General features: G+C 32.5%; 23 protein-coding genes, 1 long non-coding RNA gene and 1 pseudogene across 46 annotated transcripts in view; 9 read left to right on the top strand and 16 right to left on the bottom strand.

Annotated features, from left to right (window-relative positions):
- Positions 1 to 9,308: 9,308 nt before the first annotated feature.
- LOC130448250 (uncharacterized) lies at positions 9,309 to 11,370 on the bottom strand (annotated as a pseudogene).
- Positions 11,371 to 74,084: 62,714 nt separating this feature from the next.
- On the top strand, positions 74,085 to 117,450 carry LOC130447419 (octopamine receptor 1-like). Its single transcript, XM_056784229.1, has 6 exons — positions 74,085 to 74,206; positions 93,490 to 93,802; positions 102,996 to 103,224; positions 106,953 to 107,139; positions 111,979 to 112,070; positions 113,809 to 117,450. The coding sequence occupies exons 2-6, from the start codon at positions 93,502 to 93,504 to the stop codon at positions 114,326 to 114,328; spliced, it is 1,329 nt and encodes a 442-aa protein (XP_056640207.1). The 5' UTR covers positions 74,085 to 74,206; positions 93,490 to 93,501; the 3' UTR covers positions 114,329 to 117,450.
- Positions 117,451 to 126,301: 8,851 nt separating this feature from the next.
- LOC130447442 (ATP-dependent RNA helicase SUV3 homolog, mitochondrial) lies at positions 126,302 to 136,685 on the bottom strand. Its single transcript, XM_056784255.1, has 11 exons — positions 136,290 to 136,685; positions 135,840 to 136,231; positions 135,677 to 135,788; positions 135,401 to 135,622; positions 134,616 to 134,838; positions 134,017 to 134,136; positions 133,772 to 133,952; positions 132,834 to 133,013; positions 131,336 to 131,484; positions 129,279 to 129,475; positions 126,302 to 128,132 (listed from the first exon to the last, which is right to left on the bottom strand). Exons 1-11 carry the CDS (start codon positions 136,591 to 136,593, stop codon positions 127,957 to 127,959), a joined length of 2,256 nt encoding a protein of 751 aa, XP_056640233.1. The 5' UTR covers positions 136,594 to 136,685; the 3' UTR covers positions 126,302 to 127,956.
- A 219-nt stretch (positions 136,686 to 136,904) lies between these two features.
- On the top strand, positions 136,905 to 145,245 carry LOC130447443 (epsilon-sarcoglycan). Of its 2 annotated transcripts, XM_056784256.1 has the most exons (5): positions 136,925 to 137,527; positions 138,618 to 138,792; positions 141,943 to 142,157; positions 142,284 to 142,367; positions 143,898 to 145,245. In XM_056784256.1, exons 1-5 carry the CDS (start codon positions 136,983 to 136,985, stop codon positions 144,112 to 144,114), a joined length of 1,236 nt encoding a protein of 411 aa, XP_056640234.1. In that variant the 5' UTR covers positions 136,925 to 136,982; the 3' UTR covers positions 144,115 to 145,245. The 2 variants fall into 2 exon arrangements, with proteins under 2 accessions (XP_056640235.1, XP_056640234.1); XM_056784257.1 differs by lacking the exon at positions 142,284 to 142,367 and having other exon boundaries at positions 136,905 to 137,527.
- A 1,794-nt stretch (positions 145,246 to 147,039) lies between these two features.
- On the bottom strand, positions 147,040 to 236,203 carry LOC130448445 (kinase D-interacting substrate of 220 kDa B). Of its 6 annotated transcripts, none has more exons than XM_056785829.1 (25): positions 235,909 to 236,202; positions 195,858 to 196,111; positions 186,264 to 186,395; positions 184,791 to 184,988; positions 182,648 to 182,918; positions 182,371 to 182,588; positions 179,595 to 180,075; positions 179,370 to 179,534; positions 178,043 to 178,177; positions 176,041 to 176,248; positions 174,323 to 174,471; positions 174,044 to 174,185; positions 173,766 to 173,976; positions 172,441 to 172,641; positions 168,704 to 168,913; positions 166,599 to 166,845; positions 164,257 to 164,422; positions 164,024 to 164,202; positions 163,666 to 163,967; positions 161,516 to 161,689; positions 161,285 to 161,420; positions 160,403 to 160,485; positions 158,398 to 158,554; positions 151,780 to 151,968; positions 147,040 to 148,035 (listed from the first exon to the last, which is right to left on the bottom strand). In XM_056785829.1, the coding sequence occupies exons 2-25, from the start codon at positions 196,089 to 196,091 to the stop codon at positions 147,194 to 147,196; spliced, it is 5,430 nt and encodes a 1,809-aa protein (XP_056641807.1). In that variant the 5' UTR covers positions 196,092 to 196,111; positions 235,909 to 236,202; the 3' UTR covers positions 147,040 to 147,193. The 6 variants fall into 6 exon arrangements, with proteins under 6 accessions (XP_056641807.1, XP_056641808.1, XP_056641811.1 ...); XM_056785835.1 differs by lacking the exon at positions 147,040 to 148,035 and adding an exon at positions 155,940 to 155,972 and having other exon boundaries at positions 151,853 to 151,968; positions 235,909 to 236,200; XM_056785830.1 differs by lacking the exons at positions 195,858 to 196,111; positions 235,909 to 236,202 and adding an exon at positions 208,532 to 209,010.
- LOC130448455 (general transcription factor IIH subunit 3) lies at positions 223,337 to 344,306 on the top strand. The gene is made up of 7 exons (XM_056785848.1): positions 223,337 to 223,381; positions 340,934 to 341,182; positions 341,240 to 341,462; positions 341,514 to 341,729; positions 343,354 to 343,489; positions 344,106 to 344,142; positions 344,209 to 344,306. The coding sequence occupies exons 2-7, from the start codon at positions 340,956 to 340,958 to the stop codon at positions 344,267 to 344,269; spliced, it is 900 nt and encodes a 299-aa protein (XP_056641826.1). The 5' UTR covers positions 223,337 to 223,381; positions 340,934 to 340,955; the 3' UTR covers positions 344,270 to 344,306.
- Positions 241,843 to 265,283, bottom strand: LOC130448451 (T-box transcription factor TBX6-like). The gene is made up of 3 exons (XM_056785843.1): positions 264,994 to 265,283; positions 260,809 to 260,905; positions 241,843 to 243,811 (listed from the first exon to the last, which is right to left on the bottom strand). The coding sequence occupies exons 1-3, from the start codon at positions 265,058 to 265,060 to the stop codon at positions 242,887 to 242,889; spliced, it is 1,089 nt and encodes a 362-aa protein (XP_056641821.1). The 5' UTR covers positions 265,061 to 265,283; the 3' UTR covers positions 241,843 to 242,886.
- Positions 273,554 to 294,463, bottom strand: LOC130448448 (uncharacterized MFS-type transporter C09D4.1-like). Of its 2 annotated transcripts, none has more exons than XM_056785841.1 (9): positions 287,094 to 287,426; positions 285,794 to 285,956; positions 283,025 to 283,127; positions 280,985 to 281,213; positions 278,564 to 278,701; positions 277,525 to 277,736; positions 276,030 to 276,136; positions 275,569 to 275,679; positions 273,554 to 273,944 (listed from the first exon to the last, which is right to left on the bottom strand). In XM_056785841.1, exons 2-9 carry the CDS (start codon positions 285,931 to 285,933, stop codon positions 273,656 to 273,658), a joined length of 1,329 nt encoding a protein of 442 aa, XP_056641819.1. In that variant the 5' UTR covers positions 285,934 to 285,956; positions 287,094 to 287,426; the 3' UTR covers positions 273,554 to 273,655. The 2 variants fall into 2 exon arrangements, with proteins under 2 accessions (XP_056641819.1, XP_056641818.1); XM_056785840.1 differs by lacking the exon at positions 287,094 to 287,426 and adding an exon at positions 294,347 to 294,463 and having other exon boundaries at positions 273,619 to 273,944.
- LOC130448450 (enolase) lies at positions 304,474 to 310,100 on the bottom strand. The gene is made up of 5 exons (XM_056785842.1): positions 309,830 to 310,100; positions 308,687 to 308,830; positions 307,046 to 307,419; positions 305,247 to 305,511; positions 304,474 to 305,193 (listed from the first exon to the last, which is right to left on the bottom strand). Exons 2-5 carry the CDS (start codon positions 308,808 to 308,810, stop codon positions 304,655 to 304,657), a joined length of 1,302 nt encoding a protein of 433 aa, XP_056641820.1. The 5' UTR covers positions 308,811 to 308,830; positions 309,830 to 310,100; the 3' UTR covers positions 304,474 to 304,654.
- Positions 313,022 to 337,113, bottom strand: LOC130448446 (arf-GAP with coiled-coil, ANK repeat and PH domain-containing protein 2). The gene is made up of 14 exons (XM_056785836.1): positions 336,906 to 337,113; positions 336,734 to 336,850; positions 336,461 to 336,634; positions 333,025 to 333,253; positions 332,636 to 332,731; positions 330,873 to 331,078; positions 325,983 to 326,099; positions 325,017 to 325,223; positions 323,419 to 323,525; positions 322,987 to 323,167; positions 322,490 to 322,932; positions 321,248 to 321,411; positions 318,678 to 318,898; positions 313,022 to 318,458 (listed from the first exon to the last, which is right to left on the bottom strand). Exons 1-14 carry the CDS (start codon positions 336,956 to 336,958, stop codon positions 318,299 to 318,301), a joined length of 2,475 nt encoding a protein of 824 aa, XP_056641814.1. The 5' UTR covers positions 336,959 to 337,113; the 3' UTR covers positions 313,022 to 318,298.
- LOC130448252 (uncharacterized) lies at positions 337,478 to 340,665 on the bottom strand. Its single transcript, XM_056785533.1, has 4 exons — positions 340,616 to 340,665; positions 340,011 to 340,560; positions 338,130 to 338,234; positions 337,478 to 338,074 (listed from the first exon to the last, which is right to left on the bottom strand). Exons 1-4 carry the CDS (start codon positions 340,663 to 340,665, stop codon positions 337,478 to 337,480), a joined length of 1,302 nt encoding a protein of 433 aa, XP_056641511.1.
- A 2,056-nt stretch (positions 344,307 to 346,362) lies between the features above and the next one.
- Positions 346,363 to 504,555, bottom strand: LOC130448447 (cerebellar degeneration-related protein 2). Of its 3 annotated transcripts, none has more exons than XM_056785838.1 (7): positions 504,156 to 504,555; positions 372,886 to 372,998; positions 370,191 to 370,337; positions 367,204 to 367,422; positions 365,694 to 366,010; positions 364,514 to 364,643; positions 346,363 to 354,396 (listed from the first exon to the last, which is right to left on the bottom strand). In XM_056785838.1, exons 1-7 carry the CDS (start codon positions 504,223 to 504,225, stop codon positions 353,254 to 353,256), a joined length of 2,139 nt encoding a protein of 712 aa, XP_056641816.1. In that variant the 5' UTR covers positions 504,226 to 504,555; the 3' UTR covers positions 346,363 to 353,253. The 3 variants fall into 3 exon arrangements, with proteins under 3 accessions (XP_056641816.1, XP_056641817.1, XP_056641815.1); XM_056785839.1 differs by lacking the exon at positions 504,156 to 504,555 and adding an exon at positions 457,747 to 458,117; XM_056785837.1 differs by lacking the exon at positions 504,156 to 504,555 and adding an exon at positions 411,830 to 412,150.
- Positions 375,068 to 380,949, top strand: LOC130448452 (leucine-rich repeat-containing G-protein coupled receptor 5-like). Its single transcript, XM_056785844.1, has 4 exons — positions 375,068 to 375,244; positions 377,855 to 378,111; positions 378,173 to 378,487; positions 380,141 to 380,949. Exons 1-4 carry the CDS (start codon positions 375,222 to 375,224, stop codon positions 380,500 to 380,502), a joined length of 957 nt encoding a protein of 318 aa, XP_056641822.1. The 5' UTR covers positions 375,068 to 375,221; the 3' UTR covers positions 380,503 to 380,949.
- LOC130448454 (uncharacterized) lies at positions 382,636 to 390,645 on the top strand. The gene is made up of 4 exons (XM_056785847.1): positions 382,636 to 382,752; positions 384,753 to 385,021; positions 387,684 to 388,001; positions 390,226 to 390,645. Coding segments are annotated over exons 1-4 (948 nt in total). The 5' UTR covers positions 382,636 to 382,750; the 3' UTR covers positions 390,585 to 390,645.
- LOC130448453 (toll-like receptor 7) lies at positions 393,047 to 400,841 on the top strand. The gene is made up of 4 exons (XM_056785846.1): positions 393,047 to 393,282; positions 396,369 to 396,622; positions 398,902 to 399,225; positions 400,456 to 400,841. Exons 1-4 carry the CDS (start codon positions 393,260 to 393,262, stop codon positions 400,803 to 400,805), a joined length of 951 nt encoding a protein of 316 aa, XP_056641824.1. The 5' UTR covers positions 393,047 to 393,259; the 3' UTR covers positions 400,806 to 400,841.
- A 5,554-nt stretch (positions 504,556 to 510,109) lies between the features above and the next one.
- On the bottom strand, positions 510,110 to 510,912 carry LOC130447594 (bolA-like protein 3). Its single transcript, XM_056784493.1, has 2 exons — positions 510,782 to 510,912; positions 510,110 to 510,729 (listed from the first exon to the last, which is right to left on the bottom strand). Exons 1-2 carry the CDS (start codon positions 510,854 to 510,856, stop codon positions 510,469 to 510,471), a joined length of 336 nt encoding a protein of 111 aa, XP_056640471.1. The 5' UTR covers positions 510,857 to 510,912; the 3' UTR covers positions 510,110 to 510,468.
- Positions 510,913 to 510,938: 26 nt separating this feature from the next.
- LOC130447593 (dolichyl-diphosphooligosaccharide--protein glycosyltransferase 48 kDa subunit) lies at positions 510,939 to 519,557 on the bottom strand. The gene is made up of 6 exons (XM_056784492.1): positions 519,352 to 519,557; positions 518,947 to 519,185; positions 517,054 to 517,308; positions 516,478 to 516,612; positions 514,715 to 514,873; positions 510,939 to 513,939 (listed from the first exon to the last, which is right to left on the bottom strand). Exons 1-6 carry the CDS (start codon positions 519,473 to 519,475, stop codon positions 513,550 to 513,552), a joined length of 1,302 nt encoding a protein of 433 aa, XP_056640470.1. The 5' UTR covers positions 519,476 to 519,557; the 3' UTR covers positions 510,939 to 513,549.
- A 719-nt stretch (positions 519,558 to 520,276) lies between these two features.
- On the bottom strand, positions 520,277 to 535,414 carry LOC130447596 (gamma-glutamylcyclotransferase-like). The gene is made up of 4 exons (XM_056784498.1): positions 535,260 to 535,414; positions 523,891 to 523,998; positions 521,736 to 521,869; positions 520,277 to 520,680 (listed from the first exon to the last, which is right to left on the bottom strand). Exons 2-4 carry the CDS (start codon positions 523,990 to 523,992, stop codon positions 520,404 to 520,406), a joined length of 513 nt encoding a protein of 170 aa, XP_056640476.1. The 5' UTR covers positions 523,993 to 523,998; positions 535,260 to 535,414; the 3' UTR covers positions 520,277 to 520,403.
- LOC130447595 (ester hydrolase C11orf54 homolog) lies at positions 526,607 to 535,307 on the bottom strand. 4 transcript variants are annotated; one of them, XM_056784494.1, is made up of 9 exons: positions 534,867 to 534,907; positions 534,681 to 534,807; positions 534,397 to 534,476; positions 534,239 to 534,337; positions 532,255 to 532,430; positions 531,429 to 531,596; positions 528,692 to 528,788; positions 527,105 to 527,271; positions 526,607 to 526,856 (listed from the first exon to the last, which is right to left on the bottom strand). In XM_056784494.1, exons 2-9 carry the CDS (start codon positions 534,722 to 534,724, stop codon positions 526,683 to 526,685), a joined length of 1,005 nt encoding a protein of 334 aa, XP_056640472.1. In that variant the 5' UTR covers positions 534,725 to 534,807; positions 534,867 to 534,907; the 3' UTR covers positions 526,607 to 526,682. The 4 variants fall into 4 exon arrangements, with proteins under 4 accessions (XP_056640472.1, XP_056640474.1, XP_056640473.1 ...); XM_056784496.1 differs by lacking the exons at positions 534,681 to 534,807; positions 534,867 to 534,907 and adding an exon at positions 535,239 to 535,307 and having other exon boundaries at positions 526,669 to 526,856; XM_056784495.1 differs by lacking the exons at positions 534,681 to 534,807; positions 534,867 to 534,907 and adding an exon at positions 534,922 to 535,179 and having other exon boundaries at positions 526,669 to 526,856.
- Positions 535,415 to 536,940: 1,526 nt separating the features above from the next.
- LOC130448323 (serine/arginine-rich splicing factor 7-like) lies at positions 536,941 to 558,378 on the top strand. 2 transcript variants are annotated; one of them, XM_056785614.1, is made up of 5 exons: positions 536,941 to 537,336; positions 537,425 to 537,627; positions 540,998 to 541,039; positions 541,096 to 541,288; positions 557,889 to 558,378. In XM_056785614.1, exons 2-5 carry the CDS (start codon positions 537,438 to 537,440, stop codon positions 558,106 to 558,108), a joined length of 645 nt encoding a protein of 214 aa, XP_056641592.1. In that variant the 5' UTR covers positions 536,941 to 537,336; positions 537,425 to 537,437; the 3' UTR covers positions 558,109 to 558,378. The 2 variants fall into 2 exon arrangements, with proteins under 2 accessions (XP_056641592.1, XP_056641593.1); XM_056785615.1 differs by lacking the exon at positions 540,998 to 541,039 and having other exon boundaries at positions 536,947 to 537,336.
- A 378-nt stretch (positions 558,379 to 558,756) lies between these two features.
- LOC130448322 (protein Skeletor, isoforms B/C) lies at positions 558,757 to 642,028 on the bottom strand. Of its 3 annotated transcripts, XM_056785612.1 has the most exons (13): positions 641,855 to 642,028; positions 619,485 to 619,625; positions 612,325 to 612,506; positions 609,134 to 609,296; positions 601,506 to 601,765; positions 589,052 to 589,151; positions 574,671 to 574,855; positions 573,553 to 573,937; positions 572,213 to 572,473; positions 567,487 to 567,680; positions 566,272 to 566,496; positions 562,209 to 562,376; positions 561,716 to 562,144 (listed from the first exon to the last, which is right to left on the bottom strand). In XM_056785612.1, exons 1-13 carry the CDS (start codon positions 641,916 to 641,918, stop codon positions 562,136 to 562,138), a joined length of 2,337 nt encoding a protein of 778 aa, XP_056641590.1. In that variant the 5' UTR covers positions 641,919 to 642,028; the 3' UTR covers positions 561,716 to 562,135. The 3 variants fall into 3 exon arrangements, with proteins under 3 accessions (XP_056641589.1, XP_056641590.1, XP_056641591.1); XM_056785611.1 differs by having other exon boundaries at positions 558,757 to 562,376; XM_056785613.1 differs by lacking the exons at positions 561,716 to 562,144; positions 562,209 to 562,376; positions 566,272 to 566,496; ... (3 more) ...; positions 574,671 to 574,855; positions 589,052 to 589,151 and adding an exon at positions 592,301 to 599,344.
- A 25,976-nt stretch (positions 642,029 to 668,004) lies between these two features.
- LOC130448472 (complexin) overlaps positions 668,005 to 1,153,433 on the top strand; it is a 535,599-nt gene continuing 50,170 nt past the window's right edge. The window contains exons 1-7 of one of the 6 annotated variants that reach the window (XM_056785886.1): positions 709,961 to 710,162; positions 724,647 to 724,668; positions 724,847 to 725,093; positions 752,873 to 753,101; positions 754,461 to 754,781; positions 802,936 to 802,981; positions 892,048 to 892,115. In XM_056785886.1, the coding sequence (XP_056641864.1) occupies positions 892,061 to 892,115 (55 nt within the window). In that variant the 5' untranslated portion in view covers positions 709,961 to 710,162; positions 724,647 to 724,668; positions 724,847 to 725,093; ... (2 more) ...; positions 802,936 to 802,981; positions 892,048 to 892,060. Of the gene's footprint in view, positions 668,094 to 699,602; positions 699,634 to 709,916; positions 710,163 to 724,646; positions 724,669 to 724,846; positions 725,094 to 752,872; positions 753,102 to 754,460; positions 754,782 to 802,935; positions 802,982 to 892,047; positions 892,116 to 1,097,425; positions 1,097,477 to 1,153,433 lie in introns of those variants that run through there. The other 5 variants (XM_056785885.1, XM_056785884.1, XM_056785881.1 and 2 more) reach the window with 5 other exon arrangements.
- On the top strand, positions 694,787 to 695,653 carry LOC130448253 (uncharacterized). Its single transcript, XM_056785534.1, has one exon. It carries the CDS (start codon positions 694,787 to 694,789, stop codon positions 695,651 to 695,653), a length of 867 nt encoding a protein of 288 aa, XP_056641512.1.
- On the bottom strand, positions 963,237 to 966,384 carry LOC130448473 (uncharacterized). The gene is made up of 3 exons (XR_008910337.1): positions 966,282 to 966,384; positions 965,867 to 966,199; positions 963,237 to 963,363 (listed from the first exon to the last, which is right to left on the bottom strand). It is a non-coding gene; the product is annotated as an uncharacterized LOC130448473 (long non-coding RNA).
- LOC130448470 (uncharacterized) lies at positions 1,015,465 to 1,021,574 on the bottom strand. Of its 3 annotated transcripts, none has more exons than XM_056785879.1 (2): positions 1,021,179 to 1,021,574; positions 1,015,465 to 1,017,195 (listed from the first exon to the last, which is right to left on the bottom strand). In XM_056785879.1, the coding sequence occupies exons 1-2, from the start codon at positions 1,021,193 to 1,021,195 to the stop codon at positions 1,015,509 to 1,015,511; spliced, it is 1,704 nt and encodes a 567-aa protein (XP_056641857.1). In that variant the 5' UTR covers positions 1,021,196 to 1,021,574; the 3' UTR covers positions 1,015,465 to 1,015,508. The 3 variants fall into 3 exon arrangements, 2 of the variants coding, with proteins under 2 accessions (XP_056641857.1, XP_056641858.1); XM_056785880.1 differs by having other exon boundaries at positions 1,021,148 to 1,021,574; XR_008910336.1 differs by lacking the exon at positions 1,015,465 to 1,017,195 and adding an exon at positions 1,018,697 to 1,019,356 and having other exon boundaries at positions 1,021,148 to 1,021,574.

Genomic DNA, 1,153,433 nt, shown 5'->3' on the forward strand with positions numbered 1-1,153,433 from the left:
TACAAAAATTTTAGCCATTTTGTGTGCTTAATTGCATGTCAAGAATTGTATAAATTAGTCGTTGTAGAGATTTTTTTAAAAATAGTAATATTGAGCTGTCATTCAATATATGTTTTTGACAGGCAATACACATACGCCAATGAGAAAGGAGATACATTTCACACAATTATATATAACCCAATAAATTTTAGAAAGCTTGATTGAAACGTAGCGTTTGGGGATGGCCAAAAACCGCAACATCCAGCAATACCATTCAAAAAGTTCTCCAATTGGTATTGGACGACCGTCAGGTTGAGTTCAAGAAGACAGATCGGCACGCTGAATGAACAATTTTCAGGCTTTACATGAAACCTGATTCCACTAGTACACTCTTGACATGAAAAAACATTTAGAACAGTGAATTGAAAGAAGCAAACTTGCTCAAAAAGATGCAAAGATGGCTTCGAATTGCTTTCTCATCCACCATATAGTCCAGATCTGGTCCCAAGTGTCTACTACCTATTCGCTGATCACAAAAAAATGTTCGCCAGTAAAAAATCAGTTCAGTACTAAAACTGAAGCCAATTTTGAAGCAAAAGACAAAAGTTTTACGACTTATTAAGTGATAATATATATGTCTAAGTTTCTTTTCTATTAAAGAATATTTCCCCCACTCCGTCTGGTTCATAGTAAAGAGCTGTGCGTGAGTGATACAATGAAAAGAGCCAAAGCATGCGCGTAATCACAATTTAATGAGGTGCTAAAATTTCTGAATGACTTCGAAAAACTTTAACCCTTAATAAAATTTTTCCAACACTGATCAATTCATAAAACCAAATGATCTTGGATAACCAATTTCTGACCTTTCAGATGGTGTAATTGGTCAATTGAAATTCCACACATGGGGTGTTAACATCGCGAAGCCTTAATCGATTAACTTCAAAAAGTTAAAACGGTTTTTTAACAGCATAACGCATCTTTTTACATTTAAGTGATATCGTATTGACAAGATCTTAGTCCCAGCGTCTTTTTTCTGTTTCCTAGCCTCAAATTGTCATCTGCAGGAGAGAGATCTCAATCAGTTACTGCATATCTAATTCGAGGAGAAAGACGGCAAAAAACTATCATTTGGAAGGGCTAAAAAGGTCAGAACATTGCTGGAAGAGGTGAAAAGACTCTATTTGATTTGCGGTCCACCATGTAGCAAGTAGAACTTTTTTTTAATAGAAAAGTAATGAATGATTTTAGAAAATTTATTTTTAACTTGCAATTAATAAAATATATATAATTAAAATATTTTTGTTTCCATGCAAAATTGTGGGTCGAAATGAATTAATAGAGTCAGTATTTTTGAAATGGATGAGGAAAAAAACGAGAAAAAAAGGAACAAGCTCACCGATGGTGTGAAGTCCTGACGAAGACGGTGATATACTCTGCGAGGAGGCAATTTCGTCGCGGCCTTATGAACAATATTTAGCTGTTACGTTGGAGTTTTTGTAATTTTTTTACTTTTTGCTTTTCATCAAATATCCGGCTCGAAGGACCATGCGAATAATCGATTATTGAAATACTCTTTTATTATATTTTAAATGAATAGCCGCCACACAGAAAAACAGATTTTAATAATACTATAATGAATATAAAACTCGACGCTTTTTCTAAAGAATTACTGAAAATTAAAAGTCAGTTTTATTCCTAGCTGTTTCAAACGCCGCACTACAGGCGAATCAGGACCGTAACATTGAAGTATCCTCAACAGGCTTCTTAGAAATCCTTGTAAGACTAGAATGTCACACAGAAACTGCGTCACACTCGCACCGGTGTTTAGGGAAAATGGAAACTCGTGAAGAAAATAGTCAGTTTTTCTGCAGTTCCAATTGCTGGTTAAGAATTAAGAATTAAGAATCCCTCGTAGTGAATTATAGGTTGAATCATAGTGTGAACTCAACTCGGCTAAGAAGGAAATTATTTAAATTTTGATTAGAGAGTTCATTCGTCAGTGCAAATTATCCGTGAGTCAGTTTTGGACCACTTCGTCATCAGAATTCGACTCATAGCTCAAATTTAAGTGATCCATATCAGGAAAAATTTAAAGAGGACAAAATAGGCCAAATTCGTTGAAATGCAGCAGTGAATTGGTAATGAAAACTATGTCTCAACTACGCCACAGTTTTCCCGAGGTGTCTTCCCTTAAGCTGTGCTACCCTGCGCGAGTTCATTGCGTGTCAACTTACACCATGCTTAAGAATAACTTGTCACTGACCGGTACCAAGATTATATCAGTAATAAACTTTCTCTTTTTTTCCTTATTACAAAAGTAGAAATCAAAATGATGTGTTCTTAATACTTCTTTCCTACCGATGTTCAGATCTGATCACAAATAATGATGAAGTAATCAATATAAATTAAAGCTTTATAGACAAATCTACTGATAAGTTTTCATTGTTCAACCAGAGAAATAAAAAGAAAGTTACTTAACGAACCTGCGTTTCTTGGTTTCCATAAACATTTTCGGTGAGCGTAGATTTCTTTGGTCGACGAATTACAGCGGGATCGGGTTGGACGGCGACGGGTAAACAAAGAGCTGAAGGTCTCTTGAACACACCTGTCGTCAAGGATTTCCTGTAATATCTGAACAAATAAACCAATATAGTAACATGGATAAGAGTACAGATTCTAAATTCGAAAGTTGATTGCTTCTATATCAAAATTTCCTCAACCCACCCCTTTTCCAGATATCACCCTTAAAAGGTAGTGACTAAAATCATTATTAATTACTATCTAATCAACAAAACATGATCATCAGATCTGTTTTTCCCATATATGGTAAAAAATGATAATTAGCAACAACTAAACTTAGTTTCTTTGCGTGGAATTATTAAAGAAGTCTTATATCTTCCTGTAGCTCATATTACTGTTATGAGCTGGGTACAATTATTTTTTCAATTCGCGCTTGGATTTAACTCCTTCACTCGTAAAAGTTTTTAATCCATTCTCGGATGTAATCAGGAAAATTTATTTCCATATTCATGCTTAAAACTGATGTAAGTCAAGAACAACTATGTATGAAATCGATTTACAACTGTTTGTTGGAGTTGTCTTAATGTACTCTGATAAAATTTGCTATAGATTGCTTCGTGTCACTCTATTTTCACAAACTCTTGCTTCCATGCATAAACAAAATATTGCGCTACCATAGCAAAAAACAATAACTTATTAGAAGTGTTAGTGTAAAATTTGACGTCAAAATAGTAAACCATAGTTATGCAATAAATTAAAAGAAAAAAGATGTCCACCGAAATTGTGGAAATCGAAAAATTGGAGTATCGAGCCATCACCAAGAACCTACCTGTATTTAGAAGGGTTAAGAGGTAAGCAGATTTATGAAGACATGCTTAATACCCTTGGTCATTAATGCCCTTCGTATGCGACTGCGAAAAATTGGACTGCAAGCTTCAAAACAGGTAAATTTTCCATTGAAGATGATGACCGATCGGAAAGGAAAGTTTCTGTGTCAGTCCCCGAAAATATCGATGCAGTTCATGCCAAGATTTTATCAGACTGTCGAATTGGGTTAAAACGGATATCTGAAGCACTTGATATTTCATATGAGCCCGTTCATCATATAGTTCACGTCAATTTGGACATGAGAAAAATTGCTACAAAATTGATCCTCAAATGTTTGAATGTTGACGAAAAGCTTGCACGGGTAGAAGTATCGCGCTCGATCTGTGCTCGATTTGAAAACGATGTAGAGTTTTTGAAGCAGTTACTACGGATGAGACTTGGGTACCTTTCTAAGATCTAGAAACAAAGCAACAATCGATGGAATGGCGACACTCTGATTCTCCAAGACCTAAGAAGTTTCGTGTCCAAAAATCTGCTGGAAAAGTTCTTGCTTCAGTTTTTTGGAATTGCCATGGAGTAATCATGATTGATTTTTTGGATATGGGTAGAACAATAACTGGAGATTACTATTAGACATTACTAAACACTCTAAGGGAAAATTTTCAAGAGAAAAGACAAGGAAAGCTATCCAAAGATGTTTTGTTTTTGCAGGACAACGCCCCTGCATACAAATCTCATGTTTCCATGCAAAAAATTCGTGATTTAGGGTTTGAATTAAAAACTGTGGAGGTCTGGTTTGCAGAACAAGAAGAAATATTTTTTTTGAAAGGTCTAGAGACGTTGCAGGCTCGCTGTAATAAATGTATCCAATTAAGAGGAGAATGTGTTGAGTAATGAAATATTTTGATATTGAAGTTTTGTTTGGTTTTATAGTAGGCTAAAAATTTTTCAATATATCCTCTACGAGGCCAAGAAGGAAGTCATGGACCACACTAAGCATATAGACAGGGTTATCATTAATTTCCTGGCTTACTAAGGGACGAGAATGAATTTTTGGAATAGTTCAAAATGAGTACAGATCCTACCAAATATCAGAATGATTATATTAATATAAAATACCATCTACCCAATATATTTACCCCTCAGTCCTGACTGTTTTGAGTCGAACGCACCGAGTTGACGAATCCGATTCCGTGCTTAGCTATTTACATACCTTACAAATTGATTCATTATGCGTTCTGCTTTATCCTTATTTATTCAATCCTCTTTAGTGAAGTAATTGAAATGTGTGCAATCATTTCGACTTCGATTTGGACCAAAATATATAATAAGAACGAATTTGTCACTTACTTTGGGGTTCTTACAGTAATTGGAAGTCTTTTGTGGTTCATCGGCTTTGGGGGGTGACAATTTTGACAATTGAAATGTTCGATATTTTCGTAATTATGATATGCACTTCGGAATGCTTTCGTACCGTAATTAGCATCGTGTTGTGATGCCGTGGATACAGGGTAAAAACAAGTAGAATGGTCGCGTACGTCGGAATAACAAGGTCTGGATATTGGTACACTCGACTGGTTCATCATATTTCTATCACAGAACGATCTGTAAGGGAAATATTTTTTTTATAAAGTAGCTTTCCCAGATTATTAGAAATTATAAACGGGGTGTCCCACGACTAGTTAAAACTCTCTGTATATGGCAAAATACTTATAGTAGATTCATGAAAATTTCTACGTTTGGGTTTTCGGATACGATCTTTTTAACTAAAATATTTTCAAAGATGGCCGACTTCCGGGTAATTTTGTTATTTTGAAAAAAACACCCTGTATATTAATACATTTTTGAAATCTATGTAAAAGTTTACTATACTTTTGTCTGAAAAGTTTTTCCGAAAAACGCATACTTTTAGAGTTATTAATTTTTTTTGTAAAAAATGTGACCGTTGCAGACCCTTTTAAATTATTTTTTTACTAGGATACCTTTAAAGATATGAAAATAGTTTCTATACAAATGCTTTGAACAAGGTTAGACGTATTTGAATATATGTTAAAAATTTTCCATTTTATACAGGGTGTGTATGAAAACTGTTCAAAATTTAACTTCATAAATATCAAATTTCTTCATTTTTCTCAATAGAACCACCCGTTTTTTTAATGCATTCAGGGGTAGAAAATAAAGCAAATTCATGTATACTTTGCTATACCTGAACCTTACCGTTGCATTAAAATAAAAAAATCGGGTGGTTATATTTAAAAAAAAAATTTGATATTTATGAAATTAAATTTTGAACACTTTTTATACACACTTTGTATAGAATTAAAAATTTTCTAATATGGCTTTAAATACGTCTAGCATTGCTAGAGCCACCGAACAGAAACCATTTTCATATCTTTAAGGGTATCTTAAAAAAATAATTTGTGTCTGTGCAACGGTCAAATTTTTTACAAAAAAAATCAAAAACTCAAAAAGTATGCATTTTCTTAGTTCTTAGACAAAAGTATACTAAAATTTTACGAAGATTTTAAAAATGTATTAATATACAGGGTGTTTTATTTAAAATAACAAAGTTACAGTGGACTTCCGGTAGAAAATATTTTAGTTAAAAAGATTGTATTCAAAAATTCAAACGTACAAATTTTGATGATTTCACTATAAGTAGTTTGCCATACATAGATATTTTTAACTCGTCATGGGATACTCTGTACAGATATGTTGGGTCAAAACTATTCAGACATCCATTACAATAGTTCTCTGAATGCAGGTTCATGAAAATGATTGTTTGTAAACTAAAAATTCCACTCACTTTTGAATAAACTTTTCAGAATGTTGTTTAGAAACCAGTTTTGTTGCTTTATTCAAAGGTACTACTTTAACTGGTACTATAGTTGAATCCTCGCCATACATATCGCTTACATGTGAAGATATCGGTACTGTATGTAAATTCTGTGGCGGTAAATCGGCTAAACAATCGCTATCGGAATAATCGGCTATGAATCCTTCATGCTCGTCTATATAATAATCTTGTTCGTAATTCGCAGGATATTCATATTCATATTGGGGATGACGGGACATATTACCCTACAACAAGAGAAAAAAACATGATTTTTGATTAATTTCATAATTTGTTTTGATTCCAGGTCACTTCTTATTGAAAATTACTTTTATAAAAAGGAAGAAATATTAACTTTTCGACCTTTTTTGGTCTTTATCAAAATATGACTTGACATTGACAACTTGCCAAATTAAATTAATCAACAATGATACTATATTATTCACGAATGTGTCATGACAGCATTCCGTCATTCTTTAGAAACTTGTAAGTTATTGGATTGAGTTGACTTGCTAATATTTGCTAGTCATTACCACTGATTATGTATAATTTCCTTCTTTCTCGAAAACTGATTCTTCATCATCTGACAGGGTTCTTATACCATCACTCAATAAGTCGTATCACTGACACATAGATGGCGTTGCAATTGTCAAATACAAATGACGTTTATGAAGTACCAACTGTCAAAAGACTGTGTAAAATTTCATGAAATTTCGCTTAGTCAGAAAAAAGTGACAGACGTTTAAGTAAAACTAATTTTGTTATTTCCAAAAAAATTTCGTTTGTTAATTTATCATTGTTTCTTGATGAAAAACAAGATCAGCCATAGCTTTAAACATGTAACTCAGACTCTGCTCCATCGAAAAGAACCATTTATTCATTGGTTTGTTGAATTTAAACGTGGTTGTACAGACACTGATGATGGTAAACGTTCTAGTCATCCAATTGTGGTGGTTACTACTGAAAACATCAAAAAAGTCTACAAATTCGTTATATCTTATCGTAAATTGAAATTGCGTGAGATAGATGATGTCGTGAAGATATCAGAAGGCATTGTGTATACAACTATGTATCAACAGAATGTATCAAGACAATGCACTGATTCACAAGACATGGCAACGATGGTTAAATTGAATGATTTACACTTCGAATTGCTTCCTTATCTACCGTATAGTCCAGATCTTGCCTCCAGTGAGTACCGATCTCAAAAAAATGCTCGCCGGTAAGAAATTCAGCACTAATGAAGAAGTGATTGCTAAAACTGAAGCCTATTTTAACGCAAAAGACAAATCCTTCTGCAAGCACGGCATCGAGAAGATGAAATGATTGTATTGCTCTTGAAGGAGAATAGATTGATGAATAAAATCCATTTCTGCAAAATAAATGTGTTTTTCTTTGTAATCCGACTTATTGAGTGATGTGTTTGGATTACAACTATCTTGTTAATCCTAATTTTTAAGATGGGACTTTAGTTCTTGATTAATCTATGAAAATTTGCTATTTGCCAATTTTTATTTTCTTATAATTTACTTTTCATCTATGGAGAATGTTACTAAAATGATTAATAACACTTAGTAACTTCTTATTCAATATCAATATCAATAAATAAAACTTCACAATCCCTCGTCAGCTAAGTCAAACATTTAAACACAATAATTATTTATTTTAACAGAAATAATATTTGATTAAAACATAACCTGCGGGAATATATTGCAAAACTTTCAACCACTTTTTCATTAAAATTATTTAGGTTTTTATTTATTAAATCTCTGTGTACACTCATCATGGCTGGATAATTAAGGCGATCTTCTGCCATGGTGCTTCTTAGCCATGTTTATGCTCTGAGGCCTCTAAAGGATCGTTTTACTGTACAGCTCGCTCAAAATTTTTAATACTTTTTCCGTTTCGGGAAAGAAAGATTTGTTTCTTTTAGGGCATCAACAACTGTTTTAGATTTTTTAGATTAAGCCTATCGTGCCACAATTGCTGCCAAATTTCGATTTCATTTTCTATGTTCGGTAAATAATAAAACTGGGCAATAGAATCACAAGTTTGTCTAAAGCCGCGTCCACACTATGTCGACTGTGTCGATCGACCGCTGTCGACTTAGTCGATCGACATTTGTCGAGTCGAATGTAACCCGAATGAAGTGCATTTTTGTTTTCAGTCGAATGGAAATAATTTCCAAGTTTGGACCTGTTGAGCGTGATAATAAAGTTTTAAACCATTAGTTTTGTTAAAACCTGTGTGCGCAACGGGAGGAGTGGTTCTATAATTGTGTTTTACCAAAGTTAATTGTTTTATCAAAATGAATTTCACAGAAGAACAAACATTAAATTTTATTGATATGTACAGAGACCGCCCTCAACTCTGGGACTCTACAAATTAAGAGTACAAAAACAAAAGGCACGATTTACTTACAGAAATCGCAGTTTCTTTTGGAATCGAAAAGTCAGAGGTAGAGAAAAAAATTAAGAACCTCCAATCACAGTTTTCTCGCGAAAAGAAAAGAGAAAAGGACTCTCAAAAACCAGGCAGTGGAACAGATGAGATTTACCAAAGCAAGTGGTTCGCCTATGGCCGATTGTTATTCCTTGCTGACAAAAACAAACCAAGAAAAACATTGGACACTGAGGTAAGTAATAATGTTTCTATTTATTCATTAAAGTACAATAATTTACAATAGTTTCCCAAGGTAAACAAAATTTAAATGTTTACAATGTACTAATGAAAATCAGATGTCGAATTTATTTGTTGTATTGGTAATGCAGTTCACCCTGTGGCGAACAACTTCTTCTAGAGACTACTCGACCGCTAGAAAGCTGAGATGATGATAAATCTCGTCTCCACAAACCTGGATCTACTTCTCCATTATCTGGGCATTCTTTGTCAAACATTTCATTTGGAGAATAGATAGATCGTGATGAGGTTTTCCTTAAATATTTATGCAAGTAAACTGTAGCCAAAGTCACTTTAGTTGCTGTATCTGGTTCTAATAACATCGGCTTCCTTAACACACGAAAACTAGATGAAAGAATACCGAAAGCGTTTTCGGAAACTCTGCGGGCTCGACTTAGTCTGTAGTTGAATATTCTTTCCTTATATCCTCTTGCGTATGTACCAGAAAATGGCTTCATTAAATTTACAGTTAATTGAAACGCTCCCACAAGACAATACTGCATTGGTAATTGTCGTCCTGGTAAAGGACATGGTGGAGGAAGATGTAAAGCGTTAGTATCAAGTTGTTCTTTGAAAGATGTATTATTAAACACTCATCAGAAATTCTTCCCTGACAACCAACGTTTGTATAGATGAAATTGTAAGAGGCGTCCACTATAGCGAGTAAAACGATACTGTGGAAAGACTTGTAGTTAAAAAATTCAGATCCAGAGTGAATTGGGGCTTGTAGAGTTATATGCTTGCCGTCGATCGCTCCGATGCAATTCGGGTATTGCCATAGGTCATGAAATTGTTTCGCAATGATGTTCCAATCAGATGCATTTTCTGGTTTCTGAAAATGAAAATAAATATATTTATGTAATAAGTGTTAAATATATTTATTTAATTATTACTTATAACCTAGATATTCTTTTTCTCTTTTTTACAGGTTTCACAAAATCAACAAATTGGAGACAGTGAAGTCAACAAGGACACTGCTGGTGATGAAGACAAGGAAAGAGAGGATGTGTCGTCGGTAACAAAGTCACCCAAGGAAAGAGAATTCAGGTCTCCTAAATTGGGATTTAAAAGAAAACACGGACCTCTTGCAGCTCCTCCTATCACGACACCAATGAAGCTCTGAATGTTATGAAATCTATTCAAAACAAAAAAAGAAGATGCAAAGGATGAGTATTCTCTTTTTGGTGAGCAAATTGCAATAAAAATACGAAAACTTAATTCACCCCAAGCAAGATTTTCCGTTCAAAATGCTATAAATCATGTCTTGTATGAGGCAGAAATTGGCATGTACAACCCTGGTATCCCTCAATCTAGCTGCAGTGGTCCTAACACGGAATTTTATTCGCAAGCTCCCTATAGCTACTCTCACCATCGACCACAGAATACTGCAACCCCGCTATTGTCATCACCTGGTTCCGAATGTAGCACTTTCCAATCCGAATACTCTCCTTCACCTACTCCAACTCCTACTGTTCAAGCTGAAAGTCAGTCGAACATTCCTGGTTTAGAAGACATGTTTTCATTGTAAACACCCTAACTAATTACTTTTATATAACAATATGATTATGAGAGAAAAAAAATTTTTCTTATACCTTTGTATTACAATTCTTATACTTTTATATTACAATATTACTATTATGAGGGAAAAAATCTAATAAAGTAAGTTCATTTTCAAATTTTTTCTTATACCTTTGTACCTATTATCAAACATACGATTAGTTTTGAATGCTCTAAGTACAGGAACTTTTTTTAATGAAGATTTTGGTCACTAGTCAATACAGTTGACCACTGCGCCACGGTGGCTGGCGAATCGGGACCTAGAATTATTAGGAATTATTGCTATTCCAATAGGAGCCAAATAGGAACCATTTATTATTTTATTTATCAGCTCCTTGACTCAGTGGTCACTGCACTAGGCTTGCACCAAAAATTATGACATATTACCACAAAGAAACAGTAATTATTTATTATATATTATTTTAACTTACTTTTACTTCATCTTGAAGTACAGAGATGAGTGCAGCACAAACATCAGGTATGATGGAGGAAATTGTTTGTTTCGACATCTTCAGCAGGTAGCTCAAGGACGAATATGAATCTCCACTTGCTAAAAAGCGCATGGTTATTGCAAAGCGCTCACTTGGAGGAATGGCTTTTCTGAAAGTTTTTTTTTTAAATTATGGGTCCTATCATTTCCAGTAATTTTTCAAAATCAGAACTCTTCATCCGGAAAAAATTTTTGAATCCAGCGTTGCATCTATATTCTAAATTTAACGGATCCACTTCATCCAATAATAAATCTTTTATAAATTCGGTTGTGCTGTACTTTTTTCTCCCATTAACGAGACTAGGTCGAATCCAAAACCTCCAGGAATTCAAAAGTTATCAATTAGGGTGTTGATAAATAATGTCGAAATCCATTTTTATTAACAAATTTTATTGGAGACAATGGTTTCCTCATCTATAAAAATAACAGTACAGAAGTTAAGTAGTTGTAAAAAGGTAGCGACTTACCTTCTTGAACGATGCATATGTTGGTCTACAAGCGCGGACATAAATATGGCAGTAGCAACAGCAACAAGAGCATCTGCATCACTTATTTTGTTTCTTATTTCACTAAAGCACAGCACTCAACTACTCACAGTCGACTGATGAAATACGTCCACACAGCAGTTTATGTGTGGACGAGACGAATGTCGCCTATGTCGTTCGACATTGTCGATCGACCTTGTCGATCGGCATAGTGTGGACGCGGCTTTAGATTTTCAGCTGTTATCTTCGCCGGATGTAACTTAGATAATGCGAATGATGTCGTGTTTTCTTCAGCAAAACGTATTTCAAAGGAGGTGATAATTGAATCCAAGTATGGTATTACTAAAGACCTTTTCCAGTATTCTGAAGGGCTTTCTGCTGGATGATTGCTTCTACGACTTTTTTTAGTCAACAATAGCAGCTTCCTTTATAATTTCGTCTGTCACTTTTTCCGGATTTTCAAGGTGGTTTTTAATTAAAAGTAAAATCCTTTTAACGTGCATTTCGAAGCTTGACCACGTCCAAAGCTCCAGATTGGATACAAATTATACAAAACTAACGGGAATGCTACCCTACATATTTTTACTCTGTTTAATGGCCTTGCGTTTTTGCAAATCTGATATAGTCGTGATAAAAATGACGGTGATTTTAAAAACGGATGTCAAAATTTTATTTCTGAATATTTCAGTAATATACATTAAACTTTAATTTGTCAAGCGATGCGGAATTTATTAATGGATAATGAAGTCAATTGCTCGCAAGGCCTAAAGACTTGGGTCGCTTTGCAGCTAGCTACATTTCATCTTTAGAGGTGGGGGGGCAACTGCCCCCCTGTCCTCCTTAGCGACGCTCTTGTCCCAATGTTATATATCCTTTTCGATAAAAGCACTTTTTCCGTACAATTGTGAATGCTTCTAATGAAAAATTTATATCTATTATTATATTTGGTAATCTAAACTTTTTAGTAAGTTGGACTTGTTAAGATCACTCCCCACCTTCGTTAATTGGTTAGGTTAGGTGCCTAATATTCGATTATTCAATAAAGATGATCACAAAGTTGGACTTATAAATTTAACTAAAGTAATCATCTATAATCAAAATAAAATATTGGGAATAAAATTTTTGATGAGTGTCTGAGTTTGAAAAGGATTATTTCATAAATTGAAGTGAAATAATTAGTTGTAAATGTGTTAAACCTTCAATGAGTAGTGGGATCACGTCTAGGGTATTTCAAGTTAAACTCCAAAGCAACTTTGTTGCTGTTACGAACATGATTCCCAAACAATCGAGTGATTTAGAGGTTTTCCCGTAAATTGGATAGCATTTAAAAGCAAGTTAATAAAATAATTGCTATTCGACGTTTTTCTTAAAATATGATTTTTCTAGAAACACAAACTATATTTATAAGCTACACTATACAGGGTGTTCCACGACGAGTTAAAACTATCTGTATATCTGGCAAAATACTTCGAATACGATCTGTTTAACTCAAATATTTGCCTTATTTTTCACCCCTGAATGCATCAAAATAGAAAAAACCGGGTGGTTCTATCTAAAAAAATAAAGAAGTTTGATATTTATGAAGTTAAATTTTGAACACTTTTCATACACACCCCGTATAAAATGAAAAAATTTTCAACAAAGATCCAAATACGTCTAATTTTGCTAAAAGCAATCGAATCAAGACCATTTCCATATCTTTAGGGGTATCCTCGTAAAACATTAATTTATAAGGATCTGTAACGGTCAATTTTTTTACAAAAAAAATAATAACTCAAAAAGTATGCATTTTTCGAAGAAAGTTTTCAGACACATTTATACAAAAATTTTACATAAATTTCAAAAATGTATTAATATACAGGGTGTTCTATTTAAAATAACAAAGTTAAGGTCGACTTCCGTTAGAACCAGAAGTCGGCCATCTTTAAAAATATTTAAATTAAAAATATCTATACTAAAATTTCAACGTAATCTTCTTTTAGCTCTATACACTTTTATCAGCGATGTTCAATGAGTTCGATACCCTTTTTATAATGAGAATCGTCAAGCTCCTCAAAATAGCCTGATATTAGAAAATCTTTGACCACCGAGTCATTTTTTCAAGACTACGAACATAAAATTATCCGAGGAGGCTAAATTTGACGAAAAGGGTGCGTGAAATAGCAGTTACATTTTTAATTCGTCAATTTTAGTCATTGCAAATACGGATTTGTGTGCTGGTGCATTATCTTGCTGAAACAGGCTTAATGAGAAATGGATTTTTTTGAAAAACGTTGCAATACGTTCGCACAATACTCGTCGTTGATAGTTTGTCACTTTTCAAAATAGTCAATGAAAATAAACCCACGCGTATCTCAAAAAACCGACGCCATCACATCATCACGCCATCATCAGATGGAACGGTCTAGGTCAGCTTTGGAGACGTTTCACTCTTTTCAGTCCATTTTTTTATTGTTCTTTTATTTCGGGTGTTAAGTAATAGACCCACGTTTCATCCATGGCTAGCAAACGACACATTTTCAGCTATACAGGAATTAGATGCAAAAATATTTTTAGTTTCCCTAAGTTTCCAATTATATAGCGTTATTAATTCAAAACGACACGTTGTATTTGAACGAAAATCGCTGAATTTCTTAACAAATGCAAATTCGACTGGCTTAGCTCTATTCCTATTTTCAAATATTTCTTCAGAGTTCGAAAAAGGTTTTTACGGCGATAAAAATTGGAAAAACGGTCCGGTAAAACGTAAAAGCTCCACTTTTCCTAATAACTCCGGATTACTTTTAATAAATTGCCTCCGTGGCAAACGACATCGTTGATCGTTAACAAAGACGCCGGTTGTAAAATGTTGGCAATACATTTTATTACCTATTAACATGGTGTGAGAAAGTGGAGGGACTTCAAACATTTGTTAAATTGAAACAGTTCATATAAAATTTCGGTATTTCAATAGTTTCCGATACATTTTTGAAATCGTAAAAAAATCTTATCACTTTAAATCACGATAAATGTCATCAACTAAATTACAGCAGAATTAAATACTAAAGTTTTGATTAGAAGTAAAGGCGGATACAGTTGTGTTAAAAATATGAAATTACGAAGCTATAGCTAAATATCCCGCTTCCGTTTAGACCGGACGTAGTAGACAACCGTGTTAATTCAAATAGAACCTATTATTATTTTATTACATTAACAAATTCTATATGAAATTTTAAATAAAATCTTTGCACGGAAGTTAAGTATTGTCAAGATATTTAGTTTTTTTTTAAACTGAAGAAACCCTGATGCACATCGTTCCAGCCTTTGTTAAGGCTGTTAACCAGCAAATCTTGAGTCTGCTAACATCATCAGCTACCATCAATGCGGCTTACGTGAACATAGATTAACCAGAGACCTCCTGGCCTAAGTCACTAAAGTATGGACTGAAACTATAGAGACAATGGAGATTCCAGAACAATTGCACTTGATATATCAAAGACTTTTGACAGGGTTTGGTATGAAAATCTTCTAAATGGATCAAGATCGTACAGTTTGTCGACCTTACTTATCGGTTGGCATAGTTGCTTCCTGAAAGTGCGATCCATCCAGGTCGTTATCGATCGACAAACTTTTGAAAGGCTTGAAATCAACGCTGGTGTTCCCCAGGGATGCATCTTGTCAATCTCTTTTTCCTGTACATAAACGGCTACTACCTACATCCGTAGACAGCAACTAATCACCACAATCGATACCGAACTTGAGCACATTCTGGAATGAGGTGGAATCAATCTGATTGATTCTAGATTTAAAAACCAATTTTAAACTCACTCTGTTAAAAACTCTTTCCGATACTTTTATAGACAGAAGTTAATTTTTTCGAAAAAAGTGGTTTTTTAAGCCTATAAAGGTTAATTAACCTATTTACCAGTCTCTTATCATAACCGATTCCAGAAAATTCGGCGTGGACACGTGCAGTAATCGGATCTTTAAAAATATGTCTATTAATGATAAAAGTTCATCAGTCACCGGAAAACATTTTAATATTGTCAAAAGGAAACAAATTGCTTAAAAGCAGATAAGGAAAACAAGGTTTTTATAATGGAAAAAAAGAATCATCGACCAAGATCTCGAAGATTACTTTGAATAAAATTGTCATAATGTGAAATCAATGCTTAAAAAATTTATCAACCTTGTAATTTACGTATAAGTTATGTATTAGTAACCCAACAATGTCAAAGCTCTTTCCACAACTCACAAACTTGGAAGGGCAATTATTTCAACAATTTCCAGATGGTTATATGAAAATCTACCCATAAAATCAGAGAGGTTCTCAGTGAAGAATTCGTTATAATTTATTATTGAAGTGAAGAGTATAGAAATTCCAATCTCCTTTGATGGAAGTTCAGGATTTCTCAACATGCCTATTCCGCAGATCTTGGGGTCCTTTGTGGTATATGGTTATGTTGAAAGATGTTGCTTACGTCTTATGGCGATTCCAGAGATTAATGTGAATAGAGACTCACCCTAATCAGGAAAACAGACTATAAAATCAACTACATCTTCTAGATCACTGTGTTTATGATTCAATTAAATACAATTCCTATCTATTACCTTTATATAAAATCATTCATAATTATATATACCACTGTATATCTATATACAGTATTTTATATGACTAATAATTATTTACATATATATTAACTTTCATGGCTTCTATTTGTGATTATCTGAGATTAGTAGTCAACGATTCACGGTTTGTTTAATTATACAGACTGTCTGTTTATCCAAATTCCTTAAGTAATGTTTAAATGTTTAGCACTATTATCAATTTTGATTTATATCAACCTTGTTCTCGCGTCGGTTCAACATAGTTCATATTAGCTTTTTATGACTTTCGGGGTCATAAAATAACGATCATACCTTGAAAAATTACTAAAAGAATTTAGTGATATCTTCCTGAGAGGATTATGAAGAATCGCATTTTACAAGAGGACCACGCTCCCTTCTCGACCTCCAAATTGCAATTGAAGAAGAAATTGGAACTCTTCGCGGACTGCTTGACATGCTTCTCCTTGAGAAACGTTGTCGTGAATCCATTGATCAAGATGGTTGTTTATTATGTAGTATGGGCAAGTTTCGCACTGTTGTTCAGCAACAATTCCTCGATATTATGTCGAGGAATCTCCACAATGACGACGTATTTGAGCTCATCGTCATTCAAAACCCACTACCACCAAATTTTAGATGATTAAATGAGTATATTTGCCATTAATTTTGATTCAAACTTTTCGCGCCACGAATCTAGCAATTTCAAGAAAATTTACTAGAAGAATTTGTTAAATTTTTCACTTTGTATGTTCACACGTCGAGAGGGTTATCATCTTTATAACCTCACGTATCGTAAAATAAATGAAAAAACATATTTCACAGAAAAACAGAAAGGTTCACATTGATTGATTACAGTTATATTTCATGTACATAGAAAGGCATTGAATTCATTTGAATTTCGATTCATTTTATGAACAAAACGAAATTCAATTCGTGTAGCTCGACGAAATATAATTGAAAGGTTGATTATAACTAATTTAGACTTAAAATGAAAAATGGAAGCGTTTTCTCAACTGTTTGATAACTTTTCCTGGCATGTCGGAAAATACTAAGAATTTCTCAAAGGTTTTCGCAAGCAGTATGTACTACAGGGTCCTTCACGACGAGCTGAGGGAAAGTACAGGGACTGGTGTTCTGAAAATTTGCTTGCATGGGTTTTACAAAATGCTTGTTTCAGCTAAGATAAACTTCCGGTTATACAGGAAGTGGACCCAAACTTCGTTATTTTAAATGGAATGCTAGTTTTTATAAAATTTCTGGAATTTACGTAAAATTTCAATATAACTTTATATAAGGCATAGTATGCCTAAAGTCCACAATTTTTTGATTATTTCACATTTTCGAAATTTTTTGACACATGCAGCCCTCCACCAAAAAAATTATATTTCTAAATTTAAGTGAGTCGGGTCTAATATTTTTGAGAAAACCTGGACAAAAATTTATATAGGGTGTTCAGAAAATGGTGCCGATTTCCGCTATCTATAAACTTCGAAAACTTAATTTTTTCAAATAGCAACCACTATTTTTCTCTTTATCATTGAATTCTATGCTTTAAATTAAGGGGCCTTCGTCAGTAAATTCATATATCTCAAATCAACAGTTTTTGTAGAAACTTGAAAAAACTGAAATCTTCATGGTTAGGTGTTATTTGTCCAAATCCCAAAAATATTAGAGCTGACTCACTTGAACTTAGAAATATATTTTTTTTAGTGTAGGGCTGCATGTGTCCAAAAATTTCGAAAATATGAAATAATCAAAAAATGGTGGACTTTATGCATACAATGCTTTATATAAAGTTATATTGAAATTTCGCGTATATACCAAAAATTTGATAAAAACCATAGCATTCAGTTTAAAATAACAAAGTTTGGGTATGACCGGAAGTTTCAGAAAACTGGAATTATTTTAGCTGAAACGATCATTTCGGAAAACCCATGGAAGCAAATTTTCAGAACACTAGTCCCTGTACTTTCACGTATACATATCGATTAAGCTCGTCGTGAAGGACCCTGTACTTAAAGTATAGAAATTACAGTCATTTGCATTCTATACCCCACTGGGTAGTAAAAAAATCATTACTCATTCACAAAAATATTTATCTACGACCACCATATAACATAAGATTTAAAAAGTCATACAAATTCGTGAAATTAAATATTATACATACGTCTCAAAGCGTGTAAAAAAGAACAATGCTTTTTAGATAGAAGTTCCATTATACCCAAAAGACTTCGGAAAGATATAATGCTTTTCAAATGGGATAAGTATTATTTCCCTCTTCTTTATTTGTATAATGATCAAGTTGAAACTCAATCTATGTTGTGTGTCTACCAGAAGTTCTGCAATTGTGATAATTTTCTAATGTCATTAAGAAATGTACAGAATATTTTCCAAATTTTGATTCATAAAACATTGATTGTCACGCTAAATAAACATAAAAGAAGAATTTTATCACGTTCCATCTGAAATTGCAGAAATTGAGGTCAATGTAAGTCATATGGCGATTTTTTGATTGGTGTAACACCAAAATTAAAAATTACACGTAAAATGTTCTTATTGCATATTTTTCGGAAAAGTCAAGCCAATGTCAAAGGAAATCGTCAAAGTTATGGCCCCATTATACAAAGTGGAAAACTACCATATATTTAAACATTGATGTGAGTAAACTTCATAAACTCATTACTTTAATAGTTTCCTAGATATTTACAAGAAATATGTGTCTGCGACCCTCAAAAGTAAATAATAAATAAACTCTTGGTATAAACCAGAGTGGGAAGATTCATCTATTATTGTACAATAAATTTGTTGGGACTAAACAGATCACTGTTTTAGGCCATCATCTGCTCCTCTATTCGCTCACTCGGAAGTAGATATATTATAAGTTAAACGACACAACGACGGGTAGAAATCTGTATCGAAAATTCTCTCAACAATAAAAAAATAGAGACGACCAAATATTTTTTAATGTCGAAAGCAAAGAATTTGAAGATATGCCCAGAGCAAAAACTGCACTGAGGGAGCCAGAGCCCAAATCAACACATTCTCGATATTGGGCCATTGTTTTTCAACCTCCGATCGCTCCGTGCAGACGCTACGCAGGCATGCGCTGTAGACGACTGCGCAGCTCTCGCACTACACACTTCACCATTGTTAACATTCAGGCGTCAGTCGGCGTTGTCCTACAGCCACGTAAACATGTCTGACGTTATTGATGCTGTCGCCAAGTTGAATTGGGAAATCTGATACGAATTGATATATATGGAGATAACTTCATGAGTGATGGTGTTGTGCGTGAATGGTGACTAAAGTTTAAGGATGGCACGATAAACAAGGAGGGACAAGGAGGAAAATCTGTTTCGGATGACCTGGTTCAACGAGTTAACAGAATGGTTAAAGAAAACTGCAGATTCACCATGACTGCTTTATCTACTTAATTTCCACAAGTTTCAAGGTCTGTTTTGCACTTTACTTCAATCCATTGGCGGCAACTTTGAAGAGGGCATTGAAAAGTTTGTCCATAGATATGACAAATGTCTCAATCTTTGGGTAATAAAATTATTGTTTCATATGAATTTGTCTTTTATTTATAGTCTATTGGAGGTTGAAAAAAAGCAGTCCATGTATACACAGTTGTCCAAATTTCACTGTAAATATTAATTTGAGTAATTACAATCAGTTTTTATGTTAGATTATTAGATTATGTAACTTAAGTTGTGAATTTTAGTCACAAATACATATTTATCATAATTGTATTGGATTTACATCATTTCAGTATTAGTTTTATATAATTTTTTGGCTCTTCTGTAAATTTTTTCATCTCTGCGTTGCGAGGAGCTAGAATTAAGTCGACGATATGTAATGTATAATTAAGGGAAAATATTTTTTAATGTCGTCGTTTAAATTGAAAAATACAATTATATTGAATTTGAAACTAATTCAATAGAAATTGAAAAATACAATTAAATGCAGTATACTAAATACTGTTTTTCTGATTTATTAATAGGATTTCTATTCGTGAGGTGAATTAATAAACACTATCGCGTTCTTAATTTATTTATACACTATACACTACGCTGACCTTATAATGATTCACTTATAACTATCATTTAAATAATTTCTTCAAATTCTTTGACTACTTGGCTAATGCTCTGTTCATCACGACTATTTATTATAGACTAAACTAACTGCGCTTACACAACTTCTTGTATATCCTAAATAGAAATCTACAAACTTCCAGAACAAAAACAACATCAAATTAATAAATAGACTTTCCTAGAAAGTATTTGAAAGAAATAAACCGCCTGCTGTAATAAAAAGTTCTAGAAGGAACAACAAAGGTGCGTCCGTCATTTATAAATAGTAGATCAAAGGCACCGCGCAAGTTCTCGCAGAATTCCATAATTCCATTGTAGCTGGATAGGAACGGCCTAAGGACCCATTTCGCGAACTTTTTTGTAACAGTATTTAAACGTATCGATATGAACAATTGCTCAACGCTTTAGCTCTTTCATGCAAACCTGTCATGAACAAGATTCCATAAAATGATTTAATTTAAGTTTTTACGAATCAAAAGGTACGAAAAAATGTATTATAGTGTTTTCATAATTCAATTTGAAGTGTTGAATATGTTTAAAACATTTCTCGCCTTACTTTAAAAGTAATTATATACATTATTGAAATTTCCTTTGCACAAACTAACGTCTTTTAACAATTCTTTGCCGTAAAAATAATCACGGAATCACGAGAAACTTTAGTTTTAAAATTATGAAATTGCAAATTTATTCATACACTGAAGATCGATTTCAAAGGTCAGTAGAAGCGACATAAGATGGGTAGCCTACAACAACATTATTACAATAAAAGTTTGTGTGGTTTCAAATCAAATCAAAACATACAGCAAACTGATTCCACAACTTTGTGTGGTTTCGAAACAAATCAAAACATAAAACAAAAATTCTTATTGGCTTTGTATTTTTTATAGAGGTGTTGATGGAAGGGCGACATCAGCATCATCTTATACCTCATCACCAGACACATCTGAAGCTATATCGTCATCGTCAGAATCAGGTGTAAGGTCTTGTTTCAGTATTGTCTCTAATGCATAATTAATATAATAATAATGAACTGTCAACCATTAATGTTTTTTCATTTCCTCTTTTCTTTAGTTCATATTCTCTCAATTTCTCTTTCTTCCAATTTCTTCGAGATTTGTGCAAAATTACGAATCGCTCTTCTTTTTTTGTTGTGATTTTCTTATTGACTGCTTCTTCATTTTGAAATTGAAGCCATATCCAAGAAAAAGAAAGATGTCGAAACCCACCTGCTTTACTAGTTTTAGTTGTTGGAGGAACTTCCTCATCTGTTTACTCCCCGACTTGATTTACAACATGACAGTGACAGTGATTTATCCAGATAACATTCCGATTGTTTGAAAATCTGAAGCTGCTTCTTTCATGGTAGCAACTCTCATGGAAAGTTCTAGAAGCCAAAACCGTATGGAAGTAATTAATGAAACGGGATTAATCGTAGTTGGTTTTTCAGTTTCTTGAGCATTAGCTAGAAGCTCCAATTGCTCTATTTTTATCTTTTGTACGTATATCAGCATTAGAGGTTTATAATTGCCTGCAGGATGTAGTAGGCCACATTTTCTGTTCCTTTAGCTTCATACAAGTTAGGGCATTTTTCTACATAGTCATGATGCTGATTTCGTCCATATTATACATTCTATTTGGTATAAAGTAACAATTCTCCACTAGTTTGTTGGATATATATATCGACAACGAGGAAAGATCAAAAAAAGTTGAAGAATAATCAATTTTTTTTTAGAATCATGTGGCATAAACACGAAACACTAGCTCTAAAGTTTATACACTATAAATCTTCTTTTTAGACCCACCGAATTATACTTAAAATACATTCATTTGCTTATATTGAATCAAAATTTCTCTAAAGAATTTTGAATTTGCTCAGTTCAGACTAGATTATTCTTGTTTGAATCGGTTCGAGATCTGGGAATGGGAAACTTATTTCTGAAGACCTATAAGATTCTTGTTGGAATCGACTTAAATCTACTTACTTAAACTTATAATTAATCATAACCTCGAAATTTTCAAGCATCATCATGTTAACCGCTTAGAATTCGTTCAGGTTCAGAACCACTCTAAACTGAGAGTTTAAATTGGTACTTTAGCAACACAATAATGGGTAGTATTATATATAATAATTTGTATTATGCTTGATAAGTAATATATAAATATCAAAAACGCAATGATAATTATCGAATCACAATAAAACTGGTAATTACCTTAAATTTCCAAAATATATACACTCGCAAGCTCTCACTTTATTCAGCTGAAAATTATTGACTCCCACTATCATTTAATAACACAAAAGTCTTCAATTATATGAATAAAATAACCATTATTGACTAAACATGACATAATATTCACTGAAATTTCACTTGAATGACACTAACTAGATGTATCGGTCATTGGTTTCTTTAGCAAGTTTATTTGGCATGTTCTAATTAAGAAATTGAAGATCCTCATTGAAAGATGAATATGGATTTTAATACAACGTATCACTAAATACAGTTAACTGACCAATATGGTAATTTCCAAATAATAAATAGTGAGTGAAAGAACAACAAAAATACTTGATGATATTGATAAATCTTACTTGGAAATCAGAATATTCAAGTGATTTTTAATTCATGAGAAAATGGGACAATTTTTCTGTGACGAAACCTTATTGAATAGTGATGAATTTTGATGACATACATTATTTGTGACACAGTATTTTTCAATCTAATAAAACAGCTGATCTACGTCAAAATGACGGCCGTGGGGAAAACAATACTTTATCTTATGTAATCGTGTTAGATGTAGTTTAGTTATTTTTGATAAATTTTTAATTTATGTTGTGCAATTGTTGGATTCATAGACACTTTTCAGATCTGTTTTAGTAAAATTTATACAGCAAAAACTAAGTATTTACTTCTTAGTCAGTCTACAAGTAAGCTTTGAAGCAATTCACGAAGTTGCAATTTTTTTTTGGAAATGAATTTCTAATGTTGCGTCCAATGTTTATCACACGTGATTGAGTACTTTTCAAGGTTTCAAAGTAATAATTTAGTGGCAGCTTAAAAGTACAAAGAAAAACTTTAGGTTCTCATTAAATGAAAAGAGCTTTGCTCATTTTCCACAAGTTTCCAATATACTTGCTTTTTAGACTAAATGTAGCGCTACCTTCACTGAGCAAAACACTGCATAGTCGATGAAAAGACAACTAAACCATGTTTCCGAGAGAAAAAATTCGTATTTCTACCAGTAGTAACTCTATAAGAATACATTTCAAAATTATACTGAGAATAATAAGGTATAAAATCCAACAAATAACTTAATAACTTAAAGTCGACTTTGCAGTACTAGTTTGAGTCCAGAAAATGACACCCCGTTTGTAATAATTAGAAATAAAAAATCCATTAACGTCAATAACCAAACTTTTATTCTAATTTTTTAATGTTAACTGTAATGGTGCAACTACTGTTACCAGAAACATTCATGTAGTAATTACTGGATGCTCTTCTTTATTTTCAATTATATTTGAAGATGTGTGGTTTTGATTTAACACTTTTACAAAAGTTTCACCCTCTTGTATAATTCCTGCTATTTTCTTTTTGCTTTCGACGGATTCTTCCACAATTTTTCAGCCGCTGAAGAACTTTTCCATCCACCACGTCGCTTTAAAACATTGATATCATCCCCAGCGTTGACGAAGTTTTTCTGAAACAATGTCTGGTGTATTTTTCTGGATCATCAAGATTTAGAAATTCAGCAATTTTTTCCTCCACCAACATTGTGTATTCCAGCTCTTTGACCTACGCATTTTCCTGGTCTTTAGCCTACCAAAAGAGTTTTTAGTGAAAAGTTTTTTTGCAAATTTTTATTTTTTTTAACATATCCAAATATTGCACCGCATTGCTGTTGATCACAGTAAAAACCCGTCCTCTCCGTTGTCTACTTCTAAATTATAAATGTCTTCCCTTCCACAACCTCCGGCAATACCAATTAATGCAATAACTTCTTCCTTTGCTAGCACTTTCGACTTGTTTGAATGGTAGTCTGCACTTTGTTTTTTTATAAAAGTTATCAACTTAGAATAACGGGGAATGTTGACATTTTTATTAACCGTTCTCATCCGGCGCTCACCTCAGAGGAGGTGAAAGCCTCGGTTGAGAAGCAGACCGGCTTAGCGGGTCTGGTAGAAATTAAATTACTGAGAAAAATGAAGTTCGGAGAGCAGATGTGTCTGCTCTCAGTATCGAGCAACAAAGCCGGCAAGCTCAGAGAGCATGGTACTATAAAAATAGGATGGTCGACGGGCAGGGTGAGGGAAAGAATAGTCCCTCTAAGATGCTTCAAGTGTCTGGAGTACGGACCTCCTGTAAGGGGAAGGACAGGACGATACAGTGTCTTAACTGCGGAGGGCTCAACCACGGGGCCCATGAATGCAAGGCCGTAGAGATGTGTAAGGCCTGCAAATTCGAGAGTCACAGGATGGACACCATGAGGTGTCCAGAATTCAGAAAGTTAATCCTAGAAAAATAGGACACAACTACCAAGGTTTAATCAACCAAAATGGACAAGAGGTCCTTTTACAACTTTACGTCCAGGTATTAAACCTGCGCAAAACGGTCTTTCCTTCTGCTGTTAAGGTCTTTAGGTCCCGGCCATATACCCCGGAGGCCTATTCTAGAACGCCGTCGTCGGTTGATCCTTATACAATCACCATGACGACGATAAATGATTTATTTATTTACTTATTTATTTTATTTATTTATTTATTTATCTATCTAGTTATTTCAATCCTTCTACTTTTAGTTCTGCGTGATAGCCGGGGTCGCGTTCTTGCTGCGCACAGTGGTAAGAGAGTGGGCCTCACATAAAATAACAAATGGCTAATGACAAAAAACTGGGAAAAGCCAGATAAACGTACTACAAGTTAACCTGGGAAGGTCTAAGATGGCACACGATATCGCCTTCGATGAAGCTAATAAACACGATATCGATATCATGATAATATCCGAGCCAAATAAAAACATCGCAAAAACAAAAGGTTGGCTCGTAGACAAGAAAGGTGGAGTGGCGATAGCCATACTCAACAAAAACATAGAGATCGATAAGACCCTCCAAGGCGATAATTGTGTGCTAATTGAAACAATGGGCACCACCATGACAGTCGCGTATATCTCACCCAACATAAACGCTAGAGAATATCAAAAAGCCATCGATTTAACTTTCGAGATGGCTACGAGAAACAATAGACGACTATCCATCCTAGCAGGATATATAAACGCGAAATCAGCGACTTGAGGATCTCCCGTGTCTGATATAAGGGGACAAATGGTAGAGGAGTGGCTGGCCCAAACAGGATGGGTAGCAAAAAACAACGGACAACACACGTTTGAGAGAGGTAACTCTAAAACGCACATTGATGTTACACTCTGCCACACCAGTAACTACAATAAGATCACTAACTGGTGCATAGAGCATGTCATGAAACAGAAATGGGAAGACGGTATGAAGGAGCAAAGCAGATCCTTTAAGAGACTGATATTACAGGCCAAAAAGAAATGTTGGGAAGACCTCATAGTTGACTTGGAAAACGACATATGGGATCAAGGATACAGAATAGTAACGGGCAAGCTGGCAAACAGAACACAAGGCCAGCTAAGTGCGAAGAGGAGAAAAAAGATCCTTCGCACACTATTTCCGACAACGAAGAGAACACCGATGGCGGTCAACGATGAACCCGTACTACTGCAGAAACCAATGAGTTTCACCATCGAAGAGCTCGAAATAGCACTAAATGACATAAAAAACGGCAAGGCACCAGGACCGAATGGCCTGCCTAAGGAAGCTCTGAAAATAGCGGTGAAAATTGAACCGCACCAGGTCTTCAATTATGTCAACCAACTTCTGGAACAGCAGCGGTTTCCCTACAGCTGGAAAACAGCTGAAGTGGTTCTACTTCCGAAAGAGGGTAAAGACCCGAATGAGGTATGCAGTTATAGACCAATATGCCTAATTAACTCTTTCGGAAAGTTATTGGAACGCATGATAGCAAACAGACTAGCGGAGGAGATTGCGGGCAAAAATATACGGTGTCGGCAATAAAGGAATTAAAGGGAGTCTTAAAAGATACAGGCCACAAGTGGGGAGTAATTGTGGCTGTGGACATTGAGAACGCTTTCAATACCGTTAAATGGCATAAAATAGTCAAGGCATTTGAGGATAAAGAAATAAGCCTATATCTAACTAGATATATCAAGAACTACTTAAGCGGCAGGAGGGTGACTTCCGGCATTATATCACATAGATGTTCGATAGGTGTTCCGCAGAGCTCGGTCCTTGGACCAGTTCTGTGGAATATAATGTATAATGGCATCCTAGAGTTGGACTACGGCCCAAAGGTTTCCTCTATTGCATACGCAGATGATCTCATATATTACATCGAAGGCAACAAAGAAAATAAGGTCAGAAACAGAGCAGAGAATACTGTGGCTCTGGCGGTCCGTTGGATCACATCAAACAGACCGAGGACGACACAAGTACTTCATGTGGGCAAATGAACGACCCGGCCCATGTCCTTTACGAATGTGCAAGATGGAGTGAGAAGAGAAACAGGCTAAAGGAACACCTAGAAGGCGGAAACTTGTCAACGACAACCGAGATCATAGGTGAAATGCTTAAGGACAGGCAGACCTGGAAGGCGGTAACGACCTATATGACCGAAATGATGACCAAAAAGGAGAAAAAGGATGGAAACACCCAAGGATAAATGAAAACTTAGTGAAGGAAGGAAACAGGGGAGGTACGTTGATGAAATGACAACTTGTTTCATCCCGGCGTACAACACTCCCAAGGATTAAGGAAAGAGGAGGGTGGTTTAGTGGGTGAGAGTCCCACACAAACTCACAGCATTGCACCCGCCCGCTGTGAGGACGGCATTAGCTTCCACCCCACCGCTGAGACAAAAAAAAGGTTAGGTTAGGTTAGGTTAGGTTGGGGTTGTACCATATAATGTCTAAAATAATGGAAATAATATGTCTCCCTCGCCCTAAATTTACTATTTGTATCCCCAGAAACAATCCCAAATGCGTAAAAAATTTTTTGGAACGATTTTTGCCTGGAGCCCCAATTCTAAATAATTACCAGAAAATTTAGTATAAATATGTGGGTCACGTTAATACGTTTTAGTTTACCTTCAGTCTCTGAAGACGATAACTTCATTTTATTTATTAGAAGAAAGATATTAAAGGTTAAGTTCTTAAACTGTCACCCACGTAAATTACTTCCTTACACAATGCCTCTAATACATAAACACACCTTTCCAAGAAACATGAGAAATGGAATCCATTTCATTAAATTAGTCAGAGAGCTAGCTATACGTCAAAAAAAGGAACAAAATCGTTATTAATTTATCACATTCACACGATATATAATAGTGGTGACAATCATTTAATCAATCAACAAATATTTTCAAAAGCTTTTACGTAGTCTTATCGTACAGTATAGGACTAGAAGTTTATATTTTTTACCGTAAAATGTAAATCGTAAATTAACTGATTGACTTGCTTTAGTAAGGCGAAACATTATTAGAAATTTTTCTCTTGAGTTATTTTATATTGTTAGGTCGATCTTCTTCACTAAATATTTGTATTTCATCATGTCTTATTTCTATCCTTCTCATCTTTCTATACCAAACTAACGTACATATACGAATATGGTACCAGAAGTACTTAGCATAACAAAGAAAATTTTAAAAAATATATTTATTTTTCAACGTAATCTCCTTTTACTTTACCCAGCGATGTTCAATAGGTTTGATATCCTTTTTTATTAAGAATCGTCAATCTTCTCAAAATATCCATCAATTTTCAACATCACTTAAAGCTATTTTTTCAAGTCTGGGAACAGAAAATAATCCGAAAGAGCTAAATTTGGCGAATAGGGTGTATGAGGTTGCAATTCAAATTTTAATTAATTAATTCTGGCCATTTCGACATTGATGAAACAACACGCTTGATTTCTTCGCTCCAACGTTGCACTATATTCGTAAAATACTCGTCTTTGATAGTTTTTCCTATTTAAAGATAGTCAATAGAAATTATCCCATGCGTATCGCAAAATGCCAACGCCATGACCTTGCCTGAAGATAGAACCGTCTTTGCCTTCTTTGGAACCGGTTCTCACTTTGCAATCTTTTGTTTTTTTGTTTCGGGTGTAAAGAGATGAACTCACGTGTTATCCATGTTTATGAAACGTTGCAAAAAATCGGCTTTATTTCTGAGGAACATTGCCAAACAATCGATGGAAACATCTTCATGACGCTGTTTTTGTTCCATTGTTAGGAATCGCGGCACTTATCTCAATTTTCAGTTAATATGCCATATACCACACTTTTTGGAATGTCTGCTAGCTCATGCACTTTCAGTTGATGATCATCCACTACCGCTTTGTGGATTTCCTTCAAATTTCTGAGTCGTCACCTCATTTGGTCGACCAATGCGATTCTGGTCTTCGCAGATAGTATGGATTCGTTTAAAATCTGCTACCCAATATTTTACTGTTTATAATGAAGGAGCAGTCTCACCCAGAGTAGAATCTAGTTTGGCTTTTGTATTGGTTGAGTTAAGGCCTTTCAAATAGAAGTATTTTTTCCATGTTTACAAATTGATTAATGGATACAAAACAAATACTAAACTACGGGGCGTTTTCAACCTTGAAACATATGCTGTATAGATTGTGTACTTTCTAATATTTTGTGGTATTCTTCAAGCAACCACCGCCATCTCTAGGTCAGGCAGGTACTTCTGTGACTATCCACTTATGTTTATCTATTCTATCCATTTCTACTTTGATCTTCCTTTCATTTATATCTTCATGCTAATGCTCTTTATAACTTTTCCTCTCTTCTATTCACTCATTAGCTTGTCCCAGATAATTTCTACCCTATCCTTTTCTAGTTTATAAAGTATTTTTTACTTTTCAGTTTTGTTATTGCTAGAAGAGTGATTTTTTTTACTTTTTAGTATAACTATCTCTAAAAGCACGTTTCTATATTTCCTTATTTTAAAAATAAGGGGTACTCTAAACCACTTTGGGCCTAAAACTCACACACGAGCGACGTACGAGCGGGCGCATTGTGGGGATGAAGGATCCACCTGCCCTTTTGAGCCAAATCCTGTCGAACTCGGGCCACACGAGCACTGAGATAATCAAAACTTCAACGTAAAAATGTCCGTTCACTTCCTGACCGAACGGTACAAATTCCAGGCCCTAGAAACAAAGAAAATAATCAACATTGTCTTCACATTGGATATGGATTTTCGCGATTCGAATCCCCTCTTTCCTCTGCTTCCAACCAATCCTCAGAGCACTCAACCCTCTTTACTTTCTGTTCGTTCATCAGAACTTCTTAACAATGGACATCCTGGACATCACGATCTTCCCGGAACGTTTTTAACAACTTGTTCAAGGTTGGCTTCTTCAGAGAATTGTCTACGTAACTTGTTTCAAACACTCAAAAATTTCACGGTCTCTTTTGCCTAGCTTTGCAAGAAACTTGCTCGTATTCAGTAACGAACTGAGTTTACCTTCAGTCTCTGAAGACGATAACTCAGTTATAGAAACGCGCATCAAACAGTGTAATCGTGAGGGTTGGTGTAGTGGTGGTGTAAACAGTGTTTTCAGTATTTTTGCCAATTTAAAGATCTTGAAATAAATTTGAGAGAAGAACGGCTCCGTGACAAAATTTCATTGTAGAGAAGTATCAAGAGCTAATAATATTTTTATAAATTTTATATGAAGTAGTTTAGCGATTTCAAATCCTAAATTCAAAAAAAAACATTTAGTAGTAGTCATGAGCATCCGCACTGAACAAAAGCTGGCATACCTCCTAGTTTTAGTCGACGTCTGTACTCTTCACTGTGAAGACGCTCGCACATCGTCGCGACGCTTACGAAACCATGATACAATTTCAGTTTACTTTCACGAAATACGAGGTTCAAACTGAGCGCGAAAATTTCGGTTTTTAGATAATTTGGCGTGGCAGATATTTTCAAAAGCGTGTTCAAATAACTCTGTCCTATATTAATTAATGATTTGCTCGGATTATAATTTTTGAAATTCATGGTATCTTTGGTGGATTCTAACAAATATTCGTAGTAATTTAAAATTATGTAGTGATTTTTCCTAGTACTCCAAAGGTGAGTATGTTTTATTTCACATAAGTTCGATGAAAGTATTTGTTACTATATTGTTCCAAATAATAAGAAAATAAATAATATTGTCGAGAAGTGATTCGAAAACAAAATGATTTTTTTAAATATAATTCATGAGAAATAATTAGAAGTTTCTAAATAAGAGTGTCTTTTGTAAATAACATCTAATAAATATTTTTGAATATAAGTCGACGATGAAATATGAGTCTATGATACAGAGTATCCGAATTTAGTGATAAAATATGAAATAATTCATTTAGAATGCAAAACAATTTAATTACTTCACACTATTGTTATTAACAAATTTCTATTAATTTGATATGAAAATAACTTGACATATTTCTTATTCCTAATCACACCTCAACATTTGCCGGTTGATTTATGCTATCCAAGTACCTCCAATGAGAGGAGCATGGCTTTTTGGTCAGAAAGGTACCAATATGATGCTGCTGATCAAACTTTTAACCAATAGTCTGTTTCTATATTTTTTTTATAAACACCAAACTTAAAAAAAATCTTTACACAACTAGGTAAAGTTGAATATATTTAACTTGAATTCCAATAGACTTTTTTTCTTTGGATACTAAACACCAAATATTTACAGTGATAGAAAATGTTCTAAAAGATAGATCACTCTGATAAAAAGTTCTAGTCTCTTAATATAAATGTTGCATCTTGTGTCCTGATTAAATTGATTTTCTCCTAAAAGACTTTCAGATGTTCCCTCAATTTTTTTTCTGTAATTTTTGCAAATATTTTCGCTACGTTACTCAATGAGGTAATGCCTCTGTAGTGACATCTTTGTGTATATCTTTTTTTGTATATTGGTGGAATAATTTTTATTTGCTTCAACTTTATATTATTCTTTAGAGTTTCTACCGGTGGCGCTCTTATATTGCTATCTATTACCTTGTCAGGTACTTGTGCTTTCTCCTATCTTGCTTTACACATTTAATTTTGTATCTATTCTATTGTGTTTTCATCATCCAGATTTTGTTCGATCCCTATTACTCTTGTTTCTTCACTTTTATATTATTTATTCAGGAGATCTTTGAAATATTTTCACCACATTTCCATAAAATGGTCTGTGTCTTTTTTGTTTTTAATATTTTTCAAGGTTTGTCTTATTAAATTATTTCCACATCATGCTAAAGAAGCTTTTGATTATCATTGTATGCTGTTGCCAATTTCTGTCGAAATTCTTACCACGTATTTTCCTTCCCTTTATAAACTTATTAGCTCTGTTTTTTTCTAATTGGCATTTTTCCTTTTCTTTCCTATTCAAATATCTTGCTCATACTATCATTTTGTTTTTAATTGCCTTTTTTGACTTTACTTATTACATTCTTTATCTCTCCTAGTGTGATTTCATCTTTAAGTTTGATACCATTTAATTTCGTTCTCCTCTTTTTTTTCTCACTTTCGTCTTGTTTATCCAGGAATTCCATAAAGTATTCTCACCAACTTGCCATAACTTGGTCTCTTATCTATCTTAATAATCTTCGAGGTTTTTCTTATTTCGTTATTTCCTCATCATACCAAAGAAAAGCTTTTAATTTTGACAGTATGATGTTATCAATTTCTGTCAAAAGTTTTTCCATGTATTCACGTATTTGTCTATCCATTTTTTATAGATTAGGTCCTTTCTACCTTGTATTTTTCTTAGTTTTTTTTATCTTTCTAATTCAAGTATTTTTCCATACTATCGTTTTTTCCAATTACCTTTTCATATTCTCTGTCTTCCTTTGTGTTCTTTTCATATTTCTTACAATATTTGATAACATTGACCTTCAGTAATTTCCCTCAACTTCTTGTCTCTCCATCTATTCTTGACGCGATTTCTGATTTCTATGTACTATATTTTAGTGGTGGTGTGGGTTGAGGACTCAAATTTAAACTGTATAAGAGTTTTTTTTCAAATTCGTTCAATCTTCATCTGGGTTTTTGGAATCTATCGACAACACACATCGCATAGAGGTAACTCGAATGTTGAGCCTTGATGAAAATCAAATAAAGGATCGAAACGATGGCATTTGAAAAAAATCTTGGATAGTTTTATTTTGAGTCCTCAGCCCACACACATGGTATAGAGGTAACTCGAATGCTGAAGCCTTGATAAAGATCAAATAAAGAATCGAACGTTGGCATTTGAAAAAAAAATCTTGGATAGTTTTATTTTGAGTCCTCAGCCCAAACACATGACATAGAGGTAAAACGAATGCTGAAGCCTTGATGAAGATCAAATAAAGTATCGAAACGTTGGCCTTTGAAAAAAAAATCTTGGATAGTTTTATTTTGAGTCCTCAGCCCAAACACATGACATAGAGGTAAAACGAATGCTGAAGCCTTGATGAAGATCAAATAAAGTATCGAAACGTTGGCCTTTGAAAAAATCTTGGATAGTTTTATTTTGAGTCCTCAACCAACACACGTGGCATAGAGGTAACTCGAGTGTTGAAGCCTTGATGGAGATCATATAAAGGATCGAAACTTTGGCATTTGGAAAAAACTCTTGGATAGTTTTATTTTGAGTCCTCAACCCGCAACACCATTCGAAATTATTTTTTATGCTTAGTATTATTCGAAATTGATTGCAGTTTATGAGGGTTTCTAAAATTTTATTTCATTATTTCTATTTTTCTTTCTCATTTTGTCAACGGATAGTGACCGTTGTATATTTTGGCTCTTCTTCTATTCTGAATTTACATGTTTACTAGAAAGTTATCAATTATCATCAAACAATTTGTGAGTTCTGAATTTTTAATTACGCATAAAAGTTATTCAGTTAAATTCACTTCAATGAAAAACTATGAAACATTTAATATGAGTTTGACAATTATTTGATAATATATGAAAAAAATATACAAAAAATCTACTGGAAACCGTATAATACAACGTTATGAATTGATTTCCTCATATACATTAGGAAATTCCCTTTATTTGAAGTTTCCGTTATTGAATAGGTGAACCTTAAAAGTTTCTACAACGATATTTTCAATACAAATACCATTCAATAACTATTTCTTGGAAGCATTTGAATGAGGTATCGTAATATATAGGGTGTACCAAAAAGGTTTATCATAACATGAGCCACATATTCTATTGCCGAAAACTGAACATAACTTACCTTAATTCAGATGTTTATACAAAAAAGTTACAGTCTTTGAAACGTACAGATTGAGAATTGATTTTTTCCAATGAGTCATGAATATTCTATCAGAATTGTTTTTTTTTATAATTTGTCCTATAAAACCATATATTCAGACCAAAAGAATTTTGATTCTCTCGAATCATCTACAATGTACAAATGAATTAGTATTAAGATTTTCCTTTTCAACACTTTTAAGATTCAGACAAGTTAATTTTCACCTGGGAATTTTTAAATTTTATTAAGCCTGTTAATTCATCTGTCTGTTTAGATGGAATTTTCAAATCCAATTTCAACTTTCAATCATATTTCACCTAGTTAAGCCCTTGTTCATTTTTTTGACAACACTTGATTCAAGAAAACTCTCTTGACATTGTACCCCAAATTTTTATGATACAGTTCCATCGCTCATTTTATATGGGGTTCCCCGTTGAATCAAAGCAGTACACGTTTTTATTTTTGTCTATTGTGTCATAAGTCTGCTTGATATCTATAAATGTTTCGTGTAGGCCTAGATTATGCTCGCCGGTTTTATATTTTATCTTGAAACTTCCTTTGTATTCTCCTACTGTTTTTATTGATACTCACTCAATGTTTTTCTCACAATCCAAGCCAAGACTTTATACATCATATCCAGAAGAGACATCCCATTTTAACTTTATCGTTCAATACTTATTTATTTCAAATTTTCATTATTATTCGGCATATTAATTTCTATACATTTCCTTACCAGTTTTAATAACTTGTTATCTCCTGAATTTTTTTGGATAATAGAATATCCCATCTGTTGGTTCCATTACTAAATATACATTTGCTATTTCCTCTTCCTTATGTTCAAGATCGTCTTTTTGGGTATTTAGAACTATTTTGAAGTATTGAACATATCTTTTATCTTTGTGTTGTAAATCTGCTAATCATCTACTAATTTCTTGACCTCTTTGTAAAAATTTTGTTTGTAAATGGTCATGCAATGCTTTGTAGTTGATTCCTCAAACATATTCTTTTTTGTATCTGAGTATCTTTCCAGTCATCTGAGTTTTTATCCTGGTTTCCGTCAAGTCAGTTTCTGGTAAACTTAGTCGTACTAGATTCCCCTTCTTTGGTTTATTTTCACACTCTTTCTTGAATAATCCCTTCTTATTTGTTTATTTCGAAACTTATCGTTTGCTCCGTCACCTCATCCATTAATTAACAGCAAAAATAATCATACATCTATTATTACAGCATTAAAGTCCTTTCATTAAGAATAACTAAATGACAAATAACGAAAACTGATGCCTTCCTCTGAACACAGAGGATTCTGTTTCTCTAATTAATGTATGTAAATGTTCTTTCATGAGATTTGTAATTGAGTTGCTCATTCAAAGGAAAGACCTTCTGAATCAACTTATAATTTAGTATTGGTAGATGGATTACTATGTTGAAGGAAATAGTTGGGGATTTTACTTTTGGCTGAAAAGCGATTCAGTTATAAATAGATTTAAGGATATCAACGGAAACTTCAAAGTAATGAAGGATTATACAAAAACTATTTACTATTTACATTCGATCGAATTTCCATCCAAATTTCTATAAAAGAACGTGAAATATATTGAAGTAAAAGTGTTCATACCCACAATTGGTTATCTAACTATTACTATTGAAATTTTATAGTGGATGATTTAGGTATATAGAGAACATCTCGTCCGTCTCATGCACATTTGACAAGTTTTATTTCTATAAGGAGAGTAAACTTTAAAAATAAATGAAATTTCCAATAAAATACTCTAAAAAACTGGAACACATCATAAACGTGCAGAAAAACTTCTGTTGTTCATAATAATGATGCTGTAATTGCACAAACAGGACAACTCTACAGTCGTATCTTCACCAGAAGTTCTGTATATCGCTACGTGGAAAAATATTTAGTTTGTGATTCTGTACAATGCTACGTGGTTAAATGTTCAGTTTGTGCTTCTGGTAAAACCCAAAAAAAAAAAAATTCTGTATATGGAAAGTCGATAACAAATCAATTTCCTCGAATGTTAGAATAAATAAATCTGAAGTGAGTGTACTGTGCCACAATTCGTGAACAAAGGAATATTCAAAATGTTTGAAGAAAAACGTTACAAGCCGAATGGTATGTTACAGTGTAAAAGAACTTCTTAGGACAGAAAGGTTTGATTCTACTTTCTGTTCTAATTGTTCCTTCGACCTTCTCTGAGGCGTTGGAAATGTTTTTATAATTCTGCTATTTAACGCTTCCATATTTTTCTTGGTTTACCTCAAGAGATGATTAAATATCAGAACAAAAAAGTGAAACATAGGAAAAAGGCTCAAAAATAATAATTGGTAGAAAAATAGTGGAGCATAAAGAGATCAAAAAGCGAAACTACTCAGAGAAGGATGCAACTGAAAAGTTGTAGGACAATATAATGTATCAAAATAATTGAATTTGAAGCTGAAAAAAAGAAATATTTTTAAAGATGCCCAAGGCAAGCAATAACAGACCTATCGTCACCTGAAGCTGTAGTATCAGTACTTTTGAAAAAGTTTCTAATATAGTAAAAAATTCACAGAAATTACAACTCAACAACAAAAAAACATTTTGAAAATAAGCAAAATATTCTATGAAAGTCTTCTTTAGTCATAAATGTTTATGAATTGCCTATCAAGATCATTCTTCAATAAGTTTATTCTGTAGACCATTATAAAAAAAAATATAAATTAAATGAAAAATGTTCTAAATTTTGGAATTAATTTGATTTTTCAACTCGAGAACACGTAAATTCAGTTTTCAAATATGTGCCGCTTTTGTTAATATTTTCCTTGATACCGCTGAGTAGCTGCAGTGTTAATTAAATTCTAGCAGGAGTTTCACACCCAGGCCTTCGATAATCATATCTTATCATATAATAATGCGAAATATTTCCTTTGTTGGTGGTAATCCAAAATCCGGGATCTCTGCATGCGGAGTCCAGGATCTATATCAGCAATTTGAAATTTATGAATATCGAGCGCTGTTCGTTCAAATGAATAATTATTATTGAAATATATTGGTTGTTTAAAAGTTTTTCCGTTTTGTATTTTCCGTATAAGTAATTTTACTTTAACATGGTTTCAGTGACGATTCGTACTAGATAATTTGAGATGTTTGCAATCAAAAATAAATTGCGAGGTCAACGTTTTTCTACACCTGAAAGAGGATGAATGGTTTAAACCACACATTTTGAAGGAATGGAAATAACGCTTCGACAATTGGTTCAAACGCATGCAAAGTGTATTAATCTTAATGGAGAATATTTTGAAAAATAATAACATCGTAGTCAATTATAAGTATTAGTTTTTATTTGCCTGTGACACATACGCTTAAACAAAAACAGTCAAAGCATCGAATTGATGGGTCATCCGCCATATAATCCTTGTTTGGCACCCAATGATTCCTTCTTATTCCAGCAGATCAAAACTAAATTGAGAAATTAACGTTTTTTTACACCTAAAGAAACAGTTGACGTGTTTTGAAGGTATCTCAATCGGAATAGAAAAAATGCTTCGACAATTGGTTCATACGTATTGATCTTGATGGAAACTGTTTTCAAAAACAATAAAGCCATGTCCAATTATGAATATTTGTTTTTATTTGTCTACCTCAAAATTTAAGTTGAAGCTCTCGTATCATCGAACTTCGATAAAATTTTTAAGACATAATAACATTCAAAGAGAAATCTTCATGGAAACTTTTCTCTGTAAAGGCATACCGAAAAAAAATCACTATAAAAGACTATGAAGGAAATGATAAACCAAAGAATAAAGATATTTTATAAAACATGGACATACACTAAATAAATTTTGGACTGTTTGGTCTGTTACAATTTGAAGACAAGTTTTTTTAAATAATTTATCTATAATTTCGATCCACCATGAATTCGCAGTTCAAACGGTTTTGTTTAAGGTGGTTTATTGACTTTTGAATCCATTCGTACTCTACTTGAATTAGCTGTATTTTTTTTTCTCGTCTTAAAGAGGAACTAAAAAGGTGTGAAATTACAGAAAATCTTGCAATTATGATAGATATTTCACCACAATATCATCATTTTATTAAACATAAAGGTAGAACTTACAAGAAAAAGTAATTCTTTTGAAATGAGTGATGTTAAATAATTATTTAGGGCTATGATTAATATGAAACCTGAAAATGACGAAAACACTGTCAATTATACAATTGAAGAAGAGAAAATATGCAATTTGGACAATAATTCTCATAGAATGATCTATCCACTCATTGTAAATATTGATTACGACTCTCTATTTTCTAATTCCGATTCTAATTCGGATTTGTGAGGAGTAGCTCTACTTATACTGATATGTTTTTATATTAAAATTATTATATATGACCTTGACGTTATTTAAAAGTCAAACCTTGAACCCTTATACAAAACTATGCATAGACACTGTTTCAAAATATTTGTAAGAATTGAAGAGACTTTAGTGTTAGAAAAGGGGCCGAGCGATCAGGTATTTACTTCAAGTAAATTGCTCTACCAACTGAGAAAAGTACGCTCCCTGGTGAATAGGTGTAATACCCAAGCGAACATCTGGACTCTTTTGTGACGGAACTGGGAGTTCGCCCAATCGGACGTAATGAGGCCTCACCCATGCATCTCGATATATTTCTACTTCTTCGAAATCCAGAAACTAAATCTTATGATGATTTTTTACCAAATGCTTTGCTTGATGATCATATTGGGCTTAACATAAAAATTAAATTAAAAAATCGATTAAAAATCTAGTGTTTGAATGAAGAGTGAGTTATTTCCGTCAGTTTAAAGGAAAATGAAACACTTGGAAATATAGGACGTTCAGTATAAGTTATTTAATTGTTCTCCTCAACAAATCAAATAATATCAATATTTCAAAATTTGCTAATATTGCCAAGGAACAATTTTGTGAGTATATTTTGAAATCCTATTAATAAAATTTAGTTTGTTTTTTCAATGTGTTTCTATATTTACATTTTCTTTGTACTGTATCAAGAAGTGTTCACATGAATTTTGTTTTTACTAAAAGTATGTTAATACATAATTACTCCATTTCCTACTTGAAAAATTTCTCACTTAATATTTCGCACGTTGTATTGTATATAAAATTCGACCAGTAATTTGAAACATGGGAATTGATTTAAGTTAAGCAATACAATGATTGCTTAATGACATGAGGTTCTTTCTAATCCAATTTTTAAGAATGTGATAATAAAATAAAGAGTACAGAGAAACTAACAACTTCTATCTGAATCAATGTAGGACAACAGACTCTTGAAGTATCCATATCAAAATAGAAAATGAATCTAGCATGGAGAAAAACGTGAAACAGAATGAGAAAAATACACTTTAAATAAAAGCAAAAGAATAAGCAGACCGTTAAGCAAAAATAAAAATATAGGAGATGAAATATTGAAAATATTACGTTAATTACAAGAGAAAAATAAACAAAAAAGCAGAAAAAAGTGGGAAGCTAGATAGAATGTGATAAAAGGGATATCAGGAGAAGTAAATGAAGATTTTAGAAAAGAGAACAAAGAAAATATTGATTAAATTAAGACAACAATAATAAGCAAAAGAAAAACTAGGAAAATCTACATGCCCAATGAAAAATAGTATCAAAATAAGGAAGATGTAATGTAAAATTATCCAGTTGAAAGAACTAGAGCAAAAATGTGTATAGATATTAACTATGAACTAACAAAATAATGGAATGTAGTTGTAAAAGATCACGAGAGAATGAAAACGGGAAGAAGAAAATAGAGATGTGCAAATATAGACGAGGTATGGAAGGGTATAGAGAGATGGATTGCGATGAAAAGAAGAAAATGTATATAGACCAAATAAGGCAGATATGAGAGAGCAAGAATCCTGATTTAAAAGATTAGCAGAAGGTAGGAAACGATAGAAATATTGGATGCAGAAGGAACCGAGAACATTATCCGAAACCTAAAAAGTTAGATATAGAAAAGAATATCCAGAGATCCTGGACCAGTACATGACTTTCATTTTTTTTATACTGTATTGACTAAGTTTTATTATTTGGTAGTTCCCACTACAGCGGTCCGTGAGGACATCTGCATCGAAATTCACTTCATCATGAATTGTGGCCAGCGGACCACTCATTCTTCAGATTATTCTACTTTTTCTGTGGAAATTTGAATGCAAACTATGGACGAATTTTCTACCTTACTTGAAAAATTCTATTAGTTCTTTCAGCTGCATATTTTTTTTCACTTCATATGAAGACATTTTCGTAAACGTTTGTACTTTCAACTACTACGGACCACTCGGAGCAGGGCGATTACATTTTTCTGGGAGCCAGGGCGGTCCTTCGTATTGTTTATCAACTTTTATACAAAATCTGACCAGACGGATAACTTCTATAATACAAAACAAATTAGGCCCCACAAGAAAAAATTTTAATGGCTCTTATCCTGTTAAAAGTTAATATAATACTGGGACCGCCATTCACTGTAATATTTCAAAACAATTGTTGAATTTGTTGATTCTTGGAACGCTTCTGTAGCTGTATCGCTTCTTGATGCTTCATCTTTCTCTACCTCTACCTCCTTTTCTATCCGTGATCTGAAAATTCATAATAAGCGAATGGTCGATAGCAATATATCAATTAAATTATAGGAAGATTACCTGGTGGCCATTACCTTTGACTCGCCCTACGACACTGAAATCTGTCGGGCATTTCACACGGAAGATGTCTTCTAAGGCTTCGCTGGATGGGACGTCTCATTAGAGGTTGAAGTAATGCGTTAGGATGGTTTCCAATATGGTGATCATACTTTTCACTACTTTTCACAGACTCAATTTGAAGAGCACAAAAAATGATGTTGGGTATTTATCATGGAGTATTCACAAGAATTCTTAGTTTTTTCAACGTAATTCCAGATTAATTCCTGAATATTTTTGTATATTAGCAGATTGTTGTTGATTATTAGTTGGAATCTTCGACCTATTAACCATCACTGAGATCTAGGCCTAATTGGTTATTCTTGGTTAATAGGTATGTTCTCTAGGTTAGTGGTCTGTCCAGATGAAGTTCCAAGGTATTTTACATTTTCTATTTGCGGCTTAATATGCCCGTTTAAGATCACAATTAGACAGGTGCCTGTTCGTTGAGTGAAGGTGATTTATATCCATTCACATGTTTTCTCCAAGTTTTTAGTCACTAAGAAATAACGGCTGAGTTTGTCTGCAATATTTTAGAGGCAATAACTAGGTCTTGATAAGATGCTAGATGGTACATAAAATGGAGAATCGGACCCTGTTGAATGCCGGACACTATTGGATGTGAAGTTTTCGTGTAGTCCTGAATTTTGACTTGAAAGTGTTTGTCTTGCAGGTAGGATTTCAGGACTAGGAAAAGGTTTTGTGGGAGGTTTTTCCTAATATATATTCTGAAAATTGAAAATTGATTGGAAAATAATACATATAGTTTCATAAAACACGAAGTTTTTCTATGTGGTGAGGTAGAAGATAATCCAAATAACTTTGAAACGATGTGGTCTTTTATACGTTTCCATACAACTGCAGAATAAGCAGGAACGGCGATTTTGACAATTCTAGAAAAGTACTGAGAAGACAGCCACAAGCAGCGTTTCAAATTATTAAAATACACGGTATGTTCGGAATTTGCTGGGATATGTTTTATACCAGCACATAGTTGAAGATTTAAAATAATATTATATTACTAAAAATGTTTTACAGTTGTAGAGACGATTTTGACGCGAAAAGCGTGATGTTATGCAGCGTCTAGCCGCCATTAAAATATTTTTTACTTCCCATAGAACAACAAAACGAACTTCACCTTCCTAATATTAGAAACCAATATTTTTGAATTTAATTGTAATTTAGAAGAATCGAAACAATTCTCACAATATCAACAGAACTCTGATAATAAAAATGTATTTAATCCACAATTTATTGGCATACATGTTTATAATAAAAAGAACAGTTTAACATTCAATAATACATAAAACGCGATCAAAATAAGTGATATCATTTACAAACCGATGAAACATCAACAAATACGATGGTAATCTGAAAATATTTTGGCCCAACAAAAACATAAGATATTTGTTTTTCAACAATCTGTCATTTTTTAGGATTCCAGCTTTGCTGTCTGATGAAAATCACTACTGTAAATGAAACTTCGCGATAAAAGAACGGGAAAAGTCTAGCTGTGAGCTAGATATGGCAAATACAGTTGGTAGTCGAGTAATTTGAGAAATTTTGCCACGGTAATCATTGAAGTGTGAGGAAATGCGTTGTGCTGCATAATTTTTTGATCAAAAATCAATTTTTGATATACCTATAGCATCTTCTATATCTATAACATCAATCCCATACTCATTCAATAGTATTTTATGATGATATCACTGATTGTCGTAGTTTTTGTCACTTCCGAACGCTCATTGCCAGTCAAGCTGATATTTTCACGTTTGAATTAAGATGTTCAAAATTTCACGCTCATAAATGACGATAAAGAGTTTCTTTCATTTGAATAGGCGTGTTGCTTTTCAAAAACAAATAGTTAAAGACTCAAATACTCAAATTTTTCAATTTTCAAAAAAACAAATATACGATTGTCAAACATAAACTAAGCGTTAAAAATGATTGAAATTCTGGTGAAATATTCAGTTGGAGGTCGGAAACTTCTCAAACAACCCTTGTATAACCTATTGACATAAATAGATTCGACGTAAGCTGCGAGAATCCTACCAACGCCAACATTTTATTGAATATAGCCATATTAACAAAGCATAACCTTGTAGAGAACATTTTTTTTTTATTATTATGATTAGATGTAATAAAATAAATAGTTATTCAACGATATCATTGCGATTGAAATAGATTAATTAAGAAGACTAAATCAATATGTCTACAAAATTAGAGAGTTTTCAAACTGAAATTTTGAAATCGTCGAAATAATAAAAAGAGAGAGAAGAATGCTTTATTGTCAAAAAATTGTTACAATTTATAGATAAAAGCTTGTAAAAACTAAAAAACAAACATTTAAATAATTAATTAAAGATAAAAATTTCAATATACAGAATAAAACCAAGATAGTAACAAAATTATAGGTAATAGTAATAGGTAATAATCAGTATGCAGCATGTCTGGAAATAAATATTATTATTAGAACAGAATTTTACAAAGTAGAAGGCACTTTCCAGTAAATATGCCTTCAAATTATTGCGGAATGAGGGAAAAGATGATATCGATTTGATTTCAATTGGCAAGTGATTGTGCATTTTTTTGCATTGTAAAATATTGAGCCCTTAACTAATTCTGAATGTGGGTAGATAAAGGAAGGGCATATCGGAGATGCGACTCAATAAGGGCATAATAGACTGTTAAGGAGGTAGATAAGTTCAGCTCTTTGGAAACTGATCTCAGCTCTAAAAATAAAGAACTTAATTTGGTGGTGTTATTTATTAAAAAATGATGCGATGTATTTTTATATGATAAAACTTTGGTTTTGGAAACATTGAGACAGAGAAAATTATATTCGCACTATGATTTAAGGGTGATTGGGTCACTAGACCTATAGTGCCTTGAATCAGGGTTGTTTCAAGAGGGTAATCGTTTTGTTCCGCAATTTTTTCGTGATAGTATTTTAGAGTAAACTCTTATAACAACTTTTCATTTCTGCAAAAACTAGAATATGTCGAGATTGAAAAACGTAGGTACCTGAAACCTCGTTCAAAGACCTAATTTTACAAAGATAATTCAAAAATATGATCATGAGACGTTTTGATTAGATTTATTTAACTAGTTCTGGGACATCCTGTACGGCTGAAAATCATTTTAGAATGTAGCCATTTTTGATTTTTATATAATAATGAGAAAATAATTATGGAAAATATCACAGTTTGTGTACTAGAGACCGTTTTTTGGTGTAAAGTGCAAGTAAATAAATTTTGTAATCCAATTTCCTGACTTTTTATTTGGACTTTTCTTCATTAATTTTCCACACATATAGTTTCCTCAGAGTTTGAATTATTTTCAAGAATTTTTTCTGGGTGCGAATTTTTTGAAATTTTTGTAAAAAATCCGCTACCGAGAAATAATTTACAGAGACTCATTAAAATTTATGAGATATTCGCTACGAAAATTTCATACTAAAAATAATAAATAAAAAATGAAATTTTTAACATATTAACAAGCATTTATTTTGGTTCGATACTTAATGACTTAATAAATTAAAGTGGCATGATATGATCTTTTCTTTTGACACCTTCTTGACAAGTTTCAAAAGCGTATCAATGTTTTATTTGTGAAAAGAAAATGTTTTCTTTTGGGAAGGGTAGTTTGTATTAAGGTGTAAACGAGCGCAACAGTGAGATTGGATGAACACTGACTTTATTGACAGTAGTTTTTATATCTGACGCAAGGTTACATAACTTGAAAAAGAAGTGAAGTAATATAAAAGTCACTACAAACTGCGCAGGCGCAGTATCATCTTATTACTGTTCTAATTTAACTATGACACTGCTTTCACCATGTCATAACAGTTACAATAATTTGGAAGAAATTTGAATTGAGGTATGTAACTTAGTACCGTCCAACACGAGGAAATCAAAATAAACTGCATGGAAGTAATTTTGGGTATTTGCTTAATAAAAAAAGTACACAATGGGAGAAGTAGAATTTTTAATGGAACTAACCAGTAAATAACATGTATTTACCTATGCTCTACATAAAAATGATTATGTATTTAAAATAATTAACGCGTTTGCTATTATGACATTCGCACGTGACAGCGGTCAAGCTCACTCATGAATTTTGCAGCTTAGACACACAACCGAAAAAATTTTCGAATAATTCAGATTGTTATTATAGCAATCTGTCAAAGTCAAGGCATATTATTGGTTTAAAATGACACGTTTTCATATAATTTTTTCCTTTTTTTTACATTTAAGTATTATATATCCTTCTATTTGTCTGATTTTTAAGAAAAAGTGAATACAAATTTTAGGTTACGTAAATTTAGGAGGCTAATCTAGATTGACTCTTAGAAATTTAACAAATTTATACTGAACGCCAACGGATTTAAAGTACTGCGACCAAGCCTGGAAGTTGAGGGCTATTTGTGAAATTCTATGTTTCGTTTTAGCTTGGAGTTTCAGTTAAAAAAAAACAATTATCATGTTGTCTTACAATGTTTGTTGATGGTTGTTTGAACTCAGAGCGAGACTTGGAGTGACATTGATTGTCAAGCCATCTTTAATATCTTGTTGGGCAATAATATAGTTGATCTCACTGAATATATTTGTTTTCAAAGGCCAAATGCCTGTAACAAGGCGAAACCTATTCTGTTTGCCCTTTCATAACCTAAAGGCGTTATGACTCTCAGAAATTAATTAATTTATAGTAAACGGCAACTGACTCCACTGTAAGCCAGAGTCTAAGGCTACCGTCTAACAGCCAAAAATACAGTTTCCTCGTCTTCAGTTTTTTTTTGATTTTACGAAATTTTTATGTAATTGTGAAAAAAATAGGAGAAATTGCAATAAAACTAAGGATAAATCTGATAATAATATCACTTAGATGATGATATACAGGGTGTTTTGGATTAAAACCATCACAAAGAAGGGGGAAGCCCAAAGTTGTCTAGAGAGTTCGAGGGCCTAGCATCAGGGCCTCAAATTTTGAAAAAAAAAATTAATTTCTTTTCGACCCTTTAGCTTGAAAATACAAAATACTAAATTATATACACACTTAAAATCATTAAGTAATGGTAAGCAGGAGGTGACCCAACCATTCTTGGGGGTTGTTTCGACTTAGGAGCTCTCTTTTCTTAGAGTGACATTGATTGTCAAACCATCTTTAACATCTTGTTAGGCAACAATATAATTGATCTCACTGGATATATTTGTATTCGATCGCCAAATGCCTGTTAGAATTTCCTTTGTTTGCACTTTCAAGTACGATCTACCAAATAGTTCAACAATGTCATGAGGACTTAGTGGCCTGTTTGTTTTTGATCCACATTCGTATTTCTTCACTATAATAGGTTTTCAATGGTCCCACTTAAGTTTTATCTGAAGGTTGAAGTTTGTGGGTTTTGTGTACATATCTACCCTGATAGATTTGAAACACCTACGACACCAGGAGGACTGTCTCTCATTAGCTGTTCGCTCATACAACAACTCCCAGTCCTGATTTATGCAATTCAGAGTATAGTTGCCCTTAGGCTCCTTCAAGGAGATCAAAAAAATATTAACTATGGAGTTGAAAAAATGAAGAAATTTTTGGATTGGAAATTATCATTTAAAGTTGAACTGTTGTTTATTTATGTTCTCGATTGTTTGCTACTGGACAAACTAATGTAGTATGGTCTTCAAAAAGTACTCGAACAGTAAAACTTTTTTTATAAACTCTAATTTTGATTATCAAGAGTAAATAGAGAGTCAATACGAATATCAACACAATACATAACTTTCTTTAAGATGAAATTGAAGGTTGATTTTGGGTACATTCCGTCAACTATTATAGTCTCAAAATTGTTTTATAGTCTCGTCAATTATAACACGAATGAAAGAAAGTTATCTACCCTTGACCTATAATAAAGAATCAATACGTACAAAGAGAAATATGATGTGATATAGTTCAAGTAAAAATCGCGTGTGAAAGTTATTTACCGACAAAAGTTGTAATACTATTTTGCAAATGTGCGTAGGTTGTCATGAATAAATTTTATGATAGAATTAACAATCGTACAAGTTTATGTCTATTGGTATACGTGCCAAATATAAATGACTATGTATTGGGTTGTTTTGGTTAAAGTCAATGTTTGTATAGATATAACTGTATTCATATTCCGATGTATCATAATGACATTCTTCATTCCATCAAGGGCGATGATGAAAAAGAAAATAAGTAAAAGTAGTTTATTCATATATTTCGAGCGTAAAATAACACATAAACGTAAATAACACAAGCGGAAATTTCACTTTACAATCGAAAAACAAACATAATTTTTTCTATAATCGTACTTTTAATAGTTAAAACAATTTTCCATATTGTAATGTTTTACTTATTTTCTAGTTCACTAAAATTGTTTCATAACTTCTATTTCGTTACGTTCATTATGACTTTTAATTATGAACTATAGCTCGCTGCTAAACAAGCTCGAATATATATCAGAAAGGAATTTCTAGAATTCTGGAAGGTAAACAAACGTTCCGAGATATCTTGTAAAAAATATAAACAAATCCCCGCTATGATAAAAAGTATAAACACAAACATCAAACGAACCACTTGTTTCAAAAACTAATATGAAAAATAAGAAAAATTTGCTCTGATAGCTTTCAATCTTGTTCATACATACCAATTTTAAAAAAAATGGTATATGGGAAATTAGCTTTGGTGTTAATGATAGGGCAGACTAAGAGAATCGTTTTTGTCCGGTTTAAAGAGCACATTTAAAATATGGACAGACCGGAAAATCAATTATTGCCGATCATAATCATGACTTGAATATTAATTGTTGAATAGTATGAATAAATTATAGCAATTATAAAAAATGTATCCAATAATAAATTGTTGGATGCATTTGAAAGCATTGAAATTGCTAAATGTAAGAGTAGCTTAACTAGAGATGAAGGGCCAATTTCTTACAGCCCAATCTATAGTTTAGTAGTCAAAGAATGAATATAAATATTCCCGCCAAGGATTTTTTCCCGCTGGAATTAATTTTTGGATATAAAGAAAATTAGAAAGCATTAAATTGTAAATTGGAAGACTGAAAATAATAAAAAAGAGGGAATCAAAGTACAATAACAGACTATTAAACTATGCTTTATATCAAAATGGAACGTAATGAATATAGCATAGATAAAAACGATGAACTAAATCGAAAGACATTCTTTATAAAAGAACGTCAATTGAAAATGAAAACCTTAAAGAAAAAATGGATGAAGTATTAACAATATCAGGATAATTAAGAGAGAATAAAGAAAAGACAAACAAAAAAAATATGAAAATGTGAATGTTGAAGGACAAGATATAAGAAATGGGATAAAAAAGTATAATAATCGTAGAACAAAATGAAGATTTTAGAAAAGAGAATGAAGAGAACAATTAATAGATTAAGACTAAGATTTAAGAATATAATAGTTAAAAGCATGTAATTCAAAAAAAACTAAACATAAAAAAATGTTAAGGTTCATGAGGGATCTAAATGTTTATTCTAAACAGTTTGTATCAATAACTTTTTGTCATATTTTCGAAACTAAAATTATGTTGGAAATTCTTTCTCAGCCATACAGGGCTTAACTCTAAAAAATGAAAATTCAAATCAATTTTTTTTAAACAAAAGTCGTTTCACCTATCGGGAGACAGTTAATATTTCAGTACATGAACAACGAGCTCTAGGGCTTTATCGCCCTCTATACTGAGTTTGTAGGTGTATTAGACCCTTCAAATTGGCCTGGCTTTATAAATATTGTTTTAAAATCTTTGTTATTGATACTGGCTAACTTCTGTTATTCAAAGTTTGTAAACCCTCGAGCGTTCTTACATACTATATTCCCTTTAAACTTTAACTTACGTCTGGCAAACTCTGGTTCCCGCTCGACGTATTTATTTGGGACGAAGAAACTCACTTTGAAGTGTTAACAATATTTGTCAAAATTGGGTCTGAAATTCAATCTATTTTTGACTGAAGTACGTTAGCTTAATGATATAATTCCAAATTTAACAACTTATCATAAAATATTTCTAAAGGAAACTAGATTTTCATCGATTCGTATCGCAAATTGAGAAACTGAAAATTCTTATGGTACAGTTGATACGTCTGATAATTGAATTCATATATATTCGTTGCGTAAGCAAAAAATATTGGACCTTAGATCAATAAGCTTTTGATCTGAAAGATAGATAGAGGTCATCAAATTTCTATATTAGTCCTTTGAAGTATAAAATTTTCAATCCAATTCCTTTGCTTGAATTTTTGAACTGAAGTTACCTTTTTGAAAACACCGAAACAACATTAAGAAATCCCGAAAATTGCGGTTTTCAATACAAATCTTTATTATCGTTTTCAAAATAAATTTCTTTCGAGCATCACAGCACTTAATCCAATTTTCTATATACTTATTGTATACCTCGACCTTTAATATCTTAACGAATTACTTTTTATGACTACAATGGACCCGTGGCGCGTTCTCCAAAGAGGATTTTTTAATTCGAAAATAGGAAAAAGTCACAAAGAACTAAATCTTACGTATAAAGGGACTTAGCGATGATTCTGTTTTCTATTGCAAATACGCCAAAAGGAAACTAACGATTTTATAATAAAGTTCGATCATAACATTTTTATTTGGACCTCTTTCACATATATGTACAAGTTTCTCAGAGACTTTTCAGGTAGTTTCCAATAATTTAATATTGATTAACTATAAATGCTTCAAATGTATGAAGTAAATCAACAAAGTAAGTTCCATATCTTTCTATATGTTTTTTCAATTGATCGAAGCAGTGCTGGAAGTCTTCTTTGGCGAGGGCCTTTAGTAGCTCTGTCGTTTTTTGCTTTACCGCTTCCATCGTATCAAATCGGGTCCCTTTCAAAGCAGATTTTATCTTCGGAAACAAAAAAAGAAGTCGCACGGTGCCAAATCTGGTGAGGATGGTGGGTGTTCGAGCAATGGTGTGCGCTTACTGGCCAAATACTGCTTCATAGATAGCGCGTTTTGGGCAGGTGCGTTGTCCTGGTGCAAAATCGGGTCATTTTTTAAACTACGCTGGCAAGGCACCCAATAGCCACATCACCAGCGACATGATTAGTGCCCTAGTTTGTAACTGACGTAGTCATTGGAACTTTTACACACTTTAGGAATCTACGGAGGATATTCCTTTGAACTTGGAAGTTTATTCTATCGATCTATCTTCGATAGAATATAGTAAAAATGTTTATTTATTTTTCCATTAGCTCCGCAAGACATGTTCGATTGTATTTTGATACCTTATTTTTAATAAATAATCACAATTTATGATCATTTTCTTCAGAATATCTCCTTATGGCGAACGGTTTTCTTGGCATGTACAACGATCTAAATATCTACATATTTCCTAAACCATAAATTTTATTGAGTTAAACAAAGAGTACCTTTTTGTTAAAAAATCGATCGAGGAACTCATTTTCTCTATCTTTAGATAATATATAAGTCCAGTATTTTCTTAGCTCTGCTTCTATCACAAAACTGTGTTGTGTTGTGGCACCGTATCAATAAATAGTTTGTTTGAAATTTAATGTAACTGACAAAATTTATTAGAGAGTGTGATCTTGTTTGTGAATTTACAATTGACAATTATCATCATTTTCATTACTGTAATAAGTAATTACTTGATAATTGTTAGTTGTTAATATGAGAGCGAAACGTCAAGTTAAACATAAAAAAGCCAATAATAATAAAAACCAAAAATCAAGAAAATTGATCAGTAAATTACTACGTTAGATAGAGAACAAGAATAATTGTTTGCCAAGTTTTCGTAGCGCCATCTATATTCAAAATAACGGGCTTTGAAATAAACAGACTTCTCACGATTTTACCGAAACTACTAGCAACATTGTGACGACATTTTTTGGAAATTGATAGATACAACGAACTTGACTTGCGACAAAACCTTTTTTATTCTCATTATGCATAATAATTCATAAGTATATCAGCATAGGTTATTAATTTATAATTTTCAATTCAAGGTAAAACTGTCAAGAGTACCAAGAGCTCACTCAAAATTTTTATAAATGATACTTTGGAAATAGTTAAGCTGAACACTACTTAGTACGAACCGTGCAAAAACTGCCCTCTATGAGGGTCAGATATAAAATAATTTCTTGAGATGTACATAATAGTTGAAAATTTCAGTGTATTGGTAACAGTGTTACCAATAGTTTCGGCAAAATCATAAGATATGTGTTTTCATCGAAGCTGTTTATCTTAAATACGTTGCGAAAATTTTTTTATGATCATAGTTTATTCATATTTCTCTATATATACAGGATGTTTTAAAAAAATGTGATTCCGTCTCTAGGATAGATAGAAAACTGAAAAATATTTGTGGCTTTCTTATATTTTGCCGCAACTACTGGCAACATTGTATTTAAATGGGATACGAATATTTTTTGGAATCTGAATTGAATTTTTTTGTCTGATTCTCATAAAGGGCGCTAGTTATAAGATTCGTACCAAGTAGTATTGAATATAATAGTAATAGGTTTATTCAAATTTCAAGTGAACTTAAACATACTAATTAATAATAAATTAATATTAGTTAGAGTAAGAAATAAATTTTTTGGATATATTAGTTTCCAAAACATATTCGTATAAATACAATGTTGCCAGTAGTTGCAGTAAAATAGTAAGAAATGTGTTTACTGGGCAAACCCCAAATATTTTTCAGTTTTCTATCTATTCTAGAGACGGAATCACTCTGTATAATGTAGAAATTACAAAAAATTGTCAAAAATCAAATCAATTTTTCTTTATCTTTATGAAACTTAAGTATTTGCAATTTGTTTTCGCCATTTACTGTGTCCAAAATATGAAATCGGAAATGTAATGGGAAGTGAAACCTTGATCAACTCAAGTTTTCTTGACGTTGAAAATCTTATTAATCTGTCAAGAGCTTTGATGAATTGTGTCATTTTATAAGAAAAAATCCGATATTATGTGAGATGAAATTTAAATGAAAAAAAGCAATATTCTTCTTCTTCTCTAAATAAAATTTTGACTTTAGCATGCGTAGACAAAAAAATTTCTTGTAGCTAAATAGTATACTATAGTTTTAAAAAAACTTAGCATGGTAGGTTTTTGGTTACAATGAAAAAACCCCGTACAAAGTTTAATATTTATCGAAAAATTATAGTTAAAAAAACGCTTCTGCTAATAATAATTCTTCTCATAAGAACCAAAAGAATATCCACAAAAAACTTATCACCTAATGGCTTAACAAACAACTAAATTGATCACGTCCGGATATAATCAAATTGGAAACGTCCTGATATAAATGAAACACGTAAAAAAAGGATAACGGACGTGCGAAGTTATGAAGGAGCCGATGAGGATAACGTACTGTTCCTAGTAATTACAAAACTGAAACAAGATAAACTACCCAGAATGGAACAATAATAATAAGATGAAAAATGCAATTTGGAAAAATTTAAGGACGAAGTAAATCGCTTCCATCAAGAAATTAATTGAGAATTAAATATGAGACCTTGCATCGACTGGTCACAGATAGAAATTATAATGAGAAATGTAACAGGTAGATTAGGAAACCGTAAGGGAAACATACAAGTTGAGTAGTTTGATTAAAAATACAGACGGGCTCTGCAAAAAAGAAAAATAGCCGGACAAAAAGTATTAATAGAAAATACCGGAGAAACTAGGAAGGAATAGAGTGAAAGGAGTGAAGAATTTTAATAATAAAAAATAAACCACTTCGGAAGGAAGATATTAAAAATCGAGGAAATTTATAAAAATAACAGAGAAATTTTGATAAAGAAATAGAAAGAGATGAAGCCGAAATAATAAAGTAGCTTATTTTCTGAAAACTGAAAATGGACGTTTATAGAAAAAAAGAAAGTTGATTATATTAACTCTTCTTAACACTTAAGTTATTAGAAATGGAGAAAATAGAATTTAAAGCGACTGGTATAAGAAACCTATAAGTGCTGGAAAGTATATCAATTTTATAATTTATATCACCCACATAACATGATGAAAAATGGAAACCTTAAAATTTCTATTCCTTGAAAATAAACTACGAATTATCTAAAAAAAATTTCCATATAGTTTATGTCTCTTGAAACGAATTCCATATTAAACAGGAATATTCATCGGAACCAGACGTTTTTAAAATAATCATGAGAAATTGAATATTTACTCTTCTTCTGGCGATTTATCAGAAATCAGAGAAAAGAGAGCAACGAGCTAATGGTACCTAAACATATAACAAAGGAAAGATAGGTCGAATATTTCTCAAAACTATATAGTAAAGAGGAAGATGCTATCGAGCGTGACACTCCAGATATAACCACAAATGAGGATATATAAATAGAGAACAGAGACATAGAATCGGCGATCCGACAATTAAAAAACAGAAAAAGCCCTGGACCCGACAACATTCCCAATGAACTGCTTAAGCACGGTAGTCGACAACTAACCAAACTGATTAGAAATATCTTTACATACCACAGAATACCTGATGAATAGCGAACAAGTACCACCATTCTGGATGGATGGAGATTACCGAACCAATCCCTGTGGAAAGAGGAATACGACAGGGCGACTCACTTAGTCCGCTCGTTTGCAACATAATTATGGATGAAATAATAAATCAAGTACGCAGAGACAAAATGGGTGACCGCAATATTACAATCCTGTGCTATGCTGACGATACTGTGTTGGTTGCAGAAAACGAAGACGACCTCCAAAGGCTACTATATCGCTTCAATTGCACAGCAAAATATCTGAATATGATAGTTTCTGCCTCCAAAACAAAAAGCCTGACAACATCAAAAATACCTCTTAGATGCAAGTTGGTCGTAGACGACAAAATAATCCAGCAAGAAATAAAATTCAAATATCTGGATATAGAAATATCCAGATATGGTGATATTGAGACAGAATTAAGGCATCAAACAATAAAAGCAGCAAGAGCAGCCGGATATCTGAATATCACTATATGGAAAAATAAATATATAAGTATCGAGGCCAAGTTAACAGCCTACAAAACTGTAATCAGACCCATAATGACGTACACAGCAGAAACTCGGCCTGATACAGCAAAAACAAAAAGGCTCCTGGAAACAAGGGAAATGAAAGTCCTACGAAAAATTACTGTACAGAAGGGAGAGTAGCGACGACATAAGGCAAAAATGCAAAGTGGAAAATATTAAGGAAATGGCTAGTGAGCAGAAAGCGCGAATGGGACGAGCACATAAGTAGAATGAGCGGCAATAGGCATGCTGCGAAGAATGAACAGGCAATCTGTCTAAAATGGAGTAGGAAGAAGAAGAAACACTTGTTAAATCACAGCATTTGTTACTTTCTCACTTACAAAACATACATACCTTTTGGGCTATGAAGTGGTCTCTCGTGAAGCTTATGTGGGTTTCTTTCTGCCCAATACCGGCAATTTTGTTTGTTGACGAAGCCATTCAGATGAAAATGGGCTTCATCACTCATTAACAATATCAAATTTATATTCTCTTCAAAAATGATAAGCATTTGTCGACAAAATTTTAATCGCTGCTGAGAATCTTGCTATTTTAACTGCTGCACGACGACTATCTTGTAAGGATGGAAGTTTAGATCTGCATGCAGAATTCGTCTCACCGTCATCGTGATAATTTGAAGTGCTGCTGAATACCTTTGAATAGAGCGGCGTGGGCTTCTGATAAAGGCTTCCCTTACTCTACCACACTTGCACGAAGGTTCTTTACCCATCGTAATATTGTGTTACGAGAAGGGATGATGGATATTAAACTGACGGCGAAAATCTCGCTGAACAGCAGTTACGGATATGTCATTTCGCATAAAACTGTCATACGCGTCCAAGCGTTGGTCTAGCGTCCACGGCTCCATCTCAATGACTGAAATATAAATGCTATAAACAAAGAAAACGTGAGATACCATTCACGTGCCTCTCCCATCATGAGCGCCCGTGTACAACGCACTTCGAAAACATCCGCTTCCCGTAAATAACCCTCTACATTTGACAGTGACTTTGACATCAGACCAGATTTATATGTATGTATGTATGTATTGATATTGGGTTCATATACACTGCAACCCAAAGGATCTATTGTGACCCAGTGTTTACATCTGAACTATTAATCTCACTCCTTTTAAAAAATCTAAAATTTGGAATGGCTGTAGTTGCAAGAGATCTTCGTTTCATACGCTCGCAGGTGTAGTGCTCTAGAGCTCCGTAGTGTTTTACACTTCGAGAGAATGTGTATAGAATTGCAACAAAATCTGCACGCCGTATCATCTGCGTCTTCAGGTGTTTGTTGAGGCATTAGCGCCCCGATTGGACCTCAATTAGTATTCAAAGATTGTGTTTACTCAGCCCCTGAATATCGTCTGAATAATTGGTTTTACTACTATCTACCTTCTTCTTCTAGTGTTTTTTCCATTGTTTTGTAGCTGATGCCACAGAAGGGTTTAGGTCCCATGAAGGGCTTCTCAGCTTATCAACTATTTCATTTCCCTCCCGGAATCCAATGAAGGATAACTTTATTTCTCTTGCCTAGATCGTTTTCTAGGCAATCTCAAACAACTTTAAGTTTTATGATATTGGAGCTTAAAGCTCTAATGGTTGCTTAGTTATCGGACAAGATGATGATCTCCTGTTTGTAATAATTCTTCTCCATATTCAACTGGACACATTTTTCAATTACATAGACTTCTGCTTTACAAATGCTTGTGGTAAAGCACAAGCTTTCAGAGTGTTTTGTTCTGGGCCAATACAACCCTTTTCTAGTTTTTTTACTGTTTCATATCCGTTCGTACACTATTTAATGGTATTTATGTTCATTTCTTGTATGGTGTAATGATCCCACTTATTTCTGCAGCTTTTTGGATGCATTATCCTGAGGCATGTTCTAGGTTTGGTTATTAAATAAAAACGGTTTTTCTTTGGTGATTCTGTCCGCCACGAACAATTTGCTTATAACCAAATTGTCGGCGTCGATATCATATTTCCATAAAGACTGAAAGTAGTCAAAAAATTAAAATTTTTATATATATTTGAAAAATATATTTGAAAAATTATTAAAAAAAACTAATTTTATAACAGGATCAAGACGATCTAGAAACATAAACTTATATAAAAGGTCTAAGAAATTTGCTAAAGACAAATGAAAATATGACTTTCGACTTCTTTTCGTCTTTATTAAATTATGATATTGACAATTTGCGTATTTATAATGCAGTCATTCAAGCGAAAAATAGGGTCTCACCTCAGATTTTTTTACTGTGAACCGATTTGCATGACATTTTGAAATTAGGCTCATCTCACTCTTAACTTCAAAAGTGAGAATGATCTGAGGTCCGCCAATTATTTTTAAGAGGTATAAACAACCCTTTAATGGAAAAATTGACATTGAACTATTTTAACGCTAGAAAATTTGTTCAATATTGAGGGGTGAAATTATAAAGTGTTTTCCAACACAATTACCTCATAATAAAATCATTTTCAACCCGTTAAAAAATTTTACCACTCCTGCAAACAACCACTAAATTGAAAAAATGTGAATGAATTAAAAATTGTACTTTAATAATCTACCAATCAATTTGATGACAATATGATCGATTTCTCACTTAAATATTTGAAAGAAACTGAGGTACAACTTTTTAATTACAATATATAGTGAAAAATCTTTTATTTTAAAACGGTAAAGAGTCAAAGGGCTCGAGAGAGAGACTGTGATTGTGCTGCCGCGCGCTTTTTAAACAATCATATTAATTTTTGTAGGACAGAAAAAAAGAAATTTTTTGTCAGAAAATTCGAATCAATAACTCTTTAATGACTGCACTATTATATTAATCACTTTCTACCTCTTGAATATCAAAATAATAATAAAATCAAAATTAAAATTTCTAAATTCTAATATACGTACAAATAATTTAATGTATTTGAGATGTAAAACTAAGGAAAAATGAATCTTTCTTGTTGTTTTTCTAGGAGAATCGACTACAGCATTTGCTACAAAAATCATGAGAATTATCGTACGTTTCTGCTTGGTTCTCTTCGTTATTGAATCGTTCTACTACAACTGAACGTTCAAGTTTATCAGCAGTTTAAGACCTTGTTTAATTTTTCTTCGAATACCAAAACTTGAATGCTTCATTAATTTACTATGTAATAATGGTCTAATTTACAATTTTGACACAAATCATCCTTGCGAAGATGAACTTTTCCCAAATAAAAGTTCAGTGAAATAAGAATAAATTTCTCGGAATCATATTCACAGTGGAAAAGGGTTGAATAACTCATTTTCCGAGAGCTATACCATTTACAAAATAAATGGAGTTCTACAGGCCCCATTTACCTTTAGGTGAATCACAACCTACTTTCAGAATTCCCCCGAGAAACCAGAGATAACAAAGACGGAAAATTTACATTGCATGGAACGATGCCGACGATGAAATGCTATCTAAATACATTGAACTCGGTAATTAGTATTATAAACAAGTAATATATGCCGAAGGGATCATTTCTAAAACTAATATAAATCTCAAATTGACATTTAAAGAATCATAAAATGTAAAAAAATGGATTTATATCAATTGGGATACCGGTTGAGGACAGCCTTCTCTTTTTTTCTCAACATTTTTTAAATACCTGTTAAGAGGTATTTTAATTAGATTTGCATTAAAAAATGTAAGCAATCCTACGAGTAAAGTAGTTCAATAACAAAAAATGTCAATTCCCCGAGACAATTAACGAATTAATTTATCAACGCCCAAGAGATCGCTAATGACCACCAGATTAAAATGACTCAAAAATACGTCCGTCTGGAAGAGCTCAAAGGTAAACGTGTTTATCGACGCTGCGAATTACCAACGTAAAAAATGTCAACAAACTATTGGCACCGGATATTAATAATACAAGAAGAGTGACTTTCGTCGATATGATTGAGGTAGGGCTTACAAAATCGTGCCAAGACGAGCCGAACTTCGCAGTTATCAGTGTTTATATAAGGTTGCTGCAGAGCTGTGAGGCCATTCAAAATTTGTGTGCATTAAAAGACCAAAAAGAAAAATATAGAATATGTTCTATGCTCTAAAAAAATAATAGCTTTTTTTAATGTATTTTAATTATTATACACTATACGAAAAATCGATAAAAACAAAGTAATTTTTTATTGATAAATTGCTAAAAGAGCCGTCACAATTTTCCGAGACAATTTAATCTGAATTGCTGAAATATTTCGTCACCAAGGCAATTTCATCCTGAAGAATCAATGAAAACAAGCTAATTTTTTAATGATAAATTGCTAAAAGAGCCGCAACAATATTCTGAGACAATCTAATCTGAATTACCGAAATATTTTGTCACCAAAACAATTTCATCCTAAAAAATCAATGAAAACAAGCTAATTTCTTATTGATAAATTGCTAAACGAGCCGCTACAATATTCTGAGACAATCTAATCTGAATTACCGAAATATTTTGTCACAAAAACAATTTCATCCTGAAAAATCAATGAAAACAAGCTAATTTCTTATTGATAAATTGCTAAACGTGCTGCCACAATATTCTGAGACAATCTAATCTGAATTATCGAAATATTTTGTCACCAAAACAATTTCATCCTAAAAAATCAATGAAAACAAGCTAATTTCTTATTGATAAATTGCTAAACGAGCCGCAACAATATTCTGAGACAATCTAATCTGAATTACCGAAATATTTTGTCACCAAAACAATTTCATCCTAAAAAATCAATGAAAACAAGCTAATTTCTTATTGATAAATTGCTAAAAGAGCCGCAACAATATTCTGAGACAATCTAATCTGAATTACCGAAATATTTTGTGACCAAAACAATTTCATCCTAAAAAATCAATGAAAACAAGCTAATTTCTTATTGATAAATTGCTAAACGAGCCGCAACAATATTCTGAGACAATCTAATCTGAATTACCGAAATATTTTGTCACCAAAACAATTTCATCCTAAAAAATCAATGAAAACAAGCTAATTTCTTATTGATAAATTGCTAAAAGAGCCGCTACAATATTCTGAGACAATCTAATCTGAATTACCGAAATATTTTGTCACAAAAACAATTTCATCCTGAAAAATCAATGAAAACAAGCTAATTTCTTATTGATAAATTGCTAAACGTGCTGCCACAATATTCTGAGACAATCTAATCTGAATTATCGAAATATTTTGTCACCAAAACAATTTCATCCCAAAAAATCAATGAAAACAAGCTAATTTCTTATTGATAAATTGCTAAACGAGCCGCAACAATATTCTGAGACAATCTAATCTGAATTACCGAAATATTTTGTCACCAAAACAATTTCATCCTAAAAAATCAATGAAAACAAGCTAATTTCTTATTGATAAATTGCTAAACGAGCCGCTACAATATTCTGAGACAATCTAATCTGAATTACCGAAATATTTTGTCACAAAAACAATTTCATCCTGAAAAATCAATGAAAACAAGCTAATTTCTTATTGATAAATTGCTAAACGTGCTGCCACAATATTCTGAGACAATCTAATCTGAATTATCGAAATATTTTGTCACCAAAACAATTTCATCCTAAAAAATCAATGAAAACAAGCTAATTTCTTATTGATAAATTGCTAAACGAGCCGCAACAATATTCTGAGACAATCTAATCTGAATTACCGAAATATTTTGTCACCAAAACAATTTCATCCTAAAAAATCAATGAAAACAAGCTAATTTCTTATTGATAAATTGCTAAAAGAGCCGCAACAATATTCTGAGACAATCTAATCTGAATTACCGAAATATTTTGTGACCAAAACAATTTCATCCTAAAAAATCAATGAAAACAAGCTAATTTCTTATTGATAAATTGCTAAACGAGCCGCAACAATATTCTGAGACAATCTAATCTGAATTACCGAAATATTTTGTCACCAAAACAATTTCATCCTAAAAAATCAATGAAAACAAGCTAATTTCTTATTGATAAATTGCTAAACGAGCCGCAACAATATTCTGAGACAATCTAATCTGAATTACCGAAATATTTTGTCACCAAAACAATTTCATCCTAAAAAATCAATGAAAACAAGCTAATTTCTTATTGATAAATTGCTAAAAGAGCCGCAACAATATTCTGAGACAATCTAATCTGAATTACCGAAATATTTTGTGACCAAAACAATTTCATCCTAAAAAATCAATGAAAACAAGCTAATTTCTTATTGATAAATTGCTAAACGAGCCGCTACAATATTCTGAGACAATCTAATCTGAATTACCGAAATATTTTGTCACAAAAACAATTTCATCCTGAAAAATCAATGAAAACAAGCTAATTTCTTATTGATAAATTGCTAAACGTGCTGGCACAATATTCTGAGACAATCTAATCTGAATTATCGAAATATTTTGTCACCAAAACAATTTCATCCTGAGGAATCAATGAAAAGAAGCTAATTTCTTATTGATAAATTGCTAAACGAGCCGCAATAATATTCTGAGACAATCTAATCTGAATTACCGAAATATTTTGTCACCAAAACAATTTCATCCCAAAAAATCGATGAAAACAAGCTAATTTCTTATTGATAAATTGCTAAACGAGCCGCCACAATATTCTGAGACAATCAATCTGAATTACCGAAATATTTTGTCAACAAAAGAATTTCATCCTAAAAAATCAATGAAAACAAGCTAATTTCTTATTGATAAATTGCTAAACGAGCCGCCACAATATTCTGAGACAATCTAATCTGAATTACCGAAATATTTTGTCACCAAAACAATTTCATCCCAAAAAATCAATGAAAACAAGCTAATTTCTTATTGATAAATTGCTAAACGAGCCGCCACAATATTCTGAGACAATCTAATCTGAATTACCGAAATATTTTGTCACCAAAAAATTTAATCCTAAGAAATCAATGAAAACAAGCTAATTTCTTATTGATAAATTGCTAAACGAGCCGCCACAATATTCTGAGACAATCTAATCTGAATTACCGAAATATTTTGTCACCAAAACAATTTCATCCTGAAAAATCGATGAAAACAAGCTAATTTTCTATTGATAAATTGCTAATCGAGCCGCCACAATATTCTGAAACAATCTAATCTGAATGCCTGAAATATATCGTCACCAAAACAATTTCATCCTGAAAAATCGATGAAAACAAGCTAATTTTCTATTGATAAATTGCTAAACGAGCCGCCACAATATTCCGAGAAAATCTAATCTAAATTACTGAAATATTTCTTCACCAAAACAATTTCTTCCTGAAGAATCAATGAAAAGAAGCTACTGAAATATTTCGTCACTAAAACAATTTCATCCTGAAAAATCGATAAAAACAAGCTAATTTCTTATTGATAAATTGCTAAACGAGCCGCCACAATATTCTGAGACAATCTAATCTGAATTACCGAAATATTTTGTCACCAAAACAATTTCATCCTGAAAAATCGATGAAAAGAAGCTAATTTTCTATTGATAAATTGCTAATCGAGCCGCCACAATATTCTGAAACAATCTAATCTGAATGCCTGAAATATATCGTCACCAAAACAATTTCATCCTGAAAAATCGATGAAAACAAGCTAATTTTCTATTGATAAATTGCTAATCGAGCCGCCACAATATTCTGAAACAATCTAATCTGAATGCCTGAAATATATCGTCACCAAAACAATTTCATCCTGAAAAATCGATGAAAACAAGCTAATTTTCTATTGATAAATTGCTAAACGAGCCGCCACAATATTCCGAGACAATCTAATCTAAATTACTGAAATATTTCTTCACCAAAACAATTTCATCCTGAAGAATCAATGAAAAGAAGCTACTGAAATATTTCGTCACTAAAACAATTTCAACCTGAAAAATCGATAAAAACAAGGTAATTTTGTATTGATAAATTGCAAAAAAAGAGTTGCCACATTTTTCCAAGACAATCTAATCTGAATTACCTAAATACTTCGTCACCATAACAATTTCATCCTGAAAAATCAATGAAAAGAAGCTAATTTTTTATTGATAAATTGCTAATCGAGCCGCCACAATATTCTGAAACAATCTAATCTGAATGCCTGAAATATATCGTCACCATAACAATTTCATCCTGAAAAATCAATGAAAACAAGCTAATTTTCTATTGATAAATTGCTAATCGAGCCGCCACAATATTCTGAAACAATCTAATCTGAATGCCTGAAATATATCGTCACCAAAACAATTTCATCCTGAAAAATCGATGAAAACAAGCTAATTTTCTATTGATAAATTGCTAAACGAGCCGCCACAATATTCCGAGACAATCTAATCTAAATTACTGAAATATTTCTTCACCAAAACAATTTCATCCTGAAGAATCAATGAAAAGAAGCTACTGAAATATTTCGTCACTAAAACAATTTCAACCTGAAAAATCGATAAAAACAAGGTAATTTTGTATTGATAAATTGCAAAAAAAGAGTTGCCACATTTTTCCAAGACAATCTAATCTGAATTACCTAAATACTTCGTCACCATAACAATTTCATCCTGAAAAATCAATGAAAAGAAGCTAATTTTTTATTGATAAATTGCTAATCGAGCCGCCACAATATTCTGAAACAATCTAATCTGAATGACTGAAATATATCGTTACCAAAACAATTTCATCCTGAAAAATCAATGAAAACAAGCTAATTTTTTATTGATAAACTATTATTGATATTATTATTATTGATAAACATCAGTTATAAATTAGCCGCCATTATCTTCTGAGACAATCTAATCTGAATTACTGAAATATTTTGTCACCAGAAGTAATTTCATCATCAAAAATATCTATCTATTTCCATAGAAATTGATGTATATAGAATGGAGAAAATGTAAAATATAAAAATATGTCAGAATTCTGAAACCGGAACACGTCACTTCCTTCAGCATTATCCATGTTATAATCTATACTTGTGATTTTTTATATACAACCCTATTCAAAAGTTCATCCTTATGTTTTAACACTATTAGGAATCTTAACGTTCGAAGATGAATGTAAATAATTTATTGTTCAATATTGATAACAGACTGAAAAATCAACTTGAAAAGTAGCCTGAATTGAGCTCCGCAGGGATAGAAAAAAAGAAAAATCTCGTCATGTATCTACTACTACATTCCTCATACAAATACCTAACTGCACTCTGTGGGAAAGCATGATCCTGTTGGAATGTGATTTCAAAATTAGGTACTAACTTTGTTCAGAGTAAAACATCCTAGTAAACATCACGATTGGATTGTAAACATGATCGGATTCAACTCATACTAAACAAAGGATAAAAGACGGTTCCCAACAACTACTGTCCGATTGCTTTAGTCCCAGCAATTGCCAAGATCATGAATAAAGTCGTTAACCAGTGAATCAAAAGAAATCTTGAGTCTACTCAACATCATCAGCAACCATCAATACGGTTTTCGTTAATATGGATCAACTGGGGATCTCTTGGCCTGGCAACAACATCCAGGGAAATCGCCCTGAAAATAGGGAAAGCTCTTGACAGAGTTTGGCATACTCACCTTCTAAATAAATTAAAATCGTACGGTTTGTCATCTTCACTCACCGACTGACTTAGTAGCTTTCTCAAACACAGATCCATCCAGGTCGCTATAGATAAGCAACATCTCAGAAAGGTTTGAGGTCAACGCTGGGTGTTCCTCAGGCATGCATCTTGTCACTTACTCTCTTTCTCCTGTACAAAACTCGAAACTCGATAGATAACGTCGTCGACGATTGCAGACTGGTGTCGTCATTAAATAAGCTGTCCCAATAAACTCGGCTAACATCTAAATCTGTAAGCAGCAGATAACTATCAGGCTGCTATTTTTACAAAGAAGGCTGACATTGCAGTTCAGGATTTGATCTTGCCTGCAAATTCGCTTGTTGGGTGTAGATGTCCTGGCATAGTCATGTGAACAAATTAGGTAAAACAACTTCAAAAAAACCTGAAGCCCTCTTCAAGACCCAAAAGCTATATACTTCGCAACAGCTTCTAATCATCTACAAGGTCCAAATTCATCCATTTTTGAAATATAGCTCGCACATTTGGAGCTCGGCTCCCAAGCATACTTTGAGGATTCTCGAGTCAATACAGAAGACAGATATTCGATAGGCGATCCAGAGTTGACCAGTAGACTTGGACAGCTTAGATCATAGAGAAAAGGTCTCTGTTTCACCGATACTACCACGGTAGATGCCCTTCTCAGCTATACAATATAACCTAGACTAGTTTTTAGACCTACTCGACAATCATACTTGACTCATGAATATCGAATTCACCAGCAGATGTCTAGGACTCCTTTCTTTTGGGAAGTACAAGCTTGTGGAATGAGATACTAAAGCACGTCTTTCTCGAACATCATAACCTACAGAAGCTAAAGATCAATACCCACAGGCATCTACACCATTCAAACTTCCTCGAGTATAAAAGGGTCTTGTCTCAAGTCTCTTCTCGTAGTAAAGGTATCCTCTCGTCTCATACCTCGCGAGAGATTCTCGTAAAATCTAGTAAATTTTTTATGCTTTCTATCTAAATAAAATACACAATTGCAAATTTTGTCCGAGTGTATATTTTTAAGTGATTATCTTAATTTGTTTTGATTTTATACTTGCTCTACTTTGGTTTTATGTGAAAAATCGCAAATAATATTAGCGGAATGCCACTATAAATATTAACAATTGCTCCGCATAATAAACTAAAAATATATGAATCATGAAATGTGACAATATTTTCATTTAACAATTCACTGAGATGGTAGTGTTTATGGAAAATTAAATTGGGAGATCAAAAGAATGAAACATTATTTCTTTTTAAATCGATGTTCAAATGTGTACATTTTTCTTCAATGTTATGTTAATCTCGTTTCTTAGAAATAATATTTTTTCGATAAAACCTGCATATGACGCCAATTGGCAAAAGCTACTAATACATGAACTTTCTGAGCTGACCTACATAAGAAATATACAGAGAGCGGCTAAATTACGAAACAAATTTATTATTTTGTCAACAACTTTTGTAATAAATCCATCTCCAATTTTAAATATGTATTTTATAAATAAAGTGCCAAATTAATAGAGTCGCAAGTTTTGTAAAGGTGAAGTAATGGCTGATTTTTTTAAATCATTTGGTGAAATGTGTTTTAGTAAGATGTTCACCAATATCATACTGAACTCACTTATGTTCATAAAGAAAAAACAGAATAATTTCGTTCAATAAAAGAATTCGACGGCATCTGAAAGTTGTTCATTCTGTATTCATTTACATACCAAAAGTTGCGTTTTGTGAGTTCCATGTAGTGAAAGTGACAGTTCCGTAAGTACTGCAAAACACTTTCGGGGCGCTCTGAAGTAGACAACTTTAACTTCCTTAAATGTGACTCTAGCCACTTCAATGTTGACAGTTGAGAGTTTCACTTTGATGATTTTGCATAAACTTAAAGCTTATATAGATGACTTAACAAAAAACAAGATTGAAATTGCTATCAGAATACTTTCTTCCACCACAAATACAAATCAATCAACAAATTCTATCGAAGACACAAACACATCTACAAATTGTATCTGAAATTGTTCGTTCTGTATTCATTTACATACCGAAAGTTGGGTTTTGAGTGTTCCGTGTAGTTAAAGTGACAGTTCCGTACTGCGAAACACTTTCAGGACGCTCTGGAGTAGACAACTTTAACTTCCTTTTAAATGTGACTTTGACCACTTCAATGTTGTCAGTAGACAGTTTCCCTTCGATGATTTTGCATAACCTTAAAGCTTAGATGTTGAACATTATTATATATTTGAGTAAAGTCAGGTTACTTCTTATATATTTATATACGAGTTGAACATGATATTTAGTGTAGAAAGACTACAAGCCATATTATCTACAAGGAATGTCCAAAAAGTTTTGGACCTCAACCTAAAGATGTCAAAAGTTATTAATAAGTTGGGAGTTGTTCTGAAATCATTTGATTCAATTATTTATTCATGAAAAAAGTGCAAATGATTGGAATTATTCAAACTTACACCCTTCTTTATCTACACAATGCTGCCAACGAGCTTTCAGTCCTCCTCTACTGAGCGGTCATACTTTCCTTTGAGCGTTTTTATTCTAGAGGGTAGTTAAGATTCTGGCGGTGCCAAGAATATCCTAGCAGATCGCTTTCCGGTTGACCTTTTGCTTATTAGACAACTCTCACGGGACCAGCTTGGTGCACACTTTCCTAAGCTTTCTGTCATGATCTTTGTCACTTAACAGTATACTGATACTCATCCTACGATTACTGTTGAATGAATTCTGCACTCGTTGGTCTTGTTGTTCGAATGGCATCCAAAGCGGTCTTTTCTCCCATTCTTGGAACAACTTGTGCACCTAATCTAGCCATGGCAGCACCCCCGTTGGCCTCCGTAAGTCACTTTTCTTGTTTTACCAAGGTTTACACAAAGTTTGATCGCGTATCGCTACTCCAGTAAACACTCTTGGATTCTATTTGACAATAGTATGAGTGAGTTTTTGTGAATATTTGTTTGAAATTGAAAAAATTTGAGTATGAGTCATTAAATATTTGTTTTGATTGTCGACACGCAAATGGTACTGCAGCTAGACACTATGTACGAAGCTTTCACACTATCTTCTACGTCCGTAAAATGTTTGGTTGAAGTTAGCTCCAGTCAAACATGGTCACAGACCTACAGGAGTTTTTTAAGATGGTTAAGCTCAGTTCACACGTTTATTTAAACTCGAATTAGATCAAAATTAAGATCGGGTACCATTCTTTGTTTGCATGGTATGGTTCAAGATATTGGGCTAAAGGGAATATAAACAAATTTTTCTTTGGGATAGCAATGCCCTGTAGAAAACTGCAAAACCATTATATTGTTTTTCCGATATTAAAGGTAATAGAAAAAATAAACTTTGAATCGTATGTTATTTTCAATGCTTGGAGATAACGATGCGCCAACTCGATTTAGGCATATTTCAGGTAAACGAAAAGGTAGATTTAGCAAGAGTATTACCTGGAATTTAGTACCTAATCCACTTTATAAAGCTGGAAACCCAAAAATTGAAACGTAGACATTCTAAATCCTTTAGGTTAGGATAGGTTATATTAGTTTACCAATCCTAAATTCACAATAATATAAATAATATTAATTGAAAACCCGAGCGCTGCCTAATCCTAAACCTTAGTCACGAGTAATCTAATCTTCATGACCACTACGATCACAGGTTGGCACATTGTAAAATTAAAATTTTATGGTGGGTATTAAAATCGCGAGTTTGCGTGTGCCCCTAGCTAACAATCGGCAAAAAATAGATTCAGATTTTCATCATTATAGTTAATAAGTCATGATAATGTTATTTGGACCAAAAATCTAAGTAACAGTCGAGTCAATACCAGAAATACAGGTCAAATATAAGATATTGTTTTCCCAGGTCAGTGCCTCAATGAAACCTTTAGAAGTGTTAACAGTAACAATATTTGTCAAAAAATCGCCGATATGTGCTGATAGTAGACTGTTTTTTCCACCATGACAATGAATCTGCATATACAGTAATCTGCGCTGTAAAATGTTTCGCCAAAAATTATACGGTTTTCATACACCTTGTATCTCACACATTTGATCGGGAATGAGTTTTTCTCATTTCCACGTATGGGAAAAAATCGCAAAAATCCCGACCGAAAACTGTTTTCGTACTCACGTCTTCCAGGACTCGCCTGCTGCTCGGCTTAGAATCTTGTCTACTCGTCTTAAAAAAACTAACTATTTTTAAATAATTTTTAGTTAATTTTGGTTTCTGCCTCGTTCAGTTTTCATTCTTGTATCTACTTATACATTTTCGTAATTTAACTAAAATCATTTCCAAATCGTTACATTATTTATTTTTCTCTTCAAACCACCAACCTGAAACTTCCGATCCCATCATAAAATAATACCTCATTATACATTTTTAAGATGATTCGAAGAGTTTTCACTGTATCCTGTTTCTACCAGTTATTTTAATACTAACGACTCTTAAAAGATTTTATAAATAAGGGAATGATGAATGAATGAATTTACTGAGTCAGTTAATTAATGTCGGGTACAAGTTCTGCATCGATGGACGATTTTATACAAAGCTGTTGACGAAAATGCGACATTGTATATTTGGACTTATTAGTGGTTATTTTATATTAGAAAGGTAGCTGTAATAATTCAACAATTTTTTAATACTATCATAACATGAATAAATTGATCTATCCATCGGAATATAAATATCGGTCGAATGGTTGATCGTTTATGTTTTTATCATCATTTTATCATTATCAGGGATAATAGGGGCTAAATGAATTAAAAAATGTACTAAAAAACGAATAGAATTATACTTAGTCAACAAACTTACATACTATGAGCTTGAGGATATTAATAATGATGTGTTATGGTTAATATTTTATTTTTAATTTTTGAAAAGTTACCGTCCAATTGCACCCTTCCCACGTTATCTAAAATCATCGAGTGATTGGTTAAAAAGAAGTTTTTATCATTTATCTTTAAATATAAAATACTTACTACCCATCAATATGTGGTTTTAAGTAACAAATGCACCCATAATAATGTGTAATACGTACTCTACCCTAAACGGCCATCACTCAACTGCAACAACTTTTTGTGATTTTTCTAAGGCTTTCGATTGTGTTAATCAAAATACTTTAATCAACAAATTGCAGTATTAAACACCTTCTGCATACAAAGATGTCTTCTTACAAGCTAATAGAATGTGGAGTGCCTCAAGGCTCAGTACTAGGCCTTATTTTCTTTTTTCTATCAACGACATCGCTTAACAAGACATCAATCCGAAAAAAGCGAACGAATAAACTGTCATCACCACGTTAGCTAATTAAAGAGCTTTTAACTGCAGGTTGTGAAGTTATAAAATATTCCTGTCAATACTTTTTTATGTTTAAGGAGGGTGGATTAATACATTCATATACATTTATTTGTGGCTGTAAACCAAGGTTCAATTCTGTAAACTAGTGTTAGTAATAAATTATCTCGTTTATGAACGTGATAATATTTTGATTAGTTAGATTAAGGGCTCTCGATGCTCCATAAAATACCCCACAGAAACAACATTTGACGCTCATGATACGGATTGGGAATTGTGTACAAATAAAATTATGCAGCTGTTTATGATATTTGCACTAGCATTAAATTTGAAAGCATTTATACAAAACTTTCATTAGATTGAGTACTGATATGATAGATATCATAGTAATTTTTTAATAAAATATAAACACGATCTATCAAATGACAATGCACGCAAAGTGAAATGAACAATAATCGAATTTTAAAGTTTTTAATTACGTTGATGGTTATAGTCCACATTTCCAATCAAATAATGTTGAAGCACACTGTATCTCAAAAATATGCCTTTTAGTACACATTCCAATTCACCAAAATACTGAACAACCTCTTTACACTACCACTCCACTAACAAAAGTACACTGATTGTCTCACGTTTCGAAAACGAAGTTATCGTCTTCAGAGACCGAAGAAATTTCAACTTAGCTCTCAGAAGTAGAAAAAATGAGACAATATGGAGATTCTATCTTCAGTTTTGGTCATTTTAGCTTTTAGAAGTGGTCATGTAGGGATAAACGTGATCCAATAGGATACAAAATAGTTAAAAGATGTTTAAACTAAAGAGAGGAACACGACAAAGCCTAATAAGAAAAGTGACAGAAACAAGAAGATTTAGGAAAAGAAGAAAATAAAGACTCAGAAAAATAGTTATAAGCAGTAGCACAGAAAGAGAAAGACATTGATGCTCAAAAGGGCATACAGATTTATCGATAAGAAGGAAAAGAACAAGTGGCCATACGAACTTAACCTCTATAAATGTTAAAGGGACCTATGATGACTCTATTAGGTATCAGCAGGCTGTACTAGTACCCATAGAGGAAATATTAAAGATAGAGTAGTATATACGTAAATTTGTACTAGTGGATGAGAGAGAAAGGGCATCGGCTTACCACACTTAATCATTCTCTACTCGCCAATACTTTCAAAACTTGTTATTCTTCTATTTTGTCAATAGTGTTACTTAAAACTTTAACTTCATCTCGATGCAATCAGAATAGAGAGAAATGCAGAGTAGTATACCGATGTTCTTTCTCTCTCTGTCAGCCGTTCGAACCCACTCGAACAAGCTCTCTCTTCAATATTTCTTCTTTGATTGTAATCTGAAAAGCATGACTACTCGTTCAGATAAGAGTAAGAGACTTTTTTCTCTATGTCTCTAATACCAAAAATCAAAATTTCAAAAAAATCTGATGAATAGATTAGTTGGGTCGTTGGGTATGTAGAAGTAAAATCAATTTTGAATTTTTTCATACCGCGAAAAAATAATTGAAGAAACTCAGAAAACGTTATGTAAATATTAAATGAAAGTACTTTGTCTAATTATGAAAAGACTTTTAGCTTTTAGAAATGTCATATGAACAATAATCATGATGAACTTCCAGAAATTTCGAAACAACCCCTGACGGCTTTACTAGGTATCAGAAGGATATTCCGTAACGCATGATTCCTAGTTCAAACAAGAGTTGAAGACTATGGCGATCCTGTCTTCAGTTTTCGTCATATTTCTATTGTCACTTGTCAAAATTTCACAAGAATCTGACAAATAAATTACATTATTCCGTTGGGTATGTAAGAGGTAAATTTTATTTTAGGTGTTCTTATTCGTAAAAAGATAATTGAAGAAATCCAAAATTCTGAAAGTCTAATTTTTGGTTTTTAGAAGAAAACAGATCAGATGTCTGGCTTGACTCTTTTGACTTTAAAAACCTTGAATGTATGTACTGTCATCTTTATTTATGAATTTCCTAGCACTCATAAAAAAGTGAAGTTTCTTTGGTAAAAGTTGTGAAGAGTTTCTGCGATGTTCTTTAGATGCTAGTTTACTGAACAGTATCCAGTAAGCATATCATTACCTCTCCCTAGCTAGTCTTTGTTGAAACTTTTTCGATTTTATCATTTTTTCATAACCATGACTTGATATCTTTTGGGAAATCTATGAAAAATTGTGGCCATATGAAGAAATTCTTCCATCTTTTTCGCCAGCTTGTTCATTGCCTTGGCCAAAAAGTAACTTTATTGTTTTCTCCCATGGAGTTCAATGATTAGATGCAGTCCCATATTAACTTTGACTTTTATTAGAATCAAGTGCTTATAGGGGTGTCCTGTTATCTGACATCATTATGATGTACGCATAGATCTTCGCATATATTTAATGTATGTTTTAGCCTGGCAAATGAAAGGCTTTGAGCTCATTGGGATAGCAAGTTTAGTACTTATTCCATTAGTGTAGAATACCGAGAATCTCCAGGGAATTCAATCTCTGCGTGTGTCCATTGCTGTCGACTTGTTATTATACTTTTATAGTTTTGATACTGGTTCTTGGGATCATATCAATGGGTAATTTATATTCATTTAGAATGCTAAGATGCTGAGGTTGTCGGGCTTCATGTTTTCTTGCAGAAGTAATCATAAAAACAAAGATCATGATGAATCTCTAGAAATGTCAAACCTGTCCATAGCAGCTCTACTTGTATCAGTGAGGTAGTCAGGTAGTACCCCGTAAAGCATTACCTTTAGCTTAGATGAGAGGAAAAATCTTTAGTTTTTAGTAATAAAACTATGGTACAATATCTGAAAGAGATCCAATGGAGTGACAACGAAAAGGAGAGTGCGTGCCAAAAAAGTCACAATATTTTGAGATTTTTAGAGCATGAATGACTTCAAGTAATCAAATACGTGAACTCTGACTTACTAAGGCAGAAACGTAAAAAATTATAGGAAAAAAGAGTGGAAAAATCAGCAGAGATGTGCAATAGCTTATTACATACTGCTTTCCGAGGCTTCGCGGAGCTTCACGGAGATGTTACACCCACCATATAGTCCTCACCTAGCCCAGTCCAATTATTTTTGTTCGCAGGGCTAAAGGCCGAATTAAATGGTAAAAGACTTGACAGCACGCATGTTGAATAATTTATTTACTTTGTCTTTTTTTGCTTTTCTAAATGACAATGAAATATCCATGAAGATGATGAATTTGAACAGACGAAATTGTTGAAATAAGAATTAGCATCAAATTTCTGCTGATAAATAAACGTGAAAATTAATCGATAAAGAGAAAGATGAGAGTATCTATGAGCATATAATAAATAAATAATAATATTGATCTAAAGCTAAGAAATATAAATGACAAATCAAATTCCAACCTACTTATGGTTGTGATAATCTCAAGTATATATTCATGGTGATATAATTTACTATTTATCAGAGTCCGGTACTGGATTAACTCCCACTCTTTCATTTATTTATAGTTTGTAATTTATGCTTAACAATTAGCGTTTAGTGTTTTTTCTGTGAACTTGTTTGGTTCAATGAAACAGCAGCAACTAATTACATAATGGATCACAATTTATTATTTCGCAGCGAAAAAAATAATCACCGTAATGGTTCATGAAAAGTATTTTTCTGATTATAGAGATTTGGGTCGAATTACATATATATGTAGTTAAAATTTTATCGGAAACGAAAAGTATATTAATTATTAAAGTAACTATTTTCAAAGCACTGAATTTAGGATGTAAAATGATCGATTACTGTAATTTTAACTAAACAAAATAGAACCTTATTAAATAAAAAAGACTTCTACGAAAGTTTGGTGATTCGACAGAACCGATTTTCATACTAAGTTCTACAAGGTTTTGCTAGGAGTGTATGGGCCTAAAACCAAACACTCCGAAAGCCCAGGCAACACACCAAGCATTTTTAAAACATAAATATATGCAATTGAAAACTGAACGCGGTTCAATCCAGAGCTTTAGGCTCCGATATCATAAAATCCAAACTCTTGGTATCAGTTACAAAAAAATGGAAAAAGCATTGGAGGAGAAGGTAGATAGTAGTCAAACCAATTATGGGACAATTTACAGGCAAATACTTTCCTGGGTTGTATCAACCTAAGTAAGAACAATCTACGAATACTAACAAGGGTTCTATTGGAGAACTGAAGACGCTAGCCGTTTGAACGGAACCCTATCCACTTTCTGTCGAAGGGTGAAACACTACAGATCTCCAGAGTACTATACCTGGGTGTGTATGAAATAGAAGACGAAGATCCCTGAGAATTGAAGCCATCCCACATTATAGACTTTTGGGATTATGGATCAATTGTCAACACTGAGTTCCCTAATATCGCAGCAAGAAATGACTGTGTATATGATACCCCAACATCCACTTACACAAAATTTTGCTGTTCAAAAATAAAAGTATATTTGCTTCGATACTCTTGAGAACCACAGGAAAAAATATTATCATAAAATCTTCACAATTGTTAGTTTCCATAATAATTCAATAAAGTTGTATGAATTGATTGTTTTGATTGAACAAATTTGGTCCTTGTAGAGGATTAGAAGCTGTTGCTGGAAGCTGCCTTGACTAAATCGGCTACACATTACTCCCATCCTCAACACCCAGCATGTGGATTTGAGATGATGGTGATATTTTATGTACAGGCAGGACTCAATCGTGAGCTGTAGTGACAACCTTTTTTATAAAAATAGCAACCTGGGTCTTTGCTGCATCAAACTCAATAAGATTGCTTCTACCTTACTCCAGAATGTTTTCAAAATCGGTGTCGATGATGTTGATCTTCGTTGTCTACGGATTTGAGTAGTAGCATTTATTGGGGCAGCTGATTTGAACGACGACACCAGTCTGCAATCGTCGAGGATGCAACCCTGGGGAACACCAGCGATGACCGCAAACCTTTCCGAGGTGTGTCCACCGATAGCGACCTGGATGAATAGATCTTAAAGCCACTAAGCCAGCCGAGGAGTGAGGACGATAAACCGTACGATCTCTCTAATTTTATTATTGTCACTAGATGGCGATATATAAATGTGAAGCTAATACAGTCTGTAATAAATCTAGCAATTAAAGATAACAAACTAGCAATTATTAATTTTCCCATAAATAATTTTAATCTTATGGCAAGAATTTAATTTGATTACTGCTAAAAGCGTGTTTTTAAATTTTTCTTTAACTATAATTTATTTTTTTATTCACTATAACAACCCTTAAAGCTATTCTAACCTATTAATATAATATAAACAGTATTTTCAAAATTTATTTTGTTATTCCTAATCCGTATAAAGTTTCCCCTGTTTGAAATTTGTATCAAGAATTTAATCGTAAGGAATATAAAGGATTATTTATTTTGTTATAGATGCTGTAACGAATACCGGAGAATTGACATTGAATGTAAGTTACAAGTTTAATTTTCTATTCTATGTAATTAAATTAAGTAGTATACAAAATATTATCGCGAGATGTAACCGTGGGAAACGGTAGGTCCTTTGAATATCTAAAGGATCCGAAATAATTGTAGATTTAGTAATTTGTAAAAGGATTGAAGGTCTCAAACTATTTTCACACACTAAGAAGTTTGCTACGTTTTCAGACTTTATGTTAAGTTTTATGGGTAAAGACTAAAGAGGACGAAAGTTTTTGCTAAAGTTAATCGATTTGGTCATCAAAAATGATTCTTATACATTTGTGATAATAGCTTTTCGCATCTCATCTATTTTTATGAACTGATACGTTTAATAACATCCTGCATCTCCCTTCGTCATTATTGACTTCCTTATTAAATCGTAATAGTAAAAAAACAATAAAAGACACTTTATGTTAAAGGAGGTTATAAATTAAGTCCTTAAAAAACCTTGTACGCTTCATATCATTTTCTATCGGCAATACGTACATAATATCTCGTTGCTTTTATACATGATAGATAATAATATATTTCAGTTTGCTTATTGACGTGTGACCCTATCGTCGTATCGGTCGACTGTTTACCTTTACTCGAGGAGTTCGCGCGTGTATAATAGGAAATAAAGGTGATGGTTTATAGTTGGAATGATTTATTGCATTTACCGATTATGTAGAATGTAAATCAACTGAGAAAATGAATATCTGCTGAAGTAAGTTCCAATTATGTGTATCTAAAGGTTTCTTTGCATGAAGGGATTACGTTATGCCGAACGAGGTGGGGAGAATACGATTTCCGTGGCTTAATTAGGCCCAAATAGCTCGAAAATGAAGAATGAAATTTTTTGATATCTCGGTTCGTTTTCGAGATATCGAAGTATAATCAAACGTTAGTTCAAAATTCGCTTTATTGAACAGATGGCGTTCTATACTTCGTTTCAAATGAATATTTTATCACATCAATTTCAATATGAATGTTGTAATTTAATAAACAAAAGATTTTTATTTAATTTTAATATTATATACCCTGATACTCCAAAATTATATTGAAAAAAACAGATTTTTATAACAAAATGAGACATTTTTAATAACTTTCATCAATCTGTGATGAATATAATTTAACATACGATAAATACATGAATAATTTGATGTTTTTCATAAAGAACTGTCTTTTGTTTTTATTATTCATAAAATGAAAAAAAATATTTAATGATAGTTTGAAGATTTAATTAGTAATTTAAAGTAAAAAGATATTTATTTCCGTTTGTTTTATAATTGAAAAGCCAGATTACTGTAGTATTTCACAATTATCCTGAAAAAATTCTCTAGCAATTATTTTTGCATCATCTATCCTATTTTTAAAAATAACCGAATGAGAAAAATGACAGTAAAAAATCTACCCGCTTCGAATTTATCTGCCCCCAATCTCGCCTCTCCAAGCTCACCCGTTCCTCGCGGCTTTTGGGCAGACCAGAGTCCGGGGTCCAGGGGCGGAGCCCCTGTAGTGGTGAGGGGGCAAAGTCACCCATAAGAAAAAAAAATAATAAAATGCAACTAAAATAATCCTCACGCGAAAAAAAATTGGTTATAAAACATTCACGATTTTTGAACTTTTTACACTCAAAGTGCACCACGAGAAGGTTAGGTGAAGTTAAATTAGGTTGATACATACAAATATTGAATAAAAATAAATTTTTCCAAATTCAAGTATCGATATCTCGAAAACGAAGCGAAATATCGAAAAATTTTAATCCTCATTTTCGACTATTGGGTCGATTTACAAAATGGCCTAGTCAAATCCAGGTGTCACGGAAATCGTATTCGTGCCAACAAGAATTCGAATTGTAACATGTATATTAAACTTTTTCATTGTTTATTTGTATTAATTTTTAAATATTCGTGAGTTAAGTATTTCATAGATGAACTCAAATTTCCCTAATTCATCCACTAGATATGTCTTGGTGTCATCTCGTTTACATGCAGGTATTCAATCATCGCGCGTTGCTGGACAGTGGACACGATCCATTTTGATAGAGATCTATGATTTCAATACTGCTCCTTTCAGAAAAGCCTCACAGCTGGATGATTTAAGTGCATATTAAGTTCATGATATGTCTATGCAAAAATTTTTCATTGTATGTTTACAGAGTGGAATCATCTACAGTACTTTTTTGTTTCGTCAGGAAAAAATACTAAATTAACACACGAAATTGTTTGAAAAATAACAAAAGTAGCTTCACCTTTTCTGACTAATCGAAATGTAATGAAATTTTACACACAGTCTTTTGAAAAATGGTTCTTCATATGGGTTTGACAATTGCAGTGTCATCTGTGTGTCAATCGTCAATCACTTGACTTATTGGTTGATGTTATAGAATGTTCATCACAATAAAATATATGGAATAACTCCCTTTCGTTGCTAATTGAATTGCTTGGAATTTATATATTTTGTATTGCTTGACAAAAACTCTTTCAAACAACACCAAGTGTAAGCAGAACCGGACTTTTTCATAACAAGGTTACCACTCTCTCCTACCTCTCATTTAATGGGATAAACTGAAAATTTTTTACTTAACCTCAACATTTATTTATAAAAGCTTTATATGGATTAGGTTAGGTTAGGTAGTTGGTAGAGATGCCCCAAATTTCTTTTGTGTCTCAATTTTACTAAATAAATGAAACAAAGACATGTATGAATATATCTAACTTCATAAGTGTAATATGCTTCCAAATTTTGAGATATAGAAAACTATTATTTGAAATTGAAAACAAGAAATCTTTCATTTAGCCATCTCTACCTTTAGGGTTAGGTAAGATGCCCTTTACGTGGTGGTAATTGTATGGTTTAGTGTGAAATAATTATTCACTTCTTTCTTTATATATAACCCTTATGGAGAGTTTCGAATTTCTTTCAAGGAAAGGTCCTAACGAGTCTTTTCCGGCAGTTTGATTTTTAAATTTGTGTGAAATGTGTAGAACATTCGTAAATCTGTACGCCATTTATTAAAGATTCAAATGACGAGGCGCAAATCCACACCATTGCAATTTCAGTAGATGTTCCACTAGCTTCATTTCATTTGCAACAACAAGACTGCTATCTGGCCCCCTTTTTATAATTTCTCAACTTCAGTCTTCTACGAAGTGTTTTTATGGTATTCCTTAAGTATGCGCTACTAAATTAGTTTCTAGCTTAGCTTTCTCAACTGCCTGGATGGGTATAAATTTTCCTCTGTCAAGTTACCTCTTTGAGGACTTGATCTTTTATACAGAGAAAGTATGATATCCTATGAAAAAATAATACAAATATATTGGCCACCTCTACCTACTATGATTGGGCATCTCTACCGGTAGTACAAAGACAAAGACAAAGAGATATAGCAATCAAATGATGGCCTGGTAGGAGAAATGGGACAACGATACAACAGGGGGAAAACATATGGATTAATAAAAGACAGTACGACCTACGGCTTCGAAACACGATTACAACAAACACAAAAAACATACTCATCCATAGATATCGACTTGAACAACACATACAGTTTAAGATGGATAAACCAATGGAGAGGATATGATACTTGATGACGAAGACAAAAACTAGTTAGAACTACTTACGAGCCCCGTCCCATTTCATTTGGCCCAATTGAAAAAAATTACTAATTATTGCTTTTTCAGCTATTAAAAATCGGAAAATTGTTTCGTTTTGAGCACTTTATATTTTCTATAAACATTTTACATACTTTTACAGGAGTTACAAGTCTTAACATGTTATAATTACAAACATAAAAACAAAAACCAAATGTAATCAGAAAAGCTGAAATATTAAACATACTTTTAAAAGTTACCATTGGGTAACATCCCCTTTATTTCTAATAACAGCCGTAATTCTTTGAGGCATGGTGTTTATTAAATTCTGGTAGTATTCGAGAGTAAAATCATCCCGAATTTCTTGTAGTCTTTCTTTTAATTCCATGACAGTTCTAGCCGGATTTGCACGCAACTGCTTTTTTATTTCATGCCAAAGTGTTTCTATTGGTGATAAATCTGGACTACTTGAAACCCACTCTAAAAGTGGAATATTGTTGTCTGATAACCATGTCAAGGCCTTTTTTGACTTGCATGCTGCTCCATCTTGCAGAAAAATAAAGGCTTTCCCAGCGATTAAAGTTACTTCTCTTGTTGGCAACAATGATTCTTCTAAAATATCCAGGTACTTTTCAGTATTGACAATTCCGTTCATGAAATGCAGATTTCCCACGCCTCTTACAGATATCGAGCCCCACACCATCACAGACGCCGGAAATTTACTTTCCGCTTCAAACAATCTGGATGAAAAGCATCATTTTGTTGTAGAAAAACTCTACTTCGATCGTCACCCACGCAAACTTCAAAACGAGACTCATCACTCCAATGTATACAGGTCCACTGTTCAAAATTCCAATTTTTATGATCTTTGGTCCATTTAAGTCTATTTTTCTTGTGGATTTGAGTCAATAATGGCTTTTCCTTGGCCTATGTAAAGAAAATTTAAATTTAGAAAAATATGCATTAAACTAAGGTGTTACAAAATTCACCTTGTATGTCCGAAATCCTAATTTTGAGCCTCTCTTTGACATGTGGATCTTGAAACCCGCCTACTCACTGCATTACTCCAAAGTACACTTAGTTGACTATAGTTAGCACGTCTGTTTTGTTGAATTATTCTTTTTAACGCTCGTTTATCTTTGTCTGACAATTTCGATTTTCTTACGTACCGGCGTTTAGGGACAACTGAACCATTTACTTTATACAAACGACTTTATTTCGAACACTGTATTTTGACATGTTTACAACTTTCGGGATTTCTGAGTTCTTTTTCCCATTTTTGAATAAGTTTATTATGATTAATCGAATTTATTCATCAATAACTTTTCCTCTACCCATTTTAAAAATTATACCCACATTATTACTTCAAAAATCTATCTGTCACTTAAAAAAAACATTTTGTGAAAATATGACTGACACAGCTTTATTATTTGCGTATTTTAAATTTAACGAAACTTTGAACACAATTTTGGAAACAATGAACCCTTTTATATGCATAAAAAATAATTATCAACAAGACCTATCTATTTCCATCATATTAAATATCATTCAAAATATTTGACAATATTCATCCAAAACCTTTTTTTACGTAAAACTAGAGATTCAAAACATTTTGCTAACAGCTACTTTTTGGCATTTTAAAATAAAGTTTAATAATTTCGAATTTTTCTAAGTGGGCCAACTGAAATGGTTATACAGATAGACGAATACGAAATCGTTCATGTTATTTTTGACTTACTTTAATTTTTGGAGTGTGGTTGTTGAGATGGGTTGTTCTTGACAGTGGCTTCGATAGATGATAGATAGTTGTCAGCAATATACTGTAAGGTAGAAGAACTTTTGCCCACAAGGTTTTACAGTAGATAATTAACATTTACTTCATATTTAAAAATAGAATTTCAATCGCTCTTTCATATGTTGTTCAATTTTTCTTGTAATGGTTGATTTTTAATTCCAAAACATTTTTTACTATCTTCACAGCCTTCGTATTATTCGAAAATTCATTTATCTGTCAATATGTTCTGATAGAATCTACACATTATATGAATAAATTTATTGCTGATCCATGATAATCAATAACATGTAATTATTTCGGTTAGTATTGATAATAAAGTAATTGAAGTAGATTGAACATATTAATACATATATTTGCGTAAGGATTTTAGATAAGCTATTCAGCTTTTTGTTGGTTATCAATAATTTGTTTTTATGCATTATTTATCATTACGAGACTATTTTGACGAGAAATCATTATACCAAAAGTGCTTCGTTCCATAACATGATTTCTACAAAGTAACCTGCTTTGAAACGCAGATATATTGAACACGGTGTAGCTAGACTCCCGTGGTAGTCATTTACCGTAACTTCCCCAGAAAGGATTGATGAAATTCGAGCCCTTGTACTTATCCTTTGTCGACCTAAAGCACGTGAGATATTTCAATTAAAAGGATGTGCAATAATTTGCATGAAATGTTACATATAAAAAAAATCTTCTCCGATTTGATACTTAATGACATCCAAAAGCTAGCATGCATTAAAAATGCAGCAGAACTACGCCCAATGACAACACTAATCAATTTATGCCATCGAAACAGACGAAACAGGGAAAAGTATTGGTCTTCATTGTGGTCAACTCCCAAAAAACCACAAGAGATACGCCGACTAGATAGCAGCCGAAGAGATGCGATTAAATATTGTTCCAATGATCAGGACCGGGAGTTGATAATATCAAAAACTTCTAGTAAAAGGAATTCTCGAGCGTACACAAGAAAATAGCAAAGCAATTTTCTCACCTGTCACAGAACCCAGAAAGTATCCCGTTTCTAGTACTAGCTTCCACTAATTTGTTTCACTCCACTCAGTTAAGTACAGTAGGGTGCAAAGAACAACTTGTTTTTGACTCCGTGATACTTCAGCAAATCACCTCCTTTCGTAGATAACAAGAAAGCGTTTGATGGTATTCCTCATTCCTGGCTTGTGAATGTCTTACAAAGTCTAACCGACTACTGTAAAGTTCCTTTCAACAACGATGAAAGGATGAAGAATAAATCTAAATCTGCAATTCGGGCCATTCTTTTTCAGTACTGATGAAATACCCATTCATAAGGGAATATATAGAGGAGACTCCTTGAGTCTGTTGTAGTTCTGCCTTGCGATCAATTCCTCACCTACCATACTTTATGATACAAAGTACGGAATATCGAAGCTAATAGAAAAACCAACTATACCATCTCCCACATTCTCTACATGGACGATATCAAGCTGTATGCAGTAGATGAGTATCAAATCAACCACATCGATTCTCCACTGATATACACATGGAGTTTGGACTGTCTAAGAACAAGACAATATTTATTGAGAAAGGCATTGTTATGATCGAAAATCTGAAAGTGCCCAACAGAGATATCGTAGATGCTATGGAGAATAGAAAAACCTAGAAAAACCTGGGATTTCAACAGGCTTACGCCAAAATAGTGAAGTCACTAACAACAATTTGTAAAATTATATTAAAGAAAAGGTTTATATTTACGGTTTCTAGTTGTCTTTTGCTATACACTCCAAAATCTGTTTGTTTTCGATAACTCGTACTGGAACTTTAACTTTGGGTTTTGTGCACACTTCAGGATTTTTTTTTTTTAATCTTAGAATCCTTTGATCACTATATACCTTGTCGGGTTTTCTTTATTCGATTCCGTAACTCTCCAATCTTTTTTAATTATGTTCTCTGACGATATCTGTTTACCGAAATACACCAAGAGTAAACTTCCGGAGTTTCTTCTTTTGTCTTTTTGTTTTTTATATAATTATAATTATAGGTTATATATCATTATACACAATACACTGGACACGGCAACTTGCAAGTTGCAATCAAACTAAGTATACATAACCTACAATCATATTTTGGGTGAAATCCGTTGGGAAGAGATTCTTGGAATTGAGATAAAACAAAATTTGTAACCTTTATTGGTAAATAGATACCTACTTATTGAAACTAATCTTATGATAAGGCTGTATAATGTTTGGCCAAAGAAATATCGAAAACTTGTATTAGATCTGGTACAATTTATCTTCATTTTACTCCAATCGTAATCCTCTGACAAAGAAACTTCTAACATGGGTACAAATAACAATTTTTGTGCTAAATTAATAATCAGTACACATATAATCAAACAAAAATTTCAAATTATTTATTAGATAATAATCCAATTAGTAAGATAAACAAAGGAAAATATGAAGAACATCCCACGATTTTAACACACGCCCCGGACTGCGTTATTGATTACGATTCCCATACGCATAATTCATCGTTAGATACGAGAGTGGTCTGATAAATACTTAACCTACAATAAAAAAAATCCGAGAAGAGGCGATATATTTTTGATATTCCCTTTTGAATTCGATACACTTCAATCAGCAATTCTCCAACTTCTTAAACCCGTCGAAAAAACTCGTTTATTAGAAGTATGCCAAGTTTCTGCGATGATTTTCTCATTTGATTCAAATTTATTCCTGGCGAATGCTTTTTATCAAAGTTTGAAAACAAAAAGACGTCACATATAGGCTAATTTGAAGGATAAGGTCTAACAGCTCATGAGGACAGCCGGTATACATAATTGGCAAAGACATTTACGGATTCGAATTCATTAACATTAAAATAGTTCCTAAGTATAAGCAACCAAAACTTAACCTCAATTCGAAAGGGCTTTTATTCATATACAAGTTTTACCTGATGAATTTGAGGCGTCGCCAAGTAACGAGGCAACGAGGTAGTTATGCAACAACTTGGTAATCACGCTTCAACGTAGTAGTAACGCTATGACTCTATACTCACATTATGAGTTAGAAAGAATGTTTTCCAAAACCTAACCGGCACCTGTCTGCTTCATAGTGTTTTACCTGACCGCAACTCGTGTACCCGCTCGAATTTGGTTGCTACGCTGCTGATTATGTAACCGGCTAAACATCTTACCGAGGAAGAACTCTTATCTTGTACTAGTCCCATTGGCGCGCTATCTGATACCCGAGAGGACAAGAGTTTGTAAAAGTAATCGCCAAGGAGATTTTCGTGAGTAGAAATAAACCCAATGCTGAACACTCAAATAGTGTTTCATTTTCGTGTTGAACGTAATATTATATTTTTACATCTACAGTTGTGGATTCGGGTATTTTATGTCGATTTTTTCAAGTTCCAACAGCTTTTTTCAATTAGTAAATGTCTAAGATTCTTCATTTCTTATTAGTTGTAATTTTTCCAAATTCTCAAAAGTACTGATATTATTTAATATATACAATACCCCAATTTAGTCTATTGTTTCCCCCATCATTGTCAAAGATTCGGCATGGCGGATTTCTGTTTAACTGTGCCCCCCTAGCTGAAGGTGCTTCGAACCTAATCGTTCGTTGAGCTAGCAACCTCAACTTGTGTTCGATTTTCTCTTCTCCAGGTAGTCAATATACTTTGACAGTTCCAGTTGTTGACCCAAAGGACAGACTTCACAGTCTTTAGAGCACGTTCATCCGGTCTAAGTCACTGTTTGTATTTTTTCTTAGTCCCTGGCGTATACCAGTCTATGTATGCCTCATCGAATATAATGTTCAGCAGCAGTACTCATTTCACCGACAGCTTCCTCATGTTCAAAATTTCATGCAGAATAAGACCCACGCCATTTTTGTAATGCTTACTATCTCAGTTATCTCCGTGGTAGCCGTTTTCGAAGCACTTGGACGTGTTGTATAAAAAACCGATGCGTTATCATATTACAATCCATTGCTGTAGAAGCAGTAGAGCTACCGTATAGAGCATCCAAATGGTCTTTGATTTAGTTGCGTGATTTCCCTTCAATAAACAGAAATCTAATCCCCGATGGTGAAGCTAAGTACTTGTCGTACTGCTTTGGTACTGAAATCAATAATTATTTATCGTGATTATGAAGTAGAGAAATTCAAGTTTAGTAAGAAGATTGCAATTTTCAAGTTTTGTTTATCGACTTTTTCTAAACAACGATTTTTATTTTTATGATTTAAATTCAATTTAAACCGTAGTATGGAATGAAAATGATGGAAACATATTTTGAAATGATACATTTTCATCTCATTTCCACTTTTATTGGGAAAAAGATTAAAATGTGACACTGTCTTTAAATCCTTTCCCATTCCAACCTACGCTTTATGAAGTCTTACCCCAAAAAGGGCCTCGTTTCCAGCCGTTCTTCATCAAACTCGTTTCATGGGATTTTCGACTGAATCGGTTATTTTTCAGAACATTAGATGGTTGGAGCTCCAAACTTTTTTGAATGAGATTCTAAACGATTGCCAGAAGTTACTCATATAAAATTTGTGGTCGTCATTTTATATGATGTAGAAATTTCTGCTTCGGGAAGAAGCTAATATAAGTTTGTGAGCAGTTTTCGTTTCATCTATTGGACGTAATGGAAAAAAGCGACTGAACTTAAAAGAAATATAGATACAGTGTGTTCCCCCAAACAAACAATATGATAATTGAATTGGGAAAAAACAAACTATATAATTTCTTATCTGTAAATTAAGAAGAAACCCCTAGACAAAGTTCCAAGTGGACTCAAAACACAATATTCCATCATTCCTTGTCGTTCTGACAAGTCCACATTGTAGAACTCAATAGAAATACTTCAAAAAATGAAAAAACTTTTTCTAGTAACACAGAATATTAAGAGCATACCATAAAGGCGTCACAATTTTTTTCAATTTCATCGAGGTTTTCAATATCTTTGATTTTTGGTTTTGACACATTAAACATTTTCATACTTTACTTCCAATAACAACAACACAGAAAATAATACCCAAACCGTTCATAAATGAGAGTGTACTGAACTTGAATTTATTCCAGACTGGACTCACGTACTGAGTGAGTTTGGACTGCCTCCGAAGAAGTGATACTCGGCAAACATCTTCATCAAACTGGTGTCGTCGTTCAAATCAACTGCACCCAAATCCAGATCACCACCATCAATAACGCTCTTGGAACCTTCTGGAGTGAGGTGGAAGCAATCTGATATAATACAATGCAACGAATACCCACGCTGCTGTTTTCACACAGTAAGCTGGCATTGAAGATCAGTATTTGGTCCTGTCTAGACATAAAATATCACCAGCACCGCAAATTCGCTTGTTGGGTGTAGAGGTTGGTAGAAATATGTCCTGGCATAGTCATGTGACCTAATTAGCTAAGGCAGCTTTACAAAACGTGAAGTCCTTGAAGACAAACAAGTTATATTCCGCAACAGTTTCTAATCCTCCTCAAGACACAAATTCGTCCATATTTGGATAATTGTATCCACATTTTGAGCTTGGTTCCCAACCATACTCTAAAGATATTCTCTTTAATACAAAAGACAGTAACTCGACTGATCTGACATGACTCTGTTTTACCGACACTACCACGGCAGATGCTCTTCTGAGCTGTCCAAAATATTAGTACCTAGAGCAGTATTTGCAAGATCTATTCGACAAGCAGACGTGGTTCACGAACACCGAATTCGCCTGCAGAAGTGCAAACCTGTGAGCTAAGCTACCAAGGCACGTTTTTCCTGAGCACTACATTCTACAAAAGATCAAATCAATATCCACAGGCATCTCCACTCGAACTACTCGAGTGTAATAGGGCGAAAAAAACTTCTTTCGCAATTCATCTTTTTCATTGAAAGAGCACCGGGTCTTTTTCTGACCGGTTTTCTAACTATTTCTATAGAGACAATATTCCTAAGAAGGCTTTTTTGTTTATGTAAACTAGAAATTTCGAGAAGTAGAAGGCTCTAGAATGTGGTTTTAATACATAAAGCAAAAACCTACTGGTAGTTGCTGTCAATTCGATAGAATAGTAAATTCGTCAAGTGTGAAGTGATTGTAAAAGTGAACTAAACTGTATATACGGGATGTCTCTAAATTCACGCGACAAAATTCAGGAGTTGATTTCTTCTATAACAAAATTTCCTAACCCAACCTTTTCCGAGGTATCCTTAAAAAGATGGAGACTAAAATTGAGTTTATATTAATAATTGAGTAAAAGTAAAACTTGAAATTCTGTCATTTTGGAGCACTCGTAAGGACTAACTATTATTATTATTTCAATATTGCTATTATATTATACAAGGGTGAAGTTACCAACCTTCACTTCACGTCATATCAAAACTAATTTTCAACATGTAGTTTTATGAAATAAAATCATGACTTAAAATCCCTGCTCTATTTAAAAATATTTTATATTCTTAAATTATAATTTATGATGTTTATTTATTTTTTCTCTGCAACTATTGGTTTTGGGGAAAATATTCCACAATAAACAATATTTTAAATGAAACATAGATTTCTAGTTAGAACTTTATTTTAGAACACAACATCTTGAAAAAGAGTTTTGATATGAAATATTGTAGGGTCGCTAATTTCACCCTTTTATAATCTAGCAGGAATATTGAAAATATTACAGAATTCCAATTTTGGTCACCATCTTTCAAAGGTGATATCGTGGAAAGGGGTGGGCTGAGGGAATTTTGTAATAGAAAAAACACATCTTTATAAATCACCTCCTGAATTTTATCGCATGAATTTAGGAACATCTGTATAAATCAATTAAATGGTAAGTATTAATGAATAGTTAAACGTAAACAGCCAGTTTTATTGCATCGAGCTGAGATGTGGACACTAAAAAATCACACCCAGAAGAAGTTGATAACATTTGAAAATATAAAAGGAGGATGTAAGGCCCAGATCGGTACAAACGACCACATATTGTGGCTGTGATAAGAAGTAGAAGAATTAAGTGGCTGAACCATGTAAGAAGAAGAGATGAAGATACAACAATAAGAAGTGTGTAGAGAGGTTAACCAAAAGGGAGGCGCCCACTGAAGAGACCAAGAGCAAGATGGAATGACCAAGTGAAGATATAAGGAGACTTGGTGGAGAAGTAGGGCATGGCTGAGGCATCAGAGCTGTCGAGGCACGTTAAACTAAAATTAAGAAAATTGCTTTATGTCTCAGCCTATACAATCAGCGTGTGATAAAATTATTAAACGTATTTTATATCAAATGATTTATTTTTTGTTAATATGTTCCTATAATTGATAGACTGAATTTACTTTGAAGGACAAGTTACAATAATTGCAATTAAATGCAGTACTTTGACAAGTATTTAGTTTTTAAAATAATGTATAGTTTTATTGCTTTTTTTATGTAACAATAAGATCCACTTAATGCATTTCTTAGTTGTTGTTAAACAATTGAAGCAAAAAACTTTATTTACCATTGTTTATAATGATCCAAAAACAAATTTCATTTATTATTATTAAGCGTCATGGAATTATACGGTTTTCCTTGAGTCCTGGATCTTTTTTGTACTTTGTAATGGATGACTTTAACCATAAAAAAGAACATTAAAGTAAAATAAATAGACAAGGAGGATTTTTTATATTTACATCCTACACCGTTGGAATACTTTTTTATTTCAGTACATTTTTTCGATTTTCCCGTATTTTCTATGAGAATAAAGTATTCTTAGCTTCAAGAACACAATTCGATGGTTAAAGTAAAACCCAGTGTCGCATTTTATAAATTTTAGAGAAGGAGATAATTTTTCCAATGTTCTCAAGTTTCTATGTTAATACTAGCCATATTAAACACTACAGGGCGCTCCAAAAAGAGGTGATTCCGTCTCTAGGAAAATCTAGAAAACTGAAAAAAATTTGGGGTCTGCTCGGTAAAAAATTTTGTAACTTAACCCGTATTCAAGATAAAGGGCATACACATTTTTTACTATTTTTCCGCAACTGCTGGCAACATTGTAGTAAAATTTTATACGAATATGTTTTGGGAAGCTGATACATCCAATGAATTTGTTTTTATGTCTGACTCTAATAGAGGGCGCTAGTTACAAAGCTCGTACCAAGTAGTTAAACTCGAGAAACTCGATACTGTGTACCGTTTTTGAAATATTTTGATTTAATTTAAATAGTGAAACGTACCTGGATTTCCTAAGTAATCACTTATTCGAGATATTGGAAGATTTAATGCTAAACGAGCGAAAATCTCTATGCACAATAAAACTCCACCATACTTTCATAGAAGGTGTCGTAATTGAGTAACCATTTTCCGAATCGATGGATTGGTAGAGGTGCAGAAGCTCCAATTCATTGGCCTACTCGGTCATGAGATTTTAATCACTTAGATTATACAGTTTGGTCGTATCTTCAAGAAAAAGTTTATGCTACACAGGTAAATTCACTCAAGAGTTGGAAGACAGAATTCAACATCATTGACCTCAAAGCTGAATCACAACCGTTTAGAAGATTAATGGATTCTTTAGAATAAAGGATAGACTAGACACCTACTCTGATTGGATTCTATTCTATGTTATTAGTGTTTTTTTTTTAAATTTTCATCTTGTGACTTCTTGTTCAAATAAGTGTACCTTTTTGATGTAAAATCGTGAAAAATGTAATTTTTTACTGAGCAAACCCCAAATATTATTCAGTTTTCTATCTATATATACCTTTAATTCATTCAATAAACATTTTATTTCTTGAAAAAATTTGGTCGCATCTTTAAGAAAAAGTTTATGCTACAGAGGTAAATTCACCTTAAGAATTGAAAGATTCTATTTTATGTTATTGGCCTTTTTTAAAATTTGTTAGATTCATCGTTTCTCCTCCGTAGGTTACTGTAGGCCTTATTACTGTTTTGTAGGTTTTCATTTTAGTACGATTTTTTTGCATAGCATTAGAAGCCAGTTTGGATCCTTTGAGTAATTTCCTCTCCTAGATCATTATGGTTGTTAACTGTTACTCCTAAGTATTTCAAATTATTATGTTTGGTGTCTTTTTTTTTAACTCCATATACCAAGTTTTCCCTTCATTTAGATCTAGCCCCCTTCTAACTCGATCCTCAGCCATGTTTCCTTTAGTCCTGGAACTCCGAACCAGAATTCTCCGCTGTTATATCTTTCCTGTTCTTTTATACGGATGCGAAAGTTGGACCATGGATGCGTCTACAAAGAAGAAAATGGATGCGTTCGAAATTTACGCTTACAGGCGAATGCTGCGGATATCATGGACGGAACATAAGACAAACATAGAGTTCCTACAGTAGTTCGAAGTAATACGGTCGGTCGGCCGTAGACAAAATTCATGGCTGAAAGACTTGAGCAGATGGCTCGGGCGGACGTCTATAGAAATTTTCAGAGCTGCGATTTCTCGTGCGGCAATAGCCATTTGGATAACCAAATTTCGTAGGGAGACGGCTTCGTAAGAAGAAGAAGATTTAGTAGAGTGAGAGGTCTGCACATTTTTGGATTTCCTTTTTTGATATGGGCCATATGGCACCACCATTCTATCCGTCTGGCATTTGTTTGTTTTTCCAAACTAACTCTATTAATTGATGGAGTTTATTTCCTCCGAATTTTACCATCTCCTTGACGATCTCGTCTGATTCTCCTGCTTTGTTTAGCTTTGTACTTCCTTCCTCAGTATTCTAAATTTTTCTTCTTTTTCTCTTTTTTTTCTGTCACTAACCATGTTACCAGCTTCTTTTCATTTAGTTGTATCCAAAATGTTTTTCTTTATATTTTAGCAGTCCGTTCCTTCGGAGTTTGTTTTTAGAAGTCTGCGTGTTTATACAATATCCGGGGAAAAGTTTTTCCCGGCGAAAAAAGTCATTTTATAAAAAGTGACAATTTGTTAGCTGTCAACAAAAATTAAATGCGAAACTTTTTTACCGACACAGAGAAAATTAATTTTTTCGCGTTAAAAAATTTTACTGATAATAAATAGAAATAATGATTTGAAATTCATATAGATCAAATACTATCTTGTAATTTCGACTTTACATTTCAATTAAATGTGTGTCGCCATATAACTTCAATTAGAAATTTAATAGACTGTTTTATTAGAATTTTGATTGAGACCACTCAAATTAGAAATCTATAAAATTGGTCGTAAATCGTTAATTGAACACATTCACGTAATATTGTAATACCAAATGAAACATAAAATATACATCTTAAGTGAATTTCTATAGCAACGCCAAATCTCTCTTAATTAAATCAAAAACTTGATGAAAACTGATTCATTAGTATACAATAAAAACAGATGAATTTGATTCTGAAGCATTGTTTGTAAATATTCTAATTGAAAATACTGTTTTCACAACAATTAGTGAATGTTTCAATATCCTAAAATCAATTTTAATGAGAAGTACGGTAAAAATTATTAGTTAATATTGATTATACGAGGTTGACGCTATGTAGTTTCTCATACATATGTTTTTAGTCGAATTATTTCATTTATATTGAAAGTAATCAACCAACTACATCGAAGCAGCTCTGTATCCAAGGCTTTCATAACTTAAGAACTTGTAGAGCAAGAATTATATGTTATAACATGGAAAAAATCATAAAATCGCGAAAATTTCAGAGTTTGTTCAGAATTTTATGCTCTTCCAGAAAATCACAAAATTAAAAAAATCGTATAACAGAATTTTTATCTAGGGATGTCAAAACTTAATTTTCAGGCAATTCCATGCAAAAATTTTTGCTCTAGTAGAAATCCAATTGAATTAATTAATTTGAAGTTATCTTATTGAAGAAAATCAATCAGTACAACATTATACTACATTTCTCTCGATTTCAACGTTTCAAATATTCAATACTTCGATTAAAAAGAATATTAATGAAATTATGGTATCAAATATACCAAAGAATACCGTTTACAGTAAATAATTTGAATGGAAAGCATGTATGGTGTTTTGTAATGATAGAAATCGAACGTCTGAAGAATTGGCGTTGATTTTAAAAGATTGGACTATGAACATAAGAAGAAAAGCGGGAGTTTAAAGAAACTACGGTAAAAACCATATGGAACAAATAAAATATATATAAATGAAAAATGATGATTTCGTGGAATGAAAATAGAATTAGCTTGATGGGGAAGGTATTGCTTGATTGACTGACACTTTTAGATAGCACCGCGTATTACCAAGATTATTTTTTATAAACAGTTGCGCATATTTTTGATTCGTAATTTGAATATTTGGCATAAAAATATAAATAATCTATTTCTGACCTTACAGTTAGCAAAAATAAACGTTAACAAGTTTTTGTTTACCTCATTTTAATTCCATATTAATTGATAAAGTAATAAATTTGAATATATTAAAAATGAAAATGTATAATTTATTCATAAGCTGGAATAACTGAACCGTTTACTGACATGGTAAAGGATAAAATTTACGACCAGCTGTAGTAGTATATAATTTTTGTTCTCAATGCTACATTTGTAACAATATTATTAGTCCAGGATTCCACGTACATTTTTGCACTTGATTACATACTCTATCGTTTGATCAAAGGGTCCCCTCTTATGTATTGATAACGAGATCATCATAAATGATTATTAACCAGCTGATTTTTTTATCCGGGTCCTACAATGGAATATATATTTGAAATTCATGAAATTATAAATTAATTTATTCCCCGTTTCACAAAAAAAAATGTTGATTTTTTTGGTAGATTGACATTAACAAATTGTTTAAGTGACGCTAAATAAATAATTTTAAAAAAAAATTAACGCTTGAGTTTCTGTATTTTGCTACTACAGCAACTGTGCATTTTTCAGTTGGCCAAATGTTTTATTTTTTGTCGAGAAATAATTTCAAGAAATATTTTTTGTGATGTAAAATAATTATGCAGTATTTTTTGTGTAATTTGCTTTGTTAGAGGCCTACTTTTCGAGAAAAGTGGAGAGATTATCTTGAGATTTAAAAAAAAATTCAGTTAGTAATAAATATTTGATAATCATCAAATCGACATATTGCTATCTACCACAGTCGAGAGTTTCTTACAGAAAATTATTAGGCGTCTCATCAAAATGAAGCTACTCACAAATTAATTTGTGCAAAAATGTACGAAGGATCCTGGACTATACCTTTCCCAGAATTCAGTTTTATTATCTGACCGAGAGCAATTTTTCAGTTTATTCATTGTAGAAGGAGGTTCAGATTGTTCCATCCCTTTCCGCATTTACATATCTGTGTCTCTCTTTTCCTCATTTAATTCTTTTGTTTGTTTTCCAGTTGGATGATGAAGATTTTTATATACTTTCGACTAAAAAATTCATCTTTTTAAACTCTTTATGTTGATAATTATTTTTTTCCTCATCAGTTAAGAAATCAAATGAGCTACAATCCCCCTCAGGGGATCTCTAGATCTCCTTTTTCACTCCAGCTAATATTATCTTCGAGACCAAGTTTTCCTAGCAAAAGTGCATTTGGGTCTTGAAATTCATTGGAAAAAATGCATTGTTCATTCGAAAGCTCTATTCCAATTTGAGATTGAAGCTGATCCTCGTCGGCAGATTCCTAATCAGTAATGATCTGGTTGATCTATAAATATCTCTTCTGTCGCCTCAACAATGTTAGCCATTTTAAAAGGCCTCTTTTAACGTTAGAGAAGAAAAAAAAGAAAAAAATATATTTTTCAGAATTGTTTGCCATTCGTGGTATAATTAATTCAGAAAATCGCTATGTAATTATCTAGAAATCATTCAAAATTGCTGCTGCTCCCAGGTCTATGAACGTTAAAGGCAGTGGTTCTTCTTTTTTGTAATGTCTTTCTATTACATTTTTAACACGTAAATATCATCCAATTTTTATTCTCCTTTCCTGAATGCTACTTGCTCTTCTTCCTATTTCTTGTCTTCTTCTTCTCTTAGTGTTCCTTATACTGTCCTGCTGTATATCTTGTAGAACACTGAAGTTAGGGATATAAGTCTGCAGTTTTAGCAAGTTGTTTATCATCCTTTCATGTCTAAAAAAACTCTTTTTTCCATAATCATTTTCACCTATCAACATAGTCCTTTTTTAGGTTAGGAAAAGGAGAAAATCGCTGTGGGCTAGGTGAAAATGCTGGATAGCTCGAAGTATAAGACGAGAATTTTAGCTATGGTATCTCTTAAGATGCGTTGTTCTGATGGTAAAATTTTTTTTTCTCAAAATGTTGAGCAGTTGTTTTTGTAATTTCTCTACAAGTCGAAATTGAAGGCTATGTTGATTAATGTTAGGAAAAGTGCCATTTTGAAATGACACGTTAATCAAAATGGTAAGGTGATTTAAGTCCATCAGTTCCAGATGAATATTTATTTTGATGTCATTAATTGCACTGGGAAGCTCTGCTAAAACTACGAGCATAAAGAAAAAACTGTGTAAGTTAGCATTAGCATCAGGGAGATATGAAGGCGGTTCATGAGAAGAAGTTGATGAATTTTTGGCTACATTCACAGAGTAATTAGTTAGAGTAGATATTATGCTCGATGAAGAAGCCTTATTTATTAGATCATTCACAGTTTCTTCAAAAACATTACGAGAATTGGCGAGTCTCTATTATAATAATAATATAACTTTTATTGTATTTTGATAATTTTTTTTATATAATTTCTCGTAATTTTTAGTAGAAGACACTATCCGAGAATTTCCTTAGATGAGATAAAGATCGCATGTTCTTTGCAGATATAGTAAACCTTCAATGGACCAGGGTTTATTTTAGTGTTTTCATAAATTTAGAAAATTCGAAGTCCACATCATCAGTTCCAGTCAGTTGTTCTTGACTTTTTTTCGAGAAGATACGGCATAATTTGGGAGAAGTATTTTTAGTATTGGATTTTTCCATAACCTGAATTAAAGACATTACAGTCGTTGGATTCTGGATCATACTATAACACGACATACTCGTAGTCTATAGTACTAGAACTGGTTGGTGCAATACCAAAAGAAAAAAAAATTGACTGAAACTAAGTGTATTCGTTATATCAAGTCGCTTCCAAATCCAACGACCCCTTCATTAATTATTTCGAAATATTTTTAGCCCAAAAAGTATGCCGTACTTACCTCAAAAAGAAGACATAGGTCATTATAGTGATATAAAGTCAAAGAAACTACAGCCGTGATTCTAAATGAGCAAAATTAAATAGATAACCAAGGGTGTTTCAAATCATTACATTGAATGGAGATTAATAGTGAATATCGATAATAAAATTTTGTGAAAAACTTCATTTTAATAAGACATTTCTGAAACTTGCCATTCGTGGTATAATTAATTCAGAATCTCGCAGTATAATTATCTAGAAATCAATCAATGTTTCGTGGAGGTTTTACAACTTTTTAAATTCATGTCCCAACTCATTTTCTCCCCTCAATAATTTAATTTTTAATTAATTGGAACTTTTTATCTGGACTATGTGTAATTTCAACAACACACGCCTTTCGCGCCGTTAAAGCAGTAATGATTTATGAATTCCAAATTACAACTCAACGTTCTCGGTATCAGTTCGTGCGAAATTGAAACGTTAACTATAAATTAATGCCATAAAATAATTGAATTCATTTATTTTCGTTTCAGAAATGACAAGGAATGTCAAACGATACGCCGACATCTGGACCTACGATTTTTTTAAATTATTCGGATGCAAGCGCCAAGCCATCTACGCAATATCTTTCGAACTACGGCAACTACATTCAACACATCGCTTTAGCAATCCTCCTCACCATCGTTATTTTGATCGTTATTTTAGGAAACACGCTCATCATTTTGGCAGTAATAACGACAAGAAGATTACGAACAGTTACCAACTGTTTCGTTATGTCGTTGGCTGTAGCCGATTGGTTAGTTGGAATTTGTGTCATGCCTCCAGCAGTAGCCTACGCATTAATTGGTAAGTCCTTCGTTCACTACAAGTCTTAAAACTGACCTCAATGCAAATTCATAGGCTTACATGGAAAATGTGATGAATTTTCATTAATTCCAATTCTTTTTAATTCCAAAAGCTCATTTTTGCTTTCGTTTTCGAGTCTTGAATACCTCGGTTATTGTTTATTGATACTTCTGCTTTTTTTCTTGTACATTATTTTCATAAAACCTACTGATTAATCAGGTATCGTCGGATAAGAATGTAAACCTGCTAACTCACTTTCACCCAAAATTAGAGGAGAAAAATAAAAAGTAATAAATTTGAATTTTGCAATTTTAAGTTAAAACCAAAAATAAAGTTGTTGTATTTTAGGATATTTTACATTATTAGGAACTAATTACGTAGTAATTCTTTATTGTTAATAAGTTATAAGTGTTTTTATAACTAAGCAGGTTTTTTTGGAAGCAATCGCTTTATTTTTCGGCCTTAGCAGGTTTTTATAAAGATTTCAAGGATAAGTAGAGTAAATTTAATTATATAATCATCTCAGTAACATATTTGGCTAATTATTTATTAAACTAATCAGTATTTTAATCAAAAATTTTCGACATAAAACAAAAAATGAAACAAAAAACAACCTAAATATCTTAAATCCTCTTTGCATAAAATTATAAGTAAGTTAATAGTATATTACGTAACAATGAGTTGTAAGTAACCCATTACGCACGAATTGAAAAATTTCATGAGTGCGTAATGGGCTTAAAACTCGTGTAACGTATTATACTTTTTCTACGTCCATTCATTTTTTTCCATTAAATAAAAACCATCGCCACTATTTAAACTTTATTGTAATAGTTATTAATAGCAATTGAACAATTATTATAAATCGATTGTGCCTTATTATTTAATGGTGATGAACGGTTATTTATAATTATAGTACTGTTTGGTACATCAGAAGACGAAGATTGATAATTGGTAATTGCCTCCGATATTCGTAATGCGTTGTCATTTTAATTTTTAAGATATTGATTCACATAACCTTCCACTACTTTAGAAGATTTCCAGCCACCAAGTCGTTTTAATGATAACATATCACCTCCTGCCTGAACTAACAAAGTGGCTGATGATCTCCTGAAACACTGGCCAGTATATTGCTTTGGTTCCGGCAGCTCAAGATATTCAGCATTGTGTTTATATCCACAACCTGTTTTATGCATTTTCCATTTCTGTAATAAAGGAAGTTCTAATTCAGCAGGACGCAAATTCATGTATTTTTGACATGTGATATAAAACGTTTCTTGTACTACAAATGAACGTCTCGTTTTAGTTTTAAAATCTGGAATCAAGGATTTCCCCATGTCCTGAATGTGTTCCATTTTTATATTTCTAGGTTTTTGTTTACGGCAAGCCACGCTTAATCCAATAATGAGGATAACCTGAAAACAAAGAACAAAAACTCATTTTTATGTGATGATAATTATACAACATTTTAATTCTTTACCTTTCACAACAAATGTTTATCGTTGACTCACAAAATGAGGTGGTTTTGTTTTCTTGACTTTTCCGGCAATAAATTTAATGAATAATATATTTGGGTGTATTGGCGTTTACTTTTGTCAGATATATTCGATTTGCATTAATTGAAGCCGATAGAGGTCGATTGTCACTTTATGTTTTTTGTAAATGTCTAATGTCTATTTTTTCTTGACTTTTTAGGCAATAAATTTAATGAGGTAATTTTTATAACTTCTCTAGTTTCGGATAGTAGTAAATAAAATTCATGTTAATTTTCAAATCTATTTTTAGTTGATTTTTTAATACAATTTAATACAAATTATCAAGTCAATGTTGATTGGAAATTTTTGATGTCTATTGACGCTAATTGAAGTCGAATCACATCAATTCTTATATATTTGTGCGTATTGCAGTTTACTTTTGTCAGATATATACGATTTTTCAACATAATTTAACACAAAATATCAATACATTGAAAAATCTACGCATAAACAATAATTTTGATGGATCAAATTTATTTCGTTTCAAAAGCTGTTTTGATTTATTAATTGTTACAAAATGGTTAAGAAACAAATATATGACATGCATTATCCAAGTCGCTGACTGCTCAGTGTAGATACTCTGTACCACTTGTTGAAATTTTTTTATGTACATAACTAAGTTTTATTTTTTAATTATATTAATTTGATAAAGTAAATCTCAACGTCTCTCAAGTTCATATATATACATCCACTATGTCCTTCTAGGTTTACTATTTTCTTCAATACTAATAGAAGATGTTAAAAGAAAATTACATTGTGTCATGTCTAGTTTTTTGATAAATTCAATGCTTATTTCAACTTCCTCAATAACATACTGATTTTTTCTAAATACGGTGTAAGAAATCCATAAGAAGAGAACCATGCCCTTTATATAAATAGAGTCTAAAATGTCTTGAAAGGAGAACTAGAAATATTTTTTGACCTTTGCAAAAATGAATCGTATGGTGCAAAGTCCATTCGAGCAGTTTTAAATATAGCTCTTAAATTTAAAACTGTTCTGAAATCTACCACGACTATTTGCAAACTAGTCTTCACTACTGGCTATTCATCAGCAACCAATGAGAGAAAATTTAGCCAACTCAAATTCGTAAAATATGCCTACAGGACGACAATGGCCGAAGAAAGGCTAAATTTTTTTATGCTGATAAAAAGCGAGAATGACTTGGTCGACAAGATGATTCTAAAGGAAATGGCGCGGAGTACTAAGTAAACCAACGCCGGCGGCCTAAAAACCTGAGAATCCAATTTTCATAAGACGATGGCCGCGAAAGCCTTAAACAACTGACCTAGTTTTGTATTTTAATATTTCTAAAATTAAATTTTATCATACTCTTTTAATTAAACGTTATGTGAATTACCCGTTTTGTCTCAATAACTCATATTCATACAAGAATTTAATCATCTTTATAAAAGTAACATGCTAGCTGGGAGGTTTTTGAGTACCAGTTGGGAAAATTTACTTCTTCTCCCCTCCGCATTAAAATGCCTTCGCGACGCTGGTGGCCATTTCTAAAAATTTTATACATACTAATTTCAAATCATGCTATAGTTGAAACTTATAATTATAAATTCTTTTTTATCATTTGTAGAACTTAACTTGGGAGATTTCCAATTATTGGTTGGGATACTGCTATGATAGGAAGACTATTTTATAAATGAATAAATAATTTACTAAACTGTATGCCCTGAAACTTTTTTACTACATTCGATCGAAACGAGTATTCCATTTTTTGGTGCATACACAAATATTTTAATTTCTGGTGGATGCGATAGGTAGGGATTATTAAACAGCCGAAAATAGGAGAATTGGGGGCAATTTGCAATTTACATTCAAAACAAGTTGCATCCTTGAGGAGTTGTTATAGTGCCTCAAACTAAGAAATTTGGAAAAAAATAATTTCTTTGCAACCCTTTATCTTAAAAATACCAAATTTGCTACACTGCATAAGACTATTGAAGAAATTGAGTAATGATAAATAGAAGGCTATCTAACCGATCTGGAGGGTTGATTAGGGGCGACCTAACCTAAAAAGTTTTTTATCTATCAGTTGATTTCAAAAAAATAATTTTTGTACCAATTCTAGAAAATTTTTTAACAATTTTTTGTTCATTTGAAAAATTGTTATTATTAACACATAGCATTATGTATTAATTTCATTACAGATTCGAAAAATTACTAGAAACATTTGAAGAAGAACAATTTAATGAAAAAACAAGTTGTAGAAAAAAATATAACCATTTATAGTTTGAAGAAATTGCTGAAAATAATCCTTATTTTCAATTAGACACAAAATTATTCATTGCTGAAAATGTAAGTCGACTCTGGCTAATAGCTGATGATAATTTTTTTATCACATTGCATATGTGATGCGATTAGACAAAAATGAAGGTTTTCATCTAAAAACTAATGATAGTTATACATGTTTATATACAAGTTCAATTGATTTGAAAAAAGATTATCAACACATAGCGTTGGGTATTAATTTCATTTCAGAATCCAAAAATGACTAAAAACATTTGAAGAATAACAATTTAATAAAAAAACAAACTAATGGTGTTATAGAAAAAAATATAAATATTCATAATTTGAAAAAATTGCTGAAAATAATCCACATTTTCTATTAGACACAAAATTATTCATTGCTGATAATTGAAGTCGACTCTGGTTAGTAACTGATAATTTTTTATCACGTTGTAATTGTGATGCGATTAGACAAAAATGTTTTCTGATAGTTATACATGTTTCTAATATCCCTACTAGTAAAGTAATCAGTATAAATGATTTGGTTTTGAAAGTAAATATCTTCACGAAAAATAAATGGACAGAAATTCACTTGCTGGATACATTCTTGAGGTAAAAACTTCACACTTTCCAGACATGATATGTATGGAGTAAATCACGTCCGAGAATTATATTTACAGACATATAATCTTGATATATTACTCTCTATGGATAAAGTACTAGTGCTAATAAGATTTTCAATGGTATCCAAAATAAATTTATCTCGCACACTGATTTGAACAGGACGTTATCGATTAATGTTATGAAATTTTTCTGTTTTTTGAAACCGTCTTCCAACAGTAGTAAATGTATGAGGAACCACGCGATTAGGAGAACCAACGACATATCCACTAAATTAGAATTTTTCTATGTGTATGTGTATATAGATTTGGGATCTCGTATATACTGCGACCCAAAGATCTAGAATGTGGGATGGCTTCTATTCTCAGAGACCTTCGTCTTTTATTTCATACAGACCCAAGTGTAGTGGTCTGCCTCAACAAATCTGCACTTAGGTTGATACATTCAGCAGATTTACTCTGGTTATAGTTTCCCAGAAGAGTTTTTTCCTGTCTCAGCCCCTGTAGGTTGTCCAAATAATTGGTTTTGCACCTATGTACCTTCTTTTCCAATGCTTTTTCCATTGTTCTCAGAAGGGTTTGGGTCCCATGAAGAGCTTGTCTGTTCCCGCTTTAGCGAGCATAACAGCTAATTCTCTAGACAATCCTAAACGAGTTTGGATTATACAATATTGGAGCTTACACCTCTAAAGGCAGTTTGACTATCGGATAGGATGATGATGATCATCTCCTGTTTGTGACATCTCCTCTCTAGATTGAATTGAACAAATTTTTCAATTACATAGATTTCTGGTTGAAAAATGCTTGATGCGCTATCCAGGCTTTCAGTTCCGTATATGTGCACAGAACTGTATTAGAAATATTCAGTGGTTCATATGATAAAATTTTTAAAAACGATTTTCTGTAGTAATACAACTTTATAGCTACATCAAGAAAGAATTCGACAGTAGTGATTAATGGATCCATTAATGGGTTCAAATATTCAACTTATGGATAGTGATATAAGTATATCAGTTATTCCGAAGATTAACGCAAATAAATACCTACGAAATTTCTTACAAATTATATCTAAAAATATTGATCAACCTCTCTTTAATTACTTTGAAATAAAATAAATATTTACAACTTTCTGTGGTTGCAAAAAATTATTTACTTCATCATGTTTTGAAATATCTTTTATAGAGATATGAATCACCGTTGTGTTCGCAGAATTATACAGAAGAGTCAACGGCCTGTATTAGATTGCGTGTCGAAAAAAGACCCTTGTCTGAAACAACCCTTAAATGGAACAATGAAAAAAAGATATCATCTTGTAATTGCATATTTTATAATTATCCTACCTGTAAGCAGCGGCGAAAAGACCAGGCTGGTGTTTTTTACGCCGTTTTTCGAATTTTTTTTCTTCTATAGATTAACTAAAAATTCTTGTTCCACAGCTTAACACTTTACGAGGTCTGGCTATCAAATAACAAGACTGCGCCCTAGGCGGGTGGGGTAATAAACTAGTAGTGCATTGGATATCTAGATATCTCCGATTGAGTGCTGTAAATAGCTGCAAAAGGCCTATGGGGACAATTCTCTATCTCTTGCGCGTATTTATGAGTAGTACATGCGCTTTGGTGATTACCGAGAGAGAACTGAAGATGATCAGAGCCCAGGTCGCCCTGTGACCAAAATCAACCAAATTATGCATGCAGATCGTCGAATAAGCATCCGGATTATTGCCTAGACTGTAAACGCCGATAAAAAACGGTTAGAAAAATTTTACATGAAGAATTACACGGAAAGACGGAAAAGATTTCTATGTATACCTTCTATGAATGAAAAATGAGCGTGTTATGAAAATAGGATGTCCAAGAATGACGTGAATGATGGAATAGATGTTTACCTATAAAATAGATAAGGTTGCCATGGAGCATTTTAATTCGAACTCAACCTTGTAGTACCCATATTACCAACAAATGGTAATAGTGCAGATTGGAAGTTACCATTTCCTCTGGAAATTGAATGGAAAATGACAACGTAAAGACTAGAGAAAACTGTAGAAAAAAAAGACTAGGTGTGACAAATTAGAAGAGAAACAAATCAATGATACCTAAATGAAAAACTAACCGACAACAAAGAATACGACATAATAGAAAAATTAAGGTAAAAATTTGATTACACATGGAGAGTAGTAAAGCAGCAAAGCAAGCATGCAGTACAACATAGAATTTAGAAGAAAACATTGGTGAAATAACAAAAAATAGAAAGAAGTAGGGAAGAAGAAAAATCAATTATGGAAAATTTATCTATCTACAAAAACTCAAGAAGATGGCAAAAATACAAAAAACAATGAAGGAAAACCAAAATCATGGATCAAAAATGAAGAATGGCTATAAAGAAAATAAGAAGAAAATGTGAAAGATGTATATGAACAAATTATACCACAAGATAAAGAAATATTGAAAACATGGAGACAATACAATTGTTGTAAAGAGTAGAAATAACAAGAGAAGAAGAAAACAACATAATAATAGATAGCATAATAATAGACTAACAGACTAGCAGACTAGTAAATTGTTCCAATTTACAAGAGAGAATACAGAAGAGAGAAAATCATAGGGGCATTAAAGTACGATGCACAGCTATACGGGAAATGAAAAGATTCTGAGAAAGTTTAATGAGGAAATCCTAGAAGACTCTCAAAACAACAACAGACCAAATAGACGCGAACTTTATAGAAAAAAAAAATTTCTTGAAAAATTGTAAGAGACGCATCGTTTTCAACATAATTATGGATGAAATAATAAATCAGGTACGCAGATTGAACGGATACAAAATGGGTGACCGCAATATTACAATCCTGTGCTATGCTGACAATGCTGTGCTGATTGCAAAATATCGCTATATCGCTTTAATTGCACAGCAAAATCTCTAAATATGATGGTTTCTGCCTCCAAAACAAAAAGCCTGTCAACATCAAAAATACCTCTTAGATGCAAGCTGGTCGTAGACAACAAAATAATCCAGCAAGAAATGAAATTCAAATATCTGGGTATAGAACTAACTATCCGGATATGGTGATATTGAGACAAAAACAAATACTAAGTATCGAGGTCAAGTCCAGAACCGACAAAACTGTAATCAGACCTATAATGACGTACAAAGCAGAAACTCGGCCTGATACAGCAAAAACAAAAAGGAAACAAGCGAAATGAAAGTCCTACGAAAAATTACTGGAAAAACGCTCCTAGATAGGGAACGTAGCGACGACATAAGGCAAAAATTCAGAGTACAAAATATTAAGGAATGGGACGAACATATAAGTAGAATTAGCGAGGAAAGAATAGTAAGGATAGCACGAGACAACTCACCACTGGGGAGAAGAAGTATGGGAATGCCACGAAAAATATTTAGTTATAATCTTACCATCAATTGAAGCAATGGGCATGCTGAGGAGAATGAACAGGCAATCTGCCTAATTTGGATTGAGAAGAAGAAGAAGAAGAGAAAACAGAAGAGTTGACGAAACAACTATCAACGGAATCAGAAGATTATATGAGGACGCTGTAAGAACAAAACACGAAATATCAAAAACATTCAAGACAACGCAAAGTAGAAGATGATGTATACTAATCCCACTGCTCACTTGTTGTTAATGAAAGTTTGAAACGACCAACACATTACGAGACAAGAAGCATATAGAAGGACTAAAAGTATCTGCAATAGCCTATGCAGATTGTATCCTATAAAATCTTCTTATGATAAATTATGTGCAATAAAATAATTTTTTGTAAGTCATTTCTGAAGATCTTACCGTTTTCTTTTCAACCTCCGATCGCTTCGTGCAGACGCTACGCGGGCAGGAGAAAACGTGCATGCGCTGTAGGTGACTGCGAAGCTCTCGCACTACACTCTCCACCATTGTTGACATTCTGGCTTCAGTCGGCGTTGTACTACAGCCACGTAAACCGGAGCATAAGTCGTGTGTATGGGGAAAACTTCATGAGTGATGGTGTTGTGCGTGAATGGTGTCGAAAGTTTAAAGATGGCATAATGAAGGGGGCCGAGGACGCGAATCAGTCGTTTCAGATGAGCTGGTTCAACGAGTTGGCAGAATGCTTAGAGAAAATCTTTTTTTATAAAATTTCACGGTCTGTTTTGTACTCTACTTGAATTCATTGGCGGCGACTTTCTTTGAAGAGGATATTGAAAAGCTTGTCCACAGATATGACAAATGTCGCAATCTCTTTGGTAACAAAATTATTGTTTCATATGAACTTGTCTTTTATTTATAGCCTATCATAGATTGAAAAAAAACAACCCTCGTAGTTATTCTAACAATGGGATGTCGCTGAAGGTTGAATCTATTGTTATTTTCTACTTTCACCGTATAGTTTACTTCTTCAAGTAAAAAAAAGAGCTACTTTATGAGAAAAACCTATATGCAATATCGTTGATAGTTAAATTCAATCGATATGCTAATTTTTTTTTTTTTGGAAAACACTCCAACTTTTTTTATCGTTTTAAAAACATGGTAGAAATCGTTTCACTAGTAAATATTCTAAGCGACATTCCGGTCATCAGTGATATTTATGTTGAAAATACGTCGTTGGAAAGCTCTCGAGAGTAAATTTGAAATAGAATTAAATTAGTAAAGATGAAATTTATCCATGTTATTCCTGCAAATTGACGCCCTAAAAAAATATGAACGTATGAGAAATTTTTTCTTTATCTCGTCCTTCCGACTATATACTCCTTTCTAGTTAATTTGTTAAAATCATAATAGAATACTGACATTCTGTATTGTTTTACAGGTGTGTGGGAGCTTGGCTGGATCCTCTGCGATATATGGATATCGCTCGACGTTTTACTGTGCACCGCCTCGATTCTTAGTTTATGTGCAATTAGTATCGATAGATATTTCGCCGTAACTCAACCACTAAGGTATTCAAGAAATCGAAGATCAAAAAGACTCGCATTCGGAATGATTCTCATAGTATGGATCAGCTCTCTACTTATAACTTGTCCTCCGATATTTGGATGGTGAGTAAATTACATAAATTAGAATATCGGTCTATCAAATCACTCGAATTAAAACTTTGATTCTCGCGACACAATTTTAATATGGATTTTTACATACTTAAATACCCCAAATCATTTTAAATTTAAAACACGTACTCAAAACGGATGTATCGTCTAAGACGCCATCTCCACACTATAGGAATCAAGGTCGGTAAGTGCCCAGCACTTGTAAGTGCGAGGTTCAAACATATGGGAAATGTACAGTTTATCTACTGACATTAAAAGGTCAGTAGATTAGTTTTTCAAAGGAAATCGGCCTTTAGTGGTTTTTATTGAAGCTTATCATAAAGCATATATGCGCAGTAGTTCCTGACCCCATTTCACATTTGGTTCTTAATACACTCGTGGCCATAAATAACGCATCACCCTTTATTTCAATATCAAAACCTAAAATATTAATCTTTTGAGTTTTTTTTTTTCTATCACAAAAAGTTAAAGTATCTTAAATGTTAGCAAAATTTCTTATCGCAAATAACTGTTTTTGTGGTTTGTTAAAATTTTAATTTTATGCATATTTTAATGTTTTTTTTTTCATTCTATTGTTGTACCGACTTGTGGAAATCAGTAATTTAAGTCAATCAAGGTTAAAGTCGAAACTAGTTAAACAAAAAATTAATAGAGTAAGGCAGTTAAGTGAAGGCGAAGCTGAAAGAATAGTCAGTTAGTTGAACAGGGAAAAAGTTGTCGTGAAGTGGCAAATCTGTTTGGTTTGCACCACATAACCATTGGCAGATTGATGCAAAGATTTCAAGAGACCGGTTCATATTCTAGGAGGCCTGGACAAGGACGTCCTTCAGTTTTAATTCCTCGAAATGACCGTTATTTGCAATTAAATTCATTAAGAAATCGGACAATTTGCGTGTCTTGTATCATTCCCAGGGAGCCGTTCCAAGGAGGATCTATTATGTTTTGAGAATTTGTTTTGATGTCCGCACAGAATTAGTGTCTCTTCCCAGACACGCCCTTAATGCAGCAAGATACATGACTGACATTCTTGAAAATCACGTCGTTCCATTTGGGCCATTTATTGGGGATCATTTGCATGATAATGCTAGACCACACGTTGCGGCAGATATTTTGAATTACCTAAACGAAGTAAGAATTCATATCCTGAACTGGCCACCAAGAAGTGCAGATACGAATCCTATGGAGCATGTCTGGGACATTTTAAAACACCGCATTCGTCGTCGAAATCCATCTCCTAAATATTTAAATGAGCTTGAGCAAGCGGCATTAGAGAAATGGGAGAACATACCTCAAGAAGTAATCGCCGAAATACTGCTAAATATGATACGGACGGTATTTTTATTTTCTAAGAATCCTAGAAACGTTATAGTCACTTTTATCTGTATATTTTGCATTTTTTCTGGTGCCTATGCTTAGATTCTTAGCTACTGATCCTAATACCAAAATTCATTATCTTCATGGATTGAAACTGTCATTTTATTTATCTTTTTCGCTTGATTTTTGTAATTTTGCCAGCACTGTTATAAACTCCACATTGTTAAAAATAATTTTGGTAGCAATATTTAAGTGATTATGAGAAAAAATTTGCCAAAAATGTCACCGTTCACCCAATATAACCGTAAATACAAGTGACTGTATTGGTTATATCAACCGCTAGACAAATACTGTGAGAAAAACTTAGCGTTAGACATAATAGGGAATATGCATCAGGTATAAATTCGATTGATTTTTTTTTCAGAAAAACTATAGTCATTATTTCAACATTTACTTTGTTTTGAATTGTATGAAATGATCATTGAAAAGCGAGCGAAATTCTAATTTGACAAACGTATTATCGTTGGTCGTGCATCAAATGCCACGTCCTGTATTTATCGTGGTCAAAACAGAGTGTTGTTTATGTTTGCAAGAAATATCCTATAAGTTTTTGTGTTTCTAAAGTGTTTTTATAATCTCATTATTATTGTGACATTGATAATCATCTACGAAGGTGGCTAAAAGTGGTTTTAACAGTAGTTTTGTGAAGGAATATCAAGAAAGAACACGTACGTCTAGTCGCTAGGTCGTTTAAGTTAGAACTTTGTGGTGGATAAATATTATCAGACCTGAACCATATATATTTAACATACTTTCTGGAAATATTATTAATTTTTCTGATATGATTTTCCCATATAAGAAAAGAACAAAAGCATTAAAAAGTGAAGATACGGTTTTAACTTCGGTAAGCTGTCTAGAGTTTCTCAGTACGAAATCCAGGTTCCTAAAGGCTCCACCAAGGATAATATTAGTATGCTCAACAAAGTTTAATTTACTATCAAATGTACCACCAAGATCTTTGAATGTTGCAGTCGTTTTAAGCGCATTATTAGAAATACGATAAATGAAATGAGGGGGGTTAAGTTTGCTGGTGAAAGATAAGGTATTACACTTTGAAATGTATTTTCATCCCACCAATCACAAATTGTATCTATATCAGATTATAAGTAAGTGGCAGTCATCAATGTTCGATATGGAATTAAACAGCTTCAGATCATCAGCATTAAGGAAAACATAAGAATTTAATCCTGAGAGGATATCATTTATAAATATTAAAAATAACAGTGGTTCATGGAGCAAGTTTTCTATCCGTGAGGTATGACAAAAAAGTTGGTAAATGAATCAGCTGAACCAATTTTGGATAACTTAGTCAGAAGAATGCGATGATCTAAGTGATCAAAAGCTTTGAAAAAATCTGTATACGCATAAATTTGAGACCGTAGATCTACCAAGATAAAAACCGTGCTGTTCATTACATATTAGAAAGTTTCGTAAAGCAAATACCTTAGAAAAGTTGGAAATAATTGTGATGAGTCGAACTTTATCATATTATATTTTAAAAATAGAACAAATTCATCCAGTTTTCCATGTGAATGGAAATTTACTACATTTTAACGAGATATTAAAGTAAAGTTACATATTAGTTTTGCAAGAACGGAAGCACAGTCTCGTAATAGAAAGGCTGGTAGCCCATCGGGACCAGATAAAAAATTTGGTTCTAATTTTTTGAGGCTAGTTAAAGCTTCCTGTTTTTCTTTCTTCTTTTTTTCGCATGTCTCAGTACTTGAAAAAACACTTCATCAGGAATTTTTACCTTCTGTTATAATACAATACCCACAAAACGGTTTTTTGACCTTGTCCATAACTTTTGTCTCTGTTATAACGTAAAATCTGTATAAAGTAACTGTCACCCTTAACCGTAGATAAATACTGGATGTGGCAATAGACGTCATCCAAAGTCCACGAAAAATAGAGGCGTTAAAAACAAGCCAAATTTAACCAAGACTTTAAATATTATTTTAAGAATTATTGGGACTTTTTGACAGAAAATTTTTATTTTCATAGAGTCATAACTATGTGAACAGTGAATTAAAAAATACAGAAAAATTCATGCTCATTCCCTATTATAAAACAAACATATTAAAAAATGTTTTTCTCAGACAAGAAACCTCTATTTTTGCTAATTTTCTAAATGCGGTTGCTGGTATGGGCTCCGTTGGCAGTTCTTTCTAAGGATATTGAATGAAAATGACCTTATGAAAGAGGGAGGCGATAAACCCTTTCAATCATGTCTTGGTTATGTCTATGAGTTATTTGTAGTAATACTTTCTATAAGACAATCGAATACTTTTTAAAAATGTCAAAATGAATTATTATCACTATTACGTATTTTATTTTTTATTATTTAGGTATGAACATGGCAAACATAACGGAAAAATTTGTCGATATAACAAAAACACAGGATATGTCATCTTTTCCGCCATGGGATCTTTCTTTATACCAATGGTAGTAATGATCTACGTCTACATTAAGATTTCTTGTGTTGTAGCACAAAGACATGACCAGCTCGCTCACGTTGATACATCTCATCCTCGAGTAAGTAGTAATTGAATTATTATATAGTTTTTTATTCAATTTGTACTAATTAAAAAAATTTACATACCTAGAACTAAGATTTAATCGTGCTCGTATATTTTTCCAAAAATCTGGAATTTCACAGAGAATATATTATATGTTAATTGATGGTTAGATGTTTTTTTTAATTTTTATTTTATTAATAATTATAATTTTTTACTCGCGGTAAAAGGCAAACGAAAAATTTTTAGTCAGCTTTATGAAACAAAAATTAATTAAAAGTTAAAAGAGCTGCTCATACGAACTACCAAAAAAAGCTCTAATAAACGAAGTATTCGCGAAAAACCAATATTTGTAAACTTTAACCTTAATTTCATCCAAACATATACGTATGAAATTATTACAAAATTTCTACGTCCCCCCCCCCTTCCGAGATATGTACTCTATGAGATGATGAATAAAATATATGAGTGAATTTTAGGAAAAAATTAATACTTAATGTTGAAAAATTCTTTATAGGGTTAATATCAGGGGAGGAGTTTAATTAGAACCCTAAAATAAATTAATACTGTTACTGTCATCTCTGCCCTAGAGCCGGTCCTGCTTGGATATAGCAGAATTCTAAAATTCGTCGAAGGCGCTGCCTTTGATAAATTTCCTGAAATTTGTTTTTACATGAGTTTTTATAACAAGCGGTTTATTTTTATTATTTGTGATAAGTGAATTATTATAAGTTAGTATAGTGTATAGTGTTTAAATAAATAAAGAATGTAAGAGACATTGTCTGTTAATTAACCCCACCGATAGAAGTCGAATAAATAAATTAGAAAAGCATTACAATACTTTATTTCAACCGCTACATTATACGATTAAAATTGGGGAGGGGGATGCAAAGCTCACTTGAATTTGAGAGGAAAATGGAAGCTCCATTTTATCAACCATTTTATATTGTTGATGTCTCGAAAGGAGGTGGGAAATTTATTCAAATTTTCTAGAAAAATTAATAATTATCTCACCACCTTATAGGGTTGATATCTTGAAAAGGAATGGAGCAAATTAGCCCCAAAGAAAAACTATAAAATCGCTGCAAAAAATATTTGTAAAGAACGTTATAATTTCATATGACTGCTAATTGAAATGAAGATTCGAAAAACTATGAAACATTTTTTGTATTGATGTTATATCCTTTCTTATTGCATGAGTTGGACAAAAAGCACAATAATTAGCGTTAGGATATAAAAGACATCACAATTATTAACACGAAGCGTGGGTAGTTAAGAGTTAATATAAGCGGAGAATTATTGCGACTCTGTTGCCGGTCCTGCGGTCATTTCGTACTCCCACATAAATTCCTTGGATATCTGTATCTATGGGAATATGGAATCACCGATATATTGAGGGTAAATAAATAATAAAAAAGAATTATAGCGGTATAAAGTGTTTTTCGCTAATTTTATTGCCGATCTGCCCAACATATTGTAGTTAGTTAGAAAATCGATCCACAATTGCCTCTGTGGAGGCAATAATTATTATAAGATAATGGGACACGTGTCTACCACCTTATATCTTCATCGGCGTTAGCTAAATTAGTTAAGGATCAAATTTTATTGAGTTTTATGCAGCAAAGACACAGACTGCTATTTTTACAAAGAAGTCTGACGGTTTCACTAAGGATTTGGTCCTGTCTGGATACCGATACTACCACGGCAAAGATCTTACGAGCTGTCTAACATATTAGTACCTAGAGCAGTTTTTGCATGACCTACTCGACAGACGGACGTGGCTCATGAGCACCGAGTTCGCCTGCAGACATTCAGATTAATTTATCTGGTCTCCTTTATTTGGAGAAGTGCAAGTTTGTGGAATTAGATACCAAGGCACGAAAACTACAACCTACAGAAATTCCAATATCCACAGGCACCTCCACAGGACAGGCATCACTCAAACTACTCGAGTGTAATATCGAAAATTGAAATATTTTTTGTAATAAACTAAATGTTATTGTCCACTGAGTTAACAGTTATTTGTTCACATCGTACTATATTGAAAAAATAATTTCATTAACCCAGTTTTCTGTTTGATTAAATTATTTCCAATTACTCTTTAATTGATATTATAGTTTATATCGAAAATATTATTTTGACAATAATTCCAATATAAAATATACGAGGGTGGCACTATATAATTCGAGAAAGAGAGAGAGAGAAGAAAACTATAAATCTTTATGGAAAAATTATTTTGGCATTGTTCAAATTAATTACCATCAACGTACTTTTGTAGGTTAAGCATTCACAACATAAAAGCTTGGAACTATCAGAAATCACTTCTTCTTCGCTCAACTCTTGATGCCTTTTCGAGCATCAAATTTTCCTCTAGTTTATTCCCTTTTTTTCAGTTTTTACACGCAAATTTCGCGACAATCCGTTTTTCTATTTTTACGTCAAAACAAGAAACAACCCCTATACAAACGAAGACAACGGCTACACTGGTTTGTCTACAGACGTAATATAGTCATTGCATTCGAAATAGTAGACTTCAGGCTAAACAGGTGACATTCGCTAGACTTTGACGCATGTGTAGTTTTTCTATAGCAGTCTCGTTACTTAATAGCCCCACCTCATCATGACGCTCCTTAGTGTATTGCTTCAACCTCGATATTGACCTGATCTAGCACATTCGATTAACTTCTGTTCCCGACCTTTGAAAAATGGCTTACAGAAAAGCAATTTCAGGTAAATAAGGGTGTTGGCAGAGACAAACGTTTAGGGTAATATGGAGGAATGGCGGTCACCTTAGCATTGATCCATTTTTAATTTATTTTAAGGACTTACGGCATAGGTAATCATTTATTTACAGAGCCTATATAGTGGACTAAAGTTATATATCAAGCACATGATCAATCTATCACGCGTTTCATATTTTTCAATCATTTTGTGAAACCCTTCATTGACTGCTATTACCCTATGGTACGGGTGATAGATTGAGGTATTACCGGTCATTCAAAATAAACACAGGTTTGCTTCTAACAAGTACTGAAACAAAATAAAACGACGTTTTATTTATTTATTTTTTACTAGCTGACCCTACTGGCATTAACGAGATATATTTAGGATTGAAAGAGTGATGCCCCTAAATGTAGGCAGCACATTATGCAATTTCTTTAAAAATAGGACACGTACTTTTGTCCAAAGCACTATGGTTAGAAGTTAGTATTTCTTAAATTTTCTAATTTTCCGTGCCATTTTTAAAATTTTTCTGTTCATAAGAACCTTCTCCTGTTAATAACAAAAACAACAAAAAAATAGTAAAATCAAACCGTTCACGCGTGATGGTTTCACCAAGGGAAATGGTGATTCATTTTTATATATATAAATAATGCCATGAGTATCCAAAATATTTTTCACTATTTCACCGAAATTAATTCTCCAAAATAAATCAAATATATTGAAATTATTTATATTTTTGCTTTAAAAATCACAAATTAAAACACATAGGCAATGTATTTTACTTAGTATTTAACTATATTATATCTATTTTTTTTAAATTTCAACCAAAATAAACTCTTATTAATAATTAACCAAACACAATCTTCTTTATCCGATCTTGTAGCGTACTAAAGGGACTTCTTGGCTGTTGATCTTCCAGTCCTAACGGCCTCAAGTGCTTCTCCTCCTCCTGCTTCTCAACTTCTCCTTTGTCCATTTCCCTTTCGTTGAGGTTCCTTCCCTGTGACAAACTAATAATAAAATATCTTAGGGGCATAAATTTCCATAAATCTCGTAATGGCTGTGAGGGAAGGGGGTTGAATACAAACATTCTGGCCGATCACATTAGAGAGGGGGGATTAGCAAACTAATCTTGTGATATTTCATATAATTATATTTTCAATATTTTTGTTCAAAGAGGAGAATTTCACAGCGTTGCGGAATCAGATCTCTGTTTACTAAAAAATAAATCCTGAAAATTTTACCGCATTATTTCGAAGTTCTAACATGCAAAGGTGTTGGTTAATTGTAGTTCCTACATGTTTTTTACGAGCGCCTATTCCAATTAATCAGAGCAAAGAAGGTTTAAAAGTACCAAACCAGCAAGAACACGATGGTAAATTTTCATTAATGAATAGCCTTCAAATAGAATGTTGGCAAAATATCGAAAAATTGCCATATGGCTACTATTGTCCAACAGTAAAGTTAGAAGTTACAGAGAGAACATGTAAATACTGTGGAATTCACTTTTGTTCTATAAAAGCAGTTAAGGTACATCAGGTAAATCAACTCAAAGTGAGACTCCAACTATTGACGAAGAAAATAACGATATAGAATGTGACCTTGAAAAAACATTCGAAACCACGTGTGCAGATGAATGCATTGCACCAGTTACCATTGAAAATAACATGCAATCTACATGGGTTGAAGATGATCAATAAGAAATTAAAATAAATTCAGTATTCATTTACTTAGTATGTAATAATAAAGAAGTAATAAAGCTTCATTCTAAAGAATTCATTATTCTTTATCATTGCCGTTAAGAAAACGTTTTGAGGTTTAATTATGTGTTATTCTTTCAATAATTATAAAACATGAAATATCACGTGCTACTTAAGGGGGGAGGAGGGTGACACAAAAAATCCTGCTTAATCACGTGAAGGAGTAGGGGGTTCAAAAATGCTTCAAAATCCATCACGAGATATATGGACGGCCCCTTATAATAACAGCCACTGACCGGCCCTATACGAGATGGCAGCATTAGCAGCATCAGCAGAATGTTTTTGAAAGTTTAAGATTTAAACGTGATCGGCATTGTCCACTGATATTCTCGGAAACAAAACTAAATGTAGTATTTTTTTTTTTTTTTTTTCAGAAAAATCAGAAGTTAATTTACAACACAAAGGAAGAATCTGATTTAGATAGGGGCTCCTCGGAATGTGAAGATACTAACTTGAGAGGTCAAAGGTGAGTTTATGGTTTATGTTTATAGTTTTTGCAAAGAGAATTTTTTTATTTCTTCTATATGATAAGAAAACAAAAGTCCAAAGTTTCACTGAGAAAATGGCTGACTCCACCGAAGTCGCCTTTTCAATGTAAGAGAAAATTTATAGTGATTCATATATAGATCAATTTTGACCATTTTTTTATTAAAATATCAACAATGGTTCAACATTTTTAATGGACAGACTAAGATAGCATTTCTCGAATGGTTATAGAGAGTTCACAAAAAAATATTAACAGAAGAACACTTTGTATAAAATATTTTTTAATAATTACACTGGTCAACAAAGTTTCTGATGTCTTTGGCATAATATTAATTTTGGATACATCAATGGTTACAATTTAGTAAGGACAAATAAAGAGAAACCTCACGAAGAAGAAGACGTGCAAACGGCAAGACAGCTTCAAATAGAGTTAGCTGAAGCTCGAAATGTAAAATTTACTTCACAAATCTTTAGAAATATTTCACTAAATGCTGGAATTAGAAATAGAGTAGCTGACAATGCTCCCAAACTGACCAAGAAACACCATGCAGCTAAGTCAAAATACTCAATGCTCAAGATTGGGTAAAGTACTTTTCACAGACAAGTCCACATTTTTTTTATGTACTTCAAATCTGAGAATACCTTCAACAAATTAAGGAGGAGAGTCTATCATGTTGTGGGGTGGAATATCTTCAAAGGCTCACACAGATAAAGGATCATTAATTGCTAGTTATAGTACAATACAAAGATTTAAGTGCCACAAGTTATTCCTCATAGACAATAACTTTCTGTTAATACTTGACAACACACGACCCCATGTCGCTGGAATAGTAAACCAGTACCTTCACTTGAACCCTATTGAATGTGGGGCAATATTTACAGAAAGGTGAGATCCAAAGATTTGAAACCAGCTAACATTGAACATAGAATAAACTAGAAAATCTCTCCGTCTTCTACGACTGCTACTACTGTACTGAGGTGTTATATCTGAGTGGGAAAATTTGAGTCGAAATTACTTGGAGGTTAAGTCGGTTAACCAAACTCATTTAAACTAACATATTTTTCTGTAATTGAAGATCGGAGAAACAAACAGTAGACGTTCAAAATCTACACAAGTAATGACTGGTAGATTTTTTTAACAGAGTGTCTCGATCATACTTGAACCGCCCTCGTAATTTGTCGAACAAGTTCACAAAATGGTTCCCAATGCCAGCTACTATAGAATATTACAAATTTGGTGAATTCGCGCGGCGCTTTTCGCGCAGCGTCTTTTACATTTTTTATAAATGACGGAACTCTACTGATGTTTATTTGTATATAATTTTTTAGTAGCGGGTGGTTTATTTATAGTATTTCTTCTAAATAATTTCTAGGATAGTCTATTTATTCATTTATTTTGTTTCTTTTTTTTTCTAGAACTTCGTAGAATGTTACTTAGGTATATAAATTATTTGTGTAAAAGCAGCTAGTTTAGTTTTAAGTAAATAGTCGTAGTGAAAAGAAAGATTAGTAAAAGTAATTTAGGTGATATTTATAAATAAATTATTATAAGTTAATTGTAAATAAATTGAGAACGTGATAGTGTTTATTATTTCACGCCACGAATAGAAAGAATGTAAATAAAAACGAAAAACGTTACATACTAAGACTTATGAAAAAAATGTCATTTTTTATTGCGTTTCTGATAGGTGGTTTTTGAAAAATGATTTTTTTTACAGCAACCATTGTCCTGAATCACCGCATCACAACGTACAAGCAAAGAAGCAACCAATAGTTCAGTCTAGATCCTTTCGATCTAATTACTCGTTCAACCATACCAACGACTCTTTACCACCAACTCAAACGGCAAGTTTATACAGGAGTAATTTCCCATTGCGACAATCCAGACCGGAAAGTCTAACATTAGATACTTCCGTATTGAATTTCGAACCAGCTTCTAGAGTGTCTTCCTTTAGAAGAGAGACTAAAACTGCGCAGACTTTAAGCATTGTCATCGGTGGTTTCATCGCCTGCTGGTTACCATTTTTTATTTTTTACGTATTAACACCATTTATAAACACTAATGAAGTCAATACTTTAATTATGTCTTATTTAACTTGGTTGGGTTGGATAAATTCAGCCATAAATCCTTTTATATACGCATTTTATAGTCCCGATTTCCGACTGGCTTTTTGGCGGTTGACTATTAGGCATTTTACAAAGAATAATAGACAAAATATGGCGATGCAGCAAAAATAAGTCACTGGGAAAATGCGCGAATGTTTCTACCTCACGAAAGTTACAGAAATAGAGAAAAAACTGAAGGTACCATATTTTATAAAATACTGTATATTGTACAGTTTAACTAATAATGGGCGCCCTTAGTTGATATGTGCTGTAACAAGAATTATAAAACAACGTACAGGTGTTGAATAAAGAAGGTTTTTGAAACTAGCACTTATATCATGAAATATGAATGATAGATAAACGAGAAATATTTTTATTGGTTACCTATTTGTGTAAAGTACGTAAATCCACTGTTAATGTTTAGAACTTTCCATACCAACATCGTAAAGTCTATTCTAACTAACTTTTATAAAGTCATATGAGAGTATTGTTCAATGATGGAATAATGATGTCTATTACTCATGAGAATAATATTTGCACCTCAATTGTAGCTTTCCAGATATCTTCTTAATGTAACATCACATGGTAGGCAGCATCGATTGAAGCAGTACGACCTCAGTCGATAAATACAATAAAAGATTTAAACTTTTGTATAAAATAAACTTGAAACAAACCGAATATATCAGTTTTTTATTAAAACTATTAGTGAAATTGAATGCAACCAAATTAGTTTCTTGTTAACACATTCATCGCCGTGGGGTTACCGGTGACCGGCGTTTGATGATGATTTCAATTGCGCAATGGGGGTCACGGGTGACCGTCAAAATTTACCTTACTTTGAAATAACCTAGAAAGCTACCGGGCACATTTTATGTGCGTTTTATTATTTTGGGTGACCGGCATGGCCCCTTTGTATGTTCCTGTAGATTGGCCTGAATATATATTTTGAAAATATGATAATATAGGTTCCTATAGTATATACTTTGAAAAAATAACATTTTTAATATTCTTTCATAAACGTTTAAGCTTTAATCTTAGACTACTACAAACATATTTACATAAACAGAAATCAATGTTTTGATCAATAACGATGTTTTTTGTTGAAACACGACAAACAGTAGTGGGGTTGGGAAAGGCATTCAGGGCAGTAAGTTGCTACTTTTTTTATTTTATTTTTTGCGTACTTTCTGTCATGTGATAACATGCATTACACCATTTTCCAGTCATCCTCACTGGACCATCTTTACGTTTCAGCTGATGTTTAATCCGTATGGGTCTTGAAGTAGTTACTATTTCTGTGTGACTTGTTTCTGTACAAAGATAAGACACTGTTTTATGCAAAATCATTACATTTACAAGAGCAGTGTTTAGAAGCAATTCTACAGCTAATTTCTTATACCATTTAATTAATTTTCTCAATGGCGATGAATAAGCAGTCATTTGATCCAACAAATCAATAGCACCTTTGGTTTCGTTATAAACAGTAACAATTTTAGGTTTGTACTTTTGTTGACCTTTTTTTATTAACAGCTCTCACGAACTTTGTGGAATGTTTTGTGGATAATAATAAAACATCGCGTTTTTCTTTCCACTTCAAAATAGTTACACCTTTTTCATTTTCAAGAGCCTTGCACTCTCCAGGTTTCAATTTGGCATGTACCACTTCCTTTGGTACATTATTTCTTTTTTTTTTTTTTTCTAATTGTTTCCACCAAGTGCATGCCCCTTTCTAGCAGCTTTTCAGCTAAGTCGACGCTAGTATAACCAGTTGTCTGTAAATAACGTATGTCCTTTTTAGAACAATTTTTCACACAATTTCATAACAACATTTGTTGGCGTTGTGTTTACAGTGTCACAATGCTTACCAGCATATATATCCAGGTTATATGTATAGCCAGGATCAGTACATAATTTAAATAATTCTATACCGTATTTGAGCCGTTTTTATTTTGTTATACTGCCTGAAAATTATGCGTCCTCGAAAAGGCACCATACTTTCATCAACACAGACAGACTGATTGGGAGTGTAATATCGCTGAAAATTGGTATTAATTGCATTAAGCAATGGCCTTATCTCATTCAAACGATCAATATGATTAGCCTCTTCATTATTTACGAAATGAAGCTTACGTAATAATATTTCAAATCTGTTCCGCGTCATTGTTGTTTTGGCAAATTTTTGACCAAATAATTGGATTTGAATAGTCACTCACATTAGGTAATTTTACTAGGCCCATATATAACATTAGACCAAAAAAACCTTTAATTTCATTTTTGTCCGATGCTTTCCATTCACGTAAGCAAGAGTGTTTTCGAAGTGTATTATCTTGAACGCTCTTGTTCAGATCGCAAATTTGTTTGAAAAGCTGTGATCTCAACAAGTTCATCTAGTACTAACAAAGCATAAAAATCTTCCGGCTCGGAATTGATCATTGAATTTCTTAAGCTAATTGGTTTCGTACCTGGAAATTCCGTAAATGGAATCATGCTCTGCTGCCGACCTCTACATTCCAACCATTTTGTTTTATTTTTATTATTTTCTGATGTGGATGGTTGTATGTTGTCATCCTCACTTTCACTCTCTGATAAAAGACAGCGACATTTCTTGTTTCTTATTTGGATCACTGATGAATCGTTGCTGTCAGTAGAGGACCGCAGATTCCTATAATATTGTGATTCGATTTCATTCAGTCGTGAAAGCACGTTTTCTTCAAAATTAATGTCATCAAATTCCATTTTTGACTATTTTATACCTGCCTCTATAAAATACGAACGTTGAACGTTGTAGGGTTTACTAGATACTAAAGCAGTTGGCGCCACAACCTGTCTCCCACTACCTAAATACGCGCTTTTCGTTGAGTCAGATGTGTGTCCGGCAACGTGACCGATCCGGCTCAATGTAATGAAATTATTCCAGTGGCGCCGTGACGGGCATCCGTGACCGCCTATTAATAAATTTTGTTTTTTTTTTTGAAAAAAAGTATACAAATAATGAAACATTTATTTTAATTCACCTTCCGGACCATAATAAACTTAAAATTGAGTACATATTACCATTTTAGCCATTTCTATTAAAAATCAAGGGCGATGAATGTGTTAAGTGTGTATGCGTCTAACGTTTTTAGACTGTCAGATTGTGATAATAAAAAGTACGTTTAATTCCATACCATAACTACGCAATATTCTTTAATGGTAGCGGAGCATGGATCCGTTGGTGAAATGTCAAGAAAGTGAAAAAACATCAATCAGAAAAATTGTTATTGCAATTTGAATTTGAGGTTAAAGTCTTCTATAGTTGAAAATTACATATTTCTGGTGAAATCCTGCACGATGGGTTCAAATATGTTTAATTTAGAGAAACTGGTTGGAAGAGAAAACTTTGCGACATGGAAATTCAGTAAGAAGGCGCTGTGTCGAAAGTCCAGATGATAAACCTGTAGATGCAAATAAAGACGTGAAAACGAAGACAAAGCTGAGTACTCAAAGTATGGGAAAATTTTTAAAGGGCTTAACCAGAAGATTAGGTCTACTTAACGATCTGATAAATACTACACTGAAGTCGAGCGATAGTGTTGAAGACTTTGTTAGTAAGATAATGAACACTTCTCACAAACTGCGTTACATTAGATTTGATGTCAATGATGAGTGGCTTGGCACTTTGATGTTAGCAGGCTTACCGGAGAAGTATAAGCCTATGATAATGGGGTTAGAGAGTTCTGGTATTCAAATCAGTGCTGATGCAGTTAAATCAAAACTCATACAAGAGATTAATACATCAAAGTTTTCCACATAAGCACTAAGAATACAAGAAATAGTGCTTAGCCAGTGAAATCAAAAGGAACTAGACGCTTCAATTGTAATAAGAGCGATCATTTTGCTAAGAGAGAGCTCCAGTTTTGTAGCAGCATCGTCAGCGACCATAAAGGAAAACATCAATGATGATAAATGGTTTCTAGATTTCGGTGCATCCATGCATATGACAAGAAGAAATGATTGGATGTACAATGTCACCGTAGCTAACAGAGAACTATTAGCAGTGAAGGGAGTTGGTTGTGTAAACACACAGATAAGCATTATGACAATTTTGAAAATTTGAAATTAAATGAGACACTTCTTTGCTGGTATCCAAGATGTATAACTTGTTGCTCGGTATTAATGAAGTTTTATTATTAGTTTCGATTAATTACAAATGATGTTGCTTACTTCAACATCTTTATATTCCACCACGTGGATGGTAGGATGAAAATACCATGACTACTTTCGCTCACGGTAATCAAATTTTGTATATTTTTGTTTATTTCGCGTCCATACACAACAAAAAATAACCTCATAGATTGACAGAAAAAAGAAAAAAAGAACATTTTTCTTTAAGAAAATATAATTCTCATGCATTTCAATGAATCAAAATACAAGTACAGATAAAAAAATTCTATTATAAAATATTGAGATTTCATCTTTAAGAATGTTAACTAAACAGATAGTAGATGGCTCCATCTATTATTGGGAACTAATTGTTAAACTACTGTTTAATATTTTTCCTAAAAGAAGTTAACTGTTACTAAAAGATTGTAGACATAAGTTGTCTTTTACTACACACTTTACAAAGTTTCTACAATATTCTAGAATTATTGCAAGAGTGTAAATATAAGACAGAGCCTCAAAATAGAGCAGTCAATTGAATCCGGGCAGTAAAGAAGTAAAATCTCAGTGTAGTGTTAATTATCATGATATTGGTAGTGTTTTCATTGGTATAGTAAGTGATGTCATGCATTTTTAAGTATGAAATTAATTGGTACAATTCAATACACGAATCCTTACCCTAAAAACGTTACAATATATTGTGTCTTTTGTCCTGACAGAGTTGTAGTTAAAGTATAGTATTCTACTCACGCGTAATATCTATTACTCTCAATGAATCATGTAATTTCAACGTTCTCGAGTAGAAATTGCTTTATATCTCTGCGCTTGGCTTGTATTCTGATTATTTCTCTTGCTTTTAAAAATATAAAAAACTTTACAATCCTATTGTATATGTATGTGAATCTTCATGAAAATAAATGGTTTCACGTAATTTTACATACAAAAATTCATTAATTTCAATTCATCATTGTTTCTTTCATCTGTATCAATTACGCCTTTTCTTTGTGCAATAATTACGTAATATCCGGTGCATCAATAAAAAAAACTTCCATAAATCGTCTTCTTTGAATACGTATACCTTTTTCGCTACGTTTTTCTTGTTAATCACCTTCATAAATGCGGTTCTTTCACAAATATGGATGCCTTTTGCGCCCTGTTTACCTTTAACATACTGTATAGTGTGTAGTAGTATTGCCCCGATGTAAACGTTAATCCAGTATCAGTTATTTTTCACTCTTTAATCCGTTTAATGTTATTTGTACCTAATAAGTATATTCCAATTTCAGTGATTTTACTTTATATTCAACGAAATACTATAAAATAACAAAACTACTCATATAAAACTTTTTATTTTAATAGTATATATATTTAATTATTATCACTAGAAATCACAAGATTTTATTGTTCGAAATAGTGCAGGAGATATTTTTCTAACAGTTCCTTCAGGACGCGTTCAGCTTCTTCTTTTACAACTTCGACAGACTCAAATTTTGTTGCTTTTAATCCAGATTTGATGTGTGTGTACAAATACTTTTGCGAGCTTCTTGTTGTTCAAATATTTTAGGTGCCAATTTTGCACACACGAATATTAAAATTTTCACATAAAATTTTCCATACACATTTTTTGTCAATTACTGTAGATTCAGCAATGGAATGAATACTTAGACGACGATCACAGACTTTTTCGATATTTTCATGCGTTTTTGACATGGAAGTGCGACCAAAACGTGAATCTTCTCTTCTTAAAAACACTTAAACTACTCACAAAGACGTGGACGCGACGAACATTCATTGTCATACACTTTTTTCAATAAATTATGAGTTTCAGTTTTTCCCAGTTCCATGTGAAATTTCAAAACAATCCGTTGCATTATTTTTACGATAAAACATAACAACTATATAAAGGAAGATGACGGCTACACTGGTTTGTCTACAGACACAGTAAACATCGCTTTCGGAAGAGTAGGTGCATGCGTACTTTTTCTGTGGTAGTTCTAGTTCTTGGGTTAAATTCAAATTAAAAAGAACTAGAAATTTTGATAATGTAATTGAAAAACGACTAACTGAAATATAATCAATAATATGTCAATGTCAAAAAAATAAATAGCTACAAAAATCAATACGTAAATGGTGAGTCAATTGTTGTTGTCTTGTGTTTGACTAACCAACACTAGTTTCGTTAAGGATCTTCATAAATCGCATTTTCTTTGGAACTGAATCGATCTATTTGAATCATTCATAGCATTTCAAAAAACACCGTTAGTTTTAGTTTTGTTCTAACTTTTAAAATCTAATAAATACGAGGTCTGGCTATTAAATAACGAGACTGGGCGCCTAGAGGGCGCCCTAGACGGGTGGGTAAAAAACGAGTAGTGCGTTATCTAGATATCTTGTCTATGATCGTCCCAAAACACGTTTCCGTCACTATTATAGTGACAGGAGCAACGTATCAATCTCAAACTGCTCGTTAAATTGAAAAAAACTTCTACTGAGTGCTATAAATTGTTGCAAAAATTCAAGGCAATTTTGATCGATTTTTTTTTCGATATTAACTGTATCGTGATGACTAAATGGTTTCCAGAGGGTCAGATTTTCAACCAAACTTACTATTTATTAGCTTTGGCAACACTGTGAGAGCGAGTTCGTAAAAAACGGCCCGGTTTTGCACCAGGACAACGCATCCGTCCATAATGCGCTATCTGTGAAGCAATATTTGGTCAGTAAGCGCACTCCAGTGCTCGAACACCCGCCATACTCACTAAATTTGGCACTGTGCGACTTTTTTTGTTTCGGAATATAAAATCTGCTTTGAAAGGGACCCGATTTGAATCGATGGAAGCGGTAAGCGAAAAAACGGCAGAGCTCTTGAAGGCACTCACCAAAGAAGACTTCCAGCACTGCTTCCATCAATGGAAAAAACTAGGAATGAGTCGATTCTCAATACAGATTATCTACACCACCGATTCATGGACATTGCTATCGAGAATCGATCGCAAAAAGTCTATACCGATACCAGTAAATGGACGGAAAAATTATTTTTTATCCAGTTTATATTATGAAATTTTGGTATTTCATTTGTTAAAATATTTGTCCTTGTTTAGACAACAGGTTGCTTCGGTACATTTATTGGGCAGACAAAGTAGTTCCGTATCGTCTTTAATGTATTAGATGTAGAGTGTAGAAAAATCCTGCTTTTAAAATAACTTGTCCGCCTCTGCTGTGCCTTCCTGACGCAACACATTGTTTCGTGATATATATATATATATATATATATATATATATATATATATATATATATATATATATATATATATATATATATATATTATTAAATAATTTCGACAACTTAACCCTTGCGTATGGCTTACTTTTTTTATCATTAGAAATTGCCTCATTGATCCCTGTATACGCATAGATATTTTAAAATTGGTTTGTAGGTTGTTCAAACAAATTATGAATATGTTTCTAGTGAGAGAATTTTTTTTACAAGGGGCTATTATACATCGATGGTATCGATATCGAGAATCGATTTTTTAGGTATCGGTATCGAGAATCGAAAAACTTTGTTATCGATACATCTCTAGAAAACACGTATGGAAAGGTGTGCGGCAAGGGGAAGGGAGCATATTGAAGTGGAGGGGAGCATTCGACACTTTTTTCGTAACCAGTCTCGTTATTTAATAACCAGACCTCGTATCCTCAACTTCTCAACGGTTAATTATAACCTATAATATCACCAAATGTTGAGTAATTACAAATAAATTTCCGCGATTTTCTTTCAGTTCCCATGACAATCAGTTTTTATATTTTCGAAATATAGGTACCAATAAAAAAATCGCGAAAAGTTTATGGTAATAACTGGACTCTCGGCTACGCATTGTATTAGAAAAAACCACTCGAGTTTTGAAAGCCTTTATATCTACTTATACTTAAAAATAGATTTATTTCAAGTTATCAAAAATACTTAAATCTATTTATAAAGTATTATTAAAGTAATAAACAAAACTAAAGCTGGAGCTGGGAAACTGTTTGGCACGTCGAAACTAAAGGCGTGCGTATCAATTTGAGAAAATAAGAAAAGTAACCGAAATTACATTGTTAATTACGTTTCTCAGGCTTTAGAGTGACAACAGTAAAGTGTTGGCGTGTTTTGTTCATATAGTGTGTTCCAAAAAGTATTATATTCATAAGGAAAGTTTCATAAGATAAATTACGGTTGAAAAAAATCTCCTGTACACCAAGTATCAAAGTTTCAAAATCTTCTCAGTTTTTTTAACGTGCGTCGACAGCGCTGGTCATTGGCGCTAAAAACAATCATATGAGAAATAAGTTAAATAAAGAACTGTTACAAAAAAATTTATCGGACATTTAAGTGTCTCCTTGGGGTTGGTGCTCGTATCATATAGGTAATATAATAAATTAGAGTATATCGATTTGATTTCAATTGGCAAGTGATTTGCATTTTTTTTTTCATTGTAAAATATTGAGCCCTTAACTAATTCTGAACGTGGAGTAGGTAGTTAAAGGTCGTGCTTCACGTAGTGAGTAGATCTTTCTGAAATTGTAGAATTAGGAATTAAACAAACGGATTCAAAAATGAAATGGAAGGGAAAGTCAGAATTTTTAATCTTTTGGAGAAGTCCCTGCATTGAGACCTACTGTTTAGTCCTGTGAATCTTTTTTCATGTAAACCACACTGTAATCAGATTTGAATTAACTCTTTTTATCTCATAATAAATTCACTATTTATATATAAACTCAATTTCTGTAAACGCTTTCTTTAACTACAACTTTTACAAGAAATTCACAATTACATTGTAATGTTGTTCTTATTATATGTATATATATATATATATATATATATATATATATATATATATATATATATATATATATATATAAAACTTCTTGGGACACCACTATATTTTATAATATTTTTTATATTATACTTAACAATTTTTTTATATTTTTTTTGTATTTTTATATTTTATATGCAAAATAGAAGACTCGATATGATATAGCTATTTTCATTATAGCGTTTATAGTTTTTAGAAAGTGACGTAGGAAAGTTGATAAATCCATAATAACATTTTTATTGAAATACAGAGTTTTGGATAAAATATTGTTTTATCTATTCAAAAATATTTCGTTATTAAAATAAGTTTTGTTTCTGATCTCATCGTTGGATAATTTTAAACCTAATTCATAAATTTTTTAATTGAAAATTGAACATTTAAAAAATAAATTTACAGTGACGTTATTTTTCTAATCATATTTCATCATGCACTCAATTTTGATGCATTTTGTTAAAATTTTGATAAACAAACGACAAATTTGTTTTGATATTGGAGTTCTAAAAAAAATTTGGTAATCGAAGCACTTTCTTTCTCATTTTTTCGTACATTTCACCATTATTTTGTACCTTAATAATGTTTGTTTTCTATAAAAAATTCTGGATCGAATATCTCAAGAATCTCATTTATTGAATCTGGCAACATTGTAAATACTTTGCTTTATCACTTATCACAATTTTTGCTTGTAGAATTTTTTTCCAATTATTTATTTTCAGTTTCTTGTTTGTTTTTTTATCAATTTTTGGATAATATTTTCAAACTGAAATCCGGCAAATAAAATTTTAGATCGAATATCTTTGTCAAGATATTTTATTGGATTTTTTGAATATTTGTCTTCATTTTCAAATCAATTTTTTGATGAAGTTTTGAAATTGAAGTCAAAAAATAAAATTTTGTGACTCAAATGACTCCATTATTTTGAGCCTTATTTGAGTTTTACAGGAATTTCATCTCTCTTAACAGGCAACATTGTAGATCCTACTTCGATTCATCACTTATAACAATTTTTACATGTAGAATTTTAATCGAATGACTTTGTTTCAATTTTTTATCGATTTTTATCAGTTTTGGAGATGTTTTTGAAAAATTCAGCAAATAAAATTTTGGGAGTCGAATCTCTTCGTTTTAAAATTGAAGTCAATATTTCCATGGAAGCATTTTATTTGATTTTTTTAAATGTTTTTTTCATTTTTTTAACCAGTTCATCAAATTTTTATCATTATTTTCTACCTCATTTGATAACTTAATTTAATTAATTTTAGCTTGCATTTTATAAAAAATTCTGTATCGAGTTTTTCATTAATTTCATTTATTGTATCTGGCAACGTTGTAAATACTTTACTTCATCACTTGTCTCAACTTTTTTTAGCTTTTTAATTATGTTTCAATTGTTCCTTTAATCTTTTTCTGTTTTTTGAAACTAAAGTCCTAAAAATACAATTTTTCAAATTTTATTCTTCATTTTTTTCCTTGATTCCGTCAATCACATTTGTAAATTTTTATTTTTTCACATTTTACAATAGTTTTCAAATCCATAATCAAAAAATAAAATTTGAGGAGTTAAACGTTCTTTCAATTCAGAATTTTCACAACTTATTCACTCGTCCTCGTATTTTTCGAAATGTAATATATAGAACGAAGTGTTTGCCGAAAGAAATAACAAAGAATCGCAACTGAACAACATAATATGAGATAAATATACAAAAAATAACAAATAGTCATATATTGTTATGAAAAACTTGGAAACAAATTTTTTCTAGGTCCTTTGATTTTTTTCTGATATGAATAGATCAATATTATTGTTTTTTATTTGGTCTAATCAGAAATGGGCGGTGTAAATTACCATGAGTTTATGTTGTTAATTCCATTTTAATATAGTTTGTACATTTGTATTGTTCAAATATAAAGGGAAAGTTACGAAAATGCCAATTTGATGTTCTTGATCGAAAATAACAAAGAAACGATTGAGCTGTAGAAAAATTTCTAGATGATTTCATCTTTTGTACTATCAATTAAAGAGATTAGTAAAGAATTAATACTTTATTAACATTTATCACTATCTAAAGCAATGTCATCCACGTTTCATGTCAATTTGACAGGCTCATTTTTTTTAAGTTACTTATACCAATGACATTTTTATAATTCCTGGAATTCTTTTTTTGGCTTTTTATGCCAGACGTCAATGGGAATTATTTAAATAATTTTGATATAAAATTACTTTTACTAATGAAATTTCTGGATTTTATCATTTTTTTCTGTATTTTCGTTTAGAGGTATCAACGAAACTTATTCCAAAAATATTGAAGAAAATCTGATTAGTAAATCTGTGTAATAGAATATTTCTTTTATTTCTGAGGTATCAATAAAATCTACTTTATACTAAGGAAATTAGTTACTAATTTTCACCAGTGAAGTTTTTAGGTTCTACTAATGAGATTTTTTCTCATCATCTTGTATTTTTTATTTTCCAGGTATCAATGGGAATTATTTCAAACTAAAACTAATCAGTGAATCCTATTAATGAAAATTTGATTTTTTACTGATAAAATTTCCAGATTTTCTCATTTTTATGCTGTAGTTTCCATGTTTTATGGTGCCCACGAAACTTATTTAAGAATATTGAAGAAAAACTAAACTTATCAATGAAATTTCTTAATTTTCTCATTTTTTCTGTTTTTTTTTTATTCGTCAATTTTAAAACTATTGAAGTAAGACTAATTAGTGCATCTCATTAATGAAATTTCTGATTTTTTTTCTTGCTTTTTCTCAGGTTTCAATATCAGATCTTTTGAAAAACTAATGTGCTAAGTAGTAATGAAATATCCGGCATTTTTCTTGTTTTTTCTAATATTTTAGAATGAAATCCACTATCATTCTATTGAAGGACAAATAGTACTTCTTGCCAACAAATTACTGGAATAATTTTTGAGCTATCTGTAAAATCTATGTTTACATACTCAAGAAATTACTTAATCAGATTTTTTACTTTATTTGGGTGTTATTAAAGAAATTTCTGGGTTTTTTCATCTTTTCCCTATTTCCTATTTTTTTTAGACCTTTTTGAATATTTTTGGTGATAATTTGTCTTGATTTTGTATCTCTTTTCCTATGAAAATCAGTATAAAATAACATGTGAAAAACTGATTTTCATAGAAAAAGACTTAAAATCAAGACAAATTTACTATTATTTTGAGGTGTCAAGTTCAAAAATATCGAAAAAAAAAATAATTAGTGATACAAATTAATGATATCTTTAGGTTCTATCAAGAAAATTTCTTGATTTTCTCATATTTTTTCTGTATTTTCTGTTTTTTGGTGCATCAGTTTCAAATCTATTGAAGTAAGACTAATTAATATATCTTATTAATGAAATTTCTGGCTTTTCTTCTTGCATTTTCTCGGGTGTCAATTTCAGATATATTGAAAAAATAATCTCTTTATTTCTTGGACCTTTTTATTGAGGTGACGATTTCAAAAATTTCAAAGAAAAACTATATGGTTTTTCAATATTTTTGGGGTAGCAATAAACCTTCCTCAAAAAATTGAAGAATAAATACTACCTCTTACTAAAAATTGTCTGGGTTGATGTTTTCCCTTATTTCCCAATGAAAACTATTTAAAAAATACTGAAGAAATTAGTTAACAACTCGTTGGATTTATAGGTTTTACTAATGAAATTTTCCTTGTCTTTTCAACATTTTTTTAATTATCAATACAACCTTAAAAAATATTGGGGTACCAATAAAATCTATCTCTTGTCTATTTGCAAAAATTTCACAATTTATAATTGGATACATTGTAATGTAATGTACAAAAATTGTTATTTTTGATCAAAAATATTATTGAGGAAAGTGAGCAGAAGATTTTATTACAATGGAATAATTATTTATTTGAACCAAACATATTCCGCTTTTGAAATTGAATTAATGTTTATCCGATACAAATCAAAATATTTTTTTTATTCTAAACTAAGAGCATCCAAACTAAAAGCCTGTTATGTTAATAAAAAAATCTTAATACCATGAAATTGTCCAATATTTAGTTAGATATTTCCATTGCAGTGAATTCTTTCAGTTTAAAAATTTTTGCACTAGTCATAGATGTAAGAAATATAAAATTATTAAAGAATTCCAATTTACAAAAAAGTGTGTTCAATTATTTTCCCTATAAATATTTCCGTTTACATATAATACTATTTTTTAAAATAATGAATTAAAAAGTGTCCCTTTTGTCCCTGAGGAATCAAGATGCCAGAAAGGAACCACGAACGCATTGTAATGGCACTTAGATTTTCTATGGTATATATGAAAAGAAGTATTTAATTAAAAAAAGATCCTTAGGAAACTAACTTTGGAAATTGGTGTGAAAAAGGAGCAAGGATTTGGATCCGATCAGAAGAAATACCGCCTATAAGGAGAATAGTTTCAATCCTCCTATTCCTACCATTCAAACTAGATTTAAATTCCTAATATCCAACGAAACGTAATGAGGATTTGAACTCCATTCTAGGAGACTTCTTGTAAGGCAGATTTTAAGGATTTTATTAAAGAACTATTTATCGAGGTTATCGCCTTCAAATATCAAGGAAAAACAAAAGCTGCACTGAATTTATTATCTTATATTAAAAATCGGTATGGGAAAATACTACAGTAGGTATGTAGCTAATTTTAAGTACAATTTTTCAAATGTTTATTTATTGTGAACCCCCATAAAAAATGGAAATAAAAAAATATTATAACAAAAAAATCTAGATATTCTGAATGTTTCTTATTTGGTGGTTTTTCGTTTTCTTCTAGTTTTCTTCTGTTCTTCGTCGACAGTTTTATTTTCCGAATTTTTATTCCATTCTTTCTTCAATTCTTGTAACATGGTCGGAGTTAGAATGCCTTGCGCCAAAAGACGCTCTGTTAATTTACCTTTTCCCAAACTCATAGACTTTTGACCTAAAAACCAAAGAAAATTAGAATAATCATTCTCCAAAAGAAATTTGAACTGAACGATTTAAACTCAATTTGAAAAAATATTTAATTAACTATGTATCGTTCACTCAAACTGATAGAAATAAAGCACAGGAAATCGTCTACAGCGTGACGCGTTTAAACAACTCGATATTTCAACGATATCGGATTTTAATGTTTACAGAGGGTGAAACCTACCCTAATCACACTGTTCTGCACGAAATCCGAACATTGTTTCAATAAATCTCATCTATTTAACCCTTACAAAGACTTTTATAGTCTTAATATCTAGTTTGTGATTTAATATTTTCAAAAAAAGGCGCAACTGCTTGGATTTTGTTTGGAGCACTGGAACCTACTCTTTTCTAGCCTCTATCTATGATTATATGAGGTTAATAGTAAACAATTCACGCTTTGTTTAATTATACAGATTGTTTGTTTACTTAAATTCCTAAACTAACTTTTAAATGTTTAACAATATTATAAACGTAATTTTAGTTTCTATCAATCGCCTCTCCAAAGTTTGTCTGTATAATTTAGACCTTCCAGAAACTCAAAATACCTACGTTTTCCTTTTCTGACTGACTCAGATGCAAGATTTCGTAATTCTCGATATGGCTCCCAATTTTTTGTTGAATCGTTTTTTTTTTGTTTGAATTTAAACAGCGCTCATCAGTGCTTTGAGGTCAAGAGTTAACCAGATAGCTTTTAAAACAGAGACATAAGCTGAACGGTGAAAAAGTTTACTTTTTCTTCAATATCTGTTAACGCGTTAACTGCCAAGGAAATTTTCAGGATTTGATTTAATCGTATTATATCACTAAAACATTAATTTAAGTACAAAGTTATCACCATAATGTGTAGATGATTGGTTGATTTATATAAAAAAAATTTTTTTGAGGAAGTTAATTATTTCTTAGTCGTCTTTTGGAATCCCGAGGATTCTTTGTAAATGGTAGAGTAATCTCACAATACGTCAACCTTTGATCACTGATACTATCGACATCGACTACCAGCAAAAGTTACGTTTATTTATGTCAACCTAAATTTGAAAAATGTAAATTCGCGTGGTATTTATTTAAATTACTTATGATTTATTTATGTTAATTGTACAAAAAAAATTTTAATTACCTCTCAAATACGATTGTTTTTGTCTGCTCATTGAAAATTCATCGTCGTCGATAGCTGCAGTTCCGGAACTGATACCAGTTTCTGAATTTCTCAATAATCTTGTTAATTGAACAATACCTTGTTGGATAATTTGATCTAATTCCCTCTGCATATCTCTCACTAAATCTGGTTGATTGAATAAATCCGTAAAACGATAACTAAAATTAAATTACATCGATATTGTTATTAGAAAAATTACAATTCACATTATTGTATTATAAATAATTAGCCATAGGGTTTTAGATCTTATCAATTGCTTCGACAAATGCTTGCAAAAGTGGTACTATAAACTACTTTTTAGGTATGCTATCCACCAATATCTAAAAACTAGGATCCAAAACAGCAAACAGAACTAGAATCAAAAGTGTACAGGCCTAGAACCAAACACTCTGAAAACATTTTTAAAGCAGTAATATATGTAATTGAAAATGTGTCCAGTTCAATCTAGAAAGAAATCATCGCAAACAGATCATCATCTTATACTATACCCAAACAGCTATTGGATCTCTAAGCTAAGAAAGACAAATAAAATTACCCTTTGATGGATTATGAGACACACTGGAGTGGAGAGGAATGAAATAGCTGGCAGACTTGCTAAAGTTTGGGCAAACAAAGCCCTCATAGGACTCGAACTCTTTTGTGGTGTTAGCTACAGAACTATAAAGTATTGGAAAAGAAGATAAAATCAGTTACTGAGACAATCTAAAGAAATTAAGAAAGGCAAAGACACTCCTGGGAAACTATAACTAGAAAAGATTTGCTGAATATATCAGAGCAACCTACGAATACTAACCCCTGTCGGGGCACTGTTGCCTCAATGGGCACCTGAAGAAGTCACAAAGACCAATATGAACTGACGCGAGGACAAGGTTGATAAAAACCAAAGTTTGTAATATTGTTAAACATTTAAAACTTAGTTATTGTATATTTAGGTATTTATATAAACAAACAAGAGGTATAAATAAAACAAAGCGTGAATTTTTCACTACTAGTCTTAGATAAACAAACCATACACCACATGCTGCGCAGAGGACTGAACCTCTATCCACATTTTCTCAATGTGTGAGACATAACGGAACACCAGAGGATTACAACTGGGAGCTTACAAAATAAAAGACAGCTGGAATCATCCCAAATTCTGAAATTTCTAAGAGGAGTGGAATTAATAGATCAGCTGTAAGCACTGAGGATCCTTAGTATCACAGAGACACAATAGATCCTTTGGATGATGTATACATGGCACCCTAATATACATACATACAACTAAAAACTGAATTACTCAAGCAGCTTGTTTGAAATTGTTTAAATAATTGTTTATCACACTATTTTGTATAATGAAATAAACGTTATAAAACAAATTCAAAAAGTAATATCAGAATCAGTACTTTTTTAAGAAGAGCTAGAAAACTATTTTAGTGTCACATATTTAGATTGAAAAATATCAAGAGCTAAATTTTTCATTATATGCACACATTAAATAAACGTCCTACAAAAAAAAACTATATCATTTGTTTAAATAAATAAATAGTCAATTAGAGGTTACATAGCACTGCGACATTAAGGTTTACTGGCCAACCATAAGAGCCGGTATCAATATCTACAGCTTGTTTTCCAGTTCCATAATTCTAATTAATTTCAGTATCTATCAAGACTTCATGAAAATTAGATCCTCTTTTCAGAGGTTTTTTATGTTACTTTAGAATGGTGAAGTGGAGCATTCAGTTTCTTCCTACACCTCACACTATTGAATCGTTAATCAAGCACCATTTTGCGAAGAAATCATTGGGCAAGTGTAGCTTATTTTTGATAAGTTGAGATACTTTTTGGATCTAGTGATAGGTAACTTTTTTTACATAAAGTACATCTCTTGCAGTTTTCGTCTTCATACACCATAAATAAGCATGGTCCCAGTAAAAAATACATTCTTATAACCAGGAACATAAACTAAAGTGACTAGTATCCTCGCTAATTCCATCCCATTTCAGCTTTGAATCGATGGTTATTTAAATACAACTTACCTTAACCACAAATACAAATCGAGGACGTCGAATACAGCTTCTAAATGGACTAAATCTAATATTGTCTTTGGTGGTTGTAAAGGCCATCCGATAGTTCTACAAAGCCAGTCAAACGTTATCATTTCATTTTTACTATACTGTCTTGCAAACTAAAACCAAAAAATGTTGGTTCAAAAAAAATTTTTTTCATTAAAATAAATAAAACAATTTGTAAAAATAAAGTTTACAGATTGAAATCAAGTCTTAGTAGCCCCTTCTTCGATATAAACATATTAAAATTGCAGTTAATAATGCAATATGAACTCCGAAATTCTGATTGGTAGAAATTAGATAAAATACTGCGGAGGATGCACTATATGATTGTAAGAATCACATATGGGACGGTTATTTAACCAGAAGGTCGTTAGAAATTTCTAAGATTAATTATAAGCCATGATTAATAAAAAACGTGTAATTCGAGTCAATTAAAAACCACGTTCCGTTAGAAACGCGACGTTAATAAATAACAAACCTTGAAACTATAATATTCGATTAAGTAATGTTGAGGTACTTTCTATTTTGTATATATAACGGAATCAGCATAAATTATGGACAGGCAGTAGACACGGATTGGAGGTCAATCACCTTCAATCCTTACATGTGGTATAGAAAAGCAATTTAGAGTAACAATAATCAATTTAATACACATAATATGAGAACATACACAACCATAGCACTAGCAATCATCAAAATTTCACACCTCTCCACTTGGTTTTTAATAGATCAGTCTTCATTAGGATATCTAAGGAGCATATACATAATGCCAATGACCTCTGACAAGGTACTCAGAAAATATTTCTGTGTTTTACTGATCAAGTAAATAATATTTGTACCATCAAACTTTCAACACTACACCAACACTCACAATTACACTGTCTGATGCGCGTTTCGATAACCAAGTTATCATCTCCGGGGACTAAAGGTAAACTGTTTAGTCTCTGAAGATGATAACTTGGTGATCGAAACGCGGGCAGACAGAGTAATTGTGAGTGTTGGTGTAAACAGTATGTGCAGTATGAATATCATCAAACTTTCAAGAAAAATAACATCCAATACAACTTTGGAATTGGAGCTGTTGATGGTCCAGTTACAAGGACAGCTCTGGACATCCTCCCTACATGTAATACGAATTTGAAATCTGATGTATCTTTGTAGAAAAGTGTTAAAGGAAAGTGAGACTTTGATCTGGAAAAATCTAAAACAAAATTCCACTTGTAGACTTTAAAGTATGGAAAGCTCCATACTTTGTAACAAACAAAGAAACAGGAACCTGTCTTGAAGTTTTGCAAAAACATATATTAGGTGCTTATATAGAAATAGTTTAATTTTGATGGCACATGATCACAAACACTATGAAACTTTAGAATTGATTAAAATATCTATCAGATAAACATGATTTGAGGTAAAAAAAGAACAGATTGAGGCAACATTCCTTCAAATTCATATAATAAATCTTTACCTTTAAAAACATGGTGCACACAAACGGCATCTTTTTATTAATCGGTGCACAACAGAACAAGTATCTAGCCCTAAGAGGTAATGGTACATGTTGAATCATATCAGCCAAAAACTTGAAGTCTTCAGTTTGACACATAAAATATAAGGAATCATCTACTGTTGAAAGGTTTATAAAAATATCCTGAAAAAAATATAAAAACAATATATAAAGTGATCTTAATAAGATCTATAACTAAATACAACTCTACCTAATAACCTTACTTCAAATTATTAATTGATGCTTTAAAATTTGAATCTAATACAGAGTAATGAGAGTTCATAAAATTAACAGCCGCTATTTTGAAGAGGAAGAAAATAATTCTAACCTAACTTAATTTAAGTCCAAATTGAACAATCTATATCGGCATTTATTAAGATGAACAAGATCCTATGAAATGAAGAAGTTACTTAATACCTATACTGGATGCAATCTACATTTTAGAAATACAGAAATATGGTGAATTATCAGACATAGTCTATAATTAGGTTGAAAGAGTCTAAAATAGTTTGAACAATCTATATCAGCATTCGTTAAGATGATAAAGATCCTATGAAATGAAAACTAAAATGGGAATTTACTCAATACTGCTGTACTCAGTGGAAGAATGAAAACACTCAAAGGAATCTAAGCCTTCAAAATGGGAATCTAATGGTGAATCATGAAACTTAATTATATTGACAGGGTCTGAGGTTCTAGTGGAAATAATAGGGAAAAACAAATCCAAAAAAATTATATATTCCATCATAATTATGAGATATCTGGACACATCATCTGAAGGAAGATCTACTCAAAAGACAGAAACCACATACCAGTTAACCTAAAGAAGCAGCTCAGAAAGATTTAGTTAAATAAGAATTAACTTATTTAGTGAAATAGTAAACAAAGGGTATTTATAGTACCATTAGATTGCTAAGTGTAGAATTTGGTAAATGATACGCATAAAGTTCTATCTGTTCAGCTGTTGGATGCAAACCCGCTTGAGTGATAGGATCTGGTTCTGAAGACAATAAATTTTGAAGAGTAGGTAAATCTTCGGGTTTGAACGTTGTTACCGATCCTTCTGGCCATTGAGTTCCATATCTTAAACAAAAATTAAGTTCCAAGTGTGTGAACAGATAAGGGAAAGAAAAAAGAAATGACTTACCGTCCTGCTCTTCCTGCAATTTGTAGAGCAGATGAAACAGAAATGGTATCCATTTCTCTTTCTCCTTTCTCATTCATTGAAGCCTTTATTAAAGAATAAAATACTACCCGTTTTATACTCCTAAGATACATAAAAAGAACTATTAATAAAACTATTAAATGACCATATGTTACTTGGAAGTTTCAATTTAATATTTATCATACTGTGGTGGATTCATTATAAAAATTATCATATTTCATCCCAAATAGGCTGATATCAGGGCTGTTGGCTTAGATTTCGATTTGTTTTAAATGATTTTTGAATAATTAAATTGGAAAGCTTTTTAGAATAGAAGTTTCATCATTCTACATGTTATAGTTGGAGTTACAGCTCTGATGATGTTTGCAATACACATACTTTAACTTTTCTACTCTATTTAATGGATTCTGTTATTGCACTAGGAAACAGAGAATAGCTAATTGACAGCAAAACAATTTTAACTATATTTTTTTTGAATAAATTCAAATTTGATTGGAATATTTTGGGTTTTATGATTGAATTATAATTGGGTTTTGATTTTTCCAAGTGAAATATGGTCCAAAACAAAATGTATAACATACAAGTTAAGACCCATACCGATAGCATCTGTAGCTACTAATATCTTACAACTATTGTCTGGATCATTGAATTTTGCGGCTTGTGCTAACTTTGTCCCGGGAGGCAGGCCACCATAAATGACGGCAACCTCTCTTCCTGTTGCTTCTATTCCTCTAGAAACATTGTAGATATCGTTTTTGCTGAAGCAAACTATACAGTCGCCAGGAAGTACATTTTCTAACGATCCTGTAATATAATATATGTATTAATAATTTCAAATATGAAAAATAATTAACATCTAAAAAAATTGGAAATGGAAAGCAACTTATAAAGGTGCAAACAACTAATCAACACAGTTCAACCTCCCACTGCAAGGAAGAAGACTAAAAAGACAGTGGGCTGAAGATCTATCTCTCAGAGAACTGTTAATGAACAGTAGCCGCCAAAAGACATACCATTTACTTATTACTCAATAGAAGTAGATTGTACATTTTGAAAATAAAAAATCTTGTTTCTCCACAACATTTTCATAACTTTCTGTATAAAGTTTTCTCATATCTTCTATTTATTTTGTTTTGTGCTTTTTTCACTTATAACAACTTTTTTGGTACCCCAAAATTATTTACCATTAAATTGTATCATTGTTTTTATTCCTAGATGATTATTTTTAATCCTTGTACCATTAAAACTCATAATTTAAAGAATGTTAATACTATTGGATGCATAACCTCTCTTTATAGACTCAAAGTTTCCATAAACTTGATAATAATTTTGGAATTATTTAAATAAATTGAAATGTTGTACAAACCTACAGCAGAATCTTCAATTTTTAAAGGAGTCAGTCTCTTATAGTTACGAATTTCCAAATCTTCTCCAGTTGTTAAACTAATTTGTTTAACCAAATCAATTGCTCCGGCTTCTCCACAAAGATGTATTTCTTCAGCTTTAAGCCCCAATAATGCTCTTGTCCATGCCCAACCTCTCTGGGGATCTCTTATCATCTGAATTTCATCTATTACAGCTACTTCATCTGAAATATTTTTCTTTAAATTTATTCAATTTCCTCATAAAAATATGAACTTACAAGGATTAATTACAGATGTCATTTCCACTGTACAAGAAACGTGATTAGACGCATTTCCTGAAGGATCTGCAAAATTTCTCTCTTCACCTGTTACCAAATCACATGGAGTTCCCTAAATTATTCGAACAGTTAAAAAAAATACTTTGTTGATAAACATACATACCCTATTATTTGATTTATTGAATACTTCATTTGCTAGTAGCTTTAAAGGTCCACAGTAAACTCCTGATTTTGATGTTATGAACCTTTCTAAAGCATGATAAGTTTTTCCCGAGTTTGTAGGACCAGCATGAAAAATAATTTTCCTATTTATTGCTCTAGCTTCAGGATACCAATTAGCTGGTAACCTTAAATCTGATATTTTCTTCAAATCATCCATACAATCCAAGTGAGGAAACATTATTTTGGCATGGCGAAGGAAATAAGGAAAAAGGTCGAGAACATTTCCAGCTCCTTGTAAAATATCACTAAACACAACGTGAATATCAGTTGGAAGATTTTGAGCCTCTAAACAATACCTCCGGAAACTCACATATGCTTGGTGTTGCAAATATTCTGTAACGTTCATAAACATTTTGTTATAAAAAGCATTTATTCCCTACTAATAACTTACGATCGAGGCCATTTTCAGTAAGTAACGCTGTAACTTCCTTCTTCTGGTAAAATTTGTTTAAAATTTTTAATAAATCTGATTTGTTCAAATTTCCAGTAAGTTCCGTTCCTACATTTATATCATCAGTGTTAGGTTTAATTTGTACAGGAACAAACAAAGATGATAAACTAGAATCATCTTTTTTTGGTCTAATCTGGTGGTAATTAACTAGGCATGTTCCTTTCACTTCATTAATCAATTTTATATTATTGAAACTTTGAGTTACTGCGCACAAATGTCTAATTTTACTGGTATTTTTTAACATATTTAAAAAGATATATACAAATCATAAACAAACTGTTTGGATGTAAATTTAAAGGTTATATTTTACCAGTATCTCTTAATCTTCTTTTTTATGGTGATAGCCTATATCTACCAATAGGTCTTCGAAAAAATTACTTTTAATTTAACACAATAGCTGATGGTTTTTATTTTTTTAAGCAATAACTCGAATTTAAATAAGGATCGTAAACCTTTTTGAAAGCGATATCAGGTAATTTACTTAGTTTCTGATGTAGTTCAAATAACATTACCTTTGAGTCATTAGAACTACTCCTTATTTAGAGCTTGCGCGGAGAATTCGTATTCAAAAATAAATTATTGATCTAAATTTAGCAGTTAATAGTTAGAAATCTCCTCCAGTATTTTACTAAAATGTTGATACAAACAATAATACTTTGCTCATTAGCGTTTGCAAATGCAAAAGATGCAAATGTCCTTATGACCGAAGTTTTTGCAATAGCTCTAGATCCTCCAATGTTTAACTGGACATACGAAGGTATAAAAGATCAGTTTGTATATCAAGCCTCGTTATTAGATGCCCCAGATTTACCTTCGTGGATAAATTATATTTATAGTGAACAACATCGATCTGGTTTTTTATATGGAGTACCTCCCAAAGTTATCGACAATATTCCATTAGAAATAGTAGCTCTCAATAAGAAAACGTATGAAACTAGAGTAGAAAATCTCAATATCGTCATTTCCGAAAAATTGAATTCAGCTAAATACGAGGTACACCTTAAAATTGATAATTTGAATGTTGAAGATATGTTTGATGTGGTTAGAATGGAATCATTAAAAAACGTTTTCCGCAAAGAGTTGTGGAAAAACAGCGCTTTCGATTTATATGTTACTCTACTTAATTCGGCAGTAGAATTAGGTGCTAGAAAACCACCTAATCCAAGAGAAGGAGAAGGGTAAGTACTTAATAACAAATTTTGTGGAATAGTTTTAATAATATTCACTTTCCATTATATCTTCCTAGTATGTACATAGTTAATAAAGTTATTTATTGGAAAAATAGATATACATCCATTCACTTAAATTTAATAAGGTTCAGGGTGGCCTCGAAAAACTACAACTGCTGAGGAAAAACATATTGTATCAATCAGTAAACATGATCGACGACTCACGGGTTCAGAGATAGCAGCTCAGATCAATGAATTTTGGGATATATCTAGAGAGAGAATTTCTACAATAACAAGGAGATTGAGAGAAGCTGTACAGTTGAATGATTGCAGTGGGCTGAAGAACATGAAAATTGGAATAATGTGGGAGAGTTTTATGGAGTGATGAGCCAAAGTTTAAGGTTTTTGGGTCTAGAGAAGACTGTTTGTGCACAGGTGAAAGGAAGAACTGATGTTATATCCATGGAGAGTTTTATGGAGTGATGAGCCAAAGTTTAAGGTTTTTGAGTCTAAAAGAAGACTGTGCACAGGTCAAGGAAGAACAGATGTTAGATCCATGTGTAATCCCAACTGTAAAGCGCGGAGGTTTGATGATGACTTGGGGATGTTTTGGAGGAAGGATGATTAGAGACCATGTAAAAATTTGACAGAGTTTGAAAAAAGAAAGCCGTAAAAAATATTGAAAAAGATGTATGACGTTCCGGCCAGATAAGCAGAAAATTTATCTTCTAGCATGACAATGATTCCAAGCATTCCTCGTAGATGTGCAAAGAGTATTTGAAAGAATTGAACAGGAAGAATGTACTAAAAGTAAAGATTTGATCGTCACAGTCTCCTGTTCTCAACCAAATAGACGACGATTATTTGTGGAAATTATTAAAGAGAATGCGAAAATTCGTAATGTTTTTATTTTTTGTTTATCGCGCAAATTATACGGTGGACAAACATTTTTAATGGGTAGTGCGCATTTTTTTGAAATTTTGCTGATTTTTTTCTATTAAGAGCAGATATATTTTCTTGAGTACCTTCAACATCAAGTAGTTTATAATTTCTAGTCATTTACAACTATTTATATTTAGTGCATTCCTTTTACTTTTAGAGTGGTAATAAGATTAGGTAGTGAAACAGCATTTTCTACTGAACTGATAGAACTCCAAAAAGAAGTTACACCACTTTCAAATTTACCATCATGTCCGAGAAATTTTAAAAAGACTTCAGTCGAGAGATATTTTAGAGAAGCTGGATTTGTGTTAGATTGGTGTTCATTCCATTTGGTAAATATATTTTTTCAACAATTAAAATTTCCATAAATTAGTGCATATTCCACAAACCAACTAGATAACACATGTCCGTTGACAGAATTAGGATTTGAATTTCGAATTTTGTCATTAGCATTGATCGCTTTGGGACGGGGAGGGGGCAGCGTTGTCATCGTCATTCGTGCGAGTTATTTAGTGGAGATGTCGCAGTGGACGGGTGAAAAACGTGCATTTGCATTTGAAGCGTATTTCAAAGCCAATAAATCGTCTGCAATTGCTCGTCGAAGCTTCAGTTCACGTTCAAATATTCGACGGTTACGTGACGCCCCAAGTAAAGATTTGATTCGATCATGGGTGCGAAGGCTCCGAGCAACAAGTTCAGCAAAAAACAACCCTCGATCGGGACTCAGCAGGACGTCGAGAACGAATGAAAACATTGAACTCAACGTGGCAAGTTTGCGCGATAATCCGCGTCAATTCGTTCGCAAGAGAGTGGCTGCTTGGGGCTTCCAAAAACTGTAGTGCACGAAATATTGAAGAAGGATCTTAAATTTCATCCATTTAATATTCAAATTGTGCAAATGCTTAATGATCACAATATGCGTAAAAATTTCTGTGAGACAATCTCGCACAGTAAATACTGTCTTTTGGAGTGATTAACCCCATTTTCATTTGAGAGGAAGTTTAAACAAGCAAAATTGTTGTTATTTAAATATCAACAGTTACTTCACAGTCCTAAAGTGACGGTTTGATGTGCGTTGTCAAGCAGAGAAATAATTGGACTCTATTTTTTTGAAAATCATAAGTACCAGCAATTTCCGTAGACGGTGTTGCTTATAGGCGAATGCTTAACGATTATTAGTTCCAACATTGAGAGAACATCCTGCCTTCACTTCACAGACATGGTTTCAGCAAGATGGCGCCACACCAGATACTGCTAGGGAGACCATGGCGCTGCTTGGTGATTTCTTCTCTAGCAAATTGATAAGCTGCTTCGGTGACATCCCTTGGCCACCCAGGTCCCAGGATCTTACCCCCATGGACTTTTTTCTGTGGGAGTATCTCAAAAGAAAGAAACAAGCCCGGCGACAATCTATGAACTAAAAGAAATGACAAGAAATACTGAAGCCAGGTTCCAAGAATGTGTTCGACATAATTTTTCAAAAATTAAACCCGGATTTGTCTATTTAATATTGATTAAAACTAGAAATGCATATGTTTGTAGTTTTTTTGTTATATAGATTTTGAATCCTAATTTCGCCACTGGACACCCGTAGATAAATGAAATATTTTTTCATATTATGTAGTACCTAATAAAATAAAGTGAAAAATGATTTAAACTGTTTCGTAAATTATTAATGATTTAATTGATAGCTAAAAAAGAGAAATAAGACTTCAATAGTTTGAAATATATAAATTTCAACTCTCAATTCTCTTTCTCAAAAACTTCTGAACTGATTTTTATGCAGCTTGCACTGTCTCTTAGATTGGACGAAGTCTAGATTGTTTTGGAAGTCTTTTGGAATTTTCAGCCACTCTGCACTTATACACCTACAAGATATTTCGAACAATACAATGTATCACATTGTTCTGCTTCCAATATATGTAGACTCCTCCCGAATGATGCTATTTTTTGAGGAATTTATGTTTTTTTTTTTGATGAAATGTGGCGGAAATTCGAAAAGTAGATGTCTTGAGGCCTCTATAGCTTGCTCACATCATCTATAGTTGTTATTGGCGGGAGTTATTTCACTACACCTGATGGGAATCATTGAATCATTAATCATCTAGTTAAGCGATACAAAGTGTCCCTTAATATACTCTCCATTAACTTATCGTCGAGAATTACCCAATTTTTGTCTTATATTAATATGACTGTGAAGAATCATAAATCTACCTACCTTACCTCTAATTACCATTGTTTTCGATTTATTGTATACTGACCACTCCTAATGGGAACCAACGTTACAGTTAAGTTATTCCAAATGTCCCTTAGACACTTGAAGTTGCATTAATGTATCAAATTACTTGCTTTTATTTTAAATTGATGAGACTCTAACGACCAGTAATATAATTAATTATAGCTTTTGTATGCAATAAGATTAATATTTAAGAGAACATATAGACGGATAGATGCGCTCAATAGTTTTGACACCCACAGATTATTTTCACTTGAGACGTCATAACTCAGTTTAATGCACGTTCCTTTTCAGTGAGACCTAACTGAGTTTTTACCAGCAATCTGCACATGCTTGAGCAACGCAGATTGCAATTATGAGAATATATATTTGTCTCTGGAGTTCCTTAGTGTTTTACACTTCAAGAGAAAGTGGATAGAGTTTTCGTCCTCTGTGCAATAAAATCTGCACTCCACATTATCTGCTAGGTCTAGCGTCATCACGTGTTTGTTGAGGCGATAGAACTCCTGTTAGTATACGTAGATTGTTCTTACTTAGAACTACAAAAGAGTCTTTGCCTATCTCAGCCCCTGTAGGTTATCCCAATAATTGGTTTTGCTCGTATCTACCTTCTTTTCCATTGCTTTCTCCATTGTTCTGTAGCTGATACTACAGAAGGGTTTGAGTGTCATGAAGGTCCATTGTAAGGTAATTTTCTTTTTCTTGTCTAGCTCGTTCAATTTTTGTAGGCAATCTCAAACGAGTTTGGATTTTATGATATTGGAGCTTAGAGTTCTAATGACAACACAACCTCTCATTGTTTCTGCTTTGCCATTCGTTAAAATTTATCTCAATACTCAAAACACCTCGCAGACCATTATAACGGTCTGGACTAAGTGGAACGAGAAATATCGTGGTCGTGATGCTCACATAACCGAGTGTCTCAGTTCTCTTGGAGGTAAATGGAAAACAGCTATTGTAATTGTTATTTTGGTACAGATGTAGGTCGATAGTGACTTTATGTTGATTGATGTCTTCAGATGTCTATTGACGCTGAGTCGAATCACATCAATTATCACAGATTCAGGTGAATTGTCGTTTACCTTTGTCAGATATTGTCAATTAACATCCATTGAACCGGATTGTCACTTCATGTTAATTGATGTCTTTTGAGGTCGAATCACATCAGTTCTTATATATTCAGGTGAATTGGCATCTACTTTTGTCAGATATTGTCGAATATTCAGTTATCTAGATTTATTTTTAGGTTGATAATAATAATTCCGCCATGCACCGAACTAATGAATTGGTAAAAGATGATTACTATATGCATGGTGATGTATGGCAATCGATATCAAAATTTGATGTACCACAAAGAAGTTATTATAATGAACTTATGGTATCTCTGTTAGTTCCGGTGTTAATACTAATTATTTTAGGATTATTCCTGTCTTTTTTACTATGTTTTCATCACGACGAATTGTAAGTAAACATTTTACTTTAACGTTTATAAACTTGTTTTTTGATTTTTCTTTTTTAAATCCCCATAAAGGAACTGATGATATAACTTATGATTTTATTATGATTTTTTTTATATATTAATTTTAGGGAAGACGAAGAGAGTGAAATTTATTTTCACAACTTATTTCATATTTGTATGGATTACTATTATGATCATTATATATATAAAAGGTAAAAATAATTAGAAAATTTCGGCTTTAATAATTTTATTGCAGCGATGTCTGATTTGTATTTATTCAAATAATTAATTAACTGCATGTATCTTCAATACTATAATACATGAGAATAGAAAAACCATTGTAAAAAAGGTACTTTCTATCGAGTTGTGTACGCTATTTTTCCCACGAACACCGATGAATCGTACATATTTTTTTATTAAAATTTGTCTTTTATTTGACTCAAAATGAGTTTCTCTATATAAAAAGTTCTTCACAATTAATATATGAAAAAGTATAGTGAAGGCTTACGCCATCTTTACATTTAGAATAATTTTGATATCTCAAAGTATAAGAATATATAATAATGTCGTAACACCCCTAATAGGGTTGTGCCACAAACATGCTCTTTATATCCTTTAGTTGAGGTGGATCTCTGACCCTATAGCTCATGTCTACACCTTGTCGCTTATTTCGCCACAACTTCCTCTTTCCTGTCTTTTTCTATCAGTATTAAAAAACTATTCTTTCCCAACAAGCTAAGCTTTGAAGTTTGAGAATGTTTAATACTTCAGTTTTTGAAACAAAAATTCTCCACCTCCTATATCGATATGTTACTGATGTTTGTTTGATAATAAGAGGCTCAAGCCTGACTTAAGCATTATTGCAAACGGCGTAGCTACCGCCATCTATCAAAAATGTTTCAATCTATCTTAAACATAGAAAAATTAAAAACTCTATGAATCCATAACTATATATGACTTAGAAATTCCTACACTACTTAGGTCATCTTCCACCTCTTTTAACAATTTTGTCTTAAGCCTGTCGCTTCTTTTTCTACCACCGAGATCTCATTGTATCATATTAAATGCTATAGATTTTTTTCCTTCTCTCCGTACATGCTCCAACCACTTAAATCACTGATCTTTGATTTTTTAACAATCTTTTCCTTCACTAATTTTCACTAGTCCTGTTCTGATATATTAATATCCTATTTAAAATTATGCTACATTGCATGAATGTAACCCAGACAGAGATACAACCTCTTGTGTATCGTCTCGGATTACTTAATTTTTGTCTCATATTAATGTGACTGCGAAGAATCATAAATTCACCTCAGTTCATTATTGTATTTATTAAGATTGATTGTACACTCCGCTCCTCATGGGAACCAACGTCATAGCTAAGCGATTCCAAGTGTCCCTTAGACACTTGAAGTTCCAAATGTTAAAATTATTCAATTAACTTCGCATGCATAGAAATTTGACATCAGAATGGATGCAATTTAGAGAACATTGCCATATCTAGCAAATATATACCCAATATACCAGCAATTATTTCACTCGCCGTTAATATATTATCATTTAATTCCTTGACTAATAAACCATTGTTACCAACTTGTTTTATAACGTCACAGTTGCCTAGTATCTACTCCAAACGTAACAAAGTATTTCACCTTTCAAATTCTCACTAACTGGAATTAATTATTCTTGTTGTTTATTGCTTATTTCTAATCTCATCATAAGTACAATTTATTTCATTTTAGGGCTAGTCATATATATGACATGACTTCCGATCAAATTAGCTATTCAGAAACAATACACAGACCATCAGAATCTATAAGAAGTTTTAACAGAGAAACTACACTTTCACCGGATCTTTGCAGCCACTCAAATAGTCCTAATTCAACTATGAACCGTGGGGTACACTGTAGACCTAGTCCTCCTCCGTATGTTAAACCCAGAGGTACTCCAGATTTGTGACAACAAACTGATCTCTTAGAAAAGACTTGGTATTGTTAAATCCCACAAAAAAAACATATTTATTCAACTAGTAGTTGCTAGATTGTGAGCAAAAAGAAGATTTTGGTTTTTGTATAGTTTTGTATTATAATGATTTATGGATTCTAGTCTATTAGTAGCTCTTGAACTATTATGAAGAAAGAAGTATTCGGGATTGTTCAGTAGCTCCTGCAATATCATGAAAAAAAAAAAGGATTTTGGACTTGTTGAGTAGCTCTAGAAATGTTATGACAATAGGAGGATTCTGAACTGTTTAGTAGCTCCTGCATACCTAAAAAGAAGGATTGTGGACTATTAGTAGCTCCTGCATTATCATGGAAAAAGAAAGATACTGGACTGTTAGTAGCTCCGTCAATATTATGGAAAAAGAAGGATACCGGAATGTTCTAATAGCTCCTGCAATATCATAGAAAAGAAAAGAAAACAGGATGTTCTCGTAGCTCCTGCAATATTATGGAAAAAGAAGGGGTTATGGACTGTTCCTAGCTCCAGCAATATTATAGAAAAAGAAGGATACTGTACTGTTTAGTAGCTCCAGAACAGTTATGGAAAAAGTAAGATTCTGGACTGTTCTAGTAGCTCCAGCAATGGAAAATGAAGGATTCTAGATTGGTTAGTAGATACTACAATGTAATGGGAAAACAAGTATACTAGACTGTTAGTTGCTTCAGCAATGTTACGGAAAATGAAGGATTTTAAATAAATGATTTAGTAGATTCTACAATGTAATGGGAGAAACATATTTTGGACAGCTATCTTATGGAAAGATAAGGATTCTAGACTGTTTAGTAGCTAGTACCATATTATGGGAAAAGAAGAATTCTGAATGGAGATGGTTTGTGAACAAGATAAATCATCGAAGTGAAAATTGCTAAATTATTTATCCTTCACCATCTTAACCGTCTAGAATAAGATGGTACATAAGCTGGACTTAATCATCGTAACTGTTATAGGGAAACCATGAAAACGCATAGAATCTAGGATACGAAGAAGAATGTAATGATAATGGAAGAAAATTTGTTTTTTTTTTTTAGGGAATATTAACCAAAAAACTATTGTATATTGAAAAAATCAATAAACAGAGCAACTTGATTTTTTTTCATTATTTACACCAACTTGGTTAAGCATATGATTGGACGCGTCGTGTGGTAGTAGTGCGCATGTCATTCGGCGAATATTTTGCATACAGCGTTGTCTATGGAAAGACGGTGTTTTTTTTACCGTCAAAGGAGTGCCAGTTTCCTCCAGTTTATTTTAAAATTTATGAATGTTAAAGAACACGAAGAAGGATATTATTAAGGAACTAAATAACATTTTCTTTTTTGCAAATATTTCTACAAAAATGGCCCAACATTCTCATCTGCAGCTATGCTACCTAAACATCTGAGATATTTCATTAAAACTTGTGAATAGCACGCCAAACTTGGCATTTTGCATCTAAAATTAGAAAAAAGTTCTAGACCCCTTCTTGCTGGGGGTAACCCTCCCTCGCAGTCCAATTCGCCTAACTACGTTCCTGAGGAAAACTAGCCCAATACAAGCAACTTTGGATACATAATAGAACCAGCAGTTTATTGACCTTCGTTTTGTTACAATTGCAATTTCAGTATCTACCATATTCTCCAGTTGTAGCTCCCAGTGTTTACCGGCTCTTTTCAAAAGACCATTTAGTGGTAAACAATTTTCTTAGATCATTTTTGAGGTAAAATACAAGGTGATCTACTCTCACTTGTCGTTTAACGCGCGTCAAACAGTATAATTGTCAGTTTTGGTCTAGTAGTAGCAGAAAATAATGTGTTCAATATAAATATCACATGATTCCAAAAATTCTAATTAGCAGATATTTGCATTTCAACATTTTGTAACTTTCAGTCTCGAAATTTTCAATCCAAATCATTAAAAACCAAAAAAATTGAAATAGCAGGTTTTGTTTTGTCGATTTGACCTCAATTTTTTTTTTCATTTTTTGTGTACTTAAATTTCGTTTTTGTAGCGAATGTCTAAATAACCATCAAATAGTTTTTCAATAATTTCCTTTGTAGTTAATGCAGTAGAGAGGAAGTTTTAAGGGAACTCAATTAGATGGAAAACAAACTTCATAAGGAAAAAGAGTTTTTAAAAAGAAACTCCTGTAAATATAACAATTTATTTTGGTCATTTAAAATATATTCTTCTTACTTATAAGATACGTAACTAATAATCTTTTTAATCACAACATTTGATAAGTAACCTAAAAATACTGCAATCATTTGAGGTTGGTACGTACTTTGATCATAAATATTTCAAACATCTTTACTTCCAAGATGGCAAAATGTCCGTAAGAAGTATTTGGGACTGTTTAGTAGACTTGTTGACTAGCTTCAAAAATGTTATGACAACAGGAGGATTCTGGACAGTTTAGTAGCTCCTGCAATATAATCGAAAAGGAAAAATTTTTGACTGGTTTAGTAGCTCCAGCAACGTTATGGAAAGGGAAGGATTCAATGTTTTAGTAGCTCCTGCATATGTAAAAAGAAAGCTTGTGGACTGTTAGTAGTTCCTGCAATATCATAAGATAAAAAGGATTTTCGACTTGTTGAGTAGCTCCAAAAATGTTATAGACAATAGGAGGATTCTGGACAGTTTAATAGCTCCTGCAACATCATCGGAAAAGAAAAAATTCTGACTGGTTCGATAGGCCCATCAACGTAATGGAAACAGAAGGATTCTGGAATGTTTTAGTAGCTCCAGCATATGTAAAAAGAAGGCTTGTGGACTGTTAGTAGTTCCTGCAATATTATGGAAAAAGAAGGTGTTATGTAGTTAATGTAGTAGAGAGGAAGTATTAAGGGAACTCAAATAGATGAAAAGCTACATAAGGAAAAAAGATTTTTTTAAAAAGAAAGTCATGTAAATACAACAATTTATTTTGGTCATTTAAAATATATTCTTCTTACTTATAAGATACGTAACTAATGATCTTTTTAATCACAACATTTGATAAGTAACCTACAAATACTGCAATCATTTGAGGTTGGTAAGTACTATGAGCATAAATATTTCAATCATCTTTACTTCCAGGATGGCAATAAATGTCTGTAAGATTTTCCAGAGAATCTAAAGCATTTTGCCTGGATAGTCGTCCAGAGCTCTGGGAGCTCCTTACGCTTAAGTTACTAGAACTTCTTTCCATTAAATGCATTGAAACTGAATTGCTAATTTCATCCGACATTGTTCTACGTCTCTCTCCATAATAACTCCTCTGGTTCGCTTTTCTCTCTGTAAAACCATCGGAAATATCTTGCGCTATGCTCGAATCATCAGCATCTCCGATATTTAATTCACTTCTAGTCATTTTCGGTTTTTCTGGTGATAAACTTTTTTGCGAAGACGGTGATAGAGGGTAACTTCTTGAACTTGGTGTTTTAATTTCTGAACTATGTCCTGATTTCGACGGAGTCGACACTTCTGACACTAACGGAGTGCTCTCGTTATCACTTGTATCATTTAAATCGGGAGTAGAATGTAAAAGCTTCTCTTTCAATCTATGTAACGTGTCAAAATTGATCTTATCTCTCTTTTCACCTTTTGGGCTATTGTCAATAGACTTTGAACGCGTTTTAAATTTAGCACGTCGACCATCGTTTTTATTGAAGTTCAATGAACTTGGTCTTTGTTTAGAATGGGAGCCCATATTGTTACTATGGCCTTGCAGCAATGGAGTTTTATTAGTAACTAGAGTTTCATATGATACGGATGCTTTGGTGGTACTGATAGAAATGCGTGGAGCCGTTTCCGAGTAATCCGTTTTTATAATAACGTGTCGTCCTTTAGATACATTCTCGTTTGATTTCAGGTTCGAATGCTTAGTCATGCTGTTGACGGAAATTTTTCTTTCTGAAACTTAAAAAAAAGTTTGTTAATAAAAATACTTAAAATTTTGTTTGTAAAGATTGGTCTTTCAAATGGAAAGGTACGAAACGTCTTAACAATAAAAAATATGATGATTAGTCTACTGACTGATCGGGAAGCCTCGCTGGTTTGCTGCGCAACGAGGCTCAGAAAAAAAATCTAAACGTTTTTGGGTGCAACTATTATACCAAATTAAATTACTGATAAACATCAAAATTAGCAAGAAGGACACAAATTTTCCAGAACCAATATCTGCGGGAGGAAGATTGTTAATGACAATCGAGATTTTTGGCCACAGGAGATTCTTGTACTTGCACGTCCCGAAGTCCCGTCTTGTGTGAGCGCTACGAACGTACTGAGGCGCATTTGAGCATAGACAAATATCGAAAATGCTCGGCTCGGGACGCTCGCCCGAACCACGTAGTGACTGCTCACATGTTGAGTTGAGCTCCGATGTTGAGCTAGCCGATATTCAAGGCCGTATACGGTAAAGACTGAGCCTAAAAGTGTAGTAAACCGTGTAGTAATAACTCTATATCAGGCCAGACAAAAACTGAAAATACAACAAGATGATTGGGTTTATCTTTCGGTAGATTTTAGATTTGGTTTGGTTTAAGGTATAGTTTGGTAAAGCATCTTCAATACCAATGAAGTCATTAACCTTGTGGCAACGGTGAGAAGTGATCAGCATGACACAATCTGAATGTTGAGAGTGATCCTAAGAAACAGTATTGGAACCTGATGGTACGTCTGTGGGTAGTGGGTTCAGATGGGGTCAGGGTCCCATTACTTAGTATTAGTGATGAAGCGGGAAAACATGTAATGGAAGCATGCTCCTAAGCCTTTTTTAATGTTCGAGAAAAAGCGGGATAATATGCAATATAAGCATGTTCCATGTTCGAGGTCATAGAATACCTTGTGTACGGAAAAGTCATTGATAGTGACGTATAAGTAAATTTTTTAAAAGCAAACGCCTTAAGTTAGTGACGAAGCGAGTGATTCTGCCCAACAATAACGTACACGCATGCGTCTTTAAGATAACACATAGTATAATTGTCAAGTTCGGACGCGCTACACTGCGAAGTCGCATTGGACGCATTGGAGAGCACAGCAGAAGAATAGTTCTTGTCACGATTACAGGTATTCCAGAAGCAGGTAATACTCAGGCTTGTTAAAAAGTGAGATAGTTGTGTTTTCATTTTTAGTAATGATTACTTCAGAACAGTCATGTCAAAGATACGGCCCGCGATTGCAATGTGTCAAGAAAGAAGAATCATGTTATTCAGAGCTTTTAGACTTCATTAGATTCCTCTACGGATGTTTTAAATACTCGTACTCTCAAGTCAAGTAATTTCAAGGGCAGCGAGTGCCTAGACAAGCGAGAGAGAAAGACAGTATCGCCTCCTCTTAGTAGCAAGTGGAAATATCCTATTATTTTTGTCGAGAACGATAGAATCTTTCACGCGCTTCGGGTCTAGACTAGAACCTTCCTTAACCATATAAAACGAATGCGTCGGCGCGACGTGAGTCAGTTGAGTCGAGTAATCGCAGCGATACGGTTGGAGAAGGATTTTTAAAAATGGTCCATGTCATGCAACCTATAATTAAAATTATAAATTTTATAAGGAGTTGAACAATTGAAATGAAGCAAACTATTGGTAATCGTGCAAAAATGGAAATAAGTTTATGACGAGAATCCTTTGGTACAATGCTATGTTGAAGGTTTACGAGTAGCAATCCATTTAGCTATATTTTAAAATTGTGTGTGTGCGATTGACAACAACAACGCAACAGCCTATTCATCGTTAATAATTCAGCCATTTTTGGTCAATAGTTATATTTCAATGCTCCCACAATGCGAACTTCTAACCATTCCTTAAAAAAGTGGCGATGAGAAGGAATCGGTATGAGTTGATTGAGTCTATTCATCACCGAATTTAATCAGTAGACTTCCAGGATTGCAATCAGAATGGGTGGGAGCCCAAAAATTAATAGATACGAGATTTACCCTGAAAGTATCGAGCCTAAGTGTCTTAGCGAGTAATCTGCTTTGGTGACAAGCGTCACGTTGGTGCGTTAAGGAAAACAGTATAAATAATCATGTACCTAGTAAAGATTGAGTACAAATGTGTAATACAAAAAGTAAAATCAATTATAAAGGGTGTGGCAGGAAAGTATAGGTAATTTTAACAATAAAAAGCATTATCAATAAAATAAACCAATACCTGCGTTTCCTCTAGGCATGTTCGCTTAAGCATCGTTATTTACTTCAATAGATTGATTTTATTTTGTAAAAATTTTGATACGAAACAAATGTAAAGTTGATTAAACTATAGTATATTAAACGCTAAACTAGTTGTGTACAATTGAGTAGCGATCTATCATATTCCAAACACAATTTTTTTTCCTATCTCGATCTTGTGTCAAATCAGTACTACCGAAAGTAAATGTTATTAGATTCGAGACAAAGTAATTTTGGTGTTGTAGTACAAAATAAAACAATTATATATTTTACATTTTGCTCAATGACCTTTTGCCATCTTTCTTTCAGCTTCATGATCAGCGCTCATAAAATTTCTGGTCCTTATCAGCAAAAAACTGAACCAAGTGCGATTAAAGGTCATCGTCATTTATAAAAGTTTGACCATTCAAAGAATTCTGCAAACTTAGAAACAAATGGTAATCAGGGGCATGTGGTATTTCAGCCAAGCTCCAATAGTTCCCCACGAGTTGCCAAAGGTGTGGGAGGCCTTACATTATCATGCTGGAACACGGAACCTTCCCGATTTGACAATTCTGGTCGTTTTCCTTTGATTGCTTCATACGGTTTCCTTGATTATTGACAATAAACATCAGAATTGATCGTTTGGTTCCTTGGAAGCAGCTCAAAAAACACAACATCTTCGTAATCCCAACAAACTGACAGCATGAGCTTTTTTTGTTGTTTTTCAGCTTTCGATGTGACGTCTTCGAATTTCTTTGGCAAAACTCGCATTTTTTAATGGGTCAGTATTTTTTAAATCTATAATTATCATCCCTGAAGTTCTAGCTACTCTAACTTTGATAATAGCAATAATAGCGAAAAACCCACATGATGATTTCAAAAAATTCTTGTAACATCTATTTCGCCCATCTCAACGTAACTAATTTTGAAAATATTGAGTCTTTCCTAGGCTTCTAGAATAATGTAGAAAAATCCAGAATAAAAGAGGAAGGTAGCAGAATGTTCCATTTAGACCATTTATTTACAAAGTGGTCCAGATGCTCCCAGAGGTCCACAGAAGATCTGACATGGGTCTGCACAAACTTCTATCGTTAGATCTCATCTCCAAACTTTTGAAAATATGGTTGATATGTACTAGCAGTTCACTGAAATCAGTAATGTTTAGAATGTGGTCTACGAGGAAAATCTTTGATCTAGACGAACATAAAAACAAGCATTGCAACACCTAACCTAACCGTCCTAGAAATCTTTTCACTTCTTTGTAGCCTTATTTCTACTTTTCATGATATTTGCAAATAATTAGTGTTTGTTGTAGTGTTTCTCGTTTTGCAGTTACCACTATTTTACTCCATAAGATCAGCAGCTATGCTTTAAAGATTATTTCTTTACTTTCTTAACTTTTTATTTATATTATAGAATATGATCTATTTACATAAACAATAAAACATCAAAATACTATTGAAGTAAATGAACTTATCGCAAAATATTTGCTCATACAAAGCGATACTTACCAGGGGATGGTGGTTGAGAACTGCATCTGGAGCTATGATCGCTCAAACTTTCCGAGTTACCAGCCACACTGATACTAATGGGGTGCCAATGCATGTGACCTACAGGTGAGGATTGCAACAAAATAAAATCTGTCTCACCCATACCACTAGTGCTGTTGGTGCGAGAACGACAACCTCTGGGAGGAAAATCTAAACAAAATTAAGCGTTCTAAGCTGCGTTGGAATCAAAAAGGAACAGTTAGAATGTGTTTTCGTTAAAGCTAGTTAAAGGACAGACCGACCTATTACAAAAAAACTGGAATATTAAATAAATAATATTTAAATGGAACCATTTATGTTATATCACTTTAAAACGAGCAAGTTGTTTTATTTTCTATTATTTATCAAAGGATTTGCAGTAGCGGAAATGTATTGTTGTGGTATTTCATTCTAAGATACCTTAATTTTACAAGAAAGCCCTGAGAGTTTGTGGAAGATGCTAAAAATTCAACAGTCTGTGACCAATTATATTCCAATTCAAGGGTCGACAACCTTTAAACAGAGAATGGACAACTTTTAACAAAATCCCATTATAGCCAACCGTATGATTTTTAAGCTTGAGTTAAAGCTTTAAGTTAAAAAAAATTGTTTTCATGTAAGACAAACTATCAAGCGTGCCAAGTTTGGTATACGTGCCATAAGTTGCAGACACATGGCCTAAATCGTTCAATTGGATACAGATCGGTAGATATTGGTAGCTGTTCAATCAAAATAGGAAAAGTGTATGGAGGTGAAAACATAGAAGTGGAAATGATAAAATATAGACGAAAAACAGGAAAGACATGAATATTGAAGATATTCAATTTAGCATGGAAGTTATAATGTATCGAAACGATAATAATTGGCTACAGAAATCTATATATTCTTGCTAGTATCAACAAAGCTGTATCCTACATTCGCATCAAAATTATTTTCTTAGTTTCGCCCGAAAAATATCAATTCAAACTCCAGAGCTTGTTACACTTAAATCAAACGATAATTCATGAAAAATTTGTGATTTCTTCAGTAAATTACTATGAAAAATGGTTTTAAAAGATGATTTAAGATTGATCCTAGTGTATTAATTACATTTCTTGGCGTTCGGTTTCTAAGGAATTGCAATGAACTCGGATTTCTACCATCCTTCCAGAATCATATATGCTGTAGAACATCTTTTTAATCAGGGCAATCGTTTTGGTATCAAGCAGTTTGAAGGATACTGCTTATACATTATCAAGGCCTGCTGTATTACCATCTTTTAGTTGCATTACTGCTGCTTGAACTTCTTGCCCTTCCAATGCTTCCTCTAAGTTGTTTACTTGGTTTTCGAATATTTGTTCCATGTATACTTCCCAATATCCCATTTTATTTTCTTTATTGATGGATTATATTGCCATTCGCGCCTGTTAACATTCTTTGCGCCGGCTAATACCGCGTTTTTTGTTAAGAGGTTTTAGCATCATACCGACCACTTTATTCCCCCTATTTTGCGCCGTTTGATTTATAAGGATTAAGGTTTGATTCCGTGATATGAAAGAAGACTTCCAGTGCTGTTTTAAACAGCGGGGGCGTTATATATAAAATGTTCTCCAGCGATAGTATCGTTAATTAATTAATTGAAAAATCATGTAAAATCATCTTTGGATGTATAAACAGAAATTTTGATAACGCGTAATATATTTCCAGTTTTTTTGTAATTTTTTTTATAAAATTTAGTGGACATATTTATGCCACTAGGCAGGGAAATGTAAAAAGCATAGGACACCAAATCAGTTCCAACATATTTTTGCTTTTTCAGTTTTGAATTAAGTGTTCTGAATACCTAGAGAAATTTAGAAACTTTTTGATATAATAATCATATAATTAAGATCCAATAAGGGTAGAATAAAAATTGCCATATTGCCTAAACCATAAAAATTTCTGTCAATTTTTGGGAGAAGAAAGTTGAAGATATTTTTTACTATAAGATTTATAATAACACAAACAGAAAGTATAGAACTTATCAATATACAGTATGTCCCATTAAAGATCAAGAATATTTTTGTTTTTTTTAGAAGTACCGATTTGTATTTTCAACTATGCCATTAGTAGAAAAAGTCTAAAAAGTGTTCAGTTGTTGTAACTTACAATTTAAAAACCTACCCAGATGGTACACATGCAGATACGGTATGAATATATCTGTTGTAGACGAATTGAAGTATGCCAAGTTAATAAATTTAATATTTAATGGTACAATATTGAAAATCTTAGCTAATAGCTAGTTCAAAATTTTTTGTAAATCTAACATAAAAACTTTCTTTAAAATTTACACTGTCATATTTAAGGTTTTTCAAGTTCTAATTAGTGAGTCATTTGCCTATGGAAATGATCTTTTTTAAAACAAACCCATAATTTGTCTTTAGAGTGTATTTTACAAAAAAAAAAACGATATAAATTGCCATTTGTCTTTACAGATTCTCTTTTTCCAAATCAAACCGTCATTTGTCTTTAGGGACTTTATTTTCCAAAAAACATACCTTCCTTTGCCCTTGGAAACTGTTTTTCACAGAAACAAACCGTTATTTGTTTTTATAAAATTCTTTTTTCAAAAACAAACCGTTTATCTTTAGACTCTGTCTTTAAAAAAAACAATTGTTTTTATGAACTGCCTTTTTCACAAAAAAAGAAATTTGTTGCCTTAAGATATTGTTTCAGAAACAAACCATCATTTCTCTTTATAAACTGTCTTTTAAAATAAAGCCGTCATTTGTGTTTAGAAACATTTTTTTTTTAAAGAAACCGATATTTCTCTTTATAAACTGTACTTTTCAACGCCATTTCTCTTTATTAACTGTCTTTTACACAACAAAAGACATTTTTTTAGACATTGTCTTTTATCGAAGCAAACCGTCATTTGTCTTTATAAACTGTCTTTTCACAAAAAAAACTTTTTATCTCAAGAAATTGTCTTTTCCAGAAGCAAACCGTCATTTGTCTTTATAAACTGTCACAATAAAATCAAATAAGAATTTGACTCTCTCGAAGTCAGTTTTATACCATAAAGAAAATTTTGTAGAGACCAGAACAAATGAAAGTTCAAGTCTATACAATGGATGACATCAAGGCTCCCCTACTGGTATTTCTTAATTTTTACTTGTTTCTCAAAGTGAATTTGGATCCAGGCCAGATTGGTTCGAGAAAAGCACGGAAAGTTAGCCCTACCAATCCCCAGCTACTCTAATCCAGACTAGGTGGGTTCGAGAAAATCCCAGAAAGCCGTGGCCAGCCCTACAAATCCCCATGCACTTCGGTCCAGGCTAGGTAGATCCGAGGAAGGTCCAGAAGACCGTGGTCAGCTTTCTCAATCTGCATCTATTCCGATTCAGGTTAGGCTGTTGTGATAAAGGTCCGGAGGGCCGAGGTCAGCCATAAAAAGTAGTATTTATCTAGGATATTGTCGAGTTAATTCTGATTTGGTTAGGTTAGGTTAGATTTGGTTACGTTTGTGCCTATGAACGCCCACTCTTGCCTCCTTTTGGTGTTCTATCGCTCCTTGTAACACTATATCGTTCGCTCACATCATTATCAGCAAAGAAAACTCATTTTTCACATCGAACTTGAAATCCTGAAATCGGGACCTTCCCCCATATCACCTAATGTAGGTGTTTCCGCAGAACCAAATTTACCCTTACCTTCTGTTTTCCTAGTAATATATCAGTATTCAGAATCATCATATTTTCACAGAAAATTAAATTTAAATCCTTATCTTGTCAAAAATTGAGAATGTTCTGATACATATTATACAGTGTGTCCTCATTAGATATAAATGCGTGTTGACAATAAGACAAAATAATGAAAAGATGTGGGAAATTTCTTTTAGGAAGACAAAAATTGAGCTATTAATGATGTTTTGTGTAATTTTTTCGTATTTAATGGTACTATTATAGATTTTTGTCGAAATTTAAAAGTGTCGTCATCAACATTTTTTAAGCACATATAATAAAGAAAATGTGTAGAACAAAAGCGAACGTGCATAAAGCCACTACAATGAAAAACATGCAAAGCGTACAACATGCGAATAAAGACATCCACAGCTATTGAATTCAATACAAAAAACAAATAAAAAAACCAACACTCAAAACATAAAATAATTTTATCCAAACCTCTAATAAATAAGGACGTCTAGGGACTAATTCCTGTAAAATTACAAACCTATATATGTATAGATTATTATCAAAATAAAAATACATCGTGCAATCGTTCAGGAAACTTTATTTTTTTATTATATACAGTGTACTTATGCTTAACTAAAATAAATAAAATTAAATATCACTTGAATGATTTGTTTATGGGGGTAAGTATCTAATGAATACCATGCAAAAGGGAAATAAAGTGGAAAAACATTATTGGATTCTACCATCATACATTTAAAATATATCGTAAGTGGACTAATGATTTTAACAGATAGATCATGTAACATCCCACCTCTTGAGTTTTTCCTTTGAGAGAAATAACAATATTACTTGAGGCATTGACTAGATGTCACTCGAAATACTCAGTTTGACAATTGGACATGGACAAATGAAAGAAATATTTGTAAATAATGAATTTTTTGTAGTATAATGAAAATTATAGAATAAAATAATTTTAAATCCTCTTTTCATCAGAATAGAAATAGTTCTAAATGAATTACACGTCAGAAAACTCTTTGTAGTAATAGATTCTACCGTTGTACATTAAAAACATAACTTCAACTTTTTTGTGGTCAGATTTTGCGGAGTTTTATTGCCACCACTAAAAGATTATTCCAAATGTATTGAATCATCAAAAGACAAGATTTTTGAGTTAGTCAATCATGTACAGTTAATTTAACGTCACATGTAGGTCTAAAACCCTAATAACCGTCACCCCGACAATTACAATTACACTGGTCCATCGAACCTTCCTTAGGTCGCTGATTGATATCCGGCTCGAAGGACCAGAAACAGTAATTGTCGGTGTAAAGGTTGTAAACAGTGTATTCAGAATAAATGCTACGAATAAGTGAGAACAATATTTTTTTTAAATTGAATGTTTCAATCAAATTCGTCGTTAAGGACAATGGAATTCCAATAATGTTTTTATTTAGTGCAACACAATGAATTCAATAACTGTAAACAGAAATGTTAAAAAATAACTTTCCATCAAACATTCTAGAGCGAAAATAAAGAGAGCTTCTTAAAGTAGTTTAAAAAAAGAAGATAAAAGTACAAACAATATAAAATATGTAAGGAAATATATACAAAGCCTCCCAAGTTACTTTCGCACTTTTTCAACTTGATTATTATATATTTTGGTATACTGCATAAACTGTAATAGATGCTGCAGTCAAACTAGTGTAAAAATGTCGAGTTAATGTGAAAATAACAAAGTTAGTGTAAAAATAACATATATCACACCAGTGTAAACATTACATATGTCAAACTAGTGTAACAATGACACATATATGTCAAAATAATGTTAAATGACAAATGTCAAACTAACGTAAGGAGGAAATATGTCGAAACTAATGTAAAAGTATAAAACTAGAGTAAAAGTGATATATATGTCAATCTAATGTTAAATGACAAATGACATACTAACGTGAAGAGGAAATATGTCGAAACTAGTGTAAAAGTGACGTATGTCAAACTAGAGTAAAAATGACATATATATGTCAAACTAATGTTAAATGACAAATGTCAAACTAACGTAAGGAGGAAACATGTCGAAACTAGTGCGAAAGTGACATATATCAAACTACAGTAAAAATGACTTATATATGTCAATTTAATGTTAAAGGACAAATGTCAAACTAATGTATAGAGAAAATGTCAAACCGGTGTAAAAGTAACGTATTTCAGAATGAATTATATATATTTGTTTAATATGACGGCTGTTTGGTTACAGGCTTTGACAGAAAATATGATTTATAAAAAAATTCCAGCAAAATATGTAACTATATATACCGATCTTTAGAAAAACATTTGACCATCGTTATTTTGATGGACGCCATTTTGAAAATACGATTTATGGAAATATATATTTTTCCTAGTTTATAATTCGATGTAATGAATTTATAAAAAGTGCGAGAAGTAAATTGGGACAACCTGTATATGTATTATATACTATTACTAGCTGTATGAAACTTTGTGCTAAAGGAATGATAAAAAAAATTAGAAATTTTGATAAATTAATAATGAATTTTAAGAACTCCCACCTCTCAATTGTATTCAATCGAATCTTAGGGTGAAAATGGAAATTATTATCAATGTTAGTAGAGAAAAAAATTCGCCATTAACCGAAGAGATAGAGAAACATTGAAATAGATAATAAAAAATAACTGTTGATAGAAATAAAAAAAATTCTAGTTATTTTTACGCAGACCATCACCGAATTTATTGGCATTCGAGGTACTAGGTACTTGGAAACCAGTTTTGTTTTCGATATTATTTAAAGAAGCAGCGTATTTAGGTGCTTGCAAATGGATTTTGTTATTTTCGTCCAAATTATGAAATGATGTTATTTTCTTAGCTACTTTTTCGTTAGACTGATTTGTTAGAAGCGAATTATACGGGGACAGCAGTGTATTTTGAGATTCACCTTGGTTCTGGTCGGGGCTAGGTGGTATTATAGACGTTTGCGGAACGTCCGACTCTATCGTTATTTTCGTTTCTTCTGTTTCTTCTAAAACATCTTCGCAAGCTTCTTCGTTCAATGTTTGCAAGGCGCCGCAAATCATTTGATCTTCCAATGTTACCTACCAAGAAACAAAAAAATATCATTATAATTTTTCTATTTTTGACTGATTTCTAATGTTATGCTATATTAAAAATTATATTTCCCTTTTTAATGGTCTTAGTTGGAGTACGGGGTGTGTTCAGAAAAGTAGTTTGATTTTAAAAAATAATATTTGATAATATTAAGTTTTGTTTCAAATTGAAAATAATACCAAAGTTGCTAAAGAATTGTTTAACACTATTTATGATGATGATATTGTAATTTTGAAGACAGTTAACATGTGGTATGAACAATTTAAAACAAGCATAGAATCAGTCAAGCACGAGGAACGTTCATCGATTTCAAAAAGTGACCAATTCAAAATTTCGTATGGGTAAGAAAGAGACCTTTTATTGGATAAATAGCATTTTTCTTAGATTCGCAAGTTTTTGACAACTAAAAGTCTTCCCGTGTCTCCACACCATCATCAGATTTGGCACGAAATGACTTCTAGCTCTTCCGATAAAAATATAAACATTTTCACTTTCTATAAATAGAAATAAATAAAATTTCATATTCGATATAATAACCTTTTCATTTTTTTTTTTAATAAAATAAGAAGAAATAAATAAATGGGAATTGAAAACTTGAATTATAAATGCAAAAGAGAAAGTAGTTGTTTAATTGTTTATAAATAATGAATCCTACAGAATCCCCTCATATAAGAATATTAAAATAAATAACAATTAATTAAACTATAATAATTTCACATGTTATTACAACATTTTTATTGTAGATTTTTAATACATTTGCAGCTCCTATTTTATAGTTTTATTATAGTTACGTACCTGATACTAGATGCAAGCATGTAAGTAATAAGATTTATCATAAAAAAATTGAACTAAATTAAAAAAAATCACGAGCATTGTTATTTATATTTTATATAAACTTTAGGTTGTGACATAACCTCAACTACAACATTTCGTTATATGAGAACGATCAATGTTGTCTGTAGTTCATTTAAAAGTGCAGTTCACAATAAGATTGCATTAATGTACTTGATACATAATGCACAGTAATAAATTCAAACGTAATCGATGTTCTCTCAAAGTTTAAATCCCACAAAGTCTGTCTTCGTGCCTGAAAACATCGATGCCATGCCGGCAGAGAGAACTTCTCTTCGATTTACAACGTCTCACCTGGGTTCGTGTGTGTGAGGTACAATAAGAGGTTAGAGGGTTATCTATATGTTGGTTTTTCCTAGAACGTGTACCAGGTATATCGGAAGGAATTGAGTTGATTGCATGCTATTAGAATATTAAAGAGATTATAAAAGAAGTTAACTTCAAATTCTATGATAAACTAGATTAATAAATTCAAACGTAATCGATGTTCTCTCAAAGTTTAAATCCCACAAAGTCTGTCTTCGTGCCTGAAAACATCGATGCCGTGCCGAATCTCTAGAAGCAGCCTAGCTTCGCAGAGATCTAGGCGTTCGAGATCTGTTCGCTTGGCTGTCTCGAAGAGAGAACTTCTCTTCGATTTAGGTCTCACACTTCGTGTGTGTGTGTGTGTGTGTGTGTGTGTGTGTGAAAAACAATAAGAGATTAGAGGGTTATCGATATGTTGGTGACTTTACGGAATTCACGGGGTCGAAGGATTAATGTTTTATTAATGTGTAACTGTGGTCGCCACAAGTATAACAAAATAATAGATCCTGTGTAACTTGATGAATGATTTAGTGAACCAGTGCATTGAAATCATTTTGCTATCATTATTCTTGATAAAATATATTTTGAAAAACAATAATTTTCAATTATAAATGTTTTTTTATTGTTAAGGTAGAAATATAAATAACAACCCTCATATATGCAGAAAATCCACTTACTTGTTTTTCAATAATACTTTGTTTTCTTTGTCTCTCTTCCGGTAATTTTTCTTTTTCATTTGTCGTTGTAGATTTATTGCTATCTAAAAAGAGAAAATGTGCAGTTATATATATATATATATATATATATATATATATATATATATATATATATATATATATATATATATATATATATATAAATTACAAAGCTGTGTCAGATGTTGATATGTACTGTATATTCTGACATAATATCCTATTTAAAATTAGGCAACATTGCATGAATGTAACCCAGACAGAGATACAACCTCTTCTGTTAGGAACCATTAGGTTCTATTAATCATCTAGTTAAATCATACATAGGATCCACCTTCAATTTATAAATATATTCGTTAAGATTCATTGTACACTGACCGCTCCTAATGGCAACCAACGTCATAGTTAAGTGATTCCAAGTGTCCTTTAAGCACTTCTATTTATAGACGTACCAAATTTACTTTTATTTTATATTGATGTGACTCTATCGACCATAAATATAATTATTTATAGCTTTTGTGTACAATTGGATTTTGGTATTTAAAACGGTTTGTAAATAGATACGAGGTTCTTAATAGTTTTAGCATTCTTCGTGTACGGTAGTCGGATAATTGAAACAAAGTTTAATTAATTGTGTTATTGCATAATAAAAAATTTTTTAATTAGTTGTAATAGTTTGAAGGTTTTAATACAACAATATGGTCAACTATCATTGGTTAGCCCGAAGATACATAACACCGTCATTCTAGGAGAAATGATTCTAAAGATAGGGAAATAGTATATGAGAGAGAAATGCATTGGCTTCAACACCTTCTCGACTAATTTATCACTGCAGTGTTTAAGAAACGAGGAAAACAATATACTTACTTCTTCTTTCCACTTTTTGAACAATCCTAATCGGCTTCGTTTCATCCGGTTGTAATAAGTAGGACATTTCTTGTTCTCTTAAAATAACCAAAGTCACTCTGAACATCTCCCAATCGCCAAAATTCATTTTCAACAACTACAAATCCAAACAAAAATACAAAATAGCACCAAGAGTATAAAAAGTGAAATAGAATTTTGTAATATTGCAAAAAATTAATATGAAATTATTACCTTCTTAAGTTCCTCGAGGTCACAATGTAAAAGTACTCTTCCATTAATATTATTTTCCTTTATAGTTTTGACGTAATCTTCTAATGCATTGGGATTAAGATCACTTATATTAGATAGAAGTTTGACCACACCATCGACGTTCAAAGTTGAAAGTCTTGTTTCCAATATTTCCGGCTGAATTTTTGAAAAAATGTTTTATTAGAGATATAGGTCTAACACTATATAAATTAATATGAGGTTACACGTGAACAACATTAAATTGAGTATTAAATATTGAGGAAAAGTGGAACTATGAGGTTATGTTGATATTTAATTTTGATTTTATCGCAAGTCAGCTCCAAAACGTAATTGTATTATTCTCAATAAAATCTTTAAGCTAATAGAACTAGATTCAAAATGATATTCCTTGTTCCTTGCTCTCAAAGTCTGACCACCCATTTTATGCTTGTTTACAATTATAAAAGGTTATCTACTTCTTCCACCACTATCAGTTAACCATCAAACTTCAACCGATATACATTTCCGTTAACAACAAACAAAAATTCTACCTGCAAATAGACACAAGAGATAAAGTTGCTCAAGAGGTCACTCTATTATGAGAAGACCAGAATCAGCGAGAAGTGGCCATTGTGCTGTTTCCAGACTTTACTGTCGTAACCAAGAGACTGGTAACTTTCATACCGATTCATTGTCAGCACATTGCCGAGACATCGTACCCTCACTGGTGTTCAAGTCCATCAAAAGCTAAGAGAAATGCAAGGAGTGGCTAGACAGTGAGAAGAAGACTTAAGGTAGCTAGCTTTGAGCTAAAAAGGATTAATTCAAAATTTCATGCTTCACTTTATCTATTGTGTCCCCTTAGAAAAATTTAATTTCCTTTAGAAATTTATATCAATCGAATTGATTTAGGGTCTCACATCATTTTCATTATTCCAATATTATCGATCATCTAGGTAGCAACTACAGGGCTCTTGTCATTTCCGTTTTCTTGTCTAAACCCTCTTTTGGGGATTAGAATCCTTCGAAGGAATCACCACAAATACAATATCCGAAGAAATAGGAATAAATAAATATTGAACTACTGGAATAACATAGTAAGGGGTAAAGAAATGAGGGTTATAACGTCACAATCTGTACTACAATAATCTTGTTTTTCCGCAGGTGTTTCTTTGTTAATATTATTTGTTTACTTTTTAAAAATCCCTCGTTTTTTGCTGATCAATAATTTTTTTATGTTACTCCCCTCGCCCTCCCCTAGTTATCCTTGACCCTTGTCTCCCAGCTTTAATATTAGTTTGATTTTTATTCAGTATGTGTAAAATTTGTCAGATATAAATCAACACTTTTTGGCTTATTATATACGACAGACATCTCAAAATTTATTTATTTATTTATTAAAGAACTCTAATGTAATTGAAAAGACACCTAAAATCAAGAAAATTTGTCACGATAAACTATTATTTGTCTTTAAACCAAATATCTCTACCACTTTGACTGTTCAATAATATTTTTATTTTAATTCAATTTTAATATTAGTCTGATTTTTATTCAGTATGTGTCAAACTTGTCAGATATAAATCAACACTTTTCAAAGGTTATTATATACGACAGACATCTCAAAATTCAGTAAATAGATTAAATAGTCATCAATACGAAAAAACTGCATTAAAAACCCATAAAATATAAAAAGCTTATGTTAAATCGAAATAGAAATATTTATTAAAGAACTCCAATGTAATTGAAAAGACACCTAAAATCAAGAAATTTGTCACAATAAACTATTATTTGTCTTTAAACCAAATATCTCTACCACTTTGACTGTTCAATAATATTTTAATTTTAATATTAGTTTGATTTTTATCAGTATGTGTCAAACTTGTCAGATATAAACCAACACAGGTAATTATATACGACAGACATCTCAAAATTCAGAAAATAGATTAAATAGTCATCAATACGAAAAAACTGCATTAAAAACCCATAAAATATAAAAAGCTTATGTTAAATTGAAATGAAACAATAATATATATTTTAAAAAATCCATTGTAATTGAAAAGACACCAAGAAAATTTACCACAATAAACTATTATGCCGTTCAATAATACCATGAACTCATCACTATTAGAACTAAGTAACCAAACAAACTTTACCTCGGTGATGGTTAATGAAGCCATTGGTAAAGATGGCGGCCTATAGTTCCCCGGATCGGTCCAATCCGACCAATTCAACCCCGGATTGATTTGCGGTGCCATCATCGAGGCTTGTGGTGTCGTTTGTTGATTTATCACCGTTATAGGTGTGGCTTTTGGATTGATCCGTACTCTCCTCGATAAATTTGTTCTTGGCGTAGTCCATTCGGTATTGCTGTTCCAAGTAGTATATTGCCCTGCGGGATTTGTACTTTTAATGGGCACCATTCGAAGTCCGTCATCTTCTAGGCATTGAGTTTCTTCTAAACGATAATATTTTATAGCGTCATTGTAGAATGATCAGAAAATTATATTTTACCTTTTATCACTTTTTTTAAATATGGATCTAGATTGATGGTGAACGGAAGGAATATTTTGAGATCGCTAACAAGGAGACTCGATCTATGGAAACTTAGGAAAATATCGAATTTTTTCTCGTCCCTGTCTAATTCTAAAAGCGGTTCGGTGTCTTTGACGATAGGAATATTGGGACGAATTCTAAAAAAAAATGTGAAATTATTATTTTTAAGTATATTTCGATAAGAAACTTACTTATCATATATCGACTTTAAAGATGTATTGTCATCTAACGAATCTTCGTACATATCGTAATGGTGGATGATCCAGGAAGTTCTGAATGGCCATTGCTCGGTTATATTTATCCATGAAGCTAATCGATACCAATTAAAATCTATCTGGAATGCTTTAAGTAATCTCCCTGTAAATATAATATTATTTGAATACCATCCATCCACTTTTACTATAGTTTCGATAATAGAGGACAGTACAAAACATGAGAAAGATGATATAAGTGATAATAACACAAACCTAAAATGTAAGGAACAACCGAGAGAAGAAGAATGTAATGACACAATGAAAAATTGAAGCACAACAAAGCAGAAGGGGCTAAGAAAATATGAAGGAAATAACATAAGACGTTGAACATTGTGGAAATGATTAAAGAAAAATTGTAAAAGTTAGTGGAGTCAGAAATCAGGAACAAGGAGAATTAATAGTGGATATCATATATACTATAAACAAAGTGATTAAACAATGATATGAGAACAATATTGGAGTGCAAATGCAATTCGTTGACTTCGAAAAAGCATTAGACAATTATAAAGGACATGTAACAACTGAAAATATCACAAAACTTGATATGATTAGTGAAAATAACTAGGAAATGAGTAATGAGAAAAGAAGAAACATTCCAGGAATTTGAAATAAATGCGGGGATAAGAAGAGGTCATGGACACTCAAGCATCTATTGGAATCCTTTCTCTAATTAGTTTCTATAGATGTCGCAAACAAGTAGTTCTTCTTATTCTGATCCTAATTCTATGAACTGTCAACCTCACTTTGGGAATGTCTCAAATATGAGTACTGGATCCCATAAGTATAAAAGTAGATGTTTCTTCTTTTAACATACGAAATCTTTTTTTTGAGTTTTTTGAGGTTACCTGTTAAAAATCTAGTGTAAACATGTGGCCAATATAAGGCTTCCACTCCTTGTGGTTAATAGATAGTATCTTAACTTGTCCAAGCCCTACCATGCTGTTCCATTAATTCTTTTGGTTCTAATTTTTCTTATATTGTATCGGAGGTAAGTCCACAAAAATATCTGGTTCCCAGAAGAGTGTTTTTGCAAGTTTTACAGTTATCTCATTTCTTTTTATTTCAGTATTGATGTAATCCTCACAACAAGCTAAATATATCATTTCTATCCAGTTCACTAGTGGATTTACACATCCTAATAGTCTAAATTTCCTCTTTGAATCATCTCAGGGTTTTGTTCCAGGACCAAGGCCTTTTTTGTTGGTCAAACACAAGACAATAACAATGGACTTAATTTTGAATATTGATTACACTATCTAGTTCTATTCTTTTTTTAATTTTAATTTACCCCAAGGTTTATGAGCCCAGATTTATCCGAACTGTAGGAGTTGAATACATGGACGTGCTTTAATCAAGTTTGTTTTGTGAACTGGTGTGTGACTGTGTGATACGTTATCATGACCAGGTCAGGATCATTTGATATCAATGCTTCTATTGAGACACTCGAGGATCAAATCAATCAATCGTGGCATTGAGAACAACTGAAGCTGAATATGTGGCTGCAAGTGAAAGCGCGAAGGAATTTGTGTGGTTGAGTAGTTTGCTAAACGAAATAACAAGCTTGTCTCGGTTACCAACGTTGCTTGTTGACAATATGAGTACTATAAGACTAATCTGGAACCCAGTCATCATAAGTTGCGGTTAGGTTCACGAAGAAACTTCTTGATCCTGCGTTCTCAATTAATAGGAAATCTATTGGAGTCTTGAGTTTGGGGGAAGGTATTGAGTTTCAATTTGTATGTGTAGTCGTTTTTAATTACACTGTTAACAGTTCTATTCCTTTTTTAATTTAAATTTAAACCAAGATTTTTGTTTGTGAACCAAATGTGTATCATGATTATCCCATTCCTTTTTGTTACTACAAAAAATTTCTTCAAGAAATTTTACTTTTGTCACGTTCCATCCATTTACCTCTTAAACGTTACCAACTTTTTCTATTACAAAAAAATGTCACAATAGCTACTTTAGCTATGTATTATACATTTTTAAATATATCTAGAGCAATTAATAGTCCTATAACGAAGGGAGGTAGGTGAAATTATTCTTCTTTTCCTTGTAGCCTTTGCTTATATGATTAAGCAGCTATAGAATATTCTGGTGTGTTCTAACTGTGCTTGAGAAATCTGCAAGAATATTCCAAATAGGTATGGCTATAAAGGGAGCTTGGAACAGGGTAAATAGGTCTCCAATACACAAAATACAAGAGAGATATGGATTTAAATTGTTATCTAGTCAGTCTTTATTTTATTTTTAAATAAAAAAAAATTAAATCAATGTACCTGCAACATATACTACATTCATCAGTCTTCTCATCGAACGTGGATTGACGTCACTAAAATAATCGTCGGTTAGTAACATTTTAGTGAGATCTTGAGCACCTCCAATTCGATTCAAATTTGAACCGATCGAACTAGCCACTGATTCGGACATTTTTAATTTTCTCGAACCTTTTCTACCAGGAAACTTTCCGAGATTTTCCGTGCTAGACATTAAAGCTTTTTCATTGGACAATCTTCTGCTTGACGACTAGAAAACAAATTATTACGCTACAAATATATTTGATAAACAAGGGCCCTTGACTGGGTTTTACAGGAACATTGATGGTTAGATTATAACCTTGTACAGTCCTTAACTATATATTTACAATATAGGAGTATCCATAAAATTCCTAAACGTCGTATGCCTGAATTTTTTTTTAACTACACTAATTGTTTACCTGAGGACACTCAAACATCCGATAAGATAACTCGCGACCACATATAAACAGAGAAACCTTGAACTACTTTCACCAGACTCAAATTAATATTCTTCCTTGGTTCTTCAGAATATTTGATTTGTCTCCAATTGCAAATATCTTACTGTCATGAAACTTCGATTCCATTCCTGATTCGCCGAGCTTTTGTACCATCTCGTCAGTGATCTGCTTGGAGGTCTTTCTTTAATCGGTCCAAATTATTAGACCCTTATGGCTATCCCATTATTAGTCCTTTTCTTTACATGATCTCTCCAATTTCTTCTTCTACTTATGACATTCTAACAACATCTTCCATTTCGTAAATTTGTGTCTTTGGTAGGACCTTAAAGTATGGTTTAGTCAAGCAAGCGATTTGTAATAGATGTTTAAGCTCTTGTTTCTTCAACATACATTATGAAAGATTTCGTAAATTCTTAATTTGCTTTTAATTACATCCCTTTGGAAGCCCGATATCATAGTTGCGTTTGTCGCCTATCCCAGCTAGTGATAAAGTTGAAGCCGAAAAAATTGAAGCTCATTACTTGATTCAATGTCAATTTTCATCGTTTTGGTTCCTTGGATATTGTTAAATGTGAAGATATATTCAGACTGACATTCTCTGTAGGTCACCTCACTGTCAGCATTGGTTTGGCACATATATTCTATAACCTGCTGTCTTATACAGTATCATCTACCTATAGTTTGGATCTTGGTAATCATTTCGTTTATAACTAAGGATAAAAGGATCAAACTAAGGCTGTTTTCGTCAATGACTGCCAATCATGGGTTTCAATAAAGATCTTCTGAAAATTCAAAACGCATTTCTCTGGTATTCAGATTGTTCAAAGCCCATGGACAAGGACCTCTCTTATTAAAGGTTCTTAAGGCTATTGAGTGCTCGTCAAAGCACTAGCTAACAGAAACAGAGTAACATTAGACTACCATAGTATACTAGGCCATGAGAAAACAGACAGCCTCACCGAAAAGGGGAACGGCTCCATATTTTGGACCAGAGGATGGTTGGTTGAAAAATCATATGGAAGCTCCAGGCCCAAAACTAGCAAACCTTACCACTACCTTATCGAATATTACCTAAGACAATAGGCATGGTAGAAGATGCTAGCTGCAGATTTTGCGAGCAAGTCGTAGAGACAGAAGAACATCTACTTTGCAAATATTCTGCACATTTCAGCAAGACTCAAGTACCTCGAAGAAGTAGAGGTAATAACTAAGGTCTCTTTTGGAAAAGGAACAATGAGACGCACAAAATATCTTTTTAGTTATAGGTGCACAGTGGTTGAAAAACCAAAACTACCAAAACAATCTACAAGGATTGTCTCCTTTCCTCATAGCTTCTGCTATTGGTGTTTCCTTTCCAAAAGGTTGATTATTTCATTGTTTATTTGGTAGTTTCAGAACACAAAATACATCCGCTTCGATGTAAATATTGCATGAATTTTAATCTATTTTGTCTCGAATCTTGTTGTTCTTCACTTTAAAGCTTAATTGAAATTGTAGAGCAAAAACTTAATGATCCTCATCTGATTGGAGCGTTCAATAAAATGAAGTGAAACAATACTGATGTCTTAAAATCGAAAAAAAAAACATAAGAAATAGGAATTCCTTGGATTAGTTGAGGAAACAACTTACCGATCTAGCAAGAAAACTATTGAGATTCTCTTCGTTTTCGGTCCAACTACCAACTTGTTTTTTGTGTGCCAAGGCGGTTTGTTGTGCTATTTTCACTTTCCTCAAACCGGAATTTTGAAGATAAAACGGCAGGTGTACCATATTGCTTAAGTAATTGTGCCCTCCAATGTTATTTTCGCTGAATAACCTTCTGGTATTCACTTCGACGGCCTAGATTAAAAGTTTTTTTTGTTTATTTGTTTATAAGTTGTTCTTCTACAATTTAGATATTGGAACATTCTAGATTAATTTCAATAAATAATATAAAACCAATTAGACACGATCAAAAAGTTCGAATTACTATTTTAATTAATATACAGAGTGTATAGACAAGTACATACACTACCGAAGATTGTAATCTGTTAGAATGAAGGATCGAAATGTTTTTTTTAAATTAACACTCTGAATTTGAACAGTTTACGAATTCCGAAAATGAGTTGTTTCAGAATATATATGAATAAAAAACATTAAATAAAAACAAAATTAAATCAGTGCACAAAATAGTCAATGAAAAAAAAGAACTTTCATATGGTAGATCACTTAATTATGTATATAGAAATTTTATCAGGTATCGGTGCTCCAGTAAACGCTCCATGATTCTTCGTGACGCGGATTTTTTTCCCGCGTTCCCAAAATTATACTTCTCCTCCAATAGAGGGCGCACAGACCGCCTCTCGCCCGCACATTTGCTCAGGAAAAAACAAATACAACTACTTTTGAAACAGATCCTATATACGATAGAAATTTGACAGGAGAGTGACTTTTAAATGAAAATTTTACAATTTAAATATGACGAAAATTGAAAAAACAATCTTTCTACAGTAAAACACTCTTCTATCAATTCTCCCTTGTATATTATAAAAGATATTGCATTTTCAACGTATATTTAAAATGACCGCATACCTTTGAAACTTTTCAGGGTGAATTGAATGGAATAAAACATAATTAAGTGAAATGCCAAATGAAAAAAACATACAAAAGGACAATGAATAAAAACGACACTCAAACTAACCTTCTCCCAAGCAACCTGTGAGACAAAATAAAAGTTTAATCAATGACGAAAAAAGCGGTAGACAAAAAAATTATTTATTAAGCGTTTTTATTATGATATTGTATAACATCATTTAATAAATCGTGTGACTAACTAAGACAAACACATTGTTATTTTCTTCAAGAGCAATACAATCAATTAAACGCTTCTTTTGACTCAAAATAGACTTCAGTTTCAGCATTTCTTCTTTATATGTGCCGAATTCCTTACCAGCCAGCATTTTTTTGAGATCAGTAGTCACTGGAAGCCAGATTTGGACTATATGGTGGATGAGGAAGCAATTCGACGTGTAATTCGTTCAATTTAACCATCGTCACCATCGACTTGTGAATCGGTGCGTTGTATGTGTGAAGCAGTGGTTTTTTCTGCGATATATCAGACCATTTTTCCTTGATTTTGGCATCCAAACGACCCAACAACTATCGGTAGTATCCGCTATTGATTAAGCGCAATAATAGTACAGTATAAACACATATTATGTACAATTATCTTCTACGTAATGACATACGCTCTTTTTGATGTCTTATAATGTCGAAAGAAGATAATAACAAACAATATTAGTTAATATTCAAGTTATATTATGTTATAGACCAGGAATTTGGAAAATATGAAATTAGCTGTGATAATTGTGACGAAAATTAAATTATGCATACTAAGAGATCTGTTATTAACCGATTTAAAGAAAAAATAGATCATTTAAAATATGGAAGAAGAAGAATGTTAGGTACTTGTAGCAAAAATGCCCCACCCATTGAATGATTTACCAAGATCGCGAAATTTGGAGAGCTTCTTAGAGTTTCTGGGTGACAACAGAAATTGGAAATAATGATATGCCTTCGAAACCGCAAAAAAACGAGGATAGGTTCATGCTCCAAATCAAGAAGCATTCTCCAGAGGGAAATAATAGTCCCTAGAACGTAAGTTCAATTGAATTTGGAACAGTGAAACACTGAATATGTGACAGCGACTGTAAAATCACAAGTGCACGACATTTTAATGTTTAGTTTTGTATTGGTTGTTGAAGAACGTGTCATAGAAATTATAAGGTTATGTTTTACAGGGACAGATAAATCGCGGATGAAGACATTTTAAGGTTAAGGTCCCTAATAACAGTCAAAGACATTTTGATGTTAATTTTTGACAAGAACAGATAAATTGTGAAAGATAGTTCAAGATTTGAACGATTACAATAGCAGCACATGTCAACGGAACTTTAAGATTAAGTTTGACAGTGAGTGATAAATCGCAAATAAAAGATAATTCAAGATATGACAGTGATAGTAAAGTCTTGCACGAAGACATTTTAAGGTTAAGTTTGCTAGTGATAAAAGAATTGCGATTTGACAATAACGGATAACTCGTGAGTGAAAAAGATTTCAATTTGATAGTGGCAGTAAAATTGCGAATATAAATATTTAGAAGTTAAGTTTAACAGTAAAAATTAAAGCACAAGAGAAAGACTTTTTTAACAAAGATGTATATATAGTGAGAGAAAGACAGTTCAAGATCTGTCTGTTACAGATTAATCGTGAGTGAAAAAGATTTCGACATTTATAATAACAGTAAAATTGCAAATTAATTAATTTGATGATCAAGCTTCAATGTGTCAGTTAGAGCACAAGTCAAAGACATTTTTAACGTTAATTTCGACAAGTTCAGATAAATAGTGGGAGGAAGATATTTTGAAATTTGAGATTTACAGAGAATGAAGACATTTTAAGGTTGACAGTGACACTAAAAACACTAGCCACACATTTTTTTAAGGTTAATTTTGACAAGAACGGATTAAACGTGAGAAGGATATTTCCAGATTTGACAGTTACAATATAATAGCGAATATAGAAATTTTAAGATTGATTGTAACAGTAGAAGCAAATGGCAACGAAAATTTAAGGTTAATGTTGATAGTGATAGATAAATTGCCAGTAAAATACAATTCAAGATATGACATTGATAGTAAAATCTCGAATGAAGACATTTTAAGGTTAATTTTCACAGTGTCAGTAGGTTAATTTCGACAAGTACTGCTGGAATGCTGTCAAAAAATTCTTGAATTGTTTCATCTACGTCATCCTCTGTCATTAAACGCCAATCATTTTTTTGAGGTTAAAGATGAACTACAAATTACACGTGTCCAAATCAAGCAAATAAGTTCGATATCTAATGTCAGTTATATTATTTCATTTCAATTGTCTGCTGTTTAGTGTGTGACGATATATTATGCAACAATAACACGAGAATATTGACATACTCAAGAAGAGAAAGTAAATATTTTGTGGTATATCAGCACGTGCCCCATCACCAAAAGCTTTCACCACCAAATGTGCGTTGCAAATCACTTAAAACGACCCTTAAATCATAGTGGATCAAATTTTTCTGATAAATGCATAATTTGATGTCGAATCGCATCTACCATTATTTATTCTGTGCTAGTGGAGACTCAACTGCAAGCAGAGCTTACTATTTAAAAATGCAATGTTGCCAGCTACAACTCCTTTAGTTTCGTTGGCATCTCAAAATATACAAAATGGTCGTTAATCGCTTAACAAATGTTTTTTTATGTAACCGTGTTAGCAAATAAAAGTTAATAAAAACATGATAAAATGGGTGTAAATCAGAGTAAATAAAAAAATAACCTATTTCTTACCTTCGCAATAACGTGAGGATCTATTGCTAATATCACAATAAAAGGGGTGTTAGCATCAGAAAATAACATATGTACAGTATCTAATACGAGTAATACTTTATCCTGTTCGCAACTATCCAATCCGTCTACGATTACAACAAGTCGGGTTTGCTGATTGCTCAAACTATCGAGACATTTCACCATCTCTTTCATCAAATTTACCTACGATGAATGCAGTAAGTAAGTAAGTAATCGAAGGGTGAAAGAGCGAAATAAGATTCAAACTATTGAAATAAGGGATAATTTACTAGTACGGAGGTAATTAAATGATTCAATGTTATTTAACTCCGAAGAAAGAATTATTTGATTTAAGTAGAAGTAAAGAGAAGAATGTGTGTATAGATGAAAAAGTTTCAGTAGAAATGTGGGTGGTGCCACATTAGCATCAGGGTAAATTTTAAAGGAAGCGACAAATATTGACCACTTTGTACATTTTTTACCTCGGATTATTTCAATTCATCTACAATTGCTATATGCATACCCTTTGTCTACACCAGCGACATTCTGGAAAATTTTTTAATTTATATTTATCATATACAGATGGATACTTTTCCAATTTTTCTCTCATATGACATACTTCTCCTTTTTGTCCTAAACTATACACACTTAACCGAGCGAATTTCCAATTCAAAAAATAATCCTTTGGGATATTCAGCAAAATATGTATTTGTCCCTGCCGTCACCATTAAAATAATTAGTTAATCCCACTACATTGTGGTTATGACCTAGTCGGTTTTCGATTACTTGGTAGCACGTTTTTAGATGAAGTTGTAGATGAGGATTTCTGGTAAGCCAATGTTGTGCCTTCTGGTAGAATAGAGCTCGGTTGTACTCGCGTTATTTCCTACCCCTACGGACTGACACCCCTGTCCATTAGTCACAGGTTGTGAGGACGAGGATTTCACTTTCATGAAGAAATTCAGCAGGAGAAAGAAACCGAAAGAGAATTATGTACGACCGAAGAATCTAACGTAAGAATCACGCCTCCTAATGCTACTTTTGAGAGCATGCCATTGTTGTGTCGGTAAAAAAGATCTCTTAGCCCTTCGGACTGACACTCCTGTTCATTAGTTGCAGCACCATTGTCAAGAAGCTTCGCGAAGCGGCTGTGTCCTTTCCCGGGTACAAGATAATTAAGTCATAAGGGTGAGCCTACGTATACAAATCTTGTTTAGGTCAGCGATCGATTCGTCAATGATCAGACACCAGGGAGTTGGAGACAAGGTGTGTATATTATTTTTATTGGTTTAAATGATCGATTTATGATAAGAAGTATCGGTTTTTACCTCTTGCCTTAGCATTTGCAAAAATCCCTCGGATTTCAAAGTTTCCAACTTGGCGATAGATCGTTGCACGTGTCTTCTTTGCGAAAAAAACAAAGATTTCAACATTCTACTCCAAGTGTACATGTTAGCTAAGCAAGCTACTCCCAACATCAATGCGGCAATAACGAGAATCATTTTTAATTTGAATTCATCTACATTATCAGAGTCCGAACTGAAATAAAATTTAAAATATACACGGTGTTGATGGTAAATTAGATTAAATTGGATCTAATACTCACTCGACTTTTGTTACATTGACGTGAATAAGGTAAATAGTCAAGGCACACGTTCCGATTAATATCATTAAAAACGTTAATTCGAAAAATATAACATACGGCAAACAACATACTTTCCTCCATGTCCAACGGGAAGCGGATTTTACTAAAAGTAAAAAAAAATAATAAAGTTTGCTACAACTTTCAAAACAAAATTAGCTAGCTTATAAAATTGAGACGAACTAAAAAAATGGTGCACTGTAAACAAATATTTCGTAATGTATTTGGTTAAAAAATTTTTACCTGCTTTAGGTTTGAAAGCGCGATACAATCTTGTTGCCAAAGATCCGTATCTGTTTTCTATTGCATCATATAAAGAACCGATCATTTGAACTACTGAATTTTCACCCCCTGCTGTACTACTCACTCGGGTTTGATCCGTAAAGAAAAACCTAAAAAAATACATGACCGAATACAACAAACTTAAGATAATAAAAAAAACTTCTGTTGGGGTACTAAAAAAATTTTTAGTAATTTGAAAATGAAATATAATAATATGCAAAGTTTCTAGAACCAAATTTATTCTGACTTCTCTTCAACAACTCAACTTTTTTTAACAATAACAAAATTCACTACGCCAGCGCTCTTTGAGACTTAACTCACATGCGTAAGTACTGAATTCCGCCAAATAGAAAATAAACTTCACTGTAATAATTTTTCTCTGGGCACTATCTGCTTACATTTCACTACTTTCGAAGCCTTCGTCTACCTCATCGCGAAAATATTAGACTTTAGCCACTTAGGTCACGGAGAAAAATTAACTTCGCAGAAATCACACACGGGAAATTTTTTCCCTGGGCACTATCTATTCACATCTCGCTCGAAAAGACACTTTCCAAGCTTTCGTTTACCTTGCCACGAAATTCACAGAAATATTCGACTTTAATAACTTAGGCCGCGGAGAAAACGACTTCGCTAAGGACCTCAGAATGACTATCCTTAAGTTCAACATAAATAGACTTCGCTCCGGTACTAAGGAGCGACTCTACTTAAGGTCGCTAAAATCAACTTGGCTCGGGGACTATGGAGCGACTCTCCTTATGGTCGCCAAAAATAGACTTCTCTAGTGAGCTGCGTAGCGACTCTCTTCAAGGTTACAATAAACCGACTTCGCACAGCGATTCCACTTACGGTTGCTAAACGAACTTTTTTAACTCACGCATGTGTAGGTACTAAATTTCGCCAAATAGAAAATTAATTTCACAGAAATCATGTAAAGAGAAATTTTTCTCTGGATACTATTTGTTCACATTTCGCTCGAAAAAACACTTTCGAAGCCTTTGTTTATCACCTCGCCGCGAAATTCACAGAAGTATTCGACTTCAGTTACTTATGGCGCGGAGAAACTGACTTTGCTCGGGTAGTAAGGAGCGACTCTCCTTAAGGTCGCCATAAATCGACTTCGCTCAGGAACCGTGGAGCGACTCCACTTGAGATCGCTAAACCGACTTTTTTTTCGCTCCGTTCGAAGATTCTTCTTTTATTGAAGATCCTTTTGCTGCGTCATCTAATTCTAGTGACGTCGACAAATACGTAAACAATTTTGTATGTGGAATCGATAAGTGGGCCAAGTTTTCCTCTGGCTGTATTGAGCACATTTAAAAATTCAATGTTTAGTATGTTATTAAGCGTAAAAGAAGTTTATGGTTACAGTGTAGGTAATATGTTCTTGTTTCGTTTTTTATGATGCTAAGTTTAATTAAAAAACATGCATCCATGAAATTGTTATCTACTCGGAAAAATGCTTCTGGAAAGCTGCAAAGACTGTGGAAAAAATTCTAAACTTTTTTTCTAAATAATTCTGACACCAAAAGGGCGAAAATAGTTTGTGTCATGTTGGGAAATAGTTTTATGTAACCTCGAATAGAGTAAAAGAATCTCCCACTAAATATACTTAGTTTAAAGTTGGTTAAAAAATGTAAAAAAAATTGGTAATTATACTTTAGTCATGGAAAGTTTACCTTATTGGTTGAGCGGCATGTCTGTCATTTGCAGCTCCGGGCGGATGACAGAATAATATTTGCAAAACGAGTCTTAAATTATTAATTTTTCTAGTTAACTGTACATTAAAATTATATGCCCAATCCCAGTCGTATCTGTTGCTAGCAAACCAAATCATCGCAAGCAAAAAGTAACTTAGTAATATAAAACTGACGCTTACACATAAACCTGAAACAAAATTAATAACACAAAAATTAAATCGAGCATTTTTCCTGTCGTGCTCCACTTTCACAGATAAACCAAAGCTTTAGAATATTCTTGTTGGTTTTTCCAAAATTGTTCTAGAAGATTAAGAATTTTCCAGAAAACCTGTTAACTGAGTAATCATAATGGCAAAATTATAAGAAAAAGAAGAATAGCCTCCAAGTGAGTATCAGTACAATTAGACCAAGAGGGATTGGACTGGTGATTATCCGCCATTTTCTAATTCCTGACTTTTGGAGTACTGAAAGAATATATGATTCGTGGAAAACTTCTTGGGTTCTCATTGACATTTTCCTGGAATAATGAGATTTTCTTGGCGATTTTCTGATTCCATTTTTATAGAACTATAGTTTATCATCGATTTTATTATCAAAATTTTTGGGAAGAATGGTTGCAATGGTTCTAAGGTCAAAGGGCTGAAATATTTATGAAAATACACAGAAAATCATGCATTTCCAGATTTCTGTAAAGTTAACCAATCACACTTATTTGTTTCAAGATGATCAGAAAAAATGTTGGCAAGAAATTGTCCCCGAGTTTCGGAATAGTCCAGAATTATCTCACTCCTGCCTTTTGTTTAGGAAACACCTAACTAAGGAGACGATAGAATCAAATTCTTAATTTTTCGATATTGTGTTTGAAAGAGCAATCCGAGTGGGTGTCATCCAAAACGAATGTTCAAGCATCTTAAATTATCAAAAAGTAGTACCGGGTGTCCCAATAAGAATGGCTCTCGGCCATATCTCGGGAACCGTTTATAGTACAGCTTCAGGAAAAAAAAAATCTTTAACAAAAGTGACCTCGAGAAAAACCTGGAAATTATAATGCAGTTTCCCGGTGACAGCATAAGTAATATTGACATAATAATTGGAACTATTATTAAGGAACAAGGAAAGACAATTTGAGGAGTCAAAAAATGTTAAAATCCGTTCAGTCAACCCGGAGTAATTTATGTTTAAAGGAAAAAGCTTAAAATTTACACATTTCTTTGGATATCTCGTAATACGAAAAAGATATAGACATGCAGTTTTCGCTATTCTGTTGCTCATTTGGTCTACTTTTATACTCCTTAATTAAAACTGCATATTTCCATTTAACATTTTTCAAGGATAGCTAGATTTAAAAAATAAATAAATAGCGCCCTCTACCGTATACGTTACTCATTAGGTTGCTCTCACATTGGTAGAAAGGAGCTCTCTTCAAAAAGAGTAAGTTTGCATAGATAGGTAAAGTAGAACTGGACGTTTTTTCATAATAAAGTTCCTGCTTCCCCCCACCTCTTATTTGAAGAGATAGACTAAAACATGTAAAATCAAATAAAAGCTGAATTTCTTGAAGAATACGATAATCATAGTTTAAATGCATCTTAATTAGGAAAAATTTGTAAATTATTCATTTTATAATTTTTAGTATTTAATTACGCCCTCTGGCGGTGGACCTACAACTCTGAAAATAATTTCCAGGTTTTTCTCGAGGTCACCTATTGTTATACATTTTTTTCCCCGAAGCTGAAACGGTTCCCGAGATATGGCCGATAGCCATTCTTATTGGGACACTCGGTACAAACGATAAACAATCACTATTATTTAAAAAAATATATAAGTTTCAGACCAGGTTTTTTCCAAATAACTCTAGGTTACGACTATACTGATTTGTTTACGATAGCAATAATTTTTGATTGTGATTACTATTTCGGAATTAAAGATAAATCCTTGTATATTGAATGAGTTTTGAGCTATTTTTAGTGAAAAAACTTACCAATTAACCATGATTGAAACGAAAGACCAAATATGGTGGCTAGTATCATGGATATATGCATAAGAACTAGAAATAATAAAGTTGAAAACTGGAAGACGGGATCAACCCATTCGCGGGCGAAATTTTTCATTTCATCTGCAACCAAAAATATTTTTTTAAAGAAATTTATTTTTGTAATATATTGATGAATATTCAATATTTACAATAATTACATAAAAATTCAAAATAGAGTGAAAAGAGGTCAACATTTATTGTTCTAGTTAAGCTAGTGGTTAGTGAGGCAAAAGTTGAAGAAAATTATATTATATAATAAAACATAAAATAATGTATGTTCTCCAAGAAAAAATATGAAAATTTTTGAAAAAAAAACTTTGTTAGTTGAATACTCTTTTTATATTAAGACATTAATTTCAGTTATAATTTCTCTATGGTTAGAAAATATATCACCCCCAATCCATTTTTTTACAAATTGGAGAGCACAAAATAATCCTAAGGTGCTAAATCCGGTATATAGAGTACATGAAGTAGAAATTCAAACATTTTTTGAATATTGTCATAACGAATCTTCTATTAGTGTCACCGAAGAAAAAAACTACAAAATCATTCTTCTTATCATAATGTCTCTTTTGCTGAAGAAATCAACGTGCCAGTAGTATCGAATAATTCAACATTAATAATGGTTCTGCTCTTTACATCGCATTTCTACCTCAAAAATTGAAGCCACTTCTGGAAAAGATATCAAAGTACAACATCATTCTTCTTGCAATTGTTGTACATCATTCTTCTTTTTATAGTGCCCCTTCTATTGAAGAAATCAAAGTACAACATCATTCCTCTTCTAATGGTACCACTTCCAGAGAAAAATTTAATTACAACATCATTGGTCTTCTTATATTGTAACTTCTATTGAATAAATTAAAGTAAAACATGATTATTATTTTCATAGTACCATTTCTAGTGAAACAATGAAGTAGAACATCATTTATCTTTTTATATTAACACTTCTGGTGAAGATATCAAAGTACAATATCATTCTTCATCTAATAGTGCCATTACCAAATAATAATTTAATTACATCATTCTTCTTCTTATATTGTAAGTGATACTGAGGAAATCAACTTTTTGACATTTTTTTTATCTTTTTAATTCTTTTTGGATATCTACTGCTCACTATCTCATTGTCAATTTACAATCTGAGAAGTTGGTATTTTTTATTTGTAAGAACGAAACTAAATTATCATTAGTTGATATTTGATCAGGTAATCAATATACAATATGTCGCGTTTTTTAACGTTTTCATCATTTAATGAAAAAAATTTCGACTTACCTCTAAGTTTGTTCAAAAGAAACGATTTGCCGCTTCCCCATTTGGCATATAAACCGACCATAATTGGCATCGACAGAGAAGGTTCACTGAGAATATCCGCTAAAGCGCTACTGTACAAATCATAACCTAACATATTTTCGTTGTCTTCGTTCGTGTTCAATCTTCCTGGAAACATTCAAATGTAAAAATTGAACAAACCGGTACCGCAATCGTTTTAAGACTTACTCGCGCCAAATATTTGTCCCAAAATAGTCTTCTGATGATTCATATCGATATTATAAGGAGTCTCCCCAGCTCTGTTCGGCCTATACAATAACTGACTATTTTTAGGATTCCTCAGTAAAATTTCTACTATAGCTTTCGATCTAGCTCTCATAGCTATATGTAAAGCTGTATCTCCTTTTTTATCGGTGGCTGAAACTTTCGCTTTTTTGTCTATTAATAATTGAACTATTTCCGCGTTTCTGGAACGTACTGCTTTCAATAGAGGCGTATCCCCATCTTTTGTTGCCAGTTCTAAATCCGGATTACAGGTTAAGAGAAGTTTCGCTATATTAACGTTTCCTTTTTCTACTGCTACGTAAATCGCGGTTTTGCGATCTTTTCCAAGAATATCCACATCTGCATATTTTTTCAATAGAACCTCCACAACTCCTCTATGACCGCCTTTTACTGCGTGTATTAAATTTGTATCGCTCGATCGATCCTAAAACAACCAAAATAAAGAAACTATCAAAAATCTGGAAAAGAGATTTTATAAACGATTTAAAAAAGTACATAGATAGGCAATTAGGGATTACATTGCACTACCCCTTCTATAGAAAACTAGCAGTTCCAGAGTACTAATGGAATCCAGTATATGTACTGACATAGGCTCAACAGGTCCTTCTACTGCACTGTAAGACAGTCCGTGAAGAAGTGTAGCTTATTTTTGGTGATTTCAAAGGTATTAAATTTTCAAATAAACTTTTTGAAGACGCCACAATATTTTTCAGCTTCCTCATACTTTCCAAACTCTATATTCCAGTATCTATAATGGCTTCAAGAAAGTTAGATCCCTTAAAAGTGTCTTATCTTGTTCAAAGCATCTGTTGTGTTGCTTCACTTTGCAAGGAATTTCTGAACTAGTTGATCTAGAGTTACATCTAATTCTTCTCTCCCAGAGAGAATCTGTACTTGTCAGTTTCTTCTATACCTAGTCTGAACGAATGCCTACTGAAGCGACAGTGTCTTTGTAAGGTCACATGAGAGTAGGTGCAGCTTGTTTTGACAATTATTTTATGAAATTAGAGATACCACAGTTTCAAGTAAACTTTTTGGTGTATTCCAATCCTGGAAAGAGACGCCACAATATTTTTTCGGCTTCCTCATACTTTCCCAACTCTATATTTCAATATCTATAATGGTTTCAAGAAAGTTGTGTCTGATCTTGTTCAAAGCATTTGTTGCGTTGCTTCACCATTGCAAGGCATTACAGAGCTAGTTGAACTAGAGTTACATCCTCCTGGTTTTCCCCAAAGAATCTGCACTCGTCTTGGTTTGAGTGCTACACCTATGAAGAGGTGTAGTTGGTTTTCGTTGAATTCCATATACGTTTTGGATTTAAAGAAGGAACTTTTTGGAGTGAGACCACCCTGTTTTTAAGTTTACTCATTCTTCGAACACTCTATATTTAATATCTGTGTTGACTTTCAATAGTGTGACATTCCAGAACTAGTTGAACTAGAGTTTCATCTTCTTCATCTTTCCTAAAGAATTACACTCGTCAGTTTTGCAAAGACATAGTCTTATCCGGTACTTCCCGAAGCGACAATTTTCTGTAAACTCACCTAAAGTAAGGAGGTGTAGCTTGTTTTTGTTGTATGCTCAATATTTTTGGGATTTCAAAAAGAACTTTTTGTAGTGTTCCAATCCTGGAAGGCGACGTCATAATGTTTTTTGGCTTCTTCTACCTTCCAAAACACACCTATTCTAGTACATGTGATGACTCCAAGAGCATTGTTGTGTTGCTTTCCAATTTCGAGTCATTCTAGACCTAGGGGAACTCTTCCGCTCCCCAACAGAAACTGCATAGTTAGTTTCTACTAGATCTAATCTTATAATATTCTTTCCTATGCAACAGTGCAGACAACCAATGAGGAAGTGTAGCTTATTATTCCGAGCTCCAAATACTTTTCGCATTGACTGAAGAGACTGTTTGAAGTCATACAATCCTGAAAATCTTTATTACGTTTCCTCCTCTTCTCAACACTCTTTGTTTAATATCTGCGTTGGCTTCAAGAATGTTAGATACAATCTGTATCCTGTCCAAGCCTTCCTTGTTTTGGCTGAGATCCAAAGAACTTTTGGATCTAGTGGTATCACATTTTCCAAGAATCTTTTTGTAGTGAAACAACTCTAGAAGGCGATACCTCCTCCTTCCGAAATAATTTGTTCCAGCATCTGTAGTGGTTTCTAGATGGTTAGGTTAGGTTCATTCATCCCTAGTGTTCTTTTGCAGATTCCTCCTCTTTCAGGAACTCTTTTGTTTAGTATCTACGAGACTTTGAATGTGTTACAATCAGTTGCATATCCAAACTATAATTCTTATTCCTCCTTGCAGAATAGACACCTCCAGAGTTTTTTATCTCTCGATTTTCTCCTTTTTTTGTAGGCTTTGAGCTTGTGTATCTCTTTTCCAGAGAGTATATTGGCCTTTCTATTTTCTTTGAATCCTTATTGACAAGGACTCAAGACATTATCATCATTATCAAGACAAGGACCAAGTCAATGACATGGGATTTTGATACTTTGAAAGCTGTTTGATTATCAAATATATTTCCAGAAAAATATAACACATCAATATCTTTCTTGAACCATTACAGCATACGAATAGAAACAAAAAATTATTAAGAAACTGAAACAATTATTCTAAATACACCAGAGAAGCTTCTTAATTATGAAAAAAAATTGTAAGGCAACAAATTCTGCTTATTAATTGATGAAATAAAATGTTACTTGCCTGAATGTTGATGTAAGCACCTGCCGCCATTAAAGATGTAGCTATCTCATAAAAACCTTCCTTACAGGCTATAGTTAAAGGACTACAACCATCTTTATCCAAAGCGTTGACATTTGGTTTGTGTTCTAAGAGTAAATTGACTACATCGACGTGATTACCATACGTTGCAACAAGCAAGGCTGTCCACGAATACATTCCTGCTGTATCAACGTTGGCACCTGAATTATAATTAAAAAAAAAACAATAAATCATTTTTCGATTGCATTTGTTGTCTTACCGGCTTTCAATAACAGATCCACGATTTCCGTATACCCTTTTCGACTAGCCCACACTAATGCTGTAGTACCATATTTATCACCAACGTTTACTTTGGCATTATGTTGCAAGAGACACTCTACGATCTCCGTATAACCTCTACCAGCAGCCCATAATAATGAGGATATATGGAAATTACCATGGGCGTTGACATCTGCACCTCTTTCTACTAAAACCAAGGCGGTATCCAATCTTCCTTTGTACGTAGCCCACATAAGAGCTGACCAGCCCCCCTAGGAAATATTGTTATCGATTTTATTTCAATAATTTGATCGATTGTATTACAATTGTAGTGATACAACTGAAGCCTGCGACTCGAGTCTTCGAAATTTTCAAAAGGAAAGGTTTTTGAAAGATATGGGCATTTGTTGCTATAGAATTAAAGTATACGTTAATGTTAACACATTTGTTGCTGATTAGTTGCTAAAGAATTAGAGTAGACGTTAATGCTAATACATTTGTTGCTAATTAGTTGCTAAAGAATTAGAATAGACGTTAATGTTAACACATTTGTTGCTAATAAGTTGCTAAAGAATTAAAATAGACGTTAATGTTAATAAATTTGTCACTAATTAGTTGCTAAAGAGTTAGAGTAGACGTTAACGTTAACACAGTTGTTGCTAATTCTTCAAAAGCGAATTAATTTACTTTTTAACAGGTTTTGAAAATGCATCTGAGATCATTTGGAAGTTGTGGCTAATGGATTCTGTTATTATAATTATTTACATAGCAAAAAATAATATACACGGTGACCCAACGAAAAATACCCACCATAAATCATTGTAGAGGTAATAATACCAAAAAAGTGGTGAAATTAATCGATCTTATTTTTAAAGGGCAACAGAATATTATAATATTTGCGCAGGGGGGAATGTGTTCCTAATTTGATGCTAATTAGTTGCTAAAAAAATTTATTGCTTCATCAAATTAATCAGAATCGAATTTTTATTGCTCTTCGGATTTCAATGCTTCTGAGATCATTTGTTGCTAATGAATTTACCCACACTAAATGGAGGTGGAGGTAATAACTTCCTAAAAAAGTGTCATGTCATATAGTAATTTTTTTTCAATAAATTTGGAATTTTATTTATGTTATAAACAGTCTTAATGCTCTGCTGTTATTAAACTGAATCCGTGGCTTGGCCAACGTCTAACTAGCACCGATTAGTACATATGGCTTCCCCTTCCCAATAGAGGCCCTTGCTCTAATTGGTATTAACTCAGAGCTAACCAGAACATAATTTATTCTCACAGCTCATAGCAAAATATGCGGTATTTGTATAAATAGAAGCGACTGTTTTAAATTATTGATGAGATGAGCCTAGTAATATTTCCATAAGCTGAAGATATGAAAAAAAAATTAATCTTAAGAAAAAAATTAAATTTTGAGATAATAGTCGTGTAATAGCTCTGCAGCATTTATTGGTAAACAGCTACTGATCGAAAGAATTTCCAATCAGACCCTGGTTATCTCAGTGTGTTAATTTCATGGTAAATTTTCTGGTATACTTTCCATTGAATAGAAAGCACCACCATCGAACTTAAAGATTGTAAGGGGTCGTGTACAAGATCAGTGGTACGAAATTTCACCTGGATACTGTGAAATATGTGGAAAACAAATTGAATGTTATTAAATAAGGCCTTCGAACTAAATATTTGAATAATGATAAAGTTTAAGATCCTTGATTTATTTTTTTCTCTCATTTTTATTTATTATTCTTCTCCATAGGTTGCCATTTTGGACTATCTTTCGACATGCATACAAGAATTTTTTCATTAGCCTTTCTCTTTTTTCACCTCTTTCCGCTTTCTCTACGACTGTGATGGTTATTGAATCAGAAGATCTAATAAGGTTAATTGTGGCTTATTAGTTTTTAACGACCTTCTGGGCCAACAACGTCACACGACCCTTTCCATATCTAGTTTCCTTCATTTTTACAGTATGCCCAAACCTTCTGCATCTTTGAACTTTTATGAAATTTATAAACTTTTGGACTTTTTAAGTTGGGATTGATATTTCTTTTAATTTAATAAATTTGTAGTGATTCAGTTGAGCACTTCACTTGATATATGGAAAAGAAACGTTTCAGAATTTGTAAACTTACAATGTCCCTATGATCAATGGCGGCATTATGATCTAACAATTGGAGCACAATATCCGTATGTCCTTCTTTGGCCGCACAAAGAAGAGCAGTCCAAGAATCATTATCTTCTATATTTGGATCGGCGCCATGGGCTAACAGTTCTCGTACAATAGACAATCGACCTTTACCCGCCGCCACCATGAGAGCTGTGGTTCCATTCTAAGAAAAGAAAAGAAAAAATAAAACAGTATATTCAATTCTGGCGTTGTAAAAATATTAATAAAACGCTAATCTTCGTCATATTAAAGTGACATTTAAATATTTCTGCGAATTCTGAAATTTTCTATAAAGATATATCAAAATTGAGCTTCTTCGAAGGCATTTTCTATTCATACTTAATGACACTGAAAGTGTTACATCGAGAATGAATAACCTTGATATTCTCAATTACATGTATTGAGAAAAAATGTATAAGGTGTTTGGTAATCCTGTAGCTAAATACACGTCTATTCCAAACCCCTTCAAAAAATGAACAAGCATTCCAGGAAGTGCTTTCATCTACCTTCACATCTCTTCCGACAGGGTTTTAAGTCTCCTCTACTTCGCGCTCCTCTTCCTACTTCCATAGTTTTAGTGCAAGTGTCTGGCTATCTTCTTCTTTTCTTGAAGTTTCCTATTTTCTTAGGTTCTGGCATTCGCATCTGGTATACTTTTCGTAGCTCGTAGAAGGAGCTGACAATTGCTGAAGCTGTAGAAGATCCTTCCGATCCTCGGATTGACGGAATCTAATCTTCAATTTGTTTTCAATGTTGGTCGTGGTCCAGCTTTTTTCTAAGCCTTGGATCCTTCAAATACTTATGTAGACAGAGCACTTGTTTTTTTTTGTTTTTAGGCGCCGGTCATTTAGGACAATGTTTTCTGGAGTAATCACCGTCACCTCCCGCACGTGGATCGTCTTCTAATGATTATCGGTCCCAGCGAAACGATTTAGACCAATTTTTAATTGGTAAAAAATAGAGTTTTCAGTTAATAATTTCATAACAACGAGAAAACTTAATTTGACACATTGACACTTAATTGAGTAGTCGTTCGAGCTCTAATATAATAAAATGGATCGAAGCAGCAAGTTGAAATTGCGTGTAAATGCTTGTCAAAACTTGTTATTGGAAGCGTCAACATTTTCGCGCAATATCCCGCTATGCACGGTTCCTGTATCGGAAAGAGTAAAGGTTCATAAATGATGCCTAGTCGGTTGGAACATAAAACAGAATCGTTCGTATAAGGTACCTGCCCTGTTGAAATATGTGATCTCTATTGCGCAGAATCGTCACCGTACCAAGAACGATATTTTGATGGATTGGAACTAACCTAAAGATTTACGTATGAGCGACAAAAGAAGATGATGCAATATGGAAGTTTTATTGAGTCACTTCGTATAAAAAAAACATGAGAATAAACGAAAATTAAGTGTACTGAAACTGGAAAAAAATTTACCTCATCTTTATCATCAACTTGAACTTGTCTGCTTTCAAGGAACGATTGCAGTCCTCGTAAATTGTCATCGTTTATATAACCAGTCAGCGATCGAAAACAGAGTGATACCATGGACTCAGTACGATGCAGCGTCTACAAATAAATAATTTTTATAAAGAAAATTTCGAGGGAAAAAAACTAGTCGTTACGTTATCATACGACGGCGATTAAATGTTAATCCGTCAGCTAAAACACAACGAAAGCGGCTGATAAGAGAGTCTTTGTTAAATAATTAAATAAATTTGTTTTTGTGAGTGCAATAGGTGATACGTCAAAGGACATTTTTAATGCAGGTATCAATTTTAAAGCGATTCGTTTAGATTAAAGGGATTATTGCTAAAATTTTACAATCCATTACTTTGACTGTGGTTATATGACATAGATAAAATGCCTAGATTTTTTTTTAATTAAGAATGAGAACAAATCGTTTGTTAGTAAAAATGAAACAGTGATAAATCATCTAGCAACAACAAGGTAATATTTTTTTTACTTACTTCGAAATTAATCAGAAGTTTAATAGTATATTATTTAACGAACGGTAATGTAGGTCATAACTAACGTAGATGAAGTTTATAATTAATGCGTGAGTTCTGACCATTAAAGCAAGTTGAATATTATAAATTATTGACGACTATAAATAAATTTATAAATTTCTTTCAAAAATTATTAATAAAAACCAATTTTGAAACAGAAGAGACCTAAAATCAAGAATATTTAGAAGCATTAATAAATCTATATATATAAAAATGAATTGCTGTTCATTAGTCTCGCTAAAACTCTAGAACGGCTGGACCGATTTGGCTAATTTTGGTGTTGAATTATTTGTGTAAGTCCAGAGAAGGTTTGAAAGGTGAATAAATATGAAAATGCTTGGATTCAAATAAAAACAACAATTGTTTTTTTCCTTGATGTTTTGTCAGAAATTAAATTGCTGAACGTAACCATAATATTTGACATGTGAGAACCAACTATATCTGCATTGATAAATCTTAAGGTTTGCCGCAAATTATATTTCTGAACGCAACCATTATATTTGATATTTGACAACCAACTTTTTTTACTTTGGTTATGCTTTGTGATAGTGAAATTTCAAGTTATGTGCTTTTTTTGGTGATATTTTATGATAGTAACACTTTACTACTAAGTGTGCGAGAACTTATCTCACTTGGATTAATCACAATTAACCGAGAAGACGACTTGTCGCAGTTAATCAAATATGCAACGAGCTACCCTTCACGTACTAAGCGCACTGATGACTAGAGAAATAAATCAAGAAAATAGTCGTATTGCTAGTTTTGAAGATTGTTTTGATCCCTCGTATACTGATGATTCCAACGAATTTACCATTCGATAACATTTCTCCCAACGATGTTCAGTAAGTTAGATACAATTTTTATTATAAAAATCGTCAAGCTCCTCAATATAGTCATTAATCTTTGAACACAGAGCCATTGTTTTAAGTCTGGGACTAACTTTTGCGGATAGGGTGCACGAGGTAGCAATTCAAACACTTCTCAGCCAAATGCGGCCGATTTTGTTCAATTTCTTCGATCAAACGTTGCAATAAGTTTGCATAATACTCCCCGTTGATAGTTTTCCCGTTTCTAAGATAGTCAATGAAAATTATCCCACCACGCGAATCCCAAAAAAATCGAAGCCTTGCCTGCTGATGGTCTTTGCTTTCTTTTGAGCCGGTTCTCCCTTTACAGTCTATTGTTTAAATTGTTCTTTTGTGTCTGGTGTGAAGTGATGGACCCACATTTTATCCATAGTTATGAAACGGCGCACAGCTTTTCATGTCAAAATTTTCAGTCAATATGCGATGAATCGCACTTTTTGAAATGCCTACTATGTGTGCTAACTCGCGCACATCCAGTCGACGATCATCCAGTACTGCGAAGCTAAACGTATGACCTAATACCTGCTACCCAATATTTTACTGTTGATACATAAGGAGCAGAATCTACTTTAGCTTTTATAGTGGTTGGGCTAAGGCCATTCAAATAAAAGTATTGACACATAACGATGATCAATTTTTTTTAATATTTACAATGGGATTAAGGCGACACCCCTGCAATCGCAAGTAGCTGACAAAAAATCTGAACACTAAATTGTATTTTTATTATAGTATTAGCTTCAAATTAATATGTTATGATCAGTAACCACTTTTTTAAAGATTTTTTATAATAGTGTTTATTAGGGTAACTGACCTTTATAAAAGGTTATCTACTTCGTCCACCACTATCAGTTAGTCATCAAACGTCAACCGATACATATCTCCGTTAAAAACAAACAAGAATTTTACCTGAAAAGGGACACAAGTGGCTCAAGTGGTCACCCTATTGAGACTTTCATCAAAGGCGCGGTTGCGGAAGTAAAAAATTCAAATCGCTGAGAAATTTGACCCTCAATGGTGTTCAAGTCCAACAAGAGGTCAAAGAAGAGCCAGGAGTATCTGGACAGTTTAAAAAAGACTTAAGGCAAAAGACCAAATACTGGCCCTCAATTTATCGCAGCACTTCAAGTATACGATTTGCCAAAGAACGCGTTAATTGGATTGACGAACAACGCGGCTCCGTCTTCTCATACGAAAGCAGTGTGCCTGCACGATAATAGAGGACGAGTCTACAAGAGACCTGGAGAGATATTCGCGCAGTGTTGCAAAGAAAGGTAGCTTTTGAGTGAGGTTCCTGGATGATGTAGCTTCAATGGAAATAGAAGACGAGTTGGTTTTTATTGAAACTGGCGGTGGAGCAGGAGGGTTAACGGCAAACCGATACATACAAGAAATTTAAGAGGATTAAGTCGTTCCTAACGCCTTAATGCAGGACAATACCCATCCACATACTGAAGGTTCCGAACGGCATTATATATTTAGGATGGCAAAGCCCGGACTTAAATCCTACCGAACTTAAGAGGAAAGTTCGGGGATCGAAGTCCTGCACCAGCTACGAATTTGAGCTTAAAACGGCGCTCACTGAAGATGGGATAGCACTAAACAAGATCGGGTGAAGAAATTGATGAAAAAGCGATTGGAAGCTGTTATTAGAATCACTAGAGTGAACTATAAATATTAATAGGTTAATTTCAAATAAATTATCATGTTTAAGAATTGAATCTTGTATTTTATTTACTGTTAATTATTACCCTTTTTCGTTGTTTAAGATTCCTTTTTGTTTGATATTTTTTCTTTATCAAAAAATAACTAAATAAAAACATAGACCACTAGCTACGACTAATGGCGCCGAAATTCTAAAATCAGAAAAAGAATGGAAGCTACAGATTTTTTGCTAAAGACATTTGACGTGCGAATTTGTCAATTTTTTTGCTCACGAGTTTAGATATACGATAGGGTTTGTACCTATATATTTGAAAATAAAATTTATTAATAGTGATAATCACAACTCAAAAACGATTAAATAAATTACGTTTGAATCCAAATCGTTTTTGGTTGAAGGAAATAATGTTTGAAATGTGTACCCGATTAATAAATTAGAAAGTTGGTATACGCAAAATTTGAAGATTTGCGAAGGTGACAATAAAATCAAATGACACCATAATCTTATAAAATTCAAGGTTTTTATTTTATATTGTGGGATTTGTTATATCATAAATCTCCGGTCAAATAGATATATATCATCATAAACTACATTTATAAATTTTTTATTATCTTTCAAACGACATCGGTCAAATTTTTAGTCCATTCCTTATAAGAATGTGATTGGATTTTTTTGAGGTAAAAAATGTTTTTTGGGAAAGGAGTAATCTGGTGATCCTCTTCTACGAAGATAAAAACACATCGATTCGTATAAAGTTCACAAATAGGATAGGGAAAAATTGGGCGAAACACCTAATTTGCATCTTAATTATGAGAAATTGTTTCAAATAAATTTTTTTGTATATTGCGTAAACGGTGGTGTTTTTGGTGTTTTCTGTTTATATCACATTTTTTGTGTTTATATATATTACATCATTTAATAAGTCGTGCGACTTACACACTGATGGCACTGCTATATCAAATCCAGATGACATTCATGAAATACCAACTTTCGAAAGACTATGTGTTAAATTTCATGAAATTTCAATTAGTCAGAAAAAAGTGAAGCTAATTTTGTTATTTTCAAAACAATTTCGTTTGTTAATTTATCATTGCTTCTTTATGAAAAAAAAAAAATAGTGTATAAGCTCAGCAATAGCTTCAAAAGTATTATCCGGACTCTTTAGAACTATCTGTTTGTGTGTGGTCGTACAGTCACCGATGATGGTGAACGTTCTGGTCGTCAAAATGAGGTGGTTACTTCAGAAAGCTACAAATTGATTATATCTAATCGTAAATTGAAATTGCGTGAGATAGCTAAGGCTAAGATATCAGAAGGCGGTGTGTTTATAATTATGCATGAATATTTGAACATGGGAAAGCTTTTTTCACTCCGGAATAAAAACGATCATCATCTGAGTGGACTGCAGCCGGTGAACTACGTCCGAGGCGTCGAAAGTCAATTGGGATGCGCATGGAATATTGGTCATCGACGGTCTCCAAAAGGGAGAGGCAATCAATAGTGACTACTACAGATAGTTATTGGATCGTTTGAATGCTAGAATAAAGAAAAATCGGTCTTATATGTCGAAGAAAAAGCCACTATGTCACCAAGACAACGCACTGATTTACAAGCCGATAGAAATCAGTACTACAAAAGCTCCACCCATGGCAATGCTATTCTGGTCACTTTTGGTTACCTCCTCGTATATATAATCTTCTTCCATGTAACTGTGCTTCATCGACAAAAACAAATTTGTTTATCAATTTACATCACTTCATAAGGAAGACATTTATTTTTATTTAGTATCCTTCTTACATATCTCTCACTAATATCGTTAGTATTCATTGTAAATTTTGAAATTGAATTTTCAGGTTATTTCTGTAGTATTATATCAAGTTCATTATCTTCATTTTGGATTTATAAAACAACAACATAGAACGTAGAGTCACAAATAAAGTAAATCAATCTTTTGAAGATAAAGAATACTTCAGATATATTGCAGACAACCTTAATTTTTAGCAAAAATTTCGTCCCAGCAATCTTAATATGAATCGACAAAGATCGTATTTGTTTTTGTTAGAAGATAAATCCAAAGTGATTGAAAATCATAACGTGTATGCATATTATTCAGATTTGTAAGACTAGCTGGTGTGCATTGTTTTAATATTTTTCCCTTAAATTAATACATTTACTTATAAACTAAATTTTCATCAATTTAATTGAATTTGAAACTTTTAATTATTAATTGTTATTTTTATACGTCAGTACACGTGTTAAAAATTACTTAACGTGCCATAAAATAAAACATATTATTTGTTAGGTAGAAATATTCAATTCAAATCGTGCAATACAAGGTGTGATAAAAAATACGATTAGTTATTCCGTTAGAAACATTTGAATTAATTTTTTCAAGTAAACAGTACGACGAACCCTACGATACTAGTGCCTACAATGTTTAAATATTGATGTTAAATTTCTGTAGGTTGTAGTGTTCGGAAAAGACGTGCCTTGGTAGCTGATTCCACAGATTTGCAGTTCTTCAAAAAAAGTGTCGAAACATTGAAGTCCCGGTCTGCAGGTGTTATTCAGTCACGTGAGACAGTTGGATAAGGTCAATTCTGGATCACCTATAAGTCGAATTGTTTTTTCCTGTATGGAGTCGAGCATCCTCTTGATATGCTTGGCAGCTGAGCGCAATACTCCTAGGATGGACGAATCTAGGCTTTGTAAAGGATAAGAGGCTGTTGTTTGTTCCTCCAAATATCCCGAATATCAATTCGTGACATATGTTATCTGTCCTGACGTCTTTTTAGCACATTTCTTATTTTCGTGAAGAGCCAAAAGCGCAATGGTGAATAAAACGGATGTGGGCTGACAAAAAGAATTTTGGCGATCTAATGTTAGAGAATCAGAAGCCACGTGTCATTATGTCTATACTTTTTTACCTTAAATTTCTGACTGAAAGCCTGAAACAATTCTGGCACTCAAAATCGGGATCTTGTTTTGAGTTCTTTAGCTCTCAGCTGTTTGACGAACAAACTTATTGTATAATTATACCTGTTTTTGAGATTAATTCTCGTTCTTAATTGACTAAAATCGCTTGTAAGCGATTTCAAAAGTGATTTATCATAGATATCGTTAACGATTCCTCGTCTCTTTGGTTTCCGAACACATATCAATGTAATGAAATTCCTAGATTCAATGTAAGTAATTGGTGATAGAAAAATTATTTCGTTGTATTTTTGATCACACTTCGTATATATAATAATATTAGTATCTATATAGTAGAAATACAATTATTAAAATATATATCTAAATAAAAACAGTGTTATATGAGTGCCACTCTATATATTTTGAATAACCCGAAACTAGAGGAGTTAGGCTGGCCACAGTGTATTTTAAATACCAACATCCTCAAGTAGTAGACTAAGTTGAGTCGCCTGGTGGTGAGACACGTTTTGGTAGGTCTTATTCTTCAATGAGACATCATTTCCTCACTCAGTACATAGCAGATGGTTGGATTTTTACGTGAAAATAATGTAACGTCCACCTTATTCACCTGATTTGGGCATTTGTGATTTCTTTATAGTTAAGTAGTGGTTTGAAAAATAATTATCTCAATTTTTGCAAGCCCATTCACATAGTAATAATGAGGATATACCAAGTAGTTTACAAATAAATGTAATGCTAATCTTAAACACTTTTCCTGGTAAATCAATGAGCTTTCCAGTCTTCACAGTATAGGGGGTGTCTCAAAACTAATGACGGTTCCTAATATTCACTTGGTTTATTGAATGATCATACAAAAAGAACGCCTTTATATTTGAAGTATAAGCTCATCGTTTTCCATGGTTTAAACCCAACGTTCAGCAAATTCTTTGAGAACTTAGATGCAAAAATTATCGTAATTCATATTCAACATCTCCTTTGGAATCAAATATTCCGCGTATAGTTCGCAGTATGTGGTTTAGAATTGTATTGTTGTGGGAGAACCCGCTTTAGGAGATATTTTTTCGATAAAACCTGAAACATTCATATCAGCTGTCCACTATTTACCTCGCCGTTGATAGCTCGACTCTATGGAATGATTTCGAAGTAGACTAAATCTTCATAATTCCACCAGACTCCTAACAAGGATTACCGCTTGAATCAATCCCCCTTTGCGACGAATTCTGGTAATTATTCTTTGTCTAACTAGATTTTCCATGTTCGGGTTGCTTACATAAATCTATATTTCATCGAAAGTAAAAATGCTTTCAACAAAATGTTCATATTTCGGCAAGGTGATGTTGTATGGTACTTTTGGAAAGTCCAAGACAGCCCGATAATTGCAAAAAATGCTTTAATATTGCACGCAACTGGACAACATGAGCGCGAATGATTCTCAAACGTCAAATCTCCTTGGTGAAATCGATTAAACCAACGCTGTGCCGTTCGCTCATTAATTGTAACATCCCCTATAATCTTCTTGTTCCCTGTTACGAGGAGGTCGCTGAAGGACATCCCCGTTGAAGCCTTCCAGGCAGCTTGTACCGTTTTCTCGATAGCAAACGTGTATTGACGCCAGAGAGTTGTATTTCCCATTCCAATCAATACATTTTTTAATCCAAGTCTTGACGCATCATTTTTCGAACATGCCCTGTAATAAACGAAGCAATTTTGAGGGCATTCCAAAAGATGTGTTGAATATAAATAAAATCGTTTTCCTAAAGACTCGTAGTTTTTTTATATCTCAAAATATATAGCTTAACCCTCGTATATGTGAATGCATCTAATATCTAATGAAGCTTCGTTTCGGAATTTCTAGAATCTCCGATTCCAAACTGAAAGTGGAAAAAAATATAGAAATTAACTAATTTGCTTATATTTCAAAGTTTTTTTGTGAGATACTTAAAGGCTCATTTTGAAGTAAAACTTATTTTAAGAGGGGGTGTACATTAAATTAGAAGAAATAAAGCCGGTTACACAAGCAACGGTTTTTACAGAACGGCAAAATTATCCTTGTCGTCGTACTTTGCTTTCGTATTGATTTGGTATTAACTTTTCAGCACATGGAACATGGAATATATTAATTTTCTTCACATATTTTTCATAATCCATTGTTATTTTATCAAGGCTTAGTAGTCAGTTATGTTTTATTATCACTCCATTCGAAAAGGTCAATAAAATATCATTGTCGATTCTAAAACGTCCTCTACCCACAACGCAGTTCAAAAGTGAAACAATTTTACTAAATATGTGGTGAGAATATTCCTTATATTCGTTGTTTTTTTTAATATATTTTTTTGCTTTACTTGAGTAGTGCTTATTAAATTTTCCTCATCTTTTATATTTTTATTAAAAATCATATTAAACAAATTTTCTTCATTCAATTCCGTGTAAATCCGTGTTTCTTTGAAGAATAGAACAGATTCCTGTATGGTTATATTTTAAAAATAAAAGATTGGATTTTATATGCTCCTTTTTATTTAAATCTGTTCTACCTACTCGTTTGCTATTAAGTATTTCCGTTTCCTTCCTCATTTTACTTTTTTTTCAGTTCTACAGCTGCCGGGTTGGAGCATAGCGGTAATCAAAAACCCAACTGGTTACCACATTATCAACATCATCACCAGCAACTTGGAGCACAGTTGAGGGCTGCGCAGCTAACCCGGATTAACGTATATACTTCGCAGTTCGTATCTCTAATATACAGAAATCGGTATAAGTTATGTAACGCTCTCGAAAAATCGGGCAGGTATCCATGCGGGAAGTCTTGTGAGTCCGTACTGTTTTGAGTATCACTTGTCTGGTCAAATTTACCTGCAAATGCTCGAAGATTTACGTGGGCAAACGGACAACGATCTAACGCTCGCGAATATCCGTCATTTCATGAAGGATGGAGCTTAGTAGCACTATGCGTTGTGTGCGGGAGTGCCCCAATGTTCATTAGGATAAGCATTTGAAGATTCGTTGAGTGGCCCGCACGGTCATGTGATTTCTTTCTGTGGGGCCTTCTCAAGGACCGAGTTTTTGAAGAGCCGGACCTGCCTCTCGGTTGAGAAACGTTGCCTTAGATGCATTGAACAAGATGGGCATCAAATTGAAAACTTGCAGTAACCCTTTTTTGAATCCCTTTTAATAAATTCATTTTGACGCTGCATTTTTTTATCAAATTTCATTTTTTACAGTTATTATTATTAATTTAGAGTACATCTGGATAGGTTTTTTTATTTATTTAATTATTTCTAAGGTCTTCAACATTTTCACCTTTTTCTTTACTTTTAATTTCATTTCGTTACAAAGCTGGTGGATTTTTTCACCCTATCTGAGTACCAATTACCTGAGGTCTAATACCACTTCCTGGGGGGACGTTGAGGTTACAAACTTTGATTTTAACTCAAAACTTTGCTAAATTTTTGACTCCCTTTTAGATAAATTAATGAGCAATGACAAATGTAACTTTATACATATTTTTTTAAAATCAGTCTGGATTTGGAAACTCTAAAAGACCAAAAATAACAGTTAGACTAACGTTATGAGAATGTCTCCTGACCAGACCGAAAGTAAACTTGCTGGCTAGACTCTGTTGTTCTCCATCCGCAGTCGTAATGGTGAAGGTAGGTAAATGAAGATGAGATAGGGATCCCTTCCAATTGGTCTCTGGTATGTGGAGGTTTAAGAACGAACCTCTGCGACGGCCCGGACTCTGTTCCGGTGTAATAACGAGGCTGTGGCGCGAACGCTGCGCTGAATCTCCAGAAGACATTTTCAATCATAACTCTTTTTCTAGTTAGAAGAGTAAAATTTATCAAAGAGACGATTTTAACGGAAATTGAAATATTTGGAATATAAACGACTCAATTATTATAGATAAAATTTCTACAAAACAAAAAAAATCCACGATCTTAGCTCACACTACGTACGGAATTTAGATTAACTAATTATATCATCTGGAAGGTCAAAAATTGGTCATGAAAAGTCAGTTGGTCGTATTAATTTGTAAGCATTAGGATATTTTTTATTGAGTTTATCAAGGTCATTGAGAAATTTTAGCACTCCACTCGCGAAAAAAAAAATCCACTTATGCGTGTAGGTGCTCATTTTCCTGAAGCAATCAATCGGCCCAAAAAATCGCGTTACGACAAAAACAACTTATTTAATTTTTTGAATAAAAATTTAAACTGTCCAAATATTCATATAAGCAGATCAATAATTAGCGAATATTTATTGACCGCGCTTAGATGGAACTTTTTTATTTTTTTCTCGGACGATGTTGAATTACCTTGAAGAGCTTTAGCCGTCAATAAAAAATTTGACCAACTGACCTTTTTTGGCCAATTTCTGAACTTTCAGAAGGTATAATTGGTCAAACTAATTTGCGCATATGAGATGTTAAGATCGAGGAGCTAACAAAAATATATAATAAATGGTTTTCTATTAAGCATCATATTAAAAATATTTAAACAAAATTTAAAAAAGAACAATAATTAACAAATAAAACTGTTGGCCAAATTTGACCCGGACTGAAAAAAAATATTTTTACGCATTTGAAAAAACAAATCTTTATTATCACCTTCAAAATAAGATCATTTCGAACCAAAACAAATATGTTAGAGCCCAATCTAATTTTCCATACACTTCTTTCAAGCCTTGGGTAGAATGGTCTTGAATACCTTAGGTAAATTACCTTTCATGCCGTCAATGGACTCATGTCGCGTCTCTCGAAGTGAATTTTTAAGTTTGGAAAAGACAAAAAAGTCATAAGGAACAAAATTTGGTGGAAAACGGTGGCTGAGCCATGACTCAGTCGTAATCATGTTGGAATGTGACAACGTGTTATCGTGGTGAAAAATTTATGAATGTTTGCACACAAATCCAGTTGTTTCGGACGAATTTCTTAACGTAGATGCCCCAAAACGACCTCCTACTTTTACGTGGTTTTCCAGATTCCTCACACATGTTTGGAGCGCAATTCGCTAGGCAGTTTCGACGTCATATTAATGAAGCTCACCTCTCGTCACCAGTACTGATGCGTTTGATGATAGTAAAGTACTCAACTACATTTTTTTTTTCAAGTCATTTGGTATCAGTTTATCATTGGCACGTTCTACATCGACAACATCAATCAAAATAAATTGAGTGGAAACATAAAATATGCCAAGCATCGGCTAAATCCCGGATGCCTGAAGGACGATTTTAGTGTCCTATTTTCTCAATTTTTTCGATGTTATTGTCGTTTGGTGGATAGACGACTTGTGATCAAGATCCCCAAAACACTTTTGCAACAATTCCAAAGTCATAATTCCATTGGAAACATAAAATATCAGGTAAACTACTTTTTCCATTGTTAGACAAACTTTTCGCATCGTGACGAAAACATACTAATTAAAATATGGCGCTCAAACTTTTCACGAGGATGGAAAAAAGTTGTGGGAAAAAATGTTACCTATTAGATTTATGCACGCCGTTTAAATTCTCTAGCCCGAGTCAACTTTGATCAGATTATGTACATTGAAATTATTATAAAATTATGTTCTTGATAAGCAAGCCAGACATCCCCAAATAAACCTTGGAGTTAAAGTGACCAAGAAAGTAGGAATATTTTTAGAGCCCCCTATATAATTTGATCTAGTTAGACTTTAAGATTGTACACTGGTTGACTTAAGCCAGGGATTCTCAAACCATTTTAGGCCAGAGGCCCCTTTTCCTATCTGAACTGATATCTCAGATTCCCGTAATTACTTTACAATTAATTAAAAAATTGTATCTCTATTTTTTTTTCTATTGATACAAAATACTCACCAATTTTGAAACTTTGGGCTTGGTTAAGTGAGTGAACTTAATATTCTTTAGTCATCAAAATAAATACAATAAAACTCAGTAAATATCAAGTGTAATTAATAATTATTAATACAAGTTACGTAAGAATACTTGAGTAGGAATTATTTTTTGAAAAAACATATAAATCGCAAAGTGAAGATAAAAAAATGAAAAATTCAGTACGATGAATGAATCTGGTGACTTTCTACCAATCTAGCTAAATTCGGTTCAATATTGGTGAGTTGCAGCCTTAAATCGCCACGTTCGTTGATTTTCAAACGGTACCTTTGTTTTGTCAAAATTTTTGTAAACACACTGAAGCCTTTTTCGAAATCAGGTTAGTTAATACGGGCCGATTTTTAGACGTCGTCGACCCCCCAAAACAGTTTTCGTTTATGTCGACCCCTTGGAAACAGATATCGACCCCAGGGGTCAATATCAACCACTCTGGGAATCTCTGACTTACTATCGGGTTTATTGTGGGTACGTACACTAAACAAATAATTAGTCTACTGCTCTGAAATAATAGCTTTGTTTGTGGGTCTGATTCCGAATCAGTTTAGGAACCAATCCCATGCTTTCAAAATCGTCATTCACGGTTAGGTGAGTACTGAATTTTCGATACAGTTCCGTGTTCGCGGGTCATATCGATTCAGTTGATTATTGCTTACGTTAACGGTAAATCAACATCCTAAATAGGTTCGTAATTAATTCTAAATTGGTTACTAACTGATTCCGAATTGTTCCGAGATTCATCCGCGAACGAAGCTGAGATAAAAGGCGAAAGAAAGAACTAATTTCCTATATTCTTGACACTAGAAAGGGAATAAAGGGTTCTAGAGAAGAAGAAGCAGGAAATATCTTCGGATTTTCTATTTCGCAATTTCTTTGAGGGATATTTTCGAAATTTCTCAGCTTCTGTTTGATTTCATTCAGGTATTTTATTTACATTTTGGTATTCGAGTTGTAGGTGATCCATTGATTGATATAATTATGCTAATTATCAATGTCAAATCTTATTTTCTCAGTTAGTTTTTTCTGTTACCTTACGGAAGATTCTCACGTAAACTTAAAGATTAAAGGATCATATAAAATCAATGCGTTCATAGAAAAAATACAGTTTACGGCACGTTAGAAAATGACAAATTTTTCTATAAATAAACGACCTCAAGAGACACATGGAAATTATTTTCAGAATTTTTTGTCCACCACTAGAAGGCGTATTTGAAAATATAAAATTAAATAAGTAAATTTAGATAACGCCACCTATCGGAAATAATAAGATTATTATGAGATCGGTTTAAATTATTGCAGGAAGGTCAATGTAACAACTTATGTAATGAATTTTTAATTTCCAGTTGGGCGAATCAGCCTAATACGTTTGAAGGAAAATACGAAACAACGCCGTCTAGAATTAACATTGTTGATTAAATTGTTTAGAAATATAATTTTTTTAGCTGGACAAAAGCTAAGTAGAATCAGAAATAATTTCTATGTTTCTCGTGACAACTTTTATCATAACTTTTTTATTAAACTGTTCCTGATATATTGGCGAATTTCTGAAGATATATGGTTTTCTATTAACCTTGATATCAAAGATATTTAAACAAAATTTAAAAACATTTTTACATATTTGAAAAAACAAATCTTTATTATCGCCTTCAAAATAAGCTCATTTCGAACCAAAACAAATATGTTAAAGCTCAATCTAATTTCCCATACACTTCTTTCAAGCCGTGGGTAGAATGATCTTCAATACCTTAGGTAAATTACCTTTTATGGTGTCTATGGACTCTCAGTTTAAATTGTGCCGAAGATTCTCACATCGAGTTATTCTTAAAGACTTGATAAAAAATAAAAAAGCACAAAGAGAAAAAAGATTGATGGAGGAAATGGATTTATATAAATTGAAAACGTTAAAGGACGTTCTTTCTAAGGATATCAATATATAGTCCGGTCAAATTGACCAAAAAATAAGAGTGAAGCTATATAAATTACCATCAAGCTGTAAATCAGTAGAATTGTTCAAAATATAATCAAAAATAAAATTTGGAAGTTCCCCATCATTCTCGTGTATGGAAAAAATTTTATTCAAAGACAAAGGTAAAGAAAATGGGATTTTCGTCATTTTCAGCAAAAAGGTAAGTTTTATCATAAAAATACCTTAGAAGAAATTTGTAGATCATAAAATTATCAACAAAAAAACGTATCAATACTTTTTCCTACGAGCCACCATTTCTGAGATAACACGATTCAAAACTCATATAGGATTTTACGATGGGCCTAGTCTAGGTCCAGACTTGGGCCAAGTATGTACAACTCTGGCACTAGCTTGGAAGCCGTTATTGGCCCAGACTTGGTGGGACTCTGGGATGATAACAATGCCCTCCGCTTGGTTTGCAAGCTTGGACCAGGCCTTGTTGCCTAGATATACTTAAGACTGGTCTACATTCCTGAGCCAGCTGGTTGCTTGTAAAAATAGATTTTTAATATATTGTTAATAAAATTTTAGTTTTATAATAAATTTTCATTAACGCACTGTACTGATTGATGTACATAAAAATATTAGTTAAATAATTAAACGTATAAAGAAATGATTCTATTTTTTATTGTACTTTATGCATAAAACAATTTTATTCATAAAAGATTATTACTTTTAATATATCTATTATGGATAAGATAAGAACAAAATTTTATATATTTATCCATAGTTCAGCCAAGTTTGGCTCACTATAGAATGGCCGGGGCTAAGTTACCCAGACTTCAACCAGGCTTGGGCAATTATTGGTTTGCCAAGGACGGGTTTCCCAGCCTTGGTCGAAGCTAAGCTCCGTCGTTCAAGTCTGGGGGTTCCTACATGGGAAGTTGTAATCGTCATAATACGCCACGTACGTACTGGAGTTGTACTATATGTTAAAAATATTTTTTTGTATTGTATTATAACTGAGGTTATTATGTAGATTTATACTGCTCGAACTACAAATATTTTCTCCGTAAAATCAGGAAAAGGTCAACATCAAAAAGTTTATCTACTTTTGCAAAGTGTGAAAATCATGTACTATTTTTACATGCAATAACAGGCTGTGACACGACATCTGCATTTTACAATTTTCAAAATGTTTGAAAAACAAGATTTAGTTTAATGTGCTAAAATGTTTAAAAACAAATTCGCTTTCTTCTTTCTATTTACGGAGCTCCTAAAAAATTGCCTGTTTAGATAAGTTTCGATATGCATGTTTCGTTAAAAATACTAAAGTAAAAAATAAGTTTAATTGGCTCGTTTTCCTCTAACCTCAGACTGGTGCTGGAAGTTGGTCAATAATACATCAGAACCCGTTCAAACTTTAGTCTTACCTACGCCGGAAAAGCTGCTGAGCACATTTTTTCCAAACTGCAAAAAGTGATGCATTACTGAATGTGGTTGCAAAAAAGTCGGACTGTTTGGTACTCTGGCAGGTCTTGCTCTAATATTGAATCACCAACAGTTGAGGATCCTTTGAATCCAATGAGGCGACATGCGATACATCGCTATTGACGTAATTTACATGCACTGAGAGGTAGAAGAAGAATTTGAAAGTTACGACTCGGATAATTAAATTTCACAACTTTTTTTTAATTTAAATCGCTTTTATCTTTTCAATTTCCGCTAGTTTTCATTATTTTGCAATAGTTTCAAATTAAACATGATCGCAACAAATCCGTGGAATAGACCTACCACGTTAAAAAGCGCGTACAATATCTGATAGGTGGTGATTACAACTTTTTGAATAATTATATCTCAGAAGCAATAGATTGTAGGAAAAAAAGTATTGATACGTTTTTTGTAGATAATTTTATGATCTAATTTTTGTGCAATGAATTTTTATGATAGAGCTCACGGTTTTGCTGATAACCGAGAAAAACTCATTTTTTTGACCTTTGACCTTGAATAAAAAATTTTCCACGCACAGGAATGATGAGGAACTTTCAAATTTTATTTTTAATTATATTTTAAGCAATTTTACTGATTTTCAGCTTATTGTTGATTTATGTAACTTCGAATATCTAAATTGACCGGACTAATATCTTAACGAACAAAAAGTTCCACTTTTAATGCCTGGAAATCCATAAGGATAAGTTAAGTAGGATATTAGGATAAGGAAGATCGTCATTTTTTGTATAAATATAACAACGATTACCTGTGTGTGATGTCCGAACAATTTTGAAGTAAACATAATCAACGTTTCGGTGACAATTCACTATATATTCTTCAGCACAACATACGATATAATATGTTAACTAATATCATCTGATTTCGACTGCAGTTAACCCTATATAAACATCGGAGTATACCGTATGTATATACAATCAAATTTTATTACACTATTTAATACTAGGAATTCAAATACTATCTTGATTACTATGAAGAGTGTGGATAATATCTACATTCTACAACTCTAATTAGACGAAAATTAATAAACAAACCTTTATTGAATAAACAACGCTTTTCGACACACAAATATCGTAAATTATGCGTATATTGTTCTATGTTATAAATTACTTAATAAATATGCTGAAAGCAATGGAAAAATATCTTAACCAATACCAATATTTTTTAATTGATCGTCAAATAATTTTATTTATTGCTCTTGGGCTGATATAATATTTAATAGGCGGGGAGCTGGTGACACTGAAAGTCCCGTCATAGCGGAATCAACAAATTTTTATTTAAAATAAATAGAATGTAAGAAAAAAAGGTAATTATCTAGATTAGGATACACCCCTTCGATTTCGTTAAAATTTTAGAAAATTAGAAATAGAGAAAATTATGGTGAAAAAATTGATATATGTATATATATCAATTTTTAATTTTTTCAGTTGTATACGAGCTTTGTCAAAAAATGTGATTTTTGCTTTAGAGTAAAGTACCTTTCTTTTTGACAATAAAATTGTTATAAAGAAAAAATGTTTAGAATTAATAATAGTTTTCAAATATACAACATTGTTTGTATTTACATTAAAAAAATATTTTTTTCTACATTTTCTCTGCGATTACGTTGGAAATTTAAGTTTGTACATTAATGCATTGCATTTATTAATTATGAATTTGATTAATCTTTTATTTTAATTTTAAAAAATTTTAAAAACAATTTTTATCAAAGTGTTTATACCGTGGCACTTTTTGAAATACGATTGTTGACGTTTTTCCGAATGTTCGATATTTAGACAGTTCACAAAGCCTACTTGAATTATCAGTTTTAAAAAATGCCAGTGCATCCTAGATTAATTAGGCATTAATGTGTAAACTTAAATTTCCAACGTAATCGCAGAAAAAAATATAGAAAAAAATATTTTTTTAATGTAAATAAAGAATGTTGAATATTTGAAAGCTATTTTTAATTCTAAACATCTTTTCTTTATAAAAATTTTATTGTCAAAAAGAAAGGTACTTTACTCTAGAGCAAAAATCACATTTTTTGACAAACCTCGTATACGACTAAAAAAATTTAATATCTGATTATTGAAGTGTAGGTTTTGGACCATGCAGAATTTTTTATGAAGAATAACTTTTTTTCGTAAAATTAATAATAAAAAAGTTTCCTATATGCCGCCAACTTACACTTCTGTCTCAAAATTAGTTTTTTTTTGATAGTTTTCAAAAGAAAGATAAATTTTGACGTTTCGATTTTTCTTCAAGTCTTTACCAAAATATGATATTGACACTGAAAATTTGATTTTTTATATTGATCTATAGATCACCTTCAACATGAATATAAAAATAAGGATAAAATCAACTTAGAACTTTGTTCCAATAAGAAAAATTAATTTTTCCTTGGTTTCCACATCTCAAATATATTAAATTTATTAGAATTTACAAAATAGAGCTATAATTTTACATAAATTATTTAGATCTTTTATCTATCTATTATTTATTTATAGCTTTTTCGTTCTTATGAATGTGAACCATTTCTAAAAATTCTCTTTTTCATGTATTAGATTCCATTTCAAGAATTTTTGAATCTTTATAATTGAATTTATGTTTGTTTGATATTTCATGGTGCGTTAATGCAGTTCTATTTTTTTATCGTATTGATGACCTCCTAGCCCATTTTCTAAATAAATAAATAAAAAAAACTAACCTTACTTTACAATAATTACTAAATTTTCATTTTATCTATTGATTTTTCATGAAAATAATGCATTGGCATGCAGAAACATTCCACACACAGATAGATCTTGACATCAAAACAAAATTATCCACGGTTCGATATCTGTTAGCCTTCCTGAGATAATGGCCACTTCCGGATATCCGGAAGTAAATGTTTCCGCTTAAAATATATATGATAAATCTATTTCTCTTTTCATTAAATAATCTATGTATAGAGTTTCATGATGATCGTTGTGGGGTGGCTTATCATATTTATGCCTTAGGTCCATCATTTTGTCGATCTCTTCCGGGCTTCCATGCCTAGGTTCTGATTATACAACAGCTTTTGTTAGCAAAGCAAAAATCAAACCATTCAAAATTTTGATACAGAATTAATAATACCAATATATGTTTGAACAATGACGGATCCGGAAGACATTAATGACGAAGAAATCAGCAAATGAAATCTATAATATAGAGAAAAATGTTTTACAAGCACCAGTGACAAAGAAGAATTTTGCAAAGGTCTTACAAATTTCAATTCTAGCAATATTCCTCCATGCTGGAAAACTCTGTCACAAAAAGTTTTACGCGCCATACTTATAAATACAATGTGGCAAAAGATTTTTATTTTATTTGAACCAACTGAATGTAGATGGCAACTGAATCAAGAAAACAAATTGGAACCATTGTGGTATAAAGGCACAGCAGCACTTTCAAAAGTTGAAGAAATTAACTGAAGAAGAAAGTGAAGAATCAGAAAATGAAAACCGTTGTGATATAGATGGAATTTATTACGATGATTATCAATAAATATACAAAGTTTGAGAATAAACTGTCAATTATTTCAATATTATTTTATTGTTTCAATTGTTTCTCCTATTATTCCTTGAATCTTATTAGTCCTCAAATTCTTTTGAACCTAAGCAGAGAAAAAGACATTTTATTCCACAAAAAGCATTTACTCCAAAATAAATTTATTTTGGAGTAGATGCTAATATAGTTTATGCACTTCAAGATGGTATGCAGGATTTTTCCAGCATTTTTTAAGCGCGCATATTTTTGAAAATTACATACAAATAAATAAAATAAAAAAAGTTTTCGGCATGTTGGAGATATTTCAGCCTTCATCACACAATTCAAATAGGTATGCCAAACCTTTCCGATAAAAAAGTGGTTTGCGTGAATTTTTTCTAAAAGCCAATAAAATTTACTGTCGAATACTATGTTCCATTTATTTAAATAAAAATTTTTTGTTTCCACTTTCCACTGACGGGCCTTTCAATGTAACTGGCTCCTGGACTATAAATTTGATTGTTTTGCACGATGGTTTACAATTATACCGACAATTATTAATTGAAGTAATTGTAACTTTTAATCAATTTTGTTTATAAATGTAGCACGTAAACTTTGATAGCATGGTATAATAATAAAAAAGAAAATATCGAACGAATAATTAAATTCTCTACAATACGAGTGGAATATAGAAAGTTCCAATAATATATCGTCGTATGTCCTACTTATAGTCCAAGAGCTAGAGCTACATAAAACAGCATCGATTTGGTACAAAACGTTTGAGTTCGTAAACCGCTAGATAAAAGTTAGTTCATCACCAAACGGTATTTCTGGCCGCAAAAGAAAATGTCAGCCCGTTTTCCACGTCGAGAAATATGCAGAAAAAACTGATAAGGTACACGCGTTCAAGTTTTTTCATACTATTATAGGAACCTCAACTTAGCGCCGAAAGCGACTCAAAGTTTATACCGAAAAACCGACAAGGTACACGCTTAAAACTTTTTTCATATTTTTTTGGGGATTGAAAGTATGAAATTCATGCGAAAAAAATGAAGAGAATATTCGAAAGTTTTTTTTTCATGATGCCATTCGATAAATATCTATTTTTTCTATCCCAAATAAAAAAAATCGCCTTGATACGATGACAGCTCGCTCAGTATTTTTCATATTTGTTCAGCAACCCGATTTCAAGCCGCGTTCTCAGTTTCTGGCGCTTCTATCAGCGTGATAACGCGCGTACGTTCGCACATCCAGAGCGTCTATATAATATTTCATTTCTAGTTTTTATTTTTTTTATACAAAAGTAAAATACGTATTTATTTGAACGTATAAAGAGTTATCTCGCTGAGAGTTTTGCGGCCGATGCACCAGAAACTGAGAACGCGGCTTCAAATCGGGCGCGCAGTACAAAAATGAAAATACTCAGCGAGTTTTCATCGTATCAAAGAGATTTTTTTTATTTAGGATAGTAAAAATAGATATTTATCGAATGGCGAGAAAAAGCTTTCCAATACTTCTTATTTGACATCTACAGCGACATAATTCGAATTGTATCGAAGGTTTTCTGACCTGCTACACGAACTCAAGCGTCTTGTACCAAATAGATGCTGTTTTATGTAGCTAGCTCTCCGTTTTTTTACCAAATATAGACCAGGGTAGAATTCTTCAAAAATCATAAGTAACAACAAAATGATAGGGTGAAAACAATTGTGGAAGGAGAATATAATAAAAATGAGCGGAAAAATGATTTTCGGGCGATCGGAGTTCAGGAAGGGGAAGGGGGAGTTTTTAAGGGTAAAAAAATCCTATGGAATAAAAATCAAACAGCAAAGTTGTTGGTAATGAAAAGGTCTATAATTTTAATATGCACATTTTTTCACATAACCGCTAAATTTATGTAAAAAATTTCAAAAACCAAATTTTTGGTTATATCGAAATATCGAAAAAGCACCCTAATTCTCAATCGAAAATTCTCCCGTTAAAACGTTTTTTGTTCGTTGAAATCTTTTCTTGTGTGAAAAATATTACCATCAGTTTATTCACTTAGGTTTATTAATGTAATATGGAATCCCACGCTTTTCGTGCAGTTATTCCGAAAATAACAAGCGACCATTAGCTTCAAAGGGCTTCGTGAGCGAACAGCTTTTGTTGGATTTTGCCCGTCTTGAAAGACCCATTAGTTCACTAATTTTAGGTAGATTTAGGCAAGAATTTCGGAAAATCGAGATACCCAGCTATAAACTCGTTTAAACTTCATTCATTTGACATCTTAAAACTCCTCTCAAAACATATATAATTCGATGTGAACAATTTTAAATTTCGAAGGTCAGAAGTCAAAAAAATCGATTTTTTGCAAATAACTCGTTTCCCGTTTTACCCTATTCGTATTTATTATAAATAATGTAAAGCATTGAATTCTCTATAACTTTTGATTGAAAAATTTTTTCATACGGTGAATCGTTTCTGAGATAGAGGAAATCGTCATTGCAACTTGGTCAGTCTGTTTTTCGCCGTGTAGTTCCGCCATTTTCTCATGAACATGACATTTGGTAGTAGACTGTTGCTCCAAGTAGCGAGGGGTAAGATCGAGTGCAGCTGCTGCGTCATTGTCGCACTAAACCTGCTCTTGCATCACGGCTGCGATGATGTCATCATATGTCAAAATCTTGGCGCTATCGGCGTCTGCAGCCATCCATTCAATCACGTCTGCTTCGACTGCATTCTTACAAACTGGAATTTTCTGTAATTGTCATTTTTTGTAGACTGTTCTTCAAATTCCGAAGATGTCTATAGTTTATTTCAAGATTTTCTCAATGCTCCAACTGTAACATATTGCCAAGAAACATCCTTTACGTTTGTTTCTTTAATTTTTTGTATCAAAGGGATGATATCGTCTTCAATTGGAGATTTGAAAAACCGTTTTCGGTACTTCAACTTCAGCGTCTGTAAAACTTGGTCTATTGTCTGTAATAGAGGTGACACATTTGGTGGTAAAAAGGCTGCATTTATCTCGCCGCAAGTAAGTTCTTCAACTTTATAACAGACAGGCATAAATTGATTATGGAACCATTTTTTAAATAATTGCCATCCATCCAACACCTTTTCTGGTGTTTATAATAGGCTGGAAGTGACTTCATAATATGTTTGAAGGCTCAAGGCTTAGCATCTTTGCCTATCATCATGAGATCATGGTGATCATGAGTTCATTTTATAACTCTATACACGTTAAATTGCACTCTTTTTGATTATTTTAATTATTTCGGTTAAACCGAACAATCAACTGTGTTTGGTCCCAATTAGTTCGGATTAGACTCAACTGTACATTATTTTGAAATTTAATCAATGGATTATGGCGTGAGCAAAAATTTTTGATCGATATTATATGTGTCCCAGTCTTTACAGACTTTGTAAAATACGATACTACTCAAATAAAAAAAAAATTAAAAGTTGTAAAACGATCATACCTGTTCATGTTGTGCTTTAACCACAGTGGATTTCAAAAATTCGTAATATGGTAAAAGCGAACCATAACTACTCGGTCTATTGGCTAATAAGTGGACACTTTCCACAGTCCTTCGTGGAATTCCGGTAGTCGTCGTAATTCGTATATTGTATGACATTACTTGGTTTTCCAAAATTTTAAAACTCACAAGATTTTTGTTCAATTCACTTTTATAACAATTACGGGACTAGTTCTAAATTTACTGTCTACTAAAATTACCAGAAATATTGTCGCAGATTTCGCAATTTCAATATTTTCAAACATTATCACCAACACATCACTCGATACACGAAAATAATTTATGATAATTTATTTAATGTGAATGTAATTCAGGTTTTTAGTTGACATTTTTCTTGTTCAATGATTAATTTCAAAATAAATAATCGACAAACGATAACTTTTGTTATTGACCACTAGTACATTCTTATCACAAATAGTCTGTAGTCGTTGGATTTTTTCGTTAAATATATAAACTCGATTACAGGTCTGCACCAGCCCAAAAATGTTTATTTACGAAAGGCGAATAACTTTGTAAATTTAATAAATAATAGTGTAACGTTTTTCGTTTTTATTCACACGCTTTCTATTCGTGGGGAGAATTAATAAACACTGTTTCTTACATTCTAAATTTATTTACACACTATACAATACACTTAACTAATTTATTTATCAATATCATTTAAAAAATTTCTTCGATTACTTCTACTAATTCGTTCTTTGGCTGAACTGAAATTTTACAGGTGACGTCGATATTCTTGAAATTGCCGCGACGTCGCGGTTGAAAATCACGGTCATTTCTTGCACAAGTCAGTAGGGGCAGCAATAGCTGCCATTTAGCTTGTTCATTGAATTAGTGGTAAATTAAACATTGCAAGTTTAAAAAATTTTTGGGGTTTGATTTTTTGAGTTAAAATTAAAAGGAATACCCAAAAATGTAAGTAGTTATTAAATAATCGAATGTTTTGTCAATTGATGATTAATTTTATTTTTAGGTTCTCGTATTATTCACAAATAACATCATCCCAGACACAGACCCTCCCAAAAAGATGAAACGTTTTTAAAATAGCAACAATTATAGCAACAGTGCAAGTCAATACATGGTGCAGCAAGCACAACCAGTTTGCTAAATGGTATGATTTGGTTTTTCACGAGGATTTTCATTTAAACCGACTATAAAAGAGGCCTCAATTGTATGACCAGTTTAGACCGAGCATATGAAGATGAAGGCCAAATTAGTGGGGATGGTTGCGTCGTTAAAATAAACGAATATAAAATCGACGAAGAAAATACAATAAAGGACGCATGGTCGAGGGTCATTGGATATAAGGAATGATCGAGCGTGGCGGCGACGGCTACCGATTGGAAATATGTTCTGATAACTCTAGAAGTGCCGAAACATTGATGGAGCTGATAAAGAAGCATGTCAAAGTCGGGACTATCGTTTATACTGACTGTTAGAAAGGATATTTGGCGCTAAAAAGTGAAGGCTACCAGCACTTTACAGAGCACTTTGTTGACTCTGAAACAGGGGCCTTCACCCAAAATATTGAACCCAGCTGGAAGCACACGAGAAGAAGAATATCGACGGGGTAATCAGAAGTAACTTGGACCTGCATCTTTGTGAATTTCTCTGGAGACGTCGAGTCCGGCGAAAAAATGTGGATCCAATAGAAGAGGATGAGGAAAGTGACTAAATTTTTGTGGAATAAAATTGCTTTTCATTTATTTCTATTGTTTTTATTGCTCTTTCAGGATGGGGAAATACGTCGTTGCTATCGATTCGGTCAGGTTAGGTTAGGTTAGGTCCGGTGCGTTTACTATCGTATTTCTATTTTTCTTTACTTTACTTTTTCGTGGCACAAATAGGTCTTTTTTGACCCAATTTTTAACTCACTTTTCCGCGCATGCGCACAGTCCCAGGTATATTTTCTTAGTCCTTGGTCGATTGTGACCATTCCCTAACCCGTTTATCCCATTCTTTTCCCTACGACAATTTATTTAAAACTTAACTAACTGCGTTCACACAAATCATTTATATACCTAAATAAAATTCTGCAAAGTTCTAGAAAAGAAACAAAAGATATAAATAGACTTTCCTAGAAATTATTTTAAAAAAATACTGTAATAAACCGCCTTCTATAATAAAAAGGCGATATATAAAAACAGATTAAAGGCGCCGTGCAAATTCGCCGAATTTTAAAATTCTATTGTAGTTGGACAGGGCCGGCCTAAAGACTCATATGGCGAGTTTGTTCGTAATCATAGTTATTTGTTACTTATATACATATAGTGTGGAACAGCCGTTTACATAAAATGAGTTCGTGTTGGAAAAAAACACGTCGATTTGTATTTAAAAAAATATGCAGGGAGTGACATGTGACACAGGCCAATAACAACTTTCTTATTTTAATGCCGTATCTTTCTATTCCTTGCAACGTGTTTTAATAGCTGTAGGTCTGTCCATTATCTGATATTCCGCAGTCAGGACATTTTCCTTCTTTCGATCTCACTACGGCCTTTGATCTTGCGCTCAATTAACAATTGCAGAAATTGATATTTTGTATTTCGAATTACGAGATCTATCTCAAATCTGACATCTGACAATCATGAAGTTTGACAGGTTTAATGGTGAACGTACTCAGAACGTGTTATTATACAAGTGGTTCAACTTGGTCAAAAAAATTGAATTAAATCGGGAATATTTTCATGCGATAATTTATTACGACTTTCGACGTGGATTAAACCCCAGCAAAGTTATTTCTGTCTCTGGCCCTTCTTATCAGCGTCTTACAGTCTAAACCGGTTCACTCGCGAATATTCTTCAGCCATGAAGCCTGTCGTCTGCCAGGACCATGTTTTCTCTTGATTTTCTGTATCTGTATGTCTGTATTTGTCATTTCTACTCAACATATCAGCTGAACTAATAGCAAGCGTGATTCGTCTTTTCAAGTTATTTAAGTTGACTTGTTTAGTTTTCTATACAATACTTTTGACACATCCCCATAAAAATAAATCTAATGGCGGTAGATCAGGAAAAATTTGGTTCAGGCACTACCAGACATTGATTGCTGAAACCATATTATATTCGCAGGAACTTGTGGGTTTGCTACAGCAGGATATGAGTTTATCAAAGTTGGAGCAGTTTCAACTATTAATCTTTATTCAAATTGCCATCAATGAAAAAGGAACCCACGATTTGGTTTTCAACTATTTCTGCCCAAGCATAAATTTTTTCAGGATATTGCACATGCTCTTACCCAGTGAGGATTTTTATTAGACCAAAAGCGGCAATTTTGACGACCAACATGACCCGTGAAGGGGATATCGAAATCATCATCCAAGAAGTCCTCAGTTGGTATCATTCTTGAAGGATGCATTTTATTTCTTTTTAATAATCAAAACATTGATCAGTGGCTAACATTAAGTAGTGGGGCTGATCAGGATTATGTGGGTTTTCTTGGAATTCAAGCATAATAAATCCAATGTCGTAGCATAATTTACTGCATACATCATCTGCCTTACATGCTTCTCTACTTTATCAATTGGTCATCGAGATATATTTCTTTTTCAATTCATATCAGTAACAAATAATTCTGGAATGGTTTTTGTTTACTGTCTCAATATCAAGATTAATTCGTTAATCTATATAACAAAAAATTAATAGTATCATTTTATTTGTTTGCTGGTACGAACCATTTTATAGAGATAAGACAAATTGATTTGTAGCATTTGGAATAGTTTTAATATTAATTTATCCTAATATAGTGTCATCCTTGATAACCTCAAGCAAATGGTGATAATAGACAGAAAAATAAGCACCAATTTTGTCTTTAAACGCCATCTATGTTTACATGAAGAAACAAAAAATACATTGGAAGAAAAAAATAACAAAAGATTATGTTTTTAAACACACACTACTTATAATATTATTTGGTTATAAATACATAAAATAATTGAGTTTTTATAGAAACATATTGTTAGAGAAGAAATGGATTTTAAATTATTTGCATTAAAATTTTATTCGATGTATTCGTATGCATACAACTTTCTATCGACTCAACATATAAATAAAAATTGATGGGTCTCAGTCTTAGTCCTAGTAGTAGCACAAAATGATTAATGGAAGTGCTCTTGCCTTACCACTGTTTGTTTTATTTTTTTGCATACATTTCCGTCCATCCTGAGACCACATTTCAATACACCTCCTTTCATATTCTTTTTAAATTAACGTCTTAAAATTCCTTCAAGTCTCTCACTCTATACATTCAATAAAGTGCTCGACATCATCTATGAAGACAGGTCCTATCATTTTCAACATTTAGGTCCGTTCAAAGGTTAAAACATAACTGATCAGCATAGGATATCGACCAAGATTATGTTAGACAGCATCTGCCGTGGTAGTATCGGTAAAACAGGCTGAGGTCAAAGATTTTTCTTCTATGCTCTAAGCTGTCCAAGTTTCCGGTCAATTCTGGATCGTATATAAGTCGAATTACTCTCTGTCTTGAGTCGAACATTCTGAGGCAGAGTTCCAAATGTAACTTTGGCGGAATATATAGCTTTTTAGTTCTAAAAAGGGCTCCAAGGTTTTGTGTGACTATGCTTCCAAACTCAATACCCGGTGCTAGTGATATTTTATGTCCGGACCAGACCTAATCCTGAGCTGCAGTGCCAGCCTGCTTTGTAAAAGCAGCAGTCTGAGTAATTGCTGCGTTGAATTCAACCAGATTGGTTCCATTCCACTCCAGAATATCTCCAAGATTAATATTGATGGTAGTAATTTGTTGTTGCCTACGGACAGGGTGTCTAGACCTGACGTGCATCTCAATTCCCGCAGTTTTCCCGCTTTTTCCCGACAACTTTTTCTAATTTTCCCGATATTAGTAAACCAATTTTTAGTAATATTCAATAAACAATAGCATTCAATACAAAAAAAAATAATTATCGCTTTTTTACTGTTTTTTCATAAAGAATGATACATATTAGTTACACATAACAAAATATAAATGAAATATATTATTGAATTAATGACTACTTATATTAATAGCGAATCACAATAGGTTCATTTATTTATTCTTTTCTAAATTTTTGATTTGGTCATTTAAAGCTGATGTTTGTTCTAACAAGTTCTTTCGTTTTGCTTTCAATTCTTTAACTTCTTCTGCTTTTCTTTTTCTTTCATTAGACTCCTTTTGTTTTTGTGCATCTTCATTTTTTTTATTCTGATAGAACTCCACATATCTACTATGCGCCATTCGCACGTTCAACATCATTTTAGATGTGATAGATACGTGTTTGATGCCCCCTGCCGCAGTAACTGCATCATAAATGATGCGCAAGGCAACTAGACTGTTTTCCGCCTGATTTACAACGATTGCCACTTTGTTTACGGAAAATCCGCGCTCAACTGCTGCATTTCCATGAGATAAAATGAAAATTATTTCTAGAAAATTAGTTCGGGCAGGTCAAACCGGAATCTTCTATCAATTCTATCCAAAATTTATCAAGCCTTTTTACACTTCGATTATATATCTTCATGGATTGAATGGTGTTAGAAAATTGTAGAATATCTCGATACTCTTTTTTTTATTTTGTCAGCCGTCGAGCCAGAAATCAACTTGTTCGTGTCGACCAGAACAGCCAAGCAAGAGTCAAGTCGCTGTAGAGCTACGTTGGATTGATGTGCGATTAAATTTGGATTCACACAAGTTATGTACTTTGTAAGTTTATACAATAGAGGTGATCGTTCTTGAATTTTTTTAATAATTTTAACGAAACAATTCTTACAATCAATCATGAATTTAGTCAATAATTCACCAGAGGGCTTGATTTTAGCATTCTTCAATGCGCTCTTAGTTGAAAATCCTATATCAATTTTGCTAGCAGGAAGCAAATTATGTATTGAAACTACAACTTTCTGTGCATTTCTCCGAAAATTCCCGATCTCGAAAAAAAATCCCGTTGTTTTCCCGTCTTTTCCCGCTGCCAAAAAATTCCCGCTTTTTTCCCGCTATTTCCCTATGGTTAGACACCCTGTACGGATTTGGTTGCTAGCCGAGTTTATTAGGGCGACCATTAGCTCATGCCATTGACAAGCCTTCCGCTTTTCGTTTATTTAGATTTGGATGCCTTGAAGCTAAACTCAGTCTGATTGTCTTTTCTCAAATTTGAATGGATGTGGCACTCTTAGTTTATATGCAAATTTATAAACAACAGATTGCAGATTCGATTGGTCCGATAGTCTCAACTTATGTCTACCAATGTTCCTTTTGGTTTTCCAGTCAATGAGGATGTGTCTTTATAAGGTTCATGATGGTATGTCCAGTTCGTTTCATCTACTCAAATCTCGCTTATCACATCCTCTATAGTTTTTATCATATTTTTTTTATTCTATATCAATATAGTACAGCCATTCAAGCTTAAAATCGACCGAAACCTCGCAATTTTGAAGACCTCCATCGATCTTCTTGAAAATTTAGAATTAAGTTCACACCTGACATGGTCGCATAGTATGCTTTTTATTTTTAAGGGGTGAAAATCACCCCTTACTCCAATAAATTGAAAACTAATGAATTAAAGTGGTAATGGACTATAGTTATGTTCAAATATAATAATTGTTTTGTATCATGACTTTAATATTTTGATATTTTACAGCTTACCTTCGCTTAAAAACAACCCCTTATACAAAGATTATTGAAAAAATGTTTTAAAAAACATAATTTTTTTTATTTTGCATCCTAATAGGATAATTTTTTTTTCTTCAAATATAAGAAATTTGACCTTCAATATTTTTAAAAATGCAAACACCAAAAACCACCTCTCAGAATGGAAAAAATTGCAAATTACTAAATGGAAGCAGTTATAGGGCTCATTATGTTCAAACATGTGAAATGATTCTTTTTTTACAATGTAGTTAAGTAAAGAAAAACGTTTTTTTTAAATCTAAAAAAAATTTCACATTAAACAACTTTTTTCAAAATATAGGTGTCCAAACCATTCAAACTTTTGGAACGTGTTGTTAGGGCTTAAACAAGGATACTTTTACATGGGCTACGATTAATTTTAATTTTGCCGCACATGGTGTCAAATTTACAGACATTTTTTTTTCAACTTCGAGTTACTTAACTTACTTTGATCTGAAAAATTACTTTAAAAATGTTAATCACAATTTTTTATCAAAAATTGATCGTTTTTCCGTTATTTGAACTCAAACCTCTGCATAAATTTACGAAAAAGAGAAAATTGGCTTTCAGTGATTCATACGTTGCTGAATATTATTTAAAAAATTTAATTTAAACTGACTAATTTCTTTGTTTTTTCATAAGCTTCAATTTTGATAAGAATAATTTTTTCCAGAAAATGTTGAAAAACATTTTAAATTTTCAATCGCGAATAACTTGTAAACTATTGAGTTAAATAAAAAACTTCATTCCACATTTTCTTCATAGAATTCAATTCTCTATCGATTCCCGATTATTTTGAAATTTTAAATGTCCACCTCTGAGTAAGGGTGGCATTCACCCCTGGGATAGAAGCATACATTGACGACAAATCAGGTTTGTTATTTATATCATTTTTGAGCTTCTGTCAAAATTTCAAACTAATCCATGAAGGTATTTAAAATTGCGAGGTGATTTGCTTGGTTCACTGTACTGATAGAGGTTTTTAAAATGTGAATATGTTAACATGACGTAAAAACAGATACAAAAAAATTCGCATTGTTGTATAAATCTTTTCTCACTTATTTACACCGCAGCCACACTGCAAAATGCATTAAATTAATTTCGCAGCATTTCCAAATACTTAAATTAGTCTTTAAACAAACAGGGGTGGACTCTAAAAATGCAAATTTGAATCGTTATTTTTTTATTTTTATGAGATATTTCACCTAGTCGGGGACATAGTATATAACAAATAAAAACTCGTACGAATCATTTGAAGTAATCGCTACAATCTGTATATATAAAACCGTATTTTAAATTAGTCATGAATTAGTCATCAATATGAATAGAAAATTCAATACGGAAATTTTCCATTTAATATGAGGAATCGTTGAAGGTGAAATATAATGAAAAAATGATTTATTATTGTTTTGCAATCAATAATAACCTACCTCTTTTTTAAGGTTAACTCCATCATTGAAACTGCTCGATCTTAATCTGCCTTTGAGCTCCTTCCACTTCGTAGGCACTCGCCTATACGATACACTATGCACAAGGTTTATAGGATTACTTTTATGTGACATTTTTCTAGTTCAAATCCCATATCAAAAACCTCCACTAATACAATCAGTACAATAAGTTTCGACGGAAAAACCTTGAAATACTGATAAGACAATAAAAAAAAAGGTATTCCAAGTACTTAATTTGATTGAGATATCTCGTTTTTTTAATTTTAACAGTTCAATATTTTCTGTTTGAATAACTATAAACAGATATTGGTTAGGTTAGGTTATATGGGTTTAGTCCCCGCTTTCGTTAATGTTGTAAATAATAAATATAAACAACAAACATTTCAAAAAGTTCTACGACATAAATTGTTGAAAACTATATTTAACGAAACTTTTTGTTAAATTCCTATCACCGATTTTCGAATATAAAGGGTGAACCAACCATAATGCGCGATGTTAATTGAGGGGACTGATTCCAAATTTTGTACTACAAATGTGATTAAAAATGAGAGAGATGTCGCTATTGGTATATTTTCTAACGCTGAATAAAAATATAATATCACACAATCCCAAAGGCATCAATTTCCAATGGATTTTATGTATACAGGATGTTTTTAAAAAAGAGGTGATCATGTCTCTATTTTAGAAATCTGTAATGGAGTTTACTCCAACCCGCCGCCATATTGATTCGGGAGACAAATATTGTGTTACTTCTATTAAAATTATGGTGATTTTTATGTTTTATGGCCAAAGAAATCATGTTCATCATCAAAAAAAGGGCTCGAAACAATCAATTCTCTATACAACATGAAACAATATAGAAGTTACTTTGGGATGACGTCACAACCAGCAGCCCTATTGACTCGGGGACCAAATATTGTGTTATTTATATTGAAATTATGGTTATTTTGGAGTTTTTTGGCCAAATAAATTATGTTCAATCGAAAAAAAAGGCTCGAAACATTTAATTCTCTTTACAAAATGAAACAATATAGAGGTCACTTTGGGATAACCAGCCGCCATATTGATTCTGAGGACAAATATTGTGTTATTTGCATTAAAATTATGGTTATATTGGTGTTTTTTGGACAAAGAAATTATGTTCAATTAAAATAGAGGGCTTGAAGCAATCGAAAAATATAGCCGACTTACTATTCGTATGAAATTGAATTACAAGGTTGCCAGTGATTGCGACAAAGCGAGGAAAATGTGTGAATTTTTTTCTTCAATCTTCTCCAACTTGAAAATGGATAGCGTGACGAAAAACTTTTACTAAGCAATTAATTTCCAGTTTTCTACCTGTTAGATAGGGAGTCACCTTTTTTTTGAAACACCCTGTTAGTTTCATAATATAAAATCTCCATTATTAGGTTAATTCCTACGTCAATTGGGAGAAAATGTACTGGGCGTCCCAATAAGAATGGTTCTCGGCCATATCTCGGGAACCGTTTATAGTAGAGCTTCAGGAAAAAAAAAATTATAGCAAAAGTGACCTCGATAAAAACCTGGAAATTATTTACAGAGTTGTAGGTCCACCGCTAGAAGGCGTAATTAAATACCAAAAATTATTAACTGAATAATTTACAAATTTTGCCTAATTAAGATGCATTTAAACTATGATTATCGTATTCTTCAAGAAATTCAGCGTATATTTGATTTTACAAGTTTGAGTCTATCTCTTCAAATAAGAGGTAGGGGGAAGCGGGAACTTTATTATGAGAAAACGCCTGTAAGTCCAGTTCTACTTAACCTATCAATACAAACTTAGTTTTTTTGAAGAGAGCTCCTTTCTACCAATGTAAGAGTTATATTTTCGAAACAACCTAATGAGTAACGTATAAGCAACAGAATAACGAAAACCGCATTTCGATATCTTTTTCGTATTACGAGATATCCTAAGAAATGTGTAAATTTTAAGCATTTTCCTTTAAACATAAATTACTCCGGACTGACTGAACGGATTTTAACATTTTTTTGACTCCTTAAAATTGTCTTTCCTTGTTCTATTAATAATAGATCTAATTATAATGTCAAAATTACTTATGCTGTCACCGGGAAACTGCGTTATGGAAATTAAAATGGAAATATATAAAAACAAGTAGTGGGCCATGAAAAAAACAAAATCTTTTGTCAAATTAATAAACCTAGTAATTTGTTCATTTACGTGTCATTGCGATTTGTTTGCATTATATTCGATATAAAATTTACTTAAAAGTTCTAAGATGATTCTTACAAACGAAGAAGCATTTGATATGATAGGCATTTACTTTGAATGTATGAGAAATGCAACTGTTGTGGCTAGAGTATATGCCATACAATATCCCCAAAGACGTCATCCCTGTAACAGAGTTTTTCGTCGACTCATACACCGTTTAAGAACGACTGGAAATGTAAATCTTCCTGTATTTAGAAGACGCGGCAGAGGTTGTTCAGAGGAAAACAAAAATAAATGTTTTGGCATATGTGCAATTTAATCCGCATTTAAGTATTAGAGCAATAAATAGAGACTTGGGAATAAGCAGACCCACCGTTCAACGTATTTTGACAGGACACAGGTAAATTATGATGTAAAAAGATATGTTTCTCAAACATAATATACCCACCTAATATTATTTGTGGGCATGTTTATTTGTTAACTTAATAATTTATTTATGATTCCGGAAAGATATTTAATAGGACATTAGATTTCTTTTAGATTTAATCCATATCTTATAGTACTGCATCAACAATTGGTTGATCGTGATTACGACAGAAGGTTGGATTATTGCAACTGGTTACTACATATGGTATATGACGACCCTCAATTACTGTCACTTATTTTGTGGTCAGACGAAGCTACATTTAGTAGTGATGGTACGGTTAACCGGCATAATATGCACTATTGGTCACAGAATAATCCACGCTGGATGGAAGAAGTTCAGTATCAGGGGCGATGATCGGTGAATGGTATAATAGACAGTCAGATAATTGGACCTTTTATTTTTGACAACGCTACCTAAATTTTATAAGGGATAAATTACCACTTCTTCTAGAAGATATATTACTAGCAACTCGCAGGTCTATGTTGTTTCAGCACGATGGGTGTCCGGCGCATTTCTCCAGACAAGTAAGAGGATTTTTAGATAATGCTTACCCTGATAGGTGGATAGGACATGGAGGCCTATTTTTTTAGCCAGCCAGGTTACCTGACTTAACCGTCTTAGATTTCTATCTCTTGGGCCGGATTAAAGACCTTGTTTGTGCAATTAGACCCACTACTAGAGATAACATGATCGAGAGAATACGAAACGCCATTTAGGTCGTCACTAGCGAGGTACCTTAAGTTCATAACGCAGTTTCCTGGTGACAGCATAAGTAATATTGACATTATAATTAGAACTATTATTAATAGAACAAGGAAACAATTTTGAGGAGTCAAAAAATGTTAAAATCCGTTCAGTCAAACCGTAGTAATTTATGTTTAGAGGAAAATGCTTAAAATTTACACATTTCTTAAGATATCGACATGCGCTTTTCGCTAATCTGTTGCTAATTTGGTCTACTTTTATATTCCTCAATTAAAACTGCAAGTTTCCATTTAACATTTTTCAAGGATAATTTATTTATTTATTTAAAATTTATTTATTTATTACAAAAATTTATTTATTTAAAAAATAAATAAATAGCGCCCTCTAGCGTATACATTACTCATTAGGTTGTTTCGAAATTATAACTCTCACATTGGTAGAAAGGAACTTTCTTCAAAAAGACTAAGTTTGCATAAATAGGTTAATTAGAACTGGACTTACAGGCGTTTTTTCATAATAAAATTCTCGCTTCCCCCCACCTCTTATTTGAAGAGATAGACTAAAACTTGTGAAATCAAATATACGCTGAATTTCTTGAAGAATACGATAATTTTTGGTATTTAATTACGCCCTCTAGCGATGGACCTACAACTCTGTAAATAATTTCCATGTTATTCTCGAGGTCACTTTTGTTATAATTTTTTTTCCCGAAACTGTACTATAAACGGTTTCTGAGATATGGCCGAGAGCCATTATTGGGACAACCGGTACAATCCCAAGCAACATTACCAAATTCTCAAAGCGACTAATTTTTTGCGCGTTTAGTTTGTGCTTCTTCGGGTTATAACCGAAAATCTTTCGTCATACAGCTTGGCAAACATGGTAAGACCCCTAAGATTTTGATGCGAGGTAGACAAGTCTAGTAAATGTAGAGTGGTCATTTTTAAATTATAAGGGCGTACTTCGTATCGCTGATATAGTTTGAGACAAAAAATGGACGTTGAATTGGTCGACCGGCCATTGTATCAAACAGATCTAGCCCCTAGAAACGTTTTGGATAACTTGGGCAAATCGGCAACTAAAATCTACAGTAAATTGTTAGATGATGATAAGTATTTTGTCAAAATACATTAAAGAAGAGATTTGAAACTGGTTGAAGTACGCACTGACATGAATATACAGAGTGATTGATCAGTGTGATAAGTTCTTTGTCTTTTGAGATATCAGTTTGAAAATTTGACGGATTATAGCCATTATTAGTCTCCACATTCCAACATTATTTACAATCTACAGAATGCTATATTAAAGTTACATTTTTTTCAAACGAAACCCCCTATTTTTTATTGCATATTTCGAATCAGATTGACTTCCCTATTACAATTATATAGGGTTGTAATTTATACTAATGTTATTTAAAAAGTTATAACCGATTTTCTACACAAACACACGTGTTGTTTATACAGAAATACCATTTAAAATGATGTATTTTTCGATATCTACAATCGCTCAAAAAATATTCAAGGCGATTTGACAGTAAGAAAAAATGAATTTATTTGATAAATATTGATGAAAAAGATAAGGACAAAAAAAAGTTTTTATAATTTTCGATAAGATTGTATTGTAGTTACTAGGGAATACTAAAAATAAAGAATACTCGTATACAAGGGTTGCTATTTAAGTTTTGAGATATGGCAACACTGATGTAAATATGTCAATCTCACTTTGCCATCATGAAGTTTGACATTTTCAAAGGTGAACGTACTCGGATCTTGTTGTCGTTTACATGCTAGGATTTTTTATGACTTTCGATGTGGATTAAACCAACAGGCAACAGATGAGGCACCATCTTCATCCACCGTGTTTCACTGGTTTTCCGAATAACATGGATGCAGTGGATAAACTGATATTGGAAGATATCAAGACCGCGAGATTGAGGTAATCCATTTCATTCAGTACATTAATCCTTTCCAATTCTTTCAAATACTACTTCGAGAAATGTTTGGGTCGTTGTCATGTTGGAAGATAACTTTTCCGTCGATTTGACGCTGGCCAGAATGTACATTTTTCTTTAATATTTTTCCATAGTCGTTTTTATGGGTCTTCCAAAACGAGCTAAATCCAAAATTGCACAACTCACCTTCCGGAATAACTAGACATGTCTTCAATGTTCCATTAGAGAAACGTAAAATGGTCAATTCTGAATGGTACACCAGCATTTGCTTGCCAGAAGTGTTCAAGAAATTAAGAAAACCAATCGCAGACGACGAATCATTTCCACCATGACAATGCGACATTTTTGAACAGTCACAACATGGAATTGATGGTTAATCTGCCATACAGTCCCTGTTGGGCACTCAACGTTTTCTTCTTATACTCGAAGATCAAAAAGAAATTGCGAGGTCAACGTTTTTCTACACCTGAAGAAGCAGGTAATGTGGTCAAATTACCACTTTTGGAGGTACCTCAATCGGAATGGTTAATTGATTCAAACGCACGTAAAAATGTATTGATCTTAATGGAGTATACTATGAAAAACAGTAAACCCATATCCAATTCTTAATATATGTTTAGGTAGTTTTATACTTTTGGCTCTAGAAAATCGAAAAATCATTCGATTTCGATGAATTTTTATTAAATCTTCGTTTTTACGGTGAATTTACGATAAAAATTGTGTAAAAAAATGAAAACTCATATTATTTTCAGGGTTTTAAATGTTCATGAAAATGCACTCACGTAGAATTGTTGATAACTTTTTTCCAAATAATCAAATAAAGTTGTTATATTTTTGTTCATAATCTACACAAAAAATGAACAAATTGAAGAAACATCTCGAAACTTCAGTAGCAATCCTCGTATAAAGCTTCTTTTAACTTCAAATAAACAATATGTTAGAAGCTGATCCAAGTAAATTTAATTAAGGCAATAATATTCGCGTTGATTTGTAAGATAAATTAACTAAAAAATTATAATAATTGCATATTTTAGTATATAAATCGACCAAACATACTTATCTTAATCAGAGCGACATTTATTTTAATCTCAATCATAACAAAATAAAAACAACGTCGAAACGAGAAAAAACATGAAATATTCACCCGAATCCAGTTAATTTTAGAACGTTATTTCAAAATTATTATTGAACTGTCAAAATTTATACACACCGATATAGTTAATTCATGTACCAGACTGTTAGTACCAATAAAGATGTTTGCTACCTAGCAATTATTAATGCTCTGATAAGAAATATTACAACAGATGATAATTACGTTGATTTGATAAGAAAATTTCACATCAGTACGTTTTAATAACAGCTTGATATGTTAGTGACATATAAATATTTACATCAATTGTAGCGGTGAGTTCTACTATAATCCATTGTATTTTTAATGTTTTTTATTCTACGTCCGTTATAATATTCACATTTTTTTTATTAATTTGCATTCACAAAGAATGTAATTTCTAAATCGGTCAAAAAGCGTGTAAAGAAGTATCGTAGCGGTTCATTTTTTCACGCTTTTGCGTTAAAAAAAGTGCAACGCAATTATAATATTGAGTAATTATTTAGAATTGGGGCTCCAGGCAAAAATTGTTCCAAAAAATTTTTCACCACCTGGAAACTATTTCATTAGGTAGAATTAGATAATTAAAGGTGGGGGAGATATATTTCATGGGGTTTCATCGAAAACAAAACCTTTTTTAGGTATAAGTATAGCTTAAATTCGAATAATAAAGTGACAAAGAGGATGATATTAAATAGAAGAAATGAATTTTTCAGTTTTTTAACGATTGATATAATGAACCTAACCTAATCTAATCAAACCTAACCTAATCTAATCCAACCTAACATAACCTAATCCAATCTAACATAATCACATGTGCTATTTCTAAATATTTACTTAAAATTGTTTTATGAATGAAATAGTGGGATGTGACGCTTCTTCTCATATCAATTCGTTATTTCGATAAACTGTCACATTTTTATTTCTTAATATTCGTTCAAAAAAATCCGTTTTGCGTTTAATTAAAAGGAGTGTAGTATTATTATTAGCGATGGAGAGTAATGGTTAAGAAACTTTAAACTGCACACCAGAAGATGTTGTTGAACCGGCAACTGAACCGACTATGTCTTCAGTCAATTTTTGATTCTTTTGGTATGGCCATGCATATAACGGCACCAACCAGAATAACTAAAACTAGTTGCAGTACTATAGACTGTCGTGTAAGATCCAGAATCCACCGACTGTACTGTCTTTAATTAAGGTCTCTCCGATCATGAAGCAGTTACATTTTATGTCCGGACAGGACCAAATCCTGAGCTGCAATGTCAGTCTTCTTTGTAAAAAAACTTTGTAAAAACAGAAGCTTCAGTCATTGCTGCGTTAAATTGGTTCCACTCCACCCCAGAATGTCTTCAAGTTTAATATTGATGGTAGTGATTTGTTGTTGCCTACGGATTTGGTTGCTAGCCGAGTTTATTGGGGCGACCATTAGCTCATGCCATTGGCAAACCTTCCGCTTTTCGTTTATTTAGATTTGGATGCCATGAAGATAAACTCACCCTGATTGTCTTTAAATTTAAATGGATGTGGTTCTCCTAGTTTATTCACAATTTCATAAACAACAGAGTGCAGTCTCGAAATTTCAAGTGCTTGTTGTGGACAATTCCTTTAAGTGGGAGTTACATATTGCCACCTTATCTAAAAAATTAAGTTCCTCCTTTCTTGCGCTGAGAACAGTTTCCAAAGAACTTATTCACCTCCTTAACAGTTTATTATGCCTTTATCGAGTCGCGATATGCCCTTCTGGAGTACGTGTGGTACGACTCAATTTGAGGTGTTAGATATTTACTTGGACAAACCATCAACGCTCACTGCAGGGACTTCTTTGAAAGTGATTCTTCTTTATTCATCTTTGAATCCGTTTGCCTGATTCATAAGCACGCTTCTCCAATTTCAGAAAGATCATTGCACTGCTATCCACAACCTTTATCTACCTACTTTACGTTCAGAAGTTAAGGGCTCAATATTTTACAATGCGAAAAAAATGCACAATCACTTGCCAATTAAAATCAAATCGATATAATCTTTTCCCGCAATCTGCAATAATTTGAGGGCATATGTACTAGAAAGTGCCTTCTATTTTGTACACGACTGTTTGTTTTTTAGTTTTTACAAACTTTTGTCTACAAATTGTAACAATTTTTTGACAATAAGGCATTTCTCTCTTCTCTTTATTAAATCATGGTTTGAAGCAAACGATCTCTGTTTAAACACTGAAAAAACTTTATCCTATAAAGGAGTTTTAAAACATCTAAAACTCAACAATGACTTAATACGATACTCATATTTGATCAAATTTCTTGGTCCACATATTGACGGTGCCTTCAATGGTCTGTACATATAGACTCTACTTGCTTTCCATTAAATATGTGTCTGAACAGCTCGATTCTCGTACTGCTTTAACAACTGACTACTCGTTATTCGAATCGCATATTATGGTTTGCCTTTCTAGAAGTCTTGTAGTTTGCACCTCTTCGATTCTATCTTCAAATTACAATTAGTTATATTTATGGTTTGAATTGCGAATTCTATTTTAAAAAAGACAAAATCTTAACTCTCCCCGCTCTCTCCATTTTAGAATCTGTTTGTTTGCTTCGCAAACACTTCCACAACCCCAACTGAGAGACCCATGCATACCTACCCTACTAGAAGAAAGAAGACAGACATTTACTTGACTATACCTACTTCTAATCTGGTGAAAAATTCCATTATCTTCAGTGCGAAAAAATTATTCAATCAACTACCTTCTGAAATAAAAATTGCAAAAACTTTTGATAAATTTCGAGGTTTGACAAAGGCATTACTGCTGGAAACATCTTATCATTCTGCGGCTGAATTCTACAATTCACCATAGACTCTAGAGACTGGTATAATTCAATTTGTGATATATCTGTGATATATATCTTACAATTGTGTAAGATATACAAGATATACAATTATATACAACCTAATTACTATTATTGAAATCAATCATTATTTTGTATTTTCATATTATGTGATAGAAAAGTATGTAACTTTGTCCATAAAATTGTAAAAATTTTCTAGTCATCATTATTTATTAATGGAAATTGTCTAAAAATCATCCCCCACCTCCTATCGACTTGTGGTTGTTTTTAAGTTAGGTTAGGGTAGGTTACGTTAGGTTAGGTTATATTAAATTAGGTTAGGTTAGGTTCTACTCAAGAGCATTATTAATACAACATCTTTCCGTGCTCTTTCAACACCCCTCGCCACATCCCTTTACCATAAAAAAAGAGTTATTGAATTTTCAATTTTTTCGTGTGTATTTTTCCAGGATAAAATAATAATTACTTGTGGTTACGTCAATTATAATTGTTCATAATTCCACTGAATCAATTTCATATACTTTTCACATATTATTTTCACTATTTAGCTGTATTTTTTATTTATATATTTGCAAATAAAATTTATAATTTGTTAACACACGAAATTCCGAAAATGTCATATTTTAATTAATTAACCCTCTCTATTTAGGGGATGACCGACGGCTGGAATAATTTTTTTTGTGTTCAGTACACTTTTCTTCATTACCCCCCACAATCCCAAATCGATAGGGGGTGGGGGATGAGTTTTAGATTTTTTTGTGTTCGAGTACACTTTTCTTTATTACCCCCCACAATCCCAAGTCGATAGGGGATGGGGGATGAGTTTTAGATTTTTTTGTTTGTTCAGTACACTTTTCTTTATTACCCTCCACAATCTGTCGATAAGGAATGGGGGATGAGTTTTAGATTTTTTTGTTTGTTCAGTACACTTTTCTTTATTACCCTCCACAATCCCAAGTTGATAGGGGGTGGGGGATCAGTTTTAGATTTTTTTGTGTTCGTTCAGTACACTTTTCTTTATTACCCTCCACAATCCCAAGTCGATAGGGGGTGGGGGATCAGTTTTAGATTTTTTTGTGTTCGTTCAGTACACTTTTCTTTATTACCCCCACAATCCCAAGTCGATAGGGGGTAGGGGATGAGTTTTAGATAAATACCTCATCAATTTGTAATTAATATACAAAATGTTGTTTTGATAATGATTGATATCTATTGTGATGAGTAGAGTACTTAGAGACTGAAATAGAAATTTAATGGGAGAGTGAATTCCTTCAAAGTCATAAAATAAATTTTTATATTGATGTCAAACTGCTGTACATTTTTATTTGCCCTGACCAGGGTTGTTTGTCACCAAATAATCCTATCTAACTATTGATTGTTATCAAAATTTGCAAACCAGATACGGTAAAAGCAACCGGTACTGTTCAAACAATATTATTTACATGTGAATTCTGAAAATCTAAAATTCCGCTTCAACTTTTATTGACCTGTTTTCTTTGATTATCTTAGTTTCGTTTACGATCGGCAAACGGGTGACTTTCGTTTCGATAAACGTTCTCTCACTAATTTGCTTTGAACCATAAATAGGAAAGTAAATGCACTCCCAAAAATTCGGTATAGTCACTTATCTTTTATAAATATATATATAAACGATTAGACCGTCCTAACATTCAAAAGGGTCTCCATTTTAGTAGTATGCTCGCAATTTTGACAAGTAAATTCGAATTTTTATTTATCTACTTCTAATTAATCGAAATAATTATAAAAACAGAATGAAATCATTAATTTTGAAATTTGTTGTTAAGCGGGCTACACACGATACTGCGGCGTCGTACGACAGGATCGTGTTGTCAGACCAAATTGTAATTTTATTAACGTCCTTGTGCTTAATTAGGTTAGAAACACCTGCCCGGGGTAAATCTTAATTATTCAAGAATAACAATAATTCAAAATACCATAACTTTGGTTTATAAATCGTTAAGTTAAGAGGTCAAACAAACAAAGAATTGGTTACTATTATTAAAGATCTAAAGTAAGAGGAAATTTATTATATTGACAAGCTGTGCAAAAAACAGGGTCGTACTTTTCTCAGACTACCTCCTTACTATTGCATATTTAACCCTATAGAGTTAATAATCAGTCTTCAGAACTGAGTGAAGAGGTTGTAGAACTTGTAAAAAAAGTTCTAGCAGCAGACCTCCAAGAGCTTAAGAAAAACTGTGTTGAACATGTACGCCTATGTTAGATCAATCAAAATTGTCGGCAATTGTTTCAATAATCTGCAATTGATATTGGAAGAATTATATAAAAAAAAAAAAGAAAATGGATACATTGGTTATTGAGCAAACCAACTGGATATATTCGTTTTTGATAAAGCAAGGTTAAATGGTTCCAATCAAACAACATTATTTTAAATCACATCAAACTTAAATATTAATTAAAAACTTGATTGGCAATCGCAATTAGAATCATCATCATATCGTTCATGATTGCCAGGAACATCTGGTTCTGTATGAACAGGTTCAGTGAAATTTTGACTCAATAATTCTTTGTATCAAGAAAAAGTTTCATCTTTCTCCCAGACTTTACGTCTGCTTTCTTCAAATTACATAAGACATTTATTTACGTTAGGCGATGCTATTGATTGGGGATGTGTCTTTCTTGATTTCAAGATGCTAAACCCAATCCTTCGAGTTTTCCATAACACGATTTGACATCCTTCAAGCTCCAGCAATAAAACAACCCCATGTCTCTTATTAATCGTTTGGTATTCTTCCTTTGGTGTAATTAGAAAACTATCTCCACGTATGGGAAATGTCAAATATATCTCTTCAATATTTTCTGAGGATTTATTGACGAGCCAAAAGATAATTTTTGTTTTGGCCGCCACAGTCATCATTCTTTTGCCCGATAAATTCAAAGACTTTAAGTGATGCAAGAGCCCTGATTCAACTTCATCTTCGTCTTCAAACCATTAATGGAAACCCACGAAACAAATATTGTAATAGCTAGTTTATCGAGAATAAATAAACTCTAGAGTCTTGAATGGGTGTTCGAGGTTGAAACAAAAATTTTCCTAGTCAGGATCATCATTTATTCATAGCTTTGGCATGACTCAAAAGAGGAGCTTATTCAGCGTGTTTTCCAGATATAGCACAATGGTTCAATAACCATAATTGGTTAGGTGAACGAGCAATGTCGAGGATCTCAATGCGACTATTTAGAATTTTCTTCCGGGACAGTTGGTTTCCTTCAAATCTGTATTACCACCTCACAATTTGCAGTTAAAAGTAGGATCAGTTGTCATCATCAACCTCGACTGTGCAATGGAACAAGACTAGCTGTGAAAAAGGTGATGATTGACGTCATTCAGGCAACAATCATAAAGGAAAAATACAATGGATAGGATGTCTTGATCCTGCGTATATTCCAGCTGAGTTACCATTCGAGCTTAAACATTTACAATTTCCGGTACGTCTGGCCTTTGCGATAACCATAAATAAATCGCAAGGCCAGTAATTGGCAGTTTTCGGAATCAACTTGCGAGGGTTTCCCTGTCTCGCGCATGGACAATTATACGTCGGAAAACCATTATCTTTGTTTATTTAAGCACCACACAACAAAACAAAAAATGTAGTTTATCAGAAAAATTTAAATTTATTAACAAACTGTATCATAACAGTGTGTGTCTGTCAAGCAGCATCTAGTGTAATTTATCGAAAATAATATTAAGCGCGTGGAATATTCCATTGTTTTTAACAAAGAGTATTTCCGCTTGTTGCTAAGAGATGGTGTTAAATTTTTTTGGCTCCCTCCACCCATGTTCTGATAATACATTTTTTTCCCTCAAATCTCAATTTTAGTGAATATGTGTACTAAGTTTGAGCATTTTACAACACAACTTCACCCCAAAATCACAATTTATTGTACTGAAAATTGAGGTGTTTTTATATATATCTCGAATTGAACACGGTCCTGCATCGAATGTGAGAAGTATACAGTTCAATCGTGGGAGTGATAAAACTAAAATAGGGATAATTATATAAATTTGATATCAAAAAATATTTATTTTCAATTTTATAGCTTCCCAAATTCACTCTATGACTACTGAATATTTCATACCAAATTATTTATCAAATACAAACAGTTGATGAAGTTTATTTCTATTTTCGTTTTAACCCCGTTATAAATATGTGGTTTATCGATGTTTATGCACTGGTTCCAGTCCGTCTAGAAAAATACAAATCAGCCGAAGCATATTTATAAATCGCTTTCACCTATACATTATACAGGATGATCTGGAGTTTAATATAGAATTATATACAAACACATTCTATCAGAACTTTTAATTAACACTAGCAGTGATAATAAATTAATTTTTTATTGGAATGTCAAATGTAAATTGAAAGGCACATATCTCAAAAAATGTAAATTATCTTACATATACGGGGCAGAGACTTTTCAAATACAGTCCTGCGATCTCTTCTTGATAGACCGGAGTAAAAGCCTTTAAAAATTATAAAAAGTAAAACCAAAATAATAGTAAGATAAAATCTATTGGAAAATGAGGAGAACATAATAAAAGGAAAAATAATTTACATGCGATCTGTGGTTATGAAGGGGAAGGGAGGGAGTTTTTGGGGGGTAAATTTCCATTTCTGGCAAAACTACAAGTTCTATGGAAAAAAGTCGAATGGGAAATTTGTACGTAATAAAAAGATTTAAAACTTTTTTTTTTTGAACTTTTTTCACATAACCTCAAAATTTATGTGAAAAGTGAAATAACTAAGTTTTTCGTTATTTCTACTTATCTTTTACAAATGTTTTATTTTTCTACGAAATTTGGTGAAATCTTTTTATGTCACAAACACACTGATTTATTTGATTTGAAATAATCATTTTTTAACCTTCTTCTTCTTCTCAATTCGTCTTCTCATTGAAAGTTGGCGACCAAGTTTTTAAATGCGTCTCTGTCCCTCTACTCTGTCCTGCATTATGTTCTGTAGAAATAGGTACGAGGTCTGGCTATTAAATAACCAGACTGCGCGCCTAGAGAACGCCCTAGACGCGTGGTGCGTTGGGTAGATATCTTGTCTATGCACGTCCCAAAACACGTTTCCGTCACTATTATAGTATTTGTGCTGTAGCGTTTTAAAACAAACGACAATTTTCTATCTCGTGCGCGTGTTTTTGAGTGGTGTAATCACTTTAGAGAGAGCGCTGAAGATGGCCAGCGCCCAGGTCTCACTGTGACTGTTTCAACTCCGGGAACAGTGACCAAAATCAACCAAATTATGCATGCAGATTGTCGAATGAACATCCGGATGATTGCCGAGGCTGTAAAAGCCGATAGAGAAACGGTCAGAAAAATTTTACACGTCGTATAGGAGTAAAAAAAATGAATATGCAAAATCGGTATACGCCGCGTATTTTTCTGTTTGAAAAATAATAACTTTGAAATGTTTCCCACTTTCAAAATTACCTGTCTTGCTGAGGAAACAGATAAAAGTAAAGATCTTATTAATAATTATTTGACCAGTCTATGGAAGCAATTTGCGTTTTACTTTAAAGATTTTGACATGTCCAAATATGAATGGATTAGAAACCCGTTTGTGCAGGAGCAGGAAATGATAATTGACTTATCAAGTGATAGCTCATTAAAGCAGTGTTTCAAGACGAAAATAATATGGTAAAAGTTATGGATTGTTAACCCCTGCCGTGTAGAATTATTTATGTATAAGTTCTGTTTTCGCAACTTTAAATGCCTATAACCTATGAGAAAATTTGTTTTTTGTCGCAGCATTATTTTCACGCCATCTAATTCCGTAACACTCTGTATATAAGATGCAATAAAAACTGATTCGGCTCGGCCATTACTGTATACGTTTCTTAATATCTACATACAAGTAGACCAGTCATGTCAAAGATACGGCCCGCGGGCCGTATCAATAAGGCCCACGATCGCAATGTGTCACAGAAGGAAGAATCATGTTTTTTAGAGTTTTTAGACTTAATTCGATGTTTTAAATACTCGTATTCTCAAGTCTGCGGATGTTAATAAGTAATTTTGAGGGCAGCGCGTGCCTAGACAAGCGAGAAAGACAATATCGCCATCTGTTAGCAGTATTATTTTTGTCGAAAACAATAGAATCTTCCACGCGCTTCGAGTCTAAACTAGGACCTTCCTTAACCATATAAAACGAGTGCATCGACTTTATGTGAGTCAGTTGAGTCGAGTAATCGAAGCGATACCATTTCCCTCATTTAAAATTATTTGGCACAGTGAACCAAAAACAATTGGATGAATATTCTCAACTTCTTCAAAATTTGATTACGGAATTCAACAATCGTTTTTGAAGACTTTCACAAAATGAATGAAATGGAATTTCCAATATTCAACAATCCATTCAATTTTGAAGCTTCACAGGCACCAGTTCATTTGCAAATGGAGTTGATAGATCTTCAATCGGACAATATTTTGAAAGAAAAATTTAATGAGATTAACGCTCTTACATTTTATAAACAATATTTCAAGAGTTTGGATAATTAGCCGGAATATAAAAAGCACACATCATTCTCTGCATGTTTGATAGCACCTATTTATGTAAGCAGATGTTTTCAGTCATGAAAATAATTAAGAACAAACACAACAACATCCCCAATCAGTTCTTAAAATAACTACAACGACATCAAAAATAAGATAAGTCAAGTATGTGGATCCTCGATCACGTAGCATCTTTTATAACTTTCATATGATTTTTAACAACCGTATATTATATAATTATATAATTTAATAAATAAAATGTTAAGCTAATTCAGTTCATTTCTTTTATTTTCAATCTAGCCCACCTACGAATCCATAATTTAATATATGGCCCTCTGAAAAATTGAGTTTGTAACCCTGAAGTAGAGGGTCCATTATAATTAAATAACCAAACCATAAATATAAAACAGAATTAATTGATCTACTTACTGCAATATCTACATTGCTGGAGTGAATAGATGAGATCTTCATATTCATAAAGTATTTGAAATCACTACATACTAATTACGTATGAAATTATATAAATGGTAATAATTGAAACACAAGCCGTGGAATTTCATATTTACATTTATAATTAACATCGCTGGTTATAATTGAGGATCATTCAATATTAAATCAACACTCTGAAATAAAAAAAATTACTTGACCTCTCAGAATTTGATATGAAGGTTGTCCTCAAAAAATTTAAGAAACATGCCAATTTTTTTTGAAATATCTCACACGGTTTGTTTCCCAAAATCCATCAAAAAAACGTAACAGACATATTTTGAAATCACCAAAGCTTTTCTCCTAATTGAGCTAGAGATATATTGATACACAACACCACGCACCTTTATAAAAATGATTTTGAAAGATTAAATTCAAAATTTTGATTTTCTTAAAAACCGAATTTTTTTAAATTTTCACAAAATTCCTATCTTAGAACAATTTATACTTTTCGTAAGCGATACTGAAAGTGGGTTTATAGTTAAATAATAATTTTTAAAAAGGAAGTTTCATGACAGTACCACAGATTTCTTTACTAAATTACATAAATCATGAACTTAATAAGTTCTTAGGCAAAGGTTATTCAGAACTAGATGATTTCCGAAGTCTGTACGACTTCTTCAGATGTTATTACATAATTCCTTTGTGTACGAGAGTTGGGATCAACTTTTCAAAATACATCTGTCAGTGGTTTCCACAATATGTCTGGTTTTCTTGGATATGAAAATGACGGCGAAGAAACAGCAGGTAGATACACCACCACTACACCAACACTCACAATTACACTCTCTAACGGACGTTTCTATAACCAAGTTATCGTCTTCAGAGAGTTAGACTTAACTTACCTGTTTTATACTGAATTTTCTCACCAACAAACCTTCTCCCGCGAAAATTAATTCCAACCTCGACGGCGGGAATCTTCACATTTATACAATTATCTATAGAGTGGACTGTAGGAAAAGGGCCCTTTGTCCTTATTTAAGCCTTTCGTACATTTAGTAATTTCAATGCTTTCTAATGCATCCAACAATTAATGCAAATTTTTTTAAAAAATAATAAATTTTTGGATACATTTGAAAGCATTGAAATTGCTAAATATAAGAAAAGCTTAAATAGGGACAAAGGGCCAATTCCTTACTGCAACAATTCAGCACCGATAGTGACTTTAACGGTCATCTATGCCCTCGAAAATTTCTAACACAGGTTAAATAGAACTGAGCAATCATTTGTGTGTATAATTGATGGTAACTTTAGTCACTTGTAGTTTTTCGGGGCATTTTTGGTTGGTTACTGTTTCCTCTGTTGTATCTTCAGAGATTATTTTAACACATATCTTGAATTCAAAGGCTTTCAAGCAGGATCCATCCATCAGCCTCCCACTTCGAAATTTTTAGAATCATTTAAGGTTGGTTTATGCAGTCATAATTAAAAATTACCATTTAACTAACCAATTAAATTACTAGTTGAAAGACACTAAAATGGTACTTGTAGTTCATGCAGAAAATTAATAGTAAATTTAAATTCAAATTAAACTAAGAGTTCGTCAACTTTTAACCTGTTGGTTTAATTTTGTGAGGTTTTGAGCACAGAATATGTTAGGTCAATCTGTATTTGTAGTATTGTTTTGTTTACAACATCCTTGCTCTTCATTTAAGTAAATATGATTCGCATCATTGCGCCAATTTGATTTTTGCCTCGGTGCCTTGATTTTCAAAAATGGTATAACAAAATACGAAAAAGTGAAGTCTAAAACTCAGCAATGTACTTTAGACAATGGATAGTGTCAGAAGTTTTCAACATTTGTACGACAAAAAGGACCCATACAGGGAATTTCTATTGGTTAACCAGTAATTTATAATTATAAAAAAGTACCACCAAGAAAATTTAGTTTAATGCTAATTTTAATTGTGGCTGTTTAGGAATTTGAAAAAATTCACTTTTGGAGAGAATCAAAATCAAAATGTTGAATTTTTATACTTTTTATATCAAAGCACGTGGTGTTGTACATCAAAAGAAAGCATTTTAACTGAGAAAAATGACACCACACGTCAATTAGAAGAGAAGCTTTAATGATTTTGCAAAGTATGTCTGTTACGTTTTTTTGGTGGATATTATTTTATTTGCAAAAAAAATTGGCATTTTCCTTAATCTCTATGAAGACAACTTTAATACCAAATTTCGTTAAATTCTGAGGTGGTCAGGTTTATACGCCGTGTCGATTTGAAATGGAATGACCCTTGATTTGGGAAATTCATTATTTTAAATATAATTGAGGAAATATACAATTCATAAGTACACAATTTTCAAAATACTACAATAGATAATACAGATAAAAGTTTATATAAGTCCCAAACAATCAAACTTCTTATATAAAAGCAAACTCAATTATAAATTACATATTTTATAGTAATGTACACATTCACGTTTTTTTTTATAATCCAGATATACCTCGTCTCGTCTCGTAATAAACACAAGACAATAATATATAATATACATTTTGCCTTTATACAAAACTATAAATGATGAATAATCTTTTGTTTAAAATATTGCTGATGTTAAGTGTGAATAACAGATATATTGAAGGTATTTAATAAAATATTTATCTTACAAGTGCTAATAACAAAACTAGTATCTCATGAATATTTACCATGTTATTATGGTACTTTATGAAATGTCGTGTATTAGAAAGAATACATTTTTTCAACTTTTCAATTTTATACTTTGTACTAAATTTTCTTCAGAACATTTCAAAAATATAATATTTTGTATGACAAATATTGGTAAAAATATATAAAATTATAAAAGAGAACAAAGAATTTCTAACTAAGAATTGACAAAATCAATATCAGTTTTATTTAATATATAATATAATATAAAACAATACAAATAAACTAAAGATCAGATTGTGGTTTTCAGTAGAAAAAAAACAAGGTTATGGCGTACTTACCTAATTAGACGCTATGAATCAAATTTGCACCACTACAGAATGTTTCCAATAACACTTTTTTACGAAACTTTATTCACTAAAAGGACTAAAATAGCTTGTCAAGCACATTTTTTAAATAAAACGAAGGACGAAATGATTACTCCTCACATTTCAATTGTAACAATTCACTTAAACAGCTGTTCTTAGGAACTTTTCTGTTGCCAAAAATATTGGTCACTCTGTTTAGGCTATGACTAAGATGCCAGTATTATACAAATTTTTATTTGAAAATACATTGTACTCCAATATTTATCAACAAAAAATGATTAGAATTTGTCGGTGATAATACCGAAACAATAACATTTCCTTTATGATTTCGAAAAATAAACATAGTCTTTTGACATTTAGGCAACTGTTTATACAAAACACTGTAATGTTGATTGCATATATTATACATGTATAAAATTTATTCAAAAAGAAAAATTATTGAAAATTGCTATATTAAAGTAAAATAATGGAAATTTTAGTTTGGTAGTTGTTTGTGATAATAAAAAAATAATTGCTGTGGAAATACTATTGTATTATTGTATTGTAATTACAATGTTATCGAATTACATAATAAAAAATAAAATCTATCATCCACTTAACAACATCGTAGTTTTTTATAAAAATGTTGGTTATTATCAATAGTATAGATCAGGGGACGGCAAACTTATGAGTCATGAGAGCCAAAAATTACAATTTATTAGACAAAAATTACAATTTACAAAATTTCGAAGTTTTTAAAGACCTAACCTAATCTAACAACAAAATGTTTTAGTGTCAATTATAAATAGTACCTACTCCCATAAACAAAGTTTTTTGGTAAAAAATTGTTCTTTCATTCATAAGAAGAAATATCTATTTATTGATATATTTGTAGTATTTTTAGAACAAACTAGATAATTTATTTATGTGGATTGGAAGTAGATGGTTGGGAAAGTTTTCAGGATGTTTGCAGCTTATTTTTATATTCACTGCAAAAGTAGACTCAAAAATAGAAAAATAGAGAACGTTCATTCCTTCACTACCTTTGTTAATACATTTTAAACACTTACCAAACTTATCAGAAGACAAAAGCATTCTATGGACCCCGAAACATTCTGTGCTGTACTAAATGGACTTACAAGAAAAAGATCCAGGAAAATTACACAAATGAGATCTACCTGAAGTGTTTTAGGACTAGATCACTCCTTTAGAAATCTTATACTACAAGGTATAAGAATTATTAGCGTAAAAAATGCTTTTGGTCAGTTTGGACCCTTGAATTCAACCCAAATGATGTTCTTTTAAGAGCTGAAAGGCGACTTGTAGGTGCTCCTGGACAATGCTGCTTGAGGAAGCACCTAATGAAGCTAGCCCTAGTAATAAATAACAGTTCAGGTTCTGTGGGAAAGAGGATGAAACTTCTTATCATCTACAAAATATAATACAAACGAGCTTAGAAAATGTTTTGGACGAGAATCTTTCCTGATACTGTTTCCTTAGAAAGCAACTAACGAGACTAGGTCTACCAATAAATAACGAGTGCAGGTAATGTGGAGAGGAAGATGAAACTCCGGATCATCTAGACGGTGTAGAAAATGTTTTGGACGAGAGCCTTGTAGGAGTAAAAAGAATCAATTCTACACTGGATTCAATTAGGACAGTAACGCGAGGTGTAGTTGCTTCCGATTTGTGACAATCTTTCCTGAACCTGCTGCTTAAGCAAACACCGAATGAGATTAGTTCTAGAAGTAAATAACGAGAGCAGGTTCTGATGGGTTCGAGATAATCTAGCTATAAAATGCTTTACTTTGACAAGCCCGAGTAGAAAATGTTATAGGCGAGAACCTTCTAGAACACTTTCTGTTATACTGTCTAAGGAAGCAACTAATGAAATAGGTCTAGCAGAGTCAAAAAGCGTAGTGTCACCTCATTTTTAACAGTCTCCAGAAAAGTCACAGACAGGAGAAAATTATAGAGGCTGTAGAAGTGGACTACTTAAGAAGATGGTGCAGGATATCCAGATCAGAGCATATACGACGAAAAATAGGTCGGGTATATACGACTTCAGAAAGAATATAGACTTAGCAGCTGCTCTGGTACGGACATGTGATGAGGATAGAGTAGAACTTGTTGCTGAAGAAAGCATCGATGTGTCTACTGCAGAATAGAAGAAGACGAGAAAGACCCTTGAAGACCTGGAAGGAATTGAACAGACCATGAAAGACAAAGCTATCCAGGAAAACGAGTGGATAGACACTAAAGTATTCAAAATGAAGGATGCGTCAAAGGAAGCCGTAGGAGATCTACGCTGTATATATTATCTCCAGTGGTGATCATCCGACCAGAGCTATCATGTATTTATAATATTTAAAATCATCGACTACATTTTAGTTTTTGAAATCTTCACCATTTAACATGTTAACAAAACATTAAAATAATTTTGTACGAAAAATGTTGAAGTTTATTTACTTTTTTTAAAAAATTGACCATACTTAACACAATATTTGGGAAACTGCTAATTTGTTTTCAAATAAACCATTGTTTACGCTCTAAAAATACCGCCCCCGCTCGTCTAATTTTTACCTTATCATCATCATTTCAGCCATCGGATGAGCACTAATAAGGGGCGTAGGTCTCTCTCTATAACAACCGCTGGTCTTTCCAACTTGGGTCATTATTTTAAAAAATGTATATTCAGTTATATCAGAAGATACAAAAAATATTTATTCTGTTGATATTCATGAAAAAAGCTCGTTTAGGATTAGATCTAACTATATATATTCAATTAGGTATAAATCCGGAGACCTTGAGGGATGATTTTAAGCTTGGTTAAATCACATGAGGTTTCCTTCATTATTGGAGATGTTTTTGTTTCAACAATAAAGATAGTCCGTAGTTCCGGGTTCAGATAGATCACTTATCAGCTGATTGCGGACTCTCTAACTATTGTGTCCCTCATATATTCATTTAGGGTCAAATCCGGACACCTTAAAAAATGATTTTAAGCCTGGCGGAATCACTTGAGTTTTCTATTCCGATCAAATTGTTAATGACGGAGATTGAATGTAATACTGAGCCGTACGCAATGAATAAATTTGATAAAGCAATGTATAGCATAGTCCAATTAAAGGGGGGCCTAAAAGACGTTCGTCACATCTCCTTCATCATTGAAAATGATTTTGTTTCAACGATAAAGATATTCGAGGTTCGGATCACAGTTTCTGTACGTCGCCTTTAATTTTTCAAATTTAACACACACCTACTGAATATTCGAAAATATTTTCTTAAACAATGAACATAATTCAGAAAATTTAACTGTAACAATGTGGTAATATAAATTTTTATTCTGTAAAGTCTGTGTTACCCGTCACTGGTATTAGCTTGACGGATTGTACCTATGTCGCCATTAGAATCTCAAATATTTCGCCGAGTTGTCAAAAAGGTCCAAAACAAGCAATTAACCAAATGTACCTCAACTAACAAGCCCTTAAAGAGCGAAAAAGTTGAGTGAAATCTTGGCGCCGGCGCCTGGCGGACGATTTTGTACTCTTATCGCGTTTCATAACAAGGAAAATGGCAAATTTGTCGATACCGACAAAGTCAACACCGTCTAGACTTATGTTACGCCACTTTTTGAGACCACCACTGAGTCAATTTTCTAAAATTTGAGTTATTTTGACCAGATAAAAACCAATTAGATTATGAAAACTATAATTTCCTACAAATATCAAAACAGTACAATAATCCAAGAAAATTATTTATCAATAGACTGTCTTTAAATTAGGAGTTTTTTTTTCTAAAAAATATTACAATTGTTTGAGAATCATTGTGACTTGTACCCTTCGTAGAAAAGGGATGCCAATCATTTTAGAAACATAATTTTCAATACGCTACGTGTTAAAACTAAAATTATAACGATTAGTCCAGAAACCAGCAGTAAAAAAAGGTTAAAACTGTAGAATATTGATAATCAACGGCGATTTTTTTGAAAATTTTGATTTAAGCTGTACCTACCCCCTTATTTAAAATCTAGCCCGTTCCAAATGATTCCTTTTGAAAATAATTTAAAAATATTCGATTTTAGCATGTATTTGAGTGAAATACAGTTTAAATTAATTATTCGTAGATCTGTTTATATTTTCAGTTTATGATTAATCGGAATGCAACCTCTGCAAAGATCATTCTCGAAGGGTAGTAATATTAAAAGCTTATTTTAAAGACACTATTATAATCTATATTTTTATGAAAATTTGAATTCAAGCTCTACTTACCATCCTCTACAAAATCTTTCTTATGCCGAATCGGGTTTTTTATATTTTGGGGGGTGTAAACTACCCTTTATTAAAAAAAATTTTATGCATGTTTCGGTTAAAATGAAATTTAAATGTATTATTCTTAAATCTGTTGACATTCTTAAACACGTTTATGATCAATCAGATTTATGCAACCCCTCCAAAGACAATCCTCTGATGGTAGTAATATTGTAATATTGAAAGCTTTTTTAAAGACACTTATTATGATCTCAATATTCATGAAAATTTGAATTCAAGCTCTACTTACCATCTTCTACGAAATCTTTCTTATGCCGAAACGGGATTTTTATATTTTGGGGGGTGTAAACTACCCCTTATTGGAAAAAAGAAAGATAATCTCAAATTTTATGTATGTTTCGGATAAAACGAAGTTTAAATGTATAATTCATGAATCTGTTGACATCTCAAACACGTTTATAATTAATCAAATTCATGCATCCCCTCCAAAGACCATCCTCTGAGGGTTGTAATATTGAAAACTTTTTTTAAAGACACTTATTAAAATCTCGATTTCAAAGAAAATTTGAATTCAAACCCTACTTCCCCTTTTCTACGAATCTTTCTATGACGAACCGGGCTTTAAATATTTTGAGGGGTGTAAACTAACTTTTATTGAAAAAAAATTTTAAAATCTCAAATTTTATGTATGTTTCAGATTAAATGAAGTTTAAATTAATTATTCGTAGATCTGTTGATATTTTCAAACACGATTATGTTCAATCAGACTCATGCAACCCCTCTAAAGACCATCCTCTAAGGGTAGCAATATTGAAAGCCATTTTTACACTTATTATAATCTCGTTCAAACGTTCGTATTTCTTCATATTTGCGCTGGAACTTTTACGTATCTACTTAATTAAATAGAATTATTTTCACGAAAAATTACCAAAAGGCCTTTCGTTTTCTAGCTCCTCCAATCTGGACTCTGATCTGGACCTGCTCAACCTTCTCTCTACTGCTGTCAGATTCAATAGAGCTGATAGAGAAAACGGAAATTTTCCGGTTTCGATAGAGGTATAAATAAAAAATTTATAGTTTTCGAATGGTACAAAATTAATAAGAAGCCATTCGTTTGATTTTTTCCGTAAAAATCGAATATTTTCTTGCTAGAAACAAGATTTTTCACCGCACATGCGCTGAATCTAATCTTTTCCTGCTAGGAGCATATGCCATCCTATTCCTAGAGGAGTACAAATTATTTAAAATTCATTTTCGGATGGTACAAATTATATCAAAACCAATCATATGGAGTTTATTTAGAAAATAGTTTGTCCTCGTGCCAGGATCGGATTCATAGTGAGTAAAGACGTTGATGTAGATAAGACTTTGTCGGGTTTGCGAATGACAACATGGTTGGCCGATTTATAAGATTGAGGAAAGTATGAAAAAGCCATGTGGACGTCTGACAACTCTTAGAGCCTATAAAAATTACCTTAAGCTGGTCTTCCAGCTCCACAAGTCGGTCGATAGTGAATGGAGTCTCTCAAGAAACTGTGTTTGTTAGTTAACTGCCGGGATCGAAAGTGAGGTTATGTATGTCTCGGGCTGCCCTCGTACAACTTTAATAATACACAAAAAAATATCGGATAACGAAAATACGCTAAGAAAAACTAAATTGTTTCTTAATTTTTTATTAACCTCCCAAAAATTATATAATTATAAAAGTATAAAGAATTGATTTATATAATACATTAACGATTTACAAAATATGGTAACTTTGAATATATTAAAGACATTATTAGTCTGCTTTCTTGAGTTTACAGCAGAATTAATAAATCAGAATTCAGTGTTAGTTTACGAATTTACACAGATTACAATAAAGTAATTAAGTTAAAATTTCTAGAACCGTTAAAATTCATACTGAACACACTATTTATTTTTACCACTACTCTAACACTCACAATTACTCTGTCTGACGCGCGTTTCGATAACCAAGTTATCTTCTTCAGAGACTGAAATGAAACTAATACCTATTTACATGACTTACTTGTTTTATACTAAATTTTCTCATCAATCAACCTTCTACTAAACTATAGAGTGGGTTTTAAAGAAATATGGACAAACGGCCTTCAGTATAAAACAAGTAGGTCATGTAAATAGATATTAGTATTATTGTAGTCTCTGAAGACGATAACTTGGTTATCGAAACGCTTCAGAGAATTAATTGTGTGTGTGTTGGTGTTGGTGTTGGTGTTGTTTTTAGTAAATGTTTAAAAGAATAAAAAAAAACCGTGATGGTTCACCTTGGATAATTTTTTATGATTTTAAAAATCTTACAGACGTGTCCTTTCATTATCTCAAGAAGCTATTCAAGACATCAGTTTGATAGTGAAAACATGTTTCCAGAATTGGTTTGAGCGTATGCAATAATGTATAGACCTTAACAAATCGAAAGTCAATTCTCATACATCCATTTAAAGTGAATTCTTTGAGTTTGAGAAGGATTTGAGACTTCAAAATTATTTTTGGAGAAGATTTGAAAATCGAGTGGATTAAGCTCGTCAGTTTCATTTGTAAATGAATCACTCGTTTATGTCTTACAAAAAGTATTGTCAACAATACTTTTATTTCAAATTGTAATCTATGTAAACCTTCCACTTAGACATTGTCAAATATTATTATCACAATATATACATCAGGTAATCAAATGTAGTATATCTCATTCGCATCCAATAATCGCTCTTATTGAAAAATCAGTCAGTTTCACTGGTTTTGGTAATTCTTGCGATGGAAAATAATTATTATGTAAACTAAGATCGATGGAACTGGGTATATTGGTTTGATTTAAACTGGGATTCCATCCCATGTAATAAGGTGAACTACCATAATAGAAATCGGTAAATCTTGAACGATAACTTGGAAGGACTGGTCCAAAGCTACTTGTTAGATCCGTTGGAGAATGCGTGGAAGTTGGAAGGAAATAATTCGAGTTGTCACTATTTCTCGTTACGGAATTATTTTCAAATTGCTGCGAATTATTTGAAGATAGAGAATGCGAAGACGCTGGTGATAATCTCTCATTTTCGGAGGGTGAATCATCTACTACAATGAGTTCGTTTTCTATCGAATCCTTTTTTTCGCTACTTTTTCTTCTTTTACATTTCGCCTGCCCAGTTTCTCTGAAACCTTTAGCGAAAGGATTGTAATCAATTTTTAGTTTGGTAATGTTTTCGTTCTGGTAAGCAGTTACTGCAATAAATTGCGTCTCCGGGAAAACAACAGTTGATTTTCTTGACCAAATAACATCAGTCAATTCATTTTCTCTAATTATCCATATTTTTGGTTGATACTTGTGCATTGAAGCTAATAGAATTTGTCCGGCTGGTGGTGATACTGAATTAGTAAGTTTGAGTCTGCTAAATTTAATAGTTTGAGACATCCAATAAGATCCTTTTGCTGGAGAATCAGGGTGCGAATAGAAGCGCTGTTGGCCGTGGGCTTCTTCAGATCCAGTTGGAAACCAACCTCCTGATGTCGAGTATTTGAATCGAGTTCCAGACACTCCTTCCATTTCAAGAAGAATGTGGTACTTTGTATCCGGACATAGACCATCAACTTTTATGTCTATGGATGGAAACATTCGTCTGAAACAAAAAAAATATTTTCATTTTCCATTATTAATGAGTAAAGAAACTTTTTACTTCTCAATATAATCATTATTAAAATTCCAGCAAGTTAGGGCAACATCTTTAAGACACCATCATCAAAGTTTTATTTACTAGCCACCAGTGAAGGGAATACCCTTACCAACGGCATTCAACAGATACATAAGAAACAAAAAAAGAAAACTAATACGTGAAAAATGCAAACTAAGACACAGATGGCATCAAATTAGTGCTCCAAAAGACCAAACCAGACTTAATAATGCTATCCAACAAGAAAGAATATCAAGAATAAGACTATAAATGAGATTTAAATGAATAAACAAATGACGAATCAAAGAAATACTTACTATCGAATACGAAGAAGAGATTAAAGAAAACAATCGCCTAGAATCTTCCAAACAAAATCCAAGATGGTAAATGGGATGGAAACAAACAATAAACGGAAAGCAAATGGTTCCGCAGAACATTTAGCAAATGCTTTTACAGCCAACGAGAAAGAAACACAAATTGAACAGATTATACTAGCTTGGATATAACCAATTCGAGGTCTGGCTATTAAATAACGTGGCTGCGCGTCTAGAGGGAAGGTATCTAGATATCTTGTCTATGCACGTCCCAAAACACATTTCCGTTACTATTATAGTATTTGTGCAGTAGCGGTTTGAAACGAACGAATTGATCGTTTTTTTCGACATTAACGGTATCGTGATGACTGAATGGGTTTTGGTAAGAGTGCGAGAACGCGCTATCTGTGAAGCAGTATTTGGCCAGTAAGCGCACTCCAATGCTCGAACACTCGCCGTACTTACCAGATTGGGCACCGTGCGACTTTTTTTGTTTCCGAAGATAAAATCTGCCTTGAAAAGGATCCGATTTGAGTCGATGGAAGCGGTAAAGCAAAAAATGTGGCAGAGTTACTGAAGGCCGTCACCAAAGAAGATTTCCAGCACTGCTTCGATCAATGGAAAAAATGTAATATTCCAAAAGAGATATCTATAATGATTAAGGAGACAATCCAAAGAATATTCTTGGTTTTAAGTAAATCTTAAGGAAAATACTACATCAAAGAAAGTAGTAGAAGTCATAATGATTTCCCAACCGGTGGAAGCCCACGTAAATATCTTCATAGAGGTCATCAGTATTACCAAGCGATGAAAGCTATTTGAGAAAATTCTAATGGAAAGATTGAGTATTATAATTGGATATATATATATAAAGATTCATGGTAGTATGATTTGAAGAACTAAGCACTTGAAAAGTGGACTGAAGCCTGAAGTATGGTTATTTTATTGTAAGATATAACAGAACGTATTAGAAACAAACTGCATTTTTTTTAATCTGATTATCGATTATGAAACAATCACATTTAAAAAAATGTCTCTTTATAATTTGTTAAACCACCGCCAGTGAAAAATACCTCGAAAGATGTTTCTATAGTTTTGAAAAGAAGGGCGCCTATAAAATTACATAAGTAAGATGATCCGTATGTCGGTAAGGGCAGACAAAGAGGCTAAGAATAATGTTAGAAAGACCATTCTGGCGTCCGTTAACACGTTTAATACACTTGACTTATCGTGTACTGAAAAACTACCGCAAAAACTATATTATGCTGAAAGGGACAATATATTAAGATAATACCCCATTTTCAACAATAAAGGTTTGATATACAAAATGAGTAGAGCCTGAATCTCCTTCATTTTATGAAGGTATGTGTGAAATAATATGGATATTAATAATGAAGATGAGTGGTAGCCACTGCACACGATTATCACACTATACTTTAACAATCAGGACTACCTATTAATGTTTGTCAACATAGTATTTAAAATTAATAGTAATATTTGTTTTACCCGTTATATTATAAGTAGTACTGTTTATGGTATTTGTACTTGTTATATTATTAACACTTTATATGGTACAGTTATTCACTTAGCTATTTTCAAAAAACTGGTACATCAAGCGCGCAGGTACATTTAGAAAACATTCCGCCGAAGTGAGTCCTAAAGATGGACAAACATACCAAATTTTGAATAATTATTATCATTAATTCAAAACGAAAAACCATCAACAACATCTAAGATTTTCCAGCAAATGTTGATTAAAAATTAATAGAAAAAAATATTTTTTCTATGAATGAGTGCATTTTTGGTTTAGGTTAGATCCGATTAAGTTCTTCTATTATTTACCACCGTGCGATCGCCTCACGTGCGCTAGATGCGCCCTCCTGCATAATCTGTGCGCTCGAACCACCGTGCGATCGCCTCACGTGCGCTTGATGCGCCCTCCTATATAATATGTGCGTTTAAACGTTTAATTTACGTGCGCTCGATGCACGCATTCTTTTGATGATACCCATATAGGCTGGTATACCCTAATAAACAACATACAATTTTTGTTTTAATCACGTACATTTTTTTGTGACAAATAAATATTTATTTCTGATTTCATATACGTCTCTCATTTTTTATTTGAATAACTTCTTCTAGACGACTATATTTCTACGAGGGTTGCTACTTGAGTTTCGAGAGACAAATAAAAACAAATATTTATAATTGAGTACGACGTTATTGTTTTTCAAAATATGAATACACAACCAATACACAGAGATGTATAATATAGAAGCACAAGCGTACGACGTGCTTTTGATTTTTGCGGAAAAAATTCGCGCAGATATCGATATCGCATAAAAAATAGTGGTTAAGTTACGTTAGGTTAGGTTAGGTGAGGTTAGGTTAGGTTAGATTGGGTTAGGCTAGGTTAGGTACTAAGTACTCAAAAAAAAACCTGCACACGATTTTACTGGCTCAATAAGTGGGGTTCGTTGGTTAGGTTATGTTAGGTTAGGTTAGGTAGTAACTACACAAAAAAACCTGCACTCGATTCTACTGGCCCAATAAGTAGAGTTCGTTGGTTGGGTTAGGTTGGGTTAGTTTAGATTATGTAGTAACTACACAAAAAAACCTGCGCTTGATTCTACTGGCCCAATAAGTAGGGTTCGTTGATTAGGTTAGGTTAGGTTAGGTTAAATCTGATCAACCATCAACGCTGAAAATTATGCTATACTTATAAAAAGCGTAGCTTCTGTAATAATTCTAAAAAAACATTGACTCAAATATAGCATCAAAATATTTAAAAGAAACTGATCTAATCTGTACAGCAAGTTTGTATATGTCGATTCCCTACTGATGGATATTTTAAGCGAGTACAAATATTTCTTAATCCATCTCTGTATATCGGCCACCCCGATGAACATAAGCCTTTGTTATTAAAGAACCGGACAGGTAGTTTCTATAGCACACTTGATAGACCGATAATGGTGTTTTCACACACGGCTACCAAACGAGTGATTTAGTATTATGCGAAAAGTACCGCAAAGCTTTGTTTGTTAGTTGTAAGAACTCTAGAAGAGGCTCACTTTGCTCACATTCGCACACTACTTAATACCTAATTAGGTACGGGCTGATAGATATTTGACGATGTATCTACGAAAAAATCCCCCAATAGTTGAAAAGTATCGAACTAGATCGTGACTTTCACTCCTTACAACGAAATAATATCCCAATATTAAATAAGTATGAGAAAATCCCTACTCCCATCGAAGAAAACGATAATGTCATAATTATGTCATATAAAACTGCAACGTTTTCTTTTTCCAGATGACAACAATCTTTCTTCTAGTCTTAACGCTTCAATTAGCGACTGCAATTCAAATCAAGGAACTTCGAAACTCAGTTCTTCCCGTCTCCCTAAGTCCCACGTTCGTAACTAATGCTCAAAATACATTTTCATCCTCTTTTTCTTATTGTGTCGTATCAAGTCCCCTTGACGTTGGCGATTATCTCTATCTTGAGCTAATCTAAATAACTGTCCTGATTCTCTTATCTCAGTCCATTCTTTAATATTCTTCAATCAAGAGGCTTGATCCTTCCAATTCCTCTACGACTTCACCCATCATAATCTGGAGGATATTAAGCCGGCTACCACGCATTATGTGTCCCAAATAAGCTATTTTCCTGCATTGAATGTTATCCATCAACTCACGAAATGCATTTGCTCTGTTAAAAATACAAAGTAATAAGTAAAAATGATATGGTTTCTTGTTATAAGACTTGAGGCATGCACCATCCACTGATGGGTCTCCGCAGATCACTCTATGAGGTCTTCTGGTCTGCGTCTTTTCAATCTTATCTGTTCCAATGAATCAGTATAAAGCTTGGAAATTATTGTTTTTGTTGCGGTTTTTGTTTCTTGTCGCTGATGTCTAAATAACTTTATTGTAATACCGAGGTCTGTGTGTAATGTTTGGTTGCTTACAAACCATGGAGCATTAGCTATTATGCGAAGCATTTTAGATTGAAAAGTTTGCAGTATCTTGGTGTTCGATGTTTTTATTGCAATCCCATAGCTCTATGCCATATGTCCATATTGGTTTTAGGATAATTTTGTATATAAGTATCTTATTTTTCATTGTTAACTGCAATCGTCTGCCGAACACCCAGTTCATATTTTGAATTTAGCTCAAGTTGTGTTTTTTAATTTGTATGTGTGTTTCTTCCAAGTTAACTTTTGGTCCAAGTGTAGTCCGAGGTATTTGACTTTTGTTTTCACTGGAATCGGCATATCGTTAATGGTCACTTGTGGACAGGCACCTCCTTTTGTGGTGAACGTGATTTGTGTGGATTTGTCAGTGTTGACTTTCTGATGTAGTAGAAAATTTAACAATGCCCTCGATCTCTTAAATTCAATACAGAAAAATACTCTTCTTTACCATAAAATTAAGCACAAATCCAAAAGAGGATTATTAGTAGGAAAAGTAAATAAATGGCTCTTTGGCACATTAGACGCAGATGACGAAGAACGTTTTAATACATACTTCCAAATAATTAAAAACAAAGAAGAAACAATACAAACATTCGATATTGACATAAGTAATCAAAGCCAATGAATCTCAATTACAAAAACTAACGGATAATCAAAATATAATAATCAGTGAATTACAACAAATATATTAACATATGTTCAATGTTTCTCATGCATTTTACTTACCTTTAATTTTGAACAACATTATAAACCAGCTGTATAAAATTCAATATTTAATCAATAATATAGATAACGCAATATCTTTTGCTGAAGAAAATACTCTGCATAATTCGATTCTAAACTCAAACCAATTAAACGATTTGATATTTTCTTTTCAAATAACATATGGCAAAGATAGAATAAATTAAATTCCAGGAACCAATAAATTATTACAGTATTTTCAGTACACAAGTAACGATAAAAAAAAGTATTGTATTGTTTTCGATATATATACTACTAATTATAAATCCAATCCCGTTTACATTGTAAAAAATATCCATATACCCATCCTGAACCAAACTATTATATTACCTCATCCTTATGTATTTGAAAATACGCAATGGTGAGTAACAGAAATATGCCCAGAAGTAGAAGACATCTTCATCTACAAGCAAGATTTGCTACTCTAGAAGAATGCCTGGAAGTACATTATAAGGAAACCTTAGTAGAAAAACTACATGGAGAAGAAATTTTAGTGTTTCCAGCTGGATAAATTACTGTAAAAACCTACTCTGAAAATACGAAGAGGAACTTAGAAAAACCCAGATTTTCTGAACTTGTGGAGGAAGGAGTTAAGTGATCCAAAACAGCCCTTATTACAGCGGCGCATCATTATCAATTACTTGCTTACAATGAACTCTAACCTCATTAATTAAGTTTATCATCACTATAAATTGACTGTATTTCATATTTCTTTCAACTTTAACCCCATTAAGGTATCATCTTCAATTATTTATTATTTAATTATTATTAATGTGACTATAATTAACCATAAATATATCATTATTTAAAAGATAAGAACGAATATTTAAAGAAGCTTGTAAACTAATACGTTGTTCATTTAATTTAATATTCTTCTAGTCGGATTAGTGTAACCAATTGTAACTTTAAATTATTATTAAATTCTCAGTTTGCTAAATGAATTGTTTTTAGAAAGCAAGTTGGTGAATTGAGTTATTTAATTCTAGTTTAGTTTGTAATTGTTATTAAAAATATTCTGTTGTGTCTGTTTTTACTTTATTACTTATAAAATTTTTTTGATCTTTTTTGGTTAAACGCTATTATTATAGGCCAATAGTCAACATATTTTTCTTCCAAAATCTTGCAAAAAATATTTACATCTTGATGGAAACATTCCTCTTATTCATCACTCATATTTTCTAAGCTGTAAGGAAAAAAATGTTATTGTATGTAGGAAGTGAATATTTAATGACGTATTTAGTCCTATCTGTTGAAAATTGTTCAATATGTTAACCATAACATGATTTTCACATTTTTTCTTTCCCAAAGTTTTTGGAATTATTTCCAAGCATTAACAAATGAAAAAAGACAGTGTCGATCAAGGCATGTCCACTTTTCGCGACGATCAGAACTTTATATATTCCTCTAAACATTTTAATGCAATTTAAAACAAAATATTGGACGTTGCGTATTAATTGACGAACATAAACTGATGTCACCATGTAGGGCAGTTAAAAATGACTTGATTGAAGAAAAAAGTGACATTATTGACATTGAAATTGAGCTCATATCTAGTAAAAAACCTTGAATCCAAAAAAGCCCTTCAATTTCAGTCCTACGCACCTACAAAAAAAAACTGTAGCTAAGCCAATCAATACATAGTACCACGGAGGATGCGGCAGAGGTCATTATGATCCTTAACCGAGCGGAATTTTCTCTTAAAAACTTATCTCTAAGTTGGAACTTCAGGAACCGTTCGTTATATTCATAATGAACACACTATTCCCATTACCATTAACCCTGCACTTACAATTACATAAGTTACACTGCGCGTTTCGATAATCCAATTATCGTCTTCAGAGACTAAAGATAAACTGTATCTGAAGACGATAAGTTGGTTATCGAAACACTCATATCAGACAGTGTAATTGTGAGTGCTGGTGTAGTGGTGGTATGAACAGTGTATTCAGTAGACTCATCTCTTATATAACAGAAAAATCTACCAGTATAATGTGAACCCATCTCATTAATTCCGGCTTTTAGACAGCCACGTTTTGAGATATGACAATATTGATACGAATACCTCAAATTTGACATTGCCGTCATGAATATTGACATTTTTGGTCAAAAATGGGATCAAATTGCGAACATTTTCTTGCGATGATTTTCTGTGACTTTGGAAATTGATGAAACTAACAGCAGTCGAATCGCGAACATTTTCTTGCGATGACTTTAGAAATGGATTAAACCAACAGCAGTTTTCCGATCAACTCGCTTCGACTTTTGGTGTTGAAGCATCATCTCAAGTCAGTCTGTTTGCTTCAAACGCATATAAAAGTGTATTGATTGGGTATTTAATTTGAAAAACAATGACGTCATAGTCAATTATAAATATCTCGAAACTTAAGTAGCAATCCTCCTAAATTATATGATATTTAGAATCCTACATCTCAAACAGAATGCTTTTGCTAAAATTTTTTGGTTTAAGACACGAACATTTATAATCATTTGTTTAGGGGTACATGAAAAAAATTAATGTTTGCAAACCAGTATAATTATTGTACCCGGAGAGGAATCAAATCATTCCTTCTGGCACGTAAAGAAATTCATATAGCGGTTTGGTATCTAACAAGGCGAGGAAAGGAAAATACCGAAATATGTATAGGAAGTGATCATTCATTCTAGTTAATCACAGTAATCACGAGGGCCTTCCGTTTGCGGTGTCAAATTGTTATTATAACGTGCCACGCACTTCATTTTCTGGGATTATTATTAAAATAACAAAACAAAGAAGTCGAAAACCGCCGCTGTTGCTGTTGAGGTTTACGCATCTGTCATAGTAAAAGCAGGAAGGTCAGTTTGACGCCTAGATAACTTCAGATCGTCGACAAATCGAATCCGTACGTTTTATAGAATAGTCCGGTCAAATTAGAAAAAAAATAAGAGTGAAGCTACATAAATTCCTATCAATCAGTAAAATTGTCTAAAATACAATTGTAAATAAAATTTGAGTGATCCTCATCATTTCCATGTATGGAAAAATTTTATTCAAGGTCAAAAAATGAGTTTTTCACGATTATTAGTTATTAGAGCCACCGTTTCTGAGATATAACGATTCAAAAAGTTGTAAAACTTATAATGTTTGAGATTTACTGTCGAAAGTATTATATGTATATTATTGCACGAGAAATACCAAATGATGATGATAATTTATTTGATGATTGTATCGATCGTAGCAGTGACTGTTATACGTTCCATTTTGATTTTTCTGTGCAAGTCACATGTTAATTTTACTCTAATCGTAAATTTATCATACAGTTCCAGTGCAATAAGTATTTATTAATAACTGAAAAAGTTTTCACTCTCCATATAAATAAATACGTGTTGTGAGCTCCCGCTAACAACGGCCATTATCGTACCTGTACTTATTGTACTTAACATTTTTTACAAATTTGAATCAAAACAGAAAAAACAGAAAAAAATCAACAGAGACAATTAGAACAAAGAGAAACACGTAGATTTATAGCAAACAGACGTAGAGGAATTGAACAACAATGCCAACAAGTTCTTCGACCATTTATTTCTCGGACTACCAATCCAGTAACAACGATGGCCGGGTCTACTTATAAATCACCCTTCATAAAATACTGGCACATTATTTGAAGGTAGTTCATACTGCTACAACAGAACTATTAAACTTTCAAATTCATATTTTGGTTTATAATATTTTTCAAACTGGTATATATTCAAGATGCATTATGACAGAAAATAGAATTTTGAGAACTTTTATGAGAGAAAAATAAATTTGGGAATGCGTTGGTTGTAATTTTGTTAGGAGAATATAGCTTGTTATAGCTTGGAAGTGATTCCCTTTCATTCCTATTTTTTGCTCTCATTTTCTCCTGAATTTCTCTCTGTCTTAGGTCTTCAATCACCTCTGCGTGCCATCTTCTCTTTGGTCTTCCTTTTTTCTCCTTTCTCCTCTATGTCCATCATTTTGCTTAGTTCGGCTTCTCTAAATAGATTCCTTATTTCATTATTTGTTCTCCTTGGCCATAAATCTCCCCCCTTTTCACCGCCTAGTATCCTTCTAAGTATTTTCCTTTCCAGATTTTTTCCCTCGTCACCGCCGTCCTTGATAACCACACCAAGATATACATAACTTTGAACTTCCTCTAAGCTCATTGCCTTTTCTTCGTTCAGTTGTAATGACATACGTCTCATTGTTCTTTTCCTTTGTGGTGTTGTCATTATCATGAATTTTATTATCTTCGTTGACTCTTAGATTCACTACCATCTCTATGAAGGCTTTTGCAGGTTTCCTTAAGCTCATTTAAATGGAATATTGCATAATAATATTCCTAATTAAAATGTTATTTTGTTATACACAACATTTATTGGAATAATAAACGCCAACTTGAAATCTACTTAAGCTTAGAGATCCATCTAGAGCTCTTAACTTTAATTTTAAGAATGATCAACCTTGGGCTAACTATTTATAAATTAGGTGGTTTGCAATAGATACTGACAACAATAGGTTTGTTCCAACACGTTCGTGTACAAAGAAAAAGTTTTCCATCATACTAGTTACGCTTTATCTATATCCCATGTTAGTGTCCTAATTTTATAGTGATCCTTAGAGAATCTACTTATTTTCTTGATCATTACGATACCTGATTGAGGCCATTTACAATTTGAATTGACTTGCCTAACTTCCAAATTTCTTATCATGTACCAAGTTGCTTCTTTCATTAGAAAATTTTTGTTCGTTTTTATTATTTTATTTTTGTTTTCAATATCAACCTTCCTATAGTAAAGGATCCGTGCAATGTTGAAGCATACAAATAAAATCGATCCAAATAGCTATAATAGTTAAAATAGGTTCAGTGACCATACAAAAATAGGAAATAAACTAAATCAAATAAATTTTATATTACTGATGGCGTTTTATAAGTAATATCGGTTTCCATATGTGAAAAGTTTTATACCTCAATTTAAACTGGTCCTAACTTTTTAGACTAATCTCTCATTGTGTAAAGAGTACAATCATACATCGGAAACAAAATTTCAAAGCAGACTTGGCAGCAAGAAGTTGAAGAGGAAGACACAGTTATTAGCAAACGGTTTAATCATTTTAATATTAGAGATCCTTCACCTACCAGGGATTTTGAGATTACAAGAGAAGCAGTAGTACCACAATTCAGTGATTATAGAACTCCCTTGGTTCTTTTCAAGATACCAAATATCGACGTTTGAAATCATTAGGTAAGATCTGTAAAAGTTGGTGAATTAATCGAGAGAGAAACGTCGAGTAGTCCTTTGATCTAAGATGAAAAATAGATTCAAATGAATCCTAACAAGGTAAATTAGTCGTAAGACAAAGGACAACTACCAGAGCCCGTCGCAGAGAGAGGTCGATTTGAGCCGAAAATCTTGTGTATTGGGTGAAATTATGAAGGTTTAGTCATCAATGTCGAGGTATATAGTGAACATCCAGGTTTAGTTAATCGAAAGAGGATGTTCTAATAACTGCGAAACATCAAGGAATAAGGAAGAGCTTGATGGTACTGGAATCATACCACATCCAACATTTAATCCGGACCTTGCACTGTTAGATTACTATTTATTCAGATCCATGAGGGAAAAAATTTAGACCCAAAAGAAATTTTGATAATGCAGCACGACAATTTTTTGCATCTAAGCCCAAAGAATCGTTTTAACAAGGTCTCAAAGAGCTTGTTGAAAATTGGGTTGAAACTAAGGTAACCATAATTTTAAAACATTCGAAAAATACTTTATATTGTAAAGCAGGATTTGTAATCATTCTCATACAGAATATAACAATAAATATTTAGTTATATATATAAAAAACAAGTGATTAATTTCTTATTTCTTAGACCTTTTGATATGTTTGTTTCTAAATATTCTTAATTTTAGATCTCTTCTGTTTCAAAATTAGTTTTTTTGATAATTTTTTAAAAGAAATGTCAATTTTTATCTTTCTTTTAAAAAACAAATTTTGATACAGAATAGACCTAAAATCAAGAATATTTGGAAACCTAAAAACAAGTGATATTAGTAAAAAAAATGAAGCTTACAAATAAAAAACTTACTTAGAGATAATATACAAAACTACTTACAATTACCAGAGGAATAAATTGCTTTTCTAACTTTGATTTTACTTTGATGTTGATTAATCTTATTGATAAAATGATTTTAACTATAAATAATAAATCAATGTATTTATATCAAAATGTGAATCAAACTTCTAAAGCGGGACATTTGTCTGTCCCCTCGGGAATCTTGAGGACGCTGGGACAGACACGCTATTAAGGATTCTTTTTTGTATGATTATTTAATCAACAAAATGAATATCGGAATTCCACATTATTGATAAAAGAAACCATCAATAAATTTTCGATAAACAACAAAGTAAATTTCGAATTAAATATAAATGAAATTCCTTTCAATTCAAAACTATAAAAATATTTAAGGATATTTATTGTATTATATTAATTTTTCAGTAAACATATCTACTACTGCAGTATTTAATATTATAAAAACATCACGGGAGGGCCATTATAACTCTCTTGTTTTACAGACCACTTAAAGAATTTGTTGAGGGTACTCTTAAGCCCTAAAAGGCCGTTTTCAATTTTATTGTTTATCTAAAGCAGTGTGGCGCCTTGCAAAACAGGCGACAATCGGTAAATAAACGTCTTGAAAATCAATGGAGTTTTATGATTTTTCCAGTAAACTTTGAAACCAATCATAATAGATTTTGATTTATGACCTTATGAGTGTATTTCTGAGACATTTCAAAAAGTTATGAGAGATAGAGAAACGAAAGTACAGTGAAATGAAAAAAAAAACATAATATGAATAAATTCAAATTATGAACTTGTCGGTAAATTCCAAGTGGTTTTTTTCGGAATATTTCATAGGAATTTGAATACATCTAAGGTATATACACAAAGGAATTTCTATTTTATTATATAACAAAAAACCATTTGTATAGCAATATGAACGATCTTTGTATTCCAAAAAAGCATATAAGTCTTACGAAAATAACACTCAAACAGAGATAGTGAATCGACGAGTCAACGAAGTTCATAATGACAACACCACAAATGAAAAGAACAATGAGAAGTTTGTCAATACAACTGAACGACGAAAAGGCAATGAACTCAACCACGACGGTGACGAGGGAGAAAATCTGGAAGTAAGAATGACGTCGAGATCCCAAAAAATCTTCAGAAAGGTGAAGCTACATCTATACAAAACAATAATAAAACCAACAGTAAGCTACGGAGGCGAAACGTGGATTCTTAACAAAGCAAAAGAAGAGAAGATAGATATAGAAATAAGAAAGAAAAATATGGAAGGGAATCACTTTCATGCTATAGGCCTAAAAGACCTGCGTGAAGCACCTATATATCTGAAACCAGCTATTTGTCTACATAGCTTCGTAGACACTTGTCAAAGCGTTGCACAAGTTTTTGTATGCTTCCTTCATGGCGGGGTTATACCACTAGTGTTTTCAATCATAAGGTAGCATATTCTTTCACCTCGTCATTGAGTGAGAGTGAGTGAGATTTTAGGTGTAGAAGAGATGAAAATTGCTACGACCGGGTTGTATGGAGGATGATCAAACAGATCGTTGCTCAATTTCTGTAGGAGTGAACATCAGTTTTTCAGTAACATGATTGTGATATTTGCGGAATTCAATAGCAAAAGCACTCATTGTAAAAGGTTTTGATTAAGCTTCTCTTCAATTGCGAGAACTAGTCATCATCTTCATGCAATTGATCACGTCCTTCATTGGACTATCAGATCCATTTTCTAATCATTGAATTGCTCCGTAAACATCGCAGATTTGGCGATAAAGTTCAATCGATTCAACTTTCTTTGTATTTAGGAAATGAATCATAGATCTGATTTCACAAGCGGCGGATTTTCAATTAAGGCTGACGTAATTAAGAAGTACTACAAGGTACATGTCTGCAGCAGCGATCTGAAAATCGCGTATATTTCTTTTGTTTGAGCAGAGTAACTATTATTTATGCTCTGAGTTGCGATCGCAGTGCTGCTGCTCATAGAAATAGAAACGGAACAGTTTAGAACAAAATTGTACGTTTTGAACAGAACTCATAATAATCATACATGAAATTTGTTTTTTGCAAAATAAAATTTTGTTTCCTGAAATGAAGAAGTCATCAAATCAAAGGATAACACATGGAGAATAGGTTGGGATAGTTAATTTAAAGACTGCTTCAGCTTTTGCAGTGGCTGCAAATGTGGATATATGACTAATTGCATTATTCTGATCCTTTTCACTATGTTTCTCTTAATGTATTCACAAGATTTTTGTGAATTTGCCTCGTAGTCAGCTTTTTCAATTAATAATCAATCAAGATATAATTATCTCTACTATAGAGAAAAAAAGTGAGGGATTTTTCTGCCTGTTGAGTAGGTCTTGCAGATACTGCCTTAGGCAGGATTATATTGGACAGCTCGAGAGTAGTATCGGTAATACTAAGTCAGTCTTTTATGCTCTAAGCTGTCCAAGTTTTTGGTTTCTGTATTGAGTCGAGCATCCTCAGGTTATGCTTGAGAGGCGAGCTCTATATGTGCAAACAATACTCCAAAGATACAAGAATCTAGGACTTTTAAAGGATTCTAAGATGTTTTCGAGTATATCTTAAGAGGGATCCAAATTGCCTTAGCTAATTCGGCTACGTAACTATTCCAGGACAAATTGCTCCCCTTATTATGGTGATATTTTTTGTCCAGACAGGATTAGTTGGACGCATATATATTCCAATAATATAGAGGGAGAAGCTAGTTGAAATTAAAGGATAAAGTTGTACTCAAATGATGTATTTAAAAGCATAAAAATAAATCGTAATCATCGTTGGAGCTCTGAACACTTTTGGGGTATATGCAATATTGTTTCTTCAGTTACTACATTATTTTAGTACTGCTGACTCCATGGAGGTGGTGTATTGCTTTAGTAATACCTTCAAAGCTGGTGAAACTAGCACCAAAAAAAAACATTTGCAGCAGATCAATTCATGTCAAATGCTTATGAAGAGCTGGTTAGGTAAGGGTTCATTCCACTCTTGGAAGCTGGAAGACCTTGAAGTTGGTAGAGTGGATTAGTAGCTCTCGTTTTTCAAGCTTGAAGGAGATGAGAACAAAGAGAAGATGAGAAATAGCTCAAAACAGTCGGTGAATAGTGGCAGTTTCACTAATATCAACTAGAGGAAACTGTCCTAAAATCTGACCGAGTTTACATATTTAAATATGGTATCTCAATTTTTTCTAACCACATCAAAACGTTTACCTGCTGTTTGACATAATTTACTAACACCCCTAAATATACTAGACCTTTAAACGTGGCACCAAATGAATGTTTGAGTGTATTCTTTTTTGTAATATGATAAGAAGTATGTTTTGGAATATACTTCTTCTTTCTTCCATAATAAGCCTGATACCTTTTGTTATCCTGGCTCTAGATTGTCACTATCTGGGGTTTTTTCGTTTTTGATGTTTGTCAGTTATGTCAATTCTAAAATACTTGTTTATTATTCTCTGTTGTTTTATTTAAAATTAAAATTCTAATTTGCATTTAATGGCCTTTTTTGATGTTGTCATGTATTTTATTATAATTCTTCCCCATACGAGTGATTTATATAAATAAATTAACCTGATGATGTACAGAAAAAGATGTAAATATTAAAAGTCGTTGAGGTTTTTGTGAGATTAAAAAGAATGTAAGGGAAAACACACTTAATGAATATACAGATAAATTAAAATCAAGTGTTTCATGACATGGCATTTTTATTTAACGCCCTGTGGATAATTTGCTACCGCCTGTAGTTTTATGTGTTAAATACATATCTCATCATCCCATCTACACGTGTTATTTCTCGGTCACGATTGTTTAAATCTTATGTGTTGTGGTAGGACTAAAATCAACACTAAATAAACAGGAAGTGGATTGTTTTGTTTAGAACTGTTTATATTACATTGATATTTTGCACTCAAATGTAGAGCTCACACGACACATATGTTTTTTTTTGGTTGGTAGTAGTAAGAAGGGAAATGTAAAGTAGGTATATGTTCATCGAAATTGGTAATAGATGAAAGATATGTTTAAAATAATTTTCCTGTTTATCTATTAGTAGCTACTTACAAATTCGAAATAATATTAAATATGCTAAATATATCAAAAAATCGAGAAACTATAAAGAAATTTATGGGCCAAAAAGCAAAAGAATACTAGAAATAACGATTGGTTTGACGGATGTGAAAGAATGAGTAAACATAAAAACAATACAGACATCGATAGATGAAATCAGATGCTGAGTAATACACATAGGATAAAGAAATGAATCAATAAAGATAAGGAAACTGGAAACGATAAATAAATACAAGAAGAAAGAGCAGAAGAAAATGGAAGAAATAGAGCAGAACAACAAAAAAAGGTTTACAAGTATAAGAAATGAAATAAGATCAAATAATGAACCAAAAATAAAGTGACATCTGGAGAAGATATTTCAAAACTATGATTAAAAAGAAAACCAGACAATTTACAAAAGATATGGAGAAGAAATGAAGAGCAAAGAGGAACAACGAAGAAATGAAGCCAGAGAAAAGTTAAAAGAGAAAGTTACAGGAACATATGAAATCAATGGAGAACTAATAAAAATGAGGAACTGGGACAGATATTTCAAAACTCTGATTAAAAAGGAAACCAGACAATTAACAAAATATATGGAGAAGAAATGAAGCACAAAGAGGGACAACGAAGAAATGAAGCTATAGAAAAGGTAAAAGATAAAGTCACAGGAACAGATGAAATCGATGGAGAACTAATAAAAACGAGGAACTGGGACAGATATTCCAAAACTCTGATTAAAAAGGAAACCAGACAATTTACAAAATATATTGAGAAGAAATGAAGCGCAAAGAGGGACAACGAAGAAATGAAGCTATAGAAAATCGATGGAGAACTGATAGAAACGAGGAACTGGGACAGATATTCCAAAACTCTGATTAAAAAGGAAACCAGACAATTTACAAAATATATTGAGAAGAAATGAAGCGCAATGAGGGACAACGAAGAAATGAAGCTATAGAAAATCGATGGAGAACTGATAGAAACAAGGAACTGGGACAGATATTCCAAAACTCTGATTAAAAAGGAAACCAGACAATTTAAAAAATATATTGAGAAGAAATGAAGCGCAAAGAGGGACAACGAAGAAATGAAGCTATAGAAAAGGTGAAAGATAAAGTCACAGGAACAGATGAAATCGATGGAGAACTAATAGAAACGAGGAACTGGGACAGATATTCCAAAACTCTGAATAAAAAGGAAACCAGACAATTTACAAAATATATTGAGAAGAAATGAAGCGCAAAGAGGGACAACGAAGAAATGAAGCTATAGAAAAGGTGAAAGATAAAGTCACAGGAACAGATGAAATCGATGGAGAACTAATAAAAACGAGGAACTGGGACAGATATTTCAAAACTCTGATTAAGAAGGAAACCAGACAATTTACAAAATATGTGGTGAAGAAATGAAATGAAGCGCAAAGAGGAACAACGGAGAAATGAAGCCAGAGAAAAGTTAAAAGATAAAGTTACAGGAACAGATGAAATCAATGGGGAACTAATAAAAATGAGGAACTGGGACAGATATTTCAAAACTCTGATTAAAAAGGAAACCAGACAATTTACAAAAGATATGGAGAAGAAATTAAGTGCAACGAGGAACAATGATGCAAAATTAGATGTCCATAGGACCGCTCTGGAGCACTTTTTATTTCAAATAAATTTTTATTTTATTTTCCATGTATCCACATCCCATATGGAGTCTTAGTTCGAATATATTTGAAAAAAGTATTGAACTTTTATGTACTTACCGTCCAGACTTTGTTATTATCATTTCTGTGCCCTCGGCGTGAAAAGTTTTCCATAAATCTTTATTTTTCAAAGTAACGTTGTAATTTGACACGGTATCTAGAAAAATATACAATAGGATATAATAATTATAATGACTATTTCCTTCGAAAAATTTAAGCCAACCAAAAAGCTGTAATATTTTATGTTTACCTAGCAACGATCAAATTTCAGCGATAATACTGCACTAGTTCAAATTATCAATAATTTGCACTAGTGCCAAATTTTCGTCTAGGATTAATAAACATCATTTGGTTTTAATTTTATATTTTAAGAAAAGGAACAATTATTGTTTATTTTAAGTTAAATTTTTCTCAGGAAATAGTCTGCCAAAATTCCCTCTCGTGCATGTCAAATTGTCTCATAAATTGTCAAATAAATTAAATTATCGACAATTTAACATGCACTCGGGACATTAATATTGAAAATATGACAAAAATACAAGAGTAAAAATGCCCGAATCAATAGATACCCAACACTTACCAAGTTATAGGCATTGAATGGTGTACACAATTCGATTTGGATAGGAACTACCCTATCCAAATCGAATCATAATCGATTATAATAAAGAAGTCGACGTTAATCAAAGAATGTCTACTAATGAACTAGGCAACGAAAATAATGTTTGTCTAATTTGGGTACCAAAGCAAAGAGAAACGAAACAGCAAATAATCTGGAAGACCAAACTAGAAGCGTTCTGTTTCACAGGAAAACTGGTAAAAATTGAAAACCTCATCTCATTCCTAGAAATTCGAAGAAACTAGGGGGCTTAGCCCAGTTACGTGATTGTATTCCAAGGTCGTTTACACTCAACATCGTCGTTAACTGAAGCATCTGCTCGCAGTCCAGACTTTTTGCGTTCAACCCAATTTCTGTGATCGTTGTCCATTGAAGCAAATTTTTAAATTATACTTGACAATAAATATAGTAATTCAAAAAAAATCAACCAAAAAAATAGGCTCGACAGGTATTAATCTATAAATACGAGATAAATTTTGTCATTAGTTTATAACCTAATAGATTGCGAAATGGAAATAGTGGGCACGTCAATTTTTTAACATATGCAACCCAAATTTAGGGCTTAAATTTTATCTAATTCTAGTTGAACATGCACTAACCTCCTAAACTGACTTCAGGACATAGTCACCCTCTATTTTTCACAAGAACATTCTTATTACTAGAATAGACAACATAACCTCACTAAAAATACCTAGCCTAACCTAATCTCACTAAAAATGCCAAAAATAGTATAAATTACAGTAAATAAATCTACACAATATTGTAAACAGCTTTTTAAAATTGTAGTGGTAAAATTGTACAAAAGAAACATGTATTCTTATGCCTAACAATATAATATAAAGGGTTTACCCGCATAAGAACTAACCTAAAGCAAAGGCGTATGTGGGAGCTCAAAATATGACGATTGGGGGCAATTTGCTTGTATACCCTCCAACAGAAAAATTCCAAACCATTTTGGGGGAATAATTAGAAGTGACGAAACCTTAAAGTTTTACAGAATTTATTGATCTGTCAGTTGATTTGAAAAATTTCATTTTCATATCATGGATAATTTAATTATGAATTTTTTTTATTCTCGGAATTTTTTATAAAACTTTTTCATTTTCAAGTGAAAGGCAAATAACCAAAGATATTTTTTCAACAATGTTACAAAAAAGTGTTGGCCATAAACAAGTGGATATGTTATTGGTGTTATTTTTTTGTGAAGGAAACTATAGACAAATCGTAGAAGAATATTGGAGGAGATTTTCTAATTACGAAGTTCTTCAATGAGAAACATTTTCTAATGTTAAATAGGCTGGGACATTTTCGAAATTACGTGACAAAATTAATAGTAGAAAAACAACAACGTCATCGTTACCTAGGGGTTAAATAAAAGTTATGAGCATAAAATTTAACATTTTTTGTCTTAAAATTATTTTTTTAAACAATAAAAACACCAAAAAATCGGTACAAATTTTGATTTTTGCGTTTTGTGCTGAAATGCAAGATTCGTCTTTGTTTCTATAGGCAATATTGTAGAGTATTTAAAAATCTTCAAAAGAAGCTTTTATAAATTAAATTTGTCAAATTGTTTATAATTTGTTTAATTTTAAATATAAAGGTTTCTTATTCACTGAAAACCGAGATCTCTATGTACTTAATCAATGCTCTAAAGATAGGCTAAAAATAGTTTTTGTAAAATGGCAATTAAACAATAGGAGGCCCTTTTTTTCAAAGGGCCACTCTTGCTCGCCGGAGGGTTCTATCATCATTTGGAAAGTCGCGTTGGAAAGAAGAAGAGTTCAACTAAAAATTCCTTATCTCAGTTGTTCGAATTTTTTTACCTCAAAAAAGTGTTCAAAAAAGGTGTAAAAAAATTTATAAACAATTTCTTGTTTTTTAAACATTTTATACAGAAAAATCGTAATGTTATGTCATATTCGGAAAGCTGGCAGTTTAATTTGGGGCGAAGTTGGACATTTTTTTTTAATTCACTGTGGCTTTGTTTTTCAATAATAACGAATGTTTTTTTGCATCATTTTGTAGGAGAAGTTGGAAATTTTTATCAATAAAAGTTTCAATAATTTATGATTGGAAATGTGCATTTGGTAGCAGTATGAGTGACACTATGCTGCTCCGCGAAGCCGCGACAGCGGACGAGTGGGGATAATGAAAAGAAGCAAGCACGGCGCGCTCAAAAATGCTCCGGCAGACTTCAAATCTGCGGAGCGCTGAAAAATATTAATTATCTCAGTAACTATTGGGCCGATTTTAATCTTTTTTTTTGTAACTGGGCTAACTCGTAAAGCTAAAATTAGCTGTCACATTAGTTTTTTGCTAAAATTAATCATTTCCCAGAATTTTCCACTCTATGAATTTTGAAATTTTTTGTAAGACTTATTTATTAACCTTAACTGAATTAAAAAGTAACAAATAAAGTCTTACATAGATTCAGCGCAAAACGCAAAAAACAAAATTTGTACCGATTTTTTGGTGTTTTTATTGTTTTAAAAAATAACGTAAAGACAAAAAATGTTAAATTTTATGCACATAACTTTTATTTAACCCCTAGAACACGATGGCGTTATTTTTTCTACTATTAATTTTGTCACCAAAAGCCTTTTTTTTTTCGTATGTGCCCTGGCCTAAAAAGACAAGCTCGAGAAAAAACTTTTTTACTTAGTGTTAATCAAGAAAGAAATCAAAAGAGTATGCGAGATGAAGAGCTTACTTCACGCATAAAATGTCATCCGCACATTTTAAAAAATATATCACAATTCAATTACTGAAAGGACTGAATTCCAAATTGTGAAATTTGATGTATAAATTAATAGTCAAGTCTTCAGTCTTTTTGTTAGCTGTTTAAATGATATAATTGAAAACATGTCTTTGGTTACTTCAGTACAAAAGCTTTATGAAAAATTGTTAAAGTGAAAAACCTTTTAGATCAAATTATCCATGGTATGGAAATAAAATTTTCTATATTAACTAAGAGATAAATATTTTCATACTGTGCAAAATTTGGTATTGCAAAGAAATTCATTTTTTCTTAAATTTTGGACCCAAATTTGAGACTCTATACTTCCTAGAAGAATACAGCTTGGTTTAGAGTACACCCTGTATACTGTATATTTTGTAGGATTTGAATGAATAGTGTTTATTTCAAAGAAAGTAGGATTTAGAAATGTAGACAAATACGACTGGAACTTGAAAGATGATATTCCAATATGTCCAATTTGCCATTTAGGGTGCATCAGATAAAAAATTTATGAATCTGTTGATTGTGATACATTTAATATATTATGCATTTATTTATGTTATAACGTCTCGGATGCAACGAATCTAATTGATGTGAATATTACCATCAATTTAACTTATATGTCGATTTTTTTGCATCAAAATCATAAAGCTATGAGAAATACTTATAAATTTTGTTTACTATTTAATTTTTTTCACATAAATTCGCCGCAAATATAAATAATTTGAAAAAAAAAAAGATTAATTTGTCGTTTTTTATGCTCAAACACAAACCGGTAACCGCGAAATGAGTAATTACAATAATATATTATAAATATCAAAATTTTGATTTTTTTTTCTATAAATATATTATTTAATAATGATAAAAATAAATAAAAATTGATAGTTACCTTCATAATGCATATTATAGTGACGATTAACTTGCGAATGCAACATCGTTGATAAATATTTCACCATTAAACGAAATAAACAAACAGTTTTTAGAAGTCTTTATTCACACTTAAAAACACAACTTTTTGTGAATACTTTTATCTGCTTACGAGGCAACAACTATTATAACTAATGCCAATTCTAAATTTTGACCATAAATTTGGAAAACCTTAGCCAAACCCCTAACAAGTACTAAGCCCTTATTCTTATTGGTCGACCTGGTACCGGTAATGCCGATTGGTTCTCACTCGCAATTTGTTGACGAACCTTTGTTTGGTTAAGCGATTTGACGAAATACAGGCCTGTACTCATACATAGAACCAAAAAATGTCTATTTTTAATTCTGTAAGAATCATAGAAAAATAAAAAATTTTGGCCAATTAAATCAGACGTTACCCTGTAGCAAAATATTTTCTTTTTCGTGTATTAGATTCTGTTTCAAGAATTTTTGCATCTTTATAATTAAATTTGTGTTTTTTTGATATTTCATGGTTGGTTAATGCAGTTCTAATTTTTTTATGGTATTGATGACCTCTTAGTCTATTTTCTAAATACTGAGATGTCTGCACTATGTAGAATTTAATTATAAAGATTCAAAATTTCTTGAAACGGAATCTACGTCACGAAAAAAAGAATTTTTAGAAATGGTTCACATTCATAAGAACAAAAAAGCTATAAATGATAAGAAAGACCTAAATAATTTAAGTAAAATTTATAGTTCTAATTCTAATAAAACTATAAATAACTTAATTAATTACTGTTACATATTTGAAATGTAAAGAAAAATTAATTTTTCTTATTAGAACAAAGTTCTATTTTGATTTTATTCTTATTGTGGTATTCATGATGATAAATATAAAAACGCAAATTGTCAGTGTCAATATATTATTTTGATAAAGACTTAAATTTGGTCGAAACTTAAATTTTTATCTACATTTTAAAAATTATTAAAAAAAATTAATTTTGAAACAGAAGAGACCTAAAATCAAGAACATTTATAAACATAAAAGTAATGCTCTGATGGACTTCAATGTACGAAAAGTTATAGATATTAGAGAAACTCCACAAAAATAAATGTTCCATCAAATATTTACGTTTCAAAACAAAAAAACAGCTAAACTCAAGTTTTTCTCTATTTCAAGAAGTTTACCGCTTTTATTATTTTCATGTAGTAGCAAGAAGGATTATCTCTTATCATGATGAGAAAAAATTGTTAAATTATCTAATTCGATATGATAAAAAACAGTTCAAAAACTTCCCATTGGAATTTACCGCGTTGAAATCGTTTTTAACTTAAGCAATTCATTATTGATATCAGTTGTATTATAAAACAGACGGTTTTTCTCTATAAATACGTAAATCTTTATCAAGACCATCCATCTCTGATAAGATCTCTCAACTTTGATTGGTTGGTATTTTACATTTCTGTCGTAAAAAATAAGCAAGTGGTTTTTCTCTATAAACACCAAATTCTCTATCAAGATCATCCAATTCTTCTTGGATTGGTGGTCAACATCTTTTATATCTTGAAAGAGATGCTAGGAATTATTTTCTAGGAAGATCTAAGTGTCTAGCAAGATCTTTAAACTTTGATTTGTTTGGATATAGGCAAAGTTCCACTAGTCATTTTAAAAACTAGTTAGATATTCACACCATGATAAAATTGCGTTTTTCATTCAATGTATCATTTATAACATACATTTTATATCATTATTATACCTACATAGAAAATATTTTGATATTACTTGTAAATAAATTAAAACGGAATACAACTAAAAACATTTTCCAGTTTGATTATTATTCAAGGAATTAGTAAACAATAAACAAAATAACCAATTAAAAATCAATAAACGCTTTATTTCAGTAGAAAATTTATTTTACTCGAATTATTTTTGAAAATGTTTATTCAAACTATTTGCCAAATAGTTGTTTATTGTCATTATCAAAACAAACTCTTGTAGTACATTTATACCTATTTGTAGAAAGTATCACTCGGCGGTCTTCTCATTTATTATATTTATTTAGATAAGTTTTGTAAACGCTTATTAATAAACAGGGCGATTAATTTAAATAGTACCAACGTTGTAGTGTGAAAATTCTCATAAATCTGAATAAACGAACAACATTCCTTCTTTTTATATTTATATGAACCACATAAAATGAAAAAAACAAACTTTTAAGTTGAAACGAATCATTCAAAATAAGAAATATTTCTTTTGACAGCTGTTTTCCCAATTTGCCAAACAATATAGTCAAAAAACGCACATTCTGATTGTACAATTGGATCTCCTTTTAAAGGACTAATAAATTATCCTGATATGTACAGGGTGTCATCTTCCACTTTTTGTTTTCATATATTTCAATAATTGTCGAATAGTTTCTTTTTTTTTCTATTGCTAAAATATAGTATTTCAAAAAAGTGACTCTAGGATCGATAAAAACTGAAAAATAATTGAGATCTGCTTGGTAAGAAAGTTTCGTAGCTCCATCCACATTCAAGATACAGGACGTTGAAGGAAAAAATTCATACACATTTTCAGGATTTTGTTGAAACTACTTGCAACACTGTAATGAACTCATGATGAAACTCGATATAGTGTTTAGTTCTCGGAATATTTTGATCTGAAAATTATGAAATAATAACTTATACTGGTATGAAGTAATGATAAAATTATTATTTTATTGTTATCAATTAGTAGGAATTATATTAATTAAATATATCTTGTCACGTAAATTAGATCTCATCGAAAAAAGATGTTAAATATTCGGATTGAGAGTTTCCCTTTCTTTTAACGTTTCACAAAAAACCACTGATCGGTAAATTTAGATGTCTCTAACTTTTCCATCGAAAACTATCATTTATTCATAATTATGACGATAAATCAACAAAAATTAGATCTTTGAAACTTTGTTATTTGTAAAATTAGATATTGTTAATCAAAATTCTTCTTCTCTAGAGCTCTTTATGTCCATTCCAGTGTCACAGTATTGCGATTTCAGTTTTCATTCTTATTCCATCCATTTTTCCACACTTTTCGATCCATTATTACTTCATTCATCTACTGTACTGTTTTCCCTTGTATTCCTCCTTCCTGCGCTACTTATTGTAGCCCAGTTTTCCTGGTTCTTCCTTTTCTTTCATCATTTCACTTCTGTCATTTATCTCAGGCTTTGTTGTGATCTTTATTCATGTGGTTGTACCAGTTCAACATATTTAAACCTATTGGTTCCTTTATGAGCTTTTCTATAATTGTGTTATTTCTTATCATATCCATCCTCGTTTTCCCTGCTATTTCCCTTAATTCTTAAATCACTGCTGCTACTATTCTACTGCCTTTTTGTGCCAATTCCGCTTCTATTTTAAAACTTTCACACGCCTTTTCTATTTTTATTTTCTCTACAAGTGCTACTAAGTGAAAATACATTTAGAGCCAATAAACAACGTTGTCGAGAAACTGGAAAGCTAGACCAAAAAAAGAAGAAATCATGGTAGAACAAGAATAATGAAAACCCTTAATAGAGTATCGTTTTAGATTTAGTTGATCAAGATCTAACAGCATAAGGAATATGACAAGACAAATAAATATGTCGTCTTCAAGTACTTGGAGGATACTTTTTATGGATAAGGACACCTTCACGCGACAAGATGTGCTTAACTCCCATAATGCTTACTACTTTGGTGTAATGAGAAGCCACAAGTCAAAAGAATATAACATTATCAACATTCATTTTTTAAAAATTTAAATATTGATTCGAAATATTAGAAGATTTAATGCTAAACGAGCAGCGAGGATCTTCGTTTCTCATGCGAGATGGAGCTTCACTGAACTTTGATAGAAGGTATCGTAATTGATTATGGAACGATTTTCCGAATCGATGGATTGGTAAAAGTGCAGAAGCTCCGTTTTATTGACCTCTTCGATCGTCAATTTTAATTATTCGGACTACATTGTGTTGATTCATAACTGTATATGATACTTGGATCTACCATTTCACTCCTGTAATGAAATATAGTTAAAACAGTAGATTCCAAAGGGCCAACCAACTCTGTACAAGGTAAATCTGGTGAGAGCAACAGTTTTTTGGAAAAGTCAATGGATTGCTCTCATCGACATCTTCAAAAAGGTAAAGAAAGAACAGAAAGTTGAAGAAGGGAACTGTGAGAAAACGACCACATTTTAAGAAAAAAATGCTTTTATATAAAATGAAAATGATTATTGAAAATAATGTATTGATTCTTTGTTAGGTCAAAAATATATTCAGTCATAATCGTTGATCATGCTGAATTCCCTAAGTTTTGCTGTTGTATTTCTACCATTTTCTTTGAGATTATTCTTCTACTGCATCCCGTACATGTATGGTCTAATTTGACCTCAAATGTTATTTTATATATTGGATTCTTCTACATTGTAGTTTTGTTTCAAATATAATTTTTGAGTCACAATGTTTGTTCACTACTACATGTATATATTTATGTCTTGATCCACAAGCAGAAATGTTTGGTTTTCAAATATAGGGAGTTATATATTGCCGCCTTATCAAAAATTTCCTCCTGCTTTGCGCTGAAATCAGTTTCCAAAGAACTGACCTTATTCACCTCCTTAACAGTCTATTATTGAGTCTTATCTCAATTTGAGCGAAACTACAAAAGAGAACTGTTAGATATTTACTAGTACTAAACAGCAGAGCTCACTGCAGAGACTTCTTTAAAAGATTAAAAATTCTGGTTGCACGACTATCCACTTAGGAACGCAGAGCACGACCTTTACCTATCCGCTCCACGTTAAGAATTAGTTAACGGCTCAATACTTTAGAATGCGAAGAAATGCACAATCATTTGCCAATTGAAATTACATCTATATCATCTTTTCAGACAATCGACAATAATTTGAGGGCATATTCACTGGAAAGAGCCTACTCTGTAAACAACTTCTATTCTAATAATAATATTTAATTCTGGACATGCTGCATACTGGTTTAATTTTTGCTACTAAAACCTATAATTTTGTTACTCATTGTGGTTTCTATGAGCTTGGAATATTAAGAAAAATCTGCTGTACTTCGAGCCAAGCGTGTATATATGCTGTAAGAGTTTCCGGCTAGTTTCAACAGAGTCGTGATCATTGAGTTAATATTAAAGATAGAGAAAGCGAGGTATGGAAGTTTGTTCAAATGGGGCTCAACTGCTGATAAACGAAGAAAGAACATCGGTATATCGCTCTCTATTCTAATTGGATCTTTGATATTAACTTTATACATAAGACACCAATCAGAAGCGATGGAACAGAGCTATAGAGTAGTAAATCGATGCTCTATATCTTTCTTCCACTTCCACTATCTTTAAGATTAACTCTATGCTCTTGATACCGAATTATGTTGAACTATATCGTATTTTCTTATATTCACGTTAATTTTGAGGCAGTAAATAACTACATAACCTAACATAACACATCTTTTCAAAGCCAGCAATAAACTGATGAAATAAAACAAGAAGTTATTGAGCTATAATGTGTCTTATTGTGGTTAACAGCTGGGTCATTCATAATGACTAATTTTGTATTTTTTTAAAAAATTTTTCCACGGAAGTATTATGTTATTTGCATATATATTCATTAGGTTGGCCTTATTAACAAATATTTATTAATTAACGATCTACTGAAAAGAAACAGTGACAGCTTCTATCGTAGTTTTGTTTACTCATTTTTATAAATACACAAAATCTGCGTTATATCAGTTTAGTGAGGAATATTACGTCGAAATTAGTGTGTCATAATCTTCTGTATTAATGTCTTCATCAAGTTTTTGATTTCAATATTCCACATCTTTCTAAGAGGAAAGCAGATATTTCCAAATATACTAAACAAGCATTTTTCAAGCGAAATAATAACGGTATAAACTCAAAAAATCTTGGAAAGTTTCATAGGGAAGATGTAATTAAATTTCTGTTTAAAGCTGCTGAGATTATTTATAATGATATTAATTTGACGTTGTTGATGACGAAAAAAATTAAAGATATTTCCTTTGTTTGGAGTTGAAGCTTAATGAATATAGGGTGATTCCCAAGTAAATAAGAAACACGTTTTCTATACCAAGGGTTAGGAAAATCAATTCTTTATGGTAACTATGACTTATGTCTCAAAATGTATTGTTTACAATATAGGAAAGAGAAAAAAATAATTCTACAGCCACCAGAGTTCAAAACTTTTATGGATAGATAACCTATATAAGTTTTTCGTGATGATTTGTCTAGATTTTAAGGATTTTTTTGTAAAAATCACTTCAAAATGTCATGTAAAAATCGACGTTTTGACCTAAATTCAAGATAAATAATGACTAAAAACATATAAAAGGTCAAAGAACTAAAAAAATTAAGAAAATCATATTGATTATACAAATTTCTGCTTAGCATTAAACCACTACAATAAAATGAGTAATTTTGTGTGTCAACACTTTTTATAAAAGGTGTCATATGAGTAATAAGTCGGTGTTCCCACGCTTCAATTTAAAGTTGTCGTTTCACATTGGTTTATAAATCCAACAATACATTAACAATTATTGGGCAATCCTAAGGATAAAATATCAAATTTGGAAAAGAGTAATATAAGTATATGAAATTAGCTGTGGTGATTGTGACGGAAAGTATATTGGACAGACTAAGAGATCTGTTTTTGTCCGGTTTAATAAGCACATTTAAAATTGCCAGTGACAATCATGACATAAATATTAATAATGGAAAATTGTTAAAAAATGTAACCAATAATAAATTGTTTAAATTGTTGGATGAATTTGAAAGCATTGAAATTGCTAGATGTAAGAGTAGCTTAAATAGGGACAAAGGGACAATTTCTTACAACCCACTCTATAGTTTAGTAGTCAAATAATGAATATGAATATTCCTTCCAGGGAGTTTTTTCCCGCTGGAATTAAAGCCGATTTTACACTTATCAAGTAGCTAAAGCAAGTTACTAAAGCCAGTAACTAAAAGTTAAGTCCGGTTTTTTAGCGAGTGACTGTATTTTGATAAGTATTAGTTGTGATTTAGTACTGTGGAACTAAACATGGTTGAAGAAATAGGTGCAGTAGTACGGCATTGTATCTTGGACATATATGGTGAATTATCAGAAACGCAGAAGAAATGAAGAAAAATAGAAATAAGCGTTGTTGAGTACGAAAATGGATGAGTCGAAGAGATGTATATGATGCATCGCCTTTCGCGATATTCTTCTACAAGCTTTAATGTTGTCGCTTTACTTCAACGAGACATTTTAACAAGCTACCAATTCAAATAAAAATAGTCCCTGACCTGTCTACACTCGTTTAGTCGGCGTTTTATTTGCTGGAAAGCAGTGGTGGGAGGAACTACTTGCTCAAGTAAATAGAAATTGTTTCTATTCAATTGACTAAACAGTTTACTAAATTAGGTACTTGCGCAAGTACTAAATCAAGTTGTTCTCACCATATAAGTAACTAGATGTAGCTACTTGATTTAGTAACTACTTGACACGTGTAAACTCGGCTTAATTTTCGCGGGAGAAGGTTTATCGGTGGGAAAATTTTGTTTAAAACAGGTAAGTCAAGTTATTAGGTTTCACTTTACCTTCAGCCTCTGAAGACGATAACTTGGTTATCGAAACATGCATCAGACAGTGTCTGATGCATGTTTCTGTCAATCGCTTCACTTTCTTTCAATCTTTCTCTCTTTGTTTGTTGACGTCGCTTCGAAAGTTCAAAACAACCCTGGCAGCAAAGAAAATAAGTGAAGTTGAAGAGGAAGACATAGTTAATTAGTGAACGGCACAGTGTTGATTTAATCGTTTTAAAAGAGGATATTTGATCGTTTGTACACAGATTGGAATCAATAGATAACCAACTTATTACCAACACTCACCCAAAATCATTATCATCAATATATGGATCGTTTTGCGGCTACACAATATAGTTTATTTGAAAATAAAGAAGAGCTATTTCATATGAATAAACTTGACCAAAACTTAAGAAGATACACTTTGAACCAATTGTCGATTGGTTCCTCCGAATTTTTTCAACACTTCGACAATCGATACGAGTTTTTCCACCGAGAGATTGTCAAATTATGCGGTATTAAGCGCAAACACATTTTTTAACAACTAGATGTACATGTAATATGAATGTATATGAGTGGAACCAATGTTTTAATGCCTAAATATGACGATAGTTGAAGTGATGATCTTGCAATATCAGTAACGCACAGCATCGATGTTTTCTAGCACAATTTTGGACGACCTTCACGAAATTAATCCTGTAGCAAAGTGCGATAACAACAGAATGAAGAAATCCAGCGGAAGCCGGTACTTCTAGATGGTGCTTCTTCACTAAAAGTCGAAGCGAGTTAATCGGCACTCTACTGTCAAACAAAATGTCAAACTCATGTTGGCAATGTGAGATTTGATATTTGACTTAAGTAGCAACCCTCGTAGTGTAGACGAAAGTTTTTACCATAAAAACTGTGCAAAAACATACGGTTCAGAATGAAACTGAAGATTATGAAATTAAAAAAATATATTTCAATAAAAGTTTTATTAAAACATTTTGATCAAAAACACAGTCTCTTACAGGCAAATCGAGTTTGACCTTCTCGTCAACTTATTGCAATGTTGCTTCTTGTTGGTCTGTTAAATTTGCATTTCTTCTCTTCAAATTGTTCGATATAAATAGCACTCCAATGGTACATATTCCGAAGATGATAAATATAATTACTTGGGTATATAAGAAGCCAACTGCATCTAAGACCGCTTCTATTATGAAAGTCGCAATAATAGCACATAAGAAAATAAATGCGTTCAAAATGGAACAACTAACTGATTCTGGTATTGGGTAAGTTACTTCTATCGTATATTCAAAAGCAATTGCTAGGGTACTTGCAATGAAGAACCTAAAAAAGAGATATAATAAAGATATTTCATAAATAATGTATAACTAAGTAGCTCCCAGAAGAGTTTCTTGGTATCATTAAGTAACATAAATAGTTGAAAGGACCAGTTTGTTTTAATACAAAAACTGATGCTTTCTAAATTGCAGAAGGAATTGGGTTTGAAAAGCAACGATCGCACCATTACATACAAAGGAAAAATCGAAGCATAAACTATTTTAAGAAACTACCAGTGCGGTTTTTAACAATCTGGATCAACCACGAATCAAATATTTATGTTAAAACGAGTACTACCGATTTCACACAAGCTCTAAAAATTTTGAAAAAGGTATATAAATTAATATAAATGTTACTAAGGCACACAAAAATTATTAATAGAGTAGACGTAGAAGACACAGTTAACGTTAAGGCGATTATTTAAGACGCCATCCACATGGTAAAGGCACCATGGACGATCCAGCATGCTGTTGATGCATGAAAGGTGAAGAAACTACAAACCAGGTCATTGGTAGGTGCTCAGTACTACATGTGCGGATTCAACCAATTATGCACGTCTCATATAGTTTGACTAGTGACGTTTACAGTTTAAAACCAAAGTGCCTGATTAGCTTTTTAAAGGGCATCGGCCTTTGTTGTAGTGGGCTATGATGGACTTATCAGAAGTCTTATATCCAATCTAAGTTTGAACTATCAAGAACTAAAACAAGGAGATGCACTATCCACCAAGTTGTTCAACTTGACCTCGAAGAATATGATTAGAAAAATGGTCAATAGGCTTCACTAAAAATAAGGGTTAGTATATGAATGAATAAGTCAAATCAGAAAGTGATTTTAGAGAGCCAACTAGATAAATATGGCGGATGAGGGGATAAATCTTATATTGGTTGTTGCAAACGCATTGTTATGATACAACAAAAGTTTTTTGGTCATCAAATACTGTCGGTTTTTCGGCGTCAAAACATGACAGAATATTCTCATATTATAATATTGACCAGTTATCATTTTCCCTCGGAAAAAATAGCAGAAATAAGTCATAGAAGCAATCAGTCTTCCAAAAATATGCAATTGAAAGAAGGCTGGTGTAGATAGGAGAAGAAAACTCCAGTACCACCATAGAAGAAGATGATAGTGTTCCCCAAAGACAATAAATAATATTAATAGATTTGTCATATGAGAAACAGAAAACATAGAAGAATTTGAGGTAATACAAAGGCCAAGATGATCATATAAGACGCCATCTACATAATAAAGCACCATGGATGATCCAGAATGTCGTTGATTCAAGAAAGAGAAAGAAACTACAGACCAGGTAATTGGTGGGTACCCAGGACCTGCACGTGTGAGGTTCAAACAATTATGTACTTCTTATAGTTTGCCTAGTGACGTTTAAAAGTGAAGACGACACAATCAGTTTTCCAGAACTATATAATTGAAAGAAATCTGGTGTAGATAGAAACAACTGGAATAGAAAACTTAGAGACTCTGTAGCACCATAGAAGATGATTCTTTTTCCCATGGACAATAAATAATAGCTGCTAATGTTAATGATTGATGAATTTGGTGAAAATTCGTATAAACAAATATTTTAAATTCAAAATAAATGTTAGAATATTAGATTGACGCTTACCCAAATAGTGGTATAGTGATAAACGTCGCTATCCTTAATTGTAATACCATTGAAATCACATAAAAAATATAAGTAATTGTTCCACATGCGAGAACGGCTAAAGTTGTTTTTCTGAAAAAATTAAAATAGATGAGAGACGTACAGTGCCACCAAATATTGGTGTGGCACTGTACGTCTTTCATCTTTAGTACTTAAAACCAGTTTAAATTATTGATTCATTAAATTACTGTATTGAACCAACAGATAGAAAGTTTTACATTTTATAAATCTGTCGTGCACTGTGCAGTTAAATTGGTAAAATGTACTGATATAACATTTTGAACGAGTGACAAAAGTACATCGAAATCTAGAAATGTGCTTGATAAAACCATTGTCTACGGGATATCTCAAAATTTGATTGCTAAGAACATTATCTACAAGATATCTCGATGTGCTTGCTAAAAACATTTAATGGTACTTACTTAAACTGATGAGTTTTGTCCAATATAAAACCAAAAACCACACTTCCTATACAACCACCAAAAATAATTGTAACTAATGAAATTATTCCTATATCAGTTTCCCCATCCTAAAAAAAAATTAACTGACCAAACTAATTAGCCTAATTCGATTTATTTCTATGTTCCTCGGCGTATTTATGATTATTTTCCCATGATATAATTATATGTACACCAGACTATTGGATTTGTCTGTTGATGATGCCCTACCTATCACTTTAGTTTCTTATCTAAAAAAACGTCTAGAAGTTCTTTTTTGGTATGATAAACCACGAGTGACCCCAAGAAATTGAAATTAATATTTTGCCTTCACTATTTTAACAGTTAACATATACTTGTGTATACTTGATTACAATAAGTGATTTTAAAAATGTTTTTGTTATTATAATTTTAACGATTACTTAATAAAAAAGGTACAAATAACTATAAGAAAAGGTCAATTTTAAGAGAATTTGTTATTACTTTTAATTGTAAAAACATGATAAATCAACATTTTTTCAATTTGTTCGTTTTTTTGTGTAGATTATGAAAAAACATATAACAACTTCATTTGATTATTTGGAAAAAAATTATACGTGAATGAGTTAATTTTCATGAACGTTTAAAGCCCTGAAACCAATATAAGTTTTTAATTTTTTTATTCCCACAATTTTTCACGTAAATCCGCCGTAAAATCCGATTTTAAAAAAAATCATCGAAATTTGATAATTTTTCAATTTTCTAGAGCCAAAAAACGAGGAGACCGCGAAAGTATGAATTAACCCAAAAGTTTGATAGCTTATATTTATGACATACTTGAAAAGTGGAAGGAAAATAATAAGGGGTTTTGAAGAGAAATTACACCCCTTAAGAACCAATATACACTTCACTTTTAAGTTTCAGGTAGCCACTTGAAATGTCCAGTTATCTTTTATTATACCCAGTGATAATAATGCATAATAGAGTTTAGGATTTGTGAGGTGAATATTTCATATTTACGAGGTGAGAATTGAACTTGAAATTTATTATTTATAACCATAAATTGTTTTAAACGGCTTGGTACGTCGAAGCTAAAGGCGTGCACATTAATTCCTCCGAGGGGTTAACTAAAATATCTATTAATCACACTAGTCATCTAAAATGTTGAATGTTTAGTTTTCTTTGTTTTTATTTTACTAATTTATATTCCATATACTCCAGATGTACCTATCCCAACAAAGCTCAATAACTTTTTTATAATAAGAATAGTCGTGCAACTTTAAACCCAGAAACGTGGGGTCGTATGAGAAATTTTTTTTATCACAGCATTATTTTCACGTCAGTCACTCGCTCCCCAATTTTTTGCATCCCGGAACACTCTGTATATTAAACAAAGTACACTTTGGAGCATCATGGTTTCTGAAAAGTCTCAGAATAATCCGATAATGTCGAGCCAGCTGAATGAATATAAACAAGGTAAATCAAATAGATTAATACTTACGGGAAAATAATGTATATAGAATGTATTAATAACAATGGCGAACGCATTCCATAGTCCATTCACTATTCCAAAAACAACTAATATTATTATATAATCTCTATTTTTCATTAATAATTTACAATCCTTCCAGAATCTCGATTTATTTTCTTCCAGCTGCGTCAGAAGTTGTAGCTGCGATATACTAGGTGGCAATTTCGGTTTACTTCGGAAAACTATAAAAATAATATATATCTGGAATAGTATGAAAAAATTAAATTTCAACTAAGGTTGAATGTAGTATACATCAGCTCCATATAGTTTCATGGCAAGAAGAGAAAATAGATCGACAATAGAATCAATTTTTATCCTCAGAAAATTAATTGAATATCAAAAATCTCTGTTCTTTTGTTTTATCGATCTCAAGAAAGCATTTGGTAGAATTCAAATAGCTGACATCATTGATATACTTCGAGAATACAGGCGTAGATAAATCATTTTATAATGATTTATCTACGCCTATGGTAGATCAAACAAAATTGTCGGCAAGAGTTTTTATAATCTACAACTGAAATTGGAAAAACTATGACACAACTTCTGATTACAAGAGTATGGGAGCGATTGAAACTAGGTAGAAAGTCATCAATGGGTTTTCCAGTACCGAAATCCCGAACATTTTCCGAATTTTATCCTTCGGTTTCAGTATACTTAGCTCAAACTGTTTCGTGGAAATGGTTTTTTACAAATGGCACTGATGTAAGAAATAAATGTACCCCCAATTTGAAAAAAAAAGCGAGTCGATGACCGGATTATAATTGTATTGATTTTAATAAATATGTTAAAACCAATAAACATATGTTAAAACAAAAAAATGAAAAATTTCACTATATAATTTTGTTTTCTACTTAGTCCGGGTAAAAAACTAAGTTCCCGTTTTTTCCATTTTTAAACATTCTCCCCTTATATATTTTTATCGACCAATAGGCATTAATGTTTTATTTTACTGCTGATTTCGAAAAAAGTATATTTTTTCATATTAAAACTGATTTATAAGTAGACTTACACAGAACTACGATTAAAAATATAATAGCTCCAGTAATTGCATTATACAACGTCATCTGGTATATTCCCCTACCTATGTCTTCTATATTTTCACCTTTTTCAACTACAAAAGATGGAATGAAAGCACCAATCGCTGCCCCTAAAAGTTCATATCAAATTTTAGTGGATATAATTTAATATAATCGTTGGTTTAAACAAGACTAATTTTTCATAGACGTTTTTATAAACATTATAGAAGAAAAATCATAGCCTTCTACTCTGTATATATATACTTCTTAAACACCCCGGGGTATATAAATTCGGCTGAATTAATTAGCTAACCCACGGTAAAACAAAGGTCGTTTTAAATTCACTGGTAAATCAGTCAAAAAGTGTCACAGGTTAGGTTTCCACGACAATATTTATTACATACATCAATTACCTTTTTGTTATGTAACAAACAATTCCATCAATCAAAACTCTTTTGAATATTTCATTAATTGTGGTTAGGTTAGGTTCTAAATGTTTTCCAGATAATATTTTGAATTTAAATATTGAATTGATGGCTTCCAGACCATATCGCCGTTTCATTATTTCCTCTTTTTTTGTCTATTATTCTTAAAGCCACCTCTACTTTTTTCATTAACTGGAACTGGTTCTTTCCGTGTCTTTCACTAAGAAATTGACTTCCTGTATCCGTTGTAAGATTTGTATTCAAATGTTGACACCATATAAAAACTCCCGAGCAATCATAGAACTATCAAATATTTGCATTTTTCACGACAATTACTTTTTTGTCCGATTTTTTTTGCATGACTTTCATTCACTATTTAACGAAGTTTCTAGACTATATGGTCCACATCTTTGCTAAAGAATATTTCGAATTGGAGCTGGATTTTGAATTAGAATTAGACTAAAAACTATTGTCTGTCGCAGTAAATATAACAGATCTGCATTCTGGGTAATAATATATTTTTCTCCATAGAGCCCTGTCCTTAGTTATTTTTGTTTATTACTATCATTCTCAAATCAACTCTATTTCTTTCAGTCAATTGGTTCTTCTTTTGTCATAGTTCAAATACTGCCTTATTAGTTTTGGAAGCTAATGCATCCCATGAATTTGTTTTTATATCTACCTGTCATAGGGGGTACTAGTCAATGCTTATCCCAGATTTTCTGGTAGGAATATTTCGAAAAAATTGTGTATATACAGCTTCAGTAAATGGAAATGCATTTATGTTTACGATTCGATGTTTTCATTGGTAAACAGTGGAGATGATAAGTCCGCGTGGACTGACGGTTTGTTAGATATTTACCTAATTTTATACGGGGAGTAAACATTATTTTTCATTTCTTAATTTGGTATGAGTGCCGTGCGTATTTATGAAATATAGATTATTTACTATATAAAGTGATGATGATAAAAAATTACAAAAAAACAAATAAAATATCCTCCATTTTCATGGATACATACATCCATTAATCTTCTAAACGATTGTACAACAGCTATGAGATCATTAAAGTGATGTTGAGTTCTGTCTTCCAATTCTTGACGTGAATTTACCTGTGTAGTATCTTTACCTGTGGGGCGTGGTTCCCATGTTGGTAAACACGGCTCTAGATAGTCGTCAGATTATGACACAGCACGTCTAGGACATCAAGATGAACCGTATATATCTAGCGCGAGTATCACAAAATGGCAAACATTATAATAATGGCCGCGAGTTTGTTTCATATGTTAATGGTCAGATTATTGAAAGAGAGTTTTCACTGATGCGCTAGATTAATTTTTTTTCATGTTTAACCCTTACGTACGACCACCCGTATCAGATTAACATACGTACATTATTAAAAATACTTAGGACTTTGTAAATGACATATTTTTGAAAATCTATAGCCCTTCCTCCCATCGATGAAAATGTATACATTATATAAAATTTTTCCCCTTATCATTTGAACTTTGCAGCCCTCTATAAAACTAAAGTTAGTCCCCAATTAGCATCGTGGGCCATAATTAACCATAATAATAATAATAAAGAGCTTAGGTTACTAAATTTATTATTACTTCATACCATCATCGGTTATCACTTAAAATTTTCAAATCAAAATATTCCAAAAACGGTACATACTGTCGAGTTTTACTAAAAGGATGTATAAAAGTGCTTCCACTTAAAATTTTTCTAACTCAATCTAACCTAATAAATCATGTTTAATACTACTTAGTAAGAACCGCGTAAATAGCGCCCTCTATGAGAGTTAGATATATAAACAAATTCATGGGATATATTGGATTGTTTTAATTCAACGTTTTTTATGTTGAATATGGATTTTTTACTGAGCAAACCACAAATATGTTTTTATTTCTTATCTATCCTAAAAACGGGGTCTTCTTTTTTGAAAAACCTTATACAATACCATGGACCTTAAAGTGAAAATGGTATACCCAACTGTGTTCCTAATACTGCTATGGCACACGCTGTTGACACTTCGTTTGGACCAAACCATGTCGACGCAAACTTTGAAGGAATATTCAACATATAAACTTGTCCAATCGCACAAAACGCTTGTCCAATCAACACCACGTATATTCTAGAAGGATCCGCAGCAAATACTTTTATTATTAATCCTACTAGTGTTAATCCCGTACTTACTACAGCTGTTACTTTCAAATTCTGAAAATAGAAATTATTTAACTTTGAAACTTTCAGATATATTTAAAACTCGTAGTTGTTTCTTCTCAAATATATATATATATATATATATATATATATATATATATATATATATATATAAGAGCGGTTTCTTATTGGGAACGTGGCAATGAAACACCAAAGTGGCGTTGAATTTTCATAGAATTTGTTTTTTCAAAATCTAAAAGAATGCATAAATCACACTAAGGTTATCAGTTTTCTTATTAATGCATTGATCATTTTGGGCAATATAAGTTGTTTCTAAAAAAGTTACTATGAAAAATCACCGAAAATCTTAATTAGTTATTGTAAGTAAAATTTTATACATATTTCTTTTATTGTATTTGACCATATTTTCAGTCCCAGATGATGAATACATAAGTATTCGAAAGCTCGGAAAATATATTAAAGTTAGTCCCCTTTTGTGTGTCATTGCAACGTTCCCAATAAGCAACCGCTCAATATATATATATATATATATATATATATATATATATATATATATATATATATATATACAGGGTGTTTCGGAATAGCACTCCAATCTCTCGGGAAATGATTCTATAGGTAAATATAAGGAGAATTAAATTTTCTGTAAGTTTTATTTGAAAGTTTAATGCATTTATTGGGCATTTAACGAAGTTATTTTACTCCAAACGTAAAAAACGTGTATTTTGGAGTTGAGTTTTTTGCATTTTAAGTCAGTTAACGTAAAAACTATTACAGTTATAGATCTGAGACCTATTTTATCCAATGTTTCAGGTCAAAATACGTATACCAAACAAATTTGCATGACAGAAACCCGAGACATTCAATATGGCTACCTATTATTGGTGCATCAGGAATCCGGGAGACATCTATCTCTTACGAAGCGTTTTTGGAAGTTTTGTTATACCAACTTTTTTCCTCATATTTACTTATTGAATCATTTCCCGAGAGATTGGAGTGCTATTCCGAAGCACCCTCTATACAGGGTCTTTCAAAAAGTTCGCAAGCGAGCTATAACAATGCATTAAGCGAAAAAAAAACGATTAAAAATCACTAAATAATCACATGTCTATAAGTATTTAGCTGCTGCCGCATTGGGTTTAGCATACGTTTTGACTATTTGGAATAAATACTTTTATGGCTCTCTGGACCGCTCGATAGGTTTGATTGGCTAAACCTTATTGTTAATTTGCGATTAATCTAAGCGTTATAGACATTGATTGTGATTATTTGGTGATTTTTAATCGATTTTTTTCGCTTGATGCTGTGATATAACTCGCATGCGAACATTTTGAAAGACCCTGTATATACATGTATCACAAACCTATATGGGTCATGTCAAGGTTATAGTGTGTATACAGAACAACAGACGGCTGTATAATGGCTGGTGCGAGATTTAACTCATGCTGAGGAGTTTGCTCACATCAAAATAGTGGATAGAAAGTTTTAGTAAGAACTTATGTCAGATTTTTGACATCAAATCCGAAACTGCAATATTGTGATCTTTCCATTCCATGTAAACTGAAACGTCATTTTCGCTTGTCAGCCAAAAATCTAATTTGCAAATCATATGTTAAAAAACTTTCAAATAATTAATTACCTATTTGAATGAACATATTTCACACTTTTAAATGACTAATACTACGCATAAATAGTTTCCGCACTAACACAGCTTCGTCGACATTTTTTTCTCCATATACGATCTAATTGAAGCGACTATAAGTAGTAGCAAAATAATATATAAAAATTAATTCACTGTTTATTTTTATTACACCTCGTATAGATAAATACCTGTATATACTCACATATTTTTCTATGAGAAAGCTGATAGGTAAAAACAATAAAATATTTATTATAAAAAATATCAATCCTGTTATGTCTACTAAGAAATTGTCTACATTGAAATACCTGAAAAATATTAAAGAATTATCTCCAAAATGTGAATTACATGTCATCATTAAAATTTAAGAAAACCAAAAATTACAATTGAAAATGATACTTCTTTTAATTTTGGACGTTTCAGATTTATTTTAGTAGAATATATCGATAAATTTCAAAACTTACACTAATATGCATTGAATTAATTTGATAGTTGTTGTAAAGGCCCCTATACAGGGTCGTTCATGACGAGCTGAATCGATTTGCATATGAGAAAGTACAGGGACTAGTGTTGTGAAAATTTCCTGCATGGGTTTTTCGAAATGCTCGTTTCAGCTAAAATAACTTCCAGAATAACCGGAAGTGAACCCAAACTTCGTTATTTTAAACGGAATACTATGGTTTTTATTAAATTTTTGGAATCTACGCGAAATTTCAATAAAACTTTATATAAGGCATAGTATGCCTAAAGTCCACCATTTTTTAATTATTTCACATTTTCGAAATTTTTTGACACATGCAGAACTCCACTAAAAAAATTATATTTCCAAGTTTAAGTGAGTCAGGTCTAATATTTTTGGAATTTAGACAAATAACACTTACAGCTTTAGAAATCTGTGAAAACCTTGACAAAAATCTATATAGGGTGTTCAGAAAATGGTGCCGAATTTCGTTATCTATAATCGATAAAAATCGAAAACTTAATTTTAGCAACCCCTATTTTTTCGTTAGTAAATTCATATATCTTATATTAACAGATTTTGTAGAAACTTGAAAAAACTGAAATTTTCATGGTTTTTAATTGTCGGTTGTCTGGAGCGACCAAAAAAGCTAAAATATCCACAAACAAACAAACAATGAAAACAGCTTGACGTTTAAGCGTTGCAAAAGTGCCCATCATGTCCCGTTTAGGATTTATTAATGAAGATTATTTCAATTTGCTGGTAATATACGGGAAATATGGGAATGCATTTCGAACGCCTACAAAAACGGTTAATTTGAGATATATGAATTTATCAACGAATTTGAAGCGTAGAATCCAGGAGAAAGAGAAAAATAGGGGTTGCTATTAGAAAAAATTAAGTTTTTGAAGTTTTTAGATAGCGAAATTCGGCACCATTGTCTGAACACCCTATATATAACGGTATAACCGGAAGTTTCAGAAAACTGAAATTACTTCAGCTGAAATGAGCATTTCGAAAAACCCATGCAAGCAAATTTTCTGAACACTAGTCGCTGTACTTTCCCATATACATATCGACTCAGTTCGTCCTGAAGGACCCTGTACATATGGTAAGGAAAAATGTTTTGATGTTTAATTTTTGTTAAACAAGACGTGGTTTTATCACGAGGAGTTTCAGCAATATAATTTTTAATTATTAATTTCGTCTCACATTCAGTTTGTTTTGTAACTTAGGTCCATTTTACAAGTGAAGTTTAAACCTCAAAAGTCGGTTTAAACTACAGATACAGTTTTATTCACGTTTTATTTGTGAAACTGATAACCCGAACTCAACTTTTTCAAATTATATACTTTTGTAAAATATTTATAGGGGTTTTGGGAGAAAGATTGAGGATTTGCATTTTTTTGTTAAACTCGATGATGATGAAGAAATTATCGGCATTGCCGAGAAAACAAAAAGTTATTCGTTCTAGAGTGAATCTTTGAATTGTTCCACATTAAATTTGTTTTGGTTATATCGAAACTATGACCGTTTTTCATTAAATCATTAAATTTCCTTGCCAGTTACTCCCAATTTTTTTCTTTTCATTCCAAGTTGTCGTATCACTTTTTTTGATTAGACTGTTTCTTTGTATTTCTTCACAAGATTAACCAAAAGCACCAATTCATAGAAATTGCACGATTATTTTTGTTCTTTATTCATTTTTGTTATTAAATTTTTTTTGAACAATTCAACTTTAAAACAAATATTGGAAACATTTTGGTTATATTTGTGACAACTGGCAGAAAAATTTCAGTTCAACTGAGACCTGTAAAACAAAGCAATCCTGTTTATTTTTGGTTCAAACTAGAGCTCAAACTATAGTTTTACCTAAGTTTGTAAAATTGAGCCTTAAATTATTAGAATATCTATTAATACTTTTCTTCAAGATGTTACTTGGTAATTATTTTCTTTTTGCAGTTTTTGCTTTCATTATACATAAGCATCTAAATTCAGGATTTGATAATTGAGCCGATTTTAACATGACATGAATTTCAGATACCTTGAGGACTAAATTGTTTTTGTATTCCATTCTGTTTTTTTTCTATTATTAATTTTACATGATGTCAAGAAAAAAGGATTTTATTATTTTGATTAATTTCGATTGTGAAGATTTTTATAAAAAGAATTGAATTTTTTGATACAGCAGTAATGCAATTATCTACATAACTGAAAAAGAGTTTACTTAAGACAGTTTCCGTAAGATCTTGTGCTATAACACTTGATACCGAAGCTCCCAAGTACGAAAAATTGATAGCGGCTACATATTTTTGAAAAGTAAATTGTTTTTTATGGTTAAAACGTGTTGTAATTTATCTATTGATTAATATAATTATGCAAATTGTCATATTTTGATAAATATCAAAATTTTTTATACAAATTTTTTATCAAAAGACGAATTATCAAAAAAAAACATACAAAACAGTGTATATAATAAAAAGTTGAAGAAATTCATGAGATTTATAGACTCACATTCTTATCACGTCAGCAATTATAGTAAATTGCATGAATTGAATCATGTTTATTACTGAGAATAAACAGAATATTATCATTTGTATCCATCGGTATTTAAAAACTTTAATACTTCCTGTTGTTTCTGTACTTTGATCCATTGTAGAATTGATGTTAGGTCAAACTGAAACAAAAAAAATGATGATAATCTGCGAGTAGAAAATTATTATCCCCGCGTTAATTTCGCGTAATAAAAGGCTATCGAAATTTAGATATAAACTTGGAACATTCTAAGTCTGCACTTCACTGTAGATAAATTTGATCAGGTCATTTTCTTTGTGCCTACAGGAAGATACTTAGTATCTATACCAAAAAAAAATTATACATAACAGAGTCATGGTTTATTTATGGACGTTTTGGCGGCTTTTGGACTATTTTAATTTCAAGTAATGCACCAAAAACACACATATGGACACTAGAATAAGTTTTCCGAAACCGCCACAGTGGCCTTTTGCAGTCTTGGCCGCGCAATTAGAAATCAAGATAAATAAATAAAGGTATATTCTAGTTGAGGTAAAAATTCGTCTATGGGGTTCAACACTTTTGAACAAAGAAAATATTATTATATTGAAACCAGGTCATCTCAAAGCTACAGCAATTTTGACAAAGAAACTGAAGATGATACGGAAAACCATGACCACACAGATCCGGATTTTGTACCTTCCAACTCATCTGAACCTCATTAAATCACTCAGCCTATACCAAACGACTTAGTTATAGATATATATCTGTTGAAAACACAAACAGAACTTCTTGGATGATGTCTCAAGAAATAAAACCTCTTAGCAAAAGGTACAAAGGTCGCCGTTTTCCGAAACCGCCACAATCTTCTTTTGCAATCTTGGCAGCAGCTAGAAATCAATAAAATAAATATTCCAGTTGAGATAAGAAGAACTGAAAACTATAAAACACTTGTAGAAGATATGATTGGAGCCTTGCACGTTGTTAATTTTAATATATACCTCAAAATACATATTGTGGAGTCATTTTTTGCCTCAATGAATGAGAAACGTTAGTGATGAGCACGGTAAGCGTATCCACTAAAATATACGTGGTATGGATAAAATTATTACCACAGTGAACGTTTCTTAACCTTCTCTAAATACCAATTGATTCCTTTCATGGATTTCTAAAAGATATTTTTTTGGTTTAGCAGTATAATAAAACGTTTTTGAAATTCAAATATACGAATTCTAATTTATCTTTTATAAAGTTCAACACGTTTAGAAATTAATTTAAATAAATAATATTGAACACTTACTATTAAAACGAGAAAATCGGTTAATAATTCACTACAAAGGTATATAAAAACGTGTTGAGGGATCGCATATTTTGTACACAACACTTAAATTACAATAAAAAATATTGTAAACAACTCCGATTGCGAAACAGCAAGTTTCATGGTCACGATAAATAATTACTTCATAAACAAAAAGTGGATTTCTATCAAGTTTTGTCAGATATAAGTGTCTTATCTAATCATCAGTTTGTTTTAAAAAAAACCGCTTATATTATAGACACAAATTATACATTATAATAGTAGGTTTAATAAACCACAATACAAACCACAAATATTATAATTTTCTTTTAATTTAAACCAAAGAGAATCAACCAAAAATTAGTGTCTACGAAATTTTTTGTTAAAAATGTATATACCTACCGTAATAAATGCAAACGAAGGTTGAATGAATATTTTAGACTAAATCAGTAGCGTAGACATCAGTAGACTCCTTATTTTCTTTATTAGCACCACTGAAATGTCTCTTCAGTTGATTGTTAAATTTTCAACAAACTGCCTGATATCATATAAGCACTACACCGCCAGTTTCATAGCCCACATTCATTCCAAGCTGACATAACAATCGAAAGAAGATGAATATGAGGATATATTGAAAAATTCTTAGCTTATTATATGACCAAACAAAATTTCAATGTCAAAATATTTTATTACTCAACATATTCTCCTCTTAATTGGATACAATTATTACTGCGATCCTGCAACGTCTCTAGACCTTTCAAAAAAAAATGTTTCTTCTTGTTCTGTAAACCAAACCTCCACAGCTTTTATTGGAAGAAAATTTACGACCACGAATTCTTTGCATGACAACATGAGATTTGTGTGCAGGGGCGTTATCCTGCAAAAGCAAAGCACCTTTGGACAGATTTCCGCGTGAAGCAAGAATTTTTCCAAGTTTTGAAGAACCAGAGTATCGCCATTCCATCCATTGTTGCTTTTTTTCTGGATCGTAGAAATGTACCTAAGTCTCATCCATAGTAACAATTCGGTTTAAAAAGCCTACATCGTTTTCAAATCGAGCTCAGATCGAACGCAATGCTTCTACCCTTGTACGCTTTTGGTCAACATTCAAACATTTGGGGATCCATTTTGCAGCAATTTTTGTCATGTCCAAATTGACGTGAACTATATGATGAACGCATTCGTATGAAATATTCAGTGCTTCAGATATCCGTTTTAGCCCAATTCGACAGTCATGAACTGCATCGATATTTTCGGGGACTGACACAGAAACTGGCCTTTCCGATCGGTCATCATCTTCAATAGAAAATTTATCTGTTTTGAAGTTTTCAGTCCAATTTTTCACGGTCGCATACGAAGGACATTGATCACCTAGGGTATTAAGCATATCTTCTGCTTACCTCTTAAACCTCTTAAATAAATGTACTTTATGATGGCTCGATACTCCAATTTTTCAATTTTCACAATTTTGGTGGACATCTTTTTTCTTTTAATTTATTGCGTAACTCTGGTTTACTTTTTTAACGTCAAAATTTACACTGACACTTCTAATAAGTTATTGTTCGTTGCTATGGTAACGCAATATTTTGTTTATGCATGGAACTGGTCTAGACTAACTAGATATCAATACATCCTCGTAATTAGCAGAATCACAACTTCAGCTTGTTCTTTGAAACAACAATAGTTTTAATACAAGCTAAAGAATAAAAAAGAAAAATGGATAACAAAATCCAATTTTGGGCTGTTTCTTTGAAAATTTTTTGCTCCAGTAGAAATCTGATTGAAGACAACCAATCAGTTCAATATTATACATTTTATCACGCAGAATTGGATTTATTTCGATTTTGACGTGTCAAATATTTAATATATAAAAATGTCACGATTTGATTCTAATACAAACGAGAACATGAAATTATAGAATCAAATGTACCAAAAAATACCGTTTACAGTAACATATTTTTATGGAAAGCATTTATGGACTTTTGCAATGATAGAAAGTATCAATTAGAAGGGAATCTACAGTCAAAACCATGTGGGACCTATAAGCAACCGACCTCCGCCTATGGTGCCATTCTGAAGCAACAAGCTTTAGAAATCTGTTATAAAATTTTTTCTTCTTCCGCTTCATTCCAAAATTTCATAATTTCTGTTAACAATTGTAAATACCACCACTTCTTTGTTCTTATTTTTAATTCCTTTGCCTAGATTTCCTATTTTGTCTTAATCTTTATTTTACTTCTTATTGGCATTCTTCATCATACATTTTTTTCTGTCCTTTATCTTCGTTTCCTAATTGTTTTCCCATTGCATTTTAAGTAGATATTTTTTCTTTTTATTGATTACAGCGATTCTTTCACCACCGAATCTTTTCTTCAGCTTTCATTCGATAATTTTCCTATATTCCATTTTTTTTCATTTCACATACATACCTACTTGAATTGTTTGTATCTGAAATATATTTTTATTGTTCTTGACGCCATTTTCAAGTGAGCTTTTAGCCGAAGATAACGACAAGTAATCACAAACTGATCTAGAAAAGTCTCGTTTTTTATGATCTCTGCAGATGCTTCAAAAAGGGCTAATAGCTTTTAAGAATGGCGATAACTTGGCGCCCTTTGCATAAAACTTGTTAATGTTAATTTTACATTCAACTGACAAGTTAGTCTGAACACTTTGCGTTATCTCACTATTTGTCGTTTATGTGGAATCCAATCGACATTAAGAATTGTTTTACAATAAAGGCCGAGCTCCTCGTTTTTTTTATATAATTGATTGACGACACTACCATGTCTGTAAATTTTTTTTATATTTATACAGAGTGTTTTTTACTTCATGTAACAATATTCAAGAGGTCATTGATCTTATAAAATTAAGATGGGTCTTTCTTATAACAAAATTTCCTCAGTCCACCCCTTTCCGAGATATCAACCTTAAGAGGTAGTAGCTAAAAGAAAGTTTTTATTTTTCTAAACTTCAATAATGCTAGAAACTTGACATTCTGTAATTTTTTCAATATTATTGCTAGATTATAAAAGGGTGAAATTAGCAAGCTTTCAGTCCGACTGTTAGGCAGCATTTAGATGCAACATATATCAACCGTTAGAATGGTCGAGGAGGGCCCCAACATTGACCTCCTCGATCTCCAGAGTTAAATCCTTGTGATTTCTCAAATCACCATTCTACACGAGACCCATAGATGATATCAAAAATGATGATATCATAGATGAAAATTAATTAAATATTTTAAAATACAATTGAACGTAGAATTTGAATGTTCCTCATCATTTCCGTGTATGGAAAAAATTTTATTCAAGGTCAAAGGTCAAAAAAATGAGTTTTTTGCAATTTTCAGCAAAACGGTAAGTTTTATCATAAAAATACCTAGGACATAAATTATAGATCATAAAACTATCTACAAAAAACTTATGAATACTTTTTTTCTACAAGCTACTGTTTCTGAGATATAATGATTCAAAAAGTTGTAAAAGTTGTCGTATTTAATGGTTTCACCAATATATTTTCAGCAGTAAAGTTTTCTTAGAACATTACATTATACATATACGTTACATATACATATACATTACGAGACTTGTTGTGAGTATTTGTAAGAAATGTCTGTTGACTGGTTGGAACTGTCATAAGTTCATCAAATAAATTATCAATTGACGAAGATACAATAATTATAGCCATTAAATACGACAGTACATCTGAAACTTTTACAATTTTTTGAATCGTTATATATCAGAAATGGTGACTCGTAGGAAAAAAAGTATTCATACTTTTTTTATAGATAAATTTATGATCTATAATTTTTGTCTGAGGTATTTTCATGACAAAACTTACCGTTTTGCAGATAATCACGAAAAACTCATTTTTTTGACCTTTGACCTTGAATAGAATTTTTTCCATACACGGAAATGATGGGGAACACTCAAATTTTATTTTCAATTGTATTTTAAACGAATTTACTGATTTTCAGCTAGATGGGAATTTATGTAGCTTCACTTTTATTTTTTGGTTTAATTTGACCGGACTAAGAAATATTGCTTGAATCTTTGAACGTGTATGGCAACCCATGACACGTATGTACTTATGTACTTCGACAAGACGTGATTATTTCCAATATTTATTGAATCGTATTACTTTTCACATCTTTTCTGTTTTCCACTCAATTTATTAAAAATATTATAAATTATGCTTTCTATTTTTTTCTTTGTAGGTGGGTTTTGGAAAAAAATCTGAGAATTAGAAATATTATCAAATAAAACAAGGATTTTGAGTAGTAATTTCGTTTCGTTAAACTCCATCTTGAAAGCAAATTATGCATAAGTACTCTATCTGCTCATTGGGTGTATACGAGGGTTGCTACTGAAGTTTCGACATGGACAAATAAAAACAAATATTCATAATTGGATATGGATTTAATATTTTTCAAAATATTCTCTATTAAGATCAATACATTTTTGCATGCGTTTGAACCAACTGTCGAAGTATTTTTTCCATTACATTTAACTCCAAAACATGTGATTTGAAGGCATCAACTGCTTCTTCGAGTGTAGAAAAACCTCGCAAGTTATTTTTGATCTGCGGAAATAATAAGAAATCATTGGATTCCAATCAAAGATTGTACGATAGATCACCCATCAATTCGATGTTTTTACTGTTAAAAAATGTTTTTGTTTGAACTGATACTCTACATTGCCCTAAGGGGGCATGCCCAGTTATTATATTATATAAAACAACTTCTGTTGGAATTGGATCATCTTGAAAGACCCATACAGTCGATTGTTGTTTAGTTTCGAATTTATATGCATATATACATGATTCGTCGTTTCACACGATCTTATAGACGTCTTTTGAAGAACAGTGATTGGATTTTTTCAGCATGTTGATGAATTTTTGAAGTATTTGTAAACAACCCAAATAGTATTCATATGATAACACGTTCAGAGTACGATCACCATTAAAAATGACAAACATTATAATGAAATTCTCAGCTTTGAGATATTCACATTAGCATAGCATATTTCAAAACTTTCTCGGCATTTTTTTATGTTTTGGTGTTTCTTACCGCTAACTACTATATTCTCCTTTTACCAATAGAAAGATGGGGAGAAAGAAGTTGAAATTTGACAGTTTTAACCCTCAAGAAGTAGGATTTTACTCTATTTTTTAAAGATTTGAAAATCTCATTTAGACACTTAACAGTATACAGCATTGGTAAGCAGTCTTCTTCAACATCGATGTTTAAATATTCTTTTAAGGTAAGGAAATCTCTGCTTTACAAAACAGAGGTTATGTTGAAAATTCTTGACCCAATAAAGAAAACTCTCAATTTTTTACGTCAATCTGTGTACAGCAAAAAAGGCCGTTGTCTTATTTATTCTTAGCACTTAGCAGCAAGAAGTAATTTTAATTATCTAATATACCATAAATTATTAAACAATTTTACGAAGTCTATCACTTTGATTTTTTTGTTAATTTATCTCTCAAAATTTCAATAAATCCTTATTGTACTTAAACAGAGGCATACCGTGATTTCATTTCCTTATTGTCCACCACCAATAATTCGTTTTCCGTAGAAACCCACATCGATATACAACAATAATTAAACTAACCAGGACGTCAAATTTTGACGTTTATCGGTAACACTTCAATAATAAATCTAATATAATCTTCAGCTAAAAATCGTCTCAATAATGATTCACCAAAGACCTTACCTGGTGCGATCCATGATTTCTTAGCCTCAAATAATAATTAGAGTGCGTTGGCAAAAATTTATTCACGCACGCATCAGTGACAAGTCTCAACAAGCTTCATACAAGGTTTTAAGTTGCTGTTCCATGTAGATCCATTTTATTGCAGTAGAGCTCGAACGACCATTAAGTCAAAAAAAAATTTCTCAAAGTGAGTTTTGCGCTGTTATAAAATGTGTGATTAAAAAAAATATTAACTTCAACACAAATCAATGGAGGCTCTTTAGGGTCACTCAAGTTGCTCCGCTAGGGACGAGAATCATTAGACGATGACCCACGTGCCAGAGGACCGGTGACGACAAATCCACCAGGCTAGAGAAAATTGCAAACATTCCCGAAACAAATGCCCTATGGGTCCCACATAAGCATTTAATATGTGAAAAATTGGTGCAAGGTGGGTACTTTGAATTCTGCAGTGTCGAATAGAATGTTGAGAGCTTTGCCTTGAGGACCAAAAAGTGTAATCTGGTCAGTTTTAACGAGCGATGCTGGTTCTTTTACTATGATCCTACATCCAAAAGAGAAAAACCATGTCAAAAAAAGCAAAGGTCACTAAAACCACCAAAAAAGCGTTGGCTACAATATTTTGTGACTGCGGGAGTATCTTTTTGATTGACCTCAAGCTATCAAATGCAATCGTAATCGCAGAATATTATTACGACTTATTAAGGTAGTTACGTCAAAAAATTGTCGAAAAAGGGCACAGCAAAATCAGCCGAGGTGTGGTCAGTTTTAACGCGTGATGAAACTTTGATGATTTCTTTTACTATGATCCGACATCCAAAAGAGAATCCATAGAGTGGCATTGGAAAAAAACCATGTCAAATAAGCAAAGGTCAAGAAAAGTACCAAAAAAGCGTTGACTACAATATTTTGTGACAGCCAGGAAATCTTTTTGATTGACCTTAAGCAATCGAATGCAACCGTAATCGCAGCATATTACTACGACTTACTAAGGTAGTTACGTCAAAAAATTGTCGAAAAAGGGCACAGCAAAATCAGTCGAAGTGTGCGCTTACTTCATAACAATGTTTCAGTCCACACTGTTTCGTTTTCCAGGTTATTTTACACGAATGTGAAGAGAAATTAAGCATCAACCATATAGCCTTGATTTAGCCCCGTCCAACTATTTTTTATTAGTGACGATGAAATTAAACAGACGATGCACAAGCTTAAGACAGAAGTTGTGAAAAGTATGTGAACATTAGGAGAAAATATATTAAAAACTACTCACAGTTTTTTTTTAGTTATGAAATTCCTATGTTTGCCTAAGAACTCATGGAACATCAGTTGGAAGGACTTTGATGACTTTCAAAAAGTAATCTATACCTATCCAACTCAAACTGCAAGCTAATCATTTTATTATCATAACAAAACATTTTTAGATGGCTATGAATTCCATATCAAACAAGATAAGAAACGCAACATTCTTTTGGGTATGATTTTAATATCATCAAATAACTAATTGGTGTAGAATTGGGGCACATCTACACTACTCACTTATTGCTCAATCTCTCAAGTTATCTTTATGATTAGTTGTCAAAAAATCAGTTTTTCAAATTTGTATAATTCTTTGAAGACTCGTGAATTTTTAACTAGACATAAATAAATAACGACACAAATTTATTCAAATCTAATCGAAGTAAAAATGAACAAAATTCATAACTTGAATTTTTTGTTACATACAGTAAAAAATTACTTTCAGATTAAATTAGTTCATAAACGCACTGAATATAATTTAAAAGGAGTACTAGTTCACTTATTTCCTGTCGCCTGTTACAACTCGGTTACATCAAAATTTGCGTTTAAAAATTTCGTAGAAATCATGACAAGTTCATTGAGAGAAGCTTTCAGACAAAAAAGTTTGGCGACGGAGCGATTTGCGTACGGTCTCTTCATAAAAAGGGTGTCAAAGTAGCCGATTTCTGGACACAGGTCTAGCCTAGGTGACGAGTCGACGGGTATTCTTTTCGAGACCACATGGGGTGTAATACATAGTGAAATATTAGTACGAGGACGAAAGTTCGAAATATAAATTTTCTTCAAATGAATAATGAATGTTAAAATATTTGAAAGAAAACAAATTGTTTATCACAGAATTTTGGTTCGTTTCAATTTACATGAAATGGATTCTGAACGATCCTGAGGCCGAACACCAAGAAGGATAATTAACTAGAGTACAAATTACCTTGATTTTTATGTGTTATCCCGTGTTCTTGCTCAGATTGTCCTTTAGAACACCATGAAGAAGAGTACTGTTGAAGAAATACGTGGATTAGAGTTTGTCGCAATTCGATTGTTTCCAGCCACCAGTTCAAAAAGTTGGCTCCATCTCTTTTGACCATTAGACAGATGTGATAAAACCATCGGGTACAGGAATTAGACAATGTACTCGAGGCAGTACTTTTCGCTAACCATTTCCATTTCACATAAACTTCACATAGTTTGTCATCGGTCGGAAAAGTGATGGCGACTTTTTTTAGTGAAAGTAAATGGAGAAATTACAAAAAGCTACCATTATTTGGAAGGCTTAAAAATCATCACTGAACAAGGGTACAAACTTGTGAGAAAACTATGTTGAAAAATAAAAATAATTATATAAAAAAAATATCTAGTTTCTTTGTTTTCACTTTTTTTAATTTTTTTTAAATAATGGGCTTACAAAAAAAGTTACGTCACAGTGAATTTTGTATATTTCATTTATTAAAAACAGTTTTTTCAAATAATTCTTCTATTTGGTTGTATTCAAGTCTATTATAAAAAGTTAAAATGGAATCACGCAATTTTTCATTTCATCCCAATTATCAGATTGTCTTGTACAGAATATTTTGTAGATATTCACATAAACAAATAGTCCAAAGGAGATAAATCCGAAGATTTGTCTTGGAAAACTTCATTTAAGTAATTTTTCTAAAGTGTGATGATGCATTATCCTACTGGAACCAAATGCATTGTGTTTTCATAAAATTCCATTACGCGTTATCATCATCTTCATCATTTTAATGGCCTTACGTTAAAGATGAAATACAGAGGAATCGTACATTATGTTGTAATCCAGTTTGGAACGCAGCCCCAAAGATAAAGACTCGACTTTATAGGATGATGTATCCTGAGAAAGCCATAGCTAGATGTGATGCAATTATCCGAAAGTATTTTCTCCAAAATTTCCATCACTTCCGAGGATTTCCATCATTATTTACGATTCTAGTTGACAAGTTTGAAGGCAATTTTTAGTTGAACCAATCTCACAATCGACAGCAACCTCACGATTAACTCTCATCATATGATCATATGATGTATGTATTTGCTGTATGATTTGCTGTACGGTAAATATAGTTAAAACAAACTATAAATTACCTGTTTACCTTCAGACTCTGAAGTGGATCAATTGGCTAACAAAAAGTGCGTTAGACAGTGTAATTGCGAGTGCTGGTGTACTTATACAGGTGAGAAAGATTCATGAGCACGACTCGTTTTAGATAATCGCGGTGATCCAGCTGAAGATACAGTTGGTTTTCAAATACCTATCTTTCTTTTGTGAATATGGGCCGTGTGATAAATTTGAACACTATCGTGTAAAAAATACATTCTTAGCAAATATTGAGTGAAACATTGGTCATAGATAAACATCCGATTAGATTCAAGGAGCTGTTGATAACAACTTAATGTAACAAACAATGAAATTCGATTTTCTTGGAGTAGCAATATCAAGTAAAAGGAATTCAATTGAGAAAACAAAAACTTTAATGATAAAAGCCTCAAGTTTTTATTTGTGAGAGTACAAAAAGATTAGAATCTCCAAAACATGAGTAAGACGTTAGTAATGAAAACAACAACCGAATTATAGACAATAATTCGAATAAAATGAAAACGTAAAAAACAATTAAAAGATTGAGAAGTCAGAATATTAGAGAATAACTAAGAATTCAAGATGTGGAAAGATAGTTTAAAAAACGTAAACGAGGTCGGAGAGATCATATCGGAAGAATATTAAATAACAGATGTTCATAATTGGTAAAAAACCAGAAAATCAATCATACGGAAATCATTCAAAAATGATATGCGAGCTGGAGCTCAGCCACTCAAGAAGAGCTCAATAGTTTAATAAATATTCGAAATTAAACAAGACAGGATCCTATTAAAATAAAAAAAAATTATAGTTATATTGTGTTTTTATGCAATGACCAAATCAATCTATTTTATTTAAACATAAAAGATTTTTAATATTAATGTGGTCACTATAAGATGGTAGATTGGTAAGGTGCGAGGAACGCACATGCATCGAGCGCACAGGTACATTTAGAAAACATTTTGTGCATCTAGCGAATCTGAAAGATCGTTCGATGAGCGCACAAGAAAATTTGATCCGCTGAAGTGAGTCATAGAGATGGGCAAACATACCAGCTTTTGAATAATTATTATCATTAAGACAAAACGAAAAACCATCAGCAACGTCTAAGATTTTCTAAAATGAGCAGATGTTCAATATTATATAAGATATTGAACAAAAATTTATAGAAAAAATTAGTGCATTTTTGGTATTAGGTTGAAAATAATTGAAAAATTGCGTATTTTGAATTTTCACAAAATAGTATATTATGTTATGAGGATTAAAAGTGCATGTTTTTTTACGAGCAATATTTGCATCCGAGTGAATACAAAATTGCGATCGTTCATAATTTTTCTTCGTTTATTTACGGTAATAAACATTTCAAGCTGAATTCAAGGATTGAAGATACCGTGTTTATACTAGAAAATGTGCGCTCGAATCATTGTGCACTCGTTTCAGGTGCGCTCGATGCACGCATTCGTTAAGGCTCCCCTACACTACGGGTAAACACGATAATCTTAACCGAACAATTAAAATTGCTAGTGTAAGGGCCAATCACGACAATGTTAACCGACAAGACTATGGATCTAGACGATATGTGGTTCCAGCAGCCAATGAAACAATGGCTCTTTTGCGCGAGAAATTCAATGATCATGTTATCTCACGTCGTGGCGATGTTAATTGGCCGCCACGATCATGTGATTTAACATAGTTGAACTTCTTTCTTTGGGGATATTTGAAAGAAAAAGTGTACGTCAATAAGCCAAGAACAGTTCAAGAGCTAAAGGATGAGATAATTCGGCACATTAACGACATTGAACCTCAATTATGTCTCAGAGTCATTGAAAATATGGACCATCGGATAGAGGTATGCTACCGAAGCCGTGGCGAGCATTTGGACAATATTTTGTTTTACACATAATTATCATAGATCCTTCTATCATTATAAAAAATATTAAGATAATTCTCTGAAAACTTTTTGTTTTATTTACAATTAACATCATGCATTTTGGTTGGATGCCCCTTATAATTAAATAACTATCTTACTCCATTCTCAAATAATTACACCAGTCACTTTTTTTCCAGTTTTAATCTCTTGCCCATTTCGAACGTTTTCTACATGATTTCTTTTTTAAAGCAAAAACCAATGCCACTTCAATTATGTCCTTGCGGTTCATCGTGAAACACACAATGTTCTCTTCCGACAGTGTATGTGTGTTTAAAAGCGGCAATTTTGCACATACAATTTTAAATGTTCGGTTAAGATTGTCGTGTTTACCCGTAGTGTATGGGGGCCTTTAGATTAGCTAATTACACAATATCGTAATTAGGAATAAAATAAATCAACCGACTTGGGATTATATCAATAACATAACTTTTTAGTTTTTAGTGAGTTGCGAGACTTGGTTTTGTTTTTGATAGTATGTATTTAATTTATATGAGCAATATGTTCAAATTATTTGCTAAAGAAGAATACGATGATTAAAAAGAAAAACATGTTAACTAAATTTTGAAAATTCATTATTTGTTTCTAAATGCAAAATATAAAATGAACAATGTTGATACTAAAAATACTTTTTCAGTACACCACTGATTCAGAAGCAAGTAAATAATTTCTCATATTTTCTCTAGGTACCCTAATTATTTCTATTTGTTTTTCCAAGGAAAATTTAAATCCACATTTTCCTATTACGAAATTACCTAAACATAATATAAAGTTTTTGGGATACTTTTTAGATAATAACGAAGTTATTGTGACAATAAAACTCACCCTGTATATACACACCGAACACATTTCAACAATTTTCTAGTATACTAAAGCCCCTGACTAAAAAAGATCTTTTAGTAGTACTGCAGACGAGATTTGTTAGGCGCCGTACCACCCGTCGATTTTTAACACATCTTTGCAAAAGTCAAGTACTTGTCTTTGTTGTTGCTATAAATGAACTTTACCGGAAACGACAGTTAGGTACCTATATTACAAAAGTACTTAGACAGTTGTTAATATGCCAAAACTAATAATAGAAACTATCAGTCCAACGATAATTCGAGGAAGTATTTCCTTATCACATGTTTTTATTTTTCTCTTCATAATACAATTGCAGATTTTTTTTGTCTATTAAAAATAATTAAGTAATAGTAAAGGAACTTCGACAGTTGTCTCTAAAGCTCTTACAGGAAGTAGAAATTAGATAAAATTGCTCTAATGCGGCGCCAAAAAATTGAGGATGTAAAAGCGTCTGCCTAGAAGACAAATTTGTAATAGATGTTACCTAACACAATGCAAAGACTCAAAAATATAATAGTTAGCTGTGTAGCTAATTAAATCGAAAGATAAATATCTTTATGGACTAGACGTTGTCTACTAATTTGCTCAAGCTGTTTTATATAATTATATAAGTTAGAATTTGTTTATAAAAAAACAGGTTTCTAGTAATTATTATTTTATCACCATACTTTATTCAACTCACACTGTTTGTATCGTATGGTTAAAAATGCTTTTTAAAAACCACTAAATTTAAATTCCGCTAAAAAGTCGTGGCGGACAAGGTTTCTACGTATTATGTCAGAGGTTGTTATTAAAATAGTTGAAAAAGATAATTAAAAAATTATTATAACAATAACAAAAGTATTGGTGCTCTATGAGAAGATATACCAGGATGGTCCCAGAAGTACCTGGGAAAGGGAAAAATATTTATTTTTCAACGTAATCTTCTTTTAGATCCATATACTTTTCCCAGCGATGTTCAATGAGTTCGATACTCTTTTAATAATAAGAATCGTCAAGCACCCCAACTGCCGATATCACCTCTTTATTGTTGAAAAATCTTTGACTACCGAGAAATTTTTTGGCAGTCAGAGGAACAGCAAATAATCCGAGGGGGCTAAATCTGGCGAATAAAGTGCATGAGGTAGCATTTCAAACTTTAATTAATTAATTTTGGCCATTGCAATAACGGATGTATGAGTTATTAAATTATCTTGATGAAATAACACTTTCTTCGCTCAAACGTTGCATTAAGTTCGCATAATACTCGCCGTTGATAGTTTTTCCTTTTTCAAGACGTCGCCATAACTCTGCCTGCAGATCGAACGGTTTTTGCCTTCTTTGGAGACGGTTCTCCATTTTAATTCATTGCTTTGATTGTTCTTTTGCTTCGAGTGTGATGTGATGGACCCACGTTTCATCTATGGCTGTGAAACTGAATGTCCAAATTTTCCGTACTTTTTGCAATGCCTACTTGTCCGCTAGCTCGAGCACTTTTAGTCGACGATCATCCAGTACCGCTTTGTGGATTTTCTTAAATATTTTTGGAATCGTCACCTCATTTGGTCTACCAATGCGATGCTGGCATTCGCAGGTCATACAGCCTCATTTAAACTCTGCTACCTAATATTTTACTGTTGATAACGAAACAGTAGTTCAAACATAACTCCGGCACTTAGGATGCGATAGAATGATGCATCCTACCAGAAAAACATTATACCGAAGTCGAAGATCAGCGTAGTCCTTATCCAAGAGCTAATTAAACCGTAGTATAGGAATGTAGGGGCCACGTGCATTTCAGAAAGAAAAAGTTTTCTATTGATGAAACCTTGTATATTGGTTGGTATTTGCTTATTGTAAAAATAATTGGTGCTGTATATTTTTCTACAACCTAGAGAACTCGTTTACCACTCTTCGAAAAGCTAACACAGTCAGTAACTCAGTAGTAGTATTAGTGTGACTAATTTTTTGCCAAAAAACGATTTTAGTCATCAATGTTATCTCGTTTAAACGCAATACAATAATTCCAACGCTTTTCTAACTTTCAATACCGTACTTGTAGAAGGATTTGTCTTTTTCCTTAAAATAGGCTTCAGTTTCAGCAATTGGTTCTTCATTTGAATTTCTCACCGGCGAGTATTTGTTTGAAATCAGTAGTCACTGGGGGACCAGATCTGGACTATCCGTTGGATAATGAAGCAATTCGTTCGATTTAACCATCATTGCCATCGACTTGTGAATAGCTGCATTATCTTGGTGACACAGTGGTTTTTTCTTAGGCATATGAGGTCGTTTTTTCCTTGATTTTTGTATTCAAATGATCCAAAAACTCTATGTAGTATCCGGTATTAATTGTCTTTCCCTTTTGAAGATAGTTTCCATTTCCATTCCATGTGCATCCAAAAATTCTGAAGCCATAACCTTCCCAGACATAAAATTGGCCTTTGGACACTTCTGGCGTAGTTCACCGGCTGCAGTCCACTCAGATGCTGATCGTTTTGATTCCGAAATGAAGTAATGGATCCATGTTTCCTAAAAATCTGATTTATTACGTGTAAACATTCCAATATGAATCATCAAATCGTTGTTGTTTCTGATCGACTGTGAGTAAACGCGGCACCCGCTTTGAAAAAATCTTTCTCATGGTCAAATATTCATGCATAATTGTGAACACTTTGCCTTCTGATATCTTGACGGCCTCATGCTACCTCACGCAATTTCAATTTACGATTAGACATAACCAAGTAACCACCTCAATTGGACGACAAGATCGTTCACCATCATTGGTGTCTGTAAGGCCACGTTTAAATTCAGCAAACGAATAATAAATGGTTCTTTTCGACGAAGCAGAGTCTGGATAACACTTGTGAAACCATTGCTGAGCATGTACAGTTTTTCTTTTCATCAAAAAGCAATGATAAATTAACACAGGAAATTGTTTGCAAAAAATAACAAAAGTAGTGTTACTTTTTTCCGACTAATTGAAATGTCACGAAATTTTACACTCAGTCTTTTGAAAGTTGGTATTTCATAAACTTCATATGGATTTGACAATGGCAGCGGCATCTGTGTGTTAGTTACACGACTTATTGAGTGATGTTCGACAAGTCATTTTTTGCTCCAATTATTACAGATAAAAATAGATACCACAGTATCTTCGTACAATCCAGCACAATCCAAATCCAGTAGGAATTTTTTTCTATTTCAGGACGGTTCCATGAAACCTCCATATCCTGCATAAAAATGTCCTTATCCTTCGCTAAAATAAACCAACGAGTCTCTTTCTCTATTGTAAAATGAATGACTTTATTCCTACTGACAAGATTCACTTCTTTGTCGATTTCTATTGTTTTTTCTTGATGGCTTTATCGCAAATATCATAAATAAGCCGTTTTTTCCATGTTTTAAAAATCTAGTACAGTTTAGTTCCTCCAAATTTTTCGCACTATTATTAACAAAAATTTAAATAAATTATTTAAAATGGTTATAATATACTAAACGAATGGACTATAATAAAAATATACCCACATAAACACAAACTATTAAGTACCAACACAAAACTTAAGCTTCTCTTCATCTTTGCTAAATGTAGTTACAAATATGAAAATTTAACTCCACCTCTGAGATATATCACCAAATGAAGTTAAATAGTTTATGCATGTTTTCCTTGCAATTTTCTTTACAATTTATCAATACGCAGTTTCCAACCAAAGAGTTGCAGAGTGATAAACAAAAAGATCAGCTGTAAACACTGGGTTCTCCATTATCGCAGAAAGAAAGGGGAACATAATAGATCCTTTGGCCCGCTGTGCATATGATACCCCAATAGCCACATACACCCTCACAAGGATTTTGCATTAAAGTTTAATACTAATAAACTATTTTTTATGCTAAAATGCTAAAAAGTGTAAAAAATCGCAAATTTCAGTAACGTATCAAAGACGCTACTCAATATCCACATACACCCTCACAAGGTTTTTGCATTAAAGTTTAATACTAATAAACTATTTTTTATGCTAAAATGCTAAAAAGTGTAAAAATCCGAAAACTTCAGTAACGTATCAAAGACGCTACTCGTGAGAATTAATAGAAGACAGTCATTTGAGGAGAATAAATAACTTTTAAACTTCAAAAAACCATAGACAAATGAACAATCCGTTCTTAACATATATGACAACGATCCGATTAACTAGTTATTTTCCGAACAACTATGAACGTGATCCGGGTTAGTTTCCGAACACTTAGATCATGATAGGGTTAATCTAATCATAGTTACTGAAAAGTCCTAGTATAGTAAAATTAGATACGTTATTCTTCTTTACTTTCAAATATGTAATACTTAATACATATTTGTAATACTCCTATATGGACAGGTGTTATGGGAAAAAACATCTCTACGTTACGGTGTCGACAGTATTCATTTTCTCTCTGGTTCGAGACACTTTATCTATACTGCGCATGCTTCATGCGTGTAAAAGATGCGCACAACTAACTGAAGCACCCGGAGGAGAGAGAGAGAACGATACACTATTTGTTTCACTTAATCGGAGCACTTATACACTGTCCATAGAGGAGTATTACATATATGTGTAACAATGTTCTATAGACTATTCTTCTTTTTCTAGTAACCGTCCTTTGCCCATATGATTAGGTAATTTCCAAATAAGAAGTTAGTAGTGTTATGGAGTGAGGTTATTCTTCTTTTCCTTGTTAATAGTCCTCTATCTATATTATTACACAGTCATCAAATCAAAACGTTCCACAAGTTTTCCTTGTAAGTATTTTTTGTTTATTAAAACGTTCTATGAGTTATTCTTCTTTGACTTGTATCCTGTCATTTAGATATATGATTGTGCAGTCAACAAATTAAAGGTGACAGTTCAACGAGGTTAAATAAATTATTCTTCTTTGCCTATATTAAGCAATTATCCCACCAATGTGTTGGCAATATAATGAAGTTGGATAGGTTATTCTTGTTTTGTCTATTGTGTAACGTTATTCTATAAAATAATACTACTTTTTCTAGTAATAACCGTCCTTTGTCCATTTGATTAAGTAATTTCCAAATAAGAAGGTAGCAGTGTAATCAAGTCATATATGGACAGTTTCTATAAGTGGAAGGTGTTCCGACTAAGTGAAACAAATAGTGTATCGTTCTCTCTCCTCCGGGCGCTTCAGTTAGTTGTGCGCATTTTTTGCGCGCAGTACAGGTAAGTGTCTTGAACGAGATAGAAAATGGCATCGTAACGTAGAGACGTTTTTTTCCAATACTTTCATACTTTGTAATTATTTTTTGTTTATAGTATTATGCAGTTTCCAACTAAGGAGTTAACAATATGATGTTTTATGAGTTATTCTCTGCATTGTAACTTTACAACGAAGTTTAGATACGTTATATATTCTTCTTTTTCTTACAGCTGCTTTTGTCTAGAGAATATTAGTTAAATATGTAATTCTTCTTTTTTTAGATAACTCTGTCTTTACCTATGTTCCACAGCAGTTATAAGTTTTCAATTTCAGTTGAGAAAAATAAAAAAAAAACATTTTAGACGCCAAATAAATTTAATACTTCAGTACATCTAAAGTTTTTTTAGTGATAATGTTCCAATGTTTCCACTTAATTGATTACAAAGAAATTCCATTCTCTTCACAATATATTCAACTACATTTTCAACATTTCAGATAATCCCTTCGACATTAAAATTTCGATTTAATGAGGCTTCCTGAAAGATTTCCCCGCATACTTAGCGGCAGAACCTAATTCTTCCTCAATACGAAGGATCTGGTTGTATTTAGCTAAACGTTCTGACCGACAAGGAGCTCCTGTTTTTATTTGTCCAGTCGAAAGACCAACTACAAGATCAGCGATGAAAGTATCTTCAGTTTCACCGGACCTATGGGAAACCATGGTACCCCAATTGTTAGCTTTGGCGAGATTATGGGCTTGAATAGATTCCGTCACTGTACCAATTTGGTTCACCTTCAAGAGTAAACAATTACAGGCCTTCTTCTCAACGGCGGTTTGGATACGTTTCGGATTGGTGACAGTTAAATCGTCACCGACTATTTGGATCCCAGTGGCTCCAGTAATTTTCGTCCAAGCTGGCCAATCATCTTGATCGAAGGGATCCTCGATGGATACAATTGGATAATCCTTGATGAACTCTTGGTAAAGCTCGAGAAGTTGATCGGGTGTGATCCATTTGCTCTTATCGGAATTGGGGTTTTTGAAGTCCAAGTCATATTTGCCTGAAACATAATATTTTCATTAACAAACATTCCGCTTATTTTTTTTAAATTACCTTCTTTGAAGAATTCGGAGGCTGCTACGTCCATACCAATTTCAATCTTTCCTGTGTATCCAGCTTTTTCAATGGCAACTTTGATTAGTTCAAGCCCGTCTTTGTTATTGAGAATATTGGGCGCGAAACCACCTTCATCACCTACAGCTGTTGCATCTAAACCGAATTTGTCCTTGATGACTTTCTTAAGGTGATGGTAAACTTCGCTGCCCATGCGCATGGCTTCAGTAAAATTGCAGGCTCCTGTTGGGAGGATCATGAATTCCTGTTTATAGAGAAAATTTTATGTTTGAAAAACATTTTGTTAAAATCTGACTTAAGACTAATTGGAATGTTCCATTTTTATATATTTTTTACAAATTATTTCTGTTCTAGTTCCATAACTGGTACATAACCTAACATTTTATTATAGGAGGAGTGGCTGTTGAATAACGAGATTAACATTCATAGTTTATAGTAGAATAGAGGACGGCCAAGGGCCATTAAGCACATAGGCCTTCTGATAGCCCATTGTGCCCCACTTGAAATTAAAAAAGGCCAATGTCCTTTGAAAAGTCGTTCAGGTGCTTTGGCTTGATTCTTTTGGCTAATTAGGATAACCAACAGAATAGTGAGAAACCGTTAAGCTCGTATCGGGTTGTCCTGCGCGAGTAACGGCCAGCTGCAGATTCGATCGTTGATTCGACTTCTGAAGCCAACTTGTTCCTGGGGCGTAAAGCCAGGGTTTCTAGGCTTTACCTGGACTTCCGGGTTCGAATCTCTGGGTGTAGGAGGTTTGGAGATCATGGCAACCTTGAGATCCGGTACCGTTAAGCCATGAGCTTTGACATTGGTTTTGGTGTTCCTTCTTTTTTCCGCACCACTGATGTTGCGGCGGTAAAACCGATGCTTTGGGGTAGTAGGTTCCTTGGTCCCTGAGCCCTTGAGGGAAGAGGATGACTTGTCATGGCTCTTGAAGGGATCGATGTCTTTTATCTATTATTTCTTTCTTTCTATTAATTCTTTGCAAAATAAATGATTGAAAATATAAATTATTACAAACTTTGGAAATAATTTTGGATTTTGTAAATGAGTCTGACGATTTTTATTTGTAGGATAAGCTGAGTGCCACTAAAAATGTATCTAAATAGGGTGAAATAAGTTTTCCATGTATTTTTTCACGTTGAATACGATGGAGTTGTCAGTTTTACGATAAAGCCTACATTATAAGCGTTGGGAGTGAAATACATAAGGTATGTGAGTCTTGGATAGGTCAAAACTGACATTTTCGTTCTGGGGCCTTATTTTCCGAACGGGGCATTTTGGTTAACTGCTGTTTAACAAAAAGGTAGGTCCGGGGTTCATAAGCAACATATCCAAAATTCGAAAATTGAGGGTGGGGTTTTTGAAGAATCGATTTTTACAAAAACAAAATGTCATTTTTTAGTTTTTCCGAATAATGTTTGATTCAAGTTTAATTCTGAAAACACCAGCTGAAAGTAAAGTAAATAACGCACATGTTTTCAAAAAAAATTAAGCCGTAATGGTGGGCGTGTACCACTTGAATCACTTAAATAGTGTATTCACAACATAGACTTGAACATTGGGCTCAAAAAACGTTCTGAGGGAAGCTCTATTATACCTCAATATTTCTGCATGCTAAATTTTCACAACATTGTTAAAGTATGCTCAGTAATGTAGAAAAAGTTCGAATGAAATTATTTAATCCATACTTGAGAAAAAAAAATTACAAAAAAAATGATTTTTTACTCTGATACCCTATCCCTCTTTATCAATTTTAACAAATTAAAGATTATTACCTGCATAGCCAATTTGTTGCCAGCATGTGATCCACCGTTAATGACATTAAAAGCCGGTACAGGTAAGATAATATCTTTATTTCCAGCCAAATCAGCCAAATGTCTATACAATGGTACACCTTTTTTAGCAGCACCGGCCTTGGCGACAGCTAGAGATACACCCAGTATAGCGTTCGCTCCCAATTTCGATTTATTTTCGGTACCATCAAGTTTCAACATGAAATTATCAATTGCAGTTTGATCAGTTACTTCTAAACCGGCTTTGACGAGTTCCGGAGCGATTATGGTATTTATATTGTTAATTGCAGTCTTAACACCTTTTCCATGGTATTCACCTTTTACGTTGTCACGGAGTTCAAGAGCTTCGTAGATACCTAAAATATATTTTATCCTAATTACATATGTCTACGATCTTAAATATACAGGATATTTCTGAATTCGGGAGGTGATTGTTCCTATGAAATTAAGTTGGGTCTTTCCTATAACAAAATTTCCTCAGCCCACCCCTTTTCGAGATATCACCCTTAAAGGTGGTAACTAGAATTGAGTTTCTATAATTTTTCTTCTAAACCACGAGTGTTTTTTTAAATATTACATTAAACAGGGGTAAAATTAGCGACCCCTACTTTATATAATATCAAAACTATCAAAACTTTTTTTCAAGATAAAATAAAATTACAACTTAAAATCATTCTTTTATTAAAAATTACTTTTTATTCTTAATTTTTTTTTCAATATGAGTAATCAAGGACTGAATCTCAAATTTGTGGGAGAAGTGGGAAAAAATATTATCAACATTCACTAAAAAGCTTCAAACGCTCTATCTGTCTGAGACAGTTCTTGGGCTGCTATCAACAGTCTACAGTTCACTTTGACTTATGTATGGATCCAATATTTTCTCAGTACCCTGCGTTGACTGCAGTATTGATAATAATCAATGACTTCCTCCTCATCTGTGTCTGAATACATTGAAAAATTACGTTTCACTGCTGCACCAACTGATTTATTACTAATTACAAGTAGTATCGGTATACAGTCAAAAGTTCTATTTTGGTTCCAAAACTGTTGCAAGATCAAATGGTTTGCATCATAGGCAGTCGGCCTAAATAGTGTGTACAATATGGATATCATCAACAGTTCCAGAAATTCCAACTTGGATACTTTAATGTATGAAAATTAATGTTAATCGACTCAAATGATGATATAACATTTTGTAATCAAATACAAAAAAAAATTGTGAGCAATAATAAAAGTAATACTACCTTTATAATATATTCACACTTTGGTAGTTTCTGAAAATTCCAAATTTCTGAGTGCTCAAGTAAATTTTGATTATTTAACTGCATTAAATCGAAACCTTTAACTTGTTTCTTTAAAAAAAACAATAAGTTTTTATATACCCTTATATAATTTATAATTGCAAGAACAATGTGTAAACTTTCAAAAATAAAATACAAAAATTGGGTAATTACCTATATTAGGTTACACCCCTCCGATTTTGTTACAATATTATTATGTTATAAGGGAATATATATTCTTGTTCACCATAATTTTCTATATAATATACTAAAATTTTAAAAAAATCAGAGTCCTGTAATCTTGATAATCACCAAATTGTAATGAATAAATTGAAAAACTTACCAGTACTGGCTCCAGATGGGACAGCAGCACGGAAGAGTCCCAAATCAGTAACCAGATCGACTTCCACAGTGGGGTTACCACGAGAGTCGAATATCTGACGGGCTAGGATACTCTTAATGGGCATGTTTGAGTTTGAGGAGCAGTCTTTAATAAAACGAAAATGGTTTAATAAAGGTGTTTTAGATACAAGGGATGTCTTGACGCTATTGTTTGATAAAGTATATTCCAATATATGTGTCATAAAAATATTGATAATATTTTTAGTAATTGGTCCACTTGGGACGAAATTATGTAATAATTTTCTGGGAGACAAAAAGTATTTCAGCAACATTTGTACAGGTATTTCACTGATATGATCAAATGAAATGTTAATACAAATTTTAACAACAAAAATCACAAAAATTGATTAACTGATTACTGACAGAATTATGACATTTGAGGTTTACAATATTCAAACTCTTCCCTACTACTTATCTACTTATATCTTCGTGATATGTAGTCATATTTGAGTTTAAGATAATGAAGAACAGGATGATATTCCATACTAGGTTTTGTTTCTACCAATCTACTTCTGAAACAAACATTTTCTAAGGATGAATGCCTGTTGACTAATAAGCAATGTCAAACTAGTAATAATTGAAAATTGGTTTTTTGCAAAGAATCGGCTGGATTTTCAAATTTAATAGTACTGAGAGGGTCACAACAGTAGATAAAAATTGCAATTTGGTACATAAAAAAAGTTCTGGGCTAAGTACTTCCATGTTGAAAGATAGAATTAACTGAATTAAATAAATGTGAACTAGTTAGAAAAGGTTGAAAAAAATTTTTTTCAATGATTGCATAGGAAATATTACAATAGAAAGAAAAATTCATATACAATTTGAACAATTATTGTATTAACTAGTGACCATTGTATATTCTAGAGCCCAACTGCATGTTAAATTTATACTTATTGCCTATTTATTGAATTCAATAACTAGTTAAAATACAAAATTGGGTATTACACAACTTTTACAATCTACTCCATTAGCGTTTCATACATGCAAAATTACGAAAATAAATTGGATACTATGTTGAATAAAAGCAGACTTCTAATATCTACATTACATTTGTAAACAAATATCAGTTAATAACTACACTTACAATTTATTTTCAATTAAATCTTCTATAGAATTACACCTCCCAGATTACAACCGGCTGCAGTAGACAGAATGTCAAATTATTACTAATTTGTCATCTGATCGACCTTCTCAAGGTGAAATAAAGGTCAAAATTGAGCAGTGACTATTATCCCAACCTAGGGAATGTAAGTAATAAGTCGTATTTACACTTTAATTTAAATGAATACCACCTTCCTATAATAGAAGTAAACGAAAATACGGACTATAGTTACTTTTTAGTTACATATACGAATGATTATGAAAAGTTCTAAGATTGGTTACTGGAGGTTAGATTACTGGTAAATACCAAGGAATATACTTTAGTCCGGGAGGCAGCGTTGCAAATGACATAATCATTTTACTCCGATTGATTCTAAGTAAAATTAATTGTTTAGATACATCCAAAAGAAGAATAGCGATTCAACAAGTTCAATCAACGGAGATAGAGTTGTGAAAAATTTTTTATTGTGTTAAAAAAAAAATTCCATAAATGTTTTTACGCCAATTAAAAATTTATCCAACGATAATTTACATAATGATAATTATTGAAACAATAGTCAGCAGGATTGATAATAATGGATTATATGTCAGCAGACTACATAAAATTACTTCATTTTATTTTACGTCAAATGAAACTTTGACAGATCATTATTTACGTTAAAAAAATAAGGAAAAAAAATCAGCAGATAGTCCGCCGGTGGAAAAATCGTCAGCAGGGCAATTGAAAGCGCAAAATAGGTATTTAACTGTGCTGAAAAGCAATCAAATAAATTATTCAGCTGAAAACTTTATCCCTAACGAATATTCTGCTGACCCTTATTTTCATTCAATGTATTGTTTAAATAACTTTTATTATTAATTTCAAGCAGCCTGATATTAATTTAGTTATAAAAATATTCATTTTTATTTTAACTTTTAGCGTACCTATACTTCACATACTATTATTCTTCCTGCTGAAAACTTTTCCCTGACGAATATTCTGCTGACCCTTTTTTTCTTTTAATATATTGTTTAAATAACTTCTATTATTAATTTCAAGCAGCCTGATATTAATTTAATTATAAAAATATTCATTTTTATTTTAACTTTTAGCGTACCTATACTTCACATACTATTATTCTTCCTGCTGAAAACTTTATCCCTGACGAATATTCTGCTAACCCTTTTTTTCTTTTAATATATTGTTTAAATAACTTCTATTATTAATTTCAAGCAGCCTGATATTAATTTAGTTATAAAAATATTCATTTTAATTTTATCATTTATCAATCCTGCTGACTATTGTTTCAATAATTATCATTATGTAAATTATCATTGGATAAATTTTTAATTGGCGTAAAAACATTTTTGGAATTTTTTTTTAACACAATAAAATTTTTTTCACAACTCTATCTCCGTTGGGTGCACTTGCTGAATCGCTATTTATTTTTTGGATGTATCTAAACAATGAATTTTACTTAAAATCAATCGAAGTGAAATCACCATAAAAATTGCAACGCTACCTCCCGGACTATTTCAATAATGACCAGTGAAACGTGGAATATACTCTATATTCTATAATATTGTTATTAGTGTCAATGTTTGAACTTATTGTGTGACCACTTTTATTTTTTATTAGTAAATTCAAGATAGCAAACGTGAATCGTCACGCAACTTACATGCTTTTATTTTAATAAATTTTTCTATAAAGACCAACAATCTATTTTAATTTCCAATCTCTATGAGTCTTATAATACAAAAAATTGTTAACAGTCATATATACCGACATCCAAAATAACTTCTAAGCCAAACAGTGGAGAATTCTCTACTACTCCAAGTAATTTTACTTCTTCTTCTCTATTGGCCTTTTGTTTAACGACGTACAGCCAGAAGAGTTTGAAGAGTGAACCGTGAAGTACGTCTGAAGACCTGCTTGATGCATTTCAAAATGGCAATAGTAATTTTTTAGACTTGTCTCCTTTGATGACGTTCATAGTAAGTGCAGCAATAAAGGCATACAAGGAATAGAATATGAAGTCCGGTGATCTGACTTGGCATCTCGGCATTCCAAATGAATCTAAGATGTCTCTAGGTATGATCACAGACTATGCTTTACCAAAAACTATAAAATTATTACTAACAAGTCTACAGCAATGGACAAATGCGTTTCCAATAAAGGCTCAGGAACCACTATTCCAATGGGATAGCGGACCAGCTCTACAAGGAAATTGAAGCAAAGCTAAGCTAATATAATTGAACTCAATGAGAGCAAACAATAAAGTTACTTTTATGTGGCTGTATCGAAAGTAAATGGTAATAAAAAAGCCGATCATCAAGCGAAAGGCGGGATAATTCCATTTAAAGGTCATCAAGGTCATGATCATAAAAAAGTGGTAGAACAAGAAGAAGAAACTAGAAACATGAAATGAGACACCAGGTCCTGACAAAATCAAAAATATTTCTTTCCTATTCTATAGATTGGCTGGTGAACATCGGGGAAGCTCCAGGTCTTGTAGTTTCTTTATAGGTTATCAAGTCAGGGTCATAAAAAAGTGGGAAAACTAGAGGAAATTAGAAACATGAAATAAGACAACCAGGTCCTGAAAAAATCAAAAATATTTCTTTCCTATTCTATCGACTGTCTGGTGAACATCGTGGAAGCTCCAAGCTCCAGGTCTTGTCGTTTCTGTAAAAACCAAAGGAAGCAGATGAACATCTCCTTTGTGAAAGCAAGGTAATCCATAGACAAAGACTACGGTACTTAAATTCAAGCTTTTTAAAGCCCAAGTCCCCATACAGGCAATTAATTCACTTTGTTTTATATTCTCCAAAGTCTGGTTTAACAACTTGTCCACAGTAAATCTAATCACCTTCATTCTAGCGATAACTCATACTTTTATCGTTATTTCAATATTTTATGAGCTTTTTTGGTATTTTTTTCAATTTGGAAGAAAGCTTATCACCTTATTCAGATCCCTATTTTAAACACAATCCCACTAAGGTGGTTTTAATAGTGAAATCACTTAAAACTTGTTACTTAGTTTCAATACAAGGGAATATGGAATATACTATTAGAAATAGATATGGCATGAGGAATTTCTGCTATAGATATTTTTTGTTCACACCTCGTATATAAATAACAGTCGCTAATCATAAAATTGTATATTTACGAAAAATAAAAAATACAGTAATACAAAGCAACGGAATGTAAACAACTATTTGGTAAATATAGGTATTAAATACAAAAAAGGACTATACAGGGTGTACCTACTATAATGATTTGTACACATAATAATTAAAAAAAAAATTATTGACAGCATTTTTTCATAAATTTAGTAGAAATACACGTTTTTATGAGATTTTTTTCGGAAAAAGTGGAAAATTTGATCGACATTAGAAGAAAAGTATGAAGTAGTAGAAAATTCAAATATTAATTACCGATGCAACACCAACTTTTGCTTTACAGAAATAGTAAATCATTTGACGAATGATTGAAAAGTTTGATTAATGCCTAGTAATTAAGATTTCCGATTTTCATTTTATTTTTGTATTGAAATACCGTGAACTGAATGCATGTCTCAGTTCATCATTCCATTTGACCCACCATATCAAAGTGAGATATTATCAGCTCATTTTGGAAAAAATCACATAATTTGCAAAAGGAAAGATATATCTGTCTCAACTATTGGATATATTGGAGAAAAAAGAAGCAAAAATTGTAAAACATTTTATAGAATCCATAAGAACATTGTACGAAGAACAAAGGATTAGATTCCTATGTTAAAAACAATACAGAGTAATAATCAAGACCAAGGCTTTAGAATTTCTATGATACGGAATTATTGGAACAACGCTGCTATCTATAAGAAAGGTGACGAGACCTGCTGCGAGAACTACACGGGCATAGCATTACTGGATGTGACCAACAAAATTTTGGCCAATCCATATCCAAGAAGTCGGTGAACATCAAGCACAGAGGACCAGATCTTTACCTTAAAACCTTCAAAAACGATAATCAAGACCAAAATCTATTACTACACGTACTGTTCATAGATTAAGAAGAAGAATAGAGGACAAAGTTGTATGAGGCTTTATGTGTCCCTAGAAAACTGATAAGAATGATGGAAATGTGCTGTCTGAAGTAAGGCTATCAGAAAAGAGGACTGAAGCAGAGAGACCTTTTAGTCACTCCATTTTTTAACCTCGCGTTGGAAGTAATCATGAAGAAAGCGCAAATACACACACAAGGTTTGATCTATCACGGAAAACATCAAATTTTAGCATATGCAGATGTTGTATTACAAGCCAGATCCCGTGGGGAATTGGAGAAGGAATCAAAAAGATTTGACCTCATGGTGAAAAGACTAAATACATGGAAATGCGACGGAAAACTTAGGTGGAAGGATGAGGGCAAGTTTTCATAATGAATGCAAACAGAATCGCCAAAAGAACACAAATGAAGGGAGAGGGAATCAAGAAGAAGAAGAGGCATGCGGAGAAAGATATAGATAGAATAGGTAAAATCAGATTTGAGAAAAGTGTGGAGAGAAAGAACAGAGGACTGAAACGAGTAGTGGAAGAAGAATAAAACAGAGCTTAAATATATATATATATATATATATATATATATATATATATATATATATATATATATATAATGTAATTTTTTTAATTGTAAAAAATTTAGTCGTAGGCCTGAAGTGCCGCAAGGAAATTTAAAGAAAACAGAGATATACATGAAATGTCAAAATTAGTTACATTTCAAAATTTTACTATTATTTTGTGTACAATTCATTATAATATTCAAAATAAAATATTAAATAAAATAATAATTAATTCCAAAATTATAATAAAATGACATTTTTTCCTAAATGAGAGGCATAATAATATATGCATATAATATATTTTTTGGCACAAGGTGATTTCATTTTATTTTCGCTGTTAAGGTTTTCAAATACACGTTTAAAAAAACAAAAAAAAATATCTAAATTTTACAAACAAATATATGAATGTAAACAGTGTAATAAATTTAGCAACAATGTAATGTCATCTGATGAGGGCTACAATTTTAATGTTCACTAGTTGGTTACACAGTGAGTGGGGTCTCTGGTACGTTCCACTTAACACCCACAACAGTTTCAATACAGTTTTTGGTGTTCCACATGAGACTGAGAGTGAATTTAGAGAAAAACTCAACCATAAATTCATGGGAATCTATGTCGAATTAAATGTTACTCCAGTTCATGTGAAACATTGGTTTTTATCATACCGCCTTATGGTAAGCCCTCAGTAAACGCCATTTTCCTTTTATTGTTAATGGAATAGGAGTTTTAGTACATCGGGCGTTAAGTGGAAGGTATTCTTGAAGTGTGAAGAACAATTTAAATATAAATAGAATCCTGGTAACCTAAGAAGACAGTTCCTTTTTATCAGACACAAGACAAACATATCAAACCAGTAGTTAGTGAAAAATTGGTGATTTTCTTCAAATTTTTATTTATTTTCGTGATGATTTCATGATGATAAATACCTTTACCTGTTATTTTAAACTGATTTTAATAGCAAAGCGACCTAAAATCAAGACAAATCATCACGAAGAACTGGTGATTATACATTAAAGTTACCACTGACATGACCTTTTAGAGACCTCACTCTACAACAACGTCTCTAGAGGCATATTCGAAAGCAGTAGCCGCCTTTAGTTCAAATCCTCTGTTTAGAAAATCGTGTTATATACTTTCAATGTTTAAAGTATTTATATCCAGATTATGTTTACAAAAGAAAGGCACTTTTATTGACATTGGACAATGTTACAATTAATTTCGAAAAAATTTGTTACAAGTATCAATTTTTTTTTAATAGCTTGAACAGATGATTAGAAAGTTACTGTTTTAGAATTTTTTAGGAAAATAATTATTTAAAATGTAACGAGAGTTTTCATTTTTGTGAAGGTTCTGTGTGACAACCAAGTTACCTTCATCAAAATAAGAACAACTGTCTATAAAAGTAAAAAAATAAAAATTTTTTTTTTCAAAAAATGTAGTACAAAAAACGTGAAAGAGGAAAAAAAGGAAGGTTTCAAGATATAAAACTTTTTTATTCTACTTTGAAAATAGGTTTTTTTGAAAAACAAAAGGATTTTTATTTTTTGATTTCGATACATATTTTGAAATAATTTTTCAAAATCTTTTTTTTAACCAAAAAGGACCTTTTCAGAAAAAATGAAATTCAATTTTTTAAAACCTCACATTTTAAATATATTTCAGAGAAATTTTTCTAAATTGAAAACAAACTTCAAAATGGCTAGTGCTTTTTTGGACAAAAATCTGGAATCATTACATTACAAAATTCAATTCCTCAGAATTGACATACTTTGATTCACAAAACGCAGTAAGGAGCCACCAAACTTTAACGTCTCATTATTTTTTTATATGCATTGAACATTTTGAAGAGTAAAACATGCTGGAAACAAAAAAAGACAGTGGAAATGGGACTTGACTCCTTGGACCAATGAAAAATGGTCTAAATCATCCCAACTGTTCTTAAAAAACCCTCGTAGAAAACACAAGATCGATTCTCAACTTATGGAAAGGAATGAGTAAACGTTTTGACATAATATTTATTCCCCTAAAAGACAAGAAACTGTGGCATATGCAGAAGAAAAAACAAGTCGATAAAACTGATGATAATTGAACTTTGAATCAGTTACACACCCACCATATTCTCCAGAACTGACCACCATTGACTAGGGATTATTGAAGAAAGTCATCGCTGAATTACGAGTCTAAACTAAAGATATATATGGAAATGGCATAGAATTATTATAAAAGCTATGACTTTTTATTTATCTGCACATAATGAACATTCTGGACCTCACATGATGGGCCAGAGCAAAGAGAAGGGATCATGTTATTGTAGATAGAAAAAAACGACGATAGTACAATATCAAAACTAGTCTCAGTCACATAAACTTTTTCTATGGAATAAAATTGAAAGCATAACAGAAATTGGTTATATAAAATCAAAATTAGAATAAGATACAAAAAAGAAACAGGAGTAGAGAATGGAGACATTGTGGACACTAGAAGAACAAAAACAAACCTGCTTCTATCTCTTAGAACATATTATGAAAACTGTTCATCTTTTCAACTGGAAAAAAGATGAACAAATGTCAAAAATGGATTTGTTTTATAAGAAAATCAGGGGAAAATATGAGAAAGGAACAGCAATAAGAATGGGAGAGACTTTGTGGACAGAAGAGGAATCAAAAAGACCCAACACACCCACCTCTATCACTGGGAACACAGTATGAATATTGTTCGTCATCTTTCCAACTGTTCTTTGGTATTAAAGTTGAAATTATGTCAAAAATTAGCGGTTTTAGGAAAATATATGAAAAAGGAACAGGAAAAAACAGCAGAGAGACCTTTTGGAAACAGAACAAAAAAGAATCAACCTGTTCTCCATAATCTCAAGTCTTTCTAGGAAATAAAATTAGAAGTATGTGAAAAATTGATGATTTCATAAGAAAATTAGAAGAAGATATGAAAAAGCAACATCAGTAAAGAGCGAAGAGACATTGTGGACAGGAAAGGAGCAAAAAGGACTCAACACACCTAGCTCTATAACCTAAAACATGATTCAAAAGCTTGTATTTATCATCACAAGTATTCCCAGTAAATGAAATTTAAAGTATGTCAAAAGTTGGGAATTTTGTAAGAAAATTAAAAGAAAATATGAAAAAGAAACAACAGTAAGAGCTGGAGAGACTTTGTGGGTAGAAGAGGAACCAAAAGGGCCCGTCACACCATCTTCTATCATTTAGAACACAGTATGAAAATTGTTCTTAATCCTTCCAAATGTTCTTAGATAATAAAGTTGAAATTATGTCAAAAACTGGCGAGTTTATAATGAAATTAAAAAAAATATATGGAAAGGGACAGGAAAAGAGGGCAGAAAATTGAAGAGGAAGATAAAAAACCAACACACCTATCTCTATCACCTAAAACATACTTTAACAACTGATCTTCATCACTGAAATTCCTAGGAAATAAAATTCGAGGCATTTGAAAAATTGGAGAAATAATAAAGGAATTAGAAGAAAATATGAAAAAAAAAACAGTAGAACAGAAGAGGAACAAGAAACGACCAAACACACTACGATTACATAAAACTGGAAAACTGGTTCTCATTATCTCCACTGTTTCTTGGAAAAAACATTGACAGCATAATAAGATTTGGTGATGTAAAAGTTAAATTAGAGGAAAAAACCATAGAAGAAGGACTGTACGGGCAGATGGGGGAGAAACGACCAAAAACACCTGGACTACCTGGAATAGTACCTTCAAACATGATGTAAAAAATTGGTCTTCGTCATACTAGGAAACCCTTGGAGGTCCGCATCTTCTACAAACTAACAACTAGCGTTAATATACTTTATTAATATAATAAGTTAAAAAAAACTTGAAACAGATTAACCGTTGTTGTCTTCTTCGATTTTTGGTCTCTGCAATTTTTCTGGATGAGAATACGCTAATCGTGAGAAATCGCGGACTACATCGTTGAATGTATCGTCGCCCGTTACTCCCAATTCGGAATCTTTCATTTCTTCATTTAATCTACCTAACCGTAGCCTGAAACAAGAATCAAATAAACATTATATTGGAGAATCAATTATTTCAACAGACAGAGGATTTCATAATTAGTACAAGACACTTGCTATATAATATTACATTTTTTGTTTTTCGGTGTGACTGAAGGTAGTCGAAACGTCAGAATTTTTCATAAACATACATAAAAGGTCTAAGTAATAAGAAATTAATTTATTTATATATGTATAAAAAATCACTTACAACGTTACAATATCGGCGTTTTCCTTTTGTTCGGCTATAGAGAGCGGGACTTTACCTTCGTCATCTTCTAAATGTTGATTGGCTCGGTGTTTCAAAAATAAACACACCTGCGCCGTATGACCTTCTTGAGTGGCTATATGAAGAGGAGTTTTTCCGTCTTGATCTTGAGCGTTGATTTTCGCACCGTTGAGAATTAAATAGGCACAAGGCATCACAGATCCCTATAATAAAACCATCATTGTATTTTGTTTCGAGAAATCAAATTATCAAAAAAAAATCGAAAAGAAGATATTCGAGGACCCAAAAATAACCGCAATTATTTTTTAAAAAATCTTCAATTAATACTCTCCATTATAACTAATACATTTATACTGGCCAAGTTATCGTCTTCAAAGACTAAAGTCTACTGCTGTTTACCTCCAGTCTCTGAAGAAACGCGTGTGTGGTAGTGTAATTGTAAGTGTTGGTGTAGTGTTTGTGTAAACAGTGTGTTTAGTATGAATATCACCAACGGTTCCAGAAACTCCAGCTTAACTAATAGATTGTTCTGCTTTTTTTTTCTCATTTGCAGAATTGACAGACAGCTATTTTTTCATTTTTCTCTTGACCTGTTCAATGTTGTGGATTCGGTATCTTTAAATGCCATAAGAAAAATTCACACGAGGTCAGGTCAGTCGAGAAATATACCGAGGTATTTCATTTTTAACCAAAAACAGTTATGACTGTTATAGATTGATTATAGATAGATGTGATTGATAGAAGAACTAGTCTCTTGTCTGCTACAAAATCAGGTCTTTAGTTACTACCAGTTGATAAATTGTCACTTTATGGTCTATGGGCACAAGATTTTCAATTTTTTCAATATTTATTACGATTGGAACCGTCGACGAGTTTCCACAATAAGGGTTGTCATCAACCAACCTAACACTATTCTTAAACCGTGCTAACCACTCCTATACTTGAGTTGTTTTTTTTCTTAGCGTCTTCTTTGTAAACTTTGTAAGCCCGCTAGAGGCGAATATGCAGGGTGGTGTCATGTTGGTGTATGTGTATGTTGGTTTTTCCTGAAACGTGCTACCAGATATATTAGAGAGGATTAAGTTAATTGCATGATTCGCTAGAGGAGACTATGCATTTTTCGAATACCGCGGCACATGACGTGATCTCCAGTTGGATTCTTTTCTTCGGGAAGTGGTTTTGGCATATAAAGCATATTAAAATATTAATTTGTAGTAAGTAGTAAAAATTTGGAGGCCATGGGGTTTTATTCTTAGAAAATCAAGACAAATGTGGAAAAGCTGGAAATAGCTAGTAGACGTGGTCCATCAAACATCTTTGTGTTTTTTTGGTCATGATTTAGTAGCTGCAGAGGAGCGAATTTATTTGATTAAGGTTAAGAGAGAAAATTTTTTTTTCAAAATTAATTATTGCTACTTAAATAGAATCGAACTAAAGCGGCTAATCTACAAATTAATTTCTTTTCAAATTATATAATAATTCATTGAATAAATACGAAAATTGTCATTATAAATGTTATGGTATGTTATATGGAGGATTTTCTATAATTTTGGTGTTTAAGTTTATGATTTTTTTGAGCAAAAATGACACATAAGCATGAAAGTCCCAAAGTTCGAGTCCCCAGTGCTCAATTTGTTACTAAACTAGATATATTTTCAATCAAGGATGTGATATTAAGTATGCGAAAAATTTTTGGTGGTTTTCCTACTTTTCCTGACCTACTAGTATATATTTGTTTCTATAAGGGTTGCGTAAAAGTCAAATAACTCAATTTTTTACTGCAATTTTTTTAATACATGAACAATTAAATAAAAAAATTAGCATTTTCCATTAATATTACCAGGATATATTCATATTTTCCCGAAGATATTCTCTTTGAGAGTCTGTGGCTTGTTAACAAAGACCTACAAAAATCTAGAACGGTTAAAGCGGAAGATTTTGTCGGCCTGTGCAAATTACTAAAATGAAAAGTTAAGAGATCTTCAGAATTTCGTTTGAAAGTGTTGGAGTTTATACTCCATCTTCCTGGAACCCCAAGTTACAATTAATGACACCACACTATTCACAAACTTGAAGAGAGTATAATGTCTGTGCCTCAAAAAGTAATTCACATATCCGCAAAGAAGAAGTCTCAAATTGATTTTTGATGTGAAGTTGGAATGGTGGTCATTGGATAGAAACACTTTGTAAGGAAGCATCTTCTAACATTCCTCCTTCATTCTGTGTTCCAATTAATGCTCAATTATGTATTTACCCCTTCAAGTCCTCTACAATATATTCAGCCTTAGCTCTACTTTCCGGGACTGTTTAGACTTGAAAACATGTCTTGTAGTCCTATACTCCTCTAGGTGAGCAATTGAAGGCTGTAGTGTTTGATTACGTCTTATTGACGTGTATTTTGTATCTGTACTTTACAAATATCATAACAGAATTGTCATTTATCACGTTCCAATAGGACAATGACTTTTGCACCACCCTTTACAACTATAATTTTGATTATTTTTATATGACACGTTTATACGATTTATATTGAATAATAAACATTATTTTACACTAAATACTGCTGCGTGAAGGGGATTTCTACCCCTGTCATCCGGATTTATCCAAGATTTGTCGGCACCTAAGGCTAAAGCTTCACACATCACTGGCAAGTTATGGGCCGCGGCCGCTTTGTACAATAATAAATCTGGTTGTAGTTTAGAAATATCTTCTTCTCCTGAAAAAAAAATCGTTTCAAATTCACAATAAATAACAGTAAATAAGAGAAGTGAGTTGTCTAATTTCATATCCCCCTAACTACATTTTGAGTTAAAACAACTTTTATACGCCATTTTATGGGAATTTATGCTTTCTATCGACTTGTGCATTAATTTAGGCCCAAACCGAGAAACAATAAAATCTTTTAAGCATTATACAATTCATCCAAAAATTTTCTTGTTGATATTATCAAAATTTGTGTAATTTTGCCGCCATTGGAATCAAATCCCTTTTTTGTTTTAAAACAAAATATAATCAATCGAAGCTAAATCCGGAGATTATGATGGAAAATACAGCAATTTGTAGCCTAATTTTTGGATTTTGGCTGTAGAAACTGTACATTTATGCACCCTTACGTTATTCTGGTACAAAAAGAGCTTTTTCACCAAACTCTTTCAATTTTTTTCAACTGGTCACTACATCAACTGCATTGATTCCCATACCATTTTAGATGACGTTAATATGAATATAACCCCCAAAAAATGTTATGTCTGACACAGAAACCTTGAACTTCTTTAATACCTCTCCAAGGCCTGAACACCAATAAAATCACTGACCCCGATGGAATACCACCAATCGTATTGAAGAAATACACAGCGGAACTAAGAAGTCCGCTATACAAACTCTTTTCCCTATCATATAAAAGAAGTCTCTTTCCTGCAGATTGGAGCTCCAGCCAATAGCAAAAAAAAAAGAAAAAAATATAGTATCCAGCAACTACCGTCCGATTGCTTTATTCCTAGCCAAGGTCATGTAGAAAGTCGTTAACCAATAAATCTTCTCATTCGAGGCATCATATTGTCCAGATCTTACCCCAAGCGATTACTAGCTGTTTCCAGACCTGGAAAGGTGCTCCAAGGAAATAAATATATAATCAAATGAGGAAGTCGTCCCTGAAACTGAAGGAAAATAACCTTGATATAAAAATATCATAGAAAGGTGAGAAACCGGATTGTATCGAAGGAAACTATCGGCACAATTTTTTTTGGATTTGGCTAAAAACTTTACTGCAGTTTGTTGTTTCTAATAGTTCTTACCAACAGTCTCATTTTCCTCTTCTCCTCCAGTAGATTCCTGGTCACTACTTAAATCAATGGCTTCTTCCATTGGCTGCTTATCTAAATCGTTACCAAAAAGTAACACGCTACTTCTACTTTTTAAACTATTTCTTTTAGAAGATTCATTATTCATATATTCATCTTTGCTACTACACGTCTCACCAGTTTCTGTAATTTTGTCAATTTTCTTAGAAACCTTCATCGATTTCAAACCGTTCTTGTCTTTTTTATCACAACTTCGAGGTCTTCGACGTAATTTACGAACGCTCCATTTTCTAACTTCCATAAGGCTCGGGGGACGCGAATTTCTATTCGACGGAGAGCTTCTGGTCGAAGAAGGAGACGTTTTATTGAAAGTAGGTAACGATTTCACGAATAGTTTATCCACGTATTTGGCTTTTATGAAAGTTTCTCGTACGGCTCTGAAAAATAAAATCAAATTACATTTGTCATTTTCAATTTTTAGTTAAAATTACCCCGGACATTGTTCAGTAGGTCTGTTCGTATTATCGGGTACGTTAGCTTCGTATATTTTATTTACCGCCAAATTTCCTAATTCTACCATTACTTTAATAACTTCTGGTTCCCAATCATCCAAAGTTAATGATCTAACTTTACTGTAGTGTACTCCTAGACCTCTATGGATACCAGAACATTCTAAAAATTCATCAGAAAGGCAAAATAAAAGATAAGAAAATCGGGGGGCTTAGTATCAATTGTAAATTTCGATAAGGGCGTTAAATAAAACGTTATCAACAGTGGAAACGGCGTTGGCAGAAGTGCATATTGTCTAAAGGAGAGTACTTTGAAGGATGCCATAATTTATTTGTTTGAAAAGTGAAATCATAATTTGGTTGAAGATTATTTTTAGATTTTTCGAACTACTTTGATATTCTAATGATACTTACCGATACATAAAGTTATTCCTAAATTGATACTAGCCCATCGTGGGTTTGGACTTCTGCAATCACAGCAAACATTATTTCCAGGTATTTTCAATAGTTGCTCCCACATCCTAAATTAATATTATCACAAATAAAAACCAAAACCAATAATTCAAAAGTTCGAGGTGAAAATTTGAATAATAAATTTTATCACAAATAAAAACCTAATATTCAATAAAGCAAAAGTACCAGAAGAAGATTTGAATAATAAATTTTATCACAAATAAAAACCAAATATTCTATTATTCAAAAGAAAATTTGAATAATAAATTGGGATAATATTAAATAATATATTCAAATTCTATATACGAGGTGTAATAAAAAAATAAACTGAATAAATTTTCATATAAATAAATAAAAAGATTTAGCAAAACATATTCATACATACTGATATTGAAATTAAAATGAGGAACTGTTGCAAAAAGATAATAGTAACTATCAGCGTTTTACAAAAAAATCTTTGCAATATTATTATTATTATTTATTATCACAAAAATCAAATCTTTAAAATTATGAGTTAAGTTTTGAGTTTTAGTGCACAATGTAGTAAATCTCGTACCATCTTGTGTTGATACAATCAGTGACAAGTTTGATCTCGTTTCGACTTATCAGTCTTCTTCTATACCCACTTTAGTAAGATCGTATTTGAAATATGGATCTGACCCAAAGCATTGACATCACGTATAGTTTCAAGTTGTAACAAAGGATCAAAGGAACTAATATAATGTAATTATCTGTATATCGTCATAATAAAAAGTTATATTAGCAATTTAATAGGGCTTAAGAACAAATAAGCATTGGAGTAACCTCACAAATCGATGAAAATTTAGAAACAATTTTGTTCATACAAACAAGAATTGATTATGAAAAAGCTTAGTGGAAACAAGAACCTGCAAAATGGGCTCATATTTATCATAACAAAAGTCTTGCTGTTTGTCCACATCGTCCTTACTTTCCAGATTTAGCTTCGTGCAGCATAACTTTCCGAAAATAAAAAAAGTGCTCAATGAGAAACGTTTTGCACTATTTCTGATATTAATAACAATAAATCAGACTTAAGTCATTCTATAGGAACCTTCCTTTCTTCAACGTTAGGATATTTATTTTTTATTTTTTTTTTATCACATCTCATATATAACAGGTAACGTTATACTGCGGTTTTGAAATCTATTGTGCCTCCTATCAGAGCTGCTCTTGTTGCTAGAACATCTACAGCTTGCCATCTAGTTCCAGAGTTCTAAAAACACTCCCGGCTTCAAGGAATTCACATCCTTGTACCTAAAAGACATTTCCTGGATTGGAAACTAAAATTAAAAAGACCTCAAGTTTCTTATCTAATCTAAAAAGGTAGTAGATCTGTTGTATCATCCACAGAATTTATACAAAGAAATGTCTTCATAAATCTTGACATTATTATAATAATTTCTTAGAATAAGTTGTTATCTCCAAAACTACCTGAAAGGTAAGGAAGATTCAGAAGAATAGAAGGAAATATTTGATACTCGAGTAAATCTTTTGAAAACAAAGAAAATGTGACGTAAATAATAATAACAATCACTCACCTTTTTTTAGTACGATTGTTGTTATCACCTTGTCTTTGGTATTTACCAGAAATGTTGTTAGTATATGGTAAGATGTTATCATCACCAGTTTTCAATCTATCGAAATCCATACTTTGAACTCTTTGGATGGCTGCACCGATTCCTTTCTGCAAAGCTGTTATCCAACAATCGTACATTTCTTTAGTATCAGCTTGCAACATGTGGCTTCTAGAAAAATTAATAAATATAAAAAATAGGGTCCATAGGAATCGAAGAGAGGGATAATTAATAAAAGTAAATAATAACATATGATTAAGAAAACAAAGACATAATGTGACGAGCTATATTATGCAACAGTGTTAAATCAAGATAAAATGATGAAAACATAATTTAAACGTTTTATTCTGAAAAAATTACGTCAATAACTTTCGAAATTCGAGAAAAACTCAATTATTAAACCGTGAAGTATATAGGGTGTGTGAATATAACTAAAAACTTTCAACTTTATTATTTATCATATATAAACAAAAATTTTACCACAAAAAGTTTTAAATCATTTAATTTTGTTTTATTTATGGAAAAAATTACTAAAAATAGTATTTAAACGAAAAAAAAAATTGTTTTTCAACGTAGTTATTTTTTTTATTTATATATTTTATATTTTTATATATTTTATATTTTGGTTGATTTTTTTTTCCAAAACAATGACTATAATTGAAAAAAAAAAACGGTTTATTGCATCAATACTCTGGATTAAATGGTCGAATTAATGTTTTTATAGCTAAGATATCATTTCTTTTCCAATTTTCATATTTCAGAACCTTAAAACGATCTAAAAAACGAAACAAATCATTTTGAAACTCTTTTAGGTCTCTGAAGATAATAAAAATAGTCGAAACGCTCGTTTGATAGGATAATCGTGATTATTGGTATAATATAGAGTGTGATTCCCATCAACTGATACCAAAATTGTTTCTGAACGCTTACTTAAGTGGTGACAATACTTCGAAGCAAAATCTTCGTTCACCATCGACTACTGGTTTTACGGTACACAATCTTAAATCGTCTTCCATTACTGTTTCCTGTTCTTCTCCTGACCTTTTCCTAAAATTTGGAAATACATTTAATGGCTTTACTCACAACCAGAAGGAATAATTTATCGACCTCGTTTTTTTGGTAATTTTGAAATAATCATATTTATGATTGAAGACCCCTAATTTAAGACAGATGTTAGATACTAGCGCAGAGCCATGTCCTGAAGAACCGCGACTGAGAGGAAGATCGCGCCTTTGATGATTGGAGGACGTTGAAGCGGACCTAATCCAGCTAGAAGTTCGACGTTAGAGGCACCATTGTTAGGGCAGAAAGGATTGGCAGTCGATTTTTGAGAAAGCCCTGGTTCTCAAAGGGCCGTAACGCCGGTTAAAGAAGAAGAAAATTGAAAAATCATCATATAAACAACGGAAATTCCTCTGGATAATTAAGAACCACATTAGAAACGAATCATACAGACAAATTTTGAATACAAAACTTGCAGGACAATACATAGAAGAAAATTTGCAGAGATGGTTCAACCATATGAAAAGGATGAGTGAGGTGAATATTAGAAGCCAGAAAAATAAAAGCGAGAAATATAGGAAGAGAAAAGAAGACATTCCATACCTTGAATAAATATTTCAAAATATCTCTAGCATTATTCTACATGACTCATTGTTCATTTCCACATCCCCTAGACTATTTCGGAATACTTTCCTCTCCCATACTTCTATTTTATCAGCACTCTACTGGGTTAACACCAAGGAATCATTTCCATACAGTACAGTAGTTAATTTTTGCTTTAAGAATATTATTCAACCACTGCATTATTCTGCTACCCCTTGCTATCCGATTTTCTAGATCTTTTGTATCATCATCCATAGTTCGTAGATAGTTGAAGGACTCAACTATTTTAAAATGTTTCTCGTTTTCCAACCTGTTTTCGATTAAAGATGTTGCATGGTTGTAAAAACTCGTACAATCGTTTTAATAGCGGTTTAAACCATTAAAAGTCGAAGGACCACCAAGTTGAAATTTATGGAACCATTGGTTATAATCATATTGATCACACTGTTTACACTACTACTACTCCAACACTCACAATTACACTTTCTGTCGCGTGGTAAACAGTTTACCTTCAGTCTCTGAAGACGATTACTTGGTTATCGAAACGCGTTTCAAACAGTGTAATCGTGAGTGTTGGTGTAGTGGTAGGTACACTGTTTACACTACCATTACACCAACACTCACAATTACACTGTTTGACGCTCGTTTCGATAAACAAGAAATCGTCTTCAGAGATTGAAGGTAAACTCTCAGTACAGAATACAAATATTTCTATAATTAAATCTGACTTAGAAAAGCTTTTGATATGGTTATATAAACAAAGTTAGTTCCTGAAGAGAAAACAACGACGACGATGAGATACCCAATGCAGAAATTTTTAGAGCGGAGAATGATCCCTTAAAAGTTAAATTGGAAAAGGCTTTACAGCAATATTCAACTCCAATACAGAGGCGGACAAAAAAATAGGACACCACGGACAGATTATTAGCCAAGAAATATCTTTATATGCAAATTGTTGATAGTCGGAGATGTAATCTTCGAAGAGCCTTGGAATTTCTATCAACTATCCAACCCACCAGCCAGAGTGGAATATTTTTTCCTCTTCAGGATTTTTCCTCAATAAAATACATTCAAGGGTTGAAGATGAAACTTTTTTGTTGATACTTAAGAGTGTGATTATTTTTTCGGTATATCTAATCTCGAGATAAGTCCCGGAATTAGTCATACAAACCCCAAAAATGTCTGGATCACTAATACCTCTCGAGACTTGAATCCCTATTCAACAAAGTCTTCTTTTAATTCTACTTCTGATGCTCCAACTTTCTAATCCGATAAAAATCTCGCTTACAAAGAAATTTTGAGGTTAGGAAATGGAAAAAAAGTCTTTAGGGGCCAGATGTTGTGAATAAGGTGCAGTGTTCTGATAGAAATACAGTTTTTGTGTCTTTAAATACAATCGCTTCTTTGCATTTCCTTTATTTATTTCATCAAGAAATTTCACCGATGATACTGTTCTGTATTATTTATATTTTGAAAAATAGTCGATGAATACAATCCCATGACTATCCCCAAGGAACAGAAACAGTCTTGGACTTTTTCAGAGCAGATTCTCCCTTCGCAATCCATTGTTTCGACTGTTTTTTTTTTGATTCAGGATTGTAATCACGTTGCAGTGCCTTCTTTTTTTTTGCTGTATATTGCCTTTCAAAAACCATACATTTAATGACAGCTCCATACTCAATTTTTTTTCCATTTTCAGAACTATTTTCACAACGACTCATAAAATTGTTGAGCAGAAATTAAGGGTCCAAAATGGTTATGATTCGAATGAAATACCTACCCCCTAATGATAAGTTTGACATCTGCAGTTTGTGGTTATAAACCGTCGTAAATTTAATCATAATTTTACCAAAAAATCGAGTCGAGGTTAATGAATTACTTCTTCAGAGTTATAACACTTCTATTGTTGATGAGTATGAGTATGAGTATATATATATATATATATATATATATATATATATATATATTATTATATAATACTGTAGATTCTAGACCTTAAAATATGATGATTCTGCTTAACATGCCTTATGCAAATATTGCTAGTTTCCGAGATACGTTAATAAGTTTAAATTTAAATTTTGATTTTCGCAATAATTTTTTGTTTTCACAATTTCTTTTTGAAAATTGACAATTTTACGTTTTTTGGCATGAGGAATCATAACTTGCACTCTTATTTAACATTGCTAATAGAGGGCGCTAGTTACACTTGTTTGTGTTAATTAAATCAAAGTAAACTTTTTTTGGGCTAAACTTACAACTAAAATAATACAAAAATATTAAAAAGAGTTAAATTCTACAAAAAAAGTTACTTTTCTTTGATTCGTGTAACTCAATCGGTTATCGAGTTATTTGCTTCTAAAAAGTTCAATAAATTTTAATTTTTTCATAAAAAAATGTTATTATTCCTTAAATATGTAACAATAACAAATTTGTAAACAAAAATAAAAAACTTCAAAGCAAATGCTCAAAATGCCCACCATTTATTTCAATACACTTTATGATCCGCTTTCGAAAAGATCTCTTAATATCAAATAATTCTTGTCTATTATTTTTAATTACATCCGCGGCTTCTTCTATTTTCCGTCGCAGTTGTGGAAGAGAAGTAATTTTTTCTTTGTAAACTAACGCCTTCATTTGCGACCAAATTGAAAAATCCAAGGGATTTAAATCAGGGCCTCTTGGTAGCCAAGCAAACTCACTTTCACGACCAATCCATCGATGCGGAAACTGTTCGTTTAAGTATTGACGAACATGTAAAGAATAATGTGATGGTGCTCCGTCGTGCAAAAACCACATATTTTGTCTTAAAGCGAGAGGTATATCCTCTAGTAATTCGTGTAAATGTTCTTGAAGAAAATCTAAATAAAGAGGTCCATTTAAATTGGTTGGCAGTTCAAAAGGATCTATTAAATACCCACATATTACACCACACCAAATGTTAACCTTAAACTCGTGCTGAAAATGTGTTTCCCTCATAGCATGTGGATTTTCAGAATCCTACAAATGATTATTTTTATAATTAAATAATCCTCGTCTGGTAAATGTTGCCTCATCAGTAAAAAGAATTGTATCCAGAAAATCATTTTGTTCATCTTGCAAAAAATGGGCAAATTGTAGACGCTTAGGTAAATCTTGAGGTAATAAATTCTGAACAGGAGTGTAATGATATAGATGCAATTTTTCCCTCTTCAGTATTCTAAAAATAGATGATTGGCTTATACCTGTTTGTAGACTTAATCGGCGAGTACTGATATCTGGATTCTCCGTAACACAAATTAAAATTCCATCTTCTTCATATCTTCTTCATCGGCAGTGATTTTTTTTGTAGCACCGTGCTCAGTTTTAGAACGTAAAGATCCCGTTTCATCTAAGCGGTTGTAATGATTTCGGTACAGTTTGTAATTGGGTTGCTCTCGATTTGGGTATAATTGTGAATATCTTCGAGCCGCAGCTCGACCACTATAATTTGACTGAGCAAACACACAAATCATATTGCGTATCTCATTATTGGAAAAATCGTTATGCCTAGGCATTATTTAATAAATAACTATTACACTTGTTAATTACTAAATTGTTAATAAATGGTATACTAATGTATTACTAATTCTTATTATTATCCGATTTTTGCTTCTACACAAACTGTCTAATAGCGATACAAGCCTACTTAAAAAGAAAACGAAAAATTAAACCACGGCTTAATTCACGAATGTTAAGAGATCTTTACGAAAGCGGATCATAAAGTGTATTGAAATAAATGGTGAGCATTTGCTTTGAAGTTTTATATTTCTCGATAGCCGATTGAGTTACACGAATCAAAGAACAGTAACTTTTTTTGTAGAATTTAACTCTTTTTAATATTTTTTTATTATTTTAGTTGTAAGTTTAGCCCAAAAAAAGTTTACTTTGATTTAATTAACACAAATAAGTGTAACTAGCGCCCTCTATTAGCAATGTTAAATTAGAGTGCAAATTATGATTCCTCATGCCAAAAAACGTAAAATTGTCAATTTTCAAAAAGAAATTGTGAAAACATAAAAATTATTGAGAAAAATCAAAATTTAAACTTATTAACGTATCTCGGAAACTAGCAATATTTGCATAAGGCATGTTGAGCAGAATCATCATATTTTGAGGTCTAGAATTTACAGTTCAGAGATTGGACATTCTTAATTAATCACCCTGTATATCTGTACGCTAGAAGAGGGATGAACGTACCTATATACTAATTTATTATCATACAGATAAAACCATCGCCTGTTCCACGTTTTAAAAGCATTTGAGGTCCTTTTAAATAAATATCCTTCCATAGATGGATGATTTTTTTCATTGGTTAATAAAAAAGGTTCAACATTAGATACTATCGAATGGGTATTTTCCAGTTCTTTTTGTATCTTGTAAGTTTCACTTCTCATTGTACCTATCTGAAAAAAAAATAGAGATTATTGATTATAGATTATTGATAAGAAAGTGTCAAAAAGAAATTGTTAGAAATTATGGACATACTTCCGTATCTGGCAGTTTTGTAATCATAATTAAAACTCATTTATTTGGCGTTTTAGATGCCTCAAAATCCGTTTATCGAAGTCTCAAATGAAGGAAATGTGTACTACCCATTTATAAAAAAATGTATCGCAAATTACCAACCAATCAAGATAAAATAAACCAAACTCAATTGAAGCTGAAGTAAACATAACCTTATCAAAGTTAAAGCTAACCTACCTTGATCTAAACTAAAGTCAACATAATCTAATTGAAGCTGAAGTAAACCTAACTTAGTTGAAGCTGAAGTTAAACTATCCTAATCGAAGCTAAAGTTAACCAAACCTAATTGTAGCTGAAGTAAACCTAACTTAGTTGAAGCTGAAGTTAAACTATCCTAATCGAAGCTAAAGTTAATCTAACGTAATCGAATCTAAAATTGACCAAACCAAAATGAAATAAACCTAACTTCAATCTAAGCTAAAGTCAACCTAACCTAATCGAAACTAAAGTTAACGTAGCTTAGTTGAAGCTAAAGTTATCATAACCTAATAAATGCTCTAAATTCAAATGTTGAATAAATATGAACTTGAAAAGATGTTTTTTTTCTTTTTTCACTGCACGTCTTGAGCAGAGCCTCAATCTCCTAAGCATATCATAAATCTAATGGGAAAAGCCGAACCGGAAGTCAACCAATGCAATTATTGGTATTAATGGGACCTAGATAAATGGATTCTACGACCTCGAAAACGCTAAACAAACGTGGTTTTATTAAGAAAATAATCGATAGATACGGAAATATAAACAAAATTATTTTCAGGTTTATATAATGGCCACTAAAATTGTAAAAAATACGTTTATTCCATATTTTTCTGATTAAAGCATACTGAAAGTGCAGGGAAATAAATCTTAGATGAGAAAATCCCCCATATTAATGGTTTTCGAAATATTTGAGTATTTTAGAAAAAAAAATCCTCTTGAAAGTAATCATTCTGATCCAAGCCCCTCGACGGGTCTACTCAGATTTCCTTGAAAGGTTAGAAGAAGATCTGCTTTGAAAGGGACCCGAAATGGAAGCACCTCGTATATATAAACGGCGGATTGGTTTCGTTAGGTTAGGTGAGATTAGGTAAAATGTGACGTGTGGTTAGTTTAGATTAGATAAGGTTATGTGAGGTTAGGAGAGGTTTGTGACTTTGAATGGCCACCATTGCCTCCTTTCGGTTTTTTGTGAGGCACCTTATCTGTCGTTTGTATCGTTCTCAGCAAAGAAAACCCCTGTACCATCCTGTATATATCTAACAAATTCTTTGGAAGGATTTTATAATAACCTTTGGTCATTTTACCATTAAGTTCCATCCTGTTGAATGTTAACCAACCTCTATAGAGTATTGCAGGCTTAAACTTCAGTATATTTCCCAAATAAAAACTTTTCAACAGATTTTAATTAATTTTCAAAATCTCAAAAATTATTTATAAAAAATAATCCATCAACTTACCTCGTCTGCTAAAGTTTTAAAAAATGGCTCCAAATCTGCACATAAATCAGAGCCTTGATGGTAATATGTCGTACAGGCGTGCATATAGGACAATAACTGCAAAAATAAAAATATTTCCGCTAATCGATACTACGAGGTGTGATCAATAACTACGGTAAATTAATTTTTACAATAGCAATTATTTCGAGACAAGCAGTTGGTCATGGCTTATCGCGCATCTTGGAAATTTAATCACCATGTCTAGTTTTACGTGAGAACAACGCACCTTCTGTTTTTGTAGTGTATATTGGCCTCAATTTTGTTACAAATGAAAATATTTCAAAGCGTATAAAACAACAACCAAATAAACTTCCCTTAATTTTAATCATTCTGTATATACTGATACTTACTGTGCTTAATATCTCGTGCCTTTTTTTCGATTGCAACACACTGATACTATTAACATAGTCTAAAGTTTGATGACCGAAGCAAGACCTAACTGCCACTAGTACGTTTTGAATTTCTTCGACTTCTTGTGGTTTGCTACGTGGCGTATGTGAATTTCTTAATAGAACGTTGTCATATTCTGTAGATATTTTCTCGAAATGCTGTTTATAATCTTTTACCTGCTTTATGTCGCTGAAATACAACGAGGAAAATTGTTTTTAATGTCTTATTCCTGGTCATATATTTCAAAACAACATTTTCAAATCATACCGAAAACTACTTTCTGGTTGACGTGCGATATCTGTTTCGACTATAATTTTTCTAATCACAGCTCATTTCGAGAATTTACCTGAATCTTCTACTAAGTCAAAACCTCCCATCAACTTCACTTAAAACATGTTTACTAAATAAAAGTATAAAAATGTCTAAGAATTTTTAATAAAAAAACATTATAACCAACAAAATCTTTATAAAGAATTTTAATTTTTCGCAATTTTATATTTTTTATTTAAACACCATTTTCTAGCTTGTTGTACTAAAACTGAACATTTTCGATTGTTAAAACTTAATAGTTATTTGTATGCCAAGGACTGAAAGTGCTACATTTTTTAGACGATGCATAAGATCCAAAACTTTTTCAATTACACTGAGGAAAAAAAATAAATAATAGAGAATTATAAACATTTTATTTATTGAATAATATAATGTACTTAATGATATTTGCAATGTCAATATTAATTATTTGCAAAAAATAATGTTGATTGTACCTCCAGGGCAATTATTAATATTTATTGGATTGGATGCAGATGGAATATGTATATATCTAAATGTATATATCTAGATGTTGATGGAATTTCAGAAATTTAAAGCCTCGAAGTGAAACTGTCAACTGTCAACATTGAAGTTGCTAAAGTGAAATTTAAGGAAGTTGAATTTGTCTACTCCAGAGCGTCCCGAAAGTGTTTTGCAGTACGGAACTGTCACTTTCACTACATGGAACACCCAAAACGCAACTTTCGATATGTAAATGAATACACAACGAACAACTTTCAGATGGCGTCGTCTAAAAAAAATTAAACCATTTTGGATGGAACGTTTCAGACCTCATAATTTGTTGCAACATGATTCATTTTCATGGGAATACCCCCGGTCGTTCAACTTAATATCTACCCTTTTGGGTTATTTACAGTATCAAGGTGGATTCATAAGCTCTCGACATCACAAATCACAGTTAAACACAAGCGAGACCGTGAGCGTAAAATTTTATAAACTGACATTTAAATTACGGTAGCCAACCGTAGTTAGGACATGAACTGTGCGACATATTTTATTGCTTTAAGGTAGCTTTATCGATAATTCCAAAACTCTCCGCTACATGTCATACTCACCCTAGCGACTACTTACAGAATTAAGTTATAATATCCAACTTCGATAAGCCTGGAGAAAAAAAACCCAGTGACATGAGCTAACCGGCATATTTTGTTGCTAATTTATGATGGTATAATCCATTTTCCCGAATTTCGCAAATCCCGAATAGGGCGTTCCACTATTAAAAAATTATTTTTGCTACGCTAGCTATTATGTTAAGTTAATGATTCGTTTTTCTATACTTTTTACTTAGGCACGTTATTAGAAACATCTGGTCGGACATAATGGGAATGTAATTTTTTTCCCTCTCTTTCCAGTAAGGAGAAAAGAAAATAAATATTCGGAAGAGACAATGAAACAGGCGCTAAAACCGGTTGAAGAAGGGGCAAGCTTGAGATACACAGCTAGTCAGTTTGGGAATTTCGAGAACTTTCTCCACAGGTGGTTCAAATTACGAGACCCAAAAAGGCGATGGATAAAGGGGGTGGCCAACGCTGGGTTTCCAGTTTGCAAGGTAACTTTGATGACTAGATGTGAAATCTAGCCAAAGACATGGACATAAGGTATAAGGGAAAACCTTTTGTACCCTAGAGGAAGTGGTATGAGTCTTTCTTAAAACTCCATCCCGATCTGTCAGACAAGCCTAAATCTGACTTTGTCACCCAAAGAGACATGGACTGTTGGTTTCAAGTGTTTGGGACTATAATTTCCCAAGCCCAGTAAAGTGTTAGCTCCTAAGGGTACAAAAATCCAAAGGTTTTTTGAGTACAGACAAAACTAAAAAGAAATACTTTACAAAAGAAAACGACGAGTTTATTGTGACATTTAACCAAATCCAAGGTGTAGTAATGAACCTGTGGGGGACTGGTAGGAGAGGAAGATAACATACATCTTAAAAAAAACACTTCCCGTAGTTGACAATTATAATATATGTGGGCTTTTATCTATATACTTACATTAAATTTGAAACATAATATAATATTTTCAATTTTTTTTTGAATAAATACAAACTCTTTTAACAAATCCTTTGTTATGTTTTTAGTTTTATATTTTTATAATTATTATTATATTTAGGGTTAATTTTGTGGTTCACAAACTCCAATTTTTAAACTTATTTTCATTTTTGTTTGAAGATAAAACAATTTTATTAAAAATGTCCCACTTCTGGATCAATAAGTGTCCCAATTCTGGTGCAGGGGGTAAATATGTGTTCCAGTACTGGTACATGCATTTTTAGTATCTCTACCAAAAATTTCACCCTTAATGAAAAGGTGTTAGATTCATTCTTAAGTAGAATATTTCATAAAAATATGATATCAAAGATGGTAAGTTTGTTCGAAGTCTTAAGGGTCCTACTAGTAGTATATTTACTTAACTACCCTTGGTAACCCACAATGCTACTATGAACTAAGGCTTTGGACAAGAATCAGACAGTTGGTTCAAGTAAATTCTTTTAGCATATAATTTTATATATTATCATTCACAAAGAAGGTGTCATTGCCTTTTTGGCATCACTGTTACGATTTATCCCTAATAAATGTTATTTTCATGCCAGAACCAGTCTAGAGTTTCAATATTTCTAAAAAAACTTTGCTTCTGGGGTTGGATATCCAATTATATCAGCATTGAAAGTGTTTAAACCCCATTTTACCATGTTAATAAAATTTTTAAAGGGAATATTATAAAGACGAAACAGAATATTCAAGATTCTCACACGGGATTAATTTTTGAATGCATGAATTTAAATTTCTCATTTATATTTTTATCATGCATAAAAATAATTTTCATACAATGACCATCCTCATTGTTAATTCTATTAATATTACTACTTTCACTTTATTTGCCAATTAAACATCCAACAAGCAGAAAAACATAATGAAACAATTAAATTTAGTAATAATGCTTTCACTTGATTGAATTAATATAGAGTTAATTTAATTTCTGCTAAATTTATCTAGGAAAACAATATTTTTTCAATTATTATTTAACAGCAATAAAATTTACTAATTTTTGAAATTATTTTGTACTTACTTCTTAATAAAAGATGTAAGATTTTTCAAAATCGTTCTGGACGCTTGATCTAATAAGATAGTATGAAACTTGTTCATTTCTTGAAGGCTATGAATCAGTTTGTTTAACGACGATAATACCATAGGATCTTCTTTGAAATGGGTACTCAGGTCCCACAAACTATTGGCAAACAAGCTAGAATAAACAGATTCTATGATATTTCTTCTAGAACAAGCTTGATAATAAACTGGATTAATTTACGGTTTGAATCGAATGTAATTATAATTGATTTACCTTTGTTGGCCGACATATGTTTTTCCAGAATCCACCATAGAACCACATACTTTTAAAATTTTTTCCAACTTATTTTCCAATTGATCTACACTTAGTTCCTCTTCCTCCAATAAACTCCTATAATTTAATCAAACAATTAATACAAACTAATTTGTAAACAAAAACTACTTACCTGAATTTTGGAGAATCTCGAAGACATTCGTTTAGTTCAATTTTTCCAACCATTTTGAAGCTACTGAGTATTAAATAATTATCGAGTCATAACATCCAAATTATGTTTAATGTAAAAAATTGGTTTAAATCTCATTAAGTTGAGTCATCAAAGCAGATCATTACTTTCTTGTTTTTGCTTTCGATGAAATACTCATCAGTCAAACAGTAATAGGGATCTTTGTTTTATGTACTGGTAGCACTGATTACCTACCAGGGTTACTAAATAAGTACTGGAATTTATAAAAGTATCCGAATAGAATATATTTATTATTAAAATGCAAATACTAATAATTGAATTTTTTGTTTAATAATTGTTATTTGGTAGGAACTTCTATAAATAAATAAGATTCAATAAATGTAACAGTTAATTTTTATTCAGTTTACTTGCCTTACCTGTCGATTAGGATCCAGTAGATAATTAATATGAAATTATTGAAAAATTAAGTTGTTAAAAAAATAATTTTAACTGGAAACTTTATTTCATGTTTTCTTATTGGAACTTATATGTACATAAAAGCTATTAAATATATTTCAAGGCTTTTTAATGAAATCTACGCTTTCTAAAATATCTGGTGAAGAGCGAATTCTCTTTACATTTGGAGTGAAGGGGTGGCTAAAGGAACTAGACGTAGTGGAAGTTACATTAGAAACCTGAAAGAGTGCTATTTTTGATGAGTTTTTGGCTATTTTTTGTCTACAACAATCATCAATATTTATCTTATATTCGTCAGGTATAGATATTTTTAAATCACTTCCGGGGTTTTTTGTATCAGTTGATGAAGTCTTCTGTTTAATTTCTTCCTTTTTATTGCTTCTAGATTTTCTCATTTTACCATCTTTTCTTTCAAAAAGTTTGATTATTTCGTTATCTTCTATTTGATTCTTGCTACAACACGGTTTAGGTTCTTTTTCGAGTTTCTCCGGAGTCTCACTATAAATAGAAAGTTTCAAAGAATCTTTTTCTCTTTGATTTCTATTTTGCATCTTATGATTAATATATTTTAAATGCTCATTACTCGAACTTTTCGATTGATGGCATTTCAATTTTTCCATTTTAAAATTTAAATTATCAACATCGAGTTGAAGACACAGATTTTCATAAACCAAGCAACCATTTTGTTTTACTAGCTATAAAATGTAAAGTTGAACTTCAATATTTGTATTAATTATAAGTGAAAATTACCTGAAGATATTTTTTACTGCTTGGAGAAATGGAGGCATTCAATTTTTCGTTCACCAAGTCATTTAATTCAAGTGATAAGTTCTCAATTTTAGTTTTATAATCATTAACTAGCTAAAAATTATTCATTTTAATTATAAACAACAGATTTCTACTTTAGATGGAGAATCAATACTGGTTAAAACCAAAAGGATTTGAAGTAATAGTACGAAAAGTCCAAAATTATTTACACTCTTCTTTCTACAACTTATTAAACTTATATGAGAGGCACCCGCATGAAGTCACTAGTCGTCCTTCAGCTACAACAGCAGAAGGATATCAATTTCTACAATCGTGAACAGTTCACCTAGTATGTTTCTAGCAGAAATTTAACGAATGAAAAATTTGTCCAGTTAGAGTTGAAAGAAATCATCGCAAACAACAGATTATCATCTTGTTCAATACACAAGCAATAATTAGAGCTCAAAACTCCTATGTCATAAAATCCAAGGTTGGAAATACCTGTACATTGAATGAGCTAGATAAGAATTATAAAGTTACTATCTAGTGGGATACATTGAATGGAGGGAAATGGAATAGTTGACAGACTTGCTAAAGTAGTGACTGATCAAGCCTTCATAGAATCTAAAACCTTTTGTGAAATCGGCTACAGGACAATATAGAAAACGCTAGCAAAGAAGGTTAATAAGAAACAATTTATAAGAGTTGAAAATAACCAGGGTATGTATCAACCTAAGTACTTAAAAACAATGAATACTAACAGGGTCTTTTCGGGTCATTACCGCCTCCATGGATACCTGAAGACGCTAAGCTTATCAGAAAGTACAACACGCAGATTCTGCTACGTAGTGAACTACTAAATCTCTATCCACATTTTCTCGAAGACTGAAATAAAAGATGCAGGACTCTTCCAGCTAGACCCATCCACATACATCCATATCCACCTGAACTTTCTGAAATGAGTAAGGATAATAGATCTGCTATAAACACCGAGTATATACAGTGCAACAACAAGAAAACAACACACAGTAGATCCTTTGGGTCGCAGTGACGTGATACCCTAATCACAACATCCATACAATTTAGAAAACGACCGCATGCGTTGAGTTATCGTATCCATGGCCACGACAGTCGTTTAGTTAAAATAGAAGGATGTCATTTCACTCTCAGATTGTAGTGAAAACGAATAATGAAGAATGTTCATATTTTTGTGTAAAAGTTGGTGAAACTCACAATTGATGGAAGATTATTTTACTGGTAGAAGCGTATGTCATGGATCGAAATGTTCAAAAGTGGTAATAGGGGTGCCAAGACTACTGAATTTTGAACGGAAATTCACACGCTGAGAAGTTTGCACACGTATCCTGCAGCGGTATGAAGAGGAAGGGGACAATTTATTGCACCGAATATTCACCACAGTAAGAGACTTGAGCACACCATTATTTTCTTACCAGAGGAGAATGTGTTGTGTGTCTATGGATCAAGACGACGGGATATTCCGATCCGTAGTGACATTGTTGCAAGACAAAGCCAGAACTCATTCAGTTCGACTTACAATGGAAACATTAAACGAATTGGATTTGGAAACACTGAAATACCCTCCTTATAGTCCCGATTTGTCGGCATGCGACTATTATTTATTTGGTTTACTGGGGTACTTTGAGGGGATTTGACAGCAATGTTGAGGTAGAATCCTTCACAGAGGAGGTGGTAAAAGACTGTAGAATGTGACGAAGACTATTTTTTAACTTATACAGTAGTTAAATAGGTCTGGTAAAGATGCATCATTTTTAATATTCGTGATAAATTAGTAATATAAATATTGAAGAGAAAAATCAATGATAGGTTTGAAGTTACTCGAAAAAAGTTATTAAATATATGTACCTTTTCGTGTTCGAGTCTCATTGCATGTAATTCCGTTTTTAAACATGTTTTAGTATTTTTCATTCTCAAAAATTTGATGCTTAGATTATAATTTGCCTCTAATGTTTGATTGAGAGTTTGTTTCAGCTTTAATATCTCGTGTCTACATTCCTCAATGGTTTTTTCATTTTGAGCTATTGATGAATTGCTCCATTGTCTCTTTAGTCTCCTAAATTCGTTCATTTCGTGACAGTATAATTCTTTTTCTTTGAAATAAAATTTGCGTTCGTCTTCTAATTGTTTTGCTAAAGAAACATTGGATCTTTTTGTTTTCAGAAGATCCAGGGTAATTTTTTCCTTTTCACGAGCTAAATTAGCTATATAAATATCTTTTTGTTCTGTATCATTTTGAAGAGTTTGAATGGCAACCTTTAAATTTGATATTTGATCTTTAAGAGCGTCGAGTTCATTTTTCAATACAATTTCTTGTGAATCCATGGGTTCTTCAATGGTTATCACACGAGATGCAGATTCATCTGATTGATCTAATAAAGGCTTTGATAATACTCTTCTAAAATGAATAATGAAGTATATAAAAATATACGCTAGTAAAATAACTTTTTTACCTAATTAACTTCTTAGTACGAAAAAACTTATTATTTAGGGCCTTTTTCATTAAACTGTAATATATTCAACTTGTTACTAATTCTTATTTGTAGATAAGTGTCATTTCAGCAACATTTCACGTTTATCAAAATTTTGACAGCCGCACAACTTTTTGAACGAACCTTGTAAGGGCTTAGAATATATTTAGTGTTTTCGTTAATTTCAATGGTGGTCATATTTAACACCTAATGTAATTGTCCGAATTTTAGGTTATGTATGTAACATACACAACAACATTTGAATAGTAAAAGTAATCACAGTTTAAGTTTATATTGTAGGAAGAATAAAAATACTTTAAATATGAATAACATCACCCTTCCGAATGAAATTTCTCCAGATAATACTACATTGGATGAAACAAGTTTGTTAGTAATTATTTTGGACAGTAATCCGGGTCAAAAGATGTTACGAGAAAGCCCACATGTCTTGACTCATTGTGTAGATTCTATAATAGCTTTTGCTAATTCACATTTGATGCAAAAAGCTCAAAATAAATTGGCGATTATGGCATGCCATTCAAAGACAAGGTAAAATTCGCTCTTCTGATGATTGATCACTTATATGAATTCTATAAATTATTGTAGTCAGTTCATCTATCCAAACCAGGGGAAAAATACAGATGTTCGGCAAGTGGATGGGCAGTATGAAATATTTACAGCAGTGGAAAAAATAACGAAAAAGAATCTGGCGAAGTTGTTAACTTCAGAAAACTCAACTGTTATTACAGAATCTTTATTAGCAGGAGCTATTGCAATGGCTCTATGCTATATTGCAAGACTTCAAAGGACCAAACCTCCTGGAGCAAAGGTAATCTACAATTATCTTTTGTATTAATATCCTATAAAATATCTCTTTCAGTTGAATTGTAGGATATTAGTTGTCACAGGAAGTAGTTGTTCGGCTTCTCAGTACATGAATTATATGAATGTATTTTTTACTGCTCAAAAACAAAATGTTGTGATAGACGTTTGTGCTCTAGAACAACATTTAAGTCTCTTACAACAAGGATGTGATATAACTAATGGAATGTATCTTAAAGTGCCACAATTACAAGGACTATTACAGTATTTATTAGTAAGTAATTGTTTTGTTCCTTTAATGGGTATAAAACCTTATGGACATCTAAGCTCTAACATCATCTATTTGAGTATATTTTTAGCCATATTTTGATGCTATTTATTTATATTGTAATACATTTTTTACATTATTTATCAATATAACTATACAGAAAGTGAAGTTTATAATGTTTTACATAATATTTTTCAAGTTTTTCTCAAATTTGTTTTGTCCATTCCAATTTTCTTTCACTTTCTGTGTTTATAACACATCTCTAATCACTAGAATATTATTATTAGTTAATCAGAATAGCTCTATGACATGCTAGAATATTTGAGAACTTACCAGCTAAAAGGAAATTAAGTCATACAGTCATCCAGCATCATATTGTACACATTTAAACAAACACTGCTGCAATACCAATGCAACTGCAAAGCAAAAACACCAGATCCAAGCTGATTCTGGAATGGTACAAGGCACTTAATGAGCTAGCTGGCTAAATGATGATTGAGTTGTTCTCTGGATTTCTGGACTTGAAGATTTGGGGGCCATAAAATTAGTGAGAAACTAGAGGAGTTTGGAGCCACTCAACTGTTGACAGAACTTAAATCTGGAGTGGGAATACTTAAGCTGTGGGAAAGGAATGCTACGACACTTTGGCACTGCAAAGCAATATCACCGGATACAAACTAATACAGGAATGACATAAGGCATTTAATGAGCTTTTTTGCTAAATGGGGGTAGAGCTCCTCACTGGATTCCAGGACTTCAGAACTTAGAACCACTCAACTGTTGACAGGAGTTGAATCTGAAACGGGAATCCTTTACCCATAGATTAAGGAAGCTGTTGGAAAGGACACAGCAAAGAGGCATGGCTCTTGCCATATGGCTATAGAAAAGTCAAAACTTTCATGGGTGAGACAAACCTCTCAGTCTGGGTAAAGGAAATACTGCAGCTAAGTACAGGATATAAAACTAGGATTTGATCTAGTGGAAGACCCTTGAATTTTCTTATTTTTAGAAGCAATCACCTATTAGCTTTTAATTTTTAGTGGATAAGTTTGTGAGGTGAAGGTTTTTCTACAAAATTAAATAGTTTCAAACCACAATTATCACAGTTATGACAACAGTATTAGCGATTTCGAAACCATAATTTCGAAAATATGTCAATTTATACTGCTCAAATTGTCTTCTATTGCTCGCCACATATCTTCAATATTCAACTACCCTCTTTACTGTGAGCCCTTGTCTTATATATACTTTTGTAGTGCTCCAAAACATGATAGAACCCTCTACCAATTTCTTCCAGTCACATAGTTAAATTGTTCAATTTTTTATGTTTTTCTTTCAACTTATCATTTTCCAAGCGTTTTCCACCAAGAAATTTCTCGAGTTCCAGAAATAGACTTAAGCTTTTGTCATAATGTGGGGCCGATCATGTTTGTGGAGCAAAACGACACCTCTAGGGAACAGTCCTTGTCGTCAAATTTATATAGCACACCTAAATAACGTTCCATTTTTATTTTTCGTTGGTGTGAGCCAATCTATTCTAAAAAGTTGATTTGTTTGATTGATATAATTTCTAATAATAATGAAAAAAATAATTTTATAACTTTTTGATATTAAAATAACTTCTTTTCAGTGGGTGTTTTTACCTGAACCACCGATTAGGGAAAAACTAGTGTTACCCCCATCCCTTAAAGTCGACTACAGAGCCGCTTGTTTTTGTCACAGACAATTAATAGATATTGGACATGTTTGTTCAGTATGTCTTTCAAGTAAGTACATCAAAACAAAATAGAATCGATAATCTAATCTAATATAGTGTCTAAGAGAACTAATAAGACATTCTATAGTTAATAGTTTCAACAAATTCACTAAATTGTATTTGAATTACAATAGTCATATTTGTATATGCTAAGGTCTTCCTGTACTTATTCTCACTTAATTTGAGGTCTGAGGTCATCATTATTATTAAGCCTTTCAAATTTTTGGATTATGGCTATCGCTTATAGCACTTAAAGTCCTTTTTTGAGGTGGATTACTCCTCGTTTTCTATTTTTTTTTATAGTTTATCGTTTGTCTTGGCTGCTTTTGTTATTATTTTCCATTCCTTCGTTTCCGGCATTTTGCCCTCCAGTTCTCTATATTAACTGCTCTTATGTCTTCCTCTATTTCGTTTCTCCAAGTCTTTCTCTGCTTGCCTCTTCTCTTTGGTCACAATGGGGTCCATTGCGTTATTCTTTTGATCATTTCAGTTGGTTTGCCAAAATTTGAACATTTGAAATGTTCTACCAGACAAGGGGGCCTAGATATTTGATTTAGTATTGCGACAATTTTTCCTACTGTTTATATAGTTGATAAATGTGCATTGATTTTCAATTTTCTTTACAGTTTTCTGCAAATTTAGTCCCATATGTACAACTTGTCAGTAAGTATTTCTTTCGATATACGATAGTGTGACAAATTAGAAAAAAATTTAATTAATTTTTTTTAGTACCGTTTTCAAGATGCCTGCTCTACCAGCAGTAAAACAAAAGAAAAAAAAGAAATTGTGAAGTTGTGATTGTATAAATAAATTTGCATGATTTCAAATTATTCATTATTTCTTCAAAAATTTGAAATCTGTTTTCTTCTTGTGGACATTTATTCAGAAAACTCTTTTCAATATGTCCAACTATAATAAGTGTATTATTGGAAAAAATCCTTATACTTTAGAGAACAGTTTTCACAAACATTCTTCATCTCTCAATATCATTGATTTTGCCATTAATATAGAAAAGGAAGGAAAGTACTGGTAGTGTCATTTGACATATAGAACGCCTTTAACACAGTCAGATGAAACTGCACTTCTAAGGTGCTCCACAAATAACATCTGGTAGTGACATTTGATATTAAAAACGCCTTCGACGCAGTCAGATGAAACTGTATCCCTGAGGTGCTCCTAAAATACAATCTGGTAATAAAATCAGACATAAAGTTAGACACAGTTAGATTGAACCGAACTTCGAAAATGTTAAAAAAATACCATCTGGTGGTAATATTTTATATAAAAAACGCTTTCAACACAGTCAGATGAAAATGCACTTCTAAGGTGCTTCAAAAATACAATTGGGTAGTAAAATTCAGACATAAAGAACGCTTTAAATACAGTTGGATTGAACTGAACTTCTATTATATTTGATATTAAAAACGCTTTCGACACCACTTTACTCAATGGAGAAGATTGAAAGGGCCCAAGAAGGTAATCTATAGTAAAAAGTATAGCGCTTCTATAGTATTTGTATCAATTTAAGCAAGTATCTTGTATTTTTTGAACGGCAACAAATAAATAATTTGTAATTATGTTTAAATATTTTAGACTTGACACAAAATACTCATCAAAGTTTGTTCTAGTTGATTCTTTCGTGCCAAGCACATGAGCGTCAAGCCTACGGATTTGGAAACTCTTGATTCTCATCTAAGCCAATGCATTGCGTTGAAAAATTGGTTGTTTTATGGAAATTTTCTTCCTTTTCGTCCCATGTGCATTTTTTCTTCTTCATTTTTTAATAATTCATAACTAACTTTTGGCATTGATGCTTTTAATCCGGGCTTTAATTAAATTTAGGAATAAAAACAAAAAATATTTTCAAATTTATTTATTTAGAATTATAATCACAAAAGTGTAATATAAATACATGAGCGACAAATTAAATTTTTATCTAAATAATCTTCACTCCAATGAATAATCATTTTACGTTTATATACTGGGTGTTTTGTAAATTTATGTGACATGATTAGCTTATCCCCAACTTTACTTTCAATATGTCATATTTTTCTTAATAACTAACAAAAACTTTTTGAATTCACACTATAGATATTTTTTATGGATTACATTCGATATTTGGCAGTACCTATATAAAACTAAATAAATAAATACTAAAAGCGTTAATTTTTGTTCTGAAAGCTTTCTAATGATGTACCACACTTGGTATATGGTTATATACTGAACACACTGTTTACATCACCACTACACCAACACTCACAATTACACTGTCCAACGCAGACTGAGGGTAAACTGTTTCAGTCTCTGAAGACGATAACGCGGTTATCGAAACGCGCGTCAGGCAGTGTAATCGTGAGTGTTGGTGTAGGGTTAGCAACAAACAGTGTGTTTATTATGAATATAACCAACGGTTCCAAAAATTCCAACTTAGTTCACTCTGTATGTATGTTCGGACATACTTTCACATCTGATCGAGTTGAAATCACGATAAAAACACTCTAATTTGTTTTTTGAAGTAGTGGAAGGTTTATAATTGTGTTGTAAAGATTTTTGTTTGATGTTCGATCAGGCAGAATTTGATATTTAAAAGCTTGCAATTATTTTGTTTATAAAATTTTTTAAAAACAAAATTAGGACACAAACCTATTCTTAGCGAGGTTCTAGAAAAAGAATAAGTGAAGCACTGCTTGGCTATGGACCGGACTTTTTGTTTATTGATACAGCAATATTGCATTTGAACTTGCAAGAAGAAACAATATTCCTAATTCTTTTTCATCACTGGTAAACAGATCAGTAGACAAAGATTAGTTGCAGACAGATTCAGAAAAAGACATCAAGACGTTTTGAACTAAACTGAAACTTTCGATATGCAACATGTTATAGTTTTAAATAGACCTTTAATTGATTTAAACGACAGTGATTTTGAAAAAGATGAATGTGATGATAGTGATTTGGAATAATTATATTGTAGTATATGTAGGTATTACAAATGAAGACCACTGACCATGAAATTGTGATAGATATGACGTTAAAAAGTTATTTTTCATCATGATTTTAGTGTTATAAAATAATCACTGTATTGTATCTTTATTATTGTAACAAAAACACGAAAAAACGAAAAAGGGTCTTAACAAATTTTTTTGTCAAATATTTTTTAGTTGTATGAGTAACTTTTATCAAAAAGTACTATGTGACTTTCATTCTAGTTTTTAATTTACAAATAAAAGTAACAAATTTATCTTTGTATTTAATTTTACTGAAATTATATTCGCTTGTTATATAAAGTACAACTCTGTAAGTGATTATGGTTTCAGAAAATAAGAACATCTGTGATAACATTTGATGATAAGAAACACATTCAATCAGTGATGACTTTCAACATTTATCCAAAAATTCATATAATCTACAATAAATTGGCAAAAAACAAAAAAGTATTCCATAATAGCATTTAGTGACTTTAGTGGGTGTATTTACTTTTTCTTATGACATATATTCAATCGAGGAAGGTATTCACTACGCTTAATTTATTTGTTCAATATATATTCACCTTAATACTAGTTATAACATGAATATTTTCACAATTTCCAGCATACATAAATACTTAATGCATAAGGTATAAAATGGGAAAAATTTCAAACGACCACAATCAAAAATTAATTTTATACAAATGAGTATCTCACGTATTGGGTGACACAACTGAAATTTACACCCTGAAATATTTAGAGTTTTAATCCCGTTAAAAAAAATATCAAAACAGGTGAATTTTAACCTACAAAACACTATCTCTTAAATTTATGAGTATGTTAAAGGTTTTTTTCATTATCTACATCACCCTGGTATTTTTTTTATTTCCAGGGGTTTTCTTTTGGTTTTAGTGAATAGAAAATTCTCTAAGTACCATTGGCTCATCTTCTCCCTAGAAAAGTACCCTTCTGTACAAAGATTGTAGCTTTTGCAAAGCATAACCACTGGAACCAAGTTAATTTTGCAATACTATAAGGCACTCAATAACCTGAATATGAAGCTATTTTGGATCTTTGGATATAGAAAATTCCGGGGAATCAAATTGTGGTTGACCTCTCCAAACTTGGAGGCACTTAACAGCCGACAGATTCCCTAAACTATAGGAAAGGTAAAAAATAAGAAGACTTGTATACAGACAAGTCAAAACCTTCATAGGTGAAACAAATTATGAGACTGGAAGGAGGAAATACTGTAAGTAAAGAGGAGGTGAAGACATATAAATATAGAGAAAAATCTCTGACCTTTTGGAAGAACCTACAAAGAGGAGATCTAAGAGAAATGTCGAGGGATTACGTAGGCAACTACGACCTACAAAGTCGCCCCATTATAAGTAATAGTAATAAACCTGCCTTCAATGACGATGCTCTTGCTGAATATATGATGGATATTGAGCAATCATTGAGAAAACACATTAATAAAGGGGTACAGATCCTTAAATTTTCGTAGAAGGAAAACGTACCAAAAAGTGTTTGGACTAACAGGATGATTACATTGCCGCAAAACTTTTTATTGGTAGGAATTTAGCTGGAAACGTTAACTTCTTAGAAGAAATTATCGATCCTTTCATAATTATAACACTAGAAGAAGATGTAAAAGTACGTTTACTATGAATGGTGGATCCAATAGGCATAACTATCGTTAATAAATCCATACCAATCCATAAATTTTCAGAGAACAGCACATAGAAACATACCAAAAACTTTTGACACATTTTAGGATGTTTGGACTAAGATACTGGGTGTCTACATTGCTACAAAATTTTTTATCGGTAGGAATTTAACTGGTAACGTTCACTTTTAGAAGAAATTATCGATCCTTTCATAACTACAACACTAGAAGAATATGTAAAAGTATGTTTACAATGAATGGTGGACCCAATAGGCATAACTGTCGTTAATAAATGCATGCCAATCCATAAATTTTCAAAGATCAGCACATATAAACGTACCAAAAAATTTTGGAACATTTTAGGATGTTTGGACTAGATACTGGGTGACTACATTGCTACAAAATTTTTTATTGGTAGGAATTTAGCTGGTTACGTTAACTTTATCTTCTCAGAAGATATTATTGATCATTCAATAAACCATACACTAGAAGAAGTAGCTGGTTCACAATTTGACTCGTCCTTGATTATCAAAGTTTATGCTACACCATTTGATTTTCGACACAGAATACCATTTAGTACTACGTAATACTACAACTACTACTACTATAAATGTGGTAAAATGGTTATACAATTGCATGGGAGTTCGAGGTGGACCTTTTTTATGCTCTATTTTGTTTACTGTTTCAATTATCAAAACAATTTTCACACAGAAGAATTGTTCTGAATATTTCATAGGTAAAGGAAATAGCTGTAAAATGATTAAAGTTTTTCAAGAAGTGGTTCTGAGTACTACAGAAATGCAAAAAGTTCGAAAGTACTATAAAACTGGAATTCTCTGAAACGATATCAACCTATTTTGGTATTTTTTCCAAATCGAAAACTCACATTGAGATTTTGGAGTTTGCAAATTTTATTTGAGACACCCTGTATAGTTTTTGTGATTATAAGTAATCTTGGCACAATTCAAGACATATATTAAATAATTACAATGAACTTATAACAGAATTGTATAAATTTCCAAAATACATCTACATTAAAAAAAATATTAAAATGATTCGCCAAGTCAATTTTTCCATAAATGAAAAACAACAATGTTTATGCTTGAGCAGTTTCAGAAGCAAACAACTTAAATAAAACGCAAAATTGGAATTTTAAAATATATTACGTATTAATTCAGTTTGCAAATATGAAAATAGTTTTAAAATAAAAGCTTAAAATCCAACTAAACTCAATTTGTTCACGGCAGTGGAAGCGGTGACATTTGAAATTATTGTGACAAGAAGTATGTTGGGAAAACAAGGAGGTCTGTTAACGTATGGTTTAAAGACCATTTGGTTCATTTAAAAAAGAATGGATAGGGATAATAATGAAAATAATGTAAAATTTTTGGACTTTTTGGAGCTAGGGATTTTATGAAAATAGATTAAATAGGGAAAAAGATTTTGGGAATTGCTTCACAAGGAATTAGCGGAAAAATTAATTACACAGGATATCCCGAAATTAAAGAGGTAAAAGTTGGTAGCCTATAGAATGAGTCAAAATGTTGTACTTGATATAAACAATACGGAGTCTCGTTTTCGAATTTCCAAATTTTTATTTTTTTGGTATAGTGGATAGATTTATGGTTTATCTTTTAGCCAAGGTCGAACAACTCGTAATGGTGTTGGATTCAAAATTTTTGCAAGGATGACTCAACCTACATGAAATTTTCAAACTGTCCCATACTATAGCTAACGAAAATGTAAACTTGATAGGTTTTTATGAAATGAAATTCCCATTCTTAATTTTCCATGACAATAAATTAATCACAATGTGAAGATAGAAGAAACAAAAAAAATATTAATATAGAAGTGGCAGTTTTAACAGGTTTTTTTTACCAAAATGAGGGGCGAAGGACCAGCACGAAGTGTATGCAACTGAATTATAAAGACTCTTTAAAAGCAGCTGATAGTGAACCATCAACAATCAACAAAAAATATAAAGTATGACAGCGGTCGATTATCTTGCACAACTTGAGTATAGTCGACAAAACCATGCACAGATACGTTTCACCAAAGATCAAGTTTCAGCACAGAACAAATTTATGGTAAATGTTTGGACCATTATTTGATTGTATCATACTGTATTGACGGTATTTTAACTTCGTCAAAATATTTATATTTTCAACAAAACCAGTTCAGGAACATGTTCGATGATTAACTACCAACTCGATGAATTTATGGTTCGTGCATGATAGAGAATGACATAACATTAATTTAGATGTATAACAATAGCTAAACTGAAGGTTTCTTAATAAAAGGAATGGATGGAAAGGTCCTTTCCAAATGCTAACGTGATAAGGAGACGTCAATTTTATGGATTATTTTGTGGTTATCTCAGAAATAGAGTGTACAAGCAACATCTGTGCAAAAAGTACGAGATCTGATAGACAGAATTATTTGTAATTGTACTGCAGTTTATAGATTTAGAAATTGCTCGAAAATGGAAACGGCTCATATTGAACATTTATTCTATCAACGAGAGAAAACCACTGTCCACTCGAAATCAACAAGTAAATATTAAAGATCTTGCTTATGTTTCAAAAGCTTCGGTGGCACTCGAGATTGTTAAATTCAATTCAATCAAGTGAGACGATGTCACGACGAATATGAGACATTGCCACAGGTGAAAGTCTTCTTTAAGCGTTAATTGAGCAACTGAATCTTTTGAAGCTAATTGGAGCAAATATGGTTCAATTTATAGTGATGGAGTGAGTAACCTTTCGGGAAGAAACAGTGGAATGATTGATTGGTTCATTGTTTTTGGTCCATACAAGCTTTGTTAGCTAAAGAAATGTCAGGTGACTTCCACAAACTTCCCATTTTTTTTTGAATTTATCCCAGGAAGGTCCAGGCGCAATTATTCTGTTAGCTTAAGACCAACGGAAATTATTTTTTGGAATGCAAGAATGACGATTTTGAAAATTTTCACTCGACACAAGAATTCAAAGAGTGCGTCTCAACTATTGTTGACACATCATTTCTCTCATTACTCATATCATCAAAAAAAAATAGTGGAATGATTGCTTGGTTGTGAACTCTGATACAAAATACAAACTTGTTTCATTGTTTTTTGAATAGACAAGTTTTGTTAGCTAAAGAAATTTCAGGTGACTTCCACAGTGTGCAAGTAAGATGGCTGTACCAGGGCAACGTGTTGAGAAGACCGTTTTTATTGAAATCAGAACATCATCTCTTTCATAACTCATATCATCACATCGTGAAGCCTTTATAAAAAAATTATATGGTGTGTTAAATATGCAAGTGAATCTATGTGAATAACAACACCTTTTTCTGAGTTATATGCATGCTGATTTCTATTATAAACAAAAAGATATATCAAGTGATCAGTCAATGGAATCCACTTTTGATGATGTTTGTACCCACACGTTTTGGTTAAATATAAAGATGAAATACCTAAAATTGAACAAAGAAACATTTGGCATCTTCATCTATTTGTTACAATTGAGAAAAATGATTAAAAGGCTTAAGAATAGCAGCATGTTGGAACGAAAGCATAAGGCGAAGTAAACATTGGAATAAAAGCTGAATCGAGAATATACAAGGCCATAATGACCTACATCGCAGAGATATGGCCAGAAATGGCGAAAACCAAAAGAATGATGGAAACAGCAGAGATAAAAGTGCTACGCAGGATAGCCGGACAAACCCTACTGGATAGGGAAAGAAGTGAGAACATTAGAAGATTATGCAAAATGATGACGTTAACTAATGGGTTCTATCAAGAAAGAAAGATAGCGCGCGTTAAACCCCATTGGGCCGACCGACCCAGAAAAAGGTGAAGCGACAACCTTGAAGCAGAATAGGAGGCAAGGATGTCGAAGATAAAACAGGCGACTACGCGTAATACACGGAAGAAGATGAGAAAAATGATTGGTTTGGTACTGGACAATGATCAAATCAACTCAAGATATTTAACAATTAGTTATTTCCAAGCAACTTTCGTCTTATAATAACAAGGCCTACGTTATAATACAAGTGGAGCGGTGGACACTTTTATTAGCAGCGCTGTTGATTCATTTATTGTTGTATTTCATCGTAAACAATCGAGATTCGTTTCTAAGCCGTTTGTATGAAATCTGTGGCCGGAATGCTTTGGATGGTAACCCTCTCAGAGCCGTCCTGCGACCCCTTTGAAAGTCATGATTTACTGTTTGAGAATACTTAAAGAATCTAACCTAACCTAACCTAAAGAATGTGTCATACCTTCAGAAATTTTCAATCAACTATCATCACAACTTGCCGAAAATTTTATGAATATCAAATCAACCGTACGAGAATCAAAAAGTGTAAACGAAATTAAAATTCAAACTTTGCAACCCTATAATTCGAAAACAAAAGATTATTTTGGAAATATTTATATGAAGTACTAACATTATTTTGGCTCACACTATACGCACCGATATTTCTTTTCACTAGTACCGGGTATATACGTAGTGCGAATTAAAAAATGTGAATTGACCTTCGGTCTCTGAAGACGATTACTTGGTTATCGAAACGCGCGTCAGACAGTGTAATTGTGAGTGTTGGTGTAGTGGCAGCAATAAAAAGTATATGAATATCATTAAGAAATTTTTTTTCTAAATCTATTTATTTATCCTTTTGGAAAATTTATCAAGGTTTGATTTCGTTATAGAGCTTGTCAAGAAAAATGCGCTGGTTAAGAAAAAAACAAATAGTTGCATGTAAATTAGAAGCAGATTACAAATAATCCTCAGTGAATAATAGAAAACTAAGTTTTTTCTTCGCCATTCTCTCCACATAATTAAAAATATTGGAACTTGCTATTAAAAATATGAGAAAATCATAAAATATTTAACCAGGCGACAAAGTAACAGTAGCCATTTCGTGAGTTTGTTAATGTGACGTCAATCGGATGAACACGTCAAAGTTGATTTGCTAGAATTTTTTCGATTATTCTGACCTCGTACCTACATATTCAAATCTTGTATCGCAACGGGATTTTACTTTTTGTTTCATTAATGAATAAATTGACTTGTATGTAACGTCACTATCTAATTAAAAACAAACGAACGCGACATATAAAGAAACAAAATAATAACGAATTATCAATATTAAGCCTTACTTCCTTCTTTGTCTGAGCAATTCTCTTTCCCTCTTCTTTGTATCGGCGTTCCGTAAAACCTCAGCGTAAGACATGTCTAGTTTCTTTAATTTGTGTAGATCTTGCGATGCAGAACTCGGTTTGAATTCGTACTTGGTACTGCCTTGACTAGGTGTTGGCGAAGAAATGTTTCTGTTTGACGGATAGAATTGTAAGGTGCTACCGTTCCAGTTACTCGTTTCCGGTTCCGGGGTTCTATGGTTGGATTTTTCTCTTCTGCGCCTGCCGGAATTCGGTCTGCTCGAGTAGTTTATTTTTGGACTACCGATGATGTGAGTGACAGGTGAATCCGATCTTTCGACGTATTTATTCTTACGTTTCGATCCCGAGCGCTTTCTAACCTCAATCGAGATATATTCTAGAGGTTGTCGCACTAATGGTTTTAATACTCTTTCGTTGGCGTCAGATTCTGGTATCGGTTGGTTTTGAGATTGGATGAAGTTTTCTATGATTGTTGTTGGCTCATTTTGGGAAGTGGATAGTTCAGACATCGTAGACGATACTACGCTTTGACTATCGTCGTCTGGAAAATCTGGTAGTTGATCGTTAGATGGAGTTACAGGTGGTACTTTTGGGACAGCTTTAATTGGAGTGAAACCGTCTAAAAGAGATAAGTCGTCTCCTTCGTCTTTATTTTCGGCTGCTTTTTTAAGAACGTTGAAAATTTCTTTGAATAAATTTTGGTATTCCGGTCTATCTCGGAATCTAGAATCTATTGGACTTGCATCGTCGTAAATACTAAATTTGCAATCTTCTCCATCGGCAATAGTACACAAAAATGATCCGACACGACCTTCTGTTTGAGTGGCTTTATTACTAGTTTCTTCTTGAAAACCAGACGAACTAGTTTCGGCTTCGGAAAAATCTGTAGGCGTGGAAAACGTTTTTCTTGTTTTCTTGTGTTGCAAACTGTCTCCATGCCCGCTTTCTTCATCTGTATCTTTAGTACTTAGATTATTGAAGTCTCCAGACATCTGCATTTCTTCGTGTCGCGATTTTATTGGTTTACTATGAACCTCGACAAGTGCTTCATACTTTTCTACTAATTTTTTGTAAGGGTTGGGTGTTTTTCCAGACATCTGGGATTGATTTGGGTAGCCCTAAAACAAAATAAAATTGTGCTCGCTGGGTTAGCTATACATAAAAAATTGCAAAGAAATATTTTTCTATAAAACATTAGATTTTAGTGTATTTCAATTTGTTTTAAGAAATTGTCAGCGATTCACTAACGTCAGAGAAACATTTAGCTGGAAAAGGCAGAAAGTTCAAAGCCAGAACATCTTAATAATTTCATCAACGAAGCACCTAATAAGAAATATCTGGCGACGAAGGTAGTACATCTCACAATAACTAGATAATTTATTTTAGGTTGCTTTAAGAAGGGTTGTAAGGGGTGCTTGTCATGCAGCAAAGTTACAATCTACGTAAATAATAAATTTAGGCGATTATAGGGAAAGTGTTATAAAATTCTCTGTTTTCGATTCGATATTTGAATCTTCCTCCTACCATATTATAAAATTTTAAAATTGAAAATATCACTCAGAAATAATGTCATTAATAATAAAAAATTGCGACATTTCTACCCGTTTGTAATTTATATACTGGGTATTGTATTCCTCGGCAATTTTAGTAGATGCTGTAGAAGACATAACTGCAATGAAACGCCACGTCGATTGCCGATACACTACTGTAGCTGATGAATACGTTAATGATTCCGAAACGATTAAGGCAGCTACTACAAGTAAAGTGTACCCTGTTATAATACCCCAGTTAGTACATCAATATGAGATGCAACAAACATAAAAATTAATAATATACTTGTAACGCGTGATTTTTTTTCTGGTATATTTTTGGCAACACTGTTTTTGACAGATCACGTGTGAATCGTGTCTTGTGTCATTGTCAAACTTGTTCAGTTTGGTCTATAATTTAATCATGAATCGATTTACGAACGAACAACGCTTGCAAATTATTGAATTTTACAATGAAAATTCATGCTCGGTTAAGGGAATGCATCGCGCACTTCTTCCAATTTATAGGCGGTTTGGTCGGCCTACTGAGGGAACTATTCCGAAGCTTGTGACTAAATTTTGAACCTATTTTACACTATTAGATATTAAACCACTAAAGCCCAACCGTACAATGAGGACTGAGAAAAATATTGCGGCTGTATCCGCCAGTGACCATGAAATGTCGATTCGCCGGCGTTCGCAATAATTGGGCATCTGTTACTAAAACTTTATAAGATACGGCTGGTGCAAGAATTGAAGCTACACGATCTCCCACAACCACTAAAATTTAGTGAATGGGCGATGGCACAGTTGGAGGGAGATGCACTTTTTTATCGAAAAATTGTGTTCAGCGACGAAGCTCATTTCTGGTTGAATGGATGGGTCAACAAGCAAAATTGGAGTGAAGAGCACTCACAAGCATTGCAAGAACTACCAATACATCCCGAAAAAATGACTGTTTGGTGTGGATTATGGGCCGGTGACATCATCTTCAAAAGTGACGATGGCCGGAACGTCACTGTGAATGGCAAGCTCTATCGTGTGATGGTTGACAATTTCTTTGGGTCCAAAATAGGAGAATTGAATATGCTTGACATGTGGTTTCAATGAGACGGTGCCACATGCCACACGGCACGCGAAACAATGGTCAATTTGAAAACCGCCTTCGGTGAACAGTTCATCTCACGTTTTGGGCCCGTAAATTGGCCACCTAGATCATGTGATTTAACGCCTTTGGACTATTTCTTGTGTGGCCATGTTAAGGCTAACGTCTATAGAGATGAACCAGTACTGATACCTACAACTTGGGTTTTGCATTTTCCATTTCTATACTGCAAAAAGAAATGATCTGTTTTGACATTTGTGGGTCTTTGGTTTTTATATTTCTTATAAATATTTACCAAGTTCAATCTATTGTCAGATATTTCACCAATAACAGTAAATCGACGTTGAACATGAGTTTTTGTATCAGGTACTGTGATAATTAAATCATTTCCGATATTATTAATATCGTTACACTTCATTTTATTTAATTTCTCCCTCTGCAGAGCTCTTGCGATTCTGAATATTAAAACAACTCCGAAAGATGTTACAAATAATACTCGTATCTAAGCTTACATTAAATTTTTTTGCATTCACACCTTATGCATGAGATAATGATCGTCTGGAGCTTGTAACAGAAACTTATTAATTTCTTCACAAGCAAATGATTTTTTGGGTCTATAGCCTATCTATTTTTCAAATATGCAATGAGTTTCGAGTATTTACTTCAGTTTTGAACAAGTCGACCAAAGTGTTGAAGACTTCCACATTTTGGATCTAGTTTCAAAGTAAGCTAATAACATTCTTTCTGTGAAGCAGTTTTTTAGTACGCTACTCCAATAAAAGAATTATATGCCTTTAAATACTGTTCCCTGGATTTCTCAGGTAGAAGATTTATAGTCGCTGCAGTTGCCGATTCAACAACATCTTCTGGTGTGCAGTTTACACTTTCTTCATCACTTATAATAATACTACACTCCTTTTAATTAGACACAAAAAGGTTTTTTTGCACGTGAATATTATAAAGGACGTAGAAAAAGAATTTAAATCTATTGAAAATCAATTCAGTAATATCATATTTTGGGGAGTTGGGCCAACTTCACCCAGACATGATTCCTATAAATTTGGAATTCTTTTATAAATAACTAATGTACAAATTTTACTAAATATACAAGCAAATGAATATGTGCAACGTAAATAGCCAAATAATACCACAAATACTAACAAAAATTAAAGGTATAACGAGTTAGTGGTAAAAATAAAAGCCCAATTAACAAATAATACAAATTTATTTAAATATAGAACAACCATACACAAAATCCACTGCACAGACTGAAAAAACCAAAATGAAATATCTAATTAGAACTTTGCGAGTACAAACAATTGAACTTTGAAACGTGTATCACATATTTTTTGTTATATAAATATAATAAATTAAATTTGCTTTTTACTTCGTTAAATAATTAATTGATTCTGAATTTTTCGACAAAATACTTCTACTGAACACACTGTTTACACTACCACTACACCAACACTCACTGAGATCTGATCGTGCCCAATTAAGTCATAAGTAATTAATTATTTGACAGTAATTGTGTTTGTACCATTACCAGAAGTATTCTAAGCTGGAATTTTTGGAACCGTTGATGATATTTATATTGAACACACTGTTTACATACTACCATTACACCAACACTCACAATTACACTGTCTGACACGCGTTTCGATAACCAGGTTATCGTAAACGTTTAAGTATCTGAAGATGATAACTTGGTAATCGAAACGCGTTTCAAATAGTGTAATTGTTTCCTGTAAAAGTTATTCGAGACCAAAGGTGACAGAAAACGATTTTTTTGCAAGAAACGGAATATATTCGAAACTCGTAAGAAAAATGCCAGATATTTCAATATAATAGTGCGACCCTGCTCAAGGCCATTCCAATAAATAGCCACAAATTTACGACTTTTGTATCTTAGTGAATTTTATATAAGATTCGGTAGTAAACACTTTCTTAGATTGTGAAAAATACTATACCTAAGTGAACTACTACAACTACTTAACACAATGGTTAACGCGCATTTTCAGAAACCGAGTTATCATCTCCAGAGACCTTCGATGTAGTAGTAGTGGGTAATGTTCAGTATGAATATCAACCACAGTTCTAGAAATTCCTACCCAATTCTTGGGTGATAATTTTTGAGATTAAAGGTCGAAACCCACTAGCAACACGCAACACCACATAATTTGACGTCGTTTCACTACACATTTGTTTGTATATTATGTAAGAAATCATATAGCCGCACTTTTTTTATTAACAACTTTTGTTGCATTTCGAGTTAATCTTCAATATAGACCCAATGCGATAAAACTTTTCCATATAGGCATTCAAAAGCGTCGGTTACATCCGAGAATTATGAATCGTGGCATGGCGTGGCGTGGGGTGGCGTGGGGTGGCGTGTGAGTGTGTACGGAGACAATTGAATTCAATGGAAAAACATGTACACACATATTCGACACGTGACTTATTGCTAGAGGGTTTTGGCCTTAAATTGTTGATATAGATTTTATATATTTTACGGTAAAGTTCAAGAGCTATACCGGTATGTCATAAACTAATTTGAACTAACTTATTGCTACTAAAATTTCTCTGATTTATCATATTTTCTTATAGATTTTTCGGGGTTCACATTAACCATTTTCAATATACAAAATTCAGAACTAATTCAGTCCCGTATTAAGTTAATATTTAATGATCAAATTAATCAGTCCCTATAATACTAAAAGTATCCCAATCAAAAATTAATACCTATAACATTGTACGTTTCATATAGCTTAATTTATAAAAATACTCAATGAAGTTTATGTCTAAGGCAGTAATGGAAAAGGATCAATGGAATTTTCAGAGGTTTTTGTAGAAGAGGAACTAGAAGATAGTCCTTGAAATATGAACATAAACCGAACAACAACGACACAAGATTCATGGTAGGCGATATCCACAAAAGGGACACGGACAATTCCCTTTGGAGAATCTCCTTCAGGCGCTTGTTCTGAGGAAATAAATAAATAAAACTAAATATCCATCAAATACATTATACAATCGTGAGGATACAAATAGTTAGACGCTCTTCCAATATTGTTAACATTTAAAACAAATTAATGAAACTTCATATTACTAAATAAGGAAAGGCATAAAGTATCGATATATTGAATTATCGATATTTTTTCAAGAAATAATCGATAAATATCGTCGATTTTTTTTATCTTGAAGTATCGATAGTCGATATTTATTTTCGAGTATCAAATTCGATATTTTTTCAATATCTATATGATATTTTATACTAATTTTGTATTCCACTTACTATCGTAATATTTTACCCGTTTTAAGTATAAATTAATAAATTAATTAAATATACAAGTAAGTATACGTTTAAGGGTAGACCAGAACGCGCAAGCTTCACTGTGAGTACTATAGGATTCCATGTTTAGTTCATTGTTCAAACCTTATTGTTGATGGAGTACTAAAGGAAATTCTCGCATTTTCACATTAAAAATATTGTTACATTTTTAAACAATCTATAAATACTTCAGAATTACGAGCGGAGCAGCAAGCTTTAGGCAAAAAGGAAAGCGAAGTTTTTACATTAAAGAATTTCCTGAAGAGATCAGTGGATAATATTATGTTACGTCAAACTTAGCAATTGCTGTTTCTAATTTACTTCGTCAAGTTACTGATCAATCAACGCCATTGACCACTCTAGGAGAAATTGTTAAAGAGGAATTATTTAAAAAAGTCTAAGAAAAACCCTTTCCCCATGAGAAAAAAATTGTTCGCTTTCAGGGGTGACTATATTAGATTCACGGCTTAAACGTTTTTATTTCACGTCTCCACTCGCTGTCCCCAGTGCTATTTCAAAACTTAGCAATGAGATACGCTCAGAGCATAGGCGAAGAAGACAACAATCTCCAGATCCAAGACCAGCTCAAGCATCACCAGAAGCTAGTTCGTCGTCTATTTGGTGTATGCATGAAAAATTAATAAGGCTTATTAATCAAATAGAGAAGAAATTCCAAGCTCTGGTAGTGTTCTCAATAAACTGAAACAATATTTGGACCAACAATTAATCGACCGAAAATCAGACCCGATAGAATATTGGATGAATTTTCGGAATTTCACACCAGTTCTATCTGAAATAACTTTAAAGTATTTATATCTGTATCATCTGAAAGACTTGCTTCGGCTGTCAATTTAGCTGTTCCAGATAATTGAAGCAGGTTAACTGGAGAGCACATTAAAGAGCGAGTAGTTTTGATGTTTATACTAGATGATTACTGGTTTGAATAAAATTCAGATTACTAATCGCTGTTTAAATGATCATTTTCTGACATTACTAAAAACTAAAGTTTGACGTTTCGACTTTTCTTTAAATCTTTTTGAAAATAGGATATTGACACTGGTAATTTACTTATTTATATTGATCTATAGATCACCTTCATCATGAATATTAAAGTAAGGATAAAATCAACTTTGTTCCAATAAGAAAAATTAATTTTTCCTTGGTTCTCACATCTTAAATATATAGCAGTAAACAATTAAATTTATTAGAATTTACAAAATAGAGCTATAAATTCCCTTTTTATCTATTAGATTCCGTTTCAAGAATTTTTGAATCTTTATAATTAAATTTATGTTTTTTTGGTATTTCTTGGCGCGTTAATGCAGTTCTATTTTTTTTAATTCTATTGATGACCTCTTAGTCTATTTTCTAAATACTGAGATGTTTGCCCTATGTAGACAGCGTCACAATTAGTACAAAGCACTTGATATATAATATTATTTCTTTTGTTTTTTGGTGCTTTAGATTTTAATTTAGTGAAATATTTGGATAATGTATTATGACTTATACTAATATCATATTTATTGAAATATTTCGATAATAATAATATCAAAAAAAACTAATTTTAACACAGAAGAGACCCAAAATCAATAACATTTAGAGGCATCAACTTCATTTTATTAATAATATTTAATTTCTTGATTGATAAATAAAACTCAACAAGTTAAATGTTTGTTTATATTTTTTAAAGTTGGAATAATTTGAGAATTTTTTGGGTAATCGCACCTTGAAGTAAAAATATCGATATTTTTTATTCTGCATAAATCGATATTGTCTAAAAATATCGATATATTTTCCTCATTTGCCCATCCCTATTACTAAATGAACATGTCAGCCGGGGATGTGAATTCGGCCATCTACGGCTTTACGATTTGTATTCACTTGTTAATTCGGCCAAAAAATGTCTACCTAAGTACAGTAAGTAGGTACACTTAGTAGGTACCTAAGTACCTACTAAGTGTTAAATACTGAATAGGGACAGTGGTTTTCATTAAATTGGTACATTCTAATTTACATTTTTAAACAATAATATACTTACAAACATCCCTAAATTAGTTTTTCATAAATTAGATCATCGACTGGGAATAGTAATTTAAGAACATAACAATGAAGTTTTTGGGAAACCTTAATAATCGCTAGATCTATTTAGAGGTATATTTCGTTTTATTAATTATCGGAATATTTTCGTATTATAGATTCCAAAAAAAGATGCTTTGCGAAAACTATAGTGTAATTGTATTGTTAGATACCTATTATAAAGTGCTAACGAAAATAATTAAGAACAGACTGGAAAAATATGCCGAGAGGCATATAAGTGGTGGAATACCAAGCGAGCTTTAGAGCTAATAGGTCAACAACGGACCAGATTCTCTTCCTAAAAGAATTACAAACCACCTACTATGAATACAAAATATCACTTACTTTATTGTTTATAGATTTTAAGAAGGCATATGACAAAATAAATAGGAACAACATATACGCAGCACTAAGCAAGTTAGGCGTACCAGAAAAAATAATTAGATTAGTGAGACTAACTTTAGATAAAACAAAAAATGAAGTGATATGGAAAGGGTATAAGTCTGAAGAATCTCATGTCAATAGAAGTCTCCGACAAGGTGACTATTCACTATATTATTTAATATGGTTTTAGAAGCAATTATACAAAATTCTAAATTAAAAAGCGATGGGACAATCTTCAATAACGAATGCCACTGTCTAGCTTCCGCAGATGACATAGCGTTGATAGCAAAATCCAAGAAACACTTAACATCATCAGCGACCATCAATATGGCTTTTATTGGAAGACATTCCATATCAAAGGATATGGTTTTTGCATGATGGTACACCTGCTTCAGTTACATGATTTCAATGAATTGGACTCTGGATTTTTTTTAATTTATAAAATTTTCAAATTTTTTAATGCCAAAGTGTGTTTGTAAATAATAAAGTTTATGTAACAGCTGCCAAATTTCTTCATTTATATATTTTGTACAACTTTGTAATTTTCATCATTCATCATTAAAATCTGAACCAACCCTTGACTTTTATCATAAATTTCCTTCACAACACAACACAACACAACACATAAATTTGGAACTAGTGAACATGTGATTAACAATTTCTTGTAAAGGTTTAAGAATTTAAATCAGATTATCGTATGATTTTTTAGTAATAGGTGCGACTAAAATGAAGCTCAGTATAAAAGTTATTTTTTTTTGTATATCTAATTATTTGTATCCGTTTGTACATTGTATTTCATGTTAAAATAACCTTTGAACAAATATAAAACTGAAATTTTCGTATTTATTAAATGTTCCTTAAAACAATGTTTTTTCAGTCTTTGTTACAACAGTCATTTATTAAAAAAATATTCTAATTTCAGCATGCATACATCATGTGCACAGTTCTCCAAATTAATTTAATTTTTAATTTCAAAGAATTATATACGGGGTTAGTATATAGTATGAACTAGATAAACATCTTTAAAAATTATAATTTGGCTAAATCTATTTTTCATTGTATTGATTTTTGTTATATACTTTTTAAAATCTCAAAAAATTGCTAAGTTAAACACATGTCATAATATTAACTAAACGGAAATCTTTATACCATAAATGCAATTAATACATATACAACTCAACAAAAGTTAATTGACATAAACAAAATTATTGATAGATGAATAAGAATAACTGAATAAATTTTGAAAGAACTTTCTAAATGAAATTCCGTCTCACCTATTTAGTTACCGCCATTCACATTTTATAATCCAGGAATGATACAGAATTGTACAAACTATCAATATATTCTACGAAAAAAATATAGCACTCTCAACTTATATCAGTATTCCTGATATGAGTTGAGCCTTTGATAAGGTGTAGCACGAAGGCTTCCACTCCAAAATAAAACGTTACCTTCTATATCACTTCATCAATTATTCAAGTCTTCCTTAACCAGCATAGGATTTAGAATCAGAATCGATGGGCGCTTTCCCGATCAATTCCGGAGTACCACATGGTAGCCTCCTGGAGCTAATATTTTATTTACTGTATACATAATTTTTTTCTATAACAAAAAATTTATTTTATCCAGTCACGAAGGTCTAACAACTGCAACGGTTCATCTCCAACACCACTTAAATCTCTTAGATTAAACCAGAAAGTGGAAAATGGAAATAAATCTACAACATCCAGTTTGAGAATGTCTATCAGTCACTATCAACATTTCAGTCCTTATCTGAGTTTAACTGGAAAGAGCACATCGTCATGATACTAGAAAAATGATCTAAATTGACTATGGACAACACGATTTCAATTTAGAAGACTGTGATAAAACATATATGAGCTTATAAGAATAGAACTTTGGAAATGTGCTAGTGAATCAAATATTGCAATCTTCCAGAGATATCATTAAAAAACACCTTGTGTATTGGTGAATGAACCTTGGTGTGTATGGAAGGATACTCTCCACAAAGATCTTAGTATATCACAGAATAAATACAGAAGCTTAGTAGCGAATATGAACGACTAGAGGTACATGAGAATCCTCTAATACAACCATTACCAGAACCACAAAGAGACAGCTCCTCTTCTGGAAGAACCCTTGTCGTACTAATAATGAACTTCTAAGGGATTCTGAGTGCTACGCCAGGTAATTTTAATTGTTGATTTATGTATAACTGAAAAAATGATCTATAAACTAGACGTAGAGCCTTCATTGCTCTTTTTTCTGACCTGAACACGCTAGATTTTTTTTTTCGAGAAAACTACGTCGAGAAGCTTTGGGAAGAGTGACTCTAATAAGCTCACATTTTATCAGAGCGTGAACGATGATAATATGGAATATTTGAATGAATTTTGTTCAAATTTGTTTATCTTTTAACCGAAAAAATATACAGAATGTTCTATTCAAATTCAGTTATATTTACAGTACAAATACAGTATAGCGTCAAAATATTTAAGCGTTATCGTACTTATATGTTTGATTTTGAACATATTGATTCTATACTTTATTCCAACCCTGTATATACAGTGAGTGAACACCGAGTAAGTGGACATCAACGATTTGGAAAATTGCTTGTGATTACAGATAAGAAAATTAAAATTTTAGCAAAATTCAAAGTGCGAGTCCAACATCCCAAGAACAGTCTAAAAAAAATGTACACCAAAGCACTAAGGCACTACATTTAAATATCACAGAAAGCATTCTCTAAGGCTCAAAAATCCAAGATACCTTACAAGCATATGTTCACTAGTGTCTCTATTGTTGCTCACCTGTACGTCCATAGAGAATGAAGAATGGTATTGAGGTTCCATCAAACCTTCCAGCATACTGGCATCGTCATCTTCGCGGATATCATTTTTTTCCATAGTTCGTAAACATCGGCTGCACATTTGTCCTTGCCTAAAATATGAAGAGTATTTATAATAAGATTATCTAAAATCATTACAACCCTATAAAGAACTCGTTTCAGAATCCATAAGTAAAAAACTACGATTTGTCGCACATTATTATTTTTTCTAATAAGTTTGAGCATCTTAGATTGTAGTAGACATACTGATTTCCTATATTGTTCCAATCATCGTACAAACATTTAAACATTTTTGATTTGATATTGACATCCATTTTGATGTGGAAAGGTAACCATTTTGTTCATTTTACTTGGAAAATATTAAAACGAATCATCACACTTCAAATCGTTCAACAGTGTGTGTGGAAGACGTACCGAGATTCTTGAAAACGGGCTCTGTAGCAGCTGTCGCGTTGGCGTTAGTTCAGCAGTCTAACCAGTCTGTAGAGCTTCAAATACCCGATCGTTCTTTACGACGAATGCTGAAATGCATTCAAGCATACATTCTCGAGAATGATTTCGATCGCAGATTGGAATTTTGCGAGTGGTACATCGGATGCAGTCAGGACGATCTTCAGTTCCAACATTCCATTTAGTGGTCGGATGGTGCAACCTCAACGTCAATCGGCATAACTGAAACGACCCAAATCCTCACGTCTTCATTGAAGAAGAAGTCTTCTTAATAAATGTATTTCATACTACAAGATTTAAGGCGGATTTCCAGCAAATGGACTTACTTGCAACTAGTTTTGTTTAAAAAAATATCCAAGTAGAAGTAAACCAAGTCTGGAATACAATAGATGATGCAACTGTTCCAACTTCAATTTTTTTATGAGTTTCGAGCCTTATTAGATGATGTGCTATGCTTTTGAAATATGAACTATAATCCACAAGCAAAATTCTCATATAGATTTAAAAATTTCGTCAGGATTTACAACAAGCAGAAAGTGACTTACTACTTTTGAATTACATGGCATAATGTATCACCTTTTGCTCTTAATGCAATTTTAATGTGAAAAGTAATAAAATAAAATAAACCGAAGCATTAATAAATAAATTTGGATTACTAGAGTTACTAATAAGAATTTCTTCCTAGTTATTACCTCACTTCTTCCAATGTAGTAAGTTCTTCGTGCATACTCTTCATATTCAGATCATCTCCTTTATAAGAAAGCTGAACGACTTGATTTTCCAAAGCTTGATTCTGTTGTACCAAAGTTGATAACTGTTCTTCTAATTCCGCTATTCTTCTTTCATCACGATTACATTGGGCTCTCGTTTTACTCAATTGAGATAATAATTGACTTACTTGCTCCATGTCAGTTTCATTTTCGCCTTCTTGTTTCTGAGTAGTTTCATTATAATTGTTAATTTCGGGACAATTCGATGCCGGAGATTGAGATGTTGTTTTCGAGTTTTTCTAAAATAAAATATTACTAGATCAACAAACATTTGTAAATAATCTAGATCTAACACACTCTTTTCCATATATTTTGGTGGTTACAGAATTTCCAGAAAACAAAATGTATGCTGAAAAACAACGAGAAGATATCTCCAACCTTTCTAACACTATCGAGTTGAACTTGCGTCTTTGGGAATAAATTTCTGAATTTACTTCCTTTCTGACAATAATAAGCCTTATTATTCACCTTTTTATTCTCATCAAAAGTAAAATATGACTCGTCGTCGATAATGAAATTAGCGGGCGAAAACTCGTTGTTACAAAGACTTCTAAGTTTTGATTTTCGAAAATAATGAATTTCTTGGCGATTTTCGATTTCCTACAAAAACATTGTTGTAAGTCAGGCAACGCTCTCGAAAAATATTAAAACGAAGCATGTTCGTTAGAATAAACAACCAATACAAGTTCACGCTTCAAATCGTTCAACACTGTGTGTGGAAGACGTACCGAGATTCTTTAAAACGGGCTCTGTTGCCGACGCGCCGTTTTTTGGACAACCGGTATTTGTAGAAGCTGTCGCGTTGGCGTTAGTTGAGCAGTCTAACCAGTCTGCAGAGTTTTAAATATACGATTGTTCTTTACGACGAATGTTAGGCAGCGCTATCGAAAAATATTAAAACGAAGCATGTTCGTTTTTAGAATAAACAACCAATACAAGTTGTTAGCTTTAACAACATGCCAAGTAGAATTGAATCAATGTTTTAAGATCATGTATCATAGCTCAAAAATTGGATACAAGCACACATGAAATCGACAACATTTAGATAAACATTTGAATGTTAAAAATTGATTTATCCTTCAAGATAATTTGATCGAAAAGACATTCCTTCAACCCCCGTGGGAATATACAGCCATGTACAATAAACCGTTTTAAAAGATTAGGATTTCAATAATAATTTGCAATTGATTGAAAAAATTTGTAAATAAATATATTCAATCAAAATTTTTTGTTTCTTGAAAAAATAAGTTAAAACGATTAATGTGGAAAAAATGATGTTTTATTTTATTCACAACGAAAATTTCTTAATGTAAATATTATAGATAAACATTCAAAAAAACAGCTTCATAACTTGCCATTCGAAATATTTGGGGGTGTAAATTACTTTTGGGTTGATATTATCGAAATTAAAATAATAAAAACTATAACTTACATCATTTTCTGTTATTGCCGATGAATCTGAAGTAACTTCTTCATCTAGCCTGTCCACGTGCCTCAAAACAATTGTCTCTTTGGAATTGGTAGGTGTTGCCAATTCGGCATTTCTTTGCGTTTTCTTCCTGAGTATTTCTAATTGAACTTTCAGATCATCATTGGTTGTTTGTAAATCATCGATTTTTGATTCTAAGGTATCGAGAGTAATGTTCAGAGTCTAAAAAAGAAAAAAAATCCAGCATTTCAACTATTGGTTATCAAGACGTTCGAACATAATTACATATTGGTGTCAAATTTTATATTTAACGTTGTTTTAGTTTCATCTTTATTTTCATTTAAATCTTTTATGGTGCAACCAGAAGAAAAATGTCAATATTAGTTTAGTAGGCACCTACATTGAATTGAATACAATATTTTTATTATTAATAGTTATTGTCATAAAATATCATCTGGGGATTCTAGTAATGTATTACGAAGCAATTGGTCTAGTTGTACGATTAATATTAATGTTTAAAAGTCATGAATGTTAAATATTAATAATGAAAATTTGCAATTTCTAGAATTATTATAATTTTATCTGATTTCATAAACATTTTTAACTGGCTGCCAGGTCAACAATCAATTTTAACACTGCTGGCTGTCATTAGAATTGTCAAACTCATTTTTTTTTAATAATTTAAAATAAACAGATCAATATTATTATTTTTGGATGTACTAGTTAGACTAGTAATTGAAATACATAATTCTGAACAACTTGGCATAAAAAAAATAAATCTATCCAATTCCGAATACCTCCAGCAGTTATTCTAATTGATTACCACCTTTCGTATTTTATTAAACATTGTATAACAGATATTTTCAAAGACAGTTATCTAATAGAGTTAAGTCTGGAAATCTGGTTGGCCAAAGAATGTTGAGGTTACTTTATTAGTTTCAAACATGGTAAATCAATAAAATTTGGTATGTTCACTGCCCACGCTCGCCTATTTTTGATAAAAACTTATTCAAAATTAAAGATTAGCTACTGATTTTCATGTAGCCATCAAAAAGTCTTAAAAAAAATAAAAAAATAGACCCACCTCAACGTAGTGACTGCGAATGGTCTAAATATAGGTTAAATTGATTTAAATTGTCTGAATTTTACGATTTTCTATAATCAACTCTCAGTTTTTACACAAATATTTAATATTTTTTTACGAAAATTTGATAATGTATTCATAGCCTATTCAATGATTTATTTTTTTCTTTGAATAAATTCATTTTCCGCGCAACTCTGTATACATTCAAAAACCAAGAGATAATTGCGATGCCAAAAATTTGACCAATGATACTATCAGTTAGTTACAATATGGAATATCAAAACTAAAATTCTCTTTAATAAAAGAGACGTGTTTTTCAAAATTTTCATTCTCTTCAAATGTACTCCGTATATTCAATATATTTATAAATATTGGTCATATTTTGATAGTGTTTCTGCAATATCTTGATCGATATCAGTTTTCTACTTCCCAACTATCAAAGAAACTAATTTTTATCCAGTGGCCAAAAATAAAAAAAGGAAATGAAATATTTTACACCCACATCATACAAAGTATATATTTTTTAGGTTAATTAAAATATTGGAAACATAACATTGAAATACTGACCTATTTTCCATTTTTCACATTGTTTTTTAAATTTTGATTCGTTGTATTTTGTGAGTGAATCTGCAATCTCGCTAGACAATTTCAAGGTATTTAAATACCTTTTCTAACTTACAAAATTTTACTTGAAAAATATGCATTTTTAATATTCTATTTTAATTGAAATAGTTCACTTTATTCAGAATTTTCAATTCCAATGAAAAATGAATATTTTTCACATAAATACATACTTTTGGGGCTTGATATTTTTTCATAAATGTCACTTAACGTATGGAGGTGTCGTCGATTGAGTGCAACTTTAGTTTAACATGAAATGGAGGATCCTAAACTAACTTTTATATATTTTTACAATATTATAGAAGATTTTGGTAGAATAATCGAAGATTCGCATTATATATTTGATGAAATCGAAGGTGATGATGAAGGAACCATTGTCAACGAGCCAAGTAAACAAAAAGTTTTTAGTATTAGAGTAAATCTTCAAATTGTCTCATATTTTTCAAATTTGTTGTGATTCTATCGAAGATATTTTGGTTATATTTGTGACAACTGGCAGAAAAATGAAAAACATGTATTTTATTTCACATGTAGTTAGATAAAACTTATTTCAAATCTAATCTAACTTGAAAATGATAACATGAGAGAAAAGAGCAATTTTGAAATGAAATGTATTTCAATATGTAAAAACAACGTTTTTGTTAATATTTTTTTCAAATTTGATTGTTTTTTATTGTTAAATTATTCGTTTATGAGTTATCAACAATTATAAGGGAATAAATGCGTTTAAACCCCTGAAGCTGATAAGAGGTTTATTTTTTTTATTTCTGTATTTTTTGTTGGGAAATTCGCCGTTAAAAATACAAGTGCCAAAAATCACATTTAAGAATTTATTTGTTAGTCCAATAAATTTATCATCCGAATGGCAAATCTGTTTTGTTTAATATTATATTATATTATAAAGGCTGAAAAAACACACAAAAAATGGAAACTATGCATTGTATCCTCAAGTTCATGTACCGTCTCCATTTCGGAGGTTGGCTATTATCGGGACTATTTTGACTTTGGAAATGTGGCCCTAAATAGTTCAGATCATTTGATGTTAAACCAGTTTCACAGGTAGATCCAAAATACTTTAAAGGTTGGACCATCTAGAATGAATGGTCTCAAACGAGAATACCAAGAAAATAGCGTGGTAAATACCAAAAAAGGAGATGAGAGAAAGATTAGAGAAATTGTAGAAAGCTGCGTTGCAAGATGTTGCCAACAAACCAAAAAAACTAGAAAGTCGAACAATCCACAATTCACTATACTATACACACAAAAGTCTGCTACATATCCTTACCTTGAGTTGTTTCTTGTCAGACGAATTTTCTAGTACTAACCGGTGATTAGCCCTTTCCAAATCTTGAATGCTAACTTCTAGTTGTTCGTATATCCGTAATCTGGAATCGTTAACTTCTCGAAGGGCTACCACTTGCTTTGTAAGATACTGGAAAATGATAAATTGATATATCAAAGCTAATATGTAAAGATTTGTCAAGTGAATAAAACGTAAAAAGTTTGCAAACAAATTGGTACGTTTTCAAAACTGGAAGAGTGGTGGTGACATTACAGCTGTAAAAATCAACAACAGTTGTCAATAGTTACATAGAAAACAACAAAAATTTATCGTTTTTCCGTTATTTGAGCTTAAATTTCTGCATAAATTTTCTAAAAAGAACAAATTGGCTTTCAGTGACTCATAAGTTGCTGATTATTATTTAAAAAATTTAATTTAAACTGACTAATTTCTTTGTTTTTTTATAAGCTTCAATTATGATAGGACTAATTTTTTCCAGAAAATGCGTAATTTTCGAGTTTTCCGTGAAAAGAAGGTTGAAAAACGTGTTTTTTTTAATCGCGAATAACTCAGACACTATTGAGTTAAATAAAAAAAATCTGTAGATTCCCGGTGTTATTTTGAAATTTTAAATTTTCACCCCCGAGTAAGGGTGGCATTCACCCCGGGGTAGAAGCATACATTGGCACAAAATCAGGTTTGTTATTTGCATCATTTTTGAGCTTCTGTCAAAATTTCAAACTAATCCATGAAGGTCTTTAAAATTGCGGGGTGATTTGCTTGGTTCGCTGTACTAATACGCGTGTAATAACTAATATAATATCAGTTAATTTTCAATATTCGATACTAGGTGGAAAAAAGAAAACAGAATAAGCTTCTACAAATGGAAAAATATTTGTATCTATTCAAAAAACTGCCACAATGGTGATGTGACTAATATTGATTACGAGCTCCTCGAAGTTTATTGCAACAAAGAATCCACTGAGACTCTAAAGATATCAAAGCAACGTGGATGAATATTTGGTTATGTGGTAACGCATTCTGCGTCGGTATGTGGTACTGGATGAAACATAATTCTATGATTTCACACTGGAGTCCAATGGACAGTCAGTCTAGAACAGTGGTCGGCAAACTTTTATTAGCCAAAGAGCCAAATATGCAAATTAAAACGATAAATAAAAATTGAGAGCGAAATCTGTTTGTAAATGTAGTAAACATTCATCATAATTTTAGAGATTCATTAAATTATGGGTACATTGAATAAAACCTGATTTAATATTCAATATTGTCTTTATTCATTAATAAAAAATAATTTGATATCTAGTAAAGCATCCATATAAACACTACTTAATGCGAAGAATGTTCTTGCATATCCTTTGAAAGTTTGCTCAAGTCCGGTTTAGGTTAGGTTAGGTTAGGTTAACACTTTTCAGCCGAGATCCACTCGGAGGCCTTAGGCTCATTGTAATGCCCTTGCTGACTTTTCAGTCAGCACCATTTCACTCCCCTTCCCTATCTCTTCCGTTGCCAGGTCCTTGTCCCCTTCCCAAGCTTTTCCAGTTTGCAATGAATTTATTCAGGTTTTTAATACCCAGCTCCGCTGCTTCTTCCAGACATTCCAATGTTTCACTCCCCATGCATTTTAGTCGTTTCGACGCCAATGCTGTGCAGTGATACATTAGGTGTTCTATTGTCTCTTCTTCTTCACTGCATTCTGCACAGAGATCGTCGGTTCTGATATCCATTTTCCTGAGTTTAGAGCCTACTGTGCAGTGATCGGTAATCACTGCTAAGACCCTTCGGATCGAGGCTCTCCCATAGCCTAGCAGTTCTGTTGTCTTCCTCTTCTGTAGCACCGGCCACAAGGAGCGTGAGATGACACAGTTATCTCTATTACTCCATCTCTTGCCGTGCTCTCCCTCTAATGTTCTAACTATCGTGTCTCTCAGCAATTTGATCGGTGGTAGTGGCAAGCCCACCACTTCGTCCCCGCTCCTGGTCGTTCCCAATTTGGCTAGTTTGTCTGCCATTTGATTCCCTTCTACATTGCTGTGTCCAGGTATCAAGCAGAGTCTAACCTTTCGGTCACAAATCCATGACAGGGCTTCGCGACAGCTCACCACTGACCTAGATCTCACTGTCGTAGACGATAGTGATCTCAGAGCCGCTTGGCTATCCTTGTAGATTGTGATGTCACGCATCGTTTCATCTCTGCATCGGATTAGTTCTGTGGTTCGTTCTATTGCCCGCAGCTCGGCCTGCAGTATGTTGCAGCCATTTCTAAGCCTCAAGGATTCCCTTAATCCCAGAACTTCAGAGTATACTCCCGCTCCCGTCTGTTCGTCCTTTACGGACCCCTCCGTGAAGATCGAGTTACTTACTGTTCCTGAGTTCTCTTCCCAGTCCTATCTCGTTTGTATGAGGATGTTCAGCTCTATAGTCCGGTTTGTAGGTTGTTGTTTTTAAGTTTAGGTTGTCATTTCCAGGTTGTCATCTATGAGACGACTTCTTTGTTTGTTTTTAATAAGATTCATACTTGAAAAAGATTGTTCGCATGGATTCGTTGCGCCGAAAAGGGAAAGTTAGTTACAACAAAGAGCCAGACGGATTGAATTAGAGTGGTAAAAAATTCTATATATTGTTTTATTTATAGTTTACTTTTGACATGATAATAACTTAATTTATATGATTTACTCACTTCTATTTCTTGAGCCTGATCTTCAATAACATTTTGATGTTGTTTAAGTGATATTTCCAATTCCTTATTTCTTTCCAGTAATGTTTTTCCTAATTCAGCTGCTAACTGAAGATCTGTAACAGAATATATTTTTGTGAATCGACTAATTTAGAATTTTTTTTATTTATATCAGATTGAAGCATCGTAGCGCAATTTGGATTTTCAAAACTTTAAAATAAGCTTTACAAGGAAACAAATAAATTTCAGAATTAGGCTCATTAATTACGTTCCATTGTTTATTATCGAGACCAAAGGATTTGACCAAATCTCTCTCGCAGTGGATTTTTAATCGCGAAATTAGTGATAATTTTGCAGAGCTCGGTATAAAATTTTTTTAAAAATGGATGAAAGTTCACTCAGCTGATGAATGGCTATAGAGGAATTATCAAGTAAGGTAGTTCTTAATAAACCGTATCCAGTAGCCGAAGAGAAGAAGTACAGAGTCTTAGTCTTGAAGGCTAGAGCGGCTTTAATTGGGAGTTATGTCTATATTAACATGTGTTGTTAATACAGAAACGGGACGTGTATTGGTAGTACTTAAGAATTAACTGATCAAGTTTAAAAGGAGATTGAGTAGGGTGCTTTAAACGTTTTCCAATGAACCAAGCAGATATCTTGTGGTGGAAGTCTTTCTTTCTGGGTAGTGAATTTTACCCTCCCTCTCTTGCATAATTTGAACAATTATTTCATTTTATTCATGTAGTGAGTTTCTTTTTAAAGTAATATGATCTGTCCAACGGTTCTCTTACAGTTTCTCTATTTTATTTTTATCAAAATATTTTTCTTCGACATCAACTTCTGTTTTAGCCATTGATATCGTTTTCAGTGGTATGTTTTTTTCAAGTTTGAAAGTTTCCAGTAGTCGACAGGGATCAGATCTGGACAAAATGGTTTATGCAGGACAAGAATAACTAATACCTATTGTAGGTAACTCCTTTAAGAAAATCACCGTAATATTTTGACATGATACTTTGCTTTTCCATGGTTGTTAGCTACCATTTCTTTCTGGATGGTATGATCTGTTTCTTTTATCTACTTGATCGGAAAACACCTCAAAAAAGTTGAAGTAATTTGATCTGCCCCAGCTTATAGTGAACTTTTTGTGTATGGCGTCTGACTATAAAATATTGACAGTTTTTTTTATGTCATATTACTATAAAATATTGATAGTTTTGGGTGTGATCTGCTACAGCTTCCAGTAAACGTTTTGTGTATGGCATCTGACTATAAAATATTGACAGTTTTGGGTGTGATCTGCCCCAGCTTGCAGTGAACGTTTTTTGTATGTCATATTACTATAAAAAATTGACAGTTTTGGGAGGTCGGGAGGCCACTTGTGGTAAAAGTACTTTTGCCAGAAAAATTAATAATTATATGAAATTTTATGTTTTCTAAAATTAGCTTATCTGAAGACAGACACAACTTCAATCGCCTTGTTTCGCCATCTTCTTAAGTATGAAAATTTTTGACTTCCAACTGATAAATTCTGTTTGCTTTGTAAATTCTCTGTAAATGTGTTTTACTTATTTTGGTAATCCTGCTTCGATTTCTGAGTGACTGCGTAAAATGAAACTGAAAAAACTCAAATACTGGTATCAGCTTCATTTTAAGCTATATTTCTTCTTTTGTTAATTGCAGTAACTGGATATCTCTAACTGAACAAAGCAGTAATCATTTACATCGGTTCGACATAATATAAACTTTTTCCTTGTACAATGTTTACATTGTATTCAAAAACTGTTTATGTTATGGATACAACTTTGTTGTTTTTCTATGACAGTCTTCGAAGTTTGGTATAGGGATCTAAATATTGATTCTAAACCATTAATCTCAATAACATTTTGTCGTATTTGCCACATAAAAGGCACTTCTAAACTTTTTAAAACTAGATTTATGTTAGGAATTAGTCCGTGAGCCAGCAGGGCTGGACTAAGAAACGAAAATTTAAATCGACAATTTAATAATAATGGAATTTTCAAATGAATCCCTCAGTTTAAAACAAGTGATTCAAAACAAACATATCGTCCAATCAATTCGAATTAATAAATCAATTATGTTGTGGTATCAAACAGACCTGACCACCTCTTCGGACTATTTTCAAACAAGACCTTTCAACTTCATTATCGGTATTGAGAGTATACAAAAAAAAAAATAATGGTTTTATCAACAACACCATTATTCTTATCAAATTAGAGACTGACTTGAAGGCAATGAAAATTTGTGAACATATATATATGAACGCATATTCTCAAAAATATTACATTACCATAGTAGATTTGAAATTAAATAGTTGATTTATGAAACATTCGTTAACCAGGATGTAAGTAGAAAATTGTTTATTAAGTTATTATCAAATTTTAGAATAACTATAAAGATAACGTTTTATCCAATATTATTAACAAATATTGTTATAAATTGTTTGAAAACATGATTATTTATGCAAGGTTTTCCGTAATTAAAATGAATAGAAATTTAAACTGTAAATTAAGTACAATTATTCCTTTAATTAATATTAATTATAGTGAAATTGGGTTATCATATAACAAAATTTGAAATTAAAGTGAAAACTAATAATTTGGATTGTATAATAAGATTGTTTTTTCTGAGATACAAAATATTTTGAATAAAAATGTTCGTTTTTACAAAATTATTGGATATTTTGTTATAATACGTACAAAACTTTAACACAAATGTCCTACAATTTTTTTTTGTATAACTGCTCCATTTTGATCGTAAAATACGCCATTTTGAAGTGATACTAAACAGTGGTATTTTTATTTATTTTGAGCCGCTGATTCTAAATATGCCCGGCGTTTTTGCGAAAATCTGGTACGTTTTAAAAAGATAAGGTCTCTTGTCATTTTTCCGTATAATGCATATTTAAAAAAGTATTGAAAGTCGAAAAATCAACGATTTTTACTAACTTTCGACATTAAAAACATTTGACCAACTGACTATATTTTAAAATTGAAAAATCGTACTTGTTCTTTGAATCTTTCTTTACAAACTGGTATACTTCAATATAAGTGCAGGTCCGGCGTTTGGCACTCATCGCGATTGACAATTAAGCGCTTTCTACACGTGGCAGCGCGTGGCAGCAAGCCTCGATCACCGCGCGCCGAACGCAGGTGGCGTTTTGGCACGCATTTTATGTCGCTAATTTACTATCTACGTTGAAAAGAGATCTATTGAAATATTCTATTTTTTTCATCAAGCAGCAATAATACAATTGTTTTGAAAATAACAAAAGTAGCTTCAGTTTTTTATGACTAATCGAAATATCATAAAATGTTATACATAGTCTTTTGAAAATTTATATTTTACAAACGTCACATAGATTTGAAAATGACAGTGCCATCTGTGTGTCAGTCACGCGACTTATTGAGTGATGTTATATAAGATTTCGAAATAACAAATGAATCATTGGACATACAACTTCCAAACACAAAAACGACGACGTTAGTCGTATTTTCGTGAATACATTGCTCTGAACCAAAGCAATACACAAGCCAATGTTTTCGTAGATCCTCCGCTTCTTTGCTAGCAGACTCAGGAGCAAATATTACGTTGATAAACATGGTTGATGGAAGTCTACGATGCAATGGTAGCCGAGGGATATGTTTATCATTCCATTGCCCTTCTTCCACATCTAACAACTCAACAGATTTGGAATGTCATCGTCTAATATTGTACTTCCGGTTTCTACTGGTTATGACGGTACTGGGGATTCTAGTAATATGATGCTAAGCTTCTTGAGTCGCAAATCATTAATGAAAAAATTTGCAATTCCTAAAATTAATATCATAATTTTATCTGATTTCATCAGTAAACAGTAAACAATCACTTTCAACGATGTGGGCTGTCATTGAAGGTGTACTTTTAATGGTAATCATACAAAAAAATTCGATTTTCAGCATACATTTTTGTTTATTTATCATTAACTTGATTACTTAATTCATTTATTTTGTTTGGGCTGTTTTTCCTGTTGTGTTGTTCATTGTGTTTCGTAACTTGCAACAAAAGTGCATTAGATAAATGGATAGAAAACCTGCACAGACATTTATAATGAAAGATCTCAGTGAATCTCAACCTTTTCAATTTCATTCCCAAACCATAGAGATACAAAGGCTTCTACTCCTATTATTCCCAGCAAAAAGCATATGTCAAAATATCTGTTAGGATTACCGTTAACTAGTTAATTCAAATTTTCAAAAATCTATTGCAAGAAGTGAAGTTGAAGGTCTTCACAAAAAGGAATAGAGAGCTGCTACTTAAGTTTTCAAATAAATATTTATGATTGGATATGGCTTAAATGGACAGGACCTATGCAGAATAGATGCATTGTTGTCTTTAGAAACTGCTCGCAGAATGTGTGCTTTTCGTCCTCTGGTATGTCTCTGGTCTCTGGTCATCCCGAGAAGTTTCTTAGGCTCTTTAGCTGATATGGTTATAAACCTTTTGAAATGTCTTAGGCCTGGAATGATTTTACAGTAAGACTCCATCTGAACCATTAGCCACCTCATAAAACATAATAGGACTGAGATCCAAAGAGTCATTGCTTTTTTTGATAAGAGTCTTCAAGGCTCAAAGACTTAAAAGCGTCAATACATGATATCATAATTTTCTGACTCTATCATCTGTGTCTACTTAAACCCTTCTTATTGATATACCAGATTCGTGCAAATAAGTAATCGGATCTCTTTTAGAGTCAAACTTATAAATATAACGCTTTCTAGACATTTTTCTTGAAAGATTCGTGGAAAAATAATATAAGAAATTTTTTGAATTTTAATTATAATTGGCGGGTATTTATCTTTTTCTTCAGAGTAATTATGCAAGGAAAGTATAGTCAATTCGTATGGTTGAGGTGAAATTACTTTAGATTTTAATGTTCATTTGAGAAATATGTTAGGTTATGTTTTATTTTCAGGTTCAAGTTACTGATATTATGGTTTACATATGTACATTTAATTAACGCTGAAGACAGAACTGGATGTAGAGTCGATGTGAATGCGGAGAACCATACAGATATTTACTGTTTCAATATAGCATTGGATAAAAATGAAATTCCTTTAGATAAAACTGTACCTCCTAGTGAATTTTTAACGCTTCATTTGTTTAGATCATCCGGAAGTATCGACGAGAATTCACTAGCAAATTTAAGAGATCTAACGACTCTATCAATAGGTATTTTCAATTTATTATATGTTTGTTATAAATTTTAATGAGATACTCATAATTTTCATAGATGGCTCGCATTTGGATAAATTTATTCTTCCTGAATTGCCTAGATTGACGTACTTGGAAATTCAGAGTTCTACCATTCCCCATTTGAAAGGCGCTTTCAGGAACGTTAATAATTTAACAAGTCTTTCACTAGGTGAAAATATCATAGATATTGACGAAGATGATTTAGAAGGATTAAATAACTTGGAGAGATTGAAAATTTATAAAGAAAATTTAACTTTGGGTATTTTAAAACATTTGAAAAATCTTAAAGGTTTGAGAATAACTCATTGTAATATTGAAGAAATTCCTAGTGCAGCTTTCGAAAATAATCCGAGTGAGTATTAATTTGAATCATATTTTGGTTTTTTGATTTGAGTATTTAGGAAAATTTAGGCGATTTGCTGTTTTAATACATCGTCGACCTCTTTTTGTTTCTAAATTCATTAACAGTATGTAGTGTTTTGGAAGAAGACACTTTCTTATTCATTCAAGTCTTCACAGTATGAATATCATCAACAGTTGTCATAGTCATAAGTTGGAAAATTTTGCAGGAAATATGTTCAATTCACTACTTGGAGGTTTTCGAAACCGTTGAACACGAATATCATGACATAAAATGTCTACGAGGTCCTGGTGCACAGTGTGGTCGACGTCTTCTACTTGTGTCCTGCGGAAATGAATTAACGAGTCTGTCTATATTTATCCTTATCCAAATCTGGAATATACATATCATTATCATCCCAAAATTTGTCATCTAGCGGGTTGCGGCACAAACAGTTTTGAGTTTCTTACTCCCTCTCGATTTTTCTCTTTATTCCTTTGTTTTCTTTACTCCTACTCCTATTGTAGCTTCCCAGGTGTGACGAGGCATGTTGCAGCGCGGACAAGAGAAAAATCCGAGTTCCGCACTTTCGTAGTTTCCTCCACAGGCTGGTCACTACGGTTCAGGTTTGGAACTATGAAGGTATTTTCTGACGCATCTATGTTAGAGAACATTTGGGTCAAATCGTGGTTGAACACCTAAAACTAGGACCTCCTAAGATCGGCATAAGACGAGATAAGATGTTTCTCACTGACTCTAGAGGCTTTTTGCTCACGAGCTCCGTTTGCTTTTTTAAATTCGTGTGGAAACTATCATCACTTCCAGGTATCGAATGAATGTTGCAGCTCCATGGTCTACACTTTGTTCCTGCTGATAATCAGCACATTCTCTGTTTTGTAATCTGCTAATTTTATGTCGACTAAGCTCATACACCTAAATATCTTTTCGAGAACCATAATATCAAAAGTGGAGTTGATTTCCCTTCAAGTTCTTTGCCCCAGTTACTAAGACCATGTTGTCGGCGAATGTCACGAGGTCCGCCTTTCCCGGTAGTATTAGTTTTAGTATCCCATCATGTTCCACAAGTGTGGATCTAGCACTGAACTTTGAGGTACTCCTCCATTGACAGTTCTCTTTGTCGTATTTGAGGATTCTGTCTGAAATAGCTGTCGACCATCCTGGCATGCTCATCACTAGACAGTATTCATTTCTCACGTCCATCTGACTCATGAGATCGCTTCCTTTGTAGTACTGTTGTCGAGATCAATAGCATCAAGAATTGATCAATGTTTCTAAAAGCCGTTATGATTTTTCCTTGAAGTATACACTAAAGGATTATGTCGGATGTATATAGTATGCATAGGGGATAGTAGGATGATGGTACGTCCGGTGGTTTCTCTTCATTTGATAGAAGACACAGTTTCTGCTTTTTCCACGTGACAGGAAATGTTCCTGCGTTAAAACAAGCGTTATTTACATCTAGAAACAATTATGATACTCCATTCATAACTGCTTTTAAAGTAACGTTTGGAATTGCTATAACAGGGGCCTGAATAAGCATCTCAAAATTTATTTGAAATTTAGCACACTTTTTAAGAACAGTTAACGTACTTAGACATATGTAATTTTATAAGATGATGGTTTCTATTATTATTTGTATTTTAGATTTGGTTACTGTACATATTGGAGATACGCCGGTTGAAAAAATTGGAGAAGGAGCTTTCGATCCTTTGAAAAAATTAGAAACATTATGGTTAACTACGACAAAACTGAAATCTTTCGATTCCGATTTAACAAAAGAATTGAAAAATTTGAAAGATTTGGGAATACCTGCCAGAGCATTAACTAATTTAAACACGAAGAAATTGATAGACAACAGCCCGAACTTTTCCAAATTTGATTTTCTATTTTATGATACTCAATGTCCAGAATTACACAAGCTGGAAGGTGACCTTTCGAAAATTAAAAAGGGTGTATCTATAGGATTTTTGAGTGACTGGCGACACCCACAAAAAACTTGTACTTAGATAATAACAAAAATGAACTTTCCGATGGAATACATCATTTTATAATATTATAATGAGAATCTTAAGAAATTTTTTTTAGTAATATATTTTATTTATTTAAAAATTTCTCACTTTTTCAAGGGATTGATATCTATTTGATCTTGCACTTGCATTTTTCAATTTAATACCAATTTTTTGAGAGAGAAATGTGTTTCTAATCTGTTGATATTACATTTTATGTTCCTGATGAATTTTTCAAAAGTTTCTTCATCCATTCTTAATTAATTTTGCTATGTTTTCTGGGCGAATTCTCTAGTTAAACTGTCCATCAGGATCCAAAAGCAACGCAGCAGCAGATGTAATTATTGCCATTGATGCACAGATCAATTTTTTCTTGTTCACTTGACTTAGCTTTGTTATTTTCATTTTTGAAATGTCAACAAAATATTAAATAAAGTTTGAGATAAGGACATTGTTTACTTTTACCTGTGGAATGTTTAAATAGTGACAACCATGTAATATTTCGATCTTGCAAGGAACTGCATGCAATTTCTTGCATTATGTCAAGTGTCAGGTTTGTTGAAAAGCAAAATTTTGCTATAAATTTTTAATCTACGATAAAATTTTTCAGTTCTGTAATAATGAAATTGACTTCCTCTGAAGGAAAAATAGAAAATTGCTTACATAAAGGGGACAATCGCAATTACCAGCATTTTATTAAATATGACAAGATTTTAATCTATCAAATGATTAAATTATTAAACAAAAAAACAATTTAAATCAATATCTATAAAGGATCCTATGAACTCGGAACAAAATTTAATAATATATTGAATCTTGAACAAAATAACTTTTTATTTCACATATACACAGCGAGTATTGATGGCCATTACTAATGGTGAAGATAATTGCACCAGGAGTAAGTACTTGTCAGACTTTGTATGGCCAAGCTATTCTTGTTAATAATTTCCCTAATTCCTATTTTCATTTCAACTTGTTATTTATGTTATCTTCAATGTAACTTTCGACATTTGCGGTTGGTGTCCACTCTAGTTTTTACCCGTAAACGATCTAGATGTCTTTGTTTTGAAAATTTATTCAGGATTTCCGAAGTCTTCTATCTCTCGATAGCACTCGACCGGCTGTATTGGAATACTTGCAGCTTCGTATAATTTTCCAAATGGATGTTGAGATCAATATCAGAATACTTTCTAGCAACACGTAGAAAGTCCATAGCGAGGACGACAGTGATAAGAGTCCAACAACAAGAGACCAAGAGATCAGTACTATATCGTGAAATACTTGACAGACTTCGCACAGTGAAAGTGGCACCCCGCCGTCACTACGCGCTAAATGTGAAGCCGCTTCGTGTTTCTAAGAATAAAAGCTCATTTTGGATCGATTGAAGAACTTCTGCGGAATTAACAGATGATACAGATATTTATATCACTGAATGTGAGTACTCCAAGTGTTCGCTGCGCTCATGTATGGCATTAAACAATGTATGACAGTAAATAGAGCAAATTTTTGATTTTTTAGATTATTATATCTAGAAATATAACGCAAAGAATAGAAAAATTTAACCAAGGAGTTTCAGTACAATCGAATCTTGGTGTATAGAATTCCAAGACATTTTATTAGCTGCAAATAGCTAACAGTGATTTTCAATTACAAGCAGTCCCCATGTGCATCTATTGAAAGAAATTCCTTCTCTGCATACTTCAAGTTTTGTTGCTTGGGATAGAATGATCCGATTTACAAACATTATAAAGTCCAGTTCATTTTCTTTTTTGTGAAAAGATGTATCATTTGAAAATTGGTGTGAGTCTCACACATTTCTGCGTGGTCTGCTTGTCTTTTCAAAAATTCGATAGTGATTCACTGCAATTTTCTATCTGTGGTGATGTAGGACATCATCGGTACCATAAATTTAAGATATATTTTCATTTCATTGGGAAACGGTCATTATGAGATATATTGAGTTGATTATTAAGCGTTCCGTTTCGTATTCACAATCTTTCCGGTTTTTTCAATATTTCAGATTGAATTTGTTGAAAAATCGTTAATTTTATAGTCAGCGTTAAGTTTATAAAAACTGATAATTGCTTTATATTGACCCATAGACCTTAACCTGTATCACCAGAAAAAGTTTTTAATCAAATAATGTATTTATTTAAGACAACAGTAGAGATAATGTCCTTAACAACCGATTTGTCCAGACCTGAATTAGTAAATTCAGATTGTAGTATTCAAATTAGCGTGGGTGAAAATGTAAGTAAAAACATATTCCATTGTTAAATTCTTCAAAATAATAGATCACAGAAGAAGTGAAACGGTTGTTTTGTTTCTGAGAATAAACTAAAGAAGTCAAATGAGAACAAAGGGTAGCAGTCGGTGTTTCAGCAGCTGTGATGAAACGATGATGTCACTATCTTCATGTATCATTTTGTGGGTTAGGTCCAATTTTTTTGGTGAGAATTCTCCATCTCCTTTTTTTGACCATCTCTGTAGCCTCTTTTTTTCTTAAGCTTATCTATTGCATTTCTATCTCAATAAATTTTCTCCACGATCATACAGGTCTGTCTCTTTTTCTTTTGCTTGTTGTATGATAATTTAAAGCTCGACTGGTTAAGTTTATTAATTGTTTTCGTAGTGTAAGACCTATCCATTTTCGCTTCGTAATTGTTAGGTCTCTTCTGTCTTCATCAGTTATGTTTCAAAGATGTTCATTACTTAACCTGCTTGACATTAGGAATCTATTGATTACAGACTGAGTTACCTGAAACGTCTTTCCATTGTATTTTCAAGTTTCGGTCCCTTATAACAGAACAGTTTTTCATTTCTCTAGAGCAGTCTTAGTTTTGTTGTTGTTGACATACTTGTTGAAAACAATATTTAATACAGTGACTTAAAAGCGTTTTGTACAAGACGTATTCTGCTTTGGATACGAGGTCTGGATATTGAATAACGAGACTGCGCGCATAGAGGGCGCCCTAGACTGATGGAGTTAAAAACGAGTAGTGCATTGGGTATCAAGAGCAACATTTCCCAAAACACGTTTCCTTCACTATTATAGTATTTCTCATGCGCGTGTTTTTAAGTGGTGTAACCGCTTTAGGCTGGGAGAGCACTGATGATGACCAGTGTCCAGGTCGCTCTGTGACTATTTTAACTCCGGAAACAGTTACCAAAATCAACCAAATTGTACGTGCATATCATCGAATTAGTATTTGGATGATAGCTGAGGCTGTAAACGCCGATAAAGAAAACGGTTAGAAATATTTCACACATGACAAAAGTCTGAGTTAATACCAAAAGATCTGACTACTAACCAAAAACTCTTCGGTCAACGGGTCTTTAAAGGTTAGAAGATCTGCTTTGAAAGGGACACTATTTGAGTCGATGGAAGTGGTAAAGCAAAAAAACGGCGGAGCTCCAAAAGCCCCCACCAAAGAAGACTTCCAGCACTGCTTTGATCAATGGGAAAAACTTATGGAAAGGTGTGTGGCGAGGAGAGGAGAGTCTATTGAAGGGCAGAATTCGAATATAGAATAACTCACTATGCTGCTTAAATAGTAAAATTGCTCGACTTTATTCATTTCCTTTTTTGTTGAATAGATGTCGCTATCTGTATCATTATGGCTGTTTATGTTTAGTCCAACTGGTGTTGAATTATTAAGTAGTCTGTAAGTTTCCTCTTGCATATGATTTCTAGTTTTTGTTGATAGACATATGTCATCCCCGAATTCAAGATTCCAATCGTGAACTCAAGGCTTTGCTTAAGCTTCTCTTTAATTGTGTGAACCAGTTAATCAGTAACCGAAGACAATCATCCACATCGTTCTTCATCGTGCACTTGATTACGTCCTGCATTTTTGCGTTTAGAATACGAATCACAGATCTGATTGCACATTGCATCAATTGGGGCTAATATTATGAAGGAGCACTTCAAAGAACACGTTGAAAATAGCGTTAATTTCTTCTGCTTAAATCACAGTAATTGCCGCACAAGCTCGGAAATGTGACAACTCCGATAGAAACAGAAACGAAATTTACATTGTGGTTTTACCTAGTGATATTACAAAAATGAAGATATTATTTATTTTATATGTCTCGCTAATTTTATACGAATGGTTGATAATATGAATTTTATATAATATAGATTGATTTATAGTAAAATTGACAATCTCAAATAAAAGGGGAATGAAATAATTTTATTTGGTGTTATGATTATACTTCACTAAGTAAATTAATAAAAAAATTTTTATTAGGAGTATATGCATATTTTTGGCATTACTATGCTTCAATTTAATTGAATGTATACGTGCGGACGGTGAAAATAAATGCAGGGTTGATACAAATATCGAAACGCGAAGCACTAGTATTTATTGTTACTACATGAAATTGGATGATAAAGAAGTTCCACTCGACTCAGCAATTCAGCCAAGTGATTATGTATCTCTACATTTGATAGATTGCAACGGATCTATTACCGAAAATTCTTTCAGCAATTTGAAAGAAGTGTCATCTATTAGTATATGTAAGTATTAAATTAGTATTTCATTCAGTAAATTCAGTAAAAAAATTCCCCAAAAAAAGTTTAATATTCTTTAGCAATTATTTATATTATTCATATCGTAAGTTGTAGAAAGCTGAGTACTCAGTTACACGGATTAGATTACATTTAACAATGTGAAAATTTGACTGATTCGTAGAATACTAATTCTACTTTCAAATTAATAGAATTCGATAGGAAATAAGTTCTGTCAAATCAAATTATTATTACACAACTCCAGTTGATAAAACACTGTCTCAAAATTTTAGAATTTGTCTGCAAAAAACAGTTTTGTGTTTGTTTTGTTTTGACTGTTAGTAGTAATGTAATGTTTTTTTTATTTTCCTAATTTATTTAAGCTATTTTTCATATAGTTTATTTGAATTCACTAGTCAGTTTTCTATTTCTTTCGTTTTCTATGACTTTTCATCACAAACTAACTTCAGCTGCTAAACAAACTAGATTATATACCCAAAACGAATTTCTCAAAAATTCTAGAAAACAAATAAAGCATAGAAACAAAAAGACTTTCCTAGATGACTTAGACTTCCATTATAACAAAACAAGACCGGTTTCATGGTTTATGTCGTGGACGATTCGTAACACTTCCCATTTCTTAGGAGAACATTCCTCCTGCATGTTTAAATCGGTAACTGGCCCTTTCTGCTAATGATGAATAGCTGCCGATTAATATGTGAACCCCGGTATCCTGGAATATCAAATCGCTATATTGCGCTTCCAGCACATAAGCCCGTGAAAGCTTTAAGGCATTTCTTACACATCGCTGTAGGTGGATCGATCTTTAAATTAATTTTTGATAAAAAGGTAGAAGATGTATCGTGAATTGAATTGTGTTTGATTCTCAGCGTCTTGTCAGGAGCTATTATCTGCTCTCAAGATCTTTCTGAAGACGGTTGCTAACCTTTGTGCGTTCATGATACGGACCGGAATGCTGCAGGCCAGTGAATAATTTTCCGGCAGAGCAAAAAAATTTCGTTGTTGTAGTGATTTATATTTTGCTTTGCCCTTCGTACGCACCTATTAATTCATCAATAGCGTCAGGTCCTTATCGCAAATGTTTCACTCCTTTCATGGTCTACATCGAACGACGCTAGTAGATTTTTGACTTACTTCAATTTTCCATTGTGAATCGTGCTTATGCGATAAATGATTTGATTGATCCTTTTTTTGATCAAGTAGCCTAACCTTCACACAAGACAGCGAAATTCTAGGTCCATCAGAATTTTTGCAAATATTTCACCGGTGGACTCATTAATAGCAGATTGATTAGCCATTGTAAATAAGGAAAGATACTGATCCCAATCTCTTTGGTGACTGGAAACTACTTTGGACCGATATCTGCCATTGATCTGTTTATTCTCTCGACTATTCCATTCGATGCGGTATTCCGGATCTTCTTCATTCCCAGCTAGTCACAGATTTCCTTGATCACATTGCTTTCGAAGTTTATTCTTTGATCACTGTGAACTTAGGCATAGCATATCGGCTGATAATTGATTTCACCAATACTTCCACGACAGCTGTGGCTTCTTGATTCGGGATGAAGTATATTTTCACCCACTTTGTGAAATAATCCATCGCGACTAGCATATATACAGGGTGATTTATGAGTGTGATTAAATTTAGTGCCTCCTTTGTCCTTTGAGATAACAATTTGAAAATTTGATGTATTATAGCCATCATTTTAAAATTATTCATAATCTCAGGGTGTGTGGCTTATCAAAGTTAAATTTTTCTTAGTGAAAGACCTTCTCAACTTGGCTTCCCTATTACAATAATATAGAATTGTGATTGTTTTACGAATTATTTAAAAAGTTATAACCAATTTTCCATGAAAATCATAACAAGTACAAAACCCTGTACGATGTAAGAGAAATTCAAGATAATGAAGATCTTTTGAGGCCAAAGCATTCAATTGGTAGTGAAAATTCTGAAAAAATATGTATTTAATCCGATACAGGATAAATCAAAATACTAATACACTCGATTTTTTCAAATGAATCGCCCTATATTTTATATGAGTATCGAAAAGTACTATCAATATACTTCTTTTTTTTAGCAATCCCTATACCAAAAATTATTAGTTCTCGAGTTATTTTGATTTCTACGTGCAAAACAATGGACCCAGAAATCAACTCTTGATCCTTTCAATGCAGATTTGATTCGCTATACTAGTTCTAATAAGTTTCAGTCATTTACAATTACATTCAAAGTGTCAACTCAAATATTTCGTCTGCAACATATGGGTCATCTTGAAATTGCTTAAACACGTTCACGTGACAAACATTCATTGTCATATACTTTTTTAGTTGCAGTTTTCCAAATTTTTATTATCACGTCAATCATTTTTACGACAAAACAATAAAACAATTCCTATACCACGGCAACTGCTATACTGGTTTGTCTACAGACACGGTAAGCATCGCATTCCAGTAGGCTTCAGGTTAAACAGCTGACAATCGCTATCCTTTCACGCATGCGTACTTTTTCTGTAGAAGCGCTAGTCTTGTTACTTAATAGCCTCATCTCGTAATTTACTTAATTCATCTTCAGTTTGAGGTCAGGATCTTTTCAAACCCTCGTATAATAACGATATTATATACTGATTCAGAAATTCTGTTTTCAGCTGCGACATTGGATAAATTCGTATTGCCGGATTTACCTAAACTGAACTACATTCAAATCGATAAACTACAAACGCCTACTTTGAAAGGAGCCTTTAGAAATGTCGAAGATACATTGACTTCAATTAAATTCGACAATAATCCGTTTCTATTAAATAAGGAAGATTTAGAAGGATTGAGTAATCTTGAGTGCTTATCATTAGTGAACCAAAACGTGACAGACTTAGGATTTCTAAAGGATAAGAAAAAACTCAACGAATTGATAATCGTTCAATCGAATATCAAAACTATTCCAAAAGACACTTTCAAAAATAATCTAGGTTAGTATATATATGCTATTTGTTATTGACCTTAAATCGCCAATTATTCCTATTCAGTCGATTTCCGTTTCGTTACGGTTTTAAGTATTTCTAATCAAATGCATATATACTACAAATCGACCTTCATCTCCAATTAACCTGAATCCGAAGATTTAACTCTTAATAATTGTCAATTTATATGAGAAATACATAAATAACGAAATAATTTTTTTAGTATAAAGATCGTCGATAAATATTTAACCATCAGTTCACAATTTTTTTTGTCAAAAACGAATTATATAATCTTATTGTCGTAAAAAAAAGTGAATGCTATTTGGAATGTGAATATCTCACTTTTCTATCATAAAATTATGAAAAGAACACCTTTTTTTGTGACGAAAATTTTTACCTAAAAAAGTAGCTTATTTCACACATGTACTAACAAGACATACATGTATTGAAATGCTTCTTTTTCTTATGTTATATATGGTCTCGAACGATAAAGGGAATACGCGAATACAACATGAATGTGGCTGGGAGCCGAAAAGAAAAAGGCAAAATTTAAGAGGACTGAAGTAGACAATATGATTTTTTGATATTAGTGTTACAATGGACAGTTCCTATAAGTGGAAAGTGTTCCGACTTAGTGAAACAAATATCGTTTTCTCTCTCCTCCAAGCGCTTCAGTTAGTTCTGCGCATCTTTTATACACATGAAGCATGACGTTTTTTTCCATACCAACTCTACATTTAACTTTTATAACGTCTCAGATAAAAAGTAAAACAAAATCATTAATAATAATTTAGTTCTTGATAGGTATCTAATATATTTAAAAAAATTTATTGTTCTTTTAGTTATTTTTCTGTTCTTTAGTTACAAAATATTTTATAATCATTATTTTCGGTTTTGACATCACTACCATTACAAAATAAAAAATATTTTGTAGGATTTCTAACTTTTCAGCACACGTGTTTATATACTTTCCAGCAGATGTGTGACATTGTTTAATTGACTTTCTTATTTAAAAAATACGTTTTTTTGAAGAATTTTTTACGTCGTAGGAAAAATAGTGTACATAACTCGTTGGAAAGTGTATTTCGCACTTGATTTTTTAAGAAGTATAAGATTTGATTTTGAAAAAAAAACACAAAAAATTTGGAAAAATTCTTTATTGAAATCGATATAACGATCGATCGATGATTTCATGCCGGATCCACTTCAGATAGCTCATGCGCAAGGTCCAGTGCGTCAATCGCTGCTAGTTTATACCTGTAAACATTAACCTTAACATGGCTTCACAAGAAATAGTCCAAAGGGGTTAAATCACACGATCTTGACGGCCAAACGTGGGATGAACTGTTCACCGAAAGCGGTTCTCAATTTGGCCATTGTTTCGCGTGCCGTGTGGTATGTGGCACCGTCTTGTTAAAACCACATATCAGGCAGAAACCTCATTTTTTGACGATATACCCTCGTCCAAATAACCTTCAGCCACTGTGGTATTGTTTTATCCCCCTTGGCGCTTAAGAGTAGTCATACATCAGCTTGGGTTACCGATGTTCGACGTAAACCATAGACCATATATACTGCTATCTAGATCTATTGTGTCTTCTTTTATCATTCTGGCACTGGGAAAGCTTAGTGTTTATATCTGATCCATTAATCCCATTCCTTTTAAAAAGTCTAGAATGTGGGATGGCTTTAATTGCTGGAGATCTTCGTCTTCTATTTCAAGCGTTCCCAGGTGTACTGTTCTGGAGTTCCTTAACGTTTCACACTTCTAGAGAATGTGCATAGAAGTCAACCTCCACGGAGAAGAATTTGTCCGGTGAATTCACTAATGAACATAGAGTCTTCGGGTGTCCATAGATTTGCCTGTTTCAACTTTTTGATATTTCATCCTGAGACATATAAAAATATTTTTCTGGTAGTTTCTGGTTTATCCTCGATATTCCCTGATGGTGAGTCAAAAAATGAAGTCTACTTAATTATTATTATTTTAATTTCTGCTTTCTTATTAACCTCTTTGTCTTATATTGTCTTATAGGCATTCTATTCTACTTCTATTTCATTAGATACGCTTCTGCAAATCTAATATTAGTACTAAACTTAAAACCATGAACAAGAGTCCAGTTCTGATACATTGAAACTAAAAATATTCGGATGTCGAAGTATACAATGAGTAAATATCCAAAATCTATTACTATTATGATTCTCTATGTTTACTGAAGTTTTCTTATTTTAGAATTAACTTCAATAGAATTTTCAAACGTACCTTTACAAGTAATAGAAAATGGACCATTTGATGATTTGAAAAATTTGAAGATGTTATTAATGACTACTACCGATTTAACAACCTTTGATGCGGATTTAACTAAAAATTTGAAAAACCTTCAAGGTTTAGGTATACCAGCTCGATCAGTGAAAACTTTAGATGTCGGAAAACTTCTCGAAAATTGTCCGAATCTTGGTGCTTTTTATTTCACGGCAGGTGACATGAAGTGTTCAGAAACGCAACATCTGCAGGACAAAATTAGCAAACATAAACGTCTGATAGGAGTGGCGTATGCAGGTGGATCAGGAGATTACTTCAAAACTTGTTAAATAGGAAAAAGAAATTTATATAGTTCTATATTGTGGTTAATAAAATTTTCTCTTCGATCTTTATATTAGTTTTATTCATAATTAATAGTAGTACCAAGATTTTGATTAAGGTTCTAATTTCAGTAACAAATCCATCTTTCAACATTATAAAATTTAAGGTGTTATATTCTAAAGTAATACTGAAGCAGGTACTACAGTAAATCTTCAACAGAGGGAATACATTTATGAAAATTATTTCGATGTAAAGAGAAGAATTTGCAGTGATTATTTCTAAAAAAAATTGACGATATTACAATTTTTTTTACAGCGTGAGTGGGATTTGAACCCACGACCGACGAATCTGGAGGCTGAACCTTAGCCCACTCGGCTAACGAACGTAATTTAAATGGTGGGATATACTAACACTAATAAGACACTTGTTCTTATTCCAAAGGAGAGGTATAAACAAACTTACATTTAGGTGAAGCTAATAAAAGTGCGTTAAGAATGTAACAGAATAAACAACAATGAAATCCGACTCATTTTATTGAAATCACAAACAAGAAAACCCAGGAAATGTTCTTTGGAATGCACTTTTGGATCGAATTGTGCAAACAAGGCAATCAACGGAAGGATAGTTCACATATGTATAATTTTTCAGTCAAGCAAAAGCATTTGCCATATACTCTACCTCAATATGATCCTTCAGTAGCATTTGGTGAACTTTTTCAATGATTTCGCTAGTTGCAGCAGTTTTTGGACGCCACGGAAGATTATCTTTAATCAAGCTGACACGGTCATACTTGCATTAAGCTGCTCAAAATTTCACGGACGTAAATTTTAAAGCAGAGGCTTCGTGTCTAATAACGACTCAGTATACGTTTATAAACAGGCCAATCATCTGGTGCAAAAAGGCGGACCACAATCTTTAATAAATTTCCCAAAAAGTTATCATGTCATGGTCATGAAAAAATGAGAAAACGAGAAGAAATCAGAAACATGGGATAGAACCCCAGATCTAAAACAATCGAAAAGATTTCTTTCTTATTCCACCAATTGGTCTCGTCCCTTTCATTGAACAAAAACTACTCTACATTGTCCGGCAAACTACCATCTGAGGAACATCGGAGAAACTCTAGACAGCTCATGTTGTTTTTGTAAGGAATCAAAGAAAACTACCGAGCACCGAGGCTACGATACTCACTTGCCAGAAGAGGTAAGCAGATCCCTATCTAATCTAAAAAAGATCAACTTATACTACTGTTAAAGGGAAACTAACCGTCCAAAATGACTGAAACTTTAAGAGCAATCACTTAACGTATGTAAATTAATTTCGAATTACTTACAGGTTATCCCAGCAAAAATTCTTAGCATACTTGGAATTTAGTTTTTGAATGCAAATTAATCTATTTGATACCATATTTTTAGATTAATCTAAGCAATATTCCATCTCAAGAAGGTATGAAGTTCTAGCCTGCCGATTTTAAATGTCTAATAATTGTTCAATCGTGAGACTTCAAACTAATATCACCAAAATACCATATCACTCGTCAGGACATCTTTGCACGCTACTACAATCACCATTACTGAATAGACAAAATCTTGACTCGTCCTCAATCAGTCCTTGGCTAAATTCACAGTTGATCTAATTTTTATTTTATCGTACAAACTAAAGAAGTATCTGCAATGATTTATGAATAGAAGGTATCAGTTACGGCTCTTTATACTACGTTTTGTCAGCTTTTGTCAGATATGAAAGATTATGGAAGATATGGAATACATGTTAGTAGTTCCTACATACTCAAAAATCCATCTATTGTGGCACAGAAAAAATTCTTAGCTCACTTGAAATAAGATTTTTGATCATAATTTAATCCATTTGATACCATATTTTATATTAATCTAAGCGACAGCTACCACTTTTGGGTCTTATCGAATCTTATATAGGTTTAGGTAGTAAAGCTTTTTCTTAGATTGTGAAAATTACTTTACGCCACATCAGAAAAATAAAGCGAAAATGGCAGAATTTGATTATTTCATGCGTCTATAAATTGGCTTTTAAAGCTAATGCTTTAAATTAAAAACCAATCAGTTTTTGGATGAAGTTATTTTCATCAAAAAACTGTGCTTTCACCTAACGTTCAAAAAGTTGTTCAATTCTTAACTGGATTTTCCTATTTTCCGAAATATGCATCAATTCTGCAGTGCAGTTTGTCAATAAACAAAAACGAATACTTTCCATCTCTACTACAGAGTTCAATATGCAACAAGCTCATGGTAAAATATGTTTCAATTACGAAAGTAACGTTAAATAAATTCCAAAGTACTCACTAACGAAGATAATAAAACTACTAGTAATAGTTGAAAAATTACTACGAATGTTTTGTTAAATATTACTGTGTCAATTAATTTGTCCTTTGAACTCCGAATTTAATGTTTACATCTCCAATAATATGAAGAAAACATACTAGTAGATAAATATTTACTTGGTTACAGAATAATTTGATTTGTGTTAAGTAGATGTTGACCTCCTTGGCATGACCTTCATGATCTTTAGGATAAAGTTTAGGTTATCACGCCACATATTCTTATGAATTATAGTTTTGTCTCAATTATTTTATACGATATAGAACAATATTTATTCAATAATATTGATGTCAAAGCAGTATCAGTGAGAGAACTATCGATTACAAAAAATGATGCAATATATATGCAATATGTGAGTAGAAACTTTTGTTTTTTTGGTAAATATGCCCCAAACAAATAGTAATAGCTTTGGCGTTATTTAGTGCAGTCATGAAGCTTTTCACCTCGAAATTTTTTGAAACAGAACCGATTTAATTGAAATTTGGTAAATAGTTAGAGAAAAGATCAATAATCATTAGTGACATAGCGTCGATTGATGATTTTACATCTCTGGGGGTTGACACCCCTTCTCGGGGGTGAAAAATATTTTTAAAGAATAATACCGCAAATCAATAGAGATTAAAATTCTGAGTAAAAAATAATTGAAGAATTTTTTCGAGAAATTAATAGTTTTTTAGTTATTCACTATTGAAAACTTGGAATTTTGAGTGAAAAAAAAACGTTTTCAAAGTACTTTTCGCCAATAACTCAAAAACTACGCATTTTATTGAAAAAAGTGTGATTAAAAATTATAGCTTATGAAAAAATACAAAGAATCATTTTTTATAAAATGTTTTACGTCCAATACAAAGCTATATATAATTAGTGAAAGGAGATTTATTTTTGGAAGAATACTGGAATGGATGGGTTCAGCTTCAAATAACGGAAAGGAGGTTAAATTTACATGCATAATGCTTCTAAAGTTTTTTGTAGTACTCAAAAATACCTTTGAAATGAGAATATACAAAAGTAAATTGGACCAAAATTAAAGGAGTTATAGTCAAAAATAAATTGGTCGCTCATAGTTTTTAAAGAAAAATGAGCAGTTACAGCTGTATTATTTCCACAATAATTAAAATTAAACGTATACCTTTTACAATAGGTTTTATTCATACGATCCTGTTATAACAGTTTAGAATATGTATTCTTTTGAAATTTGAATTTTTAAAAAAAAATTGCCATAATTGTATAATAATTCTGTAACTATCAAAGATACGTGAAGAATTATAGAGTCCAAAAATGTAGCTTTTTCCCTAACCTTTTTATAACTTTTAATATAGAGATATTGTTGTTCAAAGTATGTAGAAAAGTAGTAGAAAAATGACCTGGCTCGAGCTCTTCAGCCCTTTTCCTTCAAAAATAAAGGGCTTAAAAGATTTTTCATTTACATGAGCTTATACTCGTAGCTCTTGAAATTTCCTTTTATAGGATACTATAGCTTTGAAATTCATGCTGCGTGGGGAAACGTTTATATAGGCAGATATTGTACATACATAGTTAATGTTTCTAAATGTTCTTGATTTTAGGTCTCTTATTAAATTGAATTAATTTTTCCTCAGTTCTTACATCTCAAATATGTAGCAATACTTAATGAATTAAATTATTATTTTATTAGAGTTTACAAAATTTTATAATTTTACTTAAATTATTAAGATTTTTTTTTTCATTTATAGCTTTTTCGTTCTTATGAATGTGAACTATTTGTAAAAATTCTCTTTATCGTGTATTAGATCCCGTTCCCAGAATTTTTGAATCTTTATAATTGAATTTATGCTTTTTTAATATTTCGTGGTTCGTTTTATCGTTTTTTCTTCATAGTGATGACCTTTTAGTCTATTTTATAGATACTGAGATGTCTGCCCTATGTAGACGGCGTCACAATTAGTACAAGGTACATGATACATAATATTACTTCTTTTGATTTTTGGTATTTTCTGATTTTTAGAGAAATATTTGCTTTTCTTGAATATGTTCTTTAACATTTTTTCCGGATAATTATTTTCTTTCAATGCATCTAAATTCAGATCTGAGTTGGATAGATTTATCAGCCAAACTTATTATCACTGATCTTTTTTGTGACATAGGCTGGGATGAATTGAAGGTTGGTTGGTTGAGTTCTTATGTTATTATTAATTTCATATAACGCAAAATCAAGAAAATTTTTGCGTGTACATACAGACATACACTGTAATTCCAGTTTGCTTTCGTGTTTGACTTCAAAAGTACGAGGGTGCCGAGCCCAAACCTGGTCGAGTAATTTGTTATAAACAATTTACTTGTTTATAAAGCTATAACTTTTGAACAAAGAGAAATATGAAAAGATTTGTTTTTGAAAGATCTACAAAAAAGGTTATTACAGTTTCTTGCAAAAAATCAATATTTAAAAAGTTATCGTCAATATAAAGCAAAATTGACTTTTTCTGATTTTATGGGTAATTACTTGGCTTCTATATGACGTAGAAAAATTTGAAGCAGCTAATTATAAACGTTAAAGTTTACGGTTAGTTAATGCTCAAATATTTTTAAATTTAATAATTTGATTTGTGCTATTACGTTTTATGAAAAATAAAGAAATGTTTATCTCAAATAACAAGCACCGTTGAAGCTTTTAATTTTTTTAAAAAGCATTTTTTCTGATTTTTCTCAATACAAGGGTGGTTTTTAGGGGTTTAATGGTTGAAAATTCTTTTATTATCTTCAAAATCGTTTTTATTTTGAATAACTCCACTATTTAATTTAATTAAATCTTAAAAAAGCAATTTTGTCATTATTTTTTGCAAAGTGATTGTTTCTGAGGGTTACATAAGGAATTGTAAGCATCAAATATATAAAATACGTTCGAGAACTTGAAACACTATTTAATCTTCGTGCTTCAAAAAGATTTTTAACAGTAAAATTGTCAAAACTCATTTTTTTTTCACTTAGTGGTCAATCGGACTTATGTCACTTTTGATATTGAATCTAAGACGAAACTTACTCTAAATTTTCATGCAAATCCATTTAGTTTCGAATAATTCTCATGTTACACCTGATTTTCAACTTCACTGACTTTAATAATTAATTTCAAAAAATTCGGGAACTTTCCCGTCCATCATATGAAGCAACGCGTTAAGCAGAAATTCAAGATAAAGACCCTATAAGTATAATTAAAATAGTATTTTTTTAACCAAACTGAATAAATGAGTTACTAACATTATTTCTTTATTGTTGTTAATTTAGTCTATTTCTTTAATCTCTGATACTACATAACCAAAAGTTATAGTTTCAAAAGATAGCTAGATTAAAATTAGCATACCCTAGCGTGCAAGTTAGTTTTTTTTTGTTATCAAACGTTTTACCTACCTTGTGATTGAATTATTTGTTACAAAACAAATAAAGAGTGTATTGATTCTGTTTTAGTTGGAAGTTATGTTTTCTACTTGGCTGTATGTATCCAATAACAGTAGCTGTAGAGTCTAATACATGTTCCGTAAAAACCATCAGCACCCTCACTTATATCAATTGCGTGGACATCAGATTAACAGGAGAACTTCCTTTATCATCTAAAGTACCAGATACAAGTACTGTAGTCTCTCTACAGTTAGCTAATTCCAGTGGAAAGATTGACGAAACTTCCTTTACTAATATAAATCACATACAAACAATAGATATAGGTAATATATAATGTGTTTAAAGTTAGTTGAAGAAAGTGAAACTTCCTTTGAGAGGAAAAGTATTTTGCCACCCTATAGAGGAAAACCAAAAGTGACTTCAAGAAATTCTATTGATATTTATCAAAAATATATCGTTACGCCCTAAAACAGATCAGACATGTTGATTTGTCTGCTATAGATCAGAAAAATCTATCAACCAAACGGTTGGAAAAATACTATTACTGATATTCCCGAAAAAATTGCAGAATTTTCAAAACTGCCCAATAACATAGTTTCAGAAGAACCTCGGCAAGTTTACTTGCAAATTCTAGAATAGAAATTCTTGCTTTAAATCAACATGAAAGTTGGAAGTCTACGGATATCGCTGAAGGGAATGTGCAATAAAAAATCTCGAATAAATTTTTGGGAGTTACTGAAGTTGTTAAAATCTTTTCACTGCGATGCCCTTCTATAGTTGGGCTAGTGAAGCTTTCCCTGCTCTGCTCCATTTTAGAGCTCAAGATTTTCAGCATATGATTGTTGCAACTGACTAAAATAGTCCCATCAACGCATTCTAATGGATAATGGATAAAGTAATACTAGAAGTGAAAAGGATAATGAAAATATCACGAAAATTGCGTTGGCTGTAGCTCTCTCTTCTAAGCGCAATCAATTAACTACCGCACAAAATTGTACACTGTGTTCCATTTTGATTGAGACTGCACTATCTCAGCTATTATTAAAGATATACACATGCGGTTTTCGCGACTCTAGCTCAATTTTTTGTAAAACTTTTAAAGCCACAAACAGAAATATTCCAACTACTTTCGTTCCTGAAATACAAGGTGAAAACAAAAATGTTCAATTTTGTTATTATTTATTATTATTTATTTATTTATCAGATCCTGTATAAGATAGCAAAAAAAAATGAAAACTGCTTGTAGTAGATATTTTTGCATAAAAGTCAGTTGCGTATTTAAACATTTTTTAGAACACTGTTTATAAGATTGGGCATAAACTTTTGCAATTTTTTACAATGGAGTTGAGGATCATGAAAAAAAATCAATTGGACCAAATGTAGAATAATGTTTCCCAGGACGGTCCAACCAAACTGCAAAAAATACATTTAAATGAGGTACCTTGGGCCGTGGAAAAGGTTAATAATAACTAAGATACAGTGCAGTCTCAACCAAAATGGGACACAGTGTATATATTTCTACTACATAGTTCTTGAACAAATTTTGTGAGTTAACTTCATGGATAAATTAACTGAAAATTACTTATTTGGGGAAGGCGGAAAAGCTTTTGACTGTGTGTCACACCATCACCGGACTTTACTGGCACCAAACAGCAACAGTCAAAATCGAAGGGTCCACATCAGAAGAGGCGTGCGACAAGGATGTGTATTGTCTCCCCTACTGTTTAACCTCTACTCTAAGGCAGTATTCAGCGAAGCCCTCGAGAACTGCAGGGATAAATATCAATGAAAACATAGCCTACCAGAACTTCAATCTCTTAAGGACGTTATTGTAGAATATAGCGAGCAATTCGACCTTCATAAGAATACATACAAGACCAAACTATTGGTATTCTCAAAAATATAAAAAAACGCCACCCTAAGACTCCAGGGAAATATCATTGAACAAGTGTCATCTCTAAGATACCTGGGCGCGCTCGTCAACCAGCAATGCGACCCAAAATCAAAACAAGAATTAAGCAAGCGCGGAAAACTCTGAGAACATGAGGACACTTCTGGTAAACCGCAACCTCAGCCTTGAACTCTGGACCAGAATGCTTCGCTGTTTTTCTATACGGATGCAAAGGTTGGACCATGGATGCGGATATCTTGGACGGAATATAAGACAAACATGGAGCCTTCAGCAAATGGATAACGACAATCAAGAAGAGAATATAATTAGAGACGAGCGATATGAGATTCTATGCCTGATAATAAAAGGAAAATGGTCAGCCGTACACAATATTCACGGCTGAAAGACTTGCGCAGATGATTCGGACAGACGTCTGCAGAAATTTTCAGAGCTGCGGTTTCTCGTGCGAAGTAAGACGTCGTCGTAAGAAGAAGGAAAAGTCATATAAATTTTTTATATCTTGGGCGAAATTACGTTGAGTTTGGACCAATTTCGAGGTAGAAAGTTAACTATTCGTGCATTGGTAAGGCTGCTATTAAAATCTCTGAACTGCGCGCCATGATCCATCAGGTATAAAACTTCGCGAAAGTGTCAATCTCTCAAAGATAAACCTCCTTCGTAAGTAAAATGTATGATAATCTCTTTTTTCAGAACATTGCGCTTTATCCAAATTTGTACTCCCAATTTTACCAGAATTAAAAGTTTTGGATATAAGCGACTCGTTTATTCCTAGTTTCGATAGAAATTCGTTAAAAAATTGTAAAAACTTAGATCGTATTTATTTGAAGAAAAACCGAATGGAAATATCGAATGGAGCGTTCCAAGATTTGATTCATCTCACAATTTTGGACATAGAACAGCAAAACGTTACACTGAATGAACAGTTTCTTAAAGGATTAAAGAATTTAACGTTACTCAGTATTACAGATTCAACAATTACAACAATTTCGAAGGATATCTTTAAAGATGTACCAGGTAAGTGTTAAATTATAACAACGTAGAGGGAAACCTATCAAAATGTGAGAAAACTATTTATACAATGTGATTTTATTCTATTTAATGCGAAAATATACAGTGTGATCAGAAATTAAAACATTCATTGTTACTAAATAACTTAGGTTGTACAATTATATGGACTGCTACTTTGAAAAACGAGAAAATAGCTAAATATCTAACAGGACTAACGTTGAAACAATCTTGTACGATAGACACGATTCTAGGTATATTTTCTTGGACAAGTAATTAAAAATTAACTTCGAATTGATCTTGACAACAAAACGAATCATATGTACTGTAAAGAACTTGATTTATTTTATTGTCTCTTATCATTACATTTCTCTAGTCAAGCGATCGGCGCTGATGACGTAGCTTATTTGCCGAGTCGCTACATGGAATTGATATTCAATAATTGTGAAGTAACTATAACTGTTAGAGAAACCAGATAAATTCCTAAATTCAAGTTATAAAGTCACTAACATAATAATTCAAATGTCGTTTCTTATTAGAAGATATTTTATTTTTTATGAGAGCACATTTACATTTAACGATCGTGTTTATCGTCAAAACTGACGCTATTGCTCTAATGAGAATCCTCTCTGGATGAGAGAAAAACATACGCAATATCCTAAAAAAGTTAATGTTTGGGCAGGAATTCTTGGAAATCATATCTTAGATCTTTTTTATTGGTAGCATCTTAAGTAAAGATGAGTAGTTGGAACTGCTCCAACATTGCCAAACTTATATCAGAAATATTGACCACAAGTTCGACAATTAGTATTGAAAAAAGAGCTGCATAAATTGCTATACATAGAGTGAGTGTATAGTGGGACAACTACGTTATTATGAAACTTATCAACAAAAATTGTAAGTTAAGAAAGAAAATATTAAATATATATATTAAAAAGAGAGGTTTGATAGAACGAACATACGTTTTTCCATTGAATAATCCTCGTACTCAGGAAATAATCTAGAGTAATGAGAAAGATAATTTTTACATCAATACTCTGTATATGAATAATTAGTAAATATCTGCATGAAAAGTTAAGGGATTACTGTCTAGTTTTCAAAATAAGTTAACAGGAATTATAGAGGGGGCTGAAAAACATCCAATGTCTTTCAATAGTTCGCGTTTGATACGTTAACAAACTAACTCGGTATCAATATATAAATATTTATGTATTAACTTAAAATAATGATTTTTTTTAGAATTGGCCGATTTGAATTTAAGTCGCAACCCATTAGAAAAAATAGAAATTGGTGCGCTGGATCCATTGAAGAAGTTAACTCAACTCAATATTTTGGATACTGACCTAAACAAGTTAGACGCAGAAATTTTCAAAGGAAACAGCATTCTCGAATCACTTAGAGCATCTGCGAAAGCGATTAAAAATTTCGATCTGCGGAAATTTATGAAAAACTCACCTGGATTCTACATTTTTGATTTTAGTTTGACAGATTGTGGAAATTCCGCTATACATGATTTGCAGTCTAAAATAAAAGATGATGAATTCGTTTATGTATATTTCGATGGTATTGAACGACCAGATCGTTGTTAATTTTTTTTACACATGAATAAACAAAATATATTCTGATGTAATGTTAATCAATTAGTTCGTATTGAAAAAAGCACCAAACTATTTTGTTCAAGGAACATATACACTACCGGTAAGGATTACGTCATACACAACAAATCAAAACAATTCACCTCTGAAATAATTTTGAAATTCAATATTTCCAAAATGTATTATTTACTTCGGGTCTCAAGCCCGACCGAAAGTTTGTTATACCGCTTTGATGAGAAGGAATAACGTCGAAGCTAGTCAGTGATTACAAACCTCTCCTCACAATTGCGAGCCATTGAGGTTATTAATATCGATAAATAGGTTAATTGACATCATGCTCTTCATAAAACATTATTAAAAGTCGAACATCAAGGTCATGGAGATAATGAGGGCTAAGTGCCTAAAGTTCGTTTTAAGGGGAAGAATGAGAACTACGAATTTCGCAAAGAGATACTGGATACAGCTTCTCATTAGTTTTTCTACTTATATCTGGAAAGTGGAAAAAAAACTTAAATTTTCGAAAATACGACGTTGTAGTGAAAATAATTGAACTGAGTTTTGCGAAGCGTCCACAAATGCATTTTAAATATAGATAAAAGTATACTAAAAACAATAAAACATCAACCACAGTTTAACTAACTCAACTATCCGTATTTTTTCCATATTTTGCTTTCAGTAGATGCCGTGATAGTCCACTACTTAATAATAGTTGTTAACAACACGAAGCTTTCTCAAGGTTATTTAAGTATCTATTATTTGAATGTTAATTAAGGTTAATTCATTTATACTAATTATGAGACATACACGAATTATCTTTTCTATCTCTTTTTTCTTTGGTTACATAACTTAATTTTGGGTGAAAAGTACAATTCTTGGATATTAGAAACTTATTTTCATAATATTTATAGTGAAATAATTGATATGCAATTGTAAATCATACATATACATATAATTGAGGATCGTATAGTTTATAATTGAGAAAGTCTAGGAGGAATCTTAGACTATTCAACAGAGAGATAATTAACTGTTTCAGCGTTTTGAAAAACAATCAAATTGTCAAATATTTGCTTTATGTTAAAACCAAGAACAAGAAGGTGAACTCCATTACATTCGATCAAATCTTGATCACCTATAAGTGAAATTGCTTCTTTGTACTAAATCAAGTATTCGTGGAAGCCGAGTTGTAGATGTGCGAGCAATCCTCCAAGGATGGACGAATCTAGGCCTTGTAGTTGATTACTGTTGCGAGGTGTACGGTTTTTCCGTCTTACAGAGATCTTCAAGTTTTTGTGAAGTTTAGCTATTTACGATCCATGACTATTCTAGTATGATTAAATATCTAGAGCTGCAGCGCTAGCTTTTTTGTGAGCAATATGTATTTCTGGAGAAAACCAGTGTTGACCACGAACTCTTTTAAGTGTGTCCATCGATGAAGACTAAAATGGATCGATCTCTAAGAAAACTAGAGATTCCTTAGATTTTTTACAGCTTCAGTTTATACATTGTTGACAGATCCAACCAGGGATCTCCTATCTATATATACGAAAGCCGTTTTGGTGGAGTGTACTCTCGATTTGCTGGTTAATGACTTTTCCATAATCTTGGCAATTCTATTCTATCCTAATTGATGTAAATGTTTCGAAACTAACGGTCTTACTATGTGGAAGCTCTTTGAATTGTATTACAATTAACCCAAACACTAACTTAAATAGTTTTATCATCTTCATTCTTATCTCTAGTCTGGTGTTGTTGAGGAGCTGGATTGCCTTAATGTTCACGTGTTTTGAGAGCCGTTGTTCATGACTCTTGGCACATTGAGTGGTTACCCACCTTCCATTGTATTTCGAAAATACCAGGGTACCTCAATGATGACCTTCAGCACTTTATTTTGAACTCTTCGGATTAGTTGAATTGCTGAATCTCGTATGTCACCTTACCTATGATTTTAGGACATCTTCGAAACAATGATCTGAGTTCAGGTAGATTTTCTATTAACTTGTGGATTCTGTTCCGAAAATCGTGTTTGATTTTAATCATAATGTTTAATTTTCCTAATAGCTGATCCACCGGTTCTTCACGGTAGAATTGATCCTTTCATATGACTACGACCCGATTAACTGGATCATATACCGAACAACAATGAACATGATCCTGGTAAATTTTCTAACATTCAAATCATAATCATAAGTTCCAAAAAATATTTTTATCACCAGCCTGTTACTATTTGAAAATCGAATTCTTCTAATATATTTATGAATCTAATTCATCCCACATTTTTATTAAACTTTCTCAAAAGGGAAAAAAAGAATTTTAATTAATGCTTTTGTTGCACACTTCAGTTGATTGGATTATTAACCCTACTTATACTAAATAACTTCATACCATTGCCGTTACCAATTTCCTTTAGTATGTAGTAATAATTTTGTAATAAACCAGCATTGGAGTCTCTAGTAGAATAAATAATATTCTTGCGAAACCCGGTACAATTTGTTTATATAACGCAAAATAGTAATAGACAAATTTCGTAAATTAAATTATTTTTATGGCGTACGAATTATCTGAATTCCATATTTCAATTAAACCGCTAATTTATTTTATGTACGAAGATCGTCTGCTCACAAAGTGTGGTATAGATAAATAATGAGAATAAGCTAAATCCAGCTAAAGTATTTATAGGTTTGTTTTCAATTAAGATGAGGTTAAATCAAAGTTTTTCGACATTTCTTCCATAATCTTCAATGTTTTTGGGAAATTTTCATGTCGGCAATGATGGCCTTTGTAATGTAGTAAGCTGATTCCAGGCGTTGATTCAACCTTAAGAATATGCTTAATAGGCATCGCTTTACCATCATCGTCTAACATTTCGAGTTCAATTCCATCAATCAATTGTGTGATTACATCTTCGCCGCGATCCATATTAGGCGATTAGGCGATATGGAGGCTGCAATTTTTATGTGAAATATTTCCGCCATGTTTGTTGCTAAAACACAATTAGTTACACACGTTTGTGATTGTTCGGCAATTTAGCTTCATCTTAGAATCAATGAACACTTTTGTAGTCGTGTGATACAAAAAGTATCAATGCACAGTCAAAAAATCAACAATCAAGTTGGATGTCCGCGCTTAAAGATCGATTAATAAACTTGACTTTCCGTTTGCCGTTGATATTCGCTGTTATAAAATTAAAAACATTGAAATGTAAAGACCATTGATAATTGCCGTTTGACGTTGTCGTTTGCATATCGGTCTACCGTTGTTGGTGACTTTCAACACGAATTCTAGCAATACAAAAGATCCAATCCCATCTGTTTACGTTTGTCACGCGATTTCGACGTATAAGGTTAGAGCGAGATGTTGAGGTTATTTCTGTTTCTGTTTGTTCATGATGGTTTTTTGGCTTTGTGTGTTTTCTCGTAATTTTCCATAATAACGTCCTTAAATACGGGTTTACAAACAAAACCACAAAAATATCTCGAAAATAATAAGCAGTACACACGTCGAAAAGAATAACAAAATTTTAGGTTAACGGTTATGAATCGAATTTGCTACGTCAAACGTCAAACGGAAAGTCAAGTTTATTACTTACAGACTTACCCAATTCACTCATATTAGATCTCAAATGAAAGAGCCCGATTTACTTACTCAATTAGAACTCGAGATATGAGATAAGAAACTTATAAAAACATTGGAAAAGTGTCATGTTTGAATATAACTTAAAGAGGGAATAAGTTGAGTGATTTTGAATGATTGGTGATAAGTTTAGGCACAAATAAGTCATAAAATATGAAAGAAATCGGCCGAGAGAAAGGCCGGACGGACCTCCATAATAATGTAACAGAAATAATATCAACCGCGTTATTTATTGTCGAATCGATTTCCAGCTATATTTCAATCTTAAATACTGTTATACTTCAGTGAAAATTCACCAATTTCACTTCGAATTTGTTCACCATCTAACATATTCACCAGATCTAGCTCCCAGCGACTTGTTTCTGTTCTTCAACCTTACAGTTTCACTTGAGTTTCACTATTATTTTTAATCGTGATTTTAATACCCGCCATAAAATTTTAACTTTTATGACAATTTGCCAACTCGTGATCGTGGTTGCCATGAAGATTAAACAACTCGTGACGAAAGATTATGCAGCTCGGCATTTTAATTATAAAATGGAAAAAAAAATAAATAAAATATATGTTTACAGTAAAAAATATGACTTAGTTTTTGCACATTTGCCAAATGATTAGAATCTAGATCAACATTCACAGTATTGTCGCTTTCTGAAAATAAGAAAACAAATCCTTTGAATGAGCAGCAACAAAAAATTTTGCCACTTTATTGTAATCTTGTAATTACAAAAAATTCATTTCCCCGCAGACATAGCACAAAATCAATTACTACATTTTTACCTTATCACAAACACCCACACGTCCCGACGCGACGTTATCTGTTTGAAGAATGAAGAACGCAGCAATGAATTTATTATTTTAATTTGACATAGGGTGGTGGCTACATTGGTGGTAGAATTTCAATCAAATGCAAGTGTAGGGTAAGAATTTAGAATTTCTAAGTTTTAATTTTTAGATTTTCCAGCTTTACAAAGTGGATTAGGTACTAAATTCCAGGTAATATGAATCCGTCACTATGTACTCGGACTACCTTTTCGTTTACCTGAAACATCCCCGACCCGAGTTGGCGCATCCTTATCTTAACGCATTAAAAACGTCACGAGTTGTAGCGCACCTGATTAGAGTTGTTAATTTGTTAGACAACCAATGTATCAATCCTCAAATCTGTCTGCAAATTCGTTGCATCCATGTAACGGATGAAATATCCTTTGAACAGATTATTAAAATTTTGTTGATCAACATCAACAATTATTATAGTATAAGAAACAGGTTCTCAAATGCGAATTTTAAGTGAATTCCCGAATATTCAATACAAATGTTTAAAATAAATCTGTCAAGAATGTTTTGGTATTATTTCCGGATTAAAAGTGAAAAAATCAATAAAACTAGTTTTTTTCGGAATTTAGTATTTTCTTCTTTTTATTTTATTAGTTCTTGATATGAAATTTTGTCAGAAATAAATATTTAATTGAGAATCGCAAAAATTTTTAACTAAATAAAGAAACGATTGTCATTTGTTTTCAATTGAGACGTGATAGGTTTAATAAAAACATTGAGTAGTTGTCTGCTTGATGATCACGAGGTTATCGTTGTCGGCAACGTAGCGTGTGTTGTTATAATATAGTTTTTATTTATTAGTTACGTATAAATATAACATTTTTCTATATATAAGAATAAAGAATACCTTTTATAGGTTATGTTCTTAGATTATTACATAATTACATTAAAAATAAAAAGCGTGATATACTTAGTTACTGTAAAATATCAAAAAAAGTTAAATTTGAATCTTATTCACTTTAAAATAATCTCACAGGATCGTCAAAACGACTTTCAAACCATTTTTGTTGTATGTTGGAATTTCTTGGCATCATAAAAAAAGTTTATTAGGTATTCTAGTAGAGGGCACAAAACACATATTATTTTTTATTTTTCAGATTAATCAACGCTTAGTAATAACGTTTATTTTAGAATAACCGAAAAAATAACTGTCGTATCTATCTGTATCATATGTTCAGTGCTTATTTTATACCTATGAAGTCATGCAATATGGCGGCATTACTAAAATGTTTAAACTACCCACAAAATTTTTGAATTTTCAATAATTTTTTTCTCTAAAAATATTGACCAAAGAGGTAAAAACAAAGATAATAAAATTTTTATATAAACTATCCAAAACTATTGTTTTCTCAAAAGCAAGTACCCTATTTTGTACAACTGAGAATAGTGAACGCTAGAAAAGAAACTACATGAAAAGTTTTCTGCTAGTTCTGATATTTACAAAGTTGAGGTGGCTCACAGAAAATTGCGATTGTTACCAAAAAAGGTTGAAAATATTTGTGAAATGTGATTATATAGTATATATATTCTACTAGCGAATAATGAATGCTATTACTTATAGCCTTGATTTTTGCACCAGGAACAAAGCGAATGATATATTGCATCCGAATGATTAATGACCATTACTCGCGTATAGACTGCTATGAGTACTTTATCTGCAATTGTTAGTAAAAGAAAAGAATATATCATCAATTTTTGTCAACATAATAATGATAATCATCAAAAATAATATCACTACAATTATCAAGAGTTAATCACTTTACTTGTCACATTATAACACTTTGTGTTATTTTTGTTGATGACTTACTCGTTATAATTTATTTATTTATGATATCGTCGATGTAAACTTCGTAAAATGTGGTTGGGTTCCATCCTTGATGAATGAGTGAACCGTCTAATGGTAAACACGAAGAAGAGCGACAGAAAGGCGTGGTAAAGAAAGGCGAGAGGACACCGTTCACACTCTCGAACTTACGTTCGTGTCTAGCCTCGTGGAGAGTCTGGATTCGAAAACAAACCAAATTGTTTGCCCACAGCAGTCATTTTGTATGGTGAATTTACCATAATATATTGAATATTCATTGAATATTCAGAAGTCTACTCAGAATAGGCATTTGAAGGCCCATTTTCTTGGACTATTAAATATACTCGCGTAAAGTACAAAACTATTATTTCTTGATGTAGTTATTCACTAATTGCATCTCTTGGAGGCAATAACATTAAACAGTCGACGAACCTTGCCACTATCAGTAGTAGTTATAAACATAAGACAAATGAGTACAAAAATAATAACACAATATAAAAATTAATTCTCAAACTTTCTTTTATCTCAATACATCAGTTAAATAAATTAAAATCGACTATATTGTTAAAAATTCATTAATGATTCTGTATTATCAAAATTTAATCGAAATCATAGATTGAAATTATAAATTGAATGGTAATGTACTTGATACGTAATTCAACTAACTATGAAATGTAATTAATTACATTTTTAGAAATAAAAAACAGGAATGTTTTGATTGTTTTCTACTAAAAACTAAATTTGATACTAACGTATTACAGTCTTAAAAAACCGAGCACCTTTGGTTAAAAAAAAAGATCAAAACTTACACGTTTCATGATTTTCCAGCATTATCTCTAGAAAAATGTATTCGGTTTTTTAATAATAACTCGGCTTGCCTTTAAGCTTTTTGCATTCATTCATACATCATTTTGTAGGAAGTTTCTAGCCTTCTAGGCGTTTTACTTCGAAGAATTTTGATGTTAAAGGGTGAAAAAGACTCTCCCTTACAAATAAAATCAATATTTTAAGCGCTCATATCTCGTTTAATTTTCAAGCTATGTGAGTTTAAAAGAAAGCAAAATGTTCAGTAAAATTAAAGCTAAATTTAAGTTACAAAAAATTCTTTGGGTGATCCAATAGTTTCTGAGATATTTTGAAAAAATTACGTTTTTTTTTAAATCGAAAAAAAAAAGATTCACATTAAAGAACTTTTTTCAAAATATACGTGTTAGAGCTTTTAAACAAAGATAATTTCACGTGGGATACGATTAATTTTAATTTTGCCGCACATGGTGTCAAATTTACCAACATTTTTTTTTAAATTCCATTTAACTTATTTTCGTCATAACTCGCTTAATTTGCATGCCAAACAATTTTATAAAGGCTCATTTTAAAGGTCTGAAAAAGTACTTTAAAAATGTTCATTACAATTTACATTACAAAAAAGAAAAAATTGGCTTTCAATGACTCATAAGTTGCTGAATAGTATTTAAAAAATTTAATTTAAACTGACTAATTTCTTTGTTTTTTATAAGCTTTAATTTTGATAACAATAATTTTTTCGAGAAAATACGTGATTTTCGAATTTTTCGTGGAAAAATGTGGAAAAACATAATTTATTTTAATTTTCAATCGCGAATAACTCAGAAATTATTTAGTTAAATAAACAATTTCATTTCACATTTTCTTCATAAAATTTAATTCTCCATCGATTCTTTGTGTTATTTTGAAATTTTGGCACCAAATCTAGTTTGTTATTTGCATCATTTTTGAGTTTCCATCAAAATTTCAAACTAATCCATGTAGGTCTTCTAAATTGCGAGATGATTTGCTTGGTTCACTGTACTATAATATTTTGATCCATGATTTAGAAAAAAGGGTGATAAATTTTTATGTCATAAAAGTCTGAAAGTGCCCAAAATAATTTTTAATTATATAACTTATTTCTACAGAAAATTTTTAAATAAATTGATTCGATTTGATAATGATTTTCTGCAAATAAATAAACTTGTCTTATGATTTTTAAAAAGAGAAATTGAGTACAAAAAGCGGCATAGATGCTATTTAGATTGATATAAATTTTAATCTAATAACACTTTCTTTGATAAATTATGAATATAATAATGAGTCAATAGCATAAATCGTTAATATATTCTTAAACTCTGATATTAACATAAGTTTTAGCTGCAGAAACTGACTTCATTGAGTTTGAAATGATTGATATAGTTTCACATGGACAGATACCTTTTCTATTATTTCCTTCAATCTCATGAACATATTTGCGAAATTATTATTAACAACTGAAATAATTGCCGGAAAGATTGAAAAGCAAATTTTAAGAAATTAACAATATTGTGTAGAAGAAATCGGCAACGTCAATAATTTAAGAAAAATGGTCCAATTTTCGAGGAAAGTATCATAATAATAACAATTTTTTGAACATTATCCAGATTTTCGAGAAAATGTTTAAAGATATACAGCTTCCTAAGAAGTGCTTGATTTTCCAGGAAGAATTTTCCAAATATCCTAAATTTTTGGTTAGGTTAGGTTGAAATTTGAAATTCATCAATCAAGGGATGAGTCAAATTTTCCATAAAGTTACACAATGTTTGAGAAATTAGTCAAATTTCCACCAGAGCTTTACTAAATATCAAAAAAATTTATTGAAAATACGAGAAACTTTTCGACTCGTTAAAAAAATACAAAACATTGTCAATTGATGTCAATATTCGAGAAATTTCCTCAATTTCTAGAAAATAGAAATCCCGAAAATTTCTCGAGAATATTATTCTAAAGTTCAAAAAATGTTAATAGATGCCACAGACAAATTGCTTCAATTCTCAGAGAAAATTTTCAAAAAAAGACAAAACTTTTAGAAAGATTCATCAAATTAATTAGTCAAAAATTAATTTTTTATAAAGTACCACGATAATGAAGAAATTCCTGAGATTACCGGAGCATTACCAAATTTGAGAAAGATTGTTTGCAGATTCAAGGAAATATCTGAAGCGATACCAAATTACAAATAAACTGTACGAATATATACGAATACGAAAAAAAAACTTACAAAATTTGGGAAATATTTTTCGAAATTTCCATAAGGGTGTAAAAAAAGTAGTCAAATCTCAAAAAGATTCCAGAAAAAATGTGCAGACAATAAGGTTAGATAGACGTTATTGAATGTCCAGAAAAACATTTTCAAATGTATCGATAACGTCAAAATTGGTCATACTTTTGAGAGAGGTTCAGAATATTACCAAAATTTTTCAGAAAACTATGGAATTTAGAAATTTTTGTAGCAATTCTTAAAATTAAAAAAAAATACTAAGATGTTTCCAAAATATAACGCGAATTTCATAGAGATGGAGAATGCTACAAAATTTTCAAAAAACTTCTAGTTTCCAAAAATTTATTGAATTTCATGGAGGATGCAGTGAAATAAAGATTTTCGAAAAATTATAGCAAAGCCTCAAAAAGATTCAGACTGTTATCAAGAGAGTAGAGAAACTCAACTAAAATTACCGAAAAATATTCATAACAAGCCAAATTTGAGATGAAGTTTAAAAAATGAATGATGACGTTATCAAATTTTGAGAAATTGTTAAAAATTTTGAGAGAGAACTAGATCATTAACATATTTTTGATAAATTTTGCATATATTTCCAAAATTTATCGAAAACTTTAGTGAATTTTTGAGAAATTGTTCTTTGATCCAAAAACCATTGGGAACGTGATTGGAAATTTGAAATAATAATCGACTTTTGCAAAAAAAAATAACAGAAATTTATTCGGCAGTTGAGGAATTTCCAAAATATAATCAGAATTTCATGGAGAGAATGTAACCAAAGAGAAAAACTTATATTAATTTTTTTTTAAATTTTATTCAACCTTAATTTTCAAAAAATAAGTCACAGAATTCTAAAAAATAGATATTCAAAATTTCTAAGAAATTGGTAAAAGTTTAAAAAAACATTGAGAAAGTAATCGATATTTCAAAGTATTAATCGCTTTCTTCAGAAAAATCATTCAACTTTCAAAAATTTTTCAGAAAACTATGAAATTTAGAAATTATTAATTAGCATTTTTTAACATTTAAAAAATATATTAAAACGTTATCAAAATATAATCGGTGTTTCCTTGAAAGATGCAGAATGTTAAAATTTTCCATAAAATTGAAATTACCAACAATAACCTATAAATTCATTTTGGAAAAGAGCTCAAATCCAAGACTAATACAAAAACAAATTGAATGACCAAAAAACATGGAACTCTTAATAAATTGAGCAAATTTCCAAAAAATGGACGTGGGGACATTATCCAATTTTTTTAAAATTAGTTCTACTTACCGGGAAGTTATTAAAATATGCATATATATTTAAATTTCCCAGAAATTATCGGAAAGTTACTTAGTTGTTGAAAAATTACTAAGAGTTTGAAAATTATATAAAAAGCTACCAAATTTTCGAGAAATTACTGTAATTATCCAAAAAAGTTATTGAGTATATGAAATTTTAGCCAATGCCTTATCCTTGCATTTTTATATAAGCTTGAACCCACCACTAAATAAAATTACTTTCCCAGTGTTTTATTTTTTAATGGAAAATTGAATACAAGTGTAAATATGTACATAATTTTAAAATTATCACAAAATAAATTATAAACTTTATTAACGATAAGAATATATTCCGAGTTACTAAAATGTTTTAAAAAATATGAATAATTCGAGTTTAATAGAAATATAATTAGTTAGAACGTTAAATAATCCAACCTTGATTTCCTTGCAAGCACTCCAGTTCTATGGTATAATCCCAGAAATCCATTGAATTCAAAGTATTGGTATTTTCAGATTCCGCACTCATAATGTAAAAGTCAAAAACATCGGCACTTAAAAAATAGACCTCCAAATCAACACTAATCTATCATTATTATTTACAAACAAGAACCTAATTCCAGGTACCGATTAATTTGATATATTTTTTTGCGTACACATTCATACACGTCGATCTAATTCACAATACCATCACCAACAAGTCGTAATTCCTACGGTACTCTGACAGTACTGTTGTCGACAGTACCACGGCGCGACTGTAGACAGGTAGAGATAAACAAAAGCAGATATGCGGTGGAGGATTTATTCGATAGATAGCAAAGATTGACGATTCTACAATTCTAATGTAAAATGGAGTAGGGATACCCTACGAAAGTACTGTTTAGAATGGGATATGAAGTAGTACTCGTACTAAGAACGCACCGACATTTACTTTCGTTCCTTTGAACTATATAAACCGTAAGAAAGTAAAACTTCTAACTATTATGCGTGGAATAATCATTTTTTTATGATAATATTTTCCGAATTACCATTAATTAAGTGAATAATTGTGTTATACCCATCATTAGGATTTTCTGTAATTTTTATAATATACAAGATGATTTATAACCATTGGGATATTGCTGTGGAATGAGATATTAACCAGTGGAGGTTCGTGGAAGAGTATTTTACATGTTTTGCTTTGTTTCCAAAAAAAAACAATCTTGTGAAGGATTTGTCGTTTTTTTCTAATTATAGTTGATTATATCGATTTTCGTGCTGAAATAATCGATTGTTAGAAAAATTTTACATGGATATGTTTGGGAAGCTGAATCATCCAATGAATTTGTTTTTATGTCTTATTCTCATAGAGGACGCTAGTTACACGGTTCGTACCTCAAGTAGTATTGAACATAATTTTTTCAATATTGGATTTATTAAGCAAAATTTCAAATGAACTTAAACATCATTTAATTTTATAGGATTCCGTATCGAACAGTCGTAGTGTACAGGGTCCTTCACGACGAGCTGAATCGATATGTACATGGGAAAGTACTGCGACTAGTGTACTGAAAATTTGCTTGCATGGGTTTTCTGAAATGCTCGTTGTAGCTAAAATAATTCCAGTTCTCTGGAACTTCCGGTTATGCCAGAAGTGGACCCAAACTTCGTTATTTTAAACGGAATGCTATAGTTTTTATTAAATTTACATAACTTTATAAAAGGCACCATTTTTTAATTATTTCACATTTTCGAAATTTTTTTACACATGCAGTCCTCCACTAAAAAAATTATATTTCTAAGTTTAAGTGAGTCAGGTCTAATATTTTTGGAATTTGGACAAATGACACTTACAGTTTTCAAAATCTGTGAAAACCTTGACCAAAATTTATACAGGGTGTTCAGAAAATGGTGCCGAATTTTGCTATCTAAAAACTTAATTTTTCAAATAACAACCCCTATTTGTCTCTTTACCATTGGATTATACGCTTTAAATTAAGGGGACTTTGTTAGTACATTTATATATCTCAAATCCATGGCTTCTGTAGAAACTTGAAAAGGCTGAAATCTTTATGATTTAAAATTTTGGGTTGTCGGAGCGACCAAAAAAAGCTAAAATATCAACAAACAAACAAACAATGAAAACAGCTTATCGTTAGCTTTTCTTTTTCGAGATGAAGAGCGTCTTCACTGCAGACGACATTGTTCAGTGAATTTATCAAGTAAGTAAGTTATCGACGCAATTTTCGAAAGTTTCAAGAACAGCCTTGTACTATTTAGTAACTGAACAGTTGCGATACAGAAAATTTCCAAGGATGTTGACTGACTAACCATAAAACTCGAATGGGTGCAGCTTTGGAATTTCTTGACAATTACAATACTGATGAAGATTTTTTGGAATCCATTGTGACAGGTAATGAGACATGGATTAACTATAACAATCACAACAATGAATGCATAGAAATACTCAAACGAACCCTCTACAGCCGTGAGATCCACGACAATGTCTTTCCTCACTGCGCTCGTCTAATTCAACGACTCCTTCAGCAATTGTTTACAATATAGGAAGAAGAAAAACAGTGAATTAACTTAATTATGTTCAGAAATTGTACTAAGGTATGCTTCGGAATTCAATTAAGAATGGCATCTAGTCAGCTGAGGAATTCGACGAGAACTAATTCAAAATTTCATACAATGAATAATCTTCGACACAGTTTAATTATTTCTTTGTATATTTTGTATATTTAACTAATACAACTACAAATCTACTCATTTTTATAAATAATTTTTCTAGTTTTACTGGTAATCATTTCCAATTGAAATTTTTTAAAGTAGGATTCTAAAATTTTAAGGTTTATTTTCAGGTTTATCTGAAATTATTCTGATCATGTTCACAGATCTCAGGTCTCAAAATATCACCGTGATTTTTAATTAGGTTATTCTCTATTTTGGATTCCGATCAACAGTGTTTTTTCCTTAAAGATTGTTATAAGTATTTGAATTAATTACATCAATAACCAAATGTAAAGCCAAAATAGGTGAACCTAATTTAGTCGCTGCTGATTATATGAAACAAATAATAAAGGACGAATGAACTGAGAAAATGAAATAAAAAATTTAATTTGTAGTCCTCGAAATTTGAATCACTTCACACAAGCACAATAATAGATAACGGATATATTAATCTATACAAATATATATTCTTGATATAATTACTACGTTGTCAATTAAATATATTTATCTATCAAAATGAGAATAAATGTTTATTTAAGTAAAGCAGAAATTACTCGTTATAAAAATAAATTATAATCGTTATAATCGTTATAATCAAGTCAAATACTTGAATATGCACAATGTTTAATATTTTTACAAAGCTGATTATGAGCTATAATAGATGTTGACAAACTCAATAGCGTATTCACTGAGCCGGTAAATAACTAGATACAAAGATCTTTAATTTGAACGGCCGTTAGTGTGGTGATAAATTCGTTCATCGTTAGAATCGTGGGGTATGTCATACCCCACTAGTTCTTTTATGCTTTATGAGTGAAATTTATTGAAGATATGATTCTTATGAATGAGTTTATAAAGTACAGTTTATCTGTGAAATAAATCCTTATACTCAGTATTGGAAGTTGGGTTTATCGTCAACAGGATAATTTTCATCATTTAGTTAAATTGTAAGATACGAGGGTTGCTAATTAAGTTTTGAGATAAACAAATATTTATAATTGCATATGACTTAATTGTTTTCCAACTCTATCTCTTTTAAGAACTTTTGCATGCGTTCGAACCAATTATGGAAGCATTTTTTCCTTCCGAAGTACCTCCGAAATATGTGATTTGAACGCATTTACCGTTTCTTCAGGTGTAGAAAAACGTCTCAATTTATTTTTGATCTGTGGCTATTAGAAGAAATCATTTGGTCATCGATTTTTTCGAACAATTCTGGCAAACAAATGCTGGTGTACCTTTTAGACTAGAACCTGGTCGACATTTGTTAGATTTCGCTTATATTTTTTTGAGCTATTGTCAAATTATGCGGTATCCATCATGAACATATCTTTTTGACAGTCAAATTTTCACTCAATATTGAATATTTGCGAGTGGAACTAATGCTCAAGTATGCCTCAATCTCAGTTATCAGTTTACGCCCAGGATCGATATTTTCTGGTACAACAGTCAATTTTGGACTACCTTCACGAAATTCATCCTGTAGCAAAGTACGACCACAATTAAACTCGGAAAATAAGCGTAACACGTTGACTCGAGATGTTGCTTCATGTGTATTTTCACATCAGTGTTGCCATATCTTAAGACTTAAGAAGCAACCCTCGTAGCTATCTTTTAATTTTAACTAGCTATAAGTAGCAACCAAAAGTTGTCTACTGGCTTAAAACGTAGAAGTAATTTTATATTTTCGCGGTCCCCTCTAGAAAATCGAAAAATCATCAGATTTCGATTAATTTTTTTTAAATCTTCGTTTCTACGGTGGATTTAAGAAAAAAATGATGGAAATAAAAAAATGAAAACTTATTTTGGTTTGAGGGCTTTAAATGTTAATGAAAATTAACTCATTCACGTATAACTTTTTTCCAAATAATCAAATGAAGTTGTTATATTTTTTTTGTCATAATCTACACAGAAAAAGAACAAATTGAACAAAAAATGTATACAAAAATATTCATTTGTGTTTTTACAATTAAAAATAATAACAATTTCTCTTAAAATTTATTTTTTCTCACATATAATCGTTTGTACCTTTTTTGTTAAGTAATCATTAAAGTTCTATGAACAAAAACATACTTAAAATCACTGATTATAATCGAGTGTACAATATTAAAAATTAACTTTGAAAAATTGAAAATTTTCATCATTAAAAAAATGGTATCTTAGTTCCATAAAATTATTGCGGAATGCGGGAAAAAATGATATCGATTTGATTTCATTTGGCAAGTGATTGTGCATTTTTTTGGTTTGTAAAATATTGAGCCCTTAACTAATTCTGAATATGGAGTAGGTCGGTATAGCTGTGCAAGGACCTTTCTGAGATTGGAGAAGCGTGCTTACGAATTAGGCAAAGAGAAATAAGGAAGGAAGGGTCAGAATTTTTTACCTTTCAAAGAAGTTCCTGCAGTGAGCCCTGCTGCTTAGTCCGAGTGAATATCCAACAGCTCTCTTTTGTAGATTGAAGATTCGCTCAAATTTAATCCACGTACTCCAGAAGGAAAAGGCACATCGAAGATGCGACTCAATAAGGGCATAAGGAGGTGGATAAGTTCAGTTCTCTACATACCAACTTTGTCGCCATATTTATTTTCTAGTGTACTTTTAATTCTTTATAAAATTTTCATCAAAGTTTTACTATTATTTTTAGCTTTCAACATTTACAAAGTAAAGTTTTTGAATTTTTTTTTATATTATTTTTTACTTTTTATTCTTTGTAATAAGTAAAATTTAGTGATTCATACTTAATTCCATTAATCGTTTACTTTTAAAATCGGATGGCAAGAAGATAGATCCGAAGACCTATCAAAGGACATTTAAAATGGAATCCGAGAGCATTTGGTGAAAATATTACTACTCCTCATCAGGGTTCCAGCTAACGTTTCATTGTTGCATGGTTTCTTTTCCGTTACAACGTATGCAATTTTTTGAATAGTCAGCTCCAAGAAAAGTATAATTGTTACAAGAGCCATCTATTGATGAAATCATGAATAAGTTTCTCAATATAAACTATTTTCGTTCGTATTATCACTAATTGGTCAATCAATTCATAGATTTTTTGTTTGATTCTTGTATTATCATTGCGAAAAAGCATGCAGAAGTTCCAGTTAATTAGTTAAATTACAAAATTTTTATACTGTGAGTGGGATGAGGTATTATGAAAAAAATCATGAACTTACATCAAAATAGATTCTGAATACAGAGATGAAGCTCGGGAAATTTTAATTACTTTTGATGTAAGTTCATTATTTCTCGCAGGACTTGAGGACTTAGTGAGATCTAATAATTTGCTAGTCTCCATTTTCTGGTACATCGTTCAAATCACTTTTCAATCAACATTAAAAGGTACAATAAGGAAAGTACTTTTATTGAGGATGTAGCTGTACTCAACGGTTTAGGTGTTAGATATCTGTATGTGGAACCACCTTTTTCCAAAATCAAAATGAAAAACAAAAAACTACAAAAATCTAATACGTTTTGATAAAGGTTAGTTGATTTGTTAAAAAACTTCTGTTCCTTTGAAAGAGGAGTATTTATTCGTGGAATTATCATATCTGGTAAACGTACTATATATTAGTAGCATCTGAAAGTTAAATTCTGCATCTTTTCTCTTTCATATCTACTTTCATTATTACAATGTTTGTTAGCTATCACTCAACTAAATTAGTAACATTAACTATTTGTACAACAATCGCTGTTCTTCATTTAACTGTGCACCTTCTCTTTGTTTATGGATTATAAAATATCAAGAATTTAGAAGTTCATTACGAAATCTCTAGAATCACCTTGAACTTGGAAAAGGCAAACGTAATTTGTATCGATATTGAAGTCGACAACCAGGTACTCGAATTTATTGTTGGAAACCGTAAGAAATTAACAGTGTTGTTTCGTTAACATTTTAGAAGAAGAAGATATTTTTTGTGATACGTTGCACCAATCTGAAGTTAGTTTTTCTTTATTTCTTTGTAATAAACAAATAATGATACGAGGGGCATGCTATATATTTGAAAGGAAGAAAAAAAAGTTTCCATAACTTAGAAAACTTAAACTGATTGCTTTTAAAAAATTTTCCGTCGTGAATCTTCGACCACGTAAATATTTTTTTACATAAAAGAAAAAAAGAAAACTAAAAATTACACATTGCCAAATAAGCCGAATAGGGTGGATGTACAGTGACTGATACAAATTTTACGACAGATTCAAATTATTATGCGAATATTGATTCTCAGTAAACATCTTGTGGTATACGAGTAACTGCACGTTTATCTTCAAGCTTAATAGATTTGGATAATCTTGTTTTACGAATGAAAACTGCGTACATCTTTCTTGATAGGATTTTGCTTTTTCGTCATTGTTGGTGAATCTTCGTGATTCTTCATACGGCTCTGCTAGCAGTAGGAATATCAAAAGAAACTAATAAACTAATCGGAGGTTAAATTAACAAAGAAACTAACAAACTATAACGTTTTTCTTGCAAATTATTTTGTTTACCAAAAATTCATAGATCTAAATTTTCAACTAAACCAATTGTAGCATCAATAAACACTTTATTGGAAAGTTTGTGTCTTTGGTTAGCTGATAATTTGTGAAACTCTTATAGTATGGGTGCCCAAGCGAAGATTTACTGAAGGACGGCAGATTAAGTTAAGACCCGGTTAAGTACCTTCACCAAATATACGTCACATATGTAAGGCCACCGTTAAGGATAAAAGATAAAGATTAGTAAAAAAAATTATTATCAATGTATATTCCACTAATCTAACAATTTGCGAGTGACTTAAAAAATAAGGAGTTTTTCAAAGATGTAAAAGAAACGTCAAATCGAAATTCTCGAGTCACAGTGGAGAATGATTCGTTTTCTGTTCTCCAACTTTGTAGGATCTACGTTGGTAATTTTATACTTTCGCGGTCCCGTCGTTTATTGTTTCCTGAAAATCAAAAAATCATCCGATTTCCATGAATTTTTTTTTAAATTTTCGTTTTTACGGCGAATTTATGAAAAAAAAAACATGGGAATAAAAAAAAATGAAAACTAGTAAGATACCATGGGCATGAGCCGTCCCTGTCTATCAGATAGTAGTGTAGAATTATTTATTTTGTCAAAGACACCATATGGACATACGTAATCATCCATCAAAAATTCATAATGTTCGAATGTATAATTTAGAAAATATACTTAAATATATGTTCTGATGTCGCAACTTTAATGCCTATAACTCAGAAACGAGGGGTTGTGATGAGGGTTGTGTGAGCATTATTTTCACGTGATCAACTCACCCGGAACACTCTGTATGGAGGATTTATTGTGGAAAGTTTCATGACTTTTGAAATGATTACCTTAAATTGGTATTACTTTTTTTTAGATATAAATACTAGTTTTGAATTTGTTAGATTAGTAGCGAATAAATTAATTTGAGTGGCAACAAATTGAAGATTTATAAAAACATTTACATTTTAAATTGAATAAAAAAATTATAAACACATCAATCTTAATCAAATTGATGAATTTTCTCGCTTCGAACGTCTTTATAGCATGTTAAATATGAATCTAGTTCATAAATGCGAAGCGTTCGTTATATACAAACAAGCGTATGAATAAAAACATCCTCCAGCGTTCAAATATTAATCAATGTCCGACGTTTGACTGATCTGTCAAGTAGTGGCAATCACATGTCAAGTGCTTGATGCGATTTACAGAAAACCAACATTGTTAACTACGATGAACGCCGTATCTTGTATGTTTTTTTTTTTTTCAATAAACACTATGAAAATTTCTAATTTTTTTTAGCAAGAGCTGAAATTAATTTCGTAGTTTTTAGCGTTGCATGATGAGATTTTATAATATGAAATTGATGGGTTCCGTTCTTTTTTGTACCGGTAAATTATGGAACAAATTAATTATTTTGCCATCAATTTACTCATGGAATAAATCGATTTTTATTTATATTTTGTTCGATTGCTTAAGGTAAAGTTACACATCTTTGAGGAATTGAGGTAGGACTCGTTTAGGATCTATTTTGGATCAAGCTTAAACTGAAACTGCGGCAGATTTGTGATATTCAATTAAAATGTGCTTGTTAGTTGAATTAGTATTACAACTAGTGCCGGTTGAGCAACTATACAAGGTGTCCCACGACGAGTTAAAAATATGTGTATATGGCAAAATACGTATAGTAAAATCATGAAAATGTTTGGGTTTTCGGATACGACCTTTTTAACTAAAATATTATCAAAGATGGCCGGATATTTAAAAATTTTATGTATTATCCATTTTTTAATTAGAATTTCTTACTAACCTTCGTTTGATAATTATTCTATAATCTACATTGTTAAGATGAATTGCTAAGTAGCAAACAAACCATAATCATAAGAGACTAGCCTCTAGTTAATATGTGAGATGTTATACAGGGTATCCCACGACGAGTTAAAACTAGTAAAATCATGAAAACGGAAGTCGACTGTAACTTTGTTATTTTAAATAGAACATCCTGTATATTAATACATCTTTGAAATCTACGTAAAATTTTAATACACTTTTGTTTGAAAACTTTTTTCGAAAAATGCATATTTTTTGAGTTATTAATTTTTTTGTGAAAAATTTGACCGTTTCACACCCTTATAAATTATTTTTTTACGAGGAAACCCTTAAGGATATGAAAATGGTTTCTATTCTGTTGCTTTAAGCAAAGCCAGATGTATTTGAATCTATGTTGAAAAATTTTTTAGACCATACAGGGTGTCTGTAAAAAGTGTTCAAATTTTAACTTCATAAATATAAAATTTCTTTATTTTTTTAAATAGAACCCCCCGGATTTTTCTATTTTAATGCCTTCAGGGTTAAAAAATAAGGCAAATTCATGTATACTTTCCGATACCTAAACCTTACCGTTATCCAGATATTACATGTTTTCTGTAAATTTTGTAATCTTGTCAATTAATAACTCAAAAAGTATGCGTTTCTTGAATAAAGTTTTTAGATAAAAGTATAAAAAAATTTTACGTAGATTTCAAAAATGTAATAATATACAGGGTGTTTAATTTAAAAAAAGAAAGTTATAGTTAAAAACCCAAACGTAGAAATTTTCATGATTTTACTATAAGTATTTTGCCATATACAGATAGTTTTAACTCGTTATGGGACACCCTGTATATTATAATAACGACGGTCGGCTTCAGAAAAGAAATTATAGCTGAAGTGGCCCCGAGAAATACGTAGAAATTATTTTCAGGTCCACCATTAGAATATTTCGAAATATAAAATTGAAAAAGGAAAATTTTTTCAAATTTACTCAAAAATGTAACTTTTTATATAGGATAGTCGAGCTCTTCAGTAAATTCTGCACATTTCTCATATCAAAAGCTTAAGTATATATTTTCAAATGAGAGATGGGGGAGAGTGGGAAACTTGTTATGAGAAAACGTCTGTAAGTTCGATTGTGCTTACGCGATGTTCTTAAACTTTATGTTATTTGAAAGAGATTTTGTTCCACAAAATAAAATATATATATTCTAAACAATTAAATCAACAACGTGGGTACTAGAGGGCGTTGTTTCATATATTTTATACATGTGATTTCTCTAAACAAATAATCAAAAAAGTTCTTTTAAAAATGAACTAAATTAATATTCTACATACATCTAACTTCCATAAGCACTGCTCTCGAATTTTAGCTCAATGCTCCTATTATTTCCACTTGTATGGTTTTTTAAACATGTATATGGTTTTCATCAATATTCGAGCAATTTTGATGCAACATATTTCCAATACTCGAGACCTAGCAGAGTCCTGATCATTTTCGACATACATCCAACATTCATAAATATTTCTGTAGAATTTCAACTCAATGCTCTTATTATTTTGACGTGAGTGATTTCTTCATATTACTAGAAATGAAAATTAACCATGTAATAAACTACTAATCTAACATTTAACAAGTCAGATAACTGGGTAATTAGTGATGACTTGGGTGTTCAAAATGTCGTTTATCATTTTCTATACATGAAATCAGTCGCTGACTCGTGGAGAGGACAGAGTTTTCAATGTCTGCCATTGAAATATTTCTTTTAATCATATAATCTCTTGTCGTGGGTCTATTCATTTAAAAAAATTCTTTTCTTGGTCCGCGCACATAAAAATTTAAACAAGTTGTCTGAAGATTTGGGTGGGCAAAAAATAAACTTAGACGTCCTATCCATCTATCAGGGTATGTTTGATACAAAAAATGCCGAACATTTATGGAATAATGTTCTAGACTATCAACATGTAAGATCATTTCACAACGAATGGCAAAAGGTATGCCATTTAAAAGAAGTAGCAGTTCAGTTGTAAGGAATTATATCTTTTAAAATTTTCCAATCCAAATAGTTTCGTTTTTTTTCAGTTGTTAATTGTTTTCAGTTTTCCCATCTTTATTGTTAATTTCTATTCCAATATAACTATTCTAGATGTTCCCCCTCACTAGACCTCAAAAGGGGCATTTCTGCAATTTACTGGTACTATCCCTTAAAAGACTTATTATACAGAAAACATGGTTATTATAAAACTTATAGAACATTAAATTCTGTTTTAATTTTGATTATGGATCATCGCGTCAAGAACTCGTCAAAGAGTACACACTAGTCTTCGTTATACGAGGATGGCTTAACCTAGAGATGGCAGTAGTTGCTTGACAAATATCATTGTACTAGAAAGGACACAATCTAAACAGCATATGTTTCAAGTTTGAAGACGGCAAGTTGTTTAATATGTGTTTGGCGGCTATCGATGGTGAACGTTTTCAATGATTTGTAAACGTTATAAAAGCTGAACTAGATTCTACTCCGGGTGAGACTTGACCTTCGTCATCAACAATAAAATATTGGGGAAAAGACTTTAAACGAGGCCGTACGACCAAATGAGGTGACGACTCCAGAAATGTTGAAGATAATCCAAAAAACGATACTAGTTGATCGTCGACTGGAAATGCATGAGCTATCAGATGTAGTATTAACTGAAAATTTGGACACGAGAAAGCTGTGCGCAAGATGGGTTCTGTGCTCACAATGGAACAGAAACAGTGTCGTGAAGATGTTTTTGGCAATGTTCCACAAAAATAAAGCCGAATTTTTGGGCTGTTTTATAACCACGAGTCCATCATTTCACAGTTAAAACCGAAGAACAATTTAAAAAATGGGCTAAAAAGAGAGACCTAGCTCCATAGAAAGCATAGATAATTCCATCTGCAAGCAAGGTCATGGTGTCGGCTTTTTGGAATACGCGTGAGATAATTTCCATTAACTACCTTCAAAAAGAAAAACTATCAACAGCGAATATTATGCGAACTTATTGCAACGTTTGAGCAAAGAAATCAAGCAAAAACAGCCGAATTTGGCTTATCAAAACAATACACTAGCTCACACATCTGTTATTGCAATGGTCAAAATTAGTGAATTAAAATTTGAATTGCTACCTCATGCATCTTATTAACCAAAACTTAGTCCCCTTGGAATATTTTCTGTTCCCAGAATTTTTCCAACAATGAAGAAATGATGTCGGCAGTTGATGGCTATTTTGAGGAGCTTGACGATTCTTACTATCAAAAGTGTATCGAACTTATTGAACATCACTGTGAAAAGTGTATGGACTTGAAAGGAGATGACGTTGAAAAATAAATAATCCCTTGTCCAAAATCCTTGTATAAATGATATCGGTGCTTTTATAATTATATAAGACGCTTTAATCGTTCTCAAATATAATGTTGGAGCTTTTTGACAATTGGTTACGTTTTCTATTTGCCACCCTGTATACTATATAAAAAAGATGAAAAATCGATAGCTATAAATTAAACTAAATAAGACAACACTTTTTATGTGATTTTTTTCAATCACTTGAAATTCAAAACCACTTTCAGTTGACTAATAAATCCACACAAGTACTATTTACTAATTTTTTTTTCAATAACAGAATATTACTATGAAAGTACAGAAAAACTTTATTAACACTTTCCATTTAATCTGCGTATTAGATGATCAAATTACCGACAGCAACTTATTATACTTCCTATTTTCTAAGTAATTTGACACTAAACGCGTAAATATTGAAATCAATTTTTTTAATCGTTTCTAAAACATGTTTAATGATTTAAAAGTTTCGATAAACAATTCTGCACTTCTGTTGGTAAAATGTACATTGTTTACAAACAATTCAGTCTCTGAAGACGATAACTTGGTTATCGAAACGCGCGTCAGAAAGTATAATTGTATTGACCATAATTTCAGTCCCAGACGATGAATACTCGTACATAAATATTCGAAAGCTCAGAAAATATATTAATGTTAGTCCACTTGGGTGTTTTATTGCCACGTTCCCAATAAGAAACCGCCCTTGGGCGCCAAAACGTCACCTTCACATAGTTTTTCTAGGTTGAAAAATGTAAAAAATAAATCGTGTTTTACTTATACTTTACGAATGTCTGGTGAAAAAGTTAATTTTAAGGTAAATAACCTAACCTAACCTTAAAACTAACCGAATTTTTTTATTTTATTTTCCAATGTAAGAAAAATGCAGTAGGAAATTGCGAGTAGGGGAGGGTGATAAAAAACTAGTCAAATAGTCATTTTCCAGGCAACTTTTGAACCCCCCCTCACTTTACAACTTCCTTTTGCTGAAATATTGATATATAATTAATGAAACGTCAAATTTTATCTTTCTCCAAAAAATTATTGAAAAACTAAATTTAAAACAAAAGAGACCTAAAATCAAGAATTAACGACAAAATAATTGTTCCAAAATGAATGATATTTAACAGTTGTTTTTAAAGGTTGTGAAAAATGGGAGGCCTCAAAACCGAAAATGTGGAAAAATTGATGATTAAGTGTTCGAATCACTCATTGTAAATATTGGTTGCAACATCTAATCTTTTTGGAATTGTAGAAAGTAGCTCTACTTATACTGTTGAGTTTTTATATTAATACGTTGACTGCCAATTTACAAAATAACTCATAATTTTTTTGCATTAATTCAACAAAGAAATAGAAGTTTTTTGAAATCCTACATTTTCTACACCTTTCAGTGATGAGTTTTTATTTAAATTATTTTTAATGATTTAATGCGATAAAATGGAATTGTGGAAATTGACTTGGCAGTCAATGTGTTAAAAATATTATTTATGAACGTGGCGTTGTTTAAAAATCGATATATACACCAATGGATTACAAATGCTTCATAAATTTATTGATCTCTTATAAAATAGACAATACAAGAAGATATCAGATGATTATCCTATTTTTATTGATTGAAATAACTAGATATTTTAATATAAATGAAGAATTTTCTTAAATATTAGATAGATTACAAAAGATTTTATTCTTTATGGAAATTTTTCGTTATTAATTTATGTGTATCTACTTTCTATGTTAAATAAACTAAAGTTTTTTTCGCAATTTCGCATTGGCGACATCACAGTTATTTATCTAAAAATATTGTGTAATTTCCTAATGAAGAAATATTGATTATTAAAATGTTTCTTTTGGTAATAAACACAATCAAAATTCTGGTATAAAATAAAAAACGTTAATTGTATAATAACACACATTCCGATATTAACCTGAATCTGGACGTATTCGTGCGTAATTATTAGTTTCATACAACTAATAATTCATAAATATACAAATTGCATTCATCAAAATAAATCCAATATAAACATCTTTTATTACAGAAACGGACTAAGAAATATTGTATATGTATAAAAAAAACAAATGTTCCAAATATTTTAGTTAAATTTTGACATTTCTTATACACACACTGTATAAAATATAAAATTTTTCAACATAGATTCGAATACTTCTGACCTTGCTAAAAGTAACCAAACAGAAACCATTTTCATGTCTTTAAGGGTATCCTCGTAATAAAATAATTTATAAGGGTTTGAACCCTCAAATTTTTTACTAAAATATGAATAAGTATGCATTTTTCGAAAAAAGTATACTAAAATTTTACGTGGATTTCAGAAATGTATTAATATACAGGATGTTCTATTTAAAACAACAAAGTTACATTCGACTTTCTTTTTCATGATTCTACTATGAGTATTTTGCTAGTTTTAACTCGTCATGGGACACCCTATATAACATCTCACATATTAACTAGAGGCTAGTCTCTTATGATTATGGTTTGTTTGATCTTTTGCAATGTGACTGACAATTCATCTTAACAATGTAGATTATAGAATAATTATCAAACGAAGGCTGGTAAGAAATTATAATTAAAAATGGTTTACTCTGATAATACATAAAATTTTGAAATATCCAAAGCAACTATGCCGTCTCTGACTAGTGATAAATCTTCACGCAAAACAAAATATCGTTAAATTACAACCTGTCTAACGAAACTATAAGTAGGTAATATTTTAATTTCCCAACATAATAATAGATAAGATGCAAAAAGCTTTCACTTCATTATGAACCCTATGCAAATTGAGAACTTGATTTTTTCCTCCAATGTATGAAAGTAAATTGTAGAAATCTTAAGATTATACTGCTTTTGATTTCAAAGTTCATGGGTGTGAAATGTTAATACTAGTACATTGAGTTCTTCTCAGTCAAAATATACATCGCAAAAATTCAAAACAAGCTGAAAATTCACTACCACGTAAAGGATACTCCCTATGATATCCTAGAAAGTCTCAATTGATTCCGAGTTTGCTAATAATTAGGTTACAAAAATAGTAATTTTTGGCAAAACTTTTAGATTTACGAACAAAAAGAAGAAGGAAAATGCTTTATTGTCAGAAAATTGTTTGTAATTTGTGAGCAAAAGTTTGTAAATAACTACAAAATAAACATACTTAGAAAATAGAATCTTAATTTGGAAAATACACATGAAAAACACAATAAATAACGATTTTACCTTTTAAACTAAATTTTGTTTGTAATATAAATTACGTATATACACTGTCCAAACAAAACAAATTGAGTAGAAGGCACTTTCCAGTAAATATGCTTTCAAATTTTTGACATATGCGGAAAAAGATTATATAAATTTGATCTCAATTGGCAAATGATTTTGCACATTTTTCGCAATGTACAGTATTAAGCCTTTAACTACTTCTGAGTAGTATAGTATTCAAATATTAATAAGGAACGAAAACTTAATATTTGGAATCTTTTAAAAATGTTCCTGCAATGAGTCCTACTGTTTATTTTGAGTAAATATCTAGTTTCTATCCCTTTTGTAGTTGAAAGAAATGGCAAATCAGAGATGCGACTCAAAAGGGCATAATACGTTATAGTTTAGTTCCTTGGAAACTAATATTAGTGCAAAAGAGGTAGAAATTAATTATTTAGATAGTGAAAGTTTCTCAGTTCAAAAGAAAGACCAGAAGGCGAACAGATCTTCTTCAAGTTAGCTGAATCAATACCATAGGCGTTGTGGAAGCGATCATATAAGGGTTGCTACTTAAGTTGTGGGGGAGACTAATAAAAACAAATATTTGTAATTGAATATGGTTTTATTATTTCTAAAAACTCTCAATTGAAATAAATACACTTTTGCATGCGTTTGCACCAATTGTCTAAGAATTTTTTCCATTCCGATTTAGGTACTTCCAAAACATGTGATTTGAAAGCATCAAAAGTTTCTTCAGTTGTAATTCAATTTTGATCTGAATAAATAAGAAGAAATCATTGGGTGCCAAACAAGAAATGTTTTTTAAACTGATGTATGAGAGGTCGGGTTGCCTTGGTGGCGAATAATTCTTGGGCTAATTTTTTTCGAATACTTCTGGTACACATTTGCTGGTGTAAGTACTATTCAGAATTGACCGTTCTACGTTGCTCTAATGGAACGGTGGTTACATGTCCAGTTATCCCGAAAAACCAAGCGACTATTTGCTCAGACATGCTTCTAGCAGAACTTTTATTCGATTTAGCTCATCTTGAAAGATACATACAGTCGATTTTGTTTGGTTTCAGATTCATACGCATAGATTCAAGATTCGTTAGCATTTCTTTGCATTAATCGAACCGAATTTTTTTGAGCTATAGTCAATTTATGTGGCACCAACGCGAACAAATCTTTTTCATAGCCAAATGTTCATGCAATATTAAATGTATGTGATTGGAACTAATGCTGAAATATACCCAATCTCACGGGATGTCACATGATGATCTTGCAATATCAGTTTACGCTCAGAATCGATTTTTCTTCTGGCACAACAGCCGATTGTGGACGACGTTCACGAAATTCATCCTGTGCGCCCAAGATTGGCTTGAGAGGGTGCTTCATTACCAAGCAATCGAAGCTAGTTGATCGGCACACTCCTGTTCCATTTCTTGACCAAGATGAATGTTTCAAGTATTTGTAAACAACTCAAACAGCACTCGTTCTCAGTACGTTAAGTCGCTAGGATAGGTTTCAAGATGGTGAGGTCTTTCAGAAAACACAAAGCGTCCACTTGCCGCATCCGAATCTCGCGATAGTTGGAGTCATCGGATACATACGTACAATGCCTTCTTGGCATTGTTTTCTATAATTATATCAGATCTTCTATCTTCTGTGACATACAATGAGCTAAAGCCCTCCTGTCATAACCTATTTTGACAGGTTTTAACTTCGTAGAAAAGTCAGATTCTTTCTCCACATTGTTCAATTTAATATGTTGATTGTTAGACGAAGTACTTGGATCTAGAGGCCTTAGGCTTGTTTCAAAGGTAATTTGGCAGTGTTAATTTTAGTACTAGGCGGCCACATACTATGTCCTGGAGCTAAGTATATCTTCTTTTGAAATCTAAGTGCGGACTGTCTATTTTTCAGCATTGGAAAGCATCGTATAAAGTCAGTAGTTCTTAGTTTTTCTTTCACATAATATGCAAGCTAATTTTTTATATACAGAAGCGGAAAATTGGACTCTACCACGTAATTTTCATCCTCCTTAGTGGGTTTTGTAGATGAGGAATAATTTCTAGATAGTAGAGAAGCCATAACAATAAGAAGACTACGGATTACACAAAGCTCACAGTTATTTGATGACATCAAGGAGTCATCCTGTTTTTGTGTCAAAATTGTCTCGTACCTGCAGACAATACCCGCATACCATCAGTTGAATCTTCTTCGTCGTTGTCTTGGGAGTTTCTCAAAGTTACCAACTGGGGCCACACTAGCGGCTAACGTCAATACCCTTTAGCGCGATAATTATTGCGATAACTTTTAACTTTCATTCCTTCAATAGTTGTTTTATAAGGTAATAATTCCATTATTCGTCGCCAAGCATCGCTTAGTGTTCCACGATTCTTGGAACTTTGAAGTTTCGGATCCCACAAATATGGTTCTATTTGCAGAATCTAGAGAAACGCAATTACTTTCTAGTTAACCACACAATAGCCATAATACGTATTTCATTCACTGCGTCTTTATGAATCTTAACTGGTAAGTACTAAGGACTAAGGCACTTAATATTATTAGCAGTATTTGTTAAATTTCAAATGAAAGAAATGTTATATAACAATATTTTGTATTTCACCTCTGATCAGATCAGTTTTCAATTACAGGTGATTGTCTTTTTTCCCATAAAAATCGATACGGCTAATTTGTTTTGTTTGCTAGACTGAAACAACCTTGAATTGACTATATAGAAAGGATGAATCGAGTTGTAATGAAGATGAATCTCTGATTTATAAAAAAAAATCAATTTTTTATGTGTACTTGAAGTTTTACGGATTTCAATTGAATTGTACCAGCAATGTTGTCAGATATATTTTCTAGAGTTACTACGCTCTTTGGACCCCCCGGTTGCTGTCTGAAGGACACAAGGACCGACGCCTTGATTATTCTCGCAATGTGAGGAGTAGTTAACAAGAAATTGTTGGACTCTAAGCCTTTCGGTTATCGGAACAAATGTAAATGTCATTTTGTAACTCGGTATAGTGGTAGTAACCCAGTGAAAACTTATTAGATCTAGTGTACTTCGAAACATACAGGGTGTTTCTATATTCGACCGTCAACGCTCTACCACACAGAGATCTTCTTGCAAAAAATCAATGCACTTTGGTACACGAGTATTTTTTCGTGTATTTTTACGAGCTATCGAATTATTAACATTTTTCCATATTGTACTTTTAACGATGCTCATCAAAGCTTAATTTTTATTCAATGAAAAGTATTTTCCTGACTTCGCTTTACTAATTTTAAATAATTACTTCTAACTATTAAAATGGAAAAATTGATACCTTCATAAACATATTGAAATTGCCACGATTCGTGATTTATATTCAGGACTATTTATAAATTTCGTGGATCTAAAAGACATGAATTTCGATGTAGTCTTAAGGATCGTGTACTATATAGAACGAAAATTCGCATTTGCGCTGTCTTATCTTCAGACAACGAAGGTAAATGTAAAGTATGATAAAAATAAGTATTATGCTAGTTTTTGAAATTATTTATACAGGGTGTTTCAATATTCGACCAACAACGGCCTACCACAGAGAGATCTCAATAAATGATTCATTTTGATATAGGAATACGAACCCTTACGCGGCCCAGTTGCTGAGATATAGGGTACTCAAAATTTTAAATCAAAAATTTGCAATAAATCAAGAACGAATTTAATTTTTTTTCAAATTTCATGACCAATATTCTCATTAATAAAGTGATATTTTAACATAAGCAAACTTTGGAAAAATTAATCAGTGGCGATCTGTCAAGGTTAGTTGTCATCCCCTCTATTTTTTACGCCACTGAAACAAATTTTTTCTTTAATTTTTTTCTTTAAATTGTCTGATTATATTTAGTTAAAAAACTAATAACCTTTTATTGAGCTAAAGTGGACGGTATTGTAGAAATTTGCCACTAAACAAAAGTCTGCAGGTAATTAAATAGTACTTAATATTTTTAAATTATAACTAATAGGCAAGTATCATATTTTTGACACTTTTGACACTTTATGTATTTGACATGATCTTGGTAGATTGAATAATAGAATTTTAAATTAGTTTTTACATTAATTGAGTTAACAGATATGTTAATGATTTACGGGAAAGCTTGAAAAAATGATAGAATGGCAGCTCGTTTATATCAACAAAGATTTCGCAATCGTCTAATTCCATATCATTCTACATATGCAAGTATTGAAAGAAGGCTGAAAGAAACCGGAAGCTTGTTAATTCAAAGGAAATAATGCTGGAAAGCAATGTACAACAAGGACTGTGAATCTGGAAGAGGAAATATTCAATAATATTTTTGAAAGACGTACTCGAACTGTAGGTCGCGCTTGCTTTAAGAGTGGACCATTCTACTGTATGGGAAGTATGGGAAGAACAAGTGTTATATCCATACAAATTGGCCAGTGTTCAAGCATTAGTGCTTAGAGATTTTCATGTGTCCGTTAATCATTATCATATCGGTCAACTCTTCAAATAAAAAAATTTATTTTATAACAGAACCAAAATTATTTCTCAAACTTTCTCCTCAACTTCTTCAATTAGTAGAAAATTCACGAAAATGTCTTATACTTTGCTCAATGCTTGAAATCATTTTCCTTAGCTTAAAGCAATTTTTTAGACACAAAATTGACGAATTAATATAAAAAAAGTCGAACTATAAATCGCAATTTTTAAATCGGGCCTAGGGGCACTCGAGGTTGTATAATATAAAGAATTATTATTAAGTTGTAAATGGATTTTTCCGTATTCGCATGACATATTCGATGTTGTAATGTTTGTAAATTGAATTTTGTTGTGGTAATTTATAATAGTCATTCATCACAAGCAGTACGTCTAGTTTGTTCATCTATTTTTAAATTATTCATTCAATTACATGATCTATTTCTCTTTGGGTGTGGGTTCTACCGTAACAAAGCTCCATAGAAAATGTCAAATGTTACGTAATGGCGTTCGCATGAACAATGGCGATCTTTTTTTCCTATTAGTATCCTCGCCCACTGTAGATTTAAACGTAATTCAGATTTAACAGAGAAATGGTGTGGGAATTTTCTGACTTTTACTCCGATGTATATAAAAACTGTACGTGTTAAATTTGTAATCAATACTGGCTGTTGCCAGTGGCAGAGTAACAAAGGGCGGAAGGGGCCACAGGCCTCCGATCTTGGGGGGCCCCAAATGCATCCACATTCCCCTGATCAAATCCTAAACAAGACTTTAAAAATGTGCTTAGCACCATCGAAGATTTAAAATAAAGTGGTAAAGGCCCACAAGAAGCGCACTTTTGAAAACGATCAAATGAGCTCCTTCTTAGGACGTAAGATGTCTTGAGTGCTATAATAAAATTTAGTGGAAAAAAAAAGGTATCTAAAATTAATCTTATATATATATTGGAAAAGGTTTCCGGGGTCATACTCACTTTGAATCATAGTCAAGAGAGGATGTTAGGGTGGTTATTTATTCATAAGAACTGATCCGATTTCTAGGTCTCGACCTATCTACTCCACGCAACGAATCACTCCTTTTTAGTTGATCCCAAGACCTCAATCTGCATACTCCTTGGAGAAAAAATAAATGCAGTGAATCAAATCTTGATTAAAATAAAAATAAAATAAAAGACATTTGCACTGAGGAAATTAATTGATTTGCTTGGAATCTAAGGATTTGATATACTCCATGGTTTTCATCTATAATTTTATCAAATTTGATTAGGTGAGAGAGTTTCCATTGGGCGAATAGCGAGGGGTTCGAAGATTCTAAATACTTTCAAACACGTATACCCCAATAGTTTCTGCACAAAATATTGAACCATATATTTTTGTGATATATTCAATGGAACTCTTCTTATTTACCTTAATTAACGGTTTAGTAACTAACTGTGGAGCCCGTGAACTGGACCTGAGGTAGGTAAAGAAGGTTTTCTTGTCTCCAACATGATATTTAAGTACAAAATCAACTAATTTAATGAGATAATTGCTGATATACCTTCCAAAATTTACAGTTTCCTTCCTTACTCGAACCACATAAGATCTGGATATCTCAAAATTGCACATCAGACCACCACTTTATCTGCGAAGTTTGCGTTTTCTTTATATTTCACATTGTTGAAGCGCTTTTCTATATTATCAGTTAAACCATCGTTTGCTTTGATTTCAGAATTGGCAATTGTCAAATACTTTTTATCATCCATAACAACGATTCTCTTATTTGCAAAATGTTTTCGCTTTAGTTGACGACAGCTTCTTGGTATCCGTGCTAATTGGTTTGGGGTATATTCAGGACACGTCTTTTAGGGTATTTTCAACTATTTTTGCTAATTCCCATAACTCGGTGACTGTTTCAAGTGTGATAATCACGCTCTAATTTCCTTACGTCCTGAATTTGTCTTTTGCTTTTTCTCAGGTAAAATTTCTTGGTTTTCTACTTTTTGGGAGAGGCAGCCTTCTTCACATCTTGCACGGTAAATTCTTTTACGTGAAATATTACGGATCTGTCCATCCAAATTATAAATCCTTTTTTTCTTATTTCCAGCTTCTAAGATCACAAAACTAATTTCAAGAATAATACAAACCATTTTGATATTGCATAATTACAATCTCTAAATTCCGTGCTCAAACTATTGCGATATACATTATAAGTTTCTAAATCAGTTTAAAGAAAGGTTTGGATGCTCCTAATAATTTGGGATTTGTTGTAACTTTTTAAATCAATATTTTTTTCAAAAAATAGATCAATGATAAAATTGAATTAAGCCTGTCGATGATGGGACTGGGCACTAAAAAACGTTTGGTGTGAGTGGGTTAGTGATATATTGAGTGGAAGAAACCGTATGGAGAAAGTTTCTTAGAGTAAAAATTATGAAATAGTCATCAATACATTTAAACCAACAGCTTCTCCCGAGATAGAAGACGGTTAGTGCGCTACTTTCGAAGGGGTTCGTGCAATTGATGGAAAAGAGCGGGAATCTCTTGAGATTATCTTCAAGTTGTCTGTAGAAGTTACCTTGTAATATAAACTAAGTATACAACCAACGGTGTTTGTTGAACAAAAGACAATCTGAGGCATTGTGGTAGTATGTGTCAAGAGTAGACAAAGTTTCATCGATGTAGATGTTGGTGAAAAGGGATAACATCAAAACCGAGAAGAATATGTGGAGCTAATATTAAACCTTTAAGAAGTTAAATGGAGTGGCTAGAGTTTCCACGAAATGATTAGAATTCTAACCATACATCTTGCATTACAGCTCTTACATTACAGCAGATTTCTAGCACGGTTTAATCTATGAACTCATTCTCACTTTCGTCTCTTTTTCTCTACTCTCTATTCCATAATGCCTACTTCCTCTGTATCCCGTTTGAATTCTTGTAGACATTTGTTTTTTAGTAACATATTCTTCTTTTCCCTTCTTCTATTCTTGCCGGCACCATTTTCACAAGTCTTTGTCGTGGTATTAGGGCAATGTGACTTATCCATATTGATCTTTGTGCTCAAGCTATTTTTTGAAGTGTAGTATTTTAAAATTTATTGAACGGATTATGGAGTTGGCAGAAACTTTTGATCGGTACTGCGAATATTCCTCATAACAAACATTCGGAAGACGATGGCGTGTTCTCAACCAAAACAAATCTGCTTATTTCGAGATGCCTTCTATACAAACCTGCTCTCATCAAGCGATTTATTCTGGAGCTAGATGTATAGCTTCATTATTCGCTATTACGGCTTGGAGTCCCTATAATATATCAGTAATTTTTTTTATCATTAGTAAAGATCTATTGCATACTTCTAAATATAATTTGTATTATTCTAAGAAGACCTATTGTTGTTAAGTAACAAATTATTGTTTTTTTTTTCGTTTTAAAAGTGTTTTTATCATAACGATTGAATTCTTTCAACTGATATTTATTCAAACCGGGTATAAACTACTCGGAGATATGTTCTTCCGACCGTCATCATCATCATCGTGGTTGTTCATGCGTATCGATACCAAATCAAAACAATTCTGAATCGTGATTTCGATTTACGTGAAAAAATTGTATAGTTGGGCGATATCAGGGGAATTTTTATCGCGAAAACTATTCGAGATATTCGAGATACATTCTCACTATTCTTCGATTGATCATAATCTATTTATAAACTAGATGAAATGATTTGAATTAAAATTGCTAATTTTCGTAACACGAGCAAGACCTTTATTTTTAAAATGGAAGTACCCGTCCAATAATAGAACAAATATTGATTAAGCCCTAACACTTACCACTTTTCAATAGCTTGATTATCCCTGTTTACATTAGGTAATTATATAAAGGAGCGGTTAATATCGGTAAATCTTATGGCCACAAAAATACCTGAACTGTATTTAGAATAATAAACATAAAAATAACATTAAAAATTAGTATTCTGATGAGTTTCATAGTGCAAAAAGTTATTATAAAAACAAAAATGTCGTTTCAAACGCGCCGCAGTTGCAAAACTTTTCCTGACAATTTTTTTTTATATTTATGGAGAATTAATTGTGAAATTGCAAGCTAGGTGATTTTCAGAAAACGAGAAAAAAGCTTATTTAAAATATTTTATTTTGGTACTTTAATTGAAGACCAAGGCAAGCAGTGGCCTCCCCACGCGTGCTGTGTTAGTTGTAGCGTGTCATTGGTGCAGTGGATGAATGGGAAGAAAAACATGCTTTTTGCAATTCCTATGGTATGGCAGGAACCTACTAACCGTTTTGACGACTGCTATTTTTGTCTAACAAAGACTGAAGGTTATTGTAAGAAAGGAAAGCACAAGATCGAGTGTCCAAATTTGCCGTCTGGTATACGAACTATTTCCCATAACGAAGATTTACTAGTACCTATTGCGCCTTTAGATCTGCAAAATATTGTTTTAGAACATACTGGAGACAACGTATCATCAGAAAGTTCCGAAGAACAATGCACCGCCCCTATTTTTACTCCAAGTAACAGTTTCAGCGAGCCAGATTCGATTATTCAAAGTGAGTTGAATGATTTAGCACGTGATTTGGGGTTATCAAAGCAACAGTCTGAACTTGTCGCTTCCCGTCTTAAGAAATGGAATTTGTTAGCCAAAGAAACAAAAGTCACGACCTTTAGAAAAAAAATGCTACATTTTCTGCATTTTATAGTATGGAAAATTCGTTATGTGCGTGTACGGATATTGATGGTCTAATGAAGGAACTTGATATTGAGCATAATCCTAGTGAGTGGCGCCTATTTATTGACTCGTCTAAATACAGTTTAAAAGCAGTGTTTTTACAAAATGGAAATTTAAAATCGTCTATACCAGTTGCTCATTCTGTAAAGATGAAAAAAACTTATGAAAATATTCGCTTGCTTTTAGACAAAATTAACTACAACAAGTAGAAGTGGCAGTTATGCAATGGGACAGTCGGGCAGTAGATCAACACTATGTAAAAAAAATTTGCCATCAAGAAGTCAGTTTCAACCGGGATCTCAAAATGTTTATACCTCTTGTAGATCCCAAAAATGTCATTCTGCGCCCCCCTTCCCATTAAACTTGGATTAATGAAAAACTTTGTAAAGGCTATAGATAAAGAGGGTGATAGATTCAAATAGGTACTTTTATTGCGCCACAAATGAGAAAATTGGTTGGCGATGACAATTTTGCAAAAAAACTTACCAGACAGGAAGTTGGAGTATGGAAGGCATTTGTTAGTGTAGTGAGGGAATTTTTGTTGGGCAACAATATGGATCCAAACTACCAACAGTTACTTGATGAACTTCTAGACGCCTACATATCCCTTGGTGCTCAAATGTCATTGAAAATTCATTTCCTCCATTCCCATGTGACATTTTTTTCCAAAAACTTGGGAGCAGTCAGTGATAAGCAGGCTGAAAACTTCACCAAGATATCAGAACAAAGGAAATTCGGTATCAAGGACGATGGGATTCAGCCATGTTGGTTTTTAAAAATAGAAAGTGGAGCCCCATATAAAAGGAAAAAGTAGAGCTAATTGATATTTAAAGTGATTCTTTTTCAAATTTTTTGTTTTTAATTGATGTGAGGCACGTTTATTAGATGTAAACTATAAATATTGTTAATATATACGATGTTACTACAAAAAAATTTAGGTTCGTAATTGGTTAGATTGAAGAATTTTATAAATTGAAAACAGTGTCTATTGTTTAATCGGTTAAATGAAGGAGACAGGATTAGTAAAGAAGATATTGAAAAGATTCAGACGAAATTTTCATAATGAAATGAGTAAATTTGATTATTAATAAAATTTTCCTTAATTCCTTATTTAATTGTTGCCCCCGGGGGGCACACTTTGGTTTATTTGCATATATAAGCGTGTAGTTTGGCGTGCAATTATAAAGTATTTTGCTGTTTTACGGTTTGTTTTAACGATTTTCATTTAAATTTATATGAAAATATGGGAAGGTTATGCGTCATCTTAAGAATAAGTGATATGGAACGAGTCAAAAAAGAAGCAAACTCCATTTCAGTTCACTTTACTGCCACTACAAATGCCAAATCCAGATTTTAGGATTAATTATAACAAGTTTTTAAGACTCGGAGTTACATCAACCATCGTTGAAATATATAATGAAAACGACATGGGTCATACGATGAGCTCCTCCCCTCTTATATTATTGGAAAAAACTATTCTTGATTCTTCTGCCAACCGAACATAGAAAAGAAATATCAAGAAGAACTGCAGATAGATTAACTTGAAAGAGGCTACAGCCTATTTTCTATTTGCAGTTTTTCAATCTCTTCTATCCAAGTTATTGTTAAGCTTTTTTAAGTTTATTGGGATCATGTTGAGGTATCCTAAGAACGTTAAGTGTAATATTTCTCAGTTTTATTAACGTCTTTCTATTATATTTCTTAGTATGAAAATATTATCTATTGTTTGTCTTCCTCTGCTGACTACTGCTTGTTTTTATTTCCGTTTCTTGTCACCTTCTTCTCTTAGTCTCCATTCTATTATCCTAATCTTCTGGAAGATTGCCATAGTTAGACATATTTGGTTTGTTCTCCTTTAATGTGGTATTGTTTCTGAAGGTGAAAGTTAGAAAATCATATAATGAAGATTCGAATTTTATAACGAAAAATCAAAAGAATATAGAACCTCGATATAAAGTTTTGAATTACAGTGTATGTACAATTATTACGCATTTGATTTATTTGTGCGTATAACCATTGTTGAATGAATTGTGAATTATCTATCATCTTATTTATAAATAGAAAAAGTAGTTTAAATTTATAATAATTTTCAGAACGCATATTAAATTGTGAGATTGGTAAGAAACAATAAGAAATAAGTTTTTTAATAATAAGGGAGTGAAAGTCATTTAGAAAATTTCCCACAAAAATTTAGAAACAAAGAATTTTAAAGAGACGTTAGATTGAAATTATATAAAGTTATCCATCATATTATCTCATATTGTACGATAATGTATGCTGCATTAGGTGTATATTCCGAATGGAAAGGAAAATAACGTTCAAATGTTCAAAAACACGTTAAAATAAATGAGATTTAACAAATCAATATTATCAGCATCAGCACTAGAAGATCAAGATCAATATCAGCATGCAATGATTAATGTTTGGACTTTTCATGTTCAAGAAGAAGACAACTCCAGTTGAGCTGGCGAATCGTCTGAGCCAAATGAGGAAGTGAATAGATCGTCGATGACTAAAAAAAAGGTAATATACCATCCCTTTATCTTCTTTTATCTATGGGACATCACAGAGTTCAACTTGGGTTTGTAAGAGAACACGAAAACTGGAATTAAGCAGATCGAAGTAACGTTTTGGGGTCAAATTATTCCAGGCTTTGTTTAAGGTCATCCGCCGACGTGCAAGAATCCATATAAGACAGGGAGAACGATTTGCTTTTGTTATTTGACACTTGTCGAGACTTGCCAAACAGGTAAACGTAACATAAGATTTAACGGATAAATAATACTAGCAGCCACATTAGAAGATCAGGATCAATATCCACATGCAATGATTAATTTTTGGACTCTCCATGTTAAAAAAAAAGACAATTTCAGTTGAGCTAGCCAAATGAGCAAGTGAATAGATCGTCGTTAACTGAAAAAAACTAATCTACCATCCAGAACATTAGCCCTTTATTTTCTTTTACCTGTGGAACATTGCTTGGGTTTGTAAGAGATCACGAAAACTGGAATTAAGGAGATCGTATAAACGTTTTGTGGTCAAATCATTCCAGCTTTGATTAAGGTCATCCATGAACGTGCAAGAATTCAAAGAAGACAGGGAAAACGATTTGCTTTTCTTGCAGGTAAACATGGAATAAGATTTAACGGATCTATGGTACCATTAACTACATTAGAAGGCTGCGATCAGGTACTAGAAGAGCAACTTCCATATGCAATGCTTGATTTTAAGTTTCTTCTTATCCATGAAAAGAGTACCTTCAGTTTAAATGGCAAATCGCTTAAACAAAGTGCATAAGTAGATGTGTGGTCGAGGACTACCAGAAACTAATTTGTCATCCAGAAGACCTGTCCTATGTTCACTGTTAATAAATGGAACATCGCTTTTGTAATGAAGCACAAAAACTGAAATTAGGCAGATTGGATATAAATCCAGTTTGAGGTCACTGGTCTAGAGCCCAATTCAATATTGTTTGAAGAATAAGCTATAAGCTAACTGAATAGAGGTGCTATGACAAGAAATGACAACCATCTTAGCTAATTTATTTGCTGCCTTAGCGAAATTAAGACGCAATTTTGTTTTTATGAAAAAGATGAAGAGGATTCTGTAGCAAAAACAATGAAACATGGTCGTTGTGGGAGCTACTCTTGTTTAAAAAACTATTTTAAGTATTCACAATCGTCCGAAGAATTGAAATTTGGTACAAATTTTTTGAAATTTCCATTCTTTTAACGAACAATCACTTTTTTTATAAAGAGCGGAAATTATCGTTTTGAGATTAAGTAAAAGTAAGAAAAATAAATCATTTTCGGCATAAATAAGATTTTCTATTCACCATCTGGGTATACATTAAGGTTGAGAACAATAAAAGATGCTTGAATTCATTCTTCTGTTTTGTTTTGTGATTACTACAGATAGAGATTGTCGGTTGTCGGATAGTGTTCAATGAAATAACAAAATATGTATGTAATCAATAGACATCAATCTAAACATCCTATGTACATTTCCTATTTTGATTTCATTCAATTCGAATATTTTCCATTCAATATGATAATAAAAAAAATAAATTTAGGAGTACAAATAAAATTAATCGATTAAGTTAATCTACATTAACTTAATCGAACTAATAATTTTTATTAATTTTTTTTAATTTTTTGTATTGTCTATATAACATCAGAAATGATTTATCATTAATCAATAATGATTATATCTTGTAGAATACTTTTTGTAATATAGACCCTAAGAGCAGATATCAAAATTAATTACGAACATATTTACGATTCTTGTATAAGATAGATAGATGATAACATCATCATTATCGCTTTCGCAATAATGCAACTACTGCAGCGATTATTCCAGCACCCTCTAACGAATTTTGGTTTTCAATGTTTACTTTGTTTATTGAATAATCGTATAACAAGTAAGCCTTAATTTTCAAAGTAAGGCCAATCGTACTTTATGGTTTGAGCTTAACGTTCAACAAACTTGGTTGCACTGAATTTTCAAATGTTCTTTGGATTCAAGGCTTAAGGTCCGGAGTATAAGATGGATGTGGTAGGATTTCAGTTTCACAAGCAAAAAAAATATGCGGAGTTATCATATATAAAAAATCCCTCAGTCGTTCCTTCTTCAGCTTATGGTGTTGAGGAAGGTTCAAGCAGTTCGGAAAACGAGGAAATTGAAACAATTAAGAGAAAGAGAGAGAGAGAGAGAGAGAGACATTGAGAGCTTGATGTTAAATCTGGGTTGTGAACGTAGATCAGAGGAATGGAGATTCCTCAAAGTCAAGTCTAAAAGCTCTATAACAAAATAAATTCCCATCACAACCTTTAGCTTATGGAGCTCATTTCAAAGAACATACGACGAGGGAGAAATGAACATTATGTAAGAGCAATATAGCCGCCAAGAACTGCTTACGTTTCTGGAAAAAAATTTGTATAATGAACCTTAAGTTAACCCCGAAAACATGCTTTTACCACATTTGTACATTGTACAAAAATTTTGTAGAAGTCATGTAGAAAGATGAAACTGGTTTCAAATTTTTAAAACAAAAGTTTCTTTCTTTTAGTGAGGCTAAAATAAAGAGAGGGGTTTTTTATTGGACCCGACAACAAAAAATTAATTGAAGTTGATGCATTAAACAGAAAATTACTGAGAACTTTTTGGGTAACTACAGATCTCCTCAATATTCTGACCCCATGCTGAATGCGTATTATAAATTGGGATGTAATATACTTTTCAAATTCCCAACTAAAGTTTTTTCTGGAAAATATGGACGCTTTAAGTGAAGAACATAAAGAGCGCTTTCATGAAGATAACCACAATTGAAAAGCGTAAGCAAGGATAACGGTAACCAGCAATGCTTACGATGCTTTTATTAGAAACACTCTGGACTCCGAAGATAAAAGACATGCGAAATGGTCTAAGCAATTTTTTTAGGGCAGATAATAAAACTGGAGTTTCATAAATACTTAAGATATTTCAAAAAATTAAATTTATTTCTCACAAAAATCTAATTTTTCTGCACCTTTCTTATTTATTCTTTATAAGAATTAATAAATACATAATCTTATCCACGTGGAAAAAAATTATAATACTTTTGGTACCAGTGTTATTTAATAAACAAAGCAAACATTGGAAAATGACATTAATCATGAGACACTCTTTATAAATTGGCTCGAAGTATTAAGTATGTAACGCCCTTCATGTATACTGTTACCTTCCAACTAATTTCATCGATATTGCTAAAATTGAAATTTGTAAAATTCTTATTTGTCGCTAACGTCTATATTATACATTTCGTTGGTAAATCTTTGCATAAGATCTGTTTTCTCTTCGTCATTGATGTCTTCCGGATTGAATGATTTGATTTTTTTTGTGAACCAAAGCTGCTGTATGGAAGCATATGGAAGAGCTCGACAAAGTGATAGACCTAATTCTCGTACAAGATCTGTACAACTTTTATAATTAATTTCTTTACCTAATTTATTTGTTATCCATATTTTTTTGCTTTCGAATTTGTGAATATCTCCGAGACAAATGATTAACACGTCAGATTTAATGAGAATATTTTGGTGAGATGAACATTTTTTCAAGTGCAACTATACCAGCTCTTGCAATTCACCTTTAAAACAATACTCTGTACTTAACTACATTACGTATGGAAAAAAACATTAATTAATAAGAGTAATTTTACAAGAAACATAATTATTATTGGTGTAATATACGAGATTATAATAATTATGTAACAACTGTAATTCGACAAAAAGCATTTACTCCAAAATAAATTAATTTAACATCGTACATTTTGGAGTAGATGCTAATATAGTTAAAGCACTTCAAGATGGTATGCAGGATTTTTCCGACAGTTTTTGAACGCGCATATTTTTAAAAATTACAAAAATCGATTTGCTTTCGATTTAAAAGTTTAGCAACTATCTATCGATCCAGCGCTTAATTTGTATTGCATTGTATTTTGAAATAACAGAACCTGCTTGCATAGATGATATCGAAATGATTTCATTGAAACTTCTTTCACTCATTCTGCAAACGCTCAGAAATTTTTCAGGGTCATTCTTACATGTATCAAGTGGAATGTCCCATTTAGTAAACTGTTACTGAAAATATGATTGTACGGGAGATTCCTGATTGCTTTATTTTTTAGTTCATTAGTAATGGTAAATAAAACACTAAATTTTCTACTTATTCACCTTTACTACATCAGGAAAATATAAACAAATAAGTAGTGGACTGTATTTACTATTTAACTAAATCGTACTTTGAAACTAAAACATTTATACACTCTTGCTAATTAACATCAACCAAAGTACATAATATATGAATATATAATAAGATAATAGCGCGATAATAATCACACGCACACGACAAAGACCAAAAAGCAAGTGTTACATTCCTTTTCCTATTTATCTCTCGGCGCAGCGCTAGACGACGGGCGACAAGCAAAAAACAGGTCTAAAAATAGAAATCACAATACCGCCTGAGGCCACGGTAACAAAATTCAGCATATTCGCCGGATCGATTAATAGCAAGAGTGAAAAATACATATATACGAGGTGCGTTCACAACAATGATGAACAGAGAATCTTTGTCTTCTTGTCCTCTTTTCATCCTTCGAATGAAGAGCTCTTCGATTAATCATTCTGTACTATTAATAAGGAATAAGGACTAATCGATATCCCATCAATTATTAACTATCTGTATGCTCATCCTATACAACTAAATAGTTGAGTCGAGCTGAATTCGTCGACGTCCAACGATTTCGACTCAATAGTTGAATCGATGGAAGTTTTGGCATGCGCCTAGCCTAACTAAATAGCTACAGAAATTAAAAAAATAGTGGAGAAACTACAGGGTCTACCCAAAAACTCATTTTGTTAAATTCATCTATCATTTACTCATTGTCGAGAATTATAAATTAATTTAAAAATTTAAAAAAATGACAGTCATAGATATTTAAGTAAATTAATCATGATTATTTCTAATTGTAGCAGTTCTAGTAAATGTTAGCAGTTAATGCGGAATGTATAGAAAAAAATTTATAACAGTTAGAGAGGTATTCAGCGTATATTTTATGAATGTTTATTTAGATATTGTATTTTTAATTACAGCCACCTTTCACTTCTGGCCTGCATTTAGGAAATGCATTCGGAAACATCTTTCGTGCGATTGAAACATAATTATAATCTTAAAAGTTTTATTAAAAATTATGATACCGCTACCCTAATATTTGATCTGTTGAAATTTTTCTAGATTTATGTGTCAACTCGCTTTCCTTCCTATTGTGTCCTGCTATTAGAGCCAATCCCAGATACTTCAATTCACTCATAAACTAAACATTTGAGATTGTTCTAGAATGTTCAATACCAATGGGGACAAAAGTCAAATTATAGGGGAAAGAACTCCATAACAGTGAGTGGTAGTAAATTCCGCAGTTAATTAGTAGTAGTAAATTCGGGCAGAGAAATTTTTAATCCAATATTCGTACATGTAAACTCGCCCAAATTTTAAGGTGCTATCTTAAAACCAAAAAGACCTAACCTAACATAAAATTGTTAAACCGTTTATCTAATATAAAAAATCTAGTTATCAACCTCAACCTCCGACTGCTCTGTGCAGAAGCTACGCGGGCAGAAGAAAGCGGGCATGCGCTGTAGGCGACTGCGAAGCTCTCACACTACATATAAATGCAGTTTAGATGCTTCCTTCAAGTAGCAGTAGTCTTCATCCTTGGCTACTGAGGTTTTGCAGCTCCAGTAAGGAGAGTTTTGGATGATCTTGAGAAAAAATGTGTATGACAGGGTTGAAAAGCACAAAATGAGCAACAGATTCGAACCTTAAAAATCAGAAATACATATATCCGGTAAATTAGTTTAGTCTTTTTGAATTCCAAGTGAAAATAGAATATTAGAGAAGCTGTGAGAGATAAATTAAATACAATAGTTACCAAGAAAACTTATAGAGATCTGAGAATTGGAATAAATTTTGGCTCAATTAATATATAAATGCAGTAGATTCTCCTTGGTGTTAGGAAGTTGATATCCGTATAAATAGAAATTGAATATACACTTTCCAAGTAGCAGTAGTGTTCATCTTTAGCTACTGAGGTTTTGCAGCTCCAATAAGGAGAGTTTTGGATGATCTTGACTAAAAATGTGTGTAATAAGGGTTGGAAAATACAAAATGAGCAACATATTCGAACCTTACAAATCACACATACATAGATCCGGTAAGTTAAGTTAGTCTTATTGAATTCCGAATGATAATAGAATATTAGAGAAGCTGTGAGACATAAATCAAATGTAGTTACCAAGAAAACTCATAGAGCTGAGCAATGAAATAAATTTTGATTCAATTAATATATAAATGCAGTAGATGCTTCATTGTTATAAGGAAGTAAATATCCGTGTCTTCATCTTTAGATACTGAGGTTTTGCAGCTGCAGTAAGGAGCCTTTCGATACTTAAACAAAACGAATTGAGGCTGGTATGAAGGATTTCTTATATAGATAGATAGTATGCTATTCAGCAAGACTTTTCTTGCCTACAAATGTTGAGACATAATTTTCGTCGATTAAAACTCACCGTTTCCCTAAAAAAAACATTTTTGATATTTTTGGTTATAAATAAAATTTTTTACACCCATCAAATCAATGAGGACTTTTCATTTTCCATTTATAACGGTGTTCTGAACATTCGTATCAATGTTTGTACTCTTCCATGCCTGCCCGGACTGTCACGCCCCTCTGTATGAATAACCAGCACTTTTGGAATAACCTGTTAAATGTAACTAACCTTCAATCTGAATTAGAAATTGGTGTTGATTAATTAATGCATCTTGTTCAAAAGTACGCCAACGAATTCATGAAAAAGGTCACGAGATTTAATCAGATAACGTGAATGAAAGATTTGAAATACCCGTTAGTAAATTCGATTCATAAACAAACGTGATGTACAGAATAAACTCGAAACGAATCGATTACGAATTATCGCTATTAATTACTTAACAATGATACGAAATATCGCAAAAAACGTACATGAATTATTGCGTAAGTGAAACTCATTTATTCGAATTCAATTTATTATCATATCATGACAGTTTCCAACGCAACTAATTGTTATTCTCGAATTGTACAATTGAGATTTTTATCTTTATATTCTATTCCCACGGTTCTCATATACAAACAGAGAAACAATTAATATAATATCAAATGTAAAGTGAAGAGACATCAGTATTAGTCAGCCTGAGATGTTGAACTTCTCGATGGGGACAAAAAGAAATTAGTTCCGCTGTTGTTCGCTATATTTTGATCTTATTATCATTATTTCAGCCTTAGATGTCCAAATTATGCATACAGGTAACTTGCTGTGCTAAACCTATTTTTTTATCCAGCTTCGTTAGTTTGTTTGTTTGTTTAGATCATAGAAATAGGAAAGGTAGGAAAGTAGGGACAACCTGTATAATCTAAAGATTATAAAAATGAATTTTCAATCAATTTTTCTAACCAAAAAGTACTCTTTGTTTAACTCGATACAAATGTAGATCTTTGTACATGTGAAGGAAACCGTTCGCCATAAAGAAGCATTCTGAACAAAATTATTAAAAATTGTTATATAGAACTTTTGTTGGGGTTGATTGCAGATCACGAGAAACAGGTTTGCTTACATTAATTGATAAAAACTAATTTCCATTATTTTTTATAAAATATTTGTAGGAAATGTCTTACCTCTACGAACACTCGCTATAGAGCAAAATGCATTAAATGCAGTTGATGCTGATCCCATAATTAACGTACGCAAAATGTCACAATTTAACGCATCAACGGCAACAATTTATAGGATACGAGGTCTGGCTATTAAATAATGAGACTGCGCGCCTAGAGGGCACCCTAGACGGTGGGGTCAAAAATGAGTAGTGCGTTGAGTATCTAGATATCTTATCTATGCCCAACACGTTTCCATCACTATTATAGTACTAGTGCAGTAGCAACGTATCAATCTCAAATTTCTCGTTAAATTGAAAAAACCTCCATCTGAGTGCTATTAATTGTTGCAAGAGGCCTATGGGGACAATTCTTTATTTCATGTGCGTGTTTTTGAGTAATCTAAGCGCTTTTGTGAGGGTCTAGAGAACAAATTAAAATTCAAGGCAGTATTGATCGTTTTTTTCGACATTAACGGTATCGTGATGACTGAATGGGCTCCAGAGGCTCAGACTGTCAAACAGACTTACTATTTATCAGTTTTGGCAACACTTCGAGAACGAGTTCGTGAGAAACGACTCGATTTTGCACCAGGACAACGCACCTGCACATAACGCGCTATTTGTGAAGCAGTATTTGGCCAGTAAGTGAATTCCAGTGCTCGAACACCCGCCGTACTCACCAGATTTGGCACCGTGAGACTTTTTTTGTTTCTTTCCAAAGATACAATTTGTTTTGAAATGGACCCGATTTGGGTCGATGGGGGCGGTGAAGCAAAAAACAGCAGAGCTTGTAAAGGCGCTCACCAAATAAGACATCCAGCACTGCTTCGATCAATGTGGTGGCTAGAACTAGAAAAAAAATTACAGTACAGACCAGCATTTCGAAAACAATTGTTCTAAAGATCCTACAGGAGCATTCAAATATGACAAAAGTTACCCAAGATGGGTGCTTCGAATTCACAGCGCCAGAGTACAATGTAAGCAATGTGAGTTTTCAAACTATGGATTCTAACTATGATCTGACATCCAAAAGAGATTCCATGGATTGACACCGTCAAGGTAAAGAAAAACATCAAAACAGTGATAGCTACAATATTTTGGGACTGCGAGGTTATTCTTTTGATTGAGTTTTAGAAATCAAATCTATCAAGATTCGTATTAACAAAACGATAATAATTAGTGCTAGCATTAAATTGAACATATCAAAACATTTCTTCCATTTTACCACATTTCTATCACAATTTATTTACAAAAAAAGGAATATGATGTTGTTTCTATTCAGATTGTTGCTCGTTATAACGGCGTATGCATTTCAATGAGAATCTGCATTCCGAATGAGTTATTACAGTCTGGGAATATTCAGCAATACCGTTATTACTCAACCGAAGCTAGTTCCAACAGTTATCAAATTATTCAAGCGAGCATAGAATTATTATTTGAATACTACATTCTCCTGTTTTTCTATTTTTTTTTGTAGGGAAATTTTTGAAAGTTAGATCTTTGTGCTTTATACTTAAATTTCTTGAAAATATTTTTAATCGTTCTTAATTGCGTAATATGTAATAACCGTAGGTACAAAAGACAAGGTCTTTGTTAAGTTTATAATTGGACTTATGATTAATAGCTTTATAAATTACCGTAAAGATTTGCATAATAATATTAATATTGGTAATAAAAAAACTACGAGGTAGTAATGAAATTATACCAGTTATGATCCCTGCAGTTGATTGTCTTTCTCTGAGCTTTTTCTCGTGTCTTCTTGATTCCCAAACATTCACGACCTATTTCTAATTCTTTATTCGTCCAAGGTAGTCGTATCGTTTCAATTCAATGATTTTAATCCTTTCTTGTACTGATTTAACGTTTTGCCTATTCCTCATATCTTCATTTCGTATTTTGTATATTTTTGTTATTTGAATTATTCTTAGATACTTGGTATTTCATATTCGCTGCTTATAGTGTACTTATGACACTCTCTTTGCCTTTATAGATGTTTCCCTCTTCTCAAAAATTGTATACTGTTCCACTCTTCATTCCAGTATTTATTTCTATTGCTACCATTCGAATAATTTGTTCTATTATTACCCTGTTCAGACGAATGTTGACAAACTCATTGCTTTTCCCTATTACAATTATTTTTTCTTTTGTTTCTTCTCGATTGATGTTCATTGTCTATTTATTCGAACCCCAAACATTTTCAACCTGCTTCGAAATGTTCAATCGTCTTTGATAGCAAATTTATGGTTTCAATTCTTCGTAGTATTGATTTATTCCTTAGTTTCTTTCTTCATTTTTTATTTCGTATACTTTGGTTTCTCCCAGGATGATTTTTCTTATGTACTTCATTTTCGATAGCTTTTGAGCTTCTTTTTATCTTTATAGATACCACCATCTTTTTAAAAACTGTATTCTTCATGTTTCTGCTTTTTATGTCTACTTTTCCATTTTCTTGGCGTCTACTTCAATAAATAATTCTAGCGTGACCCTATTCAAATGAATGTTAACAACTTCGTTGTTTTTCCCTATTAGCATTATTTTTTCTTTTGTTTTCTCTCGATTGATGTTCATTTTCTATTTATTCGAACCCCAAACATTTTTAACCTGTTTCGAAATCTTCATTCGTCTTCGATAACCGATTTATAGTTTCATTTCTTAGTAGCATTAATTTATTCTTTAGTATGTTTCTTATATCTTCATTTTTTAATTCGTATACTTTAGTTTCTCCCAAGATTTTTCTTAGGTACTTCATTTTCGATAGCTTTTAAGCTTCTTTTTGTCTTTATACATAGTGTAAACTAGAAGGCTTCGAAAATTATTATTATTTTATTTTAATCTAAAGAGAGAATTTATTTTTTACGCAAGAAAACAGTTAAAGAAACCGAGGAAAAGTTTCGCAAATATTATTGATTCGATGGAATGATTGGTGACTGGTAAAAACTCCTTTGTATAAGTTTTTCGTTGTGTTTGAATGGATAATTCATTAATTTGTTCGCAATTTTTGTTCATACAGTAATTTATATAATTTAAAACCAAAAATAATGATAAGACCTACACCTACAAGTGAAGTGCTATAGATCAGATAGAAAAGGTTTCAAAGATATTCATTTTCAACAAGAAATTCAATAAGCGTGTTACGAAATATACACCATTTTTATTTTTAATTCAATCGTATCGCCTCCTGTCCAGCTGGTGCTTATTTCATACAAGCTCCGTTGAATTTAATTGTCTAGATGAGAGCGACTAAGAACTTATAACAACGTTGCCAGTTCTTTTTGTACAAGACGAAAATCTTTTATCGGAATACGATTCTTGAGTCATGCCAAAGATATGGCCCGCGGGCTATCTCCGGCCCCTGGGCCGTATCAATAAGGCCCGCGATCTCAATATGTCACAGAAAGAATAATAATATTTTAAGATTCACAGGCACCAATTCATTTGCAAATGGAGTTGATACATCTTCAATCGGACAGTATTTTGAAAAAAAAAAAAATTGATGAGATTAACGCTCTTGTATTTTGTATACAATACTTCAAGAGTTTGGATAATTACCCAGAATTTAAAAAAGCATGCAGTACGCATTCTCTGCATGTTTGGTAGCTCCTATTTATGTGGGCAGATGTTTTCAGTCATGAAAATAAATAAGAACAAACACAACAACATCCCCAATCAATTCTTAAAATAACTACAACGAATATGATTCCTGACATCAATGAGCTTGTCAAAAACCAAAGTCAAGTATCTGGAGCTCAATATAATTACCTGCCATCTTTTATAACTTTAATATGAATTCTAACAAACGTATATTATATACTTATATAATTTAATAAATTAAATGTGATAAGAATTCAGTTAATTTTTTTTATTTCCAATCTTCTCCACCTACGAATTCAAAATTTAATATTTTGCCCTCTGCAAAATTGAGTTTACCACTTTTGAATTCAATTGCTGAAACTACCACAACAACAAATTTTTATTCCGTTTTTCAGTGATCTTATAATAAATCTGTAAATCGAAGTCTTATATTTTCCATTTTTCATTAAACACCTATTTTCAGCACTTTCCTTCATGTTACCATAACGTTTGAATCTATTTTTCCAATAGAACGATTAAGTTTGAATTTCTAAAACGTGAATTACCTTCGGTCTCTGAAGACGACAACTTGTTCATCGAAACGCTCGCCAAACAGTGTAATTGTTAGTAGGGAAAACTGCGATTTGTAATATTTATATGTAAGGAAAATTCTGTGGTTCAGTCAGTGTCGCACTTTTTTTTAATTCAAATTAAATATAATCGATAGCAGTTTTTTCAGGTAATAGATGAAGATCACTTGATATTTCTGAACCTACTTGAATATTCCCAACAAACTTTTTCATATTTTTCATCATTATCATCAATTATTTTTATTGTTACGAAAAAGTTCGTGAAATGGGTCCTCACACCGGCCCTGTCCGGCTATTATGGAATTCTAAAATTCAACGAATGTGGCAATTTTCAATATACGATTGAAATACCAGGAATTCTAAAATTCGGTAGATACGCTTTAATGTTTGATTTTTATATAACTTTGTCTTTATGTCAGGCGGTTTATTTAAATTGTTTCTTTTGAATAATTCCTAGGAAGGTTTACTTATACATTTTTTTTGTTTCTTCATTTTCTAGAAGTTTTTAAAATTCTTTTGAGATATAAAAGGAGTTTAGTAGAAATGAACAGATCAAAATAGAAAGTCATCGAAGAATTAGAATAAATTATTTAAGTTAGTAAAGTGATAGTGATAATTGAATTATAAGTAAGTGTTGTTTAGAGTATTATAATGTGAAGTATTTAAACAAATTAAGAATATCAGAGATGGTGTCCATTAATTCACCCCGCAAATAGAAATCGTATAAATAAATAAGAAAAACATTCTGAAAGGCCAAAGTAAGTTTTTTAATTTACATTTAAAATATTATTTTCATAGTTTTTCTTCATATTCCTTTTATTTTTAAAAAATATCTTAAGAAAATTGCAACAAATTATACAGCTAGATCAAAAAGATTAAATTTTTATTATAAATTTAAGATAGGACAGGAAGGGTATGCTAGAAAAACAACCAAAGAAAAAATTGCCTAAGAAAATTATCTACTAACTGAGAGAGAAAAAGAAACGGATTAAGCTTTTAACGAAAATGAATAAACTTCATTTTATAACCAAAGAAAATGTACCAAAAATAGATGATGAACAAGTTTCTCTTTCCGTTCTTCAAAATTCAAAATGTAAACTGAAGATGGAAAGTAAAGCAAAAGTAAACCCCTAGAGGCGAAGGTTTCGACTTTCATTGAACGTAAATCATTGATCCAAAAAAAGATCAAGTGAAATGGAAAATTATGTCGAATAATTCGTTTTAAGTAGCTTCCCTGATGGGAACACTCTCTATTAAAAAAAATATTAGTCACGTTCTCTTTACACTTCATGTCGTGACATAAACTAGAAGAAATGGGGTGTGGCCTGCTTTTGTTCATCGATTTTTACGACATTCTTCATTCATATGTTTATTCTTCTAAATTATGAAGGTAACATTGTTAATTTTGAATGATAAACAAGGTAGGATTTAATAGGTTAAATTAACATGCCAGATCCGTATTCAATATATTAAACACATTTTATATCTTTCATTACAACGATTTACAGTGTTTTTACTCATAAAACATTCACGAAAAATAATTGAGCGGGCGGTTAGATCGTTTTAACGCTAATACAAATATGGAGGGTTGTCTGTGTAATGTATCTTCGAGCTAACCAATGATTTTTTCAATTAAATTGTGTAAAATATTTTGATCCACAAGAATAAAATTCATTAAAAAAATTTTAACCTCTGTAACTCGAAGTAAATTTATTCCACCTCTTTATCTCGAAGTCTCCCTTACTCGAAACTCCTTTAACTCGAAATAGATTGCTTGTCACTTGAGTTTCGAGATAGAGAGCTTTCACTGTAACTATTATATGAAAGATTAAAATATGGTCGTTAGTGTCACATCGATACAAAATAATTTGATATCTTAATTGAACTCAAGTGTCTAGGGGACACGCGCAATCAATCAACTATGATGTGGGTCCTTATTAGGATCGTGTACCATAAATATTAGTAATCAGAGAGGATAGGTTAATGGAAGGTAAAAATAAGAAACAAATTTACACACAAGAGATTGTATCTCTGTGTGGGTAACATTTAGGCAATGTTCTTAAATTTAAATAATTTTAAATGAGAAATTATTATGTCACAACAGTCTGAAATGTCCTATCTAAACCTAATGATAGGAATTAATCACCCCAATACACAGTTTACCTTTTTTTATAATTATTGACTGGACTATTATTGTTTTACGTCAATACCCACTAACTTAACAAGAATTTAAGTATTGGGGTAAGTTTTATTTTCAGTGAGCATTTAATTAATTTATTATTAGTAGGGCAATGTCCAGACAATTTATCGATAGCTTGCTATCGATGGGTCAACAACTTTTATTATTATAGCAGTTAAAATAATAAATTTATGGAGGATCGGAATTGTAGCAACGCAACGTGAAATATTCTAATGTGTCCATAAAACGCTAGTGAAAAGATTTTTAATAGATCAATCTGTTGGTTTATGTCAATTTACTGATCTAAAGCTCTTACCAAAGTTCACCAATTGATGTACTGACCTGTAACAAAAAAAATTTAAATCAAAATCAATTATTAACTGAACGACATAGCGATTGCTTCAAACAATGTTCTATTCAACTAGGCTCAAGCACCTCGTATTTCTCAAAATAAAAGGAAGAAATAAATTATGAATGTATATTACTATACTCGATCCAGAATCTTCTAAATTGTTCTAGAAATATGAAGAATTATCTGGGAAATTTAGCAATGTAAACAATTATTGAAAATAGTTACTATCAGTCTAGTACAATTGAGAATATTCTAAATATTTGGTTCACTGGTTTTAAAATAGCATCCTAAAATCTGAGTTAACTTGTACAAATTTGCATCTCAAATTTCTCAGACCGAATTTACCACAATACCGAATTACAAACATGAAAAATTTCTACAAAAAATTATTAAGCGAATATAATTTATCTGTACCTAGTCAAAATTTGTCACAATTTGGAAGAAGATATCGAAGCAAGACGATTGCAGCTCTGTTTGCCTTAAGAGAGTTAATTTTATAAAATACAAATTTTCATGAATTGATAATTATTTCTTAAGAAAAAACAATTTGGCGCCCGTCAAATATATAAGATTTTATCTCCTTCATGCAGAATTAGGCTTGATTTTCATTAGTTTAATTTGATACTTTTCACATGTACAATTTAGAAACCAAACCAAAGTGTCTATCAAGCTTATGGTTTGAATATTCCAGCCGAAGTCATATAGAAAAACATCCAAGTATTCTTGTTATTTTGACGTTGTTGATGAAATAAAAAATTAAAGGTCCATAACAACTATTTGTTTTAAACTAATTTCGTAAAGAAATACTTTTAATTTAATTCATTTTTACTCCAACATAAAAGCAACCCAGTCATTTAAAATTATTATGCGATTTTAGAATAATTATTAAGAAGAGTACATAATCATAAAATTTCTTTAGTTTTTTCGAGGTAATACCTCGGAAAATTAAAAAAGGTGAAACATTGCCTGACAGTTATTTTATGGGACTTTTTGAAAGTCTCGTCTCTCATCTCGAAAGCGAGATGAGACTCTCGAAATCGAGAATATCGTGATCAACACTATTACTGATTTAATTTTTGGTTCAACAATAATGCAGGTATCTTAATAACAAATAAAATGGATCATATTTATGTTGATGATGATGATGATGATTTTTAACATAACAATTATTTGTTTTAAACTAATTTTGGAAAGAAATATTTAGATTTAATTCAATTTTTTCTTTAATAAAACAACAAAATTTGTATTTCTATACTTTAAATTTATTCAATTCTCTATGTCAATTTTTTTTAAACCTTTTTGATGACATGTCTCTTATATTAGTAATTATTTCTCTTATTATTTAGATTATATTCAAGGAAAACCTGTGGTTGTTATCTATTCGATCCTTTTGTGTTACGAAACTTCTCATATTACATCAATAAAAGATACAAGTTTCCAATTCATTGTAAAAACATTACATATAATACGAGAATATTAGATTCCAAATTGATGACAAAAATTAAATTTTTCGACAAATAGGAAGTTTATGTAACAATTTTACTGACAGACTTTCTCAATAGTAGTAATAATTTACAATAAATGACTGTATCTTCTATTCTTTAAATATTCTACTTATTGGAATCGGAATCGATCAGCATCAAAGCAAGATAAGAAATTTGTATGTAGAAAACTAAGTCTCCGGAATCTTTTGAAACGCAAATACGCAAATGGATAAGAAAAACAGGAAAAAATGGAAGAAAGTGTCCGTTCGGCAACTGAGTTGGGCGCTTGTCTTATGGTCCAAAATGACGAAGAGGTAACACTATAATCAAAGTTCGATAACGATAATGGTTTTTCCTGAAACGTGGTACCAGATATATTGAAGAAGTTAATTATCTGCTGTTAGCATATCGAGAAAGTTATAAAAGAAAAGCGACTTGGAATTCCTAAAAGAAGACAACTTAGAATTTTCAACAACTTAGAATTCCCTGGATCAGGTATCGGTCATTCAAAGGTCGAAGGATAATATATCATTAAGTGGTTGGGGAAACAGACGAAGGATGAAAAATGTCGTGAATACAAGTGTACCTGTATTGTATGTACCACGGCACATGGAGTGGTAGCTACAAAGGTTTGACATTGGAATACGGCTATTGAATTTCAACCATTAAATTAAGGCATAAATTACACTTTTAAATAATTTCACCACAGGGTAGTAGTCAATCACGTTCTCACTTGTTTTGATAAAGACATTAGACCAGAGAAAACATGCTTCTTGTCATGAAATTTGTATATAGAGCCTGGTACCATCAACAATTGTTTAGAGAAAACTGAGTTTAGATCGATTTTACAATTACATAGAAACAAATGACAATGAATGATCTACTAAAGAACGGGACTTATTTGCTGTAGAACCAACACGAATTAATAAAATTTTGAAAACTTTATGATAATCGATGATGATTTGTCAGTTGTTTGAATTCCGTTAAAAAAAACGAATATGATGACGAAGACAACACGGACGCGGATGTAGACAGAAAGTCCACTTGAAGAAAAGACGCTCCAAATGCTATACAAACACTTCTTTGAATATTTTGGCATTGAACTTTTAATTATCTATTTGTGAGTTTCACGTGAACCTATTAAACAATAAATGATAGCACTATCAATAATCGCTTCAAGAGAGCAAAGTTTCGCTCGTTTTTCCCAAGTCAAGAAGTGTAGAATAAAAGTTATATTGGAGATTTTACTGAAGAACGAGACAAACTTATTTGCTGTGTAACCAGCACGAATTAACAAAATTTTTAAAACATTATGATAATCGATGATAATATGGTAACGAAGACAACACGAACGCGGATGTAAACAGAAAGCCCACTTGAAGAAAAAATGCTCCAAATGCTATACAAACACTTCATTGAGTTTTTGAACTTTCAATTAGTATATTTGTTTGTGAGTTGCACGTGAATCTAGTACACAATAAATGAAAGCACTTTCAAAAATCGCTTTAAGAGAGCTCAGTTCCTCTTGTTTTTCGAAAGCCAAGAAACCATTGTTATAGAAAAAAAATATATTGGACTATTGGTCTACTGAAGAAGCCTAATACTACAGAAACGGTTCTTCGATTATTTTAACGCTGAACCTTCAATTTTAAATTCTTCACTCAGCTTCGCCTTATTGTATGTTTGTTTGTGATTGTACGTGAAGTACGAGACTAGGAGATGAAAATGAAAGAAATTTTTCCCAACATATATAACGGAGATATTTTGGTGGATTTATCAATTTTATTTATCGAACTTTTTGATTAATATATTTATTTCAATTTAAAATTTACAAAAAGAGCACATAATCACAAAATTTCTTTAGTTTTTTCGAGGCAAGTTAGGTTAGATTATTGCGTAAAAGTTATTGATAACACAGGCTTGAAACAGTAGCTGAAACATATAACTATGAATAATTCAATTGAAGGCTGCTACTTATTTTTAAGATATATGACAATATAAGGATCAAATTTAGATACAAATATTTAGTAAGGTTAAAACAGAAATTTAATGTTGGAGGTGATCTATTGATTAATATAATTATGCAAATTATCAATGTGAAATGATATGTTTTAATAGAGACCAAAAGCAGATCGAAACGTCAAGATTATATTCTGTTATAAAATAAATTGAAAGTAAAAGAAATGTGGCCAAAAATCAAAACGATTCATCAAAAAAAACATATTAAAAAAGGTGTGAAAAGTAATAAATTTATTTACTATCTATTTATTAACGTTTTAACATCTTGCTTACATTCGATTTTCATTAAGACATAATAATATTCGTGTCTCTTAACTTTGATCAATTTTTTATAGTTTTATAGTAATTTTCTAGTGCGTTTTTCAAATTATGTCCAATTTTTTCGTTAATACAACTTTTACAAATTTAATAGGAATATTTTGAGATAAAGGAACTTCATCTAACTAAAATTTTGAACATTCAAAAATGAAGGAAGTAATATTCTATATCAAGTACCTTGTAATGATTGATTGTAACGCTATTTACATAGGACAAACATCTCAACACTTATAGATTATAGTGAAAAGTCGTCTAAAATTGTCTCAACCAATCAAAAAACATACGTTTAATTATTAGAATTTAAAAATCCTTGAAACAGAGTCTGAAATATGTAACTATGAATAATTCAATTGAAGGTTCCTACTTATTTTTAAGATATATGACAATATAAGGATCAAATTTAGATACAAATATTTAGTAAGGTTAAAACAGAAATTTAATGTTGGAGGTGATCTATGGATTAATATAAATATGCAAATTATCAATGTGAAATGATATGTTTTGATAGAGACCAAAAGCAACTCGAAACGTCAAGATTATATTCTGTTATAAAATAAATTGAAATTAAAAGAAATGTGGCCAAAAGTCAAAACGATTTATCAACAAAAACATATTAAAAAAGGTGTAAATGGTAAGAAATTTATTTATTATCCATTTATTAACGTTTCAACATCATGTTTATATTCGATTTTCATTAAGACATAATAATATTCGTGTCTCTTAATTTCTGGCTTATCCTAATTTGATTGTATTAGCAAGATGTAATATACATAAACAGCTGTAATAATAACGTTCAAAATTAGTCATACAAATAAATATATTGAGTGGATTACCTTCTAGCATAACATTCCTGGCATATTCGTCTTCCAAATAATCACTCATTATGTAAACAAAAACTAATGCATTTCACTACTAAAACAGGCAATATAACGCAATAAATATATATAGTATACTTTCTTAAATGATCGCGTACAAGTTTTTGTTGTAGAATGGGTTGGATTATTTAGGGGTGAGTATTAAACCACTTAGCAGCACACACAATAATAGTAACCGAATACTCGCCAATGTCAAAAGTTTCCGATATACACTAGTGATTTGTTGAGAATAATAAATCAATAGTTATATTAATTATATAGACAGCTGATCGTAGTCAGTGCCGGTAATCGTTGGTTTTGCTAAATTCACGGATTGCATGGCGAAATATGCGGTTCTCGTCCGTGAACGCCGACGACATGCGCAAAAGCGTCAAACGCGTCGCGTCGCTTTGCGATCGATTCTTTAAATTGTATCTTATAAATGTAAATATTAAGTTTTTTGTTGAGCGTTTCTTACTTTTTTATGTTGTATAAGGAAACCGGTATTGGAATAAACAAGTTAACCTTTAAAACAATTATTAATACACTAGGGAAGGATGGAAATAATTTCTATTTTTTAATTCATTTTTCAAAGTTTCTGATTGATTTTCACGATAAAATAGTTTGTTGATGCTATTGATGGATGGTTTAAATCATACCATACCAACAGAAGTCAGCTGGTAAGGGTTGATACAACGATGTCTTCTTGCAAACCAATAGAATGTGGAGTGCCTCAAGGTTCAATACTAGGCCCTATTTTGTTTCTTCTGTTTATAAAGGCCTATCTAGATATTAGTGGTAGAATATGTCTTTTTTCAGACGATACTAGTTTCTCTTGAAACAACCCTGATCTCACGACACTTATCACCATATCTAGTTACTTAAATCATGGTGCGATTCAAATTTTCTTTGGCTCAACGTTTCTGGAACCAAAGTTTTTCATATAAAATTATATTGCAGCCTCTTTTATTAAATAACACAATTGACGTCGTTAAATCTGTAAAATTAAGTTCCTCCTGTTTAGCGCTGAAATCAGTTTCCAAAGAACTGAACTTATCCATCTCCTCAACAGTTTATTATGTCCTTATTGGATCTCCGATATGCCCTTCCCTTCTGTGGTACTCAATTTGAGCGAATCTTAAAACCAGAAAAGAGGGCTGCTAGGCTAAACAGCAGAGCTCACTGCAGAGACTTCTTTAAGAGATTGAAAAATCTGATTATTCATATTATTCATCTTTGAATCCGTTTGCGTAATTCGTAAGCACGCTTCTCCAATTTCAGAAAGGTTGCACCTACCTACTTTACGTTCAGAATTAGTTAAGGGCTCAATATTTTACAATGCAAAAAAATGCATAATCACTTTTCTCGCATTTAGCAATAATTTGAGAGCATAGAAAGTGCCTTTAACTTTGTAAACTACTACTATTCTAATAATAATATTCAATTCCAGGCATGTTCCATTCTCATTGTGGTTTTCTTCTTTGTATTGAAATTTTATGTTATTTGCATCTTTAGTTAGTTATTTTTATTTTTGTTTGGTGAAATGGTGAAATGAATGAATTATTTCCTGGAAGATGCATCGGGAGAAATGGTCCAGTACAGTGGCCACCAAGATCACCAGATTTCAATGAAGTGGACTCATTTTCAAAGGATGATATAATGGAGAGAATACGAAATGAATACTTCGTAATGTAAGGTCAATTACCAAATAATCGTTATTTCTTTGTATTTGCAATTCAACCTTCACAGTACCAAACGGCAATGATGAAATGTCCGTTTTTGACAAAGAAATCATAGCCAAGTCACAATTAATTGTTAAATGATAGATATAGGAACATAATCAGTGTTTTGCATAAAAAAATCAACATATTATCTCCAGAGCTAATAATTTTAACGATTAAAACGTTAAGTTAATTGGTAATACTTTCCGAAACTCACATGAAATTCATTCATTTGAATAAACCGAAAAAATTATGTATTAGTATTTTGATTCACCCTGTATCAGATTCAATGGATATGACCGTAATAAATAATTTTTCAAAATTTTCACTATTATTCCCATGTTTTAGCTGCAACAAATTTTCATTCTTGAATTTCCCTCACAATGAACACGTATTAAAATTGTTGGAAATTTTTATGGAAAATTAGTTAAAACTTACCCCATAGAACTCATCACAACCCTGTATTATTGCACTGGAAAGTCAGGCTGATTCTAAATATGCAATAAAATATAGGGTGTTTCATTAAAAAAATATAATTTCAAAACGACACAGTAAGTAAATAACCTTCAAAAATGAAGTCTACTAATAGATATAATAAGGGCAAAGGAGGCACTGAACTTTATCACACTAATCAATCACCCTATAGTCCTATGAATAAGAGAGTAATAAAATGATAAAACATTCATAATACATAGGAGTATCCAAATTAGAATTGGAATCAGAAGATGTACTTGATCATTTAATCAGTTTTATTTCGTTTCGATAACCAATTTATCGTCTATCTGAAGACAGTTTACTTTCAGTCTCTGAAGACGATAACTTGGTTCGAAACGCACGTCGGACAGTGAAATCATGAGTGTTGGTGTAGTGGTGTTTTGATTCCATTTTAGAACTGGATGAACTCGAATTTGACATTTTACGCAATAACAAAACACACGCAGGCGAAAACCGGTACTACAAGGATCAAGCGAAGATTGCTTAGATCTCAGAACACAATATAACGGAGTTAGTCGAACTGGCACCCATAACCTTATGTCATTTTCATATTCTGACCTAAGTCAAGATGACAGCACTTAAAAATGTCATTAGCAAGACCGCCAACCATTTATAATTAAAGTTTGGAAAAAAAGTGCACAAATTCAAGGCAAAAAAACTAATATCAAAATTCCTTCTTTAATATCTGACGATCTGCTTATCACCGACAGCCAAAAAATCTCTGACACACTCGCGCAACATTTTATAGAAAATTTCAGCATCCATAATCCGGCATCCGATTTTCATAACTCATATATTGAGCCCTCCTCCACACTACAACTAAATCCTCTCGATATTGCGTCTGTCAATGCTCCTATTAGTTTAAATGAACTAAAATTCGCGCTATCGTCCTGCAAAAATTCTGCTGCCGGTCCTGATGATGTCCTGTATATATTTCTCAAAAAACTATCCGACTCGTCCCTCTCCAAGCTCCTTGACATCTGTAACATTATTTGGAATACTCACCAATTCCCTGATGCATGGCACAACTCTATAATCATTCCAATTAAAAAAGCAGGTAAATCCACATCATCCCCTAAGTCTTTCGGTCTAATCTCACTCACTTGCACTACTTGTAAACTCCTTGAAAAAATTATCAATAGAAGACTCCTATGGTTCCTTGAAAAATACAAACTTATTCCCGACGCACAATCGGGTTTTCGAAGTAATCGATCGACACATGACAACCTTGTTCTCTTGCAAACAGATATCTCCTCTGCATTAAATAACCATCTGGACGTCATTGCAACTATTCTCGACATTGAAGGTGCTTTTGACTCTATATCCAGTGTGCAATAATGAATAAACTCACTCAATACAATCTACATGGTAACATATTATCATTCATCCATAATTTCCTAACTGATAGAATTTTCAGGTTTTCCGCAACGGTAAGCTCTCCCTTCCTCATCCTCAAAATACTGGCATCTCTCAAGGTTCAGTATTAAGCTCTACTTTATTTATCCTCACAATAAATGAGCTATGTGACAACTTCCCATCTCCCGTAAAATATGTCCAATACACTGATGACCTAATCATTTATTGCCACGGTAAATACGTCCCCTCTACATGCCAACTACTCCAAAACGCAATAAATCTACTACAAGAGAGATCCCCCTACCTAGGATTATCATTTTCCCGAAACAAATCCATGCTGATAAATTTCTCTCGAAGAACATCTATTCACTCACCCCAAATTTTTTCTTGATAACTCCCCTCTACCTATAGTGAATCAATGGAAAATCCTTGGTATGACTTTTGATTCTCGACTCAACTGGAACCATCATATTCATGATGTAAAAGGTATTTGCCTAAAGAGGCTGAACATAATTAAAACCATTAGCCACCTCCAATGGGGCTCCAAAGCTATGGTTGTTTTATCTATATGTCCGCTTCCAAGTCTAAAACTGACTACATCAAATCCACCCAACTACTTCTCACATTTCCCTAAACTTTCTGAATAGGAGAGAAGCTGTGACAATAAGAAGACTTCGCATCAACCACCCGAAACTTACTCACGGCTATTTGATGTCGTCAGAAAGTCGTCCTGTCTGCCGAACTTGTCAAGTTCCTGTGACTGTTAAGCACATCCTCACCGACTGCAGAGAATATTCTACCGCATATCAACAGTTTGATATGAAAACCAACCTCCAGGAGACACTTAACTGCCCGACGGAAATAAGGAAAATCGTGCAGTTCCTTAAAGCCACCAAGCTGTACAAGAAAATATAATTTAATTTATACATTGTAACAGATTTTATTTTTTATATATGTAACTGTATTTAATTTTATTTTTATTTAATTCGAATGTATTTAACTTATGATTGTTTTTGTGTGCCAATGACCAGCGCTGTCGAGGCAAGTTAAACTGAAATAAAAATAAAAAAAAAATCTCCTCAACCTTTATGCGATGGTAGTCCAAAACCATTTGATGATCTTTTCCTGGTTTTCGCAGTTTTGCGCTCATTATCAAGCAATCTAGAGCTTTTTTTGCAAAATAGTCAGGTCTCCAAGATATCATGATTTTCTTTAAATACTTTATAACTTATTAGAAGTGTCAGTGTAAAGTTTGACGTCAAAAAAGTAAACCAGAGTTACGCAATAAATTAAAAAAAAAGGTGTCCACCGAAATTGTGAAAATTGAAAATTTGGAGTATCGAGCCATCATCATGTACCTGTATTTAAAAGGGTTAAGAGGTTAAGATTTATATATGCTTAATACCCTTGGTGATCAATATCCTTCGTATGCGACTGCGAAAAATTGGACTGCAAGCTTCAAAACAGGTAAATTTTCCATTGAAGATGATGACCGATCGGGAAGGCCAGTTTCTGTGTCAGTCTCCGAAAATATCGATGCAGTTCATGACATGATTTTATCAGACCGTCGAATTGGGCTAAAATGGATATCTGAAGCACTGAATATTTCATACGAACGCGTTCATAATATAGTTTACGTCAATTTGGACATGAGAAAAATTGCGTAATCTTAATTGATTGTTTGGATAAGGATAGAACAATAACTGGAGATTACTATTCGACATTACTGACTACTCTACGGACAAAAATTAAAGAGAAAAGACACGGAAAGCTATCTAAAGGTGTTTTGTTTTTGCAGGTCAACGCCACTGAATACAAATCTCATGTTGCCAAGCAAAAAATTCATGATTTAGGGTTTGAATTACTAGAACAACCCCCTTATTTACCAGATTTGTCTCCGTCCGACTATCATCTCTTTCCTCAACTGAAAAAAAGTTTAATAAGTCGTAAATTTTCTTTCAACGAGGAGGAGATAAAAGCTGTCGAGGTCTGGTTTGCAGAGCAAGAAAAAACAGTTTTTTTTAATGTCTAGAGACGTTGCAGGTTCGCTGTAATAAATGGATCCAATTAAGAGGAGAATATGTTGAGTAATAAAATATTTTGACATTTAAATTTTGTTTGGTTCTATAGTAGGCTAAGAAGTTTTCAATATATCCTCGTATTTGAGGTATGTCGCTCAAATTTCACAAGAACATCAAAAAAGTTTAATTATCAATTCAACAAAAATGAATTTTACCAATTCGATTTCCGTGCGCAATGTAAATGCACCAATCTTTGATTTTTCATTTAAAAAAATGCATTTTAGAAAATTAGTTTAATTGAATGTGTCACGATTTTGTTAAAAACCGAAAATACAAAAACTTTCTCTAATTAAGTTCTTATAACGCCATCGAAACAACATCGTGACTCCTCCGGTTAAAATTCGTGTAAAATAATAGGAATTATTCTACAGGAGCTTTTAGTGGTAGGCGTATTTTGAACTTTTCTTCGTTTCTTTGTCGTGATATGATAATTAACGGGAAGTCGCTTTACGACCGGTTTCGTAATATTTAATCATTTAAAAACACGTAAGTATTTATAGCATCGTTAATGATAAGATAAATTAATCATAACCTTTATTCACAGGGAAACTATAAACTTTGAAATTACTCCGATGTTTAATTTGTGAATACAACCAAATCGTGGCCAGTTTCACTAACATTTAAAAAGATCTACTATTTCAAACGATTAAAGAGGCCATAGAAAAAACCCAGGAATTCAATATAGACAAAGAAATCTTATTCATAGTCTTACAGCAGTCCTAAAGGACTTAAGTAATCTCACAAAAACAAAGAGAACTAATAAAAATGATCATGGGAAACTCAAGAGCTGGAGTAAGAGCAAAATATGGCCACACAGAAGAATTTATAATAAATAGAAGGGTGGGGTAAGGCGATGGACTATCAGAAATATTATTTGCTTCAGTTCTAGATAGAAAAATCAATAGAAAAAACACAACAAGAAATAGAGGGGGTCAAATAATAGCTATAGTAGCAAAGAATAAAAATGTAATAAAATAAATGTTTATGTTTATTTATTTAAGAATTAATGGATGAAGGTGACAAAAATTTTAGGTTAGGCAATGTAGCAAAAAAAGAGTGAAAGAAGAATCAGGTTAAAAATATGAACATATAATTGTAAAAATAATGAACGATGGTGATCGAACAAAAGAAGTAAGAGAAAATAAACAAGCAGTTTTGGTTTTCGACACGTGAAACAAACACTTCCGTTTTAAAACGGTTTTTACAGAAATATGAGTATCAGTTTCGAATCTTTTTAGTGAAAAAATTTTATACATTTCATGGTTACATTTCTCTATAAATGAAACTATCAACACATCAAGAAGCACGCTGTATTAAATTTGTGTTTACTAAGAGTCACATCAAGATAAACAATTTAATTAACTGCCGTTAAAAAAACTGTTAAGACTGATGATTTATTTTTTTATAAACAAGTATTCAGCAAAAAGCTTAATTCAATCACGTTTCAATGATACTTTTCTTGTTAATTAACGTCTCGTTCTCAGATAAAATTTCAATATTTTTTTATACACATTTCCTGTAAAATTTCTCTACCTTGCACTGTGTCGTCGTTGATTAACATACAATACACGTTCACTTGATTTAATAGCAATTAGAAGCTTTACTTTTAACACTTTTATTAACTGAATGTCTACATCATTATAAAGGACATTATTCAGAACAGTTTATACTTAAGTGAAACTGAATTAATTTTAATTTTTTTTGTCAATCTTGTCAAAGCAATAGATAAATACATAAATTAGTTTTGCGTTGATAAAGTGAAGGCATTTCCTGTTGTAAACTTTCTCAATTACATTCATATTATCAATATTCATACCAATAGTCTGAACAAACAGAATGTCAATCATTTAGTCGATTTGGGATATCAAATAATCGATTTAGAGAATACGAATAATACATGCAGTTTGTATACAACTTTTATTATATTTTTTTCTATTCTTTGATCAATATAATTAGAGAAAAAAATTATTGAAAATTTTGTAGGTAGTTTAAACATATCAGTAAGACCACCATATTGCGTAACGTCTTAGGTACAACATTTAGCATACGATACAACGTAAATACGATAGTTATTTTCTCGGTTATTTAAAAATAAGCATTTTTATCGTGATTTGTGCCAAACACCTGATAGTTTTTATTTTATTGCCAAGAAATTCGAATATACATCAAAAATGGTTTGAAAGTGTTGGCCATTTTGACGATTCTTCGAGAAGTAATTATTGTTGTTGCCAGGATCATTTTAGTATGAGTAATATTTAACTTATTCGCAGGTCGTACGGCCTGGTTTTTTATTGTTTATATCGAAGAAGCAGTCACACCTGGAGTAGAATATAGTTCAGCTTTTATATTGGTTAGGCTAATGTCTTAAATAAAAGTATCGTATCATATAACGAAGAAAAAAATTTTCCATGTTTACGGATTCACTGAAAACGTTCACTATTGATGGCTGCCAAAAAAATACTAAACAACATGGCGTCTTCAAACTTGAAATATGTGCTGCATAAATTGTGTACTTTCTAATGCAGTGATACTTTTGAAGCAGTTGCCACCATCTCTAGGTCAGTCCAGGTACTTCTTGGACAATCCTCGTAAAACAGTCACACCTGAGATGTTTAGTAAGATCTATACCAGATTAAAATGTTGCCAAGATGTTTGCAGCGAACACTTCGACATCTCCTACATCAACAATAATGTTTTTCTGTGTTTTTACATTATTAAGAAATGATCAGTATTATATATTAGGTATTTACAGTAATATAGGAAATTTGCGAAATAAAATAATTTTTTTTTTCTAATGTTGATGAATAATATAGAGGAGAATGTGTTCAAAATGAGAAAGTTTGTATTGGTCACTATCACATCCCTGTATAATTTTGTTTTGAAAAAAATTTGGGCCTTATCCACACTAAACACTGTTCACACTACCACCACACCAACACTCACAATTGCACTGTTTGAAACGCGTGGTAAACAGTAAACAATTTACTTTCAGTCTCAGACGATAACTTGGTTATCGAAACGCGTTTCAAACAGTGTAATTGTGAGTGTTGGTAGTTCAAATAGTGTGTTTAGTTTGAATATTACCAATGGTTCCAGAAATTCCTTGATTTCCCTTATTGTATTTTGAAATTGCTTACAACACTCATGATAAAAAACAATTCGTTTCTGTTTAAATTTTTGGTGAAGGCACTGGTGTAATAATTTCTATCAGAATGAAAACGATAATACATTAATAAAAGGAAAAAGTGTCGTTATACGATAAAAATTTGCTGCACATTTTCTTGATAAGATATACTAAAGCTGCTTACTAAAAAGGAAAAGCGGAGGAGAAAAAATTTTCAGTTTAAAATAATAAAATGCATTTTTTTATCATACTTTCAATACATTTTAAAAGACTACTTTTCATAGTATAAAAGTTTATCAAATTTTCTATAAAAATGATCTCTTGTGCTTTTTGCGTACAATTCATTATTTCCTCAACGCAATTTAAAACCAGACGAAACAAATTTTCTTGAGAATTATCGTATAGACAAATAATGAAATACATTGAATTTCTTGAGATCCCCAGTTTTTTTCCAAAATTTCCAAAAAATTAAAAAATCTCATACGTCAACAAGTTGAAAAGCCCATAAACCAGATGGAAAATACTAATGATGGTTAAAGTTGCAGATATTTTCGGATTATTTGAAGCGTGACGGTTTGTAAGAAAGTCTGCCAATCCAGTACCCTCTATTGTTACCGAACCAAAGCAATATAAAGGCCACTGTTTTTGTAGATCCTCCACTTCTTCGCTAACAGAATCAGGATCAAAAACTACGGTGATAAACATGGTTGGTGAAAGTCAACGACCCAATGATAGCCAAGGGCTATGTTGATCATTCCAATGCTTAAAAAAATGCCCTTGCGGAAAAAATTCTTCCACATCCAACAACTCAAAATTCGGAATGTCATCATCTAATATTGTACTGTTGCCTTCTACTAGATGTGGTGGTACTGAGGATTCTAGTAATGTGTTGCCAAGCTCTCTAACTCACCTAATTTTATTTTATGCAACTTAGTGTTAGTCACATGCACTTGGATTTTCAAGGTGCAGCAATATTCTTAAGAATATCCATTATAATCTTTAGCACATTTCAAACAGAATCGAATGAAGCACTAGTACTACTAGCTGACTGAAATCCCATAGACTCATTGGTAAGCGAAAGAAGTTTGACCCATAGAGAAGACAATGTAAAAATTCTTCCAACATCTAACAATTCAACAGATTTGAAATGTCATCATCTAATATTGAACTTTTGGTTTTTACTAGTGGTGATGGTACTAGGGTTTCTAGTAATATGTTGTTAGCACTTGTACTAATTATTTGATCAATACTTTAACACGCTTCTACGTATCCTTCTACGATTACTTTTAACAATACTAGCTATTATTAAGAGTATCATTTTTAATAGCAGTTGTACAAAAACATATTTTTATTTTGATATTCAGGTTGTAGGTGATCTATTGATTAATACAATTATGCAAGTTGTAGTGATTTGATTACCCTTGGTATTAGTTCTTCAGCAAATGAAAGCACAATTAAACGGAAATCCCAGAATTGAATCAATTTAATGGTAAGCTTGGAAAGCAATGTCAAGTTATAGCGTAATTACTAGCGTAGCTACCAAGTTGTAGGTGTTGCCTTAAACTTGATCCGACACTCTTCTTCATCTCCTCCGCCAAATTGACCTTCATTCCTCTCTTCCTACCACCCTATCTCAATCCTCGGTATTTGGCGAAATTCGCCCCAAATCCAATTTGCCAAAATTAGATCAGTAAATAAATTCGAAACCGTAAATGGCTTTGCCAATTGAGCTGTTAAAAAATCTCCAGCCATATTTTGATGAAGACCGAAATAGAATGTTTCAAAATCTAATTGTTGATACCCAAAATCAAGACAATTTAACAACAAAAACATATAAAAATTTCTAAGAAATACTAAATTTAAACGTGACACATTAAAACGACTTGAACTGCTTTTCTATTGATTATGATATTCCATATAAGATATCAGTACCAGTAGCGAGGCAGAACTGCATTCCATAATAGAATTGTAAATATAACAAATCTCGATGTAAGAAAATGCGGGGGAGTCGGCGGAAAGTTAAATTAGGAGAAACTCAAATGAAATGTCTTATCTATTCGTGCATTTATATGGAGAGTAAAATTTTCACTTTCAATTAAAGTTCAACAATGACACTTTTCTAAGAGCGAAAGTCTCATATACTATCAGATCTAATTTAAACCCGCTATCTCCTTTTTAGGATTTAATACATACACATCCTGATAAATCGTATTTAAAAGGAGTGTAGAAATAATGATCTTCCGGTGATTATACGACAACAGCAATTACTAAAGAAAAGATTTTATTTCGAACATATTGTTATAAAAATATTGATCATCAATATTTATTTACTAATTAAAGTATTTGATCAATTTTATATGTTTCATATAAATCGTTGACTTGAGTCGCAAACCACGTAAGACCGTTTTTTTCCTATATCAACATTCTGGTAGCATTAGATTGATAATTTCTGAATGTATCTAACAGAAAAACTCGTAAAGACTCAAATAAATTCATCACAATTCGAAAAATAGAAAACATTGCAGCTCCTTACCGCCATTTTGTTTAAAGCTAATTGCACATTTTTCATAATTTGATTTAATAATATTGAGTTTTGCGACCTTTGTATGTATGTATGGATTTGGGGTCTCGTATACAGTGCGACCCAAAGGATCTATTGGGTCCATACTGGAGAACTCAGTATTTACAGCTGAACCATTAATCCTACTCCTTTGAAAATTCTAGAATGTGGGATGGCCTTAATTGCCAGAGATCTTCGTTTTATATTTGATGCGCACCCAGGAGCAGTGCTCTGGAGCTCTTTAGTACTTCACACTTCGAGAAAATGTGGATAGAGGTTTCGTCCTTTATGGAACCAAACCTGCACGCCGCTTTATCTGCTAGACCTAGCGTCTTGAGGCGACAATTCTTCTGTTAGTATTCGTAGATTGAAGTTGATACATTCTGCAGAACTACTCTGGTTATAGTTTCCTAGAAGAGTTTTTTCCTGTCTCAGCCCTTGCTCATTCCTCCCTAGCTGATAACACAGAAGGATCAGGTCCCATGAAGGGCTTGTTTGTCTCCGATGTGTCTCGGAATTCATTGTAAGGTAAAATTATATTTTTCTTGCCCAGCTCGTTTAATTTCTCTAGGCAATCCCAAATGGGTTTGTATTTTATGACCTAAGTCGACAATATATCAAGAAAAGAACAATTTCAATACAGATTTCACAAGTACTACTCAAACTGGACGATGAACCTAGCCCGAATGGCCCGAAGCTATTTCTTATCAGCATTGAGCAGTTAAGTTTTGAAGTTTTCTGAAATCCTGATGATGATAACTTAGTTATCGAAACGCGGGTCAGGCAGTGTAATTGTGTGTGTTGGTGTAGTGGTAGTGTATAAACAGTGTGTTCAGTATTTCAGTAATTCAGTAACAGAGTGTTCATGTTTTGAAAAATGAAACAAAATAAAACAAAAATCTGTTTTATCCCTAAGTCGTAATTAAGCGTTCCTGCAGTTTTTTTCTCTTTTCGTATTTCCTGCCATTTACCGGAAACATTTTTTTTTACATAAGTGAGTTCACCAAAACGAAATTTGGCCAAGCTTATTTCTTAACGTTACGATCTACTTTGATAGTTGGTGGCTTGAAAGTATGAATCACCAAGAAACTTAATACGACGAATTTAATTACAAATTGTGACACATTCACTTATTTAGATGAACTGTTGTGACTAAAAAAAAGAAGTGAAAGTTATTGTAGTTTGAATAATATGTAATCCGCCCACAGTTTGATGAAAGAAAAAAATGATTTATTGAAAGCGATAAAGCAAAAAGATTACGATTTAATATATTCAATAAGACCTGTTTTGAGTTCTTGTTGATTATATCAGAAATAGAAAGAAAGTTACCATAAATATTTTATGCTTATAGACATTCGTCGATCGTCTCATTCATAATCACTACGAATATTATGAATAATTATATAAAATTATGACAATATCAATTAGAAATACCTACATAATAAGTTCCTTAATTAATTTTGATGTTGGCATTCTTGTACAATAATTTTTATATTGATCTACATTTCTGAATATATAGAATTAATAAAAAAAAATTTTGAGCCTTGACAGACACAAACGTTTCTTGCTGCAACTTAAAGTTGACACTGGGATGAGTGCCGAAACTTCTTTGATGTCGTTTTATTAACCATTTAAGAAATCTACAACAGAAGCACACATATTTAAATGCTTTTAAGGTGTATCAGGCGCTTTTCTGAACAGTTTTTCATGGTGGATCAAACCGTTTCTTCTTTTTATTTATTTTATTTGGTTTTTCTCCTAGTGCATCTTATATCACCACTTTTTCTGTCTTACATTTTTTACTTCCAGGTCTTCAAATATTAGGTCTTGTCTTCTGGATTTTGGTCTTCCTCTCGGTATGTTTTCTATTGGTCTTCCATCCATGATTCTTCTTAACTAGGTCATATTTTCTTAACTCTCCTAATCTCTATGTTTTTACCTACGTTTTCTCATTTTTTTGGATCTAGGATTCTACTTATTTTATTCTTATGACTTTTAGTTTTTCTGTGTTAAGCTCATTACCTCAGCTGCATTAGCTACTATTTGTCTAATTATAAATACTCCAGTATTTTTAAAGATTTTGTAAACTCTCAATAGTAGCTGATACTTCTGGTATAGTCTGTTACCTTCTTGTATTTCCTCCTTTATCTTTAGACTACTACCATTTTTTTCCATTAGGGGGAGCGGGGGACAACAGAGACAAATAGTGACAGGCAGTTTTAACCTACAGAACAAAAGAATATTCGTTTGTTTTTCACCCCACGTAATACCTATTCTATTTTAGACCTTATTACACCAAGTGTGACGGTTAATAAACCAGAAGCTTGTTTAATAACAGTAAAGTTAACTGTAAGCTACAATAAATCAATATACGTCCATTTCGACTCAATCAAAACACAAGTACCACATATAACAAACCTTGTAACTATAACATTCACCTTGTATACAATAGTAACATGATGTGTACAAATTAAGAATCAGCAAATATGTATGAAACACAAAGTTCTTGACAGTGACTTTTTATCAATGTACATGTAAGTTGAAAATCCACCAGTGATTTGAAGATATGGTTTTATTACTTGGCGAGCCTTCAATCAACCCACCAGTTTTGTTGTGAGATAGCTACTCAAACAAGTGCGAAACATCTTTGCAAAATCGTGGATTAGTTGTTTTTTTTTCAACTATGCAGTGTTGTGCTTAATGTAGGTAAACGGTAAACATAGTCTGAAAAGCAAGTATATTGGTAAATAAACAGGATTCTGATTGAAGGTCTTTAGATCAAATAAAAAGTGGTTAATCCACATAAAGCTTCAAATTTGTCCTTGTACCTTTCAGCGGCCATTGGGTTATCACTTTATAGCTTTAAAAAAACTTTGAAAACACTCAATTTCTTAATTTCAATGAAGTAGATCTAAAAAGTACAACCAAACTATCAGAGAAAATAGAGGGAAGCTAACACAGGTATATAAGAAGAAGTCGATTGTTTACCCCATGGCTGTCATTTTGACCTAGATCAACTATTCTCTTAGATTACCCAAAAAATACGTAAGAAAAAAGAAGAGTGATAAATCTGTATCAGTCGGCGCTCACAATAATATACCTACTTTAAACAGTCTAATCGAGTTGATAAGGACGGTAGCAGCCGCTGGAGAAACTGTATTCAATACGTGAAAAAAATTTATTACAGGGTGTCCCAAGACGAGTTAAAACTAAAATATTTTCAAAGATGGCCGACTTCTGGTTCTACCGGAAGTCGACTGTAACTTTGTTATTTTAAATAGAACATCCTGTATATGAATAAATTTACGTGAAATTTTAGTATACTTTTGTCTGAAAACTTTTTTCGAAAATTGCAAACTTTTTGAGTTATTAATTTTTTTGTCAAAAATTTTACCGTTGTAGACCCTTGTAAATTATTTTTTTACGAAGACACCCTTAAAGATATAAAAATGGTTTCCATTGGGTTGCTTTTAGCAAGGTCCGATGTATTTGAATTTATGTTGAAAAATTTTTCATTTTATACAAGGTGTGTATAAAAAGTACATTTTTCGAGAAAAGTTTTCAGACAAAAATATACTAAAATTTTACGTAGATTTCAAAAATGTATATGTATATACAGGGTATTTCATCTAAAATAATAAAGTTACAGTCGACTTTCGGTAGAACCGGATCGTATCCGAAAACACAAACATAAAAATTATCATGATTTCACTATAAGTATTTTGCCATATACAGATAATTTAACTCGTCGTGGGACACCCTGTAGATGGATGTAAACAAACATAAATCGCTTAGAATGCCGATAAATTTTATAAAATTCAAATTTCTCTTTAAATTTTGATGAAAATACCAGGTATTATATTATAAGTGTTCTTCTGCACAATGCCCATCTTACATAATTTCTTGTAATGCTGTAGAAGTGTTTGTAAATTTTGGTAAAATACAATAATCATAACTAAAATTTATCGTGATAAGATAGTAAAACAAAACAACGTAGTGTGGGCAGGCGAAACTCAATCGGCGCTGGTGACGTAACAAGCGATTGGCGCGTTCTAAGAAGAAATGAGAGCGGTATAAAAATCTACTTTTTAAAAAATTCGTATCGGAGCTTTTATGAATGCTAGATACGTGTGGTAAATTACAAAATTTATATTACGGCATGTTTAATCGTTTTCAGACCCATTAAATGTAAATGTAGATTTTGATTTACATTTACTTCTCGCCTTCTATTTCTAAAGTTCCAATGAACTCAATACCACTAATCGCTTCGAAGAGATTGGATAGTCGCTGTTACAAATTCGTTTTTGTGTATTCTTGCAATGAAGAGTCATTCTAAAACTAAATAACTCGCAGTTTAATCGTTTTTCTCATAGAATTTACACTCGTATTACAGGTCAAATTCAGGAAAATACTAAAAAAGTATTGGTTTGACTAAATTGAATTCCAATACTTTCAGACATTTTGGGATAGTAAAAAGTCTGACAATCCAATTAAAACTCATGCCTTTTTACATGTCAAATATTTTTGCTCACCATGATGAGTATCATTACCAGCTTCAAGTGTCAGTCAATTCCATTACTATCATTTTTGATGATAACCAGTATAAAACAGAAACAAACCATGTAAATATGTATTAGACTCTTAAATATATATTATTATTTTTTTTTTCATCAAAATAAATTTGTTTGAAAATCATTAATATATTAATATAAGTGGTATACATCTGGTATACTTTCCACATAACAGATTTCGTATGGATCAACAGATTTTATGAATATTTTCTACAAATAATTTAAACATCATCATTTCTTCATATTACGATTGTATAATACGAGATTTCGAACACTCAAAAAACTAACAGTATATCAAATATTCTGCTTTTCGTTTGTTGAATATATTTAAATAATAATAATTTATAATTAACATAAAACGAAAATATTTAGATAACCATATAGCCCCTATAGGATACAACAATCGTATTGAAAAGACGCGCAGTTAAATACTAACAAATTTCAATTCTATTTTATACTTTTCAATGTAACTACGAAAAATTTAATCGATGTTAACTGAATATTTTTGGAATATGACATTTTTTTGTAAATGAAATATCAATTATTAATTATTTATCAAAACTAAAATTCTACAAAAAGAGAAACAAAATCAAGCCGTTTTGCCAAAAAAAAAGAGATCTTCCTTTATTCTTAAGGGCTAGTTATAATACCAAAATATGCAATAAATTTAAGAGATAAACTAGTTGAGAACAAATCAAGAGAAATCACCCGACTTCAGATTAAATTGAAAAAGAAAGGTAAGCAAGAGAGGATGAACCATTTATAATATTAAAGAAACGTAATGAACTGTGAAACGTTATTCTTTATTTCCAAATTGATTTCGTCTGACCTGCATATTACCGATAAGGTAAATTAAATAAAATGTGTGAAAGTACGATTATGTCGAGTCAGTTCAAACACCTTTTTTTGTTCAGATGTTACCGTGGATTTGTCTGCGGTTGAAATTTTAATTATAAAAATCGATATTCGTTCAATCTTTTGTTTCCCACCTCAAATTCAATTTGATCTAAGCATCGATACGGTTTTTCATACAAATCTAATTAATCAGTTTAACCCTATAAGAGTCGCGCTTGATCTATTACTTTGAACGATGGCGCTGATCTCCCAGACCAGTTGAGAATTTGACAAGTTGAATCATTTTGAAAACTCAATTTATTGTGAAATATGAAAAATAAAAACATTATACGAGGGCACATATTAAGATAACGCGAAAGATATTTATCATAATACGAGACTCGCCAATTCTCGTAATGTTTTTAAAGAAACATGGTCCATAATCTAAGAGATAAGGCTTCTTCATCGAGCACATTCTCTACTTTACCTGATAATCTTTGTGAATGTAGCCCAACATTTATAAAATTCTATAACTCCTTCTCATGATATCCGCTTTCGTTGACGTCGTTGAATTTATAAAATTCTAAAGCTTGTTGTGAACTTATCCACCTCCTTAACAGTTTATTATGAGTCGCATCTCCGATATGCCCTTCTCTTCTGGGGTACTCAATTTGAGCGAATCTTGAAACCACAAAAAAGAACGGCTAAATATTTACTCGGACTAACAGCACTTCTCAGTGCGGGGACTTCTTTAAAAGATTAAAAATTCTGACTCTTCCTTATTTATTCATCTTTGAATCCGTTTGCCTAAATTGTAAGCACGATTCTCCAATTTCAGAAAGGTCATTGCACGGCTATTCACTTAGAAACGCGGAACACGACCTTTATCTACCTACTCCACGTTCAGAATTAGTTGAGTGCTCAATATTTTACAATGCAAAAAGATGCACAATCATTTGCCAATTGAAATCAAATATATAACATCTTTTCCCGCATTTAGAAATAATTTATTCTTTTGATTTTACAAGCTTTTGTCCACAAATTGTAACAATTTTTTAATAATAAAGCATTTCCCCTCTCTCTCTCTCTCTCTTTCTAAAGTGCATTTTTGGATACCTCCATAATCGCTTTTATGACGAAGTACATAGGGGTCTCTAAATATGAATTGTTGAGTATTTAATGCATAATTTAGGGTACAAATTAGTGTATAAAAAAGTGGTAAGATTAGATTAGATATTACAATAAATAAAATAGCTTTTCTTCTTCTTCTTCTTCGTACGTTAGGTCTGTATTGGCATCAATGGTTGCCTAGCTGTAGCTGGGATAATGAAGACCAGCTTTCATACCATCTTGTAGGTGGTTGTCCTGGTGGTGGGGGTGTTTCGATTTTTCTTCCTTCGCAACGTGGTCTCTCCATTCCCTTCGTCGATTTCTCGCCCATCTCACTACATACTGGATGTCACGTATCTTCCTTATTCAATCATTTCTCTTGTGGTCAAATAATTTGGGTCCTGCTAATGATCTCAACGTTCACATTTCAGTAGTTCTTAAAAGCTGCTTAGTTGTGGTGTTCTCTGCTCTGGTCTCTATCGCGTATGTCATTACTGGTCTCACACAGGCTTAGTATATTCTGAATTTGCACCTGGTAGTCATATATTCATTCCGCCATTTGTTGTTTGAGCTTTCACTTCATTCTTTAGATTTCAATTACTTGTTATGGTTGCTCCTAGATATTTGAATGACTTGTTCTACACTCTAATTATATATCGCGATTATACAACTTCTCGGTTCTCTGGATACTGTAAAAGATTCGGTTTTCTCAAGGATATTTGTTTGTTAAAAGCTTTCGCTATTTATTCAAACCTATACAGTAGCCTTTGTAAGTTATCTTCGTCTTCTGAGATGATCACTGCGTCATCAGCATAACATACAATTTTTATTTCTTTGTTTCCCATTCGGTATTCTCTTCCAGCTTGCTTTACCTCGTTTATAATCTCATCCTTTTTGATGCTGAATAAGATCGGGCTGAGTCTGTCTCCTTGTCTGATACCGGCCGTAATTATCGATGTTCAGGTCTTTGATTACTTTTATTATGTTGGGGTGAATCTTCATTCTCTTCAGTAGAGTTGTTACATCCCTCAATTGTACCCTATCAGATGTCTGGGTGAGATCTATGAAGCACATTTAGGCTATATTATTGAAATTAGCATCTATAGCAGATCTGTTCTTTCTGAATTCCTGTTGTTCCTCAGAGATACCAGTTGACATCACTTTTGAAAATTGGAATCAAAATATTTCCTTTCCATTCTGATTCTTGGTGTCAAGTATTTTATTGAAAATAGTCGGTAATTCTTCGTGTAATGTGGTACCTCCATACTTGATCATCTCGTTTGATATTTTGTCAATACAATTCTGTATGTACTCATAGATTGTCTCATTTTTCAAAAAAGCCTGTCCGCTGATTTATTCTGCAGGTGTACTGATAACATACAGATTATTCATATTAATAATTAATCAAATCAATAATTGCAGTTGTCAATAATATCAAATAAAATTTTTGTATATCTGTACTGCCTCGAAACAGTTAGATAACATATTTAGATAAATGACTTCAATTCTATGTATATATACCATGACTAACTCGATAGCAATCAAGATTGGTATTTATATTGGTTCTGAAAAATTATTACAATCACAGAAACGGAAAGATTCGAAGATAAATTTGAAAAAATCATTCGTCAAGTCAATTACCGCTATTATAAGTTAAGTTAGTGAAAAATCCATTATAATATAATGACCCAATTAATCCACCTGGCCACCTTTTAAGTTCATTGAATTGCTTTGATTCATTTGTACTAATACGTTCCCAATAACTCTACAAATTGTATACTCCAAAAAAAAAACTATTTATGACAAGAAGAAATTTGTTTAAACGCATTGTTTTTAATTTGTAAATAAAATACTATGGATCGAATATATTTCAACACAACAGTATTTGCACTCGAAATGAATACAATTATTTCTATGAAGATGAAGAAAGACGAGGACGAAGACGAAGACGAAGACGAAGACGAAGACGAAGACGAAGACGAAGACGAAGACGAAGACGAAGACGAAGACGAAGACGAAGACTAAGACTAAGACTAAGACTAAGACTAAGACTAAGACTAAGACTAAGACGAAGACGAAGACGAAGACGAAGACGAAGACGAAGACGAAGACGAAGACGAAGACGAAGACGAAGACGAAGACGAAGACGAAGACGAAGACGAAGACGAAGACGAAGACGAAGACGAAGACGAAGACTAAGAGGAAGATGAAGATGAAGATGAAGATGAAGATGAAGATGAAGATGAAGATGAAGATGAAGATGAAGATGAAGATGAAGATGAAGATGAAGATGAAGATGAAGATGAAGATGAAGATGAAGATGAAGATGAAGATGAAGATGAAGATGAAGATGAAGATGAAGATGAAGATGAAGATGAAGATGAAGATGAAGATGAAGATGAAGATGAAGATGAAGATGAAGATGAAGATGAAGATGAAGATGAAGATGAAGATGAAGATGAAGATGAAGATGAAGATGGATAAACATTCGAATTTTCTTTCAATAAAATTATACACAAACAACCAGCAGGAAATGAAGAATGCAAAGGTAAACATTTATCAAAGCTATTCGATAAAATTTCCTAAATTTAGAATTCCCTCAAAGGCTTATCTGTATTCTGTCAGAAATAGAGATGAGAGAGTTCTTGACAGTTTCTATTTAGTTTGAGTCCTTTTTTCCTACATCCAGCTACCCTAATTAAAAAAGGAGAATCTTCGTCGTATTTTACAGTCTGGATTACTCATGGATCTAGCATCAGTTCTCACTCTTCTTTTACATCCAAAAACCTAAAACTTTGACTTAACACTCCATGAAATTCTCTCACTCTTCATGCTTCCAATTTTCATATTCTCTATCCCCTCTGCAACCTTAATTTTATTTTGACGTCTTAAAAGAGGTTTCTTCGCTTCCAAAAAGGCAAGGTTCTCTATATCCTTTTTATTGTAGAAGTACTCATAGACAGATCTCTAAATTCATCGATCTGATCCGCTATATCTAGGTCCTGAAGTCATCGATCACGTTTACTGATTAATACAATACGTTTATCTTCGGCGATTGTGATTTTTGAGGTCGCCCTGAACGTTTTTTTGTACGGTTACTTTTACCAAAACTATGGACACTTCCGATAGAAGCACGAATTTCAACTGATATCACTTGGTATGACTCATTTTAAAACTTACAATTCGTATGAGAACTTTACAAAATAATATCTTGTTCAAAAAATATAAATCACAGCACATTCTTGCGTATCAGAGGGCTAGCTGGGACTAAACTACAATCATAAACACCGAAGAAATTATTCACAGTTAAAGTATACAAATAACGGATACTGTTATTTTGGTTGATAATATGAATATATTATAGAGTGGGCAAAAATTTTTGACCGGTATATACATATCTAACTGTAAATTTGGTTTAATAAAGTGATTTCTCCATAAAGATGCGAAATAGTAAAAGTATTTTCTCGTACTTTATTGTTCTTATTGAAATATAGAGTACAATTAGCTGAAATACGTAAAAAGCTACGAGTTTAAACCCTACTTAAGATCAACAATTTTCTTCCAAATGAGATGAATTTCTTGTCTTTAAGGGATATTAATGGCCATAAGGAACATTTTTCATAAATAAGACGAAATCAAGACATATCCTTTTTTTGGCAAAAAATGGTTTTTCTTCTTTTTCCCCAACACCACGAAATTAGATATGTGAATTGACTAAGATGCAACCATTTCAAGGACCGATTTAATACCGTTAGACGTATTTTGTGGTTCATAATTGTAATAATTAATAATAATGAAAGTGCTTAGGTTACTAAAACCAAAATTGTAGCATCAATTTATGTAATAAATTCAATATTTTCAATGAAATTTGATCATATTGCAACAAAAATGGTTATACTAAAATTCAGTTGAAATCCTTTGACTCGCAAATGTCTAGTAGTAAAACTTTTACTTTAACAACAGCATAGTTATTAGAAGAGATCACTATCACTTTTTCTATTGAAGAAAAATGTGAATTGTTATTTACCGAAACAATTTTAGTATATTTAAATACCTGAAAGTGCTAAATTTTCGTTTTATGATTCGCCTTTGTTTTTAAAATTCACACCGAACAACATAGTGAAGATTTCAATACCTGAAACAAAGATAAACTTTTACTAGGTCTACGTGTGTATTTGTGTATCGTGTGATATAAAATTTCATTTTTTATAATATATGTACATTAGAGAGAATTGTACAACAAAAAGCTGCAAGAGTTTGGAATTTGAAATATCTACATTCGAAAGGGAACATTTTTAAATGTTGCTTTTTGTTTAGTTTGGTTTGACATTTCATGGAAACAACGCTTACAATCCATGAAATTTTTAGTTTTACTGATAATACCAAATAGTGAACACTGAAGAAGTTGTAGTCGCTATACAGGGAAGCATTGAAGAAGATCCAAATCACTCAATTCTCCGCCGTTATCATGAACTGCGTTGATGCCCTTCCATTTTATAGAAGACTTTCCGAAAGGATGTCGTCTTAAAATATGATAATATTCAGTTTCTACATTAATAAAAGACAAACGATCATCATATAAATACATGGAAACTAAACAAACAAACTGAGAAACAAATTTCAATATTCCTTCGTCATCAAATTATCTTCCCGAGATCTTCAGCTACCCAGTTCTCCATTCCATGAAACATCATCTGAATGAAGTAGATTTTTATTCTCTTTTTTCTCCTTTTGTTATCAAAATGTCCTTTCAGGTGTTAGACTGGAACTCCGTGTCCTCACAAAATCACAATAAAAAGATTTTTCAAAATTACAGCTGTCCGATGAGGTTGAAATTAATATGAATAAATGCAACTCCATGATGTCTCTATATCTCTATATAATGAGAGAATGATAGAGAGACTTGCTCAATATGTTTCAGGAATGGTCCTTGATATAGACAAACTTTTTCACTGCAGAACCGAAAGTAGCTCGACGAATCAAACAACTTTTGGAGTTATTGGGTGAGCTGATTGGAGGCTCTTGCTATATAAGAGCTTGAGGGAAAGGGTTTCGCTGATTAACGGGTTCATCAGGTTAGACAGGTTAGACAACCTGCAGCTCCTACAATCGAAGAGGTAGAGCTTCGGTGCGAGTTTTACTTGACAGCGATGAGAGAATTGTCGAGGCAGGAAAGGAAGTGACTTCTTGGGTTCAGGAAAAATCCCGTTTTGGGATTGTAGATCATTTAGATGACTCGAAATTAAGGTTATTACAATTCTGATGAAACCGATTCTACTGAGGTTGATTCGCCACTTGTATTGGCCGAACCTGAGAATTGACTGCTCTCAAGACAAAAGCAACAGTTGTTTGCGTGCGTCATTTTCAGATGGAATTTCCATTTAAGACATTGTTTCCATGCATTTCACTACAATTTCCATTCTTTTTTATCCGCAAAAAAAATTTATTTTTTGAAACATTATGAGATTTCCTATTAATGTATTTTATTTTAATTGCAATAGAATAATAACGTCAAAATTTGATATTTTCATATTGTTGAAATTAGTTCGTACAGAAAATCACGTTTCAAACAGGATCTATCCCATTGCTTTCATCTCGGCACCTCAAATAACAAGAGATGAATGGTTATTCTACATCCGTTCATTTAATTTCACAATTAAACCATCAAATCAGATGAAAACACACTTTAGAACTATAAAGAGAATCATTTATACGCTTCACGGTTTATGATTCAGATTTTACCTCATTATCATCTATTATTATGACAATTGCAAATGATTCTTTCATCATACGTAACGTAAAAGTTCAAACTGCACGGTGAATACTTGTTTTTCAAACCTAAAGTTGACCGTTTTATTAGCGACTATATCGAACATAAACATTCAAATCTTCACATTCAGGCCGTTTTGTATGTAATTTCATTAAGTGAACAATTCAATAGTTTGTATTATTTTCAATTAGATTTACCACAATGAACTTTGTTGATCAAGTCAAACATAAGAAGACAATTGGACAGATTACCTAACAGAGCTATTTAAAGGAAAAGGCAAATTACCATTCATGAAGTTGAACAAGACCTGTTGATCTTACAAAACAGAAAATCTCCAGGACAGGATGGAGTTCATAATGAACTATCAAAGTACGGTGGCCATCATCTCACACATAAATTTGCTAGATACAACATTTAAACTCGTTACAAAATGATCACCAACTTAATTAACTTGATTACAACACTAGAAGATGAGCAGCAAGGATTTAGATCGAGAATATTCTGCCTAGATGCAGTATTTAACTGGTTGAGAAATTCTTAGAATAGAACAAACCAGGATTCCTATCCTTTATTGACCTCACACAACTCTTTAACTCATTAAAGTGGAAAATGTTATTTATCTATTGTACCATAGAAACATTCCTATTAATAGAATCTATTCTATCCAAAGCATATACTCAGACAATTTAGTTCAGGCTCGCATTAATGGTAAATAATTAAAACCGTAAGTAAAATCGTAAGAACGTTTACAGAATTTTATAGAGCACTGTTTGTTCTAAGAACATTTTAAAAACGTTTTTACAACACTTTTAACATAAAAACGGACACCATTTTATAGAACTTTTCAGTTCTTTAAGCTGTAAGTCCAATTTGTAATCTCAAGAACAGTTAAGTATTGCGCATTAATCCGATAATTGTTTAGCAAGAGTTTTGTTAATCAAAACAAGTATCGTCAAACGATTCATAAAGTATGTTCATTTCGTATCAAATTAAGCTTCAAATCTTGTCGCTTCGTGGCAAAACTTTGTTTATTAATTTTTTTTCACAGAATTGTAAACAAACAAATAAGTTGCTTTTATATAAAGACCTGAATATTTTCCTTATTAAAATTGTAAAAGTTAGATACTCATTTTTGTGTACATTGACCTAACCTAACCTAACCTTTTGGAACTTTGTTCAAGAAACTGAACATTTTGTCAACTTTGGACTTCATCATTTCTCAACAAAGAACCCAAACCCTCTGAACATAACAACAACTCTATGAAAATCTGTTTAATATGAAGGTGAGATATTTTTTGGCCTCCTAAGTCTGCTGATTTGACTTTCCTTAACCTTTATAAGGTTACTTAAAACAGCAGGATGATGTAGACCATTTGGAAAGGATTATTTCTGAATAATGGGAAAAAATTACTCCAAATGTGATATGGAAAATAATACAAGAGTTTGACAAAAGAACAATTGGATGTTTACAAAGAGAAGGTGGATACGTCAAAGCTGTAGGACATTGAATTAAAATTTAATTATGTTTGTTTCTGTTTAATAAATATTCTGTGTATGGATTTTTCAATTTCTACAATAAATAATTATTATGTACGTATGTAAATTGAAAAGTTGTTCAAAAACAGTAATAAATAGAAAGATTATCATATTTTTAACAGATAAGAGAGATAAATTGTATATTTGAATATAACTTTTAATTCAAAACAACTTCGCTTCATAACATTTTTCTGAATTGTGAAAAATAAAGATACTTTACTTTTGAACAAAATTCAAATTGATATATTGTTTTAAAAAATTGAAGCACGAGTACGATTTCCGTGGCGCATGGATTGACTATGCCATTTTGTAAATCGATCCAAAATAAGTCGAAAATAAAGAATAAAATTTTTCGATATCTCGCTTTGTTTTCGAGATATCGATCTTGAAGTTGGAAAAATTTATTTTCATTTAATATTTGTATATATAACCTAACCTTCTCGTGGTGCACTTGGAGTGTAAAAAGCTCAAATTTTTTATAGCTAAAATTGTTTAAAAAATTGTGTGGTTCCTTAAAAACCTTTCGATCACTGGCTTTTTTTCTAAAACGTTTATTTTGTATGTAGAACTTTTGAAAGTAATTCCTGGTACGTCGTCTTCGGTAATCGGAATATTAGCCAAGGTGGCATTGTAAACTGAATCCATTGTTAGCTATAGAAATATTAATCAGCATTAACATATCCACGGTGTTTTTGAATTTTAGAATTAGAAAGATCCCAATGCGGATTACCTCCGAAATTAGTGGACTGCATATAATTCCAATTTTATGATTGCAAAAATTTCTCAATATCTTTTACATGGTGCCAAATTTAATCATTCATTTTTTACATTTACTATTCTATAATTTAAAAAATAAATTGTTTTGTCCGTGCATCGTCGAAGATTTGTATATTTTTGGTAAAACAAGACAGATTCAAACCTTCAATAATATCCAATATTTGAAGTTTATCAAAACGGCCTTTTCGTTTTTCTTATGGGGGGCTTCGTCCCCTCGAACCCACAGAGGTTTCAGAACTTTTTGAGCGAAAGAGGATATTTTTTATATTAAATTACTAATTAAATCTCCAAAATTTTTATAAATGATGAAAAACAACCGATAATTCTTTATGAAAAATATCAAATTATTCATGTATTTATCGTATGTTAGGTTATATCATAGGTCATATCATATATTCATCACAGAGTGATGAGAGTTATCAAAAATGGCTCTTTTTGTTATAAAAATATGTTTTTTTCAATATAATTTTGAAGTATCAGGGTAAATAATATGAAAATTATATAAAAATTAAATTTGAAGTGATAAAGTATAAAGATAAAAAATTTCATTCTTCATTTTCGATATATTTTGGCCTAATTAAACCAAATCCGCTGTTAAATCGCGCCACGGAAATCGTACTCTCCTCAAAATTGATATCTAATAAATGCGTTTTAACTTTTAGACCATACAGAACTTATTATCAAGAATAACTTTTTTTCATAAACCTACTAATAAAAAAAGTTTTCCTTATAATTCCAATTTAAGTAGACACACTGTATATTATATTCGCATATCGGCTATTTAAATCTATTTGAAGTGAAGATGAAGTGATTCATCCTCAGTTTTACGTACTTATTCTATCCGGATAAAAAAAATGACTGCATCAAGTCATAAAGATTTCCGTTGTTGTTAAATGTGACATTAAAAATTATATTGTCAAAATCATCGTTTTAAAATGGAAGATATAATAAGCTATTTTGGAAAATTGATCTCAAATACAATCATGGTTCACATTTATTCCTATCCACATTTCTCCATAGAAATACTTTTGGCCATAATGTTATGCGTATGTCACATACTCCTTTTCTTCGAAGTCAACGATATATTCCATACAACAAACATCAAAGCGATGATGAAACTCAAATCAAAGCATCCCCATTTGAACGAAACCGCCGATTCGGACTCCTATTATTCTAGTTCAAGAGTGCAGGTAATTCCCCAGAGAATTGAAACAACTATGAGAAAATCTTACTTTGTCCCGACGTGCAGGAAAATAGGTAGGAAGAGGAGCACCAAATCAAATTTGGGATGGGTAATACCCCGGAAGGTATCGTCACTACTTCCTCATACTTTCAGTGATAGAGTGGATTATCTTTTATCTATCACACCTAGCGAGTATATAAGGAAATATAAAGAAAGAAAAAATCGAGAAGCTGGATTAAAATCTTGCATACAATCGCTGAGTACGTTACTTGAAAGTGCTGTCAGTGGCGAGAGTAACGAAATGAGAAAAATATCCCGAGAAACTCTTAGAAAAAGTATAAACCACATCAAGGAAACTTTCGAGAGTCAAATTTTAGGTGATCCTAAAACTAAATATCTTGATATTGATCAAAATAGCTTGCACAGTCTCATGAGTAAAGCTTATAATAGTAAATCGATTAAAGCAACGGCACACGTTGTAACTTTCAACGTAGAAGAAGATGAGAAGGAAGAGAAAGATGAAGTAGACGAAAAGGGAGATTTAGAACGTGTTTCTGGAGATACCGTCGATAAGATGTCCGTTTATAGTGAGTATTCCGATAGGAGCATAGAAATTCTGCCAGATGACAATCAGCTGTTAGTAAATTTATAAATATTGTTGTACTACTTTCGAAAATTTCATGTAAACTGTCTCCATTTATACATAAATTTAAATGACTTTCAAATAACAAAATATCTTGTATTTATATAAAATAAAATTCAAAAGTGGAAAAGTAACAATAATTATACTTTGTTGTTGTCGCTACTCAAGTTTTAAGATATGGCAACACTGATGTGAATATGTCAAATCTGACATCGCCATCATAAAGTTTGACATTTTTTAGGGCTGACCTCACTCAGAACGTGTTGTCATACGAGTGCTATTCGAGTTGTAGATATTTGAAACATTCATCTCGGTCAAAAAATTGGAATAAATCGTCAGATGATATTTTAGAACTTTCGACGTGTTGAAGCATCATCACGAGCCACCGCGTTTCGCTGGTTTTCCGAATTTAATCGTGACTGCAAAACTGAACATGACATACCCACCTATACATTTGGGGACAATTATCCTGAGCTAAATTGGACTGACCTTACTCTACGTAGACAAGATAATAAACCCAAGATTTTCTAAATTTTTACAACGAAGAGAATCCTCATTAAATAATAAAGTTTCCAACTAGGTGTAGAAATGCTGAAAAGTCGCTACTTAACCTATTTATTGTAAGCCATAAAAAACAGTTTTTGATATTCAATTTCACCCACCACTGGGAAGAAGTGTATAACTGCCAAAACCCAGGTTAAAGTTCTTAGTAAATGTACAAAATGAATACAATAAAGAGACTTTTGGGGTGTGGACTATAATAAAATTAATAACTACACATTACAACAGACTTTTATTCTATGTGACTTCTCCAGATATGAACAGACTTTAAACCGGGCAATAGAATTGTTCCTACCACTAAAAACAATAGTTAACCACAACAAACCCTGGATTACACCAAGCATGTTTAAAGAAATAGATCTAAAAAGGAAACTTTGAGACAAGTATGTAAAAAGTGGAAAATCTGAATCCTATCCTGCATATCAACAACAAAACAATCTGGTGAAAAGTAAAATGTGTTATGCATGAAGAAACTACGAAAATGGGCTGGTGCTTGGAAGTTCCCAAAAACATATTTTCAAATACGTAAACCGAAACCTGATGTCAAAGGTAACTTCCATAACATTAAAAGATCCAGTGACAGAAAAAGTGGTAAGTGATTGCGAATAAGTAGCGAAAGCATTTGCAGACCAATTTGAGTAGACATTTACTAAGAACACAAATCATAATACATTGCCTAGTTTGCCTGACAACACACGAGTAATTCCCAGCATTATTACCACAAATTTCACCGATGCGAAAGTAGAGGAAGCTATCAACAATATTTTTAAAACGCTGTGTGAATTCCATAATATCGACTCTGAGACAAATTTTCAAGGAGTGTATGGAAACTGGGAGAATTCCTGATATGTGGCGCCAAGCAACTATAATCCCTATATTTAAGAAAAGAGATAAAGGCATTCGACAAAGTCCCTCATAGATTGTTGTTATACAAACTAGAACAACTTGGAATAAGAGGGAATCTTTTGGCCCTAATTTCATTACTTCTCCAGCTTAGGCAGTTCCAACTGAAAGCAAATGGTACTTTGTCAACCAAGCACGAGGTTCTTAGTGGAGTACCTCAAGGGTCTGTTCTTGGTCCCTTTCTCTTTGTGATCTACATTAGTGATCTTGCTGTGAACGTTAAAATATGATTATTTGCTGATGATACAAAGATTTTTGCCATGTCTGCTTCTGAGCGGCAGTTACTTCAAAACTACTTGCACACAGTAGAGGAATGGACAAACACCTGGAAAATGAAGCTCAATGAAACAAAGTGTCCTACACATTGCTTCAAACAATCCCAGAAGAGCTTATACACTAAACGATGTGGAGATTATTACAGTTAATCAGCAATGTGATCTTGGGGTTTTAGTGACCGAAAACCTGAAATGGGATGTAAATATTAACCAAATAGTCAAGAAAGCCAATTCATTCACTCATATGGTAGAAAAAGCTTTTAAGGATCACTCAGTTCAGATGATAAGACTTCTTTACAAAACGTATATAAGACCAAAGCTTCAATTTGCACATTCCGCGGGGAATCCATATTTTGTGAAGGATATTGAGGTTTACTAAAATACCTCCTCCGCTGAGAGATTTATGCTATGAAGAACGCCTAAGAATATTTGCCCTACCTACTCTCAGAGAACGCCACTTTAGAAGAGACTTCTTACACATGCCCACACTTGCAATTTGGACATTTTCCATGTGAATACAAATCAGCAAATAAAAGGGCATCCAAGAAAATTATCTAAGAAAAGAAACTGCAATTTGCCCCTGAAGAACTTTTTGACAAATCGTATAGTATATATGTGGAATGATTAGAAGAAGAGACAGTGACTGCTGCAAATACAAACATTTCCAAGAACAGACTTGATGCTGGACACTCAGCTACAAACAATCAAATTATGCACTTCTTTTAGTAAAATTAAAAGTGTAACAGTATACTGAAAAACTTCCATGTTTAAATTTATAAAACAATAGTTTCATCGGTTTTTTTAATCGCCTACTATTGTCAAACAATAATAATAATAAAACATGTGGAAAAAGTACTTTTCTCCCTTCGAGCTCGTGCCACAAACTTCCACATTTGAAATTTTCCCACTTGCTGCACAATATACTAGTTTAGGTGTATCTATAAATGGACAGAAAATACTTTTATTTCTAGGTATTTTTTTATGTAAATTACTTCCACTTATAAATATCGACCTTAAAATAGAGGGCAGTACTGAAACGAATGAAAATTGTCAAAAAAAACTGTAAAAACGTGAGAGGCTTGCATGCTCGGTCTTATAATTTACATTTAGTCTCTGTAGACAATAACTTGGTTATGGATACGCGCGTCAGACAGTGTAATTATGAGTGTATAAGTATAAGCATCCATAGCTTATTCAAGAGCGACTCCCAGTTACAAACTAATTCTTCTAGATAGTTGATAAATAAACCCAGGAATATGAAATAACGGATTTCTTATAAGTTCGATTTTAAGTATGAAAGTGCGAATGTGAAACAGCCATTATGAAAATAGTTCCGTTGAACTTTTACCTATCAACAACCATTAAAAAATCATTTAAGTGTTAAGACACTGTTATGCAATATTATTTCACTATGTAGGACACACATCGATCCATTGTGAATATAAAAGACTAAAATACGTGATGAGGTGAGAAAATTAAAAATTGTGTTTTAGTATATGGGCTTAATAAAAAAATTATGATCAATATTATTATATCAATATGTTTTCAACGATTTGAATAGAAACTTGAGAAGGAATATTTCATCAGAAATAATTTTAGTTTGTACATTTTCACGTTGGAAATCTCTACTAGGATACGTACACTGCCGGTCAAAAGTTTTGGCCCACCTTATAGTTTCTGTGATACACAATAAACAAAAACAATATAATGAATTCATATTTTTAAGAACATATATAGATGAGAATATACAATAATAATAATAATAATTATATTTGAAGCTTCTGGTATTTGGAACCATTCGCGTAGGTTTTCCAGCCAGAATTTTTTCTTTCTACTTAACACTCTCCCACCTGCTATCTTGCCTTCCACGATAAGCTGTAGCAAACCGTATTTTTTATTCATGTATTTTTATTTTTCTTAATAGTTACAAGTTATCTAAATCTTTAGCCATTCTTCTCAGTACCTCCGTATTGGTTACTCTAACAGTTCAAGGTATTCTTAAAATTCGTCTATACAGCCAGTCAAAAGCTCCTAATTTTGGATTGTTCCTACTTTTAGTGTCCAACCTTCCACACCGTAAAGCAGCGTAGCTATCCATTGGATACCAATTCTCAGGTCGCCGTTGTTCAAAAGCTTTCTAATTTTTATGAATGTGGATCTTGCCTTAATCTCTAAATCAGGGTTCCATTCATCATTTATTATACATCCCAAGTATTTGAAGAGGAGTACTCTCTCAATCGGATCCATTTCTACATACAGATCTTGCATTTTTCTCTTACTAATCACCATAAATTTGGTTTTCTTGTTTTCTTTCTGTTGATCTTAAGACCAGTTTTGTCGCCTATTGAAGTTACTCTATTAAGAATTATCTGTAGATCTTCGACGTTATCTTCCAATAAGACATAGCGGAGATTGTTGATTGGTACACCGTTAATTTTGATGCCCTTCCAGTGCCTCTATAAATATTTGCTCTGAGTACAAGGTGATCAGCAACGACGATAGAATACAACCCTACCTAACTCCCCTAGTAATGCCTATGTCCTGACTTTTCATGTTTCCATATTTGGTTTGATTCCAATACAGATTTTTTATAATCTTTTTATATTTCCTTAGTGTCGAGTCTTGAACGATATAATAGTTCTATAAGTTTGTCGTGGTTGATACAGTCAAATGCTTTCTCGTAATCGATAAAGCAAACAAAAACATCTTTTTGTTAATCTAGGCATTTTTGGATCTCAAAAGGGACTCCCGTGTCATATAACTGCATCTAAATCCAAACTATGTATGACCTATCCGCTCTTAAAATTTTGTTCTTATTCTGGAATGAATAATTCTTAAGAATACCTTCAGGGTGTTAGTCATTGAGCTTATAAGGCGATATTCGTTGCACTTTTTGGAGTTTGCTTTTTTGGGGAGGGTTATAAACGTAGATTTTAACCAGTCGGATTCAATTGACCGGTATCGTATATCTTATTAAACAGGTTTAACACGATATTGAGATTGTTCTCTTTGATAACTTTCAAAAATTCAGCCGGTATTTCATCACATTCTGTTGTTTTCTGTTCTTTTTTTGTTCTAGAGCTTTTATTACTTCACTTTTCATTATCTCGGGTACATCCAGATCAAGAGTGTTCATTGCATGACGATCATCAGTTTCTCATATTTCCAACTGCTCTTCCTTCTCTACAATGATCTTGTTGTTTTCATCTTCCAACTTTCCAACCTGTCCTTTCCTGTATTTTGACTCTTTTATGTACATTAAAGTTGTCATGTCTCCGTTCCAGCTCTTCTATCTCTAGACATTCTTCTTTTAACCATTTTTCTTTAGCATATTTTATCTTTCTGTGGACTGTTTTATCCATCTCTTTATAACGCTCGGGATTGTTCTTATTTTCTTTTCTTTCCTCGAATCGATCTAACCCCTTTTTTCATGATTTTGGCGCTCAATTTTAAAATTCTCTGTAATAATTTCCAAATATGTGCAATGGAAGTAGGACACTGTTTTTGACTTCCTTCTCCAATTTGTCCAACAACTCAATCGGGTTGAGGTCGGGCTGAATCTTCATCTCCAATTCTTTTGAATACTCTTAGAGGAATGCTTGGTATCGTTATCATACTGGACAAATTTTGTGCCGATCAGACTCTCGCCAGCACATTTTCCTTCAATATATTATTTTATATTTTTCTTCGATTGTTAGTAGGTCTTCAGCTACTCTTCCTCCAATACATCCTTAAACCATCACCGAGTCTCTGTCGTGTTTTACAGTTGGAAATATACATGGATCTAGCATCCGTTCTCTTTAGATTCACGCAAAAACTCAAACTTTGACTCATCATTTCATACAACTGTTTCCTACTTTTTATGCGTCCAATTTTTATGTTTTTTGCCCACTGCAACCTCTCAATTTTATTTTGACGTTTGAAAAAGGTTTTTTCTCCACCACTCTTCCAAAAATACCAGCTTTTCCCTATTTCCTTTTTATTGTAGAAGTACTCGAAGGCAGATTCCTAGATTAATTGTTCTGAGCCCCTGCGGCGTCGATCACGCATACTGATTAATACAATACGTTTATCTTCACCGATTGTTGCTTATCGAGGCCGCCCCGAATGATAGTTCCTTCGTTTTACTTAATTTGAAACTTCTAAGCCTGAATTTGCGAGAAAGAAAGCAATTCGTCTTGATCCAAAAAGTAATCTCAGGTTTTAGCGTCTCACATATCTAACTGAAACTAAAATACAATCATAAACACCGATGGAATTATTCACAGTTAAAAAATAATAAACAGTAGGTACTTGCAAGTTTTAATTTATCGCACTCACAAAATATAAACATGTGCTATTATAAAGTGAAAAAACTATTTTTTTTTGGTTCGTAAGATGCCCCTTTATTTCTATATGCGTTTTGAACAGCCATGCTGGAATATATTCGACAGCAGATATAATAGCTTTGCGGGAAATTTAAAATATAACGGAGGGGGTCGAATTGATCACATCCATGGGTCCAAATTGATCAATGTATTAGATTTATTTTTTATCTTTATCTTTTTCCTTTCATGATACAAGTATATAAAAGGGAGTTGGTTTCTAGAATGTACAGAGACTAGAGTAAGGATACCGTTGACAGGCCCTCACGAAGGTTACTGAAAGAATATGGAGTCTACAGAGGCTGCTCGAAACTACGACATTCCTTATGGGACGCACAATAATAAATACCACGATCACTATAATCGTTTTACAATCAACGAAGAAAGTTTTTATATCTGTGTGTGGAGACTGAATTCAATGAATATGACCCAACCTAATCTAACGTGACCTAACCTAACCTAACCAAGGTCACAACGGATCTATTCTTTGCTTCAACGATATAACGATGTAGCTATGAAGAAGGTGTCTACTAAAGACATTAATAGTTTTTAGCTATGATAAAATATACGTTCAAGATGATCCAGGAAATAAAAAAATGTTTTTTACAGGGGAAAAAATATCCCAAGAGAGTCTGCAGCTTAACAAAAAGTGCTACATCCATTATGATGTGTGGCTCTGCCTCCATACATCGTTCACAAAAACGAAAAAATGGACAGAAAATGGCCCAAAAGCGTAAAACCAAATATTTCATGAATGAGTTACTGCCAATAAAATTATGTTTCCTGTCTGTGAAATATGTTTGCATGAAAAAACTTAATTTTTATTGGCTGCAGTACAAATTGTTTGACAGTGTTCAATTTCACTTATGCGATCAATTTGACCCCGAGATACCACATCTGAATTTGATCTGGCAGGGAATATGGAGCGTTTGATGGTTCCTGCTAAGTTCACAGATCGTCTGTTCTATAATTTTCTTCAGTCATAAAATTGTCATAATTTTTCAATTGACAAGATTAAGAACTGTCATACTTTATCAATTAGTAATCTATAGATTAAAAAGATTAAAGAGTTTGAACTGTTGTACAACCCATTTTAGTACAGGCAAATAAGGTGAAAGTAAATAATAAGTAAAATTTGTGCTCTTAAAAGAAAAATTGTTTATCTCATAAACTAACCACTTTAACCTACAAGTATTATACATTTTTGAAATCAGCTCAAAGAGGAGTATCCAAATTTTACATAAAAAATATGAAAAGTAATTTAAAGAAATAAAGGGGATGCTGCTAGGGGTGAGGGGGTGGCTTTTCCAGTTTAAATAAGCCATAATGCTTGCCCCTTCCAACATAAATTGACGTGTTTTTGGATTTTTTCTAAATACCAGTATTACAAAAGTTATTAAAGGTGGATACTTTTATCTGAAAAGCACTGTATAATAGTTGTAGATAAAGGATACAGCAAACATTTTCAACGAAATTATCAATATTAATGTCCCGAGTGCATGTCAAATTGTCGATAATTTAATTTTCTCGAGTGCGCAAGTGCGCACGAGAGGAAATTATGAGACAATTTGACATGCACGAGAGGGCATTTTGGCAGACTATTTCCTGAGAAAAATTTAATTTAAAATAAACAATAATTGTTCCTTTTCTTAAAATATAAAATTAAAACCAAATGATGTTTATTAATCCTAGACGAAAATTTGGCACTAGTGCAAATTATCGATAATTTGCACTAGTGCAGTATTATCGCTGAAATTTGATCGTTGCTAGGTAAACATAAAATATTACAGCTTTTTGGTTGGCTTAAATTTTTCGAAGGAAATAGTCTTTATTCATATGTATTATAAAGAGTTATTATGAATCCAGCTCCCTTACTATCAAAATCTTTACTAAATTCTTACGGTCAATGATCCTCAAGGTTCATCCCCAGATTCAAACGAATATCGATACGAACCTGTTCGAGTTCATTAGCATACTTAGAATGGTTCGAATCTGTTATAAAGGATGTTTTAAAATGTAATTTTAACCGTTAATTCGCATTAATATAATTGGCAAAACAGGAACCTCTTCAGAACGCGCATTATAAAACCAGCGGAAATTATTCAAAAATAAGTAACGACAACTCCTTATCTGGAAACAAACATATTTTTAAACGTCTACTTTCTCATATTTGAAACTGTCATATTTGATTGCATTTTTGTTAAGTATACTCCACATCCAAATCATTATTTGCCAAAATATTTCTAATTTTAATTTATAAAACTAAAAATAATTTTCTTATTTTGTCCTTCTGCATCAGAGGGCTTTGTAATTCCACATTTAACCAATATAAAGATGGATATAATGAGACAAATTATCACGGATGGAGTAGAGGTCTGAGACACTAGAATTGGTCTGAAGACTACGAGAATCAATCTCTTGAAGGTACTGCAACTGGGCCGCCTTCATAGGTCCTAAATTATTTTGTGGAAAAAACTTGACGGCATTATAAAAGAAGATAGATATAGAAGGAACCAGTTGGTGGAACAGTCAACAGAGATCGATACAGGCAAAGATACTCCTGAAAGCCAGAAAGATATATTGAATGTATCAACCGAAGAAAGAACAATCTAAGAATACTAACCAGAGTTTTTGAATGAACACATGGAAATACTAGGCTTAGCAGTGAATGCAACGTGTAAATTTTGTTATGTAGAGGACGACCACATTCTTTCAAAGTGTGACAGACTACATAACTTATACCTGGAAGCATATGAAATAGAAGACATTCTAAAAGAAGAGGTATTAATAGATCTACCGAGTATCCCCAAGGAAATATGGCACAATAGATCTTTTGGGCCGCTGTTTATATGGAAGCATGAATCACAAGATACATATATACGATACCCAATGCGAATGTAAGTATCGGAGCCTTTGTTGATGGAGATTCACCCTCACAGAGGAGATGATGTTTTCTTGCAAGACTTTGTCCACTGAGCATACTTGTTACTCGTCTTTGCTTAATCAAAGACATTTTAAGGTCTGTTTAGTAGAATAAAAACGAAATATATTGTTTTGTCAGTATTTGTGATCATAGGTTGTAAAATTTATGGTTGGCGTTTTTCTTCGGTATATGAGACAAATTATCAAATATGGAGTAGTGATCTGAGGCACTAGAATTGACCTGAAGACTACGAGATTCAATCTCTTGAAAGTACTGCATTTGTACTTCTTGGGCCCCTTCATAAGGCCTCAAATCGGCTTGAACGACATTAAAAAAAACATTAAAAAAGTAGATAGATATAGAAAAAAACCAGTTACTGGAACAATCAACAGATATCTAGCCAGGAAAAGATACTGCTGCAAAATTATAGCCAGAAAGATGTATTGAATGTTTCAACCGAAGGAAGAACAATCTAAGAATACTAATAGGAGTTTTGTCGAGGCGTTTCCATTTGAATGGACACTTGGAAATTCTTGACTTAGCAGGAAAAGCAACGTGCAAATTCTGTTACGTACCTGGAAGCGTATAAAATTAAAGACACCCTAAAAGAAGATGGATTAATAGATCTACTATAAAAACTGAGCATTCCTAAGAAAATAGGGCACAGAAGATCTTTTGGACCGCTGCATATGTACGAATGGAGTCTACCAAATAGAATGTTCTGAGCCTTGTTATAAAACAGGTAAACATTTAAATTAATCTTTCCATCTCCCTGTATAACTGTGTAGAATTTAAATCCTCAAAATGACGGGAGCATAGTAGTTACATCATCTCAAATACGACAAAATATACAGGATGTTTCGAAAAAGGTGCCTCATTCCATAAAATAGGTAGAAAAGTGAAAAATAATTATTGTTTATTTAGTAAAAGCAGTTATTGAATGCTATAAAGGGCGACTACTTTTTGGTGTATAATTGAATAACATTTATGTTCACTCGGAAATTTTATTACTAAATCTAGTTTTGAAAAAGTAACACTAAATGGTACAAGCCCTGTAACTAACACCCTCTATGAAAGTCAGATGTAAAAACAAACTTATGAGATGTGTAGGATTCCAAAACATATTTGTATAGAATTTCATCACAATGTTACCATTAGTTTCAGCAACATCGTCAAAAATGTTTGTAATTTTTCTCTTCTTTTTTATCTTGAATACGGATGGTGTTAAAAAATGTGAATCACATTTTTTTGTATTAATTATATTATATTAATTATAATTAATTAATCATACTTGTTGTTCATAATTTGTAGAGAGTTTTACATTCCTAACTAGAATACAATCTCAGCGTTAAGTGGAATACATTAATATTAAAAAATGTATCTGAGTCATTTTCATAAAAAGGTTATCAATTCAAAATAAAAATCCACATAAGCTTCAATAACAATATTATTAATTGTAATAAATGATATCCTTAAAGTTTCGAGTGTGAGAAAAATTATGAAGATAGAATTTAGTGTTTATATAGTAGTCCTTGAGCTGAAGGACGAATATCTTTTACGAATCAAAAATTGACATTGTTCCAAAGCACTTGCGTCTATGGTTTAATAAGTCTGAAGACTATAAGCTCAGCATCTTTACCACATGTTGTGGTGGTTATTAACCTCGAAGATCAAGAAAACCAATATGAGCTGAGTTTAACTGACGCGAGGACAAGGTTGATAGAAACCAATAGTGTATTCGTAAGAGTGTTAAACAATGAGGAGTTAGTTATAGTATATATAGGAATATACGTAAACAAACAAGGTGTATAATTATACAGAGCGTGAATTGTTCACTACCTATCCAGATAAAAAAAAAGAACCGTTAAAGAATATAGATATATTTCTTATTTTTTAGACCTTTTCATACGTTTATGCTTCTAAATGTTCTTGATTTTAAGTCGCTTCTGTTTTAAATATCAGTTTTACTTGAGTCATTTCTAATATAAAGTTATCAATTCAAAATTTAAAACCACATAAGCTTCAATAACAGTATTATTTAATTGTAATAAATAATATGCTCAAAGTTTCGAGTGTGAGAAAAATTTTGAAACTATAATAAATCCTTTCGATTCGAATTCATTCAAAACACCAAAACAGAATTTGTATGGCGTGTACTTCAGCCTACCATTTTCGCATTGAGGGAAATATATCAACGATATTTTCCAAAATTTAAGATGTAGAGTCAAGCTTCCAAAGATGTAGCTTCACATCACAACAACTGTTCAATGCGTAGCATCACTTTTTTTTAATTTATGGATAGCATTTCGTATACTGTTCTTATAGTAGTCCTTGAGCTGAATGGCAAATATCCTTTACGAATCAGAAATTGATATTGTTCCAAAGTACTTACGTCTATGGTTTAATAAGTCTGAAGACTATGAGCTTAGCATCTTTACGACATGTTGTGGTGATCAACCTCGAAGATCAGTTGTGTTGAACTGACGAGCGGACAAGGTTGATAAAAGCCAAAAGTGTATAGATTTATAGAAAAGTAGTAATGTACATAGTTAGGAGTTTATATAATTGTATATAATATCTCCAGTGATCTTGAAGATACAGTTCATTTCCCACTCTACACCATAATGTTTTAGAATAGGTGGATTGCCAGTCTAAGTCCGCTGTGTTGTCTAGATCGCTCTCCAGACATGGCTCCTTTAGATTTTTGTATTTGAGATTACATTAAAAATCGAATCACGACAAAGATATGATGCAAAGAGTCGAACTTGCTTTTAATGTTCCAACACTTGACCATATATCCAGAATTACAAGAAATCACATACTGAAAAGTCTATTGTTGGCTTTCAAATAATACGGACGTGACTCGGGACGCGATGATAAGAGACCTCAATATCGAACCTTATCACGATCAGAATTAATGTCTAATACGAACAGATAAATAAGACGTAAAATTTAGTGTTTTCCCTATAACATAACATATAAAAACTACTTGGTTAACAAAATAAATAACAAATAAAAAAAAGAAATGTCCAATTGCGGAGCGGTGAAAAAAATTCTTCAGAAGAAAGACATGGAAACTAAGAGCAGCGGAGAAGAATCAAGGAAGACGGTAAGAGATATAGAACACTACTTCCGAAGAAACAAACTAACTAAAATATCTCAAAATAAAAGTTTTGCAACAGTAAGGGTAGAAGAGACAATAGGATTTTGAATAGGTAAGTAAATGTTTTGTAGTAGATGGTTAGATTTGGTTAAGTTAAGTTAGGTTCTGACATAACCATCATAAAGTTTGGCATTTTTAATGATGAACGTACTTAGAACTTTTAGCTGTCGAAAAATTTCTTCGCGTTGGATGCCGCATAAATTGACAATCGCTCAAAAAAAGATAGTGTCGAGTGGTACAAAGAAATACTGAAAAAATATGAACCAGAAACTAAACAACAATCGACTGTATGGGTTCTTCAAGACAAACAAAATTCAACTATAGTTGTTCGCGCACGAAGCACTTCGAAGCAAATGGTCGCCTGTTTTTTCAGAATAACTGGTCATATCACTGCCGGTCCATTACAGCAACGTAGAACGGTCAATTCTAAATGATACACCAGTATTTGATTGCCAGAAGTTTTCGAAAAAATCAGGGAAACTAATCGCAGAAGACGAATCATTCTTCCCCATTACAATACGAGCTCTCACACATTATTTGAAAAAAAACGTTTTTGAACAGTCAAAACATCGAATTGATGGGTTATCCGCAGTATTTGATGTTTGATACCCAATGATTTCTTCTTAGTCGTGAAGAAGCGGTTAATGCGTTCAAATCACATGTTTCGGAATGAAAAAAATCCTCGACAATTGCTCCGAATGCATGCAATAGTGTATTGATCTTAATGGAGAAAATTATGAAAAACAATAAAGTCATATCCAATTATAAATATTTGTTCATTTTTAAACTTAAGTAGCAACCCTCGTATATGAAATTAATGGGTAAGCGCTTGTTGTTTGGTTACAGCTTCAAGTTATCAATGGATATATCCTTATTCCCTTTGAACAATAACTTCCTCAAAATTTAAAAAACCAAATAAGAATACCTCGAAAATATTACATTTTTAGTATAGGACATTATGCCAAAATTTGATCTAAAATTCCATGTAGAATTTGAAAATATAGAGAAGATTAAGTTCTATTCAAAATAATTAAGTTAACGTCTACTTCCAGTATAACCGGAAATGCCACATTCAGGATAACGTTATATTTGAACTCAGCGCCATCTGCAGCTTCGTAATTTCATATTTTTAAAGGCCGATTGACAAGGTGTAAGATAACATGCAAGAAATTGCAATCATTTCCTTGCAAGATCAAAATATTTCATAGACGAATATTGCATGTTGTTTGACATTATGCAGATCCCTTCCCACTGCCTTGCTTTTGGAGTCTGATGGACAATTAGCTAGGGAATTAAGCGAAAAAACATGAAAAAAATAGATTAGAATAGACGAAAAAATATTTGAAAAATAGGAAAATAAAACTTAATATTAGCAGATTAGTAACTTATTTGCGCATGCTTTTGAACAAGAAATATTGCGTCTTGCATTGCATTGTGCATTGTCTTGCATCATGTCAAGCGGGCTTAACATAGTAGTAACAGTCAAAACTTTTCGCGCCACACCTATAGATATAGAATTATCACTTGGGATTTTCTAATTTACATTTTTTGATGTACTGCCCATGAACTTAATTGACAAATTAACTCCAAGATATTTAATGAAATGATAGTCGAGGAAATCGTAAAATGCTCACTTATTCATTCTTAAATGTCTGCATCTAATAAAAAGATGAAATATTAAATTCCACAACATAAAATAATCATATACATAAATATTTTCTCGCTAGTCAACATTTCCTGAATGAAGAAATATTGGATTGAATAATTTTACAGTCCAGTTAATAAATAGTTTGTGTGTACGTACACCGCGATGTTTATAGACCATTTTCAAATAATTACTTTCTTCTTTGGAATTCAATTTTAGTACCTAATTTGATTTAAAAAAATTGTGATATCACAAATTAACGAACAAAAAATAAACAAATAGTTCTAAAGCTATGACATAACCTATGGATTGTTACGAAAATATTGACAATTCTTATCGTTTGTCAATTGGATAATATTGACACTTCAATGAAATAATATTATCCTTAAGAAAAACCAAATATGCAAATGGAGAACCAAAAAGATGTGCATAAATATGCAAATCGTTTTGTCAAAATATGCACAAAAATATGCTGACAAAAGTCTCATATATCAATTTTAATTTTCAGGAACAGGCATGGGAAAAAATGTAAGAGTCTCTTGTACAAATCTAGCCACTGTCAATGTATCTTACAAACTCTTATCGAATAATTCAAACTATTCTATCACCATCATTATAAATAAATAAAATTAAATGAGACTAAAAATCATATCATTCAGCTGTGTAATTAAACACAACACACATAACATATTCTGCTAGCTTCAATTTCAAATGTTTTCGTGTGACTAACTAATAAAAATACATTTTTTGCCAAAAATCGATTGTATTCATCAATCAAAAGCAACATAATCATTCCAACTCTTCCCTAACTTCTCGATGTCGTCCTTGTAGAAAGATTTATCTTGCTTCTTCATTTGAGCTGAATTTCTTAGCGGCGAGTTTCTTTTTGAAATTAGCCAATAGCCACTAGTCATTGGGGGCCAGATCGAACTATACGGTGCATGATGAAGCAATTAGAATTATTTTATTAACAATATATTAAAAATCCAGGCTTGCAAACCAGTCTTGGGTCTATCTGAACAACCAGGCTTGGCCCAGGGTTGCAAACCAAGCGAGGGACATTGTTATCATCCCTGAGTTTCACCAAGCCTGGCCAAGACTTGTAAACTAGTCTTGGGCCTATCTAGAAACCAAGCCTGGCCCAGGCTTGCAAACCAGTCTTGGGTCTATCTGGACAAACAGGCTTGGCTCAGGGTTGCAAACCAAGCGAGGGACATTGTTATCATTCCAGAGTTCCGCCATGTCTGGGCCAAGAATGTCTTCCAAGCTAGTGCCAGAGTTGTACATACTTGGCACAAGTTTGGGCCTAGACTGGGCCCATAGTAAAATCCTATATGGGTACGAACAAAAATCTGTGTTCTTTCAATTTAACCATCGTCGCCATCTACTTATGAATTGGGGCGTTGTATGGGTGAAACATATGAAGCTGCGTGGAATAAATTTAACGTTGTGGCACTGTTTTTAATGCTTTTTTACTTTTTTCACTCTACACTCCACAAACAACCGCTTCACTACAGACCGGTAAAATACAAGGTGCTTTAAAGATAGGGCGTAGAAAAACTATGTTTTAGGTACCTTGATATATAAATAACTATTTTCTAGCTCTTTAGAATATCGTCGCTAAAACACCTATTATTACATGAACGATATAAAGTCCTATAGAATCAGTGGTTCTATCAATACACATGTAATAATTTTATTGCCCTTGATATAAGATTGATTATGAAGATATTAAGGATCACAATTTATGAAACTGTCAATGATATTGTGATAGTTGCTCTAGTTTTTACGACATCTTTATTTGGTTTTATATTACAAACATCGGAAAACATGAAACAAAAGATATATAATATTCCTACAAAGTTTAAGCCAAAAAAACTGTTGTGGAACTTTCACTTTTTTTAGCCGAAGGCAGATGATTTCAAAATAATGAAACTATAAAGATATTGTCGATTCATATATTGAAGGTTAGTCACGCCTATTGATTATCTGTGATAAACTATAGTGTGAGATTATATTAAACGCGACCAGAAATTACTATATACAAATGTAATTGACACAGTACTTAATTTTAGTTAATTAATATTATTTATATTAGAAAGAAATCTTCTGTTAAAAGACTGTGCCTCGATCAATGGTTCTTTACTAAGCTCTTGAATAATCTACAGCATGTTTGAACGAACAAGTTTCGTCAACTTCTTACACATTTCGAGAGTAGTTTTGTAGAAATGCTTCCATAGATTAAACGCTCCATGGATTTTATTAAAAGGTCTTCAAATCTTTTGGAGTTACGAATTTTTCAATAAAAAATTGATCTGTACAATAAGCAAACAAACTTAAATAACTCATCTCTCGATTTCTATTATGTCGATTGATAACATACTCAAAATAGACCATAATGAGATTTTCTAAAATATGTCAATACTTGGAAACATATTCAAATAATAAGAAAATTCCATTTCTCAATGAAATTATCAATTCTAGTACTTGAAAATATATTAAAATGACTTCTTAAGAAATTGTTAAGAATGTCAATAACTATTCTTGAGAACATTTTCAAATGATACCTTATCAAAATATCAATTTCAGCACGTGAAAACATCTTCAAATTATCACCAATATAATGGTGTATATGGAATGTAAATTTCAGCACTTGAAAACGTTTACGAAAACCCCTCATCAAGTTATCAAATAAGCCAATTTACCCTCAATGAAATTATCAATGGTAAGCACTTGAATGTGGAATAAAATTACCCCTAATAGAATTGTGAAAAAGCTGAATTCCATCCATTAGGAATAACTCTTTATTAGATTGTCAAAAATATTAACTTCGGCACTGAACACCAAACTCAAATTATCTTCAATAAAATGAACTACAAAAAAAAGTACTAAAAACTAAATTTCAACCCTCAATCATAATAACCTCCTATATTAGATTGTGAATTTGAACACTTTAAAATATTATAAAATGAGATCTCGTCAAATTATTAGAAAGGTTGAGTGCTAATAAGAATAATTTGAAACTACCCCTTATTGGAACGATAAAAATAGAAATTCCGCCACTAGATAATATACTCAAAGTACTTTGATGTATATTAAATTAATCCTTGATAAAATTGTGAATAAGCTGATTTCACCCCTTAAGAAAAACTTCAGATGATCCGCCATAAGTTGTCAAAAAAGTCAATTACTCTCAATAAATTATCAATATTAGATCTTGAAAATATACAGAAAACAATCCTGTAAATGGTTAAGATTTCAAACGACCCCTTAGTAAATTGTCAAAAATCTCCGTTTTAGCACTAAACAACATACTCAAATCATCCTCAAAAAATTGTCATTGTCAGTACTTGAAAATATATGTATGACCTCTAATGAAATTATAAAAGCTCATTTTCATCCCTTAAAAATAACTTTACAAGACCCCTTATAAAATTTTCAAAAACCTCAACTTTGGTACTAGACAACATACTAAAATTACCCTCAATTAATTATCAATATCAGATCTTAATCTCAATTGGAGCACTAGACAACATACCTACTCAAATTATGCTGAAAAAATTGTCATTTTCGGCACTTGAGAGTCTATCAACCTGACCCTCAATAAAATTATGAAAAAGATCAATTTAACTCCTCAAACACAACTTCAAAAGAGCCCTGATTAAATTGTGGAAAATCTCGAGTTTAATACTAGAAAACATACTCAAATTACCCTCAAAGAATTGTCAATATCAGGTCTTAGAGATATATTGAAAACAGCCCCAAAAAATTGTTAAGAGTGTCAATTTCACCCCTTCAAAACAACTTTGAAAACTGCTTATTAAATTGTCAAAAATCTCAATCTTAGTACTAGACAACTTACTCAAATTATTCTCAAAAAACTGTCCTTTTCGACACTTGAAAGTCTATCAATCTGACCCCTAATAAAATTGTGAAAAGATTAATTTTACTCTTCAAACACAATTTCAAAAGAGCTCTGATTAAATTGATGAAAATCTCGAGTTTAGCACTAGACAACATCCTCAAATTAACCTCAATAAATTGTCAATATTAGGTCTTAGAAATATATTGAAAACAACCCTAAAAAATTGTTAAGAATGTCAATTTCACCCCTTCAAAACAAATTTGAAAAACTGCTTAATAAATTGTCAAAAATCTCAATCGTAGCACTAAACAACATACTCAAATTACTCTCAAAAAATTGTCATTTTCGGCACTTGAAAGTCTAATTTTACTCGTCAAACACAACTTCAAAAGAGCCCTGAATAAATTTTTAACATCAGGTCTTGAAAATATATTGAGAACAACCCTAAATTATTAAGAATGTTCATTCCTCAAAAACAACCTCAAATGACCCCTTACTAAAATGTCAAAAATGTCGATTTAAACACTAGACAACATATTTAAATTACTTTAACTTTTTAAAAATATGTTAATAATTGAAAACTTATTTAAATTCAAAATTCTTGGAAAATGTGAATGTACTATTTTCTAAAAAACGATTTAATTTTTTACAAATGTTTCTTATTTTCACCCCTCACAAAATTCTGAGGTGTGAAATAGAAATTCATCTAATATTTAGTGTAGTGACTAGTATGTAATAAATCATTTCTTTTTGTTCAAAATTTCAAGTTAAGTATCTCTACAAAATAATACCATGCATGCAAAAAATGGGTAACAAAAAATTTTTTCAATCAAATTTCAAAATAATACCGTCGATTCCTATCAAAACAACATGAATAAAAACTATATAAATATTTAGATAACAGACTCGTAATTATATAATCAAGTACCTGCAATTGTCCAATTTTCCTCAGTTTGTAGCATCGACCAATCTAGTTGTAAGTCCTTAAAACTCGCCATTCTTGTCAATATAAATTACCCTGATTATTTTTATTCATTTCAGACTACGTACGAAACACTAGATAACTGCACTTAGTAAACCGACACATCGTAGAAGAAAAATTTTTATCGCTTTTTTTCAATACCGGTTATTTATTTGTCCGAAGAAAAAATTATTTTGACATGTAAAGAAGATGATACTGAAGCACATGTTAGTGAACGAACTCAGCAGAAGTATATTTCATTTTTAAAGTCGCGCAGACTCGCACTATCAAATCAAGATTCCTGCCGAAGTGGACATTCAACAGGTTTGCTTATACTCGTTTTTTACTATTTCGGTACTAAGCTACCGTACATATGTGAGCGGGATTGCCAGACTTGTCGATATTTCTTTACAAACTAATATTAGTGAATATGTGAATATGTGAATAAAATTCAAGATACACAGAAAATACTTTTCATAGCGTTTTTATACAACTATCAATTCAAAGAATTTCATCTGAAAAAAATTTTTTTATTGACAATGCTGTCATTACTAAATTCATTGAAGGTTAGATTACACACCTCGACTTCCTGCCCTCATTTAAGAGTTTATAGAAACATTTAGACCAGTACCAGCGCTGGCGTCTCCAACAGTTATCTCTTTGATAGACAAATTACTTTGCTGTTGAATGACTGAGATTTGCAACTACTTGCAACGGCTTCAGAAGACATGGCACATTAGGACAGAATATTTGCAGTTTTGGTTTTATCCACATAACCTTCTGCCACGGTACTAGATTTCCATCCCCACAGCATATTTAATTGGAGTAAATTTGCACCGCTGATATGATATGTAAAGGATATTAGATGGAAAAACGACACAGAAAAGCCACACAAACGTATAATGAAATAAATGTAATCAAATTTCGAATCCACTAGCAGATGAGACAAGGAAACGACTTGTCCCGAGCCTCTTCAGCTCCATCAAAGACGAAATAATCATTAAAGTCAAAACTTACAAAGAGTCCTAAACAAATTTGAACGAATGTGTCTTCAAAGAAGTAAATTATATGTCAAGTATCTCTAAGTCAACATCGCTAACAGAAGAAACCTAAACAGAAGAAGATCTAAACAAAGGTAAACATGATTGACATGGAGGGATGATAATATGTAATCAGGGGCAGATTAAGAGTTATTTCATTATAGTTGCCAAACACAGCAAGGGAGAGAATATTATTGATAATAATCCATATTGTAAGCGATTACCAAAGGAAGATTTAAAATTAGTTTTTTGAATAATTATTGTTTGATTTTAGATCTCATCTGTTTTAAAATTAGTTTTTTCAAGAATTTTTGTTTGATTCTAGATCTCCTCTGTTTTAAAATTAGTTTTTTCAATAATTTTCTATTGATTTTAGATCTACTCTGTTTTAAAATTGATTTTTTCAACAATTTTTGATTGATTTTAGGCCCCTTCTGTGTTTTTAACAATTTTTTATTGATTTTAGGTCTATTCTGTGTTAAAACTAGTTTTTTCAATAATTTTTGATTGATTTTAAATCTCTTCTGTTTTAAAATTTGTTTATTCAATAATTTTTTATTAATTTTAGGTCTCTTCTGTTTTAAAATTAGTTTTTTCAAAAATTTGTGTTTGATTTTAGATCTCCTCTGTTTTAAAATTAGTTTTTTCAATAATTTTTGTTTAATTTTAGATCTCCTCTGTTTTAAAATTAGTTTTTTCAATAATTTTCTATTGATTTTAGATCTACTCTGTTTTAAAATTAGTTTTTTTAACAATTTTTGTTTGATTTTAGATCTCCTCTGTTTTAAAATTAGTTTTTTTTAACAATTTTTGATTGATTTTAGATCTACTCTGTTTTAAAATTAGTTTTTTCAACAATTTTTCTTTGATTTTAGATCTCTGTTTAAAAATTAGTTTTTTTAACAATTTTTGATTGATTTTAGATCTCCTCTGTTTTAAAATTAGTTTTCTGAATAATTTTTTATAGATTTTAGGTCTCTTCTGTTTCAAAATTAGTTTTTTTAACAATTTTTGTTTGATTTTAGGTCTCTTCTGTTTTAAAATTAATTTTTTAAATAATTTTTCATTCATTTTAGGTCTCTTCTTTGGGAATAATTAGTAATTGTATTGTGCCCACTTGGTAGAATTCTTTTTTGGTTGTTACCATCATCACAGTGTCATATTTCTGGTATTATCTCATGTTCCCTAATAATTACAATCAATATAAAGTGACAATCGACCTCAATCGGCTTCAAGTAATGCAAATCGACAATATCTGACAGAAGTAGCTGCCAATTCACCCAAATATATAAGACTAACCTAACCTGACAAGGATAGGTTAGGTTAGTTAATCAATTAGGAAATTTTCATTGTTAGAGTTTCCTCTCCAACTACCATAAGCTCCGAATAAATGTCTTATTTCAATATATAAACACTGATTATATGTAAAACTAGTTTTAGCAAGGTAATCATGTAACTTTTAATTGTGAAGTAAGTATGGCTAGCAATTAAATAATAATCTAATATGTGCTTTCAATAGTTGTTTATGTAAAAGTGTTATACAATGGTTAACTAGGTAAACGTAAATGAATAAAATTGAATTCCATTTATCAGGTCAATACACACATAAAGAGAATGTAATAAAAAATAATATTACTTGAAGCAAGTGGTGCGATATAATCGAAAACAAGTTCACGATTTTTGTATATAATTTGCAGTTTATGGTACGTTAAGTTAAAAAAAATGGAATTCAGTATAAAGTGTCAAGAATCTAATCATTATATCGATTATAACTGAAAGCGCGATATACGTAGTGTGGTCCGTGAGTTCTTAGCCTAACATGGAAGGAAATATATTCCACACTCTTTTCAGAACGTCTAACTGAAGCATCTATGACACTAACACAATATATAATTTTTCATAGTGGCTGTTAAATATTTTACTACTAAATGCTTCTTTCATACGTATGCGGCTCCAATCGGTTCCGTTCGATTTCCATGGAAACCGGAAACGAATAAAACCTTGTCACACATACAAGGTTTTCTTAAGGTTTACATTTTAATTTTGTATATTATACTTCTTTTTCTACCTATATCTATATTGAATGCAGGAGACGCTGAATGAATTTTGCACTTGGTCAATTTTACTTTTTTATTAGTTTCTTCTTTTTCTTAAAGTACCATCTTCGGTTAGGTTAGGCTAGATTAGGTTAGGTTAGGTAGATTGGCGATCATCATGACTATTTGTATTTCATTCGCACCTGCTCTAAATAATTGGTTTGATGTGCAGTTATACCACTCCCTTAAGTTTCGCAGCCATCATATTCTTCGTCGTCCTAGACCTCTCTTTCCCTCTATCTTTCACTGCATAATCAATCTCTGAAATTCGTATCCTTGCCGTTTTGCGTGAAACTTCTTCATTTGCGATTCTATCTGTCCATGATATTCGTAATATTCTTCTCAATATCCACATTTCAAAAGCTTCCGGTTTTTTCATTATTGCTTTGTTTAAAGTAGCTACCTCCATTCCGTACAGAAGTATTGAGTATATGTAACATTCTCATTTCCAATTCGTTATTCAAGTTTTTACATCGAAAGAAGTTTTTCAATTTATAAAATGCCCTGTGATAGATTTCAATTCTTAATTTTATATCTTCATTTCTCGAATTAATCCAACTCCCTAGATATTTGTATATCTGCACTTTTTCAATGCGGTTATGTCCAATTTGTGGCTGTGAACTCTTATCATGCATTTTCAAGAAATGCATGTATTTAGTTTGATTTAAATTCATACTGCTCGCTGACCCTTTTTACCTTTTCTGTAATTCTTAGAAGATCTTCTATATTCTCCTCTATTAAGACAGTTTCGTCAGCATATCTTATGTTATTGATTTGGACTCCATTTACTCCCTCTTCTGCTAGTGCCTTCTGGATAATTACTTCCGAATATAGGATATTAAAAAGTATTGGTGATAATATGCAACCCTGTCCTTGCTCTATATTCATCTTGACTGTCTGGTTTTGATAAAGTGTTTCTATTATTTCGAAGTCTCTGTAATCTATTTCAGTATCTGTATCAATTCTTCACGTCGAACTCTATCAAAAGCCTTCTCGAAATCATTAAAGCTCGTATGGACTTCTCTGTTATCATCACAACAGCGTTGGATTAATACAATAAAACTGAGAAGAGCATCCCGAGTACCAAGTCCACTTCTAAAACCTAATTGGGTGTCACTTATACCCTCATCCAGTTTTCGATAAATTCTACTGTGTATAACTTTCAAGAATGTCTTGAGCGTGTGACTCATTGGTGATATAGTCCGATGTTCTTCGCATTTTCGGGCATTTATTTTCTTGGGAATTGTTATGAAAACGGATGTTAACCAATCTGATAGGCTAGTGCCTATTTTATAAATAGTATTAAAAAGATTTGCCAATATTTGGTCTTCCTCAAACAGCTTAAGTAGTTCTACCGGTAGTTCATCAGGTCCAGGTGCCTTGTTATTCTTCATATTTTCGAGTGAACTAATCCACTTTCCAAATTCCTTATTTCTGATTTTGATCTTGCTATTCCGTTATCATCAAAAAGTTCTTGTATATATTCTGTTCATCTTTGTAATTTCTTTTGAGTGTCTATTATTATTTTGCCATCTTTATCCTCTAATAAGCTGTTCGGTTTTTGTTTTTTTGTTCCTTCTAACTGAGAGCTTATAATTTCATCAAAATTATTTAAAATATCATCACAAACGTCTTTCTATGCTTCCTTTGTCTTAAATTTATCTTTACATTTTTTTGTCCCACATTACTGGGCTATATTGTACTGCACAAATCAGCCTATCCACATCAACATCTGGTAAACTGCTAATTTTATTAGGAACTACTTAACAAAATAATAAAATTAAAAGGCTTTATTGATACTAATATTTTTAAAAATTAATTGTATATTAAAATAGCAATCAAAATATAGGTACTTACCTTGAAGAGAAATTACTTTTAAATCAAATGGCTATCAGGTTAATACCGAAACAAACCTTGCATGTGTGAACGTTTCAATTGGCTTCAGACACGAGCTTAGACCTGATAAAAACCTGTTCGTGTCGAGGAGATATTCAATGATGTACTGTTTCTATTAGATACCGAATAGAGAACGAAGTATCGTTGCACACCTTGTCGGTTACGACCGAAAAATAACCGAACCGAATGTAACCGCATACGTATGAAACAGATCTAACTCGGTCCTGACCAAATCGAACGAAAAATAGTTATTAGAGGATGGATCAGGGCTAAATGGTTAGGTTAGGTCTTTCTCGAGGGTTGGTATGACTAGTTTGATTTATGACCCCCGAATTTTGGATGTGGACCATGTATAGGGTAATGTTTCATGGATCCAGGACTGTCCAACTAAACTGTAAATCACATTTATTCCCTTAGGCCCTGGAGAAGATTTGAAAATACGCCGAGTGGTCAGTAGGACCTATAAGGGCTATGGGGATGAGAGATTTTCAAGAGGTACTTAAAAGAAAAAATTTGGTTCTGATCCCAGACTACACAACTAATCCAAAGATTGACACAAACAAAATGGAAGACTTGATGCCATTGTGATTACAAAGTCATACCTACCTATTTATCGGGCTATGCTAAATTTGAGAAATCAATTTCAATTTAAAATCTTCGTTACAATATTACTTTGTTTTTTTTTATATTGTTCTTTCTTACATTTAACACAGATCCGCTTAAGTTCAAACACAACTTTAGTGGGCAAGTTTTAATACAAACATTAAAGTCATATTTTGTTTTATTTACCTCAAGTCCCAACTCAACAAGTCTAAATAAAATTAACATAAACAGTAGTGCCACATTATTAAAAAAATTTGTAAAGCTATCTGTATATTTTACATTATTACATATTACATCTCTAATCAGTAAGGATATCTTCAAATTGTATGAACACCGAATTAACTGATAAAGAAAACATTTCATTCACAATCGTTTATGTTTTGGCTTTCCTATAAAATTAACATTTATGAGCTTTTGGTATTTTTGAAATAGGGGTGCAATCTAATGAGCTTTGAACTATATTGCAGAAGCTGAAGTGAAATCTCAAAATAAGCTGAGTATTTTTGGTCCTATAAAATATGCTTCTGTTTTTACCTACCTTTATATAACCAAAAACTACTTTATATAGAAAAGAAAACAATTTCCGTTAACTAAACTTTTATATACAAATAAAAACGTTTCTACAATTTATATACACAAAAAAAACTATTTAGTTTTTGTTTCCAAATGTAGACCATGTATTCTACTGATTTCATCTTTCAATGCATCATAAACTATTCTATGTTGTTTAGCCACTGACAAACCCTTGAATTCTGAAGTTTCAACAGATACATTAAACATTGCTCCACAACCTCCAGATGTGTCTTCTACATTTATACTGGTTGCACTCGGAAATTTTCGTCGAAGCTTTTCTAATATTTGTTTTTCATTTACAGGTCCATCATTAGTTGTGAAATTTCTATTTATCTAAAATATTCGAGATAAGTATAACATAAATTGAAAGGATTTGATTGATTACTTGAACACACCGAATATGCTGTATTGGAAGTAACGGTTGGGGGCAGTAGATAACACTTCGTAATATTTTCAACATTATTTTCAAATTATTACTTTTCTTAAATTTGAAATAACCAAAAACTTGAAGCTCGAAATTGGTTGGAATGATCTTCTTTTTTCTATATTTAGTTGTCATATTCGCGACCATAGAACTACACTTCTTCTATTAATCTGTTTTTAAATCTGCTCTTGATTAATCTTTTTTTAGACATAAGGCAAATTTAATGTGCAGATCATCAGTTGCTCTGAGTTAAAAAATATTAGGACATATCAAAGAAAAAGATTTTGGTATAGTTAGTTAATTTTTTATCAATTTATTAATAGTGTAATTACATAGGGAGATTGAAGGCTTCAGATAACAAAACATCTGTTTTATAGGCTGCGTTCCACTAAGAGTTCAGAACCCCTGAAATACTCTTTTACCCGATCCATATGACGATTACAATCGTTGTGGTCGTGACGAGAACGTCATGATGAACACTCACATAAAGGTATATTTCGAATGCAAATCGCGAGCGAAGTGGAAACATAGCTCACATGTTTGGCGTACGAAAAACAATGATCGCGCTTACCTGACAAACCCGTTATGCAGCTTGTAGAATCCAAGAGGAATCTTTCAGTGATACATACGCTACAAACTCAACATGTTCTGGAGCGGATGCCATATTTCGGAGTGCTTTTAATTTGTGCTAGGTCGCGGTAGCAGAAGTAAAATTTGTTAAATCGGCTGTGTTCTGTGATCAAACGTCAAGCCGTTTTTGTTCCATAGTTTCAAGTTATGTGCATTTTTAGTTATTTAGCTTAATTGTCCTGCCAAAAGATAAAAAAAAGAGGCCAGTGATAAACACATAGAGATATTACCATATCTCTGTAATATCTCTATGGATAAACATGGTAGATTGTAAACCTGATAATGAAAGTAAACATAAATAAAACTACTAGTAAAAAATATATTTTTAATAAAACATATAAAAACAAGAAATTGAATAATCAACAACGATACAGTTCTGAATAATAATGATATAATTTTTATATACATATAAATTGGGTACATGATGAAAACACCTCGTAATTCTTTGTAAAGGTACTAGACGAAATACCTCCACATTTACCATTCAATGAAACACTTGTTAAATTCAAAAAACAGCAACGAAAATAGCATATGTAGGTTTGTTCTTGATAGTTGCACTGGCAGAACTAGTTCAGGAAATGTACACTAAAGCTTTATTTATAACATAACCAGCGCTAGTGTCGCTGTTCTTAGTAGCAGTGCAAGAGAACTAGTTCATCGTGTTCACTGTACTGATTCCACTGGATCTAGTCAGTTCAGCCAATGCAATAAGTGTAATCTGGAAACGGTGACACTACATCTTCGTCATCGGACGAATGTAAAATATCAAAAAGTACTAAATCGTTTTCTATTATTGTTAATACTACAAGGCCTGAATCACATCAAATAACCTCAAATACAACAATCAACAAATGCTCCATTGCTTTCTACACTATATCGTTCTTTGCAACCGATGGAACTAATTCTATACACTCATGAGATGGCCTGCACTGGTCCAGTTCATTGCTGTTCCAGTGCAGCTACAAAGAGCAAACCTTGTTTTGTAAATATACCTGTCATAAACTAACAAGACCATATATATAATACATCTATATGGACAGTTGGTATGGAAAAAAACGTCACTACGTTATGGTGCCGACAATATTCATTTTCTCTCTCGTTCTCTTTATCTATATTGCGCATGCTTGAGAATGCGCAGAACCGAGCTGGAGCCTCGGGGGATAGAGAAATCGTTCCCATTCTGTCTCCCTTAGTCTGAACAGCTTCCACTTATAGAAACTGTCCATACAAAAGTATTACATATATGAACAAGACACATTAAGCAAAAAAATCTTGACAGTGAACGCTCCACATTTTCGCGATCGTTACCGTTAGCGATATGCGTTACGTCCGCTGAATGCGACCAATCATTACGGTTACCTACCGGTATTTGATTTCTGTCATTGTCAGGTTTTGACAGGTAAATTTTTTCCGTAGAGGCAATAGTCGCTTTCCAATTACACAATTTGAGCATCCAAACGAGCACATGGGTGCGCAATACTTCAAACCCAACTCAACCTGTCGTTTTTAAGATCTGTGCGTCGAGTAGTTGCGTTTTCCCCTTACCCCTCAAACACTAGAAAAAGGTTTGGGCCCCGTGAGCACCAAAGTTGGGCTTTAAACAAACTGTAGAATTGACACTCTGTGGGCATGTATTTCAAATTCGTTTCAATTTATTTTGATTTACATTTGTTTTTGTTTAAAATGAACTTTTCTCATATTATTGGATTCAGAGGAAAATTGGGAATATGCACTATTACTTAATGAAGAAAAATGGGCTTAAGAAGGTATACATAGTAAAAAATATAGTTTCAAAGGAGTGCTTCCATGGTATTCGTATCTTTTATATTCAATCAATCAAGTATCTTGTATTTCGAAAACGACAACAAATAAACAAATAATTTGTGAAATGTTTTGAAAATTGATACAAAATTCACCAAAGTTTGTTCCACTTGATTCTTGTGTGCCCAGCTCATGAGCGTCGAGCCCATAGGTTTCGTGCTCAAAGTGCTTAATAAATTGGAAAGCAAATTATTATAAGGGTATTCAAAATATGTAAAAACGTAAGGACTTCACAACTTATATTTCTTGATTACAAAATTATTTACAAAATCGTGCCCTTACTCACTCTTGGACTTTTTATCATCTTCCTTAAAATGTAAAAATACAAATGAGAATACAAACACACCCAACATCATCGAGAACGCTCCTGTATAATAAGGATAAGCGCTGGTAATAAACCTCTCGTATTGAGTATGTTGAAGTGGACGAACAGAAACTTGTGTAGTACTGAATAACCTTGTATAACCCACCCTGTCGTAATCGACTTTGAACTGATACACCCCGTAAACATCTGGAATCTTAAATTTGGCTTCGTATTCCCCTGATGGTTTTCTTTGAAGCGTCGTCCTAACGAATGGATCGATTCGAACGAATTCCAATTGTATATCGTTGGCTGTGAAGGGTTTCCATTGACCATTTTCCAAAATGTCTATTTCGATTGTATATACCTGAAAAAATATAAAATCTATATCTACTGTGTTTCTTTCAACCCTATAGGTTACAAAAAATTAAATTTTGTTGATCCCAAATGGCATTAAGATTTGAAAACGACTTCAGTTATACGAGGTTTGTCCCAAAAGCACTTGAAAGTTGTTTCCACACGTTCCAATCCATTATTCCACTTACTGAAGTAGTTTTTGGAACTGCCTTTAGTGCATTAGTTTAAACTGTCTTTTAATCACTGTACCAGTGTCCATTGAGCGACGATTTGATCTAGGAAAGAGGCAAAAGTCACTGGATGCTAAATCGGGACTGTACAATTTGATATATCACTGCATAATGTTAAGTGACTGCACTATGATGGTCCAATTAATCTGGTCTAATTAGAAAAAAATCGACGCGTATGATGTACAGGGGTAGGTAAAGAGTTTTGATCAAAATGTTTCACTTAGTAGACAGACAATTCCAAAGACTCAATGATAATTTGGAATCTTCTACATATTCGTTTACAGCAGTGATATTCTCTTCTGTATTCAACGTGTTCTTGTATCTTTTAGTTTAGAGAGTTCATGCGCCATAAAAATCAAAAATTGTAAACAATTTTCAAGTGCTGAATAATTTGGTAGCATTTCTCAAACATCAATCTATTATTCATGATGATTTTTGTTCTGGAGTATACTGATCATATATATCAAAAACAGTTTTGACAGCTGTATCGGATTGAAAAAAATCACTACATAGTTTTAATACATTTCATGGTTAACAGAAGTTGTTGATACTCACGACATTGTCCATTATGGTATAATCTTGAGGCGCTTCTTTTTCTCCTTCTTTGTGATGCTTCACAGATTTCACCCTCAATTGACCGTGCTCTCTAAATACCCATTGACTAATGGCAGTAGCTACTTCTTCATTGCCTGACTTTAGAGCCGCTTCTCCAGACTAAAAAAATTTCAAATTATCTTGTTATATTTCAATCAAAATATTGAAAAAAATCGAGACATGTTTATATTATTGCAGTTACTTCGTTTTTTGGCTCCAAAAAATCAAGATTGAAAGGTTCAAAGTAAATTTTCATGAAAAACAGATGAAATTTGTTTTGTTATCTTTCGATCCTGTTTATACATAATGATTGGAAGGAATTTTTAACAGAGTGAGTTTAAAATTGTTTGATAAAATACCAGATTTGGAAAAAGTGTAGCGATTATAAAATTAGCTGTAATGATTGTGCCGGGAAGTATATTTATAAATTTTTGGATCTAAAGTTATGAAATAGGATAAAATCTCCAAGTTAGATATTTCCCATATTTTTTCAATAAATAAACAAAATAAGTAAATTGAAAAAAAAATAGTTGAAAATATTGAAATTACCAAAAAGGAAAACTGAAAACCAGGTAAACAAAGACCCGAAATTACTGGAACTAAACAATTGAAGAGAAAATAAGAAAAAATGTAATAAACAAAAACCATACCATTTTATCGAAGAGGCATAAGAAAGAGTGGATTTACTACATTTAAAAAAACCTAAGAGGCAAGATGAATCATTATTTTAGGTTAGAATAACGATTTATAAAATTCTCTTACAAAAAAGGGATTAATGAAAACTTGATGAATAGGAAAATTCAAAATGCAGTCACTAAGAGAAAAGCAAGGTATTATGCTAGAAAATTAAATTAACTACTTTATTTCAAATATTTAAATGTATAAAATTAAATAATAGTACCACAAATCATTGGAATTGATCATGATACAATATAGGTTATGTTGGACAGACATTTCGATATTTACAAAATAGATTCGAAAGTCACCAATACCATAAAAAAATGAAACTACATTAAAAAAATTACGAAATATCAAAAAAAACATACATTTGATTATAAAAATTCAATAATTTTTGAAATAGAGTCAAATAAAAGAAACAGGAATTATTAGAAACGGTTCATATAAATAGAACCGAGAAAGCTATTAAATGGTTTAATTAAATTTTATAATTCTATTTTATCAATTTGGATGTAACTACGTAATTTATATTAATTGCTTGAATTATTGTGTAGTAGAAAGAAATAGATATTTTTGTAGGAAATTAAACGACCTACTAAAAAGGTCTGAAATAATTTTTCTCTAAGTTGACTCAATTGAAAGTTATTCGCATTTAAAGTTCAACCTAAAATAATATATGAAAACTTTTACAATCTTTTATAATTTTCTACAGAAAAATATCTTAAAAACATGAAAGAACATATTTTTCGTGATTTATCTTATTTTTACTTCCCAAATTTATTGAGAAAAATACAGCACGATTCGAATGAAAGCGTTTACAACACATTTCAATGTAACTGATTTCAAATAACAAATAGACATAGTCGTATCATAAATCTTGGGCCACTTGAGACTGCTTGATGACAAAACTTCATATTTTGTAAAATATTTGCTCAAATTTAGTAGTGATTTAGACCTTGTTTGGAGAAGGTACATACTTTTTTGTGGATATATATAATGTATATATAGTATGTAGAAAAAAAATGAATTATTTGGAGGATGCTAACCTGAGATTTTTTGACTGGAGAGCTGAAAAATTCATCCGAGAAAAAAGACAATGATCCACTGAAAACAACCCTAGCATTGTTTCTTGCTTGCAAACCGGCTATCAAAACCGTGTCTCTACCAACTGCATGAGGATACTAAAAAAAATATAATATACATAATTAAATAGATAAAAATTGAATATCAACTAATCAAATACATATTCTTAATATACAGGATGTTAAATATTAGTATCTTTTAATATAAGCTTCTGCTCCCTAATTTTAATGCAACGCCGCATTTTTTGTCTTCAAAAAATGAGAACAGACAAGAGACAAAATTCAGTTTTGGGAAGCATACAAGCATTTACATTCAAAAAAACAAATATATATGTCATTTAAATATTCACGAGTGGTGTTTATTTCCCTGGATCAAGAGGAAAAACCCCAGCACACGGTATATCACAATGAGCTGATTCAAAATGTATATTGGAAACTAATACTATTTGAATGTAGAAATTACAAAGGAATTCATTTCAGTTCGTTTTTTGGAATGAATATGAATACCAATGAATATTTAGCGTTCATTCACTTACATACCTCTTTTACAGGTAGATTAGGATTATAACTGTAGCTGGTACTATCTGCAGTTAACAGTGGTAACACTAAAGGATTTTCTGGATCCGCTAATATTCCTGTACCTTGATAGAGTAATGGAGCAACACCTTTTTTGGACCCAACTATTATGGGTGCATCAATTAAATTGTCAGAAGTGATAACCAACTTCGTATGCTGTCCTTCGTCAGTAAGGTCATAATTTAGATGGTCAATTACAAAAGTTCCTTCCTCATCAATCTAAAAATATAAGAAGTAAATAAAGATCTTTTTATATAATTTATTATAATAATCTTAGAAGTATACTAACTATAGAAGGCTAAATATCGTAAATCTACATTGCCTCACTTCAAATTTCATGGTAAACTGGAAAAGCAAAGTTGTAGGGCAGCGGGCGGCAACTTTATGGTAGATAAACGGCAAAGTGAAAAAAATGTGAGCTGCGGGTGTACTTGTAGATTATTTGATACTTAATATACATCCACCTAGTTATCTACTGTAAGTAGATACTAAAAGTGATAATAATAATACGACATTATTTATTTATATTTATTTAATACAGACCGCAAAAGAACAATGAAAACAGAATGAAGGGAAAACACAAATCATTATATAAAAAAAGAATTCAGAGCACTTGAAAATTAAATTGAAAATTTGAGATTTATTTGTACAGATGGCAAAAGAACGATTAAAACATAATGTAGGGAAAACAAAAATCATTATATACAAAAAACTTCAGAGCACATTAAAAAGTTGAGCACATTTTCAATTATTTTTTTACTTGTAATTAGGAATTGAGAAAGTTTGCACATAAGTCAAATAATTAACTGCTGAGAAAAATTTTTCAATTTGTCTAAATCAGATGGTAACCTACTATTTAATTACACAGGAGTTTTACTTTGGAAATCAATCAAAAATTTCTCAGTACATTCTCAATATCACTCACCCCTACATGTCAAACTTACTCTTGCAACTACTTTTAGAATTAAATTATGGTGAATAACGCGATGAACTGCCAACACAAAATGACTAGTGTGAGTTTGAAAAGAGGGGTTATAGGTTAGAGGTTATAGCAACTGTATGGCAACAAAAAATGCAAATTTTCTAGACTCATTACTTCCTGGTCTGCAAACGCGAATACGTCCGTCATTGCACGACTTAAATGTTTTTTCAACTGTGAAGACAATTTGTTCCCAAAATTCCAGATAATACACATAATTTAATATATATTGCCTGCACTCATTTGACAGCACTTTATGGTTTTTCAAATCTGAAATTTGTTGCATATGCAGCACTAGCAGCCGATTCAAAAGAATGTTCCTTAAAAAAATTAATCAATGCAACATCTTGCGCAATATTTAAAATTTTCTTTACTCCACACCCAACCTTTAGATGCAATAAGACCTAGACGAGTTATCAGTCTTCTAATAGACCGACTATCTTCCAATTTGGCAAAAATGGCAGCATTCTGATTTTCAGATAACTGGGGAGGCTTTAAGTACATTTTTACTTCAATTGAATTCAAATTAATTATTGAATTATCTGTCACTGACAATAAAAGTGACATTAGGTAGGAAATATGATTTAGGCAGACAAAATGTAAATGTACATTTATTTCAGTGAAGAAAAGTGTACAACCCATAATTATTACTTTAAATAAATATTGTATTCCCCTTAAAAGTATATTCAATATATATTCAAATATTTTATTAAACTAGATTGATTTTTTTTGTATGTAATCAGTTGATGTAAATTTTACAAATATGCTTAGCTTTCTATGGTAAACGTAAATAGAATGCAACCTTTTTCAGTATCCCTATTGATATGAATTATAAGATGCAAAATATCTAATTGATTTATTTATTAAAATATTGCTACCTCAAATCCACATTCTGAAGCTATTTCTGATAAAACGTCACCAGTTGCACTGCTTCCTGCTATTAAAAGATTTCCACCATCATCTACAAACTGGGTAATAGTTTCAACATTTAAGTTACCACCAAATTCTTCTACAGAGGGTGCAAATATAATCAAATTCTTGTACAAATATTCTCCATACTTCGATAAAACTAGAGAGGAATCATCTGCTATTTTAAATGTTAGTATGTAGCCTCTATCTGCAAAAACATTATAATACAAGACTAGATATATAGCACACTTAAATTTTAGGACAAGGGACTAAAATATTTAAAGCAATTAGAAGAGTAAATGATTCGAATATAGAAAAATAGTAAAAGTTGAGCCCTCTCCATATAATGCCGGTTAAGTATCATTTAGACAAACCTTGTAAAGATCTGAAAAATGTTGAATGGGTTTCTTTGATTACTTGATTATCAAGTAAAACTAGTGTTGGTGCTTGTGCATTACACGCTACAAACGCAAAAATAAATAATAAAAGTAACTTCATTTTTATAATTTTCGAGATTAATAATTCTACACGACTCCACGTCCACCTCCACACGTCACCTGTCTACTTTCCTAATAATTATGGAGACTTTTGCGTTGAGGTATTTAACCACGTTTGTAAGCTTGTTTAACGTTATTAATATCGTCTTCATATTTAATGGAAATAATAAATTTTATATCTTAACTTTTGATTATATTAGTAATAAAAACATATAACAAGAACATATATGAAAAGAATCGTGGCGTAGAGGAGTGGATGACAAAGTAGTAATAACAAGAACTGTACAAAGAGGATGACAAAGTAGTAATAACAAGAACTGTACAAAGAGGACTGGAAGAAGAAATTAGAAAAATAAAATGCAAACACATTAGGGTTTATTAAAGCAAATTATATAATGGATAGTTAACGGTTAACCTGCAACAAATATACAATACCAAAAGAGTGAAAAATCGATTCTACGCATCAAAAAATGCTTTAAAACTGAGGGCAATAGGAAACGGCTACGGGACTCCCCTAGTTACCGTACTAAACAACAGTGGTGTGTTTAGCTGGAGAAATTCATTGTGTTTAGTCCGGCTCAACGCGTAATATGGTGGTTAGATACCGAGTAAATAGCTTTTATTATAATACATTTGTTGATATTAAAATCTATGTAGAATGAAATAAATAAAATTTTTTAAAAATATATTTTGTGATTTTTAAAATATAAAGTGGCGCTCTTAGTAGGGTATTGAAAGGGATAAAATAAATTAAATAAAATTTTTTATTAATATATTTTGTGATTTAAAAAATATAATTCGGAAACGTTGCAGGACACCTAAAATTTTTTAGTTTGCCACGAGCCGCCACTATAGTGACATATAAAAAAAGCCATTATTTTGTAAGTAGGTCCTCTTATTGTCCATTGCACTTTTGAAAATCTATTTAATTAAGTTGAATCAAAATTTGGTATATAGGTTGTACTATTAGTAACTACAGTTTTTAAAAAATTAATATATTCATTTGGTAAGCCGGTTTCTTCGGCACCTTGAACTATTACATTCAAATATGCCGGGCTAGGTCTTCGATCTTCGGGTAATTTTGTCAAATCTATTTCCTCGTACTTGTTTACTTGTTGATACGATTTGCATTTGATTATTTTACCATCAGGTGTTTCAATATCAACAATTATAGGACGATAAATATTCAAATGCACACCTTCTTGTCTACAATAGAGAAAATGAGGTTAGGAGAAAGAAAATAACCAACAAATAAAAAATAAAATTATTTTTGTTATTTAAAGTTTCGGATCAATTCTATTGGTCCTGTCTTTTAGAATTAAAGAATTTTCCAACGGATTTTTTTTTATTTTTGAACATAACGCACTTGGTACAGGAAGCAAGTTCAACAAAATTCGCGTTTGTCTCTGTTATCACCTTTTCATATATCTAAAATTGCTTTGTATCAAGCAATTTCCTTGAGTTTGTGAAAAGGACGTAATCGGTAGGAGCCAGATCAGGTAAATACGGAGAAAGAGATAATAAATCGTAACTGTTATTTGTCGTCTTCCAATATAGTGGGAAAACATTTGAACTACAATTGTTTAATACAAAAGAACATGAAACTTATATCTATATTCTAACCTCAAAGCTGATAATGCATGCGGAAATTCCTGTCACTTGTCACATCGTCTTCTTTTTTATTAATCTATATTTTTTTTGTGACTCTCACAACAGTAACGCAGTTCGGCGTTTAATTTTATTGAGTTAGGCTACAAAATGTATCGGCAAAAAAAGTCCCGCTTCCGTTTTTCGAAATAATCATCTTTCGAACAAAGTTGAAATTTTATGAACCGTTGGTGATATTCATACTGAACACATTGTTTACACCAACACTCACAATCACACTATCTGACGCACGTTTCGATAACCAAGTTATCGTCTTCAGAGACGTGTTAGTGTAAACAGTGTGTACATTTTTCGAATTATTAAATAATCTGACCATCTACCCTTTAATGTAAATAATTTTTAATATTTTCATAGCTATCCACACTTTCCAAATATTCAGTTACTCACTATGTCTACTAATGCCACTAATCTATCAAATTTATGTGAAATTTTGACAGATGACATGAGAAACATGTCGGAAACTAACTCTTCCGTTTTATCTCTATTTTGTATACATTTTCTAATTTTTTGAATCACAAAAGCTACGAATATTCATTGAAAAATCTCATTTCTCCTACAATTTATTCTAAAGAGGATGTTAAAAAATCACTTACTTATCTAAATTTTCGAAATCTACGTCATTTAATTCCCATAAGGCTCCCCAAACCTCGTTACCGGGTTTTTCTACTATTGTAGCTGCGCATCCTTTCCAAAATGTTGAATAATTACCAAAATCCAATGCGTAGTTCTGAAACATTTCAATATTAATGAAAAAAAACATTTCTACAAATAATAATTTTTGTCCCTCTCTCTAAATATCTCTGATCACGACTATAATTACAACTGTTCGCTATGGTTAATTAAATTAAATTAAATTAAATATGTTCAAATTTCTTCTGAACGTATCAAATGCCCATGTCGTTCAGAACATGTTCCTCATCCTATTACACAGTAATTCGAGTACTGTTTGCCGTGTGGAGATGCCTGTGGATATTGATCTTGAGCTTCTTCAGGTTAGTTCATAGTTACATATATGTATGTAAGACGTACCTCGGTAGCTGATTCTACGACGTTCTGAGCGTCTGCAAGCGAACTCGGTGTTAGTCTTATAGATTCTGCTCTAGATAGGATTCTGTTGGATAGCTCGAAAGAGCATTTGCCGTGGTAGTATTGGTAAAACAGCGTCATATCAGCGACCTTTCCTCTACGTTTTAATCTCTCCATGTTTTCAAGATCGGTTTGCAGTTGTTGATGTACAGGAGAAAGAGAGTAGGTGACAAGATGCATTTCTGGGGAACACCATCGTTGACCTCAAACCTTTCGGAGGTATAACCATCGATAAGGATCTGGATGGATCGGTCTTTGAGAAAGCGGGGACGAAAAACCGCAGGATCTTAATTTATTTAGAAGGTTGGTATTCCAAACTCTGTCAAAATCATTTGTTATGTCCAGTTTGATTGCTCTGGTCCAGGAGATTCCCGTTTGATTTGCATGTACGAAAAACATATTGATGATCGCTGATGATGTTAGCAGACATAACATTTGCTGGTTAACGACTCTCTCCATGGTAATGGCTGAGACTTAAGGAATTAGAGGGTAGTTGATGGGAACCGTCTTTTCCTTTTTTCGTATGGGATGAAACCGAACAAGTTTCCAATCTGCAGGGAAGAGATCTTATTTATATAATAGAGAAAATAGTTGCTTAGCGTACTTGTTAGTTCAGGTACGCATTCCTTCAAAACGATTGGTGGCATTCAGTCGAGCCAGTGGTTTTATTAATAAGCCTTTGAGAAGTTTTGCTACATCTCAATATCGAAGTTCTATTTCTGGCAACTAACTCCAAGCAGATTTAGTGGTAGTTTTCACCAGGAGTCAAGAGTTGAATTTGAAGCAAACACGTGACCCAACAGGTCCAATCTTCTCCAGTCAACGGTGGAATTTTTGACATTTGCTGACCATTTTTTGTTACAGACGAGAAAGACTTTGATCCATTTGAGCAAACGAGAAATTTGTTTTTCACTGTTTCATTATATCGATTCTTGCAAATGTCTGCTTGAAGGTATTTCTCGAGATAACAAAGTTCATACGATTTTTGGCAATAGGATTCTAGTTCTACTGCAGTTTTTATCAAACCATGGATTGTTGTCTGCAAAGCTCTCGAATGAGTGAGAAATATAGGCTTCCATACCTGCCAAGATTACTTCTGAAGGGTCATTGGAATTGAGGCAAACATCATTCCAAGGAACATAAAAAGGAAATTCTTTATGTTTTTATTTGACAGATCCATAATTCCAAACTTCACGTGGTCTAGGTAGATGCTGAGTTGGATTTCTAGTTCACACGTTGCTGTAATTAGTTTGTGATCTAGGCTAGCAAAGTCATCATCTTGATCCGGGACTCTGATTGGTTCTTTGATAAGTTGGGTCTGCAAAATCTCCAACTTCCCGCCCCTCATCAGTAGCTCTGTTATAAAAATTCAACCAGCTGACGTGATGAACATTGAAATTACCAACGATTATAAAATCTGCGTTTAGATAGTTTGATTGCAGTTAATCGATTATATCTGCAAGGTTTGAGAATAACAAAAAGAATTTTTTTGTTCTTTAAGTGCCACTGAAATGGGTAGATTTCAAAAAAATTTTATATTCTTAAATACGTCTTTGAGGTTATGTCTTCGATAGATGACATAAGTAACATGGCGGAGACTAACAACATAATTTTCGTAGTAAATTTTTAAAAATATGTGTGATTCCAAAGCAATGTACTTACTTTCAATATTCCTTTTCCCCATCGCACTGCATTGGGATTCATATGATGAATCCGTTTTGATAATAAATTACTTCCATAAGCAAAATAAATACTTTTTGACATGGCACTCTGAAAATAAAATAATTATATGAGGAACCTTTAAAGATGCAATTTCATGATGACGCTCGTTGATGCCTTAGATGTCACGTGGTATAATTTCAACTGGAGGCCATCTTAAATTGATGCAGCGTCAAGTATAAGAACGTCAACTTCAAAATGATGGAAAAACACTTAAATATACCATATATTATATCATTAAAGTAAAATACCATAAAATGTTTACCTCGTAGTTCATTGCACTTTTCAGAATACTAGTAAACAGCTGATAACATCGGTTGAGTTTTTCTGTATAATACTCGATTTAAAAAGATAAACAATGTTAAAATTTGACGCTCCATTCAAAATTGTAAAATTTGACGCAGTAATCCAATATCGAGCGTCAACATGAAAACAACTTTTCCGTTTTCAGAAAAATAAATATTTTGGTTTTTGGATGACAGTTTTTCCATTGACAAATGACAGGTAAAAGTTATAAAGAAAAACTAACCTGAATCTTCGAAATCATTTCGGAATATAACAAAAGTTGATAACGATTGTAGTTATTGAAAGATTTTAGTATATTAGAATGAGAAAATTAAAAAAAGAAAAAATATAAAATGTAACTGATTTAGACAATGAACTAAAAAAATGTAAATATAAACGTATTTACGGGAAAGTAACGCACGATAAAAATATTTTTTTCTGTTGGTATTTATACCAACAATTCAATAAAATTATTTCGTTTTATTTCCGTGTAGAAATAGATATCCATAATTTGATAAGGCGCAATATATTTTCCAAATAATAATTAGAGATTAGAATTCGAAAAAAAAACAGTTGGAACAAATAGAACATATTTCAACGATGTTACTGATTTATTCTAGTGAATAAATAGTTTCCAAGTCGTATTTATATAGATAATATTGTAAGGTTTCGTTTTAAGTTGGTGCTTTTCAAAATATTACATGGCATTGAAATGATGATTATCACACGACGTGGAACATCCAAATAGGATAGATTTGGTTAATAAATATACGGGGGCGTGTTAAGAAAAACGCTTTTACAGATCCAATTTGTATTTTACTCAAAAAAAATTGACTATACAAGGTATGATAATGACCAAAATCAACTTTCTTCTTTTAAATGCAATGCTCTGTATATTATTTATTTTTTGGGTTATTTAGGTAGTTTTAGACTAAATTCGTGTGCAATGGTGTATACCTATCTTCAAATTTTTCGGAAATATTAAAAGTTTTAATATTTAATTAAAAAAAAACATTTTATTCCACAAATTCGCCACATCACACTCAATATTTATTTCCCATTTAATTCTTGATATTAGAAACTAAGCAAAAACTATTTCAGTGTTAAGGACTTGGAAACCTTTGTTCTAATCTTTCATAAAATAATTTCTGATTTTAATAGATTTTAGATTTTATGATTTTTGTTTATTATGTTTATATTGTATTTCTTGGTAATAAATTTTTTATTTGTTTGTACAAATAGTGTTTCAACGCAAAAACACCTAACTCCAAAATATACAAAAAAATGTTTTCTTCTACCATGCCAAAAGTACGTACTTAGACACTTTTTTTATTACGTAAAACTAATTTCTGCCATTCTTTGGAGACACACTGTAGAGTAGAAAGTTATTAATTCAATTCTTTAGAGACACACCGTAGAGTAGACACTTCAAATCGATCCAATTCTTTAAAGACACACTGAATAGTAGAGTGTTCTACTTCCTTCAATAATTTGGAGTCACACTGTAGAGTAGAAACTTCCAATTTAATCAATACTTTAGAGACACACCGTAGAAAAGACTCGACAAATCGATTCAATTCTTTAAAGACACACTGTATAGTAGAGTTTTCGAATTCCTTCGATAATTTGGAGACACAATGTAGAGTGGAAACATCCAATTCGATCCATAATTTAGAGACAAACCGTAGGGAAGACACGTCAAATCGATTCAATTCTTTAAAGACACACTATATAGTTGTGTCTTCTAATTCCTTGAATAATTTGGAGACAAGCTGTAAAGTGGAAACATCCAATTCAATCCATATTTTAGAGACACACCGTAGAGAAAACACGACAAATCGATTCAATTCTTTAAAGACACACTGTATAGTAGAGTTTTCCAATTCCTTCGATAATTTGGAGACACACTGTAGAGTGGAAACTTCCAATTTAATCAATAGTTTAGAGACACACCGTAGAAAATACATGTCAAATCAATTCTATTCTTTAAAGACACACTGTATAGTAGACTTTTCCAATTCCTTCGATAATTTGGAGACGCACTGTAGAGGGGAAACTTCCAATTTAATCAATAGTTTAGAGACACACCGTAGAAAATACATGTCAAATCAATTCTATTCTTTAAAGACACACTGTATAGTAGACTTTTCCAATTCCTTCGATAATTTGGAGACACACTGTAGAGGGGAAACTTCCAATTTAATCAATACTTTAGAGACACACCGTAGAGAAAACACGTCAAATCAATTCTAGTTTTCAAAGACACACTGTATAGTAGAGTCTTCTAATTCTTTTAATCAATTCCATACTTTGAAAAAACACTGTAGAGTAAAAGCGTTTAATTAATGCTGGGTAGGTATAAAATAAAAAAAAATTAAAACAAAAAATAAATATATTTTCCAACAAAAATTTAGAATTTTCTAAATTAACATGTGGATCTTTCTTTTCTTTCAGTCTCTACCCCAAGTATGAGTATTAACTGGTCTGTCGATTCTGTATATTTCTTCTCCTACATTGAAATACCCTAAATATTCCACGGTTTCGGGGGTTGTATCGTAGTGGTAGTGACCAGCTTCTCCGTGATGACTGAAACTATGGAAATGTTGAACACGTAAATCTAATCCCTGAAATAATTTTTATAAAATTTAATACAATTTATTTTTTTCCATTACTGGCTTTATTTATTTCATTAAATTTTGTCGAAATAGAAAAATTTTACGTATCTAATAATTTTTTTTTAATTTTTTAAAATTTCGGTAGTTAAAAAATTCTATATGAACCACGGTAGAAAATTGACAGAAATATCTCACTTTTTTACCTTGCCGTACATATACTATTTACATTGAGAACTACATTGAAAAAAATAAATTACCCCATCTCCATTAACCAACGTTCCGACAGCAATTAAAGGCGCTGACATATTATAAAATTTCAACCATTTATTCAACATCTCCTCGTTTTTAATTGGTGTTTTGGAAAAATCTCTCATCACGTGTTGTTTTGCTTTGCCTTCTTTTAATAAGAAAACTCCTCCGATGCCTGAAAATCGTCACTAAGTGAACAAATATTACTAATTCGAACCTGCCCACTGTTGTAAATCTTAAAGCCGGTCCTGTTCTTCAAAAATGTTATGGAAATTAAAGTTTGACGGATGCGACGTTTATTTTTAGTGACCTGTTAACCTTTTTTTGGCTGTTTTTTAACGGCAGTCTCGAGATTTCTATAATCCGAAGGTTCCAGAAAGTGTATTAGTATATAGCGAAAATTTAGCAGCCGCAATTCGACCAAATAATGCGGAAAAGTAACATATAGATGAGAAAGTGAAATAAATGGTGTATTTGAATAAATTAGTGTTAGTAAATAGTTAACCGTGTTAGTGATTAGTTAGGGTAAAAATTAATTACACAAGTAAGTGTATATAACTTCATCCCATCCAATTGGTGATAAGAAACTGTTAACATTACACCGGGTATAACATCAGTAATTTATAAGAGTGGTAAATGTACAAAGTGATTCAACATTAAGTGTAACTATTTTATTTAGAAAATTCTACTTCTTTAAGACATTGGATTCTATATTTAAGCATATAAAAATACATATAGTATCTGCTGCGTAGAATTTTAATACAACACTTCAGTTTACCGTTTTCAAGTTTGTAGAATTCATTTATCAATATCCTAATATTGGAAATTCGTACCGATAATTACATTTGTTGACTTTAGCATTAAGCATTAATTACAGGAAGTTTTCTATTTTGACGTCCTATTTTTATAAGATAGGGTTTTGGTAGAGGGGTACAAAACTTCAAAAATAATTGTTGTTCACATTTTTTATCTATTTATCTTCTATTTGCATCCCAATTGAGAATTGTTTATTGATTTTGTTAAGAAGACCATTTTCAAGTTAAATTAGGTTAAGTTTACCTTATGTTGGATTAAATTAGATTAGGTTTACTGCAGTTACGTTTAATTCATAAAACCAAATCAAAAAGGCGATTGATAAAACCGGAAGTACTAATTTCCAGCATTTGCGATCTCGATAAATGGATTGTACAACGTAGTAAACGCCAAATTAGCGTGTTTTTATTACGATTCTAGCACGGACAGATACGGACGTCAAAATTGTACAAAAATTTGTAAAAATGTAGTATCGTCCCTTTATCAAAGGAGTAGAAATCATTCTACGACACTCAGGGAGGATTTATATCAAAAAGTGGCAGTTATTTAAACAATGAGATGAAATAATTAACTTTTTCATAACCTCAAAATAGTCGTTGTACTAGAAGTGTGATTGGTTAAGAAAAATTAGTCATAAATTCACGGAAACGCACATGATAATGTCTAGTCAATAGGCTGATTAAAAGTTCGTGAAAATTCAATTATATAATCTATAAATAAACGGAGAGGGTTAAAGAACGTGTAGTAAAGAATACAAAAAATATATTTGATATAATATTTACCCACTAGTTTATCCTTGTATTCATTTTCAACTGCAGTTCTGATAGCAGTAATGAGGTTATGTTCACCAATTCGTTTTTTAGCATGTACTTTAATAACCTAAGATTAAAATAAATTATAATCACCACTATTATATAGGATGTTTAAATAATAAGTTACCCCGTTTCTAAATAGGTATAAAACTGAAAATTGGGGTACATTTTTTACGATTTTGCCGAAAGTAATGACAACATTGTGATGAAATTTTATAAGAATATGTTTTGGAAACTGATTCATCTCATGATTTGTTTCCATAATTGATTCTCATAGAGGGCGTTGTTTACACGGTTCGTAAGTAATATTTAATTTAACTTTCTTAAAGGTAACTTTGAGACCCGATTTCACGGAATTTACTTGACGAATTTTAATGAAATTTCAATTTTCTATTCATTGAATTGTACTCACGAGTTATGGCAAATATTCTTCCCTTAAGACATTATTTTTTAATTTTACATTTGGAAAACGTTTTCTGAAAGGAACACGCTCAATTATTAGGGAAATTGATTTTAGGCCAATTTTTATAAAGCTTGGCACAATAATAGTTTGAGGTAAGCTGATTAAAAGTCTCAACGGACACGAAATCCCAATCCCCCTTTCCTCAAAACTACCCCCAAACAGTCAAAGGGTACCATAAAAGGAGGTTTTTCCATGAGTCTATCTGAAACTTGACACAATGGTAATTCAAAGAGAGGTGATTAAAAGCACGAAAGTCCAAAAAAACAACAAACCTAAAACTACCCAAATTTGGTACAATGATATTTTGAAGCAAGTTGATTATTAAAAGTCTCCCTGGGATCGAAGCCCCAAAACCATGTCAAAACCACCACTGAAGTGTCCGAAGGTACCCTAGGAGAAAGGGAACTGGTTTTGTTCAATTGTTTCGAAACTTGGCACAATGATAGATCAAGATGCAATTCCAAATTTACCTCAGCACACATTAGAAATTTTAAAGAACCTCACATTTGGTGTGTATCAATTAGGATTAGCTCGAGCATACGTTAAAGACAAGATTGCAATTTAACCAAAGCCTATTTTAACCAGACTTAATACGAAACAGACATTTTCAAAGAGGTCTAAACATCAATTATGGATAATTTATGCAAAAGAAGCTGAAGATTAAAGAATGTCAAGTTATTACTGTACAAGTAAAGCTGAGGCAAGAACTCTTGGAGGTTGTGCTCACTTAGCAGCAGTATTGTGGTATCTGGGGTATGCTCGTCATCAAATCAACGTGTATTATACATCAACAACCCTTCTTAATTATATAGAATACGCGCAAATGCTTGGGGTAGCTTAGCTTTACCTTAAGTGGCTGGGACTGTTCAACCTTGCCTTAATGACTGGGACCATTGAATCTTGCCTTAACTGATTGAACTGCTACACCTTTCCTCAACCTAACCTTACTGCTCCACTTATAGTACCTTTGGACTCTTCAGGGGTAGTTTTGAGGCTTGGGGAGCTTTGGGCCCTTAACATTTTTAATCAATATGCTTTGAACTATGATCGTGCCAATTTTCAGAAAAACTGACCGAAACCTCTTCTCTTATGGTACCCTTGGACTCTTCGTGTAGTGTTGAGGGGTTTTAGGGTTTCGTGACCAGTAAGAACTTTAGTCAGCTTTGTATTTGAATGGGGAACTACACACGAGGCAACTAGTTGCCAATCAGTCGGCAACGCGTTTGGCAACCGGTTTAAAAAAACTCGACTTGTTGATTCGCTGGTAACTTGAATCACCCGCCTCTCGAAGGTGTCAATAGACGAAGGATTACGACACGAGTTTTTCTCTTCAATTGGTTAGTAATTAGGTCTAGTAAAATTGTTAATTGCTCGAGAAAGACGTGTCTGGTAGCTGATTCCACAGACTTACACAACCTAACCAAAGGAAGGAGTCCTGATTTATGTTCTGGGCGTCTGCAGGCAAACTCGGTGTTCATGAGCCACGTCTGCCTGTCCAGTAGGTCTTGCAAAAACTGCTCTAGGTAGGATTATGTTGGACAACTCGGAAAAACCATGATAGTATCGGTAAAAAAAGTCAGGTGACCTTTCTTTTATGTTCTAAGTTGTCAGAGTTTCTGGTCAACTCTGGGTCGACTATAAGTCAAATTGCTGACTTCTGTAGAGTCGAGCATATTTAGGTTATGCTTGGGACCGAGCTCCAAATGTGCGAACAATATTCTAAATATGGATGAATAGATTGTTTGGTTCGAAGCCGAGATAAATCATTTTTTTATAGCCTTATACTTTATTAAAGCTGAAAATTATTGGAAATTTTAAGTGCAAGTTGGTGTGATGCAAAATTAATTATTATTTACTTTTGAGTCAGTCAGGTTTCGTTCAAACTTAAGTCTGCTGTTTGTGCAGACATGTTACCAATCAATTTGTAACAACCAGTTGGTGATTTTAGTCACTTTTGGCTTTTATTTCTTTTCAGTGGCTCAATGTGTATTGGGCCTAACTGTCAAAAATCAAAATTGGTCATACCAGTAAATTTTGAAAGGTTAAAGGAAAGTTTCAATCCAATAAACAATAGTTGATTGTTTGTCTCCCCTTGTTTAGATTCATAAATCAAAATTTTAGATCAGAACAACGCCCTTTATCTGGAACACGGATGACGTAACGAAAAATGTTTACAAAGCAAACCCCGAATATTTTCAAGTTATCTACTTATCCTATAGATGTACATAAATTGGTTGAATTCACCTTTCCAGGTTTTCCTTCTGAGAAATATAAATTTCCAAGTAACGCTAAACGTGTTTCATTATCGGGAAGCAAAATTTGAACGGATTTATCGTCGTTTTCATCAACTTTTGATATCCTGGTTAGTTGCTTAGTCACATTTCCACTTTCCATCAACAAATTGTAGATTCCCTACAAGGCAACATACTACATTATTTAATGCAAAAGCTAAACGTGGTGATTACATTGAAAAGTGTTCTGAAATGTTCAAAACTTTTGGTGATAAATTCATTGTTCTACGAGGATTATCTGCAAAGTTTCCTACTTTAGCTTGAAGATGTCTTATCAGTACAAATATTGTGCACATGCGCTAAAATTTCCGCCATTTTGGGCGAGTCTGTTTGTTTGACAATCGTTATGATGATTTTGTAAAAAATGGAAAGAAATTGAATATAGAATTGCCTTTAAGCATTTGTTTTTGATAAGTGATACGCAAATGAAAGATGTACGAAACTAGATGTTGTACATGGACCTTATTTATTGCTGACACCTCGTACAATCTGATATCTAGAGTAAAGTATTTGTAATGTTGTAATTAGTGTGGTATAATGAAGTTTTGAGTGTGAAATTCACTTTTTAAATACAGTGTAGTGATTGTAGTAATTGATTCCCTCTGTCGCCATCTCGTGGTTGTCTCCAGAGTTTCTAGAATGGAATTGAAATCATATTGGACTGCAATTTAAATTAACTACGAGGGCAAATCACTAAATACTTGTCCAATGTTTTCCACGACGTTTTACTCGTTAAAATATTATGAAATTGATATTTAGAGGTAATTAAATCCAGTTACCTCACAATTTACCCCAATATAAGGATTGGGTCCTGCTCCTGGTCCAATAATAAAAGCAGGATCGGATTTGACAAGCTTAACAATGTCTTTTAATTCGTATATTTTCTCTCGTTGAACACATGGTAATAAGTAGGGGTTACCACCGATTTCAACTAGTTTTTGACTACCACTTAAACCTAAAATTGTAGATACCGGGTGAGCAACTAAAAAGAAGCTTCAGGAAAAATGAGTTATAACAAAAGTGAAAAATATTTCCTGAATTTTAAGTAAACCACTAGAGGGCGTATTTTAAAATATAAAATTCGAAGTGGTACTTCAACGTGAATGTTACAGGGCGTTGTTTTATATATTTTAGATACAGATTCATAACAAAGTTCCCACTCTCCCCACTTTTCATTTGAATTGAAGAATTTGAAGATTATCTTGTATAAAATGCCACTTAATTGGATAAATTTTAAAAAAAGTTTCTATTTTAATTTTATATAGTCAAATACGCCCTCTAGTGGTGGACCTGAAAATAATTTCCACGTTTTTCTCGAGGCTACGTTTATTATAATTTTGTAATGTATGAGTTGGGATTTTACTTTGACTCCCTAGATGTTGTTATACTCAAATTCGAAGAAATATTTACAGAATATTGAAAAAAAATGTTAATTCTTGCTTAAAACAAGCAGTGTAGCATCCATTTCTTCATGATAATATGGAACAGATGAACGGTTTTAATCAAAATTTTTTAATCCTGAAGTGGAAGTTGAAGGGGAGGCTGATGTAGAAGAGGCTGGAGCTACTGAAGCTACTAAATCATTGTCATCATCATATGCTGATACTACATTGTTATTTGTGAAGCCTGAACCAACTGGTGCGTCTCAAAAGGAAAGTTTTTAGTTGGAATCCTTAATAAAGGAGACCAAGGTTTTATTGTTTATACTATTTCCATTATTCTTTGGATTCTAGCTTCTACATTCAAAACTTTTCAGCTATTAGTTGGAAAATAATAGCACCAGAACAAGACACTACAATTTTCTTCCTTCAAAATCATTTGCTGGAAGACCATTTGGTCTCAACATGATATTGAATTATCATGATAGCAATGGTAATCCTTTCCAATTTCCAATTTTACTTTTGGTTATCGGACAACAGACTCTTTATCTGTTGGTAAAAAAACGCAGTAGGGGAATCGGTAGAAGCAGTAGAAAGTCAATCCCCATTGAAACTAGAACTAGCAATCCAAACAATGTTAATTATGATTGTTTACTTCCCCAAGTTATTGCTAATTTATATAAGGAAAAACTTCAAGAGTCACCTAAAAGCAAGCCACAAATCAAAAAAGGAATAATCATATTGTAATTTTCTTTCCATTTTCATTGGAAAGACTAATAATGTCCACCTTTTATACAAACTAAAAATTTTTTTCACAGAACAATTATATATATTGAATGAAGAATCAAAATCACATTTTTGGCTTGATATTTTGTATATTATGTTAATATTTATTATAAAGGTGCCCTAATACTTTAATTTTTCTTGATACGACCTTCCAGTTCACCAGATTTATCTCCAAATGATTTTTCTTCTCAATTCTTTAAAACAAAATGTTTATTGATATGTCTCTGGAAAAGCTACAAATCTTGACAAAACAGGAAAAACTATGAAATATTTCAACTTTATGCTAGAATTAAGATGAATCTATAGTTATTCTGATCACAATAAATAAAATTTGGAAAATTTTTGCTAGAATTAAGATGAAACTCTAGTTATTCTGTTCACAATAAACAAAATTATTTGAAAAATACTTTGAATATTATTCCTTCAAGTAGAAATTAAATAATCAAACTTTGTGCTGATAAATCTGTAGTTATATGTTTTTTCATTTATACAAATTATTTGAAAAATGTTTCGCAAGCCATTGAAGCAAAAATATGTGAAATAACCCTTATCTTAATTTTTTCTTTTACTATTCATTAAACATTTTATTAAAACTTACCACTAGCAGCTAATGTGAAAGGTTCTTTAGTTAAATCTGGACAATCTACCACTTCTACACATACTTCAGCAAAGTTTGTAAGTAAAGTTTTTTGTATAACTAAAAATCATATTATAACATTTTGCAATCACTGTATATATCTCCTTAAGTTTAATTACCTTTTGCAAGTTCAGGTAATGGAGGTACAAATAACTTTTTTGATTCCATAGGCAAACACTCTGCATTTAAAGCCATGGTTCTATAATGAAAAATAATGTTATCAAGTAGTAGACTTTAAAACAAGAAGAGGAAAAAACAGACTCGCTAAAAATACTTTAATGAAAATCTAAGTTGATTCTTTATTATATATTCTTTTATTAGTAAAGGTAAATATGTAATGATAATCATTTTTTACTGTACAATAATCTTGTAAAGCCAGAAAAACTAAATTATATTATCTCACCTTCTTAAAGATAAGGAAACTAAAACGAACAAGAACGGTTTCATTGTTTCTCACTTTAAATTTTTAGTGAAAGGATTTTATGCTGATTGACCAAGGACTTAAATTTGTCACAAATTAACCAATATTACTGAAGTATAAACATAGAAATTTTGAGTGAAAATATGTAAATATTTCAATTTTACTAACCTTTATTTCGAAAAATGTCATATCACAATATACTTTAATTTAAATATTCACTTACCTTTAATGTAATCAGACATTAAATGGAGATATATCTTGTTTATTTAACTTTCAAGCACATGTGAAAGGTTAACTTATTTGTAAAATATACGTCATTTGATAAAATTATTATCTATAATACAAAACACGAAATTTTTGAAATTACACATTACTTTTGAAATCAGTAACGTTAACAAAAATACATGGAGGTACCTTTACAATATTTTCATGTGCTGTGTGAATTAGGAATAAAATTATCCAAGTTCAATAGCACTGATGATATGGTAAATGCAAATAAATACTACATGAGAATTTAATATCAAGTAATTTATCACTCACGTTTTATTAAAGAATAGTTACCTCCTAATCACAGTAAACAATACAAAATTACTTCACTATAATATTATATTAACAGTTACGAGGTCCAGCTATTAAATAACGAGACAGTATAAAAGTACTTTTATTTCATAAATTTATTATTTATTCTACAATCTTTTTTCGACACAACATTTCACTAGTTTTTTTCATTGCTTCATAGACACGGAATGAATACTAATAGTATATAAAAAAAAAACAAAATTCAAATTGAAATTATTCATTGAAGCTTAACAAAACCATAGAATTAATATCAAAGATAGAGAGAACTAGGTATTCAAGTGGGCCTGAACTGCTGATACAGAAACATTGAACTCGCTTTGTGAGCTTCAAAGTTACGCTTTAAATACAAACTGTAGAAAGGAGGGCCTGATAAGGTTATCTATAGTAAAAAGTGTAGTTATAAATAAGAGCTTTCATAGTATTCCTATTCTTATTGAATAATTTGTGGTATGTTTCTAAATTTGACACTTAACACAAAACTAGCCGATGTTTGTTCCATTTAATTTTTTTGTGTCAAGCTCATGAGTGTCGAGCCCATGAGTTTCGTGCACAAAGTTTTAGATAAATTGGAAAGCGACTAATATTACTAAGTCTATGAATATACCATTCTCTATTTCTCTCTACTCTATTCAGGTTGGATCACCATGACGTCAAAGTTTCTATTAGTGGGAATAGCAAAGAAGGATGATAACAAGATTTCATTTTAAAAGCGAGTAGACAGATATAGAAAGTGGTAAACCAATGCTTTTCCGCTCTCTTCCAAACATACAATCCAATTTACATGTAACTCTCTATAACTTCAATATTTAACCCCATGAACATCTTTGGAAGCAACAAAAATTGGAAGGGTCACATGATGCACAAGGGAGTAACGATAGATTTGATTGTTTTGTGTAAAAGCATGTCGGGTCTGCGCTGTTTTTTGCTCAATAACATTCATCAATTCGAATTGCCTTACTTTTTAGGCAAAGAAAAGTCAGGAGGTACTAAATTAGACCAGAAACGCACAGTTTCGTAATAATCTCACCGTAAGCTCTCCAAAAACTTCACATTATTCGTGTTTTGGATCACATATTGTAATAGAGGAGAAAAAATAAAAAAACTTCGTTTCTCAAATTAATAGATACAAAAACGCATATTAGAATAGTAGTCACAACCACCAAATGCTGCACCCTCGCCTGAATAGCGTGAAATTACGTTATTTAACAACCAAGCCTCGTACACTATAGAGTATTTGACAAGCATTTCAATATTATCCATCAAATTATAGCGAAACACTTTTTACAATTAAAAACCATAGATAAACTAGAATATTTCGTAATATATTCAAAATACGGGGAATATAATCTTTAATAAATGTTATTTACTGATGGTATTGTAACGTTTCACCTGGATCAAGTTATGTTTTCGTTTTTAGCTATTGAAATAAAACTTTGAAAATTATATTCATAGATTTAACATTGGTTTAATCCATACAGAATAAATTGCGCTCCATCTTTGTTAGAAGGATGTCGATAATGTACAAGGCAATTTCTCAAATAATCAATTGAAATATTGTTAAAAAAATAGTTGAAAACTGCTTATTCAAAAATAGGAAATTATACATACAAATTCAACTTTCACGGAACAATTACGAGTACGGCCCGTGTATGTCTTTGAGAGTGAGAGTGACGTGAATATAATTTGACTATGGCACATGGTGTTTGAGATTTAATTCTGATTATAAAATAAGTAATAAAATAGTATTATTATCAAATATTTTATCATTATTTTATTTTATTGTGAATGTCTTTCGAACATAATTTTTTATTTCGAGAAAACGATCACCAGAAACTGCCAAGTTTTATCGATTTGACTTTTGCTAACTTCATGTACATGCTGGATTTGAAGAAGGAAGAGTGAGATAGAGCTGTACAAATGAATTAAAAATGAGTCGACCATTTTGAATTTTGTGATTGTTTGATAATAAAAGTATCAGTATCTGGTAGTGTAGTGTACTGTAAAAATATTTGCATTGCATTTGATAAAGAGCAGTATCTTCTATACAATTTCGAAAGAGGTAAGTTCGAATTTATAAATCATTCTATAAAGTTACGCCGGCTGCGTCTTGGGAAAAAATCAATACCATTGTAACTATTTTCCTTTAGCTGCTTCATCAAAATGTCCAGATACTCGGACTGTAAAGTTTATGTGGGAGATTTAGGAAATAGTGCTTCGAAACAGGAAATAGAAGACGCGTTCAAATATTATGGACCACTCCGTAATGTTTGGGTCGCTAGGAATCCGCCCGGTTTTGCTTTTGTCGAATTCGAGGACGCTCGAGATGCCGAAGATGCAATTCGAGGACTAGGTAAATTTGAAGTTGTATTGTGGTCTGCTGTTGTTTTGTTGATCTCATAATCTTAATATTTTTGGTATGTTTTACATTTTTTTGATTCAATTAAGCTTTTATATAGTAGTATAAGTGAATATTCGTCGATTGAAGTTTGTCTTTAAAAATTTATCCTTTCGCTTTATAGGTATTAATTATTATTTATATTTATCATGTAATACTACCAGAATTTTGAATATGCGATTTTCAAAGTAGAGAGAATTAATGCATTTGATTAAATGAGCTTAGTTGTCAAAATAGTAAATGTGTAAATAGAAAATTTTTTTTATATACTTTGGTGATTAATTTAATTTCAATGAAACACACACACAATGAAAAATTATAGTTTTCACATAAATAATGAAACTTCACTATCTACCAGTTATAAAACACCCAACGAAACATTTAAAATTGATTGATTTGTCAAAATTTTTATCAATTATTACACAAATAGAAAAAAACATTCATTTTTGAATTTTTTTGAAGTCTTAGTCTAGCTTCCAGTGACCAATGGTTTTTAACTAGCAATTTTTTCAGAATCAGAAAGTAATAAATACCTAAAGGTAAAAGAACATATATTTTGCCAATGTGCTTTTTTAACCTGGGAATGTAAATCAATAAAAATAAACTACCTTCAAAAATTGATAAATTTCAAGCAATGGATGTTTTTGGCAAAATTCTATAAAGTCAATGCTTTTCATTAACTTCGAACAAGCATTCGACAGTCTGAAAAGGAGGACAATTATAAAGGACATGGAAAAACTACAACGACCCCTTAAGTTTAAGTGGAAATGACTATGTTGAATTCTAGAGCAAGGGTAATAACAAAAAGCGAACCATCCGAGGAATTTGAAATGAATGCTGTGGTAAGGCAGGGTGATTTAAAATCAAAGTATCATTAACAAATCAATACAAGTAATAGCATATGCTGATGATTTAACTCTATTAGCAAGCGACCAAAGGAGTCTTGAGAGCACAATAGAAAAATTTTGAAGAGAGGCGGGAAAAAAATTGGAAATAAATCAGAAAAAGACAAAATATATGGAAATTGAAAGAAAAAACGAAGTTCACAAACAAGAAACAGTAAAAATAAATCACCTCATCTTCGAAATAGTCGACACCTTTAAGTACTTAGGAACAATAATGAGATCAAGAGAATAAGCCGAGCAACCAAATTAAGAATCTATAAGACTGCGATAAAACTAGCTGAAACTATGAGACTAACAAATATGGATGAAGGAGAACTAAGGATATATGAGAGGAGAATAATTTGGAAAATTCATGGATCAGTGAAAGTTTCAAAGTTTGAAATGAGTAGAACTTAAGAATTATGGAATTAAGAATATATTAGAAAATAATATTAGAAAATGAGGATATAGTAAATACAATTATAGCAAAAAAAATACAACGGTACGGACACATTAAAAGAATGGAAAAAATGGCAGTGTATAAGGAAAATTATAGAATGAAGACAAAATGAAAAAAGGTTGCCTGCAAGACCAAAAAATAGATAGGAAGATCAAATTGTGCAAGATATGCAACATCTTGGAGTTGTGACTGGAACAAACAGATGCATGACAGAAAGCAATGTAGAACAATAGTTGATTCTTCTCATTTTGAATGTGAAGCAAACCCAACAGGTCCGCCCTCTCTTTCGCGGCCACTGCAATTGACACATCTCCTGTCAACGGTGGAATTTTTGACTTACATAAGCGCCATTTGCAGTTTTTATTAAACCATGGATAGTCTGCAAAACCCTCGAAGGAGTAAGGAATATAGGCTTCCATACCTGCCAAGATTACTTCCGAAATCTCGTTTGAAGGGTCAATGGAATTGAAGTAAACTATTATTCCAAGGAAACATAAAGAAGAAATTTTTCAGATGCTTTCATTTTTTGAGAAATTTCTTCATTTGTGACACTATTTGATTGGATGTGCTATATTATGTGTTATAATTATTACTTATGCAGTCTTCCATTGAAGTCATAAAAAAGACCCATAGCTCCAGTTTCAACTATTTCATTTATTGTTTTATTTATATTTTAAGTATGTTTTATGTCATATACTATTTGGTATATAATTTTTTTCCAGTTCTACTTTTTTACATTTAAAAGTAAAAACCAAACAATTTTTTCAAATGCATTTTTTCTCTTAATATTTTTATTTTTTTTAGTTTTTTTATGCATACTGTGCTACAGGAAGCTCTAACAGTCCAATATGTTTAATTTTTTGTTTGTTATTTAATTTATTTTATTTATACAAGAATTTTTAATTAAATATAGTAACAAGAATTTTTAATTAAATATAGTAAAGATCTTGTAGCTACTGTTGGTCAGTTAGAGCTCCAAGTATCAAATAAAAATTATTTTTTGTTGCAAGAAACTTCATTATGGACTGGGATAGATTTGTGACTGATATTTGAAACAAAATACTATAACCACAGTAACAGGCTATTTTTTATCAAAAATATTTGATTTTTTTATATTGTAACAAATACTTTGATAAGAGTATCCTGCTTTCTGGAAAATAAATGTTTTCCCCCCTTTATTTTCACGTAATACCATCAACCATAAAATATGAATTATTGGCGTTTGGAGAAATACTTTGAAAAATATATTAGTCCATTCAGATTGTAAATTAATAATTTTTGATTAATAATAATAATTTTTTAAGTGAACAGAAACAACTTTAGTTGCTTGGGCATAATTCTGTTGATGATGATTGATTTATCCAAGACCATTTTGAAACAACGTTTAAAAAAGAGTTTGGACATTAATGGGTTAAGCAATAATGCTAAATTTACATCCTTCTCCGGTAGTTTATTGTATATCGTGTAGATTGTCGGAAAATTGTAGTTTACATGTCAAAATTGGATGTTTCTACCTGAATAGCTCATGGTAGAATAGTGGGTAGTCATGATCTATTGTTCCATACGCATAGCTAGCCCAGGACTCTATTGCAGGTACAGTTTCATAGCTTTTGAAGCCACCCTGTTGATGGATAGGTGTAGAATTAGGGGTTATTGGTTTTACCTGAACCTCCAGGTTGGCTATAATTCCAATGGCATCCGAAATATAATGCAACAAATTCTATGAATAAATTTATTTCTTAAAACGGGTTGAATATTTAATTTAGTAATAAATGAATTTTACATATACTGTGGTTATAATATCTTGTATAGAAACAATGTGTCACATCTGTCAGCTTCAGTTATGTTGAAAAATTGAATAAATGAAAGATATCAAAAATTTTTTGAAAAATCTTCGAGCCACTTCGAAAATCAAGCCCGCCTCAACGAACATTAACCTCTTTCTACCTGTTACTAAAATGTCTTCATCTTCATTTGTCAGATGGTCGTAGAATCAGCGGTCGCAAAGCGCGAGTAGAGAAATGTATGCCTGTCTCTCTTTCGAATCGCTTTTCACACTAAATTTTTATTTTCCCCTAGATGGTCGAACGATATGCGGCAGACGAGCAAGAGTAGAAATATCCAATGGAAAAGGAGGCAGCGGACGTTATCGGGGGCCTCCACCGAGGTCACGTAGTAAACCTTTTCATCCTGATGATCGATGCTACGAGTGTGGAGATAGAGGACATTATGCCAGAGATTGCAGCCGTTATCGATCTTCAAGAAGACGCAGGTATTGTTCATCTCAGTTTTCAAACTTTTTTTAAATTGATCCATGAAAAGCTAGTTTTAAATTTATATAAATAATTGGCTATTTTGCTGCCTTTTATTTTAAAGTAATCAGAACAATGCAAACATTCATCATCATCAAGCCATTCAATCCTTTGGATTAAGGCTATCACTTTAAAAACTTTTTTGAGATGGACTACTTCTTGTTTTCTATTTTTTTTTATAGTTTATAGTTTGTATTGGTTGCTTTTGTTAGTATTTTCTATTCCATTCAGCTCCGGCATTTTCCCTCAAGCTCTTTATATTAAGTGCCTCTTCTCCTTGGCCACAATGGGGTCCATTGCGTTATTCTTTTGACCATATCAGTTGGATTTCCTCTATATATATACACCATGTGCTTTTATGTAGCTCACTACATTTTCCTACTCCAGCTCTTTCTTTATTTCTTTGTTTTTTTTGCTCTCCTTTCTCTTGGTTTTTTCAATATGCACAAGTTACATACGCAAGATTAATAGATAATGAAAGTAGAATGCCTCCATAATTGAATGCTTCTTTGTTAGTAAATGATATGGAAAACATTATACTGAATGGTGATTTTTAATTAGTTTTGCATATTTTTAATTTAACAACAACTATATTTTTTCGGATATTATATATTTTTCTTCTAAAACTAGCTTTTAATGGATGCTCATTCTTTTTCAGTAGTGTGGATGGCTAGATTCAATTTTTTTGGGAAGCATTGAATTTTTTTTTACAATTATCGTTCAACACAATTTTCATACATTCATTCTTTTTAATGATGACTCTATTAGTGATAACTGTCTAACAAAAACTATTGTTTTCATGTGCAGATAATAAATTATTTAAATTTAAAAACCTGTGTATAGCTGAAACTGTAGCACTTGAATGGTTTTGTAAAAATTTCAAAATTAGGGTGTATTCTTCTACTTATATGTGAGGTTTCAATTTTTTTTCGTTTAGTGTGAAACAAAAGTAAAAAATTGGTTTTTCTAGTGTCACTTTTGTAGCAAATTGGATTTTCTGATTTTGTTTTGGACATAAATTGAGTTTAACTTTATGGAGTTTTGTTTTAATTGATCGAAAATTGACATTTTGAATTTGAATTTGATTACAAATTTATCAGTTCAATTTGGCCATAAATATATTTTCGAGTTTTAATTATTCGCTACATTTAATTTGGTTAAAATTTTGCTTTTTCAACTTTAATGTGATCAAAGATTTGGTAAAAAAAATTTTTTTACGGTTCAATTTAGTGCAAAACTTTGCTTTTCTGTGTATTTGTTCATCAAATATTTGTTTTTCTGAATAAAATGAGCTATTTAAACATAATTTATTAAAACTTTTATTTTTTTATTGCCTCTGTAAGTTTATATTTGTCGAAAATTGGGTTTTATACTCTTAATTTTGTCTAAAATTGGCGTTTTAAATTTAAACTTAAAAAAAATGTCAGTTCAATTTGGATAAAAATTTACAATCTGGTTTTAATTCTTTTTTGGTTTTCTTACTTTTTATTTGGTGAAAATTTTGCTTCTCGTATTGAATTTGATTTATTCAAAATGCCTTTTCAAACATAGTTAGAAATTTGCATTTCGAGTAATTTTTTTAGCGTTTCCTTCATTCTATTTGTTTTGAATTTTTATTTTCGAGTTGAATATGTTCAAAAATTGGTTTTCCTATATTTATACTTGATTAAAATTTTGCTTTTCCACTTTTAATTTTGTTAAAAATTTGGTAAAACAATTTTTCAATGCAATCTAGTGGAAACTTTTCTTTTCATATCATTTTATTCAAAATAGGCTGTCCTGGATAAAATCTTGATAGGAAATGACACTGTTAAATTAAATTTATTAAAAAATAGGCTATGTTAAGTTTACATTGGTTAAAAATTGGCTCTGTAAGTTTATCTTCGTCATAAATCAGATTTTATCAATTAATTTTTATTATTAATCATAGTTCAGTTTGGTTTATATTTTAACAAAAATTGCTTTTCTTTTTGTTCAAAATTTGCTGCTTAATTTTGTCAAATATAAGATTAATTTTATCAAAAAGTAGCTTTTCGAGTTTACTTTAGGTAAAAATTGCCATTCCATGTTTAATTTTGTCAAAAATTAGCTCTTCTGAATTTGTTTATAAATTGCAATCCTTAATTTAAATTCAAAATTGCTTTTCGTGAGTTTTTGGCCTTCCTGAGTTAATTTTGGTTAAAAATTGGCTTTTCCTTCAATTTGGTTAAAAGTTGCTACCCCAAATTTATTTTGATATAATTTGGTTCTGCTAAATTTATTTTGGTCAAAAATTGGAAATTAAACTGTTCGAAAATTTGGTGTAGTAAAAATTTTTTGAATTTCATTTGATTGAATATTTGCTTTTCCTTGTTTTGTTTTAGTCAAAAATTGGCTATTCTGACTTTAATTTGATTAAAAATTTATTTTAAATTTGAGCAATTTAGCCAAAAATTTGATTTTTTAATTTTAATTATTTCAATCTTCTACATTTAATAAGCTTTTCTAATTATAATTTGGCCAAAATTGACTTTTTCAAATCTCAGCTTTGCCAAAATCCAACTTCTCTGAGTTTGTTTCGAACAAACAGTTTTCAAGTGCTATATCACAGTACTGAATACACTCTTTAGTACCACTACTCAAGTACTCAACATTTACATTGACACTCGTTTCGATAACTAAATTATCCTCAGATATCAATAAAACAGCTTGTTTTTCAAGATAACATTGTAGTTGAATGAATGTTAGATTTACATAATTTGAAGAGAAAACATTTTAGCCATTCACACCATCAAATTTAAGGAATATAGAGGGCCCGAAATTGTAAGTTGCACGTTTAGTTGAGCACGGCATTTTTTTTTTGCTAAGTGGCGATTTCAACTTGAAAATTCATTAACACGACGAACTCCAAATATACCACCAAATGTTTTGGTGATCAATAAAAATTCAGTTCTTACATATATTTTTTAATTTCTTTTTATCATTTCCTTTATCAATAGTTTTTTTTATTTATTATTTAAGCCACTTCCTCCATAAAAATCTTAAAATTCTATTCTACAAATCATATTAATATTTCATCCAAGGAAATTGTTTAAAAGGATTTATTTTTTAAAACAAGAATAAATATTTATCCTTATCAAAACTGTAGGATATTTTGGCCTTTACATAACTTGAGACAAGTCCGGGCAGGTCTCACTGATAACTCTCGAGATTTAGTCTCTAGTCTTCCGTTCATGTTGGAAGAGTATCAAAAGTCTCGGAGACTTGAGTATTGTGGTTTTTAGTTAAAATATTTTTGTTCTTTGAAATGAGTGATAAAAGAGAGTGAACGGGACGATGAGGTGATGGATTTGATTCATCTTTATGAGGAGCATGAGTTTTTATGGAATGTTCAACATATAATGTATAAAAATCGCGATAAAAAAATGCAAGAGTTTGACCAAATCGCAGAAAAATTCCAAAATTTTGATGGGAATGAAGTTCAGAGGAAAATCTTCACCCAACAGTCCTTTTTCTTCACTCTCTGTTTTTGAACAATTTGTCACTGTGAGTGGAGTCTTCTGAGACGTCTAAAAGCGGTCTCGAGACCAAAAGTGATCACAGATGGACAATAGCCTGAGAACTAGTCTCGAGACTTAGTCTCAGGTGGAGACTTTCCTTTCTCCTTTCTATTCCTTAGTTTGGGCAACGGCGAAGTTGAAATCAATATGATTTGTGGATATTTATGTTTCTTTTTGTTATAACATTATTATTACATTTTATGTATCATAAGTTTTTTTTGTTTGGCGTATTTGGGAACTGAATTTTTATTTAAATGATTTTGTGGATATGCTAATTTCTTTGCCAGTTTTATTAAGCAACAAGTCTATTAATCGGTCAAAACTTTCAAAATTAATATTTTTTGAAATATAAATTTTACTGAATCTTACTTATATGTTTATGTTTTCTCTTTTTGAGTTCATCCACTACTCTGCCCTACCAAATCTACTTTATTAGCTTTCTGGAATGTTTGAACGAGGTAACGAGGTGCCTTTTTAAAGTAGATTAGATTAGTTGAGTTGAAGCGTCAAGACCATGAATCTATCTTGCTAATACTTCTATCTAATGTGTACCACAGAATATTTACCAGACAGGTAGCAACGACTTTGCAGATTGAGCAAGAGGCTTACCGCTTCTTGTCTTAGGAAGTGTGATTTTAAGTACAGTAGCCTTTGTCAATGTACAGACTCACATCCGCCTGTTTCCTTGCAAAAATTTCTTCAGGTGGTAATTCACCAGACACTGTGCGATGAGCTTAATGTTTAATGAAAGAATCTCTTGGAACCAATTTGTCGAAAAATCTCTTCGATTTTTTCAGTCTCGGGATCTTATCCTATTTGATTTCTTCTTGTTTTTTTTTTATAATTATGACTTATGGCTTTTTGGGAAACGTTTAAAATATTGTGATCTTATGAAAGGAGTTCATTGCTGTTCACCCTAGCGTGACCCATATTAGAGTAACTTGTTTCCTAACACTGGGACCAGGGACTGTCTGCATTCCCCCTAATTCAATTTTACAAGAGTCAAGAGCTTGGATGGCTACTCTGTTCAACAAATGTCTTTGCATTGCGGTAGTTGCATTGTGCGCAATGAGCTCCATAATTAAAAAAAAAAATTCCGTTTTGGTATAAAAACTAACTAGTAGAAATACAGTATAGAATTTCATTATTAGTACCATATTCTTAACCAGGTGGGAATTGTATGGAAGTTGGTCAAAAACATTCCAGAGAAATTTGCACCTTTCAATCATTTCTTTCAGTTTCTCGTAATCAGAAATCGATTTCCTAACATTCGTTGCGATTTTTAATCGACTCTGTAATTTTCTAATAAAACGAGCTCAAAATGGCGTCTTGTAGTACTGTTAGACACCAAGTGAATTCTGCAAATGAGCTGAGAATTCTCTTAATCAGAAATCGAATTTTTTCACAGTCGTTACGATTTTTAATCGATTTTGTCATTTTCTGATAAAACGAGCTCAAAATGGCATCATATAGTACTGTCAGACTTCGAGCTAATTCTGTATAGGAGCTGAGAATTATTTTATTACTTCCGAATCATCTCTTTTAGTTTCTCGTAATTAGTAAAATCGTTGCGATTTTTAATGGATTCTGTCATTTTCTAATAAAACGAGCTCAAAATGGCGTCATGTAGTACTGTCAAATACCGAGCTAATTCTACATATTGGTCAATATGAAAAGTTTTGATTGATATAAAAGACACTGTTGCTGATAGTTTAAATGAATACTAAATATCCACACGATCATTTTAAATCGAATGTTTGGTGTTGAAAACATTCAGATATAAAAAAATTGGCTTGAACTTACTGCCATGTTTATAGGTTAAGAGTCTGTGGACGGTAGACAGGTAAAGAACAATCGATCGATATGAATTCACATTGACTCGCCTAGTACGACTAGTTGTTGTCTCCCACTGACTTCGTAGACTTCCACGTAGAATTTCAACGTTCTCTACTACAAATCGAACGACCGGCAAACTCAAAAAAATATCAAAATGTGAGCCAGTGAGAGATAGTCGACTCGATATTGGGCTTGCCCGTACACCCCTCTAGCTCCTACAATTTCAACAATAGTGATTGATAAACTCTTCTACTATCTACAATGTTTACGTCATGACTACTAGTGTTCTCTCACAAAATCTAATGGTAAAATTACTTTTAATGAATATAAACTATAGAGTATAATTAACGGTATTATCAAAAAAAGGAGTAAGCGTAAAAATATATCAGTTCAAAAAAAATTATTTACACTAAAACAAAATTCTGAAATTTTTGCGGACTATGCAAAAATATTTTTTTGTATTTATTTATACACATCGTATCATACCTTCGACTTTTTTCGACAAATCTCTATTCGTCATTTGAAATTTGCTCGTTTTTTAGAGAATCAATGACTCACCTATAACTATTGATAGTAATTAACTAACTATTAATAGTAACTAACTAATTATTAATAGTAACTATAACTATTAATAGTAACTATAACTATTAATAGTATCTAACTATTAATAGTACCTATTACTATTAATAGTAACTAACCAACTATTAATAGTATCTAACTAATAATAGTTAAAACTGCCCGCCATATTCTAATGGTTTTATATGCATATAATGAATCATTTAACTCTCTAGGTATTTCTATACCACTCAAATGGTTTTTTTGCGAAAAACGCACAGGAATCGTTAAAAAATAATATTTATACCTATCGAAAATAAAAATAACAAGTTCTTATAATAACTAATGGGAGCTATGTTCAACATGACCTACTACAGCCCTAGAGAAGTTGCTAAATGTACCTCCCCTTCAGCTTATAGTGAAAAAAGAGGCATTTAAGGCCGCCCATAAGTTAATCCAGACAAAAAAATTAAAGTTGGGAAATAGTATCAATTATGGGCCAATAAAGTCCTTTTGTAAGCTGGAAATGTATATCTTCGGTACATAGATGGTTCGAAAGTTATATTGATCATTTATAGACCAAAATGTAAGCTAACGTGGCTACAATACCACCAAAGTATACTAAGCAATGAGGAAGCTATATTTATATGTTCGGAAAGGATTACGAACAAAAGAACTCGATTCACGGGTTGAACCGCCTTAGAATATTTGCAAATTCTCGAGGTTACGGCTCCCACTTTGGAGCCATTTGGTTATCCGTTCAATGGTGAAAAGTGATTTGATTCTGTGGTCTCAATCTGCCTACTACACGCAACGAATCATCTCTTTTTTCTGGTTGATTCCAAGGCCTCAATCTGCCTCCATGGAATTTCACCGAGGAAATGAAGAGCTGATACAAAAATATAAAATGATGAAAAAATAGAAAATAAAAATAATATGAATAATAATCACTGAAGACCAACAGTGAGTGTGTTAATGTCAACAGTGTTCTTAATGGTAAGCATATTATTTTTATTTTCTATTCTTTTATCATTTTATATTTTTGTTTGACTTACTGTGAGAAATCCAAAGAGTGGACAGATTGAGGCCTTGGAATCAACCAAAGACAAGGGGTTGAGACCACGGAATCGGATTACGGTACTTCAAGCCTTGAAGTCACATGGCTGATTTTTTTCATAACTAAAAAATTTATGAAATATATATTTCAAACTCAAGCTCTGTTTTGTTGTTCCTCTACTTTATTTACTATACCTCTCCATCCGTTTATGCTTTGTGGTCTATCTTTCTGCTTAGTTATTCCCACTCTTTTCAAATATGATGTTACATCTTCCATCCATTCTATGACGTTAAATTGGTGAGCGCCATAGTAACAGCAAAGCATCTACATTGCAAATGGGCTGTCTAAGTATCTTGAAGGAGTAGTACTAACACCTAGGGAAGTAGGATACCAAACTTCCCCAAAAATATCCTTCTTTGGGAGGAGAACAATATGATGTAGAGTCTTGTACAAAATATCTTCTAGGTTTAGGTGCAAAGTGGTTGTAAAGCCAAAACGACCCTCTAAAACAATCTACAATCTATCTATTTCTTTTTCAGCATGCCTCTCCCTCCATTTGTGCTCTCTTGGCAATACTGTTTGCATTTGTTCTGCATACATACCCCAACCCCTTGAATTTTTGGCTAATATTTGGCTCGATATATATTTCCTTTCTAGCCCAGGATTTGCTCTTCTACTCCGTGTCTCATTATTTGTTTGCTCATCCCCTAGTATTTTCGGAGTACTTTTCTTTGCCACCATCCTATTTTTTCAGAATCTTCTGACTTAGTACCCAGGTCTTACACTCATACACTATAATCGGCTTAATCATTGTTTTATACAATCTTACCTTTGCTGCTTTGGAGATTCATTTTGTTTTCAGAATATTCTACTGCCATCTTTTGCTATTCGATTTTCTAGCTCATAATCTGTATTCGTAATCAGTAGTACTCCTAGATAGTCGAAGGACTCAATTTTTTCAAAATAATATTTCTCGTTTTTCTTTCTGAAAAGTCTGTTTTCCATTTAATTCTTTGTTTGCCGCTGCATTTCTATTTAGTCACTACCATTCACTCTGAGACCGAATCTTTCCGATTCTCTTTTCACTCTACTCTAAACTTTTCCAAATTCCCCCGGGATTTAGCTAGTACTATAATACCGACTTGTATATGTTGAAATTTGATGCTTCCGGTGATTACTTACCCAATGTGGGGTTAAAAAGTGGAGTGGCTAAGAGGTCCCCCTGCTAGACAATATTTTGATCTCTATTCAGAGCCAGTTTCACCAATCTCTTTAGTTTTCTTCGGTTTTTACCTTGTACCTTGCACTTCTTATACTTTTCTTCTATTGCTTCCAGTTTTTCCTCAAAGTCTGAGAAACTTCTCGATATGTCCAAAAATGGTCGATAGAGATGGGAGAGGACGAAAACTCCAAATTCTGCGTACAAACCTTAGAGATAGCAGAGTACCTAATCTGCGAATGTCCTGCACATTTCAGCAAAAGGCATAGGTACCTTGAAGGAATAGTGATATCACCTTATGAATTAGGACAAAACCTCCCATAGAAATCCAGCCTCCTTTGGGAGGAGTTTACGTCTTTTGGAGGCAGAACAATAAGATGTAGTCATGCACACTTACTCTTTTAAATATACTTACAACGACTTCCCCAAAAATCTGTAGTAACTAGAGAGAAAACAAAAAAATATCAATTATTATCAGGTAAAATTCTTACCAAACCGTTTGAGTACCACATCTGTTGGTTATAGGAAAGCCTGTTTAGAATACGTACTTCGATCAGTAGTTTATGGTGGGCTTTAATTATTATCCGTCAGTTGTTGAAAAATAATATAACCAGTTGATTTGTTAAGTCTTGGATATTTAAATTTCTTTGTTACTTTACTTCGATTTCAGTGAATTATTTTTCATATTTCTGCTAGTCCAATAAAATTTCATTGAATATAGAAAACAGCCGGCAAATATTGGGGTGATGTACATACGACTAGGTATTCCAAAAATCGCCAAAAATTTTGACAGGCGCTTATTTAAGATGCTGAATATTTTGATATTAACGGTAAACTTTATGTACAAAATTTGGTGATATAGAACAAGTGGGGGTAGCATCTACTACCCTTGGATATAGGAGGGGATCTCTTTTAATCAGGGTAATTGTAAAGACATTCTTATTTGATCCGTAGAACTATACTTTCGATAAAAAGAAGGTCCTTGTCATTGTTGATTATCTAGTACGTGTTCCAGATATTTCTCTTCTGTTTTCCACTCAATGACTTGCCCGTCGAGCTTATTGAGCTTGAGGTTGTGTTTTCTTCCTTCCTAATGAAGGAAATTAGGTAGATCTTATTCGGAAAGACGTTTAGCCATTATGTCACAGAGTGTATTCTCAAAGCATCCTCTTGCTTAGAAGACTATGTCGTCAGCCCCCGCTAAGAGTTCGTCTACTACTAAGCTCCACATAAGTGGGGATGCGACTTCCCCTTGTGGACATCCTCTGTTAGTTGTAACTGGATGGGTGTCTTGGTTAGGTTAGTTGTAGTCTTGGTTCTAGTAGGTAGTAGTTGTGCCATCTATCTGGAGGTTGTCCTATCTATTCTTCTCGCGTTTAATGCTCTTTTGACAGCCTCGTGTGGACTATTGTCAAAGGCGCTTTCTTTTCAATTGTGCCCCTGCACTCTATGCAGATTTGTCTGTTTGGTATGCCAATTAATACAGTTGGAGAAGTTTCCACTATAGAATATCTGTTCAAATGCAGTTGTCGATAAACTGAAGCCTATTTTGAGGCAAAAGACAAATCCCACAAGCATGGCGTCGAGAAGTTAATGTTGGAATGATTTTATTGCAATTGAAGGAGATTACGTTAGATTTTTGGCAAAAAAATGTTTTTTTCTTAGTTATTCACACGTCTAATTGAGTGATGTGTTAATGAAGAATGCATAAATACAAATATGACTTTCATCTAACGGTATATGAAATTAATAAGAAAGAATATTAAAAAAATAATCGTCAGTAATGTTACAGTTTTCATGTGATGTTGAAATTAATTGATTTGGCGACTGAAAAAAGTTATAACATTAAATTCAGTCTTTAAATTTTAATTTTAATTACCGAAAAAGTTAGTTTTTATATATTTTTATCTGGAAAAAGAATGTCGACATTTTTTTCATAATATTTGTGATTAATTCATCAACAATATTAATGTTATCTTCATCAGCTGTATGGGAGGATTCGTCTTTTCGTTTTGTTGTCAAGTTTTTATAGGAATATTTTTAAATTTTCAAAATAAGCACCTTTTTTTGATGATTTTTATATTTTCCAAATCGTAGCATTTTTCAAATTTTTCGTAGGCCAAGGCATATCTACTTCTCGATTTTTCAGGTATTAAAAGTCCGATTCGCTATCTGAAGACATTTCAAGTAATTACTTCTGAGTTGTTTCGACTTATTTTGAGAAATCGTTGTTTGCTTCCATGCTATCTGAAGACATTCCAAGTAATTACTTCTTAGATATTTCGACTTATTTTGAAAAATCGTTGTTTATCTCTATAGTAACAAGATTTCAAGACCTGCTTCTATAGTAACAATTCTTCTAACACTATTTGATTCCACATCAATATTTTCATTTGCAGACTCTCTTACTTCGAATGGAATGTCTGATTCGCTATCTGAAGACATTCCAAGGAATTACTTCTGAATTGTTTCAACTTATTTTGAAAAGTCGTTGTTTGCTTTCATAGTAACAAGACTTTAAAACCTGCTTCCATAGTAACAATTCTTCTAACACCATTTGATTCCACATCAATATTTTAATTTGCAGACTCTCTTACTTCGAATGGAATGTCTGATTCGCTATCTGAAGACATTCCATAGTATTAATACTTCAAGACCTGCTTCCATAGTAAAAATTCTTCTAACACCATTTCGTTCCACATCAATATTTTCATTTGCATACTCTCTTACTTCAAATGGAATGTCTGATTCGCTATCTGAAGACATTTCAAGTAACTACTTCTGACTTTTTTCGACTTATTTTGAAAAATCGTCGTTTCTTTCCATAGTATCAATATCATACTTTAAGACCTGCTTCCACAGTAATAATTCTTCTAACACCATTTGGTTCCACATCAATATTTTCATTTGCAGACTTTCTTACTACTACTACTACTATTATTGTTTCTTCTTCAATTTGTCCTATCGAAATTATTCTTATTTCTCTTATAACTATTCGACTACGTAGCTGTCGAATATTCTGGAGCATTTTATAAAAATGTTCTGTAACTGTTATCAAGTACTGACGATAAAATTCTAGTGACAAGCAAAAAGGTTCGTAGTGGTCGGTAATTAATGTAACGTCATGGATTGTTATCTTTATTGTTAACAATTCCAATGGATTGTTATCAATTTTTTCGATATCTGACAATACAAACAAATAAAATATTCAGTACTTCTTGAATAATGCGCCTCGTTATGTTCTCAAGTGATCTTCAATATGACTTTAAAACGCATTTTGTACGAACCATGAATATTTCCTATATTGCCACTACCCCTTTGCACGCGACTTCAAACTTTTTATTTGAAGTGTTTCCCTCTAGCTCCTATGATTTTAATCAGGAAGGCGTATATACAAGATGTTTCGAAACACATATTTACCAGCTTGAAATAATGATGGATGTTTTCCATGACAAAAATCGTGAGCCCATCCTTTTTGGAAATACAACACCTACAAAATGCTCAATAAAATTTATTGTCAAATTTAAGTGGAGATACGAACTTGAAATTTTGTTTTCCTTGTAATCGCAAAGGACTAACCGCCAGTATTTTTTCAAAATTCTTGTTATATAATAAGGGGATGAAATTAACAATCCTTTGAAAGTTCAGTTTTATAAAATTTGAAAAAACCATAAAATTTTTATAAAACTACGTAGTGCGGTCCATGAGGTCTCTCTTTATCCACGCTTTTAGAATGTTTTAACTGAAGCTTATGCCTCTATAAAAAATTATGCATCTTTTGAGTCAAAATTTTCGTACAACCCCAATAATCGCTGTCAAATCTTTTACCCCTTCAGCTTTGCGAACAAAAAATAGTCGGTAGGTTCAAATCAAGACTTTGTGGTGGGTGTTCTATCTTTATAAAGCCACAGCAGCCTTGGAAAACGAAGCATTGTCATGAAGCAAGCACACATTTCGACTGATTTTGTCTCGCCTTTTTTCAATAAATTTGCAACGCAACTGCGCTCACGGTTGTATTTGATTCTTTTAAGGCAATCAAAAGTGTATCCTCATAATCAGGACCGAAATTGTCGACAACCTTCATTAAATAGAGATGGTACCTGAAGAAGATTTGAAGCGAGGGCTTTGTAGGGTTAGAACTTCGTCTGACAATAAACATGATGAGCAAATAGTTGAATTCTTGTTGAGTCTGTTTTTAATTGGTAATTTTTTCACAAAATTTGGACCAAAACCAAAAAATTTTGGACCTAAAAGCAATTTAAGACATTTTTCAATAGAACTTGAGTGAGTGGTCGTTATAGCTCTAACTTTATGTGAAGCTTGTTGAGATTTGACCCTGACGCATGCATAAAGATTTTTGCGAACGCATCTCATCCACGATATGAGGTCAAAATGAAATACGTAAATTTCGATAAAAACATTTGATAATATATAAAATAGGGATGGCTAATTTCATCCTTTAGAATTTTGAAAAAAAACCGACGATTAAGGGTTTGCTAAACACGCAAATTACAAGTTTCTATATTTGTTTAAATTTGAGATAACAGATAAAAACAATATTATTCACCACATTATAGGGGTAATAATTTCGAAAAATTTTGACACTATGACTTATCATAATCTTATGCTGAACTTGGAGGTATTTAAAAACATCCTGTACGTCTCCAAAATAACGATCTTTCTTCCTATCCCGACTAGCAATATAGGAAAATTAGACAGGGTGTAAGAAGAAGGTAGAATTGAACGACATATTTTGGGGTGAAAAATAACTCGATTAAACTTACTTTGATGTAAATCTGCATACAAAAAAAGTTATAACATTAGGAAAGTACCACGAAAAACAACTCATAAAGCTTTCTAGAGTTTTGAAAATACTGATTTAATTGTAAAGTATAGGAAACTTAGGGAGTCTTAGGCGTTCAAAACTTTTTTTGTGCAGGGTAAGTTTTTTAGTTACTTTGTATCCTAGCATATGTGATTCAAGTTATGACCTTTATGGCTTTTCATTACACTCTGTATGGTGTGAATTTGGTATCGGAATGCGTTGAAGAGTCCACTTTATGTAATAATATATCATTAAAAAGGTTTAGCAACTTCGAAAACTTCGTTACTTGTTTTTCTAATATTTGTCTCTTTTTTTATTACTATTTATAAACTATTTTTAACCCCATAATTTCAAATAAAAATCAATTTTTAAGTTTAAAATAGTCGAGATATATTTATTACATAGAGAATTTGGAGCTAGAAATGTTTTCCTGCACTAGCTCGATGTAAATATAAAACACTGTCCGGTCCTGGTGGAACAATTCAGGAATGTCAGTAAAAAATTGTGAAGAGTATATATCAAAATATTTATATTGAAATTACCAATTACAGAATACGCTCGCAATACACCCCATTTTTTTTTCTAATTTTAATAAGTTAAGAATACGTGATTTGCTACTTATATTTCTAACCTTAAAATATTGAAAATTTGATTAATCAGGTTCCATAGTACGAAATTTCCACATTTTCAAGAGGAAAATATAAAGTAAACAAAATTTCTGTCTCTTAAACCCTTGAGGACAGATTTATTTTTCCTCATATTCTGATGGATTTCAGGATTTGGAATATTTAAGCGTACAAAATAATAGAAAAATTTATCAATGGATTTTTTTAAAATAAAAGTTGATCCACTAGAGCCACATTATTGCTATTAAATTCTTATTTTATAGAAAAATTAGAAAAATTTCGATTTTTCGGTTCAATCGAGTTCAATTGTATGTAGAACAACGCCATCTGGTTTAATGTAGTTGTGCACGTGTACCATAACTATATATTTTCGATAGCAATTCCACATTTTTCTCTTTGCGTTAAATTTGATAAGAAATTCACAAAATTGCAAGATTGATTCTAAAGCTTTGACAAATTTAATGGATGCAAGTCGATTTGAATGAAATCTTTTCCATTTAATCTGAAACCATCTTTAGTGTGGTGTATCAATGTTTTTTTGGAGATTATGCCATATACTTTTTTCTCCTATCAGTCCATAGGCCACCAACGAAGTTGACTTCATGATTATAACACTTTTAAAACCTATTTAAGGACCGGTATGAATAATCGTGGTTGTCAAAAGGAAGGCTCTTAAATAGGTTTTAAAAGTGTTATAATAGACTTCATTGATTTCTCAGGGACTATATCTTTTGTTTGCTCTTTTATATCTTTTTATTTCATTCCCTTTATCTCAGCAACTTATTTCACATTTTCAATCTATGTTTATCTTGGTATCCCATAGTTTTTACCTACTATTCTGCAATCGAATATTGTTTTAGGTACTCTGCCTTCTGGCATCCAGCTTATGTGTCCAAATCACTTCAATTGTGCTGCATAAATCTTATCTCTCGATCGTTGTTTGCTCGTACTACATTTTTATTATTTTTGTACTCTGTTTTCATCGTTTTTATTATATTCTGATCTGTATTACGGTTCTTAAGTATTTTAAATTTATTTTTTCTCGTTATTTTATCTAAGGCTTTCTTCAAATCTATAAAACGCTAAAGAATTTCGTCACCTTGTGCTTCTTTCACTTCTAAACACACATCGTGCCTAAAGTGTCTATTATTTTCTCTAATATTCTAGATATTATTTTCACTGGTATGCTTGTAATTATTATTCCCTTGGTTAGGTTAGGTTAAGTTTCATTCCTAGATTCCAATCTTCAGGTATTTTTTCCTGCTGTATTATCTTCCAATTCATTTAATTCCTCTTCATTCATATATTTAATCATTTCAGCAGTTATATTTTTTCTTCCTGGCGCTTTCAATAGTTTTAATATTTTAATTGCTTCTACTACTTCTTTTCTTATCTTTTCGAAACCTCACTACTGCCTATATCTATTAAAAGAAAATTTGAAAATGCATCGTTGGAAGTCATAAACTACCAAGGCTCCTCGATTTTTTTTTGTTTTCCATAAAGTTTATCGTGTGTCTTGGCTGATTTCCTTATTATTTTTCATTCCTTTCGGGTTCGGAATTTTGCCCTCCAGTTCTCTATATTAAGTGCTCTTATGTCCTCCTCTATTTTGTAACTTCAAGTCTTTCTCAGCCCGCTTCTTCATCTTTCCCAGAATGGGGTCCTTCTGCGTTATTTTAATCATTTCATTTGGTTCAGGTGCTTTACCTCCTCTTCACCTCATAGTAAAAAAGGTATATAGTGTTAATCCAGGATGAAAAACTGAAATCAGGAAACTTGACCTGAGGATTCTAGAACTAATAAAGCTAGAAAGTTGTGACCAAATGCATAGCATAATTTTCCGTGCATCTATCTGATCTACAAATGGTTTGAAGTTAGCCTTAGCACTGACAAAATCACAACTTTTCAAGCATAGTTGATAGTAAAACATATCTACTCAGTGTTTAAATAGAAACTTCCATATATTGTGGGGTTCTGGAGCTCCAGATAACAGAAAAAGGTAATTTTAATGTAGTTACCTGGTCAAACAAGAATACCAGGCAATAAGGAAACAGATAGTCTTGACAAAAAATGGGCAACGACTCTATATGCTCCATATTTACCACCAGAGCCTTAGGGTAGCCTCATGAAATAACGATGAAGCGAAAGGATGGTTAAAGGATCAAATGAAGACCCTAACACAAGCCAATAGATTCATAGAATTTCTCTAGATATCCAAAAACGATATTAAACTGGTGGTTGGTTTTCTGTCAGGTTACTGTCCTCTCAATGATGACTTTAAGACTATAGAAATGGCAGAGAATGACAACAGCTGATAGTGCGAGTAAGCCATAGAAATAAAATTGTCGTAAACCTTCATTACATGGATATGGCACCTGAAGATCTAGAGGATTAGTGTTAACACTTTGAGAAGAGGTAAAAAAACCTCAACAAAAATAGCACCTTTTCGTTTACTGTCTTCTTCTACATTTTTACCATGCTTTTTTCTTTGTTTTCATAATCTTCATTCGTATTATTTCGTAGATATTCTCATCATTTTCAAACCTACGAGTTTCTGCACTTTTTCTCAAAATCGCCGATTTACGAAATAACGCATTGATATTGATATTTTGTTGTATCTTCGTCCCAATTATTCTTTGGTAATGATAACAAGTTTATTATTAAAACAATATAGCAGATACGATATTTTTGTTATGGTTGAGCAGTTTTCTCTACTATATAATTTTCAAAATGTTCCGATTACATTCTTGATAAAAATATGAAAATTGAATACAGTGTTGCCAATTTTCGAAGTATAAGTAGCGACTTATCGTATACGTAAAAAATCAATAATAACTTTATATACTCTTCACCGTCTTTATTTAACTATTTCTAACCTTCTGTCTTGCATTTTATGTTGGCAGATCCAAAAGTCGTTCGAGAAGTCGTTCAAGGGATCGCAGATCAAGGACAAGGAGTAATACCCGTTCCAGAAGCCGTTCTAGGAATCGTTCCAGATCTGATTCAAGAAAGAAAAGCCGTAGTCGTTCTCGAAGTAACGAGAAACGTTCGAGATCTAGATCTCGTTCTAGATCGAGATCGCGTAGTAGATCTGTCAAGGAAAATGGAAATTCTAAAGATTAGATCAGATCGTGTATCACTTTCAGGATTTCTATTCCAATTTATGGTGTTGATGTAATACGTATTGATTATATTTATTGACAGTTCAATTCCGTTCACTTTTTACGATTTTTCTACTTTCACAATAGATTCCTATAATTTTTTAAAAGAAATCCTGATTGACGAGTGCGTTCTTGATGATTTTTATGTAATTTCAATACTCCATAAAGGATTCATTTTATAGATTATAGAATTTTTCTTATGCTTATACGTAATATACTTGGTGTCCATAAATGTTTTTGTTACATTATATCCCACCCCTTATATTACGTTTTGTATTATTTTTTTTTTCTTTTTAGTGGTTTAAACTAAAAGTTCCTAACCTTTTTCCCTTTAAAATTTGACTGGTTTCAGGAGACCTCCTGCAGATACATTTCTGCCAATTCGTCAAACAATATGAAGACGAGTTCTAAAGAAGAGAATTTACGTAGACTTCTGTCGAGTCCGGCTTGTACCCCTGGGGATTCCCTCGTACCACTTGGGGGGAAAAATTTCAATTGGTTGGCATGACTGCAGTAGCCGCGAGAGGGAATTTGATGTTAACATTTTAATGTCGTAAATACTATGACAACGGAGTGGAAAGGGCAAATTTAATAGAAAAAAATGTTTTTTTTTCAAAAAATTTTATTAAAAATATAACATTAATATTTACAAAATAGGTATTGATTAACTGATTGATTGACAAATGTATTCCACATTTCAAAATTAGACAAAAAAATTTTTTTATGCTAATTTTTAAAATCCAGAGAAGTCTTAAGCACATTTTTTAGTAATTCCAAGATATTTTCATATCCTTTTTCTAAATAGAATGTTATTACATATTATTTAAACAATAATACATAATATCCTATACAGTATGTCTGCATAAGTTAGCAATATATTGAAAACATTTTTTTCTCTAACCTCCAATTTCTTATATACTTTTATCGATTTATCTTGATTTTAGGTATTTTTTATTAAAAAAACTAGTTCAAAACAAGTAAAAATCTTTTTGAATACACTAAAAAATAGCTGCCAAAGTAATATTGCTTACTATTTAATAAAATTTCTAGTGGTGACATGACTTCAAATTAACAATAATCTCTAATTCCCTTGGTTGTGTTAGCTTCCTGATTCCATGTAGATATAAATGAGATTGTACTCAATGTTTTTAAAGTTTTTTTCAATTTCCAAAAAAATTTGATGTAATTAAATGATTATAGAACCAAAAAACGAGGATACCGTGCTATTATATCATTAGCAAAATTTCACATTTGGCAGTTACGAATACACTAAAAAAATAGCTGTCAAAGTAACAGTGCTTCCATTTAATAAAATTTACGGTTATGATGACATGTCCTCAAATTAAGCATAACTTTAATTCTCTTGGCTTCCTGATTCCATGTAGAAATAAATGGGGTTATACTGACTGTTTTTATGAGTTGTTTTCAATTTCCAGAAAAAAATTGAGTGTAATCTCTTCTCTAAATTATGAAATTAAATGATTTTTCCAGTTTCTAGAACCAAAAAGCAAGGGGGCTATTACATCATTACCAAAATTTCATATTTGGCAATTACAATTACATCAAAAAAATAGTTTTCAAAGTAACAGTGTTGCCATTCAACAAAAGAAACTGTTCCATAGTTTCAAGTTATGCGCATTTTTATTTATTTAGTTTTGGTCCTGTTTGTCCTTAGCAAAATGGTTCCCTTAATAAGTGTCTTTGAACTTGTTTATCCAGAACACCCAGTACCATTCTGTCTTCTATCATCCTCTCTGCATAGCTGGTTTTACACTGATCCTTTTTACATACAAACGATTAGTTAGCTGCTTGCTTTTTTAATTCAGTTAAAAAGGAGTCAATATTTTGACCTTTTTGATGTATGTTGTAGAATTTAAATGTTTCCAAACTTACATTTCTTTCGGGTTAGAAATGATCATCAAAACAAGATAACACATCATCTAGTTTTTGTTTCAAATGTATTATAGATAACTAAGCATGCTTCTCCAAGAATATTCCAAACTAACAAAAATATTTCAAATCTTTGCTTCCATTTTGGCCATCCATGTGGCTCCTGTACATTAAACGCTTCCTGGGGCTTAAAGTATTCCAGTTATCACTACACTTTTTATACTTTGTCACTATTTTCTTATTATTAACTTCTGATACCATATTTTGTTGTTTATCGTTCAATTTCTTGTTTTTATATGTTGTTTTAAAACTTTTTACTTACTAGTAGTTTTATTTATAAGTAATCTTCTTTTTTTATATTTTGACAGGACCAAAATTAAATAACTAAAAATGTACATAACATAAAACTATGGAACATAAACGGTGATGCCTAGAAATTGGGACATGTTCTATGAGGCCCTTTGTCAAGTTCATGGCGTAAGGCAAATAAAAGAAGTTATATTTTTCAAATTTTTTTCCAATTCTCGTTGATTTTTGGTTAAAATCTGTAGAAGAATTGAGAATAGATATAGACAAAGCAATTATTATTCACACACATGAGAAAAAAATCTCTGCAATCGTGTAAACTTATATGTTCAACCATTTTCGGAATGGTTCTTGTGTTATTAGGTCGTAGTCGAAAATAACCTGACGTTTCGCCAGCTTGTGCGGTTATCATCTTCATAAGTTGTTTGTTACTAAGTCAGGTGCAGTAACTAGTAATAGTTATTGTAGACTACGACCTAATAGTCTAAAAAACGAGTGGAATTATTTGTTTTTCAAAAACGAAAAATTAATTTTTGAAACGATACCTTTTGTGTTACGAATTAGTTATCACCCAACTACATTTAAATAATAAATTTATTTCACGTAACTCTCTACCCTACTCAATCTCGTTGACACCGCTTTCTCCTCGTCATTCGAAGGTAACGGGGTGTCTAACTCCCTATTCAAAACTCCAGCGGAAGTTCGTAATTGCGGCGCGTTTTTACTAATATAATCAATATTTAAAGGAGGAAGTTCTCCTTTGAATTGACCGAATTGAGGTCTACCAGTAACGTAAGCCGAAGCTTTGGACAATCTATGGCTAATAATAGACGGTTGACTTGACAGTTTAGCTGTCAAACTTTGTCCCGAAAGTTTTTTACCGTCGTAAGTTATAACAACATCCGGCGGTGAAGCAAGCATCTGGTTGGATTCTTGTAGATCGATATCTATATTAGATGGTTTTCTGATCACTTCCACTGGTTGAGCATTTGGGGGTGGTAGGTAATAAGATTCTATTTTTTCGTTAGCCTCGGCGATAGGTTCTTCAAAATCGTCGAAGTTACGTGATCGTTTCATAATTATTTGATGTTTCTTTTTGATCAATGGTCGTTTATCTACCTTATTTTTTATTATTAGTTTAGAAGAGTACATAGGAGAGGGTTGAAGTGCGTCTGGTTTTGATTTGCCTCCTTTTTCACTTTCACACTCCAATTTAGGTTCTAACTTATCCACACGGTCCTCAATCACTCTCCTAATGATGGGTACGAAACCGTTTTGGGTTTTAATAGAATTCGGTTCAAAATCAGTTTTAGGAGCTGCTATTAAAAAAGTTTCAGTTGAAGCTTGCTGAGGAGATATGTCTAATTTTATAATTTCTTTGATTGTGAATGGCTTAACATTGTTCTCAATAAGGGTTTCATAATTTAATAATTTTTTATGAGACATTACTGATGGGGTATTATGGTATCTTATTCCCGAAGGATTTAGTACTTTCAGTTGATTTATATTCTTTCTATACATAGTTTTTCGAATAGGAAGCGGTGGTGGTATTAAGATGACATTGTCACTAGATACAGCCATGTTATTACTAATTTTATAACGCGAGTCAGTTGTCGTAGCGGTGGTGCTAAAGATGTTTGAAGTTGGATTGTTTCCAGTGCTGAGGATAGGTTTGGAGTAGTACAAATTTTGATTCGGTCGTTGCTGGTGAATATAAAAGTTGTATCTGGTTGCCGGAAATGGATTAAGTATTGGTAACTTCTCTGAAGGCTTTGGTAAAGGTGCGGTGAAAATTATTTTTTCTGAAATGATTGATTTAGTGTCTTTATCTTCGTTATCCTTTGATATTATATTAATTTGTTTTACCCTTGTCCCGACGCTAATAGATGGACTAGATTCTAGGTCGGAGTCTAGTTTGTTCTTAAAGGATTGGGGCGCTGGAACAATCGATGAATGATATTCACTAGCTTCGGACTGTTCGTCGCAGCTATCCAAAACGTTTATTTTCCAACCTAAATGTCGGTGAGTGAAACACTGGAAATAAAAAGATAATCACATTTCTATTCTTCAAGAGTAACTTTATGGAATATACACAGTAATAGGATGGTTCCAGAATTACCTGACCTGATCTAGAGATGTCTATAGCATATGTTTCAAGTTTGAAGATGCCACGTTGTTTGGTATTTGTTTGATAGCAATCAATAGTTAACGTTTTATTTGAAAGGCTTTAGCTCAACAAATATAGAAGCTGAATTAGAATCTACTCTGGGTGAGACTGCTCCTTCGTTATCAATAGTGAAATATAGATCTGAAGACTAGCATCGGAGTTGTCGACCAAATGAGGTGTAGTAGTTTGAGTGGTACCTTTCGTATAAAGATCGCTCTGGATATTGATCTGAAACTTCTATATGTTGCAATGTTCCGGAAAGACGTGCCTTGATAGTTGATTTCACTTCTTCACACATTTTTTTTATGTTTTGACGACTGCAGGCGAACTTGGTGTTTATGATCCACGTCTGACAGTCAGATCAGCGTCTTTCTTCTATGATCCAAGCTGTTCAAGTTTCTGGTCAACTCTGGATCGACTTCTGTATTAAGTCGAGCATTTGTGAGTAATATTCTAAAGATGGACGAATTTGTGCCTTGTAGAAGCTCTAAGCTTTCGTGAAACTGACATTGCTTCTTATTTCAACACTCAACAAGAGAATTTGCTGTAATTGTGATACATCCTGAGCCCCAATTTAAACACTGCAGCCTGGGTTTTTGCTGGCTTATGTTGCTTTCATGTTTTTAAGATCAATAATTGAACTTCATTTTGAATTAGGTATTAGAAGCGATTGAATGACTCGAACTACCTTATATGATCTCAATTAAAAATAGATAAAGAAATGTTGGAGAAAATCCACAAAGTGGTAATGGATGATCGTCGACAGAAAATGCGCGAACTAGCAGGCATTTCAAAAATTGTGGTACATCGCATATTAACTGAAAATTTGGACATGAGAAAGCTGTGCACAAGATGAGTGCTACGGAACAAAAACAGCGTCGTGAACATGCTTCCACCGAGTGTTTGGCAATATTTCAAGCGGATTGTTTGAGTGCGTTTAATTACCATGGATGGAACGTGGGTCCATCACTTTACACCCGAAACAAAAGAACAATCAAAACAATGGACTGAGAAGGGAGAACCGGCTCCAAAGAGGTCAAAGACCGTTCCATCTGCAGGCAAGGTCATGGCGTTGGTTTTGTTGGGAAGCGAGTGGGATAATTTTCAATTACTATCTTGAAAAATAAGAAAATATCAACGGCGAGTATTGTGCGAACTTATTGCAACGATTAGGCGAAGAAATCATGCAAAAACCACCGCATTTTACTAAGAAAAAAAGTGTTGTTTCATCAAGACAATGCACCAGCTCAAATATCCGTTATTTCAATGGCCAAAATTAATGAATGGAGTGCACTCAATCGTCAGATTAAGCTCCCTCGGATTATTTTCTGTTTCCATACTTGCTGGTTAAAGATTTTCCAACAATGAAGAGGTGATGTCAGCAGTTAATGTCTATTTGACGATTCTTGAATGTATCGAACTCATTGAACATCGCTGGGAAAAGTGTATGAAGCTAAAAGAAGATTAAGTTGAACAATAAATATATTTTTTTCCAAAGTTTTTGTGCTTTTTTTGTACCAGGCTTCTTGAACAATCATCGTACATATACAGAATAAAAAGTGAACAAGTCGTAGAAGTAAATTATCCATTATTAAGTCAATTTACAGATACAACACTTCTATGAAATTTCGATGTTATGTCACCCTCCAGAACGGTTCGATCGTTTTCTACTCAACGCCCTCAACAGCCTCTCACAGTATAACAAATATGGTATCCATAAGTTGAAGGATTGCGAAGAAATTTATTTATTTCGAAATTTTGTGTCCCACCTTCAAAGTTGTAGCTTAGAATAGACTTAAATTGACCTCAATCATCACATTTTGGGCTTCTCCTCTGTCCCGACTCTTTTAAATGTATAAAGCCCCTATTTAGTGTAAGCAATTGATAAATGTATTTATATTGAGTTATCAAGTCACCTGAACAAAGTGAAAATTGTGTATCTAAATAAGTGGACAGGGGATCTAATCTATCAAGTCTACTGCTATTCGTAAAACATCACCAAGGAGTTCAAAATTGTCCAATTCAGATCAACGTTTTGTTCTCGAATGAGTACAAGTTTTGTTCGAGGTCGTGTAAGAATCTAGACCAGATAGAGAGGAAAATTAGTCCAATCCAATATTGAAGAATAAGCTATCGAGAAACGACTGTAATAGTATGTATTTTGACTTATGATTTACAAGAACTAGTAATTGATGATTGCAAGATCCAGGACAAGTCACACGGACTACGAAGGCTGAATTAGGTACTCGTCAGATTAGGATCAACAAAACCATCAAACTAGAGAACCCATTGGTGTAGCCAAAAGTGTAGCTATTCCATCTCTCAGTAGTCTGAGGCAAGACATACTTAACAGCGATAGATGATGGGATCACAAGCTAAATTAAACTAGTGACTGGTGTTAACCAGACGCTATTTCCGTACTTCTTGAATGCTACTAGTGTATGGAGGAGGAAGAAACTGTAGAACACGACATCGTTAAGTGGCCAGAACTCACACGTGCGAGATTCAAACACATGAGAAGCTTTACAGTTTCGTGACATTTTGTATTTGGTAGTTTCAAGTAGGGCCTATCAGAAGACCTAAGTGTGCAATAGACCGCCTACTACTCAACTATGAAATATGAAATTATGAAGAAAACTCAATTTACTAAGGACTGATGGCATAATTTGCTGTATGGGAAGAGAAGGGTCAGCGAGTCCTGTACATCAATATCTCGTATGCTAGAAAAGTGTCCGGACCTTGACATTGTGTCACGCTCATACTTTAAATCTTCCACCAAACTAAGTATTCAGTCAATAAGCAGTAATCCCTCATGTGGAATGAGCTGGAGAGAAAGAAATGAGTCTCCACTATTTAAAGGAATAGAGAGAGGGATAGAGAGAGAGAGAGAGAGAGAGAGAGAGATTCCGGTGGAGTCGAAATCAGAAAGTTTCTTTAGCAATGTAGGCCTAATTGTCGCTTTATGTATAACATATATATATAATTTTCCACTATTGAATCATCGTTTTTCTTGTCACAAAAAAATACTGAAGCTTCAATGAAAAACTTTTTCCCCTTGTATGATAAATAAGGATTTTTATTTTCCAAAATTAGCTCCCCTGAAGATAAATAGAACTGAAATCGCCTTGCTTCGTCACCTCGTAGTGAAATAATTCTTGACTTTGATTTTTTTGTGTTTAAACGAGATATATTTTTTTTAATTTGCTTAGGAGTGAACAGATCTGTCAGTTCTTTAATTTATAAGTGTTGAGCTAGGTATTCTATCATTTGTTGGTGATCCAAATCATGATTAGGTGTAAAAAATTTAGCAATTTGTTATAAAAGTAGATTCATCTTTCCTTTGTTGCTCTTTACTTAGGGGCCTGAATTGGCTTTATTAGAAATGGGGGTTAAACAACTTTTTGTTAGAGTTTTTAAAAAATTAGTCCAACCAAACGGGACTGAACTATAAAAAATGAAAATTTAAAAAGGGAATTTTTCATCTTTTCTAAAAGTCGTTTAATCGATCTTGGGACACAGTTAAATTATCACTTGAAGTAAGGATGGAAATGCTCAATTTTTAATTCCCATTTTAAAATTTAAGTATGACGGTTCCACACTTGGAATTTTTAAAATATTTTCGACAGTCTTCTTTTAGCTACTTTAGCTGAAGATTTTTTGACCACAATTTTCCACCACTAATAGTTTCCAAAGATACACTTTGGATTCTTTTTTGTCCACCCTGTACATATCTGAAAACCCCATACGCTATTATATATTTACCTGATAGTAAACCGTATCCGGAGTATTTTTATTTGGTGTCCATTCGATAAAACCAGGTTCTCCGGGATCGCATTTAAGCTCCAAACTACGTTGATAAGCTCCGAAGGAAGGGTAGTCATCAGCATCTAAATCGCCAGTTGCGACCCAGTTACATAATCTTCCAGTACCGGTTGGCTCTACGCTACCATCTGCGGTTTTACGCACTCCGGCGAAAATTGTTATATTCTGAAATTGAATTATTTGGCTAATCATTATACAAGTATATTTTATAGATAGAAAAACTTTTAACACTTTATTACTATAATTGAAAATTGAATGGTAATTAATGGCAATCTTCTTACGACAAAAGTTTCGAACTTTCCCAGTTTTCTGAAGGTCTTAGAGGGCGTCTTAGACGCGTGGGGCCAAAAACGAGTAGTGCGTTGGGTATCTAGATATCTCAAATTTCTCGTTGAATTGAAAAAAACTCCAACTTAGTGCTATAAATTAATACAAGAGTTCTTTGGGGACAATTCTCTATCTCATGCGCTTATTTTTGAGTGGTGTAAGCGCTTTAGTGAGAGCCGAGAGAGCACTGAGGATGACCAGCGCCTAGGACGCCCTGTGACTGTTTCAACTCCGGGATCAGTGACCAAAATCATGCAAATTGTGCGTGCAGATCGTCGAATAAGCATCCGGATGTTTGTCGAAGCTGTAAACGCCGATGAAGAAACAATTAGAAAAATTTTAGACGAGGAATTACACATGACAAATGTCTGTGCGAAGTTGGTGCCAAAAAATCTGACTCCTGACCAAAGCTCTTACGTCAATTAGATTTCTTTAGGAAGGTTAGAAAGATTAGAAAAATATCTGTTTTGAAAGGGACCCGATTTGAGTTGATGGAAGTGGTAAAGTAAAAAACGGCAGAGCTTCTAAAGGCATTTAGCAAAGAAGACTTCCAGTACTATTTCGATCAATGGAAAAAACGTATGGAAAGGTGTGTCGCGAGGGGAGGGAAGTATACTGAAGGGGACCCGTTTTCGTAACCATTCTCGTAAATATTATGAAGGAAGATCAAAGAAAACATGGATATATAAGAGAGGAAGAATTAAATAAGAATCATATCAAAGAGATGGAATTGAATATATGAAGACATGAAGACAGTAGTATGTGTCCTTACCCTCCAACCGGTAATCTGGCTGATGATCTAATCAAAATCAAAATTTTCCTACTAACCTTTCTTTCTTCCGGTGTTTTGTATTCATAACCTCCAATTGGATCGTCAGTGATGTAGAAGGGGTGATACTTGGCTGGTATCTCCGGGTCGATACCTCCTTCTACAACGAAAGTGTATGTTCTACCTCTAACAACATTTATCACCGGAATCAGGAGTCCGTTGATGTACCACGAGATACCCCATCCAACATGACCTTAAAAATTACTCTGTTAAAATTTTACATTCTTTTTGAAAATATTTCTGGCTTAGAATCATAGAAAAACACGCCGATTTAGCGTTTTCGAGGTCGTAGAATCCATTTATCGGGTTCCATATCTCGGGAAGTAGTACTTTCGGTTTAACCTGAAATTTATTGACTTTCCGAATAGAAATGTTGTAATTCAAATATTCCGTTTTAGTTTGTCTTGTTCTTAGCTTCTCCAAAACAATCTCTAGCTTCATCACTAGTTTTATTGAACTCTGTTAAAACTTTTTAAATTTTTGTTACATTATTGTATTCTAAACTGGTTGATTCTTGTAATTTCTTCAGTTAACGTCTCTTCAATTTTATTCAAATTTTTTGATAGACTGAATAATTGATTCTCAATACTTGCTGTTACAAGTTTTCGGTATGATTACGAACTAAGCTAGTATTTATAATTAGATGATGGATACTCTTTTCTACATTATCTATTTTCAAATTTGAGCTACTGATTCTTTCTTCTATTTCGTCAATTTTCACATCAGTACATTTTCTCCATTCAATATTGTTCTATTTAAACTATTTCTATCAAGCTTATCATATTTTAGATTGCAGGATTTATAAAATTTATTGACTTCGTTCTCCATAACAGTCATGAGCTTTTGAGTTTTATTTCGATATTTGGTGATATCATTTTCTAATAATGTTATCTGCGGCTCCAATTTTATCTCTAATGTTTAATATACTCAATACAAATTCTTTTGATTAATTTTGAAAATCGCTCATTGATTTATCCAATTCGTCTATTTCTCGATTCGCTAAATGTAACTGATTTGTAACATAATTAGTTTTGGCTTTTTGAATTGGATTCTTAAATCAAAAGAAATGGTATTTCAGGAAGAAATATCGTTCTCTCGAGTTATTTAACACAAGTAAATCTAATCTACTACTATTACTACTGTGTAGTAGACATTCAATGTCAAGTTGATTTTTGGCTTCGCCAACAAGTTGCCTCCATAATTTTCTATCCTTAGCTAAGTCTACTTTTCCACCAAGTCTTCTTACATCTTTTACCCCCTGGGTCATTCCATCTTGCTCTTGGTCTTCCCAATGGACGCCTCCCTTCTGGTTGACCTCTCTACACACTTCTTATTGTTGTCTCTTCATTCCTTTTTCTTACATGGCCCAGCTACATAATTCTTCTACTTCTTATCACAGCTACAATATCTGGTCGTTTGCACCGATCCCCGAGTTTTCTGTTTTTTGAGTATTCTCCATATTCCTTCTTCGAAAACTGGCCCATATATCCTCCTTAATATTATTATGTTATTAACTTCTCCGTGTGTTTTGTTAGTGTCCACACCTCAGCTCCATATGACAAAACTGGCTGTAAATCTAATCTAGCCTAATCTAATCAAAAAATGGATTTGTTTCTGTGCCTGCTTAACAACATCAAGAAACAGTTCCCAATACGAAGGTAAATAAAAGTTGAATAAATAAAAACAAAAATCAATCTTTTTTTCTACTTCACGTCTTCCCCATTTACATCCAAATTTCCTTCTCGGAAAGATATGTTCCTTCAAAATAAAAACTCGTTTAATTCATGAATCCAGTTAAACATGTCGAAATGGAAGTCTACCAATCCGATTAAGTATTAGTGTATAAATAAATGAATTTCATGATTTCGAAAACGCCAAACTAACGGTTTTTTCTAATTCTACACCAAGCATATACGGAAGTATAGCCTTTTTTACATTATTTTATAATCTTTTCCTGATTAAGTCACGTAAAAGATACTATGACCTGCCAATCTTTCAACAATCAGACTATAAACTTATATTTTGTCAAATCGTTAAAAATTTAGGAAACAAATCTATAAAAATAATAAATTAGGCACCTCAATATTTACATAAAAATATGTACAGTATGATTCAGTTAAACACACAGTTTTGCATAGGCTTGTTAAATTCTTGCATAAAATTCGTCACTGTCTCTTTGGCCAGTTTTTGTGTAGTTAGTACCCAAAGACGTATGGGAAAGCAACGAGAGTTACAACAATAAAGAGAAGAAAGATCGCTTATCTTGGCCACATATATCGTAATAACAAGTATGATATACTGAAATTAATAATAGAAGAAAAAATCGAAGGAAAACGTGGGCCTGATCGCAGATAATATTCATGGTTAAAGAAACATACGCAATTGGACTGGGAAGAACACATTATCTTTAACTCGCACCACTCGGGACTGAAATTGTTACCTTAATTAAATGGAGATGGCACCTAAAGAAGGTGAAGTACCCAAAGAAAGGAGTCTAAAAATGCTAGATTTGGAGATGTGGATTATCAATTTATCAATGGATTATCAACTATTAAAACTTTTTCTTCGATTAAGATAATTTTGAAAGGCTCTTGTATCCCAACTTTTGTATTCATGTAAAATAAAGAAAAAGAACATAAAATCACATCTAATTTGAATATTTTGCGTTTGATAAGAACGTCCTGAACCTTCCGGTTATTTCTTAATGATACTAATATCGGAAAAACTCAAATTCAATAGTTCACATGAATTGTTTGATATTTAGGAGGACCTGTATACGAAAAGTGGAAGTTATGGAGTTATTTCTGAAGTTAATACAAACAGGATTGAATATATGGTCAAATCTGAACAACAAACTGTACCAAAAGAAGAAATCGCTTTCAATAATATACAAATCGAAAAATCAACTGACCTAGAAACTACAATACACAATAAATGAGGTCCTAGAGTGGGGATACGAACAAAAATAACTGAAGTTTTATAACATTAAACAAATCCTTTGCAGCCATGACCATAACTTTGATCGTACGAGGATTGTAAGATGTTATATCTTTCCCGTATTCTTATACCGCACAGATTCAAGGCAGCTCACAGAAAATCTGCTCAATTGTTTGGAAGCGTTTGAAAAATAGTTTGAGATGTTGTTTATACTGCACAGATTCAAGGCAGCTCACAGAAAATCTGCTCAATTGTTTGGAAGCGTTTGAGATGTAGCTTATACTGCACAGATGTATAGAAGCTCACAGAAAATCTGCTCAAACATTTGGAAGCATTTGATTTGTTGCTTATACTGCACAGATTCAAGTCAGCTCACAGAAAATCTGCTCAATTGTTTGGAAGCGTTTGAGATGTAGCTTATACTGCCCAGATGTATAGAAGCTCACAGAAAATCTGGTCAAATATTTGGAACCGTTTGATTTGTAGCTTATACCGCACAGGGACATAGCAGATCACAGAAAATCTACTCAATTGTTTGGAAGCGTTTGAGATGTAGCTTATACTGAACAGATTCAAGGCAATTCACAGAAAATCTGCTCAAAAGTTTGGAAGCGTTTGAAATATAGTTTCAGATGTAGCTTATACTGCACAGATGTATAGAAGCTCACAGAAAATCTGCTCAAACATTTGGAACCGTTTGATTTGTTGCTTATACTCCACAGATTCAAGTCAGCTCACAGAAAATCTGCTCAAACGATTGGAAGTGTTGAAATATTATTTGAGTTGTAGCTTATACCGCACAGATTCAAGGCAGTTCATAGCAAATCTGTTCAAACGTTTTTTGGAAGCGTTTGAGATGTTTCTTGGCATATTTTGAAGATAAGTTGTGTCGATAGAGTTCTAAATATCGATAGTTTTGAGCACATTAACAAAATAGGCAATACTATAAAAAAATATAAATTAGAATATGTTTATCATGTAATACACAATCTTGTAAAGTAGGATTTTCTTAAGCAAGGTTTGATAATGGGTAGGAGAAGCATAGATCGGCGCATAACACGTGCACGTCAATATGATCGCCAACATGAAAGTCAACGGTCTATAACAGTCCAAAGTTACTAGGTCCTCGACTGTTACGGTGGAAGCTACTTTTATCAAACACACCATTTGTTATATTTCATACGCATAGTGAATGTCTTGTCTTGTCAGATTGACATAGATAATCTTGTACCTCAATCACATCTGCTTTTAACATCTACATCTCGAGTTATATTCTAATGAACTCTAGGTGGCTGTAAGGAGATCAGATCTTCATTCCTACAAGTTTCTTGTAAATTATTTTTGTATTGGCCTGCAGTGGTGAACTGATTTTTCTTTCTTCTCTCCACAGGATCTGCACTTGTCCGTTTTTGCTTACCTAGTCTCATCAGGTGTTTCCTAAATCGACCATATAAGAAAGATAAAGTTTGTTTTTGATGAGATCCTAATAATTTATTGGAATAGAGGATCTAAAGGATTTGTTGGACTAATCTTGCCAGAAAAGGCGAGATGCGTTTTCTTCTTATTTCCGAAATAGACAGGTTACTGGCAAGAAGATCAGCTTTGAATCATTTTTGATAGCAATCTAGCTGTCGAAACGCTAAGGACCAGTAAATACGAGTTTGATGACATATTATTTTCCATTTTTTTACAGGAGTCTGAAAAGCATATCCGATTCTTGCCTTCATTAGGAGATTGATAGAAACCTGAAACAACAATTCTTATTTCATTTTTAAAGATAATGCTCACCGGTAATGGCTGGATATCCTCTTTTTCCACCAGTAGGTCCCATTTGCGCATAAAATACTCCATCTTCGGGTTCATTACATTGTATTGGCGGTATAACCCAAGGTACAATTTTTTTTACAGCAGATGGAGTGGGTCGTTCTTTTTGCTGTTGTCTTCTTCTCGTCGGTTGTGTTTGTTCTTCTGTTTTAGAAGCGCTGTTTTGCGAATCGTCATTGTTCTCTTTGGGTCTTTGCGTTACTCTTTGCGAAATTCGTCTTCTACCTGTCAAAGAAAAGTCAAACAATTCGATTTCATTTGTATGAAAAAAAATTGCGTCACATTATTTTACCAAGAGTGATAATGATGTCCACTATATGTATTGTATTAGAAATAATTGTGATGAATAGATAATAGATAAAATAATACAGATTCCTTTGAATGGAAACTTGCGTCTACAACTTTCCATTATAGTGGAATGAAAACAAAACAGAGGACGAATAACATTTGAAATTTAGCTTCGAGATTGCTCTACATAACTAAGTTTTTTAACAAGCGAAAAATTTGTCGTTATGGGGACTCATTAAATTTGGCCCTGATATAGGAATCGTTACTCTGCAATACTTGTGTTGTGGTGGTTGTTTGTGATGTTTACTGCTTCAGACCGAAAAAAAGAATAAGGGGGGATTGGAATAAAAAAATAAAGAAATGCTCGGTACAAAATAAAAACTATTCTCCTCAGATATTGGGGATATATTTTTGTTATTATCTTTTTTGGTTTCACAGCTACAGCTGCATTATTCTTTATCATCGGCCATTTGGCTGGTGAACCGGTTCACCAGGTTACAGAAAAACCGCAGAAAACCTGCAACACCGACGATTCAAAAGATATGATTGAAGACATGGTTTCACCTTATGGCGATAGGAGAATTATCCTAGAAGTTCTTCGTATGTTGCCACTAGCAGACGAAAGGGTGGATAAAGGAGTTCCCTCTCGAGCTTTGACGTAAAAGACCGTCTATTGGCGATCCAGGAAGTGAGAAGAGTATCTTTAGCAATGGAATTCGATTATACGAATCACATAGAGGTCATTTAGGCGACTTGTAAAGAGGGTTATGTAAGAAGGTATTACATAAATTAATTCGACTCTTGTATTGGTAATACCTGAGAATGGACTGTTTGCAGATTCCTCTACTTGGTAATTTTTTGGTCATTCGTCAGAATCTTGAAATCGTCGACTCTTTTGGGTTAAGTGCCTATGTCAGATCAGAACAGAAAAGGGCATTTGAAACCTTGCATTTATTAGACTAACTTTACCGTATTTGTATTGGATTCAATCAATTATAATAATTAATTATAGATACCATTAGTTTTTTTTGGAGCTGTAGTAATGGGTTCTTCATAGAATTCCTCTTGAGATGCGGATGTTGATTCAGCACCTTGTGGTAACTGCTGAGCAAAAATGGAAGGTGCACTTGTCATTGAAGGCTGTTCTACTTCTGGCATTGGACAGCTCCATGTAGCCGGTCTTCCAAAGTCAATTAGATGCGTTTGTTTAAGGTATTTGCTATGGAAAGAAACTTCTTTTCTTTGGTTGAGTGGCCCGATAGCCCAAATGATAGCTTGAGAGTGGTTTGTAAAAATAGGACGATCGAATTGATCGGAAGCTTTTAGAGGTCGTTGATATGTTATAATTGAATAACCGTTCACCATAGCTGAGTTTAACAAGTTTATGTTATTTGTATTTTCCTGTAACAAAAAAATGTGTTGAAATTATTTTTAATTTGCGAATAAACTACGAGAGTTGTCTGAAAAGTTTCCGACCCAACAATGAAAATAGACACTTTTCCTTCATAATTATTTATATTTTTCTCCTTTCAAGTCCATTTAACTTCCATTGTTGCCAAATTAGAAATACCTCGACGTATTATGGACTACTACGTGAAAAAAAAAAGAAAACTTTCAGAGCTTTTATAGTAGAAAGAAGATTAAGAGAAACTGGTCTTTTTGGAAGGGTGTCAATGAAGAATAAGGTTGCAGTGGGCTAAAGATCATAAAATTTGGATGCATGAAGATTGAAAGTGTGATGGTTTGTGGATGTTTTGGAAGAAAGGCGACTGGAGAACTGGTGAAAATTGAATCAACGACAATCACAAACATTCTTCGACGTTATGCAAAGAGTATTTGAAAGAATTATGTACTGAAAGTAATGATTTGGACGTCACAGTCGCCCGACTTCAACCCGATAGAGTTCTAGTTTGATTTCGCACCTTGGAATATCCTTAAAAGCGAAAGGAATCAAAAAGTTGACGGTCATTGGTCGAAATTTTTGCAGACTGTAGTTTCATTATCTATTTATATATTAAAATTGATCGTATTCTTTTTATTTTTATTCGAGGTGTATCACACAAACCACCATAGGGTGGTCAAAAACATTTGACCGGTGGTGTAAATAGATCATAATGTTTAGAATCTTACTTACTCCGAGTCTGTTGTCTGGACATGATCCCGTTGGTCCTGAGCATTGAGATTTGTCCTCTAAATAATAATCTTCAGCGTATCCTTTGAGAGTTTCTTTGTCAACCCAAGCAACTACTACATCTCCACCAATCATCTCCGTTTTATTTTCATCTCCAGATGGACCAAAAGACATGTATTCTCCATCATCTTAAAAAAAATCAGAATTGTTGTAGATATTCCGAAAATGTACATAATAAAAATAGTTGTTTTAGTTGAATTAGCCTTTTTCGGTGAATGAGAAGATTGTCATCACATGAGTCGAAAAAAGCTCTTTATACACGATTTTCATACAATATTCCTTCTACTAGCGAAATTTGCTTAAAATACAGAACTTAAATGGTAATTTTCACGTAATAGTAAAGTTCTTTATAAGAAACAATAACGCTTTTATTGATTCCTTGGTGTATTTATTAAATTAGTCAACTCTTCTCTTCGGCAGGCATAAATGCCACGTAAAAATAATTATCACAACATAAGTAAAGAAAAAAAAAATTGGACCTGGGACCTCCCGGCCCTTGTACTCTAGCCATTACGCTACGTAGACCTTAATAATAGAATAGGAAATGTGTCTAAAGTACGTACTTGGAACTTTAACCGATTTCTATAGTGAAAAACTGTGGTTTTATAAAATTTTGCCTGGGAATACCAACGAATATAATTTGAGGGAAGAAAGTTTCGGAGTTAAAGAGTTTTCTTTTAAATCTATACAGTTTTCTCTCCGATGATATCGTCGTCTAATGAAATTAGTGGAACTTTGAAGTTAGAAATCAGGATAAAGTCGCTGGAAGTCGGATCTGGGGAGTACGGTTGATGTTTAACCAATTTTAACTTCGGTTTGTGATTTTAGCGATAGCCCATGCCTGAGAGGGTGTGTTGTTTTGATTAAAAACTACTTTCTTTTTCGTCAGTCGCGGTTCCTTTTAGCAATTCTTTTAAAAACAAATATATAATGACAGATGGATACTCAATTAGATGCATTCTCATAAAAATCTTCAGAACTACTCTCTTTCAAGAAAATTTAGTTCCATCCCGGTTCTGTGAAAGAAGAACTGTATTCTTTATAAAGAAAAATTCTAAGAACACGAACGATCTAAGAACAATTTTGTTGTATACTAAATTACTCAATAGTGTCTGTAAACTAACTGTTTTACTCAGTAGAAGCTCTTTCAATTATTATTACTACAATTATTATTGTCTACATGCTTACACTTAGATAACTAACTCAAAAGGCTTCGTCCTCTTCAGTCGTCTCTCTGCTCGTTACTCTTTGCGAATTTAGTGGATACCTGCCTTACAGTGTCTATCTCCAGGTCCCGATGAAGATGAAGTACTAAGGTGCATTGACGATGCTTCTTAGCACTTTATTTTGAATTTTTTTGATTATTTGGGTGTTGCTTTCGCTGACACATCCCTATTGTTTCAGGATTTATTTGTATACAAATAATTGATTATAAATGGAGTGGATCTTTTTCCAGCAACCAATACACTCTCTTATATATAATACTACTATCCAAACCAGTTGAAGGTGCTAACAAAGGAAGAAGTTGAAACATTTATGAGGGACGACCCAGATAAAGACTGGAGGTTGTCGAAGGAAAGACATTTATAATTTAGAAGTAGACGATGTAGAGGATACTGTTTTTCAGTTAATGGTTCCTATTAATCACAAAAAACAAAAGTTTTGTCGGGTTTTTACTGTGATCAACAGCAATTCGGTGCAATATTTGGGTGAGCTCAGAAAATATAAAAATTTGCGAAAACGCCTATAACTAAAAGCACTTTTGATAGGCTACAGACAAAGCAAATGCGTAGGTTAAAGAGCTGGAATACACAAAGGCGTCTAAAAAAATTGCTGAATTCCTCAATTTTGAGCGTCTAGAAAAGTATTAGTGAAACCCAGTGTCCTTTAAACTCCATTTATTATTTTTGAAAGGGTGCTTCGAAGTTTATCAAGTTATATGCAAGATATAAAATTTAAATATCATTATCCTTGAAAAATCATACTACCTGCAACTATTATGAAAGTTACATAGTTAAGAGGTTTTAATTAACGTTTACTCGTTCACCTATACATTCAGCGAAGACTAAACCAAAGTTAAATAGTCATCCAGAAGTGCTTCATAAGAGAATATTTGATCTGTATCTGTACATTTATGAAGAGAAAATAATTTATGCAAATCATATTGAAGCTTGAAAAGCATTTTCTTAATGAACTCATTAAAACGTGATAATGAAGTGAAATAAAAAAATTAAAAGAAATGCAGTTATTAATGAAATAATAAGAATATCCTGAAATTGACCAATCATCAACAACGAGACATCATAACCTTTTTCTATTTAACACTGTTACAAATTTTTCGCTAACATCAAAACTTATCCTTAGAATTTTCTTTTTGATCTTTCCTTCTCTTCCTTTCAAGTATCTTCCAAGATATCATCTCAACGATCCTGTAATCTGCTATTTCAAGATATGTATATAAGTATAGTTCAAGATGTTATATATACTGCGATCTAAAGGATCTGTGGAATCGAAGATGCTCAGTATCTATAGTTGAGTCATTAATCCCGATCCTTTCGGAAAATGCAAAATGAGATATGGCTATACCTGCCACAGTTCTACATTTTATATTTCATACTAATTCTGATCTAATTTTCGAAAATTTGTAGAGAAACTTTCAAGCTGTTGAAATTGGACGTTTATTATAACTTGACATTGACAATCAAATACTCTGCACATTTTAGAAAACGTGAGTAGTAAAATTGATAGAAAAGAGAGCACCCCAAGGCTACTTAGTCAAGATATCATTGTGCTTAGGTTAGTTCTACTGAATACACTGTTTACACAACCACTACACCAACGATTACACTGTCTGACGTGCGTTTCGATAAGTTAGGTTAGGTTGCTTCCATTTTTCAAACATTAATTTTGTTGTTGGTAATATACATGATGCTAATACTACAAATATACCAACACTCATAACTCAGTTTATTTTCAATCTCTGAAAACGATAATTTGGTTATCGAAACTCGCGTCATACACTGTAATTGTGAGTATTGGTGTAATGGTACCGTGGGGAACGGGGGAAATTTCAAATTGAGAGGAGGACGATCGATGGAGTATGGGATGGAGAAGATGGGGGCAAAATAAAAAGATAGTCTTAATCCTCCTCTATTTATACTTGTAATTGATATGATGATAAAAACTATGGAAGAGAAGAACTATAAACTATAAACTATGAACGACAAAAATTGGCTACACAACCTTAGTACCGGTAAAAATAGAAGGATTAGTATATGCAGATGATACAGTAATCGTAGCAGATACATTTAATAAAAAGGACGAAGAGGTAGACATATGGATAAAGACAAAATTAGACCTAAGAATGGAAATGAATATCAAGCAATGCAAAAGGATGGTAGTACATTAAAAAAGAGAACCTGAAGAAGATTTGATAATCAAAGCACAAATAATAGATAGAGAAACCAATTTTGAATATCTGGTAGTTATTTTCACATTATTAAACATTTCACATTATTTTCACACATTACTATGTCCTTAATAAGTATTCAATTCGATAACTGTATGTTGATATATGGAAGTGAAGCTTGGGTAATTAACAAAAAGGTACAAAGTAGAAAAGTAGCAGCGGAGAGGAAGCGTCTGAAGAAAATAGCAGTGAAAACAATATTGGATAGGATAAGAAATGAAACAAAATATTCAAAAGATTTTCCAGCTGGTACGGATATATAAAGAGAGAAGCACTACAAAGTCTATCAAGAATAGTGACAGAAGGAAGATATAAGCAGAGAAGAAAAGAATGAAACAAGAAAATTTGACTACAGCAGATTAATTAAGTAGTACAAGATCAGAAAGAATGGAACGAAGATAAGAGGAGAATGAAAACTAAAATTCGAAAACTTAATAGAGCATAAAAAGTTTTAGAGAAGAAATCGCAAGCCAGGCAATTTTCCGAAAACGTGAAAAAAGTCTATTTCAAATATTTAGGTTCTTTAATTGGAGACCAAGACAAGCAGTGGGCCCCCCACGCGTGTTGTGTTAGTTGTAGCACGTCGTTGGTACAGTGGATGAATGTGAAGAACAAACGCATGCCTTTTGCAATTCCAATGGTATGGCTGGAACTTACTAACCATTTTGTCGACTGCTATTTTTGTCTAACAAAGACTGAAGGTTATTCTAAGAAAGGAAAGCAGATATGTGGGGACCTGAAGGTGATTAGAATTTTAATAGGGAGAATTTACGAAACATTGCTGTTTTCTTTGTCTATAGGACAGTCGGGCAGTAGATCAACACTGTGTAAAAAAATTCGCAAGCAAGAAGTGCGTTTCAACCGGAACTTCAAAATGTCCTTCTACCACCCCTTCACATTAAACTTGGATTGATGAGAAAACTTTGTAAAGGCTATGGATAAAGAGGGTGATAGATTCAAATACATTAGAGGAGTCTTTTCCCGGTTGAGTGATGCCAAATTGAAGGAAGGTATTTTTATTGGGCCATAAATAAGAAAATTACTGGACGATGACAATTTTGCAAAAAAGCTCACTAGACAGGAACTTGAAGCATGGAAGGCATTTTTTAGTGTAGTGAGGGGATTTTTGGGCAACAATATGGTTCCAAACTACCAACAGTTAGTTGTGTGTGTGTGTATGTGTGTGAAAGAAAATGACTTTGAAGCAAATCCATCAGCCACAGAATTTTTCAATGATACTACTTAGATATTAATTTTAATATCCTTGATAAAATTTACTAATAGATCTAAAGTTTCTCGTTTATCTATGCTTAGAAGGTGTGTGAGGTTTAGAGGTAGGGAGTAGTTTTGTTTAACAAGAAACTGTAATGAATTGTTTGTTTCATGAATGTGATTGCTGCGTCCGAAAAAAATGTGATTGAGATGAGGACAAGAATTATAATCGCAGGTACAAGTTGATGATTGCATAATACCCAGCCTGGCAAGATGGGCGGGATATCTCCCATGACCAGTCGTCATTCTAAGACTCTAAGTATACTTGCTGAGCAAAATTGTGTATTTGAAAATATAGTTTGAAAATTTGAACATAGGTGTTATTTGAGGACTGTGAGACAGTATCCCTGCTGTTTCATTACCATGTATTCCAACATGTCCTTTAACCCAAATGAATGTCATATTCAAATTTAATAATATAGTTTTGATATCACATAAAATTGGACATTCTATTCTTTCGAGATGAGTTTCTTTTATGACACACACTACTGATTTAGAGTCAGATAAAATCACACTCCAATCTTTTTTATTTGACTTCAACCAGGACAGATCCTGTAAGATAGCATACAACTCCGCAATATATATGCTGGAAATATCGGAACACTTAGTTGATGAACTTCTAGACGCCTACAAATCCCTTGATGCTCGAATGTCATTTAAAATTCATTTCCTCCATTCCCATCTGACATTTTTTCCCGAAAATTTGGAAGCTGACAGTGATGAGCAGGGTGAAAGGTTTCACCAAGATATTACAACAATGGAAATTCGGTATCAAGGATGATGGGATTCGGCCATAATGGGTGATTACTGTTGTTTTTTGAAAAGAGAAAGTGCAGTCCCCCATAAAAGGAAAAATTAGAGCTAATTGATATTTGAAATGATTTTTTTTTTAAAAGTTTTGTTTTTAATAGATGTGTGGCATTTTTATTAGATGTAACTATAAATATTGTCAATATATACGATTTAAAAAACGTGAAATTATTTTTTTTGATAGATATTAAATATTTTACCAATGAATATCGTTACGTGCTACAATTATTTTTTTCGCATTTGTATAGGTCCATTTTATCACAAAATACTATTCATTCTAGTGTTAGTACAAAAAAAATTTTTTTTTCTCGACCAGTGAATTATTACGATTTGTACTACTACTAATTCCAACAAAACCTTCAAATACACAAACGATATGGAAGTGCGCGATTTATTTACTTTCCAAACTATGCAAATCCATATTTATTTATTTGATATTGTTCCTACGAGTCGAAAGTTCAAGTCCACTGTGCTAAATTCACCATAAATGTCAACTTTCAAACAATTCCATATTCTGCATAAAATCCGAAAATGGGTCAAATGATTATTCAAAATAATCTTGTGCATTGAACTCAGGTGTGGGTAAAAGATAATAAATAACGTTAAAAAATCAGGTTATTTCATTGAACTTTTGGTGAATGTGGAACTTGAGGTGACTGACATCAAAATGGATGATGATTTGTCAGGGTCAGTTGGTGAATGGAGATGTTAGACCTATAATTAACCTATACTTGAGACTAATTCAAGTATTTATTCAGTGGCGTCACAATAGGGTGGTAGGACGAGCAAAATGGCCCCCAGCCGGAAGGTGCCCCACAGACGGATCGTATTAATTTATTATTAGAATATTTAGGGAAATTTCTTAGTTTTATCTTTAATTTATTCACGTTACCTACGCGCATACACAAGTTAAACAAAAAAAAATTTAATGAATTTTTTCGGAAAGTTACCAACCAATTATTACACGCCCCTATCAATACAGTTAACTCTACAATCTGAGAGGTACTTCCAGCCCAAGATTGGATAGAAGAGAGTTGAGGTGCTAGCAGAAAAAGAGGTGTAAACTGTTATAAAAAAAATAACGTAAAAATATCTGAAAAATCGCAAGGCAATCAAAGTAAATTTAGATGTGTTATCTGCGAAAAATATTACAGTTGTTTTGTTGTTTTATATAGTAAGAGATATCGTGATTTGTATAAATTATTTTTTATTTACAGGTTATACTGAACACACGGTTTATAATACCACTCCAACACACCAACACTCATAATTACACTGTGTGGTGTGCGTTTCGATAACCAAGTTATTGTCTTCAGGTACTGATAGTAAACTGCTCACCTCAGTCTCTGAAGATGATAATTTGGTTATCGAAACGTGCACCAGACAGCGTAATTGTGAGTGTTGGTGTAGAGGTAGTGTAAACAGTATATTCAGTATGAATATCACCAACGGTTCCAAAAATTCCAGCTTAATTTACAGTTTTTATTTGTATAAAATGAAAAAAATTATTTTCGTTTATTTCGTTTCATATGGTATAAAACAAAACAATGTCCAAATAGTCCATTGAAATGTTAAAATTTGAGGGCCAAACTGAATATTTGTTAAAGAACGCAATTTTATTTATGGGACATGTAGGGGGGTAAATACAGGCTTAACCCCAAGTTTGTGGGTTTGCTGCACTTTTCTTCCAGCCACTATCTTGAAAAAAAGGTTGAAAATACGTTTTTCGCGATAACCCGGAAAAAATCAATCTTACTATTTTGTAACAAATTGCTTTGCCTACAATTATAATTATCAGACGTTTTGTCATAATTTCAAAATTTACATAGTTATGAGCAAAAAAGTGGAAAAATTTCTTTTTTTGCCTAATAACTATTTGTAGAAGAGATTTTGTTTAAATTTCATTCATTTAAAACGTTGTCACAGCGCTTTGAAGTTGACCAGGCTCGTCAATGCTCCTGGCAACCCTGCCAAAACAACATATTTACCTTACTTTTATGTTTTTCTTTACTGTGAACCTATTTTCGAAGATTTTTTTTCTCATCCCTACAATTTCACTTATTGATTAATGACTCCGAGAAGTCGTGGAAATACTTGCGTCCCACCTAGAAGCATCAATCTACAGAAATTCAATTTGACAAAAGTACTGTACCCACAATATCCCAAAAAAAATTCTTAGTAATGAAAAAACAAATCTAATTCCATAGACCTATTAAAACTGCTCTGACAGATATGGGTTTTTGTGTTGATTATTCTGAATCAGATGCACATACAGTCATCGTCTCTACTGCACTTGTTGCATTCCAATCCTGCGATTCCTTGGCTATCGTAGCAAAGGACATCGACATCCCTGTGTTGCTCAAGGCAAGGAAAAAGTCATATTTTCTCTTTAAAACCTTTAAAAGGGCGTACATCTGACTAAATATATAGTCCTTCGGCCTTTATAAGTATATGGAGATTTAATAGCGGAAAACTTCCTGTTTCTCCTTGCTTTTTCAAGATGTAACACGGCATCAGCCGCCTATAATATGGGCAAACTAAAACTCTGGAAAAACATCCTGAGGTAATTGATAGTACAGCGCTATTTCCGAATAAAAAACTTTTTGTCGTTGCACCAAGGACAATTTTCAAGATACTATGAGATACAAACGATTCTCCAAGACAGTATCAAAAAATTCATTCAGTTTATCATCTTCCTCAAACAACGAGTATATCACCAGGTCCAATTATAGCCTGGAAAATACTTCAATCCTGAAGATTGGGGCTGGAAAAAGCATGGAAACATTAGGATGCCAATCCAAACTTCGAAGCCTCCAGCGCTTCCCGATCCTAATTTTCGGCAGATGTAAAGGAAATTGTGGAAATATGTGCGGTTGCAGGAAATCCATTGTTGTGGAGAAACCCGACCAACATTATGGAAGTAACGAATTTAATGGAAGGAAATTAATTTGGAGAAGAATTGCCAACGATGACTCCAACTTTAACTCCTGTCATTCTCCAAACCTTCAACTAGATTCTGACCCATAGCCTGGATCATCGAGGAAGAGTAGAAAATAATAGTTATCTATTTAGCAACTAACTGATTGATAATAATATAAATATGTCGAAGATTACCTCATTAGCAAGTTGTCTGTGGATACCAAGTAAAAATACGCGCCTAGAGACTTTACCTCATAGGTGTCGGGGAAAATAATCAGTAATAAATGAGTGGAATTGTAGGGATTGGAAAAAATTTTGGATTTAAGACAAAAAGGTCAAGGTCAACGGTGGCAACCCCACCAACTTAGGGTTAAGCTTGTATTGATCCCTTTACATGTCCCATAAATAAAATTACGAAATGTTCAGCCCATGTAACATTTCAATGGACAGTTTCGGATACTGTAGGCCATTTCTTACAAGCACGTATAAAGATATTTAGATGGAATGTATCCAATGCTTATGTAGGCAGCACAAAATACAGAAATATGTATGCATCAGCGGTGGATACACGCGGCAACTATATCATTGGCATATATGTATCTACGGTGGATACTTACGGCACTTTAGGTGTTTATAAAACAACTGATTCGAATAAATTTAGTGCTATCTTGGCTTCAGTACCTTAAATGAGGTGTATGGAAAATTGGATTCCGCGTTGAAATGCTTGTATTGGCTAGAAAGGAACATATTTTGGAGGCGATACTAATTTTTTGTGTTAAAATATCAATTTTTAGTGCTTCTATTATGAAAAGCTAATTAAATATCTCAAATTCAAAATCCTAATTTCAAACAAAGAAACAACGTAGCAAAGTCAAAGAAAATAACGTAATGATTAAGGTCGAGGGATGAAATTATAAACAGTTTTCGAAAATTGTTTTATTTTCGAACTTGTACGCAATAAATTGAGATTATTGATATTTGACGTTATGATTTAGTAAAATTAGTAATAAGCTCTTGCTATTATTAGTTACTCATTATGTACAGGGTCTGTTCGTTATAAACTACCCACTTATAATTGTTTCAAGTGAAAATTTTAAAGTGATAAAAGAAATTTGTTAAAATGCTCTTAAAAGTTCCATATCGCTCAAGTTTAAGGGAATACAAGACTTCTATATAGAATTTGTCGGGTTTGTCTAACTGTCACCCATCTATGTCGTGTTTTAAAAGAATCAATATATTATTCCAAATAATTATAATTGATTATATTCTATCTAGTATACATAATTAATGACATTGACAGGTGAAAGTTTCACTTATTACATTGTTTAAATATCGATTCGATGAAAAACATGAATTAGAAATAGTTAATTAGTTGAAAAGTCAACGGTAGAAAATTTGAAATGTACAGATTCATATTTGATTATTTTCTTGTATTTCCGAAATGAAGCAGATTATTGCATTTTTAATCAACAATATTTGCACCACTTAAATGAAGATTTTTCTTCCATTATTGTTAATAACGATGAAATTCAACGAGTAATTTATAACGACTAACCTTGTACATTATTCATTACTCAATACAATTTTTGCAACAACAGTGTTTCTTCGAATCAACGAATTGATTATTTTTATAACTTTTCTTTCTCTTCCGATTCCGATCTTTTTTTATACATACAGAACACTGACAATGCTGATCTGTTTTGTCATATTTTCTAGATGAAGCTTTCCTTTGATCACCAACTTCCGAATTTTTTGTGGATTTACTTCTTTTCACTTTATTACTTTTGGTTTTCTCGCGTGAAACCAATTTTCTACGAGGAGATGCGTCAGCTTCATTTTTAGCCTTCCGATTAAAACAGAAGAAAAAACCTCGAGGCCTCGTAACCATTGGAGGTTCTGGTTCATGAGTTTCTAAATTCGGATTTACCTGTTCGGATAAACAAACGTCGCAAGTACAATTTCTTGTCTCCGGTAATTCCTGTACTTCTTGTACGTCATCTTCAAAACAAGTACATGCACATTCTATACAGCTGCAAGTATTTGCGAGTCCTTTTTTATATTCGCAGTCTACGAAATCACAGTTTGAGAAGCTGCAAGTAGTTTTTAATGACGGTATCGTTTTATCTTCTTCATATACAGTTACACCAACTTCTTTGGATTTTTCGAATTCTAGTAAACATCTGCAACAACTGCAATCTGAGTCATGTTTATCTATGGTTTTGTTTGGAAATTCTTCTGCGAAACATTGTATATACGTGCATTTTGTGCGTTGGAAGCTACTTCTAATTTTTGGTAATTCTGTATCTGAACCAACTTGTTTATCATTTTGATTAGATAGATCAGAATCGCGGCAGCTGCATTTTTTACAACAATACATTGTATTGGTATCTACTACTACATCTTTTTCAGGTAACAGCTCACTTGGGGTCACCCCTAACTTAACACTATTTACATTATCGTTTAATTCATTTGTTGTAACCTGGGATTTATCGGAAGTTTTTTTAATAATATTTCCACTAAATTGATTTTCAGTTGCTTTAATGTTGTCTCGATACACAAATGATTCATTTGAATATTTTTCTACAGACTTCTCTAATTGTTTTATATTGTAGCTTCGTTTTTGTATTGGTTTAGAAAATGTTTTAATCGGTGTATCTGTTTTCCTAATTTTAGATTTTTCAGGTTCGGATTTTGTTACTGGTTCGATGTAATTCATGGTCTGCGTTTGTATATCCACAGAATCTTCTTTAAACTCCCGATTTGCACAAGAGCAAGAGCATTTACATAATAATGTTGTATATTTGATCGCATTTTCGTTTCTCTTTTCTGTTTCTTGGGGTTTAATAATACTTTCAGGACATATAAAACCTAAGCATTCACATTTCCAATTTCCTAACTCAAAATTCGGTTGAGTCTCATTTTGATTGTAATCACTTTCTTTTTGAACGCTTTTACAATTTTCGCAAGTGATTTTCGGATCCGAGGTTATTGTTCCACATTCATATTTGGCACAGCCGCATACAGAACGTGTGACAGACATCAGTTTGGTATTGACGTACAAGTCATTCAATTTGAAATATGTCAAACTGAAGTTTTCACAAGTACGAGCAACTTAAGTTGTATTTATAAGTTCCAGTCCGAATTGGAAACTATTTATGAAGTTTTTGACTTTTCTTTGTCGCTGGGGATTTAATTGGTTGGTATATTTTATATTAGGATTTGTGTTAACTCGGTAGAAAATTTTCAAACGTAACGTAAAATTTTTGTCGTATTGAAACTTTATAATAATTATGAATACGTTTTGTAAGCTGGTACATCTAATTAATTTGTTTTATGAATTATTTTCATAGAGGTCGCTATCTACACGATTCGTACCGAGCAGTTTTGAACATTGAACATCATTTAGTCTTACACAAAAAAGTACTTTTGATAAAATTCGATACTGTGTAATTTTCGAAATAATTTGATTTGAAAATTATGAAGTAATAACCGTTAATGGTATAAAATAATGATAAATGTATTAATTGAACAAAAAATCACAAGATGGAAATTTAATAATATAAAATAGAAATCAATTAGAGTAGGAGTTCAAAATGTCCTCCGTTTTCCCGAATACACAGGATTATCATTTATCTAATGAATACATTAAACAGTTGGGAGTCAGCTATGAGGTCATTCAAGTGACTTTGAATTCTGTCCTTCAATTCTTGAGGTGAATTTACCTTTGCAGCATAAACTTTTTCCTTGAGATACGAACAAACTGTGTAATCCAAGGGATTAAAATCATAAGACCGAGGAGGTCAATTAATCGGAGCCTCTACACCTCTACCAATCCATCGATTCGTAAAATGGTTACTTGACCAATTACGACACTTACGGCCAATTACGGCCCAAATAATAACTTTTAATGTGACCTCGTTCATAAAAAGGATACATTTTGAAAAATTTGTATTGAGGGCTGTCCTTTCTTGTAATGTTTGACAAAAATCCATTCTAACCGCTCTTGGACTTGTCTGTAATGTCTTGTCTTGCCACATTCCTTGTGCTAACTGTTGGATTTTGATCAACTAAATTTAAAATCATATTTTCTTTATTAATGGTTCTGGTTATTCTTGGCCTACCAGATTTTATTTTTAAGGTCTCACATTTCCAGTATCTCTAAATGCATTTTTACTTAGTAAGTTTCTTAGACTAAAGGCCTTCAATAGGTCAGTGCTCATAATTATTAACCTTGGAAAAACAAGATCCCGTACTGATTAGACTGGATTTTTGTGAAACGTTACAAGAAAGAAAAACCCTCAGTCCCAATTTTATTCGTTTTATCTATGGGGTCTCATTCACGCGACAAAAAATTTGAATAATCAATAATTCTATCAATACTCTATATACCAGCATCGGTTAATATTTCATAATTTTCAAATCAAAATATTCCGAAATCGGTATACAGTATGGAGTTTTATAAAGAGCAGCTTTTTGGTGTAAAATTGAATGATGTTTAAGTCTACTTGGAATTTTGCTTGATAAATCTAATATTGAAAAAGTTATGTTGAAATTGTCAGCTTATAAGGAAGAACATAGGATATTCTTTATCCCATTTGCGTGGAACAAACATTGTTGGGACGGGACGGCCACTGTAGAAACTGCTGGGAAAGTGCCTGCGTCTATAACATTTTCCTGGCCCGTTGATGGACATATAGCAAATAGCCGTCTCGGCTGCTTGCGACTAATGAGGCGTTGAATCAATGTTATTTACGATGCGATTGACCGGCCCGAAATTGCAAATGCAGGGCCAATAAATGCCAACTTTCAGTTTCCTCAGTTTTTCAAATCATGTTTATATATCTAATTCGTTTCTTTTGTTTTTCGAGTGAATTGAGAATTTCATTTATCACAAGTAGGTCGAATGTCATCGATCTCTTCATATAAAATGAGCTCTTCTTCATATAAAATAAACAAGCTCGGGTCACAGAATTTTTTATCTGTGCTCGCGGGCCATTTTATCTTTGATAAACAGAAATGGTGGTTGTCGTTTGTGTGATGTTATATATTTTAGAAGTGTTATGTTATAAATGGTTGAAAAACTAAGTATAAAACAAATTAGAATTATTTATTGAAAATATCGACAAGAGACGTGCAGTTAACGATATTTATACAGAAAATGGAAAGGGGACTGAAGAGAAGAAGCCAAAAAACTAGTAATCAGAGAAAATAGATATAATGAAAATCGACAATGCAATGAAGTGGATAAAAACTAAGGGTGAAAACAAAAAAAAAGATATAGTGAGAATGAATCATGGAATGTTAGGACTATGCTGACAATGAAATAAATTGAGAAAACTGCGAAAGATATGTTGGAATACAAAATAAACTTATCGACACTCAAAGAAATACATTGGAAGGTGGAAGGACGAATAGTTAAGCAAAAATGTATCAGGTTTTATGGCGGCGAAAATAAAAAAGGTGTTTACACACAATTTGCGGTATCGAAAGTGAATAGAAAATGAGAAAGAGCCAGACCAGATTGAATCAAATGTATTATGTGTTCAAATGTTGAAGCCTTTTTAGAAGAGAAATGAAATATATTTCGAAATTCTTTAAAAAGTAACTAGACGAGCTACCACCACATTTACCATTTTACAGTTTAACATTTCTCAAGCTCTATAAAAGTGATGAAAACCTCCTTATTGTTGAAAATACACTTTTCTAAAACTAACATTAACACGTACCCAATTGCTGAATGCCATTAAAGTAAAGTAAATATTGATTATAAAATATAATTTTGATAGTTCCCTTTTCACTAAGGTTGATAGCTACATTTTAAACTAATACTAGAGAAAATTGTGAAAATACTTACTGAGTTTTGCCACAAGTTGAATAACGATACTTTCTCCTGCAACAGCCCATCTAACTTCGAATGCTAGGTTATCCAGAAGTACTTCGCAATTAAGTTTTGACTGAAATTGAAAAAAAAATTGTTATAATATCTCTTTAATACATCTAAATGCTCTTGATTTTAGGTCTCTTTTGTTTTAAAATTAGTTGAAAATGCATTTATTATATCATACACCATTCAATTTATCTAGTACTGGAAAAAATATCTTTAGATGCTGAACTCGACACTAGAAGTACCATCTTTGATAAATTATCGCAGGAGCTTAACTACGCGACATAGTTCTGACTTAGGAGAGTAGAACATTTGCCGTAAAAAATATGAAACTACAAGAAATGCGATTGGAGAATAAAACATCGAAGCGATGGATGAGTTAGTACATCTTGATAAAATCGATTGGCGAGGCTAAAGATGAAAAGCCTTATAATGCTTGTCAATCAACGTTATCTCGAACTATTCAAAATTCAAGTCTCTCAACAAATACATGGATCAAAATCAATCAAAAATATGTCCAAGAAAAGAACACCTGCAGAAGTATAAATAACATTGATCTCTGCAGCTCATACAGAGGATCAGGAAACAGACATAATAACAACCAAATTGGCAGGATTAGATGAAATAAAGGTTAAAATGGAGAGACGGGGTTTCTGAAGAAGCTACAGAGATTGTTGCAGCAAAAGATGCGTTAGAGGCTAGAGACTACAGTTGCTTATAAACAGAAACGGTGACATGGACAGACACGAGATCAAAATCAATGTAGCAAAGACCAAATTTATGATATTCAATTGGCAATACCAGAATAGCACTACCCTAGAACTTAATGGACGCTAAATTGAACTATCCTCTTAGTTCAAATATCTCCAAATAATTATACGAGATCCGGTCTTTGTTAAGACAATCTTAAGTTAAAGTGAAGACAACGGATAGTTAAATGTATGGTCGGTTATATAAGAAGTAGAGATGAGAACTCTAAAGTTCAGGCGTGAATCAGTGAATCAATGGACATGTGGACGTGAATATAGAATAAATCGAGAGTGTGGATAGCTAGCACTCCTGTTTACTCAAGTCAAGAACCTCTAGGGGGACACTCGCAAGAGTTGCATCGGACTAGTTTAATAACAAAAGTAAATCACTCATTCAAGCTGGGAAAGATAAATGATATTGAAATTCTTAACTTAGGTGATGTTAACTATAGAAATGGTAAAAACTCGTAAGATAGTATTGTATAATGGCCTCTAAGTACAAATACCTTCAAATAACTTATAATCACATATTCCCACTTGCTGCTAAGAGATGGCGATACTGTCTTTCTCTCATGCTTGTCTAGGAACGCGATGCCTTCGAAATTACTTATAAACATCCTTAGACTTGAGAGTATTTAAAACATCCGTAGAGGAATCGAATGAAGTCTAAAAGCTCTAAAAAACATGATTCTTCTTCCTGTTACATATTGCGATCGCGGGCCTTATTGATACGACCCAGGGGTCAGAAGCAGCCCGCGGGTCGTTTCTATGACAATACTGTTCTAGAATGTCTTGTTATTTTGAAAGTAAGTCGGCGAAGTGTGATAAAAAATTTCTCCTATTTTATTTTAAATTATATACATTATATTAGGAAAACTGTGGTAACTAAAATTGGTTGGTAACACTGATAAACTAGTTGAACAATTGAAAGTTTCGACTTTTCATTTGTTGACGCGTCAAAATTGAAATAATTTGAGGTTTTTCTGAAAAAATACGAAATGGACAAAGAACGACAAGAAAAATTTAATTGCACAATTCCAGCTTTACGTAAAATGGCAGAAGAGGTCATAAATAACTTGTTTCCAACAAAGTCGCACATCGCTTACGAAAAAGAGTATCTGGAGCTCATTAAAAACTGATATTCTCACTTAAGGTAGTGGCATCCTGTCGCCGTGGAAGTCTCATGCGTTTGGTTTATTATCAAAATTTTGATTTTTGTGAAATGTACAATATGGATATTGAAGAAATTATCATAGTTTCTTGCTTGCTGGTAAAAGAAAAAGAGAAAGAGCATAAACTGGCCAGGTATCCCTCAATTTGGGTATATCAAATCAATCAGAAGAGACAGGAGTATGGAGAATATCACACATTATTCCCTGATCTCATTGATGATGACTCCAGATTTTTACAATACTTCCCCATGACCACTATCAAGTATTTTGAAGTATTGGACATTTTGGGACTACATTTACAGAGGCAGAATACAACATACAGACGTGGTATTGATCCTCAACAGAGCCTAATAGTTTTCTTATGGTAAGTAAACTAAATAGTACATTTTGTCGTCGGACTGAATATTCTAATTACAATCGGATCCGTACGGAGAAAAAGAAGGGGGCGCGCATATTCCTTATACTGTTGACACTCCGTACGGATTATTCGGAATGAATGTCCGTTCTCGGATTTTCGTATCCGATATCTCCGATACGTACGACGCGAATTTGTGCGCGCAGATACATTTGAATCAATGTTTTCAATCACACTCGGTAAATCCGATCCGTCCGATGCGTGACTACCTTTACACTGAACATACCGATTATCCCCACTCCAGTAAATTGTATTTATAGTCTATTTCACAAAGGTATAGAGTAATAAAATGGGAAATTCCGTCCAGTTCGGCTTAATTTCGGTGTCGGTCATAGAAATACTATTGTTTTTAATATTAAAATTTCAAGTAATTGCGTAAGAGAATTAGGAAAAGTATATTTTCTGGCCTGAAGTGTCAATATCGAAATATTGTGTAGGGATTACATAGGTAGTAGATTATACAGTTACGTTTTGCGTTTAACAGGTACCGTTTAATCTTCTATTAGTTTTATTCTGTTAAAATAAAATTCTTTCCTTTTTACGAGTATCTTATCAGCGCGCCTTTGACATCATATTTGCAGTGTTTGTGAATGGATAACAATAGGCTAAACCTATATATTGACCCAACCCGGGTGGTACTACCTGCACTTGATAAATAGAAAGAATTTTACAATGAAATATTCGTTGGGTCACTCTGTTGTCCCTTTACATAGCTAATGAGGTTTTATTACTCTATATCTTTCTGAAATATACTATAGAATATAAAACACTTGTGAAGGTGGGAGAAAACATACTTGTAGTTATCGATCTCACTAATAAATACACAACTTGTAGTTATATATTTTATTATAATAAATATATAAATAGAGAATTGATCCTACTGGCCATAAGTTACAAAACTGTACAAAATTAGTAATTTACAATAGGTATTGTTAATATGTACATAATTAAAGCGAGCATGATTCGATTTTTAATAAAACATACAAGCTGGCCGCATAAATGTCAGATTTTTCCGCAAAAGTGTGACAATAAATGAATTATCATATTTAATCCGGTAAATTTAGACATTCGCAGTTACATAAATTCTCATCAAGCTGAAAATTAGTAAAATTGTTCAAAATACAATTGAACATAGAATTTGAATGTTCCCCACCATTTCCGGGTATGGAGAAAATTTTATTCAAGGTTAAAGGTCAAAAATATGAGTTTTTCGGAATTTTGAACAAAACGGTGAGTTTTATCATAAAAATACTTAAGAGAAAAATTGTAGATCATAAAATTATTCACAAAAAACGTATCCATACTTTTTTTCCTACAAGCCACTGTTTCTGTGATATAATGATTCAAAAAGTTGTAAAAGTTGTCGTATTTAATTGTTGCACCAAATGAACCCTGATATAGGAATAGCTCCTCTGTAGAGCTGGGATTGTGGTCGTTGCGTTGGATTGTGTTTGCCTATTTATTTTTGGTTTTGGCTGAATGAAAAGAGAGTGAGAAACCGCAGAAAACCTGCAACACCGACGATCGACGAACTATGAACCGAGACTTGTTGTGAGTATTTATAAGAAATTTCTGTTGACTGGTGGAAACTGTCATGAGTTCATCAAATAAATTATCAATCATTATTTGGTATTTCTCGTGCAATCATTGAATACGGCAGTAAATCTCAAACATTACAAGTTTGACAACTTTTTGAATCGTTATATCTCAGAAACGGTGGCCCGTAGGAAAAAAAGTATTGATTAGTTTTTTGTAAATAATTTCATGATCTACAATTTTGTCTGAGATTTTTTATGATAAATTGTATTTTAAACAATTTTACTGACTGATTGGAATTTATGTAGCTTTACTCTTATTGTTTTATCTAATTTGACCGGACTAATTCTTGGGTTAACAGAATGAAATAAACATTATGTAATCTTTTGAATACAAATTATACAAATTTACAATACACGTTTGGAATCCGCAAAACCACTCAAACTAATGTATACATTCTAAATAAATCAGTTTTCATTTAATACGTCATTTTTAAAATTTGTCTCTTAGCACTTGTTCGAAACGCTAGTGTTTAGAGAAAACGACTTTTTTTATTATTATTCTTAAAAAGCTCGTTAGTGGTCTGTTTCTATAGATGAAGAACAACCAGAGAAGGATAATGAAAAAAATATCTTACTTCTATAAAAATTGGCTTTTCGAAAAAATGATTAACAGACAAAAATATTAGTAGTTCATTGGGTTTGTTGGCTGTTTTAAATAATATATATATAAATAATATAAATAATATTTATGGACTCGTGGCTTTATATCAAAAAGATGCTGTTATGTTAAGAAAGTCATGAAACCATTACACCGGCGTTATACCTCCAGATGATAGTTAACAGGCGACGTCACCTGTTTTATGTTTTACATTGTTTGTAGATAACACACTTCAGCAGATGATAATAATGCTGACTGACGTTTTTCAATGACTTTGTTAGCGTTTATTGAACCATCGACTAGAGCTCATACATTCCGACTAGTGTGGCCCTTTGGGAAATACAACATTTGGAGGTATGAAATACTTTATTACTCACATTGATGACTTCACACGATCACACGAATGGTTCATGTATATTTTTTCAAAGACAAGTTGAATATTTTAGAGACATTTAAAGATTTTAAGTTGAAAGTAGAGAATGAATTGAATCACAAGATAAAAAAGGTTCGCACAGATAATAGTAGAGAATACTGCAACAATATTATCGAATCATGGTCTAATTCATCAGACCTCTACTCCGTACACTCCCTAACAAAATGGCATGACCCAAATATTGAATTGGACTCTAGTAGAACAAGCAATGTGCTTGTTGTTCTATGCCAACCTGGAAAAGAACTACTGGGCCGAAGTTTTGGCAACCGCTGCATATATTGTTCTCTGACAAAGGCATTACAAGGTAAAAACCCATATGAAATTTGGAAATGTGAGAAACCCAATTTATCAGACATGAAAATATTTGGCTTTGCAGCTATGGTCTATGTGCCCAAAGAAAAAATCCAAAAGTGGGATAAAAAGTCAGTAAAAATGATATTTGCGAAAACACAAAAGGATATCGCTTTATGGATCCTAAGTCACACAAAGTTGTGAAAAGTAGAGATGTTTCTTTTATGGAAAGTTCATTGAAAATGTCAGTGTACCAATCGATTGTAAAACTTATGTTCTAGTAAAAGCTAAACAATCAGCTGCTGCAAGCTCCGGCTCTATAGAAAGCACAAACTCGGGCAGCCAGAAAATACACACTCAGGAGTCGACCACATCTGCACCTGTGATGTCCAGTAGAGATCCGAATAAGTAATAGTTAAGACCCAAGTGAGTATGACACTGATACTGGAGAACTTGATGAAACTTATCATTCCCCATGTCCAGTAAGACAAGATTATAATAGTAATGTAACCTTGAGGTCAAAACGATCTCAGAATAAACAAAATGAGACCTACTGAGTTTGTTTAAAGCTTTAACAGATCCACAGACTGTAAAAGAAGCACTCACATCACCACAAGCTACTGAATGGAAAAGAGCCATGGACGAGGAATATATTTCCTTGATGAAAAATAAAACATGGACTTTGACAGATCTCTCTGGGTGGTTGTTTAAGACAAAACAGACCTGAGTGGATATGTTCTGAGATACAAGGCTAGGCTAGTGATAGGTTATGCACAAAGATGGGGCAAAGACTACGAAGAAATATACCAACCAGTTGTTAGGTACACAACTATTCGCTACTTATCTGCTTTAGCCGCCAGATATGGATTGGAATAGACCAAATAGATGCTGTATCTGCTTTTCTACAAGGAGAGATTGATAGAGACATTAACATGCAAAATCCAGAAGAATATAAACTGGGATTTCAGGTATGCATTCTACACAAGTCTATATATGGACTCAAGCAGGCCAGCCGACTCTGGAAACTTTAATTGAATTCAGAATACAAAGATTATATTCAAAGAAAAACTAAAAGAATGCTTTGAAATGAAAGATATTGGACCGAAAAGCCAATGTCAGTAATGTCAGATTGTACATAAGTGAAAACTCCATTTGAAACTGGAATTAAATTTAGTGGTAAAACGGCAGATGAAATAATTTCTGAGTGTCCATACCAACAAGCTATTGGCTCCTCACTGTATGGGGCTCAAAGTACCCGGCCGGATATATCATTTGCAGTAAATACACTGAGCAGATTCAACAAAAACCCTACAGCTGCACACTGGACTGCGGTAAAAAGAATTTTTAGAAATCTGTAGCGTACTAAAGACTTGAAGCTGGTATATACCTAAGAAGCTAATGAGAAAATCACCGGATTGTGATGCTGATTGGGCGAGCGATGTGCCTGATAGGAAATCGTGCACGGGTTACATTTTTTTGGTATATCTTGGCGGTCACACAAGCAGCAGACTGTGGCACTATCTACAACTGAAGCTGAATACATGTCGATGTCATCAGCGGCGCAGGAGGCGCTGTGTCTCCAATAACTACATACTGAACTCGACCAAGAACAGAGCAATTCAGTCGTCATATTTAGTGATAACCCGAGTGCAATAATTGTCCAATAATGATTGCTGCTTACCTAGGTCAAGACATATTGACATGCGTTATTATTTTCTCAAAGATCATGTTAATAATTTGAAGATAAAGTTTTGTTATATTAAGGGCGAGGAAATGATTGCTGATAATTTAACTAAGGGCAATACTACACATTTGTATTGTGTAATGAAGATGGGGTTGCGTCCCAAGGGAGGGTGTTAGTGAAATGGAACGCAACCAAATTGGTTTTTTAAGTGTGTCGCGTCTGACGTTTTTGTACTGTCAGGTTGTAGCCACTCTTTTCATAAAATGAAACCTTTGTTATATTTATTTTCCTTACAGAAAACCTTGGCGGCATCTTGCAGGTTATTTTTCGCTCTAGATTTCTATTGATTTTTGATAAAATGATATCAAAGTTTCTTATAGACGTCCGTATAAACTGGAAAAACCTTTTAGGGCGGCTTCTAATATCCCGATAGAGGGATAAGGGACTTTTTGATACGGCGGACATTACACTTTTCATTTTTTCGTCTGTCTAATAATAAAATTGCTTGACGCTTTCTATACGACATCTTGATAAACACCACGCCCAAACGATAAATATTTCATCCATAAGCAGTAGTTATCACCTCAATCACTTAAACTCCCATCGTCTGCTGTCTGACACTTGTCGCCTGGATGTATAACGGCGGCCTTAGGGTCGTAGTCGTCGACGACTAGCAATCGTGAGGGAAATCGAGGCATTAATCTCAGCGTCTATGATTTCGCATCGTATCAAACAGATAAATTTTTCAAAATGCGTCAACATCATCGGCATTAATCGCATTCGTAACTGTGTGTGTGTTCTCAGAAGAGAAAGAAAATGCCGAAATATATAAAAAGCGAATATTTCCAAGAACATATCAGAATATGGAGAATCACATCGTGGAAGTCTCTCGGAGCAATGACGCTGGGTTTGCCGATGAGGGGATTCGAGTTATCCGCACGGTGCGGATCAGTGAAGCCATTTTTTATAGAACACTTATAGGGTTGATTTAATCGTAGATTTTGAAATGGTATTTTGTATTGTCATCGGTATTAAGTGAACATACAAAATTTCAAGTTAATTGGTTAAAGGGAGGTTAGTTAAATATTGATTACAAAATTTGTAACGTCCCAACAGAGTAAAGTGTGGTATAAATAGAAAGTAGCATGGAACTTTTTTGAATTAGCATTCTACATTTATGACGATATAAATAAAATTAAATTAGGTACAGCTCAAAAAACTGACTTTCAATATTTGCTTTTATAACTATACAAAATAAATATATTTGCATTATACTAAATGAGTTTTTAGTACAGAACCAATCGATTTAAATGGAAGCTACTTGCATAATTTTAATAAATTTTGAAAAGTTTTGTAGTCAAATCGATATTATGGTAGTGTTGCATGCTATACAGAGTGTCGCAGGACGAGTTAAAACTATCTGTATATGGCAAAATACATATAGTAAAATCATGAAAATTAGATAGATCACCCTATATATTAATATATTTTTAAAACCTACGTAAAATTTTAGTATACTTTATCTGAAAAGTTTTATCGAAAAATACATACTTTTTGATTTATTGATTTTTTTGTAAAAAATTTGACCCCTGCAGACCTTTATAAATTATTTTCTTACGAGAATACCCTTAAAGATATGAGAATGGTTTCTATTCGGTTGCTTTTAGCAAGGTCAGACTATGTTGAAAATGTTTCATTTTACACAGGGTGTGTATAAAGAGTGTTCAAAGTTTAAATTCTTAAATATCAAATTTTTTTTAATAGAACCATCCGATTTTTTCTTTTTTAATACATTTAGGGATAAAAAAGGCAAATTCATGTATATATGCCTTCATGGTAGCAACCGAAGACGAAAAGCTTACCAAAGATCAAGAGATCGATTCGCAGATAGTTGCTTTGAAGAGAGGTGTGCTTATGTGGTTCCCGCATGATCTGAGGTGAAACCTCTATAGGAGCACGGACTGACCCTGTGTTCATTAGTGTTCACGCAAGAAGAGGTTTAACGGCTGATAGATATATCGAGGAGATTTTAGCAATTCATGTGGTACCCTTACGTCGAGTACATTGGTCACGTATTTACCTTTATGCTTGACAACGCAAGGCTACACTTCGCCAGATTACATTGCAGGAGACGGTTTTCGGCTTATTGTGTGGCCAACATACAGTCTTGAGCTAAATTCGATAGAACATTCATGGGATAAGCTAAAAAGAAGAATTCGAGATAGACTTCATACCCCAAAATCGATCCCAGAGCTTATTGTAGCAGTAGTAAAAGTTAAGTTCAACATCCCACAAGAAACAATGGGTAACTTGATTAGAACTGTGCCTTATCGTCTGTGAAAGGGCAAGAGAAAGTCATACTCATTATTAAGAAATTAAATATTAAGTTTTAATTAATTTCATTTTGTTAAACGTAGGAAATTTGAGCTCACATTAAAGCATATTAGATTGGCTCTCAAACAAAATATTTTTTCAACTAATGAATAATTAAAAAAGGTCACATTGGGCCGATTCCCATGCACGCAAATGTATGATAACATGGTCTTTGAAACCATACTAATATAATCAAATGGTTTTTTACTTAAAACTCAGAAAAAATACATAAAAATGATGGTTGTACAGAACCGCGATGTCTAACCTAACTGATTATAACCATTAAATTGAAATCTATTATACTGTCTGTCTAATTGTGCTTGCAGCTGTTGTTCGTCACGCAACCTTTTCTCTTGTAATATACGGTCATAAACAAATTGTTCATCGTACTGCCTGCCGTTTCTCAGATACTGCTGGAAATTTATCTGTGGATTGCTATATTGGGCAGCTTGTTGTACTTGATATACTTGTCTTGGATCGGGTAATATTTGATGAGAAATGGATTGCTGGATATCAATATTTCGTCCATTATAATTATTATATGGTTTTAGTTGTTGGTACTGTGAATGTTGTGGCTGATTAAATCTATGTTGTTGATAAGTCTGTTGAAACTGACTATTTTGATTAATGAACGGGCTTTGAATCTGTTGCTGATTATTAATTTGGTTTTGATGATTCTGATGTGTTAATTGGAAGTTCAGCGGTTGATACTGTGCTTTTATTAATTCTTCATTATTCAATTGATGGTTTTGTTTCAATGGTATATTTTCCAATTGTCCAGGAACATGATTCACAGTGCTTTGATGGTTGTTATCGTTTCTTCTTCCGATTCCAAAGAAAGACAGTAATGGTGGACGGTACGTGGTAGCCTGCAAGTGTCCCCCGACAAATGGTCTCGAGTGCGACACTGTTGGTCTGGGTGATTTTGATTCATCTGTCTGCTGTAGCTTCTGTAACAACAGAAACATTCATTAGAGATCGTTTTGTGAGGGACACTTGCTAAACCCACATGCGATACTGCAGAAGCACCATTCAAGCAGTTAGTATTAGATTATTATGCGTCATTTTGGCGAAGTTGTATCAGAAGAAAAAGCAAAATGAGAGATTGCACAATGCACTTATCAAAACAAGAAGCAGAAGAAATATTTCATAATTTATTTCTCATTCTCTAGCAGCACCTTTACGATAATACTATATGTCAAATTAAAATCCGTTTCACATTGTTTTCTTTAGTTCCACATCAATTGCAACAAATTTTTTTAAAGTGGGAAAGAAGGGGAAATAATTCTTAATTCATTAAATGTTATCACCAAAAGTACATAATATTTATTCAATTATTCAAATCACCATGCGAGAAATCATCGCTTGGTATTTCAAAAAAACCAGGCCTGAGATTACCAAGCCAAAGATGAAGGTCACTGCGAGAAAGAACAGTTTCTGAAATACGGATTCTCACATTGATGAAGCTATAGTTAATGAGATAGACTTACTATCCTTATCAGAAGAGCAGAGTCTTGGGACTAGAATGACAATTGGCCTTTTCAGGGATCTGCACTTTTATATTTTCATGTCAATCGTGAAGATATCAATAAAAAAATGAGAAAACTAAAAAACAACGTGTGATTGAATTTGGCCAAACACTATGTGGAAATGAATGTTGTATCTCATTTGTTCAGTTTTGACCTACTGAATCCTGGAACAAACCCTATTTTGACAGTTGCCAGCTGCATATACCAATTACTGAAGTATTTTCATCCAAATCTCCTTTACTTTGGAAATTTTTACCAAAAAAGAAGGGAGATTTAGACATTTTAGACGAGCGTCACGGGGTCCTTGACACGTGGATGATTATAGCACTTTTCAAAAAAGTTTTTGTGAAGATTTTCCCGTTCAACGAGTTTGTTCATATACATTGTTTCTAAATTTTCAACTCCTACCACGTTATTGACAAAATACCAATTTTCTGAGAGTTCCCCGGAGTTTTCTTTAATTTCCATAGCCGCTCGCGTGCAGAACATTTTTTTTCTTAAAGTAGTAGTCAAAAATTGCTCGTATACCAAAAATAATTTCTATTGATTTTAGTGTCAGATAAAAACTCTTGGTTCCTGGACTATACGTTGAAAAACAAGATATTTGAACTTACCAAGTAGTAGAACGAATTTTTCCTGTGCAATCAATTTATCTAGATTCTGAAATTCTAAATAGCACCCAATAGCACACACACCTAGTTGTAGTATATTGTAAAACTAACCTAAAGGAATTTTTCTTTGTAGTTACCTTTATTTGGTACAATTTTCAGTTACGCAAATGTAGTACATACCCCACGATATTGAAAATAATGAAACTCTCAGAATATTCATTTCAATTGCCAAACTTAATGTAACAAATACTATAATTAGGGTTGGTGGAGATATTGAATGGTTAGTACTATCTACTTCACGGAATTCGAAATGGGAAGAAGCTCAACAGCACTCAGAAATATAATCTTCAAAAAGTATTGGAATTATTTGAAAAAAATAATATACTCCTTTTATCAAAGGATAATCACGAAAGGAATTCTTTTTTTCCTTTGATCTGTCTGATATTTATATTTGTATTTTTGTAAAAGTAGACATGAAGATTTCCATCCACGGTGACGTTTTATGAACTTTTTTCAAAACAACAGTCGTTTAAAAACAATTATCAACACAAAAAACCACGTATTGAAAGTATTTATTTTAAATATGTACGATACGATGTAAATTCACATTCAAGGTTATACAAAAAATGTTGTTTGTATTTCGTATGTCAAACTCGTGTTTTCATGGCACATTAGAGGTAATTTTTGCGTTCGTATCTTGTATTAATATATTGTTAAACGAAAATTTCAATGAGAATATTTCAAAGCCTACGCAAATATATTTTTCAATAAACCCTCGTAATTGTGGTAGAGCCTTCATTGATTGATTTATTTCTTTTTCTACTTGGTGTAATTTGCATTTAATTTTTTTTCTTTTTTTTTTAATTTAGTGTGAAACTGGTGCAATGGATTGATTTGCACTTATATTATTTATCATATTCCATATGAATTCTTGTAGAAGTACTAGGATTTTGAACACAGAAAATACATACCTGTGGACTGATACCGAGCATTTTTAAAGATGGTGGAATATTAAGAATTTGTGGTATCAATATATGGCCAAAATCAACGGTAAACTCTTCACACCATACTCCAAAATGACCGATATCGAAGACTGTTAAATCTCCTGGCAGAGTCAGTACTATAGTTTTTCTATCATATTTTCTTAGCGGACTTTCTTTGCCATTTTCATCTGGTACACGATATCCTTGGGGTGTCGGTCGACTACCTTTTCCTACCCAAAATTTGGCATCTGAAACCAAAAGAAAATTATTAGTTATATTTCGACTCGATCTTAGTATTCCAAAAAAAAGCGTATAAGTCTTACGATAATGACAATCCAATATATAAAAAGTAAGGTAAAAGCAAATCAAAGAATATCAAAATGTTTCTAGACCAAACACAGGACTAAAACAGGGAGATCCGTTATCCACTACGCTGTTCAATATACAGAGTGAAACCTGATTAGTTGGGATCTCTAGGGACCAAGACATTTGTACCAATTATTGAGAGTTTTCAGTAATCCAGTTTTCCAATTAAGCAGGTTTAAAATTATTGTTGTCTCACATACAAAGGCCCCCGCTTACAGAGGTCGAAATGTGCCGTTATTCCATTTTTAGAGGTGAGAATGTTAATAAAAATGCGTATTTTTGGTTATATGTACATACATAATGTATTGCGTCGAAAAAAAAAACAATACAGTAAAGTTTATGACTTAAAGTAATCGGTTATGTTTGTTTATCAATTGAAAATATTAGAATTACCTATATTTGACATTTAGAAATATTTGTGTAAAGTTTCTAAAGCTTTCATTGCCTCACGCTTTGAAATTTTCACTGGAGTCTCTTCACAGTTTTCTTCTCCTTCTTATTCTGAGTCCAAAGAAGAATACATAACAACAGTTCTACTTGGAGAGGAGATATTTCCTCAAGAAGAGAAAGTTATCGCATATGTTACAATCTACACTGGCGAGCAAAATTGAGGTCACTTCAGAAATTATGAATAATTCAGAAATTGCGGATAATTTTAGCGTCAATATTGATAAGGATTAATAGCCGCCGAAGCAAATTTTTTCCGAGACTTGACAGCTGTCAATCGATGTACTAGAGTACGACTTTGATAAAAAATATGCTTTTGCGCTAATTGATCATACACATTTCTCTTGCCAGTTTTCTAATTTAGTGTTGATTCTTTGTGTAAAACCTAACTATTGCAAAGTGTAGTGATATAACAGGCCCATAATGCCTTTAGATCCAATTGTTGTGGCAAGAATTGTTGCGCTGTTACAAGATGGTCGGGGGCAACGTGAAACTGCAAGAATTGTTGATGCTAGTCTTTGTGGTGTGAAAAGGGTGTACCAGCGCTTTCTAGAAACAGGCCTGATTACTAAAAGACTAGGGTCTGGGTGAAAAAGAGTTACCATTCAATGAGGTGACTGTTTTTTGGTGCTCACAAGTTTGCGGAATAGGACAGCTACTGCGGTTTCACTACGAAATCAGTTGTAAGAAGTGAGAAATGTCAACGTTAGTGAATGGACCGTTAGAAGAAGACTTCATGCTTCTGGACTATCATGCAGAAGAAGGGCTACATGTCCTCCGTTGCAACACCAGCATCGGACTGCAAGATTGCCATTTGCCAGAGATCACGTTCATTGGAATGATGATGAATAGAGCTGAGTATTGTTCTCAGATGAGTCGCGTTTTTGCCTCACTGCGTCAGATGGACGTCGAGGAGTGTGGAGACCTGGAGAAAGATATGCTGAAGTTTGCACTGGCGAGCGTCTTCCATTTGGCGGTGGGTCAGTTATGGTTTGGACGGGAATCACTGCACAAGCTCGTAAAGAGTTGGTATTTATAGAAAATGGCTCCCTAGCCTCTCACAGGTACATTACGGAGGTGCTAGAAGACCATGTTATGCCTTTCATGGTGACTATGGGGGAAGGTAGTATTTTTATGCATGATAATCCGAGACCACATACAGCCAGAACTGTCAGAGAGTTTATGGATGAGGTAAAAATTAGGCAGTTTGACTGTCCAGCCCGCAGCCCAGACATGAATCTCATGGAACAAGTCTGGAACGACTTGGGACGACTGATCCGCAGACACACACCAGCACTAAGAACTGCCCAGGAGCTTATAAGATTCCTGTTGCAGGAATGGGATAACATCGACCAGAATGTGATCCGCAACTTAATTCAAAGTATGCCACGCCGACTTCAAGCAGTCATCAATGCAAGATTAGGGAATACAAGTTATTAGTGTCAAGTTTTTTTATTTAGTTCGTTCCATATCTTCCCTAACAACAGAATGTTGAATTTTCCCCAAAATGTTAATTTGTTGCTTTTTCAGAATAAATCATTAAATCCAAGAACAAAATGCATTTTCTTTATTATACAGTATCATATTAAGCTTACAAAAGCACATGCGATGATGTACAGTTTGCGAATACTATCTGAAAACGTAAAATGTCAAAGAACATGAAAATTTTAAGGTAACGACAATTTTTTGCTCGCCATGTATTTTGAGGATATGGCTTCATTGTTTTTCAAAATATTCACCAGCAAACAAATTTTATTGGATTTGGCTCGTGTTGAAAGACCTATACAATCGATTGTTGGTAGCTTCAACTTCATATGCATAGATTAATGATTCGTCATCTGTTACTAGACGTTTTTTTAAGCAAAGTAATTGAATTTTTTCCACATTTTCAGGCACCAAACGACACAAGCTTTTTTTAACTATTGTCGAATTATGAGGTATCCAACACGAACAAATTTTCCTGACAGCCAAATATTTATATAATATTGGATCATACTACATCAGTTTACACGCATGGTAATGTTAGATTTGACATATTCACAGAGTTGCCATATCTCGAAACTTGAGTAGCATCCCTCGTAGACATAGGACTATGCTGTAAAATGGTTATAGAAAAAAAATGTCTTGTTTCTGTGTGATGTTGGATAATTTTTAGACAACCCTCGTAGATGCTATTACATTCTGAGTTTTCTTCGTCTTATTTTATTTCTTATAATAACCAAGGAAATCAATTTCCCGTTATAGCACTACATTGAATGTATAACGGAATAGAAAGTAGATCAAATTTTTAATTTATATTTATAACCGCTAAACGATTTAATCGGTACAAACAGAATAATATATAATATTATATTATAATTTACGTGATTTAAGAGTATCAAACGTCTCAATAAAGACTATAAGATAAAGTCAAAACAACCATAAAATATCAAAATGAAGGGAAATATTTTGAATTTTACGATATTTTAGTGAGACTTTACTGTATAACTTGATGACAAATAAAAATAATGTTCTAGAATCGTTAGAGGAATTCCTGCTAAACACTTTTCAATTTCAGTCTCTGAAGACGATAATTTGGTTATCGAAACTTGTGAATGTGTGTTGATGTTGAAATAAACAGTGACTCCAATAACAGCACCAAAAAAATTCGCGGTGAATTATTCGAAATAAAAATTCATCTTAAGTTTAATAAAAGTTTTCTATTACTCTCATCTATATGTTTAAACGTTTGTAATTGACTTTTGGCCTCGATTTTATCCTACTTTGAATGATCATATTTAATCTAAACTTTGTACACTTGTCTTAGACTCAGGACATTGTAATAATTCAATCAAAATAACTGTTAATCCTGAATAGATTCGCCATTCATAAATTTATTTTTGTATCTTTCCCATGTAGCAGTAGCAGACTCACAAAATCGACATGTACTTATCCAAAAACAAAATTACTATTTAAAAAATTAATGACACTATCATAAAATAGTGAAATGCTTTCTATGACATTTTTAAACTAACTCTGTTTCATGAAAATAGTGAAAAATTAGAACGAGTTCGATATCACCCTTTTGGTTTAGGTTTAGGAGAATAAATAAAAGAGAAGACTTACTTTATGATTAATTTTGATAATAAAAAAATAATTCGCACAAGCCGGAATAGAAATTGAACTCAGATCTATTGATATATTGCTAGATGCTTAAGTTAAGGTACACCACAGACACGGCCACATCTATGTTTCAATCATCTACATAAAACACCCACTGAAATGCCGTCCATCTTTTCGTAAAAACCCATTTCGATATCGATCAAGAAAATGAGAAAAGAGAGGAAAAAAGGGAAGGGAAGTCTTCAGTGGATATTTTTTAGTAATCAAAATAATAATTTGGACATTTCCCGGACTGATTACAAAACGCAATGTTAATTTGAAAATATCTTAGAAAGAATCCCTCGATTTTGTAATTATAGTGTAAGAATTATTTTAGGAGTTGAACAGCTGAATCCATTAATCAACAATTCGACTCTCTGCGCAAACAATCTTTGAAACTATTGCGAAAGCTTTTTATTCCTGATTCATATCTAGTTACGTGCAATATACCTCTCTGAATATTTTGTTATTAACCGGCTTAGATTTGGATTCGATATTATTTTTATATGGGAGAAACTTACTCACACATATAATGCTGAGAGCATTGAAAATGAAATTAGGGAGATCCCCGACAAAGCTAGGAAACAATATAGAAAAAATGATTAATATGTTGACCAAAATGGGAGAAAGTAGGAAACTGAAATGATGAATTGACGGAAAATTCAGCAGATGTGGGCTAAAGAACAAAGAAAAGGGAAAAGCAATAGAAAGAGAGATAAATAATGCAATGGAAACCTTCCTGGGAAATAAATTACAAATGAAGACAGCGAAAATTTAGTGAAGTTTGAAGAAATAACATGCTTAGTAAGACTGGAAATCAAGAAGAAAAAAGTGAGGTGTTGATATATAAACAAAAATTGAAATTAACATAGAAGAAAAATTGTTTATTCAACTTGCATAGAGAAGATAGAGAATTTAAATAAAAAGATCAGAATTTGAGCAAAAAATATAGCAATAGACAAGATAAAGAGAGTGAAAATTGGGTTCAGAAAATATACGATGAAACCGAAGAATCGAAATGGAACGAATGTGAAGAAGCTGGAAAAAATAAATTAGAACATTACAACAAATTGAAGGTACACAAAGATAAAAGTAGTCCACGATATACGTTCGGTTTTTTGTAACCAAAAATGACCTAATTTCTTCCAAACATTCCACAGATCTGGAAAGCATTTTAGTGCGGTTAAGTCAGCGCATTTCTTATAAATATTACTGGCATTATATGTCTTTAATGGAGTACGATAACCAATGCAGTTCTAAGCTTTCACAAGAGTGTATATCACGGATTTTTCGTTACTTCATGAACTTTCTTGATGAATAATCAAATGAAATTTGTCGACCAATATGCCCAGTGGAAAGAGATTTAATTTATATCTCTTTTTCGAACATATAATGGACTCACTTCATGTGTTCTAATCAAAGCAAAAGCGTCATCTGTAGTTGTGCAAAAATCTTAGTTTCCTCAAGATCTTTTCAGTTATTATCAGAGTACCACGCTTGTCGACCGAGAAATAACCTTAACGTTTTTTCAATGAAACATTAAATATCATATTCTATTTAATGCGCCGATCTGTTGTTTCCGTACATTTTCTGTCATTTTGGTAACTCGCCTCTAAATTTTCCGTGCTGATGCTGACTTGTATTACTTGTTTATTATGATAATCATCAAACTCGTCCACATCAATGAAATTTTAAAACTGCACAGCACACATATTACGAGAATTATAAACTATGTATGCTTTTCAAGCATTCTTTGATTTTCCTGAATTTGAAATGAAGCTATATCATGTACCACCAGTTTCTGCAAATCGCAAGGGCGTATCAACTGAAATCTACCCATCGACACTTACACCTGAGGAAAATTTATGAAGGGAATTTAAGGTGGAGAAATAATCGACTATGCTGATAGTAAGTTGTAATCAAAAGAAGATTTATAATGGAGACAATGTTAAGTGAGACAGTTACAGAGGGAAAGCGGTCGGGTTCAAAAATTAATGGATGCAACATTATGAGATTTGGAAAATAATGTCAAAGAGGAAAGGTGAAAATTGGCGAATATTAATTTATGGTAGTAGAAAAGTTTGATCAATAAAAGATGAGACGGGAATACTGAGGTTGAAGAAAAAATAATTAATACAAATAGAGCTTTCAATTCTAATAGAAAATTATTGGAAAGTAGCCTACTTTTAAGATGAATGGAAATCAATCAAATATATAAAATTTTCGTGTCACGGTGTTTGTAATTGAACTCATCGATTTGACCGATTCTCTTGAAATTTTGTGTGCATATGGGGTAGGTCTGAGAATCGAACAACATCTATTTTTCATCCCCCTGAATGTTAAGGGTAGCTTACCACTGAATTTTTTTATGATACAGCATTGAAAAAAACATACAACCCTAAACTTTCAACCCTCTACGATCCTATTTTTTATTTCTTAATTAATTTTAACTTTTTTTGGTGAGATTTTTATTTGTTTCCTTTTTGTTTTTTTTTTGTTTGTTCATTTCCTTTTTGTGTCGATCGTATCATGTTAATTTTACTCTCATCGTAAATTTATCACTAAGTTCAAGTGCAATAATTATTTATTGAAAACTGAAAAGTTTGTTTTTACTCTAATGTAAATAAACACTTGTTGTAAGCTCCCGCTAGCAACGGTTATTATTGTACCTATACATATTGTACTCAACATTTTTTGAAAATAGTTTTAAATTTAAACAGAAATGTGCAGGTACGAGTTTTAGTAAGAAAATCAACGCGTTGATACCATATTTCAAAGAATACTATATCAGAGGAATTAGTATGAAATTCGGCCAGAAATACCGAAAAAAAAAAATAAAATTATCCTAAATATACTTCGAATCAATCAGCACGGATACTAAGATACTGTAGTCAACTAAGTAAAATTTTTGAATTAAGTAGGAGTTCTAAATGTGTTCCTCAGAATTTTATCATAGGAAATGACCCGCAGGAAATCATATATGAAGTTAACAATTCTGTAGTAGTTATGTAAACGTATAAACGGGGAGGGACTAAAATAGGACATAGATTTCACATTCACTCATACTCAGGCAGGATTTCGATCCAATAGATTAATAAATAAATAACAGAAACAGATAATGAAATTTATGTTACAGTAGCTGATTTAGAGAGACAGTTTTTGATAGTGCGAACGAAGAAAAAAAAACGATGATTAGACCAGTAATGATCTACTTAGCTGAAGAAATGACTCTGATATGAAATTATTAAGAAAAATTGTGAAGCATAGAAAGAATGATAATCAGAACAATCATGGAATCTCTGAAAATCAGTGAAAGGAAAGATAATGAACCAAGAGGCTCAGCGATTTTAGTGGTTGAAGAAGAACAAAATCTATAGCATACAATATGATGCGATGGGATCCCGGTGGTTGAAAAGGACATGGTAGGCCTAGGACAAAATGGTTAAAAGAGGTGGAAGATGATCTAGAAGAGTAGGAGATATGAACTGGCAGAAAAGAACAAGAAATAGGAAGTTGTAGTAGGAAATAAGCGAGAAGTTGTAGATATTGATTGTGTGGATTGATCTACCCTAAAAAGAGGATCTAGAGAGAATTTATACCACGCCCGTTAGGGGGTTTAACCAATTAATATTTTCATTATTACTATAATAAATTATAATTACCTGGCGCTTCTCCGTCATAAGAAAAATTGGGTATCAATAAAGTTTGAGCATCAACGATGACAACATTGTCTGATGAGACAGCATGAACACCTGTGAGTGGATCAATTTTCTGCGGCCGTGGATAATCGAAATTTCTGGGGATTTTAACATCTCCAAAATTGACCTGAAAAAAAACATATTTTTTGTTTAGTATGTGCGTTGCTATAGCCACATCTATTGCTGTTTCAATTTGATTAATCTAATAAATTGAAAATAAGCCAGATTTGCTACAGTAGAGCCGAGTAAACTCTATAAATCTAGAATTCATGGAAGAAAAGACTGGAACTGAATTCTTAATCAACCGTAAGGCATTTAGGTGTATGACTATGCTATTGCCTTTAGTTGTTTAATGCCAAATCTATCTCAATGACTCTACTTCTGTAAAGTACTTAATCAACTATATTATATGCAACTCCGTTTTGGTATCATGCAATCAGATTCCGAATGTACAGCAACATGTATGAGAAAATTCAATTCATTATTATCTGTACAGCATTTTCATTGTATCAAAGGAAGCAGCAATGTTACTAGCTGACTCACTGGTGAGGGAATAAGCTTGAATTAAGTTGAAGATGATTTAAACAAAGTAAAGGAGATATCCGTGGAGAGGTATCAAAGACGATGGGACAGTATTAAGAGACAAACTAGACAAAAATATTAATTCCTAATATTGAATTTTCCCTCACTAGAATACAAGAAGTATAAATCATCATCTAACGCAGCTACTCACACGTGTGGATGTTTCATGGCTCCATGACTTACCAATTTGTCTTTACTATCATAAAGTGGAACACCTTTTTTACATTTTAAAGATGGTAGAGGGTAAGTAGAAGCTTACTGTCACCAGAAAATATTGTTCTGAAATTAATAGCTGAAGAGGAAGTCTATAAAACTCTATCTGGTGACAAATACAAACAACCTAGATCTAGTAGGTGAACCAAATAAATCTAAACAGAATGATGAAGTAATTTCTGTCTGTTGAGAAGCGAAGAGTGAAAATCTCACATATCTCTCAGCAGTCGAGATGTCTCTTAGATATTTTCCTCTCCACAAAAATCAAGATGAATCAACCTAAGTACGAACAATTTCCGCGTCATTGGACACCTGAAGTTTAGCAGAAGTTAATATGACAGGAAGTATATTGGGCAGACTAAGAGATCCGTTAATGTCCGGCTTAAAGAGCACATAGCTCAATTGAAATATCGACGGACCGAAAAATAGTCAGTCATAAATATTAATAATGAAAAATTGTTGAAAAATGTATCCACCGATTTAATGGTACAAATGACCAATTCCGTACAGTTCACTGTATAGTTTAGTTGTTAAGGAATAGTTTAGAAAGACGAAACTTGGATATAGAAACGCGTGTCAGTCAGTGAGTACTGATGTATTGGTGGTGTACGCACTGTGTTCAGTAGATCCATTACACTTAAGAGCATAAGAAATAGAAGACGAAGATCATTGATAGGTAGATCTATCCCACGTCAAGAACATGAAATTAATAGATCAGCTTCATCTACCAGTTCCAAGGCAAGAAAAGGGCATATTTTACGACTTTTGGGTCACAGTGTATAAACACTAAAAACTATATATACCTGCATGTTTAGATATGGCATTATGTCAATTTCATTTGTGTAGTGTAAATTCCGAACGTACTACATTGAGGTATCTAACAACTCACATGCGATTAACTGAGGAGGTTTCTAGAAAATTACACCCAATTGATGGATTTATGCAACGCAATAGAAACTTTAGATAAGTCAATTGTCAAACATATTTGATGGTCAATTCTCTGTATTTGTACTGTTAAAACTAAGTATAGTTCTTCCAATTGCAGAAGAGTTATGCGAGAAACAATCAATATTTCATAAATACTCACGTCACTCATACCGTCAGTCCACGTGGACTTATAATCTCCACTGTTTATCAATGAAAACATGAATCGTAAACATAAATGTATTATTATTAGCCGAAGCTGTCGGAAAGCGTATGTACACAATTCCATTGAAATATTCCTGCTAGATAGTCTGCGATAAGCAGTGGCGAGGTTTGGTGACATTTACTTATATATAATTAGGTTGGCTTAGAAACTTTGCGATAAGTTTTGTGGTTTTAAACAAAAAAAACAGAATAAACGGATTGTAATACCTGAATTGTCAAGGATAGTTCGATGGCGACAAGATTATTTGCATATGATAAAAGATTACCGAAGTTCTAATATACGAATGAGATACAAAAAGGGCCTAGTTCACGTCTGGTACCCTGCTTAAGCCAAACTCCTCCACAGGCAGGTAAATTTTATTCAATGAAAACATCAAATTCTAAACATAAATGCATTGTTATTGGCCGAAGGTGTCGAAAAGCGTATGTACACAATTTCTTTGAAATATATCTGCTAGATAGTCTGCGATAAGCAGTGGCGAGGTTAAGTGATATTTATTTATATACAATAAGGTTAGTTTAAAAACATTGCGTCAAGTTTTGTGGTTTTAAACAGAATAAACGGATGGTAATACCTGAATCGTTAGGTATAGTTCCATTGCGACAAGATTATTTGCGTATAATAAAAGACTACCAAAGTTGTAATATACGAATGGAGTACAAAAAGGGCTCAGTTCACGTCTGGTACCCTGTTCAAATCAAACTCCTTCACAGGCAGGTTCATTTTACTCGTCTAGTTCCTAGTATGACTACAATTAAGTATTTATAAAAATAAAAAAATTATAAAATGATCTACATCTATGGAAGATCAAAGAAAATTATCGGCAAGAGTTTTTATAATCTGCAATTGTTATTGAAAGAACTATGAAAGGATATCTAAAATTGTTGATTTTTATCAATTTTCAAGGCGCTGCATTTTATTGAAATATAAATCGAATGTATGCCGCCAAATATCATAGAAAAGTCTAAAATACCTCTTCGAATCTATTACCTCTCAAGAGAGGTATCAAATCTGTTATAATCAGCTTATGGAATTGAGAAAAGAAATCAGTTTTTATTTTTCGGAAAATGTGTTTATGTAGAAGAACTATACTATAAGCAAATAATGCTGACAATTTTTATGTATTATAAAACTCTACCTATGACCCTTAAGATTAGCATGCGATAATGCGAAAAAAGAAGCTTCTATGAAAAAGGAGGAAATAACTTACGTCGAATTCTTCGCACCACAAATAGAATATCTTAATGTTGTGTATGGTTTTTCCTTCCGGCAGCGTGAGAGCGATTCCCTCTTTTCGATATCTTCTTATGACTGCGCCACTTCCGGTTTCGTCTCTTAAACGGAAGCCGTTTTTGTCAGCTGTTTTATGCACACTAGCGTAAAAGTAGGCAGCTGAAAATATGAAAAAAAAATATATTAAAACTTATTTAGTGGGAATGGAAAAGACGGCAGAAGATTGATTTACAGGGCGTGGCAATTTCAATTTTTCGGTAAAGTAGTAAATATACACTAAATATATTACCAAATAAGATTAATTTTTTCAAACAATACATTGCTTGGAAATTTATAGATGATTCTGTATAATTAAACACAGTAATTCTGGTAAGAGTAGAAGAATTAATCTCCTAATCAAACTAAACTACCAGATAAAAAGTATGCAATTATATACAATTTAATAACGCGTTCTATACGGAAATTACCAGTCTACTTCATTATTGTACCCGACCAAGCACTTATCAAAAGTACCTCGAAGAGATTAGTTCCTCCAGTATAAGAGCACATATACAAAGAAAAAGAATAAATTTAAATTGATATCAAAAGTTGAGAACTTTTCTGACAGCCATACATGAGAAAGCTTTATTGTACGGTATTATTATTTATTGTAATTGCGGTCTAATCGAACTTTCTAGCATACTTTTATTAGTTTCACTTAATCGAGATGATCCCAGAAAAAAAGACATATTTTCAACTCTCTACACTTTTTCTAGCGATGTTCATTAAGTTTGATACCTTTTTTTTTATTAACAATCGTCAACGTCCTCCGAATAGCCATTAACTGCCGACATAACCTCCTCATTGTTGGAAAATCCTTAACCACCGAGAAAATCTGGCGAATAAGGTACATGAGGTAGCAATTTGAACTTGAATTCATTAATTTTGACCATTGTAATAACGGGGGTTTCAACTGGTGCATTGTCGTGATTAAACAACACTTTTTTTCTTCGTCAAATGCTGCGGTTTTGCTTGATTTCTTCGCCCAATCGTTGCAATAAGTTCGTATAGCACGCCTTTTTCAAGATAGTCAATGAAAATTATTCCACGCGCATCCCAAAAAACCGACGCCAAAACCTTACCTGCAGATGGAACGGTCTTTGCCTTCTTTGGAGCCGGTTCTTCTTTTTTAGACTATTATTCTTTTGCTTATGATGTGAAATAATGGACTCACGTTTCGTCCATGGCTATGAAACAGCGCGAAAATCAGAATTTATTTCTGTAAAACATTACCAAACACTAGATGGGAACATCTTTACGATGCTGTTTTTGTTCAATTGTGAGCAAACGCTGCACCCATCTTGTGCCCAGTTTTTTCCTAATCAAATTTTCAGTTAACAAGCGATGTAACGCAGTTTTTGAAATGTCTACTACATTTGCTAGCTCGTGCACTTTCAGTCGACGATCATCTAGTACCGCTTTTTGGATTTTCTTCAACATTTCTGGAGTCGTCATCCCATTTGGTCGACCACTGCGATGCTGGTCTTCGCAGGTTGTACGCCGTACGGCCTCTGCTAACCAATATTTTACTGTTGATAACGAAGGAGCAGTCTTGCCCAGAATAGAATCAAGTTCAGCTTTTATTTTGGTTGGGCTGAGGACTGAGGAGCACATTCCGATGATCAAATTTTCTGTTTTACAAATTCACTATTGATATTTGCCGAACAAATACTAATCAACTTGGCATCTTCAAACTTGAAATATATGCTATATAGATTGGGAACTTTCTAATACAGTGGTATTTTTCAAGCAATTACCGCCATCTGTAGGTCAGGTCAGGTACTTCTGGGACCATATTCGTATGCTTGTAACTGACTTTAACGTCTTGATTCAACTATCCGATTTAATTTAAACTCTGCACTCCTCAAAGACTGATTTCAATGTAATAATTTGACAAAATAACTAATTATTCTGATTATATTTGCTACGATTAATATTTTTCTTGTATCCCTTGCATGGGAGTAAGACAAATAAAGCTAATGAGCGAACAATTAAGTGCACAGTCCCAGATTTACGAAATCGAGGTACAACCATCAACACATCTGTACATATTAAAGATAAGTTTAATATAGTAAATTGAGCTTGAGAGCAGCTTAAAAAAATACAGTTGAAAACACTAATCAACAGGTTTTAGAGTTATATTGAAAAGTAAAAAATAACTAGTTAAAATTTAAAACGAGTGAAATTTATTACTAAATTTCGATAACACGATTTTACGTGATTTTGGTAAATGGAGTATGAAGGAAAGGGAAGACCTACTTTTTGGTTTGATTATTGCTGAAAATATTTTTAGACTTTCGTTAAATTAATGTTTTTACTGAAAATAAAATATTAGGAACAAATAAAAACATCCATTTGAAGTGATTTAATTCAGCTCCGATTTTCCTAAAAATTTAGAATGAATCTCTTCTTACCTTCCATATCAAGATTTACATGATCGCAAAGTGTGCAAATTGTTTTTATGGGGTGAAAACCACCCATTATCAAAAAATACCAATATTATAGTTTTTTCTACTTTTTTTCAATTTAAATGTTTTTCGTTTATGCAGCATAAATATCTTAACATATTGTATACTAGAAAATTTATATATTTTAAAGTATCAACCCTTAGAAATCTTTAAAAACTACCCTTCTGATGAAAATAATGTAGGAAAAAATCATTTAAAGATTTAAAAAACTGCAATTTCGATATTACCATGAAAAATTTATAGCATTTTAATGAAATTTAATTGGTTATTGATTTTTATTATTCAACCCTTGAAAACTACCCCTTTGCAAAGAATGAAATAAAAATAAATCTAATGACTACCAGCTTTTAGATTTTGCATTCTTTTTGGTATAAGTTTCTTGTCTCTACTTGAAGTAATTTTTAATTGTCTATACCCTGTCAACCCTTAAGGAACCACCCCTTTGATAAAAAATAAAAAAAATTTTATCGACTGTTAATGTTTTGATTTTGAATTCTTTCAGTATTCAAGTGTATCCAAACACGAAGTGATTTCAATTTCAATTTCAAATTCTTATTTTTTAGTTTTTTAGGTAACTCCATTAATTTTGAAGCTATCACATGCTACAAAAAAACCATTTTAAAGGTAATTTTCAGGGCTACAAGCTTATGTATATTAGAAGGGCTTGAGACCCTCCACATTTTATCAATAAAGGGTCAAAAGGCTTTGGATAAATACATTATAGTGACAGATTAATTTGGTTATATATATAAAAATTTTTATGCTACAAAGAAAGCAAAATAATCGTCACAAAAAATGTTTTGATTTGATTGTTTATTTGTTTTTATATCTCTCATAGATATAGAGAAAAAATGAGCAAAAAATATATTTTTAAAAATCAAAAAAAGTATTATTTGAAGCTCATTTTTTTTCAAAATTATGAATTTCTCACCAACCAAACTTTCAGATGTCGTGAATAACATCCAAATATAGTATTTATTACAAGAAATAAGTTTAATTTTTATTTTCAATGAAATAGCATTAGTTTTAGTACAATTTTTTCTTAGCTTTAACTATTGTACATCATATCTCACTGAAATTTCAGTCGAAACGACTTTTATCAGTGCTCATTTGAAAGGTGTTTTTAAGTACTTTGAAAAGTATTTCATGACTTTGTTGAAAAATGTACCCTTTTCCTGTTATTCGAAGTTAAATGCTCAATTACATAAAACAAAAGCTATTAAAATATCTATAACTTGCTTTAGGTAGAACATTAAGATCTCAAAATAAAGCTTAATTTCTTTGCTTTGTTATAAACTTCATTTTTGTCAATCACACTTTTTTCGATAAAATGCATCATTACAAAGTTATAAGTAAAAAACTATTGAAAAATGCAGTTTTTTTGACGAAAAATCGTACTTTTCAATTAAGAATAACTCAAAAGCTATTGATCTGGCGAAAAAACATTATATTACATTTTTTTACTTTGAATTTACTGGTATTTCGATTTAGAGTTATTTTGGGTGAAAAATTTTCCACCCTCTATCATCTGTCAAAATTTCAAATAAATGGGTGCTGCATTGAAGAATTCGGAGGGGAAATGCTTGAATACTTGTCCTAATTGTATTATTTTTAAAAGGATTTGATATTTTTAGCTAACTTTTCATGAATTTGATCTCACAAATTATGAAATTCCATTCCATAAATCGCATTTATACGAATACAAATCATTCAAATTATTCGCTCCTGAAAGTTTTCAAATGTTTACATCTAATTATCTCCTTTCAAGCTGATTCTTGGCTCTAGGTTCCAGTCTCAATACTCAGGTAAGACGAATTAGCTATCAAATACCTTCATCTTCTAATTTATACGCTTTCATGTGTGATGATCTGGGGGTCAGTAGTCTGTATATACAAACTCCATCCTCTACGTAACAGAATCTGTAGGATGTACCCATCGACTTTGTGTGTTTATTGTCTATTAAGGCGGATAATAAGACTTCTATTATTATTCGTAGATTGGTCAACAGATCTTGCTTGGTTTTATTTTCCTAGGAGTGTCTTTACTATCCTGTAACCAATTCCACGAAAGAGTCCAAGTCCTACGAAGAGTTTATCCGCTCCTACTTTAATCTTTATGATTTTACGATTCCTCGAGCACCAGGGTAGCTCATAACTAATTGGGTTTCTAGATACTCAGATCTATAGTTGCTGCTTTTTATATAATAAGATCATATCCTGTTTTTGATAATTACTTTGGTATTCTCCAAGCTTTTAGAATGTCGTGCCCGTTTACTTTTATTACAATTTAATTTGTTGTTTTGGGTTCATCTGTATACCATTTAATGGAATTTCTGTTAAGTTATAATATTCGGTTTTTCCCATAGCTAAACTTTTTTGGTACTCCATCTTGATGTATCTCCCAGATATGACCATTTTTCATAAGAGGTTTCGCTTTACCTTTGGCGACTCCTCTGCAGATTCTTATTGAGCGTGCCCACAAAATTTCGGACGCTATGTAGAAAATTACTTCAATAGACATAGGTAGATATGATATCCTGTTAACAAGGATATATATATAACGCTTCTCGTTGTCCTTTTTGCCGCTCGTATGGTTATGAACGATACTTAAATATTTCTTTAGATAAGTACGGCGAGCTTTTATACCCGTAGACATTCAAACCCCGTCTTATAATAAGGTAAAAACTAAACAATGATCAGCTATGAAGCTTGAAGCTATTTACATTTGACGCTACATTTATTTCGTTCTAGTCTAATTCGCACCAAGAGACCGCATTTCAGACTCGAGTCCAACGTCGAGCGTCAGTATGAAATTGCACTATAAAGAAAAAGTTTTATCTGGGGTAATAGCTTTTTTTGAACTCTAGGTACTCGACAAGTCCTTAAGCAGATAAACCTCCTTTCATTTTCCATCTCTCTTCTCATCAACGTAAATTGTCCTTGGGAACAGCTTTAGAAAGGTCTTAAACAACAACTAGATTATTTTTTTGATCATATCTTTTATATTTGATGTTAGTTTCCAGAAAGAACTTGAAAAGAAAAAGTTGAGAAAAGTTAATAAGATTTTATTAAAATACTTCACACCGAATATGCTATTTCCAAATTTGAATAAATGTTCCATGTAAAGAGTTGTATAAAGGGAGGACTACAAAAAACAATCTGTACCGGTATTTAGCAGTATTAATTGGATTTTTTAAGAAATATTAGAACGTACAGTAGTATTTGAAATACCGAAAAATTTGTATTTCAGAGTGAATTAAAACAAATGTTAATTTGATATTCATATTTTTCTTCTGGTAGTGACTATCCTAGCATGGTTAATCAAATTTTGTTGGTTGTTGAATCGAATAATTTTGTAGTCGATATTTGTTTGCCAGAGTTTTTCTACACCATGGTCAATTATGGTCGCATTTTTTGCATGGAAGAATCAGCTGCAACAAGCCACATCGAATGTGACACCAATATTCAAATCCAATGAGGCGTTTAACAAGAATATATCTTCACTATTGGTCGCACTACATTACGACAAAGTCTTTAAAAAAGTTCCACATGGAAAAGAATACGGGGTAAAAATTAATGGAGAACGGATCTCCTGGGTCTCTAGAATCTAATAAATTCTGTTATTGCATTGTGATAGGAAATGGGAGATTGCTAAGACAAAGTTCATGGTCTTGAGCAGCATCTCAACGCGTCACCTCAGATAAATATGCTTGAGAGGGTCTTCAAATTGAAGTACATCACTGAGCAACTGGATCCGGATGAGGAAATTAGTTGCAGGATTGAATCGGCTTGTGCAACTTTCTAGAAGTTTCTGGAATCACTATTTTGTACAGACAGTCTGAGCTTGAAACTAAGACAAAGAATGAATTTTTTTTACACTCTGAATGCCACTACAATCAACCGTAGAGAAGAATTTGAAATGTGCTTACATGGACGAATAGTCATGTCTTCAGATGAAATCATTATCGGCTGTTATAATGAAAAGCGAAATAGAGGGCCGCAAGGGCGTGGGAGGAAAGCAAATTTTCAGGTTGAGGCACATTTGGGAATGGACATGCATCTAACAATTATTTAGAGTGACTGAAAATAAAGGGGGTCCTGACATAGGACAATAAAAAGAATTCCAATTTTAATTTTCAAACACAAGCTTTGACCTACATCTTCAGTGCATCCGTCATGTACTTTCTTTGCTATCGTTAGATCACGGCTTTTAAAAACATTAATTTTGATGAAAGATGTTCTAACTGTAGCCAAATACTCTTGGATCATTATGATGGATCCTGAATTCAAATTCAGTTCTAGGAAATAACAACCAATATTGAAGGTATTAATCGGTTCAGAGTGGGTTGTTGACTAAATGCTTCGGCCGATTATTTTGAAGTAGAATGCGCAATTAAGAAGTATGTTTTTGCGCACTTATTACTTGATATTTTAATTTATCTCAAGAGATTCATTCCTGAACAGTTATTTCGTTTTATACTAGAATTAGTGATTTTCTAAGGCAAATTCACTTTATTCAATTGATGTATTTACAACGAAAAATATTAACAAAATAAATTCTAAATGGTGTTAATTTATACTGATGATTTGGATGAAAATGTAAATGGTCTAAAACTTTTATAAAAACTTACCAGGTCCTTGTCCGTCATATGTGAAATCTTTAATAAACAATGTCCTCGCATCAACGGCGTAAACTTCGCCAGACACGCCGTGATGTAATTCAGAAAGTTTTCCTATCAGTTTTCCGAAGTATTGTGCTCCATGACAGTTTTCTGTAAATAGAATGAACGGATTAGACTTCTTTGGAATGAAATTTAATTTCTGCGTCTTTTGGGATTTGATAATATCCAAGTTAAACACAAAGAACTTGTATAGGTCTATTGTTTTTCAATATTTGTACACTTAACCGTAAATGGACGGTGTTGAGTGGGCACAAATTCTTAAGTATGCAATAAAACATTGATAGTTGTATAAAAATAGAAGATGTTTGTAAATTAAGTTCAAACAGATAGCAATAAATGTACGCATGGTATAAATACAAAAAACTGACAGTTGATTAAGACAGAACTATATCCGAACTAGAATACGATCGGCTTAAAATACAGTAGATGACATACAAAAAAATATAACAGACACTTTCTGATTTAGAATAAAAAGTTAATGCTGGAAGCAGTGGATAGAAAAATCAAGTAAAAAAGTCATCGCACTCTCGGCGCGAGAGACCAAAGTACATTTTTTGGCACTAGCAATCAGTAATTATCGATGAAAATATTAATTTATGAAAGGACGTTTCCAGGGAGAAAAGTATCAATAATGAAGCCAAAAATTTCTTCCATTTCTGCACATTTACAACTATACAAATTTTTCCTGTGAGGAGACATCGCTGCTATAGTCAGACGGACAAAATGCTAAAAATTATGTGGAGCTGAACTGGATGTGCGGATTACCGTAGACAGTTCGAACAAACCAATCGTGGAGAGCTAAACATCAACAACAGATACTTCTCCATCTCTCAGTTTGACAGTAAAACAAAAATCAATCAATCTTCTCATATCTTCTGCCCTTTAATTATTAGAGAGGTTTTCGCTCCATGTCTTGCGGGGTTTTCCAACGCTTCGGCGCCCTAAGGGCGACTTATCTCTAGTTATTTTGACCATTCTGTCGTCATTCATTTGATCTATGTGTTCGTTCCACTCTCTCTTTCTTTCCAATATCCATTGTCAATCTTCTTTGTTCATCTAACGTCCTCGTTTCTCACCTTGTCAAAAAGTGTTTTTCCATTCTCTTTGTAAATATATTTGTTTCGGAAGATTGTAAGCTGAGGTTTGTGCTGCTTTTGCCGCTTGGTTTCTTACCTTCGCTTCGACATCACCGTATCCTGTTATTTCTATGCCTGGATACTCAAATTTCAACTCTTGTTGTATAATTTTCACCGTCGTGCCTAAAATGGTTCAAGTGGACAATCGGGGTCTACGGGAGACTCGGTGGGGGTTTACGTAGGACGTGACAAAAAATGGGGGTGCACAATCGTAACCAGGAGTAATATTTTGAGAAAATTAAGGACTGTTACTTGCAAAAAGTTGCATCTAACATATTTAGTACAAATATTCATAATTTCCATCCATCTAGTACATCCCTCTCATTAAAATTATATTTTTTTTGTAATTACCATTGTAGAAGCGAGATTATGTTATAATAAGTGTTTAATTTTGATTATAATACGAGTGTTATAACAATAATAAATAAAAATGTAATAATTTATTTATTTCAATAAATATTTACTATATTTATTTTTACCACTCCGAATGAGAAGTTTTCTAACTAAAATTTATTGGTTCTTGTGCTGTAAGTCCTTGGGTCACCTTTTCAATTGACCAGGTTTTCCTTTTTTGATATCCATTCACAGCACAATCAAATAAAATGTAATTAAGAATTTGTTTAGTTGAATTTATTATTAAATTATTAACTCTATCAAACAATCAATCCTAACCTATTTTTTTTAGATAGATAGATCTAATCTTCACATTTTTTCGAGATTTGGAAATAGGTAGTATTATATCTGCAGGTGAGGGGGTCACCGGATCCAGCGAAATTTTAAAACTGTTCTAGATGCCACCGAGGGGATGAGAAGAGTGTTTTGTTAGTGGATTTCTGTATTCACAGATTTCCAGCATTGAGGAAAATATGATAATAGCGGATAAGCTTGTGGAACTATTGTCGTTACGATGTTTATGTTTAGTCCAAATTTGTTAGGGTGACCTTTAATTTTTTCTGCTTTTTAGCATTTATTTCACATATGATTTGGACGTTTCATCACGTTTTAACTGCTAGGTTTGTCGTTTGAACATATAATCTGTCTTTTCTGACAAATTTCACTTAAGATTTGCATGAGGGATTGGAAGTTCTGCACGTATTTATCTATTAGAGGTGGTTTGCGAAAGAATTCCTAGTTTTTTTGAAATCGTGAAAAGTTCAAGATAATTAGTGATCGCTGCATATTATATTTTCTTTTTTCATATACTTTCACTTCAAATATTTCAAGTTCCAAATAATTTTTATCAAAGTAATATTTCACGTAAATATATTAAGATTGGTTTTAATTGGCTTTGAGACAATGTTTAAATATTTGAAACAAACAGATGATCAAAAATCTTCTTATCTCTGAATCACCCTGTAGTCTCAACGGTTGAAAAATCTGACTACAATAAATATTTTTAGGTGTCACAGACTATTGAAAAAAGAGCTTCCAATAAAGTGTATCTAATTTCATGGAACTAATTGCTAAATTTGAATACTTTTTCATGTCATCGCATTTTATTTATTCCAACTTTGATTGAAGGGGCATTCATGAGAAATTAAAAAGCTTTTCTTTAACGATTCCGTCCCAATTTATCTGATTGAACATTGAATTTAATCGAAATTCTTTCAGTTTGTTTTTATTCTTTCAGGTCTTTTAATAAAGACTTCTTTTACAACCAGTTCCTGAAAAAAGTTCATTTTCTTTGTGTGAAAAAGTTTATTCTTTTTCTGATGGAGCTTTGTTTGTCAAAACTTAGAGTTGGGAAATATTTCAATTAAAGATAAAAGTAATATGATCCATATTAATACAAAAAAATTGCGAGAATTGTTCTCTAAGAATGATTTGATTAACAGATACTGCTGATGATAAAGTTGTTAAAGTCTATTGTGTGAACTATAACTTTTTAATAATCAGCATAATCATCTATTATCGAATAAAGTTAATATTCATTGTTATTGATAAAGTTATAATTATAAAAAATAAAGTTTTAAGATAGACAAATGAAAAGAAATATTTAAATTTGGAAATGGCTTTGAACCAATTGTAGAAGCATATTTTCCATTCCGATTGAGGTACTTCTAAAAGTGGTAATTTGAACGCATCAACTACTTCTTCAGGTGTGGAAAAACGTTGACCTCACAATTTATTACTGATCTGCGAGTATAAGAAGAAATAACTGTGTACCAAATAAGGACTGTGCGGCGGAAGACTCATCAATTCAAATAGCATTCGTGTGACAACACATTCTGAGTACGTCACGATTGGTAATGTCAATTATCAGTATTGCCATACGTTCAATAATGTGTGGACTCTCGATATAAGAGGTCTTTGATTTGAAAGTTGCGCTTAGAGTCTTATTTTTTGTTTATTACGCATGTATGCATTTAATGCGATTTGCTTCTCAAATTTGTTTAGACGCCAGAAGGTTTCATTATAAAAATTTTCCAAACAGAGCATTGCTTCTTCTCCTCCTTCTCTCTCCTCTCATAATATGCATTCACGGATTGCTGACAATTCATAAAACATTATCCAAACAAGGAACCAATATAGATTTACTTAAAATTTTTGTGCAAACATTATTTGATACGGTCATTCTTCATTGAGGGTACTTGAGTTTCGCAGACCTAATTGTATTTATTGTCAAAAAAGTCTGGAGCCTTTTCGATGGTGTGAAAATATGAACTTCAGCAAACATTATGGGGTCTGTACTCATCAGCAATGTTATTTGTTTCCAAAGTACATAATCCATTCTTCTTCTATAATGCCACTCGCTTCCTCCAAGGCTTTGTTTTATATGTTGCGTATTATGTTCAACACCTTCTTCTGACCACCTTATAAGGATGTTTACATATGAGAATGCAGTAAATTGAATCCAGTTCGAGCACATCTCGTGCGTAGCCCACGTATGACCGAAATCCAGCCCAAGCAAATGATTATTTTAATAATAAGACATATTGAATACAGCCAACACCCAATTTGCATCTCCCAGATGATTAGTATCATGCAACTTACCACAAGCTCTAACCAATTCAATTAATTAATGTACAATCTAAAAAATATTGAACAATGTAAAACTAAAATGTTATATAAAATACTTAATGTTCACACAGACAGTGAACAGACCCACGAAAAAACTTGGTTCTGGACTAGCCTTGGGATGAGTTCGATAACCATGTTATCGTCTTCAGAGACTTAAGCGTTTACGAAACGCGCGTCAGACACATTATGTTCAGTATAGTACGTGTGAGATGTGCATAAGCTTGGTTCAATTTGCGGCGGGTGTAATTTCCAGTTACCATATATTGAAGTGGACATACTGTTTATAAATACTCCTCATTTAATTTAAATTATTAATTATTATAAACTTGAAGGAAGGGTTTCTATAGTTCAGTTGTAATAGAGAGATAAGATTTTTTATCCTATAGTTAACGTATAACAAAACTGGTTAGTGAAAGTATGTCTATTCTAACTTGCAACGTGAACTTTCAAACTAGGTAATCCTTTATTTATGATGTCATCTTTGGATTGTATATAATTAAATTGATTAAATCGCTTCCAAGATATTTCTACCTTTGTATAAAGAACAATAATAAAATCTAATAACTAATAACAGGAGAGTCAGTAATGATTTTGTTGAGTATATAATTTGAAAATCTGTTCTGGAGGATTAACCTTAATATCATTTATAAGGGGGTGATAGAATGCTTCCAATCTGTAAAAAATGTTCATCTTTTTATTATTTATTTGGGGCAAACATTTTTTCAGTAGTCCTCTGATAGCTGACATTCATTGATATTGGTAATATAGGTAGATCTATGAATAGATGGTTCTAAGAGAAAGGCAGAAAACTCTCACAATGTCTATGAAGCAATAAATTTATTTAATTCAGCTTAATTTTTTTAGTATCTCAGTGTATCGAATATTTCATATTCTATCATACATGATCCGCCTCAGTAGAAGCAGTCTAGAGCTGGTGAATATATCAGAGATAATCAAATAGGTTACAAAATTCCTGATGGTATCGGGAAACTTCGTGAAGATTCTACTGTGAATGTACACAGCAATTGTGAGACCAATTATCACATATGAAGCAGTTCTTTGGGGATATAAAATTAGTCTGAATACCACGAGGAACAATCTCTCGAAGGTACAAAGACTGGTCTGCTTATGTACAACCGGGACCATCTACCGGGAAATCATGCCCAATAGCTGCACTAGAAGTGATTCTAAATCTCACACCTCTTCCATAGTATTGGAAAGTGTGGCAGAAAACACATCACATAGAATCAACAAAGAAAAATCGTCCCTAAATAATGAGAAAACCACTGATTCGAAGCAGCAGACAGAGCTGGAATGGGAGTGTAGGGATCCAGAACCAAACAACACACCAAGCATTTTTTGAGCAGATATCTATGCAATTGATAAATGGTTCCAGTAATCTAGAGAAGAATTATCGGAAGCATCCAAGCAACTATTAGAGCTTTAATTACCAGCATCATAAAATTCAAAGTCGTTTGGGTTTGTCTAGAAAAATTGAATGAACTAGGCAAGAATTATGGATTACGCTAGAGTTAAGGGAAATATCAGCTACAAAACAATAAAAAAGTATTGGAAAAGAAAGTAGATAGGAGCAAAAGCTAAACACCTGAAGACACTAGACTTTTGCAAATTTTTTTGCACAGAGGACGAGACCTCTATCCACATTCTGTCGAAGTGTGAAATACTGAAGAAGACCAGAGCACTTCACTTGGGGGAATATTAAATAGAAGACGAAAATCTGTGGAAATTAAAGCCATCCCACATTATAGACTAAAGGGAGTGGGATTAACAGATTAGCTGTGAACACTGGGTTTCCCCGTATGGCTGCAAGAAAATGGGACTCAATAGATCTTTTGGGTCGTAGTGTATATGATACCCCAATATCTACATATAAACATCGAATATTTCAGGTGTATATGATAATGGTTACTGCCAAATGACAGTTCTAACTACCTGGAAATATTCTCGATTTGTATTCTGAAATATAAATAACTATTTAACGTGTAGTTTAGGTTAGGTTTCTTTTTCTTTTTGGTTAGTAAATTGAGATCTTATTTTTATTTCAAATCCGTCAAAAAATGCACAGAATACAATAAAAACATAAATGTTAATTTCTGATTTTTTATCAGAAAATCACAAATATTTTAACGTCTTAAAATTTGTGAAAAGTGTTCAAATTACGATAAGGAATTGTTGAATTTTTTATTAGTAAAAATATGGTGGACTCAACTTATTTTATCCATTCTAGCATATACGGTTGTTCCGGGACTTGATGCAAAAAATTCTGGGATGAGTAGATGACGTGAAATAGCTATGACATAAAAAAATTCTTATACGACTCCTTGCTTCTGAATATAGGCATTTGAAGCATCGAAATCAACACTTTTCTAAATTATACATTCGAACTTTATAAATTTTTAATGGATGCTTACGTATGTCCATTTTGTATGTTTGACGTAATAAACAATTGTATACTAGTATCTGGAAGCCAGGGACGGCTCATCCCTAATGGTTAATAATCAGTAACTTACGGGGACAACCTGTATAACAAAAATCAATTGATTTTATAACTAATAGATACTTTTAGTTTAACTCGGTAAAATTTATGATTTATAGTGAAATATAGATGTTTATATCGTTGTATATGCCAAGGAAACCATTCACTAGACATTTTGAAAAAAAATTGTTATTATTTATTGAAAACACCTACAGGAGGTATTGAAACATAATCAAACGTTTCTAATTGAACTGTATATTGTTGAACTTCGTCGAAAAATTCTAATTTATTACAATACAATCTTAAATTTAACCTTTGTGGACTAGATTATTATTCAGGCGTAGCACTGCGATGCCGGAAATTTGTAATATCTAATCATAAAAATTATAACTCAACGTTTTTAAGTATGTTTAATTAGCGAAGGAAGTAAATTTTGATTTCAAAAGAATAATTATTCAAATTAAAAGACATTTAATGATCACTGAAGGTGAAACTAATAACTAACGATAAATAAATCGGTTTCAAATACTGAATCAATAGACTATAACATGTTTTTTTGTTACAATAAATCCAAACAGTACAAATGCAGTTGTATTCAAGGATAACGAGTGATTTGATGAATTCGATTCAGAGAAAAAAAAACCGAAAGGAGTTGAAAAGCTGTAATAAAGATTTCATAATAAAATGTTATAATTGCTTTTATAGAATATCATCAATTAGTTTCTTGCCACATTTGGGTTTGAGGTCTTCAAAAAGTTCTATTTAGCTCATTTTATAATTGTTAGCATAAATACTTTTGTATAATTTGTCGGTGTAGTTTAAATGCCAATGAATTTATACTTTCCAATGATATTATTCAATTGCATTCATTTGAATCCATTATACGTCGCTTACTGAAATTAAGTTTTATTTCTAAGTATTTGTAACGAAATTCAGAATCATGGAACAAAATTTCGCGTATGGATGCGCAGAGAAACATTCCACCACCCCCTGAGCTTTATGGAAGGTTCTGGGAAGTCTTATCTTTTTGTTAAGATTTAACCTGCTGGCTATACACTCTTGTCTTCTTGGTCTGGACGTCTTAATGTGTGTGTTTTCGCTGCCCCGAATAAACCCTTTCTTCGACAAGAAAAGATCTAATCCGAGTGGTACTTCGTCTTCTTTACAGCTGTCCCCGATGTATAACTTGGCACTTGCTTATGAAATGCGAAGTTACCATGTCGGGGGATGTCATCTACTTACGAATTTTTGTTATTTTTTCCTAATTAATTTTTTTCTTATTAATTACTTTTAAATATACAATATGAAAATGCTTACTATGTGAGACTATAACAAAATTGGACAATTTGTTAATGCATTTATCGAAGAAATAAATTGTTTTAAACATTTGTGTAAATCATTTTCGGCTCTGAGTAAAACGGGGGATCTTTGTAGAGCCGCAGATAAGAAGACAGATGGATGGAGTGCTGTTGAAGAAATCATGAAGATCCAAGTTATGTTGAGATTGTTGAAAATATGTAGGATTATTAGTTGTAATATAACTATAAAAATCACTTTTTGCATTTTCATTTCGACTTTTTTCCTGAAAATATTGGTAACTTGAATTAAGAGCAGGTTAAAATCAGGAAACGGCAGTTTCGAGAAGTACCATCAGAAGGAGATTACTTCTAACGGCAAGAAGACGTTTAACGGTGCCTAGATTTTCACGACGATACATAGCTGCCCGTCTCCAATGGGCACAAGAGCACAGGGATTGGGTTTTATAATAATAGCATTACGTTCATTTTTCCGACGAGTTTCGATTTGGTTTACACACGTCGGGAAAAGGTCTGGTGAAATAAAAATTTTCACACTTCAATACGCTGCACATTTTTCCTTACTTGGTTTATTGTATATTCTTGATTACAAAAATTTAAATTTTCTTTATGTATAAGATTGAGCACATTTTATAAATTTAAATTTTTTTTCATTGAATATAATCAATGGGGACAAGACCTTTAGAGTAGTGAGTAAAAAATCAGAGTTTTTCCAAGGGTCCCTTGGTCGAGGAATTAATATTAGAGGACGCAAACTTTCAGGGAATGTTTTTTTGGGACATAGTTTAGAAAAGAAGCATCTTATTCAATATATTATGAAACTAGCTTATAAATTCAATAAATCGTAAAGTTTTCGAATTAACTTTTAAAACGTTAAAGAATGCAGGTCACTACAAATACTTCCATTATAGAAATTATTTTTGAACTTTATTGTCCCTTATAATGCAATTTTAAAAATGTAATGCCGTTGAAAATGGCATAATTCGTTGCTGATTTTTTTCTTTTTTACGATAAATTTTGCTTTTTCAAGAAAGCTTAGAACTACTATATTATATATATATATATATATATATATATATATATATATATATATATATATATATATATATATATATAATTGATAACGACCTTTCAATTCAACTGTAAATTCGAAGTAAATCAAATTAAGACTCCTCCAATCTTTTACCTAACACAAGTCACGTTTATTTTTCATCATTCATCATGTCGGAGGAACTTTCTTTATTTATTGCCGTGACGTTCATACTCGATTCAGTTTTTGTAACGTTTTACGAAGTATTCACTTTTCTTTCTTTCACTTTCAACGTGTTGTTCTAGAAAAATAAACAGGTTTAAAGAAAGCGAAAGTACGAACAAAGAAACGATGCGCGTTTTGGATATTATGTTCAATTTTTACAAACAACTATAAAATTATGTTGTTTATTGACAACAGCTTTTCGTTTAAGATAAATAATTTATGTCTCCTAATCTTAGCACGGATTTTTAATACATAAATACATACTTTAATACATAATTTTTAATACTATTTTCAGGAAAATGATTTTATGAATTTTTAATTCACTTACTATATCAATGCATTACTGTAATTCAACTGCGTCTTCAGGGGGGCAACTGTCCCCCTGCCTCCCCCCAGAGATCAAAGCATAGCGACAAGTCCTAAGGCCGTGCGAGCAATTGACTTCCTAATCTATTAATAAATTCCGCATCGCAGGAATTAAGGAATTAAGGTTTAATGTATATTGTAGAAAGTCTTGAAATATTCAGAATATCATTAATATTTTGACATCCAAAAAGGAGCATTTTGTAAATATTGTATGTTGTTCCCACCAAATAAAAATTCATTTAGAAGCATATTGGGATCATTTACTATGAGGCCCTTTTGCAAGTTCAAAGATATTGACGAGCAGTGCCAAAAGCACTTCCATAAGGAGGCATTGAAAGCTGCTAAATCTTTTCTCGAAGGGGTCGATTTGAAACTGAACAAATATTCCGAGGGAATTATTGAAGAATATCGCAAAATTAGAAAATCTATTATTTCCTGCATTACGTTTTGCGGGTCACACGAGGTAAACATTATGGTGAAGGTATTCTCGAGGATTTATACAGGCTGCGAATTGACACGGGACATTTGATTTTAAAACATTGAGTAAAGTATCAGTGGATATTCAAAATGAAATTATTGGTATTTGTGGAAGCGTGATATTATGAAAAAAGTGAAGAAACTAAAAAAATCCAAGAAATGTTTGTCGGATTCATTTGGTTAGAAGATTTAGATGCGAAATCGTCCTCTACTTTCATTGCTCGTCCAAAATCTAAATTAGAAATACAATGGGAATCACCAAAGATAATATAAACTTTTTCGGGAATCAGTTCTGAGGAAGAAGTTGATACCTAATATTTCCAGACTTTATCTCATAAACATTATGACAGGAAGGAAATAGTGCAACTCGGAAAAGTGCCTTCCAACTGCATGCAGCTTCTAGCTTTGATGGAACCCGTTGTCAACGTACTCCAATCTGTAGCTTTGGACGTGGTTAAAGCCTCGGAACACATTAAAAGGATCTCACTTTTAATTAGAAACCACCATGAAAATCCGGAAAAAGTGACAGACGAAATTATAATGGAAGCTGTTGTTGTTGCAGAGAAAGTCGGACTGGAGGAGGACATTACATCAAAGTCGCGTGGAAACAAGAGTTTTGCTGAAGAAAACACGCTTTCATTCGCATTATATAAGTTACACCCGGCGTAGATGACAACTTGTGAATCTATTGCCCAGTTTTATGATTTACCGAACATAAAGAATGAAATTGTACTTTGACAGCAATTGTGGCACGATAGGTTTAATGTAACAAATCGAAAGTAGTTTTTGATGTCCTTGAAGAAACAAATTCCTTCTTTCCCAAAACGGAGAAGCATTAAAAATTCTGATCGCTTTACCATACACAACCTGTACAGTAGAGCGATCCTTTAGCAGTCTCAGAAGACTAAAAACATGGCTAAGAAGCACCATGGCAGAAGATCCATTAATGGTCTAGTGATGAGTGTACACAGAGCTATCATAAATAGAAACTCAAATTATTTTATTGATAAAGTGGCTGAAAGTTTTGCAAAAAATCCCCGCAGATTATGTTTTAATTAAATATGTTAATATTTTTGTTAAAATAAATAATTACTAATGTGTTTAAAAGTTTGATTTGATATTAGAACCATTCTTATTACAATCGTCATCGAGGCAAAGTGTAACCAAAGTGTAACGCTTGCCCCATTTTTCCCCCTTAGTCATAAGCTGGCGACGCCCTTGCTGTAATTGGAGTTTCCACAACTGGAAGTCATATTTTGGAATACTCTGAAAAAATAAGTGTTCCATCTATCTTATCTTCCATCGTAAATTTTTTGGTAAGACTTCCGTATCATGCCCGTGACGGAAGTGGATAAGGTTTGGTATGTAGGTTGGTCTGGAGGTGAGAACTCAAAATATGCAACCATCCATTGCGGAAATTAAAATCGTCGAAGTTATGAAAATGTGATTATTCAGCTATACTTGGACAGAAAAAGTATTGGAACGAAAAAATCGCGTGAATAGCTTATAATTTGAAAAGAAATTGGTTGAAATAACTCATAGAGCTGGAAACGACACTTAGAAATAGCCTAACCTAACTTAATGTAACCTAACCTAAAAAGTTGTTTTTTGAAAGAAACAATAGTATATTATATTATATTATATATATATATATATACAATAGTATATTATATTATAAGGATTAAAAGTACATATTTTTTTACGAGCAATATTTACAGTTGCGACGCGGAGCGCAGTGCTACCGAGTGAATGCAAAATTGCGATTAGTACTACTTTTAGTCCTACGATTAAAAGTAGCGTTTTTAATCCTAGGATTAAAATTGTTGCTAAGCAACGACTAAAATTTTTTACGGTAAGTGAATTGATGGCTTTTGAACCTGAAAATAGTACAAAAATGTATTTTTTGATGGTTGGAGAAAAATTCATTTTTGACATCGATAAAGCGGTTCAAGAAAATATATCACAAATATTACTTTGAACGTTAGCACGAAGTTCATGATGAATGGATAATTTGACATGAAACTGCATTGCAACAACTACTCCCTGTCTTAACACAGCACTACACTATTTCACACTACACTATAATCACAGTACAGTCAGATACACTCTCCTTATGTCATCCCATAGCTGGAGGAATGGGACGACTACTTTTTATCTCACATTTCGATGGTAAAGTTGAGCTTACATATGCCTGTTCATGTCATCTTATTTGTCCTTTTCAGTCATACCATATTTAAAGTGCTTCCAGTTGCTTTCAATGAGGGCTCACCGGCTTGTACCACGAGCACTATGAATCACAAGTCTTGTGGATATCTAACTTGAAATTCATTTAATTTACAGGTGGATGAGATCTAGTGCACGTTTGAGTGAGTCCAAGTTTGAGTCCAAGAGATTCCACTTAGAGCCAATATAAGTCGTATTATGACCTTAATAAACAATTTTTCATCAGAAAACTTTTCAAAAATGGAGAAGGAAAAACCACATTTATATGTGTTTTCTGAAAGCTGTTGAATTGTTTTACAAAAATAGTCAGCCGCAGATAACGCATACCATCCAATATACCAATATCATGAAGAGAGTCTAGCAATAATAAAAATTACTCTTATTTTTGTGTGGGAATCAATATAAAAAAAGGCAAATATTCTATGTCTTTTATATTCGAAAGATATTCTTTGTATCGAAAATTCTAGTCAAAATATATTAGAGGATGGAAATAAAAGTTATGTTGAAGGTAAATCTTCTAATATTTCTCCTTCAAGAAGACACTCTACATTCATTCAATCAAAATGACTTTAATGATTCAATTAGAGATATGCAATAAAATAGATCTGAAACAAATCTTCTTGGACTTTGTTTACAACATTGGAATTTGTTTAGAAGATACCTTGTCTAGAAATAGAAGTAAATGGGTTGTTCCTAAAGAAAACAGCAATACGGTTATTGTACTAACATTTCAAGACTTTTTGAAAGAAGTAATCAAACTTATAATAAAATAGAACGATGCTTATTTGTTGAGTTTTTTAAACTGAAAGCTGTTTCATTAAGCAACGAGAATAATATAGAACCGTCTATACCAATAGAATACGCAGTATATTGATCTTTGAATCAATATGTACGCTAATGGATTTATTAAAGTATGATGAACATCAGTGGAAACTGTGCAGCGACCTCAGAGTCATCGATTAGTTATTAGGTTCACAAGGTGGATTAACCAAATCCTTGTTTCCTTTGTCTGATGGACAGCAGGGTCAAAGAGCATCAATATGTGAGAATAGAACAAAATGGCGTATTGGGAACGAACATAATTCGGGAAAAAGTCGTTGGTAGATACAAAAAATATTATTCTACCCTTTAGATGATGAACTGGAAGTGTGGTTGGAGGCGATAGGATTAGTATAAAAGTATCTTACTGGTCAATAAGTCATTCAAAAAGGTTGTCGAATAGCTTATGGGAAATAAAAAATTGGAAATTATGAAGATGAAAATTTAAACAAAATATGTCATTGAAGATGATTCCTGCACTCACATTTTTTTCCCAACAACTTAAGAAGTATGAGTAAACAGACGGAGCAGGGGACCGTTTTTTAGATGAAAATATGTTAGGGTTTTATTGTTAGCTTATAATAAGAAAAACTGAATTAGAAAGACAGGCAAAAATTTGTTATTTTAAAAAACTTTGTTATTGTAATATTATAAGTACGAGGATGGAGCCAGAAGTACCTGAACTTACCTAGAGGTGCCGGTAGCTGCTTGGAAAATACCACTGTATTAGAAAGTAGACAATCTATGAAGTTTGGAGATGCCACGTTGTATAGGATTTGTTTGGCAGCCATCAATAGTGACCGTTTTAGTAAATTTATAAACAAGGGAAACATTGATCATTAGAATGAATGAATGAAAATTTTTATTTGAAAGTCCTCAGCCCAAGCAAAATGAACGCTGACTAGATTCAACTCTGGGTAAGACGGCTCCTTCGTTATCATCATTAGAGTATTGGATAACAGTGTTTTAACGAGGCACTACGACCTGCGAAGACCAGCATCGTAGTGGTCGACCAAATGAGGTAACGACTCCAGAAATGTTGAAGAACATCCACTAAGTGGTACTGGATAATCGGAATATGAGAAAACTGTGCGCAAGTTCGTGCGTTTGCTCACAATAGAACAAAAACAGCCTCGTGAAGATGTTTCCATGGAGTGTTACATAATTATAGATGAAACGTAGGTGCATCACTTCCCACCAGACACCGAAAAAAAAAAAAAAAATCAAAACAATAGTCTGAAAAGGGAAAACCGTCTCCAAAGAAGACAAAGACAGTTCCATTTGCAGGGAGGATTATAACGCCGGTTTTTTTGGAATGCGCGTGGGTTTATTTTCATTGACAATCTTGAAAAAAGAAAAACTATTAACGGCGAGTATTATGCGAACTTATTTCAGCAGAAAAATTAAGCAGAAACGGCCGCATTTGGCTAAAAAAACTGTTCTTTCATCAAGACGATGCACCAGCTCACAGATATGTGTATATCAAAATTAATGAATTAAACTGTGAATTGCTACCACATGCACCCTATTGGTCAGATTTAGCCCCCTCCGATTATTTTCTGGCTCGGAGGACAAAATTTTTCAACAATGATATCGGCAGTTAATGTATTTTTCGATGAGCTTGAAGTTTGTTATTATGAAAAGGGTATCGAACTTAATGAACATCGTTGGGAAAAGCTAAAAGGAGATTACGTTGAAAAATAAATATATTTTTTTCCAAAATTTTTGTGTTTTCTTTATTAGGCCAAGGATATGAATGTTCATAATATACTTTTTCAACTTTACCATAACCATTTTTTAGAGTATTTCAAATTAAGTGCTATTGAAAAAAAAATGTTTTTGTTTAATTTGTTTCTTATAATAAATTTTATGTTGCATTTGAATGAGTGATGTAAACGTGCTTGAAAGTATATAAGATATATAAAAAACTGTCATTAATTATGAAAGTTGAGTATCTTACGAACGAGAAGGTACATTTACATTAATTGAATGGACAATCAGTGATGAAAACGTCTTCCAGTTTATAGTTATTACTTGATATTACGATGTGTGTTGTTAATTGAATAAGTAATAATTAAAAGAAAAGGCTTTTTTATAAATAATGAATCTTAAAAGGAATAATATATCATTAAATATTTCTATCAACATCAATTTGAATATTGAATTTTGAAATCTATGAATTTAAAATTCTTACAAGAATTAATACGATTCAAAACCACCAAAAATGTTAATTAATTATTTCCCAGACTATGAATACATAAGTATTCGAAAGTTCGGAAAACATATTGAAGTTAGTCGACTTTGGTGTTTCATTGCCACGTTCCGAATAAGAAACCGCTCGTAATATAGCTGGCAAAGACTTCTTTACAATTCATGTTATTGAATATATGAAAAACCAGACTTGATACAGATTCGGTGTGTATTAAACAATGAGGAAAAAGGGAGAGCTTTCATATGAACTTTGTCTCCTTCAATTGTATATATGTTTGTGTCAAATCATTGAGTCCTCATACTTCTGGTGTGATTTGAATACATTTTTAATACTGCTTTGAATCAGCTAAAAAATTATCTCACTACTCTATTAAGACCTGTTAATCATATAGTTAAGTGATTCAAAGTGTCCCTTCTCTACTAGTTTTATAATTATCATAGTTTTTATCACATTTATATTTATTACTCAAAGCAGGTTGTACACTGACCCCTAATAGGTCCTAATAGGAACCACCCTCATAGTTAAGTGAATCCAAATATTCCAGACCTACAATTAGACATTGAACCCCTATTAACGTATCGTTTCAAATAATTTACTTTTATCTAATAGTGATGTGACTCTAAACGAACATAAATATCCATTTTATTATTATTATTATTATTATTATTATTATTATTATTATTATTATTATTATTATTATTATTATTATTATTATTATTATTTTTTAAACGACTTCCTCACACTTCCTCAGCAATTTGCTGGGAAACATTCACCACCTCTGCGGAGTCCTGCTCAGCAGAGGGGCTCGGACGGTTGGAGTGTCCTTCTAGTCGTCTTGTCACTTATGGTATCGTTCCTGGAACATACTTCATGAGTGACGGGCTATCAGTGATTTCCTTTTACCCTACGTCTCCCTTCCCCTCTCGGGATTAGGAGTTCGGGTTCCTTTCTCTCTGCTGTCTTTGTCTTTCATCTTTTTCCTGGTTGCTGAGAATACTCTAAGCCATGTTCTGCACCGATTTCCAATTCTCTGAGCTGTCAAGCATCTTCTCTACAATGTTGTCTGGAGTGAGCTCGCATTCCAGCTGTCTGCAAGTTCTGTCTCTGACCTCTCTCCACTTGTAGCATACGAAGATGGTATGTTCGGCAGTGTCTACGGCGGCACAGTATATACATCTATCCGTGGTGTCTTTTCTGAACCTTTTGGCATAACATCGAAAGACGCCATGTCCTGTTAGGACCTGTGTCAGGTAGTAGTCTACTTGGCGGTGCTCGCACTTAACCCACGGCTTGATGTCTGGTATTAACCTTTTGGTCCATTGGGCCTTTACTGTCTCACCTTCCCATCTAGTTTGCCATGTTGTGAGGGAACTTTCTCTAGCTTCGTTGCTATTCTGTAGCGATTTGTACTTGGATGTTCTTTCCTGGGCTAAGAGATCAATGGGCACCGTAGCCGTAATTACTTGGAGTGCTACCCCAGACACAGTTCGGAAGGCGGAGGCTACACGCAGCAGCATGTCTCTTTGTGCTCTATTGACCGTAGTATAGTGCTTTTTTCTTATAAGCGCTTTTTGCCATATTGGGGCTCCATATAGGACAATATTTTGCATAGCACTACACAACACTGCTCTTTTGCTTTGCCTAGGACCTCCTACGTTTGGCATAATCCGAGCAAGTTAGGACACCCTTTCTATTGCTTTCTTTGTTACTGTTTCTACATGTTTGCCAAAATTTCTACTTTCGTCAATGGTTATACTTAGGTATCTCAGGTTCTTTGCTGGCTTTATATTGACTCCGTCTACGCTGAAGCTTATTTGCTCCCTCTTTTGTTTACCCTTTAGTAGGATTGCCTCAGTTTTGTGGGGAGCAAGAGCAAGCTTGTTGTCTCTCATCCAGGTATTTATTTTTTCCAGGCACATGTTGATATTTGTAACCAATGTCTGTTGGCTTTCTGCTCCGACTATCAGCGCCAGATCGTCAGCAAATGCTATTGTTACAGCATTACGAGTTAGTTCTAAGCTCAGTACGCCGTCATATAGTACATTCCACAGCAGTGGACCCAGGACGGAACCCTGGGGAACACCTGACGTAATATCCACCTCCCTATTCTTTTCTAATTGCAGCTTTCTGTTTCTTAAATAGTTAGAGACAAGGTTTATTAGATATGTCGATATTTTCCTTTTTTGTAGCTCTTTGATAATCAGGCTGTGGCATGCAGTGTTGAAAGCATTCTTAACGTCAATTGTGACAAGAGTGCAGAATCTACTTTTGAACTCCGTTACAGTATTTAGTGCAGCTTCTACAGCCTGGATCGTGGATTTCCCTTTTTGAAAGCCATACTGACACATGTGCAACCCTCCTCTGTCTTTAAGCTCATCTTGTAGTCTTTCCCGTATGAACGCTTCTAGTAACTTGCTCAAAGAATTTAACAGACAGAGTGGTCTGTAGGAACTAGGTAACTCAGCTGACTTTCCTGGTTTTAGTATTAAAACCATCTTTGCAACTCTCCATTCATTTGGAAATTCCTGTTTTTGGAGTAGTTTGTTCATCATGTCTAATAACCAGGCTGGGGCACAATCTGATACTATTTTGATAGCCTTAGGGGGAATTTGGTCAATTCCAGGTGATTTTCCACATTTGATACCTTGGGCTACCTTCCTTAGCTCTTCTGCTGTGAAGGGTGGGGCTGGAGCTTCCTTTTCAGGGTATCTCCACTTATCATTTCCGGGTGGAAACAGTACTGCCACGATTTCGGATTTCTTTTCGATGTCAAGCTCATAGGGTATTAAGCTCTAGCTAGGGTACCTCGGGCTTGCTACACCCGTAGTCGCAGTGCGACCCCCTGAGGGGATTATTATTATTATTATTATTATTATTATTATTATTATTATTATTATTATTATTATTTATAATTATTCTATACGATAAGATATAGTATTTAAGGCAGCTTTTATACGAATACTGGGTTCTTAATAGTTTGATGTTCGATTGGAATCTATTTATTCATTTTTTTCTCAAAAAATAGCTTTTTATAGAGTTTTGAGTTGAGTTTTATAACCTACATCTTATTTTTTGACCTGAGCTTTCTAAATATTTTGCTTCTTAATGATAACGAATTTGGTTATTCTAATACTGGTATTCGTATGAATAAAGATCCATTCTAAAATTATCAATTACTGTTAAGCTAGCTTGACTGAAAATATAGAATATGTACTGATAAAAATATTTGTTAATAAGATATTATGGTCTGAATTATATGAAAAAATGTTTTATACAATACTATAGAAATCCAAAAAACTAAAGTTATCTACTTTTGGTATCTACTCTAGAAAACTAACAAATATTTATTTGAAATTTAGTCAAATATAAAGCTCAACCTAGTTCCTATTTTGCAATTTTTGATCACACGATTTCCTTTGTGAATGAAAAATTTATCTATTCTGTTTTCTGTGTGATTTTCATAAGATTTCTAATGATAATCGGAAGTTTGCATGGACTTAGATATCAAGTTACAGGTACAGGATGAACAAAGTACCATAAAAGATTTAGTCATGCGAAGTGCAGAGATATACATCGACAATTATCTTTTGAGAGCAAAACTCAATATGAAAATAGAGGGATAGAAGGAATCCAAATAAGAGAAACAAAAAATAAAAAATAACATAAAATAAGAGAGAAGAAAATAGATGAAAAATTCGAAGAACACACTGAAAAAGAAAAGGAAATATGGCAAGATCAAATAGTAAGTGTATGAATACAATAGATGTGGAATCAAAGAAGAGAAGTTGAAGAAATGGTTATTGCAGCGAAAAAAGAGCATAGGAAGATTTTGGTAACAAGATAATAGAAGACAGTAAAGGAAATCAGAAACTAGACTTCAAAGTTATAAAAATAATAAGAAATGGGAAATCGAACCAGGCGAAACAAAAAAAATTGTGTTGTATTGAGACAAGATGAATTAATCATAAAACGTTGGAGGAAGTATTTAGAAGAAGTATTTGATGTTGAAAAGGAACGACTGGAAATCTAAGATGTAACGCACCTAAAAGTAGAAAACGATTAAAACGAAGAACCGATACAAAGATAAGAACAGCAAAACTAAACGGCACACAAACAAGCTTTTGCTTGTGTGACACCAGTCGCTCTACGGTGATCAGCTGACAACACGTAACGTGTTTACGCACGCGGTTAGTGAATTTTTTATTTCGTAATTGTAAGTAGAATATGTTTTTGTCAAAATAGTGATGATTGACTAATATTAACATTGTATATTTTGAGCTTTAACTGTCATATTCCTTAAATTAATTTAGAATTTGTATGCAGGGTGTCCCACGACGAGTTCTATCTATCTGTATATGGCAAAATACTTATAGTAAAATCATGAAAATGTCTACGTTTGGGTTTTCGGAAAAATATTTTGAAAGATAGCCAATTTTCGGTTCTACGACTGTAACTTTTTTATTTTGAATACATTTTGGAAATCTACGTAAAATTTTAGTATACTTTTGTTTGAAAACTTTTTTCGAAAAATACATACTTTTTGAGTTATTAATTTTTTTGTAAAAAATTTGAATATTACAGACCCTTATTTTTTTACGAGGATACCCTTGAGGATATAAAAATGGTTTCTCTTCGTATACTTTTAGCAAGATCAGACGTATTTGAATATATGTTGAAAAATTTCTCATTTTATACAAGGTGTTTTAGAAAGTGTTCAAAGTTTAACTTCATAAATATCAAATTTCTTTATTTTTTAAGCCGAACCACCCGGTTTTTTTTATTAAAATGCATTCAGGAGTAAGAAATAAGGAAAATTCATGTAAACTTTCCTATACATAAACCTTAACGTTATCCAGATATTAAATGTTTTCTGTAAATTTTATTTTGACCCGACGAGCAATAGGATATAGAAAAGTATTTTTCGTTATCTTGTCCCTGTCTGTAAAAAAAATTGTCAATTGTTGATACTTCCGAAAATCTTTAAAATAGCTCGTTCTCAATTTAATAATGAATAAATAAAATTTGGACCACACCAACATCTGTGAAGATTTACAGAAAACATTTAATATCTGGATAACGTTAAGGATTAGGTATAGAAAAGTATACATGTATTTGCTTTAATTTTTACCCCTGAATGTATTAAAATAGATAAAAACTGGGTAATTCTATTAAAAAAAATAAAGAAATTTTATATTTATGAAGTTAAACTTTGAACATTTTTTATACACACCCTGTATGAAATGAAAAATTTTTCAACAGATTAAGGGTATTTTTGTGAAAGAATAATTTATGAGGGTCTGTAACGGTCAAATTTTTTACAAAAAAATTATTAACTCAACTTATTAACTAAAGTATGCATTTTTCGAAAAAAGCTTTAAACAAAAGTATACTTAAATCTCACGTAAATTTCAAAAATGTATTAATATATAGGGTGTTTTATTTAAAATAACAAAATAACAGTAGATTTCCGGTAGGTTGAAAATATTTTAGTTAAAATGATCGTATTCGAAAACTTAAACCTAGAATTTTTCACGATTTCACTATGAGTATTTTGCCATATACAGATAGTTTTAACTCGTCGTGGGAGCCCCTTTATAGTATATATATATAGCAAAGGCGAGGGGTGCATTCTGACAGTTAGACCGGGCTAGACATGTTCCCCCTTAGATTTTTCTAGGATTATTTTTCTTCTAACAAAATAAGTATTTGTTATGGAAATCAATCAGATAATTAATATAAAAGAAACTAATAAAGCAAAAAAATCCGGTTAATTCTGTATATGTACAGATAAACCAGAAGAAATTGAATCAGAAAAGGTACACAGAACAAGAAAGACAGACACAAAGCACTGGAACGTAGTTTGAACGAACTTAATTCGAGACAAAAGAAAAATAAAGTTGAGTAAATAGGAAGCGATGAAGATTCAGGGAATTTATTTAGAAATGCACTAAGAAACTGATGATTGCAGTATCAATTATAATTTAAGGGTGATACCAGTGAATATTAAAGATAATCGTTATGTTTTTGTAAAGTTTGAAAAAAAATTACTGTTTATTACATAGGAAAAGGTCTCAGTCATTATTCGGGTACAGAGATGAAAATATCTTATCTTCAGAAGAAACCGGGATTATCATGGTCATTCTTTGTCCCTGATAAAGAAGATCCAAATAATTTGTATATCAGCCATGATCCTTCCTGATTGTTAACCACGAGCGAGGGTCTGTACAGCTATAACAGCAAGATATTTTACTTTTGTAGTTAATTTAAATAAGTAACAACCAAATTTATAATTACTTACTTTAAGTTTTAATTGTACAACAATGTCACATAAAATGATTGTTAACATATCTATTAGACTAATTGTAAAGCTTGAAGCTATTAATAAGGACTAAGGATGAAAGATTTTATTTTTTGTTATTTTTAAAAGAAAGATTTATCGACTATGATTCAAGTCATTTTATTAGATTAGTACCTCGATAAATAAATATTTTTATAATAAATAATAGAAATTTAACGGCTTTAATTGGCTTTTTAACTACCCTTATGAATCTACCCCATCGAGTGCGAAGGTATCCCACATACTGTACGTGGGGTACATTCGTACAAATATCTTTAACCTTTTGGAATATTAGTTTCGGACTTTTTTTGAATAAACCAGAAGATATTTGTTAAACTAACTTAAATAGATAAACTGGACAAATTCAACGTTTAGTCACATAGTGTGCGAACTTATTTTAAACAAATAGTTGAATTAAATGAAAATAAATTTTAAAATAGAGTGTTTAAAACTTTCTATTCAGCCAAATTCAAACATTGACTTTTTGATAAAGATCAAAGTATAATAAATCAATTTTGTTATTAAATAGTAATAGAATTTGAGGTTGTATTTCTTTTTGATTGATAATAACAATTTTTTTGGCTCGAAAAACTGCTTTTCATCGGTATTACATTTATCTTTTTGTTGACGTGCAATGGAATTATTAAATAAATTGCTTACCAACTGCAGCTGACACAATTCCAATTAAAAAAAGGGCCCAAGGGACGGCCATTTTGTTTTTCATATAAAACGATTAACACCGATATCGTAAACTATACAGTCTCTCGTTACCGTATCAATTTCACCTATGAGATCTTTCACTTCAATTCCGCGTATGTTGGAATTGAACAAGAAGTCAGAGATTGTATACTGTTGAATATAAGGTCCCCACTTTATCGCCGTACTCTCCCAGTATTTTCAGTTTTTATTTGTTGCAATAGAACGCATTAAAGAAGCATTAGTTTGTTTAACGTTACTATTGCTAAATTTATAATCATTCTAAAATAACTATCATTTTCAAGTAACACCAGTGAAATCGAAACCTTAACGAAAATTATCTACAAATTGGTTACAGATTGCAATATGGAATCTTCAATTTAGAATCATTATCATATTTTAATGATAAAAATTATACGGGGGGGGGGGCATTTTAAAACTAGAAATATTTACTTCTTACTCAATACTGATTGATGTCAATAAACCCTTACAGATGTAATAATTCTTTCTTTCATAATTCTTTCTATTTCTTGTTTATGGTTATACATATTTTAGCGTATTTCCTCATTCCCAATTGCTTTGTTGATTTCATCCATCCAGGTCTTTTCTCGCTCTTAATATTCTGGCTTTCCCCGCTAATTCGAACCATCTTAATTGATTTTCTGCTATATATTGCTCTGCAGGTTTAGTACTCGATATTTGTCTGTATTCTTCGTTTTTGGTGTGGTCTATTTGGTCTTGTTTTTAATTTTATACGAGGAGCATTTTAAGTTCTAGCAAAGGACCATAACAGTGGAATAGGCAAGATTAAACTGGAACATGGTATCTGGTCTAGCACAAACGGTGAAGCAATGTCATTGTTCCTAGTTACTCATTTTCCACATTCCACTCCTATAGAATGAAGGTGTTAGATTCAGTAATCAAGCTGATCTATTACGGGTCAATTGCTTGAAGTATACACCGGTGATATTAAAGTTCAAAAAAAGGAATCCAACTATGTGGTTTCCCAAAATACCAGCCCAGACATTTACTTTTGATGGGGACTGTTTATGTTTGAACGCCGTAGTTGCCGACATCCATTTCAGATCTTCTTTCATACTCTTCAGATCTTTTTGATTCAAATGTAATCGACAAGTTGAACATGTGTATGTCATCCATTAGCCATATTTTTTTAAATAATAGTTACTGGAATAGGCCTATAGTTCATCTTTACGCTCCAAAATTCAAGAGACCAAGTATCACCGTTCAAAAGAAAATACACTGTATATAATAAAGAAATATCAACTATTGACTCATTTTTCGTTACAAATTATCTATTAAATCCATAAGTCACATAAACGTAATTGTTATTGCAAAATTAATTTTTTTCATAAAAATAAAAGTAGATATTTAGAGAGAGAGAGCATTGACCCCCTTATTTAAGAAACTTAAGATCTTTGGAGTCATTCAGACTTATAAATAATATTCAATAACTGAAAAATAAGTAATTTTGAATGTTATACGATCGTAATATTTATTAAGCAATATTTTCCCAACAGTGCATTAACTTTTATACGAGGTCTGGGTATTAAATAACGAGACTGCATGCCTAGAGGGCGCCCTAGACGGGGTGAAAAACGAGTAGTGCGTTAGGTATCTAGATATCTTGTCTATGCATGTCCCAAAACACGTTTCCGTCATTGTTATAGTGACAGATTCAACGTATCGATCACAAATTTCTGTTAAATTGAAAAAAAAAACTCCGACTGTGTGCTATAAATTGTTACAAGAGGCCTATGGGGACAGTTGTTTAACTAGTGCGCGATTTTTTGAGTGGTGTAAGCGCTTTAGTGAGGGCACTGAAGATGACCAGAGCCCAGGTCGCCCTGTGACTGTTTAAACTCTTGAAACAGTGACCAAAATCAGCAGAATTTTTGTACGTGCAGATCGTCGAATTAGCATCCGAATGATTGCCGAGGTTGTAAACGCCGATAAAGAAACGGTTAGAAAAATTATACACGAGGCATTACATATGACAAAAGTCTGTGATAAATTGGTGCCAAAACATCTAGCTCCTGACCAAAAGCTCTTGCGTCAACGGGTTTGAAAGGTTAGAAGATCTGCTTTGAAAGGTACCCGATTTGAGTCGATGAAAGCGATAAAGCAAAAAATGGCACAGCTCCTAAAAGCCCTCATCAAAGAAGACTTCCAGCACTACTGCTGGTATGCCTATGGATTACGAATGGTTCATCAACTTATTACTCTTTTATTCATAAAATAGATTATATCACACAAAGAAGGAATGTGATGTTTGTATTTGCAGTAATCTGGTTTATTAAATGGAGATTATAGAAACTTTCCAAAAAACGAAAATTAATGAAATGGAAAAGAGATAAACATATAAGAGGTTCTACTACAAATTAAGTCAGGAATTAAGACTAATTACACAAATAAACATGTATTTAACTTCTAGTTACTATTATATTCGTTAAGACTTACATATTGTGAACTGGCCGTTCCCTGACGGAAACCAACGTTGTAGTTAAGCGATTCCGTATGCTTACATACTTCGGTACAAAATGAAATCCAAACACAAGCAGGGGCTGCTGTTATCGAAAACTCTTCCATGATTTTTTCTTGACGAGGTAGTCGACAATAAATAAAATAAGCGATGATTCTACATACAGTTTGTATATCTATTTTATTCAGTTCTCAATAACAGCAGCCCCTGCTGTTGGGTTGGGTTAGGTTAAATTAGGTTAGGTTTCAACGATTAATTTAAATATCACTGAAAGATCATTACAATTATTTGATTCTTTAAACGAAAAAAAGTACCTGAAGGGATTCTGCTGTCGATACTCCTACAGTGATATTCCTTATATCAATAAATATGTTGCTAATACGTTATGAATCTCGAATCTCTGTGATACATCAGTATCGTTGTTTCGAAAATTTCGTTTTCATTTCAGTACAACGAAACTCACGCCGGTTCATGGTCGATGAAAGTGATAATCTCGGTCTGTTCAGTTCAGAGGCGTGACGAAACAATTCTTCTGGAGGTTAATTAACCTTCGCGCAACTACTACTTCTTATTATAATTTATTCAAGACATCCCAAGCCCTTTAATAGTGTTCACCTTAGATGTTGAAGCCTACATTCAAAATGGTGCTGCTAAAGGAGTAAAACCTCACGACAATGCCGATGATATGTTATCACATGCAGAGTTTTAAATATATATATATATATATATATATATATATATATATATATATATATCAAGGTTTTAGAAAATTATTGTGTTTTTTTATGATAGGGTAATAAAATGATGAGGCAAGCGTAAAAATAATGTAGCACTCCTTTTAGTTAGACAGTTGGAATATTTTTTCAAGTCATACATTGTTTATTTTGTCATGCATAAAAATAATAGATGTGTACACTTATATTTTCATCTAATTAAGCTACTCATGATTTCTTAACAGCCGAAGATAGAAAAGTGTCATTTTTCCAAAATATTCTATTATTCAACAAGGTACGGAAAACGTTGTATAGATATGAAGTTTTAAATTTTGATTTTTAAGCAGCCTCACGTTCATGAGAAAAAATATTAATATAAAAACTCAGAATTGAAATCAGAAGATGAAATATTGCAACAAATATTTATAATAAGTAACTCAATCATTTCATCAAAAATATTGTCCAGTTTCTACATTTTTTCTTCTTATTCAATCATATTATTAACTGCCTTTTCTCAGTTTTCAGCCTCCACATAAATTACAGCTTTCAATAACAACATCATTCATTTTATAAATTTTTTTTATTGAAACTTCTCAATATATATGTGTCCATACCAGTTCAATCGGGTTTAGTCATTCCACGATTTTCTGCAATTTCATATTTCCATTTTTCTTTAAGAAGGAAAGACAAAGAATAAAATTCGTTTTCCACAGAACCGGGATGAAACTGATTATTCTTTGAGTTTAGAAGTTTCTGTAAATGTTTTTTAATCACTTGGTTTTATAAAAGAAGATCTAAGATACAAATAATAATATGTACACTTATATTTACATCTAATTCAACTACTTATGATTTCTAAACAGCTGAAGATAGAAAAGTGTGAAGATCTATCATTTGTTAGAACCATTCTTCTACCTTTCAACGGAACGAGTAGATACAAAACTCAATAATTTAAAGTGGCCAACACATTCACAAAGTAACAATGATATAAATTTCAGAATTTACTGACTCTTTTCACTACGAGTATTTATTCAAAACCTTATTAACTACGCTTACAAAACTCCTTACCTTATATATCTTAAATAGAATTCTACACAAATTCTAGAACAAAAAAAACACAACAAATAAATAAATAGACTTACCTAGAAATCATTATGAAGAAATACTGTAGATAAACCGCCTGCTGTAATAGAAAGTCCTGGAAGGAAACGTCAAAGGAGCGTCTGCCATTTATAAAAAGCAGATGAAAGATGCCGCGCGAATTCGCCGAATCTCTTCAATTTCTCATTTCTCAGACCTTTTGATATGTTTATGCTTCTAAATGTTCTTGATTTCAGGTGTCTCCTGATTTAAAATTAGTTTTTCTTTATAATTTTTTAAAAACAGATGAAAATTTTACGTTTCGATATCTTTAGTCTTATCAAATTTCCATCTGTCCTTAAAAAATAATGAAAGAAACTAATTTTAAATCAGAATAGACTACAATTAATACGATTTAGAAGCATACACATATCAAAGGTTTAAGAAATAAAAAAATTGAAGCACATGGTACATGGACATATGAAAATTTTTAAATGTACGAGTATTAGTTATATAGCGATTATTGTTTAATTATATTAAATTGTAAAAGAAAATTGGTTTCGAAATATTCTTTTAATCACAGATTTTAACGAGGTAATCTTCATTTTTATATTTCCAATACAACTGCAATAAACTCTTAATAAATTTACCTAAAAATTAATTTCAGTAAAGCTTATTAGTCTGGTCATTTTAGGGAGCTAAATTTTCATATACACATTCACGTAAAAATGCAACAAAACTAGTTTGTAGATAATCCTACCAGGAATAATTTTTATAATAACTTCTATTGACCTCCGAGCAATAGATCGCGAAATATTTGCGAAAAACTGATTTTCGTGACCTTTTGATCTTTATAAAGTTTTCAGCAAGATATTGATGTCGATTTCGTACATCTTCATTACACCTTAATAAAGATGGAAATGAAATGAAATTTTTCCGAAGATATAACATAAAATGACTGGAGTAATAAGCTTTACTGAAATTAATTTTTAGGTAAATTTATCAAGAGTTTATTTCAATTGTATAGAAAATATTAAAATGAAGATTACCTCGTTAAGATCTTTGAATAAAAAAATATTTTAGAGCTAGTTTTTTCTTTTACAGTTTTACCGCATATAATTCATCAATAATCGCTATATATAATTAATACTCGTACATTCAAAAATTTTGATATGTCCGTTTAATATGTGCTTCAATTTCTTATTTTTTAGACCTTTTTGTGTATGTGTATTTTTCTGTTCTTGATCTTTGATTTAAAATTAGTTTCTTTTATAATTTTTTAAAGACAGATGGAAATTTGATAAACACGTCAAATTTTCATCTGTCCTTGAAAAATTATTAATGAAAATAATTATAAATCAGAAGAGACTCAAAAATCGAGAGCATTCGGAAGCATAAACATATAAAAAGGTCTAAGAAATAAGAAATTAAAGAAATTCGACGAATTCACGCGGCGTCTTTCATCTGATTTTTATAAATGGCAGAAGCACCTTTGTTGTTTTCTTTTAGGACTTTTTATTATAGCATGCGATTTATTCTCAGTATTTCTGCAAAATAATTTTTAGGAAAGTCTATTTATTTATATGTTGTATTGTTTTGTTCTAGAAGTTTGCAGAATTCTATTTAGGATATATAAGAAGTTGTGTAAGCGCAGTTAGTTTAGTTATAGATAAATACTCGTAGTGAAAAGAACGAATCAGTAATCGAATCAGTGTGATGTTGTTATTGGAAGCTGTAAATTATGTGGAGCCTAAAAAATGAAAGAAAGCAGTTAATAATATGATTGAATAAGAAGAAAAAATGTAGAAACTGGACAATGTTTTTGATGAAATTATCGAGTTACTCATCATAAATATTGGTTGCCATATTTCATCTTTTGATTTCAATTCTGAGTTTTTATATTTAAAATTATTCCTCATGAACGTGAGACTGCTTAAAAATCAAAATTTAAAAACTCATACCTATATAACGTTTTTCGTACCTTGTGGAATAACGGAATATTGAGTTTCATCCCGGTTCTGTGGAAAACGCATAAATATATCAAAACGTCTAATAAATGAGAAATTAAAGAAATTCAACGAATTCCCGTGGTGCGGTTTATTTAGAATATTTCTTACACATAATTTCTTGGTAAGTTGTGCTTTTTGTTGATTGGGATTTAAAATGCTGGACTGGACTATTATATCTATAAAAATATAGACTTAAATTTACTCCTGTTTCTAACTCTTTTAATATGTTATTATTGAAAGTGATCATAAGTCCATGTGGAGCTAAATTAAGATATGTGTATAGTGTGGAAAACATTCAAATTGATTAAAATTGTTCAATATTTTTAAATTAAATCAAACGCAAAACTTTAAATATCTCGATATATGAAAAAATAGACTTATAGCACTTTCTAAAAAACCAGCTCAAATGTAGCTTCACATACGCCACTGATTTTTGGTATATTTCCATCCAGACGGTCTGGTCCAAACACAGATGATTAAATACGAGTAACTTTCACGTTTTAATTGAAATTATAATTCTTGTCACGCCTACGGAGTCAACGATTTGCAAAATTTCTATCTTGTAGAATTATATTAAAAGAAAATCGTTCGAAAGAAGAGGTTCACTATATATATATATATATATATATATATATATATATATATATATATATATATATATATATATATATATATATATATATATATATATATATATTGCAACTAGCTATTATTTTTAAATGAAATTATATGATTAAAAAAAAATTCAACTCTCGGAAGATTCAAGACTTGTAGACTGGATTCACAGTTTTATTAGAGGAAATCTTCGGTTTTGTGAAGTCGTCGTTTTTGAATTTGAATTAACATGTTGAGATCACTTACTATTCAACTACTAAACTTGAACATTAACTGTTTAGATTACATTAATCCTTTGAATATGATTTTTTCATTTTCATAAATCATGAAATATTCATAGCACATAATATTTATTGCTAATTCAGTTTGAGAGGAAAAACAAATATTTAAATGAATTATCATATTATTTATTGATAATTGTGTAATAATAATTGAGACATATTATCCCAATAGTATGTGTTTCAACAGAAATTTATGATGGTGAAAAAGTGCACTAAACATAGAAGAAAAACAACATTGTAATTCAACATTTCAGGACAAACTAGTTTTGCCTATGCCAAACTAGTTGATCCTGATACGCACATTCTAGAATAAACTAGTACGGCCTAGTCTAAACCAATTTAGCAGATTTTTTTTCTCATTCAATATGGATGAAACTACGTTCGACAAGCAGATCGAAAGCAAGGAGGAAAACGTTTTTGGATTTGTGAAAATACCATTAGGACTCCGAGGATGTATTGATATCTAGTCAGTCTAAACCAGTTCCATGAATAAGCAAAATATTGCGTTACCATAGTAACGAACAATAATTTATTAGAAATCTCAGTGTAAAGTTTGACGTCAAAAAAGTAAAGCAGCGTTACGCAATGAATTGAAAGAAAAAAGATGTCCATCGAAATTGAGAAAATCGAAAAATTGGAGTATCGAGCCATCATCAAGTACCTGTATTTAAAAGGGTTGAGAGGTTAGCAGATTTATGAAGATATGCTTAATACCCTTGGTGATGAATGTCCTTCGTATGCGACTGCGAAAAATTGGACTGCAAGCTTCAAAAGAGATAAATTTTCCATTGAAGATGATGACCGATCGGGAAGGCCAGTTTCTGTGTCAGTCCCCGAAAATATCGATGCAGTTCATGACATAATTTTATCAGACCGACGAATTAGGCTAAAATGGATATATAAAGAACTGAATATTTCATACGAACGCGTTCATCATATAGTTCACTTCAATTTGAACATGAGAAACATTGCTGCAAAATGGATCCCCAAACGTTTGACTGTTGATCAAAAGCGTGAAAGGATAGAAGCATCGAGTTCGATCTGTGCTCGATTTGAAAACGATGTAGACTTTCTAAAGCGAATTGTTACTATGGATGAAACTTGGGTACATTTCTACGATCCAGAAATAAAGTATCAATCGATGGAATGACGACACTCTGGTTCTCCAAGACCTAAGAAGTTTCGTGTTCAAAAATATGCTGAAAAAGTTCTTGCCTCAGTTTTTTGGGATTGCCATGGAGTAATGATGATTGATTTTTTGGATAAGGGTAGAACAATAACTGAAGATTACTATTTGACATTACTGACCACTCTACGGGTAAAAATCAAAGAGAAAAGACGCGGAAAGCTACCCAAAGGTATTTTGTTTTTGCAGAACAACGCCCCTGCACACAAATATCATGTTGTCATGCAAAAAATTCGTGATTTAGGGTTTGAATTAGTATAACACCCCTCTTATTCACCAGATTTGGTCCCGTCCGAATATTATCTCTTCCCTTAACTGACAAAAAGTTTAAAAGGCCGTAAATTTTCTTCCAACGAGGAGGTAATAAAAGCTGTGGTGGTCTGGTTTGCAGAGCAAGGAGAAAGGTCTAGAGATGTTGCAGGTTCGCTGTAATAATTAAATTAAATTAAAAGGAGAATATGTTGAGTAATAAAATAGTAGGCAAAGAATTTTTCAATATATCCTCGTATTAGAAATAGTGCTAAATATTGATGTGGAATGCTTTGTATTGCCCGCTCTGTATACTACTTAATTAAATCGACAGATCTACGGTATTTTCCATTGCTTTTCATAAAAATGTATGTATAATATATCAGAGAATACTGATAGTAAATATTTATTTTTATGATGCAATGTAAATGTAATGTAAATTAATTTTAATCAGAAGGAATATATTTTTCTATTATTTTTTCAACACCTGTGAGGAACAGATATACCCAAGTTTATTGTGATATCCAATGCCTTTTATAATTATAACAGAATCTATAATGAACGTGAATCACCTTTTACAAATCCCTTCCATAATTTTTTACTGAAATATTCTCCAAAAAAAAAAATCGTGTAACAAATATAATTGCATTTATAAATAGCTCCAAATATTTTCCAAAAGTATGTAAATTGTGTCTAGACGGCATTTTTGGGATCTATAGATAAATAGGAAAAAGCAGCTATAATGGAATTTTAAAACTCGGTGAAATCGCGCCGCGCCTTTCATCGTTTTTTTAAATAAAGGACGCGTTTTTGATGAACTTTTTATTATAGAAGGCGATATTAATTAATATTTTATTTATTTTTGTTCTAGAACTTTGTAGAATTTTATTAAGGTATATAAATGATTGTGTAAACGTAGTTATTAAGTTTTAAATAAGTAGTTGTAGTGAAAAGAACGAATTAGTAAAAGTAATCTCAGAAATTGGTCTAGTTATATTTATAAGTTAAGTTAATTGTAAAATGTGTAAATAAATTATGAACGTGAGAAACAGTGTTTATTAATTCACCCCACGATTAGAAGGACTGTAAATAAATACGAAAAACGTTACATTGTAGACAGAAATGGGATATCGTAAATAAATAGAGACATTAACATGGCGAAGAGACTTGGTTACCTGAAAGTTACGAAACTGGAGAAACGTCTGGTGAGAAGAGTAAGTTAGTAAAAAGACTCAAGGTGGTACTAGTAAGTGAAGGCTTTGATCAAAGATGAGTCCATTTTGATCTCGTCACTTTTAATTAAGATGGGCGAGAAGATTTTGACATCGAAAAACGATATTTCTGTCAATATAAAAGACGATATTTCAACTCTGAAGAATGATATTTCGACATTTTTGCCTAAATTTTATCATTCATTATCAGACATTACCGCTGACGTCGAAAACAAAATGTCGTCTCTAAAATCCGATATCGAGAACAAAATGACAACGATGAATAAGAAAATCAAGGAGTTAGGAAAAATAATCGCGAATTCAAGAACAGAAGATATTATAGTGGAAAAAAAGGAGATAGAATATACAGAATCATGCAATATACAAACACCACTCAAACCAGATGAGATCGGCAGTTCTACACGAGTCAATCCCACAACGTTCGACGGCAAGACATCTTAGACCAATTACGTTAAATAGTTTGAGGCAGCCGCTAGAGTGAATAATTGGTCCGATAAATAAAAAGCAGTGAACTTGCCCATTGCACTGCGATGATTCGCCTTGGATGTACTCCAGACGATACCTCTTAAAGAAATGGCCGACTTCGAAGAGCTGAAAAAGAGGTAGGACATGCGATATGGTCACGACTATCCATACCAATCGCAGCTCGAAAACTGAAGGCAAAAGCGTTATAACAATTTTTCAGCTCAATTTGACCTTAAAATGCGCCTTTTGGACATTGTAAAACAGTTCTTTGCATTCGAATAAAAAGAAAGTAGTTTTGCATTAGGACAACGTACCTTCTCACACATCTGCCATGGAGAAAATCCACGAATTGCATTTCGAATTGATTTACCGCCCACGGTAATCACAGGTCTCCCTCCAGCGACTTTTTCCTGTTTCTTAACCTGGAAATTTCACTTGCGAGAGTGATATTTACAATAAAAGCCTATTTTGAACATATTATTTGGAAGGATTAAGAAGGTTGGAAAAAGTGTATGAGCATAAAAAGGAACTATAAAGGAAAAGGAAGATAAAGTACAGAAGCTTATGGAAAGAGGAACCACAAAAAGTTTTACTACATTCAAGTAGTTCGAGTAGTACTTGCCGTATGGAAATGACCGTGGATATTGATCTTGAACTTCTGTAGGTTGTACTGTTCAGGAAAAACATGGCCTTGATAGCTGATTGTTTCTTTCTTAGGATGGAAACAATCTTGGTAAATTCTTCTGAGACAGAGCGAAGGGATTAACTTTCATATATGTTTAAATTCTTCAGGTTCATTTCAACATTAATTTTTAGTGGAATAAATTAAAATGAACAGAAAAGAAACGGCTTCGTCTTGAGCATCCCACACAATAGAATCGCAAAAGTATTGAATTATGAAACCTCGTTCATATTTAAAATATAATGAGTTATAATCAATACATATAGAAAGTGAAACTATGATGGCAATTCCATTGTTTGATACACCTATTGATTTTCACAATGAACATGGGGGCTGTTGATCTCGTTCCTTATTTATAACATATAATTGTTGTTATATTCATCACAATTCAGTGCATGTGAAAAATGTAGTATTTTTTCATTCCTACCATCACTTCGAAAACAAGTTTATTTTTTTGTCCTTGAAAATGGAAATTTGAAGACTACTGAACTACAAATTTCAGTATTTGAACCGATATATTTGAAATTTTGCTTGATATATAAATAATTTTTTCAAAATTCGTTTGTTTAACGTCAACATTGTTAATGAAATAATGAAAAATGATGACACTAATATCCCAAATACTTATTCATCAGCTCTACAGTAGATAAACGATCTTGATCTTTCTAATTAGAAAGTTCCATGCTGATCCTTGACCTTTTTTTATAATTTTCAACTCTTATTCTTTTAAGTTTGAGTATTCAAACAGGCAGATTCATAATTTTATTTGATATACAAATATTTTTTTTGAATGTGCTCGTTTAACGTCAATATAGTTAAAAAAAATGATGAAAAATAATGACACTAGTATTCCAAGTAGTTATTTATTCACTCATCAGTACTACAGTCTAAAGACGATCTTGGACTTCCTAATTACAAAGCTCTACTCCTATACTTGACCTTGTTTTCCAATTTTTAACTTGTATTCTCTTCAGGTCTTGGTCTACCTCATTCAACCACCTTTTTAAAACGTCTATTTTGTCCTTTTTTGTAAACTCAACTACATTATTTTTTAGTTCATATATTTTCTCAGAACTTCCCTTTCAAAAGTGATAAGCCTTTTTTCCCGATTTTGAGTATTAGTTTAAGTTGCGTCTGCATAAATGACAATAGATCTAATTTTCTAATAATAGATCTAAGAAAATAAGGGAGCCTAAAGAAAAATAAGCAATTAGGAAGTGTTAGGAGATTGAAATCTTACAGAAGAAACATGATAGTTACAATGCACATCGAAAAATCGAAAGAACTAACTGGAGGATTCAAACGAAACAAGGAATGTTTACAGACATTATGAATAAAGAAGACAAAATCAGACATTGCAAAACAAATTGAAAAGCTATTGACTAAGACCAAAGAAACAATTTTGAAAAAGAAAAAACGATGAATGGACTAGAAAAAAGTCCATGTAACAGTATTACAACTCAAAGATGACAAAGCAGAAATCCTCTAATTACATGATACCAAAAGATAAATAACGCTGATTACGAAGATGTCAACAGCATATATGATTATGAATGAATATTTTCATGTTTTTCATATGTCAAGTTTGAAATCTGAGTTTATTACACTTGCTGAGAAAGTAGGCACCAACAAATGTGAAGAATACAGTACCATTAATCTTATAAGCCATCTTTTAAAGCTTTTTCTCAAATTTCTTGCAAGAACATAAAATTTTTTGTTCATTAATTAAACTTTAGACTGCTGGACCGCAATTTTCATTTCAAGTAGTTACAGACAACATGCGATAAGCTTAATAATTATGTGAAATTCACTTAAACATTGTAAATAATTTACTGTGGAAGTATTTAATCCCATCAACAGAGCTGTATACAAACGCTTATAAATTTTATGTTAATTTTTGTTGTTTTTTATTGGTTTCAAATGCCTTCAACTATTATAAAACCTTGCACCGTCGAATCATGTAAGCCATGACATGTTAAACTTATCAAGTTTGATTAACCAACTTTAGAAAAAATACTTCAACTTTAACATAATCATATCTCAAGGTGTGTTAATTTTTTTAACATCCCTCATTATCAATATGGAATAATTCATTCAAGAAACGTGCAAATAATTCTGATAGATTTTATAATAAGTACAGATACTTTCTCACATAATATTTCTCACGTTTTTTTTTTTCAGTATATAATAAAACATTGCGAAAAGTTTGATGATATACCTCCTTACATAATTATTGTGTATATTTAATTATTAATGTGAATGTTAATGCATTTTTATAATAATAAAATTTAATAAATTTATAGTGATGAATATTTGAACAGTCGTGGGAGAAAATCAAGGATGTCACAAAATCAATGAATTAATAAGCAGCAAAGTATTTAGTGGGGACAATCACAGCGCTCGATATTTTCAAATTATCGTCAAATCAAAAAATCTTGTGAAAAATAATGAGAAGTATTCAATTTGACATTAAAACCTCTGAAGTTAATCCAATATATGACACAAATTGACCTTTCAAGACGTTGACTGCCAAGGCAATTTTCACAATTTTATTTAATCGCATTAAAACATGAAAAATTATAATTTAGAATCAAAATTATCACTGATCGGTTTAGAAAATGTAAGCTTTTTGAAAAGAGGCGTATTCCTTAGTTCCCAATCTTTTATCGAGTTTTTGCAATAATTTAGCGATGGAATTTGAGAAACCAAAAAAAATTTTTGTACATAATTTTAATTTGAAACTAATAAATCAAACATAAACATAAAGTAGAAACTTAAACAATAAAAAATATTTGGGAAGAAACTTCATGATAAAATTCTGAAATACTTCAATCGTTTTCAGGAAAAAAATGTTCTCAAAAAAATAGGTCCTCCAGATGTGTGACAAAATGAATTTTACTCACTTGAAAAGGGTAAGACACAGAACATGCCAAAAAGAAGGTCAACTTGTATGTAAATCTCGGCAACATTAATTTAGTTCTGTCACATACCAATCGTGACGCTAGTGTGATAAGAATGTGTCATTACTGTCAATGTCAATATGTCATCAATTTCTGAATTTCCGCTTTCTCAATGTGTGTTCTAAACGGGAAGAATTTTTTAATATTTAATGCTCAACATCAAATTATCACTTGTGTGAAAATTATGTTCTGGAAATTTATTTTACGAAATATAAAACTATCTGCATTTTCTATTTTCAAAGTTGATGACTGTGTAGTAAATATGCTGTAAATACAGGGATAGTAGTCACTGAAAAGATCGTCGAAGAGCATCAAGTTGATAGTCCGTGTACATGCCTCAACTTCTGGCAATTTAACTATAGAAGAGAAGAAGAAGGGTTTTCAAGAGAAATGAGTGGTTTTGACACACAAAAATCGTGTTTTTTCACTTGCTGGAACTAGTAAGAACAACTTTAAACCTAGGGAAATTTGTAATGTATCGAGTTAATCGGAATAGTCAAAATATCAAAATCGAAAAACAGTCTAACTAAATAATAAAGTGCAGTTAAGACATTGAAGAACATGTATGAAATTGGAATATTTGAGTGTGTATATTAAAAAATATTCTTAGAAAGGGTACAGGAGAACGATGAACTATAAGGATAAAACTTTTTCTCTTTCTATGTACAAAAGAAAGAAAAAATTGAAAGATTGTTGATCATTTTTTGTATTATACTGAACATACTGTTTATACTACAAATGCACCAACACTCATAATTACACTCTCTGACGTGCGTTTCGATAATCAAGTTATCGTTTTCAGAAACTGAAGATAAACATTTTTTGTGTTATTAGTTTGATTAGCACTGTGTTTTTTTGCAAATTATTGAAAGAATGTCTACCCCCTACTGTAAATGAACAGAAGTCAATATATCAAAATTAGAATTGTAGCTTTTCCAGTAACCCCCATCGAATTTGAAAACCCAGATTTTAAATGATTTTATTAGTACCAATATCTGTATTAATAATTATGTTTTTTTCTAGTTATTTCATTCACACAACGGACTTTATCTCTACGTGGAAATAGCAACGAACAACAAAATATTTCTTGAAAAGATATCTATGAAGAGTGTGTGATACACAATTCCTTGTGTCCACTACTGAATAGAAGGATGTTGTTGACATACGTCGGTAGTTTTTGTGTAAATGATAAACAGCCTTTTCGAGAACTTCTGAATGCCTCGAATCTTTTGCTTTTCCAGTCTCACTTTCCCTTTTTCCATTCAGTAAAAAGGGCAGGAAATTGGATATTTAGACTTTTCCACATACACGATATAGCACACTATTCAAGGTGGATAATAGAGGAATTTACTGGACAAATATTATTTTTTTGCTAATATACATATAATCGTTGGAGCAGATGATATCCATCAAAGAAATCAACAAATTTTAATAGATTTCAAACATTTTCGTAAAAACCAGCACACGAAAAATAAATTTCTAATTTTAACCAAATCATCAGGTTTGAAGCTTTTCAGTCTGCGCAACTCACCTTCATTGTCAAACAGTCCTTTAAAATAATATTAGGAAAGTAATTGAAGGTCTTTCTCTATAGATACTGATGTAACAGTATTTGCCGTTGCTTGCAACTCTTTGAAACCGCTGCAGTATTTCAAGGTTAGAATTACTTGCAGTCCCTCACAGCTGAATGCTATGAGTCCAATATATCCTTTTACAACAGCAGTTTGTTTTTCGAAGTCAGTTCAGACCAATCGTCTATTAAATTTGCTTAAATTCAATGCCAAGTTATTAGCTTTTCATAAATATATGTTTTTGGTAAGTTAAACGTCTGTCAAGATGAATACCCAGTACTTTGTATCGTTTAACAGGGTTAAGTGGACTTGGCTTCGTTCACTTCGACTTTTCAGACATTTATCTGTTTTGTTGTCTGCGATTGTGGTATGATTTTTCGCCGGAAGATCAGAGGTATAAATGAGATATAGACAGGGCCCCAGTACAACACCAGCTTTAATCTAATACAATACTGTGAATTCATCTTGCTGTCTTACCAAAAAATGTTGAATAGGATTTGAGGATAAGTAAAAAGGAAACTGTTTTTCAAGTTTATGCCAGACTTTATCAAACGCTTTGCTAACGTTCAGGGAAGCTGCTAATAGGTAGGATTTACCTTCCTGGGCTAAATATATCTTTGTCACTACTCTATGTACCTGTTCAATAGAACCATAAGCAGATCTAGAACCGAACTGGTGGTCTGAAGAAAAAATATGGGCCAATGAAAGAAGAATATATTTAGAAAGAGCGTTACTGAGGAAAATGTATAGTGAACGTTATGAAATTGAAACAAATAGTTGATGAAAGAACAATAAAGAAGATATACAAACAGAAAGTAGAATTGTACCCCTCAGAAAACGGTGGTTCGACGAGGTCAAGACCTAGGAAGAATGAAAGTTGAAAATTAGGAAAAAAGCCAAGTAAAAGACGAAATGGACTATAGGTGAACAGACTTACAATGAAATCTAAATAATTACCTACAAATAGACGTTTCCTTCCTTCAAAATCTGCATTTCGAGTGTACTTTACTACGACGAATCTTCAATTTAATTAATATAATTGATTGTTGTATATAATTAACTTTCCTCAAACCGAGTAAGAGTAATAGTGAGTTGGACAATTCCCGGAGTGGAAAACCGCAGAAAGTTTGATAAACGGATTTGGAATACATTTAGTTCGACTCATTTACATTCGAAGATCGTCCCTTATGTTAAGTTCTCACTTCATCCAATGCAGAACAAAGCATTCACATAATTGCTTTTGTTGAATTCAATTAGAATAACATTACTGCAATATGAGAGACGCAAAAGGGTTGAAAGAAGGGACGAAAAATGGAGAGGATAATACGATGTGAACCATTAATTAGTAGAATTACTTCATGTAGAGAATCTGCAGTGAAAAATAGTTTTCATTCTATGAATCAGTGACGCGAATTTTCAATATTCTCAATATTGAATAAGAAAAAATTGCTTGTTCAAAAGGAAATTAGAAGCGTCGAAGTTTTCCGAAAAAATAGTTACTTGCAATAAATGAAATGGCATTACAATAGTCACAGATATAGAGGATCCTCCGCCAAATATTTCACTAGGGCTTTCGCCAATTTATGAAGAAATTGTTATGTTCATTCACAATCAGTGGGATTTAAATCATAATTTGACATTAGAGAAACGGATTATTATCAATCTGAGCTTATGCATATTCATAAATGGCCTTCGTAGGGTGAGCAAATGCCGTTAGCGTCTATGTACATAATTGATTTGCTTTGTGAAATTATTTCTTAGTTTTTAGACCTGATTATTTTCAGGTTTACTTCGAAATAACTGCTACTTGAAGAAGTGAGAAATTTCTTCATGGAAACGTGGATTTGTAGGTTTTTTTCGACTATACAGTGTTGCATTTAGTATAGTAGAGTTGATACTCAAGTTTTTACTGATAGACAGATTGACAGATCTTCATTGACATCAATACACTTTGGCATGTATTTGAACCAATTGTCGAAGCATTTTATCCCTTCCAATTGATGTAATCAATCGCTTCTTCAGGTTTAAATGAAGGTTGACCTCATAATTATTTCTGATCTGCGGGAAATAAACGAAAAATTATTTTGCTCCAAACAAGGATTGTACGGAGGATCATCATCAATTCGATGTTTGGACTGTTCAAAAACGTTTTTATTTGAACTCATATGTGAACGCATTAACGTTATGGAAAATGATTCATCTTCTGAAATTGATTTCCCCGATTTTATCGAAAATTTCTAGTAAAGAAATGCTGATGTACCACTAAAAATTGAACGTTTGTCGTTGCTCTAATGGAACGGAGACAAGCCCAGTTATTCCTAGGCCATCATTTTCTTCAAAGTGCTTCGTGCGCGATTAACTTCTGTTGGGTTTGGTTCATCTGGAAAGACCCATTGCTGTTCATATCTTTTGAAGTACTGTGAATTTTTTTGGCATTGTTTTGTACCAATAGATACAAGCTTTTTTTGAGCGATTGTCAAATGATGCGGCTACGCAACGCAGACAAATCTTTTTGACAGCCAAATCTTCATACAAAATTCTTTTATTTCAATCGAAAATTCCAATCTCTGATTGGTAATTGGTCTTTATGTTATTCTTGCTGTTATTTAGAAATTTATTTTTCACCCTTATCATCATCGTCTTTATTATTTTTGCTTTTTACCGTTTCCTTCAAGTTGACTCCATTTTATGATTTATCCTCGTTGGTATCTTCTTTTTCTCTGTTTCTCATGACTTCATCTGAATCTTCTTCGTTATATAAGTTGTCTACAAGATCATTTGGTCAATCTACATAGTACCTGCCTTGTCTTCTGTTGATTCCTCTATGAAATCATCTATTTTTTCTCGACTATTAATTTCAGTCCCTCCGACCATTACGTGTCATTTTTTATCTTCCCCATGCGTAGAGGATATACGATATTAAGTTTATTTTTCAATTCTAATTCCAAATTTCCATGTAATCTATGTTAATTTTCGCGCCTCTGATATAGTGAACCAGTTCAATGGCAGTATTGCAAACCAAATTAAGGATAGCGTGAACCTTCACTTTGTTCAGGCTTGATATAATCAGGGAGTGAGACAAAAGCGAAGCGTAATTATTTCTTTGTCAATTTTCATTTCTGTTTGTATATTCTTGTCTGTTAGAAATAATACCTAATGAAATATTAATCTAGTCGATGCGCTCAAGAAAAGTCTGTCGTTGTTAACACTCTATAGCGTGATTAAAGACGAGATAATGAAAACTTCTTGACTTTACCTCGTTTAAATTGTTACAATACGAAGATAAAGTGACATCTGAAATTACCTGGTTTGTAAGCAGTGTCTAATTACTTTGTATTTGAATTTGTATGTGAGTTAGTAGGTACAGTTTTATTAGAATCGGATTTTGAAGCTTTGAGATCAGTATTCTGAGATTAAATTTTGACTCGGCTATAATTGCTGGGGTAATAATGCGTTATAAGCAGCTAAATAGAATAATTTTCTTTATACATACACGTCGATTTGTAGTTTTTAAAACAAATATACCAAATTTCTTATTCTAAATGCAACCACCTCTAAATAATGTTTTTCTGGTTTTTTAGACAATTCTAGATTCAATTTATCTATAATGCCCTAAATGTATCAGACATATCAAGGATTTTCATAATTATTACTAGATTTAACGTTAAAAGAAAGAACCTTTTATAAGACTGACGTTTGAAGTGACTTTTTCTTGTGCAATTGAAACAGTTGCTTATGCAGACTTTTTGCGAAGATAACGAATTTTTTAGAGCATTTTGGCATGTATTGTTGCTATTTGAAATATAGTACTTGTTCAGAGTGCTGTTTATAGCTATTTGAAGATGTTGCAGCTGATGATAGAACAGGAAATAGGTTGAAAACAGGAAGAATTCTGCAAGAAATTTTATTCGTATTTCCGATAAAATCCTCAATGTATCCCTCAGCGATCGTTGAGGACATCCATCCTCCATACACACACAATACACTCAAATGTTAATTTTATCATTAGTTCATATCAGCATCGGTTATTACCTTGAAGGATTAATTTAAACTTGATAGTAATATTCGAAACTACTTGATTCGAACCGTGTAATTAGCTCCCTCTATGAGAATCAGATATAAAAACAAATTCATGAAATGTACGTACAAAATTCTAATACAATGTTACGAGTAGTTACGGTCAAATGTTATAATGTTTTTCCTTCGGTCCTATTTTTATTAAATACGCAGGCGTAACGAGATTGTTTTACCAAATAATTATATTTTAGTTTCCTACCTCTTCTATCGTTTTTGAAACACCTTGTTTAAATATATAATTCATAAACTCATTTTAATCTAAATTTTAAATTAAAATCTCCATTTTCTCACATCATATTTGAAGCTTCACAAACAGGTCTCAAAGTTTTTGAGATATTTGAAATTGGAGGCATTCAAACTTAGACAGTAAAGTAAGGGATAAATCCTTTCTTAATTATAAATGCAAATGAAAAATCCTGAACCAGGCCAAGTCTTGTATAATATTGACCTACTAAAATATTCAAAAATCACCAAAAGAACTTATCTGAGACCAGAAACATTGGAATAATAATATTAATTGAAGTAGGTTATAAAACAAGAATGCCCCCTGAAGTATACAGAATATTTACTAGAAGTCACATTTTTCCGTCTATCATCAGTAAAATAGAATAAAAATTCCATGCATTTAGATCTTTCATCTTTTTAAATGTTGTGAAATTAGCACAAATTGAATGGGAAAAAATAGTATTGGATTAAGTGAACCCCTTCTATATACAATAGCAAGGACAGGGTGTCCGTTTTTTAGCTCTTCCGAGTCCCTTTTAAGATAGAATTTCATAGAACTTCACTCGTAACTTGTTAATTTCTGTCTATACATAGCTATTTTTTCTAGTTGCTCAGTTCTATTCTTTCCAAATTTCCACTTCATCCAACTACTTCGATCTTTTTATCTCACCCTTCATTTTTATCGCAGCTTTCTGTTAAGCTTTTCACATGTCCCAGTTATCCTACAACAACTTTGGAAGATTGAATGTGACCTATCGACCTAGTGGACCATACTAAATTGGATATTTTTGTGCCGGGTGAAACATATAGTTTATCAAGGAAATATTTCAAATAATGGTGAAATTATTATCAACAGAATAACTCGCGCAGCTATATCTAACACAACATTCAATGAGTCGTGTGATTAATTAAAAAAAAAAACAAATTTTTATTACCAAAAATCGATTTTATTCATCAATTTAATCTCCTTCAAGAGCAATACAATCATTCCAACGCTTCTCTAACTTCTTTATCCCTTGCTTGTAGAAGGATTTATCTTTCCCTCAAAATAGACTTCAGTTTCAGCAATTGCTTTTTCATTTGAGCTGAATGCCTCACCGGGTAGCATTTTTTTGAGATCAGTAATCACTCTGGACCAGATCTGGCCTGACCAGATAGCAATTAGAAGTGTAATTAGTTCAATTTATTCATTGCTGCTATCGACTTGTGAATCGATGCATTATCTTGATGGGACACTAAGGCCATTTTTCCATTAAAACGATCTAACAAATCTATGTAGTATTTGCTACTGATTGTATCTCTCTTTTGGATTTTTAGTTGATGAATAATATTCCATGTGCATCCCGAAATACTGAAGCTATAACCTTCCCAGGTGACTGTGGGGCCTTTGGACGCTTCAGACGTAGTTCACCGGTTGCAGTCCACTTGGATGATGATCGTTTTGATTTCGGAGTGAAGTGATGGATCAGAACAATGCTCTAAGTCATCAACAAATACCAATATAACTTCTTCCTTAATATAAATTAGAATGCTCATAGTTGTACTTTTAATGTTACTATTACAAAAAATAAAAGTTTTGTTTTTATCAAGTAGAAAAAATTTTGTATGAAACTCGTGAGTGAAGTAACCTTTTTTCACTCTTAGTAATTGCCGTCAAACCATCCTACTTGTGAAAAAAGTATTATTTTATTCGCTTGTTGTATAAATAAGTATGAATTCATTGTTTTGAAAATAATATAAGTAGTTTCACTTAAATGGCTGTCACTTTTTTCTGACTAATCGAAATGTCATGAAATTTTACACATAGTCTTTTGAAAGTTGGTACTTCATAAATGTCATATGGATTTGTTAATGACAGCACCATCTGTGTATCAGTCACAAGTTATTGAGTGACTTTTGCTTTTGGGCATATTGCTCGTGTAGGAGGAAATTAATTCAAATTCTGAACAACTTTTCACAATAAATGGTTCTCATATTTGACATATGAAATATAAATTTAGGAAAAATTTCTGAGGGGTGTTATTAATGGGTTTTTTGTCAAGCAGGGCTGAAGGAAATTGAATTTAAATTAGATTAATTTCTTACAAAAACCTTGTTATTTATCCGAAGACATATTGTATAATAATTTTCATCATAACGCCTTACATGTTTTATTTTTCCTACATTCGAACATACCTCACACGAACGGATATAGAGGTTTCTATGTTATAAATATACATTCAAAATTACCTAAGGGATTCCCTTTCCTTTAATTTTTCCGGGTCGACTATAGCACGCCGGTGTTGTGTATACCCATGTCGGATAATTTGAGTGCCGACCTAAACCAATGGCATAACACTTTTTTACTTGCACTTCTCGAATCCGAAGGAAAAAGAGAAAGCGAGAGAATGAGAGAAGGCATAATAATTTATAGCTCATTCAGTAGAGAAAGACGAAAATAAGGGCGGGAAAATCAATATACGGCGCTCTGGTTGTTTTCGATGTTTTACTAGAGGCACCGCCACTTTACAGCGGGAAATATGAGGTTGGAAACTCGTTACTGGGTTACGTCATATATTACCAATTATTTGGTTCCATCTTAATAAAATGTGACCAGAAAAACATCATAAAAACAATGAATTTGCTGTTAAAAATACAAATTTATAACGATTTTTAAAATGTTTGTTTTTGAATCTATCCAGAAATAAAGATGAGTTTCATACTAATTCCACAGTAGAGGTTTTTTTACAATTAACTCCGGTATTTTTTTTTCGTTTTATAATCATTTTTCCCGTGAAAAACTTATTTCGCAAGTTATATTTGAAAGGAGCTTCTTATGCTGATATTTTGTTGAGTACCAAGATAAATATGTTAACATGACAAGAATATTTCAGTTCATTGTGCCAAATATTGAGGTTTCTTCTTTTTTCAATTGCACAACTCATGATTTAACGAGGTATATGTATCTATATCTAAGAAAATAATCATCTTTCCACATATGACAAATTGATGTATTGAATATCATATTGTTTTCATACATATTTCATTTTTTCAAATTTCTAGACCTAGAAAAATGCTCCAAGGAGAGAAATATTAATGAAATGAGAAAGTTTTCATTGAAATAGAGGCTCATTTGAAGATCGAAGAAATATTATTCTTTATTTAGAGGCTCAAAAAAGTGGTGAATCAAAATATAATGATTGTTAAAACAAAATTTTGTGAAAAAACTTGTTATTTGCTTACTTGTTAGGGAACTAACTTTATAGAGTTAAAAGATATGCAGTGTTTTATCAACCCCAAACAATATATAAAAGTCTCAACAATACCTGTGAATATGAAGAATTAAATTATATTTTTAGTCTTCAAATTAAACGAATATAATAATTTTGAACATCTTTTCTACGTGGCTTTGAATCTCTTGAAAAAGATATCACTCTTTTTATGTGGCCATTTTTGGAGCGCTATTTTCATCCATTTGTCACGGTAGATCAATGCATATTTTCTTTTTGTTTCCATTTGACTTCTTTCTATTATAAAATGGCGTGCTTTTCCCTTGTCCTAACCAACTGTATCTATTTTTTCCTTCTAGTTCACAGCTGCCAGTACATTAAGGTCTTCGTATATTTTATCTAGAATTCATAGAATATTTTTCATTTCATTCTCATAATTTTTCTTTTGGATTTTGTGTTAGGCTCATACTACAAATGTGTGAATTATTATCAATGTTATGATTATCTTATCAATTTTTATTTTAGTATTTTTATAATAGTGAGTTCCAGTATATTAACTGCTTGCATTCTCTCATTGATCACTATACCTTTTTCGTCTATCCTGTCTGCAATAAATCCAAGGTATTCAAAAGTATTTGAAAATTATCATCGTCCTATTCTGTTTAATTTTCTATTTATGGCATTCAACATATATTCATTTTTGTCTAGGCTAACTTAGTCCTCTGGCGTCTGCTTTGTTATTTATCTTTGCTCATGCTTCTTTTGTACTTTGCTTTTCTCTCAGCTTTCCATTAATACTATATCTTTCGCATATTGTATTATTTATGATTGTTTTGTTAATTTCGTATAACTTCTAGTGTTACGTTGAGCGTTCACAATCTGTCTTTTTTTTGATCCTCAATTTTGTTGTCCTTCTTCTGGGATGTCCATTAACCTTCAGTAGGCAATTTTTGTAATGCTTTGGAAAGCTTGTAACAGGTCAATAGAATTGTGCTTGAAGATCTAACGGCCCTTTTGTATAAGGTCAAAATTATGCGGCCCTTTTGGCATGCCACAGAGCCGCATGCTACAATAATTAAAAATGTCGCACATTGTGGCAAACATTGTATGACATGGCAATATCTTGCGTCTTGTGGCAGGGTATTCCAGGACTTGATAGCCATAAAGGGAAATTCTGAAGAAAATTATCATAAATTTATTGAAAATTCTCAAAGGAGGTATCAAACATTTCTAATTGAACATATACTGTCGAACATCGTGTTACATATGTAAAAAAAATTGAAATGTAAAAATATTTAGTTGGTTAGCCTACAACTTATCAAATAAAAACATAAAAAAATATATTAAATGTTCGAATTGGGCTCCTCGAACTTCTATATACTTCCAGAGTCTACGGAAAATATATCTTTGAACAAACATTTTCTGGATTATATTTGGTTTATAATTCTTTTTAAAAGTGAAAATTTTCGTGAAAATGATACCAAGAAATTGAATTGAAGAGTATCAGTCATGGAGTGTAGTAATGAAAAACCTTCAAACTTCATTAAAGATTATGGGAAGAAAGAAATATTGTGGGACGTCCGCTATTGAAATTATAAAACATGATGTATTTCGTAGCCTTGCTGAAAAATATGATTCAGATAAAGAGAGTATCGAAAGAAAAATAGATAACTTCAGAAGCGCATTCCACTAAAAGAAAAATGGTCTCGCGAATAAAAAAAAACGTTATGGATCTACCATAAATGGTTTGCCTATGAATAGTTGCAGTTTATACTCAATGTAACTGATTCCATCTTGGTAGTTAGTTTCCTATATATAAAGTAATTGATTGTAGTTCAAAACCTTGATATTCTGACAATATGCAGTTTTGTCGTTTCTTTTCGAAACTAAGCGTCATTTCTAGAGCAAATTATTACAAAAGATGAACAATCGGTGCTTCATACAAATTTTAAGAGATGTTCAAACTAGTGACCCAAAAAGAAAAGCCTGATTTACATTCGATAGAAGTAATTTTTTATTGTGAACTTTTATCAACGAACCAAACGTATACAAGGTGTTAGGGAACAATAAAAAATATTAGACCAAGCTTTAACAGAAAAAGAATCTGTTCATATTAATCTTTTTCTTATGCTCCATATACAACGACTGGTCAAATTCCTCTTAAAAACCTCATATCCCGCAGTAAGCTCTATTTTCCGCTCTGATTCTCTCACTTCTAGGCTTCTATTATTTGCATCGCTATTTGGAATTGATATCCTCCCAGATTTTTATTCCTCTCTTTATCTGTCCTTCTCCTAGTCACCAATAAGTACTTTGTTCTTTGAGCGCTCACCTCCAACCCCATTTAACCAGTTTTTTCCTTCAACTGCACATAATACTATAAGAGCCTAGTACATCCTACTGTCTTTCTATGTGGGTCTCTTCCACATCTTTCATCTGTTATTTTGTCTATTGAGTTGTTGAGAGAGCGTTCTTTTGAACGCTCTCTCAACATCTTCTGTCAAAATTTTAACGCTAGAGTTTTTCATTATATATATATATATATATATATATATATATATATATATATATATTTAATAAGCTTCGAGGAAATCTCTTTTTACTCATCACCTGCTCTATTAGTTTCCTGTAGACACTATCAAAAACATTAGATACGGGTCCATCTCGTTTTCATAGAACTCTTCTACTGTTTGTGGCATCACTTTGATTATCGGAACGCGTATCAAACAGTATAATTATGTGAGCAACTCTCACCGCACGTACTAATATATTTCTCCACTTTTATTGATAAGGTTGAGGTTACAAACTGCTCAAACAACTCTCGTATTTAAATTTTTCGGAAAATTGATTGTTACAAAATTTTTTGTTATATTCTACATCACCTTTCTTTGTCTTAACCCCTCTGACCTATATATCCTGTAGATATAGAGTATAACACATCAAGATCAGACATATTCGTGGAAGTTTCGTCTTTGCCGGAAACCCACGAAAGGACAGAACGTACATTTAACTAACATGCGCATTGTCATTTCGGTTATATCACGTTTTATAAAGTATTTCGTGGCATTAAGTTGGCTATCGTGCTTCTTTCAGGTTGTTCGTCGTTAAAACTCAATCCGAATTTTGATTTCGACATTTTTCCACTGCAGGTAAGTTTTTTTTGGAAAATAAAGCTACTTAATAAGCACGAACACTTTAATATTAGTAAATTGAGCACTTTTATATTACTTTATGTATATTCTACATATTTTTACGAAAAATAACCTCTTTCATATAAATTATTGTTAAAAAAATCATAAGAATTATAATTATTAAGTCAAAATTGAATCGAATATTACAAACAGTTGGTTTAATTGTTTAAATTATGACGATATAATTATTTTATTAAGGTAATCTATCACTATATGGTATCTTGGAATAAAAATTTACCGTTAATACCTTCAGACAAGCAATTGACCTATTTAATTAAAGGTTATTTTTAAATGTAACCACAAGTCAAAGATACTGATAGTGTTAATAGACATAGGTGAAGAAACGCGTTAAGTAATTGTTTAGTTCGAAGTTCTGTGACCGGTGAAAACGTGTTTGATGTTGCGTGTACAACATTAAATGACATCTGTCAAACGGAATTTCGTATGGATTGGTTAACGTGCATTCACGAGAAACTGGTATGATAATAGATTGACGTTTTATGAATTTCGTTTGATATTACTCACAGTTTTTTTCTCATCAACAACGCAGGGTTATTAGCGCCTTCACGGTTTATGGAAATTCGGAAAAAGATCACTCTTCCGCTTGGAGCTCCAGACGTTATGGTTTGAGCCGGCTTTATCAATTAGAAAGTGGATATTTCCTCTTCTTTACAATAATTATTGAGTTGAGTATTGGGGTCCATAATATGCTAATTACTCAATTTATAAGCCTTTTTAAGTTTAACAATTCTAAAATCTATTAAATGAAATTATGCCAACTCAGCCTCTGCCGATTGGGTTGGTACCATTAGATTCCTTGCCGGATTGTTAGGATCGTAGCTAAGCCTTGACACATATTTTCAAGAAAATTAGAATATTTCTTCTTTCACAGGTTCCATACAGGTTTCTGAGCAATAAGATACCAAGGAGCGCTTACAATACTACGATAAACTTTCGACTGAAACATTTTTAGAATTTTAATTTCAGATTAGTACCTTGCGCTCCAGAGTTTTATCCCATAACTTGATTTCAAAATCGCTTTGTAGCCTCTGATCGGCGTTGTATTATCCTATCCAATATATTCCCAATCCTAATTGCTCTCTAGCAAATTCAGATGTATTTGACGTTCTCTTGTTTTTATAGTTTGAATGTTATGTGGATGGATTTTCTCTTTATTCACTTCAATGAACTATTGTAGGAACCAGATGAAGATGGCATCAAGCTTATTTTACAATGCCCGAAATGCTGCAGCTGGGTATGCTGTGGCACACCTGAGGTTATTGGTTGTTGTATGGTCTAGGAGTTTTATTTCGAAGGGCTTGTAGAGAGGATTTCAGTTATGTCATCTCATAAAATGCATTGAAATCTGTACATGAAGTAAAGCTAATGTCTTGTACTTTCTCATTTCCTTCTATTTTTGTGTAAGATGGGTCGCACATGACATTTATGTTGTTACTCCTGAAGGTATTCCCTTATTGATAATGATGATAACTCTAGGGAGATTGGAATATTGTAGGTAAATTACTATTAATGAACTTTAAGATTCGATTACTATAAGGATAGGGTGCAAGGATATTGATCATTTGTTGGAGTAGAAGGTGGTCCGTTTTTTTGAAACATCATATAGAAGCTGGAGATGACATCAAGCTTAATTTGCAGTGCCCAAAATACTGCAGCTGGGTCTTGATGAGAGGATAATACAGCAGTGTCATCAGCTGCATACAGTAGATAGACAATTGGCTCCGGAACGCTTCCCTGTGGTACACCTGAGGCTATCGGTTGTTGTTTTGTCTAGGAGTTTTATTTCCAAATGCAGGTCCTGTAGAGAGGATTTCAGTTATGCCATCTTGTTACTCCTGCAGGTGAGTAGTTCCTTCTTGATAATGATATGATGATAACTCTAGGAGGATTGGAATATTGTAGACAACTTCAAGAATCGGTTACTATAAGGATATGGAATTGATGAATTCTTGCAGTAGAAGGCAGTCCCAATTTCAACTTGATTTTTTGAAGCTGCCATATTTTTTAAGGCTCTTATTTCATTGTGCTTGTTGCGGGTTCTGACATTTGAGGTTTGAAGTCTCTGAAAGGGAGGGCTATAGTTCACTGAGGGTGAGTTTATTGATTAGATAACTATATGCGAATCGCAAATTCAATCTAGCTAGTTATGGGTTAATTGTGTAATAAAAAAGTAGTTGAGATAGTTCAGAATTTTCTTTTTACAACGATCAGACATGACAATGTTGATTACTGGATTTTCGGTAGAAAAGTGGTGGTTCTTCTGCGTCTCTATATAAAATTTGTGTTGGCACCAAATAGATGAGTAGTGCGTAGACCGTTGCAGAACTTTTCTGGAGGTTATGTTTGATGATTTGCCTTAATTTTAGATCTCTGTTCTTCAAATATCAGCTAAAAATAACATGTACAATTGATATTTGGATCTACTTGGCAATTGACAATTTGCACGAACTAATATTTGATAGAAGAACTAAACTTATCTACGGCCTAGTTTTTGAATGCACGTAACTTGTGTAAGCTAGTTCCAAATTGGAATTTCTTGTCAATGTAAGATATGATTTATGGATAAATTGGATACTTTGAGTATATACTACTCTAACTTTCTCAAATTGAAACCAATACTTCAAAACTTTCTTCGAATATGAACTAGTAAGAGACGAAATGATACTTTTAACATTGCAGTGGAGGGAGTTTGATACGCATTTGTACGAATGAAATTAAAATCACGTTTAGAAAAACGGAAAATTATCTAGTGAATATGGCTACTAATCATAGTTGCTTCAATAACAGTATTTGTAATTACATTTCGATGTTATATGAGGTTTGTCAAATATATTAAATTAAATGATTTCTACTATTAACCCATGAAAATTATTTCGAGAATAGAGTCTTCCGTTCTTCGATGGAGGAAACAGCTACTTTCCAGGCTAATACCGAATATTAAATTAAATCTCCTCTGAGGAGTGTGATTTTTTCTTGATATCAACATTCCCAATGGCCTATAATTGCCAATGACTAATTTCGACGTTATGCCGTCCCATCAGAGTGGTATAACAAACTTCCGTTCGAGTAGAGACCCGACCTGAAAACCACGTCAAAATGCGCATCTATTTGGTTCATGTAGTTGAATATTCACGCTATTTGACTCTATCCGATAACTGCAAACTACTGATCACCTCTTATTTCAAAATTTGATATTTAGAAATTTGCCGTTTTTTATTCTATTATCTTTTTTTATTCTATATTATATTTTATTAGTTCTGTTCCTCAAAAAAATGGGAAGTTCACTTGAAACAAAAGGAAATTGATAAAGATGCAATTTTTGTGAGCAATATAATATAAAAACTAAGTTAAAAAGATACCTGAGAAACTTATCAACGAATATAGACAATAATATCCACTACAAATTTACTAAAATTTGCGTTGATTTGAACACTTCAGTGTAGATACGTAGAGGATGATTTTGAATATACAATGTTTTGGTATCTACCAGAGAAAATACTTTAATGCCTCACTTGCTTGACTTTTGTGGCAAGTACAAGCGGAATACACATCTTCAGTGAAAACACTTTACGGATAGCTGTAATTTTGTCAGCTGCTCTTCTGTTTTCTCTTATATCAAGCCTTATAACTCTCAAGAAGAATATAAATCTTCTGTGAGACATGGTCGCGATAAAAACTTTCCTGTGTATACCATCCTCCCGGAGATTCTTCCTAACACCATGGTCTAGACCAGCTAGACACAATAAGCCTGGAAATGTTTCCTTTTCTACTTTAGATGTCGTAGTACTGTCTCTGTCTGTAGCTGGTTGGAATTTTATATATATACAAATTTGTATATTGTTCTAAGACATCGGCGATGTCACCAAAAAAAATTTCAAGAGTCAATGGGAGTCGCTGCATTCGGTATGATACGGTTTACGGGTAACCAATTTTGTCCACTTTATGCTTTCTTTCCCATATTAATACGTACGACACTGTCTTCATGAATTTCTGAGCTACCTCTTTATCACTATCAGAACTAGAGTAGTATTCGTCATCATTTGGAACAGATGTAGATCGTTGAGGCGCTGAATCTCTCTTTCATATCGTACACAAAACATCAAAATGAACTCACCAATTTCAATATCTCATCTTCGAAATAAAATTTGTCTACATTCAATTCAAACTATATAAACGCTATGTAAAACCTGTTACTTTTTGAAAATGAATGAAAAAACACATCCCACAATCAGAGAATCTTTTTGGGGGAAGTGCAGATTATTTAGGGGGATTACAGGTACAGGAAAATCACAGTCTCCCAGACAGTATCGACTACTTTCACATAGAGGGCGTTCATAATTGTGAAATAAATTAATTACTCATTTAGACGGGTGAGGTATAAACAAGGATATTACTCAAAAACAAATTTTGCCCAATAGTTTACTATGAGTATGAAAGATTCAAGAGATATATGCTTTGTTAATGGAAAAAAAATAAATTCTACATCGTAGTTTCATTTTGGTATGAACTGAGAGGCCTCATCCATGTCGAGGAGGTTTAAATGTCACTGAAAGTTGGTTGTAGTTAAATTAAAAAAATAATGAGAGTTTGATTCAATTAGTAAATTAATAATATTTTGGAAAAGTTGAATCAGAATTTAAAATTTAAACTCTGCCTTATACAACTTCTTGATTCGCGAATTCCGAATTGAAGTTTCAACTAACTTACCAGTAGCTTCTGGTAGTGTTATAATATGATGTATCTCATGAAAAAATCGATAATATAACTGTCACATAAAGAGGGATTATATAAAGTTGGAAGCTTTTATGTTATCGCACGCTATGAGCATTTTCAAAATCGATTTGTGTGGTTTGTTTATATTCTAAAAATAGCTAAGTTAATAACACTCATATCTAATTTGAAATTGCGTGTAACAAATTTTTATTAACCTTTATGCAAATCGAAGAATTTCTTGAATATTTAAATCTAAGACGAAGTTTTTCATATGAGAGAGAAAAAAGTAGAGGACGAAGGTGGGTGGATTGATCAAAATTTTGCTAAATCGTGTAACATACTAAGGAAAACATATTTTTTTACTAAAAATCTAATGTAAATTCCTTCAAGAACAAAACAATCGTTTCAACTCTTCTCTAACTATCTCGATACTGTGCTTGTAGAAGGATTTATCTTTTGCCTCAAAATAGACTATAATTTGAGCAGTTGCTTTTTCATTTGAGCTGAATTTCTTACCGGCGAGCATTTTTTTGAGATCAGCGAATAGCCAGATAGTGATTTGTTCAATTTTACCATCGTTGCCATCGACTTGTGAATCGGTGCATTGTCTTTGGTTTTCCCTTCGATATATGAGCCCGTTCTTCTTTTTATTTTTGCATATAAACGAACCAATTACTTTATGTAGTATTCACTATTGATTATCTCTCCATTTTGGCGATAAACAATATTCCGTGCACATCCAAAACTAACTATAGCCAAAAGTAATAAGTTTCGTTCCATTAAGTTAGAGCTTCGAAAATATAACATCGTCCATCTTTTCGTTTAAATTCAGAATGACTTGAGCGTTAGTTACAAATATTTAGCTGTTGAAATTTACCCAAATACCCAATAATACCCAATTGCGTGGTACGTCTTTTAGTTGATGTTGTCAGCTCCTCTCTTTTATCTTAGAAAACATGAGTAAATTCTGTGGAAGAAACTGATTTCCTAATTGAGGACGAATAATAATAACTCTTGAGGGATCAAGTGAGCTAGAAGCGTTATCCATGAAGTCGGAAAGTTCATCAAATGTAAGGAGCTGTGATAATTTCTAATTGAATTTTTTTCTGGTTTCATAATTTCGATGTTTCAATTCTGTATGATCTTGGAGGGGTATTGTTTCTGTCTTTAGGATTTTGGATGTACTGAGTTTTTTGTTTCTTTCCCAAAATCATTCTCTGTGATGAGATCACTAGTACTAGCTGTTAGATATTGCCGATATTGGTCGTTCAATGGATGTATGGATGCTATCAATTTAACTAAAATCTATTATGCAAATTTCCTATTACTATTTGTCTATTTGTAGCTTCATTGGTACTTGATTCTTCTGACAAAAATGTAAAAGACAATTTGAGTAAAAGTATATGTAATTCAGTATTTCGTTATGTAGAATACACACTAAGCAGAAGCTGGAAGTGCATTTTTTTTTATTTAAAAAGCGAAGACGGGCCAGCATCCTCTGGGTCCCCTTGGGAGCCGAGCTCTAAATGTTCGAGTAATATTCCAAAGATGGAAGAGTCTAGTCGTTGAAATTCAGCCACATAAGAATGCTAGCACATATTGCTCCCAGCTTCAACATCCAACAGGTAAATTTGCGAAGCTGGTGTTATGTCCAAACAGGACCAAATTCTAGCTTACATTGAAAACACAACAGCCTGAGTCTTTGCTGCATTAAACTCAACCATATCTTCTTCTGCCTCAATCCAGAATGTTTTCAAGGTCGGTGTTGATGGTAGTGATCTGTTGCTGTCCGCGGGTACACCTGAAAGCTTCAAAGGCGTTCCCATGGATAGCGACCAGAATGAATCGATTTTTGAGAAAGCTACAAGACCAATTGAAATCTGTCACGATTACTTCCGAAATCTCTTCATATGGAAAACATCATTTCAAAAAACATTAAAAGGAAATCCTTCAGATGCTGTTCTATAATGTCAAACTTAAGGTGGTCTAGGTAGATTATGAGTTTGTATTTCTTGCTCACACGTTGCTGTAATTAGTTTGTGATCTGATATTCCGAGTGGTGCATTTATGGTTGCGTTGTACAGATTGGTTGTTAGGAACAGATCTTAGAGGCTAGCAAAGTTATCATTATGATGTGGGACCCTGGTTCACACATCGTTACCAAAGACACCAACATCAGCGTTTGTATGGTTAGAATGTAGGTACCCAATAGATTTTATCGGCAAGACTTATCGCTAAGAAGTCTACACAGGAAGCAAAAGAATTTTGGATAACATAGATGTCTAAAGGTTCAAAATCATCTTCCCGTTGATAAGGTACGTAGTCCCTAACGAAGACGAAGATTTCCAAGTTATACCTGAATCAGGTGTGTAATCGTATTCAGGATTAGTTGAAGCTTGCATATTATTGAGTTTCTGCTAAAGCCGGAGTATGAGGTTTCTTTGACTGCGGATATTGATGTACAAAGTTTATATTCGTGTTTACATCTGTGTGCAGAAATCTACCTTAAAGATATTTTTTACTGATGCTTCAAGATCAGGCTTCACCCGGAAATTCAAAAGGGGCACTATTTGATATATTTTGGTCTAGCTGAAGCCATCATTTTATTATTTTCTTTCCCCCCTGGAAATCGGTCAGCGACGAGATTTGAAAATCTTGAAACTAATTTACGTCGCCTGGATCCGATGCGGTGGTATCTTACCATACGATGTAAGTTGTTAATTTCTTCCTCATCATTATCAAGTTCATCGAATACGAAGTGCATGTCTTCAGTCTTTTTAACATAATCAATATCCTTTACTGTTTTGATATTAATAACAATATGACAATTAATAATGGTGAATAAAATTGTGTTGAGGTTGGTAGTTAATTAGTTACACTTTTCTAAAGTTGGCAACATTATTCAAAAGTTGTCAATATGTAATGTGGTGGTCACGTTTAATATGTTGAAAACTAGTAGTGCCGTTTTTTGTGTAAAAATATGAAATAAAGCTCATTTGAACTATTCTGGATTTTACTTCACATTCCATAAAACTAAAAACATTCACTCAAGATAATATCGTAAAACGTGAACAATTTGAAACAGCTAGATTGGGATTCTCAGTTTCATATTACGCTAAAGTTAAAACTACCCCCAGATCGCTGTAACGTTTATACCAGAGATTGTCGGTAAATGCCATCTATAAAAGGAAATGCATCGCTATTCAAGAGCAGTAAATACTTTTAAATGACTTAATTTATTTTTAATTTTATATTAACCTTCTATTTATTCTAATTTCTATCACAAAACATATACTGAATGTCTTAGAATCATTGACTCAAGCTCAAGTGAATGTCTCATCAAATATTTGAAACTAGGCAAACATTGTGCTACATTTAGAGGATTTTTATGATACATCATATCATAAAGTATGGATATCTAATGCAGTAGTGAATCTTAAACGACGGAAAACAGTTTTTGAATGTTTTATTAGTGGTCCCAAGCGAACATTTGCAATATATTTGCACAAGGAACATTCAGGGTGTATTTTTATGCAAACCCTTACCAAATACCTATATAATTGTGAAGTACCTACCCCATATTACATAAAACATGATTAATATACACATATGCAATATCTATGTGAAAACTTGGAAATTGAGATACTTTTAAAGGGTTATTGAAAGGGAAAAGAATTTCCATGCAGAATTCGGTATAATTAGAATTCGTCACGGTTCAATGCTGCAATTCTTCCAGATCTGCAAAAGCATAGACAGAAAGTTTTGATTCTAGGAGTCAGTCCAATCCAAAGACTTGAGATACAGTGATGGAGCAGGCATTTTTACCGGACTTATTTTGCTAATTGAAGAGCTTGAAATTCGATTGATATGGTTTATCGATTTTGGAAGCTCCGTCAGTTGTGAAGTTAGTTGATTCTCCAAAACAGGTATGGGAAACCTTCACTTACCCGAAGGCGTAATTTCGAGACTTACCATAGGTAGGAAACAAGTATTAGGGGCGAAAATTCTAATAAAAAGAAGAATTTAGTATGAAGCTGAGAAACTAGATGATAAATATTGGTGTAATATCACTAGGATATAGGCGCAAATTGTTTTCTAACTCAACATCCGTAGGTGTAGTATAATGCTTATTTATATTTCATTTTTATGATTGTAAGGAAGCTACTTACATTCATATGTGCTTTTAAATTATTATTTTTAGTGGATACTTGTCTTTGGAAAGGTACACATAATGCATTCATTAAATTACAATACGCAATGGTCGAGAAAAACGATGTCTTACAAAACAAAAATAATTGTGTCCGTTTTCTTTTTACCTGACTGTGTAATCCTGACTGAAAAACACGTCGGAGGCTCGATGATGGTTTGGAGATATTTTGGAGAAAGAACGACTAGATACCTGGTCAAAATTCGAGAGATTTTAGAAAAATAAGGCTGGCCGGCGCTTGATCGGTAGAAAACTGATATTCTGGTGTGAATAGTATTTGGAGGAATTGGAAAGAAAGAATGTACTGAAAGTAGTGATTTAGATGTCACGGTGGACGGAACTCAACCCGATTGAGTTGTTGTGGGACAAATTGAACAGGGAAGTCGAAGAGCAGTGAATTACTTTCACTTCACATCTTTGGTAAATCCTGAACAACAAATGGAAGCAATTAGACGATGATTATTTGTCGAAATTGTTACAGAGAATTCCAAAAATGGACACGGAAATAATAAATGCAAAACGGAGTTATATTACTAAAGGTTCAAATATAACTTAAGATCTGTCAAATTCCAGTTCCAAATCCTTAAATTTGGAGAATTTTCTTGATGGTTGATCTACTTCGTTTGTAGGTAGGATTATTCATTATATCTATAAAACTTCGATATAGTAATTTGAGTTTGTTCCAAATTGTGAATAAAAACCTCTTTGTTGGAACGTTGCTGACCTCTGATCTATATAATTTGCTCATTTAGCTTCAATACTGAAGATAAACTGAGTTTAGTCAGTTTACCTTCAATCTCTGAAGACGATAACTTGGTTATCGAAACGCGCGTCAGTTCAAGATAAAAAACTTATACAAACATTGCAGGAAAATGGAGAAAAGTGTCAACTCAAATATTGTTATCAATGGGAAATGTTTTGCTACAATTTTTGAAGTGACTGCAACAGAAAAGTTTCTCAAAATGAATGATAATTGTAAGAGATAACACAAAATAAACATTCCAGAAAAAACGGATTGCTTTGTTTTTGGATAAAACGATTTTCTTTGAATATTTTGAAACCTACAACGTCAGAAGGAAGAAGATGAAGTGAGCGGCAAGTAGTGCTAGATTTGGACACAAACAAACCAATCGGAACAGTCTGTTTTTATATATGTAAAAGTAGAGCAAAGGTTATAAGAAGCCCGTAGATGTTTACTTAAATGTGGTTTCAATATATGTGAGAAATCATACACGTATAAAATACATTGTATATGTATCGTTTTTTAACAAGTCCACCTTGTGAATAGGGTAAAGAAATCTCACAGGGACACCACAAGCCCTATCATTACGTTTTTTATTATAAATTACGGAGAAGTAATCGACTGGAAATATCTGAGACCCCCACAACAGTGAGGAATTGGGATTGTAACCCAAAGATCCTAACGTGGATGTACATGGCATCACATGTACAATCACAACATACGAGGCAGTGGTTTGGGGTACTAGAACTAATCTGAATACCCCGAATACCACCTCTCCACCTAGTAATGGAAAGCGTCGTAGAAAAAACGTCATCTAGAAAGTTCAGAGATGAAATCATCAAAGAAAACTCAAATATAACCATACAATAGAAGAGAAGAAATACCATTAAATGGTATACGGATGGATCAGAACAGTAGATGGAACTGGAATTGGAGTATATGGGCCCAGAACCAAACACTTTGAAAGCCTGAGTAGCGCACCAAGTATTTTTCAAGCAGAAATTTATGCAATTGAAAAATGTGTTCAGTTCAGTACTGTTGCAAACAGATCATCAATCCAGCTGATAGTTGAGCAGTCATTAGAGCTCTTAGATCAAATATTATTAAATCCAAACTCGTTTGGAATTGTCTTGAAAAATTAAAACGATCTAGGCAAGAAAAATAAAGATAACCTACAATGAATTCGGGAGCTCTTAATGGGACCCGAACCCTCCAGATACAGAGCAATGGAAAAGCACTGGAAAAGAGGGTAAATAGGAGCAAAACCAATTATTGGGATACAATAGATTCCTTGGGTCGAGACAAGTACATTATACATGACATTAGATATTCTATTTTGCAAATAGTTATTAAATTTAAATCCTCTTTGATGAGATACCTACCCTATTTTCTGATCAGGTTATAGTCCATTTTGTTAGTTGAAACCCCAAACTACCTGAAAAAGAATCTAAATCGCTTAGAGAAAAGTACAAGTTGTAAGAAAGGGGTTTTCTCTAATTATAAAGTTGAAATTGAAATCCTATTAGAAATTTTCCGTTATGAACTGAGCTCGAGGAGGTAGAGCAAGATTAACCATAAAAAGTTGTTAAGGAATTACGAGAAAGCTCACAGGAAGATTGAAAATGTAATTCTGGAAGATTAAAGGGGAATTTTGAACAGAAAAAGCGTACAATTATATGAGAAGGTCGCGTTGTTTGGAATACGTTTCCATATTGAAAGAAACTCTTTGATAAAAGAGAGATGGAGAATTGTATGAGTGTAGTGATTATGCAGTACACGTCTAAATTATGGGAACATGAAAGATATCTTTATCGCCTCTTAAGTTATAGCAAAGAAGTTCTGGTTATTCACATCAAGAATATAGGGATATTAAACTTCGTATTTTTGATGTTATCAAATGTTTATTTTTTTAAATCAAGACGAACCTGACAAGTTTGATAAAAATATCTGAAAGAATGTGAAACTTTTGAAAAATCGAGTTTAACAATTCCTTTATATATGAAATTTTGAAAATTCTCGACGTTTCGGCTCCTATTTTGAAATCATTATCAATAGAGGAGAGTAGAGGGGTTAATCGTTCATTTACAAAAAGTTATTCGATCCAGTGATATTATTCTATCTACTCCACGCAACAAATCACCCCTTTTTGATAGATTCCAAGGTCTTAATCTGCTCATTTCTTGATATTCCATCGAGGAATTTAAAACTGCAAGAAATTATAATAAGGTTTGAAATAGAAATAAAAGAGCGTGTCCTTACCATCGAGAACACCGGGGACACTTAAACTATAAATGCTATTTTTGAGCCTTTCCTTCCTTTCTTTTTTCTAGATTCTCCATCACTCAGATCTGTCAAGTTAAGTTGCCAGCTGGTGTATATAAGATAAATATGGCAATTTACAAAACATCTATGGAGAAACTGCCGAAAGTATTCATCCAATCTCTACACTTTTCACTTCAGAGGGAGTGAGACCTCAATCGATACTTTTTTGGAAATCACCATAACGTGACTACTTGTCTATGATTTCTCTTCTATTTTTCCTTTCCTTTCCGCAAAAAATCTGTGAGAAATAGAACCAAATGATGTTCTAATTGGTAGATTATATTTGAAAACTTGGTTAAACCATCCGAAATCACTTCAGTATAAATTATATTTGCGTACAAAAGATTCTACTTAGCTGGGTACATTGCGCCAAGTGTCAATAGATTGATTAGAAAAGGGTCACACGGCTATAAATCGGGACAATTAGGAGGGTGTTTCTGTGTTTCCTAGCAACGTTCAACGCTTTCATCATAAACAGGGTTATTTGCGATCTAGCGTAGTGTTGCTGCAATATCGCACTACGGATTGGATTATCGCGCAGTTTTGATACGCAGATAAGTATAATCATGTCCCAAAACACGGGGCATAACAACTTTACCGCTGACTGTGTAATTTCGCTTTAACTAGCGCGCATTCGTACTCCTTATTCGTAAACATCTCCCGATTTGTCTCGTAACCATATGGGCACAAAAGATTGTACCTGCCCAGGTACATTGCTTTTGAATCCCAGTTCGCCAAGTGCCTCTTTCAATAGACTATATAGATAAGGGTCACATAACCATAACCGTAACCATATGGGCACAAAAGATTGTACCTGCCCAGGTACATTGCTTTTGAATCCGAGTTCGCCAAGTGCCTCTTTGAATAGACTAAATAGATAAGGGTCACATGGCGATAAATCGAGACAATTAGGAGGGTGTTTCTTTGTTTCTTCACCTAATTCGTTCAACGTTTTCATCATAAACTGGGTTATGTGCGATCTAGCGTAGTCTTGCAGCAATATCGCACTACGGATTGGATTATCGCGCAGTTTTGATACGCAGATAAGTATAATCATGTCCCAAAACACGGGGCATAACAACTTTACCGCTGACTGTGTAATTTCGCTTTAACTAGCGCGCATTCGTCCTCCTTATTCGTAAACATCTCCCGATTTGTCTCGTAACCATATGGGCACAAAAGATTGTACCTGCCCAGGTACATTGCTTTTGAATCCCAGTTCGCCAAGTGCCTCTTTCAATAGACTATATAGATAAGGGTCACATAACCATAACCGTAACCATATGGGCACAAAAGATTGTACCTGCCCAGGTACATTGCTTTTGAATCCGAGTTCGCCAAGTGCCTCTTTGAATAGACTAAATAGATAAGGGTCACATGGCGATAAATCGAGACAATTAGGAGGGTGTTTCTTTGTTTCTTCACCTAATTCGTTCAACGTTTCATCATAAACTGGGTTATGTGCGATCTAGCGTAGTCTTGCAGCAATATCGCACTACGGATTGGATTAACGCGTAGTTTTGATCTGCAGACAGGTATAATCATGTCCCAAAACACGGGGAATAACACCTGTGTAATTTCTCTTTAACTAGCGCGCATTCGTTCTTCTCATTCGCAATCATCTTCCGATTTGTCTCGTAACCATTTACGCACAATTTACTCTGCCTAAAGTAGTTTTGCAGCAATATCGCACTACGGGGATGGAATATCGCGTAGTTTTGATCTGCAGACAAGTATAATCATGTTCCAAAACACGGGGCATAACACCTTCCCCGCCGACACATAGACTCACTTTTACTCTTCAAAATGTAGTGGTGTAGCCAAGTCTTGTCTGTGGAGACGCGTGCAAACTTCCCAGCCTGTAAATTTGTGCTAAAAATTCAGAAGACTTGGCATCCATCTAACTAAAATTTTGTGGTCAATGAGCAGTTTCTGAATGATTTGCCTAATACTATTTACGTTGTTTTTCAGACATATCGCGTATACCGCTGCGTCGCGTATTTTACATTATTTTTGACCAAAAAACAAATAATGATGCGTTGCGCAACAGACATTGGTAGATTCTTCTTGCTAATGGCTATAAATATACTAAGAAGCAAGGTTAGGCGGCACCGGATGTTGTCTACGATGTCTAACATCCAGTGCAGATACTTTGAAGACACCAAATTTTTATTCAAAACTTACTAATTACATTTGTAGCTCTCTCGTAAGTTAATGAATAATTATTTCTCATGTTGCCTCTGAGTGAGCGAAACAGTTATAATGAATAAAGCATGGATTTTTAAGCATAAAAAAACTTAAAATAGACTCTTAAAAAAACTTAAATTTTTCTGAAAATAAGCTGCATGAAATTTTTAAAAGAAGCAAGGAAAACACAGTTTTACATAAAAAACATAAAAATTAAAGTCATTTCGTCATAAGATAATGTGGATAAACAAACTACTTTTTCTTAAACAAACCAGAAACTTACTTCTTGCTAGAAATAACACTAAATAATAGGAACAAATGAAATTTAAAACATTACAAATCACTCTTGTTTGAATAAACCAATAACTAATTGTTTTTCTAAATTGTGAGCAGTAAATCCCATTCTTCTATCACTCAGCACATATTTTAAATGACAAAAACTTCGTTCAACATCAACGCTGGTAATTGGTGCATATTTAAATTTAGGAACAATGTTGCATCTATCGCAAGATCTTCAACAAAATTTATTTTAATAACATTTGCTATTTGGTTTGAAACTTTATACCCTTCATTTTTATTTAGCACTTTATTAAAAATTATAACTCCTGAAGCGCCACGTACTTTTGAGGTCTCGTTGTTAAATGTTTCGATTATTTCCACAGCTTCTACAAGAGGAAGTGTCTTGTCCTCGAGTATTGTGATAGCTTGGCTAACAAAGCTGTTACATACCGAAAAATAAATGTACAAAATTAGCACCAAATACAACACTAATTGTTAAAATATGCATAAAACTGGCACAAAAAAAATAAATGTATTAAAATTGAAAATAGGCATAATGGCACACCAAAAAATTAATCCTGTGAATCCTCTTATTGAAATTCATGCATATATGTGATCAAAATACATCTGCTATCAAAAATTACTTATGGCATAATAGCTAGATATCCGCGCGCTAATAATAAAAGATTAAATGAATGGATGAATACATACTAATTCACTCACTCTATAGATGTTTGTTGATTTCGAATCGACATCAAATCATGTAGATTTATATCTTTTTGTGAAAATATCTATATCGTCTTTTTGGATACATTTTATACAAAAATGTATACTCCGTATTATCTACACAGTTATCTTTTCACTAGCTGAACGATATGTCGTGATAAATAACGTCTGTTTTAATTTGACTGCCGTCATCATTTTTTCAATTCAACGTAGATTCAGGAAATTATCTAGTTCATCTATTTTCCATGTACCTGAACACAAAATGGATCATCTAATATTTGTTTTCAATTAACATGTTCTGCTTCAAATAGAGGGTTATTTGAGAAAATGTTATATTTTCTCACTCTCGTTCATAGTATTTTGACGACGTAGTCGTTGAAATAATGAATAGATGAAGACATTAATAATGATATCCATATGCAGCCATCTTCAACCGTTAATTACCGCAGCTTCTCCACATATCTCGCCCATGGTTTGGTTGATAAGCAATTTGATAGCAGCTCGCTTCTGCTTCTTTCTCGAATCATTGTAGATTGTCTTTGGGAGTCGTACTTACGTAGATGCTCTGCTGTTTCCATAGTTATAAATATTTTAGATTGTCTAAGGTATGGAGTGGTTTTTCCCGTAAGACTTTCTCTGATTCTTAAGTCATTCGTTCAGTTCGTTATTGATGTGGCATCTCTTGAGACTACAGTAGGATTCTGGTCCAAGGTATGGAATCGTAGCTCATTTTTTTGAAAGGCTGTTTGCTTCCTCATTCTTTTGTATACCCTGGTGACTCGGAAGCCACATTAGCAAAGATACTTTTAGAAATTATATGACTGAATTATAACTAAAGTTTTGGACAGCTTTTTTCTTCGTGAAACAGATTTTGGAGAGTGGATATTTAGTAGGTCTATTATTTCTTATTGAAAATATATTATCTGAATGGTAGCGAATATCCAGTATAATTTACAGGGGTTCCTTATCTATTCTTCAAAATAATTAAAATTTTCTAAAATTTCTCATTTCCTAGACCTTTTGATATATTAATGCATCTAAATGTTCTTGATTTTAAGTCTCTTCTGTTTTGAAATTAGTTTTTTTTTTTTAATAATTTTTGGAAGAAAGATAAAATTTGACGTTTCTACTTTTCTTTGAATCTCTATCAAAATATCATAATGTCACCGATAATTTGTCGGTGTCGGTATTTTTATTAAATATAGGGCAAACCTCTCAATATCTAGAAAATAGACTAAAAAGTGATCGATACGACAAAAAAATAAAACTGCGTTAGGAAACCATGGAATATCAAAAAAACATCAATTATAAAGATTCAAAAATTCTTGAAACGGAATCTAACCAACGAGAAAGAGAATTTTTAAAAATGGTTCACATTCGTAAGAAGAAAAAGCTATAAATGATTAAGAAGACCTAAATAATTTAAGTAAAATTTATGGCTCTATTTTGTAAATAAAACTACAAATAATTTGATTGATTAAGACTGCTACATAATGAGATGCAAGGTTTGAGGAAAAATTCATTTTTCTTATTAGAACAAATTTCTATTTTGATTTTATTCTTATTTTGATGTTTGATCTATTGATTGATATAAATACCTACGCAAAGTCAATATCATATTTTGGCACGAGTATGATTTCCGTGGCGCCTGGATTTGACTATGCCATTTTTTAAATCGACCCAAAATAAGTCGAAAATCAGAAAAATTTTTAGATATCTCGATTCGATTTCGAGATATCGATACTTGAAGTTGAAAAATTTATTTATCTTTAATATTTGTATATATCAACCTAACCTAACCTAAAATAACCTAATCTAAGCTAACCCAACCTTCTCGTGGTGCACTTTGAGTGTAAAAAGTACAAAAATAGTGAATTTTTCACAGCCAGAATTGTCTAAAAAATTTGTTCTTCGCGTGAGGATTATTTTATTATTTTTTTTTCTCGACCTCGGACCCAGGTCTGCCCAAAAGCCACAGGCCGCGAGGAGCCGCTGAGTATGGAGAGGGGAGATTGGGGGCAGATAAATTCGGAGCGGGTAGATTTGGAAGGATTTCTTACAGTTATTTTTCTTATTCGGTTGATTTTGTCGTTAAAAATAGGATGAATCATGCAAAAATAATTGCTAGAGAACTTTTCCAGGATAATTGTGAAATAATACAGTGCTCTGGCCTTTCAATTATAAAACAAAAGAAAATAAATAACTTTTGAAAGCATTCAGAACGTACTTTTTGCTCGAAAGAGGATATTTTTACATTACATTACTAAGCAAATCTTCAAACTATATTATTAAATATTTTTTTATTCTATCAATAATGGAAAAGAGCCTAAAATTCAACAAATGAGTTTCCAACATCTTTAATAACCTTCGTTATCAATAAGGATCATATACATATTGTGAAAATTTTAGACATTTTTAGATTTTTTGGTATATTATTGTGGTCCATAACTTAATTCGTGCGGTTTTTTTCTCAAGCCAATTTTTGATATCTTGCCAACGGGCTCCGTTGCCGACCCGCCGCGTTCTAGACGACCGGTATCTATAACAAATAAGGATTTGCGGCTATCGGTAGAATTTCAAATATCCGATCGTACGACGAATGATGTAACCACTTCACGAACATTATTTTGATCGCAGATTGGAATTTTGCATGGTATCTCGAATGCAGCCAGGATAATTCGCAGTTCCAGCATTCCATTTTGTAGTCGGATGAAGCAACCTTTGATCTGAATGTTACGGTTAATCGGTATAACTGCGTGTACCAGAACGACCAGAATCAACACGTCTTCATTGAAGAAAAATTAAACATGCCTAATGTGTACATGTGTGTGGGCAGGTATCTATGCGAGTGGTCTAGTGGTGTGTATATTTTTGAGAGTAAAATTATTTGGTGTGCCCGAAGATTCACGTGATCAAATGGACAAAGCCTTCCAAATGGACGCCTGCAGCAAATTTTGAGAATTTTGTTTCTCGTAGATTTTTTGAAATTATAACACTCGCGAACAAATTAACCCATAGAATGTATAAAATATTTTGATTGTTAATAAAAACTTGTTAAAAAGAATGTATTTTTCACTTGTTAAAAAATGTTTCTCTACAATAGAGTTTTTCTCGGCATGCCCCTTCTCCTTGACCACAATGGGATCCATTCCGTTAATCTTTTGATTATTTCAATTGGGTTTCTTCTCATTATGTGCTCGGCCCAGTTGAGCCTTTGTGTTTTTATCTCATTTATTTTCCTTCTCAAGTTCTCTCTCTATTTCTTCGTTTTTCTTTGCTTTTATTTCTCCTTGCTGTGTTATGTTTGAACCTGTTATATTTCTCATTATCTTTTTTTCGGTTCTTTTTTATGTTCTTCTTCTTCTATTTTGTTTATTACTGTATTTTCCATCGCACATGTGATTACTGGTCTGATTAGGGTTTTGTACATTTTTATTTTGTTTTTTTTAGTTATATGTTTTTGTTTTTTAGTAGGTTTTTGTTTCTTCCATAGGCTTGATAGTCCTTTTGTATCCTATCTTTTATCCTCTCTTTGGTTGTTTGTCCCAACGTTATTCCTAGATAGTAAAGGTCGATACTGTTTCAAAATTGTATTTGCCAGTTTTCAGTTGGTTTGTTCTCTGTACTGATTTCCCTCCTATTTTCATATATTTTGTTTTTTCTGCATTCATTTCTAGTCCGTAATTTCTTACTTATTTTACTAATTTGTTATTCGATTCTATTAATTCCATCTGTCCATTTGCTATGATTGTTACATTATCTGCGTATGCTACTCTCTCTATTGCATCTGTTATAGTGCTCTTATTTTGTGCACTATATATATGCCTTTCAGTATGATATTGAATAGCGTTGGTGACATTGGGTCTCCCTGTTTAACGCCCTATCTGAGAAGTATCATGTTCATAAATTTGAGTAAATATGTACAGAAACCTATAAAAATGAAAAATTAATATGCCAACAAATTTCAAAGCATACCTACGAGTATGTATTTATGCATGTTTGGATTTGGGGTCTCGTATACAATGCGATCCAAAGTATCTATTGGGTCGCCATGTCTCGCTGCTATACTGGAGAACCAAGTATTTACAGCTGATCTGTTATTTCCTCTCCTATTGAAAAGTCTAGAATGTGGGTTGGCTTTAATTGGCACGAGAGATCTTCGTCTTTTATTTCATGCGCTCCCAGGTGCAGTTATCTGGAGTTAGTGTTTCACTTGGAAAGAATGTGGATAGAAGTTTCGTTGTCTATGTAACAAAACCTGTACCCCGCATTATCAACTAGGCCTAATATCTTCAGGTGTTTTTTGAGGTGACACTGACCCAATATAACTCCTATTAGTATTCGTTGATTCTTATTACTTACGTTGATACATTCTGCAGATCCACTCTGGTTGTAGTTTCCTAGAAGAGTCTTTGCCTATCTCAGTTCTTGTAGGTTTTCCCAATAATTGGTTCTGCTTCTATCTATCTCCTTTTCCAGCGTAATTTCCATTGCTCTGTAGCTGATATCACAGAAGGGTTCAGGTCCCATGAAGGGCTTTCCTGCAAAAAAATCTAGAAATGCTCAAAATATTCTCATTATTAATTTTGTTTATAATTCGAGCATTAAAAATAACACAGTAGATATCACAATCTGTAAGTTTTTTTCTATGGATTCACTTCAGTTCTTCAGATTCTTTAGAATTGCTTGTTATTTCGACTCTTTCCTATAAAACAATTTAAATGCCACGCTTGTTGGATAAATGTAAGAACTTTCAATGAGAATATCTCTTCAGAGTGAAAGACCTACGGAACGGTAGTGAAAGGAAGCATTTGTTGGGAAGTAGTAACTTTGGTATAACTGTAAACTTTTGTATAATAGAGCGAGACTGTTAAATAGAAAATAAACGATTCAATAACCAGACTTTTTCCACAAATGGAAATAAAAGTATTGAAATTTCAAAGTTTCAATTTGTTTCTTTAGAATAACTACATGAGGAATATATATTAGTTAAAAACAACTTATTACGTGGTTTTGAATATGATGGGTTATATTAGTAGAAAGCTTGAGAAACTTGATATAAAAAACGAAGAACTCGTCGCGGTTTCCGTGTAAGGTGGTCAGATAAGGTCAAAACAGTCTCAATTGAAGGGGGGTCGAGTGGAACCAAACAAGATCGCGTGCTCCTAATCGGATAAGTTATTCTCATGACGTAAGGTAAATGGGACTTTCCAAGAACTAAGCAGGTAAACTATTGAGTTAAACTGGAAAATAAAAGAACGCTACAAGACAAAAAATATTCACTATCGGTAAAAAGTTTTTGCACACTCCTCAATTCATTCATTAAATTTCAAATTATCGCAGAATTGAAAATACTTCGACGTACCATGGACCACAACGTGAGAAAATATGTATCTACCAGGAGCGATGGAAAACCTTCAAAATGGTCTCGACAAAAACGCTTGAGATAAACGTATTGTATTGATCAGTAAACGTGATCGATGACTCACGAACCCAGAAATTGAAAGAAGCTGTTCTTTTTGGAAGGGTAGCAGTAGACGTCAAAATAGAATAAGAAGTTATAGTGGGCTAGAGAATATAAAAATTGGACGCTAGAAGGTAGGAAAGAGTTTCGTAGAGTGATGAGTCGATGTTTAAGGTTTCTAGGTTTAGAAGAAGAATGTTTGTGCGCAGGCCAAAGAGGAAACACGTTAGGGGTTCGTTGATGGCTTGGGGATGCTTTGGGCGACTGGAGGGTTGGAAAATTGGAATTTCGAAGAAAAAAGGCTATAAAAAATATTAGAGAAGAATGTAGGTGAAAAATTTATCTTATTGCAATGATCTTAATCTTTCTTCGATTGAAAGAATTGGAAAGAAAGTACTGAAAATAATGATTTGATCCTCACAGTCGCCCGACCTCAACCGGATTGTGTTGTTTTGGTATAAACTGGACAGGGAAGTTACAAAGCAGTCTCGTACTACTACAGAACAGAGTAGACGACAATTATTTGTCAAAATTATCACAGAATTATTAAAAGTCATAAGGGATTAGATCGATGGAACAAAAATTTGATTATTTGACAAATACAGACTGTAGTTTCAATATTATTACATTGTTATCTATGTATCTTATATTGAGAATATCAAAATGGATCGTATAATTTTCATTTGTTGTGTGAACTGTAGGGTCGACAAAAACTTTAGACCTGTAGAGTACATAATTCATCGTCTTGTATAATTTGGAAATACTATGATGGAATTGGAGAAATCCACTTTATAATATGTGGATGAGAGCCAATGATAATTTTCAACTGTATCATTTTCATTATTCAGAGGACAAATAAGAGTTTTTGGATAAAATATTAACATAAATTCAGAGACAGGTTAAATAATGATTTAGTGAAGACTTTTTCATTGACGTGCTGATATTTTCAGTCGGAAATGGAAAAAGAGGGTATCTTGATTTTCTATAAGGTCTAAATGATACAAATGCACTTTGGAGGGGCTTCATAAATATGAATATTTTCAAATACAGAACATCCTCAAATCTGCCCACAAGTTTGCAAAAGACCAATGAGATCAATAAGCACTTTCTGCAAAAGCCATAAAATGGACCTTCATAAGAAGTTGAGCTAAATCGATTTATAACTATTAGTCCCAGAGCTGGCTACATAGAACAGCATCGATAAGGTACACGAAGTTTAAGCTTGGAAACGGGGTGGCCGTAATTAGTGCCGGAAAATTCGTCTGAAAAACCTGACAGGGGAAACCCTCGCCAGAAGCGACCTAAGTGCCGGAAAATTAATCCAAAAAACCGCACGTGGTACACGCGTCCAACTTTTTTATTTGACTCTTGAGGTCCAAGACTGGTGTAATAACGCCAGAAGTCTTACAGGTCGGAAAACCTCCGAAAAAAATAAGGAAAATCGACGTACTTAATTAAAAAAATCATTAGGAAACGATGAAAACTTTTTTAGTCACTTCTGGTGAGGCTTTTCCGATCTCCAAAACATCTTGTGTTATTATGTTGTTGTTATGTTATTATTATTTGTGGTTCGGATCCAACGATCCGAGAGTTTTCACTCGTGTACCATACGAGGTTTTCCAGCCCATTTTTTCGCCCGGGAAAATCGGCTGGCATTTTCATATCCGACCTTTACAGACTACCAGAAATATCGGTGATGTACTAATTACGGGCCCCCCGTTTCCAAGCTCAAACGTCGTGTAAGATAAATCGATGCTGTTTTATGTAGCCAGCTCCATAACTATATATATTCACAATTAAATCAAACGCAGCTAGAAGTGATAGTTTCTGATTACCGATATTTAAGTGTGTGTTTTATGTATGGAGCCCCTCAATTATCTCGATTTTTATAAACTTTTGTGTACAATGGTCTTGTGATATATCTTTCCTTTTTCCGGAAAAAATTCAGAAATCTATTGGAATGATCACTTTTCACAAGACTATAGAAATGGGAAGTTGATTAGTTAGTCTACCAATTTTTTAAATTGTGGAAAATGAAGGGTAACAGATTGTATAACAAGCCTCCGACTAATTTAGATAGAGATTATCCTGTCTAACCTAACCCAACCGTGACCTACCTGGAATTTTTATTTTTAAGTCATAATCAAACAAAGCCTAACGTAACCCAAGCAATAAATGGAGAAAAATAGTTTTATTATGATTTTCAGTTTTTAATGGTGTTAAAACTTGTGATATAGATCCTCCCATAACAAAAAAAAACTAAGAATTGCGATGTCGTCATATGCTGTGAACGCACCTCGTATATATGTATATTTCTTTCTTGTTATTAATCTGTTCGCCGCATATACTGAATTTTGTTACCGTGGCAACAAGCTGTATTGTGGTTTCTATTTTTAGACCTTTTTTTGCTGTTGCCCGTCGGCTAACGCTGGGCAAAAGATAAATAGAAAAAGAAATGTAACACTTGCTTTTTGGCCTTGGTAGCGTGCGTGTGATTATTAGCGCGTTACTATCTTATAATATATTTATATATTACGTATTTTGGTTTATGTCAATTAGCAAGAGTGGATAAATGTTTTAATTTCAAATTACAATTTATTTAAATAGTAAATACAGTCCACTACTTATTGGTTTATAGTTTAATGATGTAGTAAAGGTGAATAAGAAGAAAGTTTAGTGTTTTATTTGTCATTACAAATGAACTAAAAAATAACGTAATCAGAAATCTCCTGTACACAAAAATGGTCCTACGAGCCGGATATTAAAGAATCCAGTGGGCTTTGGTGTAATCTTCGTGGCTATTAACTATTGGATACTGGTTTTGGTTGTGTTTTGTGCAAACACACATTGCTCGCGTAGTTATTAGGACTACTGCAGCAAGCTATTGGTTTTGGTTCACAAGAATGGTGTTATTGGAGCACCAGTGATAAGAACAATTTGGTTTTGGATGCTAAAAATTCCTGGGATTGCTCTGCTACTTAGATATTGGATTTGAGCGGACCGATAAAGTACATAAACACAAAGAAAAAGTTATTGGAGATTGTAAGTATTTCTTTTCAATATTTTTCCCTTTAAACCTCGACTTTTTTCTCTGCTAACGTAAGCAAAATGGGTGAAGAGTTCAAATCTTTGGTAAAAAAGCGTGGTAATTTAAAGTCTAAGTTAACAATCTTTAAAGCTTATTTTGACAAGTTGAATGCTTCCTTGGAAACGGATGGTGTTGATAGGGCTTTTTTTGTGAAATTAGATATGCGGTTAGAAAAAATGGCCGAATTGTTACCGACATTTGATGCGATTCAGAATGAGATAGAATTTTTGGCGGATGAGGATGAGTTGGAAAATCAGTTTACAGAACGTCAGAACTTCGAGGATAATTTTTATAGGTTTTCTATGTTATAGCGTAATTTACTGACAAAACACAATTTCCATGAGCTAGATAATGAAAAAGAATCTGTAAGATCGACTTCTTCAGGTTCAAGTTCCCATCGTAGTAAAAAGGAACATATGGCTCTAAAAGCATTGCCAAAACTTCCGCCAATTCCAATTCCTACCTTTTCTGGAAAATTGAAAATTAGCTGGAGTTCAGGGATACCTTTTCTTCTTTGGTTCACAAAAATGAAAGATTGGATACTATAGAAAAATTTCATTTTCTTAGGGGCACATTGGATGGGGACGCAAAACAGTTTATTGGCACACTCGAATTTTCTGATAGTGGGTATGATGTTGCTTGGAACCTAGTATTAAAAGGTTTAACAATACTTCTTTGTTGGTTAATAATAACTTAAAATGTTTGGTTAATTTGCCAGAAATACAAAAGGAAAATGCTGTTGATCTTAGGAAAATGTTGGATATTTTAGTTAAAAATCTTAGATCGCTTAACTCATTGGGGGTGAATACAGAACACTGGGATATAATGGTTATATTTTTAGCATGTTCAAAACTTGATTCTCATACAAAAAGAGAGTGAGAGGAAAGAAAAAGTAAAGCTGCATTACCTACACTTGACAAGTTTAAAAGTTTCCTAAAAGGCAAAGCCGATTTATTGGAATGCTTAGGGATGAATAACTCTGTAAGTATCATTAAAAAAAAGGGTTATATAGGGCAAAGCAAAAATCCTACGTTTCTGTTAATCAAAAATGCTCCTTCTGTAATGCTGATCATTTTATTCAAAATTGTTAATCATTTTTCGAATTAAACACTTATGCTAGGTTTCAAAAGGCATTACCCCTTAAGGTTTGTTTAAATTGTCTAAGACCTGGCAGGTTGAGGAGCCTCCATCAATTGTAACCTCAACAATGTCAAAAGAAAGTCTTTTTTGTGATGATATGTTTGATAAAACCACATATAGATGTACTGATGACGGGAAGTTTGTTGTGCAGCTTCCACTTTGTGATTCTATAGACAAGCTGGGTGACTCCAGAAGTCATGCTTTGGGTAGGTTTTAGTCATTGGAAAGGAGGTTAAATAAAAACCCCATTTTAAAGGACATGTACTTCCCTTTTATGAATGAATATGAGCAAATGAGACTTCGATTGGTGGCATATCATATTTTCTCCCACACCATGGTGTATTAAACGAGCAAAGCCAAACAACTAAACTTAGAGTTGTCTTTAATGGGTCTGCTTCTACTGATACTGGTGTGTCACTGAATTATATCCAACATACTGGGCCGGTCATTCAGGATGACTTATTGGATATTCTGCTTAGGTTTAGGCAGTTTAATGTGGTTGTTTGTGCGGACATTGAAAAAATGTATCGTATGGTCTGGGTGGTTTCAGAACAAAGATGTCTACAAAAAATCTTATGGAGAAGAAAACCTGATGAAGATGTTCAAGTGTATACTTTAAATACTATTACCTATGGTACCCGGTCAGCAGCGTAATTGGCCATACGCTGTTTGAAGCAGTTAGGATTGGACAATCTTGAAGCACATCCAGAGGCTTCTAATGTTATATTGCATGGATTTTACGTGGATGATATGCTCTGTGGTGGGTCTTCTGTTACTGAAATGATTGATGTGTGTAAACAAGTTAAAGAAATTCTTGGAGGTGATGGATTTAATTTAAGGAAGTGGATATCAAATCGGCCTGAGGTCATTGCTGGTATTCAAGGATCGTCTAGTTCAGAGGAAAATGTAATTTTTGGAGAAAAGGATTCCAATAAGACATTGAGTTTGTATTGGTCTTTTAAAAAGGATATTTTAATGTATTATATAAATTTTCCTACCAATGTTTCCAAAGTAAACAAACGTAGCATCCTTTCAGATATTTCAAAAACCTTTGATCCTCTTGGGTTATTAAGCCCTAGCATAGTTTTGGTTAAAATTTTGCTGCAAAGACTATGGAAGTTAAAAATAAGTTGGGACGAATCTTCGCCTTCAAACTTAGATTTTTATTGGAGAAAGTTAAGAAAAAAATTCTTTGTTTTAAATGAATGCGAGATTGAACGACAAGTTATATGTTTGGAACCAGTGGAGATCCAAATACACGGATTTTGTGACGCCAGTATGGAAGCCTATGGTGCTTGCGTGTATATAAGAAGTGTCGATAAGAATGATTGTGTCAAGATTTTATTAATTTCTGGGAAATCAAATTTGGCACCACTTAAATCATTGACCACTCCTCGACTAGAGCTAAGCGGAGCTTTAGTGTCGGTACACCTTGTTGAAAGAATTAAACGAAAAATTGATGTTTGTAATTTTGAGAATATTGTCTTTGATGGGTTTATTAATTATGACAGATTTTCTAGTTTTAACAAATTAATAAATTGCATGGTGTACATTCTAAGATTTATTGAAATAATAAAGTCTAAGAGGACTGCTAAATTTGGTGGCAGTAATCCAACAGCATGCGGAAAACAAAAGGCTTTACTTGATAATTTTAGTACAAAGGGAATGCTTTTTGACAGAAATAAACAATTTAAAGCATAACGCGTCATTGAGGTCTTCAAAACTGGTTGGTCTAACCCCCTTTTTGGACTCCTGTGGTATTATGAGGGTGCAGTGTTCTAATTTGAAATATTATGAGAAGCACCCGATATTGTTGTCATCAAAACATAAGTTCACAGTGCTATTAGTTTTATATGAGCATGAAAGACTTCTGCATGCTGGCCCACAACTTTTGTTAAGTTCTCTATGCGAAAAATATTGGCCTGTTGGAGGCAGGAATCTAGTGCACAAGATCAGTAGAAATTGTATTAAATGTTTTCGAGCTCATCTCGAGAACGGTCAAGCAAGCCAAATTATGGGTGTGCTGCCTGAATTGCGTGTCCGAGCTTCTTTGCCCTTTCAAAATGTAGATGTGGACTATGGGGGTCCCATAATGATAAGAAATAAAACTGGTCGTGGATTTCGTTTAATAAAAGCTTACATCGCCCTGTTTGTGTGCTTTAGTACCAAAGCTATCCACCTTGAGTTGGTGAGTGATCTTACATTAGCAGCTTTTATTGCGTGTTGTAGGGGGTTTGTGTCAAGAAGGGGTATCCCTAGCAATGTTTTTAGTGATAACGGCACTAAGATTGTTGGGGCTTCTTCAGATTTGCAGGATTTTGGAAATTTATTGATTTCACAATCCTCTAAATTACAAGAACAGCTTGAAAAAGATAATGTAAATTGGAATTTTATACCTGCTCATTCGCCAGACTTTGGAGGTTTATGGGAGGCGGGAGTTAAGTCCTGTAAATACCATTTAAAGCGTGTCTTGGGAACATATTCTTTAACCTTCGAAGGCTTGTCCACTTTGCTTACGCAAGTAGAGGCCATTCTGAACTCCAGACCTTTAGTTCCTATGTCCCCTAGTCCTAATGATTTTGATGTCCCGAGTCCTGGTCATTTCCTTGTTGGTCAAGATGCCGAGTAGCAGAAATAAGGACTCGTACCGGAATCATTAAACGTGCTTTGTCCAAGATTTGTGTGTTACCTGATAATGACTTGTGATTTTGATTAGACTTTTGGTTTATTTTGGAAGATATTCTTCCAAGGTGGGGGGTATGTTGTGAACGCACCTTGTATATATGTATATTTCTTTCTTGTTATTAATCTGTTCGCCGCATATACTGAATTTTGTTACCGTGGCAACAAGCTGTATTGTGGTTTCAATTTTTAGTCTTTTTTTTGCTGTCGCCCGTCGGCTAACGCTGGGCAAAAGGTAAATAGAAAAAGAAATGTAACACTTGCTTTTTAGCCTTGGTAGTGTGCGTGTGATTATTATAGCGCTACTATCTTATATTTATATATTATGTATTTTGGTTTATGTCAATTAGCAAGAGTGGATAAATGTTTTAGTTTCAAAGTACAATTTAGTTAAATAGTAAATACAGTCCACTACTTATTGGTTTATAGTTTAATGATGTAGTAAATGTGAATAAGAAGAAAGTTTAGTGTTTTATTTGCCATTACAAATGAACTAAAAAATAACGTAATCAGGAATCTCCTGTACATCATACATACGAAAAACCTGACAATATAAAATACGAAGAATTACGTGGACGGCTCAATTAAATGAGCAGACAGATAATTAATGGCACGAGTTACAAACCACTGATAACGTTGTGATACGGTCCATAAAACCAAAATTTTATTTATGGCAGTGCTTGGGGTCTCTTGAACTAGGAGAGCCCTCTTGTAAAATGTTTAATTGTTGACCATATGATGCTCGAAAAGCAGAAGTTGTAAAAGATAGGCAGTGTGAAATATCTGACACAATAAATGGGCATTGCAAGGGAACAAATCCCAATGGGGAATTCGCAGATATTCATCATAGTGACAATTTGAAAAATAAATGAAAAGGGCGATGTGTTGTAGATCGTATGAAAAATGTGAAAAATTGAGAATGAACATGACGTTCATTGCATAACTGGAAAATGCTTCTTGTAGTATTTAATATAATAGATGTTTATAAAATCAATACAGTTATTTTTTATAACCAAATTTTCTCAGTCTCCTTTAGAAAAAAATTGAGTTTCTTTTGTTTTTTTGAAATTCAATGAATTGACAGCGGCCGTCGATGGTATTCAACAGTAGCGCCCCATCCCAATTGGGACATCAACTCTTCGCCAACAACTTTAATATTTCTACTTTATACCTTTGCCACCAGATTTTTTTATTTTTCTTTTCTCATCTCTAAAGGTAATATGTCTAAACTGGTATTACCAAGAGACACGTTAGCCGACATCCTGTGATATAAAAAACTTTCCACACAGTGCCCAATTTTATCATGTGAACTGAGCATAATATTTTTGTAACTTAGTATCCTATACAGGTAAGATACTACAGTAATCCCCCAGACATAATTTATAATTACGTGGAGGAAAATAACATCTTGGCTAAGACACAGAATGGCTGTAGAAAAGATTAGCAGGAGTTTGAAGATGGACTATGGGACAAGAGTTTATTCTCACCAAAGCTTTTTTGCGAAAGTATCTTTCAATGTTCTTTGAACCTCAACTTCACATTTAGAATTGAACCTTAGCTTGAATACCAGCGTCTCACTACCAAACTGTTTTCTTACAAATTTTCTCTACGTCTCTGAGAATGGATTATTCAAAGATGCCTAACAGATCTGTATTCATGTGTGTATCAGTTGCTTTAGGATCTGTGGGAAGTGGTGCAGGATCTGAGTAATATCAGCATGTGATTCAATGTGGGTTACACCGATATATCAAAAACAAATACGAGGAAAAAAAGCGGGCTAACTATTAACTGAGATATTTCGACGAATCTCAGATATCGCACGAAGAAGATTTTCACCCAACATATCAAATGCCTTGGAGTAATCCAAGGAGACGAATATGACAGCCTTCTGTTTATCCTGTGCTGCCAATGTACTTTTAGGACATAAAATTATCAACGTAGTCAGACTATTCACTACCGGGTAGACTAACGCTATTAGGAAAGTAGCCAAGAATTTATTATACAGAGTGAGTTTTATGTATGAAACGAAGTTATCTCGGAAACGGCTTGTACGACTTGTAATACGGCCGGTATTAAGGTGGTACAACAATCTACATTGTTGTCAGATCTTTCTTCGGAAAAATAATGAAGTTTGTTATTTCAAATGGATCATCCTATATATTTTTTATGAAATATTCACAATACCTAAATTCCTAAATGGAATGAATATTCTTTGATAATTTATGCGCTAATATAAATAACAAAACTGGTGCGGTAAAATATTTATCAAAATTAGGGTGCTGAAAACCTACAACAAATGAAGACAAATCTTCAAATGTTTGTGTCATGTTAGAAGTACACATTTGTGAAGTAGAAAAATTACGAATTTTAGAAAATATATAGTAAAAGCGATTACAGCAGATGATGTATATTCTGATATTTGGCTTTGATTACCATGTCAAAAGCATCTTTTAACAACTCCATCGGTAATTAAATGCGATATCCTATCTACTTTACATATCCCTTTACTTTCATAGTCTTCTGGTACCTTGCAGAGGCTCACTATTTTTTCAAGTCACTTTGTGTAGATTGTTGTTATTCTATTTGATTAATCACTTTCCCTCAATGTCTGTAGGATCCTCCATTGGGTAAATTTCCGATTAAAGGATATTAGTTCCAGTTTTCAGTCTTTTGGATGCAGAGCTCCTTAGAAAACATACTGTTGCAGAGTCATCTGTGAAGATTGAAATTTATTTATCATTTATAATGAATTTTTCTTCATGTTTTTTCCTTGTATAAATGTTTGTTTCCGTTTGCATATTGACGTTATCATATACCCATATGTCTTCTGAGTTGATAAATCCTTTATTCTTTTTCTCTTATTTTAGCTATTTCCAGCAAGACTTTTGTCTTTAAAGGCCGCTATATTTTGTTAAACTAGTTATAATACAACTATCAAATCCAGAAATTTTCTTTAGGTTGAGTTATGCCAACTTTTTTTCCATTCGCCCTCGTCTACAATGGTCATCGTAACTACGTGTTTTTAACTACTGACGAAACATCTTCTGGTTTAATTTCACATAAATCTCAGCCAAACAATCATTCATCTCACTTAGATGAAATTTTCAATATCAATATCTGATTCACCACTATACACTGAAACGGTAACTATCTGAATGAAGTGAACCCAGCAAATGCCGTGCGAAAAAACAAAAATGACAATTGGAAAAGAGAATTGGGTAATATAATATGTTACTGTATATTATTGGACCGAAGAAAATGAAAAAAAAAAACGACTCTAGATGATTTTCGGAGTAAAATTAATTTTTTTTCAAAAAACGTCTCTTTTTTACTAGACCGGAAATTTTGACGATATCAAACATCGAAGAATTTATTTGCAGTATATCTCAAAAACAATTTTGTTTTAACCTGAACAGTAACTTTTCAGAATGATCGTTCAAAAAAGTGATCATTTAAAAATTTATTTTCATTGGTTCCATATCATCAAAATATAACTGGTAGGTTTATATTATTATGTGAAGTTTTTAGTCATGCTGTGATTCTCAAAATGGTTTAGGTGTATTCTCAGAGGTCCACGAGAAGCTCTATAATAGCAGTGTACTTGAGTTTCCTTAGTTAGATCTGATTTTTTACGAGTTGGTAATATCAATTAACTAAAGAATCAACTATCTAACTATCTATCAAAGTATAAAAAAACTCCCTTTTATAGTTTGAAGATTCAATCAAATTGAGTCGCACCACACGTAACTCAAAAGGAAAGTTCTTTGGAAATTGATCTTAGCGCAAAACAGGCAGGACTTAATTTTTTAGCATGTTTTCAAGTTTTTTTTTACACTACGTCGTTATTTCTATATATCTAGTCGTCTGTAGATAATTGAAGTATTATTCTTTTACAGTAATAGTTTTTGCATTTCGAGAGGAATTTTGGTAAGTTGATAATTTTCATCCAATTTATTATTTTCTATATTTGCCTATGAGAGATATTCTCCAGTGTACTTGTTTATCATAAAGTGAAATTTTGTATTCATATTTTCATAAACTCCGAGCAAATTTTAAATATTCATAAAATATTTTGAGTTAGAAACATGATGTAACATATATCGAACTATTTTTCTGAAAAATACGTTATATACGAGGGTTGTCTTCCTACCTAACAGAGTAACAAGTCGTTTTTCTATCAAAATTTTTCAATATAAGTTAATTTGCCGATATTTTAACATTTTTGAGATTTCTAAATAATAGTTGTCACTTTTTTCTTCAAAATTGGTATTCACATAAGTTTAACATTATCATCTGATGAAAATTAGAGAAAGGAAAAAGTCAATTAGGGCTAAAATTCGTAAATTCTCACCATGGCATACACTGTGTGAACAAGAGGGTTTTCTCTCTTTCTCAAATGTGGTCAATATTTAGTAATTTATCCCTTCATCAATCTAACGAATATACATAATACTCTCCTGATGTGATTTTACCTTTTTGGAAATAATCGGAGAACTTTTGTTCCAGAAGTGCAGTTATAGATCCAGGTTTTATCTGCAGTTATGAATCGGTGCACTTATTTTGCTTGAACCGAGTCAATAATTCAATTTAAGTACACCACTAGAGGGCGTGTTTGAAAATATAAAATTAAAATTTCTTAAAATTTATCCAGTTATTTGCCACTCTATTCACGATACTCAAAATTTTCAACAACGCGCACTTTTCATTTTACTAATTTTAGTCTATCTCTTGAAATAAGAGGTGGGGTAGATTGGGACAAAATGCCGGCTCTGTTTAGCGGATTTATATAAACTTGATGTTGTTCGAAAAAACTTTTGTCCATAGAAAATATATAAATTTGTATGTATAATATGAAAAATACCGAACTCACATGAAATAATGTGATACACAACCATCATGTTGTAATAAGATATCACCATGAATGGCTAAGGGTATGTCTTCTAAATGAAATAGCAATTAGTTTCTTGGAAAATCTGAGTATATTTCTCTACTATCTTAAAACAAAGCCCAATTATTTGTCCTCCTCTAGACCAATGACCCTAATGTTGGATAGTCTGTGTCCAAAGGGGATTATTATATGGTTTATTTAATGATTCATTCTTATTGTTAGTAAGATAAGATTTACATTTAGATAATGCCATCTACTGGCAATAGTGAGATTATGAGAACAGTTCAAATTACTGCAATCAAGCCAACTATGATCCAGAGTAAATTTTTAATGCTTGGACAAACCAGCCTAATAGACGTTCGATGAAAAATTCTCATCGTTCACACATTTCTTAAGATATCTTGCGACAGAAAAAAAATATTGACATACAATTCTCATTATTTTAATTTCAATTTAGTTCACTCCTAAAAGACTTACTCAAACTTTCATGGTTCCAGCATAATTTGTGAAGAGAAACCATAATATCTATAATATATAAGTATATTATATATATATATATATATATATATATATATATATATATATATATATATATATATATATATATATATATATATATGAAAATCGGATGAGTAGAACCAGACTAACAGGCGTTTCTTCATTTCAAGTTACCAACTCTCCCCCATTTTTTATTTAAAGGAATAGACTAAAACTTATGGAATGAAAAATACGTAGAATTTAAAAATTTAAAAACTAGTCGACGGCCCTTCTTATTTGCCTACTCACTACATTCGAATGGACTATTCCAAATTGAGTAAATGCTGCATCAAACGCGCTGAAGCTGACGCATAGTTAGTATATTGGTAATGCGTTATTTTATTCTCCAATGGCCTCTTTTGTCTTTTTTCTGTCTCTTCAATCTCAATCCGACAATCGTCCGGTACCATTTGGTAAATTTTTCTGATGATATCGAAGTTGCTGACTATCTTAAATGCCCACAATTTTTCGATCGTAAATTATTGTCTGTGTGTGTCTTTTATTTGCGCCATATTTCCTTGAAAAACAAATATTTGATAACAACTTTTACAGAAGTTATTCCATTTTTGGAATAATTTTTGCAACTACTCACGAAAATGATTTTGGAACAAAAACTAAGCATTGAATCATTAAATGAACCTGAAATTCAATTACAAGTTATAAATTATAATAATAAATGCTAACATCTTTAGGTTGAGGTCGGAAACTTTTCAAATCACCCTTCGATATTGACACAAATTTAAATACAAAATAATACACATTGGTTGCTTTCATATTAATAAAGTTCGTATTGGTCAAATGTCACATGACATTCTGTATATTTATTTGAAGAAAGCGCACATTTAGAAATACAAATCGACGTGTCCACACTCTCATTTATTTATTAACGAAATAATTCAAGATTTTCTCCATGTTTTCAATACCCTTTTTTAAAAATAGGAGGAGTTTTGAGAAAATATTATACATGCAAATCAGTTCACTTTCGCGTGCATTTAAACCAATTGTCGAAGCTTTTTTGCATTTCTATTTCGATTGAGGTACCACCAAAACAAGTGACTTGAACGCATAAACCGTTTCCTCGGTAATCAAAAAACGTTGAGCTTGCAGTTCATTTTTGATTTACCGATATATATTTTGACTGTTCAAATCGTTTTTGTTTGAACTGATGTGTGAACTGAGTTGTTATGGTAGAGAATGATTCGTCTTCTGCGATTGGTTTCCCCAATTTTTTCGACCATTTTTGCCAAATAAATGGTGGTGCACCATTCAGAATAGGCTTGTTTCCACTAAGAATAAATCGAATGGCTTTAAGTTTCCAATGATAATTTGTAAATAAAATCGACAAAATAGGGTATGACATTAAACACCAATCAGAAAAGCGTGACGTCACATCTCGCGAAACGCTATGTTGTAGCTGTCATTTTTCGAATTTTCAGCAATTATTGTTAAATTAGTAAAATTAGTTTTTAGTTTAATCTTGAATGACAGGTATAATTGGCCATGGAATCAAGATTTCACGAAGCAAACTGCAGTAATTTGTTCAAAATTGACGCCGTTTTGCTTGAAAATTTTTTTTGCAATAAACACCTACTTTTGTTCATCGGAAGTTCACAATTTTAAAACTTATATGTAAGTATTATGTGAAGAACAAACATAGTCTTATTCAATTAGCAGTTTCAGTCAGAAAGTCGCATTCACCCACTGTGGAATGAAAATACTTAACTGATTTTGAGGTTAGTTCCAATAACTTTAACTTATGGAAAGACAACCAGATGATAGTAACAGTTATTTTTAGTGACGTGTGAAAATTGGTAGGAGTCATGTGTAGATTGGACAATAAGGTGATCGGTAAATATATTTTTAATAGATGAAATTGAAGCAGGTAGTCAATGTGTACATATTGCAATCTGCTTATAAGGAAGGGAGATGAAATTGATGGCTTGCAGAATGCTAGTTCACCTGTATGAACGCTGCAAGTTGGTGAACTTAGAGATGATTTGACTGGAAATTGTGACGTTGTAACTGCGTAGCCTACTCCTATTTCATTCTTAGATCATAGTAGCCACTAATTGTCATTTTGTTAAAACCATTTTCGATTTCTTATTTGGGTGTTGACTGTTTATCACATCTCGTGAGAGATGTATTGAATTTAGGAAGGTTAATGGTCTATGGTAGGGTAGTGTGAATAGGTAAAGGGCTTGTTTGCGAGAGACCTATGCCATCTAGAAGCTGTGATAGAATAAATGAGACGGGCTTTATTGGTGGATTGGAAATCACGATTGAATTTGGTCAAGATAAATGTTTCAAGTATCTGTAAACAATTCAAATGAACACGATCTTTATTAAAAATGTCAAACTTTATAATGGCATTGTCAAAGTTAAAATATCGATATCAGTGCTGCCAAATCTCAAAACGTAAGTAGTAGTTCTCGTATCCGATCTACTGTTAATCTTCTTGGTAGTTTACGATCATTAACACCCAAGATGTTGGGTCAACATCGTTCCTACCTTTGTTAACTATCATTTATATATTTTGTTACAAACCACTCTTCTTATTATTATTTTTTTGCGGAGTTGGGATTATATTATACGTTCCAGCGAGACGATATAAAACGAAATATGTTCTTAACTTTCATATCTTTTATCTAATTTTATCTATATCGCTCTGCATCTCACAAAGCTGCTTCTCATTTAAAAAGTTTCACGAGATATACTCTTGGCACAACCAAAAACACCATCTTGTACTTATACTTGAAGTTCGTTCATGGAACAAACTAATGGCGTAACTCGAATTAAGGAAAGTTGTAAAACCTAGACATGAAAGGCGCTCACTCTAAACTTTCCCATATAAATTATTGCAGCTGAAATTGTAGTTAATTTACTTTCGCTGTTTGTGTATTCCTTAGTGACATTAGATTTCCTGGAGTCAGTGTTGATTTGTACACTTGCGCCCATTCCTCCCATACTTGGTGGTTGATTAGAATAACAAGAGGGTGAATTAAATTTGAGATAATTATGTGCAAAATTTACAATCTCTTATTTGCAATTATTACCCCTTTGCAATGATTTGTATCTATTTTATAATTTCATCGACAAAGCAATAATATGAAAATATAAAAAATATGAAAATATACAATAAACATTTGACTTCATATATTAATTATAATAAATTTCTTTAATTTCTTATTTCGTAAATTTTTTGATACATCAATGTATCTAAATGTTTCTGATTTTAGATTTCTTTTGTTTAAAAATTAGTTTCTTTAATAATTTTTGGAAGAAATTTAAAATTATTAAAAAAACTGATTTTAAAACAGAAGAGACCTGAAATAAAGAACATTTAGAATCATAAATTGAAATATATATAAGTTGATTTAATAACTTTTTGGCACTGAAGATGATGGATTTTTTTACCAGATTGGAAGTGGGTATAGTTGAGTAAATGCCCAAATTCATTCTTCTAGTAGAGTAGGCATGAATGAGTTGTGAAAGAGTTTGATATCCAAACAAATAGATTCTAAAATGAAGAGATCTGGGAGTTTTACTACTCAAACCAAAAATATAACAAGAAGGTCTTTTTTGTGATTTGAAGATACATTCAAAGATGTGCAAATTACAAGACCCACAGAAAGGTAAACCATAGCAAAGATGCGATTAGAATAACGGGTAATAAATTGTTAAAGCAATACGAGGTGTTCAGACACGGATTCAATCGCAAAACAAGCAACTTGATCGAATTTGAGGATCGTATCAAGTCACAAAAGTTTTCTCATCGTTTAAACTGACACCGTTCGCATCAAACCAGGACTAAATAGTAAAGAGATTTTGGTAGAATGTGAAGCTTGTGAATTCACCATTAATTCGTAAGTCTGTGACATCATTGATGAATACTAAAAAAAGAACTGGACCCAAAACTAAACCCCGAAGTACACCATTGCTAGCTGACAATTTACTTGAAACTTTGCCATTAGCTCTTACCAATTGTTTTCGACATTCAAGGTAAGATACAAACCATTTTAAGGAAATACTTTGGATGCCGTAATATTCTAGTCTTTTAATCAGAATTTCGTGATCAACGCAATCGAAGGATTTGCGAAATCAAAAATACCGAAGCCGTATTTGAATTTATTGTTAAGTGAAGTATATTTTTCGTTAAAAACAGCAAACATAGCGTCACTAGTGCATTTATTAGGTAGGAAACTAAATTGTTGAGCTATCCAGATTATATATTTAAAAAGAAAAGGTTTTTCATCAGTCGTTCAATTATTTTCCCACTCCCCTTGTGCAGGAGAACAATTATAGCTGTTTTTAGACATCTAGGGAAAAACCCCTATTTAAACGATTTGTTGATTGGAGAACATGAAACATCACTTTTGGAAACTTAAAAAATCACTAAGTTGATAACCCATCGATGCCGCAGGAAGTCTTGTTTTGAATGCTGAGGAGCTCAAACCTATCTACAGGTCTTCTTCAACTCTTGATAGGAGGAAAAAAGGGGAATGGGAAGAAAGAGGATGTCGAGGCTCCACAATTGGAAATGTATAAGAACCACAGGAAAATTGTTTCTTGCCACCAGAGACTGGATAAAATGATTAGAAGTGATCGCAAATATCCATTAATTGATAGTAGAATAAGAAGAAGAAGGACATTCTTCTTGGTAAACAAAGTAGTTGCACTCTATTATAATGTCTTTGAGACAGTAAAGTTGAACGAGAGCTTTGGGTAGGAAAAAACTGGCAGATAAGAAGAGATATGGAGCTTAGCAAGAAGGTTATAGTCCAGAATTCATTAGTAGCTCGTGACAGAGTCTTCCTTCAAAACTGGGCATTAAACATTTACAAAAAAATTTCTCTTTTCACCATGGAAAAGATTCGAGATGTTTTCTTCTATTACTTTCAAATTAGACTAGTTACAGAATTATTACTATAGAAATTCTATAACTGAGCCAGAGCTGAAAGCTTGGACGACTTCCGTTTCTGTGATACAGAATTTTCTCGAAAATAAAGAATTTGAAAATAATATTGAACTTATAGAAGTCCTTCTAATATAATCAAAAAGTATGGGATGCATTAACATAAAACTCTAGATCCCCAATAATAATCTAGATAAATTTGTGTAAAATTTAGTAGAAGAACCCTGGACGAATAAAAAAGTTTCAGATAAGTGTAATAGTTTAGTTCCTTAAAATTTGAATCAAGCGGTTCCTTCAGACTGATCTAAACAACAAAATATGCATTAAAAACATTTTTCCAACAGACAATAAATACTTTCAGATGTTGAGCCTAAACACTGCGAAGAAGTACCCGGTTAAATATACAAATTTAACATAAATTTTTACCTGAAAAAAATATTCTTTGTGAATAAGCTAATTATCTTATCAATTACTCAAATTGATACCTTTTACTGGAAGATACTAGCGGCGCTGGGTGTTAAGGACCTGATTTACTTGATTGCAATATGGAAAAGCTTGAGAAAGAGGCAAGGACCTGGCAACGGAAGAGATAGGGAAGGGGAGTTAAATGGTGCTGACTGAAAAGTCAGCAAGGGCATCACAATGGGCCTAAGGCCTCCGAGTGGATCTCTGTTGAAAAGTGGAGATCACCCTGTTAACTTAACCTAACCTAACCTTTGCCATTGAAAATCGTCTGCTTTGAAATGAGAGCATGAATCTTTTTCCTGTATTTTGAATACAAATAGCCACTTTTGTCTTTGGTCTACCTTCGTATGAAATCTACAATTTTATATTGTGAGAAGTTAATCGACTTATCGATAAATAAAGTTGAGTTACGTCATTGATACTCACCTATGGAATGGAAGGTTGGGATTCAAATAATTCACTTTTACACGTTGTCTTAACACTAATATGTAACTTACACAATATCCAATCACTTCACTTCACTTCACAACTTTATTCAAAATTCTTTCTCAAATAAAGGCAGTCATTTTACCGCAAACGAATACATAGCGATATTGTCTAGCTTGATAAAAATTATTTTCTTGGTCATGAAATATTTTTTTATAGATCAATTTTGGAAAATATTGTCCATTAACCAAATTTAGTGAGGACTATGACGATATATAAATAAATATTTGTGAAACGTAGCAAGCGTTAAAATAATAAACATTAATTGTAAAATTTGACAGCATTGAGGTCTACTGTAAGTTGGCTTCAATTATTACTGCGCGCCTAGAGGGCGCCCTAAATGGGTGGGGTAAAAAGCGAGTAGTGCGTTGGGTATCTAGATATGTTCTATACACCTGGCAAAACACGTTTTCGTTACTATTATAAAATTTGTGCAGTAGTGGTTTGAAACGAACGTATCGAAAACCACCTGTGACGAAAAACATGAGCAACGTATCAATCACAAATTTCTCATTAAATTGAGAAAAACTCCGACTGAGTGCTATAAAGAGGCGTTTGGGACAATTATCTACCTCGTGCGCGTGTTTTTGAGTGGTGTAAGCGGTTTTTGAGGACCTAGAGAGCACTGAAGATGACCAGCGCCCTGTAACTGTATCAACTCCGGAAACAGTAACCAAAATCAACCAAATTGTGCGTGCAGATCGTCGCATGATCATACGGATGATTGAGAAGCTGTAAACGCCGATAAAGAAACTATTAGAAAAATTTTACACGAGGAATAACACTTGACAAAAGTTTGTGCGAAGTTAGTGCCAAAAAATCTCAGTCCTGACCAAAAGCTCTTGCGTCAACGGGTCTGCTCAATTTTCCTTGAAAGGTTAGAAAACGATCTGCCTTGTGTATGTGACGAGGGGAGGAGAGTATATTGAAGGGGAGCCTTCGAATTTGGAATAATTTTTATAATAAAACCCTTTTTAGTAACCAGTCTCGTTATTGTTGAAACTCAGAAATTACAGCTAATGAAATTATTCTAATTATATTTTTGAAAATACCATATTATATATAGTCAGCAACTGTTAAAATTTTTTAGCAACCGATGTTCTGTAAAATGTCATCAACACGGGCAAATGATGATGGACATTTTTCAATTACGGCTCCAATTATATTTAAATTTATGACTATTAAAAAAAAATTTGAATTGATCTTAGATTATTGTCTCGTAAAAGGTACTGTTGCAATTAACCATACGATTCTTCTACATTTATAATATGCGAGGGAATCCTCTTTCTTGATTTTTAGTTCTTAATATTAACTCGTGAAGCTTTCTGTAATACTTCAATAGCCAATAATAATATCATTATGGAACCGAAACTACTTACATTGAGGGTATAATCCTTTTTAATCTTTCTATTTCCGAAAATCGATACGTTCTAACCCGGAAAAGTCGGTGAGTGGGAAAATTTATCGATGGCCAACATGCACGCCATAATTAACTCGTCGTAAAATTATCGAGTAATTTTTTATTCTTAAAATCAACTTACTGAAATGAAAATAGGATGTCTAGTCTATAAAATTAACGAATGATGAAGCCAAATAAAAATACTTTCAAATCATCACCTTTATTAGATATAACAACATAATGAAGTCAGTTTTCAATTAATTTGTTTAGTTTGTCCCTATGGATGATTTACATAATTGTAGTCTCATCGCACTTTGACTTATCCACAATTACAAATTAGCATTTTTATTCTCTCATAAAAAAGTGATTCATTAAATGTTTTCAAGAATCAATCGACTATAAAAGTGGTAAATAATAATAAAATTGCATTATTTAAACAGATGCACTTAATTGTAGTCCTACATGGAAATCATTATTATACCTCCTTAACTTGCTAAAACTGAATATTAAATTATAAAACGTAAATAGACGAGAAAAATGTTTCTGTCTGTAAGGGCGTTTGGTTTAAACAGGGCACCAGACGTGAACTGATCCCTTTTTGTACCCCATTCGTTTTTTTGCTTGGAAAACAAAATTTCCAGGTATATTTCAAAGAAATTGTGTACATATGCCTTCCGATAGCTCCGGCCAATAGAAATGCATTTATATTTACGATTCGATGTTTTCATTGGTACACAGTGGAGATGATGAGTTTACTTGAATTGACGGTTTGTTAGATGTTTAAGGGGAGTAAACATTATGTTTCATTTCTTAATTTGGTATGTCGTGCGTATTTATGAAATATTGATTGCTCCTCGCTTAACTGTCTTTTGCAATTGATATTCAAAGAAGTATAGACACTTATGTTTCACCCTCTGTACAGCCCGTATTTAACCGCCAGCGATTATCACCTCTTCCTTAAGCTAAAGGAACACTTGGGTGGCAAACGCTAGGGCACCATCTATAAAAGTGTGTTGGAAAAATGGAGACTAGGCTGAAAAATAGAAAATGTATAAGATAAACATCTATTTGTAAACAATAATCTTAATTTTGGTACAACCCTCCCAGTAGATAGAATATCACCAAATAATTAATTAATTGGTAATTATTGAAGGACTAGAAATATTTTTCAGTACGACACTATTTGGAGCTATTTGAAGTATTATTTTCAATGTTTCACAGTAGATAGAAAATCTCATTTTATTTCTAGTGTATAATCACGTGATGTAGATACAAAATTGTAATTATATATAAAACTGATATTTTTGTTTTCTCTTCGATTTAATTGAATATTACATCTATATAACAGGTTACATAATAATTTTAAATCCAACAGATATAAATAAAGTAATTAATTTTTTCTAAACTTGTATACGCATATGATTCTAGCTTGCCGACTAACGATACGTCGACCTTCAGTTGTTCATTGATTGCAAGTTAATAAGATAAAGTTTGTTCGGGACATGACGGCAACGCTGCGAATCAGCTGTTTAATTATTTTACTAACAAAAAATGGTTACCTCCTTTTTGTTCACTAGTAGATAATAAATTTTGGTATACAGTTATTTGATAGAGATTTTTAATTGACCCAACTCTAATCGATAACGTGTATTTGTGTTTACTAATATAGGTTTATCACTAAAGAGTGTATTAGTTTCGCATAGACGTAATTTTATCAAAACGTGTAGTGTAATTCAGTGACGTATACCTTTCTAGTAAGTTGACAACAGGTAATTGATCTTTCTTTTGGTATTTTTATAAGGTTTATAAAAATTAGATTCCAATTAATTATAAATTAATGTTCACTAGAATGTAGTGTAACAGAATTTTTTATTAGGAATGTTAATGATGTGATTCATAATATACAATGCGGTCTAATTTTAATGTTATTATATACTATGAAAAAAAACTTGAAACAGGTTGGTTTTTATTCTTAAATTTACAATTCACAGTATGAAAATATTATCCTCCTCCAGTATACTGAATTATAAGCACCCCTTCGAAAATTTCAAATAAAAAAGGGGGTCGTGTGGCACCTCAGTCCTCTGTTTTGCAATATAGTTTTTTTAATTTGGTACAATCATAACTGAGAAAATGAATTTTTAAGATGTAAAATTTTGATAATGTTTCTATCACAAACTTGGATAAACTTCCGAAAAATGCAAAGAGGAATGGGATGGTAAAAATGATAGGGGATGGTCACAATTGAATAAGGATTAAGAAAATATACATGGGATCGAGCGCATGCGCGGAAAACGCGAATCAAAAAAGGCTTATTCCGTGCCACGAAAAAGGAAAGGAAAATAGAAATACGGTAGTAAACGCACCGGACCTAACCTAACCTAACTTAACCTAACCTGACCGAATCGATAGCATCGACGTATTTCCTGATCCCGAAAGAGCAATGAAACTAATACAAATAAATGAAAAGCAATTTTATTCCACAAAAATTTAGTCACTTTCTTCATCCTCTACCATTAGAGGTCGATCATTCTTTCCAGGATACAAAAATTTCATATCTACAATGATTGCATCGAATGGATTCACATTTTTTCGCCGGACTCGCCGTTTCCAGAGAAATTCACAAAGATGCAGGTCCAAGCTACTTCTGATTCCCACCCTCGATATTCTTCTTCTCATGTGCCTCCAGCTGGAATCAATATTTTGGGTGTAGGCCCCTGTTTCAGGGTCAACAAAGTGCTTTTGATGGTTGGATATTTCTGCTCCTACTCACCTGCGCACGAAATGACCGCGAGTTCGGGAGAATTTCAAAAATATCGACGCCACCTTAAAAGATATTAATATACTTATGTCATTTATCAATTACGATTGACGATAATTGGTAGGATTTTTGGAGTTTTATAAGGAATCTCACTTAACCTAACCACGTATTTTCAACTACTGATATTTTTTGCCTATATCAAGATTTTCCATGAAACAAAAAAAACTCAAATTCCTCCATCCAGTACCGTCATAAAATTTCTTTGCTTTTTGCAAGTACTCTACTTTGGCGGAAGGAAATTGGATTTTTATCTGAAGACAGATTTCGGGAAAAGCATATAAAGAATATGACGGTGCTGGATGAAGTAATTTGCAGAGTTTTTTGTGCCATAAAAAATATAAATACGGGCACAAAAAATCAGTAGCTAAAAAACATGTTTAGGTTAGGTTAGGAGAATATTTTTTTCATCCTCTTTCCGTACGAAACGTTGAAAATCTTTTTAGATTTAGATACAATCATCTAGCGTGTGATAGAGTATCTGGTGAAAATTTGAAGCTTATCGGTGGGTGCATTTTTCAATGTAACTTACAATTAAATTAAATATTCAAAATGACCACCATTCACTTCTTAATAATAACCGATGCGATTTTGGAATCTTCTTACATCATTTTGTATGGCCTCATGAGTTATTTTGTTAATCTCTTCCGTTATCCTAACTTTTAAATCAGGAGTATTGTCTGGACTATTCAAATAAACTTATTATTAAATAATCTTATAAGAAGTAATCAAGAGGAGTCCAATCGGGAGGTCTAGCCGTACATTCAAACATTCCACGTCTTCCAATCCACCTTTTGGAAAAAACCTTGTTTAATTAATTCCTCACTATACGTGCAAAATGCGATGGAGCTCCGACTTTTTGATACTAAATAGATCGATCAATTTCATTTGGATGATTAACATGTAATGTAGGCATTAAGAAGTTATTCAAAAAATCTAGATAAACCTCACCATTAGCTGTGCTCTCACAAAAATAAGAGCTAATAAATTCATTGTTAATGATACCAGCTCAAACGTTCACTATTTTTAGGATATTGAGAGTGAGGCTCACACATTCAGTAAGGATTTTCTCTGCTCAAATATCAGTTTTGTTTGTTAAACGTTTCGTTTAAATGAAACGTCGCTTCATCGGAAAAAAACCAACTGCAAATTTATATGCGTTCAATCTGTCCATCATCAATTCTCAGAATTTTGTCTTCTATCAGGATCATCTTCATTTAATTTCTGAACGAACTAAAATTTGTAAGGGTGTTTTTTTTATATAAAACTCTCATTACCGGCGCATATTTATATTTATATTACAAAATAGTTACATAAAAAGGATTCTGTGTTTGGAATAACTTATCGAAATTATTTGTTGGTGCACGGTGGTTAGGCTTGTGATTTTTTATCAAAAAATATTTTATTTGAGATCGTAGTTGATTTCAAAGTACTTTTTAATATTATATTGAAAATACATATGACATACTCATGGCTTTCCCCAAGGAGGGACAGTTGTCTACGTTTTAGTAATACTTTCAGGTAAGTATTATTAAATAAAACAAAGTTTATTTTGTTCTAATAAGTAAGTAAATATATTATATTATTATAAGGATCTTTACATTCGTTATACAATATTAAACTTACATAAGCTGAATAGATAATCACTAAAAATAATCAATCATACATTGGAGACTTATTCATCTACATTTAAATTTTCGCCGCTTTCATCAATTGGTTCGTTTGGCTCAGCAGGAATTAATAGCTGCATTGTCTCAGGCAAAAATAATTTTGAAGCGATTTTCTTGGTCTTTCTCATGGAACTAATAAATGGGTCGGATGTTAATAGTAACCTATGATAAATGTATAAGTTGAATTCTTCCCTCGAAAACTTGCGAGCAAAGTTTAGGCGATAAGAACTAAAATGTTTATTGCGGGCCTCAGCAGCTTCTTCCGAAAATTGCCCTATCGGCAACAACGAATTTTCTATTATTGAAGCTCCATGAATTAAGATCTTATGCATCGTTGGAGTCATAGGATGCCAGCCATATAACTCAACATATAGTTTCGCAGTTTCCATGGCGTATTTATCATATTTTGCTACGTCAATCTTATGGCCACTTGTTATGGCTTCTAATATCACTTTTAATCTAATAATCAAGTCATAACTTATCTCAGTGATTTCTGCAGCCAATTCAGGGTTCTCGAAGAATCTTCTGCTGATATTTCCATCGTTTGTGTTTCCGAAGTTACTTTTTGGCATATCTACTAAGATATCTGTCTTCTCTCTAAATATTTGCTGCATATCAAGTTTCTTCTGCTTTTCTAGATTTTTTTCTTCTCTCGCGATATTTTTTCACGGGCAATTTATATGCTAAATGCAGCACACGAATATCCGGATTCTTGCATGTAATACGGAAAGGCCAAATTCAAGAGCTTCAGGGCATACATCATTTTTTTTTTGTTAAATTATTAAAATCTTTTAATGTAGCTCCACATATATAACATCTGCTGGTCGATTTGGTGTCTGTAGCTGCATTGCAGACCTTTCCATCAACCATAGTCATTTTAAAACTATGTTGAAAAAAAAATTCTCTCCCTTGAGGTCAACTTTCGTCAAGTTTAATGAGTTTACACTTCTTTTGTGATGTCCGTAGATTCTTTTACGAATCTAAATCTTATTGGACGGCAATATCTAGGTGGAGATGGAGTTGGAGTTTGCACACGATTTTACTTTTATCTTCACCACAAAGAATTCGTAGACGCACAAATGAGCTTATAAAAATATTAGCATCAGATTCATCTTCGTTTGAGTTCGTTTGAGAGTCTTTGTTTAAACTGGGCTTGTTGAGAGCCGTCACAATCCCATTTGCAGATTAACAGTAACGAGTTCCTTTCAACGGCATCAAGTGTGAGTAGGACTTCTTCTAAGAAGAGGGATAATCTGGTTACAGTGTGATCCAACAAAGATTGCAGGTTTCCTTCTGCGCAAGTAGACGTCACTCGTAATGACTCCTTGGGTGGGTAGCAGTCTTCTTTGGCCTTCAATAATAATTCATAATGTGGATAGAATCTTTTGTTCGTTGCTCGAATAATTTCGTACTGTCTTCTAGTCAAATCGGCTTCAACAAACATTGTCAGTGCTTGCAGAGGAGTAAGGGGCTCTATTTCTTTAGACTTTGAATGTCTGTTTTTACAATCATTGGCAGATGCAGAAGAATTTGTAATGTCTTTTAAAACAGTAGACGCGTTTATTTTTCCTTCTGTTTATAAAATTACTTTTGCCGCGTGAACAATTACTTCTTCGTCATAAGATGCGCGGACTCCTTCAGTTTTCCTTCTCTTTGTTCTTTCGCTAGATTCGATAAAAGATTTGGTAGGTCGTCCTGGCCTTTGATGCATGTCTACGGGGATCTCAAATGTTCCTTCCAACCAAGAATTATTGGCCGCCAAAAAGTTTTCAAGTATTCTATGCGCCAGAGACCACCTCTTTATCAAATCACATTTAAAATACGAAAACTTTAATATTTAATTTTTTCATTTATCGATAATGAATGTTGCTCGTTCATTTTATCGAAGAGGTATTTACGACTCAACATTTTCACCCCCGAGCAGCCAGGTGAACCTACAACAATAAAAAAATAATATTAACACAAAAACATAAAATCCGATTTTTTCCTATTTTTGTCAAAAAAATTTTAAACTCGTTTATTTTTAAAACTAGCAGCTGATTTTAAGCACTTTTCTTTATAAGACTTTATACTATATAATGAAATCAAAAATTTAACTCGAAAAGGTGCGGAAGTAAAGTTTTTTTTCGATTGAAATTGAAAAATAAAGAAAAAACATTTCTAAAAAAGGATATTATTGACGGCTCATTAAGTCATTTATTGACAATATATTTAATACAATTTCATATTAATTTAATAAAGGCTTACCTGTATTATTGGTATCCATCACTTTAACAAGCAAATATGACATGACACATAAAATATTCACCGAAGAAAATGATATACGAAAAGGGCGTCAAGAACTTTCACGTGCAGTAAGTGCGACAATCAAGTTTCGACTAGTAATGCAGCGCGCTCGCGCAGTCTAGGGATGTGGAGGAAAAAAATTGTTTGTCATTAGTCGATTATTGGAATTTCGACTTATGGCCGCCTACGTATGTGCGGCGGCAAGTTCTCGAGTTGTCTTATGTAGATTTTATTCAATCTCTAGAAGTAAATCTAGCTTATTTTTATCAGTAAATTGAACATTTCTACCTGGTTTTTCAATATTTTTCACGTATCTAGTTAAACGAAACTTTTTCTCAATTTTGCTAGCTGTAGACTGTGAAACGCGCTAACCAGGATGTTTATTATTAAAAATTTCAGAAACCTTCTTTAAAGTTCTTGTTTTATTACCACAACCATCATAATTAAAATGTCTCTTCTTTGAGTCCCGAAAAAATTACCAATAATCAAATTTAATAAGCGCAGAAATATTTTACTGTCTTTTAGTTCACATCAATTGTTTATTTGGCTTTTTGACTAATATTCTAGTATCTTCAATGATTTTTTCCTGATGTTTAGCAGAACAGAAACGAAAATATCTGATTATTTTGATAGACCATGCAATGATACTGATTTAGAAGTTAGGATAAGTGAAGAAATTAACAAAATAACTCCTAAGGTCATACAAAATATTGTACGAGAATTTAAAAATCGCCTGGGTTATTGATCAGAATCGAAGTGAGTGGAGGTCATTTTGAACATTTGAATTAATTGTAAAGTACATTGAAAAATGCATTTTAAATATTATATGAGTTCCGAAAACGGGAACCCACCGATACACCGATTACACACTAGATGATTGTACCTAAAAAGATTATCGACGTATCGTAAGAAAAAAGAATGAAAAAAAAATTCTTTTAACTTAACCTAACCACGTATTTTCAGCTACTGATTTTTTATGACACAAAAAAACTCCGAAAATTACTTCATGAGCACCGTCATATTCTTTATATGCTTTTTCCAATATATGTCTTTCAGTAAAAATCTCATTTCCTTTAACCAAAGTAGAGTCCTTCCACAAGATATTGCATAAAGCATAGAAAGATTATAACGGTGGAGATGGAGAAAATTGAGCTTTTTTGTATCATAAAAAATCTTGATATAGGCACAAAATATCAGTAGCTGAAAATACGTAGTTAGGTTAGGTTAGGTTCCTTGTAAGACGATAAAAATCCTACCAGTTGTCGACAATTGTAATTTTTAAATGACATAAGTATAAAATTATGTTAACGCTTTAAAAAAATGTAAACAACCAATATTTTCTAACGCTACCTTTATGTGTGTCTTGGTCAAAAATCAATAATTTTCCTATTAGCATACCTCAGTTGAATGAAGTCTCAACATGGTTAAGTTTCTGGAAGTGTTAAGGCTGCTTAACATGATGCAAGACAACATGCAAGAAATTGCAAGCAATTCCTTGCAAGATCAAAATATTACATAGACGAATATTGCACGTCGTTTGACATTATGCAAGTTTCTTACCATTGCATCATGGTCATCATGGTTACCACTAATCAAAATTCAAAAAGTGAAATTACCCTACCTCAAAGTTGAAAGAATAGTGGTAAAAACCATTTCAACAATCTATTAAACCGATAAAATCAGTTGTATTTGACACACACTTTCTAAAAAGTTTTCTTGAAAATATTACCAAACACCTTGATACGCCATCAATTATCAGTGGAAGTATCACGATATGAGTATTACATACTTTTTAATATGTCAGTATACACGCACATCTTAGAAATTCGATCTAATCATTTTTCCTGACACGCTAAAAGAAGTACAAATTCAAGAATATGGATTTACTATTATGTTAACCGCTGTTGTAGTTGATTCCCCTCTATTTTTCTCCATGAAAATGGACTACTCACAATGAATTTCTTATTTTTCATCGGTTTTCTCATCATATATTACCTAGCAGAATTTATTTTTTTTATCAACAACGTCTTCAATCAACCCTTGCTAGTAAAAATTGACGCATCATTTGTTATATTGATTAAATACAATTATTTCTTCTTGTAATTATTGTGATTATGAGAGGTTACCATGTAAAGTCAGAAATAGTTTTGGTTTTGAACTCATAACTGTTTTTATCTATTCATTCACATATTCAAATATACTCATTTCTAAATTCAAGACGTCTTTTTCGAACAAAGATTTAATGATAACCGTTTGTTTTTTATACAAAATATGATTCCCAACATGAAACACAATGTTCCCAAACATAGTGACCCAAAGGTTCTTTGTTGCTCAACTAAAGTATTAAGTGTATTTCGAGGGAAGGTTAAGACCGTGGGATAAATGCAAATTAGGACTTAATACAACTTCAAGGTTCAGTATGTTCAAAAAGCAATGATACGATAAGTTGACGAATTTCTTGGTTTTATATATCTGCAATTGGACCTTCTTCAATCACAGCACGTTTACAATTCATGAATATAACACCAGTGTTCAGATGAATCCAGATTATGTCTATTTGGTCTATTTGGTATTATTGGTGGTGTGCTTAGTCGACACATGTTTTGTTTTGACTATTTGCTAATATTTCGACATTATCTCACCAATCTCGTCAAATTCTCTAGCCAATCTCGATGCAGCTTGAATTCCTAGATCTTTAATAATATCCCGACTTCACATTCTATATCTGAGGCATGCTTCTTTAATTTTCTTAACGTTTTAATGTCAGGGATCTTTCGTTTCCGTTGCATACGTCTTATACATGCTTTAGAGATTATCATCTTGGTTTGTGTGCTCAACGGTTTTCCATATTATTCCCATTAAATTCATCTCACTAGATATTACTACTCCGAGGTAATGAATTGCATTGTTTACTGAATTATGTTGTTCCATTCCATTCATTGAGTCTTCTCAGTTTAGATGCTTCTATTATATTCATCGACCTTTGTCCTATTCAGTAGTTTTATATGTCTGCAATTAGACCTCCTTCAATCACAGAACGTTTACAGTTCATGACAATAACACTAGTGTTCAGATGAGTCCAGATTATATCTATTTAGTGATCCACTAGTATACAGAAAAAAGAATAGAAGGTTTTAGCAATCTAGGTATGTTGGGAAATCCGTAATGATATATGGTAGTCATACCAATATGTATTGTAATAATTTCACTAGATATTACTATTCTAAGGTATTGAATTTCATTGTTTACTGTATTATATTGTTGTCTACAGCTAGCTTGCGTTCAATGGTATATTTGATCATTCATTGATTCCGTAATTCGCATAATATAATATTTTTAATGAACCTCTCATTCTGTAGTTTTCATTGATATTTTTGATGCTTTCTATGATTATCTTCATGTAAATATTGAATAGCGAAGACCTAAAGTTGTGTCCTTGTATCCTGCTTAAAATCAGTACTTCTTTAGATCATCCCGTTCTAGTTTTGATCCTTGTTATGTTTTTGTTATTTAGTTCTCTCCTGATATTTAGAAATCTAATATTTAGAAGATGTCGACATGACAGGAAATCAGAATCTGTTCTCTTCATAAATAAAGAAGAAATTTATTATATTCGTTTCAATATTTGAATCTCTTAACGTATTCGAAACTCAAGTCGTACCTTTTGCTATCTTCGTTTAAGAACAATCTTCATGTCTAACAATACAATAATAATACCTTTAAAGTTAACAGTCGTGACTTAAATCCAATAGAGCTTTTAAGGATGTAATTGCTAACGAGCTTTATCAAATCCATCTCTCAATATCATATCGTGAAGACTCATTGATCGAAATGAAATCGTTGATGTTCGAAACATCATTTGCTGTCAAACTGTAATTCACAACAGTTTCTTACAGACATAATTTTTATAGATATTATCTCAAATTCTTTTTGTATACTTACTACGCAAATATTTTTTTGTAATAAAAAACAGAAATTATACGTCAAGTTTACTTGACTAGTATTCTCTATTGCAGGTAAATTATGTCCCATCACCTAATTTTGTAAAAAAATATGTTACTACACAAAGGGAAGTCTTGGGGCCACTATACAGGAACTTTCTGCTCGTCAAGTTTTATTTCTATCGTACGCATTAGAGTTATAACTTTGTACATTTATGAAAGTATGATACCTCCCCTGATATTTAAACTCGACTATCCTTCAAAGTAACTGACAACGGTGCTTAAAACAAGAAACATGATCATGTTATATGGAATGATGAAATGGAAGGGATAAGACTGAAACTGCTACATTTAATATAATTGGAATTTATTGCTATTCGTGAGAGGATCTAAATTTTCTCCCATCATTAGAATGATCGGGGTCCTAAACTTTTTATTTATACTATAAGCGATGCAAGTAACACTAACTAGTTGAGAACGATTTTGCACCAGAACGATAAGAATCGGGACTAGTAAATCTTGTAAAGTATATTTGATTCGATACTTTTTGTATGAAATTATGGACAGATTTGATCAGTTTCTATATCAATGGAAAATAATAATAAAAAATTTTTTGTAAGGGAATAATCACAATTGGTGAATTAAATCAATTTTTTCTATCAATGTCCAAAATTTTTTTCGTTTCGGCACATCTACGGAGTTAAATGCAAAAAAGGGCATACATCAATGTATTACATCACTCAATAAGTCGTGTGATTCACATACAGAAGGCGTTACCAGTATCAAATCCATACGAAGTACCTACTTTCAAATTTCATGACCTTCGATTAGTCACAACAAAGTGATAGTCATTTAAGTTTAAGCTTGTAATTTTCGAAACAATGGAGTTCTTGTGTTAATTTATCATTGCTTCTTTGTAAAAAAATACTGTACATGTATATAATCGTGAAATTAAATTGCGTGGGATAAATAAGGCCCCAAAGATATCAGAAGGCAGTGTGTTTATAATTATGCATAAATATTTGACCATAAGAATGCTTTTTTCAAAGTTTCACATTTACTCAGTCGATCAAAAACAACAAAGTGTTGATGATCGAGAACCGTGTTTGGCCATGTTTACACGTACTGTCCAAAGGCATAAAAGTCAGCTGGGAAGGTTGTGGCTTCAGTATTTTGGGATGCGCATGGAATGGAAATGGAAACTATCTCCAAAAGGGAGAGACAATTGATAGCGGATACTACATAGAGTTGTTGGATCATTTGACTACAAAAATCAAAGAAACAACGATCTCATATGCCGAAGAAAAAACCACTGCTTCACTAAGACAATGCACCAATTCATAAGTCGATGGCAACGATGGTTAAATTGAACGATCTACATTTCGAATTGCTTCTTCATCCATCATATTTATCCAAATCTGGTACCCAGTGACTACTGGCTATTCGCTGATCTCAAAAAAATATTGATCGGTAAGAAATCCAGCTCAAATGAAGAAGCAATTGCTGAAACTGAAGCTGCCAAATAAAAACCTCTATTAGAGTATTAGAAAATGCGATTTTGGCATATTTTGACGAAAAATCTGCTGTATAAAGCCCTCGTGAAACTATTAGTGTGAATATTCCATGCAGACGTTCACCCTTTTCGTGCAGAAAAACTGATATTTTCAAGTATTCTGAACCTCGAGCATAAATATAGGGTGTTTACCATAAAAACTCTCACAGAGCAAAGACGAACAGAGGAGCCTATAGTGTGACGATTAGGAGAAATTCACCATTATAGAAAGCTGCATCCCTTAAGAGTTACAGGATTAGGTTAGGTTGGGCGAAATATTTCGAAAATAATAATTTCTTCTCAACCCTCTAATTTAAATATATAAAATTTAGTATACTGTATGCGACTTTGTGGTGATCGAACTATTCTGGGGGTCGATTTGATGTGACCTAACCTTAAAATTTCAGAAGTTTCTATCGACAATTGCAAATTATCATTGCTTAAATTATTTTGCTTCCTAGTATGTAATTTCGAATGGTGTTGCGGGTTGATGACTCAAAATAAAAATTTAAAATGCAAACGTTCCTATCTTTTATTTGATATTTATCAAGGCTCTGTGCCATATGTGCTTTCGATAGTTTCGAATATTAATACTAGGAAGGACAATTATTTCAAGAATGACATCTTCAGGCATATTTGATTTGCTGATTTGCAGTAAGAATGTCGGATTATACACATAAAATCACACTATGCTATAGTTCTTTCTCTTAATTTTTCTGTAGAAATTTCTATGTAATTACCTATGAATCTGTACGAAATAACTATCTGGATCAAAAATTCTATTTGATTATTGGCCTACATACTATGAATACGTTGATCATTTTGGCTTGTCGATGATATAAATATTTCGAACTTTAGTTTTTGTTTTTTTCACGTCAGCCATTTGCTCTCACAAAAATTTGATTATAACAGGGAAGCTTTCCAATTTAATTACGACCCTTCTGATAAGAGATGAGTGACGAATAAAAGGAACTTCCTCGTCCTTTATGAACTGTTAAATTCGATTTCAACAATCTAATGATTTCCAGATTGTATGCACTTAAGTTTTACTCTATCATTAGATATATTTCAATCTTGTATTAAATAGAATTACGTGTCAATAGGCTTGATAAAGAAGGGTGAAAGTTGTTGTTTAATATTTTTAGTTTTTTCATTCGTCGTTTTCGTGTATGAGGTGGGTTTTTTGCACATTGCTGCCGTTACCCTCACTGGATTCCAGCGCTGGATCAGCACTGTATTAATGTAAACATGTTTCAATTCAGTCTAGCAGTGAAATAGACGGACAACCAACAATCAAACGCTTGGATTATGATAATCCCGTATCAATATCAATCTAGGGAATGGAGCAGGAACTGCAAAAATGGGAGACAGATGCCCTTAAAGAGAATGCTTATCACCACTATTATGGTCATCAGTAATTGATCAACTGCTTACAAGAAATGGCACAATCTCAATCTGCATCGAATATGAAAATTACAATCATGAAAGGAAGAATATATGTAGAGAGATGATGAAAACTAATGAATAATAATTAAATTCAACAACTATACTCACTACTAATAATATATCAACACCGATATTCAATTTTATATTCACTTCACATTCCAAATTCTACTTAGCTTAAACTACCTATACCCTACTTCGGAGACATTTAGTTCCTTATTATTTAGTTCAAGATGTTCAAATAATTATACTGAACAAAATTTGTTTAGTGTGCCATAATAAGCAGAATGCCGCCACTGGCACACTTCCCACTTATCTTTATTTATTACTTTCCTGTAACCCTCAAGCGTATATGCTTGAAGGCAGCTGGACAGGCAGTTACTACAAAAGTCACAATATTGCATAGATGTATATTGGTCGTCGCTTGATATTGAGCAAGTCTGTTATTCCTGCATCATGAAAACAAAAATTCCATGAGTAAATTTAATAAATTCCTAGCCTCAAGTTTCATTTGATATATTTGAATAGGTTTAAAAATGAAAATCAAAAAGCGAAAGGCCGCTTGACATGATACAAGACAATGATGAAATTTCTTGCAAGATCAAATTATTACATAGACGAAGATTGCACGTCGCTTGATATTATGCAAGTCTCTCAAGCATCATGGTTGCCAACCATCAAAATTCCATGAGTAAAAATAAGCAGTTTGCTAGCCTCAAATTTGATTCAATATTTTGTGACCGATTTAAAAACGGAAATAACAAAGCTAAGTGGAGTAAACCAAACAAAGTTATCAGTGGATCACTGGCGATAATTATATCTGTTGCTTGCTTCTGGTGGACAATAAAGAACACCCAGGTGATGGTGGGCCAGGCCAAAGCTAGATAGAACAAAAGAAAACATGAATTTAGCTTCAAAATTATGTTAGACGGAAAAACATTCAAGAGAGAATTAGAATTGAAACTAGTACTCGATAAAGCTGCAAGACCGAGATCTTGAATGAAACAATGAGCTGAACGTCATCTGCGCATGCTTTTGATCAAGAAATATTGCGTCTAGCATTGCCTTGCATCAAGTGTTAGCTACAAACTACTTTACTTTTAGCGAAATTTTCTTCTAGTTACAAATATGTCTGCCATTCACCGTTCATTCTAGAAACTGTAACTACTTAATTTCCTCTTAATTTTCATTATCATACTCTGTTACTTTTAACACGAACCCGCCGAGTTGGTAAAGAGCGGAAATCATAGAGACGATAATTACATTTAAAAGATACTAATTAGTATCTTGTGAGTTGAGAATTTCACTCGAATAAAAGTAAAAATTTAGGTCTTCTTATCAAAGAGTTGTACTAAATGAGGACAAAGCGAATACTTTCAGTTAATAATTGGCTTGTTTTGTCTTTTATATTCAAAGGAAATTGATGATTAAGATCTTTTATATACTTTTTATTTAACGTTATAAATTTATTAACAGTACAATAAACTCGAATGCTAATGTAAGACTTAAGTCAATTTTTTCAGAAATAGACATTTTTAAAATTAAAACTTCCAAAAAAGGATCTGAAGTGAGAGTTCATTTCGTACTGATTTGAACTTCTCTAAGAAAAATTATTTTCTGAAATAATACAGCCCTCTTTAGTTTTTAAGCGTGGGAACTCAAGAAAGAAATCCTCCAAAGATTTCTAAGCATGCTTGCAAGAGATAATTGAAAAACATTTATTTCCTCATCTAATTCCTTGTGGTTGGAGGTATTTTGTACAAAAAAAGAGTCTATTTTATTAAAATCTGGTAACCTTGGTGGCCACTGTATTTATGTATCTATCCGATCTATCTTTCAGGAAATGATTCATTCATTTCACCATTATTGTGATTGTGATTGTCATTTGCAGGTATACCATCAATATGCGATAAAATATAGATTGTATCATATATGAAATGTTGATATGGCACATCATTCTGGAAAACTCTGTGAAATTGTGAATAATTTTATAATGTGAAAACTACTGATGGCTATAAACCCTCAAAGGCACTTAACTTCATTACACTAATCAATAACCCTGCATAAGCAATTCCTAATCGCCAATTACACAATGTTGCCATATTAAAAGTAACCAGTATGTATTTCAAGTAATAAAATAAAATCTTCTAAAATAAAAATATGATTCAATTGTATATACATATATATATATAAATATATATATATATATATATATATATATATATATATATATATATATATATATATATATATATATATATATATATATTGTATTTTCCAAAATGTCATATACACTGGCATCTTTTAAAAGGAGTATAAAAGGAGCTCCTCTGCCATGGAAATTTTCGTTACGTATGTATTATGTCAGATTGAAACAAAGAATCGATATATATCAACACTTCTTTTGAAAATTATTATCATTGTAGTCGTTAAGGAACATTTTTCAATGAAGACTGTACATTCATCTTTAAATTAGTGTACTGCATCTACTACATTGATTATAATAAGAGTATATGTTGCTATTAAATTGTTTTATGTTCCAGACTCTGCTTGTAGTGTATACAGGTAAGTGGAAAATGACCAGATTAGAATAGAAACTTGAAAAGACATTGGATTATTTTTTCTAAAATAAATATTTGCAAGTGCCTAACGACTAAACGAATCTGACGTATTAAGAAAACTTTCCAGCGAATATAAGGACTAGTTTTACCAAAGATTTTCTAGAATTTACTTTATGTTTTAGAATCGAGTTTTAGGTTTAATTGATTTTATCGAATTGAGTGGAACGCTGAAATGGCCGACATGCATTTTGTGTATGGTCTGGCATATTCCTCGACAAGCTAGACGTCTTTATATGAAAACTATTCGCAGCCAATGACGCCTCTTCATTACGTATTTGCACGTATTAACAACCGCTTATCCGAAACTGGAAAGTTGAAAAGAAATTTAGTCAACACTGTTCGTTTCCGGATAGTTAGATAGTTAGAAAGGTAATGATGGAATGAGCAATTTTAGATCAAATTTATGTACACCCTTACCACATCCAACGGGTTGAAGCTCTTCTACGTAGAGATTTTCCTCAACTAGTTAGATTTTGTTAATGCTTAACACATGAAATGCGACAAAATACTCAATTTTCAAATAATGTATTGTTTACGAACGAGGCACATTTTTCAAGAGTATCCATAAAAAATTTTCATAAGTACGTAGGCAGTCGACAATCTCCCTGATTGGGATAACAGACAAAGCATGTGATTTATGCACGATGGTGCTCTAGTAAACTTCATTCGTACTGCTAGGCAACATATAAATGTAGCATATTCCAACCCTTGGATTGGTCGAGAAGTACCTCAACATTGGCCTACTCGACTTCCAGACTTAAATCGTTATGATTTCTGTTTATTTGGTTACCTTACATCATTAGGCTACACGATACCCATAGTTGATATCAAAGATTAGATGAATCGTATTTAAAAGATGACCTCAAAATAAAGCTGATTATTTCCAGCATTTTTTATAAATGGTATAACATTTTAAGTCTTTACCGTTTCCTACACAATTTATTAAAAAAAAATTTCAATTATGTTTTTCTCTGTAGTTATGGGTTTTGGGAAAAAAGCTGAGAACTAGAAATATTTTCAAATAAAACAAGGATTTTGAGCAGTAATTTTCTTTCTTAAAACTTCGAAATTGTGAAAAGAAGTTTTGATATGAAATAAAGTAAGGGTTACTTATTTCACCCCCGTATAATGTAACAGAAATATTGAAAAAATACCCGTGGTTAGACCTTAGTGAATGCACGAAAATTACAGAGTTTTCAGCTTGTCTGAAATTATAGAAAACATCTAAATTCAGTTATTTTAGGGTGATATTTTGAAAAGGGGTGGACTGAGAAAGTTTTGTTACAGTAATTTCATATGAGCAACCACCTCTTTAAAATATCGTTAAAAATGTTTTTCCAACATAAATACATGGGAATGGATTTCAAAAAATTTCATCATTAGAGGGTTATCTTCAATATATTTCAATTCAGTATTAAGTTTTCAGCGAAACACCTCTCACATGGTTTAAGTCATACCTCACCAAAAGAAGTCCGTTTGTAAGGGTTGATACAACGGTATCTTCTTGCAAGCTAGTAGAATTTGGAGTGCCCCAAGGCTCAGAGCTAGGCACTATTTTATTTTTTCTATTTATAAATAACACCAGAATTGACGTCGTTGAATTTGTAAAATTCTTAAGGATTGTTGCGGACAAGTCCTTGAAGTGGAAGTTATCTCTTATCTAAAATTAAGTTCTTTCTGTTTCACCAAAGAACTGAACTTATCCATCTCCTTAACAGTCTATTAGGCCCTTATTGCTTCGCATCTACGCCCTTTCCTTCTAGGGTACGTATGGTGCAACTCAATTTGAGAGAATCTTCAAACTACAAATAGAACTGTTAGATATTTACTTGGAATAAACAGCAGGGCTCACTGCAGGGACTTCTTTAAAAGATTAAAAATTCTGACTTCTTCTTCCTTATTTATCTTTGCCCAGCACTGCCTTTACCTACCTACTCCATGTTCAGAATTAGTTAAAGCCTCAATATTTTACAATACGAAAAATTGCATAATAACTTCGAAATCAAATCAAATCGAAATCATCTTTTCCCGCACTCCGCGATAAATTGAAGGCATATTTACTGGATTTAATTCCAGGCTTGCTGCATACTGTTTTAATTTTTAATATGGACTTTCCATTGGCAAGAAAAGAAAGTACAAAGAACTGTGTGGCTGTAGCTGCAGACAGTTGAAGAAATTTAGTTAAAATATCTTCTATATTTGATGTTATTTCTTTTGTTTTCTTGTCGCATGTGTTTCACCGTTGTGAAAAATAAGTTTTCGAGCTTCCAAGTTATATAACGGGAAAATATTTATTTGAGTTTTGATGCTCGATAAATTCCGTGGATTATTTATCATATATTAACTACTTCAAAAGATTTAATTCAGTAGTTTTCGGTGGAACAAATTTGTAATTACCGTACTAAAAGCGGAGAGAAGTTAACTCGCATATTCACAATTAAATACAACTCAGATAATTTTCAAGCCACAGTTTCATGCTGAAACTAGTTATACTAAATATTCGGTAAAAGCGATATAGCAGAGTATGTAATTAATTTGAGTAATTCTGAATTGAAATTAATCTAAGAATTCAAATAAACAGATTCGCTAGCTTTTGGTTTGGTAATTGTATATCAAAGATGAGTAATTTAGTGATTTCTAAATAACATATTAAGTACAAGAGTTTTATGAGAAACGCTGTGGTCGCATTCAACAATAAACGATCATCAATTAAATAATTTATTTCAAAATTTTTTTGTTTTCATCTAAATACGTGGACATGTAATTTCTGAAAAATATAAGACTCAACAAACTATTATACGAGGATTGTAGTTTTGGGAAATAATAAAGTTTGACATTGACTCAGAACGTGTTGTCATACAAGTTTTATTTTTAAATTTTTTTACAAATACCATTCTTGTTTAGAAACTTTTGGACTTAATTTTGAGATAATCTTAGAACATACAGGGTTTTCCTATATTCCACCGAGATCTCAATAAATGATTAATTTTGACAAATTTCTACAACGTCGTTCATTTTAGCTCCATAAAAGGTTATTAGTTTTTTAACTAAAAATAATCAGGCAATTTAAAATAAAAATTTCAAAAAGAGTTTCCTTCATTGGCGTAAACAATAGGGGGATAAAAGTGACAACTAACCCTGATAGCGCGCCACTGGTTAAATTTTTCCAAAGTTGGTTTGTGTCAAAATATCACTTTATTAAGGAGCCTATTGGTCACGAAATTTCTTGATTTATGGCAAACTTTTGATTTTGATTTAAAATTTTGAACACCCTATATTTCAGCAACTAGACCCCGTAAGGGTTCGTATTCCTATATATGAAAATTAATCATTTATTGAGATCTCTCTGTGGTAGAACGTTGTCGGTCGAATATAGAAACACCCTGTATCTATTTTATATACTTTTCTATTTATGAAAATTAATTAACTATTCGAGCGGCATTTATCAAAAACTGAGAAAAAATTGAAATATCCTAAATAGTCTTGTGTGTAAATTATGTCCTGGTTGTACCGTTTCGTAATTAAAACAAGTAATTGAGCTTGAAATCAAATTAGAGGGGAAGTCCACGCTGTTAGCGTTCACGTATAATAACAAAGTCACAATTTGGATACAGTCGTCTATTGATATTTGGTTTAAACTGATGTGCATAATAGATTAAATTTAGAGTATAATCAGATTTTCCAGTGATCCGAACGATAGTACCCTTCTATTATTATCTAGAATGTTCATAGGATATTCAGAAATATTCTGATCTAATTGCTAGGATCGCTGCCGTCTGTCAGTTATTAATAGAGTTGATGGCAATCCCATTAAACCATCGTGAAATGCTGTTATATATAAGCACACAAAGATTTCAAACCAAAAGTATACACATACTCGTAAATAGAATTTATATTGTAAAATTTTAAAATAGCACTATTGAAGTTCTAGCACAAAGGTGTCGGATTTCGATTATCTAGGTTGTGATTCTCACACTATACAGGATGTCCACAACGAATTAAAACTATCTGTATATGGCAAAATACTTATAGTAAAATTATGAAAATTTAGCGGTCCACTGTAACTATTTAATTTTAAATAGAACACTCTGTATATTAATAGATTTTTGAGATCTACGTAAAATTTTAGTATACCTTTGTCTAAAAACTTTTGAAAAATGCATACTTTTTGATTTATTAATTTTTTTGTAAAACATTTTACCATTGCAGACCCTTATAAATTATTATTTTACGAGGACACCCTTAAAGATATGAAAATGGTTTCTGTTCGGTTACGTTTAGAAAGGTCAGACGTATTTAAATCTATGTTGAAAAATTTTATTTTATACAGGGTGTGATTAAAAAGTATTCAAAGTTTAACTTCCTAAAAATCAAAACCAACGGTTTTTCTATTTTAATGCATTCGGGGATTAAAAATAAGGCAAATTCATGTATATTTTCCTATATCTAAACCTTACCGTTATACAGATATTAAATATTTTCTGTAAATTTTTAGAGATGCAGGTGTTGACTAAATTTTGTTTTGACACGTACAAGCACTAAGAAATAAGAAAGTATTTTTCTTTATCTTGTCAAGGTCTGTGAAAGAAATCAAATCAAATTTTATTTACTAATCATATTCCAACTTTCAGTTGTTTCCGAGATATTTGAGGTTTTAAATTATCGTATTTTTAATTTTTTATTAGACCACACCTGTACCTCTAAAAACTTACAGAAAACATTTGATATCTGGATAACGGTAAGTCTTAGGTATAGGAAACTATACATGAATTTGCCTTAATTTACACCCCTTAATGCATCTGTTCTGTTTAAAAAAATAAAGAAATTTGATATTTATGAAGTTAAACATTGAACATATAATAATTTTCAACATAGATTTAAATACGTCTGGCTTTGTTAGAAGCAACCGAATAGAAACCACTTTCTTATCTCTAAGGGTTACATCGTAAACAAATAATTCATAAGGTTATGTAATGGTCAAATTTTTTACAAAAAAATTAATAACTCAAAAAGGATGCATTTTTCGAGAAACTATTTTGACAAAAATTTACTAAAATTTTACGTAGATCTCAAAAATGTATTAATGTACAGGGTGTTCCATTTTAAAATAACAAAGATCGTATCCGAAAACCCAAACGTAAAAATTTTCATGATTTTGCCATATACAGAGAGTTTTAACTCATCGTGGGACACCCTGTATAAACTGCAGGATCTAGGAGCCGAATGATCTTTCTATTTGTGCTAAGGATATTTCCAATAATTTGGGTCCACTGTCGGAATAATGTAAGTTTAACCAATAAACCCAGGTTAGGTTAGGTAACCTAACCTTACCAGAGAGAATTCTGTACTGAAAATAGTGGCATTAAATGATGTAAATGATGAAGATTGAGAAAACAGGGCGTCGCAAAACTACGTATATTAAATTGATAACTTAACCTTTCCATAAAATATTCCAGGGGCGTATTCGATTCCCATTAATAATTTAATGAAGAGCACATCATTTCAAAAAATTGGAGAAATTTGTCGCAAAACAAATATTTGTCTTGAAATAACTCGATTCTTTTGCAATAAATTATGTCGAATGTAAGCTTTACATCTAATAAAATCCTAGTGAGTTCTCTTGAATACAAAAAGCTCATTTCATGCGACTTACTTCTGCTCTAATTAAAATAGCAAAAGCTGAGACTTCAACTTACACCGTACACAATTAAATGCAACGCTATTCCACGTTATTATCATCGCTTAACAATGTTCGTGATAGTCATTTTATTAAAGTAAATACCACGTATTCCGAAAAAGCGTTTTCTAGTAAATTGTAATAGTTTCATTAATAAGATTTAATGCTTCACGATTTTATTTGCAAATAGTTTTATCACTGAAATTTTTGAAATATCTCACTGAGTATATTTACTAGGAAAATAAAATCTTCCAAGTTTGCAACTCTCTTTGTTAATGTTTTACGGGAAATTCCTCATTTGTATTGTACATCATTTTGTTCTCGTTGATGGTATCCTAGACAAGGTTTCAACCACTTCTTGTGAGGTTATCAGTAGATGTGTCGCCTACCCTAGAAAACTTTAAGCAGATGCCTCAAGATTTCTTTTACCTATTAGTACAATCTGACATCAAGAACAGGATATGTGCAACCCAAACCATCTATTCTACTTATCAAAACATTGTACAATTGTATGAAAGGTTAGGACTTGCTGCCAGAAAGACAAATGGGCTTCTCAGCATTGTGCGCCGCTGTAAAACATTGTCCGAAGATGCAGATTGGTTCGATGTAGACGTTGATACAAGTAATTTGATAATTCTGAAACCTTCCTGGCATCAGTAACAACTTCAATAACTAAGGCAGACTACGAATCAGTATTATCCAATTTGGCCTCCGTTTATTTCTAAAATGCAAAGAACATTGAGTAGTAAACTATTATTTGGATAATGAAGTCATAAAGTAGAAACGGTAGAGGTCTTCCATCAAGTCCCTAATACGTCAGCACAATTTTCATACGAATCAAATCAAAATTTCTGACAACGCAGTAGAAATAATCGTTATGACTAATATTTCAAAGTTCGAACTTCCACGAATTGGTAATTAAGAAAGAAATTATTAGAAAATATTTGAATTATAAGGTTAACATCGTCTATTTAGGAAAACTCTTTTAATAAACATATCGATATACTGTGTGTATAAGTTATGAAATACTCAACTCAATTAAAATTTCACTAGGTCCTAGTAGGAGATTCCTAAATAGCTTGAAAATCGAAGTTATTATCATATAAATGGGGCAACATATAAATGGAAATATCCATAACAGACATCAAAAATAAACATATAGCTACTAGAAATCGAAACAACACACACGAATTTTTGAAAAATTCTAGCTGGAAACCAATAGCCTTTCATATCTTATTAGTACCTGGTACTTAACATTGATTTTACCTACTCTTACACTATGAAATTTCATCGATGTTTTTCAAAAGTTTACAACACTACATTTTTCACACCTATATACAGAAATTCTGATTCATATTTAAGCTACTCTCGTAGTTATTCAACGGTTCCCATAGCATTTGATCGGATCCAAATTATTTTTGTATTTAGGAAGCTTACTAAGGTCACGTACATCAATGTTTCATAAAATAACTTGTAGGAAATAATTTCAATAAAATGAGATTCTTGTTATTAAAGTAGATCTAAAGTCAAAAATCTTTATTAAAAAACATGAAAATATATCATTGCTTAATATATATTTGATGCGATCTAAAATTTTCTGAAGCAGTTAAGAGTTTCTGAACGGTAAATTTTAGCGATAAGATTCAACTTCCGGATTCTAAAAGCACCGTTAGTGCCATTGAGCATACCCAGCGTGCTGTTGAATACTTACATTTTATTATAATAATTTAGAGAATGCAAAATTTCGGAATGAATACGAATAGAGATATTACGTTGCTCACAACAACGGAAAATTTAATTTTATAGACGATTCTCGGTGTGCAGATATAAATAAATTTCACTCAAATCATTTTTTATTCGAGCAGAATAATATATAAATAAAAGTAATTTTTTTATATTTTTGAAATATTCCTAAAAATAGTTTGATCCTGCCTACATGATTTTGGTTGCGGAAAGTAATTTGCTCTTGAGAGTTTAGATAAGTAATAAAATTTGCTGCTTGATTTTATTTTGTAACACTTTGGAAATTCAAAAATAGTAAATAAATTTGATTAGATCAAAATCTAGGTTTGACACGAAGAGAGAAGTTCGATGTGGAAAGAGGTTTATGGTTTATTTTACGATGGTTAGAAGTAGAATAAAAAACTTACTGCAGGGTTGAGGATGACAATTTTGGTCAAAGTAGTAGTCTACATACATTTGCCATTTGTTAACATCACATTGTATACATCACAATATGAAAAATTCTCATTATTATATGATAACTTTTAACTTTTACACTCACTACACGGACTAAAAATTGGAATTTCGGTCATGCGGTTTAACCTGGAGCATCATGAGGCGCAGAATCGAAAAACTACAAACCAATTACTCAATGGAAACTTTGTTTCCACGACATTCTCGAATGCATTTTGGAACAGCAGTAATCTGCTGACATATGCTTGTCCCATCGTCGTTTCTAGAATAAATTTCATATCTTTATGGGTTTGTCACTTTGTTCTTCATTGGTGTCTCCTAATTTTTCTGGAAAATGATCTAAGTCGTTGGGTAAATCATGCTTCATAGTCCTTGTCTTACATGCTAGAAATTTTAATCTGTTAAGCATTTCAAATATCAATTGAACATAGTTTTCCGCCTTAGATTTGCCCAGAAAATAACAAATATAACAAACGAAGTCCATGCTTTCCATTCATTCAATTTACGATAACAGGCTCTTTAATGAGTTTATTTTCTCAGGTTTAACTAAGGCATTGTTAATGATATTTTTTTCTTCGACATCTATACTTTCTCTCTTTTCTATTCCATTGATGTGCTTTGTTTCTTTTATCCAAGAGGCAAAGAAATCAAGGATATTCGATGTTCAAGAAGAATATTAATCACACAGGTATATCGTTATATTCTTCATTATATTCCTTTAAACAATTTGGTAACTTTGAGGAACTCCAGGACTTTCTTGATTTCTGTCGAGTAGTTTAGTGTCTCCTTGAGGTGAGTTTTCAGATTAAACTGAAGGTGTATGATGAAGTATTGTCTGTAATCAGTGAGGGTGTACTTAACAGTAACAACTTTGGCAGACAGGCAACAAATAGTCGTGAGTAACTTGTGTGTGTTTGATGCGGAATCGTCTTATTTTCACAGCTTCTCTCCTCCTCAAAAAGTTTAGGGGTAGATGAGAAGTAGATTGGTGGAAGTTATGTAATGCTGAAATACTCTTGCTCCATATTCCGCCGCGCCAAGATACTTGGAAGAGGTTTTGGAGGATTGTCTTCAGATTATTGGTAAGCTGAACTGATATTCAGGAGGATTTTTGGAGGCTTCTTTGGCATAGCGATCTACAGATTCGTTTCCAGATTTCAGTGTACGATGGAATTTAGTTGAGAGAGACTATTATATCAAGGGCAATGAGAGTTTGGTAGATGCCGTGAATGTTTTGGGCTATTAGATAGTCGCTGGATATAGTTTTGATTGACTGTCTGGGGAGAGATAAATTTGAGAGCTTGAAAGATGCTGTATAGTTCACTACTAGAATACTACACGTTAAGGATAAGCGAAAGAAACTTCTGAGTTCGTGGTTTGTAGTGACTGCGCTGCCGACACCGAATTCAGTTTTGGAGGCATCAGTATAGAAAATTAGGTCAAGGGATTTTTTATTAAGAATTTCTAGAAATGCTTTCTCTACAAGGACTCTAGAAGATTCATGTTTGTTGTAAACTGTGAGGTGTTTACTATGGAAATATTTTTGGCCCAAGGCAGGGAATAAGGCAAAGGAAATGGAGATAAAAAAGAGAGGTTGGTGTGTTTGATTAGAGATGCAAGCAATTGAGAGATAGAATTTATAATTGTTTATGAATTCGTAAGCAAGGACGTGGTAAATAGCGGATGAACAGGCTTAGAAGGATTCGAAAATACTTTAGCAGTATTAAGTGGTAGCTTGCTATGATTGTTTTGAGTAATTTATTTTCCAGACAGAAACAACAGTCATTGATGTGAGTTTTGGTTCTCTCCAAACCATCGGCACATCAAATTTCAGACGGTCTACACAAGTTTTGCTTACTTGATGCGGTGCCCAGGTTCAAGGTCAAGTCAGTAATGATTTTTCTATATCTTAAATGTGATTTTCCACATATGTAACAAAACACACTAAGATGATTCACGCAAATTCTTCTATTGAACTCATTTAACTAATAAAACAAAAATTCTACAACGTAGATGCGCATCAGCTTGTTTCTTTTTTAATATAAATACCGAGGGAGGTGAAAAATTGACTGCGAAAACCAAATTGTTTTACATGTTACGACCGCCGCAGGTGCGAAAATCCGGTCTAAAAACTTCTGGTCACTTCCTCTCCAAAACACAATCAGTTTTCTTCGTATATTTGAAAAAGTGGAGCTGATAAGGGAGAACTGATTTCATATTTTGATTCAATACCCTAAAGACAGTCATAATAGGTTCTAAGATCCAAGGTATCGAAAAAAAATTGTTTTTTTAGGTCTCTAATGATTTTTCAATGGTACCATACATAGTAAATATACAATTTAGAAATAACGGATGGAGGGACTGGAAGGAAAGGGGCTGAAGATTGACTGATGTCTATATTAATGCTGCAAAATATCGAGGCGAACTGTATACTCTGTATCTTTCACACAAAATTAATCTCTTGAAACAAAATTATTATTTTCGGTCCTTTTGGTATAAAGCATTTGAAATTTCGACGATTTTTCATCCTAAACCCTTAATCTATTACACTACTTCGGCTACAAGGAAATCTATGTTCTCGAGAGATAATTCACAATAGTTAACTCAGAGGATGCCTAATGATTCGCGTTTAAACTGCAGTAGTTACAGATTTCGTGAAATTATTATAATATAAAATCCCAAGAAAAGAGGAATTTACTACTATCTGTTTTAAGGATACAACTTGATTAAAAAGTTTTCGAATTTTTTTAATTAAATCTTTATGAAAATGAAGAAATACATACTACGAATTTATAGAAAAATGACTTGAAGGATTTGAGGTGAAGAAACGATAAGATAAAAATAAAACGTGATTGTATTCTCCTTTTTTTTCCACTTCCACATACAACGAATATTTATAAAAGAAAAAATATTTGATCATTACTATTTACGAGGTTAAAAAGGCGGATTTTTTGTTCAATTCAAATCATTCGGCATGTAGTTATATCGACGTATTTAGAGGTTATGGGAATGGAGGGTGTAGTTCTAACAAGATGAACCCACCGATTATGGTGGAACTTTTCTGAAAGGATTTTTACTGGGAAATATTTCGTTACTCAGCCCCTTCCAAAGTTATAACAATTATATAACAAAACAAACAATTATAACAAAATATTGATTTGAGATAAAAAACAACAAACTAAGCTCATAAAAAGCTCTATGAAAAAAATTTTTTTACGTGAACCTATTATTTTGTCAAAATGGTTATTTTTTTAGTTTAAAGCAACAGCAGCGTTTAACCCTTAACCACAGACATGAATTTGATTGACATTACAACAGACAGGAGCCAAATTGACTCTTTGTATTTTAAATGGGTTTTTTTTAGAATTAATATGAAACACTTGAAGATTTATCTAATTAAAAATTGTTTTCAAGTTTAAAACCGTTTATTATAAAAATCATAATTATAAAAAACAAATAAAAAACACATTCTAAGAAAATGAGTAAATAATTATTTTAAAATTTAAAAACGTTTAAAACAAAACAAATTTATTCTAAAAAAAGATTAAAAAAATATATTTAAATGTATGTTGAACATATAGGAGATGAACATTGTAGGCATACTGGACGCCTGCATCTAGAGCATAATGTAGAAGTTTTCCTTTTTAGTTTCTTGGGGCAAATTGAACAGTATTTTCTAATGGCGAGTTTACCTACTGGTTCTATTGGTTGCTCTTCTTTTCTTCCCAAAATGTTTCTAATAGCTACTTTTATTTCCTGTCTTACACGTGAATTACTCTGTCTTCTCTCTAATTCTTCAGTGATAAGCTGCTTTCCAAGATTTTTCATAAACTTCAGTCTTTTATCTTTTCTTTCAATTTTGGTACTTTTAAAAAGAATATATGCATTTGCTGCACATATATCTAATATTCTAAAGAAAATTGCCATAGGCCATCTTTGCGTTCTACGGCCAGTAGAATATAAAGCACATTTTTGATCTAGACTGTCAACGCCAGACTTCGTAGTATTATAGAAGTGAATCATTTCTGGTTTGTCGACATCAGGATCTTGAGCTGCGGAGGAATGCATTGATGACACGATTAATACAGCCTTCTGTTTTTTTGGTACATGTGATAACAAAGTGACATTTACCGAAAAACCATAAAGGGAACTTCCAATTTGTCTCGTCCTATTAGGCTGAAACTCGGGAGGTATTTCCGATTTATTTTTTTTCAAAGTACCGACGTATGTCAAGTTTTTGGTCTTCAAAACATTAACCAATTCGATGGATGAAAACCAGTTATCAGCCGTTATGTTTCTATCGCTTCCTTTGAATAGGTATTGATAAACGTAGTACTGCTTGTGTAGGAATCAACAATTTTTTTTCAGTTTCAGTAAGCGTATTCCCATCAGTTTTTTTCCCACAATACAGATATCCGTTATAAAAATAATTATTTCTTGAATCAGTTAGTGCCATTAGTTTCAGGCCATATTTGCATGGTTTCTGAGGTATATACATTTTAAATTTGGATCTTCCTCTAAAACTTATAAGCATTTCATCCACACAAGCCAAATGTCCTATAGTGTAAGCAGCTTGACAATTTGCAACAAATTTCTCAAATATTGCAGAAATAGGTGCTAGCGGATCATTCTCCTTTCGTTGTTGTCTTGTCTAAAATAGATTTCTGTTCATAACACAGCGAAAAATATCTCTGCCTGTACCATCCGTTGAAAACAACGAAGTGATATTCTCGTCATTTGATTTGAAAGCCGCAGTATATATAAGTAACCCTAAAAAGGCATTTAGTTCAATCATGCCCAAGTCACGTAAATCCGATTTTGTGGGATCCTTATATAAATCTCTCATTTTTGATAGCTTTTGATTAGAACATTTAATAATTTCTTCTAACATATTTACGTCTAGAAGGCACGTCCACGATTCTTTTTCGGATATTTTGTCTCGCTGGCGCAGAGGATGGCGCAATTCAGGAAGTTGCCTTATTATATTATGTTTTGGTGTTCTCACATATGAACTTACTAATGGCGTCTTAGACCAACGAAATTTAGATTCTCCTTTTTTTCCTTTACCATAAAAATATTTATTTTTGTCTTCCGTTTCTAAATTTTCATCACATTGTTCATCTTCCTCCAAATATTCACTTTCTTCTTGATCAGTATCACTGTTATGATCACTAAGAATGTTTCAGAATCACTGACATCACTATCATTGTTGTGATCCGTCTCAACTTCATCACACCACCTTGTTAGGGTTCCATATTTCTATAAAAAATGATAGAATATAGAATCCCTATACAATAAATTCTTTAAAAATATTAAAAATATTTTATTATTTACCTTGTAAACTCACCGGTTTATATATTAAATATTTATCACGTAACAACAGACGGGAGTCAATTAGACTCCAAGGATGCGCGCAAAACTTTAAAACCAAATAACGTAAACAAAACAATGTTGTTGATCACTTCAAGCTTTCAAGCGTACTGAAGAATATTAGATTCGAGGGTATCTTGAAGCTTGAGCGCTGATGCGCGCGCAAACAAAAAATATTTTGATTATAAATTGCACATGGAGTCAATTTGACTCCTGACTGTGGTTAAGGGTTAACGCATTTGGAGGAGATAAGGCTGGGTTAGGTTCGGTTAGTCAATTTGACTGCTGCCGCGTTATTTTGTGTCGTAAGACTCAAAAGTTTACGTAAAAAATGTATATAACCTTCTTTAGAGCTTTTCATAAACACTTCTCTTTAAAACTCTCCTTTCTTTGAAATCATTATTTTTAAGGATATTTACTAAATTTGTTATTATTTTGAGAGAAGCTGAGGGGCAAGCAAAGTTTTGTCGGTGAAAACCCTTCTAATGATTATTTTTTGGCAAAAACATCAGGAAAATCGAGGGTTCATCTTGTCGGGATAGAAGTAAATAAATCAAATAAATCAAAATAAAACGACAGAAATAGAAAAAGTTCGAACATCCATTTTTTACCTACTATGAAAAATAATTTTCATCCAGGAAATACATGAAATCGATGCAATTGAGCAGTCGATACATATAAAATAGATAAGAATCTGAAGAATATGAAAAATGTTTGATATCAAAATTCTTTTTCACAGGTTACGCATTTGTACTATCGCATCAATTTCCAGTTCTACCCCTCTAATATATTGTACACTATATCCAACCACTTTTTCTTTGGCCTTCTTGTATCTCTTTCTACTTCTTCAATGACCATTTTGTGCAAATATATTTGTTTTTATTTCCTTATAAAATCATTTTTTTTCTTATGCCTTTGCTAAAACTTGGTTTCACTTTGCTCTTGGTGGTACTACTGTTTGACATTCTAATTTCAATATTGGATATACAAATCCATTATTCAATCTTCCAGTCATTCATTCCCCATTCCAAATTTTTCGAATTATTCTGCATATGTTTTCTGTAAATCTTCCTCACATAATTTAATAATTGCTCCATGAATCCCATCAGCTTCTGCACTTTTGTGGTTTTTCAAATTTTCTATCTGTTCTAAGATTATCTATCAGTTGGTTCCACTAGATCTTCGTTGTTCCTGATATAAGGTACTTGGTGATTAGCTGTGTCTTCTCGTAATTTTTTGGCTTCCTGTCTGATTCTCTTTTCAGTTTCAGATTTCGTATTTTCTCTAGGTTCCCGTCTAATCAGTTTCTCTTACTAGATCTTTTTCGTCCAGTTTCTTTTACACTCCTGATCGAATCATTCTTCCTTATTCATTTGCTTCTCCAAACCTAGCATTTGCTCTGCAACCTTTTCTGACAATTTCTTACCATTTGCATTCATTCCATTTACATTATTATTTATGTCTCATATTAAAGGTGAAATAATCTTAAAAAGAGAGAAGTAACTCTCATAGATAATAATAGGGACCAATTGAAAAATATAGATCTTATTTTAGAACCATAAGAGAGTCAAAAGGACAAAGAAAGATCTTAGATCATCAGATAGAAAATCCCACGATAATGTGATGGATAATATCTGACAGTTACATAGAGGCAGAGACTACTGGAAACACACAGTAGGGAAACCACGCTCAGAAGACATTCGAAGATCCCATCTGTACTAATAAGGTTTTAAAAATGTTAGAACATTGGTGACTGAATTGATACCTCAGAACATTCAAACTGGTGAACGAAGATAGGAAATTTGCTCAAGATCTTTATTTTGTAATGAGTGTATTCAACATTTGAAGGCTTTAACTTAACCATAATGATCGTAAATGTATTGGAAACAAATTTTATTAAACTTATCAAACTAATTTATACGCATAATTATTTGAAGCAAATAGTATTTCCGTCAACTGAAGAATTTAAGTAACTTCTTCCGTAGAACTCAAATGTTGATGAAATGGATAGTAAGCTGCAAGAATACACGGGGAATTTCACAGTTGGAGTAAGTTGTAAAGTTTCTTTTTACTATGCACAGAGGCTTTTTATGAAGCAATTTAACATTATCCCTCAAGTTTCTGAAGATATTTTCTATGAGAATGTGGATAGGAAAGTTTTTTTCTATAAAATAATCGGGAAGGATCTGCATTTCTATACTGTACCCATTTGATTTTGAGAAAAGTTATCAAAGGTGAGTTCAACTACTTTATAAGAAGATTCTTTGTTTTGCTGTCCGTGTAGTTGCATATCAATCCTCAGGCGTTAAAAAATCAACTTTTCTCTCTCTTATTCAGATGCTACAATGAACGCTATGCCAAGATTCCACCAATGTTTGATCTACTACTTGTACAGATAATTAGGAAACAGCTTTAAGAAACATTGCAGCATTGATACAATTTCTGTTTAGTAGAGATGCGATATCAGAATAAAAAGTCATATCTTCAACCAAGGGATCAAGATTCTGCAAAATATTCTACAAGCAAATTGCAATTTCCACTCCGATTGAGGTACCTCCAAAACCTTCAATTTGTAGTGTAGAAAAACGTTGACCTCGCAATTTATTTTTGAACTGATGTGTGAGAGTTCGCATTGTCGTGGTGGAAAATGATTCGTCTTCTGCGATTGTTTCAGAAATGACCTTCTACGTTGATCTAATAGAACAGTGACGACATGTTGAGTTATTACTGAATAAACAAGCGACCATTTGTTTCGAAGAACTTCGTAGGCGAACAAATTTTGTTAAATTTGGCTCGTCGGTTGTTGTTTCGGGTTTATATGCATAGATCCATGATTCGTCACCTGTCACGATCTAATAGACGCCTTTTGAAGCACGGCGATAGAATTTTTTCAACATATCTTCGCAATTATCGACACGAGCTTGACAACCAGATGTTCATTTTAGTCGGCCGTCACGAAATTCAGCTTGTAGCAAGGTGCGACCACGAGAAGTAGTATTTCAGGTCTTATTAAATCGTCATTTAATCAGCAATAACACGTTGAGCCACAATCAATCTGAACAAACTTTCCCCTGGAGAATTTTATATTGAAATTTTTTTTGGGTATTTACACTCTATAAGAGGTGTGGTTATGAGAAAAAGATTTTTTTGATGGTACACCCTATATACAGTATGGAAGAACAAATTTTTGTTTGCTTTTTTATCCTTTGAACGATTATTTATGTTTTTACAAAAATGTGCGATGTGTTTTGCAAAATATTATATGAGATGAAGGTAACGTGAAGTTGGAGCACAAATAAAATATTATTTCAATTATATTGAAGAAGGTTTTTTGTTTTACAATGGAGCTGAAGATCATGCAAAAAAATCGAAATTACCAAATGTCGGGTGATATTTCAATGACCCAGGACGGTGGGTCAAGCAAACCAAGCAACCAAGCAAATCAAGCAAACCGCGAAGCACTTTTAAATATAGACCTTTGAGTCGTGGAGAAATTTTGGAATAAAATATGTCGTAGACCACTCCGGGCTGTGGGGAAAGTTCATTTGCGGGTCTATGTACTGCACCGAGGTTCAACGTGTTAGAAGAAGAAGATACAAGTATAATTACCATAAAACATTATTTCGTATAGATGGAAGCTTCTTTTTCCAATGATCTATTGATTTCTTTTGTAAAAATACTCGAAATTTGCGATTTTTATTTAGTATTTTTGATTTGATCAAGGTATCTCTATGACAGGATTTCCACTTCAATTGTACTTTGAGAACAAACAACCATTTTAAATGTTGCTATACCAAAGAAAACACCACACTTTACAGTAGCGAAAGCTACGGTAGATCTAATAATCTAACTGAAACTGTACTATAACATAATTCTTACAACTCAGCCCCTACCTATACCAATAAATTTCCAAATGAGAAATTCCACTTCTTTATAGCATTCGATATAAAGCTTTCCCGAAGAAGGTTAACTATTTGTAGCAATGAAGGTGAAGAGGCTCGTCAATAAAAAAGGACGATACACGATTCAAGAAAATAAAATGGAGGATAAAATTGTTTTTTCAGCAAACAACTTTATCGTTCCGTTCAAAAATTTGTGTTAGTAAATACAAGGAAACTGGTGTTGATGTTTGTTCAACTTTCTACGAGAAACACGAAGTAAATTATTTACATCACGCCCTTCTCTTTTGAATTGTTTTTGAAACTATAAATTAGTTTTTTGTCAAACTACCAGTGGTATGTTGAATGATCAAAACTCTGTGATTCTTCCGAAGTGAAAAGTAGTTCAAAAATTTTATTCTTTTCAGCTTAAGCTTAAGCACTTTGTAGCCTTTATCGAAATGGTTGTTTGTTCTGGCAAGTGATCCTATTCGCGTTCTCAATCTTACTCCACGTAGTCAACCAACCAGATGCCTAATTCTAAGTATTGATTTGCCTACTTTCTATCAGAATTTAGAAAAGTAAAATTATGAATCATAATTGGGTAGCTTTACTATGGTAACTAATAATACCTTTTCACTCCTAGCTTGAAATCTACCAGTGGATAAGCATATAAACTCGTCTTTTTTTCGAATACATTCCACAGAGAACGATACAGTCCGGGAAAAAATTCCTATCATATCATTTCGGTAAGTATTGTCAGTTTCATGGGTTCAATGAGTATAAATAACTGTAGACAGCTAGGTTACCAAATCCAAAGAAGAAAGAGTTTAAAACAGGACCTTGTCCTTCAAAAAGAGGGAAAAGGATGAAGAGTTTTCTTTGTATTTCTCATCAAGCCTCAATCCAGAGTTTAATTTAATTTTTTTTTTCAAATTAGAATGTATTGTCGATTTAACAAAGTTGACATAATTGAATTCAATATTCCAAATTCAATATTGCTATTTCTCCACACCCTCTCAGAAGACGAAGCCACCGATTTACCTCTCATTAGTTATTTCCGCAGAATTATCATCATCAATGTAAATTGTGACCTTTAATACCGCGACACCAAATGCAAGAGACTTAATCGGATTCTGAACTGTTAGATAGTCTAAGATGGTGATTTATACAAATTCCTTCTCTCCCAATTTTCAAGTGATTACAGTGGTATGATAGCACAAATAATTTCATGGCAAGGGTTCGTTACATAAAATGATATTTTTGATACCAAGATAATTGATAAAAGGTCTTAATAAATAATATAAAATTCATATTGCTATTTGCAAACTTGTATGATATTTTGTTATTGTTTTGATCCATAACACAACACTCCTAACAGAACATAACATATTTCAGTTTATTCATCTACTATTCTCACCTATCAATTATCATTTAGTCAAAATATGCTCATAAATATGGAAATCCATTAGTCCAAATATGCTCATTAATATGAAAATCCATTAGTCAAAATATGCTCATATATATGGAAATCATTTAGTCAAAATATGCTCATGAATATGGAAATCATTTAATCAAAATATGTTCTTGAATTTGGAAAACATTTAGTCAAAATATGCCCATAAATATGGAAATCATCTAGTCAAAATATGCTTAGAAATATGGAAATCATTTAGTCAAAATATGCTAATAAATATGGAAATGATTTAGTCAAAATATGCTCATTAATATGAAAATCCATTAGTCAAAATATGCTCATAGATATGGAAATCTATTAGTCAAAACATGATCATAAATAGGGAAATCATTTAGTCAAAATATGCCAAGAAAATTGTACATCAATTTATGGATTCAAAATAAACAGACATTTTATTTTTTTCACGGTACTAAACTTAACCTAAATATGCATTTATTACACAAAGCAATTGTCGTTAGTTAGGATCTCCATAATCAGACCCTGTTTACCATCTAGTATCAAAGTACTCCACAAGACGAATTAAACGAGCTCAAACTCAATGGGGTTGCATTTTTAATTACGGAGTTCCTATGGCTATCCAGCCCCATCATCAGATCTCCTCTATGTCTCGTCTGGGAACGGAAGTAACGTTTACGTCATAGTATTCTTATTGTCACGTCGAACCGCAGATTGTGCTAACCGTAAAATTGACGGTTTGTGTTGAAAAAAGGCGATAACGGCAAAATTGTGGTACGGGATGTGTGTGTTTAAAAAAGTTTTATTAAAAATGGTAGGGCATATTGTTTTTTTGATAAGCAATCGACATAAAAAATCTGGTTGACTATTAAATGTAACAACAGAAGGTGTAGTTTCGACTACCAAGTTAATCTCCTCCAAAATCTCTCCTCGTTACATCTCTCACTTTTCCTACTTTTTCTCACACTGTAAAACTAGTAAATGCTTTTTTAGAATTAAGTAATCTTGAAAAAGTTTGATATATCATTTACACACAAAATAAATGGTATGTGATACATTTAGTTGTTTTACTTAATAATACGACCTAATTTCTAAAATATGTCAATACAGGGTAAAAAAAGGAGAAAACGAGAGAGATGTGAGAAGAGATTATGGAGGAGGTTAACCTTGGAATAGTAGCCGAAACTATTGCTTTATAACATACACCGCCAATATTACGGTTAGACGTGACGATACGGGTACTACGACATACCCCGATTTATACATGCGTGCAAAATTGCAAGATTTGATTACAGACATCGGGACAGGTGGAACTGAATAAAAGCTTTAACAAAACTCATGTCAACTTTCAGAGATTACCACTGTTAATTTAAAGAAACTATCTCGCACTATGTCTTGTAGTTGATCTTGTGAAGAAGACATTCGATCTTGTTGATGTTGTTAAGTTGATTTCTATTGATAGAAGATAGTATGTACAAAAAGTATGCTCGATAAACCGTAGATTGAGTCACGTGATGGAGCCATATTTGAGGTTATCGAGCATCAGACATTTAACTAAACAATAATTTTCAATGTAAGAAGCAATTATAAATTCTGAACCGAATATCTTGTTCACTTATTTGATTTAGGAATCTTATTTTCTCGAGCCCTTCATATCAAACAAGCGGCAGGAAGTTTTGTATGTTTGAATATTATAACTTAGTGCCTTCAGATGTTTGTTGCGACGTAAAGGCGATGAAAGGAAAACAAAGATATCAATCATAAAGTTTATCTGTTTTAGAAAATATGATTAGATTGTTATTGTTCCAACGAGATATATTCTATGTTTAATATTTAAACTTGAAAGAGCATTTCGTCTTTCAGATTTAATTCTCTTTGTAAAGCACTGCAATATTGACACTCCATAACAATACAAATGAATTAAGATTCAACGGTAACACTTAAAGCAAGTAGTCACGTCTCGATATGTAATTGAATTTCTCGAAGTTATCTATTGACAAATTACTTATCGAAGGTCTATGTTCATTTTTGCTTCATTAACTTTAGTGTTCGTTCTTCTTGGTATTGACTCAGGCGAAATCATTTTTTGCTTCTGGGTATAAAGGTACAAGTTATCGGGTGGTATCCACGGTCAAATGGAAAAAGAGAATTCGATATTACAGAGGAATTAAAATGAATTTAGTGTATCATTTATGTAGTTGTTAATGTTTGGTTTGGTTTGGTTTGGAAGATACAAAAGTACGTAATGCGGTCCATGATCTTTTGGCCTCATATAGTAAACAGAGTACGCTCGTAAAAATATTTATGCACGTGTCATTGACAAGCTCTAAACAAATATCCATGTGAAGGAGGTTCTATGATTACTCCAGAAAACATTAAATTAGTGGAAGAAATTGTTCTAGTTGGTTGGTATATCAACAAAAAGTATCGTCAGGATGTTGTGAGCATTTTTACACCTTTGCCGCTAGAACCAAGAAAGTGTACTTTGACCAATTGTAATGGGAACTATGGTCTTTTACTATGATCCAGCATCCAATGAAGTTTCCATGGAGTGGCATCGGTAAGGAGAGTCCAACTAAATACAAGATTACGAAAAGCACCAAAAGCTAAAATATTTTGGGAGTACGGCTACGGCTACGGATGAACCCTGCATATTACTCTGATTTACTAAGGCAGTTGCGTCAAAAAATTACCGATAAAAGGTGCGGCAAAATCAGCCGAAGAGTGCGCTTGTTTCTTGACAATGTTCCAGTCTACACTGCTTTGTTTTCCAAGGCTATTGAACACGAATAACATCCACCATGTGCACTGATCGGGACCTGTTCGACTATCTTTAATTCGCAAAGCTAAAGGCTTTAAGTTGAAGACTAAAATATTTAATGGCGGTGATGAAATCAAACAGGTGGTACATGAACATTCTAACTATAAAGTTGCATCATATTTTCTCAATTCTATGACCCTCTACTTCAATGTTTCTCATTTGTTGTTTATTCTCATGGAATTTCTAATTTCGAATTCTTAGCTCACAAGTTTCTCTAGTTGTTAAGGCTTGTGAATAAACCTCTTGTATTATGTGACCTCATATAAAATAATCTAAAGGCGTTATATCGGGAGAACGAGGGGGCCACCGAAATGGACGATTATTTGCTAACCACATGTCTCCAAATTGCTCTTCTAAAAATGTATTTATGACGATTAAATTGTGAGCAGGAGCACAGCCATGAATAAAAGAAAGTTTGTTCAAATCTTCTGATGACAAGCGGTCTAAATAATTTTGTTTTAAATTTCTTGAAATATCAAGATATCTTTCACTTAAAAATATAACAAAAAATATAAATAAATTCAAAAAACAGTATTTTTTACATTACAAATAAAGAATAAATTAATTGATTCTGTTTCCGAACCATTCAAATTCCCATCGTAAAAATGAAGTATTATTTGATTATTTCTAATAGCACAAAGGACATTGAACTGACACCGATCTTGAAAAGAACGTTTTTTGGTTAAATGACGTTGTTTAGTACAATAATGGAAATTGTGTCTATTAAATACTCCGTTTTTGTGAACTTCGATTCGTCGTACCAAATTGTTTTTTAAAAAATCTTCGTCTTCCTGGCATTTTTTTACTGAAAATTCAGCAAGCTCAACTCGTTGAATAAAACGTATTGATACTTCTGGATAAGCAGTAAAATAAGCAACAATATTGATTTTGGCATTATTATTGTCGATAACTGGTTCAATTCGATTAACTTTTGCTTCAAATGAACCGTATAGCTTCAAATTGTTGAGGATTCTTTTAACAATATGCGAGTTTGGCCGTGGTCTCTCTGGACATCTTGCAGCAAATAAAGTACATGGTTTTGTATCAAATTTGTCATATTCACCAAGTATTAAAAGCAAATTTACATAATCTTCGTTATTTAATTGAGAACGATTTAACGATTTTCGAAATTATCAACAATTGACTAATTAAAACTTGTTAAAAATACAATAATAATTTAAAACCTCAAATAGCTCGAAAACTACTGAAAGTTGGGATAGGATTAGTAGATACAATTTGATTTGATTTTTTTCATAGATCCTGACAAGATAAAGAAAAATACTTTTTTATTCTTTAGTGCTTGTATCAACTAGTCAAAATAAAGAAAATTTACAGAAAACATTTATCATTTGGATAACGGTAAGGTTTACGTATAGGAAAGTAGACATGAATTTGCCTCTGAATGTATTAAAATAGAAAAAACCGGATGGTGCTATTGAAAAAAATAAAGAAATTTGATATTTATGTCAAGTTAAATTTTGAACACTTTCTATACATACCCTGTATAAAATGAAAAATTTCTCAATATAGACCCAAATACCTCTGACCTTCCGAAAAGCAACCGAACAGAAACCATTTTAAGGGTAAGTGTCTGCAACGGTTAATTTTTTTCCAAAAAAATTTATAAACTCAAAAAGTGAGCATTTTTCGCAAAAAGTGTTTAGACAAAAGTGTACTAAAATATTACGAAGTTTTCAAAAATTAATTAATATACAGGGTGTTCTATTTAAAATAATAAAGTTACAGTCGACTTCGGTTATCTTTGAAAATATTTTAGTTAAAAAGACGTAGGTATCCGAAAACCCAAACGTAGAAATTTTCATTATTTTACTAAGTATTTAGCCATATACAGATAGTCTTAACTCGTCGTGGGACAACTCGTATAAGCTCATGTTTTCATTTCGTAAGTCGACATCTATTCTTCTTCTTTCTAAATTTTCCCATATTTCCACCCTAGGTACTCTGTCGAATACTTTTTCCTTATCAATAAATCCAAAAAATACGTCTGTACTTAGTCGACCAGCTTTATCTACAATTTGTTTAATGGTAAATACGTGATGTACCTTTGCGGAATCCGCTTAACTTATAAATAGTTTATAACAATCTATCTTCCAGTCTTTTGTTTGCTATTTTGCTATTTTGTCTCATCCTGCCGCTTTTCCATTTTTTAGCCATTTGTTCGCTTCTATAACTTCATCTTTCGTTATATTTTCTTTGTTTACGTTGTTGCCCTCTTTTTTACCTATTCTATTATTTTCATTATTAAATTTTCCTCATCTCTCCATTATTTTTGTTTCTCCTGTTAAAATTTTACCATTTTCATCCTTAATGTGAATTTCATCTTGTTTCTTACCCTTTCTAGAGGAATTCCCGGAAAAATTTCCAGGTAAAACTACCAAATCACTGTATATCCACAAACATATTTTGTAGAGAAAGGTAGTTTAACGTCTTAACAGAAAAAACTAATATCCTGAATAATCCCTCTAGTACTGATTTTCCTACCGCCAGTTAATTAGAAAGGATTACATGTTTCAGTGTTGTACAAATATTTGAGAGTTTTGTGTAGACGGTTTTATTAACTTCGTCAACGACTCTAAATCAACGAAATTTGTTTGAAAATCGTTTAGTTTCACGTTATTGTGAAAGTGTATTCATATATATTGTGAGAAATTATTTGAATTGTAAGTAAGTTTCTTTTCTTAAATATGAAACTAGTTGTATTCAATTTTTCACCTTTTTTGAAAATTTATCGTCTGGGTCATCAACTATCAACTTTATAACTCTAAATCCTATCTGTAAAGTCTCATTATGTTTTGTGTGCATAATTTCCTTGTTAAAATCCTACAAGGGGTCATCCATAAGTCACATGAATTTCATGATTTTTCACCTCTCCCCCCCGTCCTTGTCCAGCTGGTCACATTTGTCAGACTCCCTCCTCCTTTGTATGACATTACATATTTTGCAAATTACATTTAGAAATTATTGAATAAAAATAGCGGTTCCGAAATCAATTCTATTTCCATTTAAATTATTTTTTAATGAAATTAACATCAAATCAAATGATTAACAAAACAAAAAGCGATTAATTATTTTAATTAAAGAAATTAACAGAAAATAGAATTATAATTATTGAAGATATAAACTTAATAATGTTGAGTCCATGAACTTTGATTTTACTACTTTAGGTTGAAGTAAAAAATATCATATAAAGTTTTTTCGCCAGATCCATAGTTTTTGAGTTATTCGCAATAGTAGCAATAGCAAAAGTATGATTTTTTGATAGATTTTTACGTAGTATAACTCTGTAATGATGCATTTTATTTTTTATTATTATTTTATTAAAAGTGTGATGAACAAAAATAAAGCTTATAAAGAAACAAAGAAATCAAGATATATTTTACCTAAAGCAATTTATAGATACTTGAATAGCTTTTGTTTTACGTAATTGAGCGTAATGACGGGAAAAGAGTACATTTTTCAACAAAACGTCATAGAATACTTTTTATAGAGCTTAAAATGACCTTTCTAATGACTTTTAATAGAAGTTGTTTTGACTGAAATTTCAGTGAGATATGATGTAAAATAGTTGAAGCTAAAAAAATTGCACTAAAACTAATGCCATTTCATTGAAAATCGAAATTAAACTTATTGAGCATTAAATAATATTTTTTTTTAATTAAAAAAAAACTTTTCTCATTTTTTCTCCATAACTATAAGTGATACAAAAACAAATAAATAATCAAATTAACACATTTTTATAACGATTATTTTGGATTTTATTTTTTTTGTAGCATAAAAATTGACGGAGTTATAACCAAATTAATCTATACACATTATAGTGTGAGGATTACTTATCCACAGCCCTTTATTATTGAAATGTGGAGGGTCTCAAGCCCTTCTTGTATACATAGGCTTGTAGCTCTGAAAATTAACTCAAAAGGGTTTTTGTAGGATTTGATAGCTTCAAAATTAATGGAGTTACATAAAAAATAAGAATTTGAATTTTTTTTTGTCAATTATAGGATATGAAAAAGTTTTTGGCGGGCGGATTTTTTTTCTGTTGATGTTATCAAAAGACTATGAACTTTTCACAGTAAAAATGAAATTGTGATGTATTAAATTGTTAAAAGATTTTTTCCTGTACATTTTCATTAGAAGAGTAGTTTTTAAAGATTTTTAAGGATTGATACTTCAAAATTTATAAATTTTCTATTATACAATATGTTAAGATATTAATGCTGTATAAACGAAAAACATTTGAATTGAAAAATGTAGGAAAAACTATAATATTAGTATTTTTCTATAAGGGGTGGTTTTCACCCCTTAAAAATAATTTGCACACCTTGCGACCATATAGATTTTGATATGGAGGGTAAGATGAATTCAATTCTAAATTTTCAGGAAAATCGGAGCTGCATTAAAGAATTCGGAGGTTTGACACCATTTTGAGCTTGAATTCCTGCACTATAACTGGTGTAGCAGTCACTTCGTTTTCGTTTGGATTGTTAATGTCAGGAAGATTAGTAGTATCATTATGTTTTCCATTCAACCATAAAGCATCATCATCCACACAAAGAAGTTTTCTGGCACGTCTAGCAGCATTTCTTTGATGACGAGACTTGTTGCATCTTTTTTAATTGCTTACGTTAATTGGGGCATTTTTATGATGCAAATTATATGTTTATGGATGGCCCAAAATTTAAGATCGAATATTTTGGACAAAAAGAATATAAAGATATATCACTACCTTGCCCAGAGTTTTCAAACATTACGTTTCATCATTGTAATATTGTATCTATCAATATTGTGAATGAGTAAATAACTTTCTTAAAAGAATGAAAATACCTTTTCTTTGTTATTAAATCTTATAGCTAAGGGGAAGTTCATGTTATTTATTATATAATTCCGCTATTACCCATTGGAACTGTAGAAAATATATAGTGTATAACACGCATGGCATGCTAATTTCTCACTCGTATTATCTGCAAACTTTATACTCGTGGAATAATGACTATCATTCATTGCTCGTTGAATAATTTACCATTTCCTGCGACTCTATCAGAAAGTGTCAAAATTCATTTCATCTATTCGCTATGAAAAATGATTGTCAGCAGCCCTTATTGAATTACCGGAGACCAGAACGAAAAATCTTCCATTATAAAATTTTTGAACAATATAGTGATTTTAAGCCATCAAGCGTAGATTTTTTCTTAATTATCCAACGAAAATGTACAAGACAACCAATAAATGTTGACAAATTTGGTAATTTACCCACATTAATAGAATCCAGAGTTATATACAGGGCAATGTTTACAAATGCTCTTCACTACACTCCTGGTGGATGTAGGGCACGATATTACAACCCTCAAAAACATAGGGTTTAGTAGTTTACTATAGTTGCAGAAGGTTGTATAAATAAATCATTATTGAACAAAATTTCACGAGCAGTGATTGATCCGTCGCCGGCCGTGTACCGTCCGTGTATCAGAACCTCGGTGGGGTCTAAAGCATTATGAAATGAATTAGGAAATATGCAATCTGTTCAATAAAATCCTTACTAAAGTCCGAGGATATATTGGAAGTGTTAAGAACACATTCGAAATTAAAATTCTGTGCTCCATGAACACGTGAATCACATGACAGATGATATAATCAGGACAACGAACAAAACTGATTAAGGGGCTTACAGAAAATTAATCTTTTTAACACAAGACTTTGCGGATAAATTTCGACCAAACTGTACGCTAGAGTGTACAAGAGTCGAATTGATAATCCTCACCACAGAAAAAGGTGATCTTGACTCTAGGATAGATAGAAAATTGAAAAATATTCGGAGTTTTCTCAGTAAAAAAATTCAAGATAAAGGGCGTTGAAGAAAAAAAAAATATATAAATTTTTTACGATTTTTCCGCTCTCTATGATAGTCAGACATTTTTTGTTGTATCTTATTTGCTTATACAAGATGTTTCAGAATACAGTTCAATTTAGTATTGCTTATTTCGTAAACGCAGCCATTCGGAAGAGCGTGTCAGTTCGTAGCGTGGCTCTTGGAGATAATCGATAATTCGGCGACTTTAGCGAGTAGAGAATTCTGCAAAATTCGTTACTTAATGATGCGCCAGGTGCCCGACTGATTAGACAATAGGTCGAGAAGATTGAAGAAACCGTTGGTTAAACCAAAATCCGAGCGACCAGGTTCCTCTAGACTTGTTGAAAACGTGGACAGTGCTACTCGTTCTGATACTGACTTGTCTATTCAAATATTTGAGGCTGCACTCTTACAAAATTCAGTTGGTGCAAGAGCTGGAGCCTAAAGATACTAGTCAGATGTTTGGCTTCGTATAACAAATTATTGAGGGCTTTCGAATATTCACCAGTATCTTATTTTGAAGACTAATTTCATCTTAATGAGGACTTCAACAAGACGACTTCTTCGTTTTTTGAATTTGAAACGAGTTCACGAGTTTGTGAAACTTTTCCTGTCAACTTGATCTCCAGGAGAGAAGACATAAGCTGGTCTCCACGTAGTCCCCATTTATGGACTTTTTTGTGAGGTTATGTCAAATCTGTAGTTTACGCTAACGAAGCGACTTCCCTGGAACAATTTAAAGAAAATAGCCGTCATATGCGATTTTAGTGCACGATTGAATGGATTTCTTGACCGCAACACCATCTTGAGGCAAATTGTACAAGGAAATATTGTTTTTAATGTGAATTTGCTCAGCATTTTTATAAAATGTTTCAACTCTGTTATAAGAAATTAATTTTTTTTAGGTATCGAATAGTACTTAGGCCCATGCATTTGAAATTCTGGTGATTTAAAAGTGATCAATTTGATGTAGCATGAAGTGATCACAGTCAGTGATAGTTTCCACAAATTACGTATAAGTCTTTTGAGATTCGAACTTTATATACATTAGCGAGCCTTATATAATTCACTGCTGGTCGATATAAGTAGAAATGTAGAGTGTTTCAAACATAAGGTGACACATTCTCCAAACCTGTAAGTGTTATCAAAATACTTTAATTACGAAAGTTCTTTGTATTCGAAAGAATTTTTAGATTTTTGACTTTTAGATTATACAGGGTGTCCCAATTCATCAGTATCGACATAAACTTTGGAATTTTAAATGGAACACCCTATATTTTATTGCGTTTTTTTATTTATGTTTGACACCCTGAACGTATTTACCCATTAAACAACGATGAACTAGGATGGAAAATAGGAAACTTGTCTCATTGCTTTGTAGTATTCAGTTAGTGAAATCTTTTGTTTCTCCACATTCAAATCATGACATATAATTTTACTACTAAGTTGCAATGTAATTTCAATTACTGATATTGACAATCGCCCGAAGGGGACTTTGTATAAAATTTAATCATTCAACATGTACTGGATTGTAAAGGCCTCTTTCATGATATTATATACAATTCAAACAAGTTAATTTCAATTCGATATTACCTTCGGAATCCAGTTATTCAAAACGAAATGTTATTCAGAACATTGACATTCTACTGAAATCATTGAATTCCTTTTTATCTATTTGAACATTTTATTTATACTCATCAACTCCAAACAAAAATGTTTTAAATCTCAAATACTAACAAATATCGTTCGGAATTGTTTTTGCCATAAAGTGTGTTCTTAACCTAATACAACTGTTGAAAAAATTGTCACAAAATATATTTTTTTAACAAAAATATCGCATATTATGCACATCCTGTCACACTGTGTCTAGCAAAAAATCTGTAGTTTCCATTCTTTTTGTAATTTCAGCATCTCATAGCTCAACTTTACATGAGAGATTTGCGATTGCAGGGGTGTAAATTTTTTGCAGTTATTTAACTTGAGACTTTATAATCTTAAGTGCATTGAAATTTGACCGCTGTAAACTTTAGACTTTAACTATTTTTTTTTTGTCAATTATTCATCAGATAAAAAGAAAGAAATATGATGTTCAAAGAACAATTTAATATGTTGATAACTATGAACTACATTTGAAAATATGTATAAAATCAAAATCGCTGTAAAAAAGTAACTAGAAAGTTTCAATTTTCGAAATTTGATTAGGGTATTGGATTAACGCGTTTAAAAAAAAGTATAAGAATGAAAAATCTCTACAATGCATTAATAAAAAATGTCAATAAATAAATTGTATCTAGTATATGGTTAAAAAAAGTATCTAGGATGTTTAGTAGTTCAAAACAAAGTATGTAATGAGTATTTGGTCAATAAAAATTGTTTAGTTATAAAAAAGTTACTATAAATTTTTGTTTTCAGTGTATTCTGTTTCCTATCTCACACTTTATCTCTAGTAATCGATATTTTGTGCGAAAATATGTTTAAATGGAATTTTTCTAGATTTCATCAGTGGATATATTCCTCGGAAACCCCCCCCAATTGTTCTGTGGATCTAAAGCTTTCTACATCGACTAATACAGATTCAAACCATTTCGAATTGATCCATTTCAAATATAATTCAAACAAAATCGATTTTGATAACATCCGAATGTTACATTAAGCAACTGTAGTACTTAGAGAATCTAAACTCAGAGTAGATTTTATTCATAATGATCCTGCTTTATCAGGAGAATGGTACGAAATTAAAATCAACGTTAAAAATGAGGAATTGTATGGTATTTATGGAAATGGAAGTATGGATTGAAGAAGAAATAACTGATGGTAATTTTTTTTATGACTTCAACGTTGTTTGTCCTAAAGTTCATATTATAATGATACCTTTTTTGATATAAAGTTTGCTTTTGTGATAGTTATAGAAATAATACTAATTTTCAATTTGTTTTTATAAATTTCAATTCGTTATGATATACATATTTAAAAATACTGCCTCCAGATGGTAGTGGAGTGAGAAAGAACGATCAGATGTTTTTTAAATGCCTAGAAAATGTTTAAATGTCATCGCGAAGGTGTAAATATGATGCTGATGCATTTAGTATCATATGTGGTCCATTGACGTTATATTGAAGTTTAACATATAAAATATGAACTAGAGACTTCGCACGTTCTAAGTGAAGCCTATGTAACGTATTTTGACAAACCACGTTGCTTGTAGTTATTGTAAAAGATGTTTGGAAGGTGAGCAGTTTTTAATTTATCGTTAAATCGAATTTTATAGACATTAGTTTTTATTTCTTCACTTTAGGTTGGTATCGAGGTGAAAAAAAGGGTATTTGAAATTTGCCATACCAAGAATCTGGCAAAAACTGAAAGACCATATCTATAACTTGTTCTGCTCCAATTGCACATGACCTGACACGACCAGTACCTGATCCACAGAAAAAGTAGCTCATCTCTTAGTTCTAACAGAAGTAATTTTAATAAGTAGTTTTCACCGATTATAACAAATAATAAAATTATAGTTTTTGTAAAAAAAATTTGCATATTTTATGTTTTTCATAATGTCAATAGTGTTCAAATGAGTTAATTTAATGGATACTACACCACAAAAAGCAGCCCAAGTTATTTCTTCAATAAAAAATGGATTTGGTTAGCGAGCTGTTTCTTGACAATTGGATATGACCCACACAGCGGTTCGAGGAGTGTGCCAGCGTATTATTAGATCGGATCCTTTCATAGAGGATCTGGAACAGGCAGAAGGCGATGTACAACCGCTTGTGATTACTGTATCAACAACATCGTCACCTTAATGCTGCTCAAGTGCAACGACAGCTCTATGAGGTGCGAGAAGTTATTATTAGTCAGTAGACATTGAAACAACCTGACCCCTAAAACACCTGTGATTGGTCCAAAACTTACTCCTGTTCAGTTCTCAGATGAACCAGAATGTGTCTCCAAGAAGGCCAAGAGAGCGATTCGAAGAGCCGAGTGTTTATCATTTCGACGTGCGCTACGCCGTTCGCTGGACATATTTTTTCGTTATTAATAGGAAATGGGAATTTCCTTGGACTTCTTGTGTTTAAGTTTTTTTATCTGCTCATCATTCCCTAACCAAAAGGTGAAAAGTAAATCTCAGTCGTTCAATGAAAAGAGAACAAGAAGATAGAAATTATTATGGATTACAATTTTACAGTAAAACTCAAAGTAGGAGTTGATACTCCGGTTAATGACGAAAAGAGTAACAAGTAGATGGCCGATGGAAATTTTTTATCATATAATGAATCAGCTGGGATCAACACGTAGATATTGCTTACTTCTGGATTACCAGCAGATGCTCCTGATCAATTTAATATTTTTTTTCAAATCTGGCTCAAAATTTGATAAAAGAACAGTTGCCAAACATAAAAAACGTTCCTATTGATGTAAAAGCTTTTCTATGCTTTCGTTATCAGAAAAGAACCCGTTGAGGCATTGAAGAGACTGCTACATCTTCATATGCAGTGCCGAATGAAAAGCGGCTAAGAGGTTTGTATAAGAAGTGCAAAGTATAAAAATCAAACACTATAAAATCTTATGAAAAGTATTCAGTATTTATATGTTTCAAATATTCTAAAATAATATAAGAAGATTATTTGAATGCCATGGAAGGTATTTGTGAAAGCAGTTCGTGATACATTGTGTAAAAAAATATGATTTTATTTCACCTAAAAATGAACAATCTCATAGTAAAATAGCAAATGAAATCATTATCAAAAATTAATTGGAAAGTGAAATAGAACAAAAGTTCTAGCATGTTGTAAAAATATAAGCGCCTGGCGGAAGGTTATTGAGGTGGTTCCTGCATGATTTGGGGTGAAATTTCTATAGGAGGACGAGGTTCAAGGGCTAATAGATATGTCGAGGAGATTTCAGCAAATTCATGTGGTACCTACGTTACGTCGACTATATTAAAGACGAAGACAATATAAGCCAGAATCGAGGAAGATTATAATGAAGAAGTCGGTTTTAGGGTAGTATACAGTCTTATCCTAACTTCGATAGAACATTTAAGAGATGAACTAAGAATAATTTGAGCTAAAATTTCTACCGCAAAGTTGATTAATTCTATACCTAATCGTATGAGAGATGTTATTAGGGCAAGAGGAGATTATATCCATTATAAAAAAATCAAGTTTTGAGCTTTGAATTGTCAATAACTCTATTTATGTTTAAAACAAAAAAAAATTGCTTAATGCATTAACTTCACTATTTTGAACATAGGAAGACGAAATAAGTTTTTATAAATTCATACTCACATATAGCATATTAAATTGTCTCTCAAACGCCATATTTTTTCATTTGAAAAAAATAAGTACGAAAGTCATTATGAAATAAAAGGTCTCTTATTAACAAAGTGTATAGAAATGTTGATTTTTCTTAAAGATATTAATGAATTTTCAAAAAATGAAAATAATGAGAAAATTTTGGTTCTTTCATTATAATTCAAATATTAATCGTACTTATACGGCTTGTCTCATAATTCGACTTCTGTATTTTCTTTTAACTTTTTATCAAATTGTGAAATTTTATTTGGATTTGTCGAAACAGAAACGTTTGTCTTAGATTTATTCGAATTTCTAATTACAAGCCCAAATTCAATTTAAAGTTTATTAGCCGAGTTAGTCAATCTACCACTACTCGAAAATCCAACCCTTCCTACTTTATATTACCGGATAAGCTATTAGCACCATACCTTACAATGTATAATAACGCTATAATAATGCGAGAGGGCTAATTGCGAATTACCCGAACCTTTCCTGGAACGTGTATTTAGATAGGACTTTCCGACAGTGTCCGGTGACATATAATAGTCTACTTGACGAGAAAATACGACTAATGTATGAAATTTAATACTGGCCGTTACTAGTCAGCTACTCTTTCCGGCTGAGTTTAAAATAAATTTGCATAAATTTTGTTGAAATAATCGCAAACATCTAATATTTCAGTACTGTCTGAACAATTTGAAGATAACAGTTTTCCCAACCCGATTTTACAAATTGTGCGTTATTCTTTTGTACCACAAGTTCAATGCGATAGTTTTCGTAGATAAAATAACGTCTAAACTACCATATAATTCAATTCAAATACGTTGTGAAATATTTATTCACATAAATCTGGTTCCAAGAAGTGTAATTCATATATTACAGACTGGTTAAATTACAACTATCGAGCTGGAAATCGGTACAATCATACAATTATCTACAAAAAACATATCAATACTTTTTTTCCTACGAGCCACCGTTTCTGAAATATAATATATAATGATTCAAAAAGTTGTGAAAGTTATAATGTTTCAGATTTACTGTCGTATTCAATTGTAATGATTTCACGAGAAATACCAAAGCTGTAGAACAACATCGTCGAACTTTAGAAACATGTTCTGCAATTGATAATTCATTTGATGAACTTATGACAGTTCCAACCAGTCAACAGAAATTTCTTACAAATACTCGCAACAATTATATTGGTGAAACCATTAAATATTACAACTTTTACAACTTTGAATCACTATATAACAGAAACAATGGCTTGTAAGAAAAAACGGTATTGATTCGTTTTTTGTAGATAATTTTATGGTCTACAATTTTTGTCTGAGGTATTTTTATGATAAAACTCACCGTTTTTCTGGAAATTGCGAAAAACTCATTTTTTTTACTTTTGACCTTGATTACTCAAATTCTATTTTCAATTATATTTCAAACAATTTTACTGATTTTCAGCTTGATGGGAATTTATGTAACTTGGAATGTCTAAATTGACCGGATTATTAATAGCAGTTAAGATTCCCAAAATGAGTCACATACTTATTTACCATAACAGAGCTATTCTTTAGAATCCGTTTTCTTTCCGAGGCTGGAAACCATCACTTTCACTTTTTAATTTACTAACTGCAACTTCAATGTTTGACTAGCATTTTCTCAAATTGGATCACAATGAAACATATTTAACCTTCAGCTGCTTATTTAATTATTGGTCTCAGTAATTGATATCTTCCACCTTCTCTGAATATTCTGAACTACCGTAGCACCATATTTGAAAAACTCCAATTTTTCTCCTGAGCATTTGTGTGAGATCATTTTTCCAATTTGTTTTGTTCCTTTATTACTATGAATTATCCATCACTCTCTCACATGCTTATAGAAAATTGCATATGGTTAATTAGTGTTATATGTAATTATTAGTGTATGAAGTATCCATATCATCAACGACTATAAAAATCCATTAGCTGGTAATTAAGCTAATCATTATTAGCAAATATTATTTTTATTCTAGCATACAATTTCTTTGTCTCTGATTTCACTGTAAAAAAATCCTAGAATCATACGGTCTACATTTCAAAACAACCTACCTCTAATGATAACATATGTGTCAGTTTTTAAGATTTTTGACAATCTTAACCATAGAGTAATTCACCGAAGAAAAACCCTATATTGTGATTATAGTTATTCCAGAACTCTTCTTAAAATAGTAGAAGTCCATCGGCTGCGTTTTGCGTGAGATCAAACTCATCTCAGTTCTCTTAGTAATTTGTTTCCCCCACTTTCTCCCAGTCAAATGCTTCTCAATATTGTGCCAAAAAGGAATAGAGCTATTTCTACCAAACATTGATTAATCTGACAACTAAGAACCACGCAGCACCTTAATTCTGACAATGATGAACTACCAAATAATCCCAAACCTCTGAACAATCTAACCACCGACGTAATCTCAGAAAATATACTTTCCAGAGGGCATTATCAATCTCCTCAACTCACAAGATCTATTAAGGAGATTGTATTGACATCGAAAAATCCTGTCCTCAATTTCTCATGATTCTGATATTCCATCTTTATCATTCCTTAAATCAACCTGAACACTGCCCGAATCTTTCTCAAAATCAATAAAACCCACTTCACTTTTGGATTGTAGATATATGAAGCGTACATTTATTAATCAATAATTCCAAGTTATCCCAAAACTGCTGTATTTTCCAGTAGTCAAATCTTGAAAGAAAATCGCCAAATCATTGAACTGCATTATCTCAATGATTCAGGTTATTACAGACATCATCCTATTAGGCATTCAATCCTTATTTCTACTCGCTGCCGCACTACTTCAATTAGTTTAATGGAAGTGTATGCTCTGCCAACTACTCCAATCCTTGTTTTTACTTTTAGTTTCGAAGTTTTCTTGAGAATTAGTACTGAAAACGATTCAAAAGAGTTGCTCCTATCCCTACCTCATGTCTTGCCGGAACCTCAAATAGGTTCTTCCTTCACTTTCTCCCATCTCGTTTTAATCAACATCTCAATTACAGGTCGTGGTCTAGTTAACTTTTCGGTCTTTGATGTCTGTCGTAGTCTTCCATTATATGGTCTGACAGATTCCTCAACTAGATATTGAGGTGAATTCTCAGATCTTCTTATCTCCTCTTGGTGGTGTCCTCCCTAATCTATTAAATCTTCTCTTGGTTCAACTCGATATATACCGCTATTGGTTTTGATGTTCTACCAGGCTTGGAGTTTCTCACGATGGTTCCTATCAGTTTATCCAATCTTAGTTTTTTTCTAGCATATTGGCTTTTTCTTCGTTTTCATTTTGTGTCTTTTTCCGATGAATCCTTTAAGTTGTGTTTTCGCCTTTCTTTTCTTGTCTACTCGAATAGCAGCTCATAAGATAACAAGAAAAAATAAATTTTATGTTGTTTTTTAAATTTATGAAAATCCTGCGATGAGGTACTTAGAGAAAATAGATTTCATGAAATAATAAGTGATTCAATAATGAAAATTGGAAAATAATTGGTTACAAAATCAAATACGACAAGACAAAAATATTTTTAGAAATTATTTCTATACATTAAAATGAGAAATGATGAAAATACTAAACAGTTTCTAATTATATTCTATAAATTTAGAATAGTTTCGTATAATTTCGCATTTTTACTATAAAAAATATAGTTAAAAGGTATAATTTGACAGATACCAAAATAAGCTCGAAATTTAGAAATATTTTGTTAAAATATACTTCATTTATCACTCAAAATAGACCTGAAATCAAGATAATTTATTCAAGAAAATATATGTAAAACCTTCTTATCAGAAAGTCCTATCCTGTTTCTATGAACTTCACATTTGGGTCCGCATCTAGGTGACAGTTTTCATGTATAGAAGGTAATTTGAAGTTTGAAAAGGATGTTTCCATTGTAACTGTCGCATTTTTAAAGATAAGATCACCAAAAAACATTTATTGTAACCTAGCCTCTGAAACTTTTGAATAAAAGTAAGACGAATCCAGGTTTTCCCAGAAAACTCGGAAATTTGAAATTCATACCATGAATATTAATGTTCCTTATTCTAAGTGATATAATTCAAAACTCACGTTGAATTGGATTCAATCATTCAGTTAATGTCTCGATTGAACAATGCATACATTTATAATTTTATAATTTTCGTAGGAAAACTTTGACTCTGTCTTTCTGCTGTTTCTCGGGAAAAAATTCTCAAACATGGTCTTCCTTCTTCATATTCGGTTATAATAAGGTAAATGCTTTTGCGGGAAACATTTTTGAATGTCTCATTTTCACCTGTACAGAAAAATAGAAAAAGATTTGAACTAAGCAAAAGCCCCCTGTTTGTTATATAGAAACCTTCGAAAATTGAGATCGTAATATGATAGTGAACCATCTTTTTGGGACGCTAGTTATTCCCATTATTTGCATCTCAAAAAGAGCGGAATTAGGTGTGAAAGCACTGCTGTACGAAGATATTTCAAGGATCGTTCAGCTACTAAATGATCACGAAAAAATAAGGACCAATAAATCTTCTGACGTATTACTTAAATAAGACATTGCCTCGTCTAAAAATACTATAATTTCAAGAAAATTAGGATTTTTATATAATTGCCTCATGAAGATTCCATAAAATTCGAAATGTTGCTTACTTGGCTTCTAGTAATTGGTGGTCTTACAAAATGTGCTTTATGGATACTGAAACTCATGATAAGACTGACACTGACAATTTTCTTGTTCCATTACTTCATCACACAATGTACAGGGTCCTTCACGACGAACTGAATCGATATGCGTATGGTAAAGAACTGGGGCTAGTGTTCTGAAAATTTGCTTGCATGGGTTTTTCAAAATGCTCGTTTCAGCTAAAATAACTTTTCTGAAACCTAACCAAACTTCGTTATTTTAAACGAAATGCTATAGTTTCATTTTTGGAATCTACGCGAAATGTCAATACAACTTTATATGAGATGTAATATGCTTAAAGTCCACCATTTTCTAATCTCACATTTTCGAAATTTTCAAATCAACGATTTTTGTAGAAACTTGAAATAACTGAAATTTTCATGGTTTTTAATTGTCGGTTGTCCATACCGTCTGAATAGCCAACGAGTGAACATCGTTGACTGTTACTCTGACAACTTTTTACGTTTTTAACGTGTTTACATTGATATAATCAATTAGTTCTTTGTGATAATACAGTGTAAATAATAATCAGCATGTGATCATTAACAATCAATTAGTGAGTTACATGCGAAGAATTCTTGAAGGACATTTTATAAACAATACAATTGTATAAAATATCATAAACATGTATCAGCATTTATTCTATTTTGTATCAAATATCGTAAACATGTATCAGCATTATTTTACTATAAATAAGATTTTTGTAAACAACTTGATGATTTTTAATGTTTATAATTAGTTCGATCTTGAGATTAATTGTATTCATTCAAATATTCAAAAATAAATTTCGAAAACCGAAATTTATAATTGGCGCAGTCAGTAGTATTAGTGCGGTCGCGAGTTTTACGCAAAGTGCGATAAAGTTCCGGCTAAGTACTTCAGTACCTCAGCACTAGACCTATGTATTCAACGAGGGACAGGTCTTCAGATAGCTGAAAGTGCCAAGTTTCCCTATTATTTTTATTTCTTTTTATTATCCATCCTTATCAAAACGTTGAATAAGGAAGAGATAATTTAATAATTTTAAATATATTATTTTATGAACGATTTTGATAAATTATTAAATACATTCAGTAAGTTAAACTTAAAAGAGAATCCGATTATATAAAAATGGCAACTTCAAGCCCAAAAACCCTAAATTGGGAATTATTAAAATTAAAATTAGAAAACATTAAACCTTATGACGAAAATAAAAATACGTTAAATAAATTTATAAATCGATGCGAAAACCTAATAGAGACGTACTCAGTTTATAACGATCAAGACATTAATAATCATATTTTAGAATGCATACAAGAGAAATTAATAGATAAAGCCGAGTTAATGGTAGGAAATAGAATTGAGTTAAATACCTAGTTGAAATTAAAAGAGGCGTTGATTCAGTGTTTTGCAGATAGACGCGATTTAGATTGTATTTTACGGGAATTAACTAGAACGAGACCATTTAAAAATGAAAATTTAATAGCATTTGGTAACAGATTACAATTATTGAAAAGTCAAACTATCCAAATAATTAGTAATAATTTAAACTTAGGAGAAATTGATAAAAGATGCCAAATTAATCATTGTGGGAAAACAGCCTTGAACACCTTTATAGCGGGATGTTCAGGTGTTATACGTAATAATATGTATTTAAAAAAGCCTAACTCTCTAGAAAACGCTATGGCTTACGTCGATGAATTTGAAAATTTCGAAAAACTTTATGGCCAATTTTATGAGCCTAGAGTTAAGTACAACAACAATAATAATAATAATAATAATAATAATAATAATAATAATAATAATAATAATAATAATAATAATAATAATAATAATAATAATAATAATAATAATAATAATAATAATAATAATAATAATAATAATAATAATAATAATAATAATAATAATAATAATAATAATAATAATAATAATAATAATAATAATAATAATAATAATAATAATAATAATAATAATAATAATAATAATAATAATAATAATAATAATAATAATAATAATAATAATAATAATAATAATAATAATAATAATAATAATAATAATAATAATAATAATAATAATAATAATAATTTTAAAACTAACTCAATGAAAAACAATAGAAATAATCAACATAATAATTTCTCTCTATCCACAACCCTACAATAATAATTATAATAGATATAATAATAATAATTATAATAATGAAAGATACAATAACAATAATAATAATTTTCCTAGTCAACCTGTAAACATAAATCCTATGCCACAGAGAAGACAAAATTACCCGACGAATGCACAAGTGTTTGGTCCTAGGAAAAATGTTTTCCGTCCGAACCAAATACCTGTAAACCGTTTACCTAGACCAGAACCGATGTCTACGACATCGAGAAATTTTTCTGACAAACCTAGTAGACGTGTAAATAATAATAACAATTACAATAATAATAATACAAGCAATAATAAATATTTCAAATCACGAAACGAACCTAATTTTACATCCGAAGAATTATATAATAATAATTATAAAAATAGCGAAGAAGAGGAAGAAGAAGAAAATAATGATCAAACCGTAAATTTTCGAAAAGAGCCTCGGGAAAAAGAATCAAAAATAGAAGAAATAAATTTTACTCCTAATGACCTATTAGCGTACTTTAAAAATTTTATAGAATCTAACGAATCAATACCCAGTGAACAAGTAATTGAAATAAATCTTACATCTAATAATTCATCACCAAAAATTCAAAAATTCATAAAAATGAAAGAATCAGAATTAAATCATTGTAAAGAAATAAATGAACAATTAGAACTAGATCTCAGTAAATTATTTGATGAAGAAGAAAAAGATAAATTAAATGTAACAGGAAAGAATTCGGAAGAAAATATTATAATGGTAGAACAAATGAATAATAATACAAAAGGAGAATTAGAAGTAGAATTATTTGATAAAGTGGAATTAAATGTAGAATTACAATATATGGAATTAGATGAATTAAAAATGAATGAAAAGGATAATGAAATTGAAGTAAAAGAAAATGTAATAGAATTAAATAGAAAAATAAATCAAATAAATAATGATGAGACAATGGAAGAAAAAGATATAAATGATGTTATAAAAATAGATAATGATATATTAGAAAAAGAATGTTATGTTATAAAACCAGAATTAAATACAAATATATTGGACATACAAAATATAAGTAATTTGATTAATAAAAGAGACATGAATAGTGAAAATGAGAAAATGGTGATTAATTACGAAACAATTAACAAAGAATTTGATAGAAATAATAATGAAATAAGTTCAAAATATTTCAATAGAATATTAAATGTTATACTAAATGAAAAGTTAATTGAGGAACTATTTTGGAAACGTAGATATTATCATTCATTGAAATGGTACGCAATTCAAGAAATTATAAAATGGATTTTTATGCAAAGAACTTTTTTATTTCTTATTATCATGTTATAAGAATACATAAGATTTAGAATTAATAGATAATAAATAAGTAAAATATAAAAAAAAATAGTAAACTTTTAGAAACTATAATAATAAAAACTTATTAATTAGAGTATATATAAGAAATTTAATAGAATAATTCATAACTTTGCTTATTCAACTAATGGTAAAAGAAAATAATATAAATAAATTCAAATTATAATCAGTATAACACAAATGAAACGTTTAAGACAATTTATATAATTTTAAATGAATATCTTAAAGTTTATCCTGTAGAAATAAACCAATATGAAATTCACAACTTTAACTATTCAAAAGAAGATAAAAAATAATTAACGAAAATTATAATTGGCACGAAATTTATAATTGGCGCAAAAATAAAATAGATATAAGTAAATTAATCAAAACAAACCTATGAGTTCAGAAGACGTAGAAAATTTTATTAATAATTGTGAATTGTGTTAAATGAATGAATATAATATAAACCCTTCAATTAAATTTGATTTAATATATCAATGTTATTAAGATAGTAAATCTTTCATATTCAACAATAACGAGAAAATGTATCTATTTGTCGTTACGGTCAAGCATACTCAATGTCAAGTGGGAATGGAATTTCAGTTGTTGACAATATATTAAATTACGTTACTCATCATGGTTTGCCCTATAAAATAACAGCTGATTGCAGTTCAGAATTTAAGAATAATGACCTACAAGATTTTTGCAAATTACACAAAATTGAACTACATTATACAACATCTCAAAATAGCAATTCCAATTCACCTGTCGACGTTTTCATTCTAGTTTAATTGAACATTTTATATGTATAAAAGAAAATAATAAAGATTTAACTCCTGATCAATTGATAAATCATTCAATATTAGAATATAACAATTCAATTCATTCTGTAACGCAATTCACACCATTTGAAATCATTAAAGGTCATATAAATAACACTGATCCATTTGACTTAGATAATCACCTAATAATATCTAATTACATACAAAATCTTAAAGAAACATCAAAATTATTATATGAAAAAATTAAAGATAGAAACGCTAACATTAAGGAAAAAATAATAAATAAAAGAAATGAAAATAGAAATGATCCATCCTGTTATGAAAATCAGGACATAGCCTATATCAGAACAAAATTCAGGGACAAAAAACTAATTAAATTCAAAAAAGCTGAAATTGTAAAAGACTGTCATATTATTAGAAACAGACAAAGGAATTTATCATAAAAATATCATTAGATACCCAAAAACCTAAAATAAAAAAATTGTTACAGATAATGAAGCTGACAATAATATTAATGTTACTATTACTTTACAAGACGACCAAGACAGAAGACATAACAGTCATAAACGTAAACAACTTATTATTACCCATCAATTTAGGAAACAGTAATCTTATACATACCAAACATACTTTAATATATTATACAGATTCAGAATTTATTCACCAACAAATCAATAATTTAAAACATTATTATAACTTAAGAAATAATTTATCTCAAGCGAACGCAACAAATCCTATTTCATATTATAACTTAGCTGAACAATCATTGAGTAGAACAGACATTTTAATTAATACATTAGATAAAAAATCAGAAAATATTTATCCACATTTAAGATTGAAAAGAGGATTAATAAATGCTGTAGGCATATTAGATAAATGGCTTTTTGGAACTTTCGACTCAGACAATGAAAAACGATATAATAATGCTATAAATGTTCTACAACAAAATCAAAAACAAATAATTCACGAAGTTAATTTACAAATATCACTACATAAAAAATTAATTGATCATTATAACAAATCGATTACGACTCTATGGGTTAATCAACAAAAACTTTCTGATAATTTAGAGAAATTTCACATTTCAATTGAAAATAAAATAATAACTTTAAACAATTTTATAACATTTCAAAGTACAATTTCACAAATTAATTTAGATTGTCAAAGTTTAATTACACTGATCGATAATATTGAAAATGCAATAACGTTTTCTAAATTGAATACAATTCACAGTTCAGTTATATCAAGCCAAGAAATTTTGGAAATAATAAAATATCTAAGTACCATTTACAATAAAGAACAAATACCAAAATTTAATATTATTTTAACATATTATCTCTTTCTTGATTCACAAGTAACCTTTTCCAAATCCAAAATAATATTTGCTACCCATGTTCCTATCCTAAAACCTAAAACCTATGAATATTTTCATTTATACCCCGTAATCCAAAATCATACAATATTTATCCCTCCTTAACCTTACTTGGCCAAAAGTCAAGAAGAAGTTACTTTTATTAAAGAAGAATGCCCCGAGTTAGAAAGAAAACATTATTGTAAAGAGACTTTCAAATTACAAGATAACTGTACTATTGAACTGTTAAATGGACATTCTGGTAAAAATTGTGTTATTAGTGAAATTGATCTTCAAGAAACAATATTAGAACAAGTAACAAATGATGAACTTTTAGTGATTCCAAATTTAGAAACTGACGTAATTTCTAAATGTGTCTCAGATCGTTATTTTAAAATAATGTATCCATCGATTATAAAAATTCCAAAGAATTGTAGTATTCAAATAGGAAGTGAAATTTTCTCAACCAATGTACAAATTAAAAAAGGAAAATCAATAATATTACCGAAACTAAACTTTAAATTTTTAAATAATCAAATTTATAAATCTCCTAATTTAACCAATATAGATTTTAATAAATTATATGATATTAATAACATTGCTAAAAATATAAAACCAATTCATGAAATTTATAATCCGCAAAGCCATGTATCGATAGGACTATTTACTATAATAATAATAATTTGTATAATTTTAATAATATTTTGGTTAATTCGTAAATATAAATATAAGTTTGTAAGAAAACAAAAAATCGAAGAAACGAAGAACGAAGACATCGAATTAGAAGAAAGAAGAAAACAAGGGATGAAAAATATCTCCGTCATTTTTCATTCTTAGGGATGGAAGAGTTACATGCGAAGAATTCTTGAAGGACATTTTATAAACAATACAATTGTATCAAATATCATAAACATGTATCAGCATCATTTTACTATAAATAAGATTTTTGTAAACAACTTGATGATATTTAATGTTTATAATTAGTTCGATCTTGAGATTAATTGTATTCATTCAAATATTCAAAAATAAATTTCGAAAACCAAAATTTATAATTAGTTTTATGGTTTTATAAACTGCAAACTCTCACTATTAGTCAGTTGGACAATCAAATTCTCCAGTAGCGTAGCATTACTATCATCAGGTAACTGAAATATTCATTTTATATTATCCACAGAGTCCTACTGGGACGTCTGTCGCATCAATAAAATTATTGTGAAGTGGTTTTGGCAACCAGGACCATTCACCAAAATGAACTCCAATAACAACCAAATAAAATGTCGTTATCACAACCTATCACAACTAATCGCACAAAATCCTATGTTGCTGCAACTCTAGCTAAACCTCTTTCTCCTACTATTCGAAATAGGGATCAAGCCATTATCTTTCATGCTATTCCCAACACAGTTCTCTTTGAGTATGTTAAAGCTGTAGGAGATATTATTAACTTTGCGTCACGAATCTCAAATAACCGTATTTGTATTCATCGAGTAGTATCGTCAATGACCTTCTCAGTACCCATCACAGCATTTCCATTAACTCCACAACTATCCCTTTCCGAAGACTTATTACACAGGCAAAACGTATTCTCATATCCAATGTATCTCCCACAATTACTCACTCCATAATTGAAGAAGCTCTGAAAGATATTGGACTACAGTTAGGTTCTCCTGTTTCGTTTATAAAATGCGGCGCACTAGGTACCACTTTATCCGCACCGACAGTATTCGTGCCAGTGGCTGCAAATCAATATTTATTTCAGCTAGTCTACTGACTTGGCAAATTGCCGATGACCTTTACGACAACTGAAACGGATATCACTTTATCCACCCTCTCACTCTCCGACAATACAGATAATAACTTGTCGTTAATTACAAGCGCCTTACTTTCAGCTGCCAATACGCACATTGGCAAAAATGTTATTGCACACAAACAAAAACAGATCCCTGGTGGATTACCTCATGTCAAATTACTGTAGATGAACAAAAGTTGGCACTTAAAAATTACCGAATAAACAAGAGCCAAGACAATCTTTTAAAACTTAAAAAAGCCAGAGCGAAAACTCGATGTACCATAAAACAAAGTAAAACATCTTCTTGGAGAAACTATGTGTCCTCAATGAACGAAAATACTAATCCCACTGTTCTATGGAAAAAAATTAGACAAATTCAAGGAAACAATATAAGTCATAAAATAGCTAATCTTATCTCTAACAACACTGTAATTAGTGACAATCAAGAAATTGGTTAAACTCTAGCCAGAAATTTTTTTGAGAAATTCAGAAGCAAAATCCACCCCAACCTACACGAACCATTGATCGCCACACCTCAGATATCCTCTACTATAACAACCCAAGACATCACTTATCTAAACTCTCCTTTCTTTCACACAGAGACTAACTTCGGCCATTCAATTCTCCAAGAACAATGCTACTGGTCCTGATGATATTCCCTATATCTTCATAAAAAAACTATCCATGGATGGCCAACGAAAACTTCTTGAAATGTACAACTTAATTTGGACTTCCAACACATTCCCCAATCAGTGGCGTACTTCAGTTATAATTCCCATCAAAAAACCAAATCAAGCGGTTACCTCACCCAGTGCATACAGACCAATATGCGTGTACTATGTGCAAGATCTGTGAAAAAATTATTGATAAAAGACTCTTATGGTACTTTGACAAACATAATATAATTATCCTTCATAACATCGATGGCAATATATTTCAGTTTATCCAGAATTTCCAATCATCGAGATCGTACAGATTCTCAATTAATGGCATTTTCTCATCATCTTCATTCAATCGGATGGGGTTCCACAAGTCTCGGTTTTAAGCCCTACACTATTCAACTTGACGATAAATGATTTATGCTCCAATCTGCCTTCACCCATTAGACACGTGCGATATGCAGATGACCTAATAATATACTGCCACTGACGTTCTGTCACTACCACATCGCAACTAATTCAAACTGCTGTCGATACCATTGGCAACAGAACTAACCTCCTAGGTGTGCCTTTATCCTACACAAAGTCTAAAATCATTATATTTAGCCGACGTAGTCCCTCCCCATCTCCTCATATCATGATTAACAACATCTACTAGAATTAAAAGGTGAGTGCAGTAAGAGGCTCAACAAAATCAAAACCCTCTCACATTTTCATTGGGGTGCCGACGAAAATTCCCTCCTTAAAATATATAGATCACTTATACGCTCCAAACTTGATTATGGTTGCTTCATATATATGTCAGCCTCCAAAACATACCTTGACATATTAAGCCCCATACATAATACAGCTCTACGTCTCTGCCTAGGAGCCTTTCGATCCAGCCCTGTTGAAAACCTCAATTGTGAAGCCAATGAACCTCCCCTTTGGTTAAGACGACAACCATATCACACAACTAACATCCCTTATTATCTATTAAACCCATTCCATTAGCGCTTGCTCAGCTGCATAATGACATTAATTTACTGCAAACAACTCCTCTCCCACTACCCCAGACTACTCCTTGGGTCATTACCATCCCTCAGCTCAACACATCACTTACACGATACGACAAACACATATCACCAAGGGAACTGATAATGAAAGCTTTTAATAACATCATACTAGCAAATTAATTCGATGTAGTTCTATATACTGATGCCTCCAAAAATGAAACAGGAGTAGTCTGCTCTGTTACAACGTCCCATTCTCATATTAATTCCTCCCTCATCCCTCTTTTATGCAGCGTTAATACTGGCGAATTATTTAGCATACTTCAAGCCTTCAAACATATCACTTCAACAAATAAGCATGTAGCTATATGCACAGACTCACTAGCCTCAATCTAGACTATCCAAAATATATTTACTCAACACCCAATTGCCCAAAATATCCAAGATACTTACCACCAGCTTCACATTTCCCAAAATATATCAGTTACAATAATTTGGCTACCATCACACATTGGTATAGCAGACAATGAACTCGCAGGTCATTACGCTAAAATTGCCTCAACATCCACTGAAATTACTGACAATATCCAAATATACAACGACTTAAAGGCACACATCAAAAAACGAACCAAAATTATATGGCAACAGCACTGGTACACAAACCGTTCACTTTTACACGAAATACAACAACACCCCTTTTCCTGCTCCTATAGTACGACATATAGGCGACATCTAGTCATAATAAGGAGTCTACGCATCGGACATTCGAAGTTAACGCATGGATACCTAATGACATCCAGCAACCGAACCTATTGTCAAGTCTGTCAAACGCATTTGACAATAAAACACATTTTAACTGAATGTCACCAACTCTCCGCCATGAGACAACATTATCACCTCTCATCAAATCTACGATATATGCTAAATAATCCTGAACAAATTAACAACCTACTACAAGATGTGCAGCTTTACAACAAAATTTAATCAAACCATCATATATATATATATATATATATATATATATATATATATATATATATAAATTTTAGGTTATCTAGAGCGACCAAAAAAAGCTAACGTCAAGCTGTTTAGCTGTTTTCATTGTTTGTTTGTTAGTTGATATGTTAGCTTTTTTTAATATAATATTTTAGTGGAGGGCTGCATGTCCAAAAATTTCGAAAATGTGAAATAATTAAAAAATGGTACACTTTAAGAATACTATATAAAGTTATATTGACATTTCGCGTAGATTCCAAAAATTTTATAAAAACTATAGCATTCCGTTTAAAAACAACATGCAAGCAAATTTTCAGAACACTAGTCAGAGTACTTTCCCATATGCATATCGATTCAGCTTGTCGTGAACGACCCTGTATATTGCTATCAATCATTTGCTTGTTATGTAATTTTGCAGATTGCGAATACAAAATTAAAATAACTAGGTTGTAAAAAGGTCACATTAAGGTTATTCATAGTTGTTTAATTACAAAAAATGAATCTATATATATGAATTATGCAGGACTTAACTTAATGTCAAGCATTCGATAACCGACTTAAAATTTCCACAATCAAGACAAGGCAATAAGCTCAATAGCAATCTAAATATACACCCCACAAAAATTATCGCATCATTGATATTGTAGGATATTTTTAGTACTTAATTTTAGTTTTTTGGGACAATCTGTATTTGTATTAACTTAATCGATATTTCTAGTTTCTTATCATGGGCAAAAAAATATGACAATTTCTCACAATTTATTTTGGAAGCAAAAATGCTCGAGTAAATCATTTCTGTCTTGGAGAATGCATTGAGATCGAGAACTTTATAAGCAAATTGTGTTATTTTATAGTGAAAATTTAAATTTATTTTGTTAATAATGGATGTGCCTCAACGTTTAACAAGACATGTGATGAATGTAGAAGCCTCTAGAATCATCGCGCTCATATAAGATGGCCGGGGTAATTGTAGTTCAACAAAGCACCATATCCAGAGTTGTTATTCGCTACCAAGAAACAGGGCAGCTAACCAGAAGATCCGGATAAGGCCGCGAAAGGGTAACTTCGATAGTAGATGATCGTTATTTGAGGTTGACGGCGTTAAGAAATAGGCATACCACCGCTCGAAGGCTGCAAACAGATCTGTTGGCTGCTCGTAATGTCCGAATAAGCCTACAAACAGTTCGAAATAGGCTGAGAGAAGCAGGTATACGAGCTAGAGTGACAGCTAGAGGTCCACGTCTTACCAGAGAACATCGAGCAGCAAGATTGGAATTTGCTCGATAACACGCAAATTGGAATATTCAGGATTGGTCCAATATTTTATTCACGGAAGAATCAAGATTTTGTCTGTATTCATCAGATAGACGTGTACCAGTATACAGTGCTTTTCAGATAAAAGTATCCACCTTTAATAACTTTTGCAATACTGGTATTTAGAAAAAATCCAAAAATAAGTCAATTTATGTTGGAAGGGGCAAGCATTATGGCTTATTTGAACTTACTGGAAAAGCCACCCCCTCACCCCTAGCAGCATCCCCTTTATTTTTTTAAATTACTTGTCATATTTTTTATGTAAAATTTGGATACTCCTCTTTGAGCTGATTTCAAAAATGTATGATACTTGTAGGTTAAAGTGGTTAGTTTATGAGATAAACAATTTTTCTTTTAAGAGCACAAATTTTACTTATTATTTACTTTCACCTTATTTGCCTACACTAAAATGGGTTGTACAACAGTTCAAACTCTTTAATCTTTTTAACTGTGCTATTTATTCTACTTAAAAAATCCAAACAACAAAAAACTCTACTTTTTATTAAAGTTTGACATTGTCAACTAGAATTTGTAGTCACTATTGATAGTGTAATTTGATACATTATTTATTTTGTTTCTCTGAAATGGTTTACTCTTTGCAAGAAAGAATTGAAATTGTAGGTTTATACTACCAAAATAATAATTGTGCAAGAGCTGCTGCTCGAATTACATGACGGAAGACATGCAACTCATAAGTATGTAATTCAACTGATGGAGAAATTTACCACAACAGGGTCTGTTTGCAATAAAGTGCATAAGCGAGAGGGACTCGTAAATAACGAAGCAATCCAAGTGGCAATTTTAGAGGCTCAACAACCCCAATCGTTGTCAACAATAAGTAGAGCGATCGGTGTTTCATCTTCTACAGTTTTCCGAGGTCTACATAAATTCAAGTACCACCCATACAAAGTTAAGTTGGTGCACGAGTTGAATGAAGATGATTTTAATCGTCGTCTAGAGTTTTGCGAATCAATGACGCAAATTATCAATAACAATCCACAATTGTTAAACAATATTTGCTTTTCTGATGAATTCTCATGGTCATTAAATGGCTTAGTAAGTAGGCATAATTGTAGATATTGGGCTGAAAGGGATCCACATATTATGCGTGAATTCCATACACAACATCCCCAAAAGTTAAACGTTTGGTGTGGTATCCTAGGTGACCACATTGTCGGACCTTTCTTCATCAACGGAAATTTGAATGGTGAATCATATCTTGAGTTACTCAGGGAAGGGGTTGACCCACGTATTACAACAATAATAGAAAATGATGATAACCTTTCCGAAGATTTACTGGTATTTCAACAAGACGGAGCTCCCCCACACTATGCTATGCCTGTCCGACAATTTTTAAACGAAACATTCCCCGCTCGTTGGATAGGTAGAAGGGGGCAGATGATGGAGTGGCCACCTAGGTCACCGGATTTAACACCCCTAGACTTCTTTTTATGGGGGTATTTAAAAACAAAAGTTTATGCTACCCAACCAGAATCTCTGGATGATTTACGAGAGAGGATAGAAAATGAATGTCGACAATTAAATCCAGCCGTATTAAGCAATGTCAGAGAGGCATTTCAAAATAGATTATACCATTGTATGGAAGTGAATGGTACTCATTTTGAACACTTATTGTAACTTCATAATAAATAGCACAGTTAAAAAGATTAAAGAGTTTGAACTGTTGTACAACCCATTTTAGTACAGGCAAATAAGGTGGAAGTAAATAATAAGTAAAATTTGTGCTCTTAAAAGAAAAATTGTTTATCTCATAAACTAACATGCTAACTTGCATGTCTTCCGTCATGTAATTCGTTAAATATTCTAGCAGCAGCTCTTGCACAATTATTATTTTGGTAGTATAAACCTACAATTTCAATTCTTTCTTGCAAAGAGTAAACCATCATTTCAGAGAAACAAAATAAATAATGTATCAAATTACACTATCAATAGTGACTACAAATTCTAGTTGACAATGTCAAACTTTAATAAAAAGTAGAGTTTTTTGTTGTTTGGATTTTTTAAGTAGAATAAATAGCACAGTTAAAAAGATTAAAGAGTTTGAACTGTTGTACAACCCATTTTAGTACAGGCAAATAAGATGAAAGTAAATAATTAGTAAAATTTGTGCTCTTAAAAGAAAAATTGTTTATCTCATAAAATAACCACTTTAACCTACAAGTATTATACATTTTTGAAATCAGCTCAAAGAGGAGTATCCAAATTTTACATAAAAAATATGAAAAGTAATTTAAAAAAATAAAGGGGATGCTGCTAGGGGTGAGGGGGTGGCTTTTCCAGTAAGTTTAAATAAGCCATAATGCTTGCCCCTTCCAACATAAATGGACGTATTTTTGGATTTTTTCTAAATACCAGTATTACAAAAGTTATTAAAGGTGGATACTTTTATCTGAAAAGCACTGTATAGGCAACGACGTGGTGAACGGTACGATCAGGTTAATTTTTGTCAAACTGAAAGCTTTGATGGTGGCTCTATCATGGTTTGGGGAGGAATTTCTTTTGAGGGTCGCACGGAGTTAGTACCAGTGAATGATGGAAGACTAAATGCTGACAGGTAATTAACCAATATCGGTGACAACTCTGTGCTAATGCACGATAATGTTCGTCTGCACGCTGCTATAGTGGTTCGGCAGTATTTAGAAAAGGTCGAGATACCCACCCTGAATTGGCCTGCACGTAGCCCGGACCTCAACCCAATTGAGCATGTCTGGGACCATCTAGGATGGCAAATTCAGCAACATCCGGTACCAATAAGAACACTAGATGATCTTCAAAATGTTCTATTTAACTTCTTGGAAAACATGCTGCAAGGATACGTCCAGATCCTGTTTAGAACCCTTCCAAGACGAATGGAAGCTGTAATTAGAGCGAGGGGAGGCAATATACGCTATAAGAAATTCATCGGCTAGTTTTAGTTTAAGCACCGTTCCTTTTTTTGTATAGATGTTTTGTACATTTTTTTTGATATTTTATATGTTTTGGTGAATTAAACTTTTTGTCCCAGATTAAACTAATATAAAATGAATGTTGCAGAAGGCGTATCTAGTGGTGTTTTAATTCGTAATAATAATAAAATCGAAAAACAGGAACACATTTAAGATATTTAAAAAATAATGAATGATGCGATAATTTTTGTGGGGTGTATATTTTTCAACACATAATAACAAATTATATTTAATATCGCCCATTACCCCAATGAAATGGCAGATATGGTCCAGTTATAAATCAAAATTTCATAATTTTATTTTAAACAAAACATATTAGGTCGCTAAAGATTTCACACTGTATATCTTTGTATAATAACCAAGTTCTGAGGTTAAAACTGCATGAGCAATGTAAATTTCTTTGAATAATATTTAGGGCTTTATACTCTTTTGGCGAATAATATTGTAAAACCACAAAAGAATTTTTCTTTACTGAATGCTACTCTTTATAAGAACGTAGTGGGAAAGAGAAAACCACCTCTTTTCTGAGAATTTGTCTACAAGATGTGTCTATCATGCAAATTCTAAACCATATATGTATATATATATAACATTGCTGATATGTAGTAACTTCGCCTTTATCGCAGCAAACATTTTGTCATCCATTGTATTGACAGTTGTTATCTTTTCTAATAAGTTTGAATCATTTCCAATCGCATTCAAAGTGCCAATACAAATATTTTTGCGAGCTTATTGTTGTTCAAATGTGACGATTTCAAATATTAAAATTTTCCTGTTAAAGTTGCCGCTAACATTCCATTCGAAACATTAGGATTAAGGCTAAACAGCTGGCAGTCATCAACCTTTGGTGCATGTGTACTTTTTCTATAGCAGCGCTAGTCACGGTACTTAATAGACACATCTCATATTATATTATTATTATTAGAATATTTATATGTAAGATGGTTGAGCTGTATTCACTTAACTGACTTTGATTTCAACTATGTATTAATCTGTCTTCGATTATATATTCAAATAGCTTGTATGTAATACAAAGTAGTGATATCCCTCTGTAATTTTCTCAATCTTTATGACTAAGTACTTCAGCATTTTTTCTTTATTTCTTCTATTTCCGGTGTTTATGAGCAGCGTTCCAGTGGGTCAACTCAAAATGATGAAGACCAAATCAAAGTCATAATTAAAGAGGATCGTCAGGTTGCATTTGAGAGGCTGCGAAAACAACAATTGAAAAACATTTGAAATCTCTTGGGTTTTCTTGGAAAGCATCATCATTGGTGATGAAAAATGGGTCAACTACAGTAACATAATTCAAAAAGGATCATGGAGCAAACACTATGAATCAGCACAAATCATATCGAAAGATGAAAAACAGAAAAAAAGCTCGTGCTGTCAGTTTAGTGGAATTATAAAGTTATTGTATTTTTTGAGCTGCTACCAAGGAACCAATTAATAAATTCTGATGTTTACTGTCAACAATTGATGAAACTGGATGAAGCAATTAGAGATAAACAGAATTGTCAAATCGGAAAGGTTCAGTGTTCCACCATGAAAATGCTAGACTTCACATATCTTTGGCATCTCGTGAGATTTTTTGTAGGATTTTTTGAATTGTCAAACTTTCACAAATGACGATGACCTTCAATCGCACTAGTTCAGTTTTTTGCTAATTAGGACCAGAAATTGTTTGAGCGAGGAATTTTTAAGCTGAAAAAAAGATTGCAGAAGGCTATTGAGCAAAATAGAAAATATATAATCGATTAGAAACTATTCTTTTTTGAAAAAATTGTTTTATTTTATATTACAAAACCGAAATTACGTTGTCGCAAATCCATTTTGTGGCAGAAGTTTAGTCCCTTCGGTATTTCATTCTTTAGAACAAAAGAAGCAGATGGTTCACATATGTTTCGATTTTGCCCATAAAATATCGCAAATCTTTTATTTTGCAAGTTCGAAGGCCTAAACAAATTTTCTTGTACTTCTTTTTTTTATGGATTCTTCTTTGTGACCTTCTATTTCGTAGGAATAGTGTCTTTTTGAAGTGAGCAGATCAGCGCCGCATTCTACCAATGCCGAAGAACTCCTTAACTTATATATATATATATATATATATATATATATATATATTTCGTGATTTTTTAAGTTTAGGTATTTTACAACAAGTTTTAAGCCAGAGCTAGTGGTATTGCGTCCAACATGTTGGGCGTCGAACATTGATAAATGCTCAAAAATGTCAGATTAACTTTGCAAGATTATTGTTATGACGTACAGAGAAAGATCCTTATTTCCGGAATCCTTCTAAAATATACTATCATAATATATTTATTTTTTCCTGAAATATGGATTTATATATGGTATTCATTGGTATTTTCGATTACAAAATTTAAACTGTATTTGTATTCAGTTTCTACTTTGTTTTACTCCAACGACGAATAAATATTTTTGTTTGAATACACTTTGATCAGGCTTAGAGCAAAATAATTATCTACCTTTGCAATCAATTCTTTATAGTCTTCTTCTTCTTCTAAAATTTTCTTTTTTCACAAAATGCCCAAAATTGTTTCCATATTGTGGTCAGTGCCTCGGGAAATTTCCAAAAAAATCGCACATCGAAAAAATTATCGGAAATAATTTGAACTCAAGGAGAAAATTAAGTGAAACGGGTGCAGATATTGGTTGGACTGACATCTGTTGATATTGGAAGCTATTCATACAACCCCTGTAGAGTTAACCAGTGTTTTTTTGTTGAATTAATGCAAAAAACACAAACAATAGACCAAAAATATTCAAGCTCCATAATTTATAGTATGAAAATCAATTATCTGCACTCAAATATTTCATATTTGAATGAGATTAGAAATAATACAACGAATTGCGAGAAAATTGTAGACTTATCATTCTCACTGCATAAAGGCGTCACTATTACTTGCGTCGTATATTCAACGCACATCAAGAAGCTCTTCATCTCTTCATAGAGAGCACGAAATTCCCCTTTTTTTCGATTTCAGCTTCCATCCTTTGTAATATGAACAAAACATCTCTTGAAAGCCTTATAGTCGGGGTTATTGATCACAAAAACGCGCACGGGTTGATGAAATGGGGGTATCGAATTTAATAATCTTGTTTCATATAATTCAATCATATGAAACATCGAAATTTGAACAAAAAATCATCACGAATCAAGATCTAGAAAATTCTAAATGTAAACAAGTAATTAAAGATGCAAAACCGTAAAGACACAACTTGATCATTATTTTAATTAGAAGATTTAAATAGGAATTAAACGTAATATCCATACAACCATATTCATAAACCATTCAATTGTCTAAAACATTCACGACATTTACCAAATTCTCATTGCTCTTGATATAATAATCTTTCTCATCTCGCTTCCATCGCATGCTGGAATGGCTGGAATCGAATCTGCTGATCACCATGTCAAAAAAGCTACAAAGAATCCTCCTGAAATCCGAGTTCAGCTCCACAACAATTCATCCATGCGATTGTCAAATAAAAAGTAAGTGTTCGAAGTGGCCGAAAAATTATTTTATTTGTTCCCTAATTCCATATTTCGAAGTTATATTCAATTGAAATCCACTTCTCTTAAGCTGCTCGATTTAACACTTTAAACACATTAAATCTTGTTTATTCCACGGGTATGCTGATGCATTATTCATTAGGATGCATCTTTGGTTAAATTCGCTTCTTAGTTGGATCGAGCATGATTTATTCGAATTTGATGTACATTAGCACCTAAACTCCCCTTTTAGATAGAAATGGGTGCTTAATCTGTTAATGCTTTCCGGTATCTAATTTATAGGTTGAGAATAATGGACATACTTGATATCAAAACAATCTAATTGGTTGACTTGGGAGAGAAGATACATTTTTCAATGTATCATAAATGTTGGTTGTGCTAAAACTTTTTCTATGTTTATAATGGTGAATGATTCCATGGGGCCAAATCTCGCGAATAGAGTGCATGAAGTATCAATTCATACGAGGGCTGTTGAATAACAAACAATATCATATAAAGCAATAAATTTATTACCAGAAGATTGGTACACATGATACATAATGACCGAAGAGAATGAGACATCTGTCATATCTGTGGACAAGCTTTTCAATATCCTTTTCAAAGAAAGTTGCCGCCAATAAACAGACCTTGAAATTTCTGGAAATTCCGTAGACAAAGCAGTGAAGGTGAATCTGCGGTTTTCTTCAACCATTCTGCCCACTCGTTGAACCAGGTCATCTGAAAGGACAGATCTTTGGCCCCCTTCATCGTGCACAACATTATAGCTCTCTTCAAACTTTGGACACCACTCAAACTACTCAATCACCGATGGCCTTCAGCCTGTAGAAAATGAATCACACTTCACATTTGGTGGGAGCATCAATATTGGCGGACATGTTTACGTGACTGCAGCACAACCCCGACTGATGCCTAAATGTCAAAATAGCGAAGTGTATAGTGTGAGATCTTCGCCGCCGCGTAATAATAAAAAAAATGATAATTCATCATCTTCAGGGGCTTACTTAATAGGACGATATTCTGGAAAGGAAAAAATCAAAGCACGGAATCCGGTTTCAAAAGAACGTAGATAAAAATTAATCGAGAAAATGCACTTCTTCTTGCCAACTATTTGGAAAATAGTTTTCGATCAAATGAAACAGATTACATCGAAATCCCACTATGAATAAATTGAGTAATCACAGAAAATAGAACCAGCAAAGATTAGGCCAAAATACGTGCCTGGATACTGAATATTTGATTTACAAAAAGTGACGATTCAATCCTCTAAATTCGATACTTTCACTTGAGATTTTCGAACTGAACTTTTTGGAGATGACCTTCTCATTGGACTCAAATTTTTACCCGGAAAACAATGCAAAAAATTAAAGTATACTGCGAGAAGGTAGCAATTCATAGCCAATTGTTCACTGAACAAATCCTGAATATTTCTCATTTTTCTATCCTAGAGACAGAATCACCTTTTTTAAAATACCCATATATTACTATATAAACAGGGTATCTAGGAGCCTTGAAAACCGGGGAAAAGACGGGAATTTCGCAGATCCCGAAAAAAAAATTTTTGAGCGTGCCAAACAGGCGTAGAAAGTTGTGTATATCAAATAAGTTCCGAGTGATTTCGACAATCGTATCGCAGGAACATGTTGAACCTCCCTCGTAACTGCACTCTTATAGTCTTACGTATGAATGTTTGCCTAAATCACCTGATATTAACACCGATTTTGGGATTCCCCTGAAGCTTTCAGGGTTTTGTTGTTTTATAAAAAATTCATTTCTAAAGTGAAGCTTATATATGATGGAAATTTGTTTCATAATAGTTTTTAAGTATTGTAGTTCTGAGTTGTTTTGCTTCAAACGGTTTCACATGTTTTAAAATACATTTAAAAATATTTAAAACACATAAACAGACGAGTTCTGTACTTGAAAGAAAAAAACATTGTCAACCATTCAGCAATTCAAATTATTGAGACCCAATTTGTGAAGCAGCATGTTTTGTCCTGACTTTACTCGTAGAATCTCCACCGGTAAGGTTATGGAAAGCGATCATAGTTTTGCCAACTTCATATCCAAGAATTTTAATAATTGATTCAGTGGTAAGAATCGCGTTGTTGCAGAAGCTCCTGCAACAAAAACAGTTGTAACATTGTTATTTAATTTTTTATAATCGTAATTCAATGTACTGTAAATAAATTAAATCAAAGATATCTACATTACTATGTAAATGAATTTTACAAAATTGTGACAACCTCAGGCCACATCAAAATCAAAATAAAGGCAATTTTAGTAGTGGAAAAACTTTAAAATAGCTTCCTTAGCGAAAACCTCTCGCAGATTCAGCTCTGTGTGTGTCACTAGTTAGTTTAGTAATATTGTTAAAGTTAAAATCTCTATATGCAAAATCAGGACTTTGGAATGGATCAGGTAACCCTCGTGAGAACGGACATTGTCATAGAGATGTCAATTTTACTAGGCGCATATTTTTAACTGCTGTACGCCGAATGCGCATGAGAATACCAACTAATTTTCTTCAAATTGGATCCAGTAATTTAGCTGCAACAGTTAGTGAGGCAAGTATAATCCACAATAATTATGCTTTACGTCATATTATGAGCTATAATATTCTAATTTAGTGCCAAAATTACCGTATTACGGTCCTTAGAAGCATCTATCATCAGCTTTGTATTTATCCCAAATGTCTAAAAAGTAATTGATATGACGACAACTAATTTTACGAACGGACTTATCGTTACACAATGTTGATTGTTAATCACATGTCTTCACGTGGTGATTGTGAATAGAATGTAATTGTGGAAAATGATTTTTTTTCTCCAATCAAGACAGAGTTCTGCTCCATTCGTTGGTAACAGGCTGTATGTAACAAGGTCTGAATGAATACAGATGATATGGAGATATGTTTCAGTATTGAAAATTTACCGCTCGAATTCATTTAGTGATACCATGGAAAATAACATCGAAAATATCGGAATAAATCAATATTTTATTGCTATTCAAAGTGATCATTTGACGTATGAATGTAAAAGATAATTTTATCACAATGAACAAACATAAAGTGCGTCGAAACAGATAAAAAAAGAGGCAACATAAATCTCGTTGTGGGTACATCATTCTGCTCAGCCACATTCAAACAAATGAAGAAAAACAAAAGAAACAAATGGTGATCTTTTATTTATGATCAATCGAATGGATATGTTGTATTTGTATGTGTAGGGGTTCCTAAGCTGGCTGGCGCCTCCTCATCAGGGGCGTTAAAACGAGTCAAGGGGGCACGATAATAGTTAAATATTTAACAAATGTAGAATTGTGACCAAATAATCTATTATAACTACATTTACGTTATAGAATTTTCAATTTAACACAGCATTTACTATCCCCTGCTCTGACACGAAATAGAAGCCTACAGTACCTGATAATTCCGAGGTCTACCCCATAGATCAAAATTATTCTAGATAGCCAACTCGAGTTCTTGTTTCAACGCCATTTCTTGGTTCATTAGCAGTACTATACGTACATGGAAACAACAATTTCCCTTATACTGTTGGCGGCATATTTCAAACTCCAGTTATTTTTCGACATAGTTCAATCCATGAAAACGAAGATATAAACGACAGTTTTTTGGTGCATTCGAAAAAATACAAAATAAAAGTGAATGTAGATAGAGGTTGTGTGCAATATAATATGCAGGCTACATTATTTGTCTAACGTCTAACGTTTTTAGGTGATCATTGAGGTGAGTGCCCTGGATAAATACATGATTATTATAAAACTACCACTAAGAAAACAGTCGCATATGGTTAGGAAAACAATGTTTTTCATCAAGACAAAGCACCAGCTCATATATTCGTTATTGCAAAATTTGATTGATTAAAGTTTAAATTGCTACTTCATGCACCTTACTCACCAGATTTAGCTCCTTTAAATAATTCTATGTTCCTAGACTTGAAAAACTGACTAGTTGGTCAAAGATTTTCCAACAATAAAGAGTTACTAAAAATTTCCTGTGCTACTTGTTGTAGCCAAGTTTTCTTGGGTCTTCCTTCTCTCTTTTTCTCATATTTCTCTAATTCCATTAATTATGTGCTTTGTGGTGTTTCTCTCTTTATGTGTCCCTATCAGTTTAAACATATTTCAACTATTTTCTCTCCTATTGGTTCCTTTTTGAGCTTCTTTGGTATTATCTCATTTTAAATCCTATCCATCTATGTTTTCCCTGTTATTTTCCTCAGTTCAGCTCCATCTCCGCTTCTAATTTTCTACTTGGTATCTTTTTGTTCAGTACCAATTACGATTATCGAGTTGTATACTTTTGTTTTTATGTCTTCTCCCATTTCTTCTTTTCCAAGAAATTGTCTAGTATATTTGATTTGCACTACTCACTCTCTTCTCTATCTCCATATCTATTTTCCCATATTCTACTAAAATGACACCCATAAGTGATGAATCTATTCGTTATCTTGTTATTAGTAAATCTTCCCCATGTTTTCTTTTAATTTACTACAATTTTAAATTTATTGATATTGACTTCCCATCACAAGTCTTCAACTGTCTATCTCCATATTTTCTTCTTCATCAGTCTTGCAACAAATTTGGAATATACTCATCTCATTTGCAAATCATCTCTTCAAATTATTAACTCGGATTTATACGAGATTGTTCTCGAGAAGCCAATTGTCCATTTGGAAGACCAAATATATACAAATTTTGTTAGTCCTAACCGCTCCTCGTCTTCAACTAACTCATTTCCTCTTTTAATCGCTCATATCATTTACTAACTGTCATTTTATAGTTACTACATTATTACTAAAAACATATTTTGATATTTCGTCAGCGTTTTGGCTTTCATACCATTCTTCAAACACATCATTTCTTTGGTTGCTACATTAGTCAGAATGAGTTCAAACTTGACCATTCACATTTACATAGATTGTTAACTTTTTCTTTTCTCAACAAATGATAAAAGAAGATTAAGAGAAGCTGGTTTTTTTGGAAGTGTTTTGATGAAGAAACTTTTTTCAAGATTTCAAAATAAAATTAAGAGATTGCATCGTGCTTAAGAGTATAAAAAGTGTATACATGAAGAGTTAAGAAAAAGTTTTATGGAATGATGAGTCAAACTTTGGAGTTTTTGAGTCTAAGAGATAGAGGAGATTAGATCAATGTGTTATCCCTATTATAAAATACGGCAAAGGCTCTGTAATAGTTTGGAAATGATTTGGTAGAAGGGCGACTAGAGATTTAGTAGCAATTGAAGGGATTTTTTAAAAAAAAGCTATATAAATATAAGAGAAAGCTAGTATGAGTAGCGCCTGATGAGAAGATAAATTTTCTGCCCATCAGGCATTGGCCAGAAAATTCATCTTCAAGCATGACAACGATCCCAAGTATTCATCGAAGCTGTTCAAAGAGTATTCGAAAGAATCGGAAAACGAGAATGTACTGAAAGTCTGTCTGAAAGCAGTGTCCTTTGCACTTTTGGAATATCCTGAAAAATGGAATGGAAGCAAATAGACAATAATTATTTATTTCCATATTGATTTAAATTTATATTTTTCATGTTTATAACTAATTTCGATCAACCTCAATTTATATAAGAAACTCAAATTACAATTTCAAATTTGTACTCCAATTTTGTAAGTTCAATATAATCTTGTAATCTTTAATTACAAATAGAACGGTAGTTAAGATATGTTTTTGTTACGATCGGATGCTTTTAAATTTGTTTGCTAGAGTAATAATGATTGATAAGTTCTTGAGAGATACCAATCAAACAAATAAACGTGTCTCGAGTGTTTGATTAGGATGAAGAGAGGAAACGATCGTGAATTTCGGAATTTTTTTTCATATAGCCACAGAGAAAAATCAAAAATACCATACGTTATCTCATGTCTATACCATTTCCATTATTAGAAAATTATTGATAACAAATTAAAATTTCATTTATTGAGAATTGATATTTCAAAAAATAAGTAGCGGAATTAAATTCTGCATGTGCACATATGAAATATGAATATATAAGGAACATATATATAAGGAAGATGTTTTAAAAAACTTTACTTTCAACATTATATTAAAGTTAATATTATAAAAGTATAATATAATGAGAAAAATTTTTGCATTCAAATATTCCCACAGAAGTCTGATTCATTCAGAACCAAATCACGTAAGCAAAAATATTTGTTAGGTTAGGTTTAGAATTTCCTTATCTTATCTTATCCTTGAATAACCAACTGAAGTCAGCTTGTAAGAGTTGATACAACGATGTCTCCTTGCAAGTCAATAAAATGTGGAATTTCCCAAGGCTCAGTACTAGGTCCTATTTTGTCAGTAGCAAAATATGTCTTTTTGCAGATACTAGTTTCTCTTGGAGCAGCCCTGTTCTCACGTCCCTTCATAGGACTATATCTAGTGACCTTAAATCATGGTGCGATTCTAAAAAATTAAGATTCTCCTTTTTTGCGCCGAGATCAGTTTACAAAGAACTGAACTTATCCACCACCTTAACAGTCTATTAAGCCCTTATTGAGTCGCATCTTCGTTATGTCCTTCCCTTTTGGGGTGCATGTGCTGCGACTCAATTTGAGCGAATCCTCAAATTACAACAAAGAGCTGTTAGATATTTACTTGCACTAAATATCTTTATTTAGTTATTTTTATGTTTGTTGCTGTAGTGTTGGTGATTGTGTGTAGTGTGTAGTGATAGTGTGTAGTGTGTAGTGTGTAGTGTGTAGTGTGTAGTGTGTAGTGTGTAGTGTGTAGTGTGTAGTGTGTAGTGTGTAGTGTGTAGTGTGTAGTGTGTAGTGTATAGTGTGTAGTGTGTAGTGTGTAGTGATAGTGTGTAGTGTGTAGTGATAGTGTAAACAGTGTGTTCAGTATGATTATTACCACCACTTCCAGAAATATGAAAAATTGCGTTAAATATAATTGATTAATAAGATGCTTATGTCGTTATAACGCCCTAAAACACAGTGCCCAATCGTCTGCCGTTATAAGCGAATACCCTCTTAAGGAAAATAAATCGCAATGTGTATCGTACTAACGACAAAAACAGACAGAATACGAATCGCATAACTAAGTATTAAGCGACAAAACCACCATACTCTTGCACATGAAATAAGTACTGTAGTCTTTGATAAATTACTACTGCACACAGCTAGTGTATCTAATTATAGTCCTTTTCACATTATCATCTTCCATACAGTCGAGGAATGTTCAGGATAAAACACAATTTCAAACACATTTCGAAACCCATTCATCAAATGTTAAATGTTATATTCGAGGACCGTATGTGTATATATTTACTGGGAATTGAGATTTCCAGTTTTCGCCTTTCATACGATGAAATGAAATACGACTGTAATTTAGAGCTCAAAAGGGTTAGTGTAATCTCCGGGGCTTAAGGATACGTGGCGTGTTTAAGATATATTAAAAATGTATGTCAGCTCAATTGAATATAAATGTTGTGGACAACTTTGTTCATCTTTTCACTCTTACCTCTAGAGTATTAGAACGTGAATGTTTGGTGGAATAGTCGAGACAATTTGTTACTTGGAACTCGTCAACTATACATAGTTAATATTTTAGTAGTACATAAATGCTAAATAGCCAACATATTTTGTGTATCAAATCTATTATACATTTACTTTTTTTCAATCTCTTCTATGTAAATTTATTATAGCCCATCAAGAAGTACACATATAGATAAACAAACTTCATCTTTTCTACAGAGTGATTGATTAGTGTGATAAAGTTCAGTTCCTTATCAAAATCACATTTTTATAAATGAAACACCCTATATTTTCTTGCATATTTAGAATCAGCTTGACTATCATAACAATAATAATAATAAGGGTTGTTAAATGTCCTATACAATGTGAGGGAAATTCAAGAATTAGGATAATACTCATTAAATCTGGTACAGAGTAAATCGAAATACTATTACATTATTTCTCGGCTTTTTTCAAATTAATCACCCTGTATTTTATGTGAATATGGAAGAGTACTACCAATATATTTATTTTTTATAGAGCACACCGTATATCTTCAATCATTAGTTCTTGAGATATTTCGATTAGTGATTGTAAACCTAAAACTAATCATTAACTAATTATTTGTGAATTGACTTAGATTTATTTGTCAAAAACTGATATTTGATAATAAAATGATATATTAATAGGTACATTAAGGTTTTTTGAAACAAAAGTGCTTCACTATAAGCAAGAGTATACCATGAAGGTGTTCCTGAAAGGCGGGTTCCTTCAGGATTCAGTTAATTATCTAAATCATGAACGATTAAAATTTTCTGTTTTGGTGGCGGTTGGAAACCCACACACAGGTGTAAGAGGTATTTCCAGCGGACAAGAACTGAGCTACTACGGTGTGTAAAGAATCCTTGACAAAAACGTCATGCATCCTTACGACATTCACTTGCAATAGGAATTAATTGAAGTTGATTTTGAGAAAAAACTAGCATTTTGTAGTTGCGCTTAAAGAAAAGATAATCCACAGAGACACTTTTACGACTGTGTCCTATTTGGAGATGAAGCCACGTTTGTTAAATATGTTTGTGTCAACAGACAAAACTTCAACTATTATTCATCAACTAATACATATCACATAGTGACACACAGACAAATTAGATAGTCGTTGAATTTGTTTTGGTTAATATATAGTAGAGTCATATTTTTTCAAGAAACATTTGAATGAAAACTGAATGAAATATGTTATGAAAGATGGATCGCTTCCAAGCATGCATAGATATCTTTGGAGATCATTTCTAACACATACTTATAATAATCAAGACGTGTGTGTATACTCTAGTGAATAAGATGGTGTTTTATTGATTTGTTCCTATAATTTATTTATTATACTGATTTCTTTCTTTGTATTCACAATTCAGCCTCAACATTACTATACAAATATAATAAAATGTCAGTTTTTAACAAACAAATCGTAGCTAACTCACTATTGATTGTTAAATAGTATAATTAATGAGAGGATGGTCCAAGCATTACCTGGCCCAACAGAGCAAATACAAAAATGTGAAATCACTCACAGAGTGCCAAATGTATGTTTTATAAAAAAAAACTTTCCTTGATCTTTAGTCTTTGTAGAACTTATACACATGACAAAAATCTGGAAAATATTTTTTCCACTCATTCTTTGGCCATTGGAAATAATGAAATATTTTCTGAAAGATAGATCGCTTCCAAGCATGCATGAATATCTTTGAAGGTCTTTTCGAACACATAATATGATAATCAAGACCTGTACACCTACTCTAGTGAATAAGATAGTTTTTTATTAATTCGTTCCCATAATTTATTTATTATGCTGATTGTTTTCTTTGTATTCACAATTCAGCCTCAACAATACTATATAGAAATAATAAAATGTCAGTTTTTGATAAACAAATCTTAACTAACTTACTATTAATTTTAGAATAATATAAATAATGAGAGGATGATCCAAGAATTACCTGGCCCAACAAAGAAAACACAAACTGGCAACTACAATTTCCAATGTCTTAGGGTGCAAATTAACCCCTTGTAAATACATTATATTTTCATTATATTTTTAACACCTCTTTATAATTTTATTTACGTGTGATAAGCCTAAGAGGGTCAAATCCTCGGCGTGAAATCAGTTATTTTTTTGTGCTGGCAGTATACACGTAACCTTGTGTTGAAGGGCGGTAGAGGGCATATACGTTCTTTTCTTGAGCGCATGAATTTAATACTGTAAAAATTTTTTGAACATTTCACACTTTTATTCTAAAAAGATTAAATAGATATTTAATCACTAATAATGAACTATATGTTATCGTCGAGAAATGAAATCAAATAATAAAAATGTTATGTGATTTCGAAGAATGAAAATTACTTGTGCGCTTATGGTACAGTTTAAAAGTTCATTGATGGCAATATATACATTTCTTTAGGAAAACTTTCACCTCTTCCAATTAACGTGCTCAATTTTATCATCAGAGTGCCTTTTTTCGTTAATTTGCATTATGATTTTCATTTGATTGGACAAAGCTCTTTTAAATACATAGACACGTGGTCTTAACGCTCGAAATAATTAGAGGTTTCAGTAAAAAAACTGCTAAATTGACTGGACTATTATGACCGAAAGGATACTCACTTAAAGCATTTAGTTCATCAATATCCTCATAATTACTTGGAATAACGTTGTCAGATGTCTATATTAACGCTAATGCTGTTGATATAATATCGGATGGACATGACAGTTTCTTTGAAATCATATTTAGTACTACAATGGAAAAATGATAATTGATTTTTAATGGAAATTTATATGTCAATGTTTGACATTTTTCAATCTATAATTGACGTAGCACGAAGTTGTGTTGCTAATTGAAAAGAGGAAAAAATGTTTCTATAAAAATTATACCGGTATCAGCATTATGGACTACGGATTTCGTATAATCTGATTCACAAGTTCCATATCGCTCAGAACATGATCCGGAGCATCAAAAATGATGATTTTGGTCTTATTCCATTCAGAATGGCATATAGACACAGTTGAAATATTCCAAATACTATTTGAGATAACCAAAATTTGGAATAAGATCGTTGAAGAGCAGAAAAGAAGTCTCACCTCCCGGAAATGTACCGAAAATGCTTATAATTTCAACTTAGGGGCGAAAATAAGGGTAGAATAGTGGTGGTTTGGCTGCCGCGTGCAACGCCCCAATCTGACACATGAGCTATGAAAAATTATTTCACCTGATTAGATATCAATACTAAGGATTGAAAAAATGTATTTGGGTGCTGAGTAGATTTATAAATAAACAATAATCCGTCAACGAAAAAACGAAAAATTTTTATCACAATTTTTTTATTAATTATGCTTTTGATAATTCGTTTTTTCAAGTTCAACATAAAAACGCTGATAATTTCAAAACTTTTTTCCAATTATTATTAATATTTTGTTTTCCTATAATGGAAACCATATAAATATTATGATAATAAATAATAAGTAAGAATTGCTTTGTTCATAAGATTTCTTAAAACTTCTTTTTCTGGAATTTTATCCTGAAAATAAAGATTTTTTGAAAAATCCTTACTTATCTTTTAGTTTTCTTCTAAACAAAAATCCCAAATTTCCGCTTTTCCGCCGCCAGAAAAGCTAGCAAACCCACGCAAGCAACAACAACCCTAGCCCTGCGGAGGAGCAATTCCTATATCAGGGCTCGCTCCAACATTCATAGCGCTATTTTATAATAAAATTTCAAATAATTTAATCGGTTACTGCTACAGGAGGTAAAGTTGATTTTTCCTATTAGAAAAAATATCTACTTTGATTTAGACATAAATAAGTCGAAACATAGATAAACATATCAGAAGGTCTAAGAAATAAGGAATTGAAGAGACATCTATATTTTTTTATATCAAAAAGTTTTTGTATATATTTTTAATATAACTTTTATATAAATTATATTTTTGAATTTGTAGCTTTCTTTCTGTTTTCACTAATTTTTATTAAAATAACATAAACTATTGATGAAACGATAAAACACTTTTTTATTCTTTATTGATTATTAAACAAATTAAGGTCTGAAACGGACCTCTGACTAATCTGTTTATTAATTTTTTCTATGTTATTCATTTATTTATTTAATTGATGCGAAATTTACGTTTTTTACTTTTCAATTCGAATCTTTTATAAACTAATAAAAATATGATAAGGGCATTTGAGAAAATTTTTGTTCTTCGTTAATAAATGAACAAATTGAATTTTGCAGCCGAGCTTTATCTTTATTATTTAAAAAATCATTGATAATCATATTTGAAAACAATTTTTGGATGATGATAAAAAAATTAAATATCAAAATTTTTGAATTTTTACAACGGGGATCTCTTCTAAACCATTTCAAGATTAGCTCCCAGAAATCAAAAAAAATCTTTGCTAAGGGAAAAAAGGGAACTTTTTTCAAGCTGCTGCTTTTTCACTATCTTTTCTTGAATTCCGAGTATCTCAAATAGTTTTTGAAATACTTCAAAAAAATCAAACCCTTATCTTTTATTTCACTTTATTGTTTATAACTTTTGTATTGTTTTTTCAGCCCATCTTGGAATTTTGATATTTTATTTCAGATGTCATTGATTGCCAATTGATTTTTAATTTATTTAGATGCCTCTTACAAAAGTATTTTCAGTTTTATTAGTCCACGTATATAAGTTCAAGTGTCTGCTACTTCAAATATCTTGTAATAAAACTTATTGGAGAAGAATGAATAGTTACTTTTTCAGATTATCAAGTAGCAAAACACAGAGCAATGGGTACCTAGTCCCCTATGATGTCAGAGTATTAATATAAATAAAAATAATAAATGAAAATAAATCGTGTTACTGACACACCGATGGTGCTGCCTTAGTCAAACCCATATGACGTTTATGAAGTACCAGATTTCAAAAGACAACTTTCTTAACTTGCTTTAATACTTTCTAAAACACTTCTTGAACTTAGTGTGAATGGAATATTTCACATAAGATATTCATAGCGCTAGAAAGATCAATAATATTTGAAGAATTATCTCTAAAACCTCTTCTTTACCATTGACTCATTATACTTCATTCTTTTTAAATACTATTATCACGGATATGTGATATTTATATCTACCAGATATCTAGAATTCACTGATATAAACTGCACTCAATAAAATGAAATAACTACCGAGTATATTTGATTGGAATAAATTGCTAAGTCTGTGTGATTTCTGCTTCGTAACTAGATGTGAAAAGCTTACTTGTGAAATTTGTTGATGTTCAACCGAGTGAAAATACCTCTGCGAATGATGTAGAACCATTAACGTAGATTACGATATAAAGTTCAGTGAGTTTTCACTTTGAGTAATCAGTATAAAACGTACTTAGAATCTATATGTAAACTTTGCAGAGAATACTATAGTTCGAAATGTTACCAGTATTTACATTTCTTTCATTCGGATGGAACTTTTATTCCTTCAATGCCGAGAAGTTACATTGATGGAAAATGATACAGAAATCGTATTTTTCACATATAGATATTGAATCTACAATGATATATAGTGAACCTAAAAAAAGTATATTGAAGTATTAATTTAATTTAACAGATCAAGAATGATAGAAGTTCAACCTCTCTCAGGCTTAGTCATCAACGTCTTGAGTAGAATTCCCCCTGATTGCAAATTTTTGATCAAATTGCTTTTATTTGTTTATCTATATGAAGAGTCATTGGATTCTTATCTAATAACCGAAATATTTAAATTCCGTATTCATTTCAAGACCTATAATCCAAAATTATTGAAAACAATTTTTTTGTATAGTTCGCCCGCCGTGCTGGCAATTCAAGAAAAAATGAAGGTACTATCACATTAGTGGGGTATTCTTCTTGTATATTTTGTGAAAATTACCACTGTCTTCCCTGGAGGATTGATTCCAGCTCTTATCGAGCTTTCAATTCGAAATATTCAATAAAATCTTGGCATCGATTCTAAAAAGTCCTCTATCTACCACGAAATGTGAGAAATATATACATTCCTAGGTATCTTGTCCTGGATTTATGTTCAGCAATACATTTTGAAAGTATGTGAATAGATATCTCATCCTTAGTTGACAAATACAGGTTAAGATACCTATTGGTTTCTGTTTAGATAGATCTCTGCTTATATCAGGAGTTTCTTCGCTTGTTTTGAATTTTTTAGACCGCTACACTGTTTGTAATTTAATATTATCATTAAATTATTATTAAACTATTGAAAGTTAAGTTCATTAATGAAAACAACAACAGTTATGCACAGAGCTTTTTATATTTTAGTGAAGGAATTAATTACAACATGACAACGCTGCAATCTTCTATTTTGTAGCTTCATCAATTTCTTAACCTTACTGTAGAATCCGGTGTTGAGGATCTCTGAGTAGGATATCTCCTATGAAAAAAGTTCAACTTTGGAATTGTAGAATTCACCCCAAAATATATTTTAAATCAGTTTTCACTTAAAGAGAGACCAAATTAATTGAGAAGATATTAAAAAAAATTTGGTAACGAATAGAGATATACTCACCTCAGATCTAATCCAGTTTAATACAACAATTATGCACAGAACTTTGTATATTTAAGGGAAGGAATAAATTACAACATGACAACGCTGCAATCTTCTATTTTGTAACGTCATCGTTTTGTTAACCTTACTGTATAATCCGGTGTCGGGGATCTGTGAGTAGGATAGCTCCGATGAGCAAAGTTTAACTTTAGGACTGTACAATTTACCCCAAAATATATTTCAAATTGGCTTTCACTTGATAAAACTTCAGGTAGTTTCGTTAACAACTAGTAGTTTTTCTCTTTTATATAAGTCGAAACCGTATAAAACTGGTGCACGTTTTGATTGTTCATATAATTTACTAACTGATTTCTATTTGAGTACTCCTGCTCATTCGACAGTCAAACGCGAATAATAAAAAGCCGATGTTGCCTTTTTATTGGTTGTCTACATCCCAGGGTATATAGAAATCCAATACTACCGGCTAGAAATATTCTAAAAAATAGAATAACTCTGTCAGATTTCCATTTATTCCTAACTTTTTTTAAATGTTTTTATTATAAATTGATTTTAATTAATAAGATTTTCGTATTACTAAATGTGAATAAACTAGATCGTTAACGTTGAGTTATTTATATTGAGAATGGGATGCTACGGACATGATTCCAATATTGTAAATTCCTCTAGACCATGGATGTCAAACTCGCTAACCGCAACAAACATTTCTTCGGATTGGGCGATGTATCGGCACACAATATTATTTAATAAAATAACAAACCTAGCAGAAAAGAAAATATAAGATAGATTGAATTTGGGGAAGTATTTTTCAATCAATCTTTTTTATTTGCTATCGTCAAACAAAATGTGAAAATTCAGAATATATCACGATTAAGTGATAACATATTTGCTCAAACATTCTTCCTTTTACAAACGTCAATTAAATGAATTATCTTCTCCTTTTATTCTGTTAAAAAAAATATTTTCTACGCCGTTATAATATTCACGTTTTTTTTGCATTAATTTGCATTAATAAAGAATGTAATTTCAGACAAAAAGCGTGAAAAAAGTACCGTAGCGGTTAATTTTTTACGCCTTTGCGTTAAAAAAAGTGCTGGCATGTGTTATTTTTAAACGCAATTATAAAATTGTTTTATCAATATAATGGACTGTGAATGGTTTCTTTCTCATGTCAATTCGTTTCTCTGAAAAACTGTCACACTTTTATTACTTGATGTCCGTTGAAGAAAATCCGTTTTGTGTCTAATTGAATAATTCAAAGAGTGTAGTATTATTATTAATGATGAAAAGTAATAGTGAAGAAAGTTTTAACTGCACACCAGAGGATATTGTTGAATCGGCTACTGCAGCGTCTAAGAATCTTTTTCCTGCGAAATCCAGGGAACAGTATTTAAACAAATATAATTATTCTATGGAGTGGAGTTCTAAAAAGGGCAAAAACAGCTCCACAGAAAGAGTGTTACTAGCTAACTTTGAAACTAAATCCAAAATATGTAAGTCTTCAACACTTTGGTCGTCTTATTCTAAACTGAAAGGCACCCTAATGATAATTGGTAAGAATAATTATTCAAGGAATCAGTCTCCTATACAAACTAATATATTCGGTGATAAGTATACAATTAAGTATAATATAATAATATAATATAATAATACAAATATGGAACTCAAACACTATAAATATTATAACTCTGCTTCGTTTCGTTTGCGAAGAAAAACACATGTCTGCAAGTACAGTACAATGAACATTAGGGCCGTGTGGTTTCAGCAAAATGAAGCAACAACGCCTACAGCACGAGGCCCAATCGATTTCCCCGGCCGCCTAATTTCTCTCAGAGGTGATTTCCCATAGCCGGCGCGCTCTCCGGATTTGGATCCATGCGATTTTTATTTATAGGGTTATTTGAAATCTCTGGTTTATGACGATCGACCAGGGATCATTGCTCACCTGAAGAACAACATTCGTAATGCCATTGCCAATATACCCATTATTATAGTGTATATCAGTGTATAGACAATAGAGGTTGTCACTTAACAGATGTTATTTGTAATTTTCAGCACCGAATAGGAGTAAAAAAATAATTAAAACAATATCTGAAGTACTTTTGTTTTTATTAAACTTTCAAATAAGTAAGTTTCTCTGGGGCACCTTGTATAAAACTAAATAGAATGTTCATATATTTTTTCATAGATTCTGATGTCCAAAAACCGATAAAAATATTTAGAAATTCCGTCGCAAGTTGAAGAAAATTCTAGAAGGACATTTTTATAAAACGCAATTGTATTAAATATCGTAAACACTTCATCAGCATTCATTTTATTATAAATACGGATTATTGTAAACAACTTGTGGCAATGTTTATAGTTAATTCGCTTGAGAGATTAATTGTAACCATTCAATAATTGTAATTTTGGTATCAAATAAATTTTTAAAAATAATATTTGATTACCGAAAATTATATTTCGCATTATTTTTTTTACAATACTAAATTTCATAATAGAAAGAAAAAAACGTTTCATAATGAGAAAGAGTAAACATAAATGTATAAATTGAAATAAGAAAAATAATAAATATCGTGCTGTGTGTATGTTGTGATGAATATGTGTGTTTCCATTTTGCCATAATTTTATTGAAATATATTCTCTTTAGATCTGTGAAATTAATCCTAACCTTTAACCCCTATTTTCACACTCTCACTACCATCCGTATGAGATACCGCTATACATAATATGTGGTATGACCCATATTTTTTTTCGAAAGTTAAAACTACCTTATTTGTTTTGTTCTTTCTTTATTAATAATCGCAATATCAAAACCAAAAGGCTAAAAGAAACATTGTAAACAATCAAAATAAATGGATGAATTCTATATAGGCAAATATGTATACTTTCTTATTTTTTTCGATTTTTTACACAATTGTTACACATTTTTTAGCATGATTCAAACAAATTGGTTTCTCGCATTCTCGACAAACAAAAATTGTCTTCCGCTTCAATTTATAGGGGCAATAGAAACAGGTCTTTTTAGTCTGCAGTCACTCATCGTTTGAATCTTTTTCTTGGGGATCTTCTACTACTTGCAGTAGACACGCCATATGGCTTCTTAGCTCTCTTGGTAATCTAAAGTTTTCATTATATCGGTAATGCACGAATTGGTTCGTTATTCTTATAGATTTGATATGAAAATTTAGGCGTTGATTGAGCACATATTCATCATTTGTAGGAAAACAGCCATGGGCCATCTGTGAAATCCTCCTACAAGAAGAATAATTTTCGCATTTCTTATCTAAACTATCTACACCTCCCTTGGACATATTGTAATCGGCAATCATATCTGGCTTTCCGGTATCTGGCTCATCTTCTGAAGAATGGTGCATTGAAGAAATTAGCAATACAACCTTATTTTTCTTCTTCCTTCTTATTGTCTGGCAAAAAAGAGGCAGGAATCATCGGCTTGCTCTTTTTCAATGTACCTAAAAATTTTAGTCTTTTGTTGTGTAACCTCACCACAGACTGTGGGAACCCGCAATTTTTTCTCTTTTGCTGATAATCCATAACTATCCGAACCTTTTTCACAATAAATGTAAGCAAATAATTATTTCTGGCACATAATTTTTATGCCAAATTTTGCAGGCTTTTTTGGCATGTACATTACGAATCCGCATCCGCCTCTAAAACCCACTAGGCTCTCATCCACACAAACAAATGTCCCCAACGAAAAGTTTTTTCGAGAATTATCAATAAACTTCCTAAGGGGACTAGAAATAGCTGCAGCTCTATCTTCCTTAGTTCTCTCTGCTCTACCCGTGTCATTATCAAATCTCAGTGAGACTAATAAATTTTAAAACCTTCTTGACATTGTACACCTGAATACATCTCTTCCACTGCCATCAGTAGCAAAAAAACCTTCTTAACTCTCTCTTCCTGCCTTAAAAACTTCTGTGCATGTAAGTATCGCCATAGAAGCTCTCATCTCAGCAACAACTACATCTTTCAATGGTGAATGGTCTTGGTTCTTGTACTTTGTAGAGCGCTTGCGGGTAACCTCTTCACTAAATTCTGACTTCTTGTTCTAGAATTAGCTGGAGGCGGTTGTTTTGACCATTTTGTAGTGTTTGCCTTCTCAAACCAGTAAAAAAATCTTGTCTTCTTAGATTTTCTTCAAGTTCATTGCTTACTTCTTCATGTTCTTCTTCATTCCCGTATTACTCCGATTCTGTGTCAAGCTCACTTTCAGAGACGTAACTTTTATCATCATGTTTTCTTCTAGTTGATTCCTCAAATTTTGGATCATACGGATGCATCGACGATATCCTTGCCCTTTGTGACATATTTATAAAAGAAAAACTCCAAAAAAACGAGAAATAAAAAAAATCGCTCTTAACTTACACGTGTTATTCCACTGACCGCTAGCGCGCTACTAATGTACGCATCAACGTAAGTTTGAAAGGTACCGAGAGTCTCAAGGTCAGCAAAAATTCATTTCAAAAATCAAGGCGGGAAATTCAACACTGGCGGTATGAGATACCGCTAGGTAGCGGTTAAAGGATAAAAATATGATATACAGGTATATCAAGTGACAAATGAGTAAGGCTCAATATTAAGCTACAAAAATATGTATTTGAGTAAAAGTTATTCATTAGCAACGACCAATATTCAATTCTACAACCACAATATAAGCCTTTTGGAATGTGATGTCCGATTTGACAAATCAGAATAAATCACATGAAATTATCAACAACAGAAACAATGATGTCTGTTTGAAAGACTTGTAATTATATTTATTATCATAATGAAACAATTTTTGTACATTTTAGAGAGATTTTTTGTGTCCAAGTTAATTTTAAAGAATTTGGAAATATTATATCTTGACAAAATCTCATTCTTATTCCTATTTCCATTCCCTAGACATGAAAAAATTGTTTTTTTTTATATCTCATACTGATCTTCGAATATTCTCAATTTTTTCCTTCGACATGTCGTTTAAGACAAAAATATGTCGTTATTTTTGTATTGAATAAGATAATTTATGTATTTGGTCTCAAAACAAGCACAACATATATGTCTTCCGTTTGGATTCCTTCCAAACAACCATTATGATAAATCATCGTTCCAGATTTTCGATGAAAATTGGGGTCAATGCGAAAATCGATCCAATTCTCTAGATAAAGGATTTCAGTATGACATCACAGTTATCGTAAATATCCAATATATAATGTTATTTTTCTTTTTATGTTATGTTTAGAATTATAAAGTGCATTCAGAGGAAATGATTTTCATTAAAAAATTCTTATCATATTTAACAGAAGAGTGAATTGATGTATTAGAAAATAAAACAGATTTTGAATAACATGGCAATGAAATGAATCTATCTACACGATATATATAAGGGTCTTTTAGAAGTCACAAAATGCCTAATGATTATTTAAAAATTATTTTTTGATTCTCATTAAATTTTTGAAAAGAACTTTTTATATATGAAAATCGATGTCATTCAAATTCCTTTAAATCATTTTCATTGACTATATTTTTCGCCATTTTCCATTCCCGAATAGGGCGACTTGACTTTCTGTGTTTCCTTTATTGTCCAAAGGATTTAGATTAAAAAAAATTAAAAGAAAAAAGTATATTCTTTTTCAACAAAACTCAATTTTACAAGAATAATGGTGTTTATTTCGAATTGATAGGATTAGTATTACTAACTTAGAAAGTTTAGAAGTCTGGAAATATTTTATACTGCCCAAGATCTATTCCAAATAGGTACTACGTCATCAGCGCCGATTGTGTAGGAGATTGCCTATTCGACAAAATGTTCTTCAGACAACATGCAATGACTAGCTATTTTGCCACTTAAAACGATTTTAACTCATATTAATGGAGCAAACACAAGAAGATTTTATATGCACTGAACTTTTTAATTTTGACATACCAGGTGTTAAAGTTTAAACAAACATATTACATTTAATTTGGAGGAAATTTGACTTCGATTTTATTGGACTAATGGTTTCAAGTGGAAAATTGATTTTCATGACAAAATAGTTAAAATGAGAAAGGAAAATATTATTATTTTCTAAAAGTTTCAGTACCCCTAGATTTTTTTTTAATCTGGTAAATGCCTGATAACTAGCAAAAGGTGTCAACTAACTCATATAAAAATTGCAGTTTTTATGTCAAAAATATGTTTTACTACAACTTGACACTTTCGTCATAAATATCAGACCGATTTTTATTCACTTGAAAAATACTCTAGAGGTCAAATTTGCTCCATGGGAAATGTGAATTTTGAAAATATGATATTTTGATAAAGATTAAAAGAATTCTAAGCGTCAAATTTCCATCTGTCTTTGAAATATTATAAAAAAACTAATTTCAAATTAGAAGAAACCTAAAATCCAGAACATTTAGAAGCATTGGTTCTGCGTCCCTCAAAGGAGAAAACAACTACTTTCCGAAGAATGTCATCGACATCTGCTGGTATCTGCATCCCTCATGGCTCCCAATTACAAGGATAATTGCCATGCAACTATTCATATTTTGAGAAAACAAAGTTTGGAATTTGTTTTTTAACACAATAAACAAAACTTTTGATATTTAAGTTTGTGGGTACATGGGTACCCGGTTGCTAAAAGGCGTCGGTTGGTTACTCATCTAATAGATGTCGAACGACAAAATTGATGATCAAATACTGTGTAATATAGTCCATCAAGAACCATCTCAACTCTTAGGAGTTCTAAGCCTTCAGCATCTTATACCATTGCAGTGCACGTCGAAAGAGTTGTTAATAATTCGATAAACATTATGGCTTTCTCAAAAATCTCATATTCCCAAAACTAATAAATCTAAGCTAAATATTACTTTGCAAATTAACTGCAGAAGGTGATCAATTTCATAGCAAAACTTTTCAACTGACTTTTCAGGTTTTGAAGAAAATTATAAATCTTCGAATAGAAATTGTAAAGTATAACGCTATTTTCCGAAAGATCTCACTGAAAGTTTGCTTCAACTATGAGAATCGAGCACCATACAACGTCAGCTACACTCAAATCTTTCTAAAAGCTACTTAAAAGCACTAAGTTCTCGTCGAATCGACTTAGACGTCGAACGACAAAATTGATAATCAAATACTGTGTAATATAGTCGCTAAAAGATTTTGCTCGTATACAAGGAAATTGCATTTTGTTCTCGACAGTTCTCTTACTTGGTTTATTACGTGAATTTATTCAGGATTTCAAGAGAACATAATTTTTTATTGTGTTTGAATAGATTTTATTCTGCAAATAAGGGTATAGAAGAATTTTTATCAGAAAAAATTCATATATAGTATATCAAGGTGATATGGTGAATTGCTATGTTTCCTTCTTTTATGCTCAGATATTAGGCTACGAATATCGATCGTTTATGATCTGTTTAGCGAGCTCCTGCTAGAAATCAGCCTCGTTTCAAAAATTGTAAGTTATTGATAGAAAACTATTTTAAATGTTTGATAATTCCATAAGATTCCCGCGTTTGTAGATTTTACTTCATGTAACCCAACTTTCCACAACTATATTCTGTCTCATTAGACTGTTCATTCTTAGTTATTGCTACTTCACTCGGAAACAAATTCCTCTTCAAAACCAGAACCGAGTTCTGAATCCTCTATGTCATAATTATTTGGTTTATAATGATTCTTTGGAGTCCCAGGAGCTACTATGCTAGAATCAGCATGACTTGATGTCTAATGACTGATGGGATCTTAGGGTACACTATTTTATACTTGCTCTTACTCAAAAAACCTCAAATTTTCTTAGGTTCCCCTCAAATAATTGTCCCGATATAAAGCAATTGATTTCTATACCAAGTTGCATTCCTACGAACTTCAAGTAGGGCTCAAAATATCGAAAAAAAAAAATAATTTTTCTACAACCCTTCAATTTAAAAATACCGAATTTGGTACAGTGTATGATAGATACTATCAAGGGTTTTGAGTAATAGTAAGTGAGCGATCACACAATTCTGGGTAGTTACTTAGAGGTGACCTAATCTCAAAATTCTATAAAACTTTTTTCTTCGACAATTGATTTGAGAAAATTTATTTCTAATCGGGTGGTTCCTCGTGGAGAAAGACGGATTTAACGAACAGGAAAGTTTCATAGTGTTAATCGGTAGGGCCCTGTTCAAATGATGAATGAATGATGCGTGATGAAGAACTTATTTTGGTTACCATCGATGTTCAACTAGGAGTTTATCTAGACAATATCGCAATGGCATCGCTTCGCTTAGATATCCACTGCTAAATACTCCGATCTTCCCTTAAAAAGAGAATGATAGAGGATTTACTCCTCTACAGCAATGGAATTATCGCGGATAATTGAGTGATACGTACTGAAATAGGCTGGAAAAGAATAAAAACCGAACAATGAGAACAAATAGTGAAAAATAAAAAAGAAGAAACGCCCTATATAGAAAATAAAAACGGTTCTCCTTAAATTTCGGTGTTTTCTTTTGTTTTTCTCTGCTTTCTTTTTGTTTATTTAGTGTTTTTTTCATATTTCTTATATTTTTCGAGTATTCATAATCTTTTTGTGTATATTGATAATTTTTTTTGTGTATTTTTATCATTTTTTTATGTATTTAGCGAGAAGATAGGGTAGGTGGGTCGGATTTTCGGCTGATGTACCAATTCACCAGGCTACGGAACGATCCTCCTACAAGCAATTTATCATTTATATACCCGTTCTGAACATCTGCTATTTTATAGAAACATCATGAATCAAAATTTTCGAAAATAAGTAGGTTTTGAAGGTTATATCCGTTATTAGAGGCACTAGTGGGTAGATTCTCTCCATGCTATGTTACCAGATAGTTTTCCTAGACTTAGGGAAACCGTGAACTTGACAACTTTGTATATAAACTATATGAAAGTATATATCTTTGAAGTATTCTCTTTATACCTGGCCTCTCTGGACTCCGTTACGACAATTCAGAGTTAAAGGTACAAGTTGAATACGGAGGATTTATCGAAATAATTTATTAGTTTGGCCGTGAGGATTCATCGTTTAATCATTTGGGGAAATATTCTAAAATTTATTTTTCTCTTACAGGTTACAGAAAATTCCAGTTGCATACACTCAACTCTACAAGAAACAAGTGAGTTGTTTGCTTTCTTTCTCAATTTTGAGTTCTGGAAAATTATTTACATACATATGAACTGTGAAGCTAGAAAAAAATGCTTTTAAAGTTAGTTGGTAATATTAAAACGAGAGGAAAAAAGTTTGTGATAACGCAGTTCTTTTTTTAATAATGCTATCCCAAAATGAAAGTCAAATCTCAAATATTTAAAATATTCATTTGATGTTTTTCATCACTACGAAATAAATCGATTGCTTTAGCTGTAACCAGATATTCCATCTTATGTGTGGAGTTTGACCAGTAAACCTCAAACTGACAATGTGATTGAGTTAAAAGGCTTGAAATATATAAAGTAGCTTATGAGCATATGGTGTTTTGGGTATGAAATCATAGTTAGATTTTATCATATCATAAATTAAAATTTCCTTTTCCATTTGGTAAAGATTTGCTTAAAAACCCCTTGCAACTAATTATGAAGTTGAAGCAGTGCCTTTAGTACACACAAATTGATATATATTTAAAAAGAAACAATCTAAGGATCTTGAATTAGTTCAAGATTATGGTTTTGTCATGAGTAGTTTTGGGTTATTCTTCACACAGGCTGATAAGATGGAAAAATTCTTCAATTATTTATGGGCATTACAAAATATCAGCTTAAGTTGTATAAGCTTTCCTAACAAAAGTACATTGATATAGGTGATTACTTTGAACAGAAGTAAAATTATTTTCTCAACAAGATTTGTAGTTTCCTTGTGTCTCAAATCGTTTAGCATTGACGACTATGTACCTAACCTCTTAGTTGAATATTAATTTTCGAAATAAATATTCTTCCCTACCCCAGAATCTTATGCAATATTAGAGAAAGTTTACATAAATGATTGTTTATTTATATAAAAACTTGTGATCAGACCAGGACGTTCAAAAACATTAAAAATAGTCAGAAACAATGAATAATTTGGTGATTTTATTCTATCTCATCTTGTTCCAAATATCGACAGCTTCGGTTTCTTCACCAGAATATTCGACCAGATTCGTTCAAGTATTACACCATCGTGTTTGCACATTCATCGTACTCATATACAAAAGTCCTTTAAAATATATTTTGAGAATATCAGAAAGGATTTAAAAATGATTTAATCTACATAAGATCCTCAGTGGATTGAATATTTACGAGTGCTTTAAACTGGGAGATATGGTAGAGCCAAATCTAGTAGCCTTTAGGAATTTTTGGAAACAATGATCGGGTTAATCCCCGATAAATGATCAGAATGTTTGGAAAATAATTGGGACATAGTCATTTGTTATGATCCTTTTTCCACTGATAGACCGGTGGGTAAATGCGATCAGATGAAGGGTTTTTACATTTGTCTATGGTTTTTTGAACTTCAAAAGTTATTTATTATTCTGAAATGGCTACTATTAATTTTCATGAATAGCGTCATTGATAGGTAACTGAGGTTTATTATTTTCATATTCATTTCATTCCTTTTCATTCATTGTGTTTTTCTTCTGTATATTGAAATTTTATTTTATTTCTATCTTTATTTAGTTGGTTATATTTTTATTCTGTAGTTTTTACAAGGTTTTGTCCACAAATTGTAACAATTTTTTGACAATAAAGCATTTCTCTGTCCTTTATTTTTTCTATTTGTTTTGACTTATTATTCAATTACTATTGGTTCAATTTCTCTAACAGAACAGTAACATTTAATTAATTGAATTAATTGAAGAGATGTTTTAAGAGAGAAAATATTTGCGACTGGATCAAGTAAATTAGAGCGAAATTTCAGTCGAAAGTTTTTATTACTTGCACATTCAACATAATTAATCCAAGATAGACGCAATAAAATTTAGAGTTCAAAGCATGAAAAGATATAGTTAAGGAAATACCCGAAGTCCGCTTAATGAACTCGACAAAGTGGTTTTTGGTGCATTGTCACATATATGAAGACAGTTGCCTTTTTTTGTAATTTGAAATAAGATTTGTTATATGATTTCCAAATATTTGAAACTATTACGATAGGAAAATCATCTCAATCTGCATACTTTGTGCAACAAATCATTCATCTTAGAATCAATCTGAAATTTCCTTCTATTTACAAACTCCCAAATTGAAGAATATATGTATACGATGGCTGCTAATTAAGTTTTTAGATAGATAAATGGAAAAATAGGAAAAAGTATTTATAAATGAATATTCTCCATTAAAACCAAAACAGTTTTGCATGCGTTTGAACCATTTCTTGGAGGATTCGCATTCATTACGTATGTAAATTGCAAGGTTGTTCGGAAACAGTAATAAATAGAAAGGTTTTCATATTTTTAACAGGTGAGAGAGATAAATTGTATCCAGCCTGAATAATTAATACGTAATGACTAGTAAATAATCACAAAATCTGAATTTTCACAACAAATGGCTAAAATTGCATATTTGTATATATCTTTTAATTCAAAACAACTTTACTTCATAACATTTTGGCACAAAATTCAAATTTTTTGACAAACCTCATATACTGTTACAAAATTTGATATCTGACGATTGTATTTTAACTTTTGGACCATGCAGAACTTTTTATCAAGAATAACTTTTTTCTATAAAACCACTAATAAAAAAGTTTTCCGTATGGTTACATCTTAAGTAGACACACTGTATAATATTGTCTCTGTGTAATATCTCATAGATTTATATTAGTTACGATTTACCATGAATATTACAAAATAACTTTGGGTGCAGGGAAAGTTCAAGAAAAATTGATGAGGGAATTGAAGTGAAATGAGAGAAGAAAGGAAATTTTCGAGTTTTAGTCCACCTTGTATAAAAAAAAATATATTTCATCATAATACGAAACTCTGTTGAATTGAATAGAGATTTTTTATTATAATCTAGAGGTATCCATACCTCTTGAATGACTCTGTATAAGATAAAAGAATCTCTTATTAGAAGCTACAAAAATTTTGAGTAACTTGTATATGATACAAAAGTCCTCATTGAAAAATCGTATGTTTAGTTTTAGCGAAATTATGCAGCAATCTGTATAGTTTGAGTTAATTTCAAAATATAGACCTTGAAGATTAATTTGAATCAATAACATTGGTACTTGTTTTCATTATTATTATATTATTCGACGATATTCTAATTTGTTCCCTAGCCCTGTATTTACATAAAGGTGCTTGTAAAATGATAATATTTTCGTCTATTTTCCACCTACTCAAATGTTTGTATTAGATATATAAAAATTTCTCACAAAACATGAACTCTTCAACTCAACTTCGTCGCTTTTTTATTTTATTTTTTTTCCATTTAATTAGCATTGAAAAAAACATATCGTCGGTACCATACCAAAATCGCGTTTTTCAAATTCGATGGTTTCCCGTAGTACTAAAAATAAGGCTACCTATTGGTAAAATGACGAATCTATTAAATGGTTATAAGCCAATGTTATTTTTATTCACAGCTTTTCCGGATTAAGTTATGCTATATTTACGAATATGATATTTAACAGTTTATACAGTTAAACAAATAAAGAAATTTCCCAAACGTTATGTAAACGAGTGAAAATGTCATTCCCAGCTGTGGAATCACATTACTGTAGGAAATCCAGTCAGTTCAGATACTTAGATGCAGATCTAAATATTACATCTATGTAAAACTTATATAAGTGTCAAACTGAAAATAATATGAAACCTTATTGTTTTTAGAACTTAACATTAACATTTCACCGACCTAAAAAAGATCTTTATAAGACATGTGTTAAATTCGATGAAAGTAACCAAAATGAACAGGAAGAGAATAGAGTCTCTCGTAATACTCATTTGCAGCTGGGCGTTTTTTTTACGTGCACAAGCTTGGTGTTTATAATTTGACTATAAATAATTTGGGAAACGCAAAAGTCAATTGTTATACCTGGGACAAAACTGAGGGAAAGAGGGGTAGTATTGAAATTTCTACATCCATTTTCAAATTCATTTTTGACCGTCCTGAAGTAACCATGATGTCTGACAGCTGCGGAAGGCAGAGCAAAATTTTAACTTTTCTTGCATGTGTGACTCGGTCCACTCTAAGATTGGGGCTAAAGCAAAAAATATTCCAGTATACGTACCCTCTGACTGGGACCAATTAATCAGATTGGCCCATACAAAAACCAAACCTTACGATGCGACTAGGCTCCAGCATGATGATTTCTTAAATTTTAATCCTTATAAAGACAAATTTGTTCCATAAACCACCGAGAAAAAGAAAAACCCAAAAAGTTTCGAGTTTTGTATGTGGTATCAATAACGGAAATCTGAACTGAATGAAACTTTTGTCAAAAGTAATTTTGATGACATTGATTTCGATGTTTTTATACGAAAACGAAAACGAGGGAAAAAATTCTTTACACCCAATGATAGAGCCCTTCTGAACCTTTTATGCCATACGATGGTCAGATTTGTAGGCCAAGAGCCAGATTTTTTTTATAAAAACGTACGGTAACAGGTAGTTTTTTTTTTAATATGTTCAGGGGTGTCCACTGAATGTAAATCCAAGTGGGCGTCATGGGGGGCTTCACTTCAACACGTTTTATTAAATATCTCGCAAACCGTGCATCGTACGATAAAACTTGTGGAGAACATTATTGTATATAATAATATTTGCCATCTTTTTTATTTAAAACTTTATTCTGTGTAACGCATAAATTTTTAATTATAGCGCTCCAAACTTTTTTCAAAATGATTGTTGCTAAATATTGAGTTACGCTACATCGTAAGAATTGTTATGGTTATTTTTAATATTATTATTATCAATTAACGTTATGCTTGTATTATGCTATTTTATATTGTACAGTATTACTTTATATTGTATATTATTATATAATGTAATATTGAAAATGATTTCTTTTTTAATAGAAGAATATGAAGGTTTAAATTTAACGTGAATCTGAGTTTGTCGAAAAATTTCAACTGTCTAAAATTGTTGTCGAAATCACTAAAAGAAAAAGAATTTTACGAATGTTACTTCAATAAAATGGACTCAGACATTTGTTATAATATAAAAAGTTTAGAGCGCTATAATCAAAGACATATGCGTTATACAAAGAAAGTTTTAAATAAAAAGATGGCAAATAGTATTATCCAAGATGGCGGCCGAGGTGAAGCCCCCTCCCATGACGCCCAATTGGATTTACATTCAGGGGACACCTCTGAACATATTTAAAAAAAATACCCGTTCCCGTACGTTTTCTTCAGAACCTACTTTTTTGGTTGGGTATTGTATATCGGAGGTGAAAAGAAAAAGATTTATTGCAACTATGCAATCTAGGGCTGGTTCCAAGGGCAAATAGGTCTTTTTATGAGCAGCAACTATCGAATATTCTCTAAAATTTCATATTAGATACTTTTAATTCATTGACTTTCGACCAAAAATGTCAATTTTGGTAAAGTAGCGAATATTTTTAAACGATTATTTATAATTTTACTTAACCTAACCAAACGCGTCAGGTAGAAAAAAATATATTCAATGTTTTGGCTCTCCTGAAAAGTGCCAATTTTCACATTCGTAATTTTAGCATGGTGCCGACGATATGTGTAAATCTACGATATATTTAATTATTTAGCGCTTTGTATATTAACAAAGAGCAAACCGGCCAAATTCCTCTAAATTAATTTCTCATTTGTTTGGAGATCGAATTCGCTGAAATCAACTTTGTTTTCATAAAATTCCACATCCCGTAAATCCACAAGAATTGAACAAATCTATGCATACCTTCTCATCTCCGAACTGAAACGTAAAATCCTCCTCTGAGGCATACCCAAGAAAACCCATGTATATTATTCGATTCCGTCGAAAGCGTATTGAACGCTACTTTCACCCCTTGTTCTCCCATGAGACGTGGAAGAGGAATAGTTAAACAACCCTTTTTACATTTTAAAGCGTTCAGAGCCGTACTATATGATCAATTCACGTTTTTGGAAAGATTAAAGTAGAATTTGAATATGATGAGTGATTCATTCAAAAGTATATGTTTTGAATAGATCAAAAAATAAATACTGAAGGCTATTTTTTCAAATTGGGAAATGGAAAAGAAGGACCATTTAAAAAATCAGGCTTTCCTCGACTTCGGAAACAAATATTCTATGGGAATTACAAAAATATTTATGTATAATCCAGAAGCCAACTTAAGAAAAATGCCCAGTAGAAGAGAGATGACACCTACATCCCATTTAACTTCGCCTACCCCTTTAGAAGAAATCGATATATTTGCGACTTGGTTAAACTTTTCGTGAACATCAAGAAAACTTATTGTTCGTACTATAGCAGAAAGAAAGCACATCAATGGGCAACAAATTAAGACAAGAATTTTTTTCCGAAGAATAGAATAATATTGTCAGAACTCACCCCTAAACCAACAACTATTAATATGAAAAAATCATCCATCTAATTCAGAATCCCTGCCATTTTACAATCACAGGAGATTGTTAATATTTTATACAGTGATTCATAAGAAGACATTCCTTGAATGATGAAATGATAGTAGAAGATAAAAGATGTGCATAATCATTCCTTGGATCTTGAAATTTTCCCAACTAGATTTTTATAGAAAAAAAAGTCATGACAATGATTTTGGTCTTGTATTTACTAATAATCAATGATGACCAGTAATCACCCACAAATTAGGTGAGTTCCAGAATGTAAAACTATCATATAAAAGCGACGATATTGAAAAGTTTAACTATCTGGGAACTTGGTTATCAGACTTCAAGATCATGTGCCCAAGAGAAAAAGCAAGGAGCTCATTCATGAAATTCTAAAAGGTTTTTCCTCTGACTTTGGCCTTAACCTCTGAATAAAATACACAAAACATTACGTTTGTTCTGTGCTGGACGCTGAAAGTTAACACCATGAACAAATTGGAGAAATTTGAACTGTGGATCTACCGAAGAATTTTGAAAGTCAGTAACACCAACGAAGAAATTCTGAGGAGAATAGGAAGAGAAGGTGAATCGCTTAGCACGATTAAATGTAGAGAAACAACATACCTGGGACATATGGTAAAGAGCAAGAGGTCTATTTGCTTCAACTCTTAATAGGAGTAAATATGAAGGAAAGAAGGAGATTGGGCGATGAGAGGATGTAGTGGCTCCACAATATCAAAGATTAAAGAAGGATAAGAAGCCCAGGAGAATTAATTCATACCACTAGAGACAGGATAAGAGGGTCAGAAATGATGGCCAACATTAATGGATAGCGCAAGAAAAAGAAGAATCAGTGAGGAGGGAATTAAAGCGAACTGAGATTTTGCGGAAACTGTAAATCCAATTTGTGTACGAAGAAAGAGATTGTTATTTTCAAAATTTACCAAGTGACATCAGTTGGAGTATGTTGTAGACTGGTTGACTAGTTTCGAAGAAAAAACTTGTTTTAGGTATAAAAAATTGTGTTTTTCTATTCTGATACTCATTCTTATATTCTTATGTTTGATATGTGGTATCTTTTAGATCATTTGCACAAATTAAACTTTTGTACAATAATTAATGTTCCATATTTTCATTTATTTTTTCCAAGTGTCCGAAACCTTCTCTATATACGAAATCACGGACCCAAAACGTGTTGTCATACAGATTTTGGAAACATTCACCTTTGTCAAAAAATGGAATTAAATCCCGAACATTTTCTACGATTTTCGACCTGGATTAAACCAACAGCAGGATACCGATCAACTCGCTTCGACTTTTGGTGATGAAGTACCTACCATCTCGAGTCATTGTGCTTCATTGATTTTCCGAATTGAATCATGGTCACACCTCGCTACAGGATCAATTTCGTGAAAGTCGTCTAAAATCGGCTGTTGTGCCAGAAAACATTGATGCACTACGTAAAATGATATTGCAAAATCAACATGTGACATACCGTGAGATTGAGGCATACTTGGACATTATTTCCACTTGCATATATTCAATATTGCATGAACTAAAAAAGATATCCACATTAACCCAAAACCAAACTGAAAAATCAGCGAAACCAATCGCAGAAGACGAATCATTCTCCAAAACGACAATACGAGCTCTCACGAATCAGTTCAAATGAAAATATTTTGGAACAATCAAAACATTGAATTGATCCTTCTTATTCCAGCAGATCAAAAATAAATTGCGAGATCAACGTTTTTCTACATCCTAAAAAGTGTTCAAAGAATGCTTCGATAAATTTGTTTTTATTTGTCTGAAGGGAGGTAGAATTAAAAGAAGAGATCATGTCCACCATTAGTACATGAATCTACTGTTGTTTCCACAATTTTTTTAAATATATCCAATTCAGAAACAAAAACAAAAATTGTCCGAAGATACCTGAATTTAATTAGTTAATTAAGTGTAAGTAAAACCTTGAAGGTATCTGAACTGGATACGTACTATAATCAGACTGAAAAAAAATTGAAAATAGTAGAATTTCACTTACCGTCTTCTTTTGTGAGTCCCCTGGTAATGTCGCATTTACACCTTCAAGGTCGGATATTTCTTCAACGGTGTTCTCTCAGTCTCTCTAAAAGCTGTGAGGGAAGGAACGAATGCTATTTTAGAATTAATTGAAGTCTAAATCTTTTATCGAGGAGAAATCGACAATACTCTTCTATTTCACGTGAAATTTAAATAGAATAAGATATTAAGATTGACCATGGCATTCTATTATAATTAAACAACGTAAGCGAGATCCAGGTTAGAAAAAAAGATAATGGAAAACAAAAAATACAAAATGGAAATGTAGTGATAGTGGAAAATTTAATTGTTAACTTTATTCTCAACCACAAGGCATCATAAACGAGAGATGCTAGTTAAGTTATGAGATATGGCAACACTGATGTGAATATTTCAAATAGATCATAGTTTGACATTTGTGAACGCATTCAGAACGTCTTGTCAAACGAGTAATACTCAAGTTATTTATAGATTTTTGAGACATTCATCTGGGTCGAAAGATAAAATGGATTTCACTGGTTTTCCGAATTCTTTCGCGGCCACAGGATTAATTTTGAGAAGATTGTCCAGAATTGGCTGCACATCGTCGAAATGAGGCATATTTGCATTTTATTCGCATACATTTGTTGGAGTTGGATACCGCATAATTTGACGATCGCTCAAAAACAAGCTCATGTCGATGGGTGCAAAGAAATGCTGAAAAATTCGTGTTTACATTAACTGTATGGGTTTTTCAAGACAAATTGCTTCGAAGCAAATGGTCACCTGTTTTTTCGAAATAACTGGACATATTATCACCGTTTCATTAGAGCAACGTAGAATAGTCAATTCTGAATGATACACCAGTATTCGTTTGCCAGAAGTATTCGAAAAAATTGAGGAAAGACAAATTATTCTCCACTACGACAATGCAAGCTCAATTCAAACAAAAACGTTTTTGAACAGCAAAACATCGAATTGATGAGACATCTGCCGTACAGTCCTGGTTTGGTAGCCATTGATTCGTTTTTATTCCTGTAGATCAAAAATAAATTACGAGGTCACTTTTTTCTACTCCTGAAGAAGCGGTTCATGCGTTCCAATTACATGCTTTGGAGGTACCTCAATAGCAATGTGAAAAAATCTTCGACAAAATCTTGGTTCAAACTTGATCGAGAGTATTTTGGAAAATGATAAAGCCATATCCAATTATAAATCTTTGTTTTCATGTGATTCAAAACTTATGTAGCAACCCTCGTGAACGTTCTCACATTCCTGAGTAAATTTTGTTCAAATTCTTTCAAAAAATCTTTCTGATCTTCGATACAGAAATGCTTTTTGAGCCTGTACGTGTCGTAAATTGACTATCTATTTTAGAATTCCACCCTTCAATTTGAAATAAACATTGTAATCAGTACATTCATCAAATATTAATGAAAGTCTGCGAAACATGACATTTACTAGTTCGTTTCATCAAACGCCTTTATGCCTCGACTTCCATTTTCTTCGACATACATTAGGAACTTCGGATACATAAACATGAAACTCTGTATTTTCTGGATAATTATGATTTCGGAGTGGTTGCGAAACTTGGAAATACGACGTAGGTTTGTTTCATGTGACCTAGAAACTCATTGGAAAGAAAAAAAAGTGGTTTTGTTAGTATGTTAGTTGAAATTAATGTTTATAATTCATTTTTGATAAATGAAGCGTGAATAGTTTGTCAATGCGTTGAAATGTGGAGGAACAAATTTTTGAAACGAAATATAGACAAAACTGCTACTTAACGATTTAATAAGCATAATTAACTCAGTTACTACAATTTAAAGGACAAAAATAGAGGAAAGGAACAAGGAGGCGGCTCAAGGTCAGAACAATTTGTACTTATCATATTCATGAATATAAAAAAACGATTTGTTGCAATAACTGAATATAGAAACATGTGTAAGAATGATCACAATAATGAAAATGATTATAAAAATATACGATCGCTACGTGCAATTGCTTCGGGTGCAGAAGAAAGCAGGAATGCACTGTAGGCGACTGCGAAGCTCTCGCACTACATACTCCGCCATTGTTGACATTCAGGCGTTAGTCGGCGTTGTGCTACAGCCACGTAAACATGTCTGCCATTATTGATGCTCTTACCAAATTGCAAAGTGTGACTCGTTTTCTACAGTCTGAAGGCCATAGTGCTGCAGAAATGCATCGTAGAATGAGTCGTGTGTATGGGGAAAACTTCATGAGTGGGTGTTTGAGGGTGTCGAAAGTTTAAGGATGGCCCTGATGTTGTGCATGATGGAGGGGGCCAAGGACGCAAATCTGTCGTTTCAGAAAACTTACTTCAACGAGTTGACATAATGGTTAAAGAAAACCACAGATTCACCATTACTGCTTTGTCTACGGAATTTCCGGGAGTTTCAAGGTCTGTTTTGGACTCTATTGTTACTGAACGGTTAGGCTACGGGCAATATTCTTTGAAGAGGGTATTGAAAAGCTTGTCCACAGATATGACAAATGTCTCAATCTCTATGGTAATTATGTCGAAAAGTAACCGTAAGTGTACCAATCTTTTGGTAATAAAATTATTGCTTTATATGAACTTGACTCCTATTTATAGGCTATTGGAGGTTGAAAAAAAACGGCCCTCGTAATAACAACCAAAAAAAAAATAAATAAGGGAGCAGAAATTTGACAAAAAAAGTAAAAAATAACACAAGAATGAGCAGACTGATGAAACATCCAATACAGCCAAAAATAAGGATGAGTATAATGAAAATAAAGAGAAAAACAGAAATGAAATGATACAAGTAGGAACATGGAACATGACCTCATTAACAGGAACAAGAACTGCAAATCTTAATTGAGGAACGTAATATCAATATAACAGGACTGAGCGAGCCAAAAATAAACAAGGAATAGAGAAATTTGAATCATAGGAATGTACAGTTCAGTACTGAAGATACAGATTATTATCTTTTATACCGAGGTAAAAACCCTGATATGACTTAGCTATTATTTAGTATAGTTCTGTCATTTAATGTGTGCTTTTTTAGCTGCACGGCCGTTTTCATAATTAAAAGTATGCTCAATATATTACCTTATGGCAAAAAGGACAAGCTCGGGCTTTTTTTGTTGTTCAATATTTCAGATTGACATCAATTATAGATCTACATGCCTCAATGTCTTCGATATGAAGCCTCGCATAGCAGCAGCGTCGTTTACCCAAGGAAAAAATAACCACATTGTTAGTATAAGTCGCCTTGCTTAGATCAGACATCAGATACATTGGCCCTGATCTATTTTTGGGCCCGCTTTTTGGAATCCTGAGTATTTTTTTACTGCTTTGAAGCGTCGCGAAACGTCTTCAAGATCGAGATTTGTCATGCTTTTATCTAATCGGGCAGATACCCTTCCCTGTTTGTACGTATTTTACTTTTGCTCCATGCTATATAAATATTTTTAATAGCCATCCATATCCAGTTCACCCTTAAGATTTTTCAATACCTTCTACTCCCTCTTCCGTGGTCTCCTATCTTGTCCCCTTATCATCGTATAAATCACATTCATCAACCCATTCTTCTCCAGTTGTCATATTTCCGTTTCTGTTACTGAATATTTTTTCGCTTTGCCCCCAATGGAACTTCTGTATTTATTTTCATATCGCTTCCTTTATCTTCATATTTCCGCTCTGGTTCTCCATCTCATCGTTCTGATTTTGGTCCAACAACTTCTCTTATTGTCTTCATATTCATTTCATAATTATTATTATTCATATATTTTCTTCTTTTCTCTTTCAATTCATTCCTTGACTATGTTTCTTATGATTTTCTATACCTCTTTGTTTCTATCGCTTTTATTGTCAATATAATTATTTCATGCTACTTATTGCTGCTTAACTATCATTCTTATTTCTTCTTTTCTCCATCTAGTTCTGTTTTAGTGTCTGCGTATTATCTTTTGTCCACAAGTTTCCTCAGTATCTCTTTATGTTATTTTTCTCAATGGATTCTACGCTTGTTCTCCCTCTCGTCCTAATTTACCGAATTTTCTATTCGCTGTTTGTCGGTGTGTCCATCTATTTCACATTTTTCTCTACTTATGTATTAAAATTCTTTCATATCCCCTGTTCTCTCCCTTATCCTTCTTTTATCTCTTATTCTGTTTTCATCAATATTCAGTTTGTCTGGTTTCATTATGAGTTTTCTATTACCAACATAATCAATTTCTCCCAATTATTTCTTGTCCAAGAATATAAAAAAACAATCAACAATTACCTTAAAAATTACTAAACTTTTATATATTAGTTGGAGGAATTGGAGTTCTTCAATCGATTAATAAGTATGCGCGATTGTTCAACAAATCCATTGTGAAAGTTCAGTATTGAATGAGATGGGAGAGATTTGAAGAGCAAATATTTGAAAAAGCTTAGAAAACAACTCCAGATTCGATCCCGATGAAAAGAAATAGTATTTCTTTAGTTTTAATATGGTTCACAAATGTCACTGTCGCAAGTGTGAATTTGGATTGATTAGAATTAGATGATAGAGGTTAATTAATGTGGTTCAAGAAATATTGCTCATTTAAGAAAGAGTTGAATAAATAAAAATTAAATGTTTCTTTGTTTCTTAGGTGAGACTAGTTATATAATATGTTGTTATTTGTTACACAGCAGTGTTGATTGAAATCAATCTAGGTTTTTATATACATTTTATTTACATCTTCATATATATACATCATCTATCACTTATATCTTACAAAACCAACCATGTGCTAAAAACCCGGTAAAACCATATATTAACTTAACCTTACTTTTCTCAATAATAATCAACTACAAAAACAAAACTATGTACATAGAACATTAAACTACTATTTCTACAAATCAAGCGCCATCTCTATAAGAAAGCATTAACTTAAAATAACTCCTAAAGATTTCTATTATAACATAATATAAAACAGTTTATTAATATCACTTATGTAGTGCATTTGTCAGAAAAATAAAATATTTGTTTTTTAGAGCAACACATGTGTTTAATTAATTTGAAAATCATCTTATAAAACGACATTCGGTCACTTCTGTGAAGAAATAAGATACGGATGGAGAAACTTCGTTTTGAATTCTCACTATTGCCTTGCAATTGCACTATTAAGTGATGGAAAATCATATATTTATTTCATAACCTCAATAGCAACAGTTGATAACAGTGTGTATGCAATACCAGCTACAGTACAATCAGTTCAGCAACATAAAGTAATCTTAAAAACACCTGCTTATACTAAAGTGAAGAATAGTTTATTGGAGAGGTATCAAAAAAGACGAGTTTGGATAACAGTGACAGAAGAATTGAAAAAAATTTATATAGATGAAGATGGCAACTTACAATTTTTAGAAGATATAAATTTGGAACAGACTTCAACTGCACATCAGAAGGAAACAGTTTCATTGGAGAAAATGAGATAAATTATAGCGAATACACAAGAAGGTAGACAACAAAACTTAAAACATATTGCAGATAAATTTGTACTGGAAAAATTCACAAGTAAGGATTCGAATGCAAATCAATGGATTGAGCACGTTTTGAGGTGACAGCAGATGGAAAGAAAATTGAAATTTTGCATTTTTTTATGGACAAATATTTTGTGGATTGGTACAGTTCTATGCTTATTAAATTTTCTTTGAATTCAGCATGGTCTATATGGAAAAACAAATTTTGTGAATCATTTATAAATAAAGGATGGAATTCAGTAACATATGCATTGTTTTTTAAGTGTAGAGATTGGTCATTGTTGGATTATGCTATAAGAAAAGAAAACTTATTACTATAAATGAAAAGCACAATGAATTTGTATTGAATAAAATTGATAGATAAAAAGATACAGTGAATTTGTTTAATGAACTGAGTAAGAATGAACATATAGCAAAAAGAGTATTTTTGATAGAAAAAAAATTAGAAATTGAATGGAAAGATTGAGGGAAAAAATTAATGTAAAATTTGTCAAAAATCAAATAAAGGTATTCGTTACCACCCAGAGTATTTATGTTGGTTTTGGACAAAAAATGACAAAAAAGTTGAAAAAATTTATATCAAACATGTGAACAATTCAGTTATAGAAGCAGAGTTTAATGATACGGAACAAAAAACGAATAGTGACACCATTAATAGTAGTCAAACTGCTACTATATGAAAAATTGGATATATATGGAATTTATGATTCAGGTTCCAATGTTTGCTTAATAAATTCTAGAAGAATAAGCTTTTTTTCTACGAGATAATTTTAAAACTCATATGGAGGTTCAACACTGGGGTATTGCAAATAACTGACTAGATAACTAACATTGAAATCCTCTAAAGGCATCAGAATGGTGGGGTGCGAGGAGTGCACGAGCATAGAGCGCACAGGCGAATTAAAAAAACATTTCGTTCATCTATGGCACACTAAGTGTGTCGAATCCGGAAGGGATGGGCAAATAAACGAAATTCTGAATAATTATCCTTAAGACAAAACGAAAAACCATCAACAACATTTACGATTTTCAAAAATGAACAAATGTTCAATATCATATAAAATATTGAACAAAAATTTAGAGAAAAAATTATTTTCTCTAAGAATAAGTGCATTTTTGGTATTAGATTCAAAATAATTAAAAAAATTGCGTATTTTGAATTTTCCACAAACAAGCCTTTTATTTAAGAAAGGTTTGGTTAGGTTAGGTTATGTTACGAGACTATTATTAACTTTGTAAAATATTTTTGTGCTACTTTGTATTTATCTTACGATTTAGATAGATTTAATCTACGACCTATTGATCGCGTTTTTTTATATATATATGAAAAATTCTTCAATGGCCCAAAGCTCCACTCTCGTCAATTTGACAAAGTTCTTTTTATATTGTACGTGCAATACCGTTAGAGGTGAAACGATTAGAAAGCACCAGATTTGCATTTATATCGAAAAACTTTTCGGGACACAAACAACTACAGACGTCAGAGATTACGTAACATCCGTTGCTCAATTGCCGCTATGACAGAAACAACAAGGTTATATTGGGACGGTCAATGATGTGGAAATTTCGTAACATGGTTGATTATTATGCACTAGACTGACTCTTTTTGACGACGGCGAACTTAAGTGTTCACCGAAAGGAAGTAGATAAAACACAAAACTTTATAAGCAAAATTTTATATCGGCTCTAATATGCTAAAGTTGTGAGAAGGGTATCAAATACAAAGATCTTGTTCACTCTATTTATAGTTTTCGTATAATCAATTATTTGGTTTTGTTTATGGTATTTACATATATGTCAATCAGTTCACAGTCATATATGTCAATCAGTTCACAGTGTGGAAAGTTTTACTTTTCTTGTGACGACGTACTTCCGATATTGTTCTGCCCATATCTTTCGGGGTATAATGATGTATATATTGAAAGAAAAATTCACTTTGATATGGTTAATTTGACATCATAACACTCGTATTAATTTTAAATGAGAGCGAGCTTATAATCAGGATTAAACAACAGCGATACCAAACTTGCAAATACCTATTTCATATGTAAGCGTTATTGCAAAAAACTGCACACCGTGACAAGTGTAAACACCTTTCAATGATAAACATTGGGGTTAAAATCCCGTAGTATTTCTACTAGTGTCTTTTATACCTTCATGTGTTGGGTCAAGCAAACACGAAAGAGATAATGTTTGCAGTGCTAGTGTACCTTCTACAATGCATTGAAATTAAGTTGTGTTTTTTGTCCAAATCATTTCCAAAATGTCCAGAAATGTATATTGTGTTGTATATTAACTTTCAAGAATTTTCAAGTGGGAAAAGTGAGTCAGGAAGGAATTCGCAAAATTGTTCGTTAAAACTATTCGAGAGCTTAGTGAAGGAAGAAGAAAGATCGTACAGGTTAGTGAAAGTAGATCATTTGCAAATCAATTGAGTTCGAGTTTCAACTAAAGACATGCATAATTTAATTTGCATGAAACTGGATGATTATAGTTCGGTCTATAGCTGTGATTATCGAAATCAAAACTCTCGAAAAACTTTTGAAAAAGATTGTTAAATGAGAACAATTACACGTTCGTTGACAGTAAGACACGCTTTTGATTTGCGAGCTTTTGGGTGCTAAAAATCTGTGATAGTTGCCTCGTATATTCTGAATACATCATTCTGCAACCCTTGTAGATTTTATTGTAAAATTGAAAACCCATTTCGTAATTCATCTGGTATTCTGTGTAATTTTTGATTAATGGTTTTATTTGATGGTTCAGCTTCTCTATTTCATATTTATCTTATTTTTAGTCATATCCTGAGTTTTTTGTGTATATCTGGAGTGCTATTTCATGTTTTCCTATATTAGCCAGTGAGATATTGAATAATAAACTATGTAATACTCTAAATGTGCTTCGTCATTCTCGAATTCATAACAACTGTACTGCAAAAAAACTTTCACTCTCATGTCTCAATGCCATGATAATATATTTTCTAAAAATGGGAAAAGTCCCATTTTCATCGATATTTTAAGTTCATAAGAACTTTCATTGAAGGGGTTTGCTTCAAAAACCTTCTCGTCTTAAATGTTCATCGGTCTGTAATTAACTTGGTCCTTTTGATTTCGTCTCAATAGGATCTATCTTTAGCGCACCACCAGCGTTTTGTCGCTGTCTGTCTGTCCGTCTGTCAGTGGACGACATTTTAGGTAATTTTTCATTTCCTCAACCAATTATTATGAGAATTTTCCTCTCCAGTAGGGTCTAATGATTTAATATATTCAAGAGAACAATGCAAATGGAAATTAGTTCGAATTGCCTTGATAAAACCACAAAACAATACCCCCGAGATTTGCTCCCAAGTATCGAGAAAAGATGTTCAGTATATTTTGTATTAAGTCCTTGTTAATTTTCTTGGAAATTCATTAGCAGAGTAAGCCTCATCTAAAAATAAGGAGTTTTGCGGAAAATCAGCAAAGCCTCTTTTCCAACTAAATGGTTTCATCATTATTAAAACCGAAATACGTCGGACTTCTTTTCTAACGACATCCCTGGAGAAATTAAACACAATTCCGTTTGCCAAGTTCAATACAAGCTCGTAAGACGTAAGAAATCCCCAACGTGAATATTTCAGAGGATTCTTTCTCGATACTTTCTATATTATTATCATTTCGCTTCTAAATTATTCAGTGAAGGTGTGTACTTGAACTTTTCTCTATCACAGATCTCAACAACGTATCCGTAGTATTGGGGCTTTCCAAACTTCAAGAAATTTCATCGATTATTCACTTTCTATTACATGATAGTTCAATTCGTTTACACAGAACAAAAATAATATGGGATAAACATAATTGACTAAGTAGTTGCGGCTATTATTTGGGAGAATTATTTTATTCCAACCTAACCTAATATAACCTAACATAACCTAACATAACCTAACATAACCTAACATAACCTAACATAACCTAACATAACCTAACATAACCTAACATAACCTAACATAACCTAACATAACCTAACATAACCTAACATAACCTAACATAACCTAACATAACCTAACATAACCTAACATAACCTAACATAACCTAACATAACCTAACATAACCTAACATAACCTAACATAACCTAACATAACCTAACATAACCTAACATAACCTAACATAACCTAACATAACCTAACTCAACCTAACCTAACCTAACCAGTGGGTATAAAAGACAAATCGATGTGTGAGGCTATACTACACTAAAACCCTTCTTATTTGAGCAAAACCTCTTCGAAGTTTTCATCCTCGGCTCACGTTAGCATTATAGAGAATGTTTATTTTCCGCTCGATTTGCGTTTGTTGTGTTTATTCGTCGTTATGTGATCCCTTTAGGTTCACCTAGTTCTATCGACTATCGACTAAAATGTCCCGTTCAAATTGGCACTACAGCTCGGTTGAGCCTTGGCCTGCTGGACAATTCGTCCCAAAACTTTTCTTTACGTTCCTCATCTTCTCACAGTTTTCGTGAACTGATACGGAGTCTGCCTCTCATTCTACTGCTTTATATTTTGGCATTCTCTTATGAATCTGTTTGTCCTGCCCATTCTTTTAATGTGGCCAAACCATCTCAACTTTTGAACCTCCGACAATTTTTTCTTTGTCTAGTATTTTAGAGATGTCTCTATTTCGCATTCTTAAATCTACTACGATCATTCTAACTCCTCCATATATTTTTCTGTAAATTTTTTTTTCAAATATTCTTGGTTTTTCTTAGTTTTTTTATGTAGTTCACAGCCATAACTTACAATGGGTCTTATTAGAGACCTGCATATTTTTAACTTTTTGTTTTGCAGAAAGTAACATCTCTCAAACGATTAGGCATGGATCTAATCAAATTAGCTATTGAGGTATGTTAACTTTTCTTTTACTGCAACAATGAGTTCTAGTATCGACTTTGGAGTAGGAAGTCTAGCTAGAATTCTTGGTTTTAGTTTATTCCATAAATGTTCTCTCGGATTTAGATCAATGCAATGTAATCTTGCATGATTCTGTTGGTGTGTGGCCTTGCGTTGTCATGTATAGAGGTAAATTTATCTCCAATGAATAAATATAGGGTCGGTTCATGCTCCTATAGAAATACCACTCCAGATAATGCAGGAACCATCTTTATAAGCACTCCACTCTTTAAAGCAGCAATCTGCAAATTGCTCTCTTGATCTCGAGTACACTTTCCTTCTTAGATGACCACCATGGAGGCATATTTTGGCCTCATCTGAGAACAGAACAGATCCTCATTGTTCCAACATCCAATTCAGATGATCCTGTGCACGCAAGCGATCTTTCCTATGAGATGGAGTAAGTTTTGGACCAATCGCAGGTGATTTAGTGGTCGGGTAGTCTTCCTGCAGTATTCGTCTTACCGTCCACTGGCAAATAGTCACTCCTCGAACCTCACGGAGCTGTCATTACATTTGAATGGGATTGAGGTTATGATTTCTTAATGTTATATTGATACAATAAAGCGGAAAAAAGTTTACAGTTTACTTTGCAAGTAAGTTTATTTTTCCGAGACATTTAAATCTATTTACACCTAAGAATTTTCAATATTATTCTCGCGTTTTTGATTCTGTCAAAATTAAATGGATTAAGAAGATGCATTTAGAAAGCTGATGGATATCATTTTCACGCGTTAATTATATAATTTGATTGAATTATTGGATAAAAGCTGTAACTAACAAAGTCGGCTTCCCCAATCTAAACTCAATTTGACTAATCGGTTTAGCAACTTCTCTTTCTGTAATATGAAACACATTAATTTTATTATCCTGCGAGTTTCAGCGCTCAAAACTCATGTCAACTTCAGAACTCAATAGCAATTTAAAAATATTCTGAACAAGTATGGAAAATGTTTCAAAATATCGAAATTCCTTTTTTCTCAGTAACAATATTACACATTGTGATTTAGTTATTGAATAGTGTCGTATCACTGAACCAATAGAGTATCATTCTAAAATAGATCAGATTCGATATTTTGGAAACCAAAAGAAAACAGTAATAGGATGAAACTCATGAGCAAAGTGACATAAAATAAAAAAAATGGATAGAAAAATAGTTTACAAGCCATCTGAGTTAGAGAAGAGGAAGAGCTTGAATTCTAAGGTGAAATTTTATCTGAAATTTTATGTCCTATGGAAAAAAGTTTGATGATGAAGTTGTAGGAAAAGGAAAATTCTACGTTCGGATGTACGATGTTATCACATATCCTTAAAATGTATGTGAAAAATTCAAATACCAAATTTTAGAAGAAAATACGAGATTTCGTGGAAACTTACCATTTTATGTTATAAACACATTGTAATTTTTTTAGTTTGGAAATTTTTTTGTGGACAACAGTCGTTTAAAAGGTTTACCTTATCCAGATGAAAAACCACGTCAAAATGTATTGGAAGTATTTATATTTTTAATATATTTCAAGCGAGAAAAACCTGGAAATTATTTACAATTTGTAGGTCCACCGCTAGAGGGCGTAATTAAATACCAAAAATTATAAAATGAATAATTTACAAATTTTGCCTAATTAAGATTCATTTAAACCATGATTATTGTATTCTTCAAGAAATTCAGCGTATATTTGATTTCACAAGTTTTAGTCTATCTCTTCAAATAAGAGGTGGGGGGAAGCGGGAACTTTATTATGAAAAAACGCTTGTAAGTCTAGTTCTACTTAACCTATCTATGCAAACTTAATATTTTTGAAGAGAGCTCCTTTTTACCAATGTAAGAATAATTTCGAAACAACCTAATGAGTAACGTATACGCTAGAGGGCGTTATTTATTTATTTTTTTAAATCTAGCTATCCTTGAGAAATTTTGAATGGAAACATACAGTTTTAATTGAGGAATATAAAAGTAGACCAAATTTACCACAGAATAGCGAAAACCGCATGTCAATATCCTTTTCGTATTACGAGATATCATAAGAAATGTGTGAATTTTAAGCATTTTCCTTTAAACATAAATTACTCCGGTTTGACTGAACGGATTTTAACATTTTTTGACTCCTAAAAATTTTCTTTCCTTGTTCTATCAATAATAGTTCCAATTATTATGTCAAGCTGTACTATAAACGGTTCCCGAGATAAGGCCGAGAGCTCAAGGTCTCGGCTGAAAACTAGCATTCTATAAGCTCCTGAAAAAAAAATCATTTCATGCACTTCATGCAAAATAGTTATTTATGTAACAAGTGTCTAAGGTCAACGTAGGATCGACGGATGAGAATATTGTTTACATTCTTCGAAAAAAGGCCTTTATACATGAATTGCCTACAATAATTTTTGTACTAGCGAAAATTTTATCGTAATACATAAGTTTGATTTCCCTCTAGAAGAAACGCTTTTATTGATTCCTTATAAAATATATTACACATTTTTCAGATCTCTAATGCACTAGTGCCTGCCCTGGCTCGCTAGTGAACAGAAGTGTGTTAGATCGGTCTACATAAAACCCAAGAAAAACTAGTGAAAAGTGACAAATAAATTATAAAAATAGTGTACAACCTTTGAGGATTGATACATCATAACAGTAAGTCAGTTTTAATTAGTTATTTATCAATGGATTGACCGATAAAATAATAAAAGTAAAGTAAATTTATAATCCATTAAAATTCAGCAAGTAATAATTGTTAACATCAGAAAAAAGAAGCAAAAGATAAACGAAAACCAGCTGCTATCGCATCTACTATTCCAATAGAAATAAAAATACAGAGGCGGATTAAGAATTTAACGACGGTTTGGCAAAATGGGGCAGATCGCTGGCGTGTTGAAAGTTGAACCGAGTAGGCTTTTGACTAATAGCGCCTCCGGTACGCTTGATTTGTTAAACTGTGGTTAGCGGACAAAAAATGGAAAAAAGGAATGAAGACATGGAGGAAATAAAAGCAATGTTTATAGCTTTAAATGAAAAAATAATGGCTATTGACAACAAATTAGATCAGAATAATCAAGAAATGGCAAAAATAAGAACAGAAAACGAACAGTTAAGACAAACGATACAGAAACAGGAAGCGAGAATGGAAATGATTGAGCGCGAAATAAAGAGAAACAATATTATAATCCATGGCATTGAAGATAATGAAAACGAGAAATTGGAAGAGGTTAAAAGAAAAGTCGCACGTGCTCTAAATAAAACACGCATAAATGTAAGCTTAAACGTAGAGGCAAGTGAAATAAGAAAAATATGAAACTTTGCTGGAAATAAGAATAGACCTGTACTTGTAAAAATGAATAGAGGAGAAAGGAAAATGGAAATATTACAAAGCGCAAAAAAACTTAAGGGTACGAATATATGGATCAACGAGGACTATACCAAGAATGTACAACAAAGTAGGAAAGTACTAATACCCTACCTTAAGAAGGCGAGGTAAGAAGGAAAAAGAGCGCATATCAAATACGATAAGCTGCACGTGGAAGGAAATGTTTATGATATGTATAGTTTTCAAAAAGATCAGATGGGCATGGAAAGGAACCTACCAAAAAACAGTGGGAAAAGAACGACAAGTGAACGATCACCTGGAATGGAGACAGCGCACTTAAATAAAATCTCAAGAGACGAAAAAAACTAATGAACCATGGTAATATGGAAATATGCAATGAAAACAATGGCAAGATCAAGGACGTACTAAAGGATAATGAAACAATACCGAAAATAGCAAAAAACAAGAATAAAATGGGAAATAGAACTAAAAATAAAAAAAATAAAAGAATAAATAAAAAAATAAATAAAAAAAAGGAAATTAAAATTAGTACATGGAATGTTAGAACTATGCTGGCTCCAGGAAAAATGGAAGAAATAGCAGCTGAACTAAGGAAATATGAGGTGGATGTAGCAGCCATACAAGAAATTAGATGGAAAGAACAGGGAATTATAAACAAAAAAGAGTACACCCTCTTATACTCAGGAAACGAGGACAGGTTTTATAGTAAGCAAAAAACTAAAAGACAATATAATAAACTTTAGGGCGGTAAACGGGAGAATAGCGTATTTACGAATAATAGCAACCCCCTTTAACCTATCAGTCTTAAACGTGTATGCACCAACAGAAAATGCAGAAGAAGAAGAAAAAGAAAAACTATATGAGAATCTGGAGAAGGAAATCGAAGGAAGATACAACTATAGTACTGGGGGATTTTAACGCACAGATGGTCAAGAAGATTACATAAAACAAGTTGCAGGAAAACATACAGTACACAATGTAACAAATGATAATGGAACAAGATTGTGCAATTTAGCTATAAGTACGAATATGGTTATAAGCAGCACCAAATTCCAGCATCCGTACCACCACAAAGTGACTTGGAGTGCCCCGGACAACAAAACATTTATGCAAATAGACCATATATTAATAACAACAAGGAAACAAAGCTCTGTAAAGGATGTCCGAACATTTAGGGGAGCTTGCGCAGATACGGACCACTTTCTAGTTACAGCAACTATAAAGCAGAAGGTTAAAAGATGTAGAAGAGATGCTAAAAAAAAGAAATGGAACATTGAAAAATTGAACCACACAAATGCAAGAAAAAAATACAGAGATACTTCAAGAAGTATAAAAGAAGCAGCAGCAGAACATGTCGGAATAAAAGAAAAAACAACAAATAAAGGCTGGTATAATGAAAATTGTCATGAAATACTAAATAAAAAAAACGGGGCAAGACTAAAATGGATCCAAACTGGCAAGCAACAGGACTTACAAAAATATAATGAGTTAAGAAAAGAATCAAAAAGCGTTAATACAAGAGCAAAAAGAAATTGGATAGACAGCAAAATAAAGGAAATAGAAAGGGAAAATATAAATATAAACTCGAAGAAGTTCTATAAGAGCATAAATGAACAGAATAAGGTAAATAAAGGGAAGATAAAAGGCATAAAGGATAGCAACGGAAAAGTTACGGAAGATGAACACCAGTACAAAATGACATGGACGCAATATTTTAAGGAAATACTTACAGATAAAGAAGTACTCCAAGGTGAAGAATATCAACAAATAGAAGATCTAGAAAATGCAACCGAAAATAAGGATGAACCAACAAGAGAGGAAATCTATGAAATAATCAATAAAAGCCGCAATGGAAAAGCACCTGGATTAGATGGCATTAATATGGAGCTAATAAAATATGGAGGCTTTGACCTCCAATATCGGCTATATGAATTGATCAAAAAGATATGGATCGAAGAAAAAATGCCTGAGGATTGGGAAACTGGTGAAATTATTACTATACACAAAAAAGGGGATCAACAGATATGTAAGAATTACAGAGGACTCACGCTGCTAAACACCGTATACAAAATACTGTCAACACTCATACAAAAAAGAATTTCAAAATAAACCGAAACCATAATTAGACAGTACCAAACCGGGTTTACATCTGGAAAATCTACAATAGATGCTATCCATACGGTCAAGCAGATAATGGAGAAAGCGCATGAGTAAAAAATGGAAGTGGAAATACTCTTCATAGATTTTGAGCAAGCGTTTGATTCGATAAAAAGAAGTAAGCTCATGTCGGCACTAAAAGAACTGGGAATACATCCCAAACTAAGAAAACTAATACAGTGTACAATGAAGAAAACAACAGTCACAGTAAGGACACAAGTGGGGAACACAGAAGAATTTGAAATAAATCAGGGTGTAAGAGTAAGACAGGGGGATGCTTTATCAACGACGCTGTTCAATTTGGCACTGGAATATGTGATGCGTAAAATAGATAAGAGAACAATAAAAACTGGAAGTGGACAAATAGTAGCATATGCAGACGACATAGCACTTATCACAAGAAGTCGAAACACAATGGAAGAAATGCTAAAGGAAATAGTACTAGAAGGAAGTAAAATAGGTCTCAAAATAAATGAAAAGAAAACAAAAATAATGAGGCTAAATAAACGTATTATAGGAGGTAAACAGAAAATAAAAATTGGAAATTTTGATTTTGAGGATGTAGATACATTCAAGTACTTAGGAACAACCTTAAGTAGTGACGGAAATAAAGAGGCAGAAGTCAAAGAAAACAGCAGCTAACAGGGCATATTACGCTAACAAAAAACTACTGCAAAACAAAATACTAGGAAAAAGTACAAAAATGAGAATATATAAAACAGTTATTAGACCGGTCATGATGTATGCTGCAGAAACTGTGACTATGACAAAAAAGCAAGAAGAAGACTTAAGAATTGTTGAGAGAAAAATATTAAGAACAATATTAGGACCAGTAAAACTAACAGAAAATGAGTACCGAAGAAGAATGAACCATGAAATAGCACAAGAAATTAAAGAGGACATAGTAAGAAAAATTAAAGAGCAGGAGAGGAAACAGTAGCGTACTCAATATTAGATTGGACCCCTGGAAGTGCTAGAAGAAGAGGAAGACCAAGGTCTACATGGTGGCAAGAGGTAAAAGACCTTAAGAGAATTGGGATGTGGAACTGGCAAGAAAAAACGAAAGATAGACGAGCCTGGCAGGATATGTGCCACAAGATATAAACAGAACAGAATGGGGACTGATCTACCCCGAAACAAAGAAAACTAGAAGCTAGAAAGCTCGTAAGAGCGGCATTACCCCATCTGGGGTGTTTAGCCACCATATATATATATATATATATATATATATATATATATATATATATATATATATATATATTGCACTAGTGCAATAAATATTCATTGCACTCATCTGTAAATATAGTATATAGATTTGTGATCAAAACAAACATAATTGGATTACGAAATTACTAAAAAATTATTTTTCTTTTCTAAAATGCCATATGATTACAATTTATGAACACAGACGTAAATACCTCAAACATACGCGATCACGACTACTATGATTTGGATAATGCAACTCTGCAGTTGTAAAAATGTCGGTCAAAAATTATTCTCTATCTTTCATGAACGTAGAAAAAATATTGTATGCAGCTCGTGCGAAAAGTGTGCGAATTAGTCAATATCATTCTATCTACTTTTTTCACATGAGACCATCAGCTGACTAAATAACGGCACTAGACACGCAAAAATCACAATTTCATCAGAAATATGAGATACTTTAACCCTGCCTAGAATCTTCTTTAGATCAAATCCAAATATGCTCAAATAGGCAAGAAATTTTATCAAATCAAAGAAGAAATTACTTAATTAAAATCAGTTAATTAGTTTTAATTACAAAAATTGACCCAAATGTCAATTTCCATTTATATCTACGTAGAAAAGAAATTTATCCTTCATATCAAAATATAATGGAACAAAATCCAATAAACTTTTATGAAAAACACTTATTCAATTTCATTATTCCAACAAGAAATCTTCCTTTTTTACGATACAATGTGTTTATAAAGCTGAAATCTGCAGCAATTACTTTAATTTTGTTAATCCTCTTTGGTTGATTCAGAAGGCCATACGGTCCCACATCTTTTTCAGGATATTAACCGCACCGCTTCTCCATTTTTCCTCGGAGAATTCTGGCCATTTTTTATCTTCTATTTAAGATCAGATATCTTAAAATTGGAATATAAAAAATATTCCCTCTCCTATAAGTGAAATATATATATATATATATATATATATATATATATATATATATATATATATATATATATATATATATATATATTAGGGTGGTTCCGAAAAGATGTTTTTGCGATTTCGAAATTCCATTACCACTCAAAATCTGCTTGTTATGTGGAATACGGTAAAAATATATAGAGAACATTCTAAAATGTTTAAAATACGAGGGTATGTTGAAAAATTCTCCTCTTAAATGGATACATTTATTACAGCGAACCTGCAACGTCTATAGACCTTTCAAACAAATGTCTCTTCTTGCTCTGCAAACCAGACCTCCACAGCTTTTATTACCTCCTCGTTGGAAGAAAATTTACAACCTTATAAACTTTTCAGTTGAGGAAAGAGATGATAGTCGGACGGAGCCAAATCTGGTGAATAAGGGGGGTGTTATACTAGTTCAAACCCCAAATCACGAATTTTTTGCATGGCAACATTTGTGTGCAGGGGCGTTGTCCTGCAAAAACAAAACACCTTTGGATAGATTTTCGCGTTTTTTCTCTTTAATTTTTCCCGTAGAATGGTCAGTAATGTCGAACAGTAATCTCCAGTTGTTGTTCTACCCTTTTCGAGCACAGATCGAACGCGATGGTTCTACCCTTGCACGCTTTTGGTCAACATTCAAACATTAGGGGATCCATTTTGCAGCAATTTTTTTCATGTCCAAATTGACGTGAACTATATGATGAACGTGTTCGTATGAAATATTCAGTGCTTCAGATATCTGTTTTAGCCCAATTCGACTGACACAGAAACTGGCCTTCCCGATCGGTCATCATCTTCAATGGAAAATTCACCTTTTTAAGCTTGCAGCCAATTTTCCACGGTCGCTTACGAAGGACATTGATCACCAAGGATATTAAGCATATCTTTGTAAATCTGCTTGCCTCTTAACCCTTTTGAATACTTGAGGTACTTGATGATGGCTCGATACTCCAATTTTTCGATTTTCACAATTTCGGTGGACATATTTTTTCTTTTAATTTATTGCGTAACTCTAGTTTACTCTTTTGACGTCAAAAGTTATTTTTCGTTGCTATTATAACGCAATATTTTGTTTATGCATGGAACTGGTCTAGGCTAACTAGATAGCAATACATCCTTATATATTTCTAAAATTTTTTTCTGTCCAATTGCAACAGAACTATGATATGGATAAAAAATAAGTGTTTCATGTTTTTTATGTTATCTTTAGCTCAAGCCCTAGGTAATTGAATTGATATTTCAACTATATTTTATAAATAAACTCTTACTAAAATTACATTTGAAATACCTTGGAATGGTGAAAATGTCCCTACCCATCCAATCATCCAATTCTACGGAAGGTTTTGTACTATATTTACAATGTCATAACACATTTACATTAACGTTTCTCAGTTAGTAATTAAGCAGCCTATAAATAATCTTGAGAGTAATAATGATCTTATGAAACCATTTCTATTTTCTTCCCCGCAAATTTTTGTACAAGACCCCGTTGCCAGTTTTACTTTTCTTCCCACATTTTGTATAAGACAAAGAAAACACAATCTTAGGAAAAACTGTGTTACAAATTGGTTATTCTAAACTTTCATTTGACATATCGTTCATTGCTGATGAAAGTTTGCACTGAGGCCAGTCATTAAGTTCAATATACTTTGAACCAGTAAATTTCATGGTCGGTGGCTGAAAAGAAAGCACTGATTACCCTTTTGAATATTGCTATTTAGCTTTTATCAATCTTCGAAAATCTAACTGCCGAACATAGATTCTGTCATCTAACTTTCTTGCTATCAACAAATATTTGAGATGACAATGAAAGAATTTCTCTGAATCACAGGATCAATTATTTTCCTTACACTCTAGGGTATCTGTCGTGACGACTGACCAAATTTCCCTGATGATACCTTTTGATTTCAAACCACGCAGAAGCGTATACTCTCATATTGTAGGTGACAAGCATCTTAAGCTCCTCGGAAGGTTTAAATTCAGATATGTATAGCCTTAGTGTCCTATTTGCACATGTCAACCACCTGGAATAACTTAGAGGACCAGGATCTTTGACAGCGAGAACTGAAGGACACGCTTCTGTCGTCACTTCTTGCTGGTCTTTTTGCTTTGGATAAGTCAATAGCCCCCCACTCCACCCCTCATAAATTTCAGCTAGCCAACACGAGAACCCGACGCGGCGTCAGATTTGACGCATGTCTCTCTGCTTCGGTTAATGGTTTGATTCTTTTTACTTATATGCAGCGATAAAATCATTTTAAATGTCTTAAAACATATATTTAATTAATGTCCAACATTTAGGTATAGTCACAACATTACAAACAAAAATTACAGTACGAAGTCTTGTTCCACACATATTTTTGTAAATATTCTTCTATCACATTAGCCCCTAAATTATTAGATCTTCGTTAGTCCTCAAGGTACACTTATTATAAATTCAGTGGAAAGAATCAACTTCTTCATAGAATTAAATAAAAATATTGCATCGAAGTACATACATAATATGCTGACAATACTATTTATGTTAAATTACCAAAAATGTTGATTTAGATTCACTCCAAAATAATACATACTCGTATTTTAAAACTATACCCTATATGTATTTTCGGTTTTCCATAATAATAATTGACAAAAAAATACATCCACGGTTTTGAGATCAAAAATTTCAAGCTACTTTATAATTCGAAAGATCTTTTGCTTGACATGTTTTGTAAACCCATAATATTAGCATGTTACGTTTATTAGAAATCATGAGGTATAGAATCGATAAGTAAATATTTTTGCTCGAGCCAGCAATTTTGTTTATACTGAATTTTCAAATAATCTACATCTAGTCATGCTCCTTACATCCTAGGATAGCATCTAGAGTCAGATGTTTTGCTACCATTTCGTATGTCTCCTCCATTCCGCCAACCAACCTCATTCGGTACTTTTTGATGGTTTATTTCCGATTGATTGTTCCTGTAATATAGTTCCTAAGATTAGATCTTACCCAGGCGTTGTTATTATTATATTATACTATAGCAGTACCCACTCTTTTCATTTTCCTTCATCATCTTTCCCCAAGAATAGCTGAGTGAAGCTAATTAAAGATAATACTTTTCAGGTATCTTGCAAAAAAATTTTTGTCCAGTGAACATCTTCTGAAGATATATTAGAAAAAAGGCACTGGGGGAGGGATCTGGAGAATGAGGTGGATGTGGAAGCTACTCGAAACCGTATTTATCGTTTTCTTTGATTTATAACACAGGGCACTGTCTTTTTAGTGATTTTGTCCTTCACACGGTCCAATAACGCTAAGTAATAGCTGCTGTACGTGGATGTTTCTTCTTTTAATTAATAAATGGGTACTACATCATGCGCATCCGAACATAGATATTCCATAACCTTGCTAGGCGACTTGTGCATCTTTTCGCTTTGAAGTCGGTACATCATGTAAAATCCACTCGGCTAACTGTCGATTGGATTGAAATGTTGCAACCCAATTTCATATTTTATCAAATCTCGATAAAAAATTTGGTTTTATTGCGATTGAACAACTCCAAATCCTGTTCAAAATAATACATTTGTTGTCGTTTTTGGTCGATGGCTAACTCGCCCCGCACCCAATTTGAATATAGCTTTTGTATACCCAAATTTTCATTCACGATGTGTCCAACACTTGACTTTGATTCAACTATTCCAAATAGCCTCACTTCAAAGTTATCCGAAATAATATTGTGAACTTTTCTCATAATTTGTTGATGACAGCTTCTTTGGGGCGTCCACCGCGTCGTCAGTGCTTAGCAAACCATTTCTCAATGCTTGATTTTCCTGAAATTATCCTCGGATTAGTACCACAAAGCAATGCTTTATTAACATACGTAATTCCTTATTATTCATTTTTAGAAACTAACAAGAGTTTCTTCACTAAAAATGCTATAACTCATAAACTAATAAATAGTAGGACAGCTTTCGGATGTATATACGTGTCTTTTGAAAGTTACGGCGAACTGAAAATCATATCGACCTTATTCTAGTAGCACCACCTATGTGTCAGTCTACGAATTGTCCAGTCCACTCACAACTTTCCAATGCTGTGTTATTTTGCTACTGAAAAGAGCTTGTTTGATGACAATATCTATATAAAATATCTCTGAAATAATTGTGTGTTAGAAGATCATAAGAATTGAATTTAAGATTGTGTTCACCATCTCTTTCTAATGAGAATAACTAGATTATCGAACTTGCTTCCGGTAGTATAACTCGTAAGGTAGTAAGGGTTGTTTTAACTGTTATGCAACTTCAAATCGTGATGAAACGAGAAACATATATTTAGTATCACTGAAAGAGGTTTCATTAGATAGTAAATTTTATAACATTAAAGTTTACAAATATGCGGCAGGCGTCTACAAGGTATAATCGTTTGACTTCCTGGTAAGAAAGACCCGATGAAAAAGGAAACTCAACCTCAAGTCTTACATTAGTAAAGATTAACATATATAAGGAATAATAAAAAAAATTCCAATACTGCAAGCAATGCAATGGTGCAATTCTATTCATTATGAAATGATCAACTGTTGAATGGGATGTCAAAGAAACATCCGATTTTCCCTGTATAGCATGAATATTCTGAAACATTTTATTATTTTTTTTTCTAAATTTGTTTTTATATATCATGTCAATATTTTGAATAAACTCTCTAGAGAACTTGATCGTGAAATCAGTCAATACTGGGACAATGAGTGACGTTCATAGTTTGATAGAAAATCCTCTTAGACCGTATTTACTTAATCCCCTTCTCCCACTAATGGTTGGACTTGATAATTGTTGAATTTTGAAGGTTCGATCGAGATATTCGTTCATTTGAACACAGCCTAATTTAGCTTTACTTTATTTTGATGTAGAGAAGACGGGATCGATGGATTCAACCCATTATCGTTTAAATCGCGATTGATTACTGCTGTTTTCGAATTAACTACTATGTGTCTCATTTCAATCAAAGTTGACGTATCCTAAGGGGTTAACATGAGTAGATCGTTGAAGTTTCTGAATGTTCAATCTCATTATATCGTCAAAATTTTAATGAGAGAGTGATTGCGTGACTTACTTTAGATTGAAATCAAATTCTGACATTATTTTTTACAATATGTTCTAAAATAGATTATATGCAAATGAATTGAATTACTGGTAACTATTATAAAAAGGCCGGGTGCTTTGTATGAAAGTTTTTGACTAACTTTACGTTTTCTAATCAATTGATCTGAGACCTTTCGATTGGTTTTTCCGATTACTTAAAACTATTCAGCGAGAAGGATTTCTCTTCTCATTATTCTTTGATTTCCTTATCTTTTAATAAACTCAAAATGGCTCTGTAAACTAAGATGAACTGTTGTTCAACTGACTGAAATATGAAAACGGTTCGAGTTTCAAGGACTAGAACTAGAAGGGTTTAGATTTGGAAAATGACAAAATAAAAGCGATGAAAGAAATCAAGATTATTAACACAAATATAACGCATGTTCATGCATTTTCACGCATGCGAATTAGTGACTCTTAAAGGGAGCTCGTTGTAACGTTTTCACTGCTCACAGCTTGCGTTACTTTTGTTGTTATAAACATTTTACGACATAAACTTACAAACTTCTTTTTGTAAATAATTTTATTTATAAGATATTTTGTCATATTATCTTCGAGTGGAAATATTTACATATTATCTATATCTATAAAAGAGGATGTTGTTTAGGTGTCGGTGTTTGTTCTATTGCTTCTTTTATAATAATAATACACTATTGTACTTTGGAAACACACAAACTTCAATTACATCTATTATTTTTGTACTTTTATATGGATGTGAAATATATTTATATAGATTAAACAGGTTTTTACAATTTTAACGTCTGCAACTCTTGCGTATATGGTTCTCGCTGTGTTTCTTCTAGAGTCTAGACCCTCGTAGTCGCAGGTTTGCCGGGCTCAGCTTCCATTGTCTAACATATAAAATTTAGAAATCGTAACAGGAGTCGTAATATACCCGCGGCCTTGGAAGCACCAGCTTTTAACAGAGTATATAACATTCACTTAAACCTAAGCACACCCGTTTATTTCGTTTTACGGCAAAGGGCACAGTTTGGTAAAATCTGTGATAACAGTTCCATTGTTGGTGAGAATTTCAGCAACTCCCGAGATATTGTCACTGCCCCGGGTTAATTTGGTTACGTGCCCCAATTTGTCATCCTTTATAAGCACCAATATACCTTCTGCCAACTGTCCATTATTCGTCTTCCATTTAGATCGTTGCTGAAGTTCAGAAATGTATTCCTTATATCATCTCGTCCAGTGTTGTCGAGTATTATAGATTTTTTGGTATCTGGATAATCTGCATCCTTTTTTTAAAATCATATCGGTTTCCAGGATTGAAGTCAGTGGACGACCAATGATGAAGTGAGTTGGGGTCAAAGGAGAAGGATCTAAAGGGTTAGTAGATAGCAGACAAAGAGGACGGGAGTTTAATATGGCCTCTATCTGACAGAACAATGTCGTGAACTCTTCAACGGTAAAGCTAGATTTACCAGAAACACGTTTCAAGTGATATTTCATTGCCTTAATCCCAGCCTCCCATAATCCACCAAAATGTGAAGCTTGAACAGGATTAAAGTTCTAGGGTATGCCTTGATTGTTCATAGAATCACTAATTAAACTTTCATTTTGAGTGAGAAAATCATAGAGTTCTTTCAAGTTTCTATTTGCACCAATAAAATTTGTACCATGGTCTGAATAAATTTGACATGGTTTTCCACGTCGACTAATAAAGCGTTACAGAGCCAAAAGGAAATCTTCAGTTGAAAGACTACTTAGAAACTCAAGATGAATTGACTTTGTAGCCAAGCATATGAAAAGACAAACATAACCTTTCATGATTTTTGAGCCACGTCCCTTTTTATTAAGTACATGAAAAGGTCCAGCATAATCTGTACATGTGATTTGAAAGGGGAAACTAGATAAAAATCTATCACTTGGTAAATTACCCTTTGGACTGATTTTGGTTTTAATCTATAGCATTGTATACACTTATGAACCACAGATCTAGCTAGATTGCGAGCGGCAACGAGCCAATACGTTTCTCATATATTATATAATAATTGTAATGGTCCTGCATGCAATGCGTTTTTATGCTCTTATTCAAAAATAGGTTTTGCGAAATGATGTTTTGAAGAAAAAATCATTGGATGTTTTTTATTGAAATGAAAATTTGGATTAAGCAAACGACCTCCAACTCTAAGTATACCGCTCGTGACCTTAAACGGGTTTAAAGATAAAAGTTTACTTTTTTTGTCAATTTCATTTCCAGCTTTTAGATCATTATACTCCTTATTAAAAGAAAATATTTAGGATAGTTTCACAAGCAACTTCAATGATTCTGTTGTAAAAACACCAAACGTTCGATTTTATTAATTACTTGAGCAATTTCTTATAAATCTTAAGATGAAAACCATACACCTCCACAATCGATTCAAATTAGAAAGCCTTTCGAATGGAAACTTGAATCCAGACACCGCTACCAAAGTCGTTTTTATTTCTGGAAGGGGAATAGACGTCTTATTGTCTTTTGGACAAAGGTCAGGGCTCTCTTTGAGCCAAGATGGACGATGCCACCATATATTCGATTTATTCAAATTACTAGGATAAGAGCCTCTGATAAAATGTCTGCAGGATTTTCTGAATTTGGAACATAACGCCATGAACTGATATCAGTTAACTCCTGTATTTCAGCAATTCGATTACGAACGAATGGTTTCAACAAATGAACTGAAGATTTAATCCAACCAACTATTGTAGAGCCAGACCATAATGTTACAGAATTGAAATTGAGCCTCAAAGAAGTAGTAACCTTATTAACAACTTTAGCCAGAAGATAGGCCGGCTGCACATAATTCTAACCGAGGAATTGTTACTGATTTAATTGGCGCAAATGACAGAATGTTTCACCATAGCAGTTTTGTGATCTGACATACACAACTGCACCATATGCTACCTCAGAAGCATCTGAAAACGCGTGTAATTCTATTTGTGTCGAATTATCACAAATAACATGTCGCTCAATTTTTAAATAATTTAAAGATGGAAGTTTTTGTATAAAATTGTTCGATTTGACTTGTAAATCATGAGAAATTGGACTGTCCCGAGATAGATTTTCCTTCCAAAGTTGTTATAACATTATTTTGGCAGTTTGAATGCAAGGGACAAGTAGACTCATTGGATCAAATATTCTGGATATGCATGAAAGCATAACTCTTTTTGTTAAACATTCACCCTTCATCTCAACATCAATAAGAAAAATTAATTTATCCGTTTTATTCATCCACGATATACCTAGAGTTTTTGCAACATCATCTTCGCCGATGACTAGACTTTCCGAAGAATCAACAAGTTTACCTTCTTTCAAATCAAGTATTATGTCTGGAAAGTTTGATCGCCACTTTCGAAGTGGAAAGCAGACTGATCCAAGAATTTCATATAATTTAATACAACTTTCTTTTGCAAGTGAATGTCATCGAAACCTGTCAAAAGGTCATCGACATAGAAGTCATGAAGAATAATATTTGAAATAATCGGGAATTCTCTTTCACAGAGTTTACCTAACTCTACTAAACAACTAATAGCTAAAAAATGGTGCACTTGTAGTACCTTAAGTTACCGCGGAAAGTTCACAGACACTTAGTGCTTTATTTTCGTTTTCTCGCCATAGAATTCTTTGCATTTTATGCTGATCTTTTGACACCAAGACCTGACGATACATTTTCTCAATGTCCGCTGTAACAACGTATTTATATTGTCTAATGCGTAATAATATTGACACTAAATCATCTAGAATTACCGGTCCTTTTAGCTGAAGTTCATTAGAAGAAACTCCACTTGTAGTTCGCGCCGAAGCGTCAGAGACTGTTCTTAATTTCGTTGTCGTGCTATGCATACGTAAAATCCCATGGTGCGGTGAATAATAATAATGTGTCTTTTCTTTATAACTCTTTCAAATTGAATTAATGCATAGAATACATAAGTCATTTCTCATTGAATTATCCCTATATTACGCGAGGTTCAATAAACCGCGGGCGGAACCGCGACGGATATTGCTAGTATTCCATATCTCTTTTGTAATTTTGTATATATACTTGTTGGTGACATACTGGGTTCCCGAAATTTAAGTTATCTAGTTTAATTTGTCTTTTCTTTGTAGTATTTTAATTCAAACAAATTGAATGTTTGGTTTATTTTATTTTTAGTCTTGGTCTTGGTCTTGGTCTACAGGACGCAAGCATTATTGGAAATTTGCCAGACGTGGTATAAGTGGTTGCAGAATTATGTTGCTTGTAAGAGCAAAGTTACTTCCCTTTGGAAGGTTCGAGCAACATCAAGTTAACTGTTCACGAATTAAGTTATTCGTGCAGTATTTTTGTAAATTTTGCGGATAGGGATTTTTGGCTGTTCAGTCCGTTGAAAGGTTGTTTTGATGAGTGATTGGTTAGCTGATGTTTTTGAAATTGAGCTATTGTTGCACCTGGATAAATTGTCGTCATGTCATGTGACCCGATTTTGCTCAAGAAGTCTACTGCTAACTTCATCCATATTTTGACTGTCAACTGATGTGGAATTTTTTATTATGGATTAGGTTAGAAATTTTTAAATTTGGCTCCAATTATATATGATATTTCCGACTGAGAATTTGACAATTGGAGAGATGGTTACCTTGTTCTTTAGGTATACGACCATGCTGGCGTGAAGATTAATTTCTCCAGAGATTTTTGAAAAGCGGGATTTTCCTGCCCTAGAGGAGCCTTTCGCCGATTTCAAAAATTTTTTAATATGAAATTGTTAATTGATTTTTAATAAGAATTAGATATGGGTTCCCTTCATTAGAAAAGAAGATAAGATCTTTTTATTGGTGAAAGCAGAGATAGTTTTAATTATTGCTTTATGAACTAGGTTAATCTCCAAATTTTGGACTATCTTCTTTTTAATTGCATTCAGGATAAATTTTAAACTTTAAGTTATAAATTATTTTTTTTGTAGTCTATAAATTGGACAAAATTTTCACAGATTGCGTTTCGTATAACGTGCATAAGCTGAAGTTTCGAAATGATAATTTTCTTCATAGTTTTTCTTTATATCGAACGGTTTTATGTACAACGATCTAGGAATCTATATACTTCCTCAACCATAAATTTCATCAATTTAAACAGAAAGTACCTTATAGATTATACAAGTTGTCCCTCTCAAAGCTGCAGATTGTTAAACATTGAGCAAGAGCCGCCCCTGGCAAAGACATCGGTTGTATGCTCGAACATATAATTTATAAAATAAAAAGAGAGAGGGAGAAATTCGCTGGAAAGAATTTGATATGATAAGGAAAATTTTTATAGGAAAAGAATTTGTTGGAGTGGGCCCTGATATAGGATTTGCTCCTCTGCAGGCCTGCGGCATTTAGAAAATATACTTAAATATAAGCTTTTTAACACTCTATATTATAATTAATAATGTATTAATACTATTTGGGTAGAGGTAACCAATATATTAGTTGTTACTAGTTTTATAACAGTTTTATGAAGGTGTTCATTTTCTAAGATAAAATACGTAATATATTCCAGCTGAATACATACATTTTTATGTTAATTATCAAGATATAATGTATGAAATATTTGTTAGAATAAAATAATATTGTTTCTAATATTGTAAGAGTATGTTCCAACAAAAATATTTAATAGTCGTAGATAAAGTTTAGTATTCTACTCTCTAGCGTCAATAACTGCTAATTGTATATAATATCAATGATTCAGCTTCAAATTCTATTGTTTTTATAATCAAAACTTCAAACAATAATATTTCGAATGGAAATCTGTTTAGATTAGAATACAGATCTCTAGAAGCTGTGAAACAAAGGTTAATTTTCTGTTCTATGCAAATTAAAGACGCATATCTACGGCTCCTTCCATAGAAATTGAAATTCTCGACACGCCTTTACCGCAGTTTGTAAACTTCACACTTACGTCTTTACCGCTAAAATCGTTATGCAAATTTCAACTTTGTCTTTGACAGTCGCGATTTTTGCATACAAGACAAGTTTTTGTACTGCGAAATTTTTTTTGAGGACATCCCAATATTTATAATTTAAGAGAAAATAAGAAATTATATTACAAATCTGAAAATTGGTAAACTTTCCATCTGATTTCAATATACAGGGTGATCCAGTTTCTAGGACAGATAGAAAACTGAAAAATATTTTGGGTCTGCTTATTTAAAAATATTCGTAACGCCCTCTGTATTCAAGATAGAGGACGTTAAAGAAAATGAAAATATACACATTTTTCAAGTTTTAACAAGAGTACCTCTTTGATGTAAAATTAAATGATGTTCAAGTTCACTTGAAATACGACAAATAATCTATTAATTTGATATTAGTTATTGCGAATATTATGTGGTTTCTGTTTAATTTTGAATTTGTAATTTTCAAAATATGTATCGAGTCTTTATCCTCGATATAGTCTATGTTATTTGAAATAAATACATTAAAAAATATTTATCTTGTCATTTTTCGGTGATAAGCAACTTAAATAATCGGTTTATTGGATTCCGTATTTTAATAATTTATTTTAGTTGCTTCTGAAGATCTAAAGTATCGTATCAAAACTATGACTTCATTTGCATTCAAGAGATTTAAGTGGTTCTTAAATCGCTGTCAATGTTAATTCATATAAATGGTACAAACGACCACTCCAGGAACGCCTGTGCTGTTCAACTCCTGCATCACCTCCTGGCAGATCGCTTTCCGTTTAGCTTTCTGCTCCTCTGACAACTGCCACTTTCCTCATGGTTAATGTTTCGGTCACGATTTCATAAACATGGTCTTAAGTTAACATCAGTAATTCTGGACTGGACTGATCGAAAGGCATCCACTCTTTCCCCATCTTCTTGAAACAGTTTATAGCACTCGAAAACACCCGATCTAGCCAAGACAGCATTAATGTAGGCCTCCTTTATCGTCTCCTGAGCCTCATAGCCCGTTTTATGATGAGGGTTTTGACAGGGGTTCGAATTACAAGCAATATGCTTTTTCTTTAACGACCCGGAGCTAATTGCCGACTTTTTCCAAACATTATTTAATAAATGTTATAAAGGATCATATATTAATGTCAGATTTAACTCTTTCACGTGGCTATGTATTGCACACCTTCACCTAGTACTTCGATAAATCACCATTAGTTAAATTTTCGAAGCGGTATTCACTGAAATAAGAATGTCCACAAAATTTTGAAATGCTGCATCCCTCTCTCAAATGAACGCTTACTCACGTTATACCAGGATCGTGTTATCCAACTCTATATAACTACATATAAACTTGATGAGCCTATTGGCAGGATGAAGTATAATCATTTTTTGATCAAATATTATCAAATTAATAACTTTAATTCCCTTCGGGTAATGATAGAAGCTGATTCCAGCATTGTTTCGTTATATCCAACTTTTGGCTTTCTCGTCATTTCGAACATTCGACTTTACTGACAGGAAGTCCCGGAAGGAGTTAATTTCAACAGGAGTAGATGGAGTGTTGGCATAATTGAGGGTTCGTTATGGGATTATTGTACAATTAGAATAAAAGCTTTCTCACTTTCGTGAAACTATAGAAGTCGAACACAACAATCGGTTATACAGTAAGGTGCTTGAATTACGGATGAATGAATTTTAGATGAAATTGTGCTCCTACACACTGTTCTTGAGTTTCTGTTGGAAACATTGAGAGTATTATGGGAGAAAACGCAAGTATCATGTAATTGAGGCAACTGTTGAATTGAATCCACAACAGAAGATTCAATTTTACATTATATCATGTGGACAAAATTTCCAAATAGTAGAGCGAGAAGGAATCGCTCAAGAAACATTAGAAATATCGATAAATGGTTGAAATTTTTGTATTTTATCTATCTTGCATCAATTTAGAGCAACTGGAAATCTTCATGGGTTCATTGTACTAGGTATATACAGGGATTGTGTTATTTTCAATAGAATGCCCTATATATTGATACATTTTTTAAATCTACGTATGCATTTTTCGAAAAAAGTTTTGAGGAAAAATTATACTAAAATTTTACGTAGATTTCAAAAATGTATTAATATACAGAGTATCCTATTTAAAATAACAAAATAACTGTCAACTTCCTGTAGAACCGGAAGTCGGCAATATTTGAAAATATTTTAGTTAAAAATATCGTATCCAAAAATCCAAGCGTAGAAATTTCCATGATTTTTCTATGAGTATTTTGCCATATACAGATAGATTTAACTCGTCGTGGGATACTCTGTAGGTATACATTTTTTTTATATTTTCTCTTATGTTTCTCCAGTTGAGCTTCGTAATTAAAACGTAAAAGATTTTCCATTACCATATGTACAAGGACTTTTCTAACAACTATCGAATGGTTTCAATGAATATATCAGTAAAAGTAATGAAAGACATGATTAATTGAAGAAATATTTTACTAAACTAGAGCCTCAAAACAAAAATAAAAGAAGTACTATTATATTTAAGTACCTTGTAATGATTAAAATGTTGTTCACATAGAACACATCAAAAAAACATACATTCAATTACAAAGATTGTGGTTATATGTCTGGACTAAACTTATCGAAAATTCTCTCAAACAGAAAGTGGGGATTTGACCAAGAGACTTAGCTCTCAATCCACAGACATTTCATAAGATCCAATATCGATTATGGTTCAATCTCCTGTGTCTCTTCTAAAAGCCATTCACTAAAATGTTTGGATGCCGTATCCAATCAAACATTGTGCATAATTACTGGAGCTTACAGATCATCTTCTACCAAAAGAAGAACTAGGAGAGTTCTTACTAGCTAATAGAAGACAATACCTAATATTGTCATATGCCAGTATTATTATGTGCAACCATGAACATCCAACCTACGATAACTTCTTTTTCTTCTCCTTCTATCCATTTATGGATGTTTACGATCACTTCCGACCTGCTGTTCTTATCCCTGTCCAATTTCTGCCCAATCTTCCTCTTCTCTCTATATTTCCTTCTATCACGAGCTGAAGCAAATTTCACCTCTCCCTCCATATCACATGTCCCAGGTATGTAGTTTTTGAACCTTTCGTCACGTTCTCTCCCTATGCTCCTCAGAATTTCTTCGTTGGTATTTCTTGCCGTCCATGGAACTCTAAAAATTCTTCGATTGATCCACATCTCAAATTCCTCCAATATGTTTCATGGTGTTAACTTTCAGTGTCCAGCCTTCCATACCGTACAATATCACAGACCATACGTAGTATTTTGTAAATCTCATTCTATGGTTGGAGTCGAAGTTAGAGGTCGTGAACACGTTTTTGAATCTCATTAATGAGCTCCTTGCTTTATCTATCCCTCCACCCCTTCTACTCCTTTAATTTTTACGCTTATGTTATCTAAGTCACATAATCGCCGGATGTTTTGGTTTCTTTCTCGGTCTAATAGTGTTTTTCTCGAGATCCGAGTGAGAATATTCATCTCTGTGGTCTCCAAGAGTTGTTTCGTTTTTGATGTTTCTGGTCTTGCTTCTGATGTATAGGTCTAATATTCGCTTTGTAAATTCGTGTCTTTGGCTCTTGTCTTAGGTGTTTGTTTCGCCATATTACGTTTTGAAGACATCCCGCGACCTTACTTCCTCTAGCTACTTGTCCTTTTACCTCGTCTTCTACGTCTCTAACTGGTTATGTCAATTCCAAGGTACTTTTTCTGTTGTATTATTTGACCTTCTAGCTCTTACTTCCATCTAATGACCTCTTCTGATCCTGTCATGGCTACGGTTTTTCTAGTCGAGATTATACTATTATAGTCATATTATACTATTTTTCTGTTAGATATTTGATAATGTTGAAAGATCACCTTCTTCTTCTTCTTCTTCTTCTTCTTCTTCTTCTTCTTACATTAGGACTATGTCCTGTATTTTCATCAAGGGTTTGCCAGGAGTATTGGGATGCTGAGGACCAGCTTTCATACCACCTTATAGGTGGTCGTCCAGGAGGTCAAGTTGTGTCTGGTTTCTTTTCCTTTGCAATTTTTGCTAACCGTTCATTTGGCATTCTGACAACATGGTCTCTCCATTCTCTTCTGCGGCTCCTTCCCCATCCTACTACATCCTGAATATCGCACATGTCCCTTATTTCTTCATTTTTCTTCCGATCGAGTAATGTATGTCCTGTTATTGATCTTAGGAGTCGTTTAGTGGTTGTGTTCTTCGCTCTAGTTTCTATTGCATATGTCATGACCGGCCTTACGCAAGTTTTATATATTCTAATTTTACATTTTGTGCTCATGTATTTATTTCGCCAAATTAAATCTCTAAGGTATCCTGATATTAATGCTGCCTTCGTTGTTTGTGCTTTTACTTCTTTATTTAGACTTCTATCGCTTGTTATGTTTATCCCTAGATATTTGAAAGACATCACTTGTTCTACACTCTGATCGTAGATCGCTAGTTTACATCTTCTCGGTTCTTTAGATATTTTCAGAGATTTTGTTTTTTTTTGTGGATATTTGCATGTTGTACGTGCTTGCTATTTGCTGGAATTTATATAGGAGCTTCTGTAGGTTATCTTCGTCTTCCGAGATGATTACTGCGTCATCAGCATAGCATATTATTTTTATCTCTTTGTCTCCCAATCGGTATCCTCTCCCGGCTTGCTTTACTTCGTTGATGATTTCTTCCGTTATAATATTGAACAGGATTGGGCTTGGGCTATCCCCTTGTCTGATACCAGTTGCCACAGGTATTTTATTGCCTAATTTGTTTGCCGTTCTCACAAAGGTATAATTATCGGTGTTAAGTTTTTCGATAACTCTTATTATATTGGGGTGAACGTTCCTTTTTTTAGTAGAGTTATAACATCAGTTAGACATTACTTCTTCTGCTAAGATTTTAGTGAATAGTTTCACCTTCATTATTGTCATATATCATCGGTATGGCAAAAGATTTTGATTTCTCTGTAGTCTATTCCGTAACCTTTCCTAACCGCATATTTTTTTATGATTTTATCTCTTTCTCCTTGTCTCATACTTCTATTGACTATTATGAGGTTCAATTATCTACTATTCACGTGAGCCTGAACTTAATTGTCTGATTATATGTTTTCTATGGTCTTGATTATATCGTACAATAAGTGATATAACATCTTCCACACTAATACAGTCAAAGGCTTTTGTGAAGTTAATGAAGCATAAGAATGCTGGTTTGTTGCTGTGTAAATCAAGAGAACTTATCAATAAAAACATTAAAAAGTTGGAAATAATAAATTTTTATACTAAACTATATAAATTCACTTTTTCTTCAAAAATTCGTCCCACTCTGGCTAGTGTATTAAATTTTTTTCTTGTTAACAAGATGTCGCATTGAATACATTATACTATTCTGTACGTTATAAACATCTGCGTCCAAATTAAATTTGTATCACACATAAAGCCTTCCAATTTAATTGTAAGTATATCACAAGATGGATTAAGGAAACGGATATCTGTAAAACCAGAAGCGTCTCTATATATAAAATACGACGCACCTATTGTATCTACTCCAAATGTTAGAGTCGCTGCAATTTGATTATAGTGGACTACATTAAAACGTCCTTCAAATGAACTGAAATGTAATATTGCTCAAGTGAAATCCAGTTATCTGTAAGTGGACAGCGACCACGGAGGAAAATCTCGTTAACTTGAGTAATTCCAAAACGGAAATTTTGATGAGAGCTGGAAATTGATCGATAAAATAAAGAGAGATCGTATATTATAATGATATTTTCATATAAATTGATATTTTGAGATCACAGAAAATAGTTCATCAAAACTTGGAATACTTTTCAAGAAAATACTGAAACACTCACAATTACGGTATCTGACGCGCGTTTCGATAATCAAGGTAAACTAGAATTTATTAACATGACTTTTTATACTTAATTTTCTCTACAAAAAACCTTCTCACGCGAAACTTAATATCCTGAGGATAAAATATCAAATTTGGAAAAAAGTTTTATTGACTGAAATTGGCTATAATAGTGATTGAGAAGTATATTTGGCAGACTCCAAGTCTGCCAAGGTATTCCCGGTGGTATTATTTTTCGCGGGAAAATGTTTACTGGTAGTAACAATTTCTTTTCCAGCAGTTCTTGCTAAAACAAGTGATGATTCTCATTAGACTAATAGCAGGAATTTTGACGATTAACATGTCGAATGATGAATTGTGAATTTTTTCTTATCAGAAAACAAAATATTGCTATCATTTGTTCACCAAAATACGTTTTTCTAACGAAGTCGTCTTCTGTGAGATCCTGAGTATCATTTTATGGAGATCTATTCCATTTTCCTTTGGATATTCGAGAAATTGGTTTGTGGCTAATGTTGAACGCTTTTTAATTAGGATTATTTCATTTTATTGAAACTCAAGCATAATATTGCAATTTCATTTTATCACTAACTACATTGGTAGCTATTTCTTTATCTGTATTAAATCACCAAGCTCGCAAAACTTTTTTTCTATTTTCTGTTAAATGATTCGGATATTTGTTGATATAATTAAATAACTCAATTCATCGACTTGCTTTTTAAAATTTATTTAGCAAACTGAGGATTTAATAATTTCAAGTAACAAGTGGTTACACTAATCAGTATTAGTTTTAAGGGCTTCTTTATATATTTATGGTTCCTCATAGTCACATTAATAACAATTAAATAATTGATAATTGAAGGCGATACTTTAATGATATTGAAGTTGAATCTATGAAACTGACAAAAATACTGAACACAGACAATTTATAGTAACGATAACTTAATAAGGTTAGAGCTCATAATAATAAATAAGCAATTAATGATGAAAAGTGTTGTTTTGGATTACTTAACTATAATATCACGTGCAGTTACAAGTTACTTATATATTAGATTTGAAAGAAATAAACAAACTTTTTTTTATTTCCTTCGTTTCATATCTATAAAAAGAAGTGGTAGAATGATTTTTGCTTACTCTCTCAATTTCAAGAGCTAAATGGGAAATAAGTATTGAGTATAATGCAGCCAATTTGTGCAATGATAGTTATTTATTTATCAAGACCCTAAAGTCATACTTTTTGTCACGAGGGTGGAGTCGATTTTTATTTTCCTTTACAAAAAACATTTTTGAAAAGTTACCTTTCCATGTCCCATATACACTGTAATTTATTTTATTTGGAATATTTATTTTTTCACGTCATTTTAACATAGCATCCTAATTTTAGAATGAAAATTGTGCTGTTTAAAATATCCGATTTTAGCCAAAAGTCGGTGAGATTTTTTCTTGTTAAAATCTCTACTTCCTGATGGTGTGAGAAAATACTACCATTATCATGATAAATTTCCTCAAAAAAAGCAAAAAATAAGAGATAAAAACTGCCATCCGAATTTGTTTTTAATCATTATATACAATTCTTAGTACTACTAGAAATCAATAAATACTCAAAATTCATTTGCATATTTGAAAAATAAATCGGTTAGCTATAGACCCAAAAAATTTAAAGCATTTACCCGTGAAAAAATTAATTAGTTTCTTTTTCAAGCTTCAGACGATCGATAATCATCTCATGCATAAGGTATGACAGCAAAAAATTTTAATGTAAGTTCAGATATTATTTGTAACATCTTTCAAGCTGCTTCAATATTCGGAATCGCAGGAGCTCTACGTAGGAAGGAATTATATAAAATGAAGTGTAACGATATTAATAATACCGGAAATGATCACAGTACCTGATTCAAAAACTCATGTTCAACGTCGATTTACTGTTATTGGTGAAATATCTGGCAATAGATTGAACTTGGAACATTTCTTTTTGTAGTATAGAAATGGAAAATGCAAAACCCAAATTGTAGGTATCAATATATTTTCAAAAATTTCCTGGTATATCGCAACATATTGAATTGAATTTACCTAATCCAAAAAACTACACTGGGCATACATTTCGACGATCTTCGGTGTCTCTATTAATGAGTGAGTGGAAATCCAACAAAGTTGCGGAGGTTTACGTAGAGGACTCAATAAAGAACAAAACGGCTTCCGCAGTGAAAATTTTAACGGAAACAACTATCAAGCAACATTGCAAATGTTCACCATCCTACCAACAATTCGATAAGTACTAATACAACTATATACGATGTTATACAGGTGTACTTCCAATTTTACTATTACAAAATAAAAATTGATGAAAGATTTGTTCAATTGTTTTCACTTGTAAGTCAAACCTCTGAGCAAAAGTAATACTTCACCCACTTGCTGTATTAAAAACTTTTATTTCTTCAGTTTTCATTTTCAAAATGAATCTGAAAAGTTCAATATTTCGGTAGAATCTAGGTGAATTATATTGTATATCAATTATGTCCACAATTTTCTGAAGAACTAATATTATACAAAATACAAATTGACGTGTCCAAGCGTTTTTTCGTCATTTATTTATTCGATTTCGCACTTTCATAGTGAATTAATGGCATAATAAAAAAAAAGGTCTGTGCTAATGCCGAACAGCACCTTGGTTTAACCATCTTTAAAACATACCATCAACTGGGAGGTAGGGAGGTGCAAGATTACATTTTTTTTCATGAAAATATTTTTAAAATCAATTTTAAGTTTATCATTTTATCCTATAATCATCGTTTTTTTCCTATATTCTTTTATCATTTCTATTTTCTAAGTAAATAAATATTTATTTTTATCGACAAGAGATTTACTTGTCCGTAGTAGATCCCATAATTTGATATATCTATATTTTTCACCGGGAAAAACACTAAACAACTCGTTGCAGATGTTATATCTGTCACCCGAGGGTAACAATTTCTAGTACACGGAAAATCGTTTTCCGGAAGTTTTTACGGAACTTTCACCGGGTTTGGAAATACAACTATAAGCAGATTTGTCAGTGTTGGGGATAAATGTTATCTACTTGGCAGATGTTGCCAGAAGGGTGATACCAACACCACCAGCGCGTTGATTCTGTTGAACTCACTTCAAATTTTGCTTGAAAAATCGTGAACAGAAAAATTCAACTTGTACAGATAATAATATACATTTAAATTGAAAAATACACTCATACAAAAGTTATCATGAGTCAGGAAACAAATTTGCATCAACAGACAAAAATCCAGCATCAAAATGAATTTATTTAAAAAGGGATTCGAAAAAGGTGTTCAAATTGATGCCCATCTTGATTATTACATTTACAGCAACATTTTTCAACGGAGAGGCATGTCGAGTTATCTGCGAAAAGTTTCAAATTCTTTTTGAAAAAAAAACGCGGCTCTGAGAAGGCCACACAGGAAAAAATCACAGGGTGTCAGGTTACACGACCGTGCGGGCTACTTAACGAATTCTTCATCTGTCTATCCATTCTTCAAAATGAACATACTCTCGCACAAATAAGGCGTAGTACGATAAAGCTTCATCCTGCGAGTGTTCGATCTTTGTCCATGCGTCCACGTAAATCATTTTCAAATAACTTTGGCCCGTCACGTGATCCTCAAAAAAGAACGGACCCACTAGACCTCCCGTGTGAATATCTGCCCGTACACACATCTCAGGCATCTTGAGTGCATCCGAGATACTATTCACAAAAAGACAGCGTTGCGAGACTTATAAGCGTTGCTGGACTTATACCGATTTTTCGAGAGCGTTCCGAGCTATATATAATGAAATAAAACTAGATTTATACTCAATTTTCGAACAATAATTCGAAAATGTTTTTATTAATGCAGTATAATGAAAATACTAGTGAAAATAACAATCAAAACGATATTATATGGAAATGTAGAGAAATTGTTTTAAAAAAAATTTACTTTTGTAAAAAAACTTTATTTACTCGATGACTACAACAATAGGTCATTGAATGAAGACTAACAACTGTATGAATGAATTGACAAATATCAAATAAAAGGAAAAATGTTGAATACAGTGAAGTATAACAAAATGATAGTTATTATATTAACAGGATGTCTACATATGTCTGCTGATAACATTAAAAATATTCTCAGGTCTTATGAGAAAACTAAAAATGCTGAATACAATTAAATATGAAGGAAACAGTAGATATTTGTTAACAGGATGTTTCTACAAATGTTTGCTGATAACGTTAGAAAATTATGATCAAGTTTCACTACGAAAAAATAGGTTGTATACACTGTAATCACTTTATTATATTGAATTATGTAATTGTCTCTATATAACTCGCGTAAATTGAGATGGTGAATAAATAGTAGTTATGCCGATTCACCGTGACGATCAGCTTGAAGGTTGCTTCATCCATCTAGAAACCGGAATGCTAGAACTGCGGATCATACTGTCTGCATCCGAGATACCACTCGCATAATTCCAATCTATGATCGAAAGCATCCTCGTGAAGTGCGTTCGGCTACTTAAGTACCTCCAGCGCCACATTTTCCATATTTTCGTCAGTTACAGATACCGGACGTCCAAAACTCGGCGCGTCGGCAACAGAGCCCGAACTTATGCCGACCTCTGTATTATACTCGTATGATAGATTAGTAGGTTTTATTCTATAAATTGATCATGAAACTAAAAATTTACTCACCTTTATTTATCAATGGTTATTATGTATTAAATTAAGATGTAGAACCACAAGTTTAGATAAACAGATTCAGTTTTCCTCAACGTTTTAGGGGAGATTTGTTTATAAATTTTCGAAGTTCGACGGTGAAAAATCTCTTGGGCCCTTTCCTTAACTAAATATATAAGAATCTGAATACACCTTAACGACCAGAGCAGGTTGGTTACAGCATTAAAAAGAAACTGAGTTGTAAAATTTACTCATGAATTTCGATTTTTTCGGTAACTTTTCATGTTTTCACAATTTCTATATGATTATTGAGGTGAAAAAACTCTTAATGCAGCTAAACTTTAACTTGTTAGCAGTAGAATGGGAATACGGATCAAAACTATCATTATCTGTGTGGACTGCAGCCGGTGCACCACGTTCGATGACACAACAATCAGCTGGGAAGGTTATGGATTCAGAATTTTGGGATGCTCATGGCATATAGTTAATCGACTATCTTCAAAAGGGAGAGACAATCAAGAGCGAATACTCCATAGAGTTGTTGGATAGTTTCAATGCAAAACTCGAGGAAAAACTTGTACAGACCCTTGAAGGGCACCGGTAGGTTATGGCTTCGGTATTTTGGGATGCTCATGGTATATCGTTCATCGACTATCTCCAAAAGGGAGAGACAATCAAGAGCGAATACCTAATAGATTTGTTGGATAGTTTGATTGCAAAACTCGAGAAAAAACTTGTACAGACCATTGAAGGGCACCGGTAGGTTATGGCTTCGCTATTTTGGGATACTCATGGTATATCGTTCATCGACTATCTCCAAAAGGGAGAGACAATCAAGAGCGAATACCTAATAGATTTGTTGGATAGTTTGATTGCAAAACTGAAGGATAAACTTGTACAGACTATTGAAGGGCACCGGTAGGTTATGGCTTCAGTATTTTGGGATACTCATGGTATATCGTTCATCGACTATCTCCAAAAGGGAGAGACAATCAAGAGCGAATACCTAATAGATTTGTTGGATAGTTTGATTGCAAAACTGAAGGATAAACTTGTACAGACTATTGAAGGGCACCGGTAGGTTATGGCTTCAGTATTTTGGGACGCTCATGGCATATTGTTTATCGACTATCTTCAAAAGAAAGAGACAATCAAGAGCGAATACTCCACTTATTGAACATTGAGATTTTACTCAGCCGTGTGACACACTCCTACTTTTTAAAAATTATTCTCTCTCTATGTACGTTGATTTAATTTTGATATTTCATCTAAATTTCCGCATAAGTAAGAAAATTTTCAAATTATTAAACAAAATACTAGGTGCGTCACAAGCTTCAGCGGGATTTGCTAGAGAATTTAAGAAAATTACCGTGGGTCGAATTGTTTTTAATTAGGTGTGTAATATTTGTGATATAGAAAAGTTGATATTAAGTTGATTTTCTGACTCCTATTTCCCTGTCTATAAGGAATTTTGAAAATATACACATATTTGCTCTTGAGTATAACTTTCGATACCATTACTTCAGCGTCGAAGGTAGCTTTACACAATTAACTTCGGGTACAGCTTGTTCTAAGTGTACGAAATGTAATTATCGTCTCTATAATTTCAGATTTTTAACCTCTTAGCGTGTCCCTATTGAAGGAAACAGTATATTAATGAACACCGGGAGAAAATTAAATAGATGCCCATTAAATTCAGATGTTACGCTACAAACCTTAATTATAATATTCTCGATAAAACCAGCAGCACAAAACGAAACAACTAGGTCGCCTTTTATCAGAAGTGATAGATTAAGAATGTAGCTAATGGTATATTTATCAAACATACGATTACTGCATATGAATTTTCAATAGTAGTAATCCAAGAACATTGATAATTGTTCGAAAAAAGTTATAACACATTCCGAAAGCTTGTTGCTTGGAAACAGGTCTGCATTTATCGAAAAAATACAGAGCAATAGCAATTTGCTTGAAAGTTACTGAAGATCCAAACTTGTTAGTTCCTATAACTGATGAAGATGTATTTCCAATTGGCATGCTTCTAATAATTTGTTCTTCGACTATATTCAAGTAGAGTTTGATTGAGTTGAAAGAGAAAGTAAAATGCCTTATTGTAAAAAAATTGTTATAATTTATAGACAAAAGCTTGTAAAAACTGAAAAACAAACTTAAAAATAACTAAATAAAGATACAAATAAAATAAAATTTCCATATACAGAAGAAAACCAAAATAAGTAACAAAATTGTAGCTAATAATAATAAGTAAAGTCCATAGAAAAAATTGAACCAGTGTGCAGCCTTATTATTAGAATAGAAGTCGTTTACAGATTAGAAGACACTCTGTAGTAAATATACCGGAATGCGGGAAAAGATGATATCGGTTTGATTTCAATTGACAAGTGATTATGCATTTTTTGGCATTGTGAAATATTGAGCCCTTAACTAATTCAGAACGTGGAGTAGGTAGGTAAAAGTCGTGCTCCGTAAGTGGATGATAACATTGTAACAATCTTTCTGAAATCGTAGAAGCGTGATGAATAAAGAAGGAAGAACCTGAATTTTTGATCTTTTAAAGAGTCCCTACAGGGAGCCCTGCTACTTAGTCTAATTTAAATGAAGAAGAAAGTAAAAAAGCGTTGTTGTGTCAATTGCCTCTAAAGTTTCCCAACTAAGGTGTAAATTTTATTTGATAAACATGTTTGTCGTTTTCCTATATTGAAATAACTTTCAGAGGTGATTCGTACATATCATATATTTTTTTAAATGAGACATATATGGTACTACTATCAAAATGCATGTAATGGAAATAGTGCTTGGAAACATCTGTTTGATTGTGGTAACTACACGAACCACATAGCAGCTAGAAACTCTGAAAAAGAAGTTGTTACACCGCTCTGATAAGATGCAATAACATCAACAAAAATGTCGATGGAGATGAAATTCAATATTCTTACGCAAAAAAGAAGTTACTCTTTTAAACAGACTACATTTTCGAATTATTAAATTTCGAAATGATTTTCAAAAATATGATATTGGTTTGGGTGATGAATTGAACTCTTCTTCAGTTGTTGAATGTTCCATATATCAGAATTAACTAACTAGCCACAAGTTTGGAAATAGGTTTCGTATGTGCTTTTACTCAAATTAATCGTCTTAAACATCTACCAATTTTAAGAATAGAATCGGGACGAATTACTAGTAACAAACTTAAGGAATAAAAAACAAGACTAGCTCTTAAGAAAAGAGAAAGAAGAAGAAGAAATTTGAGGAATGTTAAGTTAACTTTTCCATTTATATCGTTTATTTAGTTTATTATGTTTCGAAATTTAAACATATCATGTCTAAATTATACAATTACTTCAATAAATGACAAATTGGTCACATCATTCATTTAATATCAAAATTTGACCTTTGTTTAGCGGTGAACTCTTTAAATACTTTCCGCCCCAACTCACCTTGTAAGTGGGGCTTATTCCACGTTATTCCCATATTCTATCATATTCCGGTGAGAAGCTGTTTTTGCCGAAGGTCCTTTCACTGTCAGTGTAACGCCGTAAGATTTTTTCTTTGGCTATTTTCAAACCCTTGTCAGTTGGGGATACGCCGATATGGATCATGTTTTTAACGTGAAATTTCCTGAATAAACGACACTCTACTGATTTAGCGGTTTAACGCATATTTCATGATAATAGCCGGAGTTAGGTTTTGGTGGTTTTTATCGTAACGTTCTTCAAGAAAATGGGTCACTTTCTCCATTCATTTCCAGTTGTATTCATGCAAAAAATCGACGTGCTCTTTTCAACACAATGTGAAAAATAGTGATCTGTCTTTTTTGATATAAAATAATATGAAATAATACACTTAATTTGATCGATTAAGTTGTATCATTGATGCTGCTTGGAGTTGGCGATTATCGTTGATAGAAATATACCGAAGATTCGTAGAGACTTGCAGCTTCAATATATGATGACGTTTGATAAGTAATCTAGCAAAGATAAAGCTTCATGGTATGTATAATTTTGGAAAATCGACAATTGACTGATGTTCGGATATAACAGGAACTTTGTAAGACTTTACGTATTTGTATACATCAGAGACTTATCGAAATTGATTCACATCCTCACGAACTTTCTAATGGCTCCAAATTTACCACCGCGTATCTTTACTTTGCTTGTTCATAAGTTGATTCGAACAATAGAGGCCTGCACTGTTTTTGAATGAGTGTAAATTTATAAGGGGTTTTCCAATGAGGACTTAACAACTTTATTTCAAAATAAAATGAAAACCATTTAAGATATTTCAAAAATTTTATTATCGGGTTGAAGTACATTCAAAACATTTATGAATGGAACTCGACTTCGCTTATATGGCCACGGCGGGCATGTTTACAGCGGTTGATTCGTTGGACCCAATTTTCCATGTCTCGGCCACACATTTCGGCCGAAACGGCTGCTATTTCGCGTTCAATTTTGGCATTGAGCTCTTCCAACGTCGTCGGATTATTAGCATAGACCAATGACTTGACGTAGCCCCAAAGAAAAAAATCTAAAGGCGTTAAATCGCACGAACGAGGCGGCCAATCGACTGGTCCATTTCTTGAGATAACACACTCACCAAACTTCAATATATGGATTGTAACGTGTGCTGTGTGACTTGTGGCACGTCCTGTTGAAACCACATGCTGTGCAAGTCCATATATTCGAATTCGGTATAAAAATAATCGATAATCATGGCACGATAACGATCACCTTCAATTCTTGAGTGAGCCTGCTTTTGTATTGGTGTAAAGTAAGATCTTTACGCAAAATTCAGCATAAAGTGGTCTTGGCGATGCCCAACTCTTGAGAGCGCCGTGAAATTGACTGATTTGGATCATTTGCTACGGACTTTTCAACGGCAGCGATATTTTCGACACTTCGACCAACTCGTAGTCTCACTGGCACTGCAACATCACACAACTAATATGTAGACTCAAACTTTTTCACTAAACTTGTTATTGTCTGGCTACTACGTCGAGAATTACCATCGAAAATCGGAGTTAATGCTCTTCAAGTAGCAGCCACCGATCCCGAATTTATGTAGTAAATTCTTAAGATTTCCAGATGTTGTTCGTTCGTGTACTTCAAATCATGAATAGGTTATGTCTCCTGAGTAAACTGACAGTGACAGTTCGAGGTTAAGTGAAAAGGTGCGTTCACAAACTAAATTCAAAATTGTCCCTATTGGAAAACCCTACACAATAACCCAATACAATAATTGAAGTTTACCTTCAGTTTCTGAAGACGATAACTTGGTTATCGAAACGAGCATCAGATAGTGTAATTGTGATGATTAATGTAGTAATAGCAATAAATAATGTATTTTCATTTTATATCGCTTATACCACTTGTAAATAATGTAAATAATCACCAATAACATATTTAAAAATACTATAAGCTTATTTGGCATGTTTCAAGACTCTGCACTCACGATCTCACTCTAGTAGACCGTTAAATCAAAAAGGATCAAACATGCCATAAGAATGATGAGACATACTTATCGTCGTTCTACGACGCAAATTGTTCAAGTCAAGAGCAACGACACAACCTTCCGAGACAAATACTAGAAAACAACTGATGACTTATGCCGAAGCGACCTGAGTACAGGAGAACTAGTACCTTGTGATGAGGCGGAACTTCTAGTGCACTAAGAGGGAAAGTATTCGATCGAACTAGGATGGAATTCATAATAGGCTAGAAGAATGATTTTTGATTAGGTATGATATGCAGTGTGTTCTTCGAGACCTGTCTCTTCTCTGCCAAATATAAAAACAGTTACCCTCTTCCAATCCTGGTTATACTCGAAAAAGAATTACTTTTTTTGCGTTTTAAAATAATAATAACTTCGTTACATCCATTATCACGTCAATAGTTCTAGAGCATTGTCAAGAGTTTCAGCAATTCACTAGAATACAATTATCTTCTTGATACTTATTAATATCTCTTCAGTAGTTTATAAGATGCTTCTGAATTTTCTATTTTACTAGCGGACTCGACAGACGTTATCCTGCATGATGTACCAAACGATTATGATATCAAATCAAGTAACAAATTAAAGACAAATAATATGATAATTTTCTTATTTTTTTACATTGAAATAACATCAATTTTCTTAAAAACAATTCGTTATAATTAATAGTGTTTAGTTTTATCTAAATGCGAGTTGATGAACAATATTTTTAGTCAATTCCTCAGGAATATAAATGAATAAACTTGATGGTTTGCCAACGCCAAAATTAATTGGCCATATGAAAAAACCTGATATTCTAGATCTATCACACAAATCCACATTGTTTGACCTTGTGACTTATTAATAGTTAAGGCGAATGATTACATACACAAAATGTGTACAGAAAAAATCATTCAAGTCAATTCAGCATTTACTAGCAGTATAGATAATTAACCTAGAAACCGACTGCAACGCTAACTGCCGGGATCATTTATGAATTTAAACCATCTTCGAATCCACTTGAACACCCACAAAAAATTGATTCAAATCGGATATCCTAGATATCGATTGCAACGACATCTATCGGGTTTATTTGTGAATCTAAACCGTCCTCGAATCCACTTAAACAGACACAAAAAATTGATTCAAATCAGATAACCTAGATATAGATTGCAGCGACATCTACCGGGCATATTTGTGAATTTAAACCATCCTCCAATCCACTCGAATTTACGCAAAAAATTAATTCAATTCAGATAACCTAGATATAGATTACAGCGAAATCTACCTCGCTTATTTGTGAATTTAAACCATCCTCCAATACACTTGAACACAAGCAAAAAATTGATTCAAATCGAATAACCTAGATATCGATTGCAGCGGCATCTGCATCTACCCGGCTTATTTGTGAATTTAAACCATCCTTGAACCTACTTGAACAAAAAAAAAACATTTAATTTTGTTAGTGGAAGTGCTCAATTCCCACAAACTTTTCACTCACAAAATAAAACATCAATTTTAAAATCACAGATTTAACTCATATTGTTTTTTAATCTCATGTTGTCACGTTCTGTTTTCAAGCACTTTTCCTCGAACTTAATAGACCTATTTTGAAAAATTAAATGCGCATAATGGAAAAGTAATATTTAATATGTTACCCTCTTTATTTTTAGGGGGGTGAATGTTCTATTACATAAACTATAAACTCATGGATCTAACTGTTGGGAGACAACTGCTATCCCAAATTATTCACATTATATCCAGCTATAAATTCTATTCAAAATCTCCTTCCATTGGCTGTGAAAAGACCAATGATATATAAAGGCCTTTTTCTCAGAACATCTAGAAATAGTCGAATAGAAAGCTATTTATTTCCACTCAATTTGATACGGAAAAGCTTAATGAGATACGCTTGCTTTTGAAGAAATTGGAAATCCTCACTGCAGACTTATGGTCAATTTATACTTTAAATCTTCTACTGTTATAGTGAAAATTGTGCCTTATACAAAATCTTTTTCGAAAAAAAAAATATTAGGATATTTAGTACCTTCAATTCATCCAATTTTCAATTCTCATTAGAAATAGATATACTAGGGGTGGTAAGTGCTTAAACGCAGCAAGAACTTAAAAAATGAAAATAACATAATTTGAATAATAACTTCATTAAACTTTTGTTTCCCCTAAATTCTTTACGATATTGGGTATTTCTATGGCCCTTACTATGAGAAAACTTCTAGGAGCGTCAATTTGAAATGAGCAATTCCATTAATTTGACAAAAAACTATAAAAAATCAATACATACGATTTTATCTAATACTGTTAAGTGATCTCTTATAAGATTTCGTTGAATGGATGACTTGAGGTAGATGTCGTTACAAACTCTAGCAGTACTTTAATGTAATATTGCACTCTAACTCTTTTAAATTCGATATTATACCCTCAAAAATCTCGATATGGTCAGTTTTTTTGTTCTCACCAAGTTTGTCATTTTTAATAGTAGCAGTAATAGAATTTGTATACAAGTGCTATTTGAGCTGTTTACCGATACTTGGAACATTCGTGATGATTTTCTATGACTTTAGACGATGAATTTCGTGAAGGTCTTCTAAAATCGGCTGTTGTACCAAAAACATCGATGGTATGCGTAAACTGTTATTCCAAGATGTGGCATACTTGGCATTAGTTCCACTTCGATTTTGCATTAACATTCGGCTGTCAAGAAGATTTGTTCGCGCTCTATACAGCATAAGTTGACAAGCGATTAAAAAAAAATTCGGGTCGATAACAGGCGACGAATCATGAGCCAAAACCAACAAAAGTTGTTCACGCATGAAGTACTTCGAAGCAAATGGTTGCCTGGTCTTTCGAAATAACTAAAAATATCGTCACTAATGTTCCATTAGAATGGTCAATTCTGAAAAATACATGATGATTTTTTTACCAGAAGTAATTGAAAACAATCAGAATTTTTGGATTCGTCCATCGTACAGTCCTCGTTTGGCACCCAATGATTTCTTCTTATTCCGACAGATTAAGAAGAAATTGCAATATCAATGGTTTTCTATACCTGAAGAAGCGGTTGATGCGTTTAAATCACATGTTTTGGAGGTAGCTCAAGGTATTAAAAAAATACTTACGATAGTTGGTTCAAACGCATGCATTTGAAAAAGAATATGCGATATCCAATTATAAATATTTGTTTTTATTTGTCTATTTCAAAACTTAAGTAACAACCCTGGTATTCATAACTAAAGCAAATTAATTCAAAGCTTTGGATTCAACTTTAGTCAATAATTTGATAAAATTGGGGTCTTCCACGAATATTTTCATGTGTAACTCGTTTTAGTACTTACGTGGACGAAAACCTAAACATTCGCCACTTTTGTCAAGCGTCTTCAAGAACTGATTCATTATACAGAGCTTAATACGAAGTCATGGAAGTATGTTGAGTCTTTGTACCCCCTTGTTGACTCAATAGAAAGTTCACCATTTTCAGAACAACACAAATGACATAGTTGTGGTCTTTATACTTTTATTACCGCTATGAAGCAAAACAATTGGAAATTTCTTGGTCTTATTGTCTATGAGAAGACGCCAATCACTAGGTTGATATTTTTTAAAATCCATCTTCTGCAAAATACCTAGAACAATACAGTAACAGGCCTTTTTCTTTACAAGATTTACTTAGCTCTTTGTGATTTAATGGTTGAGGTTCTGAGCTGTTCAATTCCAAACCTGATCAGAGTGTTATCCGATATTTTCGTCCAGGTTTACAGAGATTTGGATCAACAGAAGATTTATGTATGAAAGGTTGTACCTTCCGTAATTTCCCTTGAGGCCGTTAAGCAAAATATAAGTTAAGTTATGACCATTTACTTCGATTTTATTATGTGAAAAGCAATCACGAATGATGTCTACCGTGTGGAGATGTCTGTGTATATTGATCTTGAATTTCTGTGGGTTGTAGTGCTCGGAAAAGACGTACCTTGGTAGCAGAGTCCACAGTACCTATAAATTGAAGTTCTGACATGATCAAGTTCGACAGCTCGGAAAAGCATTTTACGTGGTAGTATCGTTAAAACAAAGTCAGGTCAGTGACCTAACTTCTATGCTCTAAGCTGTCAACTTTGGATCGCCTAGAAGTCGAATTGCTGTCTTCTGTGTTGCATCGAGTTTCCTAAGGGTATGCTTGGGAGTCGAGCTCAAAATAAGCTAGCAATATTCGAAAGATTGACGAATCCTTGAAGATGTTGCAAAATATAAAGCTTTTTGGTCTTGAGGTCGTGAGGATTTTGAGGCTCTCGCTAAATCATATCATAATGTAGAGATACCAATATATGTTCACCACAAATATGGCAAAAACAACCAGGATTGAGTGCACAAGCAATTCAAGAAAGCAATTAAAAATGTATCCAATAATTTCTCATATTTATCTTATTTTACAGCGTATTCTACAGGGGTTGACAAATGATATTACAATCATCTTCTACAAAAATCGTGCTCTTGAGCTTTTCTGTAGAAAATTGAGGAATTATATGAATAATAAATAACCATAAGAGAAATAAATTACATTATGTACACATCTTTGCTTACGAAGTTCGAACATCCTGACTTAATGCTCAAATATTGGATTAGAGTAAAAATCACTCATGCTCGATTTTAAAGCGGGCTGAAATTGTCCATGTGAAAATATTATCCAAACAAATTGCAAAGCATTCTCGAATAGAGAATAATCATTTATTATTGATTATAGTTTACGGGGAATTATTTTTGATGTCTCGATAGCACTCGCTTTAACGTTTTGTATGGATCAATCAATATAATATCCACAATTTTATTTTCTCAAAGAATCATTTTTACTATATTTTTCCTCAGTTATCATCAATTCTCAGTTGCAAATTTAAAGTTTTTTCTATTCAAAGAAAGAAGAAACATGAACCCCAATCTACGAATTTTGCTTCAGTGAAAATATAGAATATTAGAAATCTCTGGTGATTATGTTACGGACCCAGAACCAAACACTGGACAGCAAATCAAGCATTTTTCAAGAAGAAATTTATGCTGTCCGCAGCAATTAGAGCTCTAAACTTCACTATCATGAATTACAAATTCGTTTGGAATTGGCTAGAAAAATTAAGCAAGCTAGACATGAGAGGTGTGAGTGAAAGGCTGATAAGCTCGCTAAAGCGGGGGTAGACATGCCCTTCATGTGTCCTAAACCTTTATGTAGGTATTAGCTACGGAACAATGGAAAAAATACTGAAAAATGAGGTAAATAAAAGCAAAACCTTATTGGGACAACCTGCAGGGGCTGAGACAGACAAATACTCTTCTGGGAAACTATAACCATAGTAGATCTGCTGAATGTATCAGCCTAAGTAAGAAGAATCCACGACACTAACAGGAGCTCTATAAGGGCACCGTCGTCTCAACAGACACCTAAAGACCCTAGACCTGGCAGATAATGTGGCGTGCAGATTTTGTTGCACAGATAACGAAAGCTCTATCAACATTCTCTCGAAGTGTGAAACACTCCAGAGCAATACACCTGGGAGCATATGAAATAGAAGACGAAGATATCTAGCAATGGAAGCCATCCCATATTTTATACTTTTTAACGATTAATGGATCAGCCTTAAACACAGGGTTCTCCAGTATCGCAGCAAGCAAGGGTCGCATTGCATACGTGACCCCAAATCCATACATACATACATACATTTGTGATTATGTGGACACTTCATTTTCAAATGATATAAGCAATTTGAAGAGTAATCGCTAGATAATTAAAATGTGTAAAATTTGTCCGTCAAAACAGTCGATTGATTGTTGTAAACAATACGAGAATCCCAAAGAGAGGCTTTTGACAGTGATTGAATTTCAAATTTATCTTATTCTTGGATATCCAGGTTTCATTAAGAACATTGTTTCTGTGATAATAGTTGAATCCAAGACTGTTTCCCGAGGTGAAACTTTATAGCTCTAAATTGAAAACCTCCCTAGTTAGGCAGTGATGGGTGTGTTGACATGATTTTGGGGAATCGTAATTCAACATAACTATTGAATCATATTTTTCTGATCCAAACCGAATATAAACTATAATTATCCACCTCGTCCTAGTTTCAGTTGTTGATTGGTAACAACAAAAATTTTGTGATTGAAAAAAATGGAGATGACAAAATATTACTTAATAAATCAAAGAGAATATGTATACTTAATAACGAGTACATTATTTTAATGAAAAGGAAAGTATAAAAGTTTATTTCACTACACTACAACGTTCTGGTGCTCTAGTAAATAAAACATGTACTAAAAAGCGATGGAGTAAACTTCAGATTAGGTGCATTACTAGTTGGGATATTTTAAAGAAAATTAATCGGAATATAAAACTTTTTTTGTTTATAATTGAATAAGATATAGTATTTTCACTCCCAACTTCTAACTTTTTCAATCTTCGGAACTTAATTGTGGTAATAAAATAATGAGAGCTAAATTCATCTGTAAATAACTTTTGTAATTTCTGAGTTATCGAACTTCGTACTCGTTAAACTTCTAAGAATTATATTTTCACAAGAAATAAAAGGTCTAATATGACCCTATTTTGTGAATGACCTAAAAATGTGAGGGCACCATAAATATTTGGCATTAAATTTGAAATATTCCGACTTTCATAACATGTTAATCAGAGTATTGAAGAAATTAACAATTTTTTGTACAAACTTTGGTACAAAGAATATTTTAAAATTATGAACAAAAGAACTACGTTCATGGGTTGAACTGCGTTGAAATTTTGGAAATTCTCGACATTTCGGCTCCTCCTTTGGAGCCATTATCAAGAGAAGGGTAGTTATTCGTTCATTAGTAAGAAGTGATCCGATTTCGTGGTCTCAATCTACCTACTCCACGCAACGAATTCCTCAATCTGCCTATACTTGGAATTTCATCCGATGAAATGAAAAGCTGAAACAGAAAATATAAAATGATCAAAATAGAAAATAAAAATGATATGCTCACCATCAAGAACACTGTTGACACTAACTCACTCACTCCTTGAGCTAACTGGGCAGCTAGTCACCTAGACCTTGTAATTATAGAGGACCTATTGCAGGGTTATGGGCTTTTGGCGCGTTTGGGTGTTTCCAAGTTGCCGGCAATCTCTGGCTGTCGTCTCTTGTGTTCAGACAGTTTGGACGTATCTCTATTTCGATAGGAGCGGAGTAGGACGATAGTTTTGGTTCTATCGAAATCGATTGTTTGTCCGGTATGGACACAATATTGGGTGGAGGAAATATCGGAATTAGTAACAGACAACAAGTGTTCCTTACATTTAATTTCATACACTTCATGGTGTTCTGATCTTAAGATTCTGCACATTTTGTCTGTTACACCTTTGATTTAAGTGACACCTTCAATTGATCTTTCAAATCGGTGAAGGAGGATGGAGAGATGAAATATTGTGGGTGCTCCTGAAGATTTGAGATTGATTTTAGATGATCGACTGGATACGTCAGTTGACGAGATGGATCGTGATATGAGCGTATCAATGACAAAGTTAAGTTGAGCCAGGTGTATCTCACTTGAGGGAGTTAGTAAGTAACTACATATTTGCTTCGAAGTGCTTCGTGCACGAATAACTTTTGTTGGATTTGGCTAGGCTTGAAAGATTCATGATTCGTCGCCTGTTACGATATTATAGACGTCAATTGGATTTTTTCAGTATTTCTTTGCAACCATCGATACGAGCCTTTTTGATAGCCAAATGTTCATGCGATATTGAAAGTATTGATGTCAATCTCAATCTCAAGGTATGTCACATGACGATATTACAATATCAGTTTACGCAAAGCATCGATGTTTTGTCTAACAATATTCGATTTTGAATGACCTTCACTGAATTCGTCCTGTAGAAAAGTATAACTACGATTGAATTCGAAAAATCAGCGGAACCCGATGACTACTTTAGATGGCGTTTCGTCAACAAAAGTCGAAGAGAGTTAATCGGTGCACTGTTCTTGGTTTCATCCACGTTGAAAGTGATTTGATTCCATTTTTTTACCAAAATGAATGTTTCAAGTATATGTAAATGAACAAAAATAGCATTTTTATGACAATACGTTCTGAATACATTCACCATTATAAATGTCAAACTTTATAATGGCAGTGTCAGATTCGAAATATTCACATCGGTGTTGTCATATCTCAAAAATTAAGTAGCAACCCTCGTATTGAATTATTTTGATTTAGGTATACTAGTGATGAATTTAATGAGAGTTTCCAAATTTATCAAAAATAATTGGTTATTTGAGAAAACTTCCATGTAACTTGAATCGAATTCTAGGCAAGGGTTTCCCTTCTTATCTTTATAACCATTAGCAAATTCTCCAAGTACTCTAAGATGAATAGAGTTAATTGATATTAAGTTAGAGTATATATACAGGGTTTCGCAGAATAAATGTATTTCTTTTCCGCTTATAAATCGAGAGATATAATCAAATTGAACCCAGAGTGTAAAAATTTTTCTTTCAATAAAACTTTGCTTTCACTGGTTTCAGATGTGCTGATTTAGGAAGATATAGTAGTGTCAATTTCGTCTAATCTAACTTTTAAATCAATAGTGTTCTCATATATCGTATTAAATAGTTATATATAATCATCTTTTGGTGGCGAAAAATCCACCTCAACTGACTATGTGAGAGCATTGACATTAGAGACTCAGACCGTCAAAATTATAGAATTTACAACAAAATATTTCGAAAAAGAAATTTACAAAAATAATTATTCATTCGACTAATTCATACAAAACCCTGTCAACATGAAGAATCTTAATATTACATCTTGTAACAAAATATGTTTTTATATTATATTTACGTAGTTTTCAAATTCCAAAAATGGTGGTTTTATATGGAAATTGTCGAGGACGATCTACATATGCTTTGGGTCTTGGCCGACAGAGCAAAAAATGAGGAAATGTGAAAAAAGTTGAAAAGAGTTAAATCAGATCTCTCGTAAACGTCCCACACATATCTGTCTTAGGGTCAGTACTATAAAAGTTTTGTTCGACTTTATTCAAACGAAACTCCACCGATGAAACCATCTGGTGCACAATTAGATCTTTGAGTTGAAAATTTGCGTTGGCTGCACTGTGAGCTCAAATTCTATCCAAATATTTCAATTGAATATATTGTCAGTCCAAAACCATCAATAAGGGGAAAAGGTGAAAGCTGCCAATATTCACAAGAAGTAGAGAAGAAAGATAAACCCAGCACATTAGAATTACACCAGTTAGAGATAGGGGTGTCATGTTTTTTGGATTTAAAAAGCATGTGCCAATCAAAAATATTTATCATTTCTAATTTCAAAATAAAAGTAGTGTTTGAGTGAGGACGTTATGGGATTTGCTGGTGACACCCTTTAAACAAACTATATAATTTAACTTTGAAGATTTGCATAAACAACCGAACACACACACACATATATATATATATATATATATATATATATATATATATTGTTATGGTATGAATATATTCAAAATAAATTATTAAATAATAATAAGATATAAATAAAGCAATAAGTTCAGTTCTGTTATTCGGTTATTTAGAGCAGTTTATCACAATAAAATAAATAACATTCTTTATATTAAGTTTTGGCCAACACTATATTCTAAATTATTATTTAATTTTGACAAATCCTGTATAATCAAAGAATTTAATCCATAAATTGACAGATAAAAACAGGAGCACCAACTTCAAAAATTTGTGTGACATACCAACATAAATTTTAAGGTTATAAATGATAAAATATAAAATTTTGACAACTGCAATGATAAAATTAATAACATAGGAATGAAATAAATACAACAAAGAAATTATAGAATATTATTTGAATAAAGTCACAATAATTTAAAAATTTAGAAATGACAATTTAGTAACTAACTTTTAAAATAAATATCATTGGTTAAAAGAAAAAAAAAAAAGTTTGTTTAAAAAAAAGGAAAGAAGAAAAAAATGAACAACGAGGAAAAAAAAATTTTTTTTTGGCAAGAGAAAAAAGAGTAAAATAATTTTAATTGAAATTTAAAAAAAATAAAATAAGAAATTAGTGAAAACAATTAAATAAAGTGAAATAAGTGAGAATACTCACAAAGGGACAATTTCCAAGATAAAGAAGTTGTGAAAAGGAAAAGAACAGGAGTGGAACTACAGCGGAGTATCTGTTTATTCTGCAAGGCCGTAACAATTTCCAATTAAAAAAAAAATTAAAAATACAACATAACAAACACTTAAGGTACTGTTCTATTAAGTTTGAGTATTTCTTTTAGTATATAATATTTGAGTTCACATTTCCATATAATTTAGTTTTATGAATGTAATTATGAGTATGAATGAATGAATGAATGTTTGTAAAATAAAATAATTGTAATAGCTAGTTAAGAAATTGTATATATTTGAATATTTTATTCATTATAAAGAACAGACCCGGTCTTAAAACTATTATAATCTGACCTTATAACCATAACAATTTATCGCAATAAAATTTTTTAATTTGACCTCACAATATAATACCCTGAGAATAAAAAAAATAATAATAACATAATAAAATAAAGAAATTCAAATAATTATTAATGGCGCCCAAATTAAAATCTGATTTTATTTAAAATAAAATTTATAAAAATAAACATCAACACACTATTAATACCATAACAATATATATATATATATATATATATATATATATATATATATATATATATATATATATATATATATATATATATATATAGGTGAAACTCTGAACAGTGTAAATAGACTCCGATAAAACAATTAGCACAAACAGCAGCCACTAAGTATTTAAGAGGGAAAATTGTATTCTATAAAATGTATGCTTTCTGATTATGATTTACGATTATGCTCCCTAAAATAAAGAAACATAGAAGCAGAGTTTTTCAGGTCCAGAGGCAAAGGAGTAGCGAATATAAATATTTGAATTTGGTGGAGAAGGAGAAAGAAGAAAAGTCTGATGTCACGTACAAATTCCATAACAGCGAATACTTCGACTTTGAATATAATATGATAGTACGTTCCACAAGCGAGCTCCGGCTCTGGACAAGTCATCTTGGAACCATCTGTATACCAGGTGGTATAGTTTTTTTGTATTGCACTCTTAGAATCGCCAGTCTATTAGCGATATGTGTTTACAAGCGCTTAATGATAACGGTCACATGCACATGTTACTGAATATTCATCAAAATGATTGGACACTCACCAGCGACCTTCATCCAGATTTTGGTCATCTTGGTCCAGCCTGCAATTCAGTGAGGACGCTTCACGTCGTGACCTGAGTTGAAGGCCAAGATTTGAAGTATTAACTTCAATCTGTTTCCAAAAACGCAACAAATTTTTGGTGGAAAGCGCTTCGGTAATAATGAGATGAAATACACTCTAATGAGTTGGTTTAATGGTTAGACTGCATAATTCTCCAATAATTGAATTGAAAACGACGAATATTTATCTCATTAGTCCTTTACAGAATTTAGTAGAAAATATACGTATCAGTATAAAAGAAAGCAATTTATGCTCGGATGGTGCACAAAATCTTTGGAAACTCTTGAAGTATTCTATATATATGGACACAAATTATCACAAGGTCATAGATCCTTTCAATCAGCGCAATGCATCCTTTATGCACCCAGAAAACATTCCGTTGGCTGTGGCAACATATTCGAGGGAACAAATTAGGGAACTGGGATTGCGAAGAATATTAAAAGTGAATAAATAGTATCACATGGAACTCAGTTGAGTATTAGAACTTTCCAAATACCATCAATTAGCTTTGATGCAAGTGAGCACACAGAGATAATCTATTGGCAAAGCCGAATCACCAGTTTTTCGGCGTATTACAGAAGAAGCAACCCAAGTGAAGAGGAAGTTGAAGATTCCCAAATTTCGTTGTCATACACAAGCTGAGGAACGAAGTATTAAGCTTATAACTGAGGCTTTTTCGTCGGTAAGTGGTCCAAGGAGAAGAGATGGCTTCATAAAAGCAAAGCTAAAGTCACAAACTTTAATACAAACTTCTCAAACCAAAAGGGAATATGAATTTTAACAAGTAACTGTAAGTTTTCAAGGTCCTAGGTTTTGACATAGGTTGGCTGGTACGGCTTGGAAGTGGAGGAGCTCAATAAGCACTTACCTCCACGTGGTGAGCTCAATAAGCAGTCACCTCCACGTCGTGAGCTCTGGGTTACTTTGCACTAGACGAAGTGAGCTAGTGCTTCGTGGTCTTAACACGTAAAATAATCATTTTGTATAAGTTTTGTCCACTATTTACGGACCCTGCAGGTATTAATATATCCTTAGGACAAACTTTTTCGCTATTCAAATGAAAATACATATTGAAATATGTTTTAAGAAGTATAAAAGAAATGCGCTCCTTTTTTCAAAAATTTGGCTTTTGGTTTGGTAGACCCCCTCAAGAAGTAATTTTATTTTGATTAAACCTCCTGTTAACAAATTTTTTTAACTATCAGAAATCTGAAACAAAAAGCATTTCCACACCATCCTATTGTAGGTTCTTGAACTCAATTATAGAAAGAGTTTTACTTGAAAAATGATCATTGTAGTTTTTCTAGCAAGTCGTAACACAATTTCGAATGCACCTTATATATTCTCTTCCTTCAATTTCTAGCTATTTAGTTATGATTTTTCCATACTAATTATCCATGAATACAAAACTAGGTGTACAAAAAGAGTTTAATAGTATAATCTTTTTGTTTATTCGATGAAACGTGGTAGAGTAAATTTTCATAAAAACTCATATATCACTATAAACTCGAATATAAATCATTTTTGCGAGAGAGCGCCGTCTAAAAATATGGTTGAATTACTATTATCGTTTCTAAAAGTCTCGCTCTTTTCTTGGTTCGTGAAAAGATCCACGGTATAGCGATTGAATTATCTTTCCGGAATTGTTTTGCATTTCGTCATTCTATACATACATTTTCGTATAAAGAGATGAATGATTTTACGATTCTATGAGTAGAATTTATCGTACTACTATGAGTGCAGTACAATCTCTCTAATAGACACTACATTACATTTCATACTATGTTTGAAGTAAAAAGATACCGAATGGAATAATTTCATGTTAAGCAGATCTTGGACAGAATTGATGCTACACATTATTCGACAAGAAATCCTGGATCTTAAACTTAAGTTATTTGATAGAATGCAACAAGATGTGCAATACAAGTGAATACATATGAAAGCGAGATTTCCAGATATATTTTGTAGAATCACTGAACTTTCTTTGAAATTTTTCTCTTTTATTTAGTTGAGTAGATTCTTTCGACATCCAAACAAAATGATCTAGGAACATTTGGACTGGAATGCTACAACAATAATAAACTCGATCAAAATATTCAATATATAAAACTTAATTTGGTGTACTGTTCCTAAAATTTCGATATTTCCTTCTGATTTCGACACTTGTAATGTAACTAACTATATTATTGATATATTCACATAAATATCTTTAATTTCTTAGACCTTTTGATATGTTTATGTTTCTAAATCTTCTTGATCTTAGGTCGCTTCTGTTTCAAAATTAGTTTTTTAATAATTTTGGAAATTGACTTTTCGACTTTTCTTTAAGTCTTTATCAAAATATGATACTGACACTGACAATTTGCGTATTTATATTTATCAATAGATCACCTTCATCATGAATATCAAAATAAGAATTTCATAATCTTTATTATTGAATTTATGTTTTCTTTTTGACATTTCATTATTCGTTAATGTAGTTCTATTATTTTTATCGTATTGATGACCTCTTAGTCTATTTTCTAAAAACTGAGATTTCTGCCCTATGTAGACAGCGTTACAATTAGTACAAGGCATTTGATATATAATATTACTTCTTTTGTTTTTTAATGTTTTAGATTTCAATTTAGTGTAATATTTGAATAACGTATTATGTCCTTTATGACTTATACTAATATAATATTTATTAAAATAATTTGATAAGTAATAAGATGTATTCACATTAACTACCAATAATTATATTATTCAAATAACAGATAAGTGAAGTTAATTTTTTAAATATAAATAGTATTTCATTATTAATTTATTCTAGTTAATGAATCGTATGAAATAAACATAAATTTCTCAGTCAAATGTCTATTTTTTAGTGTTTTACATTTTAATTCAGTGAAATATTTGGTTGATGTATTATATTCAAAAAAAAAACAAAAGAATTAATATTATATATCAATTGCCTTGTACTAATCGTGACACTATCTATATAGGGCAGACATCTCAGTATTCATAAAATAGACTATGATAAATACGATAAAAAAATAGAACTGCATTAACTAACCATGAAATATCAAAAAAACATAAATTCAATTATGAAGATTCAAAAATTATTGATACGAAAAAGAGAATTTTCAGAAATGAATTTAATTGATTAAGTATTTCCACATATTTGGGATTTGAGGACTAGGGAAAAATTGATTTTTCTTTAGAACAAAGTTCTTTTTTTATTTTATTCTTATTTTGATATGCATGATGAAGGTGATCTATTGATCAATATAAATACGCAGATTGTCAGCTTCAGTATCATATTTTGATAAAGACTTAAAGAAAAGTCGAAACGTTAATTTTATCTTTCTATCAAAAATTATTAAGAAAACTAGTTTTTAAAGAGAAGAGGCCCAAAATCAAGAAGATCTAGAAATATTCACTTAAATACTGTGACAAAATTTTAGACAAGGTATAAGAAATCATATCAATTAAGATTTGCTAGAAACTAGTGGTCGAAGAAAAAAATGTTGCGATACAAAAAATCGTCTGGAATATTTATTGTGTTCAATGATGTCAAATATGTATGAGCTTCATCAGTATGCTACAAACTTTTTGGGCCAATAGCCAGATTGTAAAGTAATGCAGCCCTGGCGGATCAAAAATATACCATGGGAATTTAGATAAGGTATGTAGATACAAGTTAGTAGTATGGTATGGAGAAAACACCTAAGTAGGTTGATTTTTTTGTTATTATAATGTGATAATCAAGATCAACAAGCAATTTTTTTCTTACTTAACTTACTTGGAAGTTCTTGAAAACTAAGGTCCTACTCATTAGTATACCTTAGTTTCTAGTAATTTTAGCAACACTATTATTTCTGTGTTACGCGATATGAGCCCAAAACTTTGCTTTTAACTATCACTCAAACTAGATGAAACGGCTTGATCCTTTTGGATAACCTCAACGATTACATGTTGTAATATCCGTTGTTTATGGCTACTGGCGAAGTTGGCCTGATTGACAGTGTCTTGAGGTCCCCATGGAGATCGATCACAGTTGAGACAGTACCAAGGTTCTGACAGGAGACTAATTTAAGAGCTCCTAGGTACATATTTGATGGAAAGATTGTTCACAAATTGAGAATCACAATATACTGAGTGGGAAAAGCTTTCAATCAGAATAAAAAAATATGTGCCTTAACATAACATTTCTCAATTATATTCGGCAATACTGAAAATAAAGAAAAAAAAATACTTACATTTACAAACCTTGAATTATAGAATTTTTTTAATGATTTATCTCATTTTTAAAACTTGCCATTAAATCTATTATTTGGCAGTGTTTCGATATGTTTCTATATATTGTATAAGAACTGATGTATGTACATAACATTTCACCAAACTTCGAGATTGATTTTGTGCAATTATTTTGGAATAGATGGAAACTTAATTAAAAAGTTTGTTGATTATTTAGCTACTCAGTACCTAAGACTTTATGAAGACTTATAAAAGATATTTGTTTTATATTTCATAATATAATTAATAAAAATAATAAAGTTCAAAACTGAGAGTTATGCTTAAATAAATAAGACTACTAAGAGTTTTGTTGAGAATTTTTTCATAATTTTTATTACAGAGATTGTGATTGAAAATTTTATTCTATGTAGATTAAGAGAAAAATGCTCTATTGTCAAAAAATTGTTAGAATTTGAAGACAAAAGCCTATAAAACCTGAAGAGCAAACATCAAAATAACTAATTGGAGTTAGCTACAAAATAAAATTTCAATATACAGAAGAAAACCACAATGAATAAAAAAATTAAACGTAATAGTAATAGGTAATAGTTAGTCATGTTCCGCGTGGATAGCCGTGCAGCAACGATCTTTCTGTGATTAGAGAAGCATGCTTACGAATTAGGCAAACGGCTTCAAAGATGAATAAAGAAGGAAGAGTCAGAATTTTTAATCTTTTGCAGAGCTCCCTGCAGTGAGCCCTGCTGTCCGAGTAAATATCTAAGTCGCACCAAACGTACCCTAGAAGGGAAGGCATATGGGATATGCGACTCAATCAAGGGCATAATAAACTGTTAAGGAGATGGATAAGTTCAGTTCTTTGGAAACTGATCTCAGCGCAAAACAGATAAGGCGGCAATATGTAACTCTTAAGGAATTGTCCACAACAAGCGCTAAGAATTTTACAGATTCAACGACGTCAATGGTGGTGTTATTTGATAAAGAAGGCTGAAAAGTATTTTTAAATGATGAAATTTTAGATTTAGAAACGTTCAGACACAGAAGATTAGAATCGCACCATGATTTAAGGGTAATCAAGGGGAAAAGAAGTGGATGCCAGATTATTTGGTGTTCTTATGAATCTAGAAAATTCGAAATCCATATCACCAGAGAGCATGCTCCAGTGAATTTTTTGACAACGATGTCTGAAGTTTTGAAAATTTTTCTCCGAAAAGATAAGGCATAATTTGCGAGAAGCATTTTTAGTAATAGGATTTTTTTTTAATACCGCTTCATGATCGGAGGGGAGATCTGAATTAAAGACAATATAATCGGTTGATTCTTAATCATACGAATAAGAAGTTTTGTAACAGGAGTCTTCATTTTGATCACAAAATTATCACCTAATATGTTGTAAGCAAAGTGATTAATGAAAAGAACAAAAAGTCTTAACTCCAACTAAGAATGGATACACATAAAAGAAAAGATCGTCAAGTCCATTTCTTCAATAATGTAATTTGTAAATTTTGAAAAAAATTGTAGAATTGAATTCCTTTATATTTACTTCTACTGAATTAATTATTGCACTCAAACTATTCCCATGCATAGTAAAAGTAAATAGTTTTCACTTGTTCCTGTAAAGTTCACCCAGAAGGAGTTATGCAATATGATAATGAAGACAACGATATGTACGGGGGCCGTTTTTTTTCCAACCTCCGATATAAATAGAAAAATGTTTATATAAAACGATAATTTTATTACCAATACATTGGTACATTGGTACTTTTCGCATAATCACCGAAGAGCATGAGACATTTCTCATATCTGTGGACAAGCTTTTCAAGAAAGTCACCGCCAATGAATTCGAATAGAGTACAGAACAGCTCTGGAACTTCTGGAAATGCCGTAGACAAATCAGTAATGGTAAAACTGTGGTTTTCTTTAACCATTCTCTCAACTCGTTGAACCGGGTCATGTGAAACGACAGATTTGCGACCTTGGCCAACTTAATGGCGAACATTTTTACGTGGATATAGCACAATGCCGACTGGCGCTAACAATGGCGGAATGTGTGGTGCGAGAGATTCGCAGTCGCCTACAGCGCATGTCCGCCGGAAGTTTGAAAATCCTATATACTTGTAAGATACTTCTTTTATACTAATATTTGTTGTTCAAAAAGACACATACTCAAGAAATATTTTAATCAATTTCATATATCTTCATATAACTAGATAAGTAATCTTCTTATAATATAATTTCCTGAAATCTGCTCTCTTATTATCTTGTCGAGTTCCATTGGAAACTTATATTCGCCATAAAATAAATCCGAGTTTACGACATATCGACTTGGAAAACAAATTGGAAAGATTTGTCAAAGGACTATACGAATCCAGTTGAAACAATTTTTCATATCTATGAAACTGTTTTAAGCAATTCTAACTTCTGTACTTCGGAAATACAGGTAAATCTCTACAATTGGAATTTGAATGTTTCCAAACTTTTTGAATAATATACACCAGTCATAAAATATTATTGAAAAATATTAGATATTTATTTCTATTCTCATTTGGCGAGTAAGCGCCTAGAAATTGAACAATAAGGCATAGTTATTACATAGTTCTGTAATCTTTTGGATCAACGTTATAAGAAAATTCATAAAAAAGTAGCTGGTTAATTTAAGAAAATTTAATTTTCTTGATTATAATGACACAACGATTTTTGTTGATTATTTTCAACTTCTATGAAAGAGGTAGGATCTTCTCGATATATTGATTTTTGACTTTCTTCTTTTATGTAAAAAGCAAGCACAAGATGGTAAAATCTATTACACTCGAGTAGTTCGGCTGTTGGCTGCCTTGTGGAGATGCCTGTGGAAGTTTTGAACTTCTGTAGGTTGTAGTATTCGGGAAAAACGTGTCTTGCTAGCTGAATCCACAGGTTTGCACTAGGCAGACAGCTCGCAAGAGCATTTGTCGTGATAGTATCGGCAAAACAAAGTCAGGTCGACCACAATCTATTATCTGAACTGTAAAAGTTTCTGGTCAATTCTGGATCGCCTTAAGTCGAACTGTTCTTTTCTGTATTGAGTCGAGCATCTTCTTTGTATGCTTGAGAGCAGAGCTTCAAATGTGCGAGAAATATCCAAAAAATGAACAAATCTGAGCATTGTAGAGGAATAGAAGCTATTGCGGGGTGTATAGGTTTTTGGTCTTAAAGAGGGCTCTAAGTTTTTGTGAAGCTGCTTCGGCCAGTACTTATTGCTTCTAGCCTAAACACGCAACAAGCAGTGATAGTGATATTTTATGTCAATCAGTATCAAATCCTGAGCTGCAGTACCAGTCTTCTTTTGTAAAAATGTCACCCTGGATTTTTGCTGCATTAAATTCAATCAGATTGCTTCCACACCACTCCAGAATAAAGATCAGTATTGATGATGGTGATCTGCAGTTTTGTCGAGTAGATCGTTGTATAGGAAAAAGAGAGTAGGTGACAAGATGCATCATTGGGAATACAAGGGTTGACCTCAAATCTTTCTGAAACCGTATGATCTCCATCGATTTAGAGAGTTGTCAAGCCAAACTTTGTCAAAAACCTTCGATATTTCAAGTACGATAGCTCTGGATTTCCCATATTTCTCTATAGCTTCAGACCATACGACGGCGACATAGGCCAGAAAGCCCCTGGTTAAATGACGTTTATGGAAGCCGTATTTATGGTCTCTGACGATGTTAGTAGACTCAAGATGTTTCATTATTTGCGAGTTAATGACTTTCTCCATGATCTTGGGAAGTTTCTGGGACTAAATCAATCGGACGGTAGTTATTAGGAGCCACCTCTTTGCCTTTTTTGGAATGAGTTAAACACGAGCAATTTTCCAATCTGTAGTGGAGAGACCTCTTTTATATGATAGAGAAAAAAACTTTCATGGCGGACTTCTTAGTTCATCTGCGCCATTCTTCATTACGATTAGTGGTATTCCATTAGGACTATTCAGAAGTTTTGTCCTATCTCGGTGTAGAAATTCTATTTCTGGCATATCCTCCATATGAATTATCCTACCCTATATATTATACGCCCTAGAAAAGTAACACTATTGATAAAAGCATGTGGATACATCACAATATATCTCAGCCAGCATGTAAATATGCTAACGCTCCATTTTCTATGTAATTTCATTGTTTTATCTTATTTGAAAACTGCTCGAAGTAGTTTCGCATGTTGGAACTTGAAGTTCAGTAAAGTTTTTATCAGCCTCGTGACATTGTAGCACTAAAACATCCGTCTGGAGAAATTACCAACTTTTAGAATGGTGAAAACTCGAAAAATCGAGCACAAATAAATTCCAATAACTTTTGAAATGTGGAAGAAATGTTTCACCAAATCTATATACATATGAAAGTAAAGTTTATACAAAATTCAGATACAATATGTTTTCCATATTTATTCTTCAAAATATATTTTCTTAATGTATGGCAGATAAAATTAATTTTCAAATCAAAACTATTTATTTAACGATTTTGCTACAAAAAATAGACTTTTGATTAAGTAATGATTGATTGATTTCTAATATAAACATCTAGTACTCGTCAAGTAATGGATTTGGAGACTATTCTAGGTGTTGAAATAATTATAAGTTCGCTACTTCAAATTTCTTCATTGATTCTATCGATTTGTGCATTTCTCTCTGATATTTTTCTCTTAAATTGGTCTATTATTGTACAGATATATGGACTGTCGATTATTTTTTAGTTATTATTATTTTTGTGACAAGAACAAAAAATAGATATTTTGAGACTCCTCAAAATAAAAAATGAGCGAAAGATTGATTTATCTACAAACCAAGTTATGAGCTCATAAACTGGTTGGCAAAGACCTCGTTCCAATTCACATACAAATATAGGACACTCTTGAAAATACAAAATCGTGATCTGTCAGGTCAAGCTGCAAATGGCGAAAAAATATAATAAAAGATGCTACCTCTTAGAATATAGAAAAAAAGAACATTCTTCATACTTTTCTACAGAATAATAACACACATTGAGAAAAAATACTCACCTACACAATAGGAAAAAGAAACCAAAAACCTAACCTAACCTAACCTAACCTTAAACAGTTGTTTTATCTGTAATAAGTTGGTATATTAGCTTTCAAATTATGAAATGGTTGATAATTGCAAAAAAATATTCAGAATGATCTCTAAAAATTGGGAAACGTTCTTAAAACCCAAGATAATTGAATTGAAAATATTCCAAATACAGAGATATCCCATGATATTTCACAATTTCTATCACTAGGTCCTAAAATTAGTATTAAATATATAAGATATATAATATAAATATATATGTATATATATATATATATATATATATATATATATATATATATATATATAATATAATATAATATAAATATCTTCTTTCAAAAACAAAGAACGAGAAAGATATATCGTTATAGCTAAAACAAACATGTCAACGAACTATATTCATGAACTCAAACAATCATCTATATTTGAAGAACTATTCTATAAAACGAAAATAAGCAATAAACTGAAACAACGACATCTGAAACGCCGCAATTCTTAACTAATCAATTCCTAGACCAAGATTACATAAGTATTCGGAAATATATTAAATTTAGTACACTTTGGTGTTTAAGTTTGCCACAATCCCACTAAGCTTATATGTATGAACAAATAAACTAGGTTCACGAGTTGAACCGCGTTGGAATTTTGAAAATTCTCGATGTTTCGGCTTCCACTTTGAAGCCCGTATCAAGAGAGGGGCTGGGGATGGGGTGGTTATTTGTTAATTGGCATGAAGTGATCCCATTTCGTGGTCTCAATCTGTCTGTTTCACGCACCGAATCATCACTTTTTTGAATGATTCCAAGACCTCTGCCTACTCCTTGAAGTTTCATCGAGAAAATGAGAAGCTGGGACAAAGAAAAAATGAATGATTTTAAGAGCAATCATTCCAACGTTTCTCTAACTTCTCGATGCTGTGCTTGTAGAAGAATTTGTCTTTTGCCTTAAAATAGGCTATTGGCAATTGCTTCTTAATAGGAACTGAATTTCCTACCGGCAAGTATTTTTTTGAGATCAGCGAATAGTAATTACTAGGGGACAAATATTGACTATAGGGTGCATGAGAAAGCAATTCGAAGTGTAATTCATTCAATTTAACCATCGTTGCTATCGATGAATAGGTGCATTATCTTGGTGACACTGGTTTTTCTTCGACATACTCGTATGAGACCGTTTTTTCTTGATTTGTGCATTCAGATGAGCCAAAAACTCCATGTATTATTCGCTAAAGATTGTCTCTCCCTTTTAGAGATAGTCAACGAACAATATTCCATCACCTTCTCAGCTGACTGTTGTGGAAATTTCTGACATCGTTCAGCGACTGCAGTCTCAGATGATGATCGTTTTGATTCCGGAATGAAGTGATAGATCTATCTTTGATCCATTGTCACTTATCGATGCAAAAAATCTGATTTATTATATGTAAATATGGCCAAACACTGCTCTAAATAATTAACACGTTGCTTTTGATTGACTGTGAGTAAACGTGACACCCACTTTGAAAAATTTAATTCGTAGTCAAATGTTTATGCGTAATTGTCTGCCTTCATCTTTGGGGCCTCAGCTATCTTATGCAATTTCAATTTACGATCAAATATAACCAATTTGTGGAGTTTTTTGATGTTTTCTGGATTAACCTTCTCATTTAGACGACCAGAACGTCCACAATCATCGAAACACAAACACTTTTGAAGCTCTTGCTGAGCTTGTACAGTATTTTTTCCATCTTGAAGCGATGATAAATTGATACACGAAATTGTTCTGAATCCATTGTTCTGGAAATTACAAAAGTAGTAGCGTCATCTGTCTGTCAGTCGCACGACTTATCCACAATATTAAATAATGATGTCTAGAGTCTTAAAAAAATAAGACCTAACTGAGAAAGTCGCAGGATCCTGTTTAAGTGTTTCAAAAAGAGAATCAGAGGACGATAAAAACCGCCTAAGGATTGATATCAAATGCCAATGTTTGGAATGCAATGAATGAGTTTTTCTAATAACAAATCGTACAGAAAATTATATGCATATGATGAATATAATTTTTGATTAATTTGGTTTTTAGGCTGTTCTGTATATTCGGATGTAAATGCGTTGGAATTTTTTATGTGAAATAATTTGGGTATTTATCTAAAAATCATCTCGCACCCCCTATCTACTTGAAGGTGTAAGAGGGAGGTAATTACAATATATGGAAGGTGGAATTAGCTGTCGGTCATTATTTTTTAAGTTAGGTTAGGTTAGGTTCTACTAGAGAATACTATTAATACAACATATTTACGTGCTCTTTCAACACTCCACCGCCACACTCCTTGATCCTTTTTTCACCCTATTTCACCATAAAAAAACTATTGAATTTTCAGTTTTTACATATGTATTTTTCTATGATAAAATAATAATTACTTATGGTTACGTCAATTAACAATTATAATTGTTCATAATTTCGCCGAATTAATTTCATATATTTTTCACATATTATTTTCACTAGTTAGCTGTTTATTTGTTTATAAATTTTCAAATAAAATTTATAATTTGTTAACACACGTAATTCCGAAAATATCAAATTTTTATTGTTCAACCGTCTCTATTTTTTTAACAAGGGATGACCAACGGCTGGAATATTTTTTTTTGTGTTCGTTCACTACACTTTTCATTATTACACCACACAACCCCAAGTCGATAGGGGTGGAGGACGATTTTCATATAATTACCATAATTTGTTTTCATGATAAATTTCACTTGAATATCGACGATGTGGAATTTCTTACGTTTTGGTGATACCTCTTATTGATATTTCTAATTAAATATATAAGGACACATACTTCACTAACTTTATAATCATCAAACCCTCTTTCGAACCGTAAATTCCAATATTCGATTAACGAGGACGGAGGAAAGTAACTGGAAAGATACCATTACCTGTGAAATATCGATAGTAGCTTCTCTCTGAAGGACAAAGTTTGCAGAGTATTTTAGATGTATTGATTAACAAGAAGCTTTATCAAAACATTCTTAATGGTTCTTAGAGATTAGTTTGGGATACTTGAGAAAGTTTCGCTCTTAAACTATTCATCAATTTCCTTTGAAGTATGTATGTATTCAACAAAACAACCTACTACAGAATGATGATTATTTCAAAATAAACGAATTTTATATACACTTTTATTTCACTAAACTGCTTTAAGTAAGCATTACTTCAAAAGTTCAGTTTGCCTAATGTATTATTTCAGTTTATTACTGTTGAGTTCTCAGGTATGTATCTTCATTGAAAGTCAGCTCTCTTTATCCCAAGAACATCGTACATCATCGTGGCAAAGTAGTCCAATTTCTATAAGCTCTAAAATATCCACGTCCATGGAGATCCTGTATGAGGCGTGTTTCCTGCTTATACACTCAGGTAAATTAATGTTCTCGTCCAGTTGTTTGTGTCTCCCATCTCAGTTACAATCCAAGCATAAGGGTATTTCGAGTTGTAGTTTTGTCAATTCCTAACTGATTTTCATGTCGTTCTGAGACCAGCAGATCTATAGGTAGCATTGAATGCGTCAATGGAAATAGTCGGTATGAACTACAGATTATAATTGCTATCTTTCTGATGTTAGATTTTCTGGGTTCTTGCCACCTCCATACTTTCTGTTTGCACTGGTGCTGCTCGCCTTTTGCCCCTCCAACACCACAATTTTAGTTAAAAATTATGGTAAACTTAAAATTAGCACTTGATTCCATTTTTGATACCTTTCTAATAAGCGTCAAGTATATCGTGACGATGCAATTATGGCATGTCACGTGAATCGCCAGTTGCGATTTATTTTCGGAAGCATTGTAAAGTTAGAAGTGGGTATGTTGACGACAAGTAGAAGTTGAAGTAGAAGTTGAGGTAGAAGTTGAAGTAGAAGTTGAAGTAGAAGTTGAAGTAGAAGTTGAAGTAGAAGTTGAAGTAGAAGTTGAAGTAGAAGTTGAAGTAGAAGTTGAAGTAGAAGTTGAAGTAGAAGTTGAAGTAGAAGTTGAAGTAGAAGTTGAAGTAGAAGTTGAAGTAGAAGTTGAAGTAGAAGTTGAAGTAGAAGTTGAAGTAGAAGTTGAAGTAGAAGTTGAAATAGAAGTTGAAGTAAAAGTTGAAGTAGAAGTTGAAGTAGAAGTTGAAGTAGAAGTTGAAGTAGAAGTTGAAGTAGAAGTTGAAGTAGAAGTTGAAGTAGAAGTTGAAGTAGAAGTTGAAGTAGAAGTTGAAGTAGAAGTTGAAGTAGAAGTTGAAGTAGAAGTTGAAGTAGAAGTTGAAATAGAAGTTGAAGTAAAAGTTGAAGTAGAAGTTGAAGTAGAAGTTGAAGTAGAAGTTGAAGTAGAAGTTGAAGTAGAAGTTGAAGTAGAAGTTGAAGTAGAAGTTGAAGTAGAAGTTGAAGTAGAAGTTGAAGTAGAAGTTGAAGTTGAAGTAGAAGTTGAAGTAGAAGTTGAAGTAGGAGTTGAAGTTGTACTAGAAGTTGTCTTTGCACCATTCTGCAATTGTTTTTTAACAACAAGGTTATTTTCAACATAGTCCTCCGTTACCGCTTCTGATTTCCAGTCTCCATGTTGTTTTAGTTGAAGAGTATCTCCACCATTATCAGCTGAAATTGTCGCGTGAGACCTTCTAAAACTTACTATACCTTTGTGCAATTATCATTTGCATTACAACCTTTCCGTTTCGAATACAAACAACTTATGTAAATCTACATATAATTTAATTGTTAAATTTTCTATCCACAGAGGATCCATTATCACAAATTTCCGTGATGAGCTTCTTGTTCTAATATTAATAACATTGGTGTCATCATCAGTAAGCAGCAAGCTACACAATTCATCACCATGATGAGCGCTGGCTACTCCTCTGGACAAAACAACTTGAAATTTTCGAATATTAGAGTTAGGTTTTTATTAAATAAAAAAAATTACTCATCATATAGCAATTATCAGTTGCTTTTGTTGAAAATTTCTTTATATCTTATGAGAAGATAGAAAATTTTTAAAGTTTGTAATTGGCAATTTATTAAATTGAAAAATTCGGATATGTCCATGTTCTCTCTCAGCAAAAACTTTCCACCTCTCTCAAAATCCATCAGAATCAGTTATGTTTTGATTCTATATTCGAGTTAACTGAATAATTCGCTAGAATATAATTTGCAATATGCTATAGGGAGTAATAAGTATTTGAGTTATTTTCATAGTTTCGATGAAGGGTTTCAACAATTACTCTACCCGTCAAATACCTGACATAATCTTCCACGGTCTTTAATAAAATCTCTTGATGAATAGATATTCGCAAACTCTGATTAAAATTCTTAAAATCCCTGGAGCAATTATTGCATAGTTGTTACATTCCGAGATAATTTCCACGAAAATAGTTCAGCAATTTTGAATTAGATACGAAACATATTTTTTTTATTTTCAACACATGAATCTATGAAAATATCTTCTATTCATATTTTTTATACGGTTGTACAAAAGGGAAAAGGATCCAAAGAATACTGTTTCAAATTTCAAAATAATCAGTTTCAAGCTTAATTCATACTAGTTAAGACATGGATAATTTACATATTATATCAATCAATAGACCACCTACAACATGAATTTCAAAATTACGATCTGTTTTAACAAAAAAAATAATTTGTCCTTACTTTACCAATTGACTCTACAGTCCTTGAAGTACCTTATTATCCCACACAACTGTCCTCCATTCCAATCGATGTTGAGTTTTTTGCCAGTTTTGGAAGCCTAATTCTTTTAAGTCCTGTTCTATTGTGTCCTATCATCTTCTTGGTCTTCGTAGTCATTCTGGTAGTTTGCGACCATCCGGGTTTCGCAGTTGAGCGAGTTTGACTCCTCAACCTTCCGGCATCCGTTCGACGTGTCAAACCATGTTGATCTCTGCTACCAAAATGAGCTCTCCATACAGGGCGTAAACCTCACCGTTACTGCGCAATCCTTTTCAATCTTGAATTGAGCCATAGATGCGCCAAATTACTTTCTTCTCCCACGAGTTGAGACTCAGTTCCTCTCTAGCAGTCATTGCCCAGGTTTTAGGAGCATACATGACGACAAGCCTTAGTACTGTAGAGTAGATCCTCTCTTTTATGCACCTGCTAAATAGGCGGAATTTCAGAATCTTATAGGCACTGCAATACGCCTTATTTTCAGCTTTCACTATCTCCTTCACCTCCAGTGTAGTCTTAGTGTGTTCTGTTATAATAGAGCCAATATATTTCAAGTTATTAACTCGCTCGAGGGTGTAGTTAACTACCGTAAACTATGCCGTGTCTTCGTGGTCCCGGCTGCGCGACATGAGTATGTACTTCGCTTTAACTTTGTTTACACTGTGCTCTACACGTTTGGATTTTTTATTGAAAGTCCGGAAGTCCTCTCTAAGCTCTATTTTCCTTCTGCTTAGCAGTTCAACATCGTAGGTCACCTTCAGTCCTAATTGCTTGAGTAGGGTTCTTCTCGGGTTGGTCTACAGCCTCCTAAATATTGTTTCCAAGGTCAGACTAAACAGAATACAAGAAAAAACATCCCCTTGCCTCAGACTAGTCTTATTATTAATTTGTCTTTAGCTGTTTTATCCCTAAAAATATGTAGCAGGCATCATTTAAACTATTGGTAGTTAAAAAGTTTTGTTTTCATATTCATGTTATAGGTGATCTATTGATTGATATAATATGTGATTTGTCAATGTCAAATCAAATTTTTATAATTAACTAATTTCTTGACACACTATAAATAGTTATTTTCCTAACAAGTGCGGAAAGTGATACTTTCCCGCACGCGACTGCAGTTGTCCCGAACGACGCGAAGCGGAGTTCGGGAAAGCGGTCAAGTGCGGGAAAGGCACTTTACGCATGAGTTGGGAACATTATTTTTTCTACGACCGTATATACAAAAAATTATACCAACCCATTTTTCTAAAATTATTTTATTCCAATAAACATAATAATATACAAAACTTTAACTTAAAACTACTAATTATTATAAATATTAATATTGAAAACAAAATGTGTTGCATTCTTTAGACTAGTAAGAATTGCCAGTCCAGTGGAGTTATTTGGTTCCATCTGGAAGGTAGATGACGTCGATGAGGATGGCATCTGTTGCAGGTCGCATAAAGATGACGATGACGGTGACAGCAACGGTTTTAAGTTATTTGTAGTACAGAGAATTTTATTTGATATCTCCAAATAGCCTTCAGCGACAGTAGTAGACTTCCAGACACCGAGGCACTTTAGGTTGGTTATTTCTTCGCCGGAGTCTGCTAGGAACGTTGCCGAAGAACGTTTGAAACTGTGTCCTGTATAACGTTCCGGATTAGGTAGGCGTAAATATGCTACGAATGATTTTTGGAATCAGAAATTTTCACAACAATTAGGTTGCCTTCATCTTGAATGTCGTCTACAGTGATATTTACAAGCTCGGATATGCGGAGAGCGCCAGCCAGTGCAAAAGTGGTACTCACTTTAATCATCAGGTATACTTCATCGGGAGCTAGCATAACCCTGGATATATCTTCTTTGGTAAAACTTGTGCTTTCTGTGCTCGAAAATCAATATTTTTTTGTTTAAAAAACGACGTTAGATTATGGAAGTTTCCTATATCCAAATTTTGTTTTATTTTTACTAAACTTTTTACCATCGAATAGCGGGACCATAATGTATTAAATTTCAAAACCTTACTTAGGTCTGAAAAATACCTCTTCCTTATAAGATTTGGCCCCTTTCTCCTTACACCATGTAACAAAATGGTCGTATTGCTTCTCATACCTTAGTCTGGTTTTGGCAAGTAACAGCTCGGAATTAGCTTCATTTGCAGCCTTCAAAATGGCTTCGGGAATTTCTTCGTCGGATGAATCCATTAATATTATTGTATCGGATTCGGTTTAATGTGGTTTAATTTAAAAGAAGATTGTTCTTATTCGGTCACTTCCAAGACGTTTTGAACAACTTTGACGTTTTAGTAACAATTACACGCTAGGGTTGTCATAGCAACTGATATCAAACCAGGGTGGTTTGATAGTTGTTTCTTCTTTGAAGAATGTGCACTAGTGCGGGAAAGTGACACTTTCAAAACTAAAATGCGTGCGGGAAAGTGGGTTAAAACGTACGGTCGTAGAAAAACCTAATTTCCATTCAGAAGAGACCTAAAATCAAGACAATTTAGCATCAAAATTAGTATATCTTCAAGCCTTCGTGAATTATGGGGCAGCATTTTATTTACAGTATCTCATCCAGCAAATGGCATATCTACAAACAGAAAAACTATTTCTGTTTTTTTGTTATTCATTTAAGAAAGGAGAAAATATTTGATTCCCACATTTCATACGTGTTTTTTCAGATTTTATCAATATTGAAGCGAAAGTACAGTTTCAGATAGACTTCGTGAGCTGGCAAAAAGGAAATGGTTGTATAGTAAACTGTATAGTAAACAGATTATAGTTGAAATAGGAGCATACGAACTTCAGAATATGAGAACTGTGTGAGTTTCAAAGAAACATGTTCAGGGTCGTCTTGTTTTAAGTAATGAAGTGAAGGAATTGAAACTACATCTCATGATAATTCCCTTGGAGCCTATCGACATTGTTGGAAACCTTTCTTCCCAGACTTTTAACGGAAGAGAGATAGAGTTCCCGGTATCTTTTGAAATAACACGATTTTCTTCATCGCATTTTTGATTGTAGAGTGAACAGAATGCCCTTCATTCTGGGTATTTCCGCTTAACAAATATATATGAGTAATATATGAGTAAGTGAAAGTATTCAAACGAACTTAACCAAATCACAAATATAGGTATTGATAATGCAGCCCCGTCACAGTTTTCAACTCTATGAATATTTTTTATTTCTATTCTAAGTACACTAGATTGAATAAAATAACAAAACATTTACAACACACAAGCATGTGTGTGGAGTTTTTATATCGGTGCAATCTACTGAAGAAAAAGAAGTCACATACGATGTGAGTATCTTGATTTTTTTTAAATCCATGATGATAGGACTGAAATTATTGAGATTATGTTGGAAATTCGAGAATAACTTTTCTAGTTATTGATTATATTTCGGAAATCTGTAAGTATAAATTTTCCATAACACAAGTTTAAAAAATTATGTAACTAATAGCAAACTCAAGTAATTTTATATATGTAAGTATATAAGTAATCAGAAATATTAAGCATTTAATAATCTTTATGTACACGGAAAACCACCTTTCATCACCCCATGTAGAATTTTTTTATCAATTAATAAAGAAGGTGTTGAAAAAAAACACTGGTAGATAAAATTTTCATAACACAGGTGAGACCTTTATTTTTAAAATGGAAATACCCGTCTAATAATAAAAAAAATATTTATTAAGCCCTAACACATACCACTTTTCAATAGCTTCATTATCCCTGTTTACATTAGCAGATAGGTAATTATATATATGGACAGTCAATAACGGTAAAATTGATGTAAATGTGGAAAAAGCCTATTTCAAATATTTTTGTACTTTAATTGGAGACAAAGACAAGCAGTGGGCCCCCCACGCGTCCTGTGTTAGTTGTAGCGTGTTATTGGTTCAGTGGATGCATGGGAAGAAAAAAACATGCCTTTTGCAATTCCAATAGTATGGCAGGTGGCAAAGACTGAAGGTTATTCTAACAAAGAAAAGCACAAGATCGAGTATCCAAATTTGCCGTCTGGTATACGAACTATTTCCCATAACGAAGATTTACCAGTACCGATTGCGCCCGTAGATCCGCAAAATATTGTTTCAGAAGATACTGGAGACAACGTAACAAAGGAGAATGCACCGACCCTATTTTACTCCAAGTACCAGCTCTGGCGAGCCACATATGATTGTTGTTCAAAGTGAGTTGAATGATTTAGCACGTGATTTGGGGTTATCTGACATTTTTTCCCGAAAATTTGTGAGCTGTCAGTGATGAGCAGGGTGAAAGGTTCCACCAAGATATTAGAACAATGGAAGTTTGGTATCAAGGACGATGGGATTCGGCCATGATTGAAGTTTTTGTTTTTAATAGATGTGACGCATGTTTATTAGATCTAAACTATAAGTTTTGTCAATATATACGATTTAGAAAACGTGAAATTACTTTTTCATTGTAACTTGTATAATATTACATCGGTCCAATATTCCGAACCTGCGTTTGAAAGATACTGTTATTGTACGTCTTTTCAGTATATGTCATTCATTTGAAGCGTTAACAACAATATTTTTTTTTCACTCAAATATATCGAACTTTGTTCTTGAAAAAGTGTTTTTGCGGGGAGTTCTTCATTACTTTAATATAAAGAAAAATAGTGCCGAAAGTCATCGTTTTTGATGGAAGTTTATGGTGAACAAGCTCTAGGTAAGCGAACGTGCCAAAAGTGGTTAACACGATTTAAAAGTGGTGCTTTTGGCTCTTGGAAGACGATGAACGTCCTGGATAGCCAAAAAAGTTTGAAGATGAAGAACTGGAAGCATTACTAGATGAATATTGTTGCCAAACACAAGAAGAGCTCGCAAAATCTTTGGGTGTCACTTAAGCAGCCATTTTAAAACGTTTAAAAGCAGCTGGATGTATTAAAAAGCAAGGAAATTGAGTTCCACATGAACTCAAGCCGAGAGACGTCAAAAGGCGGTATTGCACGTCCGAAATGCTGCTGGAACGCAGAAGTAAGAAATTTTTGCATCGGATTATTACTGGTGATAAAATTTTGATCCATTACGACAAGTCCAAACGCAAAAAACCAGCCAATTCAACGGAAAAGTCGAATATCCATGGCGCCAAGGTAATCCTCACTATTTGGTGGAATGAGAAGTGTGTGCTGTATTATGAGCTGCTAAATACGGGTGAAACCATCAATGGAGAACGCTATCAAACACACACATTAATCCGTTTGTAGAGAGCAGTAGCCGATAAACGCCCGGAATATGCGACCAGACACGAGGCAATAATTTTCCATCATGACAACGTTCAGCCCCAAGTTGCTATTCCGGTTAAGAGCTATTTGGAAATCAGTGGACGGGAAGTTTTACCTCACCCGACTTTTAGCCCAGACCTTGCCCCTTCTGACGGTTATGAAGGTCATAGCTTCAGATGGGCATTACTTTGAATAATACTATTTTATATGTTTTTCTTAAATAAACGTTCAAATTTTGAGAAACAACCGCTCGAATTAAGTTATAGACCACAATAGTAAATATTTTACCAATGAATATGTGTGTATAAATGTAACATAAAAACATGACATGTTACAATTATATTTCTCATATTTTCGTATTTGTATAGGTCTGTTTTATCACAATATGCTATTTATTCTTGTGTTACTACAAAACATGTTTTTTATCCACTTATTTGATATTTATGTTCCCATCGATTTACCTAATAAACAGGCTCAGATATTTGTAGCTAGTGCAAAATAATTTAATTTGTAAAGGTAATCCTGAAGCTTACACGTTATACCAATATAGTTATCATCTACCGTTTTTGGAGCCTCAGGCGGGCATTTCTCATCTCGTTAACGTCAACGTTGTGTGTGAGAGAAGGATAGTTAAATAAGCACATTCGGTTATATGTTACATAACATAAAAATTGCAATTTATTTTCTATTCGTGATGAGAGTCAACTTAGATTTAATACAAAATCTACCAATCTATTATCTCATAATAATAATTCAATACCGATTACAAAACATATAACAACGAAGTTGATAGAAGTGCTGAAACCGTTTGACATCATCGTCTCTCACGATATAATAAGGAAAATTAAGAAGAGAAAACTTATAACAAATTACTTAAGAATATTTCAAAACATTGTTACGAAATTAAATGAAACTGGAGGGTGAGGGATGCTTCAAATACTGTCATTAGGAAACAACCCTCATAAAACTACAATAGTAATTGCCTTTAATAAAACATTTTTTAATCGTTTGCTGCAGACGTACAAAGTGCAGCTTGTTCATGAAATCTCAGGAGATGATCCGAACAGACGTTTGGAATCTTCATGAGGCATTCTGATGAGATTTAGAATTGGTCGCTAAGCTGTTGAATTTACAATATCTTTGTTCAGTAGTGCATCCAAACTCAATTGCGGTATTCCTGGATCCAAGTAGGTAATAGGGGAAACTTGTATTCAAGTATTTAGTTCACACATTGATGTCTTAATCTGGTTTCTGAAATACAAATACAAATACAATACAAAATACAAAATTGCTATGAAAATTAATAATAATGGATGAAAAAAAAATGAATTTACTGTTCAATTTCAGTATTATCGGCTTCTGCCAGAGAATCGTGAACTGATTTGAAACTCGGAAGCTGCTCATAAAAAGACTTGTATGCCCTAGGTTATCCTTTGCTTGCATAGTCGCAATAAATCTTTTTTTCTTCTCACCTCCGATATACAAATCTGACCATTGTATGGCATAAAAGGTTCAGGGCTATCATTGGGAGTAATGAAATTTTTTCTTCGTTTTCGTTTTCGGATCAAAACATCGAAATCAATGTCATCAAAATTACTTTTGACAAAAATTTAATTCAGTTCAGATTTCCGATTGAAATCACATACAAGAATTGAAACTTTTTGGGTTTTTCTTTCTCTCAGTGGTTTCTGGAAGACACTTGTCTTTATAAAGATTAAAATTTAAAAAATCATCATGCTAGAGCGTAGTCACATCGGAAGGTTTGGTTTTTGTACGCGGCAATCTGGTACGGGTACGTGTTCTGGTATATTTTTTGCTTTAGTCTCAATCTTAGAGTGGACCACGTCACACTCCATTTACGAATAGCGTGACTCAAAATAAAAATGATTAATAGTTTCTAAATGAGAGTGTATGTATAACGCAAACAGACACATGCAAGAAAAGCCCATTCAACTGACCTAGTGGTAATGAAAACTAACGAAACTGGCATTTTCACTAGTTTAGATTATAACGTTTAGGAATTTTTTTATTTGTTTAACTAGGTAAACTATTGAACATGATATTCGTAAATATAGTATAATTTAATCAGGAAAAGCTGTAGATTCTTAACAATGACATTGGCTTACAACGATCTAACAGATTCATCATATTACCAGTAGTTAGTACTACGGGAAACCATCGTTATTTTAGCATGGGGCCGACGATATTGAAGAAAGGTGAATTGGAAAACTTGGATCAATGAAGTGGTCTACTTGATCGTACCACTTTTGATTTACTATGTGGGGACATTTAAGAGGTTGGGTCTTCGTTAACACACTAGACAATTTGAAAAACTTAATGGTAGAAATTGGACATGAAAGATACGTATAACTCATTCAACTTTTCGTATGTGATAATTATTTTTTTAAAATACAGATTTATCTGAGAATGTAAAACATACTTAGTTTCTCATTTAAAGGCAAATATTCATAACTTTCACAAATTCTATTATTTTACTTCTGTCAGAAGACGCGAAAGTTAATGAACTGTTTAGCCTGTTTTTACATTTTTTTCGTCAAAAATAAACACGATACGTTTTACATCACTCTATGATGAGTACAACTGTATATTTAAAAAGAAAAATCTCATATCCCACACGTAATACTACTTCAGCGACGTACTCCATCCACATGTGCGGCTTACATGGTTTTGTCGTTAAAGCAAAAAATCGGATCCCATAATGACAGGTATATTGAAGTGGCTTACGAGGTGTTGACATTTGTCATAACCAAAAGTGCAAGCATGAGCGATGATAACAGAAAAAAACAATGAATCAGATTTGAGAGCTACCCAAGTTACCAGGAAGAAAATAAACAGCAAGAAGACGGTAGATCAAGTTGCGTCAGTGAAGAAAATGACAATAAAAACGTTAAAAGAAATATTTAAAATAACTGTGGAAGAGAGAAAAAATGTTTTTCTTCGTGAGAAGAGAAGGACAAAAGTCCATATAGGATTTTACGATAGGCCCAGTATAGGCCCAGACTTGGGCCAAGTATCTACAACTCTGGCCCTAGCTTGGAAGCCGTTATTGGCCCAGACTTAGTGGGACTTTGGGATGATAACAATGTCCCTCGCTCGGAGTAAGCCTGGACCTGGCCTGGTTGTCTAGGTAAACCCAAGACTGAACTGCAACCATGGACCAGGCTGGCTGCTTGTAAAAATAGATTTTTAATATATTGTTAATAGAATTAGATTTATGACAAATTTCTATTAATGCACTCTACTAATTAATGAACATAAAAATATTAGTTAAATAATTAAATATATAAAGAAATGATACTATTTTTTAATATTCTATTTTTTATTGTCTTTTGTGCATAAAAGCTGCCAAGCCTGGTTGACTACAGGACGGCCGAAGTCGGGTTGCCCAGAGTTCAGCCCGGTTTGGGTGACTATAGGATGGCCGAGGTAAGGTTATATAGAGTTTAGCCAAGCTTAGCTGACTATAGATTGGTCTGAGCTAAGTTATCCAGACTTCAACCAGGATTGGACCATTATTGGTTTACCAAGGACGGGTTTCCCAAGCTAAGCCTCGTCGTTCAAGTCTGGGGGAGTATATCGGATTTAAAAAGGAAGACTAGAAGTGTTTCCAATATTTTTTATATGTTTATATGTTTACTGAGCAAGCCCCAAATATTGTTCAGCTTTCTATCTATCCTAGAAAGAGAATCACCTTTTTTGAAACACGCTATATATCCAATAATGTTAAACCAGTGAACTTTCTTCATTAATATGCTTTTGGAAATTATTTCAAAATTTGTAAGCTGCTTGATGGTTATAAGTAAAATCCAGGTCGAGTTTATATAAATTTTCAAAATTTTAAGCATTCCTCTTCCACAATTGAAATGCTTGAATGTAATCTTATCATATTTCTGCCGACTTGAGCTGCTTTATCTAATGAACGTGACTTTTTTGTTTCAGATAATCTTCAATAATGGCTGCGTTCGTAGCGAAACAAATGGTTGGAAACAAATTAAACGCCGTTAAAGGTAAATAATAGGATTTTTTGCATGCCACTAGCGTATTCCATTATAAGGAAAATTTCTAGGTCACAATACGGAAGGTATAAAATATGTCGCCAGTCCAATTTCGTTGTGAAAACGTTTAGGGACTTTTAAATTTCGTAATAAAATTTTATTTTTCGGTTTAAAATGAGAAATCATCAGTATACAACAAGCTTTAGATAAATATAGATATATAAAGTTTTTTTAGGTATATAATGCGATCCATATGTATGGAATAAATTCATTTTTATCGTTATTATGTACTATATGTGAAAAAACCTTAAATAGGTCGATTTTTATTATTAAATTAAATTTACTCTATGGAAATATCATACCCTTTTAAATAAGAAAGGGGGTCGTGTGGCACCTTGTTGGAAAAGGATTTTAGTAATTTTTTCAGCAAAGCTTTTTCAAATTTGGTTCAATCATAACTGACAAAATAAATTTTTGAGATGTGAAATTATGATAATGTCTCTATCACAAAACACCAAATATACAATTGATATGAATCTGGTAGTTTGCTGTCATTTGGGTATTAAAAGTTACTAAAAGATGTCTGTATAATATTTGTGCGCGTATTCATTCTGATTGTGCCCGAGATTCAAAGAATAGACATTTTAATTATGATTGGTTGTGGTGATAAAACAAGAACTCAAAAGGAGGTTTGTGAAATTTTTAATAATAAATACCCTGGTCAACACGTTTTGCCGTCTACAGTTGGTAAAATTGAAAAAAAGTTTCGTGAAACTGGACATGTAAAAAACATTGAAAAACTAGGTAGAAATTTCCAAATTACTGATAGAAAAAAGTTAGATGTACTCCTAAAGATTGAGAAAAATCCATATAAATAGAGAGCTTGCCGCCGACGATGATGTAAGTAAATTTTGAGAGTTTTACATAAAGAAAAGTACCACCTTTACAAAGTTCAGTTGGTTCAGGAGTTAAATGAAGATGGTTCTGAGAGAAAACAAGAATTTTGTGAATTGACGAGGGATAGAATAAACGTAGATTTGCAGTTCGTAAAAAACCAGTTTTTTCTGATGATCATTAAACGAAATGGTTTGCAAATAAAACTGTTGACATTAGTGTAGAGTAAATCCTTACTAGATATGTTAGGCTCACACTAAATATGCTAAAAAAATTAACGTTTGAGCAGGTGTTATTAACAATGAAATTATTTGCCTCATTTTTTTGAGGGCACAGTTAATGATGAGGTTTATTTAGATTTCAATAATCAATTTCTTAGTGCTCACATTACAAACACTTTTTCCTGATGCTAATTATCCAAATGAGATAGATCAATCTATTTAATATCAACAGAAGAAATTATTTAAGCAAGGTTATTCCCATTGGTGGATTAGAAGACCAATAGTTGGCTAGATCCCCCGATTTGACTCCTTTCGATTACTTCTTATGAGGTTATTCAAAATCTATAGTATAACTCAACAAATCATAAAATATTGCTAATTTAAAAGTTAGGATAACGGAAGAAATTAACAAAATAACCCCTGCGGTCATACAAAATGTTGTAATGGAATTTAAAAATCGCCTAGAGTGAATTGTGGTCATTTTGAACTGTTAATTCAATGAAAAATACATTCTAAATATGCGATATTATTATATTTATTATACGTGGAGTTTTGTGATATTTATTTTCCAATCTAAGATATACAATTTAATGGAAAATTTACTTAAAGGTCGTACTTAACCTTCTTGAATATTTTCTGATCGTAGTATTTTTTAATTTCTGGAATGCTTCCTTACTTTTCATTCAAATGAAACGATTAACAAACTGTAGATATTTGATCAGAGAAAACCCTCATTGGATGTGTGAGGTTCACACTCAATATCCTAAAAATAGTAAACGTTTGAGCTGATATTATTAACTATAAAATTATTGGCTCTTATTTTTGTGAGAGTACAGTTTTTGGTGAGGTTTATCTAGATTTTTTTAGTAAATTCTTAGTGCCTACATTACAGAGACTTTTTCCTGATGTTAATCATACAAATGAGATAGATCGATCTATTTATTACCAACAAGACGGAGCTCCACTATCAAAAATTATTTAAGCGTAGTCAGAAATTATTCAAACGAGGTTTTTCCCAATAGGTGGATTGGAAGACGTAGAACGATCGAATGACCGGATAGATCCCCCAATTTGACTCCACTTGATTACTTTTTTTAAATCTAAAGTATATCCTAATAGACCAGACAATATTGCTAATTTGAATGGTAGGATGATGGAAGAAATCAACAAAATAACTCATGAGGTTATACAAAATGTTGTATAAGGATTCTAAAATCGCCTCGGTTATTAATCAGAATTAAAAGGAGGTAATTTTGGACATTTAATTGAAATGGAAAATACATTCTTAATATTATGCGACATTCTTATCTTTATTCTATGTAAAGTTCTGTGAGAGAAACATTATAAAAATTTTATATTTTAAGAAACAGTTTTCTCAGTTATGATTGTACTAAATTTGTTATAAAAAGGTGCCACACGATCCCCTTTCTTATTTTCATACTGTCAATTTATGAAAAAAAATCGACCTCTTTCAGGTTTTCTTCGCATAGTACATAATAACGCTAAAATTGAATTTATTCCATACATATTGTATAAATATATGGTGTGGAACATCCAAATGGAATAAATTAGTTTATAAATAAAAGATGGCATGCGATTATTGCAGTATACTCAAAATATTACTTTGGACCTTTCTATTTACTGGTGAAATTCACCATCAACTGACGCATCCAATGCCAACATTGACTCATAGTTAACGTTGCCTGTTTCTACTAAAGTTACAACTAATCATTTTGATTAAAAATAGAATAAAATTATGAAATATGAAATTTTTGACATACGATTTTTTGCAATATCAACAGCGACATGTGAAGTAAATTATATCTCTAACTAAAAGTATCATAAATCTTTAGTTAACCGTATGATAGACATTTTTCGTGTTATTAAAGTTTTTCTTTTTGTTACAAACTTGATCCCTTCTTTGTGAAAAGCATATTTTCTCTTTGTACCGTCAACTAACTAGTAAATATCGATCGTATTTAATCAATATTTACTGGAAGAGATGATTTTATTTCCAAAAATTTCATCTTGTACAACGATTATTGAAACCAACGCACGTTTTGTTTCGCTATAAAACATTTCCCCTCCTGATGGTTGAACAATGTGATACTGTATTTTACGATCGCAATAAGAAAGTCAAATACAATTTTCCAAAGTGTTTGTGCCAGCTATACTGAAAAAGAGAACCAAGGACACTAACAGAGATACATTGAGAGATACTTTGATTGCGTAATTTCGTCGTGTCGTTGGTGCCAATTTAGCATCATGTCGTAGTCTACATAATACGATGGAATGAGAAAGAAACGACTGCTCATTGGAGAATTCAAAATGAGACATCGACGATTTATGGTTATACTGTACATTTTCAATCGTTTCGTCGAATGGAAAGACTTTGATTTATTTATGAAACTCAATAGATGGGACGGTTTATACTGAACGATCTCATTTCTTATTCGATGAAATAAATAAATAACATAGGAAAGGGATTTTTCATTTCGGTTATTATTTCATATCACACATGATAGTTCTAGATAAAAAAAATGACACAAACCTTCTCCTTAGCCAGTGCTTACCCACGTTTCATTCAAAAAGTAAAGCGTTAAGATGAAGCTTTTCAGCTCTTAGGCGGAGTATAGCTGTCAACAACTTCATCAGCTGTATCTGTGCTACACATATTTAAGAAAATTACGCAACAGAGAATACAAAAAATCTCACTGCAGTATGATAATACGATGCCATCCCTGTACTACACCTGATCTAGCGGCTTTTGCAGCTATGCAGCACTGGCCCCCCTCCTACGCGGCTTTTCATTTGTGTATATCATGGTGCCTCCGATTTGGACCAATAACGATTCCACACCCAGTTTCGCCTGAGATCGTTATAGAAATTAACTGTACCGTACAAATTGTTAAATATATGTAAAGAAAAATATAATTTTCTTTTGCGTGTTATTTTGCCGTACGTCACATAAAGTCCGTTTGTGACAGATGATCTGTCACTGTCATCGATGGGAAGCAGGGCATAACCTCGAATGTCGTGTTGTGTGATTGTGTGCTGGAAAACAATTTCATTTTTAAGTTTATTTTAATTTGTGATTTTGGAACAGACATTGTTAATAATAACATTAAATGTCGTTTCTTTTCTTACAGAGAAACACAATTGTGTTTGATTGACTGTGTCACCAAAACCACAGATATATTGGAAATTGTCTTATAAAACGACATTTATTGTTAACAAAATGGAAAAGTTGAAGTTTACTTTTGTGTGAAACCAACAACAGACGGAAAGTCAAACTATATCGCCATAACCGCAATTGTGACTGAAGATGAAAAATATTTCCTCATTCCTGAAGAATTCCAAGCTATTTCACAGCACACATATATTCAAACTTCGAAAACTTTTATCACAGTGAAAAATACATTAAAAAAAAGACATCAAACTAGAAGTGTTTGGATAAAAACAACAGAGGATATATTAAAAACATATATTGATGAGGATGGCAATATGATTTTTCATAACCAATTTCTAGAGGAAACTACCAAAGAACAATTGACTGTCGTAAGCAAAACGTGTTCAGAAGATCCTATAGCCAAAATTTTAGAGAAATTAATAGAAAACCAGGAGAAAAAAGAAAAACAAAGCATAAAGAAGCTAGCTGACAAGTTTGTAATTGAAAAATTTGATGGAAAGAGTTCAAATGCAAATCAGTGGATGGAAGTATTTGAAAAAGAATGTGAAAGGTTCAATGTATTAAAAGACGAAGAAAGAATTGAAATCTTTAGATTATTTCTTGAAAAATCGTGCACTGATTGGTATTCTTCCATGATAATCAAACTTACCTTACATTCCGAGTGGTTACAATGGAAATCGAGCTTTATACAGACTTATGCAAATAAAGGTTGGACTACTAGCAAGTATGCTTTATCGTTCAAATATCAATATGGATCTTTATTAGAATATGCAGTTAAAAAAGAAAAACTTTTACTAGAAGTAAGAAAAACAATAGATGAAGGGACACTTATTGATATAATTGCCGCCGGCTTACCAGATTTTATAACTGATCGAATCAACAAGGAAGAAATTTTACATACTAAAGACTTGTTTAGTGAACTTGGAAAATTAGAACATTTGGTTGCAAAGAAAAAAAATATTAAGAAAAAAGACGATACCAAGCAAGTAAAAGAAAAATGTAGTATTTGTGAAAAATTAAAAAAGGGTGTACGCTATCATTCAGAAGATTCCTGTTGGTTTAGAACAAAATCAGATACAGAAAAGGATAAAAAGCAAATAAAGCTCGTTAACAATTCAGAATTGGAATGTGAATTGCAGTGTGAAGATCAAAAAAACTAATAGTGCCGCCATTGATCAAAGTCAAATTAGTACTCAATAAGAATGTTGAAGTTTTTGGGATCTATGACTCAGGCTCTAATGTCTCATTGATAAATTCAAGATTGTTAAAAATAAATAATAAGGAAACCAGTCACTACAACAATACTAATTTGAAAACGATTAATGGCGTTAAAAAGGCAAATGGCATAATTACAATAGATATAGCCATTTTTGATGTGGAAAAGAAAATGAATGTTTTTGTTTTTGTTTTTTTGACAAGGAAAATTTCGATTATGACTTCTTAGTGGGACTAGATTGTATAAAAGAGTTTTACCTAGTTCAAAATGCAAACTTAGAAATTAGTCAGAAAATACCCATACAAAGAAGTGGAACAGTTTCTAAGGAAACAGATTCAGATATAATTTCTATAAAAATAAAATCTGATAATTTAATAAACTTCAATGAAGACATATGTGGAAAAGACTTTCAAATTTGTATTAATCATCTAGACTTTGAAAAACAGGCATTGATTGATGAATTAATATCAAAAAATAAGTCAGTATTTGCAAAGGACAAATTTGACATAGGAAAGGTAACGGATTATGAAGCACACATAGACCTGTTAACAGAAAAATATTGTAGTAAACGTCCATATCGTTGCACAATTGAAGACAAGAAAGAAATTAAGAATCAAATTGCAAAATTATTGGAAAAAAATATAATAGAAGAATCATATAGCCCATTCGCAGCACCGGTCACATTAGCATATAAAAGAGAAGAAGATAAAAAATCAAGATTGTGCATTGATTTTCGAGACTTAAATAAAATAGTTGTGCCTCAGTCACAGCCATTCCCTCTTATTGAAGACCTAATATTAAAGACAAGGGACTGCAAGTTTTTCTCAACACTAGACCTAAATTCAGCGTTTTGGTCTATACCTTTGCGTGTAACTGACAGATACAAAACTGCATTTGTGACACAGGAGGGGCACTACCAATGGACCTGCTTACCATTTGGATTAAAAACATCTCCAGCTATATTCCAGAGAATAATGTGCAATATCATACGGAAGCACAAGCTGGAAGAGTTTACGGTATGTTTTATCGATGATATTTTGCTATTTTCAAAATCATTTTCGGATCATGTAAGACATCTAGAACAACTCTTTCAAGCAATTAAAAATGAAGGTTTGAAACTAAAATTCTCTAAATGCACATTTGCAGCGGATACAGTCAAATACTTGGGTCATGTGATACAAAATAATTCAGTTAGACCGTTGAAAGACAATTTAATATCAATAAAAAACTTCCCGATTCCAAAGAATCAGAAAAATGTGAGGCAATTCCTGGGAAAGATAAACTTTTATCATAAGTATGTGCCAAATATAGCAATAAAGTTGGAACCATTACATAACCTTTTAAGAAAAGGACAAACCTTTAACTGGACCGAAGCATGCCAAGAGTCATTTGATGAAATGAAACAAATATTATGTTCTCAACCGGTATTGACAATCTTTGATCCAAACCTACCTATTCACATATACACAGATGCCAGTATACTAGGAGTAGGAGCAATACTAAAACAGCCACAAGGAAATAATGAAGAAAAACCAGTAGCATATTTTTCTAAAAAGTTAAATGAAGTCCAAAAAAGAAAGAAAGCTATATATCTGGAATGCCTGGCAGTCAAAGAATGTGTAAAGTATTGGCAACATCTATTAATGGGTTGGAAATTCATTGTCTTTTCAGATCACAAGCCATTAGAGAACATGAACATAAGGTCTAGAACTGACGAAGAACTAGGCGATTTAACATATTACTTATCACAATATGATTTCCAAATTAAATATTCTCCAGGAAGATACAACACTGAAGCTGATTGCCTGAGCAGGAACCCAGTGCTTGATCCAAATGAAAACCTAGAGGATCAGTTGAAAGTAGTGAATACAATAACACTAGAAGATATCTTAAAAGATCAAATTAAAAATGAATATATACAATGCAGAAAAGGAAAGTTAGTAAAAAGAAATAATGTTTACTACAAGCAAGTAAAGAAAAAGGAAAAAATCATTATATCAGAGGAATTGAGCATAGAACTCATGAAAAATGTACATACAGATCTAGGCCACATAGGAATTAAACAGATGCAGAAAATGATTAGCTCAGTGTATGCAGCAGAAAATATGACTAAAAACATAAAATTAATCTGTGAGGGTTGTATAGTATGTTTAAAGAATAAATCAAGAGGACATAATAAATATGGACTGATGTCTCATTTGGGTCCTGCTACAAAACCTTTTCAGATATGCTCTATTGACACCATAGGAGGTTTCGGAGGTTCCAGATCAACGAAGAGATATTTACACCTTTTATCAGATCATTTCACCCGATATGCATATATTCTAACATCAAGTACCCAAAATGCAAATGACTTCATAAAGCTGATAAAGAATTGTGCAGAGAGTGATAACATTGAATTGATATTATCAGACCAATACCCAGTTATCAACTCTAAGGAATTCAAGAGATTCTTGGATGAAAGTAATATTCCCATAATTTTTACAGCAGTGAACTCTCCTTTCTCAAACGGCTTAAACGAGAGATTAAATCAAACATTGGTCAATAAAATAAGGTGCAGGATGAACGAACATGACAAGAAAAAAGCATGGACATCTGTAGCTCACAGTTGTGTACAAAAATACAATGAAACGGAACACACTGTTACTGGATATACTCCAAAGTACCTTCTTTATGGCACAGATGTCACGATTTTGCCAAATGAGCTGAAACAAAAGAAGTCTGACTACGATTTAATACAGGCCAGAGAAAAGGCACTAAAAAATACAATCAAATCACATAATTACAACAAGACAATTTATGACAAAAACAGAAAAAATATAGACTTCAAAGTTGGTGATACTGTTTTTGTAGAAAATGGAAACAAACTTTTTCCACATATCGAAGCTAACGCCAGCTCCTGCCTACTTTTGAAGACATGCATGTGAAAATATAGTCTCCTATCTTCGCTGGGAGGGGAGATGTAAAGAAAAATATAATTTTCTTTTGCGTGTTATTTTGCCGTACGTCACATAAAGTTTGTGACAGATGATCTGTCACTGTCATCGATGGGAAGCAGGGCATAACCTCGAATGTCGTGTTGTGTGATTGTGTGCTGGAAAACAATTTCATTTTTAAGTTTATTTTAATTTGTGATTTTGGAACAGACATTGTTAATAATAACATTAAATGTCGTTTCTTTTCTTACAGAGAAACACAATTGTGTTTGATTGACTGTGTCACCAAAACCACAGATATATTGGAAATTGTCTTATATATATAATAAGTACAATTACCACAGGAAGTACTCATAATATGATGTAAAAAGAGAACCTACATATAAATTCTAATACAACTATTGATCATTTTTTGACTATAATTGATGATGTAGTGCTAAAGTTATCCCAAGAAAGGATAGCCTTCATTAATCACTTTTTGAATAATTGTTAAATGAAAAATTTTGTTTTGATACACACAGTATTCAATATCATTCAGCCATGTAACTGTACAAATATCGTTTTCTACAGAAATATCCCATATAAATAAATTTAAACGACACCATTTCGAATGCTTACCATCTGAAATCTTTAAGGAGCATAATTCACCTCCGGATGACATAATTTAAGATAATCAGGGTTAATTTGCCAGATCGCGGAGTTTGAAACGATACCCCGGAGTCCCTAACCTATCCACGACTTTATCACCGGCCCCATAGGGTTGATAGTAAAGGGGATGGGAAGAGTCCAAAGCAGGTCGAGATCACCGGACTCAAGGGTATAGTTATTATCAGACCCTGAAGTCGACTCTTAGTTTCTCAGGAAAAAAATGTTCATACTCAGCTATTTAAAGGTCGTATGGAAACCTACAGGGTTGAAGTACTTCATCGGAGAAAGAATATTACGAAAAGAAACTGTAATGATACTAATAAGTTTTGATCTCAAAATTGTTGAAAGAACCATATCTGGTACTCAGTAAACAACTTCAATTCTATAATGATATTTAATTCCGGGCATGCTGCATACTGGTTTAATTTTTGCTTTGGACTTATATACTAATTATTACCTTTTACTATTATCTATAATTTTATTACTTATTGTGGTTTTCTTCTGTATATTGAGATTTCATTTTATTTGTATCCTTATTTAGATATTTATATGTTTATTTTTTAGTTTTTAAAAACTTTATATCCTTATTTGTTTACTTCCTATCATTCTGATTTCCCTGAATTTTTAGTTTGGTAAGTTTGAAATTATATTATTCCTAAGTTTACAGTGAAAATTCGAAGATATAACAGTAATTTCCCATTTAGTTTTCAAATATTTCCATGCATAAAGAATTAAAAAAAGTAAGAGAATCTTTTCCAAATTATGAAACAAAATACACAATTCTTCCACACCAATCACGTTCATCCATCTCCGCTAAAGTACAAAAAAATTGTTTGGTAGTATTCGGAAAGTTTTGGAGCGTTTACTTAAGAAATTCCAAGTTTCGCATAATTTCAATGTTTCTCTTTACTTTTATTGCAATTTGTTGAATTTTTTGCTTTCTTGGCGATATAGGATATAACAACTTGAAGTACCCAACATCCTGATATTGTCATCGTTATCTTAAAAAGATATCCTAGTCGCTGTTGTATTCTTATAACAATGTTTTCTGCTACACTGACAATTTCCAAGAAGTCACGTCTCTTCTATCCAGGGTTGTAGTGAGTATAACTCATATTGAGATTAACCGTTATAACAGAATCTTTATAATTGATATATAAATTTTCAAAATAGTATTAGTAGAATAACGATTGTTATTACTCATGAGAATAATTTCTAATTAGTGATACCATCACTTTCTATTTCCCCTGGAGAGGACGAAATAGAGCCAAAATTACTCAAGTATGGTGGAACTGCACTGAAGACGAAAATATATCATTTGATAAGCAGTATATGGGAAAAAAACAATACCAGAAAAGTGGAAAATGACAATAATGGTATAAATACACATAAAAGTAAAGAGTTTATTGAGAACACTTGTTCTGAGACTACCATTGCGTGTTTAGATCTGGAAGATCAGTTACAGACCTAATTTTCACTCTTGGGCAAATTTGGTATGAATACGATCTGCCATTTTACTCAATCTCCATAGATTTTCAAAAAACTTCAGGATTACAAAAGAGCTCTTTAAAACGTGACTTAGGTGTTGATTGCCTGGACTAATTTGCCTGTATTTAATTCGGACTTCATAAGTCACTTAACTCTTTTTGTGTATTGATCCTGGATTCTGATTTTTGCTTGCTTTTGATCCAGTAATTTAGACTGCTAACATCCTAGGTATTTATAGGTTTCTGTGTTTTCCATCGCCTGTACGATATCTCCGTTCCAAAGTTGCACATTTTCCTTAATGACAATCCCTATCTTGATATGTAGAGTCTTGCACCTAGAGATTTCAAAATCCGTGTGTATACCGGTGGAGAATCGATGTGTTATATCGAGAAGATGATTGATTCGACATTTATTTGCTGTGTATAGATTGATATCGTCCTTATAAAGAAGGGGAGGCAAAACCACAACGGACTGAAAGGGAGGTCCTGGAATATTCCCTTACGAATAGGTATTTCGTCAGTACTGAGGAAGTTTGGACCGATTTGAGGATGTAGGTTCGTTCGTCATCCATTCATAGAAAATTATACAGTTTCCCATGATATGTTGTTGCAAAATTTGAGAAATGTATAGTGTATAGCTATAACGTCGGTGATTCTAAATTCAAGTTGGCTTTGGTAAATACTGCCTATATTGACTATCACAGCTTTGTCACAGTCAGATTGAAAATGCCTCGCGCCTCGTCATTTTTAATTAAAAAAATATAAAACTACAATTTCCACAAAGTTTCCTCAACGAGAAATCGCTCCAATAATAGTATTATCTATTACCGAAAATTGTAGATGATCATTAAATTCAAATTATAGCTTCTGCAACCGGCACTTCTATAGTTTATGCTGCCATTATAAAGTCTGTGGTTTTTCCGTTAGCGTTTTCGTCATTTGGTACACAAAACGTCGACGTAATTATTTTTTGAATAACAATGATGGTCAACAATGGTGATTCCAACGGGAAAACGTGACGATTCATGCCAGTAGGAAGTCTAAGTATGGAACGGTCGATTCCAAATCGTTATTTTTCTCTTTTTAAATTTTTAGTTTTAACAGCCTGAAATAATGGATCATTATTTTCAAAAAATTGTATACTTTCGAACAACTTAGATGAAGTTTTAGTTATGCTCTCCATTTCAGTACATGTCATCTCAAATTGTAGCAATTAGTCTAATTCAAAACTATTGAAATTGACGCATAATTTATACTACTTTTAAAAAACCAAAAATGTAGCATTTGATATTTTATATATTTAGAGTGTTTCTATACCAAAATTTCCTTAGCCCACCCATTTTTGAAAGGCGGTAACTAAAATTAAATTATTTTTTTTTTTCTAAAATTTCAGTAAAGCTTGAATCTTGAAATCCTGTGATTTTCGATCACTCGCGAACGACTAGCTACGGGAATTTTTTCAATATTTCTCTTACATTATATGGATGGGAAATTAACAACTCTTAATTTATTTCATGTAAATACTTTTTTTGAGATGAATTCTTATGAAATGAAATTACCCAAAACCAATAGCTGCGGAGAAAAAAAATAAACACCATTTTTAATAATTTTTTTGATGATCTGAGTGAAATACTGCATATATGTGAAATGTAATACGATTCATAATAAATGCTGGATAAAATCACGTCCAGCCAAAATACATCAACGTAGCTACGTGGTAAAGTAACCCTATTAACAGAAAAAACATGCTCTTCTAGACCAATCGGTTCGGATATGTTGCATCTAAATGTTTCCTAGCAGTCCAACTGAAGTTTACTCGAGCACCATCGTGCATGAACCACATGTTTAATCAAATATTGAGTGCGAGGATCTCAATTAGTTTAGAAACATCATTTTCAAAAAAACTGGTTTAAGAAATTCCATTCAATGGCTACGGCAGAAAATTAACTTCCCCCCACTACGATACCTTTATATAAAATTTAAGAATAAAAAATATTTTCAAATGAAATAAGCAATTTTGGTTATATTATTTTATAAAAATTCATCTTTATAAAAAGTTTTGATATGAAATAAAGTGAGAAAAAATACCTAGAGACAAAATAAAAACTCAATTTCAGTCACCACTTTTTAAGGGTAATATCTCTAAAAGGGGTAGACTGAGGTTGTTATAGGGTAAACAGTTTGTTCAGTATGAATATTACCAACTAACTGTTTCAAAAATTCTCTCAACTTAGTTGAAGAAAATTTGTTATATATTGATGTTAATATCAATATATCAATGTCAATATCAAATTAAAAAATTAAAACTTGCAGTTACTTTGCGATTTGAATTATTTCTATTGCCTGGCCTAATATTTTTCTAATCAATTCTGAAAAAGAACATTCAAACGTTGTTTCGAACATAATGTTACTAAAATCAAAAATCCATATGTAGGAGAAATAAAAAATAACAGTCGATGCAAAAAAATCTTTCGCAGACCTGAATTCTAAATTCCTGATATACTGCCTTTGAAAACCAATAAAATCTGTCGCTTTTTATGTTTATCCTGACAAACAGCTCTCGTTATATTCCAGAATACCCGTTTGCGATTCTCCTTAGAGACAACGTATTAATCTTTAGCTAGTTTTGAAACGACTAGTATTCTGTATTTTACCAAATAACAGGAAATATGTACGTGACTCTTTTAACTTTTCACTCATCTTCACTTTCTCCGAGTAGATAGTTCCAGAGCTAAAACCGTTAAATATATTCAGTAAGCATATTTTTATTGTTGAACAAAGGAATTTTTATCGCCAAAATTATACTGAATTTTCCTATGATATATTCAAAAATAAGGGATGAAACGAGAAAAATTGTGAGTTAGAACTTGTAGTCTAGAAGTTATAGTATTTGTATTCACAGATACATCATCGATCGAAAGTTAATACCCACCTTATAGTTTGCGTGATACATATGTAGATAGTAATAAATTTCATTAATTCATTATTTCTTAGACCTTTTCATATGTTTATGTTTCTAATTGTTCTTGATTTTAGGTCTCTCCTGTTTCAAAATTATGTTTTTTTTAATAATTTTTAAGATAGATGAAAATTGACAAAATATTTTGATAAATACTTAAAGAAAAGTCGGAACCTCAATTTTTATCTATCTTAATAATTATTAAAAAAAAACTAATTCTGAAATATAGAACAAGAGATCTAAAATCAACATTTAGAAACATAAATAGATAGTAATAAAGTAATAATAAAACTACCGTACGTAATTTTAAATATTTGAATTTTCAATTTAACGATGTAACCCCTATTTGCTTTTATTATTTCGTTACATAATTTTGGCATTCTCTGTATTAATTTCGCCTAATAATCGTTGTGTGATTGGTTCAATTTGTTTTTCAGTACACTACTTTCTGACTTCCCTGTCCAATTTATGTGTGATATTCAAATTATTATTTTCGGTACATTCATCCCTTCCAATTCTTTCAAATATTCCTTACCCAGCTTTCAGAAATACTTGGGATCGTTGACATGCTGGGAAATATATTTTCTACCTATCCGGCCTAGTCTGAACGTCCTTCTTCTTCAATATATTTATAGCCTTCATCCTTAAAAATCACAATTTTTACCAGGTCTCCAATGTCGCCAATCCTCCAAAATATCCCCAAGTAATCACCGAGTTTCCGGCGTATGTCATTGTAGAGAGAGAAATGCTTTATTATCAAAAAATTGCTACAATTTGTGGACAAAAATTTGTGAAAACTGAAAATCATAAAAATAACACAAAAAGATGTCTTAGTCACAAAAGTATAAATTGCAGCACGCTCCTACGTCTCACAGGGCTAGCGCCGAGGATATAATTCACAGTTGAAGATTGATGAACGAATCAGCCGGTACTTACAAGTTCCAACTTGTCGCATTCACCTACAAAATATTAACATGCGGTTGTAGAAAGAAAACAAATTTCGGACACTATTATTTTTGGTTTTCAAGACTCCATTTTGACCTTTGCTTGACAATATGGAAGAAAAATGTGTTAAAATGTGCTATTTTGAATTTTGAAAAATTAATTTTGGGGTGGGCAAAAACTTTGGATGGGTAGTGTAGTTATCACATTTAATTTCATATTGGTAGATAGACTCGAGAAGCATTAGAGACAATTTTGCATTTTGAAACTCTTATTATTGGATAAACAAGAAAATTTATTCAAAATAACGTTCTCCGAAAATGAAATCGCCTGTAATATTGTAGAGCAAATCTCTTCTCACTAGTAGTTAATCTTGAAGTAATTCAATCGAGGACGACGTTATCAATGACTATATGTTCCTTCCTGAACCGCACAGCTAATGTGGCCGATCCCCAACTAACTTTGGAACATGTAATTAGTAGCCTACAAGATCGAGATCATTGCTGTAATTTCAGTTGAATACAGGGTAAATTAATTAATGTACTCAGCTCGTAATGGTGATGTCACACCACAGTTGATTTTGCAAAATAATGGTATTCGTAATCAAAGGCATAAAATCATTGTTTGTTGTAGCATGAGAGATATGTTCTATAATGTGGTAATTTCGCACATTGGTTTCGCATTGTCGACCAAATATATCATTCTACTATGAAAAACAATAGTTTAATTACCAAATAAGATAAATATAATGGAATAATGAAGTAGCACGACGATATTCCATTGGAAAGCTCAATTATTTCAAGTATTTTATGATGTTTTTCAGGCTATGCCTAAAAATCCAATTTTATCGAACGCTGATTCAAATGTTTCCACAATTTATTACCAAATCTTGTTGTTCCATAGTTTTTAACAATAATTTAAATGAAATTATATATTGAACGCAACAGGACTCGAAAGTCTTTGATCTTTTGTCTTCTTCTTAATCGTTTTTTCGATATCTTACATTATCATTAGTTTCTAATGTTGTCAATATTCGGCTATGTTATAATTTCATCTATTCTTCTTGTTAAATTAGTTATATCTTCCTCTTTATCTTTTTTTCTGATCCCTTTCAGGATCGTTTCTTCTAACCAAATGGTCATAGAGCTTTTGATTTCTATCTGATTCCGCAGCATTCTGTATTTTATTTACTCCTAATTAATTTGTTTTCTTATTAGCTTTAATCACTTTCAAAAACCTACAGCGGAAAAATTTCTCGAATCTGTGTATTTGTGATATAGTAATTTGTTACAATCCAGTACGCTTAATCATACAGGAAGACCGAAACTTTTTTATTTTGGTGTATAGGAATTTCCGGTACTTTTTCCATACATTAATTAGTTTGGACGTAGATATATACAAGGCATATTTTTTAAGTAAGTACCGTTTTGCGATTCCGCCACCGCAACCCCAAGGTCGGCGTTCCGCACATGTGCGCTGGCTACTTACATCTCTTGTTTATGCACTGACGCCATTACAGTCTGATTTTTCATTGTGTACGTTGTTTACTGAGTGTTTAAGATGCCTCCGACAATCGTCCCGCCGATTGCGAAGTACGGGCTGTTATACGATTTCTTGGTGCTAAAGGCGTGAAACCGTTCAATATTCATCTGTGAAGTTTACGGACAAAACATTATAAGAGATGGAATGGTAAGGAAATGGGTGAGAGGATTTAAAGATAGCCGCACAAATGTGCATGATGAAGAACGGAGTGGGCATCCTTCGATCGTTAATGAAGATTTGGTGCAGGAAGTGGACGAAAAGGTAAGAGAAAACAGACGCTTTACAATTTCATCATTGTGCAACTACTTTCCTCAATATTCTCGTAGTGTTTTGTACCGCATTGTGACCGAGAACTTGAAATACCGGAAATTGTGTTCACGTAGGGTTCCAAAAATGTTGACGGATTTGCACAAAACCCAACGCTTAGACAGTCCATAGATTTTCCTTGGGCGGTACCACAATGAAGTTGAAGATTTTTTAGACCAAATTGTTACTGGCGACGAAACATGGATTGCCTACGTCACACCAGAATCGAAACAACAATCCATGGAATGGCGACATTCATCATCACCTAAAAAATTGTTTAAGTTTAAGCAAACAATTTCTGCCCGGAAAATTATGTGCACAGTTTGTTGGGACAGAAGGAGTATTGCTAGTGTAGTTTCGTCCTCGTAATGAGACAATCAATGCAGCGTCTTATTGTGAACAATCCAGAATAAAAGACGTGGCAAGTTGAATAAGGGTATCTATTGCTGGATGACAATGCCCGTCCACATGTGAAACTCTAGATCATCCTTCCTACAGCCCTGATCTGGTGCCCAGCGACTACCATTTGTTCCTGCACTTGAAGAAACACCTGGGTGGTCAGCGTCTTCAAGACGATAACGAAGTTAAAACAGTTGTGATACAGTGGTTAACAAATCAGACGGAAGAATTTTATGAGGAGGGTATTCAAAAACTGGTGCAATGTTATGACAAGTGCCTCAATATTCACGGAAATTGTGTAGAAATGTAGATTAAGGTGAAGGCTTTCATGTAAAAATAAAATCATTCCGATATCTTTGCCCTTCTTTTTTTAATTCCACAACGGTACTTACTTAAAAAATATACCTCGTATCACATCAGTAACGAATTGAACAGAGGGTTAGATAATCAGATGTAGTGGCACACCAGGCTTAATACAACTTGAAGAAAATCTGAGGAACTTCTAAAAACGACATTGAACTTATGGTCAGAAACATTACCATGGCAGAGGAGGAGTACTGCTGATACTGCCAGCAAGCCATAGAAATAGCCGAGCATCTACTCATCATCTCCATTCCATCAGTACCTCAAAGGAGTGAGAAGTGGGAAACAGAATCTACAAAACAGTGGGAAGAAACTACGAGGTGTAATATTTTCTTGGTACAGGCACAAAGTATTTGATTAACCAAAACGACTCCTCAAACAAACTTTTTCATAGATATTTTTATTTATTTTTCTTTTATTAATATAAATCCCTTTCACAATCTACTCTATAAGAATAATAATTAAATTATCACTAAAGTGAGTCAAGAACCATCCATTGACGGTACTCTCAGAGAGTATTTATTGTGGGAGATCTTCTGGTTATAATCTCTTCAGTCTTCTCTTTGCTAGTGGCTGGTTGAATAGATTATTTATAAATTCATTCTTGTGATCATTGGATCTTCTTTATCAAATCTTTGATTAGATCTTCAGATCGTTATGAATTGTTTGGTTAGTAAAGTACCAGGGACTCTACTCTACGGAGTGTTTTAGATAGGATTGTTTGAAGTATTTTCGTATTTGAAGGTTTACTGCAGCCCCATAGCTCTATTTCATACGACCAGTTTGGTATGAATATAGTTTTGTAGATGAGCAATTTATTTTCGAATCTTAGTTGAGACTTTTTGTTGAGTAGCCAGTGTATATTTTTTACTTTCAAATCTATCTATCTTCTCTTGTTCTTGATATGTAATTAATAATAATAATAATAATAATTAATCTCGTAGTACATAATTATATAGTAGTAGTTTTGTATTAGACTGAAGTTAATGATTGTCGAAAGCAACAAAAAACGACGTTAACATCTCCTCCTACCTCTCAGGTGTTGTAGGAAAATTCCGTTTTCTTTTGTGTCCAATGTTTCCATCTTTCCATGCCTCTTGCTTATCTTTTTTAAATATTGGTTCCTTTTGTCCTATCCCCTATTTTCCTTTTTTGATATATCCAATTCCTTCTTCCTCTTCTTTATATATATTTTCTGTTTGTATTGTTTTCTTTCAAGTATTTTTCCCACGATTCATTACTATTATTTTTATAGTCTTTTGTAGAAAGTTTTTGCTTTATGAATATATAATTCATTACTTTATATGAGTATGTCAATACTGTTGTCATCTCTATCCTTTCTTTCTGAATAAATGATTTGTTTCAATACTTCCACTATAACTGTATCTACCATATCCCAATATATCTATATTGCAGGTTACTTTGCTCGTAATTACCATTTTATGAGTAATAGATTGATAGAAGTGATTCTAGACCAAGTTCCTTGCTTTTCTGTACGTTTTATTTGCTACCGATATAGTCAGCCAAGAAGCAGTCAACTTGCTTGAACAGTAATCTGAAATCTGTAGTTATCTAGTTGGTAGGATACTATTTGTATATTAGAATAAAACAGTTTTATTTCCATAATATAATGGAAAAGCTTTATAAAAATATTATATTATGCCGAAGAAACACATATGACCGATTTACTTAACTCAGTTTTCAATAGAAAAATTCAAATTTTAGCTATTAGTAGAGGTTCGTAAATTAAAGATGCGTTTATATTCTTAAATGAATATATTTGAGTGAGAAAAATTCTAAAAAATCTAAAATTGGTAATAATTGAAATGAAAAATGTATAAAAAAGCGTAAAAACTTGTTGGTGGAGGTACGAAAGGATCCGTACATTTTTAGATAGTTTAGCAAGTAGAGAAGTTGGCTGAGAATGGGAATAGCCAGACAAACAATTTACGACATCTGTTGGTGTATTGAGACTTGAATTTCGATTTAAAGAAGTCATGATTAGTAGGCAGAGAAACAAATATCAGAGCTGATTTGATTAAAGCAGCTCACGGAAAACTGAGAATCCATTCATTCATGAGAAATATACAAGTAACATCCTAATGGAATAGAATGATCAAAAATCAAGAAAATCAGTACCCAAGTATCCCGAGAAAGAAGAAGAAGAAGAAAAAAATTGGATAAGAATAAAAACTTAGAAGCCTCAGTAACACCCGATAAAGCTTCGTAACTTATTATCGACGACGAGTCATATTTAGTTTTGACATGAGTGAAACTTACTTTTAGAAAGAAGACAAAGTAAATTCAGAACTGCATTTCAAAAGAAAGCTTAACTCGAAAGTGTTGGTATCGTTGGGGATATCTTCTCATGTTCGTTCTTTTCTAATTTTCTAATTCTAATGAGAATTCCGTATTTGTCTGGCTTCTCTTTCACGAAGACTTTGAACGGGCATCCTCCTCCAAAAAGTGACAGCATCTCGTCTATAACCATATTTGCTGCCGGAACAATATAAAACAATATAATAAAAGATCGTGATAGTCCATTTTGGTATTATCAATATCATCATTAGCGCTCATCAGTAAAAAACTTTTGAAATGATTCTAATATAGTTTGTACTTTTCCGTTTCGTCGCAAACTTGGTTTTTCTCGCAATATTTTCTTTAGAGAACGACGTAAAATTCGAGGTACATCATTTATATATACCCCACCATTTTTCGCAACGAATCGTGTCTTGCTAAAGTTGTCTGACGATAAATCTGGAGCCACTTCTTCACAAAACTTAGGTTCAGCCACTTCACTAACATGATCCTCCTCATCACTATCACTTGAGGATTCGTCACACTCCATAACCTCAAAGTCCGAAATATTTTCCACTTCTTCAAGTTCGTTCTGAGAGAGATATAGACTCATAATTTTACCTGTTTGAATAATTGTATAAAAAACAAACTATTTTTACTATTATTTGCAAATTTGCTACCCAAAATGAGGTAACAATGCGCACAGGCGTATTTCAAGCTGAAAACTGAACAGTATTTACGAAAACAGAAGAATCAGCTGACGACTTTGTGCGGGAGCATGTTGGACCAAGGCATGGCGCTTTTTAGCTAACCGATTTTGAATTTAATTAAAAAAGTACGACGTTGTACTACGCAGTTTATGTTCACGTGATACATACATACAGTATCGACCTAGAAACAATTTTTTTGAATTTTCTCTTGAAGACTTTCTCTTAAGATACAAAAAAAATGTTTCATCGTGGCACTAAGCGTCGTTTTAGGATTAAGTAAAATATTGTGTCTGAAATTACAAAACAAGTCATAGCGTTGACTGTTGCTCATACAAAGGAAGTTCAACACTAATTGTGAATATAAGTTTGTTCACAACACGATAATATTGAAAACTTGAGAGGGAATAACCGGTATGTTGCTGTTTTATATACAAAAAACATGGAAAATTGTATATATAATTATAAAATTATATTAATCTCTAGCTTTCAATTCTGGTTACAACAAAGCTGTACACATATTGTTGGCCCTCCCAAAAGTCCATTTATCAAATATAATAATTAACCACAAAACCCCTGTCTAATTATTCCAAAGCGTGGTGAGGAGACTGAGAAATACTCAAGGGAGAGGTATAATTTGATGGATTATAATGGTTATTTCACGTGTCTGAATTGCATATCAGTTATTTGTTTCTTCTGATATACTTTTAAGAAAAAAATATTCAATGAAAACAAAAAAATATTTATCACTAACTCACATTAATTTGAGAAAGTGACTCAGGGTACAATGATATCAAGAAATTGATAACAACTAAAATAATTCATTTATTACAACATATTACTTCAACACAAATAGCAAGATAACTGAAGATAATATAAATAAATTTGGATAATGCCAAAATTTGGAAAAAATGTAAATGGAAATCTAACAGTAACCAGTATATTTTTGAAATTTACAATTAGGCCAGTAAAGTATCTGCTTTTATAAAACTTTTGGCACCAAAGGATGTTTAGAAATTCATGAGAAGGATTGGAATGAAAGTAGCATTGTAAAACAGCAAAATGTATTTTAGGCAAAACAGCTACATTCCTACAAATCATTTTTTATATAATTCTCTTCTGTTATTTTATATTTTTCCGATAATTATGGTATTTCTTCTTCACGTTTTCGTAGAATAAAGTTTGATAGGTATTTTTGAACAAATAGCGAACGCTTTTAACATGCAAATATTCCTGAAGACAACCACATCTCTTACAGTATCCAGAGAACCGAGAAGATGTAAACTCGCGATATATGATCAAAGTGTAGAGCAAGTGATGTCATTCAAATATCTAGGAACGAACATTAAAGTGAAAGCTCAAACAACAAAGGCGTCATTAATATCAGGTACCCTGAGAGATGTAATTTGGCGGAATAAATATTTGACTACCAAGATCAAGGTCAGAATATATAAGACCTGGGTGAGACACACGCGATAGAGACTAGAGCAGAGAACACCACAACTAAGCGGCTTTCGAAGATGGTATACCCCAAGGATCAATCATAAGTCCTACACTCTTTATCATCGCAATCAACGACATCCTAAAAAACTTAAAGTTACCAGTAAAAGCTCGACTATACGCAGATGACTTAGTTGTTTACTGTAAAGGAAAAAATATTGAAAACTTCTTCTCACGAAGTCAGGCTTTTATCCATAAATTAGAACTGTTTTTTCTTAGTATACTATTTTACCTCACTTTAAGCTGGAACTATCATACTAGAAAACTTCTCCTAGCTTGCAACAAACGATTAAACTTACTGAAAGCGCTAACGAACAAAGAATGGGGTGCAGATCGACAGACATTACTAACATTGTACCGAACACTTATTCGATCAAAACTAGACTATGAATCAATTGTATACTCAACCGCTAACAAATCGCTACTGAAAAAACTTGATACCTTTCACAATTCAGCCTCACGTTTGATAACAGATGCATTCAAAACAACACCAGTAGAAAGTCTGTTTTGCGAATCAGGGGAACCTTAGGAGACAGAAGAATATATTTGAGCCTTACGTATGCAGTCAAACTAAAATCCAATCCAACTCTCCAAAACTGCTTCTCTAAGAAATTCCCAAATCTTTTTTCAAATAAACCCAGAACCCCCAAACCTTCCTATGCTAGAATTAGATAATATCTAAGCGAATTAAATTTCTTTATTCCTTAATGCCTTCCTATCGGATCTTCTCAGACTCCACCATGGACAAAAGAAAGCACCAAATTCATTACCCAGCTCACCTCTTTCGACAAACACCACACGAACCATACGCTAATCGAAGGACACTTAAATAACATACTCAAGGAGTATAAAAACTTTGTACACATTTACACAGACACATCGATATCTCAGACGGTACGGGTATCGCAATCATTACACCAACCTCCAAATATATACTAAAAGCTCCTCCAGCCCCATCCACTTTCACTGCTGAATTATATACAATATATCGAGCTACGTACATCGCCACTTCATCAAACGAACCTAATCACCTCATACTCACAGACTCCCTTAGCTCAATCCAAAGTCTTCAAAAAATTCACACCACAAATTCTTTAGCAATCCAAATCAAGCAACAACTGCAATATATACAAGACAACAAAAAAATAGTATTCTGTTGGATCCCCTCACACACTGGAATAAAAGGAAACAAAGAGGCAGACCTGGCCGCTAAGGAAGCTGTAAATAGTGATAGTGCGGATTGCGTGAACTTTTTAATTACTGCCGATATTTAAACCATCCTAAACTCTAAAGCGTAAAGTGCTTGATGCTTGAACAAACGGTCAATATCCACATATAAACTTCGTGAAGTGAAAGACTCAGTAAAACCATGGTCAATACTACCGAAAAATCGCAGAGATGAAGTTCTTCTGACACATTTGCGTCTAGGCCATACGCGACTAACGCATAGTGGTATCTGCATTATTACTTTTTTGTTTAGCACAACATTATTAGATCTATGTCTAGTTTTTCAATTTTTAAGAGTTTTTTGTTCTTTTCCTTGCTATTCCTTGTGTATTTCACGTTCAGTTTCTTGAAGTCCTTTTATTTCCACTGTGCTGAAAACCTTGTGATTTTCCGAAATCTGGGGCAATATCAAATTGTTAATCCTCTCTTTTCATCCTAGATCCCGCTTTATATCGTTGGTTATCACGATGTTTCTAGGCTGCTCAGGTTACCTGTGAGTTCCATCTACAAGGAGAGGCTATGCTTACAAGTAACATAATTTCAATATTCGCTCCAGTACCCCTTAATTTGTCGGAATCAATATTACCTATAAGAAAAGACTCAAATCGTCTATTTCACTAGTCATAAAATGTCATAGTTGTGATTGCTTCATTGAATGGGTAATTCAAGATTTTATTTATGAGTTCAAATGCAAGTTATAGAATTATTATTGCTACTAACAATAAATCTGAATAGAGTTATCCACTTCTCAGACGTTGCTTGATCATTTTCTAATCTACGAAATGATTTTATGTTATACAATTTTCCACATCCTTGACAATTCCTTTTCGAATTTACATAATCCCTTGCTATAACATCAAGTTAAGGGTAACTTCATTTGGATACATTTTATCATGGACCGACCTTTTTATGACCTTTAACTTTTCCAATTTTCCAACGGAAAGCAATAGACGCTTGGTGGGAATCTTTGATTTAATAAAAACTCGACAATATCCTGGAATACAAGTGCTATACTTTAGCCTAGAATCAGGGAAACGGAGGTTTATTGCATCTTAAAGAAATATTCAATTCTCTATTTTCTAAGAAAAGTTTGATATTGTACCAAATTTGCAGTTATATTAGAATAAATGTGATATATATTTCAGAAGAATATCTTTTTACTAAGGGAATGGATTGATATGCATTACATTCAGATACCTACCCGCTTATCCAAGGAACAAAGCGCCGTCTGTACTCGATATAGATCGCACCGAAAAAATATTCGATTGCTCCAAAGAATAATAAAATAAACAACATAGGAAATAATAACGATTTCCGTGTACGAGGGCTCTTATTTGAGCTTGGGAATATACAATTGGAAACAAATATTTATAATTGGATATGGCTTCAATGTTTTTTCAAAATATTTTCCATCGGAATCAATGAACTTTTGCATGCATTTGAAACAACTGTCGAAGCATTTTTTCTATTCCGATTGAGGTATCTCCAAAAGTTGTAATTTGAACGCATCAACCGCAATTTATTTCTGATCTATAGGAATAAGGAGAAATCATTGGTTGCCGAACAAGGATTGTACGGTGGATGATCCATCAATTCGATGTTTTGACTGTTCGAAAACGTTTAAACTGATTTGTGAGATTTTTTTGAACAATTCTAGTAAACAAATGCTGGTGTACCATTCAGAATTGACCATTCTACATTTCTCTAATGGATCGGTGGTGATATGTCCGACTTTTGTAGAATTTGGCTTGTCTTTGAAGACTGATACAGTTGATTGTTGTTTAGTTTCAGTTTCAAATGCGTAGATCTATGATTCGTCGCCTGTCACGATCTTATAGACGTACGTAAATCATTAAAAATGTCAAATTTTAGTATTGCCATATCTCAAAACTCATATATAATTGTATATTACGTAATAAGAGTTGTAAGTAACCCATTACGCACGAAGTGAAAAATTTCATGAATGCGTAATGGGCTTACAACTCGTGTAACGTACTATACTTTTTCAACGCCCGTTCATATTTTTCCATTAAATAAAAAACATCGCAATTATTTAAACTTTATTATAATAGTTGTTAATAACAATTGAACAAGTATTGTGAAGCGATTGTGTCTTATTATTTAATGGTGATGAACAGTTAGAAGACGAAGATTGATAATTGGTAATTGCCTCCGATATTAGTAATGCGTTGTCATTTTTATTTTTAAGAGATTAATTCACATAACCTTCCGCTACTGTAGAATCGTTTTTATAATAGCATATCACCTCCTGCATCAACTAACATAGTGGCTGATGATCTCCTGAAACAATGGCCTGTATATTGCTTTGGTTCCGGCAGTTCAAGATATTCAGCAATTTTACGTGGTGTATTACCGATTGTGTTTATCCCCAAAACCTGTTTTATGCATTGTCCATTTCTGTAATCAATTACGGCAAGCTCTGCTTAATCCAATGAATAGGATAACCTGGAAACAAAAACCAAAGACTAATTCAGAATGTGATGATAATTATACATTTTAATTGTTTACCCTTGACAACAAATGTTTATCGTCTGGGGTATCTTTCCGAAACTTATTAATTTGTCCTGTAGAAAAGATTTTCGATTTTTCACTTCTAAAACCATCCAATTTCCGCTTCAATAGGACGATTAGTTTTGGATAATTTGCTATGTTAATGATATTATTAATGTGTAGTGAAGCTCATAGCATCGAATAAATGCCCCATAGAGAGGATGGCTTAATAGTTTCTGATGTTTCTTCGAAATATGCAAGTAAAACATTGACGTCATGTTTTTGTTGTCAATCCATTAATTTCTGATAGGTAATTTCATACTTTTCTTTGAATTTTAGCGGTAAAAAATTATGTGTGACAGCTTGAGCTTTTTCTAAAATCTCCGGTGGAGATAATTTCATCACTTTCACTACCAACAGACATATTCGTAGATAAAGTTGAGAAAATGTTCGGATACAATCATATTTTGTTGAAGAAATTGACAATATAAATGAAAAGAAATTTATTTTCATAGCATGCTACTTAAGAAAACGTGTCCTATGTTTAAAGAAATTGCATAATATGCTGCCTACATTTAGGGGCATCACTCTCTCAATCCCAAATATATCTCCCTAATACTGAAAGTTTTTTGGTTTTTTAATTGACTAAATTTGTGTGAATAGACCAAATTTTAATATAGTCCTACGTAAATAAAAATTTGAATTAAACGAATTTAATTAGACCAAGAAGTTTTCTTCTCAAAACGCATGTGTTTCATATGAGATCTCATTACGTGTCATGTTATTGTTAAATGCCATTTACAAGGAATGTTGACAGTGCGATTTTTGACGTTTACAGACATGGACGTAGTAAAAAACATATGTTGTCTTTCGAGATATACCTTGTTTAGTACACTTGAGAGAAGTAAATTTTTACGATGCTTGTTAATACCGAGTGGTGTCTATATAAACAGCCTATTAAAACAAGGATGCTGCTTATTTTTTTCACTTAGGGAAATGCAGTGAAATAGGTATTCCACCCAATAACAACCAATTAACCCCCAAGATTTACAGACGATTATCTTATATAAAAACAAGACCAACAACACTATAAAAAGCGGCTGAAAAAACAAATATTTGCGTACAAATATTAGTGACAGAATGTTGGATGAAGCTATTAAAGGTGGAAAAATTAGGGAGAGCATTGATTATGCTGAACAGTGTTTTATAGAGCAGTCACTTTAGTGCAACATATTTCGGAAATAAAGAATTTTTTTCTTCAAGATTTTGGAAAAATTCAAACTGGACTGAGTGCATCTTTTATAGAATTCTGAGTATATCTCAAAGTGATTTATAAGCAAAAAATAAATGAAACCACTGGTTTTGATTTTGTCCTGTTTCCTTATAAAAAATACCAGGATTATGGTGGAACCTCGAGTTATAATAGAATTTCCCCCCTACTATAAAAAGTACTTATTTTTTTCCAGTAACATTTTTTATCTCTCATCATAGTCTCCTTTTAAGTATGTCTTTCCAGTAACTGAATGAGTTTTTCTGATAGAAAATCACTTTCCTCTTTTTCAAATTCTTCCTTTGGCATGTTAAGCAATGTTGCTTAGTAATATCCTGTTAATGTGTTTCCATTTTTAAGAATGAACACAATGCCTTGATGTAGAGACGATCACTTTTCCGGTCTATGAAACAGTTTCTGCTTTTCTAGAAGCAAGTTTTTCCTTCGTAATCTTTTTTTATTTCAAGAATGTAGTGAAGTATTTTGGTTTCATCTACAGTTATGATTAGATGCAAAAAATTCGGCCCATTGTGCTTAAACACCGTCAATAAATCCTTGTAAATGCTAATTCGAATGCCTTGTTGGACTAAAGTGAGCAAAGCATCACCCAACGTGCGGATAGCTTATTTATGCATAATCTTTTTGTCCGTATATGGCCAATGGTCAATCCGAAATTTGTCCATTGTCATTTGGTGAACTTTTTCGATGACGTCGCTGATAGGTCGTAGTTTTTGTCTGCCCCAACGTACGTCGTTAGTCAAGCTGATACGGTCACGTTTGATTTCAGCTGCTCATAATGGTGCAAAGTCTCCGTTTCACAGTTTCTAACTCTTATGTGACGACAGCTCGATACTTAATTTGTCCCATTTTCAGAAAAACCTTGTAAACGATTATCCAACAGAAACTAAACGTTAAAATTATATTGAAAATCAATAAAACGTATGCGTTAATATATTTCCCGATTATTCAGATAACCCTCGTACATCGATGGATTCATGTATAAACGGGTCATCAATTTTTTGATAAATTCGGTTAACAGGAAAACGCTACGGGATATGCGACAGTCTGTTGTATGGAAACGTGAAGTAAACTATAAAATAAATATTGTTGGTGTTATAAATGTTGCGAAGATTTGTTACTACTGTCATAAATTTCAAATGCATGTATATTTCCATTTTAGCGCCCCTTAAAAAGACAATTTCGTTCGAACATTATTGGCTTTTAAAATAAATCGTTATCGGCAACACTGTATGAGATATATTTGAATATACATTTCATCATTTATATCCAGTATACGATACAAACGATGAAAAATGTTTTTATGAAATTTACTAAAATTCTTGCAGCTATGGATTGATACAGCCTTATAACTTAAGCTTAAGGATAAGGCCTTTATTATTGTTATAAACTCATTATTCATTCCAGCGAGATGTATTGAACATTTCATTGAATCGTGAGATATATCATATAAGCAAGGATGATACTGAACGTCTGAAATCGTTATTTACTAGACCTATTTCAATAACTTATGCAGTATTCTACATGTAAGGACACATTTGAAAAAATATATCTTCAAAGTGAGTGTCGCAAATGATTAATGCTGATGAAAAGTTCGCTTCTATCAAAAATCAAAAAAATCCTCAATATATGGGTACATTATTATACATCAAAAACTCAAAGTATCGTCGAAATGTTATTCGAGAAACTAAATGTGTAGAGTTTTGAATAAACATAAGGTCCTATATTCTCAAATATGTAGGGCTCCTGTAGAGACCTTCCATTTTCTTCTTTTTATGAATAAACTTGTTCCAATTTTTTCATCATAATTGTTATTGAATGATGCAAAGTTTTTCCATATTTTTTCCGTTATCTCTTCTATATATTGATTTCAGGGTTTCTTAGGTTTATCCATCTTTCATTTGTCTATGTATCTTGCGTCCCATCTGGCTTTAACTATTCTTTCATTAGTCATTCTAGCCATGTGTTTGCTGATTACCATAATACCAGCTAATTATTTTTCAATTATTCCTTTACTTTGATCCTTATTCTGTCTTGTGATGTTATTATTTGTATTGCGGTTCAAGTTCTATTTTTCTGTACACAAATCTTATTTCCATATGTTGTTATTGGCCGGTATTATTTTATATATCATCAAGTTGGTTTTTGTGCTCATTTCTTTTGTGCATTTGAATGACCTTGATAGTGTATGATACAGTTTGGATGTAATGGAGATTATTTCATGCATTTCTTCTTTTCTTTCTCTGTGTTGACTTGAAATATGTGCAAAACTTTTCCCTTCAACATGAACGTTCAGAATGCAACTTAGTGGATCAACTCTTTGTAGGTTTCTTGATTTTATTGTTCTCAAAATAAAATGGAGATACACTGCCCGAAAATCCATGAGAAGCAATGTAATCTCATATCTGTGTGTTGAAGAAATAAAATAAATTAAGATATGTAGGAAAACTGTGATTATTTTTACATATATTCCATATTTATTTCCACACACTTTTTACAACGTCTGAGTAAAGCTTTTATGGAACTATCAAGATATGATGCAACGGGTGAGTCAAAATAATCATACACCGCCTGTTCAATCCAATTATCGTTGTTAAATCTTCTACCCATTAACTCGGCCTTCAGCTTTGCGATGAAAAAATTCGGAAAAAGCTAGATCAGGTCTATATGTTGGGTGCTTAATCTCTGTGAGGCTGAATTTGTGTACAGTAGCCTTGACACAATTCTAATCCTCCAAGTTTTTTGTTTTGTAAGAGCTATGTTCTAGTTTTTGTCCAATACTCTATAAATCCTTGAGCAGCTTATTTATATTATGCAACATATTAATGAAATGGCTGGTATAACAGGTTAGAGAAATAATTGCCAGTCTCAATTATCTTGAGTGAACAATACACTCCTATCGATATTTATACCCAAGTATCATAAATATTTCTGACGATTAATGTCAAAAACTTTTAACCACTACCTCCCAATAAAGTAAAACGACAATCTGATACTATTTTTAAAAGAGCTACTTCAATTCATCTATTGAATTTGTCGTTTTCAATAAGTCGATGTCTCTGCCAGATTTAGAACTAATTTATTAGTGATATAATCGCTTGCCGGCAATTTAGAACGAAAACTTTGTTTCAAAATCTGATAAATACGAGGGTTATTCGGAAAATTTCCGATCTATAAACTAACAAGACGTTTTTTCTTTAATAATTTTCATTTTTCAATATAGTCTCCTTTCAAGTCTGTATTCTTTTCCTAGCGGTGCTTCAGCCTTCTTCATCTTTTTCCTCGAAGTAACGTCCTGATCTGATAAAACTTTATTGCAAGTGGAAAAGTCGCTGGAGTCAAGATCTGAAAAAATCGTTATGCTGTTAACCAATTCGTTAATATCAACCATGGTGGTCAGTATATGGAAAATGCATTCTTTTGATAAGCTGATAGCCTCTTCTATCCTTCTAACCTCAATCTGGCGAACTTCCAGTACCATTTGGTCAACAGTCGCAGTTCTTGTTCGTCCCGAACGCTAGTCGTCAGTTAAGCTTATACAGCCAATTTTGAATTCAGATGCTCAATATTTAATGTTATTAATTACGATTTTCTGAGAATGATTTGTATTCAGGATTTGATTCATAGGATATCAAACTTACAAGATATTTATACAAAATAGATTTCACTTTTATTTTTTCTGTAATATCAATAGATAAAAGCATGTATTCAGTTTCTAATAAGAGCATGATTTGACGATAATTCTACCTCATGGAGCGCTGCGATTGATTCAGTTATCCCCACTATGTACTTAGCTCCCTGCCTAGTTATAAAATATTTAAATATAATATCTAACCAACTCCAAATATGAGAAAGTTAGTGATAAATATATGTCTCATGTCTGAAGAAGATGGCCATTCGTTTCTTACGTGAAATATAAACGATTTTTACGAGTACTTTGCTGAAATATATTTCTGGAAACTAACTTTCATCTACTAGGATATACGACGTTTCCATGTATATCGTTGACTTAGAACCCTGAAACGTGAGCATTATTCTGAAATCAGGTGTCGCAAGATGTAAAGAACCTTTTCGTAAAACCGCTTCGGATATAAGCAGCAGGTGGCGCTAGAAATTTCGTATGTTTTAGATATGCAAAGTGAAAGTTCTCTTGTTGCATATTCGTATTTATGGATGTTTCATATTTTTTATTCAAATATCAATCCATGCTGTTGTATAACGAACCTTATGTACATATTCGGTTTTTAATCATACTACACAAATCAGTGAAAAAGTCGTCACATATTTTTTACCGTTTTCATGAAAATAAAACAAAAAAGGAACTATAATTTCATCGATTTCATAAGTTTTTCTTTATTATTTCTTGACAATTCTGCATTGAAAAAATCACACGAATTGGCGTCCATTGAAGCCAATTGACATAGATCATCATCAAGATCGATGTCTATTGACGCCGATTGATTACAATTCATGTTATTTGAGGAAATTTGGCCAATGGCACCACATTTTGGTTGATCCAATTGATCTGTTCCTAATAATGCGTAAAATTTATTTCGTTTCGGCACATCTATAGCTATACAGAAATTGGATGCAAAAGAACCTGGGCTGGATGCATGCTTCCTGTGAGGAGATATTGCTGCTACAGATAGACGAACACACCAAGTGCTAATAATAGCGAATTTTTTTCGTGAGAAAACATAATTCATTGCTAGCTAGCCTAGCGATGTCTCAGCGATGAAGGCTACACTCATTAGTGGATCAATCACGAAGAAAGATTTGTTTCTGATAGTGAGGTTCATACTAAAATAATTGAGGCCAGCTGGAAACATCTGAAAGCATTCTTCCGCCATTGGCATGTACCTTCAGAAGATTGGGAGGAGAGAATCATAGAATATAGATGGTGAAGAAATTGTCGTGAATCTGAACCAAAAATAGATCCATTCATTAATAGAAGAAATCAAATATATTTTCAAATATATAAGTTAAAGATTTGTGTCTAATTGAAATATTTGATCGAAGAAAATTATTTTGGTTCAAATTCATTTCAGTCTCTAGCACAACCTAACATAACCTTACCTAACCTAACTTAACCAAACTTAACCTAACCTAACCCAACTTAACCTAACCTAACTTAACCTATCCTAACCTAACCTAACCTAACCTAACGCATGAAATTGATGTGATAAATCGATTTCTCGCAATATCATTAGTGTATGTATAGAGTTTCATGTTGATCGTTGTGGGGTGGCTTATCATATTTGTGCTGAATTTTTCTAGCGTAAATTATAGCCATATATAGTATAGCCATTACTAACGAATGGAATACTATGCACACATTTACGGTCATAAAAACATTGATATTTCCAATTTTTTTATCTTATTAAGTTTATAATCCAAAATCACAATACTTTTTTCCTAATGAAAAATGTAAAAATCATAAATTCCCTGATTTGTATCCGAAAACTTAACTTTATTTTTTTTTATAAATGTCGTACTTTTTTCGAGAAAACCAACAATTTCAGAACAGAAACAATTTAATATCATCATTTAATCATTTTTACAAATCACTGAAAATATTGGAACAGTTAAAATTGTTATCATCTCCTCTATATTAAATCGAAAAATTTACATTTTAAATGATTTTTTCTTTCCATTTTGTTCATCTTTCTTATGCATTCAAGGTAAAAATGAAAAATTTGGGAATCAAAATCTTGAAACTTGTTTGGCTGAGAAAAAATAAAACTTATACATATCATCAATAACTTAATTTTTATAAGCAATCCATTTGCTTGATTTCACGTACATACTCTTCCAAAATTTCCAGTAATTTATAAAAATTGTTCAACTAATGATATCCACTCGTTTGTTTTTTGGTTTTTGTATGTACTTTTAGTAGCCAAAACAGTGTTAAGATTGTGGTTTAAAACTTAGGTCTAGTTAGATAAATAGACTAAATGAAAAAAAAAATTGATAACATAAATTATTTATGACCAAATACCTCCGTCTTCTTTCTTTTTTCTTAAGACTTAGTCATGTATCTTCTACCATTCAGCCTCTTGAGAAGTAGCTGTCCAGCTTCAGTGTCATCTCTTGGGAGGTCGGCTGGGAGGTCTCTTTGAAGTTGGTTTTTCATCCTTTACCCATTTAGCCTAACGATCTTCCATCATTCTGTCGACGTGTTCTCTCCAATATTGGCCTCTTAAACTCGTGAATCTTATTATATACTGAATTTTCAGATCTTCTTTTATAGTTTTGCTTCTTATTTGATTTCCTAGACTCACGCCTTCAATAATGTTTTCATCTCTGCTGCAATCATCGTGAATTTTTTTTTGTTTCTGCTCGAGTTTCTTTCTTACGATTGTTTTGTATATGCGTACTCCACTTTTTAGATTTATATTTATTTTCCCCAGATATCCAAATCTTCTTGAGGTTTCATTTACTTGGGCTCTTACCTCTTATTGTAAATTTGTAGCGCTTGTAATCTCGACTCCTAAGTATGTACATTGCATACTCTAGTAAATGAAGTTGTTGTTCATACCTAGTTCAAATTTTGTAGGCTCTTTCGCCACTACCATTGATTCTGTTTTTTCTACAGATATTTGCATACTAAAGTTTTCGGCTGTGGTTTGGAACCGATACAGCAAACTTTGTAGGTCATCCTCATTATGGGCTATCGGCGTAGCATAATATTGATCTTCGTCCCATCTTGTTTCCTTCAGAAACTTCTATGCTATTTATTACTTCATCCATAATTAAATTGACTGTCACCTTGTCGAATTCCTGTTAGTATTATTCGCTTGTTCGTTGTTGGTAACTGCTATTGATTATCACCCTTCTAGTTTATTTTATCACACACAATATTTCCGATCATCTTCGAAATAACGCGTGTAAAATTCAGTTTTAGAAACATTTCACTTTCTTCACTCATAGCAGTCAACTTGTATGGTATTTCAGTAATTTGAAAATAAAGAGTTTCATGTGGGACACTAAGTGTAAGAACTTCCATTATTTATCGAAATTCTTGAAGTAAACTATAGATCATATGATAGTTGAAGATAAAATATATTAATCACGCTAATGTCGCTATCTTTAGAAAATATTCATTCATGAAACACTCAAAAGTGATGGATTTATCTTGTGTCCAATTTAAAAAACAATTTCTGTCAATTTTTGTCCAAGTATATCAAAAGTAGCAATTGCTAGTTATTAGTTAGACTTTTTAAACAAACATAATAACCGTTAATTCTTTCTCCTTCAAAACGCGGACCTAACGAGGATGATTTATCAATGGTAAAAATATGACAGAATAAATCCCTCGCAAAAATGACATTCCAATTGGTCATTATTAATTTACAGACAATCCTTTTTCCTTCGACCTTTTTATGAGCAAAGAAATTTTAAGTCAAGCTTTAAATGTCCTCCCCGGCGATAAATTTACGGAAATTTGCGGTTAATGCCTCTATAAAATACAAACGAGCCCTCACTGAAAACTACTTGCTCTGAAAATCAATGTCAGTACTATTTTCGTCGTTATGATAGACGTGGAAATGAAGCCAATTAATGAAGCTGGACTTTGAAGTTAATAAACATCTCTACAATGGGTATCACACTAATGATATTGATATTGGAAGGAATACAGCATGAAAAATTTTGGAAAGGTGTTGAGTACACGGTACGTCTAATCTATTAACTGAATAAAGATGATTGCAAAACTATAAATGCTGCTTCTCACAATTTTTTGAACCTATTCTTCACAAAATTGTGTTTTCCTCAATATTTTCCCCTTTAGAAATAAAGTAAGTCAAAGAAAATGAGATTTCCACTCAAATTTCTTTTTTAATTGAGTTGATTATAATATGTAGTACTTTCATTGAGTATAAAGTTGAAGACGTGGAAAAAAATGTAATGTGTCTCTGAGTAAGTATCAGCGAATGTTTCTAGTGCTGATAAGATAAATGAAATGAGTATCGATAACGCTTTCTATGTTATTGTTGTGAACGCACCTCGTATAAATGTATATTTCTTTCTTGTTATTAATCTGTTCGCCGCATATACCGAATTTTGTTACCGTGGCAACAAGCTGTATTGTGGTTTCTATTTTTAGACCTTTTTTTGCTGTCGACTGTCGGCTAACGCTGGGCAAAAAATAAATAGAAAAAGAAATGTAACACTTGCTTTTTGGCATTGGTAGCGTGTGTGTGATTATTAGCGCGCTATTATCTTATAATATATTTATATATTATGTATTTTGGTTTATGTCAATTAGCAAGAGTGGATAAATGTTTTAGTTTCAAAGTACAATTTAGTTAAATAGTAAATACAGTCCACTACTTATTTGTGTATAGTTTAATGATGTAGTGAAGGTGAATAAGAAGAAAGTTTAGTGTTTTATTTGCCATTACAAATGAACTAAAAAATAACGTAATCAGGAATCTCCTGTACACAAAAATGGTCATTCGAGCCGGATATTGAAGAATCCAATGGGCTTTGGTGTAATCTTCGTGGCTATTAACTATTGGATACTGGTTTTGGTTGTGTTTCGTGCAAACACACATTACTCGCGTAGTTATTGAGACTATTGCAGTAAGCTATTGGTTTTGGTTCACAAGAATGGTGTTATTAGAGCACTAGTGATAAGAACAATTTGGTTTCGGATGCTAAAAACTCCAGGGATTGCTGTGCTGCTTAGATATTGGATTTGAGCGGACCGGTAAAGTACAAAAACACAAAGAAAAAGTTCTTGGAGATGGTGAGTATTTCCTTTCAATATTTTTCCCTTTAAACTTCGACTTTTTTCTCTGCTAACGTAAGCAAAATGGGTGAAGAGTCTGAGTCTGAGTTAACAATGTTTAAAATATATTTTGACAAGATGAATGCTTCCTTGGAAACGTTAATGGATGGTGTTGATAGGGCTTTTTTTGTAGAACTAGATATGCGCTTAGAAAAAATGGCCGAATTGGCCAGAATGAGATAAAATTTTTGGCGGATGAGGATGAGTTGGAAAATCAGTTTACAGAACGTCAGAGTTTCGAGGATAATTTTTATAGGTTTCAATATTAGCGCGTAATTTACTGACAAAACACAATTTCTATGAGCTAGATAATGAAAAAGAATCTTTGAGATCGACTGCTTCAGATTCAAATCCCATCCTAGTAAAAATGAACATGTGGCTCTAAAAGCATTGCCAATTCCAATTCCTACCTTTTCAGGAAAATCTGAAAATTGGCTGGAGTTAAGGGATACCTTTTTTTCTTTGGTTTACAAAAATGAAAGATTGGATAATATAGAAAAATTTCATTTTCTTAGGAGCGCATTGGACGGGGACGGGAACGGTTTATTGGCACACTCGAATTTTCTGATAGTGGGTATGATGTTGCTTGGAACCTAGTATTAGAAAGGTTTAACAATACTTCTTTGTTGGTTAATAATAACTTAAAATGTTTGGTTAATTTGCCATAAATACAAAAGGAAAATGCTGTTGATCTTCGGAAAATGTTGGATATTTTAGTTAAAAATCTTAGATCGCTTAACTCATTGGGGGTGAATACAGAACACTGGGATATAATGGTTATATTTTTAGCATGTTCAAAACTTGATTCGCATACAAAAAGAGAGTGGAGGAAAGAAAAAATAAAGCTACATTACCTACACTTGATGAGTTTAAAAGTTTCCTAAAAGGCAAAGCCGATTTATTGGAATGCTTAGGGATGAATAACTCTGTAAGTATCATTAAAAAAAATGCTCCTTTTGTATTGCTGATCATTTTATTCAAAATTGTAAATCATTTTTGGAATTAAACACTTATGCTAGGTTTCAAAAGGCCTTACACCTTAAGGTTTTTTTAAATTGTCTAAGACCTGGGCATATGAGTAAAGATTGTTACCAGTAAGGGTGTAAAAAATGTGGGTCTAAACATAATGTTCTTTCACACTACGATAAAAATAAAAGTAATAGCATCCTCTCGGGCAGCTCAAATGGCAGTGTTGGCTCTGCAATAAGTGAGTCTGGTTTGGTTAAGTCAAAGGAGGAACCTTCATTAGATGAACCGAAGGATTCTGTGCCTACAACTTCTAATGTTTGGTCTTCGTATTGTAATTCAGATATAACAGATGTTTTATTGTCAACAGCTTTAGTGCAAGCAATGGACATTAATGGTAAATATCAAACATGTAGGGTTCTCTTGGATAGTGGGTCCTAGTCCAATTTAATCTCGGAAAAATTTTTTAAGAACTTGGGTTTAGAATCTATTGATGTAAATATATCTATTGCAGGAGTTAATCAGTTGGTGTCAAATATTAAGTACAATGTGAAAATTGTTTTTTTTTTTCATAATAATTTTGAGGCAAGCATATCATGCTTAGTGGTGATAATGTTCCTAGTCGGCCTTTAGATATATCGCATTTAAGAATACCAAGCCATCTAAAATGGGCTGACCCATCTTTAGCTAAGCCAGGAGACATTGACATCTTATTAGGGGCTGAAATCTTCTATAGTCTTCTTTGTATTGGGCAAATAAGTCTTGGCGAAAAGCAACCAGTCACGCAAAAAAATAAGCTTGGATGGGTGTTTTCTGGCAGCATTTTGGTTCCGGAAGCTACAATTAGATTATGCAACTTTGTCAAAACAACACCAAGTATTGAGGACCAGTTAGAGAAATTCTGGCAGGTTGAGGAGCCTCCATCAATTGTAACCTCAACAATGTCAAAAGAAAGTCTTTTTTGTGAAGATATGTTTGATAAAACCACATATAGATGTACTGATGACGGGAAGTTTGTTGTGCAGCTTCCACTTTGTGATTCTATAGACAAGCTGGGTGACTCCAGAAGTCATGCTTTGGGTAGGTTTTAGTCATTGGAAAGGAGGTTAAATAAAAACCCCATTTTAAAGGACATATACTTCCCTTTTATGAATGAATATGAATGAACATGACCACCTTCGATTGGTGGCATATCATAACTCTTGGATTATTAAGCCCTAGCATAGTTTTGGTTAAAATTTTGCTGCAAAGACTATGGAAGTTAAAAATAAGTTGGGACGAATCTTCGCCTTCAAACTTAGATTTTTATTGGAGAAAGTTAAGAAAAAAATTCTTTGTTTTAAATGCATGCGAGATTGAACGACAAGTTATATGTTTGGATCCAGTGGAGATCCAAATACACGGATTTTGTGACGCCAGTATGGAAGCCTATGGTGCTTGCGTGTATATAAGAAGTGTCAATAAGAATGGTTGTGTCAAGATTTCATTAATTTCTGGGAAATCAAAAGTGGCACCACTTAAATCATTGACCATTCCTCGACTAGAGCTAAGCGGAGCTTTAGTGTTGATACACCTTGTTGAAAGAATTAAAACTTGTATGTCTGTTAAGTTTGATGCTGTTTTTCTATGGTGTGACTCGACAGTGGTTCTAAATTGGATTTCGACAGCTCCGCATCTGTTGCAACCTTTTGTTTCTAATCGGGTTGCCCAGATCCAAGAAAAAACAGATGTAAGTGACTAGTTTTATGTAAAGTCTGAACAAAATCCCGCTGACATCTTGTCTCGTGGATGCGAGCCATCTAAGCTGATGGAGCTAGATCTGTGGTGGAAGGGTCTTTCCTGGCTACATGTTCCGCCAGATTCTCGGGATAAGATGCAAATCCCAATTATGTCCGAAATTCCGGAAATAAAACGAAAAATTGATGTTTGTAATTTTGAAAATATTGTCTTTGAAGGGTTTATTGATTATGACGGATTTTCTAGCTTTAACAAATTAATAAATAACATGGTGTACATTCTAAGATTTATTGAAATAATAAAATCTAAGAGGACTGCTAAATTTGGTGGCAGTAATCCAACAGCATGCAAAAAACAAAAGGCTTTACAAACCTTGATAATTTTAGTACAAAGGGAATGCTTTTTGACAGAGATAAACAATTTAAAGCATAACGCGTCTTTGACGTCTTCAAAGCTAGTTAGTCTAACCCCATTTTTAGACTCCTGTGGTATTCTGAGGGTGGAGGGTAGGTTCTAACTTGAAATATTATGAGAAGCACCCGATATTGTTGTCATCAAAACATAAGTTCACAGCGCTATTAGTTTTATATGAGCATGAAAGAGTTCTGCACGCTGGCCCACAACTTTTGTTAAGTTCGCTACGCGAAAAATACTGGCCTGTTGGAGGCAGGAATCTAGTGCGCAAGATCACTAGAAATTGTATTAAATGTTTTAGAGCTCATCCCGAGAAGGGTCAACCAAGCCAAATTATGGGTGTGCTGCCTGAATTGCGTGTACGAGCTTCTTTGCCCTTTCAAAATGTAGGTGTGGACTATGCGGGTCCCATAATGGTAAGAAATAAAACTGGTCGTGGATTTCGTTTAATAAAAGCATACATCGCCCTGTTTGTGTGCTTTAGTATCAAAGCTTTCCTACTTGAGTTAGTGGCTTACAACAGCAGCTTTTATTGCGTGTTTTAGGCGGTTTGTTTTAAGAAGGGGTATCCCTAGCAATGTTTTTAGTAATAACGGCACTTCGTTTGTTGGGGCTTTTTCAGATTTTGGAAATTTCTTGATTTCACAATCCTCCAAATTACAAGAACAGCTTGAAAAAGATAATGTAAATTAGAATGTTATATAGTGAATACAGTCCACTACTTATTTGTTTATAGTTTAATGATGTAGTAAAGGTGAATAAGAAGAAAGTTTAGTGTATTATTTGCCATTACAAATGAACTAAAAAATAACGTAATCAGGAATCTCCTGTACAGTTATCAAGCATGAAAATATTATTAAACGGAATCCCTCACTCATATTGTTATAAAAAATATTATGTACTAACATGTTACAACAACCGTTACCACAGCTGTCATTGGTATAACCGACATAGACACCAGATGCTAAGCTCCTGTATGACTATCTGATATTTTTGCAATTAAAAGGTCCATGAAAATAAATCTTGAAATTGATTATGTGCCTTAGGAATCTCAATTACGTAGACATGAATAATAAGAAAGAATCTGAGAATTACTATGGTGATTGGTTTCAGGACTGGCTCTTTCCTTGAAGTTTCTTCGAAGCTGGAAAATCTAATTCTTAATGAAAATATGCTATACCTTCTTACTAGGTTGCTTATGGGAAACTAACATTGATGAGTGAAGTTTCTATGGGAAAGATGATGGAACTCTGTTTCATATATCCAGTCACCAATGGTAAAAAAATGTGGAACGAAAAATGTCCTGTATTAAATTCTCCATCAATCTTAATACGTAAATATTCCATGCATTCTTTCCATAAAGGTAAATAAATCTTCTCCAATTCTCCTGAGCTTACAGCATTTTATATAAATGGTTTCGTGGTAACAATGAAGTGGAATAAACTTATGGAAGGAATATAAAAGTTGCAACTTTCCACAAAACTCACACTTCTGGTCTGCGTAGACAATAAGACTTTTTTGTGTTAATATAATTTCTATATCTCCTTGTGCCTTTTCTTTTTGTTTCATCCCCAGATAAATTCAAGCTTCGGTTGCATATACAAATGGAAAGCGCTTTTCAAAGTTTGTGGAATTTCATGAAAATCTTATTCTTTTGTGGAATCAGCACATTTTTATGAAAGCAGTACTTTTGTCTTTTCATTTTCTATTTGAATTTTATTCGTTTCAAGACTCTCTAGAGAATTCCAATTAGAAGAATAAATAGTATAACATCAGAAAAATAAATACATTTCTCATATTTACGTTAAATATAATGAAAATGATCTGTTTGATGTAATTTTACTCTTCACTTTACTAACATTTTAAAAAATTTGTGGTCTTATTATTGGAATCATTGTAATTTCAAATGCCCCTCAAATTAAATTCATATTTCTATAAATTCAGTTGGAACATATATCAAAACTGTTTTGTGAATGAAATGTGACAAATTTTGATTTTGATCAGACGCTTAATAAATTCTATGTATATGTGTTCTACTTATGTTTGTAATTACTCATAGCTGAGTAGTATTTTGGGATCTGCATCTTTTTGAATTTGAGTCAACTTACCGTAAACCGGGGCTGCTTGGGCAACTTTTCGAGACATTTCTTCGTCAAGTGTCAAAAAGTGATTCGCAGAAAAAGAAATTAGATATACTGACCTGATTTGTGAGCATGGTCTGATACAAAAAAACAAAGTAAAATATAAATAGTTTCTGAGAAAAAAAATTATTGATTAAGCACATTTATCAAATACGTTGTGAATTACATTTGAATCGTAACTATGACCATATGGCTCCAGGTCTAGATTCTTCTTACGACACCATCTCCCTACGTCTGTCTTCCTTCTATTATCAGGCGAAGTTCTTCATGTTTACCCATTTGCTACAAGATTTCTATGTTTGTCCAAGATATCCGTAGCATTTGCCTGTAGGTGTGTATTTCGAACGCATCAATTTTCTTCTCTGTGGCCCCTCCAACTTTCGCATCCGTACAGAATAACAGAAAAGATGTAACAGCGAAGCATTCTGGTCCGGAGTTCCAGGCTGAGGTTGCGGTTTGCCAGAAGTGTCCACATGTTGTTCAGAGTTTTCCGCGCTTGCTCAATTCTTGATCTGATTTCGAGTTTTGGGTCGCATTGCTGGTTGACGAGCGTGCCCAGGTATCTTAGAGATGACACTTGTTCAATGATCTCTCCATGGAGTCTTAGGGCTGCGTTTCTTTGTATTTTTGAGAATACCAATAATTTGGTCTTGGACGTATTCATATAAAGGCCGAATGGTTCGCTATATTCTACAATAACTTCCATACGAGACTGAAGTTCTGGTAGGCTACTGGCCTCTACCATTGAGGTTTATGCCTGCAGTTGTATTCTCGAGGACATAGCTGAATACTACCTCAGAATAGAGGTTGAACAGTAGGGGAAACAATACACATCCTTATCGTATTCCTCTTCTTATTGCTAACTCTTCTGATGTGGACCTTTCGATTTTGACCGTTGCTGTTTGGTGCCGGTTATGATATTCAGATCTTTTCCGTCGATCCCGATTGATTTTAGGATGTTAATCATTTTTTGGTACGACACACAGTCAAAAGCTTTTTATATAGTCAATAAAGCATGCAAATACATCAGAATTCATGTCTCTACATCTCTGAGTCGGCACATTCAAAGAGAAAAGAGCTTCTCGAGTTCCCATTTAGTTTCTAAAGCCCAATTGCAAACGATCGACCAAGCGCTCAGACAGATTTAAATTAAATAGGTAAAATTTGACCTAGTACAGACCAAAAACTATAACTTGTATTGTTCTTCAGGAATTAGGATTAAAATATTCATTAATAATAATGAAAAATGGATGTGGTGTGTAGCATTCGCATATAAACGCTGGCGCTGTTGACATATTTAGTTCCTGGAGAATCCCCTTTAGTCCCAACAAGTGCCTTTTGGATATTGTTAAAATATATCACAATCTCATTCTTATCAACGAACGCTCTAGATTTTCTCTTATTGGATGCCAGTCATATTGATAAATTATTCCTGACAATGAAACTATTGAGAAAATCACCTTCTGGAATGTTATTTACAAATAATTTAACATAATTTCCTCGTTTTTCAATGTATTTTTCTATTAGCATTTTCACATCATTTCTAGTTAATGACAATTCTCAAATGGCAACGATTCCAAGAGTACCCGTCAGATCGTCCGTTAGAACTCTTAAGTGACCAATTGGATTCCAATTTCTTTCGAGAAGTTTCCGCTATAGAGTTACCTAGGGGAACTTTAAAGTTTACGCGGCTAATTTTTGGTAAGTACCGGCCCTAACCGACTCTATTGCATTTTGGAGATTTTCGTCGGATTCTGAAGAATGAAAACTTATCGAGAATTTTCTATCTATCACAAGAGTCATTCCACTTATTCGGGGACACACTTTATAATATGAAATTCAGATATATAACCATATAATTTATAATCAAAAATAAAGATATGGAAAAAAATTTGGGTTATTACAAAGTTATTTCACTTCATTTATTAAGTTCAGAAAATAATAGGAGTGATATTATACCAGATTTTCTCCAGTCTTGTAATCTAAGTCTAGTTATTCTCCCAGTCCTCATTCGTCGAATCAATCACAAATGGGTTTCTTATTTTGGGATAATCGAATGACTGATTTCCGGGATATTGTTTTTCAAATCTCGTTATAGTAGACCATTTCTGGAAAATGGCCAATTGGTTTGACCTATCAATTCGATCCTAATACAATTACACAGTCTTGTGAACCTAGACAATGTTAACATCTACATTGCAATTATCTTCGTTATGCTCGACGTTCTTTCAACAAGGTTCTCCGCTTTTCGACTCTTCTTCTCTAATTCATTCTCTAATTAGTTGTTTCGTTTATGGATTTCTATATTTAGGCTCGTTCCAACTGTTAATTATTATGTATCAGAGAAAGTAATTGTTATACAGATTTTTGAAAGTCGCGGAGTACTGATATTGTATCGTTCCATTTCTATAAATATAGATTCAAAATAAACAATTTATCACGTATTCGAACGGAAGCTGTTCGTTGGTAGAGCACGCGAAAAGTTTTTTATCTATAATCGAAATCGCATTTTGTACTACCGGAAAAAGTGATCTGCAAACTTTGAATAGCGATTTTGAGTGATCTAATAATTACAAGACAAGAGGAAATATCGTAATATGAAGAAGTAATAGCTCATCGTGGCAATACTTTCTCGATGACCCAGCCCTGTAGAATGTGGAGCATCTTGGAGCACTGCAGCTCGTGGGAAACTAGATCAAAAAACATATGATGCCTTGTTGACACATGAAATGAAAATTGGACGATACAAGGTATAAAAAAGCGTTAGACTAGACATAAAATTTATCCTTAAAAAAACCGTCGAGAAGACAGAAGACGGCGAGCATAATGCCAAACATTGGTGGCCTCAGTATATCTGTTTTGAATGTTTGGGTGAACAGGTATCATGCGGAAACTAACTACTTCTTAACACAAACACAGGCTTTTGCAAGTACCTATATACCAGACTGAGATCAGACAATCCTAAGTTCACTTATAGCAGCGGGGACGAAGATGCCGAGCATACGCTCTTCTAATGCTCTGAATTGGAAGAATTGATAAACTCGTATATCCAGAAACATGGAAGAGGTTTTAAAATTGCCAAACAACATGTTGGAATATTTGTTAGAATCAGAGGAGCTCTTAAAGTACATTTATGAAGCGATAGGGGCTATAATAGAGTCGAAAGAGAAAGAAAGTAGCAACTAGACATAATGAAAGAGAGACTTTGCAACGAAGAAATGCGAGAGCAGATACCATTTCAGTGCGGGAACCTCAGAGTCCGACAATGATGTCGGATGTCCTTGAGGATTGCCCATTTCACAGAAAAAAAAAGAAGATATTGGAAAGGAACCAACAGATAAAGACATTTTAGAACAGATAGAAAAGTTATCATGAAAGGAAGAAGAACAAGTTTGCCAACTTTGATATCATCTAATCGTATTTGTGAAAACCCTGTAATGCTGTAAAGACTAATAATGGCTATAATCCATCAAAGTTGATATCTCAAAGGATAAAGGAGACACTAAACTTTATCACACTAATCAATCTGTCGACCTGTGAAGTTTTCTTGTTGTTCAAACGTTAATTCGATTCATAAACACAACTTAATAGCGTTGTCATTATTATATCAATATCAAAATTTTTGAATAAAGTCTTTCCTCTGAACTTGTATCACGTTATTCTTTATTGTTATAGTGGTGGATGAACTATGGTGAACAAAAATACTATTATATATTCCATAATACTTAAAAAACCATGAGTCTTCCCATTTTCAATCTAATGTTTCTATACATTTTGTGGAAACTTCAGGTTTCTGAATTTTCGTATGATTGAAATTTTCGTTTGAACATCTATTATTTCTATATTATATAGTTTTCCACTGATACTGAAAAATAATTGTTTGAATAGCCCTCGGATCATTGTTGCATTGTATTAGAGAACAAAGATCCCAATAACTTTAGTTCTATCGTGTTATTCGCACATTTTTACGTTACGAACGAAACAAGTTTATGGTGAAATATCATACACTAAGAAAAAACACGTGAATAGACAGTGAGAAGAGTAAGAAATTCTTACCTTCTTCTTCTCATGCCGTCTTCTCATTAAAAGTTGTTGACCACGTTGTTAAATGCGCCTCTGTCCCTCGCAGCATGAAACAATTCTCCGACGCTGAGATTTGTCCATTCTCTTATGTTCTGTAGCAGTAGATATTTGTCGTTGTATAAAATCTTAAACAACATGTTTTTCTTATCTTAATAATTTTCGACAGCTTTTTTTGCGACCAATGCGTCTCAGTACTCCGTCGTTGGTGATTCTGTGAGTCCAGGGTATCTTGAGGATGCTTCTATAGAGCCACATCTCAAATGCTCATCATTTGAACTTTCAAGGTCTAAGTTGCAAACTTTGAGGAATACTTGACAAATGGCTTTTGCCATTTCAATCCTGATATTGATTTCTTCGTGTGGATCCATTTGAGCAATTATTGCTGAACCAAGATATTTAAATCTTTGCACCCATTCTATTTGTTTTCCATTCAGTGTGAGAATATTAATATTTTGGATTTTACTTATAACCATGAATTTAGTTTTTTCACTATTTATAATGAGTCTCACATTTTCATATTATCGGTTGATTATCTCTAATAGGATTTGAAGATCTTCTTCGCTCTTAGCCGTTCCAGCAGTATCATCAGCGAATCTTAATTTGTTGATTAATGATCATCCGATGTTTAGAAAAAGCATTTCATCACTTTTTTATCACAGTTTCCACAAATGTAAGCAACTTCTAATATTTGTAATAATTCTTTAATACGGTGCTTTCACTAATAGCAACTGCTTGAAGCACAAGCAATTACTCAAACTTTTATTCATTGACTTTCAATTATTTACTTCGTTTTTATAAGAGAAAGTAATTGCTAGATTAATGCGGCTTGTCATGATGCAAGACAACATGCAATGTAATGCAAGACGCAATATTTCTTGATCAAAAGTATGCGCAGATGAAGTTGAGTTGATTGTTCCATGAAATTTTGAAATTCCAGAGAGAAAGAGCTTCTAATCTGCTGATATTGCATTTTACTTTCATTAGGAGCTTCGTCCATTTTTAACTAATTTTTGTATGTTTTTTTGTCTAATTCTATAGCTAAATTCGTGTTTCCTTTTGTCCTATCTAGCCTGTCCTACCATCATCTGGGTGCTCTTTTCTGTCCATTAGACTAAAAAACAAGACAGTTGCAGATTTGCCAGTGATGGCTGAAAAATTTTTCTTGTTCACTTTACCTGGTTTTCTTATTTTCTTTGTTATTTTTAATTTAAGGTTAGGAAATTGTTTACTTTTAATCATGGTATTTTTATTAGTGGTAATCATGATGCATCTTACACGCAATAAAAAGTGTGCCAAATCGATCGAGATTTTACATAATCACTGAATTTCATCTGCGCACACTTTTGATAAAGAAATATTGCGTCTTGCATTGCATTGCACTTTGTATTGCATCACGTCAAGCGTTGCAACGCAAAGAGACTTAAGTGACAGCAAACAAATTTTCAGTGAACAAAAACGTGTGAAATCCATCTATTTTTTTTTTTCAAATTGAATATTACAATGTGAAACCAATTTGATTTACTTGATGGAAATTAAAGCAAGTGACGTTCGAATAAGCTTTAGGTCATGTTTTGTCGAGATAAGGGAAACTGTAGAATAAACTTTAAGTGGTAGATCATTGTCATATATCCCCTAAAATATGTAGCTTTAGGGTTGTTCTATGAATATGCATTATCGCAACTGATCCTCTCGTAGTTTTCCTCGGCCTAAATTAACTTCCACGAGACTGACGCTTAGTTTTTGAAACATAAGAAACGGAGCTTATATCTCGAAATATACAGGGTCTACATTATCTGTTTTGAGTAAATGATTATAAAAACTTTAGAAGACATTCTTCATCGAGAAAAAGTTATCACTATCTTCAATCCCCTTTGAATGACAGTTACAAACTCTTAAGGAACAAAAAGAAGAAGAATGCCCTGTTTTGAAAAATTGTTTACAATTTGTAGACAAGAGCCTGTAAACAACTACAAAACAAATATGAATAATTGATTGAAAGCACAAATAGAATAAAATCTAAATATAAAGTATACATACGAAAAATACAATAAGTAACTTAAATTTTTATTTTTGAACTCATTTATCATGGCTCCAAAAGAAGTTGAATAGAAGGGTCTGATTATTCATAGTTAAGGGTAAGAAATCATCTCGAAAGTCCGTGACTGTATGAAAAAAGAAGAGCGAGAAGGAATAAGTGTTCATAAGTATTAATAATTTATTTGAGAACTCAATTAACCAAATTCAAAATGAAAGGCTTGTAGATAATATTTTTTCATCATTTTATAGTTTTTCAACTTAATCATTTATTTCAAATGGCAGTGATGATACGAATGCCCCTGCCACAGTGTACGGCCCTGGCTCAAAAAGAGACAACAAGCGAACGCCGCGCATCGTCCGTGTTTGTTGTGGTCCATTTACTTGATAATTATTAGACTCTAACATTTATAGCACCAGCGGCATCCGACGAAGATAAGAAGAAAATCATTCAACTATTAAAATCCTTGTGATTTTCTTGCTACCACGTATCGTTTATGGAAGGTATTCAAATGGACTTTAGTCCGACGTTTACATGGCGGAACAAAAGTCTCTTGTTTGTAATTTGAAATGTTGGTTTTTCGAGATGAATTCTCCACTGAATCTTCACTCATTAACTATATCGAGACCCGAAAATTTCCTATAGTTTCTGGTCTGCTCGCTTAATAAGCATGTGGTAAAAAAATCCTACGAGCGACGCCATAATGTATACAACTACGGAAAAGAGAACTTCATACTGTCCCTAACAACCTTCTTTGATAGACGTAACCCCGTAAATCAATAATAATCGTTCCGATTAACCTATGTCCTTCTTCGTATACAGGGTTACCTATAAGTGAGATCCAAAATATATTCAATGGACTTATATTCAGAGTTGCTCATTCAAAGTAAACAGAATGTAACAAGAATGTAATGTAAGTATATTAACTAGTCTCGAACCTCATCGTTCTGGTGCAAATCTTGATTGATAAATGTTACTTACAACCCTTACAGGGTTACCTTTAATTGAGATCCAAAATATACTCAATGGACTCATATTCCGAGGTGCTCATACAAAGTAAACAGAATGTAACAAGGATGTAAGTATATTGATTAGTCTCGAACCTAGGTACTGTGCAGAATCTCGACTAATAAATGTTACTCACATCCCTTATAGTATATCTAACACGTACCCATATTAATTTGTCATATTTTTCTTAATATCCGTCATGGGGATATAATTTTTCAAAGCCATTAATATTCTCATTATTACCCTTCGCGTAACAATTATATCTGTCGTTGTACCACATAAAAAATATCGATAACAACCTCGAATTTTCACATCGCGCTCGGCATATTACCGTCGTGTTGATGTTCACTCGTCAATTGTCTGACATTCCAGAGCGTCTTCCTTCAGGAATTTCACTCAATAAGCACGTGAGTGAATTTAAGTAGAGGGTTTGGCAAGAATTTTCCTTCCTTTAGAATGGAGTCTCATCCAACTCTGCTGCGATGAGATTTCCTTTAATATTGTCAGCGTGTTGACGCTAATCGCATTCCGAGAAGAACATTTCTGATAATTTTTTTATCCGCCTTTATCTGGTTCCTGTAATACGAAGTTCTCGGTCGGGAATTATCAAGTTTAATGAATATAACGAAAGAAGAGTTTTTGAAGACATAATAATGTTTCAATTTTGTAGAATCCCTCTCTTGTATTTTTTGATAATTATAACTAGGTTGGGGTTACTGAATAGTCGTACAATGATCACGTCTCAATCAATTTTTCTTTCTTGAAACTATATAACATGTTCTGTCACAGAACTCTGGTAACATTTTATCTATAGCTGCATTTTGTGAAATCAAATAATGCAGTTACTCATAGACAAAACTGCTTGAGATGGCGCTAATTCCTCAAAAGAAAAATATACCGATTCTTTCTCATTCTGAACCAGAATCGGTACACTCCATTTCCCTAACTATGTTATATTTTATAAACACTCAATTTGGAGCAAAGCAACGAAAACAAACCATCGGGGTTTCAGTTTTAGTTTTATTTTTTACTTTGCAATCTTTATGTCTTATGTTGTCCTGCATTATCTTTGATCTGAATATATTTGTATGTTCTACAATATTATCGATCATTTCGTTATTTACAAACAGCACTCGTAAAGTTCATAGTGAGAAAATTGTGAGAAATCGTGGGAAACCCTGGAATTTCGAAATAAAATTTCTGGAGTGAAAATAAAAGTAAAAAATACAAATGATTCTGTTTATTTTTCTACTCTTATGAAAATAGGAACCATGAGTATCTAACCTAACCTAACTAAACTTCAGTAGGCCAAAAAAATTAATATATTTTGAGAATTGATTTCCAGAAAGCTGAAAATCGTTTTAAAACGTCTATTTGGTCCTAAATGCGACTTGCACCATCCCAGGTGTTGAGCTGAATATTTGATAACGAAAAAACCGCCAAATTATATCACTAGTTTTTTGTTTGTAGCTGGAAAACGTGTAACAGACGAAAAATGCCATTTAAAAAACAGGAAACGAAATTCTGCATCGATTGACAAATGAAGCTTTAATTCGGTTAATTGGTATAGCCGAAATTGAATGTTAAAAACGAAAAATAAATCGTATTTCAGTGCGGCTTTTGAAGATCACATATTCTGAAAACAGATACTCCTATTCAAAAAACACATGTAAAGAATAAAATTCTACGTAATATAAAACTGCCTTAGTCAATTTTGAATCACTACATTTTGCATTAATTTTATTTGCTTTCAGAATGGTTCGAGTGAAAAGTTGTTTGAAAAGTGTGTGATAATAATATCTTCGTTATATTTTTTCATAGACTATACGATGTGTTCGACATCTACAAACATGGATGACCCAAAATGTTTAACAACCATCACATGCTGCAGCCACAACTACTACCTAAAGAGGAATAAAAACATTGATGGAAAGAAGTATAGGATGAGAAGTACCTTCGACGTCAAGTTCTTGCTTCAGTTGTGATTTACGAAGGAAAATATATTCAAAGAAAAAGAGATTTGACGAAGAAAACCCCAAGAGAAATTTGTGGTTAAAGAAAGCAAAAAGCCTCTGAACAGGCGAATGCAGTATGTGTCAATAATTGAGTTCAAAAATTCCTTCTTGACGCAGCTGAATAATGGCTGGATGAAAAGGTACTTGAGAGAACTCGTCTTGAGAATGATCTGGTTACTGTTACTTGAAAACAATGCAATAACTGGATCGTCAGTTGGCCGTCCTGAAGATAAAGATGTGTTCTTGGTATTTAAATATATGTGCCAATATAAAGAAGAAAATGAAGACAAATTCTAGTTCACGTTGTCAGGAATAGAAGAATTCGAAGGCTTTGTTCCAACTCATAAATTCCTAAGCAAAAAACGACAACCTGTGCTATTGCTTACGCAATAATTAATGCTGCGAGACCTCGGCCCTTCATGTCCCTACTTAGAATATTGGGACATTCATAATAATAATACTTACACGATTTAATGCCAATACAAAACTTTGATAAACTTAATATTGGTTTTTTATTTGTACTACTCGACATAATATAAATTTACTCTAAACGACAAAGAAAACGATTTCGAATTGATGTTAAATTTCTAATTTCAAATGAATGTTCTTAAAAGCTAGGGTATCCATGTAACGTGAAATTTCATTCTCCACAACTTTCATTGCACGTGTTTTTTCAGTAGAAGTATCTGTTTTCAAAAAACATCGATTTGGAGTTTAACATTGAATTTTGGCTATACTACTAAAGCGAGTTTTATTTTTCGAATGGCAGACGTAGAATTTAGTCCTGTGAATTTTGAATACAATTACATTTTCCGCCCGACGCACTGTTTTTCAGCTAAAAACAAAAAACCGGGATGGTGCTAACTCATATTACATTTATTAAGAACTAAATAGAGGTTTCAATTCCTCAATTTGCTTTAATTGATTTCCAGCCTGTTGTTCTTCTTTTTTGACTTAATTATAGTGGCCTATAACACAAAATAAAATTAGAAATAACTAATATATAAATGGTATATGAATAATGTAAAATAGAGAACTTATAAAAAAATGTATTCAATCTTAATCACTTTTTAGGAGATAGGATTTAATTTATTTGTTAAATCTGTAGACACAGTGAAATTGTAGCAATTACCGTTATTTGAAGCTTTTGGTTGAAATGAGCCATTCCAACGTTGTGGTTTAGAGGCGATTTCTCAAATTTCATATAGATGATACACACATTTGGAAAAATATGATGTTATGAATTTCTCTTCTTTACAGATAAAATATTTTTTGTTTTGTTTCTATGTATTTATGCCAGTAGTGTTGAAATATTTTGAAGTTTATTTTCAAAAATCAAAAAATCGTCGGAATAAGATCAAAAGTCGTGGGATCATGGGTTAAAGTTAGAAATTGTGAGATCACACTATAAATCGTGAGATCTGGCATCCCTGGCCGTAAATCAAGAGGTTAGGTGGACGCGCAAAATTGCGAAACGCGGAGCTGTCATAATTAACGCGACCACTCTAGTGGTCGAGAACTCCTTTTTCTAGTAAGGTAGTAGAAAAATATTTATTATTTAAAACGCACTGGTATGTTATAAAATTTATATCTATCACGGGTACTAATAGATTTATATGCATAATGAAATACATACAAATTGTCCAGGGAACAACGGTAAACATATGGTGTTACCTTAGAGATATTTTTTTTAATATTTTTTAAGTTATTACTAAAAAAAAGACAATTTTTCAATAAATTGGAAAATGCTTTCTACATTGTAATAATATTTTTTTCAGAATCAAGCTCTCTAATTCCAAACTATCGAACTTCTTGATCCTTTTATTTGTAATTTGCAAATATACAACAGTTTATTTCAAGTAGGATGGTAATATCTAGGATAGGAATGACGTTGTTTCCATTAAATGAAGGGATTCTCATTTTCCTCTTAACTCCATTATTTTATGTATGGCAAAGTGTATTAGTCTCTTTTAAATTGATATTCAAAGTTCTTTAAAAATGATTCCATAAATTATTTTCGTGAATTTGACAATTTTCCACTTAGTCAAGTTTTCAAAATTTTAAGTTCACGAAGTCATAACTCGGTTGATATAAAATCTATAACTATATAAACTACATTTATCGTACTTACAGGTTTTTCGATGAAATCTAAAGTTTTCGAGTTATTTGTGAAAAATTCCATAGATATATGTTTTTTTTTTGTAACACAAATTCAAAATTTCAATTACGAATAAGTCAAAATTATTGATTTTTTGAAAAAACTCTACGTTATAATTTGTGCTTAGAATGTCTATTTATCAATGTCTACGGTTACTTTCAACAAACCCCCTAGTTGGAATGGTATTCACCCCCATATCAGCATAGGATTAACTTTGTTTTCAAGGTATTTCTTATGTACAGTTTAAATTTCAAGCATATCGATGCGTCTTGTGGGAAATCTGAGGTAAAAACCGTTGTTCACTGGACTAAAATTAGTAAAAATATGTGAAAGGATTATATACTATAGTTTGAATCATTATCAATTTGTCAAGTGGCACTCTGTTGTCATATTTCATTAACTATAAGGCACGTAGTTATTTACATAATTCAATACTGGGGAGGAATGATGATGCTTCGAAATTCACCAGGTAAAATTACTCCGACATAGTTTAATTGCCAATGTCATCTGATACAACCGTTGATGAGAAAATGTATGTTGTTGATGGAGGAATATATATTTGGATAAACGATCAAATTGTTTCGCTCTGAGTAGATCAACTTCAATCTATTGGTGATGTGTATTAAGAAAGTGATGAAATTCGTTCTCATATTCACACCAATCGGATAAATATACGAAAAAAATTAGGTTAGGGTTGCTTGAGTCGTGATACTTTTTGGTGTTTATTTTTCTAAATAATTTATAAACGATGTTTAAATATTACCAGAAACATTTTTTATTTTTCAATATAATTTCATATTTTCCAGCGACCATACAACTTTTTCAATCCTCCAAATAATCTTTCTCCTGCAAATACTTTGAGGTTAGGAAAAAGAAGAAAGTCGGACCATATCACGTGGATACTGACAAGGAAATTGTAGAATTTCAATTATGGCGATCATCAAAATGTGTGAATAGGTGCGTTGCCCTATCTACCTCCCCTTTATCAATAATTGCTGTTAAGTTGGAACTTCTGGAACCGTTGGTGATAATCATAATGAACACACTGCTCGCACAACCACTACACCAACACTCACAATTACACTATCTGACGCGCGTTTCGATAACCAAGTTATAGTCTTTAGAGACTGATGGTAGAAGGTCTGAAGACGTTAACTTGATTATCAAAACACGCGTCAGAGAGAGAGAGACTTTACTTCTAGGAATATTTTTCGGGGTGTTGTCTGGCGACGTTGAGTGTACTATAAGATATCACCATTGGTCAGCGTCTTGTTTGTTGTCGCAAATAATTGATCGACAACATCAATGCCCTATTTACTTTGGTTATAATCGATCATTATATCTGCTTTGCCTGTTTCGGTATGCAAGCAAACATCTTCAATATCCGAAGTAGATAGAAGCAGCGCATGTTTATTTTTCCGCGGTATGTAGGAAATTAGTGAACACTTGAAATCCGAACATACTGCTCTTCATGGTTTCTTCCGTTGTATCATTACTAGTGGTATTTGACGCTTATTTTTTGTTTCGATAATAGTAGAACTATGCGTATTTAGAAGATCTGGAAACTTTATTTCTTGTGGAAAGATTGTCAATTGTCACTTTTTTTACACTGTTTACACTAAAACAACACTCACAATTACATTGTCTGACGCGCGTTTCGATAACCAAGTTATCGTCTTCAGAGACAGTTTACCTTCAGTCTCTGAAGACGATAAAATAAATAATAAATTTTATTATTTAATTTTTTTTAAGAGTGGATGGTCTCCATTACTTTCATAAAAACTTTTTGGGGTGAGTTAGCTATCTGCAATCCACTGTCATGATTGCCAAGCAGATACCATACGTCCAAAATTACCGATAGTAACAATTTTTCCATAAATGGGCAAATATATTTCTCATCTTATATCAGTGCTGACATCTTTAGATTGGTGGGCGGAAGCTTTTCAGACAATTATCATATAATACAAAGCTCATAGTCTATTTGTATAGTATTTGTAAAACATGTAATTTCCAAAAATCATAGACACAACCTGGAATAGTACGTGGATATTTTTAGAATTTTTTCTACTTCATTCATATTTTGTTTTAAACTTTTTTATACCGTGAAACGGGGTTACTTCGAACAGGAGTGTAACTTTGAACAATTAGGCGTCTTTCTGTAATTAAGACATTATGAAATATGAAACATTATGATGAAATATGAAATGAAATATTATTATGTTATGAAATATTTCATTTATACTAATTATATGACTTTACATGTACTAACTCATCTATTTAAATTAGCATTCGATAGAAAAATAAGTCATCATCAGCTGATCAAAATTATCGAAAAACTTTTACGTATAACAGAGCTGCAACTTGACAAACATAGTTTCCCGATAACTGCCGAATGGGGATATCTGGTAGCAATAATGGCTTACGCCATATTTCACATTCTTAATTTAATAGAATATATAACTCAATTAGTACAGTTGCAATACCACTACTATTGCATCACAGAAATGTAGAATTTACACAGATTTTGACAATATTTGATGTATTTTTCCTGTCCTTCATTAACTAGGAAGCAAGAAAACAAGGTCTTGAACCGGACAGTCTGTATAAATAATGATTTTTATCCAAATCTCAAGTCAATTGATGAAAAGCTGGAATGGAAAATCTAAACAAACTAATACAATAATTTAAATAAACAAAAGATATTCCTATATCCAGTGAATGTTTTTTTTGTTGAGGTGACATTCTCTTTTTTATAATATAACTTGCAAAGTTTACAAGAATTTTTTCCAATAAAAAATTAAAATTCCTATAATTCAACTTCAAATACCGTTTTGTTTATGTATCCGTCGAATTTGACTCGAATAGGTATAGAAAATCATCTTTTGTTAAATAGTGTTTATGAAGGGTTGTAGAGATCTTGGGCAGATAGTAAAATATAAACTGAAAGGAGAGAAGGAAGGTTTAAGGGACGATAGTGGCAGCTTCAACGTATAACTAAACGAATATTTTCTGGATAGTTTAGTTATAAATAACACGTGTCCTGTATATGCTGTTTATTTAAAAGTGAAAATTGTGTGATTTTTTGACTATGTTACTAACGGAAGATTTATTGGAAAAGATTTTGGCTCTAATTTTTCCATTTTTTCATGTTGTATTAAGGTAATTTTATTAGAAAACTGTAATGAATTTCAATGAATTGAATAATTAGTAGATGATCGAAGGTGAATTCGTAAAATAGAAATTGTAAAAATATATAAAATGCAATAAATTGTAGCACCATACAATTTTCCCAGAAAACTTTCCGAGGAGGCTAAATCTGGCGAGTGCATGAGGTAACTTTAATTCATTTTGGCCATTGCTATAAATGATGTGTGAGCTAGTGCATTGTTTTGATGAAGCAACAAATATGGCCGCTTCTGCTTGATTTCTTCGCTCTAACGTTGCAACAAGTTCGCATTAACCATTGATAGTTTTTTCTTTCCCAAGAGAGTTAATCCATCCATCCAACTCAAAAAAAAAACATACACAAATAAAACCTTGTCTGCAGATGAACGCTCTTTGCCTTCATTTGTGCCGGTTCACTCTTTTCGGCCCACTGTTCTCATTGTTCTTGTGTTTTTGGTGTGAAGTGATGTATCCACGTTTAATCCATGGTTATGAGTCGACGCAAAACTTCGACTTCATTTCTGTGAAAAATTGTCAATCACTCGATGAAAACATCTTCACCACGCTGTTTTTGTTCCATTGTAAGCAAACGCAGCACCCATCTTGCGCACAGCTTTCTAATGCTCAAATTTTCATTTAATATGGGATTTCTCGCACTTTCAAATGAAGATGATCCAGTACCAATTTGTGTACTTTCTTCAATATTTCTGGAATCGTTACCTCATTTGGTTAAGCACAGCCATGCTGGTCTTGGCAGGTTGTACGGCTTCGTTAAAACTCTGCTGTTGATAACGAAGAAGTAGTCTCACCCAACGTAGAATCTAATTTCATAATGGTTGGGCTAAAGCCTTGCAAATAAATTTATTGCATCACATATCGATAACCAATTTTTTTCATGTTCACTGAAAACTTTCACTATTGATGGCTGCCAAACAAATACGTCTTTAAACTTGAAACATATACTGTATAGATTGGATACTTCCTGATACAGTGAATCAATAAAAATATTCAAAAAAGTTAATGAATACTTCAATCAAGCAGATGTAGCATGTATTTTGGCTGTATATGGAGCTCTGTCAAAAATTAAAGACGTGAATACCGATGCCGCATTTGAGCACCTGAAAAGATGTAGGTATCTGCAAACCCAGATGTGGCTAGGAAACGACATGAATATTGATGATATTAGGGGTGGAAATGTCCCAATAACATGTTAATCTCAATAATAATGAACCAATTATCAGCACCGGATAATCTACTGTAAATATAATTTTGTAATTAAAAAAAAAGGAGATGGGGCTGCTTGTGGACGTCGGAAGAGTGATTTATTGTAGTGTAGCATGTTTATAGTGCATCGAAAAAAGTTTCCTTAATACTTTACGTACCATTAAAATAACTGAAGAGAATATTTGACACAGATAAATGATGTAAAATTACGAAATAAATCGAAATTTCATTATAAATCTCATATTTTTTTTTAATTTGCTTCGAATTACTCATACATTATATACAGATAAATATACATTAACTTTATTTTGATATAAAAAAAACCATTTTATAGCCTAATTTGTATGATTTTGACGCTCCAGGTGCTTTACTACTTGTATATATGTTAAATTTAGTGAATACATTTTTAACTCAATCTTTTTTGATCTACACATAATAGTAACAAAATCAAAGGGTGGGTAATTCATAACAAATAATTCGGTAGAATATCCATGACATGACAAAAAAGCATTGAAGAATCATAAAATAGAATAATTTATTAGATTTATTGATTTTAAATAAGTAAATTATTCAAACGAGTTTGATGACGTGTTTAATAAATAAAGGACAATTCTAGATAATACATTAAAAATAGTATCATTACAAGTTACGATTTCTTTTCATTAATCATAGTCGAACTCGAAATACGGAAAAAATAAACTGATAACGAACATGCTCTGCGTTGAAATAACATTTTTCATGGAAATTGGAAATTTATCCGTCCGAATCAGGAATCAATTCGGTACCAGAGCAGTACTAGAAAAATTTTTTTCCACTCTGTTGACAATTTTAAATTAATTAAATAATTAATTATATTATTGTATATAATTAAAACGTAAATTACGCAAAAAGAAGACATAAATCTAATACAAAATAGAGGTACAGCCTTCTGAAGTACAAAACGGCTTTTACAAAAAAAACTAATCTCAAGTCAATTGATGGAAAGCTAGAATGAAAAATCTAAACAAACTTATATAATAATTTAAATAAACAAAAGCTATTCCTATATCCCTCAAAATTTCCATTTCCAATTCATTAGTGGAGCGCCCAGGGGCTTAGACATCGAATAATGGTTACAGTGAATGTTTTTTTTTGGTTGAGGTGTCATTCTCTTTTTTATAATATAATTTGCAAAGTTTACAAGAACTTTTTTGAATAAAAAATTAATATTCCTTTAATTTAACTTCAAATAGCATTTTGTTCATGTATCCGTCGAATTTGACTCGAATAGGTATAGAAAATCATCTTTTGGAGATATGGTATTTATGAAGGGTTGTTGAGATCTTGGACAGGTAGTGAAATGTAAACTGGAAAAAGAGAAAGAAAGTTGGAGGGCGGCAGTGGCAGCTACAACGTACAACTAAACAGATATTTTGTGGATAGCTTAGTTATAAATGTCACAAATTACGCACAAAGAAAAAATTAATCTAAGACACAATAGAGATACGGCCTTCTAAGTACAAAGCGGCTTTCACAAAAAAATTAATCTCGAGTCAATTGATGGAGAGCTAGAATGGAAAATCTGAATAAACTAATAGGATAATTTAAATAAACAAAAGCTATTCCTATATCCCTCAAAATTGCCATTTACAATTTAACTTCAAGTAGCGTTTTGTTTATGTATCCGTGAATTTGACTCGAATAGGTATAGAAAATCATCTTTTGGAGATAAATTGCTTATGAATGGTTGTAGAGACCTTGGACAGGTAGTAAATCGTGAACTAGAAGAAGAGAAGGAAGGTTGAAGGGTTATAAATGTTACAAATTACGCACAAAGAAAAAATAAATCCAATATAAAATAGAGATACAGTTAAAAAAAAATTAAACGGTATCAAAATATCGTTTACACAACTAAACTAATGATTCTTACAACAACCTCCATTCTTTACTTTAACGGTAAATATAAAGGGATACTACAAAATCGAAATAATATTACTATACAATATATTACACAAAAACTGAAATGCAAATTCTAAATATTTTGGTTATACTTGTAATGAGCATTCGCTGCATATGGGTTTATAACACATGCAACATATATAAAATGTCTTTCTTTCAATTCTTGACTTTTTAGGGTCAACGTTTTGATCTCTTCTAATATAGAATCCCATCTCATGAGAAATTCTTTTATTTGTCACTATCCTTTGCAGTCGAAGTCCAACCATTTCATCCGATGGTAATTTAATGAAATTAACCTTTTCCACTTATTGATTATTCTTGAAAACAAGCGCGTCTACTCCCCTCTTTGTAATATACGGATATATGATTTTTTCAATGAAATTGAAGCGTTGAGGTTGGTTTGTTTACTTGATGATAATGACCCCTGATATATTTTACAATATATATTCGAAAACAATTTAATCCCCACCCTTCCAAACGTAAATATTTCATTAACAATTCTTCTAACATTGCCTGTATCTTTTTGATGTATACAAGAACTATTTCTGTTATTTATTCATGAAAAAAATGTGATCTTCAGTTTTGGGTAATTTTCAAGCATTTTAAACATCGTGTCTGTGTCCCATTAGTTGAGTAAATGCTTTCATTTTGACATTTTAGTCTACAAATAAATATGCCTTTTAGAATTAATTTTTCTCTTTATATTTTTTCTATCTCAAGCACATATCTACTCCAAAAACAAAACATCATCCGAAATGACTTAAGAGGCGCTAAAATCTTTTTTTGCTCACAAGTACCAGCAGCCCTGTCTATAATTATTCATTATATATATATATATATATATATATATATATATATATATATATATATATATATATATATATAATATATATATATGTATAAAATAAAACTTACAAAATTTTATTAGAAACATCATATTTTCCGATTGTGACTGGTTACGAAAAAGGGTTTATAAAAATTATTATAAATTCGAGTGCTTCCCTTCAATATACTACCCTTTCCTCACCACACAACTTTCCATACTTTTTTTTCATTGATCGAAGCAGTTCTTGAAGTCTTCTTTAGTGAATGCCTTTAGGAGCTCTGCCGTTTTTTGCTTTACCGCTTCCATCGACTCCCTTTCAAAGCAGATTATTTTCTAACCTTTCAAGGAAATCTGAGCAGACCCTTTGAAGTAAGAGTTTTTGGTCAAATTTTTGGGCACCAACTTCGCACACATTTTTGTCATGTGCAAAATTTTTCTAGCCTTCTCTTTATCGCCGTTTACAGCCTCAGCAATCATCCGGATGTTCATTCGACGCAAAATTTAGTTGATTTTGATCACTATTTCCGGAGTTCAAACAGTCACAGGGCGACCTTGGCGCTGGTCATCTTCGGTGCTCTTTTGACCCTCACTAAAACGTTTACACCACTCAAAAACACGCGTACCAGATAGTGAATTGTCCTCATAGGCCTCTTGCAACAATTTATAGCACTGAGTCGAAGTTTTTGAGATTGATACGATACTAATGTTTTTTGGCATGAGAAAAAACACGTTCGTTTCAAACCGCTACTACAAATATTATAATAGTGATGGAAACGTGTTTTGGGACGTGCAAAGACAATATCTAGATACCTAACGCACACGTCTAGGGCGCCCTCTAGGTGCGCAGTCTCCTTATTCAAAAGCCAGACCTCGTATGCTTAAGAAATTTAGAGCCTAGAAAATTCATTATAACAAATTTTCAACTGGTATATTATTAGTTACACTTCATTCTTTAGTCGAGAATATTTTCATAACAAAGTTGTTGTTTTTTTATTTAAATATATAAAAGTTCGTATCTGAGTCGGAAGCTTTCGATAACTATCAAATACTCGCCTCTTGAATTTAATTAAAACCTTTATTAAAAATTTTAAAGAGAGGAACGCGGAAGCATTTTTGCCTGGCGAATGTTGAAAATGAATGGATTTTCAATTTGTGGTGTCATTTGATGAGAAAGTACATTCCGGTATCCGTGATGCTCCATTTTATTGAATATAATACCGCAGATAATGAATTTCTTTTCTATTCCGACTGAAAATGCCGAAGAATCGTAGCACAATATTAAATATTGAGAGTTAGGATCCATAGTTCTGTCATAGTAAGTATTCAAGTGAAAAAACAATAAGATATGAATAGAAGTCATATCAGAATGGAATATAATTAAGGAAGATGTCGGGAATCATGCAAAAATTTGTTGAAAAATTGTTTTTTTTATAATATAAAAGCATATGTTCATATATTTTTTTTAATATTCTTCAATTATTTTGAGAAATGCTCCAAACACAGAACACGAAAGTTAAGTAATTTTTAATAGTAAAACTGTAATAGGAAAACAAACGTTAACATGTATTCAAACAATAATGATAATATTGATATTCCCTCTCTCATCAAGGTCACATCTCACAACGGAATGTGCTAAACCAAAAAATACTCAAACAAACTGCGTTAACTGTGATGAAGGTGATCCAGCTAACTACCACGCTTTTGAAATATCCAAAGATCTACGAAAAATAAAGAATCAGCAAATGAATAATGAATGATAATGGATAATGAAACAAATTGAACCAAGAAAAAAAGAGAAATTACAAACTACAAATCTTACAAAGCGAAAAGCTACCAGCGCCTGCAGTCAGAACAAAACAAAACCACTAATAAAGAGAAGAACCCTCATATTCAATCACTTCCACAAGAATAAAATACTGATGCTATGCTACAGAGGATCTTATATAGATTAGATAAGGAGCGATAAGAGCTTTTTTTATAAAAAGTAAGTTCAAGAGGGTAAACCCTATTACACTCGAGTAGTTTGAGTGGTTCCTGCCGTGTGGAGATGCCTGTAGATATTGATTTTGAACTTCTAAAGGTTGTAATGTTCGTGAAAGACGTGCGTTGGCAACTGACTCTACAGGCTTGCGCTTTTCCAAAGAAATGAGTCACAAGCCATGTCTGTCTGTAGAGTAGATCTACCAAAAACTGCTCTATGCATAGATTATGCTGGATAGCTCGGAAAGACATTTTACGTGGTGATGTCGGAAAACAGAGTCAGCTCTAAGCTGTCGAAATGTCTGGATCGCCTATAAGTCAAATTGCTCTATTCTGTATTGAGTAGAGAATATTAAGGGCATGCTGGAAAGTCTAGCTCCAAACAAGCGAACAATATTCCAAAGATGGTCGAATCTGGGCTTATAGAAGACTATAAGCTGTTGCGGAGTATATAGCTTTAAGGTCTTAAAGAGAGCTCTAAGTTTTTGTGAAGCTGCCTTCGCTAAAACGACCCAACAAGCGAATTTACGTTGATGGTGATTGGTTAGTATCAAGGAACCGCAACCATGGGTCAGTCATAAAAAAAGAATTTTTTCGTATAAGTATTGTCGGTAGATATAAATGGATATCTCCATGCGAATATAATAAACATATAAATATACATTACAGTGTAAATGTAAAAACTGTTTTAACTAAATTTTAAATAATAACAAAAAGTATACATTTCAATTTTAGTCTCATTAATATGAATTTTAGTGAAAAGCATACTTGTTGAAAAGTTTTGAATTTAATTTTAATACATTGTGGGAGTTTCCATCAGGCAGCAGTTTTTTGTGTATATTTAATTAAAATTTGTTTCATGTGTTTGTCTATTTACCGTTTAATAATCATTACTTTTTGTTTCAGGTAATAAAAGCCGTTTTAAATACAAAAAGGTAATGTTGTGCTCGATTTTTCATGAAAAATTATTTTAATATGCTAATCATAATACATTGATCCACACAAAAATCGACAAACTGTTAATTTTCAGTAATTGATTTAGCAGAAGATAAATTGGTTCATATTTCTAAAGAATCTATATAATTTTCATTTGATAAGGAATAAAACGATACAGAAAATGTTAAAAAATGAATAGAGCTCAAAATTATACATGAAAATGAGTTTGTGTAATAAATTCTTCTTTAAGAGCTAGACAAACCTTTGCGCTGGGTATGTTTCGTTTCTTTAAATTGTCTGTATCTTAAATATATTCGAAAAAATGGATAAAATGTTCAAATGTTTGACAGTTTCAATTCGTCCGATACTTTTATCTCAACGAAGATCCATTTGTTTCCAAATAACAAGAGAAAACTTGTTGAAAATACCTCAACTGGAATAAAAGCTATAAGTAGTTCCAAGAGAAGGTTTATTATGTTTGAAAAATATATGAGATAAAAAATGGAAAATAGAAACGTGTTTTTCAGTTCCACTTCAACGCAATTAAATTCTCCAGGAGGAACCAAATGTTTTAAAAAAGCATGTACCAACTTTTTGACTGTAGTTTCAGCAAGAATAAGAGCTATAAGTTGTGTCACATCATATCTCAAACGTAATCGAAATCATATATGGAGGAAACTTTACAGTTTCATTCCGATACAACAGTGGTTTTTATAACTTATTCTTAAAAGAGAACCACGATTTAACATGGAAAAAACGTAGTTTAAAGAACTTGAGCGATAATAAGAGCTATAAGGTGGCTTCCATCATATCCACAACTTATCTACTACAAGGATTCATGCATGATTATACTTTTAAAGAAACAGAGACGTACGGCAATTTTACAGTTTTACTATAAAATTTGATATCAAAAGGGAACCAAATGTCTCCATGAGACAAGAAGAAACTTGTTAAAGGTTGCTTGATTAAGGATAAGAACTATACGTTTGCTCCTATTATATTTCAGAGATATTTTCAAGGATATATAGACGATCAAACAAAAAAGTAGGAAAATTTTGCAGCTCTACTTCGATATAATGAACATTCGATCTTAAACAAAAACCAAATATTTTCACATAACAGCTAAAAATTTGTTTAAGCTAGCTTGATGAAGACAAGATCTCTAAGTTGTCTGCCATCATATCCTAAAAATACTCTTAAGGATCTACCATATCAGAAACTTACTCGACAGGATTTTTGATGGATCAGTGCATTCATTATCCCAAGTTTATTTCATAACAATTTTGATCATCCACTAGCACAAAGTACCCTCAATAAGTAGTGCAAATATGCTGGATGATCTTGACGAACCTTTTGTTAGTAATCTATATAAATCATGATCGAATTACCTGTTAACGATGTTAGGACTACTAACACAATCCATAGTGACTATCATGAGCAAAATATGACAAAATCTAAAAAAGATATTTAGATTATAAAACTTACTTATTTAGCTTAAGTGCTACTTATGTATGAAAAAAAACTTTGCATTACTTTCCAGTATTTGAATCAATACGTGCATAAGCTAAGCTGTGTGTGTGTCTGTGTGTGAAAGAAAATGGCTTGGAAGCAAGTCCATCAGCCACAGAATTTTTCAATTATACTACATAAATATTAATTTCAATAACCTTGATAAAATTTACTAATAGATCTAAAGTTTGTCGGTTATCTATGCTTAAAAGGTGTTTGAGATTTAGGTATGGAGTAGCTAAGCTGATTGATAATTTTTTCTGCAATTTTCGATTGTCTGTACTACCTTAATTGAACTCGGCATTTTCATTTGAATCGTACTCATTATTCTTTTTGTTGTTGATGATTAGGCTTGTCTACTCATCATATTATTTTTCTCAAATATCCACTGATATTTGATGCCTCTATCGTTTTTCCATTATATTGTTATCTATTAGCTCTGATCTGATCGGATCCTTGCTTAACTCCATTAATTGAGTCTTCTGAATAGTAGTGATCATTTTATAGATCTATTCTATACAAGAGGCGCCAGATCTTACCTGAATAAATTCTTCTTATTCAACAGATCAATAAATTTTTAATATCATGGGGAAATATGAGTCATACTTGGAGAAAAATGCTGATAAGCGGTTTTTATGTTGATGAAAATCTCGGATTTTTGGAGGTTTCTCTTCCAATTCCCAAATGCAACCAATGTTTCATATGTTTAAAAATGTTCAGTATATAGAATCGCTAGAATTTTTGGGTTACTCTGATTTATCAAGTGACTTGAGTGACGGTCGCTGCTTGAGTTTTGAGATAGACAAATGAAAACCGATTGAGGTACCTTCAACACAAGTGATTTGAACACATCAACCGTTCCTCGTTGTTCTAATGCAAAGCTGCTCAACCTTTTGAAGAGTCGGGCCAAACGGTGGATTCAGTCGTTAAAGAAGGGCCACTTACATTTCCTGTTTCAGTTACTCTCCTGACAAGGATTATTGTTTATTAGGAATAAATTGTATCTAAAATCTAAATAAGGAAACAAAATTGAACTTAAATCTAGGGTAATTTGTTTATACAATCAATGTGATTTCTGCCATTGTTTGTCTTTTAATAATTCACTTATGTTTGGCGACAAATCCGACGTCAACAATAACAAGTCAAAAATATGTTGTTTAGTTAAGGATGTGCGGTATTTATTTTTTACATAATCAAGATTTAAAAAAACCTTATTGCATACATATCCATAACTACTTAAAAACTGTAACGCCAGGTCAGTTATTGCTGGAAATTCTCCTTTTGGTACTAATTTCCAGAAATCAGAAAATTTTTTTGAAGAATTTTGTGTTTTCGAAAACGATTTTTGAGCAAAAATGTTTTTCAACGTATCATGATTTTGCAGTTCAGTAAGTTCTAATTGAATATTGGCAGGATAAGTAACTATTTCATCCAAACTTATTACTGAAGGATTTATAAAAAATTGTACACTTAGTTTTTTACTCTCGAAATCTTGAAATCTCCTCTCAAATGACTGTGATAAGCATTTAATTTTAGATTGCTATTTAGAATAATTAACAGAAACAATATTGAGCTACTCTTCCAAATGTTTAAGTATGGGGAAGAGAACTAATTGAAAAGAGATTCAATTTTGCTTTGAATCCGCTTATCAAATTGAACATAGTGGAAAGTGAACACTTTTACCCTGTAATTTAAGATTCAAACTATTGAGGTGATTCTTAATGTCAACAAGAAATGTCAGATCACTCAACCAAGATGTATTCTTCAGTAAATCAACTTTGAATGGTAAAGCCCCTTTCTGCTATAAAAATTCCGACACCTGTTCTCGCAAGTTGAAGAAATGTTTCAACATGCTGCCCCTTGAAAGCCATTGCACAGCACACACGTATTTTAAAATTCCTGGGCCTGGGATTGAGCAGCCTGGCTCTAATGGAACAAAGGTTACATGGCAGGTTATTCAAAAAAATCAGGAACCAGTGATTCGTGGGAGAACAACTCTTGTTGGATTTGGCTCGCTCTGAAAGACTTATACAGTCGAATGTTGCTTAGTTTTGGGTTGATTTGCATAGATCCATGATTCGTTGCTTGTCACGATCATATAGACGACATTTCAAGTACCACGATTGAATTTTTTCACCGTTCCTTTGTATCAATCGACACGAGCTTTCTTATTGAGCGATTGCCAATTTATGCGGCATCCAACGCAAAAAAATCATTTTGGCAGCCAAATGTCACAAAATCCATCCTGTAGTAAAAGCGGTATAGTGTTTAATTCACGTGGAAAGTCATAGAAAATCATCGCACGTGAATTAATGTTTCAAATATTTGTAAACAACTCAAATATCACTTATATGAGAACACGTTCTGAGTACGTCAAGTAATGTCGAGTAATGTCAAATTTCATGAAGGCAATGACAGATTTAACAACATATTCACATCGGTGATGCCATATTTCAAAACTTCAGTAGCAATTAGTACTGATATTAATTTATTTATGTTATGTATGGAATGTCAATTAAAATAAGTTATTATACTGTATACGAATAAAATCAAGGTGTAATAGAATCTATAGATATGTAAGTCGATACTGGATAAGGAATTTAATGGGGGAATTAATTTAGAGATTCCTTACGAGATATGTAGACATAAATTAGGATAAGGGATTATAAGGTAATGATAAAAGCGGTTGGATTTGGGAGTATCCATGATTTATCTATGATATTAACCGAAACCGTTTCATCTATCTGTAATAAGATTATTGTAATATTCTTGTTATTTCCAGTTTATGTCAACTGTTTTTTTGTTTCACAGTGAGATGATTTATACACTTACTTCATTTATAAACTAAGACTAATTATTTTAAACCAGCCACTGAACTATATACTAAGACTTAACACTACACCTTATCATTAACAAATCGATTTATTTAAACATACCGTTCATTTGTAATACCAGATTATTTACTGGCTTCTCAGCAGATATACCAACTAGTATTTATACCCAAAAGAATAAATTAAAGTGAATATGTGAATAAATAGAAAGGCTTTTCGAAAAATTGGTTCTTAAATAAACAGATATAAACAGATAAATACCTGCAAATATATCAAAAAGTTTCCAAGAACCAGCGCAATCGCCAAAATTTTAACTTTCTAATAACTGGACAATACTAGCTTCAGGGTCTATGTCGTAGACCAGTTATTGATATCAACACATTGTTCATGTTTATCCATAATCATATCATAATTGAGTTTTGTCATACTTGTGATCCAAACAAAGTACTTTTTATTCATTTGTAGAATGTTGAAATTAGTTTATATTACCTTATAATTTTGTATTAGTCAAATTTCACGAGAGCTAATTCCTTTGCTGAACCCTGAATCTATTTCGAAAAATTTGCAAAATATCATTTATTGCACATACTACTCATCCAAATCATTTACAAAAACGGAATCGCTGACGGCTAAGTCTAAAGAATTGAGAGAGATTGCCCAACTAATTAGGAGCCCTTATGAGCAATCACTGCTGTTACAATGGCGGATCTGTAACTGTTATCTTGATGCAACTTCCTTCATCGAGGTATTTAACCCTCCGTCGGTCACAACATTTTTCTATTGAAAAGGTATCGCAATGTATCATATTGATACATCTAAGTTTAGCTTAGAATTACACTAAGAGCATTAATTCTTCTATCAAGCTTAGTTGTAGATTATATCCAATTATCAATTTTTTTCATCCTTTTATTTGTTTGAGCATGTTATGATCACAAAAAAAATTATTTCTGTCAATCCCCGGAGACGTGATTTACGGGTAAAAACTTTACTTACGAGAAGGCAAATGTATCTGGTTCTAGTTGTTGTGTTTTTTATATTTATTTTTTTAGTATGATTTGAAATATTTATGAAAAAATGGTAACTTACACAAAAATATAACCTCAGTACTTAGGTACTCATATAAAATGATATTATTTCTTACATTGTAGATTGGTAACACAAATAAAATCTGGCATCTCCACAAATATATCGCTTACAATTCTTGCAAATGGTTTAGGTAAATCTGGTTGTTCGTGATGTGTAACATAAAGCACAGCGACGACGCTTTGTTGGAGATACGGCATCTTCTGCAACCACTGGCTCATCGGGTTCTTCCGCTGGTCTGACTCTTCTGAGACCTTCAGAAGGAGAACGTGGTATGCCTTGTGTCATATGACTTTTTTTAAGATGTTTTAAGGCTAATCCGTGACCCTGTTTCCGAAAGAAAAAGGCAACGTCGCATATTCTCCTGTTCATTTTCGATTGAAATCACTTGTGCATTGATGCCTGTAACGTTCAGCATTGAAAAAAATTGAACCATGGACCAATGACGTGTGTTTCTAGCAACGTTGTATGAAGCGCAGAGCTTATCGTTTCGCAGCTTGTACTGACTCCTGATTTATGGAATCATCGTAATGCTGAGAAGATATAACAAGAACATTTCAATTCTTTTTTGGTACGTAGGAAACAAGAGTTGGTTGTTCTCCAAAACCAAACATACTTGACTGTTGTGGTGGCCCCTTGATATTCAGCAATTCTCTTTTATGTTTTTATTGTTCTAAAATATGACAAACTATTAGTTTTTAGTTCAGTAACAAGTTGCCCATCTGTAAACCAATTATGCACAGTTTTTATTGGCGTATTAAGTTCCTGCTAGATATAAAAGGCATTTGAAAGCTTTGAGTTCGGTCATGTCCGTATCATTTGCATCACGTTGTCAGCCAAATCGATCCCTTACTTTAACTTGAATGTGTTGATTTGTGAACTTGACTATTCCTTGTAGAATTTCATTAGAAAACATATGACTCCAACATTCTATAGGTAGCTAGTTATGCTTCATGTATTACACCTGGGAGACGTGGTACAATATTATGCGGCTCAGTGCGTCGCTTTTTTGCGCGTGGTAGTATCATCCATCTTGTAATTTTGTCTTTTCCGGGGTAAAATAAATATCAAATAACACTAAGCTATAATAATTAGGCCAAAAATAGCTTACTACAACGAAAGTAAAACAACACTCGAGCGTTATGTCGCAATGTATCAATATGATACAATAGGTTCGTAGTTAAACTAATGCGGCATAGGAAGGTACTATGGAGGAGGAATCTCCCCAGTTTAGGGTTCTCTAATAGAATTGAAAATTGCATGAGACCGACCGAGGGTTAATTTTATTCAACTATGAATTTTCCTTTCTCGAGCTAATACGAAATTTTTATTTGCAGATAACACTTTCTATATTCCAAATATTCATCACTGTTTAATCACCCTATTTTTTTCATTTTGAAATAATGTTTATAAGGAACTGAGAGTTTCCAAATATCAAACACTTTTTTTAAATGTGGACTCAGATACCAACGTTGCAACTGATACCAGATCTACTCACGCTAGAACTGAAGGAGTAGGCACTTTTTATTAACAAAACAATGCAAAAATTTTCAAAAATAATAATTTCCAAGAGTGTATTGATATACACCATAGCAACGAACAATAACTTATTAGTAGTGTCAGTGTAAAGTTTGATGTCAAAAAAGTAAACCAGAGATACGTAATAAATTAAAAGAAAAAAGATGTGCACCGAAATTGTGAGAAATGAAAAATTAGAGTATCGAGCCATCATCAAGTACCTGTATTTAAGGGTTGAGGGTTGAGGGATACGCAGATTTAAGAAGATATGCTTAATACCCTGATGATCAATGTCCTACGTATGTTACTGTGAAAAATTGGACTGCAAGCTTCAAAAGAGGTAAATTTTCCAAAGATGTTGACCGATCGGGAAGGCCAGTTTCTGTGTCAGTCCCCGAAAATATCGATGCAGCTTATGACATGATTTTATCAGATCATCGAATTAGGCTAAAACGGATATATAAAGACCTGAATATTTCATACAAATGCGTTCATCATATAGTACTCGTCAATTTGGACATGAGAAAAATTGCTGCAGATTGGATCCCCAAATGTTTGAATGTTGACGTGCAAGCGTGCAAGGGTAGAAGCATTGCTTTCGATCTGTGCTCGATTTGAAAACGATGAAGACTTCTTGAACCGAAATGTTACTGTGGATGAGACTTGGGTACATTTCTACGATCCAGAAACAAAGCAACAATCGACGGAGTGGCGACACTCTGGTTCTCTAAGACCTAAGAAGTTTCGTGTCTAAAAATCTAGAAAAGTTCTTGCTTCAATTTTTGGGATTGCCATGGAGTAATCATGATTGATTTTTTGGATGAGAGTAGAACAATAACTGGAGATTACTTTTCGACATTACTGACCACTCTACGGGAAAAAATTGAAGAGAAAAGACGCGGAAAGCTATCCAAAGGTGTTTTGTTTTTGCAGGACAACGCCCCTGCACACAAATCTCATGTTGCCATGCAAAAAATTCATGATTTAGGGTTTGAATTACTAGAACACCCCCCTTATTCATCTGATTTGGCTCCGTCCAACTATTATCTCTTTCCTCAACTGAAAAAAAGTTTAAAAGGTAAATTTCCTTCCAACGAGGAGGTAATAAAATCTGTGGAGGTCTGGTTCACAGAGCAAGTAGAAACATACTTTTTCAAAGGTCTAGAGACGTTACAGGTTTGCTGTAGTGAATGTATCGAATTAAGAGGAGAATATGTTGAGTAATAAAATATTTTGACATTGAAATTTTGTTTGGTTCTATAGTAGGCTAAGAATTTTTCAATATATCCTCGTATAAAGTTACTTACAATATTTTTATGCTCGGTTCTCGATTTACCTCGTCTAATTGGAAATAAAACTGAATTTTCTACATACATTTTTTTGTCGTGTTCACATACATGAACTTGGGCAACAGTATTTAGTATTTTCAAGAGAAAACAATATTGAGATGGAAATTTACATACGAAAATGAAAAATACCGAATTCATATAATCAACAAGAATATTCCTTCGCACTTAAAGTGTTTTTACAATACCTACTTCCAGTTTTTCAAAAGTTTCCATGAATTTAGTTTCTACATATCCATCTCACAACTATGATTATCCTTCGTTCTTAATTTAGCGGTGGGACTCTTTGTCGAGAAAGGAGAATTTGCATTTCGATTGTGTTTCGTGCCGGTCGAGATTATAATGAAATTTGTGCCACGATCTGTTTTGGAATACAATTCTGGGCTTAAAATATGGCTCAATTAACATAATTCTGAAGCTTCGGAGATATGCTTTGGCTTCGGACGGATAAAAATGATCCGAATGGGGAGTTCCGTTTTAAACTTTTTTCACTGATTGCTATCAATATTTTTCAAAATCACATCTTTGAAATATACGATGCCACTTTAAATGATTTATTGCTAAAAATTTCGAGGATGTTTCTCTGCTATATCATAAATTAGTTCTATTTAGAAATATATATCAAGTGAAAATTAACTCAGAGTCGGTTTTCACATGAAGGAATATTTACATGTTTTATATTATGTTTACTAAGATTACAATTCATTCCAAAAATTCGACAAAATATCTCTTAGAACGTCCTCTAACTACAATGCATAGGTGGACAGCCATTCTTCTAGCAGGAAAATTTGGCGAGTTCACAGATGCTAACAATCAGCGACAGAATTGAAAATGAGAATATATGGAGAAGAGCCTTATATAATATATCATATAATCGAAGTTAAATCTTAAATTAATATCGTCGTCAACAACTTCAACGTTTCTGTAACAAAATATGAAGATAAGCTGCGGATATTTGTACTAAGTAACCCACCATTAACATCGTGGAATCTGTAAAATTATTAGACCTTGTTGCAGACAATGAAATGGGAGTTACTTAATGCCAATCAGTTTACAGGGAACTGAACTTATCAATCTCTATAATAGTTAATTATGCCCTTTTTGAGTCGCATCTCCATTATGCCTTTTACTTTTGGAGTAAGTATTGTGCTACTCAATTTGAGCGAATCTTGAAACTACAAAAGAAAGTTATTAGATATTTACTCAGATTAGACAGTAGGACTTCTAGGATTTCTTAAAAACCCTCAAAATATCAACTTCTCCTTCATTATTCATCTTTGAATCCATTTGCCTAATTCGTAGACATGCTTCTTCTATTCGAGGAAGGTCACTGCTCAGCTACCCACCAAAAAACGTGGGGAACGATTTTCACCAACTACCCCATGTACAGAATTGAAATCAAATCTATAACATCTTTTTCCGCATTTCGTGAGAATTTGAAGGCCTTTTTTTCTCTAAACGACATGTATTTTTATACAATCTTATTTCTACCCCGATTTTCACCTACGCTGTAGGTACAGGTACACGTGCAGAATTAGTTAGAGGCTCATTATTGTACAATGCGAAAAAACTGTACAATCATTTGTCAATTGGAATCAAATCTATAACATCTTTTTCCTCATTTCTTGAGAAATTAAAGGCAAATTTGTTGGGGCCTTCTTCGCTGTAAAAGACTTGTATTCTAATACGAATATTACAAATCAAAACTGAGATTTTATTGAACTTTATGAAATCGACAAGATATTAATTCCTTTGAAAACTTGAACGTGAAAATAAAACAGAAGTAAAAACCTAGCCACAATAATTGGAAAACGCTTGCTGAAAAACATAACATGCTAAATGGTCTGTCATACTCTCTCGCTGCTTTCGTATTCTTCTGATATCCCTATTCTAACTTTATTTCAAAAATTGTTTGCTTCTAATCTTATATTTCATGCATACAGTAACATATTTACTTATATTAATGTATGGCCTCGTATATCAGTCACCCTATATGATAAAAGCAAGATTTATATACTCCGATTCCTAAATATGTTAATTAATGCAGATAAATTTCAGTGCTGATCATTGCTGTTAAGATAAATATCCTTGACGGTAATTATTCCGACATAAACATCATATATTGATTGAGGTTGTACATTTCCGCTTGTGTGTCTTCTGTAGGGAATACATACAATTAATACGACCAGAATGAACAATTAGTTGTTGATCGATAATTTCCCTAAAGTGCAACTTCTACGAGTTTCTGATTTTCCCATTTTTGATTTCTGGTTTAATGAAAAGTTCGCAAAAACTCGTAAGATCCGCAGTTGCAATTAGAAGGGCAACAATATCAATGTTTAAAAAAAATTACATTGTAGAAGATTTTATCAAATCTCCATCGACTTCCTTGTGGAAAATTGTTTGAACATTTGCCACACAGAAAAATGTCAGTCAGCAGGCTTTACTTCACGTCTTTACTGAGGTCTCTATTTTATTACTTCAGTTTTACCATAGGTATTCCAATTTTAAATGCAAAGGACGTCTCAAACCCTAACTACTGATAGAAATATATATGTATCTATATATACTAGCTGCCTTATAAATTATATCCACGAAATATTTTTCTAGTTCAATAAAAATAACTAAGACGCAATGTTATGGTGATGGTGACAATCCTAGGTGTTGCACGATTTTGGCTTAAGCGAAAGAGCGAGATGACGAGTGGGGGAGGAAAATCGCAGAACGTATAACTCTTTTGAAGGGGTTACAAACAGATTTAATTGCAGTCAATGCTGGATACCACGAGAAATGTCTGGAAATGGAATAAAAAAACCCTGACGATGCATAGTTTTTGAGATATAGGCCAAAAACCGAAAGACGTTAGAAAAGATCGCGGTATTTTGGCCACCCCAATCGAACACAGGCTTGTCTGTCAAAAAAACTCGGATTAAGCTTCCCTTGGCATCCCCGAACAATATCCGAACATTTCTAATCAATAACTTCGCAATTTTGTACAGGATAACTACTTTACTGTTGAAAGCTCCATTTCTTGAGAAATCGGATTTTGTTGATGTTTCGATTTTTCCTTATAACTTGCAAACTGTTCTAAAGCGTTGCGGTTAAGTTTCAATTGAAGCTCTTGTAGGATCAGTAGTTTAGACAATATTTCGTGCAAAAGATCTACAAAGGTTGGTCTTAAACGATAGCGATTCTCATCTACTTTAAAAAAGGTAGGATGCATAGTTTGGGAGTTATAAGCCAAAAATTGAAACAAGTCCAAACAAATCGTGGTTTTTCGGCCACCCTCACTCGAGCACAGGCGTCCAGGAGACCACAATATTTTTGATATGAAAGCTGGACTCTTTATTAAAGTAACGAATATATTTCAAATTAAAATTCTTGATAGCTGTCTAGACATAAAAAATAATTATTCATTTTCTTACTATTAATTGGGCAGTTATAGGCTCATACTGGAATTCTAGTCGAAGAAATAAATCTGATGTAAATGCTCGAAAAACTTGTTGGCATTGTTGGTCAATTCCTCTAAGTCTGTTTACTATGAATTTACGCGTTTCTCTTTTCTAATTGTCACTGTTGATCTCGTTTATCTCGTGCCTCTTGTTATTGTTATTGACATAACTAGGCCGTGCTCACACGCATATTTTCATTGTTTGGTTAACCTGATGTTCGTGCTCTCATATGCATGAGATTTGATTGTTCGGCGACTCAAATTGGTCCGTTTAAATCTTGCTGGAACTGATGACTGTACATATAACCTATAAATAAATCAAGTTAAAACACTTATTTGTGAAAAACAGTGACTCAATATTGTATTCGTTTTCTTATTATTCGACTTACCTTTACAGTAATAGAACACGTATATTTATTAAACACGTACACGTTTCTGTTTTGATTTAAAACTATTTTCAAAAAATGTTAAGTACAGGTACGATAATAGCCGTTGTTAGCAGGAGTGTTCATTTACATGACAGTAAAAACTGTTTTCAGTTACTGATAAATAATTATTGGACTGGATATTAATGATAAATTGTTGTACAGAGCTGCACAGAAAAATCAAAATAGGACGTATAACAGTCACTGCTACGATCTATTACAAAAAGGAAATTGAAATTATAAATAAGAATTTATCGTACTATAATTATTATATTCTATTTCCATCTTGCAATCCTATCAAGGATCAAAGATAATGACAAAAAAATAAAAATCTTGCCCAAAAAATTAAAGTTTATAATCATCAAATGAAAAATAGGGGTTAATCGTAGAGGGTTGAAAATTTAGGGTTGTTTGTATTTTTTAATATTGTATCATAAAAAAATTTTATCTAAAAAATTAAAAGAAAACTGGGGTGTACTACCCTTAACATTTAGGGGGATGAAAAAAAGATGTTGTTCAACACCGCGACACGAGAATTTTATATATTGGAAGAAGACATAAAATCTGTAAGCCCTTCTACCACTCGGTGTTGTAGGATGTTGATGGTTATGTTTGCGCAAATTTCCTCCATTTATTCCTAATATGAGTTAGGTCCTTCGCTTCTTTACAATGTATTCGTCGGTCATTCAATATTCCCATTTTTCTTTTTGTTTTTTCCAATTTCTGCTTCTCATAGTCTTTTAACAGGTCGCTCTTCATTCTCTTCATTCATCCGTTGTCCCCACCATTGTACTTGAATTTTACTTTGTTGTCGTTCGGACGAAACCCAATATTCACATTTGAATGTTAGGATAAGTCCAGAGACACCATCCTCAATATGGTGTCCGTTTTCTATTTTCAAATATAGTTTTGATGGTGTAAAGTTTTTTGCAATTCTTTCAATTATATCTGCATCGTGTGTCTCGTTTTCGTCTATTATTGCTCCTAGCAACCTAGGTTGCGTTAATTTCCCACGAATTAAGAACATGAGTTTTTGATTATTGCCCCCATCAATATTTCTTTATAAGAAGAATTGCAGAATGAGGTGCAGGTACAGGATGAACGGTTCATCTAATATTTCCCATGATGGACCTTCAGTGGATTTAGCTATTTTTAGACTATATCTGGCAGGAATGTCATTAGATCGTGAGAATTTATATTAGAGGACACCTTGATTATCTCTCTCAGAAGGATAATCCAAAACAAAAATGCCACAATTTCACACAACAAGGATTATTTCCGCAATGAATTGGGAGGAAAGGCTTCTTTGAACGCCTTACAAGTTGATTCAATTCAACACCGTTGGTTCTTTTTTCTGGTGGCATTATTTAAACAAAAAAATTTCTACAACAGAACACGCATTGTTGAAAAATTGCATGGACGTAAGAAGTTTATTCTGATCACTCAATCCATTATCAATATCAATTAATTTGACATAACTCCAAACTTTTGTTCCATTATAATAAATTATAATTATTGTTTCACAAAATTTGTTTCAGCTTGCATCTGGTTTTCAAGATATTTCATAGAATATGAGGAATATCAGGTTTAATTTTTTCTATGACCCATTCTGTATATAAAATAATTTACGCCTAAAGATATCCTACAAAGGTCTTTGTCTTTGCTTAGAAGCAGGATATGAAGCATCTCCATAGATAAAAGTAATCATAAATGAATCTTAATGATAATCCTGAATCTCCCTTTTAAATTAATACGTTTGAGGTCTGTTCTTTTGAAAGTATATATCTATCAACAGTTAGCAGAGATGTAAATCCTGTCCGGTCTTTTAACAAGCTTCTGTCGGCTGAATTAAGGACTAAGGATAATCGTTCTGGGAATAGCAAACCGATTACTTACCGGAACTAGTCCTCAGGAGCGAGTGCGAATGTCAGTTCAGATTAAAATTCTCGCCAGAGTTAATCACATTCCTTCGGTTCTTGAATGTTGGATGACTGCTTTGTTGAAATATGAGTAGTTTAAGAAAATGTCTTTGGTCAAATTCGATTATATCATCCTTATTATAATTATAAAAACTTTGCATGTTTGGGATATTTAATAAAATAAATAATAGAAACATAATATATCTTTCATCGAGCGATAATGAGGAAATGGAGGTTAAAACTTGGAAATTTCAGAGCAGTACCTGATATCAAGATGCAATAATGTGTATTCGATGCCGTAGAGCCCCAGGTAACTTTGGGAGCAAACATTATGAATCATCCTGAATAGTTGCAGAGTGAAAATTATTGCCAGAATTGAATTCAATTTTACCACTTGGGTGGTTCTGGAGGTCACTGGGTCACTGAACACGAATATCACATCAGAAAAGGTCTATGAGATACCTGGTGCCCAGAATGGCCGACATCTACGTCGACTATTTGATTCCTGTAGATATTCGTTATGAAATTCGTCAAATATATACAGGGGTTTTTGAGGTGGCTGAACACGAACATCACGACAGAAAAAGTGTTATAAATACTCACTATTAGGGAATGCAGGTATAACTCTGATTACCTAGTTCATTGTCATTATGAAAATAGTGAAAAAATAATTGAAATTTAATTGTTTTGCAGCATTATGCTTTTCCATTTTCCTCCCCTCCCATTTTATTTTCTCCGACTGCGGTTTCTTTGGCAGATTAATTTTCAAAATTTGTCCAATTGATGCCTGCAAGCGACACTGCAGTGTAAACTATTTTTCATGTATCCACATGCAATGCCCCAATCGGTTTTGCATTGGAGCTAAATGCTTTTCTTTTAGTTCCCATCCCCAATCTGTGAATTCATGCTATATTGATTCCCGTAAAGCCACATTTCCACTTGTAAATAAGGAATTTCCTCGGGGCTCTAGGAGAGGACGTATAAACGTATAAATCAGCCAACCCGGAACCAGGTCCCTCGCAGGTAGTTGCAATTATAATGTTTGTGCTCAGCGATCTCTAAAACACCCTCAATGTATATATTCGGCCATTTTCATAACGAATTGCCGCGGAATTCTAGCAGACGACTACACTGGCACCAGGTACTTCATGGACCTATTATTTCATGATATTCGTATTTTGCGATCTCGAAAACTACCAAGAAGTGTATATTCGGCCAATTTTATAACGATTTTTTTCAGAACTCCAGGAGATGTCGGCTACTCTGGACATCAGCGATCTCGAATACTGCCTGGGTGTATAAATTCAGCCATTTTCATAACAAATTTCCACGGGAAATTCAACTACCCTACCAACTACACTGTTAAAGCTCGATACAATTTTCGACGAGATGTAGATGTATGAATATGAATTTTGTTTCCATTCTATCTAGTATCAAATCTAGGAAATTGGTTTTAGTCTTTAAAAACTATTGAAAAGTAAATTTTTTCATCATTAGAATCTGATATTGGTCTTCCTTTCAAACATTTTGTAATAATTGAATGTTAAATTAACTTCATTACCAATTATACTATATCACTATATTTTTTGTATTTAACAAATTGAGGAAAATAAAAATTCAACCATTTGTTCACAAAAATTCCTGATAAAAATGCTATTCGATTCTATTGAGATTTCAAACTACAGCTCAACTCAACAAACCACGTTTTAATTTAAACGCAAAGTTTTTACTATGCCTCACGTATTTTTCAAAATATTTTTCTATATTCAAAAGTATAAATCTACCTGAATTTTAGGGCTATGTTTTACAACTTCCGGAAGGAAACAATTTTCCACCCGGTGTTTTCCAGCATTAATCTTCGTATTTTTCCTGAATTTATATGAATATTTCTTGGAGGATGAGAATATTCATTCGAGAGGATATATACAACTCTCCAACAATCAAAATTTCCTCCCAATTATTGGCTATAAGAATGTTGCTACTCAAGTTTTGAGAAAGACAAATAAAAACAAATATTTATAATTAGATATGAAGCAATTTTTCGCATCAACCGCTTCTTCAGGTGTAGAAAAACGTTAAACTCGCAATTTATTTTTGATCTGCGGGAATAGGAAGAAGTTATTGGGTGCCAAACAAGCTGTACAGCGGATGACTCATCACGTTTTTCTTTGGACTGATGTGTGAGAGCTCGCATTGTCGTGGTGGAGAATGATTCGTCTTCTGCAATTGGTTTCCCTGATTGTTTCAAACACTTCTGGCAAACAAATGCTGATCTACCATACAATTCTACGTTGCTGTACTAGAACAGTGGGAACATGTCCAGTTAGCCCGGAAAAACAGACGACTTCAAAGTGCTTCGTGCTCGTAGAACTTTTGTTGAATTTGGATCGTCTTGAAAGACCCATTGTTGTTTTGTTTTGGGTTTATGTGCATATATCTAGGATTCTCTTCGCTTATAGACTTCTCTGAATTCTTCCTGCATTTCTTTGCATCAATCGACACGAGATTTTTTGATCTACTGTTAAATTATGCGGCATCCAATGAGAACAAAACTTCTTGACAGCAAATTCTCATGCAATATTGAATGTATGCGAGTGAAAGTAATACCCAAGTATGACTTAACCTCAAGGTATGTCAGTTCAAGCATAGTGTCAATGCTTTCTGGAACAACAGCAACAACAACACTGCTGTTTGTTTCATCAACGTTGAAATTGATCATCATAGAAAATCATCGCACTAAAATGTTCACCATAAACTTATTTGATCAATATGAATATTTCTAGTTGTTCTGAGTACTTCCACCATTTAAAATATCAAATTTTCATTATGGTGATCAAATTTGACATATTCACATCAGTGTTGCCATATTTCAAAACTTAATTAGCAGACTTCGTATAAGATTCATAGAATCCCTTTTGTTAAAATAAATTATAGTTCAAAAAGTAATACAGTTGGTAATAATAAATCTGAAAAGTGGAAAATAGTTTTTGTTATAAGAATAAAATTAGAGGTTAGGTTAGGTTAGGTTACTATTATAAACGCGTGAGGGGCTTTCATGACATTTTAAAATTATCCTTGTATTTAGTAATCAATAGATCTGAGTCTGATTCCCAGATCATGGAATGTCTGAATAATTTTTTCTATTAATGGAAAGTTATACTCTGAATAGGAATTTTTCTTTCTTCATTCATTCTAAAACATGAAGTTGGTTTAAGAAGATCATGGAATGAACCCCACACCTTTATCATAATGACAATTTCTTACCTGTAATTCCATTTTTATTCCAAGAATTATTTTTCATAGATAAATAGATAATGACTGAAATTGTTTTTTACTATTTCCAAACTACAATTTACTTTTCACTTTCTAGTATAATTAACTCTAAAACTTTCTTGAACTGTTCTTATTTATTCCTTTTTGGTTTAATTTGCTTTGTCAAACGCTTATATTAGCTTCACCTGTATGTAGGTTTGTTGTTAGTTATAAACTTCTTTGTTCATTACTCTCCTTTGGATTCACAGGACGTAAATTATTTAATGAAAATTTCGTTTGACAGAGGAATAGAACCTTCGATGTTTATTGTTGGGAATCGAGCACTTCGACAACCTTACCAACTACAACGCTATGGCTCGATACAAGTTTCGACGAGATGTAGGTACAAGCAACGAAGCCATTATACGAGGGTAGTATCAATTGAATAAATTTAGTTTCAAAAAAAACAAAAAACACGCTTTCGCTGCATAAGAACTTAGGAGTGGAAAATAAAATATAGTATTATTGTGAAAAAAAGTGGGCTGCTTTGTTCCATATTTCTCGTACATCGAGCCTCATTCAATGATACAAGTATTCTCATTTATTATTGTTTGAAGCTTATTTAGAAAACATTATCTCAACTTTTTGGTTTGATGTGCTCAAAAGGGTATTTTTTCAGTTTTTATTTCAAACTAAATTTATTAATATGTACTGATGTGTTAATTGTTTTATCTCGATTTTGTTACGACGTCTCACTTAATTTGATTGTCTCAGTTTTTGGCATGTGTATAAAGTTTAAATTGAGGCCATGGAGTCAGTTAAAGCGGGTTATATCTTCGTTATAGTAGAAACAAAGAAAATTATATCGTCACCATTTATTTGAATCAAGCAGAAGTGTTTCAAATATGTTTTTTTTATGTTAAGTATTCCAACGATATTATTTTCTTTATTGAAATTTTGTACGCTTCTTTAAGGTTTTTTAGCTACTGATAGTTCCAATTTGATATAGAGATAAACAGTTTTCTTTTGAAACTCCTCCTGGAAAATGTTGGTGTCAAATTCATATGATACAAGGATGTTCTATCTTGTAATTAATGTAAACTGAATCTAGAATATTCAGATCATGATGGAAAATTAAAAAATATTTGGGGTTTGCTCATTAAAAAATTTTTGGAACGTCATCTGTATACAAGATAAAGAGCGTTGAAGAAAAAAAAATACGATTTTGACGTAACTACTGGAAACTGATACATCCAATGAATTTGTTTTGTATCAAGTAGTATAAGCACATAACTTCTCAATACACCAAAAAGATATTCATAATAAAACTCGAAACAAATTCATTGGATGTATCAGCTACCAAAAGATGTTCGTATTAAATTTCAATACAGTGTTGCCAGTAGTTGCAGCAAAATAGTAAAAAATGTGTATATATTTTTTCTTTATCTTGAAAACGGATGGCGTTGAAAGTTTTTTTTACTGCGCAGTTTATTATCTTAGAGACGGAATAACATAATGTATACTTTGACTGGAACAAATATATTGAACTACATAATAACATCGAGTTCAAAATTGTCCTCTTCTGTTGCAGAAGCCACTTTCTGCTATTTTCATAAAACTAGGTTACGAGTTAAAAACCAGTTTTTCTTTTTTCAATCTAATATCCTAGTGATATTCGCAGTTTTGGCAGAATGCCAAAAATATCTGGACCGCCGATATCGAACGGCAGGCACAAGCCAACGGTTTCCAACATTCCCTTTTCCAAGCACCCCAAAACATCGTCTACCGCACCACTTATTTTGTGTGTGTTTTAGAATTATAGACTAGGGAAAAATCTAAGGAAATTATATAGTAAACATAAACTTTTTTAATATGATACTTCAATATCGATTTCAAAACATATTTTTGAAATAACTTCCCCTCGCTGCAAAATAAAAGCATTCTATTTTCTACGAATATTATTTTTAGACAATACATGAAACATTCATATTAATTTTTATTTTCAAATATATTATATATTATATAATATATATATATATATATATATATATATATATATATATATATATATATATATATATACATCTCTGATAAAATGTATTCCAATATTTCCTGCGGAACGAATGCTGTAATTACGTAATGTAACTCACTTCTTTCCATTTCACAATATAAGGAGGGTTCGAATATAAACGAAAATTTTACGATACGTGTCTCACGACGAGTTGAAACTATCTGTATATAACAACATACTTATAGTGAAATCATGAATATTTCTACGTTTGGGTTTTCGGATACGATCTTTTGAACTAAAATATTTTCAAAGATAGCTGACTTCCGGCTCTACCGGAAGTCGACTGTAACTTTGTTATTTTAAATAGAACACCCTGTATATCAATATATTTTTGACATCTACGTAAAATTTTAGTATAATTTTATCTAAAAACGTTGCAGACCCTTATAAATATTTTTTTTATTTTATTTTACCTCGTTGATACAAGCACTTAGAAGTAAAAAATATTATGTAAATTTGCTTCTGATACATGGTAAATATGGTGAATAATAATAAGATATGCTATGAAATTTTATGGAAAATTATAAGCCAAAGGAAAATAGTCTGATGTTTTAAAGTAAATGTTCAAAATTGCTTCCTTGAACTGCAATGCATTTTTCAACCCTTCTCAGTACGCCTTCACTCGTCACACGGCTTATCATCATCTCAGAAAGGGAATTGAAGGAATTTCGAATTCTTGGCTCACAATCTTCTATAGTTGTTAAGGCTTGTGAGAAAACCTCTTGTTTTATGTGACCCCACATAAAAAAATCTAAAGGCGTCATATCGGGAGAACGAAAAGGGCACTGAAAAGGACCATTATTTGCTAACCACCACCATGATCTTCTATATATGACGGTTGAATTGTGAGTAGGATCACCGTCATGAATAAAAAAAAGTTTGTTTAAATCGTCTGGTGGCAAGCGGTCTAAATAGTTTTTTTTTTAAATTTCTTAAAATATCGAGATATCTTTCACCTTAGAATGGAACAAAAACATTAAGAAATACAAAAAAACACTATTTTTTATATTATGAATCAAGAATAAATTAATTGATTGTGTTTTCTAACCATTCAAATTCCTTTCGTGAAAATAAATTGTTATTATTTGATTATTTCTAATACATTAAGCTGCCACCGATCTTAAAAAGCACGTTCTTTAGTTAAATGAAGATTATCTTGACTCCAATAGGATTGAATAATCCATTTTTGCCTCACCAAATTATGTTTTTTAAAAACTCTTCGTCTTCCTGGCATTTTATCATTAAAAATTCAGCAAACTCTACTCGTTGAATAAATTCGGTTGGTTTTAAATTTTGACACAAATTATGAGAATAGGGATACATTCATGTAGTATATAGCAACAACACTAATTTCAGCATCATTATTCTCAGTAACTGGTTCAATTCGATTAACTTTTGCTTCAAATGAACCGTACAGCTTCAAATTGTTGAGATTAACAGTTTGTGAGTTTAGTTGTGGTGTATCTGGATACCTTGCAGCAAATAAAGTACATGCTGGAATAGGATTAGTGAATACAATTTGTTTTTATTCTCTTAGAATCGGAAGTCGGCAATCTTTTAGTTAAAAAGATTTTGCCATATACAGATTTAGTTTTATTTCGACGTTGGACACCCTGTATAAATGAATAAGCTGCAGAACTGACATTTATAATTTTTTTTTATTAGTTTCCGTCACATTTTTTCGTAATCCTTTTTTGTAAAAACCTCTTAGCTTGCCACGCACCATATGCGCATTGCTTTCGAATCGCAGTCTACTAAGTGCCTCTTTCAATGGATCAAATAAATAATAGTTACAATCGCAATAGCAACAAATCGGAACAATAAGGAGGAGGTAATACAGGTTTCACCGTATTTTTTAGTTAAGTTACATGATACTGCGCGTTCACAGTTCGTTGTTCAGAGAGGAAATGTCTTAAAACACGATACACAACACCTTCCCGTTCACAGTGTAACATTCGCATTAACTAGCGCACCTTCATTGTGGTGAATGTTTGGTGCAATAAATTTTCTTTTTCCTCTTTTTACCGCTGCAGAAGACGCATGCAAACTTCCCAGCATGTGAATTTAGGCACAAAATTCAGAAATATTGACACAAATCTGGCTGAAATTTTGCGGTAATGGATCCGTTCATGAATTATTTGCTCAGTACTACCTACAATGATCCCCAATTATTCAACCATATCGCATACAGTACTGCGTCGGTCTTCTAAAATTAGTTTTTCCACGACGCTGACGTTTTCATAGGTAACACTTGTTCTGGGGTCAATTTTCTATCACTTCTCCACCATTTCGAAAGGCGGAATTCCGTTCATAAACTTGAGCCTAACAGAGACATTAATCGCCGAATTAGTCGAGAAATTTTCAATAAATTTCCACGGATGGATTTTACATTATTTTTTATCAAAAACAAATAATGATGCATTGTGTAACAAACATTGGTACATCATTTTTCCTCATGGCTATAAGTATACTAAAAAGCGAGGTTATGTTCTCTAGCCTTCGTAACATATCACTCTGACATCAAGTGCAGCCAATTTCACAAAAATTTTTCGCGCATTAAAACAAAACTTGTTCCTTTCTTTTATTCTATTGCCATTGCATGCAAATATGAAAATGCATGAAGGACAATTTTTTCCTCTCAATGTATTGAACAAAACACTGTTAACCCTTTTAACGCTGTGGGGACATTGTCTTATAGAACTTTTGATTAAAATAATTCAAATGCTTACAAATACATTTAAAGATTTTCGTATTGTATGATCATAGGCCCAAAAACAAGTTCAAGCATATCTGCTTTGTTGCTGTTTGCTGTCTGCTTTTTTTTTCTATAAAATTATGTCAGTCTAGAATTCTAGATGATCCTAACAAACGTAGAGACGTGTTTTTATATTTGCTCGCAATTGCCAACTATGTCATTTTACTTTATTAGTGTGCAGCAATAGTTTTTAAAAGTTTTTTCATCTCGAACATTGAAAAACGGAATTATATGTCTCAACAGTGTTAATTGTTGAGACATTATGTCCCATCAGTATTCAATAACCTATATATTCAAAATAATTTGGACTCATTGGCAAGAGAGAGATTTCTTGTCACAGTGGCAGTATCGGTACTTTAGAGAGAAAGCGAAAGTTGGAATTAAAAAAGAAATTACTTGTCTCGATGCAATTATGATCCATAATGAATCAAATTATATCATAGTATGATTCGAATAGAAAAAGCTCCAAATAGTGGCGAAAAGTTTTCCACAAGCTATGTATAACTGCGATATAAAATGCAGATATAATGTACAATGAAACAAAACGTTCAAAACTGCCGTATATAAACTTTATTATACCAGTAACAGAAAATATGATAGACATTGGCAAACCACAGCTGGGCAAGAATAAAATAAAGAAAAGAAGACGGTTGATGCTCTGGAATGGAAGTGACATTAACAGGCTACATCTTAGTATGATTATTGCGTGCCCAACCGTAGATTGCGATAACGGCAGAATTGAAATAAGGGTTGTGTAAAAAAAAATCAAATTACGAAGTAGCCTGTAAACGTGAGTGGTGAGTATTTATTTTGTCAATAATTATACTGGGAAGCAAAACTACGGGCATTAAGAAGAAACTGTTAGCATTAGAATCAGGGAAATATAAAATTTTTGGCTACATTCTCAAAGCAATTGTTAAGGTGAAGTAGAGATTATGCTCGATGAAGAGCCTTATCTCTTAGATTATGGACCATATTTCTTTAGAAACATCATGAGAATTGGGGAGTCTCTTATTATAATAAATATCTTTGGCAGCTTCTAAACCTACCGCAAATGGCCGCTACCTTCAAATATTCATTATGTCCTATATATGTAAAATTTCCTGGAACCATTTTTTCCTAATAAATATGCCTCGTAGCTGTTGCAAATCCTACCTATTACCTTTTAGAAATTATTTTATATCGAGCCATCTGTTTACCGTCAGTAAACTCAAAGTTTTGACAATCGTTTCCTACATAAAGTTGATGTTTTTTTAATGATCTAATTAAAATTTACGGCTTTCAGATTCTACTTTCCTGTACAAATCAATAATCTTTACAAGGGCATACATACAATTATACCATTGCTTAATTACGTTGTTAAAATGAAGATTGTTTTATTCATGATATAATCACAAATGTATAGTTTGAATCATTTTTCCTATATTTGTAATATGATTTTCCTGATTTTGGTAGCTCTTCGTCAAAGGGAAATAAGCTATAAATTTCGATTCCCAAGAGAGTGATGAAATATACGTTCTTTCCATCCGTATTATTCTATGGCATATTCTTATATTGGGAGTTTCTTCTGGATTTTCGGTCGCTCTACACCTATACTTTGAATATATTTTGTACATTATTCTGCCTCCAAAGTACTTAGATTTCTTCCAAAGTAGGCTAGTTTTTTGGAACGTTTTTTTTTCATTTTTCCAGGGTGTCAGCACTACTTCTTCGAGATACCCAAGCCTTTGTATTAAATGGAACAGGACATTCGCAGAGTAGAAGATTGTTCGTATAATTTGCACTCATAGTTCACTCGTCTTAGGGATGTATTTGACGAGGCAGTAACTTGTCTGAAGATCAACTACCATTTACAGTCATTTCTGAACATCTCGTTCGTCAGACGTCTGAAATGATACGGTTATGTTCAGATTACCTTAATCTGGAGTACTTCTCAATGGAAATTCCATCTGATCTTTTACCAATTTGTTCAGCAACTAGATATCTCATGAGGCTACAGCTTTGGTAAATCTTTTAGACAAAGTTGTTTCTTCCTAATGACCGGGTATTTACACACAGTTGCTCTGTTACTATTAGCTTCAGCTTTCAGAGTTTCTTTGCCCTCCCAGGCTAGCTTCGATATTTATTCGATAACTTTCGAGATCCTTTGGTTATCGGAGAGGATGAGAGTTGTTGTCTATCCAGGTTTATCAAGCAAATTTACCAGCAACTTTGCCTGAAAAAGAGTGAATGATTATCTTGGTATGGTATGGAAAGCGCAAAAACCAGCTACAGTGCCGGAGATAAGCGAAGACTCTCCTGGGAAAGTATAACCAGAGAAAATCTGCTGAATGTATCAACCTAAGTAAGAACAGCTAACACCTAACCTAACCTAACTAAGAACAAACAACAAATACTAATGGGGGTCCTATCTGGGCACTGTCGCGTCAATGAACACTATACTTAGAAGATAATGCGACTTGCAGATTTTATTAAACAGAAGACGAAATCTCTATCAGTATTTTCTTGAAGTGTTGAACATTGCGGACCTCCAAAGCCCTACACCTGCAAGCGTATGAAGTTACAACTATCCCACTTGAAATTTCTAAGATGAGTGCGATTGACAGATCAGCTGTCAATACTTGGTTTCCCAGTATTGGAGCAAGAAAGGGGGACACAATAGATCTTTTGGGTCGTAGTTTGTATGATACTCCAATATCTACATACATACAAATTTAGTTAGAATTTTGTCAACTATCAGTGTTCACAGACGGTGCGTTGTGTCAACTGATGAGGTTCAATTTTTGTTAGCATTTTGTTCTCGTGTTTTGACTGATATATTGATGTTTGGATATACAAAAAAGTGATTTGATTAAGGTTCCATTTTTGCCTTGCGAGGTACTTAGCCCTGAAAACTTTAGTTGGAAAAATTTATGTTGAAACAAACAGCAATTCATTTCTTTGTCATTTTGCATTCTAAAAAAGTACACTAATACTATATCTTAATGTAGAACCGTTGCTGTAGATGCCGCATTCAGACTACACCTTTTGTTGTTGTTGATGAGTATAATGATATTTTTTTTGATAGTTATATTAAAAATTCTTGACAGTATCTTATAGGAATTTCTCGTTGCAAATGTTAGAAATTCGACTTTCTTGGCACGCAAAATTTTTCATTTTGGATTCCTTTGATTATTTACTTAATTCCTATTTCTTAATTATTTTATGGGTCTTTCCAAAACATGACTAATAATCATGTTTTCGTACATACTTGAATTGGCGTATACTCATATCCCATTTCTCCCTCGAGGAATTTTAATGAATTTAAACTGTACTTTTCAATTACAGAAAGAATGTTTGTTTGAATGAGGCTAAACGAATTCCATGTACGTATTCTCTTAATTCTCTTGTATGAAATAAAACTAGAAAAAAATGGTGTACAACTTTTAAAATGTCTCTACCAGACTATTGGAACCGCTAGAAACTCCAACGATTTATGTTGCCTCACTAACTTCTCTTCGATCGATTTTCCAATGGGTTGTCGGTTACACGTTGTCGACACAAAACAAATAAAATGGCCAAGGCGGAACGCAGCACGATACATTCATTTAAAAAGTGTTGAAAAAGTTGCGTAAATGTTCGTGGAAACAAAATCTAGAGATAAACAGTTCTACTTCTAGTAGCAAAGAGAAATTTTTTAGTTAATATAGGTTTTCATTTACATCGTAATTCCTTACGTTTTGAATAACCGGGACGAAAATATTTCCACGGGGGTTGCTACTTGAGTATTTAAATAGATATATAAAAACAAATTCATAATTGAATATAGCTATACAAAATAATCTCCTCTAAGATCAATACACTTTTGCATGCGTTTAAACAAATTCTCGAAGCATTTTTTCCATTTCTATTGAGGTACCTCCAAAATGTGATTTGAACACATCAACTGCTTTTCAGGTGTAGAAAATGATCTCTGGAAATGAAGGTGGATGATCCATCAATTCGATGTTTTTATCGTTCAAAAGAGTTTCTGTTTCAACTGATATGTGAGAGCTCTCATTAACGTGGCGGAGAATGATTTATGTTCTGGTTTCCATGATTTTTTCGAACACTTCCGGTAAACAAATGCTGGTGTACCATTCATAATTGACTGTATCACACTGCACTAATAAGATGGTGGCCACATGTCCAGTTATTCCTAAAAACAGGCGACCATTTGTTTCGAAGCGATTCGTGCACCAACATCTTTTGCTAGATTTGGCTCGTCTTGAAAAATCCGCACAATCGATTGCTCTTTAGTTATCGGTTTTACCCATAGATTTATGATATAGATATCTTTTGAAGCATCGCGATTGAGTTTTTCTACAATTCCTTTGCATCTATCTACACGTAGTTTTATTGAGAGCCAAACATTTACGCAATATTGAATGTATGCGAGTGGAATCAATGTCCAAGTATGCCTCAATCTCACGGTATGTCACATAATGATTTTCTGGTGCAGCCGATTTGGCCAACCTTTATGAAATTAATCCAATAGAGAAGTCATAGAAAATCATCATGAATGTTCCAAGTATCCGTAAACAGCTCAAATAGCACTTGTATGACATTTTGAGTACGTTCATCATTAAAAATGCCAAGCTTTATGATGGCATAGTCAAATTTGTTAGTAGGTATCCACCATATAAGATCAATGATGTTCTTCGGCGCCATAGTCCCTAGTGCCACTCATAAGGTAAAGTGTATTGTGATGATCTTTCAGATATGGTGCAGGTACCGAAGGGTTAAATTACAATTCTACCAAGATTCGCGCCAAAAACTCAATTTTTCGTATTTTTGGAGCATCCTGGATTGAGTGAAGCTTAAAAAAAGCTTTCTGTTCTCTTATTTCTTAAGTTTTTTGATATCTCTCATAATAACATATACATAACTTAACTGTAAGATTGGTACATGTAACCCCAATTCAGGAAAGCAAAAATAGGGAGATTTGTCAAAAATAATAATGCCCGAAACAAGAGATGGCAAAAATTAAGAAAATTTTCAGAACAGAATAAGATATCCTATAAGATTATATTTTGAATATCGAAAAACTTGTTGTGTATCAAAAACCATCATATAGACCAGTATCGAAGTACGTTATATTTCTTGAAAACTCTTATTTTCCAATCCAATTTTTTTAAAAACAGGTGTACGTCCCATATTTAACCTATGCAGCTGAAATGAGAGTCGATAGGAGCAGAAAATTTCAACTACTCTGAACAACAGGAATAGAAACCCTCAGATCAATAATTGGAGAAACCCTCTGGGATAGAAAACGCAGTTCCGACATTAGGCAAGCCTACGAGCAGATAATAGTAGTAGTCATCTGGATATGGACGAGAAGACGAAAATGGAAGGCACAAGTTGTCAAAATGAGTGAAGAACAGCTGCAAGCATTCAAAGAGAAGATCAGCAGGCAGCCCTGTAAAGAGATTGGTCGAACTATGGACGTCAACATCCGAAGATCGAGGCTGAAGAAATTGGAAAATACAGGGAAGACCCTTAAATGAGTGTGAGAAGAAGAAGAACAGGAAATTCCTTGGGAGTGCTGTGGTAGTACTAGATTTTATTAGTTTTAAACAATAAAGAGTGGGAGACCGAAAAAGATGTCTGAAATACTTGCATTCATCTTCAGTCCTCTTAATATTTCAAGATAATCTGTACAAAGAAAAAAAAGGTAAATTCGTGTAGTTTCGAACAATGTACTTGGAATTTTTTAAAATCACCTCAGAATTAAAAAAAAAATTGAATTTCATAACAAAAACGTATATGTGGAGAAGGTTAAAATCCTAGCTGTATTTCAAATATTTCCTTCATTTATATTCTCGCTATCAAAAAGCTAAGACACAGAGTTTGTAATTACTACCTTGACTTTCCGTATAAAACGTATATCGAATACTTTTCTTAACTTTTACTGCAAATCTCCGGGAAATTTGTCAAGCCAAAAAAATACGGTTTCATCAGACTAATTTTTTGTTATTTTTCCGGCAAGTGAGATCCTCCTACTTGGGCTTATTCCACAGTATTATTCAGTTGACATTGGGAGCTGTAAATATGTCTTGATTAGGAATTCCATCAATTTCAAGAAGGCACCACCGTTAGAACTAATGAAAAACCAATATTTTATTTTAGATGGAATGATCTAGCTTGTTGCTTTTTCATTTTGTTGAGTATCAGTATCATAATAAATCAAAAATACCTCGAAAACTTTTAAAAAAACATGATAATTAACGTATTTAAGGTTGACGCGCCACTCACAAGCAAGGTCTTCGATTTTTTGTCCAAACATTGTTAGAGAAAAAGTTGTTCAAGTAGAACAAGAGTAGCTGACACTGCTTTTTCACTGAGCAGATAACGCCAGTATCTTCAAGAGGGAAATATTATAGTTTTAGACTGGCTACAAGCAACTCGAAATTAAACGAAGTTAAAAGATTCACAGATTTGATACCAGCTATCTTCTAACAACTGCAAGAGATGGTAATGACTGAGTGGAGAAATTTGGATCTGAATTACTTGGAGGATTTTGATCAGAAGTTGTTGTAATGTGATTAGAACTCGAAGAGGTCAATATAAATTGAATTCATTCATCTTTATAAGACCCAGAAAAAAGCGAAAACATCATATGATATTGTGACGTAGAAAAAATTAACGGGTGAAAACTAATGGGATCAATATAAAGTCGAATAATAGACATTAGAATGGTGATAAATCGCCAAATAGAAGACGGAGTAGATGTTGAGATATAGTCTTGAGCCTGCATGAGGGAAGGTACCGAAAAAGGAATAGTTGTTCAAACTATTATGAAAGAAAGAAGAAACTAAGTTTCATAAGAATTATTTTGTACTGTATTTTTCGATTCATATATGAAATTATGAATTAGTTATATCACATTTCAGGTTACTAAAAAAACAGCAGGATAACATAATACTGTGAAAAAAATTGATGAAACAGGACGACAAAAATGTGTTTTATTGAACAGAACCGTAAAATAAGATTTTGGAGCTGCAAATGTTGTAACAAGGACGGATGAAAGACAAAAAGTTTTGAGTTTAAAATGAAGAAAAGTATTTTCCGATTATGCCCTCTCAAAAAACGAAATTAAAATCCTGGATATCAAATTACATTGGAATTGATGCATTACGGAAAAACAAACCTTTATAATTTTGTTAAAATTCACCTCACAAACAAGAATAAAAGTACGTTCATTTTTCAATCAATTTTTTTGAAAACGCCACCGAAGAACGGGATTTTATATGAAGAACAAGGTGTCATACTGTTATCAATGCTATCGTTTCTCGTTTCCTACAGCTCGACGCTTCGGTAAAGCTGAAGGATCACAAGATTTATTGCAGAGGTCTTTGATGTTATCTGCTTTATGAGATACGTAAAACTTCTGGAACCTTGCCGCATTAATGCCACTGCAATCAGTAAATACAGATGCATTGCACTGAAATTTCAAAAATTGCCAGTCGACAACATGAGTAATCCCAAGTCTCGTTAACGCCGTTTTGATAGCTCGGATGTTTTGAAACCAAATAAAGAAAGTCCCAAATCAACTGAAAATTTCAATATATTTTCGCCCGTTTCCTGTACTATAATGCATGAAAATGCTCAAGGTGATCCATGTTTCCTAACAATGTGACGTCTGTATTGCAAGCTTTAACGACTACATTGATTACTGGTTCTTCACGAAGTCTACATCTATGGAGGACAATTTTTGTATCGCCCTCTTCATGGTTTTCACAAGATGAGTCGTCATTAAAGTCATTTCAGCACAACCATCTTTCACAGCATACGAATAACAGTATTTGTAATTTAAATTAAATAGTGGTGCCAATAAAAGAAGCGTTTGTAAACGCATCTGGCAACATATTGGACTTGTTGGAATGATCTGGCTTGATGCTTTTTCATTTTGTTAATCATTAAGCTATGGAAAATCTAAAATGCCTCAAAAACATTTTATAAGTAAATAAATAATTGATTATGCTAATAATGCCCCGTTACCCACCAGCCCGGTCTTAGATTTTCAGTTGAAACAATCACGAGACATGTTTCAGAAAGTAATGATGGAATGGAATGATTAAGAGTAGCTCCTCAACTGACCAGAGTATATCAGTACCTTTAAGAGGGAAATATTAGACTGGAAATAGAAGTAGAAATTTTTGACTGGCCTGCATGCAGCTCGGAGACAAACTCTATTTAACATTTGTGGGACAATATTTATAGAAGGGTGAGATTCTGATATTTGATACCAGCCAACTTCCAGCAAATGCAAAACAAGTTGATGACTGAGTTGGAAAATTTTGACCTAAATTACTTGATCAGAAGTAATTTGATTTTATACACTGTTACCAAAAATTCGGGCGCTTGTAAACGTTGCCGGCTACTGATGGTCTAAACCTAGACCTTTTTCATTTTGTTATTCATCAAGCTATACGACATAAAAATCCAAAATGCGTTAAGAACATTTGAATATTGAGTAAATAATTATTTAAAACATACATATTAATAATGCCCCGTTACCCACCAGCCAGGTTTTAAATTTTTCATTTAAACATTGTTAGAGAAAACTTACGCAAAGTTCGTGTTGCTTCAAGAACCTACTTAAACTTGTCCACCAGTAGTGAATGCTAATTTAAAAATCCCCAATAAAACACAAACTGCATACTCTCGATTTGTGCTTAAAAAACTGATAAAAAGCAAATCCAATTAACATTTATTTTTCTTCATTTTTTATATTTTTGTTAGTTTCTAATGGTGTATTAATAAAAAAATTCCACTGAAGCTGATTATGTAAGCAATGTTGCCATTTTTATAGGTGATAGGATACTTTTCTGGCAGAGTGTAAATTCAATTTTCAACTAGAAGGAATGTGTCGATATAATATGATACCTGTTCACTGGAAACTCATAATGAAAATTAAAATCCAGCTTCCATTTTGATACCACGATTGAAAATGTGAATTTCAACGTATATCACTGAAGGAAACTCCGCAAGCTGAATACCAAAATCAATACTAGTATATTAAGGTGGAAAATCATTTTTTCCGCTGCTGTTATGAAAAGCAACCATATATTGCTCACACTGGGATGATTTTCATAATACTCTGCCAGAGATATTGAAAAAGCTACGAAAATAACAATTTATTGCCGGTAGTTTGAAAAAAAAATGAAGTATGAGTTGACATACGAAAAATTCTTGAAATGAAAACATACCAATGAATTAGATTAGTCCAATCCCTCCAATCTATACAGTGTCTTTGAATATACCAGGATTGTGTGGAAAGTTTCCAGCTCAACTATTATAAGAAAGAGTATCTTATTTCCATACGAGCAATCACCTCCAGAATTTTGTTGCGTGAATTTAGAAACTGTATATCCATTAATCTTCCCAAATTACCTACTGATTTCATTACTCATATCTATACATTAAATTTGGTGTTTAATTTTCAAAACTGAAATAATACGAGAAATGCAATTGATACAAATATCAGGAATGCTTTGAACAATTCCAAGTTTTGACCAATTGTTATTTCCCTATAGGCGACCGCAGTGCCCTATCACGAATTGCGGTCTATATCGTTGATTTATAGGTATCGATAGATATATTTCCGAAAGCATCGCCAGCACAACTTTCTATAACAGAAACGAACTCTGACCGTTGAGCCCTCGATTTTCGTTTATAATATACAGTGAAAACATTTATTTTGTTGGGAAATAAACTGGAACTACTCCATCGTTTCGGATGCTACTCATGTGAAATGAAATTTCCAGAATCATCAGTTAGTTTTCAATGAATTATTGCTAACAAACTTTCCCGATCAATAAATTCTTACAATGGAAATTATATTATTGGATCAGTAACTTGCGATTAATAAACAAGAATAAAAAATAGCGGCTCTAAAATCTATGTATATAATGTACTTATCAACAGTTAATGATCCTCTATATAATAGTACAAATACTATAGGAGCCCTTGTTCATTGGGGTTCTTTTATTGCGAGGAAGATACCCTCCACCATCTCATCTATAATAGGTATTCTTCGCTGTTGAGTACAAAAAAATATGAACTAGTTTGCAGACGTATCCGCGGATAATTGACCCTGCATTGGCCTTTAGTATCTCGCAACCACCCTGGACACAGTTGACTGATTAATTTCCAATATATCGGCAAAGTACCTCGTGCGAATCTTGAACTAGCTGCATGGTGCTCTTTGGTAATCGAGTTAGCAGTGTCAGCTGCTCTGTCTTCTCCAGAAATTCTTGAGAATTTTGTGACGGTTTTTGAAGTTACTTCTACATATCGAACTTCAACTAGTTCTTGTGAAAGCTGTTTCACCTTTACATGTTTCCTTCGTGAAGCTGTCAGTCTCAATAATCTATTGTCTGCAGATGTGGTTCTAATTTGGAGAGAAAAAGTATTGTGGACAATCAGAAATCATTAATTTTTTCATAATAATAATCATTTAATTACATAAAGTTCAAAACAATTTGTAAATGTTTTTAATGTCATAATTTTAGACTTACTCTTACACAGGCTTTTGAGCGTAATATTATTATATAATTTCACTTGTAAGTATAAATTATACAAAAATATACGAGGCGCATTCAAGCTGTCTTGTTCTGATAAGAAAAGCCACAAGAACCGCCAAAATATAATTACAATCTACGGAGATAAAGAGGATGTGAATTAAATAGGGGTTGACTAAAATTTACGTAACAGTAAGCCTCTAATTTAAGTGATGTGATACAAACTTACGCTAATGCCTCAATAACAAACCGCTTAAAGATATCTTGTTGTTAAATAAATAACAACGAAAGCCTCATATATATAGAGTGGCATTTGATTTTATCAATTCCCTTAACTTGATACTATTTGAAGAGAAATCTCGGGAAGTAGATTGAATTGAGAAAGAAGCAATTAATTTCGTAGAGTTAATTTAGGTTCCTTCAAGTTCAACTTGAGCGGATACATTAAGATTATGTACATTTCCAAGGTAATTGACGAAACAACTTGAATTGTGGAATCGAATTAAGTATAAATCAGATATAAAAAGACGTTTTAATTGACGTTTTCTCTTACGAGAATCGTATCTCGAATTTCGATATTTTGATTCCAATTTAAAGATACAAGAGGCAATTTCTGGGATCTTTAATTATTCTTAGATGTGGAAAGAAATTATCTGGATAGATTCACCCTCCTAATATTATTTTATAGTGATATAGAATTAATTAGTTTCTTGAGTCAATTGAATAAAAATTAATTTGCCACCTTAGTCTCCTATAAGTTGAATAAACTGTGTACGAAGTTTCTCTAAATTTTTTCCTCCAAACCATGCTTCTAACGCGACCTCTAACGCTGTGCTATGACACCAACTGACTATTTTTGGAGAAATTGGGGATAAACACTAATTTTGTCTTCCGGTGAGGACTTCTCGAGTGTATTAAATTATGATTCCTTACTATTAGAAAAAACTTTTGAGCTTTTCATAATTTACAACAAAACTATCGATGCACGTGGATTGAACAATTTGAATTACTAAAATAACTTCCTTAATTCTAGATGACATAGTTTGCGAATTCTTACCCCATGATTTGAATCACTTAATAATTAATTCAGGTCTCTGACCATGAAGCAGTTTTTGCCGAGTTTGTATTACCTTGTAAATCTACTAAGAAAAACACTTAGTTGGTGAGGATTTTCTATGAGTAAAACTTCACCAAATTTCATAACCTATGTTTAGTAAATAATTGGATTGATCTTTCTGAGGATATTGACCCAAATTTTCGGAATTTTTTGATAAAGCTTTCAGCTTTTTCAATACAGTATTTTCTCGTCGTCCACGTAAAACTAATCATGGTCTATGAAATAAACACGTACATCTAAGAATAGTATTGAACAAAACTATTACAAAATCGCATCTCTAAAGCTAGAAATTCCTCGAAAGAAACTTGGTCTGTTATCAATGATTTGAGAAATAAAACTCATTCATCAAACTCTATTAACCTCGACTCAGACTAACTTACCAATTATTTCGTGATCGTTAGTAAGAATGTCAGCTCTAAAATATCTCCAAGTTTCTTCTGACATTCTCTACCTGTAGATAGATTTGAGCTAGAGCATTAAACACAAAATGATTTACGTTTTCTTCAGCTTACCATTTCAAAAAAACAATTATTTCTACGCCTTTTCACGAAAGGCTACTTACCTACTTTCCATATTCACAATAAAAAATTCAAAATCCAAAACATCGCATTTTTCAATACCAGACAGTGACCTTGTATATTGAATTTGTATAAATTTTTATGATGTAATCATGCCATGCAATGTCAAAAGCTCGGTTAACGTCAGAAAATAGCTAATCAGCTGTTTTTTAAAGCAAATGCTTCGTTGATTTCACTTACTCATCACTGTTTTTTGGTGTAAATTGTTTCCTTGATGTCTGTTATTAAATATTTCAGCTACTTCATGTGAACTTAGAGTAGGCACTAAGAAAATTTACAACGACATTTTGTTATATATTTGAACATAGTTTACTATTATTAATAAATTTTCTTACTTATATTTTTTGATGTTATAAATAATTAATACACTTTTGAGTAAAATTCATATTTTTCATCATACCTCGTATACAATTGGTAAATTTCAAACTTTGTTATTGTATTCCAGTTTTTGACCCATGCAGAACTTTTTATGAGGAACAGTTTTTTCGTAATAATAAAAATAAGAGAGTTTCCCATTCGGTGCGAACTTAGACAATTTTAAGAAATTCATTGTTATTTCTGGTGATTTTTGATGAAGTATGCAAAAAAGACCCAGTAGTTTTTCCATGAATTCTCTTTAGTTAAATACTAAGTTCATCTAAACCTTTATGTTGGTGCATATTATGACAACTCCACGTTTAGTATTATGCCATCATATTCTTTTGGACTTTTTTCAGAGCTTATTTTGTCTTTTGTGAATATTTTACGAAACAACAAGCTTTGTGTTCATTATGAAGGATTCAGGTAACATGTCTGTTTTGCTTTATAGACTTTTTTCATATTGATGATGCTTTCTATGTAAATGGAAACATATTTATCCCGATTCATCTAAATTACCTATTTCACTTAAAAAGATACTATAAAATATTATAATATCGTGATTCAAACCTAATTTATATGCAAATACTTGAAAACAAAAATATGTTGATATATTTATTTATTATTAATATTTAAAATTTGGAGCGATTGCTTCAATCTGAAAAATCTTTCACTCGACTGTTTCAATTCTTTTCCATTGCCCTCATTGAATTTGAAATCTATTTAGGAAATAGATCAATAGATTTGATAGCCATAATTTTTCGATAATATTCATTGTCATTCACTTGTTACAATAAATTAAAATTTCAGTTGCAGTTTTTTCAAGTTTCATGTGAAATTTCACAACAATCCGTTGCTATATTTTCAGGCCAAAACAAAAAAAACAACCCCTATACAAACGAATGTCACGGCTACACTGGTTTGTGTCTAGACACGGTAGACATCGCATTCGAAAGAGTGGCTGAACAACTGACAGTCGCTAAACTTTGGAGCTTGCGTACTTTTTATGTAGCAGTGCTAGTCTTTTTACCTAATAACCGCACCTCGTATTCTAAGATTCTTAGTATTTTTCATTATTTTAGATATATCTTATGATCATACATTACGCTTAAGACTACGAGGACTACACTTATCGTTGACTGACAAACAGATAGTTTTTTTTGTTGACAATTTACTCTATAAACAGAGTAATAAGTAAATTGACTATGAGTCACTAAAGTGAGTCAGGAACCATCCTTTGACAGTACTATTACATATTACTGTTAACAGCTCCACTGCTTTTCTTGGTATCTTCTGTAGTAGATCCCCTGTTATTAGATCATACCCAGGAGCTTTCTTGGGATTAAGAATGTTCAACAATAGTTGAATTTATCATCATCATCATCGTCGTCTTATAGCTCCCAATATAATTTTGTTGACGAAGATTCTCTCCCTCTGATTTTGCCTATTTCTGTAGCCACTTTCTATATTTATCCATTGCAATTCTATCTTCACCGTTCTTCTCTATATTCGTACAGGTCTGTATGTTGCAAGTTTCCATACTGTATTAACTATCCATACAGTTCTGCTTTGTGATCAATACGTCTCTTCTATCTTCATCAGTTTTGTTCCATTATGTTCGAAAGATAGTGAAGGTGAATGTGAATCCTCAAAAAAATATACTTAAAATTTCTCAATAATAAGTTCCATAATAAACATATTTGCAAAAAACAAAACTCTTTTTCAGTATTTATATTCATTCTTATTTCAGATCTTCTGAATCTTCTTGATTTTCCCTTGAACTTGATTGCAATTTCAACAAACAAAAGTCGTTCGAGAGAAAAGTTTTTAATTTAATCGAATTTAATCGAAAATTTCCTGGTACAAATAATTTTCGCGGATACTTGAACCAGAGCTGATGACTAACCAGAACATCCAAGTAAAAGAGCTGAAGGACAACACCAAAGAAGACTACACCAGACATCTATAACCTAGAAAACAGTTTGGCCACCACCAGTAGTGAAAGCAGAAGAAACAAGACTAGATTATGAAGAAGGATCATCTATTACAGATCTTACCAATCCGCGGATTTGAAGTATGTTAATTAGGGACTGCGAACAGCACACAACACGAATGCTAAGTAGTGAAGTGCATGGCTCTGTCCTGAGAGAAGATGATAAAAAATGAGCCGATTGAAGTGGAAACGAGAATGAATACTAGAAAAGACTAACGACCCTTTAAGAATGGAAACTCTTTTCGGAAGATGCAATTAGCCTTCTAACGATGCGCAATTAGAAGATAACACCTCTGAGCAGGAGTAACTGGGAAAGGAAACTGAAAACACAGGACTTGAGCGACCAGTAACACCATGTAAGGAGTAAAATAGGGGTATAACTCACTTGATGAATTACGCACTGACCTGTGGTTTGTGATACGTGAGTTATGAGCATCATTACCATTACCGCTCGTTAAATAATATAATATTCCTCTTCGATTGTTCTTAACTTCTTCCAGTTCGGTTTCAAGTTTGAATCTTTTCATTTTAAACCTGCTTCAACATAACGTTGGTTTTTGGTGTTTGATTCTTTACGTATTTTCTCACTGTTAACTTGGAGCTAAGTTTTAGCTGTCTAATCTGGGTAATCTGTATAGTTCTTATTCGTTTGTGAAGTACTTTCTAGGAATAATTGAATTTACAATGTATTCTTGAACCAAAAATCGTGAATAGAACTAATAGAATCAACTTTGACAGATACGAGAAGTGGATTTTTGAACTGTAGAAGCACACACGATCACTGTGAAAAAAAATTGTAGAAAAATGGCAAGATACAGAACAGTATACATGGAAATGGAAATACAAATGAAAACATAGGAGACTTTACAAACAAGGAATTGAAAAATCAACGAAAATCATTGAAGGCCTGCACAAAGAAACGAGAAATAAGGTAATAAGTAGAAACATGATGAAACCGGATGAAAATGAGCAAAAATAAATTGGAATCAGGGTTGAGGAAAAACTTATAAAACAAGTAAGTAGCTTACAATAGTTAAAAATCATGTTGGAAAAAACAGGAAAACAGGATGTAGAATAGGGTAGAGAAGGGGAGAACAAGATATACTATGCATTGAGCATTGGGACTCATAAACCAATAAGAAATCTCCAAAGGAACAAAAATTAAAGTCTACACAGCGATTTATAGGCCAATTCTTACACATGGCTGTGAATATTGGGTATTGACAAAAAGCGAAAAGAGTAAAATAGAAACTTACATATAAGTGGTGAGGTCACCTACGATGAAAGTGGACTAAATTTAATATGTTATTGATTATCCTTATCTAACCCATAAAATTGAACATCATTCATAATCTAACCAATTAAAAATTAATAAAAATCAATAGTAATCAGAATCAATATTTCCATTAATCAGTATTTCTATATACGTCAATTTGTATATTGAAGTATTCGAAAGCTCGGAAAATATATTAAAGTTAATCCACTTTGGTGTTTGATTGCCACGTTCCCAACAAGAAACCGCTTATAAATATATTTGAATAGGAAACTTGACACCCCTATCAAGTTTCTCAATAAAAATTAATTTCAGACTGTTTAAAACAGTAAAAAATAAAAAATGGAGCACCTCGATAGCCGTAATATCTTCAAATTTTGATCGATGCTGAGCTACGCAACGTTCACAATATATTTTACAATCAACTTTAGTGGAAATGTGTGTCGCCTCCATTTCACAATTACTTTGCCACTTCACGTGGTACGATCCATTTATTATACATTATTCGGAGATACGTTATTTACAATATCTTCACAAAATGATCTCTTCGCACAATTTGGCATACAAGGTCGTCATTTATTATCCATTATTTCCTTTTACACATGAATTCCTTTGGTAACTTATCCGCATATTGTTTCCATGACTATGAATTTTCCGGACGATTTGCCAAAATGGAATTATTATCCTGAAACTACTTTCCAGTACAAGGAGATAAATCTAAATGGTAAATTCATCTTCCAGTGACCAAAAACAAAAGAGTATCTAGATATTTATCCAGTATACAGTGATAATCGATAAATTTATCACTTTTTTTAAGAATACGATGAATAATAACGTAACTATCGAATGGAAAAACTTTCAAATTGAACAGAATATGATAATTAGAAACTAAGTATCATTATTTTATGAAAAATAATCAAGAATTAATTTCTAGATATGGCAGAAGTGTTTGTTTTCCTATGATCATGAAAATACCTACGCGTCAGTTATGCCAAAAAGTGTTCATTAACTCTGGTGTAAGTTCCCGGTCATTACAACGGGGTACCTGGGCTCTTGCATGACTTGTTCATTCAATAAACAAACTTTCATGCATGAAGCTTTCACATTATGATACATCTTAGTAGGGATCAAAAATTACTATTTATAAGTAAGATAAGTGTGTTCCAAAACCCATCAAAATGAACGGAATTGAACTAGCTCAATTGAACAGAGACTATAACAGAATCAACCCGTGTAGGTTTGTCATATGACTTCTATACAATGGTCGGAGGAACATGGAACTGAAAGCAGAAACTGATCGATTCATTTTGCATCAGCAATCTAGAAAAAACCGTTGAGAAACCAACACTAGATGAACCGTCTTACCTCAAATCATCATAGAATTGTTCCTTTTGAAGGTGATTATAGAAATTTACCGTTAGTGAATTAGTTGCACACCTGGAAAAGAAATGTGGGGGGGACTTATTTCATAGGATCACAACATTTTATAGGTTTCTCAAATTAAAATCATGATAAAGTGGGAAAAAAAGTGAAAGTAAGACCTCAGGTATGTAACAATCGAAGGAATTTGTTTCTCATTCTATTAGCCAAAACCAAACTCCTTTCATTGAGCAAATACGTGCTAAAGAGAGTTACTTGTATGAGCACTGGACACGATGAACTACCACCAGAAGAATATTAAAACATTTATCTGCAAGAAAATGGAGGAGACAAACAAGCACCTTCTCTGTGAGTGCAGGGCTGTCCATCAAAAGTAACTCTTCTTGCATTCACTATTTTGAAGGTAAAAGGATGTAATTTATCTAGCCTCTAGAATTTTTGCACCTTACTGGTACACAATCAATTAATTGCTTATCTAATCTAATGGAATGTTTCGGGACTTTAAGTATTCCTACACAACTGTTTTTATTGCTACAGAGGTTGGTGATATCTCTTATAATTCATTAGAATGCGCATTATCAATTACAAATATGTCATAATCCCCAGTGCTGTAGCATAGCAAAACCTGTTTCACATCCAACATTAGTTATTATAAAAGGGAAAGTGTAATAAATTGTTTTGTGTAAAAGAGTATGTCCATCAAGCACAACACAACTTTCTATTGATTGTTGAAAAAATTAATATTTCAACAATAATAAACTCATTGTACCCATTTAATCATCTTAAGACACGCACCAGTAACTGCAGAGACACATTCTTTAACCCTAAAACATCAAATTTTTTCAAATTGAACTTTTAAGGAGAAGAAATACCTTTAGATTTATGAAAATATGTTGATTTAGATCAAAAGAGATGAAACATTGAAATGCTTTTACTCTATCATAAGAGATCTAAAATCAAAACGGAATATATATAAAAAACTCTAGGAAATAAGAAATTTATATATCCCCCCATTTTTGCAAATCCTTTTTGCAGGGTGGGTTTCAACGAACTACAGTCCTCATTGTCTACATACATATTTCATTCTGTCACTTATTATTTTCCTTGCTTCCTTCATGTCCTTGATCTTTTCTTTATATCGCTTGATTCCCATTTCACTCGTATTCATTTTGATCTTCTTATATATTATTTTGCTTTCCAACATCTTTTTATTTGTTTATCTATACCTTGCTGAAATCTTTTTTTTTATTTCTAATTCTCTCTTTCTATAATACTCTAACTCATTATTATTAATAATCTCCGTTCACTATTATTCCTTCTTTGAATGACTTCCCATCGCCCATAATTTTTTATTTAAACTCCTTCCCATGATATTTCTCCTCTTTGTAATAAAATCTATATCGTTTGTTTATGTTAGTATATTGCCCCTGTTATATATTCAATTTATTTCTTAGTACGTATTTAAGGATAGATTGAATAGCGTTATAGATAGTAAATCAACTTGTCTCAGTCCTTCTTGGAAGTTGTTTGAGAAAGTTTCAGTTTAATCTTTCTTGGTCAGTACATTTGCCTCTAAATCTTTCACAGTCAATGCGATATATGTTCCCAATTTCGAAATTTCGATCCCATATCTTGGCCTCTCATAGCCTTCATCATCTTTTTCCTATCGAGTCGAAAGCTTGTTAGAAATCTATAAACAGTATTCAAATATAGATCTGGTGTTTCTACATTCCCCTACAATATATTTTGCTTCAAATATAGTTGACATAATTTATCAGTTTCAAAATTATTCAATCTTCTCCAGATTTTCCCCTATTTTCTCACTAATAACTATCTACTTTTTGTTGGTTCTTTTGCTAATTTCTTCTCATTATCTTTTGTTATCGTTTGTTAATTTCCATAATATATCTGTCTATTATTTCCAGTTTTTTTGTCTTTATTTGCTACATCCCTTCATCCAATGAAGATTCCATTTTTTCTTAACTTCCTTTCATTTATATTCTCTATGAGAATCTGGTACAGTCAATTTAGCTTTATTTATTTTTATTTCCCCCGTTACTTAATGAGCAATCATTGATTGTATAATCCGTTTTTTGTTCAAAACCACGTATCACTCAGGTTACTTCTCGTGAGGAAGTTCAAGAAAACTCAAGATTTATATCTATAAAATCCATTCTTCTCAAACAGTATTTTATAGCAGGTGCGACGTGAAACACTTTTTCTCGAATACAAACTTTACCGTCGTAAGATTTACTGCCGACAATTCCTTCAACTTATTTTGTATTAAGATTTGTTTCATGATATTTAATACAATTTTTCACATTGTTTTGATGAACTATAAGAAATTATTTCTAGCAATAAAAAAGACAAATTTCCATCTAATACACAATTTCAATTTACATTTATCCACGGTGTTTCAAAAGAAGATGACTATATTTCTAGGAAAGATAGAAAACTGAAAAACGATTGGGATAAAGGGCGTTGAAAAAAAATACTGTATGAAATGATAATAAAGTTATTATTCATCCATTGATGGGTATATCTTGAATTTCTCTAATTTTTTGCATGAAAAACTATCATGTATTGATTATTACGAACCTGTTCACGACATGGGCCGTGGAATCAGTCCTGTCCGGTTATAATGAAATTTTAAAATTTGGCGAAATCGCGACGTCTTTGATATGTTCTTTATAAGCAAGGCCTTGAAGAAAAAAATACTGTATGAAATGATAATAAACTTAATATTTATCCATTGATTGGTATATCTTGAATTCTCTATTTTTTCCATGAAAAACTATCATTTATTGATTATTACGAACCCGTCCACAATATGGACAATATAACCGGTCCTGTCCGGTTATAATTCGAAAATTTGGTGAAATCGCGGCGTCTTTGATATACTTCTTATAAGCAGTAGCGAGTATATTATTTTTTCAGAAGTAATTTATAGAAAGGTCTTTCTACTTATTTGTTTTTATTTGTTTACTTTCTAGAATTCTAGCAATGTCCTTTACATTACAATGTTTATGACGAGAAGTTAACAATAATTATATTGTGAAATCTTATTCGTAAGATTACATTTTTTTAATCAAAATATATTAGAATGTTAAATACTTAATTTGTTAAGTGTAGTAGTGCAGGCTTTATGTAGAGAAATTAGAAGATATTCGAAAGTCGATTGGATACGAAAAAATATTTACAAATTTCCATGCATACGTAAATATTTTTTTTATAATAAAAGAATATAAATTATCTTTGACCCGACCATGGCGTGAATTTTTTTTAAAGTCGACAGTTGTTGATTCAGCACTAAATATCCCCACTATTCATATACGATTATAATCTTTTCATTATCTGAGTATAAGAAGGAGAATTTCAATGTTATTGCATCTATCTAACTTTCCAGAAAGCCTCAACATCGAACGGCGGATTGAGCATACAGTTCACTGGAGCGCGTTAGTCACTTACAGGCTTAGTATAAACGTGTCAATCTATGCGGAAAACGGACCTCATTCTTGGCGTTGGTGATGGGAAATTTTATTATTCGCCTTTCCCAGAACACGATTATTTATGGGAAGGAAATATCGCCACATTCAGGTTAACTGGTCGAGGTCTTATCTGAGGCGAACACGGAGTAGAATTAAGTCGAGTGTGGGATAGGATTTTCTAGGTTATATGTAAAGTAGTTTGACTCTAGATCTTGTGTTAAGAGGTTGAATTTATATTAGATTATTGAGAAACAATGATATGGATTTCAAAGATAACGGTGAAAAATTTTTAATCAAGATAATACGTATACCTAATTTTAAAATGTGTTCAATATTCATAGGAATATTTACAATTCTGAAATATTATATCGAACACACCTTTGATTATGCGAAAATTGCAAGTCAAATCAGAATTTTCGATAAATAAAAAATTTTTTGTATTGAGAGAAACTTTTAATGGTGAAAGGGTGAAGGTACAAAAATGAACATGTGGTTTATTTGACAATATTATGAGATTTATAGAGAAAGGGAGTTGCTTTGGATAACTCTCTGTTGGCCAAATACCTGCTTGACTTCAATGTGGAAAAGGGAAAGTTATTTTTTTCCTAACAGATCTATTACTTTCATAATTATAGTCAAGAAAAGTTTGGGAAAAGAATTTATTTTGAATTTTTGATACAATTCAAGTTGCTGCTTTTTTCAGGAGAAACTGAAAAACTTTTTTCGTATTTTGTTATATCTTTATTATCTACAGTCCGAATTCAATTTTGTAACGTATGGGGTAAATTTCATTTCATTTCCAATGGGAAATTGAATATGGTCTGATGAAATCACTGGATGTTATTGCATAGACAGTTGGGTTCTAACATAGACCTTTTGCAATTCCAGAGGAAATATGTTCTGTATATTCTTCAGAATTATGGTTAAACCACAACTATCCTGTAAATGGAGAGATTAGCTTGATTTGGATTGATGAGACCATCTAATTGTGACAGAAGACTCTTAATATATATATATATATATATATATATATATATATATATATATATATATATATATATATATATATATATATATATATAGATATTAAAATCTAACCATTTAATTACGTAAGAAATGTTTCACTCCACTTGAAATGTACCATGAAGAAATACTTTCAGAAATATATTATTAGACAACTTTTCTAATTAAATGATTGATGAAAACGATTTCAAAACTATTTAATGTCATTATCCTAATTTAAATCCTGAATTGCTTGGTAGAAATTATTCCTTAAGTGATCAGAAGCGACTGTGGTTGCTTGGGCGTAACTATATTGATGACATTATAGCAATTTTATAAACTAATCATATTATCAGGCTTTCATTCTGATGCAATAGTAATTTGGAACAGTAATATTATTCGATTCCAGTAAAACACATATCTACGGAGATGGTCCTAGAAATATCGGACCTGACCTAGAGATGGCGGTAGTTGCTTAAGAATTTGTTTGACAATCATCAATAGTGAACGTTCTCAGGGAATTTATAAACATGGAAAAATTGATCATCCTCATGTGATACAATACTTTTATTTGGAAGGCATTAGCCCAACCAATATAAAAGCTGAAATAGTAGGCATTTCAATAAAGCGATACATCGCATACTAACTAAAAATTTGGACAAGAGAACGGGTTGCACACGATGGGTGCCGCCTTTGCTTACAATGGAACAAAAACAGCTTCGCGAAGATGTTTCTATCGAATGTTATCTCAATGTTTCACAGTAATAAAGCCTGTTCCTTAATTGTGGATAAAACGTGGGTTCATTTCTTTACAATCAAAACTAAACAACAATCAATGCAATGGACTGAAAAGGAAGAAGTTTATTTTCTGTTTCCAGACTTAAAAACACGCCTTGGTGATCAAATATTTTCAACAAGAGATGATATCGGCAGTTATTGACTATTTTGAGGAAATTGACGATTCTTATTATAAAAACGGTATTAATCATCACTGGGAAAAATTAAAGATGATAGACTGTACAGTGGTGTTTGCGTCGTTTTTGACTATAACATCTTCAAACCTACAATATTCCTTAATACGTCAAGAAATCAAGAAACAGAAAAACAACTTAATCTTCATTAAAAATTGGTAAAACAGTAACAGTTTATAGAAAAAAGAAATTATATCAAAAATGGGTGAAAACAAAGGACTAAGAAGACTTGAAAACTTGAGTAGGAGAGTCGAAAAAAGAACAATAGGATCAGAAATGTTAAGAAATTGAAACATATATTTGAAGAAAGAGATGTAGATAAGCTTAGAGATTTATTTAAAAAGTGAAAACCGATGAAAAACTCAATAGTCCGTTGCAGTTGATTCCGACAAATGAATGGTTCGAAAACTACTTCTGACGAATAACGAATTAGAAATCGAAGGGAAAATAATAAAATTAAACATCTGAAAAATAGTAAAGCAGCTGATGATCAGATGATATGTGTAAACAAGAGAAGGGAGTTCGAAAGCATGGCGTAAAAAAATCCGAAAAATAGGGTTCTCAAATCAATATTACAAAATTACAATATCTCTACGTTGGTGAATAGACCACAGATCTTGTTCTGGATAATAATAAAACTTTAAGAATTTTAACATAAGTACGGATGCTGCGGGAATTAAATCGAAAGTAAACAAGGCAAAACAGATAATAAAACTACTTAATGGAATTCTATTGAGTAGAGAGATAGGCAAAAACAGGAAAGCAAAAAAATATAACAACAAGATCAAAAGCATGTAATTATATGGAGCAGAGACGTGACGATTGAAGCACCAAATGGAAAGGAAAATAGGAGCTACAGACATAGACGCAAGAAGACCATCTGCAACATCAATCGATTGGAAAAGGGATAAATAAGATAATTAAGGAACAAATGTGTGTAGAATGAGCAGTCATAATGTGTAGAGAAAGGAAACAACTGGTATGGTACGGGAATATTTACAGAATCATAGAAGCAAGACTACCCAAAAAAGTTTTCAGTTGGATACCACCAGAAAACTTATAAACAGGAAGACCAAGAAAAACATGGATGGAAGGTGAGTGGGTCTACCGATGGCACAGGGATAGAGTGATCGAGTTTCATCTATTCATCCTCTTTCTACCCATCTCTCGCTTGTACCCCACTCTCGTGTCATTTAACATACACCTTTTATGTTCGCTATCATATTTTTTGTTGGTTTTCTCGAAAAATGTTGACACTATATACACGTACATGTTGCTTTCTGGGCCGAAAAGCCCCCATAGTCGTCCATCTTGGTTATATTTTGCCCACTACGTGATCTTAAAGCACCTAACGGGTCAAAAGTGATTTCCAAAGAAGATTGCCTGAAAATTAATTTTGGTAGCTGTCGAAAAAAATTCTGAGGTGCTATTTTTCTAATTTCGTGATTTTTTGATGTTATTAGATTCGTAACTACATGATACATTCGCTTATCAACAAGATGCTTATGCCATGTATCTTCACCAAAAAAAATAAGTATTTTTCTCTATATAATCTCTTTATATTTTGTCCTGGATCTCTGGTACATCTTGTTCACCATCTGTCTCGAGATTTTCAACATCAGCATCTTCTTCTTAACAATCATACAAAGAATCGTTGAATTACAATTCATCACTACTGAAGAAAATGTTTGCTTCATCAAATGCAACTAACTAGCAGGTTTTGCCGTTGATAGGTACAACCACAAAAGCTATCGCCTAAGCTATTCTAACATTGCAGTTTCGTATGACCAAAGAATTTTCTATCTAATTTTGATGATATCAAAAATAACATTGAATGTGTCGTTATTTGTCATATTGACTTGGTTCCTCCGTCCTTGAGATCAGGCGTTGCACAAAAATGATTATCATCTATTTATCATTAAGTCCAATTCCAAGTATGAAAAAGGAAAATGAACGACGTATAATATTGGCTTTATGAACAAAATCAAGATCTGAGGAAATCGTTTACGATTAATCACGTTGTAAAAATGGGAGTAGCCATACAAGCAATTTACGTTATATTTCAGCCTGTTGAGAGAGACATTTTGATTGAAACAAAGTCGGGATCAGATAGAAGCTTTGGTTAAAGCGGCTGACTGAAAACTTGGAGTCGGTTTGCGAAAATTGACCATAAAATTCAAAATTGATAAAAAATATGAAAGCAACATTCTTAAGGAGCAGAAAGTAGTTCAAGAATCAATGAAATAGACATTCAATTATTATGAGAATCCACCAATGGAAGAAAAATCAAAATTTAGTTTCAGCGATAGCGAGTTTTCTTCCGCTAAAGTTTTGTAAATCATTATCGACAACCAGTCATATTTTACTTTTGACAAGAGTGAACCTTCGTATATCAAGAGTTATTGTTGTTAGAAAGGCGAGGAAAATTGTAATTATGCAAATAATTAAATTGAAACAAACAGTTTTTGTCCCCACACCCTTCGTCTCTTTCAGAATTTAACAAACATGAAAATATCATCGCTACTGAGAATTATCTGAAATTTAGTGTTACCAAACCGAACCTTACATTTACTTCCAAAATAAATCGTTTATTTTAAAGTTTCTATTGTATGATATCTCTCCTTCTATAAGATCCTGTAGCAATAGCCCCGGTATAACTACCCTTAAATCCGACCCAATGCGCGTGATTCAATTTTGTATTGATAACCTAATTACTCATGCAGCTTATTATTCTAAAATATAGATTCAAGTTGTTTCGTAATTGAAATTCCAACAAAAGTCCGTTCGGGTACTAAAACTACGTTAGGAATACTGAATAATTCAAACTTTAGCCTAATCGCCAAATCATTCTTCCAGTTCTGTGAAAAAATGTAAATTTAATCTGACGTTAAACGCGTTTTTCAAATTCAACTACAAACGTTTTATCGTTTCCAGGTCACTGATGAATACAGGAATTAAATTATATTAAAATCCTAATCTAACACAAAGCCTCTGTTTAGTTCGGCAGCCGAAATTATTGTTAAAATAGTTTTAATGGTTTTTCCAATAGAATTTTTAATGCAGATAATTCAGAGAGTAAAATTTGCAGAACAGTGGCGTCCTTATAATAATAGTATCCTTAAAAATTATATTTGCCCGCCCTACTAGGCGGTTCTAATAGTTTTTTCATGTCTAAAAATACCCACGCTTCGATTTAATCAGGACGTAACGTATTGAGACTAGTCTCTACTTCTTAGAGTACAATTGTTTTGTTTTCTTTTAATCATCATTTATTGGGTTATTCTTATAATAAATAGTATGGAGTGCGTTGAATATGAAATTCTTGTATGGTCACGACATTATTGGAAAAAATGTTTAGAGCAGCCGTAGGAGGTAGTGAAATATGTGTAGTTGAAGAAGACACAGTGCTACTGAAGCTCCAATACTACGCCCACGGATGGCTCCGAACGCCAACGGCGGCTTAGGAAAAAGTGGCAAACTCCTTCAATGTTGATAACAGTTACTTAGTTAAAAAAAGACAGTTGAATTTTATAAAATACATTTGCTTTCAATACACACCATTCCAAAGCTTGAAATATACTGACACAAAGGTGTTGGAATCATATATAATCCAACTCTATTAAAATCAGGTATGGATATACGGGTAGAGTCGATTTAATTGCATATCATATACGAAGATGGTTCCAGAAGTACCTGACCTGACCTAAAGATTACGGTAGTTGCTTGAAAAATCCAAAAAGCGGTGCTGGATGATCGTCGACTGGAAGTACGCAAGCCATCAGACATAGTAGACATCTCAAAAAGTGCAATACATCGCATATTAACTGAAAATTTGGACATTTGGAAAGCTGTGCCGAAAGATGGGTACCGAGTTTACTCACGATGGAACAAAAACAGCGTCGTGAAGATGTTTCTATCGAGTGTTTGACAATGTTTCAAAGAAATAACACCTAGCTTAGAAATAAGCTAAGCAATTGGATCTGTAACACCTTTGAATATGGTAAAAATTTCTCGGGGGAGTTTAAACGAGGCCGTACGACCTGTGAAGACCAGTATCGCAGTGGTCGATCAAATGAGGTAACGAATCCAGAAATGTTGAAGAAAATCCACAAAGCGATGCTTGATGGTCGTCAACTCACAGTGCTGCAAGTTATCAGACATAGTAGGCATCTCAAGAAGTGTGGTACATCGCATATTAACTGAAAATCTCGACATTAGAAAACAGTGTGCAAGGTGGGTACCGTGCTTACTCACGATGGAACAAAAACAGCGTCGTGAAGATGTTTCGATCGAGCGTTTGACAATGTTTCACAGAAATAACACCAAGATTAGAAATGAACGAAGCGATTGGATCTGCAATGCCTTTGAATATGCTGAAAATTTCTTGGGGTGAGTTCGAACACTGAATTACAGCGCCAACTAATCGCACCGATTATAAGGAGGGAGTTGTGGGAACTATTTCGAATATTTCCGCGAAACTTCTACAGAAAAAGTATTCCAAACATTTCAATAAGAAATATATCCATTTGCAGACATAGTTTTCGAACGCCTAAAGAATATAATTAGTGCTTCCAGATAAAATGAATTCCAGTTCTGCAGCTGAAGTGATATGTGAGATGATTAGAAGAAAGTGAAGCGATTGTTTTTTAATAGAATTAGAAAATAATCTTAATAAGTTACGATATGTTTAGGCGTGGGAGTTTTTATATATGATGACATTCCGTATCCCCTTGCACAGGGCACAGAAAACCCTACCATTGCATCTAAATAGTAAATATCGAAAAAGGAATGTCAAAATAACTGTTCAGTCCGTCTACTACAGAAGGTATTGGGCAAAAAATACCAAATATCACTAGAAACGAATTGTTTGTGACAGTAATAAGAAGAAGACTGTAATTTGATATGAAGAAGCTATTAAAATTACTGGTCATTAAGTAACTGTGTCTCTTAAGTCAAATTTAAAGCTAAGCTATGAACACAAACACAATATAGAGATTAAGCACATCTACAGATAACAATGTTTCACTTATATATGTGCCAAGTGAATAATCAGGGCACTGCTCCTAATTCCCGGTCAATATAAATAATGACAAATCAAATCGAATCATATAATTAATACTTATTCAAACTTCATAATTCATCATAATATCTGGGCATTATGAATATTGCTGAGTAGCTGTTGGGCGATTTGATAATTGGGTATTGAGAACAATTATGTACGAAGCAGTTGAGATCGCGTTTCAGCTTGTAGCGATGGGAAAAATATAATTGCTAATGTCATTGACATAACTAGCTTCAACCTTTACTCTGATTCAATTATATTCAAAAACCAATTAGTATGCGAGATAAAGTTTTTATCTGTTGAAGGTATTCTCAATATTGAGTTTTCACAACGGTCTTACATACAGGTCTGGAAATCAAATCCAATTTCTAAATGTATATTGCAGCTTGGTTTTATTGTTGTCTGGATTCTAAGTATGTGAAATAGCGGCGCTGCTATATAGCCATAATAATTTCATAAAAATAATGTATACTTTCAAAATAAAAATAAAAACTAAAATGATCACATCTTTTTATTCCTATACGCAAGAGATAAGTGCAGCCAATTTATTTATGTCATGAGTTTTTATAATTTTCCGAACTATCTGCTCATTCTGAATAGTGCTTCATTAATCACTTAATTCATACATATACATTGATAATTGTATCAATCTCAAATTTCTCGTTAAATCGAAAAAATTCCTACTGAGTGCTATAAATAGTTGCAAGAGGCCTTCTCTATATTGTGCGCTTGTTTTTGATTGGTGTAAGCGTTTTAGTAAGATCCGAGAGACTACTAAAGATGACCAGCTTCCAGATCGTCCTGTGACTGTTTCAACTTCGGAAATAGTGACCAAAATCAACCAAATTGTGCGTGCAGATCGTTGAATGAGCATCCGGGTGATTTCCGTAGCTGTAAACGCCGATAAAGAAACGGTTAGAAAAATTTCACACGAGGAATTACACATGATAAAAGTCTGTGCGAAGTTGGTGCCAAAAAATCTAACACCTGACCAAAAGCTCTTGCGTCAACGGCTCTGCTCAGATTTTTTTGGAAGGCTAGAGAAATATCTGCTTTGAAAGGGACCCGAATTTGAGTCGATGGCAGTGGTAAAGCAAAAAACGGCAGAGCTCCTAAAGAACCTCGCCAAAGAAGACTTCCAGCACTACCTTCATCAATGGAAAAAACGTATGGAAAGGAGTGTGGCGAGGGGAAGAGAGTATATTGAAAGGGAGCATTCGAGTGTAGAATAATTTTTATAATAAAACCCTTTTTCGTCACTAGCCTCGTTATTTGATAGCCAGAACTTGTACATTCAGTATAAATACTAAATCCATAATTTATCATAACCCGTCAGTTCATTATAGCGAATCGACCAATCGAAACTAATCGATCATTATTTTTAGCTCGCAACTCGAAGTAATCGTTAAAAAAACTACTGGAGCTGTGATCTCGAGATTTTTCGTGTAATCTATTATTTTCTAAACTCCTGTGATATTATAAATGATAATCCATACTAAATGATTCTAAATTTTTATATACGAGAACTGGCTATTAAATTACAAGACTGGTGATATAACATTATGGCTCCATGCGAATCTTCCATTATTCGAAAAAATGCAGAAATCTTTTTCTGTCAGTAACTTCAGGACGCGCGGCGCTTTTCCTTTCACAGCTTAATCAGACTCAAATCTTGTTCCTTTTAATGCAGATTTGATTTTCTAACCCTTGCTAATAAGTTTGACTTATTTTCAATCGCATTCAAAGTGTCAATCAAAATATTTTTGCGAACTTCTTGTTATTCAAATGTGAGGATTCTAGACAGCAGTTTTTCACACAATTTTCTCATGTTGAAAAACTCATGTAAAATTTGTCACACACATTCTTTGGCAATTCCTATAGATTAAGGAATCGCTCGAATACGTAGCTCACGGTCAGATCGAACGAGATCATTATGGAAGGAAGACCCGAACGTGAATCATCTTCAACATCTTCTCGGCCATCTTGAAACACGTTCAAACCACTCAAAAACGCGTGGATGCGTCAAATACTCATCACCATATACGTGTTTCAACAAATTTCAGTTGCAGTTTCATCGGAAATTTCACTTCACATCATTTTTACAGCAAAAGAAAAAACAGGCCCTATATAAAGGCATGCAATGGCTACATTGGTTTGTCTATAGATACCGTAGACATAGCATTACAAAGAGTAGGCTTCATGTTACACAGCTGATAGTTGTTAAAATTTGGCGCATGCGTATTTTATGCGTATATATATATATATATATATATATATATATATATATATATATATATATATATATATATATATATAAGAAAAATATAATTTTCTTTTGCGTGTTATTTTGCCGTACGTCACATAAAGTCCGTTTGTGACAGATGATCTGTCACTGTCATCGATGGGAAGCAGGGCATAACCTCGAATGTCTTGTTGTGTGATTGTGTGCTGGAAAACAATTTCATTTTTAAGTTTATTTTAATTTGTGATTTTGGAACGGACATTGTTAATAATAACATTAAATGTCGTTTCTTTTCTTACAGGTATGAAATATTTGTTTAGTACTAAATAGGTGCATACTTTTGTTTCATGTAATTTTTAGTTTACATGTTAATAACAATAAATCTCTTTTCTTACAGAGAAACACAATTGTGTTTGATTGACTGTGTCACCAAAACCACAGATATATTGGAAATTGTCTTATATATATATATATATATATATATATATATATATATATATATATATATATATATATATATAAATAATAACACCCAGTATATCGTAAAGAAATTGTACTATAGAACTTTCATGTCATTTATTAGCGAAAGACGATTTTCTATTTGTCTAATAGTATTTGCTTAGAAGCAAAATGCATTAAAAAATTACCAAACTATCAATGATTGATGATTTCACCACATTTCAAAGATTATGGAGGTCGACTCGCCATATGTGCGAAAAGCAAAAAATTGAGAACTAATAACTCTTTCCGAGACATAAATTCAGGACGAAGATTACAGTCCTGTCACCTACGACGAAAAAAAACCCTTCAACAATTCCAGATGCGTACTCTAAAAATTTACTTGACGAGGAAAAACGAATGAAGTGAGAAGAGCAATATAAAGTGAAAACTTGGAATTTTCTGTTTCTTTTTAACAAATTCATATAATCAGAGTCTATAAATAGTGTTAGAAGAGAAACCTTGTTGATAACAGTTTATGAAAATTGCCATAAAAGTAAGGAAATAAATTATGTAAGAAAAAAGTAACAGAAACAATTAAATTATTAGACCTAGAAAAAGCGCCTGGGAAAGACACTATATCTAATGAAATAATGAAGAATATAAAACAAATAGGAAATAAGTAACTAAGTTGGAATTTTTGAAACCGTTAGTGATAATTATTATGAACACACTGTTCACGCCAACACACACAGTTAAACTTTTTGGGGCGCGTTTCGATAACCAAGTTATCGTCTTCAGAGACTGAAGGTATAAACTGTTTACCTTCAGTCTCTGAAGTGGTTTAGTAGTAGTAGTGAAACATTGTGTTCAGTAGGGAATAAATAACTAACGGAATCATTGACCGGGATTAATCATTATGACATAATATTACAAGATTGGAATTCATACTACCTATGTGTGAAAGTGAAGATATATAAAATTATACTAACTACCGAGATATTACCTACCAACAACAATAATGGAGAAAGAAATTTGAAATGGATCTGGAGTCATTTTTAAAAAATTCAAACAGTAGATTTAGAAATAGAAAGATCACAAAAGGTCTGATTTAAACAATGGTGAGAATAGTGAGATTCATTTATACTGTATAAATTTCTTTTTTTTTTATGTAAAAAGCAAGGATAAGTGGGTAAACCCCATTACAGTTGAGTAGTTCGAGTGGTGGCTGCCGTGTGAAGATGCCTGTGGATATTGATCTGGAGCTTCGGGTTGTAGATTATAGTGTTAGGAAACGACTTGCCTTGGTGGCTGATTCAACAGACTTGCACTTCTCCAAAGAAAGGAGTCCCGATAAATTAAAGTTCCGAGCCTCTGCTGGCGAACTCGATGTTTATAAACCATGTCTGCCTGTCAACTAGGTTTCCAAAGTACTGCTCTAGATATGATTATTTTGAACAGCCAGAGGAGCCGTGGTAGTATCGGTAAAACAGACAGGTGTACGAACTTTCGTCTATGCTTCAAACTGTCCAAGTTTTTGGTCAACTCTGGATCGCCTATAAGTAGTATTGGGTCGAGCATCCTCAGAGTATACTTGGGAGTCCAACTCCAGATGTACGAGCAATACTCAAAAAATGGACTAATCTTGTGGAGAGTTAAAGACAGTTGCTGAATATAGAGCTTTCTAGTCTTGGAAAATTTTTGAGAAACTGCAAGCAAATTCTCGGTGATGATGTTATTTTATTTGGGTGTAAGCCAAGTTTATTGGGGCGGTTAATTTGGAAGACATCAGTGTGAAATGGTCAGCGATGCTATAGATCGAGTTTACAGTTTTATCGAGTAGATCTTTTGATATTCAGAATAAACAGAGTAGATAACAAGATGAATCTCTAGGGAATGCCAGCGTGGACCTCAAACCTTTCTGAGGTGTGTTTATCGAGAGCGACCTGGATGACTTTGTCTTTTAGAAAGCTACTAAGCTAGCCGTTAGGTTAATTTACTTAGAAAGTTGCCATGCCAGAACCGTGCGATTGCTTGAAATCTCCCATATTTTTCTATGGTTGCTGATGATGGTACCAGACTCATTATTTGCTGGTTCACGTCTTTTTTCATGACCTTGGCAATTGCTGGAACTGAAGCAATAGGACGTAGTTAATAGGAACTGGCCTTAGGTCAATTAATGAGGAAAGATCTGTTTAACGTACTCAAAATTCTTTATATAGATATAAAGATCATAGCAATGACAGAAATAATATGCAAAAGTGATAAAAATGTAGAAACGAAGAAGAAAATTCACCACAAAGATAAGTGTTGAACAAGGATGTGTACTAAACTACCGTTTTCAATACTAACACTGTTTAACAAGGGTTTTGCTCACTGATAATGAGTTGTGATATTAAGAAATACTCGGTGACTATTCCACAGCTGGCTTAGTTCGATTTTCGTACTAAGTAGTTTCGTGTGTTATTACGTAAAGTGTATTAGATGTTAACGCTGTGCATACCCTCCAACGTGTTCTTTTTTGTTCAATGGTTCATTATTGATTTTTTAGAAAAAAAAATATAAAGCTCAATTTCAGTCTTAAGGATGATATCTCGGGAAAGGGTGAGCTAAGAAACTTTTGTTATAGGAAAGACGTATCATTGATTTCAGTAATAATCTGCAAATATTATATACGGAAATGAATGAAATTGATATGAAACTGAATAAATAAAACTATGATAATAGCAAGAGAAGATGGAGTACAATATTTTCAATTACAGGGAGAACAAATTAAACAATTTAGAAGCTATAAATAACTGTAGTTATCGAAAGTGAAATAGAGTAAAACAGAAGTTGCGAAAAAGATTTCATTTTTCATCATCATTCGTTGTTATCCATTAATTTAGACAAAACTACGGATAAAACAAATAATTTCAGAAAATTAAAGATTTAAGGTTATGCAAAATCATCGACGTGAAACTGTCAACTGTCAACATTGATGTAGATGGAGTTGTCTACTCCAGAACGTCGCGAAAGTGTTTTGCAGTACGGAACTGTCAATTTCACTACATGGAACACTGAAAACGCAACTTTCGGTAACAGTAAATCGACGTTGAACAAGAGTTTTTGTATAAAGTACTGTGATAATTAAAACATTTCCGGTATTATTAATATCGTCATACTTCATTTTATATAATTCCTCCTTCCGCAGATCTCCTGCGATTCTGAAAAATGTATTAATATCTAAACTTACATTAAAATGTTTTGCTGTTATAACTTATGCATGAAATAATGATCGTCTGGAGCTTGCAGCAGAAAACACAATTTTATCACATGAAATTCGAGAGGCGTCCAGAGGCTAGTTACTATTAATTTTTCTTTCGTTGCAGGTAAGACAAATTCAAAGAAACTGGTGTAGCACGAAAAAGTAAGTATTTTGTGTTTTATATATATTTGGTGTTACTGCTAAAATGCATAACGACTGACAAAACTGAAGCAGATATCTTATCTGTTTCAAATTCAATAGATGCAGACGAAGAGCTTATTTTAGAAAACAGAAATTTTCATCCGCAATATTTTTCTACGAAAGTACTTGTTGGTGGAAATTTCTTATCAGAACTGTCGATATTATGTGATTAAAACAAGAAGGCATTATTTCAAAAAAGTAGATGTTTAGTGTATCTTATCATAAAAACTAGAAATCATAGGATTTTTTTTTAATTGAGGAACTTTGAATCGGCATATTTACTTACAAATTCTGCTCAAATTGTATTGACGAACTTCTTTTGAATATTCGACTCATTTCTTTTAACATGACCACTACTCTACTTATTCTAAAAAACGATTACTATTTGGCTAACTAACCAGTTTAACAGAAAATCGTTTGGTAGATTCAGTGTGAGATAATTGAATACTAGTTCCCTTACAATAATGGATTTTTCAATATAAGGAAGGGTGAAACAAATAGTTTATCAACAGCTCATTCCGAATGATACTGAAATGTCAAAAAACAGAATAACTTACGCTAATCGATAAGTTATTTTTTTTGCACAATTCCAACAACGTATTGAAAAAAGATATTTTGTGTATTGCTGATTATATTTGAGTTGTAGTTGAAAACTGATTGGAACATTTGGTATATAGGCACAGATCTTGCTTCTAAGCAAGTTTTCTCTGTATTTTTTTTATTATTTCCCATGAGAGACACTGTACCGAAACGGAAAAGTATTTATTGCCCACCAAGACACGCCATAAAACAAGAACAGGTCACTAAATCCTGAATAACTCTAGGAAAACGCTACATTGCAGGTGGTGACTACAACGCTAACCATGTTTATAGAGAATCTCGTTCAACAACTACTGAGTGGACAAATTCATGAAAAAATGAAACATAACAACATGAAACATTTATCAAAAGGTGAACCAACACACTGGCCAAATGATAGATATAATATACGGAATCTACTTATCATCCTATTTTGTTCTGAAAGGTGTTTCCTCGCAGTTGAGGCTAATTCTTACTTTGATCTTTCTTCTGACCACTTTCATGTATTAGTTGGTCTAATCACAGAAATAATAATTGAGTAACCCACTCCAACAAATTCATAACCTGCAACAATTTCAGAAGAAGAGTAATCAAAAGTCTGAACATCAATATTCCTCTGAAAACAGATGTCGAGATCACTGAAGTAGTAGAAAAGCCAACATAAAGATTCCACCAGGTTTCCTGGCAAAACATATCATTCTCTCTGTTAAAAACGAAGACATCTAACATAATAAAAATAAAATAATTTATAAAATAAATTTGGCAGCATACAAGGTCGTTCGTAGATGAAACCAATCTAAATAGAGCAGCTCTGGAACTGAAAATTATATTAAATAACCATAGTTCTATCTAACAATATCTAAGAATGGAATGGAGGGCTACATAAAAATAAGAATGTCCTTAAGTTCAAAATCCACCAATCCACAACCCTGAAGATCACTGGTTGAAAAGCAACAGCGAGAAAGCAGAAGCCTTCGCAAAGCACTCATAAAATGTTTTTTGCCTAGCAGAAAGAGATGAACGAGAAAACAATATAAATCAATATTTAATGTCTTAGACTTGATTACAATCAAACTCTTTCAACACTTACCTAAAAAAGGAATTAAAATTATTCATTCATTTATAATGCAATACTCTGATTTTTTCCCAATTCAGTGGAAATTAGCTAAAACCATCCTCAATGCCTAACCCTGGAGAACCGGCTCAAAAAGTGACTTGCCATAGATCAGTTTACTTCCAATACGGGCTAAACTGAGAATCTATTAAAACCAAAATAATATGAAGATAAAAAGTACTGCTCCAAGATATTTTCCGATGTCAGGCATCTGATTAAGTCTCGTACTTGGGTCTACATTACAAAATTTCTTTCCCCAAATTATTTCCTTATCTTCTAATCCTACCCTGAAGATTGGTATTTCATGGTTACTAAAAAAAACTTGATCATAAACGCAGATGTTGTCCACCGCTTCCATAGCTTCACTAAGATCCTCAAATTGCATTTCAACTTCTTTTAGCAAATATCGACAGGCTACAGCAATGGTTGCGAATATGGTGAAATCAAGTTAACGATCCATTTACGTGACCTTCACAAACAGACCAGAAAAATGTCCCTCCGTTACCCTTAAATTGTACATATACAGGAAGTCAAATAGCTTGGAATCCATTTAGAAAGGAGACTTTCTTGGAGGAAACACCTCTTCACAAAAAGACAACAGTTTGGGATGAAACTTAGACAATTATCCTTCGAAAATGAGTTATTGGTACATAAGATAATACTTAAACCTATTTAGACATATGGAATCCAGCATTTACATCAAATATAAATATTATCGAAAAATTTCAGTCGAAAGTTCTGATAATGATAAGAAATGCTCCATGGTATGTGTGCAATAACATCTTTGCGAATAATCTTTAAATCTTTTCGGTACAGATAAAATTAAGTTGACCAGTGGAAAATACAATGAAATACCTTACTCGTAGCCTAATCAGCTTCAAAATGTCGTCTATATTTACTATCATATTTTATTTCAGATTGACTAGCAGTTCTAATAATGTAAAGCTATTCTCAATCTATTTGTCATAAATGTTTTGTGATACTTGTGGGTAGTTCCATGGAATAGACAATGGAGAGGAGATCATAGACCATACTCCACATCTTATTTTTCTATATTTACCTATTTCTAAGGCAACTACTTATAGTGTATCAGAAATTACACTCTAAATAAACAAAAATTAACCTCCAAAAAAATGGAAACGAGGATTATATATGAATGAGTTATTCCAAATCTTAAAACTTCTATTCCGAGAAACTGAGTAAGTACGCTACTGGCGTGACATTTGGTAACAAATGGGCGAACTTTGAAAGTTGGCCAACCAGCAGAAATTGAGATTAGAGACCGGATCTGGTTATAAATGTGCTAAGATTGGAAGGGAATTTTTTACACTTATCTAATGATTAGGCTGTCGTTGTAAACTCGGAGGAAGAAAAGAGGAAAGAATCGGAATGAATGTATCTGGCAACTTTGGTGTTTTCTACAAAGTAAGAGAAATTTGTGAGATTGATATTTTGTGGGAATGGAAATCATTAGTAACAATTTTGACTAATAAATTTGGTTATCAATTAAATAATATCTAAAAAATATTCCAAACAGTACAGTAACAATTCATGTTTTCATTGGAATTGGATTATCTAACTTTGATGATTTTGATCATCAATCAAACGATCAATTTGCTATCTCTCATATACGTAATTTAATACCAACGAATGGTGGAAATTGATATATATTTCATTTGAATATAGTTGAAATATTTGGTATTTTAGTTAGTTATATGTTTGGCATATAACAAATTTAGACTTATATTATTCATTGATTGAGTTTATTAAATAAAGTCTCCGCCGGAAATGTACGAGGATGTATTGATATCTAGTTAGTCTAGACCAGTTCCATGCATAAATAAAATATTGCGTTACCATAGCAACGAACAATAACTTATTAGAAGTGTCAGTGTAAAGTTTGACGTCAAAAAAGTGATCCAGCCAGTTTCTGTGTCAGTCCCCGAAAATATCGCTGCAGTTCATGACATGATTTAATCAGACCGTCGAATTGGGCCAAAACGGATAACTGAAGCACTGAATATTTCATATGAACGCGTTCATCATATGGTTCACCACAATTTGGACATGGGAAAAATAGTTGCAAAATGGATCCCCAAATGTTTGAATGTTGACCAAAAACGTGCAGGTAAGTAGAAGCATCGCGTTCGATCTGTGCTGTGTGATTTTAAAACGATGTAGACTTCTTAAACGGAATTGTTACTATGGATGACACTTGGGTACATACGATCCAGAAACAAAGCAACAATCGATGGAATGGCAACACTCTGGTTCTCCAAGACCTAAGAAGTTTCGAGTACAAAAATCTGCTGGAAAAGTTTTTGCTCCAGGTTTTTGGGATTGTCATGGATTAATCATGATTGATTTTTTGGATAAGGGTAGAACAATAACTGAAGATTACTATTCGACATTACTGACCACTCTACGGGTAAAAATCAAAGAGAAAAGACGCGGAAAGCTATCCAAAGGTGTTTTGTTTTTGCAGGACAACGCCCCTGCACACAAATATCATGTTGTAATGCAAAAAATTCGTGATTTAGGGTTTGAATTAGTATAACATCCCCCTTATTCACCAGATTTGACTCCGTGCGACTATCATCTCTTTCCTCAACTGAAAAAAAGTTCAAAAGGTCGTATTGCCTCCTCGAACGAGGAGGTATTTAATTAATTTCATCACGAATATTTTGTTTGAACTGTTCCATCGTTTCTGGTTTGTTTGCATAAGCCTTGCTTTTCAGATATCCTCAAGTTTTCAATCATATCACGATATCGCTCCCCATTGACCGATTTCAGTTTCAAAGAAGTAATGTACAATGATTCCTTCTGACCAAATTACACACCAGAGTGTCAATTTTAATGGATGCAAAGGTGACTGATGAATAATTTGAGGGTTTTCCATTGGCCAGAACCGACTATTCTGTTTATTCACATATCCATTCAAATGAAAAAGTGCCTGGTCACTCATGATTTTTTCATGAAAATTGGGATTGTTTTGAACACTTTCTTGAGTAGCAATAATGTTTTCAATCTTGCAGTACGTTGTGGTCTATGCTTGGGCCTATCATCTGCAATCCCTCTTTCTTCGAAATCATTCACTACACGATAAATAGTGCTTCTTATTGTCACGGTGTTTCTCCCAAAAATTTAACGTCATCGTCACAATAATCGATGATTGATTTTGATAAAATGTTTTAACGATTACACGTTGGTTTATCGAATATTTTCCATAATAAATCCGTCTGCCACGTCTCCACGACTGTCAAATATGAATTATCAACCCTAATGTCTACCAAAATGGCGGTAAAACAAAGTAGTATACCTTTCCGGTGGACATCTTGTAGTTCTAAATTGAAGTTCGATGAAAAAAAATGAAACAACACTGAAATCATGCTGGCAGCGTTTCGTATCAACTTATTACTCATGTTTCCATATCATGAGTATGAAATATTGAATGTATATATATATATATATATATATATATATATATATATATATATATATATATATATATATATATATATATAAATATATATTTGTATATGGGGATTAAAATAAAACTGAATATGAAAAATAATTTATTGATCAATAGAAAAACCTTGGAATTTATCTCATTCTTTTTTTTCGTTTCCATCTATAGATTCTTCAAATATTTCTTCCTTCATCTTCAATTGACTTGACAATGTTTTAATACCATCAAACATCGATTTAGGATGTAGTGTTTCCATAGATAAATCTTGTACATTAAACGAAGTAATTGGTAATCGAGGAGGAGGAGGAGGAGGAGGAGGAGGAGGAAATTCAGAAGAATTTGTCTTTAACGTTACATCATTGATTTGATCTGATTCATCAACATCTATTGTTTTAACAGACTTTAAGGCGCTCAAATTGAAACTGGGAATCACAGTTTCAATTTTTTCGGCAACCACATTCACATCTATACTACCCCTTCTTTTTCTTGCTTCTATGAATCGTTCGTGTTTACCTAGAGACTGTTTTAATTCTTGTAACATCAAACTTAAGTAAGTCTCAGTATTATTATCTTTTTGATATGAGCTCGGTTCATCAGCGGCATTATCAAAATCTTTTTCCAAATAAAGCTCGAAGTTTTCTTCCGGTACATAAGTTACATCATCGTGGTGATAATTCACGTTTATAGAATCTCGGGAGTGTTGTTCTACTTTTGGGGTTTCGTTATTCTCGGAAGTTGATTGCGTGATTAGAATACCGTATAATCTACACAAGAGATCTAGTGATTCGTACGCAGCGAATGTGTGATTCCTTAAATCGATTAAAGCGGTTTGTAACGTTTCAGAAGGCGGGTCATCGGTAGTTTCTATCTCGGTAATAATAGTATGATATTTTTCAGATATAACCGAAATATTATCAATAGCAGATAACAATGTTTTGTGTAGTTTATTAGAGATATGACGTTTTGGTTTAATTGATTTGAGTTCTTTGATTTTCGCATCGATGTTTCTTAAAGTATAAAATTCTTTCTTTGTTATATTATAATACTGTTTCAAGAAATTCAACAAGGAATTTAGTTTGTCTATGATTCTTTCGTATACTTCATCAGTGAGTTGATCAGTTGGACAGAGGAACATGATACTTAAGTAACTGAATAATTTTGATGTTAACCACACATGAATATCTTTGGTTTTATTCAAAAAATCTAATCCATCTTGTAGGTTATCGAATCGATTTAAATCGCTTAACGGTTGAAAGTATTTGAATAAATTGAAATCATCCACAAGATTTTCTGAGAAATTAACAATCATTCCTATGGTTTTAATCATTTTATCAAAATACAGTTTTTCATTCGAGAGGGTATTTTTCAAAAATATATCGATTTGTTTAGTATAACCACTGAATAGATTATTTTGACTTTTATTTTCAACATCAATTCTTGTTTTTATATACTTTTTGATGAAATTATTCAAATTATTGATATTTTTAAAGTTATCCACCATATCTTGCAATAATAATTGTTGAAAGGCACGTCTCTTATATTTTTTTATTTCAAAGTACGTAGCTATGCCAGTTGCAACTAGGGAAGGTAGCAGAAAAGCTTTATGTAATTTTTTTATTAATAATAAGTTGCCCAATAAAGTTGTTAAGCTCAATTTTATAGCACAAGAAGGTTTATATTTAGGAAAGGTGAGTGGGTTATTAGGTTTATAGTAATTGAATAGAATTTGCAAGTCTTCGTCCAAAAGTAGCCCCGATTCGAGAATTGTGTTTACATAAGAATCCGCCAATACTTCATAGTAGTTCGAGGATATATCCATTGTTGACCTGAAAAAAACATTAAAATTAATATGTAATGTCAGAACGAATTTGTACTGAATTACAAATAATGAGTTCTTTGTTTGTATATAAATGGAAGTTTAATTTCCTTAAAGTTTTTACTTCTTACTGTCGGTTTTAGAATGAAATTGAAGTAACTTTTAACCTTAAGTTTTTGATTGTGTAAGTGCGTTTCATAATCGACTATTGAGCTTAAAGCCTGCTCTAAGAATCCTTTAAGTTTAAGTCAGAAACAGAGATTCGTTGGATGGTTTTCAGGTACGACGAAGGAAATTTTTCATAGGAAGGTTTGCTGGATACACTCCAAAAACCATGACAAATTGGCAGCATCGAAAGTTTCTTCTTGTTTAAACATGGGTGAGGATCGCGGGAAAAGTGTAAGTCCACAATGAAAATATTTTCTTTATGTAGTTAAAACCTCTACAGGATTTGGCCCTAATATAGCAGTTGCTCTTCTGCAGGGTTTGGGGTTGTGGTGGTTGCATGGGGTTGTACTATCCTGGCTTAGAAGTGGTAAAGCGAACGATCATTCATTGACCAGAAAAAAAAGAAAAAAAAGCTCTGGTTTAAGTAAAATCGATTTTTCTCGGTTTGGGAATCTGCTTTTTTTGTTTATTTTCAATTTAAATGGGGGAGGGGAGTACAGCTGCGACTGCATTATTCTTTGGCTATTTGGTTGGAGAACCGCTTCACCAGATCACGGGGAAACCGCAGAAAACCTGCAACACCGACGATTAAGTTCAAGTCCCGATTTATTGACTTTTATATCACAGTGTACAAGCACATATTCTTGGAAACCTCAACGAATATTGATTATAACCTTAGACTAAGACAAAAGAGGACTCGCAACCTGAAAATCTTACTAGTTAATAATGTTTTTAGTATGAAACATTGCGACTTTTCATAAAATATTTTCTTTATCTGTATCTATATAGGTACTATCTGCAAATGAAGGTCATCCAAGTTGAATAAAATTTTAACATTGCATGCAAACTATTAAATTCAAATAAAATTAATCATTTTACTGGGTGTAAAGAATATGAAATGTCACAGATGACAAGTAACAAGACATTTTCTGCTGTGTGGTAGCGCTAAAAAACCATGTGCTAACGAAAGATATGTAAAATATATTATGGTTTTTTTTTAAATATGAGAATAAACAATAATATCCAGTTCAAGAAAACCAAGAAACAATTGAGTAGTTCCTATCCATGGTCCTTCGAGCTGGATTAGATTTGAAACCCGTCAATGTACAAGTGGATCAGAAAACCTATTAGAGCTGGAATATCGATCGTCTTTCTTTGACAAGATTTAAGTTTGAGGATATAAAAATGATGTGTTATGATTAATATTTATTTTTGGAAGAAAAAATATCCTTGCCCTTATAACGGAATGCTACTGATGTTTATTTGCAAATGAGAGGCTTAATTGGTGCTGACTCTACGATAAAAGCAAACGGAGTAGCTACCGACATCTATAAAAAAATTAATAATTAATAACTTTCTATGACATTTATCATAAATAAGGGATGGGTTTTTGAAAAACAAAAACATTTTGATAGCAAACTTCATTTTTATAATATTTTTAGAACCTAGTTTACAAATTATGAACATTACAAATAATACAGTGAGGGAAAACTTGATGGAATTAATAATTTAAAACAAGTTATAAAAAAACTGAATAGAATGATACAAAATTAAAATTATTATTCATTCACAAGTTATTATGAAGTATAAAAAACATTGATGACATTACAGATTTCCATAATAGTTTATAAAATCAATGTTTTTTAATCATTATCATCATCAGATGGAGTGTCATCCTTATATCAATTTCTCTTTAGAATTGTGAATTATTGGAGAGTATATTTTCAATTCATCAGTCCTAAAATCCAAGTTACTTGTTATTTTTGGTTTTTCTGAATAATTAATTTCTTCCGGAGCTACTGCCTCAAAAATTCTTTATCTCCTTTTTCTCTTCTGTGGTAAATTATCTCTATTAGTGGGAACCGATGCCTTTAATATTTCAGATTCCTCGGATGTCTCTTGTGATAGAAAATCATTTGAAAATAACGGGTCAAAATTTGACGATTCGATCTATTTTGATAAAGAACGAAATAGGTCGAAACTTAAAATCTATCACAAGAGACCTAAAATCAAAACAAATCATTAAGAAAAAAAAAAATAATAATATGTGCCAAATAATTGTGCATTTCGACGTGGAGTGATTCAATGTAGACGAATCAAACATGTTTGATTTTAGTCGTGAAATCGTTAGTGAAACCAAAAGGTCGTAACAACAGTAAGGAGTTTAATGTTTGTGTCCGAATTCAAATTCGACCCACATTGTAAGAGGTATTGAATCTGAGATTCAATCATTGATAAAAAGTTTCCAAAATCATCTGGTTTTGTATCCATTCTGTAACTCAGAAGCGTCTGGTCATTGTGTCTTGTAGACGATCAATCTTCTAGTACAAAAAAAACTCATAGCGTCACAGCTTTCAAAATCTAGCTCTTTCATGATTGACGTTCTGTTCTTATGTGTCACAAACTGACATAGATGGACACGGAAACCGCATGCGTCTCACGAGCCAAGTTACAAACACCCCTATTAAAAGTCTTCGAATCTTAATTGAGACAAATAATTTAAAAATCAATTTGCCCAAGAGGTTATATTAGTATATCACAAGTTTAAGTTAGTAGTTATAGGCTTCAAAATTCGATTAGAAAATCGTATTCACTGATAGTTCTAAGTTCCTTGCACATCTCACAGTTAAAGTTTTTTCCCCTTTACCAACTTACTCTGCTAACCGGTGCTAGCAGAATTTGTTAGCCAATTTGCTCTTTCTTCTTCATTACTATCCTGTATCTCCCAATTTATACTGGTTGGTTCGGGATGACAAATTAGGCTCTTCTTGATCTTCTACTTCGTTGTTGTCGATTGGGCACGACCCAATATCCTCTGCATCAGTGTAGGGAGCTTGCTGTTACATAGCCTAGCGCCTCGCACTATGTGTCAGTTGTAGCACGTCCTACTTCGCTCGCTCTCATCAATAAATTGGGAGAAATTGTAATCACCAATTAGTAAGACATCCAAATTGCTAGAAAGGAGCAGCAAATAATGTTTGACTGTCACAAAATTGAGAAAGAGGTATGAGGCGACGTTTCAATACTTCAAAAAACGGTAACAAAAACCGCAGCTTAAGAAACCGTGCTTTTGGAGTAGTTCCACGAAAAATTTTCTGTATTAAAGACACGTTCAAGCTTATGGTGTGAATATTCTATAACGAAGTCCATCCTTCTCATAGGTAAAAAGATAGATATTTCAAAGTAACCTGAACTTCGGGCAATTTCAAAAAAAACTAAATAAATCATTGTTGTTTAATGTTGTTGTTGAGATAAAAAATTAAAGATATTTCCCCATTACTTGTAGTTGAAAACTGAATATATAATGTTTAAGTTGATAAAATTAATCTTACAAATTACTACCACCCAATGGTGGTAAGTTAATTCACTACCCGTCAAGAGCAATCGATACCTTTCTTGTAATTGTCACTTACGTCCTTTAAAACAGTGTGAAATGTACGTTTACAATTTAGGGAAGAAAAAAATGTTCATTTCTATTTGATTTATTGAAAAAACCAATAATCAGAGTAAACTTTGATGTTCACGTTTATTGAGTTTGTTCAGTTCAGTTTGTTCTAACATACGTTAAGAAATCAAAACCAAAAATATCTTCACAATCAAATAATGAAGAGAACTTTTACGTTTACACAATCAACTATCTCATAAATTTTTCGAATAATTTTTCTAGTTTTTACACAAACCTGGTATATTTCGATTTATATCACACGATAAAACTAGATGGTAATTGTGAGGTTATGTACATTTTAAGCTCTTGATTATCAATACCTAAAAAGGCGGTAATAAAATTAACTTACCTTTCTCAATAATTAATTAATTGAGGCTTACCAATCACTAAATTTCATTACGTAACTGTGTATTTTAAAAAATCTATTTCATGTAAAAACTAAATATAGACTCGAACCGGCGCATTCAAAGTCGACTGTAATAAACATTTTACAGTGTTGCCTATGCCAAACCTCACTATACAAACAACAGAAGCGGAAATGAGGCGCAGAGTTTATTTTTAAATTTAATTGCTTTAGAGATATATAATTTTTCCGTTAATGGTATAAATTTCTAGCAAATAATTGGCTGCTATTAACTTATTTCATTTCATACGTTCTAATAAATGAGATTGGCTCATTTGAGACTTGAAGTTATCGTGAAATGCCGGCAACCCGGCACTATCGACCACGTAGTAGAAGCACAACCATCCAAAATCGCTGACGATGACGCATATAGTTCGGGAGCTGGATTTTAGTGGGTATTAGGAGCTGATAAATTGATTATTATAAATTAATTATTAATTTATAAATAACGACGAACTTGTTTTATATATTATATTTATATCATTTCCACTGTACTAACAATCTTTTGCATACATAAAAGTTTTAAAAATATTCTTTTAATTGATTTTAATAAATTTGGCAATATATATATATATATATATATATATATATATATATATATATATATATATATATATATATATATATATGTATATGTATATATAAGGTTGGGCCAATAGAACTTTTTTAGCTACCTCTAAAATATCGTGATAATGAAAAAATTCTTTTTTTTTGGTATTTCAATGAATAATAACGAATTATTGTGTAGCAGAAAGAAATAGATATTTTTGTAGTAAATTAATCGGCCTACAAAAAAGGTTTCAAATATTTTTTCTCTAATAAAGTCCATTAAAACTTATTCGCAGTTTTTTTTCTTAACCTCTTTTTTATTTGCAATCTGTAAAATTTTATAATGAGCAAATGGTATAAAGGCAATATAAACTGTATTGTAGGAGAATCACCCAGTGGCAATTTCCCTTCACTATCGTTTTATTGAAGGATAACCATACAACACATCACTATGATACTAAAATCTGTTAGGCATGTCTTTTAAGCCTCCACTGGGTGTCAGGTCTCATTAGAGGTTGAGCCAATATATTGGGATGGGTTTGCATGCGGTAAGGATATTTTTGGAAGAAAGGAAATATTTCTTCTTAACTTTCTTAATTTGGAGGTCACAAACGCTGTTGGGTACATATCAAGGATCATTTACAATAAATCTGAACACTTTTGATTGAAATCTTTCTAGAATTGCTATACTTCAGTTGGATGCAGTGCCCCATAGTTGATTACCATAACTCCAGATGGGTTTGTGTGTGACTTTGTATATTAGCAGCTTGTTGTCGATTGTTAGTTGAGATTTTCGACCTATTGACCAGTACAGTTTGCTGAGTTTGAGACCCAATTGCTCTCTCTTGATTGGTATGTGTATGCTCCAGGTTAGTCGTTGGTCCATATGAATTCAGAGGTATTTTGCACGTTTTTTTTGTTGCAGAAGATGTCCGTTTAAATTACAGTTAGGCAGGTTCTTATCCGTTAAATGTATGTAATATCCAGATTTATTTTCATTTCCTTTAATTCTCCAAGTTTTTAGCAACAAGGAAGTGGCATTCAAGTTTGTCTGCAATATATGAGAGGCAATAGCTGGGTCCTGGTAAGATGCTAGCACGGCTATGTCATCTGTATATGTTGAGGTAATTACCTTGTTGTGTGTGGGAACATCAGCTGTGGAAATCCTGATATAATCGGATGTAGAGTGGTGATTTAATCTTGTATTTTGACTTGAAAGTGCTGTTCTGCAGGTAGGCTTTTAGGATTTCTGATTTTGTATATTAGTCCATCGATAGTGCCAGACCTTATCGAATGCCTTAGCGATATCTGAAAAGGACGCCGAACGGTATTCTTTATCTTCAAAAGATTGGTACACTTTTTTTGTGACTCGATGAACTTGTTCTATGGGGCATGTTGCTCTCTAAATCCAAATTGGTGATTAGGTATTAGGTATTAGTCTTCAGGATCTTATTGGTCTGTAAGATGTAGTGTCTTCAAGAGGTCTCCCTAGCCTAGTGATTAGTATAATTTGGTCCACAAAATTGGAAAATAACCTTGTTCTTAATACTGAATTGTATAATTGTGTTAGATACTTCAACCTCTTATTAGTTAGTTACTTCAGATCATATCCGGGAGGCTCCAGTTGATATGGAGATTCCAGAATATCTTTGACTTCGGTTTCAATATTAAAGTTGTTCTCAAGGGTTTGGGACGGAAGATTTGTTCTAAGTGTTTTGCAAACATGTTTGCTTTATCTTGTTATTTGTTAGTTATAGTCTATTTAGTTTTTTTGTTGTTTTCCATAAGTCGTAATCAGTTGCTTCTGTTGCGTTTAAATTCCTAAGGTAGTTATGTATTTCATCTTTTTTATTATTTATTATTATTATTATTGATTTTCAGTTCTGAAGTTGCCTGATTCAACTCAGTCTTGTCAGCGAAAGCGTGTGTTCTTTGCCAAATTTTCATAAATTTCCTTTCATTCGCAGTTAAAGTTCAATTCTACAAAAAAATGTCTGAAAAACATAGAACAACATATTTTTCGTGACTTTTCCAATTTGTACATGCCAAATTTATTGAGAAAAACTGATTTAAATTTAGTCGGGATAAATGTGAAGATTTTTGATGCGATTATGTCTATTATTTTATTATTTATTATTTGAAATTAGTTTTTTCAGCCCACCCTAATATATATAATAAATAACAGACTTTGAAACTAGTTTGTAGATAAAGAAAAAATAAAAGTAGGTTTATATGGGTAAATCCGAATTAATATGAAAATAGTCAAGAATATCATTTTTATACCGTGATAAACATCACGTTCCAGCAAAAACTTTTCGTAATTTGTTTTGCAAAATGGATGGAGTGGAAGAGTTGGAAAAAGAAAAAAATATTTTATGCTGAGAATTTAGTAATCAAATAACAAAAATAGATAATATCTTGATATTAGTAAATTAATAAGAATTCAATAAAAAGAACTTGAAGCAGCCTAACCTAACCAACTACGATAATAATAGATATAAAGGAAACAGCTGAATAATAAGAGGATGGATTTAAAACCTTAGCACAGAAAGATAGGGTAGATATTTAACATCAAGAATAGTAGGAAATAAACAGCGAGAAAGTAGAAGATGGAATACGTAGAATGGAAACAAGGAAATCTTGTAGATAATACGGAATAATTGCGGAAATTATAAAATAGCAAGCACAAAAAGGAAGAGAGTAGACTTGAAATATATGCGAAAACAAGGAATCAGGCACCATGTGATAATTATAGGATGATGTCTAGATGAAACGGCTATAAACCATACCTACACTAGAACTTTGGAAAAGAGATATATATCAGAATATAAGTTGAAAGATAGAAGCAGAAATAACGAGAGAAGAGAAAATAACAAAGAAATTTTAATACACACTAAACAAATTGAGATTAGGCACCTATGGCAAATAAATCAAAATGGAACAAATGTGGAAGTGCTGGAAAAAGACAATAATGATAAATAAGGAAAATAAAGAGAAAGAATGAAAGAAATATTAGGGTAATAAAGGCATCCATATCTACTTTATATCAGAAAAATCGATTTCTTGAAGAAATCAAATGATGTTTGGAGCTATGGTTAAATATGGAGTAATAATTTAAGTTGAAAAAGATGTACTCATAAGATGCGCTAATTTCTTTGATTGTTCAAATTTTGTGATATAAAGAGATTTGTTTGAAAATTGAATGAGATTTTTGAGGAAATGGTTGGGTTAGGTAGAGGGAAGTAATTAATAATATATTATTATATATATTATATATATATTAATATTAATGCTTAGTGAAGAGATACAAAAGAAAGCATTTTGGAAATAATCAGTTAGATATAAAGTAGAAAAGGATATCTAGAGAAGCAGAAATATATAAGTAATAAGGTAGATATACCATAAATATGAAAGTGGGATGATAATGGATGGGAACATTGAATTAAAGACAAACCAGAACTGGAATCCTCGTTCCATACCTGATAAGACTGAAAAAGAATACAAGAAATAGTATATCACACTAATAGAGTAGAAAGTTAGTTTTTTCTGCCCTGCGTACCATTACGTAGCGCAGCTCAGAGCTCTCAAAACTCTTTCCTTATATGATATATTTCCTATAGTCGGTCAAAAGTAAGTATGATTCTTTTGAACCTATCTTGAGGGCATCACACGTGCAGTTCAGAATTCTCATATGCAGCTTTACCAATAATTGTTTGGTTGGTATGGATAAAAAGAGCTTTCTGCACGCTCGTTGGTTTCACTACCTTTTAGTTGTTCACCAAAGATTGGAGATGTTTCTTTATATGGTCACTCTTAACATTCCAGCACGCACTTGGGTCTATTCTAAGAATATTTGATATGCACAGAAAGACAATACTACGCACAAATTTACCCTTTTCTCTTAAAGAAAAAACTTCATTCTAGAAATTTCTAAGGAATCTGTGGACAATTGTTGATGCTAGACATGAGCATACACGCGCAATAAGTGACGAATAGAAAGTTGCTTTGCCATGATTGATCTTCAACCGATGATAAATCAGGCAAACAAGCTGGTGGTGTTATGGTGTTATGTAGCCCTTGTCGTATAAGTGCCTACATTATTAGCTCTTGAATCTCAGGAAAAACAAATTTAAAAATAGAGAAACACGCTGGTAATGAAAATTATAATGATCTGTATCGTATTATTTGGACGTTAATGAAGGATTTAAAGCCGAAAACTTAGATAATTGTTAAAGAAAGCGGAATACAGAGATGGAGAAGCTATGGTTTCTTTGTATTATTCTATGTTTCTTATTTTACAAGCTTACAGTCTATTATTTGTGATAGGTAATATCGTATCAACGTATTACAAACAGTAAACAAACAAAGAATGCCCAAATTAAGAAATATATTGAAGAAAACGGGAGCTCCTGATCATGTAATCAGCCTTATCGCGAGTTTATACACGAACAACATAGCAGTTTTCCATAAAGATGATATGGTTTTTGAGATTGAATAAAGTTGTGAGAAAAGGTTGCTTGTTTTCACTCTGTTTTATAATATCTTCAGTGTTTATCCAATGCACATTGATTTCAAAGTATGACGTAAAGGATTTGCCAACAACAACGTCCTAATTTCATCAAGGATACAAACAAAGAAGGGACTATTGAAATGAATAGCAAATAGCTATAAAAATAAACTATCAGAAAAAGAAAAAAAATTCTAGATATTGTTTCCATTTTCGGAATACAACTTGAGAGAAATATAGAAAGAAAAGGATTTCATTTAAATTTGGATCAATCTTACAAAATTATCGAATCATTTGTATTTTAAGGGAAGACTAAAAGAAATCACAAGATTCTTTACATGATAAAGAAACGATGCAATATTGTTAGTTAATACAAATATTTAATCTGCGAATAAAAACTTCAAATATTCACCACAATCACATTATGATGAAAAAGATATGGAAACGCAACAAGATTCAACACATTGATAGCTAACTTTTAATAATTGGTAGCTAACTTCCATGGTTTGGTTACACAGGCCAACAAAAAACTTTTGTTTGAAAACTTTTTTCAATTTAATAGCTCATATTTATAGATTTTTATGTGCTGAATCCAAATCTACCCTTAGTTTCCAAGCATTATGTATTTTATTATAATCCAATACCCCTGGATGAGGAAATCAATGAAACACTTATATGTTACATCATAAAAATGGTTTGTATCTGCAGTATAGTAATGTAGAGTGTTAATACAGGGTTTACTTGTCAACTGGAATTTGTCTATATTTCTTTTCCCCTTTTCTTTGAAATTTTTTGTGTAACTTTTTCTGCGATAATTCGTCGCTGAACTTTCCGGTGAAGTGACCAACAGTAATCTCCCATCATGTTGGTTAGGCCCTGGTACACGTTTTTCCATCACTTTAACATCCTGGAGAAAACGCTCACCTTGCTCCTCACTAACATTTCCTAAATTGTCCGGGAAGTAATCGAGGTGGCTGTTCAAAAAGTGAACTTTTAGGCTCATCAAACATCCTAACTCTTCAAACATTTTAGCATGTTGGCAACAATAGACTTATATTCTGGGTCTTTTTCATTTCCCAAGAACTTGGTGACAACTTGCTTGAAGGATACCCATGCTTCTTTTTCATTTGAGGTCATTGTGGATTCGAAGTTAACGTCAAACATTATTTTTCTAATATCCAATAAGACGCCTTCTTTCAATTTAGCTTCTGAAAGGTGTGGAAATTTCTGACAGAGACATTTGAAACAAGGCCCGTTTTTAGGCAAAGCCTTTACAAACTGTTTCATGAGGCATAACTTAATATGTAGTGGTGGTAGGAGGACGTTTTTTGGGTCTACAAGGTTTTTGCGTAAAATGTTCTTTTCGCCAGGCTTTAAAGACTCTCTAACATTACTTTAGAATCAAGTGCAGAATAACTTTTATTTAACACTATTTCTAGATTTTCGTAGCTCTCTTTCATATGTACATAATGACCAACAGGTACAGAAGCATACACGTTACCATTGTGTAATAAAACAGCCTCCAAACTATTTTTGAATGAATCAATAAACAGCCTTCGGTCTTCTTTTTTGTACTCAATTCCAAACTCACTCATTAGACCAGGAATGTCTGAGCAGTACACCAAATCACCCTCTTGTTCAAAATACTTTGAAAATTGCTGTTCTCTCTTCCTATACACATGAACGCTAGTTCAAGCCGCCAACAAGTTCTTTTCTTTTAGCCTAGAGCCCTAACTAAGTCGTTAAGCTCGACCTGAGAAAACAATTTAGGCTCTATATTTTCTGTGACACATTGAAATTCTTTATCGTATTCGTCTAACTTTGACTGTACATAAGAACATTCTTCAGTTAATAAAATTTAAGTCCTCTGGTGGTTCAAGGACCGGCAAATCCTCACCGTGCCCTACTGGTCGGATAGCGGACGGAAGGTTAGGGTAGCTTATTACCTTCAATTTTATTCTAATTATAAAAAAGCTGTTAAATTTTAAAGTTTTTCATAAGTTTCATAAGTAACTATAAAATGTGAATAAATGGTGGGTGATACAGCTTTTTAAGTATCATATTTGGATTCAACAACCTAAAAACATGAGAATAAGGTATTTTCAGTAAAAAAGTTTTTTAATCATTGGCCTATGTTATCATCAATAAAAGCTCAGAGGATTCGCTTGCATGATATATTGTACCCCATATAATCACTTCTAGAGCTTGCACCCACAAATAAAATCGGGACTCGCCACTATACAGTCTCTATTCAAAAGTTCCATCTTATCTTCGGAATATAATCTAGGGAAATTTGGAAACTGTATATTGAAAGTTGCAATGGTGCCTACTATTGGTGATAGATGACTTGCTCGTAGAAAGAAACTTCATAAAGTAATTGTGACAAAGAATTATTGGGATACTATAATTATATGAAAATTATAATTTGACATGAAATCTTTGTACAGTAATTTTACTTGTGTTTATTCATACTGCAATTCGAAATTTGATGAACAATACTTATCACAGATTGAAGAATCTCTTCTCATAATTTGCTCGCAATGAATTATTGACACACTACCCTGTTACAATATTAACAGTTTTATTGCATTCTTCAACATCTGTATAATATTTACTATTACTCCTGAAGAATTTGTAGTCTGCTATATCCTTTGCATCAATACCACTCGTTTTTTTAAACAAACTTGAAGGATGTTTCGAATATCGCTATATTCAATTAGATGCCACGTTATACAGCGATAAAATGATGTTAAAATTATGGGTTCTCATTACTTATAACAAACATTCTAGCCCATAAGTTCACTCCGGCGAGACTTTCGTTATTTAGATGATGCTCAAAGTTTCTTTTTGTATCATTATCGTCAATATTTATGTTATCTTCGTCGTAGTTTCTACACCAGATCGTCATCAATACCGTAGATGAATAGCATTGATGGAAGAGTCCTTCTAAAATAGTCTTCCCAGCAATTGACAGATTTGACAATGAACTCAGTTTGATAATATGAATAACAATAATGTATTTCGTTGCTGGTAACTCAATCTAAGCAAAGCTGGCTTGTTTATTCAGGTCTATGTTGATGACTTCGCTTTTCTTTATTCGGTAAAATAAGCTGGTCCCATCTTAAGTGGTTTGAAGTGATGTAAACAGGTGCTGTTATAGTCAAATTTTGGTAGAATCGGAAGTCGATCATCCTCGAAAATATTTTAGTCGTTTCCGAAAGCCCAAACGTGAAATAAATACAATTTATAGTGTATAAATAAAAACTGTGCAGATTTAATTAGTTTCATTTTAAACCTATTTTGTCCAAGCCTAACAAATTTTGTAATCTTTCGAATGGAATTGAGAGAAGGTTTATTAGTGGGAAAATTTACTATAAAACAAGTAAGTGAAGTTAATTTACCTTCGATCGCTGAAGACGATAACTTTGTTATCGAAACGCACGTCACACGTCACACAGTGTAATTGTGAGTGTTGATGTAGTGGTAAACAGTGTAATCAGGATCAATATCACCAACGATTTTAGAAATTCCAACTTAGTTTACAAATAAGTTGAGATAATTTACTTTCTATATATTTTGAAAAATATATTAATTTCAATTTTGTTAAAAAAATACATAATTTTTTTTCCTCAAAAATTCTCTAACATTATACGTAAGTCTTTAACAGGTCAAAAATGATTTCAGCCTGTTTACACTACAAAATTTTCAAAAACTTATGGTAACAAAAAAGGAAATTATAATGGGGTCTGCGAGGCTTCAAAATTATATCCGCGTATCACGTATGTTCTATTGGGTGTTATACATAAAGGCTAGTCATGGTTGGTGAATGCCCAATGATTTTTTTGGGCAGGGACCAAATGGTACCTGAGACATTAATAATAAAAGTTTGGAGGAACAGAGAACAGAGAATATCTCGCATTTTGAATAATATATCATTTGATATACGGAGGAATTCAAAATGAAAGGCTTGACTAGAGAAAACCTTTACGGAAAATATTTATAAAAGTGAACTTATTATTAACAGAACTTATCCCCATGTTTTGAAGCCTAGAGAGCGCTCACATTAAATTTTGGATAAATACCATTTGCAGCAGGAAAATAAATAGTTTATAGAAGATTTTTTTTAGTTTTCTAGTAGCTTTCACATCAACAATCGGATTCTATTCTTCGAGTTATTTCTTTGTGACGCATATGCGTATGCATTCAACCGTTTCACTAACTATAATTAGATACGATGGACCGATCCCTTTTATTTAATTTTCCTTTCTCCATTTACACACGTTTCCTCTATTCAACGTTGATTAATTAATTTCAATTTTATAAATTGAGATCTACTGTCTAGGTTGACCAAGAATATGTGCACAGAGAGGAATATTATGATTCCGAATAAATTGTGAGCCCTAGAAAATCATAAATATGAATAGCAGATTATTTTTGGTTATTATACTGATTTTTAAGGAAACCATAATAACCGAAATTATTGAAAAACTAAAATGAAATCTAGCTCTTCATAGCAAATAATTTTGAGGATTAATTTCAACACTTTATAATTTGGTTTCAGTTCTGTAAATTGTTTTTTCTCAATTCATCATGATAAGAGTGCGTCAACATATTTTCATATTTTCTCCCACCAACTGTTTTGAATGTGACCAATATATTTCTTAGAAAAATAGACATTCTGTAAAAGAATGTACTTTTCAACGGATGTAGAATATTCTACTAACTTTTCATATGCTCAATACTAAGACTGTCAAGCGCAATAAGAAATATCCGCCAATAGAGAAATATTATTATGATAACCCAAATTAACTATAAACTATTATATATCAAATTGATACACACATTCTCCATTTTGGCGATGCAACGTCAACGAAAAGCGCGCAATATCTACTTAAGCTATTGCAGCCATTGCCAGGTATGTAAATTAAATTTTAGGTGCATTTACAGTTTTTGAAAAATTAAAAAAAGGTTTGTCCAGGTTTATTTCTTCTTCTCAAGAAGTAATCCATATTCAACATTTGAGCATCAAAAATTCCTTGGATGTCTGGTTTATTTTGGCCTGTTTTTTTTAATGATTTAGTAGTAATTTCTAAACATTTGCTTGTTATTACTTGTTTTTCTATCGATTTGATAAAAATGGTCAAAAATCAGTTTATTCGACACATTTTACTATTGATTTTATAAAAAATTTTAGAAATCTAGTTTAAGATTTATGGAATGTTGGGCATTAAGAACGTTAACATGTATCAAATAATCTACAAAACTGAAAAATAAAAACGAAATTTCGAAGTAATGAAGTATGTAGAATCGTTCAATATCGTATTCCAGAAATTTGCTTGGATTGAAAACATCCCCTCAAATCACTAGATGTCGTTAAATCTTAGTAAACGTCGGAATCAGACATTAACTTTTATTACCACTTAATGCGGATTACAGTAAATATTGAACAAACTCAGTACTATAACTGATTGACGACAAAATTTAAGTACTAGCTCCATTTTACGATCAAAAAATAACATTGTGCCGAAAATAATGAACTATTCCGTTTCTTAAAGTTATGCGACTGACGATAATAGGAATACCAAGTGGAAAATCGATGAGTAAAATTCTCCTGTATACGTACCCAATATCCAAAATATTTCATTACAGTTAGCGTCAAGCATTTCTGAAATTTAATTTGTGATACTGAGGAATATTAATAACTGGGACAATTGGGATGCCATTTACATTTTAAATTTGTATGAATTCTTGGAATATTCATTAACTCGAGATGATTTACCTTACGCCGAATTATTTTTAGATTTGAATTATGCGAAAATGTGTTTAATATCAACTTCATCTCGGAGTAACTCAGAGAAAAACTACAGGGTAGTAAATTGCTGTATCTTGGAAACTATTGGTCGTAGTGACTAGTGGCTAAAAAGAGAAAAAACAATCACTGTCTGAAAAGTCCATGACCTTACAAAGAAAATATTCCATAGAGTGTAATGACACAACCCCATTTGCAGAGAATAAATTTAAATAAATTATTTCAACAATTTCAAAGCGCTGCTCTGGTGTAAATCATCTATAGAGAAGTTTCTAATAAAACCCGTGGAGGCTTACTTTGGATGATTTTTCATGATTTTGAAAAAGGGTTTACTCAATAACAATGTACAGAATCACATTATACAACTTTTGCTAATGATCACCGCCAGAGAAGATTGCTTTGTTGCATTTTGTAATGGTCGTGTGGCCGTTGGTGATGAATGTCCAGAATGTTGACCAATTATATAAGTCATGAAAGAATTGTAATAGTTTATCACCAAATTAACGATACGTATAAAGAGAATTATTTTAATAAAAAGTGGGCCGTTGCCCAAGCGAAAGGCGAATCGTTAGGCTGTTACTACGATCCTAATGAAACTCTATGAGTCTCTAGTACTTAGAAACGCTTGGACGAGGTGCTCTCTAGTTCCTTGATGATGTTTACTGCTTCTTCCGCAACTATCTTATCCTTGGTAGCTGGGTCGTTTTCACTTTAAAGAAAAATGGATCTGGACTACCCCCTTGTATACATTTAATTTTCAATTCTTTCTCTAAATTACTCACTCAATAGTTAATAAAGAAATCTATAAATGTACGGATACTACTTAAGATATGCCTGCTCATTAACATATATTTAGATATACGAGGACCGTTTTTTTTCTTTTCAACCTCCGATAGGCTATAAGTGAAAGATAAATTTAAAACAATAATTTTATCACCAAAAGATGAGTACACTTTCAGTTTTCGACAAAATCACCGTGATTATGAGATTTAGACAATCTTTTCGATACCCTCTTCAAAGAAAGTTCCCACCAATGTAGCCTAACCGTTCAGTAACAATAGAGTCCAAAACAGACCTTGAAACTCCTGGAAATTCCGTAGACACCATTCACGCACAACACCATCACTCATGAAGTTTGCCCCATACACACGACTCTACGGTACTATTGCCTTCAGCCTGTAGAAACCAATCAATCACACTTGGCGGGAGCATCAATAGTGGCGGACTTATTTACGTGGCTGAATGTCAATAATGGAGGAGTGTGTATTGCGAGAGCTTCGCAGTTGCGTAAAGTGCAAGCCCCCCTTTTTCTGTCCGCGTAGCTTCTGCACGGAGCAATCGGAGGTCGAAAAAGAAATGGCCCTCGTATGTATAGCTGTGTATCCAAACACTCTATTAAAATAAAATCTTGGCAAATGACGGGAATCACCGAAAAAAATTTAAATCGGTTTAACTCAAAAAAAAGTTTAATTCCGGCTTACATGAAATTTCTCCCCGTAAAACACTTATACTATTTTTGAGATGTTCGCTTACTTCGCAGCAAAATTTTACTACAACGCTTTGGTTCCTGGGCGACCTTACTGGCGGTTTTGAGATATCGGGATCGCTTGCAGTCGTGAAACTGATTCCCTGTCGTTCGAGAACTCTTCATTTTATTGAAGATCCTTTTGCTGATTCACTTAAGTGTAGTGACGTGAAAATAGGTCACTTCGACAATGACAAGACACAGGATTTGAAAATAAAGAGATTGTCAAAAATTTAATACAATTCGTAGACAAATGCTTGAAAAACTAAAAACAAACATAAAAATAATTGAATAAAGATACAAATGAAATAAAACTCCAATGTATAGAAGAAAAACAAAATTATAGTAAAGTATAGTAAAGGTAATAATTAGTATAAGTCCATAACAAAATTAAACCAGTATGCAGCATGCCCGGAATTAAATATCATTATTAGAATTGTCGCTTACACAGTAGGAGATACTTTCCAGTACATATGCCCTCAAATTATTGCGGAAAAAGATGATATCGATTTGATTTCAATTGGTAAGTGATTGTGCATTTTTTTGCACATAGCCGTGCGGCGATCTTTTTAAAATTGGAGAAGCATGCTTACGAAGTAGGCAAACGGATTTAGAGACGTATAAAGAAGGAAAAGTCAGAATTTTTAAACTTTTAAAGAAGTCCCCGCAGTGAATTCTGCTGTTTAGTCCGAGTAAATATCTAACAGCTCTCTTTTGTAGTTTGAAGATTCGCACCACACGTATCCCAGAAGGGAAGGATTGTTCTTGATACCACTCAATAAGGGCTTAATAAACTTTTAAGGAAGTGATTAAGTTTTCGAATACTTGTTAGGTACAATCGATAAATGGGTCAAATATTCGCCTGGCTTGATTAGCAAAAACTATCTGTATATGTCAAAATACTTACAGTAAAATCATGAAAAATTTCTACCTTTGGGTTTTCGGATACGATCTTTTCAACTAAAATATTTTCAAGGATGATCGACTTCCAGTTCTACCTTAAGTCGGCTGTAGCTTTGTTATTTTAAATAGAACAACCTTTATATTGATATATTTTTGAGATTATCGTGAAACTTTTTTCGAAAAATGCATACTTTTAGTGTTATTAATTTTTTTGCAAAAAAATTTGACGTTGCAGACCCTTATACATTATTTTTTTACGAGGATACTCTTGAATATATGAAAATGGTTTCTATTCGGTTGCCTTTAGCAAGATCAGACGTATTGGAATCTATGTTGAAAAATTTTTCATTCTATACAGGGTGTGTATAAAAAGTTTCAAAGCTTAACTTCATAAATAACAAATTCCTTTATTTTTTCAAATAGAACCACCCGGTTTTTTCTATTTTGATGCATTCAGGAGTAAAAAATGAGATAAATTTATGTATAACTCTATATACCTTAACCTCACCGTTATCCAGGTATTAAATGTTTTCTGTAAATGTTTAGAGATGCAGGGGTGGTCTAAATTTGAAATTTATGAAGTTAAACTTTGAACATTTTTTATACACATCCTGTATAAAATGAAACATTTTTCAACATAGATTCAAATACTTCCTACCTTGAATCAATCGAAAAGAAATCATTTTCATATCTTCCAGGGTATTTTCGTAAAGAAATAATGTATAAGGGTCTGCAACGATCAAAATTTTTACAAAAAAATTAATAACCCAAAAAGTATGCATTTTTCAAAAAGAATTTTTAGGCAAAAGTATACTAAAATTTTACGTTTATTTCAAAAATCTATCAATGTACGGGATGTTCCATTCAAAATAACAATGTTACTGTCGACTTCCGGTTCTACAGGAAGTCGGCCATCTTTGAAAATATATTAGTTAAAAAGATCGTATCCGAAAATCCAAACGTAGAAATTTTCATGATCTTACTTTAAGTATTTTGTCATACAGATAGTTTTAACACGTCGTGGGACACCCTGTATAGTTCCAAATTTAATACTTAGTAGATATGAAGTTATGCTATGTACACGATACCTCAATTATACACACAATTACAATAAATGTATCTCTTGTGTATGTAAAGGGGAGGAACGTGTTACTGATTGCTTGGAATGTAACTTTTTCCAAATTCTCCGTTTTATACCTTACCACACAGAGAGCAAAATTTGCTTTTAGAATTTAACAAAGCATTCCGTTTGAAAGTTAAGGAATTTTCTCAAATATTCAGCTAGGAACAAAGCGTGGTTTTCAGCAACAGATTTTCGTTTATTCAATTCATAAAGGTAGAGAATTTTTACCATAACAATTGAATACAAGGGATGGAATTTGAAATATACTCATACAAAAAAAAATTAATATGAGTGTTTTGTTATATGAACTGAAAAGGAAATATAGTGAACTATTGAACTTTTCAAAATGAAACATATGTGCCGATCAGTCAAAACAGCATTTGTTAATCCCAGAATATATTAAGAAAGGAGAAAAAATCTTTTATTCCGATAGATTTGAGTATATTTACTAGTCCTCGCTACTGTTCGGGTGCCCAATCGGTCTGAACCAGTTAGGTATTTTACTTACATCCCTTATAGTATAATACAAGGGCTGCTATTGAAGTTTTAATATAGACAAAACAAAAACAAATATTTATATCTTTTCCAAAATATTCTCCATTAAGTTCAAAACTCGTTTGCATGCATTTCTCTATTCCAATTGAGGTACCTCCAAAACATGTCATTTAAACGCATTAACTGGTTCTTCGGGTGTAGAAAAACGCTGACTTCGCAATCAATTTTTGATTTGCGGGAATAAGAAGATATAATTGGGTGCCAAACAAGAACTATATGGCGGATGACCCATCAATTCGATGTTTTGACTGTTCAAAAACGTTTTTATTTGAACAAATGAGTGAGAATTCGTATTGTCGAGGTGGAGAATTATTCGTTTTCTGCGATTAGTTTGCAAGTTTATTTCGTTTACTTCTGACAAATAAATGATGGTGTATCATTTGAAATTGACCGTTCTACTTTATTGAAGTTTCCATCAAGTCTACAATATGTTATGAATATTCCATGTTGGAGTCCACCCTTTTCATAGATATTTCCGAATATCATGAACTTCCAGTATTTTTAGGAAAGTATTATCAAACAGAGTTATGAGTAATACATAAAATTCATAAAATGCATCAACCGTGTTTTGAAAAAACAAAAATGCAAAAATACGTAACATAAAAAAATTCAATAAAAAACAAAATCTGCCCGAATTATAATTCATGAAAAAAACTACATAAATAGAAAAATTTGAAAAATTAAATGTTACCTTGTAAGATTATCAAATTATAATGATGGTAGATTACGGCAATAGACGTCATGAAAAAGCATGAGGCAAAACTCAATCGAATTACTAGAAGAACATCAAAAAATAGTGTGCTAGATTCAATGAAATGGGAAGCTTGAGGGATGCTTCAAAATCTAGAAGACCAGGAATAAGCGACTATACAAAGTTATACATCGTCACTATGAGACGGTTAAAATTGTCGTTTCTTATTCTGATGCCAGAGGTAATTTAAAAACTGACCGAATAAATTAATATTGAACGTTTATAAGGCGAAAGTTTGAGCCGAAATGGAAATCATCTATGAAGGCTTACTTTGGATGATTTTTCATGATTTCAAAAAAGGGTTTACTCAATAACAATGTACAGAATCACATTGTACAACTTTTGGTAGTGAAACACCGCCAAAGAAGATTGTTTTGCAGCATTTCTTCATGGTCGTGTGGTCATTAGTAATGAATGTCGAGAATGTTGACCAAAATCGGTTACCATCACGAAAAACATCGATGTTTAGCAAAACATGATTGAAGAAGATTCGCAGGGGACTTACAGGCAGATAAAACTGTTTCTTATGATATCACAGACTGCAATACAATCGATTTCTTACGTGAAACTTATGAATATTTGGAGGAGAGATATCTCATTATCCATATTCACCTGATTTGTCGCCTACTGACTTGTTGTTGTTCCCCGCTGTCGAACAAAAGATGCGCGGGGCACAATTTTCATCACCTCAAGAAGCTGTTAGATACTTTCAAAACTGTGTTTCGAAAGTTTTCAACAAACAGAGTGGAAAAACTGTTTCCAGAATTATTTGTCATGTCTGTTCAACTTTTTTTATGGAAAAAATCTGCAAGCATACAAATTTGTTCGTGCACTATCAGGGGGATTATCCGAACAGACATATTGTGAAATTTTCATGATGAAACCTAACCTAACCTAACCTAACCTAACCAAATTTTCTCAGTAGTGTAGTATTTTCATACGAGGGAACGTTTTGTTCGAGTGGTACAATTGACGCTACATGGTTCGATAAAATCCCCACTGGATTCACACCAAACTCACCCAGCGCTTTAAAAAAACTAATATTTGTATAGAAATCGTCTTATCAATAGCTAAGCGATATTTAGAATATATTCGTATGACAATGCTTCCGTACCCAATTGCGTTATTTCGAGATCTAAATAATAGGGAAAACATGGATTCATGTATTAGGTTTTAATAAGATTGTCCACCATCACATTATGGTTTTGAAATTTGAAGGTTTCTGGATAACTAGTTTGAAGGAGGTGAATTGGAGGACCAGGATTAATTCACTGACCACCTAGTTCACCTAATCTCTGATTTTTTGATGTGCTTTGAAAGCGCATTTCTCAGATTTCTTGAACATTTATTATTCACTTTTTGGTTTGATATGATATGATAGCGTGTTTATTAGTTGTTTGAAACTATATTAATTTCCAATTTATTGTCAAAATGAAATTTTTCCTCAAGTTTTAGCCATTAGTATTGTAAATTCTTTCCGAACAACATAATAAAATAAATGTGTTAAAATCTGAAGTGAAAATAATGCGAGTGGTTTAATAAATCTCCATCAGAAGGCAAATAGTTTTGAAATTTGTTTCGATGTAAAGGAAAAGTTTGCAGTAAAAATTGAGAGAAAAAAATTTGATGAAAAAACATATTTTTTTCATAGCGTGAACGGGATTTGAACCCACGACCGTGGGTTAGGTTAGGAGAGTTGAAAATAAGCTCATAAACAAACAAACAAAGCCACATATAATTAGAGCTAATATAAACTATTACACTGTCAGATACACATTTTTATAACCATATTGGAGACCGAAGATAAACAGATTTTATAAGACAAATGTATTGCCTTGTCACATGACCTTATTTTTCGAAAGTGAGGGATTCACACGATTACTTAATTTGATTTAAAAATGAAATCGTGTTTTGGACTATTTTTCTTTCCAACTGCAGAAAGAACAAATGATTTTATTTTTTTGGTTATATCCAGAAGGTGATTTACGATTTTTTCCTCCAAGCTAGCTAATTTGATGTAGGAAAATCTCTGCTACTAATGTCATTATCAATCGCATTGAATTCTTTAGGGATGAAAATTTTCTACTGGGTAATTTCTTTTGTAACTTTGTTCCTCGGGGGATTTCAGGTCGCCGATTACGAATAGAAAGTTGGAAAACTTGAATTTACATACTTAATATAACAGATTTATACATTTTATAATTTTGATTCCAAGTCAACAGCTAACTTGTTTTTTCTATTGAAATATCGTATATACTTTTTTAAGAAAAAAATCACAATAAATTTGAATTTTTAATTTAAGTTTCACCCAAGCATAGGACAAATTGTTGCTTCCGCGTCCCTGAGCCACATGATTAGTTGATTTCTATTCCAACGAAAGTACTTTCTGTAGCATATTCGGAGGTGAAAATTAGTACTAAAGTTCTGCTGGATCTTCTTAACTTTGAGTTCAAATCTTCTGTTGAAAACAAGATACAATAAACTCTTCCACTGTCAGGCTTCTTTCCAATTAGATAAGTACATCCACAATCCAGTCTACAGAGAGATTGAATGAGCATTATAGTCCTCAGAATAATTGATAAACTTAGAGGCATTTTGTTTCTGAGTCTGAACAAATAGTTTCAAGAGAGTCAATCATTACCAAAGATATAAGTATGAATAGTTGCTGACTTAAGTTGGTGTAGTGGGTAAATTTTATTGTCAGAGCAAGCTCAAGGATTTGGCTAGAGATCTAGGCTTGACGAAAACAAAAACACTGATTTACTTTACATTGAACTACGATTTGGCGTTAAAAGGAAAAATAGGAATTTCCATTTTTTAATAGAAACTGGTTCAAACGTTGTACTGTTGCACAATACTCACTTTTTAAGCAAAAAATAAGGTTAGTGCAGAAAATACAATCTTTTAAGTATTTTAAGGTCCTGATGAATGGAATATTTCATACAGAAACTTGGAGATGGAAAAAACGTTTTCTATCACGTTAAAAAATGAAGGGCCTCTTGAGAAGACTTAAAAATACTTAATGTGGAGATGGACTATGTTCTGAAGATATCTACCAAAAGTTCGTAGCTTTTTCTGAAATTAAATTGAAATAAAGCGTCTTCTGGGACATGGTTTAAGAGTTAAGCAGTAAAGTTATTAATGGCCTGATGGTGTGCAGAAATTTCACGCGAAAGGATTGGGCTTGTAATCCAGAGATCCTGCATGGTGAAGGTGAGACCAATAATCATGTTGTGGGCAGTAGCAGAAGGCACTAGATCTATCCCGAGCACCTCAAAAATCAATCCCTTCTATTGATTAATACTAGCCTTGTTCAAAGGCTACGAGAATATGTTGTCCAACGGCTACACTAAAAGTGGTTTTCAATCCTCCACCTCTTTATTTAGTAGTGGAAGGCAGAAGAAAATCAGAGGAGAATTCATCAGGAATAGGTCGAACATGATCAAATTTGAAAAATATCTCAGTACGAAAATCTAAAGAATATGAATGATCTACAGGGATGAAGATAGAAAAAATTGTTCTTGGAAGCTTCTTATAACCGAAGAAGAATCAAAATAAAAACGATTCACGAATACTTATAGTAGTTTTGTCATTGGACACTTGAAGATATCATTATGTAACATACTGCTACCACATTCTCTCAAAAAGTGAGAGATTATGGAACTCCAAAGAGGATAAGCACTCATCTATTTATTAGAAGATGTAAATGTGAAATATTGACAGATGACATCACAAAAATGACAAAATTACTATAGCGAAATTGAGAAATCAAGAAATGCGTTTGTACGAAATGAAATATGTCATCAAAACTCGATGGTATAATAAACTAACCTGGTTTTTAATGTATATTGAACTACAGTTCATGTCTTTCTCCCTCTTCGAAATTATGAATGGAAACTTGAAACTACACACAATACGGAGTCTCCCTTCTACGACCGAATCCATCATCAAATTTATAGGGTGAACGAAGCAGATGCAACATGATATGAAACGCTCCATTGTGAACTACGTAACAAAGATATATTTAATGATGTCTCTCAGTCTGGCGCCATGTGAGAGTGACCATAATCACGAGAAAACGACTCCGAGAAACTCATGAACGTGTTTTAATAGTATTATGTATATATAGGAACCAGAAGCGTATTATTATGCAAAAACAAACTGCTATATATATATATATATATATATATATATATATATATATATATATATATATATATATATATATATATTAATATGATTAAATAGTCTATTAATATTTTATTCTTCGAATAAAATTCTAAAATTGTTGAGTGATTGAATTGAAACTATGACTTAAATTGAATTAAATGATACCCCTGATAAATCACAATAATATTGATATACTCAAAATATATAGGAAACTTAATTGGTGGTAAAAAAGTATGAAAATTCACGAATTGAAGTCCAATGAAGAAAATTGGTTTGAAAATGAATCGCGGAAAGACAAAAATTATGTCAAATTATTGCACACCACCTCATAAAGTCGGTACGATATTTAATTGGTAGTGATAGACATCTTCACAAATGGAACCATATAATTTGAGACCAGTAGTCATTCACAGAGTAAGCAAAGGATATGAAACGATTGAATGTTCCTTCGGAATAACGTCTCATAATTTTTGGGTACAAAACAGACATCTATCATAAATATTGTGAGGTCTTGTTGTTTCTTGCTAAACTTTATACAAGAAATGGACGTGTGTATTAAAATATTATGATGATAGAAACATAAAAATATGTCTTCTAGTCCAAAAAGACTGGTACCAGGAAACTTATTTGCAAGACATGGTATGTAATTTTTTAAAATTCTATGATTTTCTATCCCCTTGCACTCGCAAAGGTCTACATTATAAATGAGTTACACTATACATTTGCTCAAAAAAAGATCACATTTATTCATTGGCAACAAGTATACAGCAATTTGTCATATCGTAGAATCAAATTATGTACCCCTTTGCTGAAAACCTCTGTCGCTTGTGAATTGAAACAGGGTCTAACAGACGTCTTCAGCTTTTTTCTTGGTAGTAACCATAAATTTCACTAGAGAACATAAGACATGAAAGTTGCTGGGAGCAAGATCAGAGTGTGGAGTAGATAATCGAACAACTCCTAGCCAAATTCTGGTTAAACCAGCTACTGTGCATCGAGCCATATGTGGACGTACATTGTCTCCAACATTGAAATTGGGTACGCCTGCTGTGAGTATTCTAAACCTCTCGTTGCAATTTCTGTAATGTTCTACACTAACAGTCAGTCACCAAGTGGAAGGAAATCAATAGGAATTATGCCCCTTATCTCTCCAAATAACGTACGCATCATTTTCGTTGCCGACAGCGTATCTGAGAATATAGCTGCTCAGCTCAGTAATCAGTAATCAGATGCAAGATTATCATTGATCTTCTACTGCGCAATTTGTCACTGAAATTTGGCGATATCAAGAGAACTGCCAAAGATTATAAAGATGACGGAGATGCGAATGAATTTCTGCTTGCGAATTACCGACAGAACCTCGCCAGGAGGCTCAAGAAGGTATAAAAGCTTTCCATTTCGAACCATTGCTTCCACGCAACTGGTACAAGGAGGAACTTAAGTAGAAGTAAATTAATGAATATAAGAAACTGTTGAAATAAATGTCATTTCAATCTTTGAAATAATCAAAAAAATCCTGATTTTATCCAATGAAAAAGAAACATTAGTTAGTATTAATTCTTTCTTTTTGTTACAGGTAAGATTTATTCGACGAAAATGTCTCACGAAAGTACCTAATGAGTGAGTTTTTTTCTTTATATATATTGCACGAATGTCATGCTAAAAGTTCTCGGATACGAGATCATTTTGAGAAATTTTCCAAATATATTTTATTGTGGTATATAACTTAATTCGTGCGGCTTTTTTTCAAAGTTTGAACGGTTATTTAAAAAAAAAACATGTAAAATAATATTCAAAGTATTTCCCATCTGAAGCTATGACCTTTTCCCATCTTTCTAGCAATTTGTGGATCCCATCCCAAAACAAGTGCGCCGGCTTGGTAGCCAAGAATGAAGCAAGCCAATTTTTGATATCTTGCTCTGATGTAAACCGTTTTCCAGTGATGGCGCTCTGCATCGACCGGAACAAATGGTAGTCAGAAGGGGAAAGGTCTGGGATATAAGGTGGATGAGGTAAAACTTCCCATCCACTGTTTTCCAAATAGTTCTTAACCGAAATACCAACGTGGGTCCGAGCGTTGTCATGATGGAAAATTATTCCCTCGCAAAAAATAGACAGCATTATCTTTGCGTCATGGATATTCGGCTTTGCCGTTGAATTGGCTGGTTGGATTTCATATATGATTTTTTCGCTTGGGGTTGTCGTAATGAATCCATTTTTCATCACCAGTAACAATCCGATGCAAAAATGACTTCCTTATGTGGCGTTTCAGCAGCATTTCGGACATGCAAAATCTCTAAGCTTTAGTTCATGTGGAACCCAGTTACTTTGCTTTTGAATTGCCCAATTTTGAACACTCAAAGATTCTGTGAGCTCTTCTTGTGATTGGCAACAATCTTCATCGAGTACTGCTTCCAGCTCTTCATCTTCAAACTTTTTTGGCTGTCCAACTTCATCATCTTCCAAGTCAAAATCATTACTTTTAAATCGTGTAAACCACTTTAGGTACGTTCGGTCACCTAGAGCATGTTCATCATAAACTTCCATCAAAAACGACGACTTTCGTTAGCATTTTTCTTCATATTAAAGTAATGAAGAAGAACTCCCCGCAAAAACATTTTTTCAGGTTCAAAGTTCGACATATTTGAGTGAAAAAAAATTATTGTTGTTAACGCTTCAGATGAAAGACATATACTGATAAGACGTACAATAACAATAGCTTTAACAAGTTACGCCATCTCTATTCAAGTCTTGATTCAATAGAAACTTTTATAAATAAATTATAAGCCTTCAGTGGTCCATTGTCGCTTTAAAATCGTCGACCATATACACCTCCTATAATCTGCCTACTAACCAAAATGGAGTCTAACTCTTAACTTAGGCGAAAAAATGACAACTTCTTGTATTAACATCAAAAGGAGCATTAACCCTATAGTGCGCAATTTTTTCTAGTGAACTGGAAAATATATTTTTTGGTAGTTTGGCCGACCAAAAATAGTGAAAAGCCTCTAGGCTTATTGAAAAAGTGTTTTTTTTTTTTCAAATAAGTTGTACCAGATATGATACATAGCGGATACAAACAAAAAAGTAATAACACACCTATAAAACTAGTATTGTGGAACTTCTGGAAGCAATTATTGTTTTTATTAAGACAAAAATATTATCCTCACTTAGAACATTGCATAAAGGAAAAAGTACATTTGGGAAGCTTGCATCTCTGCCTTTCCTTTCTGTACAATGGTCAATATGATTGGTCATCATGCCTTACATCTTTTGAAGGAACGTGAGATGTTGTTGCTGACCTTTTCGTTTTCCCCTGTATATCTTTTTCAAGATCTGATAACCTACCTCTTTTCACTGTACAGTTAGAATTGACATCACAAAAACAATATGCCATCTCAGCTCTAAAATCTGTAAGTTTCAAATACTTTTGAACTCCGTTTTGTGCCAAGCATCTTCGGTAATGCAGGCAGAAATTTCAAGCAGCCTGTCTTGTAAATAAGATGGTAGAACAACCTCATATACCACCAATGCGGCTATCCATAAAATCAACACACCCGATATGGAGGTTATCAAGTTTTCCTTTTGGTAACCCCCCCAGAATAAGTTGATAGCAAACTTATTTGTTATCTTTCCAGGAAACGGATGTCTCACGATCCATTTCTTTGCAGCCTTATGATTACGTCTAACAGTACCTTCTTACCTAGAGACATGTACTGTATAACAAAGTTCTGAGCATGTGTGACAATTTTGGTCAACCTAACGACCATGTTGGCAATTACACCTAGATCAGGTTCTTCTAAACGGCGATGTTTGTTGTGAATATGAATATCCACTAGCTCCACATAAAACAAGAAGTTTATAGCCCTATTTGTGAGACTTAGCAGGCTTATATTGTTTCATATATTGTCTGGCTTCAGAAGCGCACATCTGTTCATCAAATGAAAGTTTTTCTTCTAATGGAATGCTTCGAAATTTTTAAAATGCATGCATTTTCTCATAAACTAGAATCGTTTCTCGCTCATGATATTTTTTATTTGACAATAACCCAAGGAATTAGATTAATAACTTCAACAATTAGGCATTTGAACCAAAGACATATATGCAAATGCCCAAGTATTTGTTGGATTTTTTTCAGTAGCATAATTATTGGAGTAATACACAATTTTCTGAATTAGTTGGTGTAGACAAATCCAGTATGGGTGGTGTCTCATTTTTCTTTCTGCACACCACATTTTTGCACTGATACTAGACTAGCAATATCATTCTCTGGAACAGGATCCTTTTGTTGGTCAGTAGGCTTGTTATTAGCAATAATCTCACCCTCAAATTTTACAGGTAGGTTTTCTATATCAATATCATTAATGTTCAAGTCATTGACATTTTGCTCTCGAATTACACTTTCCAGACATCCAAGTTGTAGTCACTGTTCCAGAAATCGCAGCAATTTCCTGAATTTCATGTTCAGATAATGACTTCTTATTGTCTATCGTAACCCTGGAACAATCGCTATGTTGTAGATCTGATACAACCAAAGAGACAATTAATGAAAAATTATCAATCCAGGAATAAATCTAAATAACGCTTCTATTTTAATCACCATCTTATTATAATTCAACCAGCAATAACACAAAAATAAAACAATAACTAACAAAAACAAGAAAAATCGAAGGAGGTTCTTCTTCTACTTGTTCAAATGCATCTACAGGGGCCGCCTTTTGTCTTATGGTGTCGTATATAAAAGTTGTATTAAACCTGCTTTAAAGCGCATCAAAGAGTTTACATCGCTCAGACTCAAATTAGGTTACATACAAGAATGGTGTATCAGATTTGCTACGATGTGCACTATAGGGTTAATATGATGCTATAGTTTATTTCAGAAAGATATAGAGTAATAAAACCTGATGGTACGCCAAGGGACAACAGAGTGACCTAACGCATATTTAAGCCACTTTCATAGTTTGGCATTGATTTCATTGTAAAATTGGGTCCACTTGGGTTGGGGTCAATTTACCGGTTTAGCCTATTATTATCCATCCACAAACACTGAAAATAGTGTGCTAAAGGCATGCCGGTAGGATACTCGTAAAAAGGAAAGCCAAATCTGAAAAGGGTTGGAATTAGGCAGAAGGTTAAACGGTACCTGTTAAACGCAAAAATTAACTGTATAATCTACTACCTAAGTAATCCCTACACAATATTTCGATATTGTCACTTCAGGCCAGAAAACTTACTTTTCCTAATTCTCTTACGCAATTACTTGAAATTTAAATATAACAAACAATACTATTTCAAGACCTACACCTATTATCAACACCGAAATTGAGCCGAACTCATTTTATTACTCTATACCTTTCTGATATAGACTATAGTCAATCATACTCAAAATTGCTTTTAGATGCGGGTTTTCAGCTCGACCGGTGATTTTCCGGTGAACGGCAGTCACTAGTCAAACTCAAAATGGAATTGCTAATCATCGTGGTATAATTAGGTTATGGTACAATAGATATACTTTCAGGTTTGGTATAAGAAAAGTCTCCACCTCTCAGCTTATTTAACAGTATATTTTGTCTAATTTTATGTACTAAAATAGCTTCTAAATTTGTAACAAGCTGGTAAATACTTTTTTTTGTAATGCGGCTCGTAGACTGTTATTATCGATCACAAAAAATCCAATTAAAATTTCACAAAAATAAAACTAAGCCATTTGCCGATCTTGTTAATGAATCACTTATTGTTATCAAAAGCTAGAAACAATGAGAAATATATAGACAATGGAATCGAATCGTTCGATTTAAAGTTGATATGAATTTAGATTTAAAAATTCCAGCTAATAAGTCAAAAAACTTATTTAAATAAAGTGTAGTAGTAAGCTTCATGTTGCAAGTTGAAATTGAGAAATGTTAACAAGAAATTCACACAGTTCCCATTTCTTTGTGGTTATTCACTAACAAAACAAAAGCTCGACATTTCCTTGATTCCCTCATATTGGAGTATTCTTAACAAAACTCTACTTGTTCGCATCAAATTGAGTTCTATTGATAGTGTGCCGTCAGCAGAGGACATGATATGGAGATAAGGTTCACTATTGTATGAGTGGATAACTATTGTCATCCTGATCCACCTCCACATTCAGTTCACTGCCAGTCAGTCCCCTTAAACGGCATATTTTGTATATTCAAACGAGGCTTTGAGGATTTATACATACCATTCATATTATTGGTATGATTATAGAGGTGCAGACAAACAGGAAAAAGAAAGAATATTCGATTTATATCAAAATTTTAAACGGCTACTTACTCATTATATACCTAGGAACTAAGAATATGTTATGAATATAATACACTCGTGGTGAAAAATAACACACCACCCCGATTTCTGAAAATATTTTTTTGTTTAATAAATTTAAATTAATATTGCTATTGTTCAACTTCTTTTCAATCATTTTGACGCAATAATGTGTGATTGTGATTGAGTAATTTTTAATGAGTAAAAAAATAAAAACATTTATAATGCCGCATGCTCAAGCTTATTTAAATATTGAGGAGATGGATTTGGACGACGAATGCAGCGTTTTAAAATGTCCCAGACATGTTCGATAGGGGGAATGATACAAGACTGCGCAAATCTTTCTCCTCGCTGTCTTCGAATTTGATTACATCCATCTGGACCTCTTAGACTGATTCTTGTCTCATCAGTAAACAAAACTTGGCACCAATTTTCTAAATTCCAATCTAAATCTTAGTCTAGCAACACGATGCTGCTTGGTTAGCAAAGGTGTCTTGAAAGCTCTTTGCTGTGTACACAAGCAGTCTGAAGGTTCCGTCTTATTGCCAAAAATACCATGACTACCATGATGTTGAGAAATTCGAATATACAACAAAAATGGTTTCAAAGTGTTGATCGTTTTGACGATCCTGCAAGATGTAATTATTTTTGTTGCAAGATCATTTTAATGCAAGTAAGAGTGCTGTCGAGAAACATTGAATTTGAAATAAAAAACACACAATATAAAACTGTGAATGGTCGACTTAATCAATTGAAAACAATATCAGTGAACAAATTTTCATATGGAAGTTACACTTCTACGAAAAGAATATTTAAATGATATTTTGCTTGACTAAACTAACTCATTAAAAAAAAACATTTTTTTCTACGTGTGCGAACCCGCCTGAGCTGATTTATCGGTCTATTTACTAACGGTTTTCCAGCTTATCAGGAATGTTTCGTCTCAATTCATCATTGTTTAACTTTGCCCACAGCCAGAGTGGAGTATCTTCGCGCATTTGTTTGCTAGAAAACTTTCTGACCCCAAATAGTTTCTCTTCGTCACGTTTCTGTCGTGGTTGGAAGCGTAAGAAAAATTAGAAAATTCAACAAAGCGAGAGTTGCTAATGGTTTTTTTTTCTCCTCTATTGTTCTTGTAGTATTTTGTTAATTAAGAATTGGAAATGTAGTTCGTGAAGTGCTAACTTTCATTTTGTATAAATCTATGTGGAACTTATTAAGGCAGAAGTCATTAAGATCCAAAGGCAGACTTTATAAAAGCCAAATGAAGTGAATTCATTATTTGAGTTACTGTACTGTACAGAAAAAGGGAACAACCTGTGTACATAAAAAGTATCGAAATACGTTAATTAAAGCCTTATTAGCATCGGGGTAAATTTTGAAGACAACGCTAAATATTGTAGTGAATGGTACCATTCGAAGACATCACCAACATATAATCACAGCTTATGGGACCAAGTCTCATAAATTTACGCAGTTCTCCAATTGCCAGTATTTTTCCTTTTCATTATTTTGGCATAAAATTTGTAGTTTTCCATTTAGCCGTTCTTCTGTATCTACAGATGATGGTTTATCGGAAGTTCTAAGACCCTGATGAAAGTTTTTGTCAGTTTTTCAACTAATTTCCTAACATACTTGATTTGTTTTGTTTTGCCCCCATTGTGAAAGTTTATATAATAAAAAGTATTGATACTGGACATTTCGAGTCCCAGAAAAAATAACTTTCGCTACTATTTCAATGACTTCTTCGGGAAACAGTGTGACCCTTAATTAAAGTCTGCGTGGTGGAGACCTCCAATATATTCATTCTAATAGATCAATAAATTAAAGTTTTTAAGTTATCTTCATGTATTTTTCTCCCCTATACCACGAAAAAAGTACATTCTGGGCTATTGTATAATCAATTTTGACACAATCCTTATACTCACAAGTAAGTCAGGTTTCACTAGATCTCCTGAAGTGAGTTTTCCGTAATACGACAAAACTGAATAAGCATACTCGGTGATCCGCCATTACATACATTTTGATCACCCATTTCGTAGGCTTGTAAGGATTGTAAGTAAAAAAATTTATTTTAATCTTAAATCGAACAACAGATTGGTCTACTGACGGAACAAAATGTTTTTTAAACTGTCATCAGGCTGAGTTTTTAAGAGTAAAAATGATCAATTTATGAACGTCCAGCACGAAAAAGAGAAAGAAAAAGAAATCGAAGAAGACATTACTGTTGTAGACTTTCAAGAGTATGAATTTGATTAAAATATTCAAGGAAATAGTCAACCCAATAATCCATAGCAATATCAGTAATCAATATCAATAATGAGGTAATATCTAGAACTTAACGGGTATTGTTCATTCGTTTAGTTTGAGGTTTTCCATTTTTATAGAAACTTTAAAGATCTGCAACTCAGTTTGAGTTTTTTTTATCATTGAGACTATTTTTGTAGACAATGTTTAGATCTACAGCTTTAGTTTGAGGTGTTTTCAATCATTGAGACCATTTTTGTAGAGAATTTTAAGATCTACAGCTTCAGTTTGATGTTTTTTTTTGATCATTGAGACCATTTTTGTGGAGAATTTTAACATCTACAAATTCAGATTGATGTTTTTTTAATCATTGAGAGCATTTTTGTAGAGAATATTTAGATCTACAACTTTAGTTTTAGGTTTTTCAAATCATTGAGACACTTTTTGTAGAGAATTTTAAGATCTACAACTAAAGTTTGAGGTTTTTTTTTTTGATAAAACTTACCGTTTTCAAGAAAACTTCAAAAAACCTCAAATTTTGACCTTTGACCCTGACCTTTTTCGAATCTACCCGATTGCACATTGAATCACCTTACCAATTTCAAATACTCCCTCCTAAATAATGTTACTCTAGCCTAAAGAGTCATCACTTCACTGTAACAACTTTTTTGATTGTTTTCAAGCTGTCGATTAGGTTAATCATAATATTTTTAGTAACAAATCCGTGGTAAAATATGTCTATATGTCTGTAACATCACCATCGTTTGCGTTGTTGAGTTACATATTGCCACCAAAGAACTGAACTATCCACCTCATTAACAGTTTATTAGGTTCTTATTGAGTCACATCTCCGATATACCATTCCTTTCTGGGGTACTTGTGGTGCGACTCGATTTGAGCGAATCTTTAAGTTACAAAAGAGAGCTGTTAGATGTTTACTCTGACTAACGCTTCTCCAGTTTCAGAAAGGTGATTACACGGCTGCCCACTTAGGAACGCGGAGCACGACCTTCACATTCCAGCTTCACGTTTAGAATCGGTTATGAGCTGAATATTTCACAATGCAAAAAAATGCACAATCACTTCCCAATTGAGATCAAATTAATATCGTCTTTTCCCGCATTCTGCAATAATTTGAGGGCATATTTACTTGAAAGTGCTACACTGTAAACGACTTCTATTCTAATAAAAATATTTAATTCTGGGCATACTGTACACTGGTTTAATTTTTGTTACTAATTGTGGTTTTCTCCTGTATATTGAATTTCATTTGTATAGTTATTTAGTTATTTTCATGTTTGTTTTTCAGTTTTTACAAGCTTTCTATAACGATAAAAACTTATTTCAGCGTCTAGAGGACATTATTCATGTCCTTTACAAGCTGGGATTGTGGTGGATTTAGGAGGGAAGTGGGCTACAAACTGAAATAAAAGAAGCAGAATAAATAAGAGAAAGAGAGATATGAGCTCCATTGTTATGAGAAAATTTCACAATTTTATGTACAAAGCAACACTATTTTATATTAGATGAAATCGATGAACCGAACAGCTTTTGGTATGGTGTAATAGATTTTTTCTTTAATTCAATAATTGCTGGTACAGCTGCGGTTGTATTATTTCCTAACATCTGCTAGTGGGCTGAGAAACGGGTTCACTGCAGGGAAACCTGCAGCAGCGATGATCGAAGAGGTAGGATTTAGAAAAGGTTTTCAACTAATACAGATGGGAAAGAATTGTCGAGGTTATCTTCTGGAAGATATTCGTACGTAGTTGCTAGTGACCTAAGAGAGTGTAGAAAACTTTCCTATTGAGCTTTGAATGGAGGATTTATCTATGATTGATCCAGAATACGGAAGGGTTTTTTGGGTTTGATTCGATGGTGTAAATCACATATCGAGTTAGTAGATAATATAGACGGTTCAACATGGAGGTTAAATTATATCAATACACACGATATTAAAAAAAGAAAACTAATAAAAGTGAGAATTGATAGTCTGAATTGTATGGAAGTGGACTTTACTGAACGTGGTTCACCGTCATTTGACTTTCATCAGTTTATCAAGATATAAGACAAAGGCTAAGTTTTAAAAATTTCGTGTTGTATCGTACGAGGCTGGCTACTCAACTTTCAAAACAAAAACGGTTTTGAACAGTCAAAATATCAATGATTTATTCTTATTTCAGCAGATCTAGAATGATTGCGAGGTTAACGTTTTTCTACTTCTGAAAAAGAGGTTGATGAGTCCAAATTACATGTTTTGGAAATACCTCAATCAGATGGAGAAAATACTTCAACAATTGGTTAAAAATTATCCAAAAGTGTTTTGATAATGAAAAACAATGATGACATATCCAATTCTAAATATTTGTTTCCATTCGTCTCTCTCAAAATTTAAATGGCAACCCTCGTATAAGTTCATAATTTCAATTATGTAATTATCTAGTAGCTGTCCTATATAGTGACCTTTTTAGAAGAAAAATAAGCGTGTTTCAGCATTTCCTTGTAATATGATGTATTTTATTAACAATTAGAGTAGACTGTTTCCGTTGCCCATGCGAACAGTTTGTTCTTTAAATAAAACTATTTATCACAATGGAAATATTTAAATTAAAACGTACTTCATTTTACGCGAATTTTACCATTCTCCGTCATTTTCCACAAGATAAATCGCTGACGCATTTTCTCGCCCTTATTTTCTCCAGTAAATGATGAAAACTTTCCACGATAACTGCACAGAGCGACGTTTCCTATTGAGAAATAACTACGAGTAGACTTTGATTTCTGATTTAATGGAAATATAATGGAAGAATAATATCATTCTCTTTCTGTTATGGATGATGTGGGTGATAAAACGGTCGTTTTACGGATAAATACGATTCTTGATCAACGTATTTACGTTAATGTTACTATCTTGGAAGTGCATTAATGGGAAATTGGAGATTTGAGTGCTACATTATGTTCAGGGATTTCAATTCCATTTCTAGTAATATTATTAATACAACGATAAAATTATATTGTTTAATAACGTAATGATAATTGAAATTATGCTTGAAGAAATATCAATAATCACTTGGTGGTAGATATACAGAGTGAGTTTTATGTATGGAACGCCTCAATTATCTCGGAAAACGCTTGTGGGATTTTCTTAAATTTTTATGTACAAGAGTTTTGTGATACGGCCGGTATTATGGTGATATTCAATAGATCATACTGTATATTTTTCGCTTTTCGAAATCCTTAAGAAATACTTATTATTTTGCGTTATCTCTGCGGAAGTTAAAATAATACATTTAGGTGATTACGACTACCACAATAACAAATTTGACGTTTAAATAAATGATTATTGTTGAAGTTTATTGAAAGTCACAATGGATCGTTTATTTGAAAAAGAACGGATTGATATTTTGATGATATTAGGATATGGTGATAGGTATGGAAGTCACCAAAAAAACTTGTAATATCTTTGATAATTTATATCCTAACCGAAATCCCATGACAAGATCTACTGTCCGTAAATTAGTAAAATGGAAATGTTGATGCAGATAAGATGCATCAACTGAAAATAAATATTTAGATGTTTGTGTCCTGCTAGAAGCCGATCCACTCTTGATTATTAGAAAAATACCCTGGCAAACATTCCTAATGAAAATTTCATGTGATAATATATCCCATCCATACAAAGTAATGTTGATTCAAGATGACGATTTTGATAGACGTGAAGAGTTTGCAGACCTAATGATGGAAAACTGTTACAATAAATACGATCCAAATTTATTGAGTAATGTTTTGTGATGAGGTCACTTTTGTATTAATGGAAATGTCAATCGGCGTAATTTTAGATACTGGTCACGTAACAATCCTCGTAGGATGCGTGAATCCCACACCCAATATCTTAAAAAACTGATTGTATGGGCTGGAATAATAGACGACAAAATAATTAGTCCGTTTTTCATTGAGGGTAAACTAAATGGTCCGGCGTGTTTAGATTTATTGGAAAATAGTGTTATACCTCAGTTGGCTTGGATATTTCCAAATCCAAGTAAGTATTTTCAATTACGTTCAAAAGAAAACTTCATTATGTGAAATTTTCAGTCAATAAAAATATCCCGAACGACAATATTTAGCTACAAGACGTCGTTCTATCGAATGGCCCCCGCGATCACCCGACATGAATCCTTTGGACTATTTCCTGTGGGGTTATTAAAAAAAAATCGTTTGTAAAACAAAAACTGGTGATATCAGGAACTAGAAGGAAGGATTACCCTAAAGATAAGAAGAATTGAGCAGTCATGGATGCTGCAAAATGTATTGCAAAGTTTTAATAATCGCATTGCTTGTTGTATTGACTTAAATGGACAACATCATGAGCATTTGCTGTAATCGCTTTAACTGTATGCTCTCTAAAATTCGTACTCCGTAAATGTGGATCTACTTGTCACATGAGACGAATATTTAAAGATTTGTCTTCAGTTGTTGTAGATTTTCTGCACCATGATTTGGGTAAATATTGTACTGCACCAGTTTCGTTAAACTTTTTCACTCACTGACACATGACCTTGTTACGAAATTTGTATTAGCACATAAATTATTGTAGACTATTTAAATTTAACTCCGTAATCATGGCATTTGAGTAGAGAGAATATTACATAAAAAAATAATCATTTTTTGTGTGATTAATTTGAAATAACAAAGTTCATTATTTTTCCAGAAAAAGGAAAGATCTGACAACAATGTATATACCACCATAATACCGGCCGTATCACAAGAATCTTTTGCACAAAAATGTATAAAAATCGTACAAACCCTTTTCGAGATAATTGAGGCGTTCCATACATAAAACTCACTGTGTATACCGATCTACAGGGAGTCAAGAAGAAAGACATTAATTATTTTTTCATCTATTATAAGGAGCTTGTATCAAAAAATTTCCGAATTCATAGAGAAATAAGACATTTTTCCATATTTTTTTAACCCAGAGATGCAAAAACTTTTTTAACCCTTGTAAATAATAGTTGTGAACTTTCTCATCGAAATAATCGTTTACTTATGCGATAACGTCCTCGTCTTAAGGAAATTTTATCCTGTAAATTAAATTTTTAGGTTAGGAAATGGAAAATGTTTCTGGATGCCAAAACTGGTGGGCACGGTGAATTTGATATATGGAAATTAGCAAAAGTTGTAGTTGAAAGGGACGTAGACTCTGAATACAAATACAAATAGTGAAGAGAATAGAACAAAAAAATTTAGTAGGAGGAAATGATGCAAGAAAGAATAGCAAGACTCATTTCTATGAGAAAAAAAACAAATTCAAGTGGAGCAAAAAGAAATGTTTTATACTATAGAGCAACTGAAAACATGTCTCGTGATATCGCCCTTCTGATTTAGATATACATCAAGTTTTACTGTAGATTAATATTTCGTATTTTCCAATTTACCTTGAATAACTATTGATCTTTGGCTTAGCAGGATTAGCCTCTAGTTTGATAAGAGAGAGACGCTTAATCGATAAACTTCATCTAAAAGCTAAAACTACTCAATTCACTTTCGATACCTCTACTATTGGTATCGTTGCTTTCTCAAACAACGTTGTTTGCTTTTCATTTTTCTCTGACAGTACTCCACTAGTCTCCGCAATTCCGGCGGCAGTACAGGCACGATATCATCGCAGTAACAGGAGACTGATGCTTCTTCTTTTACTTGATACATGCTCGAATTAGTACGAGGTCTTATACCAAAAGTTTTGAGAAACAAAGATGGTCCATATCATGTCTTACCATAATACATGATCTAGATGTACTACCTTTACTTTTATCATATATCAGTAGGCCTTCAATCCTTAGTTTTGTCGAATTTACCGAGGGTTTAGTCCCCTTAGTGTTCTATGGCAGCCTCGTCCTCTCTAATTTCCGTTGAAGCTTCAAAGGTTAATTCTTCTGGGCCCGATATGAAAATGACCTGTGACCTCCACGTCTTCATGTCCCTATATCTTCCTTGGAAGCACCGGGAGTGGGCTAATCACTCACTTTCTCGAGGCCGTGCAATAATGCTTTCCTGAACTGGAAATGAATTATTACATCATTCATTTCCATCTATTTCTACACTTAGAAGCTGCCTCTTATTTCTTGATTCAGGTTCTTCATTCCGTATTTCTATTAATTGTAGTAGCATCTTTTCTTTCACATATTTGTTCCTGAGAAGGAAGAAGAAGACAATTTTTCTTCTTCTGCATATGTTTCACCATCAACAAGAATCAGTCTTGGTCGATGGAATAGAGCAGATATCTTTGTTCTCATCCACACAACATCTTATACGAGTGCCTCCTCCACCTCAGCTACAACACATTATGGATAGGAAAACAGCAATGTCTCTTAGGTTAGGTTAGGTTATCGAAAGAAGAATATGCTAGAAGAATATTTCCTACTGATGAAATAGAACAAAAAATATTTAGAGCAGTATTTGAAGAACTAGATACTATTAGCCATTTTACGATTTGACAACACAGAAGACAGGGAAAATTGAAATAAAGACAATCCCGTTGCTGCGATTAGTGAGTTCTTTGACATCTTTATACAGAACAATTAAAATTCGTACACGGTTGGTGCCACAGCCTCCGTGGACTTCAACTTAGTGTAACCAATATTTATTAGGATCGCCGTACAGTCCCCAATTATTTCTTCTTATTTCCGTATTGGTTTTAATAGAGAATATTTTGAAAAAAAAATGAAGCCATATCCAATTATGAATATTTGTTTTTCTTTGTCTAGCAACCCTCGTATAATGAAGATAGCTTTTTACATGAGAATTATGTGACATTCATTGAATATCCACTATTTGTTTGATTTGGTCATGTGTGATTCCCGGTTATAGTTGAAATTAACGGAATATTCACTTGGTCGACGTTTCACTACGTATTATGATATAAATAAAGTAATTCATTAATTTTTAGAGAACATTCCAAAAGATGACTAGCTTCAATGTAGATGGTTATTTGTGTTTTTCGTTTTTCAAAACATCTAGCGTCATATAAGTATTGACTTGTTATTGGAATCCCTCCAACTACATTTGTATAGCTAATCCTCCCCTCATTACGTTTTATAGTATATATAGATACAACTTTACCTTATCAAATTACTTTCTAATAGAATATATAGGTTTTCAAATAAGATGTGTCATCGGAACGTGACTTAGCTCGCAAATTTCAAAGATAAAAACACAAGCTTAATCCACTTTTAACCCAAATGCATTTACCGTGTTAGTACAGACTATCACAAGTATAGTTATCTGCAGAATCCGATTCGCATGTGCCCGTTCAAATAAAGTTCACACCCGGATTTTCTCTTTGTGTGGATTTCTTTCCGAAACGTCGAATTTACCGAGAAAATATACCCGGGTCGAAGACAAACGATTATCACAATCGTTGAATTTGAATAAGGTATTAAGTAAAACAGATTCTTTTATCACATATTTCAAAAACTCAATTTTGAACCATTGGAAGAAAACACTCCCTCAGGTATCTATATGTTATGCAATCTGTTAAACCAATTAACATTGAGCATAATAATGTGATTTGAATGCAAACATGAAAGTCAGTAGTCCATTGATGACTGTTCCTTTAGAATTTTAGTTTGACATATTACTCAAATCCATTTTAACATTCACCCAAATCTATAAACTGAATCAAGTGCTTTTACACACTTTGTTTATGGATATTGTTCAGTAGATTAACCGCAACTGTTGTTATAGGAAGATCAGCTGTGTAGATCAGGTAGATCAGGTAGAGCAGGGGTCCCAGCACACTACCCTGTAGCACTTCAGATATTATAGGATGTAACGATGAATATTCATCTTTGTAATTAACTCGAAAGAATCTGTCAGTAACGACAGTAACGTTTGGCTTTCAAGTCATTCCTAATTTTCTCAGTTAGTCTATGTTCTTGCTCGATATTCAAATGTTGCTATCGAAACCAAAACTGGTGGTCCGAGGTAATTTTATTTATAGTTAGGAGTAATTTTTGAGTCCTTCAGATAAAACTGGTAGTGGACTAATTGGTCAATGTGATGTTAGTTGTTCGGTGAGCTTGCTGGTTCAGGAATGAATATGATTTGTACTATTTTCCATCACGACAGAAGGTACTTCAGTTCAGTAGAGCAGTTTACGAATAATTCGGCTGTAGCCCGGAGCTTTTCTCGGGTTTAGATCATATTTTAACACAGATATGGACTCGGTAATATGGAATTTTTTCATAGGTAAATTTGTAAGGGAGACTCTAAATTGTTTTTACTATTATAAGGATTTTCAACTGCATTTAATCATGTCCATTGGGCTGTCGAATAGGCGGGTTTGATTTCATAGGCTTTCATAGCTCATTTATTTCATTTGAACTCAATCTCTCCAGGTATTTCCGAATTTTCTTTTCTAAGTGGCTCTTTCAGTTCATTGGTTAGTTTATTCAAGTTACAGGTGATTCGGTACTTTTCCAGCGTCGTCTATACTTCCTCTTTCCAGAGATTTTTCCTCGAACTGCAAAACTCATTTATTATATTGACTTGCTTTTATTCAGGAGTTGTCCACGCCTCTACCTCATATATAATTTCATATAAGTGTTCAATATCTCTTCAATATAATGAATCGGTTTTTAGTTGTACTTCGAAGGATAAGAGGTCTTCAATCTTATCTTTGAAAGTATCCCAATTGGTAACATTATTGTACAGTAATGGTTTTTTGGATGTTACTAATACTCTAAAAGGGAATGGTCTATAATAGATCATAATATAATATGACTTTAAAGTATTTACTGGAAATATTTCTAGTCATAAATCATCATCATAAATCAGTAATAAAATTTCAATTATAGTCTGCGACTTTCTAGTCATTTTATTTAACAAAAATGAAGTAAGTATTCCTTCACTATAAGTAGAGAATATTTACAATTCAATATTAATCCAAGAGGAGTTTCCCAGGAGAATTTAAAATTTCTAATTGTTAGCAACGCAGTTCACGAAAGATAAAAAAAACATGAATTAAATAGTCAAATACAAACTATGCAGAAGATAACAAAAAACATGGATTGATAAAAAAAGAGTATTAGTTAAAGTAGTAGCCAGAAATAATGAAATAAGATTCTGATCAGTATTACTTTAAATGGTATTCATCCAAATGTTCAAAAATTGCTACAATTTGTATACAAAAGATACATATATTTCATTATACAGAAGAAAACTCAATGTATAACAAAATTATAGTTGAGTGTAATAGGTAATAATTAGTATATAAATACATAGTAAACATAAAACCAGTATGAAGTAGAATTAAATATTATTATCAGAATAGAAATCTTTTACAAAGTAGAGGCACTTTCCAGTAAATATGTCCTCAAATTATTGCGGAATTGCGGGAAAAGATGATATCGATTTGAATTCAATTGGCAAGTGATTGTGCATTTTTTTGTATTGTAAAATATTGGGCTCTTAACTAAATCTGAATGTGGAGAAGACAGGTAAACGGTTTCAAAGATTAATAAGAAAGGAAGATTCAGAATCTTTAATCTTTTAAAGAAGTTCCTGCAGTGAGCCCTGTTGTATAGTACGAGTAAATATCTAACAGATTTGCTCAAATTCAGTCGCACCACACGTATCACAGAAGGGAAAGGCATGCGACTTGATAAGGGCGTAATAGACTGTTTAGGAGATGGATGAGTTCAGTTCTTTGGAAACTGATTTCAATACAAACTTCAATGTAACTTCCATTTCAAGGAATTGTCCTTAACAGGCCTTAATAATGTAACAGATTCAACGCACGTCAATGGTGGTGTTGTTTAATAGGCTACAATATATTTTTCTATGATAAAACTTGGTTTTAGAAACGTTGAGACAGAAAAGATGAGAATCGCACCATGATTCAATGGTGATAAGTTCACTAGATATGGTCCTATGAGTGCCGTGAGATCGGGATAACTCCATAGAAACATGTCTACCATAAATTTTGTTTGAAAAATTTATATTAAAAGAAGCATCTAATAGAAGCAATAATTTTTTTATTTATTTCAGTTTCAATTTGTCATAAGATCAGTAATTAGTATTATGATTACAAAATTTCAATGTTAAGGACAAATTTTCTTTACTTGTATCAACCATCACTTTAATAAGAACTAAAACAACTGCTCATTTTCCCCCTCTGTAGACACGAGCCGTTGTTATATATATGAGCGACAAGTCTAAACAAGTCACACGCTTATTCGAAGTGAATTATTACTTGTCAACAATGTTTGAAATTCCAATAACAATTTTTAGATACATAATTGATATTTGATATCTAATTTATTATAGGTACTCCGTATAGTCCATATTGAACCCATTAATAAGATTGATAGTTTTTCATGTCAACCCCCATAAGAACTATTCACCCCTCTTAATTCATTCTAAATCTTTCATGGAAGATATTTTCAAAATGTAACCATTTGTATACAATTTATTGGAAGCTTCGAATGTTCAATTATAGCGAAAATCGATGTAATTTCTTTGTAAACATCAATTTGTTTACTTCATTTAATCCAGCTTAATGTTTCTCTGGAGGAGGATTTTCAATTAGTTCGAAGAATTGAATTTAATTGCCTCGAATTTATATCGAAACAAAATCATCACCTACCAAGTAAATAGCCCGCTTCAAAATTATTATCTTCTTAACACGCTACTCATCTCTATTCTCGTACAAACGAAAATATCTTTCGTCTTGAACTCCCTGAAGGAAAGTTAATAATAAACCCTGTTCCACACTATAAACGTCGACAAGCACAAAGCCACAAAAACCGCTTAACAATGTGCCCTTACTCGTTGAAAAGCCACAAGATTCGCAGAACGGAGTGGGAGACAATTGAATGGCAACTTCTTGAGAAACCGCCGATTCGATCTATCAAAGGGTGCATTCCGACTTGTTTCATTATCTGTCACAGGCCCGTGTTCGGCTCGTGTGACAGAATATGATATGGAAAGTCATTAATCATATTGCTATATCTAAAATCACTGACCGTCTCGTTACACACTTCGAGTTCTGAGACGAAATGACTTGTCGCTTAGTTTTGACTTTTGGTAATTGAGAAAATACTGATAGGATCTCTTATTGGTTCGGAAATTTATGAAGCAGATTAGATTTTATTGGCTGATATTCGTTATTACTTTTTTCGTAAACATTTTCCTTATCAGAACAAATTCTTAATTCGAGAATAGACATTGAAAAGGTTTCTGCATTGTTGGTGAAGATATACTTTATAACGATGATACTGCTAGTTTTTGTCCGTGGAGGAAAGTTCATCACTTCTTCAAACAACTAAAACCTCCGTATCTTCTTGCGAACACCAACCTGGAGCTGTTAACACATTGCTTCGGGGTGGGTTCTCACTTACGCCCCTCAGACTCGCTTTACACTTACTTTAGCTTAAATAGCTAACTTTTGGTGACCATAACACTTTGAAAATATTGAGAAATAAAGTTCCATTAGTCACAGAAATAAACGAATGCAGGGTATTATCTTGCACTCCATCGCAGTAGGTACGATTGGGTGAATTCCACTTGCCCATCTCATGCAAGCAACGTGCAAAATACCCAAGTCCAGACAAAAATTGTGTAATATAAATCTTAATTTCGATATGTTGCCTTTATATTCAATATCGTACGCTTGTTATCAATCGCTTCGTCCACTTTCCTCTCTAACCTTCTTCCCAAAGATTTTTGTCAATCTTCTATCGTGCTAGTCCTTTCTACCTGTACTTCCGCTTTTCTCATGTATATTGCCCTGTTTTCCAAAGCAAGCAATTTTTCCTAAATAACTGCCGCAGTCACCATTATGGCTGGTTCTAAGACGATAAGCTGATTTGTGCGGCAATACTCGTTGCGGCTTTGTCAGCCACTAAGCTAATCTGCTCTCAGATTAATATCAATGATAACTTTGGTCTTGTTGACCATCCATCCAGCTGTTGACCAACCGCATCATCTGATGTAGCTTTAATTGAGCCAGCTCCAGACACTGTGCAGCAATAAATGCCGCTTCATCGTCAATATATCTTACTAACAACGCTTTTTATGAGGGGAATCTGTTGTTGCAATAGATCGTCGTATGCAATGAGTATTAAACCCCGAGTTGCTAGTTGCTCCTGATGTTCCTTCTATTCTATTTCGGTTCTTCGTGGTATCATATACCAGGGCTCGCCTCCTAAGGTAGTCGTTTAAAATCCTTAAAAGATACCTTGGAGTTTGGATGTGTGTCAAATCATCATGCCAAATTGAACACGTTTTTGAAATCTTTCATGTCTATTACAAATCGGCCCTTCCTAAATCCATATTGTCTTGGACTCAGGCTGCAGCGTCTTCTATTGAGGGCTGTGATCTTGACCTGATATGCTTCTCCATTAATTTTCCGGTTGTATCCATTACGTCTCTGCCGAATTTTAGAATTTCAAAAATTTACATTTTTCGGGGTTTAATTTTTAACTATATTTTCGGCAGGTTTCAATTTCAAATACTACAAATGTTGTGTGTTGGTATCAGATTTTATAACAAAAATATCAGAAAACTGCTTCAATAACGTTTTCTCTCGCAAACTCAGGAATTCTCTGCATATAAAGTTGTTTTAATAGACTAGAAATACAATTCTCTTTTTCCATGCCAATTTTGAGAATAGAGAAATCACTTAAATTGAGTATTTTCACATCAAGTCCCATGTTATTTTGACGTATGGAATGTTTTTAGATATTATAGTCCTTGCAACAGAAAAAATTTTGCTTAGAGGATTGACTTATTTTATCGAATTAAATTAAAATTGAAAGATCATTGCCCATTATGCCATATCCAATTATATAATTTTCCTAAATTGGCAACATTCTATTGATTGATTCTGGACAGTTGAATTCAAACGTGGCAGCTACAGCTTGACTGACAACTACGAGGTCTGGATATTGAATAAGTTAAATTGGAGAAGAACTTTGACTGAGTGCTATAAATTGCCGATGGGCAAAATTATCTATCTCGTGCGCGTGTTTTTGAGTGGTGTAAGCGCTTTAGTGAGGGCACTGAAGATGACCAGCGCCCAGGTAACAGTAACCAAAATCAACCAAATTATGCGTGCAGATTGTCGAATAAGCATCCCGATGATTGCCGATGCTGTAAACGCCGATAAAGAACTGTTTGGAAAAATTTTACACGAGGAATTACACATAACAAAAGTCTTTGCGAAGTTGGTGCCAAAAAATCTGACTCCTGGCCAAGAAGAAAAATAAGTGCTTTTCTATCAAGAGCGCTCTTGTTTAGAGGATTGATTTACTTCATTGAATTTAATTAAAATTAAGAGATCAATGCACATTATGCTATGCAATACTTGAAATGTTCAGATTTTGATAACACGAAATATTCGGCAAATTTTTTCAGTATTTAGTATATATTAGTATATATGCTCCGGTGTCAACGACCTTATATATCATTATAATGTTATTTTCAGTTTTTCATTATAATTCTCCAATTTTTGCCTCTTTTAGAGGAATGATAATACTTTTTGTTTCAATTTCTATAGTTTTATATAGAATATATATATATATATATATATATATATATATATATATATATATATATATATATATATCCGAAAACGGCCAGTGGCCGTTTATAACAGTCACAACGCGTTCTGGCAAACGCCAGGCGCGCAGAACGCGTTGTGGCTGTTCTGATATAGCCACAACACGAAAGAAATTATTTTAGATTTGGAAGACGCTCACGTAATATAATGCTGCTTATTAATAATTATTTGGTTACAAAATAGTACAACACTCAGTATTTGAATGAATTTTTAATGACAACGATTTCATATAGTCAATATTCAATATAAATTATTAACAGTCGTTTCAATGTAAAAAGTATATTACTAAAATCAATCTTCGCTGCATATCCACCTATTTGTTTTTGCATGAGAAATTGTTGTGGCATTTTGAATTGCATTGAACTTTATGTTTGGTGCAGTTAGGTTAGGTTAGTTATGTTAACTATTGACTATATGGATATAAAACATAATTTCATTCGGGTTCTGGCTAAATCAGAACAGCGAAAATGCGCTCTGGCAAACACAAGGTTCACAGAACGTGTTGTGGTTGTTTTAAAATTCGTCTTCTCTATCTAAATTAATATTTTTCATCACAAAATTAGGAATTAATTTGAAAAGATCAAAATTATTACTCCTCTTAATAACAATAATGGAATGGTCTCTTTCGGCCAATAGAGTTTTACAGAAGTTCATCGGCAAACAGATGAAAATTGACGATTCGACTTCTTCCAGTCTTTTTCAAAAGATATTGATATGATATTGACACTGACGATTTGTGTATTCATATTAATCAATAGATCATCTACATGAATTTCAAAATATGAATAAATTCAAAATAGAAGTCTGTCTCAACAAGAAAAATTAATTAAATAATTTATTTTCACCTCAAAAATATGTAAATATGAAAAGGTGTAAGAAATTTCACATTTCTTAGACCTTTTGGTATGTTTATGTTTCTCAATGTTCTGGATTTTAGGTGTGTTCTGCTTCAAAATTAGTTTTTTCATAATAATTTTTTAATTAATAGATAAAAATTGAGGTTTCGACAAATTTTAAATCCTTATCAAAATATTTTGATTGTAAAAACCAATGTTTGAACAGAAGAGACCTAAAACCAAGAACATCTAGAAGCAAACATTAATATTTTGAAAAAAACTGGATTAGATTGAAACGTGAAATTTTACCTGTTATTTTGAACCAATTTTCTATCAAAAGAGACCTAAAATCAAGATAAATCGCCACGAAAAATTAATGGTAGAATAAAAGTGTAAAATATCTATTGTGAGAAACTAAATCTAAAAATTGGTTTTCTCTGGAATAAAAGAACTACGCTGAAAGTACATTTGTGTGGCTAGCTATCAAAGATAATACGAGCTTTTTGACTGTATATGGCTTAAGGTTTTATAGCCATTCGTCAAGATATCTGTTTTCTAAGATGATTTAAGATTAGAAGAAATGGAGCGTGCGTGAGATTAGAATTCTCCTCTACGTTTCTATTGAATCGGGAATTTATTGTTTTCTAGTGCGACACTTAGCTGTAAAAGGAAGTTAATGTCATCCTAATATTTACGATTTCTCCATCATAAAAAGTCACTGAAATATCAAGTTTTCCAGTAATTTCACCCCTTTTTCAAGAATTTTACCAATTCTACACAGAAAAATATAATAATTTTATATTTCTAATAGTTTTGCATTGCATGTATTTGTACATTTTTATTGGCGTGTTTATGCAAATTTTTCGACAATCCTACACAACTGAAGTTGTTCTGGATGTCTCTCAATTTTTATCATATACGAGGGTTGTCTAAAAAGTTTCCGATCGCAACCTGAAGATGTCAGCACCTAATATAAGTTGAGATATTCTCACTAAAATTTTAGCTACTCTTAATGCGAGAATCAATCTCGTTTCATCATTCTATAAATGAACCAAGGTGAAGATTTTTCTGTAATGGAATTGACGACCGTGAAATTTTGGACAGTTGAATTCAAACGTGGCAGTTACAGCTTGACTGACAACTACGAGGTCTGGATATGAAATAACATTTGGCGAGGGAAAACTCTTTTAAGAAACCAGTTTCGTTATTTAATAGCCAGACCTCATAGCGTATGTCACCAAAATGTAGTTGATGATCATCGGATTGGGGCTACAAAGATAGAAGAAGCTACAAGCATATCATATACTGGCAGAAGAATCATGCATATGTACGCTTAAGTCGAATTTTTGCATCGGTTCGATAACTTTAGATGAAACCTGCATCCACCACTACACTTTTGTAACAAAAAACATTAAAGACAGTGATTTGCTAGGGGAGAATCTTTTTCTAAGAAGGCGAAGACGGTTCCATCTTCCGGAAAAGACTTTTTCCTGTTTTCTCACTTCAAATTTTCTCTTCATCAGACGAGGGGTTTATCACATTAGAAAACATCTAGAGAAAAGGTTAGAGCAAAAAAGTGTATAGAATTGAAAAGGGTCGGTTAAGAAAATGATTATAGAAAAAATTTATTCTTAGACCACTCTCGTTTGATTGGCTCTTATATGTTTTTTTACCTCATGCTGTATATTTGATTCGTCATAGAAACACGCAAATTTCGAAGTAGTGATATTGCCCTTGGATTGACTTCCGCTTCTTCTCAAAATGATTTAATCGAACCCGAGAAAGCCGCCTCAGAAAATGAAAAGTCGAAGTAAATATAGGACGAATTTTCTACAAGGGGATTTTTTATTTTCCCAAATAAAGCCTTCATGATTTCCGGAGACATCGTAACGATTTATTGTAGGGTTGTTTTGACAATAATAAACAAATGGAAGGAATGATAAATTATACTTTTACCCTTCAATCGATTCGATTGTATTTTGATTTATGAAGAAAAACGTGCACTTAATAAAATATTCATTTTATAGACAAGAAGGCAGTCTTAGCGATAGCCTTGATCCTATTGAATAGAGGTTATACTGAGAGTATGTGATAAAAAATAATCCTCATTAGAAGAACCAAAAAAATACAGGGTACTTAAAAACGATTAGCAGGGTAGAAACATCTAAGTTGTCTGTCTCTTCTTCAGAGACTATAACAACTGCAAGCTAGAAAAATGTGATTGTAAATTTTTTCCTTAATGTGTCCAAATAATCGTTGTGGGGACGAATGGATTTATTTGGGTTACATGTGAACGCACATGTCACGAAATGTCGATTGTAACGTACGTTCCTTCATTAATTTAATCTTGAAACTATTGATCATATCTATGAATAAAACCATCATTTAATCGTGAATAATACGGAACGAATACTTTACAGAAAGTACAGATAATTATTTGTTGTTTTCAACAATCAAAACTGTTCGAGTTGCTCTTTTATTTGTGAAATAATTCATATTTATAAGTCAAATTTTACACATATTAGAATGTATTGAAATCTGAGATAAGGGGAATCAATACAGAAGAAGATCAATTCGACTTATAGACGATCCAGACTTAACCAGAAACTTGGAAAGCTTAGAGCTGACACTGATTCAACGATACTTCCACTCTACTGATCTGTGTTACACAATCCCATCTAAAGCAGTATTCGCAAGAGGCAGACGTGGCTTATGAACTCTGAATTCGCTTGCAGGCCCCCAGAACGTCATTTCTCGGGACTTTTTTGTTTGGACAAGTGCAGCTACCAAGGCAAGTCTTTATCGAACACTAGAACCTACAGAAATTCAAGATCGATATCCACAGACATCTAGAACTATTCGAATGCAATACGTTTTATCTTTTTTGCTTGATTTTTATATAAAAATTTTTTTTTAATTTAATAATTAATAATTTAATAATTAATCAATTACTATGGTGGAGTTTCGTTGCTTCAGTATAAGTATTTCGTTGTCCGTTGATGGTGTCAGTGATGAGAATTCATATTTGGATAACCCCTAACAGCCAGGCCAACTAGCTTCAATCTAGAGATTCAGAAAAATCGAATAAAGCACAATGAATAAAACACACTCAGTTAATTTGTAATTACTATCAACTTACGTTAAATTATTTCCTTCAACTCATCAAGACTAAATTTGATAAATAATATCATTTAGCAAAGGCTTTGAAAAATTATAGAGCGTGTTAGAAATAGTTAGGAAAAAACTAATGGAGTTAAATATTTTAAAAGATGTCCGATTCGCTTGATAGAATAAGTAGCTGGTTTTGGACGCTACAAATAACCAACAGAGAAAAATATTTTTGTCAAAATTGAAAGACTAAAATCGATGTACAAAGTACTTCTGAGAAATATGGTTTGAATTCTCCATCAAACCTTTCGCTGTATGTCTATTTCATTTGAGGTTATGAGTTTAGAAGTGAATGCTATTAATTTCATTAGATCTATTTGTATCGACAGTTTTAAGATATCTCTTGAGAATACCACGATGTGTCAGTTAAACAGAGGTAAAACTCTAATAAGATTTTATTAAGAAAGAAATAGAGAGAGAAAAAAGGACCTCAGTATTGAATCTTGTTTCTCAGCTTCATACTCAATGCTCCCTTCAATTTTTATTTGATTTTCAATCAACCTGTTTTTTATTTTCCCAAATGGTATAATTGTTATACTATTAAGAGTGTTGAACAGAAAATATTTCAATTGTCATGCTCACGACCTAATTAAATCCCGAATTATGTCCTCTAGTAAACAAAGATTGCCCATAACTGAATCAAATGTTAGAAAACTTGTTTTTTGGGTAGTCCATATACATTATTCATTATACATATTATATAAGTAGTTGGGAATCATCATTGGTGTTCATCAAAACACAAGTTTGATAATTGGTTTTTAATACCCATTTTCTTCATCTAATACATTCGAACAAAATACTTCAAACAACGATATAACGCTATTAGTTTGAAATACTTAATATTTATCCCTTTTATTTTGTGTTAAAGCTCAGTTTTGCCTTTGCAATCGTCCACTATACAATTCTCTGATAATAATTTGGTTAGTTACTAAGGGTGCATAATGAGGGGTTCCTCCAAAACTCCACCAAAGGCACATCACGCATGCAAATCAGACTTCGACGTGGTTAAATGCGCTTCGCTTTGATACACATTGTGACAGTTTCCTCAGATTCACATCAAACCATTTTCGTGAAAAATTTGATTTTAACAATCAATATTGCATTGTGGAACCCACTTTCAAAATATTTGTATCTTCGAATGATCGCAATCGATAGTTAATTGTTTTGTGCGAAAAGTTCAAAACTATTACGTTATTTTATGATGTCTAACCAATTGAAACACACTCTAAAAACGAAATTATTTCCAGCCAGATAGATTAATTATCAAAATATTTATATTATTATTGATAATATTTGTTCAGAGCTAAAATTTATGTAATTGGAAAGTATATAACAGCAAGTTTGCTATTGTCAGTGACTAATTATTTTGAACATTGTTTCTGTATGTCAACTTCAAAATATAAATGATTCAATTAATAAACAAATAATTATTGTTGTAATTGATTGAACTCTCAAAACTCAATTAATTTTCTATAGTAACCTAGTGAATTGGTAATTATAAGGTCATCTAAAAAGGTTTACTCGTTTAACACTCAATTTTTGAGTTAAATTTCTCTACAAAAATCAAAATTATCCAAAGATTATTGAACAAATTTATTACTATGCGAATAATTTACTTTTTCCAACAATCGTGTTATACTTCTATCAGTCAAAGCAACATTCTAGCCGTTGAGGTGTTAAAACTTGTAGAACAAAACGCAATTGAGAGCAGAAATTATCTTGTCACATGCCATTCGGCTTATAACGGTTTTCTTCAATATTCCTTTGTTCACGTATTGTGACACACTAGTTACTTCTGATTTATTTTTTTAACATTCGAGTTTTTGACGAAATTAATTTCTTATGGACCTCCCACTCCATTAGAGATATTCAATAAAACCTTGGAATGTATTCGAAATCGCCCTGTACTTATCTACGCTCAAGTATTGAAATCAAAATAAATTTTAGTAAATTTGTTTATTATATTCGCTAGTTAATTTTTATCTTTAGTAATTTTCTTTTGTTCTAAGCAAATTTTGTATAATAGTTTTAGTGCAAATTTGTATTTTCCATTTATGTGGGGATTAGAACCAATATATATATATATATATATATATATATATATATATATATATATATATATATATATATATTCATGTTTGCATATATTTAAAAAAATATAAATAACAGTTTTCTAATATGTAAGAGCATAAGCTCCTTTTTATTCAAATCTGTTTTACTTACTCGTTCCTTCTTCAGAAATTTCCATCTGTTTTTCCGTTTCCTTCCTTATTTTATTGTTTTGGCAGTTGTAGAATTACGAGAAAATATGAATACAAAATATAACTAAACAGGAATCTGTTCTTTCCCATTCATTCTGATCCTCGAACAAATAGAAAATACGAAAACTATTATACTAAAATTAATGAAAGCGAATGACAATTAATGAAGACAACTGGAATTTTTATGTGGAATATAATAAAAAAGCCAAATTAAGAAGATAATTGAAAAACATCACACATTTACTAGAATTTATTTTGATTTGATATGATAAATTTGGCGCTTCAATACCTCTCATATATCTTTAATTTTGCTGACTAATTTCATTTTTATTTGTTCAAAACTAATCACACAAATATTCTTTCCCGCTTCTCTGGGCCACCCTTTTTTTATAAATCTGTGCTACAGATCTCTATTTTCCAACTTTTTTGTTGCTTTTTTCGAATTTTTGGTATGAAAGGAGAATTATGTGATAAAACTTAAAATATCATATTTCTAAAGGGTTAAACTGAATTTTAGAAAGTTTTACAAACTTCCGTTCTCCAAAATACCAGTTTCACTTGTTTTACGTTTTCGCAAGATCCCTTTTACTCGTAATTACTTTTTTTGGATGATCAAAACCAGAGAAAATATTTTGAAAAGAATTTTTAATTGTTTGTTAACTTTTATTCATTAACCAAGATAAAAAATATCCTTAACCTCCAAGTCATTCTCAGTTCTTAAATTACTGGACAATGTTCGAAGTAATTCTATTGAAATCGTAACCTTGGCACGTTTTATGATAGAAACGGGTCCTCTATATTTAGCTGGTGTTTGTATATTTTTTCGTGTTTGTCAGCGTTGTATAAAATTTGCCTTATCATCAGATAAATTAGGGCACTAAATCAATATTTCATTCTTCTTTTAATGTATACGTGATAGAAATTAGATAATTTATGGAGAACATCAACATAAATAAATCTCCCAATTTGCAATTATTTATATCTCATTATCATAGTTGCCACAAGTCGTGGAATAATTTATTATTTCAAAAAGGAACCCTAAATTTATTTTTATTAACAATAAGAATATTTTTTACATTCTATGATTTAATTTGGTCTCGACTGTTAGATAATCTAACATCTAAAATGTCTTGGTGAGTATTACATCCAGTGATGCAAATACCTCAAATTAGGTCTATTGGTCAACTTTTTTTCAGTCTTTTAGCGTTTCGTGACGTTAACAGCTCCTCTAGTAGTTGGTTAATATAGTTTTGTGGTATTTGATGATCCTCTCTTGGATAATTTTTTGTATAGTGGGCATGTGAATGGTGTGATTCGTTTTAACCATGGAGCGTCTACTAGTTGACGGAGTATTTTAGATTGGGATCTCTAAATAAAATTTATATCAGATTTGGAAGTGCAGCCCCACATCTCTATTCCATATTTTTGATGACAGATTTATTGATAAGGACTTTGTTTTTTCTCTATCAATCAGTTCTACTGCTTTAATATCAAGTTGTTTTTTTTTGATGTGTTGTTTCCAGTTAAGTTTTTTGTCTAGGTGGATTCCTAAGTACTTGGCACTATCTGTTTGTGAAATTTCCGTATTGTTTAACTTAACTGGCGGAAATTTACCCTTACGTAACGTGAATATTACATTTATTCATTTGGTCTCATTAACTTTAATCCTCCATTTTTGTAACCACTCCTATTATTGGTCAAGATGAGCCTGGACATTTTTTGCTGTTGTTTGTGGTTCTTGATCATCAGCAAAACTTCCTGTTGTTGTATACTATGTCTCTGGTACATCTGGTGTATACAGTATGTAAAATAGCGGCCCTAGTACACTACCCCTACTGCTATAGTAAAATTTTCGGACTTTTCCTCATTAACTTCTGTTTGGAAGGTTTTGTTGGTTGAGTAAGATTTCAGAAGTGGGTAGTGGTTTGGGGAAAGAGTTCTTTTAATTTTGTATAGCAACCCTTGATGCCACACTCTGTCGAAAGCCTGTCCGATATCAAGGAACAAAGCAGAGCAGTATTCTCCGTTATTCAGGGCTTTATTTTTTTTCCTCGTGATTCGGTGGACGTATTGCACTGTGGAATGTTTTTCTAGGTATCCAAATTGATGACAGAGGATCCAATCCTTTGGAAGTAAGTTTTCAGTTATTCTATGTAGGAGTAATTTCTCAAGGAGTTTGGACATTGTAGGTAATAGGCTTAATGGACAGTCAGACGACTTCCATTCTCCAAAACACCACTTCTTTTACTTTTTTTTTAGATGATCAAAACCGGAGAAAATATTTTGAAAAGAATTTTCAATTGTTTGATCATTAACCAATATGAGAAACATTCCATAATCTTGACATAACCTATATTTAGCTGGCGTTTGTATATTTTTTCGTGTTTATATGTATAAAATTTGCCTAATGATCAGATAAATCAGGGCACTAAATCAATGTTCCATTCTTCATTTAATGTATACGTGATAGAAATTAGGTAATTTATGCAGAGCATTATCATAAAAATATTGTGTGAAGATGAAATATCTCCCAATTTGCTATTATTTATATGTCATTATCATAGTTGCCTCAAGTCGTGTAATATTTTGTTATTTCAAAAAGGAACCTTAAAAGGACAAGTTGTACTAGTCTATTCACTAAGAATATTGTAATCGAAAGGCTATTTGTATAATCGATAACCTTAAACACATAAGCGACGTCTCCGATTCAAAATATACACATCAAAGGGTTGTTTCTGTGGGTTATTGTGTTTCGTCTCTACTCTATACAAATACTGAAAGGAATATTTCAAGCCCTTACAAACTCCTACTGATTAAAATTTAGAGTTTCTCGTATTTTCTCGAAGTATTGTCAATATTATATAGATATATTTTGACTGTATCCTTACAACAAAAACTATTGTTTATACAATTTGAAATAACGAAGGTAAAGATAAATCTTTAGAAGAGAAACAAACACAAGTGATCGTATTGTTGAAATAACAGCGACGTCCTTAATGAAAATAACTGTTCTATTTCTGCTGCATTATTTTACCAAGCTAAAAGATATGATACTAAGCTGCAATTTCTGGAATCGTTCATGCTGAACACACTGTTTAAACTACCACTGCACCAACACTGTTTACCTTCAGTCTCTGAAAAAGAAAACTTGGTTATCCAAACGCGCGTCAGACAGTGTAATTGTGACTGTTGGTGTAGTGTAGACAGTATAAACAGAATACGTCTGGAAACTAATACGTGAAGACCTGTATTTGAAAATTTACTGATCGGAATGGAACAATTTGTCCAAATTTTTCGAAATAAGTCCCTCCCGCATCAAACATTTTTATCTAAAAGATTTCAAGATAAACGACTCAGTTTCATCAAATTTAGTTATAGTCTTTCAACTGCTTTAATTAGTTGTTTAAGAGGCATTCTAGATCTCACCTAACACTGCAGGAAGTCTTCAAAATACTCAAATTTCTTTCCTCTTAATACAGACTCGAATCGTCACACGTTTGAGTCATTTTCGATCACATTCAAAGTGTCTATACAAATATTTTTGCAGGCTTGTTGTTCAAATATGAGAATTCTAGGTACAATTTCTGAACACTCTTTTCCCATGTTGAAATTTTTATGTGAAATTTGCCGAACACTTGTTTTGTCTATTCTTATGGATTCGGCAATAACACGAAAACTTTTAATACTGGCAGTTAGTAACTAATCTAGAATTTTTGGAACCGTTCGTAATATTTATACTGAACACACTGTTTACACTACACCAACACTCAGAATTACACTGTTTGAAACTCGTTTCGATCCCAAGTTATCGTTTTCGGAGAATGTAGGTAAACTGTGTCTGAAGACGAAAACTTGGTTATCGAAACGCGTTACAAACAGTGTTATTGTGAGTGTTGGTGTAGTGTGAACATTGTGTTCAGTATAAAAAGGATACGTCCGGAAACTAATATGTTAAGGCCTGGATTTAAAATTTTATTGATCGGAATTGTACAATTGGTCGAAATTTTTCGAAATAAGCCCCTCCCGCATCAATACATTTTTATATAAAAGATTTCATTGCCGATGTTCTTTAACGAACTCGTCATGGAGAATCTAATGTTTTCGAGGGTCTCTATATGTCAGCCATCTCTCTAGCTAACGATATGAGGTATGATGCTGATCTAGTTTTTTGTCAGATGGAGCATCTAAGAATCCTAGCTCTCCTGCCTGGCGTGGTTGACCCTTTCCTTCAATCTTCGTAGTATTTCGATGTAAAATTCAGCAGTTACGGTATGTCCAAGAGGCAGAAGTTCAAATTGTATTCGACCTTCTCTCTGTCATCCCAAAACATCTTGTACCACCTATCCGACTAGGACCAAAAGTCATCCAAAATCATGCTCCTGAATATCAAGCTCTATCCCGAGTTCGACTATACTCAAAAAGTGAGCATCTCGCTTTTTACTATATTAAGCTGTACATGAATAACATATGAGAATCAAAGTGAGTAATTGCTGAAGTTTCACAACTAACATAGAGAATGATGACTCCTGAATAACTGGTATTTATGGATTTAACTGAAATATGATCTATAACCATACGAGGTGTGGCTATTAAGTAACGAGACTAGCGCCGCTACAGAAAAATTACGCTGGCACTAAAGGTTGCCTTTCTACCGTGTTTGTTGACAAATCAGAGTAGCCGTTACCTTCAGGTCTATAGGGACCATTTTATTTGTCGTATAAATGATGATTTAATAATAATAAAAATGAAACCACGGATTGCTGTGAAATATCACATGAAATTGCGACTGAAACCTACAATTAATTAAAACAATTGTATGGCAATGGCTCATTTTTGAGTGGTTTAAACATTTTCAAACTGGTACAGAACATGTTGAAGATGATTCGGGTTCGGGTGGACTTTCCTCGTCAAAAACTGATGGAAATATTGAAAAAGTAATATTATTGGATCTAAATGCCAGTACTGAACACACTATTTACACCACCACTACTCCAACACTCACAATTACACTGTCAGACGTGCGTTTCGATAACCAAGTTATCGTCTTTAGACAGTTTACCTTCAGTCTCCGAAGACGATAACTTGGTTATCGAAACGCGATTTAAACAGAGTAATTGTGAGTGTTGGTGTGGTAGTAGTTCAAATAGTGTGTTCATTATAAATATCATGAACGGTTCCAAAAAATTCCAGCTTAGTTACTAACTCCCAGTATTATAAGTATTCGTGCTATTGCCGAATCCATAGAAATCGACAAAACGTGTGTCCGACAAATTTTACATAAAAATGTCAACATGAGAAAAGTGTGTTCAGAACTGGTGCCTAAAATCCTCACGTTTGAACAACACGCTCGCAAAAATATTTGTATAGATACTTTGAATGTGATAGAAAATGACTCAAACTTATTAGAAGAGGTAATAACTTGTTGAATCTGTATTGAAAGAAAAGACATTTGAATATGTTAGAGCTGTAGAAGAAAAAACAGCGCGCGTTCTGAAGGATCTGACAGAAAAAGACTTCCTGCAATATTAGGTGAGATCTAGAATGTCTCATAAACAACTAATTGAAGCATACGAGAGACTATAAGTAAATTAGACGTTTTACTTCATAACTTTATTATTCGCGCAAGCTGTTTTTTATAAGCAGCAATCAGAAGTTAACCCAAGCGTATATGCAAACTAACGAAATGAAAACGTTTACAGAACGGATACATTCAAACTAAATGATGATTCACGTTACCAAATCCAAAGATCCATAAGAGTTGTCGAATAGTGCCACACAAAGTGAATGAGGTTCAAGCGAAACGTCGAGTAGATGTGTATAAACTATTTCTTTCCATGTCGAAGGATGATGGCTTTATTGGACGCAAAGTTATTTGCGATGATTTATATCCATCTAAACAACCCGAACATGAAAAAACAGTGGTTAGAAAGAGGATAATCACCAGATCCGTTGCAAAGATAATTTTTGGCATATAATCCCAAAGAGTGGTTCTACCAAAGTCTCAAAGAGCTTTCTAAAAGTTTAATTATAACCATAGGATGTGATAGGCTATGCTCCAAATATTGAGACTTTCTCTTCATATGATTATTTGATGAACAAAGTGAACATTAGAAGACGACATAATATATAAGAAACCTCCTAGATGTTAGTATGAACATGTACCTTTTCGTCTCAATATTCATTTTGATCTCTATCACTTTATTCATTGTGAAGACATGTATATTATTTTTACAAGCATTTATAAATTCTTTGAGGTCTTTACCTGCTTTTATTCATCTTTCCAAGGCTGCTATTCTGGACTTTCGCATTCCAATCAAGTACTGCCCCTATAATAACTTAATCCAACCCTTTTTTTCTTCAGCTTCACACATCTTCTTCCACCTCCTCTCTATTCTTGAATAACACCTTTGCATTCTATCTTCCGATATCCTTTCAATGTATCGAGCCACCACAGATCGTATGAAATTTGTAACTGCTGGATATTTATAAAGATTCTTTAATTCTTGGTTGGATCTTTTTTTTAAAAAAAATCATGTTTTCCCATGTTTCTGCCTTTGTTAAAACCAGTTTGTTCCAGTCCTGTTACAGAATTTTGGCTGTTCCATATTACTTCTATGATCTTATTAACTTTTTAAATGATCTCACGGCTTCACTTCCTTTCGCTATTCGTCTGTTTATTTCATTCATCTTCATTTCTATTCACACTTCGAAGTATTCGGATCTAAAACTTTCTTTATTTTATATTTTTTTTCTCTTCCGCATTAATTTCTATTTCTTTTTCTTGAATTGAATACTACAAAAGAAATAGCCACTGAAATTCGAATGGTACATTCACCCTACTTTTAACGACTGTTTGGTTTCCCAATTTCATGTTAAAGATATGCCTTTCGGGAATAAGAATAAAAAATTTGACAGCACCATAAAAACTAAAAATAAATAAGTTGCGAGGTATACATTGTATTCATTATATGATTATAACGGTTTAATTCTATGCTGTAAAACCCATTGCTCTTTTATACGAGAAAAACTTCCGTCAGCAAACGAAAAGAGAAATCTTTTATTGACTATTCAATTTACCATTAGTAGAACGCTGAAATCGTGGTTCAAACGCAATTTAGTTAATTTATCACAAATCCCGGTGGAAATAGTTGGAAGGAAACATATTTTTATACATCTACGTCAATCTGAACCCAAACCAAGTTTGCGGTGATTATGTTGATCAACGATATCTTTCAGTTATCTCGTTCCGTGCCTCAGATTTTCCACATTATACAATCAACAAATTTTTACCTAATTGTGTATTATTGATCTAGAAAGTTTTCCTTTGAAAGTGGTTCAATCTCCCTCACATTATTTCCATATTATTTTTATTGAATGATTTGTCTGAGATATCAAAATAAATATTTGTTCCAGCGATAACTTTGTCTTCTGATTAATATTTCTTTCTTTAAAAAATTTTTTCCAGTCCAAAAACAGTCAGAAGTGACTGGGAATAAAATCTGGAGACTATAGTGAAGTCAAAAGCAATTTGAGTTTCATTCCATTGGATTTGACTATCGTGTTATGAACCTGTACACTCGTTCGAAGGGTATTTTAAATTGTATTTCTGAAATAGTTCTGATTCAGATATGTAATACTGAATCCAGATTTCATCATGGAGGATCTATCGATGCTAAAATAGTTATTTATATAACAAGTGTCAAATGCGAATATTGTACATTACACATTAGTCGAATGAAGGTCTTTACACACTAATTGCATACAATATTTTTTCTAGCGTACAGTAACAGCACATTGTGCAGCTAAAAATTATTATTATAATTATTATTATTATTACAAAAGTAGAAAAATAAAGAGATATATGAGCGCGACTTGAACCTGGGACCTCCCGCATGTGAACCTTGCACTCTAGCACTTCGCTACGGAGACCTTAACAATAATTTTCTAGTTTGTTTCTTTACGGACTAGTGCGTAAAGTGAAGTTTTACGCACTCGAAAGTGTGTCTAAGGTAGTAGAAAAAATATTTTATTTATTCCCAAACAAAACCAAATAGCGGTCTGAATAATTAAATCGTTTCAATGTGGGAAATGAGCTTTTTCATACTAAACACACTGTTCACATTACCACTACACCAACACTCACAATTACACTGTCTGACGCGCGTTTCGATAACAAAGTCATTGTATTCAGAGACTGAAGGTAAACCAAAACCTATTAACTTGACTTATCTATTTTATACTAAATTTTTCCAACAATGAACCTCCACATGCGAACAATAAATCCAGCGGAAAAACATCTTCGGCGGTAAGCTTATTTTTTAACTACTAAACTATAGACTGGGCTATAGGGGAACAATTCATTATTGGATAAATTTATTAACAATTTCAAGTTATTTGAATATATTTCATGATTATAACTGGCAGCATGATAGGCAAACTCAATTTTTCACGATTGGTATCGATGTTGATTTTATTGAGGCGGTTAATTCGAACGAAGACACCAATGTGCTATCTTCGATAAGTGAGAACGACAAACCACACGATCCCAATTTATTTAGAAGGTTGGTATGCCAAACTCTGTCATAAGCTTTAGATATGTCCACTGCGATTGCCTTAGAATTCCTCATATATCTCTATATCTTCATATAGCTCTATAGAAAAGGGTTTGCATAATAATTCTAAATGATGGTACTAGTAACAATTTTGGTTGATTTCACTGCGTATCATATATCATGAACCGTGCTCTAGTGCTGATGTGATTTTTTTGAAAACTTTATTTATGGATAATGTACATTTTTAATATGAATATTTTTAGCAAAAACAGTAAAAAATTAAACAGTTTCAAAAAAAGTTACTCCTAATGGCGTCAAACGCAACGCACAGTACGAGATTTTTAAAGAAATTTGCGTATGACACCATATGGCGTCACATACAAGTTCTTCTGCAAAATTGAAAAATAAAAATATAAGGGAATAAAAACGGAAAAGACACAAAAATACGAGTTTATTTCTCAAAAAATTTCAATAACAGGTCCAAGATTATTAAAAAAAAACAGATGAAAAAAAAAAGTTACTGTATTTTTTGGTGAAAAAGTCCAAAACAAGGGTTAGCACATAATCCAGGTTTGTTTGCACAAACTTTACATTTCCACACGGTATCTTTTCTGAATTTTTTGACAGCAAAAGCGACAACTTTTTCTTGGCGCTCTCTTCGTGGCGTCAACAGCCTGAATTTTGCCAGGTACATGTTTAGAGAGAGAAGCTGCAAAATATTAATAGCAAGCTTTTTATACCAATATAATGTTTTTTTAGAGAAGGGTAATAAGACATCATCTGATCTTGCCGGTCTATCCCACCCATATACTTGTTATATTTTACAACCGGTAAAGGTTTGTTTTTGGCAACCCCTCTTTTTTCCTTCCTCTTTTCCTGTTACTCCGTAAGGTTCCAGTGCGGTATGTTGTATTATTTAGTAAGGTTGGAGCTAACTCACAACTATTGCAGAAATTGTCCATAAATATAGAATGTCCCTTATTGAGGTAATCTTTTGTTAAATGTAGAACAACCTTCTAGGCATGGCCTTTTCCAGCCGTTTCATCTATCTGACCGATGTAAACGGCGAACTTCAATATAAATCCATTTCGCTCAGTCAATATATAAAATTTAAGACCATATTTATGCCTCGACTCATGTGATCAGAGAAATCCGTGACCTTTCATTACCACCCCTCGATAAAAACAAGTTTTCTGCATACTTATTTGTTTCTGTTACAATATTTTTAAGAAAACCATCGTCAACAAAAAGTTTAAAGTAATCATAAGTAATCTTCTGGAAGGTCGACAAGCATTTGATTGGTTTCTATAAATGGAAAAAATGGAAAGGTCATATTTCCAAACCTCAGTATCGTTAGATGTAACGCGCTCTACCTCGTCCACTATTTCGTCTATTGTATCATCGCCAGTAAAAAAAGTTATAAAAAACATTTATTTAACCATAAGTACACTAAAACGCTGCGGAAAATTCCAACAGATTGAAATATTAAACGCATCATTATCTTCCTCCTCTTCACTTTCTGAAGAAACATCATAATCAGAATTTTGATCAAAATTTAAATCTTCATCGTTTGAAGTGTATAATAACTCTTCCATCTCATCAGAAGTAAGTTTTTGTGGATTTATTATTGTCACTTTGCGTCTCTTAACACCCGCCTGATTATTGTCTATATCACTCATATTTAAATAAACCGTAAATACTAGAAAAATAAACCAAATCACGAGCGACCTTAAAAACCCCTGCAATAGACCTTTAAGAATGTGCGTACACAATACTATCGCCTCCGCTCGGTGCTGATTGAATACTAAGCTTAAAGAATATTACTCAACGCTACTAAAATAATAGAAGGTTTGTGAGTAAATTGGTTAGTTAGAAATATATTCGTTTGTATAGCCAGATCAGCAAGAGATAACACACATCCTCATAACTCGAACATAATGTTAATGAAGTTCTGTATGACATAAAAATATAAACAAAACAAAAATGTAAACATAATGACGTAGCAGCTAATCGTTTGTTTACAAAAACATGCGCATGACACAAACCTTATATTATTCTAGTAACCTTAATATTACCTACTGGCGCGCCAAATGGCGTCATACGCACATAGTGGGGGCATCGCCATTAGGCGTACTACGCAGCGAACGGGTTAACAAAAGTTAGCATTGGGTGCAAAGGTATCTCTGTTCTTGAAAAGATGAAATTAGAATCGGAAAAAATATAAGCTTGGTTCATTATTTCTATATGCTTCTTTAATGTTATACGATACACAAATCACCTTGTTAATGACGAATTTTTTCGGACAATTAAAAGTTCTTCAGGAATCGACATATTCATGCCTATTGTTATGACTTATGAATGGTTGTTAATTAATTAACTTACTTCAAAATCTAGTCTAACTTATTTTGTAAATGGTTGCGTATTTATTTTTTTTTTCATCATAATACTTTGTTATTCTTCTTCTCAGAAAAAGAAACAAAAATAATAATAAACTTTCATTATTGAAATGCAGAGAAAACAATAAGCAACATCAATCGTTTTGCTTCCGATATATTTTCCAAATTTATAACTCAAAGTGGTAGAAAAAGAAATGTTTTTAGAAGCAATTACCAACGAAGCGCAAATACTTGAAATCGTGGTATTGCGGAAATTGTGTTAATTTACCACCATTCGCTGTTTTTTTTTTGAAATTCTTTCAACTGTGTTGAACTCTACACATTTAATTGCCTCTGTTTACTTATACTCTTCAATTTCCTCTGATGAGCTTTGTTATTATCAAGGAAAATCCTCTGTCAATTAGGCTGTTATTGTCGCATGGGAGCGTCTAGTACAAGCAAAAAGAATAAGAAAAAAAAAAAGAAATTCAATCAATTACAATTTTCTAGTCGCACGGATATAGAAATAAGAATAGTTTTTCGGGATTTATCATTATATAATGCAACATATCTAGTTAATTTAATTAATTGAAAAAGTTATAATGAACTATTTTATACGAAAATTGCACGAAAACAAATAATTTACTTAAAAACGATTAATGAAATTCCATTTTTTACTAATCATTTTTTTCTTTATTTCGATTATAGAATATATCAATCTTAGTTAGAACGATTTGGACAAGTTTTTCATCATTAATTTCAGAGTAAAAGGTTTTTCCAATGGAAAGTTAAAAATTCTACATTCATCATAACATCAACATAGAAAAGAATACATAAAATAAAGTGAAAAGGTAAAGAAAAAAGGAAAAGAAGGGGAACAGGAAAGTTTGGAGGATTTCTGAGAGTGATTGAATAAAGAATATAATAATAACAAAAAATTTGCCATAGTATCAAAGAATTGGAATCAAAGAAAAAGAAAAATGATTTTCAGATATAGAAAACAAACTTAGATTAGAGATTCAAGAAAGAAATAGACAAAACATAAATCATGACAGAAGAGGAAGAAAGAGAAGATACAAATTGGGAAGAAATCAGCTATGAAGAAGAGACAAAATTGAGATCAACAGGGCGATAGGTGCAGATAGATCAAGAATTGGTCCAATATCTGGGAGAAGGCAAGACATGGATATGGGAGATGATGAAGGAAGTATGGAGGTCAGAAATAATACTACAAGAAGGGGAGGAAATTTACTAATACCTATCCATAATAAAAGAGAAACAAACACATCAGTTTTCTACAAGACAAACACTAGGTTGATAGAATGAAGGCAAAGAGAAGAAATAGAAAAGAAATTGAAAGAAGAACAAGAAATATTCAGAGAATTAAGACAAACCAAAGTTGATATTTTCATATTAAGAAAGGCTTACTTATCTTACTGCTTACTATCTGCAGACGACAAGCAGAAAATCACAGATAAATAGAAGCAGTAGAAGAGATAGAAAGACTGTAAATAAAAATTAATGATAAACAAAAACCAGTGAAATAGTACTAAATTTGGACAGAAACAGAAAAAGAAGGACAGATAGAACAAACTGAACAGATTGGTCACACTACCGATACACCAGCACTCACAATTACATTGTCTGACGCGCGTTTTGATAACCAAGTTATCGTCTTCAGAAACTGAAGATAAACAGTTTAAAAAACGAGCGTTAGGCAGTGTAATTGTGAATGTTGGTGTATTGGTAGTGTAAACAGTGTTCAGAAATTCCAACTTGAACAGAACAAGTCACAACTTTTGAATATCTTGGAACTGTAATAACACTTTTCAATAAGAAAAAGATATTTTGAAAAAGTGAAACTGAACATACACAATAGAATAACAGCTCCATCACTAGAAGCAAAACTTGACTAACAATAAAATAGATAATAAAAATATAAAAAGAAATTATAAGAAACAAGGTAGAACAAGAAAATTCAAGAGAATCTTAAACTGAAATTTTACAAGGATGGCACAGAACAGGGAAAATGGGTAGATGAATAATAAACAATAAGACTGCTACTTACTATAAAGAGTAAAGTATCATTATATTTGACTATATCGCAAATTGTTATTAACACAGATGTTCAAAAATTGAGACCATGTTTTTGTAATTTTTAGGATATTAGAAGTATAGTTTCATTCTTTTAATTTATATAAACTCAATTTTTTTAAAACAGTACTTTTAATTAGGTTGCAGATACAGTTGTGAGTAAAAAATTCCACCATTGACTGGAGAAGATGTGTCAATCGAAGTGACCACAAAAGAGAAAGCGAACTTGATGTGTTGCATGTTTGCTTTAAATTCAACTTTTGATTTGCACAGAAAACTACTACCCAGCATGCCTGGTTGGTAGACCGATGCAAGAGATAGAATTTGGACACCGAGATGTGGCAAAACTTCAGAGGCTTCAACTGGCCTAGATGGAATACCACCAATCGTATTGAAGAATTCTGCAAACAGCTACCGACCAAATGCTTTAGTCTCAACATTGCCAAGATGATGGAGAAAATCGTTAACCAGTAACTTTTTAGATGTCTTGAGTCTGCTATTATCATAAGCGACCATCAAAACAACCCTACACATAGATTAACCAGTTAACTCCTGGTTTATGTTACCAGCGTAAGGACTGAAGCTATGGAAAATATTAGGAATCCAGAGTAATCACACTAGACATATCGATGGCTTTTGACATGGTTAAGCATGCCAAACTTCTAATTAAACTAAGATCGTACTTTTTGTCATCTTCACTTATTGATTGGCTTATTGGCTTTTTCACTTGCACATCAAGGACAAAATGTTTTTGTTCCACTTTTTAACCTTGAACAAGATATTCCCGAAATTTTTGCCGTTTTGGAAATAACGTCATCAATTGCCTTGTTATCATTTTTATGAATATTCACAATATTTTGTTTTTTGGTAGCGTTAAAATGAAGTTCTCTTCTTGGGTGGGGTATAGCCAATGTCAACAACTTCATCATCTGTCTCCGTGTTAGACATGTATAAGAAAATTACGTAACAGACAAATATAAACAATCTCACTCATTACGATAATACGATGCCGTCCCTGTACTACACCTGATCTAACGTCTTCTTCAGCTATCTGACGCACGTCCCTTCCACGCAGCTTTTTATTTGTGGTATATTATGTTACCATTGATTTGGACCAATAACGATGCCGCTCCGTGTTTAGCCCGGGATGTTCACGTGCTGATCACGCACTGATCATTGTTTTGGTTTACTATTTTATTTGATAAATAAACTTTAGACTTTATAAATAGTTGTCCATGGAAAAATGAAGGCCTTTGTTCGAATATGACTGCTACAACCGCTTCACTCTCAGCAGTTGTCACGTTGTCATCGTATTTTCTATGGCCTTCATATATATTTTTAAAAGTACTTAATTCAATTTTGATTAAGCTGAATACTACATAACGTCAGGAGGGAGTGTCTTTTGATTTGTTCATTGGCTTTCCAAATGGGTTAGTCTCCTTTCATTGTCACCTGTAGGGTATTATATAAGGTGGGTAGGGTATAAGAACTAATTGATTCCTATATCAGATCACTTCCCTTCTTACTTTTTGGGGTTAACTACTCAATAAAGTTTTGTCTACTGGATTCCGTGAATGATACTATGCTTTTTTCCCTCAATGTTGTTTGTATGTTTCGCATTATAATAATTAACCGCTGAAAATTTTTCACACTCTCACTACCATCGGTATGAGATACCGCTATACATAATATATGGTATTTTTTTTTTCTAAAATTTAAACTACCTCATTTGTTTTTTTCTTTCTTTATTAATAATCGCAAAATTGAAACCAAAAGGCTGAAATAAACATTTTAAATAAACAAAATAAATGAATGAATTCTGTATAGGCAAATATGTATACAATTATTACAAATTCTTTTAGCATGAGCCAAACAAATTGGTTTTTCACATAGTCGACAAACAAAAAATGTCTTCCGCTTCAATTTGTAGGGGCATAAAAAACATGTATTTTTAGTCTGCAGTCGCTCATTGTTTGAACCTCTTTATTGAGGATCTTCTAATATTTGCACTAGACACTCCATACGACTTCTTAGCTCTCTTGGTAATCTAAGGTTTTCATTATATCGGTGTTGAATGAATGGAATGATTGAACTTTTTGTCAGTATTTTGAGGAACTTGGAGCAATCTATTGGTTCGTAATTCTTATAGCTTTGATACAAAATGTAGGCATTAATTGAGCACATATTCATCATTTGTGGGAAAACAGCCATGGGCCATCTGCGAGTCCTCCTACAAGAAGAATAATTTTCGCATTTCTTAACCTTCCTTGGAAATATTGTAATCGGCAATTATGCTTTTTTGGCATGTACATTACGAATCCGCATCCGCCTCTAAAACCCACTAGGCTCTCATCCACACAAGGGGACTAGAAATAGCAGTAGCTCTTTCTTCCTTAGTTCTCTCTGCTCTACCCGTGTCATTATCAAATCTCAGTGAGACTAATAAAGTTTAAAACCTTCTTCTTGACATTGTACACCTGAATACATCTCTTCCACTGCCATCAGTAGCAAAAAAACCTTCTTAACTCTCTCTTCCTGCCTTAAAAACTTCTGTTCATGTAAGTACCGCCATAGAAGCTCTCATCTCAGCAACATCTACATCTTTCAATGGTGAATGGTCTTGGTTCTTGTACTTTATCCGAATTTGAGAAAGTTTACGATTTGTCCAATGCACAACCTCATGCAGCATATCTGCGCTAAATGGTAGTTCCCATACTTGCAGGGAGCTTGCATTTTCTCCGAATGCTTTTGCTGGACCTCGTAACCCGGGTAAACTCTTCACTAAGTTGTGACTTCTTGTTCTAGAATTAGCTGGAGGCGTTTTGACCATTTCGTAGCATTTACCTTCTCACGCCCGTAAAAAAAATCTTGTCTTCTAAGATTTTCTTCAAGTTCATTGTTCACTTCCTAATATTCTTCTTCAATTCCGGATTACTCTGATTCTGTATCATGCTCACTTTCAGAGAACTAACATTCACCCTTATCACTTATGAAATTATTGTCTTTCTTTAGTTGATTCAAGCACCATTGCTCAAATTTTGGATCTTCCGGATGCATCGACGACGACCCAGCCCTCTGTGACAACTTTATAAAAGAAAAACCCTAAAAAAACGAGAAATAAAAAAACTATAACAAAAATTCCAGCCGTTACGCTACACCCCGATATGTCTCAAAAAATCGCTCCCAACTTACACGTGTTATACCACTGACCTAGTAATGTACTCATCAACGTAAACTTGAAAGGTTCTGAGAGTCTCAAGGTTAGCAAAAATTCATTTCAAAAATTAAGGCGGGAAATACAACACTGGCGGTATGAGGTACCGCTAGGTAGCGGTTAAAGGTTAAATCAAGGAAACTACATAAAATTAGTTATAATCGTTTTAAAGATTGATGCTTCGATAAAAAAAAAGTGTACATCTTGCAGAAAATGTGCTTCTTGCATATTTAAAAAAAACGATATATTAAACCCTCATCACTTTGGTCTGAGTAGTCAATGGTAAGAGCTTGCTTTTCTACAGAAGAAGATATTAATATTAAAAATTACAAAAAACTAATGGCATTTATAAAGCATTTATCAATTTCTAGTTCCGAATTACCAGTATTTTATGAAAAAAGTCAGTGATGATTATTTAGCATAGGAATACTTTGTAGTATTCTTTTGTGGGAGGATTGGAGAAATATATATTTCATTTTTGACTAACAAATTTTATACTTACCACAGACATCTGATTTGTATAATAAAAGCTGAAAAAATATGTCTTATTGAACAAAAAGCTCAAATGCTAAATTTCCATAGTTTTCCATTATATCAAAATTCTATATATTTTCGCATGATTCGATTTTGAAAACAATACATAAACAATAGACATTTAATAGCTGCTTTTATTTCAACAAGCGCTTACTACGAACTACAACAGACGCCCACTTGTATTCGTTATAATGATCGACTAATCACTGACAAATTCCAATGTTTGTTGGAATGAGCCTATTATTGGGCCAATAACGGGTTGAGGTTGTGCTTTTAACTCAACTACGTAATAGTTACAACATAATAGAACAGAGGCGTACTATAACATGCACCAACAAAACGAAATTCATCCAAAATAGCAGTAACACATTTTGTTTTAGAAGATCGAACGTTTGAGTCAACTAAAACCGTCTGGAAACAGTTGTAAAGTCGGAATCTACTTTAACCCCCTGACCGGAATATCCGTCATTCGACGAATATGCTCAGGACGGTAGTGTCTGTGAAGTTCTGTGACAGTTGGTTCACTGGTAGCTTCGTAATTCAGTGGTGAAAAATTTTTCTTTGAAACCTAGTAGGTCATTATGACCGATATTCCATCTGGAACATAATTCAGATGCAGAGAGAGGTGGCATTCGGATTGATTTGCAATTTCGTTCAGCAGAGATTGCTAATACCTAATAAGCCCCAAGATCTGAGGAAGATCATCTCAGAAGCAGGTGAAGAGGCAACTAAATTGAAATAAAAATCATAAAGACGTCTGCGAACAAATATTGACAGTTGGGTTTCAAACCCACGTCAAGAAACATCTTCCATCGCCCCTCGAGCAGATAAACGTAGTGTGAATTATTGCCGACTTTGCCCTTACTAAAAGAATAGGAAGGCAGGATATATTATATACATAAAGTGTGGCCAACCTGTATGTACTGAATGTACAAGAAAAATTTGCAAAAACTGTGTATGAAGGTACAAGAAACTCTTTTTCCTTTTTACATTTTTGATTGGAATAATTTTTGCTGATTGACGTGATTTTATTGAGAAACAATGTTGATTCCCTTTTTATTTTTTTATTGAGATGACATTTGCTTTCTCATAAGTGGTTTTTCGTACCAACCTATGTGATTTCATTGGTTTACTGTTTTTTTTTTGATGTTTTGTTCTCATATATCTTATTAGTGCCTTACCAAATGAATTGTAAGACTGTAACTACTAGTCACGTAACTAGAATGATTGTTTTTCTTATTTGAAAAATAAATTCATTTTGACGCTCTAGTTTTGTCCTAAATTAATACCCCAAGTAGTTGCTGAAGAGGAAACATCGGTTGACAAACATTATATTTCCCAGAAAAAGAAAACAGCTAATAATAAATCGCCAGACATAGCGGTCGTTATGACTGATATTCCGTGTAAGAGGGTACAGAATGATGTCCCGGTCAGAGGATTAAAAGTCGTTTTTTCGTTTTACTTGTTGTATCAATATTAACGACGAAGTAGACATTGAAACGTTGCCCTTTCCTCCGATACTTTCACATGCTTGACAAGTCTCGATAAGTATTCACAAACACAAGCGTGTTTGGCATATACCAATCTTTATCAAACTTGAAATTGATGTTTTTTGTACCTAATATTTTATTCTTATTAAAAAAAATTCAGCCAAAACAATTATCTATATTTACCACTATACTTTCCACGTGAAAATTAACATTTCACTATAACCATCGACCAATACGCAGAAATAATGAGGCTCTTAAACCAGTCAAATGCGTTCTTAGTATTGAATATGAATTCTGCATCCTGTTTCTAAGCAGATATAATAGTTTAAAGCGGTTTGAGACATAGTACAGACCTGAAAACATGTTTTCTTGATTAATTCAAACAGTACAGTAATAAAAAATCACATTATAGTAATTGAACCTAAAAATTCCAGCATTTACCATTCAACTTTGACATACTCTGTATATCATAGTTTTTCTACCTTTTTGTAGCACCTAGTTTTTATACGAATTTAGATGAGAACTCGTACAAAAGGTAAATGTAAAGGAATTAATCTTTCCGTGGAACATTCCTCATCGATCTCTTCTATCTTCTTTTTGCCTGTTACTTCTTTCGGATGCCGATAGCCCTTGCCATTTGAATTTCAAAACGTTTCATTATGTCTAAAAGGGTTTTTCGAGTAAATCACGATTCTGTGCCGTTTCTGAAACGTTAGAACACTTCTAAGTTGTATACAAACACTCGAATTTCAATTCGATTCTGAATTCTTTTCGTCTAATATCCGTTTCGTTTAAAAACAACTTGTATGACATTTTTCCAGAAGCGGTTTTTAATGTAGATCAGTATTTGTAGTAGATAATTTGATTGGATTTTGTTCTTTGTAATATATTAGAACCGATATGTACATATCACTGAAAAGCTTTTTGAAAATACAATAAATTTATGACGCTATTAACCAGGACTAATAAATTATACGAAGTCCCATAGTGCTTAGGACTTTTAACCTTTGTATATTGAAGAGCAAAACTGAAAATTGCTATAGATCATTTGTATAATTAGAACCACCAATATATAACATCACTCGATAAGTCGTGTGACGTTTATGAAGTAGCAAATTACAAAAGACTATGTCCTTAATTTCATGATGGGGAACATTCTGATCGTCCAATTGAGGTGGTTACTCCAGAAAACATCAAAATAATCCACAAATTGGTTATATCTAATCGTAAATTGGATTTGCGTGAATAGTTAAGACCATAAAGATATCAGTAGGTAGTGTGTTCACAATTATGCATGAACATTTGACCATGAGAAAGATTTTGTCGAAGTGAGTGCCTCGTTTACTCACAGTCGATCAAAAACAACAACGTGTTGATGATTGAGTGCAGTGTTTGGCCATATTTACAATTAATAAATCATATTTTTTGCATCTATATGTGAAAATGGATGAAACATGGATTCATCACTTCACTCCGGAATCAAAATTATCATCTGAGTGGATCGTATCCGGTGAACCACGACCGAAGCGTTAAAAGACACAACACTCAGCTGGGAAGGTTATGGTTTCAGTATTTTGTGATGCGCATGGAATATCTTCCTCCAAAAGGGAAAGACAATCAATTGAGAATGCTACTTGGAGCTATTAGATCGTTTGAATGCAAAAATCAAGGAAAAACTGCTTCATGTGTCGAAAAAAACCACAGTACAATGCATTGATTCAATAATTGGTGGCAACGATGGTTAAATTGAACGAATTACACTTCCTCATGCACCGTATAGGCCAGATCTTGCCCACAGTGACTATTGACTATTCGATGAAGCCTATTTTGAGGTAAAAAACAAATCGTTCTACAAGCAAGGCATCAAGAAGTTAGAGAAACGTTGTAATGATTGTATTGCTCTTGAAGAAGGTAACAATGATGAATAAAATCGATTTTTTCTTAGCTAGTCACATGACTTATTGAGTGATGCGATTTGATGACGATTATTTTCTCGCTCAAAATAATCTATTGGCAAATCAACCTATACACAAAAACCGTTTTCCCTATTATGAAATTGCTTCAAAGTTCATGGAACTGTATTTAAGTTTATATTTCTATTCAAAGTGTTTACAAGGATATTTTAAAAAATTTTAATTTCAATTATTTGATTCCGCAGATATATATTTAGTATATCTAGTCCCATCACTATATTTTTCTTCAAAAACTTCTGTTTCCATAGTTGTTATTATTTTTATTGTTTATATCTATATAATCCTCATTCTACATGAAAGTATTTCCCTTGAAAACTATCGACATGTTTTTCTGAATATTTTTCAAAGTAATATGAATTTTCCAATCATTAGTGGAATATTTAAAACTTCGTAAGATGATACATATTCATTACATGATATGCTCATGTCGATGACTCTCAAAAGAACACTTCTACTAAAAGGAAGATTAAATTGATGAGCGTCGTAGTGGCATTGAGAGTAAAATATAAGTGAATGGATAATTGAATTTTGTAGAAAGAGATCCTGAAGCGAGGGACAGTAATTTATTAGAAGATGGAGTTGCTGACGGTTTTTAGGAAGAGCTGGAATATTGAAGGGGTTTTATTCGTGTGAGTAAAGGAAAAGAAAAAGGGTTGTGCAGATATCTTGACGCTTAAATTTTTCACCTATCTAATATCTCATTGTCCTACCGTTCTATTATTCGTGTCATTTCAGCTCCCATGATTTGTTGTATAAATTCCAATAGCACATAGTTATTATAAAAAAGATGGCATACCTCCCTGACGAAATTCAGGACCCTCCACGAGTATAGAACGCATCGAATGTTTTATTTTTAATTGCAGGAAAGGCAAGCATTTTATTACCCTCGTCAAGGGTTGTTCGAACGAGGTAACGTGTGTAATAATTATTTTATCAGAGATGTATAGGGGACAATAAATTTGGTGATTTTTTTCTGCAGAAATTATGCTTGAGTATCTATGTTACATATTTCTAAAACTTGAGATTTGGATGAAAGTTTGATACATCAAGTTCGTGTTTATGAAAACGATTATCCAGTTTTTTGAGAATATTGAATTTTGCATGGAATAGGATTGAAATCAGTTCACTGATATGGTCACATTGAAGTATTGGTTAAGTGGTAATAACGCAAAACCACTGTTTCAATTTTGAACTGCAATTTTGTCTTCGATTCGATTTTCTTATTCGATCTCAGAGAGATTTTGTCGAAACAACGCGAACATGGAAAATCAATGATTAAACAAAAGGACAATTAACCTGTCGCTAAAAGTAGGCGATTCGAGTGAAAAGTATTGCATGCCTAGTAGAATTATTAAGGTTTAATGTACTTCGGAATCATTCCAGATTGTCGAGCTATCAATGCCTAGGTATACAGTGAACAGCTGATGAAAATGTATGAGATTTTATTGGAGAAATCCAGGTTTTATTACGACAAGACACTGTAAACCATATACTGAGAAAGTTACGTGGAATGAAATCAATAATTTGGTTATATTGAATTCTACCATATCCAACATTTAGTTCAGATCTTGTACCGTCAGATTACCATTTATTCAGATCTATGGCGAAAAATATGAATACAAAGGAGATGCTGAAACTGCAAACATATTTTGCATATAAGCCCCAAGAATGGTTTCTATAAGATCTAAAAGAGCTACAACTACGAATACGAGGGCTGCTACTCAATTTTGACATAACCAACATAAAGTTTGACATTTTTAATTGCGAACATACTTAGAACGTGTTGTCATACAAGTGCTATTTGAGTTAAATTTATTTGAAACATTTTCTTGCGATGATTTCTATAAATTTCCACTTGGATTAAGCCAACCACTAGTGTATCGATCAACTCGTTCTGATTTTTAGTGATGGAGTAACATCTCGAATCGTGATAGTATTTCGATGAATTTCGTGAAGGTCGTCCAAAATTGGCAGTCCTGCTTGAAAACAACTATGCTGTATTTTGTTGTTCGCGTTGAATATCGCATAATTTGACAATCGCTCAAAAAATTCTCGCGTTGATTGGTGCAAAGAAATGCTGAAAATATTGATTCGCCGGGCTTCAAAATCCAAAACCAATTGTTGAAGATCTCTCCACCACGACATCGAGAGCTCTCACACATCAGTTCAAACAAAAATGTTTTTGAACAGTCAAAACATCGAATTGATGGTTCATGTGCCGTACAGTTATTACACCTGATGATTTCTTCTTATTTGCGCAGATTTTTGCCCTGAAAAGGCGGTTGATGCGTTTCGGAGGAGCGCGCGAGGCATGTCAATCGGTAGCTTGGCTTTTGGGAAATTAGTCGCGATGAAGCGTTTTTCGGGTTTAAGGTTAAAAAAACAGGAATGTCAAATCTAAAGTTAACCCTAACAAACCGACCTCTACCTGCTCAAATACCCAAGCAATGTGAACTTTGTTTCGAGGCACCTTGTAGTAGTGACTATATCATTGAATATCCTCTCCTTCACGTACTTGCGATCTTTTTCCTTAGGAAGAATGAGTCATGACTGATAAAGTTTTGAATATTTCTCTCTTTTCGAAAATTGGTTTTCGAAAACTTTACCGAAGCTTCAAGATAATTGTATTGACGTATCAGATAATGCTTCGTGCAATCACACGAGGAAATTCCAGCAAGGAAAGCAGGTATTCAAGAATGGCTCACTTCTAAAAATATTTATTTTGATGAAATGATGCTTTGATGGTTGAGGCAAAGCCTTTAGAAATTGTCAAAGAGGATCAAAATAAGTATAACTTGAACACACATTAAAACCATGTCGATAACCGCTCTACCATTGTGAACCCAATCCCGTTGAGTTGATCTGGGCAGATATGAAACAATTTGTTGCAGCAGAAAATAAAACATTTAAAACTGTAAAAATATTTTTCACGAAGTTAATCAGTGAATTTACACCTGATAAGTGGAAAAAGTGTACTCGACATGTTTAGGAGAAGGTTGAAACCAAAATTAGAATATAGACATTGTCATTGATTAGCAAGTTGAGCCCTTTATTACAAATGCAGACGACTTGCAAGCTCAATGTTATCTGATGACGAATAAGAAAATGTGTTTATTGAGTTAAAAATGAAGATTTTATTTCATTGTTTCAATACAAATATTTTTAAGTTTTTAAATGAATGTGTTCCATATTTCGGTGTTTGTAATTGAACTCCTCCAAAATGGATTGACCGATCATGAAATTTTGTGTGCATATCGGGTGGGTCCGAATATCGAACATCATCTATTTTTCACCCCCCTAAATGTTAAGGGTAGTCCACCTCTAATTCTTTTTATTTTTTACGTAAAATAACAGCATCACCCTCTACGATCAACCCCTTTTTTTATCTGTTAATTGTAAACTTTAATTTATTTGGCAATCTTTTTATTATTTTTTTGTCATGATATATAATGAAAAATATTATATTACTCTGGATTTTTTATCCATCTAAGATGAATCCCTATTTTCCGATCGCGTTTTTCTTATTTTTTTTTATCGAAAAAAGGATGCCCCGCAAGCAAGGGACACCATCTCATGCGTGTTCCGGTTTATTCAATTCAAGGAATTTAGGTGGAGACGGCAGTTATTGGGACAGTTTGTTTACTGATAGCAACATTTAAATGCACAGAAATAGAAATTCGTCTACTATTTGCTATAGTACTGACTACACGTTTCCGATCCTGAGCGGAATAATCTCAGAGATTCAATGACTGATGATGAACCTTATTAGTTCCCCTAAACAAGAAATAAAAAACACATTTGAATTTACAGAGCTTGATAAAACGTTTTATAATAGTGGGAAATCATGTTACTATCACAAAACTCTTTTTTTGTTTTGTCAGGCAGAGTGATTTTACTTGCATATGTAGGTTTCAACCTAATATTCTTAATTTGTCCTGTATTTAAACAAAAACTTGTCAGCTCCTTTTTCAAATAGTAATACTTTCACTTCCGATAATTTAAAAGTATTTCTGTTAGAATCTATGAAAGCTTCATAGCCCAATTCCCTAACTTGAAGAGGTTTTCCCCTGTTTTCCGCATTTCTGATCAACGAAACATATTGATCAGGTACGTATACTGGTCCCGATTTCTTCGCCCTATTAACAGATCTCTCTCTCTTTCTCTCTCTCAATAATACTGTTCGCTTCTCCTTTTAGGCACTCACTTCCTCAACTGGCACTTGCGGCGATGTTCTCCTCATTGGAGGAGGCAAACAGCCGATGTTTCAACAACGACACAACTACGCTCTAGCGGCCAAGAGTCGAAATCCAATTACGTCGCTGTTCCACCATACGCTTCATGGTCTCGTGATACCATTAAGCAATAAAACTCACTTACTCAAAATTTTACAGTTACGTCATTGTTCTTCTGGAACAGTGAATATATTGCATCGAGATCGTACAACGATTTAACGATATCATTCAATGATGCAATGTACAATGAAGCATTGATTGGTATCGAGGATCATTGCATTGCTATTCCGAATTTACCGATCAGTCATTTCGGTATTAGCTTACCGAATCGAGTTGCATCTGATTTATTCAATACATATATTAATCGCTTACTTCAGTTCGATACTGTACAAATTGCAGAAATTTACGACCGCATTGTGCTGGTAGTTTCGGCAAGACCAGAAGGATTTATTGTTTTTGGATGCACCAGGGGGAACTGGCAAAACTTTCCTCATTTCGCTACTTCTTCCCGAGATACGATCAAAAAATGGCATCGCAGTGGCAGTTGCGTCTTCAGGCATTGCAGCAACTATATTAGAAAGATACAACTCATTCATCATTCAAGCTGCCATTGGACATTCAAAAAGTAATGGCCATAATTCGGAAACAATGTAAAATTATCATCTGGTACGAATGCAAACATTCGCTTGAGGCATTGGACATTAAAGGATATAAATAACAACTACTCCTTCCGGGTGATTTTAGACAAACACTTAATATTATTCCACGTTCAACGTCGCTGATGAAATCAAAGCTTGCTTAAAAGCATCGCGACTGTGGCAGAATGTTGAAAAAGTACTGACAGTGAATATACGAGTTCAAATGCTTCAGGATCCATCCGCCGAAACTTTCTCTAAGTGTTGGCGATGGGAAAGTTGCTGTACATGAAAATACTGGAAGCATAGAATTACAGACGGACTTCTGCACGATCATCGACTCGCAAAATACTCTCATCGAAAACATATTTCCCGTTGTATACACACAATATGAAAATCTGGCTGGCAGATAGAGCGATTTTGGTAGCAAAAAATGTGGACGTCGATGGGTTAAATTCAAAGATACAACAGTTGTTGCTTGGGAACTTGGTGTCTTACGAATCTATCGATGAAGTTTGCGATACCAACGAAGTGTGGATTATTCAATTGAATTTTTAAATTCATTATATTTGCCAGGAATGAGGCACCACCACAGCATGTAAAATTGAAGGTTGGATCTCCGATCATTCTGCTTCGTAACTTAAGGAAAAATGTTATTGGAACCATAATTTTGAATGGAGAGTTTCAAGACGAAAATATGTTGTTGCCACGAACCCCTATGATTCTCACAGATGTGCCAATTGAATTCAAACGCACCCAATTCCCAATTAGATTGGCATTAGCTATAACGATCAATAAGGAACAGGCTAAAGACGTACCAACCAAGAATATTGTACATTCCATTGAACTGCGAGATTAATTTCCATTTCTTCAACTGACATAATAAATAGTAAAAATATGAATAGTTATTTTTGATTTGATGTTCAGATAGCGATCGAGAATGATAGGTTCATACCTACACACTTACGAGGATGTATTGATATCTAGTTATCCTAGTCCAGTTCCATGCATAAACAAAATATTGCGTTACCATATCAACGAACAATAACTTATTAGAAGTGTCAGTGTAAATTTTGACGTCAAAAAAGTGAACTAGAGCTATGCAATAAATTGGAGTATTGAGCCATCATCAAGTACCTGTATTTAAAAGGGCTAGGACTTTAGCAGATTTAAGAAAATGTGTTCAATACCCTTGGTGATCAATGTCCTTCGTATGCGACCATGAAAAATTGTACTGCAAGATTCAAAAGAGGTAAATTTTCCATTAAAGATGATGACCGATCGAGAAGACCAGCTTCTGTGTCAGTCCCCGATAATATCGATGCAGTTCATGATATGATTTTATCAGACCATCGAATTGGGTTAATACGGATATCGGAAGCACTGAATATTTCATACGAACGCGTTCATAATATAGTTCACGTCAATTTGGACATGAGAAAAATTGCTGCAAAATGGATCCCCAAATGTTTGAATGTTGATCAAAAGCGTGCAAGGGTAGAAAAATCGCGTTCGATCTGTGCTCGATTTGAAAACTATGTAGACTTCTTAAACCGAATTGTTACTATGGATGAGACTTGGGTACATTTCCACACTTACTATTCAACATTACTGACCACACTACGGGAAAAAGTTAAAAAGAAAAGATGCGGAAAGCTATCCAAAGGTGTTTTGTTGTTGCAGGACAAATGCATACAAATCTCATGTTGTCATGCAAAAAATTCGTGATTTGGAGTTTAAACGGTCGTAAATTTTCTTCCAACGAGGAGGTAATAAAAGCTGTGGAGGTCTGATTTGCAGAGCAAGAAGAAAAATTTTTTTTTTAAACATCTAGAGACGTTACAGGTTCGCTGTAATAAATTAAGAGGATATATGTTGAGTAATAAAATATTTTGACACTGAAATTTTGTTTGGTTCTTTAATAAGCTAAGAATTTTTGAATATATCCTCGTAAAGTGAGTTAGTTATTTCTAATGAACTAGAAAAATATCTCATAGATATAATTTATATGGCAGATCAACGTTTGCCGGGTTAGCTAGTAATTTATATTATTAATCTGCTGTATGAAACCATCGCAAATTATTTCTTAATAGTGATCCCGTTACATGTTAGGCTTTGGTGTTTTCAATTCTGATCACGAGTACTATGCGTGAATATAATTTTGTTCACTATTTTTGTCACGGCATTATTTTCAATCCCGAATTTTTTGCATCCAGTCCTGGAATAACGAATTAGTTTGAGCTCATATCCTGTTATATTTTCGTGTGTACCTACATCAAAAAACAATTTAAAACACAATAAGTTATAACATTTTTAGTTTTTCACCGTGTTTGCTTGACAAAAAACGTCTTTTTCTCTCTACAATTAATAATTGATAACTTTGAGCTAGGGTATCAAAACCATTTAAAACAGCTCAATGATTTCCTATCCGCTTTTTATATGACGTTATAATTGCCGTTCTGCTAAGTTTCCAAAGATAAAATAATGGAGTTCAGTTAATTAATCGAGGATATCACAAAAAGCTCGAAATATCAGTAATATTAGGAAAATTTGACAACCCTGCAGCGGCAACTCACTATAAAAACTCCTCATTTCTTCTCTGCAGCTTGGAACTTCGTATTCAAATAAGAAAACTAAGATGAAAATATTACAGTGCTCTAGGAATGGAAAAAGAGGCATACAACTTTAGTATAGAATTCAACGGTGCAAAGAGCGCAGAAGTTATATGATTTCCTCCTACCACGAAGTCACGAGGAGGAAGAGGTAGGGGAATAACGTAGTGCGGATAACAAAACACGCTACGACGGCAACCAGTCCGACATCTAGTGTCCTGCGGTCGAGGTTCGAGATATGAACATTCTAGGTAAGCCTACTTGGACTTGCCTGCGGACAACAAGAATTTATTTCAAGTTGGTAGGAGATTTTTTTAACGGAATTTTATTTTTAAATTATTGAAGTGATTTTTTTACTGCTATTATTCTGTATTTTTCGATGTTTGTATTTTTGGTGCATGTTCATTTTATGTCAGATGTTTTTCGTATTTGGATGACGAGCTTTCATAATTTTTAATCAAATGCAAACATATTTAAATAAAAAAAAAACGTTCTTTATAAAAGCTATATTGAAGTTCACCTTTATTCATTAAAGTGAATTTTTTGACCATAAATATTACTGGGTGAGTTGATTTTTGAATTAAATTAATTTCCAGAGAAGAAAGTTGATACATAACTTTTCACTTTGTCGCTGTGCTATTAATTTTGATTATTTAGCTATAAATAAGATGTAAATTCAAAAACTAACTTCAAAATTTTGATATATTCAATCTCCTAACAATTGGGTATATACATTTATTATTATACCGTATGTATATAAAATAACGCAATTTGATAGTATTTCGATTACAGATATACAAAAAATTTGGTATTCAATACTACATCCTGCTTATGATTTCACACTTACATAATTTATTGAATTATTGATACAATATTAACACCTGAAAAATCAGTATCGTAAAACTGCATTCGTATATGTGTATTAAACCTAAGACTGAATCACGTAATTTTTATCACGCATCTATCATTATATAATTAATAAAGTAAAGTAAACAATCAGTTTTAAAGGTGATTTTTAGACCCATTGAAATATAAAATAGTTATGCACAATTTTCTTTGGGTTATTTTGATCCAAAAAATACGATTAATAATTAGTTACAGCTCTCTGGATTCTTATATGACCACCCTGTACATCTTAGTGATATTTTCATTATGTAACTGTGCTTAATCAACCCTCACGAATAGTTTAGTTTACATAAGTTTCATTACACTTTATTCAACTTCATCTCTTAGTTTGTTCCTCTATTTGAATGTAATATCTGATCAAACTTAATTTTTATATGAAACAGAACGTTCGTACTTTCAATTGAATTCTTCACCTTCATCTTCAACTTTCTTAATTTTTTTTAAAAAATGAATCTTGGAGCTCAATGAATGATGAACTCTACTCACAAAGCATATTCTATTCAAAATACAATAAAAAGTTGAATTTTTCTCATAAATATTCAACAATAATTATTATTACATGTGGTGATGTCATTTATAGATATGGATTAGTTATTAACATCAATATAAAAAAAAGTAAAAGACATTTTTTATATTATTTTTTATAGAATCAAACTAAGAACATCCTAATTCTTGCTTTTATTAATATTGAAAAATGAGCACAAGTCTAAAGTATTTTTTAGGATCGTTGATAATTTCAACTTTGTTTGTAACTGAATTGTCCATGTAGCCTCCAGCCACCATGTCTCTTTAAATTTATGATATAAATTCGAACATTTTTAGAATAATAAAAAATCTTTTGTGTGGAGTTTCGGATGGTAGTAATGACAAATACTGATTTTATGATATCAAATTTTCTTGCCCTATTAAAAGAAATGTTCTTTCATAGTGTATTTTCGATTCTGTTATTATTACGAACAGCAATTCTTCCTTGTCGTTTACAGAATCAATTGTCATCTTTGTTAGTAGTTCTTCCTGTCTTCACGCACCCTCTAATCCAATAATTGCTGAAACTTTTTCCTCAATATTGTGATTTTTCATTAAATCACTTTTGGTATTAGATGTATTTCATTTTCGGATTCTCTAATCAATTTGTTTATATGTTTTCCATTGAAGACTTCTGATTTCTTTGCTTTATATCTAACGTTCTATCTCTCAACCCTAGAATACTATAGTAAATTTGATATACGTAATTACTATATTATCGTAAATTATTAATGAGGGACATTATAAAAAAACCTCACTTATATATCTAGTAACACAAAAAATATTATTTTTTTTGACTTGACGCGCATTTAGTACATTTACATTTAGACATTTCCGCGATGCATTCCGCCCATTGCATTTATACACTGCACAAAATAGGTTGTGGTAATACCCCTTGGTTTGCTTGGACAATGGAAACAAATTGTACGTTTTTTCTCGTGAAGAACCGCATCTATCTTGAGTAATTCAGGAAAATTTCGGCGAAGATTTTGATGCAAACTTGGAATGCTTATTCTGTGCTCCATCCATGGATTTGTTAAAGGGGGGAGGGCGATTCAATTATGTACTTTCCTCGCGCCATAAACACATATAACATCGTCTTGTTTTACGGTTATACCTCATATTAGTCGATCGAAAGTGTCGATCCCTGCTTTGGATTAATTATAATTGACAATTATCATTGGTTTACTATTTTTTCTGGAATTTTCATCCCTTAATGCAATGCGGAAAGCAATAATACATATTATTTTTTCTTGGTATGTACGAGATAGTATTCCTGCCCTTCGTTTCTAGTAACTCTGAAGGTATCACTCTTATTTTTTTTATTGTTCCAAAAATTATAAGTTTATATGGATCTTCATCGGCAAGTCCCAACGAAGTGTCATTTTATTGCTTCCGTGAACAAAACCGTAAGTTCTTTGACAAAATAATTTGCTACTAGTAGACCATCCGTGTTTGTTCCTCTGCCTAATTATGGATAGCCCTCAATAAAGTAATTTGATGAAGAATCACATAGCAATACATGCCAATTTTATTATCATACTTAGATGGCTACGAGCTCTACAGGTGTCAAAGAATATTTCCCATATTCTACGTATTTGAGCAGAAAGATCATCTTGTTATCTCTCTTCTCTTGTCTCTTTATCATCAAATCTAAGAGAATTAACGGCCGCAGGAACAATCAGAAATAGATAAGATAAGAGATAAACTTCGGAAACGTTGATGTACATAATTTTTAACTGTGGATGCTCTACAGAGTAGAAGGTTTGCAGTTCGTCAGATTCATCCATATAGTGAATAAACAGTACATACTTTTGTACCTTAACTTTGATTTTTAGAGAAGTAATTGTTTTGTAGCCGCAGCTACTGCGTCAGTAATTTCGTCAGGCACATTTTCAACTTCGCTTTCACTTCTGCTCTCAATTATTTATTGCAATATTCGAAACCAAAAATCATTCAAACTTTTAAAAATAAAAAACTTAATTAATAAGATGTCAACTTAGTGAGTTTTCACGCATTTCACTTTCGAAAAAATACATTAATTCATATCGCTATTATAAACTGTGATAGTTCTTAAGATTATGGTGGCAGTAATAAATAGTTCAATATCATTAGATATTATTTTTGTTACATATAAAAAATTCAATTAAAAGTTAACATAATTCTAATTTGCTATATCGCCTATATCATCTTCAATTTCATCAATAACAGCTCAGCATCACAACTACGAATTCGATGGTAATTTCATTGCAAGAATCCATATGTTGTCATTTTCTTTCACAACATGTTCTCTACATAGTTCCATAAATTTTATTGAAACTTATGGTGGCAATTACTTTTTGATCTCTCATCATTTTATTCACTACATATTCATATAATAATTTTTATGATATAGTGAATAAAAATTTGTTCATTGGATTCAATATCTTTTGTAGCAAGCCAATCTGTAATCTGGTATTCTCTCCGTTGGGAGGTTTGTGAGTGTTCTATACACCGGCTGAAATATAGAGCGTAATCCATAACATTAACAGATCCAGGTGCAAATTTTTTGCAACCATTTCCACATGATAATCTCTAATTTATCTATGGATAAATGTTTTCAAGCCATCTCAAACGAATCCTAAGATTCTGAGCGTGGAGTAGGTAGGTGAAGGTCGTGCTCCTAAGCCTTTCTGAAATTGGAGAAGTGTGCTCACGAATTAGGCAAACGGATTCAAAGATGAATAAGGAAGGAAGAGTCAGAATTTTCAATCTTTTAAAGAAGTCCCTGCAGTGAGCACTGCTGTTGAGTCCGAATGAACATCTAACAGTTCTCTTTTGTAGTTTGAAGGATCGCTCAAATTGAGGTGCACCACAAGGATCCCAGAAGGGAAGTGTATATCGAAGATGTGACTCAATAAGGGGATAATAAACTGTTAGGGAGGTGGATAATTCAGTTCTTTGGTAATAATAAGTGGTGGTGTTATAGACATATTTTCCCAAGGATTTGTTAATTAAAATATCTTGATTAACCCAATCGAAATCTTTAGAAAAAACACAAAAAGTTTTTATAGGGGAGTGATAGCTGTTTAGGCTAGAGTAGACATTATTTAGGAGGGAGAATGTGTATTTGTTACTTAAAAACCCAAATTGATGGGTAGAAAATACTTTATATTTAAACAGAAATAATAAAAGCATCTTATTGACCAATCTCTCCACGATCTTATATAACGTGCAATTGGGCGATAATTCGATGCTTAATTTTTATCTCCTTCTCTAGATAGAGGATGAAAGCGGTTCATGAAAAGGAGTTACAGAATTTGATGAATTTTTGTTTACATTCCCAAAGTAATTATTAAGGTTATCAGTCAAAGTAGAGATTATGCTCGATGAAGAAGCCTGATCATTCACAATAGACCACGTTTCTTAAGAAACATTACGAGAATTGACGAGTCTTCCATTATAATAAATATTTTTGGCAGCTTTTATTGTCTTATGATAAATTTTTCTGTATAGTTTCACGTAATTTTTGAGGAAGACACTATCCGAAAATTTCCTTAGGTGAAATGAAGATCGCATATTCTTTGCGTAAATCTTTAGTGGACCAGGGTTTATTTTGCTTATTCTTAATACACCTGAGAGGAAAAGAATTAGATGCCAGACTAATCAGTGTTTTCATGAATCTAGAAAACTCGAAGTCCACATTACCAGAGAGCATATTCCAGACAGTTGTTTGACGGCATAATTTGTAGGAAGCATTGTTAGAATTTACCGTTTCATCTATATAATATATATTCAAATGTCTACTATTTCTGGTCCAAAATTTTTTTATTTTTTTTTAAGGTACAATCCTTTTTTCCTTTCAACACCTATCATATCTCTAAAAGTACGTAGCAAAGCACACCTTGACAGTTTTGGGATATTTTCATTGGTTTGATGAGAGAAAACAATTTTCTTCACAATTCGTATTTTTTGGACTTCAATACGAGTAGATGTGTAATATTTCAAATTAATTCGACGTTTCGATAGTAGAAAAATCGACTTTTTGTTTCATAAATAAATAAACATAGACAAAAATTTTCTATTGTAATAAACTGACAATGTAGGTTTAATGTTGAGTTTTCTATCTCTTTTGCATCCAGTGGGGTCATTTAAATAGCGAGAAATAGAGACTGACCAAGAAATTGGATTATCTATCTTTAATGGAAACATTGTTGAGGAACTTAAATAAAATTTTCTCTGACTCTACCATGAAATTGGCTTTGGCACACGCGTTTTTTAACAAAAAGGTTCTTCACTTTATAATTGTAGTTCTGTACTATACTTTACTATAAAGAAAGAAATATCTAAGTATACTAATTTGAAAAATGAAAAATGAAAATTTTATATACCATAAGTTCATGAACGTTTAAAATTTCATCAACCCTCTATTTTTTGAAAAGCAACGTTTAAAGGTTGGAAAATGGTATCAGTCATACGTTGGTGTACGATTTGAGAGGTCAAGTCTCAGTTGTTTTAGAAGTTACAAAGAAAACTGGAAAAAGCAGAATGTTTTTAAAAAAAATACTGACTTTTTGTTCCTTATCAATTTTTATGTATATCTCATAGTTTTTCAGAAGTTTTAAAGAAAACTGGAAATTTTTAAAAATTTTGATAATGATTTTTCGACTATAAGCATAATTATTTTCGAATTTATGCATTCTAAATCATTAAAACTTCTAGAAATCATTATCAGTATTCGAATTAAATGAATCTTCACTGAATTATATTTTTAGTGCAACTTGGGTACTATTGCTAAGGGAGCAATTTTGATTTTTTCTACAAAAAAAATATAAATCTATTTTATTTTGGCCATAGCTTTCTCATATTGAAGCTGTTTAAAAGCACTTTGGAAAAGGTTATGTGCAATTACCTCGAAAAGTTGACCATTTTCCATTACTCTACGTTGAATTTTATTAAATTTTCGCTCAATAAAAATTTTCAACTTTCAATAAATCATACCTCGTTTTGTGTTATGTCTAAAGCAAATTTAAGAAAACCATTTTTTTCAGATAAATCAAAAGTATTTGAGTTATTCATGAAAAATCGATTCAAAACGTGGTTTTTTCAAGAAAAATCAAGTTTTTAATCGTGGGTAACTAAGAAACTACTTATTTAAAAAAAAACTGCCAGGAACATTATTTGCTTCAAATTTAGACCTCTATCAATTTCTGTGGTTTTTAACATAAAACTTTTCACCCTAGTTGAGGTGTAACTCACCCCTAGTTCAAACGCACAAATAGGCGAATGGTAGATTTTATTTTTTGTACTATTCTCTACATGCTGTCAAAATTTCATTGAAATCGATGCAGGTTTATGGAAATTAGAGGTGTCACCAAAAAAAATTTCTTGCTTTGTACGTAAATGAAAATCATCTAAGTGACCAGAGACTATTGATATCAAATAACATAAACAAATAATCATAATATATATATATATATATATATATATATATATATATATATTACAATAAAAAATTTGAACTATTTTATTTCAAATAAAGAAGAAAAATAAATTAACACGTAGTGCTTTAAGCCAAATGGCAGTATCAAGTTTCGAGGTTTCCTATTTAGACTTTTAGCATGTTATGAAGTCTTTATGAGTTTTTGTGTTACATCTGTTTAGAAATTAGCTATTTAATGGGGTTTTCGATTGGAGCTTTAGAAAGATGAATTTTTGAGAGTTGGGATCACTGATAGCAGATAGTCTTGGTAGTATATGCGATAACATTAATAAGAAACAAAGTTATTTGTGTCTTTTTCCTGCATTTGCGGGGAACTCAATATTTCCATCCAAAATTATCAAAATTTGGATACCTAAATTCTCATCTAGTAACAAAAAACACGGTAGAATGTAACATCATAACTCTCAAGGATAATAAGTATTTTTCTCATCTTGGTATTGAGGAAATAAGAATTACAGTTGTGAGATTCAACAATATAAAGGGAGCTCACTGATCAGACTAAAATTGCTACTTTTATGTAGCCAATTCACACAAGCATCGGGCTGGCAAAAAAACGAAAGAGCTATCATCAACAAATGCTGCAGTACCTACATTTTTCTGTTCTAAAATCCAAAGAAACCACCACCGCCATCACCAATGTCTAGTAGTAGTCTTAAGTCAAATCTCACTAATTAAAGAGTTTCAGTGAGAGACTTGTATCCTCTTAAACTCAAAGCTAAAATATTAGCTCCACGGCTAGAATGATATAAAAATTTTGATATAAGAAAAAACGGAGTTACGTGTTTTTTGACTTCCTGTCGTTTGGAAAACTGGAAGAGAATAGTAAATTCCTGAGTTTCCATTGACATTTTCTTGAGAAAATATAAGGAAAAAATAATATATTGTTTTCAAACAAATTGTAGTTCCTGTCGCGCTTTTCTGGTTCCTGCCATGTTTATAGAACGATAGTTTACATCAATCTACATACGTGTTCTTGAAAAAGGTTCTTTTTTGGAAACTTTGAAACTAGTTATTGAAAGAGATCTTAACAATGTTCATACGTATTTTATTTTGGATGCCAAAAAATATTGATAATGGAATATCATTCTCTGACCATGACAGGAATAAAAAATTGCACCAGGTCATACATTTGTCTTTGGAAAATCTCATTTACTCAGGACAAAGAAAATCAAGAAGTTTTCAACGAATCAAAAGTACTTTCTAGACTCTTTCAGTACTCCAAAAGACAGGAATCAGAAAATCGCGGACGAACTTCGTTCCAATCCCTCACGGATATGATGTAAAGCGGGTGGTAGTAGACAGGGTTCCCAACTTAGGGGTTTTCCCCACAAATTTAAGTGGGGGAATTTAGGATGGGATGTTTTTAAGGGTATTTTTAGGGATTTTATAACTTCAAATATGATAGAAAATATGATTTTGGTTCGATCCACTATGCAACGGATGGTGTATCAACCATCCGCAAAAACATTATTTCGAATCAGTTCGAACTTAGGAAGCCTTGTCGGTTCTAATTTTCCGAGGTATCCCTCGGCTCTGCTCATGGGGCATCTCTGGGAGGTATCGACACAGCTTAAGGCTCTATAGTTATTTATAACTTTATGAATTATGTGTTTCAAATGGTCGATGGACGGATTGGAAGTAACACTTAATTTCACTCACCACCTTGTAGGAGTTTGGCGCGTTAATTTAGAAACACATTGAATAGGAATGTTTCGTTGTTCTTGTCCTCGTACGTTGAGTTTTCCAGCAAACATTCATCTCATTTGGCAAGTTTCTCGTTTAAAATAACAAAGTTGGACAGCTTTAATAGAATAATTGTTATAACATTGTCTAAAACCTTTGTATAAATAAATTAATACGATAAGCTTCATGCTGCTGCTATATTTGTATAATAATAATAAAGCCTGGTTCCGTACTATACGAAATTGTTAGGTAAATCTGACATTATATCAAAAGCTCATTCAACTGCAGTAAATGGATGATAAATGGCGCTATATCTGATGCTTTGAAATCGCCTTTTGTTATGATCCAGAAAATTATGTTCAAGTATATATATCGAGGGAAATTCATGACTCTTTGTTATTTGTAGTTAATGTAATTTAGCAATTGAATAACATTCTCGAATTTGATTTCGTGAAGTGCAATGAGTTATTTAATAACAATCCGTTACTTTTAAAATGAAAACGAATCGAACGGAAAGAAAATATATGGTAGCCATATGGGCAGAAATTCATTACACTAGCAAAGTTATATCAGACAGTAACAGGATTCTTCTTCTTTCTTTCTAGGACATGGTCCTAATTTATAGCTACGATCAAATCTCATTTCTGGATAGTGAGGTTTAACTTTCATATCATATCTTTGGTAAAGGATATCTTATTCTCCTACCTTTGAACAATTCAACATCATTTTCCACGTCGTGAATCAATCTTATGTTTTTCCTCTGATACTTCTTCATAGAACAACAAGTTATCGCAGGTAATTTCCTAATATCAATGACGTTTCTTGTTACCCTAACAATATCCTGACAAGTATATATATATATATATATATATATATATATATATATATATATATATATATATACGTTGTCGTAGTGGAATTGTAGTAAAACACCAAAGTGTACTAACTCCAATATATTTCTCAGCTTGTGATAAATTTTATTGTATCTTCTAAAAAAATTAGATTCAACAATTTCAAAATTCAAATTGACGCTTGGAAGAATTATTAAGGCTTCTTCTTTTCCCTTTTTAGGACATGGTTCTAATTTATAGCTACCATTAAACTTAATTTCTGGGTAACGAGGTTAAGCTTTCGTATCATCTCTTTGATAAACGGTACCGGAGGTGCACATTATCTTTCTCTTGCTACTTTTGATCCATTCGACATCATTTTCCATATCGCAAATTTATCTTATGTTGTTCCTCTGATACTTCTTCATGGTATAACAAGTTATTGCAAGTAATTTTCTAATATCAATAGCGATTCTTGTTACCTTAGGATAAATCCTGACAAGTTTCATAATGACGCTGAGATCCAGCTCTAATATATGTATATTTAAACAAACGTTTTCGGAGTGGGATTGTGGCAAAATTAAACACGAAAGTTTACTAACTTTGATATATTTCTCAGCTTTCGAATACTTATGTATTTATAGTCGGTGTGATAAATTTTATTGTATCTTCTACAAAAATTAAATTCAATAACTTTAAAATTCAAATTGGCGCTTGGAAGAATTATTAATGCTTCTTCGTTTACCTTTTTAGGACATGGTTATAATTTATAGCTACCATTAAACTTAATTTCTGGGTAACGAGGTTAAGCTTTTGTATCATCTCTTTGGTAAACGGTATCGGAGGTGCACATTATCCTTCTCCTGATACTTTTGATGCATTCGACATCATTTTCCACGTCGCCAATTTATCTTATGTTGTTCATCTGATACTTCGTCATAGTGTAACAAGTTATCGCAGGTAATTTTCTAATATCAGCTACGATTGTTATCCTTGCAATATCCTGACAAGTTTCATAAAGACGGTGAGATTCAGCTCTAATATATTTATATTTATATAATTTATATATTTATATATATATATATATATATATATATATATATATATATATATATATATATATATATACAAACGTATTCGTAGTGAGATTGTGGCCAAATCAAATCAAGAATTTCGGTTTGTTGAATTTTGTTATATTTTATTAAAAACATCAGATTTCATTAACTTCAAAATTCAATATTTTATCTGATAGAAATATTAAACGTATTTATTTTGAATCGTGAGATCGTTTATAATCAGTCTAAACGTAATAACATATAAAAACATAATTCATCACTACGTATCACGTGAGTCATTCACTTACATAATTAAGGATTTTTCATACTCATTCTCAAATTCATTTGTTCTATATACATTTGAATTACAAAAATTGAGTCTAACTAATGATTTCCTTCCTATATTGTAGTTACCCTGATGATGACAAAGCTTGGAATTATGGTTTAATGAAGAGTTCTCATTTCCAAATCTACTGCATTTTTCAATATTCTAGTTCTTGTTCTAACTAGTCGCCAAAGACTACCCTTCACTTGAGTAATTAGTGAATAAACTGTGAAAAATTGGGAATTTTTTTCTAATATAATATTAAAAAATCTAGGATAAGAAATTTCTGGAATCGAAAATTGTTTGTGAGAAATTCTCTCAATAATTTCATTTCACCATCATTTATCTCACTCCAGTCTTACATTTGAAGACTCTGTGTCATTTGTACTCTCTTACTCGTGAATACGTAGTAATAAAAATGTCATAGCTGGAAATGTGAGCATTATCCGTTCTTTGGAGTGGAAATGGTTAGTGAAGTGGTTAATAGACATGGTAGACATTGATCAAAAAATTCATTTTGAGAGTTTGTGATAGATATACATTATTTTTCGCATCAGTGAGGTGTGAAGAATAAAAATCTAAATTCATCATTTCAATGAACACCTGGAAATATTTTGGAGGGTATAACAAAAAACATGACGAATTGAAATAATAAATTTATTTCGATCTTTCAATTATCTGTGTCTACGATGAACACTACAATTTTGATGAAAGTATATGATATTCTGTGAAATCGAATTTTCGAGAAAAATTCCTTATCATATTAATCCGATACGGTTTGATAGCTTTTTATAAGCTTAACTAATACTAGTACTTTGAATAATATGAAAAATGACTTAGTAACAGCTAGCACAGAACATTTTCTGTTAGTGAATTATTAAACTAATATCGTGGCATTCGAAGATACACTGGGTCAGCTAATTTTGTTCATTAGCGTGTATCAAGTGATTTCAACACTCCGTCTAGTTAGGTTCTAGTGTAAATTTAATATAGAAACTCCTGTCGAAGTGGTAAATTGGGATTCCGCTCACGTGAAGAGATATAAGGATAAATATTTATAAAGAGGATGATCTTTTTGAACTATGTAAAAAAATATTATATAATACACAACATCTGGCAACTATTAAGCTCTCATAATTTTGATTGTGTGATATCATCCACACCACTATTTACCAGTGATTAGTGATAGTTTTTCCAGCAGATTAAGTAGGTTTGCCCAACAATTTTTCATTTAAATTAACAAAATTGATTATTTTTCTCATTAAAAAGATGAATTTTGTTAAACTGATCAAAGAATTTCGGATAAAACGCGATGGAATTAAGCGTATAGAAAGAATATATTACAGTAATGAAAAAGTCATTTGATGGAACATCTGGTGAAAATATTGTCATAGATGTTAGTGATAACTTCCGAGTTAATACGTTTCTCGTTCTAACAAAAAAGTTTGTTTCCTGGAAAAATGATACCATAACGATTTATAATTGGAATTAGTGCAGTACACTTTCAAAACTAAATTTCATCTTTCACTTCGTATTGCTCTGTTTAGACTACAGTTAAATTGTTAAGGTGTGAGAAGCTATTTACCATCGTCTTCAAGAGGAGAAAAGCTTAACGCTTCAGCTCTTTTATGCATAGAGTCAAACCTAATGAACAAGTTTTCATACAACAATAGAATTGATGATTTTGTTGCAAAACTATATGTCTAATAAGAAATATGTATCAACGTCACACATTGTATAAGCTCCATATCCATATTATATGAGTGTTGAATAATTTTGAAACATGTTTCAACTTTGCTTAAAATAATGTCTTTTAACTGCACTTTACTGTGAAAATAATCAATCTTATCTTATCTTATCTTATATGAACTCTTAGTTTCTAAATTTAGATTTTTTTGATGTAAAATGTAATTTGAATAGGGTGAACAGCGGTATTGAATACCAGTTGTCATTAGAGACGGCAGAAGATTAATAGCCTATAGGCGGCCAATGTCGGAAGACAAATAAAAATTGACGTCTCGACTTTTAGTCAAAATATTTTCCCAAAATACTGATGCCATGATCTTACTTGCCGACTTTTGGGTCTTTCCATGCTTTGGCGTCGGTTCATCACGCACAGTTCACTCGGCTAACTGTCGATTGGACTTTAGTTTGAATTGACAGAGCCACGTTTTATCGACTCAAGAACTTGCGACTGAACTGCACCAAACACTGCTCAGAATTATCGATTCGTTGTTTTCGGTTGATTGAGAGTCCTCCTGGGATCCCCTATGAACAGAATACGCGCATACCCAAGTATCCATTCACGATAGGTCCAACACGATTATCCGAAATAATTCGGAGGAGTTGTTCGATGTTTTTGTCGGTGATACCTAGCCTCTTTGGAGTACTCATTTCACCTTATTTGAACTTAGAAAACTTCATTTTCTCTGGGCAAAGTCTGAATAATGTTTATAGAGCCAATTAAATACAAGAAATCCTTTCTATCCATTTTTTCAAACTATCGAAAGTTCCTTCACTTAAAATTCTATTAGGTTTATTACTACTTCTATAATGTCTTCAACTTCCACAAAAATCAGTGATGGAATAACTCAAACAACGTTGCCATTGACAACCAATGAAACCTCTATCAATAATTGTAGAAAAACAAACTTGTTTTAATAAATCCCGGAAATTTATAATATAGATTAATAATTTGAACAAATCCTCATTTAAATAAGTCAAACAATCCTTCTCACGAGTTGAATCCTATTATTTATATTTCTACTTTTTTCCCGTTATGTTCTTTCTCTTTTATCGAAGCAGCAAATCTGAATATTTTTTTTGTAGAACCACTGAATTTCCATCATAACTTTCCATTCACAATGCTATTTATTCGTGCATAGCTGTAAAATGAATAAACTGACAAACATTCAAACTCAGTTGTGGTCACTGATATAACGAAAAAACAAACGTTATGCTTTTTGATATTGTATGTCACTCAAACGAATTCAAAAGTATTTCAACGCTGAATTCGAAATTCACATTCTCATTGTTTGTAAATGTGCAGAGTTGTTTAGATAAGTTCATGTCATTTGTATTGGAAAACATAATCACTGAATATGTTATCGCATATAATTCAGGAAATATTTTTGAAACACTTTTTAATATAGTCTCCATTAAGGTTAGAAAATTTTTCGTATCAGCTTTCTAATGTGCCTTGATTGAAAGATTCGTCAAATTTTGCCAACCATTGATTAATGCACACATGGCAAATTGTTGAGGTCGCAAATTTAAGACTAATGGTGAACCGCTACTACAGTTTTGTGCAGCTTGAAAACTTACACGACACCTATTTAACGAACCGAGAACTTCAATTGAAATATGTCGTTATGTGATAGAAATATAACTTCCAACTACCTCCTACGACTTTCAGATGACCTCAATTGATTTTCAAATAACTTCTGTATTACCGACAGAACTATCATCATTAGGATTTCCATGAGCCTCATCAGTATTTTAATAATTCATCTCTAATTTCCATGAGGTCAAATTGACTTAATTGCAAAGAACTTAATTCTATGCACCTAATTTCATCAACGAACTCACAAATAACTTTCTTGATTCTATACACCTAATTTCCTCAGTAGTTCACCTTTCACTTTAAGATTTAGAAACAGATGGTAACCGCTAGCAAAGCAAAATAATGGAGAAGTTTTTATATTTTCTCATAATCATATGATAATCATAAAATCACATGATTTCATTGAATATTAACATCCTTTACAAAACTTCCATCAACTTCCTTTTGACTTTTTTATTCCCCATGAACTTTATCATGACTTCCATGGGCCTAATCAGAGTTCCATTAGATTTATCTCTAATTTTGATGAGGTTAAACTGACTGTAAGTGACTTCAACGAACTCACAAAGAACTTTCTTGATTTTATACACCTAATTTCCTCAGTAGTTTACCTTTCGCTTCAAGATTTGGCAATTGGCAACAGATGGTAACCGCTAGCATAGCCAAATGATGGAGAAGTTTTTATATTTTCTCATAATCATGTGATAATTATAAAATCACCCGCTTTCATTGAATGTTAACATCCTTTACAAAACTTCCATTAAATTCCTCTTGACTTTTTCGTTTTTCATGAACTGTATCATGACTTCCATGGGCCTCATAAGAGTTTTAATATATTTATCTCTAATTGCTATGAGGTCAAACTTTAAGTGTCTTTAGCGAGCTTGCAAAGATCTTTCTTGATCATATACACCCAATTCCTTCTGTGGTAATCGTTAGTAGAGGAAAATGATAGAAAAGTGTTTATATTTTCCCATAATCATGATAATTGTAAAAGCACACGCTTTCATTACTGGGTGATCGCTTCAGAGTCCAGCTCGTTTAGGTGTGCGGTCACCCGGGTAACAAAGGCAATGACCAGGCGGTCTCACTCACAAGACTGGAATCGGCGAACTTACCGATGTGCTCAGAAGCCATCCTTGGTATAGCTAAAAATGTTGCTATTGCGTCACTAAATGGTTTACTTACAAGGCAAGCTCGGCATTAATGGATGGAAGAATTTGGCAGACAAACAAAACACATATATGTAGATGGACTTTGTGCGTCTTCACCAAACAACTGCTCCAATTAAGCAGGCGCAAAATCCGACTAGTAATCAAACTCTGCCATCTAAGACGCAATCTCTACACCATGGATCACGGATGATCCGAAGAGCTGTTGGTGCATGGAGGAGGACGAAACCGTACACCACGTCATCTGTGCGTTTGTATATTAAAGGGTTCAAGCCAAAGCGCCTGATCAGCTTCTCAAATGAAATTAGCCTTTGGTAATGTCAAGTGGGACACGCTGGGCTTAACTGAAGGCCTATGTATTCAATGGCCTCTTGGCCGTCCACAACGTAACTATGAAGTATGAACGCTTACATTACATATTAACATACTTTCCATAACATTCAATAATTTCGTGCTTTTTCGTCAGTTCCATGGACTATATCACGACTTTTATGGGCATCATCAAAATTCCAATAGGTTCCGATTTCTATGAGGTCAACCTTCAACGAACTTACAAAGAACTTGATACTATACATCCAATTTCCTTCGCTTTAAGATTTGGCAACAGGTGGTAATCGGTAGGCAAAGCAAAACGATGGAGAAGTGTTCATATATTTCCTAACAATCATGTGAAATGTGAATTTATTGCCACTTCGTTCATTGCAATGGAATCCTATAAAATTTAAGACGAGTTGTTTGGTTAGGTTAGTTAGATTCTGGGATGTTCTGGATATTTTACAGTTCTCAGCTTGGTAATAAAATAAATTTTGAAAGAACTATTTCCAATTCCTACTATCTTGGTATATCTATAAGATAAAGTAAGTTTATTGTTATCATTTATGTTTCTCTTACCCCATAATTTCATCATTTCACGGTTCACTATAATACACATAGCGAAATATAGAGCTCCCCAGCTTGGGAAAGTTGAGAGTAGCATGAAATTGGCGGTCAGTTTTATAATATTGACAGCCCTATTTCAAACAAAACTTGGAGCTTATGTTTGTTCAATTATAAACTCATTTAGGTAGAAAATTAAAAGTAAATCTAGTTTAAAACATAATCTAAAGTTCTGTTACTACAAGATTGAAACACGTAATTAATTTAGTAGTATAAGAATTACCGAAGAGCGAAATTTTGCTATAAAATCGATTACTGGGACATGTCTGCAGATACTGTATAAAATATAAATACTAACATTCAAAACGTCAAAAACTAAGCTCTTGTGACATACAGTGTGCTTTAAATTGATGCAAAAATTTATATCAAATCACAAACAATTGTAGTATGACTAGAATCAGACGTACTAAGTTAACCTGATCATTTTGAAAAATCTGATGAAAAAAAATCGATATATTTTCCAAACTATACGCTGAATTATTATCGGTGATTCATAACTTATACTACCGATCAAAAATTTAGTTTCGCCCACCCTATAGTTTGCGTGATATACATCATATTCAAATTATCTATTCATCGATGTAACCCCCTTTTTGTGTTTATTATTTCGGTGCACAATGCTGGCGTTATCTCTGAAAATTTGAACAAATAAATTCCCAAATATGTGAAGTGGAAGTAGAATACTGCTTTCTGACTTCCCTGTTCAATTTGTCCCACCATGGTTGGGGTCGGGCGACTGTGACGGTCAAATTATTCTTCCTTCACAATTCTTGTAAATACTCTTTGCGCAGCTTTGATACTGTTGTCATGTTAAATGGTAAATCTTCTGCAGATCCGAAAGTATTTCATTTTCATGTAATATTTCTTCAACTTCCACCAGGTCTCTAGTCGACTTTCTTTCAAAACATCCCCAAACCATTATCGAACCTTCACCGTATTTAAGAGTCGGGATTACACATGAATCTTACATCCGTTCTTTCTTTGACCTGCTCACAAACATTCTTCTCCTAGACCCAAATACTTCAAACTTTGATTCATTACTCCATAAAAGTCTAATTGACCGTTTAGGTGAAGACTCAGACACTCAAATCAAGTGCGGGATATGAAGAGCAAGGAGATCATTCATGAAATTCAAAAACGTATTCACGAACTCTTACTTTGGGAAACTACAGGATGCTGCAAAATTATCTTTACAACTTCAAAAATTCATAACTTCGAAAATAAACAAGATATTTATATTCTGTCTTTTGCATGTATTACTGCAACTAATAAAGTTTTTTAGTACACTTTAACATGCGCACCATTGGTGACCCTAAGCACTTCCAGTCTGTAATCAATTTCAAGCCAGGTGCGCTGTAAAATGTCGCCTATGATTGTACTAAAAACTTGTGTAATGCGGCGTTTCGTTTCAAATCATAAATGTCATTAACCGGTGTCCGGTAAACAATGTCCTTTAAATAAATAAAATAAGTCGAGGGGTGTTATTTTCGGAGACCTTGGTAGCTATGGAATTGGGCCATCCCATCCAACTATCGGTTGGGAACAGTTTCGTTGATGTGTTCTCCGACTGCTGTCAACCTGACGAATTAAAGTTTTCGGATTCTGCTGGAATGTTTAACCGTATTCGCTCCTCATTTTCTGGACTTGTGCTCGGCTCCACTTTTATGCAATACTGATCCGGTGCTCATGAAGCTTGTGTGCCATGCACGGATGGAGGGTCTGGATGATGGGTCTCTTTGAAATTTTGTCCTGAAGTTCCGTTGAACCTGTGTATCTGATTTCACTTATAACTGTTCAGCCTATTGAAAAAAAAACTTTATTAGTTGCAGTAATACATACAAAATACAGAATATAAATATCTTGTTTATATACGAAGTTATGAATTTTTGAAGTTGTAAATATAATACTATGTATGATGATTTGAGGAAAAAGGAAGATAAAGGAAGATCTATAATCTCCTATAATTCCATTTACAATGAGTGTTTCTTTTGATTTTGGGTACTACAGCTAACGTTTGAGCAGATGCAGAAAATAACAGCACTATTAAGCAAAACGTCGTGATATCGCTTTCGTCGATTTTCCATTAAGACAATAGAATTTAAGGGATTGATAAAATGTTCAAATATTTAAATGAGCTTTGTGACTTGTCCAGTATTTTTCCAAATATTGTGCTGATTTCAATCCGTGGAAACATCGTGGTGATTTTGTAGTCTCCAGTTTTAAATTACGTTACCAATTAGATGATTTTGGATGAATTGTAGATAATAAAATTGATAGTAAAAATAGTATAAATGAAACAAAACATCAATTTCTTAGGCATAAATAATAATATTATAAAATTCTTCGATAAATTCCCAACTCTCGCGTCTACCATTATGTAGGTAAATGGAAGCATGCTCTAATTTTGAGTATTTTAAAATTCTCTTCTCCCATCAGAATGTGGTAACGATGAACTCTAAATAAATTTGACGAAGAAACTGTGTCAAGTACTTCAAGTATAATCTAGATGCGTTAACTTCAAAGTTTTGTTTGATTTGCATTTAACAAATTTCATGAATTGAGAGCTCACGATAAACAAAATTCAACATTGAGAGCACGGAATATCGCATCTTTCATAAGAAATTATTGATCGTAAATCAAAGAATAATCTCAACCACTTTATTCTGCCAAGTTAAACGCGGCACATAAATATATCACTTCCCTGCAGGCCCTGGTTACCCTGCCCGATACAAGCGTGAAACGTACAGTTAATTATAAAAGTTCTTGTTGCAGTATCTCTTGCGAAATTTCAAATGAGATTGTAAGCAATTGTATTTCCCCGAAATGTGTCTGGACTAACAGGCATTATTTGCCTACACAGTTATAAGAACATCTTGATTAATTCATATATACAATGTTTGAAATTTAAGGGATGGGACTAAACTTTAAGTTTTAATGGAGTTGACGTTGGATTGAAAATTGTCTTAGGAGTCACGCAGCATTGGAGACGGTTTTTTCCACTTCAAGCTCAAATACTCAAAGGTAGTATAATTAGTATCAGAGGTACTAAGTTTACCTGATATAATAGAGAAATAATACAGAATATCAATAAACAAGCTCTCACTGGGAAAAATTAGTTATAATTCCCAAACGAAATATTATCAGCGATTCTTTAGTTACTTTACCTGACTGTCGACTTGGACCATTTTCTGGTGATAACTGAAAAAGGAAAAACTGAAATTTACTCCACAGTTTCACAATTCATTTATAAGACAGACCTAAATGAATGCGAAGGAACGGTGATGAACATAAACTGAGAAAATATGAAAAAAATTATTTTGGACACATCAAATAGCAGACTACAAATTAATAATAGCAAAAGAAGAAAAATCTTGATTTCTTGAAGATAGCGGGATAGCGTTAAGCGAAAGGTTAAAGACAAGAGTAACATGACTAGATTTTGAAAAAGAATACTGAGGAAAAGAAACAGAAACAATAGAGAAGTGTGGATCAATAAAATAAAGGAAGAATTAGAAGTGAGAAAACACAAAAAGTTACCAATACATTAAATATTAAAAGCTGCCCTACTATACACTATAAAAATATATTAGGAGAAAATTATTTGAGTGCAGGAGGGATTTTTATAGACGGTCAACGTTGTAGAGGATACTATTAAAAATTTAAAACTGAAGAAAGCAGAAAGACCAGATGAGATCGTCGATGAGATACGGGAGAAATGGATTACATGGATTCAATGAAAATAGCTGTGACTGAAATGTTGATTCTATATCTGCTGGGATGAAAGTTGAATGTTCGGCCCTGCGCGTCATAGACCTGGAGCCGGCAATCTCAAAAGACCCGTGATCGCAAAATTTTCATGTAAATCGACAGCTATTAATTAGAGGAACAATATGCACTCGGTAAGCGTCGATTTATTTGACCGAAAGTATGACAAAAATTATTTAAAAAAAGAGCAAAGATGTTTTTCCGTCATCGAGGATTTCGATAAAAAACGCTCTATTCAATAGGAAATTTTGTGAATTAAAAAATTTTTACCAAATTTTTCATTAATTTGCTTATTTTTTGTAAATTTTACCTAAAAACTGCTTGAAATATCGGGCATACCAGTTTTATTGTCGATTCTCATTAGTTATTTCAGTTGTTAGAATATCGTAATAAATTTATTAATTTAAGAGAATACAATAAATTGTTTATACTAAAGCAGAACATAATTATTATTGTATGTACGTGAAATTTTTTGTGATACGGCTTTCCAGCACAGCGTAATTTTACTAGAATTAAAATTCATCATACCTTTATAAAATTCTTCTTTGTCACTTATACTAGCAAAGAACTTTAGAAATAATTCAAATCTTGCAGCATTCACTTCACTATTTTGTACATTGTACATTTCATTCGTAAATCTTTGTATTATATCTGTTTTTCTTTATTATTAATGTCTTGAGGATGTTCAATAATATTTTGAAATTATGAAAAGGAGTAATAATAATAATTAAAAAGTATTAAGAAATTAATATAACAATATTTTTGCAGATAATATTTAGTTGAGAGTGAAATGATGTAGTTGAAGGCTTATTGCCATTGATGAGATTGATGAGTCTATATACAATAAAACTGGTATGCGCGATATTTACTGCAGTTTTCAGGCACACATATCACGATATTTTTAAAATTTTCTTGATAATAAAAAAATTAAAGAAAAAATAGTGGGGAAATTTTATCCCCCAATCACACCTTTTAAATAGGTAAGCTGGTCCCTTCCGGCTAAAAAAATTGGTAAGCCGATTTTTTTTTCATTAATTCACAAAATTTCCTATCGAATAGACCGTTTTTTATTGAAATCCGCGGTGACGGGACAACGTGTTTGCTTTTTTTAAATATTTATTTTTTTTAATATCTTCGGCCAAATAAATCTACGCTAACCGAGTACATTTTGTTCCTCTAGTTAATAGCTGTCGATTTATATAAAAATTTTGCAATTCCGCGGTCATTTGTCTTTTGAGATTGCCGGCTACCGGACTATCATGATTCCTGAGGCGAAGCTGGGGGCATCAGGACGCGCAGGACTCAGATCTAATTTTACATATTTTTCTTCATACCTTGGTCTAAGGGATGTACTTTCAACTAAGGTATGAAGAAAAATTACTTAATTTTAGTTCGAGATTATAGTAGAAGTGAGCCATCATATTTTTATTCCAAATACTTTGATACCGTTTTTCCTTTTCTTTTATGTCTTGGTGAAACTGTTCACCTTGCTCTTCACTGTAATCCCCTAGGTTCTCAAGAAAATAATCAAGGTGGGAATATAGGAACTGCACTTTCACGCTAATGTTGCATCTAAGATTTTTATAATGACATTATTCCTAATACGTTTTTGCATTCGAGATCTTTATGGTTGTCCAGAAAGCAGCGCAAGACTTTTTCGAAGCTAGTTTTTCCTCTAATTCATACTTTTCGCGTTTTCCATAAAAATTCGTATTAGTTAACTCACAAAAATTCTTGCCTTGATGTTTTCTGATGTAATGCGGGGAAATTTTTTTAAAAGATACTTGAAGCAGGTGTGTGTGTAATTATTGGTCGGGAATGAATCCTCACGATAAAATGCATTCATTTTTGAGCTAATGAAACGTGGTAGAAAAAAACGAGATGCAGTTCTGTAATCAGCGTGAAAAACTGCTTGAAAAAATCTATTTTCATTTCATTTCATTGAAAAGATTACAACAGTTAATAGAAATAATCTGGAAAATGTGATATAAAATTTTCACTTTCATCTTTAATACAAGATTAGTATACGGAGACTCAACTTGGTGAGTGTCAATATGGAATTAGGTACCGAAAAGATCAATAATAGCTGTTAGTCTTATTCCAAATCAATTTATAGAAAAATGTTAATATCAGTATAGGACTATCTATATTCTGTTTATAGACTTGAAACAAGCTTTCGACAGCCTAAAAAAAGATATACTACTTAAAGGCTTTGCAAGTTCCAAACAAAAAATTGCAGCTCATCAAAATGATTATGACTGAGTATTAATCCCACGAGGGACGCAAAACCTCGAGAATTCCATTTCATTTTAGCTACGGAAACAGTGACCAAAATCAACCAAATTGTGCTCGCAGTTCGTCGAATGACCATCCGGATAATTGCTGAGGCTGTAAACGCCGATAAAGAAACGGTTAAAAAAATTTTACACAAAAATTATACATGATAAAAATCTGTGCTAAATTGGTGCCAAAAAATCTGACTCCTTACCAAAAGCTCTTGCGTCAAAGGGTCCTCTCAGATTTTCTTGAAAGGTTAGGAAGGTTAGAAAAAGATCTGCTTTGAAAGGGACCCCATTTTAGTCGATGGAAGCAGTAAAGCAAAAAACGACAAAGCTCCTAAAGGCGCTCACCAAAGAAGACTTCCAGCACTACTTCGATCTATAGAAAAAACATATGGAGAGGTGTGTGGCCAGGGAAGGGGACTATATTGAAGGGAAGCATTAGAATGTAGAATAACTTTTATAATAAAACCCTTTTTCGTAACCAGTCTCGTTATTTAACAGCCAGACCTCGTATACTAACAAATGTCCGGCGGATTATTTTCTATGGCTTGAATTCTATAGTATATAAAATATTCGAATAGTATAACCTCTCAATTTCATAACAAAATTCTGTTACAAACATCACAGTCAGCTTCAGTAAGCTTTTCCCACATTCCTCTATATAAAGTGATTCTTTATTATTTATTGATAATGGAACTCGGTCACATCTGCTTGCACTATGGGATTCACTTAACAAACAATAGCTTGATGGACTGGATGTCACTCTCACGTGACGTTTTAAAGTAGGTATTGTGTTTATGACGATCGAACTGAAACGATGGATGTCTGATTCAGAAGTGTCACGTATTTGATTAGTTTAGTTGATTGGAGATCGCTTGAATTGAATTTGTCCAATACAGTGTGGCTATTGAATATTAATCGTTTTTCTTTATATTTGTTGTGAAAATTTAGTTGACTATAATGATCATGATGACATACTTGCAAACTTTTATTTAATTAGATTCGGAATTAAAATTTATTATATTCACTTATCGAAAACTTTTAGATATTCGCCTTGTAATTCTAGAACTCTATTTAGGTCCAATATATGCATTCCTCATTCAAGATTCTTGTCAAAAATATGATTTACGTACGCTTGCAATGTCAAAGCATTCTTGAAGTGAGTGAATTGGAACTTCATTCATCTTGTCATCAACATGTTATTGAATTATCAATAAGTTTTGAATGACCGTTGATCTGTTTGATGATTTCTAGTCATCAAATTTTGTATGTAAAAAACCATGTTTGACCTCAATGTGCATTCTTTATTGTCAAATATAATTAAGGATTATTTTTATCTCAGCTCTCTTCTAATTGTTGTTGTGGAATATCCTTCTATTTTTTGCCAATAGTTTATGAATTAAAGGAATTTTTTAATTGATAGGGATCAACACTGCTTGAATGTGCTGAAACAAACCAAAATATTTTGTTTCTCATGTTATTGAATATATAGAACAAAACATTTTGATCGTAACTCCACAAAATGATAGGATTATATAGAATAATAGTTCTGTTGAGAGAGAGAGAGAGAGAGAGAGAGAGAGAGAGAGTGAGAGATGCTTCACAATTTGTTGACAAAACCTGGTAAAAACTAAAATACAAAAATTATGATACGAATGAAAATTTTCAATATACAGAAGAAAATCAAAATGAGTAACAAAACTATTACGGAATGCGGGAAAAGATGATTTGAGTTCAATTGGCAAGTGATTGTGCAATTTTTTGCTTTGTAAAATATTGAGCCCTTAACTAAGTGGAGTTGGTAGGTAAAGGTCGTGCAAAGCCGTGCTTTGTTTCTAAAATTGGAGAAGCGTGCTCACGAATATACAAACGGATTGAAACATAAATAAGGAAAGAAGAGTCAGAATTTTTAATATTTCAAACGAGTTCCTGTAGTGAGCCCTACTGTTTAGTCCGAGTACATATTTCCCAGCTCTCTTTAGTAATTTGAGGATTCGCTAAAATTGAGTCGCACCACACGCACCCCAGAAGGGAAGGGCAAATACGACTCAATAAGGGCATAATAAACTGTTAAAGAGGTGGATCAGTTCAGTTCTTAGGAAACTGATCTCAGCGCAAAACAGGAGGAACTTCATTTTTCTGATAAAGCGAACAAATGGGTATCTTTTTGACACCTATTGGTGCACCGGAGGCCAAAGGTTATTTAAAAGACACTGTATCCAAACCTCGTCCTTCGTGTTTTGGCAAGACAGGACTGCCCAAAAAATATTATCAGACGGTTCCTTGAACAGAATGTGTTATCTCTAGAAGTAGCAGCTAAGGAAACCTCATCACTTTCTCTTCAGAAAAGGAGTAGTTTTTTGACAGTTTTAGATTCCTAAGGCTTCAATTTTTTTCCACTAGCACCAACTTTTGCATAGTTTGCTGCAGGAGGGTTATTTTTTTCTTTGTAAAACTTTCTTTTCACCTGATGTCCACATTTAGATATCTTAGCAAGCGAAAATGATACCTATCTTATATCCTCATTGAAAGTTTATATTATTACTCCAGCTTTGCCGAATTTCCGCACTCTGATTCCTTTTTTTAGTCAAGATGAGTCGTGGTTGAATTTTACTGGATAAAATTGAATGAGGGTTAGACTTTCTTCACTGGACATCAGGAAATCGTTCGAATTTTTCTGCTTGCTATTGCAGCTACATCTCTACGATGCCGGTCTTTCTGAAACCATTTACAGCTTTTTTCCCACTTTGTACTTATAAATAGGCCTTTTCAAAAAGGATGGTTGTCTATTCTAAAAAACTGAAGAATTTCCTCGCTATGGAACATTTTATTGAGTCCATTATTGTTTTATCTAACGACTGAATCCTGTGTGACGTGAGGGCTGGTAAGCATATTATGGTAACAAAATTTTGTTTTGCAGCTATCACATCTAAATTTCTCATATGGTTGTGATGGTCATTTAATATAAGACGCTCAGATTTTCTAGTAGTTGGTAAAACGTGTTCAAGTAAGTTATAGAACTGAATATGTTAGTTTAGATCCAACCTGATGAGTGAAAAGCAAATGATTTTCCCGATGGCGTACCTTTCTTCAACGCTTCGCTACAATTTTTCCGAGAGAAAATCAATGGATGAAAACGATGGAACAAAAAACCCGAATACCCTCATACATAAAACAGATGTGACTAACGTCTGTCTGATGTGAAGCTAGATCTCTTCATTTTCTTTAACAAAATATTGACGAAGCCATGCATCTTTCTTATCAGATTCCAAAGCTCGATAAGATGTTCAAGTGAGTCTTCTCAAACTTAAAACATCTTCATGTCTTTTCCTGAAATTGCACCATTAATGTTTGCCTGCTCATTTGTTTATTAATGTAAAAGAATTAGAATTATTATTTTTTCTTGCAAGCTGGAAAGCAATATTGCGGTATCAATTCACAAAAAATCTGGTCCATATCCAAGCAGTGTTTGACCAACTGTTTTTCTAGAACTTTGCTAAGAATAAGCTTCCGTCCTAAATTCGTTTTTGACACTAATTCAGGAAAACCATTTTTTATGGTCGAAACAAAGCTGACATTTTTAATACTTCACTCTGCCTTTTTAAACACCAGTCTACTAACGCAAACAAATTCTCAATTTCAAAAGAACCATCTCATAACCACCAGGTATTATTCTTCATTGAGAGGTTAATGTGGAACGTTCCACATTATCAGCCATGACCACTTGTTGATTAAAACCGAATAAAAAAGTTTTTTATATTGAAACCAATATAATGCTAAACCTTCTGACAGATTTTTGCAAACAGAAACAATTGTTGAAATCTATTTGCGGCAATTATTAGATATTTCTATGTTGCAGTATTCTACCTGTTAAAGTAAAATATGGATGGTATGGTGTGATGCCATCTTGGTCAGAAAGTAAATAATAAAACCAAAAATACTAGAATATTTTGGGGTAATGAAAAAACACAGCTTATATAACATTATTTGCAACGACGGCGGAATTTCGCTGTATCATATCAAATTCAAATCATATTCAAAATAGCCAAACATGGTCAAGTGTTATTTTCAGCGATGACTTGAAAGTAGAAGAAAAAAAAAATTTCAATAGGTCGCATTGGGATGGCAAAGTCATAGTGTGGGCATATTTTAATGAAAAGAAGAAAAGACAAATATTTTTGTATTAATTATTAATTTTTGTCAACTTTAAAGCAATTTATATGATTTCCTATAATTATTTCTTTTATTTATCCTTTTTTGTGTCTGTCTTTAATTTATTGATTGCAATGGATTTTTTTACTTATTTGGCAGTTATTTTGCTGTTTTTTGACAATTTTCATGATTTTGTGTCTTTGTACCTTTCTGGGCGTGTACCAACAAGTTAAACAATAAAAAAATAATTTCTGGATGTGTACCATAACAGCATTCATTTGCGGCAAGAGAATACTGTTATGTACTAAAATAGGAAGAGTTTTTATTGCCGTTTATTGCATTTCTTGGAAGAAAAGCAAAAAAATACTTTTTCAGACGAATAACGCGCCAATTTCTACAGCACTCTCTACTAAACAATCGATAAGGGATTTTGGAATCAACATGTTCGATTGGTGATCCTTTACTCCGGATCTCAATAGAAAATTTGTAGGGAATCATGGCGAATCCACGACCTTCAGAAGCCAGGAAATGAAAATATTGATGTTCTCAAAGGAAAACTTACAAAATACCAGAAAGCCCTTCAAATTTAGTTAGAAGTTCTTCAAAAGACTGTTGCAGATGATATATAAAAGTCAAAAGTTTTCTATTGAAGTTAATTTACTTATTGAAGAGACAGAAATTTTTTAGTCCACTGGTTTTTTGTTATTTTGTACTAAGTGAGGTCAATTTCAACAATATTAATAAATTTTTAAGAAAAATTGTGAGTAATCATTCAATTAAACATGAAATAATATCTTTTGCCACTCAAATTTGAAAATAAATAACCTAAATTAATCCAAACAGTTTTGAGCTCATATTTATCCACAGAATTATAAGTGTTCACTCTTTGGAGCTGTAAATTTCTGAACCAAGTTTCATTATAAATAAAACAATTAGAAACGTTTCTTCTCTTAGTTATATAAAAGTTGCAATGTTCTCTTTCAACTCTGTATATCCTATTCAATAAACTTTATCCATTTCATGAAATACCATTCTTCGATTTCTACACACTTTCTATTAAACCGAATATCCTAACCTCATCTTAAAAGACACGTTGAAACAATCTACAACATCGATCTCTAAACAATCAAACCAAATCCGACCCCAAGAATTCCGAAAGGTTTAAAAGTATTTTAGACAGCTGTTCAACCAGTGTAGCTTGTCACATATCTTATACCAGCTTAGAATGTTTATAGGACTTCACGTCAAATATAAGTCCACAGTTATTTCTATGTAGCGAAAAAAGAAAAAAAAGTACAATGTTCGCAATTGGAAGAATTAAATTTTTTCCATTCATGCATCTAATATTATTTGAATTTTATTACATGAATCATTATTAGTTTGTATTTAGATCATGAGATGGAGGACGATATTATATTAATTTCAAATGTAGTTGAAACGAAATTTTTGGGTCTATTTAGGAAAGTTTTGAAAAGGTGAGATGTATGATTTTTGCCTATCCATTAACTCTATTTCTTATGTGGACTAAAATTGTTTGGTCATTAAAATCACCCCAACTCAAATATATTCTCCGTCAATATTTCTTCGTAATCATATTCAACTCTACACAAAATCTGCGAGAGAAAATTTAAATATTACGTCCTCGGATAGGGGAACCGACTATTGTGAAAAATAAAAATTTTCAGTTTCAAGAGTCCTGCTTGATTTAAAACTAATTATCAAATTAAGTATTCCTCAGATATTTTCAAAAAATATATATGTTGTTCATAATCAACATTAAGATCCCTGTATCAAACTTCATACCATGAGTCGACTACAAATTTTAATTTGCTTATTTCACAAATTGAAGACTATTTGTAATAAGGGTCTTGAAAAGTCTTGAAAAAAACGAGGTTGTAGTTGATGTTTTGTTCAATTCAATCCAAATATTACAATGAACTAAAGTACTACTTGGAGTTAGATCAAGATATTTCTCACAACATGCATTCATTATAAAAAAAAGCTTTTAATGAAACTGATGCAATAACTTCAACTTTTTCCAATTTAATAATTGCAGACACCAAAATCGAAATTAGTCACAGGCAGATTATAATGCTGATGATCTGGTGATATTCTCCAAGGGTAAGAACATGAACATATCCAAGAAACTTGAAAACAACTCCAAGACTGGACTTTCACAATTTTACATTGAGAAAAGCAAATGCATTTTATTTTATAAGAAACATAATCTCACACCCCTAGAATCAAAATTAGAATCAATTCTAATAACTCTTTACTTTTTTCATCTATGTTTCCGTTTCCTTCCTCATTTTATTTTCTGTTCTCGCAGTTCTACAGATGACAGGCTAGGAATTCAACCACACATCACAAGCAACAAATTCCACAGCTCCAGCATCTGGGAATCCATTTAAGGAAGGAAACGGAAACACAGATGGAAGTTCCTAAAGAAGGAACGAGTAGAAAGAAAATATTTGAATGAAAAACTAAATTTCGTTCTATTTTATTTATTCTGTTCCTAATAAATAGAAAATACGGAAACTATTATACAAAATTTGCTTAAAACAAAAGGAAATCAATAAAGACAATTGGAACTTTTTGTGAGCACTATAATGAAAAAGCAAAGTTCAAAAGATATGGGAAAAATATACTAGCGAATATAAATACGAGGATATATTGAAAAATTCTTAGCCTACTATAGAACCAAACCAAATATTTTATTACTCAACATATTCTCCTCTTAATTTGATACACAAATGTGCTCTGCAAACCAGACCTCTACAACTTTTATTACCTCCTCGTTGGAAGAAAATTTACGACCTTTTAAACTTTATTTCAGTCGAGGAAAGAGATACTAGTCGATCGGAGCCAAATCTGGTGAATAAAGAGGGTGTTCTAGTAATTCAAAGCATAAATCACGAGTTTTTGCATGGTAACATGAGATTTGTGTGCAGGGGCGTTGTCCTGCAAAAACAAAACACCTTTGGATAGCTTTCCGCGTCTTTTCTCTCTAATTTTTTTTTCCCTCGACTGATCAGTAATGTCGAATAGTAATCTCCAGTTATTGTTCTACCCTTATCCAAAAAATCAATCATGATTACTCCATGGCTCCAGATTTTTGGACACGAAACTTCATAGGTCTTGGAGAACCAGAGTGTCGCCATTCTATTGATTGTTGCTTTGTTTCTGAATCGTAGAAATATACCCAAGTCTCATCCATAGTAAGAATTTGGTTTAAGAAGTCTACATCGTTTTCAAATCGAGCACAGATCCAATGCGAAGCTTCTACCCTTGCACGCTTTTGGTCACCATTCAAACATTTGGGGATCCATTTCGCAGCAATTTTTCTCATGTTCAAATTGATGTGAACTATACGATGACCGCGTTCGTATGAAATATTTAGTACTTCAAATATCCGTTTTAGCCCAATTCGACGGTCTGATAAAATCATGTCATGAACTGCATTGATATTTTGGGGGATTGACACAGAAACTGGCCTTCCCGATCGGTCATGGAATGGAAAATTTACCTCTTTTGAAGCTATTTTTCATGGTCGCATACGGAGGACCAAGGGTATAGCATATCTTTGTAAGTCTGCTTATCTCTTAACCCTTTTAAATACAGATACTTGATGATGGCTCAATACTCAAATTTTGCGATTTTGACAATTTCGGTGGACATTTTTTTTCTTTTAATTTATTGCGTAACTCTGGTTTACTTTTTTGACGACAAACTTTATACTGACACTTCTAATAAGTTATTGTTCCTTGCTATGGTAACGCTATATTTTGTTTACTCGACAGAAAGTGATTAGTGAAACCGCTAGTGAAGGGGCAGACACCGCATTCAATCAGTGAAAAAACACACTTTAATTAACTTCATATATACATAAAATCAAATATTTGTAATTGGACATGACTATATTGGTTTTCAAAATAATCTTCATTAAGATCTATACACTTTTGCATGCGATTGAACCAAATGTCGAAGCGTTTTTCTCCAACCCGATTGATATACTTCTAAAATGCATTTGAATGTTCGCGATTCAATTCTTGACTAATATGAATGTTTTAAGTATTTGTAAACAACTCAATTAGCACGCCTATGATACGTTCTGAGTACGTTTACCATTACAAATGTCAAACTTTATACTCTTATAATCTGTAATTTTTAAATCAGCAGGATTCCAGAATCGGTAATTCTGGCACTAAATTTTCATCGGGAAATATAATTTTTTGACTCATCTAATCCAATCAAGTATGTAGTCATTAATATGTTACATAATATATACTAAATGTTGAAACCAAAGGCAAAATCGATAGATATCCAAGAACGTTATTACATAAACGCATCCAACGATAAATCCCAACTAAATACAATTACTTCCTAGACGCTGTTAGACCGACAGAGACGGATAGATGTTAGATATACTGTACTTCTATCAGTCTGGAGCAGAATTAATTCTGATTGAGAATACGCCGTCTTGCTTTTCCAACAAGATATAACTTGTCTCCAATAATTCCCTCTGGCAAATAGAGAGGTAGTTACAAACATCATTTTGTTTCTCGGCACTAATCGAACATTTAATATACTTAATAGAACTAAATTTATATGAACGATTTCTCCTGATGGCTTCAACACATTTGAAATAAGGAGATGATTCAGTGAGAACTCGATTTACTAATACGAAAATTTAAAAAGAGGTTAATATCCCCTTCTTTTTATTTTCTATGATTTTCTATGATCATTATTTATCATAGTAGTTACTTTTTTATGAAAAAATCACTTCTCAATCAGTTATTCCTCACAAATTTTAGTTTCAGTTTAATTTTTTCAAATTTTCACGTGAAATTCGTTTACTCCAATATCAAAAATTTTTTAGGCGAAATTAAAAACAATACTGATACAAATAAAGACTACGGCTATAATGATTTATTCACAGTTACAAGATACTCTATATACTTCTTGTTAATCCCAAGAGGAGAAAAGGCGCACTCGTACCATCAGTGGTCCTATGAGTCCGAATGGGGCTGTATTACACTTGTACGGCCCTCTAAAATCCTACTTTTTTGAGCTATAAATTTCTTTGAAATTTCCATTCTGGACTCGCGTTAGTATTCTACAGAATAGCTGTTCTTCGCTTGATTTGCGTTTGCTCTGTTCATTCGCTGTTCTGTGATCTCTTCGGCAAACTGTCCCGTCTTCTCGTCCCTACGACGTCCCATCTCTATTCTTTCATGATAATTATCCCTTCTCGTCTTTTGAATAGGTAGGATCGGAATTAAATAGACAGTAATTGGGTCAAGTAATTGTTCACAAATTCTCGTCAATTCCCTCTATCGATTCTTTGACATATGGTACGAGGCGCGCAGTCCATCTACCTCGCTAATCTATACTCATTTGGTCCATGTTCACGACTGTTCCTTCGTTTACACTCCTGGCTTTTGTTCTAGATAGCTGCTAGCAGATCTACTATGAAGGTTAGATAGATATAGCTGGTTCTGATACTGAGCAGTATACCTTGGGTACTCTAAAAGTGGCTCTGCGTTGTAACCTGGCTATTTTTTTGCGGTGGACTTCTATTTGGGTAGTCTTTGCGCCGTATAGTTGTATTGAATTTGTGATTTTCAATGTAGATTCTAAATATTAGATGAATTCTTTCGTTTCGATGGAAAGCTTTTTGATTGTAATCGTTTGGATATTATCAAACTTTGCCCTCTGCTTCCTGGTAATAAGATCATATTGATCTTTTCCATTGTTAGCCAAAGTCCATGGTCATCGAGCCATCTTCTCATAATTCGTATGGCACTGGATATCTTCTGGTTTGGCTATAAGAACTTTCTACCTTTTTCTATCTTTCTGAGAAAGTCTCAGTTATGTGGGAACTATTTCCGCCACAAGTTTGAGAATTTCTGGGGGAATACTATCTGGCTCCCATGCTCTCTGGTTGTTCATAGAGCGCACTGCTGTTAGTAGCTCTTCTTTTGTGAATAACGGTATACCGTCAACAAGAGCGTCTAAGTTTAGTACAATTTTCTATCCTAGTCAGTAACCAACACTCTCTAGTGTGTTGTTTTACTCTTTTTAATGGCTATAGTGAGATGCCTAATCACTTAATCATCTACTACTTTCTGTCGTCTGATTTATCTTTACGCTTTCCTTCGTGATCATTGGCAATAGCATCTCAGAGTTTGCGCATGTGTTTTTGCTTGCTTCTTCTAGCTGTTTTGCGTATTACACTCTCTTTATCTTCTCTAAAGCTTCTTTCTCTTTTTGGATATTGTTTTCAATTTGTTTCTTATCCAGCTTTGCTAGTTTCCACCTAGGGACGCGCTGATGTTCGCGTTTTTGCTTTGAATGGTCAATAGAGAAAGTTATGTATTCATGGTCACTGATATAGCATTCGTCCAGGACTTTCCAGTCTTTTATGGTTCCTCGAATCCCCATTCCAGGGTAAGAGAATTGAGGTCTTCAAGTATTAGACTAATTTGGATATTTTGCATTTTGTATTAACAATAATAGCTGATTGTTGTTGGCAAATGCGCATTTACACTGGTACACTATTGATCTTGTTATTTAACTGCCATATACCTTGTATAATTTTCGCAATATATTATTTTACATACGTATTCTACATTTTTACCATATCACTCAGCTATATTTCCGATTCGAATAAAAAACTTTTCTTTTGAAATTTTCTTTTGCGTATAATTTTACAAGGACCTTCGTAGCTGGAACCAATAAGCTGAATTTTCCAGAGCATAATCGACTTATTTTCCAACCCGTTCAAAGCCTTTTCGACTTTCAAGTGACAAAGTAGCAAATTGATTTTGCTTTCAAAATGAAGCGACACGTTTTATCAATAAGCTCCAAGTTTTTTATACATTTAACAGCTAAAGTGCCTCTTTAATCGTGAATAAATGTTTGGACGATTGAATATTTCCTTTTTATTTGGAAGGTGTGGAATATTTTATTTCTATATCCATTCCAGTTTCTTTATAAATAATATGAAAATATTAGAAATAATTCAAATCTGTTCAAGTCAAAGTGAGGGGTTATAAACATATGATATTACTGAACAAATTGTATAAATGTGGATATATGGATGACGTGGCCTTCCTGCCTGCTTTAAGTAGTAGCGACCATTGATATGGCATCTAAGATTAGTAAAACAGATAGAAGGTACATCTATGTTTGGATGTGTAAGCGATTGGCTATATTAAAAATAAGCTGTAGGCCTATTGGTGGTTGTGCTAATTCCAACGAACCAGCCGTATCCTTACTTGAGTTATCTGGTATCCAAATGAGCTGAACTTTGCAGCCATCGTTCACCAGTTTATGTAGGACGTTTTTGAATTTCAGCACAAATTCAGAGTACATAGATTTAGCCCCTTTGGGCAAGGGAGTCAACAAGGAACCCCATGGATTCATTATTCAGTATTGCGGGCTTGAAGTCCTCATTTACTGTTCTTTTTCAGTGATATATGCCTCCAAACTCCTAAAACAAAACTCAAAAAAGCAATTAACCATCTGTTAATTCCTTGTTACATATGAACATCAAAAAACTTACTATTAAAAATGTTGATCATAGCTTTACCTGTCGTCCATCTATCATTTGTATTTTCTCCTGTCTTCCTAGTTTCATTTCCAACTGCTTCTTTTGTATATTTTGATCTGGATCACGGAATGCCATATGTCTAATGCGTTTCCCCTTATGATTAAAATCTCGAGTACATACAGGTCATTCATGGGTTTTTCTCGAGGAGGTGAAGGTACATAGTGAGGATTATGATATAGATTTTGATGTCACTTAAGAAGTTATTTTTGACGAAATAATTGATCGCATTAATTGCATTGAAAAGGTCTTTGATCGGTATGTATAAGCATATGCGACTCGAGATGACATGCCGACAGCACTATTGCTATTTCACCCACCCCAAGTATGAGAATACATCTCTCGTTACTAGACTAACGATTTATTTATAAAATGACTTTTGGAATTAATTAATCCAATATTTTTCAAAATATATCACAAAATTCAACACCAAGTGTACAAAGTACTGAGAAATAATATAGACAGATTTGTGTCAATTTTTTTTTGTTTTAAAAGCTATTTCGGTTTATGAATTGTTTTGAAAAACATGGTATGATAAGCGGTCCCAAATTGCTTCATCAATCCGAGCTTTATATAGCGCAGGTACTAAAATCTTGATCAATTAGCGGTTCAAGGTTATCCACGCCAGGTACAGTGTTTGTCACGAGCTCTACAATCCCATTCACATAAGAAACACGGCATTTTCATATAACTCAATTGTTGACCTAGCAGATAGTATATGATTTCGAAATCGCCAAATACAAGTCATTGGGACTCCGCATACTTGATGTTGCCAATGAGGTTCATACAGTTTCATAGGTTTCTTTCAAGTGAACTGAATGAGCAGCTGGAATGGAGGCGTGTTTATAACCATTAGATATAGAATAACTCCTGTTAAACTTCTTTGATGAATCAATAAAAGACGTTTTATGAGTGATTTAAAAATATTTAATTAGATCAGGAATATTGATTTTGTTTCTTAACAAAAAGGTAGTTCTCTATAGTGATACCATGAGAATAATGTACCTGGTGCTAAGAGATTTTTTAATATCAGTTTTGGATCTAGAACTCCAGATTCCCCTTCCGATAGGTATAAATCTCTAATCAAATCATTGAATTCTTCTTGGGTAAACAGCTGTCGTTCATTGCGACTTTCTCAAGTGAATTCATCCTCTAATGAATTGTCCTTAGATTTAACTGATATGTCGATCAAAATGTCGCGTCGAGATCAGTAGAACTGGCCTTTGTGGCACAGATCGTATTGCTGAGTAAATGCTCTGGTAAACAACTCTCTTTTTATTTTTAGTACTGTATTCACTGGCCTAGCAGTGGTTTACATGATTCTGTGGTTCTCGTCATAACATATGGATTCCAAAAGGCATTTGCTCCTGTTTTCTTGCCTTCCAAAGACAAAAATCTTCTATACAAGAACGACACACTTTATGGGAAGCTCATCATTTGTCTTGATCTCCAAGTTTTAAGTTGGAATGGGCAAAGCATTTCCATTTCGAATCGTTTATTGGGTATATGTGCTTTAAGCGTTGTACACGCTTAATCACCGCAGTGCATCGAAGGTATCTGATTATTATTTAGTGGCCGGGAATGGATACTCCTGATAGAAATTATCGATTTGTGAGTTAACCAAACGTGGTAGAGAAAAACAAATTGCATTTTTAAAATCAGCGTGAAAAACTGCTTGACAGAAATCTATTTTCATTTCTACATAGATTTTTAAAATTAGATTTGTTCATATGTGAAATTGCTTATAATATAGATAGATATTCCAGTGATATTCGTCCTGAAATTAGAGTAAAGAAGAATACGTGAAATTATTTTCGCAACATTCTCCAGCTCTTACTGCATTAAAAAAATAGTGTGATGGGAGATAATATCTTGATAGTTTATCTTTAAGAAATAGATCAAACTAATAAGACTTTAAATTTTTGATTCGTATGTAGGATGACATACATCAATTTTAATAATTACCTGAAATTTCTCGCATGTACTAAACCAAAAAAAAACTCTTTTTATTCGATAAATAACTTAAAGAATTTTTTTAGTAGTACAAAATGAATTCAATTGATTTGATTGAGAACCAATCCTGATCAAGCAGGATCTTCAATTTTTCATCAATATCTTATTGATCATGCTTGCAAGGATTTCTGATGCTAACATATACAGATGTATTAAAGGACAATAGTTTGTTGATTAGTTATATCATTAACAACTTTTACACTCGCTTTAATCAGTAAGAAATTCTGTTTTTGTTACAGGTAAGGATTCAATCGTACCATGCCATAGATACATGAAAAATGTAAGTATTTACCCGAATATTATTTGAGAGTTGTAGAAATCACTTCAAAATTTTGTGTGGCTTTGTAATATTTTCCGCGCTATTGCCTCTTCGAAGGATTCTAACTGGAGACCTTCCGAGCAGCATATGAATTTCTCGGCTTTTTATTTTTGAAAAATTAGCCGATACATGTCTTGGAAATACGAAGCGTCTCCAAACCATTTGAACCTTTGTTATAAGTGAGCAATACAAACTTATTGTATGTTTTTCATTTATTCTTTCTATTTAATGAAACGGTAATTTATTTGAAGAATTATCAAGATGAAAATAATCGAGATACTTCACAAAATGTTCTTAGTCTATTAATTATTATTTGTCTGGAATATGATCTAAGTAATTGGTACCGCGTGGAATGTTTAATGTAATTAAAGTAGAGAAAAATTAATGTTTTCGCATCAAAGTACATTTTTAAACGTCACTCTCTTTCAATTTTCCCAATTTATATTCTAGCATTCTTAATACTATGTTTGTAAATGAAGTAGTAATTGTTAATTATATACAGGTTCCTCAAAAGTCTCAGAAGCTATTAATTTCAAATGAGTGAGGAATAAAATATAATTAAAAAAGAAACTGAAAAAGCTGAAAAATTCCTTTCGAGCCGCAGTCTTTCGACTTTTTATTATTGAAAATTTAACTGATACATGTCTTGGAAATAAAAAGCGTCTCCAAACCATTTGAACCTTTGTTATAAGTGAACAAAACAAACTCAAAAAAATTCTATATTGCTGAACTGAGGACTAAAATCCCTTTCCAACAAGATGCCACAATACCCATTTTCTTTGCTTATAATTCGGAGGAGGTGTTGGAGGGAGATGATATTTTCATACTATAAATTATCAATTTAAGAATAAAAATCGACTTCTTTTAGGGTTTTTTCACTTAGAACAAAATAATGCTGAAATTTTGTTTATTTTTAGCTTTTAGAATATTGTGATATTTTGCAAATTTATAATAATTCATTTTCTATTACTACCAAAATGATTTACTCTTTTGCACCAAAGTGGATGGTTTATTATTAACATTACCCTCCGTTAATATATATATCGTTTGGTACAAGGGTATCCACATAACAAAATTGAGTCCAATTTAGAATTTTGGATAACCCACCACAATAATTGCAGTTCAAAATCTGGGGAACTATATTGTCTAGCCTCTTAAGTAACAACAAAAATTTTTCTAATTGTCGTTAAAAAACCCCTTGATAAGATAGTCAACGTCTCGCTGAAAGGTACCAGCATCCCGACTCAATTAAAAACAAATGAGTGAGAAAATGTTTGTGAAACTTTCATATTTTCAAAATGAATAGTCAAGGAATCTATTAATAAACCAGCAAGACAAACTAGTGAGGTTTAAATGTGAATCATACCATTGCAAAATGAGATTTTGAATAAATGCACTTAGATATTTTGGTAGATGTAGGTACTTGGAAGCAAACTATCCCAAAGAGTTAGATGAATATCGGTTGTACCGGCTCATAATTGCTGCGACGAGATTGAGTGCTGCAAAACTAAGTGACACTCAATACCCATTAATAATTTAAAAATACCTCAAAAAATGTTTTTAATACAAAAGTTACCATTTCTTAAATACAATTCAAAAATTTTTAGTTGCGTCTCAATAGCGTACCCAAAATTGTTTACTGTCAATATTCAAACCAAAATGTATATAAAACAAATGTTCACGTTCACTGTTCACAATATTTTTTATATAGATTCTTAAGGAATCATATGTTCAATGTCAACTCTCGAAATATCTCTGAACGCAACCATAATATTTATCATTTGACCTTAGACAAAAAGTGCATCATTCTATTTTTGTGAGAGAAGTATTTTTACAAAAAGATGAAACTTGCAAACGTTTTTGCGAAGCAATTGTCAGACATTGGAAATAATAAAGTAGCAGTGGACACCTCGACCGGATTCATCACGTTACCCACAGATTTATGTCACATCACAGACTCAAAATAAAAGCTTATTCAGCGAATTTTCCTAGATATAGCGCAACCATAGTTGACTGGGTGGATGAGCAATATTGGCGACGATCTCAATGCGACAATTCAGAATTTTCTGACAGTTGGTTTCCTTCAAATCAGTCGACACTGTTCTGAACATCTGAGTCAACGCAATCATTGATGCCTCCACCATCTCCTGCATCTTCAGCAATATTCCAAGTTGCAACATCTTTAGTTTCATCATCACTACCAGCATCATTATGATCATAAAATGATGCCGGAGAAAATAATTCGGGACGTCGAGGGTCGAAAAGACAGTTAACCAAGAATGAGGACATTTTGGAAAAAATTAGTAGGGAGTTGGGAAAACCGCCTTTTCAAATGGATCGCCTGGACCATGTAGCTTTATCATGAACAGAAACATTGAAAAACCTCAAAAAGGAACAAGCAATATTTGCTGAAAAAATCAGCAGTCCTGGATAATTTATCATGGAACAGCTTACTGCAAGTGAATAATACTATGCAGCACTCTTATCCAGGTAAACCTCAGCAACACCATCAATATTCAGCGATCCATTATCCAGCTTAACAACAATTATATTTATTTCCTTCTTCATCTCATCAACATTAATCAACTTCGACTGTGCAATTGAACAGGACTGGTTGTGAAAAAGGTGATGAATAACATCATTGAGGCAACAATCATAAAGTGAAAATACAAAGGAGAGGATGTTTTGATCCCGCGTATATCATTAGATTTTAAACGTTAACAATTTTCGGTACGTATGGCAATTACGATAACTATAAATAAATCGCAAGACAAACCGTTGGAAGTTTGCGGAATCAACTTGGAGTTATCTTGTTTCGCGCATGAACAATTATAGGTCGCGTGTTCGAAATTGATTAACATACTAATAAGCATTATCATAACTGTGTGTCTGTTAATATCAAATTGAAACCTTATGAGTAGCCAGTATTTCAGGAAAATTATTTTCTGTAACTAACAACATCATGTGTAATCAATCTTTTAATTTATTTTAGTAAAAAAAGGATACATTTTGTTTGTTTGAAGCTTATTTCATACGAAAGTTTAGGTCTTTTATTTATCGATTGAAGCAATACGAAATCTGCAGGGTCAGCTAGTTGTAAAAATTATTGAAATGTGTTGGAGGAGCCTTCTTGGCTAAGAAATGTGCTAACCGTTTATGTGAACCAAATATTGTCGACTGTTTGTGATTACAAAATTATTTACAATGAATTTTAAAAACGAGAAAATGAAAAGAGCACCATGCTATATCCAACTTTTTGATAATATTTATTGCATGTTTCTCATTTATTCTTTCTATTTAGTGAAACGGTAATTTATTTGAGGAATTATCAAGATAAAAATAATCGAGATACTTCACGAGATGTTCTTAGTCTATTAATTATTTGTCTGGAATAAGATCTAAGTAATTGGAGTGTTTTAGTGTAATTAAAGTAGAGAAAAATTAATGTTTTCGTATCAAAGTACATTTTTAAACGTTACTCTCTTTCAATTTTCCCAATTTATGTTCTAGCATTCTTAATACTATGTTTGTAAATGAAGTAGTAATTGTTAATTATATACAGGTTCCTCAAAAGTCTCAGAAGTTATGAATTTCAAATGAGTGAGGAATAAAATATAATTAAAAAAGAAACTGAAAAAGCTGAAATACAAGCTTTTATGTTAATCAAGATAAACATCTCCTATTTCGAAATAAAGAGTTTTGAGAGAAAAAGCATCCATTGATCATTAAAAGGGTACCATCGAGTGAGATGGTTATCGCAAAATAGTCGCTCAGTTTGTCATTGAGTTTTGCCTTTGTTATAATAGTTCAATTAACACTTAATTTGGTCAAGTATATGAACTTAGAAATTGTCAATTAATACCCAACGAATTTCTCAGTATAGTCGACGTATCAAAGTGTAGTCTTCGTCTCAGACATTTTCCAGCAGTTATTTTGTTTTATTTAGTCATAATATATACAAATGAGTAGTTATAACCTATAAAACGAAATTTAAAATACCGTCATATTGAACAGTTAATGAAGATGCATTAGTCATAGAAGTTGCAGAATTTGTTCCTCTGTTCATGATTCTTCGTGATATATATCCATTTTACAATTCACAACCGTGAGAAGAGCTAAACTCGTGGTAAGTGGACCGAAGACAATTGAAAGAGTACAATAAGAACTGTAGAACAAGGCTGGGATATCAGCAAAGCTGTCCAACATTTAACGTTCCTTGTATTCTTCTCTATCGGAGAATATCTACAATGTGTTCCAAATGTATGGAATCAAATCAATTTTAGCGTTTGAGCTCGTTACTTATAATCGGTTTTACAACAAAGCCTTGTTTTTGTGACATGATTCACACAGATTCAAATTTACTATGAAGAGCTCAGGAGTTACATGTTTATATATCAATTTTCTCTTCCACCACCATCGTGTGCAATAATAATATGACAATCTTTTTTGGAAAATTTAATATAAATGAGCTTCTTCTTATTCTTCTTCCTCTTTCAATAGGACCAGGTTCTGTTTAATCCTGTAAGTTTGGTCCTCTTCCAGGATCTTCCTGAAAACCTGAACTCCAGCTCTCGTACCACCTTTTTGGTGGTCTGCCTACGGGTCTGCGTGTGTTCTTTCTCTGAGTTTTAGGCCACTTTGCCCATCTGTCTTCTGGCAATCTTTCTACGTGATCCCTCCAGAATCTTTTTCGTGCCCTAACCCATCTCACCCCAATTCTTCATCATCACTCCTTATTCGGTTCCTGAAGGTGACTACCTTGATGGTTCGCAGTATTTTCATCTGTGTGATTCTCCTTATTCTTTTTGTTGTTGATGTCTCGGCTCTAGTTTCTGAGGCATATGTGAAAATAAGTCTCACTCACGTTTTATGGATTCTGGTCTTGTTCTGTGAGCTCATCGCTATGTTTCTCCACACTATATCTCTCAGAGAGACTTTTGATGCTAAATTAGCATGATTCATAATGGGATTACCTCCGTGTTTCAGCGTAATTATCAGTTTTCCTTATGTTTCAATTTGACGACCTTGCCATCCACTTTTATTACTCAGGTGTTATCTTAGAAATATTCTTTTCCTTTTAGAATTAATAACAAATATTGATCATTTGTAAACAACTGACTATTTTTTCCTCTACGTGCAATAAGTATAGTCATGTGCAATGTTTTTGCATTTGAACTGTCATCATCAGACACCGATACCAACCGAATTTATTACTTTGGCTAAATTTGGCTCGTTATTATGAATAATATCTGGCTAAAGTGATTAATTTATCACATTTCCTAAACAATAACTAGCAATTATATATGATACATATTCAATCACAATTACTGTAGAAGTATATACATATGAATATACGTTGAATAATTCGTCTTTCAGTCAGTGTCAGATTTCCTATTAGAGCCTAGTCCTCTATTTCAATCTTATCCTCAGAAAGGTCATCACTATTTCTACACATACAGAGAGAGAGAGAGAGAGAGAGAGAGAGAGAGAGAAATTTGTTGGTTAAAATTCGATAGGATAACGAGGATTTTTGTAAGGAATGTGGTTTAAGTTGGACATGATATAGGAATAACTCCTCTGTAGGACTGGGGTTGTGGTGGTTTCGTTGGGATGTGTTCACCTAACTATTTCTAACGGGGTATTTTGACCGAAGAAAACGAAGTGGAACTTGTGAGTAGAAACGGCTCTTCTCGGTTTTTTATTTTTGGTTTTTTGGAATTTTGTGTTTTTTTTTGTTTATTTTAAATTCAATATGGGGTGGATGGGTACAGCTGCGGCTGTATTCTTCCCTATCGTCGGGCATTTGACTGGAGAACCGATTCACCAGGTTGAAGGGAATCCGCACACATGCGATTAGGTCCTCTATTTATACGTAAAATATTTATAGCCGATGTTCCAAAGTCTCACAGCAAAAGCAATCCTAGGTAGGGGCGGAGAAATAACGAACATACTCTGTTAATTGGCAATTGGGAGTTATAAGAAGCTAGAGCGGAAGATTACTGTCATATTTCTTGTATGGCGAAAATATAAAATGGATCAAAGAAATACAGTTGACGAAATAATCAAACTATGAAATATATTTGTTTAAGGGGATTGAGAAAGGACCTGAATAAATTAAGTCATGAATAACTGAATAAGTTTGCATCAGTTAAAAGTTAAGTTATGAAATTACAATAAAATTTCAATAAAATTCGAATCATGGACATTAATAATCTAGCTGATTGGAGGTGAGGTTTCAATGTACTCGTATATCTAAGAACAACCGACACCATAATTTCAAGTAACATCCAGGGCCTTTCTACATAAATGGCGGATGAAGATATTACACAGACAAAATTTAAATTCTAAACAACTAATGCGATAGAAGTAGAGAGTTTGGAAAAAAATATGTTTATTTTTCCCAACATGTTCAATAAGTTCGATACCCTTTTATAACAAGAATCGTCAAGCTCATCTTAAGCCCATCCCAAAAAACCGACGCCATGATCATGCTGCAGATGGAACGGTCTTTGCCTTCTTTGGTGCTGCTTTTCCCTTTTGAGTCCATTGTTTTGATTGTTCTTTTGTTTCAGGTATGGAGTGATGCCTCACTGTGAGCAAACGCTTCACCAATCTTGCGCATAGCTTTCTTATGCCCAAATTTTCAGTTAATATCTGATATCTGATATAAACGGAGCGTTGGCTCTACAGGTCACTGAAATTGTTTTATTTTAAGGGAATTTTGTTTTTTACTCAAGAAAATCGAAAAAAAATTTCTATTTCAATAAATTTTCTTGAAAATTTTCATTTGTGCTACAGAAAAAATAACGGAAATGATGTGCAAAAGTTTGACTACCACGATTTTTTTGAATTAACGAAAATTTCAGAGAAATTTTGAAATTTGGCAACATCGCGTTAATTACTAGTCTCGATAAATGGAACGTTTGGTTCTATGAGTCACTGAATTTTTTTTATTTTAAGTAAATTATCGGTGATTTGCTTTATTTTGCTCCACAAAGTCGAAAAATTAGTATAAGTAATACTAAAAAGGTCATAAATAATTCAAATTAAAATATAAATAGATTCTAATAAAAATATTGTTTCGCATGTCGAAGATCATCTAGTGCCGCTTTGTGGATATTATTCAACATTTCTGAAGACGTCTGGTTCAGTATTCATATTGGTAAGGCTAATGCCTTTCAAATAAAAGTATCGCATATGGATGACCAATTTTTTCCATGCTTATAAATTCACTAAAATTGATGGCTGTCAATCAAATACTGAACAACTTGGCGTCTGCAAACTTGAAACACATGCCATCTCGAGGTCAGGTTAGGTACTTTTGGGACCATCCTCGTAACGTGATTTCTTCGTTCGTTATTAGAACGACTTGGCTCAAATTATGGAAAACTGAAAAACTGATCATTGGAATATGTAGATAATTATCAATAATGTGCTCAATACTGAAATTTCCACGGCACGCTACTGTCGAATGTAGTCTAACACAAATTAAAAAATGTTTGTCTGACTAAATGATGTGACTCATTTCTTATTCATGACGGGCCGTTTGCAATTGAGATTTTCATCATTAATTATCCACGAGGAAAGAAAATCATCCCAATGAATAAAACAGACATCTCGTAATGGTTTCTTATAACTTTTCAAATTAAATGAAGTGGGTGTATTTCGGAACTGATTGATGGAATGTCAATTTTTTTCCTATTTTTCTTTCATTTGTTGAGATTCTTTATTCGTGAAGTTTTACGATTACGTCCATTGATAGTCTGCATTGTTCCTAAATTGGTATTACTTTTTTGGTATATATGAATAATTACCTTTATCTATATCCATAAAAGCGAGAATAAAAACTTTTATTTTAAAGTTGGTGCTATTGACGTATCGCGTAATTTGAATGCACTTGCTCTCCTCCCTGTATCGTAATCTATGCATTTTGACACTCTTTTAAAGGATGTGAGCATTAATATCTTTTCGTTGCTTTTGGTTCCAGGGTCAAAGTCAGTTGAGCTCTTAGTCAAATAACTAATGCGAAATGGCTTAACACTTTAAGTAGACAGTAGACGCTTATAACCAATTATGTAATGCATGGTTTAGATTATAATAGTTGTAGAATCGTAGACAATTCTTTTACTTCCATTGGAGCTACTTTCTAGAGCTATTTCTTTATCCTACTCTCCCGATGCAACCCTCTGTGTAACGTCCTGGATACACCACAGGAGGAGAAGAGTCTCTATTTGCTACCCTCTGTAATAACCTATTCCCATTTTGAAGGACATGAAGCAGGTCTTCAGGTGTACCACACGGTACACACAAATAAGCTGGTAACTAGCAAAATCCAGATCCTAGCTGTATGTCGTTAGACAAAAGGCCAATAGAGAGAGAAGAAGAATTAAAGGACGTGAGTTACCAAAAAGAAATCGATTGTCCTTGACTTACTATCTTTAGGTATTAATAGTTCATCCTATTCAAAATATGCATCTTGATTATTTGCAAACCCTTTATTGATTAAATTCTTACTACAGACATTGGAAATATTTTTTATTTTCTTTTAGATCATTAACGTCGAATTAACAATGATTCATGAAAATTGCGATATAATTGTTATTTATGCAACAAATGAGTAAAATTATACTTTTTTCACTAGTTTTCGAGTATTTACTGATGTCTACGTCGTTATTTACCATTAGGGTGTCTTTCAGTTTTGAAGAAGTCGACCAAAGTGTTGAAGACTTCCACATTTTGGATTTAGTTTCAAACTAAGCTAGTAAGTCTTTCTGTGAAGCTGTTTATGCCTTTTTTAGTACGCCACTTCATAAAATAATTATATTCCTTTGAATACTGTTCCCTGGATTTCTCTGGGAGAAGATTCATAGTCGCTGCAGTTGCCGATTCAGCACCTTCTGGCATGAAGTTTAAACTTCATTCACTATTACTCTCCATCACTAATAATAAAATGACACTTTTTGAACGCATAAGCGTGAAAAAATAAACCGCTACGGTACCTGTTTTCACGCTTTTTGACCGATTCAGATATTACATTTTTTATGAATGCAAATGAATGAAAAAAAAACATGAATATTATAACTGACGTAGAAAAATACTATTATACAATTATTAGAATTATTAACATTTTTGCTTTTACTCTCGATGTTTGGAAAATATTCTCTTTCAAAACGTCGTTTTTCTAGTAGACTTACTTTTAAGTCTGTTTTACTCAATTTCAGTGGAATGTAGGGTCTTATAGTATGAATTGCTCCATAGCTAATGTAAGAATCTTTTTCTGTTAAAAGCTAATTTTAATAAGACTCTTCTAAAGAACTGATGCCATGAAATAATACTTTTTGTATCGTTCTTGTGAAGTTGAAGCGACAATGCAAAAATAAAAGAAAAACAGCCTCAAAAGTCGAAGAAAAAGCCACTGTTTCTCTAAGAAAATGCAACGATTCCCAAGTCGATGGCAACGATAGTAAAATTGAACGAATTACACTTCGAATTGCTCCCTCATCCACCGTATAGAACAAATCTGGATCTGGATCTGGATCTCAGTGACTAGTCGTTGATCTCTAAAAAATGCTCTACGGTAAGAAATTCAGCTCAAATGAAGAAGCCATTGCTAAAACTGAAATCTATTTTGAGGCAAACGTCGAAACCTTCTACAAGAATGGCATCGAAAAGCTGGAGAAGAGTTTAAATGATTTTTTCGCTCTTGAAGAAGATAACAATGTGTTTTTCTGTTAGTCACATGACTTATTAAGTGATTATGTTTCTCAAGAATAATCTCCAATTTCATCGCTTCGTTCATTACTTTGAAAATATTTGATACCATAAAAAATTCTGCAAAAAAAGTTTGTTCTTACAATAAATTGGATATGCCAGGATCCCCCTTGTTATTTATAAAATGAATTTCATGAGAAACTGCCAATTCTCCGAAGCAATAGGGTATTCTAACAATTAAGTACTTAATAACCTACATATATCTTAATAAATTGTTATAAAAGTTTCTCTAGAAATAATTAAAGGCGTTTAACGTCTTTAATTGTACAAATATTACCAGTTGGTCGATGTGATGCAAGACTTTTGTGATTATTAAATCTATGAGGAGACAATAAAAAACTGCACTGCATCTATGGATGACCGCTATAAAATAATACCCGTTAAAAATAAGAAACAATCATAGTTTAAAAAGTTTCAATATTTGAAAACCAGGTTCCTTTCCATACAGAAAAATTTGATAAGATTTTAAGCATTATTTGAAAGTAATACTACCGATACAAAAGAGGTAAAATATATTTCTTGTTATAATCTCCAGCTCTATCTTAGAGCAGTATTTTAAAATCATTGGATCATGAAGCGGAGATTAAAATAATATCTAACGCAATTACCATACTTTACATTCTTGGACTTCTTCTCATAGGGATATGTCAAGTTTTCTTTGTACTACTTCATTATATAATTATGAGGTTTTTCAAATTATGAGGTGATGGTTTAGAATTATGAATCTCTTCTATTTCTTGAAGACGATGTGGCAGAAATTTTTTTGCTCCAGTAGAATCTCGATGAAATCGATTAATTTGAAGTCATCTAATTGAAGACTGCCAATCAGAACAATATTATACGGAAAATAGATCCCATGGGCTTTTTTCAGTTTATAACGTTGCCATGGATACATATTTCGATTATGACTTTCAAATATTTCAAAATACGACAATTTGGTTTTCATATTGACGAGAAAATTAATCCAACCCCGAGGCTTACTTGGGCTTTGAGCATGTTGCTGTTTCACGATTGGTAGGGTGCTAAACTGGCCCATCAACTCTCCTCTTTTATCCGGGCTTGGGACCGGCAACACAACCAATGGGCTACTCAATCCACCCAGATTTCAATTAGGAGGAGAAGAAGTATTGGTCGACCGAGAAAGAGATGGTGTCACAATCTGGATCCAGATATAAAGCTGTTCGAAAACGATAACATTGGCTCTACTCAACTTTTATAATGATTCCTAAGACATCAAAAACGGTAAAATGCAAAGATAATCGACTGATTAGTTTGATGAATCATTCATATACTCAAGCTATTCTTCCGTATCATTCACACCAGGATGTTCAGAAAGTTAGGAGAATTAAGTGGAGTGACCCAGTTTGGTTTTCTGCCTAAATAACCTCGTTCAAAACTGCATTGACCAACGAAAAGACGTTTACATCACATTCATCGACAACGAGAAGGCGTTTGATACCGTCAAGCATGACAATATGATAAAAACGCTACAGAGGGAGTTTTCCAGGTCTCTTCAATTGTTTTAATGCGTGGAAAAGTCAAAGGACTAATATCCACTATTGTTATTTTATAGTTGATTTGCATTTTAAGGATGTTCGAATCAACTTTTTTGTAAAACAAAATTATGATTTGACATAATTATTAATTTCAATCAGAATTGTTTTGATCAATTCTAAATTATTTTCGTTTCTTTCTCTTTTTAGAAACATTGAATAATCATTATAATATTTAATCCGTAGATAAAAATATGAAAATTCAATCATAAATCAATTATGAACAAAGCATTATATATTTGAATTGGTTCTCTAATTTAATAATGTATCCCGTTACAAATTATTCGAACAACAATAAATTTGGATATAATTTTATATTATTTGTACAGGGAAATGTTGAAATAAATCCTATATACTAATAACAAAGCAAATATCAATATTATTTAATAGAACGAAAGACCATTCACTCAAATCTTGATCAATAAATCTTTCTAAACAACCCAATAGATAATCTATTTGACATGTTGCAGCCCAATGGTCCACAATTTGCTTGTTTTCAATTTAAATTGTTGTAAATGGAAATCCGCATCAATATATCATCTTGTTATATTATAGGGGTTATTTTAAAAAGTCTTCTCCGATTCATAGTCCTGAAAATAATTGCAAATTTACTAATTGTACAAATCGTTATTAATTTTTTTTATCGAATCAAAGTTATTTTTTTTTATTTCTCTTTTTAGAATTACGATAATCCTCAATTTGTAGATGAAAATATTGAAAATTAATCACTTGTCAATCATAAACAAAGTAATACAGTATATTCGCATTTGGATCGATCAACTTTTTATTCCCAATAAATGTCCGGTATTTCGAGATTTTAAACAAAAGCATTCCTTTTCAACTCAATTTACACTTTTAATGAAAAATAAGATCTATTATTGAATTTTATGGATTAAACTTTCATTGTTTCTTAAATTTATCAAAATTATAAATCGTAATTAAATGTTTATTTGCGATAATTTTTGTCTACTGATTTGATTTTCGACAATATGTCCAGAAAAAGACAAAGTTTCCGCTGCGTCAGTACCATTAATAGGGTACTTGTATTTTTCAAAAAGTACTTATTTTTTTGTTCATTGTATAAGTTCTTGATATGAAATAATGACAAAAAGTAGAATATGTAATTAAAAATCAAAACATAATATCTAAATATGCAACTGGAAATCGGAAAAATTCGCAAATTTTCAACAACGTAAGAATACAATTCTCATTGGTTTATAGTTGTGACGTCATAGGCTTAATAAAAACATTGAGCAGTTGTCTGCTTGATGATAACGAGGCTATCGTTGCCGGCAACGTAGCGTGTGCTGTTATAATTCAATGCAAGTACCCTATTGTCCACAAGAGTAAGAGAGATTGACTCTGAGTAATTTGACACTAAAGCGTTGCTTTGAGATGATATGATCGGCAGTTTGTAAAACCTAAAAAAAGATGTCCTATTTGTGTTCTATTTAAGTTATTTTTATCATTTTTTCGACTGTTTTTTAATTCTCTGTATAATAAGACTTACATGAAAGTACAAATAAGTGATATTAAAAAATCTAGCAGGCCATGTTACGACCAATTCAGCTATCGAAAAGATATTAAAATGTGATGCGACTGTGAAAATGTAAGAAAAACCGTTATATTGAAAAACCTTTTTCCCAGCACATTTACACATTCTAAAAATGTAATGAGACTAGATATTTCTGAGAAACTTTAAAGTGCCTACAAACGCTCTCATATTTTGTCGAAAGAATATGGAGTTTGTTAATAAATGTTATATTGGGAGAGAGCGGAGTATTTAGTAGGGGCAACTGAATTGATCACAGCGCTCAAAGTTATCATCAAATTATGCTCTTAATATAAATAAACACGTGAAAATTCAATCAAAAATGGTTTATAATAGTTATTTGGTGCAAAAATACATGCAAAAAAATTAAGTGTAAATCTCACATATTTGCAGAAGCTGAGTGGAAAGTGAGTAAAAAAATAAAAATACCTACTATTTTTTGAGTTGAATAAAATATCATACAAACATCACTATGTTTAAGTCGGAATTTTTGGAACCAGTAGTCATAATTTCGATTTCTACTTCTTTGATCGTCAACGATGAATAACGTCATACATACTGAGTTTTCTGAATGTCTATGCTTCATAAAATGAAAATAATACTTCGATATAACTTTTTTTATCTATTTCCGCTATCAAATATGACAATAAGTCACTCCTTGACATTGGGAAACGTCACATTTTTCATAACCTTCTAATATCAATTATAAGAATTGGTTATGTAAAAACTTCACGTAACTGTTCACGTTTCAAAGAATAATTGATTACTCAACTCATTATTTTAAATCAATAGTATTTTAAGATTTATAAACATTGAAAGCATTATTAAGGACACAGTTATTTAAAATAAGTCCATTTTCTTCTTCTTATTCTTCTTATTGGTTAAATTTGCATCAATGGGTTCCTAGCTGCAGCTGGGATGATGACGACCAGCTTTAATACCTTCATGTATGTATCTAAGTCCATTTTCTGGGTGATTATTCTCTTGAACTTTTGGTCTAATGCTAATTTTATTTGAAGCTGTGATATCTACATGTATACCAGCGGCTTCGCCCAGAATGTTTTCTGAAATTATTCTCTTATTTTTCAATAAACTCTCAACATAACCTTCGGCTACACTGGTGGATTTCCATCCTCTGTGTTGCTTTATTTTCAGAATGTCCGCTCCTGAATCTGCCAAGGAGACGCTGACGAGGGTCTGAAACAAGGTCCTGTATCTAACATTTCAATACTTTTTAAAGAGGACAAGATTGACTCCAGCAATATTTCCAGTAGTGACCACAAATTCGCCGTTAACATGTGTTTTACTTTTTGGAATTGTAATTTTAAAAAGGGTGCCTCCATCAAATACGTCTCCTTCTCGCAGGAACGTCAGGTCAGCCTTCCTGGTTCCCACAATCCCTATTATATTAATAAATAAAAAATATATCGTAAACTAAATCGCATTTGCAAATAGGAATATTTCTTCTTCAGCCTTTTCTATAAATATTTCTACATTCTCCTTCGTTAAAATGTTCAATTTTTCTGTGAGTGAGTTCAGATCTTAAAATTGAATATGTAGTCCATGAAGTCGACGCCTTTATTGCTTTTCAATTTTCAAAATAAGCAAGTAGAACCTTTTTGTTAATGTTCTTTATATTTCTCAAATTTTTGGTAGGCCAGGACGCATCTACTTCTTGATTTTTCATGTATTAAACTTTCTGCTCTCTTTGTGAAGACATTCTAAGTAATTAACTCTGATTTGTTTTGACTTATTTTGGAAAATCGTTGTTTGCTTACATATTAACAATACTTCTAGCATCGTTTGAATCCACATATTTTCATTGTAATTAAAGGTTCTATTAAATATTTTAAATCCGCGGAATTCACAAAACACGCTTAGCTTCATCGTTTTGGCAAATATAAACAATATCGCTCTTTCCATAACTAGTTACGTAAATAATTATTTCACAATAATAGATCCATTGTTGAAAGGGATGCTTTCACAAGAAATATTACAAATTTCTTTGAATAAATCCTCTAGCTCGAGATTGAGGCCAGAATGGTTCACCAAATATTTAATATTTTGTGATAAATGTTAATATCTTCAGCTTCTGTATAAAAGGAACGCAAATTGTTTGATTTATCGAGTTACCAACAACCGAACGAAAATAAATGCTTAACATTATATCAAAAATTCTATTTTTTCATTTATTATTTCTCGGTTACAAATTTTCTACTGAAATTTCCAGCAGCTAGGGCCTGGGAAAATCTTAAAAAATTCGCACGTAGAAAAATTTTCGGAAATCATTCAAGTTCTAGGGAAACTTTATACGTGATAATTATGATGCCAGTTACATAAAATGAGTATCACAATATTTGGATTATAAATTCAAGTGATTCTGTATTATTTTCAAGCATCCAGAAAGTTTAACATTCTCGGTTCATTAATTTTATTTATCATTTTGTTGCAGCTCAGGCTTCAACACATGTCGTTAGTAACCGCAGCATTTCTGAATAAATTCAATTTTGCATTACGGCCTTCTTCCACATCTGCGGCTTTCTCTGGATTTTCGGTACATGTGGTATTGATACGGAATTCCTAATGACAAGCGGGCAGCTGAAATCGGATGATGTAATGAAACTGAAATCTATAATTAAATACCCGCATTTTGGATTTTTTCACGCCTCACTCGTTACCCCTTAACATTTTTTTGGTTTTACTTTTATTAATCACACGAACTGTGTATGTAGGCGATTACTATTTGGTTTATACTCTGAGTTTCAGTGAATTCGCACTACGAGGGTTTTTTAAAAAATTCCCAGTCTCAACCTAAAGATATAAGCACTTATCAGTATTTGTGCATGCTATCAGAGATTTTCGCTAAAATTTCGACACTTTGTGTTTAACAATCGTATAAATCAAAGATTTTTCTAAAAAGGAAGAAAATAATATCGAGCTGAACTCAAACATGACCGTACCACCTTGAATGTTCGAGACGATCGAAAACTGCTCAATACAAATCGGTATATCTCTAAAATTCCACTGGAAAAAAATAAGAAAAATGGAAAAGCAACATGGATATTAAAAATAGAAGCGAAGAAAATAAGAAGGCGTCCAAAACCTTATAAAACAAATTCAAAAAAGAAATCAAAGAAGCAAAAAAGAAAACATGGAAACAATTTGGAGAAGAATTATCACATAACACAAAGTTATGGAAAGAAATCAAAGCAATGAAAGGAAGTAAGAGAAGGGATATATGAAGAATAAGTTATAAAAGTGAACACAGAAGACATATATGAAAAAGAATTAGAGGATAGCACAGAATTATGTAACGATAGAAAGAAAAAGAGGAAATCACGCTGTAGGAAATGAAAAAAGCGATAGGTAAACTCAAAATAGAAAAAGCGTGTGGAGGCGATAATATAGAGGCAAAAATGATAAAATATCCAAGACAAACAGGAATGAGAGGGGTAATAAGATATTCAATTTAGTAAAGAACACAAATAAAATACCCAGACTGGGAAAAAATCGAATAAAGAAGCATTATCAGCATCAGCAATATGCTTATGTTGCCTTAAAATCATATACGAGAATCATCCAGACGAATATAAGGAAATACATTTATGAGGAATCGGAGAAAAACCAAAATGCATATTGAAAAGGGAAACAAACGATACATAACATATACGTATTAAGGTTAATAGAAAGGAAAATAAAACATGGAAAAGGATCTCATATAATATTCATCGATTTAAAGGCTGCTTATATAATACCATTATATTCGACTTCGAGAACTTAGCATTCATCAAGGTAGTGCATAACAACAAATACCTTGATGACATCCTAGAGTTGTGTTGCTTTTCTCCAATATACATTTACCTCTTCTTCTTCTACTGCCTTGCACCTACAGGCGATTATCTTATGGTCAGAGATCTATTTATAGCGGCATGTCACAGCTCACCGGTGTTATTTATGCCAGTCCAGTGTTTTATATTGCGAAGCCATGATCTTTGTTTTCGGCCTACGCCTCTTTTTCCTTCCATCTTTTCTTGTATGATCAATTGAGGTATTGCATATTTTTTTTCCAAGTATCCAACCTTCTTACTACATCCTCGCTCTTCAGTCTGTCTGTCCATAGTATACGCAACATTCTTTGAAGGGTCCACATTTCGAATTCTTCTAGTTTATTGATGGACGATATCTTTTAGTGTTTATAGTTTACGTAAAGTTTACGAGTTTAGTGATTATACGTTTGTTATAAAAACAGTCAACGCAAGAAAACTTTTTTGTGTTCGGGTTAGTACCTATTGAAAATTAAATAACAAATATACAAGTGAAACTAATAAGAGAGTGTTGAAAAAAAAGCAAGAATATATTTCTTCCATATTCTTCAATTACTCGATGTAATTTCATAAGAATATTATGAGTCTTAGACCAACTAGGGGAATTTTCTTTCCTTCATCTGGAAAAATATTCATTTTAGCTTCAGCAAACAGAATAGTGTTCAACTGTAAATATGTTTGATTATGCATCAAATTTTTCATTCGAGCTTTTATAATGTTAACAGTTGAGATAGAATTAGGAGAAAATTGGCATAATCAGGTACTCCCCATGGTAATCATGTCCCTTTATCTTAGTATCGCCTATTTTACTGTCACTTTCATCAATTCTAGTTATTTCTTGATCAGTTTTGAATCTCTTGGTCTTGTTACAACATCATCCTCAGTTTTATATTCTTCTGATTCTCATAGATTATCAAATAATTCTAAATTTGCTTCTAAATTTTTCCCTGATGTAATATATGAACGGTTAAGTTAACCGATAGTCTTTTCGACAAGTAGATGGTATACATGTGTTTGCATATCTATGAAAGTATTTTGAACTTTGGATCATTGAGATTAATCAAAAAGAGGCTTTTATCATTTCTGCTCAAATATAAAATACTTACTACCCAATTTGGGTTTTCAAGTAACAAATGCACAAATTATGCTATATTCTCCCTCCTTAATAATGTGTACTCTAATCATAATATTTTCATCAACAAATTGTTGTACTACGGTTTCAGGAGAAAATCTCTCGCATGGTTTAAGTCATACCTTACCAATAGAAGTCAGATTGTAAAGGTTGATACAACGATGTTATCTTGCAAACCAATAGAATGTGGAGTGCTACAAGGCTCAGTACTAGGCCCTATTTTCTTTGTTTTATCATTTTATCAATTCCTTGAAATGGAAGTTACATATTGCCGCCTTGTCTAAACAATTAAGATCCTACTGTTTTGCAAGAACTGAACTTATCCACTTCCTCAACAGTATATTATGCACTTATTGAGTCCAATATGCCCTTATCTTCTACGTGTGGTGCAATTCAATCTTCAAACTACAAAAGAGAGCTTCAAGATATTTACTCGGACTAAACAGGGACTTCTTTAAAATATAAAAAATTGTGACTCTTCCTTCATTATTCATCGTTGAATCCGTTTTCCTAATTCGTAAGCACGCTTCTCCAATTTCAGAAAGAGCACTACCTTTATCTACCTACTCCACGTTCAGATTTAGTTGAGGGCTCAATATTTTACAATGCAAAAAAATGCACAATCATTTCTCAATTGAAATTAAAATCGATATCATCTTTTCCGCAATAATTTGAGGGCATATTTACTGGAAATTGCCTTCTACTTTGTGAACGACTTCTATTCTAATAATAATATTTAATTCCGCTGTATACTGGTTTAATTTTACTATAGACTTTATACCAATTATTGCCGATTGCTATTACCTGTTATTTTTTTATTCATTGTTGTTTTTTCTTCTGTATATTGAAATTTTATTTTATTTGTATCTTTATTTAGTTATTTTTATGATTGTTTTTCAGTTTTTACAATTTTTTGTCTACAAATTGTAACAATTTTTTGATAACGAAGCATTTCTCTCTTTTTCTCTCTCTCTCCAAACCGAAAGGAGTATGAATCAATTAGATCGAAATCAACTTTTGGAATAATACGCAATGAATTCGGAAAATGAATAACGGCAACCTCGTGATAAAATTGGCTCGAATGTTTTCGATAGGAATATAAACAACTGGCTTATTAATGTTGACAGTAACAACAAAAATTCAAATTGAAAACGTAGGGAATGATGAATTAGTTTTTGTTAACAAACAATAGTTCGAATTTCAGTTGTCTTGTCAAATTTCAGCGTTACGTAGTTCCAAATTGAATCATCAAAAAATACACATACAATCGGCCGCAGTTAACCGATTTACAGGATCGTAAAGCAGTAATACAGTACATTTCAATTGTTCGTCAAATATGAAAATTCGAAACAATCTTTTAACATCAGCACGTTGATAAAATTTATCAATACGTCACGTCATAATTCCACTGCCTAGCGTCCTTTTATGTGGTATATAAAACTATTATTTCATAAGTCATAAAACACGCCATAAAGTATTCAAAACGGATTCATCCTTTTGTTGAAATTAACATTAATAGTATACAGTATAGTACAGGATAGCGCAATAGAACGTTCATTTATTAAGTATATGCTAGAAAAATAATACATAAGGTATTGTTGAAGTTTATTTTTTAAAAAATAACATCATCTAAATGACGGTCCTCTCGGACATGGTACTCCTCTAAACGCGAACGCAGCTTTGAGAAAACTCTTATCAATAAATCTGGGGTGATTGCTACCATGTCCTGGTGGATATTGTCCTTTAGCTGACTGAAGTCTCTTGTATTGTTTATGTAGACGATAGGTTTTAATCGTATTTTAAGTCACGTTTTTCGGTGCTTAGTCTTTGTTGCTCCTTCTAGTTATGTAGGAGGTCTCGTAAAGGGTTAGCTCCGATGACTATACACCCTTGTCTGAGTCGTCCTAATGTGTGTGCACCGCTGCCTTGAGTAAAATCTGACCCTCCATGGCAGTAGTCCGTCGCCTTCTCTATAG

Source organism: Diorhabda sublineata, chromosome 8 (genome assembly GCF_026230105.1).
Source record: "Diorhabda sublineata isolate icDioSubl1.1 chromosome 8, icDioSubl1.1, whole genome shotgun sequence".
Lineage (NCBI taxonomy): Eukaryota > Metazoa > Arthropoda > Insecta > Coleoptera > Chrysomelidae > Diorhabda > Diorhabda sublineata.

Excerpts from the sequence above, each read along its gene's own strand:
- LOC130447419 (XM_056784229.1), top strand. The coding sequence starts at position 93,502 with ATGTCAAACGATACGCCGACATCTGGACCTACGATTTTTTTAAATTAT. Across the intron at positions 93,803-102,995 it reads AGTAGCCTACGCATTAATTG|GTGTGTGGGAGCTTGGCTGG; the intron begins GTAAGTCCTTCG and ends ATTGTTTTACAG. Across the intron at positions 103,225-106,952 it reads TGTCCTCCGATATTTGGATG|GTATGAACATGGCAAACATA; the intron begins GTGAGTAAATTA and ends TTTATTATTTAG.
- LOC130447442 (XM_056784255.1), bottom strand. The coding sequence starts at position 136,593 with ATGTTAAAAAATACCAGTAAAATTAGACATTTGTGCGCAGTAACTCAA. Across the intron at positions 135,623-135,676 it reads GACATCTGTAATTAATCCTT|ATGAAGTAGCTGTAATAGAT; the intron begins GTAAGTTCATAT and ends AAAATATTTCAG. Across the intron at positions 131,485-132,833 it reads TGTGCACCATGTTTTTAAAG|TTTGCAAGACAGTATAGTAA; the intron begins GTAAAGATTTAT and ends TTTTGGTTTTAG.
- LOC130447443 (XM_056784256.1), top strand. The coding sequence starts at position 136,983 with ATGTTGATACAAACAATAATACTTTGCTCATTAGCGTTTGCAAATGCA. Across the intron at positions 137,528-138,617 it reads AATCCAAGAGAAGGAGAAGG|AGTGGTAATAAGATTAGGTA; the intron begins GTAAGTACTTAA and ends TTTTACTTTTAG. Across the intron at positions 142,368-143,897 it reads GATCATTATATATATAAAAG|GGCTAGTCATATATATGACA; the intron begins GTAAAAATAATT and ends ATTTCATTTTAG.
- LOC130448445 (XM_056785829.1), bottom strand. The coding sequence starts at position 196,091 with ATGTCTTCTGGAGATTCAGCGCAGCGTTCGCGCCACAGCCTCGTTATT. Across the intron at positions 184,989-186,263 it reads AAGTTGATGATAAAGATGAG|AATGGAACCACAGCTCTCAT; the intron begins GTAAATTTTTTT and ends TTCTTTTCTTAG. Across the intron at positions 161,421-161,515 it reads ACCTCGAGGAACTTAAGAAG|TTGTTGAAAATGAATTTTGG; the intron begins GTAATAATTTCA and ends TTGGATTTGTAG.
- LOC130448451 (XM_056785843.1), bottom strand. The coding sequence starts at position 265,060 with ATGGTGAAATATTTATCAACGATGTTGCATTCGCAAGTTAATCGTCAC. Across the intron at positions 260,906-264,993 it reads CTATAATATGCATTATGAAG|ATACCGTGTCAAATTACAAC; the intron begins GTAACTATCAAT and ends ATATTTTTCTAG. Across the intron at positions 243,812-260,808 it reads ATAATAACAAAGTCTGGACG|ACGAATGTTTCCATCCATAG; the intron begins GTAAGTACATAA and ends TTTTTGTTTCAG.
- LOC130448448 (XM_056785841.1), bottom strand. The coding sequence starts at position 285,933 with ATGGATCAAAGTACAGAAACAACAGGAAGTATTAAAGTTTTTAAATAC. Across the intron at positions 283,128-285,793 it reads ATTGCTGACGTGATAAGAAT|GTATTTCAATGTAGACAATT; the intron begins GTGAGTCTATAA and ends AATATTTTTCAG. Across the intron at positions 273,945-275,568 it reads ATCACTATACCACTATTTGG|GTTCTTCATTGCAAGTACCC; the intron begins GTAAGCGTCAAT and ends TCTCTTTTTTAG.
- LOC130448450 (XM_056785842.1), bottom strand. The coding sequence starts at position 308,810 with ATGCCCATTAAGAGTATCCTAGCCCGTCAGATATTCGACTCTCGTGGT. Across the intron at positions 307,420-308,686 it reads CCCATCTGGAGCCAGTACTG|GTATCTACGAAGCTCTTGAA; the intron begins GTAAGTTTTTCA and ends AATATATTTTAG. Across the intron at positions 305,194-305,246 it reads CTCCGAATTCTTCAAAGAAG|GCAAATATGACTTGGACTTC; the intron begins GTAATTTAAAAA and ends ATTATGTTTCAG.
- LOC130448446 (XM_056785836.1), bottom strand. The coding sequence starts at position 336,958 with ATGGTTGGAAAAATTGAACTAAACGAATGTCTTCGAGATTCTCCAAAA. Across the intron at positions 318,899-321,247 it reads TTCACGCAGCAGTATTTAGT|GGATCTGTGATGCCTTGTGC; the intron begins GTAAAATAATGT and ends GTTTTATTATAG. Across the intron at positions 318,459-318,677 it reads AACGCCGATATTGTAACGTT|GCTACGGTTAGGTAGATTAA; the intron begins GTAAGTGATTTT and ends TTCTTGTTTCAG.
- LOC130448252 (XM_056785533.1), bottom strand. The coding sequence starts at position 340,665 with ATGAAAAAGGCCCTAAATAATAAGTTTTTTCGTACTAAGAAGTTAATT. Across the intron at positions 340,561-340,615 it reads CGTACTAAGAAGTTAATTAG|AAGAGTATTATCAAAGCCTT; the intron begins GTAAAAAAGTTA and ends TATTCATTTTAG. Across the intron at positions 338,075-338,129 it reads GCAGTAAAAAATATCTTCAG|CTAGTAAAACAAAATGGTTG; the intron begins GTAATTTTCACT and ends TACATTTTATAG.
- LOC130448455 (XM_056785848.1), top strand. The coding sequence starts at position 340,956 with ATGAATAACATCACCCTTCCGAATGAAATTTCTCCAGATAATACTACA. Across the intron at positions 341,730-343,353 it reads GACTATTACAGTATTTATTA|TGGGTGTTTTTACCTGAACC; the intron begins GTAAGTAATTGT and ends ACTTCTTTTCAG. Across the intron at positions 343,490-344,105 it reads TTGTTCAGTATGTCTTTCAA|TTTTCTGCAAATTTAGTCCC; the intron begins GTAAGTACATCA and ends TTTTCTTTACAG.
- LOC130448452 (XM_056785844.1), top strand. The coding sequence starts at position 375,222 with ATGAAACATTCGTTAACCAGGAT. Across the intron at positions 378,112-378,172 it reads TCTAACGACTCTATCAATAG|ATGGCTCGCATTTGGATAAA; the intron begins GTATTTTCAATT and ends TAATTTTCATAG. Across the intron at positions 378,488-380,140 it reads AGCTTTCGAAAATAATCCGA|ATTTGGTTACTGTACATATT; the intron begins GTGAGTATTAAT and ends TTTGTATTTTAG.
- LOC130448454 (XM_056785847.1), top strand. Across the intron at positions 385,022-387,683 it reads AGTGTCATCTATTAGTATAT|CTGCGACATTGGATAAATTC; the intron begins GTAAGTATTAAA and ends TTCTGTTTTCAG. Across the intron at positions 388,002-390,225 it reads CACTTTCAAAAATAATCTAG|AATTAACTTCAATAGAATTT; the intron begins GTTAGTATATAT and ends TTCTTATTTTAG.
- LOC130448453 (XM_056785846.1), top strand. The coding sequence starts at position 393,260 with ATGATGCAATATATATGCAATAT. Across the intron at positions 393,283-396,368 it reads ATGCAATATATATGCAATAT|TTGGAAGTTATGTTTTCTAC; the intron begins GTGAGTAGAAAC and ends ATTCTGTTTTAG. Across the intron at positions 396,623-398,901 it reads CATACAAACAATAGATATAG|AACATTGCGCTTTATCCAAA; the intron begins GTAATATATAAT and ends CTCTTTTTTCAG.
- LOC130448447 (XM_056785837.1), bottom strand. The coding sequence starts at position 411,920 with ATGAGTGCGGAATCTGAAAATACCAATACTTTGAATTCAATGGATTTC. Across the intron at positions 367,423-370,190 it reads CTGACAAGAAACAACTCAAG|ACTCTGAACATTACTCTCGA; the intron begins GTAAGGATATGT and ends TTTCTTTTTTAG. Across the intron at positions 366,011-367,203 it reads CGGCAATAACAGAAAATGAT|AAAAACTCGAAAACAACATC; the intron begins GTAAGTTATAGT and ends ATTTTATTTTAG.
- LOC130447594 (XM_056784493.1), bottom strand. The coding sequence starts at position 510,856 with ATGTTGAAAATATTACGAAGTGTTATCTACTGCCCCCAACCGTTACTT. Across the intron at positions 510,730-510,781 it reads AGCATATTCGGTGTGTTCAA|ATAAATAGAAATTTCACAAC; the intron begins GTAATCAATCAA and ends CGAATATTTTAG.
- LOC130447593 (XM_056784492.1), bottom strand. The coding sequence starts at position 519,475 with ATGAAGTTACTTTTATTATTTATTTTTGCGTTTGTAGCGTGTAATGCA. Across the intron at positions 517,309-518,946 it reads CTTCAGAATGTGGATTTGAG|ATTGATGAGGAAGGAACTTT; the intron begins GTAGCAATATTT and ends TTATATTTTTAG. Across the intron at positions 516,613-517,053 it reads CTAATCTACCTGTAAAAGAG|TATCCTCATGCAGTTGGTAG; the intron begins GTATGTAAGTGA and ends TATTTTTTTTAG.
- LOC130447596 (XM_056784498.1), bottom strand. The coding sequence starts at position 523,992 with ATGTCAAAAAGTATTTATTTTGCTTATGGAAGTAATTTATTATCAAAA. Across the intron at positions 521,870-523,890 it reads GGGGAAAAGGAATATTGAAA|AACTACGCATTGGATTTTGG; the intron begins GTAAGTACATTG and ends GAAATGTTTCAG. Across the intron at positions 520,681-521,735 it reads GATTTCGAAAATTTAGATAA|ACAAGAAGGTGTGCATTTGA; the intron begins GTAAGTGATTTT and ends TCTCTATTGTAG.
- LOC130447595 (XM_056784494.1), bottom strand. The coding sequence starts at position 534,724 with ATGAAACCGTTCTTGTTCGTTTTAGTTTCCTTATCTTTAAGAAG. Across the intron at positions 528,789-531,428 it reads CAGAAGGAAAACCTGGAAAG|GTTATTAAAGTACATGCTAA; the intron begins GTGAATTCAACC and ends TTTTAATCTTAG. Across the intron at positions 527,272-528,691 it reads ATACAAGGATAAACTAGTGG|GCATCGGAGGAGTTTTCTTA; the intron begins GTAAATATTATA and ends GACGATTTTCAG.
- LOC130448323 (XM_056785614.1), top strand. The coding sequence starts at position 537,438 with ATGTCCAGATACTCGGACTGTAAAGTTTATGTGGGAGATTTAGGAAAT. Across the intron at positions 541,040-541,095 it reads CAAAGCGCGAGTAGAGAAAT|ATGGTCGAACGATATGCGGC; the intron begins GTATGCCTGTCT and ends ATTTTCCCCTAG. Across the intron at positions 541,289-557,888 it reads CGATCTTCAAGAAGACGCAG|ATCCAAAAGTCGTTCGAGAA; the intron begins GTATTGTTCATC and ends TTATGTTGGCAG.
- LOC130448322 (XM_056785611.1), bottom strand. The coding sequence starts at position 641,918 with ATGAAAAACAAAATGGCCGTCCCTTGGGCCCTTTTTTTAATTGGAATT. Across the intron at positions 619,626-641,854 it reads AATTGTGTCAGCTGCAGTTG|AAAACTGTCATGGAGCACAA; the intron begins GTAAGCAATTTA and ends TTCTATTTACAG. Across the intron at positions 562,377-566,271 it reads CGGATACGGTTTACTATCAG|TGTTTCACTCACCGACATTT; the intron begins GTAAATATATAA and ends TTTTATTTCCAG.
- LOC130448253 (XM_056785534.1), top strand. The coding sequence starts at position 694,787 with ATGAGGGTGCAGTGTTCTAATTTGAAATATTATGAGAAGCACCCGATA.